This window comes from Planococcus citri, chromosome 1 (assembly GCF_950023065.1).
Source record: "Planococcus citri chromosome 1, ihPlaCitr1.1, whole genome shotgun sequence".
In the NCBI taxonomy this organism is placed as follows: domain Eukaryota; kingdom Metazoa; phylum Arthropoda; class Insecta; order Hemiptera; family Pseudococcidae; genus Planococcus; species Planococcus citri.
In genome coordinates, this window is record NC_088677.1 from 39,318,059 (window position 1) to 40,411,759 (window position 1,093,701).

Here is a 1,093,701-nt window from a genome sequence, read left to right on the forward strand (position 1 = left end):
TTAGACTTCTCCTTCAAATAGGTAGGTAATTAAAAATACGTACTTACACCAAGACAACCGACGTTTTCACCGAAAATAAGATAGTATTTTAATTAACACGTATTTGTTTGAATGAATAGTAAGATCCTCACTTTTTCAAGCAACGTTTTCGTCATCAGGTTTCACTGTTTCAGGTAGTTATCTATGTACTTTCGTTTCTTAGAAGATCATCATTCGTCAGTGGTCATCGTCATGACGTGAAACGTAAATCGGTCGATATTCTTTCCCTTTTAAAAATAATCTTACAGTAAATGGAAAAAAAATTAAATTTATTCAACGTGCAAAACAAAAATACATATTATAAATAAAAATTTTGAAAATAAAATGACATGAATAACTCTACAAACAAAAAACAGAACAATGACAAACACTCAAAAGTTCAAAAATCACATTACATCTCGCAAAATTATCAGTACACATAAGTATTTAAAAATCAATGTATTAGTAAATGCGATCATAACAACACGCTTATTACAATTTACCTATTTTTTTAAAAATACGCAAAAAATTAAGTAGGTAAGTAAATCAATTTGGAGTTTTTTTTAAACATAATAATATTAGGAAATTTTCACCTTTTACACATAGGTCATTTTAATTCATTTGATCACCATTAAGTATGTATAACTAAACACAACAGCTTTCGAAAATAAACTTAGAAAAATTTTAAGATCATGTTTTTCAACTGTATTACCTATTAGCGAATCGTTGAAAAAAATTGATTACACTTGAAACAAGCGGCAGATAAGATATGAATTTAAACGAAATAAAATTCAAAGTTATACATGGAAAACCGGAAAGTATCTCATCATCATCAAACATCTATCATACCATACCCGCAGGTAGAGGTACCTACTCTAGATTTCTGATTAACCAATGTAAGTGAAGAGAAACAGCTTCAAATATCAATACATATGAGCTATCGATAGAGTCTTAGGTTTTTTTTGCACCAGTTATACCTGGTTTTGGTTACACCCAAATTCAAAGAATTTCAAATATTTATTGGAACATTCTGTATAGTTAGGTACCATACATATATCTAATCGATAATAATACTGAAATTTGTTCAATCGATATCTATCATCAAATCGTATATGTACCTGTACCGTGTACCTACCTAAATTATCTTAATATTTCTTTATTGAACTCGAAAAAAATAACATAATAACCCATATCTTTCAAACAATTTGTTCGAATCAGTTCATAATCAAGAATGGAACAGTAATAAAGAAAATAAATAATTGGTAACTGGAAGAACGATACGCTTACACATGTATGTAGACGCTCTAAAAAAAAAAAAGACAAAAACAATACAGTAAAAATAACGAAAAGAAAATCCAACACGCGATTCGCATTTCAAAGGTGCATTAATTTGCTCGATCTCAGACAGATATTGTTAACGATTTGATACGTACGTAATACGTAATGTACATAAATTAGCTGTAGCTGACATCATTTTTCCAGGAAAACATTAACATATGGAAATATGTCTACAATGAATCATAAAATAAGCGGCCGCAAATAATATATATTAGGCTACTGTAGAAGAAACGCTGACATAAGAAAATTTAAAATGAATTCGTCTTCGAAATACTTAATAATTAATAATTATAAATATCTCACGTAAATACACAGCATAAGGCAACCTACCAATTGTGAGAATCATAAAAATGATTACTAATATAGAAAGGTCTTCTTCATACCAGGAGTTCGAGAAACTGTGGGCCCCTGTACAGCAATGTTTTCATTTAAGCATTAAAAATAAACTCATTTCACTAAGTAGAATCAGATTTGTTTTTGGAATATCAACTTGATAGGAGGGCCTAAAATAATCGCATGTCAAAAGAGAGCCGGATCCGTCCGATTTCTCTCTGCATCTATTCGGTAATACAAAATATCCTTCGGAATTTATGCGTATACCAATTACTAAAAGTACATTTTTGTGAAAGACCTATACTTATACTTACTCGACTCACAATTGGTACTCGTAGGTTATCTTACATATACATATATGTACATAGCACGTACCTACGTAATACGCGTATGCTACCTACCTAATCTAATTTCAAATATGTATTATTTAAAAAACACATGCGTGCACAGGCACAAACAAAAAAAGAAAATTACGAGCACTAGGAAACAAAATACAGTCATACAGGCTGCACTTTGATTTAAGAAAAACAAATACAAAACAAAAAAACCTACGCTACATAAAAAACAAATAGAGCCTAAGAAATAAAGGAATGCCATTTGTGTGTATTTTTGGAATGCCACAAATGTGTTTTCAATTTAACGCGTAAAAATTTGTATTCTCTCTTAATCACTTTTTTTTTTCAACATGTTAATTAAATTATCTACAATATCATTAAAACGTATTAGCAAACATCTGTAGGTAGGCAAATAAAGAATATTTCAAAAGTCGATTAAAATTATGAAACTTTTGCTGAAATATTTCCGAAATCGGAGCCTTGAAATAACTCGAGTGAATATAATTTTCAATTCTTAGATTACTATGATTGCATCTTGCAGTTAAATTTTATTACCTAGAAAGAGAAATTTTGATCATGCGTGAAAAACTCGTTATGAAAAATACCTACCTAGCTATATGTAAATAGAAAATTCCGTAACTTGAAATTCCAATCAACGAGATGAAAGATGACGAACAAAAACAAAAACAATTTTCATTTCCACTAAATTAACCTGGTTATTGAATTATTGAGCTGTATTGTATCTAATAATCATTTATGTTCATTATTTCGAAAAAAATTATTATGAAGAATCCACTCGATTTTGTAAAAATACGTACATAATTCAACATGATCAGCAAATAAACCTTTGTTTCGTTCAAAGCACATTCAAGTAAAATATGTACCATTTTTTAGGAAATAAAATGCCTAATTTAAATGCAATCGAATTTCTTTCAGAAAAATAGTTTTTTTTGTCTTCTTCTCTTTCAATGTTTTATCTTTTTTCCACGCGAAAGTTGTATAAGCCTCGAAGGAAAAGAACCTACATCTTAAGAATACTTACATATTTTGTGCTAACTAAGCAAGATACTCATTACAGCTATCACTAGATAAATAAACACTATACCCCCAGGATAGCAAAATAATTGCTCAAGCTTTGATAGAATAAATACCTAGGTGTATACAATACATTCACATACAAACTACATATGTACTACCTATTACATAAACATTTCACGAAAAATAAATATAAAAAGGAAAAAATGGTAAAAAAATCACTTTATTATACTAGGTACACTTTGTTATGTTTGCAGCAAAAGACACCTCCGAATGATCACAAGAGAAGAAAAAACCTGCGACTAACTTAATAGGATAATTTTTCTAATTCAATTCACTTATTTCATTAAACCAAATTTTTATTTGTTCAGATAAAATTCAGAATCAAGAATAATCACAGCGTAGACGGACAGATAATTTTTAAAAAACTGTTTTAACCTATTATTGCTACACAATTTTGCAGCAATAATTGGCTAAAACTGTGTAAATTAACATCGGCTCTTCGGAGGGAAAAACACATGGGTGTGGTCAATGGAATTGAAAAGAATAGTGATGAAATTGAAACAAAAATCTGGAATCTAGCATAGGTAGATATGACCTATTTTCAATCACCCTAGTGGATTGGCGATGTTCTCGAGCCGTTTTGGAGCTTCTAGCAGGTTTATGGACTCTCTAGTTTTGAAAAAATTAACGTAAAAATGGTCTGCAGAATGACACTCACTCAGTACCTATATACGCTTGTATATATTCTTTGTGACTTCTTTGATTGATTTAGTCATGAATTTTCAAAATCCATTTCGTCCTGGTTCGAATTACACATTTTATCCAACGATTATTTTTGTTGAAAAAGTTCTAGCTGATTTCTGAGTTACAGTTTTGGAAAAAATTTCCAAATACCCTATGAAAGAGTCGTAATGAAATTTAGCACTTCTGAACCCGGATTTACCATTTTTATGAACCTATATCTACTATTAGCTCCGATGTTCGACTGGTATGCGAGTGAAGAGTCACCCCCCCCCCCGCACTCACAAAAACCATAAAGTTTTCAGAGCTTCTAGCAATATTTCAAATTATTCTTAAGTAAACATATTTACAAATCATATAACGTAGTTTCTGCTCATTTCCGAAGCCAATGAATTCGAACTTGTTTTTCAAATAGGTAGGAAACAAAATTTTAAAATGGTACAATCCTTTCATTGTTTAATAAGCTATGGAGGGTAGGGAAAGGTGTCGCTAAATAACAAGCTTTCAAATCAGAATTTCACCAATTATTACTCTTCTGAAGTAACAATTCCCCACCAGTGATTTTCTCGTCATCCATCATTACATATACTCTCTGACTGAAAACATTGCCATAAGGCGATTTAGAACAATTTCACATTGATTCGTTGGCCTATGTTTCATTTGTAAGTGTTTTTCAAGTTTCATAACTACCTACCTATCTTCTCGTCCATTGCTTGAAAGAAATCCAGTAAATATTGGGTAAGATAATGATAAATTATTTCTATCGTATAATCAGTTAAATTTTGGGAAGATTGAATGAGAATGTAGACATTTTCAAGTTACTAACATTACACAGATAATTTCTAGCAAGTGGCGATTCAATGTAAAAAATATTGATTACTTAAGAAAAATATTTACCCTATGCATTAGGTAGGTAGGTAGGTAGGTAGGTAGGTAGGTACCTACTTCGTACATGGATTACCACTGAAATTAGCTTACGGTATAAATTAAACGAAAATTGATCTCGAGAAATTAAAATTAGTTTTAAAAAATGATTAGTAAACTTATTTCAGTTTTGTTCAAAAAAGAGAGATCTCAGCAAACATACACAATACACATAAATACTAATTGTTCTTCATCCGAATGTCCATATACGAGGAAAATATTCGGAATGTTCGCAATTACGAGACGAGATAACACCATATAGAGGATATTCTTGTTACAATGACGTAGATGACAAACAATAGATCCTAATTAATATCAAATAAATCACGTGCTACGTTCGACGTTAGCAAAATTAACATTTTCAAGAAATCGCGATCCACCTCCAAGTCGTGCGTCTTTGACTTGCCTACGCTTTGCTGTGATAATTATATTTATGACTTTTAATCCTGCGATTTCTTTTCAAAAAGAATCGCACCGTGTAAATGGTGAGAAAGCAAGCGAACAATACGTACAAACCGATGCACGTTCTTACGTCGGAAAAGCTGAAATTCCAACCATCGGGTACCTCTTTCTGATGGACGTATTTTTCGCTAATAATTTTAGCAAGTTCTGTCGATGACTCGCCATTAGATAGGGTAACTACGTTATACATATTAGTATACATACTAACCAAATACGATAATACTTTATCCTCTCTCCAAGAATCGTTACTGTGGCGACATTCGGGACACATGTTACTAGCTGGGAATTGTACCTTGGGATAAGCCGGGTCTTCGGAAAAGTCACCGGAGAGTCGTTTATTGACGTTATTATGAGCTTTCCATAGCCATAACACGCTGTCGTTAAGCGTCGAAACGTTTCCAGCAATCGTTTTACTCATCTCTTGGAAATGTTCGGCGCAGTCTTGACACCCGAAGAAATTCTTGATGTAATTAGCCATCGCATTAATAACTTCGGTACTGCCGGTAGAACGTTGAGGATTAACGTACGCCTGGACAGAGAGTGTGTGGAAAGTCATCCAAACGCTGCATGGATATCCTCGATATTTAGCCGTGCTACCTTTGCAGCCAACCCAATGTTTGTTTTTCAGAGGAAATAGGTTTCGACTGTGTTCGATTATCAAACGTTTGAAATCGCCGCCAGTTGTGGTATGGACATCTCGCACATCGTGAATTACCGCGTTGAGTAGAACGTGTATGTTGGAATTAGATGGAAAATATTTACTGAGTACTTGTAAATAACCTTTCAGCGCGTTCATCGCTTCTCCGGTGATCTTAGGTTTCAATGTGACTTCGTGGAAAAGTGAATAACTAACTGAGGATTCTAAATCTTCTATGAATACTTTATTAACCAAAAGCTGCTGTTTGGCACTTTGCTTAACCTTGACCAAATGCGTGTCTTTAGACTCTGTTTCAACGACATTCGGTACATTGTACCCTTCGTTCAGTAAGTAATTCCGTACCGTTTTGAAAACATCATAACGGGTGGTATTCGTTAGAGGTAATTGTTTTCTAGAGTAATCTGATTTGATAACAAATATCTGCGGAAGTGGTTCCTTAGTGTTGGAGAAATCAGCGTTGAACGTGTATCGAACCATTAAATTTTTAACCCCGTATAAATCCATGATTAATTCGCGGCCAACGTATGATTCGTCTTTCTCCACAACCAGTATCAATAAATGACTGTTGTTCACTTTCCATACAGACTGAATGGTGTCGGAATTTATGGACGAGAAATCAGGCCAATTGGGTACTTTGGTTTCAGTGTTCTGCAGGTGTTTAATGATCTCGGTTCTTAGTACAGCTGGATCGGGGAACACTCTGGATACCTCTCTTCCGACGGTGAAGTTTTCCAGCAGAGGAGGAAAGTAGCGAACGGTCGGATAGCCCATTATTTCATATTCTCGACAAAGTTGCGTGTTTTGATCGTCGGCACAGTCGATCGCTCCGATTACCAACACATTTCGCCAATCTGAAAATTGAAAATGAGAGAAATTAATTATTTTGAAATCAACGAAATGAATCTAACATTTGTAGCGAAATCAAGTTAGGCTAATATTTTTTCTGGTTCCTGAAAATCGAACGTCCAGAAAACATCCCGAACTGAGATACGAGTACCTAACGTTATTTTGAAATTTTGGTAACTCCATTTTTCGAGGACTTGAATTACGGAAAACTGGTTGCAAAAAGAGAAACCAGTATTGAAAATTTCCAACAAAAAAAAAAAAAAATGCGAAAGACTTTTCGGAACCACCGACTCCGTTTCAGAAGCATATTGCTCAAGAGATACAAAAAATTGTACAAATTTTCATTTATTCAGAATTTCGTAGAGCAAAAAATTGAAAAATTGCAGTTACAAAAGGTTGAAGTTGGCATTTTTCTTTCCATTAATTATTTTCTTTTGATTCGTTTTTCCTTCTCCCACCTTCGATATAAAAATGAAAAATTGTACAAATTTTCAAATTCTTATGAAGATGCTGATTCCCAAATTTGATATTTTTTGATTAAAAAAAAAATTGTAGGTACATAATTATGTTTAGTCGATACGGCCAAAAAATGTTCTTTTTTAAATTATAATTCCATAAAATCCGAAATATCATGACTATGACTTACCACCTGTCTGCCTATGATATTCAGGCGACAGGTACGTAAGGGCGGGTAGGAGTAGGACTAAGAAAGATGGGGGAATGAGGATATACACTCCCGGGCCTCAAGGTTTAGAGCCTCAGGTCCACAAACGTGATATTTTTTCTCATTGTTTATAAATGCTTTTACTACAGAAATATTCTGAAATCAAACCTGACGAGTCAACGCATTTTTGAACAAATTTTCTGTTTTCTGAAAAATCCTGATTATTGGATGATTAAGAATAAGTATCATATTTCAAAATGTTAATACGCATTATTTCGCTCGGGCATTTGATAGTTTAAAATTTTAATAGTCCGATTGTTTGAAAATCAATAAATTTTCGACTCAAACGCCCTCATTTTAAACATGATTAAGAGAGTGAGGAAGGGGAAGGAATATATTTTTTAAAATGTATTATAATTTAAATTATTCTGCATTTCTGAGAATGGCCAACAGGCAACAGCTACCATCACTCCACCACTGAGGTGGGTATTCTGATTGTCCACGTAAGTCTATGTTCATTTCATGGTTTTGTTCTTTGAGTATTATGTAATTACAACATTAGGTGCAGTGGTAAAAACCCACCATTCAACATTATACAGCTGAGGACCGTATCCAGCGCCCTTCACATGGTTCAGTAAATAAACCCAAACCGCTTTGGAGACAATTTTGTACAATAAAAAATAGTTTGGTGTGTTCCAAAGAAGACCTAAGCCTTCTCTTGATCGTTTTAAACAACCAGAATTCAATTATTAATCGCTTCTATTCATTTGAACTTGGTTCAGTATTTGAACCCACATTAGCGATTTTAATAAATTCAAGCGATCAATTGTATTTTAAATGTTTGAAAATGGCCAAAGGAAGGCTTTGATGAGTTTATAAGTAATAGGTAGGCTAAGAACCAATTTCATTTCATTTTTAAATTATCATTTAGAATGACGTTGCAACTTACGAGTACATTCTGAAATCATACTTCTTCAATCAAAGTACATACAAACTCCTTTCTCTAAAGACTTCACGCATTTCTTAGGCTATATACACTTTCATCTTCTCGAATTTTTTTAAAAATTCACTGCACAAAAAATATTTAGAATTGTAAATGAAAAAATGAAATATATTACTGATGTACATTCAGAACAAAAATACTTATGCACTTCTTAAATGAAAAGCAAAACGCCATTTACTTTTATAAATAAAAACGTAAACCGTAGGTAGTTCATTTTTATTATTATTAAGTATTTTTGTTTTAAGGAAAGTTAAAAATCACATTTTTTCGAAATATTAAGTATCAGATTGCAAAAGAAATATAAAAAACACATTAAGTAAAAAAGTAGAAAATACCTACTGATTAAATTATAATACATACATAATATTGTATTGATCAATCGTTAAAAGTAAAAAAAGTAAATGTAATATTTCTTTCAAAATTTGAAATTGCCTATTTGCCAGAAAGAATCAATTAAATTTTCCAAATACTTATCAATAAATAGGCTACGAATTACTACATAGGTAGTTAGGTACATTTAGGTCAGAGCAAATCAATTATTTACGCAAAAATTAAAATAAACAGGTACAAAAAGGATAAAAATCATTTAAATACATTTCTTGACAAAAAAAAACTTGTTTCCAAGTTGATTTGAAAAAATACTAATTCAAACATAATACTAAAATAATTTGTTCATACAATACCCAAGTTCACAATACAGCTTCGAATTTAAAGTAACTGTAAGAAATAATTAGGCAATCAATAAAAATGCAAGACAATTTTCTATTATCGAGGAAGAAAAACTTACTTTATGCAGAATGCATACGTTCGTAATACGACAAATATTAACTTGATTAATTCAATTAGTAACTGAATGCAAATCAATTTATAGTTAAAAAATAATTGGAATACATTTTTTAAAAAAAGATTCAAGGAACAAGTAGGTGATTATAATAATTGACAATTCATTGATTCAAGACAAAAGTGTCTATATAAAATCACAAAATATCAAAAAAAAAAAAAAAAATGCGGTATTTATTTTTTAAGGTTATAAGCGTTTGTAAGTCATCCAAAAATTAGATTAAAAACATCAAAGTCTTCAAAAATATTCAAATCCTAATTTTAGGGGGGAAAATAGAGGGAACCCTTTCTGCAAGGACTGTAAAAAGCTACGGAAAAAACGTAGACACTCGAACATAAAATTTCAATGTGCTTTTTTTACGGAAAAGTAAAATTAATTTTACTTTCCGCACTTTTTTCCGTATTATTGTTCGTAAGAAGCTACAGAAAAGTAAAATTGATTCTATTACTTTTCCGTTTTCCGTAAAAAAGGCACTTTGAAATTTTGTCAACAAGCGTCCACGTTTTTTCCACAGCTTTTTACGGCCATTATGAAAAGGGCTAGAGAGAAAATTTTACGACTGTTATTTGCTTTATTAAATTGTGTCGCAATACTTCTCATAAAACTTTTAATGTTCGTTTAAATAAGAATTTCGATTAAGTAGGTATTTGTGATGTTGGAAGAACAATAAAAAAATTTATAAATTTTAAATTAGAAATACAATATACTTAAATGAGTAAATGCAGACAGGTAACAATTTTCATTTAAGAATTAAGACACAGCAATTAAATCATTAAAACAATACCGTGCAATCACATTCCTGGTAAATGATTATCTACATAAGTATATGTTTAACAGGTAATTGGGTCCGCCTCATGGAATTCATTTTTCCAAGAAATCATAAAACGGAAAACAGTGGCTGGCGTTGGAAAATTGTTAGAAAAATGAAACTGTCATGATCGCATACCTAAGTATGTAGCTAGGTACCTACTACCTACGTGCAGATGAACTACCACTAAAAAATAGGTAGTTATTAAAGATGACCAGATCTATTCGACAATTCAACTTTGGTATTTTTGGTGGGAAGGAGAGAAGAAAGTCTTAAAATATGGAAATGTTTGGTTTACTTTATGGTAACATGCTACGTTTTTTTTCTTCAATATCTTTGAAAAATAAGATCATCAAAACAGATCTGTCGAAAGAGATACCTGAGTAATATACTTAGTTATTACATATCTATATTTTATAAAATTTGAGTAAATTTCAACATGACGCAAGTCATAAGTAGGTAAGGTACAACTAGGTACCATTAAAATACATAATATTGTTTATTTGTTCTTTTGTTTTCAGTGAACCCTACAACGCAGGATTACATTTAACGAAACCAATAAAAATATAAAATAAATGCTAAAATCACATTAATACTGCGGTCAAGTCTGTTATCAAATAATACTGAACCAAAACGAGTCGCGCTACTCCTGCCGCTGGCGCTAGACGAATTTGTGGAATTATAAATATTCGTATACATATTTACCAAATACGACAATACTTCTTCTTCTCTCCAAGAACCATTGCTATCGCGGCACTTCGGGCACATGCTCTCAACAGGAAATTGCCTTTTTGGGAAAGCCGGATCTTCTGAAAAATCACCGGATAATCGCGTATTGACGTTATTATGGGCTTTCCATAGCCATAATACGCTATCCTTAATTGAAGTAACATTTCCCGTCATTGTTGTACTCATTTCTTGAAAATGCTCGGCGCATTCTTGACACCCGAAGAAATTTATAATGTAGTTAGACATCGCAGTCAAAACTTCGCTGGTACCATTCGCACGTTTTGGATTGACGTAAGCTTGGACGGAGAGGGTATGAAAGGTCATCCAAACACTGCAAGGGTATCTTCGGTATTTGGCAACACTACCCTTGCAGCCGATCCAATTTTCGTTTTTCAATGGAGGAAATTTGCTGCTTTCTTCAATTATTAGGTTTTTAAAATCACCACCTGTCATAGAATGGTTATCTTTGATGTCGAAAGCAATTGTTTCAATTAAACCATGTAGGTAAGGATTCGAAGGGAAATATTTTCCAACTACTCGTAAGTAAGATTTCAACGCTTCCATCGCTTTGCCGGTGATGTTGGGTTTGGATGCTACTTCTTGAAATAGAGAGTACCTCACAGAGGATTCTAAATCATTCATAAATACTCGGTTGACCAATTGCAATTGTTTTGCGCTCTGTTTCACGGGAACAGATTCGACAATGACGCTTGCTTGCATTTCGACAACGTTCGGTACATTGTATCCACTATCAATAAGATAATTCCGAACAGATTGAAAAACACCAAATCGGGTGGTATTCGTTAAAGGTATTTCTACTCGAGAGCCATCGCCATCACGTCGTATAACAAATACCTGGGGAAGCGCCGATACCTTATTCGAAAGGTTTTTATCGAATGTATATCGCACCATTATCTGCTTTACACCTTGCAAATCCAAGATTAATTCACGACCAACGTACGAATCGCTACTTTCTACAACCAGAATCATAAGACGATTATTATTGTCTTTCCATACTGATTGAATGATGTCCGAATTCACCGGCGATAAATTAGGCCAGCTGGAAACCTTTGTTGTGGTGTTTTGCAAGTGTTTAATAATCTCAGTTCTCCATACTTCGTGGTCAAAATTTTCTCTTGGCTTGGATACGTTGGTTCCAAAATTGAATTTGATCATTAAAGGAGGAAAATAACGCACGGTTGGTTTTTTCGTCGCTTCGTAATCTCGACAAAGCTGCGTGTTCTCTTCATCGGCACAATCTATCGCCCCAATCACTATGACATTCCGCCAATCTGAAGAAAAATTATCATACTTATTTTTCGAAATCTACCTACTTATTCTTATTGTTATTTATAGTGGTAAATGCGGAAGTAGATCTTAGATTTCAGTTTGAAAAAGTTATGAGTGTGAGACAAGAAATTAGAAGAAATATTAGATTTACTACCTAAAAGTCATTAATTGTTAAAGTGGTTCCTTTGTATGTATTAGTAGGCAATTAGGTGAATATGCAAATCATTTATTTTCCATAAAATTGCATGAACATTTTTTTAAAAAGCTACAAAGACCACAAGTGATTGGATACATTTTTTTATTTTTACTGACAATATTAATTTCCAACTGCAAGAGTGCAAGAAACTACGAAATAAAAAACTTTTTCAATCTACAAAAAAAAAAGGTTGATTAGGTCATGTGATTTTGAGATGATAATTCTGTACGTCTACAATATTTTCAACTGTAAGTAAACACATAATTCTGTTCATAATGGAATAGTTATTCTTTTACCCTTGAAATCATCCTTTGAACTCAATGCAATCAAACGTCATGTATACGACACACAAATGATTAAAAACACTTTCATAATGAACATTTTTTTTTTTCAGCAGCTGTTCAGTGTTCTTATTTTGTACGGTAATTAATCATTTAATTGAACAGATTCAAATACTCCCAAATGATTGCGATGTGGTCAATGGCAAGACAACTTTGAGATATAAATTTTATACACTGCTGGAAACTAACATTTCAGACATTGCAATAAAAAGTAATGAAATCAGTAACTTCTACAGATTTTCATAACCTACCTATAATGAGTTTGATAACCCAATTACAAAAGCACCCAACTGTAAGAATTCTGTTTCAATTTAGAAACGCATTGTTATAATATTGAATACAGGAAGTGCAAAATTACTCTCCCTACTTTAGTTCCGTTTTAAAATGGCAAATTACATAGTATATAAAATACAAAAATAAAGCAACAAAGTATAAATAAATATAAAACAGGTCAAGCAAATAAAATAGCAACACAGTAAAAGAAGAGAAATTACAATAGCTTAATATTTTCAGCAATCATGCACGTAATTTTGATCTATCAACGTGTGAATTTCCCTCACTGTCAGCACATCATCAACTTCTTATCAATCTCTCAACTTCCCTTCGATTTTGGTGGTATGGTTCTAGTATACGTACATGGTATAACCGATAAAATTTTGTTAAACATGACACATATATGCAAATGAAATAGCGATAGCGAGAAAATCACATGGAAATATTAATACAGGAAGAATCACTTACTATAAATAGATGCTGCTAATTGTTTCCATATGGGAGAGAATTTTATGCAATGACCACACCAAGAATTATAAAATTGAACCAGCCAAGCACTTGTCGAATTGTAAACGTTCTCGTTGAAATTGTTGACCGTCAAAAGTGCAACTTTGTCGGTGGCTACGTACAAACCGGATGGTGTTTTTGGAGCTGCATTTGATTCTTGCGGAACCGCTTCGATATAATTTATTTTAATTATCAATAAATGAATCACGAACAAAACGATCAACGCCATTAAGCAGATTACCGTGTATTTATATATCATCAAATAAAAACATAATTTTTACAACTAAAGATTTTTGATCGCGAAAGCTCGAGTTGAAGGAGCAAACACCAACCTACGTAGTTCAAAGCGTATCTGGACTAATTATGGACATAACACGACGCAACGCAGCATTTTTATTTTGCAGTACGATCTTATCAATGTTTCTGTTTTGATTTTTTTTTATTGTAAAATTTAACAGTGTTGTATTGTACCGATAGAAAAATGTTACCAAAAATATTTGCGTTGCTACTTTTCAGTGTGTTAGTTGGCGAACTTGGTTCTATTTATATATTTTTTATTTTTTGTTTTTATCACATTTTTTTGTTTTTATCAATTTCAGTATTTGGCACGCAAAAGATTTTTATTGTTGCCCTAAAAAATGAAGTAACTAAGTGTAATATTATAAAATACATATAACATTTCGATGGCTAAAACACAACTTTTCATCATCATAAGCTAAAAAACTGATTCGTGTTAAATTTACTTTACGTCGGAATTGCGGAATATCATCACCTCCGTTAATCATAATCTCAAACCACGTACGTCTGTGTCATTCCGTGAAAACTTTGTTCATCAAGAATGTATGCTTACAAATTGAAAAGTGTTCATCATACCGTTATTAATATCGCGTAATACTTCATTATGCAGTTATATGATTACTTCACCATTTTTAATTCATTGTAGTGAAATGGCGAAAGCTCTTCTAGAAAAAAAGCTATACATAGTACGTGTGTGCCTGTTTCAGTGCTTTGTTTCTTTTTTATTAAATTTATGATCGAAAATTTTAATTTTTATTTCTAGGCGAAGGAGTCTCCGGAACCAGTTTTTGACATATCAGATTGTTCACTCAAAACTGTCCCCAAAGGTATCTTTGCTGTGATTAAAGTATACAGAAAAGAATTTTTATATTTACAGGTGTGGTTATGAGTCTGTCTTATTCGTAAACTTTGTCACGCGTTGATGCGTAGTCTTGCAATAACTTATAATGTAGCTAATTTTCATAAACCTTGAATAATGTTCATTTTTTGTTTGATTTCAGAAAAATGAACTTTCTTCATTAAAGGAAGGTGGAAACTTATGTGATCTTTCGCTTTTGAGAGTGTTAGACCTCAGCCAGAATAGAGTATCCAAATTACCATGTGATATAAAATATCTTACAAATTTAAAGGTAAAAGTTCATAAATTTGCGTAATTTTCATTTTTCATCTCAATTTTAAAGCATTTTTCTCCTCCAGATTTTAAAACTTGATCAAAACGAGCTGAATTCATTGCCTTCTGAAATTGGAGCTTTATCAAACCTTGAGCAACTTTCACTGTCTTCAAATAAATTGAAAATTCTGCCAGATAGTATCAGCAACCTTAAAAAACTTCAACTTTTGGATGTCAGAAAAAATCCTAATTTGAAAACTTTACCTCCCATGGATGGAAATAAGTGCTTGACAAAGTTGCTGTTAGATATAGAAAATAATTGGAAGTATCCTCCCAAAACAGTCATTGAAAATGGCGTCGATGCAATATTATCGTTTTTTCGAAAAGGTAAGGATTTGACTGATTTCCTATTATCTCTAATCTCAGATAATAAGCGGTAATAGTTCGTTTGTACCTATTTCATTGACAGATGTGGAAAATGAAGATGTTGATTCTATTAATGAGCCAATTCAAAAGGAAATTAAAGTTGATGATATTCTATCACAGCTGAGCTTCCATGACAAATATATTCAGGTAAGGTGTTAATAAAATACACATCGGTGTTTTTTAAAGAAATGTGTGTGTAGTTGTGCATATTATGTAAATGTGTTGTTCAGTGTGTGCAGTAAGCGTAAGTGCTTTTTATTTTCATCCAAACTTGAAAGACAATACTTTCATATTTGTTTACCAATTTTACATTATCGAAAATGTTTATGATTTTTTTTTATTGTTTATATTTTTTATAGGATAATTTAAGAAGAATGGAAAAAGAAAAGGCTAGTAGCTTGTTTTGTTTATTTTATTACACGCTTGGCTTGAATTTACAGCAATAATGAAAATACTTATCTCATATTATATTTTTTTAGAAATGTGATTGTAATTTTATAAGAATTACTTATTCCTTTTTTCAGGAGGAAAAAGTAATGCAAACAATTATTGCTGAAAAAACTTTGTTTGAACAGAAAGAACAAGAACTTTTGCTTCATAAGCAAAATCAAAATAGAAAAGAAGAAGTAAAATTCGTTACAGTAATATATAAGTCAAGTTGTGTAAGGTAAATAATTTAATACTTTGACTTCAGTTCTTGAAAAATGTCATGACTGAACAGCATAAAATTGATGAAAAAGTTCGAAAATTTCAAGTGCAGAAAGAAATGGACCAAAATCAATTTATTGTTCAACTTTTACAAGGTAATGTTCGGTTTATTCTTTTTGTTTGTGTGACTTGTAAAAGAAATCCATAATTATTAATCATTTTAAATTCGACAGTTGAGAATACTGCCAATGAAGTGATAAACCAGTTATTAGAAATGAATGCCTCTTTTTCTGAAAAATGTGTTCAAACCTTGGCTTCTTCGTTATTGAATGAACCTCCTATGAAGGAACCACTTCGCTGCCAGCAAATTTTAGGTACAATATTTTAGCCATTTTTTTGCTCTTATTCATAGTCATTAGTATTTTCCATAATATGAATTGCAGAATCAATGGAAAAATTACTCATTCAAGAATCGTTAATTGATAAGAAAGTTCAAGAGTACAATCTCGCGAAAAACTGTTTGATAGAAGATTCCAGTCTTGGGTAATTTCAGTTGTATGAATTTCATTCTGTTTCTTGTTGGATTTTTCATTTTTTTCGTAATAGGAGGAAAGAAATGAATGATAAGATAGAAAATTTGTTATCCACGCGTAAAAACGATCAAGAACGTCTGTTGAATGATATTAAAGAAGATGTCGATTTGCAGTATGCTGCTGTGTTAACGCTTATTGAGAAAGTGGACGATCGAAATGTGGAGCTGAGAAATGAGATTTCCCTGGTTGAAAATCAACTGTCCAATTTAACCGTTATGGAGCTTAAAAACAAGGAATTACATTTGAATAAACATATTGTAAGTATCAAAATTGCCAGCGTATTGACAAGTCGTGTTACATATTTTAAATTTTGTGTGAAAATCGGTAATTTATACATTTTTCTTCAATACCTAGGATGAACTGTCCGAAAAACGATTAGTCTTGAGCGAAATATTAATGAATTTATTTGCTCAGCAACAAGCTTACCGAGAAAAATTAATTGAACAAATGAAAGAAGCTGAGAAAGAACGAGCGTTTAAAGTAAATTATCTGATTGAATACGTATATTACATTTTTATTTTCTATTGGACAATTCATGCTTTTTAACTTTGATTATTTATTTTCAGAACGATAACACGTACTGGTTGATGCAATATCAAAGATTATTGAATTACATTCCTAATAATGTATCTCGAATGTATTCTGTTCATCCGGATCTGGTGTATGAACTTACTTTGTTTGGCGTATCTCATTGTATTCCCTTTTTGTCAATGTTCGATACAAAATTCGGATCAGACTGTTCTCAAATTAATGATCAATCCTTGGAAAAGGTATCATTTTCCCTAAACTCTTGTTAGTTTCAATTTTTCCACATTCTGAACGCATTCTAATTTATCAGGTTGGAATACATTCAACGGAAGACAGAGAAAGCATTTTGAAAGCTATCAGTCGTTTTACCGAACAGCTTCGCTCAAACGTTGCCCCTACCGCTCCTTTGAGAGTAGATGAAGAAAAGTCATTGCCGCCATCTTATTCAAATATTTCTAACAATGCTGCTTCTTCACCCAGCGCACCTCCTATTTATGAAACCGTCAATCCTACGGATGTGGGATCGCAGCGTTCGGTTTTAACAAATGAATGCATCATTTGCATGGAAAATCAGGTACGCACCAAAAATTTATAGTCGTTTCTCATGATATCAAGAAAATATTCAAGTCATTACTATCGCAGCTTAAGCTGGATTTGTAATGGCTTGTCAGATATGCTGTGACGTAATGCCGCGAACAGTCACACTCATTATGAACCCAGCTTTAATTGTACATATCTGATATGAATATCAATTGCCCCACCAACGGCCACACAATATTTATACCATTTGTTTCATTCTATTTTTTCAGTCTAATACAATTTTGCTGAATTGTGGTCATATATGCTGCTGTGAAAATTGTTCTGCTCAAGTGAATATTTGCCCATTATGTCGCTGTGATATTGAACGCAAATTACGCATATTTACTTCTTAATTTATCATATTCAACAAAATATTATAATATTTGCCATAAGTACCTTTTACTTTTTTTCGTTACTTCGTTTAGATTCGCATGCTCAATTTTCAATTTTCAATTTACATATTAAATTTTTATAAAAACGTTTTATTCAGAAATTTGTTATCGTTATGCTATTAACATGATGACGAATAAAAAATCCTGAAAACAAAAGCTGTCATATTAGTTTTCTTTTCTTTCGTGTATGAGAGCCTGCACTTCTGCAGTAAGCAAATTCAATGAGAAAAATAATTGTTTTGTCAATGGTTTTCAAGTAGGTAGGTATAATTAATTATTGAAAAACTTTCAGTCTAGGGATATACCTATTTCAGCTTCTACAGAGTTCTCTTTCCCCTTTCAACTTGAAATTTTCAAGACTTTCTAGTTTCTATGGTTGCTCACAAGCACAGTACACACCACACAGTTATAAATCCGCTTTATAGAAAGAAATTCAAATTCTTCTCTTCCTTGTTTATTTACCTCCTCTAGTCTTATAGACAAACCTCCAATATTTGACAAAAAATTTGAGTTTCACCGATACCGGAACCAAAGGAGGTTTGTTCGGTTTGTATATCGTAATTCGTAGGTAGAGGTACCTACTACCTGGACCCTGGACCCATTCCCACTATATTCATCATTGTTTTCAATTTTTCACCAATTCATCCAGTGTATTAAAATTAATGTATGTTATGTACGGTCCATGGTCGACGGTTATGTACAAGTACAATATATTGTATTCATATAGTCGAAATCGAAACATAGCCCCTTCTCATTGTGGTATAGACAACCATACTTACCTACAGGCCAAGTAAAGTAATCATGTTCACACTTCTCAGTTCCACAACAACAGAGAGAAATTTGTGTTTTGTGCTTGGTTAAAACCTGATTTTTATCTGTGGAATAATTTGTGATAGTGCTTGCAGGAGTCTTTAACCCTGATTGGCTGATTCCTAGTTATCTCTTGGTGTTTACGGTGTTTCGAAGAGCTTTCGCTCTTTCTCAGTGAATTTCAAACAGATGCTGATGACTGTCTGCTGGTGATTGTGCGATTGTCTCGGCTTCTTTATCTGTGTAAGTGTGTATCATGTAGATGTATCTCGTTTCGTGAAATGTAGTTGTAACACTTGTTTTTATTCGAAAATTCAACCCAGGATGTACGTGTAATTTTTCAATTAAAAATTGAATTTCCGATGTTTTGTCGTATCAATTTCGTGTAAAGTGTGTTTCGTGTACAAAATGTAATATTTAAGTGATTTACCTATCGTAATGATATCTAGTCATGGGTGCTCAACAGACCAAGGATCGAACTGTTCCAACTGGATCTTTAACAGTGAAATCTACCAGAACTAAGCCTAGAAACACTAAGGATTCTCGATCACTCGGGTCAAACATATTCACCGAACATAGTGGTAAATTTTCATTTCGACTTTCGAGAGAATAGATTTTATTTAGTTGCTTTACTGTATACCTAAGTACACTACATGTAATTACGGTTTTCCTGTCAAATGACCTATAGCTTATCTACTTTCCTCTTATTAGATTTGATCTGTTGTTTTATGAAACATAATTAACATTATCGAATTGTTTCTCGATTCAAGAATTTACGACGAAGTTCATAACATATGCTACTTTCGTATCTGTTTGTGAGTTGCAGTGGTACTAACGGTAGTGATATTACTGAAAATCGTCGTGTGTGTTATCTAATTCAATAGTGATCGACTTCAGGTATCAATAATCTTGAATGCAGTTCCTAAATCCATGATACGACTAAAATTCCATTTTGAATGACACGGTTGGATGAAACTTGATAATATTTCAATTATTTTTGTGTATAAATTAATTTAGGCAGCAATCAAAATCGAATATGCTCAATTGCTCATTTGCTCTTATCACTTACTGTATTTACTTTATTTTTCCGATGATTTGATCAGTGTCGAACCGCAGTTTGTTAATACAAAGTCTTGGGTAAGACACTTTCAATTCAGGAAAACATATTCTCCATTTTTCATTCTGTTTCTGATACGTTCATTTCATTTATGCTTATCCTATCTTTTTTTTACTAGGTATATCGTCGAAACAATGAGATGCTAGCTATATAGGGTTTTTGTAATTGAAAAATACGTGCAACGAAATGATTAACAAACACCGTATAATTTTTATAGTATCTCCTCTGAATATTCTCGCGTAGAATTCTCATTATGTGAGGTATCGAGTATACTTTCGCGGATAATATCGCAATAACGTTAACGTTCATAAAGTGGTGTCGAGTGCATAAAATTGAATTTTTCAACGTTGAAATAGTAGAGACTATTTTGTCGAACGATACGACGTTCATTATTATGATCTTTCCCTTTAAATGAAACTTTTCGGATCTTTTTTAATACAGGTTTAACGATAAAATTCGTTTCTTCGTATTTTATTCAAATGCTCGGTGTTGGAAAAAATGGTATTCCTCTCATGAATTGTTCGTAATTCTTATTCATTTTAATTTGCACTGTCTTTTACATCGCAGGTGGTTGATTCGTGAATAGAGGATAGCATAGGATTTTTCGACTAGTTTACTGTAGATTTTTTCATTTTAGTTTCTGTATACGATAGGCGAGAAAGTTCTACTCTACGAAGGTAGATTGTCATTTTCAAAATTATTTTTATAAAAGCTGAGCGATTTATTGGCTCAAATAATTGGCTGTAAATTTGTGTATTGGATTTAACCCGAGCACCGGTTGCGATCATCATGATTAAAAAAGCAAGGAGTACGTATGTATAGTACATGGTACATTGACTGATGATACATAATATATCTTTGCAATACTGTTAATTGCTGTCGAGAAAGCGGGGAGTCCACTTCAGTCACGACATTAATTTACTTTCAAATTGGTGGCTATGGAAAGCTCAAGATAAACACCATCTTGTTTAAAAAAGTTTTTAAAAATGATCATTTTGCTTGAAAAACAGCTTATCTACCTCTAGGGGAAAACCTCTCGCTCATGTGTTCACATTGGTAAATTGCCCCTTCCAAATAATATTTAAACAAATTGATGGCGCACTGAAAAACGAAATCAATCTATTTATAAATTGCTTTAAATTTACCTACCCATTAATGATGAAATCTGGTATAAAAGATTAGTATGTACCTAATTATCGCCTGTTTTATTTACACACTACAGAACATACTTAGTTACACGAAGTCAACATGAAAGTAATGATGTTTTTTGAAGTGCCAAGTTTCAAAATTTGAATGATCCTTAGCGATGGCAAACTTCAAAATACTTGCATGTTGAGTTGAAAATTTACTCAATTTCAGTTGCCTTTGTTCTTTTTTAGAATACGCTTATCGAGTTCTAAAGTTTCCAATCGAATAACTTTGTCATCAAAAAAATTACCTAGAGTGCCTACAAGATAGTTTACAAATACATATCTTTCTCGAAGAGTAGCCCATCAAAAAACGAATTGAATATTTTTATTAGAACGTGATACGAAAATCCGCTTCATGTGGCATGTACATATAAAATGTAAACGCCATTGGAATATAGCAAATAATAGAAGCGTTATCCTTTATTCCCCACTTTTGTAATTTTTCTCCGTTCTGCGTCATATTTTATGAGAAGAATGAATTGCTTTGCGAGGGTGGTAAGTACGGCGTTTAATTTTTGATGTGCAGAGAATTTCGCTTTATGTTGAAATTCGCAAGCAGTATAGGTAATGAAAACTACATCAGTTTAATGAGTGTTCACCAAAGGTTCAGATTTATTGTTGGTAAAATGTACCATGTATGTAGTTGAATTGATGGATTCACAAATTTACCCAGTTTTACGTGTTTTAGATGTTGGTGGAAGTACCTACCTAATTGATGAAAGTTCTATTCCGTAAGATGTTTCGTTTTGCCGTATATCAATATAAATCGTTTGCATGAGGAGGAAGGTTGAAAGCTGAAAATAATTCGCATTTATAAGCAGTAATTAATTTTTGGTTTGGTGTCGGCTGACATCCTACTGTACTAGTTTATCATCTGTTTTCAAGGTTGTTTAGCGAGTACGAGAAACCGATCGACAATGCAAATCGTCAGCCACGCGCGAATATGTCGAGCTTTTTTTCCTCCTGTGATGTTGTTAAACAAGTTCGGAAAGTAATTACCAAAGTAACATCGTCGGCGGAAGATAGAAATTGTAGAAAAAATGCCACCTAATTGCAGATTATACTGTTGCGCTGGTTTGGCTGGTTTGTCTGAGAAGTTGGAGTGATAGGATCGGGGGAAATATTTGCTTGTGTTCTCCATCACGGTTCGACTTCTTCGGTAATTATTACCACCATCATCCGCTCTCTGTGTTAGGTAAACGAATACGCATCCTCTGTATATTGTACCTATTGTAAAGACCAATACATTAATGCACATTCCGTTCCGCCAGCTGTTCTGTGCAGTGTGCACTGCCTTAGTCTTCAGTTAAACCGAGGCGACCGTTTACGTCGGTCGCGTTTCGTTCTTCAGTCTCGTTATCACCGCCGATGATTCTTGTTTGATCTTCAACTTCGTGACGCTGATGTAAACTTTCAATTTGTAGATACAGTGTACGTAGCACCTACGAATACGTTGCATTGTAATCGCCGAAAGCGTGCATTGAAATCGCTCTAAATGTCGAATTATCCGGCGCGGCGCGAGTTTGATCGAATGTGAAATTTGATTTTATACATATATTTTATCTGTTCGTTCCGACGACACTTAAATCTGCAACCATAACCAGTGTTATGAAAATTCAATTTTTCACATTACCTTCCGTTTCGGTGTGCAATTTCAACTACGTTTCGCCCGAGGCTAGTTGATGGTTTATTTTCTCAATTTTCGTCGTATTTTCACCTGCTCGATGTGTAATCGATTCTCTGATCAAATCGATCGTTGTTGCTATGACGGTCGTACACTTTTTTGTATACCGGTGAAATAACCAAAGATGCCACGAATTGTTGATCCTGTATCTGACGTAGTGTTTGACTCTCATTCAATATTAATTACAAACTACCTACTTACTCGGCTACGGTTTCATCTTATTGTAATCCTATCGTCGATCACATCACGTGTTGGCGATTGTTGTTTGCTCATCGATCGAGTTATTCAAATTTCGCATATCATCGATAAATTTGCTGCCACTGCGAAAATGATCCACATCAATATGAAGAAGTGCTCGTGCTTGTATTTTACTTGATTTTATTTTGATTCGATGCCGATATTGTGCTGGGGGAGTTATTACCTATTTATAGTGATAAGACGAACGTGTTGAAGTGACGGCTTGTTTTAGCTTTCATTCTGTTGTTTTGTTTGTTTCGGTCTCGCTCTCCGTATCAGTGTGTGACGCGATTGACAATTTTATCAGTTTGTGAGGTGTTCAGTGTATTGTGAATTGTGATCATGAAATGTGCCGGTGGTGGGTTTCGATTTCGCAAGAAAAAACACGATGTTAAAAGGAATGTTTCAAACTCGGAGGCGTGTTTTTGGTATGGTCAAGTTGAACACGACACAGGTAATTTAAATTTTACACCTCTTAATAGGTAGTTTTGAACGTACCTACCTAGTTTATATTTTTGTGTATGGAATTTGCGGGAATTTGAAATTGGCCAAATTGCTATTTAGAGTTCTTTGTCTTACGTGATTTCGTATGGCATGGAAACTTGAAAAGGGTGCAAGTTTGATCAATTCAGTAATAATGACTTTGAAGGATTCCAATTTTCAAATTCAAAGATGATTTTTTCATTTAAGTGCTACTGAAGTTTGTTTGCACCTGAGTACTAATATAAGGCTTTTGACGTATTGCGGGTTGCATATCGGTTTGCCTGAACTTTATCGGTTTGGTGGGCATTCTTATCAGTGAGTATCAAAATTTCATATTTTGAGCAATTTTCACAAGGTGTTTTTGAAATTTATAGCTTTTATTTAGTTTTTCCTTCAATTTTAAACACTGTTAAATCTTGTGATGGAAAAAGATCCGCTCTTTGTCGAGGTTCAACGACGTTTTGTCAAGTTCTTTAAAACTCGACGAAGAGAGGATCTTTTTCCATTACAGGGTTTAACAATGTTTAAAACTGAAGAAAAAACTAAATAAAAGCTATACATTTCAAAAACACCTTGCGAAAGTTGCTCAAAATAATGAAATTTTGATACTCACTGATAAGAATGCCCACCAAACCGATAAAGTTCAGGCAAACCGATATGCAACCCGCAATACGTCAAAAGCCTTATAGCATTTCGACAGTACGTGAGTTTTTCGCCAATTGAATTTACAGACAGAATCTAAATCGAACTTTGTGGAGAAATAATCCAATTCAAAAACTTTGAATGCATTTTTCTTAAAATTATGTGTACCTATGGTTTTACTGGAGAGTCTTTATTCAGAAGTACTTTCAAATTTCTTCCGGACGCAGCATAATGAATTTCATCTCGACTCTCGTTTCAGAGACGCAATGAAGGGAGACGAGCAAGAAGAAAATTCCGCTTGAAATTCAAAATTTATCGATTTTATAAAATATCACGAGAAGGAATAATGCGTTTGAAAGTAATGACGAGTTGTTGAGTTGGATTTGGCCTTATTTTTCCATGAAGGAAAAGAACATCTCAAACAATTTTCCGAAAAATCCAGAGTTAATGTCGGTCAAATCAACATTTTTGCCGGCCATTTTCAGGCTTTGAAATTTAGGTGTTTCATCGAATTGAATCCAATTTTCTCGTCTCGGCTTGCTGGAAGGGAAGGGTGGACACTGGACAACCCCGCCACTTGTTTGCTCCATCTCTGCCTCTTTTTATGAACTTCCTTCTGGTAATATGTACATTAGAAGTAGAAACCGAATGTCTGTAAAAATATGATTTTTTGTTTCATTATTGTTTGGTAATAATTCATTACTACACTATCAGCCTGACAGTTCACAGATTCCATGTAGAAAAAGCAAGTAGTTAGGTGCCGAAATACATTTGAAATTTTATAAAATGGAATATAGCCAAACGACTCATTTGGCAATTGGCAAACCGTGAACCATGTGTTTCAGTGAGGTAGATACCAATATTATAACGTTATTAAGCTTATAAATATGAACATTTTCTTCTCATCCGATTGAATTCATATCTAAAAAATTGAACGTTTCAATTTGTGTGTGACAAAATCGCGAGGAGACCTACCTGTTGCTGACACATTGCTTCGGGGAGACAGGAGGATAGGACTGTGATTCATGATCATTATGAAATATTATTGAAAATTAGTGTAGATGATGGAAAATGGCAATCCTTTCCTAATCCTTCTTTCTACAGTTTCACCCGAAAGATGGGAGTATATTTGTGAATTGTGACTATTATAAGACAAATAAATGATCAATATAAGTATAATAAAACTTCAATGCCCAATATAAATAAAAATTAAACTAAAGTACTCATTTTGATAAATGGGTGTTCGTTTGATTTTCGTTTTTTTGCGTACCTTTCTAGTACATACCTGCCTACTCGTTTACTCGTCTGCGTTATCAATTGAAGCATACGTTTCCAAATGGCACTAAGTCCAAAAAAATATTGATAAGTAATTCATGGTATGTACTTAGTATACACTTATACAGCTTGGAAACGTAGAAATGGCCTGAATTGGCTGATTTTTTGATATGTTGTAGCCAAGACCCTTAGGCACAACATACCAAAAAATCAGCCATTTTGGGCCGAGACTTTATGCTATGTAGTTGGCGTTGCAACTTCAGAAACCTTGAAAATGGACTTAGTTCCATTTGGAAACATAATATGCTCAATTTTAAATTTTTGAGTACTCGTTTAGCGACATTTTTACGCTGAAAAAGATTTTTAATTATTTCGACAGCATACAGCATAGTTTATACGAAATCGTGCTACTCGTATATTTGATTTTCAATCTGTGGTAGGCATATTTTTGTAAATCCGTCAGAAAATGAATCTGATCGTGATAGATTTGAAGCGCATAGTGATGTAAAATGAAACGAGTCAGAATGATCTGTGATGAATTCAAAAATTATTCTCTATGAATGAAATGGCGATTTTTACTCATTTAATGACATCGTTATTCACGTTGCGTCGCTTGAAATATGCGAGCGAGAGCTCAAATTGAAAGAAATACGAAATGCGCGATTAACTATTTCATTCGACGGGTAAAATTGTTTGTTTTTCAAAAGGTCAAGTCAAAAAAAATGTATACCTTATTCGTTTCGACTGCGATTCCCCCATCTCAATCTCCCTGAAGCCTACGTTTAATTAATATGCTCATGATGTGAAGTTGGTGGATAATTTTGGTAATGTTTAACATGGTTTTAACACATCTTTGTTAACAAACGTTTATTGCCGAAATTATCACATTTATACATCATCGAATGCATTGGACGAGTTTTGATATTCGAAGCTGACTTCCTTCATGTTTATGAATGAAGTAAAGTGTTAATGAATTTTTAAACTGTGTACGAAGGGAAAGGGTATATTTGTCAAATGACTGTGTCAGCGATTCAGTTCATCTCGTATACTAGCTCAACTAGCTCAAATCTCTCAGCGAGTCGACTTGAGTGTATGGTGTCGAGTTTGAAGAATAAAAAATAAAATAAGTAACATTTGATCTCCCTTTGGCAAACCATTTCACCGTTTGTGGCAATCAATGTGATTTACACAGGCGATTGAGGCGGCTTGGTGCAGAGTAAAAAAGTTCCTCCGAAGAAAGGACGTTATGACTGTGCCTGATGAAAGAAAAGCTTCCTACTTGGATGAATTTATGTGGAAGCAGTTTTATGAAAATAAGATAAATGTAGGGAAACGTTCTATTTTTTGCTACGTCATCTTTCATACCAAATGCCGAACAATTTTCAAGTGAACTGCGTACATTTTTAGTTTTTCAATTTTTATATTCTATAAAAATCAAGAGTGGGCAGAATCGCGTAAAAATTGATTTGAATCACATTCAGTTTTGGCGATTCGGATCACAAATCGCGAATCGTAATTTTTTTTAAAATCTCAGTCTCGTTGCTTTTTTCTGTCATCGTTTTCGAACAAGTAGGCATATAATTCATTAAATAATAATTTACTTAATCAAAATTAAGGTTGAACATGAAATCAAAAAACTTTTATCGAGTAGAAAACTTCGAAAATTGAATTAAAAAGGTGGAAAAAATGATTTGAGTCACGAACACGAATCGTTGAAATTTTCGGATCACAAATCACGTTAGGTATTTGTATTTCGGCGATTCGACTCACGAATCGCGAATAAAAATACACGATTTAAATAGTAATCGCAACACTCCTGACAAAAATTGATTCGTCAATGGCGTGATCTAAATGTGGTTCCTGCTGCAATATCGTAGACCGGTAAACTTCATCCCCTTTCCTTCTCTTTACCACAGCCGTTTTAATAAGTACAAAACGTAATTAGGCATTTAGCATATACTATGTATTTTGTCTATCTAAAAAAGTTTGTTAAAATTAATTTCATCCTTCGAAAACAATTAAAAATACTCCAGAGATTTATTGTCTTTGTACTTATGTATTTAGAAAGTGGAAAATCGCAATAGTTATTCTTCAAACCCAATCCAAAATGCGCAACAAACTGGTATACTTACCTAGCCTAGATTCAATTCAATGATGAATTTTCAAAATAGTGATGAAAAAATACTGAACGATTGGTTGATAACGAATTTGACATTCTACATATTGAGCCAATTTTAGAGCATTATGTAAGCAAATTTATTTGTATTGTCATCGTAATCAATGCTGTACCGATTTGTTTCATCGTGTAACTTATCTGGGTTTCTTTCCATGCATGTCTAATTTTATGAATCTGTAAACCAGTCGGATTTTTAAGAAATACCGACAATCTATTGTATTCGGAAAGAGAAGAAAAGTCAAACTGATTTTGTCACAGGCATTGAAATTGATTTTAGTACGTACCCATTCAAATCATTTATTTTGAATTTGAATTTGTGTGAGATAGGTAGGTAATAGGTATGTATTTCATAATTTAAAGTTGGGAAAATCTTTCATTTTTTGAAACGTTTCAATAAAATGGCTTCTTTTCTGTGTAGACATTCTTAGGGGAAAAATTAAATAAAAAATTTAAAAAAAGGAATCTGCAAAAATTCGATATGAAACTCCGACTTCAATACTGCCCGAATTGATTAGAATTTCGTTTATAAAAAACTATAAATTAAAATTATTCCTTTGTAAATAAGGAAAAATATCTATGTATTACGAGAGTACCTATTGTACCTAACTCTAAAGTTACGGTCATATTTGGATTTTACAGAGGCTCTACTGCAAAGTCGTCCATTACCTCACATTCCTGATATACCCGATACCGATCCAAATCTACCAGCTTCGAGCGTTGTTCTTCCTAGCAATGGTAATTTGTCATTGGAAACGGCTGCCCAAAGATGGACTTCCAAAGAGAACCTACTTACTCAAGAAGACGACGATCCTCAATTGTTCGTGGCATTGTACGATTTTCAAGCAGGCGGTGAAAATCAGCTGAGTTTGAAAAAAGGTAAAATGTTACTTACATTTTTCATATTTCGAAGCTTATTTTATTTTTCCTTCACCTACCAATATGCAGTTATGGCAAGCTGAGCAACTGCTTCATTAAATGATGCTCAAGCCTCGAATGTGATCGGTTTTTTATGATAACAATCCGTCTGCGAGCAGGTTTATATTCGAAATTTTCACCTTTTATTGTCTATACGTGCTCGTCTACTCGTATAATGTACTATAGGTGCTTCGTCGAAGCGAGAAATTCTGCAATGTATACCGGTGATGGGACCAAATTGCACCGTTTTCTCACCCCTGCTGCAAAATTAGCGCGTTCACGTTGTAGCAAAGTTTGAACATGATACGCGTACGTGTACCTACGTGTCATGATTCATGAAGTTTTAAAATATTATATTAACGGAAACATTGCATAAGTTGTGATGAACCGATGAATAAGTAGTCTTAAGAATACACAAAGTGAAAAGAGCCGAGGGGTTTTATATTAAACTTGCGCCTACCTACTTGCTACTTTTCATGAACATCTTATACATGCCAGATGCACTATAAGAACCTTGGGTTTTCAAATGATTTGAATACCCTTTATGCAGAATGTTTTCAAATGTGCGAGTTTTATGATGGAAGTTTTTAATATCGGTGCAGCGTCTATTCGATTTTTCTTTTGGAACTTTGCAAAGACTTTGAAATTTCCGATAATACAGTATTTCAGTGTAACGTGTTTGCTTCGAGTTCGATTCGATTCAATGATTCCATCTTGAACAAAAAGCATACGTCAGGTTGACTTTGTTTCACGAATGTTTTTAAATACAATACTCGATTTGATTACAAGGAGCTTTTTTTTTTTTTGTTCAATTCATAGGTACTACACATAAAACGTTTGACACATTTTCCAAGTTCAAAAAGAACTGTAAATGTAACGATAGGATTTTCTTTTGAAATTATTGTGGAATTTCGATGTTGAGTTATGAGAAATTAGACTGTGAGAATAGTTTGAGGGATCGTTATCTATTATTATTTATTTTTTTAATTTTGATAAGTTGGATAAGTATAGATGAACATGCCTATTAGTACTCAAAACCTATTTGGAATGACGAGGATATTTTTGGTTGAACAGTTTTCATAATTTTAAAGAGTACGAAATTGAACGTTTCTCTCACTTACATCACTACCTCTCTAGTGTTTTCAATATTTTTATTTGAAACATTAGGAAACTCGAAGACGAAGGGTAATGCGAGTGAGGGAAATGTTTAAAATTTAATGCTCTTTGAAAATGAAAATGTAACAACACGAGTATTGATTGTTTTTCCAGTTTCTAAAATATTTAAAAGCAAACGTAAAAACAATCAATTTCAACTTGAAATTTTGGTTTATTTATTTTAAAACGTTTTAGATCAAATCACGAGACATCAGGCGTGGATTTTGAAAAAATAGTTCCGCAGCTGCCCTAGATTGGGCTCAAGGCTTTCCTCCAATTTTTTAGAGTATTTAATGACTTCTTTCAAATTTTAACCCATTTTCATAACTCTATATGGTTTAATCATGTTCAATTTTCTATGTTTTTTGCTCCTTCCATTCACCCAATTTGAGTTCATATTTCACTCTACACAGTATGAAAGGCGGCGGCGGTATATCCCTCGAGAACTGACATCACTGAGGAAACCTCCGGGTCCATGTCAGCACCCGGAGGTTTCCTCAGCGATGTCAGCATAAAAATAAGTCATCGCTTAAGGGATACGTATTTATTCAAAGACCAGGAAAAACATATGTACCTCTCTCTACCTATCGCATAATTTTTGTATAGTGTGATGTACATACATAACTAACGCTATGGAAATAAAAGTTGCTCTCTCCTCCTCTCTTTCTTCTTCCCTTTGATAGGTTTATTGTTTGCAATAAGCTGGATTATCCTTTATTCGCGGTGGAAAATCAAAAGTGGGTACATGTTTAGATTTCAACGTTTGTGTGGAAAATTTTTTATTTTTTAAAACAAAACAACGAGACTTTGTTGGCGTGGTTTGTGTTACTCGAATATGAAAGTACGATGTAATAATCATTACTTATGTTTGACGGAATATTTCTAACGTTACACCGAGTGAAGTCGATTTGTAGCATAAAATGTGGTAGGAACGTTATTTCATTAGACAGTATAACATTCAGAAAATAAATATCAATTCGTTTCGTTTAATCCGATTTATAATGAATTTAATAATGTATTCCTCTTAATGAAGAGTTATTCGTCGCGTATACTCGACGATTGGTTAATTGGTTGAAAAGGAAAGTTATCGTGTTTCTTGTTTTGTTATTAACGGTATACTGTAAGAGTGCTTCTTCGTTTCGATTAAATATTATTGCGAAGATGCGCGAACTGCGAGTAATTAAAGCGAGAAGATTTATTTTTAAGATGGAAAAATATCACTAAACTAAAACATTAAACAAATAGAATGGTAATGGAATCGTTAAACGTTGCTGTCGATTTGTGAGAAAGTCCTACATTATGGAGAATACGAGAACTCTCCTAAACAGTTAATCATAAAACGTTGGCAACCCACTTCACTTCGATAATGAAACAAAAATCATGATTCGGTTCCCTCCTAATAACTAGACTTGCGGTGTTGTTTAATTTAAATTTAGCCTCTATCTATTCTACTTTGATTTTTTTCAAATCGATTATTTCATTAAGTATACTATTTATTACGTAGGTACGTTTATGAAATCCTTAATAGGTAGATCTTATTCATATTTGACCTTTATTCTACCATTCGATCCGTTACCATACGTCTTAAACACCAAAATAATAACTCTCTTAAACGATCTTCAGTCTCATAATAGGTATATTATGTATTATTCTTGAAACACGTTCCTGTTATAAAGTTTTACTCGTTTTTTTCCTCGACCTTGTCCAAGTTACCCTTTCTGACTAATTTTGTTGAAAAAGAAGGAAGAATTAAAAAATGAAAATTTTATTCCAAAGAAGAAGTCTTTGCGTATTTAATGTACGAAATTTAAACTCTTTAATTTTTAATATTTTCTAGGTAAATAATTTGTTTGCGTTTCTTTCAAAAAGTCAACTTTGCCTCTTTTTTTGCGAATGTTTGAAAATGAAATGTCATTGGTGCTTTGTGGTAACGATGCTGGTTCGTTGATTTTCATCGGCTACTTATTTAAAATAATAGTGGACAATTTTAAGACTTTTAATAGAAGTGATATTTCATAATTTTTAATTTGCTCGTAGTTTGAATTTAAAGTGGAGTGAATTTATTCCACACGCATATGAATTTCAATTTTCGTAAGCTTTCATTTAATTAAAAATACGTTTTGGCGATTTATTTTGAATACTTATATCAATTCCAGTTCTACGTCTTGACCTGTAGAAAGTGATAACAGGGGGGTTAAAACCAATTGAAAAAAGGTTATGTTTTCAATTCAAGGATCCAGCTGACAGTATATTATTGGTTTAGATTTGGGGAAATATTTTTTGCACGACAAAAAAGGGCGTCATCACGACAAGTATTTTTTCGTTCATAAAAGATGAATGAACGACGAAAAATGATGAAGTTCCACGCCAGATGACGCCCGATAATAAAGTATTTATGAACGACTATGATTTAATAATCGAGATAAGCAGGCATTTCGTGATCAGAGATTTCAAAACTTCACCACTTTTCCGAATCTTCTTCTTTGCGAACTTTTATTTGTTTTAAAAAATTCTTTGACTGTTCACATGCTCACAGATTCGATCATTTTGACTAATAAAATCTTAACCACTATCCTCACGTTTTGTATTTTGCTGTCCTATCTATTTGAAGCAATTTTATTGGTCTATATTTCTGAATTTATGAAAAAAGTATTCAACAAGACGAATTATTAGATATTATTTTCACATCTGCAAAAAAATACCTACAATAGGTAATGGATAAATATGTACGTTATCAAGACAATCATTAGTTTACCAATATTAAGTGATGTATGAATTATTACCGCGTTTATGATAAGTAACTGATAAGATTACTTCTATGTAAAACGTACTCGTTCTTATGTGTGCATTTTCTTGGAATGTACGCGTTATTTTTAAACGTGCTAATCGATGGAATAATTGTTCAGTTAGTTAAATAGGTGAAAATAATTGAATTATCATCTAAATTAAACTTTTCTCATCAACGGCAGGCAATGAACTCGCAAGTCAACAGATTTTTCAAAGTTGTGACGTTCTTTTTTTCTCACTCTTGTTTTCAATTTGAAAGCTATTCAAATTTTGTCGCCTAGTTTTCGAGCAACGTAAGTCTAGGTAGACCTCATAGATTAAAATTGGCAGTTGACGTTTGTAGGTAGAGGTACACAATGTTACGAAGCTGTCTTGAATTATAACGGCGTAGCCTAATATTTTTTTACGTATGTAGATGAAATACAAAGCCTGGAAAAAAAATGTAAGTAGACTATAGAGGTAGAAATGTGCACACACAGATGCGGTAGTCGCGAGTGTAACCGCGAAAACACGCCTATACTACAGTAACCAGGTTAATGATCACATTTGTATTTAACATACAGCGTTCACACATTTAATGGGAAAGCGAAATAAAAATAAAAAAAACGAAAAACGTACGTACTTAAAGTTAAACCTACTTACACTAGCCAGAGAAACAAGAAAAAGGCGCTTGAAAAATAAGGAAAGAAAGAAGTATCAAAATAACGAGTATAATTATTATATTATCTACATAATAGGGCATTATGAAGTCAAAGAAGTTCATAAATAATCGTAGTTTTGACTGAATCGTTCGTTGTCATTCTTTTTATCAAGTACTGGGGCCCTATGTAAAGTCTTACTGCAGGTATCAAACGTAATGTTGTTGTATTAATTGTTCGATATAATTTTCACTATATTTTAATCTAACCTATTCGGCGATCAAAATGGTTTTTAAGACCCTATTGTGTAATCACGCTGATTGTAAATCACAATTACACACATCTTTTGGTTTATTGCGTAAAGAAAATTCGTTGGTGTGAATGATTTAGTCTTTTGATTAAAACGAACTAGCGAAGATATTATTATTTTTTAATCAAGTGAACGAGAATCAATCACGATTAGTTTACATATAAATTCCATCGTGCAACCGTAAGGTCATTTGGTATTTTTATTCGTCGTGTTAGGTTCATCCCTGCCAATTGAATGTGAATAATGTTTTTTTTATACATACTGAATTGAAGCGGTGCAAATTTTATAAATTTTTGGCGTTGAAATGAATAGGTATAGGGACATGAAATTCCTCGAGTGAAATACCTATTTGGAATTCAAGAATTTGCGAACATGAAACGAAAATAGCGAAGTTGAGTGGTTAAGAATAAATTTCTGATAATCGCTTCCATGACTAATCGAGCTACTGTTGTGAGATTGAAAAAAAGAGAAATGTCTTTTTTCTAAATTGGGTGTATATATATTGAAAACAAGTTAACAAAAATTCAACATTGAAAAAAATTGTGATACCTATGGACCTATGGTATCTTAAACCAAGTTGGAAACGATTTTTACAAAATTTTATTGTTTTGAAAATGAATTGAAGACATTTGGTAGTGGAACTAAAATATGAAAATTCGAACAAGTTTTCATTACTCCAAATCTTATATTTATTTATCCACTACTTACTCACTAAGAAAAGATTAATAGTTACAAATCAGTTCAGTTTTGAAGCACACGTACATATAGCTACATACCTAGTTTACCTACTTATTGTGCCCAAGCTTACAGTAAATACATATGATTCAACTGTTGAATAAACTTAATGTAGCGAAAACTTAATTCATCACTTAATATTTTTTTCGTATGCAAGTATCAATTATAGCTACTTGCGTAGAGATTGACTCGAGCCAGGTGCTCATCCTTAATACGTAAAGATTTATGCGTGGTAAGTTCAAAAGAATTATATTTCAACTCATATACGTGACGTTATTTTCGCACTATTTCTCACGTGTAAGCTGTAAACAAGACTTATACATTTTTCAGTACTTGTGTTTACTTTGTCACAACGATATCAATCTGCGAATCGAAGTTGAATGCATGAACATGGAAATTGAAATTTCAATTTGTAATGCTTAATCGAAAATAATATGAACAATAAACCACGTTCATGAAGAAATACACGGAGGTATATAATGTAGAAATTCAGCTATCGATTTTGTAAATAAAATAGCTTCTGTTTTAGTTTTTATTGATAATTAGCACGAGAAAAAACAATAAAATCGGGTATTTCAATTTTCGTGACAGATGGATGAATACACTTTAACCTCAACTCAACTCAAACGTTTACACATTAATGCGAATCGAATTCGAAAAAAAATTGCGGGGAAGAGTAAAGAATTGTAATTGTCACGAATCATTTGTTGATTTTTCTATCAAGTTAAAATTGTTTGCCTTCAATGAACACGTGTGCCAAGAGACACGCGATTTATTACCCTAATCGATCGCATCTGAAAGAATGTTAATCTTTGTAGGTAAAAAAGAATCTTTGTATATGGGGAATTTTGAAGTTTTTTACAGCGCTTTGTAGCTTAAATTTTTTATTTTCAGATCATAGTAAAAATGAGCTTGAAATAGGATTTTCTTATCTTCTCACCTATGTTTTTACCTATCTAAATTTTACGTATGATTACTTTTCCTATAATATTAAAAAGCAAATTTGGTTGGTTTTGTAAGAAAAACAAACAAACAAAAACAAGTAAGTGGAAATGTCAAATTCTTGAGAATTTTTCAATCGCTATCGCCATAATTTAGATACTTAACTACTTACGTAGGTACGTTGATTAATGAAGTTGATGATTTGTCTAGGTACATAGAAATTTATTATTAAAAAATTAATTTCTAATTTTTACTCGTGAATGCCAAATTGTCAATAATACGAACATTAACTTCGTTGCTCTATTAGGAAAAGGTCGTAACTACAATTTTTATAAAAAATGAGATAGTGGTATCATTGGAAAGAGAATTTTGTCCTCTACATGATGCAACACTTGAAATTGAATTTCAATGTTTTTTGTTCTCGTAATAGCCGAAAACAAATGGTTTTAAATACACGTTTTCAAAACTGTTACAATGAAAAGGTTCTAAATGATATTGTTTCTCAGATTGAACCTATTTCTTTTGATTTTTGTAATTTGTTGGTAAGAAAAATCATTATAAACACATAATTTCACGTAATTTCACTGATAAATTGCAGAAAATCAACCTCATCACCTTAAGGATATCGTTCCTGTGTATTTCTTATGGGCTTTTGATGAAAAAAGCTTGACTTAAGGTGAAAGTTCCTTTGTTGAATTTTACTTTTTTCAGTTCAGAGTTCCTCAAATAAAAAAATGAAAAATCAGTGCTACCAGGATGTTTATTTTGAAAATTAGCAGGAAAATGATTGCAATAACCAAATGTTCTCTTACCTCATCTAAAACTATCAAGTGTACTTGATAGAATGCTCTTTAAAAATTAAAATGCGTTTTCTGAGAAATCAACTTTCATGTAGTTACGACCTTTTCCTAATAAAGCAACGACTTTCATAATATGTATTTAATAAATCCCTCAGAAGGTGTACGTGTCCACTATATCCATTATCCATGTCTAAAAATGAGGAATTTTTATTAGCTGAACAGGAGAAGATGATTCTTTATGACATTTAAAATTGAAATTATTGAAACATCGAATAATCATCAGAGAAATGAACGTTCATTTCATGTTGTACGAGGAGATGAATTGAGATGAGAACGGAACAGCTTTTATTTTGCATTTAAAAAGCTTAAAAATTTTTTAATTCCCAAGTTCAAACACACTGTTTTTTTTCTTTTTTCAGTGGCTACTTTTTTATCCCTGCATAATAGACCACCGATAAAAAATCACCCGTGCCAAAAACGGCACCACGGTATAAACTTGGAAGGCCGCGGGGTTATAACTTTTCAGTTTTCACATTGGAAAATTTTTCTCCCATTTGAACTTTCAACACAAAATTCAAACCCTCGCTTTTAGTGACCGTCCGCGATAAAACCGACCATCCGTCGCGAAAAATCGATACCTATTTTTTTTTCGCGAATTTTTGTCCCCTAAACCATTTAGGGCCCAAAAATAGGCGAAAAAACACGGTCACTTATATTATTTCTGGGATATTGACATTAGACATTACTTACACTACATCAATCGTGTGTCCCATGTACCTATAAGAATTTGGATTTCGATTTTTGATAAACCGAAATGAGAAAAAATTTCCCTACTTTGAAATTGAAAAATTAGGTAACTATAAACGGAAAAAATGGATGTTTGAGTGATTTATTTCAATTGTCAATGGTGCATGGCAGCATAGCTAAAGATTTCATTTCGCATTGAAACAAATGTATATAGGCAATTTCTTCTCTTTTTGGTGAATCTAAATCCCTTCGTGGACACCCGGTACATCGTGACTGTGACTATCGTGATGAGTGATAATGATAACACACAAGCGCGCACACATACACACAATCATTTGAAAATCTGACATTTTTTTCCTTCGTTGATTTCGTTGAGTGTTGAGTGTTGAGTGTCCAGTGTCTTGTCTATTATCAAGGTTCAAGATTATTTCCACGTGTGTCTTTTTTCTAATTTCTTGGAAGATTTCATCAAGTAATATTAATGTCATCAAAGTGTAACGTAATAAATGTAATGTAATATTTTGATTAAAAGTGATGTTGCTTTTGATATCGTATTGTTATTCGTTTAGAAGATAACTAGAGAAAAAATGTTTGACAAACTGAAAATCTTCTTCGGCCTCCCTAAATTCAAAACGGTTAGACCATACAGTTTAGTTTTTACGTTGAATTGCAAAATGACAGTTGTTATTTTAGTGATGTTCGTTTTAATTATCTTTGCTAAGGATTTCGTCGGCGATCCTATTGGGTGTTTCGCGGATGCAGATTCAATAGTGCCAGAAGATTTCCTCATGCACTATTGTTGGGCAGAATCCACGTTTCTCCTTCGTTTGAAAAGCACTGAAAGAGGCACATTGAAAGAAATGCACTACAAATCTCTTTTTGGAAATACTGCCGAACATGATGAAGCGAACAGGATATACCAACGTTACTACCGATGGATATGGGTGTTACTGATTATCCAAGCAGGTTTTTTTCATTTTCCTCATTATTTGTGGAAGATTCGCGAAAATGAAAAATTGAAATACTTAACAGCCGACCTTATGAATCCTGTGCTGGAAAGTGGTGTTAGAGACAAAAACATAAAATTACTGGTGGAATATTTCTCCAGGAACTCAAACACTCATACGGCATATTTCACCACCTACTTTTTCTGCGAAGCTCTGAGCTTGTTGAATGTCATCTTTCAGTTTTGGTTTCTTAATGTTTTCCTGAACGACGTTTTCATTACATTGGGCTTAGAGGTTATTGATACACTTAATACGAAACCAGAAAATCGATACGATGCGTTGTCACAGATTTTTCCCATCTCGACCAAATGTGAATTCTCATATGTGGGTCCTTCAGGAACAATGCAGAAAATAGCGGCAATGTGCGTTTTACCACTTAACCCAATACATGAAGTTATATGCATTTTTCTATGGTTCTGGATGATATTCCTGGGTGCAGTATCGACAACGTTTCTACTTTACCGGTTGATGATCATAATTTGTCCAGAATTGAGGTATTCGATATTGGCTGCTAGAATTAAGTCACGCATCATTCGCGAAGAAATACGCAAAATTACGACGAACTTGAGCCTTGGTGATTGGTTTATTCTTTGCAACATTGGATGCTATGTTGAGATATCTACGCTAGCAGACTTAATTATCTTGATTAACGAAAATTCTCTCGATAGCGAGAAAAAATGTGCTTTGTCCCCCAATGTGTAGAATTGAATGAAGATGTTGTATTTGTGTTCTAAGTTTTCTAAAATATTTTATGTGTATTTTGAGTAGTTACATTTCAAGTTCGAAGATTCCAAAAGAATCTGCCGATTCGAGTAACTTAGCTTTTCGGTTGCTAATTTCTTGTTCTTAAGTTGTACTTGTTTCATGTTACGTCGAAGTCGTGTTTTTTGTTTTTGCATATAATATATAAGGTACTTACGTTTTTAATATAAAGTTATGTTTGTTTCTGTAATCACTAATCACTAGCTGTTGTAAGCTAAGTACTTATATTATGTAATTGAGTTGTTTCTCGAGCTATTCTCAAGGAGAGAATTTTTTTTTCTTTCTTTTCTTTTGATTTTATATTTTTAAATTCGTGCATTTTTTTTTATCGTCGATCTCGATCGTGTAAGTACTAAGTTTGAACTTTGAATTGTATTTTTTTCAACTTTGTCAATTTCAAAAACTCATTTTGATATTAATTCTGTTGATTTTCATTTTTTAAATTGATCGAAATCCATTTCAAGGAAGGGTTGTAACTCTTGTTTTTGATTTTTTTTTCAAACTACACACAGTTTGTCAAATTGTTTGTTGAGTGGAGTGGAGATAAGGTTGGAAGATAGAATGGGAATGAAACACGATCGGAAGTTTATGCGTGAGTAATTAGAAAATTACATTTAAGTGTCTACGCATGAACGGTAGATGTTGGTAATCAACTAGCTGTCTTAAGTTGAGCAAGTCACTCAACGTATGTATTGATTTCGTTGTGAAGAACCTTTTATTCAATACTAAACCGAATCCGATATTTCCCAAAACCGTAGGCTCTCCCATGCAGGTACATTGAATGTACCTAAAAACCAATAGATATCATGTGCGAAGAAATGAATAAAAAAATGAATTGCCTTTAGAATAATCTTGACGCATTGAGTAATTAAAATAGTCTTGCAGCTTGACTTGTATACTAACAATGAGAATATTTTTACATTTCAGGCGAACAAGTGCGTATTCTTTCGTATAACAAGAGCGGAGAATGGTGCGAAGCTCATGCATCTTCTAATCAAGTCGGCTGGGTACCGTCAAACTACGTAACACCGGTTAATTCTTTGGAAAAGCATTCTTGGTATCATGGTCCTATATCGAGGAACGCTGCCGAATACCTTTTAAGCTCTGGCATAAACGGTAGTTTTCTTGTGAGGGAAAGTGAAAGTTCACCGGGTCAACGTTCCATTTCTTTAAGATATGAAGGAAGAGTCTACCACTATCGTATTAATGAAGATAACGACGGAAAGGTAATTTTCTTCTTTAAATGTCACCTAGTTCGGTATTTGGAAAAACGAACCGATACGTTATTGCGATTTATCGAGAGTTTATTATTAATAATCATTGTTTCAAAGAATTTCCTAAAGTGTGGTAGTAATGTCCCTGAAATTTGGCGTGAGAAAAACATGTGTGATTATATTAATTCATTTACTTTCTGATGACAAAACACGTAGGCTTATTAGAAATGATTTATTTTGCTAGCGGTTTCTGTTCTCTTAAATAATGTAATATTACAAGTTTAAAACGGTGAAAAGTCTATTCCATTTGCGAAACATCCATGCGGCAAGTGTCGAATTTATTTATTCAGTTCAAACTTCAACAATCGGTCCAGCTGGATAGTCACTAGTCAGAAAACTCTCCAGTCTTCTTGCCTTTATGAGAGAATTATGATTAAAATAAAAATGAGAAGTATCTAACAACCTTGAATGGGATGAACCGTTGAAAATGTTACGAACGAGTTTGAACTTGTTTAAGAAAAACGGTATTTTCGTCGGAATTCGAAACTTGATGGGTTTCAGCTTCATCGTTCAGGCGGCTAGCTAGTTCATTTTGAAGGTTATGTCGGCGAGTACGAACTACGAACTATCTACGCGGTCGGGTACATGTTTATTGTTTAGTCACCTGTTCTAAGTGAGCATGGGAGTCTCTTTTTCTTCAGTCCACATGGTTAAATAACGTGGAAGGTTATCGTCTGCCTATCGGATTCTCCTTCGTGTGTTGCTCGAAATGATATTCTTAACAAATTACCGAAGGTAAAAATCAGCAGTTGAGAACTCATCGTTTAGCAAGTAATGCTTCTGAAGACCTAAATGTTATATAGCAAATTGATTCAAAAATGTTCTATGGGTACTTATTTGATTTTCATCAGATTATATGTAAGAGCCCCAAAAATTCTGACAAGCAGTTAGTTCGTCTTGGTTTCCGGTCTTCTTCTCGAAGCTTTATCGTTGCATGTTGGTATCTTCATCATTTTCATCATTCATGACGTAAATAAATGCGAAGTTGAGAAATGAACACGAAATCAATTGAACAAAAAATGCATCGAAATGGGAATTTACAAGTACCTAATTTTTGCAAAATGTGGACATTCATTGCGTAAAAAGAAACTTCTCGTGTGAATACGTCCAACCGAAAGAATACCTAGAACTGCGCGTAAAAGTTATGTAGGGTATATTACATCTAGTTGTATACATGTGAGACTGAGAACAGTGAATGTAGATATTCATGTATGATATTTTTACATCAAATACATACGTTTTTGATTAATTAAATTTATTATTTGTTTGTGTCTGCGTGTTTGTATAGGTATACGTGACAACGGAAAGTCGCTTTAATACGTTAGCCGAATTAGTTCACCATCACTCAATGCACTCGGATGGTTTGATTACGCAGTTATTATACCCTGCTCCGAAACACAATAAACCCACTGTTTTCGCTCTAAGTCCTGGTACGTATATTTTTTCAACCTCTTTATCATATTACCGTGTATGTAAAATAAAATGTAGGTACCTAGTTAGTTACCTACTCGTTGACGGATTAAAATTACCGAGGCGTCTGTGGTAGGTACGCGTCAATCATCCGGTGATCTTGTTACCATACCGAGATCTTCGTGAAATACACGTTCGAGTTGAAAAACACGAATACTTTTTCGTTCGTTTATGATCATTTGATCAACTTCATATAGCAACATGTTGGTTCAGTTCAGTCGGTGAATGAAAGTGTGAAATATTATCGAATAAATTGTCGTTCGATGTTTTTATGTAACAATGTTCGGAGAAGTTTCGCTTTAATGTCTATGTGTCTGGGTTTACTGCGTGAAATTGAATGTACACGTATTTAACGTCGCCCACGTGGACGTAGAGATGTTAAATGTACTTATGGCGGAGGTACCGTAAGTCTGGGTACGTGTTGTGAGCCCACTTTTGTTCTTGGATCCTTGGATTCGTTTTAATGAATTATTCTGATTTCTCGATGGGCTTATACTCGTACGTAGAAGCGTGAAAATAGGTTTTACAAAAGAAGACGGGGGCATTGATTAATAGCGAATATTTCTCATCCTTCGGTCAAGTAAAGTATACTCCATGGACCATATAAATCGTTCGGTTTCCGTTTCGTTTATGAAGTTTTAGGTTGAGCAACTCTTGTAATTATAAAAATATAAAAAATTGGAGTAGAAGAATGATTTTTTTTCTCTCTTCGCCAGTTTGGTCATTTCATCATCAGGAAATGTTTGAAACGGAAAATAGTATTCGAGAAATCCCTGAAGATCAAAACACTTATTTTTTCACAACGATGTTATTAGCCCTTCAATTATTTAACGGCGGTTGTTCTTTCAAAAATTATACGAATACGAGGCAAGCGTCAGTACGTTGGAAGTTGAGTTGAAAAATGTGATCCAGATCCACAATTTCTTGAATTACCTACTTATTCCGAAATGAATTTTTTTCGCCCAACTTCTTGCTTTCTCTTTTTTTCACGTATAATTATCTATGTATTCGTTTCAATGGAGTATTCTTCGTTAGAGTAAATGAGTCGATTTTAGAAAAATACTCGCGAATTAAGTCAATTTGATGGAAACGTATTTTTACCGTTAATAAATGGATCCTTGGCACGCTCGTTTCTAAAAGTACTTGGTAGGAAGAAAAAAGAGAATAAAACGTGACAATTTAATTCAATCAAGCGTCTAGTTTTATTTAGATGTATAAAAAGTATTATTAAATTTTAATCTTTCTCTTTGAATTTTTAGAACCAGACGAATGGGAAATTAATAGAACGGATATTGTTATGCGACATAAGCTGGGTGGAGGCCAGTATGGTGATGTATACGAAGCTGTTTGGAAAAGATATAACAGAACAGTTGCTGTAAAAACATTAAAGGTATGTGATGAATACTTAATTGATCATAAATACAAAACATTTAGAACTAAATTAATGAACGATTTAATATTACTTAGTCATATGTATGTATTTCATAATCTGTAAATTATTCACGCCTTTCGGCATAATCAGCAAATTGACGGAATCGACAAAATGTTGAAAAAATTGGTAACGAAATTTTTTTGGAAACACTGCGATTAATTTTTCGATTTTTGGTGGATTTTAAAAAATTTTAAAAGAAAATCCAATGTGGTTTTCATCGTGAAATTTTAACATTTTTATAATGATGAGGAACATTTCGGAGTGGCACGTTTATAATTAGTTTGTAAACTTCGTAGTAAAGCATTCGAATGAGGCAAATACAGAAGTATCAATTTCAGCATGAAGTGATCACATTCGTGTCCACTTGGAAATAGAACTCTCAAAAGCTGCTATCGTTAGTTTCTAATTTCGACTTCCTGAATTAACAAAGTAGGCTATCGTTCCAATTTGTTCCTGCTGGATATTAAAGCGTTGTTTCGTAACTTGAACCATGCCAAAATAAATTTAATTGATTTATCTGTTTTGTTCTAAATTTTTCCACATGATAAATACTCCAATTTTCATCATTTCTGAGAAAATTGTTCGATGTGTAATTCGTTCGTACGAAGATATTTTCAGTTTCGTTGTAATTTATTCGTTGTTATGATTCACTGCCACTTCCTCAAATTACATCGTTCCTCCCTCCCGCGATTAGCTTAATCTTAAATACGCGCTCGATCTCAGTAGAATACATTTTTTTCCATTATTAAAAAGTAAATTTTCAAAATTTTGAAGTTCCTTCATTACGATTTTACTTTACCTGAGAAATGTGGATTCTTGCAATGGTAATTATGTATTTTCATCAATACGATATGACTGTCTTGAAGATAATCATACATATCTACGTAGCTACAGCTAGCCATAAATTATAATACGGAATATTTTATTGGCAATACGTTCTAATGAAGCCGGTGCATTCAAAGCGAAGCCGAAAACGTCGACAATAAAAAGAATGTAGACCTGAGGGTATGTAGATTGAACTCGGCATTGTTTACATATGTTTTGGTCGACGGTATACGAGAGTACAGCCAGCGTGAACTACGAAGATAGGATACATTTTATTGTTCTCCACTATTTGAATGGAGTTATGCCGTTTAATTCGAGTATTTTTAGATCATTAAGGTTTTTTTTACTCCACTCTCCTTTCACTTCGCTGAATTTTTTATACCGTAAGGAAAAATTTAACTAATGAACAAAATTTTCACATGATGAACTAACATATGTGTCTATGTTGTTTGCTTCTCTGTTTACTCATGTATAGGAGGATACAATGGCGTTGAAAGATTTTCTAGAAGAAGCTGCCATCATGAAAGAAATGAAACACCCTAATCTAGTCCAGTTATTGGGTAATTACCTACGTTTGAAAAATTATGTGCTAATTTACTCGGCGTTTGTACTAAAAAGATTGGATTTTTGTTCGCAGGGGTTTGTACCAGAGAACCTCCATTTTATATTATTACCGAGTTTATGAATAAAGGCAATTTACTAGATTATCTGAGGCATGCGAATAAAGATCATATTAATGCCGTCGTTTTAATGTATATCGCTACTCAAATCGCCAGCGGAATGAGTTATTTAGAAAGTCGATCGTTTATTCATAGGTGTGTATGATACATTTATGTACGTATGTTTTCAAAAACAACACTCTTATACTATTTGAGTTATTATCTATCGTATGAATTTAATGAACCATTATCGGTCAAGATTGAAACGTCGAAACGAAATTGGGATTCGTAGATCTGTTATTTTGTTTTTTTTTTCGCATTGGATGAGAGGAAATTAATGAAATCTCGCAGCATTATGTCGATTTGATGGACAATTATTGTTATTTGAAAGTCGACGTTTTTCAAAACGTCAACCATCGCGATTTAAAGAAAATTTATTTCTTTGATTGAATAAAGATAATAAATGCTTATTTTGAACTAGTAATCGCGAGGTACTCAAAATTATTATTATTATTATTATGGCCTTGCATCTTTTATCATTTCAAGTGGTGACGGATGCATATCATTCTCATCTAGCGAGATGTTATTCGAGTCAAGGTTGAGAAACAACTGTGCTATTTATAATTTTTGATCTAGCTTTTTCTATCGTTGTACTCAAAGGAAATTTCAACATTTGAGTGAACAATACGATTACGAATCCGTTATTTCGTTAAACTTCTCAGAGTTTTCGAAAAAGTTTTTTTTTTCTTTTTTAAATAATACAACTGAGTGATCGGGAAAAAATTTGACGTCCCGAAGAAGATTTTGTTAAAATACCTACTAAAATAGGAAAATATTTATTTAAAAAAAAATAGTTCCTTATTCTACATTCATTTTTACATTTTAGCGAAAAAATCAAGATTATAACATTTCATTGAAATATTTGTAAAAAATTAATTATTATAATTACAGGGATTTAGCAGCGAGAAATTGTTTAGTTGGTGATAATCATTTGGTAAAAGTAGCCGATTTCGGTTTAGCCAGATTAATGCGAGACGATACGTACACAGCTCACGCCGGTGCTAAATTTCCTATCAAATGGACCGCTCCCGAAGGTCTAGCGTATAATAAATTTTCTACTAAGGTAATTACTACGAGATTTAACGAAAACGAAATACCAAAGAATACTTACAATTTGAAAATAATAATTTACTACGTATTTTGTTTCAGTCTGATGTATGGGCGTTTGGTATCTTATTATGGGAAATTGCTACCTACGGTATGTCTCCTTATCCGGGTGTTGATCTCACCGATGTTTATCACATGTTAGAAAAAAATTATAGGTATGTTTGGTGTTGCCATATTGATTTTTTTTTTTTTGAAAAATATTTGCGAAGTATTAGTTTATTTACTTTTACTTTTAGAATGGAATGTCCACCGGGCTGTCCGCCGAAAATTTACGATCTAATGAGACAGTGCTGGCAATGGGTACCGAACGAAAGACCAACATTCCAAGAAATACACAATTCCTTAGAAAATATGTTTCAAGAGTCTAGCATCATCGAAGGTATGTTTTCCAAATGTTTTTTGATTTATTTCGAGTATGATTGGAATTTTTTATCCTAACCTCGACGCCGATTTTATTTTTGGTTTTTAGAAGTAGAAAAACAGCTACAAGGTAATTCTCAATCGTTCAAGAAATCGAGATCGGAAAGTAATACTTTAAATAATGATGCTTCGATTCCTAGTAATAGTAAAGGTATGCGGAATTATGAATTTATAGGTGACGATATTTTAACGAAAAATGATATAATAATGATATTTTCTGTTTAGATACTTCCAACACTAGATTATCTACTTTTGGCGGTAGCGTTCCTGATAGAGTACAGTTAAGAAGACCAATTAATAAAAAAGGAAAAACCGCTCCTGCCCCTCCTAAACGTACTAGGTATGTGTTGACAAAGTATCCGTTTATTTGTCTGTCTGCAAATTGAAACCATAACCGATGATTTATTTGTTCATTTGTTTCGCTAGCTTGCTGTCGTCTTGTAGTTCATTTCGAGATTCTCAATACGGTAATGGAGCTGGTAACGCTAATAGCGGTAGTCACGAATTCGATTCCAATATGATATTCCACGGTCATCAGATTAATCCCGAGGATGGATCTTATCTGAACGGTTTGTGTTGAATTTTAATCAGTTACCAATTTTGATGATACGATGGTGTGTTATTAAATTGATTCGTGTATTTTGAAGGTGCTGGAAAAGATCCTTATTTCAAGTCGAATAGAGGCGATAGCGAAAGCGAGATTTTAGAGCAAACTCCGGATACAGATGATTCCGGACCGCATTCATGTCCAGGAGAATGGACGAAACATTCCAATACTAATAGTAGTAATCGAAATATTACTCAACATAAGGCTAAGAAAGTACATAAAGTTACCAATGCGAACGTCAAAGAAAGTCCAACTTCTAGTTCGAGTTCGCAAAAAGTAAGTTACAGTGTTACGTTAGATTCGAAGTAGTCAAGTGGAATGAATCAAAGTACCAATCTAGTATCGAAATTCGAAATGAAGCGTTTCAAAATCTATGCTTCCGCCGGTTCAACTCCAAAAAAATTTTCAGCGACTCTTTTCTAGAAAATGAATTACAAATCTGTCGTTTTTAAACGTGTCAGTGTGAAAAAATTCAGTTTTTATCCTATTTTTCGCCAGGCCATCCCCCTCTAGAAATAACATTCTGATAAAGAATTTGAATCAGTAGAAAATGATGTAAGCAGTTTTTGCTTGAAAAGACGGCTAATTCGACCGAATTCACAGATGTCGCTGAATTTCATTTCAGCCCTTTTCATTTCTAAACTATAAAACAGCGCTAGACAAAGATCAAACAACTGGATTTTCAGCAAATTTTAATAATTTCTTGTATTTTTTTCCTGTTTACAGCAAGTACAAGTGGCAGCGCTGGAAGTGCAAAACGTCAAAAGAGCAATCAATCGATACGGAACGCTACCAAAAGGAGCTCGAATCGGCGCATATTTAGAATCCTTACGTCAAAACGGCATCGGCGAAGAAGAAAACGCCGACTTGGCGAGCTCTTCGACTATGGCTTCGTCGAATGTAGGTTCTTCTTCAACGTCGAAAACATCCTGCGCCCAGCCAGGCAATATGATGAGGAGTAATTCTTCGGGCGGATTCCAACATAATCATACCAGCGGTACGTCGTCTTTGTCGCGAAACCGAGCAGCGCCTCCGTGTTTAGCCGATCTAGAATTCCCGCCTCCTCCGCCGCCCGAAGAATTAGAATGCGAAGACGTCACCAATCTGCAGCCGTCCACGGAAGAGGCGAGTTTCAGATTCGGCGTTAATTTACGACACCGAGAACCGTCTACGGATTCTTGTAACAGTGCTAAATCCGAACCGGCTAAGAAAATCGCTTCCGGTAAAGGGACACGTGCATCACCTCCATCGCCGCCCGATCAAAATTCCCTCAGCTTACCCCCTAGTCCGCCCGATCCTCCGGAAGAAACCCAGTCGCCGGTTGTTGGCGAAAGTACCAAACAAAACGAACCCGAAGAAAAGAGCTCCCTTAACCATAATTTATATAAAAGCGCGATTCCGGGCATTATGAAAGAAATGATGGATTTGAAGTTAGTATCTGACGGTAAAGATCGGTCTGGCGGCGATACCGAAAACGAGTCGGCTGTTTCGAAAAAGCAAAATCTTCGAAAGATTTCAACCAGCGCGGATACGAAAAATGAGTCTGGTAACGTGTTCAAGGTACAGCTGAAAAAAGTCGATCAGAAAAAATCCTCGAACGAGGATCCGATCGACGTGAAATCAAGACTGAAAAAAGTAGACAGCTCTAAAGTATCCAAAGAAATTAAATCTAATTCGAACGGCGATAATGTCAACGAAGAGGAAGATAAACGTTGCAGTACCGGTAGTATCAACAGCTTGAAGAAGCTGTGGGAGGGTGAAAGTCCGCCGGAAACGTCCAAAGAACGGAAAATATGGCCGCCCGACGAAAAACCCACCATAGCTGTTAAACCTACGACTAAAACTGCCGTAAAACAAGCCATATACGCTACGCCTGGTGCGCTAGCCAATGTACTAGATATTTGGCAAGTACTCGAGAATAATATCGCGACGATGAAATCTTCGCAACCTGTGAATTCAGCCAGCTGGCTCTTATTGTCTGATAAAGTCGCTTCTTTTCATTCGGCTTGCTTAAGTTATGTAGATTCGGCGGCGCCTCCTCATTCTAAATTTCATCTCCGAGAATTGCTGACCAAATTGGAGACTAAATCGAGACTACTACGTACGTCCGGTGCCCGTAATAATAAAACATTGGACGATTTATACGATATGCTTAAAGATGTAATCAACGCTGTGCAGAAATGAGAAATTTTTCGAATACCGTACCCAGAATAGGTCGATTGGTTCTACCGTATTTTCTCTATATCTCTCTCGATTAAATGATTTCGTCGGTTTCGTTCGAAAAGCAATCGCTTCGCGACACGTTTCCCTCAAACTAAACGAAATGCGCTGAAAATAACGAGTTTCAAATTGCGGCACGTTCTCGAGTGAAAGTCATTGGAAAAATTTTAATTTTGTAGAATTATCGAGGTGCTAGTTACCATAATTTTCACACTGTTTGGTTTTATTTACGTTCCGAATTTATCGACAAATTTTTAATGCGACTGGCACAATGCTTCCGATGTCAGACGTACGCTTCAGAAGTATTTTTTCGCGTAAACGAATTTTATTAGCTCGAGTAGTTTTGATTTTAGCATTTTTTTACTAAATTCAAACCAAACGCTTCTTTTGCTGATTGTATTTGAATTGTTTATTCAGATGTTACGTATTTTCATCGAAAAACAATCAAATTAATCGAAAAGATAAGTTTTTCAGTTTGCCGCTGTCTTCCGAAATTTTCCGCATAATATTATGCTCATTGCTCAACATGCTGTTAATTTCTCAATTATTGCATTTATTTCTTCTAAGAATAGAATACACATCGAACTAGCTAAGGTGCTGATTAATAAATATTAGCTCGGTTTTTATTTTTTAATTGTTCATTATTTCAATGGTTTAACTATTTTTCATTCGATTGATTTTTCCTGAAAACATATGTCATTTTTGAATTTCATTACATCTTGCACCTGCGTTTAATCCATCTATTTAACGTTTATCATTGTATCTTCAATATATTTCCAGTTTTCGAGCTTCATTGCTGGAAAGCCTTTTTTTTTCTCGTGTATTTCAAAATAAAGACTGAAAAATTATGTAAACTTGTAAACGTGTGTAAATATACTTAAACGAATACAACGTATTTACGCTGTATTTTTGTTCTAGTCCGTTTAATTTTAACTTATTGTTTAAAATGTGATTTCTTTTTTCCTCAATTTGTACAATTCCAGAAAATTTCATTTTTCGTATATTGATATACCCAAATATCTTTTATGGAAATGATTTCGTTCAACGCGAACATGTGAAGCTTTTTTATCGTACAAATATAATGCTTGAAATTATACCTATGCGTATCGTAAGTGTTGATAAGTACTGATGTGGCCATGGAATAAAAAACACGTATTTTGTCCCTCAAATTAACGTGTATTAAGAGATATTATAGTGCGTAGTCTTTACGAATTTATTAAAAGCGTTCAAATTTTTCAATTTCTTCCATAGTAATATTCTTATGTAACTAATCGCTAATTTTGTACATAATAACTTTTTTTTACGTATTTTTTTTTATTTTTCCTTTTATTATTACCAATTTGCTGTAAAAATATATGTATTCCGAAATAGAACATTTTAGAGAAACGTTGATTATTTTTTTGAACGGTTTGATATTACACATCTTAACAGTGCCACTGTGTCAGAAAATCAGATCGGAAGTTGAATAGAGCTCGTCTCACTGATAACGCATTGGGGCTTAGGCCTTTTGAGTAGAAAAATTGTGCTAGGCTTATGTTGGGAAAGTTTATAACATCTACAATCGACAATACCTAAGTAATTCCATAAATATGAAAATTTATGACAATTTTCAATAACATTACCGTAGTTAAAGGTTGAACATGAAAACAATAACTTCGTACATTATATTATGAACAAATACAAAAAATGAACTTACATATGTAAATAACTTCTTAGTCTGGGTATAACAATTTATTACTTTCACAACAGTATTTTTACGTTAATGAATAGAAAATAGGATAAAGTCAAATCGGCTCAGTGTCAGTTTTAATATTTCGAACGTCGACTTCTATCTCGACTGTTTGAAAATCATCAAGAGGTTCATTCTTTATTTTAGGTTCGGTTTTGATTTGTACATCATTTTCTAACTTTATTGGTCCAGTCTTAATTTTGACAGCTAGCAAATCCTCAACGGTTTTATTCTTGATTTTTATAGGCTTCAAGGGTACCTCTGAAGCCAGTGCCTTCGCTATGGAAGAAAGTTTAATTTTTTTATCTTTATTTTTCTTCCTCTTTTTCTTTTTCTTTTTTATTGGTTGAATATCTTGAGCGGTAGGTGCTTTTTTCATAACGTTGTTTTTTTTGTTCTTCTTATTCCGATTTTTCTTTTTCTTATTCGCGTTCTTCGAGTGAATATCTTGAGTGGTATGGTCATCTTGACGAAGTCTTTTTTCAATTTCTTCCACACGCTTATTGCAAAATGAAGTATGAATAATACGTAGGTTCTTTATAGGTATGTATGTCGCTACTTCGTAATCACATTCATTAAATGCGTCTAGGTTGTTAAATACTGTCCACTTTACTTCATCTAAATCTGCAACAATTCAATGGCAATATTTAAATTTTTATCATCTTTTTACAAAGTAAACTTTCAAAACAGTAATTTAAGATGACTTACCGGTACTTTGAGTTTTCAAGAAATTTGTGATAAAATGTGGCTTTCCAATTATTATGTGACATGTTGTTGGAGTAGGTGGTCCACGACGAATTGATTCTTCTCGCAAATGCAAAATGTTACAACTTGGTTGGAAGAACTTTGTCAACGAACGAATTGTTTTTTCTATTTCCTGGAAACAAGAAAAATTGAATAGATAATACTACTCTACTCAAGTATGTACCTATCATGATCAATTGATCATGATGTCGCAATAGAAGAAACAAATAGTTTACATAGAAAATGATTATGAAAATACAACGTGCAAATTTACCTCACACTCTTCGGATGTTCTGGACTTGACCACAATGATTGCTTGAACTTTATTCAATTCGAAACTTATTGAATTTATGATAGGAACAACGAACATCAAAATTTTTTCAATATCTGTAATTCAATATTATAAATATTTGAAATTATGGAAATAGATATAGGTAGTGGATACGCATTCGAAAAGCTATTATGCAAAGGTATAAATCAGGAATATTAATCAGAAAAATAGAAGTACCTACATACCGGATAATCTATGGAAAGGTATTAGGCATTCCTTCGCCTGTTCTGTAACGATATCAGGGTTAATTAAATCTTCTACTAAAGTTTCGTAGTTCATTTCTCTAATAGCTTTAAAAAGTGCCGGTTTCAAATGTAGACGATTGACAGTGCCGTTCATCTATTCATTGAAGAAAAGTTAATTAATGAACAAATTAAAAAAATCACCGCGATGGTATATCAATCGAAATTATTCATTTTACTTACTTCTGAAGGTTTGTTGTCCTCTCGTACAACATTTTCAGCAGAAAACATCTTCGTGTGTCGGAAGAGCAATAGTAACGAATAACGAAAGGAGTGGTACGTAAAACTTCTTACTACGAAAGGCAAAAGCAAACATGCTATCACGCAAACACATACATAAGTATAGAGGTATCTAATGTAACAGTTCTCACATTGTTAGAAAATGATCAAAATTCAAAATTATAATAGGCACTAAAATCGGTAGGTATAATCAGTTGATAGCTCACACGCGTTGCTTACGTACGCTCGATGACTCGAATTCTAACCTACTCTACGAGTTATTTCTCGTTTTGCTGAATAAAACGCGTTTCTGGAGTTCTGGCCTGGCAAGGAAACACATGTCTTCAAATCAAAATTGTTACGTAATTTCAGGATATCAATTCCAAAATCACAATGTAAATAAACGGTAATGAACCAATCAGATAGCCAGAAATCGAAAATTAGAAATCCAATCTACATAAATACGAATTCAAGTAGGGAAGCTTTCAAGGAATTTGGGATTAGCCGATTAGGAATTAAAGGCCGTATTCAAAAACGTTACCTAAGGATTACTTGGCTAAGTGCCTAAGTGGTGAATTATAAAGCGACTTTTCCAGGCGTGATTGAGTTTCTGAAAAATTTTTCACTATTAAATTTGAAAGATTGGACTTCGAAGTACCTATCGATTTATCATTTTAAAAAATATGAAATTTTTATTCGTTCACGAGAAAAATGTAATCAAAATTCACCACTTATCCAAGTGATCCTTAAATGAACGAACGAATGAATAGATAATGATTTTATAGACTATTTTGAAAGTAACCGACCATAGCTATGAAAAGAGCGTTAAAAATCCTGAAAGGGTTACCCTACTTCAGCCACACTTTACAGTAGGGTAGAAAATTTGGTGCTGCATATTTTTGGTTCTCAATAAAAAACATCGTTTGTCTCACTATTGGTACCAAGCTCCTCGTGTATATTTTTCCGATTTCGATAGATTAGCTAGAAGAGTCTTTCGACCTACCCAAATTGTTGTGGTTGTGATTGTGAATGATACAAAGATAATAGTCTAGGTATCTCATTTAAGCCCCGAAAAAAGTAATATCAAATTCGTGCTAGGTAGTTCACATACTGAAACTTTGAGTTTGATAATCATGTATCGCATGACATGGAAGCTTTAAAAAAAATCGCCTCTTCTCCCACCGTTCGAGTATATGTGACATGTGAGAACAACCTCAGAATGAATTCAGCGTCTACGAAAACCTTCTGGAAATGCGAAATACGAAAGTTTTCTTTCTTGCAAGATTTTCAATTTCATGAAAATCATTGCTCATTGGCTACTTCAAAAAATGATTAGGTACCTCATCCTATTTAGGTTAAATAGGAAATACACATTCGACCAAACTTGGTGAAACCCGCTAGCGTTGAAATGAAAAGGCGCCCAATACGCTGAGAAAGGGTCATGTTATTGTGAGAACGTACGAGCGAATAGGTAATAGGTATTAGTCGTAGGTTTTTAAATCCAATTTGGAAGTGATTCGTCTTGCGCCTTCATAGACTAGAGATAAGCAATCTATTCGACATGTTGAAATCAACCAATCAACGTCAATTTTGGTTTGGTTAAAGGTTGAGTAAGTCTGGTTGCGTTTGGTTGGCGTTGCCAAATGCTACTATACAAGGTGTCCACTGTACAGTGAGTGGACAGAAAAAGTTCAGATTTGGAAAAATTGGAAGCGACGTGATGGCGTTGAATGAGGTGCCGTGCCCTATTTCTACTCGTACTAACTTCAAGATGATGGCATGATTGGCATTATACAAACTAAGCGCTGAAGTGCAATGCTAAAGTGAATTCGACCCCTAGGTACCTTTTGAAAAGAAAGAATGCCCAGTTTTATTTTTAAAGATCTGATTTCAAGTCGGATGGTAAATATTCAACTTTTTTAACGTCTGTAAGTATGTATTTGTTATACCTAGACCTACTTACGAAACGCAGATTATTTTTGAATTCTACTCAACTTCTGCAATAAATGAACTAAAATGAACAACTATAAAACAATTCTAGGAAAATATCAACGCAAAATTATTTATTTGTAGGAATAATTAATTGACAAACTTATGTATAACGCTTAATCACGATACCGTTCAAAAATTAAAAAAAAAATGAAAATTAAATTAGTGATGTCGAGGAAAATGATCCAGTAATTTGTGTAATAACGAACAAACCTCACAAAACAAAACGAATGAACATAACAAAAATGATAATAAGATACGGATGGCTAAATAAACTCATAAATGAAAAATTAATAAAAAGTTACATAAATATCACAAGTAAGTACCCAACGATCAGAATTAAAAAATTGTTTCAAAAAAATCGAGACACTGCAACTGCACAGATATTACAATATCAGCACTAATTGCTCGAAATCGTCAGCATACATATAATACGCAAAACTGGGTGATACAGTTTCTTATATGAATAAGTATTAAAAATGATACAAGACGTAAGTACAGAACTGAATGTCTCGATGAAAAATAATCGTGTACGTTGATTAAAATGTTGACAGTGCAAGATTTGAATTTCTAATTTTAATACGTACATTGACGACTAATTCATTACAACTAGATCGAAAGACGAAAGTAGAAACCAATTTGAGCAATTCACGAAACATGATTTCCAAAACAACTCCAATTCCAAAAGAAATACCCGTATTCGAAGAATACTATTTCAAATAATAGGTAACCGACGGTAGAAGACAACAAAAACAAAGCGAAACCAAAAAAAATATACAAAAAGTAAAACATATTTCAAAGCTCAAAATTCATCAGTCTAGTAAATTAATCATAACGATGGCACTAACAGATACGCGAGCATTTCAGCACTTTCAATGCGGTATTTTCGAATTTAGCTTCTTGGTTGAATGACGCAAAGTCATAAACTTCTGTTTAATCACTTTGCTAGGCGAATGCTTGTTATCGTGCGACTTTTCGCCGCCTTCTTTGTGTTCTTTCAACTTGTCTTTTTTCTTTTTGGTTTTTCTACTCGCGGATTTCTCTTCTTTATGGCATTCATTTACATCTGAAACGAGAACGTCGCATGTAAACTATTAGTTTTTCAATATATAGAATAGATGATGCAAATCTATCTATTGCGAATGGGTTTCTAATTATACGACTAATTTTATTATTCAAGTGCAAAAAATACGCATCTAATTTAATCAATTCAAAAAAAAATATACATATATTCATAAGAAAAACGATCTGACCACACTTTTTTTTTTGTTCCAGTTAGATGTTTTTTTTTCTTTTTTTCAAAATTATAATTTCAATTTTTATCATAAACTCATCGCATGAATAACATGAATAATCATCATTCTATGATATCACGCAGCTTTTCAAAATTAAATGACAACTTTCCTTCCAAAAATTCAAACTGATATCACTGATTCAAACTTTTTCCCAGTAACTTATCATTTCTCGAAAAACAGCGATACTAACAAACAAGGAAACTGTTTAAATAATGTTTTCGTATCGTAAATAAGATCGAATAATTTACACGTGTAAAGCTATCAGATCATCTACTCGTAATTAATTAAAGCAGCGTGAAAAATGATAACAGTGTTGAAACACAAATGTTAATAACACCTTTAATCGAAATCTGTTAAACATTTCAGAGGTTAATGCGATGAATATATTTGGAATTTTGTGTGAAGATACCTAGCTGTGTTGTAACACTTTTATCTTCGGCTGTTTCTCGAAGTCTATCCTTCTCCATGGCCTCGATGATTTCATTACGTTTTTCAACCACTTCCAATAATCTGTAACACATTTGAAAAAAAAAAGTCTCATTAATACACCAAATTATTCAATATTAATCAACACACATGTACGTACATACATACAAAAAATGGTTAAATTACACTTTCAAAATACTCTGCGACAAAATGTATTTTACTGTTCGACTTTAAACCACCAATAAAAGTAAAGTGAAACAAGATAAGCAAGTTTCTGCGTTAAAAGCGCACATTGGGATGTTTCTAAAAATATGCAGTATAGATACAAGTTTTCACACATTTTTGGAGCTCGATTACAAATCGAAATACAAAATTTTTTCATAATTATTGCAGGGTCAGAATTGAGATTATTTTTGTAAAAATGTTCAAATTTTTGAAGGAAAAAAAAGTCGTCAAAGCAATAAAAAAAATGAACTGCGTGACCAAAGAAAAAAATTATCAAAACACAAATCAAAAGCTAATTTTTATTAATTGTAGAAGATGAATTTAAAATTTTTTCAGAAGCAAAGCCTTTACATCGTCTCCATTATTGACGGAACTCGTTTGACTGTCTTTTCAAAGGATATAAATGAAGTATAAAGATCAATTTTTGACATTGCAATACAAATTCACTGAATCAAACTCTATAATTCAACAATACGAGAACAAAAAGAACAATTTTATGATACATTTCTATAAAAATGTCGCATTTCCATAAACAGTCAATCAATCATACTGAACAATTCACTGAGTCATTATTTCTGATACGGCATTGTTTCCTCATTTTCTCAATATTTACATAAAAATTCCTCATGAAATCATAAACCAATTTTGTCATTTCATTATCACTGAAATTTCATTTAAAAAACACAATAACAGATATCAACTTTTAAAAAAACTGAAAAAACACAAAAAACCAAAATTTAAAAAAAAAAAATGTTGGAATAATTATTTTGAAGAAATTTTAAATAAATTTCTGGCGCAGGTCTCTTTTTGAAAACTTCAGGAATATACCAATGATTCGATTTCGGACCTCAAGCATGAGACCATTCTCTGTTTTCAGGTTCATGAGATCCCATGACAATTGAAAAATTATTCAAAAAGTTTGAAACATTTTTTTCAATTTAAGAAATAAAATTGAAGACATATTTTCCAACTGAAGTGAACGTTAAAAAGTTCAAAAAGTTACAAATAAAAGCGATTTACGATAAACTTCACCACTAAAGTCCAATTTTAATTTAGCCATCAAAAACAGCCTATCAGAACCGCTTCTTTGCAAATCAACCAAAATAAATCATCGTATGTACATATCAAAATATGAATCCTATAGTGTAATATAATAAGAATAACACAACTCAGTTATACTCTTCAAGGTGTTCCAAAATATGTTCCCTCAAAAGCACAACATCGCATCATCATTCATTCTTTCATCACTGACATTGTAAAAAAAAAATTCCATTTCCGAGGTAATTTTTCTTTCCGTACACACAACATACTAGTCTCATTTCCATTTCAAAGTCACCGCGCTATAATGTAAAAAAATGACTGATAATACGCGATTTCATGCCACCATGTTCCGCATCGCCAATGATCATTGAAATGCTTTTATAGAAACGATTTATTCGCTTCATATACGCATTTGTATTTCGACAAAACACACAATAACTATACCTTCGATAACCTTGAAGACTAGTGAAAAACAAATTTATACGATTCAAGTCCAAAATAATCGTCGTCCATATCGACACAATTAAATTGAAAATTTCACAAGCATCATTTAGAAAAGGAAAAAAGAGCCAATGGCAACGTATACGAGAGACCCTGCGACCCTGAATTAAAAACTTACATTATTCGACCACCACCTGAGAAAATTCAGCAATACAAATTTATAAGAATAACTTTCATTTTCAAGGCGAACGATGAAAAAATTGCGGAATTAATTTCTAACAAATGGCTTACTCGAAATAAAAGCATAAAAAATAAACATCTACATTATAGCAAAAAAAATCATTGTCTAAAAGGCAAACCGTAGTATGGTAAACTGCAGCATACTATACGTCAAGTTGGCTTTTTAATTTTACTATAGGAGTGTAAGTAAATAACTACATTAGTTTAACAATGATAATTATTTTCTCGACACTCCGAGTTGAGTCATGTGTACGAAACACATTAAAAATATAGGTATTGAAAAATGTAATAATGTTTCATAAAAGCGGAAGCAAACGTTCACTCGACCATTAGAATAACTATTGGCGAAAGCAACATTGGTACGCTATTATGATTTATACTTTCGGAGCAGAGACTCGATAATCGACCAGAATAACGATGGTCGTTTATCTCCTTAAAGCTCCATTTACTTTACATGTACAACTAGAGACTAATAACGGTATACAATTTATGTCTACGGTGTCGTTTGCTTTCTTTAAAAAACTCACCTTCTTAGCAATTCTTCTTCTCTGGTTTTATCGCAATCGGTTTTATTACTTTCCGGTTGCAACATAAGGCACCTTAGCTGATACTCGATATCTGCGTGTTCTTCTTCTAAATTATGCATTTTTCTCCTGATCAAAACACGTTAATCGTTTAATATAAATACGATCAGAAAAGAAGGGAGAAAGGAAAATCCAAACTCACATATACATCAATTCCGAATGTCTTCTCAGCAATTCGTTCTTTTCATTGACTAGTTCGAAAAGCTGCAATACTAATTCCTCGTTTGATGACGATTCTTCGGCATCTGTAACACAACGTACCGATTATTATTATTAACTATATAATGCGCATACAAAACTAGCACCAAAAATAGATTCGAAACGTGCTGCCAATTTAACGTCGACGATCGATATTATGTACTATGTATGTATCGAAGACAAAAAAATTTCTAATCGGGTCACGAGTTGCGTTCATTTAGCTACGATGATCAAATCAAACGATACTTACTATCGGAATTGGATGTATTTTGATCGTGAATCATTTGTTCGAGCTGTTTGCCTTGTCTTTCAAGCTCTTGCTGTCTGACTTCAATATCGGATAATTCGATTTTGATATCTTCTATGGGCATTTCTTTTACCGGCCTGCGAAGTGGGATGGGTCGAGCTGGAGCTGGGCCTTTTTTATTCTTCCAAGGACTGACGCCAGTTTTCGGACGAACACTTTGTTGATCTGTTGTTAGTGAGACTGTAAAAGTACACGGAATAAATTAACGTCGATTTTCAACAATATTCCTCGTATTCCTTCCGGTTAGTAAGACTGGGCAAGATCGGATCGTAATCGGATTAGACTGACTCAAAAGACGTTCAGTAATTAGATTGAATATTGTTTTTTTTTACCTTACTAATTGTAAGTTACTGATAAAGGAATCTCTCGGGCACTCAATCGTAGATTTTGCTTATTGTAATACCCAAAGCATGGAGACCCATTGAGGAGCTAAAGAAAAAAATCCAGCAGCAAGAAGAAAAAATTGAGGCTTCGGCGAGGAATTTATTTTTCCAAAAATTTCAAAACTTGCATATAGCATAAATTAATTTTGAAAAAAATTAAATCACCAGATAGTTATTTTTGAAAATCGCATTTTTGGTCACATTTGAATTGTTTATTGTAATTATGTTTAGTTCAGAGGCTCAATTATTTTGACAAAGGAAGCGATAAATAACAATACTTTTAAAAGAGGCAATATTTTTCAAAAAAAAAAAGGAATTCTAAATGGTGCAATCGAACAGCTGTAATACCAGAATTTTTCCATCTAACTTCTTGAAATAATTTATATGTTAAAGATCTGCGTAACCGATTAACGATTCTAAGAAATTTCTTTCATTTATCAACATTTCTTAATTGAAATTTGAATATACGAAGTCCAGTTAATTGAAATAAAGCGACTACAATCCACTACCACTGCTCAGAAATTCATCATTATCATATCATGCAGTTAATTACTGTAATACGCTGCCACAGAATGTTGTCAATCCTTCAGAGTTTTCAAAATTTTTCCATTACCTATGTATCCAGAACTTCAGAATTTTCTACTTTTTCAAATTTCGCTGTTTATTTTTCAGTAATAGTACAAGAACATTACGTACCTACGTACATATAAAATAAAACGTCTGTTCAGAAACTTGGTGTAATCTCACGACAAAAAATCACAGTATAATATGTATATATTTTTTTTCCTAATTTGAACCTGCCTAAGGCTTTAGGTGACGGTCTGTACAAAAATACTAAGCATCATGAGGTAAATTAATTAATTCATCCTAAGATAACTGAACTTCAATTTATTAGTGAGATTTTGGTTTTTGAACATTTTCAGATCCAGTAAACGTTGATCTTAGATTTTGAATCTTCATTTATGATTCAAAATCCAAGAGAAAGTGATCTTGATCTTACCCAAATTCACAGCTGTTGAAATAATTATATGTAAGTTGCATTTTCACTCACCGTTCGTTTCATTGGCTTGTTCTTCAAGTTGAGCTTCATTTGTACTGATCTGGAATGGAAATTATTGAAATAAAAATTACAAACGAATCAACATCTGTTTCAACATCAGCTTTAAATTCGTATCGCTATACATTCCTCTAGCCTCGCAACAGTATTAACCATAAAAACGTTCATAATTCATATGTACACTACACTAAGCAAGCATAGGCACATAAGGTTAGAGAAATTTCAAATTTACGGTACCATCGATTGTCGAGGCATCGAACAATACAAATATCTCGAGGCTCTAAAAACGAGTAATTTTTTCATCTTATCGCTAGCTATACGTGTATTGCAGTAGGTAATTTGTAATTTCATCATCGCATGAGCCGATTAATTCACGTCAACCACGCAAGATTCGAGTCATTATATCCAGGTTACCCACCCGTATTGGTCACGACAATATCATAGGAATTTTAGCCCTCCCACCATTCTTCTTGCTCCAGTATAAAATGAATTAGCGAACGATCGCGATGATTTGCCCAATCCAATATACTCGTATAATACGTACGCCTTCGACGTGAGAAAGATCACAGTGCACAGATGTGATTTCGATACACATTAACGAGACCACCTCCGCTTCTCACCAACTCACTCATTCTGCATTCTGCAAACGACGCTTGAGATACCGCCATCGATGATAAAAATCATCTTTTACAACGTAAGAGTACTTGTACAACAATACAATATACAATACATTACAGGTACATCGGTGAGTATATAAATTGTATGTACGTACATTGTTATTACTATTCGGTGATTTGGCAGCGGCGACAGTGGGCGGCGGCGGAGCTGGTTTCTTTTTACGTAACGTCGAGTTTACAGATTGACTTCCTGGTGATCGTTGGAAAGAGACGTCTAACGAATCGCCCGACAATTTTCGAACACCACCTCCAATGGTTTGAATACTTCGACGAGACGGCGAAGGCGATGGTGTTAAGTTGGCGATACTCGGCGAACCACATTCGTTGATGAAATTTGGACTTTTGGTGCGTGGTTTTGGACTAGGTTGTGGTGTAATGTTGACTATTGGTTTTCTAACGCTTCTGTAAAAAATAATAAAAAGGTAGGTAATATTAATACATATAACAATTGAAATCGAGATCGACATTTAAAATGAAATAAATTGTGGGTTTATGACGTGGGAAGGGGGAGGAGGCGACGCTCAATGTCAAGTTGCTTTAAATTTTTTCATACTCGAAAATAAAAGCAGCGAGTTTGTTTTAAACGTTCCATGTTTGACTGAGAGATATTGTTCAAAAAAACAATTCGGTGCATTATGCGAACAGTTTTCAATTTTATGATAATGCAATACTGCTAAAGAAGTAGTCTTTAAAATCTATCTCTCGAAAATAATGTTCATCGCTAATCCATCAACCAACAGGTTTACATCATTGATGGGTTCTTGAGGGCAAGAATTTTATGAAATAATCCCGGGATACCAACTCGATATGTCATAGAGGAGAAAGAGGTGATTCAAACTACTTCAAAAAGGAGGTACCTACCTATCCCAACCAGCAAGAAAATTTCTTCACTGATTCGAGAAAAACCGAAAGAAGCGTGCAAAAATGCACCATTTGACAAAATGTTATCATCTGAATTTTCACTTTCAAATTTTCGAAGAATAATTGAATGGTTCCACCAGAAAAGGGCCTAACTGAAAAGATGGCGATTCGAGAAAAACGCATTTTAAACATTTGAATATGAATATCATATAGAAAATATTAGAATAACATGCAACTTATTATTTTTTTTCATTCCGCATACATTGAAGATTCAAAATCATTCTTTACTTTTACTTTTCTGCAATAAAATACAAAGAAAACACTGAAAATACAAAGTGGACAATTAGGCCCTTTCTTGTGAACCTACTTTTTCGATGAAAAAATGTGCTGAATCGCGTAATTTTATCATGTAAAAGGCAATATTTTATAACATTATAACGAAGTTGGGTTAAAATAGGTCATTTAAACGTTCTCAACAACTATTTTGTAGAAATTTATTTTTTCCTTAAGAAATTCCGCACCACTGAAAAATTACGAAAAAGTTACTTTTGTCTGTAAAAAATGGCGTACCACTGATAAGTTATGAAAACCAAGTGCAAAACATAGTAATAACTCAAACCACCAGACTCTCAGAGACAATTTGGTGAGAAATCGGCGGAGGTGTCCGACTTTGACGTTCAGTTTTGAAGGCGTGACTATAGGTAGAGCTAAGTAACGAAGTGTGCTAGGTGGTATTTCCACTGTAGAATCCATTTTTGCGATTTATTATGAAAGGGCCTAACTGAAGTTAGGCCCTTTTCTGATGGAACCATTCAATTTAAATTTTCAAAAATTTCAAATTATTGTTTGTTTTCCATTTTTTTTAAAATCAAAATTTGATCAACTTGAGGAATGAAGTGGAAATTTGGTTCAATCTGTTTTTGATTAATGATGTTCCAATCGTTCAATGACGTTTCGAATCACTGTGGAGCCTGCAACCGAATTGAGTATTTCTCATGTGTTCAAAAACTCTTGAACAAATCTCTCAATATCTGTTTCTACTTTCTGCTGGCAGAGAATTGAAAGATTTATTCGCTGAAGGCTCTGGGCAATTTGAATTGAAGGAGGAAAATTGAGTTGAAATCCAGTATTTTTTCTGTTTTCGATCAAATCTTGATTGATTTCTTTTACGGAAATGAACAAGATTCTAATTATTGAGAATTGGCCAAAAATTGAAAAAAAGGATTCAGCTCGAACAAAATTCATTTTTGAATGCAGTTCAAATTTCATGACTAACCTGTACAATGATAATTTTTCCAAGATTAGGAAAACATCAAACCTCAATTTTAAAGTACATACAAATTAGAACAGGTATTCCAAAAAGTTTTACTTGACATAATTAACATTTCACCAAATTTACTGGCGATTACTTGAAAAAAAACTTACTTTTTTGTAAAGCCAAAACGAAACCTCATCATTTATCAAAATTACCCTTTAAAAACAAGATCCAAGACCACCTCGTAATATTCCAACTCAAAATACGATAACTTTTCCCTCAGAAAACGACGCTAAATATCTCACGTTTAATAAGACGAAAAGAGCGATAAAATTAATTCGTGTACGCCAACACTCGTTACCATGCTGGGTGAATTTCGCATAAGCTACAGAAATAGAATAAACCATTCGTTTAATACCCTAGCGTTTTCTCGTGCCATCTTGACTGATGTAAAATTATGATTTTCTCGGATTAGAGCAAAAAAAAGTACACTCGTCAATTTCGTTAATTAAATTACAAAAATGCAACATTGTTCGAAGAAGAATTTCACTTTCAAGCCAAAATAACAACAACGTATCAAGAATGCGAACATCTGTACATGCTTAATCGCTGTATTTATTCTACTCTACATACTTGACGACTGTCTAAAATTACGACGTGCATAATGTGTAAATAAACAGTGGGAAGTGAATGAAATTTTGAATTACAAATAAATCTTCTGGTTACAAGACACGAAGAATCTTCTTCAACGTGAAATATTACGCGTGAAAAAAGTATGCAGTAAAATGATCGAATGCACTTCGACTCGTATCTTTTTTGAGAAGAAAAAGAACACAGCTGGAAAACATGTAGCCAATTACCTTACACAATTTTATTCAAGTTACTGAGAATCACTCATGCGGCAGTTTTTCAGCACGTCGCTGGTGCTTGACCTAAAAATGAATTTTTTTTTGCAATTTTTACCATTCTGCGTTTGCTTTGTCAAGTAGGTAGTAGGTACGTTGAAAAAAGCACTTTTCGTATCAGTCTATCGACACTCGACAGTACTCCGTACTCGACGTACAAATCCCCTACCTCACTTGCCTCCATTCCTTCTAAAGTAGATACTTTTACCATCAACCAACCTACTCATTTGCGCCGTTAATTTATTCATTTCTCCGATTCCATTAACTCTGATCAATAATCACTCACGTCGAACCTTTACATACGTACAAATACACTTACTCAATAAGGAATTGAATTTTAATCGCAGCATATATCGCGAAGAGCCGTTTTCACAATTTCATATCCGTTATTTTTCATACGCCCTAATAAACCGTTTTCCCATTTTAATGATTGAATGGCCAGAGTAGAAGGCGCAGCTGGCACAGAGAACGCAATTTTTAACTTCGTTGCATTCGCATTTTACACAAAAAATTTCGCTATCGAATTCTCGACATTTGGCCGGAAAATTTCCCAGTTTTAATTTTTGAAACGAATTTAATTTGAAAAATTGCTCAATTAGGTCTCCATCAGTAAAAATAGGCGTCATTTCGAATGTCATTAGTCATTAGCGGGTACAATACCCTCGAAATATGTGTTCAAACAATCAATAATCCAAACTGCAACGTGCTGATCTCGTACACGAATGTTTCGCAATTTCGTCTAGAAACTTCCAACAGCTGATTTGGCGCGATGAAAATTTTCTACCACATGTGAACGCAACCGATGCGACGTTGACGAAAAAAAATCCGGGGAATGCGTACCCGACACTCCCGACATATTTCACGTTGTTCTTTTCAATAAACTCGTGAATTTCAACCTCGTGTCGAACTGTACAAGCGTCGGAAAATTGTGTGCCTAACACAAAATATTGCACAGGAATTCGTCAAGAACTGTAACTTTACCGTAAAGTTACGTATTCTTGAATGAAATTGCCAAATTGATTTTTTCAACTGTGACAAGAGTGTTACTCATGGTTTTTGCAAGTTGAAACATTATGTGCATTACCTAAGTTAGGATCTGTTTAGAACGAGGTTGTTAAGTGACCTTTTTTTCTTTAAATTTATGGCAAAAATGACGGTTTAACTTCATTTTATGATTTGTATCAAGGAGCAATGGTCATAAAAAATCACGATTCTGAAAAATCCAATTTCCAGGCTAATAATTCCATCATTAATTTCCTTTTTAATACTTAACGATCTCCTACGTTTCAATTTTTTAATTTTTTAAATTTTATTTATTTATGCATTTTTGAGGATAGATATAATTAACATTTTCAATTCGAATTGTCCCTTCTACACAGTTGAGGATTCGAGTCGATGAATCGTGAGTATCAGGCCAATATTTTGATAAACACCTTCTAAACTTATTTCTAGTGGTGGGATATTATCGATATTTGCTGCCGTCGATATATATCGATATTTTGAAGCCGATAATCGATTATCGGAAAATTTTTAAAAATTATGCAAAAATTCCGCAAATAAATTGTGCGAGGTATTTTTTTGCTCTTTTTGAGCATTTTCAGACTCTTGTAGAGTAAAATAATGATTATCACAGGTATTAATGGTAGCCATGGGCCATATTTGTAGAATGATAAAATGTTGACAATTACGTCATCAATGTCATCATTATTTTAAAAAGCGCCAAATAGGTAGCTAGATACTGAAAAAGCAAAAAAATAAGGAATAGAAACAGCTGAGAGATGATTCAGTTTCTCTTTTCATCAAAAATCAGCTGTTTTATGGTCTTTTTATGAACATCAAAAACATCCGATATATATCGATATTATCGATATCAGACCTCCGATATTTTGACGATATCGATATCCCGAAATATCGATAATATCCCATCACTACTTATTTCCATACCAACTAAAAACGAAAAACATGAGTTTCATTTACCTTGGTAATGGCACCGGAGTTTTCTTCACAGCCACCTCATCCACACTGGGCTCATCTTCGTCTTCGCTGCCACTCCAGAATGGATTCGTGTTCACTTTAACGGAGGACGATTTGTCTTTACTCGAATCGGTTTCACTATCTTCGGAATCGAAGGGATTGGAAGTCTTCGTATCTTTACTAGAACTGACGTTATCTTTGGTCTCGTCATCGTCGCCGAACGGATTCAGTTCTTCAGGATAATCGATATCGTCCGATTTAACCGGCGTTGCATTGTCGGGGCTACTTGTATTATTTCTAGTAGCGGCAGAAGTAGTATTATCGGTCTCATCGAACTTGCATTCGTCTATGATTCGACTAGAACTAATTACGCTAAGAATATCGTTCGTTAACTTAGTGCTATTGAGATCTTCGATATTTATATCGTCGACGGGAACACGGTGCAAAAAATCATCGACGGGCGAGTCCTCGGTGGCGGATATGGTCATCGAATCGCTCGAACCAGTATGCTCGTTTTTATCGACGACGTCAGCGTCGATTTTCTCGACCTTGACGTCATTTTCGTCGCTGTCGCTTTCATCGATAGTATCGGTAACGGCGGCGGCGTTACGCTCGAGTGGAATTTCGGCTGCCACGACCGATGGTACGGCTGCCTCTTCGCTGTCGCTTTCGTCAATGATGCAGTTATCATCGGGTCGAGATTTATCCTTAAGTCGACTGCGGATTGCGATTTTACCGAATTCTCCTCCGCTGACGGCCATATTATACGAGATACGTTTCGAACACGGCGATAAATCGTCGCCAATTTGCAAACATTTGAAATCCGGTGATAAATCTCCGTTTTTGAGGTATTCCTTTTTCGACACTTCCTGTTTTTTGGTAACTGGCGAACGATTCGCGTTCACTTTGACATCATCCGCGTTCACGTCGATTCCACCATCACTAATAACGTTATCACTATTTACACAGTTATTTACACGAGGATCGCGACCACTTTCGGCAGATTTAGAAATATCGTCGCCGTCGATATCCGAATCCTCGGAATTTGACCGCGACACAGGTTTGCCAACTGCTTTCGGACGGTTCGCCGTCGTCGTCTTGATATCATTCCTCGCGTTATTCCGATCGGTAGAATTAATTTGTTCGAATAGTTCTCGTCTGGAAATTACTAACGATTTACGATTATTAGCACCAGTTTCGTTATCGGATAACTGGTCCATATTGGAAGACGCGATTACATTCACTTTGCGAGTCGTTCGAACACCAGTCGATAAATGTTAAAACGGCGAGTTAAACAAAATTTATACATAGATACGCGCGATAACTCGAAAATATTATACAAAAATGACGTAAACGTATTAAAAAAAAAAGGAGAAAAAATAAAATATACACGATTTTAAGCAATTTTCACGGATCAGCAGACGCTAGGTTGCTCAAATAACAGTTGAAGCTGCACGCCCGATGGTTATACCTACGTCTGCTATCGTCTGAAATCAAACAAAATATCAAGCAAAATTAAACACCTGTTTTAATAAATTCGCAACGATAAAATTATTAAAAAATTATAAAACTACCGTATGTATTTCAAAATAACCTAGATGTACGATATTTGCATAATGCACCTAAGCCATCAAAGTCACGTATAGAACCGGTAAGGAGTAGGTTACTCGGTTAATTAATTTTGGGCAAGAAACCAGCAGACATTTTTTTTAGGGAACCTGTCACATGATGGTTTTATAAAAATGGGCTTTCTGATTCTTGGGAAGAGAAAAACGTACAGTTTACATATTATCTGCTTCAACGAATACATAAAGACCGCAGACGAAATGAAAAATGAGGGAAACATGCTGAATTGCTGACCTACGTCATCGGCACCAGAAACGCCTTGACAAATCTTATCAATTAGGAACGAGTCAGCGGTCTTTTTTCGTTGAAATTAAACTACTATAAACCTTGTTATAACTCAAAAGGTACAATCATAATGTTTATTTCAGAACAGGTTCTAAACGTGAATTGATGATTCTCAATCCAAAGGAGAAGGATTGGATCTGATCACGTCTAATTTAATCCGATCTGGTGGGATGGGGGAGGGCTCCACTTCCGGATCTGATCAGGTCTGAACAGATCTAAGTAATCCAATAAAAACTTTGGACTGAACAAAATTTTTATAATTATTGAAGTTTCAACAAAATTTGGACTTAGGAGTATTTTTACCGGATTTTCAGATGTTTAGAATTGGTATTCGGATAATATGTCTTGCAGTGGCGTAGCCAAGGGGGGGGGCGAAGGGGGCCATGGCCCCCCCTTGCGAGTGAAAATTTGAAAGAAAACATGCAAAAATGGACGTTTTTTTGTTGTTTGGACCCATTTTTTTCTAAAAATTTTCGCTCGAGCAATAATTTTGCCTTCATTTTCATGATATCATCACACATCACGATGTATTTCCAGAAAATTACCCCTCATTTCGATTTTTTATGCCTAAAAATCTGGTTTTGCCCTCTCCTTGAGAAAATCCTGGCTACGCCACTGATGTATTGGCTTAATAATTAAAAGATTAATAGAATAGTGCCAAGAATAAAACGATGGATCAGTTTAATGGTGCCAGAGACAAAGAGGAAGAGTATTTTATTATGTATATTCCAGAATTATATGTAAGTACATTAAAAAAGCTTTTCTCTTGAATTGCTGAGGGAAACTTTTGTTAAGAACTAAGAAAGCTTGCTATGGGAGTGGTAAGGTAGCCTACATTCTTCTGTATACCAGTGTCACATGAAATAAGACTATATTTTGGTAAAAAAAAAAAACACGGTTCCGACCTCTACCACAACTAAACTAACGTTACGAATCAAGACTTTAACTCGAGTTCAATTGACCCATTAACCCCTCCTTCTCGGAACTTCCACGTTCATCTGTCGCATTATGTTTCTATTCCTAAACGAAAACAAAACAAGTTTAGCCGCGTGACAAGGTTTGGTGAACTCAGAAACCCTATTAATAAGACGAACAATTTACCACCGCAACAAAAGAATATCACTACAACAAGCTTCACCTGTCAAACCGGACACTAGCTTCGATATTATCACTTTTTATGAAAATATTTTTGTATATTTTCATCCGCATTATCGATAAACATCCGCCAGATTAAAATTAAAATATCAATTTTAATATTCATTCAAAAACCATCCATCAATAGACATCGATGATACTACTTCACGAAAAACTTTTTTCAGCATTTTTTAAATCGTTGAATCAAGTTCCTACTTCAGTTCACTGAATAAGGAACTTCGCTTACAGGTAGGTATAGATACGAGTAAAATAAACCAGAAAATACTGACAGGTGACACCGTCGTTCGCAGCCATTGAGAAAAAATTTCAACAAAAACTGACCTTGACCATCACACCTACCGTACCATAGATACAAGACACCGTAGTTTCGATAAAACATTCAAACAACTCGGTACGAGCTACCTATCAGGTGACGTGTACTGTGTTTTGCCAGCTAATTTTATCGTCAGAATAATAAATTTCAAATCACCTATTACATCACTAGATGTGACTGTGTTTGAGGTTGGTTTACTCTTGGTAAACGTTTTGAAATTTCCACACAAATAGGTATTTAGTATTTACCGCAATACTCACGAATTCAAAGGAAAAAAATCTTCTCACTTGAACTATGACTTTCATTTTATTTACCAAAATCAACGCTATCACAATCACACGAACAATAGATCTACTTTCTAAGAAAGAATTCATTCCATAAAAAATATCCACACATATGGTAAAAAAAAAAGAAGTGCACTATGCAGCACTTCTATAGTATAAAATAGATAATATAGGCTCAGAAATACCGTACGATGCAATCAATGCATGATACTTGTTTTTCTTTTTTTCCATAAACATACGAGTACCTACTAAGTACATCAAAAATGCATCGAACGATCGATTTTTTCCATTTCACTACGTGTACGTCAGCCAATGTAGTAGCATAATGACATAATAACAATGTCGTGAAAATTTTAGCGTTAGAATGTTAATGTTGAACAAATCTTCGAAATATTTTCGCGACCCATTTCAATTAAGCTCGCTTACATCATCGTAATAATAATTGCTAATTAGTAAACATGTGCCATATATCGAATTCGAAGTAAACAAATTATTTGCTTTAGCTCTCGTCCTCGTCTCTCGTGCACTACACATCGATAACACTCATTCAAAGATAAACCTGCTAAAACGAAAAATAAATCGCGAAAAAAATCTGACGATAGGATAGTCTATAAATATTAATGAACGATATTAATATTATGATGAGTAGAAGAACGATGAACGATGGCAAAAATCTCTTTACCATGATGAAGTGGAATGGTATTCGTAATACACGTCGAAATGCCGACACCTTGACGAATAATAGGGAACCAGAAGAACTCAACGTAGTTTTTTTTATACCCAGCGAGTAGTCTTGCAGGTATGAATCATTCGAGGCAGATAATCGAAAAGTGTACATCTATGGATTCTTTAGCCTTGGTAATGGTAACCATAACCAACCAACTTCAGTAAGGTTCTTCAAACCAGAAGTCCGACTTCGGCCACCGGAAAATAACAGCAGAACGAGAATGTTGTAAAATCAATACCATCGAAAAATTGGAATTAGGAAACGTCCACCGATACTGCGATAAGGTAAATGAACGCAGTTGGATGCAAATATCAGTTTTTGTTTGATAATGTAATGAATGATAATCGTCTCGAAGCAATACAATATACATTGTACGTCTCACACATCACAATACAATAATACAATACCTACAGAAGTCTGAAACACGTGAGTTTCGTGTAGCAGAGCAGAATAGCAATAGCAGTTAGCAGAACCAAAGAATTTAGTCGACTTACACATTGATCCGATTCTGAAGGAAATGAAAATCAAATGAGCTGCACGTATGAATTACTGCATAGTTTAAAAATACCTCGCTCGAAAGGGTAATCACCGACATATGCAAGGAGCTGATGATTCTTAGCCAAAAATGAGTAATAATTAAAACGATCAACTTTGCACCTCAAGATTTTAAAAGCACACGTACGCAATCGCGGCCGAATTCGGCACACACATCACACGAACGATCGGCACCACGATACCTTCACAACTACAATGAAAGGAAAGAAAACAAGTATTATCGGCGAGAGTCTACCAACAACCGGAATGTTGTCGAGTCGTTCTGTAGTGATTCGAATGTATTAAAAACGTCGTTCACAACGGATCTCCCGTTCTTTTTGATCGTGATTCATTCGTCATTCATAATCATAACATGAAAGAAAAGAAAACCACATTGACACGAGTACAGAAAATTTATGTCCATAGAAAAAGAAATACGAATTGAAGAAGAAATGTCTTCCCGTTGTCATTTTTCATCGAAAGCATTTTTTTTTTACATCATTCTTTCAGATCATTTTCAGGAATAGAAATAAGTATCAGGATTAAAAACACACGTTGCTCAAGTGAAAGAGCAAAGACAATAATATCATTTTCACTTCTAAGTTTTTACTTGATTTTCATAAACAACTCAATCATTTGAGACACAATCAAACAAAGAACGAGAAGAAAAATATAAGTACCTATTTCTATCAAGGTACCGCTGACCCTTACATAATTTTTAAAAATACAAGAAACTGACCAAAGTACATAATTATAATCTCCATCTCACTCGAAAGAAAGTACTGCAAGGCGAATATTAATTTTTTTCATTCATTTCGACAAAATAATTGCATAATGAGTAAGATGCAGTTATCTTTGTACTTACTTTCGATTACCTACTACCTACACATTCATCAATGAAAAATTCACCACAATTATGTTTAATATGCAAATTCATTCATATTCCGAACGAAGGTGGTAATTGTCAATTATAATCAAACTAGAGAAATTGCTTTCACTAACAATAAAAATGGAGCACATCTCGCCAAAAAAATAACGGAAAAATAAATTGAAAATGTGCGTGTGAAACTATCCGAGTGGAGACCCCTGATCCCCGAACAGGGTATCTAACGGATTTTTTAGTGAAAAAATCACTACTTTTTCACTACTTTTATCACTACCTTTTTTCAAACAAATTTTCAGAATGCCATCCACTCGACCCCCCCCCCTCCCCCATACACACAAAAAAATTGACAAAGTCAAATTTTTCAAATAAAATTTTGTTTAAAAATTGAAACTGGAAGAAAATTTGTAATTTTAATCAAAATTATTGAAGAAAAAAAACAATACAAATAAACGAGCTTATTACATTCGTTATAAGACAAGGTGTCAAACAAAATTTCAAAATAAAAAATCAGGACTTTAGCAGGACATTTTTTAAACACTGGAGATTTTATTAAAAAAAGGAGCCGGGGGAGGCAAAATTTTACATTAAAATTTTTCACTTTTAGTTTTCCAATGTCTTCAACATCCCAAGATTTTTTTCATGCAAGCGGATGTCAAAAATATAATTTTACCATTTCAATTTTGATTTTTTTTCACGTTAAAGGTTCTTGCTGATGTAATGAAATTGGGCGAATAAAAAACTTTTTTTAAACAAACCAAATTTTTTATTTCAAGAGAGAGGCACATAATGTAAAAAACGATGATTTTTAGAGTGATGAATTGGTGAATTATAAGAAGCTTATTACTTTGCTTCAAAATTTTAAAACTCAAATGTGTTTTTTTTTTGAAAAATTTAAAATTGAAAAAAAAAGCAAACGAGTCCGAGCGAAGCGGGGCCAGAAACTTTCAAAAATTCATGTTTCGAGAAGTGAAAAAAAATTTCTTTATGCAGGGAGAAGTTTCTTTTTTCTGATTCAAATTTTGAACATTTCTTGAATTTGAACAATAGTTTTCCATGGGGAAAAAGAGTAAACAGCCCGAGCGAAGCGAGGGCAAAAGCTCTCAAAAATGTGTAATTCAAGCTCTAAAAAAGTTGACAAATGAGCTCTTTTCTATATAGAATAAAGATCGAGAAAAGAGAACGAATTTGAATTTTTTCATTTTTTCACTACCTTTTTAACAAAATTCACTACTTTTTCACCACTTTCACTACCCATTTTAAAAATCACTACTTTTTCACTACTTTCACTACTTGCACTACCTGTTAGATACCCTGCCGAAGGGAGAAACACGAAATCCTTCACTCAACTTCCCAAATTGAAAAAATGGACTAAGTACTATGCGTATACAAATAATAAAATTCTGTTAAGAAATACTCGAAATGAATCTTTTCCAAACTTCTGTCTAAACATACCGATACCAAACTCACGAAACATGTGCATAGGTAACCTTAATAAACAAAAAAATCTCGTGTTGAAATTTACCAAAACCGAAATATTCAAATCGACATAATGTAGGTAGGGTGCATGTATCGAATTTCATTATTACCCACAATACATTTTGAATTTCAAGTTTAAAATACAAATTGTGACATCAATTGATCAGATAATAGAGAATGATGTGAATTATCAGGTATTTCATCTAAGAGAAATTAAATGTGTATCCAGTATCCATTCACCCTTCTCTCAACCTTTTTGAAAGAAATGTGTACCTACACCTACACACCTCAATACCAAGCATCTAAGCTGATGCCATAAAATTTGGCTCGAAATGTGCCCAACAAAATACATCGAATAAACTTTTCAAGACACCTATTGATTTATATGTAATACAAGTAAGTTTACTCTTCCTTTACTTAGGTGTTAATTACAATAGTCGACAACATAATATGTAAAAATGATCACTCCCTCTATAATACCGTTCGAGTATAAAAGGTAGGTGTCATAAACCATAAACACAGTATGACACAAACTCTGAATCTCTCCAATACCCAGAAATATTGATATGCGCCGGATTACCAAGGAAGACCAACTAACTCGCAGTTCGTGCAAAATAAGTTGGTTAAAATATTAACTCAACTTCCCTCTCCATTCTTTCAAAAAAGCCTAGAATTTATTTTACCGTAAAAAAATTCAAGTACATTCAACTCTTATTCATAGTAAATGCGCGCATATATAATAAAATATGCACTTTTACGAGTACAGAACGTTCTAACGGTTAAACACTTTGCACAAAGTACAAATACATACATACGAGAATATTTGGCAAGTTTATACATCTATACATAAATTGTACTTTGTACGAGAGGTGAATGTTGAAAATTGGTGAAAGTAAACGATTCAAGTTTATAGGTAACTGTATAGTTGTTACAAGTTAGCAAAAATCATAGTACATAGAAACGTAATTTATAAGATTCATAAAAAACGAGTTGGCCGTTTGAAAATTTAAATGACTAGGTACTCCAATAAAACCTAAATCGATTACAACACATTCCATTTTACAATGTGAATAGGTATTTATTGGATACCTTTTCAGAGTTCATGTTCAAGCAAAAAGCAAAAAAGCAATCAGTATGAACAAATCGAGAAGAAATTCTTCAATCTTTAGAATTTTATTTTTATATCATTAGAGATTAATCCACTACTCTGAGCACATAAAAAAGGTGCTATACAGAAATTCTGCCCTTTCTGTAGTCGTGAGGCACTAGCGAAGAAAGAATAGGAGAGAAAGACAGTTAGGCCCACTAAATTGCCCAAATAAGGTAAAGGTTGAATTTTTAAACGGAAAAATACAAATTAAATAAATCGAATTAAATCCATGTATGTAAATTCAGCCGATTTTTAAAAAGAATTCTTCGATTTCAGAAATAAAAAAATCCTAATTCATCTTAATTTACCAAATTTTAAAATTTTTTTTCAGGCCACTCAAAAAAGAAATTGACAAGCTATTGAGTATTACAATTGAAATGTTTTGTTTCAGTATACCAGCAACCAGAAACATAATCCACTCAAACAATTATTCAATGATCGAGATAAGCGAGTACCTAATAAAAGTACTCAATTATTTCAGCATGTTTTATAATACCTAGACGTAATCATCAAGCCATTTCATAGAATTTCGATAAGAAGAAAATATTTTATTACGCACGTAATTATTCAATAAATTTTGGATTATTTTTTTTTATCAGCAAATAATAATTTCAAGAGGCGAAAACGCTTCTTCATATTTCATTATTCATTTAATAAAACTAAAATTTTTGCCACCAAGCAAAAATGAATTAAATTCATTGAAATGAGAACTATCTGTCTAAAGCCATCTTGATACTTAAAATCTAAAATGCCTGAATAATATTGTAATAGTAACAAAATTCATCGTATACGGTACAAGACATACTTTATAAAAATAATTTCAAAATCAATAATGTTCGCAGAAAAACCAAAATAAGTAGGCATTCATGATTCAATCAAAACGAGTTCATAAAAACATTTCAGATTACCAATAAAAAAACAAAAAACAAAAACTTGAAACTATTCACGCAACATGAAAAAATTATTTGCTCAGAAACTTTTTTATTGAAATTTTCAAAATCTATAAATCTCTAAAAGGCATTTTACTTCACAACAATACCTAACTTTAAAAACCAAGATGACCAGCCATAAGGAATGATTCAATATCAGAAGAGTGAGAGCCTCCCAATTGAAAATAAAAAAAAGGTTGAATACACAAATTTATATCCTTGGAAGCTCTACAAATGGAATTCCCTATCTCGTAGTCAAAATATCAGAAATTATGGAAATGAAACTTGACAAAAAAAAAAAACGAAAAACAATTTTACTTGAAATATTACAAACATAAACCTCTTATGAAAAAAAAGGTCTTCAAAAATGATTCTTTTGTAGGATCCTTGGTTTTAAGCAAAAATTGATTTTTAGGGATTAAAAAAATTATAAAATCGTATTCAATTTTTCTTCACAGGCCCACAAAAAACAACGGAATGAAGTTGTAAAACGTGAATAGGTAAGTATGTAAGTTTTTCTGAAAATAATTATTTTTGTAATAATATTTTAAACAACAATTAGAAAGCTCGATCGACTATTAGGGACTCACTTTTAAAAGGAGCCATCTTGTGCTTAGATAATAAATCTTCCAAGCTAATTAGATGACAAAGAAAATTCATTTAATATGTATAATAAAAATCAGTGCCCAAGTACAAAGCTACTCGTCAAAGAAATTCTCAAAAAGCAAAATTTTTGTTGCGAGCCTCTGCACAAAGAATCGAAAAAATGAATTCAACAAGAGCCTTATCACTAATCAGAGTCTGAGTCTCTTAAGAACTAGGAGACTCTTATGAGATTTTTCGGCGTTCAGGGCCCTTTACAATCACTAGGTGAGACCTAGGCCAATCTACATCAGCAATAATTATAATTCACAAAATTAATACAAAATGATAATAAAAATAATTTTACCTTCTAGCAAAATATTTCTGGTTTATATTGACCCATTATATCTAAACATTCCTCCTGCAAAAAGAAAGAAAAATAAACTAATTAGTAGGCGTGCAAAATAATTATTTCTATGAAGCTGATAGATTTATGTCGTTGATTCAATAATTTTTTTTTCTACCTATTTGATCAAAATTGACTTCACACAATTTTCCAAATATTTAAAAATATTAAAGATGAAGCGTAAAACAGAAATTTGCATTAAATAAAATAGCAATAATAAATTCATATTTTCAAAATAGAAGCTTAAATTTAAGAATTATAGGTGAAAATAAACTCATTTCTTCACGAGTATAAATTATTAAGTGTAAGTATTCATTTTCAACGCAATATCCGGAGAAAAATTTAAAGAGGAAATGTCAAAATGTTTTGTGGACAATTTTTCGTGAAAATCTTGATACGGAAAATTTTTTCGAAATGTGAAATGAATCGCCACTAGGAACAATCTGTGATGAGCTTTAAAGTTACAGCGATCATTAAAAAAAAAAAAAAACATAGAAAAAATATACGATCTGCAACAGAAAAATTTGACATATTTTGTATCTGATAAATCACTATATCAAATAATTAACATGATGAACATTCAGCATTGTCTCATCTCGATAAGTTACTTCTAAATTCTAAATAAAATCTACGTTGAAACATGTATTTTTCAGCTAGACAAGATTTTAATCAATTTGAGTACTCAATATCCTTATTACATTCGGCGCAATTGAATTTAAAAATAATGAGAATGATCAAAACATGAAATAAATACACATCAAATTTTGAAAAAAAAAATGAAAAATACACTTTTTTCGAGTAGGTATTAATTGAAACCGTAGGGTTTCATATTTCAAATACACTATAAACATAAGGTTTTTAATATCTTGCACTAAATACAAATTGGTAATAATTAATTTACCCATATATGTACTGGGGTTTGCAGTTTACACGCAATTGCCACCTTGATTTTACACCTTCTTATAAACGTAAAAATATGTCATCAGATCAGTTTAAAACTTCGTTAAAAATTATTCTCATAAAAAAAAAACTAATTTATTTTCTTTTCTAAGATAATAATCATCATTCAAATTTAGCCAGGCTCTTTAATTGAACAAACTAGAAAACATGGCATTTACCTCAGTAACGTTCGAACATTTTGTGTGATTTAAAATAATTACTATTAAATATTAGCTGTATTTTCATACTTTTTCCTCATTTAACTGCGCACAGAAACTTCTTCGATGCCTTTCTGCCTCGGTAACGATAAAAATTTAACAACTTGTAAATGTTGTTGGCATATTTTATTACTTGTTTAGTATCGCGAGAGCAATGTTTCCGTCTAGTGAAACATGGATCAACGTGAAAGAATTCCTAGTTGATGCATTTGTTGCTTCTACATGTTTACCTTTTTTTTTGCCCGAGAATAAAAAAAAAACGAAAAACGATAACGTTCAAATTGGTTGCCTATACGTAAGTAAAGGTACTGTATAACTAATCGCAAAAGCGAGAGAACTTACGGCTTATACGCATTTGCTGCGATAATAATGCTTCATTTTATATTGTATCATTCGTACCATAATTTAATTCGTTTCGATATCAAAAGAAAACAAAAGACATACACAATAGGTATTAGGTAACTTAGGTCTATAGATAGCCATTCGTAATTTACAAAATACAAAAAATCCTAAATATTGATTCGTAAATTTTTTCCTATTACTCCCGTAATACATGTAATTTGTGAAGTCAATTCTGATCGCAAAACATGAAACATTCTTACGAGCAAAATGGTAAAAGTTTTAAAACGAAAATCACTAACTTTTGGTGTAGTAGCTTGAGAATTAGATGGTAATATTAGTGGTCTATCGGTGATAGGTGAATTAGGAGGAGATCGTTTAGTCGGCGACGATGGACCTGAAAGTGAAAGAAAAATCAAATTAAAATCATCGCATGGCTAAATATTTTCTATATATTATATATACGTGAATTCAGCTAGATACAGTACATATACATTAGGGTGGAGCGAAAAAACAGAATACTTCGGATTTGGACGAAAATTTGCGAGGATCGAGCCCCACAGCTGTTCTGGGAGCAGTGCCAGGGGTCTTCAAAGTGGGGTGCGGTCACTTTGGAAAAAACTTGTTTTTTTAGAAAGTACAACCTATGCAAACCTTCAGTCACCCCCTCCCCTGAAAAGATCCCTGCCTATTGAATTCAAAATTCAACATCAGTAGTCTCCCACTCGAAATAAACTTCCTCACCGACTTTGGTCCCCAAATCCAAAATGTTTTTTTTTTTTTTTTCACTCTGCCCTTACATGGATAATGTAAAAAAAAATACTAATAACATGAGAATTGAAATTGATTAACAAATGTTTGATTCATCGATAGAGGCAAACCTATGAAACGATGAACATTTCCAAGAAACTTAAAAAAATTCGGCACAAGTTCATCCGATCACGGATACGAAAAAGCACGTTACACGTGTTATTCGCTTATACTTGTAAGGTTACCATTACGTAAGTAATACTGATCGTATTTTCAAAGTGAGGTGTAATTACTTTTATGCGACGTTCATTGACGTTGACTTATTAGGTATAGGCAGTAGGCACAGGTACATATTACTCGTATGTACAATGATCGAATTTAATTTTCTATTACGTGGTCCTTCTAATTTAAAAAAAATACCTAATATGTATATTATAACAAATAATTGCTCACTCTTTCTCATTTTTTTCTTAGTCATTAGATAACTTCATTAACATATTTTCACAGTATTTTGCCAGTTGCAGTGTAGAACAATTCAAAGAGAGACAAAAAAAGTTACTAAACTCAAGATTCATGTTTCATTTTGATTTAAATTTTTCAACGAATTTCAACTGTTTAACATCAACATGATAATTAATTAACTATCGCAAGGATTTTTATTTCGTGAGCGCTGTAGGAAAAACTGAACAAAATTTTCGTGAAAGCTGAAAATCTTTAGCACTTTCTTCTTCTGATAAAACTAAAGCTCAATTTAGGAACAAATTTTATTAAAATGTTTGACAAATAGTGCAGAAATTTGCAACAGAAAATAAATATCGCAATTCGTTCATTCAACTAATCAGCTTTCTCTGCACCGAATCACAATTTTTCGCACTGAACAACAACTGCGAAGACAAAGGTATTTTAAACAATTTTTTGATGAAAAAAGCAGAATTTTTGAACTAAATTCAGATTTTTAAATAATAATCAGCAAATTTGTAGCTAGCAAAATTATCGTTCAATTTGGGAAGATTTTTTATACATTTCGTCTTACACAAACAACTTTTTCACAAAAGGACATCCCTTCTTCATTCATGATTGATTCATTTTGTAAAATCACCGTGCAACGTACATATGGGATAGAATTAACGTATTTTTCGATTTGTATTCTCGTTTCTAGATTCCCCAACTTGTGCTTATGTTCGACAAAATACCAACGTATAGAAAGAAAGGTTACACGGTATACCTGGCACAGAAAAGCACACCTGGTTAAAAGGTTATTATTTTTTCGAAGCCGAATACCTCAAGTTCTAGTAGAGAATAGACTTCACGAAATATACTCGCTTCTGAATGATGAGGGGGGGGGGATCGCATATACTATTGACCATATTATTATCATATCGTAAATTCATTCATAAACTTTAACTTCAAATGCTTCGTAATCCGAATAAATATTGAATTTTATAAATTTTTACACCTCGACAGACGTAAGTCAGCGTGTAAACATACAAATGAAACAATCGCTGATATAAAGAGGAAACGCTTTACCTACTTATTGGTGATAAATGTAAAAAATATATAATATCTTGTATATACAAAGCAGTAAAAGGAAGACAAATTATACCTTGTGAAACGAACACTTGATAGAATTGTGACAAATAAGTCAATATAGACAACCTGTCCGGCACTTCGTATTCTACCATATCGGAAGCGTCTAGCAAAGCTGGTATACCAAGATGTCTTTCAGCCGTTCTGAATGCAAGCTCGTTATTACCATAAATGTCCGCTTTATTCAACGCAGAGAAATCTCTGAAAAAAAAAACATACAAACGTTAAATCCAATTAAACCAAAAATAGAAATGTAATACTTCGTTTCACGTTATTGTGCAAAAAAAGCTAGTTTATTATGTTGAACACGCGTTTATCTTAGAGCAAAGGTTTATGAATATTAAATTGCCAACTCGAATAGGTAGGTAGCTAGGTACCAGAGTCGATAGTATCCTGATTTATAAATAATGCAAAATTTTGCAAATGGAATTACGAGTTCGTGGTTTTGAAAAAAAACCTGCATCGGTTGAGGAAAAAATTCGATTGAAGTCAATAGGTGAAATAATACAATGTTGATAGTCAAACTATTAAAACCAGTAAAATTTGGAAGCAGGATCATTATTCTTATTTTTATTCCGAGTTCGAACATAATTATAACCGGATACGTTTGACTTTTTTTTTCGTTTAATGAGTTTTAGAAAGTGCAACGGGTACTGAATAATAATAATGAACTAAATTCACTTGGGACACGAAATTTTCACGATTTAGTGACAATAGTTTCGATTTCATTCAACAGTCCGAGTTGGCGCACCTGGAATTTCACGGTAGGTAACGGCTTGAAGTGGTTGAAAGGGTTCGTAGTAGAAATCAAAAATTCAATAAAGTTTTACTTTCGGTCTCCTCAGAGCGATTTGAATTACCTGAAGAAAATTTAAAACTCACTAGAGGTTCCAAAATTGCCTATAAGTGATTTTTTTCAAGTTGAATAGTTGAAATGTAGTAATGATTCACAAGAGTTCGTATCATTTTAAAAGAACATTTTCTAAAAAGTTGAAAATTCCTCATATGACAGTTTCTTGGATTTTCAACATTTTTCAAAAATTCACCAAAACTCTAAAAATAAATTTTATTCGTAAAATATAAAATTATGGTTGCTGGAGTAATATAGGATGTCCTCTTTTAATCTTGCTAAAAGTTTCGTGCAAATCAAAGCGCTTTAGTTTCGAATGATCCCCCGGGCAAGTGTAAGAAAATGAAAATTTCAGATTGCATTCAATCAGAAACTCAATTCAAGTCAATAAAACAAAACGTAAAAACGAGACTTAAATTTTGACCATTTTCTTGTACATACCTACGTACCTTCAACAACTTCAAAATTGTTCAAAACACATAATTCGACATGCTGGGTAAGTCATCTGTATTGATGCATCGAATTTACACATCCTTACATAATTTCCAGCTGGAGAAAGAGATCGGGCGAAATTATTAACCGGCGTAATTCGATACGGGTAGTTGTGTACTTTATTTATTTCTTTACAAAAAACAAAAAAAAAACACTCTTAACCATGAAGTTTGTTACAATTTCGATACTTTCCATTTTAAATAAAAACGCACGCTCGCCTAGAAAAAGTTACATAAAATTCTTATAATTAAAAATTTATCTACCGTTACACTATTAAAAAGAAACGCATTTATTCGATTTTAAAATTGAACCTTCACAATTAATAAGTATATCCACTTCGTGTACGACATAATCGCATCAATTTTTTTATAATACGCAGGGAAATAATTTATAATTGCACATTACACCTTAAAATTGCACCGGGTAATTATTTTTTATGTTCGTTGGAAAATAAGATCCGCAGTCAAGTGTCGAGTCGTGATACCGTTATAAACGTGTAATACGCTGTATGCTTTTACACTTATGAAAAATAAATATCGCTACAATACATATGCGAGTATTTTATGTATATCTACCAATATAATCCTTGAATAAAATGTCTGATTTAGTGTAGGCCGATAAATATACTACGCTTTACCGCAGTGTTCTCTGAAATCATGAATTTAATGTTGGAGCATTGTATCGATGGTTCATTATAATGTCTTACAAATGATCATCTTCTTATTGCTCCATTATGTTCGTAAATTACAAATACATATTCACCGCCAAAACGGAAGTGATAATTAAAGGAACGAAAAAAAAAAAGAAAAATTACAAAAACATGCAGAGGCAGACGTACAATATGTGCAATAAGAATACACGATTACGATATGTAAGTATGTACTGTAAGTACATACGATGAAAAAAAACATATAATTTTTTCGTTTGCCTTTTGAACTCATTACAATTACGAGTGTTAATTGAGACAAGGTCAATTTCATTTTACTTACCCCGGCATATTAAGTAAATGCGTTCCTATCAAGAAATGCCCAGGCATTCGCGTTACATTCATCCTTCTTTTTTGATCTTTTACCAATAGTTAGGTACGAGTAGGTACTTATTTGAAATGAGCGAACATCGCCGCTTACAACGATTTTTATAATTGGCAAATGATTACACGTTTTTACGTTTTATTGTTTCTCTATTTTTTAAAATACACTTTCGAGTAACAGGCCAATATAGCCAGCAGCCAAACTTTCGGTAGCGGAAACCAGTGTTTACTTCCTATTTGGATATAATTTGGCTAATACGTGAACATTTCATGACCTATTTAAATACGAAATTATCAGTTAACTGGTTATAAACTCGTTATTAAGGTGTCGCGAATACTCGTATAAGTACCATACGATATATTATACATAATGTAGAATACGTTTACGAATACATGTGTAGCTAAAAGTTGCAGCAAACTAATGGAAGCGTCTATCTGGTATTAAGTAAAGATATACCGCATGCACAGGCACTTAATATATCCAGGTACCAATGGTATCTGCTCCAGTAAAGCTGTCAATTTCACATAAATAATGTATAATACAGCTTCAGCTTTGAAAAACAAAACGGTGTAATCTCATAAAATATGATTTTTATCGGCATTTTTTTGTTGAAAAATTAAGTGCCCAAAACATTGGTGAAATGTCACTCGAGTTAGAAAAATTTGGAGGCGCTGAAGTTCATTTTTGAATTTAATGACAACATTTTCCAAAAAGCTCACAAGTGACATTAAGGTGACTTTTCACACTATTTCATGAAATATTTTCATCCCAAACAAAACCCGTAAAAGTAGAGTCCCCTCCCGAAAAAACGACCCACTTTTGAATGTTTTCCAATACATACGAGTAATTTCAAATTACTACTACGTACAGGTCAAAAATGAGTGTCAACTAATCCGTTCAACTATTTACGATCACTACCGTAAAATTTCAAGTGTCAGTTCAAAAGTAAATTTCTGAGGAGTAAATTTTGAAAAATGCACAAAAAATGGATTTTTAGAAAAAACTTGCCAGACTTGAAAACAACCATTTTCTGAGTCTTTCTGAAGCCACCAGCGAGTTTTCAATTCTCTTTATAATTTTAAAATCTTTCTGGAAGGATGAAAAATTAACTTTTGCGCCTTAACGGCTTTTACCACCGTGGTTATAGTGGAAAAATCTCAAAAGATTCTCAGCGAGTAAGACAAGTATCAATCAAAGTTATAAATGCTCAAGCTCATTTTTGAAATTCCTTGAGAAGATTAAAAAGTCACAGGAGAGGAGGGAGCGACTTGAAATTTGTGATTTTGGAATTGAACGGTTGTATAGATCAAACAGAAGATATTCGTATGAATGAGCTACTTGTGTTAGAACAACTGATTTTTTTCTTCCTGGAATTCATCGTCGTTGACCAGAAACCCACTTTTAATGAAGGTTTGAAATTTAGCGGCAACGGCTTAAAACAGTCAAGAGGGTTGCCGTTACTAATAAAGAGCATATCAAAATTGTGGGCGCCTAAACTTATAGACCCTTTAGAGTTACTCGAAATTGCAGAAGGTCATTTTCGAAATGAGCTCTGATGAAGATGATGAAAATCCTGAAAAGCAAGTAGCCAACCAAAATGTTTCCTTTCCCAGTTCTGCATTGTTGTGATTTGGTGCGGCAAAATATCTCTATAAAGGAGATGAGGACTCTCCATCTAATTGGACATTGTTGTTGCCAAAATTAGCCTCCGTATGGCTTGAATCATTTCGAGCTCAGTAAGCTATGCGCATGTGTTGCCCCATTCTATTCTCCAACTAAAAAGCTGCTAGGATCAACACTGATGGATTTGGGTAACGGCGAATATGGGCACGGTGGAATAAAATAATTGTCTCTTGAAAATGTTTCACACCCCCCCCCCCCCCTTTCAAAGAGAGTGTGTTTTTTTGCCAAAAATTGAGGTCAAAAATGAGTTGTTTACAGAACAGAATTTTTTCATAAGTTTTCTCCTACGAACCAAGTTGGAGAGAGAAAAATGAATTAATAACAAACTGAACTAAATTGAGAAATTGAAGTTGCACGTTTTTTTTTTTTTTTTTTTTTTTTCATAATCCTTACTTTTATAGCCCTCTGAATAGTTTTTCGTCGATTCGTTCCCTCCTCATTCTCATAACAAGGACTTCTCACATCATTCTAAGTAATTCTAATAATACACTCATACGTGTATTTCAATCAATTTTTCTACCTTCTACCTCTCACGTACCGTGCTCCCGAACGTTCTGTGTACCTGCTGAAAACCGCACAATTACACGCGCCGGTCTACTCATCGCTGATGTTCGTTTACTTCTCCAAAATGTACGCGAACTATGACCAAACTCGGCCAGGCATTAAATCAAAACATCTATTAATGCTCATAGTACACCGTCCAAGTATGTCGACAAATCATAACTGTCCTTCGTAAGCATAAACAGCATAAAATTTAGAATACCTACCTGCGTTCATTTCATATAAATATTTGATTCATGGTGCATGCCTAGTTGCCTAGTGCCTACATATCCATTATCTATAAGTTAAGTACTCATCTAACCTATACATTCGTACTTCATTATAATATGTAGTATGTATGTACTACCTGTGCAGTGTGCACTGCACATTTACACGCAAAATTCTCCACCATTTAAACGAGCCCATTCCAAAGTGTGAAAGTTATCACTCTTGTATGCTACTACATTAATAACAAATACAAAACACGTATATCGTACACACCGGTGATATACCAAACTATTTTAATGGGTACCGACATATGCGTATGGCTTCATTTCTCATTGAAACTTGAAACAATGACCGCTCTTGATAAAGGTACACAACACAGTGAGAAAAAAAACTTGACACGATATCGCATAACAATTATTTCTATCGAGAGCGCGGAACAAAAATTTTTACGAGTGGGTAATGTCTCAAAGAGAGCAGAGCTTCCATTATCAACGCGGCCGATAAATAGGACATTTTTATAAAGAGTGTAATTTACGAAAAAAAAAAAAAATCCAATCTTATAATCATCTTTGGTCTCATTTTTTTCACAAGTACACGTGAAAAATGAACATAACTAGTGAAAAAAAAAAATCATCGCGATCTTACATATCATTGAGAATTTTGTATTTTCTTTATTGAAAAAGTATAGCATTTTTCCATCATCATCATTGAAAACCCAACATAAATCCAAGTATCCTTGATGCGCTGATGATTTCGAATACATGCAACGGGGTCATAATAATATAATAACGTACCTAACCTACTACCTAGACCTACCTATCTTTCGAAATAGACTGTATTTTCATTTTTCTCTACCTCATCCTCTCTCCCTCTGAATTTAATCCTAGAAAAATGGCTATTCATCGAGATTACAATGCATATCGAGTAAACAGTATAAATATAAAAATAAAAGAAAAAACATCAAATTATATTACGCAGCCTACATACTGATTTTATACTGCGATGACACACTGCACGTTGTATTAATATTACACCTTCAAGCTGATCTACTTTTAGCATTATATAGCGTATATGAATGTTAATCATACTTTAGCTTCGAGTCAAAAAAGTAGCACCTAATACGTAGCGTTTATGTAGGTACATACTTTAAACGCCGGTTCAACTTCGCTATTAATGAATTAAACCCGGTACAATATTTTGCTATGTGATTAAATAAATATAAATACGTACGAGATAAAAAATGAAAATAATTACACAAATTCGCAACATACACCTATACAAAATAAAAAACTACGTGGGTATACAGTTTCTTCTCACATAAAACATCACCTCTCGATTCAGGAATCAAGCAAAGTTGCACTATATTTTTTGCAGAATTTCGCCAGAATAAGATGAAAACCTGCTTATATTATGTTATTCTGCACTCGAAAGAGAATTTAAATTTCCAACAATATTTTCCACGAATTGTGCTCATTATATGTATAGGTACCTAATCATTTCAACCGTGTAAAGTGTAAGTAATGCAATGAGCAACGCAATTTAGCGAATTATGATATGATAACTATTCACATGAAAACTCACACATAGGCAGTGCCTATAGTCTATTGTGAAACTTATATCTGAAAAACTCCCTATGAAAATAACGTTGATAACAACGTTGAAAATGAGAATGAGAACAGAAAATATACACCAGGTTTACGTTTTAAAATTAAAAATAGAATCAAAGATATGAATTTCAAGTACAAATAACTATACATAATTTTATAATCGATTTCGATAAAACGAATCAAGAGAATAGAAAAATTGAAAGAATTTAATCTGACCAGCATTTCTGCACGATTAGTCGGTCTCTGTACAATATATTCAAGTTTGCGGTATGGAGATTCTGCTCGTTCCTACGCATATTGACAATTTATTTTGATATCCCTACCCTACTCTTCTCTAGGTTTTCCCGATAAAATTGATTCCTTACTTCAAGATGAGAAACTTGAAATTGTTATTCAGTATTGTTTTCACGACAAAAAAAATCGTTTTAAGGAATAAATTAAAAGCCCTATGAACAACATTACAAAATTGTGAGCAGTAAATTGCCCCTCGATAGCGGGTAAAAAGTTCTTTCCTCTGAGAAACTTTGCTTTTTAAATGCTTTGAGCAGAATGAAGAACGATTATTTTAGTGATTTATTGAACGGGCCAGGCCGTATTCATTGATGTTATTTAGGCATCACTTGGCCAAGTAGTGAATTTTGATTCAATTTTATGAAAATTTCATATTTTAAAAATAAACAATCGATACTTCGAAATCCAATCTCTCAATTTATTAATACAATAATAAAAAAAAAATGTCAAAAATTCAATCACGCCTGAAAAACTTGCTTTAAAATTCACCACTTGGACAAGTGATCCCTAAGTATTAACGTTTATGAATACGGCCCTAAATATTTAATATTGGAAAAACAGTCAAAAAAAAAAAACTGAAAAGAAATCGCAGAAATTTGTTGAAAGAACTTCAAAAAATTAAAATACTCAGATGAAGATACAAAAAAAGGGATAAGGATTGAAAACAAATTATTCTGTTAAAAAAAGTAGAGGAAATTTGGATTTTCCAATACGTACCTACTCGTAATCTTACTTGGAAAAAAATGGTCCGGGTAAAAATCGTTTCATAAAAGCGGAATTTTTTTTCTCAAAAAAAGTTTCAATTCAATTTTTAAAATGTTTCAAGTTTTAAAACGTAAGAGTAAAAGAGAATAAGATGAAATAGATTTCACAGAGCAAATTTTTCAATTTGATTTTTAATCGAAAAACATGTCAACTTTTGCAGACTTTTGTTTTAAATTTAACACTTGTAATCAAAAAGTCACACTCGGAGTTCATTGAAATATCCGGCGAGGGTAGTTCTTTAATTGCTCGAAAAAAAAAAGAATTCAACAGCTTAGGAATGAGAATAATAGTTACCTATTAAAAATAATCACAAATGAGTCACTCGTGAAATTTTCTTTTATCGTCTAGACGAGTTAGATATGCAAGCAAATGTCTTTTCTTGTTTTGTTCTATTGAAAATTTTAAAAAATGCTTTCAAAGCATTTCCTTTCGTATCCACAATTTATGCCGTCATCGTCCAGTCATTTGAAAAGACGTTGACTAAGCTTACGATTAGATTGTACAAATAAGTTGACATATCGATGAAAAAATTACCAACTGTATAAAATTGCGACGAGAGAGCGTATCGAATACGCTGGGTATGAAAAATTTCATTTAACGTACACAAAAATCACTCATTTCAAAACAATATTATCTAATCGAATGAATGCTAGTTATGTAATTCGTAACAAAAAAGAAAAAAACTAAAAATGTCGATTGAAATGATTTTGGGAAGTATTTAAACTGCAATATTCGTTTGAAGTGTGATTTAATCTGTACACGAACACGTGTTTAAGCAGTCAATTGTGCATCCAGTTTTGGATGTTTTTTTTTCCTCAGATAGGTATATCGCTATGGTCTTAACCATACATGTAGCTTATTTGTGGTTCAAGATCGTTTATTTACGCGGGACTGCGTTTCATTTACATACACGTATGCACATCCATATCCATATTTAAGTACGAGATACTCAGAGCTGTTCTACGTAGAGGTTGATGCGTACACATAATTCTTCGACTTACTTATAAGTACTTCCTTCCACTGTTATTGAGTATTTTGGTTATTGCTTTGACCTTGAAGTTAATATCATGATTCCGTTTTTGGAAAAGCAAAAAATTAAAAATCACGCCGTCTATTTTTCATTTTCTAAAACGATGGAAAACGTATCAATTAGTAACGTAGGAGTGCCGAGTGGACGCCTAATTCGTAACTTTTGATATTGTTTTCCGCTTCAGAATTACGATTCTATACCAGAGAGTAAGCAGTAAGAAATTAAGAATCTATCTGCTTCAATAGTACTCGTACTTATTTTCAGATGAAACTAGTTATTGGTTGATCAAACTATGGCACATATACGTACGCGTAATTTAATTGGTCAAGGATAACCGTCTCTCAAAAGATACCTACCTACATTCGTTTATTGGTTTCAAAACAAAGCAACATAATAATTTTTCTGTACTTATATCGTTTGTGTTTTTTTTTCTGCTGTTTAAAAAAGTACCTCATGACAATTGATGAAATAGCGCTATCATATACGATATAAACCGAAAGTATAGACGGAGGGGACATCATCGTGTGGACTTTTTTCTTTCCAATAGATACAAGATATTTTATTATGATACAAGCTTTTACCTATATCGTTTGTGTCGTTCACACGTTCCGTGTCGCAATTCGTTATGCTGCCACGAAAGCAAAATCGTAAGTGCCCTGGGAGTTATTCGAAATACTTGACTTTATTACAAGCGTGAGAAGTACGGAGTTGAAAAAAAAATCATCTTCATTGTGTTGCATCGACGTATTTCGTAATTTAGACGAATATTTCGAGGGAAATTACTTTCAAGGTGAGTACGAAGCATGTGTAATGCGAGTATGGAGCGTTGCATTACTATCTTAGTTTGGGAAATATGTTGAGAATGATGCCACAAAATACTCCCAACTTACTTAAGTTGTGCATCAAGTCTAGGCTATGGAAGTGCCTTTTTTAAATGTATTTTTCGCAACATTTTTAAAAATATTGAAATTACAGCTTAAAAAAACGAAATGTTCGTGTCTACTTGTGCATTTTCATAAATTGGTTTCTGAAGGAATATTTGATTGATATCATTTTGAAAATCAAGAAGAAAAAAAAAATTAAATTTCGTAAAGTTTGTTAAATCCAGATCGGCTAGAAAATTGCGGCCATCGATTTTGGAGGCGAGAGGGAGAATTTGATTTCAAAGGCTAGAAGAAGTGTTGCGTGATTTGTGGCAAATATTGAAGATTTTGTTTCAAATTTTAGATTTTGAACTTGTAAAAAAATACACTTTTCAACCCGTTAATTCGGATTTGTCAATTGCCATTCAACTATCCTAATCATTTTGGAATGCCAAACTTATGACAGGATTAAATTTTACTTTCAGTGGCCGAAGTTGATTACGACGTCTTCTGGAGCGATTCAAAGTTGCTCCTAAGTTCACATACGCTCAAAAATGATCGGAATCCATTCGGGGTGTCGACTTTAGTACATTACCGGATTTTCAGATTTTTATATCTACATTCTACACTACACACATATAATAATCATTCTTCGTAGAAAATTAATGCACCAATATACTCTTTCCTTCATTTTAAAAATTTCGTCTAAAATTTAAAAATCAACACAAGTGCGCTCTTTCAATAAGTTAAATTTCAGCATCGGAGTTGATAGGATGTAAAAATTCCCTTCTTAGTAAATTTTTCAAGATCGCTACAAAAGGATTACAATGAAAAATAAATATTTCTTTCAAAACGAAAAAGGGTGAAGAGACTAGAGATTGAAGTACTTTAATTTGATTTACAATTTTTCGCCTTAGGTACCTATCTATCTTTACTTCAATACCTACGTACTAGAAAAATTCTTCAATTTTTATTTTTAAAAAATCATATTTTTCCAATTTGAAAACTCATTTTTAGTTTTAGGTATGTAATGCATATTTTGAAAAAAAAAAACAAAAAAAAACCAAACCTATATTACAAGTATGTACTTACATGAGATCAGGTCTGAAACGATGAATGAGTGCGCAAAATGCCAATCCATCTCGCCAAGATGTGGTCATATTTTCAATCTTGATACCGGGATACCCTTCTAGTACCCGTTTGCACCATAATTCTAAAGCTTTGGTACCTTTACGTTCAACCATATTCGTAACGCGTTACTCTGTAAATAAACAAAAAAAAACCGCACATGTAAATTACAAAACCGTTTCACAAAAAATTCGCATGTAGAAATTTCATAGCTTCTTAAAACAAAACGCGCGAACATAGGAGGTAAGTAAAGTACATATAATATGCAAAATTTACGAAAAATTTAAAGTAATCGCTGCTCGACCGTAGTACTAAATGACGCGCTCTCATGCGGAACCAAACAGTAACCACATGGATTGAAAATCGCGTAATTAATCACACCTGTGGCAGTGATTCAACACGTACGACATTTCTTTGATCAACAATGTGCTTTAATAGGATAAGGAAGGCAAGGCATGAGAGGGAAGAGAGGGAAGGGCTAAGTACGAGTATGATGTACTAGCAAAGAAAAAAGTGTAATCTCTACTACACGAGCAACGACCAAAAACTTATTAATTTCGACACACTCATCACTTTGTTCGTCATCGCAAAATACAATAAATTACAGTTATAACTATCAAGGTAAAACAAAGTGGAAAATTTATTATTCCAAAAAATCATACAAAACAGGCAATCTAACTCGAGCCTGAGCCTGTCAAATCTTACTACGCATATCATGTTTGTACAGTTAATTCGAGTGAAATTCAAACAATACCAACTTGAGCCAAATATCATCGAGTAGGTACTCCGAAGCTCAAATAAATTTCCAATAAATACCTAGATAACGCCTATAATACTTACGTACTCGTAGTTATTAGTACGCAGCACTGGGAACTAAACGACTCACGAGAACCTCATTATTCGACTCAACATGCACATAAACTAAACACCACTTCGGTTGGAAAATTCTCACCACGAGACCGTCAGATTAAGAAATTACTTTCGACTACGAACCCCACGAACCGTGCAGTGAAAAAGACCCTAACAACCCTAACTCATCGAACCGGTTCTTAATTACACGTAAAAACGATAAAATACGAGTATGACCCTCGAAGACGAAAGAAATCACCGAGGTTTATTCAAAAACATCCTCGCCGCCAACAGACCCAGTAGACTTCACGCTCGAATAAAAAAAGAAAAAAAAATAGGTAGAGGTACTAGGTAGCTAGAGCAACGTACAATATACTCGTACAGTAGATACAGATACCTAGTACCGATCTGTACGTGAAACCTATACCTTTACCTACCTTACGAATTTACGACGTTTGATTTTCGTAATAATAATAAACCATGCAATCTAACATTTCGCTAACAATACAACAAAATGCAGTATAGATAAACTCATCCTCATTTCGATTGGATTTTATATGGTCTATAAATACAAATCTTGGCTATTTTTTGACCAATTTGCCAGTAAAGAGCACGATGACGACCAACATTCTTCGACATTTTCTAATATTTCGTTCTCTTGACCTAATTACCGTATGAAACTCATAAACCTAGACCTAACTATATCCGTAGGCGAATTACAGCGACCTTTTTTTTTTCACCAACAATTCGATCATTTTAAAGAGTACCATACCTTACCTACTGAAATTACATAACGCCGACCAACGATGCTCGTAGTGTGAAAATAGGTAATCATAAATATGGCTCATACTTGCCTTGTTATTCTAATTACACGATGCGATGTGAAGTGATGTGATGCGGCTTTATAGAACAAAACACTTAATTATCTGTTATACTCTACGATGCATTCACAGAAACAAGCCGAAAAGGAATGATTTTTAATTGTGATACATATTAGGAGTACGAGTAGGTAACAACTGGAAAGGTACTGATAAGAAGAGTTGAAAAAAAAAAATGGTTTCGAGCCATGTTTTCTTCCCTTCATCTCAAACTCCACACAACAAACATCCACGAATGTTACCATCTTTGAATCTAAACCGAAAGATATTTCAAAAGAAAACGAACAATGTGTTCTAAAACATCTTTTTTTTCTTTTTTTTTGTTGATTGGAACAATCACAACAGGTATGCCCAAGTTCATCTTTAACGTTACCGTAGGTAGGTAATCTTATATGTACATACTACATACGTATAATATGTACCTACGAGTATGTGAAACTTGAACCAAGATAGTATCGAAGTTCTTGTAGACGAGAAAAATTAAGATTCGAATTACATTAGCAGGGCGGAACGATTATTTATGAATGAATTTTACCGAAAAAGAATAACATCGTTGTATATTTAAATAGGTAGCCAGCCAGGTACTTACTTACTATTTCATACAAATTATTTTTCATTTATGGACAATTTTTTCGGTTTTATTTTAAACGCTTAATACGAACAAACTTTGTATTAATGTTTTCCAGTTTGCGAATCAGTGTGAGCAGAATTTAATCGATTCCCAAATTAGGAGCTTTCTAAACATAAATTATTTTTACTCGCGTGTACTTCTTCATGAACTCAACTGTAACATAACCTCACACCTCCAGTCCTCTGCCATCTATGTACATATATAATCTCGAGACCCTGCCAACAAGCAGCCATCACTTTTTTTTACACGGTTCCTCATCCAAAAAGTTTTTTTCCCAACTGAATCCCAGCACTGGATTGAAAAAAAACGATAATAACCATGGCTAATTTAACGATCGCAATGGACATCCCAATAGTATTCGAATAGCCAATTAATTAGTTCAAGTTCGTTTTTATAAATCTTATTAATCGATTACGAGCCGGTATTTCAATCATAGGACAAACCAGTCGACCAAAAATACTAACTCGTTCTCAATTCATTAGTTACCGAAACAACAAAATTCATCTCGTAGTTACTCGGCTATAACATTATTTTGATCGTTTGTTAGATGACGAAAGACAAGAAATCTCTACCGAAAATGTCACAAGTACTCGTAGATAGAGGTAAGCATTGTATTTTTCAATACTGAGAAGTGTAGAAAATTCACGAAATAATCTTACCTGCTTTGATTACAAACACTAATAAACAAGAAAAATGTTTTCTAGTGACGGAGGGGAAGCTGGGAAGGACTAGTGTATTGATTTTTGAAACGTTTCAATGTGCTGAAAAAAAAAGTGAAGCAGATAGGTAGCAAATAATACTCCGAATCATCAAAGCCAAAGCCAAAACTTGATACTGGGAAGTCCTACATTTGGAAAATAAAAGATTTGACGTAGGTCTAATCACTTTCTTGCTCAAAGAGTATACCCATTTTCACGTTTTATGACGATGAGATCGCGCCAAATTTTTTTAAAGCCAAAACTCCATTAACGTAAGACTCCATTACGTTGAATTTCGAGGAAAAGGTTGAATTGATCAATATATACAATCGATAATTTTTACCACACTATATCGGGATATGCTTTCCATTTTCTATTTATTTATAATTGCAGTTTGTAATTACCTAGCGAGCGATGTGTTGTTTCATCCTGATCTATTTTAAGACATTTCTGCTGCTTAATAAGAGCCACATGGCTGATATTGGGCAGCATTACAATTCGCCAAATGGTAAAAATTATGCATCGTAAATCGTAAAATATAAACAGATAAAACTGAATCATGAAACAGAAAACTCAATTTCAAAGTTTACAGTCAATGTTTAAGTTTTACTCATTCACGAAGCACACACTACTTATTTAGTTGTATTATATTGAATTATCGAAGTATACGTACCAACATTTGCAAATATGTAATGACGTTCTAAAATTATTGTTAAGCCCGAAATATGCGCGTATAAGTGCTCCATTACGAACGATGCATATTATAGAAGCAGAGGGGTTATTGAGAAAAAAAAGAGCCAAAATTCTCGAAACTGAGGCCAAAACAGAAAATTTCATTTGTGCGAAAATTCAAGTCTCGTTGAATTATTTGGCCTTACAATTATTAGAAAATTCGTGAGAGGGGAACATAAAAAAGTGACCTCACAGGGACCTATTCAGGAAAATTATGCACTCCAAAGTTTTAAAATTTGTCTAGTTTGGGGTTTGGAGCTCCCAAACGTTAAAAATCGACATTTCATCAATTACAGGTACATGCACATTTATAGCTATCGCGTTGACTTCTTTGGCCCTAAAACCAATAAATATATCACAAGAAAATCTCAGAGAATAATAGGGGGAAAGGGGGTTCTTGAGAAAATTCCTCAATTACAGATGTCACTCATTTCCGCATGGAAATAAGCAACCTGATAGATTCAAACTGGCAGAAACTAGATTCGGATAATAAGCTGAACATTACGAAAATCTTATAAATTTCTACGAGATACCTGAAGAAAAACTCCAAAAAACAAGTACTTGTAGTTCGAAAACAAGTCATAAGACTCTTCTCTCATAAGTCATAACATGATAAGAAAATGAAATAACAACGTTCATACACAAACATTTGAAACGAGACGCGAGGTAGGCAAACCTGGCAAACAGTAAATATACACCTTACTAAACGAAAACACGTGTATTACCAATTCAAAGGACCAACTCTATTACACTCTATGTACAATCGACCTGGCTCTAAAATATCGATAGATTGTAGTAACTGTACAAGTGTACATAAGGTAAGCGTAAACTGCGAACGCGAAAGTCAATTCCTTCTCGCGATAAATATTAACTCATTATTAAGCGCACCTAAAAAAAAAAAAAAAAAAAAACAAATCCTCTAATACAGTAATACTCCCTTTTCATTAGCGGTTCTCTTTGGCTGAGCATATTGATTGACAACCGGTTTTGTGAAAAATCATAATGAGAAAACCAGGTTCTGAAGAAGTTCAAAACCTCTTGATACAAATGGCATACTTAATGCGGCAATTCGTTATATAGTAGTTGGAAAGGCACCTTTAGCCTAAGCGTTTGGCGTGTCTAAGAGTTGAAACTGTTTCTCTCTTATAATATGTACTATGCACTACACAATTCATACACACGTTTGATAATTTCTTCGCTCATGTAGGTAGAATGCTGTCAAAGGTATGTCTACGTATATTCGCGTATCTCAAATAATTCACTCGCATGATTAATACGTCGTATTCGTGTGGTTTGAATTTGAATGAACAAATAATTCATCGTCAGATGCAAAAAAGTTACTCATTAGAAATAATTGAAACACAATGGTTTCAACTTGAAAAGATACCTCTACTTTACAAACTCATTTGACAAAAATAATTCAAGCATCGCGTGTGTGAGGAAATCTCTCCAACTACTCCAACTACCTACCCAAGAACATAAAAACATGATTTTGAGAGTAACTTCTTTGCTTAGCCGACGCAACATCACCTATATATTAAGTTAACTAATAATTATAGCATCGACAGCGTGTACCTTTTAAACTGAATATTTTTCTAGTTCGAATGAACAAACTCGCAACATTTCCAAGAAATGCAGAAAAAACATGCAGTGTTCTTGCTCAGATATACTCGGTTTTGTCTCGATAATTCTAGATCGTTTTAATCGCATACTAGATGAGACTCACCAACAGAAGTACAGCTACCGAAGGATTCTCATTTTTGAGTACATTACATACCGACCATCCTAAACGACAGAAAGAATAACTGAAGACAATTCAAATCAAGTAATCAAAAACACAAAATTCACGAAGTAAAATCGAAAAGAAGGAGCGACCAATATGATTTACTGTTTTAAATTTGCCAGTTCAAAAAAATGTACACAAACTATTGGAATTGGAATGAAGACATCTGCTCTCACTCTGCTTTAGCTCTTGACGACTCAGTGAAATTACATAAAAGGACACAACAAAATTTCATACAAAGCCTAGCAGCACAATTTTTTTTTTCAAATTTTAAAAAATACAGTCCCAGAGCAAATAGTATTATCTCCTTCACTAAAAAAATCAACAAAAAAAAGAAGAAAAGAAACAAGTAGGTACCTACTTATGGTACCAAATTAAAATTGAAATACCTATTATTGGATTTTGCAAGTATGTAGGTATTAGAGGTACTTATCAAAATATTAAAACTTTATTAAAAAAAACGGCCGGTTCACCTCACATCTCTTATATTCGCAACTCACTTCACTTAATTTTTAAATTTTGGACGACACAGCAATATAAATAAAATCTCAATTTTCACTCGATGAATTATTTCTCTCCTTCGAACGATTTAAAGTTTCAAACAAATTCAACTCGTGATAGCATCGTTGATTTTAAAACATACTCGTAGACTAAAATCGATAGAAATTACTTACACAGCGGAATATTATTTTTTCTAGGTTTCAACAAATGAGAATAGTCACCTCAAATTTCAATTAAAGTAAACATTTGACAGCCGAAAAATGAAAGAAAATTTAGCACAGCAACGGTAACTTCCGATACTGCATACACGAATCAATAAAATACCGAAAAGAAAATTACATAAACGATCAAACTGGCTAAACATGTTCAACTGACAATGAGTTACAAAAACTCCTACTGGAAATGAACGACGAAAAAAAATTGCAAAATCAGGAATTAAAACGGAAGAGTCGAATAAGTAAATATCATCGAAACATTGTAAAACACGCGGAAATAAACTCACGTCTGAATTCGAAATGAAAAAAAAAACACCAAATGAGAAAAATCATAACAGCTTTCTGACAAACGAAATAATTTTAGAGTTACGTAACTTTCTTTATAGACAACAATTCAACATCGAATATGTTTTCTTCATAATTATTCGAAAAGATCTTAGGTAAGTACTGCATTAAGAAGAATGTATACGACAAATCATTGAATAAAATAAATAATCAATTTTCTCAACATAACATTATGAATGAATGCCGAATACTGAATAACACAAGAACACCCGCGCCATTTTCTACATCTACAGCAGCACCTTTTCCTGAAATCTAACGAAAGAAAATCCAATCAACCAATACCCAATCAAAAGTAAAACCGCAGACACGCAATCGATAAATCTTCTCGAAAATCTCTTTTCAAATATGTAAGTTCGTCACGAAACAATAAAACCTTTTTTTTTTCAATTCTTGCATAAAATGCGCCATCTTAATCCATCAATTCCAAACATAAACACATAAAAATCTTCAATCTTTATTCTTTAATCATCGCAATCGTACTTAATCGAAATCGAATCTAACTCTTCTGTTTTTTATTACCTAGCTAAGAATGCATTCGCGCGGGATTAAATGTGCCAAAATGAATCAATATTTTTTTTTAAAAAAAAGGAAAAATGTGCAAATGTCGAGATCAAACCAGTTTCATCTCAAATAACAAAACACAAAATCACAACATGGAAAACCGGTCACCAGTAAAATGGTCCTTTCGTGGGAACCGAATTACCCATTGGTAGCTAGAGCTTATCTATTCGCTGGGCAGAAAATAATGAAACCGGTTCTATTTTTCTTCCTTTTTCTTTTCGATTCGCCTTTACTCAGATTTTACAAGCAAATTTTGAACCGGTTGTTTTTTTTGTTCCAAAAAGATGATTCATCAAATATCTCTATTTATTCGTACGAATATTTTGATCGAGAAACTTGAATAAATGATAGAAAATTTTACTCGAATACCTAAGTACATCACTACGAGTGAAAAAAAACAACAAAAAACAAACAACTCTAGTATCTCATCAGATAATTAAAAAATATCGAGAACGATCAAGTTTTACATGTATTACGCATCAAATTCTCAACATCGACGACGCGCGAGTTGAATAATTCTCATGTTGATTTCCTATATTTTTGTTCCTTTTTTTAGAAGCTGTGAGAGTTTCAAGACATTTACCGATGAAACATGGACGATAATTTCTCTGCAACTGGTCGTAAAAATACGAGTACTTTGACTGTGACATCTTTCCAGTGCGGCTGACCTGATAATGAACTATATGAAGGACATATTTATACATAAGTCATTTTTTGTAAAACGTTTACAAAAAGAATGCGAAACGCCGATAATAAAAAATTACCACATCCATATCAACATATCTCATTATCGTGTCAACCGCTAAATTTATAGAATTAGGCTCCATTTTCAAGTCGTCTTCTCGTTCACAATACAATAGCATCGCGAGCAACACAGATTTGGGAAATTCTGACGTATGGTAAATGCACATATCACACGTGTAATACCGACAAATACCTGCAGTGTTTCTTCTTTCAGCTCAAATGATCATTTGAAAGAGAAGAGAAAATTCACCAAATAAACCTATATGTATACGTGATATACTTGTGTAAATGTGTACGTATGAAAAATAAAACAGTTGGATATACCTATACACTTTAAAAAATTATCATAAAGAAATGCCATTACAATTCCGCTCCACTTTCGCGCTCTGCTCACAATTTGTGACTCGGCAAAACTACTCTGGTGCAAAAAAGCCTCCGTACACAAGTTTATACTATTTTTTATACGCATCGACGGCAGCAATATTACAATAGCTAGTACTAAAAAATGAAGAAAAAAAAACCTCCGTCGCTAATTTATATTTACATTGCATTTGATTCGGTGATTAAGAGAGAGACCAACACAGATACTTACACATTTATAACGAAAAGAAAATTCGCATTAAATTTTTATTTAATCTCGATGAATAAATTACCTTACATAAGACGAAGCATAAAACACCGCAACCGTAACATTGGGTGTTTAAATGAAAGTAATTCGTTATCAATTCTTGATCTTAATTCTTAAAACTTCAATTAGTTTGCATTGTATTCGTGTTGATATTTTAGGTGGAAAATTTCACACAACTTAACCAACACCTGGGAGCGAAGATTCGATCCAGCTAATTCCAATTTACTTATATTAAAATTCCATCCAAATGACAAATGACGAACCACGGCCCACGAAAAGAGAATTAATTTAGTTAATGTTTCCCCCTTTTTTTATCCATAACGCTTTCGTGTTTATTTTCTCCGAGCAAATAGGGTTCACGTTTGGCTGATTGATATGAATATTCAACCTATTCTCGAGTTAATGTCACGAATCAAACTTCGGATCAGATGACCATATTGCCATTTTCAACGGATTTCATCGTCAATTAAAGACAAGTCATCAGCGTCCAGTGCAACGCAGTCAACGCCTTAATAAGGAATAAAAACGAAAAATTGTCACAACAGAGGTTTTAACAAGTAACCGGAGACGACCTCATTTTTTTTTTAAATCGTTAATCAAATCAAAAAGTATTCTAATTACGTCAATATACTTACTTATATATAAATATTTTTACAACCTCGTACTATATTAATTAAACTCAATTACTTTTAATGACAAGTAATCAACTTTTTTTGTTTTATATGCAGTAGTATAAGCGTGCTTCGATTTTACTTTTTTTCACCTGTTAAATCCAACACCACAAATGAAAGAAACTTTCTCATGAGAATTGCACACTGCACAGTACAACATCATCAACGTAGGTAATCGACTTCAATAACTAAGTAAATGAGTATTACTCATCGCATGGTCTGCTTAGTGCTTACTAAAGGTAAGCTCACAATAAAACCATATATGTATTCAACTGTTTTAGAAAATTCAACTTACGATGCGTGAGTAGTTTTTAAATGAGCGTCTACGACACTAACGCAAACCCTTCCCTTCTCTCTGCCACCGCCATAAGCCTGAATTGTTTGAACTAGAATCAGACAATCGCTGCTAGGTACCTCTTTCAATGAAGAAATAAAACCATAATACGAATTGAGCTGCCATCCTGCAACACAGCCCAATTTTTCATTATTGTAGTCTGCCCCTGCCCCCCCGGTCAAGTACAAATCACCTCAACAAGATGTACATAGAGATGTGCACTTTTCAGAAAAGTAATTTTGGTGAAATGAAAAGTGAAAAGTTCATTGAAAAGTGTGAAAAGTTGTGAAAAGTGTGAAAAGTAAATCGTGTGAGTCTCATTTTAAAGCTCTCTGTAAGAGCTTCAAATTGATGTATTTTTTACCTATCTAAAACACACAAAAAAACAAATAATTTTTTTGACCTACTTAATCGAATAGTGGCAGTTTTGAGCCTTTCTAGAGCCTCTAATATTTTTGGGTTTTTTAGATTTGAAAAAAATGTTGTGAAAAATATCAAAAATGGGTGCTGAATTGCGAAAAGGGAGGAGTGGAGAGAGTGAAACTTGATATTTGACTTCATCAATGAGGTCAGTGATCTCTGATGAGTAAATTGATTGGTCACTCGCTTTTTTTAAAAGTAAAAACTGAAAAGTGAAATGAAAAGTAGGAACTTTTCTTTTCAACTTTTCATTGAAAGAAAAGTACTTTTCACTTTTCACTTTTCACACTGCACATCTCTAGATGTACATATATAATTTTCCATCTTCTTCAAAAATTTCAAGACAATTTCTCTCTCTGTCTCTCTAAACTCTATAAACCAGAGAGAACCCATTTAAATTCACGGACATTACCCGAGATCCAGAAAAGTTCACTGAAGCATCAATAAAATCCACTAATTTATTCAGTGAGAATGACTTTTTTTAAATTCAATTTGGTCACTTCAATCTTGTATAGCTGAATTTCTCTCTACGATTTCTTCCTCTCATGATCAAAGGAAAATAATTTTGCTATACCTTTTCCCCAAAAATTGCTTATAAGTCAAAAACTAATCAAAGGTCCAAAATAAGACTTATCTCGCTGTATCCAATTGACGATTAAAAATAAATCTTTAGAAAAGTATAATACACTTTACCAACTTGGTTCGAGAAAGAAGCAACGCTGAAATTTACCAACCAGAATTCGCAAATTGTGTGAATAATGTACGTATATGAATGATTACTTCAAAAAATAGTAATAACCCCTTCAGGTCATCTTCCTCTATAGTCTATACATGAAAAATATGATACGTACGGCACGTCTACGTAGTAGGTTAGGTACATTTGCAACAGCAGGATTTTTTCTCTTCAAAAGTGACCAAGCACCGGTACAGCGGTGTAATTACACTTTACGTTACTTCTCATCTACACGGTATCGTTTTATTTTTATTAGCTATTATTATTCCTCGTAACTCGTCAGCATCATACGGTTTGTTATTATTTTCATCATATGAGGTCACTACACTTTCCTTCAGCATAGAAAAAAAATCTTCACTCAACAATGAAACGCGGACAAAATAAAAATATATATAGTTATAAAAGAAACAAGCGCCGTTGCGTGCATCAATAATATTCTATCTACTCCTATTTTACCAACCATCGCTAATCTCTCCGTTTCAAGAATGTTCGGACATAGTTAGGTATAGGTACATGATAGGCACAGGTAGAGTAGAAGTACTGTAGGTAGTTACGGGTATCTAAACTTACACAACACACATCTCCTCTTTCAAAAATTTTAGTTCTTTTAAATTATTCCTTTTTTTCGAAACATCGGGTAACTATAGGTAATTTTAAAAACAATGGTGCTTGTTTAAATAAATAGGGGAATCGAAATCAAACACGCAATATTTCATTAGTCGACCAAATTAAAATTATGACCCGCAACGAATATCTAATCTTTTCCGAAGCTTCTAAAATGGGAATTTTTCAGGCAACATGATTATAGCCCTCCAGGCAAGAAAATACACTGCTTTGAACCAAGAATTTGATTTTTCAACTAAGTGCATTGGAAGTTTCAACAGTTTCAGTGTTTCAAAAATGAGATGACAAGGTTGGTCATGAATTTATGAGAATTAGGTAGATTCGAAGTATCACTATTTGCAAGTCATCGTTTGCTCTACTCTTATAGATTTGAAATTAATGTAAAATTCAAATAATGTACTCAAGCATGAATACTAAGCAAACGGTACTCATATCAAAGAAACAGGAACAAACACAATACTTGATGGGATTTTGTTGATTTTTTTGTTTTTTGAGGGCAACCGGTGACCACTCTCCAAAAATTTCAACGAAATATCATGCCATGTATCGATTCTTTCCGTTTTATTGCAACTTTGTATTTTTTGAGAATATTTTGATTTTGCGCTCGAGGGAGGCGGATCCTTGATTTTGTTTCAATATACGAACAATAGTTTAATTTTATGACATTTTTAGCCGTGTGAAAACATTTTTACAATTTTTCAATGTTTTATCTCACTTTTTGGTTTTATCCATATGCTTGCTTTTCATGTCCTACTTTCAACTGCAAACTTCTTAGCAGCAGAACTAAATGTACAAACTACCATAAGGGTAATATTTCAATTTCAAACTTGTAAATGTCAACGCACCACATAAACATTCAGAATGGTCGAATGTTGTACTCACATTTAAAATCTTACTCAATCCAACAATGAACCATATAACTCGCTGCATGGAAATTACCAAAGTGTAGAAACATATGTTATCCACATCGTTATTGTTTTATCTACAACCCAGCAGAATAGAATAATAGGCAGCTAAGCTAGAAGATGCGACAATGCTATCAACACTCGAACAGCAAATCAGATCAGAATATTCAAAGTACAAAGAAACACCTAAGTTTCGAACCGGTTCCTGGTTCGCGTCGTATACTTAACTTCTAAGTACACTTCTTCTTCCACAACACAATATTTTGTTGGGAAACGAATGAACTTGTTTGTTGGTCACTCAAAGTACCTGTCGCGATAAATATATTCAATATACGACCAACATTTATCCACATTATATTACCGCATAATTGCCAACTGTGTAGCTAACTTGACAATACTTAGCTCAAGTACCGATATATTTCCAATGAAATGCAATCACCAGATCGACTATGCGTTTAAGCCACAAAATTACCCAAGCGTTATGATGACTTCCAACATTTATGAAAAAAATCAATCACATGAAAAACCTCTGCAACAACTTTCTACCAGTCACTTCCATCACAATTTTAACAAAGGTTTTACATATAACACTTGTGGCATTATCAACTTTATATACCGTTGATATTATTAGAGAAAAACCTTTCATAGAAAGTGGGTATATAAGTACCAAGGGACCAACCAGCCTACCTACAACCAACCTGCTAAAAAATAACTTTTAGAAATAATTTTTTTCATGTACCTACATAGGAGCAGCTATGTACCTGACTACCAGTTCTTAATCTTGGTGAATAAGATATCCTTGTGCGTTACTTCGCCGCGTCTTTGCACCAAAAAACCATCTCAACTGAAATTAATTAACCATTCACGGACACACGGACTTGCACCAATGAAAAAAAAATAAATTATTTGGACACGCGATGGAAAAAATATTCTTTACGTTTAGCCAATCGATATAAGTACATGGTTTACCAGATCATCCGAATTATTACAGAATACCAACTAACGTCGTCTCAAAAAGAACACCTTGTCTATTATTATTTCAAAGGCGCTCGAAGAATCTTTTACAAAAGATGAATAAAACGTAAACATTATGCGCATTGAAATTATAATGAATATATTCCAGTTTAGGCAAGTAATTCTAATTCTAATCAAGCATTATGTTAACTCGATTCCACCTTCAAGTACTACCCACGTGAGTTTTTAATGTAGTAATTTCGTATACATAGGTTGAATTTATTCGAATGTCGCGTCGTGTCGTACTCAGAATAAACAGTAGGTACAGTAACGCACAGGTATGTTAGCATCAGTTACAACTTACAATAGAAAAGCATCCTCAACATCAATTCCTTATATAATAATCATGCATTTTAGGTATTCATCCATCAATTTTTTTGCCAAAAAATGGCCTTCTAGTGATCGGTGGAAGGTAATTTCAATTTTTTAAAACGGCGAGTTCGAAGAAGAGTGCAATGAGGTCTAAAAATATATGTGAGAGCGCATACGAAAAGGGACCATACGACCAAAAAAAAAAGTTCCCTGAAATTGTTGTAGGAACTCTTTTTTTTTGGTCATTTGGACCCTTTTTGCATGCGCCCTCACATGTACATAATATAATTAATCACCTCTTTCAGCCTTTCTTTCAAAACAAGTCAACTCTGATTGAAACTCAAGAGCCTTCCCCCGTGTAAGAATAAAGGAATTTCACACGAGCAGTTTGAGGCAAAAATTTGAATCGAGTGTCTCGATGCAAATTTCTTTGAACGCAATTGAGTACCGAACACAAAATAATCTGTGATGGGTGAGGCGTGATTTATAAGTCTCGCATAAACTTCTGTACTTAATTGCGTCAATTTTAGTGCAACATTTTTCTATAAGTCATAAAAATTACTCACTTAGGTATTCTCAGATGAGGCGTATATTTTATTATCCCTCGGTGGAAAAATTAGTACTCACCTGAAACATAAAAAAAGCACAATGCGGATTAGTTGATTTTATTGATTATGTCATAATTCAAATCTATCAATGCTACATACATAGTTTTTCAATAAAGTAAGGATAAGGTATTCAAAAACAAAAGATTAGCGCTTGTACCCAAACATTGAATTACAGTGGATGTTTCAGAAGTCAAAAATGGTACATTATGACACGTGTTTACGCTTATATCAACACAACAGCGATCCAGTCATACACAGAAACGTTTGCGTTTACCTACTCATCATAACCCATATTCTTCCAGTTCAAAAATAAGTTTCTCAGCTAAGTGTGAAAGATTTTGGGAGAAAGAAGATCCTAAATGATACAAAAATTTATCAATTTTAAGGTTTGTTACCTTCTGAACTTCAAAGTCAATCCCTCGTCTATCCTTCATTCATAACATTCTACAAAACAAAATTTATACGAGTTATTGTACTAAACTTATGAGGCTATGAAGACAAAATCTTTTTATATACCTACCAAGTCGGTATTTTAAATTTCCTAAAAACACTAATAGATGAAGATTAGACGTAGAAGAGAGAAAGAAAAAAATGAAGAAATCGAGCAATCATACACATACTCTCACGCCACTACGCCACCTAAATCACTATAACTACTTAATGCAGATGTTTAATCGACGACTGTTATCAAATAGTGCGATGAGCTTGAAGCGACTTTTTTTTTATCAACTTACTGAAAATCACGTTGTCTGGACCTCCCACATAGCTAAAAAAATACAGGGGCGTGTTTGATAGTAAACGAAGCTACTACCTCACCTAAGGCAACACCGAGTACAGAAAACCAGAAAACCCTTCCGCGGTTAAATATTCGAGTTATTTTTAAAATACAAAATTAAAATAAATTCAACTGTGGTCGTCGTCGTTGTCGGGGTCGATTGTTTTGGAAATTTTATAGGTCAAGATAACATCGATATCATCTATCATCACTTTACAAGCGCCGCTTTTAGTTTTCTTTTCGGGTTAACAGGATATACAATTGAATTTGCATAAAGTACTCGCCTAAACACAATACATACTGTAACCCGCGATACAAAATTATATGTATTAGTTCGTTTGTAATTTTTATTGAGATTCTTTTTTTTTCTAATATCGTACCAGATAATGAGTTGCTTTTGGTTTTTTGAACAAACGCGCCGTTCAGCAACGCCCACCACAATTACTTTACATATAGCCGAACGCGTATATCCTTCTTTTGTTTGCTTATTCATTTACTCGCATACAATTACTTAATTATGTTCGTATTTAAACCAGCCACTCGATGATTACCTGTTCTCTTCACTTGACCATTGATAAACAAGCAGGACAGGTAAACACGTTGCCCAAAAGCAGAACAGGTTCCAATTTAGACTTAAAATACGATTACAAAGAGAAACGTTTTTACTCGATCCCTCATTCAAAAATTATACCCCATAAACACAATGGGTTCTCAAACCATGCACTCTAACGTGACTGACGCGACATGCATCAAGGGATCTTTGTACATCGTTTCCTTCTTCATCTCAACAAAACATGGTCTCGTCGTACATCACCTATCAGCCTATTGTCGAAGTAAAATAGAACAAAACAATAAAAACGACAAAGAGGTGAAAAGTACGTACATATAATTTCACAATTGACGCGATGAGATGGTTTCCTAAAAGCCACCACGATATCACCAGCAATCGTATTTTTTCCTGGAAGTTCCAAGTACCTATTTTGAAGTAAAACTTCGCCTTGTCCGCCTGAGTACCTACGTTTGAAGACCAACTAATCTGTATTTTAAGCCGACAAGCCAATGAAATGAATAAATACTATATTCACATTACCAAAAAATGGTATCTAAATGAAAGTAGGTCTCATAAACACAAGAGTGAAGAGGGAGTACGAGAGGCAACTACGATTCAGCTCCGTAACATGAAAAAAAAAAATCACCCCAAAAAACATTTCATCGTGTGATAAAAAATTTTCCATGCTGGAAACGAGTTTTTCTAATACTTAGTACATGTTCTTACTTTAGAAATTGAAGCGAGCGTGACATCGTGCAAATGTTGCTAGTTGCTTCAACGTTGGGGCGCAAGAAATTATGTAGTACATATGTACTATTGCGCTAACAGGGAAAATGCATGCGCCATTCAGCTACGATGACAACTATTTTTTCAGGGTATTTCAAAGTTTTACCTTTTCAACTCGAATTTTCAAGTGTGGCGTTGGTGTGGCATTCTAACGGATTTTATGAAAAAACTATGCATCCTAGGGAAAAAATGCAATGAAGGACATTGTAGAGAATAAAATTTTCTTTCTGCTCAAAGCTGGTTATTTTTCAGTAGGATGCTTTGTTCAAACGATATTCGCATAAAACGTAGATATAACTAATGTCATATATTTTTTTTTTTTTTTTTTTTTTTTTTTTAATGAGCACACTTGTATCCAAGAATTTCACCTCTACCCCACCCCTCACTCTTCAATCTCTTGTAGATGAATTTTCAGTATCCTACAATCCTCAGAGAGAAATCCCCAAAACATCCCTTTATTCATTGGTACAAAAAGTGTGAAAAATGCATTGTGGTGAATTTCACCACCTTGTGGCATTTTAGGGATTCTTTTAATGTGGCATTCCAAGGTTAATAATCAATCTTCAATTTCGTTTTTTTTTTTTTTTTTTTTTAATTTTTGGAGAAACGTAAAATACAAAGTAGGCATATGTATCTTACATCAATATAGGGCTCGAAGCTTCACTTACACAAGTTTCGAGTATCTAGTAATATACCTTACTTACCCAATATTCTACAGATCAGTCCCCAGGTATTGAAATTTTTCGACAACACACATCAAACACGAAAAATATATGATTTAGCGTTCAAGTGGGAGTAAAATCGACTGATTTCCAAAGACATGTTATGTACTCGTACATTTGTATACGCTCAACTCACAAACGCAAAGACGACAAATCGCTCCGAGACATTGTTCTTTCCTTTTTCAACCTCCATCATTTTTCATTCACCCATTTCTCGTTTCTTCTGTACATTTTTTTCTAACCACCTCTTTAATTTCCGACAAACTTGGGTTGCGACTGGCTGCCTTCTTTTAACGCTTCTGGGTTCTGGTTTTTGGTCGAAAAGACACGTAATGCACATGTAAACTTCTCGTATCTGTTAGGTATACCCTGAGAATATCCGTCGATGTTTTTGTAACAGGAGATCTACAAACTTCGTATGTACTTCGAAACATTTTACCATCGCGAATACTCAATTTAAGCCACAAAATTGCCATATATACATGAATAAAGGAAGAAAATATCATGAAAAACATTACATAACTGCATTACGAAGGGAAAGAAGTAGACATAATGCATATATATATTGATTTTTCACATCTTTAAAATACAGATCATATGCCAATTAATAAAAATTCGAACTCGTGATCCACCAATTTTCAGCCCTATCTACTCCAAAATAAACCCATCAATTTGATGTTCGGAAGCGGTTCAACGGATAGATACCCGAAAATCTATGCTACTCATTATAACGTGCAGACATCATTTGTGTATTTCAATTAATTTTGTCCAACGTAGGAACTCGTGCTACACAGTACACACACATTATGTAGGCAAGCACATGACGACAACACAAAGGCGTGACCGATTCCACATCACTGGTTCCGGTATTTTTCGATATTTCACTTCCTATACACCGGTACAGCTATCGGTTTATGCGTATACTTAGGATTAAATGTTTTCATAGGTAAACCAAATTGCATCGAGTACAACTTTCATTTATTTCCAAGCTGCTATAACTCATTACATTGCCAAACAGTAAACAAACAAACGCTAAACGGGCTCATAATATCGTATTTCATTTCTAAATCACTGAAAACATTGGTTAAAGCAGTTTGCCAGTAGTGAAAGTTGCCTGAAACCAGAAATTAAGGCCTGTCCGTTATCGTTTTTGGCTCATAGCGATTTTTTTTTCATCTTCGACGCATATAAGTTTATATGTAGTATACCAGCTACGCTGTACCTTTACCTACACTAACCTACCCATATTCTCAATTGTAAAATCGTATCTTTAATCTAACTGGTAATTAATTCGATTTGAATAATCTTGTTAATTGTATTTCGATCATGTTTCATAATAATCAGAACATGATTCTTTTTTCGCTGTCGTGTAAATCACGTTCATTCACGTAACGTGTAATGCCTATTAAGTGCGATAGACAATACATAGTTATCTCGTACAAGAGTGAGAAAAAAACACACGCGTACCCACTACCCAGACCTGCGCTTCTGGTTAAATTTTTACGAATTGAATTTTAATCGCGTTCGTATAAATACATACATACCTATGTACGAATTCTATCGGTTGTACGAAGGCACTCGATAAGTTTTCATTTGAAACTGATAAAGGCACCGATTTAAGCAATCATTAAGCCTCCATCTAACCACTAACCTCACTAACCATAGCAACAAGACTATTAGTAGATACACTGTAGGGGTTGAAAAAACTCCCCAGAACCTATGACAATGATCCTACTCGCGACATCACCTTCAAATTGAATGACGCCAGAATACCACACAGTCTAAAGTCATCTTTTTCAATACAAAAGAAACAAAAACTCATTAATTCTACAACACAATGAGAATTCGTGCGATAAATTCGTATGTGGTAAAACTCTGACTCGGGTCATTTCCTGGAAAACAATCATGATCGATAAGGGAAGTCGCAATATATTTTTTTAGGAGGTAGTCGAAATTCACACCTGCCAACCAATCCAGAGCACTTAAAATTACCCGGATGAAAATAAATATAATTGCGATTTGCAGGAAGCACGGAGCGAACTGAAATGAAATTATCTAAAAGGTGAACAATCAAGAATATTGTACTTAATACTTATGTATCAACAATTTGTAAGCTTCGATTTCCATTTCTTCAATTATTGAAGATCAAATTTTTAGAGTTACATATTTTACTCGAGATGAAATGTTTCTCTACTTCTCAAAATAAGTGGACATGTTTTTCAATTGCTGTGAAAAAAACCTTCTTGGAATAACTCGATTTCTATTCCGAACACAAAATTTAATACATATTCATCATACCAAATGACGTATTCTTTTTTTTTTTTTAACCCTCTTCGTCTTAATCAAAATTGCCCCAAACTCAGACATTTCACAATCAAAAACATATTAATGAAATGCACATACAAATCCAATCAAATCACAAATCTGAATTAAAACATAAAATTGAATTTCAAATTCACTTTGCTCTTACACTTTTTTACTCACAAATCGATCGTTTTTAATTGAACTAAAGTAATTTTCCTGTAAATAACAAAACGTACGTGTAAATTTGCATAAACGAAATAAAAAAAATGATCGATATCGATAATCAGCGCCACATTTCAAAATAATACCATTTTGTCTCACAGGAAACGACATTTTGTTAACTGATTTGATTTATAGGAGTCCCTCGACATACTACAAATTGAAAAGATGTAAATTGACGGCCATCACAGCATTTTTATCGTGCAATAAGTGAAGCCAAGTTCGTCAATATATAATGTAATTAGGCCATATTGAGAGAAATTATAAAACAACTAGGGCATACTAGAAATGAAAACCATTAAATATTTACATTGTAAGAGAAAAAAATATGCAAATTTGACCATCAAAGCCGTAAATTACAAGGATCGATATTTTCTTTCACTTTCATTTCTCAAAAAAAAAAAGAAAAAAGAATTACGATTAAAACTATTAACCAACCAACCATTGTTAAGTGTACAGCAATAAAAAATGCAACACTACGAATAATCAAGGTGTCTTTGTATGTAGATGTAGGTAAGTAACATAGAATCACCCAGCAACTATAAATCTGCACATTGCACTCTCGAGATGGACACATTTGAGCGACTTTCACAGAAATATGCCTTTCTCTGCAATTACACTCTTCATCATCGAGTTGGATTTAATATTATGCGCATAAATAAAGATAATCGTAACGTCGCTGGTCGCGTAAAATTCGTCATTATCATCCACCAACATGAACAATAAGAAACCATAGACGACATTACATCCGTCGTGTAGGTAATAGGTATTAGTTGTAGTAGTAGTAGTAGTAGTAATAAATAATAATGATAATCGGACTAGCTGCAGCTTTGAAAAGAAAAGAAAAGAAAATAAGTACATTTTGAACCGGGTATTAAACTAACTGACAGGTGCAAAAAATCACATATGTACTGTTCTTATTCGTAAAAAAAATTTAAGAAATATTCCAGAAAAAAAATTGCTAGGTACGACAACGCCGTATACTAACTACTAAATCAACATGTACCGTTTTTTCCCTCATTGTAATCGTACAGAAATTACACTCGCCAATGGATATTTAAGCAGATTCTTTCGCAACAAGTCGATACAATCTAGTCATGCTACACTTATGAAGCTTGATTAAAAGTAATAGGTACATATGACAAATATATGATTGAACTCAGACAATAGAAATAGACATGTTAGAATTATTTCATAGTGTAACTGTACACGTATGTTGGAAACAATAATATTATATCATTGCGAATATACTAGATTATGGATAATTTTCCGGGTAAATTTTATTCTACGAATCGTTAAAGTTTCACTTTGCAATATTTTAATGAGACTCGGTACAAAAATGTTGTTTTCCAGAGGGAAGATCGAATAGAGCTATTGTTAAATTTGAACATTTATAATACATATTATAAATCATTGATGAGTCCTAAAATTATTGTCGGTTAGCGTTTCATTCATTGGGATCAAAAGTTACAATTTTTGGGAATCAGCCAGCGTAAGATTAGGACCAAAAAATTGAACTAAGGTCAACTGAAACAATTTTAGGACTCATGAATGATACATTGATCTTCATCAGACGAAGGGATTTAGAGAGGAGGAAATATGCTAATTACGACTCTACATTTAAACGTCATTATCGATGAATTTCGATTTTAAAACAATAATTATAAAGTTTCCGGTGAATTTACAAATTTTCTTTTGAAAAATGAATTTGCAATCATACGATGCAAATGGTGGAGCGTTAATCAATTATCTCAGAAGCAGAAAGAATAATACCTACCTAGACCTACAGCAACACACACCCAAACTATTATAAACAGAGTAAGATAAGATTAACAGAACTACCAAGGAGTTTCAAACTTTTATCGATTGAATCAGGTCATAATTAAGGACTTGTAAATGGCACCAAATGACTAAATTGATAAAACGAAGATCAGTCGTGAAATTGTGTTATTAAAACGTAATCAATTCGCTCGGGCATGTCTACCGAATCTATAGACCCAAACGCAGGTAAACTAGTACCTCAAGGAGACAAAGTTTCTAACCATACACGTGATTCTCATCGCCGTCCACCCGTCCATCGCCACCCTGAAGTAACAACTATCGAAAAAAATAATACGAAACAAAAATGAAAAAAGAACTACATTATACTTAATAACAAAGAACCACAAAACACTGAAACGAATGCATGCATTTTACTTTCCAATAAACCGCCTCAGCGGGTAACTTCACATCCACACATAGTCTTCCAAAAAAATAGGAAAATTCATGTCCACTACACGAAATACTATTTGAACGATTTGAACTTGTAAAACAACTTGAAATCTCAGACAACAGGTGAATAAATTAGCAAGCGTGTTTCATACCTAATACGGATTTTCAGAAATAAAAAAATAAAATGTTTGTTCAGCTATCATATTGTAGTAAAGAGCAATAGCACTTCACTGAGAATTACCTAATTGTATGCAAGCCGGAACAAATCATAGCAAACTGACGTACTTATTTTAGTTTATTCATTTGGATTTCCATTGTAGTCAAATAATCATTTGCAACTGATACTTTCTTTTTCGATCAAATACGTACATATCTTTGCGTAAAATAAGTATATTACCTATTCATATTCATGCAGGATTAGAAATCTATTAAAATGAATGAACTCTGGCAGGATTATTCTCCATTTAATTTCGTAAGTAGATAGAGCAACAGTACCTGAAAGCAGTCAGCAGACAAAGTCATAAAGTAATCGATTTTATGTTTCTGTTATTCATGTAATCAGGAAGTCTCTCTGAAAACTAAAATGCCAAAAATACGAAACCGATTTTTATGACTCGAGTATCTGCTTTTTACTTTTAGATGATACAGATGCACAGCGTTGAATCGAAGTCTACTTAAAAGTAGGTCTCGAAAGAAAAATCACGTCGTTTAGGTATACTAGTTTTTGTTATAAAAAATGAAAAAAAAAACTGTTCGCATAAAATGGGACAAAAATTGACATATTTCAATCAACGTGTCATCATTAAACTTACGTGTACGTCCAATAACAATGGTTTGCAGCAATTGCGCTTCCGTCGCAAATACATAGCCAATAACTGAAATACGAAGATAGAAATGGAAGAGAAACTAACCAACAATAATAAACGCACGAGCATAAACTCAATGCTGCGTCAGCATTATATGCACAACTAGGCAAATGCAAAATTTGAAAAAAAAATGGAAAATCAGTAAGGTACAAATAATGCAATGATCAGTATTCTCTTTAGCAAAATAATTTACCTGCTCAATTATACTCTATAGAGTGTTGGCTAAGTGTTGGCAAAGGTAAGTATCATGTAAATTTTGAAAATTAAATTTACGTAATGCCAGTAACGTTCTCTCTTATGGACCCATTCAAGATTGTATGTAACTAACAACTGATTGCCGCCAATGATAAATTCAATACTGTTATATAATGATAAGTATGTATAATACAAACAATACCTTACTACACCAATTAATGTACGAATACAACATGCAAGTCAACACTGAACACTATATCTGTTAACAAGCCACGTGATTTCCCTATAAAAAACTATCACTAACTATATTCAATCATGAAATATCTCATATAGTATGTAGAAGTACAAATCGAAATGTATGATAAAAGCCTTGCTTTTCCAAGTATGTAGTATGAAAATGGCGGAAAATGTCAACTTGACAGCTTCGATAATCACATTGGGAATGTTTTGAAATCTGTATAATACTCTACGAACCATGTAATACACACAGAAACCGTGTCCACCTACACCATTGCACAAAGTAAATGGAGCTTAGAGAAAATGACTGAGAATCCTTCGCATCGAATTCAATTTCATCAACAAATCGGCTTCATAAAGAATTACTACTCGTACCAGCCTTCTTTAGCTTCACTTCATTAACACTAGATTCTAAAATAACTACGAATGTGTCACATTATATCAATTGACTCTAGCGTAGAAATTATACAGTACTAAGTCACGTGCTCCTGCTTAATGAGCAAACTGCACAGTGATATGGAATGGGAAAATGGGAAATGATGATGCACAATATGCATCATGGAAGAACAAGTTCGACAGCATGTCTTCCTAATTAAGAATGCACTCATCAAGTTGACTTATTCTCAAATTAATACATAACAGCCAAAACATAATGCATTATCAATGAAAGACTCACCTTTATCGAAGTGTACAATGAAGATGACGAATTGAAATACGAGTCAGGTTATGTGACAGATATCAAAATTGCCATTTACAAGACGAATACCAAACCAGTCTTTTAACAAGAATCAGTAAATGATCAAGTATCACTTATATAACATTTACAAAGAATAAAAATTTGAAAAGCACGATTCGCAAGTACGGCAAAAGAGTAAATAATTCGAACTGATAAATGCAATCAAATTTCGTCAAGTTAACGCACTGACCACAAACCAACGACACGCAACGGGATCGCAAACTAGCAACTACTGTAACGTATTCCAACATATGAACGAGAACAAGAAGATAGAAGATACACAACAGGTAGAATGGTAGAATAACGAACACACCACGACGCGAATACACTCAAGGTTGAGTCTCTCATTTACGCTGGAAAGTCATGCATCAACCTTCCCCACCATCTGAAACGCATATAAACGGGTCGGTATTCACAATGAAATGTTATCAAGGAAAGAAATGAACTAACGAATACTGCAACACCATAGTACCATACAGGATGAACACCAAGTCAGCCATCAACAGTTACCACTGGCGATTTCTGCGAGCTACCTACCTACCATGCGTAATAAAAATATTCTATTTAAATATTGATAAACAGTAAATAGAAAAGGTCTTTTTATTTCAACGTCCATGTGGATGTCAGGTAGCGAGTTGGGTTAAAAACGAATGCAACTCGACGGAGCAGTCAAATTTAAAGCAGGCCAAAATTTAGATGGTATTTTCACTGGAGTTGGAATATCAAAAATTCGTTATGACTATGATCAGTAAAAAGTAAAAAACCAACAACTACAATTTTTCAGAAATCGCAATTAAATTTGAAAATGCATTCCACATGAGAATCTTGAATGATACATACATATCGTCATTGAATTGTATAATTAATCATACCAATCATAAGTAAACATTATTTTACCATCGAAGTCGAACCCTCCAATAACATCAAAATGGTGTTAATAATACCATAATTATTACCTACTTATTGTTTTCATTTCATCAAATTCATTTCGTGAACAAAATGTAAGCATAATAGATACCCAGTGATTTTAATATTTTTGGGTAGTATTTTTGAAGAACGTTATAACTAATCTAGTCACACAATTGTGTGATACATATCTAAATCATAGAACTACCTGCAAACTAATGTACAAATTTTAAGTTTTCGTTTTTTACCTGTCAGGCATATTTTGAAGTTGGTACTGGCAGAATAGAAAATATTTTCACTTGACACTTATCGTTGAAACTGGAATTCCACGTTGTAACAGCTTCAATTTCTTTTTCCACGAGATTATATTGATCTGTTCAGAAATAAAATGACGCACATCGATTAATATATTCGATCAATGGCACATGTTTCGCAATAAAAATAAATAAATAAGTCATTACGTAGAACTAAACAAAATTCCTCCAAAGTTAGGCTATTTCGTACAGTACAAGCAATGAGAATTCTCACTTCTTTGTTTCGTCTAACAAATTCATTCACTGCACGGCAGAATGGATGAAAAAGTGTAGTATCGTACACCACATCTGCAAAAAAGAACAGAAAGACCATCACATGAAGTTCGGTAATAAACACTGATAGGTAATGAAGAGAATAATTTTTTTTTAATACCAGCAGCTAAAATTATGTCAGGTTTGATAGAATCGGTCAAATTTGAATCGACGTTTTCCCAGGGTAAATTAATAATTGATATTTTGGTTTCAACATCAGAGCTTTCAAAATATGAAATGTTTGCCTCTGTAAGACACCGTGTAATAGCCACGTTCAATTTAATATTACTTTCTAAGTAATTTAAAACCTTTTCGTGGATATCTGTGAAACAGTAACTCGATGGTTTACAGGCGAATATGACTGCTAAGCCAGTTAAACCAACACCGCAGCCTAATTCTAAAACGTTCTGTTTCTCAAATGAATGAATATTTTTCAAACAGTAATCTGCTAACATTTTTCCAGCCTGAAAAAAAACGAATACCTATATTGCTAAGTTTACGATGACTCAATTTTGGCCACTCAAGTGATAGTGAAGCTATTCGTCACATTCTACCTGCCAAACACTCAATCCTGTCGTGCCGTCAGAAATTGTACTAGTATTCTGCAGAACTGTAATGAATTGATCTTCAGATATCATGTAATGAATGTAATGAGTTTCACTTTCAGGCTGTTCCAGTAATTTAAGGTAGTAATGGTAAACCTTCTCATCAACGTCTTCATTTCTTCCTTCCAACTATGAAATGAAGACAAAAATATACGTTGGTCAACACATTCGAACTAAATATATCATCTAAAGGAACGAATAGTTTTGTTAAGCAGTTTAAATAGTTCAATGAGAAAGTACCTCCTGTAGTATTGTTTTTAAAAATGATACTTGATAAGATTTCTTCAGAGGATATTTTTGATTTATTTCATGAAAAAAAGTGCTAGGAAAAAGTACGTTGATTTCTCGAATGGTATATTCTTTCAATTTCTGCAAAAATGATAATAATAACAATCCATTATATCCACGGACCGTAAACAAAATACTTGATTCGTGGTTTGATTGGCATATTAATTGCATTCAATGTAAGTACAAACACATACCTCATGGAAACATTTGAAAGGAACTTGAAGGAAAAAGTTTTTCAATACGTCTGTCAACAAATTGTCACTTTCCCAGTGTCCGGTATCCATTGCTGGGAAAATCAAATGAAATAATGAAAACTTTTCATAAATTTAAAGTCTGTTTAAAATAAAAAACTCCACGAAAACTCATCCGAATTCGAAGACTCGACTCGATCGAGGTGCGAAGATGCGGTTTTATCACCACCCCACCAAGTGCCAAGTGATAAGAAACACGCGAGACAAGAAAATCATTTTACGAACAATTTACGGTTTTACAGTAAATTACCATTACTGCCCAACATAATTTTCGTATTTTAAAAATTTTTAATAATAAAAATAATCACTAATCAGTCACTTTCTTTGGCTGGATTTCATATTTTTGATTTTGTATATCATTTCACTATATTATTATTCAATAATTTTGAATAGATTAAGCATGCAAATAAAATAATGATGGAAGATGAAGATGAATGCTGAATAATTATTCGTCATTCATGTATGCAAATTTCGCCAAATTTCTGATCATTCAAATAGAAGTTGGAAACTAAAATGCGTATTTTTTCGACTGTTTTGATTGATTGATTCTTTAGACATGTTGACAGCTAATTGATTAAAATATTCGATAGTTGATAATTCACATCAAAATTCTTCATTTTCAAGTCCACTGTTTGATAGATGTACAATTTCTACTCGGAAAAATTATAAAATGAGCAACACGATCGAAATACTTTCGAATAAAAAATGTTGATTTTATTTACGGAAGAAAAAAACAATGAAAATCAACGCTTACAAAATTATATAAACTTCCTTTGAACATAAAATTATAAAAATAGAAAACCGTGGTACCTACATATAAAAGATAATTATTTTTAATAATACTCGAATCAGCTTGATAATTTAAACATAATACAACATCAAATTACAAATAGTAAAGAATCAGAATTCGATGACTTAAAATAAAGTATTGATCATCAAGTAGGTAATCAAAGCAGTATCTCCGAATTGAATAAAAAAAAAATTGATTTTAATTATTTAAAGGAAAAAGCAATAGGAAAACACATAGAACAGCAACCTTCTTCGAATACAAAATTAAAAAAAAAAAAAACTAGAACTAGAAAAACTAAAAACAAAAACTGAAGATTAAAAACGAATATTTTCAATAATAATCAAGAGCGGAATCTAAACGTAATACCTACTGCAGCTGCATCACATTTCAGGTATGTAGGAAAGAATTCGATTATTTAAAATCGGTTTCCATTTTGAATAAAAAATTTGATTTTATTCAAGTACGTAAAAAAACCCTTATATAAAAATCAACGTTCACAAAATATCAAACTAAACCTAACCTAACTACGTACTTAAAATATACGAGGGAAAAAACTGAAAACAAAAATTGAAGTGTAAAAATGAATATTTTTAATAATACCTGCTCAAGTACTTATAAGATAATCTAAACATCACGCAATTCGACGATCAAAACAAAAAAATGTTCAACAGGGTAATTAAGTAAGTATAAAAAAATTTACAATACGAAAAAAGACCAAAATGCAGTCGACTAATTTCATACATTTGAGATCACTTACCTCAACTACTTGTAACAACAACAAGAACTTGTACTCGTATGTAGTTTTTTTGAAAAATCGAGTTTTGTTAAGAATAAAAATATAATGTATCATATGTCGAGGAGAATAGAGATGCTGAAAATAAACATGATGAACACTAAAAAATCACGTTATGCTCATGAGAAAAAAATTTTAAGACGAGTTTCCATTGATTCACTTGATTGTTGAGATCATAAGAAATTGCATCATTGTACATAAGTTCTGAGTTGAATTATTAATTTTTTTTCGAATTAGGTATCTCATCTAACTTATGAGGATATTTATGTATCTCTGCAACATGACATGAGCAAGTTAGAACAAACGATTTCGCAATATAATTTCAAAATTTCAAATAACGAAAAAAAAACTAGAAAAAAATTAATTCAATGTTTCAGTAAGATGAAGCTCATTCGCCAAAATTTACAATAACATTTTTTGCTCAAGATGAAAAATACAAATTAAAATTGAAAAAAAATAAATTAAAAAACAATCAAAATAGGGTAAGTATGGTAAACTTTGATCAATTTTTCATTTTTTTTTTCAAAGTTCAACCCAAACACAATTATGATTTTTTTTCAACAGAGAGAATTTTTCAATTTTTTTACGAGTTTGAACCCAATGAATTTAGCTTTTGTTCAGCGGAGAGAATTTTTTTCATTTCTAGTTCAACAATCATGTTTGAATAATAACGAAAAACTTGTTTTTGATCTTGAGATTGCTTTCAATTAGTTACTATTATATTCAGATAATTTTTTTTTCAAGCGTGTTTGGTGATTTGATGTTGAACTTTGAAAATTTGAGTACAACTAGGTGCTGAAGAGTAATAGCTTCGTGAGAACCTAGAACTGAAGAGGATGAGCAAAAATGAATGTTACATTTAAAACAAGACATTCGTGAATGATAGTTTTAAAATCTCATCATACTATATCATAGAATAAAAAAAATTCCATAAAAACACTTGAACTTTTCTTCAACCACCTACAACTTTGCTTTTTGAACCATTCAATATCCGATCAACCAAACATTCGGCGTAAACCATTTCGATAAGTATGATTTGATATTCAACAGCTTAAATCAGCGAATTCCAACTCCACTCCCTAAATAAACGATAAAAAAACATTTCGAAACACGTCAATTTTTCTTCAACACCTTCAGCAACTCATTAGCGATAGTTTTATTTTTATTGACGATAGCAACTTGCATTAATCCACGATTCTGAGCATTACGAGTATTCGTCACAGCTGAAAACTCATCTGGTTTCAATGCTTTAAGTTTATTTATAATCTCGGCGCTGCCTTTTTTCGCACCTTCAAACAATTCTTCGATTAATTTCAGCAATTTGACGGTTTTTTCATCAGTCGAAACATCGATCGGTGTTTTACCTTCTTTATTCTTCGCGTCGTAAGTAGCACCATGTTTCAATAAACATGCAACGATCTCTATGAAGCCGCTTTTAGCTGCAACGTGGAGTGACGTAGTACCGGCTGAAATAGTTTTGGCGTTAATGAATTCGTTCAATTGATCGCGTACGACTCCTTGTAGTAAAATCTCGACGATTTCTTTATGGCCTTTAGAAGCCGCCATATGTAAAGTTGTGTTACCTTTATTAGTAGTAGAAGTAACGTCGGCTTCGTTTCTCAGCAACATATTCACGACGTCTACGTGGCCACCGTTTACAGCGAAATGTAAGGGAGTCCTCCCTTCGATATCTTTATCGCTGACATCAGCTCCATCTTGCAGTAAACGTTCGACGGTTCGTAGATCTCCTTTACTAGCAGCTGCGTTTACATCAGCCGGCAAATAGTTCAACATTTCCGTTGCGTTGATTCCTTCATATTTGAATGCGATATTAATGTTCTCCATATTTTGCAAAGCACCCAACACAAGCGGGTGATTCGGACCAAAGACAGCTTTCATTTGGTCGAAGCATTCTTTGTATTTTTTAAACGCGCTAATCCTTTTACCTTGCATGAGAAGAACATTCGCTAGCATACTCTGAGTATTGAAAATTTCTGGATGGTTCGGAGACAACGATTTTTTCTGATGATCTAAAACTTTTTGATAGGTTTTCAAAGATTCTTCATATTTTTTCTGCTGGCAGAGTGTGGCACCCATACATTGCAACGTTCTCAGCGTATCCGCGTTATTCATACCTAACACCGATTTCTTTTTTTCGAAAACCTCTTTGTAAATTCTCAGACTCTCTTCGTGTTCACCAAGTTTACTAAGAATTATCGCTATATTATTACGAACGCTTATAGTAATCAAGTTATCTTCTCCTACTGTATTCCGTCTGTTTTCGTAAACTGCTTTATAGATATCTAAGGCCTCTTCGTCTCTATCCAGTCTTTCTAATGCTCCGGCCATATGTATACGAGTTTGAAGAGTATCGTCATGATTCAATCCGAGTAATTCTCTTTGCTTTGGAAGAACTTCTTGAAAAATATCCAAAGCTTCTTGGTTTTTTTCTTGTCTTTGCAAAATTAACGCGATAAAACTTCTGGTATCCAAAGTAGCTCGATCATTCCAACCCAACAAATCTTTCTGTTTGGCTAGGATTTCTTCAAGCGTATCTAGAGCGCTCTGGTAGTTACCTTGTTTGTATAATGCTTTGGCTACATTCTTACGAATATCTAAAGTGCCAGGATTATCCGGACCTAGGACACTTTCACTTTTTTCGTAAATTTTTTCGATAAGACTGAGACCTTCTTGTAGATAACCACCACTCAGAAGCACTAAAGCAGAGTCAATGCCACCTGCTACATCACCTACTTGCACCTCTTTCAACTGTTTGGCCAGTGAAGGCGGTGCAGCAGCTATGAGGGATTTGTTTTCCCTATTACGAGCATTCATTACAGCTTTCAGCGTTTCGCCATCTTTTACTTTATTCAGAACGTTGATAATTTCACGATTACCACTTCTAATCTTCTTGAACGAGTCGTTGATAAGTTTGAATAAGCTGATGATATTTGTATCTGTTATAAAATCCAAAGGTGTTTTACCACTATTTGAAACAGCGTTGTAGATGGCACCATGATGCAATAGGACTTTGATGCTTTCTAGATGCGAGAATTTGGCAGCGTAATGTAAAGGGGTAAATCCCTGACTGCAAACCACGTTAGGATTGGCTTTATGCTGAATCAAAATACTGACAATTTTATCACAACCTTTCCACGCAGCGTAATGAAGCGGAGTTGTTTCTGTATTGGAATTTCGAGCATTGACAAACGCTCCTGACTTGATATAATTCTCCACATCCGATGAGCAATTGTGTTTTACAGCTTCAAATAATTTCTCAGTCCATAGCAGTAAATTGGCGACTTCTTTACTTTTTTCATCGATTACACTCCAAGGTTTTCTGGAGGAATTATCAACTGGGTTGTACGCTGCGCCATTCTCCAGTAGAACTTTGGCAACATCCATGGAACCAAGAGTGGCAGCAAAATGCATCGGAGTAAGGCCATGTTCACTTCTAGCATTAACGTTGGAACCTAGCTTGATCAAGCATTCGACTACCTCTAAACGATCTTTCATTACAGCGTGATGCAGCGTTGTGAAATCAGTTGAACTAATCTCATCAACAAGCAATCCTTTGTTGATGAAAAATTCGACTATATTTTTATGCCCTTCTGAGGCTGCAACATGTATAGGCTTTAAACCATTATTATTTCGAGCGTTCACATCACATCCTTTGCTCACGAGGTATTTGACAAGTTCCAAGCTACCTTGAAGCGCAACAAGATGTAATAATGTCAGGTCGCCGCTGCCTTCAGCGTTTAGATTGACTTTTTCATGCTGTAGCAACATTTCAACAATTCGCAACTGGTCACGAATAACAGCCATTACTAAAGGTGTTCTATTCAAACTATCTTTGACATCAGTCCTAGCTCCATTTTTCAACAACAGAGCAACCATATTCTCGTGACCGTATCCGGCAGCCATATGCAACGCAGTTCCATGCTTATTGACGGCGTTAACATTCGCTTTGTTTGCAATTAAGACTTCGGCGACTTGATCATTACCTTCTTGAGCTGCGATATACAATGGCGATTTATTTACAGTGTCCAATGCATTCACATCAGCTCCTTGTTTAACCAAAGCAACAGCGATCTCTTTAATACCTCGTTTGGCAGCCACATGCAAAAAGCTATTATCTTCATCATCAAATCTAATATCCACACGAGCTCCATTTCGCAACAGGATCTCGACAATTTCTCTATGCCCAGATAATACTGCAAGTGATAATGGCTGGCCTCTATCTACGTTGATGTCAGCACCATGAGATAAGAGAATTTTGACAATTTCTTTGTGATTCCATTTCACAGCTGGGATTAGAACTGGTTCGCCCAAACTTCTGGTATTAACATCGGCTCCGCTTGCCAATAGAATCTCAACAATATCTGTATGACCAGCTTTCACAGCTAAAGCTAATGTAGTGACTGCAATCAAACGATCAATTTCTTGTCCTTTACCTAATGCCAAACCAGTAATGTGAATATCAGCGTTATTTTCAATCAGAACTTCGACGACATTTTTGTGACCTTGTTCCACAGCTATGTGCAACGGAGTAAAACCAAGGTTATTTTTGCAATTCACGGCAGCTGTATGTTTCAATAGAGCAATAACGGCTTCTGCATTGCCACTTACAGCAGCTATATGCAAAGCTGTCATACCATCGTTCTGTTTTACATTAACGTTGGCTTTATTTTCCACTAGAAGTTCAATAACCTCAACATTACCACTACGAGCAGCTGCAAATAATGGTGTAGCACCGTTTGAGGCTGGATTATTGATTTTGGCTTTATTCTTGATTAGAAGATCGACAATATCTAAGTGACCACCAGTAGCAGCTACATATAGAGGTGTTAAACCATCATTATTCTTGGCATTTACATCTGCTTTATTTGAAATCAGGATCTCGACAATGTCCTTATGACCAACATCTATGGCTAAATGCAACGGCGCTGACATATTCATATCTCTGGCATTCAAATCAGCACCATGTCTGATGAGATAAGCGGCAATTTCTGAATACCCATGTTCTGCTGCAAGATGCAGCGGAGTCAACCCAACCAAAGTGAATACATTTGGGTTATCCTTATATTTCAGTAGAACTTTGACAACTTCTTGATGACCTTCTTTTGAGGCGTTGTGTAAAGGTGTATTATGGAAAGTTTTACATTTGATATTCAGATCAGCTCCATTTATCAAAAGAACTTCGACAACTTCTTTATGGCCGTTTAGTGCAGCGAGGTGTAACGGCGTAGTACCATCTACGAGTCTAACATTGACCTCTGATCCTTTGCAAATCAACAGCTTGACTACTTCTAGATGACCATTTCGAGCAGCTTCAATTAAAGGTATTTCATTTCTGTCGTGTTTTGCGTTGACATTTGCTCCTTTTTGTATCAAATAGTCGACTACTTCGAGACTGCCAAAACCTGCAGCTGTGTGTAGCACCGTGTAACCACCAGCAACCTGTTTGTAATCAGGATGGGGTTCTTTCTTCAGTAGAATTTTAACGACATCGATATGATTATAATGAGCAGCATAATGCAAAGCTGAATGGCTATGGTTATCTTTGCAATTGGTATCAGCATTGAATTTCAATAGAACGTTGACCACATCTTCGTGACCATTTTTAGCCGCCATATGCAACGGTGTTTTGTGACTCGCATCTCGATCATTGACTGGTACATGGGCTTCAGTGATCAAAAACTCCACAATATGTTTCCTGCCACGAGCTGCAGCAATATGAAGAGGGCTTTGACCATCGGTGTTTTTCACATCGGCATTCAAACCGGAATTTTGATCGAGAATCAATTTCACTGCTTCAAGACTAGGTCCAGCAGCAGCATAATGTAATGATGTCCATGAATTGATACTTCTGGCTTTGATATCCGCTCCTTTTTGAAGATAGTTTTTAAAATCATCCAAATCACCCTGTTCTAAAGCGGCAAACATTTTCTTCTGGTTGGTGATCAAGATGAGGCTCTGATCATACCTACTTTTCAACTTGGACGGATCATCTCTGACCAATTTGCCAACTTTCCGTTTACTTATGGCGACGTTCTCGGAGATGAGTTTTTCAGCATTCAAGATCAGTGCACTGGAGGGATCAGACAGCAACACATCAAGCAGAATATTACCATGAGCAAGATGATTACGTAAACACTTTCCAGTCAACAGAGGAGAATTATCGTCTAGAAAAAACAGATTGTTCTCGAGATGTCTTTCAGATCTTCCTAGAATCGACATGATATCCAAAACCAGCATCTCAACGACAGCTTGGAACTTTTTATTACTCTTGAAAGATGGCAGCTTCTGCATTAATTCACTGCTCGGTAGATTATTCCTTAAAATGGTTTTCAATTCGGATAACTTCGATACAAGCTGTTTATCATATTTTCCTTCGGTAACATTGTCAGTTTTCTTCTGACTAGAAACAGGCATAGAAGAACTTTTATCATACAACTTTTCTCGTAGTTTTTCGATCGATTTAATGTCGGTTAATCTGTATTCGGCAACGTAAAACAGCTCTCGTTGAATACGTCTCACATTACTCCGATCATTGCCTTCCATTCTGCAGTAGGCGCTATGCAAAATATCGTAAGATAGGACAATGATCTCTTTCAGGCTGCCAGATTCCATAGGGGGAATTAAAGCTTTCAAAGCTTCTTTTGCAGTATGTTTGATCGCCTTGATATAATTAGCATCGAGATTGTTTTCAGTTAAGCATTCACTCGCCATTCTAAATATATTGAATACAGTTTTATAATCAGCTCTGATGTTAATCGACTGATTCTTAGCAAGCTTCATTTTAAAGTTGATTTTATCAAACAGCTCCTCCTCGTGTTTTGTTTTTGTAGGAATAGCATCGTTCAACTCTTGGATACGTTTCTCAAGGTTCTCGTGTTCCGTCATTTTGAACTCATCAGTATTGGATTTGTCTACTTTAACGTATCTCAACACTCCGATGATGCTTTCCACCACATCTAGATGTTTGCTATCAATAATTCTGTCTAATAAGGCTTTGACCATTTTAATCTTAGTGTTATACAGAATCTCGGTGATCACATCGTAGATCCTTTTCGAATCATTTTGTACACCGATGAAGAAGCCAACATCTGGATTTTCTTCGATTTCCGTTCTCTTGAAAAGCGAATACGAATGCGACAGCGAATTACGTAAATCAATGATTACTTTTTGGGTAACTTCGGATAATAATGATAAAATATGTTCAGCTGTTGTATTCGATAGCTTTGGAGACTCCAGAGTGTTCTTCAGGTACTCGCCAATAACTTGCAAAGCTCGAGTAATGATTAGCTGGCCTTCTCGTTCTTTAGGATCTGCACACAAGGCTAAGTTCAAGTAACTGCTGATGGTCTCAAGCGAATGAATATCTCGTATTTGTTGGTAATCGTTGAACAACTCTTCAAATTCGGGGTTATTCTTGACCATCTCGGCTACAACTTGATCACGTTTCAAATTCGGGAATTCGGCGAGGGTCCAAAAATCAGGTCGGTCTACAATGACAGCTTTATCGTATTCGAGTTTCTTGGCGAAACTACCCAAATACTCAAGCATTTTAGTTTTAGTTAATATAGCACGATAGAAAAGATTAATCTCCTGTTGTTTCATATAAGAAGAAACAAAACTAACCAGACAAAATTCAATCTCCTCCCAAGGTAATCGATCGTAGGTTAATTTCAACTGACGTTTAAGCACGTGAATATTTTGAGCAATAAATCGAGCAACAAATAAAAATTTCTCATCAACTTTCTCCTCATTCGAATACTCACACTTGAGCAAATCTATATTATCGAGAACTAAATCGATTCGTTCTTTGATATTACTAAGAACGCCTTTACCACCGGGTTGAACCTGACCTGACGAATTAGAAAAGAAACGAAGACTCAACAATTTGTTCTCAACGAAAATCTCCACCTCCTCCGACAATGGTACATTTTTCAACTTTAGCTCTTCGTAAGCTCTAGCAAGAACCTCATCTAACTCATCCGAACGATTAGCGAAATAATCACCGGGCCATTTACTGATAAGAATATCGACCAGTTGAGCATTACCAGAACGTACAGCATAATAAAATGCATCATGACCAGAGTCGTCTTTTTCGTAAGGTGATACGGTATGATTATCGTCGACATTAAAACATAAACAATCGAAAACCTTTCTACTACCAAAAATATATAGGAGAATTTCAACCCTGTTATGTTTACATGCTGAAATAACTAAATTAGATTTGAGTAAATTCTCTGTATCGTTATAATAAGTCTTCAACGTTGTTCGACCTTCAACGTCAATGTCACCGATATAATCGACAAGCCTTGCGAAGCGTTTGAAATTAGTAATATTACCTTCCAATACAGATTTTTTCAGTTCAGATGAAAGGAGCAGATGAAGTTCTTTAGATTTTGCTTTATCTTGATAAGACGACGTTTTATAAGCTTTGATGAAATCGTTCATTGATGCGAATGACTGCGATAGAAATCGATAAGCTTCTTCCTGGGAACTGTTTTTTTCTCCGGACACAAACATGATAACGTTTTCTGAAATAAAAGAGAAATATTAATATCAGCGTAAGTAGAAATTTCTTGATTTACACACAGTGTAATGAAGGGTCGAAGCTAGAGACCGGATACCTTTTTTTAAATAACTCGGTCTCTCAAATTATGTTGGTTCAAAACGAGAAAAAAATCATGAAAAATAGAACAAATTGTGAAAATAAAACTCTTTTCTTGCCTTTTCTCCGAAAAAATGTAATCCCACAAAGACCCCGAAGCTGAACAAAAAAACAAGAAAATAAAATTCGCGAATTAAAAAAAAAACCATCTCTGTCAAAATTCTTCAAACCTTGTTTTCAAAAAAAAAAAAACAAAACAACTCGTTCAAACAATGTTGCCTTCTTAATGTAAAGGCCATCAAAGTTAAAAAAATCAATAAAATTGGTTAATTTTTCCTAAATTTCAATCTTTGCGTCAAAATTTGGAAAAAACCCCTATTACTTGATAAAAAACATTCCTTGGTCTCATAAACAAAGCTGGTCCAAAAAAAAATTGAAGAGTGCAAAATTATCAGGGCTTGTTACTCAATTTTTTCCCCAAAAAAATGAAAATAACTAAAAAAGTAACCAAACGTGCTTGAAACACTCAAATGAAAAACAAAATGACCAAAAAATAACCAAGGCATTTGCAACTTTTTAGCATGTCGAAAAAAGCGAGACTATTTGGTAATTTTTGGCAACAAAATAAGAATTTTTACAATTTCTCGCAAAAAAAATTTGGCAAAATGCAGAAATTTTGTACAACTTCTGAGAAAAAATGAGATTTTTTAGGATTTTTTGCAAAAAAAGAACGCAAAAAAGCAAAAGATTCTGTCAATTATACGAAGAGAATTTTTTGAAAATTTCTATGTAGCATAAAATCAAGACCGGGCAACTTCAGGAAAATGCAAGACTTTTCGGAAATTTTTGGCAAAAAAAGACTTCATGTCAATTTCTAGAAAAAAAGCAACCCATTTAAACAATTTTTGGAACACAGTTATATTTTTTGGAATTTATTTGCAAAAAAAACAAACAATTTTTAACCCACTTCACTGGAAAGCAAAAAATGTTGTAAATTTCTGGTAAAAAAGCAATACTTTGAGGTAATATTGAGGGGAAAGGGATCAGGAATTGTTGGAATTTTAGCAAAAAAGCGACTATTGAAAGAAGTTAGAAAGCTCTAAATATTCATAAAAATGTGAGAGGGGGGGGGGGTCAGTCATTAAAATGAGGCGTATCAAATAGCATTTCTCTGATGAAAATTGACCGAATACAAAAATCAGAATTAAAAAATACAAAATTTCAATTTTGTTGGATTTTTCTAATTTTTGAGAACGGGGGAGGGGGGAGAAGGGGGCTTCATCATACAACTACTTCATAAATTCAACTCTAAGAGCTAAAATTTTCAGGTATTCTTTTCATTTCATAAAAATCAAAAATGTCCAGCCTCGGGAAGTACGCATAAACAGAAACTACCCTACCAGAGATGTTGTAATTTTCAGCACCAACCGCTCAAAATTTGAAAACTTTGAGTGAAAAAAAGAAAAATTGACAATCCTGAATTGAAAAATACGAAAAATGATCGGTTTTTTCCGTAATGAAAACTTTCACCCTTCCAACCAAAGCGTTTACCAATTTAAAACTAATGAAGTTGCATCGGCGCAACAGCATCGGAGGAGTTAATCACGAAACGGATTTTCTTTCGTAGGAATCGGAGCCGGAAATTCCGATATTTGAAAACATTGTATTACCAGCTTCTTTCGGATTCCGTCAATTTTCACAGTACTACAATCTGTATTCAAATGGCTGTTCGATACTTTGCAATCATCCAATCGATCAAGATACCAAAGAAACGATCAAAAAAGCCAAAGAACGTAAGCAATACAGCTAATTCATTAGTATTTGAGCACAAGCAGCACTGATGACAAAATATGAAACCAATGGCGAAGCAAATTTCCGGTCGGAATATCGAATAGCTCCCCTCTCTTTCTCTTCAGAAATATGTTTCAGCAATTCAAACGACCAATCAAATTAAACAATCGCTGATTTCGGTTTATCAACTTTTCTTTGCCACGCTCGTATAAATTCAACTCACGACCCAGCATGCGAAAAAAACCAATTCACACGAAGATTCCCTCTCAAAACAATACCATCACTTGACAAAATATAAATTCTTGGAGAATTAACTTCTAAAATTAATCACAATTACGACAGAAATCACGAACCAACTTTCTAGCTTCAGTTTAGCATACATAAAATCAACTGAGAACTAATGTTGGGGGAAAATATGCAAGCAAAGCAAAACATCTAGACTAATCTAACACTGCAATTGAATATTAACGCCGAATTGCACGACACGATTACTTACATCGATCATTTAACATGTAAAAACTGATTCCTTCCAGATACTCGAACGCAAATGTATCACAATCGAAAAGAACAGCATCCCACTGGAATACGAACTATTTCGTCGTTAGACGGAAACTGATTCAAAACCGCAAACTCCTACACCGACGATCACAAGTCCAACTTCACGGATATCTCTTCCACGTAGATGTATTACAGTATTACTCCCGATCCGGTGAAAACGGACTACGGAGCCTGAAAATATGCGACTATAGTTCTAGACTTACGGCGAAGCTTAAGCCAAAATGCGATGAGCGTGAGTTTTAGAACATAACAGATTACCTTTTTTAAAACGTTGGTATAAATCACGTATATGATGATGCCTTATATCGTATTTCAGGATGGTCATGCGTTGTCTGGAGTTTCTTTATCGACTCCCATGACATCGAAAGTATCACTCAGTATAAAGCAAACGGAAACGACTGACAGTTGTTTTTCCAGGATGCGATGAAGAGGAAACGTAAACCGGATATCGAGATGCAGCTAAACTACAACTAGTTAGTTCTTCACGTTAACGAACAGACTTGAAAGCTAAATTTGATCTGGAACTAAAACAAAAAAGTTTTACTTATAGGTTATCAAACATGACTCCAGTGATTCACGTCAAAACGTTAAATTACCAAAGCAAGAAGAAACATCTGCTCAAAAGAACAAGAAAAAGAAATCAAAAGTCAAACATAGCAAACGAGATACAGATAAAGAATTCAAAGATAGTCGAACCAAAAAAAACACCAGTGAACTGGTTTTGAAAATTATCCTTTTCAAACACACCATGTGACTGTGTTACATAAATTACATAATACATAATATAATACCTAATGTGTTACAAGAATAACTCAATTTTCATCTGCACTTACTTCTTCTATCGATCACAAATTCTATATACTCGAACACTGCGAAATATTATAATATTGTAAATAACATCCAAACTTGCATAGAATCACAAGAAATCGTTACGATTCACGATCATCATTTCATTAATCATAACATTCATAACACTTGAACGCCATGACTATGCAAAAGTGTCAAAACAATTTCAGGCTTCAGTAGAAGGAATTGCAACGAATCAACAATGTAGTTGGATTTTTGGTGAGCTGTGATTGGTTCGTTGAATTTTGTTCGGGAGTTTTCGACTTCATTCGGTATTTGAATCATTGAATGTTCTGATTTCAGATTTCAGAATAATTTCAGACAATTTTGATTTTTGAATTAATTATTCATTGATTATCATGGTTATTAAATTATTATTCAATTTCCAATGAAACATTTTCTCTGCTGAAGAGTAAAAAATTTCGAATAGATTATTGAATTTGAAATAATGAATGTGTGATACCTAATTAATAGGGCTAGGATTTTTAAGCGCTATCGTTTTAAGCGCTATAAAAAAGCATTAAAAATGTAAGAAAAAAACAAAAAAAGCGCCTACAAAACCGACCATGGTACATATCAAAATGAAGGTTTTTTCAAACCCAGCAAGATACCTCCCTTAACTCTTAAGTATATGTACAACGACATGAACCAAAATGAACGAAAAGAAGAAAATGAAAAAAAATAAAAATAAAAACAATAAAATAAAATAAAAATTGAAAAATGAAAACTGAATCTGTTATTTTTCAGTTTTTTCTCTCTTGTTTTTTTAAATTGATCTTTTTTCAAAAATTATTTTTTTTTTCAAAAATGTGCAAAAGTTGATAAATTTTTGTATTTTGGGAACTAATTTCTTCAATTTTACCAATTTTTTTACCAAAAAAAGCGCTAACAACGAAAAAAAGCCCCAAAAAAGCAAAATTTCTACCTTTTTGGCCCAAAATAAGCATTTTACTAAAGCATTTACACCCAAAAAAAAGCAAAAAAAAGCACTATCAACTTTCACCATTCGCCTTAGAATGGAATGAAACGCAAAGAAAATATATTTATGCCGTATAGGGTGTTGCTACAAAAAAAAGCATTATCATAAAAATCCTAGCCCTACTAATTAATATACTTAATGCCGCAATAAGAATGATTTCATTACCTATCCAATAAAAATTATTATTTTGCTACAAATTTTTTATAGGTATGTGGTATGTATCTACTGAAGTTACAAAATACTCATTCGTTACATATGTAATTTGTTTTTTTGTTACGACGATTCAATGCAATTGAGGAGCTCATTGCAAAAGTAGCCCTTGTCACATGAACCTATGCAATCTCCAAAGCTCTCCCTTGAGCGTACCTAGTATCATGAATGTAAACTCTATAAAGCAATTCCTCTCAGGGCTACTCAGGGTAGACCAACTTGACGGTCATTTCATCATTACAACATGATCTCCGCCGTTGGCAATAGGTGCAATCGAGTGAAAAGGGTCTAAAAGTTCATGTGACAAGGGCTACTTTTGCAATGAGCTCCTCAATTGGAAAATCAAGAGAACGATGAAATAATAAATCAAATCATTCCATCAAAAGAAGACGACAGTAAAAAAAATGCAATACAAGATCATTAACATCATTGATCCAGAATTCCAGAATTACATAGGTTTAGGTGAATTTGATATCACCGAAGAAGTAGATTTTGACCAATTGGTTACTCTCAAAGAACGTCATATAATAGTACCTACGAGTATAATAACTAATTAGTTGGAAATTTTTTATTATAACTTATAAGAATTATCAATGTTGTTCAAATAAAAATAGTTTCATTTGCCTGTATGTTTCATTCTTTAAAAATTTTGAGTTGGAAATTGCAAGGAAAAAAGTCTGGAGTTGGCATTTTTTATGCCCCCCTTCTCCTGAAAAACGACGTCGGTAAGGCCCTGCTTGAATACCTATTTTACTAATACAATCATATGAAATAGTTATTCTATATTAATTTTCAACATTTAAGAAATTAAGTCAACAAAATCGTAAATGGGTATGTACAGTGATTAGTTGCAATTCAGCTGAAAACACAAAATTTCTGCATGTTTTCATCCGAAAAAAATGTAAATGCAAAATAGTACATTACATTACTAGATGAATAAAGTGGGTGATTATGAACGAGTGCGAAGTTACTGCGCGAGTCGAAGACGAGCGCTGTAACTTTGCACGAGTTCATAATTACACACTTTATTAATCGTGTAGTGTAAGGTGCTTTACATAATAAACACTCGTAACCTCACCATTTTACACTTCTGTTGTTTAGATGCAAAAAATGTGCGTCTATGAGTGACCAAACTTCACCGGTTAAATTTGTTAAATTATGTCCAAACGTAACACGTACGTAATGGCGAGTTTCGCGGCGTTGCCACATAACACTAGGGATATAATACGCTCATTATGTACGTGTTTGACCCGACATTAGGTCGCTCATAATGACGTACATTTTGCATCTAGCGACAGAGGTGTAATGATGAGATTACGAGTGTGTATTACGTAAATTAAATTTTTTGTTTAAAAAATTAAGGGCATATTCTCAATACATGGTAGGTATCTAGTATATTTGTTTCCCTGTCAAACGTTAATGTTGTAATTCAGAGCCACCTGCCACGGATGCATGGAATGGGCTTAAATTTGAAATACACGTTTTTGAAAACATTTTGAACAATCCTATCTATGCACTTGTCGATGCGTTGAGTAGTTTTCGAAAAAATACGATTTAATGAGATGTTGAACTTTTTGAGAAAAATCCAACATTTCATGAAACTAATTTTTTCGAAAACTGTTCAATGTATTGACAAAAATGCATTCATAGAATTGTTTGAAATGCCTTAAAGAACGTGTATTTCAAATTTGAGCCCATTCCCTACATCCGCGGCTCTGAATTGTAATATTAAAGTTTGCCCCAAAAAACCAATGTAAAATATAAGGCTTTTTGGTTATGCTATGAAAAAATGTGGTATTCCCTTAATCCAAGTACATAATTACATACTGATGTAGGCACTTCAGGACCAGGTAATTGTGATTTTAATTTCGTTCAATAGCATTGGAAAGCATCTTTCCTTCATTTTTCATATCATATTATAGAATAATATAGGTATGCAGTATGCATGATGCAAATTTTGTGATTGCACTCCTACATTTTCACAAAATTGAGTACGCCATACTTAGATAGGTATCATTTTTTATTTTAATTTCCATTTTTTTCTAAAATTTATTTTCTCTACGGAAATTTATCGCACGTACCTATATCTACACTGTTATTATATCTAGATATCTAAGTAACGATGTGGAAAAGGGTAATTAAACGCAAAACAATAGGTATGTTACAATTTTTGTGAACATTTTTCAAGATGTCAGTAAAAAATCACCAGAAAGACTCCATTCTTCAGTCAAATAATTTGAAACCTTAATTTTGCAATTCTCTCTGAAACACATAAAAAATTGAAGCAATAAAATTACATACATTATATAATTATAATTAAATAACAATGTATACATAAATACTTACGTATGTTTTTGAGTGTTCGAAAACAACGTTTATTGGAATAAACACTCCCTACTACAACTAAGTAAACTACTGCTACTATTTTTTTATTATTATATTATTTTATTTTTTTTTTAAGAGAAAAGAAAAGTAAGCCGATGTCCAAGGTTGATGTCAAGATTTCTCTGCAGTTACTGTTAGGTTCGATTTAAAGTAATATTTAGTTCGATTACTCAAATTATTTCTATCAAACAAACAATAGGTACCCAGGTTAACTCTTTTTAAACTCTCGAAATGATACCTAAGTAAGTAGTATTGTATTGTATATCTAATGTAAATATGTTATGTTTCTACGTATTACAGGGTCCTCAAAAATGTCGAGTAGGTACGCCTATTTCTACCATTATACCAAAATTAAGCGTACAAAGATCAACTTCGGTGAGTCTCTGCCTGCAGGCAGTGACCAAACAACCAATCATGCACTGGTGTATTGCAGGGCAGATGGCAGAAGGCAGAACATTAATATTGTGAATTTCTGAGCTTTCTTCTCTTGCAGTCCTTCTTCCAAGAAATTGGAGCGATCAACGGTTTTCCCTCATCAGTCTATTACTAGTCATCAGTTCATCATTAGGGTGCCCGAGAGGTTCTCTCAAGTTTTAAACTTGACTTGCAAAATTATCTTAGGGTGTAGCACAGTTTTCTTTATCGAATTCGTCAATCGTCAGTGTCAATGCAACATTCGTTTTCTTCAATGAAATTTTACATCTGCACTTGAAAACAGTTACTTACTAAAATAAAACAAATGTGAAAGTTATCGAACTAAACTTTGAGTTTGACTTACAATTACAAAATCAAAATTCAAAAATATTTCCCTACTTTTTTAGGGTAAAAATATTGAGGGGAGGAAATGTAGGTCAAGATAGGTTATCAAAAAGTTATTTCACTATTTATGTTTCTTTGCCTAACAATTTTTGCTCTTTGAGTCTTGATTGAATTTTACTGCGATCATCTCTTGATACAAACTATGGTTTGGCTACATAAGAATGTTAATTTGACACAATTTTAGATTTGTATTGTTCAATGTGGAAAAATGATTGCTTGATGTAACTAGTTGATATCTTCATATTTTTCATTTCTATACGTGTAGTACTTAGGTAAAGAAATGTGCGTAAGCACCTACCATTTTGAAACATCTGAGTGATCCATGAAATTTTTTGACAAATTATTTCAGACAAAAACGGATATTTTATGCATATAACGTGCATACCTATTCACCTATTTGTTATTTTGGGGAATTTTATTGTATATTTCAGCAATTTTGCTAAATCGGCGATTTTAAATTTTTTGTATGTTTTAGATATGTACCTATGCCTTAAAAGTTGAACATTAGGTACCAAAATTCCATCAAAAACACGTTCAATTTTTGCTCCATTTATTGTAGACTTTTTAATTCTTCTTTTTTATCAATGAAAAAACGTACCTATTTTGCGATGATTTAACAGTGTTTATTTCAAATTTAACAAAGTTCATGTTTTTAAGCTTAACAATTTTTCTATCAGGCACACTTCACTCGAAATTATTTGTATATTTTGGGCATATTTTGCCAACAAAGATGCATGCAAAATGACATATGTATTTCTACAATTTTTTGTACATTAAATTTACAGCTTTAGTTGCACACATTATCTGTGCACACACTGCGCAGAGTGCAGTATGTAGGCATCCGTTGACTACACGCATGCTATTCAAGTTGTCTACTTATTGTTATCCAGGCGTGCTTGTTTTTTTTTAGTGATAAAAATTTTCATTTTCTGAAACGAGTTGACTCCTATCAATCTCAATCAACTTTATAGGTAGCATCCATATTCTTTGCATGCCTTAAATTTGGTGATTTGATTTACCTAGTTGGTAAGATTATAGAATATTCCATCCCAATATTTTCAACACTTCAATGCTCAGGTCTTTCGCAGCTGAATTTTAATCGGAAATTACTTATAAAAACAAAGGCGTAAGTAAATAAACAAAGTTCGTGCCAATGGTTTGAAATGTTCGATCTTTTTTTCATTGATATTTTTTATCACATCTCTTTAGTAAAACAATGTAATCAGGTGAATCAACAACACACGATACATACCTAGGTTTCACATTATACGTAATTACGTATAGATATTGAATTTTTTTTATAAACTACGATTCTTGATTTATATTGTGCACTGATATATTTTAATTTTCACCCTATACAACAATTTTTGATTAAGTTAATGGAGGTATCAAAGTCTTAATCTAAGATATAGGTATGTCAGTGACCCCGAGTAAATAGTGTTAAGCATACTCAGGAAAATAACAATTTGTTGAGTAGGTAATGTAAATATGTAGCGTTTTATGTTACGAACATAAAATTATAAGCAAGGATATCCACATTCTAATAATTCTTTTCCTATCACATCTGGAGGTTATTCAACTTTGAACTAGATGTAAAGTTCCACGAGTCGGTTGATAAAAAATGAAATAAAAATTAATACACATAATGACGTTATTGAGATTTGTATTCTCTGTATGTATAGTGATTTAGTATTCGAATGGCACCCGGAGCTAAAAAAACAATGTTTTTTCCATATAAATGCGTACCAACAAATTTGATTTATTTCGTTTGAGATGGAAAATTTTGAAATTAAGTTTCATCATCATATTATTTGGAAATTTTCGACGCAACATAAGTAGGTAGACTTATTGTTAGATAAGTTGAAGTTTTTGAGGTACCTACACGAATAATATCGACTGGCATTTTAAAAGAAAACAAAGCTAAAATTGCAGTACCTATAGCTTTCACAAAATATCTAATATTTCTATTTTGGAAATAGATACTAGAATGCCTACTTGTTCTTAAATTGAGACCTGATTTTGTTGAAGCAATTATCTAAGTTGGGCAAATTTTAGAAACGCAGATCACAACTTGATCAGTTGGCAATTTGAGAAAAAAGTTCCGAGTTTCATCGACTCAACTCCATTATTGCAAAATATTGGACATAAATAATTGTTCGATGGTAATCATGTGAGTCGTCCAAGTAACTAGATGCTTAAAATGTGAGCTGTTTACAAGTTGTCAACTGCTTGTGGATGCGTGGATGAATATTTTTTCACTTAGGTACCTACCTACATCAAAAACGATTTTTCTAATTTAAAACAAAAAATGAGAAACTATCTCACTTGCATAGCCTATTTGTATTTCAAAAAATTGTTCTGATTTGAATTCAAAATGTTTCCAAATTTGAAAAAGTACCTAAAGGCTCAAGAGCCTTTGAAATAAAATGCAGCTTCATATTTCATCTATCAAATATTTTCAAAAAAAAAAAAAAAGAAAGAAAGAAAGAAAGAAAGAAAAAAAGAAAAGAAAAAAACGCCTTCTTACGCCTTAATATTCTTGTCAAACGGACTTTTACAACTGTTGCCCTCAATTTAAAGAAGAGGTAGCAGACTAAATAAGATCTGAGGTCAATGACTTGGTCCCGCCCGGTTACTAGTGCTGCCTGAGAGCCAACAACTGTCGAGAATGTACTTTCACTCTCGGACAATATCTTCACATGTAGTCCTGAAACGGTGGTTGACCCGACAGTTAGGTTCTTCTACATTTACGCCTGTATATGAAGAGTTGGGCAAAGCTGTAATTTATTAAAATGCAAATTAAATCGAACTAATTCATTAAAATCATAAACTACAGAAATCTTTACGTTGCATTTTTTAATATTGATTAATCAAACGAGAAATGTTTTTTATATTCAAATTTCAACCTTATCTGTTGACAATTTTCACATTAGATCAATTTATGATTTATTTGCTGTTATCACGATATTCAAAATTTCAAAATTTCATCAATTAAAAAACAGAAAATTTGTAAATTATGTATCCATAATGTTTGACAAATACGAATATAGGTAGGTATAATCTTATAAGACAGCGTAAATATTTTCATTTCGAAGCAAACTTGTGTATGAGTTTCCAAAATTTATTCCGATATAGGTAGTACTCTGGAGTCGAATACTTACGTATTTAGATGAAATTCAGCGAAACACTTCCCATTACGTTTACTACAGAGTGTTCAATAGATTTGGCGGGAAAGTGAAAAAATATTATACCATTACATAAAAATTAAGTGAGTATCAGTATACCTAAGCCCTAAGCACTTATTTTATTCATTACGAATTTCTAACATTTTAGTCAAGTCGAACGATCATTACCATTTCATTGCATTTTAAATCGTTCGTTTTATATAGAATTTTGTTCAAAAGGATCTTCTTCAAATTGGATTTTCCTTGTTTTTTTATTGAATAGTGATTAACCAGCCTAAAGAGTATTCACATTCATCATTATATAATCTGGTTAATAGGTAGAGGTGTTGGTGACGATTTTCATGTACCTAGAAGAATATTTTAGGTAGTTGCACCATCAAAGTTAAGGTGTACCTACATATATGCTAGAGATTTGGTTTCAGTGAATCGTCTTTAAGGAAAATCTGAAATCTTGCAAAGAGACAAGTGCGAGTTAATGAAAAACTACCCACGCCCTGTAGGTATGGAAAAATTAATACGAAATAAAATTTTTCAATGAATTATATTAGGTAGGTAGGTATGTATGTATGTATTGTATGTATGTATTGTATGTATGTATGTATGTATGTATGTATGTATGTATGATTTTAATCGAGCTAAGTACTGTAAGGAAAATATGCTAATCAACCGACTATGAGTTCTTAATACCTATACATTTTTTTTTCTTTTTACGTAGTATGTGAACAAATCTACAACGCGCGAATAATTTTTTTGTCGAATCCATTTCGAACGAGCTAGATACTAAAAAATTAAAATCTGAGCATCGGAAAAAAATTCCACGCAGTTAATTAATAAACGAAATTTTTAAGTTCGTTAACTTTTGAAAGCGAGGTCGCCTCTTGGAAATGAAAAATCAGGCATTTACAGTATCATTAGGTCGCTGATCCTATAATATGAAGTCTAATCACTTCAAGGATTACCGGGCATATACCGGTAATATGTTTCACTTGTCATACCGGGGCAAAGGCATCAATGGAGGTCATCGTGTCTCCTATCTCATTTTAATATACTTTCTAACTAAGTTGTCTTCTTTTTCTTCATCTTTGGTAAGGTCGTCTACCTGTACGGTTATTGCTCTTCGAAGACGATCCATATCATGAAGAACGACAGCGGTCTTGTATGTTACTTAACTGATCCATTCATAGGCGGGTGCCTCTATTTCGTACAGGGAGGATGTCTCACGTGATCAGCCCTGAAGAACATTGTTTCAACATTCGACAAAGGAAAACAGTTTACAAATACCTACCTACGAATAAATGTTGATGGAACATATTCATCGGTTTTTTTCTCCACTTCAAGTGAATAACAAATCGATAGATTTAATTAATGCACGAAGTGAATACAGTGAATACATTTTTTCCCTCTAGATTGTATCGTAAATTACTTAAAAATATTATAAGTGAGGAGTACGTATCATTGACCTTACTTGAGGAAACACGTTTGTATGTGTATGGTATCTCTCCCAGGATTACATTGTTGCGACTGGAATTCCGACTTCTGGAATGCCACAGCATCCAGATCGTTGCACTTGTACCACCTAAACTGATTGAGGAATCCCCTTATTATTTTTTTCATCGCAGGTATATTTCAATACTATCCTTCGAACAGGTATAAACTGTGTGTTTATAAGAAACAATGTTATCACCATTCACTGTTGGTATGTTCCGTTTTAAGGTCGTCAACCCTTCTCGAGCTATAATATTTCGAAACATCTTTTCACGTGTGTTTACTAACTCAACTCTCGACTTGGATTGGTACGAGTTGATCAGAAACTTCTCACAAAACTCGAAAGAATTGTTGTTTTTGTTTGCGTGACATATGCTCAGGCCAAATAAATTTTTTAAAAAAAAGCAAAAAAATATTTGCCGAAAACTTAATTCTGAAATTTTAAAAAAAACAACAGTATTTTTTTTTTAATTTTTGCGATAATTTTATTCATTATTACTGGTCTTAAAAATCAAAATAACATGTAAATAGCGTTGATTCCGGATACGGTTTGGAAACCGGATATTGTGGGCTAATTTGAAAAATTGATTTGCCCGGTAATAATATGGGTCATTATGCTATGTGTTTGAATTCCGCCATGAAGAGTTCGTTGAACTTGGCCAGTAGATTTAGAGAATTTAAAATAGTTTTTAATAAAACAACTTGGATAACTATTTACCGAATAAATTGTCTACATTAGAAAAGAAAAAAGAAAAAAGAAAAAAAAGTGTAATAGCATACTGAATTTCCTCGGAACAAGTTTTCCATAGATTCGATTATTCATTTGTTTTCAAAGGTAGGTACCTATGCATAGTTTCAAAAATAATTCCTATGCCAAAAATAATTACCATAACATTTGGTTCTCAGTGATGCGACGTCTACAACAAAATAATAGGTCTAGAATGTGAACTGCTCTTTTCTCTTGTACTTACCTACCTACATTGAATTCAGGGTACTCCGCATAAATTTCTTGAGAAAGTACCCTGAAGTAAATCAAAAGAGCGCTATAACAGAATAAAAAATAAATGAAAATATTTAGGTTCGGTCAATGAGATTTTATTTTGAAAAACTCTGTAATGCGAGTAAATTCGGGGAATTCTATGCTAGGCTTACGAGTAGGTATATGCAAGATAACAAGATACAAGACGTATGTATGTACCGTACCTAAAAGGACAACCCATCCACTTCGTACTATGATGTTGCTTTTCTTCAGTGTTTTACTATATCATGTCGTTATAAAGCATCGCTAGATTGTTTTACTTGATAAGTTTTTTTTTAAACAAACTTATTTTGTCAAAAGAGCTTAGAGGGAATGGAAAATTTTTTTGAGTAGAATTCTTGCGAAAGAATGGAAAGGGTGCACTTGCACCTAATCCCCGCTTTCTTTTGAGGGCTCCAATGAAGTGGACGTGTTCCAAGGAACCCACAGTAGGCTCATTGTGAACATATTTAACAAAAATTCAGTAACTTCTGTCAAAAAATGAAATTTTGTTAATTTTTGAAAATCCTTTCCAATTTATGTGTACCTACCCGTTTTGAAAACAGGGAAGAGGGGGAATTCATTAAGCGGTCTTAAACTTATTGATTCTGATTTTGAGCAATTTTGATTAACTACCTTACTTTATGGGGTTTTAGCCCTTCAAAATTTCCAATTGTAATGAAGACTTCAATAGGAGCAAATTTTGACTATTTTGTGAAGATACATACCTACTCGTATTACAGGTTTCCCAGAAACACGCATTTTTTTATTTTTTTCAAAATGTAGATTTACCCTACGCATTTAGTTCTGATTCAATCATATTTTTTGAGCATTTTATACTGATTTTCGAACGATCCCCCTATTTCTTATGTACCTCGCCTATTTTAATCAATCCTACATTAATTATTCGTAAAAATAAGTAGACATTCAACACTACATTCATTTAAATATAAATTTTATGATTTTATGATCATTAACGAGAAGAAACCATCTTGAAAATATTGATCTTGAAGAAGATCATTCAACTTGAGATTAACTTTGAACCGTAATACCTACTGCTGAATGTCTAATGTGGCATGCGTTACCTATATGAAGTTTTTCTTCGAATTTTATACATAGAAGCGGAGCAAGATTGGTAAAACCCCGGAGGAAGGGCGTAAATGAGGAAAAATAATATGATACTATATGGAGCGCGTATTCTACAAATTATTTTTTACTGACACAAAGTAACGTACCCAACACGGAAATATTTAATAAGGTAAGAACTTGGAGGACATCCTTGATGTTTACATAGTAGGTAGATATTCATACTATAGTATTGTACAGCAATGTTTGAATAAAAATGAAGGTGTTTTCATTCATCGTATAGCAGTGCTGCAAGAGCCATCCACTTTACTCACCTAAATAAGGGGCTTTAGATCACTGAAACAATTTTATTCTTAGGAAAACAAGTAATGTCCCTTTTCTTTTTTAAACTCGAATAAGGCCTTCCAATGAAAAATACGCCTATAGTTTAAATTCCTACATACCTAGTACACATATATATATATGTATTTGATGCCTACCTACTCATTTTCTCAAAATAGGTACCTATATCTTTAGATGAGGTTGAATTGAAACATTTTGATCAAAATGGTCTCATGCAAGGTGTGTGTGTTTTTTTGATGGGCTCAGAAAAAAAAAGAGCGAATTAGTCTCTACCTTGAAGATGATCCAAACTCGTAATACTAATCGGATTTAGTTCTTATGTTTGATGTCCAATAAGAAGTAATTGCCCAAACCGAAAATTCGATTCTCATATTCAAGTACAGTAGAGTACCTAACATTTTAAACATTTGCAGATGAACATGTTGCTTATCTTAAAAATTGAAGCACACAAGCCCTTTGAAAAAAAAATTGAAATGAATTTTTGATCGTGCGAATGGGCATACCTAGTATCTAGTTTTTGCCCAACTTGCAAATTGAAGAAGCTGCAACATTTTTCAAAAAAAAAAAAAAAACAAAAAACGATGGTATCTATTTCAAAAATGATAGAGGGAGTTGATAGTAAATTGAAAAGTGTACAAATTTCATTACCGCAACTTTTTGCCTAGGAGCCATGGACTGAAATTTAAAAAGTTATTAGCTCTCAAAGTTTACGAAAAAAAAATATATATGTGTTAATTGGCCAAGTTGAAACGTTAATTACGTTTTAGTCCTCAGCAAAAAGTTCGTAGCTATAAAATTTGTTCACAGTTTGATAAGTATACATTTTCGTAACTCCGATCATCTAATTTTTTGCATCAATTTAATCGTTGCTCCTTCAATTTGCAAATTAGGAAAAAAATCATTCAATTAAATTTTCATTACTCTTTTGATGCTAGATTCCTACTCCCTTAAAAATTCATTTCAATATTTTTTTCGTGGATGAGGGAGTACAATATTTCTAATTTATAAAATTTTTATTTTGCCAAAAATTTTTTTGCTTGTGCTGGTGATTTTGAATTATAAATTTCCATTGCCCACTTGGAATAAAGTGTTTCTGGAAAGATTTCATGATACATACCTACCTAATAATTTCTTTTAAATTGCCTAGGTATCTAGCCGTTCTATGTTTCGAAACAAATTTCAAAAAAATGTCTTCCCCCAAATTAAATAGCTAGGTACCTAGTCAGTTGATTAGTATTCGTCGATGTTTATGTAAAAATTGGCGGTTCTAAATCCTGAATCAAAAATTTTCTCATTTAGATGAAATTTTCATCGCAAGGAAATAAATATATGTAGGCTATTTTTATAATCTACGAGTAGGTATTACATACCAATACGAGATTACGAGAAACACGCTACTTTATATTTTCATCGGAAAACAATATAAAACGAATGTAAATCGATTAATCATAAAACTCGCATTCAATTTAACCAGGTGTAAAATTAGAGCAAGTCGTAAATTTAGTAGGCGCTATGAAATTCACGTTAAGAATCACTGACCGACTATTACCAACCATTATTAGTGACCGACTGCTATAGCAATTGCGGCCTCGGGTGAATGACCGACCTGTGGATTCTGTGTAAGTATGTACGTAACTGTTCCATCAACCGTCACTACACCCGAACTCATCATCGGCGAATAAAATAAATTAATTCTTATATCTGCGCCTGTGCGCCATATACCTCGTGGAATGTGTGAAGCTCACGTTCTAAAAGGCACAACTAGTTGTACATATGTGTATTTCGTAATTACCAGTATGTACATTCGAACCGGTTTCATTTGTAAGTAGCCGGAAAAGGGCGTTCACCAAACAATTTTTTTTTAGTAAAAATTGGAGGTTATAACAAAAACGAGGCTTTTGAGTTTGTGTTTTTTTTAAAAATCAAAAAATGCAGCTGGTATTGGTATAGGTACATTCTTTATGGTACCTACTCTATGATGAAAAATATTAGTGTTGACAGCAATGATTCTTGTTTTTGAGTGGAGTGAAAATAGAATTTTTATTTTGTAAGACAGCAAAAAATATCACGTTTTTGTGGCTCTTGGCAAACAATGCGAACTTCTTTATTTGGAAGTTTGAATTTTTAATTAGCTCAAATTTCAGAGAGAATAATGTAAATCAATGTTTCAAAGAGGGTTTTTATTTGTGTCGATTGTGTTCTATGAACAGCACTAAAATGTGCGTTTGAAATTCTGCATCTTCCTGCGCCAAAATTTAATGTATGTATTTAGATTTCTATCATTTTTTGACACTGATTTTTGAACTTTTTTTTTGTTTTTTGTTTCTTTGACTTATTTTTATTTAAAAAGTATTTTTTAAAATTTTTCAATGGATAGGTAGATATTATTACTTTTTGTTTCAGTTTTCAATTTTTCTTTGTATTTTTTCAATAGGTATTGAGAAACTGTTTTACTCTAACGAAATATCAAAATCAACTTTGTTTTGTTGAATAATTTCACTTGATTTGTTTAGTTTTTCTTCTGTTTTTTTCATACCCCACTTTTCTTTGCCACCCTACTCCATGCATGAAACACAACATTAAGTAAACAATTATTTCATTTTCACGGTTGAAACGATTATAGGTACTTAAATGTTTCGCATAGGTATGCTTAATGCCGACCTACCTAATAAAATATGTAAGGATTAAAAATTAAGCACGAGGTAGGACCCGCATAGATTAATGCAATAATATTGCATTTGCACTTGCGGAGATACCTACCTATACCTACTTGCTCATCCGAAATTGGTCGCTCCAGAACTGCATAATGATAAATCTTACTATATAGGTAAATCGAGTGAATATGTAGAGTAACTATCGCATGATGCTCAATTTGCATAATTTAATCGCAAGTACATAGATGATTTGATTTCAAACTGGCAATTAATTTTTTTGGCAAACAATTGACAAATTAACTCTCGCATTTAATATTATTTTCGAAGAAATCACACTGAATTAGCAATTTTTTGAATACATAATTACGAAATAATAATATGTATTTTTCAAAATTACCTAATTTGAAATTTGAATTCATATATACCTAGATGCGGTAAATATATTAATCGAACGCGGCGAGTGACTAGGTATTTAATGTATAATTTACTGGTATGGTATAGGTACAAGATTATCTACCGTTTTTCATTAGTTTTAGTAAGTCACCTTTGCCAGAGAGTTGAATGCATTTTCAAATATTTCAATGACAAACACTTCATCTGTGCTGAGAAGTACCTACTCGTGCCTACGCTTACCTACACCTACAATATCTATATTTTGAAGTAAGTATCCCTGTTGGGTGAAATTCCGCGATTCCGCGAATAAATCCGCCAAAAAAACCGCCAATCCGCTATAAAAACCGCCTTTAAGGGATTAGACGATTTACTTGAAAGCGACTTTTATAGCGAACTGGCTAATCCGTCCAAAAACCCGCTTAGCGGATTAATAATCCGCCAAATTACCAGTGAAGTGAGTAAACTGCGGAAAAAACCGCTGAAAAAATCGCGTCTACTCCGTGGTGGTTCGTCTGAATTTTGAATGCAGCTTATCTTTTCTGTGAACGGATGTAGTTCGAGAATACCTGGGGTACCTCCCTGAATTTTTTCAGAATTTTTCATCGATGGGGGAGAGGGGGAGAAGGGAGAACAAAAGAAAACTTTAAATCGCCATATCCCCGGAACGAAAAAACATACCAAAACGATTTTTTCGTCAAATAAGTAAGTATGTATCTCTTAGGTCTACCTTCTATAGAAATCATCACCAGGCCATTTGGATTGGCGGGTCAAACTCTCAAAAGCTCAAAAACCACGTTTTTTACGTTTTTCTCAAAAATTATGGACAAATGGCGGAAATTGAAGAGAACTAAAATTGTTCTACGTGTTTTACAAAACTACGCGCGCAGAAGTATTTTTGCTTACATCAAGATGGCTAAAAAGTATTCGGGAGGGGGGGGGATAAAATATGTGAAATGCTTTGAAATTTTGATGAAACATTGTTATGTACCTTTGAAAAAATGTTGGAGCCAAAAAATTTTCCCCTCTCCACATCTCTTGCTCACAAAAAAACGATTTTTTCGAGAAGAAATTTAAAAATCATGTTTCAACGATCTTCGAATAAAAGATTACGGATTCACTCAAAATATATGAAGAAGACATGATTCTAGCAACGAGATTTTTTTCAAAAATTGTTGGCCCCTCTGTCCCAAATGAAATTATTTGAGATTCTGAATCCATTCCATGTAATTACACATTTTTAATCGTTATTGCCATTTATTGTACATCGCCAAAAATTTGGTGATTTTTGGCAATTTTTCTTGATTCTTTGAAATATAAAATATTGGCATCACTAAGTACTACGTTCCAAAATATTTCCTCAGTTTCAGAAATAAAAATACATATCTTGTAATATTTTTTCGTCATTATTGCGAAACATTTGCAAAGAAAATATTTTCAAAAGACCTATACTTGAAAACGTGGTTTTTGAGGTTTTTTTGAGCTTTTGAGCTTGACCCACCAATCCAAATGGTTGGGCGATGATCTCTATAGAAGGTACATCTATAAGATCGAAAAAATCGTTTTGGTATGTTTTTTTGTTCCGGGATGACGTCGATTCAAAGTTTTCTTTTGTTTCCCTTTCTCCCCACCCCCTACGATGAAAAATTCTGAAAAAATTCAGGGAGGTACCCCCATGTATCCTCCAACTATATTCGTTCACAGAAAAATTTTATCTCAAACACGCGCTGATGCAAAATTTTTCCCCTGAAAAGAGCGTTTTTTGGCCCACCTGGTCAAAGGGAGTAAGATGAGGGGCGGGTTATGGGCCCAAAATTATGTTTTTGAGAGTACTAAACATACCCTGTGAGTTATCAAAATTCAAACTAATTTTTCAAAATTTTGTTTATCTTTTTACAAATACTTTGATTGACTTTAATTCAACACAAGTAGTCAAGTACCTATTGCATTTTTTTTTTTTTGATTCATAAAAACTTGGATTTTCTAATGCACCTTACCCTAGTAAATTATAATTGAATTCAGCAATTAAATCTAAAAAACAAATCGACAAATTTGTAGTTTTTACACCCCCTCAAAATGACAATACTGGCTAAAATATTCAAGGTGAAAAAATTCCAAAAAAAGTACGCATGATTTCATTTTTTCATCACGTACGTACACCCCCCCCCCAATCATCGTTCAAAAAACGGCGTTGCATCAAAGCCAGCGCCACATCCTGGTAACTTTAAAAGTGCCCATCCGCTCCTGCTTATATTGTTCAAAATGCAGTATGCTCAATGATAGGCCCCGTAGTCTAGTGGTTAAGGTTAGGTAGTTAGGGACGTAGGGTCGCAGGTTCGAATCCCCAGTTAGGTAGGCAATTTTCGTTGATATACTGACACGAAAATTGTGTCAAAAAATCGTTAAGTGCAATGTAAACTGATTCACATAAACATAATGCATATCAAACGCATTAATTATTTTTAAAAAATCAAAAATGTACTCGTATAGTACATTGCACCACAGTTTTTTCTCAGTGTATCAAAAATCGCGATATCAAAAAACCGCCATATCAAAAACCCGCTTTACCGCGATGACGATTATTCTGCTTCAAATTCCGCATTGCGGAAAAAAAACCGCCATAAATTCCGCTTAGCGGTTAGCGGTTAGTCCCAAATAGCCGCGACGGATTTTTTGGCGGGTTTCATCACGGATTTTCCCCCAACAGGGATGAAACTTCAGGGAATACCGCTATAGTATCGAGCTACAAATTAATTCGTTTAAGCACGTCATTAATTAATACAATTTTTATCGGTTCATTTAAATTGGGAAACCTAGTAACTAGTTTATAAGTTATAGGTAACTACGCATTGGGATACGATTGCCAGAAACGTTTTGAATGACGTTCGACAGGGTCATTCACCTTTTACTTCGTTAATTTCTACTGCTTATTAAGAAATTTCCCGCCTCTTTTTCCCTTCAATTTCAAAATGATGGGTACTTGTACTTTATATCATGTCACTGTTTCAATTTTGACGCACGTGATGACGACGACGTTGTAAAAATTTATTCGCTTTGCAAACTGTTACTGAGAATTAAGTATATTTCCGTAGTTTTTGCTAAAAAAAAAAAACCAATAGCACCTCAATGTGCGTATTGTAGATGATTAAGTGCGGTCGGTGCATGTTGAAACTAGCCACAAGATTTATAATTATTCATAAGTGTTATGTAAGAATATAATTTGGATTCAGTTTTGTATTACAACATCGCCATTCAAACTAAATGCCTATACTTGTGACGGTGGTATACGTATGTACGCATTTATAAAAATTTTCAATGGTGGTCTACATTATGGATACGAACACATGGCATGTGACAAGTTGACTCAGACTGTTTCAAGTATCTTTTTATTGAGTTTAAAAATAAGACTGATTTTTTAACTGCAAATATTCTTCAATTTGCAACTCTCCGTTCTATAATGCTGGTTCAAATGTGTATTACTTATTCAGAAAATAATTGCACGTATCTGCAGTGACGTAAAAAAAAATAAAGTATACCTACCTCTCTACTCGTATATGTGTACGTAGAATCGTTGAGAAGAAAGGCCCGGTAAAAAAGGTACGTATTATTTGTACCAGGTTCTGATTTTCTAGAGGGTTCAAAAAAAGTGGTCTAAAATAATGATGAGCTATCAAAATCCATTGAAAAGTTTCCATTTTTATATTATATGTACTATCCTAGATTTAAACTTAGTCATTGTGGTGCCCGTTTGAAGTATACGTAGTCATTGTGGTGTCCGATGGTATTTTCATATAAAACGATGTAGAATTGAATGAAATGCATTCTAAGGTGAAATTTTTTTTTTGAGGCGGGCACCACAAGTACCAAGTTTATATAGCACACCCCAGCATGACTAAAAACCCAAAAACTGCACCAAAACACCTTTATCATACATGCCGATATATGTGATCCTCTATGTACGCGGGCACCACAATTACCATAAAAGACCCGGGCACCACAAGGTACTAGGTACGTGTATTCATATAGGTACCTACCTACGTATTTTTTGAATGAAATTGTTTCAAAATTTACTCGTATTTATCAATGCTGAAGTGTTAGCGAGCTCGAATTCAAACTGAGATAATTTTTTGTGAGATCTTAAAGAATCTGAAAATACGAACCAAAAATAAATTACTCGGGAATTTAATCACTCCAAAAGTTGAATTTTTGAAAATAATGCGTCTACCTATATGATCAATTCTTATCTTGCGACGGTCAAAATTTCAGCATCTCAACTGAATATTTTGATATTATTGATGATTTTTTTTTGAAATTTTGCCCTCCAATGTCCCAAAGTAGACGGCAGGTAGAGTGGAAGGTCTCAGATTGAAAAAATAATGTCATACTTGAGTTAGAAACTAACTCACAATTTCGTCAATGTTTTAAGATTCAGACTTTGCGAAGGATGTGGGCAGGAGGTCTGTAGACATATATAAGTTGATACACTTTTAAAAAAATTATTCACACTACCTATATGTACTCGTAATTATAGATATGTACCAATTGATTATTCCCACCGGTTTCAAAAATTCATCAAAAGTTGCAAAATCAACTTTGGTAGCTCAAAATTTGATTCTGCAGTGTGGTTGGCATGCTCTATCAGTGAGCCAAACTTGAACTCGATCCAAATAGACAATTATAGTAAAGGTCTCTCCATAAGTTGTTGTTGTTTTTTTTTTGAAAAAAATCGCATTTTTACTTAATGAAAAATGGTACCTGTTTTAAACTTTTTGTAAGCTCTCTTAATAGAATTGAAAAATTAATTTGAAGAGTGCTATTCCAAAACTCGCTTTGTCCATTTTCACAACTTTTCAGGAAAAAGGAAAAACAGATTCCCCTTTAAACGGGTAAATTGGCTTTTTAGGCGAGTTTAACACTTTATTTGGGTGGATTTATGAAGTAAGAGTGTAGGTATACACTTCATCCACCAAATACTGCTGAAAATAATTTCAATAAAAATGGACAAAGCGCGTTTTGGAACATTATTTTTTTTAAATTTTTTAGTGAATTGGCTATATAGGTGAGTTTAACACCTCATTTTGGTAGGTTGATGATGCAGGAATGTGAGTTAATACTTTATCTACCAGGTACCGCTGAAAAACGCACTTCGATAAAAATGGACAAAGCGAGTTTTGGAATAGCACTCTTCATTTGTGAAACAGAAAATTTGATTGCTAAATATTCGCTCTTTTTGAAAATTCAACGACAACAGTACCCAATGTCATAAATTTACTGTAAATTTTACCGGATGAGAGGAGGGGTCATTTTTCGTTTGTTTGTTCTATAATCCCCCCAAAAAAATGGTTACATTTTTTCAGAAAAATTGAAACCCCCAGAATAAAGTTAATATGAAGTAGGTAGGTATTGCTAACAGGTGGGTACCTACTTGCATCGCTGCATCTCTTTTATACTTGAGTAGGTAGGTACTCAAAGTATACATACAAAAAATGAATGAATTCGATTGCATTTACACTAAGCATGTTATGAATGATTTTTTTGGATAAATAATAATTATATATAAGATAACTAGATTACAGGTAGGTAGGTAGGTAGGTAAGCAAAAGTAATCTAATATTTGTTCTGTTATATACGGTATTAAATAAATCTACCTACCTATCTTAAACATGCAAAAATCAAGTTGCAAAAATACGTACCTACCGCATCTATTAATAAATGTCAACCAATTAGCTGCAAGGAAAAATTTTCGAGTAAAAAAATGAAATAAAAAATTGTTAGTCGGTTCACATCTGTGTCAATGTTATGTAATCTATATGGCATCAAATATTTTAACGATGAATTTTAAACCTCAGCCTTCACAAAAATTTACACGCGCATGTAACTAATTGGTTTTTTACCCTCTTCGAAAATGAGAATCGCGGTAGCCCTATTTTTACATATATAATTGATGGTCAAAGCGTTAATCGATTACCTTAAATAGGCCTCACCTGTAGACCTTCGAAATATCCTTATTTCTTAGAAATATCACGCGAATTCGCGACAAAAATTTTTCATGCAAAATTGGAAAAATGCGCAAATTGATGCGACATTTCAAACAGGTGTCTATACGGAGAAAAAAAACTCGTATGATTCCATTTGTGGGTAATTTACTATTCATCTTTCGATCGTGTAGGGAATCATAACTCATTTTTCAAATTATGAATAGGTGTATCAAAAATCTGTTGCCGACTCTGTCAATGAGACTTTTCGTATGGCTACGTAATTTTAAAACCTATTTGTTTAGGTATAGGTATCTACTTATTTTTTTCTTGCCATTTTAAACCTAAAAAGTAATGACGTTTTCTTGGAAATGGGGTAATTGTGTATTGTAATTTTGAAAAGGAAAAAATGAACTGCTTACCTAGGTAGGTAGGTACTATATAGGTATACGTGTTTTTTTTTCATGAGCACCTAATTTGTAAGTTTCCACACTATATGAGACGACTGTAATCTAGAATCTTTGATGGCCATCAACTGAACTTCAGATTGAAGTCAAAAATCTATTGACCTTAATAAAGTAATAGAGTAAAAGTAACGTTGAACATAAAAATTCAAAAAATTAAATATTCATTTACAATTATGTTTACCTACCTGCGTCGAAATAGAAGTTTTTGCGTTGATTTTAATTTTAAAATGTTATTTTTTGTACTTTGAGTGATTTCCATAAAATATTCAACTTTCCATCCATTTTATGTAAACTATAAAGAACGGTTTTGTGTCGTAAAAAATTGATAAATTTATAAAATATTCAAATGTTCTTACTAGAATTCCTAAAGTGAATACCAACATTTTGAATGCAATTAAACATCGGGGTTGATGAACATTTTCATGGATTATGACCTTGACGCTCTAAAGCCTTCGAATATTTTTTTCCCACAAGACTAAGTTATCGATGTTTACGCCAGATAGTGTAAGATCACGTTATTCATTTTCTATCACATGAGTATAACTAGAAAATGTCAATGTACCTTCTTCAACGTATCTGTGTTGGGTATAAAAAAAGCCCGCCAAAAATCATAAGAATTCAAGGAATGAGTGTAAAGGAAACACCTACAACAACCAGAATTCATCCAGTCTCGCGGTGGGCAACTAAGATTTCAGTGCATTCACCGTAAAGAATTTTTCAAGTTCAGACTTGTGTTCCTTTACAGACCTATGCTTATGCCTATACATGGATGCAGTGTATCACGTCAAATTGGTAACTCTGATTCACGTGGATGATTTTCCAGCAAAAGGTTTTGATACACAAGCATATCTTGACCGATGAGGGGGAGGGGGGATTAATCGAGTTGTCAGTAAAAGACAATACTTCGCGCCAAATGAAAAGGTATACCTATACCTACCTAATCGATTTCACCAAATTATGTATGTTGCATCTCGAAAATTCTGCTCACCCAGAGGCGTTTATCTTAGGGTGGGTTAATCTTTGGTGGATTTTGGATATGTTGAGGAATGCATTATTATACAAACCTATCAAGCATCTCTTCGAAAAAGCACGAATTTCTCTTCGCAAAAAATGTACAATTTTGCAATAGAAACTTTCGTTTGGAAAAATTTCAATTTCAGACGTATTGATTTCACTTTTTCAATTTGAAGAATGCACATAGTTACCTCTCTGAGTAGGTAATATTTATGTAGGCAAAGTGTCATTTTGCACGACTGACGTTTCGTGAGATTCCCTCGATAAAAAAATCAGCTAGATGAAGTACACATATAACAACTAGGTACAATGTGGTTTTTCGTAACCTAACCTAACCTATTTAACTTCATAAATTCCGACTGACGAGGACAAGAATTTGAGCTTAAATTCGTTCAATTTTTAATAAGTAGGTAGATACATACGTATACCGTCCACTTCCTCGCTTACATTTTTTGAATGTTTTCTCTTTTTTCCAAAATCCGTTTATTGCCCTTTTAATTACGATATAGAGTAAACAATTTACTTATGTACAACAGGCCCGTAGCCAGGATTTTTTTCAGTCAGGGCAGATGGAATTGTAACCAGGGCATGAAATTTTATCAAAATTTATGAGTTATGGAGGGGGGGAGGGGTCGCACATTTTGTATTTGGTTAATAATTCAAGCAGTCATAGCTCTTGGAAATCAGCATTTTGAGAGGCATAAAAACGATGGTAAGTATTCAAATGATGATTTTTTTTTAGAAAAATTTAAAATTGAAAAAAAGGAAACTCTTGAAAATCAGTATTTTGAGAGGTATAAAACAACGTTTTTGGTGTGATGAGTTAAGGTAGAGTGGGGTAATTGCAAAGCAAAATTTGATTAGTGACCCTTTGAGAGGGCGCTGTGAGAAGACTGTAGCACGGACGAAGCTGAAATTTGTACCACTTATACGTACTTCAGGGAGTTCTCAGTCAAAGGTAAGATTTTGGTACAATTTGGTCCGCAAATTGTGGAGAAAATTGCAATTTGAAAATTTGAAAATCGACTTTTGCATTTACCTCATGTTGGGGTAAATGCAAAAGTGGGAGTTATTTTTTTTAATTATTTATTTTTTTGCATTTTCAACACACTTGCTGTATTCTTCGTGTAATTTGCTAACTTTTGATCAATACCTACGTTTTCTATGCGAGAAAAGAAGATGCAAATAGCACGAGCCAAGCGAGGACAAAAGCTCTCAAAATGTGTAATTCAAAATCTAAAAAAGTCAACTAATGAGCCCTTTTCTACAAAATTTGTTCAAAGTTCCGGAAAAACGTGAAAAATTGAAAATTTGAAAAAACGTAGGACTTTTGGACAAAATTGTTGAAAAATAGGACTTTAGTAGGACTAAAAGAACTCTTGAGAAAAAGCAGGACTTTTAGTAGGACCTGTTAGACACCTTGAATAAGGTATGCAATTATTTTGAATTCGAAATTGCAAAAAATGGAAAAATGATTTCAAAACTTGTTTGAAAGAGGAGAAATTTGCGAATTCGTCCAGCCAGGGCAAAGCGTTTTGCCAGCCAGGGCGGCGCCCTGGCTGCCCTTATGCTGGCTACTACAATATTAGTTCATCTTTCAACGTTCTATTCATTCCTCTTATGAAAGTACGATTGGATTGATTTTTTTCTCGAATATCGCATTTATTTTCCTTCAATTTTGAAGATAGGCAACACCTTCATCTGATGTTTTTTCGTTGTGGTTCATCCCTATTGTTCTCGAACACCCTGTCTCCCTGCATACGTAATTACGTATAACATATTAACGAAGCTCAACTTTTAGTTATAAATATGTATTTTAATTCTCGTTTGGTACATATTTCCAACAATTTCGAAAATAGACAAATTTTAGTTAATTTGGAAAAATGAATAAAACTATAATTAGGTATATATTATTTTTTTGATTTCCTGAAGCATTGCTGTACCCAGGTAATAATTAATTTTTTTTGAAAAATTAGATACCTATAGTCTATACCTATACCTACCTACATCAAGTATGCCAAAAATCATCTTCAAAAATTTCATTCTATAGTAAACTTCATTGTAAAAACGTGATATTTTTATGCATAATAGGTAATATAAGCCACTGCTACCCCTCCGTGTAACAGTTTTCACTAATTAAGCTTAAATTTTCATTTCAAACCCAAAGCATCAGTAATGTTTCATTCAGATTGACGACGAACAATTATGCTTGTTACCCGTTTCGAATTATGAATACTTGTAAAATACCTACTTTAATCAATAAAAAAATGGCGCCAATTTTCAAAACAACTTCTGCGTTTTTTATTGAGTAACGTTTCATTGAACTCCATTTAAAATTTTACACGAATTACACGGGCGCATGAATTAGGCATCAGGTAAAAAAATATGGTAAAAACGTTTCGACCTTAGATTTTAACCTACTGGTTAAATCATTGATAAAACTGACCATCATCAATATTTTATTCGTTGTAACTTTACCATGTTTGTTTTTTAAACGCAGCCTGCGAATAATAGGTCGATCTGTTTACTTTGTATGGTCTTGAAAAAAAATTACAAACTTAATATTTTTTTTGGCTCATTTAGTGTATATTTTATAAATCAAGTGCGTTGTACAGATTAAAAGTTATGTAATAGCAAATACGTAGATATATGTAGGTAATACGCAGTAGGTAGTGGAGTGGCCCACCAGTAGATTTGGGAATGTTATGTTGTTTATTTTTTAAAATGCTTGATCTCTTTTTACTTCTACACAATAATTGATGATGGTATAAGATTGAAGAATATTAGTCGGATATAGGGGAAAAAATTAAGAAAAAAATTTAACGATGAAGTTCTCCTTGACATTACGAACTAAATTTGTTTTCGTAGATACCCACCAATTCAACTCCACATTATAATCGTTGGCTGGTTCTCCAAAAATTAAAAAATTTTGCGTTTTAGAGCTATTTTAGACACCGCGACTTGATAAATTATACATTGAAAGGTGTAATTATATTGAATAACGCTACACAATTACAAACAGGAATATTTCATTCGTTGCTAAACAAAAATCAAATGCACATCTAGCACATTTGCAGAATCTAAATTCGCATTTTCTCTTCACGAATAAGGTATAAGTACTTTGGTATATACTTATTTTGATTTTTCTTACAGAACTACGGTATGTTTATTGAAGATAAGGATGCGAATTTCTTTTAAATAATTGAGAAGAAAATGTTTTAATATTTTCATTAGCTTATTTTTAAAAAACCCTCTCCATATAGGCAATTATCTCCTTAAAGGGGCATTATTTTAAAATTTCAAAAAAACGCTGATGCAATATTCAAGTGATGTGTTGGAGTACCATAGGTAAATAAGCGCGAGTATATGTATGTAGATGTAATAAGAATGAACAGATAGTTTTCTTGAATTTCATTCAGATCAGAGGTAAATGAACTAATTCAATGTCGAAGATACCGCGTAAGTGGTGGATGGACTGCACCGATGATTTTCCAACGATTTATATCGATACATTTTTTCTAAGATAATTAATGCATTTTTCATCTCATTATAGATATTAACAAGAACGTTGGTCAGTCAGTGAAATAAATTATTTTGTTTACACCGATCTGTAGGTATTTCTGAGTAATTGGAGATAGGTAGGTAGTAGGTACCCATCAAATGTCGATGAATAAACGATACAACAAAATGATACTTCATTAGATCAATATTCTATCATTCATTTGTTAATTCGCCAGCGCAATTATTAAAAACTTAAATAGGTGGTTATGCAAATTTAAAATTATTTTCTTCGTCGATTTATTTATATTTATTTATACATGCATGGATTAGTGAATTTCTCTTTAAAGTACGTAGTTGAATGCACTTAGGTAAATTAGTATCGATGTATCTACATACTTTGAAGCACGTGTGACCTTAGATAAGTTCTGAAAAGTGCCTTTACCTGCATAGGTAAATGCACTTTCTATATTACAGAATTTCAACTAATAAGCGCAGTCGTTCGTAGGTAGGTAGGTGAAGGTAGTAGATTAGCTGCTGCAATAAGTAACAAAGACTCGCAACATTTTATTACTACCTATTTAAAAATTAATAGTTTACGATTTATCAATGAATCTAATCATATAAGTGTAAGATGATGTCAAAAATACCCATAAATTGAAAATTTATAGCATCAGACATATCCGCAGGTACCTTCTTGAAGCTACACTTACTTACCTCTTGTTGCAATGAACGACATTTACACACAGTCACAATTACTCGAAATCACACTGAAAGTGTATAGGTAATTCAACGTTAAACTTGTAAAGAGTTTTTCAACGAATGAAAAAAACAATGAATCATAGGGTTCATTATGCTGTAGTGGCCGAGAACATCCTTTGCATAACTCTCTCTTTCATCTAGATGTAATTGTTTCGAACTAGACTCATCGCGTCTCCTTTCTAAGAAATGGTCGATTCCATTCCGTAACATTCATTCTTTTTATACCTAAGTGAACACCCGAGTCTCGAGTTCAAGAAAGATATGCCATGTTAATGAAATCCTGATCATACTTACGTCATACGATTTTCTCGGAAGGATATCAATGAAACTATTCATTTGAAGGTCAACGTTTTTGAGAGTTCAATGTCAATAGTAAGCTGCATGTACCCATATATTCTTGATTTTAAAAATAGTAAGTATTTTTTCGACTCGTAAAACTACCTGAGCATCGTACTCATACCATTACCTGCGTACAATAAAACCTCGGAAATAACGCTCCCGCTTATAGGTAGTGGTATATATATTATAGGTAGGTAGAGGTACATAATATAGGTACCTATTACAGGGTGTCCAGAAATATCGAGTACCCCTAAAAAAGTTTTTCATTAAAAATATAGGTTGGCAACGTGAAATAGATGCATATGATTGATGGAATGTTATCTCTCCAGTCCAATAACCTGCAATCATGTGCTATCAAGCTATCATTATTATCATTCACTGTGACCAACCAAAGTATTTAGTAGAAAACTTTTCTAGGGGTACTCGATATTTCAAGGCACCCTGTAGGTATGTTATTACAACGAATCTCCGTTGGTAAATTAGACTTTTTTTGGACCCTTTTTGCGTTTCAGAAGATTGTACATATTTTAAATTCTTCGTCGACCAAAGACATTCCATCAAAATCCGAAATCATTTTTAGGGTTTATACCTACTTCCTGGGTGGTTGGAAATTTGTAAATCGCTAATTTTTGGGTAAATTCATGTTTTGAAAATATATGCGAATACTTACTTTGGAACACTAATGTGCCAATTTTTTGGTCACTATTTCAAATTTCAAAAAACCGGGGACAGGATAATGATTGGAAGTTTCAAATTGCACGTACATGACAAAATATCAGATTAGTTGGTATTATTAGCAGAAAGCGAGATTTCGACAATTTTAGCAAGAGGCCTTTTTGTAAAAAAAATTAGTAGTCAAGTACCTAATCAAAATTTTGAAAAAGTAACCAAAAGTTACCCAGAAAGCAACAGAGTACGAGCCCTGTTGATAAATTCGCGAATTCACTCGCCTTCTGTTGCTATTTTCTTAAATATTATTTACAACCACAAAGATATGTAAATAATTACGAGCATTTTTTTTTCAAAATCCAAGTAGTCAAAATTTAAATTAAGAAGTGCTTCTTGTGTACAATATGCAAACAGCTGAAAGCCTACCTATTTGAATCTATCCGCTTCCAAAAACTTCTCTCCTCGACATTGATTTTCTTATCAATTTTTTGCCAAAAATTCTCAAATTTTTACCTAATTTTCGGAGTGGTTTTGATGCTATTTAAATCGCAATGTTTAGATTTTTTGATCGAAATTTTCTCGGACACTACAAACTGTCTCGCTCTCATTTATTTTTATTTGTGAAATATTGTCAGGAAAATTTCATCAGAATATTAAGTATTCCAACGTCTTTTCGTTTATCAAGAAAAGGCGGGCGGTAAATTTCTTAATCGTATGTTCAGCTTTCATAGACGTTTAATTATCGTACACGTTCAATTGTAAACGTGCGATTTCGCGCGTGCAATTTCAAACGTTCAATTTTCACCAACCCCAAAAAACGGAAAAAAATTGATCAAGTTTCTGTATACCTATTTTCTCGATTTTTTGAAATTGTGGCAATAATGATAAAAAAAATTGGAACCATGTTCCAAAATATTTCCCCAATTTCAGAAATTATATTTTTCGATGTTTCAGTAGGTATAATAAAATCAGAAGAATATTTGATGAGAAAATATTTTCAAAACACGAATTTTATCTATACCTATCCAAGAATAATGCGATTCGCAAATTTTCAATCGCTCAGTGGAACCCTAACCATTAGTGGTCTTGGATTTTGATGAAAATTGCCTAGATCAACACGGAATCTCATGCAAATAGGTATGTACCTACTATCTTTTAGAGCTGAGAAATTTCTCAAAGCACGTTTTGGGTAGGGGCAAGAACAAAAAAAACATGTTTTTATAAAAGGTCTCCTATTTGAGAACCCATATCTATCACCTGGGGGCACTTTCGGGACTACCTGTAATTTTTTCTGAGTGACGTTTTCAGTTCAAAATGAAAGTCTTCACTTGATTTGGTGGCGATCGGTGATCCACGTCATTGTAGGTAGGTATCTAGTACCAACCTACTCGTATGTAGCTCTAGCTACCTACAATCTACATTATAAAGGGCTTCACAAAAAAAATATAATTGCCTCGTCCTCTCTTTGTACGTATTCTGTACGATACAATACACACCCTGTAATATAAATAATGAGAAAGGATCGGAAACATTTTTAGGTATTCGATTTTATTTTTAAAAATTTCACGAACGCTTAGCCACGTTAAAAATGTGTGATTTGAGACAATGATTTTTCCGTTTTTACAAAAAGGTGCCTAGTTTTTTCATTTCATGGCATCTTCCTGTTCATGAAAATTGTTATATGAATCTGACGCACGAAAATTAAGCCTCTCGGGAAAAATTGACGAACAAAGTTGCAGAGAATCGAACGTATAGAACCACCTCTTTTTGAGCGGGCTTTTCTTCAGACCACTTCAAGTTGCATTGAGAAGCCTCTACTTTTCACTAAAATGTCTCATGTCCAGTTTTGTGACACCATGTGTGATGAAAGATTATCATTTTTTATTTTAGTTCACGAGTTGATAATTTTTTAAAGAAAATGAAATCATTATGGCATTTTGTACAGGTGGAAGAAAGAGAAGCAATTTCAGGAATTTTTTTCATGTTTTATATTCATAAAAATCGAAATTGCGCTATCTGCGCAAATTCATGCGCAAGCAACTGGAAATCGGCGCAAATCACCAATAGTAGGTATCTAATGTTAAGGGGCAGGTGCGTAGACAACCAGCATCGTCTTCGTGGCTGTTGTGGTATTATGAGCTTGTTCTGCTTTTTTTTGCGCATTCAATTTACGAACCACTACAATTTATGATATTGTTTTAATAGGTATCATAGTAAACTGAAAAAGAGAGAGATACAACTTCCAAAATGATTTATTATTGATATACCTACCACTTTCTAAGAGTAGGTTGTCGTGATCCGTCCAATGTAATTAAAAGTACAGGTTTTAGTTGTGTATTTCGGAGACACAGGTTTGACTTTTCGCCTCACCAATGCGACAGTAATAAATGACGCTGTGAAAGGCTTTAGGTTGTTGATCTCTTCGCCAAGTACCCAGTTGTGAACAGGTGTGTATCGGGTGAATGGGATAATAAAATACGTTGCGAGTATATCGTGTTAGGCCTATTTGTGGAGATAAGTATTCAAAACTACATGTCTACGAATGTTGGCAATCTCTGATCAATTTTATTTTCTTCTTATAGGCACCTATCTATTGGCAATAATTCCTAGGTAGTTTTTTGTTAGTTTGTTTGTTTTTCTTAGAGTAGGCTCGAGTCAATGCAAAATGTTAAATTGGCTAAATTATTGGCGAGCCAGCCTTTCATTATTCGTCATCTTTGACGATCAATCGAAACAGTTGCGTAAAACAATCCAGCAACAGTGACTTTAAATTTTTTGTTATTACGAGTTGACTGATAAATTATATAATCTGTTTAAAAGTGAGAAAAAAACAACCGTTTCCGCACACAATTTTGTTTGCTTGTGTAAGTAAACGACGTTACGAAATCATAGCGAAATTTGATCAAGTTTCCATGTAACATGTGTAGGTAGTAGGTACCTATACCTACTAATTTTATTAACGTTTTTGTGCAAAATCTTTCATTTACTAATGTCGTTTTAAATTTTTTTCAAAAATTTAATAAAAAAATTCTAATGAGTTGACCTTATGCATGCACCTATCTATTTCAACTATGTAATTTTTAAAGCATAAATTTTTAATAATGTTTCAACTACTGGTAGGTATAGAGTACAGGGTAACCTAACAGTTCTTATGAATTAATCTCTTACACCGCTCGCGTGCATTGAAACGAATGTTCTTTAGAATGCAAAAAAAAAGGAAGAAAAAAAATTGTCGGTGAAAAATAACCTGATTCGCTAGTTTAAAAAAAAAAAAAAAATACGGTGGAAAAAATTCAAAAAAAGTAAAGGAAGCGGTATTATTGACCTATTTACTCGTCATCCTTGAATTTAATAGTTTCAATAATCAGATTACGTAAGATTAAAATGTGATGCAGTTTATGTACCTACCTACTCAAACGTTGAAAAGTCTGCTGAAATGTATGAAAGCGCTAAAAAGATTGTAGGTAGCCTACTACATATACACATAACTAAACCGATATTGTTGCTCGATGCTACCCACACGTTTTTTCATCTGAAAAAATCATAAGAAGATTCGTTAGATTTAATTGTATTAACGTATCGTTCAAGGGAAGAATCCATGCTGAAAAAATTGAAAGAAAAAAATTATTACGCGATAAAAACATCGCGGCGTTTTGAATATTGATATCATATCAGCAGTGTTTTGCGGTTTTATCGCTGAAAGTTGCATTTCGTAACGAGAAAGGGTCATTAGCCCAAGTCTGGTGATGATGCTTCGGGCCAGACCTGTCTAGCCGCCTTGACATTCTAGGACAAAACAGAACAGGCTTCTTCCAGCACTGGGTTACTGGTGACTTGGCTTCCATCTCACTGTTCAACTCATTAAATCAATATCACTTATTCAACGTTTCCCGCAATTGAAACTAGGCGTTTTCTGAAGACGCATTTTAACCTATATATTATCTACATCGTTTTATGGATCCTTGATTACTGAATCTTTCATACGTGTTATTAACGCAGCATCTGCCTAAAAAGCGTTTTTCCAGTATTTATACTGATTATCGAAGAAATTTACTCTCAGTTTTTAATGTTTATGCGTTTTACGTTTTTTTTTCAGCTTACATACGTATAGGTAGGTTTTTCCATTCTACTTTTAGATCGTGGTTTTTCAAATCCAGAATTTTTGAAATACTTACCTATATCTAATTATTAATATTTTATTTTACCAAAATCTTTCTCACAGTGTGTAACTTAATGCAAATAATTTTTCAAAATAATTTCTATCATTTCTATTTTTTACCGGCTTTTCGAAGAAAAGTCAGGTACTGTATTTGTCTCAACTGTGACAGTTTCGGTCCGGAGTAAATTTTCTTTGCGTTTTGGGGTGTTGGGATCATCGTGGGACCATTAGTTTTTTTTCAGGTTTCCTTAAAGTTTATATATACATACTCATAATTGATGTACTTGTGGCACCATTTTATATACTTTACACACGTTCAGGCACCAAAATTTACGTTGTGGCACCACCAAATGGTGCCACAACGTATTTTATTTAAAATCGTGTGGAACGTCATCAGGGCACTGCCAGGGGTCGTTAGGCAAATTTTTGTAATGGTGCCACAACGACATTTAAAAGTCCCTTTTAATATACTGGTAAAATTACATAGTCAACAGACGTTGTGGCACCATTTTCAGGTCTCATTGGTTTTCGATGTTTTCTTTTGTAAAAATTCGTTGTAAAATGTTTCGATTAGATGGCGCAGTTGCTTATACCCTTAATCATCACTCTATACTCATATAATATAGAGGCACCAGTTGGTTTTTATTAATGAATAAACCGTTGCCAGAAAAACGCTCGCGTAAATGACTAAGTTTTCTTCACTTGCTACCTGGTGCCACAACGACGTTCAACTAAATGGTGCCATAACGTTACAAAAGTAGATATTGATATATATATACTAGGGGGCTACGCCCCCTGGCCGCTTCGCGGCCCAACCCCCATACTCGTTCCTCGGGCTTCGCCCTCGGAACTCGCTCTTGGGGGCTGCGCCCCCAAACCCCCCTTCGCTCACTCTCAGAAGAGGTTTGCTCCCAAGTACTTTTCCTTAAAAACTACATATATCTGCACTTCATTCATTTTCATACCACTTTCAACGACTTTCAGCACTTTGAACAATTTTTTTCAACCTCCAATACTGAATACTTTTAATGAATTTTCAAGCAACCATTTTTGAAATTTTAGGTACTTAAAATTTTTACAATATTTCATTCATTTTTAAGTCATTTTCATAAATTTTGTTATTTTAGCTCGTTTTTTTAAAATTTTTGAACGTCTTTTATGGCATTTTAAGCAATTTTGGATTTTTACATAATTTGGTACATAAGTATGCTTCGATTAAAACTTTGATTAAAATGATAGATGATAAATGCAAAAGCAAAGCACCGAAGATAGACGGATTAACATTTTATAACATTAGCAATAATATCTGTTTCTGTTGACAATTTCATGCTCGATCGATTTGCAAATCATAATCCTCACATTGTAAGAATTCCATTGTTGGAGGAGTGGGAGGTTTGTATGCGCGCGCATGTCGCGTGATCCTGTCTGGAATAACAACGACATGGCATCGTGATCGGTGATGCGTTGTACGTTGGTGGTTGTGTGTATGCTTGTGTGGGCGTATAAGTACACGCATCATCTTAACGGTTTTTTGTTTCAAAATTCCATAAAAAACGATCAAAATCGCGCAATCTGAGCAACTTTTTTCTAATCTGTTTTCACCATTTTACAGAGCATGAAATTTCGAACATTTCCGTCGTTGACAGTACCCATCTAGCGTTTTTAGTTTTCGAGATAATTTAATTCAAAATTGTGTAACTGAAATTCGAAATTTGAATTCAAAATAGCTCAAAAACTAAAAACCCCAGAGGGGTAATGTAATCGAGGGAAATGTTCAGGATTTAATGCTCTTTAAAATGAGATATTATCCACCCTTCTAGCCTTTTTCGTTCTTGATATATTTGAGAATAATCGAAAAAACGGCAAAAACAACCCATTTAAACTCAAAATTTGGGCCCTTTAATTACAAAATTTTTGCCCCCGCGTATTTTTCCTATATTCTAGAGACGTTAAGCTGTCGATTAAAAAAAAAATTAGCTCTCTAGGTGCCATAGATCGGGCTGGGAATTTTTTTCCGATTTTTCGAGTATTTTTCGGGTATTTTTTGGGTATTTATTTTTCTTGCAGCTGTATATATAGGTATTAGTATCCAGACTTGTCAACTAATCAATGGGTTAATTTTACTATACAAGTGGACTGACCTACTTGTCAACTATAGTTGACAAGTCATGGGTTAATTTTACTATACAAGTCAACTATGAGTTTTCAGAAACTTCCACCAGAGTGCGCATGGCTTAGAAATCAAGGCGCGAGGATGAACGCAGGGTCTACAGTCAATTTGTAGTAAGTAGAATGTGATGCGCTGGTGGATATGTATGCAAATACATCGATCCTGAGTGTACACGACGACAAATTTGACTTGAAATTTTTCAGTATTTTATTGATCCATGGAAAAATTAAAAACATCAAAAATTTTTATGGTGTCCAAGCTTTCTTGTGGTGTCTTAACTTTTTTTAAATTCAAATTATTTCAACACCATTTTCAAAATTTTTCTTCAAAATTTAGCCTAAAAATCTGAATACTTTTTTCAACACATAGATTTTTTAAATATTAGATTGAATCTGCAAATAAAATTTTGGTAAGTGATTTAGAACAGAAATTATGCCAATTTTAAAATTTTGTTCACTTTTCAGCATATATGCCATGCATAGTTGACATGTCTGGTCGCGAGCAAATATATATATAAATATTCTAGGGGGTAAACTCGTAACTTTTTTATAGATTAACCAGCAAACTCATAACGTTTTGGCAAACTCGTAACCTTTTTAGGACGTGACTTTTCGATGAGGTGCCATATGAATCTAGAAGGTGTGGGGAGTCTACTGGCCAAGTTTGAGCAGGGACGTGAGATTGCTGTTTATACACTTTCTCATTTGACTCAATTTTCAAATGAGTGCATAGCCTAATTATTATCTACGAGGACATGAGAAAAAGGTGCTTATTGCCAAGAATCATTTTATTCATTTTTTACGTTCTGTTTGGTGATTCTGGTAGTTGAAGGTCTCCTCTTTCACATGGCGTGGTCAAAAATCGTCTAAAATGAATTTTTGACTGCTCAATTTCAATTTTAAGTTGATTATACAGGTCCGAATTTTCGTGTTTTTCAACATTAACATTGACTTTACGAGGAAAGTATGCATCCTATGAAAAACATGCAATGAAGGAAATTGTAGAGCATAAAATTTCCTTTCTGCTCAGAGCTGGTTATTTTTTTGTAGGATGCTTTGTTCAAAAAGTATTTGCGAAAAACATGGATGCATAGGACTTGAAAAAAAAATCTTTCCTGAAAAATTGATGTTTCGGCAATGAGCAACTTTTCCACAGGGCCCCCAAAAATCAAGTTAACGAATATAACGCGGCCTAACATCGAGTACTATCAGGCCTATGGGGTGATGCGTCGAGCGTATGCATAGTAACGAAGTTACAGATGGGACGTGAGTTTGTATTTTATACAAAACGTTATGAGTTTACCTGTATGCGGCTATAGATATACATGTAAAAACCATACATTACGAGATCCGTTTTATATAAAATCGGGCATTGCGAGATCCTGAGATCCTTTTGCCGGATCTCGCAAGTTCTCTCATATGCCATGGTACTCGTGAGATCCGGGGGACCCTGTACACACATTTTCAGCCGGATATCGTTTTGCCTACTATTCATATACTTATATACAATTTTTGAAAATAGATAAACGACACATCTTGCGAGATCCACCCCCAAATCAGGTTTAGGCCATTGGTGGATCTCGGTTTATGCGGATCGCGAAATTGATGGCGGCAATGCATAGAAAGGCACTGTTTACACACTGGAACATGCGTTCGAACGAAGTTGTAGGGTTATTATTTGAGTTTTTAGCATTTTTCGAAATTTTTTGGGGTGGATCTCGCAATGCCTGTGTATATGTCGGATCTCGCAATGTACTATAAGACACTATATATATATTAGGGCGGGTCGAAAAAAAACGTAGGTCTCAGAATTTTCTGAAATTCACATATGTGGTTCCTTTTGAGTTGAAACCACCCCAAAAAAATTTTTAGCCCCCCGCGGCACCATGGGGCTGAGCCACGTGGCCTCAAAGTGGGGCCATTTTAGCTAAAAATTCACTTTTTTCAGGTTAAAAGCTCCAAAATCGACTTTAAAAATTTAGCCTTAGCACTCAATCGGTAGAGTTTGAGATGCTGAATCTCCCTGTGGAGTTCGTTTTTTTGTTCGGTGGTCCCTTACGTCGGCAACTTTTCGTTGAAAGTACAAAAATAGCTGATTTTAAGGTGTCAGGAAAACGTTTCCGCGAATTTATGCCCAAATGGTGTTTTGTAGGGGGACATATCGATGTTGTAAATTGTATATGTAGTCGAGGGGTTAAATTTAGAATCATCAATATGCCCTCAGATCGCTGATAGGGTACATGATTCATGAAACTTTTGTACAACATTTTAGGATTTCATCAATTTGAAAATTTCATCAGATTGCTTCTACCTACTTTTTTCATGTTTTCAAAAAAATTTTCGTTTTATTTTTTATAAATTCAATTTTGAATTAGAAGTACACAAAACCTTTTTTGAAAAATGTGAAAATCATTCAAAAATATGAAAAAATGATAAGACAATCAAAAAACCACAAAAATTTTAGAAAATGTCTCATTTGCGTTAAAATTTTGCACAGACTGCTTGGTTTATTGAAAAGTACGTACCTACCAAGAATTAATCTCAGAAATTCTCAAAATTGAATGATGATTTGTTAAAACTGCAGAAAGTGTCATAATAATTGTCAAAATTGAGCCAAAAAAAAAAAACAGTTTTTATTTTCAAAATTCAAAGTACAAATTATCCTAAAAAAGTTGAAAAAAAAAACAAAAAAAAACTCAGACGACAAAAACATTTTTTCGATTCCACTTTAGGCATCGCGTTGATGTTTCTCAATTTATTTTCGATTTTTGTCGTTTTTTGATGGTTATCATTTTTTTATATTTTTTTGAATTAAGTATTTTCACATTTTTCAAAAAAGGTTTTGTGTACTTCTAATTCAAAATTGAATTTATAAAAAATAAAACGAAATTTTTTTTGAAAACATGAAAAAAGTAGGTAGAAGCAATCTGATGAAATTTTCAAATTGATGAAATCCTAAAATGTTGTACAAAAGTTTCATGAATCATGTACCCTATCAGCGATCTGAGGGCATATTGATGATTCTAAATTTAACCCCTCGACTACATATACAATTTACAACATCGATATGTCCCCCTACAAAACACCATTTGGGCATAAATTCGCGGAAACGTTTTCCTGACACCTTAAAATCAGCTATTTTTGTACTTTCAACGAAAAGTTGCCGACGTAAGGGACCACCGAACAAAAAAACGAACTCCACAGGGAGATTCAGCATCTCAAACTCTACCGATTGAGTGCTAAGGCTAAATTTTTAAAGTCGATTTTGGAGCTTTTAACCTGAAAAAAGTGAATTTTTAGCTAAAATGGCCCCACTTTGAGGCCACGTGGCTCAGCCCCATGGTGCCGCGGGGGGCTAAAAATTTTTTTGGGGTGGTTTCAACTCAAAAGGAACCACATATGTGAATTTCAGAAAATTCTGAGACCTACGTTTTTTTTCGACCCGCCCTAAATATATATAGCCGCATACAGGTAAACTCATAACGTTTTGTATAAACAGCAATCTCAAGACCCCTCTGTAACTTCGTTGCTGTGCATACGCTCGACGCGTCACCCCATAGGCCTGATAGTACTCGATGTTAGGCCGCGTTATATTCGTTAACTTGATTTTTGGGTCACCTATGGAAAGGTATTTCATTGCCAGAACATCAATTTTTCAAAAAAGCATTTTTTTAAAAGTCTCATACGTCTCTGTTTTTCGCAAATGCTTTTGTAACAAAGCATCCTACAGAAAAATAACCAGCTCTGAGCAGAAAGGAAATTTAATTCTCTACAATTTCCTTCATTGCATTTTTTTCCTAGGGTGCATACTTTTCCCATAAAATCAATGTTTAGATTGAAAAACACGAAAATTTGGACCTGTATAATCAACTTAAAATTAAAATTCAGCAGTCAAAAATTTATTTTAGACGATTTTTGACCACGCCATGTGAAAGAGGAGACCTTCAACCACCAAAATCACCAAAAAGAACGTAAAAAATGATTCTTGGCAATAAAAACCTTTTCCTCATATCCTCATACCTGTTAATTAGGCTATGTACTCATTTGAAAATTGAGGCAAAAGTGAAATTGTATAAACAGCAATCTCACGTCCCTGCTCAAACTTTGCCAGTAGACTCCCCACGCCTTGTAGATTCATACGGCACCTCATCGAAAAGTCACGTCCTAAAAAGGTTACGAGTTTGTCAAAACGTTATGAGTTTGCTGGTTAATCTAGAAAAAAGTTACGAGTTTACCCCCTAGAATATTTATATTTTATATATATAATGTGTTTATGTACCAATTTTGTGGCAGAGTAAACTCGAAACCTATGAAATTTTGAACAAAGTGCTTTATCCCTCCCGACTGGTGTATTGCCGAAATTTTGAGATTTCTAGTTTTATTAAAATCGGTTTAGGCGTTCCTTAGATATTTCAGATTAAGTGATTTTTTTTGCCATTTTTGCGTCCTTTTGCAGACTTCCTCATCAGTTTTGTTTTTGGTATACCTATTTTTAAATATTTTGCTTAGCAATAATCACTAACGTCTGTCTTTATACCCAAACGATTTCTCAGTTTATTTCTTGTTAGAAACTCGATGGAAAATCGGTTCAGGTGTTCCTTTGACATTTCAGCTTAGGTAGGCTTTGTTGATTTTTTTTTGTTATTTTTGCAGACTTTTGCAGACTTTTGCAGACTTCCTCATCAGTTTTGTTTTTGGTATACCTATTTTTTTTAAAGCATAAATGTTTTGCTTAGCAATAATCACTAATGTCTATCTTAATACCCAAACGATTTCTCAGTTTATTTCTTGTTAGGAACTCGATGGGTAATGATGGGCCGATTATTAATCGATTAATCGAGCCTGAAACTCTTTCGATTAATCGATTATTTTAAAAAAAATAATTGATCATGTTTTCTACGAAAAGCCGGTTCTCTCACGCTATGTAGTTGCGTGAGTGTTTTACCGGCTTTTCGAAGAAAAGTCAGGTATTTTTTTTAATTGGTCCTTTGAAAAATCAATGAAAATTTTTCTCAATGAAAATTTTTCTCAATGAAAATTTTTCTCAATGAAAATTTTTCTCAATGAAATTAATGCTTAAAAAAGGAGATGCAATGACGGCACGGCAAATACCTGCAAATACCTATTTTTCAAACGGTTCTTTTTAAAAAAGAGTTTCAAAAGAACTGAGATATCCTAAAGTTGAATCTACTGAAGATTTGATTCATGTAGCTTTTTCACACTTTATTTTTGCCAAAAGATCTTATCAAACGGCTATTCATAATTTGGTCCCATATGAAGGCTGCTATAAATACTTGGGCAGAGTAGGTTGTATTGAAGCAAATCCAAAAAATTATCAATTACGTCTTTTACTTTTTTAGGATATCACCATGCTGTATTTTAATGTAGGTACTCGAAATATCGTACAAGTAATACCGGTATGACTAGAATGTACAGGCCGTCACTTGAAGTGGGTACAAAAAATTGTGAGTACAGCGTGTAATTTAATGAACGTAGGTACTCGAATATGACATAAAATCCGTACGTATGGGTCATTGATGTTCGATCATGTTTGAACAAGTTGTGTCGACTGAATTGAGGCAGGTACAGAATTAATCTTTTTTATTATAAACGTAAAATGCAAAATTTCAATTATTGAATTAATGAATAATAATATGATGATTATATATCTTACGTACCCACTTGTGGATGGATTCTATTTTCGTTTCAATGTATCTATCTACCTGTGTAATATGTTTTATAGAACGTCAATGTACTGTGTATAGGTACAAATAATTGCTGTGCAGTATATGAATACTATGTAACTCGTTTGAGAATTCTATGAAAATATAAATACATAGGTAGGTTGGTACGCAGAGTAAGTTTTTTATATTGAAAAAATAGTGAATTCATCTAGGTATCATATTTTTTATTAGAATCAGGTTGTCATACTCATAAGTATGAATATGAAAAACCAAGTACCCATACGTATGTAGGTAGGTATGATTCTATTTTTAATTAGGTAACTAGGTACCTATTTATTTATTTATTACTTTATTACAATAGTTTTCAATTCATTTTTACAAAGTGTTTAAAGGTTGTTTACCACCTATTTAAGAATCATACCTACATTATATTCTTGTTTACGCTCAATGGACGAATATTTTATGAATCTTGACAAACAAAAAAGTCATTGACACTGAAGAATGCAGATACTGTCAACGATCAAATACATATTTACAACCAATTATCCATAAATAGTTTTACGTATACCCTGGAAACTTAAAGGTCGTTTGATACATCATATGACACTTTAGTGTAGCACGTATACACATATTTACTTATTAATACATAAACTTGTTACTTCCAAGAATAAAACAATTTATAAATAAATGCTAATGTTATAATAGCAGAAGCGCCATAAGATACCTACCTACATGAAGACATCTAACGTACAACGGTGAGTAAAAGTGGTGAAGTGGTGTACTCGAATTGTTCACGACATACATCGTAATTGCAAATTCAAAATAAGAAAATCAGATCATTTTGGGATGAGATAGGTAGTTAGGTAGCTATTTACAAAATGCAAATCATAGCTAATTTTCTACACAATACATAAAATAAATAAATGTCAGCATTCGATGATGTGAATACAACATGTGTATAGGTGGAGGTACCACTGAAAAAACACGTTAGGTTAACATCGTACTTATTTCTCAGATTAAAGGGATACCTAAACGGTTGTAGAAAAAAATTCATGTCGACGGAGCTCGGCGAAAAATTTGTTCGGATTATACGTGGAAATGTGGGCAGTACTCTCGACGCATTAAGAGAATGCAACCGCATCATTAGGAAGGCCATTTAGGAATAAGTAATATGATGAAATCGTGACCGCGCTTGTTTGTTTTTTTTTTTTGAATAAGGGTAGTTGATTGCAGAGGAGAAGATGTTTGCATTCCTTCCTTTCCCCTTTTTCCCCACTGCTTATTTTATATTGCACTTCTATACAGCCCAAGCCTTTCAGTATAATTTTTGCCACTCTGCGGTTAATTTGGTCGTGCGAATTCAAGCTTCGGTGTTCGCGGATTCAAGATTTTTCGGGCACGTTTTACTCGTGTAAAGAATATAGTGATTTGCGGTTCAAATATAACTGAGATTTAATGTTTATCAGTTATCAGTCACGAATCAAGGATTTTTTTAGTTCCTTCCAGCTCTAGGATTTAAACAAAATATCGTACCTGTCCAATGACCAATGACCATATCATAGGAAAAAGCAAATAAAAACTTGAAATGGATTTGACGAACGTAACAGCTGTTAATTCAATATTCAATTTGATTTACTTCACATGCCGTTGGAATTCTGAGTGGACTTTTGCGCTCATCGTTGATGACTTGAGTCAAAATTTAGCTCAAATCAAAATGACATTTTACGACGGAGCCCAATCAATTTCAGTGAAAACATCAATTGTATCAGAGGAATCTGAAAACAGAAGTATACACGTTATATATTGCTCTTCCTTTCCATCAATTATAAATTATATTTTTCCGCTAAATAAAACTATGTGATCGACATGGATTTTTTGGGTAAGTTTATTATGTAGTTACTTACTATAAGTAATTTTTATTCGAATTTTTCTATAAATCATGAGATTTTGGATGTACCTACCTGCTTGGAAAATTTAACGATTTTTACTATAAATTATAATTTTTAATTTTTTCTATAAAATATAAGTAGGTACCTAGATTAGTCATTTCTCTCAAAATGTATCTATAGTAAAACTTACTATAATTTACAGTAAAAATATAATTGTTAAATTTATAGCAGGTAAGTAGGTATGTACTAGGTAGTAGGTACCTTCGTAAAAAGTGCGATATATTTTTCTCTGATGTATTTCAACGTCTATGGGAGAAATATCAAAAATTGAGGAGAAAATCAAAACCTTGCTGAGACTGGAGGCTAATAATTCGATTATGGATGATAAAATTTATTTCTGGAAGCTCGGTGTCAAGTGAAAAACAAATATTTTTTAGTTTTACAAAAAATTTTATCATTTTTAAAATATTTAAACAATTTTCTAAAATTGTAAAAAAAGAAATGGCTATAATGAATAGACGAGAGATGACCAGATTTTTTGTCTATGTTGTTTCCAAACATGCAATTTTTGGTTGAAATTTGAACTGAGCATTTTCAGGCGATCTTCTTATACAGTGAAACCTCGATAAGTGCAAACTCAAGGGACCGGAAAAATTAGTGCACTTATTGAGTTTTTCACTTAGAAGGGTTTGCACTAAGCAAGGTTATTTCTTTGCAATTTGCACTTATCAAGGTGAATAAATTACGCGACAAGTACCTCCTTTTTTTGACTCAATTTCGATGATTTTTCATTTGATTTTACGTTACCTATACATCCATTTTATGCCAACTTTACCCATTTTTCAATTTTATACAATTTTTTTGGACATTGTTCTATTTTAGTGTCAATGTTGGAGAATTTTCTGAATGTTTTCTACATTTTTTACTGTATTTTTCAAATTTTTACTTTAGTTTGGATGATTTTCACAAAAAAATTCGTCAAATTCATTGCAGTTATCGAGGTACTGTTGCAGTTATGGAGGTGAATTTACATGGTAAATCGACTGTAGGGACCGGGGATTAATTTTGGTTGCACTTAACGTGAATTTTCACTTATTGAGGTTGCACTTATCGCGGTTCCACTGTATAGGCTAAGCATTTTTGCTACTATCGCTGGTAATGGTAACTACATATTTTTGTTTGGGTACAAAATCGCGGAAAGATCTCAGAATTAGCCATTAAGTCACACCGCGAACAATAATTCTTATGTTCATTGACTTTCTCGGAATTCCATCAAAAAATCGATAAATGAAAATAATTTGTTTTAGATGTGCTATTAGCAGCTCTCTACAGCAAAACGTTGGAAAATAATTTCTATTCAATTTCAAAAGTTATAAGCTCGTGTGAAAAGATAATTGAGACGATGAGTATATTATGTATCTGCGCGTATGCTTGCCCGAGATAGGGTTGGCGATAACAAAATTTTAAATGTTTGATGTTTCCAATTTGGAGAATGGGAGAGCTCCAAAAAATTTAGAGCAAGGGTATGCATTGATGCTCGAACGATTTGGACATTGGTAGGTAGGTAGGTATTTTCTCATTTTCGGTTGAACTTGAACGCGATAGCTACCTATATGAGTAGGTAGCTTGTGGAAATATACATACTTGCTTCAACTGTAAACAGAATTTTTTACCTAGAAAAAATGTGGGTTTTAGTCGACATTGATTTTTTCTTCGTAGGTACTTTAATACTATCGAAGTATCATTGATGATGAACATTCATATTAACATTTTACACATCTTCGTTTGGCACTCAGTATTCATCTAAATTCTCGTAAATCGGCTGAGTCATTTTCAAGGATAAAAGATTATCCGTTGGTATTTGAAAATAGCAATTTTTTTCTATATTAAGAATGTCGTTTGCATAATAACTTCACTAAGAAATTTACTACAAATTAACCTTTGACCGACAATTTTTTTTTCTCATTTTAAAACGATGCGTTAATTGATTGAATTTTCACTTATTTAGTTAAAACCTTTTTCCAATTAAAATATATTTAGGTGTGGATTATTGAGCACCCCATAGCAAGTTTATTTTGCTAAAAACGTAGGTTGGCATCATTGAATAGACACATATGCACCAATCATATGTCACCATTGCTGCTATTCATTGCGATCGAAATCAACTTATATGTTCTTTCCACAAAACAAACTGTTCGGAGTGCTTGATATTTTTGAACACGGTGTGTATCAGGCAATCTTCAACATTGAATTTATAAGTAGCCAGCTGGGTATATACCTAGACCCAGGGCTGGTGGAACGGAACAGAACGGAACAATAAACAAGTCAGGAAAAAATCTTATTGAGAACGGAACAGAACGGAACGGAACGGAACAGAACAAAATGAACAAAACCAGAACAGAACAGAACAGAACAGAACAAATTACCTACAGTATGTATTAGCCAACTCAGCAGGTTGCAATGGGGGGGATAGTGTGAATTTCAGCTTTCCAAATTCCATCTTCATTTGGTAAAATTTAGTGGAAATTTCGATTCTCAAAACTCAAAAGGTCAAAAATCTGCTGGAAGGTTGCAGAAAGTGCAGAATTGCTCAAAATGGCTGAATGAAAATCATTTTCAATTGATTTGGCGGGACAAGATTACCTATAGCACATTCCAAATTTCGGTTTTTCTAGATGAATTTTGTAAAATTTTGATTTTTTTCTCATTTTGGGACCATGAGTTTAAAAAATTCATCAAAAAATTAGAAACAAAATACACTGTAGTTCTTGAAATTTTCAGAATTTTTTGGATGGTGACGATGGTGTCAAATTTTGCATGTTAATTGTTATTTGTTAATTCGATGATTCGATCTAGCTTTCTTTGTCTAGTTCAAAATTTTTCTGCTAGGAGGGATACCCCCCTTCCCGTTAGAACGGAACGGAACGGAACAAAACGATCGTTTCGGTCACCAGCCCTGCCTAGACTAGACTAGACCTACACGTTTAAGACTGTCCAGGACGTTGAATACATTTTAAGTAGTTGATGTTGAAGTGATATTATATAAGTGGGAACTACCTACCTTCTCGTAAATGTTTAAAATCAAAGAAAAGTTGAATTTTACGTTCCTTGATTAAATTAAAATCCTTTTTTGTTGACAATTACTTCAAGAGTTTGAGTTTGTAGCAACAAATAACCTCAAAACTTTTTGTAATCACTTTCAGTCGCAAAAAGGTGCTTACCTATTCATTTATATAGATTTTTGACTTTTTGAGCACTTACTATCAATGTAGGTATAGAATAAAATAGGTAATCCAACCACTCTTCTGTACGTACCTAAAATAATTAGCAGATTGTTTTTTGTTTTTGAATTTTTTGTATTCATTTACTCAACTTGAATGGATCAAATTGGGTTCCAGTTTTATTCTCTACGTAGGTATTAACTTAACTCCAACTGATGGAAAATTTTTGAAATCAGCATCAATAATGCATCATTGGTTCAGTTGGTAAGTGTTTGAAAAATTAAAAACTGTTCTCTCAAATAAAACGTTTATTATTAATACCTACTTAAAGACTTAAATAGGAAACACGATAAACAAAATTTCACAAAACATTACTTCATACGATGATTTTGTTAAATTAGACCTGATACATATAAATATTATTTACAAATATTTATATTTAATTTTAAATATGGCAAATCAAAAATTAATAAAGCCCAAAGTTTTAAGCTTCGTCGAACAATAATGCGATGAATTGTATTTGTATAATGTAAAAAAAAAAAAACACGACTTCAAAAACACAGAGGATATCTAATAACTTAATAACTATAATTGAGCAAAAGTGGTAATACTGAATACTTACAGAATATGTACGTCAACGCATGCGATCTAATTTTGCAAAAAATTACCGTTAGGTACAAGAAGTCACTTTACACATAGATAAATTTTAATGCTAATGACTACCTACTACATCTAATATTTACAATCACATTATAAATAAATGGCACGGGAGCTTATTAATATATAAACGCTTGAAATTAAATAATAATGCAAACATTGAAAAACTTGTTAACACGGAAATTATTAGAATAAGCGTAACGTTTCCTTCCGATACCAACTTGTAAAGTGTTTATATTATCTAACTCTATGCCAGTGTTAACAAACTATCAATTGTAGGCTAATAAATTAAATAATGGTCGGACCCGTATGACGCAGGTAAGAAAAATCCTCGCCTCGAAATCGAACTTTAAAAACGTACAGTCTACTTTTAAGTACATAGAAATAGGCAATAAAAAACAAAAATTAAAATACATTCAACAGAACTGGCATATTAATCACCGGAGCAAATCGCATTTGATAAAAAATAAAGTTATAGATAATACATACATAACTTATGAGAGAAAAAAAGAATAATTCTAAGTATGTATTAAATGTTTCAAATCCATATTTATCACAATTAAAGGAACTTATATAACTCCTCTGGATTTATTTCTTAGGGGGGGGGGGGGGGGGAAATCCAAAAGGGAGGTGGTTATACGTATACTTGTTATTTTATTCGCAAGGGCTTTTAATTCGTTATTTTTTTAAAATTGATTTTTTTTTTCAAATTGAACGGATAGGTTTAGATAAGTAGATTTTGATGCAGCTCAATCACAGCCCTTATATTATAGGTAATGCCACTGCACTATAGCCTAATTTTATATTGTTTCGTTTGAATTTGTAAATATTTTTTTTGAACAGGTTAATTATAAAATCTGATAATTTAAAAACGACTAGCACTTTATAAACATATTTATCTACGACTTTATCACGAGAGATTTTCATAAAATCAATTAGCATCTTATGTTTTACTTATAAATGCGAAATCCGTCAACCTGAGATGTTGACCAGTTCAGTTGAAGAGTATCGATTGAAATTTATCCTTAAAAACTAACACGTTACAATTAAATTAGGAGGTAATCACACAGTGATAAATAGGAACTTTTTAAGCTTTGTCTGTAATGTATGGATACCATACATAATGAAAAGCTAATGCGAACCAGCTGGCATCCGTTTATTACTGAGAATTTCTGGTAACACAGATGAAGTGTGTACATCAGCTGAGAAAGGCCTTTCGATTAACTGGACCTGCGAATAAAAATGATTTTCGATTGTTAAAATTTTCAAGAACATGTAGCCTACGTAGTAGGTAAATTAAGGAAATAATACACTTCGAGGATAAATACCTTATAAGCTCCGGGATTCAGCGTGATTCCAAAGTACCCTTCTAGACTCGGTAAAGTATGTCCTTCGGGTAATTGAATATTAAACGTATGTAAAATGCACGAAAAAAATAAAAATATCTCCATTCGAGCGAGAAATTCTCCTAAACACGTTCTTCTTCCTACAAAATAAAAAACAAAAATCAACATCAATATTACCTGCTTTATCAATTTGAAAAATACGTAAGCTTAAGAATGAGCTACACCCTAAAATCTTCTATAGGTAGGTAATTCTAATTTCATACCTCAATGTTAATTTCTACCAACTATAAAAAATCTTAGGTCTTCACCCCCTTTCAGTTTTGGCCCTCAGTCAAAAATTCTCGAAGGTATTTTAAAAAATGAATGAAAAGAATTGAACTGCGAATAGGTATTGTTTCTATTCAACTTCAGCCCGGGGCAAGGATCTATTGGTTTGGCAATTATTAAAACCCTACCAGGCACTCTTCATTTTTAACATCGGAAAAAAACTAATAAAAGTTATTAATTACGCAGTAGGCATCGCTCACGTTTTTTCTGTTTCGATTGCGAAAAAGAATTTCAATCATATCTTTCATGACCAACATTTCGAAAATTTAACCGAAAAAAAAGTCCTAATAATTAAATATTATTACACATATTAAGGTTGGCTTAAATGCTTCAATTACGAATGATCATGCGAGAAACACAAATACATGTGTACATTTTTATAATTACATTCGCAAACGACCAGTGTGTAATTTACATACACCTAAATCGTATCGCAGTTAAAAACCTGTAATTAAAGGGACGGGTGTGATTTTCGATGGGTTTCAAGCGATAGAATTTTAATTTTTGTTTCAGTCAACGAAATTACAAAGAGAAAATTGGCGCCATAAAAATTAGTTTTCAATGAATTGATTAGAGGTAGCGGGGCATGTAGTAGGTAGCTCGATACTTAATGATTAAATTTGCAAGTAATTTAAAATAACCTAACTTAGTCTAAATCATTCAATTCTTATCATCAGCTTACCAATTCCAAAAGGTATGAAATGATCTGGTTTGGTCACTCTGCCTTCAGAGTTTAAAAAACGACTAGGTAAAAATTTTTCAGGTGATTCCCATAATTCTGGATCGTTATTGACTGCGTAAATCAGAGGAACAATTTCTGTATTTTTTGGGATTAGGTAGCCTTTGAAATAGACATCTCTATAAACACAGACAAAAAAAAATTACGTTAATATAATTACGGTAGACGTTGTATTGTATACTACATATTACGTAATTTATTGATAGGTGTATTTCTGAACCACCTATACAAAAACCAAGTTTTATAACATACATTAGGCAATTAGCAGAGTTGTTCCGATTCGAATCGCGTACGGAATCGCAAAGCCGCGGTTCTTTTGCGGTTCTCTCTACAATAGAAAATTTACAATCTTTGAAATCTTGGTTCCCAAATTTTCAAGATTCAGCCATGTAAAAAAAAGTTCTAAATTGATTTCTTCAATTTCTACCCTAGATAGATAATTAGTACCTAGTTCCAGGAATGAAATGGTTTTTTTTCGGTTTTTTCGCTCAATATTGGTTTGTTTTAAAATTTAAAAAAAAATTGGAACCGCAAATATGCGATTCTATTATGAGAATCGCACTTTTGAGAACCGCGATTATTTTAGGATGAGAATCGCAACATCTCTGGCATTAGGATAATCATTCATAATAATAAGATTCGTTCAACCAGGAGCCTTTAACGCGCTTTACAAGCCAGAAATATAGGCTAATCGATTTCACTTTGTGTGGTAGTCGATGAAATAAAATCGAATAAGTCGACATTTGTGGGTAAAAACAATTCATTTCTTCTATTCGAAATTTCGAAATAGGTAGGTGAGTAATAGAGTTGTACTCAACTACAATGTTGACTTAGGGAACAAGTCTAACGGATAAAAATATAGGTAATCATTCGAATTTCGATCACATGATTAGAGTGTAAATGTTATAAACCACCTGATTCGACAAATCAACAAATCGACTACTTAGGTACATACGTAGGTAGGTAGGTACCAATTAAGAAATACGAGTAAATAAATAACCGCGGGCGACAAATCGCAGATAATTAACACAAATGCTTACTTCATAGTGGCGTGCGAATTTCCTAACGGCACGATGCTAGATTTCCTTAAAACCTCTAATATAGTCGATTCGGTGATTGGTAAATATGGTAAATCTTCGAAAGTTGGTAGTCGTTTCCTTCCCACCACAGCGTCCAATTCAGCCTGAATGGATTTAGCGACGTCCGGATAATGTAACATGTATATTATGCTCCAGTGTAAGGTCGTCTTAGTTGTTTCCATACCAGCTGTGTATAAATCGACGATAATTTGCCTTATTTGAGAATTATGATCTTTGCCATCGAACAGGTTTTCACTGTTACCGTTACGTTCGGCTCTTTGTATTTCTGATAGATAAAAGTCTAAAACGTCCCTGGTGTTCGACTCGTTGAATGATCTCTTATGATCGTCGATTATGTTTTGGAAAAATTGATGAGTTTGTTTTTTATTTTCTTCGATTTTCTTGAACTCTTTTAAAAAGAACGGAAAGAAGCGCAGAAATGGAAAATAATTCAATAGCACGATTCCTCCAAAAAGTCTGAAACCTTCTTCCATTTTCATCATAAGGTTTTTGAATACTGGATCGTTGAAACTGAATCGTACGCTCATCAATAGCGAACAAATAACGTTGCTGATAGAAATGACGAAACTGTGATTTAAATCGATTGCGCGGCCTTTTTGATTTTTCAAATTTTCCAACAACAATTTGACTTCTCCCTGTGAAACAAATTATATATCACATTATTTTACTTTTCGCGAACTTATTAGGAAAAGTTCATTGTCAAACAGTTGAATTTTATCTTTACACTTACCATGATTCTACTTTCCAACTGATTGTTGTTTTTACGATTAAAAATTGTCATACCGAACCATCGCAGACAAGCGTGCAAAAATCTTCGCTGTTCTTTCCAAATATGGCCTTGGGTGTTTATAATACCTGAAGAAATAACGAAAAATACATTGAAGGTAACATTGTCTCAAAATTGCTTCAGTATAGGTACCTACCTATCTTAGATATATTCATCTCAAAAGTGCACTGCATTTTTTAAATACCCATCCAAAACACCAAAGTTTTTTTTTTTTCATTATTTCTTTCCGTTTCAAAATGACATGTGTGCTTCATTTTCTTAGTTTCATTTTTGAAAACTCGTTACAATTGCATTTTGAGTTAGACGTGTAAAAGCCTTGCTTTTTTTCAGAAAGGAAAGAATTAACACTGCAGGCCCTGGTATATGTAGGTATTGTAAAAATCACTTCGCAATTAAAATTAAATAAAGGCGGCGCCCATTGGAAAGTACAATGCAAAAAAGAACAACAAAAAATGAAAAAAAAATAGCAATTACTCCTTTTTTTTTTAGAAAGTACCCACTCGTCCAAAATTTATCGCTTTCACATGATTGGTAAACATTGATAAACCTGCTTCGAAAAAAAAAATGTAACCAGACGAGAGACGAGGAACGTGCGATGCGGTCTAGTCTGGCTAACACTTAATGGAAAGAGGTTCCAGAGAATAGAAGTCAGACAACTTTGCAAACTTCCTTAGAGAACAACTTGCTCACACACGAGGCGCCAGGTATTTTGGGTGACCACAGTAGGCACAGTCTAGGTTGATCAATGAAGGGAGGAGGCAATCCGCTTCAACCTGCCTTAATCGTAAATTATTTGAGCGCTAGTCTTAAACTCGTTCTTAGCGTGTTATTATTATCTAACCTATCAATTTTTACACCGTTGTTAATTATGATTTATGACGTAGTAGAAAATTACAATGCATTGGTGAAATTATTTTTAAAATACATAATTAATATGTAATTTACACCGAATGTTTACTTTTAATCAAACATTTCGATGCTTTGATTTTTTTTCTTCTTCAATGAAAAAAGATCCCCTAAATAACTGCAATTTATGCAGACACGTGCAAGGAGGAGGAACCAATCATCGCAAGAAAAAAACTCACGTTCTTTATAGATCATCTAATTTTGAGGATAATTAATTTTACGAATAACTTCCATCGATTGTGTTTTGTTCATTTGTTTTTTAAAAAAATGATTGACGCTTCTTTAAAATAATTTGTAATAATATTCACAGCAAAAGCAAATATAGAAAAATTAATTACGCGATCGATTTTTTTTGACATTGATATTTTTTACTTTGGTTCATTCAATTGTTCAAAATTGAATTCCCTGTATGTTCAAGGAAAAAATAAATATAGGTATAGACGCAAGCTTATAAACGCCTTCAAGTAATCATCGTGGCAACTTGACAAACGTAATTGGGAAGCTCATTTTGTACACAATCAAAAAACCTCAAATCCATACAAATAAGTCTTGCTTTTCTCCCCGTCCCCTCATCTTCCCAAAAATAAAGCCCGTTTAACGTTGTGCATTGAAATAGTCTGATGAAATTTTCAAGCCCTCCTCAATGCTAATGTAAACAAAATTTCCATTCTAGGCTTCAAACGCTCATTTTCTAATGACCGATTCGTTTTCAAAAATTTCAATAAAGTACCACCTAATTAATGTTCAAGAAATTAAAAATTGTAATTTTTTGGTTTCAAGACGGTTTTTTTCTTCAATAGATGAACTTTTTATTGAAGAAATTGACGAAAAAATTATTTTTCGATCAATTGTGTGGTATAATACTAGGGACAATAAGCGTTCCTTCTTAGCCGTTTGGGTACTTTTAGTTACGATGTAAAACTATCTATTTGCGAAACACGTCAAATCGTCAACGTAATACATTATAATGAGAAGGCGAACGAAATCTCATATTTCTTCCATAGAGGAACGCAAACTTCGTATGATTCGCATCTATTCGAACAAGAGTGTTAAACAAGTTGCATAACTTACACTAATCAGGAAAACTACTCGAACATCGAAACGCTAATAAGACATTTTTTCGAGCATTGTGTTTAATTATACTGAATTTCAATTATAATAACGTTGAGTATTGCTTTCAGAAAATTAGGAAATCTAATTTAATGATTTGTACTAATTTTATGAATGCAAAATTTGACTAAATTTTGGTAACATCAACAATTTTTCTTTGTAAAAAAATTCAACGGTCTACTTCCCGTATGTTCAGTTAAAATATCAACATTTTTAGCAATGAGATACCTATGTTTTGAAAAAGTATGAATTTTTTAAGTGTACCTAAGAAAGAATATAGTAGGAATAATTTCATACGAATATAATCATTTCAAGAAGCTACTATCATATAAAGTGGATATTTGCAATATGGTTTTGAAAGAATATTCAATAGACGAGATACGAGATAATTCGTTGTGCAAATTAATTAATAAATTTATTTACAATAAAATTTAATAAACATGTTGGCACTGAATTCAGGTATTATTGGCATACTTTTACCTCTACCACTAATTTATAAGGTTTGGAGTTGTAGAAAATGATAAAATTATTCGTTATTTTGACTTTACAACGTCATATTTCGAATTCAAAACAAATACCGACAAAATACGAGATTTTTAACCCGTCCGAAAAACCTACAAATTAATTTATGTAAAATATTCTGATATGTTTACTAATTGCGTAATTTTAAAAATAGATAAACTCAACGTGGTTTTAAAAGTTTTTCGCATTGAAGAAAGCTACCTGCCGATAAAGGCAATGTACGTAAGAAGAATTATCACTTAGATTTAATGATAAGAACAATCGACGTAAAGTTAATTCAGAATACAACAACGTTGAACTAAATTTAAAAAAAATATCGGTCGAAAATGCAGAATTTTTTATTCTCTAACGGTTTACATTTTCGTAATCTGTGTTATGCGATATTTTTTTATCTTTATTTTTTTATGAAAGAAATTAAATACCTAGTCAATTTTTCTCATCACATCATTTTTTTAAATTCCATTTTCAGATTATAAATCAACCGTAGGTAAGGTACTTACCTAACTAACTATTGGTGGATAACTAAACTACGCACAAGATTTTAAATGATTCAACTAATTCACTTGTACAAATATTTTTTTTATACGTGCTTTGCATCGTATCTTTCATGACTTGGCACGAGACAGGATAAATAGAAGACGAAATTATCTTAATGCTTTTGAAATTATTAGGAGAAATCCATTTTTTCGGTAAAAAATAATTGCAAAATGAATAGATACAAGCAATTAGAGAATTTTAAAAGTTACTTAGTTAATGATAATTTTCACTTTGTATCACACGTATTTAATTGTGATTTGTTTTGGAATAGTAACCCAGAAATGTTTAATCTTGAAAGCACATAATCAATTTAATATAAATGAGTGTGTTGAGAAATAGTCAACAACCTTGATAATAGCACACATTCGTTTTTTTTTTTTTTTAATACCTATAAAAAATAATTATAAATAAATATAGGTCTAATGAAACCAAAAACATTGCATTAAAAAAATGTAAAATGAATTTTTCAACAATTAAGTATTAAAAATGATTATAAAAATTATTGCAGAAAAATCAAGAGTACTTACCATATCCTCCGAGTAATTTATAAAATTCATTAGATGGTCTTCCATTGAATTCTTCTTTATTGAAAGCTTCTTTGAGCATTCGAGGATCAGAAATAATGACTACATTTTTCTGTCCCAATTTAACCGAAAATATTTTTCCGTATTTTTTAGACAGTTCGAAATATTTATCGTGAACGTTTTCATTGATAATTGAACACAAATATCCGACGAATGGCAGACCCCAAGGTCCGGGCGGTAAATTTTTATACTTTCTATAAACTAATATTATACTTAAACAAACTGCAATAAATGATAAAGCCGTAACGTCGAAATAATTCCAAAATCTTCCAAAACGTAAAGCCATGTTTGAAAAAATACAAAAAATATTATACGATAAAAAATGTCAACATGAAAATTGTCCGTACAAATAAAAACTCGATTTAAAAAAATTGAAGATAAATAATTTCGAAAATTGATCGCGGTGCGGGAAATTGTAACCAGATTCGCAACAGGTTGTCTTACACCTCAGAAACGATACTTTTAAAATATTGAGTCTTTAAGGTCCTTTTATAGGCGACATGTGATTCCTTCAAGGGTAGTTGAATTGTAGGTGGGGAAGCACACTGTAGTATACCTGTGTAACTGTTACACCTGATGCCGATCCAATATCAGAGCATTATTCGTATGTAGAAGGAGTTTGTTGTAGAATCCCAGTGTTACCTTCGACGTATCGTTTCTAATTCCCATGCGGTATTCATTGTTTTATTTCAACAATATATTGGGTATTTAATTACATATGTTTAAATATATCAATTGAATTCTAATTAAATTGATCTTAATTATTGTTTACATTGTTTCAATTGATCTTCATCAGTCAGTAATAGGTAAGCTAGACATGCGTTTTTCTAGCTTGGAAAACGTCGGATAATTTACATTCATTTACATAAATTAACATAGGTTTCGAATCCTTTTTATGAGTCGTAAATCGCATTAAAGTTTTTCCCTTCAAAATTTTCGGTGGCTAAATGTTATAAAAGTAATACAAAAGCCAAAAATTTGTAATTAATAATCGATTAAAATTCAACATGAAACTCCGATTTTTAATGTATTTGTATGTTGAAGTAAGTATGAGTTTTGTTTACTCACTTCATCAAATGCGTAAGCCCTTTTACGTATTTCAATTTCTTGTCACATATTGAAGAGGTTAATGCATGAGGCATGACCTACTCATTATACTCACCATCGAAACATTATAAAATTAACATAGATTTTTCGTAGGAAACTTCTACATATAAGTACAATTAATTACCACCTACTACCTGCCATCCAAAACCCATAAACACAAAAAAATGTATGAACCTACCTATTTTTAGAAATGTACCTACATATCTGCTTAGAATTTTGTAGTGTACCTAATTAATTATTAAGTATGTAATAGTAATAGTTTCAAATTGATACCTACATACTTCTAATATGTGCGTTAAATTCAAGAATACTGTTTAATTTAATTGAAATAAGCATTCACAAAAACACGCAAAACTCCAATGCATTAGAAAAGAATGGATGTTTTTAGAGGAGCCATACGAAAAACCAGCCGATAAAATGCCGTTTTCTGGGTAGACCTACCCAACTATAGGTACTTCATCTGAGAAGCGGGTGCACGATTTTAATCGTTGAATAAAACAATTTCATGAGCATCCTTCTATCCATTAATGTGCCTACACATGACTCGACGATAGTAATTTAAAGTCACAAATTACATAAAATCCTTACCTACTTGTATGTTTTTTTCTCAATAAATTTTTTCCCTGCTTGGAATCAAAAAAATTTAATATGAGCAAGATTCAAATTTAGTCGCAAATCTTCAAGTTTTACAAATACGTACTCATCAATAGAGCTGTGCTTGTGAATTGTATGCTCAAAATAGACGCCTTTAATTAAAGTGTGTTAATACTGTTAATTAAATACCTACGAGTATAAACGAGTGTTATTCGAAAGATTTTCTCAAGCTGAAAATATGATTTTTGAAAAAGCGAATCAATTTACAAATCGAATTACAAACTCAATAGAAACGGAAGTTTTTTTTTACAAAAGTTTTTTTTTCATCAAGGTAAAAAAGTAAAAAACAAAACAAAAATAAAATGTTCAATGAAAATTTTGAAAATATGCAGCACGTGTAATTTGTCCAAATAGATTATTCAAGTAAGTAATCGATCAAAGGTTGAATAATCAATTAGTCGGCCACCTTCTCCGTATAGCTTATCTTGAATAGGCATTTTATATTCTCATGATTTCATGATGCTAACACACTGGCTTAAGTATTCATAAACATTTTCATAATTATTTCAGAATATTGCCTAATTACTCATTTGTGTACTTGTATAAGTAAGTGATAATAATTCCTAGTAAATTTAATTAGTCTCCTACACGTTGAAATATATATATTTTTTTTAATGGCTCAAGTATAAATTACTATTCTAATATCATTGTCATTTTTATTCAAATAAAATAAAAATTCACCCGCTCACCTTGCCGAAATTATTAATTCTTTAGCTCTTGGCGCGAACCGTTCATTCAGTTTTTTATAATATTGTTTCGAATGGGCTGGAAAAAATCAATAGTTTACAAATTACAAAAATTACCAACAGAATGATTTTGGGGAAAATACTCTTTCAAATGTTTCAAGGAACAATTAATTGATAACTTATATTCGTTTTCAAAATATTGTAGATTTTAAAAATTGAATTTGTACGAGAATAGAAAAATTATTTGATCGTGCGAAAAGTTTTCTTCGAATTTCGTTGAAAAAGAGAAATCAGTTATGGTGGCAACCCTGCGAAAATAGACCATTGCAACGATGGTGGTGGAATGAATGAACGAATACGTAAAGTAACCGAACGATTTCACCTAGTCAAGGCATGAGTCTGTACATCGATACTGCGTGTTTCGCGTCCTTTTTTTTTTTACAAAAAAACATTTGAAATGAAAATTGAAAATATTCAAGTTCATATAAATGTAAATACTCATGTATGAACGAGTGTAAGTACGTTAATGCGTATGATCTAATGTACGTGTTCGTATAAAAATGATTTTTCGTTAAATATGTAATGCCTTTATCGGACATGTTCGTTTGAATCGGAAATTTTAGTGTTCGCTACTCCAGTTCAGTTATCTAGCAGATTTCCCGAATAAATTCACCTAATCTGCGCTGCTTCGTGTCTTATTTTAAATATCATTTGAAAACGGTAAGAAAACGTTGAATAAATTCGCAAATTCATCTGTACAGTATTATTACTCTCACATGTGTTCGATGTCGATAGCTTACGTGTGTATAAATTTCGGTTTGTTTAGTTATATTTGAGCTACTCTCTCTCGATTACCGTGTGCATTTCATCGTGCATTAACCGATCATTACACTACACACATTGTTTCTTTTATTCTATTATTTTCGTTGCGGTGATTGAATTACGTACTGTTTAGGAAACATGTCAAGATATTGCAAATTATTTTATATAACAGCATTGAACTGATGCCGCCGCCGATCGGCGATCGCATTTCAACTCATAACATCCTCGGGATAATTCGTTAACGGCATTTCATTTTACAATGTTGCCAATAGCAGCTGCCATATGATTGCAGCAGATGATTATGCAGAGTGCATCATTCTGTATCAGCTGTAAAAAAAAACCAATACCTAAATATGTCTTATCACCTCTTGGTGTCGCTGTCGGCATTTATAATTGATGCTAACATTATTGGTCGTTTTCTTCATCGTCATCGTCAGAATTTGACAGCGCAGCACTAATGTTTTAGTATATTGATAGCTGACAAGATAAGGTGAGAAAGAAGATGACCATCATTTCACTTTGATAATTTAAAATACACTTGCCAATGCCAAAACATGATGTAGGTACATAAAAATGTATAATGTTGGGTGGTTTGTATGTTTGTTATCAATACTGTACATATTACACATGTGTCGCTGTTGATTACAGTCCTGAACAACAGCAATAACATTTGTTGAGCAACTAGGTTAATACATATATTATTACCAGCGAAAGCGAATGATATGCCATTGTTGATTTAGTGGATTGCATTACTAGAAAAATGTACTTATCTTTTGGGAATAGCACTAGTGGAACCTCTAAACAGAACACAAAACACATTGACGGAAAAGGGCCGCCGGTTAGAGTTCCATTTGCTGTATGTTCATCTTCTTCAGGTCACGTTGAATTTTAAACGTATATTATTGACGTTTCAATCGACGATTCGACGATAGAACTGTTTTTCACCTTTCGGTCCTGGCCTGTGTCAAGTTAGCCGCCTTGTTGTCTTATGAAAAGATTCTGTTGCTTTTTTGATGGAGGTAATTTTTACCATACAAGTTCTCAAAATAGCAGTTGGTGTGGAATTTTCACCTAAATTGTTTGTTTAAAGGTTCTTGAATTGAAAACATTTCGTTCAAAATTCCAAAATTGAACAAATAGTGGAAAACTGTGTATTTTGACCCGAAATATATGCTCAAAAACGCAATACTAAAGGTTTGCAATCAGAAAATTCACGTATTTGACAAGGAAATGGATGAGTGTAAAATGAGAATTAGACTAATTCGAGAAAAAGCTTTCCCTTCCGAGTTCTTCAAGAAAAGAATTACCGATGTTTTTCAATGAATTTAATTTTTCTGTGCTCAAATTAATGACAAGTACTCTTTTCTTGCAGAGAGGTAAATACATATCTGCCCTAAGCGGCTTGTAAGTGAGTAATGCACATGCACGTGGTTAAGGAGGGGGGGAGTTAGTACAAATATTGGCCATTAAATCGATATAAATGATTGATCATGAAGTCATAAATTTGTGAATCGACTTTCAAAAGTTTTTCCATGGTAAAGGGCTTCCCGTGAAATCGTAGTTTTGATTAGTGAGAAAAATGTTTGAAATTATCAAATTGGATTTACTTCTCTTAGGTACCCTACCTACATACTTGAGAATTCAGCTTCAATGGCAGTCGATATCTCAACTATGTTGTTCAAGCTACATAATTATTTGGAATTCAAATGGTTGTTCCATGGCAAAAAGCATTAGGTTTGGGCGCCATTATTCAGGAAACTTCTCAGTTACTCATTTTTGGTGTGTTTTTTAGGATAAATGATTGGCAGCTTCGATATAAAAGTATTTATGTTTCTCTTGAGTCATTGATACGTTCGGTTCTGTCATCTTGAAAGCTGAAAAACTGATTCTCCTGAGCAAAGTCGATCAAAGCAAATTAGGAATGCAGAATCACTAATAATCGTAACTAATCTGATTATTTTGTAAATCATACCCTCTCTGATCATCATGATGTAAAATTTTGATAGTCCGGGACGTTTCATTTCTTACTCTTTCCTCCTTACACCCAAACTAAAATTGTAATATTGGAGAAATTATACTAAAATCTTGGTTTGTAATATGGCGCTCCAAGGTATAAAAACTTGAGGGATTTTTCATTTTGGATAAAAATGGCCTTAAGAGTTTCTCTGTCGAGACAAAATCTTCGCTGGAAGATAATTTTTGAGCCCTCTTTTGAGGAATAGATTCTTCGGCGGGATTTTCAGTACTACGAGTACGTGCTCCTTCTTCGAGTAATTTAGTGCAGGAGTCAGTTGACCACTACGGTGGGCCATCTTTGAAATTTTTTTTCTTAGAAAATTGGAGGGATTCGATAAAAAGTTGTGGGGAACCTCAAAATATGTATTACAGGAAAAATTTTGGATCGCTGACTTGAACTAACAATTATCTACCGCGGTTTCAAAATTTCAAAATTTACATTATGATAATACGTAGAAAAAATTGTTTTGAAAAAAATGAAGATAATTGATCATAATTAGGTATATTTTATATCCAATTAAAAGTAAGAAAACCGTTTTCAAATTTTGTTCACCTTTCTCGTCTCGTGTCAAATTCTTCACTATATTATAATATCAATCAAATTTTGTTCCCCGTTTCTGTTTCTAATCGGAATTTTCTCATGTTGTTAAAGCTTTGAGAAATTACGAATAATGTGCAAAAAAATGCAAAAAGACAATTTTTCAAAAAAAGTGACCTTAAATTTTTCAATTACTTCAGGCAAGGGTAAATTCAAAATGAAAAATTGAGTCGATTCGTATTCCAATTTGAAAAATTGTGGAGTAGTCTCCCTCTCCTTTTGATATGTATGGCACACAAAATACTCCATTATAACTTATAAGTACCCTGAAAATTTCATGCGGATTGGTTGGTTACTTTTTGAATAATACACAGTCAAAGTGAGCTTATAAATAATGAATAAAATAAACAGGTGTTTGACATTTTAATGCTATTTTGGGAACCCGTGCTACACTGACGAAATTTTAGGGGAAAACGCAAACGATTATTCGCCCGAGTTTCTGTATTCATTTTTTTCTGATTCATAGTGATTCATAAAAGAAGAACAATATTGTAGGTAGATATGGTAGATCTAGATATCTACAAATGCAATTGTTTTGATAAGGCATATTTCATTGTTACTTATTCTCATTTACACAGAATGACGTTTCAGAAAAGAAACAGTGTACCTATTGGTGAGTAGATATTGGCTCAACGTTAACTCAATAAACAAATAATATAACGTTATAATGGTGAGAGATATACCCCGAAGTTCTTTTGGTGAAACGGGGAAGATTTATTTTTGTACACATTGGTTCATGTACACTGCACAGAATGACGTTTAATTGAAAATGATTGCATAAAATTGAAAGAAGCTGCGAGAAACGGTTTTATAAAATGGTGCTGGTTGTTCAAAGAAAAGAGTGGGTTTCGGTACATTGTCTGTTTCTTACGTGTACAATAGTAAGTATGTCGATTTCATCTCGAGTGTTTGTAACGAATGAAAGTACCTCGTAGAATTTAGCAGAATTGGCAATATCGAGAAACTTATAAAATTTTTGTCATTGTAAACGGATGTGAAGACTGTTGGTCCGTTCTTTTTCAAATTTAATACATTCTTTCCGTCTTATACGACTGAGAAAGCTTTTCAGAAATATTTACTTCTTATGCGATATTAAACACTCTATAGTAGGTATAGGCTATTGTACGAATTGATCTGTCTCAGCCCTTTTCTTCTGCTCCAATTTCAACGTTAGGTAATTTGTATCTAATACAAAATATTACTTTCCTTCTTTTTCTCGCCGTTCGGTGGCATTATCTGTCCTTAAAAATTTAATACTAATTGATACCTTTCCAGTTTAAATATTTCAAGTGTACTCGTATCACTATATAGTTGCTATGGTATTTTTGTTTTGATGCGTTTGCGTTTCAACATTGAACAGCTTTCTTTATTTTCAAACTTATACTATAGTCTGCAACACAGTTATGTAATTTTATGTTTTCGCGAAAAACACATACGAATATGTGTGTAAAACACTCAGTGATATGTATAGCCAACACTTGTTTGCGGATTTTCGGTACATGTAACTTTTGAACTCGAGCTGAATGATTGTGCTGTGCAATAGAAAGAATGACTAGGAAACTGAAATTCAAACAACGCAGTCGATTATTCCGAACAATGTATGTAAATTAGATGGCATGTATCTACATGTGCTCATTGAATAACCACTGTTTTTGTTGTTCTGTAGAACTTTCGTTTTCGAATGTTTTAAACTTTAGCTCCCATTTGGTTTTGTAATTTTGATGTGTAAAATGACACACACGTTGGGCATGTACTTAATCGGTAATCGATTGCTTTCGTAACGCATCGATTCAAAAATATCTACCTACATCTTATTTATGTATAGTAGTTCAGTAGTTGACATCACACATTGTTCAATTTTGCAAAAGATCTCACATAAATCCATTACCTGTTACTTTATAGAGCACTGAGCAGCGTTTCCTACCTGCAATGGTAACATCACATTTTGGCGCCAAAAAATAATTACCCACAGCTACTTGTACTTAGGAGTCAGTTTAATTTATCGCATTTGCTAGTTTTAAAATGATCTCAATTTATACGCAATTTACATTGCGAATAAGTGAAATATGTGCTTATCAGTTATAAAAACTTAATAATTTTCTCCATCCGTTCCACTGAAAAAAACGATAAATAAAGCGGGAGGGGGGTGGGGGGGGGGGGGGGTAAAACTCGGAAGTGCCGATTTGACCGGAAGCACGCTTGCTATCTTATAGATGATTCGATGCTAGCGTGTATTTGAATTTAAATGTTGGGATTTCAGTGCAGTTAGTTTTATCTCATTCCTACAAAGAATAAAAGAAAAATGGCGGAGAAAAGACACATCGGTGATATAATACGTATCTCGAAATTGTCAACTAGGGAATACTTACCTGATGTCTGCTTAGTTGTGAACTTTTCTTTTTGAAATCAAATTTGTTTTGAATCCTATTTGCGATCTCCCAACCAGATTAAGTGGTATTTCCGAACTGTTTGGATACCTCTTGTAGATTTTCGAATTTTGTAATGTAATGTAGCTTTCCAAAAATTCCACGAAAAAAGGTCCAAATGATTCGGTATCGAAACTTTCGATGCAACCTCCCGTTCTCGTGATTTCTTTGTATCAATTTTAATTTTTTAATGGCAGTTTTCAAGATTAGTAAAGAAAACAAAAATTTGTAGTGTACTTAGTTTCCAAAAAGACTTGAAAGTCGAAACCTACACTAACCCACTTAAGAAACGACAAATAGGGTAAGGTTATGATCGAAACTTTTTGAATTTAATTAAGTTTCAAAATAATTATTGGAAATGGGTCGAATTTCAATTTTTAAAAATTCACCAATTTAATGTCTATGCTTAGAATAGTGAAATTCAAAATTTAAAATTTGATCTGGTGCTGTATTTTTGGATGCTCTTTAAATTTTTCTTTGCTTCGTTTAAAAATCTTCGTACAGTTGGAAACTTCGACTTCAAAATAGATTATTTGTAAAAAAATCTTTGATGGAGCGTATATGAACAAAATCATGAGAAACGGTTTTTCATTTCAGAGCTTTCAAAAATCTTCATTTTACTTCTGATTGCTATTGAATTTCTGGTGAATTTTTGCGAGTGAAAAGTATCTTATATTGAATTCAACAGCTTTTGGTACTGTTATTAGCCTATTTCGTTGTGCTCAATTTTTCATTCCCCTTTCTTTTCCTGCTTCTGTGAGAAAAATTCTTCACGCCCTACTCTTGTGAGAAAATTTCGCGAACATCTAAGTAAATAATAGGTACGACTATTGATCAGTATTTTCATTTCAACCCTGTACGAAAATGTATTTCTCATGTCAAGAATATCTCCATAAATACCCATTCAAAGTGTATATTATGTATTGATATAACTTCCATGAAAAAGCGATTCGCATTATGGGTATGATTAATGAAGTGGAAAAAATTAATTTTCATTGCTGCATCGAACTAACACGATGACTAAAATTTTTATAGTTTTTGTGTGACTTAACCCTGAACGTTATACGATAAATTGTATTAATAACTAGCAAAATGTCATTATTTTTAGTCACCTGCTTAAAAAATGTATACGTCGGTGAAGTTTTTCATTTTAATTGGGTCAGTTGTTGGAACTTTTAATTACTCTTTGTCGCGTGGTAAATTGTGTATGTGTAGAAAAAACAGTAAAATAATATGCGTTGAATAATGTATTAGCCAAAGCTATGTATGTACTTAGGTACTGTTTATCTGCGATTTTTTGGCGGGAAAAATAAAAAGCCTGTAGGCATAGACCTCTGAAAGTACATTTATACGTTTACATGAAGATTATTTTTTAAAATAGATAATAATTATGATTTTTTCTATTATTTATTTATTTTTTTTTTGATTTTTTAATTTGAAATACATGTAACTTACCTATCAAGATATCGAAGCCCTTAGAAAATTGTTCGTATCTCCCATGCTTCCATGGAAGTTGTACATATAATAAATATCTGGAAATTGAAGAATTTGTTTTGAAACTTTGTAAGCACGCTTCTTTGCAAATGTGTACGTAAACGTATTTAAAAATATTAAAACTGAAAATATTATTTGTACCTAATTTTGGTAAATTATTATTTTCTTAATTCAGTGATTTGTGAATGAATCCAGTTTTTCTGAAATTTTAATGGCGATGGATTTGCTCATTTTCACAGCAATGATTTCCATCTCTCATTTGTCATTGTTTTTAAAGGCTATACCACGCGTAATAATTGCTTTAAAAAAATGGAAATTGAGCAATTCTTCATGTTAATTGGCGCGACATTGTTTCAATTTGATTTACCGCAAATATACAATTAAAATGATTTTTCCCTCGGTTAATTAATACTAGCTAACGTAGATATTTTGTATAATTAATTAAAGGTTGGAAAAAATATGACATTTTGCAGTTAATCGTCAAGGTAATCCAGGTATGTGTCTAGGTTGGGATAAATTTTCGATATAGGTATGTATTTTTGCCTTCTTCCAAGGGAATTACCGGCTTGCGGTGAATCGGTGAATATCACGATGTTATTGCCGGGTAGAATCGCTTATGATGTCTCGTTCAAGTCTTCAATGCTTGTATTCCATCTTTACCTGTAAACTTCTCGAGTTGTCGATCATGCTTATTTTCAAAGTGAACGGTGCTAAAATAAATAATACGTAATACGTAGACTTTACCTTACCTCGTTTCTTCAAACTGGCGATTGAAAAGTTACACTCAAATGTTATTATGCGCACTGCGCAGTGATTATTGTGTTACGTGATAGGATTGTTCGTATACTTAACCCGAGTACGTATTTCCGCGTTATTTTTTGATCAGATTTTGCTCCCAAACGGTGAGTTTTTTAGAAAGAAGTTGAGTATTTATTTCACTTATTTCTTCATTTTCCATGTAGCAAATTCGCTATTTCTTTAATAATCTTTCTATGCTGTTATAAACAAGCTATGATAAAAAATGAGTATTGAACTTGATGGTTGATATTTACGTCTACGATTACAACGATAACGCATGATCTATACTTTATTAATGTATTCAATTATGCCCTATGTTCGTGTTTTATCGAAGCGAAGTATTAGTAAAATAATTATCTTCATACTCGTACTTAAACTGTGGCGCATAAACTTAAAGTATATTATCATAAATTTATGGACGGCTGTAGCCGTGCTCTAGCAGTGTGCTCTGAATTTTCATCCAATTTGATGTATTTTCAATTCAATATTTTTGGACAAAATACCCGACAAGTTCAATTGAAGAGCTCTATTCCAAAGTGGGTTAAGTCATTTTTCCAACCGAAAATGCGTTTACAATTTTTGATGCTAAAATTTGTTCTGTTTCCAAAGGCCGGCGCACCTTTCCTTTCTTCGGACATAGAACAATTGCTTGTGGAAAAATTTATTTTGAAAAATCGATGACTTGACTCACTTTTGAAGCAAAAATTTTTGTAAAACGTGTTTTTTTTTTTTAAATGACTTAACCCACTTTGGAATAGAGCTCTTCAATTTTTATGTGGTAGATGGGTATTGAGTAGTGAGTACTGATTACCTACTACCTACTCATTTTTAACTTGAGCGAAAATTCCTCCATTGAATAAAGTAGTTGCCGAATACTACTTTTCGTCTTCGGAATCATTATTATTTATCGCAAAACAACTTCTATTGCAGATTTTGAAGAAAAAAAATTCCAATAACGTGTTCATTTGCTGTAAAAAGTCGATAATACGTCATGTCATCCATTCTAGCGTAATGTTCGTAACGTATTTCCGCTCTTATCTTATTTTCTGTTCACGAATGAAGTTCTGGTGAAATAATCGGTGTGCTTTTCCGAGTATAACGATAGTGGCGAGTACTGAAATATGAGTAATCATCTGATCGAAGATATGTGAGTTAAGCATTTTTGGTTGATTGTTGACGCTTGGTGGTCTTTAGAGTGGAGTATAAAAAAATAAAAATTGTAAACTCAACTTTTAATTTCGATTTCCGAGAAAGCAGTAGCCGATGTAGTGAGTCATTAACGGAAATGCCACCTGGAAACAGGATTACGAAATACGTGTGGAATGCTACTCGTACTATACATTGTGCGGTTAGGTATAGGTACATATTTTTTTTATTAATTTCTACTCGATAAAAATCTTGAAGATCTTGGTATACTGCAGTTTATCGGTTGTTTGAGTATTTCCATTCAGTACTATTGTTTAGTGAAAAGTATTAAGATTTTAATAACGTAAATTCACTTACCTGACAAATTACGTGATATTTATTCAGCGTTTGAATCGTAGTGGCAAAAGCCGTTCCTTCGAATAGCTAATTAATTACGAGTATATTTATCGAAATTTCTGCTGAGAATCAAACTCGTGAAAAAATTTCAAGTTCTTTTAATTGAAAATTTTCGAATTTTTGTGTGCGGTAGTACCTATACAGGCATTCTCTCTCTAACTGTATAAAAATTGTAAAATTTTACCAAAAAAAAAAAAAAAAACGCGAATGATTCTATGTTTCCAACATTTTTGCCTATTCCAATTCGAAGAGTTTGCATTGTTGTCGTCAGATATTGGAATACATACCTATTATTGTATTTTAGGAGAGGAAGAGAACATCGATCTAAAACTTTTTACTAAAATACAGCCTTAAAGGTTACTCGTTCCTGTAGGTAGGTTAAGGTTTCCCTAAACGCCGTCATAATGTATTTTAACTTATCCACTTATCATCTAATATTCGCAAAATTGCTAAACCAATACAAAATTCACTGAAGGGTTTCTAAGTTCTCTAAAGAAGTGCTTTGTGTCATATTCTTCGTTGTCTTTTTGACATTTCTTTTTCTTGACTAGGTACTTGACAAAAGTTAGGTATAATATTTCTGCAGCAGTAATGGATTAAGAGTCAGATGCATCCTAATATGTATAATTTTAATGAATAGCCTCACATCTTACAGGCTTAGTTGTGGGTTACTTTTTTTCATTATAATTTTTGTTGATTATGTTGTTTATAAAATGTTATTATTAGGCAATTTTAGCTCTTTATTTTATTGATTTTTTTTTTGACAATAATGTAAAAATTTTGCATTTTTTGATTCGATACTTACTTTTCAGTTCAGATATTAAGACCAAAAATCTTGCTTTTTTTATCGTACTCGCTGAAAAAATCCCATTGTTTATTTGAGGTGAGCAGTGAAGAACAAATCGGTAATCGGAGTTCAAAAAAATCAGAAAACCTTGGTGACGATGTCTGATTCTACAATTGATTCCCCTCTTCCTCCCCTCTCCTCCCCCTCTTGACATTTAGATAGGGTAAAAAATGTTTCGATGATTGAATCATTTTTTTTCTATTGAAAATTTTGTTGAAAGTTTTTTATTTTGAAATTATTTTCATAACTAAATACTGTACCTACTAGAAAGTGAAAAGCTCAAAATCATAAAGTGAGAAAAAAAATGGTAACACTTATTGCAGGTTTTTTTATCGTTCTACAACCAATAATTACCAACCGAAAATGGTAAAACATAATACAAAAAAAAAATGTTGTCTTCTAGTTTTCCGCATTTACCGGACGAACCGTACGTCCTAGTGAAAATCTGATGACATTATGCTGAAAACATGAAAATTCCGTAGGACGCTTAGTTTCGTAGCTGCATAGCTTTGAAGTTGGTGTAATAAAAAATTTTGAAACATAAACTTCAAATTTTCCGCCATTACCGGACGAACCGTTTTAGTTTTTCGCATTTACCGGGCGAACCGTACGTCCTAGTGAAAATCTGAGATAGCCATCTGAAAGAGAATTTGTCATCAGATTTTCTTTAGGACGTACGGTTCGTCCGGTAAATGCGGAAAACTAAAAGACAACAAAAAATTTTCATGTTTTGCAAATCTGGTACCTTGCTAATGAGCCACCCTGTATTCTTAAACCACTCCGGAATTTTGAATGAAAGCATAGGTATCCAAAATTCAGATCTCTAAAGGTGCCCTAGATGTGCTTTTTTAAAATCTAAAGTCACTGGTTTTCTTGAGAATTTGAGAGGGAGGCGTTACGACTGTTACGTTCTTGAAAAATATTCCTTTTTAGATCTTACTGATGAAAACTTTGTAAGTAAGTAGGTAATTGAAAATTGTTTAATTGGATAATTTTGATAGAAGTGTGTAAATTCTTGCGTAAAAGGTATTCGATTTTTGACGGAGACAATTTTATCGCTACGCTGTGAAAACGACGTTATGAAATTTAGCGAAAATTCCTGGGCAAAATTATATCAGCGGGCAGGAAAATGATAAGTTAATAAAGATGAGGCGATGGTCGTTGCTTGAGCCAACGAATAATGTGTAGTCTTGTCGTGGAATTTCGAGACGCGAGAAAATTATCGATTGGTTAAGATTTCCATACGTCTAGCACACAGCTTGGCTGTTGTAGTACTCGCTCCTCGCTCGCTAGATAATTTCGAAAATTTGACGTATTATTGTCGTCGTCGTCTCGTCCAAGCTCAACTCGAGCTTATAAATTGTACATTACATACATTTTTCCTAATGTGGTATACGTACGAGTATATCTGTTCGTCTTGTGTACGAACGTCCTTCGATTTGACCTTCGTAATACGTTTATCATGGGGAAAGTTTGTTTATTATTTTATGGCTATGGCGTGTAAAAATCGGTGTCGTATTCGTTGCAAAAATATAATGCGTGTTACCGAGTGATTGGAAAAATCACGAAATATTTAATTTCCACGAAAAAAAAAGTAAAAAAATTTGCTTCGCCGAAATTGGTATTAGATGGGAAACAGGGTTAAAAAAAATGTTTATCTACATGTACTCGTATGTATACTTTCTTTCGTACTCGCATTATCTCGCTCAGTCAGAGGGAGAAGAAAAATTACGTTAATGGGATGGGTTTTCTTTGCCGATATATGTGGGTAATTATGCGTCACGTTTTACGCTACGACCAGATTTAGTGAGTTATTTTGACCGGCTAAACAGCATGAGAAAACTATCAATTGGAAATTTTTTGCGATTCGATTGCGTCACAGTTGTTTACAGTCGATGGAAAAAAATTTTCTCGATAGTACGACGAGTGCTACGTTCGGCCAAATAAGCTAGCTGCAGCTAGGAACATTTTTCATTGATGATGGTTCGCAGACTCGCTGTTGTTCGGTGAAATTGGTAAAAGGTAATTCCAAATAGTGGCGGACCAGCGACGAAGGCGGTATGTTTACCTTGAAAGTTGTTGGCGAGAAACCGGCCCAGTCATTAGGAGATTTTTAGATTACAATGTCGCCCGTGATGTGTGTTTTTGTGTACGTGGTTTTTTGCGGCAATTTTTTCTCGCCTTCGTTCGCCTATACGGCTCGCGATATTCGAAATTCGTCGCACAAGTACGAGTACGAGTATACGTAGTACCTAATCGATGTTATGTAATTCGAACGAGTGAATTTGGCGGTAAACTAGGTGAATATATACGCGTTGTTATGGAATTTTTCGTAGAAATCTTTTTCACCGCTATCATCTCAGCCTGAAATTTTCTCGTTGGTGTAATTTTCAGAATTATGTATTGGAAAATGTGCCAGGTGATTTATTTTGTCAATTTTTTGTAAATTTATTTTATCTGATTGCGTTTTGGAGTTGATATAAATTGCCGTTTTTCACAGTACGAGTGAATTTCCCAGCCAATGTTTATGTTGTAAAAACCGAAGAGTTGATGGTTTACGAGTAAAAATTTGAAGGTCGTGAGAAAGCTTGAAGCTATCCGCTTTTATACTCGATAAAATTTTACGTATATGAAATTTAAAATGATCAAGTATCCTACAATTTTTTTCATCATCGACGTTTTGTGTTCCAAAAAAATCAAACGTACAACCATAAAGATGCCTAGAAATTTCTTAGTTTATTATGGTGATACGTATATTGCTCGGTAGTCAAGCTTTCTGATTTGATCTCCCTCTGAGTGTTATACCTATGTATCAAACAAAAGAGAATGAAGCGAACTGTATGAAAAAGAAACGTTATGACTTTTTTTTCTAGATAATGCTATTGTTTTTATTGACGTAGTTATTTTTACTTATCTTAATGTTATTGTTTGCATAAGTTAGTTTTCAACTGCTGAATAAAGTATCACGTATATTTACTTGGCATCTATCGTACCCAATTTCTCGCTAAAAAAAAATAAAATTCCATTACGAAGTACGAAAAGTCACGAATTTATTTTCAGTTTTCACTTTTATTTACTGGAAGGGTTGTGAAATTGGAGAAACGTGGTTGATGATCAACTTATTCCTTCGAAATCAAATAAATCGAGAAATATTTCAATTTTTAACGAATATTAAATAGAAAAAATTGAATCAAAACTTTGTTGGAATTTGAGTAAGTAACTGTCAAACATGGGTAATTAAAAACACCTGTAGCTTGAATTTTATCGAAAATAAGAGGGAAGCCCTTTTGGTCAATTTTTTACTTTGCTTTTCTTCCTCCAAAGTTGAAAATCTGTTCTTGAAATTTTCTAAAGTCCAGATCGAGCAGTGTTCTCAAAATATTCAAAATGAATTTTCGTTTTTTTTTCTCGAAAATTTTGTGTCCTTGCTTTCTTTGAGGCTTGAGCGGGCACACGTTCTCTTCATTAAAAAAAAATATTTTCCGTAAATGACGTTTTGAAATACAAAACATGTCGTAAAACGAGTATGTGATGTTTTTCAATAGGATCGAAGCTAATTTTTTGACCTCACTCGGGTCCTTTTCTCAGAGAAGGTCCCATAAGCCTACACTTTTTGCTCAGAAAATAATGTAATCTATTTTCGTTAAAGGACTGCTACAAAAATGAAAATTTGGAAAGAAAAAAAGGTTAAGAAAAGACAACTTTTCAAGTTCGGTGCACAAGGATACCTATACTGGACGAAAAATTGCTGAAAATAATTTGATGAAAAACTCAGTCTATGTATATTTTTTTGAATTACAGAAAATTAGTTCGCAACCCTGCTCAGACCGTTTTGTTGATGAAGTACAAAATTTTTTAACAAAATAAATTCGCCAAAGTACGCGGCAGTGATTAATTTTTTGCTGAGTAAATTTAAAATGCACATCGCAGATAATTTATAAGCACTAAAAAAAATTGTCATAAAAAAATAATTGAAGCGATTTTTTAAAAGAAAATTTCCACCAATGAAATAGGTATTAAAAAAGTGACCTTTTATATGACAGTACAAGAACTATCTAATGAAAATGGGCAGAAGACCTGATACCTTGATCTCTAATTTGAGTATTCATTCCACACTTCCACAGTGTGATGGTGAAACTGCAATGCCTGTAGTGAGATCACTGAGATTCGAAGTTACACGTTTGCGATTTCAGTTCATAAGTTTTAAAGATTGAAGAATTTTATTACACATTTTTTATTATGCTCGTCACAAAATCAATTCCTGTTTACTTGGTAATCCAACGTAATTTCATTAATTTCAAAGATGCGATCTATTCGATTACAATAATGTATCACTCTTTTCCTCTTTCTCATACTTGAATTAGCCCTGTAAAAAATTGCGAATATGATTATGCGGGAGAAATATCGACGTATACTTCAAATGAATAAGGAATGGTTCAATTACACTGTGGAAAGTGCTTTTTATAGGTCGCTTTGCGAGTAAAATAAAAAAAAAAGTATATAATCGATCGTCGAAACGTATTCGTTTCAATTTTCAGCAACCAACGACCAACGTTCTCTCTTTTGAAAGGTGTACTGTGCGATGGCAATGGCTCATGGCTGGCGTTTTCATTCGATGGTAAATTTTCGTATACGTACATTTTGGTTATTTCGGCGAAGTACTACGTCTACGTAAACGTATGTAATGTACGAAAGTCTAGTATTTTTTTTATCGGTTACAACGATCGTCATGGCGTAACATTTTTACCATAGGCGACGGGGAAACTGACCGCTCGCGAAGGGTTAATTTTAGAACAAATGCAAACGTGGGCGGTGGAATGAAATGAATGAGTTGACTTTTAAAGAGGTGTGAACGCGGCCAGCGCACATTATAAAACAGTGAGACTCGGTGTTCGGCGATCAAAAAATCATTCGTTATGGCAAATGAATTTTTCGCATCGAATCAAAGAAAATTTCAACAAATATCACCGTGTTGTAGGGTCGGATCTGCCTACTCGTTTATTATACGACAATAAATTCTTTCGAAACGTGTTTCGTTTTCGTAGGTTGTAAACTATTCGACGTACTTACTGTGATTTCGTAAAATAAAGTTCAGTAGATAATATTCATTTCAACGTTTCTACTACGATATGCCTCGTATTTCTTTAGAAACTTTAAAATTTACTCGTACGTACTTACTATACTCGTATAAGCTCACTTCTCGTCATTTTTATCGTACGAAGTACTTTTTCGAAGTCGTGATAAAAAGTATAGGGCTTACCTACGTAATATTTACGATGAGATGAGAATAATTAGGTCGCATGTAATGCAGAATTCCGGTAAAATGTGCGCTCGCAATAATAACTAATCAGCTACTGATCAAAGAATAGGTACCGATTTTGCGCATAAAAATACTTTTTTTTTCTTTCTGAAATGCACTCGAATGAAAAATTGCACAGAGGTCGTTCCATCGAAATGATCATTCGAAATTTCGTATTTTACAAATTGAAGGCGCCCGCGCCAGTTGCCCATATATATTGTCTAACAAAGTATGAGACAAATCATTGAACCTTGACATTTAATTTAATTTTTTTATCAGTTCAATTCCACACGTGTCTGTATGTACATACGAGTACTTATTTTGTCTCTTTACAACTTTGTTTGTGAAAGATTTTAAACCCGAAAATACTTAAGCGCCAGTCGGAAGTAAACTAGTTGCGGTTGTAGTATTAGAAAATAAATAAAAACAACGAGTTTGTCAATATTTTCACGAGGTTCAAGTGTTCACCTTATTATCAAGTGCTTATCGGCTATGTTAGTATTAAAGTGCAGTGACCTAAATTAGTGTCTTTTATATACGTCACAGCGCACACGTTAACCACTTAAACGTTGGTAATCGATAGCCTGCTTTCGGAGTAATCTTCATTATTGTTGATTTTTTGCAATAATGCGAGAAGGCTCGTCCACACGCTCTTTATATAGACTTTGTGTTTTGTTTTGAGACCGTGACGAATTCTTCGTTGATAATAGCGAAGTATTATTCGAAACATCGAGAGAATGTGAGTTTGAGTTGAAATCTGATCAATGAGAAATGTTTATAGGTATCGTGTCTGTTTTTTTTTTAAATTCTTTTATCTGGTTTAAATTTGAACCACCTTCTCACTTCATGTAAATTAGTTGGAGAAAAAATTAAATTTTAAACAGTTACGAATTTCCAAGCTTGCCTTATCCGATGATGAGTCAGAGATCAACTGTTCTCATTTCCGAATAAATTTATAGGGTACATTGATGACATTTTCAATTTTTGACCAAAACTGTAATTTGTAACATATTCAAAAAATTTGCATTCTCTTTATTGTGTTTCACTTCTCTAAATCAATCCAAGTGTATCTTTTTCGGCGTAAATTGATCATTTCAAGACCCTCTTAAATCGCTTATGCGGAACATACCTAATACTAATGAAATGAGTAATGAATGACCCATCTGTTCGTATCTTTCGTACCTGAAAAATAGCGTAAATTCTTGTTTTTCGAGGTCAGAGTGTTGATGTTGAGCTGATTATGATTACATGTTGGCTGTAAGGCGCTGTTGCCAAATATTTTCGCAACAACGTCCAGTTATTTTGTATATAGGTACGAAATATCTCAGCGAATAAATAGTAGAAGTGTTATCCTACATAGTATTCGCGAATTCACGCAAAGTGGCTGACATCTGACGAATTTTAGCGTTAATTACTGAAAGGGTATACAGGAATGAAATCGTGATACGCGATATTTTTTTATTGTAAATATTTTTCCTCTCGAATTTTCAACTAAAGGATTCGAATTCGAGTAATTGAGAAAATTTATACTGCCAGCCAGAACTCATAAATGCAAACGTATTTTCAACAAAAATGAGAAAATAGTATATCAGCAAAAATAGTCGTTGTTTGATGTCTTTCAGTAAAGAAAAGAAAATTGTTGGCCACTAAATGATTAATTTTTGCGTTGTGAATTGTAATCTGATTGGTCAATGGTCTCGCAGTATCCCCCTTTCAGACAGTAACAACATCGATCCAAGCGATCGTGAATTCGTGAATTAAACTTTTTGTGTAATGATGATCGATCGTATTGTACTGTTGTCTTTGTATCTCTTTCACTCGTATGGAACTTTTTCGAGGAATTGCAAATGGCTGACTGGAATAGCTCGGAGGAATTGCAATGATAAAATGAAAATGTATCGGGGAGAAAAATACTTGGAAAATATCTGATAAATTAAAAATCACACGGAAGTTTTGTTGTGTGACTCATGCAAAAAGTCGACTGGAAAAAAATAGATTACCTATGTATTCGATTCGAACACTGTAAAATGTCAAAAATTGTTTGTTTCGGTACTGAAATAATTATATTATCGAGTATGAAATGCGAAATTTTGATTTCATGGATTTTCAAAGAGGCCAAATTTAAAAAATAAGATTGGATTCGGACTTGATGTTAAAACATGCATGTAGGTATTGATACTTAATAATTTTGGCGAAGACCCGTTAATCGCGAACTGTGAGTTTTAGCACTCCTCAGAGAAGTTGAATTAGAAAATTATTATTTTGATCCGTATTCATTCACTCGACAGACGTGCTTGATTTTTGTCAATCATATAGTATGATTCCATCTTCAAAACATGAGAGAATTTGAATAATCCAATTTCATCCAACTTTTAAAAATGTTTTTCATCAAATCGGTATTCGTGAGAAGAAGCTTTGTCAAAAAATTGTCATTTTTCTTATCCTAAAATTCTAACTCGATCAGGTGGTGAGAAACAATACGTGTTAGCGTGATAAAATTTTCAAATTTCATCGGTTCGTGAGACGCTGAGGTTTTTTCCTAAAATCAATTTTTTGCCAAAAAAATACCTTGAGTGGTTTCTGGACATCGAAAGGTTAATTTGGCAGCGACTACGTATCTGTTAATTTTTCGGATATTTAAAAATCAAAATAATTTATTTATTACGAATAAATTTTCAAATAAAATAATACCGGAATTTTTTTGTACAATTCCAGGTGAAAATGATCGTAAATCTGTAAATCCTCACAGAATGTACGCGTCTGCGATTTGCTACAGGAATATTTGTACTTCTACCTTCACTACCTAGTCTCGTAATACGTTTGGGCATTTTAAAAAACGGTTCTCAATCGGAACGAAATGGGCAAAAGTAGTACTTCAATGTAAGTTCTGCGATACACGAATAACAATAAAGACGTTGGTGTTTGATAGAATTTATGTAGCTACATGTACCTAATATGTATTTATCTATGTAATATTTTGACACAATGCCGGAAGTTTTTCTAACGATGTTTTCATTTTTTTTCTGTTACAGATCGAAAATAAAAAAAGAAATGGTCGAAGATGGTCATCTGTCGAATACGTACCAATACGGCACATCAACGTACTATATGGACGACCTAGCGAAAAATAACGATAGCAAGAACAACAACGAGTCGTCGTGTATCATGGCGATGGATCAGAAAGACGACACGGACGACGAGACGGTCGACAACAACGATCGAAGTACGTCGAATTCAATGGCGACGGTCAACTGTATCAACGAAATTCTGCCGACGCAGCACCTGAAATCGAATTCTTCGGCCAATAAGAACACATCGTCGTCCTCGCTGCCGCTACGGCCGCAGCCTCACCATCAACAACAGCAACCATACGCGACACGATACGGTAAAATGTACAGTCCGGACTCCAATGGTTCTAGTCATATGGAAAGAACGCCTAGTCAGAATTTCTTTGACGTTACCAAAGAAGCCGGAGGCGGCGGGCATCACGCCGTCGAACGAAATTTCCCGCAAGAGTTTCATAAAACCATCATCGCATTTTTAATATTAATTTTCAATTTTTTCCTCACCACCACCTCGTTGGCGGTAATCCACGATAAAGTTCCGCAATACGGTCCTTTGCCCGATACCGTATTGAATCTGGTCGAGCCTCAAGAATGGGCCTTAGTCGTATCGGAGATCTTCATCATAGTCACCACCAGCATCATGTTGATTATCATCGTGTTGCATAAACATCGTTTCGTCATATTTAGAAGACTGTTTTTAATGCTGTCGTTGCTTTATTTCATGCGATCGATCACGATGTTCGTGACCGTGCTACCAGTCTCCAGCAAAACGTATCAGTGTTCGCCGAGGGAAAATAGCACCGACGCTTCGGTGGTGTTTCACAGATCGATAAATCTGTTCTTCGGCATGGGCCTGACCATCAACGGCAAACACACCTACTGCGGAGATTACATATACAGCGGTCACACGACCGTGCTGGTGATGAGTTACCTTATGATCTCGGAATACTCGCCCAAAAAGAATATCTGGCTGTGTTTAAGGTACGCCTCGTGGTGCATGTCGCTGATCGGCGTACTCATGGTGTTACTGTCCCATAGTCACTATACGGTCGACGTAATCGTCGGATACTTCGTGACGACCAGACTTTTCTGGATGTACCACACCTGCGCCAATAATCAATTCCTCAAGAAAAAATCGCAGTACAATTACCTCTCCAGAGAGTGGTGGTTTTTCATATTTCAGTATTTCGAATGTAACGTCAAAGGCCCCCTACAGCCGCTCGAATACAGATAACGTTCGTTTTACCCGGTATTTTGTTCAAATTTGATCGTCGTCGACGTCACCGCCGCCGCCGCCGCCGTCGCCCTTCGCTGTAAAACGTCAATGTCGTCGTCGTCATCATCTTCGAAAACGACGACGACGACGACGACGACGACGGGATGTACGTGTAATCGATGCCCTTTCTGCTGTTTCTATTACTGCTGTTGCTGCTGCCGCCAACACATCCCAGCGACACCATCCCACAGTCAGCAAAAGCAGCGAAGTGTCAAGCGTCTAGACTTGGTCGTCCATCTAATGGAATATTTCAGGGTAATTTGTAGAGCTTTTTGTAATTCGGTGTTGAATTTTTATCAAAAATTAACCACTATATTTTTATTTCGTTTTAGTACCTCGGTTAAATCGTCGTTACAGTGAAAATTGGTAATTGTGGTTTTTTTCGTCTTTATTTTTGGCCGGCGCTTTCTCTCGCGTTTTTTATATATATAATTATAATTTTCTCATTTTCATTACTTTTTTTTTCGTTTCGTTTCGTTCGATTATCATTTCATTTTTATAACGCATTTTGTTTTTGTTATTTTTTAGCGTTTTTTTTTTTAAATTTTCGTTTTTTTCTTTATTTTTTTGGGTTGATCGTGACTAAATGCCTAAAAAAAGTACAGGTACATGTACGTACCTGTTTTATTTTGATACTTTACTACCTACTTAATGATAACTTATGTGTCGAAGAATTACTTCTTTTCTACGTATGAAAAAACGTGGAACTATTTTCGCTTTTTTTTTCAATACTTAGATAGGTGTTTTCTAATGATTTACATCGAAACGAATGAAATATCGATATATCGTTATCTCAATCGTTATATTTTTCTTTTCAAGTGTAATGCTTTTATATCGCACACACTCTAAAATCTGAGATTCTTGTTTTCGAGTCATTTTTTTCGTGATACAAAAACGTAATTATCAATAGATATTAGATAAATATGAGTTATCTTTTTTAAGAATTTTATCTAATGCTTAATACCTCCCACTAGAACATGCTCGTGAGATTTAGGGCTGCATGACGTAGGTATGCTGAAACAAAACAGTTCTTTTAGGGAATAAAACGAAAGCAAACGATTATTTTTGCATCATTATTTTTTTGTCAGCTGCGAAAACTATAGCTTAATGTTTGTAAAACTAAATATGAAAAAAAGGGGGCATTTATTATTGTTAATGAAACGAAAGTGTGGAAATAACAGCGCTGAAAAGTCAATAATGATGCACGTGATTGTGAACAATAGGCACATGAGATGCAACTGATGACTAAATCTGGACTTTTGGCTTTGAAAGCAGTTAGCAGAAGCACCCCTAGCGCGTCTACTTATCCGCATAGAGCAAAATTTTGTCTTTCGATATATTTTTAGTAATAAAAAGTTATTGAAAATCGACCCGAAAACTTCGCTAATAAAAACATCGATTTCTTTACATGTTCCCAGTCTACAATCTACATGGCCTAGTTACCTATACCTACATCATTAGGAAAAAATGTTTAATCACGTATCAGTTCACGTGTTGAAAGTCAGAATTTGTTTAGCTGATAAATCCAAAAATTTAAATTTTCCCTCTATCCCCTAATTTGGATTTCAATTAATATTTTCAACAAAAAAAAAAAAAAAAATGTTTCAGGACTTCCATTTACTTGAAAAAATTATTGTCCGAGCGAAGGAGTTAGCTTGAATATTGCGAGCTTGAACTTGCGATACTCAATGCCCAAAGCACTATCTGATGAGCATGTTCTTGATGTTCAAAATAGCAGGATTTTTCGTATCCCGAATTCATCGAAAAATATACTTGGATAAATGAATTGTTGAAATAATCGCGTATTTTAAGAGATATCGATTTCAGACATCCTATCGCGGCTATTTGCAATTTTCATTCACGTTGACTAGTTATATGAATATCTATTTTTTACCGTGTATGTAGAGATTTACACAGGAAGCTATGTATGTAGTATGTACGCGCGCCCATGTATATCTATCTATTATGCTTCTCGGATTTTAAATTAGCATTATAAAAAAGAAGGAAAAAAAAAGGAAACCTCGCTAGATTGACTCGGCTTTAAAATAGAACTTTTTAAAAAGCCAACGTGATGAAGGAACAATAGTAGTTTTAAAACCTTGGTCCATATTATTACGCCCTCGAACAAACGTTAATTTTTCATCTCCGAATGTGTAAGTATATCTGTGGCGGATTTTCAAACGTTGTCGAGCTTGGTACGATATTTGTCGAGAAATTTGTCGTTTTAATTTAATTGTTCAAGTGGCCACTGTCGCCAGGGATGAGATTAACTCCATCCCTGGTAACAGTGGAACTTTTTTTTTAGAAATTTTCATCGCAAAATAATATTTTGCTCCTTTTTGTTGTCACGTTGTTGACATTTCAAAATTCAATAAAAGAAGTTTTTAAAAATACTGTATAACGAAAAAATCAAGCTAAAAAACTATTGACGTTTGTAAGAACTGCAAATGTTATGAAAAAATGTATGTTGTCGTGCTTAAAAAGGTGCTCGTAGTTCATTTCGTTTTTAAATATCGTTACCTATGAATAATGTAACGAAGCAAATTTCATTATTGTGGTCATCGCCTTTTAAACTTGAGCAACTTAAATATAGGGTTAAGGGATAGGTAAGGTACCTTTATTGATGAAGTCAATGAGCTCGTTATTAAAAGAACATTACCCCGAGAGACGATCGCATGTTTGTGTAAATTTCTCATGTTTATTCTCAGTAATTTCGTTTTCGTTTCAAAGTAGGTGCACTACATACTCGTATGTGGCATTCCGCTAGCAAAGAGCCCATATAGTCGAAACTGAGTTATTACCATGGGATGATAATATAGACTGTGAGAAATCAATTGGAAGGGATCTGAGCTCGAAAGATGCAGAAATATGTAGCTGAGAAAAGTCATAGGTAGGTACTTGAAAAAATGTGATTGTACATTTTCACGTTGAAATTATTTAGGACAAGTATACATAAGCGGATTAATACATACAAGTACGTGGTGTTGTAATGTAATGCACTGTGTAAGTAATAAGTATGTAGCAGTTTAGCAGATATGAATTTTTTTGGCAGCGTATAACTTTTATCGGATGCGATAAACGATATGTATAAATATCTAAAGTATTTGGTTTTCTATTCGAGAATATGTACAACTTAAAACACCTTATCTGTTATTTACGGATGTGAAAATGACGTAGTCGGTACTCGGTACTAGGTACTAGGTGTAGGTAGCATCGATATAGTATACAGAAGCTGGGAAACTAACGAGAACGAGATATTCGCTCGTTTATTTTATTACGCGTAATAAGTACTTTCCATTAATTTGTCTACTTTTTGTAAAACTCTAAAACCTCTGATAGGTACAGTTCAGTCAGTTTTTTTTTTTTTTTTTTTTTTTGCAGTTTTCAACTATGTATTTCTGTTTTAAAATCATTATTTCTCTCAAAATTATGATTATTCTAAAAATCACGTTTGCTACAAAACTAAAATTGCTCTTTCATCGATCATTTCTAGGTAAATACTTTTTTTCGTACTCGTCATATCGCTGAATCTTTTTGATAAAACTTTCAACACGTTGGCAATTTGCTATCGTTGAAAGTTAATAAAAACATGAAATTGATTTTTACTTCGGATGAAACTTTCTCACAGAAGGATTACATATGGAGGGACAAGGGTGGGATACCCGTAGGAGGATATTATTTTCATTTGCGGTAAATTGGTTCACCTACCTGTGTAATTTATGCATGGAATCATGGTGAACTGGTATACCTCATAATTACATATAGGCAGAGGCACTATACACAAATTACTATATTCCCCATTAATTTACTTGTGTGTAGCGTAAGAATCATCGAGTACCATACATACATGTTTTCACTTCTCCATTTATCGATTGTTAGTGTCATGTCGCGATAAACTTTCAACTATGGTACCTTACCTACCTGCTTATCGTATCGTAAAGATTTTGATGTTTCATCTTTTTGGATTTGATAGAATTATAGAAAATGACCGACTGTTTTACGAGTAGATGCGCATTATTATTTGAACAATTTTTGAAAAATTTGTGTCTTACTCCGTACTCGTATCTACGTATGATGATATCAGACGAGTGAATATCCGTATCTACTTCTACATACATAGTTCATGATGTCGATTCAAACAAAAATGTTGCACAAAAGTTAATACTCGTACTTATCTACTTACCTGATTTTTTTAGCTAGTAGGTAAGACGATGAGCTCTGAAATATTTTTAAAATGCGTTCTTGCCATTATTTTTTTAAATTGTACAATTAAATGGTTTTTCATTGTAATGTTAAGTATAAAAAAAAGCCAAGTGAAAAAAAAATGAAAAATGTGATCATGCTCTTATCTTACCTCAACTTCGCTCACCATTCACCAATTTGACTTGATTTTTTGTGTTCAGTTTTTCTGGAATGACCCACTCAACCAAAATTGAAAGAAAGCAGTTTTGTGAAAATTTCAGGGTTAAAATTTTTTCCCCCTATACTTATAACGAAGAGATTTAATATCACGTTATTTTTTATTTTTGTTGCGAATTATAACGTCATTTTTCTAAAAAAACCACGTACGCTCTGCTACCATGCTACATTCTGCTGTTCAAGCCATCCTTTGCTAGTTTGTTCACAGCGTTTTTGATTCTCTTCGCAATTTTTTGTTCTTAGACGTCGTAATTCCAGTAATAATCAAGTTTCTCGACTAATATCGATACTCAGCGATTTTATACATATGTATTATAAGTGAGGTAAACATCGATCGCGAATGTAAAACCGTCATTGTCTATTGATTTGAAAAAGAAAAACAATAACTGCGTTTTTATTGGAGGGTAAAGACGCGAGTTATGACATTCCATAATTAATTGATTAATAATAGGTACCTATAATAATTTCAGCTACTTACTTTTTAATATTTTTTACGACAAATTCACCGTTTTTTGTTCTTGTTTTGTTTTCTTTCTTTTTTTTACTCATTTATATGTATGAATATAGGCAAATACGTTGCGTGGTGCGATAAAAAATTCGCCATTGAGATTTTTTCCTACTATTGGCGTGCTTGCTTTTTACTTCATTTTTATTGTTGCGACTGATAATGTAAATTTATTGAATTACAAAAAAAATACAGTACTTGTAAGCAGATTTTTAAGTGATATTAAAGACTTGGTTGATTAGAAATTTAATTAACCAAATTATGAGACTCGATCAGATTTCCTATTGTAATAGTCTAAACTGATAGATACGAGTAATTGTAAGTAGTGAGTAGACGTACATTTTACAGGGTCCTCGATGATATCGAGCATCAAGTTGCTAATTTTAGGTAACAATTTGAATTACTGCACGAAAATTCTCGCCAGCTGTGCTCGATATGATTCGAATCCTGTATCTTGTGAAATGCTGTAACCAAACCATCGTACTATTGGAAATATCTCACAAAAATTTTAGATCTATCGAATAATCTGTGATAGCTAATGAGTTAAAAATTATTTAACTGTGTAAGGAGTTATGTGACCTAATACAGAGAATGTAACTTCTTTAAAGTTTAGATCTGCCTTTATTGTAATAATTAGTAATCGCAATATGTTGTTATTTTGTTTGACGAAAAAAATGCGTGTATCCTGTGATTCTGTGTATAATTAATGTTTTTTTTTTTTTTGTTTTTCTTAATTATAAGTTATATTATTTTGGAAGTCTTGTATCGCGGTTTCACGACAATAGATACCTAAATGTGCGAATTTAACCCGACGCGTTTACTTATTTATTTTTTAATAATTCTTTTGCACCTTAGAGTAGTATCGTTGCGTATTTCCTACCACCTTTCAAAGGTTGCAAAATCTTTTCACCGAAAGTGTCCATCTATTGCCTTTTTTATTTACAATTTTTCCCCTGTAAATACATATTACAATCATTTGTCGACAAATTAAGATACAATTTTGCTTTGTTTTGGGGACTTTGATCGAAAAGAAAGTTTTTCAAAAGTAATTCGTTACCAATTGTTTTAATAGAAGTTGATAATTATGCGATATTTTCCATCATTCCTCCTCGACATATCATTTAAAATAAGACTATAAAGTTTGGATACTTTAAAATAAATTCCTGAATTGATTGAATATGCGAGCTGTTCAGATTTCCATTATTTTACAAATACTTGTACAGTTAAATTCGAGCAGTGTATGAATTCATCTCAGTTTTGTATTCTGGCAATCATGAAAAAATAGATTGATTACAATCTTTACCCCCGTTGTAAATTCGCACAATCTTTCTACTAATTTAATCGTGTTTTTTCAGCGCTAATCTTATTTTTAATCAACATTTTTGAAGCAATTCGAACATTTTTATTCCAACGACTCGATTATGATTTTTTTAAATTCATTTTATTTTATTTTTTTTGTGAATGTGTAATGACTATTTTTAAATTATAACTGACTCGAATACCGCGGTATTATGCAATTTTATAAATACGTACCTACCTACCTATTACCTATACCTACTTATGTAACATTACCTACGCAATTCATAAATCGGAAACGTGCGAAATTTTCAACAAGTTTCCTTTCATTTTGATAATATAGCTAAAAAGCATTTATTTTAATCTTGCCATGGTAAATTGTAATTTTTTTGAAAAATGAAGTATTCGGTTTTATATTTTAGGGTTCACATGATTATACTTCGAAAAATCAAATATTTAAATATAAGGAGTTTTTTTGTATATGTTCGTTAATTTTAATGATACTTACTTTTTCATTTTCGTTTTTTTTTCTTTTTCTTTTTCAACGATGAATTCATTTTATAACGGTTTCTCCTCTGCGTGTAAACTTTGTCGATACATGTTCTGTTTGACTCCTCATAATTATTTCCTTCATATACATACATATAATTTTGTTTCTTCTGTGTATTTTTAATAGCTCAAATTACCTATTAATTTTTTATAGTAAGAATAAGGCATTTCATTCATGTGATATAAATTAAAAAATCTATTTTAAATACATATCGTTGTTACCTACAAATTGAAGTGTTGATTTATTGTAATTTCAAAATTTGTAATGTATGTAGATGTACTTACCTACTCGAGTGTAACTAGTTGAAATTGGCTCTGTGAAACTTTTATCCAATTTATACTGTTTTGAAAATAGGACAGCGTGCAAAAATGTATGTGAAATCCAACAACTCTTTCGCACCCAGGCCCAAGCTCGTGCTTGTCAATATCCTGCATGATTCTATGCCGTTGTATTGAAAATGTAAGAAATATTACACTCCTGAAAACGATTAACATAAGTTCAAATTTGGCTCATTTCCCATGAGAAAAAAATTGAAATTTAATATAATTAATTATTGAAGTACATAATTGATAATTTTTTACATTTTGAACGAATTTTGAAAATTTGTGTTTAAATTATTCGAAGGAATCATAATAACATTATTGAAATGACGGTCAACTCGAGTTTGCTGATGAAGAAATTTCATTTTAATCCCAATTATTTCAGAACTGCAAGATCAACAGATCTGTTGGAAGTTTCAGGATTGGGAAGAGCTCAAGCCAACATCAAATCGATTTGAAAGGCCAGTGATAATTCAAATAAGGTATGAACTACATAAATATAAATTCGTCTTTTTTATTTTAATTTGATGAAATTTTGATTTTTTTCACAGAAAATTAGCGGTAATTTAGATTTCTAAAAATTAGCTAGAAATTAAAGACTAGAACGCCACATCTGAAATTTACCTTAAAATGGGGTATCTGTTTGTACATCTTATTTGTATTTCAAAAAAATTCTTCATCTGAGGCCTGATGAACTTTTTTTGGTTTATGATCACCTAAAATGTGTAGAAAAAAATGTTTGACCATTTTCATTTTCAAAAATTGATTTAAAAGTATTCCAGAACTGTACGAGAATGTAGGTATTCTACAACACAAGTTACCTTCTTACATCGTTGCTCGTTTGACTGGCGAGTGAGGCGTGCGATTATCATTGGATTACAGATTACGTCACCGAAACCATATCTTTCATCTGCGTGATCAAAATCTTAACGACTTGATCAAGTTTTAAATTAATAAACCGCACGTTCCGTTCCGTTCTTCCAACGTTTCATATTATACGAGTACTCACTCGTATATTGTGATGCTCGAATTAACTTTAGAGCAAAATACATTGCATAGACACATTTCTTAACACGAGTTTAATTTGCTGACGACGCGTCGCGTCGCTCGCCTGTTGAACTGCTCGATTTATGTTTCGTTAAATATGTCTTATCTTATCGCTTGTGAGTTGTGAGTCATCTCATCGGTAAAACAACTCAAAGGAAAATTGGCGGTTTGGTTGTAGGTCTTTGAAAAACTCTCATCTTCAGAATTATGCTTACTTAGGTACCTATATTGATCGCGGATTACCCGGAGTGTTGACGGTTGAGTCATCCTCAGTGGTGGTTGTATTAGGCACTGTACTATATGAATACCTAGAACGAATATGCGAACATGGAAAAGTTATCTCATTCTTTGACGTTTTCAAAATGTTGTATTTTTTGAAGAAGCATTTTAGAATTCTTATAAGTTCCTTGTTTTGATGCTTTCTTATAGCGGTGTTATTTTTCAAAAAGTAGATAAGTACGTTTGTAGATGTACGTTCCTAGTTCCTACAGATACGAAAGATTTAATGCTTTATTTGTAAATCTTATCGATATGTTATATGTACGAGTACGAGTACTTACCTATGTATACCTACTTTTATAAAACGCAAGCTGGCACATCATGGCAAATCATCTGACATAGGTAAGCAGAAGCACAGATAGATATAGTTCCTTTGAAAGAAAATAATTGAAAGCACACACACAGAACTTTTGTTGCTTTGCCTTTTACTACTCCCCCTCTTCCCTTTGTCCTGCTACATATCAGTCGAGCCTAGTTTTGATTTTGAATAGGTTTCGAGTGCTGGAGTGATCTGATCTTCTACATATACTTAACTTAACCTACTGGATGCTGATGGGGGATTGGGGGCGAGCAAGAATATCAATGATCAACGATACACATTTCTGTAGTTGATAGATTAATTTGTACTCGTAGGTACCTACCTAGGTACCTAATATGGTCGAGTTTCTTTATTTTTTCAATCGCTAAATTGGTACTTGACCATTGAATATAAGTAATTCTTGCTTAGTACACTGTTGTCAGTTTTCACATATATGTACCAGCTATGTACGTAGTACGTAGTACGTACGTACTCCCTTGTATGATAATATTCCTTCATCGTCACGGCTTCAATGTGGGTAGTCGTAGTTCTGTTATTACTATTTATTACGGTTTAAATCCAAAAATAAAGTTTTATTTTTTATGCGAATGAGTACCCGGAATATTAATCATTTAATGCGATCAAATAATTGATTTATAAATCGTTTCAAACTGAAAGTTTCACATAAGTTTGAGATATTATTTCCGACTGCAATTTTTTTTTTTTTTTTTTTCGTTATAGGTACTTACGTATTTTCACGACTAACATATTCATTCATGCATGAAAACTATTTTTACTCATTGTTAGTACACTTATGCCTTTGCACCATCAGTTATGCATTCAAGTACACCGCGTCCAAGCCGGCGAATTAAAAAAAAATTACAAACTCGTGGCAAAAATAACGATCAGCAGACGTACCTACATCACTCGTATGTTCGCTAAGACAAGCATACGATTTCATTTTGCAACGTTGCCGAATCTGACGACCAGTAATAAGTATAGTCAACAAGACATACGTACGTATGTAGTACGTACGGTTTAATTCAAGTCGTGAAAATAAATTTGTATGTACTGCTTATTTCATTTTAGAACTTAAATTGTCGTGTTCTCTGTTCATCTTCAAATTATACAGAACAAAGTAACAGATTATGCTTTTGGCCCTCAATATGGCTATCTGCGGATCTGCGGACTACGTAGGCTATAGATAAGTAAAAGATGAAATTTCATTGTCAAACGGAAATTGATAAGTATCTCCGTCCGGCGCGGCCATCTTATCAAATATGTTTATTGAAGTCTTCCTCTTGTGAAGCAGTGATAAATTTCGAGAATATAAATGATTTTGTGGGTTTTAAAAAAAATTAGAAGTTGAATATCTACCGACGAGTTGAACTCAAACAGTTTGAACTCTCGTATGGTACTTACTTACCTGTTTAAAAAGCAGGTGCGTAACAATATCGATTAAGTTGGAAAGTTCAATTTTGAATTATATATTGAGATATACCTGATCAATTTTCGTTTACCTGACTCAAGATCAAAAAGCACCTAACAAAAATTAATGAAAATAATTCCTTATAAGTAATGCATGAAAAGTAAAAATGAACATGCATGAAAAGCTGAAAATGAATGGATCAAATCAAATTAAAAGTTCGTATGAAAAAGGTACAAATTGACTTATTAGAAATTTAGTTAAATCTGATTTTATACCACCCGGAAAAACTGCAAAGGCCGTATGCGTATTGATGATGATGATGATGATGATAATGATGATTTGATTTTGACTGATCCACAATTCCGGAGTGATTCTGAAATCTGGAAGTATTATAGGCTTATCATCATTTCTCAAAGTCGAATAAATCGCTAAATAATTATTTTATGTGCGTTAAATAATGAGAAAAAAATTGTTTGAAAAAGTAAAAAAAAAATTCTCGTAGAATCATCTTTGTGACAGAGCCACTCGAAATTTTTTTGACTACCTATTTGGTACATACATATGTATTTTAATTTGTTATAAAAAAAAAATCATTACCATTTTTTCAGCAAATTTTTTTATTTGTTCAACAATTATTTTTCGAAAGGGGATTTTATGTGAAATATTTTTTTTAGTTGAAAAGTGGTTCAATTTTTTTTACCTACTTTCACTGAATAGTGAATACTTACCTAATATTTTTAAGAAAGTAGTCTCTCGAAATCTCAATCACTCAATCGCCGATTTCGTCCCTTTTTTTCCCGAAGCATAAATATGTAGAAGTCCATGGAGCAGCTACCAAAGAATATTTCAGCGGTGCATACGAAAAATTGAGGGCTTTACAAAGATTTCAATTCTTCAAAGTACTTACTCCTAAAATCTTTGACTGTATTATATAGTCAAAGCCTAAAATTCTATTAAGAAAATCAAATTATCAGTTGGGTAATTCTCCCACCCTCGCAAAAATAATTCATTTCTGCCCTATGGACGCATTTGAATGGCAGGCACATGGAAAAATCTTTCTCAAGAACTTTTTCTGGGTTTAAATCATCTCGAATAAATTTTCAAAAAAATAATAACCAATTAGATAACATGAAAGAAAAAAAATAAACGCAAAAAATTTAAGCGGTACCGAGTTAAATCATTTTCAAAGTCACTTAAAGTCCATTATTTGCACTTTATTCGAAAAATTTAGCCAGGCGAGAACGCACTGATACAATTTCGTAAACCAGTAACTCTCACTTTTACTTGTTGTTTTCTCACAGCTGTGTTTTCATTCGTGCAATACGCCATTCGATTCCGAATTAAGTAATTGTACGCCATTATAAATTCAATTATTCGATAATTTATTCTCAACATTAATACCAATATTACGGCTCAAAGTTCAACTTGATTACTACTGAATTTTTGACTCGTATTATTCGATAGTATAGGAGTATTAATAAAAAAAAATATATCGAAGGAATGAACAAGTAACCGCAGTATCATTTCATGAATGAATTTACTCCATTCCGATTTAATACGACATGTTTTGCTAGGTCAGTGTATGATAAACGTTTGCAAGTTTTTCGCATAAAACGTGATAATTCCTTTATATAGGTTAATAATGAGAAATTTTTCACGTTATTAAAATTTTTATAAAAACAGGTAGGTACCGTACATGTATCAGTTTCACTATAAAGTAAGTAAACAAAGCACAACATATCATACGGCGCACTCGAGTTTACCAAGTATGAGTGTGTAGTGTGTTACACATTTTGTTCATTTTTAATGAAAATTAAACACTGTTTTTCGACCTTTATTAAATATGCATTGACGTGTTTTTAAAAAATCCAAAGCTGAAAATGAAGAAGAAGAACAATTTGAACAAAAAGCTTCCATTCTCAACAAAATATTTCTCTATAGGCTTAATGTTTTTAAATAATTATTTCAGTAAAACTGAAAAACGCTTGGCGACGAATAAGTTATCTACCCAATATTACCAGTATTTGTTTTTTTTGTGTGTTTATTTTTTTTTCGTTCATTCGCTATTTTTTATTTAGATAGTAGATACATACCTACCTACCTACCTACCTACCTACCTACCTATACATATACATTTCAAGCATAATAGTGATAATTAAAGCGCACATTTTTATACCCAAGGTTACAACTAACAATTTCTTTTTAATGAATATATACCTAGGATACCTACCTATTTAGGTAACCGTATTCATATGGCGTAGAAGGAAGGGGCTCTGTCGAGTCAATCGGAATTATGCAATATGACAATAATTTTTTTTTTCAAATTGCCAATGTAGGTAAATAAAATTGCGCTTACATATTTCCTGTTATTAATGAATTCCATGTATGCGATGCGATTAAGCGTGTCTTTAGAAGGAACGTTGGCGGAGATTCGAATCGTAATGAGAAATTTAAAAAGTCAAACGGCGGTGCGTAAAACCAAAACTTTGCACCCAAGGTTGTATTGCAACACAAATCGCGCATTATATGTAGTATGTATGTACGTACAATTTTATCATAAAAATTGAGTGGTTGGATGATACTCCGTTCGTGTAATAAATATATTTTTACAGTAAAAACAGAAGTGTCTGAAATTTCCTTTTGAGGAATTAATTTTTCTTCAAAGTTGAAAGCCTTGTAAATTTTTAAAACTATCGCGATTAGATTTTTTCACGCTCAGAGCTACAGCTGCCTAATCGTACCTACATTTTGTGATTTTAGGTCATTTTTTTTTTGAAAAAGTTGTGGCCTCTGAATGTAAGTGTAATTTAAGCGTGACTAGAAATATACCTACTTACCTAGACCTAGGTAGTTTTCCGGGATAGGTACCTATAATCATGACGATTCATTTTTTTCATCAATTCACTCAATTTTTTGGCATCTTTTTTGCTCTTCAGAATCTTCAAAACGAAAAGAAAAATTAATAATCTAATGAAAGTAAGCAGCCTTTTCAAAATGTAATTTACTGACCAAGAATTGAAGGTAGTTGCTTAAAAATGAGATCAAATTCGAATCTTGAACGAGAAATTGAAAATATCGCAAATAGTGGCTACAAAAATATTTCAAACTGCGAGCATTAATTAAGGAAGGAGGATTACATTTTCAAAATGATCTTTTCAGATTTTTAGCATACAGTCGAAACATCTCGAATGAAAAAAAAACCCATGCCTATAAAAATAAGGTCTTTTACCGCCATCGTCACCGTCAAGATCGTCGTCTCTCGTCTCTCGAATTAATAAAACTCCAAATGCCAACGCTCCAGAGCCAGACACCGATGACAGGCATTAACGTAAATTATGCTTATCGTACGAAAATTCAATTATGTTGCAAAAAAATTCATAACATACTCGTAGGTTTAAAAAAATTTTAGGAAGACGGAAACCAGTTTGGGAAATATATCCGAAAAATCTCGTTTTCTACCCGAACAACGTCACCGAATATACGTCACAGTTGTAAAAAAAAATCCGCGCCAATTTCAAGGAATCGAAAAAATTCTCAGTCTGGTCATTTGTTGTAATTAAAAGCATTTTAGAAGACGCGACGAAATTCGATTGAATTTTCCACCCAATCTGGTGTTTTTTTTTTATGTTCCTGGAAAAGACATTTTGCTGCTGTTGTACAATATAGCAACAAATAGATACCTATATATTATGTATTAGGGAGAGCGATGGGACGACTATACTCAAACATTACATAGGAAGGTATTTGTGGAGGGGGGAGCTAAATTTTGTTTCTGAATTGATGTGTTCGTGTTACTCATTAGAAAAGAATTTCATTTGATAACCCTATAATGTTTTTTTTTTATTCGTTCAAAACATACACCCTTGCCTATGAATAATTAATTAAAAAGATTTCCAGAACATGCGTAATTTTCCACTTCGCCGATCTATTCATATAATATGAAACTTTCCAAATGAAGTAGACTAATGGGTTAATCAAACATATCTACAATCAAAACATCCCATCGGTGTATTTACTTTGGACTACACACCTACAATCGATGCACATACGAGTATTAATCTGATTTAAAAGCACAACTTCTTGCTCATCTTTCCTCACCAGAAAAATATTTACTCGAGGTAACTGCGAAGTTGGTAAACGTGTTAAAAAAGAAGAACAATACTCGATTTGATCGGCGAATATCGTTAAAATTCTTCAATATCCTAGGGTTTGTTGATATTGACTTACGGACGTCAGAACGTCACGTTTGATGTTTTCGTTTTATTGACATCTCGCAACATTGTTTGGAGGAAAAAAAATAGCTACGCAACATAAAAGTGAGTATGAACTTGGATGAATGAGAAAAAAATCTTAATTTCATACATGATACGTTTAACGAAGGTGTAAACAACAACAAATATGACCTTCGATAGATATACCTATTCTAGATACTGTACCTCTTTTCAATTTACTCTCCTCTATGAACTGTGGTACCTATTATTTCGCCTTTATTCTGGATGTACAGCGTACACAATATAAATGAATAATTACTCTATTAGCTTCTTACGAGTATTATCAAGCACCTCCCTGGCTCAATCGCAAATTCAAAGAAATTTTAGATAGTACATCTACATCTATACCCATATCGCGAATATACATCACGAAAAACCGGTTAATCGTTAAATTTTTTGTTTATCTCGGGTGGAAAAGTAACGTCATGATTGCCCTGCTATTTTATGCTCAAGGACAGCATTTTTTTTTTACCTATTAAAATGTTTGATCTAATGCGGATGATGATGGAAGTGTTGGAAGTGTCGGGAACAAATACCAGTGATGTTCATTAATAATTATTTGAACAGCTAGAACTATGCGAAGTATGACTATTGCGTCATACTTGTTAGTATGCGTAAATTTTTTTATCCTACATCTCTCTCATCACCTTTTAATGAGCATGAACATACCTACCTAGACACAGTAAACGACCCCCAATGAAATAAAATTCTCTTGTGGTATGTAGATGAGGGGTTTGTGTACCAAGTATTTGAATTTCACCCTCATATAGGCTATTACCTTATGCTTCGTCATCGTCATCTTGACATGCACTTTTGGTGCGAGGGCACCTATAGGTAAGTAATTTCTTACGGTCTAATTTTGAATTTGAAGAAAATGATGCCTCAATTTAGAAACTACTCTATGTCTTATAAGTATAAAATAATTTGTATTTATTTATTTTCATTTTTTTAAATGAAAATTTCATTTTACATTTTTCATCAATGATTTCGATTACCTAGGTATTTTAATTTGAATTCGACAAGTACGAGTAGGTAGGTATGTATTTTATTTTTATAAGAACAATTCATTCTTTTTTTGAATTTTTATAGGTATTAACTTACCTCAAAATAGCTGATATATATTCCAAACTGTATAACTCATCCTACCCTCCTCACCTACAATAATTTCTCAAAACGTGACTCTAGCCCAGGTGACTGTACACGGCACGCTAATCATTAGTAAGCAGTAATTTTCTTGATAATTTTTTTAATAGGAAAGAGGGAAGAGGGATGATCTACAAGATAGCATACACGATATGGACTGTCAAATTCACAGTTGACAAATTTAAAAAAACAAATATACTTTACAAAGTGGAGGCAAGTTTTTAAAAGTCTGACGAACAAAATTGTAAAACTCAAAAACTTATTCATTACTCAAAATTTTGAAACTACGTATGTATTCAGATCTTTAATTTTATGGGAAGTTTTGTTTTTATTATTAGTTAATAAGTTTGAGCATTATTTAATCGCCGTGTTTATTGTACTTCTTAAGGGTCGTTTGAGTCAGTAGGGCTTTTTGAAATTGTTGGAGCTCGTTATATGTATGTAAATGTATGGAGTCGCTAGAACTTTGTTGGAATTGATTAAGGCTCTTTGGAATCGTTTCCCCTACTTTTTTTTCAAGTAAGCATCTACCTAAAAATGAGTCAGAAAGCATTTCAGATAAAATTATTTTTATTTAAATTTAAATGAAAAGTCAAAAAAAATCATTTTTGAAAAATAAAATGCACTCTAAAAATGAAAGCATTACAAAGGAGTTCATTCCATCAATCGTCTTGAAGTTTTTGGTTTGAAAATATTGCCAGAAATACTTAAGTGTTTAAAAAAATCGGTAATTCGGTGAATGATGCGCTATTACGTCGTGACGTGTTTTTCGCTTTCCTCTCATTTGGTGCTAAATTGTTGCAAAAGAAGTCCCTTATGTTAAATCGACTTTTTATATCAACAATTTCAAACGATTCTTTTTTTCAATAATTTGAAAGGATTCCTCAATAGCAAAGAGATAGGTATCTAATTTTAAAGGGTACCCCCGGATAAGATAGGCAAAATGCCCTTAACCTCGGATTTCGATGAAACTCACAGGGTATGCTTAGTACCCCCAAAAAATAATTTTGGGCCCATAGCCCGCTCCCCACCCCACCCCCCTCAGCCAGGGGGGCCAAAAAACGCGTTTTTCAGGGGAAAAATTCTGTATCAGCGCGTAATTAAGATAAATTTATTCTGTAAACGAATATAGTTAGAGGGTACATGGGGGTACCTCCCTGAATTTTTTCAGAATTTTTCATCGCATGGGGGGAGAAGGGGAGACAAAAGAAAACTTTAAATCGACATTATACTCCGGAACGAAAAAAGATACCAAAACGATTTTTTCGTCAAATATGTATCTTTAGGTCTACTTTCTATAGAAGTCATCACTCGGTCATTTGGAGTGGTGGGTCAAGCTCAAAAGCTCAAAAAACTCTCAAAAAAACACGTTTTTTACGTTTTTCTCCAAAAATATGGACAAATGGCGGAAATCGAAGGGAACCAAGTTGTTCAGCGTGAAATTTTAACTAAGAATTGTGTGATTGAAAATTCATATATACCGCGTGATCGTAAAACTACACACACAGAAGTATTTGTGCTTATATCAAGTTAGCTGAAAGAGGGTATTCCTGGGTAAAATAGGTGAAATGCCCCTGTCCTCGGATTTCTAAAATTTTTATGAAACATTGTTGGGTACTATTGAAAAAAATGTCGGAGCCGAAAAATCCCCCCACCCCACCTCCCTTGCTCACAATAGCGAAAAAACGCCTTTTCCGGGGGGGGGGGAATCATGCTTCAACGAGTTTTGAAAAAAAAATCTGTATTCACTCAAAATACTTGAAGAAGATATGATCCTAGCAACGTGAATTTTTTTCAAAAATTATTGGCCCCCCAGGGGAGAGATATTGACAAAACAAAATTTGAAACCGCCGTATCTCCGAACTAATTCAATCACATGAAAATTTTTTTCAAAAATATACCTATCTGCATGAGTACCTACTATAATTGGTATTATTTTCAAATTTTCCCTCCAAGTGGGCCATATTCAAAAACTCACAAAGCAGTCAAAATTGTTTTTTTTTTGTGTCACGGCACCACCAAATAAAAGCGATCCGTGATTTTGCGTGCAGGCCTCCAAAAACAATAGAAAACCAACTAACTTCTCTAAACTCCAATTTTTTGGCCATAGGCACCCCCTCTCCAAATTTTAGGGCGAAAGTAGATTGACAATCGGTATGGGTATCCTTGTCATATGAATCGAACTCGCTGAACACGAATATGAAGTTCGATTTGCAGTTGGACCCTCTTAACAGTCACATTGGGGAGAGGGGTTGCCCAAAAATTAGTTTTTTTGTGAAAACTGCTTCATTACAGCGCTATTTACGCCATGCAACTTCTTAATCAAGGTTTTCTTGAATTACAAGTAGCCTACTTTTCAAGTATATGGTATTTAACTCAAGACTATCAGGAAGGTTTCTTTTTGTTGTCGATGATTAAATTTTTATGTGAGTTACCAAGTACATTGAAAACATCATAGGTATACCTAACTACGTACTGTGTAGTAGATTGGGTAGATCACGAAAAAAAAAAGAAAAAAAAACTGTGGATTTGTACCAATTTCAGCAACAATCGTCATTTTGAGTTGAAAGTTGTACAGAAAAATTCTAGCTCCAGAAGTGCCCCTAAAGGGAAAACATGTGCCCTCAAAGTTGGGGTATTTTCGAAAAAACCGTGTTTTTTTTTCACTGTAGCCCCTGTACCCAATTTGTTTTGAGAAAAATGACGACCCAGTCCTAAATGAATATATTTGAGATTCTGCGTCCATTCTATGCTATTACTTTTTAATTGTTACCTATATTCAATTTTGAAAAATCACCAAAAATTCAGGTATTTTTGTCAATCTTTCTCGATTCTTTGAAACCTAAAATATTAGCATCACTGCTTTCCAAAATATTTCCTCAGTTTCAGAAATATATTATCTTGAAACTTTTGCAAAGAAAATAATTCAAAACACCAACTACTAATACCTCCCCCCCCCCCAAAAAAAAGATTGACAAATTTTCAATCGCTCAGTAGAACCTTAACAGTGCCTTGGATTTTGATGGCAATAGCATAGATCGACGCAGAATCTCAAATACTTATGTATGTACTTTCATTATACAGTCTCCTCCATATATTTTGAGTGAATACAGATTTTTTTTTCAAAACTCGTTGAAGCATGATTCCCCCCCCCCGGAAAAGGCGTTTTTTCGCTATTGTGAGCAAGGGAGGTGGGGTGGGGGGATTTTTCGGCTCCGACATTTTTTTCAATAGTACCCAACAATGTTTCATAAAAATTTTAGAAATCCGAGGACAGGGGCATTTCACCTATTTTACCCAGGAATACCCTCTTTCAGCTAACTTGATATAAGCACAAATACTTCTGTGTGTGTAGTTTTACGATCACGCGGTATATATGAATTTTCAATCACACAATTCTTAGTTAAAATTTCACGCTGAACAACTTGGTTCCCTTCGATTTCCGCCATTTGTCCATATTTTTGGAGAAAAACGTAAAAAACGTGTTTTTTTGAGAGTTTTTTGAGCTTTTGAGCTTGACCCACCACTCCAAATGACCGAGTGATGACTTCTATAGAAAGTAGACCTAAAGATACATATTTGACGAAAAAATCGTTTTGGTATCTTTTTTCGTTCCGGAGTATAATGTCGATTTAAAGTTTTCTTTTGTCTCCCCTTCTCCCCCCATGCGATGAAAAATTCTGAAAAAATTCAGGGAGGTACCCCCATGTACCCTCTAACTATATTCGTTTACAGAATAAATTTATCTTAATTACGCGCTGATACAGAATTTTTCCCCTGAAAAACGCGTTTTTTGGCCCCCCTGGCTGAGGGGGGTGGGGTGGGGAGCGGGCTATGGGCCCAAAATTATTTTTTGGGGGTACTAAGCATACCCTGTGAGTTTCATCGAAATCCGAGGTTAAGGGCATTTTGCCTATCTTATCCGGGGGTACCCTTTCAATAATATCTCAATCAGTGGTGATAAAATTTCTGATTTTCATAATAGAAAAATTCCAAATATTTTCTACGAAATAAATTTTTGAACGATATTTTTTCTCCGATATTTATTCTGTTTTTTTCCAAAATTAAAAAAAAATTCTCCAGAGTTAGAACACAGGTCTATAAATTTCATCGACTTCTGTTGTGGAATTTTGAATTTTTTCCCATAGGAAATGAGTGCAAAGAGTTTGTTTTCCAAGTACTTAGATACCAAAATTTTGGTTAAAAAAAAAAGAAGCAATGAAGGAAATTTTTGTAGGAAAATCTTTTTTGTGGGCAGTGAAAATTCTGAACTATTTTTCTGAAATTTGAGTTTAAACTCATGAAATTTTTGAAAGGTGATTGAATTCCTGCTCGAATTTATAATCAAAAACTTTATTAGGTATGTATACGAATTGGTTTCGATTTTGTATTTTCTACTATAATTTTCAGCGATTGCTTCAGATAATTTATTGAAGCATTCAAGTACCTATCTGAATATACAAACCTAAAATTGTGCGCAAAACATTAATTTAGAATAAAATTTTCAAGAAAATTGGTAAGTAATGGAGAAAATTGAAATTTTGTCATCGCTTTTCTGTTTGAAAAACCAAGAATGAGTAGCTTCGTGTATTTTTTTCTTCTAAATGCTGAAAAATTCAAGCAGGAAACTGAAGGTACCTAGGTAAGCTTGACTCTACTTTGGTACTGTGCAAGATTATTGTTAAAAATGCTCGTAGAGCTGCAATTTCATTGAAATTAACCAAAAAGTTTGAAAATTATTTTTAAAAGGTTAAACTTTTACTGAAAACTTGAGAAAGGCTCGAAAATATAAAAAAAGATGTCGTGGGATAGATTTGAATTCTAGATTTATCAATTTCGCCAACAAAACTTAGCATAGGCACGCCAGTAATAGTAGGTATCGATATTGATTTAGAACCTACAGGTACCTACTTATATGTATTTTTTGCGTTTCGTTTCGAAAACGCGAATTGTAAATAAATTCTATTTGAAAGCGCGTCAGTCAGTCAGTCAGTCAGGAACTTAGGAAGACACATTTTCTCTGTCGCCCTTTTGCGGCTGCAAATCAGACATTTTTTTACAATTTAGTATTTCAGATGTGAGTAGAGTCTACTATGTAAAACACGCGAAGAATGCAGATATGTCTATGCAAATAGCAGACACTTACACGCACCATCCGGAAATTTCGGAGAAAAAGTGTTTAAAAATTTATTCAAAATAGTAATACGACGCCTGAACGATGAAACAAAATAAAAGGAGAGGTCATCGCCTTCACAGCTACTCGTATTCTAGTAAAGTCAAAAAACGTATCAATTTTCTATACATAGAGAATAAATAGCATAAGTATTTTATTTTCGCGGCGCCGTATGCAACTGTCCGTCTCAAAACGAGTCGATAGATGAAAAGAAGCCCAGTAAATGGCACCGAGAGAATATCTGGACAAAGGTAAAAGAAATACCTGCGGTCGAGGCTCCGCAAAGGCCCCTATGTATGTTTAAAGTAACTATCGGAACCGAATCATTTTTCATGTCGATCGAAGTATCTTAAACGATTTACGATTCTCGCATGGTATACGTAGAAAAAAATCGTTGATAACGCGATTGTTGACCTTTGCTGCACGCTATCGATGATTTTTTTTCCTGTCTTTCCACAGGTGACCTTTTTGTATACCTATTTGAAAATGTTAAAAGGAATCCTTGGCCGCCACTATTGGTTCGGAACAATGGCGGCATTTAGGTCAGTGAAGTGTAATGATATTCTGGTGTTGGTATTCGCCTCATCTCACCTGGCACAAATGAATAGATGAGAAAGAAAGGTCATTGCTTCTTGCTTTTAGTAGGTATAAAATAAGAATCATGTACGAGTACATGTTTCAAGTGTCAAATCTATTTCTAGGGTGTTTTTTTTTGTTCGAAAAACAATGTAGGTAGGTTTTAAAGCAGTCTGGCGGTTGTATTTTATGGCGGCCACGAGAGCACGAGACACACTTCTCGGATCGGCCCGACGACGGGTCCTTTTCAAAACATAATAAAACATCTAAAAACTCCGATTTCTATACGAATAAAGTTGTGGTCACCTTTCTTTTTCTGAAGAAAAGAAACAAGAAACGTTGTACGAGGTACCACCTGGACGACATAAAGGTCATTCACTGTGTAGGTGAAAATCTTCCTTTAAAACTGATCTCGCCGGTTGATGGAGTTGGCGATTTGCATAGCTAACGTTGATTTTTTTATGAAACGTTATGTTAGTCGTCTCTTAAACTAACTTTCTACATTACTAAATAATCGAATCTCGATACTCTTGTACGTAGGTAGGTAAGTATATACCGTTATATAGAAATACATACATTGAAACTACCCTATATGAATTAGCTAACAATGAATTCGAGGCATTCGCCGCGTTGTTTCACCTTTTTTTTTCTTCTTCAAGTTTTATATCCTGGAATTTGATTGAAAAGCCGTGAAATTTACTTTTGTTAACATTTCAAATTAAAAGATAGAGATTTGTTCAACAAACATTGAACAGATATCTTCCTTCCTGGTTACATACTGCGTAACTAACGCCCCTTTTTCTCGAACAGGGTTGAAATTAGAAATACGTATCTATATGAATGGATTTTTTTTGCCTCTCATCAATCCGTTACTTGAACCGATAGAAACAATAAGATAACGTTATGGTGTGATTTTCAATGCAATTCGTTCAAATAAAGGTCAAATGAAAACGGGAAATTACGTAAGTCGCAATTTTAGCAACAATTTGGCGCCATCGTTGAAAATTTTAAGATAAGATGACCATTCATTCGTTTACAATTCGTACGTTATAAAAGAAACCTAAAATCACCTTCTAAACAATCAAAATTGACCTTCATTGATGATCTCAATTATAAGTGTTACATTCGACGTACACGAGAATTTTGCGAAGATAATAAAATTTAGGTACCTACTCGTCTCCTTCTTCGACGACCACGAATTATAATTTCAACTTACGTTTCTTCTTTACAAAAGATATGAATCGCAACGGTAACTTTTATTTCATCTAATTTAATGAAGTGTGAAAAAAAACCTCCAAAATCGATTAATTAATTACAATATAAAATGCACTCGACTCGACCTTGTTTATGTACCTATTATTATGCACTCGCTAATTTCGATTAAATTAAATCATACGAATGGCGAACTATGACGTGAATGATTTTTCTTTTCAGATATTTAATTGATCGACGAGGTGTTCTTCAAAAAAAAAAAAATCATTCATTTTCCCGATTCCTTTGAGAGCTTATCAAAATGACGAAAAGAAAAAAACTACGGTTTACGATTAACGCATAGATTAATCATCGCGAGTAATTACCGAGTAAAAAATAACATATCGATATAGGTACTTAGGTATTTACTTACCTGCAAGTAATTTATTTTCTGAAAAAGTTATTATTGTACTCTCGTCATCGTTGAGCTTTATTTTTCATTACATTTCTACTACATATGTATATAATTGAAGTGTATCGAAAATGATTCACATTGATTATTACAACCTACCTATTTGAAACTAACGTAATTAATTGTTCGTTATCATCACCTACTACCTTTGGTTATTTCGCTATTGTTTGAATTTTATTGTTACTTTTTTTCTATCCCCTCGAGGTTTTGCGCGCTAAACGAATATTTAAAAGAAAAATTCATACTACACTGGTTAACCTTCTCAATGTCAACTTTAATGTGAGATCGTTTTAATTCAAAGAAATTACTTACTCGTATTCTAATAATTCATTTCTTCTCGTTTTATGAGATTATATACTTCTTTACAATTTATGAATGAAATTGAACGCACGTGCCACTTGCGAAAAAAATTAGTGCTGAGAATTTCTTTGCCTTCGTCAATCGTTCGCGCAATAACGATGGAGATTCGTACGTTGGTTTTTTTCTAAAAGCATTTCAAAGAAATTACCTACTTACTTACATTTTTATTGGATGAGATCAGGAAGTTGCGAGTTTTGGAGGAATAGGAACCGAGCAAAAATTAAATGTATTGGCTCGTTTTTTGATTTTTTTTCTGGTTTAAATATCGATTTACCATTATAAAAATCTATATGATATTGATTCTAATCTTGCGCTCTATTGTGTTGTTTTTTTTTTCAGCATTTACCAGAACCACAAGAAGTAACTGTATGATATCTCAATTGGCAGAAAAAATGTTATCAATGTTATCATATGTACTAAAAAAGCTTATATTTGGTCCATTTTTCATACAAAAAAAAAAAAATTAAAACTTCATTAAAATAGAGTTGACATATTGGAATTTTGATTTATATCTTACCTTCCTCTCTTCCTCGTCAATTCTTCGATTGGTAGCGATGTCCAATCGTTCTGAAAACTCCAATAGACTTTTGAATTTTTCAGTTAAAATCCAATCCAAAGGGCTAAAATGAAATTCATTCCCATTTTAAGGAGTTCTTCGATAGATTCGAGTGAAATTTCACAAAATTCTTTTTCATGTACATACGAATAGGTACATACGTATTTTTTCTTGCGATCCGGAATTTTTGCAAAGGTTAAAAAACAAAATTCTTGTTTCCTTGAAAATCTGCTGGAGACTCAAGAATAATTTGAAAATTTAACCAGCCCATTTGAACGATCAAAAATCAAATATGAAACCAATGACTTATTTGTGAAAAATGAATTTTGCCTACTTAAGTTGAAGAAATATATGAATTTGAACCAACAAAAACAGAATTTCCTTTTTTTTCAACTCTAAAAAAAATTGAAAATTCAATGGGATCACTATTGCCAATTAATTTTTGAGAGGGCGGTGCTTACATAAGTTAGCATAAAATAAATTAAATTAGGGCTTTCTACCTTGATTTGATCAATTTTTTCCATTATTCAAAAAAGGAAATTTAGCTTCTGAAATTTTTTTCGTAGACTGCTTTTGAATGCTCCCTTGTTTGTGTGATTTTTTGGAAAATTGTCTGCCCTGTTTTGGATACATATGTTTCTTATTTTAAAAAAGTTGAACTTTTCTGAGAAAAATTGAGTGAAAAATCGACAAATAATTTATACAAACATGCGGAAGATTTTTTAAATTAATTTTTCAAGTAGAATTTAGATATTTAATTAGTATTTCAAAGATCACAAATAAATGAATAGGTAAAAATAAATTGATAAATAATTAAAAGAAAAAAAATAGAATCAGATACTCCATTAAGTATAAAAAAGTGAATTATAATTAAATTACTTACTAAAAAAAATTATGAAATCTCTTGAATTTTAACAGTTTGCAAAATAACCTTGAAGTAAAATGAACACTTCACACTAGTACTTTATAAAGTGATCAGAAATCTTCTGAAAAAGGGATTCAAAATTTTAAAAATCCTGTCTTCCATAAATTTTACAACGAACTCGATACTAAAATATCTTGTTAAAGCTAAATTTAATGAAGTATTGAAAAAAATTATTTCAAGTTTCATGTAAAACGCATGGAAGTGTTCGATTCAACCCTCCTCTTCAAACACCTCGCTACATCACTTTCATTCCATGTTTCGAAACCTGACTAATACGTACGTACGTACGAATGACGGCGAAACATTATACGCATTTAGTTCATTGACGTTAGAAGAGTTGCCTAGTTCATAATTAAAGAGGATTCTTGAGCCAGGGATGATGTCATAACACCAATAATAAAACAATACAGATACGAATACCACGCCACGCCACGCTGCGCCGCCGCGCCGTTACCGTGAAAAGCCGTCGATCAATCTAGAAAGAGTGAAGTGGCTCGAAAAAACCATCGACTTGCACAAATTTCCATTACTTTTCCATTACTCGTATATACGATGGAAAAAAGTAGGTTATAAATATACTACCTACCTGTTTTGTTTTGATTAGAACGTATAGATTTTGTTTCTTAGGAACTTAAAATGACTAAATATAGACAACTAGTCAATTTATTTATTTTCCCGCGGTCGAGGGGAAAAAAGAAAACAATTTTATTTCGCGAAATCATGGTAGTGATTTTCAAGTTTTATTTACTTACTGACGAAGATACTCGATTCGACACAATTTTGAAATTTTAAACATACAAATGTGTATAATATCGAGCGTTAACACGAGACTCTGGGAATACATTCGCGTCAAACGTAAACAATTTTGCATCATTTGTAAAAGTACAAACCCGTAATTTTTTTGCATTCAATCAGCGAAAAATACTCCCCATGCGGAGCGGTACAAAGCCGGGCGCCATTAACGACACCAACATGTCGCGCGTAATTGTTAAATTACCAAACCGTCCAGACATGATTACAAAAAAACCTCGTAGAATAATTTTCAAAGTAGCGTAGAGTTCATTAAACGAACTAATTTAGGCGTACGTTGTGTACGTCAACTTCTTAGTTGCGATTGTTTTTCCTTTCGATGTGAACACCGAACGGCACCGACAGCGACATCGGCATCGTTTCAATGTATGTACGAGTACCTTACCTATGTAGTTGAATTGTTGAATGTGCGTATGATGAGTATGACGTAGTTATTTCATTATAGGTATAACTCTTCATTCATTAGCGCAAGAAACCTGTAATTACACAGCCTATACATACTGTCTTGATGCTCGTTGATAATACTTAGAATTTTTAATTTTGTACCTACGCAAATTATTAAGTATACCACAAAAATGTAGGTTTTGATCAATTTGTGACAGAACTGACAGAGAGAACTGTGTCATTCCGAATAATTGAGTAAAGTCGAAATTAAGCTGCACCGATTTGAAATTAGGATGGAAACGTGCTCTGCTGCCCCACCCTTAATACCCTTATCATCTATTAAATACAAGAGATGGAATGGAAATAGTTTGAAGAGGCAGTTACAGATTTATGTATTAAGCAGCATAGGCAGTTGCTTTGGGTACGGTAGCAAATTTTTAGACTTGAGATAGTGAAATGAATCAAATTTGAATATTTGCATTTGTAAGAAGACCTTCGGTGACGACCAAAACTGTATTCGTGACCATTTCTTTCCAAGTTGTATTTTCATTGATTCAAACACATTTTTCGTTTTTTTTTTTCTTTATTTCTCAAAAATTTATTGCCAGAGAAAAATTTGAATTTTATGGCTGAAAATTTTATGTGGGTCAGTTTTAAGGAATTTTTTCAAAATTACGAATTCAAACATTCGTTAGAAGCTCCATGGGTGGTTCAAACCCACCTCCATTTGGAACGTCATCTTCCTTTCTTGATTCATAAGATTTTACTGTAGTTGATATTAAGCTGAACTCGAAATTTCAAAATTTTCCTAAATCGAATAAAAAATAAAGAAATTCTTAAGGTACCTATCAAACACTAAAAAATGTTATAAAGAAAACTGTTGCAAATGATCAAACTTGCCAAAAATTATTTCGGCGTCTGGATATAGTATTTACCAACATTGGTTTCTTATTGCTCAGGTTCACGATCATTTTGGTCGAATTCCTCAAATTCATTATTTCTTTTGAATTGAATAGTGCTCAACATTCGAGGATGTTTGGAACTTTTCATGCATGTTAGAGCAATTTTGTTGGTAATCGTAATCATTCTTCCAGAGGTAGATGCCAGATTTTAAGAGAGAAATATAAATCCCCGATTTGTGGGAAGTGTCACCCCTTTCCTGAGGGACGCTCGCCACCTAGGGGTGAGGACTTTCGAATTCCCGGTGGTGGAATTTTTTTGCTCAATCATGAAAATATATTTGTACCTCGATGGAAATGATGACATGATTTAGCATAGCGAAAAAAAAATAGGTGTTATCAGTTTGACAGTTTAATATTAGTTTTTGAGTAAAAGAGTTCTTTGGTTCTTTTCAAAAAATTAACATCATTCTGTTCTATTCTACAAAACGTTTCTTCCTGCATTTATTTTTATTTAATTCATAATTTATAAAAATTGATTAATTGATTCGATTCGCGTGGATCATTCATATCCAAGCAAGTGAATATTTTAGCGAAAAATATGCGTATCAAGAATTATTATTTTTTATACCGAAAAATAGAACATTAAATTTTTTAAAACGCTCTCGTTTTCGAGTAAAAATTCAAAAACAATAATTTCCTGACATTGTAGTACTTACTACATTATAAAGGATCCCGTTTTCAGCGTTTCGTCGCCGCGCCCCTGCGCCAGCCACAAGATGTCAGCCACTTTGAAATTCGTTGATTAGTCGGCGCATGCGTAGTTACCTAGTTGCCTACCATCAGAACACTCTGAATAGACTCAACTACATAACCGACTTCTAATTGGGACCCGTTTTATGGTTGTTGTTTTTTCGATCAGGAAAACTAAAATTATATTAACTCGAATTTGTATCGCTGAAGGGCTTAAATAAGGCCAATCAATCCGATCTTTCATTCCGACTCGTGAAAAAATTTCATCTACCAATTAACCCACACGCCAAATTAAAAACGTGTTGGTATAGTATATAGTAAGTACTTGTACCTACATCTTGAAATTAATTGTTATATCCTTCATGCAAAGTATAGGTACTTAACAAATTTTAAAACGAATCAACATACCCATGTACGAGTACTTACGTTTTCAATAATGAATTACATTTTCGTATCTTTAATTTTCTCGTTGGTAAAGCTAGAATCGTAAGACCACTAAGACCTCTCATTCAATATCCAATGGGTATAGGTAGATAGGTAGGTAGGTCAGTAGATTGGGAAATATTTATTTATTTTTTAATTTTAAATTTTTTTAGATTTTAAACTAAGATCTTTATTAAAATAGCTCGACTACCCGTACTAGAATTGCTCGATACCTACAATTTTCATTTGCTTTGCAAATTTTGTTTCGGTTACGCCAATAATTCGATAGGATCCATCGTATATTTATTTAGCGGCTTAAGAAATATTTTTAGTCGAATGTTTTCAATCGCTTCTTGAAAATATGAAACATTTTGCACTTAGGTACCTACGTAAAGTGATAACAAAATTTCAAAAATATTACGAAATGGAAATTCTAGTTGATATACTTACAAAAAATATACGCTTGCATCGAAATTTTTCAAGGTTTTTCAGTACCCTACCTACCTACCTACGTAGGCAGGTTATCTATCAATACATTCGTAATAAAAAAATGTGTAATGAGCCGTGAATTTTTAAAACAACGGCCACGCTGAACTCGACCTTTGAACAAAAATTTGATGTTTTGCGATAACATTTTTTCAATATACATATCTATCGTACCTGTAGGTACCTACCGTTGTTTACTTTTGGCTAAAAATACATTGAATTTACTAACTCGTTCTTGTCGGAATTACCAAAGGGAAAATTAAGATAGATGGATGGATATTTTTTTATTTATGATAAGTATATAGGTAGGTAGTTAACTTTTTGAATTTCAATTTACAGGAATAATACGGTACCCGCTTGCTGGCCCGCATTTATTGCTACATATAACGAATGGTTATTAATGAAGGGTGTATTTTTCAAATAGTAAAAACTGTTGCAAGTGGTACATATTTAATCCCCATAATAGTACCTACCTTCGTCCTACACAATACAATACATGTGTAGTGTGATGTTTAGGTTAGTTTAAGTACTTGAGAAACTAATTTGAAAAATGATGGATAGGTACCTGCCATGTTCAATTTTTAACGATCTGAATTCGATGGTTGGTCATTTGGTGTGGTTATAAAATTAGATCTTTAAAATTTTTAAATTCTGAATTGGATATGATTTGTCGATATCAGACTATGTGAAGTAATAAGCACTATTTTAACACAACGTCTAGGTATTTTGAGTTTTTACATTTGGTATAGAATTACAGATGACTTACTCATGTAGGTGGGAAGTTCAGTTTATACAGGATCGTTCAAGATTGCTGGAACATTCATAGCTCAGTTTTCAAGCATTTACGCGTATAACAACCCCGAAATTTAAAAAAAATTGAAGATTTTTAATATTGTTTTTATCAATAACCAACCAAGGGTAGTGATTATTGATATCTAATATCTGCGTATAGGTTTGCAATTAGGTACTATACCTACCATAAACCCAACTTCGCCTCATTTTCGATCCCGTTCGTTGAATTTTATCTAAATGGAATATCAGAAATTAAAAACGTAGGTACCTAACAGGTGGAAATTTTTCTGTCAAATATTCGTATTGTATCTAAAAAAAATTGACCTTGGATGATTGGGAGTAAATGCTCGGAAAATGCATAATTTCTAACCTTCGCCGGAGGTGAAAAACCTCAAAGACCTTCGTTCGCGTTTGAATCATATTCGAGCAGGTATTACGAATGGAAAATACGTTGCCTATTATGCATTTCAAAGTAATATTACTGCAGCAGTGCAGCTAATAAATTTTTTAGAAAAAGTTGCAAATTTACATAATGAGAGTTGATTAATTTATATGTAAAGCTGCAAAATTAATTCGTATGATTATTAGATCATTCATTTCCCGATAAATATAACATATGGGCACGTCAATAACGCAATTCATTTTTAATGAGATAGTAAAAATGCATCATCGTTGCCTTTGCTTTTAACTCAACTTATGTAATATTTTTCCTTGAAAAGTTCTTTCAATTTTTTTTCCAAATGGATATTGATTTTAGAGATTATAATTCGATCGATAATCACTCGATTGAAATTTTTTTATTTTCCTTTTAAACGTACAATAAATCCAAAATGCGAACTTCTTTTCACTTTAGAAAATTACAAATCGCAGTTATTTATAAATGCCAAACAGACATTTTGTTACGTTTACGTTACCATTCGCTTTCATGACGTCAATCATTCCTCGAAAGAAATAAAATAGTAAAGCAGCGAGGGGAAATCTTTAAGACATGTAACTTGGTCTATTTACGTGCCCTCTTTTTAAAAACCAACCATTATTTTACGAGTAGATACGTGAACCCTGCGTTCGTAATTAGTGCACGTGGTATTCTACATATACGTATTTAGGTACTTATTTTCGGTTTCTTTTTTTGACCAAAACATTAAAAACTATCGAAGACGAAGAAACGACGAATCTTTAAACCGAAGAATTTGAGAGTGTTGAACTTGTCGATTTAAAATTCGGGTAGGTAAATTTTACATCAATAAAATAAAGGTCTCGAAAAAAAAGTATAGGTAGGTACCTATTTTTAATCAGTAAAGGAATAGCTTTTTCGAATTTACAAGCAATTAATCGTCTATAGCCGATTATTAAAAATTAATCTCGCTAAAATTTTATTTTTGAAATTTCATTCATTTGCGAGAACGACGATAGGTACCGACCTTGTGTATATGTATAAAAGCGACGAGAATGAAAAATTACTACATAGGTAGGTACTTCTACCTAGTTCTATGTCAAACGAGCAAAAAACACGCGAACTGTACTTATTGTCCCAAGTTTCCAACACATTATCAAATATCGGCGATAATTAAAATTACTTTCGCCTTTTCAACGAGCTACAGAAGAGGAAATATCCTCGAACCACGACGCGAAAAATATACCTAGCTTACGCCGCGCCGCGCCCGGCCGAGCTCAAATTGCGCTTATCGATTATTATCGGAACTTTTAACGATACCTTGAAGAGTAGGTATACTCGTATTAACGCGAAAATGAGTTGAGAATTCCGCATAGGTAAAAATTATTACTAATCTGCAAATATTTCAATGCACTTGAGAATTACTCATATGTCGTACGCACAAGTACTTACGTCTTACTACTTACTTACCTACGTGTACGGTATACGGTGTATGTATCGTATGCAACGCAGACGAGATTACTTCATCCAATGAAACTTGCTCCAAACCAAGTTAAAGAATTGGCACCATTGTAAATAATTTGTCCCCGTGCCAAAAACTGTTCATTTATTTTTTTTTTTTTCATATAGCGTTATAGCTAAAACTGATTGCGCATAAATAATACAATATCTTGATAAATAAAAAATTAAAAAAAAAAAAAAAAAAAAAAAACTCAGTTTTATACGTATAGGTATTAGGTACCTACTGCTCTTTTACATACATATAAACCTGTTTGACTAGCAATGTACTTCAATATTTCAGAAGGGTTGAAGGTGATGATTATTAGCCAAAAACCATTTCAATTCGTGGCTAAAGTTTGCACATGACGTGTATTGAGGAAAAATTCATTTTGCAAATTATGTAAAAAAGTTGAAATTTTTATTGAAAATGCAACGGTATTAACGTAATAGGTATAGTATTTTTTTTTTCAAATCTTTTCCGGCAATGCTAACCTCTTTACTTTAAAAGGTACCGGGAGCATGAAACTTTAATAACCTTGTAAGTTCGTTTCTCGTTTTTATCAATGTACGTAATTCATTGAATAATTTTTTCTTACAATTTAAAGGAATAAATTATCTTAGACTGTCATTTTACGAGAAGAATTACATTCGGATACTTACGTCGTAGAAAATACTGTTACGGCATAAATGATGTAAATAGTTAGAATATAGTGACGTCATGTCATGATAGATCTTGAAAGTTCAACGTAAATTTTACAGTTAATACCATTGTAATAGGTATAAGCATAGAAATAATATAAACAATTTCTCCAAAAATTGCAGTTTCTTCTTTACAATACACGAGTGACTTGTATTATGAGTTTGGATCCCTACCATTATTTGCCGAGCAAAAAGTAAATTACAGAATGAATAAATACAAGTGCAGACTTATTATTCAGGCGAAATTCTATTACCTATTGGTGGCCTGTTCATCAATCGCCAGAAAGTTGAATGTTCATAATGACACAGTTCTCTAAGACTGTCCCAAGATTAATTTTCATATTTTAGGTATAATATTTTTGTTTTTTAAAAAAATCTGGACCTTTTTTAAAAGTTGTTTGGAAGCAAGACGAAATTAATGGAGCTCATTAAAGAAGTCTTCCTCTAAAACTCTGATCGTAGGAATTGTACATAGATGAACCGAAGGTCGGAAATATCAACCAATTCAAAATGTACCTAGGAATGATATTAAATGAACAAATTTTGGGGTAGGACCGAAAAAGTGAAAAAATATCAGAACAGTCTGTAGATAGGTCTATCAAAAGTTCACAAGCTGAAAGCATTGGAAATATATAGATGCTTTATAAATTTAAAAAAACTAAAATCATAATTTTTAAAATTCATTCAAAAATTTGAAATACATAAATGTATTCAACGTTGAATTTCTGAATAAGAATCTCGAAAAATAAGGAAATAAAATTAGGTACCTATCTATAGCCTTGAAAAATATGAAAAACACATTTCATAATAGGTACGAAATCAAATTCAAACGTCAATCCAATTACAAGTATAAATAAATTTTAAAACATAAATTCACAGTTGCCCAATCATTTTAAAATTGATTTAAAAGTTAAGCGGTATCTCAATGATTCAAAAAAAATTTATTTGATAATTTAAAAAAATTGACTTGAAAATTTACTCGCGAATCATCTAAGTAGGTAATTTGATAATTTGAAAATTAAATGGAAAAAACTACATACTTAGGTACTTGCATAGTCACAAAAATACAAATAGTACAAATAGTCGCTTTTATAATAAAAAAATGTAACAAATTCCGGATGAGAAGATCAAAATCGAACTCATTACCTATTCATCTTCAATTTCATTTTCAAATTTCAGTTTCCCAAGAAAGAAAGGAGTCTATTCCACTATCTATGCAGGTATAATGAAACTTCTAGCCCTTATAAATACAACAGTTGATTACGAGTAAGTTGCCCTGGATATATAGGAATAATCTTCGAAACGATTTTTGGAAAAATATTTCCGGATACCAAGTTCTAATCTTCTTGAGAATAAGAATTCTTTTATCGAAGGTAAACCTAGCTTCCACATTAAAGACAAATTTTTAAAAGAAATTTTGAAAATTATAAAGAATCTTTATTTATGTACTTGGCAAAAGGAAACGCTTATTTTGCTCTTTGATTGAATGGTTTCAAAAGGAATTATTTTGTGGCAAAACATACCTATAATTTGCCTGTTTTCAATCAATCTTTTACTTAGTTGGCCCTTGAACAGAAAAAGTTCATAAATAGGTACGCTATTCGTACATGCAAGTACAAGATGAGTTGCCTATATTGTTACCAGAAGGGATCAACGAGCGAAGAAATATGTACTACAACTCGGTTTCAAATATGATTTTTTTCTATGATCTGTTGGTATTAGATTTTATGAAACTCGTTCGATTGTACGATTATATCTATCGTGCAAAAATAAATACGATGAACGCAAATATGTACTATGTAAGATAAAAAGGAATGGAATCCAATCGACGTTGAGCATACAAAGTCAACCAATTGTTGTTTTTTTTTAGCGAAGAAATAAGTGAACTATCAAGTAGGTACCTAATAAAAACTGAGAATAGCCTACTAGGTATTTCATTAATTTCGTATTTTTTCCAATACTGAGCTTAGGTAATCAATTATTCAACTTTTGCTGTTTTTCGAGTACCTACCTACATATTTTTGATATTCATGAATATTTTTAACAGGGTAGTTTTACTTACCGAGCTTTAAGCCTTTTTTTAAAATGAGCTCATGGTTAGCTAAAATATTAACAATTCGTTAAAGGGGATCAATTACAGCCGTGCTTATTGCTTATGTACATATCCAGGAAAAATTGAATTAAAAATTTAATACCAGCTAAGCAAATTTAAAACCGTACGTACTCCCTGTACACTTTGGCCATAAAATTTTCACGCGTGGGCTTCTGAAAAGAAAAAGACGATGAGATAGCGTATTCGAAAGCTTAACTCGCTTTTGAAATAGGTACTATTTTTTACGAATTATACCAACGGTAATATTCATTATCTTTTTAGGTGGCCTGTACACACCTCATATTTCATTCAAGTGGAGTAAAAAGTATAGGCCAGCTTTTCTCAATACGTAAATGCTTTAATTAAAATTCTTATCAGAATGTAAGATTTTTTTCCCCTATTAAAAATTGATTTCACACTGACACGCAGAATATTAATGGCAATTATAACCAAATTAATAGCAATCTTGACCTGAAAAAGATACATTTTTCAACTACATTGTAACCTTCATCTTACAATTTCGTCTAAATAGTCGAGTATTGGATTTTATTCATCTACGAATATCGAATTTGTAGCTAATAATTAAGGGTCACGGATATCTTGATCTCCGTAGGTAGATACATTAATCTTTTAAGATTGAAAAATCAAAAAAAAAGGTCGTAGAAAAATGGACTAGTTTCAATTCGTGCGAATCTAAGAAATATTTCATCATTTTAAATTTTCAACAATGTTGCAACAGGTAATTTTATTTTATTTTATTTTTTTTGTTGAAAAAACAACAACAATTTTTAAAACGTGGATTTTTAATTGAAATTGCTCGTAGGTACTTTTAATCATTGATTTTTCTAAAAATCGTTCATTTCCGTTGATTCTGCATGGTATTAAACTGAGAACAGAGCAGGACTGGTCAATTGCATAGATTGGTTGAGGGGATGAACAATAGTGAATGATTTGGTGCTTGCCAATTTCATCAAGCATTTGCCAACGTTTTTTGAATATACTTACCTACCTTTTTGTAGATTTTATCAAACACGAGGATGGACCTTCCCCGCTGTAGCACCGCGATAAAATATTATTTCGTTTAAAATTAGGTACCTTCGTATCAACGCGCGCTATTCTTCAAATTGGGGAAATCACCAGCAGATACTGAAGTTGACAATGAGTAAAGCTTATTCTTTCAACGAGAATCCTAAAGTAAATTACTGTCTCACGTGTTACCATTTTTTTTTAGGAGTAAACTGACCACAAGTCTTTGCAAGTTTTTTTCAAAATGTAGCGCAAAAATTTGAAACATTAATTTTTTACTCGCGATACTGTTTTGATGTTTTTATTTTGATCAGTAATGTAGTTTTAAAATTCCAGGTCATTATGTTTTTTAAAAACATTATTTTCATGCTGAGATTGAAAAACATCACTAAAATGTTTCCTTCGCGCCTTTGAAAAGTCTACGAAGGAGGGCTGAAGACAGCTACTAAAAAAATTGTACTCCTTAGCCTTCAGTTCTTGCTTGTTTCGCTCTCAATTTAAAAATCAGAGAAATAGGCAATAAAAATTGCGATTTTCCTTTCCCCTCCGATTTACTGAGTGCGTTTCAATGAAAAGGTGACTGAATTCAAATGTTTTTAGGGTTGGTTTGGTCATTGGTGGTTGGTAAAGGGTTAAGTAGGTTTGAATGTCTTTCGCAAAGATTGTTTTGTTGAAACCATTTTCCGTTTTCATCTTTCAATAGTACCTTTTAATTCATCCTTTATCTACTTAATTGACCTACATTGTAGATGTAGTTAAATAGAAGTGAATTTATTTTTTTCAGACCTTACAAAAATTCGTGTTCCCGCCCACTTCACCTCATGGTTTCAAGCACGTGAAGACCAGCCACTTATCTATAAGCCGTTTAATGATGTACAGTAAAGGAAGCTTATTTCATATCAGGAAATTGACTATTTGTATCTACACCTATATTGCGAGCTAAACACCTCACAAAAGAAATTCTTCAACAGCCGAGTGTGGAATAAAAATCAGCGCAATAAATTCAAATGTACTGTGATACTGTGATCCTCGTATTTAGCCTATGCGAATATTCTGGCAATATTTTCTGGTCGTTAGATTAGTCTGCATTAAAACTCTCTTTTAAGTTCAGCACGTGATTCGAATCCTCCTTGACATACTTGTAAATTTAAATCATCGTCTGTCTGGAATATTTTTCGCTTTCAATTAAATTTTAGGCCTAATGCAAAATAGGCTCGCTTCAAGCCGACACCTACCAATAAGTATATTATAATAAATTGACGACTTTTTCATCGTGTAGATTTCACAATGCAACAGAAATTTTGTGATCTTGAAAAAAAGAAAAGGTTTATACCTATATACCAAGGTGTATTGCAATAAACTGATGATACATTGGGTAGAGGCATAAGTAAGGTACCTACAACGTGTTATCACATGTGAATATATAACGTTGTACACCGGTTCCGTTAATTTATGTAAGTAACTTAATTATTCAATGTTGGGATATACCTGGTTTAATCCATTGTTTGTAATGCACGTGCATTTTATTATCGACTTGGAGTTTGGTTCATTTGATATTTTCGTTGTACAATATGAGCATTTTAGATTGGTTGGTAGAGTGGTACCTCCCTATCTAACTGCTAAATGTTCTGTTCGTAACTGCGACTTTTAAAACATTTGTTTTTGAACTTTTTATTCGGGATGTTTGTTCTGATCTGATCATCTTACACATAATACCTACCTACCTCAACCTACTACTAGCTCATCTGAAAATTTTTATATCCCTAAGAAAGTTTTTCATTAAAAATATAGGTTGGCAACGTGAAATAGATGCATATGATTGGTGGAATGTTATCTCTCCAGTCCAACAACCAATCATGTGCTATCATTATTATCATTCACTGTGACCAACCAAAGTATTTTAGTAGGAAACTTTTTTAGGGGTAGGTACTAGGTACTCGATATTTCTGGGCACCCTGTAGGTTCTTACTTACCTATACCTACCTATACGGATACATACCTATGTAGAACTAAAGAGCTCCAGAATAGAAAAATTGCAGCTATAGGTACTTTCAGCTATTCCTTTGATTTTCAGAGAGCTCAAATTCTTCAGCTGAAAATTTTCTTTGTTACAATAAAGGGAGGACCTTGGAATTTGCTTTCAAAAAGTTATCAGACAATTAAGACCCAAGATGTTAAAATTCCGATTAAAGATTTAAGAATAAGAGCCTGCTGTATGAGAAAAGTTCATGTGAAATGTTTTAAATTCTTACTTATTATTTTTCTCGAAAAACCTTGAGTATGAAAATTCAGCAGTTTTTCATTCGTTGCTCGAAGAGAAAATGTTATAATTTTGAAAATTAAAACACACGTTGGTACACCTACTTATACTTACGTATGTACGCCAACATAAAATAGGTAGGTACCTACTTATATTAGGGAGATTACTCACAGGGTGTTCCAGCAAGTTAGCAGAAGAATACTGGAGGAAAATGTAAATGAAAAAAAAAACAATATCTACGTAGATATCAAATGCTGAAGCCATACAATTTACAAAGGCACGTTGAAAAGAACATATTATAAAAATTTAAAATTAGAAACGTATTTTTCGAGCTGTTTTTCATCAAAATTGAATGTTTAATTACCTTTAATTTCTAATTAAATAAGATGGAAAAGGGAAGAGCTATGTTCCATTCAAACAATTTTATTCTTAGGTTTTAAGTATTCTCACTTATTCAGAGAAATTAAAAATAATAATAAATGAAATAGGTGTCTGCAAAAAAAAATTTCAAATAAATTTATTTGTTCTGTTTTTATTAGGTTCTCGTTTTTCCACTTTACTCTTTTTCAAAGATGGATTAATTTTCCGACAGTAAAAAATATTAAAATTTTATAATTAAAAGGAAAGGGTGCCAACGTAGCCTACAAGTTTTCTTTCAAACACAAGACATTTTCATTACATATTATGATATTGAGCTAGAGCTTTGATTAAGAGTAATATCCACATTGTTTTTTTAAAGTTATAGTTACTTGGATTTTTTCATAATGAAAAAAATGTACAAGAACGGTTATGTTTGCAAATTAAACATAGCATTATTGATTAATAATTGAATTAAACCAATCAATAGTGAAGTAGGTAATGAAAAATAAAAATCAAAAGTTTAGGGGAAAATAATACATAGGTATATGTACGTACCTAAAACCATGAGTCTTTTTCAAAAAAAAAAAGTTCTCGACTACCACGTATTTGACAGTTGGCAATTTGCAAGATATGTAAAAATATATTAGCATTTAAAAATAATTAAATTTTTAAATTGAAAAAACAATCAATAGAAAATAATAAATTTATTTTAAAAACAGTTGAAAAAAAACACTAAAATACAAGATGATATTAAATAATAAAAAATCGCCCCTTCCGTGATATATATATTGCACCAAAAAGTGAACTACATACCATAATTTAACAATAAAATAATTGAAATTCAATAAATAATGCTCGTCGATTCTCTTGAAATTAATACCAACCATGAGCCCAATTTCAAGAAGCAGACAATAATGCCAATTTCATTCATCATAATAGGCTTACGTTATAACAGGTTATAACCGATTGCAAAGCTACCAACTGCACGACAAAAAAATCGGCTCAAGTAAAAAGCTGCATTTTACAACTTACCTCCAATCTTCGAAAATTCATAATACATAAAATATTAACATTTGACAGCACTGAGCACTTGACTTAATACGCGTGCTAATGTAAGAATATCAATTTTAAAAAAAAGACAAAAATGCTCAAAGAACAAAACAAAATTCAAGTTTTACCTAGTGAAATTTAAAAAAAATGAACGATTCAATCACGAGTATCACCGCGTAAAAATAATGTTCATTATTTCAAAAGGGGAAAAAAATGAATCCCAAGTTCAAGGTCTAGGTCAAAAAAATCATAACAATTATTCGAACGATCGCGATAAAATCATCAATGAAAAAACACTGAAAGTATTTTGAGATTGATAAATTCATCATTCACATCATCGCAAAAATCGTAAGAATACATTTTATCGATTTGACTAAAAAAAAAAAAAAAAAAAAAAAAAAAACGGCAATCGAACAAAGCTAATATTATATTTTCAATATCTATTATCTACTAAGCAATTAAAATCGTTGATAGGTAGGTAATGAAATAGGTTTCGCGAATTCGATGCAGTAGCGCAGAAGTGAATAAATAAAATTGCGTGCGCGTGAATTCTCAAATGCGGCTTTTCTGATTTAAAAATCATTCGCATCATCATTAATAAGCACCTATTGTGCCCCATCAATTTATTCTTTTGACGTTTTCGACGTTTGATGGTTAATAGCATTGTTGGAAGGATGGTATGAAATTTAAAAAGGTTTAAAAAGGTATCTAGGTAAGTGTTTAAAATGCATTCTGAACAATGTTGCGCAATTCCAAAGTCGAATTAAAAATTTAAAAAAGCTGGTCAATCACGCCGATTCAACCAACGAAGGCAAAATCAATTGCGTAACTGTCCTAATAAGTGATAATGGTTCGAAATGAATACACCGCTGAATTTTAAAAAGCATTGGAATTACGTTAAACGGCGCGCCGTTGCGAACAAATTGGCCGCATTTTAAGAGTACCCATCCAACAATGTCAACCTCGTTGTTTATAATCGTTCGTTGTCTGAATGAAAATAATTTATATAATCAAGCAATCAAAATTATGCCGGAAATGATCCCGCAAAAGCGCGCGTGTGTGATGAAAAAAAAGCAAAAAATATATATATTGGGTCATTTCATGACGATTTGGCCCATTCTTGACCTTGGATCGTTGGATTTCGCTCAAATATACTCAACATTGACATTCAATAAGCGTATCAATTACAAAATATAGGTGATATTATTTATTATGTAATTTATAGGACTTTGTTCACGCAATTTTGAAAAAAAAAGTCGTCGTGAAAAGAAAAGATATCACGAAGGAAAATCGCTATGATTATGGCACTCAGAATTAGAGATGGGTATTTCAATAAAATCACACTTGGTTACTATAATTTTTCAAAATTTTTGCGAGAAGCTTCAGATTGGAGAACTGCGTATGTAGGTAACTTTAGAATAGCTCAGTTGACATTTCCTATTTCAAAAAAAAAAAAAAATTATCTCTTCATTTATTACAATAAGTAAATATTTTTTTTAGTTTTTGATTTTGTTTTTAAAAAATGTTTATGCAAAAAAAAATTGTTAATTTTTGTTATGGGCGCTTTATATTTTTAAGCTCTCCAAGTCATTGTCAATTTTTTAAAATCTTATTACGTACATGACTTGATGAGTAATTTATCACGTGAAAAAAATACCTATAATTTTACATAAATCATTTTCATATTTTTTCTTTGCTTTGTAATTAATGTCAAGAAATAACCAATTTTATGATTTTGTAACAAATATCAAAGCGTTCGTTCTTTACAAAGTATTTTTAAGATATTTTTTTAAAATTTCTTTTCTTACTGTTGTTTGTGATGTGATTAGTTTTTTGATGTTGTTTTCAGGTATCTTTTTTTTTTCTTCAAAAATGATGTTGAGATGGTAGAAACGTGGGAAAGTAGGGGGGGGGAATCATTTTTAAACAAAAGAAATGAATCATCTACTGACAGAATAATGAAACCATGGTAAAAATATTATTACAAGTTGCAAAAGAAGATAAAATAATCGAAATTGAGTTTTAAAAAATGATATAAAAACAAAATAAGTACCGACGTGTGTACTTACGTAATATTTCCAAAAATTGAGTGCTAAAAAAATAAAATAGACACGTTTGAAATTATATATACCTACATTGAAAAATCTCAACAAAGCTTGGGAAATTTACCTATATATTCAAAAAAAAAAAAGGAAAACAATTAGGTACCTAATTAAAAATTTGTTTGAATTGAAATTAAATTAAAATTGAAACATTGAAACGATGAGAAGTATTTTATGGGAACTAAAAAAAAAAAATTTGGAGTAAAAATGTAAAAAGGAGCAAAGAAAGCATAAAAACTGGTAGAAAAAATATGAAATATTTTTGTAAAAATAAAAAGTTTGTTGTGCAAGAATTTTGGAAAAAAATTCATCTAGTGAGATACCTATATAAGCATGTATATATAAGATATGACTCATATGAGTACTCATACCTATAAAAAATGTTAATATTTTTTCAATTTTGCTAAAATTTAAGTAGGTACTGAAAAAAAAACGTCACGTTTACTTTTTAATTGAAAAAAAGGCACAAAATATTATTTTACAGTTGTTTTTTTTCAGAGGTAAATATATACCTAAGAAAAAGAAAACAAAACAGATGGAGAAATTCAAACTTGAAATGATCCTTGTTGAGCAGATATCCTGTCTAAAGTCTAAAGTACGCATTTTGAGATTTTTTGTGGGCAGCAGAGAGAAGGTGGTTTGTTTTTAAATCTTCTAATTCAAATTCATTCCTTCACTAAAAATCTTTGTACGCTAGGAGTACCCATGGTTTTCTTGCAGATTTAGATTTTTCAAAATTTTCATCGTAGGTACCCATTTTTACAAACTATACACTGAACAGAAATAAGTAACACGTTCGAAAATTCAAACAGGATAGGTAATTGAATCAAATTGACATACGGTACATATCCCTTTTACACGGAATATAATCCTTGTGAACATTGAATTCGAAAAAACGCGGGGAAAAATAATAAAACGAGTAATTACTTATTGGAAAATCACAAAACTAAAAGGTGAAAAAAAAATAACACAACAGAAAATAATATAGATGTACATATAAGTACTTAATTTCTGTAAATGCAGGCATATGTAACTCGGATGAATTAGGTATAATGATTATGGTGAAAAATCAAAACGAATAAATTTCAACACAGCGTGGAACTAGTGATCTAAGAACATCGACGGCATTTGAAATGATTGAAGGAAGAACTCTGGCTAATTTAAAAGCATGTCAAATCACAGATGAGCAGTGCAGAATGGTCAATGATCATGTCAAGGCTACGCGGTGACCAGTCGTGATATTAGGCCACTGCCAGTGTGCCACTATTACTCTACGACTGTGCATCTGTGCGACCGTATTAAATAATTCATTTCTTAGCGGCGGCACGAGACGACGACGCGCCGGAATACGTGCAGTAATCATGTCAAGAACGCGTTAATGTAATTGTTCTATGCAAATCATCTTCGGCGCAACTATTGGTGAAAAAAAAATGGATTTAAAGTCGCCGGCACGCCGTTAATACTATGGAATGGCATGGCAGTATTTTGAATACCAATAGCAATAGGATCTTATAAAGATCGACGAGCTTACAAAATACATACCTACATACATATTTAATACCATCGACATTTTAAATCACATAGCGTGCGTGAAATGAACGAAACGTCGAATAAATAGTACCGAGCGTGTTATACAACATTTCAGCGCAAGTTCAACACCACCGCATGTCACGCGACATTCAATGATTCCTGAAATTTGCACTTAACTGTTTTTCTATGCCCATGCCCCTTCGATCAAATCAAAAATCATGGTGGTGAGTAAAAGGAAGTGTGTAGTTTGAGGATGATTCAGATGACTGAAAATGTTCACGATTCGTTATGAGTGGGCGAGCGATCTGTATTTTGGCGAAAGTGATTTGAAATTCTAAGCACACCACTGATAGGAAGTGTTATCGATACACTTCATATTGTACTTGAAGAATCATGGATCGAATAATTTGTTTCCTTCTTCGTTATCGTTAACGTTAATGATTAGTTCGTTGACTCAAGAATATTCCTTTCTCACTTTCCGAGGTTATAAAACCGTATAAATTTCGAGGCAAGAGAGGCTCGTTTCAAGATGAAAGGTCAACTTGCTCTTGCTCGATCATTATAAACTATACCATTCATGCGTATATTTTATGTATTCAGTCACATGGCTAGGTATTATCAGTTCAATTTTGAAATCTTACTCAAGATGTATGAAATCTACCAAGGCTAAGATTTACGTAGGTAGGTATACGAATATTTGTAACACCTAAATCAAAAAAAAAAAAAAAAAAAAAAACAAGTAACTTGGAAAATCTATCTTATCATTCAAATTACCCACGAGAGTATTAATTTGTGCCAAATGAAAAACAAGGAAGTTTGCGGATGTTTCGGTACAATACATGGGTCAAGTGGACGATGTCGAGGATGTCGAGATAATGTAGTCATTGAAAAGTTCATTGGTGTTAAATTTTCATCGACGATTACCGATGTAGGTGAAATTAATCGGCGCCTATTTCTATTTATATGAAGCCCTCAACACGTGTTTGTGAAACTACATACTAAGGTTGATAGGAACTATGACTTGAGCTTATGAAGCTAACCTTATTTTTATCTAATTTTTAATTGACGCTTGCATCACAGATTTCAAAAAATTTGGAAGCTCGATTCTTCCGCAACTTCATATCGTTCATACTATCTAACAAGGTACGGTAATAACTTCCACGCAGATATAAATGTTTCCAACCCTCTTGGTGATGAAGCTGCTATACTTTAACAACATCTGTGCGAATTGATTCGCTAATTTTTAAATCTGAAGGAATAATGTTGGGTATTACCAACATAACAACATTTGTCTCGGTATGTATTTTATATTACCTACCTACATATTAGGGCGTAGTGGAAAAGATTTATAAATCCTAGATTTTGACGAAGATGGCAAAAAAAGTTCACTTAGATAGGAAACTACCCACGAAAATTGTTCACCCTCCAGCTGCACTGGAGGCTGAGTCACCGGTCTTCGGTCTCCGAGGTAAAGTCATTAGAGAGAAAAAAACACGTTTGAGTAGTGTTACCACACCGTGATGATTATTTTTTTTCTTCTTAAAAAATTGAAATCCCTACAAAAGTAGGTATGTCTATGTACCTACTCGATGTGGTATTTACACATCAAATATGTAATGAAATCATATTATCGCGAGTTTTTTCCATTGAAAACAGTGTTTTAAGCGTGTTTAACCACTAAAGTACGCACACCGATTTTCGTTTTACTCAAATATGTTTTAAAAAAAAATCTAAATCTTTTTATTTTTGTTTAAAACATTTTTTTTTAATTTGATAAAATCCTCTCTATTTGAAAAACAAAAAAGGTTAGTTTCGTAATTTTTTTAAAAGATAAATTCTGAATATTTTGATACGTAGGTACTTTCAATTTTAAAAGAAGACTGAAAAAGGGAGGTATTTGCTGGAGTCACTAACATTATTATTGTAAAGTAAATTAAATCACACAAACTCAGACAAAAAAAACCTGATTTCAGATTTCATACTTCAAATCAAAATTCAATGCAAAAAATAAAATCATTGTTGTAAAATCTTTCAGCCAGATTCGAGTTTTGTTATTTGTTTTTCGAGTTGCTTATGATGTGTTTTTGCGGGGGCGTTTCTTATCACTTGCACTTTTGATTGAATTTCGGATGCTTTTTCAATTTTTCTTTGACCGGCCAAAAAAATCCGTCCACCGACTGAAAAAATTTCAGATTTGATTAAAATTAAAAAAAAAAAAAAAAATGCCCCTCGACTTGTTTTGATATTCAGATTTTAAGAAATTAAAAGAAAGTAGAACAACTCACCCAAAATCAGAACCTTGACAAGACTTCAGTAGGTATTTCACAACAAAAAGCAGTACTGTTAGACACCCTGCATTAATGGAATCAATTAAAAAATTTTCATTCACCAAGGCTATATCGAGACTGCGCTAAGTTCTCTAAATACCAACAACACAATCTGATTTTGTCATTTTTTGTATTTCATTGATAACATTAAAAAGGAAAAAAAATGATAAACTAGAAACAATTATGCAATAATGTCTTCATTTTTGTTAAACTATTAAAAAATGCGTGCTCTAAACGATTATCCTGGTAAGTTGACGCAGTTATACATTATACGTTGAATTTTTCTTACACTCGGGATCGATGTTAAAAACAGAGAAACAAAACAGAAAAATGAATTTGTTTATATTTTGCGTTTAATTAAATAAAAATATTAATGAATTTTTTACTCGAAACGAACCCTGGGGACAATATATAGTATAGTACATAGTAAACATGAAACTCGATCATATAAAATACGTAAGCGGAACTAATATTTACTTTTTTTTCTTATTGCTTTGCAATTCAATTGTAAGTACAATCGCGATGGGATTCTAAAATTCAGCGATAAATACGTGAAAAAAATCATGTGTCTCTAACACTTACTGAATACTGATATTGAGTTTGAAAAAATTCTTATATAACTTCAACGGAAACGTTTTTAAATAATTTACACTCTACCGCCCGTATTTTAAATATACGCGAAGAAACTTGAGTATTATTTTCATGCGACATTAAAATAGGAAACATTACAATATCACAATGTAAAATTGAACTCTTTTTAAACCATAATCAAACAAAAAAAAACTATATTATTATATATAAATGTATATGAAAAAATTTCCACATTCGATTGATCGTCTCTTTTTCGCAAATTGTTCACGTACGATTCTTAATAAATTTCAATAATACAGCAACAAAATGAAATACTCGTCGAAAATCTGTGTTACAATGAAAACGATAACACGACCAAAAAAAGTCAACTCAAAATATTATACAAAAAAAAAAAAAACAAAAAAAAAAAAAAAACGAGCTAACTAAAAACTGATTTAAATATTCAAGCAACAAATTAAAAATTAACTGAAATTGAGCGGATAAGAGATACACTTAACAACGGAATATTAAGTTCATCAGTCGACTAAAATTAACTGCAGGAGTCAATTTTTTCCAGTCAAAAAATAATTAAACAGACTAAAAAAATTTAATTGCAAGCTATCACTACTTATATAACAATAATATTAAAAACATTATCATTATTATTTTTTTTTTAATTATAAAGGCACAGAATTGCGCTCAAAACAATAAAAAATCGTTGGCGCACAAAAATGTAAAAACCTGACATAGATATGTTTTACTTCTAAAAGAATAATTAATTGATTCTGAATTTCGACAATAATTAGAGCATTTTAATGAACTAAATTTTTCCGTAATTAAAAATTAATAATATAAAAAAGCTTATATCTTCTATTAAAGGTATTCAATTCCGGTAACAAGTAAATACGTTAACGTGAAATTACCCATTTATTTAAACCGAGCGAATATTCGTTGTAGGAAGAAGAAAATAATTATTACAATTTAAAAAAAAATTAAACAAAAAAATAACTCTCATATATTTTTTTTTACAATTCACAAAACTCAACGAGAAAATATTTTTAATATATCATTTTAAATAACGAATGAAAAAAGATTTTTTCCGTTAACGTATACGATTACATTTTTTTTAAAAAAATGATAAAAGGTACAATTATGCGGAAAAAAATCAAGACGTAGATAATAGATGGATAGACAGGAGAAAAAAAGACGAATAAGCGGTTATAAATGTTTAAGTAATGAAAAGTATCCTTAAAATGTTAAAATGAAAAAGAAAGAAAAAAAAGGAAAACCAATTCGATTCGATTAAGATGTCAATCGTATCTCATATAACATACTTCTTTTCCTTATATATTGAATGTTTCGCATTTACAATTTAACAAGGAAAAAAAATTGTTCAAATATGTACAAAAAATAAAACAAGAAGCACATAATATGTCAATGTCTAAAATATAAAATAACAAATATATAACTAACTCTCCATGTACAATTTTTATTTCCAATAGAAAACGAAACGAAACAAAAAGAAAAAATAATAAAGCCGAATTGAAAATTTAGAATTCCTCATCTCAGACGAGAATAATTAAAACTTTATACAAGAAGCTTACTTATTGCACGTATTCATTTTTTATGTCTACTTTGAAACAAAGAAACTTGTGTATAGATTTACAAAATATTTTAAAATAATTTCTTTAAAAAAAAAAAAAAATTAACAGATAAAATAACGAAATTTCACAAACAATTCAACATAAATACAAATTTACAAGGACGCAAACACAAATTTCTTTAACGTACGAAACACAAATGAAGAAAATCATTTTTTTTTTTTAAATCTCAAAAACAACGTAGGTATGTAATCAACAGATCACTAAAATCTTAAACCTTATATAAGTCACACATCAACGTATAAGTTCATACGTGACATTGAAGACTTGGAAATTGAAAAAAAAGTAGTAAAGAATTGTTTCATTAAAATTACATAACAATTAGATCTTTTAAAACGATAATTATATAAGTAAGTAACAAGTAGTTATATCAATAATTACAACTGAACAAATACATTAATTTCACTGAAAGACAGGAAAAATATAAAGGGCGATTTCAACATCTAGACCATCTTGAATCATCGAATTTAATTTCAATCGATAAAAAAACACATTATCTTGATTAAAACGGCTGTTTTTTTTTTTTTTAACAAATTCGAATAGTAAATAAATCCTGAAGCACACTTCGAGCGTCAGTATGATATCGTGTGCATTTTCAATAAGTTAATTGAAATAAAAAAAATATATATATTTAAGTATTATACTTTTTCGATGTTTCAATTTAATTTCAAAATAAATATATCGTACACGACGCCGCACAAATTAATAACGATGACTTTAAAAAAACAAAAAAGGAAAAAAAATATGATCAAAAAAATTGATTAAACTGTACAAAAAAAAGAGAAAAAAAACGCATTACCGCTGTAATTAAAATATAATAAGCGCGAGTAAAATATTAACTGATTAGCGGCGTAAGCGAATATCAATCATAAAAAAGAATAAATAAAAAGTGAGGACAATTTGAACGATATAGATGCTATACGATGGATAATAATAACGAAAATGCATAGAGGTACATTATCGTAATTTTGAAGTAAAAAATAAAAATACGTATATAATAAAAATACAAACGTAATGGAGCATTTTTCAATAACATATTGATCAACGTGGGTTCTTTCTTTCTTTCCTTTGTTTTAATAACAGCGAAATGCAGTTTCAATACTGTTATTTTCGCTCTATTTCCTCATACTCAGTAGTCCAATAATACGAGTTCTTTAGGAAGCCAATTTTATGAACTTTTCAACTATATAAGTATGTCAATTTCAATCGAAAAATAGTAAACTTAAGTAAGTTTTTATCGTTTGCACGAATAATTCTTTAATATCATCGCGATGAGAAAAAAAAACAAAGAGCGGAATAAAAAAATTAGGTAGGGTAATAAGAAATACCTATTAAAAATGGAATTAATAATATAAATTAACTAATTTTTGAATACTTAATGCAGATAGTATGTAACAAACAAGTGAAATATAAAGGGAAATATTTATATTTAAGTATTAAACTAAAAGAATGATTTATCCTACTCTTCCTCAGAATGGTCTTGTTTTTCTTCCCGATAATCTGAAAAAATATAAATTACGGATTATTACTCTTAAAAAAGTAAAATTTTATGACATTATAATACTTAATACAATTGTTAAATAAGAGAGAAAAAAAAGGTATTCATCGCCTTGAGTTTAGAACACAAATAGGACGTATTATAATGCCGAGGTAATTTGTAGGATCTATAGTAAATTTTAATCCTTTCCTGGGACAAAGCTACTCGTATCACCGAAATCACAGAGTGAAACATTATTTTATAATAGAGCGAATGTCCTGGGAGTGAATGACAAATTAAAAATTTGGATATCGTTTTTAGCTCGTTGACATTCGATAATTTGCACGGAAATGAGGTGCCCCATATTAGGTACCTACATGGAAAGAATTTGACACCAGGGAGTCTTTTTTTTTTTCTTCAATCAAATCAACTTACTAAAATAATGAAACATGAAATCGAAATGAGGGGCCAAAGTTGATATCTTAACCCACCACGTCACAATTTTCTCAAAAATATTATGTACTACAAATACAGCTCACCAGTTATTAAACGACATGCAAGAAACCAAAGTCATGATAAAAGTGTGTAGGTAGGTAGAAGTGCATACTAGGTATAGGGTGCGTAGAGATATCGAGTACCCTAAAGAAAGTTTTTTGTTAAAAATATAGGTTGGTAACGTGAAATAGATGCATATGATTCGTGGAATGTCATCACTTCACTCTAAACACCAATCATGCGCTATCATTATTATCGTTCACTGTGACCAACCGAAACATTTAGTAGAAAACTTTACTAGGGGTACTCGATATTTTTGCGCACTTTGTACCATCTGTTGATTTCGCACCTATAGTAGCTGTTAAATCCTTCCAGAAATACTTGAAACAACTCTCAATTTTTTCCCCGGTAGGTAGCGCCGAAAGAAAACGAGTAATGCGTCTCCCCCTATTAGGTATTTTTACCCTATTCGTAGCTTCTTCAATTTTCAAATTGACCGACAACTTGTTCACTCAAATTCTACTCACTTCTGACTTCTCGTTGCACTCTCCATTACCGCGGTGAAAAATCTCACAGCTCTTTCAGTTCGAACTTGGCGAACATTTCTCACACATGTAATTCATTACACCGTGAAAGTTTCAAATTTGAAAAATAAATCAAAGCAAATTTTAAACCTATTAACCACATTGAAGGAACAACTAACGAATCAAGTAAATTTTCAGAATGCATCACATGTAATACTACATTAATAAAAAAAAAAGAAAGAGTTTTCCTAGACCTTGGGAACCACCTCGAGATCGATAAATTTTCATTTTTACTCTTCGAGCCTTATATTCGTGTTTTATGGCACCTCACAAACATGGCATCAAAAAAAAAAAAAATCGTGACTGTTTCACGACACGTGAGTATTTTTAAAATTAATTTTCGTTGAAATTTTTATGCAAAAGAGATGCAAATTATAAACGGGGTCTGCTCGGTTAGGTATCTGACCACCGTTAGGAAATGATTACAAGATGCGAGTCCTAACCATATGTATAAATCGAATAATGCCTTCATTAAACAAAAGATGAGGAATAAAGTACGATAAAAACATTTTCAATTTGCCTCGTTCAAACTGCGAAAAAAGTAGTTACGAATTAGTTTTCAGAGAAATTATATTTGTACTTCTTAAATGCGCGCAAGTATTTTTGGAATCTTTCAATTCATCGCTGGGAAAATAATTCCAAGTTCTAACGAAAATTTCAAATATGCTCCGAATAAGTAAACCTAAATTGTAATCCACCGCAACATTTCTCAGTGCCTTATCAAAAAATTCTAAACCATACCTGGGAATTTCAAAATTTTACGGAGGAGGAACTGTTGCCTTGAAGCAGCCAGAAATCATGGGATGAACTACCTGAAAACCTCGTCAGGCTCCTTACATAAGGAAAAACAAGGTCAAACCCGTCCATAAACCCAAGAGAAATCCTCTGCCAGGACGAGAGAAAAAATTCATATCAAAAGCGAACGAAACAACTCAACTGTTTTTAACAGAAGAAACTCGCGAAATATTTAATTAAAATTAAAATATTCGTTGAAAAAAAAGAGAGAAAAAAGTAAAACATCATTATTATAAATGAAGGATAAAACATCTATTTTTATACTTCAGAATGTAATATTTCCTTTCTTCTTTGTTTTAATTTTCCGACGAATTTTTTCAATAAAATAAAGCAACTTACGTTTTTTAAAGACTTCATCATTAGATACCAGGAATCATTGGCACCAAAAATCCGACTAATATTAACACCAGGATTATTATACATATCATTATGGCAATTTTCTTCTGCTCGGCAACAAAGGAAAAAAATACACATTAGTAAAAATACAATATTAAATCAGGTAAGTAACTATAAAAGCTGATAATTTTAATCGATTTTCTCAAAAGTATAAATTTGTTTGGAAAACTGCCACGATAGGCTACCATTTCCTCGGCTTTATTTTCAAACCAGTAACGTATATTTAAATTACGTAGAATATTAACGTATCTTTGACACGTGAGTTTGGATTGTAAATCGAAAATCGATTAAAATTCCAAATTTAATAGCGGAAGAAATAAAATAAAAACAAGCAAAATGCAACTAAACGGCAAAAAATATATATTCGTCAACGCTTATGCTCAATTCTCTCAAAAAGGTTGATAATGAAGGAACTCTTTTCGTCTGAGAAAATAATACGAGTAACTCATAAATAATTCAACGTAAGAAGAATTTCCTCTAGGCTGCCTCTGATAATATATACTACCTACCAATTCCCACGCGTTTTACCATCAAACCCTGTCGACAGCAGACTGAATTTTTCCTTTCAACTATATAGAGTACCATTTTAATAAATTTTTATCCTACTCAAATTATCGAATCGATGTTCATCTAATCAACGAAGATCATGTAGAATGGGTCAATATACAGCAAGTATTCCACCCAAATACCTTACTGATGGTGAGTAGTGAGTAGTGAGTACACAAGTAGGTACGCGTATGTTGGGAACACACGAGAGTTGGTTATTGACTGGGGTAGGCCTATATCTGAACATACCATAGCATAGTACTAATTCTCGTAGTCGTACAGTACATAACCGTCATCTCCAAAATCTTATACGCGAAACGAGAGTAGGCGGAAATAGTCGAATGAGCGTTTCAACAATTTTGCCGTCGCCTACAGTACCGGTCATGGAGAAATTGTACTATTCGCCCTTTTCACCACAGCCGCGGCTCAACTTTTCCCTCAAAAACGATATTCAGTTATGAAAGTTATAAGTTGTGCACCGTCGTCGTGCTGGCAGTTACGTTTTTAGCTACCCTGGTCCCTGACGTTTTAAAAGGCGTGCTCAATTTTTACTCGAGTAAAATAATTTCATTCAAAACAGACGTCAAAATTAAATTTTAGCATTTGCTGGCAGAATGTACCATCCTACGTAGAAATATGTCTAATGTTTTGACATTTGACAATGACTTGATCCTTTTTTTCTTCTTTGATTCGTTACAAAAATTAAAATGGTGATTTTTTCCCCCCTTTCGTGTCCAACTTCATTACTCGGTGTACCGATCGCAATTATTATAAGTAGTAGAGATGATTTTTTTAAAACAAACACGTTCGCGAATAATTTGGAAAAAAGAAATTAAATCATCAATGAGATTATTTCACAGAGAATGGTCTCACTAGCAAAAAAAAAGTTCAAATTTTGGTTTTTAAGAAGATTACTAATTTCATGCAGGTGGAATTTTAAAACTGTTTCGCTTCATATCGGTCCGATTAAATAATAATATAAGAAGCCGTTTTCATCAATGCGAATACGTTTAACCTCTCGTAAGAAATAAGATCAACTGAAAAAGAAATTTTGAAAACCTAGACAAAAGTGATGCCACCTAATAAAGATTATCTCGGTTACAAAAACGGTATCAAAACTGAACAATGGGCCTCAGGTTCGCCGACATACCTACAGATGAAAAATTAACAAAAATTCGAACATTAATGTACAAAAAAATGCCTCAATTTTTCTATTTATAAAATTGAAAATTAAAATTGCTTTTCTTAAAAGGTCATCAATTGGAGGCGATTTTTCTATTTAAATCAAAAAATCAAACAATAAACACATACAAATATAAATTTTTAATCAAAATTCAAACCTGGATAAATTACGAACGAATTTTTTATTTGATGGGTAGGTATTAGGTATTCAAATCATATCGAATTTTCAACCGATTTGTCAACAGCGAATTTTTATTTGAAATTTTAAGCGTAGTAAAAAAGAAAAAAATGTGAAAAATTTTCACGGGGACTCGATTACTGGGAAGGTTCGAGACAAAACCTAAACTTTCATTAAAAAAAAGAAGAAAAAATAACGATTTTCCGATTTTGCCACGAGTGAATTTTTTATGGATGGCGATCCAAATGGCACTGGATCTGAAATCCGTTTTGGGTATTGTCGATTCAGATTGAAATCAAGCTTTCGCCCTTGCTTTGCTCGAGCAAGATCAAAAAGTTGTTTTCAAAAATTTTGTCCCCTCGAAAAGTACGAAATTTTGTTTTTCTGATTTGTTAGACATTATGACCTTTTTGAGGTGGTCAATTTGATTCTTTCGATTTTTTTTCATCTAGTACAAAAGTCTTTTTAACGTTTGGGACCTCTCTCTTGTGAAAAAGTTTTTGGAAAAGCTGAATACATTACATTTTTGATTCAATGTTGACCCAACACCTATTTCAATAATCAGACTACCGACAGATAAAGTGTGTGAAATTCCATGTTTAGGATTCCGTATTGCCTCAATTCTCAAAAATTATGACTTTTTGCGGAAAGATTGAAGAAAATTGCACATTAGTCGAAAAAATTTAATTTGTAGATCAAGATTTGCTGTATTTTATTTTTATACGTATTCTACTTTCTACTCTTTTAATAATTTTACCAGGGCCCATTCCACCATGGCAACCTTGAATTCCGGATAAACACGTATACCTGCCGCACCTAATATCGATACCTACCTACATAGGTACCTACTGTCAATATACATATACCATTTTGGATTACAGTTGACTAAAACTCAAAGAAATGCCTTCATTTGTTCAAATATGTACAACGATTTTTAATTAGGGAATATTCCCCGTGGCGGCGATGAAGCCGGGCTAAAAATAAAACCATCCTATATACACAGTCTCGAAAGCAAAATTTGGTAGGTTCTTCAAACGTAGGGGTATAAAATCAAAACGCTAATAACCGCAGGGTTGAAGGTACGCGTACAAAAGGCAGATAAAACGACAAAATCGCTTTGACTAACCGTGTATACCCATGAAAAACATCATTATCAAGACGATATTTTTAGCATCGATTCGAAAAATTAAACCAAGATTAAAATTTCAACTCCCACATAGCATAAGGAAACCATGCGGCGCTGTTTTAAGTATATATCAACAAAAACCAGCAACGTTTCAAAAGCCGTATTAAAAAAACTTGCTTTTAATCGTCAAACAGCGAGAGTAATAAATTAGAAGAATAACAAACTCGAAACGAAAAAAAAAAAAAAATGGGAAAAAAGGAGAAAAACTAATCGGTTATACCTACTACACGAACAAAAATGAGTAAAAATAAAAGAACAAAAAAAAATAAGGGAACATCGTTTCAGGAATGACGTCAGTCAATTTCAATCGCGGAGAAAGATACAAGAATTAAGATGTCAAAAAATTTCCAAGATTAAAAAAATTCTTACCTTTCTCGCCTTTGTAGCGTATTCGCCGGCGACTTTCAGTTCTTTAACCGTATTATGAATATAAGATACTGTGTTTGAAACATTGTTCTCAATTCTGTCAACTAATTCACCCTAGTGAGTCAGGGAATGTGTATAGGAGGATATGTGCGAATTTTCGGATAAATAGAAACGTTGAAAGAAGGAAAGACAGCAATTGAATACAACGTGATAGGTTTTTTTTTACATAACCCCAACGTCAAGCGGTTAGTAAAAGCGCGCAAACGAACAACCATTCAATCCCAGACAAGCGTTGACATAAACATTTATATCAAAAAGCAGCGTTTAAATAAAAATAACATTCGCAAATGATTAAATAAATAAACGTAATAGGAAAATAAGTTGGAGGATTTTCCAGAAAGATGGATGGGAAAAGACGGAACAGAAAATAAATAAAAGAAGCAAACAAAAAAAATCATAATTAATGCAAAAATAAAGAAAAAAATGAACGAAAAAAACTAAAAACTAAAATAAAAATAATAAAAATCATAAAAGACGGACAAATTTTCGCAGCTGTAATCGTACACCATATTCGAACTCACCCGACGAGCCTTACTCTGGTATTTAAGAGCTTTCTTGGTGTCCTGTGTGGCAGTCTGAACGTAATCTACAGCATGTTCAACGTGATATTCTATACGATCTATCATTTCTCCCTGTAAAAGTAATATACAAACATACCACCGTGTTAAAAGCCCCATTCCGGTCGCCCATTATGTACATGAGATATGTAAATCGTGCAATTGCTAGTTACACATAATTCATACTACTAACAAGTAGGTAATCAAGCTTCATCATTCAAATCATTAGTAAATCGATAGAATATGATGAAAAGCACAAGCGTCAAAATATATTTGCACCTATCCTATACAACATATATTTTGTTGTTATGCGATACAAATATAAATACAAAAATAATTCGCAGAAGCAAGAATAATTAGGTTCGAGATTTTTTTTACTCAAGTACGTAATTGGAATAGGTATACTATGTAGTACAGGGTGTCTCATCAAAAGTCTGTCATACTTCAAATTTGGTAAAACCTGGTGTCTTGCAATTGTATTTTGTCAAAAGTGGGTAAACTTTCAACTTAATTCGAAATTTGAAAAAACTTGACGAACTGTCACGAAAAAATATTTTCATTTAAATGGACTTTTAATGCAAATTTTCATCTAAAATTTTTTCTCTTTTTGAGGCTAGAGGAAAACAGGAGGGAAATGGCATGGAAAATGCTACGAACTGTTTTTTCCAAAATTTTGGAAATTATAAGGCAGTGTTTTTTTTTTTTTTTTAACAGGTAGAGATTTTTTACCCAATTGCATAGTTATTTAAAGTGAATTTTCCCATTAACTCATTTTTCAAAGAAATGAATAATTATCTAAAGACAAAAAAATTGTAGAGAAGTCTAGAGAAAAAAATTCATCGAAAATGGTTTCACTGAGTAAAATCCATCGCTAATTAGGAGGTAAGTACCAAAATCATGCCGAATAAAGTTTTTCAAAATTAATATTGTTCAATCATTTCTAAAACGTGAAAAAAAACACCAAGAAGTTAGTTACATTTCTTATGCATCTCAATTTAAAATGGACTTAGAAATGAAAATAATCGAGAAGAGTGTAGAATTTCAATTGACATAAATTCTTGGAACGAATAGAGAAAATTCGAAAGATCGCCCGAAAATGCACGACGAAGCAAAATTTCAGAACTTGAAGAATTATTCATTTTCGAATTTTTGGTAAATTTTTGAAAATTCAGGTTTTTCACCGCTTTTCAATTTTATCTTAATGGTGACACTTTCGTGAATGATTCAAGTATTGGAAAATCCAAAAATCTACCGAACGCTACAGAGAGATATCAACTTTTTGAAACTTTTTTAGAAGTGCGCTTTAATTTTTTTAATGTTTAATATTCAATCATCGGATATCCAATTTAAACAATTTTCTACGGATTTTCAAAATATTGAAATTCCCGAAATTCTAATACAAAAAAAAAAAAAATTGAAAACCTATCCAACCTTGTGGAAATTTACCGAGATTTCTACAATTCAAAAAATTCGACAGTGAAAATTATTCTCGCAAACATTTGATGAGACATCCTGCACAACATTTTACCATAGGAAAATTAGACTTTTCCCAGGTCTTTCGAGTCAGTGTTTTAATTCAACATACCTATGCCACCCTCCATCTTTCCCCCTCCCTTTCTATTTTCAAACGTCAATTTTAGGAACCCATAAATTCGCCCATAATTCGAAAACCTCCAATTAATAAACATGTCTTTGCCACGATAAGTCGATGCTAAGCTAGCCCTTAATTTTTCAATTTTCGCCGAACTTCACGTTTACACTCAAGTTGGTTCTACCTACGTCTGTCTTGGCTTGGCGAAATACTCGTGATCACTTCACGCGGACGTGCAACCGAAATTTCGAGACTTGAACGCTCGATACAAACTTTGAGATTGTCTATAGTTTCTGGTTATTAAATTCTTTGCTTATAAGGTTGCTTTGCTACACATTGTTCGCCGTTCTCCTCTTCATTTTATCGATTTCCTATCAACGCTTTTAATTAACCAATCACTGAAAGTTTCCAGTGGAATTACTCGAGTACTACTTATTCGAAATTTTCGAATAATTTCTATGACAACCACGTTATTATAAGTACATATATCATCGCAACATCGGCGTAATTGTTGACACCGAGTACTTCAAATTTACCATCTTTAAATTCGAATTTTTCAAACATTCGTGCGGCATATTCTTTTTTTACACGGACAAACGGGCGATTAATTGGAGAAAAAAGTCGCTGTCGTTCACTTTGAACATAAATGTAAATGCCAAGACAGGCATTAGAAGCAAAAAATCGGTATAAACGTGTTAATTGGCTGACTTGAGATTTGAAGGATGGGATTTTAAAACATTCACAGAGAATGATTTTCGATGGCTGAGTACATTGCTTGTTTCAAAAAATTGAATTAGAAACTTGGCATCGGGTCTTATGTTTCGTCCCCATGAAATCGAAGCTAAAAACATCAACATCGTCCAAAAAACTGATTTTTTTCAGAAAAATGTAGATATAAATTTCCAATTATTTTTAAAAAACAGCTTCAAAAACTACAATAAGGCTTCGACAAACTTACAAACAATAATTAGTACGAGTATGTTAGTCTACTTAGTGCACAGAATGGTTCATTAAGATTTTACATACGTACAAACGCCAGCTGCCCAATGTCTACCTTTAGTGTTCTTTTTATCGAGAAAGAGAAAAATCAAACATGCTCCGCTACCATGTTACATTTTAAATGCCCCTGGAGTCTATCCATAGGTAGGTAGACGATCAACTCAAGCAGGCAGTGTTTTTTCTCAGTTAGTTCTATATGCCAAGAAGCGAATTATTGTAACAACAACCCATAATTATATATATTAAGTATGATACAGGGTGTCTCAAATATTTGACATAATGCCCGGGTAATTTTTTTGAATCAAGATGAAAGACGATAAAAAAAATGAAATAATTTACTAATAATGAAAAAAACCACTCACAAACTACATACATTTTTGCTGGGCATTTTGCATACTTCACAAGCTAAATCAGATTTCACTTTCAAATTCTACAAAATCCCAAGTTTTTTTTTCAGGCATATCGCGTGTCTTTGTTTCAGCTCACGCATCTCAAGGCACGGGCGCTCTATTGACGCCATGTCAACCAAGAATAAAGAACAAAATTCAATCCATACTTAGTATAGGTATACGAGTAAATTCGAAATGTCATGGCAAAATTCCTGAATTCAATGTTACGGTAACTTTGGGACCAAAAATTGCATACTTGATTCAAGAAGTAGGAGAATATTTGAGAAACCCTGCTTGCAAGTTCACATTGGCCATTTTTAAAAAGCGAATGATTTCGTTACAACAGCAAAAAATAATCATGCAAAATGATAGACTTCGATACATTTACGAGTAACCAAGCAAAAATACAGGAAAAAAACTTACATACACGGGTAAAAGAAAAACAATAAAGTTAAAATTAAAACTGAAAAAATGCTGCAAAAGTAAAGGTGATTGCGTAAAATCAAAATCAAAAAATGCTGCGAAAAAACCTACTCACACATTAGAAATCTAAATAATCGAAAATACGTAAGAAAAAAATAATCACAAAATTTCTTAATTGTAACATCCTATGCAGTTCGTAGTGGTTCTCAGTAGGTATATGTATGTACATGTAAGTATAAACAGGTTAGATGTCAAGAATTTCAATTCGGTATTCACATCAATAAAAGGAAATGTATGCATTCGTCTTCCGAACTAATCAAAACGAAATAGGTACCTACGACTTGAACCTAGTTTCTATCGTACGAATAAACAATGAAAAAACTTGTATAGTTGTACGCAATAAAAGACTAGCTAGTAGCTGCGATATCGTTGGCGTTTTTGGATCGGATTTAGCATCAATTGCCTTATCTAATTTTCAAAAATAATGCCAACAAAGTAAATCATTGTGAAATTCGAAAAGATGCCAAAACTGTTCCACACAATTCGATATCCATTATCTTTACTCGAACAAAACACAAGTTCGCGGAATAATTTTTGGTATAGAATTTCAACACGTTTGCAGTATTCGTGTGGCAAGGCGGTGGCGAATTAACTAAAACATTACTACGATAAAATTTCGCCCCCGTCAAGTTGAACGACGACAAAGGTTTCGTGTGTGTTCAGTCACATGCAGTAATACTCATTAAGATGCGAGATATGTTTGGTAATTATTTTAACAAAATTACAGTCTCGCTCTCGCCGGTTTGGATAAAACGTTGTCAAAATTTTTCTACCATTTATAGACTCTAGAAACGTAAATAGGTTACTCTCACAGTAATGTACCCAGTACCCACTTGTACTTTAAGCAAGCACTTTTCACCAAAATTACATTTTATTTATACGTAGCACTGTATAAAAATGTTTATGCGATAAGGATGATTAAATTTATCTTGAATTTGAATCAAATTTCAATATATAAGTAAGTATAAAAAGATCGTACCATGTGAGTCCACAAAACCAAATTTTTAGCAGATGATATGAATTTGGGCAACTTTTGAAAAATTCGAAATTCATCAAAAGAAATCAAACTTTCACTAGGAGCTTCAAAATGGCTGGAGAATGCCAAAAATATACTCGTATTTTGGAGAAGAGGAATGAGCCATTGGTTGATTACCGTCTGGAGTTGTTTTGGCGCCTTTGACGAATTTTTGGCATTTTTAGTTTTTAGAGAATGTCAGAAAAAGGAACCAACTAAAAAGTGAGACTTTGGTTTCGGGTCGATTCCAACCAAAAATGACTAAAACCTATCGAACAAAACCGTGCTGCGAGGTGCGAAAATCACGAACATTTTTTAGCCAGTTTATCCTTTAAAATTGACCAAATTGTTTTGTTTAAATTAATGATGTACGAAGGTCTCCGCGAAAATATGAATATAATTCGTAATAACTTGCTTTGAACTAATAAAAAACCCAGCTTTCACAATAACTGTTAAAATGTTAAACCACTTTTTTATACTAGGATTAAAAATCTTGCATAAATTACATAAGAGAGGATCATCAGGTCGCTAGGCCGTTTAAACCATTCTTAACGTCATCCTCAGCATGACTCATTGTTATTTTCCACGACCAGATTTCGTTATTATTTTATTCTTCCATTAAATAATTAACGTTACCGCGATTTACAAAAACACAAACAACTGAGAACCACTATTTCTACACAGGTCAAGTAACCTACAATATATTACATTAAAAGAAACAAATTACATAAATTATTTCTGCGTCGATAACTACCGAATTGTGAGTATCGTCAAAGAGCAAAAAAAAAAAAAAAAAAAACATATTAAACAGGAGTCATTCAGAATTTTTTGACGTTAGCTACACGCTTCGAAAGACTTTGGCCTTTCAAAATTATTTCTTCTTCAAAAAATCAATATTTTTTCTATTTTGGCAAACCTTGAAAAGTCTCTTGTACAAGAAGATTCTTGCATTTTTCGTTTTTATGTAGGTAAGTATTTCAACAAAAAAAAATTGAATAAACATGTCGAATCGATTTATGATTTCTCTCCTCGATTTTCCTGTCCTCTCCCCCTCAAAAAAAAACTCCCTAGGTTATTTAGTAGATAAAAATAAAATGAAAAAATAAAACAGACCCTAAATTTTTATCGTTGTTCGATTGAATCAATTTTAATAATTTTTATCCAACATTCGAATAAAATTTGGTTTCATTTCAACAATACATTTTGTATAAATACCGATTCAATCGTTCGAACGTACACTACCTACGAAAAAAATTTGATAAATTACCCCGATAATAAATACTTTCGAGTCACGATGCAAAAGAAAACAAGAAAATAGTATTTATTCTCGCCATCGAGCTACTAAAACTATAATTCAATATTCCCCACATCATCGAGTTTCAATTACCGAATTTACCCAGCGATTGAGAAGGCGCTCACGAAATATGTCTCATTTTAAATGACTAGAAATTATTCGATAATTTTTCACTTTTTTTATGCCTTCTAATTAATCCTGAAAACATTGTCATGTAAACTAACCTCGGGGTATTTAGCGGCATATTTTCAGCAAGAAGAATGCGATCGATATTAACATAGGCTGTAAAAAGCGACATCTTTTGCTATTCGCACAAATTGCATGATACTTTTTAAATAACCAGAACGATTGAAATTTTAAATCTTTCAAGTTTCATCGCCTGTATTTATCGACTAATCCCGCAGTTTTATTTTCCTAAGACGATGTTTTTTATTAAAATAATCTACTTCAATACTACGAGGAAAATACTTTCAATTTTTTTTTCTCGAAAAAATATGAACTTTCAATTCGTATAGAGCAGTGTTTTAAGAGCATTAATTTGATTGAGATCATTTCTAAAGGGATTCGAAACGCGTGCGATATTGTTTAAAAACATCCATCTGCCATTTCACGCTCTCATCGATAGAATAATAATTTTTAGTCGGTCGAATCGAGCTTGAAATTCTGTTTTCATTCGGTAATTATCGAACCAGTCATACGTATAATGATATTATAATAGGAGGGGAAAAAACGATGAAAAATTCTATATACCTGATTTTCAACTAACATAGCCATATCCATAAACATATCGTGCAGTTCCTTTATTGAAGTTTCCAATTTTATAATATCCGCGTGTCTGGCTTCAATGTCGGCTAAAGTCTGCCTAGCTTGTTGTGTTTCCATTATAATCTAAAAAACGATAATAAAAATCACGTATAAACGTATAATTTTGGACCAAATCGCACCGATTTCTTCAGCCATCGAGTATATGGCTTATTTTTCCGGCTAATTTCCTATAAGTATTATTACGGAACGTATTTCATACAATTAATTTGTACGTATACTCGTACACGGAAAATTAAAATTTATCATAAACGATGAAAAAAAAATTATAATACATATAAGAAAAAAAAACACGGAGCCATTCTGACTACAGAGATTATAAAAGAAAACATCGCGTGTCGCGAATAACGAATATGAAAATTCGCCATTTTTTACAGCACCGACTTGACTGTAGGTTGGCTCATGCCCTCAAATTACTTTGTACTTATACACACATCCAAACCGTACCGTAGGTAGGTCTAGGTACTTCCATATACTTGAAAAAAACGCGCGCTAATTCTCCAAAATTATTTTTTACCGTGGTTTAAAAAAAAACATGAATTGTGATAAATTTTTCTGTTCTTTTTTTATCAAGATAATTTCAAACAAGTTAATTCAAAATAATACGCGTAAGACGTATTCGATTTCTTCTACTTGTAAATTAAAGAAAGTTTCCCCCGAAGGAAAATATTCGAATGCTAAGGTAATGGATGCGTTTTTGGACTTTGAATTACAAAAAAAGGCGAAGATTCATCAAAATAAAACTCACAGGATCATATTGTAAAATGATTACTTTTCTTAATGCTAAAAAAAAATCATTCAATCACATTCGCTCCATCATTTCCTCAACATTCCCAAAAAAAAAGTCCAAGAAATTTCGAATCAATGGAATCGCTTCACATTTTGAATTAGTTTGAAACACGTTCAAGCCAAATTTTAACAACATTATTGAAACACGTTTGATACAAGTTTTCACCACTGTTTGATACCGGTTCAGAGTCAAAACTGATTTTTAACGCAACTTAAATAGATTATTAAATCAAGTCTGAAACACATACGTTTGAAGTAGGTATGCTTAAAACAGCTCAACTTACAGAATTGTATATGAAAACAAGAAAATTAATTCATTCGTTTGTTTTTCCAATATTTTAGTTGAAAGTCGAAACCATTGATTCACATACCTGATACTCGACAATGCATTTCTATTAAATCTTTCAATAATCTTCGACAACCCCCAATAAACAGCCAATCAATTTTTTTCATTCACTTTTTTGGCTTAGAAATTTAAAAATCAAGAAACTGACGAATCGTGATCTACTTATGATAATCAAAATTTTCAACATCCCAAGAAAATTCAAAACATTATCTAATCATAAACTCACACACTTGTTCGTTTTCCATTTTACCAGTAAATACACTACACCTCTGTCCCAAAAACATGATCATATTTGTCAAAAAATAATAATAAAAATATATTTACTCCTTGCGTAAAAACAGCTGGGTTGCCTTGTTCTAACATTTCTTCCAGTTCTTCATTAGTTGTGGTTCTACCAGCTGAAATGAAATAGTACCGCATTAGTTGATATTTCGATTTGAATTTAGAATCAAATAGACCTCGTTTCGAGTTGAATTCAAAAACAGTCGCAAAAATGGTATAATTTTACATAATGTAGTGCCAGGTACATAGTAGACCTACGCATTGCGATTGAATGCGTTTTCGACTTCGAGTCACGTTGTAATCAACCACCTATATAAATTATTCTCCATGCTGAATGCTTCAAAACGGCTGAAAATTTTCCCAAACACACTTCCACAACTTCTTTAATTAACTTTCGATTAAATTCCAATCAAAGCTCGATAAACGGTTCTTATAGTTCATTTATATAACCACAAGAAAAGAACCTCGGCGAAATACTGCCTTCCGTTTTTCCTCTCTCTTATTTTTTTCTCAAATAAAAAAATTTATTCGAAGTAATTAAAATTCCGAGTTAAGTTTCGAATTGAAAAATTATACGATTTCAATACCTACTCCGTTTTTTTTTCAACGTACACTTTAATTCGTATCCGAGTATAAAATGTAACCAACTTTTTTTTTTTTTTTCGTTTTTGTACAAGATTTCATCCCGGAGGAAAATATAAACACTCTTTTTTATTTAAAAATAAAGGCATTCACTTTTTAAAAAACGTTAATAATCTCTTCGTTCCTTTCTTTTTTTTCTACAAAAAGCTGCATGAAATAATAAGAGGAAAATAGTGAAAAAACGAATTTTTCTCCTTCTATTTACATTCACTTTATATCGCATGTTTTACTTTCGAATAATTTGTCTAAACGTTAAAACGTCATCTACTTAATATATCGAAAATGACGAATTTTTTTTCGTCGCGTAGCGCGCATAGTTTATAATAAGCGGAGTCAGCAGCAGGAAAAAAGGGAGTTGATTAACTAAACACAAAACTAGGTATTTTCGTTTTGTCCCTTGTTCGTACGCTCATTTAGTGGATTGTATACTTTACACGAGCACGTCTAGAACAAGAATTAAATTTACGCCAGACTACGTATATATCGCACTTCCGTCGTCGTTTGTAATTTAACGTTGTATAACGTGTTCTGAAGAATAATACAAACGAGCATTTCTACACAGTTAAATGAGTAAATTTTATAATTTCGTTAACAAACGTACCCGTACTTTTATGTATGTATGTAACATGTGTAAGTCAGCAAACAAAAAAGGTAGACTGAATCACCTTTTTCTGATTTCACCAAAAATATTTCAATACTAAAATCTGGCCAAGGAGAATGACCGTATTCTTGACATTAATTAAACAATGGCTTAGTAAGCGAAGCGGTGGAGCAAAATTTGATGACATGTTTGTTACAAGTTTTACGAGACAAAAGTCCTTAAACGGGTACTTTGCAAAATTATAAAATTCATTTTCCAAACAACGAAATAACGAGACATCCAAGTATGGTATACGTAATATGTAGGATAAAAATCTATCGTTTCAAAAAAAAAAAAAAAAAAAAACTTTCGTCGATCAATTAGACGTCATCAAATTTTTGCAATGGACTTTGTTCAATAGAAAAAGAAAAAACTAAAACAGTTCCATAACATCAAATTTGAAAGGACTAGCTAGGAGCTATTATTGAAAAAAAACACGTTTTATGAAAAATAATAGGTATCGAAAATATTGACAGATAACTCTAAAAACTTGATTATTTATTATCCGACAAAATTTGATCCGTTTGTGTTTGTAATGTATTATTTATGTACAACCGTGGTTATCTTTTAGGGTCGTCACAATTTTTCAAAAATTGAAAACTAATCCGAATAACGGCGGAAAATGATCACATAATCAAGAACTACAGTTCAAGAAATGATTCGGGTCACGAATTACGAATCAAACTTCAACAGATCATTTCTAGCGAAGTGAAAAACCTGTCATTTCGACTTTAGATTTTAGGATGTAAGATTAAGAGGAAGGAGAAAATGATCCGCCGGAAGGTACTTCTACGTACTTTACGAGTCACGAATCAACGAATGGTATGGGGGGGGGGAGATGAAACATAAGTGACCTATTCATCTAATTAATTTTCCGGACCACGTAAAATGTTGGGTCAACCTTACAAAATACCACTCATGATGTTTTGTCCCCCTCCCCCGGCCTCATGAACACAATTTTCAAAAAACTGTTACCCTTTAATGCTGTTTTAGAATGAGATAATGGGTCTAGAGAGTCTCCTAAGAAAATGCTGTTCATTTCTACAAATTAAAAAAAAATCCAAAAACAGAATTTTTCATTCACTTCCATTTCTTATTACATAATAAAGAGTTGAATAAAAAATCAAACCAAAAAAACAGTTTTCCTGAAAAATCTTTGAAGCTTTTGCATGATGGTAAATTTTTAACTCCCGTCTCCATCACTAATTTTCATAAAAATATCAAATTTTGAAAATTTTTACTCGCGATATTCTCTGGGTTTTGGAAAATTCATTCTCGTATAATTGAGAATAATATACCGTTCGTCAGAAGAAATTATACTCGCTTTGATTATATTATTTCAACGTTACAGATCAAAATTGAATGCAAAGAGAAACGATTCATCCAAGAGGAAATGAAAAAGACAGAAAGAGGGACAAGTGGAGGGGACAGAAGAATGGAAAGAGGTAGAACATCACAGATTCTCAAACGTGGCCGTACAAAATAAAAATACATTTTCGTTTCATAATATTCTCAGCTCGAACATAAAAAGTTAAAAACACGTATTTACGGCAAACTAGGTAGGCAACTTATTTTACATCATAGGTATTTACGGCGTCTGCAAGATAGCAGGAGTAGGCGCGATTCGAATCGATAGTTTTTACTTTTTATTCGTAATTCGAATTATTTTTTAATTGATTTATACAGATCGGTAATTCGAATCGCCAAAGTCAGATACATATTATAATTTGTGATTTGCGATTCGAAAATATTGACAATTCCAGTTCGTGATTCGAAACATGTTTTTCTTTCAATTCTTTGACACTACCTATATTAGCTTTCAGTTTTTCAAAACTCGTACATCAAAAAATTGACGATTCGTGATTTGTAACGAGTAATTCACGATTCAATTTGAAAAATTCTCAAGATTGACGATTTGAAGCTATGCGAATCGCCAAAATTGAATTTTATTCGCGATTCTGCCCACTTTTGCAAACTGGTGGGCAACTTTTTACGCATTTTTTATATTTACAACAAATGTTTCATCAGGAACAAAATCGACTCTTTAACCACGGCGACACAACGTAATCTCAAACGTGAAAAAGGTTAACGACTCATCGGAAAAACAATTGACGTGCATTGATGCATCGACATTTCAGAAAGTGCAACATCATATTACGAGTACAACTTGGTCGGCTGTCATTAGCTAATAACCAAATAACGCTCTAGAATATTAACTAGACCATGAAAACTGAAAATTAAATCCAAAGTGCCTTGTAGGTAAATGAGATTCTCCCTGTCATTCAATTTGTCCTTCTTTACTTTACATTTGTAAAAATATTCAAAGATAACAGATATGAATCATTTTTTTCAACAAAAAAAATCCATATAATTTACCCACCCTACCTGATAGAAAGATTCATAATGATGAATCATCGAATCGCACTCGATACTGACCAATAATTAAAGCGATACGAAGCAACTATAAATGAATAACGACTACTGCAAAACCAGGAAATTTTTCTCTCTTGAATACCTATTTAAATTGATTAATGAACGGTGATTTGTGTAACTTACTTATTTCTAATTGCCTTTGAATTCTGCCTTTACAACGTTCTCGGTAATCAGTTTGAGTTCTGTTGTATTCAGTCATCACTTCGACAAATTTACGAGACAAAGTGGAATGCTGTGTTTTTCTAATTCTAAGATCAGCAGAGGACTTGTTCGTGTGCTCTTCTTGCTCTATATTTTGTTCTATCACTGTATGAAAAACAAAGAAATGAACAAATTAAATTTTTATGCAACAAATTTCAAAATTTATAAACAGGATCTGAAAAAATCAAGTAGCACAATATTTAGCAACTTGATTTAAAATTCGGTATAGCTAGTAGCTACATACCTATGCTAAGTTGAATTTTTTTTCATGGCTCGAGTGATAAATTACTTTCTTGCGATTTTTCGACACTAAAGAAATTTTTAATTTATGCAATTTTCAAACTTTTGTAAAGTGATTTGGGATTTCCGTAGTAGGCAGGTGCCTACACAAAGTTTATTTTTCTCGACTTGAAATTACACGTTAAGTAATGGATAACTACTACTTGAGTATACTTAATTATTCATACTCCAATTCATCCGCTTTATAATTTTATTTGAAAATTTTCCAAATGAGTTACCTACTCGCATCGTGTAAAGAAACTTAATCACTTTCACACTTTGAACAAATTATTGCGGTTATAATGCGATAGATGTAAATAACCATCGAAAGTAATAGGGTAATCAGTTTGTGCATTTATTTTTTCAAACTAAAAAAATCTCTTTTTCTAAAATATATATGAAAAAATTGTCATCAGATCAAAACGGTTGTATTTTGTTCTTGATCAAAAATACAGTTTGGATTCGTTTTTTTCGGGTTACACTTGCCTCTTTGAATTTAAAGATAAAGGCAACACCTTCACCTAAAGTGTTTTATCAGAGGTGGGTGCTGGGTGATTATACCTGAATCTCGAGTTAGGTTATACACCTCGTATAAATTCAACGTCATCAACACAACGACCATCTGGTACATTTTGCAAACTTCTAACACTAACATAACGCAACACAGTACATTTTGGTATGAATTACCGGCCCATGATGAGAAAAATTCGACCCCCTCTTTCATTAAATTTCATAGAGCGAGGAAAAATTACACTTGTGCACAACATTCGATAGTTTCAGGGACGAGTATTTCAGCAAATTACACGAAACTTGACTCCGTGTTATTCACTCACAATGCTTAATAAAACTTGTTGAAGTTTCCCTTCGAATGACAAATCGGTTGTTGGCAAAACTAACTATAAGAATGTCAAACACCGCACAATATTATCTTTTACGATCCGCCTGTTTTTAGCAAACGTTTTTGTAACGAGTATTGTTGTTCACAGCTGTATAGTAATCCAAACCAACAATATAGAAACGCCAGAATATTAAGAATCTTGCTTAATCGTAACAGTTAAAATGACAAAATACGTCAACGAATGAACCAATAACTCGAGAATTTTACCAGTCAGATAAATAGGTAGAAGATAGATACGAGGTATAATGCCCAGCTGCCCAAATAAAACATCCTGCTAATGCTATGCTATGCTACAGATACTGCAAGTAGAATACGATAAACAAAATATGTAAATAAAAACTCATTCTTACCTTTTAGTTTAGCTCGAACTTTGTTGGCAGTTTTTTTAATATCGGCCATTAAATCTTCCAGTTCTTGTTTTACTTCTGCAAAACAAAAAAGAAAACAAAAAATTTATATTTAATTGTATTTTGTCGTAAAAATAATGTTATACGTAGGTATCTAATTTTATATTTATTTCAATATTTCGTAAAAAAAACACACTCTTCAATAACACATCCTACGTATCAACACGTAATTTGAAATACAATCGATTAGCGTAATTTTAAAATTAGAACGTTCAGCTGCCTATAATTTTAAATAGCTAGACAACGATATAGAATACTGGGAAAATAAATAATAGAATAAACACGTTAAAAATTCGCTGTAAATTCTAATTTGCTAGCAATAACAATTTTTTTTGAAAAATTCACTTCACTAGCTGTTTTTGCTGAAGAAAAATCGAGATTTGTAATGTAAGTATCTCCAATTTTAAAAATACACACTAAAATATTAAGCACGTCTTGATACATGAGTACGTACCTACCTATATGTCGAGCGTTTTTTTGTGAGGCACGCAGTGCGCTCAAATAAAATTTTAAAAATATCGAAAAATTGCCGTATGGGAAAAAAATGAAAGGGCCCCCTCCCCCAAAAAAGGCGCCTGGTATACCTATATTATTTCAAAATATCATATAGCGAGCACATTGGAAATTTCCACAAATGCTTTACTTTCCAAATAAGCCACTGTTCCATAAAAACAAAAAAACAAAAAAAACACCGGTAGCTGAAAAAAGGTCATTGGACTGATCGAAAATACGAAGTGATTTTCAAATACATTTTTTCGTTCATTATTTCCTCATTCTTGAGAAAAACTCGACAGTTATTCGCAAAAATTCCGAGAAAATTATTCGCAACTGCAACACATCTTCGTAAAAGCACTCGAGAAGAAAAATAAAAGAATTGTCAAACATCTTGAACAAATTCCAGCCTTTTTTTTTTATCGTTGTTGTAATAAGCTAGAAAGGTATTTAGGATATACGAAATATATACCATAAAACAGAAAAACGTCACTTTCAGAGAAGAAAACTAAAAATACAATTTACGATCAACGCGGAAAATATCAGGTAACTTCACGTGGCAAAAGAATAAGCATATGGAAATTGGCGAAGGCTCGAAAAGAATAAAGACGGTACAAATACAATACAAACGCCCTACTTTTGTTGCAAAATGTTAAAAGTGTAATATAAAAATAAAACGCCAATTATTCAACGAATGAAATGAATTTTATCAAAAAGAAACAAGATCGATCGATTGATACGACACTTCAAAACAGATTTTCTAAATTTTTCTAAAACCTTTGTTCCTTTTGAGCTTTTAATTCACGTAAAATCGTTGCATCTGTGCTTTTTCTCTGAGTACGAAACTTATAAAAAACCAACTGCGCCACTATTTTTTTTCTTTTTCGTTACAGCGATGAAGAGAATAAAGATAAAAAATGAATTATCCGACAACAAAATATATTGTTAATCACACGACAAAGGACTCGACATATACGACATGTAGTTAACTCGCAAACAAGTTAACTTTTCCTCGAAGTTTAACGAGACTTTCAATTTTTTTTCTCGTCAACTTTTTTTTTTACAAGCTTTCAGTGGCGCAACAGTCTGAACGTTCATCGCATGAATAATATACGGGTAATGGTAGGTAGTACTGATACATACATTGATAAAATTATACGTTGTCCAGGATCGTACACATTCAACCATCAAACCCGCAATAATTTACTTCGGCAGATATCTTTTGTTTTAGGGTATTTATCGATTTCTAGAAATTCGATTCAACGAAAACGTCAAGAGATATATAATTATTTAAGAATCATTTTCACATGCAACGATTACCGCTGATCCAACATACGGATAAGAAGGTGAATAAGAATTGAATTTATTTTATTGAAAACTACTGTCGTATTGCTGATATTGTGCATTTTCTCGAACTAAATTTTAAAGTAATAATAGGAGAAGGGAGTGTAACCTGAAAAATGGTGTTTGTGTTCTACAAGATATTCGATTTGCAAGAGATAATAATTTTAAATTATTCTTATCACATTCGTTTATGCTGGAACAGAGGAAATGCCGTGTGTGGTGCGGAAAAGTTGTGGAAGAAATTTGTTTTTTGCACGACCATCGACCGTACTGAACAGCTCATGCATTATCTACTTTTTATAATTGCATGACCACAGTTTCAACAGCATAACTTCAGCCTCGGTACCTGTTGGACTTTCCACTTTATTTCTTTTCTTTTTTACCACTTGAACTGTTTTTTTTTCGAGTTTCGATTTTCAGATATGTTTGTTGAAAAAATTGAAAATTCGCTATAAGGACGTTTTCGTTTAAATTTTTCAAATTTTCAAAAATCCGCCAAACGAATGAACTTAATTTTGGTAGGTATATAACAGAAATTCTAGGCGGTGTTTTTTCGATCTACAAAAAGCCTAATATTCCATTCAAATTGGAAATTAAAAGCTCGAGTAAAACTACGTATAGCAAGAACTGATATTTAAAAAATGATTAGAGCTCAATGTTGATGTAGAAAACAGTCATGATAAAATTTGTTCATTTTTTACAAAATACGTATACCTAATTTTTTCAGAAATAAGTACGAGTAAATTTGCGTTCACTTCATTAGCAAATTGAAAAACAAATTTTTTAAATTAAAGAACCGAGTCTTTCAACCGAATTAAATCACGTAGAAATGAACAGTCTACTGTGAAAAAAATAAGAACATAGGTATCGTGAAAACGAGCAATTGAGCAAATAAATTTTTGAAAAAATTATTACGAATTCGCCACGAAAAGCTGCATAAATTGACACGACTGCGACGACTTGTTCTCGTCCATGCATATCTATCAAAACCATCATTACTCTGTCTTCGAAGAGAAGGCCATTTACGTATAACTTGTTGAACGTGGCTGATTTTTTTTTCTCTTAGCGTTCTGTATGAAAATCGAATGATTGGAATACGTCCAACAAATAAAGACACACATTTTCAATGTCAAAAGATTTAGTGTCATGCACTTTCCTGGCCAAGCGTAACCTTTTCGTTACAAAACGTATCATCTTCGATGAACCGCAACAATTACGCGAATATCATTGATAGATGACTCGGAAACGGCGAAAAAGTACTAATGAATTAGTTATTATTCGAATCGTCATAAATAACTAATAGGCTAAGTACGTACAAAGGTCTCTCGAAAGTAATAAAAATTTATTTTCGAGTTGGTAAATTCGAACGATTTAATGCTAAAATATGCGTATTGCGAAAAGTCTGGCGTACATTTGAACGATCTGAAGAGTGACACCAGCTTCGTACGAGTAACCTTAGTTCGAGTTTCGGTTCGGATAAATGAGCGCGAGCCTTTATTCGTACTTAATACGCGTTGTTTTTTCATTCATTTCGCTTTATTCTACTAGTTTATTACAACATATATTGTCAGCCAGCCGTCGCGGAGCCGTCGTAATGTGCATTTTCTTCCCAAAATTGTATTTTCGGAATTTATCGTCGTCCTATCGATATCTCGAACATTGCGGATTCGTTAAAACGGCATTATTGTCGCAGTACACATTTTTTCAACGTATCGCGCTGTAGTGCGATATTCCACCGCAGACATATCCCGGCGCGCCGCACCGTCAGCTTTTAGCCCCTTTTTCAAAGCCAACGTCATCAGCGCGTTTTTAAAACATCAAATAAAATCAGCGCGTTGTAATGGAAAAGAGAAATGTAATTTCACCTCGGATTAAGCTCTGCGAATGATAAAACTCTGAAAATCATTCATCTCGTTGTGTATTATGTCTTGAAACCACAATTTAAATCAATGCTGTTCTCTAATGCGAGTAGAATAGAACTCTGTGCCGCCGTCTACCTACGCGAAACCACCTTACACTTTTTCAATTATACGTGATGGGGTAAAATGTGGTATACGGATCATCATTAACACAAGCGCCGGAAGAATATTGAAAAATTTGTACATTTCAGACAATTGATATGGTCATTATATTAATCCTTTGGTGTTGACAAAAAATCTGGCAGAACGAATTTGAAAATTTTCATCGCATCACAATTATAAAGTCGATTGAAATTAATTCACTAGATCATTTTCATGGACAAGAATCGAAATTTCACACAAGACGGAGACCACAGAATGTACTCAAAAATGAAATTATTTCAATTTGAATTTTCTACAAATTGAAAAAGAATTAAGTACATGGAACGACGACCCCCTTCTTCTAATTGATGAATGAATGATTAGTGATTTTTCAGCTACCACCAACGAACGTAGGCTACATTCAAGCAGTAAGAATAGGTAATGGAAAAAAGTTGTCCTTCGTTAAATCTCGACATAAGAATAAGTCATTTCTCAAAATTCCTCAGTAAAATTTCGAGTAACCTTAAAAATTATTTCTATCTGAATCTCAATGCCAATTTTTCGTGTACGTTTTCTCAAACTCTGGAATTCCAACACTTTGTATATCACATAGAAAAATACTGCCAGAGATAACTACTGATCAACCGGTGTGATCTCAGTTTTCTAAATTTCAAAGTAAACAAATTGAGTGAAAAATACAAATAACAAAATTTTGTGCAAGATAAACTTCTTTTCAATAACAAATTACTCGATTAAACAAATCGTATTTTATATATCAGAAAATGCAAATGAATATCAAACACGCACGATGTTTCTAGGAATTTCAATTCCCCCCATTCGAGGCTCCGACTCTATTTTAGAGTACCTAATAGCGGGTCTGTATAATTCTGAAAATCAGTTTGACCGGCCGAGTTGTCAGAAAATATGAATTTGCAGAACATACACGATGCTTTTGAAAATGTCAAAATCTGTCTTCATTCCGGGGACTATCTTACGGGGTTTCACAATAATACGTAAAATAAGTTCAGCGCTCCTTTATAACGAACTAGATTCACAATTTTCGCGCTTTGCGGACTATCAAGACCCAGGATGGTTTTTATGCTTTTCAATCACTTTTTTCAGAATAAGCTCACTTCCTTAGTTAATTTTTTCCGTACCGTTCAAACACGTAAGCAATAGTTATTCAAATCTTATAAACAACTTCGATGAAACAGTCGTAGAATTTGTTCATTTTTCAAATACCTCCAGAAACAGTACACGCTTATTTTTTTGGAAGCACAACGGAATGACACTTCCGAATATTTCACTCGAATGCTGTGGATCACAGTCACTTATTCAGAATTCAGAAAGCCTTATTTTATTTTACAAAATGTGTCATTTGCTATTTTTGTACAAAATTACGTTTTTAAAGATAAAATTTACATAACATGATTGCTTTTGATAACGTACGTATCAGTCCATATTCCCAACTTCAATTATTCTCTGAACTGTACTCTCGAAAGCTCTAGTGAAATACCGATTTACTTTTCAAATTCGCAGATATTACATATTTAAAATAGGTACAAAAAAATCGTATTTCAGTTGAAAATACATACATCTAGCATAAGGCACTACATACTAATCCTGAAATGGAACCCCCTATTGATTTTGTACACATGGGAATTCCATAATCCGCTTTAAAATATCAAATATTTAGAATGAATGTAGGTACTCTTAGTACATAAACTTTGAACGCGTACATATTTTACAATTTTCTACCCAAGTAAGTTTATTTATTGGGAAACAAAAAAATTAGTCCGGTAAATATAAGAAATATACATCTACTGTACATTACATGTATCTAAAAAAAAAAGAGGAGAAAAAACACGATAGATTGAGGTAGGTCGTTGCACCATTTGTTATAACGTAAAGGGGAGTACAATGTTAAACACGGTTCAAATCGAGTATCACGCCATACGTCTATATAGACTCTAGAGACTCCGAATTAATATTTAATATCAGTTTATAACTCAATCAATATGATGTTAATTTCTCGCTAACTTCCATTAATAACGCACACTTCCTTAATTCACATTGATTATTTGGCCAACAAACGCAACAATACGTATATTTGTAACATGCATTTCATATCCCACATCCGGAGTGATAATGCCATAACACAAAAAAGCTAATTTTTGAAAAACAACAATTAAACATTTTGAAAATTTTTATCGCTTTACTTTTCAATTATTTCGAGTGATCAAATTCCAAATGAACTTTCAATTAATAGCTTCAAATTCTCTACTTTTCAAAAAATATAGGCCTATTTACATTATATGTTTTTATTTAAACTTGTTTTGTTGCAATCGTATTAATCCAAACAACAAAACATTTTGAGAAGTGTCGGAATTTTCGTCATTTTTAGTTAAAACATTATGACTAAAATCCAGTACATATACCTTCCTACTTGTGCACATTGTTGTCTTCTATTAAAAATATCGATTGTGTACGTCAGTTTCGGTCTTCAAGAGTCCGTTTTAGCCTTTATGTGTTATTTCAACTCTACGCCTAATATTAGGCGATGAATTTATGACTCGTTTGGAGAAGGCCTAAGGGAGGAATCAAAAAAATTCAAAATCCGTCGAATTTCTCGAGTGAGGAATCCGAGTCCACGTTTTTTGATCTCCCGACTTCGTTTTTGAGATAATCTCATCGAAAAGTTAAGAAGTGTCCAAAGGAGAGAAAGGATTTCACAAACAAATATTGAAAGCTGTAGGAAAATTTCAAATCAGGTACATATTTGTATGAAAGTATACCAACTGGTTTTTTTTTGTCGGATTCTACATATAACGTGACGCCTCGTGCCATTTCAGCTCTCGCACACAACTTTGCACTAGTTCGTAATCTTACACTTTATTAATCTCGTTGCATAATATACTGCATATGTATTATCATCGACAAAACTGAATAATTTTCAAGGGAAACTAAAAGTCCGTGAGAAAAAGAAATGGAGAGCATTTCTTACATGCAGAGAGTGATTACTGATTACTTTTTTCCAGAGGATCCAAATTTTAGATTTTTTGGTAAAAGCAGAACAGTTCAGTTTAAATCGAATATTTGTGATAAAAAATTTTAATTTTTTTTTTGTTTGATAGTATGTACAACAAAAATGTAGGGAAATGAAATTGTAGAGCATCAAATCCCTATAAATCAAGCGAAATCAATCGGCGTAACTTTATCTAACAATTCTCTATAAAGCAGTCACTTCACAATGACCCAACCGGTGGGTATATCCCAGAGAAAATAAAATTCTTCAGATACATAAGAAATTACTGCACGAACAATTATGTACCTACGAATCAAGCCTAATCTAAATTTCCATATGAAAAAAAAAACAACAACTCGCCACTCCAGACTAGAGCTAAAGAGAAGACCAGTCAATAAAATAATAAACGTTGGCAAAACAAAAAAATTCATATTAACAATGTTCAGACACGATAACGGACACTCACCGCTGGGATTAAGAATCCCTTAATAGAAATCTAGCGTTTCACTTATTTATCGTAAAAATAATAAATTTTCATTAAAAATGATAACAGTTAATAAGGGAAAAAATTTAATTAAATAGTGTTGTTTTCTACGCTGCTGTTGTTGGTGTTTCTTTTTTACACCGATGATACTTTTCTTTTCTCTCTTCAGTATACATGAAAGACTATTAAAAATAAAACTTTTCTCGACATCGATGTTAATTACTCGCCGTTTCGGTTTAATTTTACACAATAAGATACAATCTCGTTGGTTTCTTTTCTCTCATTTCTCTTGTAATTTTCTCATCAAGTGAAGTAGCACACTTGGCTTTGGTGCAGTTACGTCACTCGAGTATACGAGTTTAACCTCTTCAAATATCTCAGTCATACTCGTAGCATAAACGATTAGTTTCAAACGAATTTTACACGAAAAAATTAAATAATTACACCCGAACCACGACGACGATGAAAAAATATCGTCGTTTTGAACTTTTGAAGACAGGGAGATTGGGAAAAAGGCGCGAAATTAATAGTTTTTCAATTACGACAATTCACGGTTCGCCGTCACCGAGGCCGTTTGAAAACTTCATCTCACAGCTGGCAGGGCTTGCGCATGCCAAAAACAACAATACAAAAACATCTCGCGGTAAAAGAGATGTTTCCTAACTAAATGGTACGTTGGAATCGCGCAGTTAATCTTGGTAAGAAGATGAGTCGTCGACAGTTGTAAAAAGAAAATCTTTCATGAGACGCGAAAACAGGAGATGAGACGAGTAAATTGATGTAGGTTATCAAGGACTGAATAGCTTCCACCAGAGGGGTGATAAAAAGGAAGAGAAAACGCGCAGCTAGACAAAGTAAAGGCTGAAGAGAGGAAACGCAAAGCTGTATCGATTGCGCGGGAATCAGCCAGGTATGGTAAACCGTTCGACCGGAAGAGTAAGTTGACTGGGGGCTAATGCAACTATTCTGCAAGAGCATTCGATAAATTCTTCGGCTTAGGTATCCATGTACATATTATGCAACCTTCACCAATAAGGTACGTATTCCCTCTCAATTGTCGTCGTAAAATGAACGACAGAAAAAAAAAAAGGGCAAAAAAACAACACTCAAATAGACGTACACCTACAGGTATGTATTTCTTTCTATCATCGCCGCCGCAATTCCGCGTACTTTTTCCCAATTCACCTTCTATCGTTGTTGCAAAAACGTTCAACAAACGTAATTCATAATTCTTGGCGAAATTTTACAACTCGCAAGCAAGGCATGCGCTTCGTACTAACGTCTGTACAGACGTACTCTCACATTTACGAGTATATATCGGTACGCTGGCTTCTCCGTACAGCCAGCCGACTTACTATACTCGTATACGCGAATTTCACCCCAGTAACCGCATAAAACAAAAACGACCAGGTGAATTTCACCCCTTTTCATCGGCGCGCACAAAAACACACGCCAACGTACACGCAATCACTATATAAGTACGAGTATTAAGTACAGGTACACACACAAAATGTAATCATACCTATCGTAAAAATGCAGATAACTGCGAACTGCGATTAATATGCATCAGTCATTGATCGAGTAAAAACGTCGAAATTCCACGTAGGTATTTGTACTCGTACCTACAGGTATTGAATAGATGGCACTGGGCACGTACTCACGTAGGCAGGTATTGCTCGCATGTACGACGCATAATACACGGAGTAGGTATTTCTAACTCATATTTTGTTGCCTGCTGTTCGACAATGCAGCAGCCCAAACTAGGTACGTACACAAGTGTACGAGAGACGTCCGACTGGAGATTTTAGAGCGAGCGGCAAATAGGTCATGTTCATATTTCGCCCCAAAACTTGAAATTGAAGCAGTTACGAGGCTTAGCAAAGTTTTCCCAGCTTGTAATTTGAACTTGAACAGAATGTAAACACGAAACACTCTGCAGCTTGACTCTCAGTTGGTACAAAATACCATGGGTACTTCGAGTACATATGTATGTACATATTCTTAATGTATCATAAATTCCATCGCGCTTAATTCAAATTGTAGACGACTACTTCGTTTTTGATGTACCTAATATTTATGAATACCAAAAAATGTATTGCACGTAAGGATCCTGCAGGTTTCCATTCTACTACACGATATTATTACATATCAAGTTTGGTTTATACTAGAGGCAAAAAGCTAAAAAATGGCAAAAAAAACGATTTTCTGGCGAATCGTAAACCACATGAACCTTGTATGTACTTTAGAATGACAAAATGAGTTGAGAGCTCTAAAGTGTTATCTTCCCCCATCCCCTCAAATTGAGTTTTACCCAGCGGCTTCCTCAAATACGTAGAAATACGTAATTTAAATGCCACCAATAACACGAATAAGTAAAAAGAGATTTTTTTATTCTGATAGTTTAAGACCTCATTTTTCACGTGGTGTGGTGAAAAATCGTCTAGAACGGGTTATTAACACCTAAATTTCTATTCAAAGTTGACAACACATATCCTTCAACTAATCGTTTCTCACAGATTTTTGCACGTAGAGTTCATTGGCGAATTCACGGTCACAAGCTCCAATCTTTTTCGTTCTCCGTTATTTAAATTCTTCTTAGGACTAACTGTAGGCATGAATATCATCCTATTGCTGCATTTTATGCGCTATCTATGTACCTACTTCTGCTTCTAATTATTGATAATTTTCAATCAACCCTTTCCCAATAAATAATAATGAAAACCAACAACAACAAAAACAACCATTGCCTTCAAAAACTCTAGCTATCATAAAAAGATGAATAAAAAACTGAAAACAAATTAAACCATGCTGAAATCGTATTTATGGCAAACAAGACAGACAACTTTATTAACACGTGTGGAATTATTGTACATACATATTAGGATTTACGGCAAACAAGATAGGCAATTTTATCAACTCGAGAAATACTTCACCCCTCATCTTATACGACGATGTTTCTTTTTATGTGAGAAGTCTGAAAACTGATACTAAATTAGATTTCGTGCTATTGAAAGAATTAATAGATGCCCTTGTGCTTATACACGGGAGACGAAAGTGAACCATAACGAGCCGAAGTGGAATGAAGTTGAAGTACGAATGGAAAAAAAACGTCGTCGTTTCCAAATTATTTGGATGAGACTAGCGTGAAATTCTAACGTTCATTAGGTACTACAGCGAACGATTATAAATGATGAAGTAAACTAACGAAATTTTGACAATTTCAATTCTCGATAATTTCTCAACTTTTCCTACACCTTTTAAGGATGTACAATCAAACAAAATTTAACTTAGTTATTGGGGAGCTATGAGAGAAATAAGGAATTAAAAATAATACCATTTTTTTTAAAAAATCATAAAAATAATGGATTAATAACACTGAAAACAAAAAAAAACTACTTGAATTGGACAGCTCAAACAGAACTTCAAAAACAAAGTTTCAATTTTTCTCAAAGCTTTTGAACGAGGTGTAGTCTTTTCAGACTCTTCGTCCGCAATCGTCTATTTATGACATCGTTCATTGTCCATCCGCGGAATGATGGACCCCAAAAATATGTATTCAAAAGTCTCAAATGGGCGACTTTCATGCAGCCAAAAATAATGATAGTCAAATAAACGAATTGAAACGCGATTTTTTGGATCCTTCAAAAATTTTGAAACGTTTGCAAAAAACGTTTTTTTAATAAGGTTTTTCAATACAGAAATTCGTAAAGAATAAATGAAAAAGTATCACGAAAACACACTACCGCAAAAATTAATTTCTGACTCGAGTTTCAAATCACATTTTTATTTTAGCTCAATCAATGTACAGGAATATATTTTGAAAACCAGCTCCAGTATGCATATTCAAAATATTTTCCCTTTCATTTCAAAATCTGCACGGTTGCGTTTGCTACAACTACAGCACGGGTAATAAAGAATCCGAATCCACTATTTGACCACTGCATTAAGCCTAATATATCGGGAGAGCAGGATGTTGCAGAAAAATAAAAGAGTAAACAGTGAGCGAAACATGAAATATTCAACGCAAGCAACACGGTATAAAATGAGAAAATTGCAGAAAGAAATCAACCAGAATGTGTTTTGAATAAAAGCAACAATATTTTCACGTGATTACGCAAGTGATTTATTCAAACGTTCAAGTTGAGATTATTTCACAGAATTGTATCCAAATTTCATAACCGCGAGATGGAAAGTGCACATCCTGACTTGATACGTACGTACTACGTACCAACCAAACATCAAATCGTATTTAAATATTACGAACATTTTACTCAGGTTCACAGAAATTGAGAATTTTTCCACAAAATCACACACTACTTGCGACAATTTTACGTTTAATTTTCCTATCAAGAAAATGCGACGAAAATATCAGGATTCTACCAAAGATTTTCTAGACAAATCGAGTTGAACAGCACGTTTACATTTCCTCCATCGCTTTAATTTACCAAGAAAAATTGATATGAAGCACGAAACCACCTTTTTCTCGAACTTTTACATTCAATCTCTACACTAATTTTTTCTTCACTCGGTAAAATAAACCGAAAATTGATCATTTTCACACGGTTGAAAAAAAAAACTGTCAAAAACTCTACCCATATGAACAAAAATTAAAAACACGACGCAACGCTGTTCACAATAAAAGCGTTATTTAGTCATTTAATGTGAATATTTCTAAAAATTAATAGCTCGAAAACTGATCTTTTCAATTCAACTAACCTTCCAGATGAAGAATTTTCTTCATTACACATGTCAAGTTCAACAAAACTCATGATTGATAACTCTCTATTTTCATCTTATAGAAAGGCAATCGGAGTATTATCGTGCACGTGAGAAACGATCAACTTTCATTCTAGGTTGCCGTACTAGAAGTGAACCTTTTCAAATTTCCTACCTGCTATATACGACCTTTGTTAAAAGATATTCGTTTGTTTTGTTTAAGCAACATAACGTTTCTTCTATTATAACATTCTCGATTTATCTTACACAGCTACGTACGATGAAAATATTTCAAAACGAAAATACCACTGTTTTTCAAAATAAAATTGCAAATTGTTGCTATTCTGCAACGGTTTTGTTTCAGCAGTGGGTGTTTAAAAGAAAAGAAAAAAACTCCCACGTCTAGTACCATTACCATACTTATACAATGTAACAAGCTACCATTCGCTGGAGGGGAATGGAATTCGACAAAGGAGTTACTTTTAATGAACCCTATTCCGATTTTTAAAAAAAGAGAAAAACAACGATCAGTTCTGAAGACTTCTGTCTTCATCAACGAAAAAACCCGTCAACAAGAAAAAATAAATCCGTAGGATTCATGCAGAAATCGTATTTACGGCAAACAAGATAGGCAACATTATTAACTCGAGGCGAAGTACTATACTTCATCATTGGTATGGTATGTCAACACGTCTTCTTCCCTGAAAAGTATGAACACTGATACTGAACTAAATTTTGGTTTGTTGCGGAGGGGGCGCCATGTAAGAATTATCATGAAATACACCGTTTTTAAAAGATTCAAGTGAAGGCAAATTCTATTAATAGTACATTACATTACTAGATTAATAATGTGGGTGATTATGAATGAGTGCAAAGTTACTGCGCGAGTCGAAGACGAGCGCTGTAACTTTGCTCGAGTTCATAATCACACACTTTATTAATCGCGTAATGTAAGGTGCTTTACATAATAAACACTCGTAACCTCACCATTTTACACTTCTGTTGTTTAGATGCAAAAAATGTGCGTCTATGAGTGACCAAACTTCACCGGTTAAATTTGTTAAATTATGTCCAAACGAAACGCGTACGTAATGAGGAGTTTCGCGGTGTTGCCACATAACACCACGTACATAATACGGCTATTATGTACGTGTTTGACCCGGCATTAGGTCGCTCATAATGACGTACATTTTGCATCTAGCGACAGAGGTGTAATGATGAGATTACGAGTGTGTATTACGTAAAAATAATTACGTATGTAGTTACGAAAAAAAATATTTCAATTTCAACAAATAGAGTAAGTATGTTTATTGTTTAACTTTATTTTAAAACGAAAATCTGACTACTATACATATACACATACAGTGACTTTATTATAACAGTGCGGCTATTTGAAAATGAGAAACAGAAATTTGCACAGGCATCGAGGAAATAATACAACAATAGAAACAAACAGTGAAAAGCAAAAAAATGACTCGAGAGAGATCATTGAAATCTAAAAACAAAGTTCTAACCTTATTCCAAGTTTTTTTCATTTTTTCGAACGAGATAGGCTTATTATACGTCAAACCTCACTTCAAGAAATCGTCCTTCTGCTACGAAAATTATAAAAATGATATAATTTCGAATAAGAGTTCGAATCGATCACTCTGCTCTGCTCCCTTTCCCCTCCGTATTTAATCGAAATTTAACACGACTTATCAGCGACCTTCATCTATTTCCGCTCTTAATTTTACTTCTTATGCAGCGAAGACTTCTGCAGGAGTTCAAGATTATAATGCAATGTTTTTCAAATTTTACCTCTCTCCTCTCTCTGCCATCGAAATGCACTCTCAATATTTGTTGTTGTTGTTTTTTTGAATAATTGCCACTCTTCCCTTCCCACCCATTTTTTAGAAAGTTCCTCAAAATAATAAGAACGACACGCGACACTACTTTTTAAATACAAATACGTTTTACATATAGTAGCAAATCAGAGCAAGAGCATAGTTTTCAGAGAGTAATTTTTTAGCCACTAGAAAATTGTTTTTCGAAATTCTTATTCGTGATGCAGAAAATTTTTTGTTCGCTTTTTGCGTAACATTCATTAATTTAAAAAAAATAAAATTCTCAATCTGTTTTTCGACTTGGCAAGGCTTTTGAGAAAATGAACTACCAAGAACTAAAAAAGTGCTGCTTTTAGTGTTTTTCACAATGAAAAATTCTCGATTTCTGATATTTTAGTGTAGAATTTTTGACGTTTTTGTAATTCAAAGATAGCTGCGAAATGATTACCTTAACTGATTATACATATGTACATGACTGCCAGACATCAAGATGAACCTCATCTTTGTCAGGAAAGAGATCATAAGGAAGGATGAAAATTCCCGAGTGAAGTTTTGAAAAATTCAATCCTGGATTACTCGTTGAATACGGTTTTTCTGAAAATATAATCTCGATATTTAGAAATTTTTCATGAATGTATTTAGCTGATGAACCAGCAAAATCGAAGTCTTTGAAACTTCACTGAACCACTTGAGAGACTCAATAACTCATTTTTAATTTATTGCAACATCTATTTTTCATAATAATTACCTACCGACTGAATAAGTAAATTTGACATACGAGTTACTGATTCCATCATTGAAAATTACCGATGAGTGCTTTCTAATTTGTCTTGGACAAAAAGAGCTAAAAACTATTGAGCAACGTTTAAAAATCACATTTCTAAAGACCGACAAACTCTTTTTCTCGAAGATTTCTACAGTAAAAAATTATCGCCTGGGGTTGATTTTTGAGCCAAATTTACGATTTTTTTATTACAAAGTTGATTTAACTCGACCTTTCATTTGACTTTTCGACGTTCTCAACCTAAAAGCTATTCAGATAAGAACGGGCCTCTAAATAATTCACATTTCCAATTCCTCGATAAATCACGATAATCTCGCATCAACCTTTAATTTCAAAACAAAAAAGTTACTATTATTTTGTACTAGTTCCTCGGTGATAAAAATTAAATATGCACCACTAATTACACCCGATAATAATTATCTCGACACGATAAATGTACATACATAGTCAATTTCACATATTAAAAGATAGGTATGGCACAAACGTGGAAAATTACTTCGACGTGTTTTTTTTTTTTTTTTTTTTTTTGATTTTATAATTCAAATTAAACCACTTATTCACGAATATAACTTCGGAGCTAACTACGAGTAGAAAAAAATCAACCGCATTGAGGGGATACTATTCCATTGAAAATATTGAGGAACGTACCCTTCATCATCGATGTCGTATCGCGTCTACGATCATCGCTTCAAAACTCTTCAAGATGTATTACCCCAGCATAAGAGGAATAAAAGATGAATACGTAAGCTCGAATCCAATACAGCAAAAAAAAAAAAAAAAAAAAAATGAGACGCGCGTAACACATCAGGAAAAGAAAATAAACTAGAGCAGGCCATCACTATGGTAACGGCCATCCACAATCCTATATAAATTTGGTGCGACAAGTTACATTCGCGAAAGCGGGTATATAATACAGCCAAAAGAAAATAGAAAAGCATCTTGAGCGTTTCCATCGTTATCCGTAAACCCTTTATTTTTATTTCTTACTTTTTTCTCTCCTCAATGATTGTCTATTCGTCTACTTCTCCCGATGTTTGCGAATTCTTTATGAAAAAAGTAAAACGCGCGATAATCCATCAAAAACAAGATCTACCTCGAAGCACTCGGCTGCGTGTATCGTGTTTTTTTTTATCAAAATTTTGTTGTTTTATTATACGATGCTGTTAATGTAGGAACGTAGGTATATTCTACTAGATGCGATTTTAAGACATCTTTCATTGATAAACGTAAATAACCAAAGTATTTTTTAAAAAGCTGTTTTTTATCCTTTTTTTCGGTTTTTAGAAACTCGTTCACATTATACTTTCAAATTACATCTTCATATCGCTATTGCACATTTTATTCGAAGCAACTGGTAAAATACGACTAATTTTCTTTTCTCTTCTGTTTCAATTAACCTTCGTTTTTTAATCAGAGAAGCTTGACTGATGTTGAAATGCACAAATCTCTAATGGTTTTCATATCGATTTTGAGAGATTTTTCGCCTTAATAATGATCTAAAGTGAGGAAAGGAGTAAATGAATCTGTTATATTTACAATGTTTCACTATACTAACGTAGACGACTGATCAAATCATAATTCAAATCAAAATGATTACTGAAGTACCCATTCTCAATCCTAAAGAGCATGGAAAAAAGTTAGATGACTCTCAGCAGCAATTTCGCAACTAACCAGTGGAAGTTGGTTACTTATGATTCAAAATCCTTGGAATAGAATTTATAGATTGCTACTCACATCAAACCTTAAAACTATTCTCAAATTTTACAAATGATTATGATTTCCATTAACAATTTAGTGGCATACGTTTTGGCAGCGGTGGCAGCCTAGATTTTGCCTGGGTGTAGCGAAACTGGGATTGGTTGAAAGAAAAAAAAGTTGATTTTTTCTGGGTGTAGCGAAAATTTTTGAGGTTTAAACTCATTAAAGAAGGACAGAAAAAGAGATACTTTTTCACTGTTTATTAACTTTTACCACAAAAATTGTGTCTGTGAAGGTAGCCAACTAGCAAAAAAACGAACAAAACAAATAGTTATTGCTAAAAACTTGAAGTATAACAATGTAAAATTAGAGAGTGATTTTTTTCTGGGTGTAGCGAATTTTTTCCGGGTGTAGCGAGCTGTTTTTCTGGGTGTAGCAAACTTCTTCTGGGTGTAGCAGCTCGCTACACCTGCTATACAAAGGCTGCCACCGCTGCGTTTTGGCAACCTTACGTAAACCTCATTTTCGGTGATCCACCAAACAAATGAATCCAGGGAAAATGAGATTATCAATATCATAAACAGATAATGCAGATACGATGGCAAAATTTCTTCAAATCTGGCACTTGAATTCTAAGAATTGGCTATCAAATCGGATTCTAAGGAAACTGCAGCAGTGAATCTCGAGAGCTCATGTAAAAAGGAGAGATGCAAGTCTGAAGAGACCAAATATGGAGTCGAAACGATGTACCTAAATGTATTTAATGAAGTAGACGCGAGTGATCAAAACATCAAATTCAGTCACAGTATGAAAAATCTAGGGCTAATTTTAGCGAATAATATTATTGTCTTTTACAATGAGTGTTAATATTCCCTAACTCAATTATGTAGTACCTCGATCAGAAATCAGAAATTTCAGGAATAAGGTACCATTTCACTAAAATATGTACCTAATCTAATCCTGTCTCGAGCCATACTTTCTTGAAATCTTGGAAGTATTTTATCGCAGTTCAAAAATAATGTACAAACAAAATGAGGAGACAAACTTGGTTGATTCTTTTCAAAATAATTACATCTGAATATAAATTTCATTTCAAAGGGGTTCCAAAATTAAAAAGTAAAGTTACTCAAGTGTTTCCGTAAAAGAAAAGGTGTAGCTCTACCTACCTACGAGAATAAGCATAATAAAACCGTGATATAAAATTTTTAAAAAATTCACAACTCGTACAATTTTTTTAAAAATATCGTTGCGTATAAATTGTAATAAATGTTCGATTTCAAAATCAAAGAATTTCTCTTATTACCGTCATTTGAATTTGAAAAAACCATCCATCATAATAACTGTTAACGATCCAGACAACGATAAAAATTAGGTGTCGATTTTCCCCGAAGAGAATTAAAGCGTATTCTTTGCTCCTGGAAAGAAGAGGGAAATACCACTTTCTACTTTGAATAAATTACCAGCCACTAAATCATCATGAATAATTTATGTTTTTCTTTTATTTTTCTTTTTTTTTTCGCAACTGTCATGCTTAAATACAAAAGGGACTATACCTATTCGAAGGTAATTCTAATAAAGGAATAAAATCCCATGCGAAAAAATTTTCGAAAAACATACAACATATCTCAAAGCAATCAAATTTATATAAAATTAGATTTTTAACTGTTTTTGATCGGAAAAGTATTGTTCCCTACGTGTGAATTTTCACTGCGGCCAATTTTCAGCACACGGCTACGTTAGTAGGTACGTACTACGTAGACGAACCTATGTAAAATGGGAGAAAACAATAAAACCGCCGAAGAAAATTGAAAAATCAAAGTAACGGTAAGAATCTCAATTCGAAAAAAGGTAGGTATGGTAGGTAGGTAGTAGGTACGATGCTAAACTTAACTGATGTTGGAAAAATAAAAAATCCACTTCGTAACTTCTATTTCGTACGAATATTACCAAACAATTCAGTTTTTTGATTACAACGAACGTAAAAAAAATAACCAGACATCTGAGACTTTGAGAACAATATGCAAGTACATAAAAAAATTTGAATCATAGTCAAGTTGGCAACTGTAATTCCTATGCAAACTTACCTACTTGTATTTTAATCAGAATCAGAACACTCATTACCACACAATCTTATACACATGTCAATATGTCATTGAAACTTCTTATAATTTTTGAATCAATAGAAAATATCAAATTTCTATATTAGTAGGATGTATATGGGAATGGGAAAACAAATTTTTACTCATTGAAAAAAGGGACTTTTCTTCCATAAATTTGGCGAATAACAGGTGTTGGTTACCACCCAAAATCCCGAATCTGAATTCCCGAACGTTCATTTCCCGAATGGGAGATACCTAGGTAGGTACATTCAGCATTATTTTTTCATCGAACATATTTCGTTGCTTGATACCTTATTAGTTCGCAATTGCGGTAAGTACAAAATTGCAAGGTAATTATCCACAGAATTTGAGCAGTACTAAGTAGTCGGACTACTCTGTTTGTTTGTTACATGTAAATATTTATCACGGTGAATTTTTTTCAACTCTGTCGGATAGTCCGACCGGTCTGCCTGATACAAAACGTACTTGCATAAAAAAATTTCAAAAAGTACATATTATTCTCAATCGTCATTCAAATGGAATTTCTTTAGTAAAATGATATTTCGACGTTCATCATTTCATTCCATACATAGCGCGAAAAATATCCACCTAATTGAAATAGATTACTTATCGGAGAATATCTCTCGAATAAAATTATACAACGCCCTTTTCAAATTTAAAAGCTCTTTCAACTTTTAACGTAGCACAACACTATCATATCAGGAAAAAGCGAGATAATATAAATATAGTTTTTAAAAAGTTTTTCGTTTTTATACCCACAAACTAACTTTTCAATTCAGCTATATACAAATACACATCGAATACATTTAAATACTCTTCCAATGAAAACGAATTAAAATTTTCAAAGCTTCTATTCGGAGACTAGAAACGAGTTAAACTTGAGAGGCCTTGAGCGTAAATCTATGGAAATTGTAGACTTTAGAACGATTACATATACCTATTACCTATGTATATGTATAAGTACTAGATATAGAACATTTTCCTGCATGGGCTGCGAGTCTTGTTCTCCGTGCCATTATTAAACGGATGGAAGTGCGATAAACGGACATTTAACAAAATATTTCGATCAATTTTAAACATAAAAAAATTGCTATTTTTGGATTAAAAAAAATTAATTCGATTGTCGCATTTCCTTGATGAAGACGTCAGCCTAAAACCCACGATTCAATTTTTGAGTAAGGTACTAAGAAAACAGTGTTAGGAAAACAAATACAACTGATCGAAACAAATTGATTTTCAGCAAAAACCGAACGCTAAATCCTCAGGGTGTACCAAGCTATGAAGAGAGGAATGTTGCCAACCAACTGTGGCGCTTCCCATGTAGTTCTCACGAGAGCAAACAACCATGTCAAAAAAATCTTGGCAAAATATCACCCGAGATCCTCAATCCTTATGCACGTTCTTATAGCGTAAATCCTAACCCTTTACTCGTCGTAGTTTTCGAACTGTGACAAATTGAAAATCGCAAGCTGGGTTTGGAATTTTTTTCAAACGAATCCGCTGTTGTCCCATGGCTTGAAAGTTGAGCAAACAAGTCTACATGAAGGATCCACGCAAAAAACCGAGCAAATCTAAAAAATCCAAGAATATCAATACCTCAATTTTGAAATATTTTGGACTTATCGTCGTTACTTTCGTTGATCTTTTACTTACGTAAGACTCAGTTTCAGTTGCGCATTCATTGGGCAAAATTTTTCACGTCCACCCCACAACATCCTGTTCATCCGACAAACTTCAGCATCCAATAAAACAGATACTCGTATTTTGACGTTTTTTAAAGTTTACTTCGCCAATAGTTTTTCATGATTTTTTCTTTGATTACATACTTACTTACTCATGATATAAGTAAGATCAGACCAAAACCAAACCACTCAGAGAGTCAGGATAGCGAACTGCCTGCCTTCCGTAATGACAAGTCATTTTATTCAAAATTGAATTTTAGAAGCGTAATGATTTTTCCTTTGGATAATTTTTGAAAATAATTGAAAAATTTGTACCTATTCTTTGTCAAAAAAATACCTATAGGAAAATCCGAAAACTGAAAAATTGAACCAAAAATCAAAATTAGAACTAGTTAAGCCTTCGGGTTTACACTTTTGATTTTCAGAAGTACGAGTAATTTATCAAATCAACTTTAAACAGCCTATCTAATTTTATACTTAAAAGAGAAGCAAGTAAAAAAAATAGAATTTATACATTCGGAAAAAATAATCGGGATTAGCTCATTGTTTAGTTATTAACCTCGGAAATGAAGAAACACTACAGCTTGAAATGAGTTTTTCAATTTAGAAAAATAATTTAAATGAGGAATGAAAAATCGCCTATTAATAAAAAAAAAACTCACAAAAAACACACTCTGTTTGGAAGTTTTTTTCAAAAAATTTCCTATGTTTCGAAAATAACGTCAACGTGGAAAAAAGTGTTACTTGATGTAAAAAAATTAAAAACTAGTTCTGGAGTTTATATTTGCAAAAAAAGATACAAGTATATTTAGGAGTTTTGAGTTCAAATTACAAAAGTCCCATAAAAGTAGATTAAGTATTGAAGACTAATTTGAAATTTTAGAAAATTCATAAAATTCGGTACCTAATTGAGGGAAAGCTGAGTTTAAATGTTAATTAAAAGCTTAGCATTCTTTGCAACTTTTCAGTTCTTTTTCAAATTTCGATTTAAAACATTCGTATTTGAAGTTTGAACCCAATCAAATGTGGAAAAAAATGCACGGAAAATTCCAATACGAAAATTACTCTAATTTGAAGGACTACAGTACTCATAACATAACTACGCAATCACGAACCTGAATAACAATTTTTGAAAGCTTTATAAATTTATTTTTGGAATTGAGATTTTGAAAATTTGGTGGAAGTTTTTGGGTAGAAGCGAAGTGCTAACATACTGTTTCAACCTTTAAATTGCGAAACGAAATTTCAACAAGTTGTCAAAACTTGAACAGTTTAACTCATTTTAGAAGACCTCATTTCATTCAAATGTAAATGTTTTACAATTCAAAAATGAAAAAATCCATATATTTATCACGTTTTCTACCATTTTGACAAAAAATTGTAAAGATAAGCTCTAGATACAAAAAAATCGTTGAGCATAACGATATGATGTCATCGAATCCATTCATTGACTTTCATACCCAAAACAATTTACCACGCAACAGCTCGTTTCCGAATGCTGCTTTAAAAATATTTCAATCATTGAGGTAACGTGCCTAACTGCCTACATATTTGTACTAATAAGTATAAATTTCATCCATGTTGACTATTGACATGTATTTTTCAAACTATATTAATTGATTTTCGATTTTGTTTTCATCAGGAATAGTAAGAAGTACGTAGGCTAATCTAGTTTACAAGTCTATTTCGCAAACCACGAAGGAAATTAGCTGCTACTACTTTCTTCTCTTATTTTTTTTCGAAACTCAAGGCTTACTCAAAAAAGTCGGTCTGTTTCTGTTTTTTTTTTTTTTTTTTTGTAAGAGCAAGATATGGAATAAAATTAAATCCACTCCGCACTACCCAATGCTGATTTTAAAATCTTATCAAAAGCCATAACAGGCCATGACTTTGAAACTATCTAAAATCTTGCACATCCAAAAAAGGCATTCTCGCGGTACAACTTTTAGCAGACTTCGGTAAAAACTTTTCATACTTCCATATAAAAATCGACGTCGCATTTAAACTTATCGTACGTAAATTTATTTTAAAAAAGTGCAAAAAATATTTCATAAATAATCCGTTTCACGGTGTTTTTCGGCGCTGAAGAAACAAATTCGTTGTTACGCGAGTATTTTCAAAACGATAATGAAAGTAGGCGAAAAAGAAAGATAAGTAGCCGATCGAATTCTGTATTAAATAATTTTTTTAATCCGGGGCGATTGCCAAAAGCGGTGGAGTTTAGTAATATCACGCGCACAATTCACACCATTTAAAGCGCGTTCGCAGCCTTTCTCGTGTCTGCCCGTCGCATTTTACAATGGTAAGTAAAGTACCGAGCAGACACGACCATCCAAAAATACTGTATTACAGATACGTATTCGAGGGTGAATTTCATAGGAACCGGCTATTTTCGACTATTAGTGCGGAATACAGAATTATGTCGCAAAATACAAATGGGACTACCCAGAATATATCGACCCAATTTTAGGATAACTTTTAACATTTTAGCACTTTCTTTTTCTCTCACGCACCCTCGCTGTGTACACGACCGTCGATATGATTACAATATTTTGACCTGTCGGTATTATACATAGGTACGTCGTGAAAAATTTTTTTCAAATCGATTTTCATTTTGATTATTTTGCAATTTTATTGCGAAATCGTAAGGGGGAAAATCAGTGAACGGGTAGATATATTTTTCGTTTTCATTTCGCTCAGACAATATTGATTCACCCACACTCTTGTTTCTATTTACCAGACTTGAACTCTTTTTAAAAAGTGTCTGTTTGCTAATTAAGTCGGTGTCTTTCGTCGGGTATTTTTTTTTTTCGTACTTCGGTCGGAAAACGTACATATAAAGTGTATCGAATCGATTACAGTACGTCTTTTTTATTCCTACACCTTGATGGGGCATTTCGAAGATTTTTTTCTTACTGGATATGACTTAATCGATAGGTAACACTCATTCTTCGCATTAAAGCAATTATCAAAGGTCAACACTGTCTATAGTCACTCGTTCTCGTTCATTTATTGTAGAAAAATTCATCGACTTCTTCCATTTTCGGATAATTTTTCGTACGAGAATTTCATCGTTTTCTTTTGAGCTACATACATAACAGAATACCGCATGTTTGATATTTAAATTTTTTCGTTTATTTTGCAAGCACAGTGCATTGAAGGAAAAAGCACATAGTCTTTATAATTTTGTTTTATTGACAACTGATCCTCTGGATCACTCTGCCCATCGATTTCGTTCTCTTTCTTTTCTTACTGAAACAAGTAAATCCATAGAGCAGCTCGCATGAAAAAATCTTAGCTGTCCATTTTGGAAAAATCAAACACCATACGACGTACGACCCTTAAATTTTTGATGGGACAGCTGAAATTTTTGTAAGCTACCCTATAAATTCTCATATTTGAGGAGTAAAAAAATGAGGGAAATCGATGGCTAAGTCACTGTAGGTTTCCAGTTGAGTAGAACGTTATATGCCAAATGTTTCATGGTAGAAAATATTTCTCAACGCGCTTGTTGCTTCTCTTAATTTCAGACAAAAATTCAAGACTTTTGGTTACTCGTACATGCACCTCAATTGAACATGTTTCCGCTTTCATGGAGTTGAATTCGAATAAATGGTTATAGCTTTCAACTAAGGTAAAGTCCTGATTACCTATGGATCACTTCCATTTTCCTGAGTCTTGAACCCTTACTCAAATGATCATTAACTTCGGTTTACGGCTCCAATCGGTCGTGAGAAATCCTACTAACATGTCAAGGCTTTTGAACACTCAACCAAGAAATCATCGATTTTTCCAAAGGGCAAAAAAGTGGGTTGATAAAATGTCACCTAATATTGGGGATAAATTCGTCGGGTGGGAACTCAATTCATTCTGAAATGGGGAGATCTCTCGAAATGTCTTCTTTGGTAGGTCTAGGTACCCTTAGTTGTCATCTAAGCACAATAATTACTTCATCAAAACATTATTTTCACATCATACCACAATTAATAATCAACACAATATGTCAAAATTTTTACATTTTACAAAAAAATCTAACGAAGACCAACGCAAAAAAAGTGAGATTTTTTTTGCTCATTTGTTACCTCAAAAAAATCGCCATTTTTGATCTCGTAAAATTTTCTTCGGAAAAATCCGCGTTTAATTCATCGTTTTAAAAAAATTCATCTGATTTACAGTTTGAAGTGAAAATTTCAACATTTATTTTTTTGGCTTTACAAAGTTTGCACAATTTTCTGATTTTTTTTTTACTATTTTCTGAAAAGTAACCCCATAGGTAAATCATTCTCAATTGATCAAGTTAGAGGCACTTTACTTACATATTTTATTCGCAACGCACAAGCAATTTTTGGAACTAAAAAATTGGGATGAGTACAGCCAAGTGTCAACAGAAACAAATTCCACCTTTCCTCCTCCTTCTCCCACCACCCCATTTTAAACGTTATAAGAACTAAGATTCAAAAAAAGATTCTTTGATTCATTTCTTTTCGTTCTTGCATTCGGTGTCAGTAATAATTAAATGTAAAAGAGGTAACAAATTTTTTTGCTCGAAATCTTTTTCGGAAAAATATCCAACTATAGGCATGCGTCAATCGACTAAAATCTCATCCGAATAAAAACTCGTCTACGACAAAAGTATAACCGTCGTCGATAAATTTTATGCGATAAATTAAATAGTTATTTAATCAATGTAGTCTGCACAATGTTTTTTCAACTTTTTAAACAAAGCTTTATTATTTTTTTTTTTTAGAGGTAATTTAAAAGCTTTACATCGCATCATCTATCTCCATGGTATCGAAATATCGTTTAGTTGTAATAGCATTTTTAAAACACGTACTTTTTTCAAAAAAGTTTACATCACGAACTTTGAACTCCCTTGCTACAATGAGAAATTTTTTTGATTAATGATACCGTTTTACTTTAGATACAGTTGCATGGGAAAGAAACAAGTACCAGTAATAAACTTGAAAACTAAAACATTACGCTTTTGCTTATCGTACGCTCTCTCACTCCTCTTCATCCTTCATCTTTCTCTAGTTGTTTTTCGATTAGAAAACCAAGCTTTTTTTTTTCAAGGGTTACTTCGGATGTCAAAACACCGGAAAATATTTATGGCGATTATGGTGACATTCATCAACCTAATTTATGTAGCTTTTGATATAAGCTGGGCAAAACATTTCAAATTCATTTGATGTGAAATTTATTAAGTACCTATTTATGACATAATTGAGACAAATAGGGTGATTTGAATGAAGTCGAATTTATTTCGGAACAAATAGATGCGATTTGACAACTTTTTTTTTCGTAAATAATTCCAGCGAAAATTGTTTTTTTGAATTTCCGCATCAAATATGCTTCATAAATGGGCATACGAAGTGTAAATTAGTGTAACTTCAAAACAACTAAGCTTCACTAGCGTGCCGATCAATAAAGAAAAAACTCAGCCTGTAAACACTTTAACCATTCATATGTACTTATTACAAGCCATTAGTTCATTCTCAAACGTGAATAACTATACTTTTTAAAATGAAATGTGAGAGAAAAAAATTTACCCTACTCTACTCGTTACTTTTCAACATATTTACCAAAAATCATGTTTTGTATTTTCGACTAAGAAGTAGAAACTTCAACAGAAAAGTTTCAAATCTTTGAAAATTATTCACCAAGAACTTATTTGAATTGAAAATGTCAACGACGACAAAAAATATATGAAATACAATCGTGACAAATTATCGCCACCGTAACTCACGTTTCCCCAGCTCTTACTGGGTTGTGTCGAAAAAAAAATAATTCTAAAATGAGCGTAAAAACGAAAATGACTTCCCAACACCCGCAACTCATCTTTTAACGACAATCGTAAAAAATACGATAAATGTTTCACATTCACCACTATTTCCTACTCGTGAGAAGAAGAAAAAACTATGGAGTACGACCAAAAAAGACCGATAAAAAAATGACAAATGATGAAACTTGAATGAATTCGAAGACGTATCTACCTACACAGAAATGACAAAATAACTCATTTCCAATACGTACTTATTAAAATTCGTTGAAATCGAGTTTATCGAAAACGAAATAATTATAGGTACAATTTCGAATTATACATCAAAATCATCATTGCATTACTAAAATTCTACTTTTTCATCCAAGTGCAGAGTTATTTTGAAGCTCTTAATTATTCTATTCAATAAATTAACACAGTAGATACAATTTTTTTTTTAAAATCTCTTCGAAAATGAGTAAAAATAATTTCCTAAATTTTTGTAGGAAAATAATGTGCTCTCCTAGCACGTTTTTCATGTTATCAATACAGCTAATTTAAGCATAAGCTGCTATTTTTTCTGCATTGAATAACACCTCATAACGATTTCAATTACCACCAAGAAGGGTTGATTATGTTCTGTCTCATTCATACATACTTACTGTATGAACAGAATGATTGTTAATATCATCGTGATACAATGACGGAAAAGATTTAAAACTGAATAACTGAAGCTTATGCAAAATGTCTTTCAATAATATATCGATCGATATAATATGAAAAGTACTTACTTTCATCTGTTTGTGGTGCAGAAAGAATTGCACTGTGCTTTTTCTTTACTTCTTCCACATTCGCCTGTATTCTATCGATCATCTCTCTGATCTCTTCCACCTGTAACGATTAATTAAGTATTAGACATTATACATAAAAGATGTTTCATTTTAATTGGATATTCGTTTCATGGAATTTAAAACAGATTGAAATAAACGCAATAATCAACGCATATAAAAATTTTGTTTAAAAAAAATATTAAAAAAATCATAATGTATTCACCTCTGCAAAAAACTCATCCATGAATCCATCTCGGGGCTCCACCGTGACAGCGACGTCCTCTGGAATCTCGTCATCGTCACTTTGAGCCTGAAAGAAGTATAAATATTATTATTTATTTATTGAGTTAGCTTAATCAATTCGTTTTCTGAAATTGATCAATAAACGTTTAATTTCCACTGACTCTTGATCATAATGCGGGGAGAAATACCGAATTCTTCGCACAGATTTACACCTCATAATTTACGAGTACCTAGGTAATTCATTCAAATTCTCGTATGTTTTGAAGTATTGAAAGCTTCTTTTTCGAGATTTTTATCCAAAATATGTACTATGATTTTACATTTCAACACTTAATGTAAACTAACACAACGAAAACAGATTATCAACTTCCGTTCAATGCCACATTAAAATTGATTGTAACATCGAAACAAAGCTATGAACCGTGTGGCTCTGGCTTCCAATGAATAATTGTTGCTATCTTTAAAAACAGTAGAAGATCTACGATTATTTGGAACTCTTCAAACTAGACTGGGTATTCGAGGATTAATATTATAACGTCAAAAAATAATTCAAAATATAATATTCGAAGGTTGAATATCAGCGCTCAGCGCAAGAGAAAGTATGGAGCTTTATAGATTCAACTAATAGCATAAACGATGCACGAAAATTAACAAAAAAATATGTATAAAATAAAAAGATAGTTTAGTGATTAGATAACATTGCATACCCAAATAATTTTGATAATTCGATAATTTTACTAAAATACAAAATCATTTAAAATAGCGGTAATTATAACAAAAAGGTTGAGAGATACGTAAGCAATTACACGAATATGGGAATGTATAATTAAGTATATTTTTCGACTGATAAAAGTCTCTCAATTGTTATTAAATATTACCATTTTTCTTATGATCTTGTTTTTTCTTTCGAGATTTTTGTAGAGAGAAAAAAACACCAGGTACACTAATCTCTTAACTGATACACAAGTAAAACAGAAACTATTATGGTAATTCGAGTTGAAAAGCAGATGTCCAAAAATTTCTGTTTTAATAACGGAATCGCCTTCAAAATTTGGTAATGAATTCTATCCAGAAAAAAAACACAGTAGCGAAGGAATCGGTAATCTCCCATGATTGTGGATTTAAACGTTTATAACCAGACACGATTTTGCAAGTAAATGGGAATAAACAGAATCACCGTTCGAAAAAAATGAATTGGTCGATAACGTGCGGACATTTTCACGACACTCTGCGAAGCAACCATACCACTAACTCTTTGAAGAAAGATAATATTTAAAAAATAGCAATGCTCAATAAATTAACTACAGCTAGATAAGATAAACTTGAGTACTCTTCATTTTTTTCGGCTTACTAATTCTAAATATTATGTTGTGCTCAGTTGTAAGTGATCAATGAGTAATCGTAGGATTATCTAGTCTGCTGTATTAAATAATGAATCATTTTTTCGCGGTCGGTATGCCATTCTGGAGATGAAAATGGATTCATCAACGTGGGCAGATCTACACCAATATTATACCACGAGTACACAGGTCAATTTGAAAAATATTTTATGAGAACGAATATGGATCAAGTTGATGGATATATCCGATTCATATCATACAATCGAGCGATTCATAGAAATACTTTGAAAGTTGATGCAATAGATTCGTTGTTTTTCCTGAAATCCAAGCAACTAGAAGCATAGAACAGATCGTGAGATTGAACGAACACATAGAATTACTATTCAACGAATAATTGGGATCAGATGCAGAAAAGATTATGCAGCAAATTGTCATTTTCTGAGCAATAATACATTGAAATACGAGTTTGAACTAAGGTGTGCTTGTTTTTACAACCGAAGCTTCCATTCAATGACATACATCAAGATATCAGCAGTATCGTTTGCATCGCAGAGTGATCGTTTACCAGTGTGTTATAAGGTAGTAAAATCATTCAAAGAATAATTACCGCTTTCAATGCTGGTAACCTGTCTTTTGTCATTTTGAAAACACCGCAAATATTACAGCGATAGCGAAAAAATCAAACACACTTCATTTCACACGCGAAACACGACAAACAACATCGGATCACAGCGTACACATTAAAATTTGGTACTTCTTGGGACAAAATTCTCACAAAATCAATACCGAACAAACCCTGTAAAAGTATGAACGTACAGATTTGCGCTTGAGCAGATTTGTTTCCCAATCTTGGACAGAAGAGTGAAGAGCGTGTACATAACGCCCATCAAATGTAGCAAAAAACTTTTTCCGAGTATTTTACCACTATCACATATCTACCTTTAGAAACGTTGCAAAAAAGTTATCAATTATAAATCAAATTTGATCATAATTAACGTATTTCTCGATAGTATTCAACTTAACTAATGACTGGACGAGATTGACGAGAGTAAAACTAAAATTGCAGCCCCAAGCCAAGTTCATTTCAAGTGTTTACACTTCATATTTTATCATTACGCGACGACGTTGACCAAACCAAAATCAACTGATATGAGTAATGCAGCAAAACTGAAAGATCACGTGGTCCGATTGGAATGTTGACCACGTCGTTTTTTGATTCTGATTCAGCTTCCGTCTTCCCCTGTTCTTTTCTTTTCAGTTTTCTGAATGAACATCTCGAGTGAATGAAATGAATAATAATAATAATGAACGATCGTGTAGATCAGAAAAATGATTGGTCGTGCTCTTAGTGTTGTTTTGTTTTTGATTTTTGAGGAAAATATGAATACTATATAAATATTATTCTGAATTATATAATATTTCTTATTCATCTGACGTATTCTCCATCTAACTAATGAAACTTTTGCTTCGTTTTAAAAACTCATCACTTCATCAGTCATCATGATCGTGATCTAAAATAGTCCTCGTATTTAATATAGTTCCTTGTAAGTTGTCAGTCATCGTCGAATGGAGATGCGACGGACTCGAGTAACTCGACGAGTACGAGTAGACGAGACGTTTCATTGAATTTATGAATTATTATATTATTTGAAAATATTCGTGTCTCCTCAATATGGGATGGGATGGGATGGGATGGGAAGTACTATGAAAGCAGAAAGACGGAAACATTGAATTTTTAAATTTTATTGAGAAATGAGAACTGAACTGAGAAGAAGTATCAGGAAAATTAAATTTGTGCTCTTAAAAAGTTCAGAGTTGAAAATAGCTGTCGGCACTTCGGCAGTCGGCAGTGTCGGCTGTCGGCTGAGTAAAGTTGGATTACTTGGATTGGAGAAATGGAGATGGAGTATTGGGAGTTGGATTTTGAAATTTTTTTCAAAAAATTGAAAAAATTCAAAATCCAACACTTTTTGTTGATTGACGTTGAAAAGAATACATTACGGTAAAATATAATATTTTACAGGTAATTCAGGTAATTGATTTGTAATTTCTGTTTTGATGAAAAAAAAAAATAAAAAGTGTCTGATGAAATGTGACTGTTATTTGGAAAAGGATGCTTCGGGTGAAGAACGTAAATTTTCAGTACAGCCAAAAAACCAAAAAGGGCCAGAAAAAATCCAAATTTTTTTTGTTTTATTTTCTTGTAGCTGACCTCCGTGAAATTTATTTTAAGCATGAGCAAGTGCCCATGAGTATTTTTTTCACAGTGTGACGACTGTCGGAATTTTTCGATGATTTGTCATGATTTTTATGAATCGCTTCCAACCTTACAACAATGCTCTTAAAATAAGAAAAATAACGTATAATAAAATCAAAAAATGAAGAAAACGTCACAATTTAAATAGTTTTGATAAAAAAAAAAATAATAGAACATGAGTCGTGAAAAAGTTTTTTTGATTGATTGTCGTGACTCGTGAGTTGCTCATAGCTACCTAGGGCCACTTGTACCACAAACAGTTAAACTACAGTCAAGAGTTGAACCAAGTTCAGTAGGAAAAGTGTGTTGTACCAATCTCGTTCAACTCTTGAACTGTAGTTAAATTTAACTCGCCAATTTCGGCCGGTTAAACTACAGTTAACTGAACTTCAGAACCCAACACTGATAAACTTCGTAAACATACGCTGTTATCAACGTGCATGGCGATTATTGATTATTAATTTTTGAGTTTTAAGTAATAAATAAAAAATCTCTAATGTCGATGTACTCAGATGATGATGAAAATCTTACATCAGACGAAGATTTTCAAGAGTTGGTTTACAAGATTGCGTTTCCGCGCCGAAAAAAAAAATTTAGACATCGAATAGATCATTTTGTAGAATGGAATGAACAAGAATTTTTAGATCGATTTCGTCTCTCGAAATCAACCGTTATGTATTTAGTTGAAAAACTAAAATCTAAAATCAGTTCACGAACTACCAGGTAAATTACATACAACAAATATACCATTCAAATGTAACCTTATATGAGGATTTTTTTGTGTACTTTGAGCCATGCCGGAAACCTGATTCGCCATTCATCCAGCAAGCAATAATAATTATTTCCATTACGCAGTGCCAGGATTCCTCTACTCCCTATTATAAAAGGTACTCCATCAACAGAACACCGCAGTTCCGATTATTTTTCATTAAAAAATGACACACAAAATTCACTTCATCACTTCCAATGTTTATTAAATTTTTCATCATCTCCGCTGGGCAATTTCAGTAATTTGTACGATCACTTTCAATAGTTCAATATTATGCATATTATTTGAGCTCTGAAAGCTCCGGCATTGTACTCTTCACAGCAAAACACATGATTCCAGTTTGCAGTTTCTTCAGACAGATCTTTCTGATGTTTGTACGAGTAATACTGCTATGCAATATCAATCAAATGTGACATGTTGCACGTTTAAAATATATTTTGATTCTCAAAGAACAGATGAAACTCAACTTTGGCTTCCGTATTCCAGTTTGCTCACCTGACACAGTGTAATAGAAATAATCTTTCGGAATATCTGTTTATTTGAAGTGATTAGTGAATAATTACTAATTATAAAAATGATACTTACTAGAAATTATCAGTACAGCTGCAGCATCTACGCATAACTTTGGCGATCAACTTTTCAATTGGGTTTGCAGCCTTCTAATGTAATCACAATTCATGGCCTGATATGATTATTTGCGTTGAAGAATTAAAATTAAGAACAATAAAATGCAAAAAAGGTTACAGCAGCGGAGAAATGATCATTACTTTTGGCACTTTATAATACTTTTACACAGAAACATGCATGTGTTTAGTTCACTATTCACGATGCTCAGGATGTTTACTTTGATGATTACTGATATGCCCATGCTAGCACTCAAAAATGGCACATCCACCGTACCCAAAGAAAAACTTGCTCACAAACGGCTACCTTCACTTACTTCTCATAAGTGGGGTACTTTAATAATAATTATGATGCATTTTTCAGAAATAATGCACTCACTGCACGCGAAAAAGTACTGTTAACGCTACGATATTACGCTACAGGCTCAATGATAAAAGTAGCTGCAGATTTTGTTGGCGTACACGAGTCTACTGCCAGCCGCGTTATCCGACTCGTCTCCTACTATTTGGCGCGTCTGAGACCAGAATTTATCGAGTACCCAACCTCTGAAGAAGAACTAAGTGAAATACGGCAAGGATTTTTCAATATTGCACAGTTCCCTCGGTGTATTGGCGCAGTCGACTGCACTCACGTAAAAATACTATCTCCTGGTGGCCAGGATGCTGAAATTTTTCGCAACAGAAAACGTTTCTTTTCATATAACGTTCAAGCTGTATGCGATTCTAACCTGCGATTTCTAAACGTTGTCTGTCGATGGCCTGGTAGTTCACATGATTCTACAATATTTAATAATTCATCTATAAAGTATAAATTTGAAGATGGAGAATTCGGAAATGACTTGTTGGTGGGTGATGGAGGATATGGTGTTCGGAATTACCTCATTACTCCACTTCGAAATCCCATCACTGCCGCTGAAAAAAAATTCAATTTCGCACAAATTCGAACCAGAAACCCCATAGAACGCACTTTTGGGGTATGGAAACGACGTTTTCCGATTTTAGCGGTGGGTATCAATTTAGAAGTGACCTCTGTTGAAATGGTGGTTACAGCTACTGCTGTATTGCATAACATTGCAAGATTTTTCGGTGATGCAATGCCTGCAGTGGAGCGTGGGATTGAAAGGTTGGTGGATTTAACGGAGTTTGATGCCGAAGAATTTGCTGTGCCACCAATTAATGTAAATCAGATCCAAAGAGATACCTTAATCAATTACTTCGATGCACTATAATTAAAAATAAAATTCTTTATTGTTTATGAAATAATTTTGAAACGGAGTATGTAATACGAATTCAATAAAAAAAACGAAGTTCTACAAGTTCTATTCAATGCATTTCCCCATGAAATATTAGTAATAAATAATAATAAGATTTTCAGTTGTATGTTGATAAAAGGAAGAGAAAAATGAAAAATCATGTTGCAAAACTTGAATCAAAGTTCTTTTTTTATTTGTTTTTTAATCTCTTTTCCGGCATTGCAAACCATCTTCTTATAGAATGAACTGTTTCAGAGTGTTCTAATTTTTCAAAATAATTTCACCCATCTACGTTAGTAATAGAAAAACTTGACCAACTTGAGAAATATGAACAAAAAACGCATTTATTTCTAGAAAAAAAATGAGACCAATACTTCTCAAATGACTCAAATTAATAATTAAAAATGAAACAACGAACACAATCGTGCTGCCGCAGCAGTGAAATCACATCAATTGAAAATAAAAATAATTAACACTCTTGTTGCCACAGCAAGGAGACATCAATTAAAAATAAAAACACACTTGCTGCCACAGCAGTAAAAACACATCGATTCATAATAAAAGTAATTAAGAATTGCTTCCACCTTCCACAGCAGTAAAAACACATTGATTAAAAATAAAAATAATTAACACTTACTGCCAGAACAGTAAAAACACATCCATTCACGATGAAAATAATTAACATTCGCTGCCACCTGCCACAGCAGTAAAAATACATTGATTAAAAATAAAAATAATTAACACTTGCTGCCAGAACAGTAAAAACACATCCATTCATAATGAGAATAATTAACATTCGCTGCCAACTGCCACTGCAGTAAAAACAGATCGATTAAAAAAAAAAACAATGAACATTCGGACATTCCCTAAAATCAAAAAATTTCATTAAAATTATACAGACTCTTTATCCAGCTGCTTTTGCAGTATTTTCATTTTCAGGTGATGCTCATCGAGCATCAACCTGATCCTGAGCTCAATCTCCTCTTCCTCTTTGGAAAGTATACGTTCATGTTTATCTTTTTTCTGTTGTAATTCTAAACAATGTTTCTCTTGGAACGACTTCTTCTGCAGTTCAATCAACGTCCGTTTTTCCCCGGCCCATTTAGAGAGCTGGTCTTCGTATATACGGCGGCGTTTTGTGAATTCCGATTCTGCAACACAGTAGGATACACTCAGCATTAGTGACAAATGACTAAGTACATACATAAATTTTTGAATCAATTCCTGTAATAATTATCTACTTACGTTTTGATGAGTTTTCTTGAGTACCTGCATTTGATTCTTTTTGCTTGTTTTTGTTTGCTTGACGTTTTCTATTCCATTCTTCATCTAACAATAACAATTACGATTCACATTATTTTAAAAGGTAATAATTTGTAAAAGGAAACGAATTTTTTAAGTGTAGTATTGAAATGAATCATCAAACAAAATATGTATTCAAAATTAGTACTTACATTCCGATTGAGAGATATCAGTATCCTTATTCGATGTTTTTGGCAGAGCACTTGAGTTTTGAGAATTCTGTACTGTATTTGCTGCATTCGGTGCTGTTATATTTTTGGACCTCAGTGGTTCACTTCTTATGATTAATTTCCGAGCCCTAATAGCTTCAAAATCGGGATCATCGGATGTATTTGCTGTATTCGGTGCTGTTACATTTTTGGACCTCAGTTGTTCATTTCTTAAGAGTAATTGCCGAGCCCTAATAGCTTCGAATTCGGCATCATCGGATCCTGTGCCTGTAATTTGATAAAATGATTAAAAATGATAATGTAGACAGAAAATCAGAATATTACAGGTAACCAATTCTTGCAGCTGAAGGAGTAGGTTGAACTATAGATAAATTGCATACGAACCTACGTTATCTGTATTCTGAGTATGTACTTCTACTTCCTCAACGTCATCAATTACTTGCTCAGCATATCCGTTAGCATGATTGTTGTTATAATCAATTTCCGTTTCTTGAATATACGAGTCTAAAATTACAGGATGAAACGCTGACGTTTGTTCTAGAAAACATAAATGAAATGAAAAATGTACATCTTTCTTCATTTAAGCAAACATCACATCATTGAATTGAATATCACAAGGTAGGTGTGTTGATTTTAAATTACATACCATTATCACAATCAAAATGTGAATCCTCTCCAGTCATTCTGGGACCTAACATTTCGGCTATGTCGTGCTCAGTTTCTGTGAATTTTACAGCCAACGGCGGTCCTCCTCCGGTTCCAGCTACGTGACGTTTTTCCTCCGCATATTTCTGTTTTGCTCGTTTTTTAATGTTTTCGTACTTGTTTTTCAAAGTGGAAACATCGCGAAATTCTCCCAACGCCAGCTGATTGAATTCAGCCTCAATTTTCTTCCAGGTTGCTTTTTTTAAACTGTTTTGAAAACATGATTCAAATAATTAACTACCCAAATCAAATGTATAAAAGATGAGAACATGATGATGAAAATGAAACTGTACTGTACTTACTTATTATTATTTGATCCGGTACTTTTATTTTCAATAATCGGTTTGTACCTTTTCAGTACTCGAATCAAGGTGTTCTCCTCTGCAGTTGAGAAATTTGTAGCTCTTTTCATTTTCCCTTTAATATTCTCCATTTTTCAAAAAAATTCACAGTTTTTAACACGACGAAAATTAATAAAACGCCAAGGTTTCAATTAAAAATAATAAAATATGCTGCAACCGGCAACCATCGACTGTTTACTTTACGAATTCAAGTTGCAACTCGAATACAATCATCAAAACCACAGAAATAGCTCACGGAAACACTAGTCACGTATTCCATCACGCAGTCATGCGTACCTAAACGTAGATCACCAAACGGAAGAATGGTACAACACAACGGTGAGTTGAACTAGGATCAAAGATGAACGGAGTTCACATGAACTGCAGTTAACTTCAGAATTGTACAAGTGGCCCCTACACTAACAAAACTACCTACTTTTTGATCTTTCAAGTTTCAACTGAGAACATAAGCACAAAATGCGGGTCTTCTGGTTTTACTTTCATGTTGTCTATGAATAATTCAATTTTAATGTTGATTCTTACATTTTAAAATTTTTTTTTTCATTTTATTTTTACATCATCTTATTCTCAACTTGAACCATTTTTTTCTGCTTTCTAAGAGGCATAGAAAATTTATTTTCATAGTTGAGGAAATTTCAAGCATACCATTGAATTCAGCATTAAATTTGCTACAATGTGACATCAATTTATCAATTCTATTTTTTTCAGGTATCTTCACTAGGAAAGATAGAAGGTAAACTTTGAACTGCCTTTTCTCCACTTCAAAAAAAATTATGACATCACATTTTTTCAACTTCTTTTGATCAGAGCTCCATCAATTTTTGCTGCTATTGCAAAAATGAATACACCATTCGAATCAGCATGAAATTCTCTATCAGAAAACCTATAAATCTCACTTATGCCCTTCTTCACCCGAAGCATTCCTATCCAAATAACAGTCACAAATGAGGTTTGTTCGTTTTTAACCAGGTTTCTTACCCGGGTAAGGTTAAATCCAGAGACCTGTTATAGGTCTTTGGTTAAATCAGGGGTAAAAAGTGGAGAGCGGAGTAAGGAGAGTAAGGAAAGTGTAGACCCGGTTAGACCGAGTAATAAAAACGAACAAACCTATGATGAAAATGAAAAATGAAATTCTTTATGAATCGAGGCATTCTGAAATATCGATATCTTAACGAACGATGCTCCTCACTTCAACGATGAGAAAAAATATCGCTTGAATTTCAATGGGTAATTTTTGGAAACGGACACACTCGGAATATCCTTGTATATTGTAGAATTTGAGTTACCCGGTTCTAAATTCTGAAGTGAAACAGTGAAATTAGTGTATTTAATTGATTATCAGGTAAGATTCGACAGACAAGTTGCTATTTAGTGCTAGATAAGATATCCAGAAATCATGATAATTCACTATCGAAGGGTATTCTAATGTTGCTCGGTTTTCTGTTACAACATATTGTCTTCATGGCGGGAATACTACAATGATATAATAGTTCATCGATATAGATGCTACATTAAAAATTCACTGTTGAAAACTAAGTTTTGTTCAGGACCACCACCGATTTGAAATTGAGAAACTATACCCCATTCGAAAATAACCTGTGTTTACGAACATTGAACTGCTAACGATTAGGCGATTAACGTATGTGTATGTAAATGTATAGTAATTATTACTTCGTTTGATTGCAGAACTTGATTGAATTACCACCAAGATTAAGGATGGGTGACGATATGCCAACTTTTAAATGCGTCTTGGTCGGCGACGGAGGTACCGGCAAAACAACTTTCGTCAAAAGACATTTAACGGGTGAATTCGAGAAACGATATGTGGCCACTTTAGGTGTAGAAGTGCATCCGTTAGTATTTCATACAAATCGTGGAGCGATCCGTTTCAATGTTTGGGATACTGCTGGACAAGAAAAATTCGGAGGACTTCGAGATGGATATTATATTCAAGTGAGTAGCGTTTCATTCCATCATTATTCGTTTGTTACGGTGTGTGGTGCAATCAACCCATTTTTTGCCTATGCTATGACAATATTCATAGCCTATTCGGCGCGATGTTACATTAAATTATATGCTCATGCTAATATTGGTTCAACTGATCCGCCTTTATAGGGTCAATGTGCTATCATAATGTTCGATGTGACCAGTCGAGTAACTTACAAAAATGTTCCTAACTGGCATCGAGATCTTGTTCGTGTCTGCGAAAATATTCCGATTGTATTGTGTGGCAACAAAGTTGACATCAAAGATCGCAAAGTGAAAGCTAAAACAATTGTATTTCATAGGAAAAAGAATTTACAAGTGAGAAGTTTGATTTGATGCGGTAGATAAGTGTTTTGAGTATTGAATTAATTTCTTTTTTAATGATTTGATTTCAGTATTACGATATCAGTGCCAAGTCGAATTACAACTTTGAAAAACCGTTTTTGTGGTTAGCGCGGAAATTAATAGGCGATCCGAATTTGGAATTCGTCGCCATGCCAGCCTTAGTCCCTCCGGAAATCACTATGGACCCTACCTGGCAGACACAGATTGAAAAAGATTTAAAAGTAAAATCCTCCTACTTTTGCGTGTTCATTGTAATGTATTCAATTTTCATTGTTTATATATATATATATTTTTTTTCAGGAAGCGCAAGATACAGCTTTGCCCGAAGACGACGAGGATTTGTGATGAAATGCTTTTTCGTCGGGTTAATAAACAATTTTGTTTTAATTTTTTAAATAAGCTTTTTTTATTTTACTTATGAAGGGAATTCCCGCTAATGATTTGTGTATTCTATTTTATAACTGTTTCGAATAAGGCTTTTCATAATTTATGTACTATCTGTATTCACTCTGTTCTATCAAGTTGAACGAGATAAAACTTATAAAACGAATAAAATCCGTTCTAAATACATTCCTGAATTTTTTGGCGAAAAAGGTACCAATTATATTTTGTAATGAAGGTGATTTTCAAAGAATTCCGTATTTCAGAACGACATTTGAAACTTGCCTGTTTTGTTCACTACGATGTGTTGTCCTTCAAAAATGTTTCGAGATCTTAAAATCGTTTATTCGGATATTCACGTAACTTCTCTGTATATATTACTTTTGTCTGTTATACTTTGTATTACTATTTAATAAATATGAAATATACATATTCTTCGTCTTCAAAATTAGTGATAGCGTATTTTTATTACAGTTACTTATGTAAATTCATTTATTGCAGTTGAATTTAATGTGAGATTTGAGACTTGAGTACTTTCGGTGTTTTGAACTAAGTATTTTCATTATGTTATTTAATAGTATGCTTCGAGGTCGTAAAACATACCTTTGAACTCTTTAATGGTTTAATATTGAAATATATTCAGTTTTTTATGTAACTGGTGATTTTTTCACTTGAAAGTAGATTCAAGAGGTTGAAATAACAGCATTGGCTGCATTAGTTTTCATTATTCAAGTGACTAGTATTACGCTAATACATACTTGTTCAGTCGATTATTAAAAACGAAAAATAGTACATATTTGAATTTTAGGCTAACATCGGTGAAGATCGCTAGATCATCTCAAGTTCTTTAGACTTAATTTTCATCAAAATTATGAACAAATATGGTGAAATACTGAATGTAAGCGGCAAATTATGATAGAGATTGTACGAATACGTACGTAATTATTCACTCATGAAGCAATCTAAATTAGTAATTATCAGGAGACAATTTATCGAAGGTTTCCAGATTTCTTCTTTTTTTCTTTTGAAAAAAGAAACATCGAAAAAAAAATGAGAACGTGTATTTTCTTTTGCAGTACAATTCAACAAACTGGCGAAAAATACATTTGAAATGATTAAAAAGTACGTTTACTTGACAAAGCTGATACGACAATTACTAAAAGGTAGTACACCGAACTTCACGTTAGGTTTCAAGAAAATTACATTTTTAGTTCACAACTTCAGGATGAACCTCAACCAGTTTTCCCTGCAGCTGCTTTATCTTTCTGCAATTTTTCTTCTAATTTGGTTTCAAATTTCAACATGGCCTTTTTACCGTCGGCCATGGCAACTCTCTCTTCTTCAGATAGATTAGTTAAAATATTGGTGACTATTCCGGTAGCAAATGTAGCACCTGGGTTTCGGAATGTGAAACGTTGCCCCTTTTCTAATACCATTGGTCTGAATAATTTAACCACTATCCTGGAAAAAATACCGTAAAATCATATGTATCATTTTCTTAAATCGAAGTACGTATATGTGATTATTAAAGGATCGTGAGTGGTATCAATACGTACTTTCCGTCTTCACCGGGCATTATCATTTCTCTTTCTTGTCTGTCAGGAATTCTCAAAGAAACGGGAACATCCCAGGTTTTTGAATATATATGGGTAGGCGTGTATTGTACAATCGGAACTCCTGCGCCGCTTTCTTCTTTCGTTAGAATATATATTTGCGCTTCAAAATGATCGTGTTGCTTGCAAGATCCTGGCGCGATAACTACCATTCCTCGTCTTACGTCATCTTTTTTCAAACCCCTTAAAAGTAAACCTGCTTGATCTCCTGCCTGACCTTCAGTTAATGTTTTATGAAACATTTCAGCGCCTGTGAATGGAAGATGTTTTTATAATTCTCATTCTCATCAGCGTACTTTCAAACATGATTTAGAGCCGTTTCACGAACCTGCGACTACAGTTTTGAACGATTTGTTGTAGCCCACTACTTCAACGTTGTCTCCTTTCTTAACTTTACCTCTTTCGATTCTACCAGTGCAAACAGTACCACGACCTGTTTTTGAAAAATTCATCATTAATCATAAATCTTTGAGGAAATATACTTAACATTATTAATTTCGTTTTGACCTTGAATTGTGTATATATGTTCAATAGGGAAATAGAATGGTTTGTCTAAATCTCGAATAGGTTCTGGGATGTGATTATCGACTTCTTCCAATAATTTCAAGATAGCCTCTTCGCCTAAACGACAGAATAAGTACGCAAATTGATAATAAAACATATCTTCCTAAATACAATATGTTTGCATAGCCAAGATAAACGAACGGCGCTGCAATACCTATTTCAGGATTTTCGTTTTCAACTGCTTTTAAGGCTGATCCTTTCACAATAGGTGTTGCATTACCATCATAACCCAATTCAGTAAGTAATTCTCGGACTTCCATCTCTACCAATTCTAACATTTCATCATCTGCAGCGTCCACCTATAAGAAAAGAAATATTATTGTATCACATGAAATGGCAACACAGCAGTTATGCAAAATATGTTCTGAATTACTTTATTTATGAAAACAACTAAGTGAGAAACACCAATCTGCTTGGCTAATAAGACGTGTTCGCGAGTTTGCGGCATACATCCGTCAGTGGCAGCGACCACCAAAATGGCACCGTCCATTTGGGCGGTTCCGGTAATCATGTTCTAAAATTAAAGTCAATGTTATAGCAAAAACGCAAGCGGAATTTGTACTGTACATGTATAAATTTAAAGGATTACACATTTTTTCCAGCTCTAAAATACATACCTTGATATAATCCGCATGTCCAGGGCAATCAGTATGTCCATAATGACGATTCTTTGTAGCATATTCAACATGGGCAGCATTTATAGTGATACCACGAGCTTGCTCTTCAGGAGCTTTATCAATATCTTCATAGTCTTTAGCGACGGCTAATTTTTTCTTTGAAAGAACTGCGCAAATGTCATTAATGTTAAGCAAAAGTACAATCAAAATTCATTAATCACTACATTGAAAAGTGAAAACTCATACCTTTAGTGATCGCCGCTGTCAGAGTGGTTTTACCATGATCTACGTGCCCGATTGTACCGATATTAATATGAGGTTTATCTCTCGCATATACTTCCTTAGCATAGCCCCGTTTAAAGGATAAAATTGGCCTAATTGCATTCAAGTCTAATCCATTTTGTTTCTGCACAAAAGGGACGAATAAATAAAGATGACACATTGAAACAAAGATCAACTTTTACTCTGAGAATTAATACATACATTCAGTAGGTGCAACTGACGAGTGATTGATCGTTGAATTACCGGTTTCAGACCTGCAACATATCAAAATAACCTTTCATTCAGACACCGGTAAAGATCTACATTACATACGAAGCAAGTTGAAGGATGTTTCAGCCGTTTGTTAAATTTACGAAAATGATGAAACAGTTTATTTTGCGGTTCATGCGGTGTTTCTAGAGTTCATCAAAACAATCATGAACATTAAATATGCTGTACTTACCGTAACAATAGACAAATTTGGCAGACATTGTACTTGTCATATTCAACATTTGTATGCTCATCTTTATTCAATAATTTCAAGATTTTTATTTTTAATTCCGCATAATTCTTTCACAATTCACAAAATAATTCAAATTGGAATTGCTCGTTCGGCGAGATGAGATTACAACCTCGTCACAGATAAATCACCGAGCCTTCCCCTTGAATCTGTGATTTTTCTTATCAATCTACCTTCTTATCATTCGAAAAAAAGAAAAACAATGCGGAATGCTGGCGGTTGGTGCTGGTAAGTGGTAATGTTCGTATCAGAATATTATGCGTAAAATTAGTTATTAGTTAATTTATTTCAAATAAAAGCTCGGAACGATGCTATAATTGTATGAACAATTTTCGAGTGATTCATAGAAGCCTTTTAAAACAAAAGCCAGTGTATTCATGGAGCTGATTCAAACGTTGAAAGGCCACATTGGGCGAGTTTGGAACGTCGGTTGGAATCCAGAAGGAGCAGTTTTAGCTACATGTGGCGAAGACAAAACAATTAGATTGTGGACCAAAGAAAACAGTAACCCTTTGAAGTACGGATTGAAAACTATTCTAACTGATGGTCACCAAAGAACTATCCGATCGGTTTGTTGGTCTCCCTGCGGACAATATTTGGCATCTGCCAGTTTCGATTCCACAGTAGCTGTTTGGGACAAAAAATCCGGTGAATTTGAGTGTAACGTTACTTTAGAAGGTCATGAAAATGAAGTTAAATGTGTATCATGGTCTAAATCTGGCCAGTTACTAGCTACTTGCGGAAGAGATAAATCAGTTTGGGTATGGGAAATATCTGAAGATGACGAATATGAATGTGCAGCGGTATTGAATGCTCACACTCAAGATGTAAAGAAAGTAATCTGGCACCCTAGCGAGGATATCTTAGCTTCATCAAGTTACGATAATACCATTAAAATATTCAAAGCTGATATCAACGAAGATGACTGGACCTGTTGCGGTAAGAAATTATTTCTAAAATAATAAAATTGTGAAATAGTTTAGTTTTGATTGTTTTCATATTATTGTTGTGTTTTCAACAGGCACCCTTCGTTCGCACGAATCAACAGTATGGAGTATAGCTTTCAATTCTTCCGGGAAAAGATTAGTATCTTGCAGCGATGATTGCACTTTGAAAATATGGCAAGCTTATGAACCAAATAATGAATTTGGAGTTGCCACTCCTGACAACGAAACCGTATGGAAATGCATTTGTACAATCAGTGGTTACCATAATAGAACGATTTATGATGTGTCATGGTGTCATCTTACGGATTTGATTGTCACAGCTAGTGCTGATGATAGTATTAGAATATTCAAAGAATCAGATACATCGGATATTAACCAGCCAACGTTCAATTTACTAACGTGTTTAAATAATGCTCATCTTCAAGACGTAAACTGCGTTTCGTGGAATCCGGTAGAACGAGGAATTCTGGCTTCGTGTAGTGACGACGGGGAGATTAAAATATGGAAAGTCAGAGAAGACATGTATTAAATACATCTCTAGAGTACTGAACTCGAGCTTCCTTTTTTCAACTATGGTGGTGATATAGAAAAATAGAAAGTTTGCGAAGCAGGTAAGGCTCTCAAAGTAAATTCCTATCCAAAAAAGTATCCGAGTTAATTTTCAAAAAATATTGATTTTTTTCGTTTTTTTTCAGAAAATTAAACAAACAAAAAATATGCGACGCAGACCATTTCTTGTATCTTCGAGTAATTTAGGTACGTAGGTACTATATTACTTGGTAAACAAAGATATTACCCTTAGGCTATAGGTTCGCCATATCCCTAACGCGATTCCTTCAAATTGAATTTGACTTCTGTTCATTAGCTTCATTGTTTATAATTTCATTATTGTATCTATGATGGTTAGTCGTTGCCTATATCAAGTGATTACTCAATATGTATCTAAATTTCCTGAAATATTGGTGATTTGGCATTTTACTTGTCTGTTTTACATTCACTGAGTAACTTCATGTGAAACAAAAAAAAATTGTCGATTTCATGTTGAATTCATTAACTTTTAAAAGTTCATACTGTTGTAATTTTCATTATAAAAGTAATTCCCACTTTGAAATTACTCTTCTCTATACCTAGAATTTTTAACTATTTAATAAACATTTTTCAAATTGCTAATTTTATTTATTTTACGTTAAGTACATACTTTTTTGATCGCATTTATGATAATGTAACAGTGTGGTTTTTTTTCTAAATAATTATTGGAATTTTGGATAATTTTATGATTAATAATTGTACTATTCAAGTAGGCAAACAATATTTTCTGCTATCCCTTCAAATTCAAAAAAACACATGCAGTCGCATGCAGTACCTACGAATTTTCCCTGCAGAGTTGATGCTTTTTTGTCTTATCGAAAAACTAATTACCTACTCTCAATTTGAGTAAAAACGATGAATAAATCTTCTAAAAATCACCTAGTTGAAACTAACAAAAAAAAACATATTAATTGTGAAGTTTGATTTTGTGAATGAGCAAAGACAGCAAAGTAAAATACATACGATTGCAATGGAAAATGGTTGGTCGGTTGTCTAGTTCATGAATAAAGTAATCTCTGTTCCATACCTACCTATACATTATACAATACGTGTACTATGAGTGAACTGGTTTTACTATTTAAGGAATTAGCCAGAATCGGGGGAACATTCCGTAGCAATGGTGGGCTGAGATTTCCGTTCTTCTACTAGAGTGTTATTTTTGCTAAAAATTTATTCATTTGTAATACCATTAGATCATTCCTTTTTTTGAATTGAACCCATGGTGATATTCATTTGTTTTTAATTTTCTATTATAGGTCTGAATTTGGAAATTATTTTCTGTTGGGTGTTGATTGGGTAACATTTTTCTTTTCTAGTTCGATGGACTGGTAATTAATTTCGTAAATAGAAGTACCAAATTCGATGTTAAATAATGTTGCAATCTATGAATTATTAAAATTTGTCGATGTAGGTAAATTTACATCATTATTAATGTCTGATAAGTAATTTTTATTATTATCTACTTTCGAAGGTTCTGTTATAAGAAGTAGTCGACATGTTAGTTCTAACCACATTGTTGTGTGATGAATTTGTTGATTGTTTTACATTACAAATATTGCAATTGCACAACTGTTACCGATCACGGTAAAATACCGAATAGAATGGCTCGTCTTTCAAATCTTACGAGGCGTTGTTGTCCTATAAAATAATTTATTATAATATGCGTTGAACTGTTAGGGAAGCGTATAAGCAGTTACTATGTTAGCACCTTTGTTTAGTAATAGGTTTACGAACTGTACTGTCCAGTTTGCTCAAGTAATATCAACTTTCCAGATCGTCGCCATAACCATATTTTTATTGTATTTGTGATTCGAGTATTGAGCTGTGCTTATGAAAAACGTATTTTTTATTCAAATAGCTGAAAATTTGATACAGTGAGTTATAGCTTTAGGCTTCTGCATTATTTAATGACAACTGTTCAAGGTGAAGTTCAAATAGTGACCTTAAAAGACTCTTGATATTTCAATAATTTATATACGAGTAGGTACCATATCGTTTTGAGAAAAAAATAAGATTTTTGAGCTAATAAGTGGAGATTACGGATTTCTGTGAATCCGTTCGGTTTCGCCTTTTTCAATTGAGAATCTACCCCATCAATGGTATTGTGTAAATTTACCCAATACATATTCCCGCTAAAATACTCCTGGTGCTATCCTACCATTAGTAGGTGCATAAATGCTGAATTGAAATTTTCATGGTTACGATGAATTAATTACATATTCTTGATCGTCATATGTCATATTCTATCGGTTATTTGACTGCTCTGCTGTATACGCTTGGCGTTGAAGTTGACACAAATGATCAAGTAATTGAACAGTTTTGTCCTTCGCCAGAGAAAGTGTTCTCAGTGTATTGTACTTACGCTTCCGGTAGGCAATATTCGTATCTCCATGGTAGACTATGATAGTTGTTTAATTCAGACTTGAGACTTCCACCACGGATTGGTCTCACAGCTGTTACAAGTTCGAGATACCAAGGAGGATCTCTGAGCAAAATTATGTTAGTGCTTCGTTCACTGTTTTCAGTTCTGTAGCCGGTTGTCCGTGGTACCGGTTGCTGATTTGATTCGCTTCGTATGTAGCGTACCTACGTATTCGATCGATTATTGCATTTTGCATTGCGACAAAGATACCGATTTTACCAGTAATTTTTTTTTTGTATGTATTTTACGTTTTTTCTATTCTATTTTTTTATTCGCGAATTACGTGGTGTGTTTTATCACAATTTTTCTCTGAGATTAGTACTGTGATAGATATTGTGATTTATTTACGACACAGTGTTCGATGCGGATGAATCTTTTGTTGAATTGGTAAGTAATGTTTTTATTTTATTTTTTATTTTTTTACCTTCTGTTAATTTTCTGGATGATTAGAATTAAGTCGAGTATTTTTCTATTCGTACTTACCTACCCATCTGTTAGAGGAGACACCAAATTGCTTTGTTTTTTCACATCACTCCTGTAATTTCTCAAAACTTGCATATTTGCTCGTTGACATAAATCATCGAACAAATTCGATAGGTGCCTATTGAATGTTTTCGTTTTGGAGATTATAATTTTGAAAGTTCTGCCCACGTGAATTCTGCGTTAAAGATGAAAATTTAACATCGTACGTTGATTCATCAATCAAAGAAATTCGAGTAGATTCTGTCTTCAGTAATATTGATGCAGAAATTTTAGGATATTGGGATATTGATTTGAATCATTATTCGTGTTCAACTCTCGCGTGTATATGAACTCTTGAAAAGGTCATAACTTCAGTAGGTACTTATACATACATTTATGTACTTATTGTTCGTACCACAAAAACGAAATAATTGTTATGCTATTCTAACTTATTAATTAGTTAGTTAGGTGCATGCGATTAATTCATCTCAGTGATTTCTTCAAATAAGTGTATTAGTACGGCTAATAATTTTGTAGGTAACAACGAACAGCCTATCTTTTCATATTTTTTTTAAATGCAACAATACTGCAGGTATTTTTACCGCATCCCTGTGTTCGTACTTTCAACTTTAGCTAATGATTATCAATTATCAAAATTACATCGCGTATATAGGTTCAGATACATGGGGTTTCGCCTCATATTTTATGATTATTTAAATTTCACATTTGCATAAAAATCTATTTATAGATATACTTACACTGTACATAATTGTGCAAGCATTGGATTTTAAGTTACGCATGTGAGTGAAAATCGGTGCCTGCTTCTAGTGAAACTTTGTGAATTGGGATAAGTGTAGATAATTAAAGATGAAAACATTCATGAGTAAACAATTGAAAACTCGAATATCTGATCAACTACTTACCTATGATTTTCAATTTGTAATCACTAATCAGACAGCTAAGTACGAACTTTCGATAAATATTTTTAAAAAATTTACGAGTCGGTGTAGATTAGGAGTAAACGATAAATAGGTACATTATGTGGCCTTAAATATACCTACCTGTGTGATGCATTGCTGAAAAAAATGAGTCTTTATGATCATCAACACTCTATCTCAACTTTTGATTTACAAGTGACGCACCCATAATTTACACAAGATTTTCTCGGGGTGGGCTAAAAATATGGAAGGAGAAGCCGAGGAGGAGTCCCAGTTGGACATTTTGAATAATATGTATTATTTTTCAATAGGGTAGCAAAAATTTTCTCGCAGGCAAAAAAATATCAAAAATTGTGATTTTTTCCGAAATAAAACTCTTTTTATTACTTTTTTCCCCTTGGGTTTGGACTACGGAGGCCCATTAGCCCATGTTTTATGCCATTTTCATTAAAACTGAGAAGTACAAATTTGGCTATACTATCCATAAATTTATCATTACTCGAGCCAAATGATTGCGAAATTTTTTTTGAAATAATAATTTTATGCTAATGTCTGGCCAGCAAAAAAAGTACTATGTACCTACATACCTACATGTATTACCTACTTATATGACAGACACATTTCAGAGGCCATTACTTGTTTTAAAGTAATCGAATATCATTTGGGAAACACTTCACTTCAGCTCCCAAAGTTACTTTTTAGATGCAACATGCCACGCTAAATTACCAACGAAACAGGGGATAACTTCTACCTAACATTCATTTTTTTTCAAAAAATTTCTATTTCAGAAATTAAAGGGGCAATATTTTCAATTTTCCAAAAATTATCAAAAGTAAAATTTTAAAATGGTTCAAGTAGAACCATAATAATGTGCGGCGAGTAAGAACGACTCTACATGCCATACTTAGTCCTCGCAATTTTCTGTTTGTATGAATAGTAGAAATGAAATTTGTGATCGGAATTAATGAAATCCGCAATTTCAAGCATTTTGAAATACGTACATAGAATTTTCAACTCTTCTCCCTGAGATTTTAATTGCTTATCATAGTACTTAGGGATCGGGTGTATACGTAATATGAAATGATATGTTCTTAAATTTTGAAGTTGAATCGATATACATAATTTCAGATACTTTTCCGTTTCACGTAATTTCAAAGCGAATGAGCACAACTTGTTTTTTACATAATTTTGCCTATAAATTCATATTTTTACATATTTTAGCCATTTTTAGCGCATTGAATTACTCTCTAAATTTGAAACAGTGAAATTTCCCAAATACTGTGATTCAAATTTTTCAAAGCAAATTTCAAAATCAATGATGAGTTCGGAAAATTGAAAAAAAAATTACGGTAGGTACTCGATTATCCTCAAGCAAGAATCTTCAGTTCTCCTTCTCCATCAAGTTCCATATTGGTCGTTTGGAAACGATCTGAGATATTCTAATTCCTAAACTACTAGTAATTTTTTTTTGTTGAGGGGAAGGATGAAGGGTTGGAGGATCTACATTATAGCGGATTAACGAACAGAAAAATCAGTAAAATCTGCGAAATTTTTAAACAGTTTTCCTCTTGCTTGCCGAACAAGTTGTAAAATTAGCAGAATTTCTCCACTATTGATGGGAAGCATGTCCAATCAAAACCTTTGTTTTAAATTCTTGATTTTTTGTCAACTATATCAAACTTGCATTTGTAGGTATATAATATTAGGTACCGGTAGGTACATACAAAAACAGTTTTGATCATCATTTAAAATAATATGTACAGTACAGAGCACAATTTCCTATTCGATTCTTGGAATTTTCATAGACAACAAAAAAAAGCTCTTGTAAGCAGGCATAACATATGTTCACTATAAGTAGTTACTTCCTATATGAATGTAGAATTTGTATTGGTTACCTATACCTAGGTACTTTGAAAATGTACCGTATTTATCTTTTATGACCTGGTATTAATGACGAGCCTTCGATAAATGGCAATTGTAAATTTATAGTCTATGAATTTTAACGGAAAAAATCGAATAAAAACATAGCGAATAGATGTGTACTGTGTACGAGTATGTATATGAACTGCGAGCTTAACGGAACCGCCCACGTTGACTATGAATACTACGAGTATAACCTAACGTGTCTTCTTTATTCTTTCAATGAACTTCCATTTACCTAAATGGAAACCTAACGCACTTACGAACAATAAATATTTTATTGAAAATATAAATCTAAATAATAATCACCCATAAACTGTAAAGAATCAATTTCGCAAATAAGATTAATCGGTAAATAACCTAAGCAAAAATAAAAAAAATTCAAAGGCGGTATTTCATCTTATATGTTAGATATACTTATCTATGTACTTTCAGAGTTGGCTTTTTTTTTTTTTAAATTCGTGGTGAGAACTTTTAATGAAAAATTATAAAAACTTCTTCTAGGTAGGTACTTATTAGTTTGCAGTTGATAATTTATGCTGGAACTTTATCACTGACAACTTGACATTCGTATTATGGATGTCATAAATTTCTTGTTAAATGTCTAGTCTGTAAGGAGGTTGTAGCTGAAGGTAGAAATGATGGTGAGAAAAATAGTAATCTTGATACGTATCTTTCAAAGAGAAAGCAATTTAATAGCTTTTATCTACATATTTCCATTCCTATTTTAGTGTTCCAAAATTTCAATTTTTAACCCATTCAAAGAATTAGGGAAAAGTTTTGTTTCTGAATCAATGCTGTATGGTAGCATTTTAGAGATTTTGAGTCGCTGGAATAAAATATGTACTACTTAATAAGATAATCATACCACTAATCATAATGAAGCAAAATTCGATGCTGATTACTTACACATTAATCTGTAAGCAGGTGCCTATTAAGTATGTATGTATTAGTCAATGAAAACATACAGATAGGTACCTCTACCTAGCTACCTACCACCTACCTACCTAACTTTATGCCAGTACCATACACACTACACATAGAAGAAGCGCTGATTTTACTAGCCTAGGTAGGTAATACCTATAATGTAGTTTTTTTTTCAAATTATCTTTCAAGTTGAATCATACAGCTGAATGAATTTTATGAGAAAGCGAATATCGAGACAATGAGTGCTAGTTAACGCGAACATTTTATTGTGTGTGAAGAATGGATTACGTTAACGATGGTTAACGGTAAAATCTGGTTCAAATTTAAATCAAAATGAATATCGATGAAAGCGTAGCAAATATTATTGTGTAATACTATGTGCAAAAAAAAATGAAAAATTTGTTACCTATATGAAATGTAGCTAGGTATATGTATCTTTATACTTGTGTTCGGGGACATTCGTCACAATAATTAAAATGAAGTTCGATATTGAGAAACGCGTAAAGTGTTGATAATTCAGTTACGACATTGAACTGTTTATTGACGACAATTGAATTTTTTGTGTAGCGAGTAATAAATGAAATCACATTGAGCACTTCATTTTATTCATTATGGTTAATGTACTTTAGTATATGGAGTGAAATGATTTCATTTTGGCGCGTTGAAATTTTTTTATTCGAGTTAATTTTCAAGCTCTCAAAATCTTGTGAAAGAAATCAGGTAGGGAAGTGCTTCAGAATTGAAAAAGAGTGTTTGAAATTCTCGATTTTTCGCGTACCTATACGTAAACGAAAGGTATGCAGATGAAAGTGCATCGTTGACATGTCTTATGACTCTTATGATGCACAACGATACCTACGCAGGTAGGTACCTATCTGGTCTATACGTTTTATTGAAACCTTCGTGGATGAAAATATCGCTATATTCGAACAATTTCTTAGTATTTCTTAATGTGGACAGCGATGGGACGTGACTTATGTAGGTATGTAGTGTACTATGTAGGTAGGTACTAGGTATAGATACTAATCGATAATTAATAAGCATTACATGGAAGACAATGATAATGAAAAAAACAAAGGTATTTGTATTTTTATGCGAGGTGTTTGTTGTTTACTTGTAAGATTAAAGTATGGTGTATGTTTCGTTATTGAATTTCGATAAATTCGTCAATTATTTGCAGAGATATACTGTCTAGGTAACAGATAGGTGTGTGTTGAAGAATATCAAATTAGAAATTATCGCTACAACATCTCTTAACCATTTCGCTCTGTCATGCAACGCTTCACAAATCTTACTTTCTCTGAGTAGTTGTATATTTCAATGACGTGGAACCGGCGATAGGTAATATATTCCACGGATACCTGCCTTTTTTCGCCAATTTTCTGAAATTAGTGTCAACAGACACAGTTTTTCACTATAAATATGATAAATATGATAAATGTTACAAATTATTCACCGGTAGGTAATTTGAATGGAACCAAATTAACGCGGTCTGCGTTTATTTTATGGAGACCAGTGCCTTTATAGGCTTTCGCGATGTACGAGAGCGAATTCATTAATCATTCCAACGTTTTCTTTTGTAAAAGGTGTGGAAAATTATAGGCTATGTTGTTGTATCATTGATCGAATTCTATTTTTTTATTTTTTTTTATTTTTTTAATAATTGCTTACTTATGGTTAATTCTTTGAAGAATTTAGCACAGTTGCTATGATAAAGAAGAGAAGCTATATGACTTGAGGATGAGGAAATGACTTGACGACACTATCGCTATTTTTAGCTTTCAATGAAAAATACATTATATACAAATAAAAAATACTAGCTTTACTTTTCTTTAAAATTTTTCTACTCGGCGCAACTGCTGGTATACTTTTTAGAACATCCGGCGCAATTCCGAGTATCTACCTATATAATTTTGACTGATTGGCGCAATTGCAGGTTTCTCCGTATAATCTGTAGTCGAATACGACGACCGCCGCACCTTCCCCTTCATACTCATCGTTACCATCTAAAATCCCAGTGATGGAGAGGAGATCAGACGAATATGGGTGGTATCAGGTAGCTAGATATACCTATTTTCGAAAATTTTTTTGTAAAAATGGCTTGATCGTAGATCTGTCTCGATGAAGAGGAAAATCTCATGTACGTAGGCGCTATACTCTACTTCATATGCACTTTCCTTTCCTATAAAACCGCACAAAATGCCATTGTTCTTTTATTTTAAAAAAAAATTCAAAACAAAATTAATTTTCTCAAATTTTGCAACAAAAAACCTGGCTTTAAAAAATTTTTCAACTGAACCGCAATTTTTTAGTTTTTATAAAAATCAATTGTGCCAATTTCGGGAAAGCAACACGGCCTTCTTCCTCCCTCTGTACTTCAGCCCATTTCATTCTTTACAATTTTATTCTTAAATTGAAGGATCATTAATCAATATCTAGTAAAAGGACAATTTTAACAGCGATACAATTGTACTCTTACTTTTGCTTCAATCATTGAGACACTGGTTGATTTTTCATCCGTCAATTAATTGCTTGAACTTTTTCTCAGTGTTTGGCTTTTTTGTTGAAAAGTGTTTGAACACAAATCCCGCTGAATGATGGGAAATGATTAGAATAAACAATAGGTACCTACGTGTGCAACTACAATGATTCAATCGAAATTTGAAATGATTATCAATTTGAAGTAATTTCTCTTCTTCAGAATTTTTTTCGATGACGCATACTTTTTCACAATGTACGTATACCCACACTATACAAGCTAAAAAATTGCGTATGAGGTCTTGGGAGTTGGGATGAGGCTTTTTTGAGATATTATGTTTAGTTGATGTTGGTAAACTCAGCTTGAATCGATGTGTGTATAATAAAGAATTTGAGCTTTTCTTCAAATTTGTCCTTTGTAAATAATATATTATATTTTTTTTTTTATTGAAAATTCAACGAAAAAATGAAAGGTAGAAAAAGGTGTGGTGACATTTTTTTCTGGGTGGATTTATTCAAGATATATATTTTGACTGAAAATTGGAAAATTTGGCTTGAACCGCATACATGATCCACAGTTGAGGCATACCTACCTACTTATACCTCCACTTATTTTATGCAAAACGTTGAAACAAAAAGTTATTGAACTTTACGGCAAGTTTGTCTTCCTCGTCAGTACCGAAAAGCAACCCTTTTGTTTTTCACAACAAGAAACATAAACAACAACAACGACGACGACGAAAACAAAAAACTAGAACCAAAGACGGATATCCAAAGACCGATGTAGGTGTATTCCAATGAAATCATTCAAACTGAATACTTCAAATTTTCGGTTGAATTTTAAATATTCTCAGAACTATCCCGTAATGATAAGTCACGTGTTCTAAAACCACAAAACAATAATGTTATGAATTTTATAGCTATCTGAATTGCGTTGATTGATACGGTAAGAAATAGGTACCAAGTTGGTACATTGAGATGCACAAGAACTATTAACCATATTATAAATACCTATCGAAGTCTATAAACATTAAACAGGTAGTAGTTTAGCTGCCATCTGACTTTATTGAATGGCTTATTCCATGACTAATGGCAATCTTATTGTTGGTAGGTAATTTATGAGCAATATGAAACTTATTCTCGTATTAAAGAAATTTGAATTGAGTGTATTACCTACTGTACAAAACACAATCATTAACACATCGTTGTTTCGTAAATGAGTAAATGCAACATAAATCAGTTTCCTTTGTTAATTCTTATCGAGTTATCGCAAAGTTCACTCAACGAAACGAAGCCTATTGCCTACTTAGTACTGTATGTAGTACCTAGCTACCTAGACCTACCTGCCTATATGTTGAATAAACTCACGAACATCTAATGATGTAACTTAATCTAATCTAACATCCTCAATCCTCATGTAATGTACCTTACTTTACCCAACTGAGTAACTAATAATTTTACGAGCATTTTTTTTTTTTTTTTTTTTTTTTTTTTTTTAGTAAGTAAGTAATTAGTTCAAAATTTTAGTGATAAATTTGAATTCTAGACAAAATGATTAATAAATTTAAAAATTTCGTCCATTAATCACTTAAGCATGTGGTACGTATAGTGCAACATACATTAAAGAGCTATTAATCAAGAAGATATACGTTAAGAATCTATGATTACGAGTAAACACGCTGAAAAAAAGAGGAGGTTCGATAGGTTGGGATAAAAATCAGTTATACAGGTTTAATCCTTTGAACATATTTGAACGCAGAACGGACAACGGAACTAAAATAACCAGTTAATGCGAACGTAAAGAAGAAGTATCGTAAATATGTAACAATCACGAGTCAATGTCCAGTCGACTAGTCCATCCATATTAAGCAGAATGCAGAAAAAAACACACAGTGCAGAAAGACAAAGACGAGTTGGTACTAATCATAGGTTTAATCGCAGCAATCACTGTAGCCGTCATTAGAGAGGTCTGAGTCTGATGGTCTGATACACCTTTACACTTCAAAAACCATCGGTAACAATGTGTTGCAGTGTTGCCGTTTTCGATTGATAAAATCATTCAATCAAAGATTCGAAAATTTTAAAAAGTTTCCTTTTTTTTATTTTGAAAAAGGAAAAAGGATCAGATTTTCTGGTTTTTTATTGGTTAATCATTACGAAAAGAGATGAACGAAATTAGAGTTCATTTTCTGTAAATTATTATTTACTAGGTACCTATACCTACCTATTTTATGGAAAAGAAAAAAAAGTAAAATTATCGCTTACCAGTTTACCTAAGCAAAGCGAGAACGAAAATTTTTTCAAAAAATTGGCTCAAAAAACAAAAAAAGTTCTTTTTACACGTTTTGCCAGGAAAATGATGAAAGATTATAAACTGTTGAAAATATATCGGGTGAATTTGGGTTGAAATCATTAAAAGACGCGCAAAAGATTCCGTTCTGAATTCAGTTTTTTTCAAATTATTCAAATACCAAATGATTACCTAGACCTACCTATTCGGTTAACGGCAACCCTGATACGTTGACTCATCGCTCGGTAATAATTACGTGTACGCGGTGTACGTGTAGTTGGTTACATTTTTCACACCGGCTATTATGAGTCGTTAAACAGTAATTCCGCAGACACGTAAGTTATTCATCCGACAAAATTTCGAATACCTACGTTTGAAACGTATTTAGGTAACTCAAGCTCATCTCAGTCATCTCGATCTCGACGAAGGTTGTATGCAATACAGATGATGAGATGAACGATGTTGGCGAAAATATTTCCGAAAACTCAAGTAGACAAGCACCTACCTACAGCAGCTGATCCTTTCACGCTCATTCGAGATAATTATTATATTTATAAAATTATCTGCGAATAACGTTTAGTTATTTACTTCGATAGAATAATAATTCTTCGAATAATCAAAGCCCACTGAGAATATATAAACAGTAGTATAGCTTTTTCAATATACTCGTAGGTAGGTACGAGATGTGTAGAGAAATCCTTCTCCTTCTCCGAATGAATGAATATAAAACCCATAAGCCCATACTCGAAAAACCATCGGAATCATATGTATGTAGGTATACAATACGAAACTATGGGCGTATGATTGATTCGTGGTAGATGTGTAAACCCTATACAATTCGAAATTTTTCCTTTGAATCATTTTGTACGTATTTGATGAAAGAAGAACTGGGTTTTAGAAGCGATGACGTCGTCTCTTCTTACGTAAGCAACACAGCAAAAGATTCTTCTTACACATGAACTTGATTGTTGCCTAGACCTTGTATTGCAAACATAATATTCTTAGTTGTATGGATACAGGTAGAGGTACAATGTGCATCCGTACAGATACCCGAGTGTCTCCATAAATCCAATACATTATGAACGTTCAACCTGCCCAACGACCACAGTTATTTATTTCCTTTTCTGTCGTTTGATAGCTCAAGTTATGCAGTTCAGGTTATAAGTATGTATGTACGAGGTACCATTATCTTCATAGTTTGTCGTCAGGAATGCACGACGAGAAACCCCCTAAAGATTTTCAAATATGTATTTATGTAGGTATTACATGGGTGTTCATTGTCCAGTCTCAGAAAACCAGAAAAAGTCGGGAAAATTTTCAGCTTACTCTAAAATCGGAAAATTTTGCGAATAATGAAGCAAATTCTTTGTGGAATGAGAGCCTTTGGAACGGCCGATAGAAGAATGGACTTGAATGCCCCAAAATTTTGGAAAACCACAAAAATTCGCCTAGGTAATTCAAGAGTCTTTGGTTTACAAATTTATTGAAACAAAATACCTACAGGTACCCTGATTTGGGACTTGAGAGGATTTTAAACAAGCTGCGCGGAGAAAAGGAGCATGAATGTTTCAACGTTTTAAAATTTTGTTTACCTATTTCAAACCCTTTTTCCCTTTGTCCCGTCTCGCCGTAAGTCTCAAATGCGCTAGATTATCCATTTTAATTTTTTAGTAGAAAATACTGTCAAGTCAGGAAAATTTTTGATGTGTTGAAAAATTTCGAGGCACATTTTTGGGTGAATTTTTAAAAACTTCAAATTTGGGACCAATTTTCCATAACATTAAATCAAATTTAGATAGGTACTTATGTAGAAAACTGAAATTTAGGAAATCTACAACATTTGGCTACAAATTGGTAAGAAAAAAATTCAAGCTTCCTAAATTTGGCGTTGAACGAAAAAGGTCGATGTCTCTGTTTGCCCCAATACCCGGGGCAAATAGAGACATGTCTGGGGAGAAGAGAGGCAAATGGAATCCTTATGGAAACTAATGAGATGAGGGAGATCGGAGTACATAGAGACACTTTTACTCGTTTTTGTAATTTATAGAGACCCGCAGTTCGTTTTACGAGTATTGACTCATTACAGTCTTTGACTCCACAAATAATGCCAAAACAAATGTTTTAGAAGGTTTTTGAAGTGAGGTGCATCACTTGCAACAATCGTTACAAATTCAATTTTCAAGATTTTATAAAAAACTGAAAAAATTCTGCGTGTTTAGAAACAAAAATATATAAATTATTTATCATTGAAAACTTGAGGTGCTGCAGTTATCACTTGAAATTAGACGTGGAGCAGATTTTCAAATCATTTTCATTTTTAAACGCCATAAGATGGACGGGAAAGTGCAGGAGGGGGAAAATTTAGCAAAATGCAATATGATGAAAGGTTTTTGCTTAAATCAACGTTAATAATTAAAAAATTTGTTTCACATTTACATTTCGGGTGTTTATGCACCTCAAGTTTACGGATAAATAAGTATGAAATTATTTGGCCACAAAACAGAAACTTTTCAGTTAGAACGTTATGCTTCTTTTGCATTCGTTGCCCGGAGTTGCATATTTTTTTTTTCATGAGAGTTCATTTTAGCAGAGCGAAATCGAGAAAAATTTTGACTGCGGAAGTATTACCTTAGCGACACATGCAGCGTTATATGTAGTAGTTGTAGGTATCCTACTGAGATAACTACAGAACAGTAATTTGCTTTCTTTCGAGGAGGTAGGTGATAATGATAACATAAGTAGCTAAAGCTATACATAATGTATGGATTGTAGATAACTAAGTAGGTTTAATTTCTTATGATGAGAATGAGATACCTTCTTCAAAGGTACACATATCCTACAGGAAGCGTGCAAAGAACTGCATTGTGAAATAAATAAGTACATATCTATATTTCATTTGCCTTGATGCCTTCGGAGTACATATTTTCATGGCTTATGTCAACTCATTATCTATTCTTTAGGGTGACTTCATATAGATATCTATATGCTTCATATTGATCATTTGTTTATTTACAATAACACTATAAGCAATTCTATCCTGGTTATCCTTGAAAAAGCGTGATAAAAGCATTAATGAGCATTCGGGAATTTTCATTGTAGGTAACTTGCGTCTGTGATTTGTGCCTGTGCGTTATCATATCATAAACTCAATTCTTGTTGAATTTTTTCTACTTCATTATACCCAAGTTTTGTTATTCCGTTTATTTATGGAATAGGTACCTAAATTAAGTTTAAAATATATACTCTGATATACTTACCTAGATATAATATGTATAAGTAGTTACGGAAATGCGCACTATGCGTTTAAATATGTAAATAAACCACACATATTAATATAGAATATAGATAGCTGGGTACCTAGGTCCATAGGCATTTTAAAAACACACGATACTACGATTACCACTTACCATATCGCTTTTGTGTTAGCCCAGCTAATTTTCGCACCTGCATCTATAAAAGATCGCCGATGCATTCAAAAATCTTTATTACAAACCGCAAAACAGCAAGTTCAAATTGTGTATTCATGAACGACGAAATGTTGAGTATACCTACTTTTGGTAGTATCAACAGTTACGTGATGGTATTTACCTGCCTAATTCATAGACAGCTATTTGATTTGATGGTTACTTATACTTACCATACGAAGCAGAACAGATTACAGCGGGTGGTCCTCTTCCGCAACGGATAAGATGCCCGTCCGTTGTGCATCATCGAAAAAATTGCTAGAATACAAAACAAATTATTAGGTACTATATAGTACCTACGCCATTTGATTTGGACACATCTATTAGCTTCCATAGGTATTATTCAATTTTTTCAAATACCAATTCTAAAAAACCGACAACACTATTAAAATTCCGAAAATTCTTCCCAATTTCATTGATCATTGCGACGAGGAAGGCAGCTCAAGTGGACTTTATGGGTTTAGGTCATGCGTCTAATTTAGGCGTAAAATTATCGTAAAGTTCATATTAGGTACGCATTACTAGGTAGTAGGTACCTACGTGTATTAGCGTGTGAAGCCTTGTTCGAATCATCGTACTTGAAATTCTTACTCAAGTAATTCTCTGTAATATTAATGTTTCTACTTGTTCTACAAAACTGTAAAGATCTGAATAGTGAATATTCAGTAGACTTTTTCAATCTTTCAAATCGCATCGACGTGGTTGCTTATGATACTTAATAATCGTGCTAGAGAATTTGATTAGACATGGAGCATGCATTTCAAACGAGCTCCATCAATTTGACATTAAGTGAACACCCACATGTAAGCATAATTGCTGGATTCTAAAGATAGAAGAATTTACCGTTTTGTGAATTGCGTGCTTTTACCTTAATTCTTATCTAACCGACCGTCAATTTTTGATTCCTATAGTACCTACCTAAATAAAAATGCATAAATGTAACTGCTCATGGAGAATGGAAAAAGGCTCTGTATACCTACATATTTTACAATATGGAGGAATTGCAACTTTAGATATCTCCTGTTTTATTAATTTCTAACGGACATCGTGTTTTGAGAGGCACACATTTAACATATAAGTAAGCGATAAAAGTTCCTTTTTCAAAAATTCAATGCCAATAATCACCCATCAATGGAAGTGGCCCTCAAAAGGTGACGCAATTGCTGAACTATGACCAAATTGAAGTTTTCAGAGCTGTAACTATACTATCCGCACTTACGTTTTTGGACGCCTTGCGCAACTTTTTTTTTTGAAAAATTTGTCCTCTTAATATGCTATTTTCTGCGTTGGTACCTACCGAAATGGGCTTTCAAATATGATTCTGGTTGAAAAGTAACAAGAAGCAACGTTTTTTGGATTGATTTTTTCATTATTTTATTTATGGAATTTTGGGGCTATTTCGGAAAAATTCATGTACTTACTTACTTATGTACCTACTTGTAGGATCTTCAATTTTTTGAACGCAGCTGATTTTTCTTTGTGAACCATACATAAAATCTCATATGGTACTCCAGTAAAAAAGGAATGCGCAACATTGATGACTGAGTAGCCGATAGTCTCAAAAAAAAAAAAAAGATTTTTTATGGCCAGTAGTTGAGCTATTGATTCATAGATTTTGAAAAAATTGTCATCGGAATGCTCTAAAAAATGTGTTTGAGTTTTTTTTTGAGATATTTCCTTGCTCCTGCATAATTATTTCTACTGTTCAAAGAGATTGCGAAATCGTTGTTGAGTTTTTAAATTTTTTAAAAAGTTCATGGATGGTCACTATCAAGTACTTCCACTTTCATGTAAAGTCTCAAGTTTTTCAGTTGAAAATAACCTGAGAAGGTGTGAATGACTTATAATTTTTCACCCGAGTGCCAAATTTGTAAGATTTAGATTTCATCGATGATTTTATGATTTTTTGAAGGAAAAAAAACGTTGATTCGATTTTTTGTCTCACAAATGAGAAATTTATCAAAATGACTTCTGTCTCCTTCATTATTGAAAATAGAAAGAGAATTCTCAAAAACGCTTTTTTGAATGCAAATTCTTTTTGCTTCCAAGTCCGCAACATTTAGTTAATCTCAATGATGACAAATTATTCATCTGCACACTATTTTGGTAAATTGAACCAACACCAGTCACCATGCGAGTTAAAAATTGAGAAATCGAGTACCTACCTATCTACTTACCATATGCCATTCTCAAAGCGGTAAATGCCCCTTGGTAAACTTGGTGGTTCGACATATTGGAACACTTAAGTGAGTAGGTACTTTAAAATCGTTTAAAGGTACATACGTACCTCTACCTACGTCTACCTATGTACGAATGTACTTCACAAATTGCTTCTACTGTATCTAAAGTAGTAGTAATACACGGTGTATACTTACTCATATACCTATGTATTATTGACTAATTTGTTATTATACCTAATACCTTGCTCATTACATTATTCTTGTTCAGGAGAAGCAATCAGTCGAAGATAACTAAACGTAGGTATAGGTAAGGTAAGGTTCCCAGTATATGAGAACATGGAATTCGTTATTATTTTTTCTACAGAGCGATTGGTTTGAATTTTCCATCGCACTTATTACTATACCTACGAATAAGAACGTCGATGTACCGTTTGCTTTGAAAGAAAACACCGTAAAGATTTCTTTGTTGCATTTTCAAATCATTTTCGTCGATGAATTAAAATGAATCGAGTTCGCGTATAGGTTCGACGATGTGCAGTTGCAACTCGAGATGGAAGAAATTTTTTTGCATTGCATAATTTAAATTGCTTTCATAAACCGCGCGGTAATTTGCGCCATCGCCATCGCCATCGCCATCCACTTTGTCGAATAAATGCAACGATTCTCGAAGCGTAACTCGTGAAATAACGATAGGTACACTGCGTTTTGACATGATCATTACCCGCAATGGTAACTTTCACGTAATAAAAAATAACTTATGAGATGATTGTAGATGCGTTAAACAAAATATGAGGTATCTACGTACCTATATACTTAAAAGTTTGGCGTTGAAGATCTCCCTTTATTACACCATATTTGTGATAAATAAGAGTAAGAATGCAGAATAATTTTGTAATAAGGAAAACCTTTAAAATTTAATATGTAACTGTGTAAGTAGGCATATGGCATGCATATCTAGGTAGGTCTGGTAGGTACATAGTATTGTCTCGACTCGACTTCCTACCTATCGTGATCGTTGAAATAGTCTACTTGTACTTAGGACTATTTAAAAATCCGTGTTTTGGAATCACGTTTATGATTACCTACCTATTATTTTTGTACCTAGGTACAAATGAATAATCTATGAATTTTGGTAAATTAACCTGCCTACCTCCTACATTTACGTATAATATGAGCACATCATCATTTACGATGCTTTGCTACTAGATAGGTAGATGTTTTGTAAGAGTATGTATCATATAGTTAAGTATAGGTATGTCTATGTATGTAGTAACAGCATTATGAAACTGATGCACCTATAAGTACATACTCGTATACTATTCTTCTTTGGATTTTCGTATGGAAAAAAATGTTCAGTGGATGTCTGCGAATGATATAAACATTTAACTTGCTGATCGAAAGGATGTTATCAAGAGACTTGCGATTGGCGACAAGTTACCTCCAAATTGATAACAATGAAGTGGCAGGCTCGCAGCCATCTTTTGCCATGTCCCTATATTATTGAATGTAAAAAAGTGCATCAATTTTTTGAAATGGTATGGAGCAAAGGGTAAACATTTGAAATGAATTTTCCAACCAAATTTAATAATTAAAGAGTCACGTACTTATTGATATCTGACTATGAAATTTTAATTGAAAAGTAGATAAAAAAATATTTGTTAATAATTGTCCTATAGTAAAATGCAAAACAATCCTTTTTGTAATCGCAAGTCGAGTCATAGGTACTGCATGAAGGAACCCTTCAAGGTCACTCAACCGCCGATTTTCGGCGCCCGTTGAGTAGCTTCCCAAAACTTTAATTGAATCAGCTGCCAAACGGAAGATTGAGGTTCCTCCAGGGCTTTGAATTTTCCAAATTAGTTCAATAATTGCATTTTAAAGTGATTTTTAAAAAATGGTAAAATAACCACTTACGTAAACCTATCCTGAAAAAAAAAAAAAAACATTTCTGGCCACATCTAAAAATCCGACTGGTAGGTAGGAATAATCGCATTTAAATTATTATGCAAAAAATTATCGAAAATTCCGGAATGTGCGATTAGGCAGCTGCAATTTTATGATTCTGCTTTCTTAGGTCGTATTCCAACTTTTTACGTGTTTTGAGAGCCCACGAGTGAGAAAAAAATATTTTTTCGAATCAAAATTTTCTCAAAAAAATGTCCCAATAAACCTCATAATAATATCCCACTGTGCAGCTACAATTGTGACGCCTTCAACTACCGAAGTGTTTCAAGTGTATCTTATGGGCCAAATTTTTCGAAAAAAGGCCCCAAAATTTCAAAAAGTGCAATTGGGCGGCTGCTACCCCTCTTTAACTTTCCTTTTTAGGTCGTATTCCATTCTTCATTTTCTTCTGGTCCAATTAGTCCCATCATTTTACTTTCAATCAAACTGCATCGCAATTAGTAAATTGTGAATTATTGTTTTTTTTTCTTCTTCTGTGAAATTAATATTTTTGGATATACGAGTACCTATGTACCTACGTGGTATGCACACTGTGGCCTTGAATTATGAATAATACCTATTGAATTTATTATTATTTGAAGATTTCATCGGAACTGCTGTACTATGTAAATGATGTAGAAAGTTTATTAGTTTAAACATATAGGTAGAGGTACGTGCGTATTGGTAGGTATGTAATATTTATCTTAGCGCACGGTGTACCTCCTCTTCTTTCAACTCGCTAAATATTGAATTTTCCCCAATTAAAGAAACCTTATACATATGTAGTTAGCTCATCTCTGCCCTCTAATTTTATCGAGAATTATGAAGTAGTTTCTCAGTTTCTCGAGTATACCTATGTCTAAACATTGATCTTGATGTTTTTCAAGTCATGAAATTGATAAGTTCCTACCTATACATATAAACTTTGGTATATTAATCATTCAAGAAATTCGCGTATAATGCATAGGTACAGAAGTACGAGGTACGCGAATATTTTTTGATTTGATTACCTTCTGACGTTGAAGAATTGAAGATAATGTGACGCGTAAATAAGCCGATCCTTGACCGTTGAAATAAATAAGGTATTCCCTACATAAAATGTTGAACAAATTTTTATCCAGCATATAAGTTATATATGTAGGAGGTACCTTAAAGTAACTAATATAGTAATATCTTCGAAGATTAAATATAATTAATGAGCTTTAAAATGTTAATTACTAGGAACATTTTTATTTACGAATTTTGGCATGTAGATGAAATTCATCAAATGATACTCGACAATGTAGCACGAAGTTGGCGAGTTGATCAAACTGAAAATAAGGTCGACTCGAAATGCTTACATATGTATGACTTCGTGTATGTAGTTTTTGTGGTGCATTCGATTTGTAAACAGAGGCGAAGTAAAGGTGCAAATCAGCTACCAAATTTGGTAAACATAAACTACTTTTCAAACATCAATGTCATTATCACATTTTAAAATGTACACCGATAAGATGAAATATAGGCATCAACTTTTCCTGCTATTAGCGAAGTTAAAAGTAGTGTATAGCCTATTTCAAGTTCGTGGTTAAATTATAATCCATTAAAATATGAGCACCCCGGAAGGTATTAAGAAGCTTTGTTCAATTCCATGTCACGAAAAGTTACGCATAATGTAGGTATGCTGATCTGTTCTAGTACTCGTAAATAACTGTTAGATTGGTTTTGTGTTTTTAATGAATGAATCGAGCAGACATCTTATGGTCTATAGGCAAGATAGGAATAGGTATATTGGAAGCTAGATACTTAACCACAGCCAAGTGATCATCTAAAAATACTTATGCACGTCTAATACCTATGTTTTGCCTGCTTCATTCATCAACATTCTCATCATACTTAATTATCACGATACGAGTAGGTAAACAACTTGGAAAATACATATGAGTACTAATAAATGCTAACAAAATCAATAAAAGCGAGTCTCTTTTACGATGTTGGTTTTTACAAATTATCGTATCGAACTTTTTGATGCATACTTAATTCGTTCATTTTTGGAGAGTACGCGATGAGTAGGTACCCACTATTAATACATACATATGACTGTAGAGGATACCTAGGTAATTTGCAATGAAAAACCCCAGAGTGATTATTTATTTTATGATTTGAAAATAATTGCTTCGATTTTGATTAATGACAAATTTTGAACGATAAAGTTTCATTTATAATCCCTTATTGTTTGCACATCACATTATAATTCTTTGCATTTATTTATTATTTTAATACCTACACAAATGTTCATCTTTATTTTCTACGGTCGCGGTTGATACAAATATTTAGATTTTGAATTGCTTTGAGAAATTCATACCTACCTACTATTTCTATAGCTCCGAGAAAAGTATAAAGACAGAATGAGAAACAAAAATTTCAACTACATAAAAGTAAAGTAAACCATTCTTGATTTGTCAAATCAAAATTTAATTTTTTCACTCAAAATTTCATTTTTTTTTTGCATGTGGTGTTTTTTATATTATTATATTGTATTAAATATTTCTATTTGTAATTTTACTCGAAATAATTTTTCTCACTACACAGAAAACTATAAAAAAATAAATTATAGTACGTAGAGTAAGTCCTGGGTAAGTACCCTACCAACCAAATAAAATAGAAACGTGTTTCCTGGTATGTACTAGTACTTAGCTACTTACCTAGCAACTATGACGCAGCAGCTTGGTTAATTCTTTGTACGATTTGAAAGACAAAATTAAGTTCATATCATAGAGAAAAACAATAAAGGGAAGGGAACCACATTACGAGTACTATAAGTAGACTAATTTTGAATTTTGATTAAATCAATTTCGTTAATCCGAAGTTTTTTCATGAATTTTTACAATTCAAAAAGCCTATTTGGAACACGCTGACAAAAGCTGAAGGAATGTAGCATCATTTGCATATTTTGAATACAATTTTATTTTCATCCGCATTGTGGGAAAAGACAATTGTCCCTTGCTACACTATCGAAGTATTGATTCTATCGTGTATGTTGAAATTGATTCGAATAGTTGCAGCAATTTTTTTTTTCATTGTAGAATTATGACACTTCAAACTTCAAGAGAAAACATTCAACAATAATCAAATCAAATTGGCCTTCTAGTTTTTCGAGAAAAATCATTTTTCAGCTTCATAAATTTTCTGAAGTCTGCTAACGCTGAAAATCCAAAAATGAAGTGGGAGAACTGGGAAAACTAAATTTGTACGGAAATGACATGTCGTCGATTTTACCAAAACAAAAAATTCTAATTCGAAGAAAGAAAATTAAATTTTCAAAAATTCCCCACAAATCATCTTGAGCAGTTGAAATTTTGGTTTTAGAGGTTTGTGGCGCATACTTCATCCGAAAAAACAATACGAATTAGGTTCTATAATTTCATATTATTGTTCAATTTTTATAAATTTTTTAAAACAATATTTCAGTACAAAATACGGCATTCATTCGCTTCAATGTGCGTGGATTATTTTTCTAGATGGTAATTTGATGAAAGAACCGATTGACGTACCTACTATATGGTATAAGTTTAAATTTACACAAATAGATCAATTCAACGATAAAGAAGCAAGTGATTAAAAAATTAATTTTCTACAAAATTTCGTGGGAGTTGCCGAACAATACACTTTTGAGAGGATGAAATTCGACGAAAAAGTGTTAATGGCTTAGGTATGGAGGAATTGCTATAAAAATGCAGTACCTATACCTACGTAGGTAGTAGGTATACATATTAACATCCTCCCCAAAACGAATAGGTTCCTACTCTAAATCTTCCTGTAGTAGGTGAAATCAATTCAGCACCTATACATTTTTATTATAAACCGAAGCACAAAAAATTAAGTATTTTTTCGATAATTGGTCATTGACAATGAATCATCGATTTTTATTATTTACTAAACAATATTATCGTTCATATCTTACATACGTATAATAATTCTTAACCTTCATTGTCTCTTCAAATAAAAACTGGGAGTATTAGCTCTCAAGTATAATATACGACTGCAAGGCTACAGCTGTTATTTAGTTTTTTTTTTGTACCTATAGATAGATACCCAATTTAATATGCTCGAACAATACGATCAGTACCTAGGTAGATATATTTTGTTAATTTTACCGAGTCTGCATCTAGAATTAAGTCTGTTATTGTCTCTTGTGTCTTCATTGTCCATCGAATCACCAGAAATCTGCTTTTCTAAATGCTACCGGATTCGGGTGTATTCTAATTTTTACTTTCTTGAAAATATAAACTTATACCAATTGAAATGATACTGAATCGAAGTCACAAGTGGGCACCCAACATCCAAATAGGCCTATAGGCTTGAACAAGAACGAAGCGAAAATCCCCCCGAGAAATATTTTTGTAGAAAACCCCATCAATGGTAATACGTTTTTAAAACTTGGCTTATCGCACAAATCAAAATTATTCAAGACAACTCGCAGCCTTGTAAAAATGAAAGGGCACTAACGCCTCTTCAGCTTCAACTAATGTTATCGCACCTTTGAAAAGAAGTAGGTGAACTCGAACATCCTCGTCTCGTAAATTTTCCAATATGGCACGGTTGCTCGTAAATTTTTTACGTTCAACTGGTCAACGTTAAAAAAAAGAAGAAAGAAAGAAAGAAAAATCAATTATAACATTCATTATCACTCGAATGTTGCTGCATACCAATGCACAATGTCCTGTAAAAGTAGGTTGTGGAATAAGGAACGTTCGAAGGCGTAAAAATGCTAATATGATGTAACATGATAATGTTGCAAAACAGATGGTATAACTCCAAATTTCACTACAGTACCGTGCAGCATAACGACATGAATCACGAGGAAAAAACATATGACCTAATGATATTGTGTTTTTCACACTTTTTTGTGATTCTAAAATTCGTTTCATTCAAGTACTTGTACGTAAGACGTAATTTTCGATTAATAATGCTTACCTACATTTGATGTATGTAGGTATCCTACCTTAACGGTATAAACGTATCACTGTAAATTAATGCGCTCGTATAAGAGATGAAAAATAATCGATGATTTTCATCTTATTGTATATTAATTTTATTCATTAAAGCGTCGGGGACATTTCGAAAGACTTCTTAATAAAATTAATCAACAAGCTATGACATCATTGCGGCCAAACGACGCGTATTACCTATGCATACCTTCCTAAAAAAAATTCTTCGCTCCAAGGGGCTAGGTGTATTAATATGTGACATGTACATATACATAAGTATACCTACCTAAGACGGTTCAACCGTTCGCAACCTTCGTCTATTTACCTCATTATTACGATTTAAAATACATGGAATTGACAAAAGTACATATGTAGTTATTTTTTAGAGATCAGCGAATTAATTAATCTGATACGTAGTGTTGGTAGAAAATTCTCGTCACATGGCATGGTCTATCATGTCACAATTTAAGTGTGAAAAAACAGGGGAATTATTGTTGCCATCACTATAAACTGATTGCATTTTTCTTGTTTATTTGTACCGATGATGACGTAGTATGTATCATCTTCGAATCGGATATTCATTGTTGCTGTGTGGGTTATCAAACCAGTTTTTCTTAAACGTTAGTGTTTTTTATTGTAAAAAAGACTTTATCCATTTTGCAGTTTTTCTAATTTAAAATAAACTAAAATCATGTTACCTAGTGTAAATTTTGTTAAATTTAAAAAAAAAACATTGATTCTGTGGCATTTGGCGACTGCTGAGTTCCTTATTCTAGGAATTGCCAATAATATTGAGTATCGGAATCATTCGAGTGTGAAATAATTTGCGAACAAATGATAGTTTTCAGTAGGTAGGCACTTGACTATATACGTTCGTCCAGTAGTTGATGATTTCTTAAAAATCAATTATCAAGGGCATTTTGGGTGTAATGAAGGAAATCAAACACATTAGGTGGTTCATGTACTTAGTTCATTTGATTGTAGGTACCTACGAAAATATACTAAGTACCTCTACCTAGGTAGGTACCCAAATAAATATTGCCTATTAGAGGCGGAATCAATAATTGTCAAAGAAGCATTTTAGTGATATAGGCAACCTCACAGGCATTATACGGATGGTGCATATTATTTTTTGGTACCTGTTAGGGTTTTCTGTGCTACTTCAATGAAAAGTATACTTAAATTCTTAATCAACCTTGGATGTAAAAATTCACCCCTACTCATTTCTTCACCAAAATCTAAAATTCCAATCTATTCTCAAACATGAAAATAAGTATAGGTGTAATGACCAATCTCGTGATAAATATTGACTTTAAAAAACAGCAAGTTTTAAAAACACTAGAATGATTTGCTGATTCTTTTTTTAAAATTTGAATAGGTATTGATAATTTTTTAAATTGAATTTTCTTCTTCATTGGCAGAAAGAAATACGATAGGCCTAGTTTTTATCCGCGGAACTCAAGTTTTAATTGATGTAAAGTTTTTTTTTTACATTTTTTAATTTTTTCCTTGAAGTATGTTAAGTACATAGGTAGGTATTTCGAATATACATAAAGTTTTCATTAATTCCCGATTTATATTAAAATGGAAAAAATGATACGTTACCTACATACATACCATACCTACATCTAAATGGCGTAAATTTTAAAAAAAATACAATTATTGAATAAATTTGTTTTGAAAATTCTTCGACGTAAGTACTCAAAACCTACAGGTACAAGAAATTCATCAAATCCACAATTCATGTGAGATCTTTCATGGAACTCATTTTATAACAATACAGTGTTGAATTGATATAGTCCCCATTTCTGATTTAATCTGTTGTACAAAAGTATCCAACTACATATTCGCAGTACTATCAAGTCAAATATTCGTGTATAGAATTGATTATGAAATTTATCATAGCGTTGGTAGGTTCGCGATGCAATAATGATGTACTTACGTACTTATCAGCGTTGTTTTAAAAATGGAATTAAGTACGTTATTAATTTGTACACCTGCTAGAACCTCACATGACACTGATTGTGATTGACTAGTGATTAGATTCTGAGTATTATACTATAATACTAATTTTGGTTATTTTGGATTTTATTTTACTTAATACACCTACTACCTACTACGTCATGAATATTTTTCAATTCTTTTTGGGTACCTACTACCTACCTACGTGTATCACACATCAATCGAAGATCGTTGATTATTTTGTTCGTATCTAATGTTCAATGTTCACGTAAAATAATCAACAAACCAAAGCGTTACATTCGACGCTAAATTTTCCATCAGCCAACTAACAAAAATTCCTAATAGAACACTTTTTTGAAATACTTTTTTCGAAAATCTTTCAATTTTTTCATTTTTAACTCAGTGTTATTCGATAGAACATTAGGTACTTACTCAAAAACTGAAAAATATTTGCATCAATTTAATCAACTTTTCATTTTTCAAATCGTAGTATGTACATATTTTTTTCAAGTATTGGTTCTTGGCACACATTTATCTTAAAAATGTGTGTTCACTTATGTACACATTCAACTATAATTCCTGCTGTTCTACAGATAGGCAATGTTATTATTGGCATATTTTTTTCGTCCAAAATACATAATAATAAGACAGTAGGTAGGTAACTATACACAGAGAACTTCAATAGCAATACATTTTTGATACTTACGTACGTACTTACAAAAATTAGGACAAGTATTCGAAGCATTATTTTCCCTTCAACAATAACAGGAGAGTGATAGATGTCAGAATGCTGTAAAAAATTCCCTCAAAAACCAGCGTAGAAATTTGCTGCGTGGAAATAGATGACGTAACAAGTGTTATAATTTTCTTCACCTTGATGGAAAAAATGAGTAGCACAAAAAAGTTTTTCAACCATTCATGAAAATTTCGAGGCCAGTAAAATTTTCTACTGTAATTAAACGTCGAGACTGTAAGACAAAATAAACCGTTGCCACAGTCCGCTACAGTTAAACGACCTCCTGCAAACAAACAGACTTGATTTCTGCTGAGGGCGTTCAAGTATTCTTTCCTATTGTACGCAATAATTGCAAGTTATGTTCTTGTATGTGTAGATTTTTGCACATAATGTTCCATTATTCATTATACGGGTCATAGATCTTGGTGTGCGAGTGTGCGTGTATATTTGCATGCCTGTTTCCAGCCTAAAGCATGTCTATATCCCACACGTGGTACGATCTTTTCATTATAAACGTCAAAAACGGTTTTTTCTCTGATTTGATGTTGACTTTCTTTCGAAATGATTATCATGCTTAAATTCAGAAATTAAAATTTCTCGTAGGCGACGATTAGATTTTAAAGATTTGACTTCGAATCGTGATACAATCATATTATTACACCGCCTACACTCAATTGTCGGTGGCATTGTTTTCATGTTTCCGAGAAGTTCTTTTCCAATTTCATGGGAATTTCAGTCGTAAAATAAAATTGATTAAGTTGAGCTGTTGAGCTGCAGTTTTCGTGTCTAAATAATGAAAGCAAAGATTAAAACTTATTGTTTTTGTTTTGTTTTTTTTGCAGACGAATTTATTTATTATTACTCAATAATGGAAATCGTTACTTCATTATCAACGAATATAAACGGTGCTAATGGCGGCACGAAAAAACATATCCAAGAATGGTCAAGATTAGATAAGTTGACCGGTATGCTGGAACATGCCAGAGTTGAAGCTGATCATTGGGCCTCCAATACATCCAACTCCAGGCATCATTTTGGAAAAGTAATTTGAAATTAGGCCTATGTTTCTCTTTCATGTTTCAATTTCGATTTTATGTACTTACTCGTTGAATTAAATAAGTAGTAAATAGGCTTTACCAACCTTCTATTATTAATGTTAACACATTTTCGCTATTTTCTTCAATAGGTTGTTGATAGCAGAGCTAGAAACCTTGCTGATGGTAGTGTACAACAGAAACAACAAACTAAACAGTTAGAAGTCTTTCAAGCTCATATTCCAGGAGGTTCAGTTCAAGTGATTAGATCTCATACAAGCACAACCAGTTCTTGGCATAACTCGAAGGTAAATAGAACCTCTTGCTGAAACATTTATTGCTCTATAATTCTCACAATCAGTTGTCCAGCTCAACATTCGAGTTGGCTATTTGAAAAATGTTAAATTTTTGGCGAGTAAAAAAGCAACCATGCACAAAATACGTACCTATGCTTCGAATGAAAAAAAAAATCGCAGAATCAAGTTCTTATTCAAAACGAAAAGTACATTACCTACATAGTACATATGTACATGCGGTTAGCTGACAGTTATCTAAATGAACCAATTTTTTCATGTTTGTTGATATGTACTGTCTTTCTCATAAAAAATGGAGTATAGGTATCAACTAAAAATTTATAATTTTTATTCTAATTAAAATTATGATTTGTCAGATTAGAAGAACCTCAAGAGGAAAATTTCAAAATTAATGAGCTCGTTTTTTTTTTTATCAACAGGTTTCATTATAATTTAATTACTTATTTCATTTTAGTTAAATATTTATAGGTAACATGGTATAGGTAACTGGTAAGGTACTAGGTACCTATGTGATAATGTAACCTTAGTTATCAAATTTTCGAATCAATGGTAGAAATGTTTCAATTTTGAACACGATGAACCATTGTGGTTTTAAAATGATAAATAGGTAGTTATTCTTTTTGAATCAAACGAGTCAAATACCTACCCTAATGATTCAGATATTTTTATGGATAGAAAGCTGAAACTACAATACCTATTCAAAAGCCTTGAGAATTGCTTCTATTTTACAATGCATTTACAATAATCTGCATTATTTTGAATTTTTAATGCTACCTATTTCGAATTCTCAAAACAGGTTTTGCAATCCCAGACCTCTAGTTGGTCATCAAGCCCTGCTGATAATTTATTAAATCGACGCATTGGTGATATGGAGATTGAAATTGATAATTTAAAGGTACTCATTAAATTTCACGTTTCTGAAACAATATCAGTGTTGAATGATTTATTTCAGCTAGTTCTAACCAAAGATGTTTATTTTTCAGTTCGATCACAATCCAGTAAATTTGGATTCACAAAAATCCAAAGCAAATATCGCTCGTCATTTAGGAAACAGAAGACCTCCGACTAGAAGTAAAATGTCAAGAATAAACCACGAAGACACTGTTTTTACGCATTTGCCTATTACTTACGACTTTCATGAAGTCAAGGAAGAAAATAAAGACAAAATGAACAACGATATCAGTAAAAGTACAGATAGTATGAAGATTTCGTCATTTAATTTGTCAGTAAACACATCGACTACGGAATCTAATCGTGAAAAATTAGATAAAAAGAAAAGCATATCAAATGAAAATCTTTCATTTACCTCCCACCTGGATAGTGAAACAGCTGATGAAAAAGAAAGTTCTTATCCTTGGATACGTTCAAGTCTAGCTCGACGGTCTTACCAACATCCGCCTACTAGCAGATATAAAACAAATATGGAAAAATCTGCTGAACATGTTCCAGGAAATAAAAGCGAGTTGGAGAATGTTTTAGGAAAAGTTCTTCGCCGTAGAGCAGATTTTGAATCATGGTCAAAGACACCTTCATCTGCTGAACTTCAAAAACCAACTCCCTTATTATGTAAAAAATCATTTGTTACAGAAGCGACACTTCAAGAAACAAAACGAAAATTGAGACATTTATCTAGCGATAGAACTCCTATTTTGAGAAATAGTCTTGAAGAAATTGACGATGGTGTTTTTATAGAGAGTAAATCTAATTTGGGTAAAGAAAATGGAAGGACTATCAGCAAAGATCTAGACAATATGGTTATTGAAAGTACATCACCTACATGTTTAGATTTTCGACTTATAAATAAATCAGATGATTGGTTTGATCGAAGAAAATCATATGGATTTGAGCCTGTTAGCCAACCTAACACCACTTCATCTCTGAACAGCACCCCTAAAACCAATTCATCAACAGATAGTGGTATCTGTAGATCTTCTGAGCTGGAATTAGCGTCAACATCAATGATTAAAAAAGTAACAGAAGCAAAAGACGATTGTGCTATCCATTCATCCAATGATGAAGAAATTAAACCTCGCAGTGAATTCACCATTAAGAATGAAGTTCCCAAATTATTGAAACAGCTTGAAAAATTTGATAAACCAAAAACCAGCAGTGGTGCTACAATTGTTAAGTTTACAGAATCACAAGATGTGATCAAAAAAGGAAAAGTATTAGAAGCAATAAAAAATTTTGAGAAGAATGGCATCAGTCGCAAAATACCAGAATTAACTTCATTGACAAAATCAGGTTCGTACTTCTTAGAAGATTTAAATGAAAAACCAAGTCAACATGTGATTGAGCCAGATATCTTAGGAAAACGTCATTCAATAGCCTGCGATGATACAAAATACATGGCTTCAATGCTTACAATTCCAGAACCATTGAGTCCTGAAAAAGCTCCATCACCTGGAAAAAGTACTGTTGTTAATGTGAACAATTTTGAATCAAGCAACACATCTTCACCTATTACTGATACAGATGCTAAAAAACCAAAAAAAGTTGAATTTAGTAGAACAGAAGTTCACTTTGCAGCTACTGAACCTGGTAAAATAAGAATAGTTGAAACCAATGAGAAACCTCCATCAACCAATCTATATCGTAGAAAAAAACGCAGTGTTAGTGTTTCTCCTAAAAGTGATTTACCACAGACTACGTTTGGTGGCTTTGAAAAATTAACTAATCCTGAAAATCCACCCGATAACAAATTAAATGAAGATTCAACAGGCTTCCGTTCGCATTTCACATCCACTGTTTCAGACAATGGGTTGGCTGTGACAATAACTTCCACAAAACCAACTGATTATAGGAGAGCATCCTGGTCCCTGATTGAAAACTCAAATTCATCCCCTGTGCAGTTGGAAAATAAAATGGGCTATTCAACAAAGATCAATTTTGGTGGAGAAGGTGTTATTGTGGTAGCGGATGCAAAATCTCCTCTACATGAAAAAACTGCTCGCAAATCTCATATCAGTGCAACAAAAGCAACCAACAAAACCAAAATTCCAGGTTAGTAGAATTGTGCTTTTAAATTTCACTGATTTATTGTTCTTAATGTTTACCTATACATATCTTCGCTGAAGAATGCACCAAGTTATTATGCGCTTGTTACATTACTTTTCTGGTTCACAATTTTATTTATGGACATGGTCTCTCAACTTATCATCAAAATGATTCATAAACTGTATAATCAAACAAAATTGAACTAGATATCATATGAAATTCCTTGTTATTCATTCTTTCTCATTAGTCTCCAAGTAGTGGAAAAAATATGTGTGATGAGTCAAAAAAATTTTGAACATATCAGTCAACACAAAGAATAGCTTCAAAAATTACACTGAAAAGATTTCTATTGGAGACAAAATAGATTATCATTTATCATACTGTCTTCACAATGTTTTTTTCACTCATCCTTATAATTAGTTGTCTGTCGCAAAGCTGTTGAGCTGGATGGTATCTGTAATTGCCCTTCAATGAATAATGTTTGATCTTTTTTTGAACGTATACATGGGTACACAAATAGAGGTCTGCACCTACAGAAAAACAGCAGCGGTGGCAGCTGCTTGAATTGACGTATTAGGGGTGTCACATAATTTCTAATTTGGCAGCAGGGAGGTAGCATTGCTGCAAAAATGAAAAAAAGTTGACAAGATTTTATAAATTTTTGAGCTGGCAGGCGGCACACCATCATAAATTTTATTTAGTAGAGGCGAGACAGCACCTTGGAAATTCATCACCCAGGGTGGAAGCATGGGTTGGTGGTGCAGACCTCTAGGTACACCATACAATCCAATTCATTTCAACAGAAAAAAATCAGTGGAGAATGCACTGAGACCTAATTCAAGTCAGAATATTTCAGCTAATTTGAATTCATTGTGGAGATCCGGGCTAGGGGGAAAACACGGAGTTATTCATGTCCACACTCCTGACTCCACACACAATTTTGAAAAAGTTAGCTTTAATAAATGAACTAAAATTAAGGTTTCAGCTCTTCTCTTTCCACAAACCTCAAAAAAAGTTTTCTATGCAATTGATGGAATTTAAATACATATGATAGGGAGTAGTGTAATTTGCATTCAAAAATGAGTTTTGCACACTAGGAAAAAAGTTAATTTACATTACCTATTGAGACTAATTGGTATGTCTTACTTATATGGCTGTAAATTATATTGTACTGTCTAAGTTCATGTTGTCGATGTAAATATTCGTAAATTAATTTGTGTAAGCGCTTTATGAAAATTTTCAAATTTCATAAGTATGTAATTGTTAGTTTTTTGTGTCTAATCGTCAATCATTCTTACTTCTTATCTATCTATATACTACACATTTCATACTTCTTTTTGCTTTGGTGTAAACTGTATACCTTTGTCTACTGATTGTACCTGTGGCTTTCTTGCTTCTATTTTCTGTCAATGTATTGTACGCTATAGTAAGTACACAAGTGCATGAGAAAGTATTTTTTGAAATGACTGCAACCAAAAAATAAAATTCCATCACACAGTGAAAACATTTAAAGAGTGAAAATTTGATTGAATTTTAAAACATATGTAGAGGTACAGAAAATTTAGATGTCAGGCTACCAGTTGTTTTTCAAAATCCTTCACAAGTAATATTTGCATGTTTTTTTATTCTCCATCTCCATTTCCTGTATTTTTTCAGACAAAACATTTTTTGTTGTGGAATTTTTCAGTTGTATACTTTACATGTAGGTAGGTACACAGTGAAGTGTTTTTCAGCCTCTTTGTGTAGGGATACATACCTAATTAACTTCCAGAATTTTAGATCTAAAATCTAAATGACCCATTTCCTACTTTAATATTATTTTAAAAACTTCTCCACAATATTTTCCCCATATACTTAATGGAATTCATGATAAAATCATTCTTTAAAAAGTAAAAAATAAAATGTTCAAAGTTAACTACATATACTCGACAATACATACCCACTTCGTTAGTGGTATTCATTTTGTTGGTTAATTTCTTTTCTTCAGAATATTTTATTTCTTTCTTGCATGAGAATAAATAAACATACACAGTACAACACACAAACACACCATTTAGAAGCATGCAATGCTTGGGAATGGAAATTTTGGAAAATTGGAAGTGCTTTCATTATGCATGTACACGCTTTCGTGCACTGTAAGCGTTATCAATACTTTGTCAAATTATGGATGACATTTTACCTAACTGTATGTACTTCCAGATACCAGCCAAAACAGTGAAAATATTCATGAAAGACTGATTGTAAGTATCGGTGGTTCTTCTAATGGAAATCACACCACTGGAAAATACATACAAAAGCCTACGTTCACCAACAGTTTCCGAAATTCTATAAAGAGCTCTAAGGCTGCAGTAGGTTTGGAAAAATTAGCATCCAAGAAGAATGATGGTTTGAAATCAACTTCGTTAATCATCAGTACAATTAAACAATCTGTAAATAAAAAACCTCTTGAGAAATCCAATAATGAAATAATGGAGAAAAAAACCAAAATAACCAATGTGAAAACTGAAAGGTCTAAACCTACAGCAGAACAACCCAGCACATATATCACAGAGATGAACAAATTACAACAAAAGTACAGAGTCAAAGAAAACCAGATGACAATTAACAGGGTTATTAAGAAAGACGCAACTAAAAACCATTTCTACAACACAATTCCAGCGCCAAAAAACGGACACGTGAGAACCAAACTACTAACTAATGATTTACCTGCTGTGCTGAGTGCTTTTGATAATTTGTGCCGAACCATTGATGAAGTTATGGAGAAGAAAACAACCATAAAGCATCAGAATAAGCAGGATCATTTGAAAATTGTAGAAAATCTTTCAATTCCTACAGAATCTTTCCACAAGAAACCTTCTAGTCAGTCAAGGCTCCATGATAATTCAAATTCTATTAGTCAGGATGATGGTAACATTAGTGATGACAGTTTAAAAGCAGACAAGGAGGTTCAGTCTTACATGAGTACTGCGATTATGGAAGAATATGAAAATGAATTGTGTGGTAGCTGGAGCCGAAAAAGATATTTTAAACATATTAAACCAATAAAAATAGTTCAACAAGGTACCTATATACTTAGTTTATAAAATAGATTACGTTACTTGAATGTATTTGTACCATTATATAATTGTTCTTCTAGACACCTATTACGTATCTAGGTTCACACAATCAGAAAGTCAATAGGGGGTTCAATTTTCTCTGTATGATTAAGCACTTTTCATCAAGAACATTAGTACTTCTTTTTCAACAATTCATATCTTTTTGAAATTTCCAACTGTTAATTTAGTATCAGTGAATCAAAAATATTACATGATCTAGGTACCTAATTCAAAAATTACAGTAAAAAAATGTAGATCCACGAGACTGCGTAGATTATGTAGGCGACCTATTAGGTATTTAGAATTAAAAAATGTATTTTGCACCATACTACAAATATGAAATAAAACATACAGGGTGTGCAAAAATATTGAGTACCTACCCTAATGTGAGTTTATTCATTTAAAATATAGGTTGTCAATGTGAAATAGATGCATATGATTTGTGGAATGTTATCAATCATGTGCTATCATAATTATCAGTCACTGTGACCAGTTGAAACATTTAGGAACATTTTTTTTTGGGGGGTACTCGATATTTCTGCGCATCTTGAAGTAGGTACCTATTGTAAACCATTACTAATGCTGATGTTTTAATTTGTTTTCATACAGATGAAATTTCAGAAGAATGTCACTTTAAACCATTGAAAAATGATGAAGATGAAATCAGAATTATTGCTAACATGACTGACATCAAAAAACCAAAAATTGCGCCGATGGCAACGATAAAGTTAAAAGACAATATGCTGGAAACCAAAAATTCCTTCACCAACTCAAAAAAATCAACTATCTTGTTGAATAAATCTCCTAGAATTGAAGCAGTATTTAATGATGGTTCTGCTAAAGATAAGGAAGATGACAAAAAAAAACCATGTACTCCACTTCGCATTACTAATCCAAATTCTTCAAAAATGAATGATTACGTTAATGTGACTGATTACAGAGAACCCAAGCAGGGAAATCATTTGACTAAAGCTAGCGCTGAAGAAATTTCCAAAAGTGATAGCGATCCTGTTAAAGTAATGTACCATGATATCGAATTAGCTGGAAAAGTGCCTCAAAATGAAAAAGAAAAGAAACCTTATCTAGTGCGGAAAGATAGTGACAGAGAGAGTTTGAAATATAGGAGAAAAATTAGTTCTAAAGACTCGAGTGTTCACAATGACAATATCAGAAGATCAATGAAATCCTTGAATATTAAAGAGAAACTCCCAGATAGCGGTCGTGATAGTTGGTTGAATTTGCCAAAAGACTGTAAAGTATTATCTGAAAAAAGGCCTATTGAAAATGGGAAGCACAAGATCTATGGAAAACCTCACATCGACCATGTGAAAAAAGATAGACAAACTAGATCAGGTATCAACGGTTGTGGTGATATCAGTAGTGAGGAAGATTTAACAAAAAAAAGCAGCAAGGTGTACATTCCATTGAATACTATTCATGAAAAATCCAGAATTGCTAAAACACCTAAATTTCCTGTAACGAAAATGGCGTCTAATTCTTCTACTGAAAACCAATCTAGTTCGTTCAAATTTAAAAATCCAATATTGAAAACTGAAGAGAGAAGTCAAAGAAGGGCAGCTAGAATATTACAACAAACGTCCAGTAGGGAAATGCTGATGAGCAGTAACATTGCCAGTTCATCTGACGACATAACTTCTGAGAATGAACGACATCATTTGAGGACCAGTAAACCTCGAAGTATTCGTAAATCCAAGTCTACTCCTAAAACTACGAAATCAGTTTCCACAACTTCGAATTTACCACCCAAAAAGTAACTCCCATTCCAAACTTTTTTTTTGAGATTCAAGTAGCTAGTATTTTATTACTTGTTGTTTGTTGTGATAATTTCAGAACTGTAACTAGTAGCGCTAAAATGCAAATCAATATTTTCAACATAAAAGATAGAATGAATCATGAGACAAGAAGCACTCGGGCTCATAACACGAGTTCAAAATCATCAAACTGTATCGATAACGTCAAATCATCAAGATGTAGGCCTCAAACAAGTATGAATATTGAATATTTTTGTCAATCGTGAGTCAAGTGATTTTTAAAAAATCTAATGACACTCATTTTTGTTTTCAAAGGCCAGCAGAAAACCTACGCAAATGTACCCGAAAAAAGTAGAACGAAACCGGTTTCATGTAGCAACAGGTAACAATTTTTAAAAAATTGCTCTCTTTAATCTGTCATTTGAACATACTTCATTTCATATTTCATGAGCAAATTTTGTTCCAGAGATACCAAAAATCTGTCAACTTTGGCAGTGAAATCAACTCGACCAATTCACTAAGGATATGCTATGTTTCTACCCAAAGTTCCTAAGGCAAAATTTTCAGTACTTATCTTTTTGGATATTTACGTAAAGAGTTATAAAATGGATTTTATTATTTTGAAATTATGAGTGTATGTTTAGTTTACATAATAACATTAAATTTCAGTTTCTGTAAATCATTTTATAAAATTAATTTAAAGCCATGAAAATAACGATCAAAAATAATTTCTTGAAATATTGCTCGTCTGTATGATTTATTTAAGACATTGTATCCCGGAATGATTGAAAATATAAAATTATAAATTATTATTAATGTGATAAATCTTTATTTCAAAGTTACCTGCATAGCTTTCAAAAAAGGAAAATACTCAACAATCCGCATACCTATCTGCGTTGGTGAATGAATAATCAAAATACTTTCAAAGGATCCGAATCTGTTTTCGAAACAACAATTGAAACGCAGGAATTATTCAGCAGGGAACCTAAAATTTCCTTGAACTTGGCAAGAAAGCCTCTCTCTGAATTACTGTGATTGGTTAGTATCACAGACGCTCCATTGTGAATAGAATCCAAGACTTCATGATGAGACGCTTCTCCGGTAATTTTCAAATCACAGTGAATATTTTTCATCACAGAACCACCAGACCCGGCAACGAATGCTATTGTCTTTATTTTGTGTTCTGTAATAATAAAAATTAAAGTCGAATTGTAATTATAAAGGTAGCAGTGAGCCAGCAAGAAGTCATTCTGAGAAAGAAACAAACCGAGAGTGGCTTTCCTGGCTAAAGCAAGTTGGACGTGAGGCACATCAATGTGACGTTTCAATTTTTTGACAGCTTCTTGGATTGTAATTTCATTTTTCAACGTACACATATGACCAAGCCCTCTTTCAGTTTCTTCCGCCTTAAACATAAATAATTACATACACTGAAAATGCTTGGTTTCTTTTTGTTTTTGGTGAATACTTAGTTACTAGTAATCATTAAAAACTCATTTATGAGAATCTCAGACATGCATTCAGAAAGAAATTGGTACGATTTCTTAAAATTACCATATGATGAGGATTGACATAGAAGTACAATACATCGTCGGTTTGATTTAAAATTGGCAAAACTGTCTATAACGTATCATTCGAACATTGCGCCATAAATTTGATATTGAAAAAATCAGATTTATTGACTTTTTCTGTCGATAAAATTCTAGACATAAAACGCATAAAATAGATTTAGGTACTACTAACACCCATTTCGATTTGAATTACAATAATGAATACATACTTGAAATCGACATTTGAGCATAGTTTAGCGTTCAAAGTGTTCACTAACTGATCATTCGATGACTCAACAGTTACAATATATTCCGATTTAGAAAATTATCACACTTCTGCACAATTAGCGGTTTTTTTATTTCAAAATCTAAAAAATGATAACAGAATCATCGCTTATTAGGACTGAATTTTAAAAATTGTAAGACTGAATTAATGTATTCTCACCATAGGCACTTGCTAACCAGTCATTCACTCCTCCTTCAATCACATCCCACGTCGTATGAGGAGAATAAATGGCGATATTATTAGCTAAACATTTCGATACAATTCTTTCCTAGAGAAAATGTTAGAAAGAAAAACTTTTGTGAATGTTGAAAATAGAAACAGTGATTCAAGTTACCTTCCAAGTGTTTTGAGTGATTTTTTTAATTGGTACGAATAGCGGCGGATGGTACGATATAATTAAATTGGCGGAGATAGATAGAGCTTCTTCCAGCACATCTTCTGTTAGATCGTTTGTAAGTAAAATTCAATTGATGGGATAGTCGCGAGTTGGTTCGAGAAGTAAACCGACATTATCCCAAGATTCTGCCAATGATGCAGGAGCAAATTCCAACAATTTCTGAGTAATTGTTTTAAGCGAAATACCGGTACAGTTTTCACCACTCGTACTCATGATGCACCGTCGGAGTGTTTCAATTTGTAAACGGTTTGCCCTGCACAATCAACACAAAGACCGTTTTAAAACACAGGTTCATAATTCTATTAAGTATATATGTATATTAATTATTAATCGAAGCTATGTATTATGTAACTAGGATATAAATTAAACTGAAACACTAACGTTCGAAGTAAGTTCGAAGAAAGTTCATATGAAACAGTCGCTTGGATTTGATAATTAATGTAGTGTCAAAACGCACGACTTGAAGGTGTGCATAGATTATTTTTGAGCAAAATAACAAATAAATAAAATTCAAAAATCAACAATCATCTCATGGAATTCATAATTCATCGCCGGATTGAACTCGGTCTCGAAATCGCAAGCCGCATTTTTTACTGACTTCACTTCTTATCAACATCAATTAAAACAGGAGGGGAGGAGGAAATTGTTTTGTTTATGCTTAAGAGGGTGCTCTACCTTTTGTTTGTTTACTTTTAAGCATACCCGCGGGCAGAGCAACACCTCCTATACAAGAAGGCCAGAGCACTGGTTTTCTGACGTCACAGCTGGGGGCGATTGCGGCTTCATTGTCTTATAGGAGATTGCCCGATTTCTGAGTTTTTCTTGAATAATTTTTGAATGGTTAATGCTACAGATTTGAATTAAAAACCAGCTTGTAGAGGAGAAAGAGTAGATCATTTTTCATGTTTCAAACACCTATGTGCTCGATCAAATTTTCGATTTATTTCAATTTAAATGTAAAAAAATTGCAACCTCGAAACTTTGAACTTTGATAAATCGAAAATTTGATCGAGCACATAGGTGTTTGAAACATGAAAAATGATCTACTCTTTCTCCTCTACAAGATGGTTTTTAATTCAAATCTGTAGCATTAACCGTTCAAAAATTATTCAAGAAAAACTAAGGAATTGGGCAATATCCCATAAGACAATGCAGCCGTAATCATCGACCTTTTAGTTAACCTAGACGGCTACTCATATGCAAAATTATCCCACTGGTTATGTCGCCAACTCTGTGGATTTCAAATTAGAAACAAACGCATCTGCGCATGTCTCAGGAAAATAGTGTGTGTATTTTGTTGTCAGTGGATTAATGGTGGAAGTGGGGGTGCTGGTGGTGTTTCCGTTTACTGTTCACAAGCATCAATTCCTGAGACATGCGCAGATGCGTTTGTTTCTAATTTGAAATCCACAGAGTTGGCGACATAACCAGTGGCCTTAGTTTGCATTGGAGTAGTCGTCTAGGTTAACTAAAAGGTCGATGGCCGTAATCGCCTCCAATGGCTACGTCACGTAGACTTTTTGGAGGTAGTGCTCAGGCCTTCTTGTATAGGAGGTATTGGGGCAGAGATTAGACATTTTTCAAACGCATTTTTTTATTAGTTGGAGAGAATGAAAGTGAATAATTATGAGTGAAAACGTTATTACTGTATTGAAACGATATAATAAAACTTTGAAACAAGCTAAACGATTAAAATATAATGAATTCAGACGATTCTCTATAATATATTCGAGCATTCATTGTCAGTCATCAGACACTTGACACATGATTATTCTGAAACTACTGAAGAGAATTTGATGAAATTTGGATATATAGTGCATAAAAATGGTCCAGAGAGGTTGACGTTGCCCTTTTTTCAAATTTCTTTGTATTTTTGGAGATATTGCCATTTGAAAATTTCAAATGGCTATAACTTTCATTTAACAAAATTAATCAAAAAAAGGGCAACGTCAAGTTGTCGGGAATTCGTTTCTGCACAACATATTCAAATTTCATCAAATTCTGTTCAGTAGTTTCAGAATAATCATGTGTCAAGTGTCTGATGACTGACAATGAATGCTCGAATATAGAGAATCGTCTGAATTCATTATATTTTAATCGTTTAGCTTGTTTCAAAGTTTTATTATATCGTTTCAATACAGTAATAACGTTTTCACTCATAATTATTCACTTTCATTCTCTCCAACTAATAAAAAAATGCGTTTGAAAAATATCTAATCTCTGCCTGCGGGCATTGATTTTTAACGTATACAGATAATCCGTGTAATGGTTTTAAAACGAACAGCTCGTATGGATCCGACCACATTGCCGCGCTACAGTCGCTGGATCCGACAGAACAACGTTCGGATGCAGCGTACTTCATTTCTAGTGTGAAAGATGGCGCTTATGAGGAAGTGAATTTGTATGAGTGTGTGAACGTGTAATACTATTCTCTGTAGTGGTGTCTGGTGATGTACCTGTATCGTGTATGTGTAGCGAGCTGGCAAAATATAATGCGAATGAATAGACCATTGAATACTATATGGTGAAGGCTATGAGGGTGTAAAATGCCAAAAGAAAAGGACATTGATCTCCGGACTCCGGAGGAGAAAAGGCAGACGATCTTTTTCAATTCGTCATTTATCATAGGTTCCAATTACATTTCACTGTCTACTCTGTCATATGTATAGGTTAGTCTTACAAGAAATAGTGATGGGCCGATTATTAATCGATTAATCGAATAATCGATTAATCGGCCTGAAAAATAATCGTTTGGCGATTATTTTTTCTTCTTCCGATTAATCGATTAATCGATTATTTTGAAAAAAATAATCGATCATGTTTTTATAGGGTATTTGGCGTAAATTTCATCACAATCTTGCGTTTTCTGGCGTTAAAATTGAAAAAGGATAATTTTCAAAACCGTGAAAACAGAAATATTGACCAATCCATCTTGTATTTTCATCATTTTCTCCAGAATAATCACATTTCTGTCATTCTCTGTTATTTCAACGGTCAATTAATTAACATTTTTACGTTTTTTTCAGCAATTTTGAACATTTTAATGTGATAAAAAAATAATCGAAAATCATCGATTTAATCGATTATTTTTTCACCGATTAATCGGAGTCGCGATTATTTTTTTGGCCGATTAATCGATTTTCGATTATTTGAAATAATCGATTTTTGCCCAACACTAACAAGAAAGGTACAATCCCGACCAAGAAACTGATGTAATTTTTTTTGGACCAGACAAAGCTAGCTCTAAAAAACACGCAAAAATATCGTCACCGAAAATTCAAGGCGCTGAAGTTCATTTTTCAATTCTTGGTAAATTTTTGAATATGAAATTTGAGCTGAAAATGAAAAAATAAAAACAAAATCGTCAACACGACCGGAAGTGAGTTCGAGCCGTTTTGAGCAGTTCTGGAGCATCTAACAAATCTGAAATTCGAAATTTCACACTGTACCCTCTAATTGTAAATTGCTGTCAACGGGGTGGGGGGTGCTTTCAAACCATTTTGGAGGCTGCAGCAGCATTCTAGAAATTCAAATTTTTCAAATTTTCTCTCAGCCTACGTACAAAATTGCTGGACAATAAAAATAGTATAATTTTGAAGTACCTAGGTGACTGATCGTGCTAATGTTGGAAATTACAGTGCGTAATCAGTCAAGTGGAGACAAACAAGCACCAAATCGAGCGTAAGTGGTGTTCAAGTTTATTTAGGCATGACACATTACATTGCGTATTACTTCCTGTGGGGGGAGGGGGGTGGACCAAAACCCACTCAAAGAGTAGTTAAAAAGTTGGTAACTTTTCAAAAATTGATCAGAGTTTCTTCATAATTGTCAAATTTTACGTTTGGGTAAAATACCTATTTTTCGAAAAAATTGAAGAATAATTGTATTATTATCTATGCAAGAATAGGTAAATCTTATCAATTTGACAACTGCGGTGAAATTTTTCCAAAAAATTTGAAAAAACTGTTGACAAAGTTGACCAAAATTTTAAAAAATTGTCCAAACGTCGAGGAAAAAGATTAAAAATTGATTACATTTTTTAAAAAATCGTAAAATGAAGTCTGCAAATTTATGAATTTGAAAAGCTGAATTTTATAATTTGAAAATGAAAGGAAACTGGAAAATTCGGTTGGTTGGAAATATTACTGAAGTAGGCAAAGCAGCTGAAATTATATAAATTTTCAAAAGCTTCTGCCTCTACTTCGTTCAGTCTCGTTTGTTTATCTTATGTATTCTAAATTGAAATTTCTATAAATCCATCATTCAAATTAAAAAATATTGAATTTCGAGAACATGGAGTTTTTGGATTTCAAAAAAGTCGTTTTTTACTTCTCAAAATATGTACAAATTTCCAAGCGCATTCGCCCTCGCTTCGCTCGGGTCTTTTCACTTTTCATTTTCGAATTCGAAATTTAAAAAAAATCTTATCAAAGTTGGTTATGGTTAAAATTTTATCTACATATGATACGAGTATATAAAATTCCAACAGCTTTCATTTTGCCTTCTGCCCTCCATTGAGCCATATGAACAGTCTTTCTTCCTCAAGAAAAGCACAATGAATTTTACCTTATCTTTGCTTCAGACAAATCTATTTTCGGACTCTTGAAAAAAATTATTAATGACTTTATAAACGTAAAATCGGCTGCAGATTTTGTTGTTTTAAACATTTAAGTACCTACATATCTTTCAGGCACATTTTATCTGTTTAGGACAGGTAATAAAAAAGAAAAGGCACATTTTAGAAATTTATTTACTGACTGAATTAATCAACTAACTGACTTAGCATAAATCATTCACGAGGATGGTCAATTTTGAATTTTTGCGATTCTCCAAAAATTTACAAATCAATTTCTGCAGCTGAAATTTTAATTATATGTGTTTCAAACCATGCTCTTTACAAAACTTTCAGTCTAAATCAAATCGAATGTGAATTCCTGGAAAAGAGAGGTTCCCTTTCAAGTTGAATACAGTACCTACGCGCATTGTTTGTTTTGTTGACATCCTGAAGACTATATTCTTCTCACTCTAAGACTCGACAACGTCCTAATAAGATTAATTATGTTAAAAATTCACTGTCAATGCTATTTTGCAAATATTTTTTGCCGAACCTTATTTTACTTCAACATCCCCTACTTATAAATCTTTCAATGATATTGTTAGTACCTAACGGGGTAGTTGACCCAGATGTATCAATTGTCTGCTAGTTTTCTTTTTTTGCTTGATGTGACGTTTATTCTTAAACAATACGATTTCATCATTCTAAACTATATAGCTTTAAAGAATAAAATCCATTAATAAGATAGGTATGCGACAAGCAGTACTTGGAAACTCAATTTTAAAAAGGTGAAATGCGGTCATATTTTTTAAAAAAGGAAAGCCGCTATTATTTGTACATACAGAAATACGATCTTCCAGGAAAAGTTCATCACTCAGGTGAACATGTACCTTATTTGTGGACAATAGTTTTTATAAAAGGAAGAAAACAATAATATCGTTTTGCGAGCAAACATAATGCATTTCTTTTCAGCAACAGTCAACGAAAAAGTTCTTGAACTTCTCAATAAGGCCTTTAGAAAAAGTGATTTTTTTGCATGGATACCTCAATTATGTAAATGTATAAATAACAGCTCGCTTCTCAGGTTCTTCTCATTCCTTTTTCAATTTTCGTCCGCGTAACTTATTCAAATGGTTTTCTTAAAAATGCGAATTTTGTGAAATGTCTGGTAATAAGTGTGAATTTTTTGGTTGTGGAAAGTCAAAACGGACTGATGACGACTTGGTTTTTTTTCGCTTTCCGCAAGAGGAAAACAGAGCTGTACAATGGGTTGCTAATTCAGGTAAGTTTATTTTTTTTCATCAATATACTTAAGTGATCAAGAAATTATATAGTAATTTATAAAATTAAATCGCGGTAAACTAAAAGTTGGTTCACATTGAATTTTTAAATTTTGTTGTTTGTTGTTGTTGTGGGTTTAATTTTAACAAAAGTATGAGTACCTACAGACCAAAATTGAGCTTATTTACAATTAATTATTTCTTTGAATAGGATACCTACTCCTACATATTACTATACATACTCTTATACCTATCTATCTACTTATCAATTCGACTTTTTTTTAAAAATTTTGACGGGTTACCCATAAAATATCTACACCTACAATTGTTTTGAAAATTTGAAGCTGTTGGACAAAACCAGGTCGAAAGAACATGCAATAGCCAAAATTTCACGTGATTAAGTGCATTTTTCGATTTTTGATGAATTTTTGAAAATCAAATCAAATAAAAAAATGAAATTTTCAACTACTTGGCCTAGAAATACGTAATTTAGAATGGATTATATTTTCGATCCCCTAAATCGATTGGAAACGTTTTTGAATGGTTCTGAGCATTCATGGAGCGTCCAGTAAATTTGAAAAGTCGAAATTCACTGTTTCCCGTTACAATTTTGACTTGAGCCGAATTGGCTGAAAATAAGTTTTTAAGCCACTTTGCAGCTTTCAACGACTTTTTGGAATTTACTGTTTTTTCAAAAAAACACCATAAAACCAGTCAATACCAACTTAAGCACGCCTGCTCGCGATTTGACCCGCTTGATCGACTGCGTGCCATTTTTCCAAAATCAGTGTGTTCCAGTTTGAAACTAGCCTATTTTTACAGTTTACACCCTATTGCAAGTGGGTCATCAACGAGTATCAATTGCATACTAAAGTGGATGTGGACACATTTTATGGGTTTTTTTGACAAACTGAAATTTCCGAAATGTCGCTCGAGGCTGCATGCAATCATCTCCATTCCATTGAGTATGTTGAAATTAAGGTGTAGAGTGAGAGTGAAATGTAGCTGTCCAATTTCATTTGATGAAAATTTATGGAAATGTCAAGTTTCATATCTTTAGTTAGTTCAAAAATTTTTTCGCTACTTGGAAAACCATACTCCACTTTGTGATTAAAAATGAATCACACCCGTGACTCCCCGTTAAAATTTCATTTCGGAGTGACCAATTTTTGTTTGATTTTTTTTTTGTTTGTTGCAATGTGCCAATGCTCGTTTTTAGCGATACTGCTCTCCCTAAAAGAAATTCAAATGATATTCAAAATTTTGTTTGAGAATACTCAAAAATTGAAAATTGAAACTTTGTCATATGTAGTACCTACTTAGGTAAATAAAAGGATACCCCCCCCCCCACCATTAAGACAGGCAAAATGCCCTCAACTTCGGATTCTGATAAAACTCAATGGGTATGCTTAGTACTCTAAAAAAATAATTTTGGGTTTCTGTGAACGAATACAGTTAGAGGATACGTAGTGGTACCTCCCTGAACTTTTTCAGATTTTTTCATCGAATGGTGAGGGGGGGGAGAAAGGGAAACAAAAGAAACCTTTGAATCGACATTACTCCGGAACAAAAAAACATACCAAAAACGATTTTTTCGTCAAATACGTAAATTTGAGTCCAGTTTTTATGGGTCATTCCATGCCAAATCGGCGGATTTTTGTAAAAGAGTTCTTCGATTCTTTTCAAAATCAGGCGAATGACACAAACCGGACATTTTTTCGATTTTTTTGGCGGAGCTGTGGAGTTTTAAATTTTTCCAAAATAGCCGAAAATGGAAAATTTCAGTTGCAAATTGCTCCGGTTGTACGTGGTATAGAATTTTGAACGTTTTTTCTAATTGTAGTACTTCAAGTGACTAATCGACAAATTATGCCAAAATCAGTGTTGTCTCTTTCAAAAACCTAAAAAAATCGATTTAAAAACTTGCAATTTAAATATACCCGTGATGTATTGTCCCCCAGTAAAAATTCTCAGTTTTAGTCGTTTTTACGTAGAATAACATATCAAAAAATTGCACCGGCATTTTTTTTTCATTTTCGAGAAAAAAAATCACAAGTTTGACACATTGCAAAAATACCACCAGAAACCTAAAAAATGAAAATTTTTCATTTTTGAGATATTTTACCAATGTGTAGACAAACATTTGTAAAAAATTTCCCTCACTCGCAATAATTTGTCAACGAATTGATGATGAATTTTCATGCTGAAATTTTCGTTGACAAGGCTACAGCCTCTCCAAATGAACCGATTTTCTTACCGCCGATTTGGCGTGGAATGACCTAATAGAAATCATCGCCTGGCCACTTGGAGTGGTGGGTCAAGCTGGAAAGCTAAAAAAAAACACGTTTTTTACGTTTTTCTCCAAAAATTATGGCAAATGGTGGAAATTGAAGAAAACAAAAAGTGTTCAGCGTGAAATTTTACCACAGAATGTATAATTAAAAATTCATTTAAGTATACTGCGCGATCGTATTAGAACTACAGAAATCAGAAAATTTGAAACCTATTTATCCCGATTAGAAGATATAGTTACCTACGGAGGTTTCGAGGAATCGTGAACAGAAAAAAAGTTCATATTCGGGTTCAGTATCCTCGAAAACATACCATTCGATATATTACACGACTTTTCACATTTTTTCAAAATAATGGCCCCCTTTTTGGGGCACACAGGGCTTGGCACATGTAACCAGTCTTTAGGTAGGTAGGTAGGTAGGTACTCAAACTTTCAAGAACAGATTTTCAAAAAATGTTTAGTACATATGTACAAATAAGTAGGTACCTATTTCAATTTTTATTCCAAAAAATTGAGTAGTTACACAGGTTGAAATTATTCAACTTTCAACGTGCTGCGAAACCATTTGTGATTGAAGATCGATGTACAAGATGAACAATCCATAATGATGTTGTTTGTTTTACAGGGAACATAAAATTGACCTCCCTTAGTGGAACAGAACTTTATAATCGCAGGGTATGTCACAACCACTTCAAGGAGTCTGACTTCATGAATAAGAATGACAAAAAAAAGGGTCTCATCAAGACTGCCATTCCTCTACATTATTCTGATAATTTTGTTGTTCATCAAAATTATTCCTTTAATGAAAGTAACACAAGTCTTCCCCTAAATAATTTGTTTGATTGCAACAACTCTATTCTTCCTCCCCAAAATAATTTGATTGATACTTCGTCTCCAAACCAATCTTCTGTAAATATTAATCCTTCTCGAATGCATTGCCCTGATTCATTAACTTCCGAACCATCTGCAAACAATAATCAGCATAACTGTTCGGTAGGTACCTATCTTTGTTGCCTAAAATATATTCAATTGTGTATGGCGAATGATCTATCATGAATGAAATGTTATACTTGTATTTCAGAAGTCATCTATTATCTCATCTATACAAATGGTGCTTTTCGAGATAATGCTGCTGTACTCAATGATATGCTTCAAAGTAATTCAGTTGATTTTACTGCTCAATTACTATTCTCTGGATAATCATTCCGTCAACAATACTGCTCAACATGGCACAGCTACACAATCTCTTATTCAAAAAATTATTAATATGCCATCACCCATGCCCAGAAAACGCCGCCGATGTCGATTGAATTTTGTAGATGAAAAAGATACTCCGCGAAAAAAAAAATTGAAAACCCAGTAAGCATTGGAATGTCACAGTGACATCACATAATATCACTGCGGAGATGTGTAATATCACTTTGTGATGTCTCTGAGATTAACTGGTGATATAAAATGTACCCATCAAAATGGTCTCACAGACATCACTCAGAAGGGCCCAGTGACATTTTTTAATGTCACAGAATGTCACAGATATATCACCAGGAAATATCTATGCAATATTGATGTAAATATTTCTAAAACATTCCCATTGAATGTCGTTGAAATACCGATTATTGGAGTTCATTTGAATTGTGAAAATAATAAGATGTATTTTCTGCAAAAATATTCTCTTCTCTCAACTCCTGAAGTTTGGAGTTGAGTTGAGGCTGTTGACTCTGCCACGTTCGGCAAAGTCCCCAGCGCCCATCATTAATGAGGGCAAATTCGCATGAGGCAGTATCTTCCTTATATACTAATTGTCAACATACTTTATCTGCGAGAAGTAAAAATGGTATAGTTGAGGCAGAAATGTCACTGTAATATCTTTTAGTGATGTCTATGTGATATCATCAAAGTTATATTTTTGAGACATTGCAGCCAAATATTTCTTTTTCCATTCCAAAGCAATGTCGCAAAAATGTCACAGAAATATTACTTTGTAATGTCCTATACACATCACAAAATTACATCACTGTGATATTAATGTCACAGCATGCTTACTGGGAATCGATTTAAAACAGCAGAAGGCATTGGTACGTACACAGTATCATAAAATATATCGTTTCAAAAATAACATAAAATCACTCAAACTTTTGAGGAACGTTAATACTATGATTGAAACCCACAAACTTAAATCAGAAAGCTCAAAAACGCTGGTTAAAATGCAATTTAAAACAAAGAAACGTCCTTGGAACGTGGATGAGAAGAAACTTTCATTAAAATTGTACTATAAATCTCCTACCACCTACAAATTATTGAGAAATTTGGGAATAGTTCTTCCCGCTTCGTCAACTGTCCATAAATGGCTTGGTAAAATTGATTTGGCCCCAGGTTTACAAAGTAAGTTATTTGATGGTATTAAACAAAAATTTCATGGACATCTTTATACAAAAAAAGCATGTGTTTTACTATTCGATGAAATGACAATCAAAAATCACCTTGAGTATAATAAATTTGGTGATTACATCGAAGGATATGAAGATCTTGGTGAATTTGGAAGGAAAAAAAAGAGAGCTAAACAGGCCTTGGTTCTGATGGTGAGAGGTATTTATGAAAGTTGGAAAATTCCAATCGCATATTTTCTTTCAGAAAAAGGTGTGAATAAAGGCAATTTGAGGAATATTGTTACCGCAGCTATTAAAAAATTATTTGCAGCTGGTCTCATAGTAAAGGGTGTAGTATGTGACCAGGGCACAAATAATCAAGGGGCCTTCAAGTTATTAGGCGTTACCATGAAAAAACCATATTTTAATGTGGAGGATCACAAGATTTACGCTCTTTACGATGTCCCTCACCTCATTAAGAATCTAAGAAACAATCTTCTAAATGGAAGTTACATAAATGATAAGGGACTCATTCGTTTTTCCGATATCAGGCAGGTTTATAATATTAATAAGCCTAATCGTAAATCAAATGCACTTACAAAATTAACTGATAGTCATGTAGCACCAGGGCCATTTCAAAAAATGAGTGTAAAAAGAGCAGTGCAAACATTGAGTCAGAGTGTTTCATCTGTGATTCGGGTTTGTTTTAAATCAGGTGAGCTGAAAAGCTCAACTGCAGAAAATACAGCAGAATTTGTAGGATTTGTTGATAATCTTTTTGATTCTTTAAACAGTCGACACCCTTTGGATAAAAATCCCTATCGTCGAGCATTGCGAAGTACAGGAAAAGCTAAGCGCACCTTGAAATCTGGTGTAAAATATTTTAAAAAATTGAAGAAAATTCTGCACTCAGATGAAAAAAATACTGAGTATCAACCACCTTGCTTTAAAGGAATGGTTCAAACCATTCGAGCAATTTTATTACTGTTCAATGATGAGAACAAAAACCAAGAAATCAAATATTTATGCACCAGTAAACTAAATCAGGATGCATTGGAAAATCTTTTTTCTATTTTTCGACAGAATGGTGGCTATAATCGAAATCCTACAGCCCGTACACTTCGAACTTCTTTTCGAAGTGAATATACTTGGTTTATGTACAATGACTTCAAAACAAATGGAAATTGCGAGCCTGATGGAGGGAAGTTCATTGATTTTGATTGGTTAAAGAAAGTTTCAAAAAGTATGAGTAGTGAGGTGGTGGAAGGAGTGGAAAATGTGGTTATAAATAATAATGATGCAACTGCTGTAAACAATGGTGAAGGGGGAGAGGTAGGCAGTGTGGAAAATGTGGTTCTGAAAGACGATAATGAAAATGTAATTGATGGTGAAGGGGGAGAGGTTAGCAGTATGGAAAATGTGGTTCAGAATGACGATACTGAAAATGTAATTGTGAGTGGGGGTGGGGGGGTGGAAGGAACAGGAGATTTTGAAACAGAGAACATGGATGTGGATGTTACAAGTGCAATTGAGTTGGTGGAAAGGATAGAGAATCTTGAAGCGGGGGAGAGGGGTGTCAATGTTTCTAGTCTTCCAGTTGAAAAAATTACATTGGAAAAATGCTCAATTACTTACTTTGCCGGAGCTGTAATTAGATCGGTTGTTAATAAAGTGGATTGTAAAACGTGTTTGAGCAATCTGGTGGCTAGTTTTCCAGAAGAGACACCTTATAACCAACTCATTGTTGAAAAAACATATGATAATATCACATGTACTAAAAACGAAGATGGTACTTTTGTGGGACTATTATATCCAGCAGAAATATACACCTACGTTTTTAGTCATGTGATGGATATTTTTCAACAAAAATTCGTTTTGTTATCCCATAAAAAAAAATTGAGAGAGAAGATGTCGACCATTATCAAAAAAGATGAAACGATTATGTCATGGCTGGGGTCTGATGATTGTACAAAGCATCGTTTGGCAATCTTGGACTTCGCGCTACGCATAAAAATTTTTGATGCCACTAAAAAACAAAACGCCATTGATAAGGCTAATAAAATAAACAAATTGAAAATTTTGAACAATTTGTGAAAATTTGAATAAAAAAGTGAAAAAGTTTCGAGATTTTGAGCAGTTTTACTCTATTATTTAAAAAAAAAACGGTCATTTTTTTATGCCAATATTTTAAAATCAGTAGGTAATTCTGACTTCTTCATTTTTTCCCTTACTGTTTGCCTTGGAAAAAATTGAAATTGATGAAATGTGTTTTAATAAGTAGGTACCTAGGTACGTATTTTTTTGTATTTTTAATTTTGAAAAACAAAGGAAAATGACATTATGGTCATGTGACTGATCAAAATAGATTAAAAATTAGTACGAAATTCAAATATTTAAGCTCTTTTTATAATGACAGTAGAAAGCTAGAGAAAAAACGTAGAACAGTAGTAGACAAATTTTCAAAGTGCTTTTTTTATGGCAAAGTAAAATTAATTCTACTTTGCCGTAGCTTTTTACGATTAATACTACGGAAAAAAGTAAGGCAAAGTAAGATTAATTTTTTTTCGCCGTAAAAAAGCACTTTGAAATTTTTGCTGTGAAAAAAAACGTGAAAAGTTGCGGTCATTATAAAAAGGTTTTTAGACTGAATGGTTTTTGACCATTTTTGAAGAATTTTGATCGTAAATTTTTGGTTATGCCTTCATTGGATGTTTTCAGAAAGGATGCCATGTGAGCTATGAAAACAAAATGAAATTTTCCAAAAAGTTCAAATATGTACATAGGTAGGTACTTAAGTCAATTTTTTTCAAAATGAATTTAGGGTCGAATTAATTCACACGGAGGAGTAAAAAATGTAGTCCAATTAAATTTTGAAAAAAAATCGATTTTTTTGTGGTTAAAATGGTCTTTAAAAAAAGAGGAGAGGAGAGAAATGAATTTAGACCAAATGTGAGGCGAAAGGAAGAATATTTTAACATAATTAATTATTTAGCGTGTTAAAATTTTTTATTATACCTACATATCATCATAATAATCGATTTTCATCAAATTCACGTTGTTGCAAAACATCAATTTTTCAATTTTTTGCTTGATTTTTTCACGAAAAGAGTGACTTTTCAACTCGTGACTGGCGTTTATCTTCATTTTTTTTTTACTATGCCTTAAGTTGTGTTTGTGGAATGTTGTGTGATGTATTTCCAGTCATTACTTTGATGAAATTCAAATTCACTACAAAATTGGAGCATTCTGATACTTCAAAACGCAAAACGTCGTAACACAAAAGTTTAAAAAAGTGACTTGCCTGGTTCATTCCATGGACTCTTCATATGACATATCAAAATAAGTTACAAGTATGTGAAAAATTCGAATATCCCAATGAAAACATTTGTTGAGCATTTTCTAACAATTTTGAGCCAAAAATTGAATGCTGAATGCTATAATTTTATTGTTTTTTGAAAAGGTCTAATTTGTCATATCAAAATGAAATGAGTTGAAATATTCAATGAAAATTTTGAATAATTTATAAAAATTCAACCACAAAAGTGAAAAAGTGAAAAAATTTTGAGATTTTGAAATAGTTATACTGTATCATTAAAAAAAAAAAAAAGATAATTTTTAATACCTACCAAATATTTTAAAAATCAGTAATTGTGATTTCTTCATTTTTTCCCTTACATTTTGTTTTTTTAAAAAAATCGAAAACATGTGTTTTTATGATTACTTTTTCGTTATTTTGATTTTTAAAAAAATGAAAAAACCAAGGGAAAAAGTGTCATGAATTTTTGTGAGAAAAAGTAGAAAATTTTGCGCATTTAAAAATCAAGTGAGAAAAAAATACAATTTTGACATCTCATCACTGAGTGAATAGGTCTTTGAAATCTCGGATTTTGAAAATATTCCAGTTTCAGAATACGTGGAAAAAATTATCAAATTACAGGGTATCCTGAGGGCACGTTGAAAATGAATTGGAGCTTAGAAAATCATACATGTACAAAAGATCGTGTGTTTAGAACAAAAACTTTTTAAACTTCTGTTTTCTTTTTTTAAAAAATTGAAGAAACATGTTTTTATGGATACTTTTTCATAATTCTAACTTCAAAAAATGGGAAAACTAAGGGAATAGTAATTCAAGGTATTCTGGTAATCAATCACCTGCCGAAAATTCAACTGTAGATAGAACTCGGGAGCACCTCTCTACTGTAGATAGACCACTATGATTTGAACAAGGTCACGATTTTTAGAAAGAGCATTGTGGGTAGAATGTGAAAATGTTGATAAATTTAGCAATGTTGATATACCTAATATTATTTAGTTTTACATAGCACATACATCAGTGTTAATCTAATTATGTACTTGTCATTTTTTACGTAAAATTCTTGTTCTTGTTTCCAACTTATGTACCTAATACATTTTTTTTACTTGTCAATTCGTTTTATTACGGCGCTCTTCATACGTAATACTGGAAGTGGGTTTGAGCCATTTTGAGAAGTTCTGAAGCCTCAAGCAAATTTTTGAAATTTGAAGTTTATATAAATTTTAACCTTATGAAGAAGAAAAGCTTAAATTTACACGGTACCTTAATTTATGGTTTTGAACTGGGTGACTGATCGCGAATGTTGGTAAGTAATTATGGTGTGAAATCAGTCAAGTAGACAATTAACAAGCACCAAACGCGAGCGTAAGTAGTATATAGTGCTGAACTTCATTTATCATTTGGGCAGATTGCATTGCATATTAATTAATAAATAACGGATTTTCCAAAAATTGCCGGAGCCACCAGAATCGGAGACGAAACTACTAGGATGTGTGGGGAGGAGGGGGTGAACCACCACCAACTCGAAAAGTAGTAAAAAGTCGGCAATTTTTCAAAAATGGATCACATTTCCATCCAAATAGTCAAATTTTACGTCAAATTAAAGAATTATTAACAATAAAAAAAAAGGAGGTAAATCTTATGAATACAACTGCGGTAAAAATGGAAAACTTTTGCCAAAAGTTTGAAAAATTTTCCAAACGTTGAGAAGAAAAATAATTGAAAATTGATTAAATTAAAAAAAAAAATCGTCAATAATGTTGAAGTCTATACGAGTATATGAATTTGAAAATTGAGAAAAATTCAGTTGGTTGGAATTTGAAATACTTATTGCTGAAGTAGGCAAAGCTGCTGAAATTACAGGTACATATAGATTTGTAAAAGCTTCTGTCTCTACTTCGCTCGGCCTCGTTTGCTTTTCTTATGCATTCTAAAATGAAATTTTGAATATCATTTTTTTATTCTTGAAATACGAATTTTTGATAGTTTGCCCGTTGCTTTTTTCTCTACATATTGGAATTTCTAAAAAATCATCATTCAAATTCTAATTTTGAAGCCAAAAAAATCATCCCATAGAAAATATCGTGTTTTACTGTTTTTACTTCTTGAAACACGAATTTTTGAAAACGGAAATTTAAAATTTCTTCAAATCAAGGAGCACCTACATAAATATTTTCCGTAAAAATTTTTGTCATTTTGATTTTATTCGGCAAAATTGGTTCTTTGTTTCTTATGCCAGTTGGCAAATTATTAGTTCTCAATTCTCATTCCAATTCTTTCATTTTAGAAAAGCAAAGTTAAAAATCATTACAAAGTATTTGTATACAAGGAAAGTGAAAACTGGACAGATGAATGGAATAAGTTCTTAACCACATTGAACAATACTATTGTCCGCACCCCCGTCATGCTTTCTCCTAATAGTTCGAGACTGTATGAATACTGTTTTGAAAAAACTACACCAGCGAGTGGACGAGTGCATTGTTGTAATCTGTAACGCTAAACGGAGAACGTTTAAACGAAATCTTAAGTTCAGAATGTTAAAAAAATACCAAACGAGCTAGCAGCGATGTCTCGTTGTCGGATCCACAACTACTTAACTGTTTGGTTTGGATCCCTTTGGACGGGCTATCTGTATACGTTAAAAATCAATGCTGCGGGTATGCTAAAAAGTAAACAAACAAAAGGTAGAGCACCCCCTTAAATGCATGTGGGCATCAAAACCGAAAACATCTATTGACTAGTCTTGGAGTAATAACGCAAAATATAACAGGGCTTGAAAACCGGATAGATATCACTCTCGGTTTTGGTTTCGGTTTTGTGTTTTTTGAAAAAGTAAAGGTTTCGGTTTTGGTTTTGGTTTAGGTTTTCAAAAATAATATCTCTCTCGTTCCGGTTTTGCTTAAAGGGTTTGATTTCAAAGGAATCGGTTTCGGTTTTGGTTTTGGTTTCGGTTTTTTCCTTTTTTCTCCTTTTTTTAGAAGGAAGAAGGCCAAGAAAGTGATCATTTTTTCAAGTACTTTGTGTATGTGACTAGAAAGCTGCACTTTGGCAGTGCCAAATTTGTCAATTTTTTTAGTTTTCAGGCCTTTTTACTTTTAGCATCAGTTTTCACTTCATTTTTACCAAAAATGCAGTATTAATTGGGCTAATTACCTGAAAAATTCCAAAACCAAAACCAATTCAGTTTTCAATTGGTTACGCTCTCGGTTTCGGTTTTGAATTTGAGAAAATAACGCTCCCGGTTTCGGTTTTGGTTTTAGTTGTGGGAAAATAACGCTCCTGGTTTCGGTTTTGGTTTCGGTTTTGAGCAATTTTAATCGGTTTTTGAGGGTTTCGGTTTCGGTTTTGGTTTCGGTTTGCAAGCCCTGAAATATAAATTTAATTAAATAATTTTGGTAAAATTATTTAACTGGTAAAATGAACGATTTCCAACAATTTTGGATTACTTCCATTGCTTCGTTCGGGAAATAAAATCTCAAAATTTGTCAATAATTTCATTAATTTCCTAGTTGAATAATAATAATGTATACTTAGGTGACTATGTACTATTTTTTGGGAACCCCGTAAAAAAACGTTACTAGTATACCTAATCAAAGATGATGATGATGATGAATTGGTGAGTTTGTGAATGTGTGACCATTATTCAACATAATGATGGTCACACTGTGCAAACATTCAAAAACAAAACACTAAACAGCAATAAAAAATTATAAATAAGAATAATCGCCATACACGGATTAAGATTTAAGAATTAAAAATTACAATTTGCATACCAAACTTATTTTATATTCCAAAACTGCGCAAAAAGAAGAAAACAATGTAACAAAACGCAACTCATTTCAGTATAAATTTCCAATAAGAATAATTGCAGTTACGCCTGCTGGTATCTACTTAAATTTGACTAAATGCTGCACAAATCAAGTAGGTACATATTTTGTACATCCTAAAAAATTGAAATCCCTAGTTTTGTAAGCGCTGAAATAGGCATAAGAAATTAATAGGTATTATTAAATATATATTCATTCTCACATTATACTTACAAGGATAATTGTGTATTTCAAACGAAAAAAGTTTAAATTGACATTGACCTACCTATCATTTTTACGCTCACAAGTATTTATTTAGATAATTTTAGTCTAGATAATTAATTAATCAGATTAGCGGGTCCGACTGCCCGAGGCCCGATTAGTTATGGTTATTGATTGATACTACATAAAATTTCCTGTGATCAGTCGGATGCCCGAGGGAAACCGATATTGTTTCAATTTCAACTTTGAAGAACGAAGTACCTAGTCCGAAATTAAGAAACATTTTTTTTATTTGTTTGCTCACAAACGCAGCAGTCAACTTATTCATTTTGATTTTAAAATAAAATTTAGGTCTATTCTTGATTTTCTGTTTTAGGTAATTTAAGGTAATTCAAACAGAATTCCAATTATCACAAATTTCGAGAATTTTATTTGAAAAACAGCCGTAATCCACATTTTCAAAAGCAAGCAAACGCAAACATGCAAAGCAATATTTTTTACAGTTAGCAAATTAATGCAATTTCGCCGTGATCTTGGGATGTGACCTGTGGTCTGTAATGGTTCTTCAGTTCAAACATAGGTCCGCATCATTCACATTACTTCTCTAGTTCTCTACTATAGGCAATAATAATGCAAAGTCGAGTATAAAATGAATAAATTATGAAATCATACATGTATATTGTATGTAGGTACTGGTTACTAGGTACCTACTACCTACTACCCAAGTACTCAAATCAAAATGAAATATTATATTCCATTCTACTTTCCAGTAAACAGCGTTGTGAAAACGTTATTTTATCGAAAACGAAAAACGAAAAAAAACGAAATTTTTGTAGTTAAAAGCAACATAACGTTAAACGAAAACGATTCATTTTTTATAACGATATTTAACGTTAAACGAAATAAATTTTTCGTTTTTTTTCGTTTTCACTTTTTTCTGATGAATGTCAAAAAAAGAAACAAAAAGTGGGTTGGAATGATAGCCATCAGAGGTACATTTCGCCGAGTATGTGTGTAAAAAAACTGACCAGTACTGAATGATGAAATAATGCATTATTTTTAATTCCAAGATAATGCAAAAAGGCACCTTCTATGTTCCACCTCGCCGCAAGTGAAAGCATTTCATCAGATACCTAGCTCATATAGCTGCAATCTCCTGTCTGGTGGTTACTTCATCCCTTAGCTAATATTGCCAGGGCCAAAACAATGGAAAGGAAGCGGGACTCAAACAGGTTTCCTGCCCTTGCCGCGTCCATAAAATAGCAACATTGTCCTCTGCGTCAAAGCCCCCCCCCCCATGTATGTACATATTATAGTTTTTTCAAGTGGAAAAGTGTGGACATCTCATTTTATTGTACTTGTAATTTGTATCCTAGGTATTTCGTAAAAAATCAAATGCTCTTGCTCTTGCTCTAAAACCAAGTTGGTGAATTTCAATTTTGAATCTTTGATTTTTTCATTTCTCTACACTTTTTTTGGCCAAAATTAATGTTTAGATAATCGAAACAAGTGCATCTAAAGAAAAGAAAAAAAATAACGAAAAAAACGTTATTAACGAAAAAAAACGTTTTTTTAAAAACCCAAACGAAACGTTATATAACGAAAACGAAATTTTTTTTTAATTGAAAACAAAAACGAAAAACGAAAACGAAATCATTTCGTTTTCACAACGCTGCCAGTAAAATCATGCATATTTCTTTGAAATGAAAATGAAATTGAAACCGTTGAAGTTGACTGAATAAGTAGGTATATGTTTTTTTTACATGAATTTTATAAGAATCCATAACCATAACCATAATCTGAGTTATGGATTTTACAGGAATCCAATCTGAATTCTGGGTGGATTGTCGATTCAACTAATTCAATTCTGATAAAGTAAAATTTAAATTTTAAATCCATTCCCCAGGCCCATTCCCATCTACTACCACCCCAGTAGATTATGGATTTTCATTTTTCAATAATCCGGATTTTTAAAATCCGGTAAAAAGAACAACCGGATTTTCAAAAACTGATAGGGTTAAAAAGTACTTTTTTTTTCTTGGCTATATAGTCTAAAGTGGTAACACTACATTCCAGTTGAAGACCGCGGCACGTTTACATTTTCAAAACAGGACTTTCTTATTCGATGCTATATTTCCACTAATTTCACATTAAATAGAACTAAATTTACATGTGGTGAGTTGTTTTGCATTCTTGCTATCATGTAAATGAAATATTTGTTAAAACTATGAAATAAAGTGAAATAATCGCCGAAGTTCTTGAGTGATAAGAAAAGTCCTGTTTTGAGATGTAAACACCTAAGAGCACAGAAGTGTTACCACTTTTGGAATGTAGTGTTACCATTTTAGACCATATAGCCAAGAAAAAAAAAGTACTTTTTAACCCTATTATGATTATACATTTGTAAAAAAAAACAGGATTTTGACAATCCATAATCCAGATTATGCAAGCATAATCCCGAATCCGTGTAAAAAAATGTTAATTTTTTATTTTTATTTCAATTACCCAGGCAAATTTTGTACTGGATACTTCTATTTTAATTTTTAATTTTATAAAGCTAAATACTACGCAAAAAATATATAAAACTATATTTTTGATTTTATTGTAAGTTCTAAACTTCTAAGTTCTAACTTCAAATTTTCAAAAATTTCTTAAAAATAACTCTTCGTTACTCCATTTCTATTATTTAGAAGTACATATTTCGAATTCGAAAAGTCAACGTACGAAGTATAGACACTGGAACTACAAGATGAACAACTGCAGGTCACAGCGGTAAGGGGAATCACGTAAAATTTCGTGAAAAGTTTTTCCAAACGGTACCTGTAGAAGCGCTGATCGTCGTTTTCCAACTGGCGGCTACTAGACGACGCGGGTGTTGGCGCGGCAAGGGGAAGTAATAGTTTCAGTGGTTTACTCGCTAGAGGCGCTGATCGTCGTTTCCCTAATGGACGACGCGGGTGTTGGCGCGGTAAGGGGAATGAAATAACTTTTTACCGGATCCCCTAACGTCTGTGCCCACCAGTTGTTCATCTTGTAGTTCCAGTGTCTATAGTACGAAGTAATAATTCTCAGTGAAATACAGAAATATAACTACTGAAGTACTGAATAATAGAGATGTGACACGAAACACGATTATAACGATTAGATTTTAAAATTTTTACAACCTCTTACGGCGACAAATGTGTTATTTTGTTTAGGAATTTCAAAATTTAAATGAATAACAAGGTCAGCTGGATACTTAGCTACATAAAAGGGAAAATTTTCAAACGTGATTATGCTCAACACTGCATTATCAAAACAAATCTGAACCGTCGATCCGTCGAAACCTCGAAACCGATGGAAAAAAATAAAGGGTTTTCTTTTCAGCTTCGGTGGATTGAATGAATTGAATCAAATCAAATTGAGTTGCTTTTATGAGAATAGAATGGTCAAAATGGTTATCGAAAATGAATACGAAGAAACAAATGGCGATGAAGTGAACTACAAGCAAGAGTATCGGAAGCTGAAAAGGAAGCTCAAGTTATTAATTTATGTAAGTGAAAGTTAGAATGTGTATGATTGATCGGTAAAGAAAATTGCCACCCATTCATTGAAACCTTAAATTTCTGATTTGGCTTTACTTTTTGTTGTGAGCAAAATTCCTCATGTATTCATTTCGAGATTTTTGCTTATTGTAATTGCTCATACTTTAGTTATAAGTCACAAACCTGCTTTTAACCATAGTGCGTAATCACTCCCTTATGTTCATTTTGGCTGAATTAGAGATTGCTTTTAGGAAAACGAATGTTTCCAAGAATCCTTACGAAGTAGCGAAAGGAAATTTCTATCTGCTACTCGAGATCGTAATTTCCTATTAGAACGTCTCTCTGCGTATGAGCCCGTTGACACTGGTACTAGTGACACTGAAGAAACCGCAGAATCTTCAGATGACGAGCATTTAAGAACAAGTGCTAAACGGTAAAGCGTTTCGGCTTTCTGTTTAAATTATTCCCGATATTGTATTGTAAGTATATATTAACGATAGATGATTGAAACTTTATTTTTCAGCCGGAAAGTTGAAGCTGGTGGTTCTGCTCGTGGTTCTGGTTTATCCACTCCACCAGGGAGCTCGAAATCCGGTACTCCTGTTCGTAAGAAAAAAACTAGCGTAGCAGTCAGTAAAAGTGGAACATCGAAGATGATGTCTTCAATTCCACCTTTGGTAATTAAGAATAATGAAACGATTCGTTGAAGTAGGTAGTTATATTGTGTATTAGTCTTCTAGTCATTTATAAGTATTTTCGTTTTGAATTTAGCAAGTTACCCAGCGCAGTGTGAGTCATGATATCATCAATGGGAACGGCGAAGGATGCATGACACCTGAGGAAGTTGAACGGCATTTGGAAGCTAAAAAGAGACAGGTTTCTCTTACCCCTGAGAAAACATCGTTGACATTGCCGTCAGAAATGTTCAGTAGTGATATTACACTAGATAGGTAAAAAAAAAAAGCTAATCAATATTTATGCGTGTGTCAAAACGATTTACATGATCATTGATCACGATGATTGCATAATAATTACTTTAATCAAAGTTGTCGCATTGTATGTTTCATTCATGTTCTTGTTTCTTTTTTCAGGAAACCAAATGATTTATATGAAATAGAAAGTTCTTCGAGTAACATCGGAGAAGATATGCCCGTTGATATGATTTAAGATGCGTAGATGGATTCGAAATTCATTTCGATTTCTAATTCTAAAACGCAGCGTATTTTTTTTCAATTTTCTTTCTTCATGAAAGTTACTATTACGATTACGACTATGACATTAATTAACTATTTTCCTCTATTTTCGGATTGATATGAAGACTGAATAATAACGGTCTTTGACTTGAAAAAATTACGCGCCGATGCATGTAAATCTTCAACTGAAGAAAAGTTCAATAAAATGTTATAATTTTTTTTTCAATTACTTACTTAGTATTATATTGAAACCAAAGTGGGTAAGTATGCTTATTGTAAAGTAGAAATCTCAAAGTTGATGATAAAATGTGAATACTATCTCATATTATATAAGGTGAATGGACAAGCTCCATTAGTATTCATGGTAATTTTTAGTGTTTCAGTATTAGTTCTGCGTTGAAAAAGTAGCTGTATTCTTTAATCTAATTATGGGACAAAAACAATGTTTCGATTATTTTAATTTAATTGATCTATCTGTGTCACCTTTGAGATTCATCAACTGTTCTAATTTATTAATGGCCGAATAAAATTCGTATTTCCTTGACTATTTTTTTTCTTTTTTTTGTTCATGGTTAGAAGATGAAAAAAGGTATGGTGATCTGGGCACCTATTCTTGAAATTCTTTATCCCTGTTATTTGTGCAATTTGAGTTATCCCAAAATTGTCGTTATTAGTGTAATCAAGGTTATCTAAAAATGGTATTCTTGAAAAAAATTTTTAACAAAAATTTTGCGTGCTAAAAATAGTTTATAAAAGCATTTATTTTTCATCTCTATAAATCTTTACAACATTTTCCACTGTAATCAGACCCAAAACTTCAAAACTGGAGTAAAAAATTGAGTTTAAGCTGTGCTGAAATTTCTAAAATTCAAGATCTCCTTAGCTTATCACATTTTCATTGGACGACTCCACTTTCTGCACAGAAATTTTCTCATAGCCAACTGTCTTTACAAGAAATAACACTCATAACGTCATAACGCTCATAACGACACCTTTTTGATCTCGCTATCCGCGCTATTTATTGCACAAATAGCGACAGATAACCCACCATAAAGAATTTCAAGAATACCCCTATGCAAAAAAAATAACACAAATTGCACGAATAACGGGGATAAAGAATTTCAAGAATAGGGGGGCCCGTCTGAGATGGTTGAAATTTCGAAAGAATGAATTGTGTCAATTGTGTATTTCGTGGGCTAGGCTAAGACATCGTATCATGTGAAAAAATTTTGAACAGGTACCTTAAATTCTGATTAATAACACAACACTATACGATCTATTCCTCCAGTAGATACTATTTAAAAATTATTATTAAAAAGCATGGTTGAATCAGAAAAATGCAGGTGAGACGACTACTAGGAGTATACTACGAGACTATAGATTATTTGAAAATTTATGCAAGTTGAACGAATTATTTCGAGTACCTCCGAACTAGTCCGAAAATTTTGCTCCTTATCATGCCGATAGATTTTTGTGTTTTTTTCTACCTTACGTCTGGTCTGCGTCTTCTCTCTGATCGAGTCGGAGCATCTTTCATTCAATGTCATGTGTTTCAACTTTTATTAACTTTTATCTACGGAAAGTCGGAAAGTGATTTTCTAATCAATTACTGCAAATATCTCGAACTATTTAGTCAGTAGAGGAAAATACTATAAATTAGTTATAACGAAATGTGACACATTTTTTCTTTGTGTGATCGTGCGTGCACTTTCCGAGGTGTTACAAAACCCGAATTATCCCCTATTCGTCGTTTCAAAAGTTTTGATTTCCTATTTTCGTCGAAGTTCACGCAAACTATCTAATTTTCTTAGATTTAGAGTGTCCTGGATAATCTTGTACAATAATTATGGTTGTCTCTGATGAAAGAATGATTACTGAAGACTCTCAACGTGCTCTTCCAACATAGCACCTGAATTTCTGTATGTATTTGAAATTTGAATTTATCGATTCTCAAACTTCTGCTTAACTCTAAACAAAACTATTCTTTTTCAGCGAATTGTGCATCAGATGTATTGATGAATGATCAAGATTATGTATTGCACAGTAAAAACAACGAACTATCGTAGTTTGAAGTATCTGCTGCATCGCCTACCTCCATGCAACAATGTAAGATCTCATTGCTTATCTGGTGCTTATGAGGTTATAGACGTATTTACTATCTTACTGAATAAACTTTGTTTTAGCTCGCGACCAAAGCGTCCAAAGCTGTTATACCGGAATCCCTGAAATCGCATCATAATGAAAAGGAAAAGTATGAAAAATCTTCAGTACAAGTTTTGTCAGCCTCGCATAAAAAAGAACCGTTGTGTGTGACCCTACCTAAGTCACCAACAACTGAACAATGGGACATAATTTCAACAGATTGGAAAAATGTCCATTTAGAGTATTTGAAATTATCAAAAATAAGACTAACAAGTACGTATTTACGCCTCATTAAGATGAAATTAGCTTTTTTGGAAGCATTTTCAATCCTTGTATCTTTCGTTTTTTTTTTTTTTTAGCTTTGGTTGTAATTACGACCATGGCTGGATATGCGGTAGCTACGGCACCATTTCAGCTGAGTTCATTTGTATGTTGTTGTGTTGGTACTGGCTTAGTATCTTCGGCAGCCAATGCCATAAATCAATATCATGAAGTTCCTTTTGATGCTCAGATGTCTCGCACTAAAAATAGAGTCTTGGTGAAAGCTCGTTTATCGTAAGTTTAACCTTTTAAGGCGAATTCATTACCTACGAGTAATCGTAAATTAATCTTCGTTTACTTTTCTGTTTTTCAATTAGGCCATTACATGCTCTAGGCTTTGCTGCTGGAGCAAGTCTCAGTGGTCTTTCTATTCTATACCTTGGTTGCAACAACTTAACTGCATTACTGGGAGCGTCAAATTTGATTTTATACACCTGCATTTACACCCCACTGAAACGAATTAGTATTTTGAACACATGGGTTGGATCTATTGGTAAATCAATACAAGTCAAAATTGATCATTTACATGGTTTCGTTCAAATGTAATATTATTATGGTGTTTTTTAGTGGGAGCTATTCCGCCGATGATGGGATGGGCCGGTTGTACTGGAAGTTTAGAACCGGGTGCTTGGTTACTTGGAGCTATTTTATACGCCTGGCAGTTTCCACATTTTAATGCTCTCAGTTGGAATTTGAGGCCTGATTACTCTCGTGCAGGTTATAGAATGATGGCTGTGACAAATCCGGGTAATGGAGTGTTTTTTTGTTTATTTTTTTCCTAAATATTTTTATTTATCAAATATTTCATATTTTCTTTTCAGGGTTATGTCGCAGGACGGCTTTACGTTATACCGCCTCACTTACCGTATTATGTTGTCTAGCTCCTATCTGTGATATAACGAATAATTTTTTTATAGCATCAATGTTACCGTTGAATGTGTACTTCAGTTACTTAGGTAAATCGTTTGATTGAAAATATTAGATCAAATTATTTCAAATTGGCACACTAATCCATTTTTTCAACTTACAGCTTTCAAATTTTATAAACAATCTGATAGCGCCAGTTCTAGGAAATTATTTAGATTTTCATTATTGCAATTACCAATTTTAATCGTTATGATGTTAGTTTGTAAAAAGCAATGGTTTTTGAAGTAAGCTGATGAATTTCTATTTACCGCGTAAAATTTTTCAGCAAGTATCATAACGTTTTTTCCGTATTGTTTTTCATAGAAGCAATTCTTCCACTGTGAAATCTAATGAAAATCTTGAACTACACAATTCATCAGTTTCCGCTGCAGAAAAATCGAATCCGTACACGAATTTGGACACTGTCGTTGCTAAAATTGCGAAACTTTCTTGATTATTCATTAATTGAATATTGATTTTATGTATTATAGCAACTGATCATCAACTTGATAATTATAAATGTAGATAAATTATGCTAGTCTGCCTTGCATGTTCTAAACACGCTGTATTTTATCATGGATGCTGTAGTATTTAAATTTCACTTTTAATGAGCACTAAATGTGATTAAAATTCATAATTTTAATGCTCCACTGTCAACGTTGTCACGTTTGCTGAAATTGTCTAGTTTTTACGATCTGCAAAATAGAAATTTTTATGCTGACGTCTTTAAACTTTGATCGTATTTTACTTATTTTGAAAATAACGGTTTCAAGTTTTAAATAAATGTCCGATGTTTAAAATGATTTTCTTGTAAATAATTTTAGATAAAGGATTTTTAAAATTTTTTATGACAGATTACTTGGAAATTCCATTTAAAAATTCAAATGAATACTTGAATTAAATTTTTAAAAAATTGTTTGATTTTGCCATACATTTTGTGGCAATTTTGCGAAATAATGAATGATTAATTACTATTGAAAATGTTTTCCCCCAAGTCACACATTTATCATCGTTTTACATCTGAAAATCAATAGGAAAGCCATTAAGTGGACATGTAGATGGTAAACAGATATTGGAAAGAGAACGACGAATGACATGCAATCATACCATTTAGAAAATTACCATCATGTCGAACTACTGCGTATTATGGTTAAGATGTTGAGCAGTGTAAAAATGAAATAATTTTATGTTATTTCTTTATTTTAATTGAAAATCTTGAAAATTAAAATGTTTTATTTGAGTGTAATATGCCTATTTTGTACACATTTTGTTCATGGTTTTCTGTACGCATGGGATCGGTCATCGTTGGAAGCCTTTCTCTCGTAAGTGTTTGTTTCAAATGATAATGGGACATGAAGGAAAGCTCGTGAGACATGGTGTTTTTTTGAAAAAATATCTCCGGTGTTACAGATACAAGGCGTCGTTCTTCTCTTACTCGGCATTGTCGGATACCAAAATCACGAATTGATATCATTCATTTTTGAAACTATAGTCGAAGAAAATGACATGCTATTTGCAGAATCTTATTTCATTTACTTACACGAAAGTAAATACGATAGAAATCATTTTTCAATTCATTCAATAGCCAACCTTTCAACTTTATTTGTCGATCATTTCGATTTTGACTCAGTGAAGCGTTGATACTCGTAATAAACAATAATTTCAATATTACAGAAACAGAACAAATACTTCTGGTATTTTCAATCTCTCAAGCTGTGTACGTTGTATCCTGCATTCTGTTAATAATTGGATCTTACAAGGTGAGCACATCACAAAAAATTCAATTTATACTTCACCTCTTACGCAATTTTTATTCATTTATTTCAGTTGAATATTCAAGAAATTATACCTTTCACTGTATTGGAATTCATCAGATTAATACTTTTAACTTTACTCAGCGTAACAGTAATGTTGCTTATTAAGAAAAATGTTTTGGACTTCAATGTTCTCATCGCATGCATAGTGATCAGTGGATTTATACTGCGTAAGATTCTGTTTCTGATTCGGTACTGTATTACTTTTCAAGTTTGATTAATAATGACACACTGTACTTTAGTATTTTTGTACTACCTATGGCTCTGTCCGGTGAGTTTGATTCAATGCATTCTACGAATTAACACGAAGAAAAAGGAAGTTCCCAAGATGATTTTCAACAAAGATCATTTGTCGCTATACTACGATTATCTATCCGATTTCAAGTTCAAACCTGTGATGCCGAATCGAGATTACTATCAATATCAATATGGAAATTTACCAAAATTACACGTTTAAAATATGTATTCAGTTTAATAACAAAAATTTCACAACTTAATATATTCAACTTAACAATGCAGCTCCAACTCGTTTTGCTTTTAATAAAGCTTTTTTTTCTTGCAATTCTTTTCTCTCATTTAATCTGCGTTTATATTTTAATAATTTTATTTCTTTTTGTCGAACGATTCGAGATTGCTTCATACTTTTATACAAATTTCTGTATTTCTTTCTGATCATCTTCTCTTTCAATAATAACATTTGCTTGATATCTTTACGTTCCTTATTTTTATTATGCCTATATGTTTCTCCAGCTTTAACCTTCATATTTTTGAGCTAAAAAACAAAACACATTTAGAAAACAATGTATCAATTTTCTTTTCAATTATACTGTTAAAATATAAATGTGAAAGAAAACAAGCATACTTTGTCTAATTCTTCGTCGTTTTCTTTCTCTTCATCATTCTCATCGTAGTCGTTGTCAATCATATCTTCAACATTGCTAGGCAATTCGTCGTCGGATAAATCTTCTTCATTTGTAGGTTTATCTAAATAAATCGAATGCAACGTTAATAAACATTGCCACAACACGCAACATGAATCGACGAATACAATAATTACCTTTGTTCAGTACAAAAGTAGGATCATTAAGAGCCCTCTCTTCTGGCGGTACATATCTATGAGTTCTATAATCTTGAGAGAACGGTGATAAATGAGGAGGTAATACAGCACCGATGAAATATTTCTCCACTGGTAAAAGCTGTCTGGCATTAATGGAATCGAAAACCCATTGTGGTTGAACGTAATATCTAAAAATAATTGTTAGAAATGTTCATTACTATCAAATGACACAAACCCTCAAGCTACAAATTAAACTACAAACCTAGAAATAAATTGTTTATTCATTTTAGGTCGGTCAACGATTTGATGAGTAATGGACTCGTCATTTTCGGAAAAAAGATGTCCATTAGGGAATGAAGTTTCTTCCCAAGAAACTTGGGCACCGAAACAACGTAGAACAAAAACTAAAGTTTCTCTGGGAACTTCACGACTCAAAAACACCTTTAACCCTTCGAACAATTTCTTCAAATTTTTCACTTTTTCGTATTCTTCGCGGGTTTTATCGGCTTGTTCAGCGTCTTCTGACTATAGTAGACGTGTAAAAGAATTCAATAATATCAAAATGAAATCAATTGACTGGAATTCACATACCATTGGAAACTGATCTAATTCCATATCCTCGGTTTCCTCAGAAGCTACACCAGTACGTTTCAATGGGAGATTTAATGCACATACTCTATCTGATAAGCTGACTCTATCATCAACTGTTTCGTACTCAAGTTCTTCAGCTAAACCAAAAGAACGAACTTAAAACACACTTCATCGGTCAGCAAATCACATTAAAATAAACGTACTTGAATATCCCTGCAATTGAGGCGGGTAATGTAAATTTAAAAGATGATACAATCTGAAATTGACGAAACCAAGTAAAGCTGTATATAATTCGGCAAATGTCGCCATTGTTCGGAAATCCACTTCATCGTTGGTGGCAGGCTATATATAGACAACGAATACGGAGAAAAATAATAGTAAAGTAGACGTCTAAATGAATGAAAAATATACTAATATGAAACTACGAACCTGAAAACTGAAATTGTGAGGTACAATCCAGGTAATCACCTGACCTCTCAGCTCAACTTGATAATATATGCCTTTTATCGAAACAAACACATAACGCAATGCACGAGCAGCAATTACGACATGCATGAATTCAATGGTGAGCCGGCGACAAAAATCAATCAAATGCGGCGGGATAGCTTTTCGTTTAGGCATCGCCGCAAACATGAAGCACACCGTTAAGCAATCGTCCATGTCACGTAGAGCGTCGATGAACGTCGGATATCTACACATATGAAAAATAAATGCTCAAATTAAACCCGACCGAAACACGTTAACTGATCCATAGAAAAGTCATTCTAACCGTTCTTTAATTATTTGATCCATATCCAACAGAGGGATCGTGTTGCCGTACCGTTTCGCCATACTGTAATCCTTCATGGATTTCGCTCTTTTGATTCTGCGAAGATGAACCTAATAAAAAGTAAATATACACACTCGGTGCAATATTTTGAAAAACATCAACTTGAATTAAACTTTTGTAACTTACTTTCAACTCCCGTAGTTTCCATACTAACGGTTCATGAAGTAAAAATTGAACGTCTTTCTTCAAATATAGAGTTTGGATACCAGTTTTTCCTTGCTGAGCTCTTCGTCTATGTTTGGGCTCTCGTGGGTATACACCTTTGATAATACATAATGTTCGAAAATCGCGTAGAGTGAGCTGGAGTTTGTTTAGAGCAGCTTTCCTGGTGATGAAACGAGCACCCTCTCCTGCTTGATACTATTGAAAAAATCATGTGAAATCAACATAATATTTACGGCATAGTTTTTTAAAATCATTTTATCACTTACTTTTTTCACTCTTTTGACCATTTTTCTTTCAGAAAGTGAACAGCAAGATTACACCATATAAAACATAATCGATGATCACCTTTCTATCGTATTTCAACAAAATATTAACTTGCTTCTCAAATAAAATAAAATGTAAATGATATAATAAAATAAAATAAAAAGACTGTTTTTTGATAAATGAAATGTGCAGAAGAACGCAGAACAGAAGAAAAACACGAAGTTTCTGAAATTGCTCGTGCACGTGTTTTGTGACTTTCCCCTCGTGGACAAGCGTTCAGCTTCAGCCAGCATGAGCACCCGAAACCGAAACTAACCGAAACCTAACCGAAACCAAAGGACAGGCATCTCTGTGCAGTATAACCTGGCGGCGCGGCGATCCCCGACCCCCATCCGATCTGTTCTGTAAAAGTTTCCCGATTCCAGAAGTTTTCTTGGTCTTTGTCTTGGACAGTCTTCGGCGATGTTCAGCTTCAGCTAGTGCTAGACTTATTACTTATGTAAAATGAGCAGAGAAGCTCGTTTCAGCCACTGCAGTGGTTGTTTGTTTTGTAAACTTGAAAATAAAAAAAATGACGAATATAAAATAAAATCGTGATCGCGCCCCATGCAAAAAAATAGTAGTACTGCCAGTAGTAACAATTTGAACTTTTCAAGTAGTACTGCACAGTACTAGTGCAGTATTACCACAGTACTACTTAACTACTGAACTTCAGTACTCCTAGAGCATAAATAGTATTGAAGTACTACTGCAGTACTACTCAAGTACAATACCAGTACTACTTCCAGTGTACTGTAATACTGAACTACTGAACAAAATGGTACATGACTTTGAAAGAAGTACTGTAGTACTACTGCAGTACTACTAATCTATGATTTTTTTGCTAGGGCGTGTCCGAAGTCGTGGAAAAATTTTAACTAAGAAAAAATGTTAAAAGTTTCAATTAATTGAAAATTGAATTTAAAAAAACATCCTATTCTACCTATTCATTATTTTAAATTTTACTTGTTAGGTATTAAAAATAATTAAATTCTTTCAAAGATAATATTGTAATTTTGTCACATTGTCATTTATTTCTTTTTGAAAAAAAGAAAAAGGATTATCTTTTTGAGTAAAATGGTATATCTAGGTTATTATGAGATGAGCAGATGACTGATGAGAAACAAAAACTTTTGCTCGTAGCCTTATTTTTTCTAATTTGACCACGACAAAAATGATGAATGATTTGATTAATGATTATTTTATTATAATTTAATTTAGTTCTATTTTCGGCTGTAGTCTGTAGGTGAGTTAATTCTGGTGTGATTTTTTTGGAAATAAAAGTGGTCGAATTGATTTCTACCTCGTTGTTGTAACATGTAACTGCACAGTGTACGAATTCATTTCCACGTCGTTTTTTATTGCATAAATGGCCATTGTAGACACTGCAGGAGAGCCCAGGTGCAGTGTAATGGCCATAGTCGAATTCCGGATGAATTACTGGAATTACATACCTACTTACATCGATCATCTTCGGCAAGCATAGCATTACCCACCACTTAATTACCAGCTCAATTTCTTGTTGATTGTATAATAATGGCTTGGAAATTGAATTTCTATCAATCAGTGACTCAGTGTTCACCCTGTTCAGTTATAAGTACATTGCAAAAAGAAGAAATGGAAATGGAACAGAGAACAGGTGAGGTAATTCCGATTCGATTCGTAATAAAAATAGAATAAAATAATTAGCGAAGTAATTCACATATGTAATTCCTTATATATTTTCAATTTTCACGACATTCATGATTTTAATTAATATTTTTTAACTACATATTTCTTAATTGTTTCAATCTAAAATAACATTCCACTTGTTTCTCAAGTTCAGTCTAAAGTAATATAGTATAGGTCTATATTACTTTAGTTCAGTCGAACACTGTCGAGGCGCGAGGACCCGTCTGAAAAAAAAAGGTTGCGGGTTGCGGTTGCGGATTGCCGCAAGATCATACTGCACACAGATGTTTGTCATTCACAGCAAAGTGCAAAGGGAAGTTTGAATAACTAAAATGCTAAAAATGCTGAGTTTGCTTTGCTTCGTAGCACTGTTCGAAGAACGGAAGCCGGAAGGGAAACTCTTGTCGGCGGTTTCAACTTTCAATCATCATGATCTTTTTGAATGTTGTGTTTCAATTTAACACAAATGTTTTTTCTGACAGCTATAGTCAGTCACTTACGATTAGTCAGAGTCCGCGTGCTTACTGAATTTATAATTTTTCATTATCAAATTCACAAATTGGTATTGAAAAATTGAAATCACTCACTCTCATTATCTACCGAAAAACCTCCTAAAAACATACTTTGATACAATTCGACACCCCCCTGTATAAATTGTTGGATATTCAAATATCAGATTCGATAATTTATAACGCTAAATACACATCGCACGATGAAAATAAAATAGGACAAGAACGTTGAACAATTTTATAATACACTGAGAACATTATAAATAACCTTATCACTTACAAAGACATGGTTTTTAAAAAAATGAACACGATGAAAATTGCTGTATGAAAAATTTGAAAGTGAAAACGCAGTCATCAAATAGGGGACGAAACGCAACATTTTAGCTCAGTGATATGATATTTGAATTCATTACTATTATTAGCAATAGGGTGTACCGATGCTATCAACGATTTTTTCTTTCTACCAGCTCTACAGAAATAAGAATTGAGAACATCTCTAACTTTAATTCTGGTTTCCTTCGACGAACAAATGTCTGCCACGGTAAAACCTAACAAAGTTATTAGAAAATAATTATAAGAATGTATATTAGAAGCATATCAAAATGCATAAGTAATGTATATCAATATACTGAGCAGGTACCTAAGAAATTTTCGGCGTAATCCCCTATAATCACCGCTGAAGATACTTCTCCGTGTTGGTCCAGAAGATATGCCGTCAAAGTCAACACAAACTTCAATTCTCTTAAATATCCTGGAATTGAATAAATTGATTCCATTTTAATCATTACGAAACCAATACACTGTATCAAATGAGTACGTATTGTATCGAGAGGTTTAATCACCTTGCACTTTACATTTATCACAAAAGGCTGCTGGATCCCCTTCCACTTCTATCCACTTTGCTAGATGATAAGGAAAAAATTCTTCGCAGGACGTGCAATACGACTTAATTAATGATAATACGTCTTGCTCAGCACAATTTTCTGAAAATATGTAATAGAAAATTTCAAACAAATTTTTTTCTATTTACCTAAGTATAACAATTACGAATTACCAAAACTATCGTACCATCTATTGCAGGATTAGTACTTATCAAATTTACTTTGATATTAAAAGGAACTTCAGATATTGGCTGCGGCCATTTCAAAACATAATTTCCCGTTTCTTTAGAACCTAAAAATAAACATCTTTAGAATACTAATTCATCGATTCACAACCGATTTTCAAAGTTATTATCACCATTGGGTAAAACAGGGCCATTTTCAATACGAGAAATGACATTTTCAATAGCATCATGCTGCTCAAAAATCGGTGCGTTGCTAACTTGAGTTTCCTTGGCCAGTGTTATATTAACGTTACGCTGTTCAAGAATTGATGAATTACTAACTTGGGTTACCTTGTCAAGTGTTTTACTGCACATGGGTTTATTATTCAATAAATTCGCGTCCTGTGAAACAAATTATTACGTATTAAATGAAATGTTGAAAAAAATATATATTGTATTTATACACAGATCCATGTATTGAATGCTTGATAACTCACCTCTCTTCGTTTGCTCGTTTCACAGGCATTCTCTAACTTGTCGGTACTCGTCAATTCATTCTCATTTTTGTTAAAATCCTCATCTTCTAAAACTACAGAGTTATCAGGATCAAAAAGTCTCCTTCTCTTAACAATCTCTAAAGCACAATCAGATTTTGATGTAGATGGAATGCTATGATGATGTTTCGTATTTGTGATCTTCGAAGACGATTCTCTGTAAAGGAGAACTGGTCAAAAACAATCTGACAAATATGTTTTACAGAAAACGTTAAATTACAAAAAATACTTCGCATAATTTTCCTTTGATGGCACCAGCTTCAAATTTTCCCACGTTCCTTTCACATGAAATGTGAGATATTCAGTAACATTCGTTTTCATGAATCTATTTCTTAGGGTAACTTCGACATTGTACAGTTCTATTTGATCACCAATCTAAAAAGTAAATCAAAGATTCTTGAAGACAAGGAACAAATATTGAACAGCGCTGATAACAATACAACACCTTCAATGTTCTGAAATTTCCATCTGGTTCGGCTACTACGACGTCAATATCCTCACTTGCAGAAAAAGAAGGTTCGGAATGAGTAATTACTTTATCCCATGCATCATAACATAGAGATAACCGCTCGTGTGGAAGTGTACATTTGGTTCCATCTCGAATTCTCACCACTACAACGTGAGTGGGACGATCTTCAAAACCTTTCACATATGATACCTGAGTTTATAAGCAAAACATGATGTTACCATGAATTATTCAATTAACATTAAAACGAAATAACTATTTAAATGATTACTTTTCCGGTTAAATTAATGGTTTTACGTTTCAATTCTAATGAATTCAGAGTAGTAAATGGGCGAAAATTTGTCAAATGCTCCAGCGCCCACTCTTTCAACTCTTCGACTTTTTTTTTATCGGAATCTAAAAAAAATATAAAATCATACCATACCTATATTAAACTGTTTCATAACATTACTCATTTCAAATTTCAGAAATGAATTAACTTGAAACAACATTACCAGTCAGCGTGAATTTATTAGCTGTACTGTACGTAATACTGGTATCATCTTTATCGAAGACTAGAACATCACGACCGTGGGATACTCTACCATTAACTCCGCCATTATATTCTTCAATCTAGTAAATGAAAACTGAATTATTGCAAAAATTCATTATGTACATGATTACTTTTTTGATATCGCTCACTTGTAATCGATGAAGACGTATGATGCAGTAAGGTAACACCTTGGGAAGCGCATCTAAGCTGTGAGCGAATATGTTCACAAGAAACTCATCAGTCTTAGAATCGTCAATGATATTGACTACGAGATGGCATTTATTATGGCTTAATAACGTTGGTTTCTAAGAATTATTAAGTAATGAAAGTATGCATATACGCAGTGAAACTACAACATACGAATTGAATTATACGCTCAATACCTTGACAATTCTGCGGACGATCCCATAAACATTAACTCTGGAATTTTTTTCGAGTCGATTCAGTTTAACATATTGGTATATATCAGGATCCACGAATTTTTCATTTCGGTCTTTAGGAATTTCTTTATTACCGTCAGTTCTCGGAGCGTTGTGTTCTTCAAATACTCTTATTAAATCAGACATAACATTTCTGGACTTCGATGCTTTGTTCGATTTAGCATCATTCGTTTCCTCAATGCTTTCCACACGATCCACCAAGACATCAGAATCCCCAGAAGTAGACGGAATAATATCATTATTTACTAAACGAGGAATTATAATTTGACAATCCTTCGTAACAGAAATTTCGTTTCGAACAGGTGAACCACCACCGCTAGGTTCAGAAGTAACAGACTCATCAGAAGTGTTTTCAAAATCAATTACTCTAGATTCCATGATTTCTGGATTGGTACTCAGAATTTGACTCCATCTCGGCTAGAAAAATGCCATAAAATTTCAAACTCTGTACAAGACATAGTAAAAGTGAAACAAGTAACAGCGCACAAACCATATTTTTCCGTTTATAGTACACATTGTTAATATTGTTGGAGTGTCCTAACCCAACTATGATCTGCTTCATGCAAAAGAAAGCCGCATTGGGTCTAAATAAAGTAACAGGGAATAGCTTGACATCACAAAAAGCTAAGCAATCGCCTTCTTCGAAATACAAATTCTCCGCAAGTTGAGCTGCATCATTTATGAATATCACTCTAAACTGAAGTAATTCGTTGCTATTTAGGCTGCAAACTATTAATATTCAAATTAAGTATGGTAGAAAAATATGATGAATAATGCAAAGTGAATCATCAAACCTTCTTTCAAATGAACTACTAAAACATCTTGAGTCTGATACTTTGATTTTCTTACAATAGGCAGCTTCTGCATAACTCTTCCCTGTCCAAAATATTTTTTAAGAAAACAGTGAATATGATGTATGTATTTGTTAGATAAGAAAGTGAAACTTCACTTACCGTTACCAATGGTTTCTTAACGAGAGATGCATTTTTCAGCGAGCATATATTGCCCTTATTTGCTATGTTACTCAAATGACTATAAACGCTTTTACGCGATTCAGTAGAAGGAGAATCCATTTTTAATGAATATTATGAGAGACTGATACAAACCATAACTAATGATGAAATTCAAATTCTGTTAAATAGAAAATCAAAGGTTTAAAAAATACTCTAAATTCAGGGAAACTCAATAAAATTTTCAGCTGATTCTTTTTGCTAGCTTGTTGTTGTCTTATGAAAATTTTATCATTTGGCGCGGGCGCGTGATGATAAAAAAAATATCGATTGATTGATCGACTAGTTGATCGTTGATCAAAATGATCGATTGATGCAGTTGAATCCGTTGAATAGCTTTGACTATATATACATGGACTGCTATCTTCATTGTCGCCGATGAAGCCGAAGTAATGGAGGTACTTAATCGGGAGCATCGGGAATTTTCATGCGCGCGCAGGAATCCGAACCGCGCTCACACCTTCCAATCACCAGCGACGGACACCCTCCTACATTCCAACAACCGCACTGCTCGTTGCAACGAAATCTCGCGCATGCTCAGAGCCCATGTCCCGATTAAGTACCTCCATTGCTTTGGCTTCACGATTCCCGTTCAAGAACAATAGAAGATAGCAGTCCATGTATATATAGTCAAAGTTGAATAGTTGAATCATCATTTGAATTCCGCGACAATGGAGCGAAAAGAACAAAAGAACATGTCACGTGGTCTAGGTCTACTTGAAAAAAACAAACAAACAAACAGTGAAATGAAACTAGTGATGTTGATATTTAGAAAAATTTTATATCGACGATACAGATATCGATATATCGACGATATATCGATATCTTCAATATTGCCTTGAAAGTACCTATTTTTCCCATTTGTATACTCAGTCATTTAAGTTTAATTGCGAATTAACAACTGCAAAAAATTTGGTACGACAAAAAGTTTTTTTATAGATTTTTAAAAAAGTGAGAAAATTTTTTTTTGAAAAAATTTTTAAAATTTCTTTCTAATTTCAATTTTTACTCATATTTTTGGCTGTTTTCGTGCATTTTTTCCTCAATTTTTGACGATACGATATATCGTCGATATTGATTTTTCATATCGATATGTCGATATTGGATCTCATATCGATATATCGTTTATGATATCGATATATCAACACCACTAAATGAAACAGATAAGAGATGAAGTTTGAACTTTGAAGATTGAACTTGAAGGTAGATGGTAGATCAATTTGAAACTCCAGCGTGAAATTTGATGAAAAGAAAACAAGTCTAGTAAGACTGGGTTAGTGATTCGCGATTTAATTACTCAAAATGAACGCACCGCCAACATTCGAATCATTCTTATTATTTGATGGCGAGAAAAAGTAAGTGATAAGAATCAGGAAGAAGTCATAAATTCTACGTGAAAAGTGTATAAATAAAGTATTCATTTCATTTCAGGATTTTGAAAGAACTCGATACCAAAGTGCCAAACGCTGCTATTTTCACCATTAATAAAGAAGACCACACCTTGGGAAACATGATTAGAAAGTGAGCAAATATTTCATCAAGTTACCCTATTTACCTACATTATTATAGATGTCTAATCAAGTGATCTTACAGCCAACTTTTGAAAGATCCTGCCGTTATCTTCGCCGGTTATAAAATACCTCATCCTTTAGAACATAAATTCGTTTTGAGGATACAAACAAACAGCAGTGAATGTGCTCCGCAAGATGTTCTTTCCAATGCTATAACAGATTTGATTTCTGAGTTATCGCTGTTTGAGGAAAGATTTCGGGTGAGTTATTACGTGGTGTTTGCAATGAAAATTTTATCGAGATTTTAATGAGGATTCTTTTGTTCAGGATTCGTTACGTGAGAAACGAGAAGGTTTGGAATAATGTTATTCATCAGTACGAAAGAAGAGTTATCGTAATTAATATTATTGTAATTTGCTAAGTATCACAATTGTTTTTCATAAAATACATTTTCATAAATGAAAATGAGTTCTTAACAATTTTATTTTTATTAAAAAACAAAACAACAAAAATCGCAGTTACATCAACTGATATCAGGCACAATAATAAAAAATAAATAAAATTATAACGGTGATTTAAATTTGCCGCTAAAAAAAGATTCAACGAATGCGAGTCATTAGAAAACATACAGTACTTCTTAATTCTTACATTACATCGATAACAATAGTATAGTTCAATTGACATTTTACATTTACAAGGAACAACAATATTACAACAAAATAATCAAATCAACCGAGCACAAAAGATTAAAAACTATAACAAAAATATATAACAAATCACTTCCTTCAGGATTACCAGTGTACCCGATTATCAAATGGAATTTTGTAATTTATCTGATCAGTAATTTTCTTCATTGTTGCATTGTAACGTGTCATGGCCAAATACTAAGAAAAAAAGAATGGATAATGTAAAACAGAAACGTCTTTCATTACTCATATCATTATTAATCCAAGTTTTTACTCACTTTCACAGTTTTCACAGTACGGTCTGGGGGGTGGTTTAACTTTAGACGTAGTGTCTCGTTTAGTAGGAGGAGGCGAAGAATTCGACTGTTTCGGGCAGTCCTCTGTCTCGTGTAGATCAAACACATCGCATATGTCACAAAATTGGCGCGGAGCAATAAACTTTGGTTTCCTACATTCGCTAAAATATAAAATTTTTTGAAATTTATGAAAAAATGTTGAAAAACTGGCGAAGTAATGCTATACAAGTAATACTGACAGTGCTTCAAAAGGATCTTTGTTTTCCAAATACTGTATTCTTTCCAATAAATTTTCATTTTTTCTTTGCATATCCACTATCACGGAATTTAAAAATTGCACTTGACCCTCAGCTAATTCTTTGGCTTCGACCAGCTTGGTATACTGATCATCTAAACAGAAGAAGAAAAGCAGGTGCCTATTGCTCATCACAGATTTAAAAATTCACGAAATATAGTAAATACACAGAAACAAAAATTACCAGGTACAGCAACTACGTTATTATTGAACTCATTCGATTCGCTTTTCGTTTCAATTTCCGAGTAAGAATTTTTTCCTTGTGACCTAAAACAACAAATGCATTAAATGAGACACATATGTTGTAACAAACAAAGACCTCAGTCCTGTATTGCTGTATTCAAATACTCACAATGGTATTTTTGAACCGCTGCCGTTGGTTAATTTACTTTCATTGGTAATAACACCGTTAATATTACGATTAGCATTATCTAGATTGCTTTTCAATTTTGTTAATTCTTCCTTGACATTTTCCAATTGATTTTTCACAGTTTTACATTCTTCTAAAAGATTTTCTTTCTCTGACAATAAACTTTGAATACTTTTCGTAGAAGTGGCTATTTCAACTTGATACTTTTTCTCATTGCTCGACAATTCGTCATTCAAAGAAACTATTTTTTCTCGAAGAGAAACAATTTCACTATTTATATCAGTGTATTCTTTTTCTTTCAATTTCAAATTTTCGTTAGCGTTTTCAAGATTTTTCAAGTTTTCTTCCAATTGTTTCTTTTCTGCTATTATTTCTTGTTCTTTGTTCAACAAATTTTCTTTCAAAGTATTGAGCTCGGATCTCATATTTTCTGCTTCCTTCATCAAGGACTGATTGGCATTTTCCTGAAATTGATTTTGAAAATATTAAGTCCAGTATAGAATCAATAATTATTCGTTTACAATGCACAGATAAGCCTACAGTTTCACACAGAAGTGCAATAAAAAGTTTTAAGGAATCATGAATAAGGAAAACAGATCAAAAACAAAAATTGAAAACTGATCTACTGATTTTAAAAAGAAAAAAATAGAAATATACGAGAGAATCAATGCACTGCAAAAAAAAACAACACAACCTAGAATGTACAATGGTTCAAGAATATTACTTACAGCCAACGCACTGGTAGTGCCCAACTGAATAAAGCGAAATATGACGGACAAGGAAGACAACATTCAAAAAAACGTATTTGAACACAATGAATATAATAAAATTATGAAGATTATTAGTAGCACTAAGAAAGGTGGATTTCCTTCCGTGTTCTATTATAAATATACCATACAAAAAATTTAGAATTCAACTCCAGAAAAATAATCACTATACGCTTATCTATAGAAAAATTATTAGACGTATACATTTACTAACCAAAGATTCCTTGTTTTTTTCAATTTCTTTGAATTTCTCCAAAGTTTCGTCGCATTCCGATTTCACTTCAGCGTATTTTGTACTTATTTCAGAAATGGTTTGTTCTCGTTGGAGCATTTCTTCATTTATTTGTTCATTTTGAGACGAGTATTCTTCTATTTGCCGGTCCAGAATATCTTTTTGGGATGAAATCTCCTGGAGATGACTTTTCGCCAATGAATTTTCCTGTTTCAAGCTCTCCAGCTGTTGTTCAAGCTCATTTTTACAATTCTCCAGGCCTTTAAATGAATTTTGCATGAGCTCGTAATTATTGCGTAAATCTGCGAACCAAATTATTACAGATCAATTATTTCAAAATGTCAAACAGGAATACGATGAAAAATAATTTTTTTACCTAACAAATAAGAACACACGTTGTCTAAGGAAGCTTCGATATCGGTTTGAGCAATAAGAGGATTATTCGAATTATCGCCCAGAACTTGATTCAAGTTTTTCAATTTATCTAAAATATTTTTCATGGTATTTTCACTATTCGTCATTTTTTCACTCAAATCCCATTCTTTTTTCTTGAATTGTTCGCATTGGTATTCCAATCCTTTGACTTTTTCTTCTTTGCTCTGATTTTCCCGAATCAGTTGCTCTATTTTATTTGTTAATGTTTCGTGCTCGTTAGAATTTTTAGCCTCATTTAACGAGACACTCACTTCGTAAGACTTTTGTAATTCGTTGAATTCTGTTTTCAATTCGCTCTTAGCTTCGATTTCGTGTTTCAGTTCTTCATTAATCTTTTCTACCTCTTTTTTCAATACGCTTTTAGCTTCGATTTCGTGTTTCAGTACTTCATTAATCTTTTCTACTTCGTTTTTCAATACACTTTTAGCTTCGATTTCATGTTTCAGTTCTTCACTGATCTTTTCCACCTCTTTTTTTAGATGCTCTTTCTCTTTTTCTAACGTTTCGCACGCAGTTTGATTCTCTTCATCTTTAGTTTGTAATTCTTTTTTCAAAGCCATGGTATCTTGTAAGAGATTTTCGCAAGCGGACGATTTATCCTCTAAATTTTTTCGCATAGTGCTTATTTCCTTCACCAGCTGATCTTTATCCGTACAAGACATTTCCATATTTTTGAGATTTTCTTCAGAAATTCTTAGCTGCTTCTCTATGTCATCTTTTACCTGTCAACAATATTACACATTGTGATTCTAAGTATCTTTTCATGCAAAAAAATAAGTTGAAAAATAAATCCGTAAGAGTAAATAAATTTACCTTGTTAAGTTCGGCGTATTTATTTTCAACGTTTTTCAGTTCATCCTTCTTGCTTTCAATGGCTTCCAGGTACTCATTCCTAGCATTCTCTTTCTCTTCAGTGATTTCTTCTATGAGCGAGTCTTTGCGAGAAATCACTTCAGCGAGCGTTTCAATTTTTTCTAGTAAAATTACATTATTATGAGAAATTTTCTCCAACTGATGAGATAACTCCAGGAACACATCTTTCAATTCCTCTGGGCACTTTTCAATCAATAATGACAAGGTAGCATCTTTTGATCTGAAGGCTGATATTACGTTGTTAGCCGTCTCGCTACCCAATATTACACTAGTTATCATTTCGTTTTCATTTTTCAAATCGTTTGATAACTGAGTCAAGGAGTTGATGGAAATTTCAACGTAATTTTTCCATTTATATTCACTGGCACTAATGACGTCGTTTAATTGCTCGATTTGCTTAGTCAGCTCCTCTGTTTTGATTTTATTCTCGTCTAATTCGAATTGTAAATTATTACTGGCATTATCAAGTTCACTTCTTAGTTCTTGTTCTTTGGTTGCCAAAAGAACGTTAATTCTTTCAATTTCGTCGCATTTTTCTCTAACGGATGATTCTAATAAGGCAGCTTTTTCTTTCAAAGAACGTGTTTCACTTTTAACTAGATCTTTCTCATTTTCAGCATCTGCAAGTTTTGCTTTCAAAGTGAGAATTTCCTGCGATGTCTTAGTTTCCGTTTCGTTACCGATGGCCAATCGCTGCGCAGCTTCTTTTGTCAACCTATCGATAATTTCGTCTTTATTTTTTTCCACTAACTTCATGCTTTCTATACATTCTTTCAGTTCTGAATATTTGGTCTCCAAATGAGTCTTTTCTTCGGTCAGCGAAGCTAAATGTTTTTTAACTTCGTTCAGTTCTTCTGCTAAACGTTTATTCAATTCGGCTGGACCACCGGTTTCAGACAAAGATAACGTTTCATCATTGTTATCAGAAGCTCTGGAGAGTTGAGCGTCGCATTCAAGAGATGCAAGAGGAGAATTTACGATGTTTTCCAAATTTTTCAATTTCTCTACATATTCATTGTTCAAAGCCTGCAAAATAAAAAGACCAAGTAAGTATTGTAAATACTTTTATGCGATAAAGCATAGTTCTTAAAGTTTGGAAAAAATAAGACGGGTCTACGTAAAAGTTGGATGGAAGTTGAAGCTATAACAAAAATGAAAGCTAAAATGTTGACAAAAATTATTTATGCATAAGTTCTGGCCTTGTTCACACTCTACAGACATTTCAAATTTTAGAGATATTTCACTCACTTTCCCTCCGTCCCAACGCTCTCCAAATTATTCAAGTTCTTCGATAAAAAACCTACTTCAATGAGGTGACTTTTTCACTATACTTTCAAAAATTTTATGTGGGTTCTTATGAGGTCGAAATCATTTAAAAAATATTTTGCTAACCTGTATTTCAGACTTTGTAATTGATTCTTCTTCATAATTGAATTGGAGGTCTTCGATTTTCTTACGTTCCTCTTCCAGCTGGCTCACCAACGTAGCTTTATCTTTTTCCAATTTTTCAATGGCTTGTTGGAACGTCGCCTTTTGCAATTCCATTTCAGCGCAAACCTAAATAACCAAACGTGAATTAATCGAGAGTTGATCTAATGTAATCTTCAAAAATCATGTAAGCATACTTCATTGTGTTCATTTATTTTAGCTGCTAATTTTTTCTCGGCTTCTTCAGCCTGAGTTGCTGCTCTGATAATTTCAGCTCTCTCTAATTCTTTCCCTTTCAGTAGTTGTTTGATGTAGTTTTCTTTTTCTTTGAGTTGCTCCTGAAGTATAACAGTTCACAAATATGTTAGCACCTTCAAAATTGAATTCAAAAATCAACATTTTCAATTGTGATAATACAAGTGAATGAAGTAAATCTGAATTTTGATCACATCGATGAAGAATAGGTTGTGATTTCACGTGAAAAATACCACAGCATGTAAAACTACTTTTAATGAGGAAAAAAATGTTTCAAAGAGACAATGAAACCAGTTTTTTAAGAAGTAACACATATTTTAAGAAATACTTACTTTTTATTCTGAAAAAAACAAAGATCTATGGAAGTATAATCGCAACCTAATTTCGCTTTTGTACCTGATGCCACTGCCAGAAATTAAGAATTATATGTATTATGTATATTGATGAGCATAGAAAATTAATGCAATCTGTTCCCGAGATTTCGTTCGACTTCGCAGTGTAAAAATAACCAAAACAAATGGGAAAATCGAAATATTCGCCTTGAACATTTAGGTGCCAATAATTTAAAAATAATTATTCTCCGCTGAATTCTAACGATTTTTTTTCTGATATAAGGAATTACTTATCCCAAAGTTGAATATATGTAATAACATGCAGTACATAAAATAAAATGATTCATGCTACACCATGCGAGTTATCAATAAACATAACAAAAAGTCAAGCTATCTTTAACATCTTACTCAATACAGATTTCTTGAGCAGAAATGTAGAGAAGTATAATACATATAGACCAATGCACATTACGATGATTGCTCAAGCCACGTCGTATGATACCTCTCAAGTAGGTAGGTATAGATAATATTTTCAAGCGAAAAAACAAATAAAGGCAGCTCTAAATACAGATACACAAAAAAGCAAAATAATACGAACACTTAAAATAAGCCAACCAACAAGCAACACAATCAATAAATATACACAAAAATTAACATTTATTTGAACTGAAAAAATTTAAATAGGTACCCTTACACTACATTTAATCCAAACATTCGAATAATCAAGTGGTTAATAGAATAAATAAAATTGTGAATTTAATGCTTATAGGTTAACTCCAAATTGAAAAAAATACTGAATTCGGTGGTCAAATTAATAATAGTCCGACTCCCAATCGGGATAGTACACTTTTACAACTCGAACCTATAGTTTAAAAACAAACAACTATGATCAGTGAATATTCCTATAGTAAAGTTACCTACTGTTAATTTTTCAATAAAGTTAGTTTTTGAGTACTAGTTTTCCTGATTATTTATTCGTTAGACATGTCAGTATCACGGAATAAATGAATTAATTTTTCCTGAAACCTATAAAATTTACTAGAAATTAAATTTCGTCCGCACATATTTATTATTATTAGAGGTGTCCGATTGTGAGAAAAATTTGTGACATTTGAAAGAATAAATTGATCGATTAATAATTCGACACAGAGGATAAGAAATTTAATGCAAGATATTAGTACACAGATCGGTAGCGAAATTGTAGTATTAAGATAATTTTTTTAAAAAGATTAACAAGATAAAATTAGTGCCAACCGAAAAACCATAATGTGAGGGCGCATACGGAAAGGGTCCTTATGACCAAAAAAAAAAAAAAAGTTCTCTAAAATTGTTGTAGGAACCCTTTACTGAGTTCCTACAACAATTTCAGAGAACTTTTTTTTTTTTTTTTTTTTTTGGTCGAATTGTCCCTTTCCGTATGCGCCCTCACATATTATTATAGATAATAAGGATTATGATAATTATTGTATTTTCCACAAACATGCAAGAAGCTGTATTTTAGTAAACATAGCAAAATCGTATTTTCTTTTAATGTTATCAGTCATCAATCATCATGCATAAGACTAAGAGCAATATCTTCAAACATGCAATTAAATAGCAACGACTGTTTTAGGAACGCAAAAATGGACCATTCAGGGTGTTCACTTCAGTAAGCGAATGTAAAGCTGCAAAATTTCATAAACCCACCCAGCATAAATGTCACAAAAAAGAAAAACATCACCGAGTTATGTGATGAACATGTTGCCTATTTATTGAATGAAGGGGCAAATATAGCAATTTTTACACGTGCAAAGTGCAAGCAGGTATAATAATTAATACAGTGCCAATTATACTAGAAATAATAGAGCTTTTAAATACCTGTAGTGGAGATTTAGGTGCTTGAACAGTAGATGTGCGAGATGGCGTTATAGAAGATCTCGGTGTTGCTTTCTAATAAAAAAAAAATCAACGTATGATAAGAATCATATACGTTTACGTATGTACTACATATAATACACAAGAAAATAAAATTATATCTGTACATTGATATGGGTACCGATTAAGAAAGTCAGGTGAGTATTATAAGCAAAATTATTGTAGCCTACAAGTGTTTTTAGCAGAGTTTATTTGAATTTAAAAAAAAAAGTTTCAATCAAGTTAATTCGCGGTTTTATTAATTTAGAAGATACATATTATATACAAACTAAAAATTTTCAATTTATTTCAGCTCAAGTAAAACAAGCTTGAATGATGCAAAATAACATAGTATTAGCTTTTAATATGTATGTACCTACTTGAAAAAAAATTGAAATAAAACTTTGCATGGGTGTGCGCACGAAGTTTAGTATTGAAAAAATTTACCTACAAAGCTATTGAACTCATTTACTGTGATACGTGCAATAACGCATTTCAAGCAACCTACTGCTAAGAAGCATCGAACCAAAATTTGGGTTACAGAGGATAGTTGATTTTTTGGCTGGAAAATTCAGTAAAATTTTGAAAGAGCAATACGTTCCCCTTCTTATCTTCAGAGCACTGGAGAAAAACTCAAAACTCCAAAAATTTTCGTTTTCTTCATATCATTTCAACAGAAACCCTAAAATTGACTGGCGATGGGGTGAAATTCAAAATGTGTAACCTTTACCTTACTTGAATGGAGAATTGATCTGAAATTTTACCTCACAAGTTTTCGAAATTTTCAATCAAAATTGAATAAGTCACAATGAAAAGGACATAAATGTCAAAAATGGTGGTTTTTAGAAAAACACGTTTAAAGTTTTGTAACGATTCAATTCTCACGATCTCAAATATTTCAACTCACAGGAACTGAAATACATGTAGAAAAATTCCTAGAAATTTCACCACTAAGCGATAATGTATTACATCATCGCTCTAGCGGTACTTTAGTCGTAAGATCTGGTGGTTAAAACGAAATTTTAAAATAAAAAATAGGCAATTAAAAATTTTCTTAATTGTCTCAACTCACGGGTAGGATCTTGAAATTTGTAGATCATGTGATCCACGGGTAGGTAGGCAAGTAAATTCAACTTGAAAATTAAAAATAATTAATGATTTTAAAAAGTTAAGCAAGCAAAAAGCATTAACTACCTGTTTGTTTAATGAATTCACTCCGAGTCTTACCCGAGAATTACTCTTAACACTCGAAGCACTCGTATTGATTGTAGAAGCAGTAGTTCGAATCGAATCAAGAGTACCTTGCCGTGTAATACCACCAGGATGAACAACGCACGACGCTTTTTTATTTGAAATTGGCGATCGACTGACTTTTTCTGCTGGCACAAACAGACCGAATTTCGGAGCACAGTCGAAGTATCTAAAATCAAAATCACATTCGAATATGACCAAAATAACATTTTTGGATATTGGGTACTTTCAGATTCGCTATATTTACCTTACACCAGCCACCGAGCCATCATTTTTTCCCAGTGGATCGTCCAGTTCAATGCCACACCATAATCCAGCTCCAAACTCGGTATTTCCGTAATACCTTAAAATACCCGCTTTTGAACCATGGCTACTTTGCACGATCACTCTGTCGCCGATTTTTATATCAGGTCCGGTTGAATTGGCAATACTACCGTAGCCTGTAATTAATACAGACACCAAAAAAATATGTACTAATATAATTATGTAGTTTGCATATTTGTTTAAGCTCAAAGTACATACTGTAGGGTAATTGAACTCGAGAAGATATCGAACTGGTGGGTGAATTAGCCAAAGTTGACTTTTGTTCCGGAGTTACCGGAGTCTTGAGCAGTTTATACGCCTGACTCGGATCAACGGGGTATCTCGTTAATCGGCTCAATCTTGAGAAAATACCACGACTCGGCGGGCATTGAAAATATCTTATACCGGCTACCGATCCGTCATTTTTACCTAAACAGACAGTTTACAAATCTATAAAATGAGTAATCTTCTCATTTAGATACGACTCGCATTCTCGCAGCAAACGCTCTGTGATGATATGTACAAAAAACCTACCAATTGGCTCATCTAACACGACTCCGGCCCAATCCCCGGGTCCAAATTGGGTCTCTCCAATAAATGCAATAACTCCTGGTTTACTACCACCAACCCATACACGATCACCAACAATAAAACTGTCGGTATCTTCTGTCAGCATGCTACTGGCGTCTGTAAAAACCGTCATAATTAATAATTGATACATCGTCTAGGAAAATTATTCGCAAAATTTAATCCATTTTTGTTCCATTGAAAGCTCACTCTTGCAAGGCATCATCAATATCATACAGTGGCGTAGCCAAGAGGGGCGCAAAGGGAGCCATAGCCCCCCCCCCCGTGAGCGAAAATTCAAAAAATAAGATGCGCAGAAATGGACGTTTTTTGTTTTTTGGACCCATTTTTGAAACAAATTTTCACTCTCGCTTCGCTTGAGCAGTAATAATTTTACCTTCATTTTCAAAAAATCATCACACATCGCTAAAAGTTTTCAGAAAATTACCTCCAATTTTGATTTTTTTTTTATGCCTAAAACTCTGGTTACTCTCCCCCCCCCCCCTCGAGAAAATCCTGGCTACACCACTGATATCGTACGATTGAAGCTTACCGGATTCTCGTCTTCGAAACGAATGGTCAAATTTTAAGTTTTCCCAGTTTGTAGATGAGTCTTCTACAGTACCATGAAACAAGCAACAAGCGAACCAAAATTAAGCAATAACACACATAAATCTACCAAACCAGCAATTACCTAAATACGGAACTAAATAAGTACTTTTAATTGATATGGACCTACTTATGCAGGCTGCATGTCATATTGCGTTTAAAAATGTATAATAACGCATAGACGTTGCATTTCACACCATCAGACTGAATGCGATTTACAGCACTGACTTTCAGATATCGTATCCTTTTTTTCTTTGTCAAAAATTCTATTTTTTGGAAAAACTAAATCAAGTAGCTCGATTCAGTTCAAAATGCAATTGAATAATGACTACTACATACAAAGATATGATAATTGGCAATCATAAGTTACGGGTGTTCCGTAACAAGCGTCGAAAATTTACCTGTGAATATAGCAACTCAAATTACACAAAATGTGAATTTGTTTGCCTACCCTAGCAACTGAAGGAACACAAAGTGTGATTTTGAACAAATGTTTCTTAAATATTTTTATTTGCTTTCTTGAAACCAGTTTTGAAATGACTTTTTTAAAAACAATTTTGAGTAAACTAGACTTCAAAAAATTTGAAATCGGGTTTTTTCAATTTGAGTCAAGGTATTTCAGAACAGTTTTCAACCGTTTTTTGGGATAATTTTAAACTTATTTTTCAACAATACTTTACGAGATACTCTCTTTAAACGAGACTAAATTAGACCAAACGAACACGTTCTGAAAATTCAAATTTTAGGTGCTAAAGGTCATACAATGACAGACTCTGGAGTGACCCAAAAGTTATTGTTTTCAAGGTGGGAGTATTAAAATAGTCTACTCTCAGGGTTCGTTTCGTTAAATATACAGTTTTTTTCCAAGTTGAACACGTAAAAAAATGTTGTGCTCGAGTTAATAGAAAACCCATTTTCAATCATCCTCGCCCAAGTCGACAGGTAATGTTTTCGAGTCGTTCCGGAGCCTCCGGTGAATTTTTGAATCGTTAATGGGGTTGGATTTCATAAGGGCATTTCTAATAGAATTTTTTGAAAACTGGAATATTCAAAAATTCACTGGAGGCTCCATAATGATTCAAAACCATAATCGCGATCAACTCGACAGATCGCCAACGGGGTATGAATACAGAATTTGAGCTTTCTAGCAAACGATTTTTTCGAGGGGACAATAGTATAGTCGAAGGTGAAGTTTCAAAAATATTCAGAGCCTAAAATTTTGCCCACTTAGAATACAGCTTTTGAAAAATACTGATTATTTTGCAAGAGATCAAAACATCAAACTACGCGGTTTAAGATAAAACGATTTTCATTTTGACACAGACATTTTTTTAAAAAACCATCAGGTTCTCTCATAGACAAATATCTAATTAAAAAATTGTACTCTCAATTAGTTCTCAATCGATCAAGTAAGTAAGGTACCGAGTAAGATGACTATTATTAGATCGCTTCATCACATAACACAACGAATATACATGTGCTCCGAACTTTCAAGGTTGGTCGTTTTTATTTTATTATTATTATTATTATTATTTTTGCTAGTAACCTAAATCTACTCGTGCTAAGCACACACAAACATCTACCAACACTAACACAAGCGCAAAAACTTATAATAATTGGCACACATTTTGTATTCAGCATCCCGTGCTATTTCAAAAATATACGTAAACAATAAGACATCGCTTTTGCATAAAATAGGTGCACCATTTTGAACTATAAGCGACGTAACTACCAAACACAATTTTCAACTCGAGCTGTCATCGTTTATAATTTTGACTCATATCAAAAAATTTCATACATCTTATTAACAGACAATTTACTAACCTTAAAAAAATTATTCGTTCGATAATTGGGGCTGTACTTCGATAAGCGAACGTAAAAAATGAGCAACAAAAATGTTTCAACAAGATTACCAATTATGAAAAGATAATTAGAGCGATCTACAATGATCGGAAACATTTTCCTAGTTGTCTGCAGTGCCTTAACTTTATTGTCAATTTACGAAGGGTGAATTTATCTACGTAATTATTATCTTAGATGGGCGTGACAATAGACAATCCCACTGCAATTTAAGAAATTATATAAAAACAAACACCAGTACCTACCTAATTTTTACACTCAATTACGCAATGTAATATCAAAGCTAACGAGACCAATTTTATGCACAGCACAATGCATAATTAAAAATTGCCATTAAACACGTACAATTTTTAAAACTACTTCATTAAACAATTAATCAACCATAACAAATACATACATACACAAACCTTTACAGGAAGGGTAACTGAAAAAGTTTAGTATGTACATGTACTTACCGCTTATAGATTTTCGGTTCGCATCTTTGGATAATTTTTTCACCGTTGAATGGAGACCATCTGCAACAAAAAAATTGGTATTTAAAATGAATTCAACGCGTGTATTGAGGGCTAGGTTTCTATTTTCCTACATGTTACTTTACCATCATTAAGACATATTCGTATACATATTCAACAATAAACCTACTAACAATATTCTAAACAAAAAAAATGAGACATTGAAAATTTACCATAAGTACCTAGTACAAATAAAAATGGTTTCCGCTTCTGCAAAAGTGAAAACATTAACGCAATTTCGAAATCAGCATACATAAAATTAAGACACGTTTGAGATTACTCTCTCGCTTACAGGTACACTTGAAATCAAGTTGACTGAGTGAATTTTATTTTAATTCCTTTAAAAATGAATCATTCATTTTCAAAACGTGCTTATCTACTTTTTTGTCCACATTTGTATGATTATGAATGATTTTTAACGTTGTGAATTTAATGGTGGATTTTTTTAATTTAAATTTTGTTACAGGGCGAAAACATCAGAAAACACTGATAACTTCGTGATGTTTTCGATTTTTCTCGATAAAACTGGAAGAAAATTGAAAACATTGATTTTTCACGATATAGAAGAAATTTTATTATAATATTTGATGATAGCTTGTAAGAGAAAGCCTGAAATCAACGTTCAAATTGTGTCTTGATCTTTTGAATTTACGAGTAAGTGTTTGTAATTCTGTACTCCAATGCAAAAAGGATGGAAGTCCAATAGTCCATATGACCAGGCATAAGAAAAGGAGGTTAGTGTGTTTAATGCAGTTTGATACAGGGATTTTAAACTTTTCAGTTCAAAATTTAAAATGCGCACATGTTTCTCAAAACTGCACTGAACACACTAACCTCCTTTTCTTATGCCCGGTCATATGGACTTCCATCCTTTTTGCTTTGGAGTACAGAATTTCATTTTCAAAAATCAAAAAAACAGGGATTTATAGGTAAAACTGTAACTACATCAGAATTGAAAAGACCAGTATATACATTCATGAATATGAAAGTTGATTTTATTATTTTTCAAACACAGTGCTCCCCGATCACCGACCACCCACCACCATTTTGAAAAAAATAAGGGACTGAGGAATCTCAACGAATCGATTACGAAAATTAGCAAGAATCGACACACCACACCATATTTTCATATTTCTTGAAGAATTTCCTTCAAATGGAGCGGAGAAGGGAGGCAGAGGCTGGGGACCATTGCGTGGATATATCCAAAAACTAATTATTAAACGATGCGTTGTACATTGTTTTCAATTTTTTGATATTTTCAACCATGTGTAACGGGCACTGGTGGAGGGTTCAAAAGGGGCCCAGTTAAAACGACGAAATGAGTTTCGAATGTAGCATCATCAAATTTGAATTTTTTTGGAATTTTGATCAAAATTTGAGCACCTTGTGCCTTCAAGGGAAGTTAAAATCCCGTTCTGAAAATGAGTTCACAATGATTAAGCTGTTTACCCAAGAAATCAGAAATCAAATTATCAGTGAACCGAATTTTTTCAACATTTTCAGTAAATTCTCTGTCAATTTCGTTGCATTCCCATTACATTTTAGCAGCTTTTTCACCCAACGCAATCTCAATGTTACTCGTATTTTATTCATTCATACTTCTTTTTCAACGATTTTTAATAATAACACCAGACAACTTTTTTTGGCCTTTTTTTGTGTTCGAGTTGAAAATGGACTTAATCGATAGTTTAGACCACAAAACAAAAAACAGAGTGGGATTTTTCAATTTGAGTTGTTTTTGTGGTCAGGAGAGATGATGAAAGTTGCAAAAATGGATGTTTTTGTCCTATTTCACGAGTTTGTGGCGACATCAGTATCATGTTTCAAAAAAAAAAAAAAAAAAATCATATTCGAATTCATACGCACTTTTTCAAGTACACATCTTTCCCCGATTTTTGATTTTCGAAGTTTCAAGCGCATAAGACTAATTTTTGCTAAATACGAAAAATTCAATTAGAAGTTCGGGTGAACACAGTTCCGCGCCATGATTACGTGGTGGAGTAACGCCAGCGTCGCGCGCTTTGAGTTTTAAAATATTATTTGTACAAATAAAAATCTTCCGTATACGCTTGAAACTTCAAAAATCAAAAATCGGGGAAAGATGTGTACTTGAAAAAGTGCGTAGAATCCAAATATGATTTGTTTTTTTTTTTGAAACATGATACTGATGTCGCCACAAACTCGTGAAATAGGGAAAAAACAGTCATTTTTGCAACTTCCAACTCAAATTGAAAAATCCCACTCTGGTTTTTCTTTTAGGGTCTAAACTATCGATTAAGCCCATTTTCAACCCGAACACAAATATGCCGTTGCATAGTGTAATCAAAAAAATGTTTGATGAATCGTGGACAATTTTTACAACATTTTGAACAATTTCTGCATGATTTGATCTCATTTGGATGATATTTTATCAAATTTTACATCCTTGCAAAACAACTTTCCAGTATATTTAACGATTTTCTGCAAACCTTTTTTGGCACGTTTTCAATTTTTTGAAGCAAAAGGGGATTGAAGAAGCGCGATAAAATATGAAAATCTCGCCTTTTTCAAGTCGATTTTTCCATCAAAATTCATAGTATTTTTAGATTAGAAAATATTTCCAAGAATTGAGATTCCCATGTATTCGTATGTTTGCACGTCATTTCCGAAACTGCTCTATGGTATGTATTTTATAGCGTGCTGGTGTGTGGGTGTATTGTGTTTGTTAATTTTTTGTAACGAGCAAAGTACTTTACTATTTTCGCCATGTTTTAAATAAAAAAAAACACAAATTTTTTAGGCATTAGTAAGAAATTTGAGACATTGGCATACTATCGGTAAGTGGTTCCTTTTAAAGCAAATTTAATTTTTTCACATTTTTCATTTTATCGAATAAGTAAGTATAAGCTGATCACCTCCGCATATTCCCCGCCAGTACTTCTTTAAAACTTGTTACACCCAACTAGGTTTTTCCTCAAGCGGATAAATATGTTAATGTTACGATCTCAATAAGAAGGTGTTAACATCACCTGTTCGCACATGCATTTCAGCTCCAGTATCAATATTTGGGAAATTTTTGCATTTTCAAACTCCCAGAGAGTTTTATTTTCTGGCAAAAAATCAAAGCAGTTGACTCCGCGGCATCCGCAGTCGAGAGAGAAAAAAACAGACGATGTCAATGGACTTGGAAACCACAATCATTCAATGTTAATGATACAAAAGCAATAAGAAGGCAATGGTCTTGAATTGTCGATGGTAATAAAAAATAAATACCGAGACACGGCCATATACGTCATTCTTGTTACAAAACACAACAATATTAAGTAGGTACGTTTTGTTATTGTTGTTCAGATTAAAACGAAATTGAACTTTTTTTTTTCATTCATTGTTGAATTCGACACACGAGATTATTAAAAGTGTATAGGTAAGTGTTGATGTTGATGTTGATACACTTTTGCTTTCCTGAACTCATAAGGAAAAAAAATATGTAATGTGACCTAAACACGCCGCGCCGTATATACTTGATATACTCATGCATGTATTATGCGTACCTTACCTACAATCGCAGTCACCTTAACTCTCTGTACTAAAAACAATCTCTTCACTCGGTTCAGCTCGCAAGTTGGATTTATTTAAATCACAAATATACGTACAGGTATAAATAGTAGGTCATAGAGATCGTTAATGAGAATTTAAACTGCGTAAAAATTACACGCTATGGCGGTCAACCACCACCCACAGATTTTAAACTCTTGTACAAATATACTACTTATACCTATACGTTATTGTGTGCTGTTGCACTATCATTTTCAAAACGCTATTATAAGAAACTCGATCGCGCAAATCCAAATTTCCTTATACAGAGAGTTGGATTGTTGTAAAAAAATTCGCGCATTAACATAACGTTATTCGAGATTCGATCATCGCGATCGGATCAAAGATATCGACAAAGAAGTAAGTACCTATACGTTACGTACATTAGGACATGAGCATTTCCCGGATGACACATTTGCAGCGGTCAGTAGGTATATTTGTGAACAGAATGTGTAACTGTACTTGGATGCTTGTCTCGTTTTGGTATTGCATGATGTATCGTGTATTAATCGTCGGTATTCCAATTAATTAAAGTCATCCAGGGTTAATGACATTTCCAATTTTAGTACCAAGACCAACGTGCTGGAGACGTATCAACTTTAACCTACTTATGACCACAGCCATTTTCGTCGGCGGCGGAGAAGAATTGATAAAAATCGTAGCTTATTAGGAATTGAGATTTTTAGGTCGGTTTATTATAGCGGTGTCTGATATTACACAAGAGTTGTCCGCAAAAAAATTTAATCACGTTTTGATGCTCAGGAATTTGATGGACCGATGGTATTGATTCTAAACAGACATATTTTGTAGTATTGATTCAGTTAGGTATCATAATTTAAGGCGAGTAAAGAATCCTCTGAGACCAAACTGCGTATTGACAAAAAGAAAAAAATTGAAAGAAACGAAGCTCTTCTCGAATAAGCTGAATACTTGGGGCACGATTTATACAACAACAAAGAGCCAAATTACAACTACTTACAAGTGAGTAAAAATTAGTAAAAATGCTAATAAAAATCTTTTTTTTTTTGGGTGTTTGTAATTACTTGATTATTACACCCGTCGTATGAGATTTAAATCGAGTTGGTAAGGTCAAGTTTTTTAATTAGGTCTAGGAATTTTTTAATTTCAGAAGGGTCGTCTGGTATGAATAGGGATCTTTCATCTATTTGTAGGGACAGTCTGTGCTGATGTAAGGAGGGACAGTGAAATAGTAAGTGTTGGACAGATATAAGTTCTGACAGGCAGAACTGACATGTGGGTTTTGGGGCCTTTTCATAGAGGTGATTGTGTGTGATTTTTGTTTGGCCAATTCTCAGTCTGATTATGTTTATTTAATTCATTAATTTTCATTTTTACAAGTACCTCATATTATTTGCAACTTTTCGGAAAATTTTCAACAGTTTTCTAAAAAAAAAAAATCAAAAAATCATGAAAAGATCATGAAAAACCATGTTTTGTACATGACATGCATAAATACTGAAGAAAAATTATTTTTTTCGTTTTTAAAAATTCATTTCATTGTAATTTTTACTGATACACCATATTACCTGCAACATTATGAAATGGTCAATTTTGACATTTGAAAAAAAAATTTAAAAAAAACGATTAAAATAGTAAAAATACTTATAATAGGAAAGCCTAAAATCAACATTTGAATTAATTTGAAAATTTTATGCAAAGGTCCGATTAATCGATTACGGACGATTGTAAATAATCGGTGATTATATCGGGTATAATCAATTATAATCGTAATCATTGCACCTCTGTGCATGTGTAAATCATTGAAAAAAACTACGAGTGTGCGGAACACAAACACATCTCATACACGGTCCCGGTCCTTCCAAAACTGTCAGTAACTTCGCAGAACGTAATATGTATAATTATTAATTATATGTACTTCGATTACCTTGAGAAAATTATATTAAAAAAATGAAAAAATTCAAAACGTTACTTTACAATATTTTTTTGGATCTAGATGAGATTTTATGGACAAATGGTTGATTTTTTTAAAAATATGAATATAAAGATCCACCCCATCCCATTCGTAAACATGATTCAAGAGTCCCATGGTCAAAAATTGAATGAAATTGAACATTTTGTCAGTCAAAATGTCGTCTTTCTATCTTTAAATTTCCCCATTGTTCAAGAAATCAAAATTGGCCAAACTCAGGTAGAAAGCTGAAAGGTTTGTTCGTTTTTATGACTCGGTCTAACCGGGTCTACACTTTCCTTACTCTCCTTACTCCGCTCTCCACTTTTTACCCCCGAGCGCTAGTGAATTTAAACTTACCCGGGTAAGAAAGTGTAAGAAACCCTGTTAAAAACGAACAAACCTGAATTCTCAGGAGTCCATCTTGACCGGAATCGGAGCACCTTATCGATGACGTCATAAAACTATTTCTCGATGTTTTTTTTCTAAGTTTCATTACTCATTAGAATTAGAAGGGTTCTCAATGTTTTTAAAATTTTTTTTCTGTTTTATTTTTCGCTTCATCACTTGTATGGGAGAAAATCGTTTTTCGACTGGAGTAATAACTGAATAAGTGAATTTACGTAAATTTTGATGAGGACTTTTCTCAATTGAAATGAAATTTTCTCGTCAAATGGTTTGTTTTCGAGCAGATACAACGACTTAACGAAGTATTTTCATTCACAGATTGTTATGAAAATATATTTTGAATTGAAATTACGAAATCTCGAAATTTTTAGTGAACACATCACATACCAAGGTGATACCAAAATGTTCAGAATTTTATTCTGTTCAAATTCAAAATAGTTTTTTATCCACAGGTGCTAGCGTTTACCAATACTATTTAGAATTCATTAAAGCTCAAGCCTCAAAGTTTGATTTTTAGGTTTTTTTTTACTCTGCATCACAGGTTTTTACAACTTTGAACTTTGAGCTTTAATGAATTTTGAAAGGTAAACTAAACGGCGAGCCTTTGTGTATAAAAACCCATTTTGAACAGAATAAAATTGTAAACTTTTTGAAACACTTATGTGCTCATTAAAAATTTTGAGAAATTAAAATTACATACTCAACTCAAATCAAAGTGTACTTAGACTTACATTACTACTCATAGTCATAGCAATCCGTAAAGTAGTTTGTTTCTACACGAAAACAAAAATTGTTTACACCATTCGACGAGAAATTTATCAAAATTTACATAATTCATTTATTTCTACAAGAAGTTGAAAAATTTCTATCCTATTAAAATTTGAAAACTTCTAATTCTAATTTCGTAATTTCTAATGAGACTTTGAAAAAAAAAACATCGAGAAATAGTGGTATGACGTCATCGATAAGGTGCTCCGATTCCGGTCAAGATGGACTCCTGAATTCTCTAAAAATTTTATAATGCTTTCGAGCCGTTCTGAAGCCACTAGCGCACTTTCAATTTTTCTTTCTGAACTCTTATAAAGCATCATTGAAAGATCAATTCAAACCAGTCGAATCAATTTCAGGTAGGTACTTATTTTGTATTTTGTATGAAAAGTTCTCTATTTGTTTCTAGACGTGTGGCATGGCCGTTTTAATTTTCGCAAAAAGTTGAAAACTCGAGCGTCCTCGTTTGACCTCGACCGAATCTCATACAATTTTCGAAGAATATTTTTTTACAAAATTACAAACACAATGTTGTCTTCAAGAATAAGTAAAGCCAAATGCGATATTGATATTACAAATTTGTAATGCAATGGATTATACTAGTTCAGTGAATTTTTTTCTGATCCTATTTTAACGGATGGTGGTAAAACTTCAAAACAAAACTTTTTTTGTACACCCTGTAAAAGTAATCAACAGTTTCATAGAAGTTTATTTCAAAATACTCAGCTAATTTTATCAACTCATCGCAGTGATGGAATCGTCGCCGTTTATGAGATGGAAATCGTAATTCGCATCGTAGGCTTCATGAAGTGCACGAAATGACCAAATGACTCATTCTTTAGCTAAATCATTGTCTGATCTTTTACCATAATGGATTATTCACTTCATTTCGTACAAACATTCCTGAGGACGTTACGAGACGACAAAAAAAAGGAAAATATCAACGACGAACAATCTTTACGCGGTAATGATTACAATAACCGACATACTCGTACTTAAACGTAGGAGTTGGAGTTTGTTACAGAATCTAAATACAGCTATTAAACATCGTTTAATTAATTCGGAACTGTCGAGTTCTTCTAGGGTGTGTACTGCTAGACTATCGTTTAAGTATTAGTAATAAACAGAAGTACCGAGTTAGTAGAATAACGTGCCCAAATTATTCAAAATGAAGGCCGTATTGTAACCTGACGATGGGTATAGTTTTCAAAAAAAATAAAGCGTTAATCAATTACAAAAGAACATCGCGTCATCTCTTATTTCTACTACTTTATAAGTACATACAACCTACAAAGTACAAACATACCTAATTGAGAAATAAACATTTTGTTAGTAATATTTGAAAAGTCTGAAAGGGCGAAAAAGGAAGCGGCCGTCGTCAATCGTCATCAATATAACATCAGCACTGTTTGACATAATGCACAATTTGAAAAATCAATTACCAAAGTACTTCAATTAGTTCGTCGTACCTAGTCCATGTATTCGTTAAAGTAGATGCCTAAATAAAGTAGGTATATATGTGAGCAAATATATAGGATTACCTTTTGGTAAACATTCGAATTAAGTGATCATTTCATTCAAGAAAAATTATAAGCAAAAGTAACGTCCTGTGATGCGGCTCTCTGTCTCTCTTAAGCAAGTTAATCACAAAATTTGAAAACGAATATGAAAATTAGGTATTTGAAAAAAAAATATGAACAGTCAATTTTAGTGTACGGAGAGTTCTATTTGAAAAAGTAAGATTTTCTAAAAGTGATTCCAAAAAAGCAGGATTTAAATGCTTAAGATTTTTATTTACCTATTTATTTATTTTTTTTTGAAAGGAGATTTTATTTTTCCTTGGCCTGATTGATATCAAAATCGAGAAAACTATCGATTTAGAAAAATATCTTCTTGGCAGCTTTTGATGAAAGATTAGAATCAATTTTTGCCTCGAAAGCTCTCAATTATTTCATTTTTAGTCTCACCATAATAATTATCTTGAAAACACTTCTTCTCTAAGAAAGCAAAACAGAACCCGTCGGTACCCCGACACTTTCACCATTGGTTAAAAAAAAAAAAATGAGAAAAATTCGTCGAGAAGATATAAAAACAAATTGAATTTCGCAAAAGATAACAATAAACAATACTGACCATCTTCTCGGCAATACGTTTCGAAACTTTCCAACAACGGGACAGTTTTCTGAGAGAGCATTCTAGTAAATTTCTTGATCCTTTTTATTACAGATAAAATGTCACCAACTTGTCTTCAAAGTTATAAAAAAATATATTCTGTCACAGATCGATCGTGTTATTTTGTAAACTTCTTACAAATATCACCGAGTGTTCTCAAATGATAGGTAAATAATGAAAACACAAGACATAGTAACCCTAACCTTGATGGAGGAAGGCTAGCCTACGAACAACGGCATGAATTTCATACCTGCCCCCGCAAATTTTGCTGGATTGAAAATCGCGCGATGATTTCAGCGGTAGTACGGAAATGGAAGTTTAAATTTTCAAGTCCCAAATAGGCAATTTATGAGCCAATGAAAATCATTTATTCTGTTATGAAGATTTCACATTTTTTATCGAACGTATGTATGTATTTAATGACTACGTGAGTTTTATATGGCAATAAAAGTCCGTCGACATTAAATTACCCGGAGAAACGTAAAATATTGATACGTAAGAGCTAGAAAAATACGCATTTTCACGTGAAGGATTCGACAGCTTATAGTTAGGTACCTAGTTAATCCAAAATTGTGACATGTGAAAGGAAGCAAAGTGAAGCGATAACCGACTTTTAGCGTTTACGAGCATTTTGTTATGATGGGCAGAGATCCAATTATCACGAGCTAGACATTTTTTAGTGATTTGTTTTGATTTCGACTTCGAGGAATGGTGCGAATAATATTCCACTAGATGAACTCGTGGTTTTCAAGTAATCACATCGAACGATTACCAATCCAGCGGATAATAAAAAATGAAATGATACAGATTCATGCAATTAAGTACAAAATATTAGACTAGAGAATTCTAGAAAATTAAAAACTTATTTTATCTTGAAAGATTAAAAATGTTAAAGTGACTTAAATGAAATAATAAAGAATTAAGCTCACCTGTCGAAGTGGTTGAAATATCTGCATTTTTTTCTCCATAAATATTAGATGGTCTGGCAATCTTCGAAGGTGGCTTCAATCCTGATGTTTTATTTGAGCTTGAAACAGACATTTTTAAGCACAGTTCCTGGATGACTAGTCAATTTCACTTTCAAGTAAGTAAACTTAAATTCGCAGATTCGAACTTGAGAAACGTTAAGGATTCATTGTTCATAAAGGAGCACGATTTGCTGAGTTCAACTACAAACGAAATAAGCCAAATTTCACTGGCTTACTACACATACACTTATTTCACTCTAATCCATGACTTTGGCAAAGATTTGATTTTGTAATAAAACTTAAGAACAATGATCAACAACGATTATAAGTACCTAGTTCAACATAATAAAATGTCATTTCTTAAACACTGGTTAGTACATGTGGATTACATACAAAAAACGACGAAAACAATTAGAACAAAACAAGGTCCTTTCATTCCGAAATTCAACACAACACAGCTTAGAAATAAACGTTATTCAGTGAATAATTTTAATTAGAGAAAAACTATGGAATATAACACTAAAGTGAATAATTTATGTATACTACGTTAACAACCAACTCGATTACAATAATAATTTAATTGAATTAAATCAGTTACGAAGACGTAAAGAGAGAGTATTCCCTTTCTTATCAATAAAATTTTTTTCATTGCTAAAAAAAAAACAATGTTGCACCACATATAAAAATTGTTTGTATAATTCTTTGTTTCGTGCAAGATAAAAATAATTAAATTGGGCGAATAAGAGACAACCGTATTTCATAAATTCTATCTAACAAGTAAGAATTGGAAATATAATAATTTCAGCCTCGTAGGAATCAATCAATAGCAAAAAACTTAATTGAAGAACTTTTTCGAAATGAAAATTCATTCAATTTTTTGTCATCCGCTCAGCAACACTGAAACAAAATTGAAAGTTCGGATTGATTGATAACAATCATAACAATGCAACTTTACAAATTTTTGAAGTTGTTCGTTCTAAACTGGACAATATGTTAAATTGTTTGATTTTAAATCCCAGGAAACATTTATTTTTTCACATTAATCACGGATTGACATATTTATTGAAGATTTTTGATTCTACCGAAGAAATCACGTTTCACCGAGATGAAACTCGTACATAGAAATATTGAAAAAGATGGCAAAGGGTACGTACTTAGTCATTCTTAGGTTTCATAGCTGCTATACAGAATTCAAATTGGTCAATAAGGCTGCGATGCGGTTCACCGCTAATTTTCAACTGACTGTTCATGATTTAGGACCATAACATTGATCCCAGAGGAATCAGAGGACATGTGGCATGCTTACAATTTGATAGCCATCGGAGATGGTGTTCGTGCTTCCACAGTCAGGTAATTGATTAAAATCCTCAAACGTACAGCGAACAAGTCTTGCTTCATTGCAATATTTCAATTTTTTTAGGAAAGTTTTGAATGAATCTGCCACTGGGTCAACAACTAGTAATCGAGTACGAACCACTCTGACGATAACCGTGGAAAATATTGATTTTGATACTCAAGCTTGTGTTTTACGATTAAAAGGTCGAAATATCGAGGAAAATCAGTACGTAAAGGTAACGTTAGTTCATTATTACGAAGGAAAATTTAATAACGTTTTGAAGAAGAAAATTCTCATATTTGAGGAAAATTCTAGTTGGGAGCATATCATACGCTGGACTTGGAATTGAATCGAAAATTCACGTTGACTAAAGACGAATGGGATTCTGTTGCGCTTGAAAGAATCGAAACCGCTTGTGATCCCACCAAAGTAAAATTTCATGTTTCTTATCTCGTTTTAGTGATTTTTTGCATAGGTACTATACATATTAATGCACAAATTTCAGAGCGCTGATGCAGCTGCTATTACTATGCAAGAAGGATTAGCGTATATTTGTTTAATTACTTCGAATATGACTATTGTCCGAGCTAAAATAGATGTGCATATTCCTAAAAAACGGAAAGGAAATGCTCAGCAGTATGAAAAAGTGAATATTCTTACAAATAATAATAACTAGGAATTCGTGCCGTTTTAATCTGATTTTTTTTTTCGGTATTTGATTTTAGGGGTTAGCCAAATTTTATGAAATGGTTTTGCAAGGAATTCTAAGGCATGTAAATTTTGATATAATCAAAGTCGTACTTATCGCAAGTCCGGGATTCATTCGGGATCAGTTTTACGAATATATGTTTCAAGAAGCAGTAAAATGTGATTATAAAGTATTGATAGAAAATAAGAGTAAATTCTTATTGATACATTCGTCCACTGGCTTTAAACATTCGTTGAAAGGTAGTAAATGTTTTCTTATAATGTTTGGTTATAAACATATTTTACTGAGTATTCATATTTGCAGAAGTATTATCAACTCCGGTTGTGATGTCCAAAATGGCTGACACTAAAGCTCTATCCGAAGTAAAAGCTTTGGAAAAGTTTTATGAAACGCTTCAAGCTGATCCAGATAAAGCGTATTATGGAATCAACCATGTGGAAAAAGCCAATGATGCTCAAGCAATTGAAACACTTTTGATCACGGATAGTCTTTTTAGGTTAGTGACGAGATCAATTTCATACGTATTTAACAAATATCCATTCAATTCGTGACGTTTTCAATTCAGATGTAATGATGTTAAAGAAAGGAAACGATATGTGAATTTAGTCGATTCGGTTAGAGAATGTGGTGGCGATGTTAAAATTTTTTCAAGTATGCACATATCAGGAGAACGTAAGTATTACGATAGGAATACGCATTGTTTTCAAAACAAATTGAATGCCTTTGTATTGAGAAAAATAATTTTTTTTCATCGTAGAACTTACGAATTTAACCGGCGTAGCAGCTATTTTAAGATTTCCACTGCCTGATCTCGATGAAAACGATAGCGAAGACGAAAGCGACGACGATGATGATCCTAAAAAATGTGATGATAAGTCAGGTGACAAAAAGAAGAATCGATGAAATAGACAGAGAAAGATTATACCTTATAATATGAAAGATCGTTAAAAACGAATACTTGATTGACAATTGTAGATTTTTTGAGAAATGTGAAATTTGTCAAATTTAAATGAAATTTAATAAAAAGAGACAAAATCCAAAGATTTTTTCCTTCTGTTCCAAATACAATACGAATAAATAAGTGAAAGACTCAGGGTCAGCATAGATTTCTTCACGCATTAATGAAAATCAAAATTCAAAAAATTGAGAAAAGACAATGACAAAATTCGTCTGTTGGCTCAACATGCTCAACATTTTCGGTCTTCACTGTTTTGATATAATTATCGCTATAATATTCAGTTCAACTTCAACACTGTTCTGATTTCTCAGATTTCCGTTTTCTCAATTCAATACAATACTAAAGACAGAAGAAAGAGATGCAGCATTCTTGAATGAATTCAAACATTACACATTAGTCATTACAAAGTACAAACAAACTAAAATCTCTTTATTACAAATTTACAATCTCTGAAAAAAAAAGCGAAAAATCACTAAAAATGGAAAAGTAGTGATGTGTGGACTGTGTGGACTGATGACGTGATTACTAGAATAATCGCTGATTGGTAAGTTTTTTTTAGCGCGTTCTATCGGAATACTTTTAGAAATGGGGCGGGAGAGGGGAGAGAAGGAACTGAACGAATTTGTCTGTGGCTAAGATATTTCAGTTTTCACTTTTCAGAACCGAGGAAAGAAGTTATCATTATTTTATTATTCGGATTCGGAATTTCGAATGTAACTACAGGACTGTTTATTTTACGCTTTGGTTTTTAAAATTTCAACTTGAATTTCGAAATTTATCCGAGCAAATGGCGACTGAAAATGCTGACCAACAGCAGGTCGCATTTTTCGTGAAGGGCCAAATATTCGAAGTTGGTCCTCGGTATTATGATTTAGCGTACATCGGAGAAGGAGCATACGGGATGGTCGTGTAAGTGTTTGAAAACATAATAATCTAATGGCATATCCTTTGCCGGCTACCTTTAATTTAAGTACCTACGAACGAAGAAATTTGAAATTCGCTCATTTCGCGATACAATGCTGAGTATTCCGTCGGACTGAAAACTTGCATTTTAGCATTGTTGAACATGAATAGTTCCTGAAAATCGTGTATTCCAATTCCTCTCTCTATATGTATTGTTTCCTAACATTTTAAAGTTAAAATTTCAGCCTGTGAGCATGCTGTACATTATAATCATAGTGCGAACGTGCTAAATTATCTTGGAATTTGATGAGTCGAAGTAGAAGTACTACTTGAAATTTTGTTGACAACGGGATAAATTACATACGCAGCACAAGCACAACTTCGTGATATTGCCTGAAATAATATTGACTTCTGTAAAAAAAAAAAAAAACGGTACTCCGCTGATTTTCAAATTTCTTTTGTAGTAATGATATTTTTGGAGTTCACCGGCAAATTCAAACGTCATTAATTTTATAGATTTAGTCTAAATAATGCACTTAGTACTTCCTAATGGGTAGAGTTGAATCTAATTGAAGTATGGAAGAGCACTGCTTTTTCTCGTAGTGTTATCTCCACGCGTTGCTACTTGAAATTTTGAAATATCGAAATCTGGTGTGTATATTTTCAAGTAAACAATTAAACGAACAATAAATTGATGTCCGTGTTACGGATTTCATTTGCGGTTCTCATACTACAGGTGTTGGCGGTCTGTTTTTCTTATGAAGTGTCAGCGTAGCATATACTCATAGGATTCTATTTAATTTTGTGAACATTAGTCTTGTCGTTTTTTTCTCAATGAGATTTAAAATTTTGCCTTAATCTTCCGATCTTGCGAACCAGCATCCGGAAAGTCCGGAGGCTTTAAGCGATTAATCAGAATTATATTTTACGAACAAAGTTTATCTATCATGGTAGAAGTTTTGTTTTTCATAGTTAGTGAAGTAACTAGTAGCATTATTTGAACGTTTGGGATCGTCTAATATGATTTTACAATGCTTTTATTTAGAGTTGTAAAGAAAATGCTGGTCCAACATTTTACTTTTTTTTTTACTAAATTCTCGAATATTGAAAATTAATCTTAATTAATTATCTATGTGCCATCAATTTGATTTCCATCTCGTTGGCCGTTTTTATCATAAGTTTGTTTGAATATAGAGCCCCTAGCCTAAGTTGCTGTAAATGGCTCTTGATAAATAAATAAATAATCGGTTCAAATATCGTCCAAAAAAAATCGAAAATATTTTCATGCGTTAGGTGATATTAAGGTATAGGTGTTCATTCTTATTATTCCACGAAAAATAAATATGAGCCGTTATCAATTATAGATTAATTCAATTCAGCACGAGGTATCTAACGTAATTATATAATTAATAAATGTCCGCTTTCTGTGTTTTCATCGATTATTTGACTCAAAGGTTCAACTGCAGTATCATTCATTTTTTTGCTCTAATTTTTTATTCTTACAGACTTGAACCAATAAAATTATTAGCTTGGAGTCGTTTTTTAAAGTGAAAAATGAGGAAAAAATTATTTTAACCGCTAAAAATTTTCCCCTTTTTCAAAATAGTGGAGTCTCGAAATGCACCAAAAAAATTACATGCATATCCTTACGTATTTTTTAGGGAAAAATCGCTTTCAAGAATTCTTCAGTGCACCACGTTATTTAGAAAGGTGTCTTATCTGTTGCGTATTACGTTACTCATAAAGAGACCTTTCCACTTGCCAAGTCACTTTCAGTTTCTTCAACAAAGCGAGCATTTTTTTTTAGTGAATTTGTTCAAAAAATTCAGCAAAATATCTGGTAAATTTTTTTGAACAGGTATTTTGAAAATTCATTTTGAAATCAGGCAATCGCAATTTTCGTTTCTAAAAGTAAAGTTCTGTTTATCGCATGGAATGAAATATACATATAAAATTCGTAGTTATGTATTTCAACTTGTTTGTCATGATTTATCATCAAATTACGATAACGAAACGGAAATTGAAGGATCCCTTACCCAGCGTGGTGTTTTTTTTCATGGCAAACTGCTTTGCGGTCCAACTTCCCAAGTATAGGTATAGTAGTTCACAATCAGGTGGCAGATGATTGGTATAGAACCGCATGAAATGCAATCTTGTTCGGTTCATTCATTGCAACCCCTACTTAACCACCCTGAATGCAACAACTTATAACTTTATGTAACAGACAGTCTGGTTCATTCAATACAACCTGTGGATAGGGAGCTGGGTACAGATATACAGGGTGCCTAGAAATATCAAGTACCCCTAAAAAAGTTTTTTACTAAAATACTTTGGTTGGTCACAGTGAATGATAATGATGATAGCACATGATTGGTTGTTGGACTGGAGAGATAACAATTCCACCAATCATATGCATCTATTTCACGTTGCAAAATGCAAACCTATATTTTTAATGAAAGACTTTGTTAGGGGTTCACGATGTTTCTGGGCACCCTATATATGTATTTTAATACTACCTATTATTTACCTCTTCACAATTTTACATTGAAACCTTCAAAAATGTATGTACCTAGAATTTCTTTACGAAAGGAAACTGTAATGATTTATATAGTTTAAAATGTTTGATCGATATTTTCGAGATGAACTCACTTCATTTTGGTAAATGAAAGTAAGAAGGTATTCAGTGATGTTTACCTGTTGATGTTATGAAAACGTTATTGAAAAAAACAACAACATTTTTCGTTAATATTAAAGTGATAAATAACTTTTTTTTTCCACGCTCTCTCGAGGAAATTACCCAAATGTATTGAAATATTATTTCAAGAAAGTGTATTAAACCGAGCTGTCTTCAAACACGTCCGTTAAATTTTTAATATTTTAAATTTTATTTCACACCTTATATCGATTCAATCTTGTGTTAGATATTTATTATCGCAGTTTTTTCTCTCTTAAGGATGTCTTTATTTTTGCTACGGAGTAAGCCGAAAAAATCGCAATACTCTTCACTTTCATTTTGAGCAAGGTGTCTCAAAAAAGAAAATCTTTAATAGGTATCATTTCATTCCATATTGTATTCAATATGCATTTTGAAAGTTCATTTATTGCCATTTGCAATAGATTTACTTTGTGTGTAAGGTCCTGAACAGGAAAAGTAAAAAAGAAAATCATTCAAATCAGAGTTTTTGGATTTTTTTCAAAACGCAAAAAAAATTAGTGTTCTAAAGAAAAACAATCTCTTTATAAAAGTTGGAAATTTTACATTCCACTTTTGTTTTTTGTGTATTTTTTGAATTTGCTTCATCTTTGACGAAGCAATAATCAGTTTTATAATAATGTCTTTTGATTTTCGGAGAAGTGTGTATTTCGGAAACGGAAATAGTGAAATTGCAAAAATTTTTGATGATTTCATTCTCATGAAATTTTTTAATAACTCTTGAGATGACCTTCGGTGAAGAGCAGTGGTGTAAAAAGAAATTTCGCGCATGTAGAGCCAGAAATGTCTTCATTCGCCATTTTTGACTTTTTCAGTGATCTTTCTTTGAGGTAGGAGAGCGTAAGGAGACTTTGTTTTTGAGACATTTTTAGCTACAGAACGAAAATTGAACTCGAATCAATGTTTGTTTGGAAAGGTTTGATTTCTATTCAGTGTTTCATTACAAATGATCAATTTTTGAGAAAAATCAGAGACTCGCGAAAAAAAAGTGAAGACAAACAATTGAATATTGTAAAACATGAAATTCTATATCTGTGGTGTGTGATTTTAGAAAAACGTTGTTTTTAAGATACATACTTATATAATATTTCGTACCAGGATTTGAAAGTTCATATATAGACCTTATTTTTTATTGAAATCTTGCTTATGACCCATATGGGCAATCCCGACTCTGTACATTCCAGCTTCTGGCGCCATTGTTAAGAGATATCAAAGTGTCCTATGTATGATATAATCTGCATACAATAATTCTTGGAATTTAAAAAGTTTTATGTATGAAACTTTACTACCTAGTAGCTTAGAATTTAGTGATTTTGAGTTGGGGGAATTCCACATCTGTAATTTCTCGCCTTCGATAATTTTTCGCGTGTGAAAATTTTTCTTTCAAATTATTTTATTCTACTTAGTAAGTTAATTTGATTGTTTCGAAATTTATAAAATTAGCTAATTGCTGCTCCGAATATTCAGCAGAGGAGCTGAATGTCTTAGTCATCAAAGAGTTGAAAAAAATGGCAACAACATTCACAAAAAAAGTTCCAAAGCTAAAAATTTTTACGTATAAAGGCGATCAAGAACAGATAGTTCTTTTTTTTTATGTGTGATACTCGTAGAAATCGCATAAAATGAGGAAGCGAGGCAAAATTTTGAAAGCTTCTATTCATCGATATCATACGTTAATTTTTTTCAATTTTTTTCAATTTTTTTCTGTTTTCCCAATTTAGCCTTGAAGAAATTTTTCTGCTTTTATTCATTTATTTATACATTTAATATTTCAATTTTTATATTTCAGTTTAAATTTTTCGTACATGTAATTTGGAGGCAACGAATTCCGTGCGAGGAATTATCGATATCCTAAAAGTTATGAATATGGAAGGTTTTTCTGAATCACCCTATATATTTACATATTTTGGTATTTTGACAAATGAGTTTATGAAGTACATACGTTAAGCGTATTTTTTTTCCTGTGTGCAATACTTCCAACGAGGGTTAATTTCCGATAAATGACGTGCGTCAAAAACAATCGAATTACTCTACAGTCTTAATGTGTATTTCTATCTATTTTATAATACTTACTCAATATAACGAATGTAGATTGTACCTCAGATATTCTAAAATTTATTCATTGATCACTGCGTCATTGTTGCAAATATGAAAACGACCTGCAAAAAAAATAAGTTCTATTGAAAATGCTGCTCTACATACTAGTTCTATTTTTTGTGCTATTGCTTTCATTATTCCTAGGTAGTAGGTACATCTGCTTTGTGACTATTGAAACGCAAAAAGACGTATTTTTCATGCATGGGCTTTAGGCTTTTGTCAAGGTAATAAGTTGAGATTTAAACTATATATACGTATAAAGAAAAGGTTAGTTTTGTGTAGAATTAACGATCACCTTGTCAGTAGAGCAGACAGCATTGAACGATTGCGTAATTTTGTTTTTGCTGTGGTAAAATCAAGCCAAATAAGCTACTAACTTCGATGCGAATTAAAGGGGAAAAGCTTCGAGAAGTAAATTAAAAATTTTTCGGATGAATGAACGCGCTTATTTTCAAACTGGACGAGGAATGTTATATGGAACAAATTTTCCTCGAAATAAACCATTTTTCATGGCTTTTCACTTTTTATATGTTACTCGTATAATTATAAATCTGTTTAGGTATGTCTATGTACATACAATATTATAAGTTTGCAAATGTTGGCAAAAATTTTCATAATATCGTCGTATAGGTACATGATAAATTCGACGTTGATTCAAAACGGATTTGTTTTTCCTTTTCATAATACCCACCTCATCGGTACATATCTAGTAGCTACTAGCTACATACCGACTACCTAAGTACCTAGTACCTACCTACCTGTGGCTGTAAATAGCTTTCGTTCTTTCTTTGTTGCTCAACTACCTGTTTTCGAAAGTTGAAAGCGAGTAACTTTTAAGCAAAAGGGCACCTCTAGCTAGTAGCTACCTACTTGGTACGTATTTTCATCAACGACACGGCAGTTCTGATGAAAAAATGAATGTGCCTACTGGTATGAATCAAATGGAAACCCCTAAGATGAATTTATCCATCTCTTACCACTTGAATTTTACGAGTCCAATATGAAAAGTGAAATGAAAAATTGAACATGGCATATTTAAAATTCGATATTATACCTACCATACAATAAAGTGTCTCGTTTACATTGTATACTTGTGTCACTTTTACTTTTAAAAAGTAGTAGTTACATGGAAAAAATTGTAATTTATAATTTCAACGTTATGGCAGTAGGTGAAATATCCTTGTACCACGTTTCTGTAATTCTGGAATAAATTTTAATAAATATCTAGGTTTGTGGAGGGAAAAAATTTAACGATTTTTCTCTCTTTTTCCTTTGTGTCCGAAGATAAGAGTTACAGTACGTTCTTTTCACATCGTCGCTTTTGAAAAAATGCCAAAATAAAACTACGTTTTCCTTCAGTTATGTATTTGGAAAATGTTTTTCTCCAGTGTACTATTGGGAACATTTTAAAATCGATTTTTACGATGCACTTAAAATGTTGTGTATTTTTTTCTTCAACTTTCAAATCGATGTTTTTCGAAAGAGGAAAAAAATACAAAAAGTTTATTCATATCTTCTTATTTCAGTTGTCACTTATGTAATAAAATACAATGAAAATGAAAAAATACCCGATGCTCGCGTCTTGTGTATAAAGTTCACAAGATTTCCAATTTTCCCTTGAAAATTATCTCAAGCTTTTAGGAAATTTTACCTTAGGCTGCCGACATTTTTCAAACGTGACTAATAAAAAATGAGATAAATTTCACGTGTTTTTATTCCGTTTTCTCCCTAACCCGTTTGGCATGCGAAAATATCTCGAATTGAAAAATTTAGCTTGCAAAAGGAGTAGAGTTTCAGTTGCTATAAACGGTTCATTTGCGTTAAATACCGTAACCTTCCTCTCGCGTTTATTTTCTTTCAAGAATTTTACGCTGAAGTTTTATTAATTTACAAAGTCTACCGAAATCGTATTAATTACTTCAAATTCGTTCCGAAAAATAAACATTCAATTTTTGCTTACCTTTGTGGTATTATTTCTGCGTTATGTTTCGATATTAATTTAAATTTTCATTAAATGTTGAACAGAAACGAAAAAAACTGAAAAAATTGATGGTTGATACGGTTTTCTTTCAAGTTTTGTATTTTTCTGCTTTTAAAGTTTCAATATTAGCAGAAAATGTTTTTAAAATTGAGTTCGATAATTTTTTAACGGTGTACGGCCTATCGAAAATTTGGACCAAGTGTCTGTATTCTTGTATACTTAGGTTAGTGCAAAACTCCTTTTCTCTTTCAGTCATAGTTTTTCTTTTTTCAGGCTGTGGCGAGTTGAAAATTGTACACTTGTTGTTCAGATCCCGTAATGTGTATCCATTTACCTGTGTAATATCTATACGTTTATTTTATAGAATGAATTTATTTTCAAGTTGTAGGAATACCCAAACGATTGCTGCATTTCAAAGCATTTTTACCATATACTACATTACATATAAAATTATTTTATGTAGAACTGTGAGCTTTATGCACAAAATCTGTTGAAATATGTCATATCTTATCTTCCTTACCTGTGCAAGTGTGCACCAAGTATGTACCTACTTTTGACCAAAATTTGCAAGTCGAGTGGGGTGTCTTTGAAAAATATGGTTTGAGTTGAAAAACATACAGGTTGTTGAGTTGAAATAAACCCTATAACCAGCCCATCGCAAAATATTTTTTATATTTTTTCTCAGTATTGAGATTTTAGCCCCAAAAAATTACTAAAAACACTGATTTATTATAGTAGTACATATTTCTGAAACATGCAAGAAGCCCCCTCCCCCCCCTCAGCTTGAAAGCTGAAAATATGTAGGTACCTATTCAAAAATATATAGGTAGAAAGTTCATCTTTTATTTCAAATGCAAAATACGAGGAACGAATTAGGACATTATTATTGGATTAATCCAAATGAAGTGTTTTGGGTCGTATTATTTAGGCAGTATTCTTTTCAGTCGTGAAATTTGGCTTCAATTGTTCATCCAACCTTTCATCATTTTCAGGTGGTTCATTTTTTATTTGAATGGTTTTCGTATTTTCAGTTTCTTTATATTCAAAACCTTTCAATAAACTAATGATTCTATCACATGTTGGTTGATTTTTTCTTTCATCTCTATATTATTTTCTTTTTTCTTGTGATTCTTTTAAAAATGCAATTAAATTCGATGGTTTTACACTTTTATCGCATTCACGTGCTAAGGTAAAAATCAAAAAGAGCCAACTTGTTGATCTAGTATTTTTACGTGTTTTTCAATTATCATGTTGACAAGAGGAAAATAGAATGTTGACAAATAAAAAAACACATGTCTCGGTTTTAGATTACCATTTCTGTCGCATTCCACTCAGAAAGCTGCGAACCCCTGTATTTTTTTTATTTGAAAAAAAAATTTCAAAATTATTAACGTTTCAAAAAGAGGTCATTTAATTTAATTTGTACACGTTCTCGCTTACCTCATCGTTGACCATCTTATTTTATTGGCTGCAGCTGGAGCGGATCAATTTTTTTCGGAGTTTCATCAAGGGAGCTTAAAAATTGTGTGTTGACTACAGAAAGACTAACATAATGAAAATTTCACCCCCACCCAAATCAATATTTACCTACTTCTGTCATTTCACCCTTGATTTGAATGTTGTGAATTTGAAACAATTTGAGTATTGTTTTATTGAAGTTTGAATTCATCTTTCTTACTCATTTCAACATTTTCAAGGCATACCTAGTAGGTACTGGTTTGCATTGTACATGCAAGTTTCAAGGATATTACAATTTGTTGAAATTTTGTTTTTAGAATTTTGAGGTGAAAATAACTTGTTGGTATCTCATTTCAAATGCCCGAATTCCCTCCAAATTTAGCCGTAATTTTGGCTTTCTTATAGCAGTAAAAGTACATTAATAAAGAAAAGAAGAAAATTCCAAAAATGAATTCTAAAAAGCACTGAAAAATTTGTACAATGTAGATACCTATGTAATAGGTATTCATCATAAAAGTTCAGTAGTTTTCCAAAACAAGCATTTTTTTTGTTGAGAAAATTTTGATACTGGAATTTTCTGGATGGTGGTAATGAAGATTTGTATCTTTGAAGTACATAATACCTAAATCCCAAAAGAAAAATTTGAAAAATTTCCAAACATGATATTTTACATTTAAACTTGACACTCACTAAAGCTTCAAACTTGATGAACTGCGTACCAAATTTTGTGTCCATCATTTCCATAAAAACCTGAATTTGCTATCTATAAGTACCATATTTCTCACTTTCAATCTTCGCTGAAAAATTTGCTTAAAATGAAACATCATTGATTTGGAGTTACTTTTATGTACCTAGTAGATTGTAAAAACTTGAAGTAAAAATCTGTGGACTTCATAAAAAAATACTATGAAAACTTATTCACCTGTTGTAAAGAAAAATCAACCACCGTTCGTAAGCGTATGGGAAAAGCCTTTGTGCTAAACATTTTTCTTGAAAAACACTTGGTTTGTTTATAAAATATAGTGAACGTACTCGATTCATTTTTGGAAATCATTGGATTTGTTTAAGCGGATATTCTTCTTGAATAGGTACCTATACCTACTATCCCTTGGACCATGATCCTTCTGTTTTTACTTATGAATACTTTTAAGTGGCATTACCTTCATAAAATCTCAAGTTTCTTTGGTGTTTGTGGTATGTAATTAATTATTTTTGTCGAACATTTTATAAGTTTGCTCACTGGATTGCATCGTTTGTGACTATTTTGTACTCGTATACTATAGTGTCACCATCTTGAAGTGATTGCAAATTTTGATAGATTGTGGATTCCTATACTTATCTATATTCATTAATTTATGTTTCACAAATTCATGTTCACTTAGTTTGCCTTCGTTGTATGTATCTATTAATTATTCTTTCAAGATCGTGTACTAAAATCCTTATTTCGTTATTTGCATTTATAATATCTAAGTATTAAGCTCGCTTTTAAGGTGTTGTGCAAAATTTTACTCACGAGTGTAACACCATCTGGTTTTCATTTCATCGATTATACATTAATTTTGAGTGTTTGGTCCCTTTTTTGAATGAGTGTTGGAGAATTCATAGAAGATCACGTCGAAAATTTTCCTTAAAATACGCGTAACCTTCGGGATGAATATATAGAGTTTTGCTTCACTGTCTGTAGGTATATTAAAAGTCTACATGGCTTTGGTGATGAATTTGTTTCTCTCACTATTGTGACTTGTTCTTTTCATGTAAGATAATAAACGATACTTTAAAATTTTCAAGTTGAAAGAATCGTAAAAAAAATAAAAAAATAAAACGATATAGAGAGAAAATAAATCATCGATTGACTGCGTTAAAATATTAAAAATTCAAAAAAGAAGTGTGGAAATGAAGCAAATAACAGCTGTAATATTAAGACAGTTTGATGTAGAAAAATTTTATCAAATTATGCGACGCTGAAAAAAGAAGTACGAAAAATCACGACACGATACGATACATTCATCTTCATTATTTCTTTGTTCGCTGTTCTTTTTTTTCACGTTCGACTTTTGTGTCCTCTTTCTCATACCTCAGGTCGGGTTTTTCTGTTTCATTTACAAATTGATATGAATTATATGTATTATCTAACATACTATGAATTACTTTACCATCGTGCTATAAAAAGCTCTATATCTATGCGAATAAAATACGTAGAGTAAGTATTATGACTACGAGTTGCATATCTATCCTAATTTACTTTATAATTCTATGTAGTAAAAGAAAAATAGATTTTTCTTACGTTGAAGTTGAAAAATCTTTTCTAATATTTAAAGTTATTTTTCTTTATTTTTTTACAACTCGACTGTGTGATGTCTGTGACTCAAGTACTCGAAAAATTTATTATAGGTATGTACTTACCAAAAACGTATAAAAGTAGAGGTGTAAACTGTAAAATGTCGAGTCGACTCAATTTTTCATATTCTTTAATTAAACTCTCAACAATTTACAATGCTAATTTATTTAGGTAAGAGTACTTTCTGTATCTAACCTAGGTAGGTACTAAAGTTTCCAATGGTATAATGATTAGTAACATCTTTTGATTGCAAATTAAGATAGCGTCGTTGCTCGTTGAATTAAACCTATAGCCTTTTATTATTGCTTTGATGTTAAGCCCGAGATCGGTGGTTGGATAGACTCGGGGCTTTACTAGGTATAATTTTGAGCACTCGGTTATGTATGTAGACTGTGTAGTGTGTACATTTATTGAAACAGATGAACATTTTTCTTATAAATTTTATCGCAACATATTTATTGCATCAGGGGTGGCAACTTAAATTTTCACCATGTGTAGCATAAAAATTTTGACACAAAATTTGAGAAATTTTTTTTAGTATGTCCAAAATTATTTCATTGACTAGTTGCACTTTTTATTTTTGTGCCATGTGTAGCATGTTACACACGAAATCAGCTCGTGTGTTGCGGAAGCTACACAGGCTACAGGATAGTTGCCACCAATGTATTGCATGAAATTCCTAAAAATCACTGCAAGTAGGTACTTAGTACTTACCTATCTTAGGGGTTTCCCGATTTACTCATTCTCGTATTTTTGCTCTCACACGGTTTCGAGTTGGTCGCGTTTGGAAGTTGACTTTGATTTTTACGAGTGCCATTAATTTTTTTAAAGTTTGATTCTACTACCTATACATCAGCTCTTTTGACACTCATCCATGGAAGAGAATTAGAAAAGGCTTCATAAACACGTGGTTGGTATTGAAACAATGTCTGACTTTTAGGTATGTACTTATTTGATCAATTTTCAATGGTCAGATCCAAAATTTTAGCATACGATGTCTTGCTTTGGAGACTAGAAATGTATTCCCCTGTGCGTATTTTTGTAAAGCTAGCTGTGAATTTCATATTGCTTAAGGTACCAAGTTATAATCAAAATTGGGTTACCTAAAGTTGAAAAACATTTTTTTTGAATAATGAATAATGGCGAAGTAAAATTTTTCACCAATTTCTTGATGATAAATATTCAATCTAACAATGATATTGATTGGGTTTATTACTATACGTTCAAATTGGTCATTTTAAATTAATATACCTATAGACGGTATTTTTGCGAAAAATCGTTAAATTTTTTTCGAACTTGGTGTACCTGTGAGTGAGTGAGTGAGTGAGTGAGTGAGTGAGTGAGTGAGTGAGTGAGTGAGTGAGTGAGTGAGTGAGTGATGGAGTAACTATTAAGGTTCATTTTTGATTCCAGCGTCGTCATGAGATTTGATTAGAAAAATAATTAACTTACCTACGTTTCGGGATCCAAATAATAATGCGTATCGTTTTGTGAAAATATTATGAATTTTGGATGACCCTTTTTTTCCTCTTTTGGTAAACATCAAACTTTATATCAACGACGAATAAGTATAAAACGAGGAACGCGTCCCTCACGGCAAACTTTACTTTTACACTCCTTTACGTCCCATCTCGTTAAATCAAGGTCGAAAGAATAAAACGTAATTAAATGTACAAGTTACATCTCTCTGGTTACCGTGAACGGTTATACTTTTAAGTTCTAAGGGACCAAAATACAAAATTTCGAATCTCGTAAAACCTAATTAACACAACATTACCGGCGAATTTATTACATCGCACGACACGTTATATGGCGTTTTTCGAAATTTATTAACAACTACGAAATACCGGATGTGCTTTCGTTTCGGGTGCGTAAACTTGATCGAACTTTTGTGTAGGCAAAGGTATATTGTTTAAATTCATTGGTTAAAATTTCATCTCCATTTTGTTCGTAAAATGTGAAAAAGATCGCTCATTTTTTATTCATATAAGGTTTTTCAACTTTTTTGATCTGGGTCTCTGTAAATTATTCATCCCTCATTCTCAGTTTATGCTGTAAGTGAAAGAAACAGGTTTCATTGCCTCGTTAGGGACTGGAGTAAATCTTTTCTATCCTTATTTTTTTGGTCCAGTTTGCTTCGGAATTCCCTTCGACTTTTGAGTGAGCAATAATTTAACACGCGGAGAAGATGCAACTTCTCGAAGATGACACGTTGACCTGTGACCAGTCATGTCACGTTCCTCCTCTCGCTAATGTCAGGTAATATGCCGATTGGATCAGTATAATATTGTTTTTTGTTTTTTTTTTAATTTGTACAGTTTGAAATCGACATTATTTTTTTCTTCTCATAAAAATGTTACTATGCAGACATGTTTATGTTGCAATGAGGTTGATTTATCCTTCAATTTTGAGTTCACTTTTACGGTTGCCATCAAATTAAGAACAATTTTCCACCTTTCTATTTATGTGCCTTGTAGAAGTTTATTTAGGTACGTCACATGTAATGTAATTTTGTAGTTATTTGCGACGAAATCATAACAAACAGCTCTTTTATAATGTTTCCAGCAACCAAGTTATTATAAACCATAAATAATAATCTTACGAGAAAGTTTTTGTATATGTTCTACAATACGATATTAAATTTCTTCGGTGCAGTTTATATCAACTTATGTTTACAAATAAAGAACTGAACATTGGCCAAGTTATAATATGACTTTAGTTTGTCTATAGATCAGAATCAAAGTTCAGATTGTATAGGTCTGCTCGAGCGCTTTCAAGAAATTCCTCAGGCGAATGTACTGTTTTATTCTTTTCATCGTAGCAGCTTTTTAAATGAAAATCTCAGTGAGGGTTTGAAAATAATCAAAAACTGATACACCTTCAAAAATACTTGAAAGCTCGCCTTTCATGAAAATTGTGTTCTAAAAGGATGTCGCTTTCTTTAAAAGTTTATGAAACCTATGTTCAAAATTAAGGGAAATCATTCTAAAGTAAATGTTATAAAAAATATTCATCAAAATCTTGCCACCTGCCATGCATCGAGAATATTTCAGACTTTAAAGTCCTCATCAGTGACACTTACGTAGGGCTCTGTACTAACCAGAAAGGTTCAACTTTGTAGCACTTGTATTAAGTATAAAAGTTGAAAATTCTTTACCTGCGATAGTAAGTTAGTATACGTACACTTACCTTGATATTGATAATGAAACAAAACAATCTAAAATCTTCAATTGCTTGGAAAAGAATACTGCCCATCGCTCATGGAGCGAATTAAAGTGTCGTAGATTGACGAAATACGCATAAGTAAACCGTTTTTCGATCTTATGGTTGAATGAGTTACCTAGGTACCTGCTACCTACCCTTGCCTACACTAATTTATCGAGTTTTTTTTTTTAATATCATCTCAGTATCTTCAATAAAATTATTATTATTATTAAAAAAAAAAAAAGTATTACAAACGAGATATACATTTTATTCTTTTCGTTGAAAAGAAAGGATTCCTACGCGAAAGTAATTTTTAATTTATGGCAATAATATTTTTTGCTCTTTTGGCTTTCGTTGAAATTTTATTTTTGATCAGAGATACGTAATTTTAAAATTCTCGAATTTTTCCTATAAGTTATCATTATTAATGTGGCAGTGAATGTTATACCTTTCCAGTGAAGCAAACCTCGGCTGATTAAGTAGACTAAAAATTACAGTCGTAAGTTCAATTCTGAAAAAACTTGGAATTTTGAAAATTGTTAGCGTGTGTTAAAATGAAAAGTTAGTTTAGCTGCACAACTTTGACTGATGTTGTTTAGTTGACTCATTTTATTTATCTACTCTAATTTGAAATTTTAAGCTTTGAAAAGAATTGTATAGTGTTTTAGCTGTATTTATTCTTGATATTGATCATGAAGTTATGAATAGTTTCATTTGAAAAAAAATTGAATTTTCTTTATTAAAATAGGTGTTTATGATCCTTGATATATGTGAGCTGCGAATACTTACAAATTTCAAATTGATCTTCTGTTCATTATCAGCTGTAAAACCTCTCCAATTAATGATAATGGAATTGGGTCGCACTAGTAATTGTCTATTTAAAACCTTCGAAATACGTTTAGTGACTATAATGAAGAATTTGTCTGCGAATGGTTCAATTTTAATGGGTATAGATGTAGAAAATGAATTTACGAGTATTATTCGTTCTAAAGTTTTTCATCCCAAAAAAAACCTGTAGTTTAATATCATTTTAACAATAGGAAATACAATTGCAGGAGAATACGTTTCCTCGAAATGATATTTTATTAAATTGGTTAATGTTCGGTATTTAGCGTAATTAAAACAACGTTGTAAAATGATTGGTAGCTGAGCTATACCCGATAGAAATGAAACCGTATTAATTTAATATTAGTTCATAACAAAACGCGCTCTGTTTATATCAAAAAGTCCTTCACTGGTTCATAATGAAAATATGCATAGTTCATCGTGGCAGGCAAAATCCATCAATATTAATATCGCGTCAAAGTTATAATGTTTCGAATAATTATATTAGGTATCTCGCATTAAATTACCTGAAATACTTTTCAGATAGGTACCGAGAAACTTTACTCAAACGAATTCTGTTTTTAGTCACTAAGTGCATGTGATGTACATATTTTCCTTATGTACTTACGCGAATGAACAATCATAAAGGACAATTTAGTCATGTATGAATTTTAACCTGCATATACTATGCAGTGGAATTACAAAAATCTTAAGGGAGCTTAATTAGTGAAATTAATGCATAAATTACTCGCGAGAAAAAAAAATTATAAAATTAAGATCGCGTTAGATAAAACAAAAACCGTGTATCTTAGTAATTTCACAAAATTTGCAACATAGTGTATTTTACGAAATTTTTCACCCAGATCGATAAACCTATTAAGTATACGATGCGGTGAATGAACTTCTAAAATATGCTACATTAACTCAAAAGTGCCACAAAATAAGCTCCGTACATGAATAAAATTCTAATATTTACAGTCGTACAAGAGATAAACCCTGCTTTAAAATATAAATTTATTTTAATTTTAATGTACTTTCAAGCATTTTTCATCGTAATCGAAAATAATGATGAGATATTTTCTTCGCTACGTCTCGCGTTTCTGAGAGTAAGAATTGTTTCGAGCGAATCACAGTAGGGTCAATTAATTTTAAATTCATTTTAACTTATGTAATTGAAGTTTTGCTGGCTGGAAAATTTTAATTTTCAGGGCAAAATTCAATTAGGAATACTGATTTGTATTCTATGTGCTTAATGGTTGGTGGTCAAGTTGTATGCATTTTTTGTGTTGAGCAATTTTTTTTTTTGTATTCAAAAGAAACAGTGTAGGTAGCTCACAAGGGAACTTCTCAAGGTTTTCGCCTTTCATTTGCACAGGATTGCGATTTTAATAAACATCGTAGTCTGAAACCCCAAAATTTCAGCTGCTCAAATTTATTTTTCAATTTTTGACGAATTTTTGAAAATCCCAAGTTAATTATTTTCAGTGATTTATGCTTTTCTTTAAAAAAATGTGTTAAGTAAAAATGATGAAAATTAGTCTTGAAAGTAATGTTGAACCCCCCCCCCCTCCCTTCGATTTTCACATTTTCGGTCTTTCTGAAACTTTCAGTGTGATTGTCGATTTCTCCAGAATTTTTGAATTTATCCGGAAGGCGCGGAATTAGTAAGGACAGTTAAAGTGAGTTGTGACTTATTCTCAGCCTTCTAAACGAGTTTGTCCATATTTGGGGCGATTTCCAGGCGAACACCTCGAGTGTGTTCTTTTCATTTGCATATTATTCACGAGGAAAAAATATTAGGAAAAACACACTTGAGGCATCTGCTTGGAAATCTGCACAAATATGGCCAACTCGTTGAACTAGTCAAGAATAAGCCATAACTCAATTTAGCTGTTCAAATTAGTTTCGGCATATTTTGGAGAAATTCAAAAATCTGTAGAATCTGTAGAAATTGAAAATCATATTGAAAGCTCTAAAATGGCTAGAAATTGTGATATTTGGGTCGAGGTAGTTGATATATTTTGTTTTAGGACTAGATTGTAATATTTTTACTGAATACATATTTTTTTCCAAAGAAAATCATAAATCGACAAAAATGATGCAATTTTGGATCTTCAAAAATCCATGAAAAATCAATCTGAGCTGCTGAAATTACGGTTAATAGGTATACGATTTTAAACTCTTTACCAAAATTACATAGTTCGTTCACATTGGAGGTGGACAGTGGACACCTAGGGAAGTTCCCTTTGTTAGAGCCTGAGCTCACACTCTGAGTTAATGTTTGAGTTTTTGAATTTGGTAATTACGTCCGATAAAATTGATGCTATTATATTCTAAAAATATTCTCTCAATCTTAGAAGTGGTTTCTTTTAATATTTTACATAATAAACGCGTAGCATTCGAGAATAAAATATTGTTAAAACACTACATATAATTTATTCAAAATTATGGGATTGGCATTTTGCAAATTTTCAACACCGCCTCTCCCCCACCCCCCCCCCCCCCCGGACAACCCTACGTAGTCCTAGGTTTTTGGCAAAAATTACTCCCAAGTCAGTAGGGTCGACGCAGAATGTCAGTACTACTTTTTAGACGTGAATTAGTTTTTCTTGAAACAGTGTGAATAGAAGTTATAGCGTTTTTGAGAATCCATACATACATTTAGTCTACCTACGTAGGGCGTACTACAATTTATGATCTGTTGATTTTTTTCTGGTAAAATTGAATCCATATTACAAAATGAATACGAAAAACATATTTTGAGGAGGTGAAACGTCAAAAAAGCGATGTCCAGTTGACGTAAAAATAAACAAAGTAACTTTATATGGCACTCATCCACTAGATAAACCAAAAATCACGTTGAATGCGATTTGGACATCTTATATACCTTTTTTGAATTGATCTGATACTCCACTCAAGTAAACCATGCGAATGCTTACAAGTTACAAGGCTAAAAAAAAACACGTTATACTTTAGTAGAAAGCTAATTGTGAGTAGGGAAAAGTGATCAATTCTGTATCGAAATGAAGGAACGCAAACAAATGGCGCGTATCTTTGATGACTTTTTTTTCTCTCTTTGATACAATTTTCGTGAGCTTGTTTACTTTCAATCAGTAGGTAAAAACAAAAAGCAATTTTTCGTCGTTCGAATAACTTCGAAAAAATAAATATTATACGTTTCGTAAATTTGGTAGAACTGTTCAGTTTGATATTATTTTTTTCAGACGAGTGAAATTTTCAAAATTAATAGAGGAGAAGGTACAATTATGGACCCAGGTACAAATATGGACCCCCCATGGTTTAGTGTACATCCACTAGCGCTACGGTCATTCTGGGTACTAAAAAATATACTAGTAGTGTAGTATGGATGATCCAAGTACTTATTTTGGATCCATGCAAACTTGGGTGTCTCTCATCAGCAATTGTTTTTGTTTGCGCATTATTTTCTTCACAATGGAAAATTTTACAAGTGTTTCATTCGGTAATTCATCAACTTCAAATAAAGTTTGGAAAAAAAATTATTAGCGAAGTAAGTAGCTTACAATGTGTACTTTCAAAATATACTTTCATATTTGTCTTTACATTAACTGATTTTCATAATTTTTTTCATTTTTCTTAAACTGTGCCGATTTTTTTCATGGGTATAAATATGGACCCCTAAATTTTTTTACCTAATTTTGATTCAATATTTTTTAGAATGTCGAGAAAACTGTTATTAGCAAAGAAGACAAGTCCTTAATGTTGAAAATGGAACCATGATTTTTCATTTTTCATAAACTTGGCCAATTTTTTGCATGGGTATAAATATGGACCCCTAAATTTTTTTCATCTAATTTTGATTCAATGGTTTTTAGAATATCGAGGAAAGTGTTATTAATAAAGAAGACAAGTCCAAAGCATCAAAAAACATCTTCAAATAAATTTTTGTTCAATTTTCTGAAATTTTTATTCATTTCTTGAGGGGGTCCATATTTGTACCCGAGTCCATATTTGTACCCGAGTCCATATTTGTACCATTTTATGTCACTTTTCTAAATTTCAAATTTCTCCGTGAGTTTTCAACAAAAAAAAATTTATTTTTTACACAATATACTAGAGTCTTTGGCCTTTCGAATGGTATATTCGAAAAAAAAATTTAATGATTTTTTCTACCCTTTAAAGCCAAAAAGCTAGAGGGGGTCCATATTTGTACCTTCTCCTCTAATTTAAAATACCGGATAGTGTATATACTTCCATCTGGAGACACCCCGCGCGGTACTTTTTCAACATCATCTACTGCGTGCGAAATACTTGAAACGAGAAATTCGTTGTTTAAATAATTTTTGTTTCTTTTGCTCAGTTCGGAACGAATTAAGTATCTTTTTCTTTCGTAAAATTAATATCGTCTTGAAAAGCTTTATCCAGCTTCATTTTCGTAGTTAGTTAAAGTTAGAAGTGTATTGCGCTTTTTCTTTTGTATTTTATAAAATTCCAAGTGCGAAGTCTCAAGGCTCTCGGGTGTTTCGTCTACATGATGAAGGCCTTAGAACTACATCCTTAAGTGGTTTACATTGGAACACAGCTTATATACCTCCTAGTCTGTATACTTAACACAATCTTGAAAAATTGGCTTGATAAATTTTTGTCAGAAGACCATCAGATCGATTTTCGCGTTGAACTGCGCATCAACAATTGTGCCAAACAAAATTTTAAACTCTAATAAACAATCAAAGTGAGACAAAATTACCTACTTCTTGTACCGCTGGTTGAGTTTCTTGGGCGATATTCGTTCCGTAATTTAATTGCTGAATAATATTAAGGTTGAAAATCTTTTTTTTTTTTTTTGAAGCATTTTTCACCGCGTTGAACCACCAACAAGAGCTTTTTAAAAGTTTCATAAACTGCTTGCAGGACATTTCTTTGCTCTTTGACATCGTGGTCGTTGAATAATAACTGTAGGTACCGCGAGTACTTTATACGTCGTGTAAGCTTTTTCAAAGTAGTGAAAAATTACTTTTTCTTCCAAGATTTTTTTCATTTTTTAAAAAAAATCTCTTATTTCCTTCATTTATAATTTAGAATTATTACTTCGCTTCTTGAAATGCATTATCACGTGGTTAAATGAAAAATTTTCCAGCCAAGCCGACGAAAAATGAAAATTTTCTAATGTAATTAAAAAAGAGTCGAAGTACCCTTTTTTTTAAAAATTATTTTGTATGCGAATTATGCCGCCAGTTTCGACAATTTATAGCGCAATAAGAAGGCAATTATTGTTCTGTTCAACTTTTTTTTTACGTGTATGAAACTTTAAGCGTAAATTTTTTGTGAAACTCTGTAAGAGATTTTTGTTTTGAAATTTGTCTACTATGTAAACTTTATTAACGACCGTAATTCATCATATTAAGTAAGCCTTATTTAAGCTGCAGCGAAGTTTAGATGAGAGTTTAATTTACGCTTGACAAAATCAACTCAATCAGTGGCTCGCTGATGAGAATAAGTATGGGATTGAATTCCTCGCTGAAAGAAGAACTTTCAAAGTTGATGTTAATAAATACATACGATTAATCAACCTTGTACATAGAACATACATTTACATACGTTCCATCGTTGGGTTAGTTTTTCCTACTTTTATTAAATCGGTGATTTTTTTCACTTTCTGTTTGAAATTTGATTGGCATGTAGGTATTTGAATCAAACTATCGTAGTTTTCCCTATTATTATTGTAAGTTGGTCATGTGATAGTTTCAAAATGATATGACAATATGAGATGTATTTTTTTTTAATGTTACAGATCGGCCAAAGATAGATTAACCGGATCAAAAGTAGCTATTAAGAAAATTTCTCCGTTCGAGCATCAGACTTACTGTCAGCGGACATTAAGGGAGATTAAAATTTTAACCAGATTCAAACACGAAAACGTGAGTATTACTTTTGTTTTTAAATACTTGATTCGACGGTTTCGAGTTGTCGATGCGAAAAGTTGAGTTGGAAATCTGTTTTACTGGAGTTAATTTGAAATCGAACGCGAACGTAAAAACTGTGATTACTGCAGCCTAATAGTCATTCTGTCCGCCCTTCAAGTACAAATCCCGTATTTTTGTTGGGAAATTTCAATCAAAATCAGCTTGATTGAATTCTCAGTTAATTTTCGATCCTTTCGAAATAAACCAAGAAGTTGATAAGTTAGGTAGTTCAACTTACGTACATAATGCTACCTTTTTTCGCTCCATATGTTTATCGTAGAACGCGTTATGAAATTCGTCAAAGGAAAATGTTACATTTTTACCTTTCTTAGAATAATTTTTAGGTCGTTTTTTATAGATTTCAGAATTAGAAAAACAATTTTTTCCCAACGTGAAATGAGATTGTGTTTTGGAAAAGTATATGTGTCTCTGTCTATACCTACCAATAATACTATGTAGTTACAATAGTGTAAAGAAATGAAATGGGAACATGAAATTATAAAAGGATATCTTTCATCCTTGAAATCAAAAACCTATTTGTTTGGTCAAAATTTCAAAAGAAAAAGACTTCACGCCAAATTTTTTAGATATTTTAAATTTTATGGTACGTTAGAAGTATTTGTTTGCGGTTATAGACTTGGAATTTTCTCAGTGAATTTTCGAGCCAAAAATTACTGTCAATTGTCATAAGTAGTAATGAGGTTTTGTGTTCTGTTTCAGGTAATTGATATCAGAGACATTTTACGTGCTGAGACCATCGACCAAATGAAGGATGTTTATATTGTCCAATGCTTAATGGACACAGACCTGTATAAATTATTAAAAACTCAAGTAAATGAAAATACGTATTATTCCTACGTTAAATATAAAGAAAGGTATTTGGTTAGAGAATCAAGAGTAATTTTGGAAATAACTGTATTTGGTATTATCTAAATTTTGTTTCAACGAATTGGAGAGAGGAGAGAAAGTGTGATACTGATAAGTTGAAATGTAAAAGCAGATATCACTTGTCTAAAGAATTTTATCCCGCCAGTAAATAATAATAATTCGCGTTCTTGGAGAAAGTATTACTTTTTTAAAAAAGAAATAATACATGTACGTTTGCAACTTATTGAGAAAAAAAAAATGAAAATCAGTGAGATGAGAACAAGCTTGGTTTAAAAGTAGAAACATTTTCATTTGTGGGGAATATCATTGTTGAATCGTATTAATATTGCTTAGGTACATACTTGAAAAGCTGTGAAGTCTGATTTGTGCGCGACAAAAAAAAATAGATTACTTTTTTAAAACATACTCGTAGCTTTATGAAATCAATACACTTAATCGAGCAGTTGATTGAGTTTTATCTTCATTAATATATCTATCGATTTTGTAATTTTCAGAAATTGTCAAACGACCACATCTGCTACTTTTTGTATCAGATACTTCGAGGATTGAAGTACATTCATTCTGCGAACGTCTTGCATCGGGATCTAAAGCCCAGCAATTTACTTTTAAATACGACATGTGATCTGAAGGTAAGAAACTGAATTTACTTGTATACCCAATTACCTACTAATTTCAAATATGAACCCCAAAATTTGTCACCATATTACTGTTACTGTCGCCGACGTTACTGCTGCTCCCTAAAACAGAAGCGGTTATGTCGTTTTAATAAGGAACCGTTACAAACAGTTTGCACGTTGATTAATATTTGTCGTAAGTACTTTGTCATGGGCCATGGGTGAAGTTGCTTTGTGGAATTTCAATAATTTCAAAAAACCAGTCTTGGTACGCTGTACGCCACGTCGCGTCGCCATATTATTACGCGGAACCGAAAAACGGCGAGAATTATAAGTACATACTTACCTAAAGAAAGAATATTTGCGACAGTAAAGGGATGCTTTTAGTATTATTGTTTTGAGATTTTTTTCATCGATACGGATTATAATAAGTAAGTAATCACTTTTTAGATTATTTCGTTTCCATTATTGATGAATGCAACAATTGGATATTTATAAATAAATTGTAGCGGAGTGTGTGCTGAAGAAAAAATGAACTTTTATTTTCATGAAACTTTTCCCCTATGATATAAAAGTGTAATCTGATCTGATTTAAGAATTTTTTTCATCGTGTATATATAGGGTATATTTTTCTTCGAAAATATGTAGCAAGGCTTAGGCGGGTTCTGCGCCAGGGAATGAAATTATCGGCTTGAAGTCGATAATAAATCATTAAAAATCAAGTGTACCTACCTTAGAAAATACGTTTTTTTCTTCGTGCTTTACGTTCTTCAAAAATAGAACGTAAGTGAAGGAAAATCTCATTGTTAGCCGAACTGAAAGAAATTTCTTAAGCAGTGATCTTGAGAAAAGTTCAACCATAAATCATCGGTATACCTGCACCCATTCGTTATTGAAAATTTTCAGTTAGCTTTTTCGTAACCGTCTCTCATGTTTGAAAAGCTGTCGTATATTTTCGTATTGTAAACTTTTTTTTGTGGTTGGATACTCGCGAACGCCAGTTAAAAAATAGAAATGTATGGTTTTCCGTATATACGAGTAGTATAAGCGTACGTAAGTGGCCCTTTTACGGTGAAATGTGGTTTCGAATTATCGATGAAAATATGTCGAAACTTAGATGTGGTAATGTTACGGTAGGTGGAGGCACCTACCCTATTTATGTTTTTCCCATTTATCTGACGGAATTTCATTGTAAAGGGGTGTGTTAGTTTTTTATTCGATGATGGAATAACCTAGCAGACGATAAAAGTTACCTACGTCTAAAAATAAATATTCAATTAATGGCGGTGAAAAAAAAGATTCTGAAAAATGGAAAATGACAACTTGTCTTTTTATTTTTACATTCAGAATGATATTTCTAATCGACGTTGGGCTCGTATCTTTCATCGCTGCAAATAAAGGCCTAAAGGGCTGTTGAAACATTCGATTCGAAAAAATTTACTTTGTTCGATTTGCCCTTCTTGTCCTGGTGTAGCCTTCAACCTTCGTCTGTTCAATTTTTTAATTAAGCAAATTTTGATAAAATTGAATACTTACAAACGAAAAATTAAGCCTCAGAGTGAACTTCGAAAGCAAAGCTTCGTTTCTACTGACCGTTTCCTCGATGGATACTTCTCCTTCACGGAGAATACTCAAAAAGTACCTACCTTACCTATAGGTATATGTCAATGTGTGTGTGTTTTGAATTTTTCTTGCCTGTTCGTTTTTTTGTTCGCAAAGAATCTACATAAAGGCTAGTAACTTTCATCATGGAATTTATCGGAATACCAAAATATACTTCGTCGTGTTGGGATATATTTATGTAGGTATTACTGGCGGAATATTTTTTGAGAGAAAAATTATATAGGACTTATTCAAATGCTCGAGTTAACATTTGTTTTTTCGAGTTTAAGAAAATTTGAAAAATATTTTCTAAAAATCGCTTCTTTCGACGTAAGTAAATTTTTTCAGCTAGGAATAAATTATCGTTTAAAAACAGCTTTTCGTCGTTCGCGTATTGTTTACAAGGCTGCGAATGTTTCAAAGTTGAAATTTTATTCCAACATTTTGAAGATTTTTTTGTACAAAATTCAGGGAAACTTTTTTTATTCTTACTGGATATGATGAAATATAAATAACTTGCATTTTTCGAAAAGAAAACGAGCGTATAGGAGAATGATTGAAATTTCGTACCCGTTTAGGAAGACAAATAAAAACGTAATAGTATAAACTGCGCGTTCGTAAGGTAACCTTTTTCGGGTGAATTTAGAAATTTGACTTGAAATGGTTACTCGACTATTTTTAGCTGAATAGAAAAAGAATTACACTGTATGGCTTTTAAGCGAACGTAAAGTTGGTGAAAAGGCATTTTGGAATTTACGAAATTTTATACGGATGAAGTTTGGTACATGGGCTACAGGGCGTATAGAAAATATCACCGCCTACGGATATGTGGGTAATTCACTTGACTAATTTTACTGTCAAAGATGTGTAAAGGTTTTGCGCACTTGATTTAGTTAACTGTTCGTTTTTTTATTCTCATTATAGTGGTAATTCGGCGCACTATTGTTAGAAAATTAAAACGGGGCATCGAAGGTTCGTTCATTACGTTAAGTCTATACGAGTGCTATTCGTTTTTGCACGAATCGATCTGGATGGAATCTGCTTTGTGTGTATAAAACGAACGTTTTTAACGCATTAGATAGATGAAAGCATTGCGCAAATGTTGATTTGCATAATGTGGAAAAATTATTATGGTATTAGCCTAATTCTTCGAGTGCTTACCAAAGGGTTTTCAGTCGAATTAAAATTGGTCGCTTGGATGCTAATGGTGTTCGAATTTTGCCACATTATTATTGTATGTAATATATAGGTATTACAGGTACCTTTACCGGAATGGGTATAGGTATTTAGGCAGGTCTAGGTATACCGACCATGGTCTCGTAGTTCCCCTTCTGTTTCTCTCTATGAAAGTTTTAAACGGTTTAAGAATCCGTAACATTTGCTGGGTACAGGACCCGAGTACAGAAATTTCAGTGACTCTGGTTGTCAGATGGAGTTCAAGTCAGTGAAATTAGAGCTATAAGAAATCAGAACCTACGTATAAATGTGTAACTATTTGCCAGGTTTTTCTATAGATATAATTAATTGAGTCGAGTCTGAATATTCTGTTCTTGAAACAGACCCGCGTTCGACTCTGGTGTAAAATTTCAAATGTAAAGCTCCCAAATGTATGTGAAGTTCATTTCAAGAGTTTAAATTCGATTCCTTTTAGAAAATCATCTTACTTCGCTTCGAATGCGAAGGTAGGAAAGTACTAATTAGGATTAAAATGATTAAATAAACGCTGTCGAATCTAATTTTGAATTTTCGGTTCATTTCGTTAATTTGCATATGAAATGCGTGTATTTATACCTACAGGGTCTTCGATGGAATTTCTACGATATTTTAACGAGTGAATTTTGAAAACGTCGCGGTATGAAAGTTCAACAATAAAATTTCAAGTCGGAAAAAAATTTGAATGGATCGTCATTTGCTTTTTCAAAATGTTGTGATATAATGTTGATGGAATTGTAACTACAACACATGTTGACATGTTACATGGTTTCTCGAATTCTGTTTGCTGTCTTCTGTCCTTATCCTTCTGTTTTCATAAGTTTTGAAAATTTTTGAATGTCAGAAAATTTGTGTTAGAAGAGCCACCACTTGAATGTGTTTTATTTATGCGCCATCTATGGGGAGTTCGTCATGGATTGTTACTTTCTCTCGAGGTAAAAAAAAAATTTCTGTTGAAATTATTTTTATAAAGCTTTGATTAAGTTAATTCATCATTTCAAGTCTTTTTATGGTCCTCTCGATATTTTCACCTCAAAAGAATATCTATTTAAAGCATCGTGTGACCATCTGGGAAACTTCAAATTCTAAACAGAAAATTTCCCCATCCACTTGAGCTGCCGAAGTCTTACTCCGAATAACTCGCAAACAGATCCTCCTAAAAATGAACTAATCACCCTCTATCGGTGGAAATTCGTAGGTATGCTACTCAAAATCGCTTCTTTGAATTTTTTTGTTGGACCCTTGGGTTCCCCCTTAAAGATTTTTCTGTACTGAAAAAGTTGCAATTTTTTTCATCATTCACCATCAACGATAACGATGAAAATAGATATTTTAAAATCAGTTGAAAATTCAAAGGAGGAAAATTTTGAAGCTTGATCCCGTATAAAATTTAAGTAGGCACGTTGACTGAGTCTGGTAGATAGGCAGCTAGGTACGTCATACGAAACTTACCACTGATTGTAAGCTTGAATCCATAATTCCGAAATAATCGATACCAACGAATAAGTAGGTATCTAAATTTTAATTAAAGTCGAGAATGTGAAAAAGCAAAGCTATACGAGGCTTCGTATCTCGCATCTTGTGTGCCCGAGGTGTAGATTTTCATACCTGCGTTTCTCGTCTCGTATATCGTTAAAAGCAGTAACCTCACGAGGTGGTTAAATTTTACCATTTTTAAAACCCGTGCTTTTATGTGTACAATTTACACCACATCGAACCACTGCGATCTCGTATTTGTTCAGCTCCTAAGGGCTTCACACTGTTGAAAGCTGAGGTTAATGATGCGACGAAATGGAGTTGAAGCGTTTCAAATCTTCGTCAAGAAATACGCGACGAAATTTATAAGTAAATATGCATGTTGACATTAAAAGATATTACGTCACCGTTAACCTTGGATAAAATGAAAAAAAACTATTGTTTTTATTCTATTTTTTGTTTTTAAATTTCGATTATTTCTTGGTTTTGTCTCTTTTTTCTCTAGATCTATCATTATTTCAGATACTTGAATACGAAAAATTTCCCGTGTGTTGTACAGGATAAAAGTATGACGATTCATTTAATACGTGAAAAAAACATGAGGATGTGAAACGTAGTTTTCTGAAAAAAATTGCACCTCGAGGGAGAGTAAATATTGAGATGTTTCTTTGAAGCGTATTGTCAATACACGCGAAGGAAAAATGTATCCTGATTCTATTGAAATTAATCTTCTTGTCTTTGTTTTGAGTATTTTCCTTTCAATTCGTGCAGTTTGGTCGTCGAGAATCCCTTTGGGAGGTTTTTTCCTACGTTTACAATCGTGTTACATACAGGGTGTCCTGTCGAACATTATAGCTACTATTTCGACATTTTAGATTTGAGTGTAACAAAAAAAACGTTGCTTAAAGAGGATGCTAAACTGCTTTTTGTGGCATTTACAAATATTGTTGGGTGAATTCAGAAAATTATAATTTCGTTTGTGAAAAATATCAAAATTCGATGTAGGTAAGTTCACGACTGAAGGGGAAAGATAAAATTCGATTCCTATTTTTAGTGTCTTGAATAATTTATGAAGGCAACCCTTCAATTTTGAGGCTAATACTAACTAGGAGGCTGATTTTTGGATATGTTATATAACTTTTGATTTCTTATCGATCAACTCTTACGTTAGTTTGCCTTTTTTAGTCTTTTTCATTCATCTCTACACCCTCCCAAAAATTTGTACACCCGAGAATATATACCCAAGGTCATCCCCATTCAACCCCCTTAATTCGTATATGTACTCCAAACCAAGCCGAAATACATACCGAATTTGAGCGAATTTTAAGGCTGAGATCGATTTAATGTTCCAGCAAAAAAAATATGTATTAATACTATATTTTTCAGACATGCGAAATATTGATGGATTTGCACGTGTGGGGTCCCAAAACGGAGTTTGTGATTTTCTCGACCCCAATCCCAGAATCATGATAGGCTGTATACCTAAGCTTTATTCTTCCTTTGTTCTAAGGAAAATCAGACTGAAACCTGCAAAGGACCTTTTTTCCTCTCAACCAAATTCTTTGATATTTTTCATAGCTCAAATTTGGAATTTTAGCAATTCTCTAAAAGTTTCGAAAAATGAAATTCAGCACTTGTTTTGTACGAGTATATTGGTGTGTTTTTATTCTCTTTCAACTTTCGGTCGAAATTCCTGCATTATTTAAGAAAATCAGTGTCCTGTAAATCTTTTGAAGTGCTTCTCTTCCTAATGTCGAAATATACCAATTTTGTTTTTTAAGCCTGTATGTAGATTCGAAGTGAAGCAGCCATTTATTGGGACACCCTGTGTACGCTTCTGCTCTGCGGTTGATTATTCTCCAAAACAATACAAGTAGATTTCTATTTCATCACGGACTGTGCAGCACTTCGTGACAAAATGTTTTCTGTGACAAGGGAACAAGTGCATGTCTAACTTTTTGAGGTAAACGTTGCGAAAGGATTTTCTTGGTCGCTCAATAAACTTAATTTTATTCGCGCTTTATTCTACATCTACATTTTCATTCGCTGAATTTAAATGAGTGAAAAAAAAAACACAGAAATGTTCATATTAATTGGAAACGAAAAGTATCATGTAGAGCTTAATGGATTCAGTGTGTTTTTTCCCTCTTATCGTTCGTTAAAAGCATTTTGGAATGTTGGATATGGTGCCTGTTTTTCGTGCGCATGAATACTTCAAACGAAACCCGAACGGATTTATGTAGCTTTTATCGACACGTTAATATTGTATGAATTTGAACGTTATTGATACGTGTAATGGACGTAATGTGTATATGGTTGTGGTATCACTGGATAGAAAAGGAATACTCGGACATTGCAGCGTTCAGTGATGAAAACTGACGTTATGAAAAAAATTACGCACGTTTCCTGTACACCTAAACCTATGTAACCATCGTAATATTTTCATCAGATAAAAAAATTTTAGCAGGTTTTGTAAAATTATGTATTTTTTTACAATTCCAGAAACGAACTGATGGCAAACGGTGTTTTATTTCAGTTTACGTCGTTTTTTTTCTTAAAAATAATAAAAATGTATTATTAAATTCTCTTGCAAAAGAAAAAATTTTCAGATTTATGACGAAAAAGTTAAAACAAGATAAAAGATATGAAAATATTCGCAGTATATATGGCTCGTTTATCTAATGAAATTAAAATTTAATTATTTTTTTCAAATGAGAGTAAGTTTTTAGGGTACTCTGCAGTCAGTAGGTACCTCTTTTTATTCCATACACTCCTTTTATAGCTGCGAACGTGACCGATTCTATCGTACATTCTAATCGTTCACTCGTAAACTTGAGAAAAGTAAAAGAACGACATTAGTCGTCTGTAATACGTATACTTACGCCATGCTGGTTTTTCTCTCGTCTAAATTACATGGCGGTACGTTTCAACTTTTAGTTGTATACGAACGCTTCGCAAAAGTTTCAAAATGTGCACCCATCTTATTTTTTCAAAGGTTGAAAAAAATGTGAACTGAGTTTCTTGTATCTGCTTTCTCAGCTGAGATATGAACGCTTGAATTCACTTCACTAAACCTCTTCGTACCTATTTAACTTTCGCTGTATTACCGATTTTGCATTAATCGAAAAAACCCCTTCTCTTTCTCTTATGCTAGTTTATTGTTCGCGCGAATTTGTTTTATATCGAACTAATCGTCTCCCTACTCTCAATACTATAAATGACATTATGTAGTCGAGTATTTTTGTATGTTCTAAAACTGATTAGGAGGAGAGGTACCTAATACGGAAAAAGTCAAGATTTCAATGGTCAACTTTTTACCTATGTATTTTCCTATTTTTGACTGGATCCTCTTTTTTTTCGCCATAAATGGAAACAAAAATTGCGAACAATTTAAAAGACGTTAAGGTTTCAAAAATCGTAATTTTGACGAATGTGTCGTTTTTTCATGGTTCGTGTTATCTATCATTTAACTGTAAAGGAAAGGCGAGGTTGAAAAATGGTTTCTTATGAAAGTTATATTATGCTAGAATAGCTGAAATATCCTCGTTTTACTAGAAAGTTTTCTCAAAAATAGTCGTTTGTCGTGGCTTTCTACCAAAATACGAGAATTACTTAGGCCCATGGCCAGGATTTTTCAGCCTAGACGATTAGGTATGTGTTCCATGGTGAAGAGATCGAAAACTTTATAAAACGAAATTAAAATTTGCTCTGCATTGTTATTTTATTTTACACAAACGTTTTTAAAAAAATTCTCAAGGAAAGCTAATGATATTGCTACCGAAAAAATTTAAAATTTTAGGAAGGAAATTCAGTAAGAATTACTATAATTGGAATATGCGAAATTCGGTTAAAATATCATGGAAATTGGCGGAAAAGTGTCGAATCATAGGTGAAAAATTATGAAATTAGAAAAAATGTTGCGAAGATTTTTTTTGAAGGAACATTCACTTTTTACTAAATTTGTTTTAAGTTGAAAAAATTCCAATTCGTGCTATGAAAAAGCTGTGAAGAAGCTCAATTTACGTAATGAGTCAGTTATGATTTAAAGAAAAGTGCTGTATTTATCTGAGAAAGCCACTTCAGAAATTGTGGTGGTAGGGTACGCATTAAAAAAAAAACAACTCCCAACTGTTGTGACTATTTTTGCGATAGTTGATGAAGTCGTAAAAATACACTCAAACTTGAAAGTGCATTATGCATCTCTTAGAGAAAGAAGGAAAGGGTGAAATCTGAGAAATGCTGTGGTAAAAATTGGGCAGGAATTTTAATGAGTTCTTACAGAAGTCCTGCCTCTTGCGAAGTCCTTGTTAGGCATCTTGTCATAAACTCGATGGAAACATCATGAAGGTTTTGATATCTATAGTAGAAGGTATCTTCTCAGACAATCAGCTTTTACCACATTTTCTGTTGATTACCAAATTTATAAATTTGTTTTTAATTTTGTATTTTTGTTTCTTTTTCTTTGCAGATTTGCGATTTCGGACTAGCCAGAGTTGCAGATCCCGAGCACGATCATACTGGTTTTCTCACCGAATATGTTGCTACTCGATGGTACCGGGCACCCGAGATAATGCTGAATTCTAAGGTGAGTGTTTTATTTATTTATTCAGTAATTTTAGGTACTAATTACAACACGTTGCTACGAAATGAAACGTAAGCATTTATTCCATCAATTTGGCTTTCATTAACTAACGTAACGAAGATGAATTCTTTTTCTGCTCTTTTTTCGCATTTCATTTGAATATACGCGCGGAGTAGGTTCGCAGAAAAATGGTGATGCTAATTTCTGTATTTTTTTAAACGCTGGAACGTATTTTTCTTTATGTAAATTTCTCATCATCAAGGGCAGTGATAGGGGTATGCCTACTTTTTAATTTTTGCTAATGTTATAAAATGAACGCGTTTATTTTCTAGTTAGCTGAACAGATTAAAAGGTCCGCAAATTAAATTAAATAGCCTAGTGAAATTATTTTAATCTGCAAACTTATCGAAGAGGAATTATTTTGTTTCCGAAACTTTCATCTCAATTGTATGACAAAAAATGTTGAATTGGAACGCAGTACCCAGTTATCCAACAGGGTAGTTCATTTGTTTGTTTGTAGTTTTTTCTTTCGTTAAAATTTTCCGCGTTGAAACCATTAGAACCCGCTGTCGACAGTGGGGGTTTTCCAATGTTTTTGAGAAACACTTACTATACTGCTTACTGCTCAGTACCCACTTGAGTAAAAAAGAAGGATCGAGGTAGATGAAATTCGTGTCATTTTTATCCGCTGAGACTTGATAGTTTCAGTTCCTTTTTCTCCATCTCTCTTAAAGACAGAATAAAATATGAAAGAAAGAGAAATGTTGAACCGAGAAAAAAATTGGAAAAACTTGATATGTTCAATTTTTGGAAGTTCGAATCTGTGGAAATTTGGAAATTTCTCATGTTTATTGTAAGTATTGAGAAAAGCTCATCGTTCTCATTCCTCTCCTCGACGTTCTTATTCGTTGTGTTTTATGTTGCCCTAGTAAGTTTGTTTTTCTAATCTCTTCGGTATTTATTGATTTGAGCTCAATGTACGTGATCTTATATGGTGTCATTTTTTTGGTTGAATTTTCTGATTACGTGCATTCAATTCTTTCGGATACAGGTACTGGAAAGTATGCACCAATACCAACTTAAAATTGCATAACGTCTGTTATTGGTCGTATTGAAATCAATTTCAAAATTGATTTTCTTCATAAAAATTTAATTCTCATTCGGGAAATAAAATCAATTGAAAATTATCACAACAATTTCCTGTAAAAAGTTCTTTTTGAATTTTTTATTGATTTGACCTTGGAAAATTCATTTTTAGGGCTTATATGAAATCACCGTACAAGATTTTGTGTAGTTTCATCTCAAATTATTGAGAAACCGCGAAAAATGTAATTTTAAGAAATGGATAGTAGCTCTAAATGAATTCAAGTAAAGTAGGATGGAGTTGGATGGTTCGACAGGTAAACTAGATCTCACAGCATTGCGACGTCGCTATGCGTGGTGAGTAGTAACACTACGTTCACGTATAGTCGGTTGTTGCTTAACTTCATTATAGTGATTCTGATTACCTTACTACAAGTAGGTACATAGATAGTAGATACAATAGTAAAATTTTATCCACACCTATCCAAGCTACACAAGACGCAAAAGGAAAAAAACGCTCCGTCTAACCTAGTCTAACCCCATACTACCTTACCTATACCATTACCTACATATATGCAGTTTTACTCGAATAATGATGCGTAGTTGGTTACTTTTGATATATTTTCGTTTTATTAAGAGTTTTAAGAAATGCCCTTACTATTTCGACGGAGGAAAATAGGAAAAACGAAAAGTAAACTTTATTGTTGATGTTTTAGTAAATTCGTTTTCCTGATCCGTTTTGAACGTGTTTGCCTTCTTTTCGTATGTATGTACGTTAGATAAATATTAATATAAACTTATTCGAGTTGTATTTTTTCTCTTTATCAGTGTGTTTATATGGCATTTTCAAAACCATCGAATACTGAAAGAAAGTTCTGTTTTCGATTATCGCGAACATTTGAAATGTTAACCAAAATGGGGGGGGGAGCAGCTGAATTAAACCTATTTTCGTTGATTTTTTTGAATTGGTTCATTTTTAAAAATTATTTCGTAACTTTATTCAAAAAATGTTTAAGTATTTATTTATTTTATTTTTCAAGTTTAAAAAATTTTTACACTAAACAAGCACTATTACGTTCTGAATCACTGGATATTTATTTTTTTCTTCAAAAGTTCTTCACCAATCTGCTTTCATTGAAGCTGTAAAAATAAATCTTAGCACGTTGGAAATAGGTATTTTCCTCTTGTGTATCAGATTTCAAATTGATAATTATTGATTTCGTTTGACCTAGCCTGCAATCAGAATGAAAGAAAATTGAGGTGAAAATGAGTGATAAAATTTTAACCCTGACACGACCTTGAAATGTTCAAATCACTTTGTAGGAGGTTCAAATTTAGAAACATTTCAAAAATTTGAAATGTTTCCTACAGATGGAAGTTTGTTTAGAATTTTTTCCAATGATGACTGTTGCGTTTTGTTATTTGAAAAAGTTATCAGACGGAAACATTTGATATTTTTTTTTGCCGGAACTTACTTAAGGACTTATAAAAGGATAGCACTGGTAGCTCATGAAAAATCTCTGCCATCAAAAAATCGAAAAGCATATGTATAAGTGGATCTCTAATGGTCAAATTTTTTATTCCATACTTACTTACTTATTTTAAAATTTTGAGTTCTTAAATCCTGATTTCGATATCTGTTTGACATTTTAAAAAAATGTTTTGTTCTAAATTTGCCTGAGGTGGTTTAATTTGAGTTTTGGGTAAAAACGGTTGTCAGAATGAGAATCAACACCTCCAAAAACCTAAATATCGACATCCATACTGCAGTTTTTATGATTGTAGGTTTCAACTTACACCTCCTCTCTCTTTCCAATGGAGAGGAGACTCAGAGACTCAAACTGTATTCAGAACCACAATTTTTTGGCTGCGAAACCTATATGTAGATAGGTGTTTTAACACACATAAAATGCGTTGTATTTTTAAAGATTTTTGCTTCCTACCCTCCTCCTCCCTTTATACCTCCTTTCTAGGGACCATGTTTTGATTTTGAGGTCAAACGGTTATCAGAATCGGCGTTGAAAACCTTTACTCCGTTATTCATTCCACTTTTTTTGGTGATTTGAAATTTTTTTCATGCAGAAAAATGTAAACGATGAAAAACGCTCTTGAAAATATACAACTGATGAATTGTTCTACTGCGTACTTTAAAAAAAAAGTTTTTCCTTTAAAAAATTTAATCCGGCACAATGTAGGCCATTTCACCATGCTCACTGGACCAGAGCTTTTATACTTTCCTTCTCACTGAAATTCCAATTTTTTCGTATAGAGTGAGTTTTTCAATCTCGTTGTACATACTTACACAAAATACAAGTAAATTACAAATTGACTGGCAAAAATCGATCAGTTTTAAGCTTTCGTCAAAAAATAATTTCTGTAAAATCGAAACTTTCAGATGGTAAAAACTTTAACGGTCTAGTTAATCTGTTTTGCTCAACTTCACAACTCGTACGACTAGTTTATGACCAAAAGAGTAGGTATAAATCGACGAGTCCGCCAATAAAAGCGCAGATTCGTTGAAAATTTTATACATTTTGTAAATAATTAATTTTTTACCGAGTTTTTCGGTCGAAAGTCGGTTTGTTAATAGTTCACGGTGAAATTTTGCTATACAATTTCATCCGAGATGATATGGTTTGAGACCAAAGGCGACCTTTAAAGTAATCGGATCCGCGTTGGAAATTCTACGCTCGGGCTCTGTGAAAATGATTGCGATTTCGTCGAGAGCAAAAGAAAAACGAAGGATTCGTTGCTGAAGCGAGATGATGTACGAAACATGCTGAATATTATGACAACTTAAGCTGTGCCGAGGTGGTTTTATTGAAGTCAAACATTTATCGCGTTTTCCATCCACATGTCTGAAATATATATACGTAGTACGTACGTAGACGTACGCTGCTCAAAGAAGTTAGGAAACCATTCGTTTATATTTCGCACGCTGACTTAATCTTAGTTAAATCTTTCTTTTCGTGACGGGGCTCAATTTCTAAGGTTAGTTTGGTGGAAAATTAAGCGTTTCTAAGGTGTCCAAAAAGATTCAAAGATTAACGGTTTGTAAAACTGCGTACGTTGCACGACGTTATACACGAGAAAATCTCCCTGTGGGAGAATTTTTCTTCCTTTTTTTGTTCGTATGATGGTTTTATGCTCACGAGTATCACTGAAGGAATTTGGTAAATTACGTATTACGTATACGCAGACGTATCAAGTTGCACGAACGAATTAAATTTTCAGTCTCCCTGAATTACTTATTCATCAAAAAATTAAAATCAAGCGGAAAACATACGATGTTGGTATGCCAGCGATTCTCATTCTCTCGAATAATGTTATCTCGATTTGAAAAAGTTTTAGTAGACGAATCGATCCGTTCTAAAATACGAGTACATTACATACCGTAGAAGTGGCCACTCATCAATTCTGTCGTGTAATTTATCTATGGTATTTTTTTCCTTCATTTTTTTTTTCGTATTTCTCATTGTGTAGATTTGCTGATGAATTGATGACAAAAATTCCACGCTATTCGAATATATCGTTGGGCGATAGATATCTGTAATAAAACAATAAAAGAAAGAATGTAATATGTTTGGCGGATAACGAAAAATAGGATACTATGCTTATTTGTAATCGATGCAGGGGATTGACAGTACAGATAGTGATGGGTATTTGAACGCGTTTAAAATGGTGCGAAAACGTACTGTATTTAAATTGTCACTGAAATTCTTCTTTTGAACGTCGAAACGGTAGGTAGTAGGTACCTATAAAAAGCTGCGTTTCGAGTGTAAGATTTCGAATTCGTTGAACGGGAAAATTTCGTTGATAGAGCTGTAAAGAACATTGTTCCCAGTTTACTGCTTTTAATCTCGAAGATTATTGTTTGAAAGGCATTTGATCGATATATTCAGCACTCGCAATAAAATTGAGAATGAAAGTATCCTATTCAACTCTTGCTTTGTTCGTTTTGAAATTCATATGTTTCTTTAGAGTGTATTATTTGGTAGGTACGTGAAATACGTACATATATACAAGGTGTCCCGCTAAATGTTTGACATATTTTGGATTTGGATTTTACCAACAACGAATTTTGAAAAAATATGTAGGAGATGTCAGATGAAACTGTGTATATCTATACGAGTACATTGTGAAGTGTGGGCTGTAGAGTAGAGCTTCGGGATTTAGATTCAGGGTGTTCATCAAGGAGGAAGTAACCAGACTGACGATTTAGATTTGACTGAATGTGAATTGAAAAATTCCCGATGAACACGTTGCCTATTTTGAAAATTTAAGGGGCAAACCCCTCGCCTATAACAGAAAACAGAGCTGAAATGAATTTGTTATCATTGAGATGGAATATGAATTTTTTGGAAATTCTTCGACTAGGTTTTCATTTTCAAAAAATTTTAAATTTGATAAAACTAAGGTTAAAAAGCTGAAATTTGATTCATGCTGTGTGTTTGACCTTTTTCCTAATAAATTGGTGATGGTGTCGAATTGTTCTAGAATTGCAAACAGATTTTTGGATTTTCCATTTTTGGATGAATTCCATAAAAAAAAGGGTGAAATGAGATTCAGCGCGCGCCTGTATCCCCTGTATGTAAACTCGAATTGAGCGTTTTTATGATCCTTTCGATCTATTTTGGTACAAATCTTTGAAATGTATATATTTCTGTCGTTTTAAATTCTAAATTTTCTCTGTTCGGTCCGAAATAACGGATAAATTGTTTTGTTGAAAAATCCTGGTTTATGTTGGAACCACCTTCGTACTTTTCCGGCGAAAGTATCTGTTATAAGTTTATATCTCAACGATTTTCCTGCGGAAATTCGTCTCATTTATTCCATCGCGATGTTGAAGAAAACAAAATACGTATCCTATCGACTTAGGAACTGGATTTTTGATTCGTGAATATTGTACGAGTACGATTGAATACCTGTAGATTATTATTATCTATCGCATGTAGATAAAAATAGCAAAATTGAACTTTTTAATGTTCGCTAAAACCTTTTTAACCCTTCGTGTAGGTATTTTATTACGAAATAAATCACATCTCAACTAAATTTGTTCGCTATATGAGTATTATACTTTCGTGCAAGTATTATCTTCAACTATCTACCTGTCTACGTATGTAGGTAGTGGGACACTACATCAATTTATCTCAATCCCGTGCTTTGCTAACTTTCGCAGAGTTCTTACAAAATGTAAAATACGGATATTATAAAATGATATTGCTTTGTAATAATGTACTTTATTAAATACCTGCATACGTATTATTTATATGTACCTTACCTATATTAGGGATTTGATACTTGTCGAGTGAAATTGTTTTTTTTTTTTTTTCAATTACTCGAAGTCAAACCTTAGACCGCGTGAATTCAGTTTTAAAACTGAATACGTATACGTTCTCAATTTAAAGGGCTTACACCTATTCACTTAGGCCTTATGCTTTTTCGTTTAGATGATGATCAGAGTAAGTAAACGAAGGTAATAATTTTTGCTTTTTTGATTTTTTCCAGGGCTATACAAAATCAATAGATATTTGGTCGGTGGGGTGTATTTTAGCAGAAATGTTATCAAATCGCCCTCTATTTCCGGGAAAGCATTATTTGGATCAGTTGAATCATATATTGGCTATTCTCGGCTCTCCTTCTCAAGAAGATCTTGAATGCATCATTAACGATAAGGTAAGATTAACACGGTACTGCTTTCGCAATTTAATTTTTCTTTAGTTCGAATCTGTAAGTTATAGGTATGTATATATTTCAGTACTTCAGTAGGTACAAGGTTGGTAAGGTAATACGCTTATTCTATACATATAACTTATCTTCAATGTAATAGAACAAAACGGCTATAATTTTGTTTCGTGCGGTGACATCGTAATGATTTATAATACAAAGCAAAAGAAGAGTCTAGTTTGCGCATATTCCCGAGAATACGAAGTGACAGTAATGGCATCGAAACTAAAATTCATCCTGAATGTTGGCAACTTTGTTTCCCCTGCGTTTACGCATCTCTGCCTTTCGAATGGTGTTTCCACATTCAAAATTGTCAAACTTGATTTATGCGTTGATTAATATTTTGTAAAATATATATTTTTTTATTGGCAACTGCGCTCATCTCTCACGCAATAAAATGGAAATACTCAAGTTGAGCACCTACCTACCTTAGAACTAAATTTGAGTCGTATCTATCCTGATTCTATTCACTTTACTCGTTTTGAAATAGAGAGAACTGAGTTGAATGTGCTGTACCTACTTTAAAAGTTGATTACAGAGAAGGTGGCTTATAAGGTTATGTTTAAGTAGACCTCGAAACAATACGGTCGATACGTTTTACTTTTTTTTCAAGTTAGAGCTTTTGGCAAGCGTCAGTCACAGATTTTCATTGATGAGACTTGGCAAATAAAAACGGCATTTCCTGAAACCTCAAAATCCCAAATTTCCGTCGTAGGTACGCATTTTATATTCGGATGTAATGTATCAAAAATTAGAATTTGAGAATATGGTTTTAAAATTCTAATTTTCGAAGTTCATATAAGTATCTTCAGCCCAAAATTTGATTCATAATTTTGAGCTTTATTATGTGTAAAATTCACGAAAATTTCATTTCAAATTTTAACAAAATATTGCGTTTCTGACGAAATTTTAACAAAAATAATTCTAAAAATTTACTTAAATTAAAACAATACCTATGCCTATTACCTACCCAATTTGTTTCCAGTATACAAAATTGAAAAAATGGCCAGAAATCAAAAAATTCATTCCAATATTTGAGGCAATTTTAGATTCCGATTTTGCAGAACGCGTGCTCATTTCATCTGGCAAGTTTCTTAAAGTTCTATATTTGCCGATGAAAGTCTTTCTCAAACTAAAATAAGTTCTTGTGTGACTCTCTGTCATTTTCTGATATTTTCTATTAAAAACTCAGTGATATTTTTGAAACATCGGTGAAAAAAAGATAAAAATGCGAGAAAAGTGCCTTAGTTGACCCTTTCTTTATGTAAAATTATAAGCTTGAGATCTCATTTTAATCTCATTAAAAAGAAACGGAGCTTTACGAGTAATATTTGCTATAAGTTTTTTTCGACTATTTGAAATCCACTTTTCTGCCACCTATTGGCTAGTTGTCAAAAATATCCCAAATCCTACCCAACTCGCTTTTTGCTCGCGGTAAAGAGTTGTTGTATTTGAACCTGTGTTTAGTACCTATTTCAAAATTTTCTTCGCGACTGTAAAATTTCATGATAATTTATGTTGAAAACGGCTAAATGTGTATTTGCGGCGCGTACCGCAGTGAAGATAATAAACTAGTCGTGAGATTATAAAGGAAAATAAAGCATATTAAATCAAAGGGTATACTAAGCTGCTCGGGGAATCGAAAACAATATCATGATACAGGCACCGATTACGTAAATGAGGTGAAATATGTTTAATTAATGATAACAAAACACGATCTCGTATATAGTGGGTAAAAGGCATATTTTGAGAATATAGCCAGATTTTGTTGTTGAAAATAATTCTATTAAGGAAATTCGTGCTATAAAAGATGGCATAACATTTACGAAGAATCGAAATTATGCAAAGAATTATTACGCGATTTCGGTACCTATCTACACCTATCCACGTGCCATTTGTTCAATGTTTATTTCAAATAAGATGGTTTTCTATTACATACATAGAAATGATATTTCCTAATAAAATTTGACAAACTATAATCTCGCCTCTTCAAATGAATAACGTTATGTAGGTATTTTTGAAATGAACTTTCTGTGTATTTCGTCGGTTGGTCTTGGTACGTGCGAAAAATCTGTTTATTAGTTTTCCTGTAGGGGTTGTACATAAATGTGTGTATATTTCATTCGCACAGAAGCTGTAAATTCTATGTTGACATAATTCAAGATACGCAGACCTGGTGTAATAAATTTACTGAAATATCCGAGATATGCATTGATCTATCGCGGCTTTGTTTTTGCCTATTGTATGTACTTTACCTCCAAAAGTATTTTTGTTTTGTATAATCATCTGCCTACCTATAATGCTTTCTTACTTAGCTCTGCATTACTCGCATCATAGAGAAAAAGCTCTGGGTAGGTCGCATCATGGAGGAAACCTACGGGTTTGCAATTTTGTTTCCTAAATGCTTATTATTCGGACGATTGTACTCATTCGTGGCAAATTTACAGTAAATAAAAAAATTTAGTGATCGACATTTTATTTTTCAGTTCAAAAAAATAATCTAAGTTAAATCAAGGTATTCGAATAAAAGAAGACCCTTGCTTAGGGCGTCGCTTATTTTAATCGACGCACCAAACCCGGAGGTTTCTTTCGTGATGCGAGTAATATGCATAATATGTACTTGCCTACATAAGTTCGCGTATTTCGATGTAAATTATGATTTACCTACTTATTTCGTTTACCTATTTTTACAGGCTCGTAGTTACTTGCAGTCATTGCCGTTCAAGCCAAAAGTTCCTTGGATTAGACTTTATCCGAATGCGGATGTAAAGGCACTAGATTTGTTAGACAAAATGTTGACCTTTAACCCTCACCGAAGAATCACCGTCGAAGAAGCCCTAGCCCATCAATACTTAGAACAGTATTACGATCCAGCTGACGAGGTACGGTTTTTCACTGAAAAAAAAAGCTATACTAGTACACCATACTTGACTCTAGAGTTCCTTCGTTCTCTCTTCCTTCTGAGATGATTCATTATAAATTTAATATTCCTTTTGAAAATATATCTCGCAAGTACGAGAAGTACGAGTTCTGTTTAGTTGCATATACGTCTACGTCATACCTTTAGTGTGTCTATAGTCGTCCTCTTATACACTGCTTGGGCTTGGTTATGTTATAAACAACTTTACAGGGTACTATGTAAATAGTTATTGTTCCCGTAGTTTTCAATTTCCCTAGGATTGAGCTTTATTATTGATGCTTGTGTTAATATACGTGCATTTTCTTTTTGGCCATATGATATGGAATTTTTTTCAACAAGTTCGTGTAATATTTGCTTTTACTGATATTGTTCTCGTTATACGAAATATTCAGTAAAAGGATGGCAGATCTTGAAATTTTGGATATAGAAGGGTGGCACTGATAGAGAAAAGGTGTTGAATGAAATTGTGGCTTTCAAGTTGAATTTAAGAATGGTTAGATCATTGAAAAAAGTAGTTTGTTGGCAAAAAATATTAGCTGTGAAAAGATAATTCCAATTTTTTGCTAGCAGAAAAATGGATATTTCTTGACGTGTTTTCCATTGTAATAATTAAAAATTGTTTCAATTTTAAAAAAAAATAATAATACATAAGTAGGTAGGTAGGTAATTTAAGAATTTTTTTAAAATATGAATTCAAATTTATTATGGAAGCTAACCATGTATTACCTATATAATATTGTGTTTTTTTCGTGTTCTCACTCCTTAGCCAGTAGCAGAGGAACCATTTCGATTCTCGATGGAATTAGATGATTTGCCGAAAGAAGTGTTGAAAAAGTATATATTCGAAGAAACAGTCCTGTACAGAGACAAAGTGCCTACTGCTTGAGGATAAAATGTAAGTTTTATGCATTGAACATTTCCATCATTATTTAAATGTCGCATCTTAAAAGTTACCTTATTTTTTTTTTTATTACGTTGGGTAATAAGGATTTTAAAAAAACAGGTCATCAAATACATACGTAGTTTTTTGTAGCATTGATAATGACACATGACTATGAGGGATATAGCTTCGTTCGGCTCGTTCGGTTCACCGTCCTGTACATCTATATAACGTACTACGCAGTACATAAATGTAGGCAACTTATCATTCTAAAAGATGGGGTTTCTCGGCTGTTTTTTGGACTACGGAATGTAGCAAAATTAGGCTTATAGCAAAAGGAAAAACATCTTACAGATGGGAATTCTCTTTAACGCTCTTTGCTGCTAGCTAGGTAATTTTTGGATATTGAAGTTCCTCTCTATGAAATGCGTTTCTTTCGAGTTGAACTACATGTAAATGATGAATTCATATTTTCAAAATACATACAGTTATGGATAAGAAAATTTTCAATTTGAAAGTCGAGTATCTTTATCTACTATATTGCTCCAGTTGGTGAAAGTATCCGTTTGAAAAAATATACTTTGATATTTCTCGAAATGTGCAAAAATCATATAACACGATTTTTTAAAAATCTTGTTGTTGGGAGCTGGGAAGGTCAAATCGAGAAATTGAGCCAAAATTCGGGCTTATTATTAGCCTATGCCTTGAACGGTATTCGCGTTGAATTATAATTGGTAAAAATCGCATACAAGTACCTACCTGTGTACATATAAAAAATTGTCGATCAAATCCAAGTACCTTCTTGTAAGGTAATACAAAATGATTTTCGTCGTTCACTTTTGCCATCATAATGGTAGACTTCTTGGATTGACGGGGAAATCTCGGATCTGCTGAGCAGGTCTTTATCTTTACTTTTTCGATGAAAATTAATTTTCAAGTACATTTATAGGTACTTATATGATTTTTTTTAATTTAAAAAAATTTGTAGTAGAGTAAAAATCGTGGGACTTTTGATTTGTTCGATCATTTTTAAGAAAAATTTATTGTAGAAAAATTAGATTAAATTTCAAGAATTCGGTGCAATTTTGTCGCTATAAAAAATGGTGGGGGTGAACGAGAGATCAGCTAGCAATGCAATAGTTTTTGGCCTCAAATTGACCTAGACGGAATTCTTTAATTTAAATGTTGAAAAAATGAATTTCAAGGACTAAGTAGGTATATACATATTTTGTTATTTTCTCGCTGTAAGTACAAATATTTTACAAAAATTTACAAAATAACTATCTCTTGATCGAAGATAAACATACTCGAAAGGTCTCTTAATTTAAATATTCATTTCCTATGTATTAACATTTCACCGAATGCATCCTTTTAATAATTTATCGAAGACAAAGGAAACTGAGGACGTGATACGTAATCTGTATTCTGTTTCGTCGCTGCTTCTGTAAAAGAATTTTAACGGTGGTGTGAACGATAGATATATACTTCATCATTATTGTGATAATGGTATTCTGACCCATTTTTGCAAACTGGAGCTTAGTTGTACAAAATACAGGATCGTTTTTTGTTTACACAAGCGGTTTGGGTTTATATTCCAATTTCTTCGGGGGCATATTCTTGGTAGATTATTATACTCGACCTTTTTTTATCATTATTAATATTATGAAAGAACTTGAACATGTTTCGATTGTCATCTTTATGCGTTGTTTTATTTTGGTATTTTTCAGGATCGGGCACAAAGCGATTTTGATATAAACTTACTTTTGATTTTTTAAATTTGTGTTGACTTGATTGGTCTTGCAGGCCGTTTTTATTTGTAATGGTTTTAATTTTACATTACTATTTTTAACATCACTTTATATACCAACCCAATTTTTCTTTTCATTCTTTCGAAACAAAGCTACATTATTTCAAGACTGTACTAGCTTTGATTTTTTTGCTGCTTTTGTTTAAAATAATTTCCTAAATGAATCGCGATTTGATGTTTTCTTTTTAAGGAAGTCAAATCTGCAAGGTGCAAATGCAGATTTAATTAAAAAATACGTGTAAATTAGTGTTTGAAAGTTACCATACATTTTATTGGTAGTTGGTACCTATGGTGGAAAAATCAAATCTACGCTTTGTAAATGATTTTTTCTCAATTTTATTCGTCGTAGTTTTTTTTTATAAATTTCAATTCACTTTTCGTTTATTTAAAAAAAAAGCACTCATTTCATTCTGTATAAAAAGAACAAACTTGAATTATGAGTACATAAGTATTTTTTTTTTCTAAATTAGGGAATGACTTTGATAACGTTTGAGCATCGGAGAATGTTCTTGCTGATGATCGTTGTAGTAGGTTTTGGTTTAACGATTTTTATTCTCTTTTTTTTTTGTATGTAAATGTTTCAAAATAAAAAATGAAGGAAGAAAAAAAAATGATCCTCTATAAATTTGATCGATATTACATTGCGGTTTTGCGAGTTTGTATGGCAATCTTTCAATTTTTGTTATATTTCAATTTATTGGCCTACCTCTAACTTTAAATAATTTTATTCTTTTTTATTTATACTATATATACATATTACCTATTTGAATTATAATTGTTAAATTTTTCATTCTCTCTCTTTTTAAAAAAAAAAAAAAACATTCGAATACTTAATTTTCTGGTTTTTGCAACGAAGGATAGGGGGAGGAAAGTTACGAAAATTTCCAAAATGTTAACTATTGCGCTTGACTTTTATCTAGATATTAAAATTTGTTGTAAATTTTTAGATTATTTTCATACTATTAATAGGCACGTCTACGTACGTCGATGAATATAAAAGTAGTATCTGTGTAAGCTGAGAACGAAAATGAAAATCGTTTGAATGTTTTATTATGTATTTTACAAATAGTCGTTTATTCTAATCAATGTGTATCGAGTATTCATAGCTGATTAGTCGCCGATCTCAAGTTATACATTCCAAATGTGGGTAACCTGGTTTACGATTTACGAATGTTGAAACGTTTCTTTAGATTTGGCGGTGAATCTGTATAATGAGGAAAAATATGTCTGTCTATATGCTACATGAATTTATGAATAGTAAGAAAAATCATGTTTGATTAATAATCACCGGACTTGGACTTCGTCTCATTAACCTTAACGTTTTTTTTTTCAAATTGGCTATAATTTTGCATTGTTTCACCAATGACAATCATTAAATATTTTTTGCGTTTGAGAATGAAATTGAAATAATTACGGACGGGTTATGATTATTAAAGCGTGAAAACTCCTACGATACCACGAATCGTTGTGGAAAATTTATGAAATGGTCTTCGATGAAGATTTTAGTACATACATACCTATTTATGGCGACGAGTAAAATCTAGCCGGGAAAAATTACGACGAAAATAGTGCGCTTGAAGTGTTCATTTGATATGAAATTAGATCTCTATGATGATAAATTATTTAAAAATAGTTTAAACTGGAAAACAAAATATTAAAATGATAGATATTAATATGTTTAGCATTTGTTATAAACTTATTGTCAGTACTTTAGTATAATAGTATAAGTGTTATAATCTTTTAACCATCGTGCAAATACGAGTCGAGTATTTTTTTTCTCTATTATATTTTGTTTTAAATTTACTTGTAAAAATCAATTTTTAATTACATTTTCATTTTTTTCTCCTGTTCCAGTATTATATCTATTTTTTCCCTTCTTTTAAAAATATATCTGTTGTTGTGAATCGATACTGTAGTGTTGTATTATTCGCACCGGCGACCAAGCTTACAGAACTCATGTTAGGTACTTGACTAGTCGATGTTGATTTGGATGCTAAGCAACTGAGCTTTATCCGTTCTATATCTTTGTAGCCAAAAAGAATTGTATGTAAGAAGTCGAAAATTTTGTACCGTATTGAATAGAATACTGCTTATTTGATGGATTCTGTGGTAGATATAATTAGGAATGCCACGTATGTCGAACAAAACCACGACTCGTCTGATTTGGATATCGAAAATGAATTACGTCACCCGTTCACTCGATTGAGAAACAGCTTCGATTGCGATGAAAATGAAGAGATTCTCTTCTCCGAAACTCATGTAAGAACCTCATCTGCATTATATAATGATTCTGATACCGATGGTCGTTGGTTTTCCTTAGATGATCTTTTTAAAAATCTACGCGTCGAAGAAGATTTCCGGGCAGAATTATCGCCCAATGTCAAAAGTTGTTTAAAAGAAATGTTGTACAAGGTTAACTTGAGTACGTGTAAGAGCAGAGAAAGTTTGAGTCGTAAGTTTAGTACCTCGAGCGGTAAAAAATATAAATCCGAGTGGAAATCTAGTATTAAAGGCGATATACGCGATACAAAAACTGAAAGGAAGCTTAGCTTGTTATTTACCAGTCAAAGGAAACGATCGTCTGTAAATGAAAATGTTCGGAAAAAAATCGAAGAAAGTATTTTAAAAATTGGTAAACGAACCGCTTTGGATGAGAATAAAGGTAAGAGTAGGATTTGTTCGATTTAAACTACGATATTGGTATCTATAACGCGTACTATTCATGTGTGCATTTTCAGGCAGAAAATGCAGCACTGATGAAAAAATCAAGAAAAAAGGTATCGATGAAAGTGTTGCGACGAGTCGTAAACAGAGTTCGGTTTCGCAAAAATTAGAAAGTAGATCTTCAAAGAAATTAGAAATGAAAGTGGACGAATTTTTGTTATCATCTTCTCATTATCTTTCTGCAAATGTAAACGATCTACAGCAAATGTCAAGAGATAGTATACCCTGGAGTTTGACTGAACGTACTAGAAACAAAGTCACCCACTGGTTGAATAAATAATTTTGAAAACATTCTTCGTAATAATAAGAGCCGTATTTCGCATACTGGTATAAAAATCCTGGACAAGTTGTTTAGAGCATAATTTTTTGCACTCTATATAAAGTGACAGATTCGTTTGCTGAGATGATTTTTACTCGACATGAAAAGGTATCCCAGGTTTCCAGGAGATATCTCTAAATTTTTAGTGAATTTTTAAAAATTTCCTCACATTTACCCAATTATTCATGACAAAACCGAAATTTTATAAAATTGAGGTAGAAAGGCGAGATCTAAATTTATACCTTATTTTCCTCCTCCCGAATTGGTACAGGCGGGTGCCTGTTTGATTCGAGATACATTTTAGGTAGGTTCTAGGTACTGATTAGATGAGCCAAAAAATAATCTCTTATTGGATGAAATCATTACCTAATACCTACATAATTTATGTATGTATCCCGAATCAAATAGGTACCCTGTTGCTGTAGGTGTGTAGGTGATGGTTTCAAGCACTTTGAAGCTTCTAGGCTCTAGTGAATTTTTGAATTTTTCTGTGATGAAAAAATTTCTGATAACCAAGGGACAAAATAAAATTTAGAATATGTTGACTCTAATTATCTGTCTTTGCGACCCTGTCGATCAATTTGCATATCAAAATTTGTTTTTTCTGGTCCGAAATTTTTTAGCAGTCATTTTCAAAAAAAAAAAAAAATGATAGGTAGGTAGGTATGAATTTGTAAAAACGAGTTAGATACCCGTTTTATTGAAATGTTGGAGAAGTGATGAACTGGTGATTGATTGACAAGAACTTATTACAAATTAGTCTCTAAGGCTACGATTCATCAACCTTTTACTGTGATTGGGATTTTTGTATCAAAATCGAAAAATACGTACAGCTATTGATTATTTGAAAGCCTTTTCCTTTTAAGGAAAACTTGCGATATTTTTTGAGTATCGTTAGATACTATCTAGTACATATTTACCTACGCGTTCCATATTAATTTGTAATTTATTACGAATTTCTGGCCTCAAGCCACGTTTTTCCTCAAAAATAATTTTATTTATGTGGAGGTTGGTTCTTTTGGCTCTGGCTGTGTGTTTATAACCTACAACGTTTTACACCAATATTAAGAGAAAAAAGAAACCAACTTTGAAACCGTGATGTAATTTTATAATTTTTCATAGCTGCAATTGAAATTTCGAAAAATTAATCTTGGAAAATAAATTAAATACTTTCTCTCGGGTATCTAATGCTTCGAAAGCTATTGATTGTACTTCAAGCTCTTTTGATGATGCACTAAACTAAAGAACCTATCACATGCACATTGCACATACTATCTTCATCGATGTCCAGTACTCTTCTGTTTTAGATCGTTGTTATCTTCGTCTAAAAATATAACTTTCTTCTCTTTCGTCGAATGCTCTTATTACACCATGTCATTTGCTTCATCTCTGTTGCTGTTTTTTTTCTCAACCAGAACGCATGCGTTATAGTCTGCACACACAACACACTAGTCCAATATAAGACTTGTAATTACATACGTATATTTTTAAACACACTTCATATGTAATTTCAACTAGCTCGTTTAAAGATAGGAATTTTAAAATCAACTATAGCCCACGAAGTAGGGGGGTATCATTATTCCACCAAGAACTCGTGAGTCACAAAATACAAAATTTTACGCAGCGTTGTTGTTGCCTAATAAAGTGCTCTGTGTTAATTAATTTACATCTCATCAAAATTAAAAATGGTAAGTTTTTGTTACAATTTTTTAATAAAAATTAAGGTGGAAATTAATTGACAAAATTTTATTTGTAAATGCGAATCAAATTTATAAAAAAAATGAACTCTGAAACATATTTGCTTAATTTATTTTTTATTAAAAATTTTCATTTGTACAACTGTACTTATTACGTTTTTAATATATTTTTAAAAAATTTAATTTCCAGGAGGATCTCCCGCCTGAACAAATTTCAGGTATGTGATTTTTTTTTCGTTTGTACAATTATACACACCTACTTGAGCGAAAGTTATTGTATTTTAAAGAAAAGTAATAAAACGTTTTGTGTTAAAAAAAAAATCGAAGGCTCCTACCTATATCAAGTTTTTAGCAGCTTTTTAATCAACTCTAATTTACTGGAACAAAAAAATAATAATTTACGCTACACTTTTTTTCATTTTTAAAACTTTCTTGCCTTGTTAAAACTCTTACTTGATGAAATGGACATGAAGTAGTAATTTGCAACCAGAAACTCAATCAATGTAGGTATAGCTTAGCTGATTAATGAATGATAAAATTTGATTGGGTCTTATTATTTTGTCGAAAAAGAAGTACCTATATATTGGAATCTTTGTCATAAAATGTTCGATTTCTGAGGTTCTTGACTTGAACAATACTTGAAAATTTGCCCATAATTTTTTTTGTCAAATGCTGCCAAAAATTTGAGACAAACGCGAGTCATTTTAGATATGTAAATAGGTAGGTACCTATTAAACTAGCAATGATTTATACTTGTAACTTTTTTCCAATTTTCGAGTCACTCCACTTCACCAGATCAGTGCGCCTATGTAGGGATTTTAAAGTTGATGAGACCCCATATTTCTGCTGAGATTAATGTAACTTGAATGTCGGAATCAAAATAATGAAAATGAAGTATTAAATATTCAACTGAAAATGTGTACAAATTTAGATGGTTCCCTTGAATTTTCGGGGTCAAAATGAAAATACCTGTATCAGAGACAAGTGTATAACCTACTTACTTAGTGGCTTCAAAAACGTCAATCTACATAAATGATACACATAGGCCAACTTTCCTTAAAATAGAATTTGTCTTATCTATATAATATGTATTTTACTTTGTCATTCGCCTGTTTCAACATATTATAATGTAGGTACCTGATGTATAGTTATTAATTTACCTTCTTCTTAAGTTTGAAGAGTTCTTTTATTTTTCATTTTGACGTTTGTTTTTTGTTACACATTAATAATCTGTTACGTTTCAGTATTACGCAAAGCATTTGATGCATTCGACAGAGAACGGTCAGGAAGTATTCCAACTGACATGGTTGCTGATATTTTACGTTTAATGGGTCAACCTTTCAATAAGAAAATTCTTGATGAACTGATTGAAGAAGTAGATGCTGACAGTAAGTTTTGACTTTTTTATCACATGAAAATTGTTTTTGAAAAAAGATGAATTTTTGACGGTTCTAATTCACTAGCGGTTCCGGGGAGGGGGGAGCAATAAACTCTCTGTGACACTTGCAATATATGTATACGATCAATAGTGTGCCTATTTATTACTAAAAATAAAAATAGACTGTTTTTGATTTTTATGTATCTCTTCGAAAACTTTCTCCCTTGCCTTGCTCAGACTCTTTACTCATTGGATTTGCAGGATTTGCTTTTCAAGTATTACGTTGGTACCCATTCAAAATTTGGATCCCAAGTTATTCTGATACATACTTGTTTTATTACAGAATCTGGAAGATTGGAATTTGACGAATTCGTAACTTTGGCCGCCAAATTCATTGTAGAAGAAGATGATGAAGCTATGCAAAAAGAATTAAGAGAAGCATTCAGATTGTATGACAAAGAAGGTACTTGTACCTACCTACCTACCTACCTGTGAATTTGAATAATTACTTGAAAACTTATTCGATTGTTTTTTTATTTTAATTTTGAAATTATAATTTAAAATCTATTTTTCAAATTTTTCTCACAGGTAATGGATACATCCCGACCACGTGTTTAAAAGAAATTTTAAGGGAGTTGGACGATCAATTAACAAATGAAGAATTAGACATGATGATCGATGAAATTGATTCCGATGGATCAGGAACTGTTGATTTTGATGGTAAGTTGATTCAGAAGTGATGACAGATACTGAAGTTTTAAAAAGTTAATTCTAATATCGTGTATGCAAATGCGTGCTACAAATGTTTCAGAATTTATGGAAATGATGACTGGAGAGTAAAATTTAAATTTTCTTACAAGATTTCGAATTTTCAAGAGAGATCAGTGGAATATGTATGGACCATCTGCATTCTTTATGTATAGAGTGTGTGGGCAAAGTTAGTTCATAATATTTTTGCATAATATCTTGTTTCAGTATTTTGGTTACCCACTAATTTTCTGTATTTATTCGTTTCACAATATACATTCAAAATAAGTTCTTATTTGATGGACTTCTTCTTAATTTTTTTGTGTTTAAAATGGCTATTTCGCGGAAATTATATTGCTTATACCTACTACAAAATTGATTGAATTGAGCTTGAGCTCAATATGCGGAAATCAAGGTGAATTCTTGTCGTCGTCGTCGTAGTCGCGCTCCTTTACAGGAGATAGCGTATATGTCCATCTATATTAGCCGGTATCTAGCGTATCTAATTGTTTCTTTCAGGGTCTTGCAGGGGGAGTTGGCCGGTGAGTTTGTTGTTAACAGTTCCGATCGTTTCCTGCCTCTCGTCGATCTTCCTTGGATTTTCCCCTGTACCGCTAGCATGAAAATACCGTTTTCTCGTATTTTATGAGCTAAATACTTTAGCTTTCTGTTTTTGATGTCTTCACCTACGACTTTCCGCTCCTCTCCTATTCTTGCTAGTACTTCCTTGTTGGTAACGAAGTCCTTCCATGAGATCCGTAGTAGCCTTCGATAGCACCACATCTCAAAAGCGGATACTTTCTTCTCGCATTCTGCACTCATGGTCCATGTTTCGCAGGAATACTTCAGAACGGTCCATTGAATTCTTGAATGAAACTGAAATTGTAGCAAAGGATCCTAGTAACTAGTAGAAACGGATGTAGCAGTGTGCTTTAATTAGTTGGTACCTAGTTACCTACTCGGACGTAGATATTGAATTTGATACCTAATCAATATCAAATCCAGTATCGACACATTTTTTCATGTAGGATAGGACGTCTGACATTGTCTGGCTAAAGAATGTTCGGTCGCAATCTGGCTATCTAAATTTTTTGATTTGGTTGCAATTTGCAACTTAGTTGCAAGCTGCGAGTTGCCCAGTTTGCAGCCTATCCAGGAGCAGGAGGCAGGACATACTTACTCCAAATCGAATAATATAATTTAAAAAGGATCCTGTTTTAAGTAGACATTTATTGATTATGCATAAATGTAAAATCTCTTAGGTTGACGTGTTTTTTTTTTTTTTTTTTTTTGGTAATTCATAAAACGATAAAATCCGATTACCGATTCTAATTTCAATTGAGGCGACAAGAGATGGGAAAGAGGAAAACACGATTGGTAAAATAAAATTATGGAATTCAGTGGCGTAGCCAAGGGGGGCGAAGGGGGCCATGCCCCCCTTGCGAGCGAAAATTTGAAAGAAAACATGCAAAAATGGACGTTTTTTCGTTGTTTGGACCCATGTTTTCTAAAAATTTTCGCTCTCGCGCTCGAGCGAATTGCCTTCGTTTTCATGAAATCACCACACATCACTATAGATTTCCAGAAAATTACCCCTCATTTCGATTTTTCATGCCTAAAAATCTGGTTTTGCCCCCTCCTTGAGAAAATCCTGGCTACGCCACTGATGGAATTGAACTTTGAAGTACTTAATATAATATTGTAAAATAAATTCTAATTTGCATGGACTTACTCCTATGCTCTGCTGCCTCTGCTCTCTTCTCTTCTCACGCATTCCTCTATCACTATTATTCACTTCACGTCTTCACCAGACATTTTCACGGTGATACGATACCTTGGGCAGATACATGAAAAATCATTTTTGCTAAAATCTAAAAAAAAAAAAAACAACGAACAGCGGAACTGGTCTGGTTCTGACTTCTGGTACTTATGATGAGATGATTAAGAATGAGACTAGAGACTAGAGAGTCTATAAGAATCATTGCTCATAATATCATAATATTATAAAAAGATACTTGCTGGGTACTCTTCACTTTTCATCGCATTAATGAATAATTTAATAATTCAAAATCAAAATTATTCAATAATTTTTTTATTTAAAGAACAATTTTATTTTATTTAATATTTTTAAAAAATTTGCCACGGGCAAATACATTGTAAAAACTACAGTCATTTACCGTAATACGCGTATGAAAATGATCTAAGTTGCGCATGCGTAGCAAAACTGTTTTTTTTCTTTTGAAAAACGTGCATATTTGATTTGATAGATAAAACTAAAACCAACTTGTGATAACCGTTTCGGCATCTCCCTCTCACTGTAATATTTCGGTTTCGGTGTAATTTTAATTTATTGAATTATAATTTGAACATATTCGCATTTATTAATCATAGCGACCCAAAATGTTATTCAAGTGGTCTCCTGTGTCCAGGATATGTTTGAATTTCGTCCGATACAAATCCAGCAATTGGGAACATTTCCGTCATCCGATTAGACCGATTGATAAAACTCCTGAGCCGCCCAAAGTTCCAAAATTTACCAACGTATACGAACCATTTCAAGAAGTTATTGAGGATAACATCGAAGAAGAAAGAGTCAAATCTAAAGAAATCATAAAGAAGGTGAACGATCATATACAGGATGGCTCGTTTGGACGATTGTTTGCTGTCATCTACATACTTGGTAAACAGTACAAAGTCACAGCTGAAGATATATTAATAATTGAAAAAAATTGGGCTCCCAAGATGAAAGATAGTTTGAGGTTTGAAAAGGTTCTTTTAGTTGGAGGTGCCAATTTTACTCTCATTGGTAGACCTATTCTACCCAGGAACATCGTTAATGTTACCGCTTCAATATTGAACAAAGATTTGACGCATACGAAATTCCGTTTTTATAGAATACATAAAGAGCGAGTTCATAATCTTAATTTTGTTAGAGAAGAGTTGACTTACCTTAGGATAAATAATATAGAAGTTTATCCTCAATTAAACGAGCTCTCATACAGCGAGTACACCAGATCGATGTGAAATTATCATCCTTTGTAATTGTATCTGGGTTACTAAGTTACAATTCTGTTGTAAAACATATTTCAGTTCATTCGATAAGTAATATTTTGTTCGTCGCATTTGTATGATATTTTACATGTAAATAAATTTTGTTATTATTTGAGGTCTGCTTTATTTACGAAAAAACTTGTAACACACTTTTAAAAAGAAGGTATATTTTGTCTTGGAAATCGAATAGGTAATATCAAAATAGTTGAAGAACTTGTGAAAAATATTATGCGATCATCAAAAGTTCATTCCATAAATTAAATTATTGTCATGCAGTCATGATATAAAATTATTTGAATAAATATCTATATAAACAAAAGTACGTATGATTTACATTAGTAAGTCATATCTGTTTAAGAATATTGACTAGGCAGATTAAAAATAATCTTATTTCAGCCATCTACGGACAGTTCAATTGTTTTGAAAGTGTTAATCTTGCTTCGTCAATGTGTAAATTATTCAGGTGCGTATAAATCAATGTTCTAGATTCCGGTTCAAGATTTTTATCTCTTCCTAACACCCATATCAAATCTGAAACACAATTTAAAAACACTCATTCAGGTGATTTGAGCTGTAAACCATAAAATAATATTCACGATTATTCACATACAACAGATTAAGTAAATACCCACCGGAATGAAATAATCCTAAATTTGAGCAAGAATACATAATAGCATAGCTGTCATAATCAGTGTCTAAAATAAAATATTTGCCAGAACCTGGCATTATTCTTGAGAGGTATTTGGGCAATCCGCTGTTCACTCTATAATCCCATATTGCAGGATTGTAAGGCTTCGGATAAGCAAGTCCATCTATTACATTTTTATTTCCAGTTCTGTAACAAATTTATTTGTGAAACTTTTTATTTTATTTCATACAATTACGAAGAAATCTGCAGAATTCTGCATCCACCAGTAAGTGTATGTAGTTGAAATTTATCTACACGGATATATTTTCATTATTCGTTGACTATGGCGTAAAACTGCCTTGAGTGTGTGTGTGTGTGTATTTTTATTCATTCATTTATTAGAATATAATAATTCATGCTCGCAATGAAAAAAGCCCATTTCAATTTAATAGGTCGTCGTAAGCTGTAAGTACGTGTTTGAAAATAAAAAGTGGCAATTAAATGTGCGAGTAAGATTATACGAACAATGCTATTATTCAATTCAATACCTTAGAACAAGGTTACAAACCTATCTCAAATTCTTAGAATAGTAATTTCGTTATAATTTTAGTCTTTCAGCTGTAAAAGTCGGAAATTAAACTCGGCTGTAATTGTAATATTTCTTTCTTGTTGTTGTTATAAAATTCTAGTTACCTACCTATGTGATCTTGTCTCACGATAATATACCTACTAGGTATCTAATACTTACATACGATTTTTCATTGAAAATTTCACCTCCATGGAATCTCCTGATGTGATGGAGAAATTGAATTTTGGGCAGTTACCAAGTAATTCGAAAACATAAAATGATCTTTCAATTTCATACCATGGTCCTTGAAACTGAAAAAAATCGATTAAATGAGTTAAATTATTCAAATTGTTTTAAAAATTGGAGGACTGTATTAAAGTATTATACAATTATATACATTATACGTACAATTTTTATACATAATTATTCAAAAAAAGGAACCAACTATAAGCCTGCACTTTGCTATGCTCTGCAGCCTTTCAATTTTTCATTAAATTTACAAAGTAATAAGAGTTGTGTAATACCTATGTATTCTTGTCTCAAAGGACGAGAAAATCATTTAAATTCTCTCTCTTCTTTTGAAAATTCCAAAAATCGTAAAATACCTACTGAGTTATGCCTAATTGCCTACGTTTCTTTTTTTTACTATAAACATCGTGTTTTTTGAGGAACCGGATCACGAATTTTCATTCAACTTTTTGGTAGGTATCTCATCTTTTCTCTTTAATATTCGAGTGTTGGTCAAAAATTAAAAAAATCATTGAAAGACCCACAGCTTTAATTTTGGTAACCTAACTCCTTTTTTCTCGTATAGTAGTAAATAATTTTTTACCGATTGCCCCCAAAAATTTAAATCTGAAAATACAACGTTCTGTTTTCTCAAAAAAATATTGCTGAGGTTCCACGAGAAAAAGTAATTTTGACACGTTCATCCGTGTACCTGCCATCTACTACCTAACATGATAGACTGATCAGTGATCATCTATGAAGAATGAACAAAAAATAAGAGTCACGTTAAGAGAGATAGAATTTACATATACCTAGGTATGATAATAAGTATAATCATTGCGTTGGATATTTTTAGAAATTCTTCAAAAATTTTCATAAGATAAGTAGGTACCTACACCTAGTGATGGAAATACTAACTCTAAGTATGCAAGCAGCATATTTCATGAAATATTTTTCAAACGATCTTTGAGTTCTACAGCTTCATAGCTTTTACCTTCTGTGGGTACTTAGTACCTCTACCAACATGCATTTTAAAAATACCTATTCAAGAAATCAAATGCATATTAGGTACCTATTATTTTATACTTGAACTCGAAACCCTTTATCATCACGAATTCACGATAAGCAAGTTGTTTATTTATGTACATACGTATGAATCAACTACCTGGAATAAATGGCAGGCAGAAATTGTTGAAATATTTTACTCGCTAGATCCTTTTTAACAGGTAACAATAAGCACAGCTATTAGGATATTACGGTATTTTTTTTATTTATTTTTTTTTCTAGATCGATTCAATGGCCAGGTAGGTATGTATTAGGTAAGTATGTAGGTAATACAATATACAAAACAAAGGGGGAAAATAAAACGTAAAGGTACTCATAATCATCTCACTTGATTAGGCAGGATATCTATAAATTGTTACACTGGCATTTAAAAAAAAATAAACTTTTAATAGAAAAACTAACTTACTGAATTTCAAAATTCTTAAAATACTTCGTGTTCTTTGGTAAATTATTAAACAAATTAAGTACTTACAAATACTAATATTTTTATTCATTCGTTGTGTACCTATACACAAGACAGGTAGGTAATAGCGAAGAAGAAATTGATTTTTCGTGCTGGAATCCATAAAACCACTATACGTACACTGTATACTAATGCACCAGGTACATTTATGATGGTTTCCATTTGATAAAAAATAAAGTACTTCAACATGTATGCAGATGCACATAATTACTTATTTTAAAAAATTGTATCAAAACTTTCACAGGTAGATATTATATTTCACGATGCTTAAAATCACATACCTGAATTTAACTATCTGGGCTCAATTTGCAAAGAGGAACGATATACATCAATTATGTACCTATAAAATATATGTGTTGAACCTAAGGATTATTTGAATGATTCGATGGTAAATTCTCGTAAATTTTTCATCAACCAATCGTGCATAATATGCATACCGTGTAACAATTTTCATAATTCTCAATGTGTAACGTCAATTTTACATTTGTGCGGAAAAATTATGAAACGTAATGACTGTCCAGCGGAGGAAATCTTTCTTAATACATTACTTAAGGTTTCTTAATTTCGTAAGTGGGATCACATAGGTTATTATATTTTCTTACGAGAATACTTTGAATAATATTCATATTGTTGCTTCTAATGCACCCACATATTAAAATATGTTCTTGAACTTCATGTGTTGAAATATTTGTCTATACAACGTGAAGAAGGTTAGAATAATTCAGACAAACTGGTTCCTACACCATTCACTTTTGTTAACCAGATATCTATACCTACCTACATTTCACAAAATAATAAGTATCTAGCACCACTCAAATATAATGAGATCTTTATTTTAGGAATTAAAATACCTAGGTAAATTTTTTACAAATATTTACCTTTTCAAGATCAAACTGATCTACTGTCGGATGATCCGGACAGCTTCCCCAATTGGTAGGTGTTTGCGCGTTGACTATCCACAGTTCGACACAAATCAGCACGAAAGTTATGTACGCGAACATATTTAAAACTAAAATTACGACGAAACTAGCTACACAAGATGACCTAAAAAATCACATAAGGAAATATCGATCATTTATAAGATTAAAATCGAAGTGGAAATTGTAAAATATATAACCGAGCAGCGGTTTGAATCGTAAATAACATAATAAACGCTGAGAACCCACTTGCTTCTGAATTCGCGTTACACGAGCGAATGAACAATGAAATAACTTACTTTGCTCCTAACGTAGGAAATAACGAATTAATGGATTACTCGAAAGTATTATTTACTGGGGAAATACATACACTTTCCTCCATCAACAGGTTCACATGCATACTTTATTTTTAATTAAACCGATGGAATTTTTTTTTGTTTTATATTCATTTTTATTTTACATCGAAATCAACTTCGGAGTTTTGCGAAAGAAGAATGTCACGAAAAATTAAGATAGGCCTATAGGCTATTAGTAACCATACAATTTTTAATTATACGTATGCATAAGTACGTAGACAGGTAAGCCTTATGTGTATGAATTTTTTAAAAAGGGCTTTTCTCCAATTATTGAATAAGTACAAATGTGTTTGAATAAAATATCACTGGTATTACTATCATGTTCACAATTGCTTTTTATAATAAATAGGTAATTTATTTTCTGAAATTATGTCAATTGAATCGCCTAAATATTCTTACAAATCACTTTTTCTTCGATGACCGAGTCTCTTATGAATACAGTTAATATTACAAGTAGGTAGGTAGTATTTCTAGAATTACGAAGATGTAGAGCAGTATGTTGAAAAATATCGACTGATTGAATTCATATTTTTTTTATTTTATTTTCAGAACTCAGAAGGCTTACATTTTTTAAAATACATATCATCAGCAAAGAAACTTTTTATAACGAAATTTAAAGGGGAAATGTCACCTTTCAACCGCAACCATGGTAAGTACACCATGGAAACCTGATTATGAACTAATTTTCAAACGCGTTTTGTTTGTCCGATATATGAAACTCACGTTAGTCATTCTCATTTGTTTATATTATCATCAGTTTTCTTTGTACCTCGAAGAATATCCGGGACCATTTATTCTTTACGATTACTTTCAATTAAATGACGTCATGCGCATCTACGTTGCGACGACAAGTTGATAGATTTGAAAGCGGACCTTCATTTTTAAACAGTTACAAAGCGCAAATGATACCTACTCGTTCCATCAACATATCAACATCTCCGTCATGAAATATTTTTCTAAATGAGGAGCATCCTGACAGGATGCACAGGATGCTTCGAATTTTCATATGTGAAGTTCCATCGCCGAATCGACGCAGTTTTTAAAAAATGAATAGATGAAAGGTACGAATGACATCGAGGTAATTTTCGAAAAATCGGTTTTATGAAAGTCATTTTCTGAAAATGACTTTAATTTGACAATGCCGTAATCTAAAACGCGAAAAAATTTATTAAATCGAAATATACTCAGTAATGTACACTTCAAGTATAAAATACCTATCACTTCAAGTTAAACATAATATCACTCGACTCTCAAATAGCAGATTTAACACAAAATCAGTCAGGAAGCTTTACTATAGCGAATAAATTTATCAAGTATTACTTATTATTAAATTATATTTATTGGCATTGTTTAAACACAACACGCATGAATAAAATGCGAAGTCCTATAGAAATATTGGAATTATCATTCTTTTCTTTTTATTTTTACCATTTTATATTAAGAGATGCGGCACTTTTTTGAACAGCATGATACGAAGTATGAAGCATAGACTTAAATTTATCGTCATCATTTCTAATCCATTTGTCGCATACTTGGAGAGCTGTTTCATTAGATTTTTGAACTGAGCACTTTGGTAACTCATAATACATTTTTTTTAGTTTTTCAATCATTTCTTTGGACGTGACACCATCTGATGGTCTGACTTGAGCACTTCCATTAATGCAGCCTATTACATAAAAACAAAAATTTTGGTGTTTTTTCTTGAAAAAGAATTCATCGAGATGAATCTAAATTCTTACCGCTCGGGCAAGCCATTATTTCAATAAAATCATACGGATTCCGATTTCTTTTCAATTTTTGAACAATATTTTGAATGTTACGAAAACCATTAACAACAGCGAATCGTAAACTGTTTTCGTTTTTTGAAAATGATATCTCTTGCAAATCTTGATTCCTAAACAATTAATGATTTTGATCAATCGAATGAAATGATCATCATTGACCTTTGAAATCAAGAATCACACGTACCTGATGACTTTAAATTCAACATCTGCAAGGTCCTCTGAAAATAACTCTTTAGCAGCCTTAATCAGCAAATGATAGGCGTATCCACCAGAAGTTGATCCATCATGAATGCTTATATCTGTAGGTTCTTCACAAGTAGGCGAATCTTCATTCGAAAATAATTGATCGAGAGGTTGCGATTCAATTTCAGACAAATCAATAAGTTCATTTTGAAATACTTTTTCCATTTCCACTGAATTAAAAAAAATTGAGATAAATTGAAATGATTTTTAAAAAATAATGTAATGGAGTTAAATCAGGGCTTACCGGGTGTTAGAACACAATCTACATCTTTCGCGTCAATATTCGAATCATAAAAATCATCTCGCGATGCTTCTAATTTTTTATCATAACAAGGCATCAACGTAACATGGTAAATATCACTGGGACTCAATTTTTTTTGTTCAGCGAACCAATTTTTGATCAACGACCCCATGATTTGTTGAGGTGATTTCGTAGAACTAATGCAAGGTAACAAAAATTCATGTGTCTTTTCCGCATAGCAAATCCAGCCTGTAATAGAAAAAAAAACCATTCAGAATGAAGTTTTAAACAAACAGTGGACGATTATAATCGAAAAAGTACCTGGACATGCGGATGCAAACATTGGTAACGACGGGGTACACCCTAATTTTTTATTTTTCCATCTATTTAAGAATTCTCGAGTTGTTTCTGTTAAGGCTATGTCTTCAGCTATTTTAGTACAAAAAACGGCATCTGCTCCTTTGCTTTTGAAAAACCCTGTCCAAAATATTCAAGAAAAAATATTCATCAATGCAAGTCCTCTAACCATAACATGTGTATCCGAAGATATTACCAACCAGATAATTTGAAGAAAGCATCCTGACTGGAGATCGCATATTTCGATGCAAGTGATAGTACAGGTTGTACAGATAGCGAAATAACAATGAATTTTGAATTTTCTCCTTTCTAAAACAAATATGTAAGTAAAGTACTCAAACACAGTTTTCAAATTTTAGACGAAAATATAGCTCATACAAATAATCAATTTACGTCACAAAATGTACCTGTCGCAATATGCTGTTTTCACTCAGAATTCGCAATACTTCGTCGTGATTTTGTTGAGCTATGAGAACGGATTCAGCTGTAGTAATACAGCCACTACAAGCCAGACAGTCATTCAATGATATATCTACCCGAGCCAATTTCCTTTTAACTCCATCCTTTGATGATACATAGAATTAGAAATAGGTAAAGATTTAAAATTAAACTATTGAAAATTCAGTCGAAAGACAAACCTCCGAAATGTGCAAATATGAACCATCATCTTGAATTTTGATTTTAGAACCAGTTCCAGCGGCAGTTTTCTCGATTTTTATAGGTTTGATACATTCCTAAAACAAACAGCAATATTGAATCGAATAATAAAATTATGCTTGGTTTCAAGCGACGACATTATAAATGTAATTTATTCAGCTCTGCATGCTCAATGCCAGATTTTTTCAACTTAGCAGATGTATGATACTACAGCAAATAAAATGATAGTTATACCTGGGATGGCACGATGAAGTCATCCAAGTCTGTCAATTGCAATATTCCACTGAATCCAACGGAGGCCATGGAGAATTAGATATTTGTAACAAAATGATAGAAAATGTTATCACTGCTGATCATTACTAACCAAAGAATCCATTTTAATTGCAAAATTTTATATTATATATGCATAATTTAATTTCAGCTTTTCGAAAATTAATTTTATCTACTATCATCAACTTGGACTGATAACAGCGTGAACTTTAATTTCATTGGTTGTTCAAAAATATTCCGCGTTTTTTCAAAAAAAAATTATTATTTTGAAAGCAAGATTTCAAAATTTTGTTGAACACCTTGTGAATTGTGATGAACTGATGTATGAGAGTGATCTTCTTGATTGATGTTTCCAGATTGTATTCAAGTTTATAAGTTTGTACCGTTGTTCGTACAGTAATTAATTATTGTAATTTATCGATTGGTATACCTACTTGCATCATGCATGATTGTAATAATTTATTTTCATTTTAATGATTATTCTATTCATTTTAACTGTTGTATGTATTTACATGTAACATTATAGTAACATGTACTTGATTTGAACATTGACATTCGTCATTCATATTATCGTTCGTAGATGTAGAAGTCAAAATTTAAATCTATTTGATCTGATCTCTATCTATACATACGCTATCAAGTATCAATCTGATTGCCGGATTGCAAAACGATCTTCTGTTCGATTTAGTTCGATTACATAACAACATATAAGTACAGTGTTAAAAATGTGCAACACTGCCATCGAAATTTAACTAGATTTAAGCTCTATCCGGTGTGTGTGGTAACATTGTTTTTTTTCACCATGCCTTTATCATCTCGTTTTGTACTTATATAATTTGATGAATTTGTTTTACGTATTAAATAATGAACAAGACTCTGCTTTTTCGTGACTTTATTTAAACTGTATAATAACAGGTTATGGGCCCAGTCCCTTGCCTAACTGTGCGCGAACAGAAATCGAACTCGAACTATGGTATTTTTCAACTAATGTACTTTGTACTACCGGCAATTTTGGCCTCGCACTCTTTGAACTCGGCATATTTGGCCTCGCACTCCTTGAACTTTGAACAAGAACTAGAACTCGATCATTGGATCTCGCACTCGAACAGAACAACCACTCAATCTCCGAACTCAGTCAACATGGACAACCTAATAATCAGCATCTCAAATGGCATCTCCAAACTACAAGGTACACAGAACTATCCTGAATGGCGTTTTCGATTGAACTTAGCTATAGAACAAGTAACAAACTTACATGACTTAGAAGTGCATCATACCACGAAAAAAACAAAACAAGAAAGTTTAGAATTGAAACTCAAGCTCTTGATCGCAGGTACAATCAGTGAACATGTGACCAGTCACATTTTGCATTGTACCACTTCAACTTTGATGTTAGATAAAATCGAACAGCTCTATGGTCCAAAAGAAGAAGATCTTGATGAACTGCAACTGGAATTCTTCAATTTCGAGTATGACAGTAAAAAATCCATGCAAGAAAATGTGAGTAAACTTGAAATATTGCGCCAAAAGATAATCAACTTAGGCGATAGCATTTCCGAGTCCGCTTTTAAAACAAGAATTTTGTCATCTCTACCTAAATGTTTCGATGCAATCGTATCAGCAGCTAATCTGAACAAAAAAATCAAGCTCAAAGATTTAATTTCATCATTGGTTTCCGAGGATATTCGTCTACGTAAATTGAAAGGTGCTGATAAGAAAGAACCAGATCCGAAAAACGAACCTGTGATTGTGAAAACAGCAGCAGCCCTGATAGCAACCTCATCAACTCCTCCATCAGCTCAATCCAATACTAATTCCGAAGATCAATCCTGCAAGTATTGTAAAACGAAAGGTCACCTTGTGGATTCCTGCCCTGAATTGATGAAAAGAAATAATGCAGTGTGCCATTCCTGTGGAGATAAGGGCCACTACTCAAAAAATTGCAAGGTAAAAAAAGAAAAGGAAAAGGTAACACTTGCTTGTTAAAATTGTTTTACATTTCTTGTGTTCTTTGTATTTTTAAACATATTATCTACTCTTTTTAGAATTAAGTGTTTCATGACATGTGTTTGTCTATCCAAATTTGCTCACTTTGTGATTTTGTTCTAGTTTTTATTACTAGGTGCTATTTTTGATTTTATTTTTTAGAATTACGTATTCCTGAACTTTCGATTGTTGTGTTGTAAGGGAGTGTTAAAAATGTGCAACACTGCCATCGAAATTTAACTAGATTTAAGCTCTATCCGGTGTGTGTGGTAACATTGTTTTTTTTCACCATGCCTTTATCATCTCGTTTTGTACTTATATAATTTGATGAATTTGTTTTACGTATTAAATAATGAACAAGACTCTGCTTTTTCGTGACTTTATTTAAACTGTATAATAACATACAGTCGACGCATACAATCATAATACATCAACTACATCAAGTGATTGCTCTTGACGAGGTTTTCATTTGAACTTTTGAAGAGAATATTTTTTGTCATTTCCAACTTTTTTTCACCATACTATGGACATTACTTTTATTATTAAAAACGTTGGATTTCTTTTATTGGCGAATGACATTAATACTATTGCGTGTATCAGCAGCAACGCAACTGGCATCAACATTACCACTGAACCGTAAGTGAAAAATCCGTATCACGATTCACCAAATAACGTTTAAAATCAAACATTATAATAAATGAATAGAAATTTGAGAATTTTGAAAACTTTATAAAAAAAATTAAAAAGTTGATAAAAATCTTGGGTAGGACGGTGCTGCCTACCATCGACGAAAATTAGCAATAAACGTTGATAAACAAAGTCAAGAACACTGATAAAGTATTTGATAAGAAATTTCAATCTAGCGCGTTTTTTGGTATTTTAAAAAAAGTTGAGTTTTTGTTCTAAATTCGTGATGCTAAATGCATTATCGAGAAGATTAATACGAGGTTTTGGTAAAACATTACACGCGAATGCTAAAACAATGTCTCAAAAATCTATCACGTATGTATTGTTCGTTACTTTTCACTTTTCGCGTGAATCCACTGAAACATGACGTACGCTTTTTTCAGATCATTCTTCCAAAGACAAACTCCCAAAACTCCAACAGCTATAGCAGTAAATTCATCTTGCGCTGCTTCTACAACCACAACAGAAAAAAAGGAATCCTCGCCTGTTAAGACAAAGTAAGTCATTGAAGTGCTGATACAATTTTTCCTGATGTTCGAGATAAGATGATGTAATATCTCTTTTTCAGTGGCAGCTCAGAAATTACCGATAAAATTACTCCGCCTGAGAATCAGAAAAAGAGAAAACGTATTAATGTAGGATCTGAAAGTGAAGATGAAACGATTGATGAAGTCAGAGAGGAGTCTGGTAAAGATGCCAATAAATGCATTGATAAAGATGTCAATGAAGGCGCCGATAAATATGCCAAGAAAGACGTGGATAAAGATGCCAAGAAAGACACTGATAAAAATGCCAAGGATGACATTGATAAAGATGTTGTAAAAGAGGTTGAGAAAGAAATCAAATGTGAACCTAAAACAGAACTTAAAACCTTGAGTTTCTTAGGTACGCATCTAGTTTATTTTTAATTCTTATAGAAAATTGTAGATAGTAGATGTTATATATGTATTTGACACATATGTTCCTTTATAGCTGGCAAAAAGCGACCTAGTAAAACTCCCAGAAAACCCGCTGCAAAAAATACAAAAACAAAAGAAAATAAAGAAATGGACAACGAAACACCTGTGAAACCACAAAAACCTGCGAAAAATGAGAAAAAAGCTAAAACAGAAAAAAAATCGGATGAAGACACGCCCGCTGACAAAAAAACTGAGGCCGAGGAAAATAAACCTACTAAAAAAGTGGCCAATGGAAATATGTTTTTCACCAATAAAACATCATCTGAAAATGAATCCATTTTGGAATATTTCCCAGATAAAAGCAATTATCATCCTGTAGAAGATGCTCCGTGGAAGCATAGAGAACGGTTGGTTGCATAATAATGCATATATTTTTGGAATTCGACAATAATCTGTGACCATTTTTTGTTAATTGATGATTCTGATCCCTTTATAAGCTTTAGATGTGTTTCGCATAAAACACGAAAATTATGGTGTATATCGATGTAATGATGATTATTATTTTTGTTTTCTAGTGTTCCATATTTAGCATTAGCTAAAACGCTGAAGAAAATAGAAGAAACCAGCGCCAGATTAAAAATCATCGAAATATTGTCCAATTACTTGAGATCAGTGATAGTTCTAAGCGAGGATGACTTTTTACCTAGTATTTATTTGTGTTTGAATTCATTAGCTCCAGCGTATGAAGGACTAGAGCTTGGTATCGCTGATATGTATTTAATGAAGGCAAGCCATCTTTAATTTGATTATCGTACAAATCTTACTCAGTCAAAGTAATCAAATAATTTTTCAATTTATTCAGGCCATCGCCCAGTGCACAGGCCGTGCTGTTCACCAAATCAAAGCAGATGTTGCAGTGACTGGTGATTTGGGAATTGTCGCAGAGCAAAGTCGGTCTAAACAAATAATTATGCATCGTCCAGCTCCACTCACGGTTCAGTCCGTTTTCAATCAGTTGACCGCCATCGCTAAAATTTCTGGAAATCAAGTACTATGCTTTCTCATATTTCAATACATTTTCTTATGTACCTACATATTTACGCTATTCTAATACACCTGTTCGAATTACTCGCAGGCTATGAAGAAAAAAGTCGAAAAAATTGAAGCCCTATTTGTTGCTTGCCGAGATTGCGAAGCACGTTTTGTAACCAGATCATTGGCTGGAAAAATGAGGATTGGTTTAGCCGAGCAGTCTGTTTTACAAGTAAATATGATTACTATATAATTATGTGTACTTAACCATTTCTTCTTAACTCAGGCATATGATTCTAGGCTATTGCTTTGGCATGCACTACAACGCCCACCAATCAATCGTATCCTCCTGAGATTCTAAGTGCTGCAAAAGGTATTTCTGCCGATGAATTCAAGAAGAAAGTTGATGAAGAGGCTCTTGTTTTGAAAACCACATTTTGGTGCGCAAATTTTCAGGAAAGCTTCGTCATTTAATTTGTTGAACTTTATTGATATTTTGCTTGTTTTTTTTTGTTCTAGCGAATGCCCCAATTATAACATGATAATTCCAGTAATTTTGAAAAAAGGTATCAGAGCTTTACCGGAAGAATGTAAAATTACTCCTGGTTTACCGGTTAAACCGATGTTAGCGCAGCCCACGAAAGGAGCACGCGAAGTTCTGGAAAGATTTGAAGGAATGAAATTCACTTGCGAATGGAAATATGACGGAGAACGCGCACAGGTATAATCTTGATAATTAAAAAACAAGATTGCAATCCGAATTTATTTCTTATGGATAAATGATTTTAGATTCATTTGATGGAAGATGGAAGGATAAAAATATACAGTCGGAATCAAGAAGACAATACGTCGAAATATCCCGACATCATTTCAAATATCAAACTAACAGTGAAATCCGATGTAAAATCTTTCATCTTAGATACCGAAGCAGTTGCTTGGGATCGTGATCAGAAAAAAATTATGCCTTTCCAAGTGCTGAGCACTCGAAAACGAAAGGTATCAATTATCGAATGTAATGTTCGTTTTTAATCGATGCATTCGAAAGTTCAATTTTTAATCGTCATTTTCAGGATGCTGACGAAAACGAGATAAAAGTTTCAGTCTGCGTATTTATGTTCGATCTATTGTATTTAAATGGAGAATCACTTGTTCAAAAACCTTTGATAGAACGTCGTCAATTATTGAAAAACCACTTCGTAGAGGTGGAAGGCAAATTTGTGTATGTCATAGCTCTGGATACGAATACGATGGAGGAAGTTCAAGAATGTTTAGAGGAATCCGTGAAAGGTAAAACAGTACTCATTCGTGATTTCCTTCTTCAATTGATATCATCGCTGATCTCGAATTTTCCTTTCTGTAGGTAACTGCGAAGGACTGATGGTGAAAACATTGGATACCGAAGCTACTTACGAAATAGCCAAAAGGTCACGAAATTGGTTAAAACTGAAAAAAGATTACCTAGAAGGTGTGGGGGACACTTTGGATTTAGTGGTCATCGGTGGGTACTCTGGTAAAGGTAAAAGAACCGGTAATTATGGCGGTTTCTTACTCGCTTCCTATGATGAAGAGAACGAAGAATATCAGGCCATTTGTAAGGTAACTAATCATATCTATAATTATAATTTCTATTGGTCCACGTATTTTGGAAAATATGCTCACTTTTACAAATTGCAGATCGGTACCGGATTCAGTGACGAGATATTAGCTCAACACACTAAATTCCTGAAGGAGCATATTATTGAAGAAGCTAAACCATATTACCGATGCGATGCTAGTTTAAAACCTGATCATTGGTTCGATGCGGCGCAAGTATGGGAAGTCAAATGTGCTGATTTATCTTTATCGCCTGTATATTCTGCTGCGATCGGTTTGGTTGATCCTGAAAAAGGCGTTTCTCTCAGATTTCCCAGATTTTTGAGAATACGTGACGATAAAAATGTCGAGCAAGCTACAAATGCTCAACAAGTAAGTTTTGAAATCTTACAATTTAGTCGTTTCAAATATTTATATCGAATTATCGATTTTTAAATCTTAATTTCTCGTGTAGGTCGCCGAATTGTATAAAAATCAGGATCAAATCAAAAATCAAGGTACTACAAGCGCTTTCAATGATGAAGATTTCTAATATTTTCACTTGTATATGCTTTGGAAAGATTTCAATTGATTTGTATGTAAGTTAAATGTCGATTTATTTGATTGTATTTGTGAATATGTTCCACTGAAAAATCAACCTAAGTTATTGTCTTGTAAGACTGATCAGTCTGTATTTATTTTCTTAATATTTTAAATATACAATTATACATCAGTTCCTCGATTCACGACTCATTTTCCAGTGATTGTAATCATGCTGCGGGACTTAATTTTTAAATTTCGTAGGATTAGGATCTAAACAAATCAGTACATACTCAAATTTGACTATGACAATATTCTGCTTTAAAGCATACGATTCAGCGAAAAAATCCAAGTTAGCTTTAATAAGATTAGATAATTTCGAAGTAGACAGAATTCAACAATCGTAGAGAAAAAATCGATACAAAAAAGTATCAACGTACACACGTGACGTCAAATCATTATTTCGGAGCTACTTATATTTTTTGAGGTTGAATAGTATTACCTGCTGAACTACGCCACGAAACAAATGACAGAGAGCATCCCATTCAATTACATTTATTGATTCATTATTACAAAGACACACACACGCACAATCGTTAATTTAAAAATATTAGCGTAATATATATATATTAAATAAAACATTTTAAATATCGAATAAATGTGTATCATCTAAATAATATGTTCTAGGCAACTTTCACACTAACACACTATACCGATTTGGTTATTTTTTAACGCAGATAATTGATACAATACGATGAAATCAAATAAGAAATTTTATCAACTTTTTCGACGTTGTCCTCAGAGTATAGATACTCTAGCACATTTCAAAATGAAAAAAAAATAATAAAACGCGTTCGAATAATTGCAAGAATAAAGTGAAGTTTTTCAAAATTAACATACGAATGAATTATATCCTACATTGTTTCAAACAAATCACAATCATTTTGCACATCAGTTGAACACTAGTGCATTCAGGTGTCAACTAATAGGCGTAATTAATCTGCTATAAATTTAATTATACATAAGAAAAATGATATTTATAGATTAAACGTAAGAAACAATAAAGTATTCGGCAAATTGAAAAAAAAAATTAATAAAAATACGGGCGTAGCGAAGTAAGATTTTTAAAAAAATGTATAGGTACATATGCCCGCAAACATGAACCAAATACAATGAAGATCAACCAAAAATAAACCGAGAATATTCACGATTTCTCCGAAGGGGAAAAACGAATATTTAAAAGGCGCAATTTTCAAATAAAACACATTTCGATAAATTAATCTAACTCGAATAATATTATGATCGTATCATTACAGATCAGGAAAAAAAGTTCTTCCTGTAAACCGACGAATTTATGAATCTGGAAACTGTATCGTGAAAAACATATATGCCTAGGAAAAACAAGCGGTTTTTATCACTTTTATACGTTAATCAATAAAAAATAATAAAGGCGGAGTATATACCAGCGTAAAGTTAACAAGAATACGGCAACGATGATGAATAGCTTAATTCGGTAAATTATATTTCACGTATGGTACTTCGATGTCGTTATCTTCGTTATCATTGCAGCAAATTTCAAACACCAATGCTCTCACATGAGGTTCGATTTTCTTTTTAGATACTTTACGAACTACCTATAAACATAACGATGTCAATCAATAAAACATATTATTTAAAAAAGTACGATGATAAGCGTGATATTCAACTTACTTCCGATAATGGTAGGTCTAGACGTTCTTGCAGCTTGGCTTTTGGCATGAAAAATGAGTAGAGCATCGAAACTCCTTGCGACAGCATAGTGATTTTCAAATTTTGTTTCTTTTCGAAATAATCGAGAAATTCTCTTAGAGTAAGTTCGCCGTTCACTTCGAAACGATCCCATAGTGTCCATTCGTTATCGTAATATTTTTGAGCAGGAGCTTTGATAGGTTCAGAAAATCCGAAAAATGGCAACGCCAAATTGATGAAACCGTTCTTGAATAATTCCAATTCTCTGTATCCTTGCGTCAATTTAATCAATTCTAAACATACGAATCCAGCAACTACGGAAGTTGTAGTCGCGATAGCAGGAATAATTTTACCTGAAAAATAAATAACATGTCATTAGTGAAACGTATATCAAAGGTGCAAATTATCGATCGAATGAAAAAATTACCTGCGATAAGTTTACTCTTATGTCTGTCAGCATTAGGTATTCCGTAGTTGGTAGCTCTAAGGTTGGATGTAGCAACGATGAAATCAATATGCAAGTTATTATCGTCATCTTTTTCGAATTCAAGAGGCTGAATTCGAAGATCGGCTAATTTCTCCTTACTGGGCAACTTTTCCAAGATTTTGCTCACTTTCTCACTATCCAAACCGCCGTCTCCGTTGGCCATTTGTAGTTGGGAATCGTTAATGGCGATTTTGACTCCGGATTTTGGTACGAATTCCGGCACTTGAACTTTCGAGACGATTTCTTTAATTTGCTCACGATTACGGTTCTGCGGTATAGAGTAAACTTCGGCTTTGAGATTAGCGGCGGCTACAACGTAATCCAAGTGTAAAGGATCTTCCGGATCGAATTTAATAGGTTTAGGGCAACGTTTCGGTCCTGACCAGAAAGGCTGACCACTCGAGGTTAACTGGTCAGCAGGAAAATTGAATAATAACTGCACTATCTGGTTGTGATATTGTTCTTGGAAATGATTACGAGCCCAAGTGACGCAATCTTCGAACGACAGAGGTCTTTCCTCAACTAACGCGGTTCTGACAGCTTCAAATGCTTCAAAACCTTGAGAACCAGGTAAACGAGAAGTTCTTTCGACGAAATTTGGATCATCGATGAATTGTGCGGCTGCTTCGGCCGCTTGTCGGAAAACTCCTTCGAACATGTCTCGGGCCCACTGCAACGTATGCTCGATCGCGTTTGGGAAATTTTTCAACGTACAAATAGGTATACTTTTTTCAGGGGGATCCTGCGACGAGCTGTATGATTCGGTCAGGAAGGGCACAACAACTTGAGTATTACCTTTAGTGCCCAATGTACCGGATTCCAATAAAGGTTTCGCGTAGTAAACGCATCTTCGATCGATGTAAATACGCGCGTCTACGTTATCTAATGCGTTTGCTACACCATCCAAGTTTTCGAAAAATGAATCATCGTAACATTTTTCGGTTTCGGGGCCTACTCGGTTTTCATGGGCTGTAACTCGCACTAGAGGGTTCATTTTACGTACGGCTTTAGCAGCAGTCACGGATTTCGCTCGCTGAACATCCTGCGGACGGAACAGGAACTGTCTATTTAAATTCGATTTCTCGATTAAATCCATATCCGTTACGAAAACATTGCCATCAATAGCACCAACACCCATCATGGCGAAATTCTTCAATAACTCGCAACCGATAGCGCCGGCACCGACGACAAAATACTTGAGGGCTCCGATCTTCTTTTGAAATTCTTTACCGAACACGACTGTTTGTCCATCATATCGCGTATTGGAGACTTTAGCATCTTCTTCTGTAACGCCGTCTTTGGGTAGACACTCGATCGCGTCGAAATACAACCACTGGAATATCGGATGGAATTTGCCACTACATGCTTTCATGACTTCTTGAGCAACAACTCCCCCGATCGCTGCATTCATTGGTGACAAATTACCAGCGCTAACTTTGGCGAAAGTTAAAAGTAATTCTTTCTTGATTTCGATTTTATTTTCTTTAGCGCCATTGATAGACTCGGCCAAAGCGACGAAAGTTTCTGCGTCAGCTGTACTCCACGGAGTTGGAACTTTATTGTGTTTCTTCACGAATTCGTGTAATGTTTGGAAAGCCAAGTGAAGTTGCTCCGGGTGATCAAATTTACCAAAATCAGACATTAAAAATTCCGGTTGATCGAGCGCTTTTTCAAGCGGCGCGAATGATACAGTTTTAGGCATTTTAACTTGTGTGACTACACCACCACGAATGTAATCCGAATACGACGACGTATCTCCTATGCTAAACGTATATGGACCCAAAACACGAATTTTTCTAGGCTCGCAGCCGTTCAGCTCTGTCATGCCTAGTACTTCCGAAAACGTTACGTAGTCATCACTTTCTAAACCATGCCTAGTTTCATCGAGACAAGTAACAACGCCATCGACATCTTTAGTAATTCCGGCGATCATCGCAGAAATCGGATTTTCTCCATTCGTGTCGGTAACTACGAACTTATCGCCGAAATCGCAAAACACTTGAGCGAATACACCTCGCGTATCAGCCACGACCAAGGCAATATCGTTTGCGTGCGTTATTTTAGATATTCTCAATTGTTCATCTAACGAACTGTTCGTCAATACGATGACTCTGTACTGTTTGATAATTTCTTCATCTAAAACACCGGTGTACACTCTACACATGACGTACGAGTTCAAGTCTGCCAGCTTTTCGAAACATGCCTCCGCACGATTTTTACCGATGTCATCATCAGATAAGTAGAACTGGGATGATAGATCGTTCAAAGAACATTCTGCTTGATCGTGCAGAGTGACTGATTTTACTCCGCCCAGGATTACATTTTTGGCGATTTCTACTCCAAGTCCTCCGAGACCCGAAATCAGAACGTCGCTGCTTGCCATTTTTCGCATAGCGTCGTGGCCTAAAACGTATAATTGTCTGGAATACAAACCTTCGTCAATATCTTGCAACTCCGAACCGTTTTGCGCCATTTTCGCTGCCTGTGAAACGGACGTTTCCGGTGGTAAATCACTCGCGATTTTCCGCTTCTTGGCTGCTGGAGGATCAACGAAATTTACTGCTGATTCAACTCCAGACATCGGACACAAAGGCCCTGATCAAATGTATATTTCACTTAATTAGTCGCAATACGCTGCAATACTGAAATCAGTCTAGTAAGACAAAGAAAGCACTGAAATTTTCTCGATAACACGAATACGTATGAATCGTTGACGACATCGGCACAAACAATAAAATAAAATTAAGAACAGCGTATGCGTAATGGGAAATGGAATGGATGAAAAAATTTCACGGAAAGAACTTGAAAAATAAATACTTGCGCAAATTTGAAAACTGAAAATTGAACGAAGTAGAAATTTTCTGTCTCATTTTTGCATCTGTGATTTTTTTTCCATCTATTACCGTTTATTACCGCAAATTACCTGAAATTACCGAACTAATGAATTTTCTTATCATAGATAAAAAATACAAGAATAGATTCGAAATTCAATTTTTAGTTTTAAAAATTTTTTTTCGAGTATTCGAGTTTTCCTTTTTCCATGGTTTTCCCCCTAATTTTTGAAATAATTGAAATGTTTAATTTTTTTTAGCGTTAAAAAACTTGAATATATATTTAAAAAAATTGAATTTATTTATATTTATCCGAAAAATTTCCATGTAAGTAAGTTTCAATAATTATTGTCAATGACGTCAATGTTTTTGAACTTGAACAAAATAACATGCATGAATAACTTGACACTTTTCAAACTCATCATTCTCGTGTAGAAACTGTAGTAGAGACAGAGAGTACAGTAAGAGTAGGGCAACTAATTTTTTTTTCAAATTTGATTCTTTCTTTTGGAGAAGTTCTACCTACTTATATTGATATTGATTTTTTTAAATTGTTTGATCAGCACAATCTGGGTCAGCTGCAGTCGGTGCAGGTTCATCGAAATTATTATGCTCTTGCGCTGGAAAAAAATTTTAAGTATGTACCTAATGACTAATGAGTTATTACTTATTAGCATTCATTTGAGACGATTTATTTAGGTTTTCGTTTTAGATTTAAATTGTTGTCAGCTTTCATTGTAGTATTTTGTAGGTAGGTAGGTAGGTAGTTGATTAGCCCATTTTCTTAGGTCTGTATGGAAAAGTTTTCTTTCTTTACATCTTCCTTGTTGAATGAAACGCGGCAGCGCGTCAGTGTGACCTCTAAATTTTGCAGTCTCAGATATACCTACTTCACTGCATTACGCACCCCGAGCATGATTGAATTGAAGCAATTAACAAACAATATTTAGGTAAATGTTTTGAAATTATTTTCAATTTTTTTTTTCGGTCAGAAACTTTAAACTTTTTTTAACTTCTCCAATTTATGCTATTTTTTTCTTGTCGTAACGAAACAACTGACTTGAAATGACCCAACTAAAATAGAAAAGATTCGTGCCAAACCGTCTTGTGTGAGTATGGGCAGATTTTACAGCAGTAGTGGATTTTAAAATAGACTTGCGCATTTCTGTTATGAAAATTTTTATCAATTTTGGCAACTTTCTGCAGCAGTTACCAAGGTTTCAGGATGACCTATTACAATAGTAAGTGCATTGCGATATTTTTGTTTTTATTTGCATTAAGTGCATGAAAATAGATATTATAATGTTGATATGTGACCGAAGCGTAAATCGAATAAATGTTTCTTTATAATGTTAACAAAGATATTTCTTATTTTTAATAAAATAAATGATTTTTCTGTGAAGTATCCTGTCATTCGTGGAATGGTCTCCTATGGAACTATATGGCCTTCCGGATGTTTTCTTCAGCAAATTATCGCTGGAGATGAGGAATTTGACTTCAGAAGAGCTGCCAGGTTTTCCGTTTTTGGTTGTTTCTATGTCGCACCGACGATTAATGTGTGGCTAAGGTTGGCGAACAAATTGTGGCCGAAGAATGATTTTAAATCAGCTGTCACCAAGGTATTATTTGATTTTTACTACCATATCGTTCAATAATCCATGGATATTTTGCAATTAGACGCACCCAGCTAGTTAAGAGTGCCATCATTTCATTTGCAAGTACTTTGTTGATGAGTAGGTAAAGATCCAGGGCAATGGAAAGATTCCTTTCCTGAAGGTTATAAAATAGGAAGATTCGGTGAAAAAAAAACAGATGATGAGAGAAATGTAACTATGTCATATTTTGATAAGGTGCAATGTAATCTATTTTTTGATTCAAATTTTTTAAATGAAAAAGCGGCTTTCATATTTTTATTTATTTTCCATTTTTTATGAGCTTCCACTTGTGTCTTGGTACCTAATACTTATTTCTGTTGAATGAACAGTTTTTACTTTTTAATAATATTTAATTTTCTATAGGCTGTGGTAGAACAAGTATCGTATACTCCGTTCGCGATGGTTAGTTTCTATACTGGTATGTCTCTTCTGGAAGGAAAAACTCTTGAAGGAGCTAAAGAAGAAGTTCAAGCGAAATTCCTGCCTACTTACAAAGTAGGTGCACATTCCGAACGATGGTTCGCAGATTTAATGAAACAGTTTTAAATTTATTTTATTTTTTCTGCGCAGGTTGGAGCTTTAGCCTGGCCAGTATTACAAACAATTAATCACATGTATGTTCCTGAAAGAAATAAAATCCCGTTCGTCAGTGTTTGTAGTTTAATGTGGTCGTCTTTTCTTGCATACATGAATAGAAAAGAAAAACCGACGATAAATTGATATTTTCTTGTCGTTGAAATTTCAAAAATACTTTCGAAGTTACCATTAGATACCACCCTACCCTATTATGAATCCTTTTTTATATTTTGTTGCTCATCTAGTCAGCGTTATATTTGATTCATTGAATGTTTTGTTAATGTAATTCTCAAATAATAATTCGCAATTTCCTGTTAATTAAAATGTTAAAAATATAGTATCTTTTTGGTTTTGTACTCTGTGTATACTTGTCAGTGTCGTAGCGAATGGTTCATTATTTGGGGGGGGGGAGGAGCAAAGAACCAGAAATTCCCAACTGAAAATTACGAATTTTCTAACGGGAAATTGTTACCTATAAAACGCGAATTTTAAAAGTGAAATAAGAAAAAAATGACAATTTATCATTTTTAAAAATCCTTATTTTTCTTTTTTGAATTTCTGGAAGCTTCAATGCAAACGGCCGTGAAGGCAACCCATGTTTTGTTTTTTATGCGAGTTTTTTTTTTGGTTTTGGAGTTTCAGAATTTGAATGATGTTTTTTTCAGTTTAAGGATACAATTCAAGATTTTCAAAACTCGTGTTTATTTAAAGGGGTAAAAAAAATAGTGTTTATGCTTTTTGATTAAAATATTTTTTTATGGGTGTTAAGAAAGTTTAATTAAAAAAATAATAAACTTCCACACGCGTGCCTGAGCGAATGAGGGCTGAAATTTTTGAAAATTTGAGATTCATGAAGTAAATTATCTAGGTATTATTTTTTTTATAGGAATACGTACCTACGTATGTAGATAAATTTTTCTACCTTTGAAAGTTTCAAAAGTTAGAACAGATATGTTTTTGATGCAGAAATCTAGTAATAGAAAAATAGGTATTTGGGCTGGAGCGAAGCGAGGGCGAAAGCTATTGAAAATATATACGTAATTTAAGCTCCAAAAAAGTTGGAAAATGAGTCTCTTTGCTGATATGTGGAGTGAGAATCTTGCAACTTCAACTGGTCTAAGCCGTCTGAGACAAAATTTTCCAACTATAATTTGTAGTTTATCAACCAACAATGAATATGTGATTTATCAAAAAATTACAATTTTTCTGACTCAAGGCTAATTTTTCCAACTGATTACTCAAATTTTCAACATTTCGGAAGCCGCCCACTCTTATACTTACATAATTATGTACCTATAAAAGTGATTAGGATTTTTCAGAAGTTTAATTCTATGTACATTTCAACGTCTGTTCACTGAATGAAAATCATTTAACTCCGACAGATAAAAATAGGTATAGAATTTAGTACCTTATACCTACCTATACATAACATGCGTTCAATTGCGTATAGCTCCATTTTTGAAGAATAGGATATAGGTACTAGTTACACATGGGAAAAGATTTACTTATCGGGTGAGTATCGAGTTTACGAGAAGAACAGATACAATTTTATTTTGCGGAAATTGAAACAGATATAAATGTGATTATATTATCTTTGTCATATTTCACTGTTATATCGATGAGAAAATATTTAAACCGTTTTTTTGTTGTTTTTTTTCCTTAACAGGAAGTGGTTAGACTAAAGACTTGGGTATTAAAAAATTTCAGCATTAAAAGTGATGTTATGTAGGTCTAGGTACACATTTAAAAACGCATAGTACGTAATTAAATATATGTGTATCTAGTAAGTATTCCAATACTGGTAAAAAAATTTTCAAGTACCTAAGTACATGCCCAAGTATTAATTCAAGTATTTAAAAAAAAACTCTTCTTTTCTCTTACAATACAAGAACTGAATATCAGTTAATTGTTGTTTTTGTTTCAATTTCTAAGATGCTTTTGAATATTAACTTAGAGCAAAATGAATAATCCTTGAAAGATGTGATATGGAAAATTTAGTTGAAAAGAAAAATAAACATGCCACTTGGCCAAGTTTTCCACGACAACGCCGCGCCGTGGGATGTGGGAAAAACCGGTACGTCAGGGTAGCGATTTTTAAATTTTTAAAATTCAAAATGTTACTGTGGGAGCTAAACTCAAAACTGGCAGATAAATTAAAATGGCGTAGTACTTGGACCAAGGGCTACCTCTGAGACCAGTTTCAATCCAAATCCCTGGAAGATACTTCAAGAGGTTCCCTGTCAAACCCCAAAAATGTGCTCAGTGCTCACATCATTCAATTTTCATCTCAGGGTCTTAATTCCTAAGTACTTACTTGACTTACTTGTATGTTTGTCTTCTGTCGATTTGCATTATCGCGTCTCAAGCATAAATTGGTGGCTTTATTTTCACTTGCTCGGACTTGATTTTATCACCACCTTGCGGTTGGTTATAACTTATAACTCGTGGAGGGGGAAGCGAATGATGCGTACGATGGGGAACACTAAACAGTTGAAACGACATGTTTAGTTAGTCCATGTGCTGCATATCTGATGTGAAGTTCGTGGCGGTATCGAAGTGTCGTCGATGAAGTGCGTTTTATTAATTACTTACATTTGTGTGTAATGATTACTTCCTACGTGACCGCGGTTGTTTCACTTTCAACGTTTAAAAATTTTAATAATGTATTTGAAATATCGTAATTCAAGTTCTTCGAAAAATTGTAAAAAAGAAGGATGACGATATGTTACCTTATATGAAACGCTCGGTTCAAGCGACATGTGTCATTATTGTCATTTTTTATATGACGTTATTGGTTTATTATAGACAGCGAAGCATCAATGATTATAATCAACAGGTAGGTAATTTTGATCAAATATAATATGCATACTTTTTTTAAACTGGAGCTCATGCGTGAGTACTTCATGTTTAAACAGACCTTATTTCTAGGGATATCTTAAGCTTCAACTCGAAGCCTCCTTAAGAAGTTAGTATAGAGTCGTAGAGGTACTTCGAGGTATTTCTGAGAAATGGAAAGTCACAATTGTTTTTAAAATTGAGTAATCTTTATCCCGATTCGTTTCCACCATTGAACTATCCTCATTTACGTACCTATACTAGGCACCTACAAACCTACTCTACTATTTTAGCGCCAAAACTCCTGTAGGTATCTAACCCGACGTTTTATACAGAGATCTTTAAGATACGAATACCTACTTTCTTAAAAATTGGGCTATTTCTTACGAAAAATGTTATGGAGAGTAATCGTTTTGAATAATCGTAAAGATTTTAACTTGAAAAATACAAATCTATGGTGTTATAAATTTGTAAATACGTATGTATTTGTTATCTATATAAATTTTTTCTAATATTTCAGGTTCCTGCAAAATGGCGATCTTCTCCAGAAGAAGACAATTACCAGCCTGTTGTTAATAATAAAAGCGAAAAAACACCTAATACGATTCAATTTTACACCGATATCACAGCGACACCCGTTTCTGCCACTACCTACTTGGAGGACATCTTCATTAGTGTAAAAACTACGAAGCGAAATCATAATACCAGATTAAAGTACATTCTGAAAACTTGGTTCCAGTTGGCAAAAGATCAGGTAAACTTCTTAAATTTTTTACCCGTTAGGTACCTGTAGCTCACGCAATATTTTATTCGACATGTTAAGGTAGCAATTACCCGTTATCAATCTTTCTTTCTCCAAATGTCTAAAAAATGATAAACATAAAACGATTTAGTTCTTTAGTTTTAATATAGGTAGGTAGGTATTAGCTACCCTGCCTGTACTCTCTAAATTTAAAGCAGTCAAATTTCACTGCTTAGCAGTCACGACATTTTGCCTTTTTAAAGCAGTAGTTTTTTTTACTGCAAAACAGTGAAAAATTACTGAATTGGTCAGTCAAAATGATTTTTTACTGACCAATTCAGTGATTTTTCACTGTTTTGCAGTAAAAAAACCTACTGCTTTAAAAAGGCAAAATGTCGTGACTGCTAAACAGTGAAATTGACTGTTTCAAATTTAGAGAGTACCCACTTCTTTTACCTCTGAGGGTGCATTTATCTGAGATTTCTTCAAATTGTCGGTGATTCGTGTTTGAATGGGTTACTATTATTGGCATTTAACTAGTGCCTGTATGGTATACTGTATACTTATTTATACCTATCAGCTTTTCACAATACATTTTCCGTGATGGGGTATTTCATGTCGAAGTCGATTCTTTTACAACAATCAATTGCCTTAATACATAGGTAGGTACCTACCTAGAATGTAGACTGGCTATCGCCGATCATTTTTGTAAGAAAAATGTTACGTGGTTGTAAAATTGAGATGTACCTGAATCATAAATTATAGAATGTATCAGAATTCAGAAATATCAAGTACTTACCTACCCTTACGTAATTTTTTCGTGATGATTTGAAAAATTTATAACATTTGAATAATTAATTTTTTCATACTCGTTTTCGATGCTACAGAAAACACGAATATGTCACATTGAAAGTAAGTATGTACTTGGTATGTCTCCACTCTGTGTAAGATAAGTCTGCAATGTCGGCATAATTTTCACGAAATAAAGGTACACTAGAGGTATGCATTATGCAGGTATATTAGAACGCCCGTATCTTCTACGTAGGTCTCGGTATTTCTGATGGAGTAGGTATTGTAGTAAAACAGGAAGACCTTTGCGTTAGATAGATAATCTTCCAAAAAGATTTTATATTTTACGTTTCTATATAACGGCAGATACGCAGAAGATGTCGGTGAACCTGTCTGATAATTCCGCGTTTTAAAAAATTTTACCCATTAGTAATATTTATCCGATCTTAAATTACCTCATTAATCTTTTTCTTCAAACTTCGCCCTGTGCCTCGTCATAGTTCTACAAAATATACTCCTTCGCCAAACAACGATTTATTCGCCATTGTCATTTATTTTTTCGTGTACCTACTAACAAATTACTTGCTCTGGTTTTATTCTCTTTTTTTCTGGCTGTTGTATAAAATCCTGTTACTTATCAGTTATCACGTTGTATACAGCGACACGAATTGAATGGAAGCTGTGTATAACATTAATATGTACATTAAATATTCTTACCTACTACTTTGTTGTTTAAATTCAGACACCATGTTTGAATAATTATATCGGAACCGAATGGATATCTCGCCTTAAATTTAAATATGTACTGTAATGTAGTTGCTTTATAACATCAAATATATGAAGTGAACCGCGTCTGCTATGTGTATCTATAGGTATTCACAGTCACATCGACCCGCGATGAGAAAATCGAGAAATCTCACAGTTGGTCTTTCAAATAATTTGAATAAACAATAAGTGAACAATTTTTGATATACGTAGAATCCATTTCGTGCGCTGTTTGAATTTTATTAATTAACCAGCTTTCGTTTCAATGTGCTTTAAACTTTTGAAATTGTGAAGAAGGTAGCTATAGGTGTATCTCCTTGTCCTTACCCAATTCATTAGGTATACCTATCCGCAAGATTTTTAATGATAGTCATACCACCGTACGTGCAATTTTTGTACCACTTGGCAATGTTGGATAAATGCCAAGAAAAATGCCACAGAAGGCTGTTCGATATTTTTGTATAGCGTGTAGGTTTTGTCTTTAAAAAAGATGAAAACACTTGCATAGATTTTCGTAAATAAGCATAAGTAGATAGGTAATAGGTAATTAATCAAAAAATGACAATGAGTCATCTGATGTATAGGCTAAATTCACATGTTCGTTGATAATATTCCTAAAACAAGTTTTTACCAAAGAATGTAGGGTACGTATGTATAAAAATGAAAAATTATTCATTTCTGTAATTTGGTACGATACAAATTTCATTTTATACCTATACCTACCTACCTAAATAAAGAAAGAAGTGAGTGAAACTTAATGATTGTTTCCTTCATGCGATGTTGTATGAACATTTTCTTGGTAAAGTATATATATTAAGCACTTATAAACAATAGAATTCACAAAAGGATAATTTTCTAGAGGCTATCAAGCATATCGCCGAATTAAATTATAAAGAGTTTCCCATGCTTACGTAATTAAACTACATTTTGCATTTTTTTTTCAAATACTTTATCGCGATTAACGCTCGAGACAATGGGCAAACTGAAAATTAAACTAAGTCTTCCCTTCTTCAGATGCATTACCATTTTTCATAGCGTATTTGTATTTTGTAATTATAAAGTCGAACAGTTCGCAAAATAAGTTGGTGATTATTATTCCAGCGAGGTAATTTTGATTAGTCGGATACTCATTGAAAGTTATGGAATAATAGTAATCAGATGTAGGTATGAAGAGCGAATGTGAAATTCTTGAAAATAGGTAATGACGAAACTTTGATTCTTTGCAAAGCTTGAGTCTTCTCTCGTTTATTATGAGTCTATTAGAGCCCCATTTGAGTAAATAGGGATACATACCTAAGAAGGATTTTTGCAAACAAGAAGTTGGAGTAGGTACTAGGTATAGGTATACCTAATAAGTACTCGTATTTTGATACTTTTGGTTGTTTCTAATTCTTCAACATAAAAATCTTAAACACATGTAAAATCTCTCCAAAGTTAACTCGTTCCTGTACTGAAGAAAAGCAATAAAAAAAGAGGGTGGCGATCGCTTGCCTGATTAATATTGTTTCGAGCTACAGCTAATAACACACAGGTGTTCCATGTGATGCGATGGGTTCGTACGAGTATGTGTATTATGTGGTCGAAGAAACGATGCATATCATTTGTGCGGCCACCGTAACAAGCGTACAGACATTTTGTGCTTCTGCACTACATCATATGTAGTTTGTGGTTTGAAGCTGCATGAACCCGCGTATAAAGATTATTGAAGTGTAAAATCAAAATATCAAGTATCCGAAATAGTTTTGTTGCACTGGTTCCATTTGTATTTTTGCCCTTCGATTTACGTATCTACCTGTCTGGGTAGGTAACCATTAAAATGGCTGTATATTGGCTCGCACGTGTTGAATGATTTTTTCAATCCAAACTTATACAAAAGCAACTTATTGATTGGGTGATATTTATAAACGCACCTGCGACTGCGAACCCTAATTAATGTTTCTATTTTGGCTCAGGTTGGTAGGTCTCTATAAGCTATTTGTAACTTCGAATTCATGGAGATATTTCGGTTTTAGAGATTGATAAATCGGCTGAAATAGATATATGTATTATTATATAATTCTGGTTCAAAGTGAAATAGGCAATTCTGAAGAACTAATGACGTTTTTTAATTGGGTCTACCAACTCTAAGGCGCTAATTTATGTCGTGAATTTTGCAGCTACCTACTTACTTACCAATTCGTGAACTAGGTAGACAGACTCGAAATCAATTTCAAAAATCGGCGCGACAATAGCTCAGTTTTCATGTCGAGATTCGTGCTACGTGTTATATTCTTTCCTACCTACGTAGTACCTATGTTTTATATTCTAATTAAACCGATTTATTGTTGACTTAGGTACGTTAGATCGCGTTAACTGATGATCATTGAATTTAAAAGTCGTTTAGGTGCCTGCCAGCTAAGCTAACTGAGGTATTATTTCGTGACGTTAACATTATTTCAGATTCGTGAAGATTAATGTAAATGCTAATTACCGCAGAACCGCACTGGTTCAAATGTCGCGTGAATTCCAGGTGGCTCTGGCTCATTTTCTGTATGCTTAACTACGAGTTTGCAACAATACCAACAAACAATCCAAGTACCATCTATACCTGCACGAGCTGCACCTAAATGGTATACTAGGTATCCGAATCTAATTAAAATTAATTAGACCGGTTTCTAAAAATACGCTATAACTAGTTGAAAAAAGACACATTTTAATATGCTCGTATCAAAAAAGAATGCTGAAAACCAAATTCTTGCTGCTGCGATGGGAACTTCTGTATTATCGGTATCGTTTAATGTACATAAATAAACGTATGTGTGAGATGAGGAACATTTGTTGTTTTTTTTTCTAGTTGTGAATACGGATCCATATGGTATTTTAAACATGCGAACTTGCTGGTTGATATTAAGATCTAATTGCTTCCTCGTTCACGCTTTTTATGAGGGAGTGAAACTGATATCTATCAAATGCAGCACTATTTTCCGATGTGACTTTTCAATCTAAAGGTTATGTTTTATGTTACATCTTAATGATCGTACGTGCTATATTGTTTTGAATGTGTGATGTGTGTATAGCTATGCAATGTGCGTGTACCGTGTACCATTCTGTACCATGATGGAAGTCTCTGTTACCATTTTCAGCTTATCTGAAAACCCCAGCGAAATTTCAATTTTTCTGTGCGTGTTCTTTCTTTACCATCTCGAAGGCTCGAAAATCCGTTTGGAAAGCTAAAAATTTGATTTCCACCTTGGTACTTCAAGTATCATAATCTGAAAATCAACGTTTGAATTAATTTGAGCCGGACTTCGACTTGATTTTAAATTTTGAAAAAATCCGGAGAGCATTTGCTGAAATTTCTCATCTTGTCCAATTTGACTTTTTGAAGATTTGAAATCTGCAAGCAGCTGATATCCAAATTTTCAGCTGTTCTAATCAAAACTATTCCGCGCCCCCCTGCCCCCGAGGTGGAATTTGGAAGTAATGGATGTAAGCAAAATCTTGTTGGAAACTTCAGGTTTTCTGAAAAAGTATAAATTTAGTTTTGGGATGTTCATCATTTTTAAGAATATAAAATTACTGACCTATTGTTAGTTGTTCCGTTTGGAATTCACTGAAACGATACATTTTTCAACATTTTTGGGAGAAATTCAAAAATTATTGAGAAAAATCAAAATCTCACTGAAGGTTTCTGAATCGATCAAAAAATAGAAATGATGTTTGGTTCTGGGATATGTACTGGTGTTAGATCGAATAACAAATTAGGAAGAAGAATGCTCGTCTCGATCAAAACTTTTGCAATACTTAGTATAAAAAAAAATCTTGAAAATTTCAATTAGGTATTGTTTGATTATTTCTCGGTAGACTACTACTTAATGGTCGACTGGCCAGTAAATAGTTGGTACCAAGCTTAGTTATCTTACAATGAAGGCGTGCCAAAGGTCCAGGTTCAATTTTATAGGTTTGTAGTTGGTACGCTTCTGCATAAATACCTACCTACCTACATCATAATATACTTCCAGTGTTTCTACGCACTAACTAAGCTGCTGATACTCATGTACCATGCAGCAGATTTCTTATGAGAATCTTTATCTTATCAGGATTATTTCAGATTAACTGTCAAGTCAACGATAAACTAACATAATGATACAAAAGATTGATGATGGGCTTCCAATAAGTAATTAAAAGAAACTCAACGAATTAGAATTTATAATGATTGATTGTTTGCGTGTTTATTTTAGGAGAGATTAAGTAATTTAAAACAGCCCTATAAGTGTACCTACTTCAACCAAAGAAAGTATTTTCTTAAAGAATATCTATAGGTACCTACCTAAATAGGTACCGTGCTTAATTCCAAAAAAGACGAAAATTTTGTTAAATGGCTTGACAATTTCCAATATTAATTTTCTTATTTTTCATTGGATTTTGAAGAGATTTTAAGAAAGCTATTGAATCGCGAAGGCGTTTTAATTTTAGACAATTGTGAAAAATATTTCGTTTTGTTCATGAATTAAAAAATATTTTTTTTTACTTATTTACTCGTACGTATCCTGCTACAGATGATTTTTGCGTTGCAATCGAATGAAACAGAGATAAACGATGCAGTTTTTGTGAATTCGATACATATGCCCATCACTCTGATGGGATTATATTCAACCGGTTCGAGAAATTTCGCGTTCGAGGTGTCATTGGGTAGATTTAGATAGAAGAGGATGCGTGGTGCGTAGCGTATTTCGAATACACAAGTTGTGTTATCTTATCTGATTGAAAAATCCTGCTTTTCTGTATCTTTCATTTTCGTCACTGTGATACAGTTCAGATTACGTCCAAATGTGTATCTAAATGTCTGCGATGAGCGATTTGTTGTACTGGCTAGTTGAACATGATATCTATTACCTATACTATTACTTTTGAGAATACAAATATCATTCGCCATGTATGGGCAGTTGTTTTAATGTGCGACACTGCGGCGGCGGACTGCAGGCGCTTCTTTTTCAAAAAAAAAAAAAAAACTAACCGTACCTAGACCTATTACTATTACACAGTTTGAGTTAATAAAGTTAATCATCGACGGATTGATTTGTCGCTTTGAAATAACTACATATTAAAACGATCCAGCGCCCGGTTTCGATCAAACTCAACCCATAGGCTATAATAAGTCAAGTAGACGCGATGCGGGTTGCGCGTTAATTTTTCCTCCTGAAGTTAACGTGTACATATATCTAGATACGAGTATTTGTTAGTAGAATGAAAGTGACTCAGTTGAAATATATTCCATCTGAACTGGTAGTCGAGTCGTACATTTTTATCGAAATGAAACTAACGAATTATTTTGAACTCGCCCATGCGAGATTCAACTGCGTGGAAATGAATCAAAATAAGTATACTATCTATAAGAAAACGAAAAGTTCATTCTGACGCTGAATTAGATTAAAAACTGGATGTTCGGAAACTTCTTACTGGATGTGATATTATTTTTCTTTACGAAACGAAACATGAGAATATCGAATCAGACATCCGTGTCCGTGTTTCTGTTTTCGCTCATTCTTTTGATTGAGCAAGGCGACAGAGATCCTTAACCTTAAAGTAGGCAGGCTAGGTACCGCTCATGCAAACTATTTCAGTGGTTTAATCGAAAAACTGATCGTCCTACAAAGTTTCAATTTTTTTACGATGACTCAAAAATTTGATAAAACAATGAAATTGCCTCCTTTCGAAGACACTATTATTCAACGTTTTTCTTGGGGGGGGGGGGCAAATTTTTGAAACGAATTACATATTATACCTAGATATTGACCTTAATCTTGAAAAGTGGATGACTTCTTTTCAGAAATGTCAGTTTGCATAGCGTCTGTTCTGTTTTGGCAAATTAAAATTATTACAAAAAATATATATATTTGGTGTGTACTGTGTACCTATTCATTCATTCCAAAAAAAAACAGCTTCTTTTAAATTTTCGGACTGTTTTTGAGAGGACCTAGGTACACTAAATTATTTTCAGGTTTCAACATCAAGTTACCAAGTTTTTAAATGGGTAGGTACTTAACCGATAGGTGCTTGGGTACGTATAATTCAGGGGGTTTGAAAACATCGAACATTACAAAGAAAGTTTTTTATTAAAAAGTAAGTTGGCAGCGTGGAATTGATGCATGTGATTGGTGGAATATTAATCACACCAATCCAACAACACTAATCTCGCGTTATCAGTCATTATTGCTACTCATGGGAAAACTTTGTTCTTTCCATGCAGTTACTTCGCCAATATCTTCGATTTGGTTAACATTACAGTATGAAGCTCTTTTTTTGACGACATTCTCTTCATCCACTTGTGGGAAGGATTGAGAGGTTCATTCTTCAAACTCTTTCCTTTGCGCGTGTGTACTCGGAAAATACGAGCGTTTTAATTGGAAAAGATTTCTAAAAAAATGAAAACATTAGGTACCTACCTACCTATTAGGAGGTACAATACGACTCATTTAGTTAATTTCTTTAGTGAAAAATTATACATCTATACGTGTTTAGATTAAGTACGAGTATATGTGCGCGGCTTTCGCTTACATATACAGATATAGTTTAATATTACCTACATAAGAATATTTTATTCAAAAGTTATGATGGAAAGATAATATCTTTTGAGGATCCCGCATATCGTACATTTTGGTGCCTTTGAATTCAATAGCAGCTATATCGGTTCGCTCGTATATTAATAGGCTAAGTACCCACTTGGAATCCGAACGTGGAACGTATCACGATAAAATTTGGTCTTTTTTGTTTTTTCACTACCTTATTGTAAATTATAATTGATAATGGGGCATTATTGCGAGCGTTCGTGTATAACGCGTATTGAGTAATATAAAACAAGGCGGCGGCTACAGCAGCAGAGTAGAGATTTTGTTTCATAAAAGCATCTCGGTAGCTAAAAGAGCGGAGAGAGCTCTTAATTAAATCACGTGTAAGGAATATTGAAAATTTAGTGCTTTTTTTCTTTAAGTGGTCCGGCGTAACGCAGCATGAACAAACTTTTCATTATATTTTTAATGAATGTCTTAAATATCAAGTTATATAATTTGTACATAGGTTAGGTGTAGATAGTTTTTTTGTTTTTTCATATTTTTAGAATAGACATAGAGCAGCACGCCAAATAGGTACTGCCATGTGTCGGATTTGGCTTCTTGTACATATTAGGAGTAAAACGTGTTGGTAGGCAGGTAAAAAAAACCTATGTCTTATCCCTCCAAATAGCCTGGATGGCCTGGACAAGCCTCTACTTACAAAGAACGATACGCGATACGTGACAAATACTTGGAAATCTCCACACAAAAGTAGACTAATTAGGTTTTGGTATAGTACCTCTTTGTTGCATATGAGTGCAATATATCATCAATGGGTAAAGGACACTAGGTCGAGATACAGCCACAGACATCGAAGTAACGCATGTTTCCAAAATACTGTATTCTCGGTATGTGTCGCGTTGTTAAAATTTCTCAATCTGTACTAATGACTCCCTATTGCCCCTATTCTATGCCGAAAAGAAACACGTGTCTGTACAAAAAGCGGTAAAATGAAGGATAGAAAGATGCATTCAAATGTTTTCTTATTTGTATAAAAGAGCCTTTTAACTTCCAACTTACTTAGGTACCTACTTTAGGTATAAATGTGGATTGTGGATGGTATATATTATGATCGCGTGTTTACAGGGGTGCTTTTTTTTGTCGTCCGAAATGACAGGTTGAAAAAAAAAGGAAGAGAATCGTTAAAACCGTGCGTCGAGTTATTGAATAAATATTGATTCATTTTGAAGGATTTTAATAGGTTCTACGGTTTATATGTACGCAAAGGTGGGAAAGCAGAGGTAGGACAGGCGACTTCATTGAACAGTTTATTGGGTAGTATTCTTTCGAACGGAACATCTTTTTTATACCACTTTATTGGGGTAAAGTGATTTTTAAAAGTACCTACCTATCTTAGGATGTTTATGGTTATACTCGTATGTATATGTATGTACTTCAGATGCCTAAAGTAAATGCCAGGAAAAGTCAAAACACTATCATTGATTCTATGAAGACTCGACTGTGAGGAGAGGGAACGAAAATGCGATTATTCTTTCGATGAAAGGAAATTCCAAGTATTCGTAGAAAGATTTTCGTTTGTGATGATTTTTTTTTTTTTTTGAGAAAAATAGTTGAAGTGGAGGATGAAATCAAAAATTTGTGCATAAAGAAGGGTTTCGAGGATTTAACACTTTAACAGTTCCGCAAACCTCTTTTCTTGGCAAAATGAGAGGAAAATTCGACAGAGAAAGGCATAAATTATAGGCATAGGTACCTACGTAATTTTGAGCATTGAGCTAACAGAACAGAAAATGACTAGAGATAATTTCTGGTGAATAATTCTAAAAAATTTAGTTGCAATATCTCAGAAAATTATGAAATTGTCGTTGTCTCTTTCTTCTAAATAAATAACTTTGTTAGACAAGTGAATTGACCAAGTTTTGGTACCACTGACTGAACATCATTAGAGATTTCATTTTAAAGGGATCCCACCGGTTGGCAAATGTTTGCCAGAACACAACATAATGTTCGGAGACTGTTCCATTGATGGAGAGATGTGTATGGCGACATGTGAGATGGACTGGACAATTTGACCTGCCTCAAGTGTGGATGGAATATGGAAATGTGCATGCTGTGTTGACCTTTAAACCAAAATTCATTTTTGTCAGAGTGCAGCGATTAATAATTAAAATGTGGGACCTCCTGTGACGAATATTTTGTTACAAGAATTATTTTGGATGTCCTCATTTTTTAAAAAGCAAATTTTTCAAAAATAACTTTGTTGTATCAAATTCGTCGTCGTCGTAGTCGCGCTCCTTTACAGGAGATAGCGTATATGTCCATCTATATTAGCCGGTATCTAGCGTATCTAATTGTTTCTTTCAGGGTCTTGCAGGGGGAGTTGGCTGGTGAGTTTGTTGTTAACAGTTCCGATCGTTTCCTCCCTCTCGTTGATCTTCCTTGGATTTTCCCCTGTACCGCTAGCATGAAAATACCGTTTTCTCGTATTTTATGAGCTAAATACTTTAGCTTTCTGTTTTTGTATCAAATTACTAAAATATTAAAAAAAAAAAAAAAAAAAAAAAAAAATAGACATGTTATGTGTTAATAAGTATACGTAATAATAAAATAATACTTTAATTTATTTTTACTTTAACTTGTGTTAATTTTTTTTGTTCACAGACGTGGTTTTTTACCGATGTGGAGGAAAAACAATTACAGAAATTAACAAGTAAAGAATTTGAGTTACTATTTTCAATATAAGTAAATTATAGGCGATAGATTTATACTGAATTGTGAAAAGAATTTCAAAATTTCGCTCGATACATAATTAACCTCGAGAATTGCGTAAGCCAAGAAGCGTTTGTATGTTTCATTATTGAAAAACATTCTATGTAGGTACCTAAAAGGATTGGAACAATTAGAATGTTGAAAACATGTAGGTATGGAAAACGTGTTTTATCGAACATAAATTCTTTTTTTTTTTTAAAAAACCCAACCATAGGTAGTTTAAAAAAATGAAGCTATAATTTAATATTCTTTAACTAACCGTAAACGTTTAGGTTGGTAGCGATATGATTGTACTTATTAAACAGAAGGTATATTTTCTAGTCGGTTCAAAAAATTAACACGTTAATTACCTAATGGTTTATCACTATGGGAGTAAAGGCGTTTCTTCGTATTAACCGCCGAATGTTTATCTTCTAATTCGAAGTTTTTAATTAACTCGGGTTTTCATTTTGTATTTTCTACTGACTGGTGAATTTTGCTCTATAAATTAGGCGGTTTTAGTTGCGTATCCTATAATCAAATAGGCCTAATCGGAAGCTTTTGCTGTTATATGAATTATGTGCTGCGCGGATTCGCTATCTCTAGAACAATAAATTATAAAGTACATATTTGTGTATACGAGATTTGGTTGCATTGAGGGGTAATACAGGTTACTTACAAAGTGTCCCTTTGAACATTGGTTGCTCTTTGAATTTTGTAATACATATGGAGCTAGACTGATTCACCATTTCTAAAAAAAATAAGATATTGCATTTCCTGTAAGTTTTTGATAGGTTCTTTTTCGCCCTTTCTCCTCAAGCAGAAGCTTGGTTATTCCATGGAAAATCAGCCAAACCATCGATTTTTTTCATATTTTGCAAGTCGGTAGGTAGGGGTCATTAAACGATATAAGAAATAGGGCAAACCGGAGATGCCTAAGATTTTTTTTGGATATATACTCGTTATGAAACAGGTCTCACAAAACTGAATTTGATGAAAATTTTCGATTTATATTTTTTGAAGGGATCTGTCATCTGTGTGTAAAAAAATGCAATTTCGAGTTTTTTTTCAATTTTTTTCAATTTTTTTTTTATTAGCACATGAAAGTTCATAGGGTAGTACAAAAAAATTTCAACAACTCAATCGAAAAATAGAAGGTCTGTTGGTCAAAACGGTCCAAAAATTGAACCAGCTTGCAGAAAAGAATCACATAGTGTATAGTGTATGACTGGCATCTGATGGGACACCCTGTATAATAGAAACGTTGACCGTACAGCCTTTTAAGCCTTATATCACCGCTTTAGAGTGTGTGAAAATCAGAAGCCTATAAGTGCAACGATATATTTTTCATTATGAGTCATTGTAAAGCGCAGCTCGCTGGTAAATATCAACTACACGAAACAAAAGAGAGAAAAAAAATGTTTATTTATTGTAAAGAACATACGCGTATATATGCGTAAAACAAGAAGAAGAAAATGTTTGTCGGATATTTATAACAATAATGACAGTAATAAAAGCGAGGAAATGGATGATCAAACTAGACTGACAAAGAAAATTGAAATAGATTGATGGAGTTACCACGAGTAAATGCTGCAAACGGGTGGACTGCTTGTTTTATGGTGTGTTATAGCGAGCAGGACGTTCCAATTAAAGTTAATTTACAATTCGAATGCGGAGAAGTGGAGACTTGTATCAGAATAATTGTTTATATTTCTTTTCAGTTTCCCACCGTCCAAATATAGTATATTCTGTATAAACATTTTCAAAACTTATCGTATAATGTACTTCTACTTACATATACCTAGACCTACCTACTTCTATTCCACGCTATAAATTAATTTCGTACTAGGATTTAACTTGAAATAATTACGAGGTTTTGCTAAAGCGTTACTTTTTTTATGTTTCAGATAACCATATGATAAATACGAATTGTTCCGCATCTCATAACAGGTTAGCAATTGAAATATCTTTGCTATTTTATGCGCGTGTGGTGGCTTTGGTTTTTCTTCATCAGTTTGTGAAGTTTAATTCGCGCATTAAAAATGCGTTTTTTCTAGATGACAAAATATCAAAACGAGTATACAAATAAAAATTTAAATTGAAAGATACAGCTTTATAATTAAACATTGCCAGCGTAATTGATGATTCATTTATGAAATGGGATTCTACAATGGTCTGTAGTTGTACCCTGTGGGGGAAGGAGGACAAGAGGAGCAGAGCTCTTTGGTTTAATGATTTTCCTCTCCCTTGACACCTATAAAATTTTTCCATCGGTTATCTGCAGCTTATTTCTATGTGCTGTTTAATGTGAAGCAATTTATACGACAATTTTATCGTTTTTTTGGACAATAATCTTCTCCATTATTGAGAATTTAATACATATGAATAATTATCTTCTCTCATTAAAATTGTCGCTTCCTCAGACTGTGGGGGGAGGAGGGGGCGGAGTCAGGAGTGTAGTGCAAATTCTTCAAAACTATTCTGTTTATTTCACTTTTTAGATTTTTATTTTATATCTTGCGACCTGAAAATTAAATGCAGCACAACTGGTTTTTGTACTCATTTTCAGAAAAATAAGTCATTTGTTCATTATACGTAGGTATCTATAATGTGGTTTACATTATTTTTGAAATTCGATACAATTTTCAGCTCCATAAAAAATTTGAAAAACCTGCGGCAGGTTTTTTCATTTTAAGTATGTGTTTTTGAAAATTTAATTCAGAATCAAAAAATGAAATGAATGAAAGTCACCACAGTACCGCGTATGCATTTTACGTCTGCTGAAAAATTGCTGTGAATCTTTTTCATTTGACGTTTTTTTTTTCGTTTCTAGGAAAGCGCTGTGTTGCAAAATGTCAGTTGAATTTGACACGTTCTTGTATAGCAATAAAAAGTAAGTTTTTGATTAATAATTTTAAATATTTACGTAATTTAGTTTTCAATCATTTCCTAAATACCTGGGTACTCGTCTCGTAAAATGCTAGGTGCCACGACTTCAGTATTTTTTTAAATATAGTGAGGTATGAGGTATTTAAAAATTGCTAAATATTAAATACTTGAATACCTAACCTACATATGTAAATGATAGACAAATATTCAATATGTTGAAATCATTACCTACGCATTCTTTCAATTTTTTCATTTGAAATTACGAGTGAAATTTGCAGGCAATTGTTTCATGTGTCCATATAGTTGATTATAATGATTACCTGGTATATCTACCCTACCCTTGTTAAAATAATCAATACAACTTGAGTCTTGACCATAGTGATAGCAATAATTTTCACTATGGTTGAATGTGTAAGACTTATTTTCAATCTCATATCAAGAAAATTTGTTTAAAAATGAGCATTGATTGAAATTTAAAAAAATTGAAAATTTGCATCGCTTATATGCACCCAGAAATTGCCCTCGTGTATCTTTCTACTATGTTTTTATACCTACATAATGTGTATTTTTATTCCCTAATAAGTATGTGTGTAATTCTTTGGATCGTGTGAACACGATGAACTTCTGCGATGTAGGTATGCTAGATTTTTTTCAGCATTCTAAAAGAAACAATCCGACTACATAAATTAATGAAATGGATAGTAATGAATATTTTAACCATGAAAGATTAACCAGAGACGACACCAGTTATTATTCCATTGGAAACTAACCATTCGATGTTTTTCTCCTCGCTTTCGAATGAGAGTGTCAACCTTTTCGATAATCAAATAATAAAAAAAAAAAAAAACTAGTTTATATAAGATTGAGTATTATAAAATCGTTGACATCGGTATTTGTACTTAACGTGTGACATAGGTAATACCGTTTGTAAGTAAGTGAGTAGGTAGTATGCTAAACCAACGGTTGTATTGTTTGCTACCTAAATCATTTCGTGGTTAGTCATCGGACCATATACCTACTTACTAATGAGTTGAGATCGCGCTTCAGTCATTGTTTTAAATAGTGTTTTAATTTAAATATTAATTGCATGGTATTCATTTTTTTCCATCGATACGAATTATTCGTATTTGATAAGTGCTTACGATAGAGAGACTTCGTGGTTATAGTGAATAGGTTTTCGATTTTTCAATATTTTTAAACCTTTGTCAATTACCTACTGTACACTTCTATACTTTTTGCGTAGGTAGTAAAATTCGTTCTAAAAGATGATTTTGGTTAAATGCATCGGTATTAATAATCCCATGATTTTGATACGAGTACATATAGATATACTCGTATGGATAAGGATATAATTACCCATTGAAACTGTTCGCTTCATCGTGAAGCATGTCGAAGCAAAAATTTGGCAATTCGTTGATGTTGATATGAAAAGGTTGCCATGAATCAGCAGGTGGTTATTTTATTTCTACAAAACGAACCTGTGCGTATACGATCTATTTGATGCCTTCTATCTGTAATCTTCCCTTCATAGGGCCTGTTTCTGTTCCCGTTCGACCATTTAGGTAGCCGATCCCGCACTCTCAGAATCACAAGTATACCGTATGTTGTTATGAAATTCTTTTTTAGTTTTGTATTTCACGCCATTTTTTATTAGTTTTTAAATCGTGCGTGTAAGGGAGTCCTTTTTCTATACCTACCTATTTATACTTAAGTCGGAGTACGTGATAAATCATGGCTAGTTTCACTGAAAATCAATTGATACGTATTTAAAGATTTTCTTTGAATACATATATTGGACAAGTACTTACCTAAGCACATTTTTTAAGAGTAATTTTCAACGTGAGTATGATTTTGAACTTTGGATTAGGAAAATAACACTTCGATGTTGGACTTTATTATTACCATAATATTCTGAAACATTTCAGCAAAAAGTCTTAAAGAACAAAAATTTCAAAGAAAATAATATTTCCCCCTCCCCCCCCAAAAAGTCATCAATTTTCATCGTTAGTTTCTACTTATGAAAAAAGTTCTCTGGGATTGAAAATGAAAAATTTACCAACAGATCTATTCTGCTAAACCACCGTATTCAAGTTAACTTAGCACGAAATGATAGGTACATGGATCTTCGATAGGAACGCAAAATATAGACATTGTACGGGCACGAGACCAGAGTAAAACGTACCATAACAGATTATCTTTTGATGGGTAAAACAATGGCTATAGCCTTTCAACAAAGAATACCTATACCCGTAGCACCATCAAATACGTATGTAGCTAATCTGGAAACCGACTCCACTCAATTATTAAAGAATAAGACAGACCAAGGGAAAAATCGCAGAACAGCTGCAATCTGCAATAACCGACTTAATAATTGCGAAAACAATCTTATTAGTGGAATAAAATCAGAGAAACTCAGTGACTATAAAATCTCTAAGCGAAAAAATTAAATAATAAAAATGGGAGTGTACTGTAATCTGTATCAGGTCGTGAAAGATAATAATTACACGCGTTTCGAGGTGCATAGTTGGAAAAAAGACTGCAGGGTATACGGATATAAAAAGGGCAATGCCTCATATTGAAGTCTTGTAATAGTGCCGGTAGTCGAGGTGCGGCTACAATTGTGGCCCGAAGGTTCTAACACCATTGAAAAATGAAATTCGGAGCGCTGTTCATTTGAGCGTCTAAAAATAGGCCGTTGAAAAAAGCAATGTGTTAAGAGACCAGTAAATTATTTTAAAACAATAACATCAGGAGCTGCATACAAAAACCTTTATAGATTCTTTTCTTATATGCTCGAAAACAGTGATCAATAACCGCAAAACCTATCATTAACTCAGCTTGCAGTTCTTTTAGATCTATAAGCCCACATAAAACATAATTAAAAATCTTGTTTTCAATTTGCTACTCGACTGGAAGTTCCAAAGCCGTGGAAAGTAATTAAAATGAAAACCAATTCGATCAATAAGTATACCTATATTGTACGAGCGTACATCATAGCTATAGGTTGGGTTGGCATTAGGCAGCAGGCACAAGGTTCATGGAATTAAATCCAGTTCAATTACTTCATGTGATACCATTACTGTAAATATGTACCTACGTACCTTACCTACGTACCTATTACTAACCAAGGGGTAAGAAAAGCTCTTCGAAAATAAAGAACTATAATCGTATCAGGCACCTGCATGAAAATTTTTAAAAATTGAAACGTTCGTTCGTCTTTATATTTTGATAGATTTCACCATCTTTAATGGTGTTATTGTAACCAGTAGTAGTAGGTAGGTACTATAAGGTACATAATTAACCCAAGCCCATCTCACAAATAACCTGCTGTTTTTCCTGCTTAAAACACTTTTATAACGCGAGTGTCGAAATATGCAGCTCCGCAGGAATGAAGAATGCCAAGTGTGTCATTTATTTGCTACAGCAGCTATGATGCTGTGTTTTACAGAATAGCCCACCAACCGAATCAGCTACAGCTAATCAGTAAAAATTCAGTTATTAGCACCGAACTGGTTTAAACTGTAAACTGCAAATGTTGGCAGTAGGTTCAGATACTCGTATGTACATAGGTAAACGTACTGCGCACACGTCAAAAGATGTAACCCTGCAGCTATCTGTTTTGATAAGTAGAAGTGTTGACCTTTCGAAAATTTTGTCAGCTACTTAATGATCTTCTCCTTCTGCCCCACAAAAAATTAATTGTTTATGTACTTGTTTAAATACAAGAAATCAATTACGATACCTATCTTCAATTTAATTCCTCGTATAACAAAGAAGTAGGTACTTATGTGAAAAAAAAGCTCATGGTAACGAAAAATCACTATTTCAAATTTTCAACCTGTGGAATACGAGTGCATTTTTTCAGTTTTATTTTAATTCATTTTATAATCATAATTTTTGGTAAAATACCAGAAATTGTTTCGATTTTTTGGCATTTAAACGAGAATTCATTCAACATTATCGAAAGTTTTTCCCCCCTGAACAGTACTTATTTATTTATGAATTTTTTTTCTGCGTTTTGGTACCACATGGTTGGTTCTTGGTTTGAAACTTGAAGTAATAAAAATCATCCAACTCCGAGCAAAATTTTTTTCAAAGAGCGCTGTTAAATTAAATTATTTTCTTATACTCGAGATGAAAATCAATTGTTGAAATTTAAAAAGCATACAATTTGAAAAGATAATTTTCGATGTATTAAAGATTCTTCAATATAATTTTAAAGTTTTATTTTTTTTATACATTTTTTTAATCGCAGCAAACAAGATATAATGTAAGTAGTAAGTACCTACACTATTGAAAAGCATAGCCGATTATATTTTTTTTAATCTTTATTTTTTATACGTCAGATTTTTTTGTTTGTTTTTTTTGATAAAAATTCTAGGTGGGTCATTCCATGCCAAATCGGCGGATTTTTGCACGAGGGGTCTTCGATTTTTTTCAAAATCAGATCATTTGTAGAGGTCATCAAACGATGACGAATGACGCAAACCGGACATTTTTTCGATTTTTTTTGACGGAGCTGTGGCGCTTCAAAGTTCTCCAAAATGGCCGAAAATGGAAAATTTCAGTTGCAAATTGCTCCGGTTGTACGTGGTATAGAATTTTGAACTTTTTTTCAAATTGTAGTACTTTGAGAGGGTAATCGACGAGTGATGCCAAAATCAGTGTTGCCACTTTCAAAAACCTAAAAAAATCGATTTTAAAACTTATAATTTAAATATAACCACGATCTCGGCGAGTAAAAATTCTGAAAAAATTCTCAGTTTTAGTCCCTTTTATGTAGAATAACATATCAAAAAATTAGACTGGCATCTTTTTTCATTTTCGATAAAAAAAAATTACAAGTTTTACAATTGCTGCAAAAGTACCATCCGAAACCTAAAAAATGAAAATTTTTGCATTTTTGAAATATTTTACCAATGTGTAGACGATAATGTGAAAAAATCCCCCTCCCCCCAATTTGTCGACAAATTGACGAAAAATGCATTAATTTCACTCTTGAAATAAAAATTTATAGCACGAAAAATGTCAATTCGTTGACAAATGGGGGGAGGGGGATTTTTTTCACATTATCGTCTACACATTGGTAAAATATTTCAAAAATGCAAAAATTTTCATTTTTTAGGTTTCGGATGGTACTTTTGCAGCAATTGTAAAACTTGTAATTTTTTTTTATCGAAAATGAAAAAAGATGCCAGTCTAATTTTTTGATATGTTATTCTACATAAAAGGGACTAAAACTGAGAATTTTTTCAGAATTTTTACTCGCCGAGATCGTGGTTATATTTAAATTATAAGTTTTAAAATCGATTTTTTTAGGTTTTTGAAAGTGGCAACACTGATTTTGGCATCACTCGTCGATTACCCTCTCAAAGTACTACAATTTGAAAAAAAGTTCAAAATTCTATACCACGTACAACCGGAGCAATTTGCAACTGAAATTTTCCATTTTCGGCCATTTTGGAGAACTTTGAAGCGCCACAGCTCCGTCAAAAAAAATCGAAAAAATGTCCGGTTTGCGTCATTCGTCATCGTTTGATGACCTCTACAAATGATCTGATTTTGAAAAAAATCGAAGACCCCTCGTGCAAAAATCCGCCGATTTGGCATTGAATGACCCAGGTGTATTTTTCTAAAAATGTACCCTACAGCTATAAATCTACAAATCTCTAAAATGTCAAATGTGTTAGAGTTTTAGGTACTTGTTGAAATTTTCGCGACCTTTCAAATTCTAAAATATGTTGCTAGGTATACCTATGCACTTTGTCCCAACCACTAGCGAATGTACGATTTCAGAAATAATTCTTATCATTACGAATGCCTAAGTTTGATCATTAAAATTCGTATTGTAGTCTAAACTAATAAAGCCTTACCTATAGGTATGAATGCAAAACAATTACTGCAGGCATTTATTTTAGTTATTGTTTTATCTTTTATCGATTGAGCTTGTATTTTATGACGTATTCAAACTGGAACGCAATTGAAAATATATATACTTATGCAGCAGATTATTATCAGTATCTAGATCAATCTCACTGTATTACCGAGAGCTGATCTTGACGGATTTTGTAATGGACATTGGACAACTTGTTTGAAAAATTTGCTGATCAGTGCTCGATAAAATTATAAACGCGTTCTCTTATCTCGATTCGTCATTATAAAACATTGACATCGATGAAACTATTAAATAGGTATGCGTGTACATTTTTTCTTGGAAAATAAAGTGCTACTTTAAACAAACGAATTGTTTGGGTTTGTTATAGAGATTCAATTAGAGTTGGTAGGTAGGTACCTATTTAATAGTTTATTCTTGAATCTTGTGTTCATTATGTTTTTTTTTGGGTATTGTTTAATCCAAGAAAGTTTTGATTAGAACGCGTTTACACCTTAGAAAATGATTTATCGGTCACATGCAGCATTCTGGTCTTGATTTATGCTGTATTTGTCTTCTGAGATTAGGTATTTTTAATGGGTTTAAAGCGATATAGAAGTCACCCGATGAACTGCTGGAGATCGCCAGAGGATCACGCCTTGATACCTATGTACGGCCGTTTACCGGGATAGTTTGATAAATTAAACGTAGTATTACCGATGTGTATTTGTTGTTTGAATATTCGGCACCGTGAACGGTCAAACGGACGTCGCATCATTTTTTAAAGACTTATCAAATTGATTATACCCAGAACAGTAGGGAGTCTAGATGAAAAATTTTGTATCGAAGTTTTAAAAAGAAATTCTCTCTTTTGATTGGTTGGCTAAATATGGTTTTTGCTACGTCATATTTTCATAGATGGGTAGGTAATAGCCAATAGGTATACAAGTTCAAGTGGTGAAGGGACTGAAGCTTGACGTCTTGAGACTTTGAGAAAGATATTCAGGATCAGGAGTGAGTTTTGGCTTGGAGCTTAATATAGGAATATGATGGATTTAAAATATGAAAAATCGTCAATTTATTGAGCAATGTTTGTACAATATCGATGAAACAATCGCATCACCGTTCAACTTTCTTTAAGTACATACATACATACATACATATAAACCCTATATTGAGATCTGTTCTGGAGTCGTTCCAGCTTCGATGATGATTTTGAAAGGATCTTTAACTCAAGAGCGAGTAAACCTCATTTTTCTTCAAGTAGATAGGCCTCATCTCGATGATTTTGAAGAAAATATATAAATGTAGATCGGGCTACTTTTGAGCATTAAAATAAGTACCTATATTTCCTATTGAAATTGATAAGTAAGTGTGGTACCTACGTATTAGGAACGTAATGATTAATCCGATTTAACCAACACATTGCAGCAGCAAGTTTTCCATCTTCCTTTTTGAACTGAAAGCATTCAGCTTATTTATACATACAAGGAAGTAATAGAATCGTCATAGATTTTATCAACAACAACACACAACCGACAAATTAATATTACCTTGGTACACGATAGGGCCTACCTACACCAAGCGTACTTCTATACCCGTATCGGCGTATACCTATATTTTTCTTTTCAAAAATGCAGTTATAATGAAATAAGCCGCTACTAAAAAATCGCTCTCTATGTTTGCTTATACATTACACAGTGGTAGATGTATGTATAGAATGCATTGTTGATTGACCGCTGTATGCTTGTATTATACTTGAATGGGTGAATCTAGCAAGATCAAGGTGGTGGTCTAATTTGTTTTTCACGCTGCTCGATATGGTCGTTTCGTTGTTTACGTTTTGTGAAGTCATTATTCAAAGGTTATATCTTCTATCCTCTTATAGAAAGAAGATTCAATCCTATTATTTTGGCCGCATTATCGTCGCTTTGATAGATTGTAATAACGATGCACGAAATTCGATTATCTTGGTTTTAATATTGACTACAGGCTCAGTCATGTTGCGCGTGCGCTACACACTGGTCATTGTATTTGTAACTTTTAAGACTAGAATTTAATTATTTTTTGGGGAAGTATGTGCTACTATACTCGTCTCCTAATCTCCTTCCTTTTTTTTTTTTTTTAAAGGAAATTGTCGTTGTATCTAGTTTTATGCATTTTCCTCCATTCTTCCAATTAATAAAACTTATAAGCTGAGCCGGCTGAGGTGTTATTGGCTTGGTGTGTACAGGCTTAGAGATATGGTGTCTTAATATTTGAACTTATTGTCATTCCATCGGAAAAATGGAATTTACATAGCTATTAGTATTTATGAGAGAATATCAAGATAGTTACTGATTGGGATGAAACTTTGTGCAGTTGTACAGAAAGGGATGATTTTCCCTCTTACAATTAATTGTAGGTATTTGAGTTTTTTGAAATAGGACCTTGTAACAAAGTTGTAAGAATGGTAGTTGAAAAATTGTCATAAAATGAGTTATTTTTTCGATACGAACTTACAGTGTTCTAATATTTGTTTTAGGTTTGGGTATTTATTTTTTCCTGGAGAATCAAACTTTGAAAAATTGTCAAGTATAGAAATTTCGAATAGTAATAATAATGAAACTGTTATTTTGCGGAGATTAAGTTGGTCTAGGTATATCTACCCATAAGACGTGGTGCAAGAGTAAGTGGTTTCAACTTCGCCCCCTTGTAAAGATTTTGCCAGGAAAACTCTCATTTCCTCATATCTTGAATGTATGTATTTATTAAAATCAGCAATCCATCTTTATCCACAGTGACGGATCGTGTAAAAAAATTCTATCTCAGTAGAAATTGTCCAGTTTCCATAGCTCAGTGACGTCGCGAATCCGATCTCTAAGGAGGGTGAGCAAATGATATGGACAACTGAAATTTCAAATGTTGATGACTAAAATATCAGATTTCGTCGACTTGAATATTCCTGTCTAAAATTTATTAGGCATTAGCAAGAAATTGCCATTGAAAAATAACTGATTTTCATATTTTCATAAAAAAGCAAGTGAATGCACATAAACTTTGAATTTAGTCTCAAACTTGACAATAAATCATAAATTTGATACGAATCGTCTCAATTTTTTTCAGAAAATGTTAATATACTTGATTAATCAGGTACTATAAAAACTCATTCTCTTTGAAAATTAGGTGCATTTTTGAAAAATTTCAATTAATTTTCAACATTGAAAACAATAGTTTTATTGAGATATTTAAAAAAATGTTTTAAAGCCTAAAATCTTGAATACGTATTTCAAAAAGCCGGGGAAGTGTTATGTGCCCGAGCGAAGCGAGGGCGAACATTTTTCAAAAAATAAAAAAAAATTGTCGACATTTTTCATGTTTCACTTTTTTTTACCCCTCCCCCCCCCATAGCGATATCAGTCACAGATACTTACTTATCTGTTCTGATGAAAATTCCATCAAAATTTGCGACCAAGATCATAGTTTTGTGAATTGATACCTTTTTTTTTTATCTACATATATTGAGGGTTGTTTACCGAAGAACTCCGATGAGCGAGTGTTTAATATTTTACGAATATTTTACCCGAAACGAAATTAAATTTTCATTAGAATCAATCTGCGGGTAAATAATTTCAAATTAGTTGCTGTCAGTAGGTATTCGCTTAATTAAAATCGATGAAATAGAGTCTTTCGTCTGATCCACGGGCGGGAGTGTTGCATGATAGCATGATTTGTTGGTTTACTTAACCAATTCAGTATTATTGCCTATGTAGATTATTAAAACATATTTATAAGGCGACAGTAGGTAAAGGTATAAATAATCGATGTATTCTTAACGGAGGTGTACTACTAGTCTCATTAATTGATCGCAGCATTGAAATACCTATTATAATGAGAAACATGAAATTCTCATTTATACCTAAACCTACCGATGAAATCCGGATTCATTTTTTTCTTACCAATTCTCGAGTATAGGGAGTTGGATGGATACCATCAGCATCAGCGAGTGAACTTTTCGATCGAACTGATTTTATCTGATTAGTGGCTAGTGCGACGATGTTACGAAACACGGTGGTAATTTGATCTGAAATAAGTTGTTGCCTGGCTTTTTTTTCTTCTTTTACTAATGAATAGACATTTGATTTGTGAACTGGCCAATATTCGTACAACAGGTAGGTATAGGTAGGGGGTTTACCTATGTTTGTGATGAGTACACGTCGTCGGTCATTTTCGAAGTTGACCTGAACGTGACCAATGAAGTCGAGTATTTTTTGCTGGCTTCCTTTTTAACGAACAATGTTTTGTTGAAGCCGCTCGTACGTGTCCGTATATAAACAAATGTCAACATGAACACGTGCTGCTATTCTACATTTTTCCTTTACTTCGTGGTATAGGAGAATTTTTAAAAATATTTTTCAAACCATGTTTATTTTTTAATTTTGATGAAGCATGCATTTCAAACATTTATTAGGAGGTATACATCTATACAACTCGAAGAGAAAAAAACCGTCATACAACTTGACAAAACAGCGCGATGTGATGAAATCATCCAACGTTTTATCGATATTTTTTTTTTACTTTGTACGTAGGTACTTAGTACTTACCTAGCTAATATTCGCTTCGTTTCTTTGAATTCTTGAATTTCATTAACTTATTGTTTATTTTTAGTCTGACGAACTTCATCGGTTCTATGAATTTTTTGTCGGCGAAATGTATGAGAATGGGAATTTGTTTCCAATTTTGGAAACGACAGGTTGTCTCGAAATTTGAATGGTATAGTTTTCAACTAGGTACCTATCTCTTTTTTTTTCATTTTGAGTATTTCGAATGAAAAACTCGTACGACATTCTGTCGACGAAAGAAAACTACTTAAATACGATCAAATTGAAAAAAAATACACTCTCAATTTTACGAAAAATTCGTACATACTTTTACGTAGACATGCGTACGCTGTGTAGAATGTTAACAAAGCCTTTTACAAGACGTTTTACTCGTGCGTGTGGTATGTCAAAGATAGTTATTCAGTTCATTTTATTTTATTTGGTAATTGAAAAAACTTGCATTACGTTCTGAGGAAAAAGCTGAAGACTATAGACCTTCAGTGAGATTTTCTTTTTTGAAGGTGTCTAGTCCACAGTCTGACGTCTTTCCATGCATCATTCAATGACAATGTGCAAATTTTTATAATTAAAAAATCTATTTCCATTTTTTCTTCAATTTCTTTGCTTTATTTCTCTACTGCTTCTCTCTCCTCTCCCAAAAATTCCAGTGGATTCGCAATATTTTATATTACGAGTAAGTATGTTGAAATTTTCTCAAATTCAAGTTGATGTTTAGTTCGCCTGCCCGCCTGGCCTTCGGATTGTACGAAGTTGGGTGGATTTTTGATCATTCAGTTTATTCGAAAAAGGGCTGGGCGGAGAAAAGACAGGCACAGTGAATTATTGAAAATTTATATACCTTAGCTTGATTAAAAACCGTTTTTATATAGCAGTAGGCAAATTGGAATTTTTTGTACGATTTTATTCGAGCATAGGTAGATAGGCGAGGTAAGTATTTTGAAAATGGATTTTAATAAAAATTAATTTCTTCTATACTTATATAAAAATAGATATAGCCTCAATACGTAATATAGGTAGCAGCCATCTTCTAAACCAAATTTTCTTCTTTTACTAAATGGTAACTCGAACATGCTGCAGTGATTGTAACATAATATTATTTATGGTAATTAATATGATATTATGTAATTTATAAATTGGGGAAAAAGTTAGCTAGGGCATAGCCGACGAATCACTATAAGGCGAGTTTCTACCCGGGGAACATTTTACCGTACCTATACACTTTATCGTATTTAAATGCAAATCACTGGAAAAAGCAATTAAGTATAACTTATATTGCATTAATTTCACGAAGACGGACAGTAGCTGTTGGAGTTGTTTGTTATTGTTGAACAAGTCAAATGGAAGAAAAAAATGTTGTAGGAAATTTATAACTAGTTTGGATGCGAGGTTAAGTTTCCAAAGTATGAATAGTTTCTCCTGCGGTGCCTGTAGGTTAATTTTCAAGCATTAATAAGTTCTGACTAATGAACAGATTAATATAATAATATTCGACAAGCTCGAGCCGCAACGACGCTTCTAACTGTTAGATTAGAATTTTTTATTCATTATTTTTTTTCATGTTCATCAGAACACGGTACGTTATGCATTGAGAAGTAGGTAGGTACTGTATATGTACCTAGTACCTACTACCTACGTAGACTTGGTTTAAAATTAATTTTTATCTGCCTGATGTCGATGTCGGAGCCGGCGCATTCTACGTAGTACGTATATAATCGCTTTTAAATGGTATGAAAATTTCACCGAAGGTATCATTACATATCCCTATACCTATATCTACATATTCAAGTTCTATGACTAGATCAGGTTGAAAGTATTATTTACCTATTCTTCGTACTTACCTATCTGATAAAAAATTGCGACGCAGGTGTGAATACGAGTGCATTAGAATAGATTTTAAGATGAAATGTACCTACAAGTCAACAACCCTGTTTCAATTTGTCATCGTTTGTGGTCGGAATATAATTTTCTATAACAACACAAAATATTGTAACTGAGCTAATATACAAATCACGACTTCCTCGAATAAATTCATTTTCACTCGTGCTACAATGTGTACTGTACTGTGTAGGTTTACGTACACATCTAACATCTACATACATCCGCTATAAAATGTTAGGTATGTTTAATTATTCACAATTTGGGTACTTACACGTATTAAATTGGTCATATTTTAATTTAACCATAATGTATTACCTGCGAAACGTTTGAGAACCTGGAACCTTTACCGAAATATTATACCGTTTAACACCTTGCATTTCATGGCTGGTAGGGTATGGTGTATACTAGTATCGCCTGGGCAGTCACTGAAACGTGTCTATTTGAGCAAATATCAAAGGAATGGGCTACGCTATAGGTGTAAAGTAAGCACAATAATATATTCCAGACAGCAGATGTGATGCACAGAGGTAGGTATTAGGCACCTAGCCTATAGATAGGTACAATGAAGCCGATGTGGTTAGTATGTGGACGGACGCATATTTAATCAAAGTTCGAAAAACAGGTGTTAGATGACCTGTCGGTGGTTTTTTTTTACTCTTTATAATATCATAAATAGATAATTCACGGCATCGTCCCAAAATCTTCGTACTATATTTTCTTCCTATAAAAAATATTGTTTTACCAAAAAATGTTGAAGTGTTGTCCTTAATTTTCGCTCATAAACTGAAAAATGAAAATTATAACCCGAACTATTTTCATTCGGGCGCCTTGAAGTCCTCTTCTATGGTACGCAATTATTTTTTCATTCACGTGTTATTGATATGTCATCCGCAGGAGGTGTATGGGATTAAAGAAATTATATTAATCACTCGACGCGTACGAATATCTCGACCGGTGTGGAAATTAAATCGTCTTATTTTTGAAATGAAGTGTGGATGCGTTTTCAAAGTCTTGTAATGGATTAATGTTTGTGTTTGTGATGGGTTCAGTTCAACCTGTAATAATACCATTCTTAAATGACTTGCAGTTCTAAAAAAATATGAATGATGTCCGAGTACTCTAAAACAATTCTTTTCATTATTCGAGCTTGTGGAAAGCGTGAGTTTATTAAGTGTTGTTTAAAGACGATGTTGATAGATGGTCATGATCGTCGGGTTGTTTGTAAATGTTGGGCACCAAGCATTTTTGAAAATTTTTGATTATAGCCTATTATCTAGATCATTTTGTTATGTAATGCGTTTTGCCTATTTTTATTTTACTGATTTATGAAAATGTTCTGTTTTTCAGATGGTTTTGCCACTTCGATGACGACAATTACGTAAACGTTCCAAGACTGTTAGAAATGTTATCGAATTATAATCCAAAAAAAGACTGGTATTTAGGAAAACCCAGTATTAGGACGCCTTTAGAAATTCTAGATAAAGCGTATCCGAGCTTAAATAAAATAAAGGTAAGTACTTACGCGATCGTTAAATTAATTATCCACCTACAAACTTACGGTACCTACCTAAGTAATCTACGAGTATAAGCCGCGAAAGTCGTGAATATTTGTTGAAATAAGTCGATGCAATAATGATTAGTGTAGACACTAGACAGAGTATCAAGATTGAATTTTTCCTGCTTCTTTTTCTCATTTTTTTTAATACGAGAAGAACCAAGTGATGAGCCAACGTTGTCTCATCTGTCTGAATTCTGAAAAATTGCGACTGATCCTGATTCTCCGTGAAATAGTTTTTTATTCAGTTTCAATTCTTATTCTTACAGTATTTTTCTTCGAGTTTTCAATTTTTTTCAAATTTTTTGGGCGAAATGCGTTTTTGGTTTGGAAGTAAAAAAATCGATTTTGCAGCAGATTTCATGAAATATCATCCTCAATTTATTACTTGAAATATTTTCTGAACACTTTATCACTTTTAATTTTTTAAACTCTGTATTCGGTAGATAAAGGAATACCAATGCCTTTTTATCTTTAAAGATGAATTTCAGCATGGCCTGTCAAGTAAAAAGTAAACGTGCAAGTTTTTTTTAATTTGATTTTTCAATTAAAAGCCTGATCTTTTTTATATTTTTCTACAGCAAAGCATTTTTTTTGTTGTTTCAAAGAGTGATTTGTCATCGCCAAAGTTCTGTGATTAGAGAAATTTTTATGCTTCTTAAAATTTACCTCATCTTTCGTATTCTGGTTGCAGGCATCGTAGCGGGTCACTTTTATAGTGACTTTGTCACTTTTTTCACGAAAAGTCACTTTTGGTTACTTTTTTCATCAAAAAGTCACTATTGGTCACTTTTCTTCCAAAAAAGTCACTTTTTTGAATTTTTTTTTCGTTTTTAAACTAAAAAAATCGTTTTTCATCCAAATTATCTTTTTTAAATTCATTTTCAAAGGATTTTATGCGAATTTTCTTTATTGAACAATTTCAGAATTTTAAAAACACAAATTTTTACTTTTCGAAACATCAATTTTCGAATGCTTTTGCCCTCGCTTCGCTCGGGCTTGTTTTCTTTTCTATTTCAAAATAAATATGGAAATTTATTTTTTTTTAAATCAAGTTCTAAAGCCAAAAAATTAACTTCTCACAAAAAACATCGTTTTCATGACTCTCAATATACAAATTTTCAAGAGCTTTCGCCCTCGATTAGGCCTGTCTTTTTTCATTTTCAAAATCAATTTCTTTCAAAAAAACATCATTCAAATTCTAAAATTTTAAAAATAAAAAAATAAACTACTCGTTTTCACATTTAAAAAAAAAACAAAAAAGAAACGGATTTGCGGTGGGGCCAGGCGGGAGAATAAAGCAATAGTTTTAGGTGAGATATTGAACGTTTTTTTGTTTTTATTTTTCGATTTTTTGCTCTCCTGAACGCTGGAATTTAAAAAAAATTGGTCACTTTTTTGGTCACTTTTTTCACTTACGAAAGTCACTAAAGTCACTTTTTTTTTAAAGAAAAATTTGGCTACGATGCCTGTGGTTGCTTGATGACTAATTTTGTTGAATTTTTTGAACAAATGAACGTCTCAGATGAAGGTAGGTATAGGTAGGCAGGTAGGTAGGTCTAGGTAGGTATTGTGCATAGAAAACAAGCAAAATTAAAATCAAGACTACCAAATTGAAAATTTAATTTATGAAATTCTTAGCATCTTGTTAATCACTTTGAAAACTTCCTACATTAGGTAGGTACCTATATTAAACAGCTCTCGTAACATTCTGTATTACTTTACTTAGGTTACTGAAATTTCATTATCATCGTGTGTAGTAAAAAGCAACTTTTTTTATTCGAATAATAAATTACTTTCGTGGTGCTTTGATTAGCTCACGTTGAACATTTGTATAGGAAGCTGAACTAGTTCGTAGCTTCGTATACCCACTTTTAGCCTGTAGGTTATACACTCCGAACGGTCCGTCCCTTCCTCTATTATTCCAGTTTTCATCGTATTGAAAATGTAATGTTAAAGGCGGCGTAATTATTCGCTGCCAAAGGCATTTTAGTAATTCATTTCTGTCTGTTCTATATGTAAAAACCTGCGAGGGCTTGGTGCATGAAGCGTGCCATATGCGAAGTTTTATTCGATTGTCTACCTATTGCCTACCTGTACCTATACCTACCGATGGTTCGTGTTTCTTTTATCATAGTGTTTCGTCGAAGTTTTCTCCGCGGGCTTATTACTCCTTCCTTTTTTTCCAACTTGGGGTTTTAATGATAGCGTTACATTTTCATTGGGATACTGTTATTACTTCCGTAGCTCACTTGATAGAAGAACTTTGAACTCGCGTGATTCAAATTATAATTATTGTTATTTCTGCTCTAAAATTTTACCTCATATCGGCACAAAAAAGCTTCATTTGATTTGATTTAATACATTTAAAGCTTTGGGCATATTAAGTTGTTATAATTCGAGCATCATCTTGAGCCAAACCATGAATTTATTATGAGGCGTTCTTTTCGTAAGCGTGCCAATGTAAACGAGATCCTTCGCGTTTGAAAATTTTTCATTAGTTTTTTGTCCACGTGAGTGGCAAGCCCATCATTAAGTAGGCTTAATTTGAATAATTTGTTGTTTAGTTTTGAAATTGTCTTATTGCTTGACTGACGTGTTGAGTAGGGAACTCTGCGCAACTTTCATTAAAGATACATACTGAGGACTTGGAATTTTGACCAATGCTTTTGAAAATTCGTAGACGCATTTGCTGTAGAAAGATTGATGATTAAAATCAAAAATACAAAATTGAAACGGAAAAAAAATTAAATAATTGTTTTTGAGCATAAATTTTCTCTTTTGGAAGAAGCTAAAAATCAAATATTCATTTCTGTTATTAAATAAAAAAAATAAAAAAATTGCAAGAGTAGAAAACATATTTTCTACGAAAACGCAAAAGAATGAAATTTCAAAAAATTAAGAAGGAATAAGGCCAAAAGAATCAGTTTATAAAATGTACGCGCGCCAGTATACCTATAGTTGAAAAAATTCTATTCGACGAATTTGAAAAATTACCTCCATGCTTTTTCGTAGCATTTTTGACCGATTCAATTGCTTTTATGTATAACGTCTGTGCCGTTCCAATTTTGGCGAATTTTTTTTTTTTGGTGTACCTATGTACTAGTATGTATATCTATGTTGACGAGAAGCAGTTGTACGAGTCAACGATGAATAACGATTTTCGTAATATTTTGGTGTCGTCGTTGCGTCTTTCTTCTTCGTCGTCGTTGATTTATTATAAAGTAATACCTTGAAACTTGAAGAATACACAAATGACTTTGTTCAATGGCGAATAATAATTTTTGTAGCGGTGTTCTACCTTACATACAGGTACTTAATATGCTTTATCCGTACGCGATGAAACATTTTCTTATAAATACACGTATCTATTTGATAAATACCTACTGCCGTAGTGCCACAGCTGTAATTGCAATGCATTATTATTATACATGGATACATAGGTATGTTTATTTGTTTCCTGATGGTCAACGAGCTAAGTACATAGTATATACATTGGATCGTAGAATACGCAGAATTTCACACTTAGGAAGAGAATGGCGTGAATCAGTGAAATTTTAAAAAAATTTCATGTGGCTTCTGGCTGTTGCATAATAAATGTAGGTATAGGTATAGGTACCCATCTGGAATGATGAATAATGATATTATTTCATTGATTTCGATTAATTCCCCTTGGATTAATAAGAAATTATTAGTTTACATTTCCAACCAAAAAGTATAGGTACCTACATACAATGAGTCAATTCAGTATTTTCGATTTTCAGTTTTTTGAAAACTGCGTTCCTTCAGTACTTGCCTTATGAAAATACTTGACTAGGTATAACTTCTGAAAGTTTCAACTTTCTGCTGTAAAATGATAAAATATTATTCAAAAAATGAAATTCGAGCTGTTGCCATCTAAAATTTATGATTTTTTGGGAGAATGAAATATTGTTTTGTTCATTCAGCCCAATTTATAATTTCAGTCAAGATGGCTTCTCGAGCTAAAAAGTACCTAGTGTTTATCTGGGTGGTTTTATTTTTAAAAGTAACAAGGTGCCTACAGGTTTGTGTAGAATTTAAAGTACTTTCTATCGCAAAGCGAAACAGTGGGTACTTTTTACGATTTTCTACTACCTGCATAATATTAGAATTTATTGTGCTTGCTTAAAAAAATGTGTATGAGAACACGTACTTGCAATCATTTTCGAACGAAATGCCTCCAATATCCTTGGCTAAAGAGATCGTCTGCCTATTTTTAAAAGATTCTGGTTTATTTACAGTTATACATATTATATTTTTTTATGATGTATGTGTATGGAAAGATTATTACTTACCTACTATGTTCATACGTAGAATAAAGTAGAAAATCGTTGTATGCGGAGTTGAATTGTGTACATTTATACGCCATGCCACATGTTTAGTATCGGAAGCCCCAGAAATGCATACGGAGACGTACTGATAAAGGAAAGATGATCGTCACAGGATAGGCTATGAGAGTCATCATAATTTAGGATGTGTGAGTGCCATGATACGAGCTCTAAGAAGATTATTTTGTCGTTCGGTTACTGTCACTAAAGAAGTCTTTATTGGTTTACTATACTCTGCACTATGTATGTATGTCGTGCCATCTTTACATTCATTTTGAAAAAAATTGATTTAAAATTTGTGGTTTGCTTTATTAAAAAGGCGTATTATGTTGGCTATGGCCATATAAGCCGATCAGCTTTTTGAAATTACTTTTCAAAGTAGAATGGACTGGAATAGCCTTCTCTTGATACGTTTCATTGTATACCTTTAGGCTTTATACGTACTTACCTATCCACTTTTCTTGAAATTTCACCATCGATGTCACTAATTAATGAGAATTTTTGCAAATTTAGATCATGTACCTAATCAATGTAGCTACCTGTGCCTATATAAGAGCTATCTGTGTTCCATGTTAAGTGTTGGATTGTGTATGCTAGTGCATATTGCATATAAAATGTAGGCGTTTGTACGACTAGTTTTGTTGTATCTAACATACGCATGACTGAGCTGCCATAATATTATCTGAACATAAATATAAACACTGTCGTGGAATGAGAGCATTGTTATTATGTAGGTAACTGCGTTTGCATATTTCGTTTGGGGCTAGAAATTGTATTAGCTTAGTTTTCAATTGTTACATCGCTGGCACGAATATACATATTCCATATTTTAATTTAAAATTGGCACTGGGAGTTAGATCGTATTTGTAATACGATCGAATTTATTTCTACAATGAAATATCCATCGCTTTCGCCAATTTATGATAATATCGCATCTAAATACAATTGATCAATTATTTTTTTCGTTTTTTTTCTTTTTACAGACGAATATAACATTTTGGTTTGCCACCGGTGGTGCTGGTTTCTGTCTCAGTAAATCATTAGCTTTGAAAATGGTGTCAGTTGCGAGGTGAGTAATTATCATTTTGTTTGTTTTAGAAGCAAAAACACCTAGCGAACAAATAGGCATTTACGAATAGGTATTTTGCGCTAATGAATATTTAAACGAACAGCAATTTGTATTCCGCGTATAGAGATACAATACTGTGGTATTTTTTTACCCGCACTAATTTCCAAAGTTATGTAAAAGTGCTAAATGAAAGTGCCTACGGTTTGTAAAAAATTAATTTTAGGTTGCCTTTTTTCTCCCTCTCACAGACTAATTCACGATAGTACACTCGTGTTGATTGCGTCAGTCTATTCTTTTAGCACGTCGCGAAATTATACTGCGAGTTTTATCCTTTTGTTTTTATTTATTCCGGTATTTTACCGTCAATTAGCGGTCCTCTATCGTTTGAAGAAAAACACACAACTGTTAAATTTTCCTTTTAAAGTCCGAGAGAATGTGCTCGTTAAAATTCCGCAGGGTCGTGTTCATGTTATCCTGTTTCCAATTAAAACAATATCAACTGTTTGCGCCAAACCTGATTTAGCTCGAAACCTTTTTCTTTATTGTTTCTTTTGATATTCCTTCTTTTTTTTTATTGTCGGATCGTTTTTTTTTTTTTTTTTTAATTAAACAACGGTGCCGACGTAAAATATGTTTGCTTTAATTAGATAGTAAATACGTCTGAACCATTAAAAAATCGTCTATTGTATAAGATGTCCTCCGAATTAATTCGCTGGCTCCCAATCATGCGGCCGTTTTATTTAGTAGCCTGAATCTGATCGTAAATCTACAATGAATCGGTGTCGAAAATCCTATTTATGTTGTCATTAAAAGGTCAATTGAACGTTGAGGTTTGGTTTTATTCGTCGCATGACCGGATCGTATATCAATGATGAAATTTTTCCCCTATTGGATCGGGGTTGGCAAGTATTTTAAAATTTTCTTGTGATACGTACACGTGAAAAAATCCTACGTTTCGAGATAACGAGCACATTGCTTGGAAATTAAGTGTTGGGTCTGTGGTTTTAGTGATGTCATTGCAATTATAATGAGAAGTATTTTTCTTCGTAATCTTCTAACACGAATAACATATCCAATTTAAATAAAATGATTTCGCTCGATCGCGAACCAGTCTGATCTTGCAAAGAATTTTTGCACCATTTGTGACTTTTTTTTCATTCCGAAAATATGCCTCTCGAGCGAGTATATTTTATACCTAATATATTTTACGTACGAAAATGTCTCTTTTTTCTTCACTTAATTTAATTAAATTCTTGTACCTAATTCGAGTTTTAAATACAAATGTAGGTAATAGGTATGTACTAAAGGTACCTAAATAAGTACAGACTTTCACGTTATAGTCGAATCGGTACCCAGATGTTTAATAGCTTTTAGTCTAAATAGTCTTCAATAGAACCGGTTTAAAATCAATTTAAATAATATTAACTGCCTCATTGAAATTGAAACAGGTTGAAATCTGTTCATCGTCTTTAATTATTCTAAACTGTTTTGAATTTTATTCGTTTCACATTTGAATCAGTTTAACTGAATTTTTTAAATTTTATTTTTTTCAATAAAATTTGATAAGTGATAAACTGGTTACCTATGTTAACCGGTTTGCATGTTTGTGATGGAAACTTCAATCGGGTAATTAGACATTTAAAAGATATTTATTTATCTTCGCATTTGTTTTTTTTTCCAACAGTGCTTACTTTTTTTGTTTTTGTAGTTATTTATTGATAGGAATTCTGTGGTTAGAAATTTTGGTCTTGATCTCTTATTGTAGGTGCTTGACACATCGTCATAATATGAGCGTTGTTCTAGATATGTATCAGGCTTATTCAGTGTTACCGATTTTTAATTTTATACCTACTGATGATCACTTTGATATAATCTCAAATTTTTAAAATGCATACATACGTATGTTCTAAAATTATGATAAATTGTGTTTAACTGTTTACCTTGTTGCCTTTTTCAAAAATGATTTGTTGTTCGGTTACCAAATACCTAATACTGATTTTTAAAAAATTCTATCCAACTGGAAATATTTATTTTTTATTAAATAGGTATTTATTATTTATTTTCAGTGGAGGAAGATTTATGACAATTGGAGAAAAAATTAGACTACCTGATGACGTTACCATGGGATACATAATTGGTAATGTTCAATTTCATTTTTATTTTTCAAAGTTGAAACGTACATAGTTTATTTTTTGATTCGCTGCGTAATTAATATCAATAAATGGGTTTTATTAATATTTTGATTATTTTTCAACAGAATATTTATTAGGTAAACCTTTAACTGTGATAGACGAATTTCATTCCCATTTGGAACCAATGAAATTTCTCCAACAAGATACATATCATAAACAAGTTAGTTTTTCAATTTTTCTTTTTAAACATAATTAAATTTTTTAATTATGATGTGATAATGAAGCATAGAATTTAAATATGTGATTGTGATGTGCGTACCACAATTTGTTAAAATGAATGTATTATTGTAATTTTTCCAGATTACGTTTAGCTATTCGAATTTAGGAAAAGAGGAAGAAAATACCATTAAAATTGATGGATTTGATGTTGATAAGGATCCTACCAGGTACCTACTTACTTACATTTTTTTATTACAGTTTTATTTCATTTTTTAAAATTTTTTTGCAAATTGTTTAAAAATTTTTTATTGTTGGGTTTTTATAATTTTGAAATTGCCTTAAGACTTGAGTATGTTTTTTTTAACATTTTGAAATTTGCTATGTTACTTCGTAAAATTTTTTACTTTTTTAAAAATCAAGAGAATTTGAAGCTTGATTTTTTTTAAATTTTCCCAGTCAAGACCTATTACAACAGATGGTTAATAACTTGATTTACAATCATCTTTTGTAATAATGGATCTAAGAAAAACCTTCCTTTCGTGTTTTTTTTAAATTTTAAAAAATCCGAAAAAATTAATTTGATTTGCAGATTGGTGAATCACTTTGTATATTTTCACCTTATTAGTAATTACATACATACTTATAAATGTAAGCTTTTCAGTTTTTATATTTTGCACTTCAACACTAATCATTCGTTTTTGTTTACATTTTCAGATTTTTATCTCTACACTGTTATCTTTTCCCACATTTTTCCATGTGTTCCAGATCGAAATAGAAGTCGCGGAAATAGTATTTATAACCTATCTATGTATGTATAGTTTTGTTTACCGGAAACTTTCGTTTTTTAGAAGCTAATGTAAAATGTCTTTGACAGATTATTTATCACTTGTTGCTCAATTTTCATTATTGTTTTATTTTATATTAAGTTAGTATATCAAGTGCAAGTGATTTTTGCTATTTTGTGAATTATGATTTGTTTTTTTTTGATATTCTGATGCCATTTGTTTTAAAATTTATTTCTACTCATATAATATTTAATCTCGCGTTTTTGTTTTATTTTACACCAAAATACGATCTAAGAATCGAAATGATGTGCATTTTTTTTTAAACAAAAAAAACAACTGATTTGTTTTCATAGTTTTTAATTTTTATAGAATAAAATGTTATCGTTCCAAGTATACGATATGCGACTGTATCGAATTAACTATATCACTTAGTCGTTTATATTTTTTGTACCATTGTTGAAAATATTTTTTAGACTGTGATATTTATATTTTAAGTTAATGTGTAAGTTTTTTGTGTTTTTTTGTTTTTTATTCAATTTTTATGTTGTTAAAAATAACACCGTATGCAGTATACTACGTACTATGTAACGGGGTTCTTTTCGTTATTTCTTGATTTTTTTTTTCATTTATGAATACGAGATACTTTGAATTATCCATTGATAATAAAATAATAAAATCAAAATTAATGTTACGATTCTTTATTGAATAAGAATTATTGTTGTTTTCGGAATGATAGCAACATTTTTTTTGATTATTTGAAAAAAAAAATAATTTATAGAAGAAAAGATGTTTTGAAAAAATTATTTTTGGAAATTGAAAGAAAAAAGTTCTTGTTTACGTATTTTTACTTGATACATAGTATTTCATCAAATTATAAAAATCCTATTTTTCGTGTCGTCAAATGGCTAAGAAAAATTGTCATTGTATTCACCGTATTATAAACATAACTTATTATTCCGGTTTTTCATTTTTTATTTTGAAAAATTCAATTTTAAAAAGATTATATTTTTGAAAACTATTTCTCATCTCTTGGAGTGCCATTACTTGGTGTCCCACTTATCTTCTGAACAGATATTACTGTTATATTTAAGTTACAGTCATTAAAATCTTACCTATGTATACCTTGAACTATGAATAAATTTTCAGAAAACAATATAAAATCATTTTATGCTATCAAATTTTCAAATTTGTGTTATATGTACTTATACAGGTTTTTTTCAAATTCCAGTGCAAATTGAGATATTGAGATATTGAGTATTGAGAGCCGAATTCAATTTCAAATTCATTGATCGAAGTGTCATTATCTACATTTTTATTTCCAAAAAGACAAAATGTCAACGATATAACCTCATTTGAGAGAAAATGAATAGTTTTCATTTGAACAGCCTCCAGGACTGTTCTCTAAAATATTTTCTATAAACGGTTATGGTTGGCTTTATTTGATTAATTGTTAGGAAGTAATTTCTTGTTCAAAGCAACGTTTGCAATAGGTGACTGCCGCGGTTTTTAAATTTTCAACTTGTTTTGTTTTTTATTTCAACAACAACATTGCTTTCTTGGCTACCTCATATGTATGTTAAGATTTTAGGGAATGTGGTCTGATTTTAAACACTTCATTAGAATTATGCCGACGCTAGTAAAATGTTTTAAAAAGTGTTTAAAGTCAATCAGGTACCTCACATTGTGTATTTTTTATTTTTAAAGTCATCATCAGGGATGTGACAATAACCGTCGAAAGAAAATATGCTCAAGTACTTATAAGATATTTTCAAGCAATTTCAAAATGTTGTCCATTAAAGTAGTTTCCTTCATTTTATTGGTTGCAAGTAATAGTCAGTGTAGGTACGTATGTAACATATTTACACTTTCGATCTCATAGAAACAGTACCTAAATCATTTCAGGATATTCCACAAAAATGTTCTCTATGAAAGTCATAGGTAAGTTTTATTTTAAGTAATTGCGAGGAAGTAATTTTTCTACTTGTTTAAGGCGATGATGTGCTTACATGAAAATGCTAATCGAAACACAATTTTAAAATTTTATTTCAAAATGATGTCCATTATAGCCGTTTGCTTAATTTTTTCAACTGCAAACAGCAAGTTAAACATTTATACCTGTTCAAAGTAGCCTATGGTAACGTTTGAAATAGGTCACTATTGTGATTTCAAAATTTGTGACTTTATTTTATTTACTTATTATTATTATTTTTTTTTGTAAAAAAAAAGAGATTAATTATGCATTTACTCTTTGCATTTTATTGGCAGCTTGATAACCTATTTAAAAAAATGGTTGAAGTTACCTTTTCCGGTCACATTCAATATGATGTAATAAATATTCCAGAGGCAAAAATTAGAAAAAAAAAATAGAATATTTGACAGTATCTTGAAAGCAATCTAATACTTAATTGGATTTGAATTGGACTTGAAACAGATAAACAAAAAAAAAAAAACAAAAAAAAAAAAAAAAGACTCATTATTTAAATTATTTTATGATCATCCTTTGGAATACCCCGTCGCTCATTTCAAAGAGAAAAAAATTCATTCACGAAAAATAGTATTCTAATTGTAAGCGCCAATTTTTTGTTGGCCCCACAGAGAAAACTCATAGAGCATTGGGAAATACTCAACCAGGTCTTTTCAAGAACTAAAAAAATTCATCTTCCGATTTCTTGGCAAATTTGGCCTGTTCCTCACGAAAAAAATTAACAAACTTCGATAAAATTGAGATATTTGACCATCAAAATCAATCAATCGGTAATGGTTTTGAATCATTCTGTGACTTACGTACCAAGATAATTTTCAAACACACGGAAAATTTTAAAACGGTATTAAGTTAATGCTTAATGTCGGTAAGAAAAATTCGAAAAATTGTAATTTCAATAACTTTAGATGTTGATAATTTTTTTCAGATTGCACTCTTGGATGAAATTGCCCACGTTCGACATTTTTCTCAATTACTTTTTAAGATACGATATTTTTTTTTTTTTCAAAATCCTTTTGCAGCCCTCTTATTTTGCATGGTACGTGAACAACACCCATCTAATTAAATTTTACTCATTCGTTTGCCTCCATAGTTTTTGAGATACGTAGACAACGTGTTCATTAGGAACTTCTTCCTGTACCTTGATACACCTAACTCATCGATATACCTAATTCAGATAATTGAAGAAAAACACTGCAGTAAATAAATTAAAATACCAACGTTCACGGATTTATCCATGCAAAAAACAAGGCTCTTAAGTTTCAGAAAATTTTCTCAATAAATTAGTTAGTGGATGGTTAATTCGTTGATTAACTGTCATCGAATTTTATCTTTAAAAAAAACGTATAGCTATCACATTGAGAGTATCTCGATAAATTATTAAATTTTAGTTTCACGCCTAAAATTACTGGGTTTGATTGTGCAACGTGCAATAAAATTCTACCAATTTGAGACCGAATCCATTAAAAAATTCTGGAGGTAGACGTAAAGTGCAAAATCCAACTTGAAATATAGGATTTTTCAGGTATAAAGATAGGTATGGTACAAGTACTCTGAAATAAAATAATATGAAATAATTTCCTCAAAAAAAAAAGTACTCACTAGACGTCCATTAATGGGTTGAAACAATGCGCAACTGAAAAGAACATTATTGTCAACTTCGCTGTCGTCTTCGCAAAACACTTGTGTTAGATAAAATGAAATGAAACACGCCTAAGTAGGTGCCTACGTAAGTACATTAAAATTGTATTTAAAAAATATGGTACTAGAATTCGTCATCGCTGAATCACTAAAAAAATATCAATTTTTACTGTCGTACAGTTGAAAGATATATTGCGAGCTATTCGCTGAAATATGCTTAAAAATTCAAAGAACCATTTTATGATGTGATTTAAAATCGGGAAAAAATTGAAATCTTGTTGAAGGCTCCAGAATGGTCTAAAATGGGTAGTTTAGTTTTCGATGTTAGAGGAAAAGGAGATGGTTGGTGCGAAGTAATTGTTAGGTACACTAGTTCACATTTTGGTTGAAAATATGTTTTTTTTATTATTTCAGATTTGAAATTCCCCCCAAAAAATGAAAAATTTCAACGATATACCTAGGGGTGTTGATTTTTGGCATCATTCATTTAGCTAAGTAATTGTTCAAAAAAAAAAAAATAGATAAAAAATGCAAGAAATTGCATAGGTATAGGTAGTTTAGGGAAAAAACCGCAATTTATTTCACATTTATGCATTGTAGGTTGCCTACCATGAATCGGCAGGAGGAAACTGCTGCTGAATTGTGACGGTTTAAGTCATCTTGTTCGAATGTCGAAAAAAAACCTTTTCAATCATTTTGCGACTTTCAGAAGACACGAAAAATCACCCGTCATTTATGCTAGAGATGGTGATAAAAAAATTCATATCAATTACCTGCAGATAATTACGTGTTCGAAAAAACAACTGCAGAAGTTATCGTTCCAAAATGCATTCATATAAGTACATACATTTATGTACCTATAGCACCTATCTGTCTAAGATCCTGAATGTTTTTCACATTTTACAAATTATTATTCATTTTTTGAAAATGGATTCATAGTAGGTCGAGGTATCTATAGTACGTGACAGATATAAATGATAGGTAACAGTTCGAGAATATCATTTTAAACAGAAAATATAATTTTATGACTGTGGCATTTTGCTTTTATAGTTCGAAATAATATTTTACGAATAAATTCATAATGCGAGAGCAAAGTATATGTACCAAAGGGGGTGATTTAAATAATTAATATAACCATATAGTATAACTAAAGATTATTCGGCGTACTACGAACAGAATTATTAAGTGGAATGGAAGTTTGTTTCCTTTGTAGTTGAAGAAAATCTGTGAGATGAATGGAAAATTGTTTTTTGAAAAGATTTTTGCAAAGGAAGAGTGTTCCTAAGTACCTTCGGTTGAAAAGAATAGAAAATATCACTGAAAAAGCAATCGTGTTCAACTTTAAAAGCACTAAAAGTAAAATCGCATTCGTTTCTGCTCTTAAGAACAGATAAATTCTTTATTTTTTCCACCGACGACATTACCATTAGCTTTTCTATAAACAATTTAGGTATCCAAGTTTAATTATATCGAAAATATTAGCACGCGGTAAGCATTTGATCAAATTGCTCGCAAATAGTTTGAAATCATTTCTTTCTGTAGGTGCCCAGTTTGTACCAATACCTACTTTCCCAGAAACTGCTTAAGAACCTATACGTATTTAAATCTGAAAAAACTCGATTCCGTGCAACGCATCGTAAATTAGGTATGGGCAAAAATTAATTTACGAGTATTAGAAAAAAAGGCCTATTTCATCAGAATATGACTTGAATGAATTGAACCAGAATTCTATCTCTCTATTCGGAGTCTGATACGTGTAGCATTTTTGTGAAATGTTAGATGGTGTATCGTAAAAGAAACGTATCACGCACCTGGTACGCCTGCATTTATGATGGTCCACGGTAAGGAGTAATGAAGTAGGTACCTACGAACCCTTTCGTATTTTTAATCGAAACAATACCCAACGTATAAGTGTTGAAATGGAAAGCATGAGAAACAAATGAAGTTCACGGTAATAATGGTGTGAGCTCGGTAGATTCAATTTATAAGAGAAAAAGATGAAAAGAACGTTTAAAACTTTTCATTTTTCAAGCATACTGCGCTGAAGGTATTGATCTTTCCGAACAAGTGTTGCCAACGAAATTCCGCGCCGAGGGAAATTTTACAAACCAGCGTTGCCTAAACTAAGGGCGAAGGGCCACGCTAATCCTGAAGTCGTGGTATTGGAATTAAATAAATGTGCAGAGAAAATTCGGACGCTTGTGTTCCATAACGGACCAAGTTGTGATTCAGTGTGGTATTTCGTGCTCGAAAATTCGTATTTTTTTCTCGAAATATTCATGTCTTAGTGGCGAACGTGTTCGAATATGATTCAGTGTTGTTGAATTTGTTTCGCCGCTTGATTCCTGGAGCAGAAATTTTTCATGAAATGGGTAAGTAAGGTGGCAATTTATCCAATGAGTATGGCGATATTTTTACGATTATTGTCGAATAAAAGTCACGCTGGATGGTATTTCTTTGAGGGCAGAGGTGGGTATCTTGGGAGTAAATTGAAATTAATTTGGATTTTTTTCCATACGAGATTCCATTCAATGATCTCCCTTCTGCGGAAGCAAGTTGGAATAAAATTAGATGGAAAATTTCAGATGGACAGTTATTGTTACGATAAACTCTATATGAAACGATTGCTCTAGTTTCAAACACGTCAAATTACTTATTCCTATTTTCACTGATATCTCTATTTGTAGTATTGATAGAAATCAATTTAATTTAATTGAGATAGGTGCATTATAAAACCATTACGTGTAAACTGTGATTATCCTTAAACAATTCACGGTTAATTACCCAGCGGTTAAGATTAATTAGCAGGTGTTCTCCTCTTTCACAATAGAAAGGGTAGGTACTCAATCATACACGCACCATTTATCCTGCTTTGGAAAAAACAGTTTTGTGGTTATCTGTGATTTCCTTTAAAAACCACCTCAAAATAAGTACCTAATAAGTATCTAGGAATAAAAAGTTGAGATATTTGCAGTTGAATACATTTCATCTTCAATCTACTGAAATAAATGCTTGTTTGATGCTTTAATTAACATTTTTTCAGAGAGTTTATTTCGTATTTTAAATTATATAGGTACTTAGGTACCTTAAAAAAGTACGCTAAATCTATTAAAAAGGTGGAAAGACTGCCTATTCTTCTTAAGACACTACCTCATTTTTTTCTCTCTTTGTGAAAATGGATTCACTTTAACTGCCGCATTATAATTCAATTTTGCTCGCGATAAATTTCATCTTGATAATAGTCTTACACACAAGACACAAATCTCCGGTAATTTTGAATACCCGTGATTTATGTGGTTTCTGGCTCACTGATTAAAAAAAAAAAAAAAACACCGTCTCCAAATCTATCTCGAATTTACAAATATACTTAAAGAACAGTCTGCAAGATTTATGAAATCTTCCGGTTTGAAAAAATTCAAGAGTTTTGATACGAGTCATTTCGGTCACAGATTTACCGGAAGTTCGAAAAATAGAACAAAAATACATATGTCGGTATTGTTGAAAAATAGAGGGAAAAAATTATAATCTTTATATGAGCAAGAATTTCAGGAAATTGCTAGATAAAGTAGCTCAGCGAAGTTAACTTACGCGGTCTTTGAAGAATTTCTATACTTACATGACCCTATAATATATTCTACACATCATTTACCTAATATGGGTCAGTTTTATTCCTTTGTCGAATCTTATATGTAGATACATATGTTGGTATGTGGGTAAAAAATGAAAAAATTTTCTGTTCATTTTGGTTGATAACATAGCAATACACGAATACCTACGATGAACTACAAGTAAACATCTGACGAATTTAAGAAACTTTGGGTATAGTACATGGTACATTTTGTTCCATTGTACGATACGTATACGTATACTTATGTAGGTAGGTACCTACTTCTTTGTTTTTCCTATCTCTGACAAGCAGTCCCTCAAAAATTTATAATCTACTTTGAAGTATATATGTTTTTAGAAAGTTTTGTGGTGTCTTTTTTCACTCTATAAAAACTTCCGCAAAATGTTTCCTACATATACTTACAATGAATTGAATAGAAAATATTAAAAGAGTTGAGTTACAAGTGACACGATGATACATGAAGCTTGCTGACATCCGTACATCTACATACATATACCCACCTATCTGTCTATCTCTATGCAAAATAGGTAGGTACCTTACATTCGCATGTAAGTATACAAAAGTTACATTACATATGTTCAAAGAATCAATGTTTTTTCAGCATCGACCTGTATAGCTTTGTTATGATACTTTTTACTCTTTAAAAATATGTTCTTTGGTTGATCGTATCTTCGATTGACCTTTCACCACTGCTCTTTCTCCCTTTTTAATTAAGTATTGATGTAAGTATTGACTTTTCCGGGTGAATTTTGTTTTTAAAATACATATAGGTACCTATGTACCTAAGTATACGGTGTGTGATGCGTGGCTTTTGAATCGTGAAATTTAGGTAGATATAATTACAGGGTGCCTATTTAATTCGGGATACAGGGTGCCCAGAAATATCGAGTACCCCAAAGAAAGTTTTTCATTAAAAATATAGGTTGGCAACGTGAAATAGATGCATATGATTGGTCGAATGTTATCTCTCCAGTCCAACAACCAATCATGTGCTATCATTATTATCATTCACTGTGACCAACCGAAGTATTTTAGTAGAAAACTTTTTTAGGGGTACTCGATATTTCTGGGCACCCTGTACATGTTAGATAGGTAATGATTTCATCCACTTGAGAAGACATTAGTTTTAGGCACCCTGCAGGTGTAACTTTAAGTATATCAAGATGTTACAGCTGAGCTGAATGCGTTACTCATCACTCAAGTTGAAAGAGAAATCATCATTGAGAAAACCGCAGGAAAAATCATACTAAAATTGGGCATCTATTAAGCATCATTGATGAATTCTCCAACGCAAAATTGAAGAGGCAGTCATCTACGTATTACATAAGTCTATAAAGAAAGTATTTTTTTGAGGGGGGGGGGGTTGAGTATGGGTGAAATTCATAAAATGAGATAAACGTAGTTCTATAAAATGATATGCGACAAACAATTTTATGAAATTTCTTTCCGCAGGAGAAGATAGCTGAAATCTGAAAATCGGTGGTTCTGGAGTCATATTCAATATTCATACTTATACATTGCCGCGAGATTTCTACTGTTTTTCTCTTAAACTAACTGAAAATGAATATTCAAGCCAAGAATTTTTCAGACTTTTTCGGCTACCAAAGTGACCTTAAATTTGACCTTGAACTTTCCATAGAAGTGCTCATAGTTATGTATGCAACTCAGGTCATAAATCATGATACGGTTGCTTTCGTAAAGTGTTCACAATGAAGTTTTTTCAAAACTCATTTTGTTGAGAATAATTTTCAACTTTCTCAAAATGAATAGCAAGCAGAAAAGAGAGGGCGGAATTTCATAGAGATATCCCCAATTTAAAAACGTAGCTTTTTGGAGAAATTTTGTTCAAAAAAAAAAAGTGTAAACAAATTTAACGTGGGTACCTATTTAGGTTTTCTTTATTTTGAAAAATTCTTCTGCACCGCACCATCCGTGAACCGGTAGTATTTTTTATGTAAGTATCAACTAAAGAGTTAAAACGCATTCAAGTTCAACTGTCAAATTATGAATTTTTTTCGGATTTATTCAAAAGATAAATTTTCAAATCCGTATCTAAGTAAGTACTTGTAAATTCAAAAAAATCACAATTTTCTGTTCAATTTTTTTTCTCCAAAAATCTACTTAGGTATTCTTTATAATTGGGGATTCATTCTTCAGCAATGTTCTGTAAGATGCTAGCAGCCATTTGGAAATTTGGATACTTAGACAATGTACCTAGACGTTAAAATGAGTAAAAATCCAAAAACAAATTACATACAAATATGTGTTAGAAAAATATCAAGGTAGCTTTTTAACATACGAATATATGTAATGTATGTAGGTACTTACTACATCATTATTTTCTTTTTCTATATCTCGGCATCGCTATTTCCGTTTTGATCTCATGTGCTACAACTACAATAAATGTAGATAGACAGATATGGTAAGGACGAGTGGGTCTGGGTTGTAGTACCTACCTAGTATGTATTTTCGAATTCCAGACAATCTTCATTAATACGCGCAAGCTGTACTTTTTTGAAAACAATTTTTTGAATACATTTGAAACGATGAATGATCCGTTCCAATTAAATAGATATAATTAAACGTTAAAATATGCAATTTTATTTGAACTATGTACCGAGCGAAAGACGTCTGTCTGTACGGAACGCTTTATGGAAAAATCATGAATCGGGCCGCAATTCATGTTTAATTTATTCTTGACTTTTCTGCAGATGAAAGCGGCTGAAAGTATACTTAATTTAAAAAGTAGTAACGTAATTGCTTATTTATTCAATTGATGCCGGCGTTTCACAATGAACGATGTAACTTGGTTGGTGTACGTATACCGGGTGGAGCATAAGTCACCGCGGCTGTTTTCAAGCTTTGAACTTTCATTAAGTAATTTATTATATCTAGAGCGTATAACGCAGGTGGGGTAAAAGACAGCACTGGTTTAGATACTGCTCTTGCTCTTTTGTGGGCTCATTCTATGCATGCACACAACATACGTCGATGTTCTATTTTTCAAAATTTTGTAGAATTTGACCTACTAACAATTCGAATGGAAAATTTTCTCCTTTGAATATGGAATTTTTTTTCTAAAATCCAGGCACTATACTTACTTCCGCTCTATCCTGTAAATTTTCTATAGAATAATATTTTTCTCATCTTTCATGCATCTAACTTGCAGCATTAGGTAATTTGTATTCCATTCTATTTTTTTTTCACTTACGAATAGTATAGGTAAGGTATGCATACTTGACGTTTATTTGTTAGCAATACTCGTCGGTATTTACCATGTAAAAACTGCTCATTTCATTATGCATCCATTATCATTCGTGCAACAATGAAAAAAGCAGCTGTTTTACTTTTAACGATACCGGTATTTTGAAGAAAAAAAGTAGGTAACTGTAATTTGCGCTTGTGTTTTGTGCGGAGTCGAGTTTTTACCTCATTTAAGTATACGCCAAGTTACTACAGCTTTTGAATAAAACGTAGGCACTCGTTATAAAAGTATTCCACTTGACGATTAAATGGAGGCGTATATAAGATTCCGAGTTAAGCTTTTTCAAAATATGAGGGCGAAATAAGTTGCAAGCTTCGATTTTACCCCTACTTCGCGTTAGTAGGTATTCGTTGAAAATTCACTTTTGTAGCGAAATATTTAACTAGATTATCGAATACGTATATCTCATCTCTACCTACTTATCATAGCAAGTAGGCAAATCGAGGTATTCCGATGTGTTACCGGTGTCACATACTCGACGTATTCCTACCATGGGCAAAACGTTTCATTATACGAATTTTACGTTACATATTATGGTATCGTTTATGTGACGTAAGTGGGACACGTACATGTACAAAAAGCAAAAATTAGTAGGTACCTCCTACTACATAATACATATACATGCGATGTCTATTGAGAAGGGCCGTTATGCATTATCTCAAACATACGAGTACGAAAGGTTGCCTATTTTGTACAGCTCGTAACGCAAATATGTGATGGTCCAAATGCTACGTATAGTTCTCGTGTTGGTTATATGTAATTAGTTATAAGCGTATAGGTACCTACAGCTTTAGTCCAACGAGCGGCAAGTTTAGAAGATTTTTTTTTTCACCGTGTCGCGTATTTTATACCTACCTGAATCGAGGGAAAATGCAAATTTTCAAACGATATATCATTTACGTAGGTACTAGGTACACCTGATTTGACCAATACGATAGCAAATGTGTGTTTTTTGCCTAACCTGCCCAAGTGCCCACCGCCTACGACAGAGAATACCGAATTGATTGAAAATTTAATCAAGTACAATAGCAGGTAAAAGTTTTACGAGTATTCTATGGGCAGCTTTTTTTGCAATGAGAATAGAGTCGAAAAGTTATACAAGTTTTCTATTTCGACTTGTTACACAGAATGGGCTACACTTTAAATGCACGATGTTTCCTAATTTTTTATTACAACGAGTAAAATTACACATTTGACATTACCAGGGTTTTGTTATTGACATTGCGCCGAACAGAATTAAATATGTATCCGGTATAAAGTTCAATGCTTTCCGTCACATTAAACGTCAATACAATCAGTCTTTATACAAATTGAGCGAGTACTTAATGCGGTTCACTCGTTGCTTGTTTTCTTTATTTTTTTAATACCGAATATGTACACTTACAAGATTGATAAGGTATATGAGACAGGAGACAGCTTGTAGGGTTCATTGATTTGCAACACACGTAAGGAGAATATGCTGAAATTCACACTTGAAAATTTTTTGCAGCACTCAGATAGAAAAGTGCGTAAAAGAATCCCATCTTAAAGTTTTGAACTCCTCGTTCATCTAAATTTTTAAATTAGGTAAAATGTTTCAAATAGTACGAAAAAGAGCGATAAGCGAGTGCATATTTCTTTATAGAAATTATAGTTTCATGGCAGCACTTTCAAATATCTAACAAACGATGCGTAGCGTCGGGAACCTCCAGTTATAATGTGGAACAGGTTTAAAGACAGCCTGACGGTGTTAATAAAATTGCATACTCAGTTTGCCGTAAATACAGCTCATTATTTGCGGCAAACTGTTGTGAGTAAGTGACTAGGTTTGCAATCATTTCAATATCTGATTTTCTGTGCGATTTCTTGCAAAAATACTAATCTACGAGTGCTCGTACATCTAAACATTGGTTGAACTTGGAGTAAATAAGTACCTGTATATTTTCATGATGAAATACAAAAAAAAAAAAAAAAAAAAAATTCAAAGCTACTAACCATATATGGCGAAGACAAATTCGTGCATTGTTTTCAACTTACTTATTCTCAAAAGAGATGGCGATAAAGGCTTCCAATTTTTACAAAAATTTAAAATGGTTCCAAACTTGAAGTGACAGCAGATTGTTATTAGTTCAAAGCGCCGAATCCGAATATAATTTTTTTTTAAATCCCTCGTGCAATTTGAACATGGTAATAATATAGGTAACAGAATTGAAAATGTCACATTGCTCGTTATTTGTGAGTTCTGTTAAAAAATTATGGCTAAATGACTTCAACAAGATGTAGGTAAAATTTCATAGGTACATTGAGGTTAGTGTTTCATTCCCCCTATAAGAGCTCAAAGTTTGAAAAAAAATATTGAAAAATGTTCAAGATTTTACCATCATATTTTGAAGAAAACAATTAGGTACGTATTATTTTGAGAGCTCCGAAACTTGACAAAAATTGACTTCGAGCTTTTCTAATGGTTTAAACATAATTACCTATATAAATCAGTGGGGCAGCCATCTGTTTTTTTTTTAAATACGCGTAGTATGGGCGGACCAAAGTTTGCTGAAGACCGGTAATTTTATTTCATTTTTTTAATAAAAAAAGAGAAGAAGAGCTGACGGACTTCTTTGAGTAATATAATCCATTGTTTTAGGTCCACCTTTGGCTATGCCACTGGATAATATTAAAGCATTTAATGCATCAAAAGATCACTCAGATCAAAAAAAAATTGAAAAATTGAAAAATTTGAAAAATGCATAAATTTAAAATGTTTGTTTTTAATCAACCCCGCTGTATAAAAATCATTGTTGTGTTTCGACTGAGAATTGGTAAGAAATGTGAAAATCGTGTTTAATGGAGAGGGGAAAGTAGTAGTAGTAGGAGGAGGAGGAGGAGGAGGAGGAAAGTAATTTGACGAGAGAATAGTCGATGGTTTTTCTCAAGCTTGACTCAACATTTAAAATTTTTTGAACGCGTCTGGCTTTCCCCTTAGGCAATAAATGAAGAGTGATATTCCAAAACTCGCTTTGTCCATTTTTATCAAAGTTGGGTTTTCAGTGATACCTGGTAGATGAAGTATTAACTCACATTCCTACATCATCAACCTACCAAAATGAGGTGTTAAACTCACCTAAATAGCCAATTCACTAAAAATTAAAAAAAAAATAACGTTCCAAAACGTGTTTTGTCCATTTTTATTGAAATTTTTTTCAGCAGTATTTAGTGGATGAAATGTATACCTACACTCCTACATCATAAATCCACCCAAATAAAGTGATAAACTCACCTAAAAAGCCAATTTACCCGTTTAAAGGGAAACTGTTTTTCCTCTCTCCTGAAAAGTTGTGAAAATGGACAAAGCGAGTTTTGGAATATCACTCTTCAAATATTTTTCTCCACGCAGCTGCAGTAGGTATTTTTGTATTGTACAGCATCCTCTCGAAAGTTATATTCGATGAAAAGTTACTAGGTTTCATAGCAATATTTATTTAGTTTTTAAAATATGTACCTACTGTTTATTCCTGTGACCAAGAACTCGCTTGAAATTATCATTTTTTCAACAGTCATTTGTCCCTTCAATTTGACAGATTGGCAACATGTGCACCTAACGATTTCTTTTATGGTGCTGAATCACATACAAATCTCGAGGGTTGGTAAAAATAGAAATTCATGTAATGTTTCGAGCAGCCGGACATTCTCATCTTTAGTGCATTTTGAAATAGATATAAACTGTTACGAAAAAATAATTTTAAAATTATTATTTTGAAAAATACGAATGGATTGTTGAAATTTTTAAAAATGTGTGAGCGTATTTTTTTTACTCCAATTATTCCCATAATAAGTGACACGTTTCATAGGAGACCCTTATTCGATGTCTGAAGTTTTATACTTTCTGGAAATTTTTATCAATTTTTTCCTGTAAAAAATAAATAGGTAAGCACTCGAGAATTTTATATAGGTAAATTTCCCTACTCCAAAAATTCTGTGAAGAATTTATTTGAAATAGGTTCCAATGATACATAATACTCGCACTAATAGGTTTAGATACGAATGCTCACCACCTATGGCAGTCGTGGAATAGGTAGGTATAGATAGGTAGTCACAAAGTATCAAGTAAACCTACTAATTGTACACGTAGCTAAGCTTATTAAAATTTCAACGCTGTAATACTCCACAAAAATTTTGCTCGACACCATAATGGTTTTGAGTCTAGGAAAATATCGAAAATACATAGATGTATTTCGTCGGGCATCATAATACAGCTCAGATTACACGTCTCGTCGTGTCGTCGTATCAAACTTTATTAAGTATATTAATATTATTATCGAAGCAAATTCAACACCCAGTGAATTAGGGCACATTCGAAACTTCCATTTGGTATTTCATAATAAACTATGTACTTATTCTTCACTTTAAATAATTGTGGTTATGGTTTTACCATGTTAATAAGTAGTACCTCCGCGATAAAACGACTCGGTGGGTAATTGGTATCGAGATTCAAAAGTTACGGTATGGTATAGTATGGTATATTCAACTTGAACTAGGAACATAGATGATACGAATAAACGTAGGTACCTATATAGCTGCACAATTTGCTTATAATCTTATCATTTACTGCTATTGAAAATATCAACCGGAGACCTAACCTGATGTGAAATTAATTTCTATATTGTTTGATTCAATGACGTAATTTAAAATTGATACCTACTCGTAGAGAAAACTGGTGCGGGTATCGATTTTCCTTAATGTGAATTTGACCTGTCTGTCGGCTGTAAGATAGGCCTCTCTGTATGACGTTAAAAAAAATATTTAAAAAAAAAAACACTTCGTTTTATACATACCAAGCGAATCTATACATAAAGCGATTGAAATGCTAATTATATTTGTATTTTAGCTTTAAAGCGAATTTCATAAATTTACATTAGAGATTACCACATAAAAGGAGCGCAAAGGTCGCTAGATGTGCAAAATATTTCATACCTATTATACAGGTCTTAAAAATGACCATTAGGGAATAAGCGGAATATATCAGTGCTTGGACAAGATAAAGGTATATATACGGCAAAAACGTATATATATAGTACATGTAGAGGCCCAAGTATGGAAAGATAGGTAGGTTAGATAGGTAGGTAAGTATGCATGGTAGAGAGGTGTAGCAACTAGATAAATGATCATGGTGTTTCAAGTGATACAATGCGCTGGTATTTACTTTTGAAATGTGTAGCTTTGACTGGATTTAAAGGCATCTGTGAGCAGAATTATAGCGTTTATTTTCTAAAGGAAAATATTTTTAATACGCTGATAGTGCGCTTGTGGTAGTATCATCCTGAAACAACAAGCACGCTATGTATTATACTAACACAGATATCTATCTACGCGAGTGAATATTCACTCGCTCTGCTTAGAATTACAAAAAGTGATTTCGCATTTATAGCGACAGGTTTTTCTTTTTCTTTTTTTTTATTTCTTTAATCGTAATTTTTTTATTCCTCTTTTTTTTACACAGTCTTATATTAGAATAGGGATACACATTATATAATATTTTACAATGAACTATACCTATTATAATGAAAGTTTATATCTCATAGCCTCAGTTGGACTGTTGAATTTTTTATTTTCAAGAACAACCCTCATTCATAAATTTTTTCCAAGTTCCGAACAAGATCCCAATTTTCTTTTCGTTGAATTTTATATTCATTGTCAGTTACAAAAAGATTCTACGCGGTGGAAAAATGGTTCGTGTTATTTATTCGAGTTCATTCCGGGTAGTTTTCATATTAAATGTTTTCCTATTCGAATTCCATTTTAAAATTTTGTTGAAGCCTACCTAGGTAGGTATATGTTTGATGGTTATTTTTTTTGGTTTAAAAATTATTATTTTCGTCATAGAGGTAGGTATAATTTTTATTTTTTCAAACAAGATGTGATACATAAAACTTAGAAGCATAAAATATTCAACGCTTAGGTACCTACCTATGCAAGATAACTTTTTTTTTTTAATAGAAAAAATAAATAACTGATAAGGGAGTCTCTTCAATTTGTCACCTCCGATTTGGCTGAAATTTGGCTCCCTGAAAGTTCACGTCATCAACACCTCAGAATCAAATTTTCACTGCTGCAGTTAGTTACAGCGTTTAAACTAATTACTGCTGGAGGCTCCAGATAGTCTCGAAAATGATGGAAATAGATTTGAGAAATCGATTTTAGGGTATGGGTGAAGTTTAGGACAGTTTTCTTCAGAAATAATACTGAAATTAAAAAAAAAAATATGGAATATCCAACTTGTAAAAAAATACACGTCTGAATTCGTCACCTTGGATTCGCGATTTAACCACTCTAATCGATTGAGAATATCGAACTTATGATAGGATTAGAATTTCAGCTAGCGAAGTTGATTATAGCGCCATCTGGAGCGATTCCAGTGTGTCGAAGAAAAACTAATTTCTGCTAGAGGCTTTAAATCGCTTCGAAAATGATCCTAATCGATTCGGGAGGTTGATTTTGGTACCCGGCCCAAAGTTCAGATTTTTATCTCGTAGTTTACCATTTTTATGAAAACCTCATAAAAAATTCGCCAAAATCCGAAAAAGCCACTTCAGCAGTTGAAAATTTGGTTCTGAGATGTGGGTGACATGAACTTTTAGTGAGCCAAACAGCCAAATCGGAGGTGATGGATGAGTTGACGAGGTTAGCTGAGATCTTCTCCTAATAGGTATTCCAAAAAAAAATTATCAACATTTTCCAGTTCAGCCTATTAGGATCCATCATTTAAAACAGTTCGTCTATGCATGGAAGGTACTCATGCAATGAAAAAAATATACCTATACTTATATCAATTATCAAAAGAGTAAAAATTAATACATCCAGTGGAATAAAGTTTACACATTTCAGGCTCCTTTTTAATCATTTTAGTTTTATTATTCGTCTCCGTTGAATAATGTTTTATCAAGTCAGAGTCACATTTAGCTTAATTTTCATTACATTATATAGGTAATGGAACAGTTCTATGCATTAAATACTACTTGAAAGTGATATTACAATACAAAGGGACTTTCGCTTAAGTACCTACCTACCTATTTTAAAAGGCCAAAATATCAAACAAAACATAAAAGAACAACGTCAAGATTTCTCCTCATAATTCATTTAAACTTGACGCATTTTATGAAAGCGCATTGTTTTAAGTACTCGCATAGTAAAAATCAATATGCTAAAATCCTATCTTACGTATTTCTGTTATTAATAATAAAATGACACGCATGCGTTAAGACACGCAAAGAAAAACATTATTACTTTTTTTTTTTTGGTAGAAATCTGCGATGTAAATACTTATATGTATACCTACCTACATAACAATTGTAATAGAACCCTTAGATACCAGGCATCTACATTTTTATGTTTAAGATAATGGTGCGAGTACCTACCTGATTTTAAAAACGTATATAAAACACAATTCGGGTAATTTCGAACTACCTACGTACAAAGAAGCACACACGTGCACAATGCACAAAGCTCACAAGAATAACAATAGATAATTAAACATTTGGGTGTAGTAGGTAAATGCTGATTTTTTCCTTCGAGAACAACCATTTGCCATTGAAGCACGAAGTACTTACTTAAATCTTGAAAAACGTGAATCGAATTCAAATAGAAAATCTTTAATTTATTTCAGCTAGGGAAATCTTAACTTACTAACCGATATTATTAGCTCTTGAATTATTTAAATTGATTTAAAATATTCATTTAGAACCCCCCCCCCCCTATACATGTTTGGATAGGTAACCTATTCATGAAAACTTCACTTCCTAAAATATAAAAAAAATTGATTGAATAATTTTATTTTTAAAAAAAAAATATTCACTCAATATCTTATCTTGAAATCTCAAATTACCTAATGTATAAGAAATATTGGTAGGTTTCTTATTAAGTAACAGGTAACTTCAGAACTTTACGAGTTATAGTTATATTAATTTTAGAACAATTGCCAACGATAATGGACTATTTTCCTTGTTTTTAGCAGGTTAAACGCGTTAACATAGGTAGGTAGGTAGGTAATATTAAACATTATTTATTGTCAAAAAGATCCCATTTAAGAAACGCGCAAAATTAATTCCATAGGTAAGTATATCTACGCAATTTAAATCTTACGTATTTAAGGAGTACCTATTTAATGAAAAGAAATCACCTAAATATAAATTTAAAGCCATCTAACAGCGGGTATTTTTTCAATTTTTGGTACCAAAAGGTGGCCAATAACTATTGACAAAGCGTTCTAAAGAAAAGCAAATGAATCAATAATACAAGGGTGTAGATAGATAAATTACAACAGGGCAGTTTTAGGCATCCCTACCGGGTGGTAAACAGAATAAAGGTACCACATCTAATTATAATGTCAGTTTAGAAGCGACCCAAACCGATATCTCCTCACATATCAACTTAATTAAATATTTAGTCCGATATTTCATTAAGTATAGGTATCATCTCGTACGTTATACTTATCTACGTATTTTATACAGCAATTTAAACTTACGTTAAATTTCATTTTCATAACGATAAATATTTTGGGGAAAAAACAACTTTGAATAATGAATGGAAGATGAAAACTTTAATGAACAGTGCATGCGAATTTTACTCGCCATTTCTATGAAAAAAAAAATGACAACTGTGGATAAATACGTACCTACTTAATGTTTGTGTAAACATGTAAAGCAAACAAACTCGATAAGGATCGATATGTGAAAAAAAAATCCGAACATATCTAATTATCAGAATCTTCAATTACGACTCTCCAAAGAAGAAAAAAATTCAATAGAATCAAGATTCTATTTTCTGTGTGAGGTTGTAACTCGTTTTGATGAAAATGGCCCTATGCGCTAATTTCAATTAAACCTGTGCCATACGATACTACGATAAAAGTTTAAATAGTATTTATCAGATCTTTTGTGGACAAGAATGAGTATTATATAAAATTTGGAGTATAAAACGAGTTCAATCGTTGGACGCCTACCTGTTTTGTAGCAGGTTGACAATAAAAAATAAAATCAATAAATTTGTAACTTCCGCATACTTATATTGATAATGAACAATTGAGCTATACTATTCATAAAACCTGAACATTTTTTTTATTTATTCAGCAGATTAAATTTGAAAAAATTTCTTTGAAATATCTCATCCAGTGAAAACGCTTAGTACCTACTACCTAAGTATACCTATGTACCTAATACCTATATTACATATAACGATGGAGTTTCTTTCAATTATTAACTCAAGTTAAGCATAAAAATTTATTTTCTTTTCCAATGAGTTACGACGAAGATAATAAAACCGTAAAGAAGCGCGTAAACTTAATTTCAAAATTTTGCCAAGTTGAGGAACAATGTGTACGTAGAACCTATTCCCAAATGTTTTGATAGTATATTTTCTTCAAGCCGCATTCGTGAGCTTATTACCTTTCTTCTTTGATTACTCTAGGTGCAAGAAGTCATAGTCTCACGAGTCCAATGAAACTGTTTTTCGATTTTTATACTTTATTGTCGTCCAATACGCAATACTTTTTCCCATTTGTATTGATACATGAGCTGATAAGTTATACGTACAAAGCGTTATATAAAGGCAGTACAAATTATACGTAGGAAGGAGGTAGTATAAACGTAAGTGCTATCTCACAGGTAAACATTATAGTAATTTTCATTTCGAAATAAATTTTCCAAAAAAAATGAAAAAAGGCGATAGCCTCTGTCCAGTGCGGTTCAATAAAAATTACGAGTTTCATTTTCACGAATAAAGTACGAAGCTGCATAAATAAGTATACAAAAACATTCACGTGCTACCTATAGTTCTTAGTAAGTACTTACTTATTCTACAGAAATCAAAATACTAGACACAAAAATAGGAGTACCTATTAAAAATTATAAGATGGGTGCGAAATACCAATGATGGGGAATTCCAAATATTCTGCTACCTAGACAATATAAAAGTAATTATTATCGAATTGATTTTTTAAACATTTCAGTCGAAGGGTTTTTAACTGGAAAGAATAAATTATCAATGGTTGTGACCAAAACCTACATTAACTACGGGTTACGATATTTCAGTATTGAAGCGGAAAAAGAACAAAAATGTAGAAAGCACTTGGACTACTGCCAGATGCTGGTCGACACATTTTCATTTGCAAAGAGGCATTCTTTTTAACATTTTTCCAATTTCCATTTACGTTTTTTTCTCCTCCGTTCTACATTTGTATATGTACGCGTACAATACTCGACCGATTATTGCGAAGAAAAAGCCATTTTTTCTACATTATTTTGGCCTGCTTGTTTCTGTTGTTTTAGCACGTCGTTTTTTTATACTCGTGTTTTCTAATTTCACGTGTTTTTAGAGCAGTAATTTTTCTTCTTTCGTTTCTGGTCATTGGTTAAAATTCTTTGGCATAAGTTACCCATTAAATAGGTAGCCTATATATCTAGTAGCGTTATATTAACCACGCGCGGATATTGGTCGAGTTCAAAATACCTACACCGTCGTAAATCTTGCTATTGGTTTGCCGGTAAAGTAAATTATAATTTAAGTATAATTTTTAAAAAAAGTAGATGCACGAATGTTTGCACTATTTTTTTTTTACATTTACCTACTTATCTTCAATTTTTAAAAACAAAAAATTGGCTGTAAATTGACATTGAAGAATCACTTAGATTATTTTTCTATTGACTTGAACGACAGAGGCTTCAGCGCCAGGAGCAACTCATGCGTTGATCAACATTTATGAAAGAAAGGAAATCTCTTGAAAAGACAAAAGGTGGCTAATTTTTTGAGAAACGATTTTTCTGAAACCAAAATCTCTCGAATGAAGTTTTTTATCGACTTGACTTGAACAATTGGGGTTTCTGTGTCAGCAGACGAAATAATATCTGATTGAACTTATTCACGAAGGAAAATAAATCTTTTAAAATCAGAGCAATGATGACTCATTAAATCTTTCAAAATAAAAACAGGATGCCTCTTGATTTTATCAACTGAAGTGAGTTTTCTGAAACCAATGATTGAGTAGGTACCTATTGAATAATTTTTCAAGATTTTCAAAAATGGCAGTATGATTAGTTGATTACTTTTTTTCGGGAAAGCGATTTTTCTCACACTGGAAATGGAATCACCTGCATATAGGTTTTTTTTGTCCATTTGAGTAACGGAGGCTTCTGCGCCAGGAGGCAACTTATACGTTGATTGGAATTTCATAAAAAGAAAATAAACCACTTAAAATAGCAATAAGATAACCTATTTTTTGGTAACACTTTTCTGCGACTTTTTTTAGGTCTTTTAGGTAGATAGATAATTTTTTCCATCGGTTTTCTGAAAAACAATCCATTATTGTTAAGATGTTTAGTCCTAATCCACAAAAATAAATGCATACCTAAGTAGGTAGGTACATATGTAGGAAACGAGGGGTCTTTTAAGCATCCAATAAGGTGCACTGGCAACTTAAACAAAGAGAAATATATCATAGTTGAAGAATAGGTACCTATATACCTACTTATTATTATTTTTTTCATGGAGTGCTCTATACACTTGAACTACCTACCCAATTTGCACACCTAAGGGCTTGGTAAATAATTTCTACGCGCAATACGTAGATATGTACGTCTACGTCTATGTATTTTTATAGAGCACAATATGCGTAAAATATTACCAACCCTATTTCCTTAGGTACCTACTTATTTCTGTAAAAAAAAAAAAAAATATAAGTATATGGGAATATCGGTCTAGGAAGCGAATTAAGGAAAAAATAACTTCAACTTCGTATTATCTAGAATCGTATTATAAAAATAACCTGCGCAATAAATCGATTCTGCATTGGCGAACATTTTCTAAAAAGTTTAGTAACCTTAGTATTATTAAAAATTATCAAGCTGAGGAAGCAACTAGAAAAGGGTTGATTACAATTAGAAAGTTCATCAATCATTTCTAAAAAACAGGGGTTACACAGCAAAACATCGACCATAAAAGGAAATGGAGGATAAATGATGAAGCGGAGAGAGAAGGCACGCTAACAGGATATGTTTTAAGACAGTTATTAATGGTTTTCCCAAGATCATTGCTGTCAGTTATTCGCCAAACAGTTGATACCTACTTATTTTTGATAACTTCGAGGTGCACCAATAACAAAGCATCAGGTGTAAGAATTTTTATTTAGCCAATGTATAGGTCTGGTTGCTTCTACTTTCTCTTTCGGGGTGAAAATTAATTTTCATAATTCATACACAAAGCTACGGTCGTCGAGAAACTTTTGCATTCGTACATGCGCCTCGGAATTATTAAAGTTTTTTCCCATAAGTACTAGGAAGATGTACGTTGTAAATTTTATAAATGATTCTGTAGACAATATACACAATACACATTTTTCCGGTACCTAGCGAGAAAATGTAAAATTTTAAATGTACCTTCGTAATTTTTTTCTGTACAGAGATAAGTCTCGTCTTTATTCATATTAAATGAGAAACCTTTATGTGAGAAGTGATTTGTGGTGGTTGGTGGCTAATGTAAATTTTAAAAGTAAAGCTATTCAGCTTTAGGCTTCTGCAGCTTAGTCCAATAAATATGTATTATTCAAATGATTTGTTCAAGAAACATTCGCCAATTGAAAATTTTCAATTGAAACTTTATTCCTATGTAAATGTTAGTGGGATGTATTTGAGATATATTCTTAACCGTAAATGCGTGCTTAACAAAATCCCTTTCACAAGTTCACAAGTGTTAACGAAACACCCGGACCTTTAAATAATTATTAGGTATCTCAAAGGAGAAGTTTAATTTTCACAAATCGCGAATAGTTTCTTGGCAATTGAAATATAATTAAATGATTCCCAAAATCCCAAATATACCAAGTTTTTGTTCAAACTTATATATTGTGCTTAGGTAGAGGTACCTCGTACTTTATTTATTTTTATGTTATGTTTAACTCGACTGGTGAATTAATTTTGAGAATTAAATTTTCAACGAGGCGAATTCTCGGAAGACTGCGTACGTTTACATAAATATTTACCATTAGGCGGCCACCTATTGTTGTTGGTTTATTCGAATTGAAGATAAACTTGGAAATACTCGAAAATGAAAATAACGTTAAAATGAGAAAAGTGAAATTTCTGATGCGTTCAACATTTAAAACAGATTTTTGTCCTTTTCCTTTCTATGTACTTTCTACGACATTGTATCCACTTTAAATTATTCCTGTTTCCTGCCAAAGGGCCAAGCTGCAGTAAAAACCTAAACGTAAAATGAAATAAATGGAAAACTTTTCATCAAAAGTTAATTTGTATTTGATATGATGTTATCTGAATTGATTTTTTTGGAAACTGATTTTTCCAGTCCACTGAATCGAAATTTTTTCGAGAGAATCAGCGTCACCTTCATGACATATGAAACTTTTCTTTTACGTATCGAATCGCGTTTCCATCAGAATGAGTTTTAGATATACCTACACTTTTTCTATCGTACATATAATATACTCGTATATTTTTTCTATGATTAATTTATACCTATCAATTTCAAAAAAATATGTATCTAGCTTGGTAGGTACTTGATAAATATTTTCCTTTCTTATTTTGCAGAATCTACGACACTGAATGCAGTAACCAAATGTTTCGTCAGCCTTTTGTTTTATATTTCTACATTTCGTATCACATCGACAACAGATAGCACATGCAAACAGTCTGAATACCATTGTCAAAATGGCAGATGTGTTCCTGCCAACCATTTTTGTAATTCCGTTAACGATTGCGGTGATAATTCTGATGAGCCTAGATTTTGCACACGTAAGTACTCCAATTTAAACATTTTAACTACCTACCAACATTTTCGTTTCTTCATTTTCATTACCATCACACGTGTAGCTCTGTTTTCTTGTTTTCCAATATCTACAGAGAATTCGATTCGAACCCTCAAAAATGGAAAACTAAAATACCACCTGTTTTAATCGCTGTTTCCAACCTTCCATACGGTTACCCAACAGCTTCTGTTGCACAAGTGTGAATAAGGTTGCCGACTCTGCGATTTGAAGGGAAAATTTATTCAGCGTCAAATGGTATTTTTTCCACATGACGTGGTTCGGATATTTAATTTAACATAATTAAACGAAGTAGTTCCACGACAGGCGTTCATATTTTCATTTCATCAGAATTTGAAATAGGGAAACAACGCGATGTTTGAAAATTCAGATGTTTGACTTTTAGTGAAAAATTTGACGGAAACTTGGTAGGATAGGTAGATTTTTTCCCCGAAGGTTTCACGCTTTTAAAATTCTTTTTTGTTGGTGATAATTTTTTAAAATTTGGAATCAAGTTTGAACGTTGGAATTTTGGAAAGTAGGGATAATCAACTGGTCTTCTGATTCGAGCCACTGGATAATCTTCCAGCAAAAAAAAACTTGAAAAATTTTCAGTCTTATAATTTTTTTTGTTGATGTTTCAAAAACAATTTTACAAAATTTTTACTGGAGTTTCGGTATTCTTTTAGGACATTTTTTTTTTTTACTTTTCAAGAATTCAGTTTCTTCATTACTTATAAATTTTTTTTTTGAAAAACTTTTCAATTTTATCAAAGCTTTTTTGAGCTTTTTCAAAATTTCTATTTATTTTTGCTTAAATATTAGATTAACGTTCGAATTTTTTTGACTTGATACTCGTAGGCCTACACATGCTTGATTTTTTTTGTTTTTGTTTTTAAACATATTGGTACCTTAAAAAAATGTAAACTTATCTATTTATTTTTTATTTCAAAATATTTTGGTTTAGAATTTTTAAAATGTCGAGTTTCTGCTAGTTAGATATTTGCATTGAATTGAGTATTGACTCGAAAAGTCCCAATTTTTCTCATTGATTATTTCCATGCGCAATCAATTCTGAATCGATTAATTTTACCATTTTAATTTTACGATTTGGCAAATTAATCAGTCACCAAATAAGTAAACAAAACGTACATACCTATATGTAGTTGTTAGATTTCTCAATTCCCGATAGCGTAAATAAAATCCCGCAGTTTCGACCCATCTATGCAGTATTTAAAGATGAGTAGATCTACCTATATACCGACTTTTTAAACCGAACATCCAATTCAATTTCTATTTGAAAAATTAGATTATCTACAAAGAAATAGGTTCGAATTCTTGAAAAAAATCTTGTTGAAACAAGCGTTTAATTTTTAATAACCATACCCACCGCAAAGAGTGAATAGAAAAGATAATTCTTTGAATAAATAATGTCCAGGGAAACGAATCTTCTTGATGTAGTGCCTATTGTGATAGCGGCAGCGATACTTTAATAATTCATCTAAACACGCTATAACAATTTTGTTTTCTTCAATGAAAGTTCCTCATTTCGAGGATTTTTGTTTTTTTTATGCCCATTCTGTAATAATTCTTCAAAAGAATATGCAATCGTGTTTTTCATAAAAGACATTACCCATATGTAGCTTATCTGAAACGTAACGCGTTGTTCTTTTTTCAGCATGCAACCGAACTTATTATGGTGAAGTTGGAATAACTTACGAAATGGAAATACACAGGCCAAAAATTAACCAGTTACCGTTTTCTTGCTCTTTAACATTTTCTGGAGGTGGTGGTAAATTTGGAGATATTGTACAGGTACTCGTATCCTTCAAGTCAACGTAGGCCTACTTACCTATGTACTGTGTGTGGCATTTTTCGCTTTCAAAAATATTTCTCGAAAGCATGCTCGAATATTTATACCTAATTTTCATCTGTGAAAATTGTTCAGTGAATGTTTATTCGATGTATTATCTATTAGATTACCTTCAGTCGATTTACGTTGGGACGTTTTCATTCTTTTATGGGTTCAATGGGCTGCCAAGATGGAGAAATGCAAATTTCAGAGTCCGAACGTCCTTTTACCGGTGGAAGTTGGTGTGGCAGCGCAGTTAAACCGACGCATTATTTTAGCGAATCGTCTTCCGTTAAAGTTACCATTAAATTACATAAATTACCCGATGATAACGATGATTACAACTACGATATAAAAATTACTTATAAAATGTTACCAAAAAAGGATTCAGTAATTAGATACGGTGGAAGATATTTTGGTAAGTAAATATTTATTTCAATTCAAAATTAGGTATTTATTTTTACGTCGCTTTTTTCTTTGAAAATACATATTAAGTAAAGGCAAATACCGGGTGCTTCATGGATAATAAAGAACATTTGATAGGTAGTGACATTTGGTACAAAAATATGGATTTAAAAAAAATGTCAATAGGTGTAGGTATGTATTTATTGATAGAAATAAAGAAGTCATAAATGATGGAGCACCCGGTACTACATAATCCATCCTAATGGATTGGAAGTTGAAATTAAACGTTAACCTTACATACGCGTATAGATATTTTTTCAAAAAGAACGTAGAAGGGTTGTGGAGAATCCAATCAGTACATTTGAAAAAATTAGTTGACGTTTTATCGCAAACTCTTACACGTCGTTTGTCAGTATACTACGAGTATTTTATTAAAAAGGAGAAAAATTTCAGACAGCAGATTACAAGGGTATCTGAACGGAAGTATGAGCAGTTCCGGTACGCATCGAGAAACGTCACCTCGTTACTTTCTAGGCGATTTAATATCGGGTACCTATTGTTCGAGGATATTCAGCGATTGCGATCGAAATGACTGCCGATTGCAGTCACCCAACTTCCCTGGCATGTATCCTCGAAATTTAACTTGTTATTACGCTATTCGACAACAATCCATACCGCCAAATAAACATGCACTTATTAGCATACGACAGAAAAACGGCCAACTATTATCCGTACAATCCATTCAATATGCAGAGAATAAACACGAAACAAAATTAAAAGTAATGATTTTACGAGTACCTACTTTTTTTTTCATTTCAATACACAAAAATATAATGTAGGTTAATGTAAATTCGGTGTTTTTAATTGGTTGATTATTTATCCTTTCCTTTTTTTGTTTGTTTGTTCGTTATAGTATTGGCGCGAATGCGATACCGTTCAAGATTATATCACTGTATATGACGGATATACAACTAGAGACCCGGTTTTATTGAAATTTTGTGGAGGAGGTTCGCCGCTTCCGGAGATTTTCACTAGCGGGCCAGAATTACTCGTTGAATTTTCTACGTCTCCTTATGGCACAATGCTGAATCCCACCCATTTGTTACCTTTGCACGGATTTCAACTACAAGTGCAGGTAAATATGAGATGAAATTATCAACACGACGCGATCACCTACGTACGTAACTACATATATGGAGCATTGCAAGTAATCGGCTCGTTTTTGTGAATGTTTCTGCTTCAAGGTATATTTTGTAGACAGAGATTCGCACTTGTATACCCATAATAAAAGATGCGAGTTTTGGATTCAAGGATCTGGAAATGGTGTTTTAGAGAGTCCAAAGCATACCCTTCCTCCCAATACCACGTGCTTTTATCATTTACAAGGTAAATTTTTGGTTCCTAAGGTAAAAGCATTATTTTAGTAGCCTAAATGAAATGTGAGTTGGTTCTGCGCCAGGATCGAGCACCCCAACTAACGTAAGATTGGAGACTTGGAGTTGTGCAGACTACTAAAAAAAAGTTGAAGAATGTATGTAGATATGGAAGGTTGGATGGGTGACAGATTTAAACGTGTCAACTTGGAATGGTTATGATAATTTGTAATGGACTAAATAAATTATGTAGGTACCTACTATTTTGAAATTTTTTATTTTAATGTTGATGACGTATCTACATCTAGGTAGAAAGAATTTGCAAACTGAAAAATTGATTTTTTAATCGAATCCTGCGGTGAATTTTACCAAAAATTGCAGAAAAACGAGTTTAATGCATACATATAATGAGAAATTCTTTCAATATTAAAAAAAATAGTGTGAAATAAGTTGCCTATACAGTTTGCCGTAAATACGCGCATTGTTGCGATTCGTTTGGATCCCGAAAAAATGAAAAATGAAATGTTTACACTGATGCGATATTTTGATAGTCTGTGACGCTCCTACTCCTTCCAGCCTTTGCTCATTCCCGCCCTTTCAAGTCTCGCTATATTCTTCTTTTTTTTCATTCCGTTCGCCCCAAGCTGACAAAGTTCAACATAAAAAGTTGTTGTTTTTTTTTTTTTAGCTTAGCTAGGGTGCAACGCAATTGAATAACATGGGTACTAATTATACCTAGGTGTAATCTCTCCTGAGCTTCATTCTCACCAAGTTCAAGGTTTCGTGGAACTTGAGAACACACGAGTAAAATTTTTAGAAAGATTTCGGAAGCTGTGCTTTAGTACGCGTTTTTTAAAACAATTCACGAGTTTTGTAAAAATATTATCTCATTCCTAATTTTACGACCTTCAGAATACAGTAAAGCTATACATAAATACCTAAAGTATACTTAGATACCTAATTTTCAATATTTTGAATTGAATTATCAGGTTTAGAGCCTGGATCAACTCCTCCAACAAAGTACCAAGATGATACGAAGAATAAGAAATACGTCAGATACAAAGTTTGGTTATCAGTTTTAAAATTTCACGCTTCCGGATTAGAAAGTGTACCGATGTCGATGAAAGAAGAGAAAGATTGTCGAACTCAATTGCAAATTTGGGACAGCAACGTTCGAACGTAATTATATTTACCATACGTAATTCCTGATTCCTGCCACCAAACGAAGGACTTTCGTGTTTACTATACGAGCTTTTTCAAAACTTTGTTTCTATAACATTGCAGGCAAAAAGAATACCAAAATATATCTCATATGAACGAACACCTGCTGGCTCGGTATTGTAAAAATTTGATACCTCGAAGTTGCGAGCACTCGTTATTAGAAAGATCGTCTAGCCGACCTTGCTCACTGTCAGAAAGTTTTTTATCAACGGAAAACGCTTTAACTTTGGAAATGAAAACTTTCGAATCAACGGCACTGCGGTACCTACCTAATTAATAATAATACTAAACTTTGAATTCTTAATGAAAAATACTTGGGAGTTTTATTCCTAAGTATTACGTATTTCCATTTTTGTTTTCGTAAAAAAGTTTCCGGATGAAGTAGCACTTTCTTTTGTTTTTGTGAACGTAGCCCTGTTTCATTTCGAGCTTTGTACGAATTCGTTGACTTACATCAAGATGGCGAGCCTATGGGAATAAGACCATGTGATAGAAAATTCCAAAGTAGAACGCATATTACTACAAACGCTTCGTATATTTTTACTTCGCCAAGAAATGTCTTCTTGTATGGCCGAGGAGGTTCAACTAATTTGAGGTATGTATCGTGCATTGAAATTTTTTTGTCTTACTTAGTGAGTCTAAAACTCGAACGCCTGAATTTCTCTCAAATATGCGTAGGTAGGTTTATAATTTGCTAATACATATATATCCCTTCCATTGATTATTACAGCTGCACATATAGATTCGAAGCGCAGAAAGGAGAAAAAGTGAAAATTACAATAACGAAATTGGCATTTGCGAATAGAAACGATTGTTTTACGCGTCGTAATTACGATAATCAATATCTGCAGTGTGTAGGAAATTGCACAGCTACTCTGAGATTTTACGAAGTGCCATATAAAGAAGGATATCCGTTATCGAGACATTGTTTATGTTCCGGAATGGAAACCTTCCTACCCTTTACGTATGAATCTTCATCGAATACCATAGAGCTTGAATTTATCGTCAATGAGATGAATTTTACCGAAGACTACAGACATCATTTTATGGAAGGTACTTTTCAATTCATCAGAACGTCCATTTGTTCGGAGAACAGAATCGTCACAGGATCTAGCGGAGAACTTGTATTCAAATCACCTAGTAGAACTCCTCTCGAGGTAAGAGTCGCCAAAACAGATAGGTACCTACTTTGATGGTTGACTATCTCAACTAAAACGCGAGTGAAACATATCATGTGATGTGGCTTTTTTTTTTTAGGTAAATTGTGAAAAAGATCCTTGGATGATAAAGCCTCGAGATGATCACTACCTGTATGTGAAAATGCACGGAATTATCATACCTGGCAGTGATCCTTGTATAAGAAACATATCTTATTCTGTATTGTGTTCTACGGCTAATCGAATTGTAATATATTCTGGGAAAACTGTACACGCTTTGGTATGCCCATTACCAATTCCATCCCAAAGACATCACATTGTTGAAGTAATTATTCTACTATTCCTGTATCTAATACGCATACGATTATCTACCTATATACGAGTAGTATTCCTAGATAGAAATAATTCAAACGTAGCTCAATCACTAAAATATTAGGTACTTTTGTTTACAGGTATTTTCTGATGGATGGATTATTGGAACTAATGCTCCGCAATCGATTAACGAATGGTTTAAATTTGTCGCTAAAAATCAATCGAAACACATTATTGTAGAATTCCTATCTTTTGAAGCGGGAACGTATCGTCTTTCGTGGCTAGAAATTTCTAAAAGGTGAATATCCATACGAACACTACCTAATTTAAGAGAATATTACTCACCTAAAAACCTCCGCTGATTTTTATTCATTTAGGTACCTATCAAGTATTTGAGTTAGGAAGCCAGCAATTTATTTGTATCTTCTAATATTGATTGCTGAGCTCCGTTTCAACCTTCCCCAAAATAATATAAGAGAATTCCATCTAGGTACCTACCTACATAATAATAATATGTTTCAAAGACACTCAATTCTGCCTATAATTTCGAACTTACCGTACATACGTATGTACGAGTACATAATGTATCTAATACGCGTACCTTAATTACCTAATTCAATATTTTTATTCGCAGACGTCTTTTGTTACCACCATCGGTCGGTCTGACTTATGTTCAAGAAGAATGCTTCCACAAATGTCCCGAGTTGAACGGCTGTATAAATTCATCTTTATGGTGCGATGGAATCGAACACTGCCCATCTGGCTATGACGAATCAATAAAACATTGTTTTTTTCTATTACAACTGCCCGCTTTATACGTAATAATTATATTAACTGGTTGCACACTGATCTCGTGCAGTACCGTAGTCGTCTGTTATCGTTATTATAAACATCAAATGACCCTTCATACACTGCCAATTGATACCGAGGCGATTTTCGGCCCTAGGGAAGTGATTTGCTGACAAAACGCCGATAGTACCTCTAGGTACATTGAAATCGATCGGGTTACAACCGTTTGACATTTATTCGCTCCAGCAAAATATTATGTTAACCTGATCGATTACCGCATAATTACTTAGTTAATTTTTCGTATATTTTGAATAAGTCATTCATATACCACCATCTGTGTGAAACGATTTCATGTGTTCAACCTTTTTTTTTCTTGGGGAAAAAGTTTTCATCTTTTTGCTCCGCGAGAGCGATTTCATTTTAAGGATACGTCCTGACTGATGTAAAAATTGGGTAGGCTAGGTATGTAAAAATTGAATTTTTATTCTTACGAGCATAGTATGTTATCTATGTGAAAAATTGCCGACAAGTATATTATTTTATCGAGTGTAATTTTTACGAGTTTTTAGATTATAGTCGTTATTACCTATTACTGTTCTGTGATAAGTTTCGATAATCAATGTACTAAACGTTATATTTATATGTATACATACGTATTGTATAATTTGCAAAACGATTCTTTTTAATTGCGCAAAAAGACACCAAGTAGACCATATTCATTTTTTCAATAGGTGCCTTTCGTCTAACTGGTTATTGTTATTATACCATGGTGTTTTGGTTGTTGTTTTAACCTAAACCAGGGGAACCGGTTTTTGTTTTTTGCAAAATGTTTTCAAAATTCACGATAATTACAAAATGTTCAAGAAATGGGGACCCCGAGTAAAGTTTGAAAATTAAAAAATTAGCATAAAAGGGAGATTTTTTTCGAAACACCCTGTATTGGGAAATCTATGAATTTTCATATCGTGTATCTAGCTACCTACCTACTAAAGCGTTTCAGATAATTTTTAGGGGGTTAAATGCGCGGAGATTCATTTCCGTAAAGTTTGATTTTTTCATCGCATTTTCGCGATTATTTCAAAAAGTGAAATTAGAATTTGAAAAAAATTTCTTCATGCGGTGTTTTTGAGTTGTTTGAAATTTTCTAAACTGCTTATAGAACTCTAGAAATTTTGTAACGTGAAAAAGGGAAGAATACTTGAGAAACCAAATTCAGGACTTTGCTATCTATGTACAATATTTTGAAATCATTCTCGAACATTAAGGAAAAGTAAAAACCAGTCCACCTCGCGTGTAATTTTTTATCTAATGGTGTTCACTCAAGCTGATATCTGAAGGATCAAAACTTAGTTTTCTCGTATGTAAAACGTAGACTCCTCTCTATTGCCACAAAATGGAAATATCTAGATGGCTTTTTATTTATTCAATAGGTAGTCTACTTTAATTATTTTTGGAGTCACATCAATTTCTTAAATTAGATTGTATTTACTTGTACACCGGGTGTTCCGCGACATTTGTCAAATAGGTAGGGTTAATAGTTAATATTTTTCAACATTTGATTTTTAAACGCACGAGTTGATTGTTGTTATCGATTTAAAATTTAGCACACACTTCAAAAATGAAGTCTCTTTTTTCTGTTGCATATAAACTTTGCGCCCTGCTATTTGCATACATTCACTTTTTCTCATGTGTATGACGCTCGATTGACCCTTAAAATTTAATTACTTTCCAACTTGTCTACTTGAATTTCTATGGACAGTAGATAAATTTACACTTGTGTACGTAGTTTAGGTTGCTGTTGCTACCAAGCTAATTATACAACACCATCAAATGGAACACCGCGGTGTAAATTGCAAAAACGTCTGTAATATTCGGTAATCATTTTTCAGAATTTGTCTAACCTATTTAACTATATTCTAAAACATGCGAGATAACATATATGAGATTATCAAAAAGAATAAGTTTGTTCTTTCATTTTTTCCAGCTGACGAACACATTTGCATCTACGTGGTCTCGAGTGTAAGTTCATGTGCCAAAAAATAAAGGTTAGAAAACGACCAAAACATCCAATACGAGCGATGTATGAAATATTTTACGTACCTAACTTTATTAATAATCTTACCTAGATAAGTTTTTTTTTTCGATTTTACTCAATAATTATTTAGTTAATGATACGACTACAAAATACCTTTAATAAAGGTATGCAAGTATATTTTTTCAACATTGAAAATTTTTGTATTTTTTACCACATTTCTTGTATATAAAACGCCCGTAACGTAAACAGTTTTGAGAAAGTTTTGTTTCGAAGTTTTGTATTGAAATTTCCAAATCCATTTCATTCTCCCCCAATGATATTTCACTTGTAACTCGTAAATTGGAAAGAATAATTCATGAAATGTAGCAGATTAAGCTAAATAATTGAAAAAATCCTCCTTTTGAAATTGCTGCCCTTTTATTTCAGCAGTTGGGACAACATGTCAATGGTGTTTGTATAAGTTGTCGCGTTCTTCCATAGATTTAATTAGGTATTAATTTTTTCTATTGTAATGATAAATCTTCAAAATGTTATGTGTAATGTAATGTACATGAAAATCGTCGATTAATTTCATCTTATTTCGAAATAACAGGGTCATCATATTTTGTACATGTTATTACCTCAAATGCATAAATAAAACAAACAGTACCTACCTTAGATTCTCAACTTGCCTATAATTTTTTTTTTGATTTGATGATTTTCTTCAGTAGGTAAACCTATTGCATATTTTTTTTTCATAGTTTTTCAGTAGGTACCTACTTAACCTATTATTTTTATTCGACTTTTGTACAGGTAGTTTAATTTAAACTGAATTCCAATGTAAAGCGTTAGTGAGAACTAAAATGGTACTGTTTTATACAGCTCATTTGCTCGCCATAGTAAAAAATTTAATGAAATCAGAATTTTTGTAACCAAAATAACTATCAATTTTGAAGGATTATCAGCCAAACTGGGTACATAGGTATACTACCTATCTATTTTATATAATTTGCATAAAGCGGATTTTATAAGACAAAATTATTATGAAAAACGTTTTTAAAAAAATAGTGGATGATCGTGAAAGCGATCAATATTTACTTCCAGTTCCTATTATTTCATAATTTACCAATATATTCGTGCTTTGTATAAATTATCAGTTTTTAAAACTCAAGTTAGTTCTTCTTTACCTGTTATGTTTCTTTATAGATTTTTTTTTTTTTTACTTTGTTACCTCGTTATATTGATTTATAATTTGTTATCCATTTGTTATAGATAACGTAATTAGATTTAAACGCATAGATAAAGTTGATATTTTAAAAATAGGTAACTACCATTTAAAAATGCATTTTTCCATAGAACTGATGTAAGCCTTATTCAATTTCCAACGAATGGAAAAATTCGATGCATTTAAAGTAATTCGTGAATACCATACATAAAATTAACTTGCATATGTACTTCAGTTAGAAATTGTTATTTGACCATTTTTAATATGTTATTTTACCAATTTTATGATCAGTTCATAAACTGTCTGGAATTGTTACATCTTTGTAAGGCTTTGTAAAGAAAGTTATGCGTCATTTAGTGCAAAAGTTAATCATATTATGATGTACAATAGTACAATAAAGACTTTTGGTAAATATTTTTCGTTTTTAAATCGTTCATTATTATGAAGTAGGTAGGCAAGGTACCTACTTCCTACTATAGGTAATAAAATAGGCACAAAGAACAGCGAAGTCTTTTTATTCAATATAACATAATCGTTACAAAGGTTTTTAATCAACAGGGAACTCATATATACAAAGAATTACTCAAATAATTCAACTATTAATATATTATGTACTTATAAATACAAACTTAACAGATACGATGATGGCTTACTTTTACTATTGCTTATGCTTTATTGAATTCCCTAATCAAGGTATTAATTTGATACCCGATAAATACGATAAGTAACAAAAGAAAATAGAAAAAAATCTTGGAGTATCGGTACCTTTAAAAATATGATGAAAAATTTCAAAACTTTGTATTCGAAAATATTACAAAGAGATCTTTGAAATTTTATCATTATTGCTTTACTTTTCATTTAAAAAAAAAAAAAAAAAAAAAAAAAAAGTGAATTAACAGTAATACTTATAGTACAAAAGCGAAAATAGAATTCGTAATATATCGATAAAAAAATCACGAATGAACAAATAACATAAGTTGACCAAAGAAAAAAAAACAAAGCGTAAAACAATTTTTTAAAAACAGTATTGCTGCTCAATCGTTGCTTCTTATTCTGCTGTAAGTAGGTATACATTGAAGAAATTAAAAATAGGATAACGTAATAATCTGCATCTTTTTAAATACAATTGCTTTTTCATACGTACATTTTAAAATGTAAATGGTAACTCAAAATTTTATTCATTTTTTAATCAGTATATTTACAAAAAAAAAAAACTTGCGCATTTTTTCATTGCTATTGAAGAAAAATTTTCTAATTAGGTAGTTTTTTTCTCTAGATATTTCAACCAATCTACTCTAAATGAAAGCTATTTTTTTATTGTAAATATAAAAATAAAGAAGGTAACATGTAGGAGTTTTCTTTATAATAACATTCAACTGAGCTAATGTCAACTTTGTAAGTTGACATTTATATTTTTTGATTTTATTGGCAGAAAAAAAAGATGGAAATTCATAAATTAAACTCAACTGGTATATACGATGGAATTACATGAAAAAATAAAGCACCATTTCAAAATCAGTATTTATCCAGCGCAAATAACGAATTATATTGCTTTTTTTGGGGAGGGGGTAAATGCTTCTAATACGCAGGATATTTTTGAAATTGAAAGTTATCGTTTTTTATTGCATAAAATAAGAGATGGTTATGAATGCCATTTATCTCATCATCGAAATATGTTTTAATTTTTTTTTACCTTTCAATTCACTTTATCATGCAGATACCTATACATATGAACAGGTATAACCTTAAAAAAATATTTGACTAGGAAAATGATACAATTTGTTTAAAACTGAAAATGTTCAGGTGATCGGCATTCAATATATACTTAGGTACCTCAGGTTAAATTATAACTTAAGCACAACAAAACATAAGTTAACAAAATAACGTTATTAATTATATACCCAAAAAATGAAGTAGAAAAACACAAAACTGTAACAAAAAATTTCTTAAAATAAATAAATAAATAAATAAGAACACATTTGTAACATTTGGTATGTATACAATGAAGTGTTGAAAATTTTTTCAAATACGTAAAAGCGGCGGAAATTTCTTATGTTTCTGCGCATAAAATACACACGGGTGCATGATTCAATGATTTCATTAATACGCTATAAACTGTACAAATTTTCAAACGCTGCACATAAAATAAAAGTTGATGGAATGAAAAAAAAACCAAATAAATAAAACTTAAGTTTCTGTTATAGCAGTATGATATCGGCACGCTAATTTGTAAAAATTATAAAATAATTTATGATTACTTGAAATGAAAGAAAAACGAAATGAAAAAAAAAAAACCAAAAGCATTCTGTTATCTTACATTTTTACCTATGTAGATAATTCAATAACGTACATAAATATTTTGAAAACCACGATACTCCATTTCGTATTAAAATCTGGTCTTTTTATTCTTATAAAATAAGGTATCTTATAAAGAGAGAAATGAAAACAGCGTTAAATCCTTAACAATTAAAATTTGTAAACTTAAAAAATAATCAACATATTAAAAAAAGAAAAAACTTCATAGAGATGTTTTTAAAAAGCCAACAAATGATAAAAATCTTTTTTTTTCCAAAACTATTTCAAGGCAGTGGCGTAGCGTTGGGAAGACAAGGAAATTTATCATTCAACAATAAAAAAATTTACAGCGTAAATTGTCACAAACGTACAAAATTCTAACCTACGCTACGCCTCTGTATAAGAAAAACACGAGTTTATTTTATAAAACAAAAAATCGATTGTACGTATTGTTAAATGACGAATTAGTGTCTTAATTTTTTTTAATCGAAAAAATTAACTAAACGTTATAACTTTATTATAAAATTTCACTATGAGATCAATGAAATCAAATATCGTACAAATTCGTTCATAATAGTGACGATTTTTGATGGAAAACACTTTCCGTAACGTAATTCGACAAACAATAGGAAAATTTTCGGTGCGCAAACACAACTCAATTTTCATCTCCTTTTTAGGCATCATTTCATTTAAAAATTTTATTACACATCACAAAATAAACGATTGAGTTGATCACAGAGATATGAAATATAATATAACATAATACACAAAATAATAATAATTTATTTACCTATTCGACTTCCATAGGAAAAAAATCAAAATAAGTACCATTTTTCGAAATTTTTTTGCAATTATATCCCGTGCCTAATCGTATCAAATTTCAATTCTTAATTAAAACGACTTTTCCCCTTCCAAATGAAGTAACCGAATAGATTTCGTAAAAGTAAATGTTTTATCGTTAGGTATAGGTATTAAATTGTTTAGTCGTTCGCAATTTCAATTTTCCGGTTAAATAAACAATACACACTTAACAATATAGTCGAATCAATTAACTTATAAATTATAATTTTTAACAATTTTTAACAGAAGGAGCAATAACAGACCCATGGTCCAGTTTTACTATAAATAAGGGGCAAAAAATATAAGTTATAAATTGACCAAAACAGATGTTTAATTTGAAACCTGCGTAAAACATACAATTGCATGTCGTTACATTTTCAGTCTTACCCTTCAAGCAGAAGTAGGCTTATAGTTTTTTTTTTTTGTTTTTTTGATAAGTGTATAAATTTATGCAATAAGCGAGTATGTAAAGGATTATCATTTTTTTCAACATTTTTTTTGTTCGCAAAAAAAAAAAAAACAAAAAAAACACAGTAGGTAATAATTATGTTAATAGCTGAACATGGAAAATAATTTCGTCGAAAATGTATTAAAAACAAATAGGAACTTTTATTTGACAATTTCGTTAAAAAATGTTTCTGCCACGAAGGAGAATTTTCGTTCAACTGATACACAGCTAAATATATTTTTCATCAACGAATGTGTAATAAAAATACTTCAAACAGAATTACATATCTAAGGAAAAAAATTGAAAATTTATTCGATTCGCTCATTTATACAAAATTTGGCCGAAATTAAAACCACGCATGCAATGTAGGTAAGTAGGGTAGGTAAGTAATTAATAATAACTTTATTTCAACCATTAAAAAAATAAACAAACAAACAAACAAAACAAGAAAACAAACAAAAAAAGGGAATTTAAAAAATCAAAACGACAAAAAAATAGGGTGGGGAGAAGTTGAAATGGTATTATCGTCAAATTTAGTATTTAAAATAATTTAAACACGATTCAAGATCATAAGATCAAATTAAACATTACTCGACATGAAATTTGTTAAATGAAAAAGGTAAATTTTTTTACATCAATGTACAAGTTACAGCACAGGAATTATGTACAGTTAATTGAAATGAATTTTTAAATTCACGTTTAATAAACAAAGTTGATGAATTTACAATAATACCTATTTCTTAATTACACTTGAAAAAAATTGCAAAAAAAAAGGAAAAAATAATTCAGGTAAAAAAGAATTGCAGTTCAGTTTATTTTCAACAACAATGAACGAGTTTATATTTCATGATATTTAATATTTATGTGAAAGAGTATAGCCTATAGCTAACCTGAAACTGTCATGATAAAAACAAAAAACAACTTTACGTATTTCGTTTCGCAAAAAACATAAACAAAAAAACATAACTAAAACGTACAAAAAAATCTTAAAAATCGTCTTATCGTTTAACACATACAACAATTGATACTTACTGTTCGAATAAATAATAACACTGACGCAGGGTTTCTTAAAGATAACTAATGTGCCTTAAAAATAAGAAGATTAATTGCACCTTAAAAATAAATTAAAAAGGGAAGAGGGATTGGCAATGGGAATATATTGCTTTTAAAAAGATTGCTTCCGTTAATACACCTGCCAGCACAACGTTTCACACTGTACCTGAAACAAACCATGAACGCAAATTTTTAGTCGCCTATTCAAAGTTCAATAAGTATTGCGCAAGTTCTACTCGAGTACCTAAGTAAGTATATGTATACGATGGTACTTTATATGTCAACATTAATTATTAAAAACAAATCGTCTACTTCTAACATGTTCACGTGGTATAGGCATACCTCTAAATATTTCTAAACCACGAACTGAATCTACCCAACTGTTTCAATGCTTTCTTTTAGTGAAATATTCCCTAAGAGAATTTCGAAAACAGAATTTTCCATTGTGTTCTGGTAAATTTACATATTTTTCCATAGTATTTTCTCTCGATGTATTTCATTAAATTTTGATGCGGTATTGTCTCTTTTGATCCACAGTACTTATCCACTGAATGATCGAATCATGAAGCAGAAGGATAATAAATGTTTGTGTTTCTCTTTTTTACTCGCAAAATTGTTTTTCAAGTTGAAAAAAATCGAGCTCATCACAAAATTTTTAATAAGGACTTTTTAAAAAATTGAAATAAGTTATCCAATAAACAGGGAGTCAAGATACAAACCCACTCGAACAAAACAAACATAGAATGAAAAATCATATAAACAATTCACAAATCAAACCCAAACTCCATCTTCAATGCGAATAAAGATTGACGTTATTAGAAAATCGCACAGAAATAGAAACAAATTCATTTCGAAATTGAAAAATGTAAAAAATTATGAACCTATTGGGAAAAATTCCTGTTTTTGGAAAAGGAGGGGAGAAGAAGGGGATTGAGGTTTATCGATTGTAACATTTGTCGTTACCTAGTTCGGTGATTTGATCTGATCTGATCTTTCTTCGGCTTATCCTTACCACGAATGATGAAGTTTAGAAATCTAAGCTCACTTTTCAACTTCTACAAATTTTTAAAAATTTTTATGAAATTTTATTAGGTTGGTAGGTATCTTAAAAACTTTTAATCGTAGCACAAAAATGTAGAAAATAGCAGCGCATACCGGTTAAAATGTGTACCTATCTACTTACGTATGACGAGATAAAAAACGTTCGAATATCTCAAAAGCGAGGATAATCAGTTTTTCTCAAAATTGTTTTTAAGGGTTCTGAAATTTGGAGCTTGAGGGATTGCTTCTAAAACTTTGGTAATGGCTGAAAATTGAAAAAAATTGTAAAAAAAGAAGTTGGAAAGTGTTGAAGAAAAATTAAAATTTTCTGCTGACTTCAGAAGAACTCAAAATAGGTCCCCGAGATCTTGAGAACTGGGAAGGAAAGTGGTAGGGAGAGGGAAGGGATGATAATTGGGTATCAGAACTGAAATCAAACACTCGAATTTTCCACTTAAAAAAATAATGAACATTTTTAATCACGATTTTTCCTCATTAAAGCGCGTTTTCTAAGCGAAATAAGAGCGCTACCTACGAGAAAATTTCCAGAAAAATAGACCCAAATCTTCCGGGTCGAGAATTCATTTTCGGTGCGATGCGCGACTTTTGTTAGATTTTTTATTAAATGTCGGAAATTTTATGAAAAACTATCGTTCTCGTTATAAAATGGAAGTACTCTTAGTTCTTTGCATCAAACTTGAAAGTTGTCAATCTTATTACATTACCTACATAAAAACGAATTTCTACAAGTTTGGCTGAAAAAAATTCCTGCTAATTCGACAAACAAAAGAATTTTTTGTAATTTTGGCATAAAATAATTTTTTTGCGATTTTGACAATTAGCAGATATTTTTACGAGTTCAGGAAAAGAAGCTCTTGATGAGGAGATTTTTAGCAGGTTTTGCAAAAAAGAAATCGTTTTTGTAAATTTGGCAAAAAAAAAAAAAACAAAAAAAAAACCAGGATACTCAACGGTTAAACCTACACGTTTGAAAAAGTCAATCGCAACCGCTGTTCAAACTGTTATTGATAATCATCACGTGGTAATTTTCAATTCGTTGCCAAAAACATTAATTAATTCAAAAAAATCGGAGTCAAATTTTCACCAAACATATAGGTACTTACTTTGGATATTGGCGGCCTTAGGTAGATACTACTTAGTTTCATTCAAGTGAAAATTACAACGGAAAAAGATTATTAAAAAATGTTTATCAGCAACGATGAAATAGCAGAAGCTGCTTCATTAATTTTCCCTTAAGATACATAATTATACGGCGGGAAATATCCTCAATTAAGCCGTTCGGGTGGGTTATCATTAAAACATTCATCGTTAAAAGCTTCTAGCAAATTTTAAATAGGTGATAATGAAAGAAAGCAGATGAAGAATTGTTCAACGCACGACTTCATTTTAGAAAACGTCTTTGTGATATTTCGACACGGGCGGGGATAACCTATTCGACGGTTTCACTTAATACCTACCTAAACCCACAAAAGCATCAAATTTTCCAAATCCAACAGATAGATACCTAGTTAGTATAGTTACCTAAGTAGGTATATTGTGTGCAACGAACAACGTTACCAACCAATACCTAGAAATATAATTACAGTAGGTATGCCTAGGTAATTTATTTACGAGTGAATAATTGAAGAGCTCTATTCCAAAGTGGGTTAAGTCATTTTTTCCTCCAAAAAATGCATTCAAAGTTTTTGATACTGAAATTTGTTCTGTTTCCAAAGGTCGGTGCACCTTTCCTTTCTTTGAACATAGAACAATCACTTGTAGAAAAATTTACTTTGAAAAATTGATGACTTAACCCACTTTTGAAGTAAAAATCTCCGTAAAACGTGCCTTTTTTAAAAATGACTTAACCCACTTTGGAATAGAGCTCTTCAATTTAACTACCTACTTCGTTTATTAAAATACCTAAACGTACATGGATACTGAATGATGTTTACTTAGTAATCTACAAATATCGTAGGATTTTTTTTTTTTTTTGATAAATAGAAGAATAGTTTTTGAAAATTACTCAGGTAGGTTAGGTACTTGTAAAAAAACACACACACACATATATATAATCCTAAAAAGTATCAATTGTCAATACCTATATTCAACGACTAAAGAAACTTTCGCTAAAAATCGAAAAACCAAATGACAAAACTAACGTACCTACCTACGTATAAATAATAATTCATAATGAAAACACCGTCAACGCTTCATAAAAATAAAAATAAGGTAAAAAAAATCATCCAAAGTCCTAGTCTACGTGTTTACACAGTTCACGAAAGTTTTCTTTGTTTGTTTTATCACAAAGCACATAGAAAACGTGTGAACGTTTAATGAAAATATTCATTTAAAAAAAAATAAAAAAATAGGTAGTAATAACACATCGAAAAGTACGCTACCATTTTCACAAGTAAAGCGTAATATGTGTACATTGCCAAACATATCAAATACATTAGTATTTTTTTTCTTTTAAAAAAATAAATAAATAAATAAATGAAAAAAATCGAAAAAAACCAAGCACACCAATACCAAAAAGCATTAATATCAAAAGGCGAATCGCATGCAAAAACCAAGTCACCGATAAGTAAATTATATCGTCGCCGTTTATGTTTATCATTACGTATATACGAAATTCCCACAAACGAATAATATAATCGTGTATTTTGTTATTTACATCGAATAAGTAAGTGTCGGTAGGCTACATACACGAAGACATGAAAGCACCTCGACGCCATAATACAAAATAGTTATGTACTCGTACTTTTTCTGTATTATAGCATACAATAAAATGTAGGTATGCGTAGAGATACATCGTTAATTACCTAATTATACTCTTTTGTACCGTTTAAAAGTCATTTTTGCCTTAAGAATCGCACATACCTGCAGGGAAAGTATTGCTTTTAATTACTGCTTAAATATTACATGCATACGTTCAATGGTAGCCATTGGTAAAAGCCGCTGGAATTAATGGGCCCTACAACAAATACATAAAACAATATTATTTTATTTTTTTTCATCCTTTAAAATATCGTAGGTAGGCTACACCGCGTACACGAAAAATCATTTTCGAATCAAAGATGGAAAATTCTTCAGGTTAAGGCCTATTCAAGATACATATAAAAACTTACATACGTAAGGTATCTATTATGCATGAAATTTACCCACGTACTCGTAGGCTATAACTTTTCCCATCTTTGATTTACAATATACATATGTAAAGTCATCCAGGTGCGTCATGTTTTTGTATAGTATTTTCATAAAATATAGGTAGGTCTCCGGCAGGTTTATTACATACCTGGTATTGTTTAGTTTTGGTTAAAACAATAAATTATTTGATCAAACACTGTTTTGTTTACGAGTACAAACTAAATTTTTTCCTAGTGTAATTATTATGTATTACCTACCAGCGTCGATTTTATTTTTCAATTCATCATTTTAGTTTGCTCGCAATCTTAAATACTACGTAATACCATTATTATCGGATTCGGGTAATACGTATCTAGGTAATAATATTTCAAACTTACTATGTACTTGAAATTTAATACTTGAATACATTTGCTGCTAGTTTCGGTTTCCCCAACTTCGTTTTTTTTTTTTTTTTTTTTTTTATATTATCAATTTTCAACAGCAAAATTAATTTTTTTATTCTTATACCTAATACTCGTAAAACCATTATTTGAAATGGAACTGTATTATATTCATTAAGGGATTTTTGGATTATACATTATAATTCAAGTAGGTACATCGACATAAACTGTGTCTAAATAAAATGATTTTTGATACGTTCTTTTGAATAAAAAAGGTTTATGCAAACATTTTGTAGATTTTCCCCTTCAATATAGATAAGAGCTGAGTAGAAAGAAAAAAAGTAAAGTGATCAAATGTCATGAAATGGACTGTTAAGCTGTCCGTCATTAACGAATGGACGAGTTTTTCAAGGTATCTGAAATAGGTCGGTATACCTCCTACCTACCAATCAGTTTTTTTGTTTCTATTGCGGAATGTTTCATAAAAAAAAAAACAAATCATCACGAGGTAAGTATTTTTTAAAGTACAATAGTTCCGAGTGAAAAAAATTACCTATGCTTATTATTAATACCCCCCCCCCCCCAACCTCTTCCATCCAAAAGAACCATAAAGTATAGGTAGGAATTTTGTTAAATTGATTAACACCTTATTAAAAATCTGTCTAAAATGTCCCGGCATCAAAGTCCTGATGAATACTTTCAATATTCCTATAATTTTCGGAAAGAGTAGACTCGAATGGAATGAAGAGCAAGCTGAGTGAAGATAACAGCTAACATACGCCAAACCGATTTATGCTGTGTGTTCTATTAGAGTTGTCGAATAATTGATTTTGTAATACAGCAGCCCAAGCAAAGAGTAGGTAAGTAGAGAAATTGAAGAGACAAAGATACGAGGCTTTTCGTATTCATTCCTAAGGGTTGCATAACTCCTCATCCTCAAGTATTGCAGATACGAGGTTGAATGCAATTAGACTGATTAAGTGATTACCTACCTAAGCCATGTTGCAGAACTTCAAAACGACTACAAAGGATTTCATTATAAATTCCAGTTTTATTTTAATGTTGAAGATTTCTGTTTCATCCAACTTCAAAATTGAAGGTAGGTAAGGTATCTATAATGTGAAGCATTATTATAGGCCCATGTCTAACGAGGGTATGTTTAAAAGTGTATAGTCAGCAATCGCCGGTCAAGATCAGAACCGAGGCGTTGCTTATGTTTTGTAGGTAGAGATACTTGGAGGAGCAACTTGCACCTTACACACGCATTCGATTTTTTTTGACACAATCCTAATCTGGAAATTGAAGGATTTTTGAAATCCAATTTTTACCATGGTTTCTGACATAACTTTTGAAAGCAAATAAAAAAGTCTATCTTACGAAATAGACCATCCATGAAATCGAAGGCGCTACTGAGCAAATTGATTTTTCAGATTGCATATCAACATTTTTTTTTTACAAAATATTACCCAGAGCCAAAAGAATTTACCTTCAAATTTGACAAAAGTTTCACTTTTGAAAATTTTAAGGAATATATTTTTAAATGACACTTCATTCTCAAAATACATACCTATGTATAAGTCTTCATAACTCCTTCAGTCTTAAGGGTATAGACGATTTTGTAAGAAAAATTTTTTTCTTCGTGTTTGTCTAAAAAAATTACAACATAAGCCATGGTCAGAACTTTCGAATTATTTTAATTTTGAGCATATGTCGGACCCTCCTCCTCCCTTCCAAGTGTCCTTCGAATTTCAAAATCGAACGTAGGTACTTCTTAGACCTTTAAAAACACCTCCGCGAAATTTCAGATTTTTTCGTCAACCATTCGAATTTTCGTTCTCAGCCAAATGTAGACTAAAATCTCTACAAGTCAGATTGATTTTTTTGAAATTTTGAAAAAATCAAAATTTGATATACGCCCTCTAGGCGGCTGAAATTTCGCACAGTGTTTCTGTACGTTCTGAAAAGATGACTCGAATTTTTTCCATCCCAAAATTCCAATTTTAACCGCTCCATCGGGAGTACTCGAAATGCTGACCCCTTCAATTTTCAGGTTAGGCACGTGTAAATAAATTGAACGAAAAGTTTTGTTTAAGAGCAAGAGCATAACCTTTTTAATGCTCTTTTGAAAGTTCTTCAACATGACGAACTCAAATTCAATGTCTGCAGCGTTCGAGTTTGAAAGTTGAAACGATAATTCAATGATAAAAATTTTCTTATCGAGTAAATTTTCAATTTTTCTATATGAAAATATATAGGCTACAAATATGTTTAGGTACATACAATAACGGTACATATTGAGGAAACTTTTGTTCGAGGCCTAAATATTGAATATTTAAATTTCCCTGAACCGGAATTAGGTACACCTAATCATCGCATGAGCCAATATTCTAAGAAATACCTATACGCATAAGGTATTTTTAGGTAGGTATATGGTATAGGTAGTTACGTACTAGGAGAACTCAGTGAGTATCTCAGAACATCAATTTCACATGAAAATCTTTCAGCTACAACTTGAATGTCATAGGACTGACTAAATATTTCAAGGAGTCAACCATGAAATTCACCGTTATTATTGATCTCTTCATACGAATAAAATTTTATGCTGCTTATTATGTATGTATATACTCGTATATAGATTTAAAATCAAATTCTTGACAAATGTTTTCATTTCGATTTGATTGTTTTTTTTTTTTACCACCAATGAAGTACATGTAATCATACGAATAAGATACGTTATCGTAGATGATTAAAATTTGTTATAATCTTTCTGATCAATTATACCTAATGTACTAGCACTAAATGCAAAGGAAATAAAAACTATAGGTATTGATTTAAACATGCTGCAAGCATCGCTACACCAGGAACTAATAAAATCAAAAATCTAAACATACGCGCTGTTTTGTCTCAGAATACGAAAAAAAAAAAGAAATGAAAAAAGTATAGGCATGCAGTTTTCTATTTACAAAAAACCATAGAGAAGATATCTGATAAAAATTTTCAAACATACTGGATTGTAGCTGATTGGTGCTCGCGATACTCCGATCGGAGGGAATCCGGATGGTTGAGGTGATGCTGCTTGAACATAATTGGCGACGTTTTCCGCGTTAGTTGAATTATAAATTTCAGTTAAAGGGCCTGGTGAGGTATTCGTTGCAGGGTATCCTGCTCTATTTGTGGCTTGGTGAGGGGAAGTTGGTGGAGCAAAACCTTGAGCTGCTACAGCTTGATAATTGCTCATAACTGCGAATTATCATCATAATTACATAGGTAGTAGGTATAAAGTACAATTATACATTCTAGAATCTTTTAATTTAGCCTAGGTAAATGTTTATTTTGAATTGGTTCAAGGTGTGATAAATTTTCAAAGTAAGTATACCAGTCAGTCAAGAAATGTCAATCTTTAAAATCAAAATTTCCAACTAGGAAAATCACTACACCTACGAGTACAAGCGAAATGAAATTTCGTAACCGACTACCTACGTTTGAAAAACAGGTACGATAGGTATGATCCAGTATACTTTTCAATTTCAAAAACTCAAGTAGGTAGTCGAAAAACTTCGGATAAACGTATGGTTTTCGCGGAATGTTCATTTTAAATTAATCTTTCGAACGGATACTCAGTTGTCGAGTTTTTAGTTTCAAGGAGCAAAAATGTAATATCGAGAAACGATTTTTCAATTTTTTTTTTTCATCGACTTGAAAATTATGTATTGCGGTTTTTTGAATGTCAACTTTTCGATTAAAAATATGAAATAACCCACGTTTAAACGTCTAAAAATTATCGATTATTTAAAAAAAAAAAATAGGTAGGTATATTAAAATATATAGGTACCTGAAAGTGCTTGCGTTAACATTGGATTGTTATTGTTTGGTGTCATCTGACCATTCGTTAAGTCAACTGAAAAATAATATAAAAAATAACACGAAAAAAAAAAAGTTAAAGACATGAAAAGGCCCAGAAAAGCGATGAAATGCAACACAACCAAATGACTGTAGTTGAAAAATTGTTAGTATAGAATGATAAGCGGGTGTTATTCATTTTATACAAACACTATCACTACTTGGAATAACGCTTGGTGCAATATATAAAAATATTTATGGTATAAAAAATCAAGAAAAAAAAAATTAGTTAAAACATTGCTAACTAAATCTAAGAGTATTATTATTCCTATTGAATGATGGCTCTCTACACCTAGGCCTATTGTATAGAAATTGCGCATGTATGAAATATATAAGCAACAACGGAAACTATGTAAACGAAAATTTCCGAAGTAAAAATTTTATCAAACCTAAAACTTAATATTACTGCAAGAGCTACTTAAGATATATAGGATTCTGTTGTAACAAATTTTAATCTCATATGATTTCGTATAGGTAGGTACATCAATGACGTAAAATGTATGCATCTATTCGGTATTGGTAAGTATGTAGGTACGTAAATTAGCCCATTTTTTAAATAATTAGTAAAAAAAAATATATCACGCCTAAACGCTGATGAATTATTTTTAACGATTCATTTTGAAAAGATATTCATTATTTTGAAAAAGTATCAACAAAAGATGTAGGTAGGTAGGTAACAAAATGCTTACAATAACTAATAATAACGACTACCTGACGTGGGTTAGGCCTACAGTACCTATGTATTGTAATATGCGAGCATAAGTATATGAAAAGTCATTAATTTTACTATGTGCTGCTGCCACCCCAAAATACGCACGACTAACACTGTAAGCAATGTGGCAATCCGGCTGAACGAAAATTTTAATCATTCAAATGTTTGATGGTAATAATACATAAATGACCGAAATCACAAAGCTGTTTATTTTCAATTATATTAATTATTCATCTTCGCGTTTGGTAACAGGCGTTTTAGACCAGTAAAAGTTAGCTTTTATGGAGATGTCTTTTGTTCAATGCTTAGGCTATATTGTTCGTTACGAGATTGTTATGCCAAGTGAAATATACAAATGTTTCCAAAACTTTAATCAGTGAATGGGCCGGCATTAAATTATTCCCAAGTTTTTTACCCACGATTTATCGAGTTACATAGTATCTCATACCTACCATGCAACCTATTATTTTCAATGAAAACGAATTCCAGTAATCTCATAAATTAAAGGCGGACGCGTGAATGAACAGGATCTACTCATTCACGTGCCCTGTGCCTTGAAAAAAAAAACTGAGTAGGTACTCGAGTGCAGTTCCTTTTTAAAAGGATGCATCAAATATGGTGTAGTGTACCTAGACAGACACAAGTAAATAATACCTAGTTTAATACGCGACAGTGAAAAAAAAAAAAAAAAAAAACTTAGTTGAAAACTATGTTCAAAATATTACTCTATTATTTTGTTGGAGGCTCCAACAAAAGTTGGAGGTTCTATTCATTAGCAATTTGTCGTTTGAAATTTTAAAATTGGGCAAATTTATCAGCACATATCTATTTTTTATGAATTTGGTGGCTAGATTAGGTAACTACTAGCCACCAGATTTAAGAATGAAAACAACGACCTAATAGAACAGCATACTCCTAGATAGTTTTCATTTCTTAATAAAGAGTCCATCAACACTTTCCTACTATGCCGGCTTTGATGATTTTTTAGAATTTTTACCATCTTGATCTACCTACATGGCATAAAATCGATGTCGAATCTGCATTGAATTGATTTCAAAAAGGTATCGCAATGAAATTGAACGTTTAATAAACTTAATAAGTTGAATATTGCTAGTCTTGGACAAAATATAATGATCAACGAAACGCATACTAACTTATATCAACTTCGGTCAAAAATGTACGAGCATTAGAAAATTTACCAATATGGGTTAATTGCAGAACAATAAAGAATTGGTGATTAGGATAGCGATGTTTGGCAAAGCAACACTTTTAATTGAAGAAACCACTCATCATAAATGCAGTAGTAGGTGATGTAACACATCCATCTTTCGTTGATTATTAGATATTATTATTATCATTTTTTGGTTGTTGAATTCACGTATTAAATGATTTAAAATACATATGTACCCGTAAAACACGCAAAAATTGGGAAAAAATTGAAGTGTAGGTAAAAAAGACTAACTTTTGAGATTTTAGCGTTTGTACTCTTATTATGTATTAGCCAAGTAAATTAAGTAACTGCTTTATTTAATTTTTACACCATTTTTCAAACAGACGAGCGGATAATCGTTTTAAACGAAAATTTTCGTCCTTTAAACGTACATGATCTGGTTCAGTATTTAGATGTTGAGATACTATTATCAGTTGAATAATCAGAGTAGAATCTTACCTGTGACATAAGTTTTAACTCGTTCGTCCCCCGAATACATATCTGAGCGCATCAGTATTGGTTGAGGTGGCGGTGCTTTACGTTGGGATCGGTAAGTTACAGTATTATTTACTTGACCCGAATCACCACGATGTAAAGGCGAATCATTACGAATTGCTGGAGCTGATGCATTTTGTTGGAAATCATAATACGTTGTTGTGCCTCGTTCAACATTACTAGGTGTGGTGGTTACAGGTGGTGGAGGAGCAGGAGCACCAGCTGCTGCTCCAGGATTTGGGTAGTATCCGTAACTAGGGTATCCTGATAACAAAAAATCATCAATTAGATAATGACAACATCTTTTGCATAAATAATTAAATATGTATGTACTTGATGGAAAAATACACGAAATTGGTCACAATTCGATACCTAATCCAATCGTAAATTACAATGATAGAGATACGTAATTGAATCGGCGAGAACTGAAAGGGATCCAGTCACATTTTCGCTCTTTTCAGGAAACACGAAAAACTGATTCAAGTACATTTATTTAAAAACCAAAAAGTTTTGGGAAACACGCTTTTAGCCATTGAAACAGAATCGATCCCATCACGACAAAATTTTCAACGCAATTGGCCAATTACAAAATAAAAAAAAATTCACATATAGCGCCATTGCCGCTTGAAGACGTTCTCAATCACCAAAATTTTTTCTATTATCGCTCGCATGAGAATGGGACTTAGTCTTACACCGAAGTACATCACTTTGCCAGTTGTACCGATCGAATTGACCAAAACATCTCGGAAAAATTGAATACATGAATCTTTTTTTTTTTTTTTTTTTTGAAAATCGCGTATTTTTAGTAACTTATTATAACAAAAATGTCAAAAATGATACTTTTCGAAGTTGTTTGTTATTTTTTTTAGCAATTTTCCAGAAAATTCATGAAATTTAATTTTTTTTGAAAAAATTTGATTTTAATGCTAGTTAATGCTCCAGTGCAGTGTTGCCAAACACCTTCCCGACAGTTTCGTGCAAATCGGACAACGCTAGTTAATCAGCCGCGCTCAGTGTTGCCAGGTTGGGCGATAAATCGCGATTTGGGCGATTTGAACTTGCAGTTTTGCGGTCAAAAATTGTGCTTCGCGAATTGGGGGAATTGGGCGATTTGAGATTTTTTCGTGTTTTTTTAGTTTTTTATGATTTTGATGCTTTTTAAGGTATTTTTTTTTGCATTTTTAATGCATTTATCATAAAAATTTTCACCCTCGCTTCGCTCGGGCTAAAATACCTTTCTTCTTTTTGTAAAATGGATCTTTATGGCCATATTTTATGAACGTTACCAAGAAATTGCTTGATTAGATGGTGAATTTTTCTCAAGTTTTTCTAGTAAACTAATAAAAATTTTGTAATTTTATAAAATGATAAATCAATACTTGTGGAGAATCTGAACCCAATCTCTCAGTTTAATTTTCAAAAATTCAATCTGTCTCCATTTGAGTTGGTTTGACTGAAATTTTGATTTCAAACTCTCAAATTGCTTTATGGGCAATTTAAAACGCCCAAATTTGAGACTTGGCATCTCAGAAATTTGGTAGAATGGTTAAAAAAGGTGATGAGGCGATTTTGGGCGATTTCAGGAGGAAAATCTTGCGATCTGTGCGCATACTTACCTGGCAACACTGGCCGCGCTTCAATATGCAAATATCCGCAAAAAAGTAAAAAGTGTCAAAATGTGACTGTATCCCTTTCAGTTCTCACCGATTCAATTATGTAAGAATGTAGGTGAGTAGGCTCGATGATGATTAAATAATAGCAACGCGATATGTAAGCTAAAATTAATATAAGCGTAAAATTACGAGAAAAAAACTCGTGCGTCTGTGGCAATCGAAGTTGATGAATTTTATATTTTATGTATCTACTCACTACTATGGCTAGTACATACCTATAATAAGATTTATAAAAAGTAATTGTACCTATTCAATTCGACAGCACTAATTGAAATTTATTTGAAAAAAACAAAGAACTTGGATCAACGTTTGGTTCACCTACCAATCAGGATGAAAAAATTAAAGTTTTTTTTTCAATTTACAACTTTTTAAGATGTAAGTATTAGTGAACAGTTCTCAACCTCCCAACAACAAGTGAAAGAAACCGCACAATTTCAATATAATGTACGTATATTGTATACCTATACATAAACCGATATTTAACGGTTTTACTTTTACACCACTTCCCTCCCTTCATGGCCAGCGCTACCCGATTATCGTGTTTTTCATGAACGAAAGATATTTCTAAAAAATGAATACACAACTTCAACGACTCCTAAGTTAAGTGAAAAATTGTAAAGGCAAGAGTGAAAATGAAAAATTATTGTCAGAAAACAACTCACAAACTGAGAAATAATTTTTAATTTCAAATAAAAACTACAAGTAAGAAAAATTTGTAGGTAAGTAGGTAAGTACTAAGATTATTAAATAGGTAAGCAGTTTGAAAATACAGCACTGCAGTTGGAAAATCTGGGTGTAAATGCTTTTGTAAGCATTTTTCAAATTGAGCAAACTTGTTCGTAATACTTAGGTTGTAAGCAACTACGTGGAAAGATTTATTACTTATTAATATGTATATCGATGTATGTTCCATATCCACAATCATTAGAAAATCAATAGATGTATGTAGTATATATGATGTAGGTGTAAAATACGTACACTATGTATATACCTACGAGTACAAAGCAATAATGACAGTGCTATGAACAACATTTTTCAGGCATAAGGTACTCGTACCTATTTAGATATCATTATGCGCTAATAATACTCTACACACGTGCTAGATGAAAATGTTATAATTTTTTGTAAAGACTACAACCATAACTATTATTGTGTTTTGAAATCGATTACCAGGGGATATTGTCTGATATTGTGACGCTATAACCGTAGATAACACTTCACTTAAAGGGTTCCAATTACCATAGGCTAATTCCTACAAAACGTGTTCAATATTAGTTACTTATCACGTATATAGTACTGCATCAAACGATGTTTTTTCGTACTGCTTTCGAGCATCATTCACCATTGATTTGATTCAAGTACCTCTACATGGCGATTGAAGATTAAAATTACACTATTAATGAAGAATACAGTTTATAAAAAACAACTTATTTATTTTAAGTAACAGAATAATATTGGTGTTGTCATACTACAAATCAGTCAAGATTCATACCTAAAACTAACATCTTCAAATTACTAGGTATAGATAAGTAAACCTAAATACTTAGAGATTCGGAGAACAGAACTGTGATTGTAAAGTTTACACTTATATACGTAAGTATGGTACCTTTCTATCTTAAAGAACTACTTCCATTTTAATCGAAAATACCTTTCTACTTATTTTATTAGGTAGTGAATAAATAATTGAAGAAAAAAAAGAAGAAAAAACAATTTATAGTTCGTGTGTAGGTATCTCTATCTACCTACCCATGTTTAGATACGCTCTGAAAAGCGATGTGAACGAAAAAATTAAGTAACAAACTGAAGATCGCTACCTAATAGGTAAATGAGTTGAAAATTTCTCATTACCAATATTATCACACAATCGTGATCACGCATAAAAAATTTATAATTTTGACGTGGATATGTTTTTTTGCGCCGAAAGTTTATCCACACAATTCAACAATTTGCATTACGCTGATACGCGTGACGCTGACTTTTGAAAACGTGGAAAAAATCTGGATTTTCCAAAGCTAACCTCTGAAAACTTTGAAAACGTCCGGATAAGTTCTTACATTATTTCTGGTTTTTTAAAAAATTGAGAAAATATTTCTTAGACTACTTGACACCACTTTTTCTTTTTGACTGTTTGAAACTTTTTTAAAAATTGAAAAATTTTCGATATTTTGTCAGTCTTTTAAAAATACATATTAAAAAAAATCGGGCAAGTTCCTATGGCATGAAAGAATTGGTCAGTATTGACGAGGGTATATTTTTTGCATTAAAGGACTGTCCAAAACTTTGGAAAAAAAATCATCAACATTGAAGTAAGACTTTTTCAAGTCTGGGTTTTAAAATCTGGAAAAATTTGCTAGGTAGTTGACGGGTTAGAATGCGTGTTTTTTGAAGCGGAAAAAGAAAAAGATTAAAACATTCAAGAACGTTGTTAATTTTCTATCCAAAATTAATAAAATACACGTATGTATCTTCATTTCATAATAATACTTGTACCTATTATGATGTTTTGCGCTCATGGAAGACAACTCAAAACTGCTCGCAAAGCACATAAAATGAGTAAATCTAAAGCAGAAGGTATTTCAGACAGATTTGAAAGAAAAAACGTGGAATACAATTTTACAGTTTATACCTACTAATGTATATGGAAGTTGGTAATTTCAAAAAGTAAGCAAAATAGCAGCCTACCAACGGTAGGAAATCTGCAAAGTCAAATCTTATTCAATAAATACAAAATATAAATATTCGAGAACCCATTCATTGAATTTTGCATTTTTGCATTGTTTCTCAGAAATATTGTCAATTCAGCAGATAATTCAGCTAAAAATTCTGCATATCCGCAAATCTTAGTAGAATCTTCTATTGTCTTCCGGTTAGCACTCCTCGACTACCCCAGTTTGGTTTTGTTTCATTTTTCATTAAAAAATTTTTTACTAAGCTACCATACACTTGTGAACACATGAAAAATTGAAGTTCGAAAATGATCATTTTGAGTTGGATGACGCGAAGCTAGGACAGATTGAAAAAAAATGGCAAACTACAACTCTTATCACCTAGTAATTTTGTTCACAGTGCTGGGACGGAAATGAAATTGTTCTAATACCGAAAGTTGAAATAATCATCTAACTATTTTGTGATAAAATATTACCTACTCGTATATATGTTATAAATCACTACGATAAAAATGAGTAGCTCTGACTATCTGTAAACATTTCCCCGAAATAAAATTTTTCATGAAGCCAAGAAGCAGATACGTTATGGAATGAGAAGAGAATAAAATTTTAAAATATTTTTGATTCGTGGATTGATTTATATTCTCTAGGTAGGTAATAATTAAATAAAATTGTAAAACTTGGTAAACTAAGAGTTTGATAATTAATATAATACGCGAAGGAGGTACCCATGTAACGATCATGTTCATAGAATATCATCTGACTTTAGTATTTTCCAAGTTTGCTTTAAGGTGATCATTCTAAGGATTAAATGCCCTTGATAATCAATAAAGTGTGGTATAATAAAAAGCATTAGCGATAAGTAGGTACCTATTTTACAAGACGGGTCGCAACGTACAATATTACATAATTATATGTATTTAATGATAGACTACCTAGTACCTACATCATTACCAGAAACTGCAAAAATATGTAACTGAAAAACTAAAAATACCTACGCCAGTCTATTGAACACCCGTATTTAAGCTTACATACACTTACTCTGAATTGCATTTTGGAAAACTTATGAAACAAAACTCGAATGCAACAAAAAGATATGCGTAATTTTCAAGCAAGTATTAATCTCAATCCGTTCTATAAGAGAATTATTGCAATTTTCCTCCATTTCTGGAAAGACGGTAGTAGGTACCTATTGAATGAATACCGAAATTAAGCTTTAAAACTTTGCTCTTGATTTCAGGATAGATGTTTCGAACATCACAGGCACAGGTACCTAACGCAACGCATAATCGAAAATGTGTCGAAAAGTGTCCATTGTTTACAAATTCATCGCCAACAGTTAATTGAATTGAAAGTACGTCTGAGCAGCTACCCAATTACTACCTTGCCCGATTCAAGTTGAAAGCGAAATAAGCAAAAAGTACCTAAAATCACTTAAAATAAACCTTGTTAGGCATCAAAGGTAATATCAATATCACTTCTATTAGATAAAATCATCAAGATATTGTTAACCATACACACAAGAGAACAAAATGTAACTGATAGCACAGCCATTAACACATCTAAAAGGCAACGCGCCCGTTTCTCGAAGGGTTTGTGTGAAAAATTATTTCAATCTCCAATATACAAGTAGGTACAAAGCGATAATCCCTTTGTTGGTGTTCATAATTTAGCCTACACAACAGTGTGCGCGTAAGAATGGCGAATTGAATAAATAAATTGCAAACGAGATAAAGAACTCTTCTCGCTTTATTTCCATAGGCTCTTTTTCTATTGTTAAGTATTATTATGCGTTGGAATTGGAAATTTAAGAATATCTACAAAATTAAAAAGTTGAAAACATGTTTCAATATTTATTTTTTCAAAATAAAAAAAAAAACAACCGATTGGGTGATCTCGATTTTCAAGATAATTCAACATTTCTACTTGGTTCAAAACAAAAAAAAAAATCTAGCGGAAATTGATTCTTGGCACATGCTACGTGAATAGACATTACCACGATTGAGGCATGAAAAGACATTCAAATGTGAAGTTACCTCGAAATTAAGTTGGGGCGGATATATTACCTACGTTAATGTGTTGACAGGTAGGTATTACTTATTTATGAATGCATTTTGAGAAAAATTGAAACAGCCTCCTTGGACAGAAATCGTTCCAAAAATTGAGAATCGCTCAGCTACAATTATAGGTAGGTATCTACTTGCTATCTAGTAGATAATTGTATCAACAAAACTACTAAGTATCTACCAACGTAGATAATAAGGTCTATCAAAAAAAAAAAAAAAACATATGATAGACGTAAGTACACGTTGAAATAAGTACACACAGAATTATTACTTATAAAGCTCATTAGGTAATCAAACTTCATAGATGTTGAAATCATTGTTTTATTCACTTATCTACATACATGGTTTATCACGCATTTATTGATTCAAAAATATTCACATGTTTGTGGCATTATTTTAGAAACATTATATTATAATCTCTCAAAGTAAGACGGTTGAAACGTTTCTGCATGCTCACATTCAATTATCTAATATTCAAATACCACATGATTTCAGAGCTATTGCAAGAAGCTTCAATTTTCAAACTGATTCGATTAACAATCACAGAGATGCCGTACTTATTTGTAGCGGCGGAATCATTCCAATTTATTCGTAAAATAATAACGCGAATCATCCTTTAAAAAAATCTAAGCGTACTGCACCTACCTCTTTAAATGACGTACTGCCATGCCAGGTTGTACGCGAGCGGCATTAAAAAAATATGTTAATAGATTTGCATAACCAGTTCGCCGTAAATTCACTATTCAGTGTAAGAATCGCGATAAAATCTAGTTCGCGCGCATCTAGATATTTGAACCAAAAATGAAGTCAAGTCCTCCGATTCTGTTTCAATCGTTGTCCCTTTTTTTTGTGTTGATGATTTATACAGTTGAATAGCCACAATTTCCGTCCTAACTACCAGCAGGTGGGGGGGGGGGGCTCACAATCACAATAGTTTTGTTGTAGTTGTGATTTCTTGCAGTAGTCACAAACTTTGAATGCTGATACCTCAGACCTGGTTAAATTTGGAGAAAATCTGTTTACAGGACTTCAAAGAGATTATAAATGGAAGATTCAAAATAAGTAACTAAAATTCGAAAAGCTGAAAATTGAACTGCCAAGGTGAAAGTTCAACTTTTTGTAACTAGTACAAAAGTTGAAAGTTGTCATTCAAAAATTTGAAAAAAGATACAACAAAAACATGATCTTTTTTACGAATGTTTTCATGCCCTGGAGAACACAACGACTTATCTACAGTTTTTTAAATTAAAATTCGAAAGAATTTCACGAGTGATACATTGATTAATTTTTACAATACGACTCCTTTGAATCCCAAAACATTAAAAAATTTTAAATGACGCATAACGTTTCATTTGTGAAGTTTTCGAGGGCACTGAGTTTGAGTAGACACTTTCTTGTTTTCCGGATACGATCTCTAAGGGTGAGGGAGGGGGTCCTTCCATGCTCCATAATTTTTTTAAAAAAAGTTCGAAAAAGTTTTGAAAATGTGGTGTGCAAAATTGATGCCCTCTCATTCGAGATAGCAAGTTTTGATCTGAAAAATGAACTGATAGTTGAACTCAACGACTTCAAATTGAAGAGGATCAACATTTATTTATTACGTTATTTATACGTACAAAGGTATACACACCAATAATACCAAAATGTTACTTTTCAAATACTCGTAAGTTAATAAAAAAAAGAATGAAAAATGTTTAAAAACTTTTGGTTTAGAAAAATAATAAATTATTTATGAAGGCCTGGTTCTGAGGCTAGTGAGCGATTAAAAATTAGGAAGAACTCATCAAATGCTTGGGAGGGGGGAGGGTTTGCGGTTGACACCACTCCACTAAATAATCGCACATTTCATTACAAGTGTAACTTATTCAAGGCTTACAACAACATCACAATCGTAGAATAGGTGAAACGTACTCAACTAAGGAATATAAAATATGAAAAAGTAGGTAAAAGTACAGGCTACAGGACCGAACAACAAATTTTTTCTAGGAATAAGGTCAATCTTAGTGTTATGACTATGAAAGGTAAGTACAGCAAGTCCAAGTACGTTGCATATTCAACTAGTTCGAATGGTTCACAAATATTCATATTCAATAATATTCGTACCCTACTTGATGCATAAATAGTAGATAATTTTTCCAAGTAGATACCCTTCTTTCTCTATTTATGTGTGCCAAATGAATAGTTCGATTTTACTCTAAAGCTTCATCATTATTAAAAATGAAATGAGTATCTACAAATTTAATACACGTCTTTGTAAAATTTACACGAATCAAAAGAACACAATCATTCCAACTGCAGCATAAAACCGAAATAGCTACTACGAGCATAATCATCTACGTATGAAAAGTATAAAGGATAATTAGTAGATATTTAAAAAATTAAATAAATAAATAAATAAATAAATAAAACGCAATCAATAATGGAGGTATGTATCAAGAGGAAAATTAATGGGGCTTGAACCCACAAATAATTCATACAACTATTATAGCCGGCTCTTTCCTTGAAACCTTAAAGGACCAGGACATACAAAAAATGTCAACAGTAGAGATTCGGACCTTCGTAATTTTGCATGGAGAGATTTGGATTTTTTTAAAACATTTCTATATTCGCTCGAGATTTTTTTTTTTAACAGCTATCAACTTTATTTTTATAACTCTATATTAAAATATAATTATAACAGGAAAATAGACTTCCAAATTAAATGAAAAAAAAGTCCTATATTTTATTCCTATTTTATCACCTTGCTTACTACGCCGTTTATTTAGCAAACAAAACAAATCGCATGCAAATCAAATTAGTAATACCTATAAATTTTTCAATCGTAAAATCCGAGCAAACATTTTAGTACCTAATCTTTAAATTAGGTGTTGAGTAAGCATTCATGTCAACCACCAAAATAATAATAGGTATCAATAACTTTTAACAAAGGCAACAAACGAAAAAAACAGAATAAAAATTTTAAAACGAAATATTCAAAAATACGCGTACCCAAACACTGAATGTAAAATTAAATGAAAAAGAATATGAAATCTCAAAAAAACAAAACAATAAATAACAAAATTTTAAAAAAAAACAACAATAATTAGGTATTTTATCGTTAGTTTGGTAAGCGGCACGAAAGCGTAATATTCTTAGTTAAGTGTTCACAATTGCATGGCATGCACGTGACATCAAAAAGTGACCGGAATTAGTTCGATGCATAAACGGATTTGGAAGCAAAGGTATATTATTACCTGCTGGATGGTATGGCAGTCCAAAACTAGGGTAGCCGGAGTACGCTCCGCGATTTGTGGCATATGCTGCGTAAGCTGCAGCTGGAAAACCTGCGAATAAAATTCCAGTTAGAAAATCACTGCAATTGTACGTACATACATATTACATACCTATGTGCTATACTTAAATTACATATTAACACCACAGACTCATTAATTCCTTACTTCCAAAAGTTTTATAGATAGCACCTATCTCTACACCCTCAATTAATTCGCTCGGTTACAAATAGTGGTAAACATTTGGAAAACAGCTCTTCTTGTTTGTGGATATCAATGGAAAGCTTTTAGCAATCAACACGAAATGAACGGTAGGTATCAATGAATTATATGCTTTTGGTGAATATCGGCCCAAATGTAATATGTCAAAATAGAACTTAAAAGAGTTGAATTTCGCGCCTATTGAACTTTAATATCTCGTAAGAAATTTTACTCGCAGAGATACACGAACGCAAAGAGCCACCACCCTACCTTCTTAGCCTCAAGGATTTATTTTAGTGTTTAGTTAGTCTCGTCAACGTGGCAGTGTAACTCATCAGACGTTCAGAAAGAACCATCCCAATTACAAAGAAACCATTCACGCTTCATTCATTTTTGTTTTTCTTTCGGAAAATCTCTTTCGAATCTCACATATTCAAGGTCAAAATTTATCACAGTTTGACAGGTCTTGAAATTATGTGTATAAGATGAAATAGGTAGGCAGATATTACGACCACTTCAATCCTTCGGTTTTGATTCATGAATTTTCTTTAAGCCGGTTAGTTAAATGTAAGATCAATTATTTTCATTCCAATGTTTAATGAACTTTTATTTCTTGAAATTGATCCATCGCCACTTACATAAAAGCGTTGAAATCTTAGTTGGTTCTTAGCTTCCTTCTACACAGGTTTTAATTTCCTGAATTTTTCATATTTTTATATACCTATATTTTTTTGCAACTAGTCACACTAAAGCTCTCAATTGAACAATGAGCTCGCAGTCTGTCACTTTTATATCTTTTCGAGTTCTTAATTTTAAATCACTCGCTTGAATTAAATGTACGCAACTAAAATTAATTAATTCGTACAACGAGAAATAAAAATTGCAAAAAATTGAGCAGATTTGTAATAAAACTAACATAGGTAACAAAAAACAAATGACTAATTTTCAATTTGAACAAAACGCAGGAAGGTATTAAAAATACAAGATCACCATATTTTGAAAAATCAAGTCGGGGTAGGTACCAGGTACCTCTAGCCTAGTTTAAAATTTGAAAATCATACGAGAATAGGTCAACACGTTGTTCTCAAATACCTAGGTGTGTAATAATTTTCAAAATCATGGCTAAAAGTTTGGAACCGTTTCTTGGTTAGTTTTCTTCTCAAAAGTTAAAGTACGAGTACTTTAAAAAATTTTAATGTCTAAAAATTCATCGTCAGCTTTAAAAATGGAAATTACATTTCGCATTAATCTTTCAAATATGTGTTTAGACCTAAAACGATATGTATCTACTTGCAAATGTGATCCAACAAATTGTCAACATTTTGCATATGAATGCGTAATAGCAATTTCGAATAAACTGAGAGACGTAGGCTTCGGGAAAGTTTTTAAACATCTCTGGAGCGATTCCAAAACTTCGAGATGATATAAGATTATATGTTTCGATAATTCTACACAATTGCAATTAACAAATTTAAATTTTTTGCCGAAAAATTTAGAGATTGTGCAGATTAAAGCAATAAATAACGTCGAACTGTGACGATTATCTCCCTCGAGTTTTGCTTAATCTCCAGTTTTTTAAAAATCCTAATATACTCGTAAGCCTGTAATCGAACAATCTTTAAAAAGAAAAAGCTTCACACACCTTTACACATACTGAAATTAGAAAAGTGGGTAGCCACCCAATAGTTCACCAAAGGCGCCAGTCGATGTATTGGGTGCAGATTATTGATAAAAGCAGTCTAGATACATAGTAATAAAATCCATGAAATTATGAAAATATTTTAATAACGTTAATATTTGTTATTATTATTACTCATATTTCTTCGTGACTTATAAACGAAATCTAGATCTATATTCAACTAACGACTCATTTCTCAATCCTTCAAAGACGATGTTTTACTGTACCCATTTCCCCACAATTTATAATATAGGTACCTCTATTTTTTTTACTACCGTCGAAGAAAAAAAGTAATTACTGGTTTATCATCAGTAGATAGGCCTACACATTTCACTAGGAGTTGTCATATTTTCGACATTTGCTGCAGGTAGGTAATTTTCAAACTGATTAGTTTTTTAAATTGATTAATTCGTATCCGTTCGCGTTGTTATTCGGCTTTGAATTTTCATAAGCTTCTTTACGACGAAGCCGACAATCATGTAATGAAGCAATTTGAATCGCAAACACATTAAATTAATCTCGAAGTAATATATTTCCAGAAAAAGCAAACAGCTTATCCGCCGAAAAAGTATCTAATCGATTTTTGGGAATTTTCCAAAGTTGAATTTCTAAACTCCAGTTGCCAGCCAGTAACGATTGCTGCTGTAAGCGTGTTGGGTCATGATAAAAGAGTTTCTAACGCGAGTCTCATTTATTTTAAAATATAGGTGGGTAATTTTTTATACGTATTGCTTTAGGTTTGTAAAGGTAAACGAGGTCGTATTAGCCCCATCAGTTGTCTGTAAGTATTCTATTCAATCGAATGTATAGATTTTCTTTGATTCAAAGTTTTATTTATCGCAACAGATAGGTACCTATACCTACCAAGCTATCTACCTACCTTGATTGAAAAAAATAAAGGTTAGAATGGAAATTTCGAATATTTGTGGCGAATTTTTTTCTCAAACAAGAAATAAAAGTATAAGGGTTCTGTTTGTATCGAAGAAGAACTAAATATTAGAAATAGAAACGCTATATACTCGTACTGTAGGAGGCATTTCCGATTTGAAACTTTAATTTACGTTTGTTTTATAGTTACAAACTTTAGCTCGAAACAAAACTTAAGTTCAAAATGGACGACTTGATTTTCCGTTTGAGACATTTAGTTCGCGTTAGCACTTGAAAGATATATTTTATTATCCTTTTGAAATGAAAAGAACTTTTACGCCGAATAAAATGTTAAAACTTTAACAATAATGTTTACAGGCAATTTTGATGTTTTAAAATTATTGTTCGTTAGAATCAAATTTTTGATCTTAAAATTACCCTCAAGGTTTGCAAATATACTTTTATCTCCGTTGACGTGATGACTATTATAAATGCATGCAGACGAAATAATATTTATATGTGTACCTAAGTTAAATAGCCTATTTGGAACACTCTGTAATGATACGAGTAAGACGAAAAAAAAAAGTGTTTCAAACAACATACGCGAGTATTACTCAAATTAAAATAAAAATTCAATAAAAAGAAATCTTACCATCTGGTAGCGTTCCTAAAGGCCACATAAAGTCTGAAAAAACAGAGAAAAATAATTAGAAATCATCGAATAAAAATACTCTCAAATATTTTTAAATTTAATACGTTGGGTTCTCTCTCAGTAGAATTACTCGTATTATACGCCTAAAATTTCGACATATTTTATCGTTCTAAATTGCGACCATTCAAAATAAAATATTAAAAAAAAAAAAATACACGTTACACTTTCGACTGTAATCTGCAACTCTGATAGATATTTCCAATTTATATGCATCAATACAGAAGTAGGTATAGGTATAAGTTATACCAGTTAGTTATATTTTCGATCTACTAAATCTACGTTAAACTAAATAGAAAAAACACCATTTGTTTCTCTCTACACTACAAATCCTTCACTATAAACACTACATAAAAATCACCAATAAACTGATAATTTTTCTAAATCGTTCGAACTTCTGATGGGAAGAATTATTTCAAACATCTTCACTCGAAATTTACATGTTTTTATGACTATAAAACTAAATCTAGTAACTAATATCTATGTAACAATTCTTGCTAATCATTGGAACGCTTTTTAAATGGTGAAGAGATTCATTCACCTCACCCCAAAAAAAATATCGAATTCGTAGAATTTCGTTAGCAGGTAAATGTTGAAAAAAAATGAAAAATTGGTACAAGTGAGTAGGTAGGTATTTCTTCACCATTCAAATGTTCTAGGTAACACTTAGTCTAAAATTATTAAAAACTAAAAAAGAAAAAAAAACTCTAAACATTATGTAAAAATAAAAGCTGAACTCTTAAGTGTTTGTTGAAGCAAATTAAAAAGTACCTATATAAGTAGGTATATTGAAATACGTTGTAAAAATATTTCATTTCAACAATTTAAGAATTTGGTCGCTCGAGCTATAGGTTCATAGAAACTTTCCATATAAACTTGTACTGTCAAGAACGTAAGCCATGTACTACGTTTGTATCAACAAATTTTTCAGTTTATCGACTGCGTTCATATTACGTACTAACAATTTTTTTGTAGCAAAAAAAAAATCATTTATTTTGTATTGTCGTGGGACAAGTCTAAAACTACACCAGATAAGCATATGTACTCGTAATTTAAATACTTGTTTATAGTACGTTTTGAATTCACAACGAAAATGATTTCTAACTAAGACGAATGGGGTGTGGTATCAGGTTTCACTGTCCCGATGCTAAAGAAGACGTATCAATTGCGGATCAGATTATTCAAAAAAAAAAAAAAACTTAGAAAAGAGAGAAAATCATAATCTTAACTTTGGTCCCTTTGACATTACTTAATCTTGGCTTTTGTGAAAAATGAAATCATGGGGTGTTATTGTTTGTAAAAATTAAATGCTCAATTCGAATGAAAGGAGCAACAACGCTTGGGAATTTGAAAATGAAAATCACCTCCTAGAAGATATGTACCATACTAAGTATGTAAGAAACTGAGCAATTTTCAAGATACGTCACGTTTGTTCTTCAAAAAATATCAAGCAGATTAGCATATTACATATTTCGAAAATCAGAACTCAAGAAAACTATTGGCAATTTTCACTTTACGAACAATATTTGGTAATCGAGAAAAAAATATGTTTCGTAAAACGAAAATGTCTCATAAGTAAAATCATTTTTTGCGAATAATAACACACGGTAAATCAGTAAATCAAAACTTTTTTCCCACTAGAATACCTTGAATAAAGAAAAAACGATAATTTTGCGTTCACAAAAGATAAAATAACCCGAAGTAAACATCAGGGTCAGGTAGGTGCTTGAAGTTTTCTATAGGTACAATACAATGACAGATGAAGTGTCTCGAAAAAAGTTTCAACTTCGGTACCGCCGATTAGGGTACTTTTTCGAATTCTTCGTCAGATATCTAATTATCACAGTCAAACACTAATTTGAAAAATACTCTCACATACATAATATAAAGATACCGTTAAAAAATGAAAAAAAAAAAAAAAAAAGGAGGAAAACTTAAACTGTTATCAAAGACACATTTTATAATAGGTTAATAACTAATTGTAAAAACTATACGGCTAAAGTAACGTATTAACATAATTAGTTAAAAACTAACCACGATTAATCGACTAATCGAAAAAAAAACTACACTATTCTAAAAATTAGTACCTATCTAAAGTTTAAAGGGAAACGTAGAAACGAAAAAAAAAATTCTAACTAACAAGCTAAATAAAAACTGTAAACCCTAAAACACTTACAGTTTAACTTTAAATTTTTTTATTTTCTTAATCACTAGAACGCAGAAATCCAAAGACGAGTTTGCGATCTAAAGCGAAAACCAAATCTGGCGCCTGTACATCCACACTATCGTACAGGTTATTTCCGTGGCCCGAACAAATTGTACAATGATGAACACGCAATAATTTTTCTAAATTTATTAACAATTTCTAAAAACTAGATTATTAACAGGAAACAAGTCCATTGTCATATTGCCTAATTCAGAATAATTATATAACTAAACTATAAACACAGGTAGTTATGCAAAGAAGTTATTAAACTAAATATCGGTGTAGCTTCGTATTTACGCATCCGTTCATATTTTTCCAACGAATTACAAAAATGCATCGAAATTTCAAACATACCCTACTTAATCTTTCGAATTTTACCCCTAAAACTGAGCTTCTATAATCGACTGAAATACCAACTCGAATTTTGTCCTGACAATCTGCTGATGTGTACTAAGTAAGATACAATAAATGCATTCCAGCTATCTTCTTAAAAAGACACAATTCAAATATCTACCCACAAAATTTTGAATTTTTTGTCTCACCTTGAAGGAAATAACGGTGGAAGATTTAAAATGTGAAATTCATTCCACATTAAGGAAGCTAGATTTCTGATCTCACACATTTTTTTGATTAGGTACTCAATACCCACTCTGAAGCACTATCACTGATATTATTCTCTATAAGACTATCATTCATTACGATTACCTATAGAGACTATTCTAATATAAGTAAAGAAATACACGTAGATATTAGTCAATACATACAAAACATTAATACATTACGAATACCTAATAATTATATAAGTAATCTATCTTCTACAGACATTAAATATGTAGGTTAAAAATGTATAGGTTTCTAAGCTAATTTTTATAACTTTATCGACTATATTCTATACCAGTCAAGTACACTTCGTCTTTATTAAGTAGGTATGGTATTTCATGATTAGGTACCACGAAAAAAAAGAGAGAAAAACTTAGGCCTAATATGAGTTATTACGTATATGAGTACTTTGTAACTAAAAGGAAAAACAACATTGATCCTTTTCGGTCGCTGTTAATTTATAAAGGTAGAGATAATATGATTAAATTTGTAGAATATGAAAAAACAAAATCATAAACAAGCCACCGAAAAAGTAAAAACAAATAAATAAAAAAAGTGATAGGTATACAAGAATAAAAGTTCCATTCAACAATAAATTATAATACAAAAGAAACAGAGACAGAGTAATGAAGGTTTCATTAATAAGCGAAAAAAAAAGGAGAGAGAATTTCAACAACTTTTGATTCAATTGCAAATTCGACTAATCCTGCTCGAGATATCGCATTTATTTTTATATTCGACCGAAATGAATCATTTTTAAAGTCGAGCAATCGAAATACGAGCATTATCTACAGTCAAGTCAGGATTGTTATGCTTTCTCAAACTTTCAACATTCAAGCTCGTCGTTTTTGTTTAATGGAGAATTTAGAAAGGGTAGGTATGCAGGTGAGGTTTGAATATTTTTTAAATAGGGATATACTTAATACCCATGAAAGATGATTGCGAAAGAATTTCTAAAAATTTCATCTATGTAATTAAGGTATGATTTCAAATCTCCAATGTATCATCTAATGCCACTAGGAAAACGTAGTGATTTTTGGAACAGTTGGAATAAGAAACTAAGATGAATTAGAAATACGCACCAAATCATTCCGAGGTAAAATATTGAATAAAAAATCTTAAATATTTACAGCGGCTTTTTGAGGTTACTTTACAGTAATTTTTTATTGGGATCTCACAAACATCGAACAAAATTGAAAAAGACTCATCTTATACCGCAGTTCTCTTCCTCTCACTTCTCTCGGATGTCTTTAGAAAAATGAAAAAGCTCTTAAAAATCGAACATACATATGTATTTAATTTTATTTCTCATCTTTCACTCGGATTAATTCGTAATAAGCAAATAATGAATCCTTTGAAAAAATACAGATCCGATTAGAATCCTCCCTCTTTTGCCTCTCAGAATTTTCATGGTGCCTGGCGTTGGCTGATTTTTTTTGGGTATAGAAGGGAGGGAAAGGAGGGAAGAAAGAAAAGGGGCCATTTCAACGAGAATAGTTAGTAATTTTTCGAAAATTTTTCCTCTCATGTTCCCTCGTCATTTTCAATTGTGTCTTGAAATCCTGTAGGTACCTTCTCCCAAGTGATTACAATTTCACTGAGAAATACATTTCAAAACCAAAATATCAAGAGAAAAAATGCAACCAGATGTGCGCAAAATTCCTTTACAATTACGTTTGATCACAAAATTTTTGAAGCGAACCTGCGTACCTGGAAAGGCATTTCTTCAATAGCCCAATATTTAAAAAACCTTGGACAGTAAATATTACACGATCAGATGAAAAAAAGAAGAAAATCATGATATCTATTTACAAAATCCACTTTCATTCAATTCTCTACCTAATTCCATCATTCACTGATTCATAAACAGACATTCTGTCTCACAGCAATTCATTTCGCCATTGAAATTTCTCATTAAGAAAAAAAAATGCATAAAAAATGAAAGTTTAAAACAAGTAATTTTAAAAAATAACAATAAAAAAAAGTAGCGAGCAAATGTGAATAATATAAGATGAGTATGTAAACAAGTGTAAATAAAAAAAAAAAAATTACAATGAAATTGCAGCCGGAACCGCAGCCGTAGGAAAAACGGCGGTAGGAATGTCGAAACTCTGCACCCCCAATAAATCCGACATGCTATATGTTAATGGAGGGGTCGCCTGAGGGACACGTAACCCTAACAGACGTTTATAGACGGCCGCCTGTAATCCCCCATATACAGGCGTCGGAGTAGGTACAGGTATATAAGCGGCTGGAAATATTGTTGGAGCGGTCATATTAGGGGTGTTATTTGTTGGCAAAGGATAAGGAGTAAAACGGTAAGCAGAAGGATTTCCTAAAGCAGTCGTTACAGACGCATTTGCATCAATAGAGGTAGAAACTTCACATTTTGATGCTAACTCACCGTATGCCCCTCTGCCAGGTAAACGAGATTTTGCAACTGCAACCGGTAACATGACTTCTTTAGGCTGTGCTTTTTTACATTCCACCTGTAAATCAACAAAAAACCACAATCATTTTTCTAACCAATTACTCGCCGATTTAAGAGCAAAAATTTGAGAAGCAATTTAAATTAGGCACTTGGCTATCGGTCGCCAAACCGAAAGATACCAACAATAAAAATAATAAATGCAAGACACACATTTCGACTGACAAATAAGGACATATTTTGTCATTTTGTCGAATTAAAGGAGTAATGAACAACAAATTTTTGATCACGAGAATAAACAGAGCGCGTAAGTAATAAAACAAACAAACTTCTTAATTACGAAATTCTGCTCAACATTAATTTTTAAAGGGTCATAAACCATTAGGTAGATATTGGTATGGGCGTCAATTTTTTCGTTTTTTTTGGACGTACCCCCAAAATGTTTTTCGCAACTTGAACAACCTTCGCTGGAAAGATTAAAATTCCAATCATGAGCTACATGTTTCGAGTGAAGTGAGTTATACCACAATTCCGCTAATTCATAAAGTTTGATCTTTATTGCTCGATATAAAAAAGGGGAAGAAAAAAAAATCAAAATTACACCTAAAATAAACGTGGAAAATTTATTCCACAAAAAATCCACGCTCAACAATCGATATCTGTTACGTGCGAAGCGAAAAAGTTTTTCTTGCATACCATACTAAAATATAAACCAATCACTGCATAACGTACAACTAAATCACCATAAAATAATGTTAGGTATAAACATTTGGCGAATACGCCTCATAACTATGGGAATACTACAAAATGATTAATTTTTGTAAAAGTTGGAAATGTTTAGTTTTAAAACGAGAAAGAGTTATTATCCGCTGAGAAACGCATTTTTTCCCCAAATAAACACGCACACATGAAATCGGCTGAATACTTTAGGAAAAGCGTTTGAATTATTATCGGCTTTCCAGTAATTCTATATCTACAAAACGAATGCGAAAATTTCGTTTAGTAATTTATCAAACAATCAATTTACAACTGCGAATAAAAATCTGATAATTTCGCGTTAAATCGTCGTCGACTGTGTATACGTTTAAGGGTAGGTAGATAGAGGTACGTATAAAGTCGAAAATAAATTTGCTCAAATTATAGGTATAGGTATAGTTTACCTATGTGTACGTATCATTAAAGAGATTTGTTGCTTGTTAGCGACAATGACGTGTAAATCATGTAGGTAAAGTAAATATGCTATAACACCTATACTATTCGCTACCTATGTGTGCTGTTAATTCGATGTTCGTACGTAATAGGTACGTATATTAATTTTCCATAATTTCGAAAATATACAAAGTTAACATAAATAAGCTCATTGAGGTTAAGATGACATGTTTAAATTAATGCCTAAATAACACCAAGGTATTTATATGCATATCATTCTTAATTTGTGATACTGGGCGTTGTACGTAAATTAGGGCGACAGAGGTAGGCTCATTTTGAAATGGTGTAGAAGTACTTTTTATAAAATATCATTCAATGAATTATTTTTCAAAATTATTTGTTGAGAAATCAATGATTTGAAATGTTTCCGTGAATTACACTAGGCAACGGCATATTTGTTTTCGGGTTGAAAATGGGCTTAATCGATAGTTTGGACCCTAAAACAAAAAACAGAGTGAGGTTTTTCAATTTGAGTTGTTTTTGTAGTCAGGGAAGATGATCAAAGTTGCAAAAATGGCCGTTTTTGCCTTATTTCACGAGTTTGTGGCGACATCAGTATCATGTTTAAAAAAAAACCAAGGTCATATTCGGATTCTACGCACTTTTTTAAGTAAACATCTTTACCGGATTTTTGATTTTCGAGCATTCAAGCGTATACAGAAAATTTTTGTTTGAAACATATTTTTAAAACTCGGAGCGCGCAACGCTGGCGTTACTCCACGACGTACTCGTGGCGCGGAACCGTGTTCGCGCGGGCGAGGCTCTCGTGCAGTAAAAATCTCGTGTTTTAAATGAAAATCTTCCGTATGCGCTTGAATGTTCGAAAATCAAAAATCCGGTAAAGATGTTTACTTAAAAAAGTGCGTAGAATCCGAATATGACCTTGGTTTTTTTTTAAACATGATACTGATGTCGCCACAAACTCGTGAAATAGGGCAAAAACGGCCATTTTTGCAACTTTGATCATCTCTCCTGACCACAAAAACAACTCAAATTGAAAAATCCCACTCTGTTTTTTGTTTTAGGGTCTAAACTATCGATTAAGCCCATTTTCAACCCGAAAACAAAAAAAAGGTCAAAAATTGTTGCCTAGTGTTATACGTGCTTCCTCATCTTGATGAAAAATCAACTGCATTTTAGCAATAACTCAGTGCACTTTGCAATAAAATTGGTCATTTTTTTCAAAATTAGATTTACCAACTTACAACTCGTCACCTCGAATTTACTACGATTCACGAATCTCAATCAATTTGAAATGTCAAACTTATGGACATGGATCACATTTTCAGCTGTCGGAGTGAGTACAACGCCTTCTGGAGCAATTTAAAATTGCTTGAGGCTCCTGATAGTTTGGAAAATGGTGTCAATCGATTTGGAAGGAAGCGGTGGTCAACTTTAGAATACAACCCGAGTCTCAGATTTTTTTCTATAATATATTATTATTATTATTTTTTTGTCGAAAATTAATATAAGTACCGCAATAGGCTATATTCCCGTCGTTTTCAAAAATTTGCCAAAAATAGAAAGATCTGCAACTTTGGGCGTTGAAAATTTGGTTCTGAGGTTTGAGTGACATGCTGTTTTAGCGAGTCAAACTTCAGCTGGATCAGAGTTGATGATTTGTAAAGGTTCCCTTGTCAGTAAGGAATCAATACGGATCATAAAGATTTCAACAGCAGGGCAAAATCCGAAAAAAAAACCTCTTTAATTTGAACAAAAAGATGAAAATTCAAGGTCTGAGACACTACATTAGATTTTAAAAAATCGATCGATAAGTGTAAGAAATTCATTATTCAAATTTATCAAAATTATAAAGACTAAACGTATTGATAATGGAATCTGAGAATCAAAAATTCTGATGAATGAAATCGAGGAAAAACACCTGAAAAAATTACAGAAAGTAATTTTTCTGTAATTTTTTAAAAGTTCAGCACGATTTTATCTATTCATTGATTCATTTTCAAAGTGCTCAAAAGTCAGACTTGATACTTGACAGTTTAATGGAATGAGGAATGATAACTCCAAGTGTAACAAAGTGACCACTTTTACAAGTTTCCAAAAATATCAATATCACAGAAGTTTTGTCGTAACTTCAAGAACTCAACTCAACAGTACTCTTCCAAGTTTACAGAAAGTAATTTTTGAAAGTTTGACACGATTTTAGTACCCAATTCATTGACTCAAAAGTGAGACTTCTAAAATGTAATAATTTACTTCAGAAAACCAACCCAATCACCAATCTGCAATTACCTAGTTATGATTGAATTACCTACTTTTCATTAATTCAAAGATGTCTGACCAAATAAAGGCTAAAGAATTTTTTTCAAATTCTCGATACAATATTAAAATTTCATTTTATTTAGTACCTAGTTCTATGTACGAGCCATCATATTTTCGTCGTCGTCGTAGTCGCGCTCCTTTACAGGAGATAGCGTATATGTCCATCTATATTAGCCGGTATCTAGCGTATCTAATTGTTTCTTTCAGGGTCTTGCAGGGGGAGTTGGCCGGTGAGTTTGTTGTTAACAGTTCCGATCGTTTCCTCCCTCTCGTCGATCTTCCTTGGATTTTCCCCTGTACCGCTAGCATGAAAATACCGTTTTCTCGTATTTTATGAGCTAAATACTTTAGCTTTCTGTTTTTGATGTCTTCAACTACGACTTTCCGCTCCTCTCCTATTCTTGCTAGTACTTCCTTGTTGGTAACGAAGTCCTTCCATGAGATCCGTAGTAGCCTTCGATAGCACCACATCTCAAAAGCGGATACTTTCTTCTCGCATTCTGCACTCATGGTCCATGTTTCGCAGGAATACTTCAGAACGGTCCATACGTAGCATCGCATAATTCTCTTCCTCAGATCAATACTCATCGTTCGATTTCCCAGCACATTGGCAAGGTTGTTGAAAGCAGTCTTTGCCATTCCAATCCGTGATTTGATTTCTTTATGATCTCTAGCATCGTTGTTTATCAGTGCTCCAAGGTACCTGAATTGCTTTACATTTTCAATTTCTTGTGATCCGATGTTGATTTTGACCTCTTTATCATCTCCTTTCGTAAATCTCATCACCTTGGTCTTGCCTGCATTTATTTTCATTCCATATTTTAATCCAGCACTGTTGATTTGGTTGATCATTTTCTGCATCTGCGCCTCTGTCTCAGCAAGGATCACTTTGTCGTCTGCATAACTTATTTCATTTATTCTCTTGCCGTTGATCTTGAATCCCATTCGTTCGATTCGCGCTTCTCTCATTATTTCTTCTGCGTACACGTTGAACAACCTGGGTGAGAGGGGGCATCCTTGCCTCACACCTCTCTTTATTCCACATCCGTTCTCCGAGTACTCAGTTCCAATCTTGATGTTAGCGCTTTGCTCCCAGTACAGGTTCTTGATTATTTGCAGGTCTTTGTTATCGATATTGTATTTTTCCAGGATCTCCAACATCTTCTCATGGTTGACACGATCAAATGCTTTTTCATAATCGACGAAGCAAGCAATGATTTCCCTATTTGCATTCAGTGCTCTTTGAATGATCACTTTCAGCAGGGCAATTGCATCTCTCGTCCCTTTTTTTGCTACAAAGCCATATTGTGTTTCACTTAGATTTTCATCTATCTTCTTTTCAATTCTGGCATTTATGATGGAGAGTAGTAGCTTCAGTGCGTGGCTCATCAGTGCGATGGTTCTATATTCAGAGCATTTTTGCGAGTTGTTCTTTTTTGGTATTGGTACAAAATTTACTGCTTTGAAGTCCTTAGGCAGAGTGCCTTCATCGTATATTTTGTTTATTATCTTCAGCAGCTCCTTTTCATACTCTGGTGTTAAATGTTTGATCAAGTCTGCTGGTATGAGATCTTCTCCCACTGCTTTGTGGTTTCTGGCTCGCTTCACAGCATTCCTCAGCTCCCACATTTCAATTTGTGGTGCCTCTTCTGTGGATGAAACTGCAAATTGAGCCGGACGTGTATCATCTCCATACAGTTCTTGTATATAGCTGATCCAGACCTCTTCAGTTTCTTGATTGGTAACACAGTACTTTCCGTCTTTTCCTCGCATATATGCTATTCCACTTCTCCTTTTCTTGTGGGTGGCCATCATCTGCTTCACTTTGGTATGCATTTCTCTAGAGTTGTGCCTTTTCTCCAGATCTTCTATTTCTTGACACTTCTCCTCATACCACTTGTTTTTGGCCATTCTGCACATTCCCATGATCTGATTATTTATCACTGTGTATTCATTACTTGGTCTGTTTGCTTGTCTTCGTTCTTCCATCAGATCCAGTATCTCTTGAGTCATCCATGGTTTGTGTTTTCTTCTTCCTTTGAATGGAATAGACTTTTCTGCTGCTGTTTTAACCTTTCGCTTCCATGTTTGCCACTTTTCCTCGATACCTTGTTCTTCTTCCAACCTGTCTTCCTTTTGCTTTTCCAGTTCTTCTTGGAATTTCTTTTGAACTTCTTTTGATTTGATTTTTGCAATGTCAAGTTGTTGGTATCGTTCTTTGCTCTTCTTCTGGCTCTTCAAGACTAGCTGGCATTTTGCAGCCAGTAGTTTGTGGTCAGAGTTGCAGTCAGCACCAGGATATGTGTGACAGTTCTTCACTGTGTTCCTGAATCTTCTTTTTACAAGTATATAGTCTATCTGGTTTCTGACTCGATCTCCAGGACTGACCCAAGTGTATAATCTTCTTTCATGCTGCTTGAACCAGGTATTGCATATTACTAGATCGTGTCTTTCAGCAAACTCTACGAGCATTTCACCTCTTTCATTCTGCTCTCCAAGTGCGTATCTCCCTGCAACTTGGCTGCCATGATCCTTCCCAACTTTGGCATTGAAGTCTCCCATCAAAAACACAACATCATTGTTTTTCGAGCATCTCATCACTTCTTCTAGGTCGTTGTAGAAGTTGTTGATTTCTGCTGTACTGCTTTCCGCTGTTGGCGCATAAACTTGAATTATCACCATTGGTTTTGGCTTGACCTCCAATCTCACGAGTAGTATCCTCTCTGATTTTGGAATTATGGCACTGATTTTATCGCTGATTCTGGTATGTATTAATATACCCTCACCTTGTTCGTGTGTGTCTTTCCCAGCGAAGATCATTTCATAATTCTCATCTACCCGGTATCTACCGTTTCCAGTCCATCGGGTCTCACTTACTCCTAACACGTCGATTTGCAATCTCCTGGCTTCTTTAATTACACTAGCAAGTTGTCCAATTTTATACAAAGTTCGTACATTCCAGGTTGCGACGTTGATGTTGTTCCGCCTTGTTTTAACTCCGCGTATTCTTAGCACCCTATCCGGCTGCCTTGGCGGATGAGGATCAGCCTGACGGAGACTTAGGGCCATTGCTAAATTGATGTCCGTATAATTCTAGGGAAATATAATGGTGTTGGTTTCCCGTTGCCTTCCACCATGATTTTCTGTTGGGGTTTACTCCCTTAGCCGAATTTGCCAGTTTTTAGGCGCTGGTATTCGCCTACTCACTCTGAAGCTCTTGCGCTTCCCTGGGGCTGGAACGAGTGAGTTGTTGGTGTTCTGCAGCTCTTATGCATTCTTGTTTGTAATCCGGATTTATGTAGAGGCTTGGCCTTCGACTTGCCACTCCTCCCCGTCGTTCCACCAACTGGAGAATTCTGCTTTAGCCATGTTTATCGATTCCGAGTCCATCGAACAGCAACATGTTACCACTCCGCACGACGTGGACGCGCAGAATACCCCTGGTGTTGTCTTCGCCTTCTCATCTGTCCTGGGGGACTGGCTCCTCTTGATGATCCGAGCTACTACCTAGAGACTACCTCTAGCGACAACAACCTGTGCCCTCGCGGAGCCATCATATTTTACAGTCTACCAATGATTTTTTTCAATAATTTTTTCCAAACTAATTCAAACTACATGAATCAATGGAGGAGTGATTTGATTACACCACACCTACTATCAACGATTAGAATTTAACAATGGCCATTCGCGAATACGTAATACCATGTAGGTATGCAAATTTTCTACTTTGCATATATCTACTGGTACTATTATGGTAGTAGGCATATTGATAATACGAAAAGAGGAAAATTTCTACATGAATATACGTATGATGACTAAATAAATTCATGCGTTTTTAAAAACGAGGACGAGAATTTCCATTTTTGTACTATTTATCAGGCAACGCAATGAAAAACTAACATCACGGGATTATATAGAAAAGGTAGCGAAAGGCAACTGATGCGGTTTATTGTAAGAAAATCCAGAATATTACGCCGCCTATATAAGCAGTCATCATCAATCTAGACTTCCAACAAAAAGCTTGTCACGATAGAATTAATAACTTATAAATATAAGGGTTCTTTTGATGCTATAAACTTTCTATTTTGAAATACGCACAAGCGGAAGAAAGACTTGACATCGCCGAGGTATGCTGAAACCTGTCGTACCGTGTATTCGCCTTATTCGCTTGCAAACCATGTACGTACATACGATTGTAATTCCTTCGAGTTGCCTTTTCAATATACCAACATTATGCGTAAAATTAATCGCTTGTATTGTACCGCTGCCGTCTCCGATGAAAATTTGTTTTATCCTAACACAGCGCTTAGGTATAATTTTTTCATAGTTTCGTTCAGCGCACAGCTACCTAAGCTACCTAGTACCGGCAATTTTGCTTCGTTCTTCAAAACAAACAGTTAACTATTCTACTAAAATTTTTCCAACACATCGTGACCGAAATTATTTCTCACACTCAGCGCTTTCGACTTTCGAGAAATCAAATGCAAGAAATTTGAGAATTTCAATGAAGTATTTTGAAGAATTGTATCAAGATAGACTGAAAATTCTTCTTTTCATTACTCGTTGGAAAGTTTCTCAAAACAGCAAATGAAAAATGATCATCCTAGCTCTCTTAGTTCTGATATTTTTGACACAAGAATCGACAATGAATTATTGCTACGATGTCATTTTTTCCACCGCACAGCATCGTGAAGTCGAATTGTGAGGACATTTTTAAAAATATTCCCGTCTCATAAACGCATTCAGGAAAAATTTTTAATTTTTAATGTCCCTGTTGAAACTAAACATGTATTTTTCGGAATCTGAAATAGTTTGAAAAAATTTAACCTACATAAATGTACATACCCATTTTTATTAAAAGTAATACTTCATTTAAAAAATTTACGATAAAACTTTCATGAATCTTGAAAAACTATTTTCCACGAAGAATTTCCCAGTTGAATCTAAAAACCCTATCAAACACTTCCACATTAACTTTGAATAAAAATGAAGGTAGGTCTTTTAAGGCTTCACAGAATGAATAGAAAACTATGAAAAATCACCAAAAAAGTACGGTAGGTAAGTAAAATATGCACTTAAACTTCTATTTTTTTTTTTCACTAATCATCCACTGAGTAGGTAATGAGTTGTTAATCGGCACGTGAATTTTCATTTTCGATTATTTGAAAGAATATTTTCACAAGCTTTTAGGAAAAAAATAAAAACTAAAAATCCCTAGAATAGCTTGTACCTACACAATATGCGTAAGTTTGCGTATTTAAAAGTTTAACTTATCTCAAAATTGAACGCAATAAAGTCTACCGGACCGTTTTCGTGAGCTCGCTCATTGGTAGATATAATATTCAAAATTATTTCATAATATCAATGCAATGAGAGCTTTGGGACTCTAAAGAATGTTGACGTAGTTTACGCAATGAAAGATGGATGATTTACTCACTTCTCCTTATACCTATATACACAGACACACACGCTGAGTTTTTATAACCGTATCTATCTCACACAACGACTAGCATATTTATTTTCTTATGCTGCTTTCTCAACTTGGCAAACAAATTCCATCATGTCAGAATTTTTGTTTGTGTTATTTCCTCGTTATTACATTAAAATACAATATTATATATTCTTTGAGTTTTCATAGGTAGGTACGTAAGTTGCTGAACATCTACATACATATTATATTCTTTCACGCAGGATTTCTTAGGATGTAATAAAACTACGCATATTTTTATCGACAGACAATAGAAAATTTTACCCTTACATGTATGTATACCTACTATAACAAGGCATCCACTTTATCCAGTTATAACCTTATATTGGTTTCAAGAAATACAGAATTTATATTATGGTGATGGAATTATAGCAAAATACCTAAGTCAATTAAATAGACCATTGAATGATTAGGTACTCACCATTTTATTATTAATTTCATGGAAATGTATTTCACAGACTTTTTCAACAACATCTTCTGAATGGAAGGTGACAAAACCAAATCCTGCACAGAAAAACAAAACATAACTTAAAATAATTTGTTGACTATTATAATTATTTAAAAGTATTTACGTAGGTAGGTAGCATTTTTATGGAAAATTACTGGATCCGATCAGAAGTTCAGACATTCCCTGAATTGAATTCGATCTCACCAGATTTACTCAGATCTGATTAGATCAAAGTTTTGATTTGTATTAAACCTGTTCGTACTTGATCAAATCCAGTAGAAGAAACCTGATTGGAATCGGATCTGATCAGAACTGTTGGATCATAACTCAACCAGACCTGCAGGCTGTAAGTATTATCAGATCTGATCAGAACCAAGCATTCCCCGGACCCAATTTAATTAAACCAGACTTAATCAGATCAGAGTTAACCTATACTTAGATCCAATCTTTCTCCTTTTAGGTTATGACTTTTCGAAGTTAATGAGTAAGTAATGCAATAACTTCAATTCAACAAGGGGCAATTCGACTGAAAAAAAAAGTAAAATAAAAAAGTAGATGGCAAACTTGAGCACAGAGCATGAGCTGTCAACTTGCAGCATCTGTTGTCACAGTAGCAACAATAACAACATTAAACATAAAAATAATTAAACGTTGAAAAAAACTACCTAGTTTTTTACTCGAATCTTGCGAAGAAAATTGGCGAAAAGTGAGCTCATACAATGACACATCTATTATACGTACGTATTATTAGATGGTTCCATTTAAATAACAGCGGACTGCACAGCTATCGAAATAAAATCACCGAAAGAAGGAAATGAAAAAAAAAATTAATGCACTATTTCTCGAAGTAGGAAATACGATTTTTATTTCCGACTGTCATTCAGACAAAAAAATTGTTCTCATAACGGTATAGTCCCCGCTGGTATTTGAAAAATTAAAAAAGAAGAAGAAGAAGAAGAGAGATAGCAGTATCGACTGATAAACGAATTCTGGTCCAAGGAAACTAGCAATGTCTACGAATTGGTGGGAGTTTTTAGGGGAAAGCTTTGAAAATTATAATTTTCGAAATAACATTTCAAAAATGAATTCGATCGATAAAAAGTACATAATTTTTAAAGCGTATCAGACTGTTGGGACATATTTTTTTTTTTTTAAACAAAAGCTAGGGAACATTTTTACAATTTTCATTAAACCGAAAATGGTTATAAATTTTTATTTTTTCTTCTATTCAATTTGGCGTTTATTTAAAAATTCCATTTCAACGTTTACAATACCTACATTGAAACGTTCGCGAATTCAGTATTTTTTTTTTTTTTATTCTTTTGACAATTGTCAACAAGCATCGTCGCTTATCGTAGCTTTCAAATATTTCTTACTCGTATACATATCAACATAGGTACACTGTAGTAAATGCATCCGATATCACGGAATTTGATTTTTCAAAAGAGAAGAAAAAATTGTAATTTCGATAGCGTCTTTCATTTTGAAATGGGTAACAAGGGCTATTTTCTTGTTGTAGTATTTTCTGTTAGCTGTGCCGACCTGCGGTTGATTTTTTGTACCATGATACGCGATAACACATTTCAGCATGACATTTTTTTTCTACAAATAGTAAGCGAAACCGTTTGGTTTTTTCGCGCGTTTTATCTTTTTCTTTCATATTTTTTTTCTCTCCTGCCCTCTTAAATTATATCTTTTTTCAATTTTTAGCATTTCTAAAATGCTTCTGTCGCAAGTGACGCGTACGTTTGACACGGATGAAAAAACAACTTGACGGATTTTCTTTCGGCTACGATGATATATCTTTGCGTGGAAAAAAACCTATCTATCTACCGCCATGTGTTAATGTAAAAAGTTTGATTCACGAAAACGTGTATAAATTTCGAATTAATTGTTCCATGCGTTGCAATACTTGATGTATACGCGCTAATGGTTTATTTTTCTCTGTTAGGTACACAAAACAGGGTACCTGTAAAACGAGCGACTAAATAACGATAAGTAGGTATGTACCTACTTGATCGAGTGCCACTGAAAAAAAAACTCGAATTGCGTACGTTGCCTATCTTGAACATTCAAAAACAAATTTTGTCGAAAGAAAAAAATTTCAATAGAAGGTACATATGTACATGTACATATATTACAATACAGCACCGAAAGTTACATATATCATTACGTATATCATGAAAGCGCGTTTTCAGCACCGCATGCGCATGCGCACTTCAATTTATGTACTTTTGGTGCTTAGAATCAAAAAATAACTTTTTGGTCCCAGAACTAGGTGGTTCGTAAACAGAGGAGTGGGAAAACGCACTTTCACGATATCAGTAATGAAAATGAAATTTCGATCACTGGGGTGGGCAGGAGATACATTTCGTCAGATGAGTTTTTGCCCTAGTTGTAAATTGAAGGAGCTACGAATAGATTTTGAAAAAGTATAAATTATTTCACAAATAGGTACGCGAGCATTTCTTTTTCGAGTGAAAAACGCACGTTAAAAAATATGAATACCCAAGTATATAAGGTTATAAAAAAGAAATTTATACTCATTTTGAATTATGACTTGGCGCAGATTTCACAAATACAGCAGGAAAAAAATCTTTTCAAATGGTCAGCACAAAAGTACCACACATTCCAACAAACCGTGCTCATTTCAAAAGTGGGTTTCTTTTTATTTCGTTATCTGAAATAATTTTACTCCAAACGTGCTGTACTTACAAAAGAAAAGAATTTGTCCGTGCCGTGATCAGATTTATAACCACCGGATACTGTTCCACAAGAAGTGTACTTATCAAAAGAAAGGCCAACCGGAACACGAATATTAAGGAAGCGTAGATTTTTCAAATACGTACTTACAAATGAAATTTCAAAGAAGTTCTTAAGGTCGAAGATAGTCGTTAAGTACAAGTTTAAAAAGTAACTTTTGATTCTTTTTATAAGCACGTCGTCAACAAATTCGCTTGATTTGCATAGTCTTATATAGATTTACAGTCTTCAATTTGTTTCTCAACGGGGAAAAAAAAAAGAATAAAAGGAGTTATCGCTGTACTGCAAACGGGCTCACCTATCAAGTATCTGGTTATTAAAAATGCTGGCGAAATTTCGTATTTTTTAAACTCGTTCAATCGTTCTAGAAAATCTTGTTCTTCTTTTTATTGGGAGAATTGGAAGAAACCCGCTGGCGGAAAGAAGAGGGTAAAAAGATATTTTTTTTTACAATTCATATCTGTATCTAAAATATTTATCTATGCAAATCAACTTTTCCAAAATCCAAACATATCAATTCAAACAATGCTTCCAAGTTCTTACGCAAGTACCGTTAAGAATACTCGTATGTTAATTGATTTGCATAACCAGTTCGCCGTAAATACAACACAATGGGGTAGATATTGTTATACGTATCAGGAACAAAAATGGAAATCTGATATGTAGAATCCGGTCACAGTGTTGCCAAGTCAAATTGAAAAATACGCGAAGACGCAAGACGCGTAACACTGGCTTTTGGCATGTTTCAAACTTTTAGCAACTGTGAAAAAAAAGACCAACTTTCCAAAATTTCTAATTACATTAAATAAAGTCAACATTTAGATATTAAATCCGACTCCTGAAAACTGGAGAAAAAAATTAAAATTGAAACTTTGTGGCTTAAGAAGCAATCAATATATTGTAAAACATGATATTTTTACTCAGGAAAAATTCGGAAAAATCCCCGATAAAAATTCTTAGAATTTTTGAAGAGATCGGATTCCTCTTAATCTGAGCTTTTTAATTCACGACTTGGCAACACTGTCAGGTCTTTTCAGCTACGCAATTTTCGTACGAGCGTGGGGTCGGAAGGAGGAGGTGAGCTCCCAATTTTCCCGCATTTGAGATTCCCTGTGAAACTGCCAAAATTTGAACGCTTAAATCTCAATACGGTTTAAATTCAGAGCAAATCTGTTTGCAGGACTATAAAGAAATTATAGATGAAAGATTTAAAATCAGTAATTTATATTTAAAATTGGAAAAAGTTGATGTTGAACCTGTAAGGTGAAAGTTGGACTTTTCATAATCAATACCAAGGTTGAAAGCTACCTACCATTTCAAAATGTATTAATTTGAAAGCGTAAAGTTACACCCCTCCTCCCCACCACAATGTACCCACATTGCTGCAATTTTTTAAAAAGTCGGGAAAAATCTGATAAAAATGTGATGTGACAAAATGTACTCGTATATTTTCCTAGCTGAAAATTTTCATTAAATTGGTTTGTTAAAAAGTATTCTTAAATGTAGCGCGTAAAAAATTAAAAAAATGCAAAATATTAAAAAAATAAAAATAAAAAATAATACTTTGGTACGTCAAAAAAGAACAAAGAATTATAATATTCGCACCTATACAAATAAATAAGAAGAATAAGTATGCAAATGCACATAGAAATCTCATCCCTACTCAAAATATTGAATTTGTTAAGTACTATATTAACCATCTCGTTGATTCACCCCATACAAGTTTTCAACTATAGGTTGACGAGAAATGAATATGATCAACATAGCATTCAATTCATATGGGCAAACCTTAACATAAGGCTTAATGAGGAATCTGCGTTGATACTTGGAAAATTTCCTCGGTTGATACCTCGAGAGTCAGAGACAGTTTGAACAAGGTAAATCATAATGTAATTCAACTTCCTACAAGCAAGTTTAGATCGCAAAAATACGCTCTGAGACACCCTTGACAGATGCGAATCCATCATCATGCCCAGTTATATTAATTTCTGTTAGCTCGTTTACTTTACCGCAGTCACATGTGTTGAAACATCCGCATATACATAATACGAGTATCTTTCACGTGGACTGCCTAAATCGTTATATCTAGCCCAGGATGCACGAACCTTATTTTTCAAAAGTGAAAAACCACAAAATGATTTGGGGTTTATTCGCCAAGATTTCAGGTATGATACCTATTTAAACTAATTTTGAATAATACTCAAACTTGAAAGTTACACGAATGACATTTTTTTTAAATAGGTAGGTATCGTTTACATTTTTCTTTATATATTTGTATTTATGAATTCGTGTGAAAGAGAAATACTAGCATCACACGGGTAAATTTAATAGGCCATTCAACATGGAAAAATACCTAATAGAATGAAAAAATAAGGTCAAATTTTGCGCAGCACATCATATAATTTCATTAGGGAAAAAAACATCACGTGGATTAGCCTAAGATATAGGTAGGTAGTCGAATTAAATAAAATGATGAATATTTTGCCTAGGATTAGTATGGAGGAAAACTGCACGAATAAATACCCATTACGATACGTATACATGTATTTTTTTTATTTTATTTTTTTTTTCAAAAAACAATTATACTTGGCGCATTTTTCACGTTTATATTCGTTTCGATAAACGGGTTAAATATAAACTTCGTCCTTTTACACAAAGTTATACAAAAAATCCGCATGCATTTCGTTTTAAAAAAAATTATTTTTTATTAATTTTTTTATTTTTTTGTACGCCAAGAAAATTACATTAAATGTTTATCCCAGTATAAATTATATGCCCTCGGTTTAAAGAGCTCTTTGTTTAATAAGAAGCTCGTTATCGCAGTAACAAAATTTTCAAACAAGACGCAAGGGGATCGAGTAATTAAGGGGGCTGTTAATGGATTTTTAAATGGACTGTTTTTTTTTTCAAAGATTCGTTTTTGTTGCTTCATTGCTCTGGCATATTTTGGTTATCTCTTTAGCCCTTTTTTTTAAATCGTTAATTCTCGCTTCTTTTACGCATGTACCATATACTTTTTTTTTCTTTTAGTAGATTTATAATTTTAAATTTTATATAAAAACTGTTTTTAAACGCTCTGTTACAAGATGTTCATTGTAGCGTTTAATTTCCTTTTTTTATACGCATAAATTTGGAACACACTTCTATTTCTCGCTGCACTAATTCATTTTTTATAGTTGTGTGTGGTTTTTTTCGTTTTATACTGAAAAACCGTGGAATTAGCTTTCATTATAATGGGAACAAGTTAAACTTTTTTTTTGTGTAAAATCGACAGCGCGCGGCGATTAATCGAACTTTCTCATCGATGTTATTTAGATGTTAAATAATGCAACCGCGCTACAGTATAAGAGAACACTTCAAATATACAAGAGAAAACTACAAGGTCTACGACACGAAAATTATTCACAAATAAAGCTGCGTAAAAAGCAATACAAATCCATCAAATGAAAAAAAAAAAAAATCACAAAGCGTTATAGCTGTAAAAAAAACAACAACCGAAGAATGATAGAGTAGCATTTTTCAAACTTGGCAATTTTTGGAAGTAAAAACCAAAAGAGTGGTACGGTTAAGATTAACAATAGAAACGAAAAAGCACTTTAAAAAGTCACCCCATCTAAAGGCACTCATTGACTGAAAACAATGAATGATTTAGAACTTTTTTTCAATAGCTGTTTCTATTATGTTCCAGGACGGCTACCAGCTTTTTAATCACGTTTCTGGAATGCGGTTACCATGCATCACCTATTAGAAAATACGACCAATTATAAAAATTTAGAAAATACTTGGCGAACTTTTATCATTGTAGTTTGAATTATGGCTAAAAACTGACGTACAAACCGCCCAACGTAATTGGACGTACGTTAGTGTAAAAAATTATAGCAATTCCATTCTCGAGTAGGTAATTTTATACGGCAACACTGAAATTTTTCGTCGTCGTTTTCTTCCCTAACAAAAAAAAATCCCGCCGAATAATTTACGATATTTTTGCAGAAACATCGCACCGTTTACGTTATATTAATACGAAATAATGACATTTTTTTCTCGCTTATTTTCTTCACTTCGGAATATGAAAAAAATATTAATCAATGTTAAGGGATAATAAATGACACGGGCGTGTTGCGGTGATTCAATGCGTACAGCTTATAACACAGATTCATCGATTTTCGATTATTCGATGCACTGATTATTGAAATTAAAAAAAAAAAAAAAAAAAATGTAAGTACATTCCTACATCTAGTGGTATTTGATTGGGTATTGTAACTCGAAAGGTTGAATAATCTATGTCTTCATCAATTAAATTACACGGATTCGAAGTTGAAATTTTAATTGTCTAAAAAAATGCTTTCAAAATATTATGCAGACTTTTATTTTTTTTAAATTATTGAGAGAGAAAGGAAAGAGTAGGGGTGAAGAAATTTTAGAATAACACATCGAGAATTTTCACAATAATATTAACACCACTAAATAGTGGAAATAAGAAGAAATGTTGACAAGTTTTTACCTCAAAACAACCAGAGGCAAATTTAAAAAGATGGAAGCAACATTTTCGTGTAGAATCACGGTTAAAATCAATAAGAAAGAGCTAATGGGTTTTATAGTGCTCACAAAGTTTGAAACATGAAATGAAAATTGATTAAAAAAAATAAGAGGAAAAATTCAAACTGAAAATTATTTTTAAAAATGAAAAACGTTCTTTTCAACAATTTTCACAGCATTTCAAACTTTTTTTTTTAGAAAGTTTGGTCATTTTTTGACCATTTAAATTAATTTTTACATTAAAAAAAATGTTCGTAACATTTTTAACAATTATGCAGGGTTTTAGAACATCACGAAAGTAATATTGAATTGGCCATGTAGGTATGTATAATAATAATACAAATACACTACACAGATATCTACATCACTGTAACAACAGCGAAAACTTTTCAAAAACTTCTCACAGAATATTCGTACCTACTTGCATAAAAAATAATAATAATGAAATCTACGCCCAAGTATTGTGACGTTGAATTTTCATGTTTATTTCCATTCTAAAAAGAATTCTACATCAAATGGTTTTTAGGTGAGCACTTGCATTGTGCTGAAATAGGTAACAGAAAAACACTTGCAAGTGACAGATTGAAGTACACATAAAAAATTATACGGTGCTCAACAAATATAGCGATAACGCCAACGAGGATAAAATATGCAAAAAGAAGAAAGAAACACGTGAGTTTTGCTTTAAATGATACCTTAACTACATTTACAACACGCGCCCGCATTGGAGAAATTTTTTGCTTCGCGAATGAATTTACTTGTACAAATACCTATTCTATGATTTTAATTTCGCAACTATCGTCGAATATGTACTCGTGCTCGTGCTTGCTTTTTTGTCACTGGTATTGAAAAATGTTATACCGAAGTATGCGAGATAGACCGTCTTTAATATTTTGTTGAAAACAAAAAGGCTGCCTTTTATCCATTGCTGATTACGCAATAACGTACGAGTAAATAGGATTGTTGACATTTAAAATTTGAATGAGCGAAATTATTCAATTACCAGGGCATAGAAGAGGTGTAGCTGAACTAAGCTGAACGAAATGAAATTTTTTGAAATGAGGCGAAGGGGACGATAAACTTGAAAATTTTAGCTTTTAAACTTTCAAAATAAATACATAATATGTTCTATCAAAAAATGTCTCTTTAATAAAAAGTCTCCCAAAAGTATTCCAAGAAACACACAAATTAGGTAATAATGGATCACATAAAAAATCAATTCTAAGCAGAAATAATAATCAATCAATTTCTTGCATTTGAGAATTTTATTAAAATGCAAAGTATGATTCTTTGATTTTTTTTGTCTAAAAATTTATGAAACATTAGGAAATCGATTCAAAATCATTTGCAAATCTAAATGTCGAAGTTCCTTATCGTCTTAAATCAGATATTTTGAAAGTAAGTGGGTATTATAACTACGGGTGCAACTGGTAAGTAATTGAGAAGGTTGCCGTTTGCTAAAGCGAGGCTATGTTTTTGTCGCAGATGAATTTATCATTTTTCTTATTGTAGAAAATGATTTACCATCGAGCTGAAAGAGAGGAAGCGTTTTTATTTTTAATGGTGACGAAGCCTTATGATTTACACCCGTATGCTCGAAGGTAATTGTTTCAGACAAGAAAATTTGGGGTGCACGCGTGAAATGCATAGCTACTCGTGCGCCCGAAAATTAACCTTATAATTTCATTCGCGTGAAACGACATGAATGAGATGATCGTGTCAAACTGTGACAAACAAAATACCTGCAGTAGGAAAAATTTTTTCCTCGGGTATCTGTAGCGGAAAAAAACGAAATACCTAATTGCGCGATTCGATTCAAAAAAATTAAAATGTTTTGCATTACCTAATACTCGTATGTTGCATGCGTGAGGTGAAATTAAAATTTCATACTTCTAATTGCATTAAAATGGTATACCATATGATTATGAAATATCTAGCATGAGAAAGCTAATGAAATGCAATGATGTCGCGTGTTTCTGTCCATTGCACAGTTCACAACGATTATAGTTTTTTCTAGCAGTGTTTTCCTCTTGATATGAAGCTCTCGTGTGAGTTTTAAAAATTCACTGTCGTAGAGTGTCCAGATTAGTGAACATTTCCGCGAACACGCATACAACTGTTCGTAAAACTGTATTGCTAAAATATACGACATGATTTTCTTTTTAAACAGACTTACACGTGTTTTATATCCTACAAGCAAAAAAATTTATATGTGTCTCTATGAATTACTGGCTTAGTTATGGTCTGGGTGGTTCTTTATATATACATATAATAGGTGAATCGAAGCGATGTAGGTAAGTCTAGGTACTCAGAAAAAGCAGCACCGCTATGGACTGTAGCTCTTGCATGATGTATTGTCCTCTATACTTCATTTTTTAACCGTTGGCCAGGAAATAAACTGGCGCTTACCATTTTTTGCATTTCAACTAAACTTGATTCTCAAGTGGCATTGGTTTAAAATTATTCAATTTTTTCCAAATTTCAGGATACTTATACCATACCTAAAGAAAGAAACAAATAGGTACCTAGGTGGCAAAGTAGGAAATTGACCTCATTCACCCAACTATAGATATGTATATTATAATTTAGTTCTACTATCAATTTTTTTTGCCTTTATCCAGCCAATAAAATAACAAATATCCAAGCAAAAAAGCATCACCGGCCAAAATTTCAGGAGTTGAAGTGGATTTTTTGATGAATTTTTCAAAATCGAATTTGGTCCAAAAATACGAAAAATATCAACATTTTACCAAATAAACGTTGAAACAAGCACAAATTCAGTATGAACTCTCATCTATTTTCGATTTTCCTAATTGATTGAAAACGGATGCGAAACACTTTTGAGAAGTGCTGAAGTCTCCAGCAGATTTTTGAAAGTTTGAAATTTCCACAAAATCTCTACATCTACCCTAATGTACAACTTAAGTTGAAATTAAAAAATAAAGTAAATTTTAACTTTACATTTTCACGAAATTAAATTTTGTAAACATTTCTGGAGGCTACAAAACTGCTCAAAACGGTTCGAAACCGTTTCAATACATTCGGCAGGTCAAAAATAGAGCACATGCAAAATTAATGCTTTCAATGTCAATTTGATGTTTGAATATTTTTCGCATTTTTAAACATTTATTTAAACCCCAAAAATGAATATTTTTTGAAAACTGATCAATTTTTTTTCAAATTTTGGCAATTTTTTAGAGGATTAAAATTTGGATCTCAAGATTTATTCGAACCGATTTCAAATCTTTTTTAAAAAATTAACTTTTTAGAAAAATACAACAAAATACGAGATTCGGTTTGCGTTTCCTTTTGTTCAAAGATTTTAAAGTCATCAGGTCATTCTCGGTATTAACATAAACCATTCCCGATCTTGGGTTTTCACATTTTGTTTAAAATTTTTCAATGAATTCTTCTGCTGGGTAAGTTGAGGGAGGTCTGAGTCTCGATATTTTTGTACAGCCGATAGCTTTGGTTTTTCATTTCAATATTCAACTTCGAAACCCTTAAAAGAGAAATTGATGGAAGTTGGATTCAATATGTTTATGCAGTTTTGAAATGAACTCATTTTACAAATGCCCAATTCTCGAGAAGGACCAAACCCACAATTTCAGCTGAATTTTGAGGAAATAAAATGAAATTAAAGCGATGTAACCATAGGTACCTATCGTTTGTTATGAATGATTTCAAAAGCAATGATATCGAATTTCAACTCATTTTTTTGATACAAGAAAACACTCGTCAAAAAGCTCGTAAATTCAAAAAAAATGAAAAGTGGCATTTTCAGAACATTTTTTTAAATAAACTGTTTTCGCAATTTTAGCAATTTTTCACCAAAATTCTGATTGACGAATTTTTCAAATTTTCAATAAAGTTCAACACAATTTTAAGACCTTCTGAAGACAAATTTTTCCTATTAAAATCAAGTTAAAATCGAAAAAATTTCGATTCTATCAAAAGGTACTAGGTATTGAATAAAAGGTGCGAAATGGCGCTTTTTTGTCTGACCGCTTTAGATTCGGGTTAATCGAATGAACGATGAGAGAGATTTACCGAATAAAACTACCTGCGCTTAATAGGTAGCTGAGTTACCTACGCGAGAGTAGTCTGCCACATACACGTACTTACATAACTTGTACGAATAATATAGGTAAGGAGACAGGCAGGCAGGCAGGCAGGCAGGCAGGCTATAGACAACTTTGCGTAGGTAAAGGTATCGAAGTGTGCCGACTATGTACAAAGCGATGAGCAGGAGCACAGTCCGTACGTACAGGCTAGGATAATTTTGAAAACCTGATTTTCACTCCACACTTACCACACATACACACACACGCATGGAAAACAGCTAGGCCAATTTCACACATATTTTATCATTTAAATTACTTCTGCTTTTCGATGCTGCAGCAGGCGCAGTTAGCGGGCATATTGTACATATGACCCATTTTCATCTTCCTTAAACACATGAACGTGAAAACTGCCGAGGTCGAAGGTTTTCCAAGTCATAATGTTCCCTTATCCTTTCGCTAGCTTACCACCTCGGCACGCATTCGTACAAGTTTTGTTTCCGGTCGTATTATCTGGCTTTGTTTCAACTCGAATTTATTACCCAAAATTATTATTCCGAGATTCAGCCCCTTCCGCAAATTCATTTTCTTATTCGCCCGTCCCTCGCCCAGCGAGTAATTCGTGAACGTTAACAGAATGATAGTTAACCCCTAAAATGTGCATTAACCGAAATCTTATCGGGCATTGTAAATTAGACGAATGCCGTTAGCTTTCCATGCCGCGTGTGGCCAGTTCACAATTTTACTACCTGGCGACCTATGAGTAATCATTTTATATGCCACGCCGTGCCGCTTTAAGGTTCGGTTCTTTCGTCCATTTTACCTTTATACGTGTACCTACTACCTACACTACGTACTATCTACCTTTTGCCACGCTATAATTTAAATATTACTACTCGCAAGATTTCCGATTAGCGCCCAAAGTATATAGGTAAAACTATTACCACGTTGCAAATGTTTCATCTTTATACCTCTAGACCTACCACTGAAAGTGGTACGTACTACGTAGCCTAACGAAAGAGCAAAAAATTTATTGAGCGTTGCAGGTGACTAAGCTCGCAAAGTGCTTTTCAGCCATTATTAATAATCCATTGGTTATATTCTAAACTAATCGAAATAATAGACTAGCTAGGCTATTTCGAACAATGGACCATTGATTGAAAATTACAAATCGATTAGGTTATTACTCTGCTTTTCAAGTTTTCAAACAAGATTACCTTATTGAATGAAAAAAAGTCAAACATTTCACGAGTCAAGTAGCATTGTTTTCAATGCGAGTAATTTTTCAAAAAAACGATCGCGATTTGAATATTTGGGAGATGAAAAGTCGACCTTTCAATTTTTGATGGAAATGCGAGAAACGTTTTTGAATTTCGAAACATTTGAAAATTCATTACTTTTGATCATAGTTGAGTCAATAAGACAGAAAGCTGAAATTTTTCAGTACTAAAAAGATCAAATTTCCCTCCTTCAGGAGCATCTAAAATGATAATAGCTCAAGAGAGGAAGTTTTTGAAATAATAAATGTCAAGAATCCGAAGCATTTTGAACACGTTTTTCTCGCTATTTCTTAAACTCTGCACTTCTCTGTTCAAACACGAGAACTAACAACGATATCAATAGAAAAAATTTCAATAGCTAAAACGCGCTTCTTCCTATAGCGTGAACCTCAACTCGGTCCTTATCATAGCTCAGCTCTCCAACTTATTTAAATTAAAAATTGCACGCAAGTCTCAAAAAAAATTTCTCGATTTTAAATTGACCGAAAATTCGGAGATTCTAAAATGTGAAAAACTGACCGAAACAGAGTATTGTCGGATTGAGAAAATGTTTCACGCTGATACGTAGATATTTTTTTTTATTAATCCAGCAAATAAAGCAATGCGATGATTTATGATGATATAATCATCGAATTTTTTTCTTTTTCGAACCAAGTGTACAGAATGGGTTGTCATTATCTTCGTAGGTTTCTTTATAGTTGAATATTGGAAAAATGGTGATTTTTTTCCCTCCAGCATCTTATGCGCTTTAAAAAGAGCTTTTCTTGGCGTTGTAAAGCTGCAAAGATGCTTCATTTATTTTCACAGCAGGCAAGCTTGTGAAATGAACTCAACGTTCGCCCAACTTTTATTAATCTAATGCCGAGTTCGAGTTATAAAAAGGTGTTCACCGCGTTGATCAGTCGTAAATTAAATGTTACGAAGAAGGACGACACGTTATACAGTATCTTCGATACAATATTATCTAAATGGGTATCTCTCCTATCTATTGCATTTATCTGCGTACACTACATACATACCTATACTCGTATAGGCGTAGACGCAAACGCTATGTACTACGAGTATATCGTGTAAAAACGTTGATGTATGGCCTTTGAATTCTTATTAAAATAGGTAAGTTTTTTGCGAGTGGTCAGCTCGGACTAGGAAAATTTGCAATGATACTCGGTGTAATCGTACACATAGGTTTGCCAATGAAACGGACGAGTATAAATTCATTTGTATTGAAATTGTTTTTATAGCATTTAGCAACGATGAGAAAGCTCGAGGGGTCGATGTAGATATTGTTTTCCTTGTAGGTCATCTGATTTATGGAAATATTTGTCGGCACACAACTTCGATAAATTTTCCAACTACAGCTGGGGTGTGTGAGTGTGCGTGGTCTAAAGACCAAAGAGTACAGATTATTTTATGTGTTTTCATTTCGCGAGCATGAGCGAGAATAGCGACGAAGAGCGGGGCTCAAATACGAATCGTGAAATAGCCCCCATCTAAAAACATTATTTACTTTCGGTGTTAGTTTAATACTTAACGTAAGGTTGTAATTAATCCAGTAAGGAAACGCAGCATTTAGTTCAGGTGTGGCGTTGGAAAATTTTCTCGCCGTGTAATACGATTATCAAAACTATACAACATACAACATACAACATACCTAGATAAGGTATATAGGTGAAGGCATAGGTTTAGGTATGCTCTATCTACCGAAGATACAATGATAAAATGCAACTGAGGTGAAAAAATGTCGAAAATAAAATTTGTGAATTCAGTTTCATTAAGGTTAACCTTTAGCGTGTATTTCGTTACTTCGCTATGGGCTTTAATACAAAGTTTACCAGGCGAGGGTTAAAAGTTTTCGCATAGTATCATGATTTTGTGTAACGTTTGCGGTTTCACTCTAATGTAATAACGCTTACGCTTGCGACTTTGCGACAGCGTAACCCGCATAGCATATAAGTAGTATAAGTTGTCGGGAAACGATATTTTAAGAAGTCTTAACAGAAACTTAAATGGTTTTTGTAAGACGGCGCATTCGTCTCATTATTTGTTGGAGATTTTCATCCTGCTACTAACCCGCATCAGTATAATATTCGCTAAACTGATTTAAAGTTGAAAAGAATAGAACACTGTTTCGGCAAAGACAATTAAATTCTAGGTACGTAGTACCGACGCCTTTATTTATTTATTTTTTTGATGGCTGTTGTCCATAATATTCTTAGTTTGGGCGCAGAAGTGACGGCGGATGATGATTAATGAAGGTATGAGGGCTGTTTTTCAAAATGACTCGACATTTCACCTGATTTTTTTTTTTTTTTTTTTGTAGTAAAATTGCCTCTTTAATTTTGCAAATAATAAAGCCATCGTATCGTTTACCGAACTTGAGAAAAATATTTAAAAATCAGTGCATCGTAAAAATGACTTCTTTACGGTCCCTTGAGATGGTAAAAGAACATGCATACCATACGAAGTGAACCGTGTTTTTTATCGTCTTCGAAGATAGTAAAGATCACTTTTTCCATCCCAGGGGCTGAAAAGCATTCTTTGTTTTGGAGTAAAGTTCTCTACATCTCCAGAGATGGCAAAGATAATGAGGTAGTTGTGGTTAATGTTGTCCTACGATCCTGAAATTACGTTCATTATGTACCGTAGCTATATACTCGTACTTTGCACTTGCTTGTTTTCGTAGCATGCGAAATCATAAGTTACTATATGATAAAAAAAAAGTGCTAATTAAACTTTGAATATAGGTACCTACATATCTAATCTATCAACTCAATACCTATCGATAATCGATAACTCCTCACTCTTTCATTTTAAAATAAAGTGAAAGGGAGGGGAGAATTGGGAGAATCGAATCCTAGAAATTAATAGGTAAATAAACGCTTGCACTTAGCAATCGCAAGTTCATAAAAATTGACACGTTACATACATTTACGTGGATTTTTGATTTTTTTTTCAAAGCGTGTATAAAAGAGCTAGAGGAGGAAAATAATGAGGAACCGCTTTCAAAAAATAAGTGAATATTTGAACTCTATAGCGTTCTCAAAAACCTCAAAAACCACAAGCCACACGTCATTTTCAGTTTTTTGAGGTTTATAATAGGTAATACATATTATTAATAACAATCAATGTCACACTTCATTTGTAAAATTATTATAAATTTTGATCAAAACTGAAGGTTTTTTGGGCCCTTTTTGAGGAAAGATCTCTCGGGGTATTAATATTCTATTCGATTTCGAAAATTAGTTTCTCTAAAAGATACACCTACCTAAAATAGTTTTTTGAGATTTTGAAATGGTAGTTTTCAACGCTTGTAAGTACCTATAGTTATGAAGAGTTGAGCTTTCACTTAAGAAGTTCGGTTTTGAGTTTTTCATAGCCTTCCATAATATGATGACAAGAGTTTAAATCTCTAACCTATCCATTTTCTTCAAAATTTTACAAACAGATCTGCTTCAAGTTCAATCACTTTTGAGATGTATCTAGACCTAACTAGGTAGTAGGTACGTCTACGTACAATATTTAGTTCAACGGTTTAACGCAAAATCACACGAATAAAAAGATGTCAAAATAATTGCATACTCAGTTTGCCGTAAATACAGCATGTATTATTTACGGCAAACCGAGTATGCAATTTTATTAACGTCACCAAGTTGTTTTTCAACTTATTCCGGATGAAGTCGGATCTCTGATTTCGCTTAGATTTTTCAACGAGCCCCCTTCAACGGCCTGTCAAAATGTCCGTCTTTACCGGAGATAATGTCTTTCACAAATTTTACGAGTTTTTTGTTATCTTTTTAACAAAGTAAGAAAATTTTAGAATTTTTTGACCATGCACACTTCGAAAGCGCGTACTTCGAGTCTAGCAGAATTAATAGGAATTTTAAACAAAAATTCAGAATGGGGTCTCGACATCTTTTGCGGGCCACAAGGACCTTGGCCTTCAGCTCCTCCAATTGTTACTAATTTGAAGGCGCCGAGTTCAAATAAATCAGGTTATTTTTTCAATTCGATTCTTCCAAATTCTTCCTCTTCATCTTCATCAGCGCCCTTAAAAATACTCGTATCATCAAAACACCCAAAAATTGATAATGGCGAATAGCCCAGACACGATTTTTGTGGAAATTTCGAGGTTGCTAATTTCAAGTATCTAATCATTTTTCGGGAAATGCCAGTTCATTGCTCGTTATAGGCCTTTTAGTATTGAAAAATAGGATTGTAACCAATCGGTTTTTTGAAATTAAAGGTCACTTAGTTCGAGTAGACATCTATTCATTTTTTACGAGTACTCAACCCGCTCCCCTTCCCACAATTCTCTGATTTTCTAAAGGGGGGCTGGCGAATACACCAGAATAAATGAGATTTTTCTCTGTGCAGCCTCTGCAAAGAAATATTCTTAAGCGATTCAATTTTTTTTTTTAAAGTTCCAACGTAGGTAGTTAATTTTCGTTTTCATCGATTTTTCAAAAATATGTATCTTTCAGAATTTAAATAAATGTTAAAGATAGGACCAATACCTACAGCGAAACAAATATGTACTATGCTTGAATGGATATGAGTTATTTTTAAATAAATTTTTGCATCATTTGTTCCCTCTAAATAGGTACCTACCTAACAATTAGACTAATTAATTCTTTCTAGAATTTCCGATTTTTCTGAAATTTAATTTGTTTTTATCACTTACTTACAAGAAATTTTTCTTTTAACATTTTTTTTTTTATAATACCTAGGTACTTATTTATTTATTTATTTTTAAACCTATAAGTACTATACTTTTCTTTCGGATAAAAATTCATTATTATTTTCTTAAAAATCATTACTTTACTTTATAATGAGGAAATAACGTATTACTTATCATGGAAATTTTATTGAAATAGGTAAGGTACCCATCCAAACTACAAATAGTATTAACATTTCCAATGCCCGAAAATCAGTTGAAGTGCCGAATTGTATTTTATTGGAGGGAAGGGTAGTTTACAAGTAGGGTGCGTATGATGAAAAAACGGTTGAGCGGTTTTTTCAAATTTACCCTTTAATTTTAAAAATATTTTCAAAGCCCTGCCGATCATTCAAATGATGATCATACATGATAGTATTATTTGAAAAGACAATTTTGAAAAGTCGCAGTCAAGTTTGACTTTGTTCACGAATTTGAATTTTGTTTGCCATTACTTCGTAATTAAGATTTTTCAAAGATTATCTCAAAAACAACGAAGATTAAAATAAATTGTAAATTTAAATCTCTTTTTCCCCCTCCAGAAGGCCTCAAAATTTCGACAGTATAATTTTCTGAAATGTTTTCCCAATTTGCAATCAAAATAATCGTATTTTTTTAAAGTTTTTTTTTATGTACCAAAAAAAAATTACGAGTAGGTACAAACAAGTAAAACATTTTTATAGCATTGGATTCCGCACTGTTTTTTTTACATCAAATGAGAATTCTTCCCCAATTTAACACTAACAATTTTACCCATTAATGCGTCAAAACCTATTCACATACAGTAAAACTTAGGAACTATAATACGACGTCACTGAAAAGCACAACTCTTTTATAAATAGGTATTCAATTCTTGGTTCTCTAATTGAATATGACATATTAAATGCGGACCAGTGAAAGAGCATTAGAGTCATGAGATACTCGTGATGTCACTTTACAATGTTCTTCATCCCCTCTGGCGGACTTTCTAAAGTTTCGACCCTTTTTATTTCCAAAAATGAAGTTATGTAACCTCAAAATATTGATCCTAAAACAAGATTACATGAATCGGTCTGTATCTTGTTCATATACCTACCACGAAATAAGTCTAGTTTTTTTCATTACTGATATTAATCATGAAAGTGTGTTTTCTCACTCCTCCGTTGATGCACGAAAGCGCTTTTTTTCTTGGCAATGCAAAAAGTATTATTCTACCTACGTATGCGTTTATGAAGAAGTCCTAGGACCGGAAAGTTATTTTTTGACTCTAGGACTGAAAGTAAATTAAAGCGCGCATGCGCATATGGTGTTGAAAATTAGGTACATACAATAATGCAAGAACCGATCGTGAGCATTTTATGGCTAGCGAAAGTCTAAGGACCGAGCCGAAGCCATGAAATGCACAAGATCGGTGCTTGTATTGTAATATATGTACTGTATTTTATCACTGAGCTGCGCACTGAAAAAAGTACCTCTACCAGTCTACCTACCTAATGCCAAAGCGAAATCAAACATCTCTTATTAGATGTGTATGGATAATAATTATCTACCACCGGCGGATTAGTTGTTTAAGAAATTCAGACCACTTCGTCAATTAAGTACCTATCCAAATTCGGATTATTTTCCAACCGATCACATGCATTTCGCTGAAAACATGTTTTCTAATGCGCGAAAGTAGGTATATCTGCGCCTGTATAACGTTTCTATTAACTAATCCTCTTCCATATTCACTCTTTTTGTTCGAACAAAAAGGCAGACAAATAATTTACTCGCATAAAGAAATCTCTTTCAAAATCAGCTAGGCGTTCTTTGAAACACGTTCTCTCTTTTAGAGGTGAACAAAAAACAATCCATCCTCCTCCTTTTCGAAAATAAGAGAAGCGAAATAGTAAAAGCGTATTCGCTTTTCCATTACTAATGGAAAAACAGAAGTGATTGTTTTTAATACGAGAAAATGGAAATTAGGAAGGAAAAGAGACGTTTTTAACAAAGCAATTAGCTGGATAACTGTCGCCCGCAAAATGGAATTTGTAAAAGACGCGTAGAGAGAGGTGAAGTATGAAACGATAGTACGTAGGATGGGTAACGACAATGGATGGGAAACGCGTAGAGCTCGTTCGAAAATCGTTGTCAGATATCGTGAAGAATCAGGGATTCTCAACGTACACATTAATCTACGAGTAGCTCGTATATTACTGCGCGTTTTCGCATTAATTTCCAAACATTCTATGTTTGTAATACATCAACATAAACATAATATTCCGATGTTTACAAGGCTATAGTTGATAGCCGTCTACCACGAGAATTCGTTGGTGCCAATTTTTATCAATTAAAGGTATTTTTTCTATTTCGCAATTGAAATAAAATTCGCGAGTAACGAAAATTTCCTATCTTTCGTTCGCGAATCTGGTCTTTACCTACGCATTTTTCAATTAAAACTTTGAAAAGAGGATTTTACGAATTATTTCGCGAATATTATCAAATTGGGGATTATTCAACGGGATTCGGTTAACGATAAATTTTCAACAACTTTAGAAAATTAACCGATAAATACGTGGATTTTCTCGCACTCAACGTAATTATTCAAATGGGTATACGCGACGCATACCGCAAGACTATAAATTTTTCATTTGAAACGTGCGACTGCCTACTTTCTGTGAAACTTGCCAGTGTTCTTTTTCTTTTTAAATCGCGATAATTTAAAATTGAATTTATAAAGATTATTACAATTGATTCGAAAATAATAAAAGGCTAACTGCGTAGAACGTACCGACGCGACGCGACGATAAACGATAAGCCAACAAACGCAATCAACATACTGAGATGCCCTAGGATGAATGACAAAAATTTTCAAGGAATGATGTGAAAACCGAAAAGGGGCGTCCTGTATCCGCCGCAATCATTAGTCTCTTCATGTCAACAGAATGTGCAAAATCTCCCAGTCATCCCTCAATTATTCGCCCTGATACTCCTTGCGAGTAGAACGAAGCTAGGGGAAAAATTGTCACCAGTAATCAACCTTCCAGCACGAGGCTTTCTCTTTTCTCCTTTTTTTTCCAACATTCATCGCGCCAAAACGTTTCTCTTTTTTCGCCCCGAAAAAAAAAAGAAAGAAAAAAAACTTTCATTTCAACTCTATCCAACTCTCAGTGCTTTAGTATAGGTAAGGTACATATCATGAAACATTTTTTCGTCGCTTTTCTTTCTTTTTAACTTCACGTTCAAACGTTTCACAAGAAAACTACTTACACTTACGAGTAGACTTGCTACATATAATAAGCGGACGAGACGAATGGTACCAGTCATAACGTATTAGATCTCGTCTTCAAAATTTCTTTTCTTCTTTTTTCCACCGCATCTCTATTCGTCAACGATTTTACCTTTGAGGAAAATTCCCATTTTTAAATGTGAAAGCTGAACAGTCGAAATTTGAAAAAATCGACAAATTATATGCGGCGTTTTTTTTGAAGATTTTACCTTTTTTTTTTTGTACTTTTGGTATGCGAAAATTGTTCTAAATTCATTGTAATAATTTTTTTTTTTTAATGTACGAAGGAGAGAAATGTGAAGGTAAGCAGTTCGAGAACAGTGAATTGGCATAATTCGCAACAACGAAGATGTGTTAGTTTTTGAGTTTTTGAGATGAAATGCTTGCCTATACCCAGGACCTATTCATAAATGAAGGATCGTTGAAATTTTTCTGAATTTTGAAATACATATGGTCTGAGTAAAAAACTGTCTCTGATACCTAACCTTCAAATTTTGAAAATTAAATAAAAAGCTAAAAAACATTCAATTTTTCAAATTTCAAACTTCTGGATAAAATGCAAACACGTAATTTATGTACAAATATTTGGTGCTTAATTTAGAGTCTTCGAGTTCCACAAAATGGATCTGTAAGTAAATTTCGATAATTTGCAACGTTGAAAAGGTTACCATTATACGGAACAAAAACTTTATCTCTTTTAGTCGCAAATTCGACAAATCTATTGGTTACACTGCAAGAGTTAGTTCAAGTTGCACCGGTATACATAAGAGACAAGGAGCCGTGGAACTGTGGCCAAAATATCCGATATTGAATAAAACAAACGACAAACACAAAAGTCGAAGTGGCGTTGAAAACTCGAAATTTTACGAGTGAAAAAAATGATAAATCTTCATCAACGCAGCGCTAATTGATAAACTATTCGGAAAACTTGTAACTGAATTTTCGAATCGTAATTGAATTACGAAAAGTTGCGAAGATTGTCGCCAATTTGAGATGTTCAGTGGATTGGGAAATGATACATACAAAACTGCTCGTTTGGCATGCTTATTTACCTATACCTACTTGCTACGGAGGAAACAAATTTTGAATCATTATTTATCACTCTCACTCAAGATTTCTCCAAGAATGAAAAAATGATTTATCAATTCGAATAAATAGGTACACAATTAGTATACCGAGGTACAATAAAAACTATATACGTATTACGTACATGCATATTTTCATGAGAAATTGATAAGTGAGTAATCATTTTGCTTAAAAAATATTAAATCTCTTCGTAAGTACTTATACTCGTACAGAAAAAGATGAGAGGGCAACGACAAATACTTTTATTTGGACCTACGTAAATAATTGTAGCATATTGTTTAGGTGAGAAAAAAAAAGAGAAACGTTTTCGTAGGAGAAATTTTCAAAAAGCTGCACACAGCTTTTTGATAGGTTAAATTTGGAGTAGCGCGTAACGTGAACAAACTTAACCCCACCCGATTCTTCTTTTTTTTCCACAAATGCCATTAAGGATTAAAGGACACATATATCTTATGTCAACGGCAGGCAGTGTCGCAAATTGCGTTTAATATCATAACGAACCACTCTTCCGCGTGTAACTGCCCCTTAATCATCATTCCCCACTCGCGTTTTTGGTTTATGTTCGTGTTCGCGTGTGAAAAAAGAAAAAATCTCAACGTGGTGCTATAGAAATCAAAAGGCAACGCAAACAAAGCACCCTAGTTATTTGTTATAAAAATGCTACGCTGGTATAAAAATTTTCGAATTTATTTCATTTTATTATATTTGACAAGCAACAAAAACTCACCTCTATGTCTATTCGTTTGTTTATCGAACATTAACATAGCATCTTCAATCTGTAAAATAAAATAAATACTCGATAACAAATATTTACTATAAAAAACTATATGTATGTAAATAAATATATATAAATAAAATTAATAAAAAAATAAATAAATAACACAACATATCGCGATTCAAGTACCTACTTCTAGCCTTAAGTATTTTTTCGCTGAAGTCAACTATAAGTAGGTAAGTGGATTCGTTTTTCTTTTCATGTGTATCGTCTTGTGTTGTTATAAGTAAGGTTACACACGATTGGTAGGTTGCGCTAAGGAGCATGCAGCAACAAAACGTTGAAAGCTGGATGCGAAGTAAGTAGTAAGTAAGTACCTACTAACTACGTAGTTGGCAGTAGGTACTTCATAATTATTTTTTCATTACATCATACGGAGAAATTGGAGCTTTTCAATTTAATCATTACCTACCCAAAAACGCGAGAGATTTGAATAATTTTTCATACTTTGTAATTTGTTGAGAATTGAATTTCCTATTTTTCGGGGTAAAACAATTTTCAAACATTTTTCAGTTCAGTTGTTTTCACTATTTTACAACTTGCATTAAAACTGTATCAGCCACTCTATTTTCTTGGGAAAAACGGATAAATGACTCAAATTTAATATTTACAAAAAATTAAAAGTTATTACCTATCCAGTTTTGAAGTAGGTAATTTATGTAAATGCGAAGTTGTAAATAAAATATAGAAAACAGTGGAAAATGAAAGAAAAGAAAAACGAGCGTTACATTTTTGTAAAAATAGTCAAATTTCATTCATTTTTCACTATAAAAATAGGAAACCGAATTTCTTACAAATTATAAAGCGAAAACATTTTCCCAGACGCTTCGCATTTACCAGCAAAAGTTCAACAAAAACCATATTGGAAATATTATACGTGGTCTAGTGGTTAGTGACCTTTTGGTACTTGGGACACAAAATAAGAAGAGCAGGAAGGCAGAGGGCTAGATGGGAAGACGATTTTAGAAGATTTTTGGGGCACAAACAGTTTGGCAGACTAACTTTAATGAGAAACGAGTGGGCACGTTTGCAAGAGTCCTTCGCCCAATTTCGGGTATAGCTGAGCTGGAGTAAATTGTGGAAAAAAATATTATTTTTAAGTTAAACTGTAACATTTTATGTAAAGCCCGTTAATAAAGGTTATTGATTGATTGATTGATTGATTGATTGAGTGGTTAGTGTGAGTGAGTGAGAGCTACAATGTCAGACGTAACTTGGTTTCAGTGAGCATATGGGCAAAACTTTCGAAATTTCTGTATTCGTTTTTTGAATTGCTTTATTAAATATCACCACACAGAGCATACAGTAATTTTTGTATTGATTTATGCATTAACATACTAATTAGGTACATGTCTATTTAAAAAAGAAATGAGAATCGTTTTTTCCTTTAACTTTTAAAGTACGCAAGTACATATATGTATTAGGTACCTATTTTTGTTGCAACATTTGCCTACTTAAATGCTTTAAGCAACTGTCCATAACCAGTCCGAAACCACTGTGAAATCACTCCGAAACTTTGAAAAAATGTACATCGGGTAGTTATGGTAGATACCTACATTTCTGAAAATTTCTTTGAGTTGATTGACTGACGAAGCATTATTATCAAATTAATTATTGCTCTCGGCAATTTGAAAACGTGTAATACTTGGAGAACCAATTTTGCGGATTGAACAAGACGTGTAATCTACGAATCCATTTACCAAATATAATACATAATGGGGTCGAAATTAATATCCATTTAATATCATTTTTGTTTTTTGACACAGGCTATTATACGAACAGTATAACCGAGCGAAATAAATCAATGTTTCTAAAAATGACCTGTTCTACATACGTTGTTGGGCAGAAAATAATTAGAAAAATGATTTATTGCGGTACCCTGTTATTTGGATACCTAAATATGAAAACGTTCCTTAGAAGCGAAATTCGTTTCCTCAAAAAATACCTATGCAGACTCGGAAAAAAAGCCAAAACTTGAATAGGTGGGTACATACGTATACGTAGCTTAGGTATACGTATTACCTACTTTACCGAGCAAAACTCCCAGAGTCTGGAGTCACACGTTTCATTTCATAGGCATATCTATACGAATTATGAACTATAGCAATAGTAAGTATAAGCTTATAGGCCATCTGTTTTCTGACTGAATCATCGAGATAATGTGATATTTCATTTCTTTTGTTACATTCTTCTCGTTACTTCCTCCGTTTAAAGAAATAGTATCATTTGGTCTTTTCTTTTATTTTATCGTCGCAAAAAAGATTCATTTTCGAACAAAAAGAAAAATTATTTTGTTCAGCTGAAGAATTTTTATTCTGTAACTCCGTGTGTTATCGATACGGACGATACGAAGGAATATTTCGTCACTTTTTTTGTAGACTTCAATTGAAAAACGAAATATAACAAGCATAAGTATGATTGAAGGGCTGTAGGAGAGCTGGTTTTCAAAAAAATCATCGTGAAACTTCAGGTAGAGGTAGGTATAGGTATATATTCTCAAAAAATTTGAAAGTGAGTGATCTATTATAGAACGGTGTGATCTATCTTGAAAAAGTAACATTGATAGCTAGTATCCGCTACCAAAGCAGGCTAAACTACCGAATTTGAAGAATTTTTCTTCCACTTTTTAAATATTTTATACTAATTGAAAAAGAATGAGAATATTTTTCTAAAAATACGTATGCTTTCAATTTCTGCAGTAGGTATTAAATTATAATGACGTTCATCTTAAAAAGATTATAATGGAATCTACGACTAAATAAATTGTTGATTTTCGGAAAATTTCAAAAAGTGAATTTTTCTTCAAATTTTGAGTCTATGAACCTCGCTATAAAAAATTTTAAAACATTTTGTATACGCCTGCTTTGAAATTAGAAATACAGTATGCATCTTTCAAGCAATGTAACAGATATTTCATCGGAACAGAATTTTACAATTTTAAACGTTCATTCAAAAAGTTCGTTTCAAAAACAATTCTCGATATCTACCAATATACTTAAAATTAAGAATGAATTATAAATTGGTGGACATCAATAATTACCATTTACGTTAAAAATTGTACCTACTATTTTTATATTTTACTGATAGGTACACATATTGTAAAGAAACACAGTCGCTGTAGTCGAACACTACCAAAACTAGCAAAAGATTTAAATACAGCGGAAAAATGTTTGTTTTATAGCCTAAAAACAACGCTTATGTAGAAATGACAGAACGAACGCAACGTAAAACGCGAGTTAGCTGCATTGCCACTAACGAGTTTTTCAAAAGAATCACAAAATCCTACAAATGCCGCAGAATTTTATCTAAAGAAAAAAGACGACAATGTGAAGGACCCTTTAATGATGATGGCAAAGCTTGAGCTCTAGACGCGAAAGGATATATGTACGTTGCTACCACGAATGGGAATTACAGTAAGCAACACACAGAAGGGGTTTAATGAGAACAGCCGCAGGAGGAGGCAATAAAAAAAAATATGAAATACTCGGCAAGAAACGACATAATGACCTCTTGTAATCTCTTTAAGCTTGAAACCGGAATTTGCAACCCGTTTTTAAAGTAAATGCATACAAAACCTCATGCATTTACCATGTTTTTCTTTTTCGTCACATCTCTATCTTGACACACTATGTTTCGCATACTCTCTTCTTTTTATATTTTAATTTCTCTGTCTCTGTTTCTTTCTTCTTCTTTTTTCACCAATAACTAAGCATATTGTAAAGACGACGTACGTTTGCCAGATTTTCGGCGTTCAAAATATTATTACTGTTTGCGATCGAATTATCATAAAACCCGTTATGAAAAATTTTCGAGAAAATTTCGTTTCACTTGTAATGTAACGACTTACTTTTTAAAAAAGTTTACGTCAAAATGAAAAAAGAAAATCATCCATTAAACGTGACTTAAATAAAAAATGTTTAATTTCAACAACTAAATATCAAATCGAGCCTGATTCTAAAATATTTTTTAATGGGATGCCATTCTGAAAGAAAAAGTTTTATTTTCGTTTTTTTTTCTCTCTTTTCTATCCGAGAAAATGCGTTTTCAACTTCGGGCAAAGTATTTACGTCGAAAATTTCTTCTATTCGGTAAGTAACCTTCGCGATGCTTCCTTAAAATTCATACTTACCTTACTCGTATTTTCATGAGCCATAATTTTTGTAAATTTACAGCAATTTTCTACCGGTAATTTTGACAAATTTTTATACTTTTTGTCGAAAGAGAGTAAGTGAATAATCTTCTCCTAAAGGTAAATATGATATTTTTCATCGTTTCAGCGATATAGTCAGCTTATAAATATCGTGCCCAGAGGGCACTAACACCAGATTGAAGAAACAATAAAAACTTTTCCGCTTTTCAAAACCATTTTCTAATTGCTTGAAGACAGTGATCAGTTTCAAACAAGGAAATTATAGACTTTTTGTGGATACCTATTACCTACCTACTACATTTTTTAAGATGGCCGAATTGTGTTGAGAACCCGTATCATAAATGAACAAATGTTCCAGTTTGGATCTCACAAAATTTCATTCTAAATCTATGTAGATTGTAGGCACTGTATTCAAAATTTTTATCAAAGTGTATATCTTACCTATTCAAATCATTTGTGCACACGATGTTTCAAAACATCAGATAAGTCCATAAATTTCACTTATTGATTAAATGTTCACTTGGAATAATTGCGAAATGTAATGAAGTTTCTATTCGAATAACTTTGATGAACCGTGAAGTAGGTAGGTATAATGTAATCACAAATACATAGAAGCTTATTACTGGATATACATATACAGGGAAAAAAGCATTCAATACGGATCAACTTTTCGTTATCATTCCTTTTCCACTCGATTGCCTTGATTTCATTGTCAAGATGTACTCGTACATCGATTCCGGCAAAGATTTCAGTTCTTTTCTCGTTTCTGTTTATCCGGCATGTTTTCCCCCATTATTGTACGTAGTTTTGAATTTCCAATAAATTCATAACGCTTATTGATCCGTTTTCAGTTATTTTTCGATTAAAACTATTAGAAGCATTCAACAGTAAGTACGAAATAGAGAAGATACGGGAAAATAAGTAGGCATTTTACATAGCATAATATTGCCATTGTTTATCAATCATCTGAAATCGAAACATATTAAAGCTGGAAATTGTCTGATTTTTTTTTGTTTAGGTACTTTGTAACAAAAACAAAATATTACAAGCTCGGTTGAGTTTCCGACCAAAATTTTCTCTTCAAACGTGGTGAAGTATAAAAGAAATTCTTTTCAGCAAAAATCACGTTAAATAGATACGTAGTTCCATACAAAGTGAACTAGGTTTAGCTTAAAATTTATATTTCAATACTCAGCTATTTCTTTCGATAGTAAATACGTACAATACCCTTGTACCTACCTACTTGTTAACATTTATAAGTAATATTGGTAGGTTTCGTATAATAGATAGGTACCTACGTACTATGATCAATAAAACAGTAACATAAATGTAAGTACTGGAAATGGCGAACCTAAATTCTTTTTTCCATCCATCGCTTCGAGTGAATCTACGGCAATCTTTGAAAATACATTCGAGCACTTAAAAAATCGTCGTTCTCTCCGTTTGATATTTGTTTATTGAATTAATACTAAAGAATGTTGGAAAAAATCTTCGAACAAGATATAACAATAGAAGACACAACGAAACCCAGGAGGAAAAGAACGGTTATAGAAAATGGTTATATAGACATGGTGAAAGTTGGAAAAGAAAAGTAGATACTGATAGAAGACAAAGCGTCAAAATACAAAATTTTAAAATTCAACTTCAACATAGTAAGCAAAAGCTAGAAAAGAAACACACAAAGTCACTTTGCTTTTATACCATGGTAAATACACATAAAGAAATTTGAAAAAGTAGCTGATCATTTTTGGGTGGAAAAAAGAACGTATAGGCGCCGACCAAGTTCTGCATTACCAACTTTTTTTTTCATTCCATTTAGCTCCCTTTTGCTCAACACAAGCGCTACAAACAAAAAAACTTTTCAAGTTCTATACATTCGGTTACCAAACATTTCGCGAAAAATACGTAAGTAACTCGAGTATACATTTCTTCCTATATGTACATATACCCGGTGTCCATCGAATATTTCAACTGTGACGAAAAATCGCTTTCTCAGCCATTGGAGCTTTTGTAATGAAGTTAGCGGTGTTAAACTTTCATACTTTAATATTACGTAGAAATAAAGGTTACAAAATCAAGTGCACAACTGAACACTGATCTACTGCTTTCAAGCACCAAAGTAAGTAGGCATTTCCCTACATCGTTTCATTTTTTTTTTCAATTCTCTATTGCATTTGAACTGAGAGTGATAATAATCTAACTATCCGCAGCATGCAGCATTTAAAATACCTACTTGTAATAATGAAGGAAAAAATATTACAGCAAAACTGAAAATTCAGTTCAAATGGCAATTGGCATTATGCCAAAACACGTTGTCTCATCAAATGAATACAAAATGTACATCGACTATTCTGCTGTGAACTAATATTATTCTACGACTGTTACAATAAATAAAATATTTAAGGACGACTCCTAATGACAAATTATATTTTTCAATCAGGATTTAAATGAATTCCTTAGCCAAAGATCGTTTATTCGAGATGTACCAAATGGACGTAAAAATGAAACGACGAAGCCAAGAAGGACTCATACTTGCAAGATGCAAGGATACTCGTGAACTAATAAGTACATAATTCAAAATACATGGCCGACCTGGAACGTAAAGGAAAAGTCATTCGTTAATAAGTAATCTCATCACATTTTCTGACAATAGAGTCATGTGATGAGAAGCAAATGAACAGACCTTTTTCATTATTTGTGCACAAAAATACGACTTTTACTCTGTATTTTTGTTTTTTAACAAATTGTTCCGAGGAAGGCTTAAATTTCAACCATGCCCGTTGGAGCCCACAATGAGCCTCAATGAAATCGGCATCAAGGACATATTTACCTATCTCACCATGCTCGAGCCCTTGGTCAAAATTGAGGGAGGCATATCCCTTCAGGGCACTAAGAAACTATTCGGGGTAATTAAATGAGGACTTGATTGTAAGTATTAATATTCCTGATAATGCGTCAAAAAGCTTGAAAAAAATTATAATTTTTTTTTATTTTCGAACAAATCTAAGAAACAATGAAACGAGATGAAAACGCGACACTAACTGAAAATTTAAAAAAATACAGAAACACGAAAAAAATGTCTGGTGTATAATATGCATATTGCATAATCTTAAATTCTACAGCGTTCTTTACTACTATGACACTTGTACGTAAAATAACTTCTGTTTCCCTTCGGGGAACTTGCTAATGATTAGAATTTAAAAACTGCGCGAAATTGATTCGACTTTTTTCAAATTTGAAAAACATCATTTTGCTGTGCAGAAAACTAAAAGTTGAAAAAACCTTCAGAAAGGAAAATAATAAAAGACCAAAAAAAAAAATATATATATATTATATAGCGAGAGAAAAACCTGGTCCTTTCTCAAAGTTGATTATTCGTGTCATACACTAAGTATTAAAAAAGAACTGAAGGTTGGAAATTTCAAAATGACGAGATGCTTTTGTCAGGAAGTAAATTGAAAATAAAAACCGACATTAACCGAAAATGATAAAGTTTAAAAGCTCTTCTACGTCTAACGAGGAGTAGGACAGCAATAGTGAGTAATTCGAAACTTTCTCAAACAACTTTTGTTCGTTTTTGTTGGATTGAAAAGTCAGTATTACGTGCGTCATACCACACTACTTTACAGAAAATCAAGCATAAAGCGCAAATAGACGTCCACGATTAAACAATTTTAGTCCGAACGAAAATGATACGTTTTATTAAAACCTAACTGCGATGAAAAAAATTTTAAAAAACGTGGAAAATGAAGAGAAGTTAATACTTAATCTTGCTGTACTCACGTAAGTGTGCACTTTAAAAAAGAAAAAAAACAAAAATAAGCATTAATAGGAACATAAAAAAATATATAACACAAGTAAAGTTTTGATGGGAATGATTTTCTATCTTGCAAATTTGTCGGTAAAAATTTAATTATACATAAATAAAACAATAATTTTCATCGATGATTAGGTACCTACTACCTATTTCAGTAGGTATTAAGTACAGTGCATATTATTTACCAACTTCATCAACTCTTGTTTTAGGTAGTAAATTTTGTAATGCCTGTGAAATTTCCTGAAATTGATTCACGATACTTGAATAATTTTTCGATTGAGTTTGATTTTTGATGTAATTTTTTCAACAAAGAAATTAAATTTAATCGACATCTTTGAATTTTAATTTTCAAATCAACACAATTTAAATAAAACTTTTATCGCGTTCCAATTTGTAAAAATTCAGTAACAGAAGGTAAGCTACCTATTTGGTTATTTTAATCATGAAAATATAACATTTATGATCACATTACTTACATACTTCACATGCCTACAAATAGGTATGTTTTTTCCTTATTCACAAGGTGGATCTGATTCTCCATATTATAACACAGTTAAATTGTGATAGCAACATACTGTATAATGTCCCAATACTCGCAGGGTCGTCTATATCCGTTCTTTTTAACGTATTAGGCAATGTACTTTTTGTGAATACGTTTCAAGCCAACATATCATCTCAATTCCATTGTTGATACAGTTGAATCGTATGTAAAAATAAGAAATTTGCGATATCTGTCCCTTAAATGAAATGCTTTTGTTATGAACGCGTGTCGTGTACCTAATGGTAATGTGGTACATTCGATTTGTTCCGCTTTTTTTTTTTTTTTTCAATTCAAGTAGATAATTGTAGGTAGGCCTGGACTATTGTGCAACATGGAAGTAAGTACGTGAATTAAAGGTTCATGGGACAAACGACGAATAGATAAATTGAAATTAAAAACTAATACAGGATAACCCAGAATAAGATTAAACAAGCAAACAAATTAAAAACTTGGATACGATTTGCTAAATAGGTACTTACTTAATCACCATATCTTAGAACATATCTTTAATTGTCACTTGTATATGTATGTACATAGAAGAACCTATGTTACTTGTAGGTACACATACCTACTTATTGATTTTTTCAACTTGACTAAAATTACGAGCTAGATACTCATGCATCCATAGATATCTAACTATCAATTAAGTGACATGACATTGACAATCAAATAAGTTGATCGAATAAGTATAGAGAAAAGACCAGACATAAACATCATTAACGTATTTAACTGCTCTGTAAAGTAAGGTATATTTGTAGTTACATTAATAATAAATGAAGCAAGTTTTCTCTTAAAGGTATAGAAGCACTTAAATCATGAATATGTTACAGCTTTGGATTAGAGAATACTGATATTTTAATTTAAAAAAACTGAGTATGAAAATTTAATTTGAGTATATCACTTTTTATCGTCAAAATTTGTTTTTTTTCTGACTCGAAGAAAAATTTTAAAAATCGACGAATAAGTTCTTCGCTTAACGAAGTAGGTGACTATAGGTAGGTACATAATTACGATAATCAATAGGTTGGTAGAGCATGGTGCGTAGTTGTTTGAAAAGTTTGACGAGTTGATTGATTAAGTTGGTAGAAAATTCTGCCAAGTTATTCTGTACCTATGCAAACCAAAAGAAAAAATCTTCCGAAGACCAAATTAAATACATAGATACGTATTAAGTAGATACCTAATAAGAGGCAAAAAAAATTATAACTCTTTGAGCAACAAAACCGCAACGATGAAAAACACAAGCTGAGTTTTTCTCAATTTAAAATTGTGGTCATGTAATTGAAAATAGAATAGCGTTTGAACGTTACCTCTACGTTATTATCTCATAGTTGCAGCCAAAGTTGAAATTTAGTGTTGAAGAAATTCAGGCTATCCACCGAGAATGAGGTGAAAATGTCGAACTGTTACATACGATAAGGTCAAATGTATGTGGACCAAATGACGTGCCTAGAATTTTTAGATTTTTTCCATCTTCTAACGTCATGAAGTATAATTTTTCAGTTTACGCGAAATAAGAGAAAGGGTTTGTTACATTATTGGAATGCTAAAATTTTGCAACTCGAAGCCGATTTTTAAGTATACTATTTTGAACCTAATGTATAATGTGCTACCCATCGTACAATATCGTGATCGATTTCAAACTTACTAAACTAAACAACTACATATAACTTAGCATGTTCTTAAATACGTAGTTTCTTTCCCCGAGAGTTTCCAAATACATTATAAGTATATAAAACCCGACTAAATTTATCACTTAGGTATAATACGATGGCAGAAGAACGTATAGAGAAAACACTACGAATCTTAAAAATGTTTATCTGAATTTCAATTCTCTTTCAAACAAACAAAAACAATCAATACAAAAGTTTGAAAAGTTATTAAAGGGATTTCATTAACATTAACGTATTACCATAAAACAGAATACGACCGTTAATAATTCGCCGGTTCATTTGTCGTACATCGTACCTAAACTTACGAGTATATCACAAATATTTTCAACGACCCGAGCGAATTTTCCTTTTGAAGACAAGAGAGTACATTAAACTCAGAACGAAATATTTGAAGGAACCTGCGAATTTCGACCAAAATTTCCAACAAATTAAATAAAGAAAATGGATATTTTTTTCTATTATTATCTATACCTATAAAAAATACACCCCCCCCCTCCTAAGAAAAAACACACAACCAAGTTACAAACAAGGAAAAAGTTTACAACAACGAGGTGAAAGGCCTAGCTGTTTGTTGAAATTTTAAAAAAAATTCAATCCGCTTTAGCAGAATAATTCGACTTGTAGAAAGTAGGAGTTACCCGAACCTGTTCTTGACAGGGTATTTTCCATTTTATACGACTTATTTCAGTTTCACGTTTTGCTAATTGCGTCGCTATATCATTAATATCTCTCATTTCGTTAACATACGCACTAAACTTTTTCACAAACCGTTTAACCGCTAAAAAAAAATTCACGTTTAACGATCCATTATTATATGAAAAATTTTAATTTCACATCAACGCTTTCAACGGATTACCTTTTCTTTCAAATACGATAAAATCAAATTGCACTTTGCTGTATACTTTTTACAAATGCGATGAAATTATAGGCACCCATGCTGAATTCATTTCTCTGTACGTGCATTATTTCGTATTCAAGTTTTTGTCGGGTTATAAAAATTTACGGTTTTAAATTTAAACATTGGTATATGTATATTGTATATTATAGGTTTGTATGTAGTAGGTATACGGAAACGTATCTAACATAGCAAGTAAATGATAATATTCCGAGACAGTTTGCTATTCTGTTGATGGCATTAAACAGTTCAAAAAGGGAATAACAGTTGTAGTAAGTAAGTTACTTTCGAGAAATCGATTCTAATATTAATTTCACTCTGTGTATTCTGATCGCTTCAGTTTAAATGAAATCGTAACAACGGCACGTTTCTTTCGACACACACTGCGTCGCAGATATGCGTTTAATATCTTATAAGTAGTATGAGCGTATTATTTATGGCAGCCTTACAACTATACGTGGTAAATTCGCCGACTAAAAACCTCAATTACACGCCTAAGAACTCAGATAAGCTAACGTGAAATGGAAAATGGTAACTGAAACTGAAAAAAATTACACTACTGACGCGGACGTGAGCCGTGAGCCAGGATAAATTAACCATTGAAGGGTCAAGTAGATAAAATTTTCAAAACTGGCAAATTTCAAAAACCTGTATCAAATAATTCAAATTACTTTTAGGTAGGTATCTAATATTACGCAGCCACTTGAAATTTGTATACAGTTTTCCAAGTCGCATTCAAACTCACGAGAATATTTTTCCTCAAGTAGGTACCTACATATGTTAGTTCTTAGCAGCTCCTCCTAATTTAATTTTGGACAAAAAAAAAATCGTCATTGATCAAAAACATTAAGGAGATTAGGTGTTTTTTTTTCAATGGCCACATAAGCAAAATTTCAGAGCGTGAAATCTGTTATTTGAATTTTTAAAAATTTTAAGCCCTATAAAAAAGTTGAAGTTTCAGACAACTGAAACAGAGCTGAAATATACTAGATTATATCCCACGTTTATTTGAATGAATTGTTGATGATTTCGAGCCATTGTGAAGTCTATCTTCTAGTTTTTAAAAATTCTACAGAAATAACTTATTGAAATTTGCAAAATGCAAACTGGAAATGGAATTATTATAATGAGTACATATCGCAGTAGGTACTTGATTCGATTAATTTAGGCAGGAATTTTAAAAAATTTGCTTCTGTGAGTTGAAATACTTATTTGTATCAACACATTCGGTCATTTTTTAAGGAAAAATAGAAATCGTATTTTCAGGGCTGGGAGTTCTGAAACAATTCAAAACCGCGACAAATCGACTTCAGAGGCCAAACATAAGAGGTGTAAACCAAATTTAAGTTCCACGCCAATGGATTTTAATTGGACCAAGATTCAAAATTTCGGGCATAAAATTTAAATTTTTAAAAATTTGCCCGACGAGAATCGAAAAATGAAATTCAATAATTTAAATTTGGCAGGTAGTGTTTTTTTGAACACACAGATCACAAATTTTGATAAATATTGCCTAATAGCGTATTCAATTTCAAAGATAGATCTTTTCGGTGTAGAACTTTTGTTGTTCGGCTTTAAAAGTTTCGCTCGAGTAGGTAAATTTTCTAAACGAAAAATATAAATAAATTAAATAAATATCTAAATAGAATAATAAAATAATAATAAAAAATTTTAAATATTCCTGAAGGCTAATTTTTTTGTTGTTGAAATTTTTGCACAATTTTAACTAGGTACTGACTCTGACTGCTTCGATTTAGGAAATTTTAGAAAAATTGAATTCGATATCACGTAGATTACAATTGACTTATACATTTGCATGGAAAAAGTTTCGTTCTGATCTAAGCGATCATTTCTGACTGTTTCCTCGTGGAATTGAATGTAACTAATGATACTCCTGGCGCAGAACCCGTATCATGCACACAGCGTCTGAATCCACCCCGATGATGTGTTTTCGTTTGCAATCAACATTATTTTGCAGAAATGATAATGTGTTTCTTTTGGACTGCAGTCTCCTGACGGTTAAGCAATGTACCTACCTACATAGACTGTGCATAGTCTTAGACACCAATTGAAAAGCACCACTTCTAAACTGAAGTACAGACTACAGAGAACTAGAAGGTTTATAATTTTTCAAATGCAAATAATTTTTTTAGGCAGAGCGCAGCGAAGCAAATTCGAAATATTGTACAGCTTTGTATGATCATTGCATTTTTGGAAAAGTTTAATGATTGATTTAGCTTTCTCATACTACGTATTTATGTGAGCTTTAGATTTATCACAAAATTAGCCATACAACAGTATAGGTGTATAAAATGGACATTCCAAATCAAGCAACTAGGTACACTTGTTATCAAAAATAAAATGTGATAAAATTTGTTAAACAAATGACGATAGGTAAATGCTCGATTACTCATTCAATGACGAACAAACTTTCATTCGATACAATTTTACCCAATAATGTGTACTTGCAATTTCACACCGTTTATAATCGTGTTTCAGCAAAAAAAAAAAAAAAAAAAAAAAACACAACAAACAAAAAAAAGTGCGATTATACAATAAAAGCCATTACTCGATGCTGAATTTACTTACATAAGCAATTTAAGCGTTAAAAGTTTGTAATTTGTAAAGGTCGTTTTCGTTAACGCGACCCATTAACATTAACACACTACAGTAATGTCAATGCGCAGATGATCACAAATACGACCGCTTATTATGCTACATGTAGATTGCAGATACGTATTAAACCTTGTAAAATAGCCGAGGTGAAGAGGAATAGCGAAAAATCTGCATTTTTTACGCAATACCTTCGAGGCTTGGTTACATTGTTTTATGTGTACCTACGATAGCCGTAGGTACAGCAAAGTGCCGAAACAGCCACAAAATACATATCTAGAGCTTCATTATTTTAAACGAATGTTCTTTTTTTTTTCAATTTCCCAAACCTGATGTACTTATGTTTTTTTTCTACCTATTTCAAGAGATCTTTCGAAAAACTAAGTTCTCCAGATTGAATATTGAGTGCTATGAATTTTGTAAAAGAAGCATAGACAAAGCTCACCAAACCGTTCTTGGCTTGGTTCATCACCCTCAACAAAATATGTTTTTCAATATTGCAAATCAACTGCAAAGTAATTTCCTAAACTGTTAACTTCCTAGTGCTGATTCAGTATCGAGAACTAGGTAATTACCGGATAGTTTCGGTTGAAAACCATCCTGCTTGCATGATATTCAGCACAGATAAGTACCTAATAAGTGGTATCATTGCGTTACATCGAGTAATTAAATAGATAATATCTTCGATGAAAACAATTTACAGAGCAGAAGAGAGGGGCAGAGGAGGAGAGAAATACACCGAAAGACTTTTTACCAACCTTTATCAATTTATTAAATTTTTGTTTGCAGCGATTATGGTATTACGAAATGACGTCGCGTTGGTAGGTCGAGGTTGTTACTAGATATACCTACGTGTAAGCAGCACCACATCTCGTATAATGCATTAAGAACGACAAATATTATAAATAAACTCGGAGAAAAGCTTACGAATGGAAAATATACTTTAATTAAGAGTTCAAGGCACATCCACAAAATTAACTAGGAACAAATTAACGGCTAATGGATTCGTGGAAAAGGTAACCCGTCATGCTAAGGGTAAAGAATAAAGTACCGAGTTAAGCAAAAGGGAAATCAAAATTACACGATAAAGGGTTATGTTTGTTTGGGTTATCAGAGAGTACGCGCTAATGACAATTCGTCAGTTTCTAATAAAATATCCATCAACAGGGTTAAAGATAACGGAAATTATTCCATTAAGAAAGAGCAACGCGTTTCTGCGAAATTGATGCGCCCGGTAATTGAAAAGCAGTCACCGTATTTACGTTGCCCGGTAAAGCAGAGTTGGTTACTGGCATGGCATACGTTGGATTGTAAATTCAACGACGCTTGCGGGTCATTCGCATAGTGTAGCTTTCGTGTTGTTATACAACTTGAAACCTTATCCCTATACAAATAAACGTATTTCAAGTTCATTTTCGTGTCGATTGTTTGTACCAAAATGATGCAGATGTCTTTCCGCGTGATGTCCCTTATATTCTTCGTTCGAATTTTACATCATGGGGTATGAAATTTTCATTGGCGAAGTAGCCAAATTTATACAGGATTACTTTCAACTTCAAATTATCTCAATTTGAGATTTTCACTCAACATAACATAGATCACTATAACAATTAATTATGACACATTGAAAAATCTCACTATACCTAACTGGGTGTTCCAACCCTTCCTACCTATTACCTAGCTACATAGTTGACATCGAACGCGAGCTACTTTCAACATTTCGAATTTTCGACTGCAGAATAGAATTAACGTCAACTTACGTTGATTGCTCAGTGTGCTTCGTGAAAATAAAATGTTTTGAAAATTTTATTATTCTAAGAAATTCATTGTTTGATTTATAAATATTTGATGACCGTAATGCTTCCAGCTGCGGATGAAGAAATTAACCAAACTATACAAGTATCTATGTACTAAGTAAGCAGATATATGTACAAGATTGACAATATTCACAATTTTTACTTCTAGTGAGAAAATACACCAACCAAATGAGTCCTCGTTTCGTTCTTACAATTAAATTGGTAATAAGCGTCAAAAACGTGAGATAAGCAGCAGGTAGATATACACGAAGAAAAGGTACGATTCGTCAAAATCCCGAATATATACCAGGTAACCTATCAAACGTTTTTCACACTATAGATCACGATATAACAGGGTATGAAAAACAATGAACCTCGTTGACATTTTTATAGATTTATTTACTCATTTTACGTTTATTTTACTCGTAAAAACCAGAAAAACCACGGATCCAAGACTTTGAGTTTCCTCATTCTTCTTCACTCCTCCCCCCACGTAAAGATGGCCTACTCAACGTCCAACAAAATGTGAACAAAAAAAACTGTCACACGCCGCCGATAAGTTATTGGCAATAACTTGATCCTGGAATTATTTTGAAATGCTTTTAGACATACGATGTATCTCTAAACAGAAACTAGGCTAGGATTAAATTTAGACGGACACTCCAAAACCTCCGGACAATCAGAATTCATTAGAACAGCCATTTTGCAGTCATCTACGTTTAACCAACGCACTCGTGTGGTTTCCATAGTATGTGTGGTGTGGCGACGTTGTACGTATTGTTCAAATGCATATCAACTGACCCAATGCGGTTTTCCTGCCCTATTTTTAGTTCGGCCAAACTCCGAAACTACCTAATTAATCCTGAAATGAATCTATCGCTTGTCTTAGGTAGGTATACGTATCAACTTTTAAATACCTATACCCAACGTTTGATTTTACCTTAAACTTGCCAAAAGCATAAACTTTCAATGGATTAACGAATGTCTATAGGTGAATCGTATGATAAGCGCGAAAACCACCATACATTGGTGGACAGGCTAGCAAACATTTTTTCTTCAAGATCCTAAACGCGTATATGTCTTTGTATACCTTCATCCCTCTACAACATTTCATCAGTTAAATTTCGATAGGTAGATCTATTGCGAGTTTTTTTTTTCAAATTGATAAATAAGTGGAGCATAAAAAATTTCATACGTCACTGATTTTCTTAAAAAATGCATAAATTTTCACCTGAATTGGTGTGCATACTTGGAGGAAGTGGAGAGAGATACTCGCAATAATATTGTAATCCTCTTAACTTGTCATGCCTTGCCAGTCGTATTAAAGTGTCAGAACAATGTTTAGCTTATAAAGTTCGAAGAATGCACTTATTTAAAACACAAACAAACAAATGAACAAAAAATCGTGTGACTTTTTAGAAGCCTTCCACTCATCCAAACACTCTAAATTTTTGAGGTTTTGTCGTTAGTAGAGGCTGAATGTATGTTTTGAAACATTCAGTACATATGAGAGGGGTTTTGCGATAAGGTCCCTTGTGGTGATATTTCGATTTTTCCAGGAGAGAGAAAACATCGAATCGCTTCGATTTTTTCGATTTTTTTTTTTTTTTGATTTTCGGGTGCAGTGTTGTCTTGCGCATAGGCTGGATGGGAAATTCAGACTACCCCGCAAAAAAATACCGAGAAATTCGGATTCGCCATGAGATTTTACATAGGTAACAAGTAACAACAATAAAATAATTTTTCCATCGACATTTTTTTTTTTTTTTTTTAAATCAAAAACAAACAGAAACTTTGTTTTTGATTTCCCAAAAATGTGAGTTTTTGAGTATTCGTGTTCAAATAATTTTTAAAACGTGAAGTTGATGAGATAGGCGAAATCTGATTGCACTATTCGATTTCTCGTGAAAAAGTAAGTCGGAATCGCCAATAAAAAAAATACATCGAATCACCACAAGGGTTCATATCGCGAAACGCCTCTCATATACTGAATTTTGCTCGCGAATGCTTTTGAAAAAAGTATTTTATTAATTTTCAAAAATTATCCTCCAGAAAAATTATCATGAAAAATGGCGACAGGACAAAATTATTCATTTCTAAACTATATAAACATCCACAATTTGAACAATGGATGGCTAGAAAGTTTTCATGAATTTTGAAAGTAAAAAAAAAATTAAAAATATGATTTTAGAATTCTACTTTTAAAGTCATAGGTACGAAGTTCCAAACTGAAGTATGAAAAAAACAACATCCGTCCTCAGCTGAGTGATTATATTATGTAGATTTTGCAGAACGTCAATAGCTCCCCCCCCCCAAAAGTTGGAAGCATTGGGTCAGTGGATAGGTAAGCATATCATTTTTTGAAAATCTGGGAACCATGAAATTAGTAGCGAAGAAGAGGGGGTGTCGAAAGTAGGGCACATACTAAATTTAAGCGTTCTAGGTTTACTTGGTGAAATTTTGATTTTTTTTCTCCATTTTTGACGCGTGTTATTTTGATTTAGCTTGGTCCGGTTCAAAAAATTTTCAGCGGGTTGGGAGGCCTTGGGATATATATGTGAGGGCGCATACGGAAAGGGCCCTTAATATGACCAAAAAATGAAAAAAAAAAATTTCCTGAAATTGTTGTAGAAACTCTTGGAAAATCGAATGGAACCTTCCATAGGTCCCAATTTTTATCATTTCATCGAATTTTCTTACTTTTAAGGGAAGCATGCATAAATTTATTACTCACAGAAGTTGAAAAATGATGCAAAAAATTTGAAAAAAGACGTAAAAACGTGTAAAAAATGAAAATTTTACAAAAACTCGTGACTTTAAAAAGACACGAGTGGAAAAAATCATAGAAGACTTTTTTCCGGTAGCGGAACCCAAACCCAGGACTTCCGGCAATATGATCCATCAGTACAGACACCTAGACACCGGTATGTATTTTTTAATAATATTAAACTAATTTTATTTTGAAACTACCGAAAAACATTGCCACATTGGCCGCAAACGATTTTCATCAAAACTAAGACTCTAAAATTCTTGATAATATCAACTGAATTGCTCACTGTATCAACTTTGTAGCGTCTAATTTGGCCAGTACAGGTCATTGGAGGGCGTGGGTGAATGTGTGGTAGCATGTAGGACCTTCGAAGTTGGAATAGCCATACGTAATCTTACCTTAAAACAAGGGAAATAATGCAAAACTTTAAGTGAAATTTTACTTTTGGTCGCATGGTCCCTTTTCGTATGCGCCCTCACATATATATATTTTTTAATGAAGATTGAAATTATGACAATTATTGAAAATAGGTACACAACTTCTCACGAATCGTTATGTTATCGATAGAATAGTATACCTAAAACTATGTGTGTCGTATTTCTAAACAGACATTTAAAATTGTATCTTGCTCAAAATAGTCTATGGGCTATACGAGAATGTTGCAACGTAACGATTTTGCAGACCCCGGGCGAATGTAGCGTGAAAAATATCGCCATTACAATCTCAATAAAAACGTCCGCGGATAGCGAATTAATCTTATGCTACTAGAGGTTTCTCCCTCAAAATTAGTTTCTCAAAATTAAAATTGAGCTTTAGTCGGAGCGGCAGATTGTTTTTAATAGCATTTTCGAGGGCCGAACGGTTTTTTATGTGTTCGTTTCGCTTTTATCAAGCTGCTCGAAGAGACTCTGGGCGATATTAAAAAGTTACCGACAGAGCCGCGATTTAAATGTAAATTACGACGGTGAAAGAAATAAACAGAAAATGTGACAAAAAAAAGAGCAAGAAGATAACGTTAAAAAGTTGATAAATCTGTAAAAAAAAAAAAAATGCTTGGTTTTTGCTGCGAGCGTCTTCTCGCGGCGCGCGGCTTTCGGCATAGGTATCTACGATTCGTTTTTCGATATTATTACGTAAAAGTAACCGCAGAAGAAAAAAAATATTGTCTTGGTTTAGACATTGATTATATCTACAGTGTAGTTATTTCAGCAAAGGTTTTACGTGTGTTTGTCTTGCTGCCGCGTTGCGTTGTAGTATTCGATAAAAAAAAAGAGGGGAAAAATCTGATATTTCGCATTATCAACATTTCAAAAGAAAAAATCTTGGCGCCGTTTCAACGCGCTTTTGGTAACTTGGCATAGCCAAGTATACGCCATTCTTGTTCAGCAAGCTGATTATTTGAATTAATTATTCGATTATTATCAGTCGGTTATATTCTCAACGTGCGGTATACATCGTTTATACGTATAGATATCACTACGTAGTTACGTATGTAATATGTCAGTTTGTAGAAAAAATTATTATACAGGGTGTTCCTGTCTGTAAAAGATTCCTGTTGCGAATAATAAAGGCAACCCATTGAGTTTGGCTTGTTATGATGCCGGGAACTATAAAACTGAAGGAGTTCAGTTTAGAACGGGCAATCTAGCGCGTCATTTTTGTTTCGCGCACAACACTCGCAAGAGGGGTTTTCGGAACACGAATTTTTCAAAATTTCAAAATTTGAAGAACTTCTCGTAAGTTACGCTCAACTCTGTAGGTACTTATCGTGACAGTTGAGAGGCGTAAATGAGTACAACTCCGCCTCTTCAATTCGAGGACTGAGCAAACACGCATACGTAAATGAACTAAAGAAGGGTTGCCTATGTTACTGGTGAAAGGAGATTGCTGTGAGACGAGACACCCTGTATAAATATGACTGAGGCAGCTTCTAAATTATAATAACAATAAGTCGTATTCTTCGCAAAATACGTACTTATCATTTTAAATTTATTAGCTACTCGCGCGTTATTTTTCGCTATAAATACCACCAGACAACGCGCAATGTTACCCAAAAACTGCATTCCGCTTGGAAAATAATTTCTCCGTGAACACTTTCATTTTACTAATGCTACGCGAAATGGAGGGAGTGAGAAAGAGAAAACAAAGTGGAAAAAAAGTGAAAAAAGAAAAAAGATGAGCGAAAAGAGAACGAACTACTATATTTTTATATCGAAAGGCTACAGAAATATGAACGAACATTGGGCTGTTTTTTATCCTCAAAAGAAATAACGTAAAAAGGTGCAGGGATGAGGACTTCGAAAGAGCAATATAATAAATTACAACGTAAACGGGCAAATACATTACTGCGCAAACTTAACTTAAATCTCATCCTGATAGTGAAGGGAGAGAGAAAAAAAGCAAGAAAAAAACGATTCAAACTAGATGGGAGGGGGAATGGGTGTTGTTTGCGATTAAAAACTGGCAACGCTAAAGTGTTTTCCAAAGTGGAAAGGTTAAAACGATTTATCAACTTTTTAACGAAAGTGCACGTCCTCTCTCCTTCATAATTTACATTTAAGTTGTTACTACTATTCGATTTTTAAATATTTACGATTCCGTATCAACGAAAAGTATAAGAAGAAGGAAAAAAAAAACAAAGAAAATTGTCGAAAGTCCTAATGCAAAAAATGTAAAGTAGAAAAACTATATCTTATTTACAAGAACGTGATCTTATTACGAGCTGAAACAGAAATTTATCGGTTCTTGGTAACTATTGTTGTATTATTATGTTTAGCGCTGGTAAGTACCTATAGTTCAAGAAAAACGTTCTTTTTCTCAACACCTAGTATGTTATACAACACAATACAGTTTTAGTGCTGCACAAACTCGGCATATGTAGGTAAGGTAGGTATGTATGTACTAAATGTACGTGTAAACTTCTGCAATAAGTCTTACATCACAAACACCTGTATACGTTTAATGTCGAGTGCAAAAAAGATGAAAGCTTTCTTAACATGTGAAAAAATTCATCTTCGCACTCGTGTGCTGTCATAACTTGTGGTTCTACATTAAGAAAGTAGGTACCTACCTACTTATCAGCTTACTGTACTCTGCGCTCGTAAATACGAAGCTAAATAAAATCATACCTTACTCGGAATTAAGTGATGATACGAGAAACCTATACCTACTGTACGAGTATCACATCATCAATAACCTTAATCTTTCGTTGGCAATATCATACATCTTTCATAAGTCAATTTTTGAGGAAATTTACAGAGGTGAACATTCTCAATTTTTTTCTTCAATTTTTCAATTTAAAAAGTAGTTGTACTTAGATAATCATCGTTTTATCCTTTTTAAAACCTCGGTCACGTGTAAAGTAAGTTCAATATACTCATTGTCAGATTTATCATCAATTTTGCAAAATATGCAGGGTCGGAAAATTATCATGATTTTTACGAGATCGTAGGAAGATGAGCGATAAGAAGTAAAGTAAGTAAGTATTTAAATTGTAATTTCAAAATTTGAAACCTTTTTAACCTTTTTCACTTTCGACCAAACGCACTCATCTTATATTTATTCAGCAAAATTCCAAACCTTTCTGAAATTTTTCCTGCTTTTGTTTCAAAAATACTCGTATGAAAACAGGGACATGATTTAGGCCAAAACAACCAAAGTAAATGCCTTGATACCTCTACACCTTTTGGCGGAGATGAGTAAATTCACAATTTTTTCAAATGCAAAGTCCAAAATTCCTATATGCACAACTTTCGTTTAAATGTAGGTATGATATGAATGAATGTTGGTCCATAAAGAAAATTAAGAAATTTCTCTGTACGTAAATAATGTAAAGAAGGTGCGCCAACTAGTGAACGACTCTATTGGGAAAAATATCTACCATTGTATGTTGGCAGCCTTCACCGAAATGATTAAAATGGATGAACCGTATTTTCTTGGATTTTATTATTAAAATATGCGTTTTTTATGAAAGAGAAAAAGGGCTGTTTCAAAAGCTGTGAAAGTTGTTGTTGTTTTTTTCTCCTATTCTTTTTTTTCGAAATAAATATAATTCATTCTGATATTTTCTTCTCCATTACCATTGTTGAAAAAGAGGAAATACGACGAACGTTTGCTTATGCATTGAAGAAAAAACTAACGAAATATAATAATTTAAGATGCTCCAAATTCTGGCAAAATTGTCAACAAATTTTTCAAACGTGAAATTGATTCCTTTTCTTTTATATTGAAAATGGGAGCGAAATTAGACTCGCATTTATTTAATCATTTATTTATTTATTTATTTATTTACTTACTTATTTATTTTCGATGATTTTCCAAACAAAATTTGATGAAATCAAAACAGAAAGATGAAATTTTATCTGTTGACCTCTAGAATCAATTTATAATGGCGGAAGCTAGCGGTGGATTTTTGGATTTTCCAGTTCGCGAAAAAGTGTCATTCAAAAATCTGCTGGAAGCTCCAGAACGGCTAAAATCACCACTAATAGATATTGAAAGTTAAAAATGGGCGCAAACTAAATTTTAACCTTTCATGTTTACGCGTTTGTAAACGAGAAATTTTTCATTTTTCTCAAAGATAATCGATCAAGAACATTTTTTTAAACCGACAGATACCTACTTTGGAAAATTTTCGCATAAATCAATGCTGAATTTTATTTTGGTTTTCACTTACTCTTTCACTTCTACAATAATTTTTTATCGACCCTCTTATAATTTCCACTTTTGTTTCACAGTAAGTATAAGAAAAAAAATGATTATTTTTGTGAATGAGCTTATTGCTGCTCCTGCGGCTCGAAGGTTATGTAGACATACCTACATAGACTCGATATGCATTACATAGATACGGGGAGAGGGGGGATCTCAACTTTCATTATGAAACACCCTGTAGATATATAAATTTTCAAAAAGATTCTAGTGAAATGAGACAATTTTAAATCAGCATATAAATATTTACATAGGTAGGTATTTTGGCTCTTTTTCCGAGTGCGTCGTTTTTTTTTTTTTTTTTTTTTTTTGACAAAAAGTTCTTACTAGCGGTTACAGATCATTATTTTTGACTTATGGTATGATGTGTAATTACAAATATGATAGCAGATTACTCACCGAGCCGAATTGTTCGAAATAGTTTTTGACATCTTCTAAAGAGGTTGCGGCGGATAATCCACCGACGAATATTTTTTTCGTTCTGGTAACCATCTAGAAAAAAAACACAAGTACGTAGATAAAATTAGTTGAAATCAGTTAGAAATACATTTAAGAACCAACACGTATGTGTGAATTTAATCTTAATCCAATATAGGTAATGTAAGTAGGTATAGGTATTCCACCCAAGTCATTAAAAAATAAATTTATTACTTGTTCAAAATCACTTCATTCTCTGCATTCTACGTGATTTACCTACAGTTCATGTTTAGTGCAGTGGTCGATATAAAATTTTCTTGCCACGCATTGTTCAAGTATACAAATTAGGTACCAACTTACTACATATTATTTACATCTACCTGCATTCCACTAGAAAAAAGTCTTCCCAGTAACTATCTAATTTTATTTTTCAGCAATGACGCATACCTATCAGATTGAAAAATCTTACACCAAAATTGCACGCTATTCGCGGGGAATTAGGGCTAAAAATGCAGAAGATAAGGAAGGGCAAAGCATGTTCGATTTTTATAAACCTTACTTTCAAAACCACCCCAAGTAGATACTTAGATAAGCTATCCAGTAACTTGAGCATGAGTTTATGCATTTCGTTCCGTTTCTATAAACACCGAAGAAACATCGATTAAACAATTAGATACCGGCAAGTTTTCAACCAAGTAGGTACATATTGCAGAAACAGTATGAAGTAGGTACACGAATATTTTTTCTTATGCTCGCAGAAACACCAACACTACAACAAACAGTTGGCAAAAATGCGCCCGAAAGAATCTTCGATACTTTGGTATCAGATTGAGTGGCATTATTATTTTTAAAAATTCCAACGTCTGTGTGGAAAAATTAATAAACGCGGTTTTATAATTAAACGGTAATTACACGCTTCACTGTTTTAATTATCAAATCAATTCAAGATCTGCTGATTCGTCTGAAGGGACTCGAAAACTAATAATATCGCCACCGTAATTAGGTAATAATTAAAAATACGTATAAGCGAACAAATACGCGGCAAAATCAAGTCCTGATGGAATACATTAATTTAATTATTTAAATGTATTCCTTTTGCAAGACGGATAAGCACACAAAGTACTGGAATAAAAACCGAAATTTCCATAAAAATGAAGAAATATTACGTGCACAATTCCAAGACAAAGACAAGGAAACATTACAGCGCCAGCTTTTCCGACCATTGCTATGCACAGAGTAATGTATTTGTGTGTGTGTGAACCATGGTATTTACATAGATACAGACTCGTATATACATGTATATGGCTTATACATATATATTTTTCGAGTATAGTAATTAATTACGCATTTTCACATCCACAAAAGATGTAAATGAAAAATGCTTCCATATTTACAAAACACAATACCGTAACATACCTCGCTGGAAATTACAACAGTACCAACCCTACTTATACGCATCATGGTATGCACGTATTACGTAGGTACTTAACTTACACATGCCAACAACGTGAAAGTACACCATGGAGTTTTTAAAATCGAGTCCTTATAATTATATGCGAATAATTCAATTATCAAAATAATTCGATGTAGTAATTACGCAAGCATCTTCCCCTATTCTTCACCCCCTTGATGAATCAAACGAAGAAATAATTACTTGTACGACGTTTCATTGTCAACTATGGATCATTATAAACTGCATGAGCTGAGGCTATACCTTGGTACGTACCTACCTATGTATTTTTTTGCTATGTGTGTACTTTGGTGACAAAAGTTACAGATTTAAGGAGTTCTTCTTAAAATTATTGAAATAAAAACATCCAATTTACCTTCAAAAGGGTTTGTTCATTTTATCAGTAACTAGATTTGTACAAAAGCACGTACAACAGCGCAATGAATTCCATATTAAGCCACCCCGCGAACTTATAAAAGTCGATAAACACATTTTATCAAGTCTAACATCCAAGTCGATACAATAAAATACGTCCGAGTGAGTTATTCTTACCTAGTTAGATTTTATGTTATATTTTTCTAATGCCAGGAAATTACATTCAATAGCGTACAGTTTGGTAGATTTTTATTTCCAGCTCCAGTTTACTGTGCCAATGCGAAAGATATAAAACACACAAACTTCGTATCTGATCATAAATTATCTAGATTATATTCTTGAAATTCGTACTTTTTATTCCGCGTAGTGTGTTACTACTTATCGAAGAAACCTCTCATGTTTATGTATGTATAATCATATAAACGTACCTACTAAATGCAGTATATCTAGGCAGTGGTAGACCTGAGATCATCAAAACTGAGCTTTGGAAATTAATAAATCAACTATCAAGGTATTATCTATACTTTGGTAATTCTTATGAAATTCAAAATTGACCATTTCTGGCGAATAATTATGCTTTTTCAATAAAATGAATAGTTATTGAATAAAAATGGCGGAAAATAGTCCTGAAACTAATGTCAACCACCTCGAGTCGAACCGAATTTCACAATTTCTGACCATTCTGAAGCCTCCAGCACGATGTTCAATTTCTGCAGAATTTCAAGGCGTGGAAATCAATTTATGGGCAGCTAGAATTCGAGTTAAAGCTTATCCTCGACCTGTATAAAAGATTTATTCACATTCAAGTCGATTTTCAAGCGAACATCTCAAGTACGTTTTTCTATACGGTAACCAGAATATTTGCGAGGAAAAAATTCAAAAAATCAAAACGTTTCTATTTGCAGGGAAATTTTTTATTTTTGCACGAATCGCCGTATTTCCATGTTTGAGTCGATTTCGTGGACACCTCAAGCACACTTGATGTAGGTACGTAGAAAAATCCTTTAAAGAGGTCGAGGATGAGCCAAATTTCGATTTCAGCTGGCAAACTTGATTTCCACGCTCGCCGAAGAAATTTTAAAATTTTGGAGAAATCGAAAATCTTGGTGAAGCCCCCGGAATGGTCAGAAATGGTGAAATTCGGTTCGAAAGGGTTGATATTTGTTTCAAGGACGATTTTTCATCATTTTTACTAAATAACTATAATATCTACTTTTATTTTATGTTTTTATTATTTTTTTTGAAAAGCATTCTGGTTTTTAAAAAGTTGGCCAAAAATTTAAAAATCAATTTGGATAGAGGGAATTTTCGCCAAGAAAGTTTCAGACCAGACTCTTTCCAAAAATCGCGGTCCCCTTCACATCGAAGGCGGACTCTCCGAGAGGTTCCCTTATTAGAGTTTCAGTCGAAGAGAAAGTTTTCCAATCACCCTTATCATCGCTATTAGCATCGTGTTAAAGATTAATTCATAAGTATTATGAGGTACATCTGTATCATTGTTGCGAGAATTTTCGTTTGCAGATGGATTTCTTCAAGCACCCATCCCATCGCTTAAAAGAAAAAATAATTATCTACAATTCTTTTATTTACCTTCAGAAGGAGCTTGCTCGTATTTCACTGATCTAAATATAGGTATAGACACTAGACAGAGGTACCCCAAAGTTCATCTCTCAATGTATTCCTTTTTCATCAAAGTGCACATAGCTAGGATTTTGCAAAGAACAATTCAACTGAAAGAAGAGAACCTATGTATGTACTAGGCACGTTGCATAGCCGGAAAAATATTGAAAAGCCGACTCTTTGAATTTAAAATTTGAATAAAATATAGACAAGTGAACATGGCGTAGTCGATTTGTAAAACTTTCTGAATTCTGCAAAATAGTTACATGCAAATTTCACGCATCTGCACTCCTAAAGGAGTTGCATAAAGTAATTGAATATAACATGATGATTTTCTATCGTACGAGTAGCATTGGAAAACGTAGCGTGGCGTGTGTCTATGTCTGTGTTGCATGTAGATAGATGCACCTACCGATACGTACACTGGTGTAATTTAGGCTGCCGCATTACAAGACAGAAGGCGCGGTTAACTGCGTCCAAAACAACCAGTATCCCATACACATACATATGTAGGTAGGTAGGTAGGTAGGTATATCTGCACTCTGCAGTTTAACAGCATCATAGCATCGAAAAGTAAATCTATCTAGTATCACTACTCGTAGATTAAGTATATCGAATCGAGCGCACATACGAGCATGACGTTCGCACGCACCTAGGTCGTAGGTAGAGGTACTAAGGTAGGTGGAGTAGAGTAGAGGTACCAACGAGATTTCTTACGTCAAAAAACGAATCGCATTTAAAAAGACATCACCCGCTATATGTATTATACTCGTATATAGTTACGGAGAAGCACGCTAACGTTAATTCATATCACCGCATGCAATCGAATCGAACAATAGTAGAAATATCAGTAAATAACGATTACAACGAGTATTACTCGAAAACAAAGGCATGTATAAAGAACATGGAGAACACAATGAAAGTTTATCGTCGCGTATAAAACGTCAATGGTGAAATGCATGGCAGCAAAAAAGACCACGTCGAGTGACAAGAATTAGTTATAAATGGTAGCGAAGGTTCAGAGTCGCATAGCATTAATTGTCATTATGATTTATCCGAAATACTGTTAACTTTAACAATAAAACATGTCATATGGTGAAAATTTACGAAATTCTCCCAATTTATCCACTACAGTCGAAATATTTTAAATTTTCCTCGAGGGATAAACAATAAAATGGAAAACGGAGAATTCAAAGAACAATATCCGTTTCGCATCGTTTAACCCGGGCAAGAAGTATTTTATTGCGAAGGGACCATAACGAACAACAATAATTAGTAATGGAAGAAGAGCGGCAAATATCAATTATGCAGCCTATACAGTATTAAAACAAAAGCTCATTTCAACTTTTTCCTCATCTGGTCCTCTCTTTCTCTCTTCGTCACTGATGAAAACGAAAATAGATAATTCTATCGAATTGTGGTAAGTTATTAATAGCGGCGGCAAGTATCTTTTTTCGTTAATTCCATTACGAGCTCGACCAATTACGCTTAATAAGTTATTATAGCCGGAAGAATGATTTGGTTGCGTTTTGCGCTTTTTCCTTTTTCCTCGTCTTTTTCCGCCAAAAATAAAAATTTACCTGCGCACGTCAGTTTTCAGTTTAGAAAACTACAGGTATCTACCATTTTAATAGCATAATAATGCGATGAATCGAGGATTTATTTTCATCAAATTATTGTTAAATCTTTTGAATTCAATATTCGAGATAACAATTTTGTATGTACGAGTATAGCTCAGATGAAGAGTTATTTTCTGGTTTTTTCAATCATGCAGCATCACAACCAATTTATTTGAATCCAAGTCTTATGTATTATAAAAATCGTAAATTTTTCTCACTTTTTTTGTTTAAGTAAATACATTGCGCTAAGTTGGCATTCACGATTCAGCATTCAGATCACTGATTTGATTGATTAATCAAAGTAATGTAATCGAATCAATGAACTGAATGCTTTGAAAATTCAAAATCCACTCAACTTAGCTTAAACATGAGTTTTTGGCGTGGCGAGAGCTTGTCTTTTTGCATGTTAAATATTTTCACGTGATAGGTACCGTACATATTTCAGTGATGATTATTTTTTGCTTCATAAACGATGCAAAGGCTTAAATAAAATGTATTCAGATGGATTTTAAAAGTTTCACTTGAACAGCACTCTTCTCACTTGATGGATTTACTTTCAGCATGCTAGTTGTGGTATATCTATGCTATGCATAAAAAAAGCAGCGGCAGAAGTAGAAGAAGAAGAAGGAGGGAAAAAAAAGTAAAAGGAGATACATAAATATTATGTAAAGCATAAAGATTTTACCGCAATATAGAACGCCAACCGTTGAATGATGAAGTTTTTTCAAGCTTTGATAGAAAAGTGTAAACAAAGGACGATACTTGGAGGCGAAGAATCATGATGGAAAAACAAAATAAAGGGAGTTTTATTTGCTGGAGGATTTGATGTGGCGCGATGTGGGCAACAGGAGCGCGTTTGTAATAAAAGAGAAGAACATTACTTTTCAGTAAAGTCAACACCGTCTCTGTCTGCTTTTTCAGATGAAAATGTGACCGGAAAATGATGGTTCCAAAAACAGAAAAGCGCGCGGGGAGGCCTTGCCAATTTTGCGGCGCATATTATGTAAAGGCATGTAACATAGTATGAAGTAAAGAGTAAGTTATTGGCAACACCATCTGGCGTTTGTTTTCGTTTCTGCATATAAATTAGGTACTTAATGAAGGTCTTTTCTTTTCCTTTGTAAATGATTTTGATTCCTCGGAAGAGTTATTCTATTTGGTATACGTGAAAGACCATGTTCATGATGTTGCATTTATGCAGAAAACGAGTTTTTTCTTCTTGTTTTGTTTTTTTGTTTTTGTGAAAAATTCATGGTCTCGGACTTACGCGTCTGCACAATCACCCGGTTAATATTTCCCGTCGGTTTTCCCTTTTAACCAGCCACCGCGGCGGTATCGTCGTGAATTCCATATGTTCATTTATTAATAAGTTTGCGCAAAAGCTACTTGACATTTAAATTCCTACGTAGGTAGTAGGTAGTAGCCTAGTAGGTAGCTACGTACCTGTGTTAGTTACCTCGCAAATGCGAATGCTTCAACCATAGTACCATAATTGTCTCAATGCACAATACCAACGAAGCAGAAAGAATATTGTAAGATATTTTACAGTTCACAGGAGTTCAACAGCAGGAAATTTGCTCTTTTTTAGCGAGTGCATTTTTCTTTCTTTATTTTAATTTTTTTTTTACGACGAGTTCCTCGTATAAATTGAACAATTTTCAAAGTTTGAGCAACTGTCTTTTATTTAATCTATAACTTTTTTAATTAATTAAAAAGAAATACTCCTAAGTATCTGCTTTTCAATTAATTAATGATTTTTAAAGGCGAACAAAATCGATATATGTGCACCTTTATTTTTTCTATTATTTTTTCCTGTTCTTTTGGATGCAGCGAGAAACTTGAAAATGATTAATTGCGTCAAGTTGAACAACATTGCAGCAATTTGTTCATAACCATTCGAGTTAAAATTTCGAAAGTTTGTGTTAATTTTTGCATTGTTAATTCCACGCGACATCTGGAATAAATTATGTCAATGGTTATGAGATATTTCGAGTTTTACATACAAAGATCGTTGAACCCGAATTCAATTCTCTGTAATGCTGTAGTAGGTTCAGGTGCAACGTAAATTTTCTTCCTGAGAGTGAGAGAAGAAATTTTCGAGATAAGTATTTCGTTTTTTTTTTTTTTTTTTTTGTAGCAAAGTTCGTGTAGAAAAGGGGAAATGTGAATTGTCAATAGTTGAATTGAATCGATGCGTGCAGAAAGGGGCTAAGTCCATTTTTGCGTTTTTCAGGAATAACAAAAAACTGATTCATTCAAAAATCAAAAAATTTTGATGAACATGCTTAAGGTCATTGAAAGAGGACCCCAAGACACAACTTTTAGCGCAGTTTCCAAAAAAAAAAATATTCACGTGTGCCGGTGCTGATGCTGCTCAAACAAATTGGACTTAGACCCTTTCTGCACCCAATCGACAAAATTTCTTTTGAAATTGCTCGGGCATGAATGGGGCTTGATTCTACATCTAAGTACATCATTTAGACTGCTATCTTGTTTAAATTGACCAAAAACCCCTTGAGGTATCAGACTTTTTGCCGAAGTTGTTAATTTTTCATCATTTTCTAGTTCAGAGATTAACTTAAATTTCAAAAAATGGTCTTCTCAAAAATGTTAGTTATTTTTCAAGGAATTTAAAAAATTTTACAAAAAAGTCATAAATGCGGATCCGCCCTTTTTCTGCGCCCAAATACCATTTTCCAGGCAGTTTTGCGGAAATCTGACATCACCAGTCAATCCGCCGTACTTTGAAACCCCTATATCCGTGAAAAAAAAATTCCAAAAATGTGACTTGGCCCCTTTCTGCACCCACCGATTCAATTATGCCTCCAGAGTTTGGAAGAATTACGTTATGGGTAAAGTATTTTGATATTCTTCTTGGGAAATTTGTAGGAATATTTGAATTTGATCTCAAAAGAACGATCAAATTCAAAAATATGCTTCAAAAACGACTCTTATCCCTTCTCATCATCTCGTGAATTTTTATTTGAAAATTAAAAAAAAATTATCGGTCGAATAAAGAAACTCTTCTTTGTCGAAAAAAGTTACGTAAGAAATCGAGCTCAAAATCTCGTTTTAAAAATTTTTCAAACCACTGATCTTCGTATTTTGAAATTAGGCAATTTCTAAAAAAATAAAAATAAACGAACATAGTTGGCGCATAAATTATGACTTGAGGTAGGTTCTGACAGTTGGCGTGTTAGACGATAAGAAAATTTCCAGCGCCCAATATCGCTACTGTATAATTGACTTTTACAATAATCGTTCAATCAACACTACAAAACCTAAGGCTATAAGCTGAATAACTTTAATTAATGGCGGAAAAAAAGACGAGAAGCGAATTATTAATTGAAAATTTTGCAGCTTCGGAGCAATTTCGCGATATAAGTCTATGCATAAAAATTTACGCTTATAACCTTAGGAGAAATTAATATCCTCAACAAAAAAAAAAAAAAAAACAAAAACATAAACAAAAAAAGAATAAGAAGAAGAAAGAGTGAAAAGAAAAAAAGCACCAAATGGAACATAAAAATAAAAAAGAAACGAAGTGTAAGTAAAACATATAAGAAAAATGAAAAACTTTCAGTTATACGTAAATCTCTCTCTCTTTTTAACTTCTTCAGCGCAAAAAAATGTAATTACAAACAGCACCTGCATTTTCCCAACGCTTTGCCGTTATTTTCCGTTAATATTAAACTTCCAACGTCGAATTTGGGAAAACGAAAAACCAGAGCGCATAAGGAAATCTGAAAAATCCGTAATCTTAAAATCTTCAGTGCGACGCACATATTGAAGTATTTTTAATAAAAATTTCTCCGCTAGTATGTTTACATTTTTTTCGCTCTAAAATTATGGCACATACGATTGCGTTCCGCAAGTACTAAAAATATCACAATTTCGCTGTAATTCGAAATAACTTATACCTACCTACCTACTTCTTATACTTCAGGATGAAAAAAATCTTTCTGAATAGTTTACTCTACCTATTTTATTTATTTTTTCTTTATCGTATTTCCGTCTTCTTTAGTTTCTTTTTTTGTTTTTTGTTTTTTATTTACTTACTTACTCTTTTTACCACCTGATTTATATAAATTGAATAGGCTACATAATCGAGAAAGAATATTTTTACATTTTATTTCATGAAACTTATACTCAAGTACTACCTAATTTTACCAATATTAACGCAGATACGTAGATAGGTATAGAGGTACTTGTATATTAAAATATTTCATTGATATCAAGATTTATTTTGTACCTAGGTTTATACATTTTGAAAAAAATCGCCTGAATTTCATACTTTATAAAAGAATAACTGACCCACCTAAAGCAATTCAACTTACATCATTTTGAATGGTTCGGGAATTTTAAGAGCAAAATTATCTTTATTCATACACTCTTGATGGAAAACTCTCGATCAAATAATTTTTTATATCCGTGCAAAGTACAGTAATTCGCATAACTAGTTACTTACTTATACTTAACCAAGAAATTCCACAAGAAATACTTGCATAAGATTTTATGGCAGCCTTTACTTAGCAGTATTATCTACATTAAATTGTTTCAAACATTCCAATGATCTAAAAGCCAAAAATGAAACTTAAATCTACGTACTTCGATTAAGTAGGTCTAATTATAATATTGCATGGTATTAATTCCAAAAATCGATCGCTCAAACCGTCTCTGATACAGATATCCATTCGTACTTATGGAACATAAGAGAAGAAAAAGTGTCCCAATGTTTCCCCATTTTCAGCGACACTGCGTAATTATAGACTATGGGCATTGAATATTAAATTAGATTACTCGTATTTCGGTCACCGAAGTGATAAAAAAACAACGCCGTCTCGAGTTTCGAAGAAAAAAAAACAGTTTCAAATGAAATGTTGAATAATGCAGCTTGATCTACTCGTAGTAGTAAACCGTCGTTGGAAATTAAATTATTTATTAATCAAATTTTTTCACTTAAATATACCTTGCACAGAAGAAATGTATTTTTTCTGTCACTCTTTTTACCATTTCAAGAAGAAAAAATACGTCGCTGTTGTGTTGAAATCGAATGCATTCTTTGAAACATTTTCGTAGCTGCACGTAACGAGTAACATGAAAAAGTTGATGTAAAATGCAGCTGTCATAATATGTATCAGATTGCTCTTCAATTATGCATTTAGCTAAAACAAATATAATTTAAACGTTTTCATTTCACTTGAATATTTAGTAATATTTTGATTAGTCGACTGTGGGTTGCAAATCGGTACGTCGTATAACAAGTACAACGTCATTTTGAGGAAAATAAGTACCTACATACTGTACATTTCGATGAAAAAAGATCCAAAGTACCTAGTTGGAGGTATTTGTACCTATACATATTTGCATTGTCATTAAATTTAATAAGTTTTCAGCATTTATTTTTCAATAACTTGAAAAAATAAATAGGTTTTGAGTGTTTATTATTTCAATAACCTACGAGTAGAAATACACGGAGATATATGTATAATACCAGCAATTTAGAAATCGCATAAAATGATTTTTCTCAATAAGAGGAATCATATTTTAATTAAGTAAGTTCATTCCAAAAATAAAAAATTGAAAAATTATTTTTTTCTCTCTACTACGGAAAAACATTGTAGGTCCTAGGTACTAATAAAATCATAAAAATTATGAAATTTTTGGCATATTTTCGTAACAATAGTGAAATATGTGAAAATATGCTGCAAAAAAGGTGAAAAACACATGAAATACATACGAGTAGGTATATAAAAATATTCCAGAATTACCAAAACATGCAAAAATATATGTAAAATTAAGTGGGTATCTAGAGTTTAAAATGCAGGATTTTTTTTGAAACGTAAAACTACGTAGGTAGGTACATTGTATTTAATTACTTACTTTCAAATTTGGACATCTAGAAAGAAATAAGGCCCAATTGCCTATACATATTCTTATTAAGCAAAAAATAGTACAACAGCAGCATAATGCAAGACTGTTAGAAGCCCTGTGTTCTTATTTCTACTTAAATGTTTAGTTTCTAAAAAAATTGCCTGCCAAGTTTTCTAATTTTTAATTTTTTTTTCATTCATTTTGTGTGTGTAGGTGTACATGTTTGTTTAGTTTAGCTTACATGTCAATGTAAACGAAATTTATGTCCAATTGACATTTTCCCAATTCGTCATGACATCGCAACTGATCGTTGATCTGACATTATTATCAATTTTCAATTTTCGTGGAAATAGTAGGAGACACTCGTATGGAGCAAAAGTAAAAGAATTTCCGAGCTTTTTACTACATTCTACAGTTGACACAATTCTACGAGTCTAATAGTTTTTGAACACTTCATTTATACACAGAAGGTACTTACATATTCAAAACTTATCTGTAGTCCAGTAGAGAAATATTTATTGCATACTTAGGTATCTATGTACCTACTAGACACTACCTACGTAAATTGATCGAACATTAAAATACTGACTAGACTAAAAAAAATGAAAAAAATAAAACGACGATTTGTTAACGTTACAGTCGAATAAATGTAAAATGTTATCAATTTGCGACAAACTTTGAAAGTTTCAAATAAAGCTTTCGTATAAAAATGCTTTGTTGATAGGCTGTCGACGCGAACGACAACGGTAATAACACATGCGGGTTTAGACTTCAGAATACGCTATTATTCGACAAATTTGGCTTTGATCCCAATAATTTCATTCAAAATGGCAAGCATTTATCGATTTAGAATTTAAGCATTAAATCGTACACTGGTGTACGTTTGCTTTTATTTCTGTATCTAAGTAGGTATATACTAGCATGTAGAAGCTGCAGAATACTCTATCTACGACTAAAACCCACGTAGGTAAAATACGTGCATAAGTGTATTTAGCATACCTAACCACGTTAATATGCAGACAACAGTGAAAAAGAAAAAAGAAAAAAAACATCACGAACCATCGCTGCGAAGAATGTGTCAAACAATATTTAAAATTACTCGTCGAACCGAAAGCAGTAGGTAGTAGGTACATCATTGACGGATAATTTAGCCGGCACGAGCGGTACTTTGGCTATAATTAAGAACGTAAAGAAAAATAATAAGGCGTAACGAAGAAGAATAGAAACCATTTTCAGAACAATTTTACGTGCAATTTCGATACCGCAAGAATTAACTCGAACGCAAGCATTAACTGTTATAGGGATAAATGAGGACATAAACAAACGGAAACGAATATTCCCCAACACCTGCAATTTCAAATTCTTATTTCCGACTCGAAGAGTAAATTATCGAAGAACTGGAGAATGGCAGAAGAACGGAAAACTACGAAATCGGGAGAAGCGTTGAGGGAAAACCTTGATGCAAAGATACCGGAGATAATGTTATTTCCCGAGACACCCCTTTCCGCTAAGAAATCACTACTTAACGCGAATTAACCGCCCTTAAACGCTATGAACTGAAATTTCCTTTCCCTTTTATCCTACTCACTGAGTATACCCCCACCAATCGAACTCGCAAGGGGTTTTCCAGTTCGCCTTTAATTCAAAAGTTTTAACGATGAAACTTCGTTAAAGTTGGTCTCCTCGTCATCAATTATCGGTAAATGTAGTTGGAGAGTTACCAAATGCGATCGAATCACTAGAGAAGTTTTTTCATAAAAATATTCCAAATTAAACCATACGCGCGATAATTTCTTATACGATTTTAATGCGCGCGCCTATGCCTATCGTTCGCCTATTTCTATTGTTTCTACTAAGTATTCTACATTTATCTAGCTGCATGTGTAGGTATTTAGGTACTTACGAGTATTTACTCGTAATTCAATCCTTTGCCTATTGCATTTTCTATTCCATTACGCGATATTACGATCTGCATATTTGTTCATATCTATTTCTATATACACATATAGAGTGTACCTTTAAACGTTTGCCATAGGTGTTTTGGTGACGAGACAAAAAAATTCACATCCGCAAAGGTATAGGAGCGGTAACATATCGCGAAATCTGAAGGCGCAACAATTTTCAAAGTTTCCAAGAAATTAATTCTTATTAGAAACTCGACTTCGGTAGGATGTTTCCTAATTTACTCAAAATTTTATTGAAAAGAGCGACGATCACGTATCAGAATTATTTGATCTACGGAATACCTAGGTGCGAATTAAGAGTGGGTATTGTTTTTTCAAAATATTGAACTTTTATTATAGGGACGTGCAAGAAATGAAATCAATGATATGGTTTGTTCGTCACGATCTGCAAATATCGATCAAGAGAATTGAAAACAGTTCGAGCTTTCATTTTGGATTGAAAAAATTAGAAGATTGTGAGAAAATTCTGATTTACCATGACTATTTCTTTACATACAAAGTTGATATCATTTCCGCTGATTTTGGCTCATTGACGTTACAAAAAAATTCGATGGTTTGAATATGACCGGTTTAGTTTACATTCAGAACAATTCTAAAATTTTCGACATTTCAGGAAGCGGAATCAGACTTGTTTTATTTTGATTTTTTTCATACGTTGAATTTCCCAGGTAGGTACTCACCTTTGTTCGAGTGTTTTCTCAAATGCTTCATGCTAAGTTCTCTGAATTACACGAACATCATAATTTTTAATATACAGACTCGTACCTCTACCTACATAACACTTTGTTGAAAATAGAACTTTACTTCTTGGGTGCAAAAGGGTTATAAAATATTTTGTGAGAGGGATTAACATTGAAATCGGCGATGCGAGTACTCATTTCAATGATTTTAATCTAGGTATTTACAGTATGAATTTGTATAATTATGTACTTCGAAATATTCTCAACCATTCGAAATTAAAGTCGCGAAATTTAACTATTTGTACACAAATTACTACACAGGTAGCTTATGGTAGTTTCGTGAAACTTAATTCGAAATGTTTGTAAAATCGCACTATTGATTGAAACATTTTTTGGGCAACTTTACGGAATTGGATTTTTTTTTTGCTGGAAGTAACACGTATTTGCGAATTTCGGCCAAAAAAAATCCATTCTCCTTTTTTCGTTTTAGTGGTGAGTTTTGAAAAATTGCCAAACAATTGTGCTGTAAATTCGGTTTTGGTTTCATTACACATATGTTACGTATACGTAGCGTTGCGGAGAGAAGAATTGTATATTTCGGGTGCTTGTAAATCAGAATTCAGTCGATGCGAATTTTATTTTCGCAATGAATGCGCGCTGGTATGTTGTTAATATGGATATAGATTATATACGACGAAGAATCTTTTTAAATTGCATTACGAAGAGGGTTCGGGATAAACTTCAGAAGGAATGACGAGATTGATCTTTTCATTTGAAAAATGTGTTGGCCATGCTTGAATTAATGATCAGCGGTAAAATCGTGGTAAAATTCACGAATGATAGTAATTTACGAGATCGTCTGGTCTGAATCTCTGCACCATAGGTTACAAGTACTCAACTACCTGTCTAGTGTCTACCTGTTCATGCACCATGCACCGTTTTGTTATTTAAAACAGAGAAAAATTCTGACTAAGCACTTATATTTTGAATTGTTTTTCGGTTTATTTCTCGCCTGAAGTACTTACTTACTAGAGATACCTATATTTGTGACATACCTACATATATGTATACAAACAGCGACGCGTACTAATACCGTTGGGAAAGAAGCTAATGTATTTTTCACAGTAACTGAACCATACGAATGATCGGTGTGTGTACATGTGCACACTGCACAGTACTCTCCGATGTAGGTGATTTTTTATTCCAACGTTTCATTTGCAAATCGATTCGTATACTTTTTATACACGTTTCCGTCGAGATTAAAAATGTATACGAGTATATAGGATGCCCGAGTCGCAAGTTGAAACAATGTCTAGGACACTATTATGAAGGTTTAAGGGTATTGGGATAGATCTAGATGCTATAATATCACAGTATAGATTGATATGATAAATGTAGTAGATACTAGATGGTATAGATATTACAAGATACGTATACACAAGTTTATTCAATTATACTCAACATACGGTACTCAAACTCATACAGCAATTTGTAAAATGAAATGTTGGCAATAATTTGACCATTGATGCATTCAATTGGCTGTATTTGTACGCTCTGCAGTGGCAATTGATGCGAAGAACACTAGGAGGAATCAGTTGGACAGAACATTTCAAAATTTAAACAAGAACGCTATTTTTATATTATTTAAGTATTCAAAATTATACGTTTCTTTGGTCGCTTTTCGGATTTGAAATACAGTGGTGTGCGAATTATTAGACTAGCGCAATTTTTTGCTACTGCATAAACAGATTTTTGGGGAAATACGTACTATTTAATGAATTAAACTGATTTTGAATTTTTTATACCATATCATTGACCACAAGGAACACTTTTTTTTGGTTTGGAAGCATTCATTTACTTTTAAAAAAATTTTTCTAGTTGTAAAATGAAATTTCACCAATTAGGAAAAAATCAGTTTTTCAGTAATAAATAATTATAAATTTCTAAATCTGGAAGCAATTAAACACGGATTCCAATTAAATGGACATCTATGGACCTTAGCCGATGCTGATTGGCCATTGTTTTTCAAAATGAAGCTGTATTTTCGAAATGCGCCATTTTTCGTACTGGAATTTAGAGTTACAGAAAAGTCAAAAAAACATGTTTTTCCGTTGCTGATTTCTCAATTTCAACCAAAATTCAATAAATGGGACACCAAAATGACCGCAATTTAGTTGCGGATCTCCTCCCGTTGACAGAATTTTGCTATCTCATTTTGCTCTCGCAAAATTCGCAAAAGAATCTTGAAAAATGAGATTTTAAAAATGCACAGAAAACGACGTTTTTCAAGCTACTTCTGCTCGTGGAAGGAAAACGCGAATACCAATCGTTTCGCTCTAACCGCCATTCGATTCCTCATAAAATTTACCTTCAGAATCAATTCCTGAAAAAATATATTGCGATAATTTGCGAGGTTTTAATAATTTCTTTTTTCTCAAGATCGCCTTATATGCGATTTTTGCTGCATGAGCGAATTTGTGAATAAAGAAATTGTTAAAACCTCGCAAATTATCGCAATATATTTCTTCAGGAATTGATTCTGAAGGTAAATTTTATGAGGAATCGAATGGCGGTTAGAGCGAAACGATTGGTATTCGCGTTTTCCTTCCACGAGCAGAAGTAGCTTGAAAAACGTCGTTTTTTGTGCATTTTTAAAATCTCATTTTTCAAGATTCTTTTGCGAATTTTGCGAGAGCAAAATGAGATAGCAAAATTCTGTCAACGGGAGGAGATCCACAACTAAATTGCGGTCATTTTGGTGTCCCATTTATTGAATTTTGGTTGAAATTGAGAAATCAGCAACGGAAAAACATGTTTTTTTTGACTTTTCTGTAACTCAAATTCCAGTACGAAAAATGGCGCATTTCGAAAATACAGCTTCATTTTGAAAACCAATGGCCAATCAGCATCGGCTAAGGTCCATAGATGTCCATTTAATTGGAATCCGTGTTTAATTGCTTCCAGATTTAGAAATTTATAATTATTTATTACTGAAAAACTGATTTTTTCCTAATTGGTGAAAGGCTATAGGTGGATAAGTATGGTGAATTTGCCCCCGAGAGCTTCAGAGTTGATATTTGCATGGAAGGTTGGTACCCTTGAGCAGCTTCCGTCACGAAAGTTTCAGACCCCCAGACCCCCCCGTTTTTGAGAAACCCCCCCTTCTCTAAAATTACAATAAAAATTTTTTTCTCAGCCCCATGTGAACCGATTTTTTTAATTTTTTGGTATGTTGTAAACATCCATAAGAGGCATCCCCACAAAAGATTTCAACCCCCTCCCCCCATATTTTCTCCTCAAAATGGCGTTTTTTAGTTTTGTGTGCCCGTTTTAGTAATGATCATGATTCGGCACAAAAATGCGAATAGCATTTTTAAATGTATTTTTGACTCCTACAAAACATATATTTTTTTCAAAAAAAATTTTTGGTGGGCCGTGGTCAAAAATTGAAAAAACCAACAGAGGGGGTTAAAAATGGATTCTGGTGTAAATCATTGTTTTTGGTAAACAAGGTGTCGTTTCCATATGAATCGAACCCCCCGAACACGAATATGACGCCCAATCTTATGCTACCCTCATCCACACCCCTCCAGCGCCTCTGCCCCCTTCTCAATTTTTACTATATCAAAAGTTGAGCTATTTTGGTAATATTGGTATCGTTTCCAAATGAATCGAACCCCCTGAACACGAATATGACGTCCAATTTTACGCTACCCTCATCCACACCCCTCCAGTGCCTTAGCCACCACCTCAATTCCTACTACATTAAATATTGAGCTATTTTCATAATGTTGGTATCGTTTCCATATGAATCGAACCCTCCGAACACGAATATGAATTCCAATCTTTTGCTACCCTCATCCACACCCCTCCCCAGTGCGTCTGCCCCCAACTCAATTTTCACTATATTGAAAGTTCAGATATTTTCGTAATGTTGGTATTGGTTCCATATGAGTCGAACACTCCGAACACGAATATGACGTCCAATTTTATGCTACTCTCATCCACACCCCTCGAGTGCCTCTGCCCCAACTCAATTTTCACTATATATTGAAAGTTTAGATATTTTCAAAATGTTGGTGTCGTTTCCATATGAATCTAACACCCCGAATACGAATATGAAGTCCAATTTTATGCTAACCTCAACCACAACCCTATACAGTGCCTCCGCCCCCACTTAAACCATAAATGTATTCACCAACTCTGATCAATCTTCTACAAATAATTACTCGTGTTGTTATTACTTTTAAAAGGATGTTTCGCGAAGGTTGAAAACTCGTAAAACAATGACCATCGCAAGGTTCAAACTTTAACATTCAAGTTTCGAGGTTTCCATTCGTGCCAAAATGACACCCAGCATTATGAAAATAGGTTTAGCATTTCAAATAATAAAAATTGTCGAGCTGGCTGTAGCCTGAAAGGCGATGGATGAGAGTACAGCTAAATTGGACTTCATATTCGTGTTCGGGGTGTTCGACTCATATAGAACCGACACCAACATTATGAAAATATCTGAACTTTCAATATAGTGAAAATTGAAGTGGGGGAAGAGGCCCCGGAGAGGTGTGGATGAGGGTAGCACAAAATTGAACTTCATATTCGTGTTCGGGGTGTTCGTTTCATATGGAAACGACACCAACATTATGAAAATATCTGAACTTTTAATACTCGTATAGTAAAAATTGAGAAGGGGGCAGAGGCCCTGGAGGGGTGTGGATGAGGGTAGCATAAAATTGGACGTCATATTCGTGTTCAGGAGGTTCGATTCATTTGGAAACGACACCAATATTACGAAAATAGCTCAACTTTTGATATAGTAAAAATTGAGAAGGGGGCAGAGGCGCTGGAGGGGTGTGGATGAGGGTAGCATAAGATTGGGCGTCATATTCGTGTTCGGGGGGTTCGATTCATATGGAAACGACACCTTGTTTACCAAAAACAATGATTTACACCAGAATCCATTTTTAACCCCCTCTGTTGGTTTTTTCAATTTTTGACCACGGCCCACCAAAAATTTTTTTTTGAAAAAAATATATGTTTTGTAGGAGTCAAAAATACATTTAAAAATGCTATTCGCATTTTTGTGCCGAATCATGATCATTGCTAAAACGGGCACACAAAACTAAAAAACGCCATTTTGAGGAGAAAATATGGGGGGAGGGGGTTGAAATCTTTTGTGGGGATGCCTCTTATGGATGTTTACAACATACCAAAAATTAAAAAAATCGGTTCACATGGGGCTGAGAAAAAAATTTTTATTGTAATTTTAGAGAAGGGGGGGTTTCTCAAAAACGGGGGGGTCTGGGGATCTGAAACTTTCGTGACGGAAGCTGCTCAAGAGTACCAACCTTCCATGCAAATATCAACCCTGAAGCTCTCGGGGGCAAATTCACCATACTTATCCACCTATAGCCTTTCATTTTGCAACTAGAAAAATTTTTTTAAATGTAAATGAATGCTTCCAAACCAAAAAAAAGTGTTCCTTGTGGTCAATGATATGGTATAAAAAATTCAAAATCAGTTTAATTCATTAAATAGTACGTATTTCCCCAAAAATCTGTTTATGCAGTAGCAAAAAATTGCGCTAGTCTAATAATTCGCACACCACTGTAACCATACCCATACCCATACAGAAAAACTCATGCAAAAAAATTTCCGCTTTTCAAAATTTCAATCGTGGTAATATAAAATGCCAAACACAAACGAAATAATTCTAAATAACTAGACAAAAGATTCAAAATAACGGTGAATCGGGTTTTAAAAAATACCGTAGACTAGCGTTTCATAAAATTAAAAAAAAAATTAATCAACTAAAATCTCTCCATAGCGGTGAATTTCCACGGTGCAGTAATTTGAAAAAAAAAAAAAAAAAAACGTATTTCATCGAAGCAAAAATGACCCAACATCAAAAGGAATTTTAATAATGTAATGATGAAAGGATCTACCTACGTAATATTGCAATAATTCAGTTGTCGATGTCGTTGACGTTATTATTCATCTTATTCTGCCGTTTATACAAATATAGGTATGTACTATAGGTATCTGGACCCAATACATGCCTATAGATATAGTCACTTTTTTCAGAAAACAAACTATGAAATATGGTCAAATTAAAAAGCAATATTTAATTTACTTCGCCGGGTATAGGTGTATAGGTAGGTACTAAAAAAGCTCAACTAATATACTTAAATGTAGTAAGAGAGTAATGTGAACAAAATGATGGCAAATCTGTAAGTTGATTTCTTGGAGAAATCATTTTTGTAGGTAAGTATGTTTTAATGCTTTATGGCATGAATATAAGAATATGTATTGTTATTACAACTAAGGCTATTATCAGATGCAATGTTAGCCAGTCACGCATTTCCGCTTTAAAAAGTTACCCATTCGAACAAAATGTAATACTTTTCTCATTTATCGTCGGAATACAGACCTCTAATAAAAATCAAGAGAAAATATACTGCAAGTATTTCAATTCATTTTTTCAAAATTGCTACCAGCTATACTAACTCAGCTTACTACGAAAATAAACTAGGAAACTTCAAGATTATGTGAACTACGTTACCGTGTTTTTTATCAACATATTTTCATTGAAAAATACACAGAATGAACCAACGCAGAAAAAAAAGACATTCGTTTTATATAGTACCTACGTTTGTAAGATAGTTTGAATATTTTTCTACGTTAATTTATATTAAGTTATACCGACGAAAGCTATGCAATTTGCAGTACATGTAACTCAGTACTTTGTACTCTGTGCTCTGTGCAGTGTGCATATTCAAGCGACTTCTTTTTTTCCGCAAATTACTTTTCAAAAACTGTTTACATTTGTAATAGGAACAACAACGAAGTAATTAAGTACCCACTATCAGTCAAGCACTCGTACATAGGTTACCCATGTAAAAAGAGGAGTATAATACCCTACATTTTGTTTCTTTTGATCAAAAAAACAAAAAAAAAAAAACTCGATCAGATGAGGATTAAAATTTTTTGTTTGTATTTAAAGGATATTCGTAAGTGATAATCTGTAAATTTCAGATCAACCACACATAAATTGGCATTGGTTTTCGAAATTTCAGTATGCTTGGTTGCCTAAACATCAGACTCTTGGAGCAAGAACATCTATTGTTTTGAATAACTAGTTTTCTTTTTCAATTTCACTTTGATAATTTATGAGGAGTTATCGTAACATGCGTTCGCAAGTTCTCTTGTAGGTACATTTTTTTTTTAAATGGCAAAATTGGAAAAAATTAAGACGAATTCAACTTGATCCCTAATACACGATTCAGACATGTGTACATACTACATAGCTACTTTAATATGATTGATTGTGAGTTTATCTATCTGTACCTACCGCGCAGAAAGGGCATTGTATACCTTATTGTGAAGCATCCGCGATGTTCGTAATAAGTCATCGTATTTGGCATTGGCAAGGTGTGGTCACTTGTCTTATTATAATTTGTTCTGATAAAAATAATACGGATTACCTATACTTGGGTATACGAAAAAAATGACGAGCAATTTTGAAGAAATTTATTTTTTTTAGCATTTAGTTTAAGAAATTTTAAATTATTTTGTGCGATCTTCGCCTCGCTTACGCCAAGTGATTTTTTAAAAATTTCTCAAACACCTGGTACTCTTCTGGTCTTTTTGAAAAAGAAGTTGGGGCCATTGCTATGGCATGAAAGCCGATTCTGAGATTTTTCTAATTTTGCACAGCTGAAAATTTCGAAATCTTTTTTTCTGCATTTCTGCACGTAGCAAAGTTTTCAGAAGTATTTTTGACTTCGTTGAGCTCGTTCCACTTACTTATGTATATTTATGTACATTACAAAAACTGTACCATACTTTTTTGTTCAACTACTTTCTCGCAAAATACTTTAAAATACCTATATTGTATTCTCATGATTGAGAATATGAACACACTCAAAAAACAAAAGAAACTCAAGTACGTAATGCAGGTATATATATGTAGATACACATTAAGGTACCTTTCGTTACAAACGGGTTAACTCTTGTTTACTGCGCAGCGTCTGTTTTCGAAATTAAATATTAATTAATAAATACCAAGACTGCATTCAAACAATAAGATTTTGCACAGGTACTAGCGCTCCACCGAGACGTATTTATTTTTCGAAAAAAGAATTGCCACGATCCAAGACTGTACAGTGCACGTAATTCAGCGCTTTGAAGTCTTAAGTTGAAAATTTCATTAATCTAAGCACCTTTAACTGTAATTAGTTAAGATTACAAGGGATTGTACGTATTTTAGTTTCTTCCTTTGATAATAGAATTTATTTTAGGCCGTAATTATAGGACGTTTAAAAGAAAGACGTAATATTCGTTTAATGCTGTTTATATAGTAAGACGTATAAATAAATATTATGCTAATTTTTGTATTCCCGCAAAAATTGAATCAAAAAATTCTTCTTTCACGTTTTGAGAACCACCGCTTATTAACATTTTAATCCTTTGTTTTGAAGATTAATATAGGCTTGTTTGAAAATACCTATCAAGATGTCAAAACAATGATCTTCATCGTGATGAATTACCTTTAAAAAATTTCGATTTTTTCGAAAATTAACTCGCATTTCTCAGCAATGGACAGCGTCAATTGGCCAATGGAAGGTAAGCGTAGGTATTAAGTGAGTTAAAGTTTTAAGTTTATCGAAACTACATTAAGTAGGTAGATATATATCATGTGTACCACTGTACCTGTACCTCTGTATTCGCCCTTTTTAGTGTTTCATTAGATACACTATTGAACACCATCGCAGTACATTTACCTTTAGAACACCACATATTGACGCGATTCAACCATAGTTCTAAAATGCCTCCAGGCTACCGTGGAATAGTACATATATGTGAAGCAAGTAGAGGTACGAAGCTGCGCGTTCGAGCTTGTATAAAATGCAGCATAGTACTGTAGTTTTACCCATTTTGTTGAAGCTAAACAAGAAACGTATAAGAATGCGGAAATGGATTTTTTTGAAGGACAGTTACCTACTACTTGGATACGATATTGCGAATGAGCAATTTAGAACTCGACGAGTAAGAAGTATCACCAGCAATCTAGCATTCCCAGTTACACATATTTCGATAACTACCTACTACCTACTCGTAGGTACTTTAATAGGTAGTTTTGCAGCAATTGGGTTTTGAAAAAGTATATAGGAATCAGAGCATGTGCTGGGTTCAATGAATAGGTAATTTGGCCCTGATCCTCGGATTTTGAAACTGGAAGTGATTTCTGTGAGTCAAAAGCCTCCCTGATGAGATTTTTAGATCAATACTTTAACCCTAATCCCTACAATTATTCTTTATCCGATCTTTTATCATTTCATCAATCGTTTCGTGCGACTTTGGAGGTCAATAACTAATAGTGACCAAGTTTTCAGCATCGTTTTTTTTTTTTTGGTTTAAGGTTTTTCCATTTTATCAATGTTTTTGTGAGTGATTATAATTGAATTTTACATTCAAGATGTTGTTTTAATCAATTTTTTAAACGGCCTGTGTTCTTCAATTTTGATTTCAACCTAAAAAAAAAATGTCTACTCTGTTATAGGGTACATCATCGCGAGCAAATGAACACGCATGCAATTCTATGGGACGAGAAGAGGTAGATAATGTATGTAGTAAGTAGGATGTTTCTCAATTCGAATGTTGGATTTTTCCTTTAGGTACCTATACCTAAGTATAACTTACAAAATTTCTCCGCGGTAAAGTCAGACTTGTCCGATAGATCGAGTTCAAAATTACTCCTCTCTGAAAGGATATCAAAAACTTTATACTCTCGTATGTACATATAAACTATACTATTAGAAAACGGGTACTCAACATTACATTCTATTGAACTGTGAATAAGTGCTCAACATTAACGTCAACTCTAAACGATGGATTTTATTCGGATTTTTCCGTTTCTATTCGGTTATTACATTTTAACCAAATTGAACCACGCCTATAGAAATACGGATACTAAACTAATACCACTATCGCCATACTTTATAATCGGGAACCGCCTCCCAAGCTAGATTATATGGTATCTTTGGTGGAAATAGAAAATAATTTTTCTTTTTGAATTTACCTTCGAAGCATCTTTCTTTCTTTTTTTTTTTTTTTTTTGGTTTATAAATTTTATGTTTAAAACGTATGCATGGGAAGATGAGTGTATGTATAGTAGGTGCTTCTATATCTTTTAGCAGATTTTTTCCCTATTTTGCATCTTGTAAACGTCTTCATTCGTACTTGGATAGGTCTATTTTTTGCATAAGAATTCATATTTTTTGCAAAACCTAGGTACTGTAAAATAAGAATGAAAAACCGTTTGTGGTCAAGTTTTAAAAGTTTGAAATGAATCGAGAGAAAGACCGTTTGCGATAGTAAATACCGATTCGTTGGCTAAATAAATGAATGAACTCGAGAAACACGTGTATAGGTTAGGTAAGGTATCATGCAGCCCGAAGGCTCCTTAGGGTAATGTAATTTCTTTTCGGTTCCGTTAAAATATTTAGGTAGATAGTTAAGTACCCCTGTTGAACGTGTGAAAAATTAGATATAGAATGATACCTACGTTTTCCATTTCACAAATCATATCGAAAAAAGGAAAATTGGCGATGAATTAGTTCGGCGTAAGCATGGTTTTACGTCTATAGAGAAAGAATGTAGGTACACGAGCAAATTTGGTAGAAAAAAATCACACACACGCACGAAAGAATAGAGCACCCATATACCACATGGATACGCAAACGTGGCAATATAACTTGACTTCTTGCTATTTAGCTAAGAAGTAGGTGCGATAAATTAAGTTTTTCCCCCACATATGAGCTTAAGCGCGCGTATATCTAATGCAATTTATTATTACAAAATACAATTGCAATTAACCGCACGTGTTGGGTTTTTATAAGAGGTCTAGCTATTCGTTTAAGCATCCGAGAAAAATTGTATAACGAACATTTTCAAATAAATTGCCGTCAAAATATAATTCAAACTTTCAAAAAGATTCTTTCTATAGGTTGAAACGGGAAATGGCGAAGAGAAACGTTAAAGTTTTACTCGTAATATGTATAATATGGAGTATGGGGTGGCTATAAAATCTTTTATAATAACTGCGCCGCTCGGCTCCTGCTCCGCGCCGCGCCGCGCCGCGCCGCCGAGTATATGTTTACACCGATTCTCTATGCTGAAAACGCAGCCAACACAACGCTTAAAGCTTCATGCATTCAGCATTCACAGAGGGATCTATCCTCTTTTCATAAAACTGGCCACCCATCTTTTAATTTATCAGATATTTCAGGCGAATAAGTTTTGAAGTTTAACCTTCGCAGATAATTTTACAAATTATATTAACGCTTTTTCTGCAGCGATCCGTTTCGTCCGCATAAACTTCGCCGGCGTGAATTCTGCTGCTGCTTTTTCACAAACGCATGCACACGCACATTTCATGAAAATGCACACGCGTATAGGTAGAAGAGGTATATAGTTATAATCCAAAAGCAGTCGGAAAACCGCCCAACTTTAAATAAATGGCCATTTACATTAGCGCAACCCAGCAATTTGGCTACCGACTTGATTTCACAATTCCAAATTAACGCGTAATTCATTTTGGCCTAAAAACACACGCGCAAACAATTACAAAACTCGAACACGTATTTTTCGCGTTCGGTTTCCCATATCATCGAAATAAACAAGCCCATGACGCAACTTCCATTCCAATACAGACGCCCGTTATAGTTACCAAATACCTACCTATGTACCTTTTATATGTGTACTGGATAGAGGTACTTGGTATACCTAATTGAATTAATCTGATAATTATACCGAGTCCAGCCCAAAAATCTGATTTACTTAATTATACGAGTAAACAGACAGAATAATTATACAGATATAGACTGGAATTCAAAATGAGACGCCTATAAAAAATCCTATAGTTACCTACTGGAAATTTTATTGAAAATGAAAGCTTGCAGTTTCGAATTTTATTACAAATTTTCAAGAAAATTCCTTCATAATAGATCACCAAAGTTATACCTAGTGCTCTTTTTTTGAGCACATGTTCTCTCTTATACTTACTGTTTCAAGATTCACAAACCAGTTTTGTTTTTATTTGTTTTTTTATTTCAACTTCCTGGGCTGTTGAAAGAAGAAAAACTAATGTCTGTCCAATAGATGGACCTAGGAAAAAGTTTCCTTATACTGCGCATCCAGTGGTTTTGATGCTCTAATTCCTCGAAAAATGACCGAAGTGTTATGAATTTTGGATATGTTATTGTTGCCTACCTTTAAAGTTATAAAGAGGAAAATTTCATGTTTATGCGAGTTGCTAGCGTATCAAAAAATAAATAAAATCTCGGTTTTTGAATTGAAAAACTTATTCATAGTTCGAAAATAAAACTATGACAATTTTTTGAATGATCAAGAAAATGTGTATAATTTTTGGTGAATTTTCAAAAACCCAAATTTACTAGCTCCTAATAACCTCGTGAAACAATTTTTAAAATTTTGTAAAAAATGAAATTATAGATTCAAGTCACTCGTACATTCAATTCTCGACCGCACGAATCAATTAGGTAACGATAATTTCGATTTGTTTCTGAATCGTCATCCCATGATGAATATGACTCAACAAAAATTTAATCTTTATAAACTCGGATTATGAATTATTCAGATTCTCAAAGTCCACTACTTTTGCTGCCAATTTCATTTTCTAGTCACGTGAGAATAATATTCATAATGTCGAGCTTACGTATGATATGATTAAATCTTCAGCTATTGATGTTACTTTCAACGTCTCCTGAATCGACTTGAAATTGCTGGAGACTCGACAGATAGGTTCAAAAATGGTGGCAACCGATGAGAGGATGGGGGGAGCGGGAGGTCGACTCTAGAAGACAGAAGAAGTTTTGAATGATTTATAACAAAAATATGAGTGGTTTTGGAATTTTTTTCAAATTCAAGGTTTAGCTTGTTACAAAATGCACTTTTCAACGCATCATCTCGGATTTGCGATTCACTTGAACTAATTGACCTATAATGTTGAACTTAAGCTTCCTTTATAGTGGCGATAAGCTGGCAATAGAAAATTTCTACAGAAAATCGTGGAATTTTTTCAAACTCAATTTTAAGTACTTTTGAACCTCTAAACTTGTAAAATAATAACATTTCTTATAAATTCTGATGATTATTCACTTTAATAAAAAGTTTTCAATCTTCATCTCATTCATCACTTTTCTATGGAAAAGTTGAAAAATTTTGACTTTTCCATAGAAAATTGATAAAATTCCACAGCCAGTATGAATGCTTCCATTTGAATGTACACATTTGTCTTTTCTGTAGAAAAATTCCACGGCCACTATAAAGGAAGCTTAAGACACGATTACATTTTATTAGCTGCCGAAGTTGATTGCAATGCCTTCTGAGGAGATTACAGTTTCTAATTTTCGTAATTTTCACTCAAATTTGGTGAAGTTTGGAAGGATGGCACACATGGACCCCTGCCAAGGCCAAGGGTAATTTTTGAATTTGTGCCGAAATGCACATTTTAATATTCAAATCGTCATCTTCCTTCAGAGGTATTCTCGACTTTTGAAAAAAAAACACTCAAAACGTCAAAACAGAAAAACTATTCATTATCTCGAAGATTCGCAAAAACATTCCAACTGCACTAAACGTATCTACAAATACCATACATGATTTTGTACACTCATTCGATACAGCCCATTTCCCTCCTGAAAAACACACTGAATATGTTGCTTCCACAAAAATTAAAAAATTATACTCGCTACGTGTATCTGCCTAGTACCTACATTCGTGGAAACCAAAACATTTTAGAATATTCATATTTATGAACTATAGGTAAAGGTATGTATTTATAGGTTGGAAAATCAAAACTGAGCTGAAATGTATTTCTTTTACGTTGTTACCTACGTATAATTTCATCAATTAAATGTACGTAGGTAGCCTAGTTCACTTTTTCAGTGAAAATTGCAGAACAGTACAATTCCGCGGAAAGTATTAAATAAATACGCGAACATGCATACAATACGCTCAACAAAAACACGAAATACGTTCGTATTATTGCATAATCGAGCGCCGGAAATAAATAGAATACCTACTCGTAAAAACAGACTCATTCTATGAAACCATAGACTAGGTAGGTAGTTATAATGTGAAAATCCAGCGATGGTGTGCATAACTTACGCATAACTAAAACATATTCACTAACCATAAACATATAGGTAGGTAATGTATAATAATTATTCACTCACTTTTGGATGTGCTCTTCTAGGAAAAGCTACTTTTGGATCGATCTGTAAACAGAAAGAAAAAAAGACATATCAATTACTTATTCGTGAAAACGTTTGGAAAAAACACAAATCATCAACACGTTTCCATTAGGAAAAAAGTTCAACTTCAACATCTTTCTAAAAAGCAATCGGCCGCAAATTTAAAATTTTCACTAACAGATAAGTTGTAAAAAAAAAAAAAACCTAGAAAAAGAGTTCATTTTTTTTGTAAATCGTCAGCTGAAGGTTTTAGAGGAAAATGCGGCAACTCGGATAGGCTTGGCGTGACGGCTTTGATGAATACTTATAGGGCCCGAATCGTATCATTTATCATAACGTCAGTGCTACTGCTACTATTTCTCCTTCATCCTTTTATGATTAATATTCTGACAAAATGTGAACTAAGTAGTAAGTTTTCTACAACAAAATGAACGCTAGACTCGATCTTTACTCTCGATATATTTCACACAAAATTCGTTTTCGTGTCGTTAAAAAAAAGGTAGGGTACGAATAAAAAAAATTGGTAAAAAAGCCCAAAACAATATGAATAGATACTAGCTGAATAACGAAAAAACAATAGGTAGATACAGACAATAACTGCTGATTAATATTGACCACTGAAGCCAACTAGGCATGATTCTTAAATTCTCGATAAATATTTTGTATTTAATAAAAATATTATATTATCTGCTATTACGTACATTATTTAATTGTCGAACTCGAGCAATGAAATCATAGTGACTTTAGGTTGGAGGGAGGGGGTGGTATGAACTTCACACGAGATCTGCCACAGACTAAAATTTACTGAACAGAATAATCATTCTATGTATCCCCGCTGCTCTTTTCATTTCACAAAGTGCTAATCTGCAGCACCAGCTAATTTAAAAGCGCTAAAATTCTTTGACATGACTTCCCGTCACACTTGCATAAAATTTGGTTTAAACTTTCCCTAATCTGACCTGTATCTTTGAAATACAGACATTTATTTTTTTCTTTCATCAAATATAAATGATCAATTACAAAAAAAGGCTCGTAATAAAATAGACATTTTTAAAAACATCGGGTACTTCAAGATGAACAAATACTGACTTTTTAAAAGCATACCTAATTATGAGTAATAATTCATGAATTCAACAAAATTATAAATTTTAACGCAGTATTTCAAACTTGAAGAGAACTTTTCTTACGAAACTATTTGTATATGAAAGTTTTCGAATCATAAACCAAATACTTGCACACAAACAAAATAAGCGATAGACCACCCACCACGCGGTTGCTACAATTCACATAAAATTTACCACTGTCAAACGTATTAAGTAGGTATAGCTAAATTAAATACCTATTTAAACTAACGATTAACAATGAGTAACGAAGAGACGAAAGGTGATGCGAAGTCTTACTCGGAAGATTATTAATGCTGACATGGTGAATTAAAAATGAAAACATATAACGAGAAAGGGTGGTACGTCTATGTTGAGCAAAGAAATATTTAAAGGCATGAAGATAATATTCATAGAAAACTTGTACCATATGCAGAAATTTATTTTGATTCCAACGAAAGTTGGATTCTTGGTAGAAAAATGTCCCCAATATTTTGGTAACCAAATATTCAACTGCTCGAATTGATTTTTGAAAATTTGGTGCACTCGTATAATATATATATATCTATATTATGTAGGTCATTCCAAGTTGAATCGCCGAAGTTTTTGCACTTGAGCAGTCAATTTATACGATTTCGACTTTTCATTTAAAAAGTCGTTTTTTCTTGTATGCTTTGGAATTTTTCAAATCGAAAATACGAAAGAAAGCCCTCTGAATTTTTTGATTTGTTAATCAGCGTAACCTTATACTACATATGTACTTGAGGTATTTTTTCAGAATTTTTGGGCATGGATGCGATGAGAAATATCAGTTTTCTAGCCAAGTTTTGGTTCCTATTCCTAAAAAGATGATTTTGCAGTCAATGTGGAGCGTACAGAAAGATTTTAATTTTATCCTTATAGCTTCGAAATCCTATCGAAAATAACCTGAAAACGCATCGTCTTAGCAAACACCACCCACCAAATAAATCTTCCGTTGAAATCAATGAAACCGAATAAAACTATTGGTGACCCACCCCCCCCCCCCCCCACCTCCACGAAGTAAGTTAACTTTTGTCATGATACTTATATTAAAACAAACACTTTTTTTATTCAAGAAAAATTCACTTTTTAAATAAATTTGTATACAGACATTTTCCATTTCAATTAATCAACAGTTTCCACTCGTATTTGAGATAAAATTTATCCGCACGTTTTTCAATCAACTGAAAATTCATAACAACTCAACCGATGGCATAACAAATCATCACAATAAGCACCTCAGAGTTGAAAAAAAAAATAACAAAAACGTAGGTAAGTAAATTAAATGACTTTCTACAGCTTATGTGAGTGAAGCCGAAATATAAACTCTTTTAAAACCGTAATCAAAAACATTCGAAATTCCAAGTTTTACATAAAAGAAACTGGTAATTTACTTTTTCGTGCCAGGCTTTTAGATAACAACTCTCGCAAAAAACTGAATGAACATTATCCCACTCAGAACACTTGATCAACAATAAAAACTTTTCAACTTCCTTTTCTCGCAAATTCCTTTGCTTTATCTCGTAGTGAAGGTCGTCTTAAACGAACCAAAAACACCACCGCAACTTGCGAATGTTTTTAAATTATTGCCCAACTTTTCTAACATAACCATATAATTTCGTTTTGATAAAGCCACAAAATTCTTATTATCGCTGTCATCAGTATAATTAGCAAACACCGATAGATTCGAGTAAACTATTATTTTTAACGCGTTGTCGAAATTTTATATCGACGTCTCGTAAATAAATCTTTTAATAGCACTGGATTCAGACATTGTCAAATGAGCAGCGAAATTTCATCGCGTAATCAAATTTTAACGGGAGTAAAGTACTTACGGATTTAAATACTTAATAAACAGCTAAAATAAAAGTCGGGCTGTCACTTTGCGGATACTACTCAGGTCCACCTATATAATACATATGTATTTGCAGACCGGCCGCATCATTCAAATTAAATGACGATCTAATTTCAAAGTTTGTGCTTAGGTTATACGCAATCTCGCTGTTTTTTCACTACTTATTTACATAACACTTGAATTTGAAAATCTAATTACGGGGCTCATGAGGTTGATCTATGCGGAAATGAACAATTTGCTCTAGCTGGATCTTACCCCGTATGGTTGTCAGGGTAGGCAAATATAACCACTACCACATAGATGCAATTGGTGCTACATAGTAATGTGTAATACGAAAGATTTTAATTGAAGAGCTCTATTCCAAAGTGGGTTAAGTCATTTTTTACACCAAAAAATGCGTTTAAAATTTTTGTTGCTAAAATTTGTTCTGTTTCGAAAGGTCGGTGCACCTTTCCTTTCTTTGAACATAGAACAATTGCTTGTAGAAAAAATCACTTTAAAAAATCGATGACTTGACTCACTTTTGAAGTAAAAATCTTCGTAAAACGTGTTAAATGACTTAACCCACTTTGGAATAGAGCTCTTCAATTATATTGGGTATCAATGCGTATAGATCACCTATATGTACTTCCATTTTAAAGCATCTTGAATGAATATGATTGATACAAATATTTTCAGAGTCGACGTCTCACCAGATCCATTCAAACCTCGTACTGTCCATAGCACTGATTTAAAGCTTGGAAAATCACGTTACGCTTGAAATTCTACTTGCAAAATGTGCACACCTTTCTAACATAATCTTGTTTCAATTGCCCTTAATCTATGCTTCAAATGATGAAAATAATAAATGAAGAATAGGTATATGTATGTACCTTGTTGTTCAAGGAGGTACATAACTGGTAATTCGTATACTTACTTCCTAGAACACAGAAAAAAAATTAAAACGAAACAAGAACAAAGCCCAACTAACCAATTGAACTCTGAATGCAATTAATTTCAACATTTCTTTCGTGATTTTTTACCTATCACTGTTCTCAAGCGTATCGTTATAATCTCGCAGCTGCGGGAATTTTTACGTTCATACAGTTTTCCTGGTTTTCATTTAGGCTTAGCCTCCCAGATTAGAAAATTAAATGAACTTTTAATGAATTCTAAACGATTCGAGCGCAGAATGAACAACTTTTCGAATAAAACGTTTTTATCAGAGCGCAAAAAAGAGAGGAAAAAAGTTACTTCGGTATAATTTCGCAGTTTTAATAGATAGGTAATTTGACATATTGAAACGTCAACAAATTTCTATCATAGGTAATTGTTTCGCAGCCGAATTGAAAATAAACCATTTATTTTCCAAGACAACGACTTGACGTAATTTTATGACTATTGTTGAAGCGAGTAGTCTTAAATTTCACGAATTTGTACTGCCAGATATGCTCGGTAAAACGTTAATTTGAAACAACAATAGGACCAAATGAATATAATTTCAACGGATAACTCATTTTGCTGCGAAAATAGTCAAATATATTTGACGTTTTATCGACTCTAATACTGCCGTGATACTCGTTACTACTGCCTCTTTTTCTTTGAACTCTGGACATAACACTCGTCGTATTAGGAGACATAAAATCATGACGATTCAAATGATAAGGGTTGCGAAATTGTCACGAAATTCCCTTCAATTGGTGCGCTACTACGTCTTTCCTTGGCCATTCTTTTCTCTCCTTTTTACATTGTTCGCAAAACCGCACACTGCTCAAATACGATTACTACTTCCATTGTTCGGAACTAAAATACACCTAGATTTAAATTAAATATCGCAATATTACCAAATACAGCTCCTATTACAACCGAATAAAATGTTCGGTAAAAAAAAAGAATACATATATTATAGTTTGTGATTTAAATCGTGCATGGATAGATGCCTGTATTCGTTTATTGCTCCCCTTTCTGTTTTTCAAAGCTGACTTAACAGGGTTGGTATGAATTGAATTTTTGGCTAAAATAGCTGAGTAATTATTCGGAAATTTTTTATATGCATTTAAAAAAATGTGTACGATAATCTGAAGAAATATTTGAAAAAATGGATAGGGCTTCAAAAGGAAAAAAATTCCATTACCTACATACATATTAGGTAGGATAGGTAGCTGGTAGGTATGTATAATCGTTTGCTTACAATGAAATTTTGAAAAGGCGTTAAAGCCTGAACTTGGTGGGTTAAAATATGTTTTTAATTTTTTTTTAAGTGATTTTGAGCATTGGTAATCTTTTAAATTTTATGCAGGTAGGTACTACCCTTAATAACATCGTTCATTTTTCAAAAAACTCGTTTTCTGAATCATTTTTCAAATTGACGAACGATCTCTTTTTTTTCAAAACCGACTCGTAACTTTTTCACGTTACATCTTACGCAAAATCTTGTTTAATCAAATTTTGTTCACTTTTTAGCCCACTTCCCACTCCCATTGTCAAAAATTCATCACAACTTTTGCTCTTGGAATACCTACCTATTATTTACTTCTTCATTTTTCAAGATGAGCACATACCAATGTTTGTCTGAAGTTTTCTTCATTGAAAGGTACCTACTTGGTAAAGTTGATAAAGTTGATACCTATAACTTAATTACGTACTTTTCATTTTCGTCACTATACGTCTATATAGGTACTATAAGTAGGTATACGTACATTGTTGAGTACATATGGAAGTATTTATGTAATTTATTTCATCTTGGTTTTACTCATAGTATGTAACTTATAAGAAAAATCAAACACTAAAGGCCTGCACACATCTTTTGTCTTATCTACCCTAATGCGTGAAAATTCAGAAATTCCCAGCAGAAAAATCCAAAGACCTTAGTCAGCACTTTTACAAATGCGTATGGGTGCGTTATAAGTGGTAAAAATTCACTATATTACACGCCTGTTGTAACATTCTTTCAACTAGAAATAAGGAATTTCAGTAACGTATAAAACGTTATATTGGAGAAGCATCTCGTATTACAAATTACTTTTCATTTCCGTGTTACCTCGTTTTCTTTACATTTTTTCCTCTTTTTCTCATAAAGTGTATCCACAGGGTTTGAGAATTTTCGCTCTAGCGAAACGTACGCGCACGCTTGATCACTAATTTACTCGCATTGAATGGAGCGTACGATTCTTATCCAAGTTATTTGTACACATACACATAGGTATTCTATACAGCTTGAACATCTGACGCTGAATAAATGCGTGATTTGGACGAGAAAACGTATGGCCATGGCCTGCGGAGCAAACTGCAAATTGTTTGCTGAGGAAACCGACAATGCAGATACAAAATTCACAAGGAAGCAGCATACCGATTGAATAATAAAACTGCCACGAAGATGGTAAAATGATTTTTACAAACTTGAATGAAGAAAATGAACGCGTTAATAAGTTTGGTGTAGTGCTACCTACCCGTACATTTTTCGAACCAATTAGGTAAATAGGTATTGAATGAAGATTAACGAATATTTTAATTAAATTTATTCCTTTCTCAACTTCTTAAGCCGAATTCAACTGAATCAAGTCGGGTAGCTTCCAAAATCTGCTGGGATTGAAACAAATACTTTTAGGGGATTTATATAGGCGTTTTCAATATCTTAAAGTTATTAACTTTGGCTCATTATAAAGTATATAGTCTTGGTCAGGGTTTTATTTTGACAAGCAAGTTAAATTCTAAATAACTGTAGGCTACTTACCAGCCAATTTCCATTATTTTTATTTTTTTGAAAATTCAATGCTCAATTGCTCACTACTCAGAAATGCTCAATAGAATTATGCGCGAATCTTGTAGTCGACGCGATGGTTTGTTACCAACTTGAGAAAAAGTACTTACATCAAATAATACTCAAGTACACAAAATATTCTCGCTTCATCGAGCCCATCATTTTTCAGTTTTTTAATCCCATCTTAGGAGCAAGTTCATTAGCACTATCGACCCCTAAATCCTTCATCCGTAAACAGGATTAAAAGTATTTTAATAAAGCGTTGGCGTAGAATTGTTTTACTTTGAAATTTTTGTCTTTGATTCATTCGAGAAAAAAATGTGTATTTTTTTCTTACCTAATACGATGTTTAAATTCGTAATTTTCAGTCAATTGAACATTAACAATTTTATTATTACATATTTCATGATGATACAAATAATCTGTAGTCTACCAGGTAGGTATTCATTGTATTCGAGCTGAAAGGTACGTTTGGATTTGGATAGGACATGGAACACTAAGGTATATTCACTTCACCAGTCATTTTGTAGAAAGTAACCAAGTGTATCTCTACCTACCAAAGCGAAGAATAAAATTCTGCTACATAATTCACAATTTCACAAATTTTAAACAACAGGAAAAGCTTTTCTCGCTGGCGTACCGTATTTTACGTAGTATATTTCGATTGTAACTTATCAATCCTTCGCGAATTTCGAATAGTCTCTCAGGTCAAAGGGTCATAACCTCTTTGAACGAAGTGAGAAAAAAGTTTCCAATATTTATGAAGGAAAGAATTTATGCATTTTAATCTTCATAATAGCGTTTTGCCTCAAACTTTTGCACGCTTCGTCGACTATACCGCAAAAGATTTTGACAACATGAAACGCCTGCGACTAATATTTGTTCTTACGAAATTAAAAATGAACAAGGAGAGTATTTTTGTTTTTGTCCTCGTATGAAAAAAATATTAGAATCATCCGGAAGTTGTATTGGGAATCAGAAAATCGAGATATCCAATTCGATAACGCCAGTGTAAGTAAAGGAACGCGGCAAGAGCTGTATGGTTGATGCTTTTACAATATTTACAAGCAAGAGATATTCTAAAGGTAGGTATTCGAAAAGGCGGACATCTGTATCGTAGATAATGAACGCTACATTCATAATTTATCTACATTACGGAGGCGAATTTGTAATAACAAATGAACAATTAAGCTGATTGTGAGCTATAAAAATTCCTCTACAGAATGAGCAAGTAAACTAACTCGATTAACAACAAACGCTGATAAGTGATAATGTTAAATTCATCGGGTTTAAGCATCGCTAATTTTGCGACAGTTTGAAAATCGAAAATTGCTTCTGGAAAAACTCGTCAACTTCGAATCTTTTTAAACAACTTTTCCGATAGATTGTAAAATGGATTGCAGATTGTAAAATCCAGTGCATTTCAACGTAGGTAGGTACTCGTAGTTTTGCTGAACAGAAATGTAAGAAGAGGAATATTTACTGCTAGCTTCATTGTTTTTCTATTTTCACTGCTGATAAGGTTGAACTAAAAATTCAAGATACGCATAGGTAGAGGTATCTACTCGTAAGTAATGTTAATGTTGAGAAAGCAAGACTTTCAGTTGAATTTTACACTCAAATATTTGACACATCATACAACAGTTTTTCAAAACATTCTACAACACTTCGCTCGCAAAAAGCCTGCTGTAAAAAATTAACGCCGATTTCATATTATGGTTTTGGATTCGTTAATAAGCCTACTATTGTTCAAATTACTCACACCGACCGACGCGACGCAGCGAAACATTTCAAACAAGAGCAGTTTCTTTCGTCACATAAATTTATTGTTAAGAAACGATACCTTATACTTACTTAAAAGTTCATTTAAAGGGCCGTAAATTTTTCTAAAACTACAGGGAACGCCATCGTTGTTAAAAAGGAGAAAAAAACGTAGTAAATAATACGGCCATTTATTAAATGAGATATCACGCAATATAAACTTGTATACATATAGATATAAGAGTCTTTTGTAATATTGTTCAGCGTTGCGTGAATCACTGATAATGTGAAGCATCTTCCTCACCCATTTACAAATTTCTCACACAGCATAGAGAAATACTATTGAAACAAGATGAGTGAGAAAAAAAATATTATAACGCTTAAAAAAAATAACTGAAACTCGTTCAGCTAAGAACGTGTTAATTTTTTAAAAATCACCTTTGTGAAATCTTTTTCATCTTTTATTTTTTTTTCTTTTGCTTTTTCTGTTCTTTTTTTTTACCTATTTAGCAAATCCGAGAAATTTGTGAATTGAAATGTTTCCAAAATTAATTAACGGTCGAGTTAATGAAAGTATCTAGTGGATGAGAGTTATTGCTTAAAATCCGTTATAAATTATCGTCAAGATAACTATAGGTACCTATTGTTGTATAAATTAAAATAAGTAGGTACAGATATAGTAAGTATGTAACGATAAATTATGCAGTATGATGAATGAGTAGGTGTCTATTTTTTCCTCTTCAGTAACACAGAAGTACCTAAATTTTACACACAAAAATCAATGTACCTAGGTACCTATTCGGGAATGTATCCAACATACATAAGTACATATTTGTTTGAGTTTAATTCTTACCAACATATGTGCGAAAATTAATGCGAAGTAGCTTACCAAATAGGTATGCATACCTAATTACACAAAGTAGAAAAATATCCCAAATATTAACATTTTACCGATGAAATGACTGAGGATAAACTTTGTACGTATTTAAAATGAACGTCTCTACGCATAACAATTTGACCGTCAGCGAGAATTTTCTGCTATAGTACCTATTCACACATTTCAAGTTGAAACTATACAAAATGTCATTTAAAAAGTACGAACATACCTATCTACCTTACACAGAGAGAGGTCATTCATCAGAATGATACTTGTACTTTAAAATCCAACTTTATATAAAAGGATTAAGTGAAAATATAACGGCTAATCTCATTTCATGGCAAATTATTTCAACTAAAATTTTTTATCTAAAATAGGTATTTACGCATAAGTTTACGAAATTTACTTCTCGTTTTGCATAAAAGTTCATTCGTAACACACTTTATTATTTCTACCTTAATATACTCGTAAGCAATAAACTATCCCTAGTAATCGTTAAAATCCGGAGCAAAATAAATATCAGCCATTCGCTGGTATATAAATAAAAAGCAATTCAATTAAGCACCGAATACAGACTTACATAGACAACAAAGTCGCACAATTAATCTAATTCAAAACATTAAACTTTGAACCTTTCAAGTTTTATCAGATTTTTTGTGTTTTTTTTTCTTCCAACACTGCAGAACAACAGACAGCTTTCGGTAAATTTTATCAAACGCCAATCTATTCAGATGCGAAAGTCCACGAGTTTGGGATATTTAGGCTTATCTGAGTTTTCTATAAAAATACCACCAATCTATGGCCAATCTTATACGATTTACTCTTTCGCTATCTGGCAATTTACGACATAATTAACGTTTTCTTTTTATCGCTACTTATACAATTCAAATTCGTAGTTTTTCTGGCGTAAGTAGATATATATATTTTTTTGTTGAAAAATCAACTTATAAAATTTTTTATCTGAGTCAAGATCCTTCGTTTATTGGTTTTTGGTAAAAGCGTAAAATAACGAAAGATAATCGGTTCTTTTCGATTTATAAAGCAATTTTCAAATACAAGTAAGGTAACGCTGGCTTAGAAAAAAAATAATGTTGAAAAAACTCTAAAAATTGTTCGGAAGAAGCACACTAAAGTGATAATAGTAATTTAATACAATCAATCACGCAAAGGCCACGTTTTTCCTCCAGTCAACTCGACTCTGGATACACAATATATAACCGCACCGAATGTCGAAAAGGCGCTGCATTATTCATTAAGGCGGCCATTATGAAAGCTAAAATTAGAATGTCAACGATAAACGGACCGTTTATCAAATTTACGTTCGCCAAGATTTTCCGGCTTAACATACATGGATGTTGGTGTTTCAAAAATATGAAAAAAATTCTTTTGGTTTTCTTTCTGTTCCACAATATTATATTCATTGGTGTTGCATTTGTATCAAGACACGTAAATTTAGGTTAATCATTGTTTTTCTCGCTTAAAAAATTGCGCTTTTTTAAAAAATTTAGTACCTAAGCGATATGTTTATTTTTTTCCTTCACCGTTAAATGATTCAATGAATTCAAAACTGAAAAGACTCAACACTTCGAAAATTTTAAAGTAATGGCCTCTTCAATTTCGCAGTTGAGCTAACATTGAAAAGTATAGGTGCCTACTTCGTACTTACCTACTTTTTGTATCCTCTTTTCGAGGTTCTGCAATATGACGTAATCTTATTCACAATTTTGGAACGTTAAAGAACCGATGTGTTGATTGCTCAATTTTGCGGAATGTCGACGAGTAATAAGTAAAAGTTTTCCAAATAGACGCGTTTGGTTCCAGTACGATATTGAATTCCAAAATTTTTAAATTTCTCCAGAAGGTACCTATGGAAATTGATTTGAGCAGCTAAAAAATAAAAATCAAATTGTGGTCTATTCTAGACTTTTTTTTAACGAGTTTATCGACATTGAAACGAATTCCCTAGACACCTCCAGACTCCAGTGAGTTTTTTCACCGGTACTTCTCAATTCTTCCCATTTTTCACCAAGTAAAATACGGTCAAGAAAATACCCCTCCACGGAAAAAAAAATTATGGATAATTTTTACTATTTCATACAGTAACCGGATCCCATTCAAAAATATTGCGATTTTCACTATGAGATTAGTAAATTTTACTATGAGAGTAATAAATTTTACCTAATTCTATAGGTAAAATGTATTTTTTGGCTGAGTAAAAATCACTATTATTTTTGGATTGGATCCGGTTACTATACTGAAATAGTAATTTTTATTGTTTTTTTTTCAGTGTCGAGATGTCCGCCTGGAAATCGGTTCAAATAAGCGAAGACTTAATTTTTAGACGTCCAAATTAATTTCAGCACTCGAAACGTTTGAAATTCGGTTCAAGAGATTAACATTACTTATTTTCAGGATCAGGACTAATTTTCATGATTTTTACTGAACAAATACAATTACCATGTATATATATTTTTAAATAAAAGACAAAACCCCCAAAAAATGTATAAATCGCTGAAAATGGTCGATTTGAATAAGTATTCAAAAATTCGTCAAAAATCGAAAAATCAATTTTGGCAGCTGAAATTTTGGTTATGGAGGTTTCAGACCATGTTCTTTCCAAAAAACTTAACTTTGTTCAAATTGGCGAACACTTAGAGGTTTCCTCGTTAATAATTCAGAAAACAAGCAAGACAATGAATGACTAGCGAGCAAATTCTTAATCTGTAAAAGGAATTCGAAAATACGAGTAATTCTGCAAGACAATTTTTCAGAGTGGAGACATCTACTTATCACGATTCACGAATCATTATGTTACACCGGTAGGTAAAATTTGTGAGAAATTTTAATTCACATTTGCAACTATGAAGAAACTTTCATTTACTGAAACGAAGATAAACAGAGGCTTAATGTATAGCTTTCTATTTTTCCACCAAGACGAATATGCATTATTTAAGCGCATATTTGCATTTTGAATTTGCTGACTTTGGAATAATTCAGTTTAAATAGGACGGCTTTTTACCTTTTACTTCGGAATGGGAAACATCCCAGTACAACGTGTAACTTTCTTTTTCACTCGTAAGTTGCAGTTTAACAGAATGGAAAACTGGAAAGAAAACTTTCATGTTTGAAGACAAACGTATGGTGGATAAGAAAATACAATCAAGTGTTCAGAAAGTACTGAATTTTAAATTTACGCGATGGATTTTGTCGCATACCTACCTACCTAAAGAAGCATACGTTCGATGAACGAGATTGGTAAATTTTCAGAATGCGGGCTTATTTAAAAATTACACTAGGCAACAATTTTTGACCTTTTTTTTGTTTTCGGGTTGAAAATGGGCTTAATCGATAGTTTAGACCCTAAAACAAAAAACAGAGTGGGATTTTCTAATTTGAGTTGTTTTTGTGGTCAGGAGAAATGATCAAAGTTTCAAAAATGGCCGTTTTTGCCCTATTTCACAAGTTTGTGGCGACATCAGTATTATGTTTAAAAAAAAACCAAGGTCATATTCGGATTCTACGCACTTTTTTAAGTAAACATCTTTACCGGATTTTTGATTTTCGAACATTCAAGCGCATACGGAAGATTTTCGTATGTAATACGAGATTTTTACTGTACGAGAGCCTCGCCCGCGCGAACACGGTTCCGCGCCACGATTACATCGTGGAGTAACGCCAGCGTCGCGCGCTCCAAGTTTTGAAATATGTTACAAACAAAAATCTTCCGTATGCGCTTGAATGTTCGAAAATCAAAAATCCGGTAAAGATGTTTACTTAAAAAAGTGCGTAGAATCCGAATATGGCCTTGGTTTTTTTTTAAACTTAATACTGAAGTCGCCACAAACTCGTGAAATAGGGCAAAAACGGTCATTTTTACAACTTTGATCATCTCTCCTGACTACAAAAACAACTCAAATTGAAAAACCTCACTCTGTTTTTTGTTTTAGGATCTAAACTATCGATTAAGCCCATTTTCAACCCGAAAACAAATATGCCGTTGCCTAGTGTTATCAAATGTTTCATACTATGTAATACCAAATTTTAAATTCTAAGAAAATTCTATATATTAATTACCACTAAACGATGTTATTGACTAGGTACATTCATTATATAATGCGTATACCTAACGCTCAACCTACGTGAAATTTACTTATAGTTTTGAGCTTTCCTCAAGGTGAATTTGAATAATGTGTGACCGCGATAATTTTGGGAAAAAAGTAAGTACGAGTATCTATACGAAATATTAGATAGAGCTAACAGGCATAAGGCGTAGGTATGTATGTGTACTCTCATCTAATGATGTACCTAAAATGTAAAACAAAACGCAAGGATGGCTAGATCGGGAAAATATTGTAATCCATATATGAGCTCTCCACCATATTAAAATAATCGTTACCAACATGAAAAATAATTCAACTGCAGCAACGAAAGAGAATGCGTATTAAGCAACGTTACTAATTACAAAATTAAAGCCTATACTTTTTGTCCAATAAGGTCTCAATAACCGAACAGATACTACGAAGCATAATCCAAAAGGATTTAGGGAATATATTAACTTAATCGGATTACCTTTTCGTTATACTTATATTTGTTGGACAAAGTTACATCAGTCTACAGATGAATATAAAAAACAAATTCATATACGCCGTGCGAAAAATGAATAATTGAAAACTTTCAGTTTTCAATTTTTATACCCACTAAATTGTGTTAATGTGGAGAATTTATTCAACTTCCCAAAAGATTTATCATACCGTACGTTAACATCGACTGTTCTATTTTGTACGTTATTTTTTTCATTTATAAATATTAATTCGACCAACCATAAAATAATCGAATATGAAAACACGCGAGTAGGTAGATTTATTGATTTTTGTATTTTGTGAATTTAAAAAAATATTTCCAAAATAACCATAGGTAGGTAGATATAAGTAGATATAAAATGTATTTCCTGGCACTGGAGTAAGAATTCTTACAATACTTTTTAAATTCAAAAGTATGTGGAAACTTATGTGAAAAATTTCACATAAACCTTCACATAGTTTTTCATTCAATCAAATGCAAAAATATTTACAAAACTTAGATATTGAAATGAAATGCAAAATTTTTTGCAATACTTAAACATTTCAAACAAATGCAAAAATTTCATCAAAACTTGAACATTTCAATGAAATGCAAAAATTCTTTCAAAACTTAAACATTTCAATGAAATGCAAAAATTCATTCAAAACTTAAACATTTCAATGAAATACAAATTCTTTCAAAACTCATTGAACTGTAAAAATCATACAAAACTTTAACAATTATACCACTAGTTAAAGAAAACGTTATCTCTAATAAAGTGGTAACACAAACACCAACACCTTTATCATAGAAACTGATTCTTTTAACTAATGAATTTTTTCCACTGTGAACGAATTTTTTTGCATTTGAAGTACACCATCTTTTAGAAATTGATCCATTAGTTAAAGAAATCAATTTCAATAATAAAATGAATAACTATAATAAAATGGATAACCAAGCACCTTTAAGAACATGTGAGAAGTGTATGTGTAAAATTACATACAAGAACTATGCCAGACATTTAAAAACAAAGAAACACAATGAAGTCAAGATTAATGTGAAAGAATTAAAGACGGAATTGAAGTGGTATGGAATGAAAAATGTTGATAAAATGAAAAAATCAGATTTGTTAGTGAACAAAGATAAAATCAAGGCTATTAATATTGATAGAGAAAAATTGTTGAAATTATCAGAAAAGAATTTGATCAAATTTATTCAGGATAACAAATTTAATATCAATAAAAAATTGGGAAAAGATCAAATAATAGACAGATTGCTTGATTTTCACTCAAACAAATCATTGCCTCTTCCTAAATGGGAATTTGTGGATGAAAATTTTAAATCAAGACATGCTCAATTTGATATGAAAAATAACTGGGATATTAAAGATATGTCAAAGTTTTTACATTTTATGAAAAAACATGTTAGTTCTTTACTTCAAGAATGGATGAAAAAGCATAGTGGTATTAAAGTGAATTTTTGTGTTTCTGCAACTTATGTAGACACTCGAGATGAAACAAAAATTGCATACAAACATTTGCAAACTAAGAATGATAGAATTACTAATAGAAGTGAATTAACAAATGGAATTTCAACTTTAATGAAGAGTGTACTTGATAGACATGAAAATATCATTGATGAATTAACAGGTAGTCCATGGCGAATAATATCAATCAATAGTTTTAGAGTAAATATAAACAAATATGACCCGCTTAGAGCAAGTTCCTATATTGATCTTCCAAAAATTTTAAAAGATAAGAAAGCAATTATAAATGTTAAAAATACTGATAATAAATGCTTTTTATGGTCACTTTTAGCATGTTTATATCCTGCAAAAGATAATCCACAAGAAATAATAAAGTACAAAGCATATGAGAAAACTTTTGATAAAGCTTTGAAAGATATTGAATTTCCGATGAAAATTAAAGACATAGAGAAATTTGAAAATAAAGTGAATGAATTGAAATTGGTAGAAGGTGGATTATCTATTAATGTTTATCATCATGATGATCGTTATAAAATTTATCCCTTACATATTACTAAAGAAGAGAAAACAAAACATGTTGATTTATTGTATTTATGTGAAGAGAGTAATGATAGAAATACTCACTACTGTTGGATTAAGGATCTAACAAAATTGATTAAAAGTCAATTAACCAAAAACACTCAAAAAATACATTTTTTGTGCAAAAGGTGCCTTTGTCATTTTTACAGTGAAGTTAAATATTTAGAACATAGAGAAAGCTGTAAAGTACATGATCCAGTTGCAGTAAAACTTCCTCTTAAAAGTGATAACATTTGTGAATTTACAAACTATAATCGATCAATGAAAATTCCTTTCACAATAATAGCTGATTTTGAGTGTATACTTAGAAAACTTGAAAAAACTAAAGTAGAGGAAGATGCTAAAACACAAAAAATTCAAGAGCACGTACCAATTAGTTGTGTTTATTACATTTTATATGAGAATGGAGAAATATCAGAGAACATGTTTGAATATTTTGGAAGTAATACCCCTCAAGTATTGTGTGAAAAATTATCAGAAGATGCAGTACGTATTGCTAATGAATACATATATAATTGTAAAAAAATGAAGAAACTGACCAATATACAAAAATGTGAATATAAAGAAGCAACAATATGTCATATTTGTGAAAGAAAATTGAGTGATTTCCCACCTATGATGGAAAAAAATATTAATAAATTGAGAAAAGAAATAGAAATTACTTCAAATATTTTAAAGTATCATGATGATCAAACACTGACTGATAGACTAGAGAAATTAGAATTAGATTTGAAAGAGAAATTAGATGATGAAGAAAAAAATAAAAAGAAAGTTCAGGATCATGACCATATAACAGGTGAATATAGAGGTGCAGCTCATAGTCTTTGCAACTTGAATTACAATGTACCTAGTTTCATACCCGTCTTGTTTCACAACTTTTCTGGTTATGATTCCCACTTATTAGTCAAAGAATTTGCTGGAACTACAGATAATTTAAAACTAATTCCAAATAATGAGGAATCTTACATCAGCTTCTCAAAAGTTGTAAAGTTTCAACACTATTCAGGAAAAGAGGGTAAAATAGAACTTAGATTTTTAGATTCATACAAATTTCTATCTGAACCACTTTCTAAATTGGCTAAAAACTTGGAAATGTGTCATTTCAAAAATTTAAAGAAATGGTTTGATAATACAGTACCACCTGGAAATGATTCATTGTTCAATTTGTTGACTGAAAAATTGGCTTACCCTTACGATTATATGGACTCATTAGAAAAATATGATGAGGAAGAGTTACCATCTAGGGGAAATTTCTACAACTCCTTGAATGATGAACATGTAGATGAACAGGAATTTTTACGTGCTCAAAAAATTTGGGAACATTTCAACATTAAAAATCTAAAAGAGTTTACAATGTTGTACAATAAAATTGATGTACTCTTGCTAGCAGATGTGATTGAAAATTTCAGAAAAACTGCACTTGAAATTTACAAGTTAGATCCACTTTGGTATTATACTACCCCCGGATTTGCTTGGGATTGCATGTTGAAAACAACAAAACAAAAATTGGAATTGATAACTGATGTAGACATGTTGTACATGTTTGAAAATGCCAAGCGTGGTGGAATTTCCCAATGTTCAAATAGATATGAAAAAGCCAATCATAAGTACATGGGTGAAAAATTTGATAAAAATAAAGAATCAACATTCATTCAGTATTTGGATGCAAATAATTTATATGGATGGGCTATGAGTAAACATTTACCATATGGAGGGTTTTGGTGGGCAAATCCAAACGATTTTACTTACAGTAGAATTTTGAAAATGAGAGATAACCAAAGCAAAGGATATCTGTTTGAAGTTGATTTAAGCTATCCAGAAACATTACATGATTATCATTCTGATCTACCTTATTGTGCAGAAAATATTATTGATGAAAATAGACTTCCTAAATTATTCACAACATTATATGATAAGAAGAAATATGTTTTACATTATTTGAATCTTAGACAGGCTCTTGAAGCAGGTTTGAAATTGGAAAAAATTCACAGAGTTATTCAATTCAACCAATCAGATTGGATGAAAGTATATATTGATAAAAATACAAAGCATAGACAAAATGCAAAAAATGAATTTGAAAAAGACTTTTTTAAATTGATGAATAACTCGGTGTTTGGTAGAACAATGATGAATGTGCGAAATCATGTGGATATAAAATTGATTAGTGAAGGTAAAAAATATACAAAGTATGTTTCAAAACCAAATTTTGTAAAATCAACATTTTTTGCAGAAGATCTTGCAGCTGTTCACATGAAAAAAACTCACATCAATTTCAATCAACCAATTTATGTGGGTGTTTCTATTTTAGATATTTCAAAAACATTGATGTATGATTTCTATTATAGGTTGAAGAGAGAATATAAAAATGATGTTAAACTTTTGTATACTGATACAGACTCATTAATTTTGTCAATAAAAACGCCAGACTTTTACAGTGATATGAAAGGAATGATTGATGAATTTGACACATCAGACTATCCTGAGAATAATATATATGGTATTCCTCAAGTTAATAAAAAAGTTATTGGTAAATTCAAAGATGAAATGAAAGGAAAAAGTATTGAAGAATTCATAGGGTTAGCTTCTAAATTGTACTCCATCAAAGTATTTGAAGAAGATGAAAAGAAAAGAGCAAAAGGAGTGAAGAAACATGTAATCAAAAATCAAATCACCCATAATGATTATAAAGAATGCTTAGAGAAGAAAATAACAAAGAGTTTCAAGCAGAAAATTATACAAAGTAAAAATCATAATATTTACACATTTGAACAAGATAAAAGAGGTTTATCTCCATTTGATGACAAGAGATGTATATTTGACAATGAAACTTTACCTTGGGGACATTATAAACTAGAAGTAGAAAGACAGAATTTTATCACACATTTGAAAACTCTCTCTTCACTAATATAAATAACTTTGGTTAAAATTTTTTTTTCCTTATTATAAAATAATAATATGATCAATAATGAAAAGGGACATCTTAAATTATTACTCTCTCATGTAAATTGGTATGATGTTTCAAGTAATCAGGAACTATCAGAAAATTTAATCAGAGAATTCAAAGACAAAGTATATTGGTTTGCAATTTCAGTTCATCAAAAACTGTCAGAAGATTTCATTAGGGAATTCAAAGGCAAAGTAAATTGGGAAGAAATTTCACGTTATCAAAAACTATCAGAAAATTTCATAAGGGAATTCAAAGGCAAAGTAAATTGGGAAGAAATTTCACGTTATCAAGAACTATCAGAAGATTTCATCATGGAATTCAAAGATTGTGTAAATTGGCATTGGATTTCAGGTCATCAAAAACTGTCTGAACATTTCATTAGAGAATTCAAAGATCAAGTAAATTGGCATTGGATTTCAGGTCATCAAAAACTGGCTGAAGATTTCATTAAAGAATTTAAAGACCAAGTATGCTGGGAATGTATTTCATGGAGTCAAAAACTGTCTGAACATTTCATTAGAGAATTCAAAGACAAAGTAGATTGGAAAGAAATCTTAGAAAATCAAGAACTATCAGAAGATTTCATATGTGAATTGAAAGATTGGGTATCTAGGAAAAAAATGTAATAGTTAAAAGAATTGTTTTCTATAATAAAATGAGTTCTATTATAGAATTGGATAATTTTATAACAAATACTTTAAGGAACAATATTCAATTATTTCAAGAATCTAAGCAAAGAGTGAAAACATACAACATTGAGGATGGAAATCTTTCTCCAGAAGTTGTGAATGATTTTAAAAACATGGACAAGTTTCAATTTTCAGAAAGCATATTGATGTTATATTTGAGAATGAGAGAAAACTTGATGAAAACAAATGTGAATACATATTTGAATGAAATGAAAAAAATCATTCCTTATGAGATTATGAAGGAAGCTTCACAGAGATTTGGTCTCATATGCAATGTATCAAAAAAAGAGTATTATCCATCCAAAAGGTGTCAAAACTGTGGAAATACTCGAGAATTTTTCAAAGATCGAGATAATATTTTAATATGCAAAAAATGTTTTGCCGAGGTAATTCACTACAAACATAATTCTAAACCTCATTGCTTCAAGAAACAAAATTCAAACTACAATAGGTTAAGTAATTTCAAAAAGTGTTTGGAGAAATATCAAGGAAAACAAACTGATTTTATAAGTCCAGAGGTTTATATACATTTACAAGAAGCTTTATCTACATTTGGACAAGTGAAAAAATCAACTGTTTTTTATTTCTTGAAAGAACTAGGTTATCATAAACACTATGACGATTATATTCTAATTCATTCTAATTTAACAGGGCAGAAACCAAGTGATATTTCCCATTTAGAACAACAACTTCTAAATGATTTTGAAAAATTTTCCAATCAATTTGATTTGATAAATAGCCATAGAAAAAACTTTATAAATATGAAATTTCTTTTACATAAATTAATGTTGAAAGATGGTCACAATTTTGATCCAGAAGATTTCATTTCACTTGGCAACAAGAGGGAATGTGATGAAATATGCAGAAAAATATTCCTTTCTTTAGGATGGAAATATTCATCTAATTAACTGCTTTGTTCTTTTAGAACACTGTTCTAAAAGATATTACCACTTTTTATAATTTTTTGTAACCACTAAAGCTGTATAAAACTCATTGTTTGGACTCACACATCTGTACGCATTTTGATCTGTAAAAGTTAGATTTTTGATTTCAATAAACAAGTCTGTGGTACGAATTCGCTCATTAGAAATGATGGATTCATTGTTATAATTGAACCACTTATTATTTGACTGAAATTTCTCAAAATTATAAACACATTCAATTTTTGTATTGACTCCCTCTGTTTCCATAAGCAATTTTACCCAAGTTTTTGTCACCAAATGCTGTTGACTCTTTAAATTTTGCTGCGACACTACCAAATAATCATAGTAATAGTTACTTGAAGATTCACCAAATTTTTTTGTTCTAATTCGACACATGTATTGTCCTTCATTTATAACTTTCAAAAATGATACAACCTCAACCTTTTTCTTCGATGTTGAATTCAAATATTCAAATTTATTGATACTTAAACGTTCTGGAATGTCAAAAGGAACATCTTTAAGCCATTCCAGCTGATACACAAATTCTTGTTCTGAAAATGTAACGTTACAAAATAGTGTAACTCCCTCATTGTTGACTATTTTTTGAGATCTAAAGAATAAATCATGTTCTTGTAAAGTTGATACAAAAAGGGTAAACAGAATAATACCAGCACACTTCATTTTATAATAGGAAAAAAAATTTTTCTACTATAAATGAGCAATAATTACAATTTAGTAAATGAAAATGTTAATATAAGAAAGGAATTGAAGGCAATGTATCAGGCAAGTAAAGCAGGTAAAATTTATAAGCAAGAAGTATTAGAAGAACAGTTTAAACCAATCATTACACCACTAGAAAAAATTAGAAACCAAATAACTCAAAATGTTCCAGAAACCATCCAAATACCTTCCCAAAATCTTCCAGAAACCTTCCCACAACCTACCCAAAATATGCTTGAGTGGAATAGTTCTCATGAAAATGTTCTTGGCGAAATAGCAAAACAATATTTACAATTTTATGCTGCTGATGATAAAAAAGAAATTTGTGATACTACTTTTGGGATTCGATATGATCCAGACATTAATAAATGGATGATTGGCAATGAAGAAATTACTTTTAATGGTAATAACATCAAGTTTAAAGGTGGTATTGAATTTAAAGGAACTCATGGTTTATGGCAGTTGTTGACATTGAAAAATCCAGATCCAAATCAGTATGATTCTGAAGATTTAAAGGATTTTTGGGAAATTATTGATAAAACCAGTAGTTATAAACAAAATAATAACCCATCTTCCAGAGTGAAATCAAGTTGTGGAATCAAATACATTTCTGTAATAAAACCTTTGCTAGATAAATATCTGAAAAAGGGAGGAGGGTTGTATCAAATTGATGATATCATAGATAAATATCTGAAAAAGGGAGGAGGGTTGTATCAAATTGATGATATCATAGATATTTATCTAGAAAAATTTGTTACAACTTACTTAAAGATTCGAAATGGATCTTTAGATGGTAAGGCAATAGTACCAATTTTAAATCATCTCAAAAAAATGAATTTGTATGCCAACACATCTGGGGATAAATATATTTATTGGGATAACTTGCCTGAATTGTTTGATAAATTAGTTGTTTTGTATGGTGAAAAGAAAGCTGGAAATTCCAACCCTCATTTAAGAAATGAAATTGTTAGGATTTTGCAAGAACTTAAAGAACTTTGAAAAAAAAAATTTCCTATTATAAAATGAATAGTGACTCTCCATGTAGTAGTGAAGGAAATAATTCTAATACACAAAGTGGGAGAACAAGCTCCCAGCATCAAAATATGAAAACATGTATTTTCTTGATGACGATTCTCTTGAAAAGTATTTGGAAATTTAGAAAAAAAGTGATTAGACGCAAAAAGAAGAAATGATATTTTTTTTTCTGTAATAAACATGAATAGTAACAACTTTAAAACTATATTGAATGACAAAATTCGACAAAGAATTCCCAAGGTGATGTTTGATGGTGAAGTGAAAGAAGGTAGTGGTATGTTGGGTACAGTTGCAAATTGGGCAATAAAGAAGCTTCCATTACCTCCCATGCATTTAGAAGATCATAATTTTACTGGACCCTGGACAAATCCAACTTTACAAATATTGAAAGGAGTTGAACCAAGAAATAAACTGGATTATGCATCTAGGAGACATGATGTTGCTTATGAATTGATGGAAGATCCTGCTGAACTTCATGAAGCTGATTATATATTACAGAGAGAAGCTTCAAATATTGCACGTGATAAAGATACAAGTAAAAAATTGGAAAAACAAGCTCAGCTTGTGGATGCTGTCATGGGTGCAAAAAGGTACTTTGGTACCGGTATGAAAAAGGAAAATTATGAAAAAATTCCTGTCAATTTAGATGAAAAAGAGCAACTGTTAATTCTAGAGGGAATAAAGTTAGGGAAACCAATTACTTTAAACTTGGATCACAAACAATTGATTCGAACAAAAAACAGTGTGATGAAAGAAACTTATTTACCAGTGACAACATATCAAAAGAAGGAAATCTGCAAAGCGCGTACCCAAAAGAAATCAGTCAAGATAAAGTTGTCTGCAAAACAATTGGAATTTATCAACACAAATAATAAAACTGGAGGTTTCTTACCTGCTCTAGTTGCTGCTTTACCAGCTATAGCTGCGGCATCATCCATAATTAAAAATGGTTTTGATGCCTATAGCAATCATAGAGCAAACAATCAGTTGGTTGAAGAAGTTAAAAAAAGATATAAAGAAGAAAAACCTCTTCACAAACAACTAACTGATATACTAGAGGAACCAGTAAAGTCTGGTACAGGTTTGGAAAACAATGAAAAGGTTTCACAATTTATAAATAATTCTAAAGATATCAAATTAGCTATGAAGAAAGTAGGAAAAGGATTATATTTGAATCCAACTTCTCATCGAAAACCTGTTGAAGGTGAGGGGTTATATTTAAATCCAGCTTCTCATCGAAAACCTGTTGAAGGTGCTGGGGTTAATGTGAAAGCAAAAAAAAAAAAGAGGAAGGGAGGTTAATAAAAATTCCTATTAAACCCTTATCCAATATGGAACTAGAATTATATGCAAAGGAATTGTGTATACCTTATTTTAGGGGAGTGTTTATGAAAGATCAACTACCAAAACAAATTGGAAGAAATGAAAGCATGATTATCAATTTAGATGATTCTATTGGACCTGGATCTCATTGGGTTTGTTTTTTCAAGAAAGATGATTATATAATTTATTTTGATTCTTTCGGTGAAAGACCTCCTAGTGAAGTACTAAACTATTTTCAAAAGAATGTATATTATAATGTTGACCAAAAGCAAAATTTCAATCAGGTCATTTGTGGACATCTTTGTTTGAAATTTTTAGCTGAGTTCTAAGTATTTTAAGAGAAATTCTCTTAAAATTACATTTCTCTAATATCCAATGCTACATAAATTTTTTCATCACCAAAATCCAACAGATTACCATCTTGATCTACAATCTGAACTACAATTTCCCTGAAAGAATGTGTATTTATTTCATAGTATAAGTAGTGATATGGGATTATCCAATATTTTTCACCTGTTGGAGCTGACCAGGGGTGGGAGTATATTACTCCACCTCCTCCTTCTCCATTTTCATAATTTGTATTCACTAAATTACATTTTACTTGAATAGCAGTAAGAGGAAAAATGTCAATCATTCTATCTGAATGATGTGTTACATCTTTTTCTAAAACCCTTTCACTATAACCCAAAACTCTACAAATAGAGTTGGGTACACTAAAGTCAACTTTTTTACCTTCAGATATTATCTTTACTTTATGAGTATATGGTGTCAAATTCATTTTTAATTTATCTGCTGCACACCTTCTCTCTTTAATTGCTTGTAAGATATCTTCTACTTTGTACTTATCTCCAGGAATGTGAATGTAATGACGACACTCTTTATCTAATAACTTATCTAGATGTAAATCTTCTCTTTTTTGTATTATTGTATTTAGTTTATCAAATTCCTTTGCTTTGATTGTACTCTCTAGATTATCCACATCATAAATTCCTTCTGGAACTGTAATCATCTTCTTTTCATCTTCTGAAAGATCAAATCGTATATTTTTTCTCTCAACATTATATAAAGAGTTAAATTTTTTATCTCTTATAGCGTTGATAATATCCGTAACTTCGTAGGCACCTTCTGGAATATAAATTTCCTCGTGATTTCCTTGATCATCTACAAGATCAAGCCTGTTGTTATGTTTTCTTACATTCATTAAAGAATTAAAGAGACTAAGAATGAGTAAACAAACTCCATAGAGTTTATTAGAACACAGATTAACTCTATTTTTAAATATTGTGTGAATGTAAGAAGATAAAGTTTCTCCTTTACGTTCGCCTATTAAATCAAATCTCATATTTATAATACAAAAAAAAATCCTAATATAAATGAAGAAAAAACGTATTATAAAAGTAGTTAAAAGTGATATACCTATTGAAATTGAAAATTATGATTACAAGGAGGTGGGTCCACGATATAATAGAAATTTTCCAAATGTAATTCGAGCTGGTATATTTGGTCCATCAGGTTGTGGTAAAACCAATCTTTTAATTCAAATCCTAATGGAAATAAATACATATACCCATATTTATCTTTGCTCAAAAACATCTCATCAAGAAAAATATATTCGATTGAAAAACATAATAGATATTATCAACAGAACATCGCCAGAACAGAACATTGGTTTTAGTACTATATTACCTCAAGATTTGAAAGAACCTGAAGAAATGAAACCAAATTCAGTTATAATTTTTGACGATGTTTTGACAGACCCTCAAGATAAAATAGCAAATTTCTATCTGAGAGGAAGACATTACAATATTTCTTGCTTTTATCTAGCTCAATCCTATTCAAAATGTCCAAAACAATGTATAAGAGATAATTTTAATTTACTGGCAATTTTTATGCAAGATCTTAGAAATTCGAGACACATCTACGATAATCATGTCTCACATTTAGTAACATTTGATGAATATTTGGAAATGTGCAATATTTGTTGGAAAACTAAGTATGGCTTTCTAGTAATTGATAAAGATTGTGATAATGTGAATGAAATTTTTAAACAAAGTTTTAAAGGATTTTTTTATATACAATAAATAAATGGAAGAAGCTAAAGAATTACATGCACCTATTAGGAAAAAGTTTTGTAAAAGAAGTATTGTAACCAAAGGTATTGACGATTTATGGGCAGCTGATTTATTAATTATGGACAAATATTCCAAAGAAAATGATGGTTTTAAATATATGCTCAATGTTGAAGATACATTTTCTAAATTTGTATGGATTGAACCTTTGAAGAATAAGTCAGGCAAAGCAGCTACAGATGCTTTTGAAAATATTTTGAAAATCTCGAAAAGAAAACCCAATTTACTTCATGTGGACAAAGGTGGGGAATTTGTAAATCAAACTTTCAAGACAATGTTGAAAAAACACAACATTAAAATGTATCATACCAATAATGAGGAAAAGTCTGCAATAATTGAACGTTTCAACAGAACATTAAATCAAAAGTTGAAAATTTATTTTGAGATGAGGAAGAATTTCAGATGGATTGATATTTTACCTAAAATACTAGAAGAATATAACACAAAAGATGTTCATAGAACTATTGGTATGCCACCTATTAAAGTTGATAAGGATAATGCAGAAGAAATTTTGATGAAATTTAACAAAAATAAACCCAAATGTAAATCGAATCAGAAATTTAAGCAGGGAGATAGAGTTAGAATTTTTGCATATAAAAAAGTTTTTGATAACAAGTACAAGAATAACTGGACTAAAGAAATTTTTGTAGTTGATGAAATATTTCACACAACTCCTGTAACTTATTCTATTAAAGATACTGATGGTGAAGAAATTGAAGGGAAATTCTATAATGAAGAACTTTTAAAATCCAAGTTTTAATAAAAAAAAATTTTTCCTATTATAAATATGATACAAAATTACATTGAAAGTGAAGACTTTGTAGTCTACAGACCCTCTCCACAAGATGACATAAATAAAGGAAATAGTAAAATTCGTATAAGAACATACAATGAAGATGTCATTACCCATCCACATAGAAGTGGATTACTTGTGAAAGGAATTGTTACAGTGACTAAAAATTCTGACAAGAGTGCTGTAGCAGAACTTGATTTGAAAAAAATATCATTTGTTACTAATCCACTACCACATTTATTTTCAAAAATTGAATATTTGGAATGTGATAAAATAATAGATTCAGTTGAAGAGCCAGGTGTGGTTACTACTATGAAAGGAATTGTTTCATTTGGTTCTGATTCGATTTACAATGATGGAGGTTGGAATATCTCCTCTCCAAACTCAAATGTTCTGAACAAATCGGGACATTTTACTTTGTATGATCCTTTAGAAACACTATTTGGTTATCATGAGGATCACAAGGATTATGTATTTCACATCCCACATGAATTAAGGTTAACAAAAACCCATCTCAATAATTATAATAATATGTTTCAAGTTGATAGTACTTTTGCAAATGAACATACTATTACTATAAAATTTACAGATGTTGCACTAATAATGTCACAGGTAAAATTGAGAAGAGAAATGGAAAACAAATGTCTAAAACAAATACTGGCTTCAAAAGATTTACCACAAATTTTTAGACATTGGGGATATGAGTTTAAAACTGGTATAACAACAAAAAAGTATACATGTGAATATACTTGTGATGGGAATCCAATATTTATTCTTATTGGGATGCAAAAAAATAGAAATGATAACATCAAAGTGGATAATAGTCAATTTGATTTATGTGGCCTTGAAAACGTTCAAGCTGTTCTCAACAATAATGAACATTATCCTAAAACTGAACTAAATATAAATAGTTCAGAAAATGATTATAATAAAATTTATCAAATGTTTAAAAATTTCAAACTAGCTTATTATGGTAATGAAGGGAAACCAATTTGTTCTATAAATGATTATGCCAACAAATATCCCATAATAGCTATTGATTGTACCTGCCAACCTGAAAGCATAAAGGAGAGTACCACAAACGTAAAATTAAAATTTAGATTCAAGGAAGCTCTTTCTGCTGATACAGTAATACACATTGTAACTATTTATAATGTTGTTTCTACTTATAACCCTTTCACAAATAGAGCTGTTGTAAATTAATCTTACATCTTTTATGAAAAAATTTTTCATAAAAAAGTTTTTTATTCACATCATTAAAGTCTGACAATATGAATATTACTTGAGTCTAAGTTACATAAAATATGTTCAATTAAGCCTTTTGAAATATTGCGATTTACTATGTCTTTAAGTTCTTTTGGTAGTTTTTCATTTTCTGAAATTGCGCACTAATTTACTTTGTCTTTGAACTCTATTATGAAATTTCCTGATAAATATTGATACCTTGAAATTCTATACCAATCTACTTTGTCTTTAAATTCTCTTATGAAATCTTCAGATAGCATCTCATGCCATGAAATTCCTCTCCAATCTACTTTGTCTTTGAATTCCCTAATGAAATCTTCTGACAGTTTTTGATGAACTGAAATCATTCCCCAATCAACTTGATCTTTGAATTCTCTTATAAAGTTTTCTGATAGTGTTTGATGTTTTGAAATCCATTTAAAATCTACTTGATCTTTGAACTCTCTTATAAAGTTTTCTGATAGTGCTTGATTTCCTGAAATTTCACTCCAATCTACTTCATCTTTGAATTCTCTTATAAAGTTTTCTGATAGTTTTTGACGCCATGAAATCCTTTCCCAATTTACTTGATCTTTGAATTCTCTTATGAAATACTCAGATAGATCTTGATATCTTGAAATCTTTTTCCAATGTACTTGATCTTTGAATTCTCTTATAAAGTTTTCTGATAGTTTTTGATAACGTGAAATTTCTTCCCAATTTACTTTGCCTTTGAATTCCCTAATGAAATCTTCTGACAGTTTTTGATGAACTGAAATTGCCTCCCAATCAACATAATCTTTTATTAATTCAAGGTGGCTCTTTTCAATAGTGTTCATTATTTATTTTATAATAGAAAGAAAAAAAAATGTCAATTTGTTTTAATCAAATGCAAAAATTTCTCTTCAATAACAACCTCCACATCTGGTGGGTGCATTAGTTAAAAGAATCAGTTTCTATGATAAAGGTGCTGATGTTTGTGTTGTCACTTTATTAAGTGATAATGTTTTCTTTAACTAGTGGTATAATGGTAATGTTGTGATGAAATTTTTGCATTTGTTTGAAATGTTCAAGTTTTGATGAAATTTTTGCATTTGTTTGAAATGTTTAAGTATTGCAAAAAATTTTGCATTTCATTTCAATATCTAAGTTTTGTAAATATTTTTGCATTTGATTGAATGAAAAACTATGTGAAGGTTTATGTGAAATTTTTCACATAAGTTTCCACATACTTTTGAATTTAAAAAGTATTGTAAGAATTCTTACTCCAGTGCCAGGAAATACATTTTATATCTACTGATATATGTAGGTAGTTTATTTCATTGTTTTATGGCAACAGGGAACGTTTTCTTGAAATATCAGAACAGTTTACACAATATTAACTAAGTATTATTTACCCATCAAACACTTGGCAATTTACACATTAGCTACTTCAGCTCAATCTGTACATCTTCAAGAAAATTCTTTTTCATGAACCAGGGGAACTGTTTTTCTGATTAAAAAATATGTACCTACCTCGTATTTTATAGAATGGGAATCATAATCAAGTTGAATACCTATAAATAAAATAATAAAAATGTAAATATATATATTTTTTTTAAATAGGTAGGTAACTCAAAAAATTGTTATCTGAAATCTGTACCTAACGTAAAAATAAATCCATAATAAATAAAAAAAAAAGTCCACAACAAAACACACAATTACGTGATTATAAAAATACTTGAATTTCAAACAAAGAAATGTCAGTTTAATAATACATAATTAGGTGATACCTACAATTGTTATCCAGCAACTAAACGACTCGTAAGTAGGCGATGTACAAAAGGTGTATACAAGTTGAGTAAGTTCGTCTGCTTGTAGACTACTGTGTAACGATGTAAATTAATTTAGAAACTCTGGCCATTATTTGTAAAGAAAAACAACAGCTTAAACTTGAACCATTTGTAATTGTACTTAAACCGACCACATTTCTCGATTCGACTGCCACGCTACTTATAAAAAATTTCAACTTTGTTTCATCGCACAACGCCATCGCCATCGCCACTGCCATACCATCGACTTGAGAAATAAATAAATTCGGCCAAAAACTCGAAAAAATATAAGGATAAGACGCAAACACCAAGATGAAGAAAAAAGAAAGCTTAGTTGAAAACTGTCTGCAGGAGACATGACGAGGATATTAATTATTTCGGATAGTGCCACAGAAACTTCCCGTTAACAAGCCAAGATATAAGACGAAATTTAGGTACCTAACGTTAAAATGAAAAGGCCAAGTCCGAAATAGTATATAATGATTTACCTCGCTTTATCCGATTTTTCCTCTTAATGACATTTCGAAACAGTAAATCTTGATGTTAGCTGGAAACTTGCTTTTATTAAAAATAAAATTAAAATTTCATATTGCCAAGTACGATAGGTTCGGTACCTTGAAATTAAAACCTTTATTCCAAACGTGTACGACGTTACAATGTCAATATCATAACATTTCAATCGGAATGAAAATCCCAAGTCTCTATATTTGACATGTTTAAATTAGTTAGGTAGCTACAAAGATGTTACACAACTGTACCATTCGATATCAATCGAAAGACAAACAGCTTGAAGTACGATTGCACCTTCATTTTCAGGTCCGTAACTTAAGTACTTGTTGGCTTGATTTTCTTGAGAGAAGCTAAGCTATATCTTGCCCTTCCAACTAACTGCAGTTTTGGGTGGAATAGTGCAGAAAATTTTATTTCTGTTGAACTTAGAACCCTTTGTTCGTTTACAAATTACGTGTACATATTTAAAGTTAATTTATAGGATTTGTTTTTTTTCCCAATTTATTCCTATTCAACTTTTATTGGATGGGTATACCTATCAACATTAAAAAAAAAAAAAACTAACAAAAAAAATCAGTAACCAAAAAATATGGTACCTATACCCACTCGAAATGAACTTTTTAAAATATAAATAAAATCCCTCAAAATATTCATATAACACTGTTCACAGAAAGTAGATATGCTTTATATAACGAAGCCTTTCATCTTTTTCCTCATTTTCCTTCCTTTTCTATTTTGCTTTATTTTTTACAATTGTCAGCAATAAACCTTCTTTATCTCATCAACAGCAAAATGATAAAAATAGAGAAAAAGTATTAAAAAATGTCGTATGCGTCATTTTGATGTTATCAATTTTGCGAAAACGAAATGAAAAAATCCCAGATATTTACTGACTTGTAAAAAATTCATTTTACCCCAGTAATGAGGAAAAAACGACTACAAAATAATAACTGTGTTTCTTGGACTATTTCAATCATTATAAATAAATCTGATAAACAATATTCGTTCAAAAGAGAATGAAGAAGCGAACGATATAAAATCTTTTCGAAATCAGTAAATTCTACGTATATTCATTTTTCTCGTTATATCAAGTCAGATAGTTTATAGGCATCAGTAGGTAGCAGTAGGTATACTAGGTAAGGTATTACGATTCTTTAGAATACTGTAGATACACGTTGATTGTAAAAATTTGCAACTTATTTGTATCCTCATTTCGTTTTACTCAAATGAAAATTCTGTTGCTTGAAAAGCACATGGAATTGATTTACATACTTACCCATCGTTACCTACACTTATTGTTTGTTTTTGTTTGCTCAATTTTTATAAAATTTCATCACTCTCACAATCAAACACCGAAGGGAATAGAAACAAAAAGCTATTTTGAGTTGTCCAAAAATACAAGGAAAAAAATCAAAATCTTCGAGTAAATTTTTTTCCAAGTTTGAATACTCAAAACATCTAAGTATCAATTTTAAAACCAGGCCAACTAAAGATAAATGAATAATTTTTTTTTAATTTACTTTTTTTCGCGAATTCTATATTTTTTTGAACGAATTCATACCTACCATCTTTCGCAGCTGGATTCTAAAAATCCGGCTAAAACCCAAACTAAGAATTCAAATTTTATGTTTTTATGTAAGAATTGGGCTACTTTTTTTTTCTTACCGTAAAAATGTTGTGGATACACTTGAAATAATATTTCTACTGTCTAGCTTTATGCTTCCAATGTAAATATCGCTTGGAGTTCAACAGTTCTCTGAATATTTTGGAGAGAAGACGTAAAAAACAAAGAGAAAAAATTATTCAAATTTCACAATTTTACACTCACACATGAAGAAAAATATGTTTTCTAACGTGAAATGTACCTATTGTAAAGAAAAAAAAATAATAATAATAATAAAAATAAGGGGATAAGAAACAAAATATTATTCAGACTCAGACCATACAATCGTTTGGAAGAAATAAAATAGTCCTCGTCCTCGTCTTCCTTATGTTAATAAAAGTAATATTTTCCGACCACGTTTTTATTTATTGTTGGAATGCTGTCGATCAATAAAATAAAATACATATCTAAATAAAATACACATAATTTTCAGTTGCAGAGGATAACGATAGATAATTACCTACAACTAAAATTTACACTGTTCATTTAAGTCATCAGAGTTCATTTGGAATTTATTTAAAATGTTGAAATAACCACTTCACCAATTATTTTTTCGTTTTTGCATTTATAATATTATTAAAAATCCTGAAATCCTTTTCAATAAAAAGATACAATCAAATTTTCAAACCTACAAGAAAAAAGAAGAAATTAGACAATTAATTAAGCCGCACGCCATTTACTATACGAAGTAAACGGATCAAATAAAAAAAAAACATTAGTGAAATTATTACTGCCAATTCCTAACCCCTTTTTCTTCATTTCATTTTTCTTTCATTCTTCAGAAACAGCTAACTTACTTACAACAAATGATACGTTACATAACAAAAGTCTGTATTCTTAATATCGTTTAGCTAAAAGAAAACGCTTGATTAAGAATCTTACGCGGAAGTATTTCTATTCAGGCATTCGTGCCTGTTTTTTTTTTTTTTATTTATTTATTAATTTCACCAACCTTGGCCTTGGTCCTTGGGTATCATTGGCTTTCTTAGGTACCGCTTTTTCCAACACGGAAAAATAAACTTAGTTTCAACAATATGTATTACAAAATAGGTACGCAGATTGGTAAGTAAATTATGCCAATTCTTCATTAAAATTTTCTTCTTCTTTCAACGAAAAAAAGAAGAAGGTCGGTACGTTCATAAATATACCGGATGTCTAGTAAGTGAATACGATAAATAGGTAAGCTTCAAATGTTTGATATTAGCATACGCACTTCACGATCAAAAGGTTGACCATCAGTTAAATTCAAGAGATAAGTTATGTATGTAATTCCAAAACAATATCATTTTTTAACCTTGAAGCAACTTTTTCATCACGAGGGTGAAACTAAACGAATGTTGGTAAAGTCTATGAAAAAATAGGTAAATTACGCTAAATTCAACTATAAAAAAAAAAAAACATTCCACATAAAAACTACACAGAACTATTAATGCGCACCTTCAGATCTTCTTCCGTCCAACGAGTCATCACACCAAATCACTGCTTCGAAAAAAGAAGCCAAATTAACATTTTCCCGTTCCACTTTTGTTTCTCGCCGTAAAAAATTCCAAATAAAAAAACCTCACTTAAATTCGATAAAATGCGATAAATTTCGATGGGAAAAACTCGTAATTTGACAATTGTTTCTCATTTGTTAAATTTATTTATCCATCCCCTGCCGCTGAAAGGGGGAAAAATGCGAATTTGGACAAATCGCGCAGCGAAGAAATTCGACAGTCGACACACCGGAGCCCATATTTTTCTAGTAAGATGACAATTGTAATACTAAGACAAACCCTATACTATAAACATGCAGTCGGAATGATTTCATTCAAAAACAACCGGAGAACAGATTTCTCGATAGAATAAAAGCAAGTTTTCGTTGATTTAACTCCTTTACAGTAGGAGAAGCATCATGCAAAATGATAAATTCCACCACACAAATACCTCGAAACGAATTATCTGATAGCGAGAAGATTAACAACCTTCCCGTCTCCTGTTCATTGTTCAATCCGTTAAAGCCGCTAAGTAAACTCCATCTAGGAATCTTCGAAGCTTAAGCAAACGAATTCGAATTGCAGATATTCCAGTACCATTCCCTATACCCGTTTCCGGCAAAGACCATTATTGAAATCAACTGCGTGCAAATCTGGTTCTATACTCTATATTTACCTAATGTTGTCCTTTTCTGTTTTCACTGAACGGTTAGCAAATATCAGAATTAGGGCTCGGGAAACGAAAAAAGCTTGCTTTGTTTTTCTAATACTTACCATCGTTCTTTTTGTTCGACGAATAACAATATTTAAAGCATGATATTTGCGTTAAAAAAGTGTCGAGATCGATCAAATTAGGCACCTCTACCAATTACTTTAAAATACATACATAGGTAGGTAATCATCCTATCGCACTCAATTGCGGTTGAAAATGGAGAGAAAAAATCATAAGGTTAAATTAGTACGTATAAGCATCAAATTCGTAGTACATAATTTAAACGATATGTAAATACGTATATTAATCGTTGTTCGTCAATTCCATTGAGAACATTTTTTCAAAGTTTTTCCTGCTTTAAAAAAACAGTAACACACACACTCGCAGTTACGATAGGTAGGTATAGGTAACAAGGTACAGCTACTCGTACATGTTGCTGGAAGCTATTAGTATTACCAATGTAACAATGTGAACATGCTTTCACATTTCAGCTTATTTATACCTAGTTATATACGTACACATAACAGATATAAAATAATGTACATTGTTTTCATTTCCTAAGTTATTACAATTAATTGATTCAACAAATAAATCGGTTTCCGCAGCTTCGGAACCTAAAATATACAAATTTCTCCAGCAGTGGCGTAGCCAAGGGGGGCGAAGGGGGCCATGGTCCCCCCTTGCGAGCAAAAATTTGAAAGAAAACATGCTAAAATGGACGTTTTTTTGTTGTTTGGACCCATTTTTTTTTAAATTTTCGCTCTCGCTTCGCTCGAGCAGTAATTTTGCCTTAATTTTCATGAAATCATCACACATAACAATAAGTTTCCAGATAATTACCCCTCATATCGGTTTTTCATGCCTAAAAAATCTGGTTTTGCCCCCTCTTTGAGAAAATCCTGGCTACGCCACTGTTCATCTCCAGTGATTTCACAACTGAAAATTTGAAAAATATACATACAGTTCTGAACCGGTGGAAACCAATTTTTGAAAAGTGATAAGTAATCGATCAAGTAGGTCACTAATTTATAACAAGCACCAATCGCTTTCATGAATGCTCAAGTTGAATATTGATAGTTTTTTATAGCACTTTTTGAAAATCTGGGATTGTCAAAATATAGCTGGAGGCTTTAGACCAGTCTACTCAAAATGTTGAAATTATAGGGTATAAGCAAGTTTTAGCTTTATAATTTCATTAGTTAAGATTTTGAAGAAAATTCCAACGATAGAAAATCTGTTGGAGACTTCAGAACTATGTACTTATACTTAAAATGGTTCGAAATCTGCCCCAATAGATTTGTGAAGGGGGAGGGGACAGAAAATTGAGTACATAACAAATTTCAACTTTCTGGGCCAAATTTGGTAAAATTTTGAAATTTTTCGCATTTTCGTCGTAACAATTTACAAAAAATTCATCAACACTGAGAAATGCATTTTAGAACCTGAAATTTTGGCTGGTGATGTATTTCTGTATGCTCTTTTGATTTAGGTTTGTCTAAATCAAAAAATTTTGGGGCATCCTCCATAGTTAGATACTTAATTATTTAAATCGAAAAAACAACGTTTTCTTACCTTTTTGCCGTCTAAATCATGAGTAACAATTGCTAATACTTTATCTACGCTAGAAGCTTCTGCGAAAGTAACAAATCCGAACCCCCTGCAACATAATAAAAACATAAATATTATAATAATTTTTGAAAATAAGATAACACTTAAATTTTTCAAATTGTAGTACGGAATTTGTTGCATATCAAAGAACAACAATAAAATTACGCTAGTTGATTTATGAATGCAGTTCAAAATGATAAATGATATCTAATGCGCAACAACAAGAACCTATTTTTCAACAACTCCCACGAAATTGCAATGAGTGCCAAGGTAGGTAGGTATACTTACCACCTAAAACTTGCATAAATTTGTATCATTGGAAATGAACTGGCTCTCATTTTTTCCCTCAACTTATATTTTTCTACGAATTATTTCACTCAAAATCGTTGAAGCACGCACTCATTTATTCTATCAATTAGGTGCGTAAACTATATTTTTAGCTGAATATTAAAATTATTTATGAGTGTAGTAAGTAGAAACACTTATTTCAATGTTGTTCTATTGGAACCAACATATCCAGTCAATAAAGCTTAACTTAATACTTACAGGTGTCAGGTACCTATGGGTTTTGTATTCACCATTTACGTAAAATTATTTTGAAATTTTAGCAGGTAATGGTGTGTTTTTTATTTTAAATTTGAGAATAAGTACATCAAGTGGACGAGGAGGGGTCTATGTTGAAATCGATGGAATATTCATGTTTATAAATTCATTATGTTTCAAAATTGCTTATCTACTTTCACATACTCAAGCATTCAGAAATAGCTATCATACAACATCAAAAGCATCAATAAACACAAGAACATCATTTTCAATACAACTGGTTTGCAATAAAATATAAGTTCAAAAGAAAAATCTCAAAGGAAGTCAATGCATAATACGAGTCCTAGTCGAAACATTTAAGATACCAACATACATAATATGAAAACGCAGAAACGCCGAAGTAAATAAGACTTCTACAAATACCCCGAATGCAATGCTTGTAGCGGAATATCAAATCGTTATTCACCCAAATACATATAATAATATGAGTATAGGAGTAAACTACCCACCTATATATTTATGTATAGTGCAATTGTGTATCCTTACGCATCCACACACTACACAGTACACATAGGTAGGTACAGGTACCTAGACCTACCTACAATCAATAAGGAGGAAATGCAATTTCGTTTGCGTACGTTTCTTCTACATGTACCTATTCGTACTCGTAGACTATAGCATGTTTTCATAACAAAAATACTTATTGTACAATGTACATCCTACGTATATATATATGTATACGCAGTGCAGCGACTGCTATTTTTCTCTAAAATGGTAGTGGGAGAACACTTTTGAGATGTAAAAAGGTTACAAATATTATTTTCAGACCTACACATAGATAGGTATGAATGTCTAACGCGACTGCAGTTTTTAAAGAAATCAGATAGAACAATTTTCAACTAGTTCGCAGCCCTTTTCAGTTTGCAAAAGCTGTGTATAAAACTAATTTTATCAAATTGGTCTATAGTTCACTTTTAGATGTAAGTATACGTACATTTCCACGGTAAAAAAGTAAATTAAGTGAATTCCGTTGGCCAAATCAAACAAAAATTGAAAAATGTATCATCGATTCTAAAAAATATTTTTTACCTTCACTCGACGAGATAGGCAACATGTTCATTGTATGTACAATGAAACGATTTTGTGGTGCTTTGAGCTGACTCACGCCTCACCACAGCATCTCTGAAGTTGGCACACAGAATATATGAATACACGTAAGTACCTAGTACCTTGTGGTGCCCGGGTCTTTTATGGTAATTGTGGTGCCCGCGTACATAGAGGATCATATTATATATATGTATGATAAAGGTGTTTTGGAGCAGTTTATTTTTTGGGGGGTTTTTAGTCATAGTGGTGCCCGTTATATAAACTTGGTACTTGTGGTGCCCGCCTCAAAAAAATTTTTTTCACCTTAGAGTGCATTTCATCAAATTCTACATCGTTTTATATAAAAAGACCTTGTGGTGCCCGATTTGGGCGCCACAAGCCCAAAACCAGGCACCACAATGACTACGTATACTTAAAACGGGCACCACAATGACTAAGTTTAAATCTACTCGTATCTATGCACAAGTATTATATTTAGATTCCTTTCTTTTTTTTTTTGCTTATTTGCGAACTATTTGAAAATGTCAAATATAATTGTTCGATGCAGCGGAAAATTTTTCACGAAGACAACTCGATTTTCCAGACTGAAAAAATTCCCAATGCAAAAGTCATCGTTGAAGTATTTAATTAAGGTAGGTGTAGGTAGCTTATGGCTGTTGAAAACTAGAAACAATTTACATCGAACTGCCATAACATTTGACTAATAACTCATCGAAAATAGCATAATGAATGGAGGCGAGAACACGTCATTGACAGAAGAGCGACTGAAAACAGAAAATAGGGGACGAACCTGCAAATGTATTATTCGTGTTGTAACAGTCAAGCGTCGCGTGGTCTACCGCGTATAGGGCTAATACGCTATTTAACGACGCAAAACGTTTCTCCTCTTATCAAATTCTCTACAAAATAGTGATCTAACCGCGGTATTATTTTACACATCTTCGCTATTAACCATGCCCCAAAATTTACCAGACTTATTTCAACTAAAAAAATAGGTACTGTATACATTATTAATACGAGTACACCCATCTATGTACTTACATTTGAACCTACATATGTAGTATACGTAATTAATTTATAGGTACTAGGTAGGTGATATAAAATACATTTATAGCAATTGTATTTCGAATTAATTTTTTGTTACGATTCAAAAAGATGGCCAAAATATAGATGGAAAAATGGTTTACCTTCACAATCAGACGGTTAAAGAATCCATGCATGATTTTCACGATAAAAAGACATAAACGAATTGCTCTTCACTCTTCAGTATGTCTGCTCCATTTAGAATTACATACATGTAGGTAGGTACTACCTATCGATATAACACGACATCGCGTCACCGAAAAGATGCAGGCAAGTTAACGAGTTGTTCACAGCAAAGCGTTCTCTTTCAGCAAAACGTACCAGAGAAACGGTGCTATGATGATTCGTTTCCTCGTCACAGTGTAATAGTTTCTGTTTCCTATATTCCTATTCACACGAGAAGGCAATTTACCCGCGGGATTCCATCGTTGACATTTCTTTCATCCTTTTCCATGATTAACTGAAAAGTGAAAACTCAACAAATCTGGAAATGCGGTAAGGACGTTATATTTTTTATTCTTCGTTACTGAGAGGGAAAAAATAATAGTACGAGTACGGCAGAATAAATGAATGATAAAACAAATGAAAAACTACACCCGCTGTTAGATAATGTGGAAAATTATTTTTCACAACGAGAATAGGGAAGGTAGAATTAGAAATTATAATTTACTCAAACCACAATTGTTCGGGTATCGGTTGCTGATTTCTCTATAAATCATCAAACACGTAGAAAGGGAAGGCGAAGAGTTTGACGAGGTTTCTGAACAAAGATTCAGGAACAGGATTTGATAAAAATACGTAGGTATACTTTAAGTAGATATGGAGGTACTCGAGTTATTAAACCCATTGGAGGTTCTCTAAGGTTTCAATGTTGTGGAAACAAATTGCTTTGAAAAGTGAAATAGAATACCCCGCCTAATTGACCAAATCACAAAAAAATTGAGCTTTCAAAAAAAAAAATTTTGTAAAATAATCTTACATACATACTTACAGGGTTTGCCTGACCACAAAAAAAGAACGAAATTGACCCCACTCTCGTTAAGAATTACTTTTTCCATCATCGTCGTAAAATACCTATAGCCTATTTTCTCGTTTCCTACTTCTTCCTTAAAAACTGATCAAAAATTACATTTAAAGTTTTCAAAATTAAATAAAAGTTGATGATATTCATGTATTTTTAAATAGTTTGTTTGTGCTCAAAATCAATCTACAAAAATGTATGAATCTCTCATTAAATTTGAATCAGTCATTTCGAAAACCCCATTCTGAACCTTTTTAAAATTTTTCAGGAAATGAAAAAAACTGTTTGTGCGCTTTATTTTCATGGTATAACAGTAAACTTGTGCAGTAATCGATAGGTCTTATGATTACAAATATTTCCGTACCTTTACCAGAACTTGAAGTTTTGTAGGCTGCGAGCAATTCCATTGTGAAATATGTGGAGTTATGGGGTTTTCGAAATGACTTTTTTTTAAAACCTGAAAAGTGACACGTAATAAAATCCAGTAACTACAATACCCAAAATGATTGAGTATGGATTTTCATTCATTTATTGAAGTTATACTTGCAATCTACGACTCAATTAATGTAATGTAATAAAGAAGCAACAAAAATGTTATCCATTTCGCGGCATAAATTAAAAAATTGAATTACGTTGATGTTCATGAAATTAATGTTCTTTGTTTGTCTTATAAAAAAATGATTTCAAAAACCCTGTAAATGCAGGAGTTATGGGGTTTTCGAAATGACAAACGCTGAAATATGCACTTTTGAGCTACCTTCCAACTTTATCCGATAGAGCTCGCAAAGCACCATCAGAATCAGTGAAAAACATAAAAACCCCTTAAATGGTGATTTATGGGGTTTTCGAAATGACTGATTCATTTAATTACCTAATGTTGAATAAATTTTTCAAAAAAGTAAAAAAAATAAATAAATCAAGATTACCTAGAACATGAAAACGAAAAAAAAATTGATGAAAAATATATTTCAGGATTCGGCATTTTGGAAAAAAGTGCACATTTTTATTGAAAGAAAATTTTGGATTGAAACATCTTGGTTTTCCTGAAAAATAACAAGAAGTTGAAAATTTTGTTCAATTCAGTGTCCCATTCTCCACCACGCTATTTTTTCCGTTAACTATTTCGCTACAACAAATGAAAATTCCTTCAATTAAAAAGTTGTACGCACAGGTGCATTTCCTCTATAGCAAAAAAAAAAAATGTTTCTTCTTTTCAGTTATTTAATCAACTTTTAATTATCAAGAAAAAGAAAAAAATCGCAGCACATAAAGAATGTGGTACTGATGCTTTAGAAACGTAATACGAGCCTAGATTCGAGACAGAACTGTACCGTAATGCAAATATTACTTTGGTACGAATACATTTGACAATTCTTTCCTTCATTTACCAAACGATAAAAAACATTTTCTTCCTGGTAAAGCTTTCCATTTAGGTAGACTCTAAATTATTCCACCTACTTTTTTCCTTGGGATAATAACAAACGTTTTTCAGAATAAAATTTACATTAGTCTATTTCTTTGAAAATTGAAATTCGTAAAATTTTATTCTGCTTTGTTGCAATCCTTTATAGTTTTTTTTTTCGATGGCTTCAACGGTCCTGCATTAAACCGAAACATTATCTTTTCTACGTGTCAGCTTTATACGGCATTGCAGGGTGTTAAAAATTATATATATTTTTTTTCATACGAATTCCCACCGAGACAAATTAAGACACAGAAATTACGCAATTTATAAAAAAAGATTTGATCCAAAAAATGTTGAATCGCCTGATTCTATTATTTACTCGAATGGTAGTAAGTTAAGTACAGATATCTGTAAAAAATGTATTCTTCGTGAAAAGAGAAAAAATTGTTTACAACGCACACGTTCACACAATTCAAAAAATGTCAATCCCAATAAAATTATTATCAATTTTTAAAACCAAAAGTCCTTATCACCGCACAAAACGAAAAAAAAACTGTAAAAGTATAAAAACTCGCACTAGGGAAATTCGATGCGTGTAATTTTAATATGATGCAATTATTTTCACTTGGCAATTTCGCAAAGTACGAGTAGGTAAAAAGTAAAAACGTACGCACGAACGTTAAAAAAAATAAGACGTTCACGCTGCCGGAGAATATCAACATTAAGAAAAATATAAGTGGTGAATTACTGGATTTATCGTTTATTTTTAGGCCATTATCGATGATAACGGCGTTGAGGATATTTCAAAATCTAATGAATCGCTTCAGGAAGCAAAATAAAAAGGAAGACATAAACTTTACGTCGAATCAAGTCAGCTTAGGAGAAAGCCCATTTTCGATAGTCTCATCATTAAACACATTATTCGTATTAGTCGTTGCGCCTCAAGTGTAAGGTCAATTCTCTCAGCTATATCACATCCAACTTAGAACACCACAAACCGAAAATAAACCTTACGAAATTTCGTCCGAAGAAAAAGATTCCTTTATAGACGAAAAACGATTCTGAAATACCAACTTGAGTTGACGCATATTTTTCTGCGCCAAAATTGACAAAAATAAAAAAAAAAATTCATCGATCAAGTTTTAAATTGTACGGATTCTTCATTCTTGGAAAAGATTTACACATCGTCGCATTCAGCCCATCACCGAGTTTTAAAAAATTCCCAATACAAATATACCAAAACACGCTTAGTCTAATAATCTTTAACAAGGCTGATTTATTCGCTGATAGGACACTAATAATATACATATATGTATACTAAAACATATTTAGGTACTATAGGTAGTTGGGTAGTGGGTACCTATATGAACGTCATGCAAAATTTTTCTTCGTTGCCAATAAAAAATATATTTTTCACATGGGTAGAATTCGAATCTATGTACCTACATTCACAATGTCAGATGCATGTATGGTATATTGGTATATAGGCATTTTGTCCGTGATACAAGCTAAATTTGTACATAATAATTGAGAAAGGCATTTCCACCGAGACATACTTGCTTTCATATGTTAATATGGATTATTCTTTTTTTTCGCAGAATTATTCGCTCCATTTCTCTTTGTTAAAATTTCATTCTGCATTTCTACTATTTCAATTTTCTTTCAAGGTATTCCTCTCATACTCATTTTTTCTCTCAGAGATTTCTTCCTTTTCCAGTGATTCTTTTTCTTTTCTTTTTTACCTCGAAGAATTCACTATTTTTCTTACCGTTCGACCCTCGAGGTTCCTTTTTTTCATTATTCGTTCTTCAATATAAATTTATGATAAAACTGCATACTTACCTACACGGTACTAGCAATATATTCAACGAAAATAGCGAGACTGCTTTAGAATAACTCACTGTGGCATAACTTACATTACACATCTCGTACACATACCACAGTGGCTAACTTTACCAGTAAAAAACATCAATAAATACAAAGCACAGGTCAATGCATGAAACGAAAACGATATATTTACTCACGTACTGCTGTTGTGGGTAAGGTGGGTAAGGTAGGTACATACATTACAACCTTTATAACAATTTATAAAAAGTGCATTAGATGGTTGTGTAATCGACCCTCGTTATTTTTCAAATCAAAAGTACCTATCTTAATAAAATAGGTATCGTATTTGCTTTTTCAGCAAATACATATATCGCAGCTCAAAGAAATAAAAAAAATCAAGGATTTCAAAAATAAGTATTCTAATTGGATCGAAAACGAAAATGAAATATCTAAACCCACCTATGCATGTAGGTACTCGTATTCACGTATACAGGAAGGTGAGGTGATCTCTCGTACCTTATGGTCCAATACGTAGTTTGTTTTGTTTCTATTCGAGATGAAGCTCTAAATTCTGCACAGTTTCGTCTCATGCGTGAAAAAATGGAAAGAAATATCGAATTTTACATATAACATCAGCCACACCCCATAAAAAGAGGAAAACACTGAGAATAAAATCAAGAAATGCTCATGTGTAAGTACGTATCAAACTGGAATCAAATTTTCAAAAAAATAATTTATCCCCGATTTTTTGAAATTCGAATTCCACCCGATTTGTACTGCCTTGATGTCACTTTTGCTCTCTAACCTTTCCATAGGTAGGTAAGGTCTAAATAGAAATTTAATAGTTTGCTTCATCGTAAAAAGGATATCAGCAGTTAGGTACCTATAGCTATACCTATAGCTATACCTATACCTGAAATGCAACTATCTAAACACAAAATCACTTTTTCGCGTATAGAGCTAATCTTTTAATATGGACTTGAAAGTCATCTGGGACACGAATTCAGAAACTTTTAGACGTCCGAAACAAATTTCTAGATTGCTTTGAAAAATTTACGAATTTAAGATAGGTTCATTGGCCCAAAATTGGACGTTAGTGATAATGAATAATCAATATTGATTTTTGTTGGGGAACCAAAGTGATTAACTGATTATAAAATGGACATACATATTTTGGCCTCATTTTTGAAATCCTCGCAATATCACCAATGTATAGGTAATAGGTACCTACCCAATGATTTTTGCAGAAAAAAAAACAAACGTCGGCACTCACATGTAAAATCATTACGAAAATAATATTGATCAGAAATTGGGGTTCGTGATATTTTTACTGACTAGCGAGATGATAATCAAAGAAAACAAATCAACGAATCATCACGCACTCAGATAATATCTTCATTCAAATAGCAACAGTGCCATCTTAAAAAAAAAAAAAAAACCAGGTAACCAAATTAGATTCTAAAAGTAAAAATACCCACTTAGCTTGACAAATTATCGAAACATCGCTCAAATGACGTTCTGATAAATAATTAACAAGATAAGTAACTATAAGGTACAACACATGAAAACTTAGGTAAATGAAATTATATACTAGTTTAACGAATGGAAAACGAAAAGGGAAGGCTTAAGTTAAACAAACAGTTATTTATTTTATGATTAGGAGGAATTTTATAGACGATGTTTCGAACAAACAGGCAAGAAAAAAAAATCCTGAAATGTCGTTGTTGAACTTCAAGAATAAAAGAAAGATTAAGTCAATATTAAAACATTTTCAAGGCTGTGAAAGGGGTGGCCCCAGAAAAACTTTAATTGTTATAACGAAGTAAACTTTTTCTAATTTAAACTCCAACCAGAATTTTCGAAGCTGTTGGTATTCTCCAACTGTATCAGACTTTGTGTATATACGAAAACTTTCTAATTATTAATCCCCATCGTCCTTAGTATTACTTATACAATATGTCGGTGAAAATGCGGTAATTTTGTTGAAATTCAAATTTGAAATCTTCATTTTTCGTCATTTCAACACCTCCAGCACAATAAACTTTTCAACGTTTTTTTCTCTTCTTTATCGCATGCTAGTTCTATTTCTACGCAAAATTTTCTGTCGCTTATTCTATCGTTGATAAGATTTCCAATTTAATTTTCCACAATCGCGCTAACATTTTCATTTTTCGCAACAACGCGTTCGTAGTACGCGATGATTTTATTTTTCTTGCTCGCCATTAATTGGCTATTTATTTATTCCCCATTTCGGTGTTTTCAACAAACAATTTTTTACATTTGAATGAAATGAATTGACAGATGGTCATTTTTTACGTAAGTCGGAAATTTGTCGATGAGTGAACATGGTATTCAACTCATTTTTCTTCTCAAATGAAAAATCAAAATGATTGTATTTTGATCAAAAGCCTAAAATTACTTCATTCATGAAGATCCATGTCATTCAGTGTCATGTAATAGATAAAAGCTACACTTGGAAATTCAACACTTTAGGATCAATGAAAAAAAAAAAAAAAAAAAAAACAATAAAGTCATCTCAAAGTCGAAATAGCTTTACAGTAATAAGTATGTTCGAAAGTAGGCACATCATGAAGTAATACATTAATGAGTTAGGAGCAATGTTATTACATAGACACCAAGCTACCAACACATAAAACTCACATATATTTCCAAAATCATAGACAAATACAAACATAACCGTGTTTAACGATGAAACCCAACCCACATAAATGTTACCTTTTTAATATCATAAAAAACGCATATACCTACATTGTAGGTGTACCAGCTTTTCTGAAACTTTCCAACGAATTTCCATATTTTCGTACGTTTGTTATTATTTTCCACTTTTCATTTTATAACTTCTCCTTTCAAAGCCACTTTAATTCTTTTTTCTAAATCCAACTTTTCTTTTTAAACCGACGTCATCTTAATCAAAAAATATGAATTTAATTAAACGTTTAATTAAATATAAAAACTTTTCAAAGAAGATAAAAAGAAAAATGGATTTTAATGAAGAGCCGCGCCGTCAACATAGATGGCTAGGTACCTCCATTTATACAGATGAAAAAAGAACAAACAACTTCCTAATGACAAACGCAAAAAAGTTGAAATAATTTCGCGTTATTTTTTGTCCTTAATCCGAATTCTATCCGCAGTATTAACCGTAACGTAATTACGAAAAATATACCTTTCAAACTTTGCCTTTTCTCCGGCATATTACCGATAGTAAGTTCATTTGTTTGATACTACAATTATAATTTGAATATTTACCTGTAAACACGAAATGCATTATGCATGCAGAGCATTTTAGAGTCAAAATAAGAAATCATGCAACGTCTACTAAATACCAATGCAATTATGACTGCTAAATTTGTAGATCACAGAAACTGTTGTAGGATGATTTTTCAGTTTTGTTCTCATTTTTCGACTTTACTTGAATCGACAATCAAAAACGATAGCTGATGATTGAGATTCGTGTCACAAAAACACCATTTCATCTAGACTAGACATGCATTTTGGCATGAAATTATTCGTTTCGATTCCTTTAATATAATAACACACGTTCTGAAAAAATTTGTTCACTTTTTCAACATCACATCTTTCATCTTCCATTTCAACAACCTGTAGCCTATAAACTTGCGAGTAGTTATCTAATTACACCCCAATTTTGTCCCCCCCCCCCACCTGTATTAGTTTGTCAGATCCTCAGATGGCAAAAAGTTGGAAAAAAAACTCAATAAGCCAGCTAATAGTGCTGTAACAGAGAGATTAGGCAATCACACCTACAGGTATTAAACAAGCGTTGCATAATCACTGGACAGGAGGCATAACATTTGCCCCGACCAGACCAGATCATTAATGTAAATGAGGACGATCAGGGCAAATGAAAATCTATGAGAAATTTCCAACTCGAGCACTACCTACGACTGTACCGTAAGTATTCGTATTGGCTTCGTTGTTACAATGACTTTTGTTTGGTTATTCTTTGTTTCATTAGGTACGTATATGTTGTTTCATTATACCAACTCACATAAACATAAACAAATTTAGTATGATAGCGTCAGTTAACTCGATTTCTTTCGTGTTTTCGTTTACTTTTTCTTTTCTGTAAGTATTAGGTCAGGTTCATTTTGTCGTAAAACTAAACGCAATAGACAATTCCTGTTCTAAGGAAAAGTTTTCGGAAACTTCGCCGAATAAGTAAAGTGAAACTTTTCGAACTTTTATTTACATCGTTTTGTAAATGTAATAAACAGCCGTCTAGGGAACTATAAACTTACACCAACAGATATTACACCTTTAAATGCGCTGATTACTTCAGATCACAAATTTAAAAACTTCAAATTTTCAGATTTGAATAACGAATTATGGTATGAATGTATTCAAATTCCTGTCATGAGAGTACTTGTAAATGAAAGTTGAAAATTTTCTACACTTAGGTATAGGAGGTCTTTCGCATTATATAGGCCCACACGAGATATGATAAGTAAGATTTGACGCAATAAATCCAAGATTCGGTGACGAGTTTTTTATTTTATTTTAGGGGAGGGGGGGTAAGTGAGAGAAGTTGTAAAGTTATCGCCAATTAAACGTGCGTTCAACTTGATTCAATTAATTTGGAAACTTGGTACAATACGGTGATAATTTCTATTCCCAGATAATGGCTATACATAATTGATTTCGGGTCAGTACCCGTTTACCGTTATATAATTACCTATATTTTTTTTTTCAATTTAATTTTTTAAATATCTAAAATTAATTCACCACAGGCTGACTATTTCATTAAAGCATATTTAGCTTGTTCAATTAGAAGCATAGGTAACTCACGTAACTGATTTTCAATTGAGATTTACAAAAATGGGCCTACTAAGCAAAAACCTATACATCTAAAGCAGGTATTACAGAATTTTTTTTTACGATGGAATGTTACCATTTAGAACGAAAATCGTCACATTTATCTTTTATAGCAACCTTAAAGACTATTACGCCAAACAATTAAATCTTATATGTCTGATTGCAAAAGTTCCACACGAATGAGTTTTCATGTAATGCACTTTATAAGACCCATAAGGTTGCTTGAAAAACACGTCTATACCGGATCTATAACACTGAGTAACGTCTTCAGAAATTCAAAAGCTCTTCAAAGTGAAATATTTTGAAAGTTTATATACCAATTCTACACGTACACCCCCCCCCCCCTCTTCTATACATCGAATATTCAAAAGGGATGATATCATTCGATATAACTGGAGCTCATAATGTAAAGAAACGTTTCTTATATTACCCAGCCGCCGACCAGCCTTACGTTTAAGGAAGAAGTTGAAGACATGTATCTATTACCTACCTTTCTCAGTACTTTATCCGTCAGTTTCAAGTGAAGAATACGAGGAAGGATATTATACAGTTTTTTTTAGCTAACTTCGTCAAAAAAAAAATTTAAAAATGAGGGAATAACTGTAGAAGATGAAACACTTGTAGATTTATCTATTTTTAAATTTAATTTTTTCTTATCCAATCAGCTCACTTCAATTCCTTCTTATGATGGTATAAAGATGATTCCTCTTATTTTCTGATATGTAGCCTTTGAATTCAATAAATCGATAAATCGTAGGATTTAAATTCAAATTTTTGTTTGTGATTTTTCTTGGGAGGGAATACATACATAGGTATATTTCAGAATTTTTGTTCATCTTTGTCAATCAAAAAAAAAAAAAAAAAAAAGAGCTTCAAGCTAGCTGAAACTTTTTTTTTAAAATCAAAGACATTTGAAAATGTTCACAAAATTAAATTTATTCTTTTAACCGAGAAGAAGTCTGCTCGATCATCTATCTTTCGAGAATGCCTCGAAGTATTATTGTCAAGATCGAGAAACATAACCTAATGATGAAATTTAATTGAAATCTCTCAAATATTTTTTGCGAAATCAATAGGTACAGATGCTAATTAATCAATCGCAAAATTACCTCAAAAATTTAACCACACCTTAGCAAAGCCATTCATAATTTTCTTTTCCCTTCGATCCAAATTCAGAATCATAGCTCAAGACATAAAAGAAAAATTAATAAATTCCAGCGAACAAAAAAAATTCCTAATAATTTTAATAACTGAAACTTATATTGTAACAAATCCATTCGGTCACGACAAAGTTTTGTTCAAACTATTATTAATAAAGGACCGATTATTCATCCGTTTATAAATAATAGCTACCGACTAATTTTGAAAGTATCCACCTAAAACCCCTTTAAATGGGTCATCACAACGTAAAGGGGCTACTGAAACTGAAAATAGTTACCGCGCTTTAATGTTCACGCGTTTCCAGTAAAATAACGCTTAACGTTCGAATTTATGGGAAAAATTATGGTAGTTATGGAATATTAGAAAATAGTTTTTATTATAGGACAACCTAACTAAGCGGCTTCGCTCGAATGTAAATTGTAGCAGATGGTCCGAACGTACCCAGCTATCTTCATTTATGATCACGATGATAATCATTATTATTTTCATTAATCATTACCCCCAAAATGTTTGGAAAAAATTTTCGAAAAAATTGCAACTTATACTTATACTTTTATGTTAAACGCAGAACTCTTAAAATCGTTTTAATATCTCAAGTTTCAGGTTTTTTTTTTCATTGAGGAAATAGTTAGAGTTATCTACTTTCATTGAAAGCATTCAGAAAATAACCTTCGTAGGAAAAGGTCAGAAAAAAAGAATATCTAGTCAAGATGAATAAAGCATAATAAATCCAAGCATGCACCTCACTGTCAGTCCAAGAAAATCATATTTCAAATTTTCAATATCTCGATGCACTAATTCGTAATTAATTATGTTGAAACGTGTTTAATCAAATTAAAGTAGCTAAATAATTGCGTTACCGATGGAATCTTGGACATGTTCGTAATGTTCAAAAATTTTCGGATATAAAATATAAAATACTTAATTGAAATCCAGCATTTCGTAAGAAATCGTGAACCTAATGGTAATACTTGATACAAATTAATTTAAATAAGTAAGTCGTAGGTACGCTTTGATTGTGGACAAGTAGTGTCTGAGCATGATATTTAAAAAATGAAAACTTATTCACTTTTATGGGAAACTAAAGAAACACGCAAACAGCGAATGCTCAATAGTCAATAGGTACGCTGAAATGAAAGATATTTATTTCTTTTTCAGCAAGTGGTTATTAAATTGATTAAATACATAGGTACCTAATTACGCGCACTACGGCATTAATTCTGTGAAAGACTTATACAAAATTGGTGAAACAATTTGTAGGAAGTGATAAGACACAAAATGAATCTGATTGGACGAATGAAACGCGCAATTTTGATTGGTTCATGATTTTGGCTGCCGAGCAGCTCATCGTCAAGGAGTAATTTTATCAGTAGGTACATGAAAATTCAAAAACAAATGAACAAATATGATACCTACCTAAACATGCACCTAGTACCTACTAGCAACTTTATGTACACATTCATGTTGGAGCATACACATACACTAATAGTATCTAAGAGTTTCATGCCAACTAGATTTCTAAACGAGCTTCTTACACGTCATATTGCATGCCAATGCTTGATATACTAAGGGCACATCATCAGGCACCGAAAGGTACACGTCCACACTACCCTTTCGATCCTTTTTTATTCGACAATTTCAACTTTTCAAAGTTTTCTCTCCTTTCTTTAAAAGTCGCTTCCTGTCTTATCGGCGAAAAACTTTCACCTGAGCTTTTTCAATATTTTAAATTGTCTTCTTCCTCTTTCCTGCCTCGCACTTTTTTAATTGCTTGTAACTTACAAACCCACGAGCTCTAAAGAAATTTAATGTTTTACTTTCAACTATTCCAACTCTGTGAAGTGCCTTAACGTCCATTCAAAACAAAGAAACATCGTCCCCCCCCACCCATCTATATGTAGTAAAAGGTATTAGGTAACTAGGTACACCCATGATACAAGGTATCACGAGCTTTCTACTTGTAAAGTAAGAAATGGTGAAGAGTGAAGAATGCATTCGCAATCATATATTGGGAGTACCTACTTACGAGAAGTGTAGGGAGCGCAGGGAGTTTCAGAATAAGAAAAATTAAATCAACCGAGGGCAATTTAGAAAGTTGTTTTAGATCGCTTTCAAATGCCTCTCAAAAAATATCTAGACCTACGGTTATGGTTTTATCTCCTCTTTCTGATATCAGAATTGGAAGTCGAAATGTGATTGAAGTCAAAATGAAACCAAAAACGAATTTTCCAAGTTTGTTCTCAATTTATGCAATTTTCAGGCTACTTTGGGAAACCCACACTTCAGTAGAACGCACAATTTTCTGATTTCGGCGAGTTTAAATTTTTTTCCGAGCTACACTTTAAATCTACACAAACCAGTAAAACTGAACAAAATCATTGATTTACAGGTTCCCCAGTTATTTTTTTGAAAAAAATCAGCATTCAAGTGTACTTAGACCTAGATAACTAACTACTTATATTTTTAACTAAAAACTTGTAAATTATTCGTGTGTACTATATTAGGCCCGTGTCTTTGGCACTTGGAAAATTTTTTGATATGTAGTGTCTGTTAAATTCGTTCGAACCTGCGCGTTGATACATGCCAAATCATGTCTCAGGTCCGAGTTTTAAAGCTGTGAAAAAGAAGAAATTAATAGAAGATGAAGTTTCTACAGGTTGAAATTCAAATTAGGGTGATATGGGGATTTTAGCATCCAAGGGGTTGGAATAAATTACACAAAATGAGGATATAAATGATAAAAGAGTATAGGTACTACTATTCTTAGTTATCTAGGAAGGTTAGCTGGAAACTATACGGTAAAGGTTATTAAAATTTTCGGTCATGTGGCATACTTCAAGGGTTAAAGTATGTAAAATGAAATCGACGTATCAAAAAATAAATGACTATAAATAATTTCCACAAAAAGTTATTGAAAAGGGTCAGCGAAAAACGAATAATTTTCAAGTCTCAACCTTTCGATGCAAAAAATTCGATGATCCTATAATTAAACGCGTTACATTTTTATTCTGAATAAATAAATAGAATAACATTCAGCCTAAATTAAACACCAAAGAAAGAATGAAAAAGAAACCTCGTATTTATAACCAAAATTCTTTTCAAAATGCCTTTCACTCGGACAAACCTATTGTTACACGATAGAATTTTCAAAAAGGTCGACACCTTTGCGTAAAGTTGAAAATATTTCTTCTAACATTTTGTCTCACATTCCTACTCGTATATATAATCACTAACGTACAGCATCGCTCGTTGTATTTCTTGGTATCATTTTTAGTTATTTTTAGAGTCCAATCTAACAAATGATAGAGCAAAAGTTTTTGGAAAAATATTAACGACGAATACACAAACAAATAAACGATTCGAAGACTATATCTATGTAGAATTGTACAAGATACTATGGGTAGGTTATAGAGGTATACAGATACAGATACACAGCAGATAGGCGCGAAATACAACTCCAAATATAGGAAATACTATACGCAGTCAACTTTTTTTGAACTAGGGTAGTGAGAACGATGCGATGGAACGATGGTAACACATTCTCAAAGGGATTTGGAAAATGTTCGCTATTAACGAGGGAACTGATTGATGGTATGCGTGACCGCAGACAACAAACTCCCAAATCAACTTTACCCAATGCTTGCAGCTTTGTACGAGTAACTACTGGCTTTTTCGCTTTCATTCACTCTTTACGTCTTTCCCAACCAAATTGTCTTAAATACAATTTTCCTGACGTTGTCCGATTTAATGCATCCTAGCGAGAAACTGTCTGGAAACGTGGAAGCTTTCGAATTAACCGCAATTTTCACGAATAAAGAATCAACTTCTTTGAACTTAAGCTCCAGGGAAATTATTTTGAATTAAATGGAACGCAATACCAAAATAAAAATTTAATACGATAAAGTCGCGTGTGATATGTACCAACGAGTCAACAGTGTAAAAGAACGCCTTTTTCTCCCTTTATTTCATAGTAGGTACATACATATAAAAACTCGTCTCGGAAGCGTGTCCGCTGTCCAGCCTTTGATAACACAAAAAATAACACTTATAAAATAATTCCTTCTATTCGACTGTGTTGTCTGTGTACTTTGTAGTCTGTATGTACTGCCATGTTAAACCTTAGGTATACACGGTTACTCATCGCATAAGAGAGTTCAAAAAGTATTCGTCTCATTGCTGGCTATTTCCATTCAATTACAATTTTTTTTTTACAAAATTCACTTTCAATATTTTACAGCATCACATTTTGGAAAGGTTCGTAATTTTTTTTTTCAAAATTACGTAGGTATCTCCTCGTATACCTATATGTACCTCTTGAAATGATCAGATACTTGTGTACTCCGGTGCAATTCGTTTTCATGATGAAATAGGAAATACTTATTATGAGAAAAGAAAAATACAACGAGCGAATAAAATTTAGTTCAACCTGATCATCGTCGAGGTAGAGAGAAAATTGGGGTTACTTGACCTATTCATTTCAAATATGGCGTAGTAAAAAATTTCGACATGAAGGAGCCTCCTAAGTACAAAACGTGGTGTCAATAAACTCATTTTTTTGACCATTTGAGTAGGTTCCATCGCTCCAAAAGTGCTGAAAATCGGTATACCTAAAGATTAGGAATACATAGAAAATTTCAACAAAAATTCCTTTTTTGTAATCTTATACCTCACCGGTGACGTAAAAATCATTTTCAAAATTTCAAAATCGACTTTAGGGGTTAAAAAGGTGAAAAAATAAATAGATAAAATTGAAAATCAAATAATGTTGAAGGAATTTGTATTGATAAAATCTCCGTAAACATGCCATCTTGATTCAATACTGTTCCAGTTAATAGCCACTTAATGCAAATCAGCCTACTTCGAAAATTTCTCAACAAAGCCGATTTATGTAAAAAATGTAAATAAGCAAAGTTCATACCTAGGTTTATAAACCTAGTTTATTTCTGTTGAAAGCATATAATAGATCTGTACACCTAAACAAGAAAACACATACGAAACGATTCACGGTGAGAGAAAAAAAAACAATTCTATTTTCAAAAAAACTACGCTGAACGCTGACGTGCTTATCTTTATAAACGTTTGAATGTTTTATACTGGTGTAAGTGTATGCAAACAGAAGGAGGGTTAGAAATTGAGTACGCATTTTAATTTGCACAAACGATACAGTAACTCGCATTTTAAAGCAGGTTACATTCTATTTTCAATTATTTTAAAGCATTTTTACGCTGTTTTGCGAAATTGAAACTGAACTGAAAGATAGCGCAGAAAATCATCTTTGAAACTTCATTTGCTGTTTATGCTTTTTTGTAGGTAATGAATAATAAACAGGTATTCATGCATATGATCTCTCAGCGTTATACCTATCCTATCCCACTCGTACTCGAATATTCTCAACGTAGGAAAAGGAAAGTAGGGTATTAATCGTGCACCAGAATATTGGTACAACTTTACCTACCTACAACGTAAATTTGAAAACATTTTTAACACTTATTATAATTTTATTGTTATACATTTTATAGCGAAATAAAAGCAAAAAAACATTTAAACCTATCTCGTTGCAAAAAAAAAAAAAAAAAAAAAAAACTAAAGAGAAAAAAGCGTACGGTTATTTCGCTTTTCTTTTATATCGATGCACTGAAAATTCTATTTATAATCATTTCATTCTAATTTACCTACACCTACATGTTATTTTTCTGTTCATTTTTCGAACCCAGACTGCTACCGCATCATTGGTCGTGCAAGTTGCATTTTACAATACTATTTTTATCATTTTGTTTTGTTTTTTTTTTTCATTTTATTTTATTTTACCTGGTTATTGTACCGCGTTGCCCGATGATACATTTCGAGAACATTTTTCAATTCTGACATTTATGGAGACTAATAACGACCTCTTAAAACATTCCATTACAATATGAAAATGTATACCGAGAGTATAACTATACATAGTTACCATACATACAATATATTTAAAATGAAATGACGTTGCAAATAAATAAATAAATTTCAAAACCGAGACAGAAAAAAAAATCTGCTTATAGTAGGTATACCTACGTATATTCGTCGATAATTCGAAAAGAATGTTTTTTTTTCTAATTTTCACTCGACATACGCCACGTTAAAGGAGAATAATTTTTCTTCCATACCGATGAAATATTTTTCAACTCATTGTTTGTAGTAAATTTTTGCGTTTTGTAAACAAATGAAAATGTTTTTTCGATAGTACCTACTTCTCAGTCGCGATATGATCATTTTCATAATCTATCATCCATCTTACCACAATACTTTTTCCTTCTTTTATATCGTAATGTTTTTTCGTCAGATCCCCGCGGAATTCCACATTATATTTTCTCTAGCGAATGATGTTTGTATCATTTCCGGTCTATTGCAATTCAATTTTATTTTTCTTCTGTAACGGCTAATGTAATTTCAGAAGTGGAAAATTTCAATGAAAGACTATTTCCGTCTACTTCTGTGATTTTTAATTTATGCCCTTCGCCGCGTGAAATTGAAAAACCCCGAGGACAGCTAATCCACCTCGAATTAAACTTGATTAAGAGTTCTGATTTTCAAACGATTCGCCCTATTCAAAATCTAACGCCAGTCATCGGTAGATTCATACGTTGAAAAAATATTCCTCGTTCGACCTTTGCGTTAAGGTCTACGTGAATTCGGTATAAAATTGAAACAAAATTGGATAAAATTAACGACTATTCAAAAAATATTATTTCCATCCTTTAGCGTTGGGTACTTAAATCATTTTCGTTGCTGCGAAAAAAATAAACGCGTTAGTAAGATTTCGTGACGACTATAGAGAAATACAAATGTGCTCGTGCTGATAAGAAAATGTCTAGGTATCTTTTCCCCTTCAAGCGTTTTATAATTCAAAGGTGAATGTTCGAAGGTAGGTGTTACGTGGGTTACAGGCTCTCAACGATCATAGATTTACCTACGATGAATTTTTAATGCGTATCCAATTATCCATCTCTAATTACATATACCTACCTACTCATAATATTTTAAACAAATTAATGAAGTTTTTAACAGGACATTTTATACATTATAGAAATCATTGGGTAAATAAAAAACAATTTTTTTTTCTCATAAAAATACATTATCAACAGCAGAATATCATTTTCTAACAGGTAATTGACCTACTCAATTTATTCATCTATCGATTTATCTAATGATGAAAAATTTCACGTTATAAAAATTTTAAAACTCTAAAAAAATGCAAAAAATGAGTTTTCGACTAAGTACTAGGTACAAAATTATCACCGCTATTTTTATTAATCCAATCAACGATGCATCAACATTGGGTATAGAAATGAACAGCTAAAGTTATATGTACCTATCTGCATCTATTAGAGTAGATATGGAGTATCCCGTAGTGAAATGTCAATCGAAGCGAGCAACACATCAAGCACAAGTTGACGAATTTACCTCGCGGTATTCTATCGAAATTACTTGTACTTCAATCACAGTTTCAAGACCACCGTCCATCGGTCTACTACACCACAGTGAATTTTAAATTCACGGTAGACGACTTTCATGCCGGTTAAATTAGCTGATATAGATAGCCACTCTCATTAATGCGACGTGAAAAAATTAAAATGCCAAAAATTTTCAGTAGTGAAGGTGTAATCGCGCGAGAAACGTTTGTAAATCAACTGACAGAAAAGATGTGGTGGAAAAATGAATAGGGACATGCGACAACAAAACAGGTCGATGGAAAACAACCGACGATAAGAGAAACTGGGGCCTGTTTATTGGCAATGCGGATTTAGATTGCGCCATTGTTCAATTTAATGCAAACTATTGTAAAGCTTCTATCAAAAATAAACTAACGTTCCTCTGACCTTTAGTAGCACCCTTGAGTATGTATACATACTAAGTACACCCTCCATACCGTATCGTAGGCTTCGTTAATTCTATTTTCTAGCTTCAAAATCATATACCTATAATGAAATCAGTTTTGTTCTGTTTTTACGCAAATTTTCATTCCACTCATACCACTTTAACGACGAAGGGCGATTTTAGGTAATTATAATCTTTAATAAGTTACGTAAGGTGTTCTACGCTCGGAGTTGAACCAAAAGTTGTATTCGATTTTTTTTAGGATTGGGGGAGAGGGGGTAGACTTCGGTGTTTTTTTTTCTTCAAAAAAACGAGGAAAATATATTTAGCAGAACTTGTCTAAAGCCGGCCGCTAGTTACCAAGTTTTATGGAAAAAAGAATCAGATACTCAAATGTAATGACAAACTCTGAAACTGAAGGGGAAATAACCAACCATTCAAAAAAAGAATGGGAACCGGTAGTGTAAGTATGTTTTAAATGATCCTCTTACTATAAGATTAAAATTAAAAAGGAACACACACACATACATATGTACATAAATGTAATGTACCTATATGTATACGAAAAATGCAAACATCTATTTTTGCCCATATGTATTAATAGGCTATTTGAAAAAAATCTCCACAAAATACGAATTGCTTTTCATCAGATTACGAAGACTGCCGACGTTTAAGAATACTTAATACCTACTCTAAGTGGATTGGTTCGCGTAACCGAATCAAAGTACTTACATGGAGAAATTCGTGTTAATGAAACTGCATAACTCGCATATTTGAGGCGCAACACACACACACTGGTGAAGTGCTCGTTACACAAGACGAAATTTATTCAGTTAAACCATAAGAGGAGGTATTCTGACTGATGATTTGAAAATAATTCTTACCTCGATCGGCGTGTAGTAGGATCTTTCATCACCATTACTTCTGTTACTTCGCCAAATTTACTAAAATATTCTTTTAATGACTCTGAAACAGAAAATACGATAACTAATTACTAAACGGGAACAAATTGAAGCGCAGAAAAAATAGAATAATCTATAACATAACATAACATAACACTGGGTAAGATTTTTTTAAACAGTTGAAACCGATTTTAAGACGAACTGGGGTGAGATGGGAAATCGAAATCTCTAAAAGTACCTATACGTATACCTATATCGAAAAAAACTACAATACCTAGGATACATAAGTATTACACATATACCATACCTATAGGTATACTTAATCTTAAAACCACGCGTTGTTGCCTGACTACGAAGTTTACTCGAAGTAGAAGGGTTGTAGAATAGAATACCATTTCCCAGTACACTGTATGCATGTCATCTGTATTCTCAAGTGGCATTAGCTTCAGCTTGGAATCTCGAATACATCATTTTTCACCTTTATGCAATGGAATTCTTTTCACGGACACTGCAAGTTTTGCGATTTGTGTTTTATTTGCTATAGCTATAGGTAGTAAGTCTGGGTACCTCATCGTATATGGTCAGAAAACAATACATTAATTGCATGCGTTATATTGTATGTACATACAATATTTTTAGGGTAAGCACGTTTTAATAATGAAATACCTATTTAATCCACCTGCCAAAGTTCGGATTTTCACAAAAAATAATAATAACACTAGGCAACGGCATATTTGTGTTCGGGTTGAAAATGGGCTTAATCGATAGTTTAGACCCTAAAACAAAAAACAGAGTGGGGTTTTTCAATTTGAGTTGTTTTTGTAGTCAGGAGAGATGATCAAAGTTGCAAAAATGGCCGTTTTTGCCCTATTTCACGAGTTTGTGGAGACATCAGTATTATGTTTCAAAAAAAACCAAGGTCATATTCGGATTCTACGCACTTTTTTAAGTAAACAATTTCACCGGATTTTTGATTTTCGAAGTTTCAAGCGCATACAGAAGATTTTCGTTTGTAACATATTTTAAAACTCGGAGCGAGAGCCTCGCCCGCGCGAACACGGTTCCGAGCCACGATTACGTGGTGGAGTAACGCTAGCGTCGCGCGCTCCGAGTTTTAAAATATGTTACAAACAAAAATCTTCCGTATGCGCTTGAAACTTCGAAAATCAAAAATCCGGTGAAATTGTTTACTTGAAAAAGTGCGTAGAATCCGAATATGACCTTGTTTTTTTTTTAAACATAATACTGATGTCTCCACAAACTTGTGAAATAGGGCAAAAACGGCCATTTTTGCAACTTTGATCATCTCTCCTGACTACAAAAACAACTCAAATTGAAAAACCCCACTCTGTTTTTTGTTTTAGGGTCTAAACTATCGATTAAGCCCATTTTCAACCCGAACACAGAAAAAAGGTCAAAAATTGTTGCCTAGTGTAATAGATACTTAAATAAAAACTGAAATAAAAAATACATTTCAGTTCAATGCAACAATGCGAAAAAAAATTCCAAGAAAATTCAAAAATTAAAACACACATATTGCTCATATGTATTAGATTTGAACGGGTAAGTAAAAAGCGCTTCAATATTATTCATTTTAGCTTACCTTCTAAATTTTATTTTTTATAAAAGGCAAGTTCGTCAAGAAATAGTCGATTTTCCAAATAATAATAATAAAAAAAAAGATCTGCGAATAAATTCATTTTCATACAAGGATATAGCCTCATTTTCGAATAGACTGAAATTTCGTCAATTCCGACAAAAAGTTTTACTTACAGATCATTCGAATTTTTTTATTTTTTTAATTTTTTTGTTTTTGTCACACTCCTTTCAATCGACGAAAAAGAAATTTAACTAAACAATAAATTTGTAGGTACATGTACATACAATAATGTAAGAAAAGCGCATTTCAAAGTTTTTCAGAAAAATGAAGATGGCCTAAAAATTAGATATGAATACTTTATTTCAATTATTCGGTATACTCGACAGGACCTCGAAGCGCGAATTCTAATCAATTGCAATGGACGAGTAACACATGATTAGGAACCACATCCGAAATCAAGATACATTTTCTACAAAGTATATAATTTTTGTGGAACCAACGCATGAACAAATTTCAGTATTGATTCTGCAGGTAGGTACTTAATGTTTTCGGCACTCCAGACAGTCGAGACCCGGAGTGAATTGCATTTTGTTTACAACTTTTATAACATTGGACGATTTTCCCATTTTACTCCGACTTAGAGGACAAGTTTTCCACTGAACACACAATTATTGAAACATGCTTTAAGAAATTTTCAACAGTTTTTTTTATGCTTAAAATAATTCAACATTCGTCGTCTCGGCATTAAAAAAAAAGAAAAAAAGGTAAACTACGTAAGTAACTTATCCAAAGAAATTAAACCGGCAGTAAAATTAGGTAGGTACCTACTGAAAAAACGTGTGAAATTAATCGAGAAAATGACTTCGTATCGTGTTTCCTTCAAAACATTAACCACGAAATGTTTCCATCGAAGAAAATTATTACTTAGTTGACGAACGGGCAATCGTCTTCTGTCAGGTAAGTAGGTAGGTCTAAGTATACAGCATTTTGATCTATTTTTACGCCACGATTTCCGCTTCAGGTGGATAGAAACAGGAAAAAGAGAAACAAAAAACAAAGGAATAATACTCACTCACCCACCTACCTACCTACCTACCTACCTACCTACCTACCTACTTCAGTTACTATAACGGAAAAGGAAAACCCTTCGCAGATTAATCAATTTTATACATTATACAGATCTAGATTACCAAAAAAATCTTTCATTCGAAAAAAGAAAAACAACCATAAATTTCGACATTAAGAAACTAAATAATTTTGTCTAATGAACACAAATCACGCATGCAATAGGTACAATGTATAGCCTACATAATATTCAAAACATTTATACCGCAGTGTAGCAAAACGTATCAAAATTCAAAAATGGCGTTCTAACCATAATCACTTTTTACAAGGTGTAATAATTGTCTCTTCATCCACGCCAGTGATACTTATTCCTTTTACAATCTCGAATCTGCGATGAAAGATGACATTATACCTATTGATATAGGTATGCATCATTTGAGCATCCAGAAAATAGGTACCTACTTAATTATATTCCACAAAAACCTTGGCAAACACGAATAAGATACTTATGCTATGTGTCTTCTGAAAAAGAAATGAATTAATACGCCTACATTGTCACAGGTATCTACATAAATGTAAGACTCTTTGCTGAACAAAAATTTTTTCACCACTACCACTATATGAAAAAAACTACTAGAATCTAGGTCTAAAGTATATCAATAGTTGGATAATTCTAAATTGGAGCAAAATCGTATTGTGAAATGGGGGTAGAGTGTCGCCTTTTGTTGCTCAAATCAACTAAATGTTCAGAATTTCAAATTCCCATTTTTTTAATAAAAAAAAGTCATTTATGAAAGTTTGACATAATTCTAGCAGTTCATCATCTCTTTCCCAAATTTCTTTTATATAAAGTTTCTAATAATCTGACACGATGCAACAGCACCACGCAGATCAACGTTTTATAGGATGGCCAATCGGCGAAAGAATACATCTACAAGGTACGAGTAACATTAAAAATGAATACCTTATGGTGAAAGATTTCACAATAAGTACTACGAAAAAATGCTTCTTCCTTTTCTATGCATAATAACTCATAAAAATGACCAATTTTATCAACATCAAAACAGCAGATTTTCGGCGAATTGACTTTCAAATAAAAGCAATACGAAAATGAACACACTCTACACGCTATTAAAGTCAAATAGTATGACTACGATAGCAATAATTCATGCAAACTGCACCTTTATACCAACAAATATCCTTAACACGTCATTTACAGCACAACGATTTCTTTCTTTCTTTTTTTTTTAAAATATGCACTCAGACAATATAGCTTGGAGCTACTAACTTCACGAAAAAGTTGATAAACGGTTTATGTGAAGATGTTTATTTCTTATGTAATATGGTTCAAGTTAAATGAGCTAATTGCTCTCTGTCGTGAAAAACATTTTTAATTAATATTTACAACATCGAATAAGCCGACATATTGTGATTACAAACATATAATTCAAATTTGGCTAAAAACCAAATAAGAAACATATGTAACAAGGTTGTTAATATTTTCCCCAACTTATCTTCTATAACCCGACATTTGAAGCATTTAAAAGGTCGTAAAAATTAGTAATAATCACATTCTGATTCACAATTGAAATTTTTAAAAGCCACGTGAAATGTTTTCGGAAAAATGTCCGTAATCAACTTCAACACAGCAGTCAAGACTACGAGTAAGACGTTGGTAAAGTACGGGAGGATGAAAATTTTCAAGTTCAGCACACACTGCGAACGTATGACCTGAAATGCTTATATGTATTATGCAAATGACCAAATCACACGTCAAAATTTGAGATCCAGCTGTTCATCCGGAATCGCGACAAACCCCCGAATTTTCATCTTTCGATACACAACTTGAAATTATCCTTCAAAACAAACACAGGCTTAGGTACACTCATTAAACCCAAGTGACATTAGGTTTGCATACAGAAGATTCCAAAAGGAAGAAACGCGCGTTTATTGGAACGAGGACGTTTATATGTATAGGTACGCGCAAGACGCAATTTGAATTTCAAAATTCAAAGAAAATTGCACGATGAAATTTTTAAAGAGGTAACTTTTTGTATGGACGGAAAATTTCAAGAAGTCACGAAACAAAATTGGACTCATGGAGATAAGAATATTTATGATAAATTACATCGTTTTCGTCCTTCTCGTCTAGAAATGTCGCATTACTATTATTTATTCAAAAGTTTGAACAAATTGAAATAATTAAATTGTTTATGTATGTACTTTTCACGCTGAATGATAAATTATACCGTGGGATTGAAATTTATTGATCTTGCAGACAAACGATGCGAAGAATTAGATCGGCGCTTGTGAATTTCGTCCAGCGAGAAGGTTATTGATGGGATACGAAATGGTTGTAGTTTTTTGTTATGTGATGAATGTAGGATAGGTAAGCACTTATGTAGTTCATGGCATTGAAAAAAATTCAAAAATGACACATCTTATTGGTGAACTCGATTAAGTATTCAAATTTTAAAACTCATTCAGGTGAATTGGTTATTGGTTAAATTGAGAAAAAAGATTTTGTGGGTTTCTATTAAAGCTTATTTCAGTAACGCCATTATACGTCCAAAGACTTAAAATGAAACCAAAGAACTTGATTTTCTTTTTTACCCCAATGTGATAAGCTTCGTTCGAACATTTTTCATGTCAAGGAAAAAATCAAAGCACATCAATCCGCAATCATTTCACTTTTAACGGATACCAAATGGGATTAAAACAAGAACGCGGAAATGTCAGAATAGGTGCCGCTTTGAGTTCAGGACACGAAATAAATATCTAATATGTAGTACCTAAAGTAAGTATCTCTTTACATTTTGAGAAAGAAAAAAAAAAAAAAAGAGTCATCGTTTCGATGCTTTTTATTTTTAGACTTCATCTTCATCAACGAGCTTTGTAAACGTTATGAAGCAGAAATTCTCTTTGCTATTAACAAAGGTAGTATAGCCTCGAAAAGTTTATTTTAATTATAACGGTAGAAAGGCGTGCGGTCAAAATTATACCAAAAGGGTTAACGACTTATTTTAATATTTCGGTTTGGATTTTCGATTACTCGAAAAAAAATATAGGTACACAAAACCGATGATATTTTCAAGCCATTTGCATACCTGTTATGGAGATACTTAAAGTATACGTGTAATACGAACTTTACTCTCAATTTACATATATCTCATCCACCCTTATAATACTATTATACGACGACACGTGACTGTTCATAAGAAAATTGCGTAAAAGCGGTTAACTGTGTAAATGGATTATGAGACATTAGCTTTAATGTAAACCAGCTAGTATATTCGAATTCCTTCAGAATTTTAATAACAATTTTACGCTGGTTTCTTTTCCTCCGTTTGCTTACGAATTTGAATTTTTATCGAACTTCATGGATGATCGAGTTTTTTTCTACTTTTTATCACGCTTCAGCTAATAATCGAAATCAGCCAACTTTCCCAATTTTTTTTTCTTTCGCCTACATCTTGCTTTCTTGCAGCGCTTTTCTTTAAACACAATTTTAATTCAACGCCGAATGTTAAATTGCACAGAATGAAACATTTAGGACGCTTGTGTAATATCACAGTTACGAAGCTGCTATGGTAAGGTGTACCCATATATTTTACAAAACGACGCGATTAATTGTAAAGTATTCGATATCTATGGCATAATGGGCTTAGAATTTTCTCAATTTTGACCGAGCTTGAAATAATGAAAGCAAAATTACTCAGATAAGAAGGTTTAAGTATACCTAGTATTATGGCCTTGGTTCAAAAAACATTATGGGAAATAATCTTCAACAAATCCTCATTAAGAACAGTCAGTAGGCTGATAAGCGAACACTAGAGAGTAGAGAAATTTCAGTCATTAGGAATGAAAGTTGAAACTTTATAGGGCCTTTTTCTCAGTGAAATTCTCTGGAAAACAATTGAGTAGCAATAGAGACCTCGAACGAATAGTCGCAGGGTCTCAAGAAGCGATAATTCAAGTTCAAAAAAATTTCAACATGGGGAGAGTGCGGAGTGAAACGTCTTGAGGGTGAAGTGTTTCACTAGCGATTTCTTAGCCTGTAGTTAGCGCAGCCTGGTGAAATTTTCGTGAATTATTCCCTTTTACCTACCAACCAAAACAACTAGGGTAAAGATAACATACCAATTATTCAAATCTGACTATGCTATAAAAAATAATGTACCTACCAATATTTTCTTCGTGTTCAAAAAAATGAAAAATTTCGAAACATACTGGCATTAAAAATTATACGTAAAAGTAAGCGAGGTAGGAAGGTAGGTACTTAAGAAGCACGTGGCTACCCCGCTGAAATGAGCCTTCGGTTCGTGCTATCAATTAAATATTTCAATCAATTAAAAACTTAATATTTCGCCACGTTTATAACTTTAAAAACAAGCCAACTTGAAAGCATAAATTTAACGATAATTCCACAATTTATATAGGTCTATTGGGCTAATAATTCTTGACTAATTGTGTTGAAAAAAAATAACTTCAACCGCGGCTATAACAAGATTTTAACCATTCATTACTGACACAAGCAAGCCCGTCTGAATCTGCTTATTATGTGTACTTTCTTAATTATTCAATATTTTTTTCAACGAATTCATTAAAACAAGCCATTAATGTTTTCAGCATTTTTATAGGACGACAAAACCAATAGGTACTTACCTTCGTTTGAGTAGATACAGTGTACACTGTACAGTTACACACAACATTTTCAAGTGAGTACCATAATTATGTAATCCACCTATTCACAATACAGGTATTGTATTTTCTTTTTGAGCTTTCAAGCGCCTAGCGATAAAAAAAAAACCAATAAGTGAGAACAGTAGGTAAATGAACGGAACTATATCATATCAAATCCATTGGTTGATTGCGTATTTGCTTATGTTTTCCAGGTGAATCAAAATTAATGAACAGACTTAATCCAAATTCCCACCACATCCTCATCTTTTTTTCATTTTACTCTTCGAAATGTCCGCCTCCAATTCAAAAAGAACTGTGGTTTTTGGACAGAGCATTGTCTGAAACCCCAATACAACATTTTAGCTGTCCATCAATCACATTTAGATATTAATTTTTAGCGACTTCTGCTGAAAAAAAAAATGTATTTACTACCAATTCAGTAAAAATGGTGAAAGTTAGCCCTGAAACCGACGTCAGTTCCCGCAAATCAAATTTCACCTTTCAAAGTAAGACTGGAACCTCCGAGGCGAGTTTAGATTCCTCCAGAATTTTAAAATTTCTCCAGAAGCCGTGGAAATCGCAATTTACATACCTCGCTAAAGGCTCCAGAATGGCACGAAATAGTGAAGTTCGGATTCTGGGAATTTCTTTTAGACAATGATACATCTATTTGTGAACATTTCAAAGTAAAACGCACTTTTTATGTCCGTCTGGAAATCGACTCAAATAAAGGCGGACAAAATATTGTAAAGCATTATAAACAAGAATTTGTAATTGATCTACTCTTTTCCAAGTTTCAAAATGTCTGACAAAATTTCAGCGTCTTGCAAATTTTGGACGGACCTCTCGACAGAAAAAACACATCCATAAAGTGTCAAAATAAAATTTACTGGGAACTGCCACAAAGAAATCGAATTTTTACAATTTTTCACTCTTGTTTTTTTTTCGAACGAATTAAAATGTTTATGAAGTAGAGCAAAGTATAGGTACCTACCCTTTAATTTTGAAAATCCGCATTTTTGTGGTACACATATAAGCTTTCATGTCTGCCTCCAACAGAACTTGCAACAAAATCCATACCAAAAAGAAAGTGTTTCATTTGAATTTTTCATAAACGTTTTCCCTTCAAATGTCAAGATAAGCGCCTTCCCCTATGAAATTGTAGACGCAAGACGCTTTTTACCTACTTACATCTCTGTAGTTGAATCCAAATTCGAAATATGACAGACATTTATTAGGACATCCCGTATACGGACCATATACAAATATGTGAGTACATATTCCGAATCATCTTGAAGAACGTATCAGATATAAATCGGCTATAGATACTGGAGCAGACACCTTTATCGAATAAATACAACTCTTCGTGCCATGCCGGAGGTCTATCCATTCCTAATGGAGGCAATTCGGTCATAAACTTGATATTACGGTACGTAGAAAATTATCAGCAAATGAAATAATTGATGAGATTAATGACATTTTCATTATTAGAGTCAATCTCTCTTGCACTTGAAAGTTACGTCTGATTAATATACTTATATTAAACGGTGAAACGTGAGTGTTAAATTTAAGCGGCTCATCTGCGAAATGTTTAAACGCATTTTCTCGCGGCCCACGTATATTTAAGGGAGAAATGTATTCAAAAAATGGTATCGAAAACGTTCCGCTAAGTTTACGGTCGGGATGTTATAAATTTGATTTATGTCGACAGTTTTTTTTCCTGAAGGAGCGGGGGTCGCGTACTTCGTAAGCCGAGGGGACACCTTCCAAATAAATCAACGCCCGATGTTACTCGCGATAATAGCCCTTTTTGAACGTTTTAATATTCGTGCCACCCCCGTTACCCAATTCAACTAAATTACGTTGGAATTTGCCCGAAACAGGTCGCGTTTACAATTCGTAGCTAAACAAAGCAATGATAAAACATTAATTTCGTATTAGTTCGTCGCGGAGATACTCAGTCATTGGATCATATGCAATTGACGTACTACCATTCGGTTTTAGCCTACCTACCTACCTACCTACCTATCCATCTATCTATCTATCTGGTCTATACTATAGGCCTTCCAAGTACCTACGATATATTTCGCGCAAATTTCGCCTTTTACCTCACTCACTCACTCACTCTTTCATCGTCTCGTCGTGTTAATAAAATAAAATACCCGCTTATATAAAATATTCTACTTACATCGCGTCAAATTTTCACCTTCAATATACTTAGGTAGCTATTTATATTTACTTATCGCAAAAATGAGGGATTTTCTTGCCGTCATTTTTCTTCCAAAGCTACCCCTTTTCACAGTTCACGTGCGGCGACATTCTTATACACGAGGAAATTGAAAATTACGCAGCAACAAGGACGAGGATGAGGATGAGGATGAGGATGAGGATGAGGACGACGTCGTCGTCGTCGTCACTTCCAACATTTACTTAATACTGGTACCTCTACCTCTGTACCAACGCAGAGTATACATACATATATTCTTTGAAATGGAAAAAAATATGCAAAAATGAATTCGAGTAAATTCCTTGGTGGTTAATATGAATCATACACCATCGTTGCTCTGTCGTAACGACCCATTAAATTTTATCTTTTACAAATGCAAGGTGTATTTACTTAACTTGCTTTACATATACATACGCATATACATCAGGGATACTCAAAATGACAACGAATCGCACAGTCCAGCTAAAATAGTTTTTCCGCTTTTGAAATTTACGGGCCATTTGGTTCGACTCTCACCCTTCGCGTTGTTCCTATTCGACCTTTTATTTATCGACTAGAATTTAAATTTACTGTGAACGTTTTGTATAGTATACAGATTCATTGCACATATTACCGACGTACTGTAAAGTGACATTTATTTTCCATACCGTGTTTTTCAAAATTACAAATAAATGTTTCATTTTTATTCGAAATTTTGCTGCTGCAGTCCTAGGTTCTTTCCATTCTTTTTACTACACTCCGAAATGAATGGTTTTTTAATTTACAACCGTACAATAGCCTGTATGATAGATAAGGCTCATTTTCAAAATTTTCCTTCGCCATTTTCCTACTACGTACATATCTCGGCTTTTATATCGATACATTATCTATATCTATGTCTATCTACAAGTATACTACACTATATGGATGCATAAAATTCGAAAAGTTTTCAAACTACCAATGTTTCTACTTATTTTACAACTTCAAAAACACCCTTGATTTTTAATTTTTTTTTCACCATGCTAAAAAATTGCGATATATTTTTGGTAAATTTTCCATAAAACGATATCGTTCAAAATTCTGCGCGAAATACGAGTATGTTCGATAAAATGTGATATTGTAGTTGACAAAGCCAGTTGTAATTTTAGAAAATAAAAAAAAGCAAAAACGCACACTCCAAGGTTATGATAAATGGTTTTGTTCAACGGCAATTCTCAGCAAGTTATCGTCTCATTTGTTTTCTAGATCACTAATTCGTTAAAAAATTTACCCTTTTCGGGAGCGAAGCGTTGAAATAAAACATTATGACACTACATTATCTCCTTCAGCGGATGTAACTTTTGCAGCCATAGTAGAAAAAATATGTAAAATTAGAATTTGTGAAATATTATTCGCCACATGCGACCTTTTTTTCGTTTTACATTCGCATCGGTCTTCTCGAGAGTTTCTAGGCTACTTTGCACACGTGGAGTGGAAATCATTAAGAAAAATATACGACGTCGTCGCCGATGTGCGAAACAAAAATAAATAAGTGAAAGGATAATCAAATGGTGAAAAAGATCATCCGAGAATCCGGATCACCGTAGTAGATTTTGGGTAAAAATTAATTACGAGTAATTTAAACGCGACCAATGCTTTGAAAATTATTCATTAGGTGCTTGCTCGCTTTTAATTAATAAGCTAGTTTGAGGTTTAAATATTGCCCTGGTAAGATTTTTGACGTTATAAGTGTGACCAAAATTGCGGCTCGTGATTCTTTGCCGAATACTTCGTCGACGATACATGATAATTATTTCTTTATTTGTGAAATTGCGTGCCTCGAGTACTGTACTCTGTACCTATACACTACAGTCGCGATTGTGCTGCGTAACGATGAATGAAGAATTCGGAAAATAAAATAAAATAAAAAATGAATAACAATTTTGAAGAACGACAAAACGCTCAATTTTTTACAAATAGGTATATATTCTGAAAATGAAGTGCTCTAGAAAAAAAAAACAATGAAATAAAGTAGAAGATTGAAAATGTAGGCTAATTATATCTACAACATCTTCGCTTTTGATTATTTTTGACAAAAGCCCCTTCGTCCATTCTTCAAGAAGTCCCAAAGTTTTTACCAAAAAAAATCGTACAATAATTCATACCATATGAGCAGTGGCGTGCACTCTAATACTTTACCGGGCAAATGCCCGGTAAAATTTTGGGGGGGTGGTGGTGGTGGTGGTGGTGGCGGCGATGATGGTGGTAGTAGGCAAATATTTAATGAGTTAGTCTACTGTGAAATAAATTGTTAAATCAAAGTAGAAATGAAATAATATTAAACTGCTTAATACTGCTATCAAAGTAGTACCCACCGGCCACCTATGTCCTCCTATTATGACTTGAATGAAGAATGGCGATGAAGTGTTGTGTTACGTGATCAGTTGATATGTTTAAAAGCAGGCAATGGCAAATGTCGTTTCACACGAACTTCGAAAAGTGATCAAAAACTAGTGCCGCCATTGAAATGCCATAAATTAATCCTATTATAAATAATAGGTATTCAATTCTACTCAACAAAATTCATTTTTTATACCTTAACCTATCAGTACAAGACCAGCGGTAGAAATATGATTTGGGAACATTTCTAGGAACAAAAATATAAAGCGGTTTGAGGGGGGGGGGGCGTTGACTGAAAATTTTCCAACTGATGTAGGGAAATAATAACAATTTAGCCGATTGATATCGTATTTATATGAGATTTTCTGTTTTGGATTTTTGAGGACCCAAATGTGAATTTTTTATTTTAAAACAAGAAACAAAGTGGCCTCAGCGAGCAAGGGCGAAAGTTTTTGAAAATTTGTATTTTGAAAAAAGCAAAAAACGACGTTTTTGTATATGTATGCGAGGAGTTTGTTTCGCTTTTAAATTTTTAGGATTTGAAAGATCTTTTCAGGATGTTAATTTTGGAAAAGAAAAGAAAACAAGTCCGAGCAAAGCGAGGGCAACAGCTTTCGAAAATTTGTGTTTCGAGAATTTAAGGAAATGGTTTTTTTTTTCATAGCGGGCCCTTCTTTTGACGGGCTCTCCAGAAAGCGTGGGCTCGAGGCGATCTGCCCCTTTGCACCCTTCTCCCCTCGAACCGCCCTGTTTTCAACTCTAAACTATTCCATAATATCGTTGACTTCACTAAACACAGCGAGTTGATAATTGCTGCACACACTCACCATAGAATAGTACCTATAGGTATTAGGTACTTCTCTATACGTACTACATTAAATAAGTTATAACTTGAATGAAAAAAAATAATGGGTAGGTAAATGTTGTATTTCACAAATATTTTGAAACGTGATCAGAAAGTCTGGGGGCGAATTTAAGGGGGTTGAGGAGGTATTATATCCCTCTCATTCATATTTTAAAAATTCAGAATTTATTGGCAAAATCGTTAATTTGCGGACAAAATCACTAATCTATTCTCAAAATTCTCATTTTTTCAGACGCTTTTGCCCTCGCTTTGCTCGGGCTGAATTTGTTATCTTCTATTTCTCAAATTATTCATAATTGTGAGGGGTCCCGAAACAACAAGCGGCCCCCCGCGCCGGGGCCATGTTCAAACCAAAAAAAGATGATATTTGGACTTTCTCCAACGAAAAATTTTGTGAGATTTTTTCTACAAAAATCTAAATTTTCAATTTTAGTAAATTCAAGTTCTGAAATTGTGTGATCAAAAGAATAAACTCATCAGTCACCACAAAAAACATTGTTTTTTTTCACTCAAAATACAAATTTTTGAAATTTTCTGTCCTCACTTCACTTGGGCCTGTGTGTTTTTTTTTCAAATTGAGATCGAACTTTTATAAAAATCTATTGAGTAGATAGGTATTCAAATTTCAAGGAATTTTTCAACAAAAAAAAACACTTCTCACCTATAAAAAAACGTTGTTTTTCTATTTCTCGAAACTAGATTTTGCTCTCACTCCACTCAGAGCCTGTTTGCTTTTCATTTTCAAATTTGAAATTTTTCAAGTTCTAAAATTTTGTGCTAAAAAAGTGAACAAATTTTTCAAAACCATCGTTTTTTACCTTTTGAAATGAAAATTTTTAAAAGCTTTTGCCCTCGCTTTGCTCGGGTCAATTTCTATCACTTTTCTAAATCGAAAAAAAATACATTTTTTGAAACTTTCATAAATTCAGATGGGAAATTAGAATTTTTCATTAGCCCAAATATGAATTACAAAATATGTATATCAATTGACAAAATTGTCAATTTATCTTTTATTTCATTTTTAAAAAGTTCATTTAATTCGGCATACTCGATATTTTTTTCTTATGGCAAATTTCTCCTTCATCCTCGCTCTTCAAAAAAAAATCGGTTCTTTTTGCTATTAGGTACCTACTATACCTACATAATAAATATTGAATAAAAAGACAAAAGTAAAAATCAATCGCACAACTTACATTCAAGTATCCAAACCTGAGAAAAAAACAGAACGAGAAAGATTCTTAAGGGGAAGAAAAAAATTTTGGGGGCCTCATTTGGTGCATCCACCAGGGGGCCCAAACCGACCCAGTCCGCAACAGAGTGAGTGATGGAAAAACTAGAATTTCGTATCAAAATTACAGTAGTTTTGCTTTTTCAAACTAAAAATTTTGAAGAGCGTTTGCCCTCGCTTCGCTCGGGCCCTTCATGATGATGCTTTCAAAAATTTTAAGAATAAAACGAAAGTATGAAAATTAACAGAAAAATTCCAGAAATACTCATATTGAACATTTGAAAAATGCAAAATTTTGTGCTAAGCTGGTTAAATTTTAATTATTTAATCATTTCAAAAAAAAACTGATTTTTCATTCTATACTCAAAATTTTCAAAACACTTTGAATGCTTGATTTGCAAAAAAAAAAACTTCAATACCTAAACTAAAAAGTTTTCAAATTAAAAAATGTTTACAAGTTGAAAATTTTAAAAAAATAAATCAAATTAAAAATCTGGAAAAATTTTTAAAAAATGAACAAGTAGATACATATAAGATCTTCAGTGACAAGCTGATAATCTACTTCTGGCATGGACGAAATCAATCGCAAGATTTATCATGGGTAAATTAACAAAGAAACCTAATTTTTTGGAACTTGAATAAGACATTTTTGAAAGCTTTTGCCCTCGCTTCGCTCGGGCTAAATAATTTTTATGTTTTTTCACCTTTTGAAGAGCCCAAGATAGAAAAATTTACTTTTTGTTTAAAAAAATACCAAATAATTTACTTCACCCCTCACTTTGTTCGGGTCCGTTCACTTAGTTTTCCTTTTTAAAATTGAATTAAAAAAACATTTATTCAAATTCTAGAATATTTTAAAGCCAAAAAAATGAACTCGTCAATGTTTTTTCACATCTCAAAATACAAATTTTCAAATGCTTTCGCCCTCGCTTCGCTTGGGTCTATTGTTTCTCTTTTCCACAATACAACATTCCATATGAAGCTTCATAATTTTGTTGTTTTTTTTAAAGATAACTTTCATCAACAGTCATAAATCTGAATTGAATACTACTTCAATCAGCAAAATTCTTAAAATTGACTGTTTTCTTGGTAAAATAAGTATTTTTTCCAAATCAGTTGGAAAATTTCCGCTTGACCCTATCCCTTCCTAAAATAAAACGTCTAGTTTCGTCTTTGACTTGAAAAAAATGTTGGCCTGGGGGGGGGGGTGGTGGTGGTGGTATTGTCACGAATGAAAAATGCCCGGTAATCTTTCAGCTCTGTGCACGCCACTGCATATGAGGCAAATTTTTGCATAGCAAATCAAATGAAGTTTCACTGGAAATATTTAATACCCGGTGAGTCTTTTTTTTTTTTTTTTTTTTGAAATTTGATGGAGTTTAGCAAAAGTTTTAGAATGGCCATTTTCAAGGAAAAAACTAGGTACCTATGTAGGTACTTCTCTATCATTTTGAGAACTTTGGAGCTTGACAAAAGAATAGGTGTAAAGTCTCCTCTTCAAGGAAAGTTTTACATCATGGATATATTTTTTGTTCAAGTTAACTCAATGCTTAGAGTTCAAAATTTTAAAAAAAATCTGACAAAATATCAGAATGTCATTTCTGAAAGTTTGATGGATGTAATATTTCATTGATTTTTTCCCCCCAAGTCTGACATAATGTTGGAAAATCAATAAAATTGTTCCCAAAAGTTCTGACATATAATGTCAGAAAATCAACAACATTTTTTTCCCAAGATGTCACGACACAGTATCAAGGCCATAGTAGAATTTTTGCGAAGTTTTCAAAAGTCCTCATCTCTAAAGACCGATCGATTTTCTTCGAATTTTTAAAAGTCTAGCAATCATTTAAAATTTTTTACTGCTGGCCACAATAGTTTTGGACTGATCGATACAGTAAATACCTATACATTTTTTACTGATTAATTCAGTAAATAATTCACTTTTGTTTTGACTGATCAGTCCAGTAAATTATTTACTGAAAAATAAATCCAATAAAAAAACTACTGTTTTTAAGAAGCCTGAGTGTCGTCAAATCCTACTGTTAAGCAGTGAAATTTGAGGATTCTAATTAATGTAGAGAGAATGGTTTTAACGAGATGAATGATATAGAAGTGTTAAAGACATCAAGAGACCACTTCCAATCGAAGAAAATTCAAAGAAAATTTTGAAACATTTGAAAAACTGTTAAATTTTCAAGTTTTTGGGCTCTCGAAGGATAGGTTACATATTAAACATTGACCCAAAAAACTGAAATTCTTTCTGCGTTTTATTGAGGAAATTTGATCGTAATTTTTCACTAAGCTCGCCACGTGACACGTCACTATAAAAAAAATTGAATAACAACCCATAATAAACACCCTTATCTTTAACTAATCATATCATTTTTTCGACTCTCTTGGTAATTATTTCACTCTTGAGCCATTGCGTAACTTGACCAATTTTTCCTTCCTGTTTCTTAATAACCGAATAAAACGGCCGAAAAATGCCACTTGTTCGGCGGAAAAAGGTTCATTATTACTTCTTCGCCAAACAAAAAATAATTCAAAAATATTCTGCGATTAAAAATTTTCCACTGAGCACGTTCTTTTTTTAATATCTATGAACTACAGAGGAAAAAAAGCGCTGAAAAATTACTTTTTATTTGTAGGAATTTTCAAAAATAGTTTTCTTATTTTAATTAGAACTTTTTGATTTATATCTGGTAATTTCCACTTGGCCAAACAGTGACGTAAAATCCACCTAAACAAAATGAAACGTAGAAAAAAATTCAGCATTAACCCCGGGTGGCATTTCTAAAGGGAAAAATATGAAAAATTAGCTAATTAAAGGCCACATTATGAAAATGGTGAATCTTAACGCAAAACGAAAACCGTTGTAAATTGCAATTCGGATATAAAATGTTTTTTTTTTTTTTCGCCCACACTAAACAATTTTTCTTCTGTTATTAAGTTTTTCGCCTCTTGTAACATTTTGTATTGATCAAATTTACCTACCTAAAGCTATGAGAAGACAGATGCCCATCTAACTCACATCAATATGCTGTACACGTGTACTACACATAGGTACATTACACTTGAAATACTACATAAAAGTATATTTATGCGCGTTCGAGGTTCATTAATTGTAAATGGCATTAAAACACAGTTTCAAATGGGGTGCGACTAATTAACACAATTATTATTATTATCTCGATTTTAAATCCACGTAAGTAATAAGTAAGGTATATTGTATGACAGAAGTCAATGCTCGCGTTTTACTTTTAATTATAAGTATATGCCGGTTCGAGGGGGGTTGGGGGGAGGTCGCGTCGCGTCGCGTCATCGTAAACATACAGACAGTAAAAATTTCATTGTACCTACTACCTACTACCTACCGCATAACAGTTTCCGATTTTACTGCCGTGCGCTTTTTGATAACCTCCTTCTTCCTCCTTCCTTCGACGTTACCAACATTTACTTTACGTACTGAAAACCTTGCAACTTGCAAAACTTGAATAGTCAGTTTCAAATTTATAGCGCGTAAAATCGAGTTTGTTGTTGCAGATTATTCGATATCGAATGCAACCAACTAAGCATAGAAGACGGGAAATTCTTCTACATTCTTTATATAGCGATGGTTTTCACTTCCGAGTTACGTACCTCTACCTACCTACTCGCGCATCGTCACAAAATTATAATAAAAATTTATCCTTCGATATAGGTATTCAAGTTTGCAAATTATGTCCGTTTCATGAACAGGGTGCTTTTTTGAACGTGGGTCTATTGAGGAAATAGGTAGATACATACAAGTACGAAATTATAGTTCCATACCATACATGACATGTTTCTAGGAAAGTTCAAATTGTTGTCTCTTTTAGAGGATGAAATGATGTTTTGTAGGACCTACAAGAAGGAATTCAAAGAGAACACTTGCACCAAGCCTCCCTTTGATCGTGAGAACCATGACCAATTTGCGAAAGTGTTCCGGAGGATAAGAGCTTATTGAGGGTTTATTGAACAAAATTTAGTAAATCGTCATTGAAAACGAAATTTTGTTTAATATACCTTCGCTACCTGCAAAACCATTGAGGAACAGAGAACAGAAGAAGGAGATTAGCTGAAATAAATATATTAGGGGCACATTAATTCTTGCACCGAGATCTAAGCATGCCCTTGCTGAACCTGAAGATTTTACTGTATTTTTTTGAGAATTCTTCATCGTTGCATTAGATGCTTCTACTAACAATTGAAGAGCTGCAAGTATTTTCAAATTTCGAAATTATAAAATTGGCTTCCTCGTCTTTCCCCTCTCGTCGATTTCACTCATTTACCCTATGAGATTCAAATTTCAGACCGAAAATTGATTTTTTAACCCATGCCTTAAAGCGTCTCCTTCTCTTATGGAAAATAACATAGTGAATAAGTGAAATGTGCTAAACACCTGAAGTGTATGGGTATTGGGTACTAGCTCAATTAATACAATGCGTTTTTAATTTGAAAAGATTTGTTTAGAGAACAGCCGAACCCCTCTTCAAAATTGTGAGAGGAGGGTTCCGGACTTCCCCTAAAATAGTACGAAACAGCAAAAAAAAAAAAAAAAAAAAAAAAAACATAATCGTACAAGATAATCTTTACACCTGACTAAACTCATAAGTATTCCTGAAAATTGATAATAAGCTCCAGCTCTCCTTTTCAAGAAGATTACCTACAGATAATAACGAATAACACGCATGAAATTTGAAAATGTGCCAAGAGTCGAAAAGTTAATACCTCGTAACGGTTGATGACCATGACCTCTTCTGACGATGTGCCTTTGATAGAAACATGACGAGAAAGAATACTGAGTATACAAATGTTTACGGTCAATTTACCCCCTCTTTCTTCTCAACCATTTTTTACCAAGTAAACAATCACTGAATCACATATACAAACACATGATACCAAAGTTTGATCGTACTACATATTTCAAATCCAAGTACATAGATATGCACTTTTTTTTACCTGTCGCTCCCATAACTTACTAGGGTTAGAATGATTTGTCATTATCAAAATATAGGAATACCTACAGGAACAGGAACATTCCAAAGAGTTCTGCACGGTTTCCTGTCGAAATCAAGTTTCTCCATTGTATTCAATTTTGTGTTCTTCAGCAACTTGGACTGCAGTACAACTTCTTCGCAAAGCAATATTAAGCGAATCGTATCATTCACATTTAGAAAACGAAAAACTGCGAAACGAAGCGAAATTGTAATGGGGAAAGTCGTTGAAGGGACCGCGAAAAATCTTTTTAAAAAATAAATAATAAAAATATAATGAAATGAAATCTATTTTTACAGAAATAGAAAACTTGAAACCTTTTTTTCTTCTTATTTATGGCCAACAACTTTTTTCTCATTTTCGAAAAATTTTGAACTTCGAGTTTGAAAATATATGCCCAGTAGAGTATACGAAGAAAGAGAAACCAAAAACGAAGAGGGATCTAACACGCTTAAAAATCTGAATTCAAGAGAAACTCGCCTGTAAAAGAATGATAAACGATTAGAAAGAGCGAGCGTACGGGAAAAAACAGGAAACGGTGGAAAAACTTTTTGGAAAAAACAAAAAAGAAATTCTCGCGCAATTATTTGTTACTTGTTTTCATCCGGCATAATTCATTTCCCCCTCGTTAGTTTTTAAAGCTGAGTCCGGACACATAAACTTTTCTTTTAACTTGCACCGCGATGGCTATACGCAAGTTCTCTAAGGGAAAACTCACATTAAAGCTCTAACGAAGAGTTGGAAAACCGAGAAAACAGAGAAGTCTGTTTAATATAATCACAATAAATCTATAGCTAGCGATTTGAATCTCAAAGGATTCGGAAATGGAAGCCGAAATAAGAAAAATAACAAAAAAGAAACAAAACCCTTAATGAAGATGGACTGATTTTTCTTCCTATAAAACGTGTAATCAACCGAACCTATTTCCACTTCGGTAAATCTCCTTTTTATAAATAAATTGAAAGCTTTTATTTTTATTTTTCCCCTTCCTATAAATTCTTATTTTTTGCAAAAAGAGAATAAAGGTAAAGTTGAAGAAATATAAAACGAAGTAAGCCACCGATAATCAAAAACTTATAATTAAGTACCCTTTTTTCCTTAGTTGCGACTCTTTTTATTATTTATTAATTTGAAGACAAATTCACCATTTTTTTAATGACAAAATTCTCGAAATAAAAACATTCTCTCGTAGCGTGCCATTTTGCAAGCAGATACAGCCCACTTTGATTCGTAATAATTCCTGATATTCACCATGCAACGGTCATCTATATAATATATGTACCTGCATCTGCACTTTCTCCTTTTCAATCAATTAGTGAGTCAGGAAAAACGAGGCAACAGTCAGATTGATGGGGAGGAAGAAGGAAATGCAAATTCTTCTCCTGCTCTCTCTTCAAAAATCATAGAAAACTGTCACGTTTTCAATGATATACAAAAAATTCTACATGTACCTACTAATAATAATCATTACCTACTAAGTATTAACAATAAGTAAGTATTAAGTAACCCATATAACAAATTTTCTACCTTTATTCAATTCGCAGGATGAAACAATAAATACATGAAATGCCGACATAGGTAAATAGACCTATTCTTGATTTTTTCAATCTAGTAATAATGTCTGAAATTCTTTTAAATATTGCCATTGCCCCAAGCTTTGAATTAAAAGTGAGGTCTGAGAGCGCTATATTCGATTTCACTCATTGTTTTTCAGACGTATAAAAAAGCATAGAGTAGCTCTCAAAAAATGTCAACAGCCTAATCATAAATTTGAAGATGTACAAAATTTCAGTTGAGGTAATCTAAAATCGTTCAATGACGAATTATTATTCACTCCGGAAAGCTTTGTCCTCATTGTCAGTTACATTTCGATGCCCAATTTTGATAACCGCATTAAAAAATAATAGTACACATACTTTGTACATTCTGAGAGCACAAAGTTGTCAAAAATCCGTGTGAAATGTGAGTACATAGTAAGGCGTATTTCAAGTACATACGTATTTTCATTGTGTTTTGACGGATTCATTTTTTTGCTATTCGCTCCTAATTTTCGAGATTATTTTTCATCCTCCAGATGTACTTACAAGATTCAAAAGTCCTGCCTGATTTTCATTTGAACGAATTTAAGTAGAAAAGCTATCTGGTTCTCATAACTCATGTGGGTGGAAAAAGGAGAAAAGTGTGCAGAGGAATTTTTTTATTCGTCATGCTCTGATCATTTTCACTTCTAAGTTATTCACTCTATTAATCTGTTTATGATACCCTCTTGAAATTGTAACGCTGAGGGAAAAAAATCATCATACTGAAATTCATCAAGATGTTTGTAAGTTTTGCTACGATTAATATACGTACGTAACCATTTTCATAGCAAAACATTTCTTTTTCCAACGTCCATTTACCCCTTCAATTTGACAGATAGGTAACACATTCATCAAACCTTTATCCTCAACTACATACAACCGCGCGGTTGAAAAATGCACATCTATGGCTTGACAATCAGCAGATACCTACTCATTAGTACATTTGCACTTGATAACGTTATTCTTAAAAGTGATTGTCTCGAGAAGCCAACAAAATTGAAAGTACATACATACATACTTGTACATAGTCACCGTCATTCATACAATAATTGAACGAAAGCTATAACTATCTGCGCCACCTCCTTACTCTAGAGGTGTACTCCTGTTAATAAGAGAGGAAAGTTTCGACGTTACCTTTTCAATGAAATATTTTAAAAATTAACGTGTTTCGAAATGATCTTAAAAATAGAATTGGAAAGCGCCTACGCGCTCGTTTTTCGCCAGCCAAACGCAGACATTCATTCGTTTTCGTCATCGTATATACGTATTACATATACGTGTGTACTGTGTAGTATGGACGGGCAAATGATGTGAACTGACAATTATTCAGTGGCGGATTTTAATTGGACGAGGTGCGGTTTGTGTAAGTTTTGTACCGTAAACAAATCTCATTTATAATGAAGCTTGCATCGGTGGTTAATTATCGCTGTCACCAACGAGCATCGGCGTGTAGGAATCAACAGAATTTTCTGTCTTTATGAGTGCTCTCTTTGATCTTGTTACGCCCTGTTATCAGCGTTCATATCTTACGTTCGTGTCGTGTTTTCGCCTTATCGACTGCTATAGACTTTCAGCCCTTCAGCAATTTTTCAATAATAAATACAGGTGTAAAAGTAATAGGCGGTAGGTAATAGTAGGCAAGGTACATAAGCATATGCAATATGTAGCAGTATTGGCGGCTGTATTATTGGCTACGGTTACATCCATGGACCACATGTGACATTTTAGAATAATTTTTTACGTCGGCGTGCGTCGCGATAGCCGCGAATTAAATGATGCAAGTAAAGGTGTTGAATTGAATTTTCAAATTCATTTCCACTCAAGTGGAATAACAAATTGTGCAATGCATAAATGAAACAGAATGAATGGCTATAGGTACCTACTTTTAATTCTACATTTCAGTTCAGGTAAATCACTAATTTCAGCGTAAAGAGTAAAGTAGAGTAAAACTTTTCGTACTGGAATTAAAAACATTTCAAAAGTTTTTTCTCTTTTCGTTGAAAATTTTTTGCAAATTACACGCGCAAGCATAGAGTAGGTATTGAAATTTCACCACTCATTCTTATTGTTGCTTCACCAATGTTTTTAATTAATAAAACCAATTCGTTTTTCAGCTATCATAACGTCATAAAAACAAAAACAAAATAGGTAGGTAAATACCTTGAATTAGTTTTTTCTTCAATACCAGCAGTTCGTAGACTAATTCTACTTCTGTAGGATACTCGATTTAAAATGCTTAATTGTAACCAAATGACCTTAGTCATCATTAAGGAATTCTAAACCCTCGGTATTTTTTGATTAAACTTTTTCATAAACCGACGAGGTTTCTAATTATTTTTTCCTTTTTCCGAAATGAACGCTTTTCTTGCACTTTTGTTAGTAGGGATTTATGGGGTGTAATCACCGAGTACACTGTGAAAATTATCCTTTCTACAACCTACCTCACATAAAAGCAGTTTGCTTTCGATGCTATTTTAAAAGTGAACCATTTACAAGATTTTCAACTCATCAGTTTAATACGCGGATAACTGTGATGATTATTTTCTTCCATGAAGGTATATTAGATATTTGATGAAAGATGCTACGAGTAGGTACAAGACAAAGCTGCTCATAGTTAGGTAGAGGTAGGTCCAGGTACCTACACACCTACATGCGTAGAACAAATTTCCATCGTGGAAGTATATGTACATAATTACAAACGTGTTTAAAAATTGTCTCATCAATAACAAATTTACTACATAGTATAGAAAGTTGGTACCATACGTATTCTAACGTAAAGTTGGCTACCTAATTTTTATTTTTCAGCAGCGATAATTGAGCACAAGCGCCAACGTTTGAGCATGTTCAATTTACATCAACCCCGAATAGAAAACTACTGACAAATACTACAAAAGCATGAAAACTAGCAAAAGAGAAACGAATTTCCTATACGTCGACAGCACGACACCTCGCGTGCAATAAATAAGAAATAACTGAAATAACTTAACGAAATAGAAGATGAATTGTATGATTATTTCGGAACAAATTTCACTTCGGCAATTTTCCTTGAAGTAGTCGTCGTTTATTTTACTTTTAGAGTCAGAAACGCATTATATAGGTACCTTAGAGTCTTTTACTTTTTGGTTCCTACACATTTTTCACCAGCATAATATATAAGTAATAATTTAAGCCTGACTTTTACTGTTTGTGTATCATTTTGTATAATTCTGGTTCAATTCAAAGAGATTCTGAACTCGATTTCTACGATTTCGTTCAATTAGGACATTAGGTAGGTATAATCTTGGCATGGTCAGCATAGAAAATTATTTACGAAAAAAAAAAGAAAAAGGTTAAGCATTGCAAAGAACGCAATACATTCATTGTCATACCACATTTCTCCTTTCCCTCCTTTTATATGAATGGAGACAAACTCCAATGAGAAACTCGTAAAAATTAAGTAAAACCGAGAAAATTCAGCTTAAAATTCGTAATACATACATATACAACTGACCTTTACTCTTAACGACGAAAAAGGATACAACCATAATACCCAACAAACAATATTAAACATTCTTAATGGCAAAAATCCGTTTAGAATAAAACATCGATAAATTAAAACATCAAAAACTTTCAAGCCTACAATTTTTTGGCTGGAAAAAATTCGACTTTTGTTAAATCTTTTTGAAAATGGAATAGAAAAAGACAAATAAGATAAAATGTAATTTAAACGAGGAACTTGTCGGTGTGAAATCTAATTTGATGGGACTGAGAAAAGTCAAATGAGCCGTTGAGCGTATGTCTGGTCTCTCGGGATGAACCCAAACTTTAATAGCGGTTGTCACACTTTCCGGGACGCAGAACTTCTTTCAGATCAGTTTTTTGTTTTGTCGCTTCATTGACATCGTTTTCTACTCCTTAAAAACATTTCAAGTTTTTCACTACGTTTTACAGACCAAATAAAAAGGGGGAAAAGGAAAACAAATGAACGAAAGTACGTTGTTTTCAATTTGCGACACAAGAAGGCGGTATTAATTTAGTACGGCTACATATCGTTCGACATTTCAGACCAAAAGGTGTATGTTTTCTGGAGAACACGTTTCCCTAATCTTATTGTATTTTTTTTTTTTTTTGGTCGTTTTACTCATTAGCTCTCCCGTTTTATTTGTATTGGACAGAAATGTGCGACGGGGGCATATACAATTTGGGCACAAGATAAGCAAGCACACCAGGGGGTCAGTAATGACACATACAAACTGGGCACATAAGAAAAAAAGAACGAAAGGAACACATACAAATTGGGCACATTAGAATGAGCGAACGAAATCGAAAGGAACACATACAAATTGGGCACATTAGAAAAAATGAACGAAATCGAAAAGAAGCCATACTATTTCGACACACTAGAAAATAATCAAATAGGTAAAATAGATAGGACATGTATCCACACATATGTTCTCAATAGATTTCATCCAAGATGTACAATTGTACATATGTAGGTACTCATCAACAAAGTAGGTACCTAGTACCTACTCTGCTAATTCATGTACTTACAATACTTACAAGGAAGGTGCCCCTGGTGACATTCACCAATTTCAACGATTTTTGCACCATTGAATAGAGGACATCGGACATAGCCTAACCCCAAATTTTCAGCTGCTGAAGTAGATATTTCAGTAATCCCAGGGGATTTTTCGATTTTCACATGGCAATTTTGAAAAATTGCCCAGAAATCGTCGGCCCAGGTCGCATACCAAATCCTCTCGTATTATTTGGGCATTTTAATACATATCATGAGACTAGCCCGTGGTGAAATTTTCAGCTGCTGAAGTTGATATTTTTTGACCAATTTTTATTTCAAAATATGCAATGTGAAAATCGAAAAATCGCCCTGCACGGCCAAAATATCAACTTCAGCAGCAACAAATTTCACTGTGGGTTAGTGTCATCATATGTATTAAAATTCCCAAATAATATGGAAGTTTTCGATATGCGACCTGCGCCGGCTATTTTTGATCAATTTTTCAAAATTGCTACTCGGATTTATACTTACGAGATGTGAAAAATCGAAAAATCGCTCTCAAAAATCGTAATATCGACTTCAGCACCTGAAAATTAATTGTGGTTAGGCTAAATTTGATGTCCTCTATCTAATGGTGCAAGAATCTTTGAAATCGGTGAATGTCACCTGGGGCACCTCCTTTGTTAGGTACATAAAATTAAACTTACATCCATCCCTATTATCCGTATTAGAGTACTGTACCTAAACTAGGTACCTACTTGCGTATTTATGCGCAGGTTAGGTGTGACAAATTTTTTACATTCAAGTTTTTAAATAAAAGTTTTAAATGCGAGGTTCATTCTTTCCTGTGTGCCCAGTTTGTATGTGCTCTTTTCGTTCTTTTTTTTCTAGTGTGCCCAGTTTGTATGTGCCCAATTTGTATGTGTCATTAGAGGGCGATTTCTAGCAGTGTGCCCAGTTTGTATGCCAAGAGTGAGAATGTGCCCAAATTGTATATGCCCGTGCGACGGGAATGAAAACGTAGATACTTTGTGATAATATCTCGATCTATTGCTAAAAAAAAAGTTGGAAACGAATAAATTTTTCATTTTCAAGCTGTGAATTTGTTGGTAAGTAATAAGTATTAATTTTCAAGATTGTAATCCCAAGGACAAACATGAATTAGGTATGGATTCTTGAAAGGAAGTCCAGGGTGGATCATTGTAGACGACTCACGGCAGTATATACCCATATCTATACCTGAATACGGAACTAAAAATTTTATGACAGATTAATATTCAATTACTCATTACTTATTTCATCAGATTTCAAACCCATTTTTGGCAATGTGTGGCATCTACTCTTTAGAATGAAAAAAAAGAGCCAGATAAATAGGTATGTACCTTAATGAGTAAAATTTCAAATTTATTGCTACTCACAAACAAAGAAACGTACCTATCTAATTATTTTATTTATTACCTCATTACTTTCATAGTGAAGATTACTCCAGGGTTAATCTAACATCATATCTGATACCTATAACATCACATTACAAACAAACAATAACAAAAACATGGAAGCAGACGTAAATGATTGTTTTTCGATACAAATTGACAATCGTCTGAAAGCAAGCCACTTGGAAAAAAATTAATGGCGCCTTGCAGTCTGTAATTCTGCAGTTTTGAGCTTCAATATCGAGGCCCCGTGGGGAATTATGTACATGTAGGCTAAACGCGAAGAATAATATATCAATGCAGCAGCGCACTCTAATTAACAACATCACTAACCAATTTCAAATAACTTAACGAGTACCCCTTCTCGTTTCATCATCTAGAGAAACATCGAGTGGTGCCTGGTGCGTTAGCGTATGTCAAGTAAGTTATACGCGTTATTACACATTCTTAGGTATGTAATGTACATCTACATATACGTGTACCTTAAAATCCTGCCCGGGGACCACTAACTCAATTTCTTCTCAAAGCCAAAGGCAATTGGATTAGGATGTTATGCAGAAGTAGAAGGATATATGAGTACATTTTAGTACTCATATCATATCAATTCATTGAGATCCGTGATTATAGACTATAATGTAAGGGATTCCAAATGTGACGTTTAAAGATGAACAAAAAAGATAACTATGCTCGAATTTTCAAATGTTTACATATGAACCTCGAACAATCACATATGGTGCATATAGCCCAAATTTGAAGATGAACCGTTTTGTTTTGGTTAAATTTTGAACAAATATTAAGATTTACTTAAAACTGCAAAAAAAAAAAAATCAATCGAAATTTTATCAGAAACCTAAAATTTTTGAATTCTCGGTTTCCTATTTTTTAATTCCTTCAATTTTAAAGATAGATCTTTTTTGAAGAGGTTTTTTGTTTATATTTCATTTTCAAAAGTTATGCCAGGATTTGTTCTTGAAATTGTCGTGTTGAAGTACATATTCTGAAATGATAGCTCCCATTCGATTTCCAATTAGACAATTTCAGAATCACCAAATAATATGCTCTTCCTTTAAATACGAGTATGTAGCCTATAATCTATAAGGTATAGTGAGGTGCAAGTTGACCAAATTTCTGAAAATAGTCAAAATAGGCTTTCGAAATCATGGAAGTAGATTTTATGCATCCTTCCTGTACCTTCAGCTTGACTTCCTGCCGTAGGTTGATATTAGCTGGAGCATGCATGCTGGCTTCCTTTCACGTAAGAGAGATAAAAAGTTCGGCTAAAAAACAATCTTTCTAGGAGAGGACAACAAATTACACATAGTTAGCATAACTGAATTTAAAATTTATATGTTCATAATAAAAACGATGAACGATTACAATATTTTATACCTACTAAGTAGTACAATACATAATTCGCAATGAGTTTTTGCGTAAGTATAAACAAACGCTAATCTTTTTAGCTTGTTTTAATGATCGTTTAAAATCGTTTCGAACATTGTGATTTAATAATCACACGCGGCGGTTTTGGCAAACACGTGTAGATCGTTCTGGGTTGTCATTTTACGCAGACATAAAACATTTCGTGCGAGAAAAAGACGTGCACTCGCAGGTGAAATTTTAAACATTACGGCGACGACGGTTACTTATGGAGTTTAAATGAACGATGACGATTGGCGACTTATTTTAAAACGAATATAACGCGTGTTAACACTATGTAGCGACTAAATGAAAGAGGAAATCAGAATGAAAAAAGACGACAACGACAATAACAACAACAAATTCATCAGTTATTTATTATAGGTAGGTAGGTATGAGTAAAAATATCTACATGACAAGCCAAACTTTTTCCACTTTAGTGCACCTTTCATGTAGTTGGGCAGATAGAACACGAACAGATAGTAGATAGGTAGGTGGCAACTGGAGGAAAAACACAGGGACGTAAAAAAAAATCATCAAATTACCTCCATTACTCAACAAACGACACTCGAGTGATACGCGCGGCGATCAATTATAAAATCTGTCGAAATCATAAATTTTTCCAGCCTATACTTTTGATCGCGAGAATTTCAGCTTAAAAGCTACAATTACGTATTTACGTCAAAAAATAAGACGAAGAAGAAGCTCGAATAGACATTGTTTTCGGCGTTTTGTTTACACAACTCTGTCGGATAAACAAAAAGCGCCGAAGAAAAATCGTTTCAAGATTGATGGGGCAGCAACACAAAAACGAAAGAAATAACACCACTGAGTGCATTTACGACGACGTCAGACTGGAGTAAAGGAGAGCACGTTGTCCGACGTTAAGCCCTGTAGGCGAAGAGAGGCCTGTTTTCTCGACAAATATGATAACAAAATATTGATTGGGAGAAAGGACTGTCTGACTTCCCCTTCCAACGCTTACGCAACCGAGGATCCCTTATACTTATTGTTTTCTTTCCTCTTTCGACGTTGTAATGGACTTCTAGATGAACGTAACAGCGAGGAAAGCAAGTAGAGATAAAATGGTCCTCGGTGCATTAGGTTTACCGCTATCATTATTTATAATCTTATAAACTTAACCGCACTTCAAAACCTCACTTTACGTCACCGACCACTTTCCTTCAAAATGTTCAACTTTTCCACTTCATTTGCTTTTCCTACGACGATATAATGATTGTGTTTAGCGCTGCATGCCGCGCGCTCAAGAAATTCAATCATTTCAATTTCAACAAAAAGCTAAACTCGAAACAGCAATTACACCGATTTCAAAAACAATGATAGTTTCGAATCTTATCTACTTTTTTATTTTCCCCCTCGTAATTGGTCTAATGTAAGTCAATAATGTTCAAGTTTCAGTTTTAAGCGCAGTAATGACGCTTGATACAAATTTGTGATGCGGGTTCACGCCGTATAGAATAAACAACACACCACTAGGTACCTATTTCATAGAAGCGAAAAACAAACGAACAGCCATAGATGCAATCTGTGATTGGAAAATTACACTGTATGCGAGTAAATCGACAACATTTATATGAAGAATGACGAGAGTTACACGACATGCGGTAATTCGAATTACACCTACCTACTCGTACGTCATCAATTTGGCGAGAAATCGTTTGCGCAAAAAGTAGGTAGGTGCTTCGTTGGTGAACTGCATAATAAGCATGGCGCCTAGAAAATAGTGGAAACAATTTTTCTTTTGAGATTTTTCACACATAATGCGAGTAAGTCTACATGGGAGAATGTATAGTTTTACATACCTATCTAACGTTCATTAGGTGATATTATATCACAAACAGATTAGTTTTTGGCTTCATTGACTTTGGTCAGTCAAGTTCTTTCACGAGCAAACTTTGCGACTTTTTTAAATGTATCTCCGAAGAACTCGGAGTAGAAACCATCAAATTTTCGTGAGCTCAAAGTTTGCTCGATTTTTAAAAGCGCAAAAGCAAAATGAAATTCTGAAGTAGGTATACCTATCAACTTCTCTTACCATCATAAACAAAAATTCATGTCTTGAAATGATTACCTAAGTATGCAACCTGCCTACTCGTATTTTGAAATTTTCTCACCTGCAACAGAGACAGAGAAAGTCAAGTTTTAATAAAATGGAATAATCTGCGCCTATATCCAAAATAAATGAACAAGTAAAGAAATAGATGGGGAAATGAGTATCTGTAATGTTAAGTATCTGTGAAAAATGGTGTGCAATGTTGAGAATTGATACCTATTCAGCAATTCAGCTTTGAAACAACAATAATAGGTACATACTAAATAAATGAAAAATTATTACTGTACCACATGCTCAGCTAGGTATATTCATTAATTTGACATGAATCGATACATCCATTCGAAATCTCTCAAAACTACTTTGATAATAAAAACGAACGATTGCACCATTACACTTCTCAAACATAATATCAAGTACGTACAGCCGTTATTTTCATTTTTTGCCGAAGAAAAATACAACAAAAGGGATGTTTCATTAATAAAACACAGCGGCTGTGAGAAACAAGACAATCACATTAAACAGTTGTTAAAATCGCGTAAAACTATAAACAAACGCAGTCGACAATATAAAAATGTCGAGCAAACACCGTTTCTAACGTTTACATGATAAATTACCCCCGAAGGAAAATTTTCTCTAGTTTCTAATCTACGTGATTTTAAGCGCTGTCTCCGAACAAAACCGCGCATCTCCTGCGACTGAGTTCTTTTGAAAGAAATTGAAGAAAAAACTGCGAGCTGTGTGATTATACGAGACCGTGGTGCACAATGTCTACTGATGGACCATAAATATGTATGTAGATTAATAATAAATCATCATCGCTTTCGCCTTTCTAATTAATAATCTTCTTTCAACACTTGAAAAATTCTTTAGCTCGACGCATTTTTCAAGCGTTGTTGCGATAAAATAATATCAGAATGCTAGGTTCTTCATAGTTCGTTTGTAGACTCTTTCTAGGTAGGTAGATCATTGTAGATTCATATCAACTTTAAAATTCAACATTTATGACGTATTTTTCAAAACAATAAAATACGAAAAAAAATGTAACAGCGAATGGTTGACGAACATTGGAGGAGCCGTGTCCATTATAACTCCATGGGACTGGAGATTCGCTAGAAAGAAATACGACAAGAATTTCAAATTCATGGCATTCTTACGTTTTCAGTAATGGTTCCAAAAATGTACATCTTTTAAGAAATAATTGCAATCCATGACGAGAAATTCCATGTAGGCCGTTTAGAGTATAATGTCTGGGCTTAAGTAGGGTGATTTTGAGAAAAATAATGTTTTCTGCTCTGTAAATTCATTTTTTTCTACGCAGGATGGACCTTACTCGTTATTCAGTATTTACCACTGAACATCATGGACATACTCAATAATTACGACTCGACATCATGGGCATACGTTTCGTGATCATTACTCGAACTATTTCATTCAAGTTGTATGGACATACTCATGGACATGGGTACTCGCTTTTTGTTAATAAGTTGTACATACTTACTCGACCCAAGCTTTCCATTGATACCAAAATCTCAAAATTGAAAATGTTGGTCATACTCATAATCGCCGTTGCTTTTAAAGTGAGGATTACTATTTTTTAAAAACGTTTCATTGTGTCAATAATGCGATACAACATACCTATTCCTATTCTAGCCCCCACTGCACCGGAAGATACTTAATAGACAAATCGAACACAGAATGTAGGCCTAATGAAAAACACCCCTTCATAAATTCAACGAGCCTATATTTCGAAAACTCATATTTGTGTATCTGTATAGGCTATAATTTCATGCTTGGTAGAAAAATACTTGCAAAGATGAAGAATGCATTAATTTATTCTTTAAGCATTTTTCTGTAACCTACTGCCTTATAATTTGAAATCATCAAATTTCTTATAATCTAATGTTCGACATCAAAGAAATAAAATCTAACTAAATTGAATTTAATATTTCTACCCAAATCTATCATTTATGTATAAGCATCATTAGCCTACAAAATACGAAAGTACATCAAATGATACGAATATTTATATAGGTACCCAGTACCTACTTACTTGAATATACCTATTTAAAGAAATAAGATATAGGTAAAAGAATGCTAAACATTCATACACAAATTTAAAACAATAGCGAACCATTTAATTTGATTAATAGCCTGAAAATAATAATGTCACAGATCCGCCTTTTTCAAATATTCTTTTACAAAATTAAACAATAAGCAAATATTCAATAGCATCACTTAACGTTTTTTCAAACATAAATTTCCATAATTTTGTCACAATTTTATTCAATTACATTAAAAGAAATTCTCAGTACGTGAAGTCAACGTATGTACACTTATAAATTTAAAAAAGTAGGTATACATCCACGAGCTCCTTTCATTCTTATATATTATTTTATTACGTGGCACGTGGCTCATCCTTGTCATCCATACTGTACAGTGCACGAGTAATATTTCATTAACATGAGTTCTAAGTATATCATTGGACCAATTTGCACATAGTTAAATCTAGTTATCACATTTGAATAAATTAATCTCTCGAGTAAAATTCCCGAAATTTTCATTCGAATTCTTATAAAATCTCCCTGGAAGTTGGTTTTTTCAAAAACCTAAAACTTTCTGCATAAGTACTCAGGTTAATCTTACTTACTCACTTGCTAATGAAAAAAATCAGCGTAGAGCTGGGTTTTGATTTTTTGAGACCCTAAATTAGACAAAATTCCAAACTGTAACTCATCCTACCCTCCTCACCTACAATAATTTTTCAAAACGTGCATCTAGCTCAGGCGGCTGTACACGGCACGCTAATTAAGCAGTAAGCAGTAAGTAAGTAAATTTTACTTTTTTTTAAAATCGCATTCTATCTGACCCCAAATCCAAAATTTGAACCGAAATCAAAATTTTAAAGTTTTTGAACCCTATCTCTCTAAATTGAAAAAGAAACTGATATACTCAACCACAACATCTTGAGCCGTATACATAAAATGTATTTGTAAGTATAGTAATTGAACATGCTCATCCAAGCGTGAAAGATGCGCCGAGGGTTGATGCCACGACGTAGCGGCTTGGGAGTGGGCCCCGTTCTTCTATACCTTTATGCAAATAAATAAAAAGGCGCTCGAAGGTTAGTGAAATCGGTTGAAAACTGAAAATTGAAGATTAGAGCTGAAAAAATGTATAAGGTTAATACGAAGAAATTGTAACTTTTTAATGAAGTAGGTATGTAGATACCTCATAGGTGATTCTATCATTCAATGAAATGCAATTGGAAAACTTTAAAGCCAAATACCTAGTGTTTTAAGTAAAAAATAATGCATTAAGAAAACGGTAGCTAAGCACATTTTTAATACTTAGTATTGGTACAGGTAAATCGCATTTGAAAGTAATAAGGGTGGGTTACAATAATTTTTCAATTTTCAGTACAAGATTTTCTGAATGTTTTAAGATTTACTTTCCCTTTTTTTAAGAGTTAAGAATATAAGAAAGTTAGTCCTGTACATCAAAAAGCTTCAGGAAACTCGAGTAGAAAAAAATTTCAAATTCTGTCCACGTTATCTTGGAAAATATTCAGACTTGAATCGTCACTTAATGCTCAAAAATTAACAGAAGTTGCTTTCTGCATTGGCGCTTTTATATTTTAAATCGTCCATTATTCGGTTAATGTTTTATTCATGTTGAGCGATAAAAAAATAGTGCAATCTTTGCACCAGAGGAAAAAAAAGTACCGAGATAAACTACCACCAAACTACGATAAAGTTAGAAAATGTAATTCAATTTCGATTATAGATGTCCGGACCGGAAGGCTCCTCTTCGATATATTTTCATTGTTCCATCATCGCATCACCAATTCGTTGTTTTTTATTTTCGTTCGATCGGTCGAAAAAGCCGCAAAAGATAGAAGCGAATCAGTTATATAGTGAGTAAAACGAAAACGCCGCAATAAAAAGCAGAGAAAATAAGACACCAACTATATAGAAAAACGGTCACGATACGTTCATAAGTCGAATGCGACGTTGAAATAAAAAAATTATTTAAGCAGCTATATACGAGATGATAAAAAATAATAAAACTAACGCCTAAACCTAGCCAACTACATTTTAATACGACAATGCGGAATTTTCGTGCGCACATTTGCAGCCAATTTTTCAAGAAACCGACTATTTAGTCAAAAGGAAAATGTGGCTTGTCGAAAGAAAACGACAAAATACCGTACACGATAATCATAAAGTCGATTGTCACGACTAGTCGTTAGCTACGTGAGAAGGGTGTATAAAAGCTCTTCAAAATGTCCTACAAAAGCGTTCAAAAATTTTCAACCACCAATATGTCCCACTACACTTGAATAAGAGAGAAAAAAATCAAATTGCATACTTTGTTTTCCAAGTATGCGAACAAAAGAACTCGTACACTCACCTACTCATCGCGTACAAAAACGCAAATAGAAAGCTGATGGTCTACAAGTTCATTACTTATACCTTCTCTTTTTCAACATAGCGGTGTAAATAATTCTGGAGCCTCACTCGACTGAAATACTATATAAATTTGAAGAAAAAGTAAAGATTACACCTATCTGAGAGTTGATATTGTTGTAAAACCTTCGCAAGTTTTTCCCATTTTCGTACTCGTCGCCACAAACCAAGATAGAGTTAGATCAACATTAGTTTTTCTTCTCTTTCTTTCAACTTCATTTCGGCTTTATTTTGATCACTATTTATAGGTAATAAGTGTTACTAATTTGTAAACAAGCCCAAAATTCTTCTGTGATTATTATTCTTGATGCATTTTTCTGCTATTTTTGCAATTTCATTTTCTTTGCGAGGTATTTCGCGCTTGATCCACTGCGAAGAGCTGGAAGGTGCAGATTCAGGTGCCTATATCTCAATATCTCGTATTTCAATGGTGGGTAGTCGCACACTTGTTTTTAAAAAAATGGAAATGATAATAAAATCAATACCTAAACATATGTATCAGCATTTAATTCTTTTTTCAACTCGTTTAATGAATAAGAAATGAATATTGAAAAAAAAAATTGGCTGCAGAGCATAAACCAAGTGAACAAACTCTCCTCCGGGTAAGTTCACCGATTAGCAACACTCGTGTCCCAAACTTTGTATTTTTATTTTTTTACTTTTATTCTTCTGTATCAAAAGTTGGAGAAAAATACTTTCACAAAACTGTAAGAACTTGAAACTTGAATAAAAAAGGACTAACTGCAAAATTCCCAACAAAAAGAAACCGACAAAAAATAGGTATACACTATACTATAAAGTAGCACAATACGTTTGCTGAATAATAAGAGACATGCGAATTTTCATTTTTAAGGCTCTCGTTTTACAACACTAAACAAAGTGTACAAATTCAAGCTGTATTCTGTTGTTTTTTTGCTCTCTCTGTCTATACAATCGTGATTATTTTCAAAAGTTGGGAGATTATGATAGTTAAATGTGTAGGTAGGTCTAAATGGGTGCATTAGATTTGAAACGACAATAAGCAGGGATTATTGCAGCAACTAGGTGGCCAAAAAGTTTGCTTTTATGCTGATGTGCAGCTTTTTTATAACAATTTGAAGAGTGGTATAAATTTTTAAAACGTGTGTTTCATCTACTTATAATGAGCAAATTTTTCATTAGAAAACTTTGAGATGAACTTTTATAGGTAGGCAGGTAAATAGGTAAGATACCTACATGTAGAAAGAAAGGATTTTCCAAAATTGCAGTTGTTGATAGATATCTAGGTCCGAATGTTGACGATTTTTTAAATGTTTGTGAGGAAAGATAAATCAAAATACACGCACACTAAAGTTTTGCGTAAAAAGTATGTACATGATGGACTAGGTACTGAGTACTTGTGAAGTTGTGAGGTCCTAATTTGAAACCATGCGAAAAATACAAGAAAATGTTGTAGGTACGTATTTACATTGACAATACACAAATACATAAAGATAAGAAGGTAGCTTGAGACAACGAATGCGAAGCAATTATTCTTACCCACCCTTGAAAAAATTATGTATGTATGTTGAATTGTTGATAAAGTTTTCAATTCGGCAATCGATGAGTTTGTTTCGCCCATGGTACAATTATGTCGACCAAACTCGATCGCCACATGAAACAAATTACATATAAAACGAGAAGAACACAAAAAAGAATAATTATCTATTATCACGAGCAAAACATCAAATCAATCATAATAGGTATTATTAAGTATATCAACTCGAAGTATTAACTTAATTATCTATTGCTCATCGAGTGAGTGAGAAGTCGATGTTACACACTACTCGCCACTCTGTTTCTCGATGAATGATAACAACTTAAATTTTTCATCGACGCGTAACTACGTTCTTTTCCATCTCACTGAGATGAAAAAACGTTCTTTTCGTCTCACTGTCAATGAGATGGAAAAGAACAAAAGCGTAATATCGATGGTGTTCGAACGTTATCGAACAGCAGATATTCTACAGTTTCGTAGCATGTATCAAAAAAATGATTTTCTTACCACATCGAGATGCAATAATATATCAATAATATAACAGTATCGAAACGCAAAAAATATTTACCATACGGATCACAAGATCAAACGAATAAAATAGGTCAAATTCTCAACCAAGTGGTAAAGGTTAAAAAAGTTTGATTTCATTCTTTCAACCGCAATGCGAGTACGATTCTCCATTTTTTCTTTCACGGAATTTATTGTTTTTTGTTTTAGGTTCTCGTATTTGGATCATCAAGCAAGCAACGAATAGAAAATGTAGGTACCTAACAGTTTCTTCTTCCATAGCCACGATTTACAAATTTCATGCCCACGGCCACGGAAAAAAGGACCGACATTATTTTTTTGATTTTGTGTTCTCATTCTCAAGTCGAACGAACAACTAATCGAATTCTTCGAATCGTTCAATGATTTGAAATTTCAAAATTATTTTTCAGTTTCGATAGCTCCAAAAAATTTTCTTCGCAAAATTCGTATTTTTATTGCCTTTTAATTTACTTCCTCGTGCATAAATCATTTTTCAAAATTTTGAAGTCTTGAAATCTTGGAAGTTACGTGATGCAATCGTGGTTATTTTTTCAAAAATGCAAATAGCTTTCATTTTCCCTCATGTGGAAAAATGCTAAATGCTGCATTGAATGATAAAAACACTGAAAATAGGTAATTCTCTTTCATCCATGTTTCGAAAAATTTTCAATTTCCTTTCTTCTCCCCAGTTTTAGAGTGAAGACGAACACTTTAGTTGAAGACCCTTCGAATAGATACATTAGCTAGGTAGATTAGATAATTATGAGCATATAATTTCGCAAATATTCGGTGCTGTAACTTTAACACAACACAACACAACACAGAGGCACCCCAAACCTCGCAACTCGTAGGTAAGTAAGGTACTGCTTTACAGATTAAAAGTTGAGATGAAATGTGAATCATAGCTACCTCGCGTCTGCTTTCCCGGCCCATAATTAGTTTAATTTCCAATATTCACATGGTGCAATCTTCGCGACGAAGATGTTCATTAAAAATCGTTCGGATGTTTCTGCGAGAATTATTCACGCGTGCGATAAGAAACATACCTAGATTGGTAGGTATATTTGTATAATTATCGCATAAAAGTTTTATTAATCTTATAATGATTTATTATCAAGTTGGCGGGGACTACCTAACTTGCCTAAATCTTAGGTATTATGAAGCATACTCAGGGAAAATTTCACACAGTAGGAGCCAAAAAAGGAATTATCTGGATTTATTCGGGGCTTCCGTTTTAAGCTCTTAATGAAATTAAGTGAGTAATAAAACTCGGGAAATTGAACATTCAGTAAAGAGGAATAGTTCTGGTGTTGTACTTACATAAGTTTATGCGCTTTTCGTCGTTTATACATATACACGATATGCATATTACAACGCTAAGTTGAAAGTAGTACACTATGCCTTTACCTTTATGAAATATGTTAGTTTTATAATCCAGAATTCGAATACCGAGTACTTGGATGTGAAATTTGCTACGAAAATGCCCATTCGCGTTGAAGAGTTGTTAGTTAAGCTGAGGTAACAGGCGCGAAGTAAAATGAAATTAATGTTGTGAATAGGTTGAATCGTTGTATCATTATTACGATGCGCATCTGCTCGTACGAGTAGGTAGATAGGTAAGGTACCTACTACCTAGGTAAGGATAGCTATAGATATACTACTAGTCGTGTTACGTTCAGAAACCTTTTCAAAATTTCATTTCCATTTCGAAGCCAAAATATACCCAGACGGATTTTTGGTATTGATGTGAATTTTTGAACATTTTAATGGAAGAGGAAAGGGGCTCGTCAATAAAAATAAAAAAATCTTATTCATTCAATTCAAAATGAGGGGATTTTTCTGCTCATTTTTGTTGAAAAATTATCGCATGCGTTTAGTCGAAGGTCAATTTAACTTATTTGCTTTTCGCTTCAAGTATGATAAACGAGCTAATGATGAATTTTTCTCACTTCCATAAAGGTAACATTAGGTTGTTGAATCGATACTCGTGCTCACAGTGCTTTAGTGCTCACATGTGCATAATAATGCAGTTTCCATCGTCGAGTGTCGGATGAATGGAATGACGCATAATTGAAACTACATACATCGTTTCAAATTCGTCCCAGTTTAAATTAGTTGTCAACTTCGTTATAGTAGTCATGTTAATTGAATCGTTTTTATCAATTAGTTAACCGGTTATGACTGTATTGTAACGAATAGCTATGCAATGTTTAACTTGCTGGATAGTGTTTATTATGACTTGAACAAACACAAATCTACAAGTTGGTGTGATAATGAAATGGACGAAATGGCACTTCGGACTTCAGTATCTGTGCCTGTAGTTTGAATGGAACCCAGTGAGTTGGATATTACCCGTAATGCATAGAAAAAAATCAGCGATCATCATCAACTCCCCAAATTTTAAGATGAAAATTAAATTTTTAAAATTAAGTAGGCAAGGCATGCAATTTCTTCCAATTTCACTGCAGAAAAAAAATGATATCTAATATTCTTCAAAATTATTTCGTTTGAAAAATTTTGAATTGAAATCGAATTTTTTGACACAAGGAAAAAGTACTTGTTAGCGTAGGCAAAGTACGGAAAATAGTTGACAGTGATCCCCTGAAGAACCACGAAGAGTTACCACCACTCTGACCTCTCGCTAATTTTTTCATGGATTGTTCATTCTCCCTCAAAATAAAGGTTTCGCCATTTTTTACAGTTTGACCTTTTTGTTCGCCACGATGTGATCTACCAGCTGATCAAATACAAAACTTTTTCGTCCACTAAATTAAATACAAGGTAAAATTCAAAACTTCCACTACTTATCACCACACTTTGTAATCAGCGGACACCTATAGTACAATATATTATAACCACAAATTATCAGCGCCGTGAATTACAAGATAGACAACATTTCGTTCGAATCCGTGAGGGGAAGTTATGTTACCTCCCTCTAAGTTTGGTTTCAAGTTTGAGAACATCATGACTGACGACTGTGACTGCAATACCCTGAATTCACAATAAAGTAAACCTACTACTTTAACAATCAAGTTTACTGAAAAAAGTTATGCAAGAAACTAAATTTCAATGGTCTAAAATAGCAAGTTCCCTATTGAAAAATTTTCAAAGTGGATTAAATCTGTTTAATGACTTGACAATTCCAGCAACATTTCATGGAACAATTCAGCATTAGTAACTGTTTGAAAACTTGATGGTTTTTCATACACTAAAAAGCAACAAACATATCCCATATTTACTTGCGGTAGTTAGCTATGATTACAAAGTTTAATCTAATGACTTGAATTAATGAGAAACCACTCGTATGCAGATATCAGGCGACGCGGTAGCGTTGCCACCCCGCCCTCCCACGGTTTCAAGCGCGTAATGAAACGCGTTCAACTGTAGGCGGCGCAACGCCAGACGGAGTTATATTCTGTATCTATTTCGTAATGCAATTTCCCCGAGTTTCAAACGCAATTTTCTCAAAAACTATGCGTTTATTCAAAAAACGCATAGATAATTTTATTCTTATTTTTCAAATACCTTTCAGAATATATAAGAATAATTTTTGTACGATAAAAATTCGCGAAGTTTCAATTAGCCATTTTTTTGTCATTTTGGCGAAATTGTTCTTCAACACTTACTCAAAGTTTGAAGGATTGGCCGAACCAATTTTGATGAAATTTGGAATATAGCTTTGATTTGTCAACCATTACTGACTAAGGTAAAAAAATTGTAAATTTTTTCAAAATTGACCCTGCACCCCCCCTTTTTGGGCCCCAAAAATTCTCAAAATTAACCCAAAATATCAAAAGGCACTTCTCCACCACAAACTTGATGTTCATGCAAAAATTGAGCTTTGTAGCCCAATTACATCAAGCTTGAGTGGAGTCTAAAGATGCTGAAAAATGACAAATGTTGAAAAAACGAGCAGTATATTTATCCAAAGTACAATCAAACCAAAGCTGGGATAGATGTACGTACATCAAAAGGCACATCTACGATGTTCAAAGTACATTTGAACAAAATTTCAGCGTGATTTGTGCCCTATTCGAGGCTGTAGCTTTGTCTAAAGAAACAGTTAATTTGTAATACTAATTTTCGCCATTATTGATTCTTTAGACAAAGCTACAGCTTCGAATACGGCACGAATTACGTTGAAATTTTGTTCAAATATACTTTGAACATCGTAGAAGTGCCTTTTAATATTTTCAAATTAATGTGAGCTTTAATTTATGTGCAATAATTATTATTATTGCACATACACCATCAATATCAAAATGTCCGTTGAATTTAAAGCACAACACGTGTTGGCGGCGTTGTATGCAGTTGAAATGCGCCAAAACGTTGAGCAGCCTAGTGGCTGAATGATTTAAGCTTCCGCTCGCCACGCAGTAGACTCCGGTTCGAACCCCATCAGAATCAAAAATTTTTTCCAATTTTTAATTTTGTAAGCTGATTTTTTTCAATATGATTTTTATTTAACATCTTCAATTTTTAAAAATACATTGTAAAAAAACGTTTTTCACTTCCTAAAGTACAAATTTTCTTTTGCCCTTGTTTTTTTTAAAAAAAGTAAACATGGAAAAAATTTCATTATGCAAATTTATTTAAAACAAACAAGATACATTTTTTCACCTGAAAAAACATGTTTTTTTTTTACTTCTTGAAATGACGTTTTGCTTTACTTTGTTCAGGTTTGTTTGGTTCTCATTTTCAAAATTTAAATTTTTAAAAAGTTGACATTTAAATTCCAAAATTTTGAAGCCAAAAAATGGAACCTGAAAAACACATTGTTTTTCACCTCTTGAATTTTTGAACGTTTTTTCACTCGCATCACTCAGTTATTTTTTCTATCCTTTTCCTAAACTAAAAAATTCCATTTTGAAACTTTAAAAAATTCAAAAAGGAAAATAATAATTTTTTAATAGGTATTTTTATCAATTATTGGTAAACTTGTCATTCCATCTCTCATTTCATTCTAGAAATTTATATTCGCTATTTGTCATTTTATTTGACAAAATTGAAAGTCTTTTTTTACTGATCGGCGAATTTTTGGTCAACCCCTTCCCCCATCACACTTGAAAACCCACTGTTTTTATTACAGTCAGTTTAATGACAAATGTCCAGTAATCTGTCCACTCTCTGCATGCTCCTGCCACCAATGCTATTTTCATTTATTAGATTGAACACTTCATCACAATAATATAGAAAAAAAAGTACTGATATCCTCCAAAAAAACTCTTCAAAAAAGAATTACACCCCGCCCTCTCCACGATTCCTAATGAACCTACTCCATGAACAAAAATTAAAAATTTCAGTAAGAAAATGTTATGATATCATGGTGGAATCCGCCCCTAAGAAAAACAACCTACCACTTCACCATGTATTGTATAAGACAATCTATGAAACAGCTAATGAGCCAAAAATTTGGGCGGACAGATCCCTCAAATAAGTTTAGTCATCTAACTTGACTCTGGAGTGTGGAAGATTTGTCAGCACCCAAATTTTTGGCTCATTAGCTGTTTCATAGATTGTCTTATACAATAAATGGTGAAGTGGTAGGTTGTTTTTCTTAGGGGCGGATTCCACCATGATATCATAACATTTTCTTACTGAAATTTTTAATTTTTGTTCATGGAGTAGGTTCATTAGGAATCGTGGAGAGGGCGGGGTGTAATTCTTTTTTGAAGAGTTTTTTTGGATACTCGTATTTCGTATTTATTTTGTACAAGATGCATGTAATCATCACACCAAACCATCCACTTACGTCACTTCAAAACCCACAGAATTACTAATCCTGGAAAAATTAAGGATTTGTGTAACTACATAATAACTACAAATTTCTAATAAAAAAAAATTTACAAAACTTTTTTTTAGTCAAGTAATGTGTGTACCTACAAATCATACGCATTTAAAATCGATTTAAAAAATGAAAAGTTGACGAGAAAAAACATACCTAAAGTTTTCTGCTAAATGTTTCGGTTGATCACACTGAATCATAATAATGATAGCACATGATTGGTTGTTAGACTAAGGATGATAACATTGCACCAATCATATGCATCTATTTCACGTTGCCAACCTATATTTTTGATAAAAAACTTTCTTTGGGGTTCACGATATTTCTGGGCACCCTGTAGGTAAGTAGGTAGGTAGGAAGAGGTAGGTACCTAAAGATTCATTTTAATCCTCTGTAAGACCGTTGCAGCAGGCGAATATTTGTGCAATCCACTCTAAACATCGAAGAAATCACCTCCACAAAAAATACAAACGACGTTCAAAACACAATAAAAATCTTATTTAATCGTGTATAAATAAACCAACAAATAGGTGAGTATAGTTCAGAAGATACGATAAAATGGCCTTTTAAAATTCCAAATCATATATTGGAAAGTTTCAAAGTATAACACGTAATAGCTGACATGACAATCAGAACATGATATAAAAAGAAAAAGAAAAAGCAAATTTTCATTTCTACTTTTCCTCAATATTTTAAAAAACAACTCAGTATAAAAGTTTCAAACTACCACTTTTTTCAAATTTGATGATAAAAAATCTTGCAGCAAAACTTTCAACTCTGAATTCTAAAATGTATCACAACTACGTATACAACTTTATAAGAATAAAGGGAAATCTTGACGACCCTAGATACAAATACACACTTTTTTCTTCACATTTTAATAACTAAAAGAAAAAAAAATGATATAAAATACGTTGAAAACGAGTTTGCTTCGCCTATAAGTAAGCATGAATTGTGGGTCAACACTTTCATACACACACCTTTGCGAGTTTTGACAAGTCACTTTACGTTAGACGTATGTACCTGGACCTACCAATATAAAAAACATCGCAAATATGAAATTTACAATGGAAAATTCGAAAAAATATAAATTACAAGAATTCTCCGTAATACTTTGAAATCTTTCACACAATAATTTTTTCCATAAATATTTTCCGAGTTACTTTTCTTCCTGCGGGCTAATCTACATAAAAATTTAATACACCGATTTTCCATCCAGATTTCTGAATCAATACTTTTCTCATCATTCGACAACTTTATTATAAAATTTCCACTCGAGCGCGCCTAAATAAGAAACGACCTTGAACGTCACCGTTATTGTAACGTGGTTGATGAATTTATAACCGCACTTGGCAGTATTAATTTATTCTCTTCGAGAAAAACTTCATACATAATACTTACTTGATACTTTTTAACGGGCTAAAAAATATATAACATTCGCACTTGATGTTACGTATGTATACTTATACTTACTAGGTACACTTACACCGCGTGTACTACAAACTCTAAATCATGAACAGTAAATGTCTGAAGAAATGAACAAGTCATTGAAAAGTTTTGATAATAATAAATTGCGTCTTCAAAAGATAACAAAACACGTGAGAAATTCTTATTACAGACTGTTTTTTCTTACTTTGACTAATATTTCAGGGACGAGTAAGGTAGTTTATGCTACTGCACGAATTGTTTTATCATTGAGAGTTTAACTACACATCACACAATACATTAAATCCCCCCCTTCCCATTTGAAAAGTGAGACATTGAACAATTTTGAAGTCTCCTAATAAAAATCCTCTCCACTCCACCTCAAATTTTCAAATTCATGAAAAAATACCAACTTGTAATATTTTTGTTTTGCGTTGAAATCAAAGTCAAAGACGACGCCGAGGGCTTTTAACTCTTAAAAAAAAATCCCCTCAATATTACGTAGTTATGAATGTTGTAAAGAAGGGCTGCACCGATTAACTTTTTTTTCGACTTCGAATCTTACGAATGCGAGCAATGACGGGCCAAGCTGTTGGTCGTACAATTATTGTTTCGATTAGAAGAAATGTAAAATGAAACTGATTTTGAAGTTTTTTGGAAACTGAATTGGAACAATCGATTACGACCAACTTCAGGCGACTTCATTTCACCATTCAATAGTAATCCATCTTCAACATTTCAAAATCAGAAAAAAAAAATGAAGAATACCCGGTCCGGACATTGAGCCATTTACACAGTTTATAATGGAACCTGGATGCTAAAAGGAGGGGAGGAGAGACGCAAGAAACCGTAAAATATATTAGGTACCTATACGAGTAGCTATAGGCACAGGTACCTCGTATTACCTGAATGATTAAAACCTATCCAAGGGAATGGAAAATGAGAAAACTTATTGAAAAAATTTAGAGGTTCGTTTATTAGGTTCATAATCTAAGCGTTAAGGATGAATTCAAGATTAAATCTGAAAACTCATATGTACGATAATTACGTATTATATGTATTGGTTGGGTCCCAATAATATTTTTATTTATTGAGAGTAATAAGCGAACAATTGGGACCAATTTGAAAGCTATTTATAGAACAACGAACCAAACCACGATAGATAGGGTAGGTATTATAAAACGGATTTTGCGAATTAGTCCATTCTAACATACACGTGTTTTCTTTCCCTTACATTAAAAAGTGGGGCAGCGAAGATGGAAAGTAATTTCGAAGAAAGTTTGAGCATAGGTAGGTACGTTGGTGAAAACAACTTTGTTTAAATAGAATTCGGTTTTGTATAGCAGCGCCGCGTCGTATAAATGCATTCTGTATTACGCTCTAAAACGCACCTACACGTTGGAAATTACGACAAAGTTGAAAATTTATTCGGTGCTCGCGAGCGTTTTAAATAAATTGTTTTAAAAAAATATCCATTTTCTTTTGAAAGCGATCTGTTTTTATACAACTTCTTTTCTATTCATAATGTGAACGTTATCGAAAGCGTATGGAGTTTGCAGCCAAGTGAACGCAATGCGAAAGCAAACAAAACGCAGTCGACGAAAATCCAAAAACTATGCAGTGCACTGCGGATACAAAAATTCTCGAGTTTTTCATTTCGATAGTTCCAGTCGAAAAACCGCACAAAATACGACAACGCGTAGAGGCAATGATTCATTGTCATTACAAAAACTGATCTCTTCGTCATCGAAACTGGATTTTTGTTTGCATATACCAACGTTCAATTTCAAAGTGAAGCTTTGCTTTTACGAAATAATAGCACAAGTTTACGTATAGGCCAAGGGAAAATCATACTGACCCGATATATTTTCCGAAGCAGGTTTATCGAGTCGAGCTTTTGGCAATTGTCCTATACTCGATTCATATATCGAGTATTTTTCCACATACCTAATGAGTTTTTAAAAAAGCAAGCCTACGCGGAAACTCTTTAGGTAGGTGCTTACATTACTTTCCAAAGCCACTAATGTCACAAATGCTAAAAAAAAATTCTTTCTACGAACACTTTACTCTTCCCAACGCAGCTTCGGGAGTTGCTCGTAAACTGTCTGAATGCATGGGCTAATTGACATTTAGTACTTGGTTTTTGCGCTGAATTTTGAATTCGTAATATACATGTAGTACCAACTTTTTGAATTCACAAATGAAAATTTATGCTGGTTGATTTAATTGACGCAAGAAATTTTACACCACCATCATTCACGGTTTACATTAATACTTAATTTTCACAAAATCTGTCAAAACGTTTTATCGATGAAAATGATAATTTCGCTTTTACTCGTACCTACATACGAGTACTACATAAAAAAATGAACAATCGCGAATTTTCGTCTGTGTCGAATAATTATTTATGTACCTAAGTAGGTACAATTAATTAAGTACCGTAGTTTGCTGATGAATTTGAGAAAAAAATTTCAAACTGGAAATATTCAGGTAGGTACTAGGTGGAAAATGTGTTAAATTAAATTTTATTAGAACCTGATTAGAGCGTTAATCATGAAACGACACGACGTCAGCCGACCATAATAAAGAAGTTCAGTCCATCTGCTGTAATAATAAGCAATCTGTGGCAGTTCTAATAGAGGGCAAGTTTTTGTCAATAATAATCGAAATACCGATTACCTACCAAAATCTGTACATTGCACATGTATGCATAGAGCGAGAGCCGCAACCATGTCGATAAGTTTTGATTCGACATCAACGAACCGACGACAGTTTTGGATTTTTCACCGAACTTTAGCATTATGGCAGTGGTGCGCACTGCGTGACATCCATTTCACGGCAATTAATAAAATACTCAATGAGCGACGACGACATCTGTTCCATCAATTATAAACTGAATGAAATCTAGAGGGTGATGCGGTACGTTTTCGTAACATTTTACTATTTCGTTAGATGAGACGAGAAGTGGTTAAGAAACGCAAAAAAAAATCCTATGCATAAGGTAATCCCATCTGTTTATGATGAGAAATCAATTCAAATTCAAATTCTTTATTTGAGATACATGCGGCAGCATTGCTGCCATCGTATCACGTTAAGCTGTACATAGAATACAAATTTCAGCTTTAAAATATATGATAAAAGACATGATTAAAACATAATAGATAAGGATTTAAAACTATAGGTACATAAAATCTACTCCAGGTTATTTCAAAAAATTTGAACTCTTTTTGATCCGGTGAGCTAAGATATTCTTCCAGCGTATAATAAGACCTAGTTATCAGTCATTCTTTGAGGGCAGTTTTGAATTTTTTTGCAGTTAGCTGGTTTTTTACACTCCCTGGAAACTGATTATATACTTTTGCAGCAGATGATACAGTACTACACTGGAGAAGTTTTGTGCGGTGGTGGGGAGTTCTAAGGTTACCTTGTGATCTGGTACTGTATGGATGGGTAATTTTTGGAAAGGTTATATAACACCAGTATAAACCATGAGAGATATGTCCAAAATATATTGTGATATTGTTGTGAGAATTTTATTATCAACAAAGGTGAGCCTGCATGTTTGTCTTAAAGGTATTTTATAAATTGTTCTTATCGCACGTTTTTGTAGTGTGAGAATTTGCTTGACATAAGATGCATTACCTCCCCAAAAAACCACCCTATAGGCCATTGTAGAGTGGAATAGTCCAAAATATGCAAGTCTGAGAGTTTTTTGAATTTGTAATTTGGCGTAGCTGAAAGAGTAAAAAGTTTATAGATGACAGACGACAGGTTAATTTATTGATGTAAACATGCCAGTGTAAAAGAAACTTACCGACATGGCAACGGGTAAGGAAAAGAATCTCGTGTTGAATACAAGAATCAATCTCCCCGTCCCCCGTTTTGACTCTGAAAATACATACTTCTCAGGTGGGTATTTTAGAGAAGCCAAAAAAAATTGAAAATTAAAAAATTTCACCCATCTACCTCTTCTTCTTTGTTCAAACAAAAAAAAATCAGAATTTTCATATTAAAATTAGTATTTGTCACCAAGTTGATTGAAAAGTGTAAAATTTCTGTAGAGTGACGAAGAATAATAAGCAAGACCAATAATTTATGAGAACGTTTTCAATTTTATTTTACATCGCATTCTAGTCAATAACACTGCCTCCCAACCCCTATACCTATACGCATCCCAATTCGTGTTTAAAAATGAGAACAAATTGAATGTGCTCCTCAGAAAGAGGATGTGAAACTGTGGAGGAGGTGAGAAAAGGGGATCAAGTATTGTAACAGTAACAGGAAGAGGATTAAGAACCCTCTAATTGGGTTCCAGACACAAGCAGTGCATACCTATTTAGGTACTCATAAACATTTGGGGAAAATCTATATCAATTCAGAATAATGATTTGAAAATCTGAACTACATATAATAGAAATTAGGTAGATACCTACTTAAATATTTTTACACCTAATTCAAAAAACTAACTGAAAAACAAGTGAAAATTTTCTGACAAATTGCATAAAATTTTGCGAAGAAAAATTTTTTACGTCGAACTATGTACAGCGCCAACAGCTGCAGCCGCGTGGATTCGGCGCTTGCCAAGTAGAGTGAAGTTGATTTATTCGGCGGCATAACGTCGGCAAAACACGCTACCATCATCAACATGCAGTAATCTCATATGTATGAAAAGGCTCCGATCAAAAATACTATTATAGGCTATACTTACGAAATGAGAGAAATATGAAAAATACTTTGAAAACCGACACAAAAATGTAGAAGATTCTAGCCAAACAAGAGGTGAAATCGGCTTTAGCATGGATTTTTTTCCAGGGGGGTTCGGATGACGTTCTTCGATGAGAAAAATGTTTCCACAAATTTTCGATCAACTGTTTCCACCTTTTTTTTTTTTGAATTTTTAGCCATAATATTTGTCGTCATTTTTGAAAGCTCATTTTCATGGTTTTTTCCATTATAAATTTTTAAACGTAAAAATTTACAAAAAGCAAAGAGCGACTGCTTTTGAAAAATTATAATTTAAAATTTGTTTTTTGAGCATGAATTTCCCTCCACATTCGCCTTTTTCGGTTTAATTGTTCTATGAACGGAAAATTTTGAACAACTTGAATGTTACACGTTTTTGTGACTTCGGAAAAATGACTAAATGTATCTATTTGTACCTACCTATCTTCACTCTATCGTTCAACATCCCTTTCCTTCCCTAACGACTTCATGCCCTTCATGATTTTCATATAATTCATGGATAAATAGGTAAGATAATTTTCAAAAGAACTTTTACGAAACACCAACACCAAGTTTGAATGGCACTTGGTTACTTTTACAGCTTTTGCACAAGAATGATCATTTTTCAATCTTGATGCAACTTCTCACTATCAGGTAGGTTTAAGTATCGCCCAGGGGTGCGGTGATGGGGTATTCTTGACGAGCGATTCGTCGTTGACGATTTAGGGGGGGCCGATTTTTTTTAAATTATATTGTTTTGCTAAAAAATGTAGTTCTCAGAACTTTCAACTCAAAATCAGTGGATACATTAATACTTGAGGCAAAAATGTTAAGCCCCCACCGAATCGAATTGAGCCCCCCCCCCCCAATAAAAATAGCCCTCTTCCAACCCCACACTCACCCATTTTTTATATCACTTTGCTGCTTTAAAAAACTTCAACTTCTTAACTTGGAACTTTTCCTTAAAATTATTCAATTTATTATTTTGATGTTTGTGCCAAAAGTGTAAGCCCCCCCCTAATCAGAATGAGCCCCCCCCAATTCAGAATAGACCCCCCTATCACTCAATTTTTTACGTTTTTTTAAATCTCGAATGTCATTACTTTTCATACAAGTCAAACCCAATTCTTACTAAAAAATGTACTTAGTTCTCAGAATTTTTACTTATAATAAGTTGCATATATTAATTAATACTCGTGCCAAATATGTAAGGCCCCCTAATCAAAATGAGACACCATTCATCTGAACGCCCCCCCCCCCATTTTTTTGAATTATGCAGCTTCTCTTTTGTAAACAAAAAACGACAACTTCAAAACTTGGAACTTTCCCTTGAAACTATTGGATTTACTTGGTATTTGTGCCAAAATTGTAAGCCCCCCCAGAAACCCACCTCCTCAATTTTTTTACATACTTAAGACATGAATTTTTTTCGATCTCAAAATTTTATTGGGTACTTTTCATACAAATCAAAGATCAAAATATGAAAATTTAATAAGTACACAGAAGTATATAATTTTTTTTGACAAGATACGCGAATAAGCCTTAGATTTAAATTGCCAGCTGTTTTATCATTTCTTGGTTAGAAATCCTCATCGATTTTCAAACACAAAATCATCATGCAAAGAGAGCCAATTATCGAGCATGGTAGATCCCAGTCGGCTTTTTATGATATTTTCAGTGGCGTAGCCAAGGGGTGGCGAAGGAGGCCATCACGCCCCCCCCAGCGAAAATTTAAAATGAAACATGAAAAAAATGGACGTTTTTTCGTTTTTGGGACCCATTTTTTCAAAAAATTTTCGCTCTCGCTTCGCTCGAGCCATAAATTTACCGTTGTTTTCATAAAATCATCATGTATCACAAAAAATTTTCAGAAAAGTCCCTCCAATTTCGATTTTTCATACCTAAAAATTTGGTTTTGCCCTTTCCTTTTGTGTGTGTGTGTGGGGGGGGGGGTCTGTAGATAAGGGGGGCCGTCCAAGTGTACTAGGGGGGGCGCTCGTCGTAGACGTAGGGGGTTCACCGCACCCCTGCAGTATCGCTAAAAAAAATCACACAAAAATACACGTATTTCCCTGTAGAACTTGTTTGGATTTCACAGCCTTTTTTTCAAACCAATTTATACCTATTTTTAAAAATAAGCGTGACATGGTTCATTTTATCAAAAATGTGAAAAATGTAACGGTGCATTAACGTTATTAAAGAAATCACGCGTTGAACAATAGTACACCGCCATCGAGAAATTGAGAGCTAAAATTGGCGGCTTTTTTGTTATGTAAATTCCCCCTTTAGAAAAATCTTAAGCATTCAATCGAATTATATTTTAAAAACATTATTGCGAATAAACGTTCGACAAAAATAGAGCTCTAAAAGTTTGGTATCACAATTCCATTCAATAAAACGTTCTAATCTAACGAGAGAAAAAAATTCTGCGCGTCGCGTCGAGTACGACACGTCACACATCACCGTTTACACGTAAAACGTTACTACCTTTGAACGTGTTACGTAGTATGTTGGTAGAGGTACGTAGACGTACAGTGTAATTTATCAGGACACGATGAAAGCTCCCAAGTGCCCCTGCATCAAGAATCATGACACCGTACTACACCTATCTACTGCGTTCACCACTACCGCAAACATAGCATGTGCTTTTCGTGCAGTCAGTAAAAACGCAATTCGGCAAATTTAAAAAAGTGCAAAAATGAGTTTTTTCGATGACGCCGTAGTACTTGGGATGCTTCTAACAGTAACAACACTTATGCTGTTTTACAGCCGTCGTCACGATTTTTTCCAAGTGCTATTAACATTCAACATTTCACTTTTTACTGCGTCCTTAATAGCACCAAATTGTTCTCGCTGTTTTAAAACGATGAATTTTACAAATTTTCTGTTGTATCTCATCAAAAAAAAAACATATTATGAGGTTGCAGCCTCGGATAGTGATTTTTTAAAAAATACGAGTGTGTCCGGAAGGAGAGACCAAAAAAAAAAATGATGCAACGAATGCCCATTGACTGTTCTGAAAATTGAAGTGGTAAAAAACGTCTTTCAAAAAAATCTAGAATTAATTTTTATCCATCAGAAAGAGTATCATAAATTGACAAAATTTAATTGAATTAAGTTTTGTCCGACGTCCAAAAAAAAAACTCAGAAATTCATCAAATTTACGCGCGTTTATAACTTTTTTAACTTCAAATCCGAGGCAAAAAATCCACACGAGTACAGTAAAATTATTGTACTTATTCAATTTTTGACTCAATACCTACGTATGTATCAATTTTCTCCATACTTAGGTAGTTTTTTGATTAGGTAGTAGGTATCTTGTCTACAGCTCATTTCACATGAGAGTAAACCAAAGAGAAAAAAATTCATCCGATTACGTTATTCTCATTTTTTGATGGCCTACCTGCCTACTCCAATGATCAAAAATTCTCATTTAACATTTTCAGTTTTTTCAATCTTTGAAAATTATTAGCAATAATTTCAGTCTGGTAATTGATTAAACCTACATCCAAATTTTCAGTATAGCTTTCCACTCTCTACAAACTCTGTACGGTACCTATAATCATCTATTCAAGGATATTAATCGTGCAAGTTGCATATTTTACAACCACGTGTTTCACATTTGAAGATATGTATTTGTCAAAAAGCAGACAAGACTAGATAGTAGGTATAGGTACCCTACCTAAGTACTTATAAATATAAACGTAACAAACTCTAAAATCCAGAACGGCCTGAGGGTAGGCATAGTTGTCAATGATATAAGTTTTATACGAATACGTGAAACAGGCGACAAAAAACTGTCACGAGCAATTGATTTCTTAAATTAAAGGCTAAAACTCATTTTATAGGGTTTTTTCCTTCTTTGAAATATTCATTTTTCATTGGATGACTGTTTTGTTTTAGTACTAGAGACGTCCTAGTCGAGCAAAATGAAGAATCTTTTCACTATAGGAGTAAGGTACTTCAAAGCGAGGGAAGCTTCGTTAAAATTTTCATATTTTACAGTTTCCATCCTTTATATAACGGTTTTCTTACCCCTCTCTATGGTATCCTGATGCATTTTATTTTTACTCTTGTAAATTTCTCTTTGTAGTGCTGCTGCTTTTTCATACTTGAACATGTACATAAGAGTCCTATTATTAACGAAGGTTTTCGATTTTTTTTTTCTCTTTTTTTTTTTTTTTTTTTTTTTTGGTATGGTTGCTTTTGCTACACGTTTTCAATGTTTTGTTTTTCATTGTGTTTCGCCATATCAGTCGTTTGTTAAATATTTTAGAATTTCATAAACTTTTTCAAAATAATTAACTTTTTTTCTCTCTATTTCCCTTACGCAAACACGAGTGAAAAAAGCAACGTTACTAGCAGAATAATGCGGATGTGAGGTTTGAACAAGCAGAAGTTGTAATAATTCATAAAAAAATATACGTTTTTGACGCCGCCGTTTGGTTTTGTATTTAAACTTATTTTTTGGCCGCTAAAAAAAAAAGTTGTACAGGGGAGTCATTTTTTTCCTATTCGATTGATGTTATCTTTTTAATACTGTACTGCAATGTACCATTGATGAACAAAGCAGAATTTATATGCCATAGAAAAATCACGTATCCACCCCACTTGATTCGACTTTTTGCCAAAATTAGAAAATTAAATGAATAAGTTCTTTTAAAACACGTTTATTGATTCTTTCCCATACGTCTACGTATTACGTACCTACTTATGACTATGAGTATACATTCGCTACAAAAATATTTTTTTACATTTATTTAATAAGCTTATACATATCCAAAATCATTCTTCGTTCATGTTTACCGAAAAGTTCCATTACTTTTGCTAAGTATAGCTTCACTAGAAAAATATGTTTTCCAAAATCCCCATCGTACGTAATGAACCTAATCCGCATGTCTCGCATACTTTTTACTTCATAAGCATACAAAAATTTTCCACAAAGCGCAAGATGAGATGGAAATTTCATCTAGACATCACGGCTACCTATATTTTTATTTTGGTTGCTTTGTTTCAAAGTACAAAACATTTGTTTTGACAAGAGAATTAAAAAAAACGAGAGAAAATATAATAAGAGAAGCTCTCAATACATGTAGATACATATAATTTTCCTATATCAGCTAGATTGGTACACTCAAGTCTCTATCTAATTCACCAACATGATGAACTTTTGAATGATCCGAAGCATTATGATGATATCAATCTACCTATACATGGATTCAATTTCTGAATGAAATACTAAGTAGGTATAGTTATTGAGAATATCAATCCAGTTTCTCGAAGCATTTCGCAATGAGAAAAATTTAAACAAAAATTAGGAACTACATATTTCAACACGTGATATAATTACGGGACTTAAGTTTAAGTCAACGTTTAAGTGTTTAAGAAAATTTGAGAATGCATAAAATCTCTTTTTTGTAAAATTTCAAAGTAATGCCTTGAGGGATTTTCTCACTGTGCAGACATTTTTTAGGGGTCCAAATTTTTAAGCTTTGAAAAAACGAAAAAAATATTTTATTTAAATTTAGGAGGGAACAAAATACGGCCATCACAACCGAATCGATGATGCTCAGCAAGCATTTTGGAGGAGCGTAAAGATGTGGCGATCTTGATAAGAACCGAGTTTTTTAAACATAAGTATGTAAAACGGAGAATGAAATGAATTTGCATTTTCGTCCAGAGGTTCTGAAACGAAAGTTCCCTAAATTCAAAACAGTAAAAATAGCTCGAATTGAGTTTTCAAAATTTTTATTGTTTGATCCTCCATTGAATACCAAGAAATGATCAAAATCGAGGACCTTAATTTTTTTCAAACAAAAAAAAACTTGACCAATCTATATGCTTAATTTTCTGTAGAATAGGTAATTCAAAATAATCACTTACGCTTAAGTACATATGTAATGTAGTATGAAATGTATCTATTTGTTTGGATAGGTCTACGTTCTCATTCCAATCCATATTAAACGTACTCACCTGGAATAAAAAAGAAAAAAATTGTCATTAATTAATGGCAAAATCAATGTAGTTTAACAGTTTTGATGAGGAATTTGACTATCTAAGTATATCCTAATTGATTCCTAATATTGTACGCGATACTAATTACTATACTACATCAGTTCCATAAGAGATAAATCTTTTCAAAATTTCGAGTGAATTAGCTACGTGGGAGAAGTTAGAATGCTTTCTGTAGATAAAGTTTCGATTTAAAAATTAAAAACCAATGGAAATTTCAAAAAAATATTTTCAAATTAATTCGTGAAAAAATTTCAGCTATGCATAACGTGCCAAAATTGCTAATCACATTTCGCTCCAGTCCGAGTTAAATTTCATCCAGTGTTAAAATTAAATCTTCACCAACCTTTGCAAAAAAAAAAGGAAAAAACAAAACGCGAAAAAGGCGTTAAATGAGAAAAGAAAAAAAAATTAAAAAATGGTAGCAGTGCGATTTCGCATAAATAAATTGCGTAAATAAAAAGCCGATTTAATTATATCTAATTATATTTCAAGGAAGAAATTTACATGAAATTCCAAGTTTTTTTCGTTGTGAAAGTGTCTGCGCAGAAATGATTATCAAAAACACTGGACTGTAAATAATTACTCAAAAGCTTGAAAATAATTCCGAACGATAGAAAAGAAAAGAGGGAAGCAATTAAATGAGAATACGATGCAGAATTTTAGTATTTAAAATATCGTAGATACATTTTATTCGACTTTTTTCTCACTTTGGTCTTGCGTTGGTAAAATAAGAGAAAAAAATTATTTTCTTTTTACTTTTAAGCGATCACGACAACAATACAACGCAAAGATTTTCTATTTTATTTTATCAGACGCACATTCTTAGCGAGTAATTCGGAAAATTCGATTTAATTTGGCATCAAAATGTGCAACTCGTTTCTTTCGATAGTTCCTTTTCGATGAGAGCCTCCACCCTTTCGTTAGAGATACATATACTACCACCGCAAAACCCCTGTTTATTTTATACGTTCCCTTCAGCGAATGGTTCCCTGCTAACAGCCATTTCCAAAGAAATCCGCAGAAATAAAATATACGTTTCTGAGGTGTATCTCTTTTTCGTGCTAACAATCTGGACTAAATCCAAAATACCAGCGTTGTTTTACTCTTATCGTTCCGATTACCATCTTAACCGTTCAAAAGTATAAGAATTGATGCTTAAACGCGTATTCCAAGGGTTTCTCAAAAATAAATTTAAAATTCAGACCATCCAGGTATACAATAATTTATCTAAACCAGGTCTAATCTCTTTTATAAAATTTACTTCTTTTTTTCTTTTTTTGTACAAAATAGAAATGCAGGAAAAAATTCCTACATACCTATAAGAAGGAAAAAAACGTGGTTCATGAATCATATATACCCTCAAAAAGTATACGTAGGTAGAGGTACATAGGTATAGTTATACCATACGAAATATAACTTTTAAAAATAAATAATTATCTTATTTCTGTTCATGAATTCCGGAAACCTTAATACCTTCGAGTGGGATAATGATTATATTCGCATCGCTCTTCAACTTTTCGCTATAATGTCGTCCCGAGGGAAAATTATTTTCAAGATTCCTCACGAATTTACCGACGTAAATATATAAATAAATTCTAAACAATGTAAAAAGCTGTCAAAACAAACATTAATAACATCTGTAAACAAACTGAACTTATCATTTACAAGATGTCATTTCGTTGAATATTACACATCGTAGGCCTCTGCCCTGCCTTTATAAAACATCGTGTTTACTAGAAGAAGAAGAAAAAAAAAAACATTTTCTTAATATGTAGACTTTTTTTTTGAAAAATTATAACTACCTAGTGCACCTGTGATACGTACTAAACAACTGAATGAGGACTGCATAAATGTCACCCGTGAACTACTCTTGGTATACTTACCCTCAAATTTTTTGAACCCCGAGTCACAATTTTCTTTCAAAATATCCTTCGTACAATAATAAGTATTTCATCATTAGATAAATACATTTATTTGACCTCAACTGATTCTTAACAAGATTTCCATATTACTCAATTTTGAAAAAGCTCAATCCCGCAATTTTTCAAGCGGTTTCAGCGTGAAGAGAAAAAACGTGACATAAAATTAAAAAGAAGGTGAGACATATGGAGCGTCTCGATGACACATTACTCATGGGCGTAAAGCGTTTTATTTTTATTTTTTTCAAACTTTCGCATCCATGCGTATAAAAGATTCAAGTTCTTTTTAAGTTTTTGAGCTTTTTCTCTCTCTTTTTTTTTTTAGAGTAGAAACAATATGTTATAGCAACCCAAGTTATCGAAAAATATGCTTCCGTACACTCTAAATCCACGCGTAGGCGGTACTTAACCTTTTCTGAAAATACCAAAAGAATATTCCAGTTCGTATAAAAAATGAAATTATTGTAAAATAGGGAAAATCATTTTTTCCCGTTTATGTTTTGACCACCTCAATCTGAACTATTTTTTTTATAAAATATTCATCTGTAAGTAGGCCAATTTTCGAATAATCTGCATTATTTCTCAATAAAAAAATTGTTTCTTTTTATGAAAATTTAAACGTATCAGCTCAGCTAACACCCGTTATTGGTCTATCTCCCAAATTTTTTGTGTAACTAAATATTTATCTAATGTAAGTATTACGTAGGTGCTTATGTACTTGAACATCATATCAACCTATAAACTGGACCTATTATGATGTTTTTGGAAATAATTCAATGATACCTAGACCTACCTACAAAGTACAAACTGAAAATGAAATTATCAAAATATATAGGTAGCTAAATCAACAAAGCAATTCTCATTGGTACTCGATTTGGTAGCCCTAGGTATAGGTATGTTGAGCATAGTATAATATGATAGACAATGATAAAACTTCATCTTCCAAACACATGAACATATAGTCATAATCCTAAGTCGTATATCACCTATGTTACGCAGGCAAACACATTTATATAGAACCCATTTTGAAAGTTATCATCAACAACAAATGTAAAGATAGATAAACTCGAAAATTGTTTACATAAATCTATCCTAATCGCTTGGAACATGTTTGCGGTTGAACAGTTGCAGGAAACGACTACATAAAAGGAAAAAATGTACCAAGATTATTACAAAGTTTATACAAAAATTCTCCTAGCAATCTAGCATGCTATACTTCGTTATATAGGAAAATGTTTTTCGCATAGGTACTTATTATACTACGTATAGGCCATAAAAATTACAAATTTCATCTTTTGAATTGAAAGTTTGAGTTGCAAAAATATTCATCTATACGTCGTCTGCCTGGGTACTTGAGTAAAATTCAACACTCAGCAAAAAAATAGAACAGAAGTGATTTTTTTTCCATTCGCATGAAGTTGAATTCATAATACAATATTAACCTTACTTCGTGTTTTATCTGTTTTTTCGAAAGAAATGAAATAATATATACAGGACGTACCAGAAGTCTTTTCATAATTCTACCTATTCTCTGCGAAAGCTTTTTTTGATGTTTTGGAAATTTTCAAATCTCCCAAAAGGTGTATTTTAGGCTACCCTCTGGACGCATCTACATGTTAAATTTCAGCTCTTCAGGTCAATTTGGAGGAACGACAGCTGGCATACGTAAAGGTGTCACAAGGTTAAACAACTCAAAAAAAAGACGAATTTCCTACCTCCAAATTGCGCTGAAACGCCGATATTTTCATGACTGATTTATATATTATATTTTGACTTCTTAAAATCATCATTCTCATCTTCTCGAAATTCTCCTGAAAATTTGAACGCGCGGAATTTTCGCCTGAGGTCATCTCCACTCAAATCTTTTTAAATCCAATGGCAAACCAAGCTCAAATTTAAATAGCCAGGTTATACCTATCGAAAAGTTCGGCGGAAATGTTTTCAAAGTTTGGAAGGAGAAGTTGAAAAAAAAGACACATCTAAAGTCAGATGAAAATCTTTGCGGGACCCCGAAACGAATTTCCTACCGCCTAATCGCCTAATTGAAAAAATCTAACAAACCCTTAAAACAAAATCGCATCAAGTGCAATCTGATTATATTTCACGATTAATAAATCCTCCAAAAAAACTCTTCAAAAAAGAATTACACCCCGCCCTCTCCACGATTCCTAATGAACCTACTCCATGAACAAAAATTAAAAATTTCAGTAAGAAAATGTTATGATATCATGGTGGAATCCGCCCCTAAGAAAAACAACCTACCACTTCACCATTTATTGTATAAGACAATCTATGAAACAGCTAATGAGCCAAAAATTTGGGGGCTGACAAATCTTCCACACTCCAGAGTCAAGTTAGATTACTAAACTTATTTGAGGGATCTGTCCGCCCAAATTTTTGGCTCATTAGCTGTTTCATAGATTGTCTTATACAATAAATGGTGAAGTGGTAGGTTGTTTTTCTTAGGGGCGGATTCCACCATGATATCATAACATTTTCTTACTGAAATTTTTAATTTTTGTTCATGGAGTAGGTTCATTAGGAATCGTGGAGAGGGCGGGGTGTAATTCTTTTTTGAAGAGTTTTTTTGGAGGATATCAGTACTTTTTTTTCTATATTATTGTGATGAAGTGTTCAATCTAATAAATGAAAATAGCATTGGTGGCAGGAGCATGCAGAGAGTGGACAGATTACTGGACATTTGTCATTAAACTGACTGGAATAAGAACAGTGGGTTTTCAAGGGTGATGGGGGAAGGGGTTGACCAAAAATTCGCCGATCAGTAAAAAAAGACTTTCAATTTTGTCAAATAAAATTACAAATAGCGAATATAAATTTCTAAAATGAAATGAGAGATGAAATGACAAGTTTACCAATAATTGATAAAAATACCTAGCCTATTAAAAAATATTTTCCTTTTTGAATTTTTTGAAGTTTCAAAATGGAATTTTTTAGTTTAGGAAAAGGATAGAAAAAATAACTGAGTGATGCGAGTGAAAAAACGTTCAAAAATTCAAGAGGTGAAAAACAATGTGTTTTTCAGGTTCCATTTTTTGGCTTCAAAATTTTGGAATTTAAATGTCAACTTTTTAAAAATTTAAATTTTGAAAATGAGAACCAAACAAACCTGAACAAAGTAAAGCAAAACGTCATTTCAAGAAGTAAAGAAAAACATGTTTTTTCAGGTGAAAAATTGTATCTTGTTTGTTTCAAATAAATTTGCATAATGAAATTTTTTCCATGTTTACTTTTTTAAAAAAAACAAGGGCAAAAGAAAATTTGTACTTTAGGAAGTGAAAAACGTTTTTTTACAATGTAGTTTTAAAAATTGAACATGTTAAATAAAAATCATATTGAAAAAATCAGCTTACAAAATTAAAAATTAAAAAAAAATTTTTGATTCTGATGGGGTTCGAACCGGAGTCTACTGCGTGGCGAGCGGAAGTTTAAATCATTCAGCCGCTAGGCTGCTCAACGTTATAGCGCATTTCAACTGCATACAACGCCGCCAACACGTGTTGTGCTTTAAATTTAAGGGACATTTTGATATTGAACGTGTATGTGCAATAATAATAATTATTGCACATAAATCAAAGCTCACATTAATTTGAAAATATTAAAAGGCACTTCTACGATGTTCAAAGTATATTTGAACAAAATTTCAACGTAATTCGTGCCGTATTCGAAGCTGTAGCTTTGTCTAAAGAATCAATAATGGCGAAAATTAGTATTACAAATTAACTGTTTCTTTAGACAAAGCTACAGCCTCGAATAGAGCACAAATCACGCTGAAATTTTGTTCAAATGTACTTTGAACATGGTAGATGTGCCTTTTGATGTACGTACATCTATCCCAGCTTTGGTTTGATTGTACTTTGGATAAATATACTGCTCGTTTTTTCAAAATTTGTCATTTTTCAGCATCTTTAGACTCCACTCAAGCTTGATGTAATTGGGCTACAAAGCTCAATTTTTGCATGAACATCAAGTTTGTGGTGGAGAAGTGCCTTTTGATATTTTGGGTTAATTTTGAGAATTTTTGGGGCCCAAAAAGGGGGGGGGGTGCAGGGTCAATTTTGAAAAAATTTACAATTTTTTTACCTTAGTCAGTAATGGTTGACAAATCAAAGCTATATTCCAAATTTCATCAAAATTGGTTCGGCCAATCCTTCAAACTTTGAGTAAGTGTTGAAGAACAATTTCGCCAAAATGACAAAAAAATGGCTAATTGAAACTTCGCGAATTTTTATCGTACAAAAATTATTCTTATATATTCTGAAAGGTATTTGAAAAATAAGAATAAAATTATCTATGCGTTTTTTGAATAAACGCATAGTTTTTGAGAAAATTGCGTTTGAAACTCGGGGAAATTGCATTACGAAATAGTTACAGAATATAACTCCGTCTGGCGTTGCGCCGCCTACGGTTGAACGCGTTTCATTACGCGCTTGAAACCGTGGGAGGGCGGGGTGGCAACGCTACCGCGTCGCCTGATACCTGCCTACAGTCATTCATTTCATTTGACATTATTACACGACAATTTTTCTCGAAAAAATATCGTACCTATACATTTCAAAATACTTCTTATAAAACTGAATCACACATTTTCATCGTCAAATGCAGAGAACCTTAAATACTTATACAGATACACATACACAGCGTATCATAAGTACTGTACGCAAGTGGATACAGTTCACAACATATGTAGTACTCGCATGTACACTATTTAGCTATAATGGGTCGGACAATGTGTACCTAGGCTACCTACCGACCTCACTATACCAATCCAATCACCTAACACAGGGTTCATCTCACATCAACATACCAGCACAGGCATTCTACATAAATTTGTTTATACACTTTACATATCTTTGTTTACCTATACTTCATTTACCAACAAGAAATCGATATTACATGTAGTTAATGGCAACCTAATCTTGGTTTTCCACAACATTCTCCATTTCTTTTCGAGGTAGATACCTTGTGACAAAATTCATATTCGAAGTAAGTATATATATAGAATTTCAAAAATTGAATTTCGCATTCTTGTTTACCTATTGCAGCAGTACCTATTAAAAATTTTCTCCCAATTTTGTCATTCAATATTTTTCTCTGCCCTCTTCATCTGAGTACCCTATTTTGAAATACACCTACATATACATTTTGTAACATGATAATAATAGAGACTATTTGACTAACTACTTACGCAGGAAGGTAATAACTTGGTCGATATTTAATGACAGAATTTTCAAAACAACAGAAAATTGTTGCCGCGAGTTTTTTTTTTTTTTTTTTGTAGATAGGTATAAATAATTTCAAACTTTGTAGAAATTTTAAAGTGACATTTTTATGATTCGCAAGGAACATTGACCAAAAAATTCTATCTCAATATTTTATAATAGTCAGAACCTAAAAAGAATTTTCTTTTTCAACCTCCCATCTTGGTTCACAAAATTCACAGAATAACATTTCAGCAATTCAAAATTGCATATTCCAAAAAACGAACGTATTACCTTGAAAAAAGTCTTCGTTCTGAAAATCTTTACTTTTCGTGTGTTCAAAAATTATTGATCATCTTCGGATTTTTTCACGCCTTCAAACGACCTCCACCCCCTTCCAATATTACATTCGACCAAATTAACGCGACAGTTAGTACTCGTAGTTCCACCTCGATCTAGGCATTAAAAATCTACAAGTAAATGCACACTTTTCTTTGTCAAAAGAGGCGGTGTAGGTAGGTACTAATGATGTATAAGTAAAATTGATTAAACGCTCGGTGTTTAATCTTCATTAATTTGCTCTTGCATTTACACTGAAGCAAAGTTTATAAATTTAGCTGGTTTTGAATGAGACGAGTACAAAATATTGGAAGTAGGTGCCTCAAAAAATACATCTTCATTCCCATACTAATACCTCCAACTTACTATAATCTAAAAAATTAACTTCTTAATATAAATTCTCTTCTATGTCACTCGTGGAAATATAAATCACTCACAAAGTTACAAATGCAGCGCTTTCAAAACAGGGAAACAAAATGTCATACCGTGTTTAGTCATGTACAAGTGATTTTTAAAAATTTGGTAAATAAGTACATATCGCACCTCGGGAGTTATAAGGTCACATCTCAAAAAAGTGAAATTTTACAGGAGGGTGATTTTCTTTTTAATTTAAACTTGATTCATTATTTTTATCAACTTATAATTAATTGTGAGGAATCAATAGCACCTCATTTTAAAGATCTGGTATCCTACCTTCATTTAGCATAAGAACACTTCGAAAAATAAAATCTTAAAGAGGAAATATTTCAATGTTTGAAAAACATTTTGAGCTAGAACCTTTCATTAAAGTTGATGTGGAGGCAAAAGGAAGCGTCCAAAAAAAATTTCATGATGCCAAAGTTGTAGAGAATTAAATTTCCAATCGACATAATGTCGTTAGTTTTTTTCTAAAGTGCTTAGTTTTTGAGTTTTTCTCAAAAAACTAAAATTTCATGATATGTGCAAATTCATTTTTCTGAAAAGTGATCAATTTAAAAAATTTTTTCCATTTGGTACAAACCAATAAAAAATGCACTCCTTGTGACTATTTCTAACTGACAAACATTTAAAACAATCAAAACTATTTGTTAACACTTTGTATGTACGAAATTTGCTCAAAAAAGGTGGAGTTTTTTGAGATGTGCCCTTATAACTCCAAACAACTTGCAATGTTGTTGAGATTTTGAGTTAGGCCATTTGCGTTTTTTACAAGATCTAGATGATGTACCCAACTCAAAGTGTAATTTTTGGTTGAGGGGGGTCATACAAACCCCAAAAATGCAAAAACATCAAAATCAATTTTTTGAGATGTGACCTTATTACTCCCGAGGTGCGATATGTATTTAAAAACGGTTTCAACGAGCATTCCGTTTTTGAGTGAAATTTAATTTCGAAGGAACGAAAGACATACACTTACCTACCCATTCAATAGGTATAGTGATTAAATACATAGGTACTTATGTAGACAGACATAACTCGATTGATGTTAAGATTTATGGTACCTATTTCATGAAAGGGTGCGGATACCAACTAGGGAGCCGAATGAGGACTTTAATTAAAGTTTCGTGTGTTTTCCGATCAAATTATCTCACAAAGTGAAGGTTTAACAAATCCTTCACACTTGAATCACCTCTCTCCACACCCCCCCCCCTTACCTTGCAAAACGATATAAGAATTCGCGTAAAAATTTTGGACTTGAAATGAAAAATAAGTCAAAAATTCGAATTGAGAGAACACATGCTGGACGACTGAATTCGTTACCTCGAACGATACGACTTTATGAATGAACCATGAAACGGTATTCACGAGTACATCGCGATTCATGGAAACTGTTTTGAAATACATAATATCCATTTAACATTGTGGCCGATAAATTACAAGCAGAGAAATTATGCGTAAGGCATATCCCATATATTTGGAGTATTTTTAATGAAATTATGTGCGGTATTAAATCAACTCGGCGGTGGTAACATCGCAATAATAATGTGCACGGATTAAATGAATGAACAAATCGATTAAAAACTACAAAAAGTTCCGCTACCTACCAAAAAAAATTCGTACCAATTTTCAATACGTAGGTAGACCACCTGTATAATGTACAAACGTGGTCAAAATATGAAATACTATAGGCGTATCGTGTGACAAACGAAATAATGAAGGTAAATTTAAATAACACAACTTTGGAAGCTCAGCGTACGATTATCGCGCGAATATTGCGCAAATGCGCATAGGCATATAGGCATACGTAGGTCTGAAATGTTTTGAGAACTTCACCGCGAATCTCATTTTCGCATGCACAATAACGAATAGTCATAACAAAATTTCCTGCTAAAAGAGAACATGGCAATGGTGTAATAAATTTTGCAACAACTGGAGCGTGTTTAAATTGTTATCATTCAATATTTATGTCTGCTAAGAGATACAGGAAACAGAATCCGCGAATCCATTAACTTCGCAGTGTATCTATCGCGTAGTTATAGACTAACGAAATATGTAGTTACGGTTTATCTACTAAATATTGTGATTAAAAATCAAATGTCAAACAATTAAAGATGCGAGTCACGGGTGAGGGTGAATTCGCGCCACAAAATGTCACTGTACGGCTTCGTGATATCGCATTTATTCCACGCGCGACGGTAGTTATATTAATCAATACAGTCCTCGTATTTTTAATTTCAAAAAAAGTGTAATTTCAAAGATAAATGGTTTCTCTTTTTACGGATTTGTTTACGAAAAAGTGCCTACTTATCTATCTACTAGAATGAGGCTGTGAAAATTGTTGAGTGACACTGCACTGTTTTTATGGTACCAAGACGAGCCACTGAGTCCAGAACAAGGAAAATACAATTAGTAGATATTGGCGTCAGTGTCGAAATCCAGATTTTTTGCCGATTCTCGTTCTGATACGTAGTACGTAACTATACCTAACTATTTGCCCCAAGAACTCAAAAATCAAGCTTCGCTCAACTCCAAGAGAGGTAGATGGGATCCAAAATTTGAAACATTCAATACCTAGACCATACAGGTTCCATACGTAGCCTCCTGAACGGCGCAGTTTAGAGTTTGGAATTAGAATTAGCGTCTTCGAAAATCCATTAGGTAAGTACATATTTAACGACCACACACTTTTTTTAATTGTTTGAATTTTCTTCTCTTTCTGCTTCTGCTTTTAGAGTAATTTTTGTGAAAATACTGAAAAAAATGCATAACGTGAAAAAAGAGCTTCAAGTACCAGTGTTGTCAGTTTAAAACAGCACCATGTGTTTAAAACGTCGAGAAAAAAACAGACAGTGCTTAAAACAAAATTCTGTTTAAAATGTTTTTTTTTGTTTTAAACAAGTTTTTTTTTCAACTCCGATTTCCTAAAAAAAACACGTTTTTTTTCAATTTCTCGTAGAAAATGTTGTGAAATTGAAGGAACTGAATTTTTAGATTTTCATTCTTCTTCCTATACTTTTTTTTAAAGGCAAATTTTGTGTTTTGATTTCAATTTTTCAATATTTTTTGAGCCTTATAGCTATTTTATGACGTCACATCTTAAAAGTTGATGACTAGATAACGTGTATTTGAAAAACTGAATACAAAACGAATTTGTGTTAAAAACGTGTTTAAAACACATTTTAAACATGTTTAAAACACGTTTAAAACAAATGAGAATCCAGCAGTTTAAAACTCTGTTTTAAACAAAAAAAACAGTTTGTTTTGTCTTTTTTAAAAAAAAAAACGTTTTTTTTTCAACACTGTCAAGTACGCACGCACATGCTTGGAGGTACATACTCGTATGTCTATGTACCACGGTGTCTGCCGATTTGATCGCCACTATATATATATATGTACATATATGTACTTCTGCAACCATTCGCTGAAAATCTACTTATGTAAGTATGTATGTTTGCCTAACCTACAGATACCAGGGTGTACAGCTCGGTACTTATATTCATCAAGGATTTTCAGTTTAAATTCTCGTTGTCATTTATGCCAAAATTGAAGAAGGGATAACCTGTGTAGAATAAAGACCACAGCAAAAAGTATTTACCTATATCAGTTAAGGGGGAAAATATGAGTATTGCGAACAGAGGAAATATTTTGACCGGCAGAAAAATGTCGGGCCCAAGGCCCAAACAAAGCTACTTACATTAGATCGAAAGAGGTAGTCGCTGGATTTTCTCTCTGTGGTTAAGAATTGATAGTTTAATTAAATGATCGTAAAAATAATATTCGACCATTTTTAATTGCCTTAAACAGAAAATTCTGGTTTCACCGCGCTCAGACAGAGTGCGGGCATGTTAATTTTCTGGAGTAATGAACAGACCACGAGTAAGTGACTGATGACGAACCTGAACTATGAATGCTTAGATAACAACAGAAATAAAAATGCCAAAGATTTTTTTTTTCAAACCATATGCCTGCTTCTGCAACTTGGAGGTTATAGGTAAACATTCTCGACATAAAAACAAAGTAAATTAATGCTCCAAAATTAATAGGTGGAAAACCTGACTTTAACTTTGAAACACCCTGTATGTGTATTGTCTGGAAACTTCTGCGAAAAACAAACATTTTCCTACGCACGCAGTAATGTGGTGCATAAAAACAAATTCATCTGTGGGAATTGAAAAACTATATTGAAGCTTCGTTACCAGAAATTATATGTACCTACTTACTACTCATGAAATTTTAAAATTCATCGTGCTACCCCAGCATGAGAAACTAATTCGCCACATAAATGAGCTTCCAGAACATCATGAAGGAAAGCTCTATGTTATTCCATTTTTAAAAAGTTGAAATAAACCAGAAACAACAGTGCAACGGAGGTGGAAAACTGCCCATGTGATGAAAATTGACTTTATATACGTAGCCTAATGAATAGGTTGAAAAAAAAATTGCATACAATTTCATTTCTATGAAATACAATATCGAGGTCCGAAATTAAAATTTACACTTTTCAACCTTCTAATACGGTAATTTTCTTTGTTCAAATTGCTAAAAATTATCCTTGCTAAAATAAAATATACACATAAATCGTAGAAATAAATTCAGAAAATAAAAGATCCTTAAAATCTCATAAAATACCTAAGTTCTGCAGCGTACCACGGAAGATACCATAACTCTATCCGTACCTAAATATTAAAACAACCCACATATACTTTATACTTAGGTAGGTAAGTACTAAGTACCCATGAACCTTTGTTACACTTAATACGTATCAAACTGAAGAATACTCGAGGATAAAAACAAGCCAAGGTTTTTCCGTTGAAATCCACAAATTTTACGAAGTATAGTTGAACATAACTAACAAATTTTATCACCTGTACAACAACGACCAACATTGAGAGACAGAAGAGCGTTTAAAATACGAGTAAGTACGCTCGCGTAAACAATGAAATTCAGATTTTAAAATTTAAACGAGGTGAATGCAACTCGACTCTGGGTAAAGTGCCAAACAAATACCTACGTCACAATTAAACACATCAACTGCATGCATTTGATTGCACTGAACTGTCAAAGCAGAAAGCAGCAGAGATTTATCTCAAAATGCACCTTTCTTGAAGCTGTTCAAAACGTTTTCCAAATTAAAATCACGTTACAATAAAAACCAGAGCAAGATGTCGTGTACTTTGACAGCATCGCACAGCGCCATTATCATTCTGTTATGTAGTGTTTACCGCACCCTAACCTAACCACACGTTAACGTTATTCTTGGATGATCGTGAACTTATTTATTTATTTACGTTTTACGTATAAACAAAAGTACCTCCATAATCCACCATTGACTACACACAGTACCTATATCGACGTTTGTCGAGTACACATTTACATTTGCATAGTTAGCTAATAGCTAATAGCTATATGTGTATATCTATAGCTACCTGTACATACATACATACCGTCCTATAGACACCTATCAAAATTGTACGAGTTACCTACTCGCGGATTTTTTCATCAACATCCACCTTCTTTATCAATCAAATCCTTCTCAAGGCGGCTCGTTGCGACATTTTCATGTTGAAGAAGCCTACGAAACGGGAGAAAGATGTACCGCAGCTGTTTAACGATTACGTATAGAAAAAAAAGTATAAAGTATACATAATACAAACGCGGTTAGAATCATGATGCGCACGCGGAGTTTTGAAATTTCAAATACATACTGCACAAGAAAGCTCGCTGTCTTTTGAACCCTCTAGTTTCTTACAATAAAGGAAGTAACATGTGTAGGATACGACGTTTATTGTTTTATGCCATTCATTTCTTCGATATTCTTTTACCATGTTTCGAAAAATATTCCGTTTTGTGTTTTATAAGTTCTGTCTTTATTACTTACTTAGTCAGTTAGTTATTTGTTCAGGTATATAACAGAATATTATTGTCCACTCAGATCATACCGGCAAAAAGTTTCACATAGACGGCTCGAGTGTTCGAGAAAATTCCACCTGAAGGATCAAAAATGTAGGTATTTTTTTGATTGACCTTGAACTAAGAAAAAAAATGAAAATATTGAAGTCAGTAAGACATTTACCTGGCAAATGAATAAATATCTACAAATAATAATCAGTTCAAGATTCATGATTCATCATTCTGGAATCTCCAGCAAGAAAAAAATTTTCCCTGGTCTTTTTTGTTATATCGCTCTAGAATAGCCAGAAGTAGGTATACTCACTCGCTTATAACTTGGAACAATTTCGATTTCATCACTGATCTGTTTTTAATCTCAGTGGATAGATTAGATTTAAACTACGATTTCGATTTTCAATTTTCATCGGCTGAATTCTGACCAAAAATTTTCAAGCTAAAAAATACTTTTTGCATATTTCAGCTAAACTTTTACAATTCGTTAACAACAGAAACTTCCTAATGCAGCATTGAATTTCAACGATTTTAGACAATCCATTCTCCATCCAATGAACTATAGAGAACGATAACTACATTGTGCGGAAAGCTTTTCAGAACGCTTTGAAGAGATCAAATGACATTTTTAGTGATTGGAAATAAGCCAACAATACTGTTTCTATCGATTCCAGTTAAAAGGCATCAGATTTCAAAGTTCCAAAGTTTAGAGCAGATGACTAACTTTCAAAAATTGGCAAAACCACAGAAAGCAAAAGGTACGTCGAACAAAAAATTAGATTTTAGAGACCTTCCAGATACTCTTTCTGGAAATTTGGGTCCAAAAACTTTCCAAGTGGGTAAGAATTAAGTATAAGGTAAGTATACCCACGCAAATTTTTTCACACTTGCATTATACTGCGTAAAATTTTTTCACACGAGAAACTACAAACTAAGCCTAATGATTACACGTTCATATCGATATTATGAACGAGAAAAAAAAATTCGATGACCCATCAGTTCACACATGTACATACTCGTATGTGTACAGCCTACTTATTATATCAAAACAGATGAGTAAAAAAATTGCAATAAATTTCCGACGTGTGAACGTTTCTGCACTTCACCATTTGCATCATTTTAAAAATAAATTATCGCTCGATATTTCTTTGAAGAACTGAAATGTTTATACTTCACAACCACAAGAACACATTAATGTACTCGTATGTATTCTTCAAATTAATACTCGCGTCTAGACACGATTTGGACCTATACGAACGAACTAAAACATCTGTCGCATGTATCTACTAATTTTACTTCCGTAATAAGATTTTTAATCATACGAGTTCAATGGCTGGAGCTGCCGAGTGTATACTAATCAAAACCTCGAGAGGAACTCTCGGTGAATATTTAATGGCGGTTTATGCGCGCACCATAAAATGCATCCCAAAAGTTGCCACCTTTTTGTCATTGATAAATGTAAGAGAAATGCAAAATTTAGCGAAATTTCAGCCTCGGTTCGAATGCTGTGATGTTCTAAGTTTTTTTCAGTAAGTACCTTCTTCGTAACAGTTTCCCAAATGTTTTTTATGGGTTACGTTGCGTGATTAATGACTTCTTTGCGGAGATACTATGTATTCCTCTTTATTTACTTTTTACGATATTTTTTCTCAATATTGTCTACGTATCTGCTGTAAGTATACTATATTCACTTCAGAAAAAAAAAGTTACCGTTTAAAAGATCATTAACGATAGTTTGATGAATAATTTTGGTGCTTGGCCAACATTAATAGCGAGTGTACTTTCAATAAAAACCAAATAGGTGTACATAGCTGTACCGTATACACATACTTCAGCAGTTCAAGCATTTACCTTTACGAGATACCTACATAAGTATATATAGATGAACTGTCTTGGGCACGTATTTTCTGTATGTTTATTTATAAATAAAATGCATAGATCATCAAATCAATCACAGGAAGGCATGTGCCCAGGATTTTGGCAAAGCGGAGTTTGCATCATCCTGTTGATGATAGATTTGAATTCAAGTTAAAGGCAGAAGAGGATTTTTTAAATGTTAGAAGTCCTACGCGAGTGAAGTAGGCACCGAACTTTTTACAATTTATTCAATAAAATTTAAATCGTAAGTAGGTAGGTAAGCTACGTATTAACCGTACTTACGAGTTACGTACAGGTAACTTACTAAGCTTACGTATAAATAAGTATACCTATGTGGGTAAAATTTCAACCCAAAAAAAAAAACAAAAAAACAAAAATGCTGAAAACAAAAATTTCTATTTTACTTGAAACTTGAAAAAGTGAAAAATCGTTTAGATACCTACCAGGTACCAAACTAAGGAATATGCAGGTGTACCTAGCCAATTTATGCAGTAATTTATTTCATTGAGATTGATTCTATTCAAACGTTAATTTTTAACCTGAAAGATATGTTAATATTGATTTTTTGCCCCTAGATGTACGAGTATAGATACCTCTTTTACATAACATAGTGCACTTCTGTGTTCGGTTATACACAGATATATATTTGATTCGTTAAAAATTATGCTATAGCACTGCAGACGCAGATCCATTAAATGGTATTGAAGCTTACATTTCATTCACAATGCCCCGCTATCGGGCCACATTGGTGTTTTATTGATGAAGTCGACTGTATAGTTGTTTTCGTTTGACATTTGTCACCGGTTAATTCGACAGGTAAGAAGCTTTAATATAAAACAGTGTCATTCGCCGGATCAGAACGCTTTTCTCATTCCTGTAGCTCATCCGAGACTTCACATCCGTTTAGTAGCAGATTTGCTTCGTCTATGCGCATCGAAACCAAAATCCGATTTTCTTTATGAAAGTTACTGACGCAGCGAAACGATTTACGTCTTTTCGTTGTGTTCGTCGTTTTGCGAAGCTAATTCAATTTCAAAAACGAAGTTCGCCTTTTTAAACCGCCGACGAGCAGACTAACACAGGGCTTTTCAAGACCCGTTCGCTTAATCGACGAATATATACCTACCTAACTCAATGTACGTGTAGTCGCATAGATATGTAAGCAACCAAGTACGTGAAGAGGTAGGTAGGTAACTAGGTATGGGTGCCGGGTGCCTGCCTATCTACTAACTCGTGTACAAGTTTTATGTACGCGGTTTATTAATGTAACAACATTAAATTAACAACTTTTACTCGCGTTTAATTATGCTCAATTCTCACTTTTTTTTTTTTTGTTAAACAAGATATAATTTATAAATGCGTGTTTGTCTAAACACAATAAATATGAATTTCTGTACAGGTGTGTTTGAATACCTCCGTTGAATAGTTTTCACCCCCTTATTTATGAAGGAATAATACAATAATTAGATATAGGCAGGTACTTGTACGTTAATCAATAACGCATTCCTATAAGCATACTTTGACCCAATTATTTAAATAAGAAAGGTATAAAAGTCCATATACGCACAATGATCGTTATCAAAAATCCAGAAGGCTACTTATACTTATCTATGTACTAGGTACATGTTTTACAAATGAAGTCAACACTTGATTTTGAACAATAAACGCAATGAAGTTACAGTTCACTCATGCCCAAAATGTTGCAATATTAATGAGCGAAAGGGTTAAATTATTGTATGAGTGAAACTGGAATTATTCTCGTAAAGTGGTGGCTTTGGTGGAAATCAAAATAGTAACCGCGCCGAGTTGAAAGACAAGTACCCTGATATCCCATTTAACTTCATTAATGTCCCTCTCTTAATGTGTTTCATATGATAGAAAATAAAAAGAATACACGTAATACGCTATACCCACTTTAATCGGATGATTTAATTTCATGGTTTGATTGTTTCATTAATTATAACTATATCGTTAAAAATATTTTATTATGATCATATCATATGTGAGCCGAATATAGATTTGAATGAATATTCAAATTAGGTATAGATATAAATGGATTCACAAACGGTCTCGCTAAAAAGAATAACGAGTTACCTCAAAAATTGACATTTCATTCAATAAATGATCCAAAGCACAATCAATCTAGTGCTGCCCAGATTGAAAAATGAAATCTTAATTTACAATTTTTTGGTTTTCGCTCTTCCCCGCACCTCTCCCCACAAAAATATGAAATTTAATTTCAAGTTTCTGTACTTTACTCGAGAACTTAATATTTTTGATTGATAATTTTTATAATGTTTCATCACAAGGTCTCTGATAGAACACCAATAAAACACCTATCTCATGTTCGTGGACTTTTTCCACGATTTTTTTCATACATGAAACTAACTATGTATCGTAAATACGAGTAATAATTTCATTTCAGCCCTCCAATTTAAAAACTATCACTTTTATGTAACTTAAATTATTTTTTCAAAATTATTTAAAAAATCAAAAAATAAATTTGGGCAAGTGAAATTTTGGTTTCAAAGATTTCGAAATATGCATGTTCCTAAAATTCAAAATGGCTTCGATCTTTCTCCATGAGTATGAGTTTTCAATTTTTAGCAAAGGCGATGAAATCAATTAGGCCTCCTGAAATTTTAATTTCCAAAAATTAATTTACTTTCAATGAATTCCAACCGGGCAAATCTGAATTAGTGATGTTTAAGACATCATTTCAAATTTTATCATACAAATGATAGAACCGGTTGATCGTGTCTTCATCTGGTGAGAAAAATCTTTCCCAGCACCAAATCAGCCTCCCAACACTAAATTTCATCATTTTCATCGAAAACGGTAAAACGTGATCTGGAAATTTTAGCAAAATGTCAATGACGATTATATCCATTCATTTTCAAATTTCTTTCTAAAAGCATGGAAATTCAACTAAGAAAGTATGTATTTTAAACTTTATTAGAATTTTAAAATTTAACTAATACATTCTACTTGAGATATATGCGATGCAATTTTACCAAAATATAGTGACATTTTGATCAAGCACCTTGAAATAATGGATATCAAATGTTTTGCCACTTATATCCATTTTCAAAATTTGCGAGAGAAAAATTAGGAAATTCCTGAAGAAAATCGATAAATTAAGGGAGGTCAAAAATCACTGAAAATGGCAAAATTTAGTTTCGGGATTTCCATTTATAAAAAATTATCATACTCGTGCTGTTGTTTTTCAAAATTTGGTAGGTCTAGGTCTAGGTAGTTATGAATTTTCAGCATTTCCTAAATCCCACCAACCTACCTGAAAAACTTCAAGTAAGTATTTACTAAAGAAGTCATATTTTGTTTCATTACTTTGTTCACGAATTTGTCATAATTTTTTCCTACATACATACGTAGATATAAACGTTCTCTACAGAAAATTTCAAAACTCGAGTTATGAATTAAATTGTGACAGGATGTAATAACTCACCTCATCAAGTACCAGCTCATATACTGACAGGAAAAGAACATTATTTGTACATATAACGTACAACCAACCGCCTAAGCAATCGTATAACACTTTTTTTTACATGCATTCAATTTTATTGTTGAAAAAAAGAAGAGAAAACGAATTAGAATACATTCTTTACCCTTTTCAAACATCAATACTCTTCGATGTAGCCTACAACCTCAAACGTAAGTGAAATAGTCTTTTTTCCAAGAAAGTACCCATACGTTATTTAAAAAATGATCGATATAAACGTCACCGTCGTCTTTTTAATTTATAGAATGACGAATTGGTAAAATATTCAAATCAAAATGCTTTATTCAAAACCTTCAGAAAAATGAAAAACAATGTAAATTCTAAAGCAGGCTAATCAAATATTTGCACAAAAATCAAAGAATACGAATCCAGCGATTATCTATTTACAAACAAAGAGTTACGTAAACTCCAACATGGTACACATTATCACATAAGTACAAGAAACCTATAATACTCAATAGGATGGCCGTTATTGCGTGCATTTAATAACACAGTTACCTACACCTACCTAGTAGCAACGCTACGTACATGCATCGTTTCTCTGTAAAAATAGAAACTGATCCAATAACATTTCCGTACAATTCAATGCGTTTGTATACTACGATTCTACGATTCTTGAAAAAGAGGTACATAGATTTCCTTCTGTATAAACGACACATATCTACTTAATACGAATTAAATCGCCTCGCAATGATACATTTAATTTTTTAACACAATTTATAAGCTATAACCTATAGAACAAAGAGAGAAAAAAATTGTTTAGTTTCGTTTCTGATACTGAAATCCTTCTTAATCATACACGTATGGTATAGCCTATCTCGTCGTACGTAGATAATACATAGTTGTATATTATATGTACTCCAACAGCATTTGCAATACCTTTACGCATGTAACATTTGATCTTCATCTTCACACAACCACACAGCGTACGTAAGTATAAGTCGAAAATTCAACATATCTTCAGGTTAAAAATCTCAACTAATTCCGCGGAGCTTATTGTCCTCGTTGAACATAATAGAAGTGGGGCTACAGGCTAAGTCGAGAAGCACAGCAAAGAATCATTGAGAAACTTAAGGCTCGTTCATTACCACCGTTGTAATGTACTTTCAAAAGATAACACGCCGAAAAAGGAAAACAACTAAAAAGTGAGAAATTTCCTGGTTGTTTAATGTAAGTAACGTAGGTATATAAAATTGAACACAAACGTACGAAAAATCGATGTAATGTTTTCGCAAAGAAGCGGCGGCGGCGGTTTCAATTTCCGAATTAATGCAATGATAACAGAAAAAGAAAATGCCCTAAATACAGGCGCGATTACGTTCAATGAGAATTTGATTTTATTCGCTGAAAATTAAATTTTTCAAAAATAGAAAACTTGTTTCGAAAATGCCTTCTCTATACCTACCCACACGTAAGATCACTCTCAATTTAAAACTTCTCGTGTGCCTCTCAATTTAAGGTAAAACTTTTCTTATTACCAACTCCTCTTTATGATGTCCACATCGATATTCTTATTTCTTCATGCAGATAATACTTCTACTCTACGTAAGTATATCTTATATCTTTTAATAAAAAAAAAATACGTAAGTATATTATAGGTATAAAGAAACGCTGTCTTCTGAAGCATACCTATTAAACGACGTTGAGTTTGTAACTTTTAAATCCACTTTTCTCTATGTTTTTTTGCATCAAATTTATTGTTTTAAACATCGCGTGAAAAATAATTTTTTTTAACGTTTTAGAAATTTCATTTTCTTTACATAGCATAGTCACATAATTTTTCCATGCAATTTTTTTCAACCCGTTGAAGCGCTGGAAATTTTATGCTTAAAAGACGAAAAAATATACGACCACTTAACCAAGTAGACAGCTATAGGTTTTATTTTTCCGGAATTCGTTAATACCTATAATCGCAAATCCAAGTTTTAATTTTTCGAAATATGCGCCTCTATTTTTATCTGAAGCATGTAAAATAACGTGCCGACTTTTAAATACCTAATCTTTAATTTTGATGGAAATATTTTTGTTGTAAAATTTTTATCAAACCAACTTAATCATCGGATGCTGCACATCTTATTGCACACCTAGGTACTTATTTTTAAAAACCTAATAATCTACTTGTTTGTAAACTGTACAGTACCTGAGATTTAGTTATTTAGGAACCAATCCTAATATCTACTCTACATTATCTCGTCTCTACTATGTCATCACACCGAATACATAGGTAGGTAGGTATCCAAAGTTATACACCAGGTAACACTTCTCTGAGGGTAGCGGTGTTGATTTATAAACTTAGCGTTAACACACCCACACGTAGCCAGACGAACAAACAGCTAAAGTTCGTAATGTAATTCATATACCATAAATAATATTAACTTTACGTCGTAATTAGCGGATTGCCGTTATATGCACGGGGTGGTGAATTACGCAAATTTTATGAACACACTGTTATTTCAGCGCTTGTTTTTAAACGTGACTTCAGACTTGACGCTATAGCAAGACCAAACGTAAACTTCGTTAGCCTCAAAGTTTTCATCTCTCGATTATAATTTTAGAACTATTGAAATTAAGTGAGAATAATTTGTAGTAAATTACTTTTACAGCCCTCCCCATCCCCCCTAAAAAAATATCAACTTGCTACTGAAAATACGTAAACATGATTCGAGGTACATAAAAAAAATGGTTCGCTTCAGACTGACCACCTATTTTAAATCAACTTGAACAAAAAACAAAGTCAGATATTCTGTGATTTCACTTCATTTGTTAGTGGCCCGCTCGATCATATACATATAAATAAATAATCAAAAACATCATTTTTTCGGTAACTCTCCAGATGGCTGAGAGTGCAAATGCTGCCAATAAAATTTGAAGACGCATATCTTAAGACTGATCGAAGTATACCTTAAGAAGCTCAAGATTGGGTTTTTAACCGATTCTCATCATGAGTAAGCGCAAAAGTTGAAAGTCATAATCCGATTTCGAAATTTAAAATATTAAGTTTCAAATACTTTTATTTTTCATCAATTTTGTTTCAAAAACATCCGTAGTGCTTCAAAATGGCTCAAAACCACCAGCAATCAATTCAGGATGGTGTTAATAAGACAGACCTAAATTGAAAATTTTGATTTTTCAAGAGAAATACCCAGGTCTTTGAATTGTCAAGAAATTGTCATTAATCGAAAAATGAAATTCAGCATCTGAAATTTATTTTTCTCTACACGGTTTAAAAATTTTTCTGCCAGTTTTGGTACTTCCTTACTTTTTTTTGGTAAGAATATAAAATCCCAAAAATATTATTAGATACCTATTATACATTATATGTACCTAAATTTTTTTCTGTTTTTTTTTCTATTCTTATGTTTTGATCCAGATGAGCATTGAATATCGTTGGGGATATTTAGGCTATTAAAAAATAACACTCAATTTTAAGGCTTAATGAAGAGCAATTTTTTACTCGGGTTATGAACTAACTTATAACAGTTTATGATTAAAGACATTCAATTTTCAAAAATGACTGATGTATGATTTATAAGAAAAATTGTCAACGAATCTAGGTACCTATTGTACCTAACTACCTACCTCCCTACACTCCTGAGAAATTTTTTTTCATCAAGTAGTTATGTACATAATTATACATATCCTATTTAAGATCCATTAATCTGACTATAGATACCAATTTGAACAAAATTGTATCTAACTCTAATAGCAATCCAGCAACGATTCCTCCGAGGAAGCAAAATCGAGCAAAATGCATAAATTTTCACTCATTTTCCAAAATTGTTTCAATATCTCGTCTAAGAAAGCATTCAGTAATATATTTTCAACGGATTCATTCGGCACAGCGCGAGTATTTTTGAAAAATTTAATCTAATTACACGATATTACATAAAACATAGGCTGTTAACAAAAAGTTCGAACGATAAAAAAAAATTGTAATGTATTCACTTTTGGATTTTATCGTTTACGGTGTAATTTCCATAAAGAAAACGAAGCGGAATTTCATTTTTTTGCTTAGCTTTTATGATAGTCAATACGGGCGATTTTTTGGTACGCGAGAACAATTTATAACAGTAAAAAATTTTCCAAAATGGAGTAAAAAATAATGGAAAGTAATTCATCACACGTTTAATATTTAATTTTCGCGGCAATAATTTAACAATCAGTAAGCTTTTCCTGCTACGAATAGAATCTCAACATCGAATGAAGAAAACACGTTACAGCTCTCTTTAATGTAAGAAACTCTTCTCTAATGCTTCACATCGTACACGCAAAACATCATAAAGCAAAATTGGAGAACTATTTTCAAAAAACATCCACACTTTTGCGTCATACATATATGAGCGAAAAAAAAAATCAATTTCAACTTTCGCTCGACTTTTGCAGCACAACTTTCAAAATCGATATAATATTTGCAATTTTGTTCGCAGTTAATCTTATCGAATTGTGTAATCTGTATTGGCACTGAAAAAGGGGATGGGGAGGGAGGGATGCGACAGAATTGTATAAAATAAGTAAATCGTGTTTTGGCGATTACACAAAGAGGTATTTAATTACTAATATTGAACTGAGAAAATGAAAACGAAACGAATGCCAAAATTTCGACATCAACTTATTCACTTTGTTTATTTCTAGTTCCGAGCCTCACAAGTCCCTATTATGTATCGAATGAATGGCTTTTGACGACAGATGTACATGACAACAGACTATTTCTTAAACAAAATATTTTTACCGCCACCCGTGCGAACGTTAAGTATCAAGTAGTCACCTCTTTTTGTTTAGGGCGCGAGGTTGTTAATTTAAAACTTTCATGTTTTCATTTTAATATATTAATGCTTCATTAACATACTTAATGATGATATTCGCAATTATATTTTTTGAATTCTCCGAATGATTTTAAAAATTACTTTTCTTTTCTTCTTTTATTTTTCAAATGTCATTTTCGTCAACGAATGAACACAGCTAATTACCTACGTGATATTTTATTTTATAAGAATATCAACCATGTATGACTCTGCGTACCTATACTTACATCTACATATTGTATATGGTTGTTGTACACTTATTACCCAGTGCCCTACGCAAGACAAGCTATAGCGCAGAGAGCACATGTACAAAATACTTACATTTTCAACGCTCTGTATTGCATAAGAAATCTTATTCTCGCACTCATTTTCAAGTGTATTACTAATGTAAAATCGACGAGTAACAGCTTGGTTGAAAAAAAAATAATACATTTACCTAACTAACCTACAACTCGTGAAAAATAATTTATGACCAACATTACCCCATATACTTAATCTGAACAGGAGTTATATGTGTTAAAATTTTTGGAATATTGCCACAAGTTCAAGGGCTACAACGACTTTAAAATGGAAACACTCGAAAATTTTCATATTATATTGGAAACGTGCATAATATGGCGACATGTTGTACAGCAGGGTTGGTCTTAAATATTCATATGTACTTATGTACCTATATCGTGAATTTTTCTCCGATTTTTATTCCATTTTTTTAAATGTAGATACTCTTTTGCAAGAAAAATCTTTCTGGAATAAAAATTATCAAAAATTTTTTTAAAAAATAGGGCAATGAGCATGCTTATTTTTTTCTCTTCTACTAACAAGTAATTTTGTCAATCCACTTATACTTGAATAAAAAATGAATCATCCCTAATACAGTTACTACCTATAATTGATTAAATTTTGTTAAAAATAACAAAATGTTCAAAATTTGCTATTTTTTATTAGGTACTACATTTGAGCGCGGTTTCTTTCGATAACATAACTTTGAAAAATTAATTAATTTACAAAATGTCTGAACTTTATTTCCTGATGGAAAAAACCCATGTTCAAAGATATTTTCATTTTTGAATTTCATTTTCAATGTCTTTAATGAGAATTTTTTTCAGTTTTTAACAACTTCATCATCAAGTGTGGCCGAAAATTTTCACTGTGATTCCTTTTTGAAAAATATGTACCATGGCCTCAGTACCTAATATTAATAGGACATAGAGGAGCTTATAGAAATATTTCAACTGACCAATCAAAAATCTGACCAATTAAAAATTGAGGGATACTACGAGACCATTATCATTGAATTTTCCAAAATGAACCAAAAATTGAATTCTCCAGTCTTTTCTATTGAGATTTGTTTAAAGGAAAGAGTAACTCCCGACTTGGAAATATTTACTTTGAAACTTTTTGATTTTTAGAAATAAATTTTAAACGATTGCTTCTTTATATTGATTTATGACTACGCACTTAGGCAGGGCTTAACACTCGAAATTCACAAAGAGAAAAAAAATGAGAATTCTTTTTACATAAAAAAACTTCCAAAGTGGTGTAAAGGGAAGGGGAAAGCGTCAAGTATTCATAGCCTGAAATAAAGAGCCACCCCACTGTAGTGTATGTAAATCGGAGATTTTCTTATTCTGGGCGAGAATGCATACATATTTTTTAATTTTACCGAGCTTTTTCCGAATGACTTTGCAAAACTTTTATAAAACTATCGTAACCACTTATCATTTGAATTTTTCGACAACCAACCCCATTCGGATGATTTTTAAAAAGACGGAAATCTTGACTAACCCTCGTATACTGTACCACGTAGTCAACACACTCGCATCTTTTTTTGCGTTCAAGTTTAAGGTCGATAATGTATACGACGGTAGGGAACTTGATGAAGAAGCGAAAATACAACATCTACGAGTAGTAAGCCTGCATTTACGATAGGAAAACTTAGCAGAAAACTCACCCACGACTACGCGTAATACGTATAATATTACCCGAGCAAAATATCGATAAACATACGATAACCAGCAGCAAATTCGTCACTACCTATAATGGTGTTTACTTTTTTCTCTCTCTCCTATACATATACCTATACGAATAAAAAAAAAAAAATAGAAAAAAAAGGGAAAAAATGATAATCTGCGACAAACTCTCGCAAGCGGTATTTTTTTCCATTCAGCAAAGCGCTCGTATGCTGAAACTGACTAGGAACAGATAAACGTTTTCCTCACTTCAACTTATCCCGCGCTGCGCTTCTTCACTAATATTCGAAAACCGTCTAACGAAGACAGAAGGAGGAAAATACGAAATTCATAGCCGATTACACCGATGTGCAGTGAACTGACAGAAAACTCTGATGATGCTTCTGATGATGGCGAAGGCAACGAAATGCAATATAAAGATATTCCATCGAATGAATCTATCTCTCTACCGTCTACGTAGAGCGTGTTTTCTGCCAAATAACTATATTGTAAATATTATCATACCGAAAAGGGTTAAAAGTGGCAAAGCAAAGGGAAAAGTGTGTTTTTAAACCTGAAAACTTCGTTACCAAACAAAGTTCTTCTTCCTTTTCTTTCACGTTATCTTTTATCTTTTCACTTCAGCTTACACACACAGTTTTTTGAGCACCTCCCCGAGTCCCAATACCGACGAATTTGCCCTTTTTTCTTCCTTTCTTGCAAATTCTATACATGGAAAATAAATAATCCGTATAGGTTAGACACTGCAATAAGATGGTTTGTATAACGACTATAGGAGAAAATCTGTGACGTAAATCGTTCTTCCTCGCAAACCCCTTTTTTTTTTTTTTTTTTTTTTTTTTAGGAAAAACATCGTAGCAATTTATTAGGGGAAAACGTCGTCATAATTCATCACACGAGTGCCTCTGCCTAGTTGCTGCCCACCTTCGGGTTCAATAACTCAGAGAATTCACGGAGTGTCCCAAGCTTACAGCGAATGCTTATTATAGGTACCTAACCTACTATAGATTTAGACACAATCAGCTAAAAGAAAAAACGTGTAGGTATTAAAAATTTCAACACAAAGTTTGTTAATTTTTTAAAGAACATTTATAGGTAGGTACTCAGATACAAGTGATATTAAGATCAGATGAAGACAGATGAAGAAAAGGCTTCGAACCTGAATTATTACTTTGATGGGAGCAAAATGTTTTCCAATTGATGAAGAATTTGATTCACGTACTCAGATTAGTAAAGATGTAGGTATTTTGTATGTTGTCTAAAATAAAAATGAAAACCAAAAAAGCTCAAAATACTCTAAAAACTGCAATAATTTTTTTACAAAATCCAAAGAAAATGATTACAAATTAATATTTTTTATCATCTTTAATTTTAATTCTAGATCGACCTTATCAAAACTTTTAAACAAAATAAATTAAGGTTGTAAAAGTTAGACGCATTACGTATGTGTAATTGAAAAATTAAAAGAAAAATACATCGAGCTTTCAATATAAAATCTGAAAGAGAAAGTTTAATTTCCACGTAGAAAAATGAGGAATTCGTCACAATCTCCTTCACTTAAAACAAGTGTCAACACATTCCTTCAACTTTTCAACATATTTCGTTGAAACCGGAACCATATACTTAAACTACGAGCAATGGTAGATAAGTAGGTAAGTATAAGAGATAACATTTTATTTTATAATGTTGTTAGCGTAGGTAATCATTCCTTTGAAAAGACGCATCAAAACTGAACAAGTAGGTAGCTCAGGAGCTCTTCAGTTTTTAGTTTTGTTTTTCCGAAAACTATTTAACTCAGAAAGTTGACCATCTAAACTTTCTTAAGTACATAGGCGAAATGGACAATCTATTTGTTGGTCGATATCGTAAAAAAAGGACAAAGAAAACGTACATGTAGAGGGAAAGTCGATTAAAATTGTGTGATGCCTACTTTGTATAATAAAATGTACATTATCATGAGAATTATTGCGTTCAATATGCCTCACTTCTTCTTGAGCTTCTTTTTCTTTTTCTTTTTTCAATTTTTGGGTGAAGTCGTATCCCATTAGACGATGCCAATAGGTACGATAGTGTCGTTAGAGTTCTGAAGATTTGTCTTCATCTCTCATTCCCACTCCTAAAAAGTTTAAAGGCCGCATTTTGTGACTAGTCTATATACATATTTTGCTTCATTTTCATCAATTTCTCACATAGGTATACACAAAAATCATTCAAATCAAGAATCGCATCACAAAATTTTTGATCCAAATAATGATTCGAATCGTCTCCAACCCTGCACTTGGGTACTACAAACATGGTGGGTAGGTAATTATTAAATATTGAAAATGAAGGTACCTATAAATAAAAAATGCGCTACAGTTGGCTAAAGAAAGCGAATTTCGATATCATGGGGCAATTTGGGAATTGAAACGTTTCCTAAATCGCTTAGGTGCTCTGAAAGCTGAACGAAGGGGTTCACTACAAAAATAATAAGACCTAATAAACTTATAGAAAATTTCAATTTGTTTTTCTGCCATTAACTTTTTCAAAAAATTTCATTGTTGGCCGAAATATTGGCAAAAAAATTGTAAAAATTGAAGTTTACTTTCACCCAGGCATTTCACCTCAAAAACTCGTGAGTTCTGAGTGCTCAATAATAGTGGTAAGCAATAAAATGACTCACTTTCATCTGGCGTTCTATAAATTCTAATTGTGAAAATTCCATAAATACACACCTGAAACAATGATAAGAATAAAATAATATAAATTTCTAATTATCGGGCTAATTTCATAATTAAATAAAAAATATTGTACACTATCATCTAAATGTAAGTAAAATTCTATTTGTAGGAGGCTGGGGAGGGGTTTCCATTTCGTAATACCTGGATTACAGCATGCTAATTATTAGTAATTAATTATTTTTCGACTTGTTTGATGGTCAATTCTTTAAAAATGCATCACATCAAGAGATCGGCTATGAGGTATATGATATGACATGAATTGAGTCATGACACACTGCTCCTGACTATACAATAGGTATAGAGTTCATACCAACCTACCCACTTGAATTCAACGATCAATTCAACAATTTATTTTTTTCTACACAACAAGTAAAATAATAAATCGGTTCGTTGAAATGAATCGCCACTGGTTGGTATAGAATAAAATTAATCTCAATTAACAACTGATTTAATTTCCTTTCATAGTTCTTATTCCGAAAAACACAAAAGCGCGTCGAAATTTCAATATTACGTAAATCCCTTTCAAATACCAAGTGTAAATTAAGAACGATAGAGGAAAAATTTCAAAAATCAAGTCGTAAATTATATTGAAAAGGTACAAAATACACTAATTTCGTTTAATCAGTAACAGCGAGTAATATAGTCGCTCATAAATTTCCAAAACGAATGGTAACGTTTTTTTCACAAAAAGAAATGAAAACGAAAAAAAAAGATAGAAAAGGAAATTAGGAAGAAAAAACAAAGAGAAGAGGAAGTCGATAAAAAAGGGAAAGAGAAAATGTAATAACGTCGATTGTAAATATGCGAACTGATAGTTGAAAAAGGTCCAGCAAGAGAAGATAAATTTTACGTGAAAGGAAAAGCAAATGTAGAGGTACCTATAAGAAACTATTTTGAAATTCTGTACTTTTCTTTCTTTTCTTATTTTTTTTTATTTTTTTCCATTTGATAACCGCAAAAAAAAACTAAAAATTTCTACTAAAAATGACATTTAATTTTATATTCACCTCGTAAAATTTTAAACGTGCTCACAATGATATGTGAATCGTAAATTTCTGGTATAGGTACCATAATACCTTTCCTACAATATAGCCTCCAGTATTTGATAGGTATAGGTTTTTTTGTTTTGTTTTAAATAAGAAAAGAGCCTAATCTTAGTAAAATCCTAATTATTAATTGATAGTATAACGGAAATGAAAAACGAATCAGTGTTTTTGAGCGATTATTTTTTTTTTCGTAACATTCTGTCACAACATTACCACGCGTAAAGATGAGAGAGTGTAACTAAATTGATTTTTTAATCTCTTTCACGTTATTATTTTGCAATTATGTAAATTTTTACGACTGATTAAAATTGGTAATCAACGACATCGCCGGCCGCGTAATATTCCCCTTGTCGTGGTTTTAGCATTTTACCTCAATGTAAGATCATTAATCACCGCCCTTGTAATATACGCAAATTAATTGCACATATTTTCCGTAATTCCATTAGCATGGTTTTCTTTTCTATCCAACTTTTCATTTTGTTGACGAATTAATTTTATTCAACTTTACACCTGATTAATCATCGTTCAACTTCCTAAATACTTGTTTTTCGAAAATCCCGAGCGTTTGCTTCTGACCACACAGTAATTAATGAATACAATGAAAATGGCTAAAAAGGATTATGAGAACCTAACTTTGAAATAAGTTACAGCGCTGCGATGCTGCGATGCTACGATGCGATGCGATGCGTTACAAAATATATCATAAATTTCGTACCTATCGTGCCTCTTTTTTCCACCATGTTAGGTCGCATCTCTCAGATGAAACATTTTAAAAACGTGAATTTACTAGTGTTTTATTCGAGCAAAAAATCTAGATTAATGCTAGGATTTAAAATTTATTGAAAACCCCCCCCCCAAATCTCTCCTCTCCATCCAGATTACCGACGGTAGTTGATATCGGCCTAAAAATGAAAATATAAAAGCCGAAAAGGACACCTCCGAACGAATGTTAAGAATTGAGAAACCTGTGCAGCTTCTCTCTATATATACAGCGTATTTATATTTGCTTATATACCTTACCTATACAGAAAAGGGTCGATGTCAAAAACACGTTGACACCAAATCTCAAGGTCTTGTAAATACATAGTATACGAACGTCGGCGGCGGCGTTTAACATTTGAAGATGTAAGTATTTAGAAAAGGGGATGTTATTATAGATATTCACGATTCTACATTCGAGATAACTATGGCGCTATAAGTCATAAAATGTTTTCTCTTCAAAGATTCCCGAACTAATAAGTGATTTACATTTTTTTAAATAATACAACGCAAATTTTATTTTCTTCCATTAGATTTTATTACCATTTCAAAAGCTACGCTGTATTTTGGTAATTTAAAATGGGGGTTAAAAACTGAACACTTTCGATGAAAAATATCTAATCGTTGAATAGAGAAAGTTCAAGTTGGTGTTCGGTCGTGGTGTTACTACGAAAGTGAGACAAGCGTAAAAAGCAATCTTCTTCTTAAGAGACGGTTATGACATAATAATCAGATAAAAGCCACCCACACTAGGCCAAGACGTTGAGACACTCACGCATGTTGTTTTTTAACGAGATGGTCGCCCAAAAAATTTGCTAAAATTGGCTGTTTTAATGCAATTTTCAAGAGAAAATTTACATATTGTTCTCAAATCTTTGAGTGAGTCGATGAAGAGATGAGATATGTAGAAGATATTAATCCAATTAATTGGAAATCAATTCGGTTTCAAGTTTCAAGTAGGGGTTCTATTGAGTCAAAAATCTTAAATACGATTATGTTTTCACGTTCCTAGAAGATAGGTAACACTCAAATTTGATATTTTTTCGCAATGAAAATAAACTTTACACTCTTTGCTAAAAGAAGTCAATGTTGGAAAAATATTTTTTTAAAACTATGTTTAGGGGTAAGAGAGATCTTTGATATCGATGTTCAAATATCAAATCTCATGTGCAATAAAAGGATACAGGAATCAATGAAACGACGAGAAGGACCATGGGGAAACGTCTTCGAGTGATACTACTGAATTATGTTCTTGAATATTGATTTCATCCGGAAGCTAAAAATGCAATTCAACAACATGTTCTGATTTTGAAAAATGCCACGTTCTTTAAATTTTAACCGCTTTTGTCTGCTTTGTTTGGCCCTGTACACAAATTTCAAGCACTACTTATATCAATTTTTTTTATGAAACCCGGACAAACTGGGTGTAAAGTTTCATCTGCAAGGAGAGTTGTAAATCATGGACATGTTTTTTTGTTGAAGTTAAGTCAATGTTTGGAATACCAAATTTAAAAATAGTCCGACAAAATATCAGAAAATCATTTTTAAAAATTTGATGGGTAATTCATTGACTGTTTTTGAAGTTTTTAAAAGTCTGACACGTACAATGTCAGAAAGTCGAAAGATTTTTTTTTCAAGTTTTTAAAAGCCCGCGTCTCGTGAAGTAGTACCTACGTCTTTGTTTTTCAAATGTCTGACATAATATCAGGACTACAGTAGAACTTTTTCTTAGCTTTCAAAAGTCCGCGTTTTTAAAAGTTGATTGATTTTCTTTCGTTTTTAAAAGTCTGGCATAATGTCAGAAAGTCGACCGAACTTTTCCCCTGTTTTCAAAAATCAGCATGATGCATATGGGTGTGGCGCAGACCAACGTGACGCAAATTTCGGAAAGACCTAAGGTATAATCCATGTCAATGTACATACAATCAAGATAGTGTTTGAAAAATTCAAATCCAATAATCCAATTTTAATTTTCCTATAAAAAAAATAACATTTTCTCACGTAGATTTTCAACTCAACGCAGTACATCAAGGATAATAACATACCCATAACATAACATCTTAGTCAGTTTTCACGTTTTAAGAACGTCGTCGAATAGACGGGAAAATAGCAAAAATGAAAAACTAGCAAACATTATTTGAAAAAGAAGAAAATAACCGAAATTGAAAAAAATCTCGATTCTAATAAATTACCCGTATAGGTATAGATATTTTTATAGAACAACTTTTGCCATCCTTACATGAAAGAATCATTATAAAACGGGGAAAAAAATGAAAAAACCATAATCGTGGCTCTAATTTTGAAATTCATTCATTTAAAGATATAATAAATATCGCACATGAGCATGCTTCCTTCATGGTTTTCTAATATTTTACCATATGAAAATGACATTTTACGATGAAAAAATACGAGACATTTAACAAAAGAATATTCATTTTTCTCACCGATGCTTGACGCAAAAGGCAAGACAAGCATTATTCCGTGAAAAATATATATCTATGCAAAAATAAAAAAGTGTCAAATGTACCCTCTTCCTTTTATGAAAGAGCATAAAAATTCCAGAAGTTACCATCTTTTTTTTGGCGAAATCAAATTTGTGTTTTTTCAACACCCAGACACTGTCGTCTATCTATTTCACGCTACAGAGTTACAAAATTGAATCTACAGTCGACAACGTATACGTACAGTGCCTGCAACCTCCAAAACCTATTAAAAACGACGTCGATTTGCTGGCTTAAAAATTACATAAAATACAAATATTAAATTTTTCCGTTCGTGTAATATAATGAGTTAAGGCGCCGCTTTTCAAAAAAGAGTAGACAGCATGCTTTATGAGCACTAAATCTAATTTGAGGTGGGTTTTTTCCCTTTCTCGTCCCAAAATAATTCATCGTTGAATTTCCTACGAGTAGGTAGTAAGTACCTAAGTGTCGAGTAAAAAGGAATTATTTATGAAAATAATCAGTTCAATCAGGATGATAAAAATTTGATGTTTTTCGAAACAGTAAAACATTTTCAAGATAAAGTATAACAGGTTTAAAATTTTTAAATTGAACGTTTACTCGTAGTCGTAACGTTTTCAAAACAAATAGCCATAAAAATCAGAATTAAAATAGGTTATGTTTATGTATGATTCAACTTGATTGAATGAGCCTCATTGTTGGACAGGTGAGTACCTACCTAGCTACCTAAGTACCTACCTAAATAAACGTGATAACTTCTGTTTTGAAAAATACGAGTAAGTAGGCCTACGCTTTTTTTGAAAATTTCCCCAAGCAATGCCAAAAAATGCATAAGATACATACTTTTAAAAAAGACATACCTAGTTAAAAAACGAAGATGTTACACTACCAGAACCAGCTTATCAGTTGATAAAAATTACCCAGTTGAAAGTAATTTTCACTGGAATATATTCAATAAATATAATTATACTTACCAACTAATAAATACCATAATTAAAGCACAAACTCGACAAAATAATTGCATAAAACATGTTTGTTGTCGATTAATAGAATTTTTTTGCTTTTTCGCGCAGAATTTCTGGAAAAGCATGCCTGCATTTAACGCATACAGAAAACGAACAATAATTATACTCAACGACGTGATTATTTTCTAAAGAGTGAAATGAACCAGGAAAGCATAAAAATATGAAAAAAAAACTGCTGCTTTTGTTGTTCATTCGGAGTTTATGGTTTAGTTAAGTGGCCTTTCAACGTTTTTGAAATATTGACGATGCCTTACACACAACATGAAATATATATGAAAAGCTCGTAATAAATAACCGTTGACACAAATTGTTACGAATTTCAATGCAGGAAAGAAAAATCCTTTAACCAATACTTTTTGATTTTTTGTTCGTTTTCGTTTTGTATTTGCAGCAAAAACTTATATGTTACGATTGGCTTATTATAGATATAGTTTCTTCTCACAGTATTATACTAGTACGTAGACGGGGTATGTAATATGTATGTACATATATATACCTCATGCTTACATACTCTAAAATTCAACTCAAACGTGCACTTTAACCATACCCTACATACAAATTTTTTTTGAATATACTGTTGTGTCAGTTTTCGATACTGTTTTTATGTCACACATCACACAAGCAGGCAGGTTTTCAATACCTTCAATACCAAGTAAAAGATTTCTTTCAGTACCGAACTATACGTATATAAAATGGACATATAATTAGGCAAGGATTTCAAGAGAGTAAATAAATTGAAAATTTTCAGTTCCTTGAAAATGTATCTGATGGCGTTGAAAAGCATTCGAAATAAAAATCTGTATCGGGAAAATGGTCTGACACAGCTAGGTAGGTATATGGTACCAGCCACCTAATATAAGTATTGAAACTAGTGAAACCTATGGCAATCATGGCATTATAGGATTAGTTCTTCCGCAGCTGATTTTCAAGTTCTTTTAAAAGCTTGTACAAATGTACATACGTATAAAGGTGAGCCTCGTCTAAATTGTATACGATCTCAGTACATTAAGATAGATAACTAGGTACTTTTTCTAGTTGACAGCTATGTAGGAATAAAATACAACCCAGAGTACCTTTCCTTTCCTATCTGTGAGTACAAAAAAAAATGTTCACACATCAATGTACCTCTACCTATCTATATGTACATACGTAGATAACAAACAGTTTTTGAGTCTTGAAAATGCTAAATTTTGGAAAATGAAAAATTCCGTCTGATTTTATTTTTATAAGTAGGTAGACAGGTAGATAGGTAGGTAGGTAGGTAGGTAGGTACATACATACGATACGAGTAAGTATATGAAACAAAAAAGTACCTACTACCTTACATATTGTCGAAAAATCGTTTTTCTTTTAAATACCTAGCAATTTTACTGAAGCTTCGAAAATTTTGGGAAATTTCTTAAAAATGCAAAGAAAGTTGATCAGACGAGACGTTTGACTTATACGCCAAAAAACGACGAAGACCAAATCATACACGATTGAGCGTGCATCTTAAGAACAAAGCCTCCAGGGGCGAAACTGATGAGACTCTTCTATATGGGAGAAAATTTCATCCTTTACAATTTTGTTAGAAACCATTTTGCTCGTAAATATACCACTCGGCAAGAAAATCAAACGATGCGAAAAAACGGGAATTTATAACATGCAATTGAAAGCTATTCTCACGGTCCATGGCATGAATTTTTAGCCTTTTCCCCTTCGTCTTATTAAACCGCAATTCATCTTTCGAGAAATTGTACTATACCAATGTCTGGCCATAATTAAGAAAAGTATCGAAATATAATTAATTACCAAAAATCCACTGGAGAATTTTTCAAAGGTAAAGCATTGTTCTTCACAAACCTATGTATACATACCCATCCAACAGTACACTTATTGTCGTCTTTAAAAGCTCGTACAAATTGTGTGTGAAGCATTTCACGGTATAACTTTTATCGGACCGTAGAAGTTATATGATAAAAACCTTACGTACAGTAAGTTATTTTCTTATTTTTCCTGGTACTGGTTAGTATGGCCTTAATCAATAATAACAATAAAACTTTTCCTCCGTTCAAAATTACTCTTTTCGTAACGCACCAATATAGTTGAGGTATTTGAACGTGTTTTTTTTTTCAATCAAGAGTCAGCTATAATAGAGAACTTATTTATAATTCAGTGAATTTTCAGCTTTCTTCCCATTTATGTATCCTGGTGTACTCGTTTACTCGTACAGCTGATGACAGAAATGAAAACATCGAATAATTTAGGCGCATTTCGCGTTAATTAATCATACAAAGTGGGTAGGTACAACGTACTTATCAAAAACACTCTCGTAACTAAAAAATAACAACAGAAAATAATACCAGCGTACATTATTAATACGAAATGCTTTCAAATCAGTGTACCTAGTTATACTACGATACAATATGAAAAAATTACAATGACCAAACAAATAAGAAAATAAACATATTTGCCATCTTTTATTTTAAAAAATTATTTCTTTAAATGCCTTCGAAAAAAAAATTGACAAAAATATAGATAGATGGAAATTCTCTGTATGAAAATTTACATCTTTTTTGACAAAGCTCGCGAAAGAAAAAAAATACCTACCAGTTACCACGACGAAAATTTTCATTCAAACCTAGCAAATAATTTTGATCATCAATCACATTCACATCCGTTAAAATAACGTCTACAGATGATGACATTTTATTCCCCAAAGCGAATCCAACAATTTCAACACACAGTGCGAATAATTTAATCGTATAAATGAAGAGTAACGTTATATCGAAGTTTTCTTAATTACCTAACGACTGTTTTCTAAAAGTTATAAGGCAAGGTTGGCTTAGCTCGCGTGAAGCGTAAGATTTTGTAACAAAAATATGACACGAGTGTAGAATCGCATATGGTATTTTGCGTACCTACTTGGAGAGAATAAAAGAAAAAAAAACTATTATGATGCGAAATTTTCTCTTCTATTCTATCGAACTTAATCTGCTTTTTTTCTGGCTTCACTTGTTTCCGGTGTTGAACTATTAATCTTTTGTAAAAGATGGTTTCGCCTTCTTTTACTATGTGCCAGGGCGAAAGAAGAAAAGTTCTAACGTTTCATCTTACTTTATCGTCTGGCGACATCGATCCAACACTAAAATTACAACGTAAAAATGTCTTATACTTGGTCACGCGATTTTTCGATTACAATTTTTCTCGTCCAGTATCTTCTCTAGCCGAAACCACTACCGGTTTGTTAATATAAAAAAAAAAAACAAAAAACAAAAAACAGAAATTCAAAAAGTAAAGTGCAAGTAACTGCTCTTTACAAACACGCTTCTATAGTATGAAAATTTTACCCATTCGTTAAGAACAATAAATAAAAGCATTTTCAAATTAACGTTATTTAAAGTGTTATCGTTTTTTTTTTTGGTCTTGTTTTTTTTCGCAGGTACGGATTCTTTTTTTCCAACTTAATGAAAACGTTTGTAGGTAACAACAAAACCAAAAGGTGTTTTTATTCTTTTAAAATATGAATTTTGCACAGGAGAAGCGATAAAATAGAAAATGTTTACACCAACGAGTTTCTTCCATTAAAAGCTGAGATATTGCAAAGGTACGGGTACGAGCTTGGTATTTTGATTTCAGCAACGAGAAAATTGAGTGAAAGAAAATAAATAACGAAAAATCTTAAGAATTAACTTCATAAGGAAGGTCATGGTGTGTTTTAAGCTGATTTCAACAGTGGTTAGTAATGTTATTAGATAAAAAGACATTGCAATTAGTTTCTTCTAAAGGGAATTAATCTCTTTAGGTGATTATTCGACCGCTTTATTTTTATCTTTCTTTCACGAGTCACATATAATTAAATTTATTCTGGAAAAAGGAGGAAATATATTTTCTCTTTGTTTTTATTTCACGTGTAAAGCAGATTAAATGTGAGTAGAAATCCGTTTAGTGGTGTAATAATCGAATTAGCAGCTGTATAAAATTCATGAAGATATATACTAATCCTATGTATTCTTTTTTTTCCACAATCAAGTAGGTATATAATGCGTAAAAATGGGTGGCCTACAAAGGAAAAAGGTATATTGTGTATCGTACCTATCTGCACGGTTATATCTATTTGCATTCAATCACATTCTATCGAGTACTACAAGGCGGGTATTGCTAGCTGTAGCTAGCTATATACAGGGTGTTAAATAAAGCGTGGGCAATAATTTCACAATAGATGCAACTCGAGTAGACGAGCAAAAAACGTTATTATGATAAGTTGCATATCTTGTAAAATGAAGGCGCTACGTGCTCCGCAAAACTCGAAATTTACCAATTTTGAAAAATTCATCAAAAATAAGAAAACGTTTGAATCATTCAAGTGATGCCCCTAACCCATAGTACTCGAGTGGACGGACAAAAAAAGTTATTATGACCAATTGCCTATCTTCAAAATTGAAGGGGCAAACTTGATTCAAAATTTCCAAATTTCGAGTGCCCCAAATTTGAATTTTGAAATTGTGCGGGCCCCTTCAATTTTGAAGATAGGCAATTGGTCATAATAACTTGTTTTGTTCGTCCACTCGAGTACTATGAGTTAAGGGCATCCTTTGAATGATTCAAACATTTTCTTACTGTCTGCGTATTGAAGAAATTACCTCATTTTTGAACCAAAATTCACCAATTTTGAAAAATTTATCAAAAATAAGAAGATGTTTGAATCATTCAAATGATGCGCCTTACCCATAGTACTCGAGTGGACGAACAAAACAAGTTATTATGGCCAATTGCCTATCTTCAAAATTGAAGGGGCCCGCACAATTTCAAAATTCAAATTTGGGGCACTCGAAATTTGGAAATTTTGAATCAAGTTTGCCCCTTCAATTTTGAAGATAGGCGATTGGTCATAATAACTTTTTTTGTTCGTCCACTCGAGTACTATGGGTTAGGGACATCACTTAAATGATTCAAACGTTTTCTTATTTATGATGAATTTTTCAAAATTGGTAAATTTCGAGTTTTGCGGAGCATGTAGCGCCTTCATTTTACAAGATAGGCAACTTATCATAATAACGTTTTTTGCTCGTCTACTCGAGTTGCATCTATTGTGAAATTATTGCCCACGCTTTATTTAACACCCTGTATAGGCCTGTAATGCTCATACACAATTACAATATTATCCAAAATTAGATAAAAGATGATGTGAAGTTGTATTATATTAGATTGGGTAAACGTGCCTAACCTATCTGATAAGATTTTTTTGAAAGTTTTTGTAATGGCTGAGTAGTAGGTACAACGTAATAATTGTATTTGAGCCTCAAAAGCATTTACTTAGGAACTTCCGTCGAAGCTTGGAAACTCTATTTTTCAATATTGTACCATAAATACGTACCTATACCCCATACCTATTTTCAATTTTGTTTACTTCGAGATTTTCCAAGGATTGCGTTCCAATCGGCAGCAAACATTTTGGACATTCATCAACACGCACACGCAAAATGCTTTACGTTGAAATAATACATATAAGTAGGCTAACTTCTTTATTTCTACCGAATTTTTGAAAACTCAGATTCAGTTGATGAAAAATTTCAATTATGTCTGTTTGATGTGATTGTAGAGAGCTTAAAATTGATTTCTAATTCTTTGACAATTCTACAGCACAAGCACTGAAATCCAGCATATTATTCTAAATTACATCTTTGATTAATTTTCCTAAATCCATTTCCACAGACTTTCTAGTCCAAGAGCTATATCCACTGCGACTGCCCTGAAATAACTGAAAGCTGGGACTGGTGTCAAAAGTTAGTATACATACACCTATTTTAAAAACACTTGGTCTGCCGACCCTAATGTGCTGCCAAAGCCCCGCCAGACTGCTTTAAAGGGGGGCCAAATTTCGCAAATTTCATCTTTTTGGGCTAAATTCGCATAAAAAGCTATAAAATTGGTTTAAAAATGATTTTCAAGCAGTTTAACGAAATGCTCTAGGGCTAAAACGATTTTTAGGCACCAAAACTTTTCAAAATGTTCTTTTTTGGGGGATGGAGCATAAGGGGGGTGTCGAAAAATTCACCAAATATGGCCTTGTGATACATCAAAATATATGTTTTTAGGGTCGCAGAATTTGATTATGGCAATATTTTTCACATCACTCGGTCTCCCGACCCGCAGCTGCTGCTTTAAAGTTCAGTGAAAGCTCAAAAGTTCACAATTTTTCTGAACTTTTGCCCGAGAAAACTGATGGCTCAAATTGGTGCCAAAGTGTAGAATTTTTCGCGCTGAATCCGAATATATAGGTCTGCCGGTCCTACAGTGCTGCCAAAGCCGCGCCAGACTGGTTCAAAGGGGGAGTAAATTGGGAAAATTTCATGTTTTTGTGTTTTTGGGGTAAATCCTTATAAAAAGTTATAAAATTGGGTTAAAAATTATTCTCAAGCAGTTTAATGGAATGCTGTAGGGCTAATATGATTTTTAGGCGCCGTAATTTTTCAAAATAGTTTTCTCGGGCAAAAGTTCAGAAAAATTGTGAACTTTTGAGCTTTCACTGAACTTTAAAGCAGCAGCTGCGGGTCGGGAGACCGAGTGATGTGAAAAATATTGCCATAATAAAATTCTGCGACCCTAAAAACATATATTTTGATGTATCACAAGGCCATATTTGGTGAATTTTTCGATACCCCCCTTATGCCCCATCCCCCAAAAAAGAACATTTTGAAAAGTTTTGGTGCCTAAAAATCGTTTTAGCCCTAGAGCATTTCGTTAAACTGCTTGAAAATCATTTTTAAGGGCCGATTCCGCATACACGATTGCATACTCGGTCCGCCTGATTTTCGAGTGTTGAGATCTCGAGATCTATCCGACGAAAATCGATGAAATTTGAAATATAGATACTATGAAGCAATTAGAAAAAAATGTCGGATGGGATTTTTAATTACTTGAATAGTTTTGGAATTATCAATGATTGAAAAGTGTTCAAATTTCGTTTATTTTCAATTTCAAATTCTGCGAAAAATACTCAACCAAATGAAAATCGCATCCGACATTTTCTTTTAATTGTTTCAAAGTATATATATTTCAAATTTCATCAAATTCTGTTCAGTAGATCTCCAGATCTGAAGATGCTTGGTGGTAAGCAAGGTTTACACGCTGCTAGTTTATTCAATTCAAGCAACCGCAACTACCGCAAGTAACTTGATTTTTTAAATTAATTGACGGATTATCCATTCTATTTCACGATGAAAAATAATAAATACAAGTAAATTTATTTAATCAGAGATGATCAAGTACTTAAAAGTAAATGTACTTGAATTAAGTAAACTTGCAACGTGTGAATCTTAGTCAAGGATTCTGCCTGCTGCTTATGCAATAAAGTATGCGGAATCGGCCCTTAAACCAATTTTATAGCTTTTTATGCGAATTTAGCCCAAAAAGATGAAATTTGCGAAATTTGGCCCCCTTTAAAGCAGTCTGGCGGGGCTTTGGCAGCACATTAGGGTCGGCAGACCTACATATTCGGATTCAGCGCGAAAAAAGCTATAATTTGGCACCAATTTGAGCCATCAGTTTTCTCGGGCAAAAGTTCAGAAAAATTGTGAACTTTTGAGCTTTCGCTGAGCTTTAAAGCAGCAGCTGCGGATTGGCAGACCAAGTGTTTTTAAAATAGGGGTATGTATACTAACTTTTGACACCAGTCCCAGCTTTCAGTTATTTCAGGGCAATTGCAGTGGATATAGCTCTTCTACTATTCGCTTTTTCCAGAAATTCATTTTAGGGATACAAAAAAAATCTTTCGGTCGCAATCGAGATCAAAATTTTTGATTTCCTTGCAGCCTTATACGCTAGAAAAAATTGCAATTATAAAAATCTGATCATCTTCTTCAACTCGAATTGAGAGAAATACTCGTATTTCCGGAGTGCTCGCGTTCATTTTCACATGAAAGAATGAATAAATAAATGGATATAAATAAATGATTCGAGTACCTACAATAATTGCATTCAGCCATTCCCATCACTAAGGCACAAAAATCCTAATAATGTCCCAATACATACATATTCTTGACTTGGATAAACTTTTAATATGTAGATACATATGTATATTTATTTACTGCTGTGAAGTATCTGAAAGAAATTTTATTTCACTATTCGCAAGTATTTGTTATAGCCTCGAGTTATAACTTATGAATCTCGACAGTATAATTTGAATTGTATTCCATGTAACTCTCGTTTCAAAATCTGTTTCATCAACTGAACATTTTTGTCTCTTTTTTTCTTCAAAACTATACGAGAAACGTTTCAGCTTGTCAAAAAGTTTTGATTTTTTTACACATTTCCATTAGATTTAAAAAATAATGAGGCATTTAATAAGCAGCGACAATTTAAAAAAATCAAGAGCCGACAGTATAGTTTTTGTCACATTTTTCATATTAGACTCGGTGTGACGTCTGGCAGCACCTGTTAAAACGCGATATAAAGCATGAATACTTTACTGTGCAAGGCACGTAGGTAGGTAAAGTTTCTTTATTGTTATAATTATTCAAAGTTTTAGCGTATATAGGTAAATGGTTTAAGTTGAATATATGGTTTTGGATTTTAAAAGCAAAATATTTTTAATTCATGAAAATATCCGCGCCCGAGTAATCGCTCTATATCTTCATCATAGTACAGAGAAGGTGCAAGGGTATGTTACTACATATGTACATACATATAATACGCATACTCATACTTATGATGTGCCTAATGCTGTTTCGTTCTTAGTTTCTCTTTCTCAAAGTTTCAAGTCACACTTTATAAAGACCATGCAGGAACTCATACGACAAAATAATAAATTAAGCGTAAACGTAGGTTGGCAGGTATAGTAGGTTATAGGCCCCCCTACCTACGAGTATCTATCTACATTCAAAAATAGGGTGACCGGAGAAAAGCTCTCTGGAAAAAATACTAAAATCTGGTAAATTATTAACGAGCACCTACAGCTGTCGTATAATTAAGAAGAAATAGGTATAGGTAACACATAACACACGCGCAAAATTCGAGCATTTGACTTTTGAATTTTTAACTATCGGAAAAGTAGCTATGCTAGATACAGGAGAATAGCGCAACTTTAAACGATAACAATAACATGCAAATTACAAGGAAAAAACTTCCAACATCGATTATTTTCTGCATCATAATTTTATTCTGCCCAATAAAAAAAACATAACAACGACTTGAGGAAGTTGTTAACAATTTTTTTCTTTAAATATCTAGAACTTCCTCGAATTATAGAGTTTTTTTTAGAGAGGAGGGAGGGGAAATGTAAAAGGATGATGATATGTACGATCAATTTTCAATGTTTTGTAACTGCTATGCCTTCATTTACTTAGCTAACGTAAGTACACTCGAATATGATTTTGAGTGGTTTCTTCTTTACTCGTATGTATTTTGGATAAAATAAAACAAAAACCAAAAAAAAAGACAACATTAATATGACAAATAAAAAAATAATAATTAATCAAAAAAGCTTAGCAATCAGTTTAAAAGAAACCTTTCCTCTACTAGATAACAAATTTTTTTATTAAATTACCTACACAAAAAAAACAACACGTCTCAATCAATTATACGGTTCATCTAAATTTTTCATCGAGAAAAAGTATCGTTTCACAATGCTTGCATTTTTTTTAATAGTCGTATATAATACACTAGCGTGAACGTAAATCAAATTTACCGCCTGCTACGCCTTCACGTATCCTGGTGCGCCCTGCACACCCTCAACCCCACATACATACTTGTGTATATCTTCACAAAGAAAAAAAACCACACCAAAAGGAAAGTTTTTTGGGGTAAAATTGCGTTAGTGTGGTGTTGGAGGTGTATAAGTTGAGACTCCGAAGGTTTGTTTTACACCTAGCATAAAATTTTCAACCTTTCGGTCGAATTTATATTTTATAAGTTTTCCGGAAAAGCTTTTTCTCCGGGCTTTAATTGGATATTAAATCATAATAAATGCGGTTATGCGTTAGTGTTTAGAATCTAATGGTCGGTTTCGTTATCGAATGGTATTAAATATTTGAAGCGCAAAATTTTCTAAAAAATGACATATACTTGTTGGAAAGTTTAACGCGATTTCGTAGAGTGTTTTTCACTTTTTTCTCTTTCTTTTTTTTTCGGGTTAGTTCAAGTTGCGAAGAAGTTGGAAATTTCAAACAGCTAACCTAGATTGTTATAGTGCGCGTGGCATTATATAGACGTACATATATGTTTTCATTCGACGGGACGAACGACGGGACGTTTTACATATTCATCTTTTCGTAATGCGATAGGATTTGCTTGTTTTTAGCTAAATTTTTCAGTATACTTTATCTATGTAGACATGAAATTGTTGGCCGAGCGCGTACACACAACAAAACGATGCGCGGCGTATTTTTCAACTGAACGCGCAATTCGAATGAGACTGAAATATCAGATAGGCTACACTATACAATATTATATGTAAGTTATACATATTAAAAAGTTTTTCGTATTTTGTGACGTTGGTTATGTAACTGATTTCAAGCTGAATGCGTAGATATAGCGTGTGTAGCATATGAATCAAGAGTAGAACTGGTCAACGAGGCAGCACATATTCTAGAGGTGGGAAGCAAGTTGAAAATTACAAATTATTTTTACCCTTATTTTTGTGGTATCTTTTGTTAAACTCTGGAAAATGGAGGTAATGAGGCCTAATTGCACAGGGGTTACAAAAGCAGTCGCTGAAATCTTCATTTTCCCACAATTTTACGTATAATTCTCAAACGAATCAATTTTTCAAAAATTCAAACTTTTTTAGCCAGTTATTTTAATTCTTCGACTAAATCTCCAAAAAATTAACACCCATCTCGTTATTTTCAACTCTGTACAGCGAATTAGGACGAGCATCCCCTTCAATTCGGAAGGCTCTACAAATTTGAACTATCACTTTCTTGTTTTTTCAAAAGTCCAACTAAATACCTACAACAAATTACAGGGTAGCCCCACATGCAGGATTCCAAAAACAATATCGTTTACAAAATTAATCCCAAAAAAACACTGCCCCGAATGTTATCAGAATTGATGGTAAAAATTTCAGTCCAGTCGATCAATTCAAACGTGAGCTTCAAGATGACATACTTACGAGTAATAACTGATGTTTTCTTGCTACTTATATTTTTTAGCATACTTCTAGCTGTTTTTTTATAATGAATTTGAACAGAAAATACGTACTTATTCTCAGTTTCTTCAACCATGGCTTTGGTTAAATCAGACAGACGCAAAAACAGAAAACAAGAACCAGAGTTTCAGAGGTAGGTTATTACCCTGTTAATCCCTTCGTTACTTTTTATACGCGTTCAATGCCTAACTATCGCGATTTTTTTCAAAAAAAAAAAAAAAAAAAAAAACTATTTACCGGTGACGTTTTTCAAGGAAGTTGAATATAAATGAAATTTGATACCGCTATTGTCACAGGGAATTTTACCAAGCTTTTCACGACGATCGTTTTTCAATAGGTAGGTACGAGTACGTAGAAAACACCAATTCGGCCAATTCGGTGTAACATTTCACCAGTAGTTAGACAATCGATTAAGATATTAATAGGTAGGATCGTAATAACCAAAAATTAGTTTTACATATATTTTCAATTTCAATAAATAAAATTGATAATCTCCAAAGATTACGTACGCATTTATGGGTAGTAGGTATGGTAGCAAGCAATACATACCAAAGCGAATGTAAATTTCCAGATAACGTTCACATTTAATTTCACATTCGCTATTAGGTAGATATTCGCTGCAAAATTACAAACATTTGTTACTGCATTATGGGTACCTCTATACCCTCCATAAAAGGTACAGCGGAACAGCTCCGGGTTATTCCTTACCGTTTGTGTATAAGCAGTAACAACAGCAGAACCAATATAACACGATTTTTACAGAGGGAACACGTGTAAAGTCAATAATTTTATTTGATTTCGCGTTGTATTTTTTTATTTTCGCCACTCGAGAGAAGAAACGAAGGTATTTGGTCAAGATTCTCAAATTTAATACGTATTTTATAATAATTCGTAGCGAGTTGGTTGACCTGGCATTTTGAGAAAAGGAAAAAAAATTGTTTGCGAAGCGTAAAACCGAACTTTCGCTTCCTTTGATTCAGCATTTCGTCTTCCAAAATAATGAGCTGGCGTGATGAAAAAATTCAAGAACAAGAAGTAGTAGGTATGACGATATGCGCACGTGTCGCTTTTTTCAAAACGTTATTTCGAAATGTCAGAAAAGGTAGCTTTTGTGGCAGCGGGTATGTAATGGTGTGATAAAGGTACGCAATAAATTACGATTATTGATTGCGAGGGATTACGGTAAGGTGTTTGTGCAGGGAGTGGTTGGGCATTTAAAGTATATACCTACTACTGTGTATCTAGGTCGTTTTAACATAATTCGTTCTTTGCTTAAAATATAATTCGGGTTTTGTTTGTGCTTTTTAGGAATACTATCATAGGTACCTGGTACGATTCATTTTTTAAACATTCACTCCACTCGGCCACTCTAAATAAAAGGTATTTAATTTCACCGGTAGGATTTTTGGGCGCAAGGTTACACTATGTGTAGGTAGGTTAGTAGGTAGGTATAAGTGGGTAAGATAATCTTGATACCTACTTCGTGGGTTTAGGCACCAATTTATTCGAATTAAATAGATTTCAATCAATTGACTTTTTAGCTGATTGCGAGCATATTCAAATGCAGCAGGATGGCAAAGCTATAGGATAGGTACGTTTGTTTGGTTTTTTTTTCAAAACTAAATCAATTAAACCATATATTATAAAATGTTGTAGTACCAAAGCGCACATTATAAATACACGCACCAATGTACAAGGTTCAATTCAAGTCTACTTCGACCATTTATTGGAAATTGCAGCTTGCCCAGTAATGCCCATAGGTTTCCACCTTCTATTTGAACGGAGTCGAAATTTTTGGAAAAGGCATGATCTTGAACCCCATAACATAAGATTCAGTCAGGCAAATTGATTTATCGATTTTTCGGCGAATTTTTGAAAATTCAAAATTGACCGATTATGACTACCTATTTCCGACGATTAGGGTAGGAATTCAAGTAAAAAACTACAATCATGTCAAAAATGTTCTTTCTTTGAAGGCCCATGTTTCTTTTTCAGAGACACCTCTAGAGCAAAACAATTTCTGGGTGACTTTCAACACAAAATGAAGTTCTCCACTGAATTTGGTCACAATTCTCCAAAAAAAATTTTCGCAATCCACCCTAATACTCTCTAAATTTGAAACAGTGAAATTTCACTGCTTAGCAGTCACGACATTTTGCCTTTTTAAAAGCAGTAGTTTTTTTACTGTTTTGCAGTCAAAAACTACTGCTTTTAAAAAGGCAAAATGTCGTGACTGTTCAGCAGTGAAATTTCACTGTTTCAAATTTAAAGAGTAGGTAGGTACCTACATCGCATAGGATTAAGGTCGAATCAGATTCCAAACCTTTCTAACCACCTACCTGCTACTGCAGTCTGCAATCAAAAAAATAACATCACAACATCAGATTCGTGACTCGTGGGGTCAATAGCATAGGTACACCGACACCTCCAGGAGCACTGCGTCCCAGTCTCATTTTGACGCAGAGACAATTTGTGGCACGAAAATTCCAAACAGAGCCACAAGATCAGGATGGTCATCCCGTTCATCAAATTTGATACAAGACAGCTATCTTATATGGCACACCGTCCCCTGTTCCTCAAGACACACGAAGGAAAAAAACGCATGTTTCGTTGTCATGGTGCGGCCTTTGAGTATTTCGGTTTCTTTCCAGAATATGAGTAAATACCCACTATGTGAACAGAGATCTTTTGTTTCAGTCAGTTCTACAAAGTACAAACTGTTGAAGTGTTGTGAAAACATATTTAACCAAAATACCCCGTACCCCGTATGCCTTTACCTTGCTACATTACATAGACGAGGTTTATCCATGCAGTTATTTGTACCTACCTACCTACCTACCTACCTTATGTATATCTTATGAACATGGGCATACATTAGGAACACGAAACAACTAAAAACGTGCTTACCAAGTCCACCTGTAGGTAAATAAACAACACACCGGGTTTCAAAAAGTATTATAAAGATAAAATATTTCGAATAACGTAAAAAATCGTTTCCCAACCTAAACATTTAGATACCTAATTCTTCTGATAGGTAAAATTTATTCGCATAATAAATCGATATACCTACTGTAGAAATTCAAATCGGTAAGTTCAGACAAATGTATACGAGCAGGTACCTACAATAAAAATAAACATTTCGGTATGATCGTTTCCAAGGCATAAAGGTACAAAAAACACATAATATGTTCTCCATCTTGTATTTCGGCTAATTCCAAATAATGTATATAAGAATGTATGGATTATTGAATTACATTCATGTTTACGCGTCGGTTCGTCTTTTTTTAGGTAGTCCTATTACTTCCCATAAAATATGTATAGACGGAAATCGTACACGAAAGAATACGAGACACATAGCTGAGAGAATAAGTCTCTACGTAGAAATTTTTTTTAGTTTGGTATCTGCATCACATGAATAGTCGATAATTTCGCATTTCTATTGTAAAATAATTGTTTCATAAAACCTATACATAATTGCACGTAGGTAACATTCAATTTTTTTCAAAATGATAAAAGCGTCAAGTATAATACGATCCCATAACGTTAAGAGATTTATAATAATGCATAAATTTAGATACCTCAAAAATAATCATCGGAGTATTTTAATTAATGGCTACCAACGTAATTATATTAAGTCAAGCAGCTAATATGAAAAAAAAAACACAAAATACACACACAGATATTTAAAAAAAGAGGGTAGGTATAGATAAATTTAAAACAGACATTAACATTAAGCCATGTAGGCAGCCCGCTAATAATTAAAAATGCAATAATTGAGAACTCTTTGTGATGAGAGTAGTTTGGTTTGAAAACTTTTACGTTTTGAAGCTACACTATTGATCGCGCAACTTTTTTTTGCTCATGTCAATTTCTCTTCATTAGATACCATAACGTTTGCATAAAATGTTGGTAAATGAGTGTTCGAGATGAAAAATGCCGTAAGACGTGATTCAACAAAAATCGAACTTGGAATAAATTTCGATAATCATGGTTGGGTAAGGTTTAAAAATTTGCATATTTCGGGCCAAATACTCCGATAGGTGTTCAATGCAAAATACAAGAAATTTCAGTAAACTGCGACGAGTTGTACTAGCGAGCGAAACAGGGTATAGAAAGCAATTTGCGCCCTTGGAAATCAGAAAATTGTATTTTTAGACGAGAAAAATGGAAAAACTTACGGTCTCGGAGTTTTAACGGGGAATGTAGGGAGGTGGCGAAATTGCAAGCTAAATGGGAACTTATAACAAATGAAAAGGTGATGTGGTAAGCACTGAACACAATGACATGATCATTTTTGAAACCTAAAGGCTGGAATCACTTCAAAAATTGTAAAAAAAAATCCGAAGAGGAATATTTCGTTATTTTCAGCATTTGATATCCACAAGTGCTTCAAATGTTAAATTTCGCATTTCCTCATTCGGTAATAGGTATTTTGTGGTAAAAATACTCGAATAAATACATATAAGTCTCCGAACAATAATTGAATGATAAGCACTCCACGTGATAAGTACATAAATGTATTTTAAATAATGAAATAGGTGTCTTGTCTACGTATCAAGATTAAATCACCTATTAAATCAAATTAGGTACATTACAAATCATCCGCAAAATAAGATTTCCATTGCTGTTCTTGAACAAAAAAAAAAAAAAAAAAAAAAAAAAAACTCGTACAACACACTTCAATTTTTCTAATGAAATTATTACAAATGAACGAAAACGTGGCATTGTGTACCTAATTTTTTGAAAAGGTTATCATATCTGAGCAGAATCGTAACGATTATTTTTCATAATTGGGCTCTTAACATACCTATATACATACGCGGCCGATAACAGTTATCTTTGTAAAACTCATTCGTCCTTTGCTGGATTACCAAATTGGTTGTCAGAAAAAACTGATAGTTGGCTTTAACCAAATGAAAAAATATCCCATTCTTACGGCACAATTGTATCGACATCGAGTTTGTACAATTTTTATGCCAGAGACATGATTCGTATTGAAGGGTGGACAACGATATGAATTCGAAATTCTTTTGCTTAATTATTGTAATTGTAATTAAATGGATCAATCAAATACCTATTCAGTAGGTATGTTAATGCATAATTTTTGAAAATAAAATGTTCAATCTATGCAACTTTGGAAGGTCAAGAAGGAAGAAAGAAGCAAAAAAATTTCTTGAAATTACTCAACATAGCTATTGCATAATTTTTAAAAAGAGGGATGAACATGCTTGGCTCATTGTCCAAAATTTACTGACAAATTATGCAATTGTATCTCTAATGAGTTACCCATCAACCAACTTGAACCACGACTACACCGGAAAATTTCACAACTTCAATTCTGAAAAACACTGCGTTTCTGTTTGAATTACTATCTGTCAAAACTACGCATAAGATACCTACTTAGGTAGGTAGGTACTCATAAAGTAAAAAACCTCAAAATCCATTCATTATTCTATGTACCTTGTCTAGTGATGTACTATGTATAAAACGAAGTTTTTTTTATTCTTTGGCCTAAGTACGCATTCAAGTACAACACTAACTAATCAAAGGAGAAAAAATGGAAAAAAATAAATAATTTCAAACGCTACGTCATTTATTTGAATAACGAACGCTATAAAGAACGAAGCGTTGTTATAATTAATGAAATAGATGCGTCTGCAGAGAAGAAGCAGTTGAGGATATTATCTCTAGCCAGGGGTCTATTACACCAGAATTTACATGCCAACAAATCGTGAATTACCACCACGCCATTTATCCTTCTCACCCTTTCAAACCAACACGAGTAATAGGCTTCGCATACCAATACGTTTCATTCCGCCACTTTCTGGTAAAATGCTAAATTAAAATCGAAGTATTTTAGCAACAAACCGCATCGAGTAAAACGGCGATTGTGTAATATGTATAGTAGATGGATTAAATCATTTTAACTTTCGCAATAAAGCGATGAATGAAACAACAATTCATTGAAAATAGCCACGACGACGGTGAACTCGAATTAAGTGCAAATACGAGATAGTGATAATAGCAATGAACGAAATGATATCAACTTTCACAGTTCACACATCGCCAGTTTTTTTTTTTAAACCAGCGAACCAATTTTTGAACCCATGGGCATTTACCAAAATTGAGTTCATCGAGTTTCCGCTAGGTATTTAAATTATTTTCGAATAAATATACCTAGGTAGTTTTTATTTTTCTATTTTTCAGAAAGGTTATAAATTCATCGAGCGAACAATCAGCGCGAGCTTTTATAAAAACAAAAATGAAGTTGACTGCGTAAGATGGGTGTACGCTTATTTATAGATATCTACTTATCTACGTGTACATTCGTTCTATCATTTTTTTACTTAATCACGATCAACGATAACGAAACATTGCATTAAATTAATATAAAGCAATCCGAAGATATAATTTGAGTAAGTAGGTAAGGTATACATATGTATATGGACATAAAACAACCATCTTACAAGAAAACACTTTCTCGTGATAGAGTTCAAAAAGTATAGATACGCCGTAATTTTATCGAATTAATCACGAATGGCCGGAATCGCAAACTGCGAAGAACTTCAACGTGTAAATTTTCATACATTTTGTGGCATCATCATCCAGGTCATCAGCGATATTCATTAACTTCGAATTAAATTTTAAAAAGCCCTATCGTCAGACAATTTTATCATTTAATTAAACTAGATGTATTTCATGCAAATGCGTTAATACAAATCAACCAAAAAGAAATATTCGATAAGCGCACTCGGTAATTAATGTTAATTAAAGGAAGCAAATATTGGCGCTTGATTATTTTTTCCAAAGACCGAATCGTATTTGATTTTATCAAATTCTTATCGTTAACGCGAAAGCACTATAGTTTACCTTGAGCGGCTACACGATGGATTACAATGATTTGTCCAATCGATAAAAAAAAGTTCTGTACGAATAATACTAGGTAGGTAAGTAACTACTTCGAATAAAATGACGGTACCTTAAGTATACTTCAACATCAATTTCCAAGTTCCTTGCTGTCTATATCAGCCTAAATGCTTAACTCGTTCGTAAAATTTTTTTAACCCGCGAGAATTTTTGAATTTGTTTAAAAAGAAGTAAATCATGATTTAGTCAAAACATACAAAACTAACCAAATCATTGCAATCCGAAATTTATAAGTCGAATTTTCTTAGCTGAGCTGAAAAAAAAAATAAAAGCTCATTTGATACACACAGAAAATTGAGTTATAATTTCCGGATTCGTAGATAAATATTCTGAGAGTTGATAGGTAACTGCCCTGAAATTTACTCTTTACGCAATAATTTTTCATAATACGAGTATTTTGTAAAATTCAATTTTTTATCCGGTTTCTGATGAAAAAGAAATTCTAAATTTTAAAAATTGAGCAGAACAATCGCAAAAAGAGCAAAAATTGATATAATTTGACTCGTTGAATTTAAACATGGCGATGAAAATAAAATCCACTATAGAAAGAAGCCGTTCCCAAAATAAAAAAAAATGCTCTCGAAACAGTCTTTTTTGGTCGTTTTGAGTAAGCAGTGTAAGCACCATCAGGTATGTACTCAAAAAATGAGGAAATCGGCATGAAGGTGAGGAGTAGGTCTAGGTACATTGAGGATACATAAGAAAATTTTTAATTTCAGTGATGTCATAACGTTTTGTCAGTAGTGGATCATTTTTGAAAATATTTCAAGACTGACTTTTGAGGTGAGAATAACAATTTTCAAAAAATTTGGTGCTAACTTGCACAAACAAGTTCACAAAACCAAGCTAAAAGTGTGAATATCCCCACATTTTGAGAGTTATTGTTTACTAGGGTGGGCCGACATTGACTTTTTTTGGAAATTTGGTGAGGGGGGTGCTAAAAAGTTGTGGGGGGACCTCAAAAGACTGTACGAAAAATTTGGGACCCCAGACTTCACCCAGCATTTTGCGACCGGGATTCAAAATTTTTTTTTTTAATATTTTTGATTTTTTTGATGGTTATTGGTCCAATTATGCCTATTGATTAGTAAAAAGCCATTTTCAATCGGGTTTTTCACTTTATTGGCGAATTTATCTCGCTTTTAAAGTATGCAAAAACAGCTATTTTCAAGATATTTCGCGATTCGTTTTGATTTTACAAATTTGTTATTCATTTGAAGTCTAGGATGCCTTCTGTCACTATATGACTTGAAATGACCCCTTCCCTACCTCCCTCCGCCTCCAGAGATTCTAAATTAGCGCATAATTTTGTTCTAACATAGAATTTTCCATCCTCCGAATCAACTTTGTGGGGTGATTTCAAACCGTTTCAACTTCTGAAGCCTCAGTGAATTTTTAAATTTTTTAATCCTCGAAAAAACACGATTAAAATCTGAATCTGAATTGGTAGAAATGATTTACGAAAATACATATCAACCTATAATCTATAAAAAGCCACGAAATTGCTAATGAGCGTTTACACCTTCCGAATTTCGTTTTGATCATTTTTATGACAATTTTTCCAAACTGAAAAATTTGATAATACCCCTTGGAAACTGTACAATTATTCAAAATAACCATCAATCGATTCAGGACGTTGAAAATGAAGCATAGGTACGCCAAATTTCAGCCTTCCTATCTGAAGTACCAAAATGATGCATTCCATTTTCAAAGTGAAAAGTACTTTTGAATAATTTATACTCTGTTCAGAATCCTAGTAATGTAATTTCGTCAGTTTTATTGTGCTATTTTTCAGGTACCATCAGAAATTTTATTCTAGCTTTGTTCCCATTAGCTTTGAATACCCCTGTAAACGTCTCCTTAGATAGCAAGTGAATCGGTGGGAACGGAAAGGGGCTAAGTCCATTTTCGCACTTTTCAGGAATAACAAAAAACTGATTTATTTGAAAATCAAAAATTTTTGGTAAACATGCTTAAGGTCATTGAAAGAGGACCCCAAGACACAATTTTTAGCTCTGTTTAGAAAAAAAAAATATTCACATGCGCCGGCGCTGTTGCTGCCTAAACAAATGGGACTTAGACCCTTTCTGCACCCAATCGACAAAATTTCTTTTGAAATTGCTCGGGCACGAATGGGGCTTGATTCTACATCTAAGTACATCATTTAGACTGCTATCTCGTTTAAATTGACCAAAAACCCCTTGAGTTCTAAGACTTTTTGCCGAAGTTGTTAATTTTTTCATCATTTTTCAGTTCAGAGATTAACTTAAATTTCAAAAAATGGTCTTCTCAAAAATGTTAGTTATTTTTCAAGGAATCAAAAAAATTTTACAAAAAAGTCATAAATGCGGATCCGACCTTTTTCTGCGCCCAAATACCACTTTCCCGGCAGTTTTGCGGAAATCTGACATCACCAGTCGATCCGCCGTACTTTGAAACCCCTATATCCGTGAAAAATTTTTTTTCCAAAAATGTGACTTGTTACCTTTCCGTTCCCACCGATTCAAGTATTCTGATTAAATTTTCGAATTTCTCCTCTCTTTACGGTTTAGTAGATGTTTGAAAAAATTGAACTCTATAATGCAAAAAGAGAGCATCTAGACAATTTGATTGAAATGGCCGCACAAAGTATGGTAATCAAGGCATTAAGTGAGAGAATAACAGGTATGTATTTTTTAAGATGACTAATACCAATAACAATTTTCTATCGAAATTGTGCGCTAATTGAGAATCTCTGGAGGTGGAGGGAGGTAGGGAAGGGGTCATTTCAAGTCATATAGTGACAAAAGGCATCCTAGACTTCAAATGAATAACAAATTTGTAAAAATCAAAACGAATCGCGAAATATCTTGAAAATAGCTGTTTTTGCCTACTTTAAAAGCGAGATAAATTCGCCCAATAAAGTGAAAAACCCGATTGAAAATGGCTTTTTACTAATCAATAGGCATAATTGGACCAATAACCATCAAAAAAATCAAAAATATTTTTTTTTTTTAAATTTTGATTTTCTTGAAAATTTCAAAATTTTGAACCCCGGTCGCAAAATGCTGGGTGAAGTCTGGGGTCCCAAATTTTTCCTACAGTCTTTTGAGGCCCCCCCACAACTTTTTAGCACCCCCCTCACCAAATTTCCAAAAAAAAGTCAAAGTCGGTCCACCCTATTGTTTACCTATTGAGGTATGCAAATAAGGAAATGAAGAAAAATGTGAAAAAAAAATCAAATTGTGGGCTGATTCATCTTTTTCACTCCGGTATTGTGTAGTTTTTTCATTACTTCGCCAATCAGCATTTATTGAGCAGGGAAGAAGACGAAAAACTTTGATAAATGTTAAAAAATTTCCCATCTGTACAAGTGATACCTGTACAGCTTTGAAAAAATCATTGGAATAATCGCTGCATCAGAGATGAAATCGCGGCCGGCCCTTGAATTCAACTCACGTTTTTGAATCCGATTACAAGTTTAAGTTTCAACTTGACAAGCCTATAGAAGAATTTCCGCTCTTCTACGGGGGCTCCAAGACATCATTGAAGGAACAGGCTGATCTATGTATTCGTTCTTCGTTCCCTTCAATCCTGCAATCTTTAAATGGATCATTTTGTACTAAAAAACGAGTATTTTATATAGCTTTTGGTTTCCCGATTTTGCTCAAAAAATTTGTACGGTAGTCTCTAAATTTCTAAAATAAGATCTAAAAAGCTCAAGTGCAACCTACGGATTATTGGATTTTCAGAGAAGTTAGTTCCAAATTTCGATTTACTTTCTTGAGGCGAGCCTCTTGAACCCCACAATATACAGTTATTCACGTCACCGAGAGTGTCCTTTAATGAATGCCAGTTGTACAAGTCGATTGTCTTAGAATAGACAGAATGAATGCTTCCTTCGTAAAATTTCCACTACCAAACATCTTTGCATCTTTAGGGCTGGATCATGTAGGTAGAGGTACCTTTACCTACTACTTTTCAACCCCCGGCCAACTCGTATACGGTCATGCAGTTACAATCGGTTTTCAAACGCATACAAAGGGTATATCGCGTCGCATTTGATCTTTGACCCTGTGACCTAAATTACCAATAAAAACGGAAATATTATAGTTTGAAACGACAACGTTGCCTACTCTTCGTATGAGAACAATTTAATTAATTTAAACGCTTCGATAAAGCTGTATAATTTGTCTGCCGATTCGTCCATTCGTCCGACCAACAACAACTAGTTCCATTATACATAGAGCTATAGTCTACTCTAAATATGTAACACGATAATAAGTCATTATCCTTTTATTGACCATGATAGGACATTTCCTGTACACTAGTAATACTAGATGCTTAATTTTGCATTTTACTACACATCATTATATTTATACCTCAGCGTATATTCTCTTTCCGTTTAGAAGAGTTGTATTATTAGGTAGTATTTTTTCCTTCTTATTTTACTTTTCTTAAATCAAATGTAAATAATCAACCCGTTACCAGAAACAAACATGATGCGTGTCACTAATTTTTACATGTATTTAAAAATACGTATTTACCTTGAAAGTTTACGCTTACAGTTAGTAAAATAGGTATAGAAACTAATATTAAACCTGGTGTAGGGTACAGCATACCATAAGGAGTACCTCCGCCTATTCTAGTCGTATTTACTATGTGCGCCATGCGTTCGTTATACTATGTATGTACTTACATCATACGAGTACACATGTACATAGGTACCTAGACCTACCCAGCTAGTAGTTCTAGCTACCCAAACCAATACGTATGTAATTATTTCATCTCGCGACGTACTTGTTTCAAACACAGTAACGAAATGTCCTCACATACCATCAGTAATACATACATAAACAATTACAATAACCAAAAAAAATCTCCCACAAAAGGTCACTCGTAAACTGTAAAATGCAACAGACCGTATAACTAGAACGCCTCGTCGTTTTCCTCTGTCATGTAAGAGAGTCCTGCATGTATCTCTACTGTCCAACAGAATGCGTGTGGATAAGATATCATACGGTACAATACAATATACAATATATTGTACCTAAGTACGTAAAATTTATAAAAATGAAAAATATCACTTTTGAGGAAACTTTTTGAATTTCATAATTTAATCAAACTTTAATGACATTTTTTCAAGAGAGCACATTATACAAGAAAATTTTTCTACAAAACTCGTCGTTCGTCGGCGCGGCAGATTCTAGAAAACTGCATCGTCGATATCACAAGGTAAACAAAAACTTTTAGGTAGGTGGTACGGTACGTTCGTTCGCGCGTTTGGTTCGGATGTAAAACAAATTATCGAACAACATTATCTATGCGATCCCAAAAGCAAACTCGACTAAAGTTAATCTATAAATTCAATATGAATCAATGTTAACTATTGTTTAAAATTTAACACCAAAACTATTCTCCGTTGGCGAGAAAAAACCCTAACGAGGGTCATTTTTCATCGTGTAATATCCTTTTCCATTCTGGACGTATCCCAAATCCGCTATTATTTTATCATACCCAACACGCCAGCCACCTTCCACGTTTTCTTGATTTCTTTCAAAGGTTATAAAAAGTCGCTGGTCTACTCATCTTTCTAATGTTGGTAGGTACGAATGGAAACAGCTCGTGTCGTAAATGATATTAAATTTTTTACAAGTTCATGCTTGTAATTCCTATTACTACTTATGTAGTTGGTAGTTGTTAAGTAAATGTTGAAATAAAAAACGTAGGTAAATAGGCGTAATTATTTTGATCTCTCGAGTCTATGAGTTCATTTTGTACAACTTTTTCATGTGTAACTTGAATCCAGCCCATTATTTTTTGTTCTGTCAATTTTAATAGCTTTAATGCTTAACATTGATAATTAATTTTCACGTAACATATTTTCATTAGGTATTAATTTAATAGATTTATATGGGATAGCTAAAAACAAAAATTTCCCCAAAAATAGCCTGACGAAGATAAACCTTTTCAAAATCAAACAACATTCAATTATGATAAAACATTTGAAATAATTTTCTTGTTTTTTCTTTTTCAAAAATGTGGAAAGTTTTTACGCTAGAAATTGGCCTAATTTTTCAAATTGCCAAGCAATTGTAGCCTATAGCTTTTGGTGATTTATCATTTTTCTTGCTTGGATAATCATCTGATGGTTATACAAAATTTGTTTAAAATACTATATGATACTTACTGGATCTGAATTTACAAAAAAAAACTAAGAGCAAAATATATCTACTTACGCGCTAAATCGTAATATTTACGTAAATTATCATTGAATTACATAAAATTCTTACCTGGAGTTGTTTGCCAACTTAAACCTCCGATAAACATTTTTCTGAAAGAAAAAAAAATACATTATGATCAATCAATATTGAAAATTAAATGTTTCACACAAATCATGAAAAAACAAATTTCAAGTTCTTCAAAGGCCTCACGTTAATATCTGCAATGAAAACTTGAAAAACAGTAGAAGCGAGATCAAAAAAATAAAAGCCACAGGGACTCATATGTAGTATTATTATTTTGTGTTCAACACCTTCGAAAGCACGGAGTAGAATTCGATACGTCGTACACTTTCATCAATTTCCTCACACATTACCTCGTACGAAGAGGAAACTGGGGGATACACAAGGGGCTGGATTGAAAAAAATAAGGCCATATTCATATTCAGTACTTTCAAGAACATAAGTAATAAGGGCAGCCAGGACGGGCAAAACGCTTTGCCCTGGCTGGACGAATCCGCAAATTTCTCCTCTTTCAAACAAATTTTATTTTGAAATCATTTTTCCATTTTTTGCAATTTTGAATTCAAAATAATTGCATACCTTATTCAAGGTGTCTAACAGGTCCTGCTGGTCCTACTGAAGTCCTACTTTTTCTCAAAGTTCTTATAGTCCTACTTTTTTCAAATTTTCAAATCTTTCCTATTTTTCCGGAATTATGAACAAATTTTGTAGAAAAGGGCTCATTTGTCGACTTTTTTAGATTTTGAATTACACATTTTGAGAGCTTTTGCCCTAGCTTCGCTCGTGCTACTCGTATTTGCATCTTCTTTTCTCGCATAGAAAACTTGGGTATTTTGTTCAAATTCAAGAAATGTTCAAAGTTTGAATCAGAAAAATAAACTCCTCTCTCCATAAAGAAACTTTTTATTTTTTACTTCTCAAAACATGATTGAATTTTTGAAAGCTGTTGGCCTCGCTTCATTTATAGGATTGTTCGCTTTTCTTTTTCAAGTTTGAATTTTTTTTTAATAATCATTCCGATTTTTAAAAATTTTTAAACAAAAATAATAAACTTCTTCATGTGTATACCTAATATCATATAAGAAAACATTGTTTTCATACCCTTCATAATACTAATTTTCGGGATTCGCCCTCGCATCGCTAGAGTCCGTTTGCTTTTCTTTTTTAGATTTTAAATTTTCCAAAAAAATCACCATTTAAATTTTAAAATTTTGAAGCAAAATAATAAAATTTTTATAAGTAACTCATCACACAAAAAACGTTGTTTTATACCTCTCGAAATACTGATTTTCAAGAGCTTTTGCCCTCGCTTCGCTCGGGCCCATTTGCTTTTCTTATTCATTTTTTCTAAAAAAAAAAATTATCATTCAAATACCATCATTTTTATGCCTCTCAAAATACTGAATTCCAAGAGCTCTGACTGCTTGAATTATTAAACAACTACAAAATTTGCGACAACCCCCCCCCCTTAAACTCGTAAATTTTGGTAAACTTTCATGCCCTGGTTACAATTTCATCTGCCCTGACTGAAAAAAATCCTGGCTACGGGCCTGTAAGTATGGTAGGTAGGTACTAAAGTAGGTTCTATTCAATATGTCGTATGGCTCCAACATTTTTAAAAATCGTAGCCACAAATTAGCGGGAAGGGCGTATTTTTATATGCTTGAAGCTTGAGGGGTAAAAAACTAAATTTATTGTTTTGTGTACCTTTTGACGAGCGTAACTCTTCTAACTCAAATTAGAAATATAAGCTGACTTTACAAAGGTCTGAATGTGGCAAAAAAACGACATTATCCAGAATTTGTCGACAAATGATCAAATTCGACCATTCCTCGAATATTCCCTCATATACCTTATAGGTAGGTATTCACGATATCGACAGTTCTTCATTCAACAAATATTTCGTCGATTACCTAAATTTTAATTTATCAATTGGGAAACATTCGATATTTGCGGAACTATTACTTATGCGGATAGTTTATTATTCATCGAATTTGATACCAGGTCGATTTTATTTTTCGATAATTTGTCGATTGTGTCGCTAGGGAACGACTAAATGTTTCTGGTCGTTTAAATAATGCCCAGTTGAAAAATAAAAATCGTTTTTTCGCAGCAGCTAATCGTCGAACAAATTGTTTTTTGAGTGAGAAAACATTGAAAAATTTATTTTTCTAATTTTGGGGTAGCTTTGTTTCAACTCGTGAATTACCTTACCTATTCCCCTATAAGATTAGCAAATATGGTTTACTTACCTACCTATGATAAAACTGTGTAAGTAGGCTACATTTCAGTAGCGTAATACCTACTTGGTTTAATTTAAATTATTTTATTCCAATAGAAATACTACAAAGGATGTGATTGTTTTCAAGAGCTTGTTTTGTACGATAATATTTTCAGCTTTCACACACGATCTACGCGAAAGATAGGAAAATAACTCGAATTTCGTTGCAACGAATGAATGAAAAAAAAACTGACGATTTTTCTTCCTTTTTTTAAATGAAAATTTCGTTGTTATCTTGTTATTATTGGCCTCGGCGCAATAAGTTTATATATGGTAAAATTTTTCATTAAACTTTTATCAGCGTGCAGCGCAGCGTGCTTTGAAAATTTACTTTGTTTCATCGTCGTGCAGATATTAATATTCAAAGTGAAATCACACACACACAATACCTTTGATTGGGATGAATGAAGAGAAGGTACATAATATGGTGAATCGACTTATAGCCTCGGGAATGCTTTAGAAAGAAATAAAAATTGATAGATATTGACGGGTTAAAAACATGGAAGTTTTTTTCGATGAGAAATAATTTTCGAAGACTGGAAAATCGTTTTTCCAGTTTCTAACTTCCTATTAGATTTTTCATTCGTCGAAAAATGAAAGCAGTTAGTTTTCTACTAAACCTATTTCACGGTGAAATTTGAAGAATGTAAAATTCATTTTCTTGTAATTTTGTTTCCAGATACGGTTTTTAAGAATAATCGCTTACAAAAAAAAACTTTTTACCTATACCAACCTACCTACCTACCTATCTGCGTTAATCTGTTAGGAATGCTTTTGCTTTATAAGTGACAATTTCGATTTTTTCTTACTCGTAATACGAAATTTCTCCGACCGAATTTATTTTTTTCTGTCTCCTTTTTTTCTATAACTAGGTATTTACCTAAGTTTTATCTGTAAATCGAATGATGGTTTTGAGCTAATTTTAATTGAATTTTATGGCAGTTAAAAGTTTGCATTTTGATGCATAACGGTAATAGGTTGTACCTACGATACGGCGTAACCACGATAAATCAAAGGAAACAGTTCCGGTGTACACTGTGTGTTGCCCTGCATAATATTCAATTTCAAATACGTGTTTCTTATATGAAATTCCTCGTTAAATTCTCTCATCTAGAAAATTGAACGAGTAAGGAAGATTCTGTCTAAGCTGCTGTTCTATGAAGTCAGCCGTTTTTACCGCTTGTACGTTTTACGTCATATTTTTCGATGGAAGTCTAAATTTCAAATTTTCAATTTCACTTCGAATATGACATCGCGCAGCCAAGTTTTGATACAAAAACATTCGCGCTGCTGAGTGCAATTTCGCATAATATGGAACTTGTTTGAATGGAAGTATGTAGGTACCTACTACCTACATATTAAAAATTGAAATACAGCGAATGTATTTTTAATGTACGTTTTTTTTTCCTTCGCCGAATAAATAGTGAATAATCCACGAACACGGACTTCTTCGGGTGTAAATTCTAAAAAAAGTTGTATTATAGGCATTTGTGGATAATAATGATTGTTTCACTTTAACACTAGTATTTTGAGCCGATATTTCTGCGAAAAAAAAAACTCTGCAGGTATGAAGTTCAAGTAAAATGTAATGAACGTCTTTTTTCCTCAGTGATTACATCATTATTGGAGATTAATGTATTACTTATGTATGTACTCAACATTGAAACAATCTGTTGAAACTTTCAAAATTGAAAAAAAATCTAAAATAGGTAAGTCTAGGTAAACTACTTTTACCCACTAGGTACTTTTTGTTTTCCCACATTTCGTTTTTTCGTCAGTTTTTACATAATTATTAATTATGTTCATTATGTTGATTTTTAATAATTTTTTTTATTATTTGAAGAGCCCGAAATATTTTAACATTTCGGTATTTTTGAAGGAGAAAAAGTAATTTTTAAAACAATAAAAATGAAATCACTGTGCACAAAAAAACTTCCAAAAGAAAATAAATGTAGTCTTGTTTTTAAAAATTTGCAGAAGAAATAGATGGTCTATGAGAAAACGTTGACTTCTTTGTGAGGGAAACTTTACACATGGTGTATGTAGGTAAGTAATAGGTATACCTACTTGTAAGTAAATGCCAAAATTTTCACCTCATTTTCATATTAGTACATTTTCGGATGCATGAGTATCTGAACAATATTTCAATTTTGTTGCAACATTAGGCCTATACCTACTCGTTAAAGCAGTACCTCTACCTACCTATCTACCTACCTCTGCCTGTACACGGTTGATAAAAGTGTCATATTAATTTTGACTGAAAATTGTAGACTGAAATGTCGGTTAACCAGTTTTCGCGGAATTATAAAGAAATTGTCGATCGAATTTCTGAGACAGGGGTTAGATGTAGGGAATCTGCAACAAAAATCCGGTTTCTCTGTTGCACGGAAATCAATGGAATCGAGCGATACGCGTTATAATGAGTGGTTCAGCGACACCTGCCATTAAACCATTGCCTTATAGGTTGATTAAACCGTATTGTTCGTCGCTAATTACCACATCCCATTCGTACAGCATACGTAATCCGAAGAGCAAAATCATACCTACAAGAAAGTGAACCGACCGACCGACCGACCGAATGCGAATTCGTTTACTTAAAAATAAATTATCAATCATTATATGTATGTGTGGAAAAAAAGTAGAACGAGTTTTTATTATTTTACGATTTTTCGAAATGTCCTTGTCAAACTTGCAGCATTGTCATAATTTTGAACAAGGTTGCTATTGTCTGGGTGTGCATGTAAAAGTGCGTGTATTTTCTGTATCGCAATATTTAGTTACGTTTGCGTTAGTAATTAATTATTATAACTACCGTGTATGGACGAATCAACCGACCGATATATAACTTCAGTTGTCGCTGAAGCGGATAAAATTAAAACTGGAAAAAATTCTGTCGGATGGAATAAAAAATTAAAGCGTTTGATATTTTCCAGGTTCGATATGATGATTGTAGTTGAATGACAAATTTTTGGTTTGGAATTGGAATAACTTGAGTATGAAAAACAATTTTGGGATTGCTTCGTTTTTTCCCGTAAGTCCCATTTTTTGTTCTTAGAGGACTGGAGAACTAATGGTGGGTGTACAATGTACATATCTACCTACGGTTAATTCCACACAGGTGTAGATCTTTTTTTTTTAGGTTAATCTCGAAAATCTACAATAGTTTAGTTTACCCAAACCTACACATCGTTTACTTTCGGTTACTTACACTTGAAACTAGAATAAACTAGAATAGGTCTACAATGCAACAAAGGAAAGGAATTGACGAATATTAGTCATCCGACGATATGACTTGAGCAAGCGTATTAAAGGCATTAAAATTTCATATAGTTTTACGAGTGGCATATCCCCGTATTTTCATGCATATTCAAAATTTTAATTCATATTTAATATCAAAATTAACAAGAAATTTTCAAAAAGTGAAAAAAAATTGATAAATGTTGCATAAGCAGAATTTACGACCTGACAATAGGTATAAAGTTCCTAAATTTGGGCCAGAAAAAAGTTGACCAGAAACCACGTTTTTCGGAGTATCTACTTATATAAACTGGTCATTTTATTTTATATTTTTCATTTAATTACGCAATTCCTGGGCTATTTTGAAAATTTCACGGCCCTGTGGAACTCACAATTATTATTTGCACTGGGCAACAATAAAAATTTTTCGAAAGTCACTCATGGAATTTTATATTCAAGTACTATAATAGAAAAATGAGCGAGATCGACAAATGGGTGACATAGATATTTCATTTTCAGAGAAAACAAGACTTCAGATACATTTTTGTACAAAAATTACCTCAAGCAAACAAAGTTTCTACACAGAAGTACGTAAAATGTCTAAAATCACACACAAGTGAGCAAATAATTTTCAATCCATCGCGCAATACAAAATCTCAACGCCGAAGTATGAAAATATTTGAATCAATTCAATCTCAAATTATTGTAATTTTAATTAACAACTTGGTTTCTTTACCTGCATTGCGAAAATATCGTTTAAAAATTCACTCGCTAAACAGGCGTGAAAATACGACAAAATTCTACGACATACCTACAACTTCTTCATTAAAATTCATTTACTGATTGAAAACACCATAATAAACTCTGTCAATACACCCAAAGGCGTTATTAAACAACACTTCGACATCGAAAGGTATTACAACAACAAGAACAATCATTTGTAGATTACGCTTTCGCATTAAGTTCGCCCTTATCGAGCTTTATTCCCAAGTATAAAAAACGATAGGTACAGGTAGGTATACGTAATAATTATAGCGCGAACACAGATAGAAGATGCGTAACTATATAGGTAGGTACCTATAATATGTATGTATGTAGTATGTACAGCAGTGAATTAAAAATTAAACAGCAATCCTTATAGTTCCTTACACACGTACCCCTATCTTTTACCTAAAACGTACGCAGGTACATGAAATAGATCGATAATTGTTTTGCCATCCATTTTACAATGAGTGCCGTTTATTTATCGTTAATTTTGATATTCGAAAACAAATCCCAGTTATAATTTTTTCAAAATATTGTCACGAGGAGACTTTAGCAAATCAATATCGTAACAGCCAAATGAGCAATCTTGACCATCTAGCATATCTACAGCGAATTTATACGGGGCTAGTACCCAAGACAAACGTGTAAATTCAAAATAATGATTAATATAATATAAAAAATCTTTCTTCAAGATCTTCTCTAAGCTTTCATCAAAAAAGTTTTGGGAATCTGAAACGTGAACATTGAAACCAGCTTCATATGAATTTGCTACACAAGCTCGGTACCTACAACGGTACTTATTTGGTGCAGCTTTTAGTAGATACGTAGTATACTGTACCAAAAGCAGAGTGGTCAAATGAGTGACTAAAATTTTAATAAATGTGCATCAGTATAGGTAATGACAAAAATAATTCACATTCATGATGGATACATTTATAATTATTTCTTATGCGACAAATACTTACCTAAGAAAGAAAAGAACAGTTGTTTGTAATCAAAAAAGAAAAGAGAGTAGCTTTAATAAAGGTGGAAGTGAAACACGATTCTTTTTCCAGCGCAGAAGCCGGATATACTTTGACATTTTTTTCTCCTATTTTAGTCATGGTTTTGAAATTTATTTTTAACCCTACCTAATATACTTCCTTTCTTTTTCTTCCAGGCTAATGTGATTTCTTATCAACTTAGATCATAATTAGTATTAATCTACTACGTTTTCGTAAGTTTAGTATACTTATTATAAAGCAAAGGATATAAAAATTTTTCAGATTAATTACCTAAAACTACGTCAATGAAACTCGCAATAATTTTTATGCGCCATTACATCCCAAAGAATATAGTAAAATGCATTTCAACTGTGAAAGTAAATTGTCGCAAGCTAAGTCTTAGCTTCTGTCACAATGATAAGATTCAATAGTACTTTGAGAAATGTGCTAAAGAATGCCGCCGCAGTCGTCGCACATTTGCCATACAAACGTCTTACTAATGGTCGTTTTGGGTAGGTGAGGAAAGGGTGTAAGAGGGATTTCGAAAGCCAAAAATAAACGACAGATCATCGACTACACGTAACTATCATTACGATAATTTTCTTTTTCTCATATGGAATTTTTCGATGTCTGCCTTCATCATGGAAAAAAACACTCTTCACAAGTTCACACTCTCATCACATACGTCAAGAAATTTAGGTGGAGTAAAAGTTGAAATTTAAAAAATAATTTACTAGCATGAAAGATTTTCATCACCTCTAGTTGAAAATTTGTTGTTAATTCTGTTGGAAATTTGGCGTAATCAATCGTTACATCAGTGATTTGAGGGAGGAGGGGAGAGATAAGAGAATATATTTTATAAATGAATGATTAAATGAGTAACAAGTGAGAGTATTTAGGCTAATTTTATTCTTTGTACGAGTATAACAAGATGTGATGGTATATCTACATACTTGAAGGCGACTCAGTATAATAGACATGAATCATCAACAAAGAAAAAAAAATTGGCTAGACTTCGTAAAGCGGTGCGAATATTAATTATAGTAAACAAACGCCACATAAAATAAAATTTATTCTTTCTTACCTTTGCGGCGTGAATTAAGCCCCGAAACAGTGTATGTTTACAAAATAAATAAATAAAAATTTGTATCATGTTAGAAAATATCGTATTAATCTTTCAACGTGCTGGTAAACGTTGTCGTAATTTAGTAATTTCGAAAAAAAAATGTTTAAACCAATTTTTTTCATGTTTTAAGCAAGTAATACATTTTAAGCAACGACTTAATTGTACTTCAATCTAATTTGACCCAATTTTACATTAAAAGGCTGCTCCTAATTCTTGAGCCACGTTAAGCATAATCTACTACATAAGTACGTGTAAATTACCCAAAATGTACAAATGAAATAAGTACTCGTACATCGGTGGAGAATACCATAAGAGAAAAAGGAGACTTGACCGTCCATTTTTCGCAAAATGAAGATAATGCTTGATGCAAATATAGATAACGTTTATGTTTTCTTTTTTTCCTCTCTTGAGAAGTAGGTAAGATCAATTTTTCAAAAAGGGTCGGTTTTTGTAAACTTCTTCCCTCCTCCACGGTAATACAGCTAGTGATCTACTGGCCCAATATTTTGTATGAAGAAGTTATAATTCAAAATAAAGCATGTATCAGAAAATCAGTCAAAAAAGCGATGTGGAATTAATCTACCCGTAGTAGTTTTTCTTTTTACAGTGTAAATGATTAAAGGCCCGGGGGTAGCAATGGAAGGGTAGAACAGGAGCAGAATTGAACAGGAGCAGAATTGATTTGCACAACTCATACCGGAAATGGTCAGGACGTCAGGAGTCATGGCCACAAATTATAGGATGAAATTTCATGATTTGGGCCTATTCAAAAATGGAAATCATCAACACGAATTCCTATTCAACTTTTGAATGCAAACCAAAAAAAAGGGGGCAATTTTTCCCATTCCCTGATTTTCATAAAGGCTCTAAGTCGATAAGTAAAAGAACTGTAATGAAAAAATTTACCGCATTATTGAAAAATTCTGATTTTTGTATTTTTAAAAATGCTATAAGTAGGCCCACTTTTTCACTCCTTGTTCAAAAATCATTTTAGAATTCATGTCCTAAGCCAGAACAAATTATCACGCCAAAATCTCCCTTTTTTCTCACACCAGGTTTCCCTGGCGTTTTTCCAGTGTTCATCAAAATTTTACCAACGATATGTATCAAACTTTACCATGCTTTGTTTTCCCCAAATTTTCTCATTCGTTACATACTACGTACTACGTAGACGTACCTACATATATTCCCCTTCCCATGCACCAGCTGTAATCATCATAGCTTTTGACCCTGCAGTCGAAATCACATACATTTCTTTCTTGGATTTCTTCAAACTATAAGAAGATCGAGAAATCGAATTTTTTATCATCGGTGAGAAAATTCATTAAAGAAAAACAACAAACACGTAGCAAAAGTGAAACACGAAAGTCGAAGATGAATTAAAATTAACGCGAGAAGATTTAACAAACGGGTCAAGATCCATCTTTGATAAATGCGGGCAATTTTTCAGAGCGTTTTCCATCTGGCCGATGTCCCGAGATGCCCGCTACGTTCGTTATAACTTCCCTCCGTTCGGCTAGGGCCGCCGAAGATCCATACGCAGAAATACGACGAACGCAATTACGACGACAACGCCCCCTTAACTCTTCACTTACCCCCATCTAACGTGTTCTCATCGAAATTGGCAACGAATTTACGCCGAGCCGTCATTTTCTACACCGTTGTAAGGTACGAAAAAATCCGTTGGGAAAACAATGGCACAGATTCTCCGTTGTCTCTTCGCAATTTGGGAAACGATCCAAAGACTTTGTTCCCTTTTCCGTCGCATACTTTAAACGCAATGAGAAAAACGACTGAGATATATAACCCTCGGCGTTTTAATTTCGAAACTGGCAATCGAAATATTTTACTTATTACTTATTTTGACAGATTTTGCTCAACTTTTCTGTTAGGCATTTTTCTCGTTTAAACATTTTAACTATACACGTACATTTGTATACGTACTTATATGAAACGAGGAAACAGAAAATCATACGCTAATCAGGGCTTTTTCATTCCGAAATGGTAATCACGCCGTCGCCGAGCCCCTATTATTCGAATTCGACGCCAACGACGACCCAACAATAAGTCACCATTATAAAAGTTGTTTCGATTAGGTATATACTCGTAGTATACGTGCTCGATACTGTGCTCAGTGCTTCTTTTATCTTGTTCTCTTTCTCCTTTTTTTTTTTTTTGCCACAATTTATAAAGCTACCGATGCAGAAAGGCGAGAAAATCGTGTCATCTGCGTTAGCCTAGTAGAGTAGGTTTAGGTTATAGGCACAGGCATCTATATTCTATTACCAAGTTTTGGCGTCGTAAGGCAATATGTAGGTACTAGGTACATGTGCAATGGCATTCAACGTTTTCGTATAAGTGATAAAAATTTATGTTGGTCTTTAATTTTGGAAACGGCACCTTCACCAAAAGGGTGATTTTTTTTTCTATCACAGCTTTTACGGGTATATATACGTATGAAAATTTATGATGGTTGCGTATTTACTACTTAAAGGTTATTTTCACTACGCTATGGTACCCAACTACCCATCTATGATACCTACCAAATGATGTAGGTACTAGGTAGCTAGGTAGTACATAACTATAGACCTATTTATCTATACGTAAAATAGCATTTGGCCTTTATTTCAAACATGTACCAAAGTTATACATACGAGATGTATAGGCATAGGCGCCTAAATATGTAGGTATTTTTTTACAGTAAGAATTGCTATAGATCCAGTTCTTGATAAATTTTTCAAACCAAAACTATGCCCATTTATTTCTAATACATACATCATAGCGAAGGGTACAATGGACATTTTTTAAAACTGTTTTTTTTTTTTTTCAAATAAAGTTTTATTTTCCCGTTGTTTCTCGTACTCTCTCCATCGAAAAAAAAAAGAAGTAAAATAGGTAAGAGAGAAGTAAGGGATTCATTCAAATAAAAACTTCATGACAATACAGAGCTTTTTTTGTGAAAAATGGTGCGCCAGAGCCTTTTGCAACAAACGGGCAATGTTGGTACTTGGTTTCTTAATAGCAATTAAAAGTTACAATTACCTATTGAGACTATTTATTGAAAAAACATATTAATGAACAAGCAATCGAACTCAATTCCCGAATAAAAAAAGTCTACTGCATAGAATAAAAGTCTCAAATTTTGATTTTCAAATACTTTGGCAGGGCTATAATAATGCTACAGGGTGCCCAGAAATATCGAGTACCCCTAAAAAAGTTTTCTACTAAAATACTTCGGTTGGTCACAGTGAATGATAATAATGATAGCACATGATTGGTTGTTGGATTGGAGAGATAACATTCCACCAATCATATGCATCTATTTCACGTTGCCAACCTATTTTTTTAACGAAAAACTTTCTTAGGGGTACTCGATATTTCTGGGCACCCTGTACCTAGACCTACCTAAGTACCTATATTACATGTTTTCATTGAAAAAAAGGCGATGTTCAAAAACTTTACAATTACTCAAACGACTGAATGATTCGCAATAATGAATCAACTTACCAAATTATGTACAATAGGATTCAAATTCACTTTTCACCAATGGAACCATTCACTGATAATTTTATTTACCTACTAAGTATGATATAATTTTTTCGTGTTCAAAATTCGAAACCGGTAGGTAATCTCGTAAGAGATAAACTTCACGAAGCACCCGACTAGAGCTTAGGAATTTCTTTAGATTGTTCAGAACGTATCACAAAATTATCAATGGCTAATAAAAAAAAGACATGATTATTGATTAATACTCGAAAACATTTTTCATTCTCCTAAATATCCAGATCTAAGTACATTATCTCAACGATAGCGAGCCAATGGTTTTAAAAAACTATTCTTCAAGAAGAAAATAAATTAACGTAAATGTTAAAATGGAACAATTTAAATTAACGCTGGTGTGAACTGTGAAGTTTATAAAGGGCCGTTGATAAGAATAGAATAACGATAACAAGACACGTCGTCCTTATCCAGATTATCTTTCTTGTATAATGAATCATCGCCATCTATATGCTCGTTATCTTTATTCGCTAATCTGTAAGTAACGTTGATTTTTGAATTATTTTTTTTTTAGTTATTCTACATCGAAAAACTACGAGTGTTCTAGCTGTTTACTCAATAGCACATACACCAAAGTAGACTACTGAAACCAGAACATATCGGAGCTTCTCGCAAAGCAAGTCTTCGTGAGAATAGTCTACAGTAAAAACTCCAAAAATCTGATCGCAAAATTGAAGTTCGCAGGAACTTTCGAAGTTTCTCAAATACGATTTTTTCGTGTCAATTCGATAAGTACCTAATGAGAGAATACAAAAAATTCGATTGGGCAACACAAAATTATGAGATAGTGTTTCTAATTCTTAGTCACACTTTTAATGCTGGAATCTTGAGGCCGCGCTCCTGATGTAGGTAAAAGGTATTCTGGATGATAACCAAAATAAATACACAGGTAATTAGGTACGTAGACGTACTACGTACCAATAGCGACAGTCTAATTATTTGGGGGGGAGGGGGGATTGAAAAAATTATTAAAAATTCTAATAGGCAGCTTCAATAATGCTACGAATTGCATTTCAAATTATACATAATTTCATTTTCCCAAGGATTTGTAACTCACTTTTGATTAAAGTAACAAAGAGAGGACGCGCCGGTCTGGACCTCCAAGTATGTACATGCATACCCTAGGGTTGCCAAACGTTCGGTATTTCCCTGATTTGTTCAGTAAGATTAATCAACCCTTACCGAACAATAGAAAAGTTCGGTATTTTCAAAAAAATCGAGAAAACCCTTCAAAAAAAGGAAATTTGAGAAATATATTCGGTATTCTCAACAAAAAAAACTAAAAAAAGCACCCAAAAAGCACTTTTTGTGGCGTTCTTTCATTAGTCAGCACTTTATTTTTCATACTTTTTACTTTTTTATGGGGTTTTCAAGCAACAAATTTCGTAGACTTCCTTTTTTTTTTTTTTTTTTTTGCTTTTCAATTTGGTGTTCGGTAATTCCAAAATCTGGATTTGGCAACCCTGGCATACCCTAAGTCCAATTTAAAAATGTTCTATTATGTGTGTAGAGGTACATTATAGGTAGAAATGTATCTAATGGTGAGAAATTCTACTACATACATAATAAGTTAACTAAGTAAAACTTTTCCAGAATTTTTGACATCAAACTTCTATATGTCCCTAACCTACACATTTACAGAGAATTTTGAAGCTCACTCCAACGAAAGTCCGGAACAAACTGAGCAATAAGAGTGCAATTACCTATGTAAAAAAAAAAAAAAAAAAACAGTGGACAACCACAACTGACAAGGTTTCTCATCCCCTTTCTGATCGTGTTTAAGTTCTTAGAGGAGTTCTTTACAGTTTGTTCATCTGAAATAAAAGGAACCGAATAAGTAGGTTGTGAATATGAATTCAACTTTTCTCAATGAAAAATCTCAGCTGAATCGGTTCAATTAGAACAAGCGCCTTTTAAATAGGTGTAACCATGAAAGCATCTTCTAGGGTCCAACATCAGACAAAAAATTATTCTTCGAATAAAATTTTGAAATAACTTTGATTCAAATTTTGTTTGGAGCTCGTTAAAATTGGAGACACACATTGAAGCTTTTCGACTCTTTGAAGTCGTTAGGAGCTCGTCGGGGTTCGATAATACTCGTGGATGTTCGTTGAAGTTTGTTGGAGTTGTTAGGACTTGTAATTTTGTTAGAGCTCTTCGGGGCTCGTTGGATTCTTTATGGAGTTCATTAGAGTTGTTAGAACTCGTTCAAGTCTTCACGTTGGTGGCTGGTGCTAATTAAAAAGAATCATATGAGATAGACGTTTGGTTGCTCATAGTTTTGCATTTTCAGAATTTTTTTACAATCTTCTCAAAAAGTTGACTTAGGTGTACCCAGGAATCTTTTGGAATGTTGAGTAAATAAGTTTTGGCCTGCCAACTCGAATATTTTTATTTCATTTTTTGCTCAAAATTACCTACATATTAACTTGAAAACCCTCATTGCGGGAACTTAAAAAACTTTTGGAATCCTCAATTTGCCAATCGGAAAGCTGATATGTTTATAGCAGAGTACCTATACCAGATACCTACCTTAAATACTTAGAGATGCGTAATTAATGAAAAAAAAAAGCTCCAATTCAAATATAGGTTACAAGCCTTCCCAAACTTTTCTTTCATCATTCCTAAAGGCTAAAATTAACCCACCTACCTATCGTACATACCTACTTTTTGTTTTTCTCAACTGTATGAAAAATTTATTGTATTCGTATTCCACACGTTAACCACTTAAAAAGCAATCCTTTTTTGATTAATATGAAATCGTTCGTAAACGCAAGAATCGAATAGCGAAATACATACTTACTTCATCATTAATAACGAAAACTTCGACCTGCACCCCATATTCATCTCGGTCAATTATTTATCGTTCGTTTATGCCGCTTTAACTAACTGATTTCATATCACACATCTTCTAATTATTCTTCATTATAACCCGCATATGAATTGTAAAGAGTTTTCAACACATTACAAAAGAATATTGAATCAATGTTAAACGAAAATATTTAGTTTTTTAAATTAACCGCGTCGACTATACCGTTCGAATATACGAGTATGTAACTAAACTACAGTAAAATAATTATGTACTGTAGATACGAGCTTTATAAGTATCGTAAATTTTCAATTTTGTATTCATTTTTGTATTTTTTGTTTTGTTTTTGTGATTTATCTTAATTTGAATCATGTAGGTAGGTAGGTAGGTAGGTATATTACTTAGCTGGTAATTTCTGCCAGTATAACGATTTTTATTATTAGGGAAAACAATCGTTAAAAATCATCCGCCTTTTTAAAAAAATATACCACGCGCATTTACGTAAGTACTATACATACCGTATAATACGAATATTATCCAGAAAAATTGAAATTAAAATAAAAAAAAGTAATAAAAACAAAAACGGATTACGAGATTGTTTTTTTCCCGGTTGCTAACAAAAATATAAAACGCTTTCGGAGACGAAACGCTCAAGTATTCTCGAGGATTACGTACCTCTACATACGTACGTATACAGCATATACAGACCATAAGGGCTTACGTGTATATAGTACCTATCTACTAACTTACCTACCTACCTATTCTGTTCTTCACGTTGGTATGCTACCTACATCTACATCTACAAATTTTAATAGCAAGTAAGAACTTATAACAACTCTTATTCGCCAGTAAGAACGTTACGGCAAGACAAATATGTATGATAATTTTTGTGCTACGAGTAACAAACATTCTAACAGATTTTTGTTTCTAATGCGTAGGTCTGAGTACTGCTGAAAAAAAATCATGGCTGTTGTACTAGAAAGGTGTAAGTACCTCTACTCATCGTCCTATGTAGGTACCTACTTATACCTAGAAATAATCCACCATAAAAAAAAATTATCCGCAATTCTTGTAATAGCTCATACAGAATTTTAGAAAAAAAAGGAACATCATTTTTAATCACTATTTAGTGTCGATTAAGTTCTCATAAAATTCATAATTTTACACATAAAATGTATAGCGAAGATAATTTGGTGATTTCATGTTACGGGCATGCGGCCAAAGGAAATTACTAATAGGCGGGTTTCAAAAAGAATAATAAATAAGTTGCTGGTTAATTATTACACATTTCAAACGTTCTAAAAGAAATTAAAAAAACGATTTATATTCGCCCCACCAACCTAATTTTCATCTGATTCTATGTACGTGTACCAATTATCTCATTATATTCTGCTTACTTAATGATATTTTCATCGAGAGTTTATAGAAAACTTTCGCATTTTTTCCAATTAAGTACCATAGATTTTTTTTTCGATTTTAATCTTTTTTTATCCTCAATACGATACGTTATTGAAATATTAAAAAACATCAAAAAAGAGTTTCGTCGAGAATACTTCGCGTTATACACAAATATTTTTTACATGAAAAACCAACTTATTAAGGCGAACCAGCGTCGAAGAAAGAGAAAAAACGCCAAATGGAAGATTACTCGGTAAATAATTCAATGATATGCAAAGTGTTTAATGCAAACCCTTTATATGTAAGTATACTTATATACTAAGTTTATAATTTCATTTTCTATGTACTTTCTACATTGAAATATTTGCTCATAAACAAAATTAATTAGTACGAAATATACGTATACTCTAATTCTACCTATCGATTCCAGCCATCATTCAACCACGCTTCATACTACGTAGTACGTAAGTATACGTACAGTACTACACACCATCTGGCATATTCCCTGCTCTGATGCGCTTTGATTTTTCAAATATACCTAATTTCCACTTCTTTTGATCTTATTCCAATTTATCTAGATTATTTCTCAAAAAGTACCATCACGGAGAAACTAATAACGTTCAACTCTTGATTACATGCTCGACGAGGATTCCTCGCAATACTACGTACAATCTTTTGACTTATTTATTTTGACTTTTTATCTAATAAATTGATTTATACTCCACTGTCTAGCTAATTATTTCCGTATTGCGGACATGTTTCGTATGCGAGCTCTAATTTTTCTCTAGGCGAATATCAGTGAAAGCTTCAACGACACTATCCAGGCTTTAAATCGAAAAGTATCGTAAGTACCTACTTGACGAAAGCTCTGAATTATTACGCTCTAGTTCGAATGATTTTCTCTTCTCGTAATAAATAAAAAAATTTCCCACTTACCTGAATTAGATTTTAGAAAATAAAATCAAATAAATTCGAAAATTTTTTCAACGAAAATTTTTCAAAATCTCTCAAGACACTTGTTTTAAACTGACAATGAGAATGAAAAAAATATATATACATACATATATAGCTGTGTGCAATTGACACAGGTAGGTACCTAAAAATGCTAATAAATAGATCTATTGTACTGAGAGACAGCTTTTTTATACTTTATTTCACTTCCCCTTCTACTATTCCGTCAAATCTCTGTGGACTACAAATAAGGCTAAAAACATAATTATAATAAGTACCAGTACCTACCTAACTACCTAATACCTACCTACTTCTTTAAATGAAAACTTTAAAGCAAATTTTCAGGAAAAATCAGCCCTAAAAAAATTATGCACTGCACAGCTGGAAAAATGAGTTCCAACTTCCATTATATGTGACGCGGCCAGCGATACCATACCATATGTCGGAAAACTTTTTTTGAGATAATCGCGTTTTCATGGAAAAAGTCAGAAAATATCAAAAAAAATTTTTTTGTCGATTCATATACTATGAAGCCTATACTTTGGAATGGGTGTACCCACCGATCTCAAACACGTCGTTTTAGTGGTGAAAAACCGGTTTTACAAAAGTGCTTTTCATAAAAAAATGTCAAAAAAAAAAAAAAATATGATGTAAAACCATTAAAAGATGAAGAAAATCAAAAAAAAAAAAAAAAAAATTTTTAAAATGTTACAAAAATAACCCAAACTTTCAAACACGTTTTTCTCAGAATTTTGGTTTTTGAATTTCAAAAAATACGCAACTTTGAAATTTTGAAAATTTGTCAGATTTTAATATTTTGAAAATCTGTTTGCACCATTGAAAAGAGGAAGAAAAACACTACCAGAAACCACAATAAAACGAAAAAAAATTTTGCCGACATATGGTATGGTATCGCTGGCCGCGTCACATATAGTAGTTAGTACATATCGCACCTTCAGAGTAATAAAATGTAAGTTCATCTAAAAATTGGGGTTTGTATGGCCCCCTGCAACCAAAAATAACACTTCGAGTTGGGTACACAACCTTATAGATTTTGTAGAATCGTAAATGGTATAGGTAACTCAAAATTCCAAACAACATCGCAAGTTGTTTGGACTTGAAAGGGTATACCTCAAAAACTGTAAATTTTGCACATACAAAGTGTAAAAAAACAGTTTCGATAGTTTTGAACATTTTTAAGACAGAAATATGTAGTTACAAGAAGTGTATTTTTTATTGGTTTGTACCAAAACAGAAAAATTTGAACATGAAATTTGCACAATACCTGTGTAATTTTTCTGTAATATGCATCGCTTTACCGCTAGATCAATTTTGATGAAAGGGTATTACTCAAAATGTTTTCCAAACATTGAAATACATATTTGTTCTTTAAGAATTCATTTTTCAAAGTATTCTTATGCTAAATGAAGGTACGATATCCAATCTTTAAAACGAGGTGCTAATCATTTCTCACATTCAATTATAAGTTGATGAAAATAATGAATCAAGTTTTTTTTTTTTTTTTTTTTAAAATAAAGAAAATCGCTCTCCTGTAAAATTTCACTTTTTTGAGATGTAACCTTATTACTCCAAAGGTGCGATATGTTTATCGTGAATTAAAGTAAGTACCTATGTACTTGGATGGTAACGATATTCGTACATATTCGTAAGACTTGATTCGGGTCATACTTCATATCTTGTTCACATAGACGAATATTACAGGCTTTACATCAACACAGCCCTTAAATCAATACCTTATTGAATTAATATGCGTGGGGTGTTTCAATTCGATATAATTATAGACATCGTCATCATGAAGCTTTCGAGAGCTACCTACTACATTATAAATCAAAAGAAAAAAAAATGACGTGACGAGGTTTATACGAAGATGTTAAGGAAGAAGGATATCAAACGTATGCTGTTGAAATCTGGAATGGTGTTTTAAATGCTGTTATATTTTTTCAGCTTCGAATGTCAAGTTGAAAAACTTGAAAAAGAGAGTTTCAGTGGAGGAACCATTCAAAATAGAAATTTCCTACGTAAGTATACATTAGTTTGGATCGTGAAAAAAATCGGACGATTTTGACCAAATTCCATGAAGACCTGGATGCATTTTGAAGTAAGTCACTTTGGAAAAATGTTAGCCTCCCAGATGTCCCATAAAGGGAAGATTAGGGCCCTCAAAGAAGGAGAATTTTCGTGGTTTTTGTTACTGATGGAAATTTCACAGCAATGTAAAGAAAAAATAAATATAATACGTAACGTACAAACCTCGAAAAAAATGGGTGAAAAGTTACGTAAACTTATTCTACAAAGTATAGCTTAGGTACTAGGTAGCAGGTCTGGAGTAAGTACGTATCTACGTACAATTGAAATATACTTCTATATATACGAGTAATCGATAAATGCTACAGAAATAATTCCATAGTTAATTTTACTTCCAGTAATTCACGCATACATAAATATAATTAAAATTATTTTTTAGTGACGCCGCTCAACTTTATAATCTAATTAAATTTTAGTACTTTGAAATTGTTTTCTTAGTTATGTCGACAGTAAAACGTTTAAAACGCTTCCTACCGCTTTACGAAGTTTCATCACAATACAACGATGTTCACCGAAAAACATTTTAAAATTTTCATTAAATTCGTACCAGCTAAAGCGCAAATTCATATTTAAAGCACGTTACTTCGGTTGTGCTTCTTTTTAATTGATAAGTATAATTAGAATGATAAACTCGCGCACATTTTTACAATTACGAATTTAAAAGGGGGAAGAAAAAAACAAATGCGCATCATCCCGCAAAATCTCTTTTCAGTCGCTCTTTAATCACGATCGATAAATAATTAATCGTACTTTCGAATAAAATAAACCTATTCGTACAATTATAAATGTCAATTAATTTTAAATTCACTTTATCGTTAATTGCGTCAAACTGGAAAAATTAAATTTTAATGAGACTTCATTAAACATATATTTTCTTGCGATATTTGGCCTGCTTGTCGCGTCACTGTCGTCGGCAGCATGCATTTCATCCACATTTAAAGGATCATTCATTTCGCAAATGGTTGAACACATTTGAGCACAGTCTATACCTACCTACGGCCTAATATTATGCCTTATATATACGATACGCGCACTAATTTATTTAGTTACCTAACATCGAACGTAAACAAGTCGCCAACACTTTTAGCCGACGTTATTTTCGCAAAAAGGTTCAACTGAACCGTCATAACGAAAGGATTTTCTATCTTTTCGCTTCGCACTTTCAACATAATACAGAATTTTTCCTGAGGCAAAATTATTTTTCCACGTTGTTAAAACGGGAATTAAAAATTTTTACGCGCTACATATAATAAACGCAAATATAAAATATAGCCATTTTGCTCTTAAATGCTATAAACACTTTGACGCGTTATTTGATAATCTCGTAAAATTTCACCAGTCCTACACACTTTTACGTCTTCCAATGATTGCATGTGTTCTTCGCCTATGACAACACGCAATTAACGAAAACGAGCAAGATATTGAATTTGGTAGGTACCTAATTTGAAATCGAAAAATATCCATTTTAGACAAATATAAATTCATAGGCTATGCCGACTTTTTAAAACGACCCACGTTGTGCCTATGTGTAGATCAAAAACATCTAATGCTGTCGATTTCGCACATTTTTTTAATTCGTGAGGTAGTATCTAATCTATACTTTCAGTTAAAATGACATAGGTACTTTCGTACTTAAAAAAGGATTGCTGCTATGGCTTCCGCAAATAGACCTCATACGAAGTACGAACGTAACTTTCAAGAAACCCAAAACGGATTCTCAAACCTGGCATATTTTGAATGTGCAGCTTTGAAAACAAGATTTTAGCGTGTATAGACTTTGACCTTTGGCTTGGGATTCCTAAATGTTCTAAGCTAGTTGCATCATCCAATTTCCTCGAATTTGTATAACCATTCAAAAATAATTAGCAAAGCTTGATCGATAGAGCATACGAAACACCCCCTCACCAGCCAAAATATTAGGTCAAATATACAATCCATTATCCGAATTTTGATCAATTTTTAGAAATCAAAGATCTATGCCTGAAAAATACCTAATAAATTAAGCTGGGAAGCTGAAATACATTTATGTACTTTGTAAGTACATCATTTTGAACCCAACTCTCTATCCTGCACTCATCGGTTTCTGTCTTCACGTATCAGATGAAATACAGCGTCAATAAATTGTAATCATCAATAATTTGCTGGAGGCTCCAAAACCGCTCAAAATAGCTGAGAACAGCCTTCAATTGATGGCAAGAATGAATAAGTCCAACACGGGATAACGAATGACCACTTTTCTAGTTTAATTTACTTAATCAGATGAAATTTCTATTTTTTATTTGCCCAAAATGGTATCTTGAAAACATACAAAAATCTCAGACTTTACCCAATGAAATTCATCATAAATCAAAAATCCAAATTTTACTCTATAAAACTACTCCACGCTCATGCTCATTACATCTACATATAGCTACGAGATTATAACCCTTGACGTCCCACAGCATTTCAAAGGATGGATTTGAAAAGTTTTCATGCGAAAAGTTCAACTGGAAAATTAAGATTAAATTTGAGTCGTTACCTAATTTAAAAATTAACAATTCACTTAATTTCCTCGAAACGATTATAATTGTATGTTGATTTCCAAAGAAAAATTTAAATTTATGTAGACGGAAACGAAAGGCGGAGTTGACAGAAATTTCCTATAAAATGTTATCGTTACCTATCTGAAAAGTGAACAGTTTTGCAATTCCCTCCTCCTCAATTTTTCAGGATGCATGAACGAAAAATTTTAACACAGCATTTCATTCCCCTTTTTTTGCAAACTTTTAAAGCACACAAGGAAAAATTTTCACATCACTAATACAAAATTATTAAAATGAAATTGGAATCATGCAGACGCTAGCGATGGTTTTAGATTTCAAAAAAAATTTCATTTTGGAATTGAGATTCAAAGTAGGTAGGTAGGTAGGTAGCCAAAACAATAAACTTTTTTGGAAAATTTTGAGAATGAACAAAATAGCAAGTTGAGAGCAAAGGTACGAAAATTTTGAAAAATGTAAGTAGAATTTTCATTTGAAATATGAAAAAGAAAATGAGATGCACGCATTTTCATTTCAATGAAAAAATTAAGAAGTTATTAAATTTTCAAAATTAAAGTCCAATAATACGAGTATAAATTATAAAAACAGTCAAAAATCTAAATTTATGAATTACCATACAAGTGCAGTAGTCTTCCAAAACGAAAGTACTCAAGTACAAGAGAAAATGTGTTTTCCTGGTCTCCTTTTCTGTTCTCCTCGCGAAAAACATTTTTCAAATTGATCTTTGTAAGGTATAATTTTACACATTTTCAAACCGTGAAGTCCATAAAAAGTGGGTTTAGGACACAATCCGAGACTTTTAATTCATGCCTGCCACGTTATTATAAATCTACACATGTCATGATTTCACTTCTTTCTACTTACAAACTTTCATAGTTTTTCGGGAGATGAAAAAGCTAGATGACATGACCCACCCCAATATTTACTTGACCCAATTTGTTTATTTCTAAGTAGAAGAATGCCAATAAAAATTTGTACCTACTGTTGGGGGGGGAGGCGATATTTCGATTTTATTGATAAATTAGAATTTTGAGCACCTCAAATCAAGTTGAATACATTCAGTACCATACGTAATTTACGTACCCGTATTTTTAGGAAAATTGTAGATAAAATTCGCACAATTTCAATCGATTTTTCAATCAGATTACTCGGTCGATAAGAGACATAAAGCACAGAACTTTCTTACACCGAAATTTATAATATGTACATCAGGTACATATTCTTTCTTACGTAGTAGGTAATATTTAATTGTACATAATATACTCGTGCTTAGTTACTCAACACAAAACTACGAAAATCGTAATCGAATAAACCATACCTATACTTTCATGCATAAACGTTGTTTGATGAACAGCGCCATACTTTTTTGCACTGTAGGTACGTATGTACAAATTTATCGTAATAATAACGTTTCGCGTAAATTATCAAGTACTCGTATGCCCTATACCTACTTGAACTAAATAAATAAATGAGATAATATACTTCAAATATGTACACTTCTTTAAACTAAATACATATTTCCACCTTCGAACAAGCATATACCTACTCATAGGTAAAAAAAAATCGAGTGCGCCATTTCACATTGTACAACAACCTCAATTAAAAATTAAAATACAAATACGCAGGTACTGTGAGTTTAAGAAATGTCTCGATACAATTACACGCGTAATTATGATATTCGTCAAATGTAACGATATTCTGTCTGCCTTCCTCTTCACTTCCTCACGCCACCGTTTCATACGCAATATTGAAATACCACTACGATAACACAGGGCAACAGTAAATCTGTGCCGGAGGGGTAATCAATAATCATAATCAACTTTTAGTCAACTTTTACACCCAAATATACTCAAACATGTATGCGACGTATTAAGCGCATTTGATTTTGTTTTTTGTGGTCAGGATAGGTGTTCAAAGGTATGCAGAAATTACAGTTTTTGAACGTTTTGTACCAGGTTACAAAACAAAAAGTTGAAAAATTGTTGCCCAGTGTAATAATATTTCATTCTTCTTTGTTTTATTTTCTTACACATGCCTCACTAAACGAATCAAAGCCGAAAAAATAACCTTTTTAAGTATAACAGCAAAGAATCTCGAGTGAAAATTTGCAGCATTTCTGAATTAAGTAAATACGCTAAAGTGGAGTAACAATTTTAAAAACAAAACGATAAAAAGCTTCATTCACACACGGTCAGGGGTTTCTACATGGTAATTAATTTCACAAGATAAAAAAATATCCAACGAAAAGAGCAAATTACTCTTGGAAATTTTACCATTTCGAGTTTAAAATTGTTAGATACTTCTCAGGTACTTGTACGAATATAGGTACACATACATACTTAAGGCCAAGGGGTTCCATGGAAAAGGGGCCTTCGTCAATTTTCTTTTGTTTTTCTGATTTTTACAATTCTGAATATATTTAAAATTATTTTTTTTATCAATTCCACCATATTCAGTAATATTGAAGTGTTCTTCCATGACAATAAAACGAATTGGAAAATGTTTGCTTGTAGAAAAAAATTTCAAGTCTATTTGAACTTATAAAAATCAGTTTAAAAAAATTGATCAAGGCCCCTTTTCCATGAAACCCCTCACTTTTTTGTAGAAAAGCGCAGCAAAATTGAAACACAATAATTGGTACCTATGGAAATGTTCATCACTGGCCGATAAATAGGCATTATAGTATTTGTATGCGTTATATCGTTGTAATTGAATTGCTTTTATAAAAAAGAACTGTGTAAGTAACGTATAAATGTTCTCTCTACTTATTCGACTTTTTTGTTTTTCATTTTTTAAATAAATAAAAATCTTTCAAAGGTATTTCTATATTAAATTCTCATGATCATGGATGCCTCAGGAATAAATTTAGAACAAAAGAAAGCACTACTGTGAACTGAAAAGCGGAATAATTTACTGTCGTCGTCGGTGTTTAGGTATATTTTAAAACTGTCAACTAAACAGAAAAGAGGTTTTGAAAAATTGCGTTTTTTCCGACTCGATTGATTTTTTTTCTCTTTTTAAAATAAATTTCACAACCGACTATACAAAAGTATGAAAATTTACGCATAATACTTAGGTACTCGGTTTTCATTGAATTTATAGTTTTCAATGTAATGAATGACTTCGAACGCTTGTTTCTTGTAAAATAAGTACCTAAACCGATATATTGTACTAGTTAATTATGAAATAATGATTTTAACGCTACATATACCTACAGTACATCACGAAAATATGATGGTGATTTTCTTTTTCGCACATTTTATATTTTCACAAAAACTTTTTTCGTGTAAATAAAAACGAATTATTTCCATACAGGCAGGTAGGTTTCATCATCGAAGTAATTAAATACTTGTACAATTAATACACCATGTGCCTCCTTGCATTCATCATATGAATACTTGACGGTAATTTGAATTTTTTCGAATCATTCACCTAAAACGAATTCCATATGACGTGAGTCGGCAAAAGTACACACAAATAAGAAAACATGTGAACCAAGAATCAATGACTCGATTGTAGCCTACAATTAAAATTTCCCTACCTATTCATCTGAGACCTCGGTTAATTTTTATACTGCAATTAATTGTATTCGTAATACATTTTTTTCCTATGAAAGTTTATTGGAGTTAATTCACATCGTAGGTATGCAAATTATAATCCGAATTGAATAGACTGAACAGAATCGTTACTTACCAATTTATATCTGCATAATGCTTACACATTATTTTGCAAAAAATCTAACGATAAAAGTGAACTGTATTAATTTTTTTTTTTTTTTTTTGAACACTGTTGCAATGCTTTTCGAGTAAAATTCTTAAATATGTACTTGAAAACGTAGATATCGAACAATGCATCCGAATTATCATGTAAATTGGCAAGTGAAAAAGGGATTCATAAAATTAAATTCGAATAATCAAGACATAAATAAGAAAAGAGCTAAGCTAAGAAATTAAAACAACCAAAACTAATGAGTGTTTTGACATTCGTAAATTTAAAATTTGAGACTGCTTCCCAAGCTGATGATGTACCTACTAAAAAAAAACAACAATCAAAATTACGCTGATTTCGATTAAATTGGGGTAAAAAGCAGAAATTAGGTTTACACTTCATTTTCAACCTCTCGAATCGATTGGTGGTCCTTCAGTGAATTTTGGGACTTGGAGAGAAAGCTTTCTAAATCCGTTTACATCGAATTCAAATCCAAAATTTTCTACAGTGAACATTTATGAAAATTTAAAATTCAACTTTCTGAATCAATTGATGATGATTTCAAAGCTGCTCCGGAGCCTCCAGTGGATTTCTGAATGTTCCAGTTTTAAAAAATTTGTATGTATTTGTATAACTTTCTTCAAATTGCGTCAACACGAGTACAGGCGAAATCAAAATCGGTAAGTTAAAACTATATAGGCGAGCATTCCTGAGTACAGTTTTACGTTTCATACAAAAAAAAAAAAAAAAAAAAAACGAAAATTTGTAAAGACTTAAATTTGGAAAGCCGCACAAAAGAATAAGAAACAATGCACAGTTCTTTGTTTACCTATTTCAACCACCAAATAGTTACATTCCAGAATAAATTCATAATGAATAATACATAATACTTGAAATTTCGAATTTTCAAAGTTAATGAGGCCATATTTTATCCAGAACTATACATACATGGTTCGCTACATTAATTACACAAATTAGGTAATACACCTACTAAAAAAAAAAAAAAACATAAAAATCGGTTAAAATTTTGCCACGAGAACTAAAGTTATTGTCGTCACCTCGTTATTTAAAAGATTTATTAATTAAAATTTTTTGGGAAAATAAATAATAATAAAATACCACGAAAACAAAACACGTCGAATAACGATTTTAGATGGCCGCAAAACATGGGGAGAAAAACAATGAAACAGGATCATCATTATGATTATATATATCGCAGCTAATTAAATTGTTAACCTCGAACGTATCGTACAGATGCGGATACTTTTTGTCCTCCATTAGAGCTCGTGGAAAAAAATGAATAAAATTTTAAACCACATAAAAACTCATTCTCAACGATGAACCACGTGTTTCGTCGTCAGTGCTTTACTGCATTATAGCAGTAATCGAAGCCACATAAATATCTAACGCGTATAAAATGTACCCTATACGTAGGTAAGGTAGCAGGTACTGTCTATACTACGGGGGCTTGTCGATCAGGGGTTAAGGGTGTGAGGTGGCGAATCACCTGCCAAAAGCTTTTCGAATTGTGAAAACACATACAAGGTGTAAGTTGCAAGTAATATAAAACTCATCAGTTGCACTTACATACAATTCGTAAAAGTGACGAGCATTTATTTTTCATTCTTGCGATTAGAAAACACTGGGAAAAAAGTATTGAAATTCACTAATTCACGAAAGTGTAGTAAAATCTGCGGTCGAATTGTAAATTTATGCCTTTTTCAATTCAGAAATCGGAATTTCGCCCACGTTCCTCAAAAGCGGAGACGAGTAGCTCTAGCTATAGCTACCTACTTCGACAGGCCTTTGCGTATATAATTTTACATCTATAAGTAATAGCTTTCCACTGACACATACCAAAGGTATCATCTGACAAACAATCGCTTCCCGTATCAATTCATCATGATTCACGCAAATGAATCTTCCAACGCGGTCAGCTGTCAATTTTTCATAGTGCGAGTGGAGTGTAAACGAATGTTGGTATAAACCAAGCCCACAAGCGTCGGCGTCGCGTCGTTTGAAGAAAACTTTTTTTCAATAAACACAAAGTATAGGGAAATACCTGTACTTTTTTCCGTCATGTTACTTTACTGGTAACGTTTTCATTAAAATGTCTCCATCTAACGTTAGAAAGCTATATACAACGAAATTAATTTTACTACACGATGTACCTAGTCAGCTACCTACCTACCTAACTAATACGCAGGATAGGTAACTCCTAGTACTTGCAAGGGTATCCATGTAATTCATTTTGCACAAAACGAACGTTGGTACGTTTTAGAAATAGACATTCAACCTGAAATACACCGAACGAGGGAAAAAAAGATTTATAAGGTAATTTTGGTCGGCGAGAAAATGTCAACTTTTTGGACTTTTAATATTTCCACATACTATAACGTTATAAGGCCAATCTTTACCCTAGTGATATTTCAATAATGTTTCGATAACGAACGTTGTTACGTTTTCGTATACTACACGAGGGTCTTATAATAAGGATTAATGTTTTTTTTTCGTATTTATTTATAGCGCATGAAGACTTGGCCGAGAAAGGAAAAAAAATGAATTTCATTAAACCATTTAATATCGTAACATGTGAAACAATTTAGCCTACTTCAAAAAATCTAAGCGTGATTCAATTCAAAAGCAAAGTGAGGGTAATATGAAGGACTAAGGGAAGAAAATATCACAACAGAATGATCAGAAATGCAAGATTACGATCCGATTCAATTTCGATCACATTGTAGAGGAAAGATTGTTTCATTTCTCATAAATAAAAAAATCGCATTTCGAAAATCAAAAGCAACTTATTGCTTGAAAATTTATTTCTAAGAAAAAAGAAATGAATCGTGTCACATCCTAATATGTATTAGGAGAATTACTATAGAATTAGAACTACTAATCGTTAAAACCTCTCGAACAGAGAGACAGAGACGTATTCGAAGAGGGAAAAAAAGGAGAAAGAAGAAAGAGAAAAAGATTGCGTTTCTGCGCTTTGTCCCTTCCAATCATGGAGAGACAAAGAACCAACCATCGCCTTGGAAATACAGTCGACATCACGCTTTAACACCTAAAGATGATCGTACTTTTAGTATTTTATAATGAACAAAGATCATTTTTGATCAATCATGATCGCGATCAAAAAAGAGAATGTTTTCTGAGGTATGACGTCACGCGGATGCAATTCTAAACCAATCATTGTCATGAATATATGTAATAATTGTACCAAAATAACATTGCAGATCAAATAATCACAACGTGATCGCAATCTGTTCATTCGATCGGAACGAAAGATCGCGATCAAATCCGCGATCGTTACATCCCTGAGAATGCCAAAAATGGGTAGCGCAGATCGTACTCAAAACAATTGACAGAGTAAAATGAATTATCATAAAAATTCCTAGATGCGACGAGTCAACCCTCCTCTCCTTATTTCTAAAACATCAAAACGCAAATTTTTTCAGTTGATTAGTCTTCAACTCGCCTGCTGTCAACTGTGATTAAAAATCAGTTTCAGCGAAGCTGGAGAAACAATTTTTCATATTACGTGTACGTGACGGTAAAATGATGGAATGTATGATACTTGTACGTCTATGTAGGTAAGGTACACAATTGCAAGTTAATAAAAACTCGTATATAACCAATACATACAATACGTATACCCAGGTAGTCTTGAATTTAAATACCCACACACACGTACCAAAGGGGATGGAAAACTGGAAAAGTCACGTTGCAAGTAAAAGTAAAAGTACAAAAATAAAATAAAATAAAAATCTGTTGAACAGGTAATTCGCTGTTTGTACTCAATGTAAAACTTCACGTACCTACAACAATTTCAAAATAAATTAGTTTCATTCTGGTTGACTAAATTTTCACGTCGTTCCGATAGCGAAACAGAAATACGAAAGAAAACTTTGCATAAGGATACTCGACGCGGAAACGAAAGAATATAAAGTTAAGCAGCCGATGGAATTTTAAACCGGGATGAGATGAATGCAGAAGAGACGATAAGGATTGAACGTAATAAGCCGATTTTCAAACGACAGTAGCAAAGAAGAGAGAAAAGCGCAAATAAAAAGCAACATGACTTATGTCTTCTCAAACCGTACGCGTTGCGGTAAAATCTATCTCCCTGATTTTAAACGCATATTACGCCAAATCTTCGTACCTACATTTCGCTACACGTATATTTCTTACATGACGAATGACGAAAAAGTAGAAATAAAAATCGATAAAGTGTTCATCGTCGCATTATGCTCGGATAAATAAAGTTACAAGTTTTGAAATTTTATCTAAAAAAAAAAAACTTCCAATTTGAATAGTTTTTTCTATTCAACGTAGACAACCAGCTCTGTTTGGATTTATAATTTTTAAAAAATTCTTTAAAAAATAATATTAGCAACTTTGGACTTTATACAGGTAATTTTTCCGTAGAGGAAAATGGTTACGATCACACTCGTCTCTGAAAGAATGCAAACAGATAAGTACTTAGTCTACTATTATGTATGTAAATGTATGGATGATTAAAATAAACTCATATTCCTCTAAACCTCTATACGGGGCTAAATTCGCATTAAAGGCAGCGAACTTTTCGAATAGAAAAAAAAATTCTAAGGCACAGACTCACAACCACCTTTTTGGGCTTCCTCAGAATTATGTAGGTAATATTAGATTTTGCCAGATTCGGAATCTACAGCAACGAAAACCTAACAATCGATACCTTACTATAAGTTACTAGTAGCAACTTAAATTGAAAATTTTCCCCTCTTCTGGTCCCAACTCTATTCCTATCAAAAAATAGATGACAGATTTGAAATCTACAGCATTGAAAATGTATGTCTCACGTAAATTTGTGCAGCCAAATCTGAGGACGCTCGCGGCTGAATGAATTTCATTTCTCTGTACAACATTGCAAACACGCATAGTGAAACTAATAACTGTACTAACAATTTGTTAGAATTGTAAAAATACTAGATTTCATTACATTCGATAGAAAGATTACAAATAAATAGACACCTAGGAAGTATTGGGTAGGTAAGCACAGATTCCACTTATGTAAGTACATAATGTTCTCGAACATACCTATACCATGCCAATATAATATAAGAATATAAATACTCAAAATCGATATGATTTCGAAACGATTAGGCAGATAGGTAGGGGGATAGGAACAGCACCATTATATTCACAAAAGAATTATTAATATATTTAAAAAATCAATCGTTCATTATATTGCCCGAAGGGACTAATTTAATAAAGTTTCAATTATTGTATTCCGATTTGAATAGAAAGAAAAAAAAATTGCGGATGGGCGGCTTCCTAACAAATTGAATCAACTCGATTTTGCCAAATGGACAGTAATTATCAGTCAATGCATTAAAATATCACGTTTTGTACGACATCCAGGGTAACTAGGTTATATAGGTTGCAAATACGTTTTAAATTCTAGTAGGTATATTAAATCCGTCAATTACACATTTCATGCTGCCAACCAACGTTAAAGGGCGACTTCAATATTTACCTACGTTTCTCTTCGATTAATTCATCCCGACTGCTTTTCTCTCTAATATAATTACGTTCATTAATGCCTTTGAACTTTCAAAGAAAATAGCACGAAATTCATATGAAATAAAAACACCTCAATAGAGGTTATTCGGCCAAAATAAAAACCAAGTAGGTAAATAGCAACATTCGAAAGCATGAAACAAAAAATGAAATAATATCCTGAAGACACAATATATCCGAGCATTGGAGTTTTTGAAAATGTCTTCTAATAGCTTTTTTCTGATCCAATTTCAGATTTTATGAAAAACACTACCACATTAATAAAAATACTTACCTCCAAATTGACTGAAGGTAAAAAGAGCGTGAAAATCCAAGAAATACAAATATATCGCTTTTCTGTTTTCAAATCACAATAAATGAAAAATGTTAACCTCGAGGTCCATTTGAAAATTGGGAAAGTAGAAGTATGTATTAGAATCTGAACAAGTGAACCATCAATTTGTTTGTTATTTTATTTTGAAAAAAACGAAGTAGGTAGATAGCAATAACTGCCTACGATTAAAAATACTTTTTTTTTTTTAAATCGTAGGCATGAAAGGTTTATACAAGCGGTTCCAAAGCCTTTTGCTTGCCTTCAATTTTCATCGACAACTTTCAATGATAGTATCATCAGTTTTTAGCATCAGCTCAGCTTCTTCAAAACGAGAGGTAGGCAAAAAGAGCATACAATTTTTTATACGTCGTTGCACAGACTTACTTGCAGTGCAGCCAAGAGCCAATGTGGGCCCGGGGCGAAAAATGAAAGTGTGAAAATTGATTAACCTCTCTCCTCCACCAGCATGCATGTACGTAGTTTTTCAAAAACTGAGCTCAAAAATGAGTTTTTTACAAAACAGAATTTTTCCACAAAGTTTTATTTATAAAAAAAGCCCCTCCTTCACCTCAATAAAAAATTGATAATTTCGTTTTCTTAAAAAAGTGTATTGGATAAATTTCTTCTAAAAAAGTTTTTTCAAAAAGTAGTTTTCTCAAAAAAGGGAATTTCCTTAAAAACTTCATTTCCAAAAGTTTAGACCATAGAACAAAGAGAGAAGATTTTTCTTTTGTGGAAATAAAGTTCTTTTCGTAAAAGTTTTTTTCATTAAACTGTTTTTAAAAGCAAAATGAAGTTTCCATTTTCCCTTTAAAAATGAAGTTTTCAGGTTTTCTTCAAAAATTAAGATAGTGTGGATTTTCTGGTCAAAATGAACTTTGCATTTTCTTTCCAAAAATAAATTTTGGATTCTCTCTAATATATGAAGTTTCCATTTTCAATTCAAACATAATCGATTACATAGTCTCTATCTCTTCTAAAAATGAAATTCACACAAACTTTAAAAAAAAAAAAAACGGGTCCGAGACAAATTGTCCCACTTGTCCCCCTCCCTCGTCGGTGGCACTGCTTACTTGAGACCACTTTGGACGAAAACAACTCGGTAAAACATCAGATGAATTCGCAATTTGTTTAAACTTCAAAATTTTGACTCATCGATTCGCAGTTCGATTCATTTTATTCGAATTTGAAACAAGATTGATTCATCAGGAAATAATGGAAATTTCAAATTCATCCGTAAAATCTTGAAAGAGTCATTGCATCTCAGTATCGATGTCTATTGAATTTGCTTTTCTTCAACAATTAAAATACCTATTACCTATTGTGCTAACAAAAATTTGAAAACAATTCTAAAATGACAAATTATGCAAAAATAGACGAGATTTTAGCCTGAAATAGGTGCAGTAGAAAATGGCAGGGATTTACTTCTCATCAACCTCATCTACCTGATGTTATTTTATTTTTTCAACTTGAAAAATACTGTGATGTAATAAGTACGTTATTATGTCATATACTTTGAATAATTATAGATCGTTTGGTAAGTTACGAATTGCTTTTTCCTCAGGTATCGATTATGGTACGTCTACGTAGGTAGTTAAACAACGAAAGTTATCAGGCAGGTACCTACTTAAATTCCAACTTCATCGCAATGATAATAATCGGTCGACCATAATTTGACTTTTCTTTTGCGAATATCCTCATCAACATTTTCACATCATCTTATTAATGTGGAATATCACGCCATTACTTTTATCCCAATTTGCATACAAAATAATCTACATCGTCAAGTTTAACACTTCATAACTTCTAATTTTACAGTTTATCAAGTGACTTCTCTTAAAACTTTCAATGTTTCTAACCTCAAAGGTTTTTTTCTGCTTGCTAAAGAACATGATTACAAGGCACAATTCAAGCAACTTAAATTTCATGATGAAAAATTACGGTACCCTAGGTAAGTACCAGTGCCTGATTAATTACGAGCTCTCCTTTGTTTTCTCGCCATTTCAAAGTAATTTTTACCCAAATAGAGCAAATCATCATGGAATAGAGTACCTGTATGTTTATTTCCACGAATCATTCAATAAACAACGAGAGAAATAAGATATTTCACAGTTTGCCTCTTACTCTTTTCACGAAAAAATGAAATTGAAAAACCACAGGCAACTAGGTAGTACTTATGGTATGCACATAGATTTTGTGAACTTAGATTGCATAACTAGACCTACTCACTCAACTTTCAAACTTCGTCGAAAAATTATCATGAATCATGACGAATTCCAAATTGCAATGGTGAGTAAGAGCATTATCTTCAAAACGTGTAGATAATAATTATATTCATTTCTTCAATCGCTGGGACAGTTTGTTGAACAAATTAAATAGGTATTTTAATTTCATTAAGACACCCTTTGACAGAATCGTTTTATTATAATTCTTTTAAATAAGGCGTGTTACACTCTCATGTTGACATATTATTCGAATTATTCCGCATCGTAGCAAACGTCTAAATATAGATTACATTTAATTTTCAATTTCTTCTTTCTCACTACCACCATTACACGACAATTCGTGGATCCTGGAGTATTTTTCGTGATTTCTTTTTTTTTCTTTTGAAATTTAAAGCATTTACCTACCAAAATTGAATTCAAACTAATTTTAAACTGATTCGGGATCCTTCATAAAAATTACATTCATGCTAAAAATTCCAAACACACAAAAAATCTTCAGAAAAAATAAGAACTTTCGGTCAAAGTTATGGGTTTTGATTTCACAATTTTCCATTTCAGTTACAGGTTATTAGATAAAATGTTTTCCCCAAAAATTTTTGGGTCAATTTCAGTTACAGTTGAGGTTAAAAATTCCGGTTCGCATTGCTGATGCAGTGATGCATACACTAACACCTCAAGTGTCTCTTTTTACACACACACACAGCTATGTGTAAACACTTACCAAACGCATGCGTTCATGCCAGTGTTGTCAGTTTAAAACAGTCCTGTGTGTTTAAAACGTTTAAAACATTGTTTTAAACGTCGAGAAAAAAACAGACAGTGTTTAAAACAAAATTCTGTTTAAAATGGTTTTTTTTGTTTTTAACAAGTTTTTTTTTCAACTCCAATTTCCTAAAAAAAACACGTTTTTTTTTTCAATTTCTCGTTGAAAAAGTAGTGAAATTGAAGGAACTGAATTTTTAAATTTTCATTCTTGTTCCTAAATTTTTTTTAAAGGCAAATTTTGTGTTTTGATTTCAATTTTTTAATATTTTTCAAGCCTTATAGCTATTTTATGACGTCGCATCTTAAAAGTTGATGACTGGATAACGTATATTTTAAAAACTGAATTTAAAAAAAAAAATGAATTTGTGTTAAAAACGTGTTTAAAACACATTTTAAACATGTTTTAAACACGTTTAAAACTCATGAGAATCCAGCAGTTTAAAACCCCGTTTTAAACAAAAAAAACCGTTTGTTTTGTCTTTTTTAAAAAAACCCGATTTTTTTCCAACACTAGTCCATGCCCCTTCGCATTTTTCACAGGTAGGTATACATACACTTTATTTTGAAAACATAAGGTACACTACACCCACTCAGGAAAAATTAAATTATGAGGAACATTCTATCAAAATGGAAAAACATCTTTTCGTCATTTCGTCCATTTCTTTCTTTTTTTAAATTAAAAAAGAAACTGCAGGGCAAAATAGATAATTAATCATGGGATAAAATGGACAATTGCATTTAATGAGTATTCAAACAAGTTTTTCTTACATAAGTACGTAAGAAAAACTTGATGAATCAATCTTTTGGTCTTAAGATATCTGATTTCTTACAATTATGAAGTCACATCATTTCAAGTCTTCAACTACACTCACACTCGCACCGGACATACTTACTTTCATTTATTCTCACTCTTCTTTATTCTCACTCTTCTCTAACGAATTCTATGTACTTAAAAAAAAAAGTCTACAAAAGTTCAGTAGTAACCATCGACATTTTGTACCTACATGAGAAGCTCATTGCAAAAATAGCTCTTGTCAATAATGAAAATAAAAAGCAAGCAAGACAAAAAACCACTAAAAAGTCCTGATGAATTGGTATACTGTGTTCGAAGTGATTTTTTCATCAACTTGAGTAGTTCCTGTTACCCTCAGAAAAACTTTCGGAGGGCTATAATCCTGATGCATCCATACAATGCAGTGGAGAAAAACACCTCCCCAATGGCTATTGTTGTAATGAAATCGTCACATATTTAGGTACGTATAGGTAGTTGGACTGTTGGATTTAAGTGAGAAAATTATTTTGAGGCAGGACTGTTCCGTGGCTGTGATCGATAGCGCATGCGCATTATAACCAGCGAGCTGTTTGTAATCACTGATTGTTGTGGTACGCATGTAGGTAAGAACTGCGCACGCGCCAGTGCGCCACCGACCACATCCTAGGTAAACTGTGACGTCAGTGTGCTTCAAAAAACGAATTTACTCTGCTCGGTCAATAAAAATGTCGATTTCACTGTCTCAGAACAGGAACAGGACAATGGTAAGCCTAAGACCGGTTTCTAAATGTATTTACTTTTTTTTCAAATTTTCAAACGGATCATAGCATAATCATGAATATGTATTATGATAAGAAAATTACATTACTCTTATCGAGTAATATTTCTTTCGAACTTGAAATAAATTAAGGTACCCGAATCTACGATATGCAATCAATGATGTGAAAGAGAAAAGATCAAAATCGATCAAATTTATTCAAACAAATGAAAAGAATCAAAAGTCTCCAAGCAAGAATTCTTTCGTGAATCCTAAATTCCGATTCGCATGGTCTTTCATACCTACTTCATAGTTCATACAATATAGGAAAGGTACCGCGCGAATTTGGAAAAAAAATTATAAAACCAGCCTGATTTGAGAAAAGATGCAATTTTTCTTTGTTTGATTTAATTTTACGAAGCCAGAAAAATATCACGCAATAAAACGAGCTTACATTATGTTTAAATAAAACGTTCTAGTCGATGACTTTTTTATGGATAGGTTGACGAATTCGTTAGATAAACTGTAAGTAGATAAAGAACTCGTATTCGAGATAAGAGAGAGAAAATGTTAACGTATAAAAATATCCTTTAATCTGAAAGTTTCTTTTTTCTTTCAACTAGGTGACTCGAAGAAAAAAACGAAGGAGAACTTAATAATCCCAATGTCAACCTTTTTTTAAGCTAATGTGTCACTAAAAAAGCAAGTTTTTGTCCCTTTTCAAATTAGACACTGCTCAAAAGCTTCACAATAGGCATAGACTAGTTTTAATTCATATAAAATCAGTCAACTCGAAAAGTATTATACATTTATACCTACCTACGAAGAATATAATTATATAATTTTACCTAACGAAGAACAAATTTTCCGTCAATTAGGTAAGTTCATTAATACTTTGACTGGAATGATTCAACCATTTAACGTGGATATAAAATACGAGATTTTGAAGTTTTTTTTTTCGTTTTTCAATACGAAAGTATTCGGAAAAAAGTTACCAGGGATTAGAGCGATCCGATAAAAAAAATAATAATGAAAAAGTTGGTTCAATTTGGAGGAAAATTTTCTCGCGTTTTTCAATTTAAATACATTCCATAAAATGGTAAAGGGGGAGCAAAATCAAAGCTGCAAAGGGATGTTTTAACGATGCAAGACTACCTGTATTACGTACTATGGGGTGAAAAAAAAATTTGAAAGAACAGAGTAAGTTTTTGAACGATAAAACACACCAAAAGCTGGAACATTTATCTGTTCGGTTGTCTCCGCGAATGTTGATTAGTTACTGTAGTAAATGTGGGTAGGATGGAATACAAGCCGCCGAGCCGAGTTTATTTCGAAATTTTATTTAATTGCTGTAACATTTGAACGAAATGCCGACAAATAGCGTACAATAGAATAATTAAAATAAAGCCACACTTTTCATCGATTCGTTTACCAGTGACACGATCGTACATGCTTAAAAATTACAATACACGCGTGCACGGATCGATGGGCCGCTGTTTTGAACCGCTGACTGTTTCTTTTACAAATTACTCGTGCAAACGTAGGTTTAGGTTTAGGTATTTTCGAGTAAATTACGCCGAAATTTTTATCATCTTTATAACTCGGTATCATCGAGAGGATTACGTAGCTATTTGCGCCACAAAAAACACGCGCTAATCGATTAAATTACCGAATGTAACTAACGAAGAATTTGTAATTTCTTCGCCGAGTCTCAGACTTGAATTCAGCTTTGGCGCGATATCGATAAACTCCTCACAAAACGTTTGGATATTATTTTTAAATGCTCTCGAAGGTGTGAAAATGTAATATTGATGCAAATAAATTTAGGATTACGAGTACGGTTTTAACCACTCGCACGTTAGAATTAGCTGTATTGAGTAAGTGAGTATTTAAAAGCCATAGAACCGAACACGAAAGTTGAGTCTAAATATGTAGTAGAAATATCATAACTAAAAGAATATTCATTTACCCTGGATCATTGGGTACTTCGGAAGGAGCTCCTCGAATACCATTTTGATGATGATGATGATCCATCTTCAAATGAATGAACAGAAATTCGCCTTTTCCGCGAAACCACTTCCGGAATATTCGAACCGAACTGATACACACAACAAATTGCACACAACAAACCAGAAACCAACTATCAAAACATCAGTGAAATTACGATGGATGAATTATTTTTTCTAAATTTTAAATACTTATTCCGGCGGATAAAAAATTGAAAAAAAAATGAAAATATCATAAAAAATAATGTATAACAAGTTCGCGAACTCGCGAAAAAAACCAATGAGAATTACAAGTGAAAAAACTACGGCACTAATATGTATGTCTAAACGCTACGACGCCTAAAGACCGACTAGTCGGCCGGTTCAAAACTCCAACTGGCGTCGTTATCTGTGTAGTGCCAAATAAACTGAAATCGGGAACAATGTCGAACGAGCGTAAAGATAAAACGCTTTCCAGAAAAACCCCGAACGTATACCGTACCACCAGGACTGTTCGACAAAAAAGTAAAGCAGGAACAGCTGCTCTCCTGAAGCATCTCTTCCATACCCTTTCAGCCCACTCAATTCCTGATTCTTTTAAGGAAATGCACGCCTTTCTTGCCATTGCCACCAAAAAACACATGCGCCGGTATTCCTTCGCGTCCGTCGTTGGAAAAATTACTCGCGTTATCTGTCGCCGAGCTTTTGTATCAACGTTAGTGCTCTTCCTTGAATGGATGCCCCACAGAAGCCGCATAAATACCACATTATGCACTTCGCAGATAGAAAACAGTTAGTATGTATAATGTACCTCTACCTATCTCGGATTTCGACAAAAATTAATTTCTAAATTGTTTACGTATGGATATAGAGGATGGAAGAAGAAGCTTATAATAATTTGAAAAATTGATGTTGTTGCAAAAAAGTTGAGATTCAAGTTTTGTGAAATTGGCGAGGAAGTTAGTTCACCTCGAGTCGAATGAGATAATCTCAAAAAAAATTGATCCCTTTACCCGAACGTGGGCGGCCAAGCTAGGGGGTTTCAAAGTGAAATTTGGGCCACTCGTTTTTGAGAAATGTGTTCTTTTATTTTTATTTTTGGGTAGGTACCTACTATACTGTCACCGTCACTAGGGCACTATAACAGGGGGTATACTGGTCCGCCAGTTTCTTCCTAGAAAGCGCATTTTTTACAACTCGAAAATTGTGACATTTACTATAACATTTAACGTACAAAAATTCTACAAGAGTCCTTTTTTGTAGAAAATGAAAAAATATGTCATTCAAAAATATTGAAATTTCATGCTGTAGAACCTGATATCCGAAAAAATATTAATATTCATATCATTTGTATTTTTAAACATTTAAAAATTTTTTTCAATAGGTACCTCAGGTTCTACTCTACAGCGTAAAATTTCAAGATTTTGGCAAAATTTGTCGTATTTTTCATTTTCTACGAAGAAAGACTCTTGTAAAATTTATATAGCCTACTAGCCTACCTACAAGAATTGTTGTTGTCGAGTTATAAAAAATACCTTTAGGAAGAAAGTGGCGGACCAGCATACCCCTCTTCGAATTTTTGAAAGTCCAAACAACTTTCGGGTCTGGCCGAACAAAGCAAAGGCGAAGGTTTTTGAAAATGTACAATTTAAGGAGCTAAATAACATCGTTTTTATGGTGAGAACTGAGAAATGATGCCTGGTTTTGAAATTTTTTCAATTTATTTTGTACATACAATATTTTTCTAGAAATTTTGAAGTAAAAAAATGAAAATACATACATAAATTTAGGTTAAGTGTGGATAACAGCTTTCAAAAACTTGGTCTTCGTAATTTAAGAAGGTTAGTAACGTCATTTTTTATGGTTTATGATTTTTTTACTGATCCAGTTTCACATTCACGCTCATACATAAATCAGCTGGTAAGTACATGCATATGTACCTACTTGACTTTCTAACTTTTAGAAGGTCTGATTGAAACAAAAATTATAGGCTTTAACTAACGAGGGAAATAGGTAGGTATAATAGGTATCTCAATGTTGTTAGCCAATCTGTTCGAGCGGTTACCTATATTTAGGTTCTCAAGGGTTAACACCCTCGCCGTATTAGTTGGTCTGACACGAGCCTAATCTGGAAATTGAAGGGGCAACGGTGTATGAATTTTCGAAAAACACAATTTTGACCTTGGTTTCTAGTACAACTTTTCAAGACATAACAAAAAAGATTCTTTCACAAAATAGTCTTTCTTTGAAATTGAAGGCTCTACAAACAAATCAATTTTCAAGGATGTTCCAAACATTTCTATTAACTAATTTACCTTCAAAATTGACGAAAATTTAACCGTTGGAATTTTTGAGAAACTTTGGTAGGTACCACAAAAAAATAATGTATTTTACTCGCAAAATATGGTTGCACATAGCGCCATTATGCTAGAAGAATCCATGGTCAAAAATGGCATTTTCAAGAATTCATACACCGTTCCCCCGCAATTTTCAATTCTTCATCAGTTCATCATCATCTTACATCGCCAGTATAACCTCCGCCTTAACCCTTGAGGACCTAAATATTGGCAACCACTTGATCAGATCATGATCAAGATCAACACTTGAAGTAGTTGTGTAGTATACTTCCCAGTTCCCTCGGACACCTCCAAGGATGCAAATCGGAATTTTTAACCTTTACCTTGACCAATAGCAATAAGACAATGACCGAATAACCCATAAGTCACAACCAAAGTTTTAAAAAAGAAATTTCTTAAAATCTTAAATAATATAATACTTGTTTTGTCGCCTACTCGCCTCTGCGCTCTGCGCCAGTGCGCCAGGGATGGTAACTGTAACCGAAATTTTTAACCGAAATGAATTTTAACCCCTAAAATGAGGCAAAAACTGCAACCGTAATCGTAACCATAATCAAAATTATTGATTTAAAATGTTTTAAGCATAACCGTAACCGAATCATTTTTTTGTTTTGGTTAAATACATAATGGTTATTTTTTTGAGTAGAAAATTAGAAATCTCATTTTTTTCATATAAACTATGACATTTCTTATGATTTTTTAGAAAAAAAGGGCACAATTCGGGCCGGACACTCACGTAGATGGCGCTAGTGTGCCCATTGTTCTAGAGTTCAGACGGGGCTTTTTTCTTAACCCTTTCTTATCAGTCGTATTTTACCAAAACGTTGGATTTACTAGTTTTACAGAGTCTCTCGAATAACCCATACTGTATACCTTATTTTATCAGTGGATTGGCGGCCAGTGTGGTCGCTGTGCGCAACGTAAAACAGTTGTACTTTTGCAAGCATTTTTTTGTCCAACATCAACATTCATGAAAGGAGGCGGTTGGGTTGCTTGCGTGATGCACGGAAGGAAGAAACTGAGAGTCTTGTATGTGTGTGCTGTGTGCTCAATACCATTGGCTGTAATATAGATCGACAAGAGCAGAGTAGAGTATATCTGTTTTCTTATGTTTGATAAATTTTAACAAACAATATTTACTGTAGGCCTACCTGAAATCGCTGTTTGTACCAAGTTCTTCAGGAACTGTCTGTTCAAACTTGCCACTTACTATTCAATTTTCAAAAATTATAATTATTTCATATGCTTATTGATCCTCTTCAAAAATACGTAATTTAAAAATTTAATGTTTAGAATTTTACAATATCTTTAATCTCATACATAATTCGGTAAAATTGGTTTCATACTTGTAAAATTTTACAAACCATTTTCAACTTTTTGGAATTGTTTATACCCCACCCCTGTACTATTTTCTTTCTTTCATTAAAATTTTTTTTTGGAATACAGATAAGGGCAGAATTTAGTTATGTACCTATATTATTTCATTCTATTTATCATAATTTTATTTCCACAGGCACATACTTTCTGTAAAAATTCTGCAACGAAATGAAAATTTTTTATATTTTTTTGGCAAAGATTTTACCTTCTCAGTTCTCAAGATAGTCAAGATGCAAAAATCGTGCCTTTTGCTTTACTGACGAGTTTATGGCGGAATGGCAGCGGGGTTTGAAGGCGTTAATAAAAACCATTTAATAATTCCTGTTTTCAAAACAGAAATGATGACGAAAAAATGTATTTGCTATGGTAAGCTATTACGTATTACCCTTTTACATCTGGCACTTATAAATTCGTTATAGGTAGATAGGTACATCTACAAATTTTAAAAATTAAAAAAAAATTTGAAACAATTTCATGAAGTTTATTAACACGGATTATTAATTATTATACTTTGTATTCTCCATGAAATCACCAGTGGTGATTCTTCATAGCTTAATTTAATTTTCCTGATTTTAGAAACAGATGTCTTTTGCAATAATTGCAATGCATTTTCTAGAATTTTAAGAGGATTGCTGTTGAAGACTGAAGAGTCATGACATTTTTGAGTACCTAAAAATGTCCATGTTAAGATATTTCTAGAAAAAATTTTCACAACAATTCTTCTATTGATTTTTCATTATAAAAATGAAGAAAAAATCAAAAAACGATTATTTTATCAAGTAAGTATGTTTTTTTGAAAAGTAGTGAAGAGATAATCAGCGAAGACTACAAAATAATGATACTTTGAGGTCAGTTTTCAGTATTTTATTCAAAAAGTCTTCAAATTTTAAAGGGAATGGGAAAGGGTAAGAGGTGAGTCAGATAAGTAAATAATTTTCATCGCGTTGTTTTGATGCCTGAACTTGACATTTGCACTTCCGCTTTTCCTCGTATACCTAGGTACCTTTAAAAAGGGCCAAATGAGAAATCTTACTACCTACCTAAAAGTACCTAGTACATACTTATAGAAAACATTTTGTAACAAATTTTTAGAAGTTACATGAAGAGATAAGACAGGGTCCGGATCATGATCCAAATCATTTTCAAAAATTTGATCTTTGATCCGTGATCCGGATCACATCCAGCTGAAGCGATCCGTGATCCGGATCACACTATTTCGGATCATTTCACGGATCACCATAGTTTTTTTCATTTTTTCCTTCAATGACGTTTTTTTGCATTTTCGACTTTTTTGAGGGATTCTACAACAAGTGCACGCGGCTAGAAGTAGAAATTATCAAAATAAATAAAAGATTGAACATTAATTTCGATTTTTGAATTTTGAAATAAGAAATTTTGGATCGTTTTTTTAATTTTTTACTATACGTAGGTGTAGGTACTAGGTACATACTATCTTTTCATTAGCGATTGGTAAGTACTTACGAAGTTCACTAAATTCAGTCTCAGATTTTTTCATTTTTTCACCCTTTGCCGTCTGATGTTCTGATAATCTGATGGCAGTACCCCTCCCTCCCACCACCAAACAAAAAAACAGAACAGAAAAAATTGAATAAATTTTGTCTTGATTAACTTGAGTTTATATACCTACCTATTAAGTCTATTAAGTATCTACCCGAATGAAATGTATAATATTATTAATATTGGTAATGTTATGTAGGTAGTTGTTTCAAATGTAATAAAAACCTAAAATAGACTAAAAAGAGATGAGAAAATTCGAATGAATTGAAATATCAAAAATCAAAACAAAATGAAAAATTCATCGTAAGTTCGTAAGAACTAAGAACTAAGAAGATATAACAACGTGCAAAGTGAGAATTATTATTTTGATGTAAAATAGAAGAAAAACAGAATTTTCAATTTTTCAATGTATAAAAAGAAAAAATGACCCCGAATCACTTTCATTTTACAATCTGTGATCCAATTCACAAAATTGTGTACCATGCTGAATTGCTGAACCCCGAGATGCGATGAGACTTGAAATCAAATTTTAATAAGTAGGTACTTTTCTATTCGATTTCTAACTAATGGCATTACGCACGAAACATCCTAAAAACAAATACGAATGAAAAAAGAATTCTTTAAGTACGATGAATAAAGGAAATAACGCGATTCATTGGAAAATAATAAGTGGCATGTGTAAAGAAATCCATGAAATCCCGCTGTGTGGAGACTTGTTACGCTTACGCATATTAACGTATTACAGAAAGTATGTTATGTTGTTCAGATACACACACATTTACAAAAAATATCCCATCAATAGCTGACCCACACAACCCTCTTCGCTCTTTTTCAGTGTGAAACGAAGACGAACCATACAGTCCACTATACCATTCAGGACGCATTTTTTCAGAAGATTTACGAGTGAACCTTATGCTAGAGTGATGTCAATTTCTCCGCGAACCAGTTTAGTATATCTACAGTCTACACAAAGATCCTAGGGTCCTACGGAAGTGCTTTCACCCTCTTAACACCACTCAATGTGCGGCATTTTCTTCTACTTCATGTTCAAATAAAACAAAACTAGCGATATATATGGCAATAACTCAAGATTTCTTCACTATACCAGTATACCAATATCAAAGTTGAATTTTCAAAATTTTCATAGGTACTCTATGGGTTTCCGAGAATACATTCAAAGTGAACAGATAAAACGTATTTTTTTTTAAATCATCTCCTGCTTACATTCATTGCTCATTGGGTAGGTAGGTACCTATCTATAGGTGTCTTTTAAGAGCGCATTTTCACCTCTGTTTCGTACATTTATACGCTCGTTTTGGCCTCCAAATCGGAGGCAAAAACGTCAACCTTCCAACCCTATTTGACCCCTCTCCAGGGTCAAAAAAAAGTGTGTTTTTTTTGCTATTTTACGTGTTCTTCAATTTTTCAGACTGCCTATTTTTTCATGCCTACCCAAGTTGATAGGAAGTAGGCAGACGAAAGTAGATAATTAACTTTTGAAAATTCTGTATTCCACCAGTACTCGGCATGCTAAACAACTGTTGTCATTACAGTTTTTCGATTTAATCAGTCTTTTTCTTAAAATTATGCAAAAAAATATTGAAAAAAATCAAAATTGATGTTTTTTAGAGTACAGGTTATTTCTAAAAAATCAATAATGATTGATTTTGGCCTAATTTGAGGTCGCTGAACTTAAATTTCAATTCTATAGCACCCCCAAAAATCAAACCAGCACCTATGAAATCTTCTCTAACTTTCACCCCCCCCCCCCCCTGTTTAAAAAAATAAACTTTTAACTTGCGTCTTTAGTACTTGACACGCTGAATAACTTTTATTATTACACATTTTTCGATTCAATCAACAGTTGCCTCAAAATAGAGCAAAAAAGGAATTTTGAAAAATCCAAAATTGATCAGTTTTGAGCGAAATATTATACGAAATAATTAAAAATAAAATGGGTTTCCTACTAAATCGAGACTCCTGAACTCGAATTTGGACTCTATTCCAGCCTAAATATGACCAAGGTACCCCCCTCATCATGTTCGTTGTTAAATCAACCCTTACTTTCCTGAAACCAATTTTTTTGAAAAAAAATTTCACAGCTGCGTCAATAGTGCCATGGCACAATTACATACCGAATTTCAGTTAAATCTGACGATAATAACCCAAGAAAATTGTTTTTTTCCCAGTTTTCTCTACATTTTTACGTCTTGAAATAAAACCCAGTATAGTTCATACACGACACCTAGATTTTTCTCGCTCATCCGAAAAACTGATGAAAAATGGGTTTTTTGAGTGTATTTTGGGCTCAAACCATTGGAACGAGCTGAAATTTTGTGCACACATGTGTTTATGCATTATTTATACAGCTGTGAAATGTTTTTACAAAAAATTAATTTTAGGGGGAGTGGGGATTGATTTATCAACAAAATTGATGAGGGGGGTTGTTGGGTCATATTTGAGCTTGAATAGAGTTCAACTTCGAGTTCAGGAGTCTAGATTTGGTAAGAAACCTATCTTATTTTTGATTATTTCGTAATATCCCACCCACAACTGATCAATTTTGGATTTTTCAACTTTTTTTGCTCTATTTTGAGGCAACCGTTGATTGAATCGAAAAATGTGTAATAATAAAAGTTGTTCAAAGTGTCGAGCACTAAAGGAACATGGAGGTGTAAAATGTGAATTACCTACTTACTTATTCCTACTTCAAATCAGGTTGGGTAGGGTGAAAGAGTAGGTAATTGATATTTGAAACAACAATATTCCGATTCTTATTGACAAACTGAAGAACTTTCGAAATTACCTTTTTTTCAATAAAAGTAGCCTTTTGCTTAAAATAGAGCAAAACAAATTTAAAAAAAAAATCAGAATTCGCCAATTCAGGGCAAAATTTTAAAAAGAGACTAGTTTTTCCCCAATTTGATGTCGCTGATTCGAAATTTGGGGTCTGCTTTGAATGGGTCTTTCAAAACTTTACCCTCCTTCCCTCAAAATCTTTCTCCTCCAGTTTTTTTCTTAAGTTAGGTACTCGAATGCGAGTTGTACAATAGTTTTTTTTAATTTTTTTTATTCGAGTGAAAATAAATCAAAATGACAAGAAAAAATTGAGTTTTGTATAGGGAGGGGGAGAGGTGGTAACTGAAAATTTTCTGACTGGTATGAGAAAAAAATACCTATTTTGCCGAGTAAAATAACGAGTTTTTAAGATGTAATGACAATTTTGCCAGTTAATAAGTATGTACCTACCTATCTAAAGTTCATTGAAAAATTGTTTTTTTTCATTTTTGAATTTACTGAAGTTTCAAACACAGATTGTTTTTTTTTTCCTTTTCAGTTTAGAGATAGGAATTGTGCCGTTCGAAGAAAGGGAAAAAGCTTTCAAAAATTTGGGGTTCGAGAGGTGAAAAATCAATGTTTTAAAAAATCTTGAAAATGTAAAACAGACTCGAGTGAAGCGAGGACAAAAAGCTTGTTTCAAAAAGTAAAAAAACTATGTTTTTTCAGGTGAAAAGTGCCGTTTTCGCCAAAATATTTCTTCAACGTTGAATAACAGATTTTTTGAAAGTTCAATTTGAAATGAATAACACAGGGGTCCAAACGAAGCGAGGGCAAAATCTTTCAAAAATTTGTTTTTTGTTATACCTATAAGAAATGACTTTTTTATGGTAGGATCTATTTTTCTGACTCTACAATTTTAGAATTTGAATATTAGGTACTTACCTGAATAAAAGTTTCAATTTTGAAATTCTCGTAGATAAAAAAAAGCAAACAGGCCCGAGTAGAAGGAGGTCAAAAGCTCGTGAAAATTCGTGTTTTAGAGAGAGAAAGTGAAACTAGACAGCTAAGCAAAGCTTAGCTGCAAAGTGTGCGTAGCTAGCTGCCTTTTCTACAGCTATAACCGTTATTACATCTAGGTAGTGCATAAGTGAATCAACCATGTCACAGTGATGAGAATTTTTGAAACTCTCACTGCTTCAAAATAATAATTGTTTTTCAGTGTTTTCATATTTTCCAAATTACAATAGGTATTTCAGAATAATTTATAAGCTTGTATTGCTTCTAAATTAAGAAATTTCTAGTTGTTTTTCATAGTTTGCATTGTTTTAAAATTTACAAAATTTCAAATCGATTTCCCGAATTCCCCATCGCTACAATTTCATAAAGTTTTCAATAAATTTTCAGAATTTTGCATTGCTGCTGAGTTAGGAAATTTGCAATCAATTTTTAGAATTCACATTGCCTCTAAATAGTCAAATTTTGAATAATTTTTCAGAATTCTTATTGTCTTTAAATTAAAAAATTTCAAATTCAATTTTCAAGTTCATATTGTTCACAAATTGTAAAACGTTTACTCAATTTTTGGAATTTACATTGCCTCCAATTTTTCAGAATTCTCATCTTGTTCATAAATATTACAATACTTATTTTATATAATTTTCAAGTTCACATTATCTGCAACTTACAGAACTTTTAATCAATTTTTGGAATTCTCAGCGTCTCTAAATACAAATTTTCATACTATTTTTTTTAGAATTTCCATTGTCTTCAAATTTATAAATTTTCAAACCAATTTTCAGAACTTGCTTTTTATTCTAAATTAAGAATTAAATCTTATAAAATATGTTAAGAATTTGAATTGCCTCTAAATTACACAAAAAAAATATGGGTAATTTTTACAAAAAAATTTAACTAAATACTGGTATTTAGCACAATTAAGTACCAGATCCCATTTAATAATTTTTACTGTAATCATTTAGTAAAAATTATCATGTTAATAAATTTTGCTATAGGTACCTACCAATAGTAAAAATCATTTTGTTTTAATAATTTTTACTAAATCATGATAATAAAAATTTCATGTTTCAATTGTACAAAAATTAGTTTAATTACTCATTTTGAAGTAATTTTTAAATTATAAGTAAAAAGTTAAAAATTATTCATGTCAAGGTAATTCTTACTATACTTATGGCTATAGGTAGATAGAAAATTAATGAAATGAATTTTTAGTTAGCAAATGATATCATAATTCATAACTCAATTTCAGCATTATTTTTGCCCCATTATCATGTACTACGTAGGTAGTAAACTCCAAAGCATTTACCTATCCGATTTTCCTATGAAAAATCTGTCACCTACCTACTTACCTCACGGGGATTCGAACCTGGGTCCCTAAATTTCCTATTCCTACCTACATGCCCTATCCACTCAGCCACCACATCACTACGAGGGTTACGGCATTAAAATAATATGTTTGTTTGGTAAACACCCCACCAAGCCTCTCCCACTTGAAATACACAGCTGGCAGACTGGGGGTGTAACAGGGTACAATGCAACGCAGCTGTTTATAAAATGATGAAAGGATAAGGCTGGGGGTATAGCAGGGTACAATGAGCGGCAGGTGGTTTACAAGTCCCCTTTCTCCTTTTTTAGGATTTAATGCATTAAAATAATGAACTAAAATTGCAATTACTCAGCAATTACCCATCCGAATTGAATGAAAATTAATCTATTCCCTCCGCCTTAATGATTCTCAAATGGTGTCCAATAGGTACAAAAAACGGTTGGATAGCTTAAGAGAACATTCAGTTCCAATAAAATTTCATTTCTCAAAGCGAAACCAATAGTGTGCTACGCACACTAAAAAGTACATTTTTGGTTTAAGCATAGGGCCCCAGAGGCCCCTCGGTGTCTCGAGGTCTAGGCCCTGGCGATCGCATTATAAAGCAAATCATATCTCTGGTGTAAGTTAGGTACTCTTACTCTCGTAATTTTTTTCAGTGTTTTTGAATTCATAGAATGAATGCGTATTTCAGTAGATACCTAGGCCATATCTATTTAGCGTGTAAGTATAAAAGTTGTTCAGTGGGTCGAGTACTGGGACTTGTAGGTAGGGCAATTATTTTTATGATATCCCATATGTTTTCCTGCTACACCAGATACCGCATATCGCAATTTTCTTCACGTTTCATGCAATTTCAAGACGAATGGTGAAATTTTATAGCGCATATTTTCGCATATTTTGGGGGAAAATGCATAAAAACGCTTATTTTAGTTAAAAAAACGTCAAAATTTAGCTTATTTTGAGCTTTTTTCAGGTCGTTAAAGCTTTTTTGAGAAAAAAACGGCAAAAATCAGTCAACAAAATAGTGGAAAACAAAAAAATTTAACATTTTTGATATTAAAAAAAAAAAAAAAAAAAAATTAGATGTTTTTATTTGTGACTTTAAATGTATGATCGATGATACAATGAATTTTTATTGAAAAAAAATAATATTTGACGTTTCCTTTCTATTTTCTTATGTTTTTTGATATTGCACTGAAAATACGAACATTTTGACACCCATGATGGTGCACTTTTATTGCACTTATTTAAGCTTTTTTCAGGTTTTTAGCGCATATAAATGCTTTTTTTCCAGATTTTTACAGCATATTATAAGCGCTTTTTTTGGTGTTTTTAGCGCATAAAAATAATTGCCCTACTTGTAGGTTTAGAATGTGAATGTGAATTGCCTACTTATTTATTCTTACTTCCTATCAACTTGGGTAGGATGGAAGGGGAAATGATAAAAATTTTTAAACAAAGATATCCCGATTCTGCTCGACACGCTGAACAACAAACTTTTATTATTACACATTTTTCGATCCAATCAATGGTTGCCTCAAAATAGAGCAAAAAAGGAATTTTGAAAAATCCAAAATTTATCAGTTTTGAGTGCGACTTTACGAGCCAAGTTCGTTGTTATACGAGTCCTTAGGGGGGTGCTTGCTTTATATTTCGAGTGGAATGGTACCTACTTAATTTTTAAAAAATTGTATAGATACATTGTAATCTCCTCTGTTCTTTACCTTATTCGTAGGCTTAGGATACCTGCCCGGGTGTCTCTGTCTACTGTATACGTTTGTGGAATCGGGCGCTGCTTTTAAAAGTGGCTATGCATACTTATGTAGGTACTAGGTACACATACTATTTTTCAAGTTTTTTTGCAACCTTCGACAAAATCAATCAGATGTACGTATCTATAAACCTGTGGTAATGTAAATATAATGATATTAAGTACCACTAGACGATACTGCATAAGCTGAATACTCTGAGAATATTACTTACCCCGGCAAAAGGCTATACCAATTATATCACACAATAAGTAAAATGTAGTCACGTGTAAGACACTATGTATTAAACGTAAAAGAATAAACACAATTAAATACCTTTGAAGAAGGTTTTTAGTATCAACACGATACTTTACACTTAACACTAATTACTTATAATTAAACACAATTAAAACTAATATAATACGCTTTCTTGCCAATTATGGCTATGATACACCACCGAGATTATACCGCGTCGACACGTCCGATCACTACGTACCTCAACAATATAACAATCGGCCGCAGCGCCGCTCCGTGGGCTTGTAGCCCTGTGTCGCGACGCGTGATCAGTGTTACCAACACATATACTTAACCCTATATAACCCTTACAGGTCCGGCATATCTCCCCTCTATCATATGCCCCTTCGTGGCTTTACTCAATGAGTATAACCAGTCGTGGAAAGCACGGATAAGAGAGAGAAAGATATGTCGAAGCTGTAAGGCTGGTCCCTGTGGGAGCAGTCTCTGCCCCTCGTGGTGTTCCACTGTGGGAAATTCGAGGCAGAGTAAATCCAAATTTAGCCCACTGTGCGCGTAGCAATACCCCCAAAGCTCCCCTTCGCGACCCTGCACCACCCGCTGTCGCATCCGAAGATACGAGCAGCGAATAAGGACAGAATACGCGAAGTTGAAAACATCGGGTAAGTATGTACTATCTAGCGACAGAATACAAAAATAAAGACTTTTTCCCTATTCTAATTAATTTTTTCAAACTCCCGAATCGAAATGGATAGACCAGACAAAGTCGAAGAAGCGAACTGAAAGTTGGATGCTGTGCATCAAAGTTGAAGGTACTTGTCGTCTACCTGTGGTAGTGAGTCGTGTCGAAACTCGAGTGTGAAAAAATTACGAAAAACTTAGAACTTCTAAAAATTTACAAAAAGTTTACAAAATACAATAGAAAATAGGACTGTATCGATGCGTCGAGAATACAAATCTTAAAAATAAAACAACTGTCCAAAAATACGCATCGTAAAAACAAATTTGTCAAATCTTACAAAATAAAACTAAATCTAATCAGTCCTTTCGAAAATAAAAATCTTATAGATAAACAAAAATTAATCAGTCTGTGACCGAATAAACTTACATGTAATCAAATTACAACAATCATCAAAATAATCAATCGAAAACAATGTATTATCGAACCAAAATACAGATGATTATCGTCGGATGATAAAATTGACTTCTTCGAATACAGATAACGACGTTGAAATAAAACGTTGGCGGAATGTTACCTCGCCTTGGTTGCGATGATGCCAAGTCAGTGGCGACTACGATGGTACTTCGACGATTGCTGTTGAAAAATTTTGATTAATAAAGTACCCTGTGGGTAGTTATTACAAAATGTCGATTTCTTTCGCTGTGCGAATAGATAAGAAAGTAGTTCGACTCATTTTTTGAAATTTTACGTTAGTCCACTCGATTTTGAAAAATTAAACAAAGTTCAAAACTATAAAAAATAAATAAGACTTCGAGTGGAAGATTTTTTAATGAAAATTCTGGTGAAATTGGTCCCTAGGTTCAAACCTTTTTTGAATTTATCAGTATCTACTTTTATTCGGATAGGTACCTACAATTTGGAAGTTGAAATTATTATTTCAAAAATGGCCAAAATTTCTATCTTTTCTGAGTCGTACGTAGTTGTTAATTTTCACCAGATTTTATGTATTAGACTGTGTCTAAGTCGTGTTTACGATTGTATCGTATTAGCTCTCTGGCATGTCAGCATCTTCGTGATTGATCGTAGCGTTTGCGCTATCTTTGTTGCTATTCGCTTCGCCTTGTTGGCGTTGAGGTTTCGGCGTACTAGTAAGGAAGTTTGCTGCATTTTGCGACTTATTCGGCGATGATCCTGTGGATCCTTGCGTCGTGTTTATCGGCGCCTGTGGCGTACTAGGGTTTGACGTTGAAGGGTATTCTGAAAATGGAACCGTTCCTGGTGGAACAGTCGTTTCCACTCCTTCTTCCATTTTTTCAGGTGTATTTGGGCTGTGTCCAGTGTACTCAGTTTTTCCATCTCGCAAAATGGTAAAAGCTGGTTTATCGACCGTTGGGGGTAGCCCTTGGTGTTTTGCAACTTGATTGTTTCCAAATGGTTGCATTTGTTTCGTTTCAGGAGCATGTTGCTGAATAGTTTGATTCAACTCGTCGCAAGCTTGGTTGAATCTTGTAGTCGAAATGTTCATCATTTGTTGTCCTCCGGGTACTTCAACCATCTTTTGTACCGTTTCCGGTGTGGTTTCGATACCTTCCATTGCAACATGTTGTTGCGCTTGTTGCGCATGTTGAGCGTTGAATTGCTCCAAGTTGGCTTGACTAAGTCCAGCGTTTACGAGTATACTGTCGCCAGCTCCAGCTTGTTGCTGACCAATCGGTATGTAATCCGTTCCTGGACTTTCGAATTGTAATTCGGCTTGTTTCTCCGGAAATTCATCGTCCTGTTGAACGAAGTGTTGAGATGATTGTGAATATTCTGAAGAATTATCATTGTAGTATTGGTAAACGTCTTCTTCCCCTTCTTTCTCTTCGCGTTCTCGCTCTTTCGGATCTTTCAGCGGCATGATAAGATCGTCTCTGATTGCGAATACGTAATCGTGATAGACCTCTGGTTCAAACCAGGGTCCAAAATCGTCCATGTTTGGTCGCATGTTGCCGAAAAAGTTTTCAGGTCCCATTATTTCAATGATACCGTTGTAGGTTCTCGACCATGAGTCTGTAAAAACTTTCGTGTAAGCTGCTACCAGCTGGTCATTTTGGTCGGGGAAATATACGAGTGGCATAATGTAGATTTCTCTAACCTTATACTTTCGCATTAGTCTTAATAGTTCCGCATAGTGTTCGCGGAAAGTCGCCGGTGACATGCCATTAAACATATCCCAATTTCCAATCGAGTACATGACTCGAGGTGGTAAGTTTTTCAACTTCGTTAGGCAATCGATCAGGTCGATAATACTCAGGTCTCTTCGGTAAAGTCCTGGGTGTAATGCTTGTAGCATATTTTGTCGCAATCGGAGCATATATTGGACCATTCCCCAAATATATCCATCTCCCATCATTAAAACGTCTTGGGCTGCAATTGCAGTGTATACGCCGTTTGCGGCTTGGTTGTGGAACGTCGCGAGGAGTGTGTATCGACACGGGTAAAATTGCAGTGGAAAGAATGGATATAAAGTCGTTGCTTTTATCGCGTATCGTCTAAAAAATCGATCGTGTTCTCGTTTCGTCTGTGCGAAAGGTCCTTTTTGTTCACGTTCTAGTTTGCTTCGGCTTTTTGTCTGTTGTGTACGGTAGATGCTACGTGTTTGAGGTGGTGGCGCATGTAGCGCAGGTGGTATTAATCTACCTTGGTCGTCGTATTGTGGCACCTGGTTCATAACCGATACGTGAGGTGGCACTTGGTCAGGTCTAGCTGCTGCCAGATTGACGTTGGCATTGACTGCCAGTTGCTGCTGCGCTGCTGCGGCACGTTGTTGATTCGCTTTTGACATACGAATGTTACCTGGAGCTGCTCCTCTAGGCTGTGGTGGCGGCGGCATTTGATGTTGTAACATCTGTTGGTGTGAATTATACGTCGGAGTTGGAGCTCGGCCTCGTACCGCTGGGTTTGGTGCAAAGCTCTTCTGAATATTGCCTGTTGGCAAATTTTGACCTTGTGTACTTTTTAGTTGCGGTCTGTATTCGTGTAATGGACGTTGAATATTCTCAAAATCGGGTATAAGTGCAGCTGAGGCTGCGTAGGATGCTGGTGATGATGTTGACGTGCCAGGTTGGCTGGTGTTGTCAGATTGCACTGATAGTATGTTAGCAGCTGTGCTGAGTGTTTTCGATTCATCTTCAGTACTTCTCGCTGGTGTAGTTGATCTTGATCGTGATCGATTTTCATTAGCTTTAGATAAAGCTAGTTGATAAAGACTTTTAGTCTTAGCGAGTTGATTTTTCGTGCTCGTGAGTTCTGACTGTAGCCTCGCTACTAAAGCTTGGGTTTGAGCAATTTGTTGCTCACTGGTGGTGTGGCTATCCTGCCAGAATTGAGCTTCAATTTCCACCGTCGCGTTTGCCAAGGCACGTAAGTCTATCGCTTGTAGCGTTGTCTGCATTAAGTGAAATTGTGAGGCGTAAAGCGTCTTGTTGCATTGAGCGCGTGGGCAGAGGACCATTTGTTGTCCATTGGCATTTGCCTCGTTGCACATATCTCTTACGCATGCTGCGTGGAATACGTGTTTACAGTCGCTTGTTGCGAGGGTGTTGGCGGCGTCTTTTAGGTCTGCCGTGATCGCCGGTTTGAAGATTACGAGTTGGCATTTTTCGCACGTTAGTGCTGGAAGCGACGACATCTGTGAAGCAAAATAAAACGAAAAAATACGCGATAAATTCGGCACTTGTTCACGGATGTTTCGATTTTACGTAAATAAAGTCATGCATTAAAAAGCAAAATAAATATGTGTTATTATTTACACTCACCGTCTTTGTCGTTATTAGTACTTTTCGTACTTGAAGTTGGCTCGTCTGGTCCAGGTTTAGCCTCTTTCACGATTTTTCTCGCTACTCTAATCCAATCACCGGGTTTGGTAGCAAGCCCGAATCGTTGTGTGTGATATGCACAAAAATCGCGGTTCTGAGTGGCTAGCACTTCGGATTCGTCAACGTTCGGATTCGTCGACACTTTCCACTGCGGATCTATGTCCGCGAGCCGTTTTTCGATCGGTGGAAATTCGTAGACTTTCTCACCTTCCGACATTCGCACTCACGATTATAAGTTAAGCTTTCGAGCTCAAGAGTATTAAATAAATCGCACTTTACACAAAAATATGATCGTGACTTGAATCGCACGTCTCACTACCGAGCGCACTTTGGATTCCAAAATCCTTTCGCATAAAGTCGCGAAAAATGTTTGGATTTTTCGATAAATCACGTTAAAAATTAGTTCGCAAAGTAATTCGCACGATTGCACGTCACAAAAGACACGTTTTATAAAAAACTTTCAACTTAAAAGAGCAGAAATTAGCAAAAGTACACGAGTAAGCACATACCCGAACGGAGAACCAAACAATAATGTTCGCAAAGTACGGCGTGTCGCTCGATGCAGCCGGTTGTGTTGGCTTATCTGAGTCCCCCACCTACCTACTTCTTCTACGTTCGTAGCGTTCGGTTGGCGAAAATGGCGCCGGTCGGGCGGCTGGTTGCGAACCGATCGTGTAAGTGGTGTGTGTGTAGTGGTAACTACGATAAGTTCTAGGAATTTCTGCTGTCCAAATGCAAACGTGTCAAGCTGTGCTTGATTTCGATTAATTTTACGTCATTTTTCAGTCGCTAATTAATATTTCGAAATTCTGTTTCGATAGAAATGTCCCTTAAGGTTGTGTGAATCTTTTAGTCTAAGAATATTTTTACTTTATTATGTAATTTTAATAAAAACTTGTTGTTTTATGTGGAAAATCTAGTCATGAAGTCGGCTGATACAATCAGCTAGATCGAATCGGTTTGTGTTGGCTATGTTGCCAAACGTCGTTTTCATTGTGTTCGATGAATTCTCAGAAATGGGCTGGTTTGGTTTTGTTCATTTGTTAGATTTGGAAAAATTTTGACTTCGAATCAAAAAGTGATGCCTGTAGCAATATTAACAAGTCAATTTTGGTTCGAAATGTGTTTCAAAATTTTGGGAAAGTCATTTTTTAGATGTTCGCTACGCGACAATAGTTTTGAGTAATTTAATGTAATTATTCATTCACGTAGGCATTACTTACCTATTTTGTACCTAATACTTACGTATCGAACTCGTAGTCTTGATGCAAATTTCTCAAATTCGGTTTTGTTCTAGTCAAATTAAGGTGTCTTTACCGGTACTTACCTTGTTATCTCGTTAATTAATTTTAAGTTTTTACCTAATAAATAGTCGCGTCAGTTTTTTGTCAAATGAAATTTTTATTCAGAATAACTTTTACAAACTTAATTCTAGTCCAATAAATTCTAGTCAATCTTATTTAATCGTAAGTTGAGCTTTTTTAGCTAAAAATTTTGAAAGTAGCGACTGTGTCGCAGTATGTTGAGTCTGCGACTCTGAGTTAGAATTTTGTCTTTGGAAATTTTGTTCCACGTACCTAAAATCCTTCGAAGCCAAACGCCTGGAAGATTTCCTGGATCGTCGATAGTGTTACTCGGTGATTGCGTCGCTCTTGACCGTTTATTTTGACCACAATCGCCACCGTATCGTTGTTACGGTTGCTTCGTTGTACCGCGATGGAGTATCCTCCATTACGTGAGATTTCTGGTTCATGAAAGATTCGCAGATTCCTGGTCCATCGAATGAAGACTGGAATTGGTATCGTTTCTCTTGCGTAAGCCATACCGCACGAAAAGGTAATCATTATCGTGGCTTCTTGACGTCGTCGTCGTATACGTAACGTAAACTGTTGGTCTCGGTTCGCCATCGTATCGTACGTTGCACGTAATTTTTCGTCAGATAACACGTCGAATAAATCAGCTTTTCCCCCAGGTCACTTTATAACACGTTCGAATCTTTCGTGATCGCACTTGTCTATTTGCACTCTGTCACAATTTTTACGTCTTTGAAATAGTATCAAAAATGCACGTCGAAATCGAAATACTTTCCGTTCGTCGAATATTTGATTAAAAATATTTTTCTCTTTTTCCCTCTGAGGGAATTTACCTCATTTTCAAGGGAAAAATTTACTTTGCGAATTTTAATCCGAATTGAAAAATTCCAACTGCGGTGGTCAAATGCGGTAGTTGTGATTACATGAAAATTGTCTAGAAAATTTTTTATGCATATTTTTGTTAGGTAGGTATGTTACCTATTTGGTCGAAATTTCGCGATTTTTCCGAAACTATTTACGTAGCGTCATTTTTTCGTAGGTCATTAAGCTTTTTCTTAGCTTTTTCCAGTATCATTCGTTTTTCTCGTCTTTCCGCCATGTCTTGGCGTAGTTTTTCGTAGTTTTCTTTGTTCTTTAGTCTTTCAAGTTGTGCTTGATCTCTTAAGTATTTTTTTACTGAAGCGTCACCTACGATTTTGCTTACGCATATGTTTAATTTTGGTCTCATCTTTTTTGATAAGTTTGAGTAATTTTCAATGAATTTTTGTTTGATTTTGTGTTTTTCAGCTTCACTAGCCTTATCATAGACCTCTGTAGGTTCAAAGTCGAGATCTCTTTTGATCATGTTTTCTATTTCCTGTTGTGAAGGACGTTTTAGGATTGAAATTTTCTTCAGCTCCGCATTTTTGCTGTGTTTCTCGGTCTTGTCTTTTGAGTCTGATTCAGAGCTACTGTCTGACGATGCGTCGTATACTTTTTCTTGTTCAGTTTTTAACTGATCTACGTCATCGTCGTCTGTTAGCGACATTATGATCGATTGACCGTCGTCGCTGCTATCGTCAAGCTCAGATTCGTCAGATGACATTTCCGTTTCATCTTTTATTAGCTCACAAGGATCCGGTGTAAAATAGTTGATGTATTCTGCATCAGTGTAATCAACGACGTCGATAGCATCTACGTCTATGACGTTTGGTGTTTTCTTAAGTTTTTTAGGCTTTGTAGGGCCCATTCTTTGCCTGTAAGCGGCCATGCGTTCTGATCGACGTAATTTGATTCCACTTGTGGATGGTTGGGGGTTCTGTGTCCCTGGATTTTGAGTAGTTGTAGGTAATATTATTTCCTTTTTGGTAGGGTTTTTCACCTCTTTGTTTTTCGATTCGTCGTCAGTCTTAGGTGGCTGATTCGTAAAATTCGCTGCAAGTTTTACTCGCTTTTTCTTTTTAATTTCAGCTTTTTTAGCTTCATTGTCTGATTTTTCTTGTTTACGCTTTTTGTATAATTTTTTGCGTAGCTTACGAGCTTTTTGTGCCCCATTTGATTCGTCTGTCGAATTTTTGTCCTGAGTACTTTCTTTTTCCTCATTTTGTGTTTGTTTGGGCTGAAGCTGCGCTTCTAATTTCTTTTTATTACGTAATTGAAGTCTTTGCTCTCTAGCAACGTCAATAAGTTTTTTTATGACCATTTTTGATCCTTCGTGGAAAATTTTCTTTTCCGCATCAGTTGCTAATGGTATACCTTGAATTCTTTCAAGCATGTCCTCTTCCGAGTCAGTTGTTGATGATTTTTGATCATCATGTTTATGTTTGTTTAGGAATTCTTTAATTTTGTCAATCATTTTTCGTTGATCAATGTATGAATGTAACTTGTCGTCTTTTTCCATTCTATCGATCTCCTTTTGAGTTAGGAAAAGAGTGAGTTGCCTTATGTTGGCTACACGATTGATGTTTGAGTCGTCTGTGGGCTCTAGTAAATAGGAATTTATTCCTGTACGTTTTATTACTAGGTAGGGACCCACTTTTTTAGGGTAAAATTTTTCTCCAGTACACTTGTCCTTACTGGATTGTTTGTGGTTCGTGAGTAGAACCATGTCTCCTTTTTTCAAGATAGTAGGATCAGGATGCTCCTTATTGTATTTGTATTCTTCTTCAATACGTTGTAGTCTACGCCTTTCGCGTATGTAATTCTCAATTATTTGAGAAGGAGTCATTGATTCCACTTTGGACTTCATGTGTTCAGTCGTGTAGACTGCTTTTTTCGCCAATTGATCTGCGATTACGTTTGTGTACTCGATTTTACGAGCATAGACGTGTATAAACTGTACACTTGTGAATTTTTTCACTAATTCCAAAATTCGTTCAAATAAAATTTTGTGGTGTACTGGCTTCTTACGAGAATTAAGCCAGTTGTTTTGTTGCCATCTTGTGACAGTATAGTTTAATGCTTTGATCGCATAATTGGAGTCCGAAAAGCATTTTACTTTCTTAAAGTTGTTCTTTAACATTGTCTCTAGTGCGACTATAATTGCCTTTAGTTCGGCATAGTTATTAGATAGACTAAATTCACCGTCAAATTCCAATTTCTGTGAAATATTTTTTGTACTGTCAGTTGAAAAACAAATTCCAATGCCTGCTATGGCGTCTTCGTCTCCATTTTTGGAGCAGGCTCCATCAGCTGTCACTCTCGCATAGCCGTCCGGATCCGAGTATACATCCTTTTCAGGGATTAATGTTGTTTTGTGATTTTGTTCGATTGTCATCGAAGGTAGTTTAATCTTTGCTAACTTATGTAACAACTTTATCAGTTTATGTTTAAAATCGTACTTGGCTCCTTTGTGTGGCATTTTGTCAGTAATACAGTCTTGGATGCCCCAGGCCTCATTTGGTTTAAATCCAAATGGACCTGGTGTATTATTTATTTCGTCTTCAATTTCTTGAACGTATGTATGCCACCATATGTGTGTTGTAAAGGGATCGTGTAATTTATTGATTTTAGTCCGGAGTTTGTCTCCAATAATTCTCATCGTCCGCTCTACCGACGACGATTGTGGATTGTAGGCATTCGTGTGTGCCACTTTTATATTCCTGTCTTCCAGCAGGTTGTACCAGTCGTCATTGATAAATTGTTTCCCATTGTCTGAGATTACTTTCTTAGGTTTGATACCCTTTTTGTCTATCCATTCTAGGATTGTTTTCATCTCTCGACAAACGTTTTCTTTTTTGATTTCTGGCATCGATCTTAGCCAATTTCTACCCGTGAAAATGTCTTTGGCTACTAGTAGGTATCTAGGTGCCCCTTGTATAGCTGGAACTGGTCCATAAATGTCTACAGAGAGTACCGGTAACCGGACACTTCCCCGAATCCACTTCCCCGAAAGACGTTTTCCCGAATACCAAAATCCCGAATTTTTTTATCCCGAATCCATTTCCCCGAATCCGTTTCCCCGAAAGACCTACACCCGAAAATTGAAAAAAATTGAGTTAAAATTTTTTTAAATTTTTTAACTGGTCCTTTTAGAACAAGCAGTTCCCCGTTTCGTCGAACTGCAGTTATCGCTCTTGACTTGCACTCTTGCAGCCTCACTCTTCGGCAATCCCAATACGTTTTCGTTCCATCTGGACTTTTCTTTGACTTCACGTAGACATACCCTTGCAACAATAATTTCCCGTCACTGATGGCGGCCAGTTTTTTTCTAATAGAAAATTCAATTTTCATAATTATGAGTAACATAATAAGGTGCTTACACGGAATAGGTAACCATTACACCTCATCATTTCTATTTCCATGGTAAATGTACTATTATTCGGGATACACCGAGGCATTCGGGATGTAGGTGTTCGGGACATATGCATTCGGGTTAAAGGCATTCGGGATATGGGCATTCGGGATTTTGGACGTTCGGGTTACAGATTCGGGTACACAGCATTCGGGAAAATGGATTCGGGATAAAAAAATTCGGGATTTTGTCATTCGGGAAAATGTCTTTCGGGGAAGTGGATTCGGGGAAATGTCCGGTAATCGAGAGTACCTCTCCCATTGAGTAGGCTTCTATTTTTCCGAATTCAAGCACTTTTGGCTGAGCGTAATTTTTATTGAGTTTGCATATTATACATGCATTAGTGATTTCTCGAATGTAATCGAGTGATTTTGGATGGTAATAAATGCGACGAAATGCTGCGTCTAATTTATTTGCACTAGTGTGTCCATAGGCAGTGTGTAAAAAGTCGACTGTGTCATAAAAAAGTTCGGTTGGCAAGTAGGGGACGTATGTATCGTCTTCTAGTCTTTTCATCAGAATTTCTTTTTTCTTCACATTGTCTTGAATCTCTTCATCTGTGTCGGATTCTGTACATTCTCCGATATTTATATTGCATTGATGTACAATTTTGTATCGATTTAATAGTCGTTTCTTTTTCTCTAGTTCTTTCCTGTTTTTTACAGGTATATATTCCTTCATTATTTTCATCATTGCGATGCAATTTTCATCAGTTTGTTGATATTTAGATATGTTTGACATTTTGTCAAAAAGTCTTGGGACATTTTCGTCTAAAAATTTTAAGTCAAAAGTAGAAATCATCGTTTCGAAATTTTTTATTTCAAGTTCAGGTGCTCTCATCATATAGAGCATCCTATTTGATTTGGTCATTGAAAATTGTAGGTCAAAGCAGTTGAGCATTGTAATCCAATATGCTGCTTTGCGATGCGTTTGCATCATGTCTCTGTATTTATTTATTGTGGCTAATAGGTTTTTCTTTACGTGAATTACACGTCCGAATACCCACATTTGTAGGCGTTTAAGTACCTGGACTAGTGCCATCATGTCTTTATCAAAAGGTGTAAAATTCTTTTGGTGAGCTTCGAATGCAATCGATACAAATAAGCATATATGCTTTTGTTCGTCATCTTTATCTTTATTTGTAATGTAAAATAGAACTGCGTTCATAGCATCTTCACTTACGTATGTATCGAGATATAACTCAACGTCAGGAGGTGGTGGCTTAAGTGTGAAATCTGCACAGAATTCTGTCTTTAGCTTTTCAAAAGCTTCTTCTTGGGCTGGGCCCCACAGTATTTTGCCATCTTTAGCACTTTTACCTACAGTCAAGTTATAAATTGGTCGCAATAATTGCATGTAATTTGGAATAAAATTCCTATATAGACCTGTAAGTCCAATTAGTTGTAGTAATTGTTTTACTGTCGTGATATTAAATTTACCTTTTTTGTTTGTATGTTTATCCACAAATTCCATAAATTTTGTTACTTTATCCTTTTGTTTAGAAATTTCGTCTTTGGATATTACAAATCCCAAGTGCTCCGCGTATTCGCGAAAGAATTGTGTTTTTGTAGGATTTAATTTTAATCCATTTTCACGAATGCGTTCGAATACGTGTAGTAGTCTTTTTAGTGTTTCTTGGAATGTAGCTCCAGATACCTTCACGTCGTCGACGAATTTTGTGATTCCTTTTTGGTCAGGAATGACTTGGTTCATCATGTGGACGAATTCTCCACTTGAGATTTTTAAACCGTAAGGGAGTCTACAGAACTCATATACTTGTCCACATACTTGGAACGCTGTAAATTTTCGTGATGCTTCATGTAGAACAAGTTGCCAAAATCCTGACGTAAAGTCAAGAGTACAAAAATATTTGTCACTTGTATTCTCGTAAATTATCCATTCTATCGGACTTGGTTCAGTGAGTACTTTCTGTAAAACTGCGTTTAATTCGTCAGCATCTAAGCATAAACGTATATCTCCTGATTTTTTAATTACTGGAGCTGTAGTGTTTATGTAGTTTGACCTTGAAGGTCTAATTATGCCTAATTTTAGCATTTTTGATATTGCTCTTCGTAAAGATTCAATTATCTTTTGTGAGGGTCGAAATTTTTCTCCTCTCCATTTTTTTAAGTCAGGTTCTTTGATGTCATTTATAAATTTGAATTGGACTTGTTCGCCCTTGTATTTGCCAGCATTAAAACTGAAAATGTCACAATATTCTTCTAGTTCTTTCCAAGCATTATTCGCTTCTTCGAGTGTAATCCACCCTTTAATTACTAGATTATTTAAATCATTTCGCATGTTTTTCTTGTAAAGCTCTCTGGCTTTTTCTTGTTCGTGAGCCCAATCTTCATCTAGGTATTGTGTATGATTTTTTATCATTCGTACTGTACTGTGTACATTTTGTGGATATACCATCATGTTTTTCAATGGTAAGCTACCATAACCAAATCTAGGTGTTAGTTCAAAACGTTCATCTTCTGTGAGGAAGGGTATTGTGAACGGTATACCATTCTTTGGGTTGCAGATAGCTCGTTCTTGACCATGCTCACAGTCAATTTTTATACCTAAGTACCTTAGTGATAGTCTACCAATTATGACGCTGTATCCATCTGTGTCTAGTATAAAAAATGGCATTGTTAGCATGTGGTTGCCTATGCGTACACATACCTCTACAATATGTGTCATTGCTCGTATGATTTTATTATCAGCTAATTTTAAGTTTACTGGGTGGTCCAGTTTTATGTATTTGATCCATTGAGGATGCTCTCTTGTTAGGTAATCTACTACCGGTTTTGTCATTGCATTGGGCAATGCCCCCGTGTCCAGCTGAGCTGGTATAGGTACATTGTCTATAAATATGGGGATTGCGCAGTAGTAATCTTCTGTGTTTATTGTTGGTCGTTGTATATTTGTTTCGTGACGAGCTTCACTCTCATTTGTTTTCATAAATTCTAAAATGTCTAAAGCTTTTTGCTCTAATGTCAATTCAATCTTTTTGATTTGATTTGGATGTTCTTCATCCTCATTTGGCTCATATCTACATATTTTGATCCATGGATCGTCTTTTAAATTGTCTACGAATGATAGTTGTACATCATTTAAGTCCATTATGTCAGGCATCATTAATATTGCCTCATTTAACCGATTGTTAGGTTCCATTTGTAATGCTTTGTCTTCGTAAATTTCTCGATTTCCGAGGTTGTCTATTTTAATTTTTTTCATTCCAAGTATCGAATCGTATTCGTAATAGTCATAATGTAAAATTTTGTCCGGTGGTATAGTACCATTCATGTTTAAGGATTTTACCTCAAATGTTTTTATCTCATTTTCTATGTCGGTTTTATCTTCACCTTCGATTTGTTTTTCTTCGTCTAAGATATGTTTCTTTGATCTCGGCTTGATTGCCGTTTCTGCGTTGTAGGGTTTTGAAAGCTGTGCACTTTTTGTAGGTGGATCGTAAGTTATTCTTACGAATTCGGCTTTTCCGTTTTCTTGTGATCGAAATTCTCTTCGCATGTATTCTCCAGTAGCTGGATCTATACTTACTTTTTGAGCTAAAACAGCTACTAAAGTTTTCATCATGTTGCGATTAAGTTGTATTTTGTCTTGAGCTTTTTGTGTACAGCATTCGCTGAATTTATTTTCTCGTACGTAGTTTATTGGTTCTTTCAATAGACTACCTGTTTTGGGCATTTCTTCGCCAGAATCGTCTACATCTAGCAATATTTTGCATAATAGGTCCATTACTATGGGGTACATCGCCATGTCAGGATAATACCTGTCGTATTCTTGACAATAGTGAAAAGTAGCCTCAATCGGCATAACCTCATTTTTTGGTGATTCTTCGGGTTGAATGAACCATCCTTTTTTGTTACTTTCGACTGTTTCAGTGCGTAAAAATTCGTAAGCTATTTGCTTATGAAATGTCACTCTAGGGTGATCGTCTGCTATTTCTTGGAACATCTTGCGATACTCTTTGTATCGATGTAGGCTCGTGCCTTGTTCACCTTTTTTCGGTGGTTTTGCTATTGGCATTAATAGTATTATTCGTTCCGCTCCTTTTTCTAGCAGTGCGTTTACGATTAAACGTAATTTGTCTTTTACCATTTCAGTAGGCGCATTAAAGTGATTAAATTCAATTTGTCCTGCGGACAATATGTATTTGGCATTTTTTGGAAAGTTGGTTTTGCAAACTAGTTTTCGTAATGTTCTAATGTCGATCTGGTCCCTTATATATTCTGGTAGTTGTTCGGCTCTGCGTACCGTTCCTCGTCTGATAAAGTGTACGATGCCGTCACCTATCCATATATAGTCTTCTGTGAATGCATTTTTCTGCATAATCAGTGGAGGTAGCATTTTGCTAGACGAAGCCTCCGCGTCGCCTAGCTCTACTTGTTTCCCCGCAAGCTTGTCAGCTTTTTCTTTTTCTAAACGTTTCTTCTTCTCCTCTTCCGTCTCTTTCTTCGGAGGAGGTAATATAGTCACCTGGGTAGCCTGCTGCTGTGTAGCCTGGTTTAATGCATTTATTGGCGCTGTGAGTGTTGCTTGAGGTGCACTCACTTGTTGCTGCTGAGCAGCTTGCTGTTCATTTAGCGCTTGTAGGGCTGCTTGTTGCGCAGCTAGCGCATTTTGGTCTACCTGTGGCATAAACGTCGGCATTTGCATTTGCATTAGCGGGTAGGGGTAATATGTGGGCGCTTGAAATACCGTTGGATATGGATATACCATAGGTGCTTGTGTTTGGATCATCGATGTATCGAAATGATTCTGTGATGAATTGGCTGATGTATCTGGGTAGCTATCGTCCATATTATCGTCGTAATTAGTGTTATTAAAATCTACGTAATTACCGTAATCGTCGTACCCATAATTGGGTGTGTATTCTTGACCGTAGTCTGGCATTATGCCTTCCATTTCCATCTGTTTCACTGGTAATGTTTGTTGTTGATTTCCTCCTTGTGGAGGTTTGTAGATAGCTACCGTTGTATCGGTATTAAGTTGTTGTTGCCTACCTTGTATCGGTAGGGGTGGTCTTTGTGAACCTTGTTGGAATCTGTTGTTTTGTTGGCGTTGGCCGCCATTTGATTGGTTATTATCAGAGTTGGCGCGATTCGAATCGCATGAAAGAATCGAGAAAGAATCCGATTCTCACGATTCGAATCGGATTCGAATCGCGGTTCCCCAAGTCAAAAGAATCGGGAAATGTAGGAATCCGATTCCCTTTTATAGAGAATCGCACCTCCTCGATTCCCTGCGATTCCTTGCAGATGTTTTTCACGTGTTAAAACAGTAAAATGTACTATTTTTAATGCCTTTTAAGTCATGCATTTGCATTTTGTAATTCGGGACTGATGACATTTTTTCAAAGGTCGGCTGTTGTGTGAAAATATCGCGAATCAGTGATTCTATACAGTGAAGGAATCGCGCAACGTACGAGTAAGAATCGGATCCTCTTTAATGGAGAATCGCGCCTTCTCGATTCCCTGCGATTCCCTGCTCACAGCAACAAACTAAAGAATAGAACATGCAAAATGAGCATATACCAAGTTGGGGAAATTACTCATTTCATTTCAGATTCATTTGTGAAGTCCTGAAGTTGAAAAAAAATAGTATTTGGGAATCGGAATCGGAGGGAATCGAGAACCGCTAAAGAATCGGATTCAGAACCGGATTCGCTTTGTGAAAGAATCGAGACTGGGGAATCGCGATTCTCCCAAGCATGAGAATCGTAATTCAGGAATCCGATTCTGACGAACTGAGGAATCGCGCCAACTCTGGTTATTATTTTGTTGTCTTTGAAATCTTTGACCATTTTGATTCCAATTATTTTGATTTTGAGGTCTGTTGAATCTTTGATTCATCTGTTGATTGTAAAATTGAGCATATTGCTCCGGTGTAAATCTAGGTTGGAAATTTTGTAGCATTTGCTGCTGTTGTATTAGTAGATTATTTTGCGCTGTGCGTAAATCAGGTATGTTAGTATTCTGTGTCGTAAATTTTTCGGGTGTGTATTTTAGTTCCTTGTGTTTAGGATTATGTTCTTTTTTCGAGATTTGTCTTAAGATTTCAATAAATTCGTCGATCGTTAGGTCCGGTTTTTGGACATATAATGCGTACATTTTTGGTGTCTTATCTCTCATCATGTCAACGATGAATTTTTCATCTCTAATAGTGGAATTTTTGAAATTTTCCAACCATCGTATCAGAAATCCAATGATTTCTGGTAACGAACGGCAGTATTTTGCGTCATCGCAAAAGTTTTCAGCATCTTGCTGTGCTTTTGCATTCCAGTAGAAATTTAAAAAATTCGTGCGTAAATCGTTATATACATGAACTTGTAAGTTAATACTTTTGAAAGCCCATTGGTCTTTCGTGTCTATGTTCGCGCGGAAGGCTGCGGCCTTCATAAATTCAGTCACATTAAATCCAAGAATGTATTCTTCAAACGCATTAATGTACTCGTATGGGAAATAACGTCGATGTTCGTTAAAGAACACGCCAGCGTTACGCATAGCTGCGTAGTCGATCTTCGTTGGTAGCGTGTCTGCGCCTGTGATCGCACGTTGTTGTGGATTTGCTTGTAGCGAATCGTGAATTTTTAATACTGTATTTGTAAGTGCCATTTGGTTGATAGTGCAATTGTTCACTAATTGTACTTGTTCAGCTACATTTTGTTCGATGCTTTGCATTCTGTTGTCGTTTTCTATAAATTTCTTTTTAGCGCTTTCATCTAATGTCGTGTGTTTGTTTGAGTAATTAACTGCCCAATCATTTAGTTCATCTAATTTTTGGCGTACGTATTGTACGTTTGTAGCTGCGTCTTGCGCTTGATTACGTGCTTCGAGTGCGTGTGACGCCGATGTCGACGCATTTTCAGCTGCGGTTTGAGCGATGTTTCTCGATTCAGTTGCTACCGATTTTGTTGTTTCGATATGCGATGCTAATTCGCGTTGATTATCAAAAATTATTTGCATTTGTGTATTGTCATATTTCCATGACTCTTGTAATAAATTACGTAGGTGTTTTATATCATCGTCCTCACCGGGAGGGTGGGCGGGAATATTCGTGCTACGAGGAGTGAAGGTGTATTTGTCGTTCATGTTTTCGTTTGATACGATATCGGATTTTTCCAAAGTTTTCTGATTTTGCTTTTCAGAAATCGGTTTCGGAACACTTTGTGTTCGACTGCGCCTATGAGTTCCCCCTTGTAGAGTTACCTCGTTGTAATCTACACGGCTTATACTTCTCTCACTACGTCTCAAGTTTGACATACGCGCCAAAATAAATTCACTACTGTGTAGTTATAAATTTTATTACAAGTAATACAAGTCACAAATAATAATATGTACAATTAAATGCGTATATATACGCAACGTGGTAGATCACGCTGTTTAAAAACGCGCGAAAACACCTCGTGTTGTAAAAAATACGTTAGGTGCAGCGGCAGCTGCGACAGTAAAATCGTCCGAGGTTGCGGCAGCGACAACGGCTCCGTTTTCCGAATTCGGCGGCTGGACGGGGCGGCGGTGGCAGCACGTACCACGTTGATTCGAGTGCTTTTGCTTCGCCTCTTCTTGGCTAATTTTCTCAAATTAACCTACGCGAAAATGCAAATAAAAGCTCCTACTTATGTCTAGATTATTAATAAAGCCACTTTTTAATCTTTTATTTGCGGATTTACCACCAAAAAGAAAAATAGCAAGCGTGTACGAGCTCTAGCGGCTCTCTATTTGTCTGTAGACAATAAGCAAAAAATGAAAAAGTACTTGACGTTAGGCGCCAATGTAAATATAATGATATTATGTACCACTAGACGATACTGCATAAGCTGAATACTCTGAGAATATTACTTACCCCGGCAAAAGGCTATACCAATTATATCACACAATAAGTAAAATGTAGTCACGTGTAAGACACTATGTATTAAACGTAAAAGAATAAACACAATTAAATACCTTTGAAGAAGGTTTTTAGTATCAACACGATACTTTACACTTAACACTAATTACTTATAATTAAACACAATTAAAACTAATATAATACGCTTTCTTGCCAATTATGGCTATGATACACCACCGAGATTATACCGCGTCGACACGTCCGATCACTACGTACCTCAACAATATAACAATCGGCCGCAGCGCCGCTCCGTGGGCTTGTAGCCCTGTGTCGCGACGCGTGATCAGTGTTACCAACACATATACTTAACCCTATATAACCCTTACAGGTCCGGCATATCTCCCCTCTATCAGTAAAAAAAATCCTGGTGAAAAAAAATAAAAAAAGGAGTTTTTTTTGTAGTGACAATGACTGGCGGTACTACTAATGATTCTAATCGTTCATGTTCAGACGGGATGTTTTGGTTTGAATTGTGTAGACTGTAGAGTACAATAGAATTGAAACATCAACACCATCGCCGCTTACGGTTTATTGCCTGTTCTCTTGTAAATCTTGTTAAAATGTCAATAGCACCATTAACCATAAGGTCCTCTGATTTTGAATTCGAGGTAATTTGTGATTTTTTTCTAGAAGGCCGTGACTATTTTAGTCGATCTTCATTAATGCGTCAGTGTATCTACATATAATGTAAACTGTGTAGAGCTGTGCGCCGCCGTCTAAACGTCGCCGTTGAGAATAATTTTTTGAAAGAAAATTCGCCGCGGAATATGATGATCGGCGAAAAGCTGAACGCCGACACCGCCACCGCCGGAAAAATGTCGGCGTTTTGTCGGCGGTGAACCTCAAAATGCTGCCAAATTAGTATTTTGAATTGTAAAAATTTTATCCGCCGCCAAAGCATTTTTGGTCGGCGCACAGCACTAATTACTGTGGCAACTGCCTGACCATAGCTTTTTTCTTTTGAAAACATTGGTGTTCTAATTTCTAGTGAACAAGTTTTACTTGGAAAACCCGCCCCTAAGAAATTACTGTTTTCCCCAGTTAATAAATACTCTTTAAATTTTAAACAGTCAATTTTCACTGCTTAGCAGTCACGGCATTTTGCCTTTTTAAAAGCAGTAGTTTTTTACTGCAAAACAGTGAAAAATGTACTGAATTGGTCAGTAAAAAATCATTTTGACTGACCAATTCAGTAAATTTTGTACTGTTTTGCAGTAAAAAAACTATATACTGCTTTTAAAAAGACAAAATGTCGTGATTGCTAAGCAGTGAAAATTGACTGTTTCAAATTTAGAGAGTACTTGAATAGTAATCGGGATCCCCTATTTAAAATAACAAAAAAACATCACGCATTCGGCATTACTCATTAAAAATTGAAAAAGATAACATAATTTATCTGATACCTTTTTTAAAAATGAGGAACAAATTGAAAAATTATCATTCGCCATTTTTCACTTTTTTAAAAATAATAGGTACTTGTCAAAAATAAAAATATCCATTGTCAGGACGTCACAATATATTTGTAAGTCACTGCACACTGCAAGGTAATAAAAATAATTCAACTTTACTTAATTTTTAATTTGCTTGATTGCCACTACCTGTGATTCATTGGCTATCCATTTAGTGTTGGGCAAATTCGCGAATATTCTTTTTTTGCTTGCGCATGCGCAAGAATATGCGCATATTCTTGCGCATATTCCGCAGATTCTTTTCAAAAAATTAGAAAATTATTGCCTAGTTTAGAGATAATAGGGAAAAGGTTTTGGTAACTTTCAAATTATTGAGGAAAATTGGAAATTTATAAAGAAAAGTAGTTGTAAAACTTGTAAATTGTGGAAAATTGTAGAAAAATCTTCAAATTTTTTGAAAAAAGTCCCGATTTTTATTTTTTTGAGAGAATATTCTCCAAGCGTTTGAGAATATTCGCGAATATTCGCGAATATTCTCAGATTATGCGCATTGAGAATATTCTCAGGCCAACACTATATCCATTATATCTAGGTAAAATATTGTTCCAGTAACACGTAATACATGTAATACAAAAGGCAATATCTTCTGCCTTAGATATGGCTATATAGTCAACTTCATTCACACGAGACGCGGTTGTGTGAACATCTTTCACCTTTTGGTTCGACACCACTGATCAGATGTTACACATTTTAACATTCCAAAACATGCAACACTGGCTTCTACTGAAAGGTATACTGTATGGTGTATTCGATGGATTAAGGCTTACTGTGGATTTACGAGTTAAAAATGAAAATATGATTCGGTCATGATTAATATGCAATAATAATCGTAAAAATAATGTACATCGAATTAATTTTTCAGTTTTAACCCTTGAAATTAATGCTTTCGTAAACGCTGATAAGAAAGCCCCGTCTGAAAAATGTAAACATTCTAGCCAGCTCACTAGCGCCCCTATGTGAGTGTCCGGTCCGAATTTGTCTAAAATTTCCAGTGATGGGCCGCTCAAGGTTTTTTGCGCTCGCGCTCCGCTCACGCTCACACTCACACCACATTCATAACGCTCCCGCTCGCGCTCCGCTCAGGGTGTTCATTTTAGCGCTCCCGCTCATTGTTGCGCTCACGTTGTTTGAGCGCGCGCTCAAATGCGCTCACGCTCACATACGTAATATGCTCATTTTTCGATTTTTTTCAAATTTGAATCTAAACTAATACGAACTAAAATGTAAAAAGATGAAACAGAAACGAAAAACGCGGGATCCAAGTAAAAAAATGCCAACTTTTTTTAGATTTTGCCCCTTTTGGAAAAGAATTTCTGAGCGGCCTGAGCGCAGAAAAAGAGTGCGCTCAGCATGAATTGTACGCTCACGCTCACCGCTCCGCTCAAGATGTAAATCATGCGCTCGCGCTCGCGCTCCCGCTCACTGAAAACCCCTGAGCGCACTAAGAGCGCGCGCTCATGAGCGCTGAGCGGCCCATCACTGAAAATTTCCTTCAAACTCAAAAAATGGCAGTGACTGTGAGTGCATATTGTGAGTGTGAACTGTGAAGTTGTGTTTTTTACCTTTTTTTTTTTGTTTTTTTTTGGCCACAGGCGCACTTTTTTGACATTGAAGTGCCATTAATTTTTGATAAATGAAAAAACCGTAACCTTTTTATTTTTTTTATTTTTTGGTACAAACTACAAACCAAAGAACAAACCGTAACCCCCGTCGGCCCCGTCCATGCGACAGCTGAGCGCAGCTGAGGTACACTTCACTTCAGCGTACTCTTCAGGCGAAACGTTACACTCTCCTGTTCAGTGTTCTGCGTTCTGCTGATAAGATTTTTTTTATCAGAGTGAGACGAGTGAGTTTGCCGGAGTTGTTTGACGAGTACTTATTTAAAATATTAATATTAATTAAGAAATTAAAAATTCTCTCTCATTGCTGTGGATATACCTACTTGTGATATTTGAAGTTCGACAATCCTGCTTGATCTTTTTCGTGGCAGGAAATTGAAGGATGTAGGATGTATGTTTTCGATACTAAAACTCTGAAAAGTTCATACTTCTTCGCACTTTGAATAGCTAATTGTAAGTTAAAAACAGTTCAAGTTTTTGATTTATTATCAATTCGCTTTGAAAGTAAGATGGACGTTTTACTGACGAAAATAATTGATTGTATTTCACTCTGCCATCTGTAATTTAAGATCACGAATCGTTATTTCACGATTCACGATCAACTTTTAAAGTTGAAATTTTATTCATAAGCTGGATGTTCCTATAGGTACTTGAAATTATGACTCTGTTGAATGGTTGCTATTTCTGCTGACACAATAATGGATGTTACCGAAACTAATTTGATCACTGGAATAAAGAATATTGAAGATAAAGGCGATGATAATTTCCAAGAGCCCAATTCTCCTACCAATAAAGATGATACCAGATTTTCAAATCTCTCCGGAAAAGGTAGAATATCTCACAAGTAGTAAATTTGCTCTTCAACGTGTTTTATTTCATCAGCTAATGAGTATTTCGATTTCAGTGGATCTATTATTTAAAGCAACGGGCAATGCACCTATAATGAAGACAAAAAAATGGAAGGTTTCTTCTAATAAGACTGTTGGTGGCATAACTACTTTCTTAAGAAATTATTTAAAGTTAGGTCCTTCTGAGAGTTTAGTACGTATTATCCTTAATTATTCTTTGGATATAAGTACATGTACCTATGCTTTTTTGCATATTTAGTAAGCATGTAAGTATTGAACTAATTGCATTGTTGTATGTTTAGTTTTTGTACGTGAATCAGGCATTTGCTCCTGCACCTGACCAAATAATTAAAAATTTATACGAGTGTTATGGAGCAGAAGGTACACTAGTGATACATTATTGCAAATCACAGGCATGGGGATGAGATATTATTTCACAGTCAAAACGACAGCTACGAAACATGTTTAAAATAAGTCCTTATTCGGTTTGATTGTTATAATTTTTTTCTTCAGATTTCAATACGTTTGCCATTTTTTATTATTACTCATTTGTTATGTGTTTCGACATACCCATCATCTTTCAGATCAGATGCAACGTAACTGAGATCATTCAATGACATTCTGAGAAATGAGTATAGATATAATGAAAAACACATTTAATGATCGTGTATATTTATTGAAACTTTACAGAATTTTCATTTAAAGAAAGGAGAATTGGATTACATACAAAAGAAAGTCATTCAGAAACAGAAATAGATATGTTTAGTTTTTCCAACAAACAAATGTGTGGATGAAATATTGATAAAAGTAATATATTCACGAAAATGTTTACAATCTCGTTGATCTCCTGAGATGAAAATAACGAAATTGGCTTGCGCGGCGTATTTCAACTGTCCAGAAAAACATAATCAAGAAAAGATAAGGTCGATTATTTTAAATGGAAATTTCCTATAGAAAAACATTTTTCAAATAATTATATTTAGAATATTGTAATAAAATTTACATAATAATGAAGATTTTTATTCGAATGATTTCGTAAAATCTAAATTATTTACAAAACACAGCCATTAAGTTGACAAATTATAACGACTTAAGGGTAAGTTAACTAAGTTTTATTGTTGAGAATGGAAAGTTTTAGCTTAAAATTCCATATCGTAAGTTTTGAAAAATTTAAATAATATTAAATACATTTGAGTTTGTTTGAATTGGAAAATTTCAGTAGGGTTATGAAATGAAATTTGTTTCGTAGATAAATAGATAATATTGACTTGATTTTTTAAAAAAGGTACTTGAAATTGGGCTGAATTGAAATCATCATAAATTAGACTTTGATCTAAATATGTATACCTACGTATGGTAGAAAAAAATAGTGTATTCAAAATTCACATGCATAATAAAAATAAAGAGGTAACATTCAACTATGTAAAATTCTTACCTTATTGTAAAATAATTAAAATAATTGAAAAAAATTTCACCCGTCCAAAATTTTGGAAACATGGAAAAAGTCGGCGACGATAAGTAAAATAAACTATTTGAAAAAAATACATATGTACCTATATATTATTAGGCCTATTGTACGAACATGTTTTTATCAACATGGAAGAAATGTGTTTGCGAATTCTAATTTAGAATAAGATATAAAAAGAGAAAGATAACATTTAGAAGAAAAACACACAAATATATGATACGTTATACGACAATCACATTATAATTAGACTGCTTACGTAAAAAAAATACAGTTAGGAATTACATATAGCAGAATGAAAAAATTATAAGAAAATAGTATGTAATATACTGAGTAAGGCTGTTCTGAATTTTTTTAAAGTACATATATTCCAAGATACTGCTAATAAGTAGAATAGTTCAATAGAAAACTACAAGTAGGTAAGTAGTTATGTCAAATTGCTTTGCACATGATTGAATTACACTCCTTATATATTGTAATATTTTTCAGTACAGAAATTTTTCTTGGAGTATATGACCAAAATCTGAAATTTGCCGGTTTCTAACCAGAACAGATCAATAAAATAGGCCTACATGGAAAAAATCTTCGGCTGACGATACGTGATATTTGTATCACCTATTCATTCTTATTTCACGCTTGGAAACAGGAGAGAGATGAATGTTGACTGTTGAGGAATGCATTCTTCCGTTTCCGAGCGACCAGAAAAAAAGAAAGTAAAAAAACTTCAATAATAGGTATGCGAAGTACAAAAATGAAGGTAACATTTTTAAAAATAGGCAATCTATTCTTTTACAAGTCTACTATCTACATACATATTTTGATTCTATATAAAAATCACATCTTAGTTATTCTTAACTAAATTAATGGATGAAATTTCAAGGATTTTGTGGAAGGCAATGAAATAATCTGACTTCGAGTTTTTACCGAACTTTCAGCTATATCACCAACACTATATCGATGATTCTGAGACCTCCAAAATACAGGAGGTGGAAATGTTTCATTCATCCACTCAGGGAGATTATTTTTACGACAGTTCCATAAACTTTTGAGTTTTGTGTCCAATAAATATTCCCTTGGGTCTGAACTCGAATTAGATGGTAACATTTTTTTGGAATCTATTGATAACCATTGTAAAACCTTTTCAGAATTTTCTAAAACAAAATTATGAAATAGGATCATTATATCATCGGTCTGGCAACTATTATTGACCATTCGACAAGATGTTTTTTCTAAAGAATTCCATGAGAATATTTCCGGAGGATGAGACGAACATCTTTGAAGTTTTTGAGACCGTTGTTGGTTGGCATCTGGAAGATTAGGGTTAGAGGCAGGTAAATGATTACCTCCTCGACTTGCTAACATCGAAGAGTTAGTTGAAGCTAATTCCTGCAGCACTTGGATAGCGTTCCTGACCTAAATAAAGAAAACCCATTTTATTAGATTCTGATGTTGGTTATAGGTAGGTACTTAACCTCTTTCAAATGCTTCATGAAATGAAATAAAAAATTACCTCTTGACTCAAAGTTGCCACGTGTTTATGCAACGATGTAACTTCAGTATCGAGTCGCGTTACATTTACTTTTTGTTCTTGTTCGTTCCGGAAGCTGTGCCTAAATCTGAATATTGTTTAAAATGAATAAAAATTTTGAAAAAAAGATAAAAGTGCGATGATACCTGGTATTGAATCTTGTCTGTCGAGGACTGCCATTTCCGTGCATAGGAGATCTAGGAGGCGGTGATGTTGGCGATGTTTGGCCATCATCTTGAGCATTTTCATCGTCTTCACTGATTGATGGTAGAGTCAAAACAGGAACTTCATTGATATCGAGGTCCTGTCAAAAAAAGGAACGAATTTGATTTTTTGAAGCACAGTCATAAAGATTTATTTTGCCATTTACAAACCTCGGCTTCGTATCCCTCTCTTAAATTATATGTGAGATCATGCTGGATATCATGGGCAAATTCTTGCTGATATTCCGGGTAAAGTCGTAGTACATCGATCAGACCTTGCATATTTATACATTTAAGATCGCAATATGTTAAGGCTTTTACGTCGCAGCTCGACTTTACAATGGTATCATTGGGACCCGTATTACCTCCACTTCCTTGTCCATTAGCATTTGGTTGTAACCAAGTGCTAATATCACAACCTACCAAATCACCTTTCCCTGAAAAATTTCAAACAGCGTTACAAAATTTCATCAATTTTTAAAATATTCAAGAACTGAGCCGGATGTTTTATGCTTACCTAATATTGCCACAACCATGTCGTCATGAACTACTTCCATTGATCCATTACAAAGATAGTATATGGAAGATAATGCATCACCTTTATGAATCAAATATTCTCCCGGTGCACAAAAATTAGTTCGGATGTGCAATGATAACAACTTCAGACAACCCTGAGCTGCTCTTTCGAAAATTGGAAGCTGTAGTATTTCTCGGTGCAGATGCATAGAAACATCTCCTCTTAATTCTTCAGGAAATTCCTTCAGAGTCTGCGTTAAAAAACATGAAAATAAAAACCGAAGGTAGTATAAAACAAGAAAATACAATAAATAAGTAGGTACTGTCAATTGTCCTAATTTCGGACAGCAGGTTTTTGATCGATAAAAACAAAATCAAAAAAGAAAAATGAACAATTTTCTATTCTATAAAATTGTATAAGAAATATATTCCATGCAGGTTGCATTTTTTTTTCACTGTTTACTTTTTATTAGTTGAAAAGTTATGTCAGAAATGAGGGCGTTTGACGGTACATATTTATTTTAGGTAGGTAGGTAGGTAGGTATGCATAGCAACGAAAATTAATTTTTTGTTCTCAATTAAATAATGCTCATGTACTTATACATTATGGATATGATTTATCAACAGGCCAAGACAACGTTCGTGTACGTGTACTATTCAATGTTTTATAAAAACACGTTTTTCTACCCTTTTAACTCTAAAGTTTAATTTTTTTTTTCAAGCATTATTCAGAATTAAGATACCTTAACATACCTCCCTCACCTCATGTATATCAATTCCATGATTTAAAGACCACATAGTTTGAAAATAATCTTGCATTCGTTGTTTTAGTTCATCAGGAATTTGATGCAGAGTAAGAAAATCCTTCAAATCTCTCCATTTTGACTGATACAGAGATCGCCTCGAATACATTCTTTGTATAATGGCAGTAACATTACCGAAAACGACGGCATGCATTAATGCTGTTAAAATAGATTAGGTATCCGTTTTAGATGTACATAACATAATATAGGTAGGTATTCTTTTTGAAAATTACAACAAAGAGGTCAAATATTACCTCCAATCAACATGGTGCAAATGCTGAATATTTTTTCTGAACTAGTATTGGCGGAAACATTTCCGAACCCAACACTAGTTAAACTTGAACAGGTGAAGTATAATGCGGTAATATACGCTTCTCCATATGTTATAGCATCGACACTGATTTTTAGCCTATCCGCTAATGTATGTAACCAACCTAGAAAAAATTCCGAGAGTAAAACACTTCATTTTAGCGATTTGAATAGGTACTGAAAATCAGCGCATACGTAGACGTGCATACCTAGGTCCCAGTCTTTAGGAAATTTGGATCGTTCTTTTTCAGCAATAACATACCAAATACAAGCCAGCCAATGAGCAACAATAGTAAAAGATAACATAAGTAAAGTTAAAATCATAGCACTGTATTGAGAATATCTATCCATCTTTTGGAGCAATCTTGCCAGTCTCAACAGTCGAGTTAACTTTAGTAGATGAATTTGGCCACTCCCCGGGTCCTAAAAGCAATAATAATGCAAAATTATGTAGCATCATCATGATCGCAAAATCGCAATGCATATAGATAATATACCTACACAGGTTTAGCGTGATCAGTATTTTTTATTTTGAAATTGAAAACGAAATTAACAAATAATGAAATAAGTACGTAGGTATACTCACATCTCCACTGTATAAGTCATATAAATCAGTAGCATACAACAAATCAAATGGTAAAGCGGCAAATAAGTCAACGACAAACCAGCTTTTCACGTAATTAATGGCGATAGATCTAGGATTGGAAACAACTTCTCCTTTTTTACTAACATACGTGGTACGGAAATTTAAAATTATATCTGTAATGAAAGAATACCAGAATAATAGATATAAATTCTTTGAAGTACGCAAGTAGGTAAGTAAATGTATTAAGTACGTAGGTACTTTTTTTTAAAAAAAAATAAACAAAAATCAAAAATTATTAAAATAAATAATTCAAATTTGTTGTGCTAAATGCTAATAATTTTTATGAATTATTATGATTTTACGAATTATTATTGTATATTGTAAATACAAGAGTATTACGCAGTATTTACTGCGCACGTCCGGCTGCACAAGTGCACACACCTCACAGTTCTGATAAACCTTGGAAATTGAAATCAACTCGCCGCATATTTTGCTGTTTATTTTATTTTAGATGATAAGGTTAGCAGTAAAATGTTCATCTTTTTGTAGTTTTTGTGTAGACGATCTAAAATTGTTACTTGAATTCAACCTGTTTGCGTTATTTAATCAAGTTTTATGTCCTGAAATGTCTTCCCAAAATGTAAAATATATTCCCAAAGACGCCCAAGTTATTATGGCTATACTGAAAGAATTAGGTATCAACGATTTCGATCCAAGAGTTATCAATCAGTTACTCGAATTTATATATTGTAAGTAAATCTAGTATTAAAAAATAAATAATTAAATAAGATTTATCTCAATGCACAATCTCTTTATAGGGCACACTACTATTATTCTCGACGACGCTAGAGTGTTTGCAAATCATGCCAAAAAGAAAACTATAGACGTAGATGATGTAAAGCTAGCAATCCAAATGCACGCAGAACAAATGACATCTGCTGGTCCTCCCAGAGATGTATGTGAAAAAGTGTTATTATTTTTACGGACTAATTTAGAGAGTGATTTATTCATTCATTCTGATATATTTTTGATAGGTATTATTAGAACTGGCTAGAAGCAAAAATTCAACGTCGCTACCTCCAATAAAACCGCAGTCAGGAATCAGATTACCGCCAGATCGCTACTGTTTATCACAGCCTAATTATAAATTGAAGCCGAATTTGAATAATACCAAAAAAGTAAGGAGTTGATCTAATTTCTGATAGTTTACAAATGTTTATGACTTGCAAATTATTGTGTGATTGATGTATAGTACCTACCTGAGAAGTATAATGGGGGAAGTTCCTAATGTACCCATAATGTAAAATTTTTATGAAACAATTCATCATTTTCATTTTGTTATATCTATTACCCGATTTATTAAATTAACGAACGCTTTTATTTTCAAAAATGAGTTATTTGACCAAACATCAAAGCATAATTTTGAAATAATCCATGAAGTGTGACCTGAACCTGATCTTTAGCAGTTATTCTTTGTGATTCGGTGCTAATGATTCTGCAGTTTAATATATATTTAAATTAGTAAATGAAATAAACTTTTTTTTTGCTTGCAGGTGATCAATAGTACAGCTACAACCAATGGAACTACTCATGAAATTAAATTCAGTACGACTCCTGTGTTAAAGCAGATGCCTATGATACCTCGAAATGATCCATCATCGCCAAACTTCATGTCGAAAGGTAACTAATATCCTGATTTTGGAAAGAAAACATTTAGCCAAAATGTTAATTTTTGACAAAAGAGGACGTAATATTTCACTGAGATTAAAGCATTCATTTTTAAATTAACGATGTTTGAAATGGTTTATATTATTACGGTTGCATTTCGAGTTTATTCTTTGTTTCTATTTACGTATTTCGTGATTTGAAATAATAAACGACGTCTAATTTCAGATATCAGCTCTGATTCGCATTCAGCAACGGATATCTTGATGACAAGAGCATCTGTTAATTCTTCCAATCAAATATCAGAGATTAAAACGGAAACTGACATTGATTTAATGGAAATAGATGCAATCACCGACCATATTTAAAAATACGTGTACTAAATTTTATCGAGATGTCTATAAATAAGTTGTTGAAGTAGATGAATTCAATGAAGATTTAAATACGGTATTTTTGTATGTACATTTTTGCTTTGATATGCATGTATTTCATATCGATGGCATTTATAGGTTTAAAATAGCGCCAGTATATTGCAATTCTTTGATTTTTACGTGTGTAATTTTTGTACTTCAACTGTCGTTGTTTTGTTTGTCATTGTATTTAAATATAAGAAAGTGATAATACGTTTGGTCTTTGGATATTATTCACAACGCGAAGCGAATGTATGTACCTAGTATGGAAATTTCTGGTGTCATATTCAAAAATGGTCAAACTTGAAAATATTTTATTTGAAAGCAAGGAAAACTTCTTAAAGATCTGAGTAGGTTTATCCCCAACAAACTAATTAACTTGTTCAAAAATACTAAAATACGTATTAATTTGGATAGCTTAATGTGTTAGTTAATTGTGATTAAAAGTTAGCAAGTTTTCGTTGAATGCAAAATTAATCGTATACTACGCGTGTATGTCGTTGAGTAAAGTTTTTTGATATTCCAACGGTAGTTTAATATTTCATACGAGGTATTACCGCCGCGCCGTTATAACTGCTTTTAAATAAAATGTTCTCTCATTAGTTTTCTAACAATAAGCACGAAGATTTACGTTAAAGGATAAAATTAGACACCGCGCCGCTTGTATGGAAATAGCTTTTTCACTAGTTCAATTTGTGGCTGCTATTTCCGTTTTAATATTTGGATATTATTTCAATCAATATCTCCCAACTTGTGAGAAAAAATCCTACTATTAGCTTCACGCTATAATACCATTATATAACGTCGTTTTTCCAACCACTGAACCTTGAAGCATTGAATTGCTCATTTGAAGCACGTACGTATATACGGCTGAAGAGCTAATTTTCTTTTACTATTACTAATTTTCGAGTTTTTACCGAGAACTCGACAGAATTTAAATGCAGCAAGTATACTTGGGCAGTACTTTTCTTACACATACGGAGGATATAGAATACTGCCACACTTGAACCAAAATGCTTTCTCACGATCGCTACAATTTGAACATGTTCTCAGCCTTATCGCGGCCAGATTACTGAAACGTAATCGTATTAATAATAAGTATATCCATAAAATTCAATTTATTTGCCACTTAAGTAACTTTATCCTCGATGAAATCTAAACTTCCCAGACAATATTTCGAAAAACGCATTCTTTCGTGAGAAAAACCACGCGCGCGCGAATTTCGGTATTAGCAGCTACTCAAAGTTTTACGATTTTTTTTTTCGCTCTTCGACAAAAAAAAGTTTACTTTCGTAATATTGAAAAGAAAAATTGACAGATGATCGCCCAAGCAACATCATTCTCCCTCACTCGGCTTCATTTTTTTCTTTTCTTTTTTTTCATTACCTACGTCACCAACCGCGAATGCATTAATTTTAAACGACGAAAAGTTTTTACGATAAAAAATTTCAAAAAAAAGGAAATATAAAATTAATTTGTATAAAAAATGAATCATTTTGCGCTTTTTCGCTCGTTGTTGTTTTAAATACGCTGAAACGATAAAATATACCGTTGAACAAAAAATACTGAAAATTTCGCGATTTTAAGCGTTGCTCCGTTCAATTACTATAAAATATAGTAGCGTTAAAATGTAATTAGAGAGACACAGATAGATTAATATCTGTTTTTAAAGGGTTCGTTCCATTATTTAATTCTTGCAAGTTAATCGTCACTTGGCAGATGGTAGAGTCGATTCAGAATTTTCAACAAAACATTTTTTTTTTTTTTTTTTTTTTAGAAAAAAGTCATTAAAATAAATCACTGATTGAAACGGGGATTAAAGAACTGAAACGAAATAATTTGTGAGGAAAATCATACTTTTCGATTTCATTACGACATTACGAGAATACAAATTTATAACAAATTAATTTACTTACACAAGATCAAACAAAAAAAAAAAACATTTGTTCTTTTGAAGCAGCATAAATAACTGCGCTGATATTGGCGAAAAACTCGTTTGGTAAAACTTTTCAGTTCAACTTATTCACTGTTCAATCAATTTCATTAAATTATTATCGGACAAACTCGACGGGAAGCTATTTTATAACAAACTTTTCCGAGTTTATTTGCCCATAAATGTTTTATCCGAGTTTTATTTTTAGAGATAAAAGCGAAAAAGTATATCGAAAAACCGCCACCGTACGAAAATCTACGTAAAGAAAGTTTCATTTAAAAACATTTCATAATTATCTACTTAGTCTATCTCGAAAGAAAATTAACCCCAGTCGATATAAACATACCTATCTTTATGATTGTTTCTGCAGAAGAACCATTCCTACACCTGAATATAAAGTTGCCTCTGAAGTTAGAAAGTTGGGAAAATATATACCTATGTATACAAATACCTACATGGGCTCAATAATAGGTATCTATTGCATTATTATTAAGTAGAAATCAGATCTAGATCTGGTTGATAGAATTTCATTTTTTTTTCAATTTCTAAATGCCTGATGTAAACTTCATGCTCAAATTATTATCTTGCAAATAAATTAGGTAGGTATTTTACCAAAACCCTTCTTGCAGTTGAAGGGTTCCAGAAAACTTTTTGATTCAAAGTAACTACGTACCAAATACTCACATTATTTTTTGTTCGTTTTAAAAAAAAGAAACTGGATTGGTGTTCGAAGTAAAAAATTTATAATTCCAAACATTTTGGAATACCTAACTACTTGTAAATTTAAGCATTTATGTCGCATGAAATTCCACCTACTTGTTTATAACTTTTTTGAATTTGAATGTAGGTCATAACACGTGAGAACCTTTTTTGGTTGGTCTTAAAAATTTGTTATTCCAAAAACTGTGTTCAAAAATTTCATTTCGGTAAATTTTAAGCACAGCCCCTACAGTTTCTACATTAGGTAAATTTCAGAAAAACAAAACTTGCAAGGTATAAGCTGCCCCTTTGAGTAGGTACATTACAAAGGCAGTGTCGCTTCGATCGACCATGTACACTTTTGACCGTTTTCTGTCGTAAAAGGTTCTTCACACAACATGATGTTTTTTGTACCAGCAGAAATTGCTGCGTATGAGATTACCAAGCACTGGAAAATTAAGTACATGAACGAAACGAATGGGTAAAGAGTATTGTACTGTATTGTACATATATGTACATACACAACGTGAATATTTGACGGAACTAAAATGTTTCGACCAAACAGTAGCATACCTAATTGTTGCGATTCCGAAAAAAAAAAAAAAAAAAAAAAAAAAACTATACAATAACGATAAATTATGACACAATGTAAACCGATTGGAGAGAAAAATTATTTTATCAATAAAATTTACCTACACGACGAACGACCAGATAGGTGTTTGCGAGAGAGGTTTCACGAGCTTTTTATATAAGATATAAAGTCGAAATGTGTTATACAGTTGAAAAGAACCACAGACTTAATTGTTTGAAATCTGCTCGTTTTGAAATGCTTTACACACAATAAGAATCTGAATCTAATCGTTTGCGTGCGTATTGAGTTGATTCGAGATGAACAGAACGGATTAACTGAGAACGATGGAGGGAAAAATCAACTAAAAATAATCAAGAATGGAACCAATTTGGTCGTTTTTCCAATTACAATGTGCAACCTCGCAGGGCGCGCTATTTTCATTGTTTATTCTTTCCGTTTTCTATACTGAATTGAGCATCAAATTACTTACAATAATTTCATTACGCAAATACTACTTGGTTTAGTCCGCCATCGTAAATTCTCATGGAGAATAAAAAATGAATCAGTATAAATAATTATCAAAGAAAAATGTTTCACGAAGCAATTTAGGAAAAACGTTGTACCTCTACCTACGTTGAAAGGTAGGTAGCTGGGTAGTGGGTACCTAATAAGGTATCCAGTCAACTTTACAGCTTTCATGTACACTTCTATAAACGTTAGAACGAGCAATTTCTTGGGGCATTTGTTTTCGAACAGAATTACTTTTTTATTGTAATTGATCAAGATGCTTTCGTTTCCACTGAGATGAACCTTCGAAGAAGGCGATAGAGGATCTGTTGGTACCTACATCAGTTGATTCGAGACATCGCGTACGTTAATTAATTCCATAACATTACCAGTGCTAAGAGGCTTGCGAATTTATGTATGTACTTAATCAAAATTTGTTTATTTCACTCTCAAACAAGAACAGTGAATATTGAAAGTAAGAAAAAACCTATTTCTGTCCTTTCGTATAGGAAGAATAAATAATTTATTTGATTTAATTTCTTTCAGTTAAGTATAGGTAAGTAAACTATGCCAAAAAAATTGTATGTACCTACATCCTACATGATGATGTAAGTAATTAACGAAAGAACAGCCCTAACCATAAGCTGATAACTCCCAAATACGTATACATTTTTTCCATCAAAATCTTGATAAATTTTATCACCTACCTATTTAATTCACTTTCCAAATATGTAACATGAATGTTAGAAATCATCAACTGTATCTGCATTTACCACTTTAAAAAAATAATTTCATCCAGTTGATACAACTATGTTTTTAAAAGGTGGTAGCTGGGACACACTGCTTAAAAAAACAGAACATGTTCTCAAAAACTTGATCTGCTGGTTTAATGCAAATTGCATGAGCTTAAACTTGGAAAAAACAGTAACAGTGCCTTTCAATGTAACCCCCAAGGAGGCAGACCTGATAGCAGAAACTCTCTCAACTCTACCTAATGTCTCTTGTGCTGCAAAGTTCTTAGGGGTTGATGTTCAATGCAATTTAAAATGGGATGTATACATCACTAAATTAACCAGTCGTTTGTCATCTATAAACTTTTTACTCTTTCAGCTACGCCAAATTACAAATCAAAAAACTCTCAGACTTGCATATTTTGGACTATTCCACTCCACAATGGCCTATGGGGTAGTTTTTTGGGGAGGTAATGCATCTTATGTCAAGCAAATACTCACACTACAAAAACGTGCGATAAGAACAATTTATAAACTACCTCTAAGACAAACATGCAGACCCACCTTTGTTGATAATAAAATTCTCACTACAATATCACAATATATTCTGGACATATCTCTCATGGTTTATACTGGGGTTATAACCTTTCCAAAAATTACCCATCCATACAGTACCAGATCACGAGGTAACCTCAGAACTCCCCACCACCGCACAAAACTTCTTCAGAGTAGCACTGTATCATCTGCTGCAAAAGTATATAATCGGATTCCAGGGAGTGTAAAAAACCAGCCAACTGCAAAAAAATTCAAACATGTCCTGAAAGAATGGCTGATAACTAGGGCTTATTATACCCTGGAAGAATATCTCAGCTCCACGGATCAATAAGAGTTCAAATTTTTTGAAATAACCTGGAGTAGATTTTATGTACCCATAGTTTTAAATCTTCATCTTTCATGTTTTAATCTGGTTTTTTTTTTTTTTTTTTTTTTTACCCTATATTTTAAAGCTGAAATTTGTATTCTATGTACTTACATGTTTAACTTGATACGATGGCAGCAATGCTGCCGCATGTATCTCAAATAAAGAATTTGAATTTGAATTTGAATTTGAAATAAAAAATTACAAGACTATGCAATTTTTTATATTTTTTCCCCCCTAAACGGAAGCTAGAAGTTTTTCCTATCAATTTAGCAATCTCAAAGATGAAAATTGTTTAATTCTTGCTGGAATATTCTTTTTAAAAAATCATCTTTCTGCGTATTTATCCAAGAAAATTGTTAAAAAATAGCATATTTATAACATAGTTATTGAATTATGAAGAAAATTGAATTTTGGAAAAGTTACAAATTCGCAAAAGAAGTAGTTTTCATTATGGAATTTTTAATGAAGAAAAAGTCCTATAATCTATAACAGATTTTTTTTTTCAGGAACATGAAATAAATCGAAAAATTATCCCAAAATGCAATTCTGCGATAAGCACTGAATTTTCTACATTCTGAATAATTGCGAATTAATTTTTTGATTGTAAAAAATAAAATACCTATTTGATACCCAGATTGTTAAAAAATATATATTTTGAGCTTTTGCATGGAAGCGACTTTTCAACAATCGAAAAATGATCAAATCAGTGTTTTCTGTAAAAAAAAAAAGTAATTTAAATACCTACACCTAGGTAGGTAGTAGGTACCTAATAAAAACGAAAAATAATTGATTTCTAAGAATTTCACTTGCATGTTATTGGACTCAGAATCGTTAACACAATGAGGATGCAGTTCAGAAGAAATCATATCCAAATCCAGTTGTAGAGATGAACAGAGGAGGGTGTGATGATGCGGTGCGGTGGAGGAATAGCGTCACAGTTTCGAATGTCGCTTCAAAACATACGAGTATTACGTATTTACGGCGAACTGAGTAGGCAACTTATTTTACAATTTTCATGAATAATTTTTGTATGCGTGCGTTAGCCGTTAATTTACATTTCTTACATTAGTTACATTTATAGTTCTAATCCTTCATTTGAAAACAATTGTAAATTTAATTTTGGTGAATCAGAAAACGTGTGTTAAACTCATTTCATATAATCTGCAAATTTCAAAATTTTGTTCTTTGGTTTATGTTTATGTTCACTTTTTATTTTTTCAAAACGCCTTTCTTCAGCTATAAATTAACACGGAGAAAGTGAACAAATAAGGTGAAAATCGATCCTTTTTGGATGTTTGTGGGGGGGAGGGGGTACAAAAAATTATGCACTTTCAATTTTCAAGAATTAGTCCCCCCCACCCCATAAAAAAAGAAGTAACAAACAAAGGCCCGAGTCTAGGTGTACCTATACAATAAACAAAAATGAACTCACGACTTACCAACAATGAATAATGCTTCAACAACAACGTCGCTAACCATCGAAGGCTTGTCAACATTAACAAAACTGGCATTATAAGGCACTACGATAGCTACATAAAACGTAGCTATTAAAATTAACCAATCCCAGCAGCTTTTGAAAAGGCCGTAATGAGACAATACGAATCTGGATTTCTTTAAAGCAGCTGTTTTGTATTCTGGTAAAGGAGCTGAGGACGGCTGTAATAAACTCTGAAAATGAAATTATAACGTTATTTTAATGAAGTACAACACCTACAAATTGAAATACACGTACATACTCATATAATTTATATTTTACTATGTTTGCAAACGTCTCGCATACCCCCTAACTCGACTACTTAGCTAAAATAAATAGTTAAGTAAATAAATAAAATTAAAAATATGTAAATTCAACTGAAAAAAAACGTTTCTTATATTTTTGTTTTATATGTAGGTACCTACGTCACGTAGGTAGCTATATTTTTCTAATCGAATTACTTACCTAGCTATATTACACATACGTAGTACATGATGAAATTTTAGCGAGAAGATTGAGATTCATTTTTACCCAGCCAAAAAAAAAAACCAACAAAGTAAATAATATCTTGACAAGATTCTTCTCACTTGAATATTGATAAAATATGGTTTTGTGCTTACATTAGCAGATAACTGGATTTTTATCTACAAAAAAATTTGAAATGTGTCAAGAGGATTTTACATCACATGAAAAAAAAAGATGACTAGACTTGGAATGCTTTACATTTTTTATCCTCATTTTTACACCTATATTTAACTCAGCGAAACGAAAACTTTACAGAATGAAAATAATAATAAGGTAATACAAGGTAGGTAATTTAATAAACATCAGATTTTTTTCACTATAAACGCACAATATAATCGTTTTGATATATTTTTCCATCAATCAACGTGCCTGCTGGAACAAAGGGTATGACAACTAAGTATTTCGAATTTTTTCTACCAGCAACGTATCCAATATAGGTAGTACATATAAGCTGGGAGAGAAGGAGAGAGAAAGAGACAGAGTACTGCCTCCTGCAATAACCCACATGAAAAAAATTTTCCAACCAAACTATTAATACGGTTTTTGCCGCTTCTCACTAACTTGCGAACTTTAATTGTAAAAGTTTTATACTTTCCTTAAAACATTTCACTGTCGGGGTGCCTACATAATTTTTTTCTTTAAACGAAAACCTTTCCGTTGTGTTTGCCAAATTAAAAATAAACTTTTATGTCGTACTAATGAACGTAAATAATTATGAATTTGGCACCTACGCATTTGTATACTTTAAATGTCAGTAATTGTACTCGGAAGTGAAGAAATCTCATGTTTTGACTATAGATTTGAAGGAATGGTTGATTTTTTTCGTTTGTTTTCATTATTAAAAATACGGAGAGAAAAACATAAGTATCAATGAGAGCACTTAAGAATTCAAAATTCATTAAGTAAAGGGATTTTAAAAACAGCCCCGTAAGTGTAGGTTAGGCACGTACCTACCTACCTACCTAACTACCTACCTATATAGAGTATGGTACACGGCATTCATTCGTTTTAAATTTTAATACCCCGACTCGAGTAATTAGAAATGTGATAATAACAGAAAGCATTACTAACGCTTATACGTTTCTCCATTTATCTACATCGTAGATATAGATGAGGAAAGTACACATTATGCATTTCTTCATTTAACCATAAAAACAAAGTGCAGCAAAAAATATAACCTATATATATGTGGTAGGTACGTAGGTAGCATGAAAAGATGTTTTTTTTCCTCGTACAAAACCTGCATCCCGCAAAGAGAACAATACATTTTCTCTATTTTCTCCATCTATTGTTTTAATATAACTAGGTTATATTTCTATAGAAGTTTTCAAAACAATACCTACCACATAAATTTTATAATAGCTTAAACAAAATTACTTGCCAGGTATTCTAGGTAACCACACGTTTTAAAATTATTTTCAAGTGTTTTATAAATACAAAACGTGGAAAACTCATTACATATGGTGGGTATATGGTACGTCGATATACATATAGAAAGGTAGGCGTTTTACCTATCCACTGAGAATGTAGCAAACAGCTAGAAATAAAATTGGTTAGGTATCACGACGTCATTCATATTGCGATAGTTTAATCAAAGAAAATACTTATTGAAAATTCCGAACGTCGACAATGGAAAATTTTACGCCATAAAACCTTTACCCTTGCAAGTTCTCGAAGTGAAAAATTTCAGTTCATTCTAAATAATATTAAACTTATCGAAGCAATATTGTTTAATTAAATAGTACCTACCTACCTACCGTAAAAGGTAGATATACCTAACTAAAGTAGGTTCCTACCTGTACGTGTGCCATGTACCCAGAGTTAAGAATAAATGTAGAGAAATGAACAAGAAATGAAATTATTGTAAGTACGAGTACAAAACGTACGCTTTTGACATAGAGTTTTTTCTTTTTCCCACAATACTTCACCATGTACTTGAGTTGGTATGAAAAAAGTACCTACCTACCCATACATGACATTTGTAAGTCGTCTATTCATTAACGTTATTATTATTTGTAATTGTAACGTTCGTCTTCAATAAATGACGAACAAGCAAGTAGGTACTTATACGTATTGTTATAAAATGTCATTTATACGTGAAGCAGATACAATATCTAAACTTGAATGAAATTCTAGTGATTTTGCAAGATGTACCTGTAGGTACCTAAAATATTATAAAGGTCGCCAATAAAAGGACAATCTATGTAACAATACGTATAGGTACAGGTAGTACATACTAATACTTATCAGATTGTTTGAACTTCCGTGATGTAAAGAAAAGATTTTTCAAAATAAGCAAGCTTATAGATCGCGTGACATTAAAATTTCAAAAGATATGTATTATGTATCAATTGGTGGAAACTGAAGAAAGGCAAGGATAAATTCAGCTGATGAAAGTTCAGATTTGAATGTAAAGGGATAAACTGATCGAGAAATTCAAGTACATAAAAAAATCCGCATGAGCATTTGTAGCGATTATTTGCAAAAATTTGAAAGAAAACAATTCTCAATGAAAATATTTTCTGGACTGGCCGCTGTCCAGTCTAAAAATGAAAGAAAAAATCCAAAAAATCTCATCTGACATAATATCGTTTTAAAGTTCCAAAAAGTTGAGATAGGTACTTACTTAATGCGAAATATTTTGAATAGAAAAAATTACAAACAACATTAGTACTCAGCGGGTTAAGAATTGCGAATCGGCCCCTCGCCGAGATTTTACATAAAACTATAATCAGTGAAATTTGGTCCTTGTGGTTCAAATCTTTCTAGAAAAAATTTTCAAGTACCTAGCTAGGTCATCTGTAAATCCTCCAAAGGCTCCAAAAGCGGCGAGATTGATTGGTAATTTCTTTTGGAGGTGCAATATAAACAAACAATTTACGTTGTAAGTATACAGGTATCTTATCTTGATGCACAACATAAATTTTTTTCAGAATTCTTTGTATCGGTGCGAAACCTTCAAAAATGCAAAAGACTGATTCATTCGCAATTTTTCTCGCCTAAAGTCGGAAATTTTGGTCGGAAATTTTTGTCTCACAATATACCTATCACGTAAGACGCCCAACAACACAATCATCTTGAATTTGTACCAAATTCGTAAATTTTCTGCATGTTTTATATGATTTTCATTTTTAAAAATTGAATCGTGCCATTTTGGGAAACCCTGGTTCTTTTTTCTGGCGATCTTTCAAGCTAGAATTCAGGTCTAGATAAACATCAACTCGAAATACATCGTCCATTGAAATTTCAGCAAACTCAGGTTGGTAAGTTGAAAACCTACGTTTTTGGAACTTTTTCATTTTCTGTAATCACCAGCATGACTTTTAAATCAAACAAAAACTGCAGAGATTTCGACATTTCGAACTGATTGATTTCAAATAAATTCAAAATGGGTATCTATTTAAATAAATATTTTAAAAAAAATTATTGGTATTTTTAAAGTTCTTTTATAGATGCACCTGTAATTTCATCTATTCATCTATGGAACAAAAAATAGAAACCAGAGTTCAAGGAGAGGCATTTTGAGCACAGTTTCATAATTTTACAACAACGTTTTTTAATTTTTGGAAGCTCGTGTAAAGTCTGTTATTACAAAGCATCTTAAATTTTGAAAATGCATACCTAGTTATCTATGCACTTTTTTGGTGTAATTTCTCAGTAAAATTTTCAGCGGGACATTCTGAGACTAGGTAGGTATCTAGTAATTATTTTCTGAAATATGTAGGAAGCATGTTTAATGAAGCACCTCGCATATTCCTAAAATCAATTACAATAGGTAGGTACTTATCTACCTATTAAAATGAAGCATGCATTTTGCATATTATGCACTACGCACATGCAATATGCACAAACTACGTTGTAAGGGGCATTAAGAACGTAACGAGTAGGTAGGTAGGTAGGTATCCAGATTTAGTATATCTCCACTAATTTAATACGTAGATAGTTTGGGCACTTTACTTACATTATTGATTATTTTGGTTTTTGGCTTATCTTGTCTGTAATGACCCGATAATTGATACAACACTGCTCTACTTCTTCTTCGTCCGTAGTTTGCAGGCGGTGCTTCGGGATCTAAATTTCCATTCGAATCTACACATGTTATAGGAACAAGGAAGAAAAAAAAATTGTAAACAAAAACGCCATATGTACTTTCAATACACGTAGTGTATAAATAATGATAAGTAATTTTTTATATCACTACACCTGAGTAATCACCTGCTTCGTACTCGTCGCATGATGTTCGTAATTCTGCTAACTTTGTATGCGTTATATCCTTATGCGAAGCTAAAAATAGTACCACTTCTCTTTTTTCGTTTTTAATGGGAACAATATCCAATAAGCACCAAAATGGAGGTCCTATAATGAGATAAAATATACACGACGCTTTTAATATAATAAGTATACCTATCTACCATAATGTATAACAAAATAAATAAGCCGGCAAATGAAATAATAATTAGAACGGTAATATACTCGTAGGTACATCTGCATAGCACATTCCTCTCTCGCGCGCATTCACCAAAAATGGATAATCCCCAACAATGTGGATTTTGAAAACGCGTGCACTGTTGAAGCGAATTTTAAAATGAATTTTAATCTTCACATCTGAATCATTCCTCATGAAAACAAACTGCCGCATTTTATAATATGTACTTAATTCTTTTAGAGTCTTTATTACTGTCAATTAGAGAATATTTGTATGCGTCAATTTACTCTATCAAAACAGGATTACGGGTTGATGAAGTGCGGTAAGAGGGATGACTGTAGAACGAGATAGTTTATGATTCCAATACTGAGGAAATTTACTTTTAAATTTTTTCTAAAAAAAAGTTAGAACAAGTTTTTTTATTAAAGAAAAAAGCTTTTAAATAGTAGGCATGTTTTGGCTTTGGATAGGTTTACTCGTATTAAAAACAAAAAAAATAAATGGTAGGTAATATTTTCAAAAAAGTTCGAGAAATGGCGAAATAGTATCTACCGAGAATTAGTTAGGTATCATAAGAAAGGAAATTCATTACAATAAATTAAATTAGATCACACTTGATAATGCTTTTTTATAATTTCTTATCAAAATGTCGCAAAGACATTAATCATATTTAGCGAAGAACTTTTAAAATATCACTCTCAAAACGTCTAAAGAGCAAAGTAGGGTAAGAATGATAATGGCCTTCAACTAAATTGGTGGTAGCGAAAGTTGGTCCTTATGGTTCGAAATCTCCCTGATAAAATGTTTGGCTCGCTACAACACCTCACGCCCCTTTTAAAGGGGGCTAATCGCAATCTTTACTAAAAATTTCCATCTTCAGCAATTTTCACCTTAATTTCAAACTCCTTGACCCTCTACAGCTTCTGTGATTAATCTAAATACATCGCATCCAAAATCAAATCCTAAAAAGATGAAAACCAAAGAAGAACTTGAAGAGCTAGAACACCTTCCAACAATTAATTTTTATAATCGAGAAATGAAAACTACGAGCCATTGTTCAGAAAACCAATGCTGAAAATTCCACGAAAACAACTTTTCGTCTGGTGAGATGTTTTTTCCTTTATACCGTTTGCTATTTTATTACGCGAGCTCAAAATTAGATTTTTAACCTGGTCATTAACATCACCCAACGATGGATATTTTTTCAAGAAATAAAACCCATATAACTTCCAGTTTCCTGGTTGCTGATACAAGTACAGTAATATCAAACAAGCTATGTCGTTTAGTTTGTTTTTACATGATGTAGACTGTACCTAGCACTCAACTTGGTTTAAATATGCATGAAAAACTCGCATACAGACGGAGAGTAAAATACTTTTAATTAATTCGAGAATTCCTTTAATTACTCACCTATGTAGTAGGTATAGGTAGGAAGGGACATAACATAGTGTTGTAATTATTTTATGCTATCGGGAATTTTTACACGAGCGAATCAAAAATATTTTAAACAAACAGACTTCCTTTAATGTATTTCCACGTCGTAAAACTATCATCACGTGGAATAAATTCAATTTTAGATAACCCTTTACAAATAAACTGCACATGTGTTGCCATAATTTACATCAATTTCATTTCAATCGATAAAAGCCAAATCGCGGAACGAATTTAAATAAAACCACCTCCGTAATTTACCATCAGGACTTCAAAAAAAAAAAAAAAAAAAAAAAAAAAAAAAAAACTAGTGACCTAAATTATACGTGTACTTTTAAATTAGCTTTGAAAGAAATGAATAGGTAAATTTGAAATTTAGCATTCGTACAAGTAAGTGTATGAAAAATTTGTTCTTTTTTTCGATGCTCCAATACACAAAACAAGGGTTGAACGCTGAAATATTCGCCACATTAAATATTCTCGACAACAGCTCCGCGCGATAGCTAGGAACAATTTACTAACATAAAAGAAAAAATATGAATATTGAATCAATTGGTTTTAAAAAACGCTCAATTTCAAATACCTACATATACTTATACCTAATACTAGTACATGTTACGAATGAATGATTGTATTTTAATTCTGATATACTCGAGAGAAATTATACCTACAATTTGCGAACGTAAAAAGTATACACGAATGGAAACGAGATAACATGAATAAAAAAATACCAGGAAATCGAAATGAAATTTTTAAAAGTAGGCATATAGGTGGGCAAAAGTCTAATAAGTAGAGGTATAGATACGCCTAAAATCTTCAAATAGGTACGCCAAAATATTCGTGCGTTTATACTCTGAATCAAATAGGTACCTATCGCTATAGTTAAAATCTAAACGAAATACATCTCTTTCAGTTGTTCATGCGAAATATGAATTTCGCACGTTTTGTAATAATTTATACTCGTAATTAGAATCTTTGAAAACATTATTAAGTCAGCTCACACGTCTACACGTCTACACTCAACAGTCACAGCATAAGTTCATGCGATACAAAGCTGCGAATGTTGCTTCGAGCGAAATTCTACAACGAAAATAGGCATCATCAATAAACAGTAAGAAACTACAGGTACCCAGCTTCCTTTAGAACCGCAGCCGTTTTTTCCCGCTCAACCGCCAATTACACGTATATTACTAACACAAAAGGGCGAATTGAAATAGGTACCCGAAGTTTAATAAAGATAACACCGCCAACCATACGCCGCCGTAATGGATAGTTATAAAATCAGCTTTCGGAAGTATTTTCACGCGTATAACTCTGACCAAACCGAAGCATTTTTACATTTAATACGATATAGCTAGTTACATAACCTACCTAGTAATGGCTAAGTACCTACATACTACCTATTTACATGCACAAGCTGGCCAATTTATTCCCACTTGTGTAAATATATTTTCCATAAATTTTTTCGCATTCAATGAAATCGCAGCTTTTTTCACAGCAAATACGAATACTGATAAAATAAATACTAAATAAAGAATTTAAAGTGCAATTGCACTCAGATAAATCGATTATTTGCATCTTTCGCGCGATAATTGAATGTAAAAATTTACTACTTTACAGAATCCTCTTTTAAAGAATCTAAATGGAAATGAAATTTTGCTTCATCACTGAACGAAAACGCCATTTTTTTTCTCATCATGTAGCCAAAAGATTTCAAAATCGAAAAAATCTTTCCCTTTTGTTTCACTTTAATTGAATTTTCTTCGTATTCGGTGAATGCAGACTAACTTTTTTCAACAATATTCCATGGCGTAATTATTTGTAACTAAAGCTATGAAATGTAATAAGAAAAACTTTCGGACAAATTTGAGAAAAAACACAACGACGACAATGAAGTTTGAAGAAAAAAAATATTTTTGTCACGCTGCGCGCTGGCAAGTAAGTATAAAAACTTGGAAATTTCGGCAGATACGAAAACGGTCTTTTTTTTTTAAATACATAGATAAATTTAATGTGACAGTATAGTATTAAAAGAATGGAGTAGTTTGAGCAGATAGATTATACTTATACGCACCTAGTAGTTATTAATTGTTTAAAACTAATTAAGTAGCGAAGTCGAAAGTAATGGAAATAACACGACAATTTGATAACATTTGACATGGTTAAAGTTTATGTAAGTAATAAGTAAGTATATCCGTTGATAGGCTTAACATCATTCTGTCAGCAGACAGTATAGTAAAACTTTGAACAATCGGATGAACAAGCTGATTTTAAACTTGAATGAAATGAATAATAAGCTTTGCCCAACTTATTTTTTAAAAATGCTATGAAGGTACGAAATGGACATTTGAAATTTTCTCTTTAGGCACCTTTATGCTTAAATTATTTAGTTTAGGAAAATTGAATTCTAGCAGCAATTTTAAAATTTGGAAATTTCCAGAAAATTTTCTAAGTAAATAGCAATTTGATGGAAATAAGAGAAATTCATATACCGAGGAATCTGTTTCTTCGAAATCACGCCAGCATACGTCTATTTTGGAGAGTTTTTCTCCAAAAAATTCTATATTGGTAAATTGTGAATTTAAAAAAATGAATTTTTGGTTGCTCGATACCTTCTTGTTTCATGCTCGAATAATATAAAAAAAGAGTTAAGAAATCAGTAATTTCTCGAAAATTTTGTTAATAATTTTTTACTGGAACATTGCTTAATTACATCTGAAGCTGAACTAGGTAATCTAATCTGTCACACGTAGGTATGAAAAACGATGAAAAAATTGAAAATAAAATAGAACTGACAACACGTATCTAAAAATGATTTTTTTTAAAAAATAGATTTTTAGCTTGGTTCTCTCAATAAAAAAAAAAAAAAAAAAAAAAAAAAAACTCTAAACCTACATACAACAATCAATGCGTTGTCATCAAAGACTTTTCAATGATGAATAAAATAAAATCGAGTTACAAAAAAACTAATGACATTTTTTGATAAAAATACTCTTTTAAAAACTCTTAATCAAAACAATGGAACTCTGAACTAATTTTTCTTCAAGAAGAGTCCGAAACTCTTTTCTATCAGCTATTTTTGCTTCAAAAGAGTTTTTGTAACATTTTTTTACTTTGGATTTTTTAAAACTTAAAAAAAAATTTTTAAACAAAAATTCCAAGTTCTAGCTATGTATGTGTGAGAATTCCATCTGATATGTACAATATTATATAAGAAATAACAGATTACGAATCATTGGATTTATGATTTAGATCATTTCCTTTGGCATTATTCAAGATTCGTGATGCATATAACAATAACTAATAGTTCAACACTTTCAATAGTGCAAGTATTCTTATTTTGTGAGGATAACGATGAGTCAGTACAAGCTAGATTGTGATGCACAATAATTTTCTTCCGCCAATTTAAAAAAAAAAAAAAAATGTTAAAAAACAGTAAAAAAAATTTTGTTTTTTTCTGAATTTTTTGCGTGAAAAAATTTGTTCTAAAAAGTTGGTGAATAAACGAATTTATGACCGAAAAATAATGCCAGTGACGGTCTATCATGGACAATTCAAATTTTTTATATACCTAAGTACGTGCGTATACCTGTAAGTAAATGTTTGAAAAGGAGGAAATGGAATATTTGAAAGAAAGGATAACGCAAAATTATCTCGTAAAAGCATGGCAGTGGCGGTATAAAACTATCCTGAAATCGTATCAGCCCCAAGGTAATAAAGAACACAGTCATTTTCCTTTATTTTTTCAAAAACAACAGGTAGTTTCTTAAAAAAAAGTGAATTAAAACTTGAATTAAAACTAAATTATATCAAACCTCTAATTTCATTTCATTTGGCGATTTGCTATTTGAATTTTAAAATAAGTAACTAAATTCTAAACGACACGGAGTTTCTTCCTTTAAAAAAAATTTAGCATACCTAACTTACGGGTAAAGAAAAGCCTAAGCAGATAGATACATTTATCTATTCGAACGTACGAAAACGCGTATTGTAATGTACTTACAAATGTGCTCGTATATGAAAATCTTGCAGGTTAGATACATTACATACAAATCTCTTGTGGGACGCAGTACGAGTGAAGGGTCGTTACGAAAAATAAAAGGTGATCATTTTTTGTAAAAATTATTCAAATAAATTACAATGTAAGAAATACGAGATGGACTGTAAGAACGAAAAGAAAAAAGATTTCTTAAATCTAGTCGGATTTAGGATGAAATAAAAGACTTTTTTTTTTTTTTTTACCGCGCTACACAAGAAATACTCTTTCACTTATGTGAAATGATTTCAAAATGGAATATGATGATGGTTTTTTTATATTCCGGGAAAAGTATAATCCGCGTTTGGTATAAAATGGTTTCGCTCGTAGTCGTAACGTGCTTCGCAATTGTCGAGAATATTTATGTAGCCATTACGAACACCTCTCGCCATTTTGTACTGCTGTCTGCAATTTATTCGCTATACGCGTCTTTCCTGAAATACAATACACCGTTCACAGTTTCACTTGTGTGTCTACTTTTAGCGTTAAATTTGGCGCCAATTTTTATAGCAGTTCAAATGACGTAATTCGACGAAAAATTAAAAGCAAAAAGAAACCTAAATACATTCCTGAGATACGCCCGTACTCGTAGTTCATTTGTTATTGGAAGGCGCAACTTCTAAGAGGAAAATTTAATTTTAAGTTGAAAGCCTTTTCTATACGCGAGTAAAACAGCCGTAAACTTATTCGATTGTTTTTGTCTCAACTTGGTAACAATTAATGATGATTCGCCCATAATATATTCATTCATTAGGCACTATAACGACCGGGTAAGTATATTTTAGCATTCTTATTCATTTTCGCGCCCTTTGTCAGTGTTTTTCCTAATTTCACGTATTAGGCTACATTTAAAAAAAATAATAAAAAAAAAACAATTTCTTTATGTAATACTTGTATACCTACCAGAAAAGATCAGAACACTGACATCGATTTTTTTCCTATTAAAATCCTAATAGCTACCCAGTAATTGTTTATTAGTGAGGCTGTTTTTTTTTTTTTTTTTCGTAAGCATCTGCGTGTACAATCGCACAATTAACTCGATGAGAGAGAAAATATAGTTCAGAAACGCCCATCTAATGAAATGGGCAAAGGAGCATTAATTTCCTACAAAAGTGACCAATTGTGACGCGGTTTTGCCATTTTACGAACGTTTCTTATGAACATCAGTCATAAGGTCATCTAGTAGTACAATTTACAAAAAAATTACCATCGTAAATATTAAACGAGATATTTTCACCGACGTAATATTTCTCGTAGTAGGCGTTTCCAATATCGACGCCAAAATTTTCTGAATTACATTTTCCGAATAAGGTGTTCAGAAAATCGCAAAATGTTTTCCCTTGACGAATTCCAACGAAAATATTTATACCTTAAATTTTCAAAATAAGACAGCGCAGATCGTCTGACATTTTTTAAAAGTGTGTCCCGTTAAGCGTAGGCTATATTCTGATAACATAACATTTACAGGATTTCAAGTAAATTGGTAGATAGGTACCTTTTTTACGCTTCTGTAAAGCAACCAGTAGGTATGTTATACTATGGGTCATTTCCGTTATTTTTAAAAATACTTCAAAAATCGAAAAATCAGCTTTTTGATTTCAAATTTGGCACTGGGTAGGTAATTTTTCCAATCTTTTGGGGAAATTTCAACTTTTGAAAATTTTCAAACCAAAATTTTTATTTCATTTTCGCTTGAACATTAAATTTTTTCAATTTTGATAAGATGCACAGTCTTGGCGACATTTTAATTTTATGAGTTTTTTGAGACTTATGACTCAATTTCCTCGTTATCAGCCAAAATCTGTACTCTTTAACACGCGATCGAAATGTTAGAAAAAACAGCAAGAATGCCTAAACAAAAAGATACATACACACTCGTATGTATTTGAAAATGGGCCTTAAAATATAAAAAAATGTGACTTGAAAATCAGATTTGCCAAATTGAAGCTATGCGTATGCGTGTATTCATCTTTTCCCAAAATCTTCCCGATAGTTCCATCAGTGTATCGTACCTAGACCTACCCAATTTCCACATCTAAAGTTGATCAAACACAGAAATTCGTCTAAACTCAAGCTGTAGATGGTTACTTTTTTTCCAGAGGTATTATCATTTCATCGGGTCAACTGAAAATGCACTATTAATAATAACCACATTCTGCCAACCTAAGTGCCTAATAAGGTGAAAAAAAGTCCACGAAAAAAGTTTCAAACTTTATAAATTTTTGACACCGGTTCTTTTGGAAAGCGGAAGGGGAACGCGGCGAAGATAACATATTTTTGCCTTGAATTTTATACTTAAGAGAGACACTCGTGCACTTAAAAAACCATTACTTCATTTAAAGCTTAAACATAAATACACTTTGCCTCATTTTGTAACGTACTTTATCTAACAATTTATTGTACGACATTTTGAATTGGGAAAAAATCTTCTTCGAAATAACTTATTTAGACAGTAAAGCAGATTCGCGGCAATTAATTTGAATTAGCTGTTTAAAATCTCAAAACAATACTTTTTTGTAATTATCCATTTAATTAATGTCTGAAGAAAGTTTTATTCGAAACAACAACAACAACAAAACAAAACAAAAAAAAGAATTAGAAAAGAAACGAGCAACTAAAAAAAAATAATCGTGTTACCAACCCTATGGTGAATTACATTTATTTCAAGTTTCCTGACGAAGAAAATTTCTACCGTAAAGAAAACAATTCGTTTTTGAAACTCGAAAACGTACCGTATATTTAATAAGGAAAATGGCACAGCTTGAAATTTCGTGAATTTTATCGTATTTAACGTATAAATGAGAAATTGTGTCGTGTTAAATGAACCAATATAAAAATCACCATTTTTACAATTCGTTTTCATACGAAATATTAAAAATTATCGGCGCGATGTTCAACCTCTAGACAACAAATTGGTACACGTTTAATTTACTTTCAGTCAAATCCACAATTTTTCATCGAAGAGAAAAATGCTTTAAAGCATGAATACATACAATATCATTCGTAGAAATTAAGCGCAAACGATTTTCACGCAAAATTAACCCGAATCGTTTGTGTTTTTTTTTTTCATTCTTTATTCTTTATCATGTTGAAAAGCGTGAAATTGTGAAAAAATTTCCTTACAACATACAATCTAGATACAATAGCATGAATAAATATGAAATATTTCAATTTTAACCGCATCGTTATAATTTTTCATTTTTGTTAAAAACAATACCTAACTAATAAAAATAATACATAATAAAACGTAATAAAGCGAACGAATGCGGATGATATAGAATTCAGATGATTAATAAAAGCTACAAAGATTAAAATTAATACTAAATTGTGTAGGTATCCAAAGGTGAAGGTAAGAACGCGCAGCAGATAGCTACGTTTTATGATTCGCGCAAATTTGTAAAAAATTAACGAGCTTCAAACCACCTCTTCTTCCTTTATTCATTATAAATTTTAACTTATTTAACAACGGAATTTATCACGTGGTGAAAATTATTTACCGAGAGTTCAAGCAAGATAAAATTTCCAAAGTACTTTTGCGAATTTAATGAAGTAGGTGGGAAGATAGGTACAACCTAGACCTACTACGCCGACAATACGTCAACCCATTAGTAGGAATTTCTCACTCGTGTTTTCTTCGGCTTACTTAGTTTCAGTAAAGGTTGAATTTCTCTGCAAACATTACGCATAGGGAGGCATTGTGTTGTGTAATAAGATGAATTCACTTTCTAAAAACAATTCCGTTTGAAGAATTCAATTACAAGATGAGTTGCTAACGAATATTTGATTAAGTTACGTTAAAAGGTGAATGTTGATTTTTGTATAGGTATAGCTTACCCATGTAGGTCTTGGTATCTTCTTAGTTTATTTATTCGCACAATTTTCTTATACTTAAATACCTACGTACCTAACCTAAACCATACGAGCGAGGTAGAAAATTTGCAGACAAATTAAAAAGTTGGGCTCAAAAAGATAGTACCTATGTGTAGGTAGGTATGTGTTTTTTTCCTTTGAAATTTTGAGGAAAGAAACAAAATGAATAAGTGAAATCATGAAAAAATAAGAAGGTTGGTACGCGTAACCATAAGTCACACTTCATTCGACTCGATGAATAATTTCTACATCGAGGGGAAAAATAAAAGTTATGCATTATTCTTTAATTAATTTTGTTATTTCAGTCTCACCTTATACTTATTTAAAAAGATTACGTTTCGTATCATATTTTTCACGCGATAACCAAACAACAATAAATTCTAAATAGTCGTGATATTTTCACCAGAACAAAATTTCGCAGCCAAGATTAGAGGATGCTTTTTTTATACATGGTTCATCGTAATATGAAAGATACCTACGACGCGTCGCGTCGCGTCGCGTTGTCGGTTAAGCGAGAATTTTTTTCCATAGGTACCCAGCTAACAACTTAAACATAACTGATTGTGATACAGCCAACCATAAACAGCACTAAATCTTCATTTAGTTTTTTTGTAGACGCTTTTCGAGCAATATTTTAAAATGAAAATAACCTCATGTCATCTGCATATGCTTTATTGACAATGATAGAGTAACAAACTCCAATAGGAATAAGTATTTAAAACTTTTCAGCGAGGGAAATATTTTGCGAAAGTGAGGTGAATAAACAACCAAAAAGAAGAGCTTTCATTTAATATATTAGGTATGTACGTTATATACACTCGACCTTTTCCTTTTTTTTTTCACACCAAGTGTAGGTATACTACGCACAATACGAGTATAAACGCTATTATATTTACTGTGTGCTTTGAATCGAAGAAAATTTATTTTTTCCCAACTTTTCTTCTCGCTGTAGGCTAACTTTTAAGACTCTTGACCATTTAATGTAATTTTTATACGGTATTTTCATGCTGTCATGTTCACTGAATGTTCATTTATATAAATATTACCTACCATATATTTAATTACCAACCTATGTTTTACTCAAACACGTGCCCGTTACATTTTTATTTTTGGAAACCACAAACAAAAGTAAAAGCTGATAAATCATGATTATATTAACCAGTACCTACCTACCTACCTACCTACCTAGCTAGCTAGCTAGCAAATAAGAACTAAGTATATAAGGCTACGATCAAAATAGAGCTTTTAGCGAGAATTTAATTTTTTCTAATTAGTGGAAAATTATAATTACCAACAAAAAAGTGGTGATTAGATGTTTCTTGAATTTGTTTGTGTAATTTCGAAAGACCTACGCGTCCTTCCACATAACATTTTTCATTTTAATATGGTAGGTAGGGAATTCTGCAGAAATAAACCACCCACATCGAAATATTTTCATTGAATTTTATTAAAAAAATTACTTTTATTCATTTTCAATTCCGATTCTATAAATTGCTTAGAAAATTCACCTTCAACTACGAGTATGTTACCATAGCTCTACTTAAACCTATCCGAAATCCGGATAATACATAGGTATGATTACCTATTGCAAAGTACCCTAAAGCCAAACTAACAAGGGAACCTTTACAGCCCGTCAACTTTGATTGAAACCAAACTTTGAGCAGCCAAAAGTGGGTTTTCGATTTTTAATGGAATTTTGAGAATAACAGAAATGGTCTACCGGCATTATTAATTTTCTACTAAGAAGGTAGATAAATAAATATAGAGATAAAAAGGTTACTATTTAATCCTGTCATATGAATTCGACATTCTAAATCAATTAGGGCAAGGGAATTGCGAATCTATACGGTGACGAGTTGAAACGTACATATGATTATATTTTTTTTGCAAGTTGAAAATCTCAAATTTGAAAAAAAATTCAAAACCGTCAATCTTGCAATCAACTACAAATACTCAAAACTTCTTGCATTTCCTGAGGCCGATCATCCAAAGTCGACCTCTCTTAATCATGGCATTTTTCCGGCCCTGAAATGGAGGCGATCGATTCAATGGGTCGATTTCAGGCGGTATAAGTAATAAATATCCAGTAATTTGTTGAAAAAATTTACGATTTTAGATTTTCGATTTGAGATTTCCAACTTGTAAAAAATACTTTATTTAACAGGTTCTTCACATTTGAAATTCAGCTGACTTCACCTTCATTGATTCGGAACGTCGAACTTACAAGTATATGGCAGATAGATACACAAATTTTCAACTGTCAAAGTTGATTAGAACGCCTTCTGGAGCGATTCGAAATAATTGCTGGAGGAAAGTCAACTTCTGCTGTAGACTCCAAATAAGACTGAAAATGGCAGAAATCTTGTGAGATTGACTTCAGTAGGTAGGTAATTAGGTATACAATTATACATGGACTGATTTCTATATTTTCATCTCTATACATATTCTTGTTGTAGGAAATGAATAATAGGTATAGGTACCTAACCTTATGTGCCAATACACTATTATTTCCGCCATTTTCAAATTTCAGCTCAATCGGAGTTGACAGGTTCTTAAGGTTCTCTTATATACAGGTATACAACATTTTATGCTTACAGTCGTTGTTATTGATAGAATTTTAATTTCTGCAGATTGTATACATAATTTTGGCATCTTCGTATGGTTCTCATAATGTATCATATTAATTCAAAAAGCCACCATTCCAGTTTTAAAAGAGAGTGGTTGAGTACGTATTTGAGATTCTGCAAGATCACTTTCAGGGCTCTAGTAAAAATCGAGAAAAATTAGCCAAAACACGACCAATTCTTTCGTTTTTTTAAATTTGGAATTGACAATATCTAATGAACAAAAAATTGACACAACTAAGTACGTTCAAGAACATTCAAATTTTCAATTCAACCGCTCAGAAAACCCTTGAAAATGGTTTTGGGTTTTGATAACAATGAGCTAGGTCGACGCTGAATCGCATACTGTCCTTTGGAACATGTCTATTCTTTGAGCACCCATGTACATATGTCCTCTCGAGGGACACTTTATGGAGCTAAAAAAATGAAGGTCTCCACTGAATATGGTCAAATTTCTCCGACACGTTATCTTTCGCGATCCACGCTAATTACCTAAACATATTCCCCTATAAACTTATTCAGAAAAATTCAATCGAATAGGAGTTTTCTCAAAAAAAGCAGAGACAACAGCCGCATTTTGCGTGCATTAAATGGCTAAATTCAATACGTAAGTATAGGTACTCGTATGTAGATATATACATTATACATACGAGTATGTATTTACATTCCTACTAGATAACCCGTTTTTCGCGCATACTGCGCTCCTCTTCTAGACATGAATTGTTCATTTTGAAAATTTTGAAAGTATCTTTTTTTGCCTATAATTCCCAAAAAGTCTTGCTTTTTGCTAACATTGTTATTGTTGCTTTTTGCCGGAAATTGTGAAAGTTTATGGCTGTTTTAATAATTGACAGAAAAAAAAATTGTTTCAAAGCAAAAATTCCAACAATTCTTACTTTTTCATCAAAAATAACCCAAAGCGTAAATTGTTCTCTAAAATATCCTGAAAAGCATCACTCTGTCATCGCTTTATCATTCATTAAAATAATGCCCTACTTTTCTACAAAAATTGAAAAAAAGTATCAGCTTTCTTATAACAATTGCCTGAAAAGTCATGGTTTCATTTAAAGTTGGCAAAAAATTCAAGTTTTAGGCAAAATTGCGAATTAGGCTACCTACTTATCACTTTTTTAGCAGAATTTGCTGAAAAATTCCAAAAATACTTGTTTTTTTTCCTACAGTTGAAATGAAACTAACACATCAGATTGGATCTAATACCACATAACTGAAAATTTCAAAGTTTCACTGAACTTTGACCTGGAACTTTTTTAAGCTTTCTTCAAAACTGCGAATGTGTCAAAATGTATTTTATGGCAAGCTTTTTCTAAGCAGACTATGAGTACTCTAAATATTGGTTCAGTACTGGAGAATACTTCAATAAAATACTTACTTAACACAATTTTAGAAATATTCCAAGATTTCCGAGTCAAAAATGCAATTAGGAATTTCCTTAAAACGTGATTCTAATTTTGTCAAGGACTCACAAAAAAAATTCAACCCCTCAGTTGAAAAATCTAAACTCCTACATATAACAGTAGAGATTTTCCCAAATAGTCCAAACTTGCATAAGTTGATGAAAAAATGAGATGCTAGATATAACCACTCCAGAACTCAAAAAAATGAAACCACGGTTCCAGGATTAATTTTGATACCCAATGTGCTAAAAATAGCACTTTTTCATGTGTACATCAACACCATTGTTTTTCTGTTTTGAGCTACATATTTAAAAACTTTTTAAAGCTCCCTTCAGAAACTTTTCAACTTTTGATAAAAACCATCACAACTAAAGTTTAAAAGCTATTTTCAAATTAAAATATTATTGAGTAGTAGAGAATACTGATTGTATGAAGCTTTTTCATGTTTTTTAAGCTTTAGGATTTCATTTGAGCTTTCTTCAAAACTGCGAATGTGTCAAAATGTATTTTATGGCAAGCTTTTTCTAAGTAAACTATGAGTACTCTAAATTGGTTCGGTACTGGAGAGTAATAATTTTTTATGTCATATCTGAAGCTTTCTAAAAAAATTTCAGCTTTAAGCTTTCTTCAAAATTTCACGAATATGGTCAAAAAGTATTTTTTGGCAAGCTCGATATAGGTAGACTATACATACTTTAAAATATTCATTGGGCACTGGAGTATTCTAATTTTTACATCATATCTGAAGCTTTTTGAACTTTTTTCAGCTTTAAGCTTCCTTCAGAATTTTGCGAATATGGTCAAAAAGTATTTTTTGGGGAGCTCTTTTTAGGGAGACTATACATACTTAAAATATTCATTGGACACTGGAGAATTTTAATTGTTCTCATGAAGTATGACGCTTTTTGAACTTTTTAAAGCTTTAAGCTCCTCCATGACTCACCCCACAACCTCACCAAAAAAATAACTCCAGATTCAAACTCTACGACCTCGAAAACATATCAATCGACATATCACACAATAATATAAGAAACATTTGACATTTGAGCTTTTTTGAACTTTAAGCTTTTTTCAAAACTTTACGAATATGGTCAAAAAGTATTTTTGGCAAGCACATTCTAGGTAGGCTATACATACATTAAAATAGTTATTGGGTACTGAAAAATTCTAATTGTTTATGTCATGTATAACGTTTTTTGAACTTTTTCGAGCTTTGAACTTTTTCCAAAATTCTACAAATATGGTCAAAAAACATTTTTTGGCAAGCTCTTTCTAGGTACACTATACGTACTTGCGCGTATACATCGACACAGTCATTTATACTGCCTTGAAGTTTTTGAGCTTTTTGAAGCTTTTCAAAGCTTTAATCAGAACTTTCCAAAGTTTTGATACCACAACCCCACAAAAAAACTGACTCCAGATTCGAACTCTACGACCTCGAAAACATATCAATCGACATATTACACAATATAATATAAGGAAAATTTGACATTTGAGCTTTTTTGAGCTTTAAGCTTTTTTCAAAACTTTACGAATATGGCCAAAAAGTAGTTTTTGGCAAGCACTTTCTGGGTGGACCTCTTACTTAATTTAAAATGTTTATGGGGTATTGAAGAATTCTAATTGTTTACGTCATGTACAAAGCTTTTTCAACTTTTTCGAGCTTTAAGCTTTTTATAAAACTTACCAAATATGGTCAAAAAGTATTTTTTGGCAAGCTCTTTCTAGGTGGACCATACGTACTTTCGCGTATATCGTCACGCTTGTTTATACTGTATCAATTTTTGAGCTTTTTGAATCTTTTGAAAGCTTTTTTCAAAACTTTTTGAACTTTTGACTAAAACCTGCACATCTACGGGTCAAAAGCTTTTTTTTGAGACATCGTCGAACAAAATCGGTTCGGCGGTTCTTCCAAATGAACGATCACAAAAAAAACACCTTGCTATTAATATATAGATATTGAGCTTTTTTTGAGTTTTAAAGCACACATTTTTTGTGAACTTTTTTCTTCAACATTTGACTTTTTTAGATGCTCTTTCAAGGTATAATATACGTACTACTGTGAATACGTGACATATGCTACATATAGGCTAAAATCAATTATTGAACTTTTTTGAGCTTTATGGCACAACTTTTTTGTAAACTTTTTTTTTGACTTTGGACTTCTTTCGATGCTCTTTCAAGGTATAATATACATATTTCTCTATATATGTCGAATGTACTACGTATAGGCTAAAATCAATTATTGAGCTTTTTTGAGCTTTAAGGCACAACTTTTTTGTGAACTTTTTTCTTCAACATTTGACTTTTTTAGATGCTCTTTCAAGGTATAATATACGTACTACTGTGTATACGTCGAATGCGCTACGTATGGACAAAAATCAATTATTGAGCTTTTTTGAGCATTATGGCGAAACTTTTTGAACTTTTGATTAAAACCTGCACATCTACGGGTTAAAAGCTTTTTTTTGAGACTTCGTCGATCAAAATATAATATACATATTTCTCTATATATGTCGAATGCACTATGTATAGGCTAAAATCAATTATTGAGCTTTTTTGAGCTTTATGGCGCAACTTTTTTATGAACTTTTTTCTTCGACATTTGACTTCTTTTGATGCTCTTTCAAGGTATAATATACGTACTTCTCTGTATACCTCAAGTTGGCTACGTATAGACAAAAATCAATCATTGAGCTTTTTTGAGCTTTAAGGCACAACTTTTTTGTGAACTTTTTTCTTCAACATTTGACTTTTTTAGATGCTCTTTCAAAGTATAATATACGTACTACTGTGTATACGTCGAATGCGCTACGTATGGACAAAAATCAATTATTGAGCTTTTTTGAGCTTTACGGCGCAACTTTTTGAACTTTTGATTAAAACCTGCACATCTACGGGTCAAAAGCTTTTTTTTGAGACTTCGTCGATCAAAATCGGTTCAGCCGTTCCTGAGATCTCGCTGTCACAAGAATCCGGTCATAATTTTAATATATAGATAAGTAGTAAAGAAATATGAACACAAATTTTATTAAAACATTTTGAAACTTATATCTCTTTCAAATTCTTCTTCAAAGAGGTACCTATGTCATTCAAATACACGAAAGTATTCTTTTGAAAAATCAACTTTCTTCTACGTAGTTGTTAGCGGCCAACAAAACGAGACCAATACATTACATATGAAATACATAGATGAAATAAGGTAGGTAGGTAGGTAGGTAGGTAGGTAGGTAGGTAGGTAGGTACGTACGTATCAATAACGCGTATCGGCCTACTTACTTAGTTGAGTAGCTATATCTACATTTGTAAAGAATTTCTATAAAAATCTTCAATTATGGATTACGGTAGAAATGAAATCTCGCCGTATATATTATTCCTTCACTACTTATCCCGACAAACTTACATCACATCTTGAATAAATTCTCATGATTTAGCGATGCGGAATCAAAGAGCACCTACGGATTCGAATGAAAATCAAAAATAGAAATGTCTGTTCGCTTTACGCGCGAATACGCTGAAAAATCAAACCAAGGGGAGAATTTTTTGCATACTCGTAGTATTTCACTTCGCAAAAAAACTTGATTATTATTCGCAATGGTGCGATAAGAAGAAACTTGCGAAAACCGCGAATTCGTACATGCAGTATTTCAGCGAAAAGCGAAAAAAAAATCAATAGTTCAAAATTAATAGTACAAACTACATTAATATTCACATCAACAACTCGTCGGAATAGCCGCGCAGTCGATTGTGAATTAGGTCTATTTAAATTAACATGCTTTCGCGAAATTGCATTTTCTCCGCAAACGATTACGCACGTTTGACTAGAAAGGATATTTCACGCAATAAAGAATGATTTGGAAATTTCAAAATTAGCCAACTACATAACTGCGATCATTTATTATCAGGGCTCGGATATTCTTTCCCTAAAAAAACCAAAATATGCGCTTAAATATTCCCTAAAAAATGCCAAAATATGCTCTAAAAAGTAAAAATATTCCCTAACGATATGGGCATTGTTTTACAGGAAAAATCAATTCCTATACAATTTTACTAATATTGTTGTGTAATACCAAAAATTCACGAACAAATATGCAAAACAGAGTGTTTTAAAATCTCGAAAAAATAATTCTAATTCCATTATTAAAGGAATAAGAAATACCTAAATAAAATGAACCAAAAAAATAAGTAGGTATGAGTGAGCTATTGTCAGTTTCACAAATTTTTAGGGGGAAAAATTAAAAATAGCCAAATACTAATTTGATGCAAAAATTTGAAATTGAGCGAAATATTCCCTAAAAACTGCTAAAAACGTGAAATATGCTCTAAAAACGCAAAATATTCCCTAAAAAATACCAAAATATGCTTTTATATGCTTTTATGGTGAAATATGCCAAAATATGCTCTAACGAATTAGGCTCATTTTACTTGAAATGTCATGAATCGTGGAGATAATTGAAAAATTCCCTATCATCTATGCATACAAAAAATATGCTCCAGCATAAAAATCCGAGCCCTGTTTATTATCAAGAAGAGAAGTTTTATAAATGCCTATACATACAGGGTGTCACATCAAACACCTGCTATATTATCATAATTTAAATTGCTTATAATTATGATACGCAATATTGTCATGGAACTTTTTTTTTTTTTTTTCGTTATTGTCGAAGTTTCTTAAACGTTTTTACAACTAGTTCTCCCAAAAAGAATACAGCTATACGTGTCTTGTTTTATCTAAATCTGGATCGTGATAGGCTCACAACGTGACATCCTGTATACAGTAAGTAAGTAAATGAGTAAGTAAGTAAGTAAGTAAGTAAGTAAGTAAGTAAGTAAGTAAGTGAGTGAGTTGTGTTCCTCGAGTTTTCGCGAATTAATCAGGCCATATGCAATACGTTTGCAATCAAAACCAAACCATCAATGAAAAAAATAAAAAATCGCCAATTCTCACCATGTCATCTGTTGAAAGAACACTCCTAAATCGACAGATTTTGATGAACATACTCGTAGAATTTAGCACTTACCAACATCGTTTTACTACAAAATAACAATATAAACCGACGACACCAATAAAATTGTCGTTTTATAGAAAGAGGAAAAAAAAACTACCACATAGCCACGAATAATAGGTACATACAAAAAAGAAAGAAAAGGCGAAAACACCTAATAAAAAACAGATAAAGAAGAAACGAACAAAAAAAAATGGGGAGCAAGGAAAAAAGAAATATTCCATCATGTTTTCACAGTTTATCAAATTTGTTACATGGAATTAAACGATGGCTGTGTTTTGTGATAGGCCTGCTTTAGTAGTGAAAAGATATTTTTAGAAATAATCCGACCAAACGAATTCTTCATTTATAACAAATTTATCAGCAGACTTGTTTCTCAAAAGTTTTCTCATTCATATTATCTCGCATCATAGGTATATAATACGTCATATATACGTACTTACGTAATATCAAATAAAAGTGAAATCGCTCATAACGGAATAGTAGACGGCAGAAAATTAAGTACCTTACCTACGTCTCTGTTTCACGAAACAAAGACATTTTCGTCTACTTATCAAACACGAGCGAATGTCGAGAATAAGAAGCTTCAAAGGCACCCGTAGAATATTATTCGTGACTCGCACGCAGATAGGTTAGATACTTACTAGTTAACCATCTCTAACCCAGCCACATACCTATGTAGCTATCTACTACAACTACATAACTTACGTACCTACGTACTCATATAGTAGCGATATATGATCAACTTCAATTTGCAAAACTTATAAATTCGTTAAACACTACTCAGGTTAAAGGAAATTATTTCGTATACACAGGTATAAAGTTAAATGGAGTTTCAATCTTTTCACACATTTCTTTGTTTTCTCTTCACCATGACAGAATACTTCCCTGTAGCATTAACATAATTCATAACGAATCCAACTCGCTCGTACCTATATAATTACAACACAATGGTACGAATTGTATCAAAATGAATTAGAACGGTGCGTGAGACACCTACCACTTCAAGAAACATTAGTTTTGAAACGTAACCCCCAAAGCATGAACCATCATTTAGAAGAAAAATTACTCGAGGATACTTGTACAACAGCGCAAATAAATTAGGTACGATATATAATAACACATGTATCGTGAACGCGAATCGTGCTGTAAAAATAGATATACTTATGTACTAACCAGACACGTGTGTAAGGGAAGGATTTTACCAGTTTAAATTTTCCTTAGACCTTCAAAAGGAGAAGAAAAATGACTTGAGAATGCATAAACTTGATAAATGTAGGATGTACGTAGGAATACCTATGCATATAATTTTGAGTCAACTGGGAAATGGTAATGTGCGTGGACTCACGCTGATAAAGGAGGTATCTTAACCAACAAAAAGATTTTGGTTCCAAACGAAGAAAATCACTACCTACATCATTTTTGGCGCATTTCGGAAAATCTCAACTACTCTTCTAGGACCCTCAGAATTTCCTATTGCAAATCTTCCGTCAGAGATAAACTATTACTGACTACCTATATTAGTGAACATTAATCTCAACATTATTTAAGAATATTAAAAAAATATATTAGATACTAAAGGAGAAGTAGGAGGAAGAGGGGAAGCAGCAGAAGAAAAGTGAGAAGAAAACATTTTCCAATCTCAAAACTATAACTTGAAGATCGCTTTTCCAAGAATAAAATGAAAATGAGTAAATCCTTGATTTTTCATTCCTGGCGCAGATTCCGCTTACCTTTTTAGTGAAAAATCTCAACATATGTACCTGCATTTACATAAAACTGTTCAGGTAAACTCTGAACTAGGCGTACACATCAATTTCGTGATACCTACTTTCCTCATTATTTCTAAACGCAATTGTCGAAGGAGAGGAACAGCAACAAATAATCTCCAACCTTGAAATTAAATTTTACGTTTCTAGGGAGATAATCTACTACATTATCTCCCGCTCGCTAATCGCTCGGCGGACAAATTAGCGATTCTCTCCCTAAAAAACGTAAAATATTTTATGGAACTGGGGAGATAATGTGATTTTCAACCATTTTGAGTTACTTCCCTCGCTTCGCTCGGGAAATAAACCTCAAAATTCGTTGAAGATCACATTATCTCCCTAGTTGCATAATCTACTATTACCTTTTCTTATTTGGTTTGACTATTTTGAGGCATTTTGAAGGTTCAATTTATCATTCCTGGTGCAGAACCCTACATGGTGTATTTGATAATAATATCCTCATTATTTCTAAACGCAATTGTCGAAGGAGAGGAACAGCAACAAATAATCTCCAACCTTGAAATTAAATTTTTTCTTTTCTTATTTGGTTTGACTATTTTGAGGCATTTTGAAGGTTCAATTTATCATTCCTGGTGCAGAATCCTACATGGTGTATTTGATAATAATAATTTTCTCAATTAGGCCCAGGTACTCATAAACTCATCTCGTCCTACTTTATAGTAATAAAATTACCATTATACAGGAGAGGGAAGAGTATAGCATCAAAATTCCATTCAGAACATTAATTTTTAAAACGTAAGGGAAAGAGAAAGTTTTTCTTGTTCATTCTGAGTCAATTGGAGGCAACAAATTTTCATTCAGGCGCGGAACCCGCTTACCTCTTCAATCAAAATTTCTCATCACAGCCTAGTGTAGTCACTCGTATAATGTAACTGAAATATTTATTTCCAGTTACTTTTCCAATTTATAATGTCCCCTGTGATGTTTTTCGTATTTTTTAAAATTTTTTTTAAAGTTTAAATTATAAATCAAAGTAGGTATAGTCTACGAGTAACTATAGGGCTGTGATAAGAAATGTTGATAGCACAGGTAAGCCGGTAGCGGGTAGCGGGTTCTGCGCCAGGAATACAAAATTTCACCTCTAACTGCCTCAGAACGATAAGTACTAATTTTTCTTACATCTTTATGGTGAATTTCAGGAAGTTTAAAGGAGCTAGACTGAAAGAGAATGTTCTAAAAGCTTTGTACCCAAGATTTAAAACGCTATAATGAAGTTCATTTTTAAATTTCAGAAGAATTTGTGAAAATTTAAAAATTCCGCTTTCTGTGGTGAATTTTTAACATTCTTGCAGTATTTTTTTTTCTAATTTCTCATTTATTCGTTTTTCGAAAAAAAAAAAAAGAACAAAGTAAGCGGTATGTTAATTAAATAAGTGTAGTTTTATGTTTACCTTTCAACCGGAAACCTTCACTTTTGCTCAATTATCGATTCTCCAGTGAATTTTTAATCATTTCCAGGGATTTCAAATGGTTTTCAAAGAGCAAAAGTGAATTTGAGTAGATACGAGTAAGTATATGTTTAACTCGACTCAATCATAGTCTACAAATTGAGTACAGGACACAGGACTCTGACAAAATTTTTTGACTAGAAAAACAGTGCTCCATTTCCACGAGAAGTGCCGAGCAGACTGCATCCTGGGGGGTTGCAACTTACATTGGTACATATATAACGATTTTGATCGAATAGCATGGGAAAAAATACAGTTTTAATCTGCGGTTTTAACGCTTTCAGAACTTGTGAAAAGTATGCGAGGTGAAAGAAAACATTGATGACATTATTGATCTGCAAAAGAAATGAAACAGTTGAGGCTGAGTGCAGATATACCTAACTACTTGTATATTACCTATAAGAATCATTAGAAATTTAGAAAATTATAACAAAGTTATAGTAGCGGTAAAAGTGGTTTGCATAGAAATTTGAAACAACTAAGTACACCAGAAAATTGAATTACTTTTACATAGATAGCTGCCAAATCATAATGCTTCATTATTCCGTGGAAATTAAGAGTTTTAAAAAAGGCTTCATAACGATAACGCCAGATGGGCAAGTAAGTAGATATTCTTTTTCCTATTTGATAAGTATCAAGAATTTTTTGAAATCGGGCTTAGGTTTTTTGCATCAAGTTCTTTTAAATTCCTGTATCAACTGTTTTACTTTTTTCATCTCGCATAATTTAATTCGAATGTTCCGATTCTGCAATAATTTTCTACATGTACTTAATATGGGATGGAGAAGAAAAAAATTCGGCTATGTATGCAACCCATCAATATAAAAGTTGAACCGCTTGAAAGTTATACTTAAGTAAATGAAAATCAACGGAAAAATTCGAAGTCGGGGTAAAATTGTAGTAAGTACATTAATAACTTATTTCTAGAAAATCATACCTAATATTTGTAATACGGAAAATATGGCAGAAGGGTTAAGCATTGCAGGATGCAGTCACAGCAAAATTTCCCCAAAAAACCACCTCGCTAAAAAAGAAAGGGAAAGTCCTCACAGAAAAAAATTCAATTCTTTCGCTCTCTACTTCGATCAGACCGATAAATTCCTTCTCAAACACATTTATCTTGTAATGAGTAACTCATGACACCAACCACCGCAAAACCTGCAGTTGAGTTTAAAAAAGAAACGCATTATCATAGTTGAAAAAAAAAACGCATTCCCTCACCTACTTGGAAAATTTTCTGAATCAATGAACAGAGATGAAAGCCATATTCGATACCAAGATTATCACCGCGATGATTTATTACTACGCTTGCGTTTTTCGATTAAATTAAATTTTGACGCATTAAGAATGAATGAAAAAAAATAATAATAATACGTAAGACGAAAATGAAAAATACACTTCAGGTGTACGTCTGTATCGAATCGTGTAAACTCAACTCATACGATTCGATATTTTCAATAACGCTGATTCATTCGAACCATATACCCCCAATCACGGTGAAATTTGATTGAACGTAGCATTACATTATATGGTAGATATAACTGGCGTAGTGGCATATTTCAACATGAGAAATAATTCTGTTATGATTCTCAAAAATATGACCCTCTATAGCGCATCTGCAAACGTGAACTGGCAAACGTTGTCAGATGAAACAAAACCCCAAAATTTATTGGATAATATTTCTATATTGCTTGATAAAAAGGTGAAAAAAAAGGTTTTTATTTTTTTACGTTGATAAAAATGTTACACAAAGGATGAATGCCTAACCTTAAGGTACTTACCATTTTTTTTATAGAAGAGTACTTCCAGTTTGAGTTCGTGCTTATATTCAAGAGCTTGTTCAATTTGCACGATATGCTCTTCACTGGTTTCCAGACCGTACAGAAATTTACAAGCGCATCCTTTCTGCATGATTTGGGCTCTAGCATAACCAGTCAATTCGCAAAATCCATCTGAGCAATACACAATTGGATACAGTGATGGCACTTGAGCGTTTCCGAGAACGAAGTTGCTATCTGAAAACAAAATATTTCAATTGCTTAGAAATTATTCGCAAAATGTTTAACAATAATCAAATCCCATTATATCACTTGAAAATGTAAGTAACCTCAGATTTACCTATACTTGGCTGTCAAATTTAGTAAGTAACTCATTCATACTCGTAGCCCACTATTGTTGAATTAAAAAAATAATAACGAATAATAAAAGATAGAATAATGATAATTGTTGTCAACTGGGTAGGTAGGTACGTTACGTACATGAACTAGGTATGATGTTTTTTTTCTAATTTTCTTCCACCTTAAATTAAGGATTTAAGGATTCGTCAGTATTATGCAACCATTATCACTCAACGTAGGGACTCGACCTGTGAAAGACAAAAGCCAATCACCCCATCAAACTAAGCGAACCGTTTTTAAAAATTCACTAAACAAGTTCACGCTGAGGAATCGATTTATAAAATTTACATCTGCAAAGGCGAAAATTAGGAAGGTAAATTTTCGCAACACAGCGTTCCATTTCGAAAAAAAAAGAAAGAAAGAAAAGACAAAAATATCCGCATGATTTTTATTATTGAATTAGAGATAATTCAATTTGCATCAATAATCCCTAAAAGCACTTAAATTTCATTATTTGGGTCATCAATTGACACAAAATTTAACTATATTAAATTTTTAATGCAAGTTTATTCAGCGAAACAATTTATACGACAGGTACCGAATGTTAAATTAATTTCCGAAAACAATATACCTTTTTTTTTCTTGATAACGAAAAAAGTTTAAACAAAAAAGACTTCCTTTTTCCCCTTCCGTAAAATTCTATTGACACGTTGAACTCGAAGATTAAAAAGAATCCAAAAGCTAGACTTGCCGGTTGCTGTTTTTTTTCTCGTATAACATACTCATCATTTGCTTTTATGAAATTTATTCGAAATGAAGTTTTTTAATTTATTCACCCAGCCTAACTACTCGTATATTTCCGCAGCAGGAAAAAAATCACAAAGCTAGTATGTACCTATATAAAAAAAAGTTGCGTATTTTAACCAATACTCATCTTGAAAGCTGATGCAAAATATTTGAATATAACTTGAGTACAAGTTAGGTATCTACTCGATTAAATGCATCCCTAGGTGAATATGAATCAAGGATTAAGAAATTAAAAAAGCTGAAAAACATATCGATAAGTATTCTTTTTCTAACCCTCTTATATGTACATACCATAAAAAATAACTCCATTTCAATAGTTGATAGGTAAATAAATTTCAGGAGGTACCTACTCATTTAAAGTGTGTGTGAATAACTTAAGCAGGTCTGAGAGTAATTAGTTAATTACATAACTACTCGAGCCCTTTATCGCAACGAATTTTGCATTTAATACGCTTCCCTTTGACGAGTTTCCACATAGAGGGATTGTAGAATAAAGGAAATGAATTAGTTTCCTGACGATGAGAAGTTGAAAATTTTGCATTTCAATCTGCAAAATTATGATAATCAAAGTACCTACTCAAATTTTTCAATAAAAAAAAATAGGTTCTTTACAAATATTCCAGTAGCAATATCAACTAATAAATTCCATTTCTAAAGAAATCGATACGTCAGGTAAATACCCGTGATTTTTCTTCAAACAAAAAAAAAAAAAAAATGTATGGTAAAAGTCGAAACACAGAATCGCTTTTTCTGCGGGCCACTTTAGAAAACTAAATTCATCGAAAACAACTTAATCTGCATAGATGCGTACATTTTCATAACTTCATCTCCTTTTTCTCGTTGATAGCTTTGAATTTTCTTCTTTTTTTCGCTCGTGGTAGCGATACCTATTACCTACATGTCAAAATTTTTGAATGCTATGGTTTCTGACAACGTGACTTTCTATAGAAGTCGTTTTTCACATTTTGTCCTATTTTTTTATACTGCCATACTTGTGTGCATATTTCGTATACCTAATGATACCACTTGATCAGAGATCTAGAAACAGGTATCTACCAATGAACGATCATTAACTAGATAAATTTCCTATTATATCCTAGGTTCTCGATCGCTATGTTCTAAAATTGGAATCGATTTTCTACAAATAAAAGTAGGTAACATAATATAGGTAATATACTTTGATGAATGGAAATCATTACAATATATTGTATTACATATGTAATCTATTTAACTGTTTTAATGAAATAAACATGACCGATATATGTATATTTTTTAAACTCAATTTCATCGCTTGGGCTTATGAGTAAGACCTGCATTAGGTATACCTACCTACATATTGACCTACTGAAAGATTTTTTCAAATAAGTAGCTTGAGTCCTGTTTATTTCTTTTCAAGCCAATAAAACACATCTACCGAATTAAATTGCATCATGATTGAACACTCGCATAGGCAGAGTAGATATTGTGATAGTTACCTACTACATAAGTATAGAACGAAAAAACTTTGAAAAAGAAAATTAAACGCAAACAGTCCTATTTTGAAACTAAATTTGATATTCAAGTTATGAATTTTCATTTTTTTTTCTTTTTTTTATATATATACTTACTTATTGTATACAGTCGTTAAACTTTGTTGATACTGTAGATACAGACGGTTTATAACAGCAGTACCTACTTAATCGTATTAAAAAGCGTTAGATATTCTCCCCTTATTTTACTTTTTTTTAAAATCACGACTTTCACTTTTAGAAATTGAATTCATCTCGATGTCAACAGCGTTACACACTTCTTCACTTAAAAAACACTCGCATCGAACAACGCGAATTTCAACGATAAAAGTAATTCGTATTTATTCTGCGTACAATTAGAGCTGAAAAATTCTATCTTTACCATTTTTATATGTGAGATATTCCTATTATGGTGAAATATTAAAAAAATATCTACCACGAGTTATGGCCATAAATTTGAATTCTAAAAAGATATAATGCCATTAAAGTAGAGAATATTTTCATCAAACCGTCTTAGGTGTATTATTAAACCAGAAATATAAATAAGCTCGGTACACTTAGAATGAGAACGTAGCTTTTTACGATCTTTAAAAAAAGTGATATTTTTTTTCATTAAAATTATGGAATTGTGGTTAACTGACGATGAAGATTTACTCGGAAATAATTAACAAAAGTACCCAATACCCATAATTATATAGGTGAAAAATGCAATGTAGTACCTAGTACCTACCCCCCCCCCCCCACGAGTAAAAAATCAATAGCTGATGACAGATTCTCGAATTGATTAGAATTAGGTTGGCAGGTAGGTAGGTAGGTAGGTAGGTAGGTAGGTAGGTGAGTAGTCGGTAAGAACCAGTTTTCAAAAAGGATTCCTTAACTCATAAACTTTGGATCTCTAGAAATACAGATGTAAGTAATAATTCTGCATTATCACGGACAAAAAATTGATAGAAAATTTCATTCTCTACAAGTTTGGTTCCCTGTATCCTAGTTAGACGGTTCGTTTTCCCAATTATCGATTTTTGTGATGAAAAAATTGGAAAAAAGCCGAATTTTTCAGCAGAAACATGAATTTTTCAACTTTTACTCGACATATCTTCAAACCAAAGCCTAGTAGAAAAAAAGAATCACTTTACATGTGGAAAATTTCACGTTATTAAATTTTGCCGGTTTTCTTTGATTTTTTGAAGGATCTTTAGTTCTTCTGAAATTTTGATTTCGAAAAAAAAACTATACTATACGAGTAGGTTTATACGGGAAAAAAATGATATGAAACAGAACTGTTGAGTACTAAGCAGTTCACAAGATTTCCCAAAACAGAATAATCCTCCTTTTATCAGTTACCTACTTGAGCCACCTATTCTCCCTCTCGATTTGCTCTTGAAGTGTCCACTGTTCACCTTTCAATTTGAACAGGAACGCGATTTTTGGAAAGAACATGGTCTGAGAACCCTATAACCATCATGCAATTTCAGATTCTTAACTTGATTTTTTGATTTTTGGCTAATTACCTAGTCAAAATTCAAAATTGATAATTATCGTGGACTTTTTTTGTTTTTTTTTGTATTTTCAAAGTTTTTATATTAATCGAAAACGCGTTTTTAAAAAATAAGCGTGAGGGGATCAGCCAGTGGCTGGGTGGTTCAACTGAAAAGCACTTCAAACTGCAAATTATGGATGGGTATTCGGAATATAAAAAATAAACTTGCTTTGGGTAAAAGGTAGGTAGGTACCTGGCTACCTACCTACTTTCTTAAATTAAAATAACTGCGAAAATTGTTCGCATGAAAATAACACAAATACTCGATGAAAATAGGTCTAAATGTAACGACTGAGAAAATGCTCTTAGTTTAATTAGATGGGTAGGTATTTATATGAGAAAAAGTAAAAGTATAACAAAAGTACGAAGTACACAAATCCAAGCACGATGTTTTTTAACGCTGAAATAATCAAGACGGTCGTCATCACTTTCAATACCTCAAAATATTTACTATTGGTCCGAATTAATCATGAAATATTTACCATCTAAAAATTCAAAACTTTGTAAAATATTTACACCTATTCGATAGGTATGAAATCGGTTATCCATCGAAAAGATTACCCAACAAACAAGTTCTTATTCTGTGCAAACATAAAAAAAATGTCATCATACATTTTAGGAAATCTTAATAATGCTGAACAAACTTCTAATAAATGTCTGGGAAAGCGTAAAGGATTATTTTCCAAAACGTTTATCTGCAGTTTGATCGTATAGGTTATGGTGGATATAGGTATTTAAACGGAACACCGTACAAAACTTGACGACGATAAGGTTTATTTTAAATAACACTCGTAGTCGCTGCTTAAAAGCTTTTAGATTCCAAGTAGATTTCAGGTGATTTTTTTTCAAAAAGCTTTATAAAAGCCATAAAGAAGTAAGCATATCTTCAGTCGTAAAGGTAGGTATAGCACAACTGTCATCATTTTTTCCTTCATCCCGAGTCATTTTTGTTTTATGAGCCAAGTTTAAACATTGTAGAATCAAAATACTTCCATATTTTTATAAAAAAAATTAATGCATCTGTGGTTTTTAATACTAAAATGTTCTAAGCGCTATAAGTACATTTTTTTTTCATTTCAGCGAGTTTTATCCTTCACTGAAAGTATTCGCGAACATCAGTTTCTTTTCTTCTTTTTTAAAAAAAAAAAAACTTTAGAAATTTTTATTTCATATGATTTGAAATAGTCATTTATAAATTAAAAGAGAAAAAAACGCAAACAAATTTTATTTCCGAGTCATTCTGATGCAGATGATGAATGAAAATGAAGGGTAGTATAGGATAGGTAGATAGGTAAACTTGAATTAACTTTAAATTGTAAAATTTAATGAATAAAAACATACCCGTCTTAAAAGACAGCATAAATACTCGTATCTTCATTCAATTAAGTATAATGAATACCAAATTTATACACACGCATTCTATATTAGGATAACATACTTAATACCTACTTTGGAAAAAGGAAATTATTTAAAACTGCTCATTCAACTTTAAATTGCCTATATAATAACGTCAATTTGATGGGATTTTACACGCCAAGTTAGCATCCCAGTCAGCAAATAATACCGCACCAAGTGCGGTATTTTCAGCACTGCTTTCGTTTTGTGTCAGTCAAAACCTCGTTAATCTTTTTCATTTAGAATAGCAAAATAGTCCTCAACCGTAGAAATTCGACGGAGAAGACGAGGAAAGTTACGAGATGATTATTTTGTATCAGTTTACAAGGGTAGAACATTAAAAATAAAAGGATACTGAAAAGATCTTCAGAAAAATCGAGTACCTACTTGTTGGAGCTGTTTTCACACTTTTAGAAATTAAGTATAAGTAGGTAAGTATTGAAAATATTTAAAAAAGAATTCCTTATGGGGGTGGGACAAAAGTCATCTCTTTAAGAACCTGGATTGAGTCACCCATCCATTTCCATGCTTGAGAAATCCTAATGAATATCATTACTTTGTTTGAAAAAATATATACCTATGTAGGTATATATTGTATTTTGAATACTTTGGTGCTTCGAGTCCAAACAACACATTATTCAATCACATCTTTCCACCACTATTTAGCACTAATAATATTTTTTTTAATGGGTTTGGGTACTCAGCCAATTGCAAGGGTAATATTATTCAATTTCAATATCTAGGTCTCATTTAATATTATACCTGTCTGTATATATCCATGCCCAATGATAGCTCTGAGCTACCTGCTTATAAAAATCATTTCAGCGTAAAAAAAAGTAAACAAATAAAAAAAAGTTTGAAATTTCACTCGATACCTTACCTGAAGCTATAGAATGCGTAACATGAAAAATAATATTTATCAAAATGTAAATAAATAAATAAAAATTTAAAAAAAAAACATTTTTATACGAATAAAATTCTGAACGTACCTAATTTATTCTAAATACATTTTATGCCTGCATACGTTTTTAAATTAAAAATACCCCAACGTTAATCCTAGAACTCATATTGTAATGGGAGAAAATAAAGTGAGTTTTTGCATTCTGGGACATCGTTATTAATTTCAAAGGATTTACGAAGGACCATACTATACACAACGTTATTTAAAGGGTAAGTTATCATTTGCGAGCCAGTGTAATGGATCTTTTTAGTTGGATAAAACTTGGTTAAAAGGGAGGTGTCGGAACCAAAAATTTGCAAATACACAAACAGCGTTAACCGCACTGAAATGCGAACCAAGATTTATCAACGTAATAATGCACTGCAAAAGAAAAACGTTTTCCCATAAGTGGGTACTCTCGTCCACATGTACCCGAGTTAAGAATATTAAATTATCGAATGAATATTTCTCCTACATCATGGGTATAATATGTAGGTACTTTTACCAACGGTATCCTAGGTAAAAACCCTTAATGTACAAGTAAATATCTGCCTAACAAGGTTAGGTATTGTTATTATAAAATGGATAAATTTCAAGCTCAAAGTTCATTTAAATTAGACATGCTTGCAGGGATAAGTGTATATTATATACATTCGTCATTTACAACGTAGTATGTCAATTACGTATAAACCTACATGAAAACCAAAGCTTAATATGACAGCCTGCTACTTCATCAAGTCATCTAATTTTTAAAAAATTCAACAAACCATAAAACTTTGTACCTAAACTTTGCCAAAGTGGACGACGGACACAGTATGCTGCTCAATTCGATATACATAGTACGAGTAGATACGGTAAGTATCTGGTATGAAATTTTTCAAAAAATGAAAAACACTTTTTTTTGCACATTATAAGGGCAGCAATAACAATTTCCTTCTCACTTAGGTAATGAGAAGGAAACCCACTGAATCAAGTATACACATATACTTTTAGAATAGGTTGGTAGCAATTTCGATTTTTTTTTATCTCATGCACATCTTGAAAAAAAAAGGGTTTCTAGTTCAAAAACACTTATAACTTAACGTACACGTATAAAAATTTATAACCAAACAAATTTTTAGATATGCAATAAATGTTTTCCATGCAGGAGTCAATACAATAATAAACTCTAGTAAAACGAAAAATAAAAAATAAACGTTATTTGCCACTGCTGGCGAAGTAGATATATCTTGTTTTTTTCCTACCTAAAGCGTTCTCGCCGATTTTACTTTTATCTAAAAGAACCTATAAACATTACATTTCACAGAAAGAACCCATGAGCATAAGTACATATAGGTTTCAAAAGCATAAATAGCACCCATCTAAGAGTGGACTTGGTCAAGATAACTCTTGAATACCTACTTAACTCAGATTCGCATTGAAATCATTGAAAAAAAAAAAAAAAAAAACAAATACGAATAGGTACCTCAGTGAAAATTTGTACGATTAAAATTGTCGAAAAATTCGTGATAATAATGTCTATCTATAAGGGACAGAAAAATCTGCCCAAATTATGAATAGGACCAAAGTATAGATATTTTGGAGCTGCTAAAAACAGAAAAACAGTCTCGTATTCGAGAATTTCTTTTTAATTTAAAAAAAAGTTAATTACAGTTCAATCAGATTTGAAAATGATTGAAATAAAATTACACGAACATTTTAGGTATGGTATATAATATACCATTATACCTAGTAGTAGATTGAACTTAAAAATCAAAATACTATAACAAAGTAAGATAGCTGAATCGGTCTATCTGGTTGGTTCAAGTTTTTTTTCTGTTTCAGATCCCTATTCTCAGAGGCAAAAGATAATTTCTGGGTCCATCATCAGAACCCTGTCATGTTATACCCTACCAGCTGCTAAGCCTATGGAAAGAAATCTGAAATTATATTAAAAATTAATCCGCGTATCTAACTTTATATAGGTAGGTAGCTAGGGACCCAGTCTGGCAAGTATACCGATTTCAATGTACCTATTCATATCTAGTAATTAGATACTTAGCAGTCTTAATAGCACTTACCAAAAGAAACAAATGAGTTAATTTCATCAAGTTTTAATAAATACCTATATTTATACATTCGAGAACAAAAATTACCTGCGTTGAAAAAAACAACAACAATCTGCCCACACCAGTTTTAACAAACAAAAAACAAAATTGTCAATTAGTTCAATTCTCTTTAAAGTATTAAAACTTTATAATAATTTAGAAACAACGACAAGAAGCTCCGTAAATAATTCGCTTTTTTTATGGAAATCACAGTTTCACATCACTCAGTTCAGTTCACTGAGATTGAAAGCAATTTGCATAAAGAACCTATCATTAAAATATAAGCTATCGAGTTTCTTTCGTTATCATAAACACTGTTTATGAGCAGCAAATTAAGTATGAAAATATTCAATTCATCTAATTATAATAACGTTGTATTAAAAAAAAAAAAAAAATGAATTACGCAAAGAGTAGGGTAAGTACATATTTTCATAAATAAACATTTCTATGCATTTAAATTTAGAATAAGATGATTTAGTTTAAAAATAATAACACTTACATAATAACATTTTGGTAAGTAATTTTGCGTTACTATACAAGTAATTAAGTATTTCATTAAATTCACGTATTGATACGATTTTCTGAAAAAACAAACAAACTATCTATGTATATCAAGCTCACACTTGATCAGAACTATATTTAAGATATACCTAGCTATCAGTCATCAGTCATCACTTTGAGAACATGGTGCCTATTTATTTTTTTCAACGTAAATCCTGACAGATAATCCTGTTACATTGCGTATGAAATTTTTAAATTAATCGTGTTCAGTTTTTTAGATTGGTAGGAATAGAAGAGACTTAATTGAACGAATATCGACTTTCGAAACTGAACTCATCAAACAAAGTACAAACAAGGTAAGTATTTTAATTATTATTCCAAGAAGTTGGCTTAATGCGAATAAAATCGCATTTCTATACCTACCTACTATTCAACGTGCTAGCAAATTATTCGCAGCATTGTAAAATTTTATCTGTCACTCATATACTCGTAAATGTTGAAAAGATGTTATTTGTTTTCACTTGGTAGAAAATTTTAATTGAAAAACTTGAACAAAATAATATTCAATCTATTTTACGAAAATTGATAGATTTCATTTTCACTAGGTACTTTTACTCATTTACTTGTAAAACTATTAACGTAGATTAAGTCATCTTAACAGACTTAAGTTTTCACCGTTTTCGAGGGCAAAATGAGAAAAACTTCCCTACGCAAATTTTATTCGAAGGTTACGAATGATGGATACAAAAATACGAATTTACAGCTTGGAGGAACGTTGCGCGAGGGAAAATTTGGATTAATTTAATCTGCTGTAATAATCTAATGTCTTTCTTTGCATAAAAGAAATGTTCTGTGCTGTTTTAAATGAATCGAGCGTTTCAAATATTTGTTCAGTTTCTTTAGAATACATTAAATATAAGTAAACCGTGATATCGAAACCGAAGGACCACGCGTATAGCCAGCTAAAATAATAATATCATCGACAAACAAAAAACGTGGTACCTTACCTACGTACACAATACACATATTACCATACAGAGTTACAGACAACACAAGAAAACATTCACTACACAGTTTAGAAATCCGATTAGGGGTTGCAAGAAGTGAACAGCATTACATTAAGAGTTAAGATAAAGTAAATCTGCTCGATAAAAGGATAAACGATATGAATTTCAGCATCGTGATATTCCAGTACTGTATTGTGTGGTTTTGTTTCGTAAAAGACTTCCTAAATAACGTAAATTCAATCGCGTTATTGTTAGTTGGCTTTCACAGTTCATTTAATGGTCACACGCCAAGCCATTCTAGAGAAATTATTATTTGGCGTTTAAGCCCGAAGTAGGATTAATCGTGTATTTTCTTCCCTAGGAAATTTATTTGCGAGCGGTTTGACATTCAGGCTGGAAATATGGGAACTAATACCGTAGATGACCCAATTTCACAAAGAATATACAGAATACGGTGAAGTTGCGTTCATTTATTTAAGTAAGTACTTAGAATATGGTACGTACGTACACCTAAGCACGTCGCAGGGTATTGGTTGGTAGGTACACGTTCAATTGGGTCGCCATCCCTTAGATCCGGAGCGAAAAGGGATGCTTCCATGGTATCAATACTTATATTTATACTTATCATAGAGGAAAATAAACAAGTCCTTGATTTTTTCTTTCTATGAAGCATTGATGTTACGAGTTTGAGATACCTATCGCGATTCAAAGAAATTGGAGAATACTTAATGCTAATTAAAAGGATGTCTGTATAGATGGAATGAAAATGACGAAATGGTTATCAAATTGCTCAATACTACATGGTTAGGTATGTACCAATTAAACTGTAACAGCGAAAAGGCTATTGAGGGGGGGGGCTTCTTTGGATTGGAAAAATTCGCGAATTCTGAAATTCAGCAGTTATGTATTATTAAATTAATCCTGCTTCTTCTTTCTTATCTAGTGCTCCAAAAGCACAAAAAAATCTTCAACGTTTTTCAAGTCTCAAAAAGAGATTTGATAAAGGTGGCGATATTTAAGATTACCTATACTTAGACCTACTTCCAGCAAGATACTTGTAGTATGCATGTATTTAAGGTAAATAAAAATATATTAATTGCCTTCTTTATTCCTGTAGACGATGAAATTATGGGTATAGAAATAGTGAATAATTCGAAATAACTAATTAAATACTCGTAATAACACATACCTACTTTTTTCAATGGTGATCACTGATCAAATTTCAATTCGAATACATTTTCTCTTACAGATGCGAAATGTACCTATCTCAACTGCAGGTAGAAAACTTTTTGACCCGAAAATTCTAAATCGACCAACCTTTCAAATGCTAAAGCGCATTTTTAGATTTTTGATAATTTTTTAAAAATCAAATAACGTGGGAACCAAAAATAGGAAAAAATTAAAAGTTTATCAAATCGACTGAGAAAGCTAAAATTTGTTGAGTACCTACTCCAATGTTGATCCCTCGAATCAATCAAAAAGGTTTCGAACCGTTTTGTGCAGTTCTGGAGCTTCCAACAGACTTCAGAAACTTAAGGACAAAAATTTGCGTGGATTTAGTGCGGTGAATTTATTCTATTAGTAGGTATACCTAGGTAAATTTCTAATTTCTGATAACAATCAAACTTGAAAAAAAAATTCAAAAATTCAATAGGTACAGCTCTAATTAGAAAGTTTTAAGGAGAACATTATAGATGATGTCTGAGCTTAGAGAATCTCGTCTCCAAGTAAAACAGTATACCTACCAAAAAGAAAAGAAAATGGTCACGACTTTTACAATCGAATGATATCAAAAATAATTTGGAACTTACTAAAATTTGGCGGCTTGGATTATAATTCACAAGGTACTTTTCTCTCTTTACAAATCAAGATAATAAGGGTTCAAATTATGAAAGTTTACGCGCCAACTCGACTGTTATAATTGAAATTTAAAGCTTTCAGCGTCTACACCATTTCAAAATATTAAAGATAACTCAGCGTAATTATGTTAAATAATTACTGACTTTCCGTCGTAAAAAATTTAATTTTGGATAGTCCGACACCAATTTCCTTGCAAGATAATAACATCATTTCTATAAAATGACGGAAAACTGGCGAAATGAATGCTGAAGAAAAGAAACGGTATATCTATGGAAAAGACGAATATCATTTCGCAAACTAAACAAATGTTTCTTAAGTATTTTGAAAAATGAATTTACTGAATGACTCGTAGTTTAATGTAGTTTAATAACAAAGTTACATTTTTATTAAAATACATATACCTACGCTTTTTTTTTTTTTGAAGTGGTATTACAATTGAACAGATGTCAACAAAATGGTTTCTATGGGAAAATAACGTATCGAGTAGGTACCTACCTACCTACCTACCTACCTGCGTAACAATTTACATCAAAAATATTCAACGACCAAAAAAAAAAACACACAGATACTAAAGCCGTGAAAAAATAGTCGATCAACAATTTTTTTTTATTTTATTTTTTACTACATAACGGAAATTTCATTACGGGCAACGTGAAATTTCGTTAACGAACAATACTTAGTGACGAAAATGGAGATTTCATTCACGTGGTAGATCGAAGTGCCTCTTTTATTCTGGAAACAATGAAAATTCTCCCCGTAGTCATTGTTTCACCAGTAGGTACGAAATGGAAATTTTTAATTAAAACTACCGCTCATTAACTTAATTTCTTATTTGCAGCAACAAACCTCAATACAAGCTTATCTTTAAATACGAGTAGTTTGATCGAGCTTTCAATAGATACCCGCACTTATTAATTAAATAACCCGAATCTCGAGATGAAAGTTACTTTAAAATTTCAAGCAGATGAGAAAAATTTAAAGACGTTGAAAAAGAAATGAAAAAGAAAACAAGACCGCGCTTATTTGGTTATATGCATAAAAGTCCTGAAATGAAATACAAAAAAATAAAATAAAACTCATTCAACGAAATTATTAAACGAATTGGAATACTTCAGCATAGGTTTAGGTATCATGAAATATTCATCATGAATGAACTTTACCTACGTAAATGCACAACCGCAACTCATTACGCACAGGACACAGGAAAAAGGCGCGAAATTTGAATACATTTGACAATTGCTCTTTAGTCTTTCCGTTATTAATAAATAAACATCTCAAGGTGGAAACAAAAGTGAAGCGTATTCGTGCGAAATGATGAATCCCCGACAAAGATAATCTTCCAATTTATCATATTTTACGTCATAAATGTAACTTTTACTTGTGAGCTGAATTATGAAAGACCACTAACTAAGCAAGTGCGGATTCTTCCAAGCATGTATATTGCACTGTATATCCCTCGATTTGTCATATAACAGACCAGATAACACGTATATCCGCTTTACATAATTCTTTTTACTACAAATACATAAATATAGGTAGCTTATAAAATATAAATCTCGATATGATTATGAGACGCAACTTTCATAGAAAATATTTCCACGATAGAAAGAAATTTTGATGAGCAAGCTCTGATACAAATATATAGCCGTATCCTTATAGCAAAATATCCATAAGGTAGGCTGCAGGTATTTTATTGCCAAAGGCGAACTATACCTAGAGTGACATAATTCGTGAAAGAAAAACAAACTCAAAAATGTAAATTTTGAAACCATAAATTTGCTAACTAAAAAGCTTATAAAAATACATATAAGAATTTCACAAAAATCTCTTCTACTAGTCCCTTTTCCTCTCCATTCGACCTTTAAAATGTATACTTAAATCGTGGGGAATATGATCTTTCTAACAACTTTTTTTAAAAAATCATTAAGCTGCTGGGTAACATTACTTATCTGAGTGAAAACTACTCGTATCATTTATAAATGTAGGTAGGTAAGTAGGCATTTGATGAATCAATATCAACAAAATTGTCCATCTATTGAATGGAAAAAGAATGAGAATGGACTGTAGAATTAGTCGGATTATTCTGGAGTTCTTCTTCGCTTGTTTTCTTTTCAAAATTATTCGATTCAGGTTCAATAAAAAAATGAGTTCAGTATTTCTGAAAATGTAGGTAATGTACATGCAATTTTTTTCTTCAATTTTGAAGTGGACTATTTTATCTATTTTTTCTTATCCACAAAAATATTTTATATGGTAGAATCTATTGTATCCAATTGAAAGCATGGGTACAAAATAAGCATCTCCCGATTCGCGCTGGTGTCACTTCATTTTGCCATGACAAAAAGTGAACAAATGGCAAAATTCAGCCAATGAGCGACGAGCATTTGAATTTTGCCTGTTAAATTGCCACAGTGGCAGCACAATGGCAAAAATTCCAGCCAATGAGCGACGAGGTGTCACAAAACTGACAAAAAGTGAACAAATGGCAGAAAAACCCTAGTTTTTTCTATGTATGTAATAACAAACACATTAGGAACTTTCATGACCGATTTCTTTAACGAACATCTTAATTCCTAAACTTTAGCGGCTGACTTTTTTTTCAATGTTCCTCTATAATATGTTTAAATTTTCAAAATTCAAAGTAATGATGTACGTCAAGAGATTCAAGATATTCCTTGTTAGTTCAACTAACGTAAGTCCTTTTATTTACAAACATGTTTAAAATGTGTGACAACGACAGAAAAAAAGTAACACAAACGACAAAATCCACTTAAAAGGAAGTAAACGCAAAATGGTGGAAAGTAAATAGCCTATTAAGCAGACAAGTTACAAACAGGTATGCAATTAAGACAAATCCAAAGGATCAGACCCACGTATTTATCACGCTGAAATTAAAACTGAATACCTACTTCAAATGTTTTGTGTGACATTAAGTAAACATGAAAGAGATAAAATTCTTCGAATGACGAGTAAAATAAAATTTTCATTAATAAATTTATTCTAGCCTGATACGAGGATAATTTAACACAACTTTCTTCCTTCCTGATCTTTTGCTGATTTAATTAAACGGTAGATAAATTTCAAAAAAATACAACAAAACGTAAAATTCTACAACAACTTTTATATTTCAAATGAAATAGAATACACGTTTTATTGCTTCATTTGTTGTTGTTTTTTTCTCTGTTTCAGTTTTTCTTACTTTTTTTTTTTAACAGGAATTTTATTTTAATTTCATTTGAATGAGTTCATTCGAGTTGAACCGTTTACGTGAATACTCGTATAAAATGTAGTACCTACATATTTCAAAAAGTCTCCTTCAACAAATTTTTCCGAGGGATTTCAAGCTAGAAAGAAAATGCATGAATTGTTTCAACTAGAAGTTACGTCAAGTACGAAAAAGTTGGCGAACAACATTATTTTACTAACATACTCGTAAAAAAGGGGGTATCTAGGTAAGCATAAAACTTGTGAAAGTTGAATCATTCCACAGATATAAAAATTGACCTACATGTAGCCATGTTTAAAAATGAATGGGTACGTAGTTTGGATGCCTAATAGTTGGTGTACCAAAAAAAAAAATCATACAAGTAGCTAGGTAAGGTAGTAGGTACTAGGTACATACATACGATAACTCACACCGGAAAGTAGGTATCTCTAACTTACCTTGCACAAAAGATAAAAAAAAAAACTTCAGAAATGTTTTAGGGTAAGCAACGTACTTTGGTAGTAAGTTAATTTACTTACTTAGAATAGCATCGATTTTTTTTTTTTTTTTTTTTAGTTGAAACATTCAACTTTCCTTACTTTTGCGTTAAAGTAGCCGCTGAACATTTTCAATGTTTTTGGCCTTTCATTATGCACAATTCAGGATGTAGCAACTGCAGACTAAAAGTTTAAAGTTGGAGCTGTATAATTCTACTTATCCTTCTAATAAAGTCGCGAAAGTTTCGTAAACTTTTTTTTCTGGCGAGTAAGAGCAGCGTATAGTTTCAATTAGAAATTATGGAATGGATGAACATGGTTCAGGGTACACATTTGCATTTGGGCGAGGACCAAATGAAAAATCGATAGGTTTCGAACATCATAAAAATTATCCTTTATAACTATAAATTTGAGAATGTGGTTTTACCGGAAGAAAGGAACTTTCAAGATGATTTTTTCTAAGAAGAAAAGTACGCGCAATAGATAAAAACACTTACGCAATAACGATGAAAGAGCCAACTAATCATTTGTAAATTACAATCGTGAAATAAATTTGTTGTGGTCTGCGCAATTTATTTTGACAATCGAGTGTCGAGTCTTGGCCAAACGACTTCGTTGCATATAAGAGGAAAGAACGAAAACGTTTGATATCAAGTGGGGTTGTCGGCGTCGGTTTTCTTTCAACCACCTAAAATAAATAGCTACAGGACAATAACTTTTAACTATGGGTGTATTATTTTATAAAAATAATAATTCTACACTTAAAAATTGCAATTATTTAGTCTTTTGGAGAACTTGGATTTAGAAATCAAAAATATGAAATCCGAATGGAATGACTTATGTATAGGTACCTATTAGGCACGTTACGGTTTGAGACATTTTATTTTGACGGATTTCCACTCAGAATGCTAAAATTTTGATAGCTTTCTTCGGAAATCTTATACATAATGTACATAAATACCTACTGGGTCAAAAACTGTTTTCGATGATTTCATTCTTTTCTGATTCTGATGAAGACGTAATAAAAATGTTTAATGTTTGTTCCTATTAGAATAAAAAGTTGCCTGCATAGATAAGTATTTCGTTTTCTTTTAATCTCTACGAAGTTAATATTCGGAAGAAAAATGCACCTCATCCTAAATTGTAAATAGACTGCCGCACTGTACAACTTGGATGCAAAATTACTCATTGGGAGAGGATTATTCCAACGAATATGAGAAAAGATACTACCTACTTCACCTCAACAGCTGATGCATAATATCTCATAAACGAATATTAAAATTTATTTCGAAGAAATGGTAACTTGAATTCCTCATCATTCTTTTTCACCTTCGGTCAAAATAGAAGAGATCACTTGACTAGTAATAGAAGCGAGTGAAAATTTAATGAATTGAATGTTTTCTAACACAACATCAGTAATTTAGCTCTGCTCGAGCTTATAAATCAGAAACTATTTCTGCTCAGGCGGAATTTATAATCCATACCTACTCACAGAAAGTTTTAAAAATTTGAAAAAATACCTACTTATCTAGGTACCCAACTTATAAAAAATTGAATGCTACGATTCAAGTAGATGAAAAATACCTTATACTTTTATTCAAAAAAAAAAAAAAACAAAAACAAAAAACGGTACAGGTATTATGAATCTTCGACAAAAATATGAACCTCTTAGAACTCACAAAAAATGAGGAACTATATAAATATGAAATAATTCCCTTATTATCTGACCCCTTGATGTTTTAAATTCATTTTAAAAATATATGTCATTATCTTTATACCTACATATTTTAGAAACGAACCTTATATGAAGATTTTGAGCGGCGTAAGACCTTGAAATGAAAACCTTTCTTAAATAACTACCAATTCATATTTAGGTGATAAAGCGATTCTCAGTCGAAATTTCTCTAATAAACATCGCACGTGATTTGAATTTTCAAATAAATAACAAAGTTGTTAGCCAGGTTAACTTTCGCAAATTTAAATTTATCAGATTTTTTCAAAAAAGAAAAACCTGCATACCAGCTTCAATGCTAAAGGCACAAAAGAGCAATACCTTACCATGTTTTGAACAATTCATGCCGTAATACGTAGGTAGGTAGGTACCTAAGTACGTATGTATTAACGCTCATGCAGAAATGATACGGATTGCAATTTTCGCAGCGTAAAATGACACCATCGCTCGCTAGAATAACATTATTATAGGAATATCCTTCGGTTATATAATTTAAATGCAGACAAAGTGCACTTTCGGAGAACATTTCATCATCGTAATTTCTTTCACAGGCATTATCGCTTCATCACAGCGTTATCGTCTTATAATGTAGGTATAAGTCAGGCACTTATTACAAAAACGCACCAAAGAAAAAAAAATAAGTACCTAAGTACCTAGGTGTCTGAGTATGAAAAAAAAAACAGAATTATAATCAATAAGGTTCACTTATTAATACATACAAAATTCAAATTGTAGAAACACCTATTAACTACGTACTTCGTCTTTTACACAAGTATACACAACTTTTTTTTCAATTAGGTATGGTTTATAATATAGTTCACGCGGAAACACCAACACCAAACAAAATAAAACCGACAAAAATCGTATTTCATACTTTTTTTGAGTAACAATACGTAAATAAAATAAAATTCAAAAATCAAAAAATCAAAAAACTTTTATTGGCACGTAATATACAGGTAAGCAATTACATATACAAATGTTCATCTCCGATGCCAAGCCCCCTGTCGAGCAAAAGTCTCCTTCAACCGAGCCCATTCGACCCGATTATCCGCTACTCTCTCGAAAAATTTATGTTTTAGAAGATCGGTGATATCATCCGTCCACCTCGCCTTCTGCCTTCCAGGCCTTCTTATTCCAGTCTGGAACCAGTGTAGCAATTTATACCCCCATCTCTCATCCTTTACCCTACTAATATGGCCTGCCCATTCCCACTTTTTTCTTTTACAATCAAACACTATATCAGTTAGACCCCTAATTTTATTATAAATTTCTGATGTTCTAATTCTTTCCCTTCTCGACACCCCTAGCATTGACCTGACCATGGCATTCTGTGTTGTCTTTAGTTTTGAGATTAGACTATTTGTGAGTGTCCAAGTCTGAGATCCGTAGGTTATATAGTTCACGCGGAAACACCAACACCAAACAAAATAAAACCGACAAAAATCGTATTTCATACTTTTTTTGAGTAACAATACGTAAATAAAATAAAATTACGAATACTTTTCATTTTTAGCTGAATTTTTGTGAAAAAATGATGATACAATTGGTTAGCTACTTCCAGTGTAACTAACACACCCTAATTTATTCAGCTGCCTAGTTCATGCTTACTCCATTTAAGGTGAAACAACCCTCATTTTACCCCTGTTTTGCCCCCCCCCCTGAAATTGACCTAGGGAGCCCAAATTTTCAACATACAATGAGAGGGTACCACTTGAGTGCCTTTTGCAGATTTTAACCTACCAAGCCGATTTGACCCTTCTCCAGAGTCAAAAAAGTAGATTTTTAGGTAATTTTCCACGTTTTTCAACCTGTGGGACAATCCGTGGCTTCTCCAAATTGACGTAGACAGTTAACATTTTCACAGTACAATGGGAAGGCGTCGCCGAAGTACCTTATTCTGTAGGTTTCAACCTTCCAACCTTATCACATTTCTCTGTAGGGATGTTGAAGTTGATTTTTGGACCATTTTTCACGGACTTTGAATAAAATGGCGTGCCTTAAAGGAGCGAAACACTCAAAAATTACGAGAGAGCGATCCGAGCGGAACGAGGAGAGACTTTTCTGAAAAGTGAAAACCTTCTAGAAAAAAGCGAGCTTCGAAGGAGCAAGCTACATTATATCCGAAGAATGTAAAGGGCTGTCCGAGCGAAGCGAGGAACAATTAACCTTGTAGAAATAAATTAAAAAAAAAAAAAACAGTGCAAAGGCAAGCCCCAAAGAAGGGGTGAGCAATTGGAATAAATGAGGATGTGTGACCTAAAATCCGAGCGAAGCGAGGACCGACTTTGATTAGGTACCTAAATCGCTCATTAAAAAGCGAGCTACATGAACAATGTGAGAGAGTGGTTTGAGCGAAGGCAGATGCTATTGGGGAAAAAATACTGTGCAAAGGCGAACCCCGAAGGAGTGATCCACTAGAACAAAGGGAGGCGGGATATCAGAGCGAAGCGATCAGGAGCAATTTTCTTAAAACATCGGGACAAGCATCAAAGTAGATAAGTACGTACCTACTGATCGTTCTTTATTATGAAGCTCTTACAACAAACATTCGGCCCTTACGCAGCGGCTGAACGCTACGCATTTTTAATTTATAGTGATGAATAAAAAGTAAATAAGATTTTGTTATTTACCGAAAAAGATTGCTAATTGAAACCATCAAATAACTAAAGAATATGATATCTGCACGAAATTCAAAATTCCAAATAATTTTCAAAGTATTATTATAATGTACGAGTAAATCGAAAAATTGTCATCACTGAAAATTAATATAAAATAGGTAAGTAAGTAATTCCACACTCTACAAAATTAAATATGTACAACTCGTCATGAAAAAAGATAAAAGTAAATTCCAATTTAATTAAATTAGCTATACTTATAGCTACCTAGGTGTTTGAGTTTCGACGTTTTCTCAAGAGGAGGAGCGAAAATATTATAAGCAGTAGGTATAGTAGGTCTTTATACTCGTATATAAATATAGTATGCACATTTGCACAAACATATGGTTATGCTTTTGTGATACCTACTTACATTTTCAATAAAATGATAGGTGTCGTAAGGGATATGCGCTGTCTTTTTACATAGAAAATATTCTCGGGAGACTTTGCCTTTTTCTCTTCAAATGACATCTTCATGTAAAAACTGATTCTAGTTCAAAAGTGCACTTCATGTTCTGAATATATTCCTTTGTATTATTCAAATAGACCTTTTATTTCATTCAAAATATTCATACTTGGAATTTACAAGCACCATTGAGATTAGTTGTAGGAAAAAAAACTTGAATCTTTTGCAAGTTTGTTTAATGCAAATTTGATGATTTGAAAAAGGAATAGAAGAATTTATGTATACATATAACAATGCTATAAATACATACCTACATTTGATTGTCTCTCTTTATAAATGCAAATCAATACCTAGCAATTATTAAATTATTTCTAGAGGCGTGCCGAACGGGGGCGTGTGGGATTGGGGGGTGTCGCACCTCTCCGTCAGAAAAATATTGGCAAAAAGTTCGGCATTTTTGGAATAAATTGAGTGAGTTTAAAAAATTTGAGAAACTTGAGGGTAGTTGGGAAGAATTTGTGTGTAACTTTGGAATAAATCAAGGAATTACCAAAAGCATGGATTTTTACTTCTTGAATTATGTACAAATTTTCAAAAGTTTGCGCCCTTCCTTAACTGACCAACGTTACAGAGTAGAAAAATTGACCTCTCATATCAAAAATAATGTTGTTTTACTTGAAATTTCCCAAAAGAAGGTCTCTTTTCATTCCGGTCAAAACATACCTAAAAGCCCCAACGTGATGATTTCATTCTCGGTATCAGGTTTTTATGTGTATTCATAAACCCCCCTTTCTTCAGTGCTGCCAGACGTACGGAAAAGTCCGGATTTGTACGGAATTTTGAGATGTACGGATTGCATGTACGGAAAAACGTACGGATTTGCCAAAAAATACGGAAATGTACGGATTTTTCGATTTTTACCCTATAAAACATGTAAAAATGGACGTTTTTTCGGTTTTTGGAACCATATTTTCAAAAAATTTTCGCTCTCGCTTCGCTCGAGCAGTAATTTTGCCTTCCTTCTTTTAAAATAATCACACATAACGAAAGGTTTTCAAACAATTATGTCTGATTTCAATTTTTCATGTCTAAAAGGTCAGTTTCGCACGAGTTCAAAATCAAGAAACATGATATTTTTGGGTTTTTTTAGCGTACGGAAATGTACGGATTTCCTTTTTCATGAAAAATACGGATTTTTGAGGTTTCTGGGCTGGCAGCACTGCCTTTCTTCGAAACTTCCTATCCCCTTACCTAATGATCGCACAAAAAAACTTCTTATACCAAATGACGCGAAAATGAGTTTATAACAAAAATAAGTACCTATTGAAGTATTTTGATCGTAAAATCAAACCCCACGGAGAAAACGTGGAAAAACTTGTTTTCAGGGGAGTGGACTCTTCACTTAAAAAATCATCAAGAGGTCTGGGGTTGGTAAATCTTAGGGGTTATATAGGGGATTAATCCTGACAATTTCGCTCAATAAAAGCTTAGCTGACAGAAAATGTTTTCATTTTCCAACAAATATGCTAATTTGTCTACACTATTAATACATTATCAGCAAAATTTCAGGAGCTAGAATGGAACATTTTTCTATTTTTGGCAAATTTTTGAAAATCAAAATTTGTCTAAATAATGCAAAAAATAAATAAATAAATGCTATTTGATAAGTGTGTGTTATCCTATTTTTGACACCCTGAATCGATTGGAAACGATCTTGAACCTTGTACATTCCAAATTTCAGCTTTCTAGGTCAATTTTGCTAAAATTTTGATTTTTTTTGAGTTTTTGAGCCAAATTTGGTTTTTAAAAATTTATCAAAAATCAAAAAATGCATTTTAGTACCTGACATTTTCGCTGGTGATGTATTTTTGCATGCTCTTTGGATTTAGCTTCGACCCGTTCAAAAAATTCTCTATTGTTAGGACACTTCCCAAGATAGAAATTATGAAAAAATAAAAAGATAGTTCTGCGCCAGGAGGACATTGTTACCCATCTAAAAAGGTTGAAAAATGAAATATAATTTATCGCTTTCTTCTTTTTAAGGGCCCCGAATGTATTTTCAATTAAAATTATTAAATACTCGTAGAGAAGAATGGAAGGGATGAAAAATCGCTCCTCAGAATTTTTATAAGTAATGGATATTTCAATGAAAACATTTATCAAAAATACGTACCAAAGCAGAAAAAATAGTCGAGCAAGTTTAAAATGGGTTTCTCTTTCCTAGGCTATAATCGATAAAGTTTACGTTGAAACAAAAGTAAACACGTGACAAAATTAATATAATCTAAATAATCATTAAGTAAATCAACAATATCTCATCGAAGTTTTAATCACTGTTAAAATGTTTTATGATACGTAACGTACTTACTTAGTACGTGTAATTGATTCGTAGATAAGTAATTAATGAAATTCAAAACAATTAAAATCCAATCATCTTGGAAACTACCCAACATTGAAATTTTATTATTTTATGTAAAATTCGGTCATCCCAAATGTTCTAAAAGCGACTATATAACTATGCGTAAGATTTTTTTGATATTTTTTTGCTTTTGGTATTCCCCCGTCAATCGTTATGGAGAAAAAGTGCGAAAAAAAATACAAACTACATGTTATCTTCTGCTGTATGCAAAATTTTCCCACGAGGACGATTTTAAATTGCGAGTTTGAATATAAATAACTTTTGTGTATTCGCATAAAAAGGTAAAGATATTTAGAGAGCTTTAATGTTGGAAATTTTCTACGAGAGTGCGATCGACAGTTTTCAACAATATCAAATTTTAAAAAATTATGTTCCTTGGTAGAAGAATATATATCTACAAATTTTATCCGATAAAGTTATTCGATTAAATTACACTAGCAAAAGGTTGAAAAGTTACTAAGTTAGGTTTTCTGCAACAGAAATTCTTCATCGTATAGGAAAAAAGTGTCAATAAATTTTGATTTATAGCTTTTTAATTTCGAAACGCCTATTTTTGTAAAATTTGGTGTGTAATTATTACGAGGTTAACGTAGGTATATTTGTTTTATTTTTCTTGCTAACAAAATGAATCAGATGTTAACCACTATTATATTGAGCAGATAACATAACTACCTAACTTTGTTATTTTAAAAACATTTTCTCGAAGTAAACAAAAATAAATAAATTTTCAGAATATTATAAGATCATCAAAAGATATCTAATATACCTACGTATTAAACTAAGAAAAAGTATGGGTGATGGGTATACGTAGTTACTTATATAGGTACTCGTAGACATTTTTATCAACATTTCAAGACATTCAAACCTTACCTATATCCTCATCTCATTTATACCTACTTATAGAGAATATGAGTCCCTCGGTGGCGTAGTAGGTAGAGCCGCGGACCTCCGTTCACGAGGTACCCGGTTCAAACCCAGCTACAGAGGCAAGCTTGTGCGTGTAATTAAAAAAATCTTTCGTGCAATTATCAACATTACACGCCAAGTACCGGGGGACTACCAGTTTAGCCGAGCTAACAGATAATGCACGCCATCTGTTAGCAGAATCAAAAAGCTGAAACTGGTTCGAGCGTCTATAGAGGTCAACACTGAGGAGCTCAGGGTCTCTAAACTACCCGGCTAGCTCCAAGGTGCTTGTGTAGATGTCACTAGAAAGCAACGGGAAACTACTAGTGGAAGCTCGAAACAACGTCGATTCCCCAGAATAATCGCAGTGGCAATAGGCATTCGCCTCACCCTGTAAGGGTACCACATTAATGCGATTTCCAATGTCCTGTAAAGGACAAGGAACCACGACGACGACGACGACGATAGAGAATATGCCTTAAAACAGAAGCAGAGTGTGCTTGTTTTAATAAACACTGAATTCTGATATTATTAGTTAAATTTTATTCGCAACGAAAATACTAAATTATTGAGACAACAGACAAGATATTGAAAAGCTCACGTCAAACCGTAAGAGAATTTCACCCACGTTGCAAGCAGGAACATATATGTTCCTACGTGTATAGACCTACCTACAAAACTGTAAATCAAAATATTACATTATCCGATAGGTATTTTTTATTATTTTTTTTCATAAAGTTAAAATCTTACACGCCACAACACGTGAAAAACAGGTAAAATAAATTTTTTCCGCTACCAAAACCATGGCTTCGAATAGCTTAAAATGTCAACGCAGAAAGAACCAAAAAAAAGTCATTTTAGCAAACATTTCATTTATTACGCATACGCATACCTACTCTATATTACGATTCTTTTTGTTGACACGTTCAAATTGGGAGATTAACGGATTTATCTGAACGTTCATATAATACGTACAGATATGGACCATGAATCACTACGGGACAGCTTTTCTGCGGAGTGGGTAGGTGAATTTCGCTTTTAAAAAGTTGATATAGGTAGCTATGTATGTACTTTGAAGCGGGTAAATCTTCACGATCAATAACCATCAATTTTTTATTCCTAATTTGTATTGATACGAATTTATGAACCTTTCAACACTAATCAATTGATAAAAGTCTAGGATAGGTACCTAGAAATTTTGAAAAATTCGCACATCAGTAAGAGCGACGTTGGCAATATCTCTCAAAAAAATAAATAGGTAGGTACTTGAATAAAATGAATATAAATGGATTTAAATAGTAGGCAGGTACAAAAGTAGGTATACAATAACATAAATAATGTTTTTAAATTTTTTTTTTCAAAATGAATAAATAAGTAGGTAATTACTTTAAAAATTTTAATCAAGTACATAGATAGGTACCTAACAGAAAAAAGGAACGTTCAACTTTTACCGGGAGTATCTATTTTTTTAAATGAAACAAATGTTATCATAACAAGAATAATATGAAGGAAACCTTTTGTCAAAACATAATGAAACAAAAATTGTTATGCTTTTACCAAGCAGTAAATATACTTAAACTTACTTGATTTGGATCCGCATGGATGGGCTTTTATTTTTAAAAACGTTTGATTAGTGATTACACTGATTACCTACTTACGTTCAATTAAAACTCTGAACGGGTTGCTTTCTAATCGGGTTTGTTTTTATAAACTGTACAAACTATAAAAAAAATTGTCAAGAAATAGTACATTAGGTATTTTCAACTTGAGAGAAGAAACGGTGGTTTTGAAAATTTTCCAGACAACAAATATTTGATTAATATAAATTCCAGCATAACTTTATAAGTCAAACAAAGCAAGAACATGAAAAGAGAACAGTCTTTAGATGACAGACTGTTTCAGGTTCAATTTTTGCGAACAAAAATTTCGTTTGACAAAAATTAAAATATGTACTCGTACGTTAAAGCAAAAACGTGTCCAATAAAAAGATAGGTAATTGCTAACTGCATTTTACTCTTCGTTTATTTTCTAAATGAACTAGAAGCATAGAGGAAAACAGAAATGAATTTACTGAAGGTCTGAAAAATGAGAATCTCATTGAAAAGTGAGTTATGCTATTCATTACCTATACATCGATTTTACTGTACATTTCTTAAAAGTTGACTTACTGTTTTGTACAATTTTAAGCTGGTCTTTTACGGTAAGCTTTTGATGAGGCACCCATCTAATTGACTTACGAGTAAGCACATCAATACAATTTTCACAGCGAAAAATACCTGAATCGCACACCATAAGTACCTATAATACTTATATACGGATTTTGATCTAATCAAATAAAACACTTCTTGATAAACAGAGCTAGGTAAATAGATATTCATTACGCAGCGAATATTCTCAAAGCATTAGCTATAATACATTTTGATGTAATAATCCTCATCTTCACCATATCATGTCTACCTTCTTCCTTTACAGAAGAACGAACAGCGAACTGCACGTATAATTTATGTGTTGCTTCATTTTCATCAAATACGTAAGTATAACAACACTCCGCCATTTTAAACCGCTTAATTTTATTCCCATTTAAAACATGACAATGGAAAACCGTAACGAGTAAAAATTCGCAAAATTTCACCATCACTTTCTACTTAGGATACGTAGGTAAGTTCATAAAAGGTAAAATCAACAATTTTAGAAAATTTGATTTGTCTCCGACAACTTCAAAGTTTCCATCTTATTACTTTTCAAGCGCGAGAAGTGTCAGCTTCTAACCTAAAAATTCATGTCTTTTACTTTTGTAAAGTTGAATTTAATTACGAGAGGATGTAACCGACAAGTTTAAAAGTTCTTCAAATCAAGGTTCGAATCAATAAGTATCACTTGAATGGTAAAGTTACATATCGAATCTTGTACTTATATTGCTCTCATTTCAAGTGACATTAGAATGTAGGTACCTATATTACCGTATGTGTTTTTTTTGTCTTATTTTTTTTTATATAATAGGTCAACTTTTCTTTAAAACTCTCTAACAATATTTTTTATTGTAGATACAAAAAAGTTGTTCTTTTCTTCGCAACTTTTTATTTCCAAGTATCGATTCTTTGATTTTTATTTATAGTATAGGTAGTAACTACTAGGTACACAGAAAAATCTCAAAAAAAGAAAAAAAAATAGTTTGAACTTTCGTCTAGGTATTATAATAAGAAAACTGATACGAAAAACAATCTTGCTATTTTCAACTTCTATCTTAACGTCATTTAAAGGTTAATTAGCTAAGCCTACTTTTAGAAAACATGAACCTATTTTGAGGTTGCGAAAATATTTACTCGAGACAGTTATCAGGGCTGTCGACGAGAGAAGAAATGGCGTATTTTATGAACCAACAACGTTGGCCTTCCACAGAAACCTGACAAGTAAAGGAAAAAAATTCGTATTATCTATTCTTAATTTGATCAGTAAAAGATGTACATTTTCTCACGCCATCATTATTGAAATTTTGGCCATTCTATGTATAAGAACTGCATCAACTTCCATTCAGTAAAAACTTTCACCATCTTTATGGAAGCATGCCATGTAAGTAGATTTGCAGATCTGGATACTTTTTTTCAATAGGAAGGGATGCACAATGTTTACTAATACAAAGGCAATACAATTTTACGATGAAAAACAAATTATATTTTGATTATTCTGTGTCACACGAGTTTATGCGAAATTTATTTTTGCTTTGGAGTTGGCCAATTGGCAATATGACATTCGATAACACTAAAAAAAATTCCCATTAGAAGTTCTGCTTGCAATTTTTTCAAAATTCTGAGATCAATACGTAACGTAAGTATATAGGTACTGTAATTTCCATCCTGTGCCATATCGAAATCCATATAGGTAAGTATAGGTAAAGCGCAATCGAAATTCAATCATATAAATCAATACTGACAGCATGAAAAACACTTTCTTCTTTGCAACTTATAACTCACACTTTGTAGAGGTATAAGGTACCTGTATGGGTGTTACATTTGGAAATAAACTCGATTCGAACTACATTTTTACATCCGAATACAGTAGGTATATTCCTATAAATCATAACCAGGAAAACACACTCGAAAAATGCAAATTTCCTCAACATATGTAGAAAAAAAAGTGTTTCATTATACTTTGGCCTATTGATTTTCATTAATTCGTGAAATGAACGGTTCGCGTACTAATATGTATGCATGGAAAACATAATAGTTGAAAACTAAACTATGAAGCAATCAGTCACCTAAGACATGTTGCCAGTTGCCATCACTATTAGTACAGTAAACAAAACAAAACAAAGTTGCCGATATTTTCGTCAATTTATTTTGTTTCGATTTCAAGCATCAACGTTTTACTGCGCTTAAAGCAAAGCACGAGTGTCATGTTTACGCAAAAATTAATTTAATTGAAATCCAAGAAGAAAAAAATCAAACGAAAAAACTCGCTTTCATCGTCATTTCTCAACGAGCGACGACAAAATTATCACAAATGTACCTCCCTACCTACCTACCTACCTACCTACCCAATTCGCTGACTTAAAATTTTTTGTGGACGTGAAATATTGTATGCGAACGACGAAAAAGGTCACGAATAAAATAAGGCGTTAGTTGGAGGTAAATTCAATATTTGAAATTTCAATGCCTATATCGTCTATACTTCTACCTATATCACCGCTATCAGGTTGAAAAATCACCCAACACTGACATTGCACATCAAGAGATGAACGTGGAAGGAACTAGATAAGTAGAAAACTTTTTTAAATAGGAAAATGTCATTTTCCAAGAATCATAAATTACTTGTAACTGCTTAAAATGCAAAGTAAAACCTAGGTAGATAAACGAAAATTTTCATTGCTTCACTTGTATGTAGGCCTATTTAATGAAATGAAAATGCATCTCATTGCAAACTTTCTTTTTTTCAACTTTTCCAAATGGAACGTGGTTTTTTTCAATTGCAAAAGTGGGGAACTGAGGAACAGAAATCCTTCTCTTATTTTAATTGCCTACTCATGCAGGTTATAATGTTTGTATGTACATCAAAAGATCTAAATATAGGGTTTAAGTAAGTCGTTTATATGTTGACTATACTTACTTAAAATTCATGCCGTAAGCAAAGTTTTGTTTCTGTTCGGCATTTTCGGCAATGATCAGCTCCTGACCCCCTCCCCCTTCCCCTCATAATTCATAAAAATTTTGTACCTTCAACACGAAAAACTAATCAATCATTCAATGAATAGTTATAGATCAAAAATTTGATCACTTGAAGATTTTTTGATGCTAATAATAAGGATGAAGTGCCAATTATTCAAATATTTTTTGTTCATTTGCAGATGGCCATGTTGATTAAGAGCATACCTGTAGGTATAAAAATATGGCTACGATTGTGGATCTTCTTGAATAAGGAAATTTCTACGGGTATATCGACTTTGGTCAATTTAAGTATCTAACAGTTTCCTCAATCGAAATTTGAGATAATAACAGAGCCCCTCAGCACTACGCAGGTACTTATACTTTATAAAGAGTTGAATCAGGGCACCTGGTATTTTTTTTGTTGAAAATTAGCCGCGACCGACGATGGAAAAACCATACTTAGAAAGATTTTAAAGGTACACAAATAAAATACCATCTTGAGAATTACACGTCATTACAGATACCTACCTTTTTATTTTCACATCAAAAAGCTTACTTTACGGTATGTCTTTCTAACAAATAAAAATAAATAATCAGGGAGAGGTACCCAGCGAACTACATTTGTTTGTTTGTGATTTTTTCTATCAAACAACAACGATAACAATAACAGGAAAGGAAAATAAATCAAGCATTAGAGAGCAAGTCTAATTGCGAAAATTTGTCAGTACTACATGGGTGAAATTTTACAAAAGGGAGAAATCTGAAAAGCTATTTTTCATGAAAAAAAAAAGAAAAAAAAAGAATATACGAATAAGAGCCACTATAATAATTGGAAGAAAAAATACAGGTACATTAGGTACTTCTATAACGTACGTATATCTAACAAAAAAAAAACAAAACAAAAGTACGAGAAGTTTATAGTAACGGTGCATATACACTTACATAGATGCTTATTTCATAAATAAATGAAATTAGAGAATTGGCAAAGATGTGAATATCTCAGACTACATAGTAGATCATTCTCGAATGAAAATAATTATGTCAGATCTACCTATGCGTATATCAGTAAGTATGTTCTCTCTTCCCTCAAGTTTTTCAACGTTTATCAACAAAATTGCATACTTGGGTAAATTTTAATTTCAATATATGTACTTACGAGTATGTACAAATAAAATACAAGGTAACCAAAAATACCTACTTTCAGAGAAGGTTATTTCAAAATTTTATTATAAAAGCCGATGTCATTATATAGGTACACGTCAACATACCAACAGCATTTAACAATTGACACTTACAAACTATTGAATGGTGCTGTACCCACCGTATATACTTATACCAACGAATATAGCACAGTAGCATGTAAGCATATAGTACAAAAGCTCGTATGCATAATGAATCACTTGTCAAAAGGTTTCATTTAGCTCTTAGTGTTACAGACAGTATTACGTTTAGCAGTCAATATACTACATAGCTCCCTAAAATGTGTTGCTCAAACTAAGATAAGCCATTATATGCAAATATCTTTCTGTATACTTGGGTGAAATACAAATGTAAAACTATAGATATAAATATACCAATAGGTACCTACATTTGAAAACAACATAGGTAAATAAACTCCCCACAACCGCACTGACGACGATGTCGAATGACAATAAATAAAATTATAATTTAATAATAAAAAAATCTAATAATGAAATGTCATAATCGCTGATATATCACTTCATCGCAAACAGAAGCTAGCCGAACAGTGCATTGACATGAATTTAATGGCCATAGCTTTCCACAAGCGAACGTCCGCGTTTTCGGAGAACAATAGACAGGCATAACTTTGAACGTCTAAAAAAAGCAACTCTAAACGTTCAAAAAGCATAACTTTCAATGTCCGCGTTTACAAACAATAGAATATCCTTTATTATAATGAAAAACGAAGGGAAAAGTTGAGTAGGGTTGCTAAATATCAGATCTATATTGAATTTCGGTGATTCATACCCACAGGCTATAACCTCTATCCACTTATTCTAAAAATAGGTAAATGCTATCGGCCAAATTTTTATACACTACTCTTGATTCGAATTTTGGAATTGTTTAATTGACTTCAATATGGAATAGGTACCTCGAGGAGAAAAAAATGTTGAGTCGTTTTTTACCGCAATAGGTACCTTACCTAGGTACCAATTTCTTCCGCTCCGAGGAAAATCCAACGTACGAGTACAAACCTTATTTATCTACGTAAGTTATTTTCCTGTTTCATTATCAAGTACCATTTACAAATTAGATAACATTTAGCAACGCTACGTCACTTTTTCGTTAGTTTTCCAGTACCTAGGCTACATAAGAAATTCTATTATTTGCAAAAGCGGCGGATGTTCGACGATGTGCTCTTCGGATATTCGAAATTGTGCCTTCCCATTGTTCTCGAAAAACGCGGACGTTCGGATATGCAACGTAGTTTAATTCAGCGTTAATCAAAGGAAACTTACAAACAGGTTAGCCACAGAAACTATAATTAATTCATGCATAACAAATGTTTTCGAACGGGTAAACCATTAACATTATCCTTCGTAGGTAAAAGATGAAATAAAATTTTAGTTTTCAATTAATATCAAACTAAACCCACGCACAAAATTCCTACCTACCGATACACTAATAGGTGATGATATTATGTACATACATATATGTATTATGTACCTACTATTAAGCAGATAAAAACAGGAATGCAAGAAAGATACCTACTTAGGCTATAGCCATTAGGTCACCTACTTATGAACTAAGAAGAAGAAATTTTTAAAAACAAACTTTATTACGAGTAGGTATATACTTAGGTCATTTCATGAAGGTGTACACCTAAGCTACTTCGATTATGACCATTTGACCAATATAAATATTGAAAAAAGTACCTGATAAAAAAAATTAAAAATTAAAGAAACAAAAACAAAAAACAAAATTATTTCATAAAAAAAAAAAAAATCCATTTTCTCCCATTAATTCGTATCTTTCGACGCTTTATTTCGTAATATAATCGTCATCTGTCAGAAAAGCCGTTCGAAAGAGTCACTAAAGGGTAGCCGGTAGATATACCTACAGTTTGTGGTCGTTATACTGTCATTTGAATAACTGTACCATGGCACATTTAGGTTCTACCCGTTTACAAAATTGAAGATTTACTTTTTCCCAACATCTACTTCTACATACCTAGCTATATGAAGTAATTTTTCATAATAATGTTCGTCATGTCATGAATTTTCATTTTCGGTACCTATTAGGTGCATGTACGATAAACTTGAAATTTTTCTATTCTGCGCTAAATACGATAGATACCTAGTATTAATGAGATTTTCTTTGTCTTCGGCATGGAATACACATAGTCATTATGTGAATTTGACGCCTGTAAAGCATTCACCCTTAAAGTATCTATATTAAGTAACTCATTAACAGCGAATACGTTATAAATTGATAGGATTTTGTAAGATTTGACATTTTGGGTTTATCGCGTAATGAAGGATGAATATACGTAGACTTATTCTTCGGGAACTCGGTGGGAACAAGCGAAAGATAAACTTTGTCTAGACGGCAGTAGATAAATGTGTATCTAGTACGTAGCTAGTAGCTACACCTGAAATGAGCCTTGAAATACATTCAGGCCCAAAAGTGTCAATAGAAAGAGGTATAATTTTTGTGTTTTACTTCCTCATAATCTCTCCTGGGGTTGAAATTATTCTACAAGTTTCGCTTTTCTACCATATGTACCTTACATACATATTATGATATTATCACTAGTTTTAGAGTAAGTCTAAGAAATGTTAGGAAATGAAAGAAATTCTGATTTTCGAAATATTGGTATTCAATTGCTTCCTTTCAGGTGTTCCGAGACCTTCTCACTCCAAATAATATTAATTAGGTACCCATCTATTCCTTCAATTTAACTTCCCTCGTCTCGCCTCTCGCCTCCTCTCCACACCGCCTGAAGATCTTTCATACTTAGGTATGTTCCCGAATATAATCCGCGAGCGTTTAATTAGGTACCTATCTAGGTAAGTACATCAATTTTCGAATAGATAGGTACCTTTACCTATAAAGAATGTTAAAATAAGTACTTTTATCTAATGCTAACTTAAATTTTGGGACATATGACCCTTATCCTCCCTCAAAATTTACCTCAATGAGCTCAGGATTATTTCTTGATGTTGTTACCTCCAACGAATAGAACAACAACCGAAATTCAGCAAAATTTAAAAATTGATTATCCCTTGAAGCGATCATTTTTAGATCAAGCGTGAAATCGAGTGAGAAATCAAAATCGGCGATTTTACATTTCTCAGTAGATATTTTTGAAACTCAATTAGGTACAGCTACTCCTAGTGCTCAATTCTTCAAAAATTACCCAAGTACCTTTTTTTTTTATTAAAAGTAGATATGTACCTTGAAATGAAAAAAAATGGTTATTTTCAATCACAAAAGGGAAAAAAGTTGCTCACAATTAAATTTGAAAACGGATGCCCTAGTTATTGGACGTTTCAAGGAACTTTTCAAAGATCCATTTTTCTCTTTATGCCTTTTTTAAGATATTCAGACTAATTAATACCTTTACCTATGGCTTGATTTTTTTCACCAACTACCCAAGTAACTACGAGTATAACGAATCACCGTCGTTTTTTACTCATCAGCTGCGAAGCTGAGATGATTCCGATAACGAACGTCAATTCGAATTAATTTCGACTCAACCAAAAGGAGATGATAAAGGGCAAAACAAAAATGAAAGGAACAATTTTACGCTACTCATAAATTTACGTTTGAATTTGAATTAAAATTTACTCCGAAAAGCTTGATTAATAAATAATTTATCTAAAGCTCCAAGTGATACGAAAGTGTGTAGCATAATGAAGGTGAGTAAAACACATATACACCAGCGCCTTTATTCTTTGCAACACTAATTAAATAGAAATACTTAGTAGGTACTAGCAGTTAATTAATTTTTGTAACTTCAGAAATAAGCTTAAAGTTTAGTCTACATAACACTTTTTTACCCAGGAATTAGGATAATACCGCGGTAACACTTGGCATTTTCCATATCTGTGTATAACCGAGCTATAAAATCCCTTTTGAGTGTTAGGCTACACAGCGTATTATAAATTTCTCAGCTTTTTAAATTCTTTTTTTCGTTTTTTAAAGCTATTGTTCAACGTTTCTGAAGGAGCGGTAGGTACCTATGTACCTATGAGTAAGTGCATAGAGATGCCGCTTTGTAAAAGAACTTCACATTTTAGGTTTACACTTTACAAGTGATGATACACGCACAATTGTACATATTCGCGAGAAAAATTCTATTTCATGAAAAGTGTAAAATGTTTTTCGTTCTTATATGGTAGGTAATTTTTAAAACTAACTTTATGCCATTTGAAGGCTGCTCGAATACTTAATTGATACTACATATGTAGTATACACAGCATTTTACTCGTATTTTACAAGTTGAAGTTTTCTGAAAGTGGAAATAGAGATCAATTTTTATTTGCATTTCTTTCAAATTATTCGCGTATTAGACAAATATGTTTAACACAACAAGTCGTTACAATAGACGAGTGAAAATCGAGAATATATTTCAAAGCGCAGAAATCTTCCATAAAGGCCGATCATTTTTCAATTTCACTCTCTGACAAAAAGAATTTTAACAGTATAGGCAGAAAATTAATGAGAAAAATTCTATTTTTACCCAACCAAATCGACTATTAGTACTAGGCCTTGCCTTCTTTACATTTTACGAGACAAGAGAAAAATCCAACGGAAGAATTTCAGCCTTTTAACATTATTGACTCGAGTTTCACGATCAGATTTGCGAGGAAAAAAAGTTAAGTATAAGAAAATAGTATATTTTTTGTACTCCCTGTATGAATTCGCTCATCTACGATCTATCAACGCTGACAAAAGATAGACGTTGAATTATATCTACGTAAGTACGTAAACAAATAATTAAACAAGTATCTATAATAGCGTAGTAATCTGCGTTTTGATACCTCGTTTCATTATTAATAATTCATCGCATATAGGCTATTAGACCAAATTATATCTGTTAGGTATTCCCAGGGCAATTTGTACCTACCAGCTTATTAACATCGCATGTATTACCACGAGATGTTACCTAGAGCCCGATGTAAATGAAATTTTTCAAATTTGTTACACGTAATTATTGTTTAATATACTTAATATATTTCTGAATTTCGAGTTGAAATCAATATAAATGTTGCGGGCTAAAAATGGATACTGTGGAACAGAATATTTGTATCTATAATATCTACCTACCATACCCGAATTTCAAGGCGAAATAATAGGTAGTCAATAAAAGCGATAAACTCAACGTAATAAAATTAATCTTTTTATGAATATCTACTTTTTTTAATAACCGTGATATTAATAAAATAAATATTTTATAAAAAATTTAATATTGCTTTACTTGGAACATCTGAAACATCGCATAATTTTATTGAGATTTTTGATCAACTTTTTAGTTTTAATAATTTATTTTAACGAATACATAGTTTGCCTCCTCCCCAATCACCCATTCTGGGTGAATATTTTTCGGAGAATTGTTAATAAATTGAATTATTACACTCAACAACAATGCGAAAAATGTTTCATATACCTAAGATTAATTACGGTGAGATGAAGAAGTTCTGATTGATTTTATAGGTTTTTGCTATTTATAATGATCGAGTCAAAAATGTTTTCGTCGGGGTTTTTTTTTTTTAATTCTAGACAAGTAGGCAATGTCACTGACATATTTTATTAAAATCTTAAAATAGTCCCATCCCATTCAAATTTATAGATTAAAAGCTTCATTTTACGACGTTTTTGACACCCTGTACGTGATATCAAAATCGTGTATTTCGCTTCCTTTGGGCCGAATAAAATAAAAAACCACCAATCAGGACTTTTTTTATCGCATTGTATGACGGAGGAAAAAAAGTAAGCAGGTATTACAACTTCAATAAAACTGTGAGATTTTCTTTCCGAAAGAGAAATTGCTCTATGGATTTACGCATGAGTAGCCTTTTACACTGCAAGAGGAAACATCGGATATGTTTTCTGAAGTATTGCCACATGACACATTTGTAAATGATATGAACCATCACCTTTCACTTAACACGGGTTGATACGCCGTGACCCACGTGGCGTTCGTTTTCTCAATTTCTTCTTCCTCGTGGGGTTAAAATCAGCACCTCAGGTGCCTATATGCTTACACCACTTCAAAATATAGATTTCATTGCACAAATCCTACCACAAGTAATTGAATCGTTCAGTTCTAAAACGTGCCATTCCGAATAATATGAATTTTTGAAAAACCGAAAAAAACTTGGGTATTCTTTATTTTTTGAGTCAACTAATGTTCGGAGACGTTTTTCTTCTTGAAGGTATGATAAATTTGAGGGCGCTGATTTCATTCTTATAATAACTTCTTGAGGCAAATACCCTAAATGAGCGGGAATCTTGGGCATTATTTGTAGGAATGAAACAGCGACGCGACGTGTAACCTGCAGATAAGTGAAAATCACGCACCTAGCATAAATATAACCAAATCTTTTTTAAAAATCCAAAATTTTTGACCTCCTTCCCTTCGTATTCTTGGGTACATTATTATAATTTATAAGTTTATAACTGATCGAAAATCACATATTTCGAGATCAGATTCTCCTGAAGGAGGGACGAAGGGTATAAGAAGGCCACGATGGGCTCCAACAATTTTTCACCACTCAATTAATTTTTTTTCCCAAATGACACGACTTTTGAAATTTTTGAAAAAATCACTGTAACCATCGTGGCTGCAAAAATATCCCTATAATATGATTCATGCGGTGCTAGGTGGCTAGGGGCAAAAAATGAATAGGTAAGTACCTCACAATTTATCAGCAGATATGAGTGATGTACTTTTTTGTAAACCTGGAATTACTTAGTTTATTTTGAAAAATTTTATCACGAAAGAATTTCATATTAGTCTCGAGAACAGTGTACGAACACAAAGCATCAAGTAAGTATACCGGGTATCTTTACCTTTTGAGTTCATTAAGTAATAGATAGTGCTTGTGTTCTCACCGAGCCTTTTACAAATTTAAATGACGCTAATTTCAAATTTCGTTCCTTTTTCAGCTCATTTTACCGTACAATTGATCATTAGCACGGTTTTTGTGAATTAAGAAAATATATTTCTTCATTTTAAAAGAAAGGGAAAAAACAAAAAGATCATTGTATAAAATTATAGCCAGACTTGAAATATAAATTATTTATAAGTAAAGAGGAAACGAGTAGATATACCTAACGTATTGTATACATTTGCGATTTCATCCATCTATGTACAACTTCCTTTCATCATGATACATTGTAGGTAGCGGAGCTAACTTGGGTACGAATATGAGCGTACAGTATATTTCTGCAGGTAAGTATTGGATATGTTTGTGCAACACATTGCGATAAATTGATTAAAAAGTGTTCACAGTTCTCGCCTGTACGTTGCTTTCTTACAAGAATATATAGCATCGTTATATTATTTTATTCGGGGAACAAAAAAGTACATATTTACTAATATACTTAACGCGGTATACATAGCCAATAAACCACAGGAAAAATTATATTTATATTCCATCCATTTCATATACCAACCCATAGGTACTCGCCCATCACCGCCATCACCCAAACTGCCACCCAAACTTAATTTACAGTTTGTTCTTTTGATTTATATTTGATAGAACACCAAATTGAAAATCGGCTTTGTTTATATCTACCATTGATAATGTAAACTTCGAAATTTTCAGTTTATTAGACACAAAGTACCTCACAAATTTTTTTATAGATTAGCGACATGAATGAATTTTTTTAAATTTTCAACACATTTTTTATCAATTTGTACCCACACAATTTATCTATTCAAAGCTTATTATCACAAGTATTCAGTCAACTTTCTTTCGCATTTGCAATTAACGTTTAAGCTCAAACGTATGAATCGTGAAAAATTATGTGAGATTAATATGTAAATTTCTCTTATTACACCCTATCCAGTATCCACCATAAAAGTCGTCCCTAATCTTCTATGCGCTTCTCTTCGCACAGTTTTTCACTACCTATATGTGCTTCAGATATTTCATGCTTGAATTTATTCCCTTATTACCTACGTATTAAGTGTCCACCGCTAGAAAAAAATGAACCAATCTATTTTCAAAAAAAAAGTAATGGTTTGTGGACTAAATGAGAATTATTCTCATTTCGGCTAAGAACAATAATTGCCTGTTTTTTTTCAGAATATTCCCATTTTTTCCAAGAAATAAATACCTACTTGACAATTTTGAAAATCAGTACAAGCATAAAATATTTTGTATCATTTAATGAACTTTTAAAAATCCATTTCTTAAAAATCATTGGAAACTATCCCAATTTAATTACTCGTAACTAATTATCATGGGACTGTTCCATACTTCTTAGTAGGTTTGTATAACCGTTTCAAAATTCAAAAAACTTTTAGAGTTTCATACTTATATGTACCTATCTACACCTACATTAATTTAGCTCGAAGTTTCACTTCGCAATTTTACGTTTATTCATAATTTCATATAGGTGTCCACTTAGGTACGTTTTCTCCAAATATAAAAACTTTTTTAGCAACGATATGTCTACTCTATGACAATAAAACTATGTAAGTAGTACAAATTACATTTCAGTTTACGAAATGTTCAGACCATTCAAACTGAAATATTAAACATAAAACTAGTAATAGCCAAAATATATTTGACAAGCCGCACATAGTTTGTATCATACAAACTTTTTTAGTCCGAATTCCCGAATGAACCACATTACATTACCAAGGAGAAACTATTTAATTCGAATTTATGACTGGTCAATGTGCAAGCGTACTAAAGTACAAGAAGTAATATCATCCTATCGAGAAAGGGATTTATTGTAACAAATGCATTTAAAAATAACACGAATTTTGCATTGGAATTAAATTGAAATTAATAGCGAAAAGATGGGCCTAAAAAACGGAATCTTTGCGGAAGGTAGATAAGTATCTACTTTTGGAATCCAAGGCCTTGCACTACATGTCTGCACTGTACCCTTCTGTAACTAGAACTAGGGCTACCTACTCGATTGAAAATTTCATATATTGTTGCAGTACTTGGCGATTTTTTGATATCATTAATTCTTTTAATCAAGCAGTCCGGTCGGACTGCCCCGCCAAGCAAGAAAAAAAAACGAACACAAAAAAAAACAAAAACCGATAATACCAAACGTGATGACAGTCCGGCCACTTACTGCTTATATTCCCTGAACAACTAAGCGTATTTTCGATGATGAATTTCTCGCGAATAAATACACGCACGAATCTGATTTTTTGATATGTTGTTGGCATCAACGAGAGCTTTAATTTGGTATGCTTACAAACTTTCTACGGTAAAAAATGATGTAGATTGGAATACCCAAAGTTAGCATTTTGGGGTAATTTTTGAAATCACTAATCTTCGTGTCAAGAGAAAACTACTGAACCAATTCAAGTCAAATTTCGTACACTGGTGTAAATTAATGAGTTATTTTTAGATACAACGTCAGTTTTGAAAAAAAATTATTTTTGACCCCCTTTTTCTCAATTTTAAAATTTCTTTCCCCCCTAAAACACCCTCAAAATGAAAATTTTTCGCGGTACCGTAGAAAAGGGTCATCTACATTATATTCGCCATCATTGTGCAAAATTTCAAGCAAATCGGTTCATTTGGAAAGGCTGTAGCCTTGTCAACGGAAATTTAAGCATGAAATTTCGTGATGACTATTTCCATTTTTCATCCTAAACCACCCAAAAAATGAAAATTGTTAGCTGTATCATAAAAAAGGGTAATCTACATCATATTCACTATCAATGTGCAAAATCTCAAGCAAATCGGTTCATTAAGAGAGGCTGTAGCCTTGTCAACGGAAATTTCAGCATGAAAATTCATGACAATTTCCGTTGACAAGGCTACAGCTTCTCCAAATGAACCGATTTGCTTGAAATTTTGCACAGTTGTATTAAATGTGATGCAGATGACCCTTTTTTATGGTACAGCAAACAATTTTCATTTTTAGGGTGGTTGAGGGTGAAAAATAGAAATATTCATGAAATTTCATGCTTAAATTTCCGTTGACAAGGCTACAGCTTCTCCAAATGAACCGATTTGCTTGAAATTTTGCAAAATGATAGCGAATATAATGTAGATGACCCTTTTCTACGGTACAACGAGAAATTTTCATTTTTGGGGGGTTTTATGGGGGAAAGCAATTTTCAAATTGTGAAAAAGGGAGTCAAAAATGATTTTTTTAAAAAACTAACGTTATATTTTTAAATAATACCCTAATTTAAATCACTGTACGAAATTTGACTCATATCAGTTCGGTAGTGTTCTTCTAGTGAGAAACTTTGTGATTTAATCAACAAATTATTCTAAAATTGTTGGTGTACCCGAATTCCCATTAATAATTTATAATAATGTACATTATTTAAAAAAAAAAAAAAAAAGTCGTGATATCAATCGAAAATACTTTTAAAAAGCAAAAATTCCGCCAACCAAAAAAAAAAAACTTACCTACAAAAAAACAAAAAGAATTGTCAACAAAAATCTGATATTCTCAACGTCTTGGAGTATGTACCCAGATTCGCATTAACAATTTACAATATGTACACATTAAAAAAAAAAAGTCGTGATATCCATCAAAAATACTTTTAAAAAGCAAATTACCGCCAACCAAAAAAAAAAAAAAACTTGCAAAAAGAATTGTTAACAAAAATCTGTTCATTAAGTAACTTTAATGAAAAAATTCATGATATCAAAACATCGCCAAGCAATTTTCATTCAGCAGTTGTGATCAGGAATTGATATGGAATTTCAAATTAATTTGGTACTTACTGAAATAAAATATCCATAAGTTTGAGAACTGAATTGAAAAACCGGGCCAAGCGCCGGCGGAATTTATCGGTCCGGTTTTTCAATTCAGTTCTCAAACTTATGGATATTTTATTTCAGTAAGTACCAAATTAATTTGAAATTCCATATCAATTCCTGATCACAACTGCTGAATGAAAATTGCTTGGCGATGTTTTGATATCATGAATTTTTTCATTAAAGTTACTTAATGAACAGATTTTTGTTAACAATTCTTTTTGCAAGTTTTTTTTTTTTTTTTGGTTGGCGGTAATTTGCTTTTTAAAAGTATTTTTGATGGATTATGAATTTCTTGACAGATCTTTTACTGACAGTTTTTTTCCTTTGTAAATATTAAATAACGTCTTCCATCCTATAGAGCAGCATTTTGTTGCAACACCTAACTTTCTTCATTTAGGTACCTATTTATACATCTAGAACTTAATAAGTGTACGTAACTTTCAGTGCACCAATTGGCAATTTACATATAATTATAAGAATGGGAAATTTACGTAACCAGTCGATTTCCCTTTTTACATTATTTTTTGTCAAATTGTCAATTTTAAACACCACGTCGTTTTTAAATTTTCTGACGGTATGTAGGAAAAAAGGAAATAACTTTTTCAACATTGAACGACAGATTTCCGAAAAACGGTTAGCAACGAAGTAAAAATAAATAATGCAATGGAATACATTCCTAACTGAGTAATGTTACATTTCGACTTGGTTCACGTGTGTTTAAATGAAATGAATAAAAATGGTTATGTCAGGTCTACATCGGTAGGTAGATAGGTAGGTAGGTATATTTTTTTCCACACCTACCTACAAGTGTACCCGGTATAATTTATTTGACTTGTTGAATAAAAAAAAATGTAATATCACCTCACACATATGTACGTCGACGAGCGAAATTTAAATGAATCTGGTTCGCCATAATATCTAGAAATTATTTGCAAGTTTTACCCGGATTTAAATGGTGAAATGAAATTACTTACGCGGTAAATATTTTTTAATTAAAGAATTTTTTAAATTTAATTAAAGCTACATTGGTAGGATATCCGCCCACACAAAACAGCACTCATAGTCGTTTCTTAATATATGTACTAAACTGAGATAAAACCAATATTGATTAAATTTTATGGGAGCATTGTTTCAAGTATTGTCATCAGGTCTTTTATTTCATCAAGACATATAAATTTCAGTATCAAATAAGAATCTATGTTGTGTTACTTATCAACTACTTGAAAACGAATAGAAGCCTTCAGCTACCTCACCCCATCATATCACAAATCACTGTGAAAGTTTTTTTCTTCCATTTAAACGTGCCGTAACCAATTACAAAGAACAAATCAACTTTAATAAAACAATACCATGACAAGTTACGATAAAAAAATTAAAGCGAATTTCATTTGAGATTTCGACGAATTAAGCGCCTCTGTTTTGTAATACGCCGATTCTGTTTATTACAAATATATACGAGTAGTAAGTATATATTGAATTGCTGCCTTTTTTCAAATAGTGTGAAAGAGAAGTATAGGACACTCGTGGTTTTTAGACGTAGGTACTAAAAATGTCGATAGGCGATGGGTGCGTTTACGAGCGCGTGATAATGACACATTAAGAGTAAACAAATCTTTGTAATTGCTTACAATTTACGATACATGCTTTCACTTTCAGTAAATTTTCAGCGAGACAAAAAAAAAGTGTTCCTGAATTGCGAATGAAATCTGAGAGAAAGAAAGAAAGCATTATCTATTTGCCACCACAAATTGGTACCAGCCACAAGGTGTCTGGAGAATGAATGACCAAAAAAGAAATTTCGAATCAACTCGACTATACTGAACAAGTTGCCTAGTTCGAAAGTTGAAGGGACTAACGCCTTTTGAAGAAAAAATTTGAAATGAGTTCCTCGCCATTAGAATGAGGAACGTATTTTTAGATTAGAGTAAAATTTGATTCGATGAGAATTTTACTTGATTTGCAAATTAAAAGGGCTGCTTGAAAAATGATTGAGAAAATTGGATAGCGCATCGAAAAGTAGACCAATTACACCATATGACAACTTTTTGCTCAACAACGAAGACATAAATGTCAAACAGCAGAAAATGTTCGGGTTGGACAAGCAAAAATAAAAAGAGTGCCCCAAAATACACCACCGGGCTAAATTTCAGGCACTAAATTAATTACATTTTTGATTTCTCTAAAATTCAAATTTGGCCCATTTTTTATTAAAAAAATCAAAAATTTGAACAAAATGATGTAGAAAAGCTGAAAATTGCTTTACCTACTTATTCGTTCTGGTGTCTCCAGAATTCTAGATAGTCCTCTATTGAAAATATTATCATAAAAAGGGTAAAAATGGTGTTTGATATACGCTTCCGATTGATTTTGGTATAAATTATGGACATCCGTTTCTGTCTATTCAAATCTACTTCAGTGATCATTTTTGACAGTAAGAACGAGTTTATAGCCTTTGAAAAAAATATTAAAACGTGTACGCGCGCCCGAGAAGGTATCCCTTTTTCGGTTTCGACTTTAGAGTTTTGCATAGGGTGGTACATATGTATAAGATTGAATTCCGGATCGAATGAAACCTCGCGGAACTTCGGTGCAAAATTCGCCACGATATTTGAATTTTTTTGAAGGATATAGAAAATGAAATGTTGAGAAAAACGTACTTAGGTAATAAATATCTAACTATTCGAGGTTTTTGCTCATAAAATCATTTCAAAACATTGAATCAAAATTTTGAAAAATATAAAATGTCTCAGAATAAAATATAACAAATTTATGGTGATTAAAATTAAGAAAAAAATTTATTTGCCAATTTCACGTTTTTTAAAATCGAAAAATATAATTCAGCACTTGATGTCTTTTGGGAACACTTTAAATGTTTCTGTGTACGTATAATCCAAAAAAAATTCCCACAGTTGGAAATTTTCAGATGTTGTGTAAAAACCTTAACCGATCAAATGTGCTCAATTGTTGACGTGCTATTTATTTCCACAATCAAAAATTAATTCCAACTTTTGTTTCATTTTAAGTGAAGTTTATTCCACTCAATTTTCAAGACAGAGAACATATCTTTCTAAAGTTTATTTCTTGGTACTCGGCTACATTCTAAGGACATCCTGTACACTGTACCTACGAGAATTTGTCATCAATTCATCATGAATATGAACTTGTTAATGAGGTGAAAATGAATTTGAGTTTCGGGAAACGTGAGGAAAATTACGTGTCTAGATTTTGACAAGAAAATTGAACTACATAGGTGCAAACAAATTCCCGCGTAGGAAGTAAGAAAGATGAAAGTTATATGAATGATATGTTAAACAAGGAAGACTTTCAAAAACTGTTTTTTTTTTTCAATCATATTCATACCTAAGTTTGAACACGAATTCAATGTAGGTACAGGTAGGTATGCTTTAAAATTATATTTACGCAGTTGCAAATTTTAGAAGTAAAAATACTTACAACAAACAAGTTTAAGTCCTGAACAGTAGAAGTTGCACAACCGTAAATAGCTGACTTTCGAGAAAGTATGCACAGATAAGTACCTATAGGTAAGGGTATATTGAGGAAACAAAGTTTCCAAAAGTTGTATTCCGTTCACTCGTATTCGTCTTATTTAACGTGTACGACATTATATTAAATAGTATACATACTCGTATTATACATATCGCAGACACGCTACAAATAAAATCGACAAATTGGTATTTATATTATACTCGAGGCTTATTCCGATTTCTATACCTAATCTCAAGCCATTAAGATAGAAAGGTGAAATCAAAAACCGCGAATTTACCGACATATAGGTCAAGTCAATCTATTCTAATTCCAGGTACGTAATTTGTCTAAATTCAAAATTCATGTATCTCCTGCCAACCATCTAGCTGATAGTTACCAGCGAATGGTAATTGAACCAACCATTACTGGTAGTCAATAATTAGCATAATACCTGTATAAACACATAAACATACTCGTATATAAAGTAAATCTTGTGTTTTCACATATGATACATCCAGCCGCAAAAGCGTGTATTCAATATCTACATTATCCATGAATGCCTATTACCTACATATTTTATGAAAAAAGGCATATTTATCGGATCGATACGTCGAGAAAATAGGCTAATAGAAAATTAAAACACTGGAACACTGAATTTTTAGAATTTCAATACCTAATGATCTAAATGTCCAAAATTCATGAAATATGATACGTACTTATTACGAATAGAATAGATAACAAACTCGACTACATATTTCTAAAACATTTCACTCGTATATTTTGATAAACAATTTTAAAAAGGGTAATTTTTTTGGAATTATTTTCCTGAGACGTTCCACTCTCATTTTGTATGAATAAATAGGTGGGTATTCATCTGTATGTATAGTTATAAATTAACAGTACCTATTACATTGAAAGAGAAATCTTGATGCAAGCAAAATGTCAATTCTTTTTCGCATAAAAGCACGTTCATTTGTTCACTTTAAGACATAGGACATGCTTTAATTCCAAATTCGAAAATCCGAAACTTCAACGCTTCGAGTAACACTAGAATATCAACTAACATCAGTAGGTACACACAACTTGATATTTTACGGAAGTTTCCACTTTTCATATCTGCATAGCAGTGTAAAAAAAATATAAATTAAGATACTGAATTCCAAGTATTTAAATTAGCATTCGAAAAAGGTTTATTATACATCACAAAGAAAAACTTTCATCTTGAAAAAAAACGACCGTAATGCGCTACCTATTTTTAATTAGGTAGGTACCTATCTTATACCAAGCATCACAAACATTTTTTTTCAATTTTTAAATTTTAAGTAAAAAAAATACGCATACTTAAACATTGGAATGAAAAGATTGAAAATATCGTTTAAAAGTCTACCAGATGAATAATTCACTGCAGTTGAAAAATTAGTTGAATGAGCTTTTAAAATAATTAACTTGAGAATTCCGCTTTTTCGAGGTATAATTGCGAAAGATATTGTCGGATAATTTTTCAAGATTACGTTTCAAGAATTATAATTTTAACATGGAAATTAGATCGTACCTAATGTACCTACAAATATTTACCTACAAGTAGGTACTCATTTTTAAATATTTTTTCAATTTCAAAAGAAGTAAATGCATAGGCAAACATTTCAAGTTGTTTATACTTGATTTGTTCCTTTTTTTTCAAAAAGAAAAAAGAAAAAAAAGAATTCAGGGAATAAAATGAAATAGGTACCTATTCTGTTTTTTCACGTTCCAAGCGTTCAGCTTTCTTACTATAAATAATGCTTACAAGTGATCTCGTTAAGGGAAAGGGATATCTGTATGTACCAATGGGAGTTTACTTAAAACCCATCTGAAATTATGAAAGGAATTATTTTCAACGAGTTGTCGTCTACCGTGAATCTTCAATTCACGTTTTTCATTTTCAAACTTTTCGATAGATACCTTTTTTAGAATTCATTTTTTTAACAACACGTGAAAATGAAAAAAGTAGGTACCTAGTTTCATTCAGTAAATAAAAAAACTTCCAACTCGAAGAAAATATGAAACATAGGGTACCTACCTATATAATAAATGCAGTTTTTTGTTGTCATTTTTTTCCCCATTTCAAAATATTTTTAAAAACATTGTTTTGCGTTGTGACTTTTGAAAAATTATTCTTAAAAAAAAATCACCATAGCGCTTATAGCCTGATAGATTTTTATTTTAATGAATCACACAGATGCGGTACCTCCTTTATAGGAATGGAAAACATATTCTTCAGATGAGTAGATGCCTACCCCCAGAGAAAATGCTTGGATCATATCTAATTAGGTCTCATCAGATCCGGACCATTCCCAAGATCCAATCAGATCTGACCAGATCAGATTAGATTTAGTCCAGGGCCATGGAGAAGGGGGCCCGAGCTTTTCAAAGGGCCCGGCAAAATGAGGGCCCATGATGAAAGAAAAACAGTATTTTTTACTTCTCAAAACACAAATTTTCGAAAGCGTTTGCCCTCGCTTCGCTCGGGCTTCTTTTCTTTTCTTTCTCGACATCAAAATAGAAATTTCTAAAAAAAAAACAACGCTTTTGGAAGCCAAAAAATTAACTTCTCACAAAAAAATCGTTTTTATGCCTCTCAGAATATAAATTTTCAAGGGCTTTCGCCCTCATTTGGGTTGTTCTGTCTTCTTTTTCAAAATCAACTTCCTTCAAAAAAAACATCATTTAAATTCTACTGTTTTAAAAGACAAAAAAAACTCCTCGTCGCATTAAAAAAACACGTTTTTAGGCATCTCAAAGAAAAAATTTTCAAAAGCTCTCGCCCTCGCTTTGCTCAGGCGAATTTGTTTCTCATTTTAATATACACAAATTTCACATTTGAGACCTTCAAAAACTTTTTAAAAAATTGAATAAAAATTTTCATAAGACATCAATTGGCAAAATATGTAGATATTTTTCTCCCGCATCAGTGGACAAATTTCCAGTCAACACCCCCCACCCCCAAAAAACTTTAATTCTGCTTCTGCTTTAGAAATGGGGCCCAAAATAATATTTGCCTCGGGCCCGCATCGGCCATCGACGGAGATTCAATATAATTGAATCATTGATTTTTTAAAAGCGTAACATGACCTGAGAGAAAAGCGATGATAGTTTAGAGTTACTGCATGATTATCTACTCGTACACCTTCAAGAAATGAAAGTTTGCAAAATCTCATTTGAAAAGGATTAAGAAAATATCTCAAACATTGCTAGCGAAAAACTACAGTCAAAAAGACTATAGGTATAGGTACATATTAGTAAATGACTTGCACATATAGTATGGGACCATTCTTTAAAACTATAATTCGAGAAAAACTTGATGAAATAACTTAAACGCAGAGTCATCCATTATACTAAAGTGGGAAATACGAGTATTTTCAAGATAGAACAGTACGAAAATTTAATACCCCGACGCTTAATGATAAAATATCGTATTCAGGTTACACAACGTTACAAAAAAGAGCAATGGGAATGGTGTGATAAAAGAAAAGCTACAACGCCTACGCACCAAAAATCGTAAAACTAGGCAATGAATACTTAAGAATAAACTTTGCACACATATTGACAACTTTCGTCTACTTGTATGCAGATAAACGAAGAACAGTAAACCTAATACCTTTATAACCCAGACTTACACTTACTCACGGGAAATTCGAAAACAATCTTGGAAAATTCGATTTTCAGAAACATATTTTGCAAAAAAAGAAAAAAAATGACAAGAAAATACATTTCAAATTGAGTTGGTAGTAGGAACCCGATTTTTTTTGCAAAAAAAAAAAAAAAAGTTGATTTAAATGGCGTTGGAGCATCTATTTTAACCCCTACTGAATTCGTCATAAACGAGCCATACAGTTATATTTTATTTAAAACTTACAACACAAAAAATGAAATAATTTCAGTTACTCACACTCAAAATAAAAATGTTTTAGTACCTACCAGAAAAGTTCACACGTATATTTTTTACCCACCTACAGCCCATAAATAGTCCTGTCATTCGGATTAGATCCTCAAAAAAATGCTTATAAGGGAGACTTTTTTCATCCTACGAGAAAAGTGGCCCACAAACAAAATTGTTTTGATTTTTTTTTGTATGATGAATTGTTACGCGGTAGAACGTTATTAAATATTGAAAACTCCTTCGAACCGAATTTCACCATTTCCAGTCATTCTGGAGCCTCCAGAGCGATTTTCAATGCTCTAGAATTTCAACATTTCTCCAAACAACCCATAGTTTCGCCTGAGGAATTGAGTTATGATGTTGGGGAACAAAAAAAAAAAAAAAAAGAATTTGACGGAGTCATCACTCGCTCTAGTGATGAAGCGTTTTCTTCAAAACGACTAGTCCACGAGAAGTCCTGATGCCAAAAAAGTAGATACCAAAATTTTATAACCAGGTAAATTTTCTCAACTCCTCAGACAGCCTTTACAGGCTAGGTAACGAAAAATAATTCAGGCACACTTCAAAAATATCTACTCGAAAATTCGCGTGACTCACTTTTCGACGCTTTGTACCAAAATGTAACTCATTAATAATTTTAACGGGCAATTCCTTTTTTATCAATCCACCAATAATTTTTTTCATTGATGTATACAAAGAAATGGCAAATCTTCCTTTCTGGGGTGGGTACAAGAAAAGGCAAATGACAAAAACATTAACAACAGATTCGTTGACAGAGGGAGCATTTCGTCGCTATCCGTCTCTCCATTAAACCGACACTGATTTTAGATATCGTTTTATCAATAATGAATAATATGGGTACATTCGACACTTCATATACAACCTTATTCTGTTCTTTCTCTTTCGTTGAGACGAAAATTTATCAGCATAAAATAACGACCATTAAAACCTCTGCGCACCACATCAAATACAAGAAAAAAATAGTCCAATATCCAATATAAAATTTACGTAAACGAAGTAACTAGATAGAATTTGAACCACGATTTTTCTCTCAGCAACATAGAAAATACGTGTCTGTCAACGACGATAATAATAAATGATATTTTGTTAACTATCCATCAGTGGCGTTTAAAAAATACCACTTGATCGTTTCAAGTTAAAAAGACTGACTTTTTTCACTCGAGATATAACCTTGATTGTCTCGAAATATTCTTAACATTTTACAAAAAGTGATTTTTTTTTATATACTTGACTGCCTTTTCTTCGTGTTTCAAAAATGCAATTTCGATGTAATTTCAACTAAACAGTGACACAGAGGACGTGCTTTTTTTCTCAGGCACATGACAGAGATAAGATACCTACCTTAGCGCGTACCTTGTAGCTGGTATAGAAATCTAATAAGAGTATCTATGGTATTACAATTTTGAATGAATAAGAACAAGTAGGTTAACTAAAATCAGATGTTCACATTAACGGTAAAAATTCATTCGTGAGAAATTTATCTGCTTATGATTGTACTTATTTCAGAGTAGGTAAACTGCGCCGATAAAGGAGGACTTTACATGACATTACCTAATTAAATGATGCGATTTTCCATCTAACCAGCCACTATTCAAAAAGTTTATCCAATTCTTTTGAAAATTGGTTTCGACGAAAGTTATTACATTCATTTTCTCTTTTCCAACAGATTTTACGAAACTGAATAGAAAAGGGATAACCTATACCTATACTCGAAACTACATATATCATAAAAACCTATAATACATTACAAACTTTTTTTTTTCTAAAAAAAGAAAATACTCACGCTTGTCGTCTGCAGCAGACTACCTTCTTTATAACGAAACACTCGTTCACTCATACTTAAAAATCGACGAAACTTTTATACAAAGATGTTATGAGCAAAATTTTTAATTTATTTTCATTCCGAAACAATTTTTTAAATCTAACTACTCGTACATCGGTAGGTACCTATAACGAAAACCATTCAATACAAGTAGCTTTAATACTTCAATGAGTTGATTTATCGATCAAATACGAAATACCGCAGGTCGGTGTAAGTAGTAGATTATATATTGGGTACAACATTCAATGGAACAATGAAAATAGGTATGTACTTTGAAAGGAGAAAATATGGTAGGTATCTAATGCGAAAACTTGACAAATTATTTACGAATATCTCGAGCTCGCTCACCCATTTCTATTGAATAAGTAGATGTAGGTATACTCATAATTCTGTACTGGTGGTAGGTATAATTTTATTCACTTATCTATCAAACGTTCAGGCACCAAAATTTTTCTTCTACCGCGAAATATCGCCATAACGTTTTGAACCAAGGACCATGCGGAATCATTTTCATGCTTTTTGATCTCAAAGTAAGAGGAGAGTTCTTCAGATTTTGGAACTAAAATCAAATGACAAGAATCGTACATCGAGAAACCCCTCAACATGACACTTTGGTGGCATAACGTTCAGCAAGTGGATACTTACATTAATCATAGATACCCTTTACTCATACTCGTACTATAGCTGGCTGCGAAGTATGTTTTAGAAAAACCGCCTAGTCAAAAATAGCAATACTTATATTTTCTCCATGCATGCGGCAATCAGCAGATAATTTATTGCAGTAATAATGAATGTAAAACGAAGAAGAAATAATTGAATTTAATATCTCATAATTTCCTAGAAATCTCAATCTTGTTCAATACATACATACAATAGGGTATGCCTACTCTCTAAATTTGACTGTTTCAAATTTAGAGAGTAGCATATTATCATTCTTTGAAACTATCTGCCATAAGAAAAAATCAAATGATTCTATTCGAAACTCATATTACGTGTGTAAGATATGTAGTTACAAATTAAATAAATTTATTAAAATTTAAAAATCACTCACGGGTTCCATCGAAGCGAGTTGCTATGGTATCTAAAAATGTATTCTGAGGAGCTAGAAGCCCCTTCCTAGCTGGCATTTGGAATTACATCAGAATTAACCAATCTGTAACGATAAAATAAACCAAGTTAATCAAAGATGACGGAATTACGCCCTTTTTGTAACGAGTACACATCTAATAATGAAGTAATGACTGAAATATGTAGATAGCTGCGAGAAAAATAAGTATTATTTTAAAACATCATAATTTCATTGATATTTAATAAAAAAGAAAATGATAAAAAATGACATTTGTATACGAGGACTTCTGTTTTACTTATGTATATGGAATTGGATTGAACACAAACACCTCCCCCCCCCCTACCCGCCACAATGGAAGTATCCATCTCAAATCTTGAATAATTGGGTGCCAGTTGGAAATTTTTCAAAAGTGATACTGATAACTCAGAGGAAAGTGATTGTATTTGATCAGATTTGATTAAATCCGGACATTCTAATGAATACAATTTGACCTGACCGGATCTGGTCAGATCAACGCTTTGATCGTATCTGATCTCGGCATTTCCTGGATAGAATTATGTAGATTAGATCTGACCAAATCTATTTAGATCAACGTTTTTATCGGATTAGGTACACCTGTTCAGACAGGACAGCATGAAAATAAATCTGATAAAGTGATAATGAAATGAGAATGAACTAGAAAAAATTAAGAGTTGAACATGCTGCCTAGTTTGAAATTTAAAGGAGCAATATTATAATTATGTACTTTGAAGAACGAAAATTTGAATTAAAATTCTGTCGCAATTATTCACGGGAAAACTTTAATTGAACGACAGAATGAGTGAATTGCACAACAGGACAACCCCATGACAAAATAATGGTTTTTGAACGACAGACGATTTAACGACTATTTTGGTTGTTAAAACGACAACATTGAACGACAGACCTTGATCGACAAACATGAAAAACTTGCGTCGCGAAAAAGGGAATGCCCGACGGGCTATTAACTGTTTGCACTTTTTGTAAATCGTTTGCGCTTTTAGAAAGCAGGGATTCCCAAACTTGTTGGTAATAGGTACTCAAACACGTACTACTGTACGCAGAAAACATTTAAGCTTCAGAGGTGCCCCTGGAAAAGAGAGAGTATGTTTTGGAACTTTTGGGGTTCTACAATGATCAGTTGAAAATGTGCAAATCGCTTATTTTTGGATGAATTTGTGTATTGAAAATTTTGTTTTTCTCCAATATTTCGCATTGATTAAGCCAAAATATCGAAATTTATCATTTCTGAAACTGGGGAGATATTTTGAAAGGCAATGGTGCCAACTTTTTATTTATTACTGAAAATTTCTAGAAATCGAAAAAATTTCATAAGTTTTTGGCTATTTTTCTGTATTTTGCGATTCAGAAAGTGACGGTGCCGATTGAAGCGAAGTACCTCTCGGGCAGAAGAGGAAGAGAGGGAGGCCGAGCAAAGCTAAAAAGGCACTACTCGTTTAAATTACCTACTTGATAGAACATTACATTTAACATTATTTTTTAATTTTAACCCGCGAATAATTTGTCTTAATTTAATGTGAGTATTATTACCAGCTTTCATTGAATTTCATAATTTGTCGTTTTGATCTCAATTTCGTCGTTTCTTTAGCAGAGCAGTCTGGGTATTTCATTCAATTCGTCGGGCACACGCCGGCGAGCACTTTAATTTTTCTGTCGTGCAATGGTCGACAACACTTTCTGTATTTCACTTTTCAGGCGTTCACATCTGTCGTGCAAAATCCCTTTTTCTCGTCGTGCCGATAAATGACACCCATTATTCACTATAGGCTGGCCAAAGAGTGTGAGTTTGACAGGATGGTCTGAGGTAAAGATTATTCAATTACGGTATATACTCATTTCAAATTTACTCGTATTTAGTAAAATTAGATTAAATTTGATTCTGAATTTTATTTGTCATCAATTAAATTGAATTTGAATCCTCAATAACAATTCTCCCCTCCCCACTCTTTTATTCTAAATTTTGTTTGGTAAAAATTCAATTCAGCTAAAATAAAAATGGAATGAATTTCTTCAATTTTTTATTTCTAAGGCAGAATTTTTTTGTCAGCATCCTAATTCTTAAACTTTATATGTATGTTTTATATCCTAGATTTATTTGCATCCACGAAAAAAATTGAAGAGAGAAGAAAGAGGTGATTTTATCTTGAGCTCTGTGGACCACCAAACTGTATTTCCTTAGGTTTCTAATGAAACAATTCAGCTGAATTCTCATAATACTTAAATATTTTCAATTTTCAGATAAGAACAACGTGCAATAAAAATATACTTACAATTAGAGAAAATCTAAGCACGCTCAAATCTTATTTTCAAGTCATCATGATATGTACCAGTTGTCTGAGTAATCTGTCCTTTAATAGTCAAAACCACTGTTTAGTGTTTACTGACGAATAAAAAAACCTTCATTCTGTCAAGTTCGAAAGTTAATCCGAATTAGAATAAAATATTCAACATTCATAATCTTTTAGAATAACAAATTTTTCAAGAATTAATTTTTTAATCTCGCAGGAAATTATATAATCTTATTCTTCATCAACATTTACTCACATTTTGATTTATTTTTGGACGTTTTAGTCCCCAGACTGTGTATTTTAATTACACCAGGATTTGAGACTGTTGGTAAAGCAAGCACGAGTTATATCTACTACGTAATAAACGGCCATTTTTTCTTTGGTGCTTTTTTAAAAATCCAACCCCTATGTACACCAGCAGCTCATAATTTAAAAATGACACTATGTTGACAAACGCTTTTAGAAAGGAAAACATATAACATGATACGGTTTCAAGAGTGATATTTTCCTAATAGCCATAAGTATACCTACAACGCGTTATTAGCGCTTTATTTTATGTAGATTATGTACCTGTACAGTGTACATTTAAAATGCGGATTTAGACAGAACCCCAAAATCAAACTTTCGTTATTAACATCGATCTTATAAAATTTCAAAATATACGATTTAATTTCTTAAAAAAAAAAAAAAAAAAAAAAAAAAAAATGGAAATACGAGTCTTCTTTTTTCGCGGGGGGAGAGGAGGCACGGGAGTGAATAGATGAGCTCGGTCGGATGTTTTGAACATTTTGCAAAAAATGCAAACATTGATCGATTTTTTATAAAAATATTTCAAAATATTAAGAAAGGGATAGGTAAAGACCGATTTTAAAAGCTTACAACATTTCACTAATTTTCTCAAAACTCGAATTGTTTGAAAATCCAATATTTGAAAAACATTGTTGAATAAAAAATAAAGCAAACAAATGTAAACATAGTTTTTCGCTTACATTAAAAAAAAAAAAAAAATCAAATGATTTACGGCCAAGTCATCGGAAAAGCTTCTCAAAACATGCTCTCACAGGGTGAGTGTGATTCAACAGAGAGAAACAAGCGTAAGGGAGATGTTTATCTAATAATTGCGCCACAAAAAACACACATTAAATGAAATACGACTTCGAGGGTTAATTTTGAACAAAGCGATTCCATAAAAAAAAAATACATACGAGGTAAGTATATCTGCTGTTGTGCTTGCACACTATAATATACACTATACAGAACACGCATTTACTACCAAATAATTTTTCCCCAATCCAGTAAGGTATGTAAAAAAAAACATAATTAAAAAAGGAAAACGCCAGGAAAATGTAATGCGATCAAGAATTCATTTATAGTACCTTTTTTTGTTGACAAACCGTATCCTATTTTTCAATCATCTCTGGGTTAGAAATTCAGTGAACCGTTACTTAATAAGTAGACACTACGGGCGGCCTATCTAAAGACTTCTTATTCTGGTAGCGTAAATAGGCCACTCTAAATTTCAGCGAAATAATGAGTGATCTCCAAAACTCATCAGCGTCGAACGAATATTTAAACCGAACAAAGTAAAATTTAATGTCACGATACCTACCAAAATAAGTTTACGAAATGACAATCCTCTTATATTAAGGTTATTCAGAAATCACAGAATACTTACATTTTCCTTTGTGTTTTCAGCTGTTGCATCGAGATCAAGAAAATATTTTATTTTACAACCATTCGATATTGAAATCAGTTTTAGGGTTTCAGATAAAATTTATAAGACTTTGCAAATCAACCGAACCGTACTTAATAGGCACGAAATGAAAAACTTGAACGGCGGAAATCTGGGTGTCAATGCAGGAATTTCAACGGCACGATGGAAAAAAAATCTTTCGGATAGGAAATTGAAAATTATCTGCGTATTTATTAGTTTGGTAAAATAAGCTAATTTATGCGTATTATCAAATATACCTATTATAGACCCTATAGGTATACGAGTGAATTATATTCGACTGGAGTTAAAACACCGATAATGTCATTCATGATGATGAATTGTCCGAAATTTTTATTCGTTAGTGCGACTTATTCAAAATCGCCGCATCATGAATTCAGCCAAAGTTGATTTCATATTATTTTAAAATTAAATATTTTCTAGATCAGTATATTTGAATAATATTTAATCAAATTATACGTCGCGAATTTTACTGAAATTGTAAATTTATGTTCCAACCTACAGATCAACGAAATATACCCAGTAGGTAGGTAATGTGTACTGTATAACTTCATCATCGAGCAGCTCAAGAGAAAAATTGATTCATATGGGTGAAATTTAAGTTCAAAAATTGCATAAATTGACGAAAAAGTCAAATATCCAATCCATGGTATGTACCTCGGCAGTTATCCTATAAAATCATACCTATTTCTGAGCGATTGGTTACTTACAAAGCAATGTAAAAATTCACTGTCTGTACTTACCATATTTAAAATATGTACAAACTACCGCTTTTTGAGGGCCACTTTCGACACGACGACGAGTGAGAACGAGTGCAGTGCATGCAGATGTAGTTATGGTACCTCTACCTACTTTTTGAGCATAGGTATTTTTCAAAAAGTATCCCATAATCTTAAAATATACGATTGGACAAGAGAAAAAAAAGGTACCTACCTATGTACGTACTATAACTTTAGAAATGATATTCTAAATATCAATGGCTTTTTGAAAGCCACTTTTCATACGATGAGTGAGAAAAAACGTATTTTTGAGAGGCAGTTTTTTCGAAACAAATTTTCTGAATTTTCAAAAAGTAGGTACAATTGAGTAGCTGAAACCCTATGCGCAATACTATTTTTTCTAGATTATATTCCAACTACCGATGTGTTTTGAGTGCCACTTTCAACACAGACGTAGGATGGCATAGAAAGTTTTTTGAACGCAATTTTTTCAAAAATCTTGAAATGTGCGATAATAACGGATGCAACTCGGGAAATCTTCAATTTGACTTGCACAGATAAGGTAAAGGTAAGTATGCTCAATAAAATTTGACACGAATAATCTTGAAATAATCGTCCCAAACTATATACAGTACCTCTACCTACGTATAGAACAAAATGACCGATGACGGACCTTACCAGTAAAACCAAAGAAGAGACAACACATCTGAAAAACCATAATTGAATTTTTCGAGCATTTTATTGACGCAATCCTATAAATTTATGTCTCAATATGAGATACGGAACCATTCAGGCGAATGTAATGTGAAAGTGTGTAGCTAGCCTAGCTACTAGCTACACACGGCGCCAAGATTTTTTTGGGGGCGTATATGAATAAAGGCGCTTTAAAATTCTACAAGGGAGCTTTTACTCGTATATAAATATCCCTATTCTCTTTTTTCTTTTTCTCATTCGCTCCCTCTCTTGTACAACATATTCTATTGTTTGTAAACACGAAAGTTCCAGCGCGCAACGAACAACCCATTTTAGAGAGGAATTTTAAAAGGCAAAATTCAGTTACGGAGTTAGGTATTTCATTACAACTCGCAACTAGGTTGTTTCATTTTTTCAATAATTTTTTTTTATGGCATGTGTAATTGTATCCACTTGTACTGCAGACATACTAGGTAGGTAGATAGGCGAGGTACTTACCTATCAGATAGTACGACTCGAGTGATACTCGAAAAAATTATTACAACGAGCGCTCAGAGTTAATTTATCTACAGATACTCGTCGACACAATAAATTCGTAATGTTAATTAATTCTACGAGCACAAGTAGTGGATAAGATAAAATTTTTCGCAATTGTACGTACTACGTACCTATACGTATCGTACTTACCTATTGCTAATTTTTCAAATAAATTTTTTCAATTATGAGCTTTAAATTGTGACAGCAGTTTTCCTGTTTTTTAGGTGCCGTACAAAAGTCGATGTAATTTTGTTCAAAATGATGTTGAATTTTTTGCTGACAAGTTCGATAGTGATTGTTGGACAAACGCTGGTAATATCCGCTTCGGATGTAAAATTAAAATCATTGGAACCGCTTTATTTGACACATTACATCACATCAGGACGTATAGAAGAAGGACGAAAAGAAGCCGAAGTAAACCCATTTCTCGAAGGAATTAAAAGCTACTCTGGTTATTTCACCGTACACGAAAGGTACAATTCTAACTTATTTTTTTGGTATTTTCCTTGCAAAAGCAAAAATTCGAGTAATTCGGAAGCTCCGTTGGTAATATGGCTGCAAGGTGGCCCCGGCGCGTCTTCGTTATTCGGCTTATTTACAGAAAACGGACCTTACGAGTTCAAAAAAGGTAAACTAGGTTACCGGAAGTACGCTTGGACAAATGATTTCAACGTGTTGTATATCGACAATCCAGTCGGCACGGGGTTTAGTTTCACCGACGATGACGAACACGGTTACGCAACCAATCAGGCAACCATAGGTGAAAATCTGCACGAAGCGTTGAGGCAATTTTTAATCTTGTTTCCAAATTTACAAAAATCTGGAATAATAATCAGCGGCGAATCTTACGCCGGCAAATACATACCGTCATTAGCGTATACCATTTTGAACAAACCTAATACAAATCCCTCTATAAATATCGCAGGATTATTAATCGGTAATCCGATGATAAGCCCCGAACATATGCTTCACTACAACGAATATCTATACTCGCACGGTTTAGTCGACGCTAATGGACAACAGGAACTTAAAAAACAGGAGGATAAAATGAGGAATAAAATCAGAGCGGGCAAATGGAAAGAAGCCAGCGAGCTAATGAGCAGTACTTTTTTCGGCATGGATGATTCCAATACGTTATTTTACAAGTTGACCGGCCTGCAACAATATTTCAATCTATTGAAAGAAAAAACCGCCTCGACAGAATTTATAACTTTTCTGAATCAACCGCATATTCGAAAAGCTCTGCACGTCGGTTACCGCAGATTTAGCGAAAGTACTTTAAAAGTATTCAATCGATTACAAGAGGATATAATGAAAAGTATGAAACCGATTTTCGAAACGGTGCTGGAAAATTACCCAACCTTAGTTTTCACCGGACAACTTGATATCATATGTCCTTGGTATTTACAAGAAAATTTGCTTTTACACTTGTCGTGGAGCGGAGCTTGGGAATACTATACAGCTGAGCGAAAGCCTTTTCATTTGAATCAATATTTGGTTGGATATTACAAAACGGCGAAAAAATTCACCGATATGATGATTAGAAATGCTGGCCATATGGTGCCAACAGATAAGCCTCGATGGGCGTTGGATCTGTTGCAGAAATTCTCTAAAGGTTATTTTCTAAAATAAATATTAAAAAAATCACTAGATATCGAGTGTTGGCAATTGGAAACACATACGAGCGAATCCTTTTTAAAATACGTAATTAATTTACGATATATCACGATGCAAAATTAATTATTCGTGCCATGGCGAATAAGTAAGTAGGTATTCCACGTATGCGACTGATGTACCTATACATATAGTGATGTATAATACATATTATGTAGGGTATGTAGTACCTATGTAGTATGTACGTCTAAGTATGTGGATGTAAATCTACATATGTATAGGTAGACTTAAATACGTACTTTTATAATAATGTATCTAGGCACCGAATAAATCGTTTAGAAATAATGTGTACATATACATGTAGGTCATAGGTAGGTAGGTACCGTATTTTGAGAATAAACCGTGTAAAATATAATCATTTTTTCTTTTTTTTTATTCGTTGAAAAAATATGAAGCACGTCGTACTTCAAAGAAAGAAGAGTATTACTAAGTCGACAAATAAATTCAACATTTTTTTAAAACACTTCTGGATATATTTTGGCCTGTTTCGTAATCGTTTCGTCTATCTTAAAACCGTTCAATTCATGTCACCAGTGACTTCACGTGTCGCAAGATTTCGTTCATTTTGGTGACATATTCAATGAACATTGTCATAGGTATGCGAAACATCCTTCACAAAAATTTTTACTAGAAAGGGAACCTTTACATGTAAATACAGAATGTGTCGCGCACATCTCCTACTTAAACTAAATTTTTAAGCTCGAAGTAGAATTTCAATTTTTGGCAACCTACAGATAAAAAAATTTGAAAAAACATCCTATTATAAGTAAATTAAATTTCGAAATAAAAAACTCAAAGTCGGTTTCTAGCTATGCAACAATAAACCGTTCAAATCTATTCCGATCATTTTCGCACTGTTTTTTAATTTTTTACAAGATAGGTAAATACCTTTTTCTGCAGGAAATTGAGCGGAACTACAACCTGAACCTGAACCATGTTCCTACTTGACCATTATCATTTTTGAGTCAATCTGGAGCCTCCAGCAGAAGTTCATTATTCTAAAGACTGACACATTTGCAAATAACTAATTCTAGAAAACGTTGTACGAAATAATCAACGTTGGTACACTGCTAGAACCCATGGGACAAATCGACATTAAAGTGGTAACAATCGATCTATGGAGAGGGGGGGGGGGGGTCAACTGTTCGCTTCAAAAAGTGAAACTGAAGAATTGTGGTTGAAAAACTTTACTCTCTTTCTGAAATTGAATTAGGTACCTTCACTTAATTTCTTCAATCCTGAGTATTCGTCATGCCGCAAGATAGTCGTCATTTTCTATAAACCTCGTTGAAATTACGCCAGTCAAAACAGAATTATGAAAACCTCATTTCATGAACTGGAACTTGAACTTCTCAAGATTCATTTCATAACGTCGAGTTCATCGAATTTTCTGAAATTTTATGACGAGTTCTTTTCAATAACTTATTAAAATACTTTACCACCACAGTTTCTATCCTAAACTTCCAGTGGATTCGAAGAAGACAGATCTCGTGAGACCTCCTCCTACGAGAGTGAGAATAAGATTTAATGATTTAAAGGCGTATGACTCAAAGATTAATTGAACGTAGATGAGATTTGTCTGCGAGCTTTTTAATAGAATAAATGTCAAATTCAAAGTCAATATGAAAACTTGAAAAGCTTAAATTTTAGCTTTCAAGATGAAAACTCTTTTTTTTATGATTAGAACAAAACAGTTTAGAGCTTCTAAACATCAATGTTCCTATTCCCCGTGTGATACAAAAGCTCCCAATTTTAATCAAAACTGAACAAATAAAATTGGGCAATTATCAATTGATATCACACTCAAGGCGTTGAGTACGAATATTTGTTTATTCATCCGATCCGATACCTGTGACCCATCCTTACTGTGCCCTTTTGAGCATGACCAAAATACCGAAAAAAATTTATTTCAATAAGTTTGACGTGTCGTCGTGGGATTTTAGAGGAAACTGAGTTCGAATACTCACGTATCTACTAGAAGGATATACCTCGAATCGAAGCCTTCGATGCCCTTTCAGTTCTCCAATTTTAAAACAATTGGATATAAAAATATTTGTAGATACGTCGATTTTTACTTATTCAAGATGGCTGACTTGAAATGTATGCAGGTACTTGTAGTGAATTTTTTGAAATTAGCTTTTCGACGTTCTTTCAGCTCCTCATTTTGAAAAAAAGTAAGAGACTGCGAGTAATTCCAACTTCAGAATATTTTTTACAACAAAAATCTTTTTTTTTTTCGAAACAAGAAAAACCTCAAATTTTGTAAAAATATGAACATTGTACATAGTATGTATCTACTAGAAATTGGTAAGTGAGTAAAGTATGTAGATACCTACCCACGTACTAGCTCAAACCTAAGGATTACGATCATTTTAATTATAGTCTAAAGCATGTCTAAAGCTCTGTGTCAATCAGCAGTAAATTAAAAATTAAAACAGTCATTCATATCACTCATATCATCATTCAGTTGTAAATTATCATCATCTTCTCAACATTCGAGAAAAAAAAATCACTTGATCATGAGATGAGCAACCCTGGAATTTCCAGTCAAGGCTATATTAATTTGCCTTTCGCACATTAAAAACCGTGTACTAATGTTTTCGTTTGAAAATTACAAAGTACCAACCAACTCATTCAATGAAATAATTTTCGTTATAATAATATTCACACATCGAGCAACGAAACAAGCAAAATACATCAATACTTTCCTACATACATGTACAGGTCTGCCTACCATAGTATGTAGTACATAATCATTCACTCAAATGTTATAACTCAAGTACGTAAGAAGTTGAACATCGATCCAATTCTCTAGAGATGAAAATTCGAACGAAATAGGTACTTCCAAACACAAGTATCAAAAAAAAAATTTACTCTCACAGGAATGAAACTGAAAGAAACGCGATACTAATAATAATGATATCGACTTGAGGTATGAAGAGAATTAAAACACTGGAGCTTCGAGTTTATTAAAATGTAAATTTTGTAGATATGCAAACGATACGACATAAAACGAGAAAATAACACTAGGTAATGTTCATTTCTTAGAAAACTATCCCAGCCAGAACATAGGTTACTTGATGACTTTGTAGGCGATTCTTTCACCAACACGACGTTAAATAGCGCAGAAAAAATAAAACGAGATATCTATCTATATAGGTACCTACCTATAGTACCTACTCGTTACTCGACTTGGCCGAGAGCAGATTTTCATAGACAAAACCAATATCCGATATAGGTAGTTTTTTAATAGACTACGCGTATAATCTCATCGAATGATGAGGGGGTAAACAATTTTTGAAGGAGTTCAGCATATAGTCCGGCTCATTATCGACTTCGTTTGCTTGAAAGACTTTCACCACCTTAGCGTAAAAAAATCCTCTTTGACGACAAAAAAAAAAAAAAAATACTTTCAAGTGATTCATAAATCATAATAATTTTTAAGTAAAAACAGCTCGATTTATTTTTGAGTATTTTTACTCTGCGGCCGTTCATCATACATGTGTTCTATAAAAAGAAATCTAAATTCGTAAAAGTAAATAAAATTCACATCAGCGGGTTTCAGTTATCCCATATTCCAAAGTCTTGAATGATTACGAGTATGTACGTATTGGGTGCCCACTCAACCTTTACCATGTGTTCATTTATGTATTAGTATGCGAATTCGTTGTAAAAATAATAACACGACCGTTTACATTGTGTAACTTTGCTGGCAAAATTTCTCATTTTTAAAAATGTTTTTTTTTTTTTTACTATGCCGGCAAACAGAACTACATAATTTTCACGTTTTTTCTCATGAAAGTTCATCGAACAAGGGAGCAAGTACAGAATATTTAATGCGCTGATAGATACCTACTCGTAAATATGCGGGAGAAGTATCATTAAAAATGACTCGAAATAAGTTTATTGACACTTGAATCTTTGAAAGCTCTCTACGTTCTCAACACATTGCTTCAAAACCACGTGATCATGATTAATGGACCACAATAACATTTCACAGGTAAGCTTATCCACCAACTACATATACCTACCTATGTATAGCTAGTTGCATGGAAAACGGATAAGGGTGACACTGATACCTACATTATCTAAATCTATCTACCCCGAGATGGGCAAACTCTTACTTCCGACTCTACAAATCTTTTTTAACCCTATGGAATCACAACGTGTACGTTTGAAATTTCCTCATGCCATTGTGTAGTAGTAGAGCTCGCTTTCAGCTTCGAATTTCACTGTGTGCTGTGTGTATTTTTTTTTTTTTTTTTTTTACCTAAATGTCATATTGAAGAGATAAGGGAGCTTTGATACTTCTAATGCTTTACAATAAGAAAAAATTGAATATAACTCATTTTATACTACCTACTCGTTCAGTTCACGATTTGTGACAAATAAGTACATAAGACAAATTTCGATTCCCAGAGCACCCAAAATAGGTAGGTAGGTAAAAGGTATTTCGTACAAAAAAATTAATAAATTGAAAAAAATTTACAAATGAATCAAAAATGGTTTTCAATTCTTGTACTTATGTGAGACATCCTAAACAAATCTACAACAACTTTGGAAAGCAGATAGTTGTAGAGAGAGGCTGATGTAGAAATACTTTGACTTCAAAGCGTTCCATTTAGTGACACTTGAAAGGATATGACCCTTAAGGTTCTTCTGTTCCAATTATTGGTTTCAATGAAATCCACGAAAAGGCTCTGGGTAAGTATCCTTAATACCTAATACGAAATGACCCTTATAGTCATTATCACCTAAAGTACTGTTTACGCGTAGGTACTTGCAATTAGATTTCGATAACATAATTACGCGACACTATAGTCGATATTTTCTCAAAACGATTAACTAACTATAGTTATGTGTCAACAGAAGGAACGATGATGATTTACCTATTTAGCAATAGCAACCTAGTATCAACATCTTGGGGTCGTCGTGAATGAGTTGAGTTATACGTACCTACTACCTACCTACCTACCTACCAAAAATTTAAATTAGTATCTACCTACCTATAAATGCTCATTTCTCCTTCTGATAACTCTTTAGATTGGTACGCGGACGTTTATCATTAGTATTCTTGGCAAAACAAAGAAACCTTAATAACGTTGAAAGGGTTAACGAATTCAGTATTTCTAGCATATTAATAAGGTAATATAAAGCGATGAATAATCTTACCGAAATTAAAATTATCCAACTGAACACGAGAGCCTCGAACCGGAGGATGTGATAACAACCCGATGGACGATAGAAAACTTTTGAATTTCAACGTTCACATCGCTGTTTAATTTACACAAATCGCGTCCCAAACGATCACAAATTCAAAGAGAAAAATCATAAATACCGAACCGCAGAAGCTTACCGGCTTTTATTTAGTTGATTTTTAAAAAGATTTACTAATAATGAACGCGAGGCGAAATAACATATTGCCAGTTCAATCGGACACAACACCGATAATCGTAAAAATACTTCGTGATATACGGATACCGAAATAGAAAACCATATTTCTCCGAACACCGACACCATTTCAGTTATGATTAACTAATGCGGGTATATATTCTTCTTGTTTGCTAAATTAAAATTTTAGCATATGTTAAAAAACAAAATTTTTTCGGCTAACAACATTTTAAAAAAACACAAACTCAAGCGCTAAAAACCTCTTTTTTCTGTCATGGTGAAAGATGAATTTCCATTCTCCTTAAAGTAAACACTAAGATGGCTTTTCATTCAACATTAGTAGGTCATTTTTTTCAGCATCATCAAAATCAATTTTTCTTTCATTACAGCTTCTCCCTTTGGCCTAATGAAAATAGTAATTAGCTACACAGTACACACGTCATCACTTGGTGGTTGTTGAGTAAATAAAAGGAATTTAAAATCTTTTAATTTCCATGTTTGAAAACTAGAGTAAACGAGGGAAAAAAATTAACATCAAAGGCTCCGCTTAAAGTAGGATGCAGTTGCAAAATGTACCATGCTATGTCACCGCATGTACAAGGTAAAACTCAAACCCGTATTCTATAAAATAATAGCGGGATAAAAGGTAACGGAATATTTGTCAGTTTTATTTACTTTGTGTCTTTGAAATTTTCTCACTTTTGCGTTAAATTAAAATTAATTTGGAGCAGAAAAACCATCGTCAGGAAAAAAAAAAGAAAAAAAAAGTTGAACACCGAAGGTATTTTAAAATTGATATTATTTTTAAAGAGTCAATAGCAATGAACAAGTTGACAATTGATGAAAAATCTAAAAATATTATGTTTGTAACATTTCTGTTTTTGAATTTCTTTCATTCGAGTGCATGAAGAGTAAAACTTATTCAATTTTAATAATAAAATATTTCTCGTATTAAAAATACTTCCTGTTTAGAGATTTTAATTATAAAACAAGCTAACAACTACTCGAAAGTGACGTGAAAAAATTTATTTCAATATTTCAGCATAATAACAATTTAAAAAATTGGATAATTCGTTAATTTTCGTTTTAAAAATGCTTAAAAAGATTGACCAGATGATTTTATCTTTCGTATTAAATAGATGAACTCCAAAAATTATTAAACCAATTTAGCATATGTCACATGTGTACTCTTTTTTCAAATAATAATGGAAATGATTAGGTATTAACACTTGGTAATATTTTAAAACTAATACAAGTTACGAATCTATGAGAAAAAACCTCTGAAAATCTTTGTTTGAAAAAACACCTGTTTCAAAAACAAAACAAATTTTCGACTTTCGGAACTTATCAACGTTTCACACGTAGCACCGTCTACACGTCTTGAATATCACTGGATGTCGTGATAAAGCGTAAATCTGTGAAAGATCTCATTGCTGCCGGGGAAACTCTTCACCACATCCCTTCGTCAAAAAAAGCGTCAACTCGGTTGTTGGCGCTTGCGCTCGGAAATCTCATGCACAACACTAACGACTCCCTAACTTTTAACCGAGGAGACATCATTGTAATCAAAAACTGAAGAAAAAAAAACAACGCGGAATTGAAATGAAAGAATAGTGTTTTATCGTGGAAGGAATATTATCAAAAACAATAATTATAATTTCGAAAAACACTTCAGCTTTGAAGCTGAATAAAACAAAACTATTAATCTATCGTTGCGTTGATTTTTAAAAAATACCAAAAACGAAACTGAAACTATTCACATTTGAATAACATTTAAACTGAAAAATTCTTCTATAATAAATAATTATGTTTCTCTTTACACGGAATCTCGAAAAATTGGTTTTTGGACGTTTTTTGAATCTCTTTTTAAACACTTTTTAGATTCCAACCACAAACTTTCAAAGTCTTATCTCTTTAAGTAAAATCGGTAAAATCCAAAATCCATTTTCAAAAGCTACTACCCTAGCAGATTCTTGTAGATTTTGAATCTGCCAAAATCAGTGTAAAAAAAATCTAACTAATTATTGATTCGGGACGTTCAAATTTTTGTTCACATTTGAATAGGTAAGTATCTAGAATTTCCATTTCATCGGGAAAAAATCGGCACATCGGGACCAATTCAAAAAGTAGGTATAAAATTACATACGAATCATCTTGTATATTTATAGGAAAGTGAAAATGCATAAAGTCAAATTTTTTTAACGAACTAAACAAAATGCCATCTTCATAATTTTCTAATAATACGTTGGAAGTTGGATATCCAATTTTTCTTCTTATCCACACGCTTAATGAAGTCGTGACTAAAAAAAATCGCAGTACTATTTCACGAAAACCACATTTCCCTGATTACAATAAGACACCGAAATTTGCCTTTGATAGTTTGATTCATCAAGAAATCATTTCAACATTTCCGATTATTCATCTGCATGCGTTCACATAGGCAAACCAAGTACCATCACTAGTTGCATGACAAACTGAAATTCTCGAAAATGCTCATCAATTTCTATTCATCATTCACCTCTAACTCAGAATTCAATTCCAGAGATCACAAGTACTGATATCAACAGTAAGTATCGTTTTTCTATGCTAGCCCTAGTAAAAAATAAATGTACTCAATAAATAAATACCGAAACTGAGACATCCAATATCAAAACGCGACGTAAATTTCATTGGGCTGATCATCAAAATATTTAAACTTCATGCAAATTACCTTGAAACAGTTATAACAAAACAATTAAACGAAATGTAAACTTAAGAAAATTTATTTTTTCAACGTTATAAATTAGAAAAAGAAACCTAAAATTTTCCCTCCAAGATGTTTTCTTCTGGCTTCTTCGTGATCCATAATACCACCGCTCGTTGTCATAACGATGTATCTGCACCAGATAAAATTTGCATTCATCAGAACAACACAGCAATAAACAAACGACTATAAAAATCAAAAACTGGCATCAAGCAATAATAATTACCCGAATTGTCTAGAGGGTAGTAAATTATTGGTCCACTTTTCGATATCATTAATGGGCAGGTCGAATCTGGGAGAAATAACACCGCATTTGTTTATACGTCCAGTGAGATTAACAACAACTTTGCCAGCTCGGTGGTCATCCACAATTTCAAATTCTTCGATGTAACCTACAGGCAAAATATCGCAGCATTATTAGCAATACGCACGAATGAATTAAATAGTATACTTGATGTATGTATTACCGTGCTTCATCATCACTTTCAAAAACTTGATGATTACTTTCGAACAGGGACGAATCAACACTTGTCTTTTTCCTGACTTTTCGGCATTGTTTATAGATTTGAGAGCATCGGAAAGTACGCTCATTCGCACCATTCTGAAAGAGAAAATAAGAATCAACAGAACATCAAACTTTAAGATTGCTACTAGCGTTGGATTACGATAGATCAATTAATATCAAATAATTCATAATTTTCATGATTGTGAGATCGTCAAAGGAGTACACTATCAGAAAATGCCACATGTGATGAAAAATTTGCCTGAATAGAGGCGGGCACAGGACAGCACGCAGCTAACTTACTAGTTGCTCAACATCATAGATGATACTTCAATTATAAGTTAATGGATATACTAAAAACAAACTTACGTGAATTATTGGTTGGACGATTCGAGACAATTTTAAATTATTTCTTGATGATGATTTAATAATCGAAATCAGTTGTCGGCGTGTGACTTCTTTCGAAAAAACGAGAGAAAAGAATTTTTAATTATGTTTGATTGGGTTTGTCTTCGTGTAGTGAGCTAGGCCAGCTAGCATCGGAACTCGGAAGTACTAAGTAGCCCTCTAGTGGCAAAAATAAAAACTAATGAATAGAATGGTGTGGTACGCTTGTACTTGGTAGGTAAGCTAAAAAAAAATCAGCTGATAACAGGCAACAGCTGATCAATTTTCTGATAACTTTTTTGCGCGGTTTTCGTTTTCAACTATAGACAGTGTAGAGGAAGACGAAAATCTAGCACTTTCAGAAACGTCAGTAACGACGTCGCCGCCTTATAGAGAGCGCTCGCGGCGAAATGCGCGTTACTCTCTCGCAACATTATAGGGAGTTTTATATGAAACACACATTGCACACGATCAATTTTTTCATTTTTTTATGCTAAAAAATTTTTTAGGACAATTTTTTTTTGAAATAAATGATTTTTAATGTTTTTTAAATTCCTTTTACATAAATATGAGCCATGAAATCGGAAAATTGAAACATCAGAGGTAATTATTTTTACAATATAGTAATATAGAAATATATGCTCGTAAGAATAAATAATAATAAGTGTAAAATGATCGATCAAATTATTATTTTATATTTTTTTGATTTTTTTCATCGTAATAGAGAAATAAATAAATTCAGTTTCTCATTTCTTACCTTTTTTTCCTAGTGATATCTCAGTACATGATTAAATATGTACCTACCTATACCTAATACTTGAAATAAAAATAACAATAATTTCTCATAGTTTTTGCATTTTTTATTTTCATTTAAATTTTTAATTCATTTACTTTACAACAGAAATGACAATTTGAAAAATAATAATTTGATCAAACAAATTACCTATATTTTTATTTTATTTATTGTTAATTATATTTCTATAATATTGTAAAAAAAACATCGGAGCTAGCATTCGGACGTAAGTTTTTTTATATAATGAAAATACTTACCTCCGAATGCTAGCTCCGATGTTTCAATTTTCCGATTTCAATTTCATCATTCATGGCATCATGGCACATAATATTTATGTAAAATAAATAAAATTTCAAGAAAAAATTCTCCTAAAAAACTTTTAAAATAAAAAAATTAAAAAGTTCATCAACTCAATAAAAAAATGTTGAAAAAAAAAATCTCGAATTGAAATTGTCCTAGAATCATCAATCATTTTTTCCAACGGAAAAAATTACAATTCGATAGTAAATGACAAGATGTAAATTTGTTTGGAGCTTTGCTGACTTTTCTTTTTTTTTTTGAGTAAAAAAAATTTTTCAAGTTCCAAATCCAAGAGGGTAGGTATGAATATGAAATATGAATACAGCCATAGAATTGTATGATAAATTTCGTATAATTTGTTCATAAAAAATAATATAATGTTAAAATTAAAAATCACAATTTTTGTACAAAATTGACTATTGAGAAAAAATATGTATGTCAATAATCAATATTACCAATCAGGCAATCAACAGGAAATTTAATTTTCTTTAGTTCATGTCCAAACAAATGAGGGAAAAATGGGAAAGTGCATTTATATACAATTGTCAACTCTGAATTAGAATTAGAATTACCTATGCGAAATTTTCACTTTAATTTTCATTTTTCAGAAAACACATAGGTATTTTAATAAGCCAAACTCAAAACGTGCAGAATTTTATCCTCTTCAAAATTTGTTTATTATCCAAAGCGCTATAAAAAAATAGCAGTTTAATTGAAGTTGAATTTTTACCGCGCGCAACAATTTTTTACGACTTTGAGCTTCAATAAGTTTCGAACTGTTAGTGCTAGCGTTTTGAATGAAAACTCATTTTGAAGAGGATAAAATTCTGCAAATTTTGGTTTATTAAAATACGATGTAGTTGATGAAAATTTCGCGTAATTTTAATTCAAAATTGACATGCATAAAAATTTGTCCATAAAAATGAATATTAAAAATCACCATTTTCGTGTGAAATTGAAAAAAATTTATACCAATCGATAGGAAATTTCATCTTCTTTAGTTCAAGTCCAAAAAAAATTTTACCAAACCACTTCATTTTCATGAAAAATGGGAGAAAACGCATTTATCCTATGCGTCTACAGCTGTTTTACTCGCATGTTTACGTTTTCTTAGCACGCATTTCGATCTGACGCGCTCTGTCGGATTAGTTCAAGCGAGCTACACATTGGAGGACGGTATTTGAATTTTCTCCCGTTGAAGATTTTCGTCTTCCTCTACACTGTCTATATTTTCAACTTTTTCTTTTTGTGTGCTGATTGCTGAAAGATATATTATGAAATAATTACTGAATTGAACTTCAATTATGTATTGTTTTCCATTCTAAGTGTAATTTTCACATAATTAGTTCAATAGTACCGGTATTCTTCATTGTTTTACTTTTTAAAAACTTGAACCTTGTTACCAAAGATCATTTCTTACGTCTCTTGTTAGTTTTTTGGAAAATCATCGATCAAAATGTCCAGTTCAGATACTTCGCGTGATTTGTTACCGCTGTATTATAAACGTTTATTTCCTTATGAAGATTATTTTGAGTGGCTGAGTTATGGAGAAAGTACGCTTACAATACTCTATTGTTGCTTTACATCTCGAAGAATGATAAACATTGAATAGTTAATTCATTCCAGATAACCCTAAATACATCGAAAATCGAGAATTCTCTTTCACATTGGATGAAGATGTGTATATCCGGTACCAGTCGTTTATATCTCTTGAAGAATTCAAAAAAGAAGTACAATCACACCGTTGTCCTAGTAAAATTGATATCGGAGCAGTATACACAATAAGGTATGGTTAGTTTTACACACGCCGTGTTTTATGTGGGCGCGATGGATTCTATAATCAAGAATGTTTATGTTGTAGGCCAAGAGAACACCGAAATAACAGAGCCCTATTCCACCCTTTAGAAAAAGAATTGGTCTTCGATATCGATATGACCGATTACGACGAAGTCCGTACTTGTTGTTCCGGTGCAGGAGTTTGTAACAAGTGTTGGAAATTTATGTCAATAGCGTGCAAAATCTTAGATCTGGCATTGAAAGAAGATTTTGGATGGAAACTTCGTTTGTGGGTGTTTTCTGGAAGGCGTGGTATCCATTGCTGGGTTTGTGATGAATCCGCTCGAAAATTGGACGGTACTCAAAGATCTGCTGTTGCTGAATATCTTCAAGTGTTGACGGGTGGTGAAAAACAGGCGAAAAAAGTTCAGTTGTTTGGAGACAATTTGCATCCTTCGGTTAGGTAAATTGTACTAGTGAAAAGACCGTTTTTAATCAGTGTATGTATTTAAAGAATCATTTTTTCATGGTTTCAGCCGTGCTTTGAACATAATAAAAAAAGTTTTCAAGAAAATGATGATTGAAGAACAGGATGTACTAAGAACGAAAGAAGGGTGTGATAAATTATTGAAAATGATATCGGATGAAAAGCTGCAAGAGAAAGTTAACGCTGAAATATTTGAAGTTGATACCAGTGCTGAAAGATGGGATAAATTTGTTGCTGTAGCAGAATTACACAATCAACAGACGGTTTGCATTATTCTTGTTTATTATTCAATTGAATAATTCTGTTTAAAATTATTAATACTGTGAATTTTTATCATTTTAGAACATGAGTAACAAAACGAAACACATTGTGGAAGAAATTATGCTTCAATACACGTATCCGAGGCTTGATATTAATGTAACCAAAGGTCTTAACCATTTATTAAAATCTCCATTTTGTGTGCATCCGAAAACTGGCAAAGTTTGTGTGCCATTTTCACCAAAACTAGTCGATTCATTTGACCCATCAGCTGTTCCTACCTTAGAGTAATATACCTAATTCTTTCTCATTTTAATATTATTTCAACAGCAGATCGTAATCTCCATTTTGTAATCAGATTGTTATTAGATGAAATTGCTCACCATGATGAAGATAATAAAGATGCAGAAAAGAAATTGTCAGAGGAATTCCGAAAAACATCGTTAAATAAATCTGTAAAAATTTTTCGTGAATTTATTAGCATGATGAAAAAAGAGTGTAAGAAAGAAAATTATGAGAACACAGGTATGTTATATTCATGTTGATATATTTTATATAAAGCGATCGTATCACTACCAGAACGTTTTTTTTTGTTTTCAGCTCCCTCGATGGATTTTTGAAATGAAACCAGAAGAATTGTTCGAACAATTTGATAACTCAAAACGCTTTCGCGGTTTAATGAATAAACCGAAGAGCATTTCTAAGTCGGATTAGTTGTTATACTACCGCTAAAAAAAAAATTATTTTTCAAAACGGCCGTGAATGTTCTGCGATTGATTTTTAATTAAATTTTCTCTTTCTTTACATTGTATGTACCTGAACATAATCACTGTCTTAATGAAACCGTACAGTGTCTAGAATTATTTTTTGAAATATGTATTTGTTCATTACGGAATGCATCTCGTTAGTTTCACTATAATATTTTTCAGTAAGTTACTTTTTAAATATTTGTAGAAATGAGTGAAATTCAATATATTAATTAATAAATCTGTCTTTAAATCAGATTTTAATTATATTGTTGTAATTTCTTAGCTATAATGTGTATTCTACATCTGACATATTGTACGAAAGTAATTGACATTTGTAATTCTCCTGAAAAGAGGTTTTATGTAAATGTAGATTCAAGTAGTATTATATCAGCGTGGAATGTGATGGAGGTCAGTATACGTATTAAGTACGCTTTTTTAAACATGAAAAATATTATATATTTTTTAATTGAACATGTTGGCATTTAGAAAACGAGTAATTTATCTAAATGCCAAGTAGAATTGATGGCGTGCTCATCCTGTATGATATCCGCAAAAATAAAAATCCTTGAAATGCTGAAAATGGATGAAATTGTTGGTGACGTGAAACACCTGAGAAAATCATGCAACGGAGACCGTCTTGAAATAGCAGAACCCCTACCTAAAGTCCACGTTAAGAGAATATTTTGTCCCAAACATGTTGGAAATAACACTGTCTCTAAATTCACATATCGTTCTCAGACCAAAAGTGTAGCAATAAATTTTTATTACAGTGCAAATTACACCCATCCATTCATTTTAGAATTTACAATCAAACGTAAGTACGTAAGTGAACATAGAACCTATCTACATTTTAAAATGTCATTTATAGGTCATGAAACATCGTTGTTTTTTAGGCAACATTAGAAATTTTGAAATAACTTTGGACACAGATTCATTAGAAAACACAATTACGTCTCCATTTTTCCCTGTTCACTATCCGTCAGATTACCGAGCTCAGTACAATATTAAATGCTCGTCCGAAATAAGTGAAAATTGTCGAATAAAATTGTTTTTCTTGGATTATCAAATAGCACCTCAATCTCTGTTAGAAGTAGGTTCATAGGTACAAATACATAATCCATTTCTCAATATCGAATTATAATATTTTCTAAATAAGAAATCATTACAGTTTTTTGAAAACAGAGTGAATCGAATCGGTATAACAAGTGGCCGAATATTCAGGCCACCGATTATAATTTCAAATGGAAGAACATTGTCGATCAACTTTTACGCAAACAAAGCTTCCAGTTTCGGATTTAAATTCAATTACTCGGCTGTTTTAGGTTAAAGATGATAGAAAAAGTAATCTTTCCGTCCTACACCTACATTTTATTCAAAGGTATTAATATTAACGCCGTTGATTTCAGGTGAAGATGACCCTATTTCTTTGAAGCCAGAAACGAGTAAGTAAGATGATTATACCTTATTGCATGCCTACTCATTGGATTGATAATTTTTCAAATAGGAGTAGTTATTTTATCTTGAATTGAAACTACCTGTAGTAGGTACCACGATTTATTTAATTTAGGCTGCGGTGGTAATGTCGGTGATATCGGAGGAACTATTATAATGACTAAAATGGCAAAGAAATTTGAAACCATCGCTTACGACTGTATATGGATTATTAAGCCCCTGCAAGAATATTTCAAAACGCATTTATTGATCAAAATCATTTCATTTTTTGATATGGGTAACTAAAATACCTAAATATAAGGTGCAATAAACGTTTTATATGTACCAACCCAAAGTGTAATACCGATTCTGAATAATTTTTTATTTATTATTTTTTATTAGAACAACCCAGCAAGTTGGAAATTCATCAAGGATTGACATCTGGACACAGAAGAGCTAAACATATATATTTTCGTAATGAATCTAATCAGACTGTGACAGGCGTGCAAGAAGAATTAATAGGAACTATGAATACCGGGTTCTATATTTATCTAAACGGATTATTCAATTCGAGATCTCGATTCATCATTACATATTCTTCATTTTCATTTTCCAACTTCCACGAAACAGAGAATTTTTTGAAACCAGCTGTCGATATTCCAGATGTCACTGAAGGTAGGACTGGTTTGATCTGACTGAATACTAGACTATACCTACCAAGTATAAGTATATGATTCTAATTTTTCTGCTCATTGAATGATACTCAAATACCTGAGTGTTTTGATAATTTAAAAAAATCCTTTATTAATGTTTCTAGTTTGTTACATTGCCAGCGACTTTTTGTGTCGTAATCATCGATGTATATCTGGACATCTGCGCTGTGATGGTTTTGATCATTGTGGCGATGGTAGTGATGAATTACAATGTGAAAATGGTTAGTTTTTTAAAACATAAATCATTTTTCATGTGATAGGACCAGGCCCGCTCCCAAGATTTTCTCCTGGAGTCCTGGGAAGTCATACCTACGTAACTACCTACATAAATCATTCTTAAATTGTGAAATAAAATCTTCAGGCATAAAGAAGTCAGAATTTGAGATAATTTTTAGAAAAATGCTAATTCATTTTATTACGCGATCATTTTGCAAATATGAAAGCGAAATCACTAAGTAGGTAGAGATACTTACATATTCGAGCGAAGCTATATGTAATATAATCAAAAAGCATTATGTTTTGTATTTTTTACATCAGATTTTCGATTTTCATCCTCATTAGTATATTGCTATACAAGAGTTCGATTCTTGCATTGTAAGATATTTTTCATAATAAATGCAATGAAACAAACCGATTTACGTACATAATTAACAAAATAGGTACTTGATTGCTTTTCTCCTTCCCTTGGGTGTTTTTTTTTCACCAATCGTTGCGCGTTAAAACGTAAACAAGTTGGAAAAAAATCCTTTGCTTACCATGAGGGATAATTCTCATTTCTACCTCCTCTCTTCTTGGCTACGGGTCTGACTCTATATTTATTTTGTTTTAAAATCATAGACATTGAAGAAGATTACCACCATCGTCAAAATTACTATTTTCCGAAAACAGAATCATTTTCGTATGTTCCAACTGGTTTAATATTTTCATTTTTTATAACGCTCTGTAAGTACTGTGTTTAATTTTTTGCTACATCAAAGTAATATTACATACACTAGCAAAACAAATAGGTGGGTAACTAGGTAGGTATATGCTTGCAATTTTTTATTTGGTTCAAATTATGCATCAATTTAGGTTTCAGTAATTGTATAGGTTAATCATTTTCTGCAGCAATATTCCTTTTATGTTCGTTAATTGGTACGTTGGTAAACCGAACGCAACAGCCCTCCGAACTGAATCGTGCTTTAGGAACCTTAAATCAAATGATAGGTAATGTAGTATTCTGTGTACCTATATATGTACATGTACCAAGTGCCTGTTTTCCATTGATGCCCATTTATCATCGTTTTTATTTGTGTACCGTTGCAGCGGAACACAGGCCCAGAATAAGGAATAATTCCACTGAAATGGCATCTAATCAAGAACCACCACCTCGTTATGAATCACCTCCAAACTATCAAGAGATCATGGAAATGCAGATTTTTCTCGATAATCAAACGAAGAGGTAATAATACCGAGGCAGTCTTGAGATAATTAAGAACGTACCTAATTATAATAACCTACGAGTTGGAATTTTATAATCAAAATATAGATCAAAAGAACCAAAATGCAAGCACAATCGATCAACGTGTCGAGAATTCAAAAACAACACTCGCGCAGGATGTAGCCATTCTTTAATTATGTCCGGAGACCAAGAATCTGCACAACACTCTTCCTCTGATGGTAATTGCTATGTGGTTATCAATATAATGTCCCATACTCCATTGAAATAATCACTGAATAATATTCTTACAGAAAGTTTGTACGATGGTAATGGAATTGTATTAAAAAAATACGCGATATTTAAAAAATCAGACCACCATGCGAAAAACTCATTCGATTCCACAACATCAAGTGACTCGAATGTAATTACGAAAAATGATAAACTCGAAAAAATCAACAAGAAAACGAAGCTTCGTAATAAAGTAGTACTTGAAAGAAAGATAAAAATTCTACTATCAAAAAGTACTAATAATTTAGTTCGTGAAATTTCAGATAATCAGTGCAAAATCAGATTATGCAAAAGCGTAGAAGGATTACCTTCACAATTAAAATTAATAAATCGCGACTTTTATGGCGATGAAAAACCGAACTGTCATACAATTTTACAGACGTACGACGAATAAAAATGAATTACTTATTCTGAAATAAAATTGTTTATAAATTGCAATGTTTATAACAAGTTTTATGGTACATAAACAAATTGGTAATACATAGATACATACATAAAAAATATAACATATAAAATGGTAGTATAGAAATAATAACTGATCATGTCATTAGACAGTGAAATATTAAACCATATAATGATATATTTATTTCTAAATTTGTCATGTTGAATAAAAAATTATTAAAAACTTGTATTTTTGCGCATCGGGTTATTAAAAGAAAGAAGGAAAGAAAGAAAACGAATTTGAATTGGCGATTTTAAAACGTATTTTATGCAATAATGCCGAAAAAAAAAACATTTTAAAAACTCATTGCTGAATTCATTTTTTAAAAAACTTTTTTAACCATTGATGAAAATTCTTGAAAGTGTCATTCAATTAAAAACCTTTTTTCAACTGAATGTCCGGAATACCTTGAAGAAAAATTCTCAATTTTCATAATTTTACACGTATTAAATTCAAAAAAAAAAAAAAAATACTTTGTATGTATCACAATAAGGCAATTCAAAATAATAAAATACTGAACATTTTTCAATTGTTTTCGCGAATCATAAGTTGGCAAATTTATTTTAAAAATACTGAGACAAGCTACATAGGGCTAGGTATTAATTATCAAATTTGAGTATATCACGTATTAAATTCAAAAATTAATTGTATTTCGTAACAGTCGTATCATAATCCTCAGAATCACATCGCAACAATTACACCATGTCAAGGTGGTCGGCATGAGAACTTCATAAAGCCTGGAACTAGGACACCATATCATATCAAGACTTTATTTTATATTAGAAGTTATTCTGCGGACCACCGTGCATTAACTAGATAATTAATTCAACTTTTCCGTTTCAATCTATCATTTCACTTAATCACATGTTCGCATAAATATAAAAATTGTGTCAAAGAAGTCAAATCTTAGGCAGAAATGTAATGAAATTACTTTATATGTACGAATTAAACTGTACGTAGTATTAGATTAAAAAAATATAAAAAGTTCAAATGAAACAGGTAATTCAACAAAATATATCTTTATCCTCAAAAGTTTTTAAAACGAGAAAGATGAAATAGCAGTTGAAAAAAATTAGCTACTCAAGCTTGTTTTATCCACGATTTTGATGAAAAGTATAATACATTTTGATAATGATAATAAGCGGACACATCAATGAAAACCATGTTAATGTCTGCCTCTAAAGGTAATCTTTTTCGGTATAATTTTTGATTAATATTATAATCCTGAATACTGCGCTAATGTATCTTCAGTGTCGTTTTGAGGTTGTTGCAAACAGTTACCAAAAATGCTATGAGATCTCGACTGGTTGCCTTCTTTGTACTGTTCACTGAAAATTAAGAAATTGGCATCGAAGATTCAACAACAAAAATGAAATAATAATGATTGTGTAAGAAAAATTTACCTGAAAAATTGTACACGAGAGGTAAATAATGCTTTAGTAGGGTTCACGGCTAAATGGGAATCTTGCGTTAACAAGAAATTAATAACTTGTCGTAGATACAATTGTATTTTTTTTCTTCTTTCTTCGACAAAATTTGCATCCTAAAATCAATTCGATCGTTAGAAAAAAAAACGCTTTAGATGAAATCAGATTCGTTTACCAAAATCATATCTTTATTTACTTTATTTCCGATAGTCTTTTTTGGCGGAAAATGAAACCCAGAAGCAATACTGTATTCTTTCTTAAGTTTTTGATGAAATGCGTGGAACTGAGCATACCTCCTGTACACATTCCATTCTTCCGAACCTATTCTAAAATGTACCTAAAAACGACCACACAAATGAATAAGTATATCGTAGAATTGTATAAATCATCATTTGATCTGCGTTATTACTTGATACACATGATGAGGATCGGCATATCGTCCAGTAAGAAAAACTGATGGAACCCATAAGCTGACTAGTTTATGCAACGAAAAATCTTCAGAGGGAAGAGGACCTCGTAAAGAAATTAGTTCTTCTTGTAACCGTTTATTCATTTCTTCCTTAGCCAATAAACTGATTTGCAATCTATTGTTTAGTTCCATTAGCTCGCCGTGCATTTCTGCGACCTAAAATAACAAAATTATTCATTGATTCTGTCGATAAATTTCAATCTAAAACAAGTTTTAAATCCTAAACGTTTCAATATGCAGCAGGTTTTACACCCATAGTCAATTGATCGATATCTCGGTAAGCAGTACCTAAGTATACATACGATACGTAAAAATTTATGACATCAATCACAATTGATTTCAAGGTTATAAATAGACGACTGTCACGTTACACAGAAAGTTTACCTGCACCAATTTTTTTTCGTATAATTGAGCTTCGAACGTATGGTCCGCATCTTCTTGTTTCAGCATTTGTACAGCACTAACGTACTTTCGCAGCTGGTGTTTCAACACTTCATTTTCCCTGATTTATAAAATTCCATACGATAATAATAATGGTATTTTACATCGAACAGGAGTATTTATTTTCAATTATTACCTGTTCAATTCGTGGACGCGAGCATCTAAGGTAGAATTTAATGCCAACTGCTTTTTCAGTTCTTCCTTCGCCGATTCGTATAGTTTTTGAAACCCTTGATCGTCAGTTGATCCCACAGAAATGCCATCTTCACCTACACATAAACCCTTTATGATAAAGACCAAATTTTATTGTTCATTAAACGGTGTATCAATATACTCACTGGGGAAATCGGAAAATAAAGTCGAATCATCAGCATTATTGATCTGTGGCATTTACAGAAAAAAATTCAAATTAATCCACATATTATTTAGTACGATAACAAGTATTGAGTAACTATACAAACATAAACGGATGTTTGAATAAAGTAACGCCGATAAATACTCACATCAGTTGATACAGGTATTAGTTCGCCTACTCCTTCATCACTTATTGGTCTTAGACCCATACTACTGCAAAAACAAAATCTTTATATTTGAAAAATTCACTGAAAATAAAACGCAGTATTACACCATTCACACGAACCTAACGTTGTCTTCAGAATCGTTATTAAAATATGCGGAGTGTTCATTTTTCAGTATTGTATCAGCAGCATCTTCCGCTATTTCGACCTTTAAAGTTTTGAAAGTGAATGAATGATAGTAAGAAGACAGCATTATGAAAGATCCCAACTTACAGTAGAAATATCACACGGCGAACAAACGGATGCATTTATTTCATCGTAGTTACCATTATTTTCGCATGTGTCATCAAATTCTATAATATTGTTTTGAATTTTTCTACGAACATCGTTTATTTTCAGTACATCTAAAAGAAATACGAATGAATTTAGCATAAACGGGGAAAACAAATCCTGAAATAATTATTTTCAGACGAAATTCAAAACAGAATTTTTACCCATGGATTCGGTTAGTATGACTTGTTCCGAATTGAATTTGTCGATTCCACAATCGTTGTTTCTGTGATTCAAATCCTCTCTATCGATACTAATAGCGAATAGTATTGGCACCAAACCTATGAAAAGAAATCCAATTGAACACGATTGTTAAGTAGTCCCTTGTTGGGAAAGTTAATTTTACAAATTATAATTCACGCATACCTGCAGCAGCGGTGGGTAAAATATTACTTTTCTCTTGATCTCTGAGAAACGCTAATTCTTCATAATACTCCGCCAGTAAAATTTCGTCGAATATCAACGATTGTAAGTATCGTTCCAGCGATCTCTCATTGAGAGCAGATCTCAGCCAGGCTCTACCTTTACCCCAATTTGATTTTACGTTCTTCAAACTATTGTAACGGTCTCGCTCGTGTTGAGATAAGATATGAGAGATGCAAAGCCAGAACGTTGGTTTTTCGTTGATACAGAAAGCTTTGGTAGATTTTCTACGCATAAAAATGATGCATGTTACGTTTTAAAACATCACGATAAGATAGCATCTAAATAATTGAATACTTGCTTAGAAATAGTCCTCTTCAAACCGTGATTAAAAACAGCTTCAAAGCAAAAGCAAACGCGAGATACATGCGAGTCCAATTCAGTAGCGAGTTCGATACGACCGCCGTATTTCTTCTGGCATTCTTTAACAGCTGTCAATAGATCACTTTGCAAATGATTTTTATCTATTTCAGCTTGAGCCAAGGCATCCGCATCCATCAAATTGCCAGTGTTATCTAAATGATGCAGGGCAACAAAATGTGTAGCTTTAGATAACTTTGGTGAATTTCACGAATCTATGATATAATGAATGAATTAATCGATATTCAGCGTCGACGATATTCAGCGATAAAATTACGTACCGATAATAATCACTGCTCAACAACCAGGGTTGAAAAGACAACAGAGTTTTGTTTTTGAAACAAGACAATCGCGTTCTTCGTTTTTTTTTTGTTTTCAAAGCTCTGACCCAGAGTTCTTCCTCCGTATTTGTTCTTATTTACAGATGCGTTTTCACTTTTCGCGTTCTTTGTTCCTATTCCCGTGATTGCAAAAATAATTTATTCTTTACCTTTTTCCGACATTTTCTTGAAAGATCATCGTCTGCGATAACTCATGCACGTAGAAAATTGAAATTCTTGTAGATGTAATAAAATGAAGAAGGATATTTTGCAGGTTTTACAACAATCACACAAGCACATGACCAACTGCAAAGTTTTATAGGAAGTAACTGCGACTACGAAGGACAGACAGTTTTATCAACTTCATACCGTAACATTAACCATTAGCATCATTCAATTCACAAATGTTACGATTACTATACAATCAACTATGTTGCACAAACACCTCCGTAATTATCAAGTCTATCTAATCTATCGATACCACTTCACTTCATTTTTCATCCGAACAAAAACAAACTGCCAAAATGGCAAATCGTAATCAAAACAAAAATATCGGGCAACAAAAAGCAATCGATAGTCGATAGCGACATTCGACCTCGACACAGCATCAATCAATCAATATTCATATTCAATAATGAGTTTTTTAATTTCCAAAATTTGAGGTAAAGTAATTGACCATTGGTTCTGAGGTTATAATATGCATATTAAATCTAGGCACAACTACAAATTACTGCATGGTCCTGGTCTAGTAGAGTACGAAACGGGAACGGCCGACGCCGACGGGAATCATGTTTCGATTTCGATCTACATACCATCGACCATTGGCTCATCGACTGCGCTGCGCGAGTGGCGAGTGTGTTTGAACAGTTTGAATGATAGTGGTATCATGATGACATGAACGGACGTAAACATACTTTTTTGTAAGAAAGGGTTTTCTTCAAAATTAATCAAACTTTTTGAATTTTTATCATTTTTTCTTGTTATGACTAAAAGAGATCAACTAGAGAGAGAATTCTGAATCTGAAACACATTCCTCAACAAAGCAATCGTGTTCACTGTTCACTCAGAGATTCCTCATCGCCTCATCGTAACATCGCAAGTAAGTGTAATGAAAGTATATTCGAAATGAAGTTTTGCCAGTTTTGAAATGTTGGGAGTGTGGTATTCGATTGATTGATTGACTGGAAGAAACCTCATCTCCCCAAGTCTCATATAATTCAATGATCGTTTCTTTTCTTATTTCTAGATCATCACAGTGAAGACAGTTTAGGACCTATAATCCGCCGGAATATGTCAGACTATGACAAATGCACCAAGGGTGCTTTAAAATTGAAAATAGGCGTTGATATGAAAAAGTGAGTGTATCGACTTTTTATCTGAAATGTTATTTGATAAATCATCCTATTGAGTGTAACACTTAGTAAATCATTTTATTTTTAAGGAAAAAGAAAAATAAGGAAAAGAAAAAAAAGATCTTGGAACAAATACCTCAAACTTCGGCAGAAGCAAAACAAATTCCAGAAAAATCTGAAATTAAACTGACAAAGGCTGAAATTGCGTTTAACAAACAAAAAGAAGAAGTGGTAAGTAGTATCGATTTATCAATTTACATCGTAATTATTCCTATCATTATTCAGAATGGTAATTTATTTCATCACATTCGGTAATAAGTGGCGCAGTGCATTCATTTTCATGATCTTTGTTTGTGTTGCAGTTAAAGAAACGAATTCTAGAACAGGCATCGATGACTCATAAGCAAAAAGTAGAAGTATTTAATCGGCATTTGGACAGTCTCACCGAACATTTCGATATTCCCAAAGTCAGTTGGACTAAATAATTGTATCATAACTTGTCAAGATTGTTTATTTTTATAATGCAAATCATAATAACATAAGCTGTAAATTTAGTTTTCACAATTCGAAAATAAATTATAAGAAACAAATCTAATGAAAATACTCAACATTATGAGTACAGGATTTACTCAAAAATACATAAAACGTAGTACATAGTATAAAAAGCGATGCGCAGTAACCATTCAACATGTACATTATTCGTCTGTGGTTCATACGGGATTCAATTCAAAATTCTGATTAACAGAAAGTCGCGTAGGTATTACTGCAAATTATACAGTACCAACATTTAAAATAAACAATTAATATTTAATTTGGTACCATCGAGCATCGATTCTTCGAAAAAGTACTACCTATTCGTTAATATTATACACATAGAAAACAACATTAATTGGAAAAGTGGTACAGAGCGAATACATCAATCAATGAAAATAGTGATACCCTACTGCTTATATTTACAACCTCAACACAAATGATGTTCTTCAAAAACATGAAAACCAGGTTATTTCTAAATAAACTGAACGTTACTCTCATCTACAGACTACTGTGAATATGGCGCAGCGCCCGATCACAAATAATCCGGAGATGAAATGACGCTTAGTTCATTTCAAAATCTGTCCCGTGATACAAATTCCATAAATATAAATCAAAGCATTTTCGACTTGATTGGAAACTAAACACAAAAAATGATACGCGAGATTGTTTTCAAAAAAAAAAAAAAAAAAAATATAGAAAAAGTTGAACTATGATTTTAGGCTTGCGGTTTGTAAACTATTCCATAATCCTTCAAAACCTGGATGGCAATTTGACGTTTTGCATCTTTCTTGCTACGAGCTGCAATAAAAATATGTGAAATGACACTAAAAAAGTTGAACGGTGAAAACAAGAAATACAGTAATCAATACCTCTAGCTTCATAAACAATGCCGTTGATTTTACATTGTAGGGAGAAACGCTGTTCCGTATTGGCATCATCAGTTTTCTCCACGAATTGCAGATTCGGGAAAGCTAAATTCAATACATATAACGGTTGACACTGTTCCGGATTCGGGGGGAATTTCAGATTGGTGGACGGAACATAGTTCACCAGCTAAGGAAATTCATAACTCAATATGAAATAACGAAATAACAGATCACGCAAGACATCAGCAAATTGAACATAAAAGTACCTGAGAAGGGTCACTATTGTAAGTTCCATTCATTGGAACTACTACATTTTCTGCTTGCTGAAGAGCAGGAGCAGGCGCAGGCGCTTGAAGTTGTGGGTTCATCTGCCACCTAGTGAAGAGCAAATGCATGGCGTACGAACCAACGGCTGACCACGGAGCAGGTTCAGATGATGAAGAAGCATCATTATTTTCAGATTCCATTTTTTCGGCCACTATAAAACAGTTTCATAATGGTATAGTACGCATTCGCAGTTTCAACTAAGAAAAGATTTTAAAATGCTTTACTTGATTCATGTTTTTTGAATGACTGAACGAACCAATCTTTCAAAGCAATATCAGCTGCTACCATTTTGGCACCCGAAACACTAGTAGCTTCTCCAGCATATACGTGACCGTTGAGCTAGAGAAACGAAATTTTTTCAACATTTCTTTGATAAAATGTACCTATGAATCGAATTCTTAGAAGATCAATTTATACCTTCAAACGTGCCAAGTACGTTTTTTGGAATCCAGTTTTACTGATTTCTTGCGTTTCGTATTCCGGTTTCAGATTCAATTCGTTGAAAATAAGAAACGCGTTTTTAGGTTTCAATACCTTCTCTAAGCGAGCGTTCAGTCGCCTCTTTTTCAATTTCTTATCGATTTTCGCTAAAAACAGAAACACAATAATGTATCAAGTACAAGCAAACATGCATAATACACAAACGTATGCTTTGGTAACGCCCCACGAAGTAAAAATCACGTACTTAGACCAGCTTTCTTTTTAGCTTCCTTCCATTTTTGAAAATGTTCGGTTTTCATGCGAGCAACTTCAGCTTTCGCATCTTCCTTATTGATGGAATCAGCTGCAGTTTCGAGTTTCGGAATAGGTGCCGGCGGTTGCGATTGCTACATATTCGAGAGAACCAGAGAGACAACAAGCATAAATTTATAAAAATTGTAATTCGTTCACCGAGTATGTTGCAAGCAACGAATAAACGACGGTTTCAAGATAATCATTTAGGCGTAGCGCACAACATAACCCTACGAACATACTGACAAATATTTACCAATCACATGTGTGACATATTCAAATTAGTCTTCATCACTACCTACTCATCTACATGCAACTTCAGACAAAAAAAAATAGAACCCTCATTTTCAACTTCTCTCCTAGTCTTTAACTATTTAAATAGTCAAAGTTCCTAATACAGTAAGTTACATTCGATGACTTACTCACACAACGCCGTCTGCCCGATAGAATATACATTAAAGTATTTTGAATATAACTTATTCGCAATACTAATGCAATTCATTTTAGACATAAAGTTGTCACACACAGACAAGTATAAAAGCCATAGTATTACACAGAATGCTGATTGTCTCCTCGTTTCACTTTATATTTTTACTCATCGCTAATGACAAAAAAAACATCAATTATTAGAGTAAGAAACGTAAACTCTCAAAACGAAAATCACGGCTATCTTATAGTGAGCAGTACAATATAAAATAGACGACTATTGCTCAATCTGCATCGTCACTCCTCCAAATTCATATTCGAGAAAAACAGGTTGAAAAGAAAATTTTTGGCAATGTTTCCGATACAGACTAGCAAGTTACGTGGAAAATGAAAATTACAATATTATTTACCATTTGATTCACTATAGCGTGAGTCATAGAATCGAAAGACGGTTTCTCTTCTTTGGTAATTGAAACGCCGGGATCAGGTTGGTAAGATTTGACGAAATTTTTGTACTGCGAAGGTTGCTGCAAAACTTGCTGTTGTTGTTGGTACAGCACGTTAGGTTTATCTGTAGAAAAAAAATTTTCTCAGTAATAATATTTCACTCTTAACGACATACTTCGAACAATAAACATTTTTAGTTAGTAGCAAATCATCATTCTTAGATATTTTTCAGACCACATAGCAAATCTAAGAGAGGGAGAAGAGATGATTTGTTTCAACTTACCCATATTAGCTGATCTTCGGGTATAGTAGCTGTTAGACATTTTGAACTTTAGTTTCCAAGAAACAACAAATTAGAACAAACGTAATTTTCTCGGTGAACGGCTATCACAAGAATCTTTCAAAACCACAAAGAACAAATTTAAAGATCACAACAGAAACTGCAGCAAAAACTTTCAGAAATCTAGAAATTGGAAATAAACCTAATTACGGTAAGCAATTAAACATAAATTTAAAAATTCTCCAAACTTATAAACAAGAATAGAATCAACTCAAAAATTCAAAATGGATGTCGGGATTGCTTGCGTCAGTTCAGTCGTCAGTAAGCTTGGATACTTGGATGAACAACACGAACCAAGCCGTCCAACCAAACCCAAGCAAAAACAAGAACGTTTCTCTTTTTTTTTGAGAAAAAGAACAGATCGCGCTGTCAACTGTTTGGAAAATTCAAAAATTATTTTTTATTTTTTTAAATAGCGTGAGTGTGAGTTTGAGTATTTATTATTCAGCGGATGAACAGAAAATAAATCCATATCCAACTTTCAACGTTTCAAAATGATACCGAAGTTCATCTTGACTTGACCTATTTATGATGATTAATACATAGGTACTTTGTATAATCAAACTTCAAAGATCTTGAGTTGACTGATTGTGCTGATTTGCGAGTGGTCCACTGTGAAGTGAAACGAAAGTGTGAAAACTATCATGTGTATAGGTACCTACTACCTAACCAAATTCAGAATTTCAAATTCGCTGTTTTTCTTTTTACACCATAACTACCATAAGAAAGGAAATTTTTTCCTATTTCCATTGGTATAAAATGTATAAAAATGTTTTTAAGGTCCGCATACGCGATCGCGTTGAAAAAAATGAACTTTAAGATGAAAACTGCTTAGGAGAGTAGGTACATTGAAATTGTTGTCATATTCCTTTGAAAAACTGTTGAATTTTTTCAGTCATCTGAAGGGAAGTTTCATGCTCTTTTCAAATATGTCAACGAAATTTTGATTGCAATGCATTTTTGAGGCAACCAGTATACCTATCTTTTAAGTGAAAAAATTGAAACAATGAAGTAGAAAAATCAATTTTTCTTTAGGCAACCTTTTTCCAGGGCTTCAAACCCGTACCCGTACCCGTACCCGAATACCCGAATACCCGAACGAAAATCCAACAATTTCTGTACCCGAACCCGTACCCGTACCCGAAAAATGAAATGAGGAATACCCGAACCTGTACCCGTACCCGATAGAGACTATTTTGAACCCAAATACCCGATAGATTGGGTACAGTTCGGGTATTTCACCTAAAATACCCGAACCCGTACCTGTACCCGAACGTTTAAAATTTTCATACCCGTACCCGATACCCGTACCCGATCCTCTGAGAAATAAATCTGTACCCGTACCCGATACCCGTACCCGAAAACGTTCGGGTTTGAAGCCCTGCCTTTTTCTCCTAAGCAGTTTTCAGCTGAAAGTTCCTTTTTTTCAACGTGATCGCGTATGCGGATCTTTAAGAAATTCAAACCAATGGAAAGAAGATAAAAATTCCTTTCTTATGGTGTAAAAAATTGTAGGGTCCACGAGATGAATTTTGAGAAAAACTCAAATTAAGTTCTCAGTCTACCTCGTGGTCCACCTGCCGGCAACCTTTTTCTCCTATAAGCAATTTTCGTCTCAAAGTTCCTTTTTTTTTCAACGCGATCGCGTAAACGGATTTTGAAAACTATTATACCACTAGAAACTAGAAAGAGAATGAAATTTCCTTTCTTATGGTATAAAAACATTTTGGGGTCACCGAAATGAATTTTAAGAAAAAAGCAAACTTCTGCAATTTTTCACTTGTTAATTGTTTTTCAATCTCCTGCAGTCCTGCACATTACCACGTGCATTGCAAACTTCTGAGATAATGGCGAATTTGCCTTTCCTTAATAATAACTCCAAAGTGTTTCAATTTAATAACTAGTAAAAGTAAGGCACTATAGCTTCACTCAGGTGAAATCGCTCGGCCATCTTTGGTGCAAAATAACAATAGAGGAATGGGATATTGATATTCGAAGATGCTGAAAGGTGAACTAGAAAGCAGAAAGCTATTCCGCCAAAATTTTGCAGTCTTTTAAACGAAGTTCAATGAATTTGAGAAATCAAATATTGTACTGGTCTGGTATATTTATTAATCAATTGAAGCAGGTAGTAGGTCATTTTTTACTTTTTTGCTTCCGTCCCCCAGTAATTTTTCCTCAGTCCGTTGGTCCGTTTCTAAAATTTCCACGTCAAAGCAGGGCTGTTGGATACGAAACGTAAACGTATCGTTTCGTTTCGGTTGAGCTCTAGAACCAAACTGTTTCGTTATACCGTTTCGTTTCGTTCCAAAAGTGGTATCATTTCGTTTCGTGCCGTTTCTTGTCGTTTTGTTTCGTTTCCTTTCAGCCAAAAAAGTGAGAAAAGCGGACATTTTTATTAATAAATGAAGAAGAGAACCCCTCTAAAGGCTCTAAATGGATGAAATTTGAGTGAATTTGACAAAATTTGGTCGAAATTTACACAAAAAAAACTTGCAATGAAAAGCCGAAAATTGAAGAAACAGAAATGATTCGTTTCGTGTAATTTTTTGATTCGTTTCGTTTCGTGTCCAGAGGGAAAAATTGCCGTTTCGTTACGTTTCGTATTAACAGTCCTGCGTCAAAGTAGTACAAGCATGAAGCAACAACGAAATAATTTGCAAGGGTACATAGTGGGGAAGGTATGTTATGTACATTGTACACTTGAATTTCATTTCATCATTAAAAAATTAATTTGAAAAAAAAAACAAACAAACTGAAAACAAGATTTTTATTAAAGAGTCTTTTTATGTATGTAGCAACAAATTAAAATCTGAAGTTAAAAAAATTAATCCCCTAAGTATTTGCTTAAGTTATTTTTACAAATTCTAGGAAGTCGTTCACAAATTTATATTAACATTAGATTCAACAATTTTAACATTAAAACAGAGTGCAATCTTCGGACTGAACAACATTTAGATAGGTACCCTTGCGGGAAAAAAATAGTACTTTCTGAGAGTAGTAGTTTTTTAACGGAGTAAAAAGTACTACTTTTTAAGACCTTCATGGAGAAATATTAGTAGTTTTACATAAAAACTACTACTTTTGTCTAAAAACTAGTTCAAATTACTACTTCAAAACTACTACTTACGAAGTAGTAATTTGAACTAGTTTTTAGACAAAAGTAGTAGTTTGTATGTAAAACTACTAATATTTCTCCATGAAGGTCTTAAAAAGTAGTACTTTTTACTCCGTTAAAAAACTACTACTCAGAAAGTACTATTTTTTTCCGTAAGGGTATGTACGTATGTAGTTATGTATGTACTTGTAGGTAGGTAGGTAGGTAGGTAGGTAGGTGGGTGGGTGGGTAGTTACTGTTACTACTTAAGTACTTAGCAATTGATTCAGTAACCTATGCTTTTTCCTTTATTGTCACTTGAATATCTATCGATACTGTCGACACTACTTGGGTTTATACATAATTCGGATTTATGAGATTTCTTGAAATTTTTTTTGCTAGAAGAAAGATCACTCGATTTATCAACGATTTTTACAGACTGAAGACTACAGCCTTTATGAAGAGATAAACGCAAAGGTTTTTGAGGAGGGATAGGACGTGGATATTTTATTGTTCTAACGTAGTCTGAGGATGTCTCTGAATCGTACATTTTTGATCGTCCATTACACATATTTTTTAAAGATTGGTAATTTGGTTCTGAATCAAAATCAACTGACTTGCAGCTGCGATCGTCTCTAAAATGCCGACGGCCAGTTTCGCCGGAAGTTCGGTTACTATTATTGAATAAAGAATTTTGTGACTCTTTAATATACTTAATTTTCTTCTCGTTCATCAAGTTATAGTAATTTTCTTTGTTTTTACTACTTTCACAATTACTACCAGATATATTGATAACATTTAAATGATGATGATGATGTCTCGGAGAATTTAATTCAGGATAATATTTCAAATTTAATCGAGTGGTTAGATCATTCGTTTTTTTAGAAACATCATTGGTATAAATTTGAGGTGAATTATCCCTAGATGACTGAGTAATACAAAGATGCACAGCGTTATTTTCTCTGTGATAGTTGTTTGTGTCGGTATAATTTTTCCCATTTTTTATCACTTCATCTTCTGTTGGCTTCGTCTCATTTTTATGGTGTAATTTATTATAAATTATCGGTAGGTCGTGTATTCTTTTTAAGCTATTTTTATTCGAATCAGCGTTTCCTATTACCGTAACTTTTGAACCTTTTTGAAAAATTTGTACTTGGGATTCGGGGGGTTTATGTGTTTTCAGGATGTAATCAGTTGAATCTTTAGTTGAACGAGTTTCATCTCTGGATACTTTGGACAACAGTTCAGAAACTTGCTCTTCTAAATACGAAATTCGATGTGTTAAACGAAGATTATCACTACGGAACGTGTCTCGCAAACGTTCAGCTTCTCCTGCTTTTTCACGATATGCATCCAATTCTTCTTGAAGAACTGACACGGAAAATTGATCTTTTTTGCTGTTACATCGAAGTACTACAATTTGAGCGGGATTTGGTGATACGGAGAGAAGTCGTACCATGTCATCGCGATTTTTTAAATTGAACGTGTTTTTTCCATTTATTTCTAATAGTCTAAAAACAAAAATAGATTTTTAAAAAAAAAGTATATCGAAGATATAGAGATTTACTTGTCTTTATTATTAGGTAGGTATAGGTTGGATACCTGTCTCCTTTCATTAATCCAGAATTTTCTGCGGACCACTCTACATATAAACCATCGCCGTCTTCGGATACTTTACCTCCAAAACGAGGACTTTTTGGATCATAAACTATTTCGATGGCATGCACACTGACTGAAGATTCATTTTGCAAGAAACTATTGAAATAAAAATGGTTGCCAATGTTTTTTTGAGTAAAGTAGGTAGCCACTAGACTAAATCGATAGTATTTTATGGATTATGATTTTCAGGTAAATATATCTAGGATCTAGGTACCTCTACTCTACCTATACAAGAACAAGATTGATCACTTACTTGAATAAAGTAACGTTTTCTTTTTGTAATGTCGTTGTGTCACATTCTTCTAGACAAGCTTTCAGACTTTGACTTTCTTCCAGTATCCCTAATAAGTTTAATTCTTCTCTTCCTAATTGATACTCCAATTCGGCTTGTTGTATTCTAATATCTATGTTACTTCAATTTGAGAAAACATAAAACGTAGAAAATAGAAAAAATTAACGAATTGAAAAAACACATCTTATTATTTACCTATACATATAAATACCTAACTAATGTTTATGATTTTGCGATCTTACTCTGTAATATCCAGTCTTTCCAATTCTACTCTAATATTTTTGATTAATAAAGTTTTGTTCTCCATTTCATGATTCAATCTTTCGAGTTTTTCTTCCGCCATCTTTCTGTCGCGAGCTGAATGTTCATTTTTCTGTTTTGATTGAAAGTAAGTAGTTGAAAATTTATTGGAATTCAAAGACGAATTCAGCTGTCCTCTTAAGCTGAAATTAAAATTTCATTTCACTCAAGTTGCTAAATATCATCGCATTATTAGGTACCTATTATTATTATTATCTTTTTTTAAAAAAAATTGCGCAACAAAATTAAAATATCTACAAAATTTAAAAGTGTACTTAGGTACAATAATTCAAAAAAAAGAACTGAAGCCTTAATAAATTCTGATGGGTTAATTGGGCGTAAAAGCGTTTTTCAGATTAGGTAAAGCAATTCAAGTTTTGGAAAAAAGTTGTGATTTTTTACAGTACCTAAATAATTGTATTGATTTCCAGCCAAAAATATCCACTATTAAAATGTTTTTCCCTACAATGAAAAGCTAAAATGCGACTAATGGAGCTCATCTTAATGATTTCTCGAGTAAAAATCTTCCTTTTCTTTTATTTTCTCTTCCCGCCAAACTTCTGTATAGTCTATATGCAATGCATCACATAGGTCTACATTTATGTAGGCACAATTGCACATGTACTTGAAAAAAATTGACATGTAGGTGCTTATATGTAATTTAATTTTACCTATCGATAACGTGTTCTTTGTCTTTCAAGGCATTTTTCAACGCATCCATTTCCCTCGCTATGTCCTTCGAAGTGTGGTAAATCGAAGTGCTATCATTTTTTTGGGGTGATTTTGAATATGCCGAGAATGAATTGACTGTACTATCTTTGGGAAGCTGGAGTATATTATCATCATCCACATTGCTCAAGTTGATATTTGCCGTAGTTAAAGTTGAGTTGACTGATGTATTGCTGGTAGAGATTTTCTTCTTTCTGGGAGTAGTTGAAAGAGAATTTTCAATCCTGGCCATCTGCATTTGTCAATTTTTTTCACAATGAATGCATGAATAAATTTTCAAATTATTATAGGCAGGTATTCAAAAACATTACTTTGGCTTCTAATGTTTCCAATTGTGCCATTCTGGGTTGTAATAAAACTTGGCCTGTATGCAAAGCATTCTGTAAACATAAATATCTACTAATTTATGAGGTAACAGGAAAATGTCTATGAAAAATGTATTGAGATGTTAAGAAAATTTTGAAACTAAAAATTCGATGATTCGGGTCGGGATCGAACCGGCGACCTTCTGCGTCCCGCTACACCAGAGAACAGCTTAAATATAGGTACCTATTCAATTATTATTCATTCATAACGGTTTCGATGATTAAATTTTAAACATCGAAAATCGCATGTTATAGTGATTTAAAAGCATTTTCCTATCTAGGGCTGAAAAGTACTACTTTTCCAACCTCGCGAGAATCGCTCGGATGTAAAAATAAGTACTTTCCACCCTCGTTCAGGAAAAATTACTTCACTAAACTCGGAGAAAAAATGATTTTGAACTCGTGTGAGTTGTTCCCCTCACTTCGTTCGGGTCACAAACCTCACCCTCGTCAAAAATCACTTTTTCGGCCCTCGTTGTGTAATATACTATTTCAACACAGTGTAGCAGGTACATAGTACATACCTGTACATAAATTTTATTTACGACATCTTTTTCAAAAATAAAATATACCAATAAGCAGTCGGGCATATTGAATTGTCTGACTAAAAATGTGTTAAGTTGAAAGACACTGCTGCACAAACAACATATGAAAATTCACCGATTTTGGGGATCGAAACAAATCGAATTGTTGTAAAAATTATCAAGATGAATTTAAAAAAATAATATTTGATGATTTGACGATAAAAAATTTTATGATTCCGGCCGGGATCGAACCGGCGACCTTCTGCGTGTAAAGCAGATGTGATAACCACTACACCACGGAACCACTTCTTCAGAACAGGCCGTTAACGTACTACTTTAACACAGAAAAATATAAATTTTTGAAGACTTTCCATTTTCTTAATTAAAATTTCAATTAATCGCATGCAGAACAATAAATTAACATATTTCATAATAAAACCCTAATATCAATTGTAATTGAGCGTAAAGTTCACAATTATCGCTAAACTGTACTTACCAAGGAACAAGATCTATGTGGCGTTGCATTCATGTATGTTTCGAAACTTTCGTTGATTGAATCTTCATTTTTATTGCTTGAAAATATCATTATATTTTTTTTAGAATTTCTGAAATGCCAAAATACATGAGTTTTTGGTTAAATCATAAAATCATCCGCCCATAAATGTATGTATGTACCTATAATCATATCAAACACGGAAACGGAAATACGGAAAACATTCGTTTTTGAAGATCTACAACGCAACAAATGAACTCGCCTACAGTCTTACCTATCTACTTGAGGGGCTGAGAGTCAAAGTGACAGAGAATTCTCCATTTTATGAAAATTTGAGTAACTGTGTGGTCCAAGTGAATTGAAATGCAGCACATACAGTACTTACTTGTGATCAAGTTTCAGAGTAGGTACCGTTGAACCCCTCCCCTCCTTCTCGCTAATAATTTCGCATTTCATTTTGAAGAATTCCTAGTTTCAGGTTTGACTCCAACTCACCAACTCTGAATAAAATCACGAAGGTCATGTGCTAGGACCGAATGTCGGTGACCAAAAAAAGCACAAAGAAATGGGTTTTTGAAAAATTTGATATGAACTTATTTTAGTAAAAAATTATCATCGCAATAACTATTTGTACCTACTAGCATCAACAAGTATTTTAAAACGAAAAATCACTACGTAAGTAACTCAAAACAGTAGGCACCTATCATGATAAAATCGATGAAAAATGATCAGAAACTCAGAAAGACATAGCCTAATACATTTTCTACTTCTGGAGCATTCCGTGTTCATATAATATTACGTGCGTAGGTATCTACCTATCTACGTATGATTTGAGGAATTCCCTTTTTGACTCTCAGCCCCTCACTTCTCAACAGTGTTTACGAAGTTGAAAAATGCTTTAAAAATCTGTTTAAGTATCTACATTATAATTATTTTAGTGTGTCAGTTGTTAAGACGATTTGAACAAAATATGAAAAGAAAAAATATATGAACTTGACAAATCAATTGAAATTTTTTTTGACCAGCTAAATGATCATAAAATGAGGACGGTCATCGTTCAAACATGTTTTTGGACTAGAAAAAACTCATTAATAGGGCAACCCAATATATTTTTTTGAATGTTTTTTTGTTGCACTCCGATTACAAATGTAACAAAATCATTTTACGTTTCAGAAAATTGCCTTTCATTTAAGACCTACTTCATTTCAAATATTTTCGAATATTTTGCCTTAAAATGAATAGTTTCACATATTTGATTGCTATTTGAATATTTGTGTCTAAAATTACCACATATTTCGCAATTTTTCAAATATTTTTGAATATTTTTGAAATTTTTGCATTTTGAGAATCGCAACATAGGAAACGTCATTTTCACAGAATGTTGAAGATGAAAAAAATGGCTCTTTTCAATGATAATGATATTGATGATTGATGAAATTATGATGAAGATTGAATTTTAAATTAAGCTTCGATTTTTTTTCTTTTTTTGAGGATCAAAATAGAATTTTAATTCAACAATTTTGTTCCATTTTGCGAAATTGCAAATAGTGCATGTGATTTAGGAAACAAAACCCAACGATGTAGCCATTTTTGTAATGTGCTTGTAAAGGCGAGTGAAACGATACCAAATTTGATTTCGAATATTTTAGGGTAATCGAATATTTTTGTCGAATATTTCACCCCAAAAAATCGAATATATATTGAATATTTTACCTTGAATGAGAGCATATTTTGGGTTGCCCTACTCATTAACGTTAGAAGAGAAGTAGATAACATCGCACAAATCGGCAAACCTTTAATTTTAGTAATCAAGGAGTTCAATTATTGAAACATCGTCATAAAAATACGGGTATCTAACAACCTACTAAGTACCTGCCTACCTAATACGCATCCCTACCTAATAACCGGTAGATTGGCATTTTCTATCGATGATTTGGAAAATTAAAAATGCACGAATCATGTATCCGCAATGTACGTACATACATACATACATATGTATACTTATCTACTTGATACGTTTTTACTATACTTAACTTATAATTAAATTGTATACCTACTCGTATTTTTATCTTATTTTTTAATGGATACCTAATTTGAGGTAGGTAAGTCATCTTACTTTTCATCAAATTCTGCCTGCCAAGTACCTATCCAACTCTCTTTTGAAAAATCAAATAAAGCCGAAAGAGCTTTCACGAGTATTCTTGTGATGAAATAAGATAGATTACTTTGGATTTCAATTTAATCTTGTACGCATTTGTCAACAAGGGAATCCTATCTACTTATCAACTTCAATTAAGCTGAAGTCTGACTTACTAAGAGAGCATATTTTGATGTCTTCCAGTTACCGACACCTCGGGGTAAAATTTTTACAAAAAAAAAAGTACTAGTGTCTATCTACCTGCTAGACCGCAATATACGAAATTTATAGAAAATTAAGTGACGGAATGATTTTTTAAGAACAATCCTTACTGAGACAGATATACCTAGGTATTCGGTATCTACCTATTAATTTTGAAAATAAAATAAAATCGTAAAACCATAGAAAATACCTATATACCTACCTACACTGAATCAATATGCAGCTTCCAATACTTTTTCAAAACCTGAACTTATCTTAATTAAAACCCTATGTACTTGAAAACAAGTGAGAATAAAACTGTAAATTCTTAAAAAATGGTAAAGATGCTCATCGTCCGAGTAACTCAATTCAAAAATGCAGCCAGCAGATGGTTTTGGTGAATGGCGACACAGCGATTGACATTCTTTCCTAATTGTGTGTCACCTCCTATACTATAACGTATGTATTAAAGCAATAAACGAAGTGAAAAAAAAACCTTGAAAACAAATGTGAAAAAATTTAAGATTGCATCTCCCTGTCAGTCTCACTATTAATTACATTGCGTTCGTTAGCGTTGGCCCACAGTGCCATAAATAATGCTTTTGGAATAATGAGCAGTTTATCAACTTATCTACTCGTACATGCGTTTACATATCAACTTACTACACTGACCTGAAACCTTTACCAAAGCGCCGTTTGATACTGTAATCTCCGGTATGTGATTTTGGACGACTGGTATCCATTTTATATGACTGATTTCATTGCGGGAAACATTTTTGATTTCAACCTGTAATTTTTAAAGATCCATTTAGCACGTTGATATATACCTCATTGGCACTTCAATAAAAATATCAATCAATTCACAATAATGACCGACATCCTAAAAAATAAAACTAATTCGCAGATTCATCGCTTCGTGGTTGCAAGACATTGGGATTTTGATTTTCGGGGAAAAGAATTATACTTCTTACAAGTAGATTAGGTAGGTACGTTATTTGGGCTTTTGAAATTCTGGTCAACTTAGTTAGGTATGGGTACCTAATATTACTCGTATTTTGGGTAATTCAAATTTAGGGAATGATTTTTTGTGATTGCAAATTTTTGGAATCATAGATTTGGTACTTATACGGTATAACGCCTCGAATTGTAATTTAATTGTCGATATTTAATTGAAATTTATACTTAGTTCGTATTTCATAAAGAATATAGCAGTGAAAAAATAAATTCATTACCTAATTTAAGTTGTACGCGAAAAATTTATAGTAGGTATCTATGGTAGTAAACTGCATGCATTTCTACCAAGGTAACGGCTCATTAGTGAGAGACACCTCTCCTTTTTGTCAAACCTATTCTTATCTTAGGTTTCCTATCGTATACACTTTTTACTTCGAACAAGGTCGCCAAACAAAACTCATTCGCATACCTACTCCGATTTATGTAAATGGACGAATAATTCAAATCGTTGGTTGAATTTTCGTTAGTTTTTAATACCAGCCTAATAGGAGCCTACATATAAACCAGCTATGGTGATTGTGCGGGCATAATGCACGTTTTATTAACACATGTATCAAACTAAATAGTCACAATATGTTGATGCAATGCAAGAATGGGAGCGGTATGGTATTCTTCCGCATGAGGTGTTGAAATAATCGATTCATACACATCTTTGTTTTTTTCTTATTCTTTCAGAGAACTATACTCAAGTTTCCGTTACTTAATGTGCACGTTTCTCACACACCAAAAAAAATACATAAATAAAGCCTGAGTATAGGAAAGCAGGCGCTTGCATCAAAAATGAGTTGGTAGGTTTGGGTAATACAGTGCACGATTACTCATGCGGTAGGATGTCACATGAAACCTCTGTAATAATTTTGACTTAATCAAAAATTAGCTTTTTTGCAAAACAACATCTCACAAAATAGTGTTTCATAGCCGCATGTAGATGAAGTGATAGGTAGGTACGTAATAAGTAGAAGTATGCACCTACTGAGATACTTTTACACTTGAAGCTTTCGCAAAACTTCTCAAGAATGAAACTGATTTTTTCAAGGACCACGTTTTGAAAGAACAGGATAAACCTAAAATTTATTGTGACCAATAAGCCTAAATGTGAGGAAACCTTCAAACTCAAAAGCATTCGATGCATTCCCAAGTATGTAGGTACCTATTTCTAAATTTTAAGCTTTTGAAAGCTTAAATTTCTGAAGTTGAGTTGAACATTCCCAAAAATACCTACAAGAATTTTAACTGAGATTATGACTTGAAAAAAAACTTGTGGTTTAAGTATTTCAATTTCCTGAAACGACCAAGCGACACGCTCGTGTCGCACTTTCGCCCTGATGCCATCTCGAGGTATCACGACCACTTTCATCATATCTATCGGATTTTTCAGTAGACCATATCTAAGTAGGTACCTATTCATTATCTTCAGTATTTTGGCAAATGCTCCTGAATTTCTACCTACGTAGACCTACCTGCGGAATAGGTATGGACAAGAAACGCAATGTCAAAACATTAGATATCGTTCAAATCTTCATTAGGTAGTTATATAGTTAATAATCAGTTGAGTATTTAAGTATCTATTCAAAGTACTCAAATTCCTTAAACATTTATGAAAAAAATTGCATGGGAAGCATTTTATACAGAGGAAGCATTCCGCGGGAAGAATGTCGCTAGATGAATTTTCCAGCTACCTACCCTAAATATTGGTCTTCTTAAAATATTCAACATCGTACCGCTAAAAATTGTTGAGAAAGGTACTCGCTCCCATTACCCAAGAACTTTTTGCAGGTTACACCCATTAGGAGTTTATAGATGTTCGATGGGACACCCTGTATAACGGCATGCAAATTGAGAACCGTATGTACACGAAACTCATCACCCAAACTTCTTTACGTAGCCTTAGGCTGAACAAGATATTCTTCGCTTCGATTTCTTTTTCTCCTTCAATACTTCACCTTATCCATCTATTATACATGAATGTAGGTACCTACCTACCATAAGATGATGGTAAAAGAAGACAAAAAAACGTGCGTACAAAACAAGATACACCAGCACCGTGAGTGCGCATACTTATATCGGATTTATTTCATTTAATCTTTCATCTAAGCACATTCTGTAACATATTCCAGCCAATGGCATCCTGAGTATCGCTACAATTCCAAATTGGATTGTCTGTACACTACAGTGCTCATACTTTTTGTCACTCAGCATTGCTCCTAGCCGTTTCTGCTATTATACCTACCTTTTTCTTCTCAAGTTCTTATAGCCTTTTCACACAGATATTCGACTACAAATATGTAGGTACTTCTACATAGCCCTCACAGAACAAGAGATGTCATTTTTGACATCACTATGTTGATATGAATTCCCAAAAAAGACAAGATGAGGACAAAAATGACATCAATCCTGAGGAATGACTGCAGCTTGATGTCAAAGATATGTTTCATAAATTGTTTCTTCTTCATTTCCAGAAAAATAATTTCATTTCACGTTTATAGTTTTCTCGAGTAATAGGTAAGTAGCGAGGTAGGTATAAGGTTATAGCTTTGTTTTCTATACCTTAATCAAACTAGGTACCTGACTACAGGTGGTGTACTGGTGTGTCGTAAATATTCATCAAAGTTCGCCATGACAATAGCGCAGCATAATTGAAATTTACTTACGCCTGAATGCGTTTGTTTATTGACGCGGCACGTTCGATGTACAAGAGTGTTTCGTTGACAAAAGCTAACTTCATCATCAAGATTCTCGGAAGAATTCATATTATTCAATTCGATTAATCACATGTTGGTATAGAGCTTAATCATCACATCACATTCGTTGTTCCTTGTATTATTGCAATAGTGCAATTTGAATATTTTTAAATAAGGGGGGGGGGCTCCTGGTAGCCAAAATTACTGACAAATAACCTTAGTATGCACTTTAATTACGAGTCCTCACCTTTCAAAAATGCGCAGAATTCTCATGAACTCAACTTTTCTTCTTTTAAATAATTTTTTTTGGATATTACCTAGGTACCTAGGTATGAAGGTACTTAATGAGGGAAATTCGATGATTTTGGGGGCACTCCGAAATAAATTTGTATCAATGTATCGATTACAAAAATTGGCAGATGAGCAATGTTAAAAATCGAGGACTCATACCGAATTGATTAGGTAACGATTACTCGCCCACATACTCGTACCTTACAAATAAATCAGTCAATTAAGAATCAAGCGATCGATGCATCGGCAATAAAAATTATATAGTTAAAATAGATTTGTTTGTTTGTTTGTTTTTCGGAATGGGAGGAATGGAAAGTTTATACCTATGTATATTCTGAACATGAACATACTAATTTGGAAAAATCAGAAAATCGGAAAAATTGAAGGATTACCTACCTACTCGTATATCTGAAAATTGAAAAAACACTGTCAATTGATTCAAAATTTCAGAGGGAAGTGGGAGGAATGATCTGTTTCATTTCCGCTGCCTGCATGTGGTAGCGCTCACCTTTCATGAATGAATATCTTTCGAATATGAGTTACGCAGTTTGAAAGTTTATCGAAAATGAATTTCAGAAATTTTAACAAATTTTGGAAAGTTGAAAGTTGGACTTTTTGCATTAGAAGAAGTTACATTTTGAAAATTGAACTTTTTGAATCATGTGTGGTTTAGAATTCTGAAAGAACGTGTGTTAGTACTTTCTATGTATGTACATAGGTACTTAGGTAGGTAAAGGTATATAGTTATTGGTTAAATTATCGTATTTTCGATACAGACCTTTGCAAATAGACTGGGACATCGCCCCCCTCTCACTACCCCATTTTTGCAATTCTTTTTTTTTTTGAAAAGTTGATAAAAAATAAATAAATGGATGTGTCGAATAGTTATTATGTTTTCAAAGATGCTGATTGCTGCTGTACAAGAATATGACTATTCGACTCTTTTTATGCATGTCCTCAGTGCTTACTGACATCGTGAGACACCAGCTGAGGTTCAATAGGGATCGCATCGAAAAAACTAATAGGTACTTAGTACTTACTTACTTACTTACTGTATGAATTCTCAAAAAATAAAAATGAACCCTTCACTACAGCAAACAGTTTACCTATACTAAAATTATTCAGAATCAGATAAAATTGCAGGCTAAGTAAATGAACTCACCTGCATAGATTAGGTAAAATTTCTCCGAATTACAATTATTCTAACGCGATTTATATTATACGTAAGTAAGTATAATGTATATCTCTACTAGCACATCAAACTTCTTGGAGCTGAGTTCTGAAATGGTAAAAAATTACCAAGTTTGTTCATTTTCTCCCATTATTCTGGCTGTAATAACGACGCGACGCCTTCACGCCGTAACACTCGGCTAACCTTTTCTGCGCAACTTGTTTTGTTATGGATGAGAAAACACAAAGTTACACACCATCAAACACAATGGACAAATTAAACATAGGTAGGATCTCGTCTTCTTATAACTGAACCTATATCATAATCCGATATTGTATTTTAATTTATGAAATTACACTTTTTTTTCTATCAAAATTCACTTTTGTTTCATGGATAGCCGAATAGGTATATGTGGTCAGTACTCGACACCTACCTAATTTAATCCTGTTCGAAATGCTCATAAAATCATGCGTAGGGTCAAAAAACTTCAAATTTTGTTCGAAAAAATGACGTAGGTACCTAACACTTGATAATTCAATGATAATAAATAAATAAGTACGATTTTAACGAGTCGATTAAAAAACGCGAGTATAATTAAAAACACTGATACGTGTACTTCACACCCATTACTGACTCTGAGACAGCCCGGATAAGTGAATTAATTACACTGGTCAGTGTTGAAATAAACGCACATTAAGAATGTTCTCATGAGAAATGACACAAACGGATTTTAAACGGAACTAGACCTATTTGGTACTTTAAATTAATATTCTCCAGCATCTCGAGTCTTCTTTGATTGAATAATTCATATTCCAATATTTTACTACTCGTATTTCTTCGTACATTGCATTGTATCATATCTACATATAATCGTACTAAATATATGTACATCATTCAGGCACACAAGTATTATAGTTTTTAAACATCAATGCCATATAAGTCTAATAATTATACCGGGCGAACCATCAATTGCTCATCAGAAGAAATATACCTAATCATTATAATCAAGAAAAAACTCATTCAACGATCAAATGTGCAATTTTTTTGAATTTTTGCCCATTTGGAAGAGGATTTACAAGAGGGCGAGCAAGAATACCTAAATAAGTATGCAACCCTTTGGGTGCAAAAATATAATACTGGACGTCCTTTACTTTGCTTTTAACGGCACCTCATCGTAATGCCAGTTACAAAGCAGACGTCATGTCACATACATCCCTTTTAATTTCCACTGGTATATATCGGACTTCCAACCGTGAACATAATTTATGGGTGAACATCTGCGCGGTTTCTCCCATCTAATAATTACTAATAGTACCCTGTACCCACTCGAGGAATGTTTTTGTACCATATTTCAGTCGAGTCGTTGCGTTGTTTCAAATAAAAAGGCAAGAGAATACCCTTCGCCTTCTTCTTACACGATTAATTCGCAGTAAAAAAAAACCTACATACCTATATATATTTCATAAATAAGAATACACCTAAGATTTGTTTGTAGACTGTGGTTATTTTCCGTTATCAAAAGTGTCAATTTAATTGATACACTCATTTACGTACAAAACAATGCAAAAGTCTCATTACGAAACTATTTTAAGTTACCTATCGAGTCGAGTAGACCAACGAGTGTTTTATACATATTTGTAGTTACCTACATCAATGCTTTTTAAAAAACCGCATTCGTGAAGATTTGATTTCCGCCACAATGAATACGAAAACGATAAATATGTTTTTATTACGAACAACTCGAAGGCCTCTATTTAAAAAAGGGAACAGCTAGGTACCACCCCAGCCGCCTTGTCAGTTGTCGGCCTATTGGATACGTTAGGGTTCAAATTAAACCAGTTTCCAACTTCCCATTGCTCTCGTCAGGATGTAGATACGATGAAGTAGTTTGAATCAAAATTGCAAATCGTACAATAACAAAAGCAAAGAATATTTCTCAAGTGTTATTACTTTTATGTTTTATTTGGTAATGGTAATGGCAATTACTGTGAAAAAATTTATTTTTTTATTTGTTGAAAGACTGATGAGATTTTCCAAACGACGAATGAAGGAGAAATTTTTACCTTTTTACTGTGTCGGCTACGTAAATGTATACCTACTCATACCACTATAATATTCTTCAATTTATAATACTGAAGAAATAGGATATCTACCTTGTTATATGTGAGGGCGCATACGGAAAGGGACCTACCGACCAAAAAAAAAAAAAAAAAAAAGTTCTCTGAAATTGTTGTAGGAACCTTTTACAGAGTTCCTACAACAATTTCAGAGAACTTTTTTTTTTTTTTTTTGGTCCGTAGGTCCCTTTCCGTATGCGCCCTCACATATTATGAATTTTCGGCTTCATATTGATCATACGAGTAATAATAATAAAACTAATCAATCAACTGATAGAACGGAAAGAGAAATCCATTTACAATGATTTCATATATGTAGTTTAAATCGATACAAGTAGGTATAATTTAACTAATCTTAAGAAAGCAAACGTACTGAGAACTTACAAAAAATTATGTGAATTATTCTCCAAAATTCAGACTAGAGGCTCAATTCATAATTTCCCGGTAGGACGCGATAAGTGTATAAACACTTCACCATTATAATTTCAACTCAATAAATTAACAAATAAATCAGATAGGTAGGTATATCACAGTTGAAAATCACCTCACATGAATTAACCGTATTCAATGCACACAATAAGTTAAAATAATGAAAATTTCAAATGAACTTTTGAACGATTGAACGACTACGAATAGAAAAAAAATTAAATAATCAACCGTTTAATGGCACTACAAATATTTACGTCGGGATACTACAGAGAATAAACCGACCATCCTAAGCGTACGCACGCCAACTAGTTGTTCGGCTTGTTTACGACAAGTCTGAAACAAGCGTACCAAGCGCAGGAAAAAACCGCTTCACGCTTGAGAACAGATTCGAATTATTTAATCAGTGTTGCCTTCAAATTCTTGGGTACTTTTTCATTCGTTTACATATGTACTACATAAGGAATTTCAGAAAAAATAAAAACAAATACACAAAAAATTAGTATGGTGACTACGCTGCTCCGGCCGTCCGGAGGTCAATTTTAATTGCTCAGCTTTCTTCCGCCTTGTAGCAAGTGCTTAGGCAACATTTGTAACTTCCGCGTAGAAGTCACCTCAGGGAGTAAGCATTTGTACTGGTCCTGATGAACGAAGAATCAAAGGAGGAGTCCCGATAAGGCCACTTTTTGGGCCCCCCAAAGTTATCGACTCGACTACTCTTAAAATGTTGTAATAAATGTCCCAAATACGAATCCGTGATTAGTTAACCCAAAATGACCATTTTTGGGCTCCAGGGGTTCCCAAAGTTGTGAATAAAAAAAGAATTTTAGGAACCACTGAGTATTATTTTCAAAACCTTTTTAAGCGTAAAATATCTGTTTGAGCCCGATAAACGTTATGCGAGGTGATTTCGCTATTTTCGACCCTCAGGGGCAGAAATTGGGGGATTTCAATTTTTGGAAAATTTTGGAATCGCCATTTTGACCTTACCTCTTTGAACCCCGCTAAAAAGCTTTTTACAGTTTATTAGTATTCGAAAGAGCTTCATCTCACCAAATTTTGAGCTCAATAAAATTTTCCGCTGGTACTCAAAAATCCAATTTTCGAATTTTTTGTAATTTCAATATTTTGGGAACCCCTGGAAAGCTGAAAATCTGCGATTTGCGCCAAACGTAATGTTTTGAGGTGTATATTCCATTATCTAGATGAAAAAGTTCAACTGAGCTCCCTTTATGTTTGTAATTTTGAACCCCTTTTTTAGAGGCTCCCACTTTAGGCACCCCTAAAAACAGTGTTTATGCATATTTTTTTTAATAAATTGAATAGTTTACATTAGAAACACAGTAGGAAGAGGTAGATAATTTTTCATTCGATTTCATCTGTAACTTTCAAAATTAAGCTTTTTTGGGCCAAATTCTGGGATTTTACTCTTTGAAAAAACGTTTAAATGACGTTTTCACGATTTAAACGAAGTAAAATCTCAGAATTTGACCCAAAAAAGATTAATTTTGGAAGTTACAGATAAAATCGAATGAAAAATTATCGATCTCTTCCTAGTGTGTTTCAAACTTAAATTCTTCAATTTATTTGAAAAAATATGCATAAACTCCTTTTTTAGGGGTGCCTAAAGTGGGGGGCTCCAAAAAAAAGGGTTCAAAATTACGAATATGCAGGAAGCATAATTAAACTTTTTCGTCTAGATAATTGATTATATACCTCAAAACGTTGCGTTTGGCGCAAATCGCAGGTTTCTAGCTTTCCAGGGGTTCCCAAAATATCGAAATTACGAAAAATTGGAAAATTGGATTTTTGAGTACCAGCGGAAAATTTTATTGAGCTCAAAATTTGGTAGGATGGAGGTCTTTCAGATACTAATAAACTGTAGAAAGCTTTTTGGCGGGGTTCAAAGGGGTAGGTTCAAAATTGTGGCTCCAAAATTTTCCAAAAATCAAACCCCCCCCCCAATTTCTGCTCCCGAGGGTCGAAAATAAAAGAATCACCTCACATAACGTTTATTGGGTTCAAACAGATATTTTACGATTAAAAAGTTTTTGAAAATGATTGTCAATGGTTCCCAATGTTCTTTTCTTATTCACAACTTTGGGAACCCCTGGAGCCCAAAAAATGGTCATTTTGGGTTAACTAACCACGGATTCGTATTTGGGACATTTATTACAACATTTTAAGAGTGCTTGAGTTGATAACTGTCCGGGGCCCAAAAAACGGCCTTATCGGGACTCCTCCTTTTTGCAAAATTTTTGAAGACCGGAATAGAATGGGCCGCACCACTAAAAAATTGTCACGTCACATCCCTGAAGAAATTTCCGGGTTCCCTGAGTAAGACCCGGAGGCTTCCTTAGTGATGCGGCCTACTTGGAGCCTTTCCTTTATGGACGGTGCGAGTAATGAAGGGACGTGAATACCTATACTTCTTGTCGTTTGGTTCATTTATTCTGAATAGATTCGTCTCATTGCAGCTACTGAAATGGTACCTATCTTTTTTTTCTTTTTTTTTTGAAAATATTTATTATAATGCCTTGCACCTCAAATAATCGTCCCTTCAGTTTTAACTACTTATCCAAAATTCAAAAATTGAATGTAAATAGCGAGATATGAATTGATGAGTTATTAAAAATCGAGTATTAGGCTTTTTCACAGATTTTTTTTGTCCAAAGCTTTCCCTAAAATTTCTTCAACTTTTTCACATATGTAGAAAATTGAACTTAAAATGGTAGTAAATTTCGTCGGATCGGCGTCAGTATTACGTTAGTCTGAACTTATTAGAAAATGCTGCCATGAATTCTAACACAACTTCGTAGGTAGATGATTGTAGAAGAGCGAGTGGGGGGGGGGGGGGGTAGCTTTTACACGGCGTTTTGCATTAATGCAGTAGGTAGTTTGAAACCATTACGAATGAATAATTCGTTCGCTTTCAAAAAGTCAAAGCTAATGATATATTTTTCTGAACGAAGTAAGCACAAGCCAACTGCGGTTAAAGTTACCAGAGTTGAAGGTTTAGAGGAAGCAGAGGAGATTCGCTTTGGGTATCTAAACCTAGGGAGTTCTTAAGAATCAACCTTTGAGCTTTCATATGTCAATACATAACATTACACAGATACACGAAAAAAAAATCAATCAACTAATCTGTATATGAATCTATTCGCTGTTAGAAAATGGTAACGCCAAATAGGTATCGATAAAATAATAGAATTCTTCGTTAAAATAAATCATCAGCAAAAATCTACAAAAGGAGAAAAGGTAAATATTAATTACGTAAGAATAAAAGCACTGAATTTAATCTTTTCATCGTAACGAACCATACAAAACTTGATACAAATTAAAAAATAACATTTTATGAAGTAAAAAGATCGAAGAATTAATCAAATAAAATGAGTAATCATTTAGGGGGAAATAAAAATTAGAAAAACTCTGAATGACTTAAAACAAATATTATTAATTACCTACTACTTATTTGCTTCACTATACCAACATAATTATTTTTATGTTTAAATTTTCATTAGGTACTTAAACTTATAAAATTAAAACTCGATACGTCGATCTGGGAACGTACAAAGAAAAAGTATCAACAAAATGTCGTCTTCAACACACAAATACATTCATTCGTCGAATATATGGTAGAAAAAAAAAGTATTTAAAAAAAAAGACTAGAGATTACAATTGGGTACTCTATAAGAGAAAAAATACTAAAAACTGAAAAAAAAAGCTCAATTGAACTAACTTTACTTACTCCAACAGTAATACATTTATATTAAACATAAAATTAACAATAAATTATTAAAAATGATAAAACTGATTAGACTGTTCATGAATTTGATCTCACACATAAGCGCAATAATGAAGAACTTACAAACCGTCAAATAAAATTTGTCGTTGTTTCAAATTCAAACTAAAAAAACGGGGTTTCTTTCGTTTTGTTTTCTTCAAAAAAAAAAAAAAAAAATCAATTAATAAAAATAAGAGTAATATGAAGTAAAATAATCGCAGCAAAATTTGCATGTAATATCTTCAAATCGTTTTCTATAATTCATTTAGATTTTTCATCTTGTTATTGAGAGCGGCACGTGACAATGACGTAAATGTCAGAGGTCATTTATTTGGTAAATGGTTTTTCGTTGAGGTTGCGGTGTGTACTGAAATTTATTCGGGGCTGGCGTATTTCGAATGAGATCATTTCTTTGAAAATTGTAATGTTGGGGCGAACCTGGAACTGAGCTGCTTTCCGAAAGCCTTCGAGGAGGTGGTTGAGGAGGACAAGGAGAAACGTATCTGAAAATAGATATAAAATTAGAATTATATGTACAACAGGGAAATAAAACGGAATAAAACACACAAGATAATGTACAAACCTTCTTGATAATAACGGAGAACCATCGATGTATAAGCGTCTCGAAGCCAAAGGTGAATCCGGAGGTTCATAAAAATTACGTCTCATCATTAAAGGTGATGATGGAAAGTTAGCCGGTGAGGAACTATTTGAAGATAATCTATTGTAACGCGGCGGAGGACTAGGAGGTGCTGGTGATGGTACGGTAGGAGGAGAACTTCGACGTACGTCTTCAGTAGTTGGATTCAGATGGAATTTTAAGTACGAAGAAAATTTCTTTTTCGAACCATTCTGATTATTACCCTCTAAAATTTTCGATTCGTCCGTAAATTTGACGCTTTCAGTCAAGTATCTACGACTAGGCGATAGCGATGCTGATCTGTGATAAACATGGAAATCAAACAAGATAGATAAATGAAATTTTTTTAAAATTGAGTTATTTGTCAAAGCATACTAACCTGTAATGTGATGACGTGATTGGGTAACTAGGTAAGTGATTATTCAAATTATAGTTTGGTTGATAATGAAACTTTTGCAAGACTAGAGGACTCGTATTTTCAGTACCATAAACATTATTATAATTGTTAGCACTAATAGTAGACGATTCAGGTGGATATCGCCTTCTCAGAAGAGGAGATGCATTGTTGAATTTATTTCTAAAAAAAAAAAAAAAAAAAGCACGTATAATTACAATTTCAATTATTTTCAGTTAGACAAAATTTCTACTCTTATGGTGACGCAAAAGTCAAAAATAGGAGTACATACGCGCTAAACTTATGAGGATCCCATTCACTGAATTGTAGTCCGTTAACACCATACTGAGCATCTAACGATCGAAATGGCGAATATTTACCGGAATGATCGCCGTTCAATACAATATTTTCTAACCCTGTACGACGACTTTGATGGCTCGTTGTTGGAGGTGGAGGAGGAGGTTGTCTTCTAGTAGATGAAGATAACGATGTTGACAAATATCTAACCAAAAAGAACAATACAGAACATTTCAATAAAGCGCGACATTCCTGTAGAAACACAGGAAGTTGGAAAAAACTGTCGGAGAGGTAGAATAACTTTTCGCCTTAAAACGAAAATTAAAAAAACAGCGCAGCGGTAAAATTAAAAATACTACATCATTCCTGCATAATAATGCCAACATCATTTTGTGAACTTCTCATAATCTTTTCAACCAACATTCTTAATGAAAATGAAAAATCATTGGTAAATACTGAACATGGCATTTCCTATGTTCATCAGTTCTTATTCAGACCGGATAACACGTGGTCAAATATACTCGAATTTTCGCTACCAATTACTAAACATAAAAACACATTCATTCTTGGGATTTGAAGGAGAAGCGATAAAACGTATCCACTAATACTATAACACCGCTATTCACTTCGATATTATTGGAATTCCACTTGAAGAGCTGTATGATTTTAGATAAGTCCGTGTTTCATAGAATATAAAAATATGGTGAATCACTCGTTGATAAAATATAGTAAAACGATCAAAAAATCAATTCTGTACACGACGCAGCATCATAACTAATAATCGGGTTTGTGATGTAAATCATAAAAGAAAAATGAAAATGAAATAAAAAGAAAATAAAATTCACAAAAATAAAAATAAAAATTTATATAATACACACAGCCATAAAAATTAAAAATAAAAAAAAAGAAATTAAAAAAGAAACAGAAAAGAAATTAATGATTTATCGATAACTGGAAATCGGAAAATTTACAAAAATCTGAAGCAGTTTTTACACGGTAATGTCCCAGCCAACCTGCTTATTAATAAACAAATTTCTGCAGGTGCCATTTGGGTCGAGAACTGCATAAGGAAAAAATAATATCAGGTCAATACCAATGATAACGCTAAAAGCCAACGAATATATGCGCTTCGCAATTCGTGTACAAAATTGCTACCGCAACAAAGGATCTGTGAGCCACATATATAAACTGTAGCCTAATTTTCACTCGAGTTGCATTTACCTTAGAGGAGTATTACTGGTAGAGTTGGATACTGCTTTAGCGTACCACGCAGCTACATCGACATTCTTCAACTCGTACCTTTTTAGGAAAGGATGTTCCAATAATTCTTTGTACTTAGGACGATGACTATAATCTTTCGTTAAACTGAAAGTAAATACGAAACGTTATGAAAGCAGGGAAACAATAAAAAAAGTATCACCTCATCAGTTCGTAACATACCAACTAGAAACGAAACTTTGAAATTCTGGAGAAAACCGTAACGAATCGGAAGGCAAAGATGGTGGATCTTCGTGTAAAACTCTGCTCAAGACTTCAAAATCACATTTGCAATCTTTGTAGGGGAAAACGCCGGTGGCTAATTCAACCAAAGTAATTCCTAAACTCCATACATCAGCTCTTATGTCATAATCGGGTTTTCTAGGATCAGGTGGCTCGATTCTTTCCGGCTGCACAAAACATCGCAATATCGGATATTTAAAAAATTGCATATTTTAAAAGAACGCAACAGATTGGTCACTTACAGCCATATAAGCGGCGCATCCAGCATTTTTGGTTTTCGCTTTAGAATCTACCAGACGTCCAGAGATGCCAAAATCACAGAGTTTGACATTGCCTTTCTCATCTAACAGGATATTCGATGGTTTAACATCTCTGTGAATGACGCCGTGGGATTCTTTTAAATAATGAAGAGCTTTCACAGTCTGTAACATTGAAATAATCGAAAACAGTGTAAAACTTACCAAGAAAAGTAATTCTTATAGGTTACGTGTACTTACAGCTAATGTAACTTTTCCTAATATATCTTCTGGTATAGCAGTCTTTAATTTCTTTAATAAACGATCGAAACACGTAGCCATAAGTTCCATACAAATCCAAACGTCCGATTCAGTGATAAAGCAACCGAGATAGCGTACTATGTAAGGACAATCTAATGACTTGAAGACTACATCTAAATCCATAATGATACGCTTATTTTCGTCACTATTTCCGGATCTTCTCATTTGCTGAATTACAAAACGATGCGTTACAAATACGAAATAATAAAGCTTCAAAATGTCTTATTATCGTGCTAATAACAGAATACTTACTTTGACTGCGATGATCGTGTTACTTGGTTTATGCAACATTTTAACAACATGACCACAAGTTCCATTTCCCAACTCTCCTAGATGTTCCAAATCCTTAATGTCGGTTTGGAATTTCTAAAATGAAATCAAATTTCGTCTATGAACTATTCTGAAAGCAAAGGTAAACAAACGCAATTGAATACATACTGTGCCATTGATGTTCAACGATCCATTCATTTTCATGATTTCTTTCATTTTGGTATCAACTTCGCTTGTGTCTTGTGACCTCAGTTGGGTTAAAGAACTGAACGGCAGTTCCAAGTGTTTTCTAGTTCTTGTAGGTGTTCCAATATCACCAACTGAAAAGAAAATATGATGAAATTTAATTCGATGGACAGAAAATGAGATGTAGAAGCGTTATTCTGTTACAAGCAGCGCACTTGCCGACGGTGTGAGAAATACATGATAAGTGTAAACAAACTGGGTGAAGTTTCCGTAGACCACTTTGGCGGATTATTCATTTAGAATTCAGAAAGCAGATACACTCAAAAAACAAGAAAATACTTACGTTGTTTAGGTCTACGCCCAGGGCCATGACTAGGACTCCCACCGAGTGGATTTTCTCTCTGATTATCTTCGTTTTCTGCTCTTAAACGCGCTTGCAAGTTCATGATTCTTCTTTCGAAATCCATGTTGTATTAGAAATAACTTTTTCTAGCAACGAAAACAAACGACATAGTATCGTCGCATAATACTTTCAATTTCTAACTACTCGTACAGTGGACATTATTATTATCATCGATAAACTACCTATGTACCGTGCCCTACTGCACAAGCAAAATCATAATTTTTTCTTCATTTTAGTCTTTTGGCTTCTTATGTCATTGTTGCCAGATGATAATAATTAAAAGGAGTCGAAAAAAACGAAAAATGATATCTTTACAAAATCTCACAATTTTGCGACTTGCATCCACTTCTTGTGTTCAATTTCTCCAAAACACAATTTCTAGCAAAATACATAAAAATCCCTCCTATGTCCTATATAAATATTAATACGATATTTTTTCAGAAAGAGACTGAGTTATTATTACTTTTTCTTTTGTAGTGGTTCAGTGGGTGGATGCACTTGCAACTCGATGTCCATGGTCGATTTAAAGCTCTTTAATACAAGTATGGAAATAGATTATGCTCTTAAGAAAGTCATAGCATTTTACGTATGTGTTACGTACTGCGCATGGCAGGTTGGACTCGTCACGTGGTGGAGCAACGAAGGGGGTGCAACGTTGTACGTGAACAGCTGATTTGATGCGTGCTCGCGCACTGCGCAGTACGTAAAACTTACGTAAAATCCTATGACTTTCTTAAGAGTATAATCTATTTCCATACTTGTATTAAAGAGCTTTAGGTCGATTTAAAGCTCTTTAATACAAGTATGGAAATAGATTATGCTCTTAAGAAAGTCGTAGCATTTTACGTAAGTTTTACGTACTGCGCAGTGCGCGAGCACGCATCAAATCAGCTGTTCACGTACAACGTTGCACCCCCTTGGTTGCTCCACCGCGTGACGACACCAACCTGACATGCGCAGTACGTAACACATACGTAAAATGCTACGACTTTCTTAAGAGCATGATCTATTTCCATACTTGTATTAAAGAGCTTTAGGTCGATTATAGTCGATCAATCAAAATCGAAAGTTCGAAATCTTAGAACCAACTCTCAACTCTCAAGTACAACTCAAACTCAAGTCCAAGAAAAAAATTTATTTTATTATTATTTTCTAGACTATCACAAATGAGAGAAGAAAAAACAGTAAAAAAAAAACAAGACTAGTAAACCAGAAAGAAACAGAAGCTGAATGCGCGATCCGAAAATCAAACTTTCAAACACAAAAATTTGACTGTCGATACTCGATAGTTGTTGATTACTGATATCAAATTATCGAAAGTTGTGTTTTTGTATTTTTATCTAATCTTTGTCATCGACATTCGACAAAAATATCGAAAACAAAGACTTGACAAAGACGCAGCGTTTTCAATTTTCTTTACAACCGTAGAACCGTACAGCGATTGATTCACTAGTTTCTGAAAAGTGAAAAGTCTGAATAAGGCATAAGTATTTCTATTTTTGTGTTTGCTTTCATTAGCATGTGTTTCGTAGTTTGTGTTTGATAGATCAAAGTTCTTCAAAAATGGTTATTCGCACCAGAGAAATCGTTGAAATTATGGCTGATTTAGCCAGGCACGAGAATATACGAGTCAACATTACCGAAAGTCTCAAAGGTGGTTTGGTAACGGGAGCTTCCGCATTTCTCGGCGGTGTTTTCTTGGGACCTTTAGGAATAGCAGCTGGTATGTGTTTCTAACTACATTCGTATTCAGTTTTAGTTACCGTGTTCTGAAAAATTGTATGTAATTCCGAACTGTATAATGTTGGTTTAATAGGAGCTGCCCTGGGAGGTCTCACTGCAGCGAGCACTTGCTCAAATTTCCGTCCTATTGCAGAAATTCTGCTGAATGATCTTACCTCGGCACAGCAAGCTTTGTTGGTAAATAGAGTGAATAACGTAATTCAGAATCTCGGCGTAGAAGACGTAGTTACGTTAACAGCAATGATTGCTAGTCGTGGAGGATTACGTGACAATTTAGTAGATGTTTTACGGTTATTTGTTACCAGCGATTTACATTACTCTCTTGCTCGTTAAACGAAAGCACAAAATGAGCATTTAGATGTCTAACGCGTTATTGGTTGTACATATATTTCAATTTCATGATTATATCAAATATTCGAAATTAGTCAATTGTTTTAATGTTACTAATTTTTATATAGATCTTGAAACGTTTACGTGCCTTTGGTTATTTTTATTATATAATGTATGGTTTTAAAATGTGATTTTTTTTCTCTATAATTTCAATTTATCATGTTCTCAAACTCTATTTTATAAAACAGTTTGTCGACTGATCTTAGCTTGTACTTTTATTATTACGCAATTTCCTAGTTTACGATTTTATAAATTTATTTTTCAAAGGTGTCGATGTAAAATAATATATTGTTTTTTCGTTTCGTATATTTCAGTATTTTTTGTTATCGCAACGATTAGATATCAACATCGTACATTAGTCAACTGTGTATTTGGATTTTGGATCACCTTCATTTCTGAAATTATTTGTCATCTGATCGCGGAGAAAAAACAATACGCAATAGAACGTTTTATTGATAGATAAAAATTCTAATATCGCTATAGGTACTACAAACCCATTGTTAGATTTTAAAACGATGATGTATCATTTAAATTGAAAATTTGTTTTATGTCATACGAATCATGGTGTAAAAATTATAATAAGTACGCATGCATTTAATAGCTCAAATTATAAAACAAAAACAAAAATACCTACCTAAACATAGAATGTAATTTTTCAGCTCATTAATAAACTACGTAAGAAGGCATAATGAAAAAATTTCCAACGCTCAAAAGCGAAATCACACATACTTACCACTAACAAACTTTTTAACATAGAATTTCAATTTATGGAATGTTCACAGCAAACATCAATTTTTTAACAACTGAAATTTCTTTAAAGTTTTTGTTCCCTTGGTAAAGGTTGAATCATGAATGAAAATCAAAACAAAACCGAAACGTAACAACAAAAATCAAATCAACACGTACAGCAAAGAAAATTTTCATTTCTAACAAAACAAATGTATCTAGCTAACTGGAAATTCAATTCGAATTTAAAAATAAAGTATAAAAATTTGAAAGTAAGCTCATCTGGTTATTCAAAATTGTGGAAATATTTTGTGAAATGAGTAAGTTTTCGTTGAATTATCACAAAATTGCACTTATTCTACAGGTATTATAATAATAACAAAGTAGATACTAAGTACATGAAAAATTTAATCAAGCGTACATTGTATATCACTACGGACTGAATCAAATTAACGTTAAAATTGTTCGTTACGATTAAGCTCATCATCGTTTTCAAAACTGTGTGGATCTTTATGAGAAAGAACACATCGTGATGAACAGATCAATTGACCTAAAGGATTACACCAATTTCATTCTAAACGCTAATCACGTTTCAAAAGTGACAGTACCTTTCGTGACATAAAAAGATAGTGTACTTTACTTTTTTTAATTCAATATCCATTTTTTTTTCTCTTTCCGTCATTCTATCGTAATAGAAGAAATAGGGCTATGATCCACATAACCCAATCTCTATCTATACTTATAAGTATAGTTTCTCACCACTAAAATAAATGCATTTGTGAGATGCTTAATTTCACCACATGTGAACTTCAACATAGGTACAACAAAACTCATAAAAAACCTAATCACCAAGCAGTTTTGTAGTACGAATTTGGTAACATTATAGTATTACGAATAGATAATATAAAAAAAAAACAACTATTGGTAGCAAATGAATCCTAATTTTCCATTAAAAAATTATTTACCCAAAGGTAAATATTCTATGTACCACCTATATCGCCATATTTATAGGAAGTAGATTTGAACCCATTTATAATTATATACAGTGTATACCTAATCGTGGTAGATCAAATTTTATCGTTTCATATAAACACTTTTGAAATTATGCCAATTAAGGATTCATGAGCATGTAAATTTCTTCATAAAAATGAATACCTACCTAACAGCTAAGTATGAAAAAAAGACAATACATTTCATTTTTCTATTTAAAAAAAAAATAAATAAATAATAAGTAAGTACGTATACCTACGTACGTTACGTACACCTAGATAATGTTTCCATCATCAAATTTATCTTGGTACCTACATATTTTTTTTTGGAAATTTGAATCAAAAATGAGAGAAATACATACATTCATTTTTAATGAGTAGGTACACTTCTTTTTTTTAGAATTCATGGATGAAAAAATCAAAAGGCATGCCTTATTAATGATTTTTTAAAATGTAGGTACCTAATTAACTATGTAGTTAAGTTACCACAGGGTGCACAGAAATATTGAGTACCCCAAAAAAAGTTTGTTGCTGAACGTTTCGGCTGGTCACAGTGAATGATAATAATAATAGGTAGCACATGATTGGTTGTTGGACTGAGGTGATAACATACCACCAATCATGTACATCTATTTCACATTGCCAACCTATATTTTAATTTTTAAAAAAACTTTATGTGGGGTACTTGATATTTTTGCGCACTCTGTGTAGTTATGAATTTCGCGCTTGTTAAACAAAAACGTAAGCGACTTACTAAAAAAAAGTGGTTTTTTGGCTTTTTTCAGATTAATTGCCTGCGGTACGAAGGAACAAACAAAATTGAATAAAACAAAAATACCTACTCTTACATGATAAAATATAAAAAAATTAAAATTTACTTTGTACAAAATAAACCGTAATAAATTTAGCGACTAGAAAACTCCTTATAACAATCGATCATTCAGTTTAGTGACCATTTTGAGAGAAAAAAAAAACAATGTAATCTTTAGGCACAAAAATGCAATTAAAATTCCCATTTCGAAAATAAGCTCAGTCAAATGTAAAATCTTACACGTAAAAGTAAATAATTTTGCATTATACTGTACAAACGTAAAAAAAATGTCGAATTTTTCCCTCTGACAAGTAGGTAAGGTAGATATTCTTTATCACAATTAACAAAATTTACGCAAATAAACAAAATGTAGGTACCTAATTTTAAGGAATAAAACTAAACAAATATTAGTATTTACATAATTTTCAGAGTGAAAAACTACGGTTTCAAATTGGTAATTTCAATTCCACTTAATTTCAACAAAATAATTTGCAATAAATTGATTGTCTGCCGTAATTGGTGTATTGATGGCTGTCTAATCGTTTTGTCATTACTGACTGAACTTTGTTCTGCTGTTGGTTTCTTTTTATCAGCTGCTTTACCACGTTTTTCAAATTTCGTTAAACGAATTATTTTTCTATCCTGTCGGCTCGTTTCTCCTGTACAAACTGAAAATAAGTAAAATGAATTAGATATTACATAGAACGAAAAATAACCAAAATTACACGATGATAAAATATACTTATTCGAGTCTAGCATAAAACACTCGATCGTAAGAAGGTTTATCCTGTCTACGTGGTATGACTCTATAAAATATAATATTAAACCAAAGTTACAAAATAGTTTTCCAATATTACTTAGGATCAAAAAGTAACAATAATTTTTGTGCTTATGTCATATGCGCATTCGTACAAGGGCATTCTTCGTACATCTACGTAGGTACCTACCTATATAATATTTCTAATAAATTAAAAAACGGGTGTGCCTAACAAATGAAGGTTCTTTCACGTGTAGTTGCGCAAATGCTCATGTGTTTATAGTGTATAGATAGCTAGATAGATACACCAATTTTCGACACACATGAATAATCAGTTTTTAATACCTATTGGTTACTTTTTGTTAAGAACAGCTGATCCTGATATTATTTGGCGCATATCGTGACAAAAAATGCTTGAGAAAATGTTCGGTCTGGATTAAGGCCCCGTTATATTTACGTATTATCGACGAACCTACATAATACTTGAGATCATACCCGAGTATTAATCATTTATGTAGGTATTCGATACACCCTAGATAAACTCCTAAATTTTCATAAGTTGTTTCAAGTACCTACTCGTAAATATTCTGAAAAGATTGATATTGCTTGAAAAAATTATTCGATTTTCATTTAAGGTTAAAATTTTAAACACAAAACTCATCGAGTGATCCTATTGCAACAATAAACTTTTGATTGATTGATTGTTTGAAAATAAGTAAGTTTTACTGCCTATACCGGTAGTAATACTCGTGAGTACAATGTTTCAAAAACGAATCTTTGGTCATCTCTTACGTTCGTCGTTGTTGGGAAATCTGCGGAGTTGATATAGGTATCTATTTCAACTGCTGAACGATACCTACCTATACGTTGATAATGATTTTTTCCCCCAAATAACAAAAGTATAAGTGCCAGTTCAAATGACCTTTTTTTGAATTTTTTGTTTAGCAGAACCTGGCTCCAGTCCAGAAAGGTGAAAAATCGTTGATAAGTAGTTAAAATAACTATCAACACTGACATTTTGAATTTTTCGTTTTAATAAAAATGCCAATGTTGCCTTTCAATATTTCTCGAAATAACGTAGCCTTAGGAATTGGATATTCAGTCATTTTCAATTTTTATAAAATAATAATTCTGAGTAGGTTCGTACGACTGGGGACTGGGGTCTTTGAAATATCGAGACTCTTGTGGTTTTAAGCTTGAAATTGACTCGTTCCTATTTTTTTAAGCCGTTTTTTTCCAAAAAATTTACAAATCGTCGCCAATATTAGGTACGTTTAAAATTGCGAAAGTGGTCAAAACAAGCCAAACAATGGTAGGGGAATAGTACCTTTATTACCCTGCTTAATTCAGTACCTATTTTACTTACAGAACGTATACCTATCTTGAAAACATTGTAGTATCAATCGAACGTACTTGGAGGAGAAATAATCTCTTGTTGTCATACTGGAGTTTCATGAAATACTACATGATTGGTATGTTGATAATTATTGAGTTGATTGCAGTTGGTCTTGAATTCAGTCAAGATGTGAGCTGATTGAATAGGCGACTCTTTATAACGTATCCTGTATCTCCAGGGTTCTTCTCCTCTCCATCCGTGCTTTTCTGGATCGTAAGGTTCTAATGTGTTTATGTAATCACGTAATGTTAAAGGACCCATCTCTACGCGTTCTAATGCGCAAATGTGACGATCTCCTGCGAACGAAAATAAATTTGAATTAAATTTTGTCAACATTCAACATCTTTATCAAAAGTAAGTACCAACTAAGTATTCAAGTAAAAATGTGGAAAATCCAGCTCAAAATATTAATACCATGGTACTTGGATAAATTCGCTACAGAAACAAATTACGTTGCGAAACAAAATGTTTACAAGCTAAAATCTCATTCAGAATAGAATATTATAAACCACTTCACGTAAGTAGGTACCTATTTCAACTTTTTTTCGCCTATTTGAATAAATTCCACATTGTCTTACACGTTCATAAAAAAATTCATTTCCAATTTCTATTTTTAATATTTCAGTTCACTCAAGTCTTGAAAAAAAAGTTGTCACCTACAATAAAATTTGCTTACTTTTGAACGCAGATATTATTCACTCTCACAGTCAAAAATACATTCAATTTTTTTTTCTTGAAATGGAATTCGTCTCTTCAATTTTTTAAGTATCGTAGGTGGTAAGTTTAATACCTCGTACGTGACATTGTTTTCAATTTTTTTTTTTTTTGCATAATAGCATTTGTCTCACTCACAATCAGACAAGACGAATCTAATAATGTAAAAATTTCATTTTTGAAAAAAAAGTCGCATACGAGGTATCAAACTTGCCACCGACGATATAGCATGGATTTTTTGAGTGGTGCTTAGTCACATCCAAATGTCCAGTTTCGTCTCTCACTCTTTCACCGTCCGTCTATACGTACTAAGAATTGAAAATCAAATTATTGATGAAAACATCATTGCTCCTAAAACTGGAGGTTAGGCAGACATGCTTAAATAAGAATAAATTCAATGAAATGTTACTATTCGTACTTAGTAACTACGGATGAAAAAAACGCAATTTATCTGGCTGTATTTCAACTTCAATTTCATTACTTTGAATTGCCACGAACGTTATCAAATGGAAACTGAGAAGCTGCTCTTAAAATATTTCATTTCGATATATACTTACGAAAATTATTGCTCGCAGAATTTTAAATATAAATTACCATTACCTAATCATTCATTACCTAAAGCAGATCAAGTCACCTATGTAGGTAGGTACCTTTATTTATTATAAGAGAAAAATCCTACTTGAAGAAGGCAGGCAACGAGGCAACCTCAGCTAAGTACACAGTCAGTAGTAAATACACTTATATACCTACTTAATTACTTGATAAAAACCAAAAGCTCAGTCACGAACATATACCCAAGTAAATTTCAACAGTATTAATACGTCAACTTCAGTCAGAAAATTACGCAGTCTTTCGCAATCAATAAAATAATATATGACCCAAAGTCGGGAAAATATACATAAATAATACATGTGGATTGGATAGGCCTATTTCCATTCTCAAGAAAACTTCCTTTCAAATTTTTACATAAATTATCAACAAAAATGTTTATTTTGGCAGGTTGGAATAATTTTTTTGTACAATAGGATATTAAAAATTAGGTGGTTTTGAATACTTGAATTTGTGCCATTAATTGAAATTCACTGAAAACATTTTCCGAGAAGATGAAATTTTTTCAATCTGTCATACTGAATTGGTTAGAAATCTAATTCGAATTAGAGACCGTGGGTAAAAAAGACGTCCATTGTCCATCCAATCTAGCAGCAACTTGCCTTATGCACAATTATATATCAGATATTGACAACATAATCTCATACTTATTCTATCCGGGGAATTACGTAATTTCTTTTTTTGAAAAATAATATTTTATAGGTAGCAGGAAGAATAAGACCACGAGTATACGTACCCTAATTTTTCGAAGGGGTTGGACAAAAATTATCTTTACAAATAGTTAGGTACCTAGCAATACATGCTTCCACAGTTTGTTATACGAACTGCAGAATAGATAAGTAGGTATGTATGTACTTCATGATTTTCTATGCTGTTGAATAAAAATAGATTACAACGCGCGGTTAGAGACGCCTTTAAATGATATTTTTAGTGACAACGCTGTATGCATAAATTGTATCCATCATAATGATTTAATTTTGAATTACAATTCTTAGTATTTTTATGGAAATTAAATTATACCTATGGCTTGCCCAAGTAGGTACTTACTTCTGATAGAAAAACAAGAACACCTGGGAACAGTAAGCACTGATTTGTCAAATTTTAAAACAGCGAATATCGCCCTAATATTGATTATTATTTAATATTGTTGTTGTTACAATGTGGCAGTAATTTTTTACCACCCAAGGTCAATATATTCTGAAAACCATTTCCATTGACCTTTTATGCGTGTTATAAAGTTGAGTTTAAAAGTTGTGTCATGATATCCACGCGTTTGCCAAATGTTAATTTTTTCAATATTTATATTTAAATAGGTAGATACACCAAATACCTATCTACCTATCTGCACACCGATTTAAAAATAAAATTCCGATTCTCTTTGAAAGCACCTGTCAGCCAGCCTCAAATGGTATAGACATTTTTCACAACATTCTTCTCAGTATGAAAAATTGGAAGGAAAGGAAAGCAATTTACTTATCAACTTCATTTTTTTAGCAGTCAAACGATCAAGTACACGATGAAAAATCATTTTTTCCTCGAGATTCAACCAAGCTCAGCAAAAAATTATTGCGTACCTACATAATTACCTGAAAAATGAACCGGGAAAGTGAAATTCTAGTTTTCCTACTGGTAACAATTCAAAGTTCAAAACCAATGTTCAGGAATTCGAAGACAATATTTTGAGTTAAAAAAAAAATGGATAAAAATACATAAGTACCTACCTAAGAACATTTTACATCTATTCATTTGGAAAATACATGAAAAGCGCATATTTTCTGAATTTTCGCTGCTATGTTTTTTTTTTTCAAACTCTACAATTCTGGAAAGAGTTTACGGTTGGGTCGCATATTTTCTAGTAGGATGGGGAAGGAGGCGGGTGATCAAAAAGTTTATTGAAAGAAAGTATGTAATGAGATAATGTCAGAAATATAAAACAAAAAATAAAATGTATGTTGTACTATGCACCTTACTTAATAATGACGAAATAGGA

At 32.8% G+C, this 1,093,701-nt stretch overlaps 50 protein-coding genes, 4 long non-coding RNA genes and 1 other non-coding gene across 108 annotated transcripts; 27 read left to right on the plus strand and 28 right to left on the minus strand.

Moving 5' to 3' along the window:
• Positions 1-291: 291 nt before the first annotated feature.
• Positions 292-13,766, minus strand: LOC135831863 (sulfhydryl oxidase 2-like). 2 transcript variants are annotated; one of them, XM_065344681.1, is made up of 2 exons: positions 13,307-13,766; positions 292-6,698 (listed from the first exon to the last, which is right to left on the minus strand). In XM_065344681.1, the coding sequence occupies exons 1-2, from the start codon at positions 13,602-13,604 to the stop codon at positions 5,134-5,136; spliced, it is 1,863 nt and encodes a 620-aa protein (XP_065200753.1). In that variant the 5' UTR covers positions 13,605-13,766; the 3' UTR covers positions 292-5,133. The 2 variants fall into 2 exon arrangements, with proteins under 2 accessions (XP_065200753.1, XP_065200754.1); XM_065344682.1 differs by lacking the exon at positions 292-6,698 and adding an exon at positions 8,558-12,030 and having other exon boundaries at positions 13,307-13,757.
• Positions 13,767-13,917: 151 nt separating this feature from the next.
• LOC135831862 (E3 ubiquitin-protein ligase LRSAM1-like) lies at positions 13,918-18,075 on the plus strand. Of its 2 annotated transcripts, XM_065344679.1 has the most exons (15): positions 13,919-14,328; positions 14,406-14,519; positions 14,644-14,772; positions 14,840-15,140; positions 15,223-15,326; positions 15,539-15,568; positions 15,704-15,805; positions 15,874-15,982; positions 16,061-16,201; positions 16,271-16,370; positions 16,434-16,677; positions 16,775-16,900; positions 16,987-17,190; positions 17,259-17,522; positions 17,758-18,075. In XM_065344679.1, exons 1-15 carry the CDS (start codon positions 14,257-14,259, stop codon positions 17,878-17,880), a joined length of 2,163 nt encoding a protein of 720 aa, XP_065200751.1. In that variant the 5' UTR covers positions 13,919-14,256; the 3' UTR covers positions 17,881-18,075. The 2 variants fall into 2 exon arrangements, with proteins under 2 accessions (XP_065200752.1, XP_065200751.1); XM_065344680.1 differs by lacking the exon at positions 15,539-15,568 and having other exon boundaries at positions 13,918-14,328.
• An 816-nt stretch (positions 18,076-18,891) lies between these two features.
• On the plus strand, positions 18,892-49,791 carry Abl (tyrosine-protein kinase Abl). 3 transcript variants are annotated; one of them, XM_065344684.1, is made up of 15 exons: positions 18,893-19,310; positions 28,173-28,409; positions 39,259-39,557; positions 40,894-41,035; positions 42,335-42,465; positions 43,808-43,892; positions 43,970-44,147; positions 44,943-45,114; positions 45,201-45,313; positions 45,395-45,537; positions 45,628-45,729; positions 45,804-45,918; positions 46,005-46,147; positions 46,226-46,461; positions 46,912-49,791. In XM_065344684.1, exons 1-15 carry the CDS (start codon positions 19,181-19,183, stop codon positions 48,367-48,369), a joined length of 3,684 nt encoding a protein of 1,227 aa, XP_065200756.1. In that variant the 5' UTR covers positions 18,893-19,180; the 3' UTR covers positions 48,370-49,791. The 3 variants fall into 3 exon arrangements, with proteins under 3 accessions (XP_065200758.1, XP_065200756.1, XP_065200757.1); XM_065344685.1 differs by lacking the exon at positions 18,893-19,310 and adding an exon at positions 21,900-23,411; XM_065344686.1 differs by lacking the exon at positions 28,173-28,409 and having other exon boundaries at positions 18,892-19,310.
• A 264-nt stretch (positions 49,792-50,055) lies between these two features.
• On the minus strand, positions 50,056-51,977 carry LOC135831868 (uncharacterized). 2 transcript variants are annotated; one of them, XM_065344691.1, is made up of 6 exons: positions 51,823-51,977; positions 51,635-51,744; positions 51,395-51,548; positions 51,153-51,265; positions 50,843-51,011; positions 50,056-50,758 (listed from the first exon to the last, which is right to left on the minus strand). In XM_065344691.1, the coding sequence occupies exons 2-6, from the start codon at positions 51,680-51,682 to the stop codon at positions 50,190-50,192; spliced, it is 1,053 nt and encodes a 350-aa protein (XP_065200763.1). In that variant the 5' UTR covers positions 51,683-51,744; positions 51,823-51,977; the 3' UTR covers positions 50,056-50,189. The 2 variants fall into 2 exon arrangements, with proteins under 2 accessions (XP_065200763.1, XP_065200762.1); XM_065344690.1 differs by having other exon boundaries at positions 51,635-51,967.
• A 1,741-nt stretch (positions 51,978-53,718) lies between these two features.
• On the minus strand, positions 53,719-70,680 carry LOC135831867 (MICAL-like protein 1). 2 transcript variants are annotated; one of them, XM_065344687.1, is made up of 9 exons: positions 70,413-70,679; positions 65,532-67,015; positions 60,629-60,935; positions 59,851-59,899; positions 58,360-58,596; positions 58,054-58,156; positions 57,855-57,980; positions 55,364-55,464; positions 53,719-54,725 (listed from the first exon to the last, which is right to left on the minus strand). In XM_065344687.1, the coding sequence occupies exons 2-9, from the start codon at positions 66,746-66,748 to the stop codon at positions 54,532-54,534; spliced, it is 2,334 nt and encodes a 777-aa protein (XP_065200759.1). In that variant the 5' UTR covers positions 66,749-67,015; positions 70,413-70,679; the 3' UTR covers positions 53,719-54,531. The 2 variants fall into 2 exon arrangements, with proteins under 2 accessions (XP_065200759.1, XP_065200761.1); XM_065344689.1 differs by having other exon boundaries at positions 54,588-54,725; positions 55,292-55,464; positions 70,413-70,680.
• Positions 70,681-75,845: 5,165 nt separating this feature from the next.
• Positions 75,846-90,338, minus strand: LOC135834733 (MICAL-like protein 2). Its single transcript, XM_065348701.1, has 4 exons — positions 90,187-90,338; positions 79,731-79,915; positions 77,680-77,774; positions 75,846-75,896 (listed from the first exon to the last, which is right to left on the minus strand). Exons 1-4 carry the CDS (start codon positions 90,336-90,338, stop codon positions 75,846-75,848), a joined length of 483 nt encoding a protein of 160 aa, XP_065204773.1.
• Positions 90,315-116,803, minus strand: LOC135831869 (putative protein N-methyltransferase FAM86B2). Of its 11 annotated transcripts, XR_010556234.1 has the most exons (9): positions 116,569-116,795; positions 116,327-116,455; positions 116,036-116,215; positions 115,603-115,963; positions 115,377-115,517; positions 115,164-115,288; positions 113,950-114,394; positions 112,373-112,470; positions 104,368-104,427 (listed from the first exon to the last, which is right to left on the minus strand). XR_010556234.1 is itself a non-coding variant. In XM_065344694.1 (7 exons), exons 1-6 carry the CDS (start codon positions 116,656-116,658, stop codon positions 115,211-115,213), a joined length of 912 nt encoding a protein of 303 aa, XP_065200766.1. In that variant the 5' UTR covers positions 116,659-116,801; the 3' UTR covers positions 90,315-90,355; positions 115,164-115,210. The 11 variants fall into 11 exon arrangements, 3 of the variants coding, with proteins under 3 accessions (XP_065200766.1, XP_065200764.1, XP_065200765.1); XR_010556237.1 differs by lacking the exons at positions 112,373-112,470; positions 113,950-114,394 and adding an exon at positions 90,315-90,355 and having other exon boundaries at positions 104,367-104,427; positions 115,444-115,517; positions 116,569-116,802; XR_010556232.1 differs by lacking the exons at positions 112,373-112,470; positions 113,950-114,394 and adding an exon at positions 90,315-90,355 and having other exon boundaries at positions 104,367-104,427.
• A 511-nt stretch (positions 116,804-117,314) lies between these two features.
• LOC135831864 (uncharacterized) lies at positions 117,315-126,559 on the minus strand. Its single transcript, XM_065344683.1, has one exon. It carries the CDS (start codon positions 125,829-125,831, stop codon positions 119,322-119,324), a length of 6,510 nt encoding a protein of 2,169 aa, XP_065200755.1. The 5' UTR covers positions 125,832-126,559; the 3' UTR covers positions 117,315-119,321.
• Positions 126,560-174,715: 48,156 nt separating this feature from the next.
• LOC135831871 (cytochrome P450 18a1-like) lies at positions 174,716-183,557 on the minus strand. Its single transcript, XM_065344695.1, has 6 exons — positions 182,984-183,557; positions 179,325-179,449; positions 178,535-179,229; positions 177,438-177,613; positions 176,411-176,568; positions 174,716-176,312 (listed from the first exon to the last, which is right to left on the minus strand). The coding sequence occupies exons 1-6, from the start codon at positions 183,324-183,326 to the stop codon at positions 176,214-176,216; spliced, it is 1,596 nt and encodes a 531-aa protein (XP_065200767.1). The 5' UTR covers positions 183,327-183,557; the 3' UTR covers positions 174,716-176,213.
• A 2,298-nt stretch (positions 183,558-185,855) lies between these two features.
• LOC135831872 (phosphatidylcholine:ceramide cholinephosphotransferase 2-like) lies at positions 185,856-212,668 on the plus strand. 5 transcript variants are annotated; one of them, XM_065344696.1, is made up of 3 exons: positions 185,856-186,207; positions 204,045-204,209; positions 204,362-212,668. In XM_065344696.1, the coding sequence occupies exons 2-3, from the start codon at positions 204,187-204,189 to the stop codon at positions 205,626-205,628; spliced, it is 1,290 nt and encodes a 429-aa protein (XP_065200768.1). In that variant the 5' UTR covers positions 185,856-186,207; positions 204,045-204,186; the 3' UTR covers positions 205,629-212,668. The 5 variants fall into 5 exon arrangements, with proteins under 5 accessions (XP_065200768.1, XP_065200771.1, XP_065200772.1 ...); XM_065344697.1 differs by lacking the exon at positions 185,856-186,207 and adding an exon at positions 193,390-193,699; XM_065344699.1 differs by lacking the exon at positions 204,045-204,209.
• Positions 212,293-213,884, minus strand: LOC135831878 (uncharacterized). The gene is made up of 2 exons (XR_010556241.1): positions 213,385-213,884; positions 212,293-212,917 (listed from the first exon to the last, which is right to left on the minus strand). It is a non-coding gene; the product is annotated as an uncharacterized LOC135831878 (long non-coding RNA).
• Positions 212,829-229,950, plus strand: LOC135831877 (uncharacterized). The gene is made up of 3 exons (XR_010556240.1): positions 212,829-212,899; positions 213,146-213,242; positions 229,339-229,950. It is a non-coding gene; the product is annotated as an uncharacterized LOC135831877 (long non-coding RNA).
• Positions 229,951-250,478: 20,528 nt separating this feature from the next.
• Syx1A (Syntaxin 1A) lies at positions 250,479-303,497 on the minus strand. Of its 6 annotated transcripts, none has more exons than XM_065344705.1 (11): positions 302,880-303,497; positions 300,913-300,999; positions 300,651-300,750; positions 273,874-273,948; positions 272,269-272,451; positions 268,473-268,546; positions 266,942-267,079; positions 260,385-260,495; positions 259,807-259,917; positions 256,289-256,392; positions 250,479-254,098 (listed from the first exon to the last, which is right to left on the minus strand). In XM_065344705.1, exons 1-10 carry the CDS (start codon positions 302,910-302,912, stop codon positions 256,309-256,311), a joined length of 996 nt encoding a protein of 331 aa, XP_065200777.1. In that variant the 5' UTR covers positions 302,913-303,497; the 3' UTR covers positions 250,479-254,098; positions 256,289-256,308. The 6 variants fall into 6 exon arrangements, with proteins under 6 accessions (XP_065200777.1, XP_065200776.1, XP_065200781.1 ...); XM_065344704.1 differs by lacking the exon at positions 302,880-303,497 and adding an exon at positions 302,110-302,244; XM_065344709.1 differs by lacking the exon at positions 259,807-259,917 and having other exon boundaries at positions 302,880-303,494.
• Positions 303,498-304,359: 862 nt separating this feature from the next.
• On the plus strand, positions 304,360-307,836 carry LOC135831874 (putative nuclease HARBI1). Its single transcript, XM_065344703.1, has 2 exons — positions 304,360-305,252; positions 306,286-307,836. The coding sequence occupies exons 1-2, from the start codon at positions 305,026-305,028 to the stop codon at positions 307,148-307,150; spliced, it is 1,092 nt and encodes a 363-aa protein (XP_065200775.1). The 5' UTR covers positions 304,360-305,025; the 3' UTR covers positions 307,151-307,836.
• LOC135831873 (myb/SANT-like DNA-binding domain-containing protein 3) lies at positions 307,501-310,121 on the minus strand. The gene is made up of 7 exons (XM_065344702.1): positions 309,654-310,121; positions 309,293-309,558; positions 309,031-309,183; positions 308,629-308,913; positions 308,420-308,503; positions 308,076-308,325; positions 307,501-307,986 (listed from the first exon to the last, which is right to left on the minus strand). Exons 1-7 carry the CDS (start codon positions 309,782-309,784, stop codon positions 307,896-307,898), a joined length of 1,260 nt encoding a protein of 419 aa, XP_065200774.1. The 5' UTR covers positions 309,785-310,121; the 3' UTR covers positions 307,501-307,895.
• A 774-nt stretch (positions 310,122-310,895) lies between these two features.
• Ran (RAN, member RAS oncogene family) lies at positions 310,896-313,080 on the plus strand. Its single transcript, XM_065344711.1, has 5 exons — positions 310,896-311,055; positions 311,400-311,666; positions 311,829-312,017; positions 312,095-312,265; positions 312,345-313,080. Exons 2-5 carry the CDS (start codon positions 311,430-311,432, stop codon positions 312,387-312,389), a joined length of 642 nt encoding a protein of 213 aa, XP_065200783.1. The 5' UTR covers positions 310,896-311,055; positions 311,400-311,429; the 3' UTR covers positions 312,390-313,080.
• A 389-nt stretch (positions 313,081-313,469) lies between these two features.
• Positions 313,470-316,107, minus strand: LOC135831881 (elongation factor Tu-like). The gene is made up of 10 exons (XM_065344714.1): positions 315,944-316,107; positions 315,703-315,755; positions 315,466-315,625; positions 315,220-315,386; positions 314,976-315,116; positions 314,757-314,901; positions 314,546-314,659; positions 314,367-314,471; positions 313,982-314,288; positions 313,470-313,886 (listed from the first exon to the last, which is right to left on the minus strand). The coding sequence occupies exons 1-10, from the start codon at positions 316,002-316,004 to the stop codon at positions 313,658-313,660; spliced, it is 1,482 nt and encodes a 493-aa protein (XP_065200786.1). The 5' UTR covers positions 316,005-316,107; the 3' UTR covers positions 313,470-313,657.
• A 108-nt stretch (positions 316,108-316,215) lies between these two features.
• Ciao1 (cytosolic iron-sulfur assembly component 1) lies at positions 316,216-317,558 on the plus strand. The gene is made up of 2 exons (XM_065344715.1): positions 316,216-316,939; positions 317,022-317,558. Exons 1-2 carry the CDS (start codon positions 316,378-316,380, stop codon positions 317,474-317,476), a joined length of 1,017 nt encoding a protein of 338 aa, XP_065200787.1. The 5' UTR covers positions 316,216-316,377; the 3' UTR covers positions 317,477-317,558.
• A 2,395-nt stretch (positions 317,559-319,953) lies between these two features.
• Positions 319,954-354,252, plus strand: LOC135831880 (uncharacterized). Of its 2 annotated transcripts, XM_065344712.1 has the most exons (10): positions 319,954-320,344; positions 345,071-345,270; positions 345,415-345,570; positions 346,373-346,471; positions 346,560-348,579; positions 350,773-351,633; positions 352,278-353,439; positions 353,520-353,674; positions 353,756-353,822; positions 353,907-354,252. In XM_065344712.1, the coding sequence occupies exons 2-10, from the start codon at positions 345,097-345,099 to the stop codon at positions 353,959-353,961; spliced, it is 4,749 nt and encodes a 1,582-aa protein (XP_065200784.1). In that variant the 5' UTR covers positions 319,954-320,344; positions 345,071-345,096; the 3' UTR covers positions 353,962-354,252. The 2 variants fall into 2 exon arrangements, with proteins under 2 accessions (XP_065200784.1, XP_065200785.1); XM_065344713.1 differs by lacking the exon at positions 350,773-351,633 and having other exon boundaries at positions 319,957-320,344.
• LOC135834740 (NIF3-like protein 1) lies at positions 354,179-356,331 on the minus strand. The gene is given in 8 exon segments (XM_065348713.1): positions 354,179-354,623; positions 354,708-354,846; positions 354,995-355,060; positions 355,124-355,142; positions 355,295-355,358; positions 355,436-355,544; positions 355,611-355,926; positions 356,055-356,331. Coding segments are annotated over 7 exon segments (945 nt in total). The 5' UTR covers positions 355,887-355,926; positions 356,055-356,331; the 3' UTR covers positions 354,179-354,351.
• Positions 356,332-376,782: 20,451 nt separating this feature from the next.
• On the plus strand, positions 376,783-378,772 carry LOC135831885 (INO80 complex subunit E). The gene is made up of 5 exons (XM_065344720.1): positions 376,783-377,040; positions 377,284-377,465; positions 377,556-377,709; positions 377,804-377,982; positions 378,124-378,772. The coding sequence occupies exons 1-5, from the start codon at positions 376,933-376,935 to the stop codon at positions 378,197-378,199; spliced, it is 699 nt and encodes a 232-aa protein (XP_065200792.1). The 5' UTR covers positions 376,783-376,932; the 3' UTR covers positions 378,200-378,772.
• Positions 378,773-379,720: 948 nt separating this feature from the next.
• LOC135831884 (protoheme IX farnesyltransferase, mitochondrial) lies at positions 379,721-382,840 on the plus strand. Its single transcript, XM_065344717.1, has 9 exons — positions 379,721-380,144; positions 380,218-380,331; positions 380,409-380,640; positions 380,727-380,922; positions 381,006-381,181; positions 381,256-381,435; positions 381,510-381,644; positions 381,719-381,839; positions 381,919-382,840. Exons 2-9 carry the CDS (start codon positions 380,245-380,247, stop codon positions 382,046-382,048), a joined length of 1,257 nt encoding a protein of 418 aa, XP_065200789.1. The 5' UTR covers positions 379,721-380,144; positions 380,218-380,244; the 3' UTR covers positions 382,049-382,840.
• Positions 382,777-384,130, plus strand: LOC135831886 (uncharacterized). Its single transcript, XM_065344721.1, has 5 exons — positions 382,777-382,916; positions 383,005-383,140; positions 383,269-383,354; positions 383,422-383,578; positions 383,651-384,130. The coding sequence occupies exons 1-5, from the start codon at positions 382,842-382,844 to the stop codon at positions 383,863-383,865; spliced, it is 669 nt and encodes a 222-aa protein (XP_065200793.1). The 5' UTR covers positions 382,777-382,841; the 3' UTR covers positions 383,866-384,130.
• Positions 383,854-386,532, minus strand: LOC135831883 (pescadillo homolog). The gene is made up of 10 exons (XM_065344716.1): positions 386,317-386,532; positions 386,012-386,245; positions 385,826-385,935; positions 385,486-385,747; positions 385,260-385,398; positions 385,057-385,193; positions 384,728-384,990; positions 384,466-384,653; positions 384,271-384,392; positions 383,854-384,180 (listed from the first exon to the last, which is right to left on the minus strand). The coding sequence occupies exons 1-10, from the start codon at positions 386,335-386,337 to the stop codon at positions 383,911-383,913; spliced, it is 1,746 nt and encodes a 581-aa protein (XP_065200788.1). The 5' UTR covers positions 386,338-386,532; the 3' UTR covers positions 383,854-383,910.
• Positions 386,533-388,757: 2,225 nt separating this feature from the next.
• On the minus strand, positions 388,758-392,926 carry LOC135831888 (uncharacterized). The gene is made up of 15 exons (XM_065344731.1): positions 392,524-392,926; positions 392,365-392,446; positions 392,061-392,299; positions 391,514-391,987; positions 391,280-391,435; positions 391,093-391,210; positions 390,870-390,994; positions 390,578-390,790; positions 390,362-390,507; positions 390,076-390,289; positions 389,773-389,980; positions 389,602-389,706; positions 389,376-389,516; positions 389,174-389,284; positions 388,758-389,081 (listed from the first exon to the last, which is right to left on the minus strand). The coding sequence occupies exons 1-15, from the start codon at positions 392,641-392,643 to the stop codon at positions 388,888-388,890; spliced, it is 2,646 nt and encodes an 881-aa protein (XP_065200803.1). The 5' UTR covers positions 392,644-392,926; the 3' UTR covers positions 388,758-388,887.
• An 807-nt stretch (positions 392,927-393,733) lies between these two features.
• Positions 393,734-394,556, plus strand: LOC135831890 (DNA-directed RNA polymerase II subunit RPB11-like). The gene is made up of 4 exons (XM_065344733.1): positions 393,734-393,935; positions 394,012-394,101; positions 394,174-394,351; positions 394,419-394,556. The coding sequence occupies exons 1-4, from the start codon at positions 393,883-393,885 to the stop codon at positions 394,452-394,454; spliced, it is 357 nt and encodes a 118-aa protein (XP_065200805.1). The 5' UTR covers positions 393,734-393,882; the 3' UTR covers positions 394,455-394,556.
• On the minus strand, positions 394,557-417,485 carry LOC135831887 (CAP-Gly domain-containing linker protein 1-like). Of its 8 annotated transcripts, none has more exons than XM_065344724.1 (19): positions 416,836-417,484; positions 406,999-407,058; positions 404,628-404,690; positions 404,042-404,194; positions 403,727-403,936; positions 403,452-403,644; positions 403,181-403,373; positions 401,918-401,989; positions 399,671-399,811; positions 399,438-399,602; positions 397,986-399,071; positions 397,114-397,894; positions 396,720-397,039; positions 396,467-396,490; positions 395,721-396,202; positions 395,553-395,635; positions 395,313-395,463; positions 395,056-395,234; positions 394,557-394,975 (listed from the first exon to the last, which is right to left on the minus strand). In XM_065344724.1, the coding sequence occupies exons 1-19, from the start codon at positions 416,945-416,947 to the stop codon at positions 394,929-394,931; spliced, it is 4,515 nt and encodes a 1,504-aa protein (XP_065200796.1). In that variant the 5' UTR covers positions 416,948-417,484; the 3' UTR covers positions 394,557-394,928. The 8 variants fall into 8 exon arrangements, with proteins under 8 accessions (XP_065200796.1, XP_065200794.1, XP_065200797.1 ...); XM_065344722.1 differs by having other exon boundaries at positions 403,148-403,373; XM_065344725.1 differs by lacking the exon at positions 416,836-417,484 and adding an exon at positions 415,868-416,139 and having other exon boundaries at positions 403,148-403,373.
• A 310-nt stretch (positions 417,486-417,795) lies between these two features.
• pelo (protein pelota) lies at positions 417,796-419,960 on the plus strand. The gene is made up of 9 exons (XM_065344732.1): positions 417,796-418,020; positions 418,132-418,224; positions 418,295-418,445; positions 418,526-418,639; positions 418,716-418,856; positions 418,936-419,158; positions 419,223-419,415; positions 419,485-419,591; positions 419,677-419,960. The coding sequence occupies exons 1-9, from the start codon at positions 417,980-417,982 to the stop codon at positions 419,820-419,822; spliced, it is 1,209 nt and encodes a 402-aa protein (XP_065200804.1). The 5' UTR covers positions 417,796-417,979; the 3' UTR covers positions 419,823-419,960.
• Positions 419,961-420,520: 560 nt separating this feature from the next.
• rl (Mitogen-activated protein kinase rl) lies at positions 420,521-466,039 on the plus strand. 2 transcript variants are annotated; one of them, XM_065344739.1, is made up of 9 exons: positions 420,521-420,786; positions 441,167-441,293; positions 442,059-442,169; positions 442,721-442,855; positions 451,599-451,715; positions 458,304-458,471; positions 461,216-461,404; positions 462,209-462,337; positions 464,050-466,039. In XM_065344739.1, exons 1-8 carry the CDS (start codon positions 420,665-420,667, stop codon positions 462,326-462,328), a joined length of 1,089 nt encoding a protein of 362 aa, XP_065200811.1. In that variant the 5' UTR covers positions 420,521-420,664; the 3' UTR covers positions 462,329-462,337; positions 464,050-466,039. The 2 variants fall into 2 exon arrangements, with proteins under 2 accessions (XP_065200811.1, XP_065200812.1); XM_065344740.1 differs by lacking the exon at positions 420,521-420,786 and adding an exon at positions 433,608-433,626.
• Positions 466,040-468,672: 2,633 nt separating this feature from the next.
• On the plus strand, positions 468,673-471,289 carry LOC135831899 (troponin C, isoallergen Bla g 6.0301). The gene is made up of 6 exons (XM_065344747.1): positions 468,673-468,860; positions 469,060-469,087; positions 470,114-470,257; positions 470,591-470,710; positions 470,836-470,967; positions 471,059-471,289. The coding sequence occupies exons 1-6, from the start codon at positions 468,858-468,860 to the stop codon at positions 471,085-471,087; spliced, it is 456 nt and encodes a 151-aa protein (XP_065200819.1). The 5' UTR covers positions 468,673-468,857; the 3' UTR covers positions 471,088-471,289.
• LOC135831900 (uncharacterized) lies at positions 471,058-472,827 on the minus strand. Its single transcript, XR_010556242.1, has 2 exons — positions 472,727-472,827; positions 471,058-471,870 (listed from the first exon to the last, which is right to left on the minus strand). It is a non-coding gene; the product is annotated as an uncharacterized LOC135831900 (long non-coding RNA).
• Positions 472,828-473,230: 403 nt separating this feature from the next.
• On the plus strand, positions 473,231-474,160 carry mRpL21 (mitochondrial ribosomal protein L21). The gene has a single exon (XM_065344742.1). It carries the CDS (start codon positions 473,395-473,397, stop codon positions 474,016-474,018), a length of 624 nt encoding a protein of 207 aa, XP_065200814.1. The 5' UTR covers positions 473,231-473,394; the 3' UTR covers positions 474,019-474,160.
• Positions 474,161-474,195: 35 nt separating this feature from the next.
• On the minus strand, positions 474,196-478,255 carry LOC135831897 (apolipoprotein D-like). Of its 2 annotated transcripts, XM_065344744.1 has the most exons (5): positions 478,164-478,255; positions 477,876-478,041; positions 475,422-475,552; positions 474,678-474,880; positions 474,196-474,576 (listed from the first exon to the last, which is right to left on the minus strand). In XM_065344744.1, the coding sequence occupies exons 2-5, from the start codon at positions 477,996-477,998 to the stop codon at positions 474,446-474,448; spliced, it is 588 nt and encodes a 195-aa protein (XP_065200816.1). In that variant the 5' UTR covers positions 477,999-478,041; positions 478,164-478,255; the 3' UTR covers positions 474,196-474,445. The 2 variants fall into 2 exon arrangements, with proteins under 2 accessions (XP_065200816.1, XP_065200815.1); XM_065344743.1 differs by having other exon boundaries at positions 477,876-478,207.
• Positions 478,256-479,544: 1,289 nt separating this feature from the next.
• LOC135831894 (cytosolic Fe-S cluster assembly factor narfl) lies at positions 479,545-482,016 on the minus strand. Its single transcript, XM_065344738.1, has 9 exons — positions 481,787-482,016; positions 481,534-481,629; positions 481,303-481,458; positions 481,096-481,204; positions 480,860-481,015; positions 480,542-480,787; positions 480,239-480,467; positions 480,010-480,164; positions 479,545-479,936 (listed from the first exon to the last, which is right to left on the minus strand). The coding sequence occupies exons 1-9, from the start codon at positions 481,853-481,855 to the stop codon at positions 479,695-479,697; spliced, it is 1,458 nt and encodes a 485-aa protein (XP_065200810.1). The 5' UTR covers positions 481,856-482,016; the 3' UTR covers positions 479,545-479,694.
• A 2,290-nt stretch (positions 482,017-484,306) lies between these two features.
• DNAlig1 (DNA ligase 1) lies at positions 484,307-488,734 on the plus strand. Of its 2 annotated transcripts, none has more exons than XM_065344736.1 (14): positions 484,307-484,444; positions 484,879-484,992; positions 485,064-485,380; positions 485,468-485,801; positions 485,970-486,180; positions 486,257-486,442; positions 486,530-486,658; positions 486,727-486,866; positions 486,946-487,147; positions 487,216-487,422; positions 487,497-487,713; positions 487,787-488,022; positions 488,101-488,391; positions 488,474-488,734. In XM_065344736.1, exons 1-14 carry the CDS (start codon positions 484,332-484,334, stop codon positions 488,549-488,551), a joined length of 2,775 nt encoding a protein of 924 aa, XP_065200808.1. In that variant the 5' UTR covers positions 484,307-484,331; the 3' UTR covers positions 488,552-488,734. The 2 variants fall into 2 exon arrangements, with proteins under 2 accessions (XP_065200808.1, XP_065200809.1); XM_065344737.1 differs by lacking the exon at positions 484,307-484,444 and adding an exon at positions 484,638-484,810.
• Positions 488,735-489,077: 343 nt separating this feature from the next.
• On the minus strand, positions 489,078-493,557 carry Uba1 (ubiquitin-like activating enzyme 1). 2 transcript variants are annotated; one of them, XM_065344735.1, is made up of 4 exons: positions 490,694-493,557; positions 490,249-490,619; positions 490,002-490,172; positions 489,078-489,929 (listed from the first exon to the last, which is right to left on the minus strand). In XM_065344735.1, the coding sequence occupies exons 1-3, from the start codon at positions 493,332-493,334 to the stop codon at positions 490,044-490,046; spliced, it is 3,141 nt and encodes a 1,046-aa protein (XP_065200807.1). In that variant the 5' UTR covers positions 493,335-493,557; the 3' UTR covers positions 489,078-489,929; positions 490,002-490,043. The 2 variants fall into 2 exon arrangements, with proteins under 2 accessions (XP_065200807.1, XP_065200806.1); XM_065344734.1 differs by having other exon boundaries at positions 489,078-490,172.
• A 460-nt stretch (positions 493,558-494,017) lies between these two features.
• LOC135831898 (PXMP2/4 family protein 4-like) lies at positions 494,018-496,171 on the plus strand. Of its 2 annotated transcripts, XM_065344746.1 has the most exons (4): positions 494,018-494,825; positions 494,988-495,203; positions 495,603-495,734; positions 495,810-496,171. In XM_065344746.1, the coding sequence occupies exons 2-4, from the start codon at positions 495,006-495,008 to the stop codon at positions 495,957-495,959; spliced, it is 480 nt and encodes a 159-aa protein (XP_065200818.1). In that variant the 5' UTR covers positions 494,018-494,825; positions 494,988-495,005; the 3' UTR covers positions 495,960-496,171. The 2 variants fall into 2 exon arrangements, with proteins under 2 accessions (XP_065200818.1, XP_065200817.1); XM_065344745.1 differs by lacking the exon at positions 494,018-494,825 and having other exon boundaries at positions 494,854-495,203.
• Positions 496,172-498,304: 2,133 nt separating this feature from the next.
• fng (Fringe glycosyltransferase) lies at positions 498,305-536,780 on the plus strand. Its single transcript, XM_065344748.1, has 11 exons — positions 498,305-498,651; positions 499,171-499,404; positions 510,159-510,207; positions 512,153-512,195; positions 513,079-513,138; positions 526,833-526,995; positions 532,373-532,458; positions 534,525-534,595; positions 534,716-534,810; positions 534,951-535,036; positions 535,524-536,780. The coding sequence occupies exons 1-11, from the start codon at positions 498,538-498,540 to the stop codon at positions 535,582-535,584; spliced, it is 1,062 nt and encodes a 353-aa protein (XP_065200820.1). The 5' UTR covers positions 498,305-498,537; the 3' UTR covers positions 535,585-536,780.
• LOC135831903 (uncharacterized) lies at positions 530,300-539,278 on the minus strand. 4 transcript variants are annotated; one of them, XR_010556246.1, is made up of 4 exons: positions 539,178-539,278; positions 531,357-531,559; positions 531,215-531,271; positions 530,300-530,886 (listed from the first exon to the last, which is right to left on the minus strand). It is a non-coding gene; the product is annotated as an uncharacterized LOC135831903 (long non-coding RNA). The 4 variants fall into 4 exon arrangements; XR_010556244.1 differs by lacking the exon at positions 539,178-539,278 and having other exon boundaries at positions 530,300-530,663; positions 530,770-530,886; positions 531,357-532,373; XR_010556245.1 differs by lacking the exon at positions 539,178-539,278 and having other exon boundaries at positions 530,300-530,663; positions 530,766-530,886; positions 531,357-532,373.
• A 2,081-nt stretch (positions 539,279-541,359) lies between these two features.
• Positions 541,360-570,651, plus strand: LOC135831904 (uncharacterized). The gene is made up of 14 exons (XM_065344749.1): positions 541,360-541,588; positions 559,675-559,878; positions 561,568-561,704; positions 561,868-562,159; positions 562,600-562,925; positions 563,060-563,281; positions 563,391-563,532; positions 564,509-564,698; positions 564,804-565,001; positions 565,153-565,335; positions 565,471-565,897; positions 565,998-566,222; positions 566,350-566,507; positions 566,844-570,651. The coding sequence occupies exons 1-14, from the start codon at positions 541,585-541,587 to the stop codon at positions 567,169-567,171; spliced, it is 3,036 nt and encodes a 1,011-aa protein (XP_065200821.1). The 5' UTR covers positions 541,360-541,584; the 3' UTR covers positions 567,172-570,651.
• Positions 570,652-570,735: 84 nt separating this feature from the next.
• On the minus strand, positions 570,736-895,696 carry Rbp6 (RNA-binding protein 6). 2 transcript variants are annotated; one of them, XM_065344750.1, is made up of 16 exons: positions 895,133-895,696; positions 857,356-857,396; positions 744,531-744,612; positions 722,756-722,840; positions 687,234-687,275; positions 659,373-659,465; positions 635,964-636,012; positions 613,523-613,605; positions 604,101-604,185; positions 598,834-598,866; positions 595,400-595,489; positions 585,726-586,025; positions 583,277-583,342; positions 582,452-582,684; positions 578,798-578,891; positions 570,736-575,039 (listed from the first exon to the last, which is right to left on the minus strand). In XM_065344750.1, the coding sequence occupies exons 1-15, from the start codon at positions 895,195-895,197 to the stop codon at positions 578,850-578,852; spliced, it is 1,389 nt and encodes a 462-aa protein (XP_065200822.1). In that variant the 5' UTR covers positions 895,198-895,696; the 3' UTR covers positions 570,736-575,039; positions 578,798-578,849. The 2 variants fall into 2 exon arrangements, with proteins under 2 accessions (XP_065200822.1, XP_065200824.1); XM_065344752.1 differs by lacking the exon at positions 578,798-578,891 and having other exon boundaries at positions 895,133-895,695.
• A 33,142-nt stretch (positions 895,697-928,838) lies between these two features.
• On the plus strand, positions 928,839-930,149 carry LOC135831909 (autophagy protein 12-like). The gene is made up of 4 exons (XM_065344765.1): positions 928,839-929,099; positions 929,293-929,474; positions 929,551-929,687; positions 929,797-930,149. The coding sequence occupies exons 2-4, from the start codon at positions 929,318-929,320 to the stop codon at positions 929,917-929,919; spliced, it is 417 nt and encodes a 138-aa protein (XP_065200837.1). The 5' UTR covers positions 928,839-929,099; positions 929,293-929,317; the 3' UTR covers positions 929,920-930,149.
• Elk (Eag-like K[+] channel) lies at positions 930,150-1,039,045 on the minus strand. Of its 9 annotated transcripts, none has more exons than XM_065344757.1 (16): positions 1,037,754-1,039,045; positions 1,036,229-1,036,620; positions 1,023,357-1,023,458; positions 972,169-972,402; positions 948,545-948,697; positions 948,303-948,430; positions 943,782-944,010; positions 934,905-935,077; positions 934,528-934,741; positions 934,264-934,443; positions 933,960-934,168; positions 933,208-933,457; positions 932,862-933,127; positions 932,634-932,791; positions 932,470-932,575; positions 930,150-932,372 (listed from the first exon to the last, which is right to left on the minus strand). In XM_065344757.1, exons 3-16 carry the CDS (start codon positions 1,023,430-1,023,432, stop codon positions 931,815-931,817), a joined length of 2,934 nt encoding a protein of 977 aa, XP_065200829.1. In that variant the 5' UTR covers positions 1,023,433-1,023,458; positions 1,036,229-1,036,620; positions 1,037,754-1,039,045; the 3' UTR covers positions 930,150-931,814. The 9 variants fall into 9 exon arrangements, with proteins under 9 accessions (XP_065200829.1, XP_065200828.1, XP_065200827.1 ...); XM_065344756.1 differs by having other exon boundaries at positions 1,036,229-1,036,850; XM_065344755.1 differs by having other exon boundaries at positions 1,037,726-1,039,045.
• On the plus strand, positions 935,389-937,192 carry LOC135831908 (transcription initiation factor TFIID subunit 9B-like). The gene is made up of 5 exons (XM_065344764.1): positions 935,389-935,653; positions 935,723-935,859; positions 935,939-936,082; positions 936,458-936,584; positions 936,798-937,192. Exons 1-5 carry the CDS (start codon positions 935,416-935,418, stop codon positions 936,935-936,937), a joined length of 786 nt encoding a protein of 261 aa, XP_065200836.1. The 5' UTR covers positions 935,389-935,415; the 3' UTR covers positions 936,938-937,192.
• On the plus strand, positions 1,029,447-1,031,411 carry LOC135831906 (venom serine carboxypeptidase-like). The gene has a single exon (XM_065344753.1). It carries the CDS (start codon positions 1,029,641-1,029,643, stop codon positions 1,031,012-1,031,014), a length of 1,374 nt encoding a protein of 457 aa, XP_065200825.1. The 5' UTR covers positions 1,029,447-1,029,640; the 3' UTR covers positions 1,031,015-1,031,411.
• A 148-nt stretch (positions 1,039,046-1,039,193) lies between the features above and the next one.
• Positions 1,039,194-1,040,221, minus strand: LOC135831910 (small ribosomal subunit protein uS8A). Its single transcript, XM_065344766.1, has 4 exons — positions 1,040,062-1,040,221; positions 1,039,658-1,039,791; positions 1,039,417-1,039,582; positions 1,039,194-1,039,323 (listed from the first exon to the last, which is right to left on the minus strand). The coding sequence occupies exons 2-4, from the start codon at positions 1,039,788-1,039,790 to the stop codon at positions 1,039,230-1,039,232; spliced, it is 393 nt and encodes a 130-aa protein (XP_065200838.1). The 5' UTR covers position 1,039,791; positions 1,040,062-1,040,221; the 3' UTR covers positions 1,039,194-1,039,229.
• A 2,165-nt stretch (positions 1,040,222-1,042,386) lies between these two features.
• Positions 1,042,387-1,044,697, plus strand: DNApol-alpha50 (DNA primase small subunit). The gene is made up of 7 exons (XM_065344775.1): positions 1,042,387-1,042,725; positions 1,042,799-1,042,958; positions 1,043,034-1,043,411; positions 1,043,485-1,043,698; positions 1,043,778-1,043,980; positions 1,044,052-1,044,218; positions 1,044,294-1,044,697. Exons 1-7 carry the CDS (start codon positions 1,042,629-1,042,631, stop codon positions 1,044,311-1,044,313), a joined length of 1,239 nt encoding a protein of 412 aa, XP_065200847.1. The 5' UTR covers positions 1,042,387-1,042,628; the 3' UTR covers positions 1,044,314-1,044,697.
• Positions 1,044,566-1,048,933, plus strand: Culd (CUB and LDLa domain). 2 transcript variants are annotated; one of them, XM_065344768.1, is made up of 14 exons: positions 1,044,566-1,044,621; positions 1,044,726-1,044,850; positions 1,044,929-1,045,256; positions 1,045,336-1,045,532; positions 1,045,611-1,045,764; positions 1,045,849-1,045,884; positions 1,046,010-1,046,171; positions 1,046,276-1,046,548; positions 1,046,691-1,046,807; positions 1,047,424-1,047,528; positions 1,047,694-1,047,792; positions 1,047,892-1,048,027; positions 1,048,115-1,048,245; positions 1,048,318-1,048,933. In XM_065344768.1, the coding sequence occupies exons 1-14, from the start codon at positions 1,044,588-1,044,590 to the stop codon at positions 1,048,686-1,048,688; spliced, it is 2,268 nt and encodes a 755-aa protein (XP_065200840.1). In that variant the 5' UTR covers positions 1,044,566-1,044,587; the 3' UTR covers positions 1,048,689-1,048,933. The 2 variants fall into 2 exon arrangements, with proteins under 2 accessions (XP_065200840.1, XP_065200842.1); XM_065344770.1 differs by lacking the exon at positions 1,046,010-1,046,171.
• Positions 1,048,934-1,049,653: 720 nt separating this feature from the next.
• Positions 1,049,654-1,053,628, minus strand: LOC135831914 (sorting nexin-29-like). Of its 3 annotated transcripts, none has more exons than XM_065344774.1 (14): positions 1,052,986-1,053,628; positions 1,052,646-1,052,859; positions 1,052,288-1,052,571; positions 1,052,086-1,052,202; positions 1,051,865-1,051,995; positions 1,051,714-1,051,799; positions 1,051,577-1,051,637; positions 1,051,412-1,051,454; positions 1,051,210-1,051,342; positions 1,051,017-1,051,134; positions 1,050,573-1,050,788; positions 1,050,360-1,050,500; positions 1,050,140-1,050,279; positions 1,049,654-1,050,064 (listed from the first exon to the last, which is right to left on the minus strand). In XM_065344774.1, the coding sequence occupies exons 2-14, from the start codon at positions 1,052,840-1,052,842 to the stop codon at positions 1,049,953-1,049,955; spliced, it is 1,779 nt and encodes a 592-aa protein (XP_065200846.1). In that variant the 5' UTR covers positions 1,052,843-1,052,859; positions 1,052,986-1,053,628; the 3' UTR covers positions 1,049,654-1,049,952. The 3 variants fall into 3 exon arrangements, with proteins under 3 accessions (XP_065200846.1, XP_065200845.1, XP_065200844.1); XM_065344773.1 differs by having other exon boundaries at positions 1,051,577-1,051,640; positions 1,052,646-1,052,919; positions 1,052,986-1,053,626; XM_065344772.1 differs by having other exon boundaries at positions 1,051,577-1,051,640; positions 1,052,986-1,053,625.
• Positions 1,053,629-1,053,880: 252 nt separating this feature from the next.
• Positions 1,053,881-1,055,205, plus strand: LOC135831917 (protein FAM32A). Its single transcript, XM_065344777.1, has 4 exons — positions 1,053,881-1,054,123; positions 1,054,271-1,054,379; positions 1,054,466-1,054,607; positions 1,054,739-1,055,205. Exons 2-4 carry the CDS (start codon positions 1,054,315-1,054,317, stop codon positions 1,054,859-1,054,861), a joined length of 330 nt encoding a protein of 109 aa, XP_065200849.1. The 5' UTR covers positions 1,053,881-1,054,123; positions 1,054,271-1,054,314; the 3' UTR covers positions 1,054,862-1,055,205.
• On the minus strand, positions 1,054,870-1,058,286 carry LOC135831916 (uncharacterized). The gene is made up of 8 exons (XM_065344776.1): positions 1,057,992-1,058,286; positions 1,057,672-1,057,832; positions 1,056,789-1,056,930; positions 1,056,521-1,056,690; positions 1,056,328-1,056,442; positions 1,056,043-1,056,254; positions 1,055,780-1,055,963; positions 1,054,870-1,055,708 (listed from the first exon to the last, which is right to left on the minus strand). The coding sequence occupies exons 1-8, from the start codon at positions 1,058,029-1,058,031 to the stop codon at positions 1,055,626-1,055,628; spliced, it is 1,107 nt and encodes a 368-aa protein (XP_065200848.1). The 5' UTR covers positions 1,058,032-1,058,286; the 3' UTR covers positions 1,054,870-1,055,625.
• Positions 1,058,287-1,060,804: 2,518 nt separating this feature from the next.
• Positions 1,060,805-1,075,893, minus strand: sprt (PDZ domain-containing protein sprite). Its single transcript, XM_065344767.1, has 9 exons — positions 1,075,504-1,075,893; positions 1,068,518-1,068,632; positions 1,065,511-1,065,619; positions 1,064,437-1,064,505; positions 1,064,068-1,064,357; positions 1,063,339-1,063,539; positions 1,063,058-1,063,216; positions 1,062,748-1,062,900; positions 1,060,805-1,062,656 (listed from the first exon to the last, which is right to left on the minus strand). The coding sequence occupies exons 2-9, from the start codon at positions 1,068,586-1,068,588 to the stop codon at positions 1,061,432-1,061,434; spliced, it is 2,277 nt and encodes a 758-aa protein (XP_065200839.1). The 5' UTR covers positions 1,068,589-1,068,632; positions 1,075,504-1,075,893; the 3' UTR covers positions 1,060,805-1,061,431.
• On the minus strand, positions 1,065,246-1,065,318 carry TRNAV-UAC (transfer RNA valine (anticodon UAC)). Its single transcript has one exon. It is a non-coding gene; the product is annotated as a tRNA-Val (tRNA).
• Positions 1,075,894-1,079,126: 3,233 nt separating the features above from the next.
• On the minus strand, positions 1,079,127-1,083,828 carry LOC135831913 (dual specificity mitogen-activated protein kinase kinase 7-like). Its single transcript, XM_065344771.1, has 11 exons — positions 1,083,517-1,083,828; positions 1,083,156-1,083,307; positions 1,082,970-1,083,083; positions 1,082,658-1,082,885; positions 1,082,403-1,082,582; positions 1,082,101-1,082,327; positions 1,081,882-1,082,025; positions 1,080,656-1,080,865; positions 1,080,349-1,080,546; positions 1,079,913-1,080,269; positions 1,079,127-1,079,832 (listed from the first exon to the last, which is right to left on the minus strand). Exons 1-11 carry the CDS (start codon positions 1,083,638-1,083,640, stop codon positions 1,079,646-1,079,648), a joined length of 2,121 nt encoding a protein of 706 aa, XP_065200843.1. The 5' UTR covers positions 1,083,641-1,083,828; the 3' UTR covers positions 1,079,127-1,079,645.
• Positions 1,083,829-1,084,911: 1,083 nt separating this feature from the next.
• LOC135831922 (protein C19orf12 homolog) lies at positions 1,084,912-1,086,015 on the plus strand. The gene is made up of 2 exons (XM_065344783.1): positions 1,084,912-1,085,299; positions 1,085,393-1,086,015. The coding sequence occupies exons 1-2, from the start codon at positions 1,085,140-1,085,142 to the stop codon at positions 1,085,650-1,085,652; spliced, it is 420 nt and encodes a 139-aa protein (XP_065200855.1). The 5' UTR covers positions 1,084,912-1,085,139; the 3' UTR covers positions 1,085,653-1,086,015.
• Positions 1,086,016-1,093,701: the final 7,686 nt, after the last annotated feature.

What these genes read in the sequence shown, in the direction of transcription:
- LOC135831863 (XM_065344681.1), bottom strand. Translation starts at nt 13,604, where the DNA reads ATGATATATAAATACACGGTAATCTGCTTAATGGCGTTGATCGTTTTG. An exon ending in ATTAGCAGCATCTATTTATA is followed by an intron (nt 6,699 to 13,306) that starts GTAAGTGATTCT and finishes TTCAATTTTCAG; the next exon opens with ATTGGCGAAATGTGTTGGTA.
- LOC135831862 (XM_065344679.1), top strand. Translation starts at nt 14,257, where the DNA reads ATGATTACTTCACCATTTTTAATTCATTGTAGTGAAATGGCGAAAGCT. An exon ending in TAGAAAAAAAGCTATACATA is followed by an intron (nt 14,329 to 14,405) that starts GTACGTGTGTGC and finishes TTTTATTTCTAG; the next exon opens with GCGAAGGAGTCTCCGGAACC. An exon ending in TCATTTGCATGGAAAATCAG is followed by an intron (nt 17,523 to 17,757) that starts GTACGCACCAAA and finishes CTATTTTTTCAG; the next exon opens with TCTAATACAATTTTGCTGAA.
- Abl (XM_065344684.1), top strand. Translation starts at nt 19,181, where the DNA reads ATGGGTGCTCAACAGACCAAGGATCGAACTGTTCCAACTGGATCTTTA. An exon ending in TCAGCTGAGTTTGAAAAAAG is followed by an intron (nt 28,410 to 39,258) that starts GTAAAATGTTAC and finishes TTTACATTTCAG; the next exon opens with GCGAACAAGTGCGTATTCTT. An exon ending in TTGCTGTAAAAACATTAAAG is followed by an intron (nt 42,466 to 43,807) that starts GTATGTGATGAA and finishes ACTCATGTATAG; the next exon opens with GAGGATACAATGGCGTTGAA.
- LOC135831868 (XM_065344691.1), bottom strand. Translation starts at nt 51,682, where the DNA reads ATGTTTTCTGCTGAAAATGTTGTACGAGAGGACAACAAACCTTCAGAA. An exon ending in ACCTTTCCATAGATTATCCG is followed by an intron (nt 51,266 to 51,394) that starts GTATGTAGGTAC and finishes ATTGAATTACAG; the next exon opens with ATATTGAAAAAATTTTGATG. An exon ending in GAACATCCGAAGAGTGTGAG is followed by an intron (nt 51,012 to 51,152) that starts GTAAATTTGCAC and finishes TCTTGTTTCCAG; the next exon opens with GAAATAGAAAAAACAATTCG.
- LOC135831867 (XM_065344687.1), bottom strand. Translation starts at nt 66,748, where the DNA reads ATGGACCAGTTATCCGATAACGAAACTGGTGCTAATAATCGTAAATCG. An exon ending in ACTCCGGTGCCATTACCAAG is followed by an intron (nt 60,936 to 65,531) that starts GTAAATGAAACT and finishes TATTTTTTACAG; the next exon opens with AAGCGTTAGAAAACCAATAG. An exon ending in CACCGAATAGTAATAACAAT is followed by an intron (nt 59,900 to 60,628) that starts GTACGTACATAC and finishes TTTCCATTCCAG; the next exon opens with ATCAGTACAAATGAAGCTCA.
- LOC135834733 (XM_065348701.1), bottom strand. Translation starts at nt 90,338, where the DNA reads ATGGTTGAACGTAAAGGTACCAAAGCTTTAGAATTATGGTGCAAACGG. An exon ending in TCAAGTGTTCGTTTCACAAG is followed by an intron (nt 77,775 to 79,730) that starts GTATAATTTGTC and finishes TTTCACTTTCAG; the next exon opens with GTCCATCGTCGCCGACTAAA. An exon ending in CTCAAGCTACTACACCAAAA is followed by an intron (nt 75,897 to 77,679) that starts GTTAGTGATTTT and finishes TTCTTTTTGCAG; the next exon opens with GAGGAATGTTTAGATATAAT.
- LOC135831869 (XM_065344692.1), bottom strand. Translation starts at nt 116,658, where the DNA reads ATGGATACCGGACACTGGGAAAGTGACAATTTGTTGACAGACGTATTG. An exon ending in TGACATAATTTTAGCTGCTG is followed by an intron (nt 115,518 to 115,602) that starts GTATTAAAAAAA and finishes TCTTTTTTGCAG; the next exon opens with ATGTGGTGTACGATACTACA. An exon ending in GGAATTTTGTTTAGTTCTAC is followed by an intron (nt 115,289 to 115,376) that starts GTAATGACTTAT and finishes ATTTCTGAACAG; the next exon opens with ATCAATATAATCTCGTGGAA.
- LOC135831864 (XM_065344683.1), bottom strand. Translation starts at nt 125,831, where the DNA reads ATGAAACAACAGGAGATTAATCTTTTCTATCGTGCTATATTAACTAAA.
- LOC135831871 (XM_065344695.1), bottom strand. Translation starts at nt 183,326, where the DNA reads ATGGCTTTACGTTTTGGAAGATTTTGGAATTATTTCGACGTTACGGCT. An exon ending in TAAATTACTCGGAGGATATG is followed by an intron (nt 179,450 to 182,983) that starts GTAAGTACTCTT and finishes TTATTTCTTCAG; the next exon opens with GTATTATAAACACCCAAGGC. An exon ending in AGTTGGAAAGTAGAATCATG is followed by an intron (nt 179,230 to 179,324) that starts GTAAGTGTAAAG and finishes TTTGTTTCACAG; the next exon opens with GGAGAAGTCAAATTGTTGTT.
- LOC135831872 (XM_065344696.1), top strand. Translation starts at nt 204,187, where the DNA reads ATGGGCAAAAGTAGTACTTCAAT. An exon ending in GGCAAAAGTAGTACTTCAAT is followed by an intron (nt 204,210 to 204,361) that starts GTAAGTTCTGCG and finishes TTTCTGTTACAG; the next exon opens with ATCGAAAATAAAAAAAGAAA.
- Syx1A (XM_065344704.1), bottom strand. Translation starts at nt 302,175, where the DNA reads ATGGTTGCTTCGCAGAGTGTCGTGAAAATGTCCGCACGTTATCGACCA. An exon ending in TGGATGAGTTTTTTGCAGAG is followed by an intron (nt 300,751 to 300,912) that starts GTGAATACATTA and finishes TAATCGTTACAG; the next exon opens with GTGGAAGAGATCAGAGAGAT. An exon ending in ACGCTACAAAGGCGAGAAAG is followed by an intron (nt 256,393 to 259,806) that starts GTAAGAATTTTT and finishes GTTGCCGAGCAG; the next exon opens with AAGAAAATTGCCATAATGAT.
- LOC135831874 (XM_065344703.1), top strand. Translation starts at nt 305,026, where the DNA reads ATGTCGATGTACTCAGATGATGATGAAAATCTTACATCAGACGAAGAT. An exon ending in ATCAGTTCACGAACTACCAG is followed by an intron (nt 305,253 to 306,285) that starts GTAAATTACATA and finishes TGCATTTTTCAG; the next exon opens with AAATAATGCACTCACTGCAC.
- LOC135831873 (XM_065344702.1), bottom strand. Translation starts at nt 309,784, where the DNA reads ATGGAGAATATTAAAGGGAAAATGAAAAGAGCTACAAATTTCTCAACT. An exon ending in ACCGGATCAAATAATAATAA is followed by an intron (nt 309,559 to 309,653) that starts GTAAGTACAGTA and finishes TTTTCAAAACAG; the next exon opens with TTTAAAAAAAGCAACCTGGA. An exon ending in TCAGAATACAGATAACGTAG is followed by an intron (nt 308,914 to 309,030) that starts GTTCGTATGCAA and finishes ATCAAATTACAG; the next exon opens with GCACAGGATCCGATGATGCC.
- Ran (XM_065344711.1), top strand. Translation starts at nt 311,430, where the DNA reads ATGGGTGACGATATGCCAACTTTTAAATGCGTCTTGGTCGGCGACGGA. An exon ending in ATAGGAAAAAGAATTTACAA is followed by an intron (nt 312,018 to 312,094) that starts GTGAGAAGTTTG and finishes ATTTGATTTCAG; the next exon opens with TATTACGATATCAGTGCCAA. An exon ending in AGATTGAAAAAGATTTAAAA is followed by an intron (nt 312,266 to 312,344) that starts GTAAAATCCTCC and finishes ATTTTTTTTCAG; the next exon opens with GAAGCGCAAGATACAGCTTT.
- LOC135831881 (XM_065344714.1), bottom strand. Translation starts at nt 316,004, where the DNA reads ATGAGCATACAAATGTTGAATATGACAAGTACAATGTCTGCCAAATTT. An exon ending in ACATATATACACAATTCAAG is followed by an intron (nt 314,472 to 314,545) that starts GTCAAAACGAAA and finishes TTTCAAAAACAG; the next exon opens with GTCGTGGTACTGTTTGCACT. An exon ending in ATGCCCGGTGAAGACGGAAA is followed by an intron (nt 313,887 to 313,981) that starts GTACGTATTGAT and finishes TATTTTTTCCAG; the next exon opens with GATAGTGGTTAAATTATTCA.
- Ciao1 (XM_065344715.1), top strand. Translation starts at nt 316,378, where the DNA reads ATGGAGCTGATTCAAACGTTGAAAGGCCACATTGGGCGAGTTTGGAAC. An exon ending in AGATGACTGGACCTGTTGCG is followed by an intron (nt 316,940 to 317,021) that starts GTAAGAAATTAT and finishes TGTTTTCAACAG; the next exon opens with GCACCCTTCGTTCGCACGAA.
- LOC135831880 (XM_065344712.1), top strand. Translation starts at nt 345,097, where the DNA reads ATGGAAATCGTTACTTCATTATCAACGAATATAAACGGTGCTAATGGC. An exon ending in TTGAAATTGATAATTTAAAG is followed by an intron (nt 346,472 to 346,559) that starts GTACTCATTAAA and finishes TTTATTTTTCAG; the next exon opens with TTCGATCACAATCCAGTAAA. An exon ending in AATAAAAATAGTTCAACAAG is followed by an intron (nt 351,634 to 352,277) that starts GTACCTATATAC and finishes GTTTTCATACAG; the next exon opens with ATGAAATTTCAGAAGAATGT.
- LOC135831885 (XM_065344720.1), top strand. Translation starts at nt 376,933, where the DNA reads ATGGTCAAAATGGTTATCGAAAATGAATACGAAGAAACAAATGGCGAT. An exon ending in AGCTCAAGTTATTAATTTAT is followed by an intron (nt 377,041 to 377,283) that starts GTAAGTGAAAGT and finishes GATTGCTTTTAG; the next exon opens with GAAAACGAATGTTTCCAAGA. An exon ending in TGTCTTCAATTCCACCTTTG is followed by an intron (nt 377,710 to 377,803) that starts GTAATTAAGAAT and finishes TTTTGAATTTAG; the next exon opens with CAAGTTACCCAGCGCAGTGT.
- LOC135831884 (XM_065344717.1), top strand. Translation starts at nt 380,245, where the DNA reads ATGATCAAGATTATGTATTGCACAGTAAAAACAACGAACTATCGTAGT. An exon ending in ATCAAAAATAAGACTAACAA is followed by an intron (nt 380,641 to 380,726) that starts GTACGTATTTAC and finishes TTTTTTTTTTAG; the next exon opens with CTTTGGTTGTAATTACGACC. An exon ending in GATGGCTGTGACAAATCCGG is followed by an intron (nt 381,436 to 381,509) that starts GTAATGGAGTGT and finishes TTTTCTTTTCAG; the next exon opens with GGTTATGTCGCAGGACGGCT.
- LOC135831886 (XM_065344721.1), top strand. Translation starts at nt 382,842, where the DNA reads ATGCCTATTTTGTACACATTTTGTTCATGGTTTTCTGTACGCATGGGA. An exon ending in TCGTTGGAAGCCTTTCTCTC is followed by an intron (nt 382,917 to 383,004) that starts GTAAGTGTTTGT and finishes CCGGTGTTACAG; the next exon opens with ATACAAGGCGTCGTTCTTCT. An exon ending in TTTCATTTACTTACACGAAA is followed by an intron (nt 383,141 to 383,268) that starts GTAAATACGATA and finishes TCAATATTACAG; the next exon opens with AAACAGAACAAATACTTCTG.
- LOC135831883 (XM_065344716.1), bottom strand. Translation starts at nt 386,337, where the DNA reads ATGGTCAAAAGAGTGAAAAAA. An exon ending in TGGTCAAAAGAGTGAAAAAA is followed by an intron (nt 386,246 to 386,316) that starts GTAAGTGATAAA and finishes TTTTTTCAATAG; the next exon opens with TATCAAGCAGGAGAGGGTGC. An exon ending in ACGACGAAGAATTAGACAAA is followed by an intron (nt 384,181 to 384,270) that starts GTATGCTTGTTT and finishes TTTGTTTTTTAG; the next exon opens with CTCAAAAATATGAAGGTTAA.
- LOC135831888 (XM_065344731.1), bottom strand. Translation starts at nt 392,643, where the DNA reads ATGGATTCTCCTTCTACTGAATCGCGTAAAAGCGTTTATAGTCATTTG. An exon ending in AGTAGTTCATTTGAAAGAAG is followed by an intron (nt 392,300 to 392,364) that starts GTTTGATGATTC and finishes GAATATTAATAG; the next exon opens with TTTGCAGCCTAAATAGCAAC. An exon ending in GAAATTTCAGAACATTGAAG is followed by an intron (nt 390,508 to 390,577) that starts GTGTTGTATTGT and finishes TTTACTTTTTAG; the next exon opens with ATTGGTGATCAAATAGAACT.
- LOC135831890 (XM_065344733.1), top strand. Translation starts at nt 393,883, where the DNA reads ATGAACGCACCGCCAACATTCGAATCATTCTTATTATTTGATGGCGAG. An exon ending in TTATTTGATGGCGAGAAAAA is followed by an intron (nt 393,936 to 394,011) that starts GTAAGTGATAAG and finishes ATTTCATTTCAG; the next exon opens with GATTTTGAAAGAACTCGATA. An exon ending in TGTTTGAGGAAAGATTTCGG is followed by an intron (nt 394,352 to 394,418) that starts GTGAGTTATTAC and finishes TCTTTTGTTCAG; the next exon opens with GATTCGTTACGTGAGAAACG.
- LOC135831887 (XM_065344722.1), bottom strand. Translation starts at nt 416,947, where the DNA reads ATGTCTGTTTCAAGCTCAAATAAAACATCAGGATTGAAGCCACCTTCG. An exon ending in CGTGTTAGATGAGCCAATTG is followed by an intron (nt 403,937 to 404,041) that starts GTAGGTTTTTTG and finishes CTGTCTGTTTAG; the next exon opens with GTAAAAATGACGGATCGGTA. An exon ending in CACCTAAATCTCCACTACAG is followed by an intron (nt 399,812 to 401,917) that starts GTATTTAAAAGC and finishes GTTATACTTCAG; the next exon opens with GAGCAACTCAAAGAAAAAGA.
- pelo (XM_065344732.1), top strand. Translation starts at nt 417,980, where the DNA reads ATGAAACTCGTACATAGAAATATTGAAAAAGATGGCAAAGG. An exon ending in CCGCTTGTGATCCCACCAAA is followed by an intron (nt 418,640 to 418,715) that starts GTAAAATTTCAT and finishes CACAAATTTCAG; the next exon opens with AGCGCTGATGCAGCTGCTAT. An exon ending in TATGCACATATCAGGAGAAC is followed by an intron (nt 419,592 to 419,676) that starts GTAAGTATTACG and finishes TTTTCATCGTAG; the next exon opens with AACTTACGAATTTAACCGGC.
- rl (XM_065344739.1), top strand. Translation starts at nt 420,665, where the DNA reads ATGGCGACTGAAAATGCTGACCAACAGCAGGTCGCATTTTTCGTGAAG. An exon ending in ATAAATTATTAAAAACTCAA is followed by an intron (nt 442,170 to 442,720) that starts GTAAATGAAAAT and finishes TGTAATTTTCAG; the next exon opens with AAATTGTCAAACGACCACAT. An exon ending in AGATAATGCTGAATTCTAAG is followed by an intron (nt 451,716 to 458,303) that starts GTGAGTGTTTTA and finishes GATTTTTTCCAG; the next exon opens with GGCTATACAAAATCAATAGA.
- LOC135831899 (XM_065344747.1), top strand. An exon ending in CCCGCCTGAACAAATTTCAG is followed by an intron (nt 469,088 to 470,113) that starts GTATGTGATTTT and finishes GTTACGTTTCAG; the next exon opens with TATTACGCAAAGCATTTGAT. An exon ending in CAGATTGTATGACAAAGAAG is followed by an intron (nt 470,711 to 470,835) that starts GTACTTGTACCT and finishes TTTTTCTCACAG; the next exon opens with GTAATGGATACATCCCGACC.
- mRpL21 (XM_065344742.1), top strand. Translation starts at nt 473,395, where the DNA reads ATGTTATTCAAGTGGTCTCCTGTGTCCAGGATATGTTTGAATTTCGTC.
- LOC135831897 (XM_065344744.1), bottom strand. Translation starts at nt 477,998, where the DNA reads ATGTTCGCGTACATAACTTTCGTGCTGATTTGTGTCGAACTGTGGATA. An exon ending in ATCAGTTTGATCTTGAAAAG is followed by an intron (nt 475,553 to 477,875) that starts GTAAATATTTGT and finishes GATTTTTTTCAG; the next exon opens with TTTCAAGGACCATGGTATGA. An exon ending in TTTAGGATTATTTCATTCCG is followed by an intron (nt 474,577 to 474,677) that starts GTGGGTATTTAC and finishes ATTGTGTTTCAG; the next exon opens with ATTTGATATGGGTGTTAGGA.
- LOC135831894 (XM_065344738.1), bottom strand. Translation starts at nt 481,855, where the DNA reads ATGGCCTCCGTTGGATTCAGTGGAATATTGCAATTGACAGACTTGGAT. An exon ending in CATATTTGCACATTTCGGAG is followed by an intron (nt 481,459 to 481,533) that starts GTTTGTCTTTCG and finishes GTATCATCAAAG; the next exon opens with GATGGAGTTAAAAGGAAATT. An exon ending in AATAATGGCTTGCCCGAGCG is followed by an intron (nt 479,937 to 480,009) that starts GTAAGAATTTAG and finishes TTTATGTAATAG; the next exon opens with GCTGCATTAATGGAAGTGCT.
- DNAlig1 (XM_065344736.1), top strand. Translation starts at nt 484,332, where the DNA reads ATGGACATTACTTTTATTATTAAAAACGTTGGATTTCTTTTATTGGCG. An exon ending in GTTTTGAAAACCACATTTTG is followed by an intron (nt 486,867 to 486,945) that starts GTGCGCAAATTT and finishes TTTTTGTTCTAG; the next exon opens with CGAATGCCCCAATTATAACA. An exon ending in TTTAGAGGAATCCGTGAAAG is followed by an intron (nt 487,714 to 487,786) that starts GTAAAACAGTAC and finishes TCCTTTCTGTAG; the next exon opens with GTAACTGCGAAGGACTGATG.
- Uba1 (XM_065344735.1), bottom strand. Translation starts at nt 493,334, where the DNA reads ATGTCTGGAGTTGAATCAGCAGTAAATTTCGTTGATCCTCCAGCAGCC. An exon ending in TAAGAGTAAACTTATCGCAG is followed by an intron (nt 490,620 to 490,693) that starts GTAATTTTTTCA and finishes TTTATTTTTCAG; the next exon opens with GTAAAATTATTCCTGCTATC. An exon ending in TAGACCTACCATTATCGGAA is followed by an intron (nt 490,173 to 490,248) that starts GTAAGTTGAATA and finishes TTATGTTTATAG; the next exon opens with GTAGTTCGTAAAGTATCTAA.
- LOC135831898 (XM_065344745.1), top strand. Translation starts at nt 494,934, where the DNA reads ATGTTAACAAAGATATTTCTTATTTTTAATAAAATAAATGATTTTTCT. An exon ending in TTAAATCAGCTGTCACCAAG is followed by an intron (nt 495,204 to 495,602) that starts GTATTATTTGAT and finishes AATTTTCTATAG; the next exon opens with GCTGTGGTAGAACAAGTATC. An exon ending in AATTCCTGCCTACTTACAAA is followed by an intron (nt 495,735 to 495,809) that starts GTAGGTGCACAT and finishes TTTTCTGCGCAG; the next exon opens with GTTGGAGCTTTAGCCTGGCC.
- fng (XM_065344748.1), top strand. Translation starts at nt 498,538, where the DNA reads ATGTTACCTTATATGAAACGCTCGGTTCAAGCGACATGTGTCATTATT. An exon ending in TCCAGTTGGCAAAAGATCAG is followed by an intron (nt 499,405 to 510,158) that starts GTAAACTTCTTA and finishes TTTTGTTCACAG; the next exon opens with ACGTGGTTTTTTACCGATGT. An exon ending in TTCTTGTATAGCAATAAAAA is followed by an intron (nt 513,139 to 526,832) that starts GTAAGTTTTTGA and finishes TCTGTTTTTCAG; the next exon opens with ATGGTTTTGCCACTTCGATG.
- LOC135831904 (XM_065344749.1), top strand. An exon ending in ATACGGTGGAAGATATTTTG is followed by an intron (nt 562,160 to 562,599) that starts GTAAGTAAATAT and finishes GAAAAATTTCAG; the next exon opens with ACAGCAGATTACAAGGGTAT. An exon ending in TGGGACAGCAACGTTCGAAC is followed by an intron (nt 564,699 to 564,803) that starts GTAATTATATTT and finishes ATAACATTGCAG; the next exon opens with GCAAAAAGAATACCAAAATA.
- Rbp6 (XM_065344750.1), bottom strand. Translation starts at nt 895,197, where the DNA reads ATGGATCATCATCATCATCAAAATGGTATTCGAGGAGCTCCTTCCGAA. An exon ending in ATTTCGAACAATTCGGCTCG is followed by an intron (nt 636,013 to 659,372) that starts GTGAGTAATCTG and finishes TTTATTTTACAG; the next exon opens with ATTGAAGATGCTATGTTAAT. An exon ending in CACCAATCAGCTACAATCCA is followed by an intron (nt 578,892 to 582,451) that starts GTATGTTTGAAA and finishes TATTTGTTGTAG; the next exon opens with GGCCCATTAATTCCAGCGGC.
- LOC135831909 (XM_065344765.1), top strand. Translation starts at nt 929,318, where the DNA reads ATGGTTGCTATTTCTGCTGACACAATAATGGATGTTACCGAAACTAAT. An exon ending in TTCAAATCTCTCCGGAAAAG is followed by an intron (nt 929,475 to 929,550) that starts GTAGAATATCTC and finishes TTTCGATTTCAG; the next exon opens with TGGATCTATTATTTAAAGCA. An exon ending in TAGGTCCTTCTGAGAGTTTA is followed by an intron (nt 929,688 to 929,796) that starts GTACGTATTATC and finishes TTGTATGTTTAG; the next exon opens with TTTTTGTACGTGAATCAGGC.
- LOC135831908 (XM_065344764.1), top strand. Translation starts at nt 935,416, where the DNA reads ATGATAAGGTTAGCAGTAAAATGTTCATCTTTTTGTAGTTTTTGTGTA. An exon ending in CTGCTGGTCCTCCCAGAGAT is followed by an intron (nt 935,860 to 935,938) that starts GTATGTGAAAAA and finishes TATTTTTGATAG; the next exon opens with GTATTATTAGAACTGGCTAG. An exon ending in GCCAAACTTCATGTCGAAAG is followed by an intron (nt 936,585 to 936,797) that starts GTAACTAATATC and finishes GTCTAATTTCAG; the next exon opens with ATATCAGCTCTGATTCGCAT.
- Elk (XM_065344757.1), bottom strand. Translation starts at nt 1,023,432, where the DNA reads ATGCCAGCTAGGAAGGGGCTTCTAGCTCCTCAGAATACATTTTTAGAT. An exon ending in ACTCTTCTATAAAAAAAATG is followed by an intron (nt 948,698 to 972,168) that starts GTAAGTACCTTA and finishes ATCTCATTATAG; the next exon opens with GACCTCCATTTTGGTGCTTA. An exon ending in TGAAGCATTATTCATTGTTG is followed by an intron (nt 935,078 to 943,781) that starts GTAAGTCGTGAG and finishes CTTTCATTACAG; the next exon opens with ATATAATTTTAAATTTCCGT.
- LOC135831906 (XM_065344753.1), top strand. Translation starts at nt 1,029,641, where the DNA reads ATGATGTTGAATTTTTTGCTGACAAGTTCGATAGTGATTGTTGGACAA.
- LOC135831910 (XM_065344766.1), bottom strand. Translation starts at nt 1,039,790, where the DNA reads ATGGTGCGAATGAGCGTACTTTCCGATGCTCTCAAATCTATAAACAAT. An exon ending in GAAAGTGATGATGAAGCACG is followed by an intron (nt 1,039,583 to 1,039,657) that starts GTAATACATACA and finishes TTTTGCCTGTAG; the next exon opens with GTTACATCGAAGAATTTGAA. An exon ending in CTACCCTCTAGACAATTCGG is followed by an intron (nt 1,039,324 to 1,039,416) that starts GTAATTATTATT and finishes TATCTGGTGCAG; the next exon opens with ATACATCGTTATGACAACGA.
- DNApol-alpha50 (XM_065344775.1), top strand. Translation starts at nt 1,042,629, where the DNA reads ATGTCCAGTTCAGATACTTCGCGTGATTTGTTACCGCTGTATTATAAA. An exon ending in AATTTGCATCCTTCGGTTAG is followed by an intron (nt 1,043,412 to 1,043,484) that starts GTAAATTGTACT and finishes TCATGGTTTCAG; the next exon opens with CCGTGCTTTGAACATAATAA. An exon ending in AGAAAATTATGAGAACACAG is followed by an intron (nt 1,044,219 to 1,044,293) that starts GTATGTTATATT and finishes TTTTGTTTTCAG; the next exon opens with CTCCCTCGATGGATTTTTGA.
- Culd (XM_065344768.1), top strand. Translation starts at nt 1,044,588, where the DNA reads ATGCATCTCGTTAGTTTCACTATAATATTTTTCA. An exon ending in CAGCGTGGAATGTGATGGAG is followed by an intron (nt 1,044,851 to 1,044,928) that starts GTCAGTATACGT and finishes GTTGGCATTTAG; the next exon opens with AAAACGAGTAATTTATCTAA. An exon ending in AACCTTAAATCAAATGATAG is followed by an intron (nt 1,047,793 to 1,047,891) that starts GTAATGTAGTAT and finishes GTACCGTTGCAG; the next exon opens with CGGAACACAGGCCCAGAATA.
- LOC135831914 (XM_065344773.1), bottom strand. Translation starts at nt 1,052,842, where the DNA reads ATGGATGCGGATGCCTTGGCTCAAGCTGAAATAGATAAAAATCATTTG. An exon ending in CGCCGTGTGATATTTCTACT is followed by an intron (nt 1,051,800 to 1,051,864) that starts GTAAGTTGGGAT and finishes AAAACTTTAAAG; the next exon opens with GTCGAAATAGCGGAAGATGC. An exon ending in GATTCTGAAGACAACGTTAG is followed by an intron (nt 1,051,641 to 1,051,713) that starts GTTCGTGTGAAT and finishes TTGTTTTTGCAG; the next exon opens with TAGTATGGGTCTAAGACCAA.
- LOC135831917 (XM_065344777.1), top strand. Translation starts at nt 1,054,315, where the DNA reads ATGTCAGACTATGACAAATGCACCAAGGGTGCTTTAAAATTGAAAATA. An exon ending in ATAGGCGTTGATATGAAAAA is followed by an intron (nt 1,054,380 to 1,054,465) that starts GTGAGTGTATCG and finishes TTTATTTTTAAG; the next exon opens with GAAAAAGAAAAATAAGGAAA. An exon ending in ACAAACAAAAAGAAGAAGTG is followed by an intron (nt 1,054,608 to 1,054,738) that starts GTAAGTAGTATC and finishes TTTGTGTTGCAG; the next exon opens with TTAAAGAAACGAATTCTAGA.
- LOC135831916 (XM_065344776.1), bottom strand. Translation starts at nt 1,058,031, where the DNA reads ATGTCTAACAGCTACTATACCCGAAGATCAGCTAATATGG. An exon ending in ATTCAAAAAACATGAATCAA is followed by an intron (nt 1,056,255 to 1,056,327) that starts GTAAAGCATTTT and finishes ACTGTTTTATAG; the next exon opens with TGGCCGAAAAAATGGAATCT. An exon ending in ACAATAGTGACCCTTCTCAG is followed by an intron (nt 1,055,964 to 1,056,042) that starts GTACTTTTATGT and finishes GAATTTCCTTAG; the next exon opens with CTGGTGAACTATGTTCCGTC.
- sprt (XM_065344767.1), bottom strand. Translation starts at nt 1,068,588, where the DNA reads ATGGATACCAGTCGTCCAAAATCACATACCGGAGATTACAGTATCAAA. An exon ending in TGGAAACATTAGAAGCCAAA is followed by an intron (nt 1,064,358 to 1,064,436) that starts GTAATGTTTTTG and finishes TGACAAATGCAG; the next exon opens with ATGGCCAGGATTGAAAATTC. An exon ending in AAAGAACACGTTATCGATAG is followed by an intron (nt 1,063,540 to 1,064,067) that starts GTAAAATTAAAT and finishes TTTTAATTTCAG; the next exon opens with CTTAAGAGGACAGCTGAATT.
- LOC135831913 (XM_065344771.1), bottom strand. Translation starts at nt 1,083,640, where the DNA reads ATGGATTTCGAAAGAAGAATCATGAACTTGCAAGCGCGTTTAAGAGCA. An exon ending in ACCAGTAATACTCCTCTAAG is followed by an intron (nt 1,080,866 to 1,081,881) that starts GTAAATGCAACT and finishes CTTTTTGGTTAG; the next exon opens with ATATTTGTCAACATCGTTAT. An exon ending in GATCCTCATAAGTTTAGCGC is followed by an intron (nt 1,080,547 to 1,080,655) that starts GTATGTACTCCT and finishes TTTTTTTTTTAG; the next exon opens with AAATAAATTCAACAATGCAT.
- LOC135831922 (XM_065344783.1), top strand. Translation starts at nt 1,085,140, where the DNA reads ATGGTTATTCGCACCAGAGAAATCGTTGAAATTATGGCTGATTTAGCC. An exon ending in ACCTTTAGGAATAGCAGCTG is followed by an intron (nt 1,085,300 to 1,085,392) that starts GTATGTGTTTCT and finishes TTGGTTTAATAG; the next exon opens with GAGCTGCCCTGGGAGGTCTC.